This window comes from Megalopta genalis, chromosome 2 (assembly GCF_051020955.1).
Source record: "Megalopta genalis isolate 19385.01 chromosome 2, iyMegGena1_principal, whole genome shotgun sequence".
In the NCBI taxonomy this organism is placed as follows: domain Eukaryota; kingdom Metazoa; phylum Arthropoda; class Insecta; order Hymenoptera; family Halictidae; genus Megalopta; species Megalopta genalis.
Window position 1 is genome coordinate 23,584,106 of NC_135014.1, and position 1,153,433 is coordinate 24,737,538.

Sequence of the window (1,153,433 nt, forward strand, 5' to 3'; positions counted from 1 at the left end):
CAGTTTCAGACAATTTTGTACAGTACCAAAAAATTTAGTAAATCTCCAAAAACTTTAGTACATCTCCAACAAATTTTTGCAGTATCAGAAAATTGAATGCAGCGTTCAGAAAATTGAATGCACCTCGAGAAAATGTTGCGCGCCGTCGAAGAATTTCGCGCAGTTCCAGAAAATTGAGCAAACCTCCAAAAAATGTCTCCCGGTCTCAGAGAATTAAATGCGGCGGTCAGAAAAGTGAATGCACTTTCAGACAATTATGAAGACTATACCAGAGGAAGACTATTAAGAAGACTGTGTATTAATAAGAGGAGCTGCGATAAAGTTGGCTCGAAGAGAATAGATCAGCGTGGATTGTTTCTCAGGTCACGGTGGCTCGTGTCGAGCGCGTAGGCGGTCGATTGTCGCGCAGGGCAGCGGACACCTGATTCCGAAATAGCGCGAAACAAGTTTCGGGAGAGGAATTAATCCTTCCGGTCGTTACAGTGCAACTCGTCGAGTGTGACAGCGGCTGGCAGCTGGATTGAATTGAGGCGCGTGCTATATTACGCTTGATATCGCTGTGAAACCCAACACCGCCGGCTTAGACCTCGACCCCGTGAGCCGCTAGCACTGCTGGCGCTACGCTGCCACTGGCTGGCTCAATTGCCACCGAAGAAACAGTATATCCTGCTACCAAATGCCCGGCATTGTCCGTCACAGTGTTTTCGGTTTCACCGATTCCGGTTAGCGGCGAATTCCTGCTAGCGACTGACTCCCTTAAATTCAGACGAAATTACCGAGCTCCGTACGAAATACAGTCATTTCTCTCAGAAATGTTCGGAGGTCAGAATTGAAACCGGCAGATCTGAGAATACTAAGTCGCGATTCCTCGGGGCCTCGTAACTCGTTTTTAAAGAAACTCGAGGCAGTCGGCGAAAAAAGGCAGCGGCCAGCATGCCGGTGTGTATTAATGTGAATATGAGCCGTTTACTTTGAAAGTGGCCTAAGTCATTTCTCAAAAACACCGAGCTAGCTATTTTAATATTCACATTTCTACGTTATACATATAATTTCATGTCAGCAAAGCTGAAAGAACGCAGTGACCCTTAGGAACATAAAAGCATTATACCACCATGTTATCAATTAGCAATATTTTTAAATTTATTAAAACGTAAAAATCTTAAATATCTGGATTTTCAAATAAATGGACTTAGGCCAGTTTCAAAATAAACGGCTCATATATAGTGATGCTGGAATAAAAACGATGACTTATCTTTTTATTTCTAATTTCCTGCCACGATTTGAAGGCAATGGGGAGGCCACGTGACATAATTCGAAGGCAATTCGGAGGACACGTGACACGATTCGAAGGCAATTCGGGGACCACGTGACACGATTCGAAGACAATTCGGAGGTAACGTGACACGATTCGAAGGCAATTCGAAAGCAATTCAGAAGCTACATGATACAATTCGAAGGCAATTCGAAAGCAATTCAGAAGCTACATGATACGATTCGAAGGCAATTGGGAGGCAATTCGGAAGCCACATGAAACGATTCGTAGCCAATTCGGAGGCCATATGACACGATTCGAAGGCAATTCGGAGACCACATGACACAATTCGAAGGCAATTCGGTGGCCACATGCCACGATTCAAGAGCAATTCAGCGGCCACATGACACGATTCGAAAGCACGTAACTAGTACAGTAATTTGGGAAGAGAAGATACATTTATTTGAGCCTTGCACCTCGTTTTCATAATCGTTGACAATCGGCAACTGTAAAAATGAATCTCGAGGCTCGAATAATCGTATCTCCTCTTCCCAAATTGTCCATTTTTGTGTGCAATCTGAGCGTCAATTAGGGAGAATTTACTGTATTGTGAGTAGACTCCAGATTTTATGCAATCGGTAAAATGGCAACTTTGTGCGACATGACTTTTTAATCTTTGTTTTGTTAAATAAACGATTCGAATTTTAATGAAGCCGAGGTGTTGAGATTGGATCGGTGTGCATCACGAATAAATTGTAGACTTTATGCGCTCGTGAAAATGGCCGGTTTGTTTATTTTTAATTGCATTACACGGCGATTTTTGTGCACAATCTGTGCGCGAATTAGGAAGAATTTACTGTACGTACCACGTACCTTGCAGCTTCGTGACGTTTTTTACCTGACTCGCACTCAAACAGACCATTTCCTGTTATTTTCCTTCGACCCTTAGCATCGTCGTAGCAATAAATTGCATAGGCATAAAAAGATCACAGGGAAATTCACAGCAACGCGAAACATGGCATTTCCGGGAGAAATTACTGTAAAAATTTGCAGTGGCAATTAAAATTTACGGGATTCGCGAAAAAAAGACCTCTTGAAAACTTGTTATCAAGCGCCTACAAGGTGTGAACAATGATTTAGACCGTCAGAAGTCGGAGAGGGAAATTTATAAAGATTGTTTTTTTAAATAAACCGAACGGCATATCTTAATGAGGCCCGGCAAGCTTGTTTATGTACCCGGAGATAACGTTTATGAAGTGGAACTTCATTGTTATCACCATAACTGTAGTAATTACTCAGCGAGGAAGCAGACCGGTTGAAGAAATTCTTCTCGGATTGCTCGCGCGATAACAGCGCGGCAGAAGTCATTTCTAATGGAAACAACATTTAATTAATATATCTGTGATCGCGAGAAGCGACCCATTTCGCGGAAAGCGAGAAGTACGCGCGCGGGCTCGCTCGCTCGCTCGCTCGCGTTAACAACCTGGCAATTGACACGAGCATCAGAGGGGATTTCAATATTTGATTAGGAAACGCGAATGACTTTTCGAGCGAAGAATCTTTTCCAACAGCACGCTGGCCGCGCGGCGGCTAATTATGTACCGCAGTTACGACGATAACGACGTGTAGAAATTCATTAATGTAATCTAAACGCACAAGCTTGCACAGTTTCATTAAGATAGGCCGTTCTATCGTGAAAACAATTTGTGTACACGCATGCGCGGTCTCCAATTGTTAACGGTTCCGCTGTTAATAATTATTTTTTATTGCGCCGTCTCGGCGATACATTACTTGGCTCGAGCTACGAAAAATATTTGAAGGCTGTGTCTTTCTCGTTTTGCCGGATAACGTCCATTGATTGGCCAGCGACGACGGTCGCGTGCCAGTGTCGGTGTCTAAACAGAGTTACATAAGGCCTGCATTAGGGCCGATCGGTCTCACGCCTGCACGGACGCGAGTGCACGCGTGTATGCACCGTGCACCGCACGCCCACGCAGCCGTTCCGGCGCTACGAGCAATTACCTTAATCCGGTGAATATTCCGCGGAATAAAAGGGCCGAGGCGCGGAGAAAAAGAGCCGGCCACTTCTCGAACCCGGCTCGGATGGCATTCCAAGGCGGGAGGGAGCATTAGACAATTGGCAAATCGCGAGAGCGCCGACGTCAACGAGCCGGAGGTCACTACGAGATACTCGTGTCCCGCGGAATACCGCGAATGCTAACAGCCAGCTCCCTTTTTATTGCCTAATCTCGAGGTCGAACGGCGTCGTCGCTCGATGCACCGATGCGCCGATGCAACGATGCACCGGGCTTCGCGCGAAGTTTACGCGCTTAGCGACTTTCTAGATTATTTTAGAACGAAGCCAGTGGAAATTACAGACCGTAATATTGTTAATAATTTATTTGTGTCATTCCTGGTTATACTTGTTCGATGTTTTGCAGGCTCACTGCGGGTTTTTCTGATTAAGAAAGGAGTCGAGATTGTGCATATCATGAGAACAAAAATGCACAGAATTGTGCATATAAAAAGGGAATAGATAGTCTAACTGTTCATAGCTTGTTCATATAATTTCTCGTTGTAATTAATGTACCTTTTGTAATCTCACTTGACATTTTTCCAATTTGATTTAGGAGAATGGCCAAAATTGTGCAACAGAATTCAGTGAAATGTTCATTATAACCATAGTATGCATTCGCCATGATTAATCCAAATGATCGTTAAACTATGAACTTCTCTGCGAAATAAAAATGTTCTGCATAAATCGCGAAGAGGAGAAGCCACAGAAAATCATTAATGAAGCCGTAGCATCTCTAATCGTTTTAACAAATGGAAGACATTATAAATCGATGTTTCTAAAGCCTTCTAATATTTCATCTGTTCGAGTTGTCACACTATTAATTTCCATTGCAAATGGATAAAATCCACGATCCAGCGGTCATTATTTATTTTTTTTACGTTATCCCAATTTTACACGCATTTATGCAACAATTATTCGACTGTATTTAACGCATCTACGACAAAAATGAAGAGATCGAGCTATAAATACGTTAGAAAAATTTAACAATGTCGCCTATTGTTAACAATATCGACCTACCGAAGTTACAAGAAAGTATAAATTTCCATTGAACTTTCGAGTCGTAAAATTTGTGTTCTGCATAAAAATCCGCAGTCCAGTGATTAATTTCACCGTCGCCGTTTCGTCGATATTTCCGCAGGATTTTGAGTGGGAGTATCGAACGTTTCGGCACCGGCCGACGGCTCCCGACAAATTGGGCCCGTAATTTAAGTGCAAGGGGTTAATGAGAAGTGAAGTTTTTCTTTATGATAGCCCCCGGAGAGCGCGGCGTTCCATAGTTATCCGAGAAGTTGTTAAAGATCATTACCGGGAAACACAAAGAGATTCCTGTAGGTAATAAAATGGCGTAGCGCGATCCTGCACAATGGACCGATAAATTTTCGTCTTGTTATATACGGTTATCCGTGCAATTATTGTTACAACTAATTTTCGCAATCCTTAAGCCACTGATCGCGCGCTCTGGTCGTTAATTATAACGACTAAAGTAAGTAAGTAAGTAAAGCACCGCGCGAGGATGGAAGCCCGCAGTTTGCATGCAGCGCTGATTAACACGTTCACGACAGGATGCTCAAGTTTATTCGAGTTTTGCTGGCAATTGTAACGCCTGCGCCTTTCTTTTTCCAACGAAATCAATGTTGGTTGCACGTAATTATTCTAATCCGTGGCAGCACATGTTTCACAGTCGGCTATAAATCCTGCAACGAGGAGCGGGGAGGAGGGGAGGGGGGGGGAGAGACGGCGCAAAATGGGATCGTTAGCAGTTCGTGTTTTCTTGATTACCCGCCGGAAGAGCCGCGTATTTCGAATTTTTTTCCGGCGCTACGACCCGATAGAAAATCTTCATCTGTTTAGCGCTTCAACCTCGTAAACAGTAAGATCCGCATAATTAATTTCAGAACACGGGACTGCGCTTTTCCGTAGCACTACACGTTTCTCGCTGGATTATTTTTATTCGGAATTTGTTTTCTGCTGCGATGGATCGCTGGAAACTTCTCATGTTTTCAGTAGTTCGGCATGCACTGCAGCATGAAGTATCCACATAATTAGACGTAATCTAAGTGATAAATATTTTTGCGGAAACTCTCACTTCAATCGACTGCGCTTCCGTTCGTAGCGGACTCCTACGGAATTGTTTTTTTTTCCAGTGCAATGAATTGCTGGCAAATTTTCATTTGTTCAGTACTTTAGCACTGCATTTTCGTAATTAATTTCAGTCCAGGGAAATTCTCCTCTTTCAAAGTGATAAATATTTCTGCAAGAACCGTTTCATTTTAATCGAGGATAATTTTCTGTGCAAGGTTTCTCAAAAATTGTAACGAGGAGTATCTCAAAGGAAGAACTCTAAGTAGATTCTTCATTATTTGTTATTAGACTCATTTGATACCGAAAAAAAGTCCACGAAATTACCAGAAATCCTTCGTTTTCCCCTGTTCACGGCCTGTCCGAGCAGAAAATCGATTTTACGAGTCTCGCGAACGATCGCGCCTCTTAAAGTCGTTTCTGCCGTTTCTGCCGCGACGCTTGCGAATTCTGATGGTGTAATCGAGAGGAGAAGGTCTTAATTATGCGAACGGCTCGGCCGCATAACGTCACTCGCCCGAATTCGCCGGCGGCCGGCCTTGATCCGCTAATTACCACAAAAGGAACCGCTCGTTTTACAATCGCGCGTCGCGGCTCCCTCGACATGCGTAATGCCGGGAAAATTACCAGGCGTTTCTCGCGCTCTGTCACGCGTGCCGCAGCTCCGGGACGACGACGAGGGGAATTGCCAGTTCCGTTTCTTTTAATTCAAAACTTCCGCGAAACCGCAAACCGCCGCGCTGCGCGTCGACGCGTCTCCTCCGCTCGCGCGGAAAGTGTGCGCGCACACGGCTGCGTGCGTGCGTGCGTCCGTGCGTGCATGCGTGCGTGATTTCGTTCCCAATGCGCGTCCGCGACACACGTTCATAAAACTGGCGCTCCGGTAATTGCCGGTGTTTAATTGCTAATATCAGATGAATTCTTGGGAACCGGCTGCAGATGCTCGCTCGAACGCGCACGCCTCTCCACGCCGGCCTACGACTTCAGCCGCGTTTCTCTCCCCCGGGATATAATTGATGAAACTTGAAATTATTCAGGGAGCCTCCTCCTCGGTTTATAAGCCGCGCGTCCCCTTTCTGCGAAAATCCGCGCGGATCTGGATGCGCGCGCGAGCTCGAGGAATTAAGGAATTACTCAATTAGGCGCGGCTGAACGTTGCCTCGTAGGTTTATGGTTTACTGGCGCGGTTGTGCGAAAGTGCACACGATCGAAATGTACGCGGACGCGTCGAAAACGTCGCGGAATTCATAAATCACGGTCTAACCGAGCCACCTGGATTTATGGACTGGGATCCTCGCGTGTAATCGCGCCGCTTCCAAGCATACAATTGTAAGCCAAACAATCGAGGAATCTTTGAATTATGACCCAGAGCAGTTTGATCGTCGGGATATTGCAACTTTGTGCAGACAAATCTCTCGACGTCCTCACTCATTTTTAAAGAATAAGCGGAGTTCGGCAAATATCTTTTTACCTGATATATACACACTCGCGTTCCTCAATAACGTCCCAGAATAAATATGTACGTATTTCTGTAACTAGCTTTTATTTCCAACAGTTTTTCTTTTCTGCTTACGAACTCCGTTTACGCGATTTTCATCCGCGTCAAACGATCCGTGTGGAACGAAAATTCGCGTAAATCGATTATAAAGATATTAATATTGTATTCCTCAAGGATGGTATAAACAATCCGGAAAATATCCCCGGGATTCACTGCTCAGTTTCGTTAAAATAAAAGATCTGAAAGATCGCATTCTTCTTATTTTACAAATATCGGTCCTTCTTTTAAAATCGAATAATCGCGAGATCAATTTAGCGACTTTAATTAAAACACAGGGCACAGATCGACATTAGAGAAAAATTCCGTGGCTATCGGGACGGCCCGTGGCGATCAGCCAAGCAGAAACGGAGGCCAATAAACCAGATCAAAACGGCGCATTCCCTAATCGAGGAGACGGTCTTTGTTTGTCGTCCCTCCGCGCCGAAAGACGAGCGTCTTGTCTCCCTCGTGCCGGAGGGGTGTTTTCCTCTCGGTTCGGAAAATGGGAGTCAGAGGTGTCCGAGGAAAGCCCCGAAATTGCGAAACACGATAGGGAGGCACCGTGTCGGCTCCCTTTGATCCTGGCGCGCGCACCTTCCTCTCGCCGTGGAACGCTTTCGAAAAACCGAAACCTCATTATTATCCTGAAAATCCGCGGCGATCGGAAGACGCACGGTCGATTTCATGGTGTCGCTCTGTCGGAATTAATCGCTTTTCGAAAAACCGCCCTTGGTGCCCTCAGTGACTTCACAAAATATCGACCCGACGGTCCTTTCGACTCGTAGGCGGTCGATTTGCGTAACTAATCTGTCCTAATTGCCAGGTGAATATTCCTTTTCGGAACTCGACGACCCGGGGCTTCGTTTCCACCCCCTGTCGCTTTATGGGTCATTATTGTTAGGCAATTAGACAAATATTTGTGAACGTTTCATTCTAGATTTGTAGAATGATATGCAATTCTAGCTTAGACACTTTCCTTCGTCTAATAATTTTTAATAAGTAGTCCTTTTTTCAAATGGTACCTGATTTTTTATTACAATTATTTGGGAATATTTAAATAAGTCGTGGTTATTTTTCTCATAATTTTCACACGTACATTTTCAGATAGTACATGATCATTTTTGTGATAACTTTAATAAGTGCTTTAAATGGTATCTGATCAGTTGTGTTATAATTTTACTAATTACTGTTGCAAATGGTACCTGATTGCATTTACCATAATTCTAATAAGTACTTTTTTTTTTTAAAGATACCTGATTCTTATCACAATTTCGATAAACACTGTTTTAAATGTTGTATAGTTATTTTGCCTTAACTCTAATAAATAATGCTTCAAATAGTACCTAACTATTCTTATCACAAATTCGACAAACACTATTTTACACGTCACGTGTTTATTTTGTCACAATTGTAAACAACTACCCTTGTAAATCGTACTTGACACTTTCATTATAATTTCATTAAGTATTGCATAAAATGTTACCTGGTCACTGTTGTCACATTACTCGACAATATATCAATTACCGGGGCAGTTTTTCGTTTACACAGCAGAACGGTCAACTGATTTTCCAAAGATGCGAAGACACGGTCGCAAATCATTTTGGCTAAAAAAAGGTAAAATGGTATTTCCAGCCGTCGTAAAAAATGTCGGGAAAAAAGATCGCGCGTTTCCCAACGGATTTTCCGGTACGTGTCAGCTGTAAAGCAATTATATTGGACTAATAAGTGATGGGGAATCGACGCAACATTGCCTAAGATCGTTCTCGGGCCACCATAAATGAAAATACCGTAAATACTGGGAACAGGAACCAGGGAACAATAAAATAGTCGATGTTGTATTCTGTGCTTTGTCCATTTTTTTCCTGATCCTCTTTTGCTTCTTTTTTTCAAAATTACCGTTCCATCGAACGTTATGCCGAAGCTGCGAACCGTTCCACCTGAATTATAGAGGGAGGTCGAAAGAGAAAGAGAGAGAGAGAGATAGAGAGAGAGAGAGAGAGAGAGAGAGACCTCTCTTTCAGTGAAAATAGCAGGCCAGTAAAGTTCACCTCGGCTCTTAAGAACTTTTCCGCGCGAAAAAGTGGGGAGAACAATCGCCGGCGAAACGCGTCTCGAGTTTCCGCAAGTGGGTGAGGAATTCGAAAAGCGAGGAGGGGTGGCTAGGGGGTTGGGAGGGGATATGGTGGAACGAGAAAAAAATCCTGTTACGCAATAAAATTTTTCTGTTAAGAAATGTACAATAATATACGGCGTGTCGAGCACTTGATGCGAAGCCACGCTGATTCGGGGAGGGGGGGGGGGGACGAAGAAAGTTTTTACGATTCTTGAGGGCCTCCTCGATCGTTTCAGCTTTCGCACATGCGGGCTCCTGGCGAAACGTGCTACGTTACACGAAGTATATAATTTTAGGGCAGCGTCGTCGCTGTAACGTTCCCGAAAGCGAGACCGAGTTACACGTTCTATTACAAGAATTCTTTTTAGCAACGATTCGAAACGCGATTGTCAGAGTTCGGGAATTTATGGCAAGACGTACAAATTTGGGAATATTGTTGCACTGAAGAAAATTATCAATGGGAGGAATACAGTTTTATTTAATTTTTGTGAACCTGTCGATTGTCCTACTATCTATATTTTATAGTAATTACTGACACAGCTGATTTTTATGCAAAATAAAAACTGTCTGTATCTATTAAAAGAAACAGAGATTCTAAAAGTGTATTTTTTATTGCAATGATTTTAATAAGTTCAGAGTAATATAACAATATTATTATTATTTCAAGTGTTTCCATTGCTTTATATTTTATTTACTAACTTTTGTCATAAATGCACAAGATTTGTAGTCTAGGTTATGTTAAGACTATTTAAGACTATTATTATTACTTTATATAAGACTATATAAGACTGCTATTAAGACAACTATTTATGATTATAAATTAGAAAAGACTATAAAAATTTAACAACTTCAATCCAATTTTATATCCAATAAGCAAATCCCATTCAACTTATTGAAACAAAACTAAATTATAAGCAAAATTACTGTGCATGAAGATCTACATTTTACAGTAATTACTGAATCGCGGATTTTTATGCAAGATAAAAATTGTCTGCATCTGTTAAAAGAAGCAGAGGTTCTAAAAGTATATTTCTTATTGCAGTGATTTTAACAAGCTCAGAGTTACGTAACAATATTCGTCAATTCTTCAAGTGCTTCACTGCATTATATTTTATTTAGTAATTTTTGTCATAAATGCGAAAGCATCATCATAACGACGATGAGCATATTGCAAAATAAAACTGTATTTTCTGCAAAATAAAACTGTTGAGTTTGCAAAATAAACGATCCAAATACCTTCGTTTCATTGATAATATTAAGATATAGAAAATAATCTGACAATATCGTGAAATTCTTTAAATTTTCCCATCGTTTGAAATTTCACGTTTTTCGTCGCACAAAATGTGTAAAAAGTCTTGCGACAGAGAAAGACCGCTGTTAAAAAGTCGCGCAGCAGAGTTTCGGATCTCGTGAAACAATTCCGGTTCCTTTGTTGCTTGTAATAATGGGTTCCACGCGTTTGATTGGCACTGCACGGTGTATCGGCTAAGGTCCCGGGGGTTTAAAAAAAAAGATTTGATTTACAAGTTCCCCGGAAACCCTATCGAGGTTGGCCCAGTTTTCACGTCCCAACAAATCATCGAAGGAAAATAATGTTTCGGCGCACCTGGCCCCTAGAGACCCCGTCGACGTATCGACGAGTGCCGGTTAAAACGTTCCCGGATAGAAATAAACTTTCCTCCCGTCGCTCTATAGAATCAAAACCTCTAATTTCGAGCGTAATGGGACGTCTTTATTATTCCCGTAAGGTGTGCCGGTCCTCGAATCGCCCGAAAATACTTCACAGGGGGTTCGGAACGATTTTCGCAGGCTTTCTCTCGGCGTTTTTTCTTTCCTAGAAACAGGAGATCGTTGTAACGGTAACAGAGCCTCGGAGAAGGTCCACTCGAATCGTTCGAATAACGTGTTCTTCGAATTTCATCGTTCGAAAACGAAATTTTCGGGGTCGGAATATATTTCCCATGAATCGATTAACGAGTGTCGTCGAGAGGTATGAGAATTTTGGGGCCACAAACTTTCCACTAACAACATCAAAGAAAGCTTATCAGATTAGTTATAAGTTTGTTTAGATGCTATACTAATAGTATTAAAATTGTTCCTTTTATTATAACATTCTTTGAAGATCAATTTTTCTGGCACATGAAGCAGGTGAACATACTCGATCGCCCTGCAATGAAAAAATAAGCAAATGCAACTTTTAAAAATGCCTTTTCGTAGCCGAAGAATGTATCTATACATTGGTAAAATGTTCATTCTTCTAGCTCTACTAGTTTTCCAAAGAAAAATCTACAAATATGCAGAAAAACGCAGCAGCTCGACTTATTCCGCAAATTGAGCAGGTTGACGTTTCTATTCGCTGTCGAACGAACGAAGAAGCAATTTCATCTTGAGAAAATGTCACGTTGCAGCTGAAGAATGCGCCTGCCCATCCCAATAAAGCCCAATCCCCTAGCGTCATTAGTAATCCCAGAAGAAATTCGCGAAGATCTGGCCGTTGAAAAACGCGTCGTCCGCGCGAACGCAAGCCGCTTATTTGGCTCGATTATTTCTCTTTCGCGATGGTTGACGATGTTGTGACTTGTTTCAGGGACCGGAGGTGGGTCGAGAGGACTGGAAGAATCGTCGCCGGCAAACAGGTTCTCTCGGGTAAGCAGCCGAGGGCGAGGGATAATGCACCTTTGTCAAAGAGTGTGTTCACGCGTGCAAACCGAGGTGTTCGGTCGGTCACTACCGACGCTGCTTGAGACGTCAGGAGCCGCAGGTGGCCGAATGGTAGCCTGCAATTCACGTGTACACCGGTATAGACAGGTCGTCGGGTTTGTGAGAGGGTCATGGGGTCAGGAGGCAGCCAGCGACCGGGGCTGGCTTCTATATCGGGTGTCCTCGAACGGAGCCTCGTGGAAGCCGAACCGTAACAGAGTGCCGGTGAACAAAGCTGCGAGGAGAGCCGTGCCGGCGCGGCGAGGAGAACGAAAGGGAAACGGGGCATCGATTTAAAGAAGGTCGGAAGAAAAGGGTTCGCGCGCACAGTTGTTCCCGAACATTGTGCTCGATACGGGGAGCCCGCGGTATTATAAAGATGCAAACGCATAATTTTACGAGCGAAAATTATCGGGCACGGAGCACGTGAGGCCCGATTAAACGGCGCAGAAATGATTTCACCTGTAACCGGGTCCGTTCACACTCAGCTGCGCCTTTCCACTGAATCAACAGACAATGTTAAGGATCTACCGCAGCCCCGCGATCCGCCAAATGGCACGCCATCACGCCAGGCCGTCCACCTATTTTCCATACACAACGTTACCCCGTCGTTCCATTCAAAAAAGAAAAAGAAAGAAAGGGGGAACCGGGCCACCTGTCCAGGTTCAACCCGGGTCATGCAAATACCTGCACGCGATGAATAAAAAAACTAATAGGGTCCCGCCCGAAAGGGTTCGCGCTGTATTCAGATTAGGGGATGTTTGTACAACCCCTCCGAGGGACACTCGAGCCTCTCTCAATTTTCGGCAAGTGCCCGACACACGCATGCCGCATGAATAAGGACCGACTTTTTAACCCTTTCGACACCTGTCCGACCACGTATTTAAATGGGGTGACTGCTAATCGGCTCGTAAACGGCTCCCCTCGCTAGGTAAATGATCACCTTTAAGGGACAAGTGGAACTCGCGATCAGTATGGGACCATGTTCCGTCGTTTCGCATTTCGAGGATCTTCAGCCGATTGTCTTATCGACTCGGGTAATTGATGATTGTCTATCGAGCGACAGATTCGTTACGGGATTCAGGTGTTGAATGATTCGGTGCATTTTCGCGCATTTTTTCACGGAGAAAGCACGTCATAAGACAGCTCCACGTTTCGGACATTCTTCTCTCTGTTCTTCGTGTAAAAGGTGTTTATGTTATCTAATACTACAAACTGTGAAAGTGACTAGTAGTAACAAGATTGAATTTATTTGAACATTCCGTCACTTTTATTGCAACGGTACGAAGGAATTTGTTCGATCGTTTCTGAAAGAGTCTTCGTAATTTCAGCAATTTGATCAGAAATTGGAAATAGGTTTCCTGGTAATATAGAGTTCTTTTTCGGTCCTAATTAACCTCATATTTATCGAATAACACACATTCAATGTCTTTATTCTCTTACTTTGTTTATCTTTTAATAAATAGCGAATTATTCCCAAGAACAAGCCAAAGGCACAGCAATTGGTCACCAGAGAATAACCGGCTCCACTGTCCTACGTTATTCCGGATATCTCAATTATCAGACATTTATTTTGTTCCTTCCCATTCATCTCTTGTGTTTCTATTTGCACCCTCGACTATTCAGTGAAAGCGAAAATTCGTTCATCCCGTCGACTCTTAGTGGTCAGATACGAACAACAGCTTCCACCTAGCATCATCGGAAGTTATTTACGAACCTAACAGAAGATCTTTCGCATAAGCAGTCTTCCAGCAGAAAATCGACAACGGTAGTACCACTCACGAGAACGCGAACATCGAATTCAAGGCGTCGACTCACCGGATTTCCCCGCCGATGTTTGCATATCGGTGCGATTCGGCCGCGAAAACGCATCGTGCACCGACGAATATACATAAGTTCGGGCAGCCTCGGCTGCCCAGAATGCTCTCGGCCATCGGAAGCGTTCCACGCCGGATCGAAGGAGAATCCGCGGCACGTCGACGCGTGCCCATAAACCGAAGTCCCGGAATCAGAGCGCGTAGATATTATTCGCGCCTGTTCGTGAATTCGCGTCGGTAGGGGCGTCATTAAAATCAATACCGGCTCTCTCTCGGCCGCGTCTCCCCTCCGCTTCGTCTTCATCCCCCGTCTTCGTCCTCGTCGCACGCGTGTGTACAACCGCCGACGGAAAAGGAGGGCCGTAGAACGGGAGAGCAAGCGCGAGAGAGAGAGAGAGAGAAAGAGAGAGAGGAAGAGGAGAAGACATCGAAGAAGGCGGAGGGGGTTGCTTCGGCGGATGCTCGCGTTTCTGACGTGGGAGTCGCGGGACGCCTGGTGGGGTGTCCGGAGGAGAACGAGCAAGAAAGAAAGAGTGAAACCGGAGGGATGCGCCGTGGAAGAGGAGAAGCGTTTCGCTCGGAGAAGGGGTGGAAGACCGGCGAGAAGGAAGGGTGGCAAGGTTAGCTAGCCGGTACACGCGATAAGGAGTGGGGCTGGTGTTCCCATGGCCAATAAGAACCTCTTTAAAGCGCCCTTTTTGCGCGCGGAACTGCGCATGCCGGATTCAAATCTGCTCGAGCCTGGGTATCGAGTGGCGGCGTCGGTGAGGGAGGTGGTAGAGCTCTGGGGTGGCCGGCGGAGCGCCGCCGGCGGCGGCGGTGGTGGTGGCCGCCGCTCCTGGATGTATGGAAATATGATAGCGCGATAAAAAGAGGAAGAATGGCAGGGATGCTTGTGTACGCGAGGGCGAACGGCGTGGGTGGGGATGCGCCGCGGCTACCGCGACCAATAAAGGCCCAGTTTAAACCGGCTGACTTTTTTGCGAGCCGACTGCGCATGACGCATTCAAATGCTGGGAGTGGTGGCCGGGGCGATCCGCGGCTATGGAAATATGATAGGTGAGAGGAGGAATGGCGACCGAATCGAACCCCGGAATATTTTTATGTTTCATGAGAACGGTACTGGTAGTGGGGCTGGAGGAATGGCGTCCGAAATGGATCGCCTGTGGCCGGGCCAAAGGTCGAGCTACGCGGTCATTCGACGGCGATCGATGGATCGTGCATCGGTCTCGTTATTACCGGATCGTTAGGGGGTGCTTCAAAAAATCCTGATTATCTTCATTCAGCCGGACTGAATGAATCCGGCCGAGCATTCACCAACGGCCCCATTGTTCGACCGATCGTTCACCCGAGCGGTTTTAACCTGCGTAAGTACCCACCTGCTGTTCCTACCGGACCAGGTAGATCGATCTCGGGGGAAACTGTATCGATCCGCGAACGAGATCCACGCTCGATCCACGGGGCACCGTTGTTTCGAGAGACGCGATGCTGGAATTCCAGCACCGACGGATAACTCGTGTTCAAGGTATCGTCGTCGTTTCTGCTTTAGACAATGATTTTTCAGCTACGGACAATCATGCTAGACATAATTGATGAAACAGAAGGTAAATTCTTTGCCTATCGTGACATCTGTGGAGGTATTTAAGGGATGCAACTTGGCGAAGATACTCGAACGCGAAGGGTTCAGCAATGAAGGGTTCTTCAACTTTTGATATTGCAGACTTCGAGACAGTCAGTCTTCCGATGATACATAATCTAATCTAGCTTAGGCTGTACTCTGTTTTCTGATGATGAAACTTCCGGTATCGATAGCTTGATATTCAAGGGATGGAACGATTCTTGGCACAGTTGCCGCTTCGAAGATCCACAGTAGCGCTTCTTCAAGTTCTGCCAGCCTAATCATAATCACGCTACTCATGTTTATTCTGCGGATTCTTATTCTTATGCAGAATGCAAATTTGGCTACATCGATTGCGAGGAAGCTGGATACACGTTTATCGCGTTTCTTGATGATTTGCGCGAGCTGATACAATGTTCTTATATTCTCCAAGTGTGTTTACTTGTCTTGAGATATAGACGCGAGATATCGAGATATAGACGAAGTAACCTTGATATACCTTTTTTATAAGTGACACTGATAACATACTCGCCACCATACAAACTCCATAATCATCACCAAAATATCTACCTTCTAACGAAGGGAACCAAAGCAAACTACCAGATCCGAAACCCAAGAAGAACCCAAGATTCCACTGAAACTCATCATCTATCACTGTCTCCACAACATTTATCGCTGGAAAATAACTTTGGCAAAGATGAAAACCTGATCACTGATAACTAGATGGCGGATTTTATGCATCTATGGCGAAAATGTTCAGGCGAAAAATCGAAACGGCAGCGCGAATTTAAACCATCTTTATCTCGTAAATGTTATTAAAGAAAGAACCCCTTTCAACAACCCTTGCAATAAAATGCAGAATAAATGCACTTTGCATAAAGATCTGCAGTCTGATAACATGCTTCCCACCCTGCAAACTGCACGACTACTCCGTCAAATTCCATCACCTATTCAAGGGACGCAAAGGAGACCAACAGAGCCGAAAACCAAGAACAACCGAAGCCACCACCCAGACTAAATCGTCCCCGACTCCTCAGCATGTAGAACCCGAAATCAGCCCTATAAAAGACGCGAACCTAATCACCATGTCCCCATAAGCCAGCTGGCCGAAAAGCGAGCCGTGGCACTGCGAAAAGAGGGTACTGGTGGGGCGATGGTAGCGGCGATTGGCCGAGCGGCTCGCATATGCAAATGCCAGGTTACCTTCTCCTCGGGCATGGTCTTACGTCGAAGTAGCCGGTACACGCTTGGTAAAAAGGCGCGTTGGGGCTCGCGAGGATTGTCGAGGTATCCTTTCCTCGCCGGGCGGAGCCGCGGTTGATCCGCGTTCGGTCATGATTGGAGGTTGCTTCCCCACCTCCGTCGCGCGATTCCCCACCAGGCGTTTTAGGAGCGGCGCTTTGCGAGCGTGTGCGGGCGTCTCTGTCGCTCGCGGGCTCCCGCGGCTCCGGATACCGGTCGTCTCCTCTCGTTCCCTCCACCGACGACTCCCCCACCTCGGCCGAGCAGGGTCCGCGTACTCGTCCGCGTTCTCGGTGGCCGGTAGGAGGCCGACCGGGCGTACGTGGGCCCTCTAGTGTAGCTGCACACATGCACGCGACAGCATCTGACCGCCGTACCAGCCGTCGCAGCCGTAGCTGCCACCGTCGTAGCTCGTCGCGGACGCTCGTGTGCCTGCGATAACGAATATACCCGGTCTCTTCTCTCTCTCTCTCTCTCTCTCTCCCTCTTTCTTTCTCTCTCTTTCTCTCTCTCTCTCTCTCTCTCTCTCTCTCTTTCTCTATCTCTCGTTCTCTGACTTTCTCTCTCTCTTTCTCTCTCTCTCTCTCTCTCTCTCTCTCTCTCTCTCTCTCTCTCTCTCTCTCTGTTTCACCCCCTCCTCGGCTCGCCGAATCCGCTTGAGGGGGTAGCCGCGGCACACGCACGCATCCTGTCACCCCCTGTCGCCGTCCGAGACGGAACCGGGTGCCGCACGTGCGCTTCCGTTCGCCAAGAGGCCGAGAGTGTCAGCCGCGCACAGTGCTCCCGCGATCGTGGCCCCATGGGAGTCCGCGATATTCTGACAGTTGACGAGCGATGGTAGCGCGCGCGGGACACCTACCCGACGACACTGGCCGCGAGTTCGTCGATGGCTGACCGGGCCGGCCGATGACAGGTGAGAAAGAGACAGCACTGGCACACCGTTGTCATCGTCGTCGTCGTCGTCGTCGCCGTCGCTGTTTTCCCGTGTTCGTCGTCGCCGCCGGTGCCGAATGTTAGTTGACACGTGCGAACGAGGAGCCCGGTGACCAGGTGAACCGTAGGAAGAACAGGTCCGGTGTGCTGACACTCTGTAGGGATAGTGTTAGCTCCGATACGCATATTGGTGAACTGGGATTTACGTGTACGGACGTATATGTGCGGGTTGTTAGTGCTAGTGAGTTGATGAAGAAGCGTACTGTGCCGTCGTGGGATAACAGAGACGAGGCTCCCGGGGATAGAGATCGTCGGGTGTCGGTACGGTGAAACGGGTCGGGAAGAGAGAGGTGGGCATAATTTCGGTAGAGAGAAAGGGGCGCAGCAGGCGACCACGTTGGATCTCGCGGCGTTGGCTGCTTACGGGGGCGTCCAGGGACCCAGGGTCGCGGTGGCGGGCACCGGGGTCCTCGCGCTGCCCGGCCTGATACCCGACAAGGGTTTATCATCGCCCGGAGGTCAGTCGAAGGCAAAGTCCGCAGGGCTGGCGGGTTTAGACAGCGAGGCGGTGCGCCGGTGGGTCGCCGAGGCCACGCGGACCGTCCGGCAGATTCCGCCTCCGGTGGTGCTACCGTCCAGCTCGCATCAGCAACAGCAACAGCAACAGCATCAGCATCAGCATCAGCAGCATCAGCATCAACATCAACATCAACATCAACATCACCAACGCCAGCAGCATCATTCCAGCCATCGGCAACGTCAGGAGCCCAGCCCACCTTCGGTGGCAGCCTCGCTGTTCGCGTTGCCGTCGTCGATGACCCAGACGCCCAGCATGCATCTGCTGGAGAACAACAACCTGGTGGAGGTTGCGATGGCTCAGCAGCAACAGCAGACGCAGCAGATGCAGCAGCAACAGCAACAGAAGCAGAAGCAGACCAGCCCGACGAACAACAACACCATCGAGGCCTGGAGATCGATCCAGGGTGGACACCAGTGGTGGAGCACGCCCGGAACGGTGCATCAGGACACGCAGCAAGTGTCCCCGATCGGGCAGGCCGCTATCGGCCAGGCCGTGATCGGGCAGGCAGTGATCGGCCAGGCTGTCATCGGGCAGACCCAGCAGCAGAGCCTGGTCTCGGTCTGCGGACAGAGGCAGCAGATGCAATCCGAGATCGACCAGCCGCTGGACTTCTCCGTGGGCTCGATGCAGCAGCAGAGAGTGCACTCCAGGGCGAGGACTATTCACGAGAGGCTGCAGAGCAGGATGCACGACAACAACAACGGCACCGCCGCCGGACAGAAGATCCTCCGTGGTGCAGCCAGCAGGAGAAGCTACAGCCCCAGCGAGGCCAGCAGCAGCAGCAGCGAAGACGAGGGTGTCTCCACCGGCGGCAGTCCCACCGGGCCGCTCCGTTGCACCGAGAACGGTGAGTCCCCGGGACACCTGCTCTCGAATTTATCTATCTTAGGCATTCGTACCCGTCCGACGACGCTCCGCCGTCTGACGTCGTCCTCGTCGCGACGAGATAAACGCTGACGCAACCTATTGTACAATCGTGTACGGATCAAGAGGCAATCAGCCGGGGCTGTAATTAGTTCGGATGGAGTTCGACTCGTCTCGCGACCAGATCGAACCTGCAAGTGGATTTAGGAGCGGCCGATAACGCGATCCTCTACGGTGCAGTCGTATGTGTCGGTGGCTCTCGCTCTTTTCTTTCTCTCTCTCTCTCTCTGTCTCTCTCTTTGGCTCTCTCGCTCGCTCTCTTGAGAAAGATTCTTCCGAATTGAACCGGACGTCTGTTTGAATGGCCTTATCAAGCGATAAGCCGATCGATTAGCGAGCCGCTCCAATTTTCCATAGGAACTTCTCGAACCGCCGCGGAACAGGTTTATCGGCGATTCTTCACTCGTTACGATCGATCGTTTAATTACGATTTAATGCTTTCGAGCATACCGATATCGCCGTGCCCGGTCTTGAGTCACGCCGTTCGATATCATCATCGTTCTACTCTCGGACAGTTTTCAGCGCGGCTTTCGCAAGGTTATTTTCGTTCTGTCGTTGTTCCGTGATCGTCGGGATACCTGTGACGCAACTCTGTTCTGACTGATTGATCCCGCACGATGCTACCGGATTCGTCGGTGCACCTTTCGCTTCCTCGCATCGAACGGTGCATCGAGCGACCGCGCACAATGCAAATGCCGCGATCTGCGAACTGTATTATGTTTCGTTGCGAAAACCTGTGCAATATCGACATGTAATTGCCCGCGCGATCTTTGCCGGCTGTTAAGCCGCGGCGACACGAAACTCGCGCGTTCCGAGCAGATTCAGGATCATTCGGTAAACATTCGCGCTGATTTCCAAAGCGCGCCGACTTCGAGGCGTTTTGTCGTTCGTTGAATTTCTGAGAACAGCGTACGCAGTCGAATCGAGAGAGAACGGGGGCTTGTTGTAGTCTCGCGAAGCTCGAAATCGCCGGCTCTCTTATTCACCGATCCTTGACATTTTTTAATGATACCAGCACACTCGAGAATACTTCGAGCCTGTGCTCGAGTACGCCTGTCTTATTTGGCGAGCTCTCGCCGTGGAGCTCGCCGCGAACACGTCGAAAGAATTCAGCGATCTTTTTCTCCGTCTCGAGTCCAGAGATAGTCAGCGTCCTATTCCCTTTTTCTTGTGTCATAACTTGTGACTTGTGTGTCAAGCGCTCCGATCTTGGCGGATTTTCCGATCTTGGAAAGAAAGCCCGGAGGACAATGCTTGATATTTCATCGGTGAACAGCGCGTCTCTGTGTTGCATATTTTGTGGCGATCTTCGTGTCCAGCTTCTGTTCGCGAACAAGCCTTCGGAAGCGAACCAAGCAGCTGTCAGATTTCACTCGTCCTTGCAACGTCGGGCTCGCGAGGGATCAAATCCTATTTCGTCGGCGTTCGTCTATTAAAACGTGAATCTCCACGCGCCTGTGACATTTTCGCGTTTCAGAACGCAAAGGAACGTGCTGGGAATTTGATAGATGACAGCGTGAATTCATCTTTCGGAAAGTAGCCTGTCGAGAAGATGTTGGCGTACAGAGTTTTACAGTTTGTTGATTGTTTCACTCACGGTCGATGTTGAGGCAACGAAATCAGCACGAAGATTCGTAATTCGCTGATTGTTTTATTCACGATGAACGTCGAAGCATCGAAATTTGCCGAAGTTTGACAGTTCGAGGATTGTTTCAATCGCGGCGAACGTATGGCATTGAAATTTCCACGAAGATTCAGAATTTGTCGATCGTTTATTGCGGAATGAACATCGATGCATCGAAATTTGCATTAAGATACACGCTATGATAATCGGTTTCATTCGCAGAGAATCTCGAACGAATTTGCATAAAGATTCAATGTTTATCACTCGCGTCTAGATCGCGGATTTTACTGCAAAATAAAAGTTATGCACGATAATGATAAGAAGCGTCATTTGAATGAAGGTTTAATTCTTTTTTAATCTAATTCGTTTACATACATGGGTAAACAACCATTCCTGCAATACAGAAGAAAGACGTATCACATTGAAACTGACAGAATAACTCTTCATATATATAACATAATAATAATAATAATATATAATAATAATAATAATAATAATAATATATTATTTTTGAATTTTGTGACATTGGCTACAAATATCGCTGCTCTAATTCAATTCCGAGATATGTCTGAATAATGAAGTTTGAAGAAAAAGGCATTTAAAGTTTTATTTTCTAATAATAATTCCGTTTTAGAATATAACGATGCATTATTTTCACAGAATTTTGCACCAATGTATATTGAATTCATTATATTCACTATTGCACTCAATACTGTTGTAATTTGTAATTGTTTATTTGCTAATAATGCAATACAAATATTATACTGTTGATTAAAAAAGCACCTAGCGGATATAAAATGTACTTTATATGAAGAAGAGTAACTGCATGTGAAGTTGCGGAGATACTGTCTGATCGTCTTCTAGGCTGATGGACGCCTCTGTAGTTCTCTGGGAAGTGTCTCGCACTGGAACGTGCAGTCCTTTTATACTATTCCTTTAGGTAAATTCCAGGTAAATGAGAGTCCTAATGCATGCTTGTTTCCCCGAGAAGACCGTGCTTGTAAGTGCATTTATGAAGCTCGGGCTTGTATGTGCATTTATGAAGCTCGGCCCCTATGTATGCATGTGTGTGTGTGTGTGAGAGAGTATCGTTGTATATACCAACAAATACAATAATAATATCGCAGATAATACTATTTGATACGAAATACTAGAATATCTCCGAATCACGTTTTTCTTCAAATGTCCCAGTATTAAATTAGAACAGCGATATATGCCTGTTTTATCGCTGCCGTCATTGACAAGATGAAATATCCTGTAAGAAATGTCTTCCCCGTTTGAATAATGTCCATAAGTCGTATGCAACATGCAAATATTCTCAAATATTCTCCAAATATTCTTCTAATGTCATCGCAATCTTTTCCTCGACCGGCTCGTTTCGAAATCCATAAAATCTCGTCTCGCTCGGCGGATCCCGGGAGTCGTTTTTTCCCGACAAAGTCCAAACACGGACTCGACTTTTAACCAACGCACTGTCAAAGTCGCGACAAGGGGTTGGCAGCGGTCTCGAACTATTTACCGGAAAGTTGGCACTCGTCGACGAAACCGGAGATCGCAGAAACAAACGAACGGTGCGTCATGCCAGCCGCTATTTGTCCGCGGGGAAACACGAAACGATCAAACGCCGTGCATTTTGGGGGAAAACCATGCTCGATCCGTCAGCTGTCAATGCGCGCAGGCGATCCCTCCGTGTGCCCGGCCACCCCCGCGCTACCTTGCCGGAGCCTTTGTTGCTCGGGAATGGTTGCATTGTGCATTCGTTCCATTGTGATCGCGCGTGCAACCCGGGGCCCCCGCGATCTGACGCGGTTCTACCTGGAACGAGCTCTGCTTCTCCTCTATCCGACACGTTGCCTAGCACTGTGATCTCCCATTTTGCGGCATGATAGCGCAATCAATTTGCCCCAGGCCGCGATCCTTCATACTTTGCTCCGGGTCTTCGGGTCCTCGGTGCTGAATTCGTTTCCCGGCGAACGGAGCGCGGATCATTATGCAAATCATTTCGTCCGTTGCATTGTCGTGACGATTTATTTATTTGTTCGTGTGTACGAGCGCAGAAAACCCTTTGTTACGAAAGAGGAAATGAAGAGGAAGAGATTTTATGGAGCCGTCGCACGAGTGCAATAAAAAATCGAATACGTAGATGTAAATGAAATAGAATAGTAGGAAGAAAAGACAGAAAAAGTGTAGCGTTTATAATTAGTATACAGTGAATATTATAACAGTGGAAAATACAGAAAAATAGAGGAAAATATAATAGATGAGAGATTTTATCAGACGTACGAGCAGCGCAGTTGGAAAAGAAATATGGGGAAAAGGATACAAAAGAAAGAATTAATAGACTTAAATTAATCATAACAAAAAAAAACTGAATGTTTGTCCGTTGCCCTAAATGGATATAGAATTTGATTCTTCTGTTTCCAACATTTTGAGAAGAAAGTTCTTTTAGGAAAATTATTGAGAACGAAGAACTATTAAGCAACGTAAGTATGAAAGCAGAAGAAGATGCTTTTTATGTGATAAACATACAGTAGATGCTGGAACGAATTCATGATTTTGGGAATTGGAATTAAATACAGAGAAAGATGCAGTTGGAATTAGTTTTTTCATAAACGAACTGTGCGAATTGGTTATTTTGCGAGCAGATTTGAGAACATTGGAGTTAGATTCAGAGGATGGTGTTTTTAGATTTGCATAGTTTGCTAAGAAAACTGCTGCTGTTCTAATACAATGATTTTACAAAGAAATTTGAGAGAATTGAGATCAGACAGAGTTCTATGTCCTGGATTTCAAAAAAATGCCAATGAAATAATGAGTTCTCAGATTCTCAAAGTTTAGGAATTTTAATAAGCTATAATTGTGCGAAGAACTTCTGTCTAGTTATAATTAAACCGTGGATTTTATGAATTCATGGCAAGAATGAGTAGCTGACATACAAAATCGTGAAGACACAAGAACAATTTAATAATATCAGTACGTTACCTTAAACTTATCAGAATCATTAACAGCAATAACATATTTTTATTTAATTTCCGTTCCTTATCATTTTAGCAACGAACGCATATTAATGCAAAATAAAAATGTTGTATATTAGGTTCAAGAAATACTAACTGCGCAGACATTTACTCCCGTCTTGAATAATTCGTTTAAATAATATAATATTAATATTAATATTAATAACTAAATAATAAATATATTTATTAAATAATATAATAAAATTGTCAAATCCTTTCAACAGTATCGCGTTATTGTATTTCATCCACTCATATTTCCCCATAATCTAATAACGATTCTCGCAGTCTAATAACGATTCTCTGACAGAACGAGCGCCGAAGACAGGAAGGGGCGGCTTGAAACGTCGTCGCGCCCCCGGTATCACGACATCGGCAGAAGCATCTCAGAAACGAAGCAGTAAACCGCGCGTTTCCTCGTTCTCGAATTTTATGGTGCTCGGTTCTCAAACATTTAAATAACGCGGTCTACTCTCGGAAGCCCGTTTTCCCATAATTTTTTTGCACTCACGCCCCTACGGGGCGGCGGCCTCGATTGCGAAATAAGTTCTGCGAGCGGCTCGGCTGCGTTAACGCGGCGTGCTTCCATACGCAAATACGCGAATGCCGATTCCGGCGTGCGTTTTACGACGGGAACGTGAATTCCCTTTTCCTGCGCGCTGACTCTCGCCCCGCCTCGCCCCGCGTTTCCCCGGTTCCCTCTTTACCGTCGATTCCTCGCCACGATAACGAAATTCCGCGCGGATAAATTCGCCGGCGTTGCGTTGCCGCGCGGCGGAAAGAAAGAAAAGATTTCAGCCGCGAATTAGTCCGGTTAAGGGCAACCGGCGCGATTTCTAAGCGGCGGGGCGACCCGCGAGCCCGCGCCACAAGAATTACACCGCGTCGATCTCCTTCTGTGCTCATCGCGAAATGTTATCACAATTCGACGTGCATTCGTTCTCAATCGTATAACTTCGCGAGAAGATAAATACGTGTCGGAATATATTTGCGCAGACTTTATTTGGAGAGTTTTATGGGAAAATTCATCGCGATCAGCAACGTTTAATGTTCTCCGGTGGAGAACAAGATATCGGTCGTAGTTTGTTTTCGTTTAATAATTCGAGACACCGTTCCCGCACCGTCTGGATTGTTTTCACATTTTTGCAAATAGCGGGAGCTTGGTTTTAATTTTCTCCGAGCGATAAACTGTGAAGATATCTTCGACCACAAGTAGTTTGTTTTCATTTAATAATTCCGAGACACCCGTCTCGATACTTTTTGATTATTTTGAAATTTTTACAAACGATAAGAGTCTCTTTTTTTATATTCTCTGAACGATGAACTCCATGATATCGTTGACCGTTTATAATGCATTCGAAAATACCGCAAAGCAAAGCGGTATTTTATTAATCGTTCGCTCGGAGAGTCTTTCAATCAATTATTCCGCGGCATCGTTAATTACCGCCGAAAAATACGTTCGCCTATAATATCTTCGCGCGCACGTTGAAAAGTTATTGTCGCGCGTCGAACGATTAATTAGTTGGAGCTTGAATTACGATATTGATATGTCACGATTTTCCATAAAACGTAACACGTTCCGCAGGCCGGTTATCAGCGAAGATAAGAGCGGCTCCGTGGAAACGTATGCGATTCACCGCGTCGTTAATTGAACGCTGCTCACGGCGATCGGTTTATCGCGGCGCGAATCTGTGTCGTATCTACGTTTGAAGTCGATCAAAAGTGTGTCAATGATTTGCGCTTTATTAACGACGTGACTCACGCGCCGTCTTTGCGCACAGATTTCGATGGTTTTTCGAGCGACGTCGGCGAGGAACGATGATCAATCGCGGGCCTGATAAAACCCGAAACGTCACGCGAGATACGATCGTTTCGTGGCGAACATTAGAAATGATTTATTGATACATTGCTGCGCTCACCAATTTTGTTTTCTGCACTTTTCACAGAACTTTGCGCTGCTCTATTATTGTTCATATTTTAATGCTGAGTTTACGGGTCAAAATGACGAGTATTATTATTAGGAGATAATATGCAACTGTATTTCTCGTGAAAGTTAGTTTAACGCAGCGTTCATGTTGTCGTAATTAGTTTAGATAATCGAAGCTCTGCTGCAATTATTATTATACAATTTTATACTTCGCTTTATTCAAAATGACGGGTCACTGACTTTTTAATTTACGATTTTTCGGACTGTAAAGATACATCTACGAATTATTTATTCAACATACGCGTCACCTGCTGCAAATATTAATATAATACTAATTAAAAATCAGAATAAATGCCTCGTTGAATAGAATATTATCGAGCAGCTGCTTTCAGTACTGCGCAAATCTAGTGTTAAACGAATTAAACGCGGAGGAACTTTTGTTACATTTAAACCGGAAAATATTTCAATTGTCATTCGAGGCAGTGTCAACCGAGAAGAATCGGTGAACGCGTCGGAAACCGAAGAAGATTCGTTCGATCAGCGAGAGTCGCGCTGGTGTTTCGTTGCGGCGACACGTGGACACGCAGAATAGCAAACAATCGTGATCGAAGTTGCAAAAATGGCGCGGGTATCGGTCCGCGTGCGATTTGTCGGCGATAAATCGCAGATTATTCCGTAAACCGGGGGGAAAAAAAAGGCTAAATATTATTGTATTATATCTTCGCGATGCGCCGAGTTATCTGCGGTGTTTATTATCGCGGGACGGGCCTGCGTGTGCGCGCGTACGTGAATATGCGTCGCGATACCGCGAAAATAAGAGTGATCGTAATTAAAACGATACGACCGGCGTGGCATTATCTGATTCTAAACAGCCGGATCTTTATTAGTTTCAATAAAAGTGCAACGCGAACATGAAATTGCTCTGATAACGCGCTCGGCTCGTAACGCGGTCTCCGGGGATCCGGCGAAATTCATAATAATCGCCGGACTAATTTTTACGCGTGGTGTCAAATGCGAATAGGGGGGGGGGGGGGCAGACGATGAAACGCGAGCAAAAATAAATATTCGGCTCGTTATATATATAAAATGGTATTTGATTCGCTGTTCGCGCATGCGAAGCTGTTGGAACAATTGACAAAGCGAACGAATGCATTTGCATAAAAACTCGAAGTGCAGTGTCTGCGACGATCAAATTGAATCTCGATATCAAATTCTTTCTAATCTTAAAACAGCACAGAAATTCTCTGTCCATAAGAATACGCGTCCAACAAGAAACAGGTGGTTTCCTTTTTTTCTCTCTCCGTCGTCGTTGTCGAAGTTCGTGTCGAGGGGGGTAAAAACAACCCTAATGTTTAAAGACCGTATATCTCGTTAATTACTGTAGTTAGAACATCATCAACGACTCGGATCAATTAAATTTTTAAAGAAGTAACGTATTAAAAACGTGCCGATATTTTGCTGATCTCTCCAAGCATACCTTAGTTAAATTTCATTAGGCTGTCTAATGAAAAACGATCAGAGGATTATCGCCAGGTACGAGTAAACGAAATAATAAATAATATTCGGAAACGCAGGCGAAATTGCAAGCGTTTATTCCCGTCCGATAAAACCCGGCCGTAATCCTGCTTCGAGTATCGATAATCGCAGGTATCCAGGAAAAGCGTGTCGAAAAGAAATTATCTTTGATTTCCGTATTATCGATTTAATCGTCGCGATCCGTTTCTCGAAGCTCTCGAGAGCGTCCGTCTCCGCGCGGATAGAAACGCGCGCGCGCGCGTGCGTGTACGTGTCGCGGCCGCGTCTACATAATTGCACTAATTTCGAAAAATGCCGCAACGGCAAACAAGAAGAAGCATGGCCGGCGTTGCCGGGCGCAAGAGAAAAAGGCTGCCCGATATCGTATCTGTCGATAAGCCGTTGCCTTCTAAGGCTTGTTTGAATAAATATTCCACGTAAGCGCGGCGCGTGATCAGGTTGTTCTCGATGAGCAACCGGCGATACCACGAAAAATCCGGCCTTTTTTTTCCCTCTTCGCGCGGCTCTTTCTCTTTTTTTCCATTCTTTTTCTCTCTGTTTCAAGCGAATCCGTCGAGTGCTCCAGATAATGTGTCTTATGTAACCAACCGCTTCGTTCCCGAAGTTGTTATTCACCTGTCACGTTGTTATCGCGCGCCGCGCGCGGCGTTCCCCGTCGAAATATTCGGACGATTAATATTTCAGGTTGATCCGGCGACGATTCTCGTCGGTGACGGCGGGCTCCTTCGACAGTTTCGCTCGAGAGAATTGTCCGGTGGATTCTTGCGGGGACACGGTCGAGCTGATAGAAGACGAAGTTGCGGCCTCCTCCTCCTCCAACTCCGAGAGAGAGAGAGAGAGAGCGCTTGTAACTTCTCGCATAACTTCGTCATTGAATTGAAAATCGCTTCCACCGGCTCGAATGACTCAGAAATTCGCTGTTGCCGCGCTTCCAACGATTTCAGTCGAGAGCAACGCGATTTCAGCTTTGAACAATTTCTGGCAAGGCTTATCGATAGCCGGCGGATTCTATGCATTTGCGGAGAGCTTGAGTCACGGCTGATAACGCGGAATCTTCGGTTAATGTGCGTGAATCGGCAAGATTAATGTTTTACCTGCATCGAAGTTTGTGTTCCGAGGCCAAAGAACCAAAGCTACGCGCACACAATACGCTCCGTGACAAAATAATAGCACACAATTAACATAATTTTCATTTATTTGGAATTATAACCGACGTTTCCTTTTTATATGTTCTTGTAAACTATAACCAATTCTTGTACACTATAATCGTACACGAATGATATGGAATTGAATTTCGCCGATCGATGCAATTTTATTCGATGAGAAAAGAACAGCACATTTAATTGAAAATTATGTACAGCAATAAATCAACTAATGATAATTAATGCTTAATATTTTACGGCGCCTCCTTTCCGTCCAATAGCAATCGTTCTCTTCTACAAAGGTTTACAGAGTTTTCTAATAGTTTATTACTCATCTGGAATAAATTTGTTAAATTCCGCAATAGTTTCCAAATTATCTGTCATTTCGTTATATTCAGGTTTTGTATATTCGCTGTGCGATAAGTGAACAAACAAAAGGGACTCGACAAAATTTATCCTAAAAGAGTTCATTCCGATATCGTCGATACTGTTCTTCGAAAAAATGATTAAATTTCGCCTAACTACAGACCTGTTGCCCCCAAGATTGATTTATCTCTGCTTTAACATATCAAAATAATAATTAATATTCCAGCGTGCATAAATAATTGTACTGCTCGCGCACTATTCTCACCTGTTGGTCAACATACGAGGACTCTAAATACATATTTCGTTCTCTTGTAATTAGCCTGAGCAACAAAATAACCGTATTATTTAAGCGAGTCTTCCTTGAAGGTTTCTTTTCTTAGCAAAAATGTGGATAAATATTAGATCGAGTACAGTATCGGGACTTCTCTTGGCTGGATCTAGCAAAAAGGGTTGCAGGAACTTTTCCCTCTGGTTTCGTTATTTTTCTGGTGGTGCAGGGGGGGTGCAAGGGTTAGGAATGCGGGTTCGTTGCCACGTTACGCGGATTATTCAGCGCCGAGCGGTATAATTAGCCGTTGAACCAGCCGGCCTTCTTTTCGTCGTGCTAATATAATGTTCAATATGGTAGAATATAATTAATCCTGGCAAGGAACACGCGCAGCATGGGGGTGGGGGCGAGAGGGGGACGGCTTACGTATCGGAGATGGCCGATTGCGGTGGAACGGGACCCGGAGACCTGTTCTCTTTCTCTCTTTTTCTCACTCTCTGTCTCTCTCTCTCTCTCTCTCTCTCTCTCTCTCTCGCTATCTCTCTCCCTATTTCTCTCTCTATTTCTCATTCTTTCTCTCTCATCCTTTGGGCCTGCTCGTGTATTACGGTGTAACGTGATACGCGTTTGATTCTATGTTATTTACGGGCAGGTGTACCGTGCAACAATGTTTATCACATAATTAGATTCTATGCCCGAGCAATCTCTATCGCGCGTCCGAGGGTAAGAAGACGACGTTTCCGCGCGGAACAGCACTGCCCCCGGCGTGATAACAATAATTTTCTTCGTCAGCGTTCTCCATATTGATTCCGACCAACTATGTCCCGTACGTGACCTCCGCCCTCCCGTTCGGCCCTCAGGATTTTTCTATTCGACGGTTCCTCGCTACGTTGACGCCCTTTGTTGTTTGCGTTCGATCGTCGATCATGGTTATTGCAAGCGAGGAGCTTGCACCTTCTTCAAATAATTTGTTTCAGATGTTAACTTTTTAATCATTCTCTGCGTCGTTCAGCATATTCAGAATGCATCTAGATTGTGCATTTTCTTTGTGAACAAAGATACATGATTTTTCAAACGTTTAGAGGATTGGTTTTCCGTTGGAAAACCGTGTTGTACAGGCAGTTGGAAATATTTTCCTTGATATTTGTGATATTATATATTCGTTCTTGTATAAATATAATAGATTTTAATAAGACAGAAAATTAAATGGTGCCTGTGATGCATGATTAAAATGCACTTCGAGTGTGGATTTGATCAGTAAACGAAGGCACATGGTTTTCTAAACATTTTTCCCTTCGATAACTACGTTACGCAGGTTATCATTGATGTTATCTGCAGCAGTTGCAACATTATCTCGCTTCTTGTATAAATCTAATACAGTTCAATCGTACAAGAAATGAATTGAATAACGTCGATTTCTGTTACATAGTTTTTTAAATAATTAAATACTGAAATTCTTTTTAAAATAGCTCACTCGAGTCGGTCGATCTTTATCCTTCAACTAGTCACTTTTCAAACTGTTATAACTTAGTAGTAAAAACTCAGATGCCGATCTGCTATAGCTCATTTTACAGAGAAAAACCTCTTCTATTACTCTCCAAGGTTCTCTATTTTCGAAAAGATTTCCTACCTCGATTTCTTCAATTTTCCTTTACATATTTCGCATAACCAATCGATCTTTATCCTACAACTAGTCACTCCTCAAACTGCTATAACTTAGTAATAAAAAATCAGATACCGATTTACCATAGCTCATTTCAAAGAGAAAAATCCCTTCTTTCATTCCCCTAGGTTCTCTATTTTCGAAAAAATTTCTTACCCCTATTTCTTCAATTTTTCATTACATATTTCACATAGTCAGTCGATCTTTATCCTACCAGTCACTCTTCAAACTGCTATAACATAGTAACAAAAAATCAGATACCGATTTACCATAGCTCATTTTAAAGCGCGTAATCTCTCCTTTGAATCCGTGGATCCTTCGTTATCTAAAAAATTCATCTACCATTCGGCGAGGGAAGAAGCGAAGACGATGAAAATGTCGCATTCTCGAACATTCGACGATATTGAACGCGTTTGATTTTTCAGTCATACCGAATAATAATAATAAAGATTATTGCGCATGTGCAATGTCGAAATGGCGTTGATTGTCGCCCGTGAGATGATACGTTCGTTAGCGTGGCTCCGAGAGAAGGACTGGATCTCTCGTCGAGCGCCGTCGGATCACTCGCGTGCGGAAAATTAGACGGTCCCGACCCGATTCGTGAGAGTGCTCACGGTACGGACCGCTCTTTTTCGTCTCCTCGGCCATGATCTTCGGTGATCTTCGAGTTTCGTGTGCCGACGACAGTTCCCCGAAGTCGTTTCCCTCGGACCGGAGCCATCGCTTCCCTCCGGAACTTCTTTGCCCGTCTTCTTCTTTCGTTTACTTAACATTTTCATCGGCCGCCGTCCATTCCGCGCGGTGAAACAGCTCCGACGTTATGAGCGCTCGGCCCTGCCGTACAATTCGTTAAACCGACGTTGCACGAGACTCCAATCTTCGAGCACGAAACGATTTCAATCGGGAGAAAAAATTGCTGGAGCTCTGCAGCCGCGTTTTAACCCGTGAGACGCTCGCGAACGCGACGTCCTCTTTGTCTTCGCTGTTTCCAGCGCTGCCGGGTGCATACATTTTTAAGATAATTGAGACCACCGCAGATTCAAAGAGGGATGTCTACGCTTTAAAACAAGCTACGATAGATCGTCGTACGATTTTGTTCCGCGAAGTTACAGCAGTTTGAAGGATGACTGGTTCGAGGCCAAAGATATTATATAATTTACATTATATAAAGAAAATGAAAGAAATTAACGAAGGAAATCTAGAAACCGATAGAGAAGCCAGGGAAGGAAAGAAGAGGTTTTTCTCTTTCGAATAAGCTGCGGTAGACTTTCATACGATTTTGTCTCGCGAGGTTGTAACCGTTTGAATGTTGACCAGTTGCGAGATAAAAATTCGCCGACTCGACCGCAACGTTCGGAAAGAAAAGTGAAAGAAATTGGAGGAAGAAATTTTTGTGAAAGCGATCATTTCAGTGAACGAAAGGAGAGGGTTTTCTCTTTAAAATAAGTTATGGTAGATCATCGTCCGATGTTTTATCACGAGGTTACAACAGTGCGAATATATCGTCGTGGATATAGAGTTTTGATGATCTTTTGATGTTGATCGTGAGAAAGTTGTTAGCCGTAATCATTTAACAGCTAGGTTCCTTTGCATCGTGCTCGGGCATGATCAGGATTAGCAGATCATCCCGAGGAAATTATATGGACCGAGTATATTTAACCAGTCGCAAGATAAAGAGAACTATTTACTATAAGGTTCGCATTTATTGCATCGCTCGCCCGATCAAAGCCGCAGATAGGTACATTAGCCGCGTAGTAAACTTCAATAAAGTTTAATCAATCAAATGCGTTATCTTGTTTTACAACTAGGCTATCTCGACTTTTCAGGCCTGCCGCGTTCTTTTTTCCACCTTTTTATCTAGACCGGCTGTTTAACGATCGATGTTCAAAACCGTCTTACACGCGCGCACACAAACGCAACATTCGAACTAGTTCGATCAACATTTTCTCCGGCTGCGTAAAAATTCCGGGGCAACCCTATTACAGTCGCGACGAACGCGTTTCGCTACGCGACGTGTGCAGTCTAATCGCGCGAGATCGACGGGCCGCGGTTTCCCGTGTAAATTTTCGGGTCCGTTGACAGCGGGCGCCGATCAAATTCCGATCCGAATAATATATTTATTTTCGCGATTTGCGTCGGGGAACGGCCGTTTATCGATCGGCAATCTCTCGCCTGTCACCTGAGAAATGAAGGCTTGGCTCGCGAGAGATAAAAAGACGCGACGATCCGCCGAGAAGGACGACGGGGACCGGAAACAAGCGTCCCGGCTCGACTAACACGCGCGACTCACGTTCGTGTAAATTTCGTAGGCTAACGCAAACTCGAATGAATAATAATGTACCGTGCCTGTTCGGCTGTTTCCGGGGGACGGCCCGACGGGATTCCGCTCTCGAAAACCGGGGAAACCCGCGCTCTGCTGATCGGTATCGCTGAAAAATGTGCGAGCCTTTTTGTTCTGGCTGAGCAACTCTAATTGCATTCGATGCAAAGTATGTATCGTGCGCGCTTGTACATTGTTGCAATGTACGTTCGGCGTTCTTCAACGCGAACCTTCGAGTTAGAATGCCTCGTGTGCTCGAATTGGAATGTCTTCTTAAACGCAATATTTTAATGTAGACGTTAGGCGAATTCTTTCGAGGTCGCGGTAAGTGCATCGAGCACAATGCATCTGGCGATACGATGTCCTGAAAGTGATTTTCAAAATGGGATACGCGTTTTCGAGACATTTTAAGTTGTACTTCGTCGAGAACTTTTGTATTTTGGTACACGTTTCGCAGACGTTCTGTCAGTGACAGTGAAACAAATTGTTACGGAGCTGCGCCACATGCAAGTTGCAGCATATGCATCTGCGGTTACAATGTTGTAAAACCGGTTTTCAAAAAGAGAGATTCAGCTTTTTCGAAATTTTATTATCAATTTATCGACTGTGCTTCAGCATCTAGATCGCATTTTGCAGACGTTTTATCAGTGACGTGAAACAAATTGCTCTGAACCTGCACCGAACACAAGTTGCAGTTATGCAGCTGCTGGTACAACATTCTAGACTCGATTTTCAAATTTAACCTTCAGTTTTGAGAAATTTTAGTTCGAATTCCATCACGTACTTCTGCATTTAGGCGCACACTTTGCAAAGATCTTTTCAATGACACGAAACAAATTGTTCTAAAGCTGCGTTAGATGCAAGTTGCAACGTGCAGCTGCAGGTACAACGTTCTAAAATCGATTTGAAAAGTAATATTTAGTTTTCCAGAGATTTTAGTATATAAATTTATCGAGTATTTTGAGTATCTAGATCACATTTCGCAGACGTTTTATCAATTGCATAAAACAAATTGCTCTGAAGCTGCACTAAGTGCAAGATGCAGTATGCGTCCACAGCTACAACGTTCTAAAGTCAATTTTCCAGATAGATATTCGTTTCAGAGAAATTTTAGATCGTATTAATCGAATTGATCTTGAATTAGATCGAATCAATTATTCTGCAGCTGTTGCACTCGATGCAAGTTGCAGTATGCATCTACGGGAACAACGTTCTAAACTAGATTATCAAAATGAGCATTCGATAAATCGAATTTAGAGAAATTTTAGATCGATTTTCGTGCGTTTTCTTCTATATGTGACTTCAGAATTTGCAGATATTTTGTTGTATGCACGAAACAAATTATTCTGGCGTTGCATCTTTGCACCTTCGTGAGTCTAATTTCAATTCGCCGCGTCCTCCGTGTTTCCGAGGGCTGACGGACATATCTGAACCGGCAGCGTATCGAATGCATTTATTGGCCGTCAGTGTGCCGGGCGAAGGGTTTCGCACAAGAAGATCGTCTGGGAAGTCCGAAGTGGTTCAATCTGCCGCGTTAATTTCTCATTGTTTCGGCGCCGTCCCACGGGCGAGTTTCAATTTCCGAATGCAAATCCGCCACTGTTCGACGCCGATTTCCATAAAGCCCGCCACCTACGAGTCACGTGCCCACCAGCCTAAGCCGGCTGCCCGGAGAAAACCAACATCCTCCGAACCGCTCCGTAATGGACGGGATTCGGCGAGCGTGTAGCCCGGAGCGTTTCGCAGCCGGGTTCCGGACGCGGCGCGGCCTTAATTCGAAAGCCGGCTAGGCTATAATCGGAAACCCGGCGGACAATGCAAAACAGTGGGCACGTTACCGCAGTGACGTAATCGAAGAAATGCACGGAGGCTTCCGGGACAATGCGGAATTTTCGCAGTGGCTGCGTCGGTGTATTTCGTTTTACACTCTGATCCTCGCACTGCGACGAGCTGGATTCATTTCATATATAATCTACCAAATAATAATAATAATAATAATAATATTAATAATAATAATAATAATAATAATAATAATAATAGTAATAATAATAATATAATAATAATAGTAATAATAATAATGGTAATAATAATTATTATAGTAATAATGATAATGATAATAATAATTCTAATAATAATAATGATGATGATAATAATAATAAGAAATAATAATAATAAAAGAAAGGGTACAATAGAAGGGTACAGAAAGATAGAAAGGGTACATGTGATCAAGATATTTGATCAAGATATATAAATAATATGAAAACAGGGAATCGAAACAACAATGCTTTTAAAATCACAGAAATTAGGTTCTTCTGATAAGGTGCAAGAATTGATTACACTGCACCTTTAGTACGCAAAAATATGCCTTGGTTTTTGAGAATGTATTGACTTTGAAGTATTGACTTTGGGAAAGAGTGACTGAAATAATTAAAAGAAGAAATAATCATCTACGTGGCCACTGTATCTTGTAACTAACGATGACAATTTTTACTATGCGCGATGATCCACAGTCCAGTTATACATCATTTCATTATCATCGCATTTACGATCACCTATTAAATACGAACACAAAAACACCGAGTGTGCCTGTATTTACATCGCACAAAATTTCCAAGATTTTCTAATATTGCCACAATAACCATACTAACAAAAATTCTATTACCCAAATAACTATGTGCATCACTAAACGCATCGCAACGAATCACCTGCCGACAACAAACAACTATATTATGTATTATAAAACACGTTGTTGGTAACACAAAAATGAGATGATATCATTTCAGCCATTTTACATCCTTTTCTACTTTGTTACAAGAGCCGCAAGAGCAGTTAACAAAGAACGATCACGATCAAAATTGCTAACATTAAAGACTGCAGACAGCATGCCAAAAGTAGTTCCTAGACACTAAAAATTTCTAGAACATTGTCTGCGAGCGAAACTAGGCGTGGTGCCCCCCCCCCCTCCGATGGCCAAGAAATCTCACCTGTTACATGGCCAGGACATGTGCCCCGTCGGCAAAGGCTCCTCTACGTGACCCTCGGTTCACGAGAATGGGGAATGAGGATGGGAATGCGGGGATTCCCGGTAGGTAGGCAGAGACAGTAAGGAAAGTATAGCGGCTCGGTTGTGTAGCTGGTGGCAGGTAAAGCCGCCGGATAAATCTCACCTTGGATAGGTCAGGTTGGGCCAGGAGGATTCCAATAAGGAATGGAGAGGACCGCGCCGGGGTCACGTGGCGGCTATCTTTTCTCTTTCTCCGCCTCCTTTCCATTCTTCTCTCTCTCCCTCTCTCTCTCTCTCTCTCTCTTTCTTTCTCCCTCCCGCTCTCCCCCTCTCTTTTTTCTTTCTCTTTGGATCGCCCTGATCCTCTCGCGTGCTTCTTTCAGCGAGCAGGTATGCCACGGCAACCCTTTTGCCCTCGCGCAACCGGGCCACCTTTTCGCGTGCGACGCAACAGTGTAGGTCCTCCGCAGTGTGTATAGAGGATCCCGAGGACGCAACACAGGAACGAGCCGACAAATCACCGTCCTGACGCGACACGCGACCAACTTTCCTGCGGCTTTCTTTAAACATTCAGCTGGGAAGGGTTCCTGGCCACGTGCCATGCGGGTTTTCACGCCTGCACGTGTCTGGACACACCTGGGCCGCCGGTGTCCTTGGTCCTGATGCTGTGGGACCTCTCTCTCTCTCTCTCTCTCTCTCTCTCTCTCTCTCTCTCTCACTCTCTCTCTTAGTCTGCGTCGAAGTTTTGCATAGCTTTTGGACTCCAGGTCATTTTAAACTGGATCGAATTCAGCCTCAGACCAGCGAGTCAGAATCGTAATGAAGCAAGTCACGTTTTCCTCATTGCGAGAAACCAGGAGCGTTATTGTTTAACGCGAGTGCTGCTCTTATTGACCAAATTTATTGTTAAGACAATTTAGTGTTCCGTCAACTTAGTGTCCAGTCAATTTAGTGTTCAGTTAATTTATTGTAACTTCATCATTTGTTTCACTTGTCTTCTCAACGTTTTGGTACGTTACGTTTCAACCAGTTAACTGTGTTCGACGAGTATATTCGTCATGGAGAAGTGACAGTACAGTAAATTCTCCCTAATTGACGCTCAGATTGTGCAGAAAAATGGACAATTTGGGAGAGGAGATATTTGAGCCTTGCACCTCGTTTTTATAATCGTTGACAATCGGAAACTAGAAAAACGAGGCGCGAGGTTCGAACAATCGTATCTCCTTTTCCTAAATTGTCCATTTTTCTGCACAATCTGAGCGTCAATTAGGGAGACTTCACTGTATTTTGCGTCGCGACGAGTATATTCGTCGTGCGTGAAAAGTAGCGACCATTGGCTATTTAAATTGTAACTTTAGCGAAAACAGAAACACATTCTCTAATTTCAAGACGTTTAGAATATTTTGGGACCCAGCCAGGATAAAACAAACAAATAAAAAGTGTGAATAATTTTATGAATAATTCACGATATCTATGCTGGCATACTCATTCTTATATTTTATAGTATTATTACTAGAAGATCCCTGAACGATATATTTCCAAATATTACGTCGATCGTATGCAATTTTGTGCAGTTCTTAGCTGACGCAAGTGTCACTTAGACATCTCTTCTCTTATGTTTTTAATAATTTTCGAAACCTGCGCACAGTATATAGTAGAGTCTCCATTTTCAGTGTTGATCTATTATTTGATGTTTCTTCGAAAATCGAGAATGATTGGATTTTGGGTTTTGGATTTTTTAAGCAAACCAATCGAGTCGTTCAGCATCGTTTATTTCACAGCTCTTGCAAAGGATAGAAACTTCCTCCTGTGTTCAATAATTTTAAGTAGCTAGACATAGTACACATTAGAGTCACCGACATTGATCTATTATTCGATGTTTCATTAAAAAGCCAGGATACATACTCAAGGTTTTCCTGAACCAATCAACAAGTTATCTCGCGTCACATAATAATCCACCATAATCGGCGAAGCATCTTATTCATTTATTCGACCCTCATTAACGTGTCATTTTGACTCGGCGCATTCAAACCGTCGCATAATGCCTTAATTTTCGGCAATTAAGTGAAATAAATTACTGTCACGCTGTGACAACAGAAAGGCTAATAAAGTCTACGAAAAATGTCTTAAAAAATACTGCCAGAAACATCGTCAATTTATATAATTGTAAAAATGGTATCCGCTTCTGACAACCACTTGAAATTATCGCGTGCTTCATCGAGACCTACATAAGAAGATAATAACATTTCTAGAAGGAGTACCTTAAAAGGTACGTCAAGAAAAATTACTAAAATAAATTACGAATGATCCTAAACATACTAAATTATATTTTCGTCAGGAAGGTCCGCCGTTGCAGTGTTAACGATCCAAGGATTAACCCTTTACGCTCGAAACTACAGGGTGTCCTAGAAATGTCTCGTAATCCGGAAATGGAGGGTTCCTGAGATCATCTGAAGAAACTTTTTCCTTAGCGAAAATGCAATCCGCGGCTTCGTTTACGAGTTATTAACGAAAAACAGTGATCAATGAGAGATGAGCTTGGCCTGGCGTTAGATGGCCGAGCCAATCAGCGGAACTGGGCTGCGCGTGTTCTTTGGTTGGCACGCCTTGCACCAGCCGAGCTCGCTTCTCATTGGTCACTGTTTTTCGTTAATAACTCGTAAACGAAGCCGCGGATTGCATTTTCGCTAAGGAAAAAGTTGCTTCAAATAACCTCAGGGATTTCTCTTTTTTTGGATTGCGAGATATTTTTGGGACCACCTGTATTTTAATTCGAAAATGAAGACATTTGTTTCGACATACAATATTTCCATTTGGTATGATTGTTTTTATTTAATGCATATGAAATTGCACGCGTACGCTTGTGGAAAATTATTCGACAATTTATCGAATACAGACAAATTGAATAATGCGTGCAAAGGGTTAACATCAATTCGTTAACCTCTTGTCTGAAACAAAAAGCTAGTCTTGGGGTATCGAAACTGCTATCGGGAAAACGCGAATCCTCGTCTCCCGTAAAACTAACCACGAATTGGTCGATCGGATCGCAAAAGAACCCTGAAAGCCGCGCGTTTAGTCAGCAACCCTGACAGTGGTGGCTCAGCAAAGGCTGGCTCGAGGAGAGGATCGCGTCGGATGTCCAGCCGGACGTTGTCAAACGCGCGTCAGGCGTGTCGCAGCCAGGCGATCGCAATCTCTGTCAGCCTCGAGTGTTTTTCCAACGAAACGGCCGGCCGGTTCGCGTCCATAACTCTTCGTTAGCCGTGGCACCGGTGTCGGGACATGCAAATTATGCGCGGCGTCGTTATCCTGTCCCGCGACTCCGATCGATACGATCTACCTTCGCCATCGATGACGAATGCGCCGAAGCCGGGCTCGGGACGAGTCATTCGCGCCGCGGGAAGAGCTGCACGCACGACCTTGCCGGGCTCTCTCGGGCCGCCGCCGATCGGAAAAGGAAATGCGCTACCCGTAATGAGACCTGTAATGCCGGGGACACGCACGTGATAGCGATGGGACCAACCGACGTCCAAACCCTGACAAAACTCACCCGAGAGATGGGCTTTTAGCTTCGATTTCACGCCAGACGGACCTGGAATATCGGTGATCTTTGCGATGATGTAGGGAGTGGGAGAAATTTTTTAGACATATTTCATTTACGGGAGTCGAAAGAGGCTACTTTTCTGTGGAAAACGAGTGCTGGTTGGTTGTTGCACGATTTTTCTTGCCTGATATATTTCGTTTCAAAGACGGCGTTGTTTCAGTGTATCGGGATCGTAGCTATGCTCAAATAGGACTAGGTTCAAGTAATTGTAACTTTTATAAAAATGATCGCAGTTCTATTTTAAGGAAGCCGTTCGAAAGGGTATAATCTGTTCTGTCGGATGCGTGCTAAAGATTGAGTTAGGTTGCTTCTTGGTAAAGTTACAGCAATGTAAAGAAGAACAACATTAACAACCTCATCGCTTCATTCACTCGAGTTTTAAAATATCGTCGAACTTTGCAGTATTGCATGACACGAAAGAAATTTTTTAGACCTATTGCATTTATGGGAATCGAATGTGGCTACCTTGCTGTGTAAAATGAGTGCTGGTTGGTTGTTGCGCGATTTTTTCTTGCAGAGATATTCCACTTTAAAGATGAACTTATTCTAGCGCACTTGATTCTAGAATCGTGTCTATGCTAAAATAAGTCTAAGTTCAAATGGTCATAACTTTAATCAGTATAATCGTACCTCTGTTTTTGAGGAGTCATTTGAAAGTGTGCAATTTACGCTTTCGGACGCGTTCTTAAATATCTAGCTACGTTGGTTCATAACAAACTTATAGTATTTTTACGAGTAACATCATTACAGCTTCAGCCTCTCATTCAGCCGAGTATCAAAATCTTGCCGAACTTCGAAGCGTTACACTAAGCGAGCGAAATTTTTTAAACAAACCGCACTTAAGCCGATCCAAAGCATCTACCTTTCCGTGTAAAATCAGCACCGTTCGATCGCCGTGCGATTTTCCCTTGCCGAGATATCCGATCCCAAAGCAATCTTTGATAGTTCGCTGACCGTGCGCAAACTTCTATGAATATATATAATTCCTCGCGCGGTGCTAGAAACCTTTGAAATCGCAACGTTTCTAACCCAGTCCGACAAACTGTTTTCCATAAAAATGCGTACTCCGCTAATTAAACGCGGTTTAATCTCGGCGAATTGAAGTCTGAGCGAACGCGCCTATGGCGAGAACGGGAGATACAAGTTGGTTACTTTGATGCGGCTAGTGTTAAATTGTCCTCCGCGCGCGCGATATTGTATAATGCATAGTGCACGCCGGTAATTTGCACGGCATCGTTACAGGCGTGTAGACGAGGAGCGTTATTGCAAAAAAAACGTGAACCTCATCGCCGTTCACTCTCCCTCTCCGTGTTTCCGCGCGGGGCCTTGCCTCCCTCCTCTCCGTTCACCGGCGGGCCAGAAGGAGACGCAGAAGATGCTTTTTTCGCACGCGATTCGAGTTTACTTTTCACGGGTAGTCGGCTTATCTTCGTTGCGTTTCCACGTGAGAGCCGGGGCTTCGATAGCCGCGGAACACCGGCGTATGCATATTCATTCGCGGCCGATCTCGTTGATAATCGCGCGGATATTATTAGAAAATGTTTTCCAGTGATTTCATGCTAATTTTTCATCGCGCAACCCGTTTCCTTCTCGCATTACGTATTCGCCGGCGGACAGGCCGCGTTTTGCTCCGGAAACATTAATTGGTTCCACCTGAGCCACCCCTTATTCCTTAATCGATCTCCGATCGGGCGACAGCTTCCTTGATCTTCGCGCAACAAGATTAATGGATCCACGCTTCTTTCGCAACGCCGTTTCATTTTACTTTCAAAAACTGTTCCCCGAACCGGAGTAACTCGGATAACGCACGTTTCTCCCCCACGGTCTACAAGTTCGTTCGTTTCTATTCGAAGGTTTAATTAGATAAATGTTTAGCCTAATTGGTCGACGTTTCTTCAACATTGCAAATTCCCCTTGATTAATGCGGGCTTCGCGGAACCTGTCAAAACGTCGGGTCACTAATTCTTTAATTTAGGATCGGCCGGATCGCGAAGATACATTTACGAGTTATTTATTTAATGTATGTGTTACTCGCGGCATGTATTACAATAAGACTCGTTAAAAATCGGTACAGGCGTCTTATTTATACTTTCATAAACTAATAGGAAACAGCTGCTTTTAAGGCTCCGTGAACGCGGCGTCAGCACTCGAACGGGGAGAACCTTTTTTCGCAGAAAAATAACCTGTTCGCTTAGGCTAAGTTTCGTCGTTTTATTTGCGCATTTGCTCAACGTATTGTTTAAGACGATCCTCCTCGTATTTAATAATTAAGCTTGAGAAATCTGTAACACCGTCTCCCGGTAACCATAGCACGTTTATACGTAAATCGACGTTTCCAGTTATGAAATCTGATCATTTCTTTCGGACGCAGCACGGTCGTCGAAAAGTTTGTCGTTGAACGACGGTAGGAAAACAGCGAACAATTCAGGTCCGCGGGCATATTTAAACTCGTTTCCTTCTCTTCCAATACGGTCCGAAAGAAAATCCACTCTCTTTCTTCTTGGTCCGCTCTTTTTCTACTCGCCCCGGTGTCCTCATCTCTTCGACTCCAGCCCGGTCTTCCAATTCGTTCCGACCCAATTGCGTTTCTAGCTCTTCAAAAACTTGTTTCAATTTACGAAAAATACATTACGTTTGTTTCTTGCGCCGCAACCTAATCTAAAACGGGAGTTCGACGGTCGTCCACCCGGCGGAGCTTCATTCTTGACGTTGCTTTTAAAACTTCCCTTCGAGGACGTCATAAGCGACTGCATCGCAACATTTCCGACGAATTTTCGGACATTTTTATTCAAGCTGCGGTCGCAGGCGGACGCTGACGCTGCGTCTAATGTTGTTTACGAAGAAATTTTCGATGATAGTGACATTCTCTGCTCAATTTTTAAGAGGGAACGTCATTGTAGATCTTCTGATAGAAACACCTGTCTCGGAATCATTCTTAGTACCTGTTCTGTGCAATTTGGAAATTTGTTGTTAATGTACATCGATGGACGAATATCAACGTTGCAGAAAGTATTATTAATATTTAGAGAACCAGTGTCTAAATAACTGATTCCTGATTCTTTACTACAGCAAATGCTGATGAGAAAATGTTTCCTCGGATAAATCTCTTGTTTTCAAGCATTTATCGTCACAGAAATCGTACTTCGTTTGAATCAATTTTGTCACTGTCGTTAAACGATATATATTATTATATAATAGTATATTATGTAATATATTATTGTTATTACTATATTATATATTATTATTATATGATATATTATTGTTATTACTATATGATTTATTATTATTATTATTATTATTATTATTATATGTGACGTGTTACTATTATTACATAATATATAATTGCAATTAGATAATAGACTGCAAATGATATGCATTTGTTAAGTAAACGAGTAGATCCAACTTAAGGCGAATTAGGCCGAAGAATATCAATATACTGCCATCAATTTATTAACATAATTAACTCCTACGTCCTGCAATTAGAACAGACAATTTTAGTCGTGCACAGAGATTTATATAGTCTAATTACGAGCAGATGCAATGTAAAGGAAGGCGAAAGAGGCTTGCGGAATATCGAAATACCACCTTGAATTACATTAAAATCATTAAACCGCCGGGCGTCCCGCAATTAAAACGGGCCATTCTAGTTTTACATAAAGATTTATTGTCTAATTACGAATAGACGCGGTTCGAAACAGGGAGAAAGATACTTGCGGAATATCGAAACGCCGCCTTCAATTAATTATAATCATTAAACTGCTAGGTCTCGCAATTAGGACGTGCTACTTTGATTTCGCAAAGATCCACCGTTTAATTACGACCAATTTAACGGGGTAATAGAAAGAGACCGCTGGGGGAATATCGAAATACCGCGCTTTGAATTTATTAAAATCGTTAAACCGCCAATGACTTGCAATTAGGAAACGCAACTTCGAGTTTGCATAAAGACCGGCCGGTCTAATTATCGTCGACGAAAACGCTCGCGAAACACACCATTCGACGGCGATCATTCCCGATCGTTGACGATCGTTTCGGTCGCGCTGAAAAGCCCAGCACCTTAACAAATGATCCCGAGGACCGAATGGAATGCATAAGCGCCGCGGAGGGGATTTATTAATCCCTGCATCGAATTGAATCGTCCGTATTCGTTATCGGGGATTTTCTTTCAGTGCCGCGCCGCTGGCTCGGCCTTTTTTCCCGTCGTCCGCGTAAATGGAAATCGCTAATATTTCTCAATGATAGCTGGCGGCGTTCAGTATGCGGCGCGCGAGCTCTCGTGTCGGCGCATCCCGCTTCAAGGACCGGGGAACGTTTGCGCCCGGCCGCGGCCAGATAAATGATGGAAATCACCATATTCATCGCATTTGTCGGCGCTCGGGCGCAGGTGAGCGGCTCGCCGTATTTGGCGCTTCGCGTATGCTAATCCCGCGGCGGACGCGGATTGGCAGCCTAGGCCGCGGACATGCGACCGGCTAAAAGGACAGCCAGCATAATCCCGCGATCCTCTTCCACCGAGTGAATTATTCCTTCTTACCGAGGCGGCCGCGTAGTTGCTCCGCTGCGACGATCGCTCGCCTACCGGATCCTCGATCCGGATTTCCAGCCTGGCAAACGTGTCTACGGCGATTTTTGTTTCGACGCTGTTCGACGGAACAGCTGCTCGAAATCGACGCGACGAGCCCTTTTTAGACGGTGTTGTTGTCATAAATCGGTGTTCTGTGATCTAGTTTTTCGAGCTTTCGTCGGATTTCGAGGAAACGGTCGGCAAGATTCAGCGGAGATAGAGAAGTTGATTCTAATGGGACACCGCGTCGATTTTTGTTTAATACTTCGCGGTAGAACGATACGGGCTTGGCTCTTTAAAATGAGTACAGGTAGAAGGTGGTACAATTTTTTTACGCAAAATTGCAGCAGTTCAAAGTTTAGCGTTCAATTTTTAGAGTTACTTGTGTCGAGCCTTAATGACGTGAAAATATTGATTGTCTGGCAAGATTCAACATCGGGAGAGAAGTTGTCGATTTTTATTTAACACTTCATGGTATGATACTGCAGACTTGTCTCTTTAAAATGAGCACACGTAGAACTTCGTCAGATTTTGCTGCAGAAAGTTGCAGCAGTTCAAAGTTCAGTTTCCAATTTTTTTAAACAGTTTGTATCAAATCTGCGTGTGATATGAAAATGTTCTACAAAATTGAACGAAATAGGAGAAGTTGCAAATTTTTATTGCGCATCAGAATATGATAGTACAGACTTGTGTCTCTTAAAAATGAGCACACGTAGAACTTCGTCAGATTTTGCTGCAGAAAGTTGCAGCAGTTCAAAGTTCAGTTTCCAATTTTCTGAAACAGTTTGTATCAAATCTGTGTGTGATATGAAAATGTTCAACAAAATTGAACGAAATAGGAGAAGTTGTAAACTTTTATTGCACGTCAGAATATGATAGTACAGACTTGTCTCTTTAAATTGAGCACACGTAGAACTTCGTCAGATTTTGCTGCAGAAAGTTGCAGCAGTTCAAAGTTCAGTTTCCAATTTTTCAGAATAGCTCGTCTTAACAACATAAGTACGCCGCTACTTTTCGTCGACAATTTGATATCGGGTTTCGTGTAACACAATGTCGAATGGAACGTGCAACAAGGTTGAACGACGAAGTGGAAATTGAAGATATCGCGGAGGATTCTGCGTGATGCATCGATGAAAGTGCATCCTCCCGCGGTGTCTTTGATTCTTCTCGAGGAGAATGAACGCCGAGGTCTAATCACGAATACATTTGTCTTTGCGCAACGATTGTTCCACGCGCAGGATATTGAATGACGGTGGATCATTATTCCGATTAATGCCGTGCCTTTTTTCATTTTCTTAATTGGACGGCCGGCCGCGTGACGGGACTGTTGGACAGTGTTTATGGGAAACTGTCTTTGCTGGGAGAATCGAAGGACTTCGTCGAACTTCGTTGAAAATTAAAATCATCCTTTCCAACAGTGTTACGTTCGATTCATTCTCCTGTGTCTTTGTTGAACTGCATTCTTTTCGTCAACGTTTATTGCCAATGGTCACCGTTTATTATAAAAATACAGAAAATATTATGAATTTATGACACTAGATCATTTCAATTTTTATTCAATTCTATTAATAACTAAAATTATATATATTCCAAATAATAAATAAAATACATAAAATTACTCCTTACAGTTAAATAAAAAATTTTCTATTAAATCATAATCTTGTAACTAACATTAAAAAAAAAATGATATTTATAAATTCCTTTAATCTCCAGAATAAAAATTTGTAACCAAACTATCGTTTGATATCATTTCAGAGACAAAAAGAAACGACAATTTCCATAAATGAAATTGTAAGAAAAATAATTTCTTTACTTGTAATAAATTTATTGATCTTTATCATTTCAAAAAATAAAGAAACACCTTTCAGTTTTTTATAATAATAACAATTGTATTCGTCTCAATCTAATTTTGCGAAATCCCTCGCATTGTAAGACGACGGCAGGTGACTTTTAATTGGCTGGAATTTCAAGAGCCTCTAAAATGGCGCAATAAATGGCGCACTCGCTTGCAAGATGCATAATCGAGTTCGATCGAGCTGCTCCTGGATACCGATGTATCCTGGGAAATTTCCGGAGGCGATCGTCGTCCTTCGTTGCCCGTATAGATCACAAAAGAACGAATTCCCGCGGATGATAATCGCTAAACGTTTCGCAACGTTCGTTCGCGGAATTCGCCGGTTCCTGTTTCCTGTGCGTCTCCGCTCGTCCTTCCATTCCTCGCCGATGATCCAGAATCCTCGGCCGTCTCCCGCAGGATCGTCCGCGGACACGGTGACTCAGTTTTCCGCGTTCGTTCGAGCCTGGGATGCCAACGAGGCGATACAGCAACGTGTACAACGCGTGGGAAAGCTGCTCGTCCTTTTCCTAACCGGATCGATAATCGTTTCAATTCCGCGTCCTGCCTCGATAGGGGAGCTTATTAAGTTCCGTGCAAACAAAGAATCCAATCATTTTGGTTTTTGCTTCGGTTTAAAAGGGGCGCGGCGAACTCGGTATGGAAATAATCGAATAGTTGCAATTCGTCGCTTTCTGTAGCTTCTGGGATCGTCATTTTAGATCTCTTAGCTCTTTCGATCGACGCTGGGTTTACCTAATCCGTTAAAATGACGAATCACTAATTTTTTAAATTAATTTTTATTATTTTATTTTTATTATTATTTATTTATTACACTTATTTAGTTGGTATTTAGTTGGTTCGATACTTGCGGTGAATATTACAATAACGCTAGTAAGAAATCGGAATAAATATCTCACTGTTGCTTTTATAAACTAATATAAAACAGCTGTTTTTAATACTCCGTAAATCTACTGTTAAGACGAAGGTTTTTAATTGCTTGCAAAAATCGTCGATTATTTAACTCGCGCATTTGATAAACTAAACAGATAAACTATCCGATTTCGGTGGGTTAGAATCAAAATTTTTCCGCAGTACAATTTTAAAGTAACAAATAAAAGTAATAAAAACTGATCAACGAATAAGATCGTTCGCGAGGGATCCAAACGCGAAAGAAGAATTCCTTGAAACCGTCGAAACGAAACGCGAATTATATTCGAGTGATATTTCGGTGAAAGCAATTCTCCGCGGTTCCGGACGAATGTTAACGAAAATCAGCGTTTAAAAATTCGGATCGAGGCTATCCGGAGGCAGTGCGACCGACGCGACGACGGTCGTCATCGAAAAGTGAGCACCGATGATTTATGAAAATACCGAGAAGCCATTCGATGACGCGGTTGCCGTAGCGAGCGATTTTAATTGAATTTCACGGCGACCGCGGCGGCCCGTGGTCCTCGATATTTCATTCCCAGGGAGATAAATGCCGGCGGACAACAATTTATCGTTAAACGCCGGCGATTAGACCGGGAAACCGCGATCCTATCCGATCCGAGAATAATTTAACGCTTGTGCGAGCAGAACGCGTGCGCTTTTCCCACTTTCGATCGGTTGCCGCGACGCGAAATTATTAACTAGGAGATATATGCAATTAATCTCTTCGGATACGTATTCAGACAGATACGTATCAGAGTTGTACCACAATGTTTTTATTTATTTATTTATATATTTTATTTATTCGGACGAAGGATAAAAGATAAGGACTAAGGAATATAATTTTATTTGATTGACGAATATATAATATATCAAATCGAATAAAAATGTATCTAGACAACAATTTATCCGAATAAGATTTTATTCGAATCAAGATTCATTTGAAGAAAAATTTATTTGAATGAATTTTCATTTGGATAAAACTTCGTCTAAATAAAACTTTAATTGAATAAAATTTCATTCGAAGAAAGATACATTTGAATAAAACATCATTTAAATAGAACTTTATTTGAGTAAAACTTGATTTAAGTAAAAATTCATTTGAGTAAGCTAATTATTTGTTATTCGAATCAGAATTGATTTGTGTAATTAGAATGTAATGTTTCTCCATACTTTAGTGATTAATGGCTTCCATATTAATTTTTACAATTAACTTTCTTTCCTTTGCATTAGACAGTTTGTTATGTTTGGCCAGATATTGATCATTGATGCATAACTGAATGATCTTTCATCGGGTGTGCTTAAAAAATTACTTAAAAGAACAGTCAATAATTATTGCCATTATTTTTCTTAATAATTTTACAATCTCTATTCGAATAATTTCACGATCTGCGTTCGAATAATTTATTTGAATATAAAATGAAGAATTAATAGACAGAATAATTTGTAAGGAATAATGAACAATTATAATTCGAATGAAATATTAGATGAAAGAGTATTCATTCGAATTTTAGACAAATATTTGTCGCAATTGTCGCAATTTGAACAATGCCCGACTCCGACACATTCACACAACAACAAAAAATAGCGAATACTTCAATGCCTAATAATCCGCGTTTCGTTCATCATTTTAAGGCTACTTAGCACTTTGCTTTACGCGTCTCGCGGACCGTACAATGGTACCCCGATCCGACTGCAGAGGTGCGCTTTTCATTGGCCCTTTAACCCTTTAACCTCGACAATCATTTCCACCGAACAGCCCGCCGCTTGCGTAAAACAGTCGCTTCCTGTTTTACAATTTCCGTCGAAAAAATTGATTCCTCCGAAACAAAAAGGGGATCGCGGGCTACCGGGATTGGCCGGGCTGCTCGGCATAGCGTTTCCAGCTGTGCCGAACGCAGCAACGATCGCGTCAATTAGGGGAGGCATAAGCGGGCACCCGTTTAATCGCGGCGTCGTCGCGCCGCGAATCAACGAAATCGCAATCAAGAACTATCGCCGGGACCTCACGCGTAATTCGGCAAAAACCGCGACGCCGGTGGTCGTTTTGAATTTCGCGGTGTTCTGTGAGTCAGCAAACGTTGGTCGTCGGGCCGGATCGGGCCTGCGGTACCTCTCTCTCTCTCTCTCTCTCTCTCTCTCTCTCTCTCTCTCTCTCTTTCTCTCTCTCTCGCGCGAGCGCTTTCTTTCTTTCTTTCTCCGGCAGGCTATCGTTTTAAGTAAAGCTAATGCGAGTGTACACAGAAACACGCGTGGCTAATGCGGAGCCGGCGCGGCGCTTCCTGCCTCATGTATTCAAATTAAAGCACGTAACGCCGTCATGGAGCCGGTGTAATGGTAATGATGATGGTAAACGAGACCCATGGACGCCTTCTGCTTCGTCTTCTGCCACTGTCACTGGCCAGAACGATCCACGGGACGCGGCGATGCGCGCCGTGTCCGTCCGATGACGGTGCAACAAACGGCGCATCCGCCGCAATCAGGCCCCGAACTCGACCGGGCCCCAGCCGCACGCCAAATTCGCCCGCAATTTGCAATCGGTTACCCTACGTTACCGCTTCTTCCATCTCTTTATCATTCGCCCCTTGCAACTATCATTTATTCCGTAGCCGCGGTGACTGGCATTTCTGTCCCGGCGGAGCACGAACACTGTTGGTTCAACTATCCGGTTTTCCAACGATTCGGTCGAAATTCGATAATCCGACGCGTCTAGATCGGGTACATTAACGCTAGATTTACGGAGCAATGAAGGCAGCTGCTTTATATCGGTTTATAAAGGTAACAATAAGACGTTTATTCTGATTTTTAACGTTATCGTTATCTGTCAACGTTATCTGTTGTCGTACCTTGAACAAAGAATTCATAAACGTGCCTTTACAGTCGGAACAATCGTGAATTAAACAATTGGCGAAAATATCAAGCGAACGCGTGCTTGGGAACGTCTATGATTTATCTATTTTTTACCGATATATTTTTTAACGCGTTGAGCGCCGCGACGATCAAATATGGGTGACACTAATTTTTGTACAATGTTGAAAATCCATTTTTACTGTATTATGTTCGAACGAACTGAATTTCGGATGCGAAAGAGGTCTAATATCGTACATTATGATCAATTTCAGCTTTCTAGTTTCGATTTAATTAATGAAATTGCTTCAGCTTCGTGGGAATTTTGGTGGTTGATTATGGACGCGCTGCACGTGTTGAAGCACCCTTCTACACATGTCAGTCAATTTAATAATTTCATCGAGATTCGCATGATCAGCGTTTCCAAATGACCCAAGTGTTTTTACTGTTTCGCTCGTTGAAATTGTTAACATTGCCCATATCTTCGATTTCACATAATCACAATTGTTCTTCGAACAATCTGCAGTCCCATATTTTCCATGAAATAGAAAGATTAATTGTTTAAATCAATTAAATCAAGCTTTCGCTTGAAACCTGAATGAAGTACATATTATTCTAGCACACCAAATCCTTGGTCAAGATAATATAGTTTGTTTCTTTCTTGCGAACAATGCTCGGACCGCGGATTTTATGCATTCATGGCAAAAGCGACTCGCTTAAAACGAGTTAAGAACGTTGATCTATAAGTTAGAACTTATTGAAATGATTGAAGACAGAAATCGAGCCTGCTCTGCCCCCCCCCCGTGACATGCAATCGGCGCGGACAATTGTTATTTTGCAGGAAGATCCGCAGCCTAACGACGACGTTCCCTCGAAATCCGAGGAGTCGTTCCAGCGTCGTGGAACCTGCTCCGCGATTTTCCGCGGAAACGGCGGAATCGATATTAATAGAACGGACGTGGCCGTTAAACGTCCGGCAAAAGAGCGGCGGAATCAAGGTGCAATCGGGAAATGCATAGGACGTGTTGCAGGGCACGGCGTGCACCGAAGGAAACGTCAGGTGTGCACGCGAGGAAACGGGAGGACGGCGTAGGTTAATGCACGAACACGGCCACATAATCAACGGCCATCTAGATCATTAGAGTGATGTTTATGCACGATACGAGGCCCGGCAGCATGCGCGCTAGATATAATAACAGTGGCGTCATTTCTCCGTGTGTACACAGTTTCCATTGTGCGCCGCGTTTGCAGCTCGGTCGAAATTGGACCACCGTCGGAGCTCGGTTTATCGCTAATTAATAATCACCGGTCTCGCGTATGACGATTTGCATTCTCATTCCCGATTACCAGGCCGACGAGGGTGTCAAGATCCAGCCGGAGATCGTCTTCTCTCGATTCTCCGCTCGAGATTCTAATCGGCGAGATTTGTTGCGTAGAATTCGTTGTTGGCAAACTCTGGATTTTCAGCGTTTATGGTCGAAGTAGGAGATATTTAACCAGTATCGTGAAGAGTATTTGTTTAGAGTATACTCGTGAGAAACGGTTAACTGGTTGAGAAGGATATATAGGGTGTTTATTTCATCGTGTACTTTGGAATATCTTTGTTGCTGTTGATAATTTAAAAAACGCGTCAGGATAACTTTGCTTGGTTCCAAGCAAAGAATGCGATAAATTTTCCCTAATTGATGCTCAGTTTGTGCACAAAAATGGACAATTTGGGAAAAGGAGATACGATTATTCGAGCCTTGGCAGCTCGTTTTCATAGTTGTTGACAATAATTGAATATAATCTCCTCTTCCTAAATTGTCAATTTTTGTGTACAATCTTGGCGTCAATTAGCGAGAATTTACTGTATTGTGATTCATACTCTTTTTTCTCTCTTCTTTCTAACATTGACTTCTATTTTTTATAGATTGTATTTTTTTTAGCATCGTGGCGCACGTCAAGATGAAATTAATAACCTTTAAATAGACTTTCAAAAAATATTGGTTAATATAGGGGACAATAGGGACAATAGGGACATAATGGACAATATACTAACGTAATGTTCTTGCTTTTGAACCGAACAAAATTCTCCTGATTTTTTTCCTATCAAAGTTGTCCTGACATTTTTTCTGTATCAGCATAAATAATCGAAGATCTTTCAATGTATAGGATAAAATATACACCCTATACATACTTTGAAATTCTTTATTAAATTATACGATTTATGAAAAAGTGTTGTACTTAAACGAAATATGAATAAAATGAAACGTATACAGTATAATTATAATTATAATTATAATCATAATTTTCCTGAAACTGCTGCATACAATTCTTATTTTGCAAGAAGATCCTCGGTGTAATTATCAACATCCTTCAAACCAATTTTATTCTATCGAGTTACGCAAAGAGAACTATGCAAAGCAAAAATTGCCTTTATTAATTGTAACAAGCAGAATAATAGAATTTATTGAATTTATTTGGAAAGCAAAAATCTCTGCGTCGACTGCAAGAACCAAGAGTCAAGAAAATCTGAATTTGTTCTTTTAATAGCTTAAATCCAAGTAGACTCTGGCTCTTTCTAAAAAAAATAAAAAAAACAGAAAATTATCTGCATCAGTTGTAAGAAGTGAACGTTAAACAAATTACGTGCTCTCTTAACATTTTAACACTAGATTTACGGAGCATAAAAAACAGCTGTTTTATATTAGTTTATAAAAGTAACAATAAGACAATTATTCTGATCTTTAACAACTGTTATTTGTAACATTTGCCGTAAGCAACATATAAATTGAATAAATAACTCATAAATGTGTCTCTACGATACGAATAATCGTAAATTAAAAAATTGGTGACCCGTCAGTTTGACGGGTTCCGTAAATCTGGTGTTAAATAAATTTCCAATATTACACCGATCGATGTTTACGCACTCTTCCAAAGTATTCATAGTCTCGCAGTAAATTGACACATTTCGACGACAAAGGCCCCATCTCTGCGGTCTAATACCAACGGAAGAACGTTCCCGGCGAATCGCGGCAATCGAGAGGTGACGAGCGCCAGATCCGCGACCTCGTAATCGACGGATTCACGGAGCCCCGGACGCCGTCGTAGTTAATGGTATGCAGGGAATCCTTGCTCGAGTACGTGCTAATTGAATAAAATTATCTCGGGAGCGATGACGGGTCGCGATATAAAATTATACTGCCAGCGAATTATCGGCTCATTGGCATGGGCCCGGGCCGCGAAAGAAATGAATGCCGCCGCAAGAAATCGTCGGCGATCGTTTCGGGCCGAATGTTAATCGAAAGAAAAGAAACGTGCAATTAGCGACCGAACGACCGTGGAGGAACTGGCCGGTGAAGAGCGAGGAGAGAAAGGCGGAGAAATGAAATATAAAGCCGAGAGAAGCGAGGATCGCGCGCCTCGCGCCTTTCTACCGGGCCGCGTGTATTATATCGCTGATTATTCATGATTTGGGGAATGCTCGACGCGCTCACGGCCTCCACGGATTAGCATAGCTCGCATAAACTGCGGAATAACATGCCTGTGCACGCACGCACGCACGCACGCGCGTATGCACGCACTCCGCTCACGCAACCGCTACGTACGGCGACGGAAACGAAACGGAGAGAGGAGCAGAGAAGCGAAGAGGGAGGAAGGGTGAACAAGAGAGACGGAGAGAGAAAGATGGAGAGGAGAGGAGAGAGAAAGATGGAGAAAATGAGCGATGCGGAGAAAGAGAGAGAGAGAGAGAGAGAGAGAGAGTGAGAGGAAAAGAGGGACAAAGGAAGAAAAAGCGAGACGGAGAAAGAAAATGGAGAGGTAAAGAGGAAGAGAGGGTTGGGGAGGAAAAGAGAGTCGACGAGAAAAATACTGATGCAAAAAGAGAGTGAGTACGAGAAAGAAAAAGCGTGAAGAAATAGAGAAAGAGAAAGACTGTGAAACGGAGTGGTGGGGAGAAAAGGGGGAACAGAGAATGAAAAGGGAGAGTGAGAGAAAGAGAAAGGGAGAAAGATAGAGGAAAAGAAAGTTTTAGAGAGAAATAGAATGAAGAAAGGTAGAGAGAGAAAGAGAGACACATGCAGAGAAGAAGATAGGGACATAAAGAAAGAAAGATAAAGAAAGCGATGCAAAAGAAGATAGAGAAAGAGAGACAGAAAAAGAAAACACGTGGCAGAGCAAGAGAGACATAAAAAAGAACAATAAATAGAGTAATGCGAAAAAAGATTAAAGAGAAGAAGAAAGAGAGACAAAGAAAGAAAAAGTGCGATAGACAAGAAAAGAGAGATAGAAAGAGAAATAGAGTGATGCAAAAAGGATAGAGAAAGAGAGACAGAGAAAAAAAGCGTGACAGTGAAAAAGCTATAGACATAAAAATGAACGATAAATAGAGTGATGCAAACAAAGATAAAGAGAAGAAGAAAGAGAGACAAAGAAAATAAAGCGCGTTAGACAAAAAATAGAGAATTAGAGAGAAACAGTGTGATGCAAAAGAAGAAAGATACGACAGGAAAAAACGCGACGAAAACAAAATAGAGTGATAAAGGAAAGAAGATAGACGGAGATAAAAAAGGAGAGATAGGGACGAAAAGAACGCAGGTGAAAAAGAAAGGAGAAATATGGCGACGGGCGAAGAAACGTACAGGTGGATCGCGATCTTTTTCTCTGAGCAGGCGCATTAACATTGTGCTTTTATCGGGATCGCTCATCGTGCCGCATCCGGATTCAAATTACAATTGCCTTGCTTACGCTTATGTTTATTTAACCGGTGATTAAAGTTACATTAACGGACGCCTCCCTTATCGTGTCGCGGAGGGAACGGCCGAGGACAAAAGCAACCTTCGCCGGTCTTGTCCTCCGTGTCGAGGAATCGCGGTGAATGATCGCTTATCCGCAGGGTCGCTGAACCTCAATATCTTTTATTAAGCCTACGATTAATTAATCAGCCAGGGGGGCTACGCCATTTGGCGATTGTTTCGAATCTCGACCGTTCAGGGAGACTTTTTAAATTCTGTGTTGTCGCAGAGTTTGGTCGCGGTTTCCTCTTTCGATCGATTTAGACAATTGTTCTTTCACGAAGAAATCAACTTCTAAGGAATCGCTTCGAGGTAACAATTTATCGAATTTGTTGGACATATTTATCTCGAGACACATTAATAGATTATTTTAGAATTAATTGCGGATTTTTTATGCATTCGTACAAAGAAATCGAATATACTGTCATATTATTTCTGATATAAGTGAAGAAATTCCCTTTTGTCTAACTAGACATAGAAACTTTTTATTTTAACGTGTGCACACATTATGCGATCTCTTTGCAGCCTGTTAATCGCAATTGTATATACAAATGAAAATTGTTCGCGAGCGACGGAAAGGCTCGCGCGAGCAAGCGCGGCTTCGGATATCGCCAGGTTCGGCACCGAGGTTCTTAATTAGATTTTAATCACCGTTTAGAGGATGCGGTTTCAACGTGCGTGCGTGAACTCGTCGGTGGATAAGGAAAAAGAAGCGAGCCGATCGCGGCGGTGCGCCGCTGCGTTGCTGGCACCGAAATAGTTGTGTTTCGTAATCGTTATTGCGGGTGATGCGCTTGTAAGCACATGTATCATGCATAAACATAAGTCTAACGATGTAGATGGCAGCTGATTAGTCGGTCGTGTTCGTGCATTACCTTACAGACGGCGCATAATGCGGCAGCCCCGGATTACGCTTCCACATGTATAACCCGCTCCGTGGTATATTCCGGATTTCTCTGACGTTCCGATGGTGGCTGCAGCCCCCACCATCCTCGCGCCATTGTTTACGCCGCTTTAATTAGCCGGTTAATGCGACCGGGATATAGCCGCGGGCCCTTATCTGATACGTTTCCGGCGAATCATGGGAATTATTTCCGCGCATGCAAATGCCAACGAAAAGGCGAATCGAGTTATGCTTCCGGCACGATCCCGCCGGACGATAAAAACGAGCACGCGTGACTAAGGACGCGTTTTTCATTACGGCCGCCGATTTTCATCCGGCTCGCTGCGCCGGCTCGCGCGCTGATTTTCCTTCGCGATTATCACCGAGCCACCGTCCCTTCCGTCGCGACGATTATTATTGTATAAACAATGTTGCATTAGCGTCGTCCCACGATTTTCGCGTCAGCTGAATCATCGAACTATTTCTAAGCTGAATTTTTTATCCAGCATGTTTTATACTTAAATTAATGGGAGATGATTCGTTAAGTCTAAATTTAACTGTTTAATAAAAGAACTTGTACTATGGAATCCTGGTGTCTGGTACGCATCGATCGTGTTTTCTGAGTACATTTCAAATAATTGAGACTCTTCGAAATTTTTGTTTCATCGATCGTTCGATACTTATTGGATTCATTCATTCGTGAAATATTTAATTGGTTTTCATAATTGACTTCTCTCGGGCGTCTTCAATCCTTTTTCTATTCTAAATCGTAGCGAGAGACGTCCAGTGACTGTCGAAATCGTAGAAAAGAAGAAAAATCACTGATACTCAAGAATATTCTGCTAAATTAATACAAGCTATTTCTTGGCTGCAAAAGAAAATTAATTCGATCAAAATAATTTGATTTAATTGAGTGTCTCCGGTCCTGTGTCCATTCGAAATCATAGGAAGAGATGCCTAGCGACCATCAAAATCATGCGAAGTTCAGAAAAGTGAGACAATCGTCAAGAATATTCTGCTAAATTAATACAAGCGATTTCTCGCCTTCTTAAACAAAACAAATCGAAAGTAACCGACATTTCTTGATTGTCCTCGATCTTCTCTCTATTCCGAATCATAGCGAATGCCGTCCGGTGACTATCTATCGGTTCGTTCGTAGACGACGTCATCGCCGAGAATAACACAAATAAAACGGTTCCTCTAAATTCGTACAATGGACTGCCAAGTTCCGCGGACAAAAGAGAACGAAAATAGTGTCCCCGCGCGCGTTAGATTCGCATTGGGAGAAACAACTGGCGGGTTCGCGGTGCGGATAGGATCCCGCGGATGATTGATAGCGCGATGTTCACCTGAAAGGATTCGCGTCGAAACTGACGCAACGCAGTTAGATTCGTACGGCGAAGCTCTCTAATTTATTCCCGCACTGAAAAGCGCCGGTCGGATAAAGCGGTCGACGGATACCGCCGGTATTTAGGATAATATGGTTATAACTCGGCGTATAGGCGAGTATTAGGCGACTTAACGAGTTAAGCGTGGTTAACGGTGCGTAGAGGCAGTGCCTTGGGATTAACTGGCCGTGCCTAAACGCGCTAATACATTACTGTACCGGTCGTTTCGAGAGACAGAGGTAATTAACCCCGTGGCTGGCCGGCAACCATATTTTAAGGACCAATTGCACGTGCCCCGGCCGGACTTCTTAATCGATTCCAATGGCTTCATTTACATCTCCCGGGCTCTCGCTTTTCGTTCTAGACCACTTTCCAGCGGTTTCAATTTCGCAGGAATGCTTCCGTTCATTCTGCCCGTGATTCATCGTCTGAAACTGCCTGCAGACATTGTCAGCGAGTGATCGCTATCTGAAGTAAGTATCTTGACAGCATGCCCTCCAGCGATGCCATGAGTGTCACTGTTCTTTGCCCCTCAAAACTGTCCCCTGGATCATGATGGTTCATCTTGAAAACATAGCCCCTTCTAAACCAGGTCGTTGGACACTATTTGATTTTCTCATTCTGTCAATGATAATGTCATAAATGTTGCTATTTAGAGCTCATGATTATCAGGATGCTGTCTAATGATCCGTAGCATGGGTGTCACTGTTCTTTGCCCCTCCAACAGTCTTTGAACCATGACAGTTCACTCCTGAAAACATTGCCTTTTGAATCTAAATATTTAAACGCTGCAGTTCTATTCTAATTTCTCATTCTGTCAATAATAATGTCATAAAAGTCACTATTTGGTGCTCATACTTACCAGGATGCTATCTAATGATCCGTAGCATAAATCTTGATTGTTTACTCCTGAAAACATTGGCTTTTGAAACTAAATATTTAAACGCTGCAGTTCTATTTTGCTTTCTCATTCTATCAAAGATAATGTCATAAATATCGCTATTTGGATTTCATACTTGCTAGTATCGTGTCCGATGATAAGTGGCATGAGCATCACTGTTATTTGCCCCTCCATCTGTCTCTGAATCACGATAGTTTACTCTAGGAACCATCATCTCTGCTAATCCATGTTCTGGACACTGCATTTCTATTTTACTTTCTCATTACTTCAGGAAATGAGTCAGCAATGATCGTTATCCAGAAACCAGGTTCCTCAGGATGCTCTCCTCTAATGATCAGTATTATGAGTGCCACTGTTATTTGCCCCTCCAACTGTCTCCGAATCATGATGGTTCGCTTCTGAAAACATTGTCTCTTCTGAACCAAACTTTTAGTCATTTTATTTCTACTTCACTGTCTCGTTGTGTAACAATGTGAAAATATTATTTCAGATACGAGTAGCCGACACACAGCATACTAAACATCAGCTGCTCATAGCAATCCAAGAACACCTTTGTAATTTCGACTAATAAAGTAACAAGAAAATTTAACAGCGACTACTATCGCACGTTTCATGGCAGACCGACGTACAGTAATTTCTCCCTAATTCTCAGTTTGGGAAGAGAAGACACGATTATTCGAGCCTTGCGGCTCGTTTTTATGGTTGCCGATTGTCAACAGCTATAAAAACGAGTTGCAAGGCTCGATTAATCGCATCTCCTCTTCCCAAATTGCGCGAATTAGGGAATTCTGAGCGCGAATTAGGGAGAAATTACTGTAGTCGGCAGCGTAAACGATCGCGCTGGACACAGGCAGCCATAAGCCGGAATCAGAATTACACAGGGGTGGGGGGAGGGACCGTAGCAAAAAGCAATCAGAAGTGCGAGAACCATTAACATTCGCACTTGATCATCATGCGTAATAACCATAGGAACCGCGGAGGGACACGGGCGCAACCTGTTTCCTAATCGTCTCAGCTGGGCCAAAGGGCCCGAAAGAAGCGTCCGGGGGACCGAAAATCCGCGTGGTTCGTCTCGGGGACCGTGAAATCCCGTGGAAGGGCTCCGTGAGGTGGTCGAAAGGGCCCAGCGGCAGGGCTGAGTAGGCTATCAGGCCCGCCCCCGGCTAACAATCCGTCACCGGTACGCTGTTTTCTGTCGAGTGGATAGTCCGGACCTGTGCAGTGTGCCTCGCACCATGGACGAATGGTGGACCCCGAAAATGGGACCTGGGGGACATTCTAATCTACGGGATTGCCGCTTTTTAGGACTTCCTGGCCATTTTTTCCAGACAAATGAGGGAACTCGTTGGCACTGATTCTTTACACAAGTTATCTTCATTCGTTGGAATATGGAATGTAGTTTTCTCGAACCAGGTTATGATAATATCTCCGATATCCGAACTGTTGATGCCTGAATTCTTTTTCGCTTGTTGAGTGTGATTCTGATGTAGATTACCACTTTTGTGGGCTTCTTTGGGATTTTTTCTGAAGAAATCAGGAAATTGCATGGCATTGATTATTTGCACATTATGTTCTGTAATAGTTCCAGTGTAGAATGTATTTTTTTCAAGCCAAAATACGATGGGATCTCCGTTATCCGAACCGTCGAACGGTGAATCCTTTTCAGATGTAGATTGCCTCTTTTTAAGACATCTTTAGAATTTTTGTCTGGACAAATCGGAAAACTGTTGCCCATTAATTTTTCGTACGTATGTTCTCTTTCAGTTGTTCTGTAGAATATACTTTTTCCCGGGGAAAATACGATCGGGCTTCTATTATCCGAACAGTCGATATCTGACACCATTTTTGACATGTATGCCGTACATTTGAAAGCACAGGCTTTAAGATATTCCATATGCAATGGAATTTACTGTGCAAATCGTTAGTCCAGCAGTCTAATTAAGTGGCTGTTCTGTTATCCGAACCTTCTACTGTACTGAAAACTGCACAATTTACACAGTCGTATCAAAAAAAGTGTCTCAGCAGGCAAATTTTTATTTCAATACTTTATGCACCCTTTTCGAAGGAAACCTGTTAAAGATCTCCCATCACCTGTTCATCTAGGAGTTCATAGAACGCAGATATTTTTTAAAAAAGGTCCCGGTACAAAGTAGAATCCACGAGAAAGTGGCAAAGTAGCAAACTAGTCGGTGCGAGCCGAGAATTTCGTCGCTTCCGTTTGACCGACGTCGTGTTAATGTATTCTGCGGTGAAAAAAGGGGCTGGCGAGGGCAGAAAGGCCAAGGGGAAGGGACTGACAGTAAAGTCAACGGTTGCCGCCCCGGCAAAAAACGGAAATTGATCAAAATGAGAGGCACGCGGCGCAAAAACGTAAGCGGGAGAGCCGCGGCGCGCGGCGGTGGCCACGCATCTCGTGTCTTCGGCGAGTTTAGCCGGCGAGAACGCGATCGACAATAGACTTTCGGCGCAAGATCCTAATGATCCGGGATCGTGGGACGGCGATCCGGTCCTTTCCCGGGAATCCCGGCCGTGTTTCGCGTGCGGGACGAATCGCGCAAGAAACTGGGAAGAGCTGGCCGCGAAAGAACCGCGATCTCGCCTCTTCCTGGACTCCAGGCCAATTTAGTCACGAGGGAACACGGCCTAATAATCGCTCGTTCTCATCTAACTCCGTTGGAAAATACCTCTCGCGAAAATATCTGACGCTTATATTCGCTTTTCTTACGTTCGTTCTTCATTATTCGCGAACCCACGGCGCGTAGATTAGGGACGAAAATAACAAAATCACTTACGCAAGAGCAGCAACGAAAGCTGCAGACGTGCTCGTAAATAATATTCGGATGCATGTTTGTGTGCTATGAGAAACAAACGAGCGTCGATCGTTTGGGCAGTGCTTGTTATTTCTTTATTTTCAATGCAGCGTGCTGCTGAAAATAGGTAAACGTTCTTCGTTTTAATTTGCTTCCTTTTCATCAATTTTGCATTTCCTGTACGATTCATTGATATTTTAAAATCGCACGGTTTTTTAAACTTTAATCAGAGCTTTTTAGAATCTCTGAAAAATCGACTTGTTTAAATTATACAGTAAAAAGTTGCTCTGCAACGAGTCAGGCTTGATGATCTGGTACATAATCTGCTAAATGTGCAAGATTCATGCGTTTTTATATCAGTTGCATGAGACACGAGCTGCTTGACATTCACTTCCATCTGGAATAATTTCTTTAATTAAACAAGATATATCAAAATTGTTACATTCGTCTAATAACGTCATCAATCTGTGTCTCATCTACCAATGTTTGTCCCAAACGCACGAAATCTTCGACTTGCTCGCGTCTTCTGAATCGAAGCAGAGTTTGATTCCTTCGTTCTCGAATTCTTGGAATAAAAGGAAAAACACGAAATCTCCTGTTCTATCAGGAAAATGAGTCCCTCGCACCGTAACACCGTGCGAGACTCGCGACGCAGTTTCCACGCGCGGTCCGTTAATTATCAGTACTATCGATTTCTTCGAAATCGAAAGCTAGTTTGATTTTTCCGCGATGAAAGTCCGGGAACGAACGCGCAAGAGGACGCGGAACAAACAAAAAGTTGACTCGCTCTATCGAGGAAATGATTAAGAACGACGAAGCGCGCTAATGAACGTATGCACCTGCGAAAGAAATTGTAGTGCACGGGGTTAATAAGAAATGGCGTTCCCGGTGTGTCTATTAATTAAAAACGCGGCGAACCTTTGTTTTCCGCGTAGCGTCCATTTGCCTGCGCGAAAGTATATTTGCCTAAACATGCGGCGGCTCGTTCATGAAACACTAATAGCGCGATTATGTTCGCCGGCGATACGATCACAGTAATACGTGGGCGGGCGACCGTAATGAAGACTAATGGCCAGTTGAATAATACATTTCTTATATCGTGCGAAAAAAATGGATCGATGGAAAAGGAATCGGAATTCGGGACAGTTTTCCGCGGTACTGGTTCGCCTTTGATGGTTCTAATGCCGATGGATGTGTCCGTCTGGAGCGCGCATAAACGTTACGGGAGCGCGGCGAAACTCCGCGGGAAATAATCTTCGCGCGGCCATGAATGTTTAATTGTTCCGAGATCTGGTTAAATATTATAACGAGCCTGAATTACCATGGTGCAATTAAAAACGTGGAATTCCAGTTTTTCCTGCGGATCCGTCTTCATTACCGTTCAAATTACAGACGTTTCGCGCGCAATAGACGGAAAATTAATCCTGGGAATCGGGCTTTTTTGCCGGGGACGAGTGCCGGGCACCACGGCAGCCGCTTTGAACTCGGAACACACCGGCGTTCGAACACCGCGGCCGCAATTTGCATCACTTAGGTATGTTAATGCCGCTAGTTCGCGGGCCGGGGAGACGCCGCGGCCTATGTGCCGGCCGTTTGTGGGCACAGGGGGCCCGGAGACCGGTGATTTTGCATAAGCGCTCCTCAAATCGATGCGCTCTGTATTTAACGGGCCGGTCGGCCGCGCGAAAATGTGGCAAATTACGCTTTTCCGCTCGCGGTAGCGTTCAGCTCCTTCCTTATAAATTATAGCCGCTCTTATCCGACGGCTGATGCTCCCGAAAGCTAGCTGTAAATCTCTCCGCGGCGTTGCTTTTAATACGCAAAAACCGCGCGACTGCAACATTGTTTCCTGGTCTCGATTTAATCCCTTCTTTCGTCGGATTATGATCCGGACGCGATTAAACCGTGGCTAGAACATTGCCCATGCTCGATCCGCTGTAATTTTATGGCAAAGAATCGGACGGGAGCGCTTTTGCGCGCATTTTAAAGGGTGGAGCTTCTACTTTCATCCTGCCAAATCGTTTTTTCGAGAATGCATTTTGTTGCTTCGAGATAAACGCAAATGGGCAGATGATTAATTCGCGAGTGTCGTTTGCAGATTTGCAGATTTTAACCGATCTATGTAGCCCAACAAATTTTTTCCACAACTGAAACTACAATGTTCTTCGAGATTGAAGTCTCCCCTTTCGAATGACACCAAAACTGCCCTGATAAGATTTTTTTTACCATTCTGCTGCACTTCGATCGGGAAGTGTCCACTGGCGAAAACAACTGAAGAAACAAGCGATCTCTCATCGCAAGTACAAATTGAATCGTCTCTACGAAAACCGACAAATTTTTATCGTCATTCGAATCATAATGAGCGTCAAGATTAAAGTCTCCTCTTTAAAATGGCACCAAAAATTACCAGATTCGATCTTTTATCGGCAATTTATAGCCCTTCGAACTAAAAGTGTTCAGAAGCAATTAAAAATGATCTCTTATAAAGAGAATATATTCGAACGTCTTTACGAAGTCCACAAAATAATGTTCTTAAAGATCGAAGTCTCCTCTTCAAAATGGCATCGGAAAAGTCTACATACGATTTTCCCACTGCCTCGTGCGTCGCATTGAACGAAAAGCGGCCGCGGCGTCCCGCAATTAAGCGAAATAACATGGCTAAATCGCAGCTACTTTTGCAATTACCGGCCGAATGACTTCGTAAACAGCGTGTACACGGTTAGTATAGAAGTGAGAAACTTTCGCCGGATAATCCGGGGCCGCGATTCGTTCGCTGGCCGGTCGGATCAACGTCCGATGGTCGCGATGAGTCGACACGCTGCTTAATCAGAGCCTCGGCTCTCGATTGTGGATATTTAGTAATCAAGAGAACGTAACTTCGTTTCCAGCGCAGTGAAAGGCTTGTACACACACACACAGACACATACACACACACCGGCGACCACCGCTAATTGCTCGGACAGTCCCATAGAATTTTATACATCCGCGTCCCCCTGGCCCCGGTCGGATCTTGTTCCGTCCCTCTTTGTGCACGGCGCTCCATTGTCGCGCGGTTTTAGGCCCTCCGCGGCTCGGAACGATGGGATTATGAGAGGCAACTCGATTACGAGGCAGTATTTCATTCTCCGCTGTCGTCAATTAGGCCGTTTACGCTCTACGCGGCGACACCGTGCTGCCTCGATTAGGGCATTTACATACTGACGTTTCTCGAGAAGCCGCGAACGCGCGCGGATTCTCTCGGCCTCGTCCTCGATGTTCGTGTCGAGATGAATTGGTTCTCGAATCCGCTTGTGCGATGGATTTTTTTTAAAGAACAAATTTCGCTATACCGACGCGCGCAATAAATTGTTGTTTTCGTTGCGGCGATTACGGTGAAATTTTTCAATAAAACCGATGGCTATTACCGGTGCTGCGGATCTCTGCGCGAAATCAACACTTCCTGCATCAATTGGAAGATGTATGAATTATGTTGATGCTTGTTTCCTGTTCCATTAACTTCAGCAAGACGACGATAATGTACAGTTTAATTACCAGTGTTACGGATTTTTATATGAAAGCAGCAGTTCCTGCATCATTCGCGCGAAATAGGAATTAAGTTCACATTTGTTTCCTGTTTAATTAACTTCAGTTGGATGATAACAGTATGCCAGTGCTCTTAAATTACTAGATCGCGAATCTTTAGGAAAAATAGACGGTTTCTACATAAATTTTAAGAGACGCGCGTAACATAAATAGATTTTATTACTGTAACATAACCGGATTTTATATTATAAAAAAAAATAAATCGGCGAAGTAAAAACTTATGAAGACCTTTTAAAGGGATTTAAATATATTGTCACGTGATTGAATTAAGAAATACATTTTTATCAAATTTCTGTTTTGCATAAAGATCCGCAGTCTGAATGTAAGATCAACGTTCCAGTATAATTAAATTATGTTTTATGATAGGCTAATATTAATTCCAATAGAGGCTCTCTTATCTGAACATTTATTTTTACAATATTCTGACATTCAAACATTCTATTACATAATCATTGTATTATTTAAATATATTATTACTTAGTAGAGAACTTGATTGAAATGTTTAAATAGCAGATTATTTTGGTATTAGGATATTACAAAAATAAACCTCCAAATAAGATATAATAATAAAATTAAATAACCTTATATATATATATATATTATATAATTATTATATTATAATATAATATATATGGTAATAATATATTAATATAATATTATTATAATATTATAATATAATTATTACAAGAATTAAAATATATTAGAATACATTAGAATCTATTACAAAAATTATTATTATCTGCAATTGGTACAACGTGGTAACAAAACTAATATTCCCAATCACTTCTAACTGTTTCATTGTTTTGATTCCACCCTCTCGTCCCAACGATAAATCTGCATTAAATCCGCAGTCTAGTTATTACAAGCCTAATTTATTTGTATTCGAAACGGAGATGCGTGAAACAATTCCCGCAGCAGTTTAATAAATCCGACGATGCTTCGAGCAGGGGAGATCCTTGTTTCCTCGGAGGATCGGCAGGAACTCGTAGAACTCGCGTAGCTAATCGTAGAATCGTACGTGACCGATCGACTGTTGTCCCGTCGATCCCTGTAAGCCGGACCGTGAACGGAATAGGTGTCGAAGACCTCGACACGTTGTCGCGTGTGATTTTCGCGTCGACACGCGTGCGTACCTGCCTCCCGGGACGTGTCCATTGATCATTCAATCGGGGAGATTGCGTAATCCAGCGGATTCGATCGGAACGCCGCGTCTTTCGTTCCGCCTTCCATCGCTAGATCTTCGCTCTCGCCGCAGACTATGTAATTACACTTGGAAAGGTCGTCAAATGGAACCAAAATTCCACTCGGTTTCGAATCCTCTGTGCTCGAGAACGCGTCTTTCACCGTCGGAATGGACTCGCGTTCGTTCATTTTTCTGTCGAATCGGGGAAAAATTGTTGGCTGTTGGTGTTTGAATTAATCGGACGATATTTTTATCATAAACTGTGACAAAAAATAGCAAACATATTCTATAAAAATACTCGTACAGAGTACGTTCATCGATTAAACAACTTTTAAAACGATTTTTTTTCGGTGAAAATGAAATCGTTCTCGCAGAGTTTTGTACGATTTTTACAAATTTTTTAAAGACAGCGTTAAATTTTCCAGCTGATGCAAAATTTTCGAGGAGATATTAGATTTTAAAGAACATATTTTACAGGCAATGTAATAGTTTAGAGGCAATGTAATATTTTAGAAAACGCCATCAGATTTCACAGACAACGCACAAATTTCAAGACAATGCCAAATGTAAAAGACGTCGTTACATTTGGCAGAGAACACAAAATTTCGGAGGCACTGTCAATTTTTAAAGACGTTATCAGATTTGACGGACAACGTAAAATTGTTAAGACGATGCCAAACTTTTAAAACAACGCAGAATTTATAACGTCAAATTTCGAAGGCATTGTTGAACTTTAAAGGAAATACCAAATGCTGCGGACGAAATGAAATTGTTACGACAAATATCAAATTCGACGAACGATGTACAACATTATAGACAACGCTAAATTTCGAAAACACCGAATCGAACACGTCGAGGACTAAACTAACATTTCCCGAGCGTGTCAATCATCCTAACCGGACAATAAAAGTGTCCAGTGCCTCGAAGACAATTGATTATCTCGTCGATGTGAAGCTTGCGTAACGTGGTTTTGCCGCGCGCCGTCCGATTAGTATAATCAACATGATGACGGCGTGTAATTGGTAGGCAAGAATGATGTACGATGCTCCCGATACCGTGCGTCTCTTTTTTTCTCTCGATAGAGGAGCGAAATAGAGTACATAAAACGAGGCAGGAGAGAAAGAAGATAAGATAGTCGACGTTAGACACAAAATGCCGCGTCGAAGAGAGATCGACCGGTCGCGTCGATCGGCGGGCGGTCGAATCGCCGAATCATGAGTCCACCGTGGTCCCGAACCCCGTCTCCTAGATGTATCAGTGTAATTAACAACAAACAATGCCGGTGAGACGCGCGCGTTCGATATCGTGTATTAATCGATTAGCCAGCTCGCCGGGCCCCGGAGATATGCGCCCGGCGAACTGGTTGTTAATCATCGCCGCGGGTGCGTTTGTACTTCTGACGTTCTTTTTCATCCGTGAGAGAGAAAGATCAAAGCCGCCACTTTAGTATGATTCGCCTGAAGGCTCGCCCTAACCATCCTCGCGACGCGTATCAGGGCCACCGTGACTACGCCACTTCCAGGCTACATTGTACTTGCTGCCCTGACTGATCGTGTTTCGATTAATTTTTTGCCGGACTTCTGCACGCTCTGTTGGCCGTGGCTGCAGCTCGAACCCGGCGGAATTCTAATTCGTTGGAATTCCGATTCGAAGGTACTCTAATTCGGACTGAATCCGAATCGAAAATTCGTCGATACGTTGATTTTCACGGATTCGCGACTCGTGAACAAAAAATTCTCGAATCACCTTCGATTAGTTAGAATGATCGACTCGATTCAAATGTTATGTTCAGTTTTGTTAAACCTGTCGATCCCGATCGGAAAATCCTCGAAATCGATGATGGAGATGCTGTATTAGAGAGATATAATAAAAAGCTGTACTAAAAACAAATTATTAAAAAGCTATATAGAGAAGCTGTATTAGAAGCAAATTATTAAAAAGCTATGTTAAAAAGCTATATTAAAAAGCTATATTAAAAGCAAATTATTAAAGAGCTGTATTAAAAAGCTATATTTAAAAAGCTACATTAAAAAAAATGATTAAAAAGCTACATTAAAAGGAAAGTCTTAAAAAGCTGTATTAAAAGGCTATATTAAAAAGCTATATAGAAAAGCTATATTAAAAGAAAATTATTAAAAAGCTACATCAAAAGCAAATTCATAAAAAGCTTTATTAAAAAGCTATGTTAAAAAACTATATCAGAAAGCTATATTAGAAGCAAATGATTAAAAAGCTATATTAAGAAGCTATATTAAAAAGCTACATTAAAAAAAAATGATTAAAAAGCTACATTAAAAGGAAATTCTTAAAAAGCTGTATTAAAAGGCTATATTAAAAAGCTATATAGAGAAAAGCTATATTAAAAGAAAATTATTAAAAAGCTACATCAAAAGCAAATTCATAAAAAGCTTTATTAAAAAGCTATGTTAAAAAACTGTATCAGAAAGATATATTAGAAGCAAATGATTAAAAAGCTATATTAAGAAGCTATATTAAAAGCGCAAATGATTAAAAAGCTGTATTAAAAAGCTATATCAAAAAGCCATATTGAAAAGCTATATTAAAAGCTACGTTAAAAGAATATATTAAAAAGCTATATTAAATGCTACATTAAAAATCTATATTAAAAATCTATATGAACAAGTCACATTAAAAGGTATATTAAAAAGGTTCTACAATACCTCACGTTCGTTTCAACTATTACACTCGACAAATGGTGTTTCATTTCCTAACCTAATTTTTCAACGAAAGTATTTACCTTGCATGAAGATTTGCAGCTAAGAAGTGATCAAGATTCGGCGAGCAAGATCGAGGGAGTTTTGCACAACATCGATTCACCAAAACATTAGAGATTCTGGTAAAGAAGCCGCAGGCGATCCGTGCGAAACTTAATTCCTTTCCTTTCCAGCGGAACATCGGAATCATTAGGGATTATCGATGACCATCAATGTGGAACAGCCTACGAGCCGCCATCAATTAGAGTTAAATAATCGCCGAGCGTTGTCCATTCGTTAGATCGCTTCCGGGATCTCTTTTGCCTCCTACTATCCGTTCTTAAACTCCGTTAAACTATTCGCGAACTTTACAAATTCGTCATTAGAGAATCGCTTAATTTCCCCTCTATTAACTATCACCTTGACAATTGATGGCCCTCGTGGTTCTCTATAGAACTTTTAAATGGGCTACGAGTGATGTATTGTTTGTTATAAAACGAACTTTAACGCCGTAACGAGCTTTCTGGGATTCTATATTATATTCCAACGAGCGATGAATGACCTGTTATTTGTTATAAATTGAACCTCGATGCTGCAACGGGGTTTATGGGATTCTATATTATTTTTCAATGGCCGATGTATCATTTGTATTCGTCGTGAGCCAAATTTCAATGCTTTAATGGGTTTTCGAAGTTCTATACAATTTTTAAGGGGATGATGAATCATCTGTATTTGTTATACACTGAACTTTAACGTTGCAGCGGGGGTTCTGATGTTTTACGCAATTTTTCGATGGTCGAAGAACCATCTATATTTGTTATCAATCAAATTTTAATGCCGACACTCTTGTTCCATTGAGTTTATTCAATCAGCTTTAAATAAATTTGCTAACCAGCATCGAAATTATTTTTAATGTAGAAATATACAAACATGATGTTTCATGTTGTTGTAAACTCGAAGCAATTTTAAACTTTTACCGATACTTAAAAACCGAAAAAAACGGTATTTGTATATTTCTATTTTCTATTATTTCTAATATGGAAATACACGAACACGACATTTCGTTAAGTTTTCGTTTCAATATCTAAGAGCCTACAATCATTCACACCACTGCACATGCAACTGTTCTATCATTGCACGTTTGATCGCGACCAGATACGTTCGAGTTTCGCGGCGACCCTCGAAAATTCCGCGAAGGTCCCGAAGGTCTCGAATGTTTTCGAAAACCGTGAGTGGAAGCAGTTTCTCTAAGCGGCCGCCTGTAAAAGTAAAAGTGGCCAAATCCGGGCCCGTGGTTTACGAATGCAGCAACGAAATAGGCTTGTCAGCGAATGATGGATCGTCCCGCGTAGTACAGTTACGTCCCGCGAAAGCGAACGATCGACTTCCGGGGGCCGAAAGCGAGGAGAGGAGAGGAGCGGAGGGGCCACGGAATTCCGTTTCACTTTCCGGGGCCCGGGGTTCACAGTTAAATCGGCCGCTAATTGTGCCGGCCACGGGCCCCTCTCCGCGTTCGATGATGCCTGCCGGTGTGTGTCGCGTTAATTGCCCGAGAGTTAACCAAGGCTCCTCCTCCTCGACCCCACTCCCCCACGGGACACGGGATGGGTCTCGCGCGCGGAAAGATGGATGGATTACTTAACACTTGTCACGCCTCGCTAATTAACATTCAGTGATCTCCCTCTCGGAAGTCGTCCCGCGCCTTCACCTCCTCTTTGTCCTCACGAAACGCAGCCGGCCGCCACCGGCAGGTGGAAAGTCGTTTAATATTTATCGACTATCGCGTGCGACCCCGTTGCCACCTCCGCGGGCCCGGCCTGGGCCCCGGCCGAATTAAGATTCGTCGCGGCGCGTATCGGTTCGCGGGAAATATTAGAATACGACGGCGACAGTGTTTGCCCGGCCACCGATTGTCCTACTCTGTTTCCGCTGCTCCGCGATACTGTTTTTCGATCCTAATCGGGGACCATAAATAACAGTTACGTCGAAAAATCGATAGGAAAAGAGTCACCGATAGAAAATCGATTTTAAATCGCGCGGAGGGCAGTCGTCCTTAAATTTGAAAGAAAATTTAAAGAAATGAAACGATTGCAGATAAAAAGGTGTTGCGGTTGGTAATTAATGGTTATAAGTAAGTAGAACTTTGTTTAATTACCAACCATTATAGATGACGAAAATAGTTTCTGGTTAGAAATAACATCATCATCGATGACGAAAATGTTAATTCGTTACGAACAACTATCGTGTGTACTTGACAAAAAATTGTTGTTTATTAGCGATCATTACAAATAATCAGAATTATATATCGGTTACGACGAATCACTATCGATCTGTAACGAATCGAACCATGGCTCGATGATGAAACCGGATTGTCAGCAGAGAAATCGTGACAAGAACAAGCGTGAAAATCAGATTTTTCTGTCAAACTTTCTGCGATGCAAATGATTACAAAGGCTGCTGCTGAAGGAGAGTTTCTTGATTGCATGATCCTTTAGAAATCGGAGACAAATCGTTTAAGATTCGTCGATTCAGATTACTGCCTAGTTTTCGATGGCGGTAGTAGAAGCCGGCTGTCGACAACTTTCCTCCGGGCTGGGTCGGTGGTCTAGAAACGTCCGTGTACGTCACTGTGCCGCGATATCTAATGAGGCTATTAACACGCGCTGCACCACCGAAGAAACTCCGTCGAGCGTTTATGACATCCGATGACCTACCTAGCGGCTTCTATTAGAGCCGCACGACCGCCTTGAGTGAGACATTTTCCAGCTCCTGCTAAGTCGATCCAGCCTGGCATCTCCTGCCGTGGACATGTCGTTAAAACTTCCCGGTTTTTGCACGGTGCCGGGCGAAACTTGGCCTGCGAACGGCCGACAAACGATCGGACACTCAACGGCTCGGTATTCAAACGCTGAAACACTCAGACGCACGAGTCATCAAACGCTGAAACACTTAACTCGATATTCAAACACACAAATCATGGAACGCTCAAACATTTAACAGCTTGATATTCAAACGCTTAGATACTCAAACGCACAAATCATCAAACACTGAAACGCTCAACAGCTCAAACATTCAAACGCTTAAACATTCAGACACACAAATCATCAATTGCTCAAACACTTAACAGCTCGATATTCAAACGCTCAAACGCTTGACAGCTCGATATTCAAACGCACAAATCATCGAACGCTCAAACACTCGATAGCACAAACATTCAAACGCTTAAACACTCAGATACATAAATCATCGAACTTAATAGCTCGATATTCAAAAGCTTAAATACTCAAATGCACAAATCATTAAACGCTCAAACACTCAACAGCTCAAAGATTCAAACGCTTAAATATTAAAGCGCACAAATCATCGAACGCTCAAATATCCAAACGTCGAAAATCTCGAACGCTCAAATACTCAAGCACACAAATCATCAAACGCTCAATTAGTCAAATGCTTAAACACTGAAATACTCAAACTCTTATATATTTATCGGACAAATCATCAAACGCTCGAACACTTAGCAGCTCAAATATTCAAACGCTTAAACACTCGAACGCTCAACCAATCATATGCTCGAACACTTAAACGCAGAAATTCTCAAACGCTCAAATACTGAAACGCTTAAACACTCAAACGCGCGGATAATCAAGCGCTGAAATTCCCAAATATTCTACAACGAAAGACTTAACTCTAAAAAAGGCTTACCATAACCAGTTCCACATTTTTAATTTAGAAATGATTTCTCTAAAGTGATTTTTAAGATCGTTGAAATTCTAGAAATACTTTCGTGTACTACCACGAGATTACTGACATCAGTCGGTACATCTGCTCTGTTTGGAACGTTTCCATGATCCGTCAGGAAAGACGCTTCTCCTACAGCGTTCTGTTGTTCGATACTAGATAAAGATATTCCCCTATAATTGATCCAATCTTTCAGCAGCCAATTATCCCCATCGGAGCGCAAATTGCCAACAGTTTCGCGGCCGGTGGAATTACTTAACGGAGAAAGAAACGAAGAAAAAGAGAGAGAGAGAGAGAGAGAGAGAGAGAGAGAGAGAGAGAGAGAGATAGTAGAAGGCCTTTATTAGATTCCTCCTCCGCAGGATGAATTATCACGGCAACGTTCGCTGTATGCAAATTGAAAAAGATAATGGCCACGGGGTTCGCGAGTGTCATTTCGATCGGTGATTACACCGCGCAGTCATTACCGACGGATCACGGTCGTTCTCGAATCGTTGCGAACAAACCATTCGACTGCATAATCATACTTATTTCCTGGAGGAATGCGAAAAAACAGGGAAACGCATTAGAACCTAACAATCGGGCGAAATTAGAGAATCTCTCTTTCTCCCGATCTATGGATAGCATTCAAATGATCCTGTCTAGGCAAGCACCGACAACGATCACTATAGTTTCCATTCATAGTTCTCCGAAAGCAATTGACTTTATCCGTAAAATATTCCAAGCGTCGGATCTACGTGAAATACGGAAATGAAAACGATCAACTTGTTCCTTAATTTTAAAGTCATTTTTATCGAGCACTATTCGATCGACACAAAATGCAGTTTGTTGGGTGCATTTTTGCTGCATTTTATCACCGTTGCATTTACGTCGTGTCGTTCCACCTGAAATATTCTAGCTTTTAAAAATGCTTAACTTTGAAACCATTGTTCCTCTGTAGCGCCATAAAGATAATCCATCGAAATAAAATGCAGTTTATTTAGTGCATATTTGCTGCATTTTAATACAATTGCATTTGCATTGTCCGTAAAGTCTGTATTCTTTCGTCAAAGGTATTCTAGAGTCGACAAATTCTCGACTTTGAAATGATTTAATCGAATATTAAATGAGATAATCGATAAAAGAAAAGTGCAGTTTATTAAGTGCATATTTGATGCACACATGATCACCGTAGCATTTACATCGTCCTTTCGAATGAAATATTCTGGCCTCGAAGATTCTTCAACTATAAAATAATTTAGCTTTAGCACCACGTAAAAATATTTATTTTAGACGAAATGCAGTTTATTATGCATCAGATAGCATTGTCACTGTTCGTAAAATAATTATCCTTTCGTCCAAAACATAACCTCGGAAATTCTTCGCCTCTAAAATAATTTCTCTCGAGCGCCGAATGCGGTGCACGAAAGAAACGATATGCAGTCAGTTATTGGATGCACGTCAGCTGCAACAAGCGCGACTTTTGCGGGCCGCCGGCTGTTATTCCCGCGGAATTCCGCGGGATGAAGCACAGCCGAACGAAGAATTCGGCGCACGCTGGTAGAATGCGTCCCTTATCGACTCATCGTTCGGTTTTTCTGTTTCAGACTCGTGCGAGCCGGTTGCGGACCGACCTTACGGTGAGTGACTCACGATCTCAATCTCCTAGAAATTACAAGCCGCACTTACGCCACCGGAAAAAATACCGCGGAACCTTCTACCAGCCATAGTCAGAGAACCCGGCGTGTCTTCCGTGAAAAAAAAGTCCGGCCACTTATTACGCGAGCGATCCGAGGGCCGTTTCCATTCAGCTCTCGGCCGTTCGCGGAGGTTGCGAAACCGAACGATGTAACGGAGAAACGGTGGTCCACCCGATACTTCTTCTTCGTTCCAGGCCCCGGCTCTCGTTTTCCCTACTTTTTCATCGCGGGCCCCGCGGTTTATGCAAACGCGTAAATTAGATCGGATTCGCGGAACCGGCCGCCGTTCCAGATAGAAAGCTGACTTTGCTCTCGCTTTCGAGCCGCTCCGATCGCGATATTTCGTTCCTCCTCATCCTTTTGATTGTTCTTTACTGTTCACCATGATTCGCGAGAGGTGCGAGGGAACAAATTTTGTAACAGTGTTTTCATTTGATCGAGTTTCTTGCACATTTGGGAACAATTACTGTTCGATGGGAATTGATTAGAACGTCTCTGCAATTTTTACACTTGCGAAAATATGCTGCGATTTTTAATATCGAAGAAGAAGATATAAAGAAATCGTGCTTTTTAGGGAATGCAACAGAAATTGCATGCAATTTTATGCACTACTCGTGGAAGCAGTCTTTTAAAGTTTATAGTGTACAGCATGGTCGAGACAGTCCTCGTTCTTCGTGCCTAATCATCAGATAGCGGATTTGGCGCGTTTATGGCAAAAAGACGCTGATGTATGAAATTACAAACACTGACAATGCTGTTGCAGAATTTTTAACTCACCAGAATGATTAAAAGAAGCAATTTTATTTGATTTCTGCTCCCCCAGAAATCGTCGCGTAAAATTGTTATTCTGCTCAAAGATCCGCACTCCATTTAAAAATTCAATCTATTCAATTTTTTGCCATAAATGCATAAAATCCTCACTCTACTTCCGAGTCTAACTTATTCGTGTTTGCCACAAATGCATGAAATCCGCAGTCTACTTATCAATGTAACTTATTCATTTTTGCACATAAATGCATAAAACTCGCGGTCTACTTACAGCGGTATCTCCATTAACGAGGTAATAAACAGCATCGCCGAATAGAAAGATCGTTCGAAAAAGTTCCTGAAAGGAAACCGAATCTTTTAGAACGCAGTTTGAAACGTCGCCTCGCGACGCGCGAGCACCGTGTAAAAAACGGGGCTCCGTAACCGGGAGATCGGTGCGACAAAGACGCGAATCATCCCCGTCTCCGTGTCCAGCAGGCATCGTGATCCCGGTGGCTAATTACTGAAAAAGGTACGGGACAAATCGCATCGGCGGATCCGTAGAGATCCACGGCGATCCACCGCAGTGGGGTGTAGATGTCGGAGTGGCAGCCCGTCTTCTTGTTGACATCAAGGGACGTTAGGGGGCGGTAAAAAGTCGCGCAGCATCCGGTCGTCCGTCGTCCGCGCGAGCAGTCGTAAAATTCAGCGTTATGCGATTCGGGGCCTGTGTTTTGTCCCTCTTTCGAGATTATGATTACCCCGGCAGCGACCGTGGCTAATATCACGCAATAAGCACGCTGCCGCCTCCGAGAAGACGCCGTCGGACCTCCCCCAACCTCGCTGTCTATCTGTATCGGGGAACGGTCTGCCGGCTCCTTTTCCCAGCCACGCTGCTTCGCAAAACTACGCGATCGTTAAATTCTAAGATCGTTCGTAGCCTAGGATCGATCTAGCTTACGCAGCTTACGGTCTATTCGGGATTTTTCTGTTTTCTCTCAAAGCGTTTTCTCTTTCGCGTGATAATTTTGCGTGATTGTTTTCGAAAACGTACGAGTTCAAACGTCTCCAGGTAGCATCGCAAATTTTGTTCGTATTTGAGACTACGATGTACTTCAAGACCGAAGATTCCCCTTTAAAATGGTACCAAAAAGGTATATATACGATTTTTTCTTACAGTTCTACGGTACTTTGAATGAATGATAAGAAATAATCAAAGAAAAATGCAGTCGCTTATCGAAGATACAGATTCGCGTGTTTCTAGGGAGCTTAACAATTTTTTTCCATGATCGAAACTAGAATACGCGTCAAGATCGAAGATTCCTCTTTAGAATGGCACCAATAAGGTCTACATACGATTTTTTCTCATCGTTCTACAGTATTTTGAATGAATAGTGTGCATGATAAAAGAAATAATCAAAGAAAAATGCAGTCGCTTATCGAAGTTACAGATTCGAGTGTATGTAGGGAGCTTAAAAATTTATTTCCACGATCGAAACTACAATATACGTCGAGATTGAAGATTCTTCTTTAAAATGGCTCTAAAAAAGTCTACATACGATTTTCTCTGACCATTCTACAGCATTTGGAACGACTAGTGTACGCGATCAAAAGCAATTTACTATAAAAGCAGTCTCCTTTACCCTGTCAGGTTTCACATCAAAAAATTTATTTCTCTACAGAAGTCACCACAGTTTTAAACACCGAAATTCCCCCTTTATAATAGCGCCAAAAAATCGCGCGTACGATTTTTTTTCTCTCTTCTACAGTACTTCGACCAAAAAGTGCCACTGAGCTAGACAGTCTTTTTTACCGAAACTCGGAGCTCGCCAATCGCGATTAAATTACAACAAATCATCCGGCCGCATTAAATCGCAGAATTTCAGTAATTGATCGACGCCTCCTTTCGGTGCAATCGAGAGCCCATTAAAAGATCAATTACCCTATCGCCGACGTAGAGAAGCCAGCGATGTTTTCTCCAATGTAACAGAAAAGCCCGACTCGTTTCAAACAGCTTCGGAGATGTTCTCTCGCGCGCCACGAGGTGGCCAGTGTAAAGAGGTAAACTGTGGGCCCCTGGTGTGTCGGGGGGCAAAGGGTCCCATCAAACGAGCCGCGGGGCCCTGCGAGGTCATCCGGACTTTCCTGGAGCGACTTCATCTTCACGGTCTATTCGGCGGACGCCGCTGGAATTTCAGGAGTCGCCGCGGCGAGCTGATAATTTTTATTATGCGTTTCATTCTGCCCCGGGGTTCAACGGCGCGATGATGCACGGGGAATATTTATTGGTCGATCCCGGCCGGTTTACACCCGTCTACGGGGCCCTTATCGGCACAGCGAACGGGGTCGTTGCTAATGCAACAAATTTCGTAACGACCCGGTTCGTCGCTCGGCTATCATCGGACGATAACTAATTCCTTGGCGGAGGGATCGTTCCAGGAGCGTCGTCCACGGCCTCTCCGGTTGTTATTTAAGCAACCGGGATGGCCGATTAAGTGCGTTTATGAAATGTTTCCGCGGCTCGGTAGAAAGACATTAAGCAGCAATTCTCGCGTTACGGCCCCGGCAGCAAGTGATCTTTATGAATTTCTCCGGGACGAACCGTAACAGGTACGGTATTACTCTGTCCCGGGATTAAAAAACACATTCTTAGATTGTAGTTTAATATTCTTTCGGCTCGGCGCATTCCCATTGTATATTAGACAGCTCGCGATTTTGTTAATCTCCGAGCGGAATTTTCGTGCGATGGCCGTAAAAGCAATCTCTTTCTGCGGGAATTGGCGGAGATAGGGGATTCAAGCGAATTGGAACTAAGAAAGACACTCTGTGATTGTAGTGGAGCATCTTGTTGGTTCCGTTAGTTTCGTCGTTCATTAAATACTTAATTAACTTTGGTAATCAAGCGAGACGCGGTGGTATCGCAATGAAACTAGGCTATCTTTCACAATTTTTCCTGAGAGAATCGATGAAGATAGAAGAGTGAGACGAATTTTAGTCAAAAAGGACACTATTAGATTGTATTAAACTAATTTTTTAGCTCGATTATGTTTACCGTCCATTGAACAATTCCTAATGTTAGTTTAACGAAACAGAGGGGGTTGCATCGTAAAGCCTTCGGAATTAGGCTAACTTCGAGAATTTTTTCTGACCAAACTATACGACATAGAGGAACGCACTAAGTTGCGATCGAAAGAGGCATTCTTAAGCTATAGCAACATATTTTCTTTGTTCGATTCTTCCCACTATACGAAACACAGTTCACGATTTTATGAACCTCCTCCGCAAGGGATGATTTTCGCGACTGCTAAAAACGAGGCGCGTTCGTCAATTTTTCGAAGACGTGCTTGGCATCGAGCGAGACACCCTTAAGCAGCAATTTCAGTGAGACAACCAGCCCCTGGATGGCACGATAAACATTGCGTTTGCTTACCTACGGCACCGTTTTCGAAGCGATCGTTCTCGATAACCGGGAGAGAGATGATCCCGAGGAGACAGATCGCCGGTAATGCGACCTCGATCGGGCGGTACCCGCTGAGAAGGTCGCTGGTAGCAGGCGTTGATCGAGAGAGGCAAGAAGATGAAGAAGAAGAGAAGGAAGAAGAAGGGGACAGGCTGAATACAAGAGTAGCCTAGTTGCCTGTCGGCGAAGACACCCGGATGATCGAGCGATGTTATTTTAAGTTTTCCGTGGGGGCTCTCCCGCCTTATCCTAATCGGCTGTCAGCCACCCCCGTGTCTGGGGTCGCAGGCCACCCCCGTTTACACGACGTGCCGACACACGCGGGAAGCTGCACGGCCACGCGGACGGAAAACCCCGTGGAAGAGGAAGAGGCAGCGGGACCCCCCGCGGACCAGATTCGCCCCTTTTTGCCACGAGGAGGATTCTCGCGCGGGAGTCATGCCCCTCGAGGGGTTGCCGGATTCAAAACGCTTTACACTCTCATAACCGGGACCTGTTGATCGCCTGGCACCAACGAAATCGCTGCCACCCCTCGAAAATCGCGCTTCGTCAGCGTGCTCGCATACCGCAGGCTTTTTGATCGTTGATCAACCTTGATGTTGCCTTTCAGCTGACTCCGACTACCACTGCTTCTTAGACGGGATGAAGACTTTTCGGGACCTGTGGATCGGGGCAACATTTTATACGGATTAAAGATAAATAATATTTTGTTCGACGCTGTCGAAAATTATTCGATCGATTAAAAATGTGTCTATGTAAAAATAGGATTTTATTCGTACAGGAATTCATACGAAAAATAATTGGTTTCGATGAAAATGATAGAGTAGAAAGTGTTTTTTCATAGTTGTCACATACGTTTTTATCGTATTATCTTTTTTTTCAAGTTATTCGGATAAAGAATTCTTCGAATTATTCAAATGATTTAGATTGCATATATATATGCAATCTAAAATTCAGTGTAATACATCATAACAAATTTTTATACTCATCGTTTCTTTGCAAAATGAATGAAATAATCAAATAAATTGGATTTCATTTCTATAATATTTCCGTATTATAAATTGCCATATGAAAATTTAAAAAATGACAAAGTGAATGGATTACTATAGTATCTAAAATCGAGTATAACGCACCATAGCAATTTTTATAGTCGTTCTTTCGGTAGGATCGAACGAGTGAAACATTCCACGAATTCGGTTGAAATGAACATTCACTGGCTGGATCGTTGAAGTTCACCTTGCAAAATTATGTTTGCTGAAAGGAAGGAAGCAAGTATTGGCCTTTTCGAAAACGATTTTCAAGAATGGCTTCGCCGGGAACCGAAAAATTCCGTCTCCTACCAGCTGCCTGCGCCATTTCCTGCTCGGAGAGTGCCTACCGTAATCATTATTATTCGCAGCCAAATAGCCGGTGGCTCTCCCGGCGCTGATTGGCCTTCCTATCTCGAAAATAGCAATTCTGGCCGAGCCTTACTGGCGCATTAAGGCTCGGGGTTAATCGTCCACGGTGGTATTGTTCGGAGGCTGCGCCGTCGATCACTTTCACGGAATTACGAGCCTTTTGACGCTGCTTCGGATCTTCGCGCGAATACATTATCCTCGAACAATGCAGACGGAGGGACGGACATTCGGATTCTCTTGAGCGTCGCTTTAAAACAATTTAACCCATTCGCGTGTAGCAACGAGTGAAGAAGACATCAAACATAATTTACTGAATTGAATGATACTTGTTACTAGACTGCGGATCTTTGTGCAAAATTAAAATTCTATCTATGTTAATTGTGACAAAGATAGGCTTTAAAAATAGGATAAAAAAGGGTCTTTCTTTCTTTTTTTTTTAATGCTAGATTTACGGAACCCGTCAAAATGTCGGATCACTAATTTTTTGATTTACGATCATTCACATCAGTTCATATGTTACTTACGACAAATGATACAACAATAACACTTGTTAAAAATCAGAATAAATGTCTTACCGTTACTTTTATAAACTAATATAAAACAGCTGTTTCTTGTGCTCTGTAAATCTAGTGTTAATGTCGTTAAATATTTGTAATATATACAACTTAATTTTATTAATATCGTTAAATTCTTGTAACATCTTTACAGTTTTGTATTTGACCTGTTCATTTTTCAAATATATCTTGCGAACCTATTAATTTTTCTGTTGTTTCTAGTGTAACAGCAAGTAATGTAATTAATTCTCAAAAATTGAGTAATCAGATGACAATTTAAATAGTCTTGTATTTAAGATGACTTGGTCATCGCAGTACGAAGGATACAATAAGTCTAATAAAATACATAATGTTGTACGAAAATAGTTACACAAAAATATGTAAGGTTATGTCAAGGTTATGTCAAGTAAATATGTCTCTCATTGGCCACTGTTTTTCATTAATAACTCGTAAACAAAGCCGCGAATTGCATTCACGCTAAGGAAAAAGTTACTTCGAATGACCTCAGAAATCCCTCATTTCCCTGTTGTACAATAATTTTGGGACACCCTGTAGAACCGGATGCACAAACATATGCAAAAGTGGATGAGACAAGAAAGAAAATAATCTGACTGCGAAAATGATTGCACAAACAAAGGAGTCGACACAGACGCTAATGAAATAAAACGCGTCGGGGTTGAATCTCCGCGAAGATGCGCGAACAATTCTCAGAATCGTTCTTGCGCCGCTCGTGGCAACGAAACGAGCTGTCAAAACGCGTTCCGAAAATCGTTTCGACAAATCAAGAAAAGCCTGGGTCATCGAAGGAAACTGGATGGGCTCCTCCCCCAATTTCCTTAATTTTCCCCGGCGAACCCTTCCCGGTTCCCATAGCAGTCCGGCGCGCTGCCGAGAAGCACACATATTCTTCAGTCACCTAATTTAATTCCCACCCTGTGGTCTCCGAATTAGCCGTGGTTGGTTCGGCAACCCCCTCGGAAGAGCAGATTAAAACGTCAAACGGCATTCCGCAGCTGTTTCACGCGGTGCACGCCCGCATACGACTTCCGCCAATTACCGGCTCGCTCGGGGAGGAGAGGAGAGCGGGGGAGGGACAGAAAGAGAGAGAGAAAGAGAGAGAGAAAGGGACAGAAGAGAGTGAAAGAGAGGGTGGGCGAGGCGGCACGATGCACAGCGAATGCAAAGCACCGGCAAGGTCGCGATTCCGAATGAAACCGAGTTCTCTGCTCCGTCACCTTCCTCTCGCAGGTAGTCGAAACCGTCGGCGAAGGAGGATGAGAGGGACAAAGAGAGAGAGAGAGTGAGAGGGAGGAGAGCAGAGGGCCCCGGGCGAGGTCACCCACCCTCTTCACTCCCCCGCACACTCTGATTACCCGCAGCCGGGGGCGGGACACACTGTAATGAGCATCGAAGAGGTGCTCAACCTTCGACTCGCTGAATTTTCCCGCTCCGAATTGCAGGAAATGGAAGGAGATCGACCATAGAGCAACCACCGTTCGCCTCTTCAAGGTATTACATTCTCCTCGAGCCTCGTTATGGAGGAATTCCTTCTACTCTGCAACAATTACCGTCGGACCATCTGAATTCGCCTCTCCCTCCGTCCCGTCGACCCTTTATCTACCTCACGGAATTAAACAGCACAGTTTACAGGCTGAACGTTGCGCAACGTCTTCCAGAAGCGAATAATTAAGCCTCGAAGACCGATGAAGTTTCTTTGTCGAATTTCGCGAGAGGTCCGCAGGAGGAACGCTTGAACGGTCGAATTTTGAAAATGCAGAACTTTGGTTGGAATCGAGATACAGCAGTGGGACTTCTTTCAAATGAAAGCTGGAAGGTTGTGGTTTAATGGAAAAATGTGGGGAACGAGCGACTGATTGGTTCAGGCCTTGAATATATTTATCGAAGTTCACCTTTGTTCGGAGCGTCTGTCAGGTCGTGCAAATGAACTTTACCGAGGAGGGTGGACTTAAACGAATATTTTCAAGGTTCTGATAAGGCTATATTAATACTCTTTATTTTTCTCGTAATCTGCAATGTTTTATCTTCGATTTAAGGCAAATTTCGTTATCCTATCTCCACTTTAATAAAAGTTCTGCAATTTTCTAGAAAACCCTACCATTTTACGAATTTCAACGGGTAGATAAACGTTTCCAAGAAAGATCAATTTCAATTATTATTTTCGAGATCGTAATTGAACCTGCATTATTCCTCCGTAATTTTCCGTCAATCTGCAACGTTTCGACTTCGATTCAAGACCAGTTTCATTATCCTATCTCGTTCCCATAAAAAGTTCCGCAATTCTCTGAAAAACCCAACTTTCCGTCGGCCGCTAAACGTGTAGTTGAACTTTCTCAACAAGGGTCAATTTCATTGAATTTTTTCAAGGTCCCACTTAACTTCGCATTCCTCGCCCCTATTTTTCCCTTGATCTACCACTCTTCGACTTCAATTCGGGACGAGTTTCATCGCCGTACCTCCACTCCATCAAAAGTACTGCAATTTCCCGTAAAATCCGACCGAATGTACCGAGCGACGCGATCGCCGCGACGGTTAGGCTACCATTTCATTGTTGCGGAACTTTCATCCACCGCGTCCCGAGGCGAATCTCGCCGTCTCTCGAACGGATCGACAAGTGTTTTACCGTTTCCCGTGAACGTCGATTCCGGGAACCCCTCGGACCCGGTTGAAATTTCTCGAATTTTATATGCACGAGAAACGTTTCCGAGAAATTTTTTATACCCGTCGCGTACGATCTCCCGCGGGCCTGCGAACCAATGTACACACTTTTCTCCGTTACGTATCGGAATGTGCAGTACGTACAACATACATAGAGCGGCCCGATCGGCAGTTTGTCCCGTTACCGTGGCTCTCTTTCTTTCCCCGGGAACCAACACACCGATGTCACCGCGTTGGTCGCGTTCCGTCTCCACGCGAAAACTCGTTTGATAGAGGAGACGCTCGTGAAAAACCGTCCCGGGAGCATCTCGCGAGTCCTTTGACTATTCCGGAATGGTCAACGGGGTTCAACTGGTCTGGACTGACGCGCGTCACTCTTGAATCATCGCTGCTCATCCACTGGATGGAGACACTATGACTCTGTTAATAGCTTCCTGCTACCCCTCGAGCGAGCCTCTTCCGCATAATTTTTCGAGCGATCACGATCCTGCATTTGCAAGACCATTTGGGCATGTTACCCGAGACGATTATGAAGTTCACGGTCGGAATTCGCTGATACAGAGATACGTGATTTCAGTTTAAATCTGACAACACGAGTCATTGTTTTAATTGAAGGATGCAGCTGATCGACTTTGTTAATTAAAATCGGTCGAAAAAGACAACTGAACTGTGTTAAAATTTGTCAAAGGAGACACCTGATTAATTGTCGTAACTGAAATTAGTTAGAAAACATAACTAAGAAATGTACGTAGTTAAGCCAAATTAATTAATTTATAAAATTTCGTCGATCAGTCGAAGAACTGACTAATGAATGTGCCTAACCAAAATTCGTCAAAGAAAACAGAAGACCTACTATCTTATTTAAAAATAATTGATGAATTCAACTAAATAATGTGTTCAGCTAAAATTCATCAAAGGAGGCAGCTCTCTGACCTACTATTTTAATTCAAATTAATCAAAGAACTCAACTAAACAATGTGTGTCGAAAATATGCCATAAGCGACGCCAAGAAAATTAATACCCATCAACGCCAGGTATCCTAAAAGAATATACAGGGTGTCCCAAAAATGTCTCGCAATCCGAAAGTGGCGGGTTCCTCGGGTCATTCGAAGCAACTTTTTCCTTTACAACAATTTTCTCCGAGGTACCGTTAACGAGTTATTAACGAAAAACTGTGACCAATGGCGATCGAGCCAATGAGCGGAACTGGGCTTCGAGCGCTGGTTGGCTGTGCCGCTTCGCGTCAGCCGTACTCGATTCTTATTGGTCACTGTTTTCCGTTAATAACTCGTTAACGGAGCCTCGGAGAAAATTTTTGTAAAGGAAGAAGTTGCTTCGAATGATCCGAGGAACCCGCCATTCCCGGATTGCGAGACATTTTTGGGACACCCTGTATATACATCCTGACGACACACTGGACATTAGACAAATTGACAGAAGACACATTAGACATTCGAAAAAATCGTTCCGACGACGAATCATCATGCTAACGACAATCACGCGATTAGGATCTCGTATACCATCCACGGAAATCCGCGTAAACTTGAATGGCTGGATCGGTGAATGGCGTCCGTAAACACGGGCACGTAAAGTAGAAACGTCTGTATCGGCGTTATCGGCACGATCTCGGCGATAACAGGCCCAATATCTGTTCACCTTCGTCACCTAATGTCAAAAGCGTGTATCGCGAGGCTACCTGGTTATGGCGTCGACCCTGAGGTCCCAGCGTTTTCGGTGGAGGCCAGTGTCATTCAGAGACAGTCCTCCACCGGCTCCATTAGAGGTGGCCAGGCCCCTCTGATCGTGGAAGCGGCCGCAGAAAAAGAAAGCCACGGCAGCCGCCGCAGCAGAAGTTCGGTTCGTCAGGCAATCTCATCATAATAATTCCCCGATGTCCTACGCAAATTCGGGGGTTCCGGTGGAGCTGTGACGAGGGACAGGTAGCCAGCATCCGGCAGTTATCTCGTTCCACGAACAGGCACGTAGGAAGTCCTCCTGCGCTCGCAGGTGTCTCTATTAGAGAGCTAGGCTCTTTCTCAGGCTCCTGGGAGAAGGGAGATCAGAGTGTTCTTCTGTGGAGGATCTGGCTGGAAATAATTCTGGACGTAGTGTCATCATCCGTTTAGCGATGTACGTTGAAATAAGTCGACTGGGTTGACCTGCAGTGCTGAGAAAAAATAACTTTGGCGTAGCTGTTTGAATCGGACAGATGAAGCAGCATTTCTTGATAAGATGGGATGCTAAGATCAAATGAGTCGATAGTGTCGCCATTGCGGAGAATTTGTCTCAAAATATTTCTTTGGAGATCCACTTCGAGACGTATATTCAAATAAATCTTCTGAGTTAAACAAGGAAAGTGAAGAATGAATAATTTTCAAGTCACCGTTTGCATCAACGATCTACAGTTTTATAGAGGAAATGCTAAGAAGAGATGAGTGCACTGTGTCACCCTCGTTAAGGATATAATTGAAAATAATTGTGAGTGTACTATGAACATCTATCTACGTACCTGCATTGAAAGAAATGTCCTTAGTTGAACGGCAAACGTGAGAAAAAATCATTTTCAAGCGCCTGTTCGTATCATCGTTCTATAATTCCAGAAAAGGGATGCTGAAACGAGTACACGACTAATTCCAGCCGCATCTTCAAGATCTGTCACCAAGCGTACACCGTAACGCAGCTCCTAAATGAGCCAGAAGAGCCGCGGAAGAATAAATAATCTAAAAATTTAATTAACCCGCCGCATGGGAAGGAGCGAGAAGAGAAGAGGGCCAGTCGGAATCGATCGTGAAATTTCGAGGTAGGATTCATGCTGATTCGGAGATCTCCGGAGATCGATACCGGGCGAGAAGGTTGCAAGGCCGGTTGCAGAACACAAGCCAGAGGTTCTCGTGCTCTTTTTCAACCTTCGAATCTCCGCGGTATCTCGTCGGGGACCGTCGAGGATGCAGTTGCAGCAGTCCACCGGCTCGCCACTAAAGGCGCACACTGAATCCGGATTCATGAATGAACTATGCGAGAGCCGAGCAACGAACCGCCGCGCTGCCCGGAGGACTATTATTTAGCATAGCCACTTTTTCTGGCCGGCCCCGTCCGTCATGGCGGCGTTGTCTTTGTATCGGGACGGACGACGATGACGGTGCACGGACGGACCAGAATATCTGGAGCAGGCCTGGCTCGGATCTACCAGCCTAACTAATGGACGCTCGCTCTTTTCCGCCGGCGAGCTGTATTATCGTTGTTCGACCGCTCTCCGGGAACGTCTGGAGGTTAATTAAATTGGTCGACGCGGACTCATGCGGGCCAACCGTTCGAATTTCGGGGACCATTTCCTCGATGGGCCCCATCGAAGCTGCGGAACGACGATCGATTTTCCTTCCGCAAATTGTTGCACCCTTTGTCACTGTCTCAGAGTATCGACGCCATCTTGGTCGCCAATTAACAATTATTCCAATTTGAAATTATTTAATATTATTAAAATTGTTCCACCTCGACGCTATCTTGAAATGTTTGCATCGTTTACACCGTCTTGATGAATTTGTTACAGTTCTTAGAAACCACATATTTCGTATTTCTTATTTGTTTTATAAACCACGATTAGGATCGATATCGATCAGAGTGATTTTTGCGAGGGCGATCCAAGCGAACGAAAATGATGATCCATGTAGAAAAATCCGCGCACGACGCGCAGTCCGGGCCTGGCGATCTACGGCGAGCGGTGGGAGATTTTTGATCGAAAACCATGGCGATCCGAGGGTTCACGGTGGTTCACCATGGCGGGACTCCCTCGCGCGGACCTCGTACGGCGAGGCTAATCGGCGGCTAATAAAAGGCGAGCGGTGTGCGAGCAGCCGGGAGCTCGTCGGGAGCAATCAAACGAACAATGACACCGTCGCGAGAGCTCTTCACGCGTCGTGGACATTGTGCGTGGGATTGGCTGCTGGTTTCCTCGCGCCAGGTTCCCTCGGTGCGCCAGGTGTGTCTCGCTCGTGGACGAACAGGAGACACAGCAATCGCTGGCTGGACGCGAAGGCCGTTGGGCCTACCGGAGACAGCCTCTGGCGCCGCGAAACTGTCCCTTTGTTGACCTCCTGGCTGCCATCTCTGCGGTACACCCTCGATAGTTCCGCAGCAATTCAAGTCCTTGCAATTTTCTATCAAGAAATGCTCGCAGTCATCTAAGGAAGGCTGTAGTTGCGTTTGGAAGCAGTTGAGCTCTTGCTTCAGCGATGCCGGTGTAGCTCTTAGTACGGTAGACCCTCGATTCTTGCAAGCGAGTTCGTTTTACTGCGTTTTGATGTGAAACAACGTGAATGATCATATGCGAAGGACGATAGTAAGAAGCAGAGTTCGCTTTGATCCAGTGAAATTGTTCTATTGACGTCTTTGTTTTGTTCGATAGTACCCTAGACCCTCGATAGTTGTTCACTAATTCATATCACCGCATTTTTCCATCAGATAACATGGATGATCACTTAGAGAAACAATGGTAGTCTGTAGAGTAGCGAAATTCTTACATCGTCAGCTTGACCTTATTATTTAGTACTCTAGAACCTCAACAGTTGTCCACCAATTAATTTCTTTATATTTTTCCATCAGATGGTGCATAAAGCATCGCTCAAAAGATGTCATAGTGATCTCTGGCACAACGAATCTCTTATTCTATTACCTTTATTATACTTTCGACTACAGTAAACCCTCGATAGTTGTTCTCACTAATTAATTTCTTTGTATTTCTCCATCGAGTAGTACATAAAGCATCGTTCAAAGAATATCATAGTAATCTCTGGCACAGCGAATCCCTTACTGCATTGCCTTCGTTGTGCTTTCTATTACAGTAAACCCTCGATAGTTGTTCACTAATTAATTTCTTTGTATTTCTCCATCGAATAGTACATAAAGCATCGTTCAGAGAATATCATAGTAATCTCTGGCACAGCGAATCCCTTACTGCATTGACTTCGTTGTGCTTTCTATTACAGTAAACCCTCAATATAGTCGTCCACCAATTAATTTCTTTGTATTTTTGCATCAGATAATGCATAAAGCATCGCTCATAGACCGTCATAGACACCTCTATATATAAATAGAATATACTTCCTTCATTGTACTTTCTACTACAGTAAATCCTCGATAGTTGCCCACTAATCCATTCCAATACATTCTCCCTTTAACAATAAAAAACGTCGCTTTCAAAAATCATTGCCATCGAACAAACGATTCAAATCTCACTTCAGTCTCTTCCTCGAACAACTATCGAGGTACTACCGCACTATCCGAGCACAAGAATGCAAGCTAAGACTAAACAAAATCATCCAAAATCGTGCAGAAGGGATTCGAAGTCGAATCTCTTCGGGCCTCGCTACTTGTGTACATTCGGGCAGCAAATAAGATCAAGTATCGAGGGCAGAGTCGAGAAAGTGGCAATAAGCGGGGCACGGAGGGAACAGATCCGATCAAGGCGAACATCGACAGCGTATCAGAATGCTCGGACGCCGACAGTCATCGTTTCGACCGGAATTTATGTTTCCGCGGGCCGGTACCCCGCGCAATAGCGTTCGCACTTGTCCAACCGTGGTTCATGAACATAAATTACGTTCTGGGAGACGGAGACGGAAGGGATGGGTTGCCAAGTCGAGCCGGCGTGTTGCGGTTTTCGGGGCGATCCGATCTGAACCGCAGAAGGGACGATTACCGGGCTCGGTCATCCGGCAAACGACTATTAATGATATTTCGTGTCGGATCTGCATGCTTCGACCCCGGCAAAGGGAGCCGACCGTGCCGAACTTTCGTGTTCCAACGGGGAAACTTGGAGACGTGCTGAGGAGGGGGCTAGGCGTCCCGATATAACTCGGTAATGATGGCAACAGTCGATCCGATCGAGCCTTCACGATCTCGTCCCGAGACTCTTCTCTTCGCTTCTTCTTTCGCTGGAGTTTAGGCGACGTTGGTTCGCCGCTGAGGCAGCGTTTCCTCTTCTCTGAATACTCTTTGGCTGTGGGAAATTAGGCTCTTTCCTGTTCGTTCGATGGATTAGGCACATTCTCATTCATCAGACAAATTAAAAATCATTTTTTGTATTAATGGAAAGGTAGTTTTTTTTAAGGCTTTTTTAACTGTTTTTATCGTATATCCTTCAATGGACTCCATTATTAGAACGCGGATCTTTGCGGAAAATAAAAATGATCGTCGACTGCAACAATCCTGAGTCAAACAGAAATTTCTTTCTGGTTTTATAATAATAAATGTTCTTAATATCAGAGTTACCAAACCAATCGAAACGACTAGTTCTTCATTTTTTTAATTTACAGTTTCCGATGTTATAAAAATGTTTCAATGACAAATTTTTGAATAAACTTCTCTATTTCGGCATATATTACAATAGCAATTGTACAAAATTCAGATAAATACAATCTCATCATTATTATAAAACAATATACAATAAAGCAATATTCCAGCGTTCAATTTTTTTAATATTTCCATTGTTTGAATTTACAGAATGTTCCTGATCTTTCGAACGATGGAAAAGCTACTAAAAATTTTTTCTGATCTTTCGGTTGACGAACAGGGCGCTTCAAAATCATCCTGATCTTTTCAATGACAATCAGGCTACTGCACAATTTGTCTAATCAAAAACTTCATTCTGCCTCTTCCGTCCCCGATCTAATTCAGTAGATGAAGTCTGCCGAACAGATTCTAAAGGATAATTTCTCAATATATTTTCCACAATGCACGTTCTAATTGGACAGATCTTTCAATATTCGCCGATCGATTAATCAACGGAACGTCCAGCGGAGCCGTGTGCAATTAGGCTCGCGTAATCGCCGGTTACTCTTTTTATGCAAAACGTGGACGATTCGGACAAAGAGGGAGAGAAAGACAGAGAGGGAGGGGGGAGGAGGGTAGTAGGATCGTCGGTCACGGTGATGCACCTCGGCTGCATTCGGCATTCCATCGGCCGAAGGGACGCCGGGACTCCGTTTAGGCATCGCATGACGTTCGTCTATTTATCAAGCGGTATCATCATTCGCCTTTCTCCACCGTGATGCCGCCCCCTACGGCGATTTAATCTAATTTGTATCGCCCTTTGTTAATCGCGGCCCCGCCGTTAATTCGTACGGGCCCGCAAATCCGGGCCCAAATAAACTACCGTGCGTCCACCATGCGTCTCCCCACTCGTCATAATAAACTCGTGGGGACCCGCGTCCCGCGACTTTCAAACCTCTTCTTCGACTCGTCCCTACAGAAATCGTCCCTTGAATCGATTTTAATCAATTCCTAGGCAATTCACTGTTCTTTGAATGATTCAATTAGGGCTGGGATATAGTCCCGCTTTTCGAGGTATTTTAAAATACCAAGATATCATTTCAAATAACATCTTGTTTTATCTTATAGTTAATTTCATTCCTGTATTTCCTTCCGAGATAATGTTATTCGAAATGTTATGTCAACTAACATGTTATTTGATTTGATTTGAAACAGTTATGGTGTCGGTTTATACCATTTCCATTTAAACGAATTGTTGCGAGACTCTCAAGAAGTAAAATCTTTTTGTTCATCATCATTTTCAGCATTATCTCTGTTGGTCAGCTTGGGATAAAGAAATAACGAATTAATTCATTATTTAAAATCAAAGGTTTTTATTAAAATAAAGGTTTTACTTAAACGCGTATTATCATTTTCCTTGCATTTTTATAATATATATTAATATGTGTATATAACGTATTACTTATTGTATACATATATTATTATTATTATATATATAATATAATATAATGATATAATAATAATATATAATATAATATAATAATATAATAATAATGTATAATATAATATAATGATATAATATATATATAAAATAGTATATAATATAATATAATAATATATATTATATTATATACTCAACGTTTCAGTACTTATTTACTCGTTCGCAGAGAGATTAAAAATTTTGTCGCGTCACCAACAACCCCGCCACGTGGTCGTTCTAAGATCGAAGCCAAATAGTCGGCCGCGCGTCGAAAGAAATGATCAGAAATTGTGTTCTTTGAAGATTCGAAGACCGGCGCGCACGACACGCGCAATAAACCGGCCGGCAACGAGGTGGGTGGATTGCGTAATGCAGTTTGAATAATGTCGGGATAGGGATGCAGCAGGCCGGCGGGCATGCGCGCGGGAACAGCCGCGGATTAAAAATCGAGGCCTGGAGTTTAACGGCGGATCGCACGAACCGCAGATACACAAATCAGCCCGTAAAGCCGATCAATTAAACGGCAGGCCGCCGATCTGCCGCGCATTATAACCGGTAATTATCTGTAATTAAATATTGGCCAGCCGCCAGGCCCGGTGAAACGTTCCGAGGGGTGTGTTCGCCGGATTTCTACCCGCGCCTTTCCTCCTCGTCGAGATTCTTTTTCGGCCCCGGACGGTCCCGGTACTCTTATTTGTGTGCATTCGAGACACGCTGCCACGCAATCCACCTCGCACCAGGAAGATGCGACTCCGAAATCACGGCCGGCACTTGTTAAGGGAGATACGTCGGATTCATCGCCCGATTCGGCGAAAGGAGAACCCGGTGTACGAAACCGATGCTCGAAAATATCGTCCCGTCGAATAGCGGTTCGATTCCGCGGTGGACGATTCACCGAGGGGCTAGTTCGAGTATTTTGGAAATTGTACTGGTCGCTGATGATTTTGTACGAGCAATACAATTTTAATCGGAGAATTTATTCGAAATTTTTCGCGAGTAAAAATTTTATCAGATGAATTCATTCGAAATTTTTCTCGAATAAAATGTTATTTAAAAAATTCATTCGAAATCTTTGTCGAATAAAATGTTATTCGAAGAATTCATTCGAAATTCTTCTCGAATAAAATATTATTCGATGAATTCATTCGAAATTCTTTTCGAATAAAAATTTATTCGCAGAATTCATTCGAAATATTTCTCGAATAAATTTCTATTCGAATAATTCACAGAATTCATTCGAAATTCTTCTCAAATAAAATATTATTCAAAAAATCCATTCGAAATATTTCTCGAATAAAATTCGAATGAATCCTTCCAGCAGAATTTTATTGGAAAAGTGCCCAACTCGGTAACCAAACTACCACTTTATAACAAACGAGAGATTGTAACACATGTAAATAGCGCCGTTACTAAAAAAAACACCACGTAGAATATTAGCTCACAGAATGTAAATGTATTCCGAAGGCTAATTTAGCCAAAGAAAGAAAGAAATTACAAATTTCCGTGAAAGGTGCAGAAAACCGATAGCAAACTACGCAAGACAGTTACAAAGTGTTCGAAGTAACCCATCGTTCCGATGATTAGAGAAAGCTCCGGTCCGATCATCGTCCGCTCCTGCGGAACCAGCAACGTTTCCGCTGCCGGCAGGACAAGGCCCAATCATCTCTCGGTACCACGAATCCCGAAAGAAATCGTTTCTACATCTGCGCTTGGCTGTTGGTCGATCGGTCCGGAATCGGATCGGGATCAAAGGCAACAGCAGCAGCCCTCCTAGATCGCCATAAATCAGCCGGCGGTCTGGCCGCAAATCAGGCTCAATCACTCCGGATCGGATAGCTCGATCGGGCACTGACAAGCCGCTCCGTAGAGCGCGAGAGGAGAGTAGAACCGGCCGGAGGAGAGAAAGGAGACCGGAGCGGATCGATCGATGGATCAATAAACCACGTGGATGGAAACGCGTGTACTCTCACTCCCGATGGGTCCGGCCCTCCCCCTGTTTCGCGTGGGTGTAATGCCCGGCGAGTGGGGCGGCGGGGGGATCGAGGCACATATTAAGCAGGATTATTTATCGCGGCGCGGCGCGCGAGCCCTTGATTTGATTTAGCAAACAGCGCTCGCTAACAAATTGATAAGCGGTCGCGGTCGGCGAAGATCAGAGGGATGCGCACGGTTTCGCAAGGGCGATCGGGTCAGGGACGGACGAACTCTCGACGGAGCAACCCTGGATCTCCTCGATCCACCGGAGAATCCGTCTGGATCCGCTTGGATCTGCTCTGCGCCGCTCTCCGCCGCTCGGCACCGCTCGCTGAGGGATCTAGCGATTCGTGAGAGGGCGCCATTAGCATAGGCGGACCCCCCACGGCGTGCGCGGGGCCCGCTGCGGCACACCATTGGTACACATTATATAGGTGAGGCCTGATATATAAACCGACTCCATTGATTTATGGGCCCGACGATTCCTTTAATTATAATACGATATTTATTCAGATAGGCCGCGCCGAGCCGACGTCGCTCGGAGTCACGCTGCTATATGCTAATCCCACGACTTCTTGCCTCCCACCAGTATTATTTTTATACTAATCGAGCCAGTCCCCTCTACGGTAGAATGTATCTCCTGTTGGGTTGATCACTGGACTGCGGATCGTTATGCAAGACAACAATTTTCATATGGCATTTCACGGATATTTGAATCAAACCTTCCGCTGTCATATTGAGTCTATTCGAGAAATATTTTGGGACTAATAATGCCGTCTCTTATGTTATTAACGTTTAGGTTTGTTTTCGGTGCTTTTGACACCTGTTTTAGCATGGAAACGTGTTAAATGGTCGAACATTTTTCTCCGCTTTATTTATTGACGTTATACTTTAGTATCTTGAAGCGTGTTATTAAACTTACCGAAAACCAAGACAAGAGAGTGTAATATTTAATTTAATCATTTTAATTATGTCAATATTTATATTTACTTTAATATTTGAGGGATAAGCCCGATTTTAAAAGGGATTAAAGGGATAAAACCCGAGTTTAAAAACCCGATAGGGCCAAAATGCCCCACATTTTTGTATCGAGTGAAATTAACAATTAATTCGATGTACTTCGAAGTAAGATATCGAGCTCTAATAAATAAAACTATGTTGTAGCATGTTCAAATTATATTCTCAAATTTTTAAGTCTCAATTGTAGAAGATATAAAAATGTTATTGGACTTGCGCGGCACTCAATGTGACGATTAAGTGATCGTAGCATTTGTGACGATAACGAGTGAACGAAATACGAATGAATAAAAGCTCCAGAAGAATTTCTAAATATTCTTACATCGTTTTCGATTTACTAAAACTATTTACACAAGAAATCTATCGAAATTCTATAAACCTGTTCGAAAGTCTAATCGATGCAAACGATTTTTAGTTTGCCGAAAGATCCGCAGTCTGACAATCGGAGCTCCACTATACTTTTCAAACAATGTACGGTGGAGACTCTCTTATCCGAACGTTTGTTTTAACAATATTCTGGTATCCAATCATTTTACTATCTAAACACTGTATCATTCAAATACATTGCCACCTAGCAGAGAACTTAGATGCGATTTTTAGATAACAGAATACTTTGGCACCAGGATACAATAAATTCTCCCTAATTCAGCTTGTAAAAAGAATGGTCAATTTGGGAAGAGGAGATACGATTATTCGAGCCTCGCACCTCGTTTCTACAATTTTTGGCAATCGGCGACTATAAAACCGAGCCGCGAGGCTCAAATATTCGCATCTGCTGTTCCCAATTGTTGTTTACAAGCCGAAGGAAAATTGGGGATAGAGTCTACTGTATCACGAAAATAAACGTCCAGATAAGGGAGGCTTCTCGCCGTAGCAGTTAGTCGAAGCATCCGAACGGCGTCGGGCAATTTGTCAGGGAACAACACCGTTGCGAGGCGAGTCGGTTGATCGAATCAAGAAACTGATTAACTCCTTGGATCCGGTCGAGGGAGTGGTTTTGCATCGTGGTGTTACAGGATCGTTCGGGGCTAATGATTCCGCGAATGCTTTAAGAAATATCATCGTTCCGACGATAGCGAGAGCAGTAATGCCGCGTTAACTCGCAGGGCCAACGGAGTTGTCTTGATGAGACGCGGTTTAATGATCTTTTATGCGCGGAATTAGCTAGAATGGCGCGTAATGAGTAATCGGACGAGCATTACGGTGCGCTCGGAGATACGGACGAGGCCTCCCTTCCGGTCGTCACGATCCACGAAACGAGACTTACGAATTAACTGGAGCTACGATCGCTCCGAAAAGAAAGAAGAAGACGATGCACGATCGTATAAAGCACTAGGACTCCCGATAAATTTATGGCAAGAATCGCGTGTGTCGCTATCAGCCCGTTTCATACCGTAACGTCCCCGTCCCGTGCCGATCACTTTCAGCGCGAAATCTTAACACTTGCGTCCCATTCGACGTCGTTTACGTGTCGGCTTTCACGAATCCTTTTTGCGCCTCGGCAAACTGTCCGGCTCGCTATCAATTTTCGTCGGATCGGCGCAACGTTATGCTCTTTCTTGCCGTGCTTATCCGGGGCACCCTTTTACTCCTCCGTTGGCTTCTGCACACCTTATCGCGGCTTCTGCGTGCCGTGCAGAGGCTCTTCCTCCGATCACGAATTATCTCGCGGTTTCATGGCAGCTAGCAAATGCGAGACGGACTTGTGCGAGATCGTTCACGGTTGCAGAGATTTAAATACAATGTTGACGACCAGTCACGTTGACCATAGCCAGCTTCGGAGATTCTTCAAGCGTCAATGATCTATTTTGCACCACTTGCGATGCGATTTCTTTCGCAGCTACGTTGAACAGCGGTGCTTCGTCGTTCACGCTAAATTGCTACGAGAGAAAGAACATCGATATTTATTACCGTTATTATTAACATAATTATTATTATCGTTAGTATTAACATCGTTATTATATTTATCGCATACTTGTATCGATTTCAATGCTTAGATACAGAGAAGAGGATAATTGAGTTTGATTCTCCTCGTTCAGAGGAAGCGAATCGCACCAACGACGAAATTTTCACGATCAGTCGTTGGTATAATGCAAGGAGTTAAAAGACTGCCAGATCATCGTCGATGACATATTTGGTACCATTTCGAACGGACGAAGTTATCTTGATTTCAGAATTTGCTGAATCGTTGAAAATTAAAAAGATCATCCGCGATATGAGCGCCGTTTTCGACGGAAGAAATTGATAAGACGCGCGGTCGATAACAGAAGCAATGTTTGGCTGAGAAGGTTGCAAAGTCATCGTCGATAGACCGTTAAAAACTTAGAAGAGTGCGACGTTATCGCCATTTTCGACAGGAAAATTTCACGGCACTTGAAAAATTTGATCGAAACTGTTCGCTGAACGGACTATTCAAAATTCAGGGGAGCGCCGGCGACATTAGCGACATTTTCAGCAGAAGCAATTAACCAGTTAGCTGTGGCGCCTCCTTTTCAGAGCGCGCGCGCGCCTATATATGTCGCGAGAATCGAGCGATGACGAGTATACTCGTCGAACGCAGAGCAAGTGTCGCTGTTAAAATATTGGATCGGGAAGACGGTTTTGTTTTATAAAATTAACAATTTTATTACCAGTATTTACTCATTCGCTTGACATCAACGTACACTGCATACATAATAACCAAAAAACGCAGGAATTCGGCAAAGCAAGGAACGCCGTGAATTATTCATACAATAATTCATATTTTGTATTCGATCGTTTTGTTCTTGCCCTGCCTAAAAATATTCTGAACGTCTCGAAATTTGCGAATACGTTTTTGTTTTCGCTTAAGTTACAGTTTAAATAGTTCTTCATGACAAGTATATTCGTCGAACACAGCCAACTGGTTAATAGTTGGAGCGCAGAGCGTTCTGAAAATGGTTAGCGCGCGGAACGAAGATGCACAGGATAGGTTGTAGTATGCGTATCGGAAATGGTTGATTTTTCCATTACTGTCTCGCGTAAGAACGTCTCAATGCAGGTACCGGAGCACGAGTTGCACTCGGTCGGTGCCAAGGGGCCGTAATATATGGCCCCTAAATCATCGGGGAAGAGTGGATATGCTGGCTGCTCCTTCTAACCGGGGTAACCGCTCCGTAAACATATCAATCAGCGTGGTCACCGCGCCGTTAGCGGCGAGGGTTTGCATATGCTAATGGGGAATTCCATTAAATTGTCGGCGCAGGAATCTTAATCGTGAAAAATTGCGCCCACGGATAATTTCACGCCAAATATCCAGCGGATCTCAATTAGTCGTTCACGATGCCGCCGATAACAGGTTTAACACTCGAGCCGAGCGGCCGTTCCAATCATTCCACGGTTTCCTGATTTAACCGTGCCAGAAGTTGTTCGCTAATTTCGACTAAATTCATTTCTGCACGGTGGCTGGCTCGATTCCCTTCGCGTTAAAGCAAAAGGAAAGTTCAAGGTCCCCCCGGCTATGGTAACCGCGATTTTCTTCGCAAAACGGCAAACCTGCGCAGGACGCCGTTGCACGGCGAGAAGAAAAGCGATACTTTTTTTCGACCGTAATTAGCCGGTATTAATTCACGCTCAACCTGTGGAACCGGACAGGTGCTCCTTTATCGGGCATTTTTTTGCGTCGCAATGTTAATGTCCCGGTAGCCAGTACAGCATTGAAAACATAGATCTACATCTTCCACCCCGTAGAAAACATCTTCATTCGTTCGCCGCAACGTGGACTACGCCAGCAATCCACGAACAGTGTACATGCGCACGTTGAAGAGAGCCGTGTTTTAGCGGGCATTGCACGTTTTACAGGCACACTTGAACGTTTGTCGATTCATTTTGCGACTCGGTTCGCGATCGATGATCGACGTACTTACAGATTCTACGGTTTAATGCATTTATTATGTTTCCTAAGGAAATTAAGGTATAAGAATATTTTCGGACCAAATAAAGATGCATTCATTTAAACGAAACCATGACATAAACTACGTTAAACAATTTAGAAGCATACGTAATAATAAAAAATAGAAGTTTACGTAAATGTTAGAGAGAATCGAGTTGCACCAGATTTCAAAGACACGCGTGAACGTTTGTCTAATAATTCTGCAACAAACTAATTACGTATAAATATCTATAAAATAATTACGTATAAATAATAAATTATACCAAGATATTAATCATTATCTCCAACGCGAAAATAATATTTTCTATCGAAACGAAAACATAAGAATATTTTCCGACGAAATAAAGACGCATTCCTTAAAGAAAAGAAACCCCACGAAAAAATATACGGAAATTTAAAAATCCATTTCCGAAGCATTAGAACTGCAATGACGGTGCATGATCGCTCTGGCTGGACACGATGCGATGATCCACAGAAGCCGGGGCGTCCGCGAAAGCGTCGGCTAATTCTTGCAACACTCTTTTTGCTGATAATCCGAAACGAAGCCGTTCCAATCAAGCCGGCCGACATAAATCGAGAAAACAAAAGGCGATATCGAGAAGAAGCGTTTTAAGGAGGCGATGCCGGGCGTCGTGGGGAGGACGGAGGATCGAGATCGATCCGCGAAGACAACACGTTGGAGGAGCAAACAATGAGAAGATGGACAACGAGCGAACCGAGACGCACGCAATTCCGATGTTGTACCAGCGGCGAGAGAGCCGGATCACATTGTGATGCGCCGTGATCGCGTGCGTTCGGTTAATTCCCCGGGACCGTAAATAACCGCGGTGAAAATAATTTGTAACGTTTCCCGATTCCCCTCGCGTTAGCGCGAAATATCAATCGCCGCCGATCCGGCTACAAATCGCACGACCACGGGTCCCATTCGCTCGCGATCGACCGCACGCATTCAGCCCACGCAGCACAACCCTGATCATCTATACTCATCCGACTATTTGTTCAGCACACAGGGGCTTCCGACAATTAACATTGTCCCATATTGACCGTGGGCCAATACCATTGTTCTCAGGCCGTGGGCTAGATCGAGCCTAGAGTCCTTAATAGATACAGACATAAATTCGATTGACCTTAGAACTATCAAATCGGTCAAAATCATAGGTCTCTGATTTCTTTTTCTTTTACAGTTCCGGATAATATTAAAATGTTTTTGTCGGTAATTTTGGCACGAACTTCTTCATCCGAGCGTATATTATAATAGAAGTCGTTGGGAATTTAATTAAATTCAGGCTTGTCATTGTTATAAAACAATATACATTGATCTTGTTTGTCCATTTAAATTGTAAATCCTTCTGCATTGTTCTTGTTGCAAGATAATATCTTTTCTAATTAATTAAAATGCATTACATTTGTAAATAATTAAATAATAATAATGATAATAATAATAAATTAAAGTAGTTTTAAAACTACATATGAATAAATGAAACTAATTAGCTTTCTTTGCCCCTTATAATAGAGTAAAGAGGTTTCACTATGATGCAATGAAAACCTGAAACGAAAACAGAATATGAAATTAAAAATTGAACAAATCAATTAATTATATCGATCCTTTCAACGTATTCGTCAATTTGTAAATTAGAACAACGCTTTGAAACACTTTCCGTTAATTATATTTAATTATATATTTCGAGGTTAACAAACTTTGCTTAAAAAATGTAGAAGTTTCAGGTTAATTTTAGGTTACGTTACTGCACAATTCGTTCATTTATTTATCGTCTGCATTCCGATGCAGCTCAATTCGCCCCGAATAGCATCAATTCGATCATCTTTTATTCATTTTACATTATTATCAATGAACATATGAATATTCATACATCATTAATGTTTACATATATATATGAATTTTAAACATTTAATATATTATAAAACGTTCAAATTTCGCAACAAAGGATTTATTTATTGAAAATCGAATTACCAGAAAATTATCGCTCGGAGGTGCTGGCACTCCATTATCTTTTTTGCTTACTAAATAAAAATCAATTATTATTTCAATTATATTAATTTATCATTAAAATTTAACAAGTACGATTACTGTTAAATCAATCCAGCATGCAACTTCGTATCGCATTAATTCGAATTCGACAAATAAACGTCCAAGAAAGTTCTGCTTGCGGCAGGGGTCGCTGCCCGGTTCTCCCCCGCAGGGTTAAGAAAAGGCGCGACTCTCTAGCCAATTTGAATCTAGATCAGGATAAGAGTATCGCGGTGGGGGACAATAATTTGGTATCGGAAAGCAGGCCGATCGCCGAAGGGCAGCACGGTAATCAGACGTTACTGACAGGTCCGCGAGTGGTAGGTAGCAACGGGTACGGCCAGATGAAGTTGTACCCGGGGAACGGGTAACAATGAGCGCAGTGATAATGCGTCTCGCGCGGTGAATGGATGAAGAGGACGTGAAAAGATGCGAGGACGGCCGAGACGAAGGGAGGAGGGCGAGAGCGAGAGAGCTTGCCCAAGGAGATCATTAGTCCAGCTGGCCGTGGCCCCGGGTAACGCTTAACCGCTTGACAAGCGTTGCGGGCCGTTATCGGTTTGTCCCTAATTATGCACACGTGACCACCGAGATGCCCCGTGGGTAATACCCTCCCTCCCTTCCCGTTCTTCCCCTTCCTCCCTTGCCTTTTCGTTTCTTTTCCTGCGGGCCCGGCTGAACAGCGGTGTTTAAAATTAATCGCATTGTCTACGCCCGGGCCCCGTTCGATCAACGCGTCGGGACACCGATGAATGGCCTAACTGGCAGATGCAACGCCGACACCTGTGTGCATTTGTTTCCGTTCCGCCGCGAAAAAGCTCTTCGCTCGGCCGCGCGATCGGTTTCTTTGCCGAAGCGCGATTTTCTGGCCCGGCTGCACTCTGTTGCACTTTATAATGCATTCCGTTGCATCATGTTACATTCCGTAGCATTCCGTATCGCGCTGTTGCGTTGCATGCGCTGCACAATGTTGCAGCGGCTTCTCGTATCTTTCGTATGAATTTCGGTGATTTTCCGGCGAGATTGCACTCGGTTGCATCCCGTTGCACATACCGATGCACTTTGTCACGCGCTTTTACGGTGCACAATTTAACAGCGTCCCTTATTCTTATCGGCTTCGTATATCTCAGAATTCAACAGCTCTTGTAATTGCACCGTGCTGCACTCTGTTGCATTCCGAACCGCGTCCAGTTGTCCCATGTTGCACTCTGTTGCATGCTGCGTTGCACTTTCAAGGTGCACACGATTTAGCGAATGTATCGTATCATATCGGTTTCGTATCTTGGGATTTGACTCTCGTAATTTTCTGGCCGGATTGCCATCCGTTGCATTTTGCAGCGCATTCCGTTGCATTCGGTTGCACTCTGTCGCATTCCGAGCAGTTCGTGCCGCGTTTTCAAGGTGTAAATTTGATCGCTGCGTCGCGTTCTATAATTTTCGTACCGAACGATCGAATTTTACTAATTTTCTAAGCAGTCTGCACTCTGTTGCATTTCGTATCGCGGTTCATTTTTTCACTTTGCTTCCGCATCGCGGAACTGGCACTGCCATTTCGGTGCTAAATGTGTAAATGCATCCATTACGCCGCGACCAGATAAGATCCCGAATGGGAATGGACTCTAATTTTTCATCTAATTTGTAAACAGTGCGTAAGGGCAAGGTGCATAGAGATCCGCGGCTCAGATAGAACGACTACAATTCAATGCATCTTGATGCGGTCATAAGCCGCTAATGAAACTAACACGTTGCCGTGTTGGACCCGAGTCATTTGCATCATCCTGATTAGAACGTTAATGCGAGAACCGTCGATCTCGGCGACACTTTGTTCTGCAACGGGAGTTTAATTGCTCGAGAGATTCTACGCAGCGGCAATTAGTACCCGTGGCCGGTGGCCCGAGGGGAGGCGGGGGGCACGTTATGAGGACAGAAGAAAGAGCAGAGCTGCCCCGTTTGATTTTCGGTTCATTCTTCCCGCGGGTCACCTGCTTCTCATGCCGGGGGAAAAAAAGGAAGATAACGAGGATTCGAAACGATTCCGCGTACCGCTCGAAATGGCGGGTGGCTGCGAAAAAACGGAATAGTGCTCGAAAATGGCGGAACGGAGAGTCGGGCGGGCCTTTTCGGGCCGTGACGAGCCATGAATGTTTAGGCGGCACGATTAAAACGTCTCCCATCGTGGACCTCTGAGAATCGTATCGTGGAACGAATGCCGATCGATCCACCGCCACGGTGGGAATGCGGGGGCACAGCGTTTGATTTATGCCGCTGGCCATTCTGGCGCTCGCGCGCGCGCGCGCGCGCACGCACCCTGCAACATTCGGCGATTTTCGATGCTCGCGTTATCACACGGATCATATTTTTCCTCGAACATTGCCGGACGAATTTATTATGTCGCTTCAGACGTTGCAAGAATCCATTTCTTTATCTCGAACATCGTCCCACGAATTAATTATTTCACTCTAACGGGAACAAATAAAGTGCATACATATGTACATACGTTCATGCATACACACATTTATGCATGCATATGTGTATACATACATATATACGTAGTGCAAACGTCGCGAGAATTATTTCAGTCGTTGAGGTTCGAGAAAATGGACCGGATTCCATTGCAGGAATTTGATGCAGAAAATGCAGAAAATTTCGGCACTTCTGCGATGCATTTTAAATCAACTTGGATTTTGGAATGCACTTTACGTCTACGCGATAGCAAATCTTTTGCAGTAGGTATTAATATTGCGTAAGGCTCGTGACGGAAATTTCGAATGGAATTTACAAACCATGATCGCTGTTCTCTTGCATCGAATCGAAATAAAATTCTATTTGTTCGCCGCGAATAATTTTAATCGTTTGAAGTAATGCAGGCGCGGAAGAAATATTTCTTCCATTTTTGCGGAGAAATATCGATTATAAAGAAGTTTTACGCAACTGCGAAAGAAATTGTAGAACAAAGAGCCGGCACAAAACCTGCATTAAAAGAAAAAAGAAAGAAAAGATCTAAAGATGATTATCGCCTTCACTCGAATTTCGATGATATTTCAAACTTTTAGTTTCTGAAGTGTATCAATAAATTGTTCGCAGGCTAAAGTAGACATCAGTAAAATAAGTTCTATGGCAATCAATCGATGAAAAATAATATAATTGACGAATCGTTTCTTCGAAAATTTGCTACTAACTTTTGAACAAATGATTTGTGAATTACATTATTTCTTCAAGTCTCTGCTACTGATCTGCTTAGAAATCCGCTCCTCTTTTGGCAGCTCCAATTATTCGGTGTTTCGTTTCTCGAACATTTATCGATCGATAGGATCGATGGATCCGCCAGCATGGCACGGAGCGAGAGAATGGTAGCGGATCGAGAGAAGATTCGCGTCGAAAGAATCGCGTGGGCGATGGAGCAGGAGGAGGAGGAGGAGGAGGAGAAGGAAAGAGAGACATCGATGGTAGCCCTGGATCTTGTTCCCACACGTACCGGGCCCGCGATCGGCCATCGTTCGACTCGGTAAAACACGTGTAGATAATTACCGACATGCGGTATGAGCTCGCGATATTAATCACGATTAAGCCGATTCCGGGCCGTCCCGGTGCCTGAGCGCACGCTGCAACGCGTTCCTCTGATACGCTCGCGGGATATGCTTTCATCTTGTCCTTTCTTCGAGCTGCGATCACTATAGGCTCTAATAATACTGTCCGGCTAATTTGAAATTTTTCGCGATCCGCGAAAGACCCTTAATCTTCCGACTACAAGAGCTGAAATGAACTTTCATTTGTATCTTGAAAATGAGAGAGAGAGAGAGAGATGCTGTTGAAATCAAAGTCGAGTATTATTTACGATTCGTCGGACATTATTCTATCTATTTCAGCGAATTATAAGAATTTATTTGAATTATAAAGAATTATACGACTTCTAAAGAATTATTCGAATTATAAAGAATTATTCAAATAAATTATTCGAATTGTAAAGAATTATTCGAATAATTTATTCGAATTGATACTTTCGAAATGACGCATTCAATACAAACGGAAAATATGATACTAGAAATTTTATGTCTATCTATTTTACAACATAATTGTAAATTATGCATTCAGATATTGCAATCAGAATTTTCACACTGCGTTGTCCCAGTCTGGTTAACACCGTGACCAGATTGGTCATTGCTCTAATCGAAACCATTTTAAACTGCGAAAAGTACACTCATCTACATTTAACGTATTAATAAAGCAAAGATTAAGCTACAAGTAGAGTACTTAATCAAAACTATATCTCAATTGGTTTTCGAGATACAAATAAAAGTTCCTTACTTTCCATCGTCAATTAAAAAATATCGTAGGAAATCGACGCGGTGAAGCCTCGCTTGAAACATTATTTACACACGTTCAAATACAGATAATGCTATAAAAATATATACTACCATATTTGGAAGAGTCTAAGGAATCATCCTACTTAAATATCGTCCATGTAGCATCGACTGTTGAAGCAGCAGAAATTCTTGAACTTCAAAATGCTAGATGGAAAATTGTCTTTTTCATAGAAAATATCCAAAATCTGTAGACCATAACGCCGCAAGAATTCTTATTATTTGCGATGCAAAATCGGCAAACTGGATATTGTTGTTTCCTGGTCCAAACGTAATTAACTGGGAATTAACATCGACGTAGTTTCGAGGTCCGCGGAGGTCGCAACGGGTCAGATCGAGCGGCGTTCGTCGAGACGGACGCTAAAGCGAAGCGGATCGAGGCGGTGGCGGAAGAGAACGGATAGTGGACGAACAGTGGACGAACGGTGGACGAATAGTGGACGGATTACGGGTGGAACGAACGGTGGAAGGATCCGTGCGAGTCCTGGTTTACGGCCGACCAATCGCGACGTCATATCTCCGCCGGACCATCCATCAACCCACGGGAGAGAACAACCTCTGTTCTCGACCTCGTCTGTCCTCCTACGAGTGTCATAACCTTCGCGAGCATCGCCGACCTCTCGTCGGTGCCTCCGCGGGATCTTCTGCCCTCGCACGTCACCTCGTCTTCGAAATAGATGCGGCCCCCGATCGATGTGTCTTCGGGTACTTGTCCGTGACACGGTCGATGCTAACGAACCTGTCGAACCCTCCTCCCACATGTATCTAGGCCTTCCTCATTTCTCGTAGTATCGTAGTACAGTTCGTAGAATTTTGAAACTAGATTGCGGAGCTTCGTACAGGATTTATTTTTCTAGGCCTTTTCTGCGACAACTGACAAATGTTTATTTCGTGCATAATTCGTTTCACTCTGAACTCTGAAAATCTAGCTGGGCTCATTCCGATATGAACTGCAGACAATGCATTTTATTATTATGATTAATATTAATAAAATTAATAATAATAGTAATAATAATAATAATCATATTATTATTATTATTATTATTATTATTATCATTATTATATTCTTCTCATTCGTCTTCTACCATTGATGCTTAAAATGAACAACTCACAGTTGGATAACAGTAAAGACTTGTCAGATAATTTTAAGATGACCAAGAACTCTTGTTGTATTTTTGCAAGCTTCGTAGAACGATTTTTTCTCTAATAAAGCATGTTTCATAAAATATAAATATTGCTGTCGTTGAATGGTCTGTTCGAAGGTCGTTAATAATTTCAGCTAAAGTAGCTATAATTTCAATAGACTGTCAAGTATTATTATGACGTCGAAGAATTCTTATTGCACCCTTCAAGATTAAAATAACAATAAAGAAAAGTAAATAAATTAAATAATATCGCTCCATTAAAGGTATTTTATCGCTTCAAAGAAGATATTTCTTGCGGACTTGTCAGCAATTTATTGAATTTAATTTGTTGAGGACTCTAGTGGAAGTAATGAAGAATAGTGGACTGACTAGAGTAAAAAAACGATGATATAGTAAAACTAAATATATTTTAACAAAAGAATGATGGAATGTGCGTTGATGTGTCGCGAAGCTGACGAACGATACGATCAAGCGATCGATTTATGGCTACACAGTTGTAGCTAGGTTTGCAAGCGCAATAGAATTACAAGCGTAATTATAGAAAACTCAATCGACAGAGGACTCGACAGAAGACTCAAACGCGATCGCATTAAACGGGTCTATTTATTATCGTGGGCCATCAATTAGCAGAGGTAGAGGAGTGGGGAATTTGAAAATTGGAAGGACTAAGCAGCGCTGAACATTCGTGACAGTTATAGATTCTATGCCCTAACGAACAGCGCTGCATAGGAACTAAATAAATTAAGTAACGAATTTGGTATTGGGATTGTTTGGAAGGATGACCCAGTCGACACATACATATTGACGATTGTATACAAGCTGGGTCGTTCACCCGGGCCGGTGACGAGCTCCTCGGACAGCTGACATTGCGCAAAAAACAGACGTTGCGCTGGAGTTTTTTGTCCACCGACCCAGGTGGTATCCGTAAATGCGATGCTCGTGCTCGATTTTAATTTTAATCTTAGACATAATTCTTCGAAAATCGAGTAATTAAGTGAACGATTTAAATACTCAGCGGTCGAAACTGACACTGCCGCCGCCTTGCGAGGGTTGAATAAAGTAAGTTGCTGCTCTCGAACAATTCTACAAAGTTTCAGAAACCGTAGGTGCGCTGTCGCCACCGAACAATCTCGCGATAGATCATCAACAATGCAATCCAAAGGGGTTGAATCGCCGTAAAAATGGCACTTCGAGGTATTACACCTTCAAGGTTAGGATTCGAGAAGATCGTTCCGCGATTGTGGATCGCGCGGGTTAATGCAATCGGCCGGTTTCAAAAGAGAGCTTTTACAGTTTCTTCGAGGACCGTAAGAAACCCGGGCCATTAGCATGCCCGGCGGATCGACGGCCCATTAATCCAATTAATCGGTGATCGACGGTTCCATTACCCGGTCTATTGCTCGTCGAATTCATCACGGTGGCGGCCGCGGCCCGTTCCAAAGCGGAAAGCTCTCGTTCTAATTAGCATGCTGCTACCGAGTCGGTCTATCAACGTAACAGCGTTGCACAACCGCGTTCGCGCATCGCGACCTGCACATGTGCATGTGCATGCGCGCGCCTGCCCGCGTGCGTCGGAGGTGTTAATTATCCGCGGTTAATTACTGCTTCGTAACTCGCTGCGATTCTGAAACTGGGAAAGCTGGCCGAAGTTTCTCCGGGGCCTGTTGCGTTGCTGAAGAAATGCGAGAACCGAGATTTTCGATCGTTTAACACTCCGGCTGGTCGCGCGGGAACAATTGTTATTCGATAATCTGCGAATCTTAGTGCAAATTTCCTTTTCTATATGTTATTTTACGAAAATTGGAATTAAAAACCAAGCTTTCTTCAACGAGTAAAAAATTGCTCACTGGGAGAAGGAAATAATAATGATGTTGGGTCTTAATTGATAGATATGCCTTGTTAATTTATACGTTTTCTTGCATTTAAAGAATCTGCATGTATAATAAATGCATCAAGATCCACAGTTCAATGGGCAATTTTCTGTACGAATTGAAAACAACAGGAACAAAAGTAAAATTTCTTTCTTTAATTATTTTTCTGTACGAATTGAAAACAACAGGAACAAAAGAAAAATTTCTTTAATTATTTTTGTGTACGAATTAAAAACAACAGGAACAGAAGAAAAATATCTTTAATTATTTTTCTGAATGAATTGAAAACAACAGAAAGAAAAATTTCTTTCTTTATTCCATTCTTTTATACGTCGGTATTGTTTTTAACGAAATCTACAGTTCAATGATCGACGAGAAATCAAAGATGTACATCATTGGGTGGTAAATACTATGATAAGGAAGATCGAAGGATTTTTGCAGGGGAGGATCGAATGGTGGGATGGTTTCGTGTCTGGTCCATATCGAGACATAGCGATCTATGTCACAATCTGCCGATAAATAAAAGATCATGTACCAATATGGAGGATCGTAGCGACATCGTCGATCTAAGAGAGCGACTCTGCCCACCCACGTAATGCAATTCTACACACGCATGTTCAAGACGCCTACGAGCAGAGTTGTAGCCAAATTATAGTTATTAGATTTACTCGATATAATCCAATATAGAGTCTAGTGATCTCTGTCGCGAGAGGATTATTTCAAAGAAAATTATTAAACAACTTACCAGAAGGCGATTAATTCATTGTTGTCATAAATGCATAATATACAAGATGCATGTACATATATATATATTGAAGGGAGAGAGGAGGTCATGGTGGTACAATTTGAACACTTTGACTGCCAACCCAAAACCCCAAGAAATCAAAGTCATTTATTCGATAAAACAAGAATTAAAAAGTCACGCCGTACAATACAATTAAAAATGAAGAAACTGGCCACTTTCACGAGTGCATGAAGACTGCAATTCATTATTAAATAGATGAATCAGATAAATAGACAATCATAAAATTAGAATCATTTATTTAACAAAACAAAGATTAAAAAAGTTATGTCGCACGAAGTGGCCATTTTAATGATTGTATAAAATTTGCAGTCTGCTTACGATACTTGAAGTTTAAGTCACACTTTCAATACTATATTATCTGCAATAAATTAAAATTGAAGTCACTTATTCGATAAAACACGAATTAAGCAGCATTTATATTTAAAAAATGGAAAAATAGCCATTTTCAGAAATGCATGAAATCTGCGATGAAGGTTAAAATAAACGCGATAAAAATGAAATTTCGCATACGTTAAAATAATCCTTGAACAGTCAAGTTGTACGATGCAATTAAAAATGATAGGAATGGTCACCTAAATCGAACGCCATCCATATTGAAGGTGTCGGAAACCGGTGCAGTAGACGCTAGTAGGCTGCAGTCAGTCATCGAATTCCTGGACGTCGATCGGAATACCTTGACGACGGGACCGGAAGTTTGCGAGGTGTCCCGATTTCTCGGGCGTGTGATAAAATAACGAAAACAAACACGGCGAGGTGGACGATGCCGGAAGAAGGAGCAGAAACGAGGCCGGAAGGAACGTCACGTGCGGGACCTTTCGGCCGTCACTTTCCCCCATCGTCGAATCCTTTTCCCTCCTATTCTCTCTGTTTCCCTCAATTTCCCTCCTTTTCCCTGCTTCTCCCTTCGCGGACACGCATCCTCCCGTCACGAACTTCGCTGAAGGCAAACACCGTCGAACTCGCTGCCTGATGAAGAGGACTCTCGTTTGTTTAGTTCTCCCTCCTCGCCCCCCGGTTCCACCGGTTCATCCGCCTTTCCTCGGACATTAGGTCCGGATGTGAAAAATTCCGGCGCTGAAAAAATATTTGTTAATTCGAACGCTGTACTGAAATCGGCGCGGCTTTGTGTCGTTCTACGCGCGCCGAGGATGTTTGAGGGAGTACGTTGTTTGGAAGGGTAATTCGTGGACTGTCGATAATTTTGTAAATTAAAATTAGAACGAATGAGAATGTTTCATTTAGTCGGCAGAAAATTTAATTGTGCTGCGAGGGTAGTAATAATTGCAGGTATTTCGAGGTTAAAAGGTGAATCTATTTTACAATGTGTGAAGATGGTAATATATAAAATATAAATAAATATATAAATAATATATAATATTATATATATTAAAATATAATATATTATATTATAATGTAATGTATATTATAATGTATTATAAATTATGTATTAATTTATTAAGGAAAGAGGAAAGCCTCTATTTGAATCGTATTTGTTGCAATCGGTGAAAATAATTATTACCTTGCAAAAAGATCCGCAGTATACTGATAGTCAACATTCATGTTGATTGAATATCGGGCGAAGTAAATTCGACGAGGATTGGAAAAATAAATAGCATAACTCATTTAGTTAGTGACGTACCACGTAAGCTGTCCGCAATTATGGAAGCCGTTGTGACATGGCGACAAGTCTAATTTCGAAGGGGAGGGGGGTCCGGTTTATTACCCTAATGAGGTCGAGTAGGGATGTTTACCTGATAATACCAGTTAAGATCAGTTGTGCGTAGAACGTCCACCGATGGACGTCGGCGTTATTAAACAGTCACGGTATAATAGCGTTGCGTCATAGTGCTTGTGCAATCGCCACAATGCAACAACGACATTGTGGCAGCGATAATGTTACAACGACCATGAAATTGAGAATCCTGTATTTTTAATCTCTGTGAGTATTAATCCTTCATATATAACACTCTATCGTATTTCCGATATTTTCCTGTACAATATAAATTAGAGCATCGATTTAAATTAGAACACAGATTTCATGCATTTATAGCTATAATTCTAGACAATAGTAATACCAAAAAGATTTAATAATATCGATGCGCTATTTTTAGTCTGTTAAAATTATTAAAATTATTAAACCAAATGGGCACTTGCTATAAGATTGCATAATGATCTACAGATAACACAGAATTTCGTAACAACTTTTTTCTGTTTCAATTTTTCCTATTATACCGCAAGACAATCGCAAAAATGTCTACTTTTAGCTTATTTTATTTGTACATTTACATCTAAAAACGTTTTAGTAGAACATTCACTTTGCAAACACTTTCACTTCTCACTAATCTTTTTTAAGTTACAAAATTCAATTAGTAGAGGATTAATAAACTTACGATTTCGTTAATCGGTGTGAGAGAGAAGTCCGAAATATAAGACACGAATTAGCACATAAACGCGCAATCCCATAACCCGTCGTCGGTCGATCGTCGTCGGGATTTTCCGAGCAGCGGGACGAACGAAAGAAAATTTTCGAGCGGAAATGAGAGAAGAATAAAAGAGACGAGGGAGGAACCTCGGTCCTCGATCCTACGGGGGGTGAGAGAGCTGCCACGAGCAAAAGGTCGCGTTATTTTCCATCTGAGCTGCTGTCCGCGAGGCGAAGCTCGCATCGAATAATCTCGCCGCAGAAAAAAAAGTCGGTCCGTGGCACAAACTGAAATTTTCCCTTTAAAATGCGGAATGGCCGAATGGAGACGGCGGCGGTCGATATAGCGGTGCTCAGGGGTGGAACGAGGGGTGGTGCGGGCCACCACCCCCTTCCTCGAGGACCCTCTTCCATTCAACCTCGTAAATAGCCGCCGTTTCTGAAAGACCTCCTCTCTCCCTGTCCTTCCTTTTCTTTTTTTTTTCTCTTCCTACTTTCCGCGTACACGCCGGTGCACCTTGCGAAAATTTCTACGGTTCACCGAGCCAATTGAAACGCAATCAAATTTATCGTGGAGAATGCGGCCCGTGTAATCATCGGCCGCTCCTATTCCTCGACAGATATTCGGAATCTTCCACGAAAAATAAGGAGCCCTTTGTACGCCGTTTTCTATTCAACCTGCGCCGAGAATTTAGTGCAAGGTGAATTAGACTACAGTTACGGTGGATGGAAAATTTACGAACGTTTAGGAGCTTGTTCTTTTGGAACGGTGTCAAGGTGCGCGGTTAATTAATTGTTTGACATTTTGCTAGAAAAATAAGGGGCCTTTTGTACGCTGTTTTATGAAGAAGCTGCGCTGAAAAATTTGAAAATGATGGGTTATGGAGATGATAGACGAAGATGTGGTAGATGTCAGAAGCACAAATATGTGAGAATGTTATTTTGAAACGGTGTAAAATTATGGTTAATTAATTATTTGAAAGTTCGCTAAAAAATAGGGAAGTAAGGTTTAATTGTGCTATTGTCTATTCGGCCAGCGCTTGAAAATTATTACAGAATGATGTAGAGGGTGGTAGATAAAGTTATAGTAGATGTAAGAAGCACAAAAATGTGAGAATGTCATTTTGAAACGGCGTAAAATTATAATTAATTAACTATTCAAAATGATGCTAGACATTTTTAAAATATGGCTTTACTACGCTATTTTCTATTCAGTGTTAGACAGAATTATAGTAGATTTAAAAAGTACAAAAATATGATAATCTCATTTTGGAGCAGTGTAAAATTATAATGAATCAATTATTCACAAAATGCTGCTAGAAATTTAAAAAATAAGGCTTTAGTATGCTATTTCCTATGCAATCTGCACTTGAAAATTACTACAGGATAATGTAGAGGGTGATAAAATTATAGTAGAGAGATATAAGAAACACAAAAATGTGAGAATGTAATTTTCGAACGGTTCAAAATTCTAATTAATTAATTATTTAAAATTTTGCTAGAAAATCGGAAAGAAAGGTAGACATGTATTTAATTAGCACTGGTGGTAGAGAAGAGGGTGGTTGTTCTCCAATTTTCCGGCAACCGGTGGATGTCGCAAGCAACATGTTTTAGCGTCACTGCCAATGATCACCCGAACACGTTGCCAAAGGAGACATGAAAATGAAGCGTCGCCAGACGACAAGCGACTGCAGACGAGAACTTTTCAGCTCCAAGTTCGCTCATTGTCTCGTATCTTCGGCTTTCAAAAAGAAAATTGATTTGAAATGCATTACTTTCACAGTTTCTAATGAACTACAAACGTCCCCGCAAAAATATTCGCATTAAATAAAATTGTATTTCCACGTTCAAGTGTCTCAATAAGTCGAAAATATCTCATCAACGTATTTAAATTCTTCTAACTTCCTTACAGATTCGTATTTATGCTGTCAATTTTTCTTAGAAATGCATCGAATCCGCAGTCATTGTTTCACACGATCAATAGAAATCACCAGCAACGTGTTCAAAATTCTAAAAAAACAAAATTTCTAGACCTTACCTAAATAATTACATCAATGAAATCAAGCATAAATTGCATCTTCGTGCGCAACGAGCGAATTCATACGACAAAGGGGTTCGCGCGATCCTTTCGCAACAAAATACAGCGCTCGCAGTGCACTGTTCTGCTGGATTGCCCGGTGATAAATATCGCGGAAGGTCTCGCGTTTCGCGAAACAGCGGCCATAAGGGCGGTTCCGAGTAGGAGCAAAAATTGGCCATTTCCTAGCGGTGGAAATCTTTTCGGGTAATATTTACCTTCGAATCATCGGGGGGAGAGGGGCGCGCGGGGAAAATAAGAGGAATGCAAGGCTTGGCGGCGGTGGCGGCGACGGCGGCGGGGTGGAGCCGCGCGGACATAGTGTCGGGGTTGAGGAAAGTGGAGGGCAACCCCTTTATTAGATTACCGGACGAGTGTCGCAGCATGGCCATTCTTTGAGTTTCCGCCGAGGACCCTCCGGGCTTATTGCCTCGTTTCCCAAGCTTACCCTCGCGCTGCCGCCCACGCCCGAATCTATTTATTTACGCACTTTTAAGGCGCCACCCGAGCCGCGCGCTCAAAGACTCTGCAAATTGGCTTGGAATTGATTTCGCCGACGCTGGACGACGCGTCCCTCGTGCGAGGCGACGGGCCCTGCGACACGCACCATCCACACCTTCGTTTATCGTTGTGGTGTCGATCTTCGGGACCTCGTGTCCTCGCCTTGGAAAGGGGTATGTTCTTTGGCGGACAGATAATTGGTCGATCTGTTGGATTAGAACTAGGTTTTCGACGCATTGGCTCGGTTTACTTAGTCAAAGGCGCTGGTTTCTTTTGTTGTAGTCATTGGATTTTGTGCATTTATAATAAAATCGACGGATTGTAAGTAAATTCTTCGTAATTTTTTTTTAGCTTGTAAACAAAAATGGATAATTTCGAAAGAGGAGATGCGATTATACGAGTTTTCCACCTTGTTTTTATAATTGTTGACAATAAAAATGACTATGAAAGTGACTAAAAATGAGTCGCGAGGCTCGAATAATCGTATCTTCTCTTCCCAAATTGTCCATTTTTGTTTGCTGAAGGAAAATTGGGGAGAATTTACTGTATCAGCATTGCACAGATTTTAGAAAAGATATTATTTGTATGTTGTTGTATTATGGTTTACTTGTTGAATTTATTGAAAGAAACGATAGCACAATTATCATTTTGCATAAAGTTTGCAACTTATATCGTCATTTGCTGTTTTAATATTTTTGCATAGCCTGATTTGATAATGATTAGACTGCGGATTCTATGCATTTGTAGCAACAATGTGTAGATGAAATAAAAACCTATAACAACTTCAAAAAAGTTTCATTATACTGTCACATTATTTTTGATGCATCGACGCGATTAAATGAAGAAATACATTTTTATCTAACTTTTGTCTCCTCGAAATAATTGTCAACATCGAAATAATTTATTCTGCATAAATATCCCGCAGCCTAGTAACGGTAAACAAAAAACAAACAAGAAATTGAAATACCCACTTGCACTCATAGAATTAAATTTGCAAATGCGTTTGTACAAATTATTGACATTTAGGAGATAAATTTGGACATTTGTTGGACACTTCTGACATTTTTTAATTTAAAAAAAATTAAAAGAGATCACATCACCAACTTCTTAATTTGATTAAATTTTAGTATGATTCATCATGAAAAATCTGGCTAAAGGTGATCAGCTTTTTTATATTGTTCTTTATTTAGTATAATTTAGGGTAATTTAATTTCGGGGAATGATGGGTGTCGAGATGCGAAGCCGTGTTTACAGAGAAGCTAGTTACGCAGTAGGATTTATTGGTACACCGTGATCGTAGAATGATTCAGACGTTTGGACCCGTAACGGAAGCGCAGCCGTCTCTGTATATCCGAGCGAATGGTAAGAGTTATGGTGACGAGGCTGGTAATGATGGGACAGCTGCGCGGTGCGCGGGCATTGTTCGTTTTGAATTCACCCTAGCTGAATTTTGAAAAGTCACATTTACGTTCGACGGACGTACACGCACGTGCTGCGTCGATTCCGCTGATTTCTTTTTTTTTTCGAATGCGACGGGGGAGCTCTCGCATTATCAATCGTTCGATCAATTTTTCGAGTGCGAGCTTGCTTTCCCAGATCGTCTTAACGGAATTCATTAATTTCAATGATCGTTGAATTTTATCGAATACTTTAGGAACAGGAGTTTGCGTTTGCTCATTACGGTATTTTGTTCGTTTAAACGAAGATCGAATTTTATCAGATATTTTGGAAACGCTAAAATTTTGTATTTAATTAATACACACAGTCATTAATTTAAATGGACGTCGAATTTGATAAAATATTTTAGAAACAGGAAAATGTTGTATGAATTTTATTAAATATTTAGAAATTGGAAAATTTTGTAACAGAAAATTTTGCAATTTAATTGTTACAGTGTTTCGTTCATTTAAATGGACGTGAAATTTTATCAAATGTTTTAGAAGCAGAAAAATATTATATATAATTATTAGAGAATGTCATTGATTTAAATGGACGTCGAATTTAATCGAACGTACATAAATTACTAACAGCAAGATGTTGGCCTAATTTATTTCCAAATAAAATGCTCAAAGTATGAAAGTCTCCGATAGATAACTGAACAATAAACATACAAAAATACAAAAAAGAAAGAAGAAAGCCTAAACCATGATTACTATGCAATACTTAAATACACAGATTGCATTTATCTAAATGAATTATCCAGGGCCGAATTAAATCACAGAAAAATATCCAGAACTACACAAAAGAAGAAAAAGGGAATACGTGTTCCGAGAAATTCTTTCAGGAAATCTTCAACATATACAGTATCGGTTCTCGATTCGAGTCCGGGGATCTTAATCCCGCGGTACCGTAAACGCAACAGTTTCGCATATAACCGTGAACAGCCCCGGGTCCGAGGTAGAAAAAAAAGAGAAAATCTCTCGGATCGTTGATCCTGGCTTAGGATCGCGCGGCGTTTTCACGTAATCGCGGCGGGGAAACGTGAATTAGGGGTGGTTTATTTTTCTTGGTTCCTGGCCGAGAAAATAGGCGGGGGAGATGACGAGTGAATGACAGGACAATGAACCCGGTCTGATGCACGCGATCGCTTTATGACGACTGAATATATGGACCGGGTTGCACCCTCAATGCATCGAGGATCTCGAATCTCGAATTTCTCGCGTGGCTCCGACGTCTTCGGTACAGTCTCCGTAAAGGGGGCCGATTCATTTACATCGGAGCAGGATCGCTGACGAGTCTCTCGATCGAGGCGGCTGAGTCGATCTTTGATCCCCGGGGATGATTAGTTACCCCGGAAGCTCGGTATTAATAATCCCTCGAACCTCGATTCTACTAATTATGCCGGGGCAACCTCGGTTTTCCCTTTGGCGGTGACCGTGGCCGATCAATGGGCATGATTTTTTGGCGACTGGGTCGTTTGTTTGTTTAAGTTTGTTGATTTAATGGTTGATGTTAATTGTGGGATCATTTTTAGAGAAATTTTGTTTAGGGTTCAACAGTAATACTTTTTTTTTAAGGCAGTATAATGGTAGCGTCTTTTAAATAACAGTATAATTTGTAACATCTTTTTAAAAACGACGCAAAAATAACATCTTTTGTGTAACAGTCTAATAGTAACATTTTTTAAGTAACATTGTGATAGGAATATCTTCTAAGCAACATTTTAATGGTAAAATTATTGAAATAGTAGTTTAATGGTAAAATCTTTTAAGTAACAATTTAACGGTTATATTTTTTTAAGTAACATTCTAACAGGAACATTATTTAAGTAACATTTGAATGATGGAATAAATTTTTGCTTAGTTTATCAATTAGACTCGACTATGGTTAATAAGTTGACTAAATTTTGTCCAGAAATAAATAACATTTAATAAAGCAATAGCTGAATTCAGACTGGAATTTCTTAATGATAAGAACTTTTATTATTCTATACATCTTCCATCGATTATCGAAAATAACAATAACAATAAACTAGTAAATTATATCAACCATTTTCTAACCTATTGAAATTCTTCAGAAACCATAGAATTCCCTTTCAGTTTAAAATTGTCTGAATTTTTCCATAAAAATGTACAATCTAAGGGTTATATATTATCAAATTGCCATGAGACGATTAATATTCCTTCAACCCCCTTAAACCTGACACAACTGTTAATAAATTATAAAAATATATTTCTGTTCCATAATTCTTCGAACCTCGTCTTAAAAAAATGCGGATTCGGGGAAAGCGATCTATGATAATCAAAATATGAAATTTTAAACGTGAATTTCTGTTTGGACGTTTCTGCACCCTAATTTACTCTTTTTTCTGCATATGTAGGCCACCGGGTCAGCATCCCCAAATTTCGAACTACCGATTTCCGTTCGAGGGAGACCGGCACATTTTCCTAGAAAAGAACCCTTTTTCCAGCCCCCACGAATCGTTCGGGTTGCACAACGAAAAATTTCGAAGAAGCCTCTCGTAGATGAGAAACGGGCCTGAAAAGGGGCGTAAAAAAAATCAGTTTCCAAGATCAGGGTAACGCATTCATGCTGGTTCCAGCTTCCCATGACCCAGAAATCGGGAATTCTAAAGAGCCTGGCGGATTTGCGTTCAAAAAACAGACGTTTTCACCCGTTGCGACCCTCCTTAGCATCCCCCTCACGTTTTTTTCCCGGGCTGAATGGCTTCTTCCCGGTTTTTTCATCGCGCCGGTTCCCTCGGTTTTACAGAAATTCGGTGAATATGCAGGATATGCATCATCCCCCCTTTGATTTCATCCCCTGCGCGGTCGCGCGCGCGAGATGATCTTCCGAAATCGGGAAAAAATTTACCTGCGCACCCCGTCATTTCGTCGGGGCCGCTGTCTCTCTCCCTCCAGCATGCTTTCCACTCGGTTCTCCTTGTTAACTGGAAAAAAAACGGCTGCGCAGCGTCGAATTTCACCCCAAAATAACGCTTTTTCACACAGTTTTTAGAAGCCGCGCTGTCCGGGGGGCTCGATCTGGCAAAAGGGGGTCGTTCTCCATTTTTCAGAGCAGATACCAGCTTCTGGGAAGGTGTAACGAAGTTTCTCATGCCTCTGGAATACGTCGAAATAGATGAACCTCTTCGCGGGGCTGCTGAACTGAAAATTTAGGGGTGATAGGGTTGTCGGAAATTTTTGGGGGATTTTTAGATAGATTGAAACGATAGCTTTTGGCCCGAGAACCTTCTGCGAACATCGTAACGTCGGTTGTAATTTTTATATTCAACCCTTTGCATCCGGAGGATTTTCTTAAACTTATATTAACATAACCTAATTCATAAATTCGTATTAATAAAATTAAATATTAAGTTTAATTAAATATATTTCAAAGTGAATTAAATTTATCACTAGATTTAAGATTTATATCGATTTATAAAAATAATAATAACATATTTATCCTGATTTTGAACGACTGTTATTGTAATATAATATTATAATAATAATCTGAATAATCGTAAATTGAAAAAATAGTGGCCCGTTATTTCGAATAAAGTGAGATATAAAATTATATAACGTTGAAAATAATTGCGGTAGAGCTTCGATTATCCAAATCAATTAGGAGAACATGTACGTTCGCATAATGGTAACAATGCTGCGTTAAAATAACTTTTACGAGAAATAGAGTTGCATATTGATCAGCAATAGTTAATTTATTTTCATATACGAAAACTATACGTATAATAATAATTGCCAGCAATCGTGTGGAAGTAATAGTTTGAAATTACAGTAAATTCTGCCTAATTTTCGTTCAGCTTGTAAACGAAAATGGACAATTTGGGAAGAGGAGTTTTGGGAAGAAGACCACCTTTTTATAATTATTGACAATCGGGAACTATAAAAATGAGCCGCGAGGCTCGAATAACCGTATCTTCTCTTTCCAAATTGCTCATTTTCGTTTACAGGCTGAAGAGTTAAATTAGGGAGAATTTACTGTATTCGCAGAAGATTAACAAATTTATGCTCGATAAAAAAAATAAATGTCACCGATGAAGATCGTTGATTTAAGATCGGAAGACTTTCGGCCGTGTTTCGCAACAGCTTCGGCAGCTTTGAAGAGCGATCAGAATCGCGATCATGCTGGTGGACGTTCGGTCATGTTTCGACGTTAATTACCGTCAGTCAGGACAGCGCGTTAGCAACGCGCGAGCTCTTTGTCGACCCGGCGAGCGTCAGAAGGTAATTGGCGTGACGTCGCGTTATGTCACGGAAAATAAACGCTTCCCATACGCTGCTCGACGAGTTTCACGTTGACAGCGAGAGCAAACTCTTAGCTGTGCCATTGAGTAATCCATTGTTTCCTCGTCGCGATCAACAAACCGTATGAAAATCTGACAATAGGGTTTTTAATGGAACCGAATTCGTTCGTTTCCTTGACTCTTTTCTTCCAATGATATTCATTTAGAATTTTTAACTGCAAACATTTACGTGTCCGTAAAAGTGACAAAACGTATCGTATTCGACTGAAATTCACATTTTACAATTCGTGATATTTCTAAATTCTTCTTGTTATTCTGTGTTATTATTACTAATTCTTTAAGTATTTGGAATTTTTATTTCGATTTAATAAGTACTGTTCCACTCGTAATTTTATACGTTAAAGAAATACGATAATTTGCAATGTAAAAACGAGAAAATGAGTAATATTCGTATGACCATTATTCATTGCTTAATGACTATGTTCAATCAAAAATTAACGTAAAATGCTTCTAAATAATAATTCCCAAAGAAATTGTCTAAATAATAATTCCAAATGAAAAGAAATCTTCTAAATAATAATTCCAAATGGAAAGAAATCTTTTAAATAATAATTTCAAAAGAAATCTTCTAAACAATAATACCAAAATAAATCTTCTAAATAACAATTCCAATATAAATTCTCTAAATAATAATTCCAAAATAAATTCTGAAAATAATAACTCGAAAAGAAATTCACTAAATAATAACTGCAAAAGAAATCCTCTAAATAAAAAGAAAATGCTCGCATTGACACAAAAAATGTCCTCCGAAGCAAGATAAGTCGGGAAAACCAATTTCCAATAGCATGTCGGGAACGATGACGCGATCATAACAGAGAAGAAGCCCGTAGAACCGAGTCATTTCCAATATTCCATGGTCGCGTAACCGTTCAAACAGAGAAAATTACAACGCAGCCGTATTCGTGGTACAACGAACCAGTTCTGGGAACGATTTAAATCGTTATCAGTGGCATTTCTTCGCCGGAACACGGTGACTAAAACGTCAGTTTGCTCTGGTAATATTTTGAAAAAAAATCGTCGAGTCCCACCTTCGGATCGAAGGCCGCGGAGGCGGCTCCGCAGGCCCCCGTAAGGGCCCCGTGGATCCACATCGGCTTGGTACAATGCTCGCGACCGATAAAACCGAATGATCGAGAGCGTGCTAGAGCGCTGCGGAGACGCGGCGATAACGAGGGCGCACCTCGGTTTTACATGTTTTAACAGTCAATAAGATTATCGCTGAGTAACGCCGAATAAATCAAACAGCGGTGCGCGAGCAAACTCTCGATAACCTGGATGAACGAGAGGCGTAGACGAGGAGAACAAGAAGAGTGTCAATCGCTTGGCCCCGATGTTTGCTCCGGTTTCGAAACGCTGTTAATACGCGATCCGTTTTGGAACGAGCGCGGTGCTCGTCGGAGACGGTGCTTTCGTTTCTGGCCGTTTCTGAGCGTCGATGCGTTCGACTTTTTCGAAGATCGAACAGATCTGTGAGAGCAAATCTTCGGGATCTGCGATATTTGGACGGGGATGCGATGATCGGAAGAAACATTTTGTCAGGTTTCATTTAGTTGATCCTTGTTAGGAGGTTGTGGATCATTGATTGGCTATGGCATCTGCAGATTTTTGCGGATTAGAGAGAACTGTGGTGTAAAGTATTGTGTGAGAAGTATTTTGACATTAGATGTACGGTGCACTAAAAGCTGCTGTTTTAACTTATTTTATAAAAATAACGGTAAGATATTTCTTCTAATTTTGAACGAGTGTTATTGTAACATTCGCCGCAAGTAACGCATATGTTTAATAATTGTAGTAATTTAATAATTTAAATTGTTAATTTAAATAATTGCTTTTACTTCATGCTATATTAGCTCTCGAATATTTAAAATTTTTACAGAATATGTCGCATAATTTTGTAGCAAGAGCAGTGGCTGCAGTATTGATTTCCGTGGCAATATTAAAAAGTTAGAAAATTTATTTTCTAGAAAAGGTTTTCTAGAAAAATTATTCTCGTAGCAAGATTAAAAGTTAGAGAATGTATCTTTTGCATCAAGATTAGAAATTAGAGAATTTATTTGAATATGAAGCATAGAAATTATTTATTTTTGTCGCGGGATTAGGGACGACGAGATCAAAGAATAATTAACAATGCATTAATGTCGATCAGAAATCCGACACTTCGCCCTGCATTTCCTAACAAAAGGAGGAAAAATCGTCGGAAAGAGTGACGACAGGAGAGAGAAGGGCTCGCAGAACAGTGTGGTTACAAGTTGGAACAAGTATTAACCACTTTTCGGTCAGGTAAGGCCTCCCCAGAGATGTTTCTTCTCCGGCTCCTTTTGTCCCGCGGTGGCCACTGCATGATCGCCGAACAAACCCTTCGATTAATCGATATCCCCGCGGAGAATAGCAGGGGAGAGAGAGAGGGGGGGAGAGAGAGAGACAAGGGAGATGAAAAAAAGTCGCGATACTTATCTAGCATCGTGACAAAGAGAAAAACGATTCGAATGGGCGGGACTCGGGTTTATAAGTTGATTGATACCGAACGATTGTGGTGGGAAGCCTCGACAGTGGAATTAGCAATTCGATTGAAATTTGAGAATCAGCCCCCGATCGATCCGATAGAATCATTAAACGATCGCTGGCTGATTAAAGGATTACGGTTGCGCGAGCTTCTGTCAGCGATACCTTTATACAATAATTCGAAAAGATAATCAATCTACATAGAAAATTATAATGGACTGGGAAAATTCTTTGTTCGGTCGATTGTTTAGTCCTCGAGCTTGTTTTGTAATAAAAGTAGTTTTTAATGGATAAACACGACTGAGATGGTTTTTAGGGTTTTCTGACTTTTAGGATCATCTGATTATTATGAGTCATTGAATTTTGTCGTACAGATATTAAATTTAATGTATCACATTACTTAGTGATCGTTAAGAACAGTTTTTTATTATTTATTCTAGTGATTAGTAAGGATTGTTCTATTATTCGAACATTTTTCTTCACGCGAAAATTGCGGATATTTGTGAAAAATAAAAATTGTCCAGGCTAATTGACAGAAACGCAAGGTTATTGAAAATATTCTTCCACTTACAATGATTTTAATAAGTTGTGTATAGCAGAGTTAAAATATTTTGTAACTATAATATCTTATAACTATAAATTGTTATAAATTGCTTATAATAATTAACAAGTTATAATTTTTAATCAGATTACTTTTTGTCCAACCCTGTGTTGCACAGAATATAGTATAGTATTCTCAAATTCTTCTAACGTCTTTACAATTTTGTACTTACTTGACCTAATCAATTCCTTATATCAATTGCAAGTAGTAAAATTTATGTAGATCCTAATTCCTGACTTGATCACTTGTGTACAGTGAAAATAGTATAACAGTGTTCTTAAATTTCTATTATGTTTTCATCATTTTATCGTTCATCCGTTCAATTTTGTCAAAAATGCATAAACTGCATAAACTGCATAAAATGCATAAACTGAATAAAATGTATAAACTACGTAAAATACATAAACTGCATAAAATCTACAAACTGCATAAAATGTATAAACTATATAAAATGTATAAACTGTATAAAATGCATGAAATGTATAAACTGTATAATATGCATAAACTACATAAACTGCATAAACTGCATAAACTGTATAAAATGCATAAACTGTTTAAAATGCATAAACTGTTTAAAATGCATAAACTGTTTAAAATGCATAAACTGCATGAAATCTATGAACTGCATAAAATTCATAAACTGCATAAGATCTATAAAATCTATGAAATCCATAAAATCCATAAAATGTCTAAAGCTCAGTCTATTGATAGTACAATCTCCCAAGCCAGGAATCAGCGCAACCATCTCCGAATCGTATCAAATTTTCCCGTCGGCCACGATCAACTCCCCCGTTCCTCCCCCGTGCAGGAAAGTCCTCCCTCGACAGGCTGTCCCGAGGATGATCAGAGGCGAGCAGAGGCCGATCATCGAGTCTGGTCGGCAGAGGATCGGCCCGCAATGGCAATACAGGCGACCGGTCCGCGGGTCTACCAGTTTTTGCCGGTGTCCTACGGGGTTCCTCTTCTCCGCCGACTCGTCTCCCACACAGAGAAACCCCGCGGTCGCCTACATACCGCGGTGGAAACGCACACAGCTATACCAACTTGGATACTTACTCTTTCGAACGCAACGAACTCGTTTACAGGAGAGAGCCGGGCATCGGTTTCCCTGTGTGTCTGTCCCGTCGCACACAGCTGTCCGACGATTCTCTCCGGTGCACGTTGCACCGATGCATTACGCATGCACGGGCCACGGTGCATCGCGGGCACGCACTCGCCGCGGCGCACTCGGCGGAGCGCTTCGGCCGAAGTGCATCAGCCGATTGCATTCGCGGAGAACGCGGCTGCATTGGCGGCCAGGCCAGCCAATCGGATTATCGGCCGACGAATTCACCCCTCCAGGCCCCGCTCGAGCGGCTCCGAGGCGGGCAGTTTGCTTTAAGGATCTCTCCTCGTTCTACCGACCATTTTTTTCTTTATTTATTGCGCGGCTCTTCTGCTTCTTCTTCTTCGTCGTCGTCGTCTTCTTCTTCTTCTTCTTCTTCTTTTGCCGACGCTAGCCGTCGTTCTTGCGGCGCTTCTTCCGAGGCTTACGACCGTGCTTGCGATCGATGCTGCATTGTTGCTGATTGAAACGTTCGCCGCGATTTTTGGCGACCTCCCTTTCCCAAACTTCTCGGCTCGCGCTACTCTGTGTACCGCGAGCTGTTGGATCTATTCTCGATCGTGTCGCAGATGGCGTGAATATTTTTCGTTCGCGTTCTTTAAAGATTGTGACCGGATTTTCTGGCGAAACGAAAACTGTCTGAATTGTCTGAAAATTGTCTAATTGCAAAATACAGGACGCATTCTCTTTCTAATGTAATTTTAATGAGCTGATTGAAACGTAACAGTAATTGTTCGTTTGGTTTCTTCAATGTACATATTCTGGTATCGAAAAGTTCGGTTATTTTCTGTTATCATTGTGATATTTTTATGTAACAGAAATCAAATCACTTCGTCACTATAAATGATTATATAAATGTGACATATTTTCATGCAGTGTTTGCCAGATTTAAGTCAAATCTCAAGTTAAGTCTTACATGTCTTCGTAAACTGTAAACTGAGATTGCGGATTTTATGCATTTATTGCACGAATTGGTGGGTGAAAGAGAAAACACTGGGAATATTTCACCTTATAACATTTATTAAAGAAAGAAAATTGTACTCATTTGCCTTGTCATCGATGCAGAAAATTATTTTTCTGCAGGAAGATTTGGAGTCTAATCACAAGTTATGCTTTTGTTTCATTGTTGTCAAAATAGGTATTTATCCATCCAAATAAATGAATAAATAAATAAATGATAATAAATAATGAAATAAAATGATATATGAATGATGATATGATATATGAATGAAATAAAATGATAATAAATAATGATAAGTAAATAATAAATGAATAAATAAACGAATAAATAAATGAATAAATATATAAATGAATGAATAAACGAATAAATAAATAAAGCAGCAGACTGGCAGGTCAATTTTCTTTTCAATAATCGACAAGGTTATGTCTTACGCCCTATGAAAATCGGATTGCGAAGCTAATAATATGAGCAACCGGCAATGATTTCGTGCTCTCTGGCCAGTAACGTTCCCTCATCTCGGATTACGCGCATCTCGTTTCAGGAACAGTTCGCTGTAAAGGTTAATTAAAGCGTCCATCGACACGACCGGCGTTGTTATTACGCGTCTGGTCTGGCCCGGATTGTAGGTATACGGCGCAACGTGTTTTCCCTGTAGAAATTGAAACGCGCCAGCCCGAGCAACGATCCCGCTATTCATATTCAAATGAAAACGCGCTAATCACCAGCCTTTTTGCGGAGAGCGCGCGAGCCTTGTTAGGGAATCGTGCGCCGTGGATCGAGGCGAGCCGGCTCGCGATTCCCATATCGCGTACGTTGAAAGCAACAGGAGATTTATGAACAGCGATTTGAATATTAGGCACAGGCAGAGAGATCGTTTCGCGATTGATATTGCTGATTCGCGATCGTCTGCGGGCCGCGGGAGCCCGTTCATCTCTTAATTCATTGTTCCCGCTTTCGATTTGCCTTGGAAATTTAGTGCGAACCGTCTTCTCCGGAATGCGAATTGATTTCTAATTTCTTGCGTAGCCGCGGATTTACTTTCGACGCTGAGACCGCGGAGCACTTTTCTTCGCGCCGACGATTAGAATGAATTTGTGTTTGGACTGTTCGCAATTTTTCGTGTGGAACGGGACGGAGGATTTTATGGGTTTGTGACAGAACTGGCTGGATGAAATAGAAAATTGCGATGACATCGGAATAATTTGATGATATAGTTACGTCATTTTTGGATTATTGAAATGATTGAGAGAGACAATTTTTGTTTTGATTTTATTTCTGTTTCTTTTAGTCGTCTCGGATGATTTTTATTTTGCATCGAGATCCGCAATCTAATTAATTTATTCAATTGTTTCCTGTAAAAGAGTCCTCACGGTTTCAACAACTTTGAAATAATTAATGGTATAATTATCTTCTGTTAAAGTGAAAATTGTCTCATTCTCGAGCTACTTAAATTCTGTAAATATTCTTTTATAATTATTCTTCCTTGAATCGTTCTAATAATTTCGCGATACGTTGACGTACAGAAATTCTTATACTTTATCCTGTTTCTTATGCACTTCCCCACTGTTTGAAAAAGATTCCAAGCAACCGGCAGACCAACTAAACTGCTCAAGGTAGCCGAGAACCCGGAAAAGGCAGAAATTTTTGTCATACCAGGATTTAGCGGTCGAATCTGTTGTTTCGTTCAGTCGTAAAAGTTAATATTCCGTTCCCGGGTCGATGGTTCGGGCCAAAGCCGCTTTCACGTTCAACGATAATCCCGTTGATTCTGCGTTTCAGTTCAAGTAGAATGTTTAACACGGCGCGGAAATGCTCGGCCGATTAGCGGGCCGAGTCTCTTTTCACGGATCCGCGAGAAAGGAACCGCCGATCCGGCCGTTTACCGTTCCGTGATTAGAGACGAAGAAATTAATGTCCGGTTTTTATCAGTTGCATCGTAATACCGTGGCCTAGAGTTGTGTACAATGTTCTTAAGCCGCGCTGTGCAGCCCGACTAATTATTTCGTTTTATCGGCTCGACGAATCTTATCGCCTCTACGTGGATCTTCTGCGCGAGTTATCAGTCGTAACTGTAACGATTAGACTGCGAATGATTATGCACTTCTAGTATACTCGATCGTCGAGTCTCGGGAAATTTAACGAAATCCTGTAAACGTGTTTCTTTGTATTCTCTGTTAAAGTGAGAATTTTTACACAATTCTCGGGCAAATAATTGGACAAATTAGCGGCTCGGAGAATTGGAGGCAAAAAGTTGCATTTTGATCATGAAACAGGATCAAGGTTCCTGTATCTAATTTAGAGGTTGGAAGCACTCTGTTCCTGTGCACTAACATTTACATATTTAATAATTTGTATGTTTAATAATTTGTGCATTTAATAGTTTAGGTATTTAATGGTTTATATATCTAATAATTTATAATATTTAATAATTTGTGTACCTAATAATTTATATATTTAATAGTTTATATATCAAATAGCTTATATATCTAATAATTTGTATATCCAATAATTTATATATTTAATAATTTATGTATTTAATTGTTTCTGTATTGAATAGTTTATATATCTAATAATTTATATATCTATTAATTTAGATATTTAATAATTTACGTATTTAATAGTTTAATATATCTAATAATTTATGTATTTAATAACTTATGTTTCGAGTAACTTACATATTTAAAACTGCATACACCTTATAACTTAATTATAATATAATTTGTCTATGTATATACATTTAATGATTTATATACATCTAACAATGTATATGCACCTAATATTTAATGCATCCTTAGACACGTTACCACGTCGTTAATGTTCAAGCTGGCCGGCAGTAAATTATTGAATTCGACATGTTGAAGTACTTCTGGAAGAATTATTTTCTGAAAAATGAACGTGCACGACGGGAAAAGGAAAGCATAAAAGGCGGCTGAAAGCACGTCGGAGGTGTAATTGGCAAAACCATTCGGCACATCATTGACAGCTCGTATCCCGGGAATCATACACGCGAGCCGAATGACGGATGCACGCGATGGGGACGGACAAGATTGAGGAAGCGTCCAGGTAGAAGTAACGAGGTGCAAGACCGGAGCCGCCGGCAAATTAATTAAGTACTAAGTGAAAAGGAGAAACTGGGAGGTGGTGCTAGATGATTGCCAGCGATTGGCCAGGGAAGCCTGGAATTTAATAAGCAGCTCGCGCACCACCCGCCTTATCGGCGGTTCCCACGTCGCGATCCGCTGCGGAATGCATAAATGCATCGCGAATTCGATCTCGTCGCGAACGCCGTCGTGTTCGGTCTCGTTTCGAGCTGAATGCGAATCGACCCGCACCCTTCTCGCCCGCGGATTATCATAATTAATCGGCGGAACGTGTCCACCTTTCTCTAGCCTTCGCAGTGTCCGGCAATTTCAAGCTGCGCCGGAATAATTTGTCGACAAACGTTTGTCGAACGGCCGCAGACCTCTCCGTATTTCGCATATGTTCGTACAAATGGGTACCAGGATGTAGATACATATACAGGGTGTCCCAAAAATGTCTCGCAATCCGAAAGTGGCGGGTTCCTCAGGTCGTTTGAAGCAACTTTTTCCTTTACAAAAATTTTCTCCGAGGCACCGTTAACGAGTTATTAACGAAAAACAGTGACCAATGAGAGGCGAGCTCGGCTGGCGCGAGGCGACCGAGCCAATGAGCGGAACTGGGCTTCGTACGCTGGTTGGCTGGACCGCCTCGCGTCAGCCGTACTCGATTCTTATTGGTCACTGTTTTTCGTTAATAACTCGTTAACGGTGCCTCGGAGAAAATTTTTGTAAAGGAAGAAGCTGCTTCAAACTACTTGAGGAACCCGCCATTTCCGGATTACGAGACATTTTTGGGACACCCTGTATAGCAGCCTGGCGAGTTATTTTGCAATATCTTGAGACCTCGAAGGGAATTGTTCCTCGACGAACGTCTTCGAACGGTTGCAAACTTTATCGCATTTTATGTGTTGGTTGCTGTTCGTTTCGACGTGAACAAGGAGATAGGTGTCTCGAATTAACTCTTGCAAACTGGGAAATTATTCTACAACTTTTATACTTTAGACTTTAAACCGAATCATTTTTTGACAAATATCTTGGAACATCAGATATTTTGTACGTTTGCTTAAGTTCGTACAAGGACACAAGATTCGCGAATTCTGATTCTACTTGGATTCTAAAGATTGTTTCACCCCCCTTCGAAATACCCATAGGTACGTACCTGTGTTATTAGGTAGACTTTCAAAGATTTGTTCGACGTTGTTGTTCGATCTTCTCACTCCAAACAGCAACGGTCGCACAATCAATTTCCAAATCGATGCAACACCGAAAATAAATTCGATAATTGAGCGGTTCCATCCTTTTATTCGTATAAATCTACAACTGTATGAATTCGTATTTCCCGAAATCAGAGTGTGATCGGCAACACCGATAAAATGGTCCGTAAAATCGAAATGAAAAAAAATGGTAACGGCCCGAAGCCACCCCGTGGCGTTCCCGTTGGAAAGTTGAATCGCGGAGACAACGCGTCGTGGTAGGGGTGTGTGCTCCGGGGGAGAAAAAAAAAGTTTAAAATGTTTGAGGAAGGGGTGGCGTCGCCCCTTGCCCTCCGATTGGCACGAGAGGTGCCGGCAGGGGTTGTATTCCAGCGGAATCCTCGAAACGCGTGCTGGGTCCGTGCCGCGCACACCTTTGCTCCGTCACACGGACGCGCGCGGCGTCGTCAATGTGCGTGGAACAAGCAGGAAGAAGCGTTTAGGAGCGGAACAGACGCAGATGCTTCGACGGGGAGCGAGCAGATCGAGCCAGCCGGCTTTTTGGGGTGAGCACAGGCGAATGGTATCGACGCCGGCGACGTGTGTCTGCCATTGTGATTTTAAAATCGGCTGCTAGACCCTCCGCCCCCCCTCTCGCCGTCGTTACCGCACCCCTAACGGACGCCCCTGCACCCCTTTGGGCTCGCGAGCGTCTTTGATCTTTGCTGGAAACGTTTCGTTGGAATTCTGCTTCGTTAAACTGTGAGCAAATTTTCTGGATTTTTGATTGAAATCATTTTTGAATCGCTGTATAAATATTATAGTGTTGTAAAAGGTTATTTTTTTGTATTTTATTTTTTTTTATAATTTATTTGATAATTTATTATTATTAATAAATAATTATATTTCTATTAATAATTATTAATATTAGATGTCGAAGATAGTTTATATCGAATTTATAACTGAAGAATTAATTTCCACCACAAAAATGAGTCATAATAAGATTGTTTCATTATTATATATACGCGATATTATATAATTATATGTATATATAATTATAATATATCGAGTTTTTGTAAAATATGGAACAGCATTCTTAAATTTTCCTAATGTTTTTACGTAGAATTAGAATTTTTAGATAGAATTTTTAGATAGAATTTACTGACATAGAATTTTCACATAGAATTTTTAGATAGAATTTTGACACTGACACAAAATTCTGACGTAGAATTCTGTCATAACGGAGGAATCATACCTAATGGAACTATATTGCATATCACAATGTTGTAAGAGTCGTAAATAGCTTCACGATCATTGCAGCGACAGAAGAACGAACATTGACGTCATCGAGGTACGTCCACTAAAAACTAGAATAAAAATGTTCGGTTAGGTAGTTTGACAAGTCGGGCCAGCAGTATCGAGTTTTCCCCCGATCGAACACTATATTTAACCTCAACGGCAGACAACCTGATACACGCAAGCAAGGGATGTTTCTCGCTTTTCGAAATTCTACTTTTGTGCCCCGGTTCGGGCCGTTTCCTTCTCGCTCCGTGGGGATGCTCGACACGGTACGTCGACTGCGACCCGCAGACATAAACATTCAGCTGTACTCACAAGAGAATCGAGATCGGACCCTGTATCTTCCACGTTGAAAAAAACGCAGCATTGACAGTGGGTTCTGTACCACAATCGTTGCGTTTAGGCATGAAACAGGATGTCTTTTTTGGTTGCAACTGTTAGGGCAATCTATCTAATGACGTTGCTACGAAAAAAAATTGTGAAAAAAAGAATGAAAGGATGCTTGTCTTTATTCTAACAAAATGATAATTTTGTGAACTTTAAGGAATATTGATAAGGGTTGAAAATATTGGAAATGCGCATTATAGAATTTCTGTGTCTTTATTCTAAAAATATGATAATTCTGCGAATTTTAAGGAATATTCGTAAGGGTTGAAAACATTGCAAATGCGCATTATGAAATTTCTGTGTCTTTATTCTAAACAAATGATAATTCTGCGAATTTTAAGGAATATTCGTAAGGGTTGAAATCATTGCAAGTGCACATTATGAAATTTTGTATGGAGTATTAGACCCTTAAAAATAATTTAAAATTGAGATAACATCAATTGATCGAATGGAAATTTTTTTTATTGAACATTTAAGTATTCTGATGAAGTGAAAATTGTTAAGGAATACTAAAGTACAGTCGCTGCAGTAAGTTTCACATTTATGATATGTTCGCAATGAAATTCTGGAACAATGATGCCCTCTTCAACGTCAATTAATTCTGAGAAAGATAAAATCGCTAAAAATATTACACAATTGCTAAAACTATTATAAAATCGCTAAAACTATTATACAATTCCCAAAAATATTCTACAATCGCTAAAAATTTAAATACGGTGCAACGACATTTCCAGCAAAATTCCGTCGCGGCATCCAAGGATGGCATTGAGCAAGGGTTGTAGAGACCTCCCCCGGCTTTAAACTGTCAACAAAATGGCGTCGGGTCACATGCAGATTGGCTAGGTGTCGGTCGAAAGGAGTTATGCCGCGGGGTGGTTTCTCGCAGCCCCTCAGCGGAGGGCGGTTTCGCGCTTGCGCTCACAACCCTTCCTCTCCTCTTTCGTTCCCCGACCAACCCCTGGTCCCAGCTTCTCTTTCATTATTCACGTTTTTTATTGGACGCCAGTGTCGGCCCAGGTATCCAACATTTACATAATGGCGCCGATCGGTCTGTTAAGAATTTACGAAAAAAAGTTCGATTCGCTTCTCTTTCATCCCCTATCGAGAGTTGTACAGAGTGCAGAGAATTTGCATACGCTGCGATATCGATCCGGGACCAGTCGCCAGTTCGAACGGGGATTATCCGGTCGAGGGAAAGTGCATTTTCGAAATCGTACACAGGGGTGGACGAGCGTTAAGGTGGCTAGAGCAGACGCAGGGAGGAGGCTGGCTTTATCGATCGCGGCTCTGACAAGGGCAACCAGCAAGAAATAGGGAAACCGTTCGTCCGCGATGAATGCCGATCCTTTGTCTTTCGTTTGCTGCCTTCTTGGCAGTCTCGGATGAGGATCACGCTCGCTGCATTTCAATTTCGAGTCCTCGAAATTTATAAAGATCCGCAATCTGCTCATGGGGGTTAAATATAGTCGATTTTCGAAATTCTGTAACTCAACGTAAAAAAATCGTACGACACTCTGACTATGCTAATTTCAAAGGTCGAAGCTTCTACTTTAACGTCGTTGAAGCTTAGTTTTTTCAATAATCTCTCTAGTTACAAAATGGAGGGAGAAAGGTGGTTGCTTCTTCCGCTGACATTTCGTACATTAAATCGACTGTAACAGAGTGTACAAATTTTTTTTCGAATTTGCGTCAATGTAAACTTACAAAGAAAAGTCTGCCCTTTAGAATGACGTCTCGAAAGTTGATCTGCGATTTTTTCTCGCGTTTTTGTAATTAATTGCATCGGTGCAATTATATTGCTCGATGGGACTCATTGGGATGACGTGTTATAGTGGAAAATTTATGCTATTTACTCTGGTACTAATAAAGTGGCCCTTATCTAGAAAAAGAGGCCGATAATCACGCGTGTTACTCCTACGGCCGAGATAATAATACTAACGCGAGCCACTTTTACGGGATTAATCGGAAAAAAACTAGCGCCGCGACGCGAGGCGACGCGAGACGACGCGACGTTAACCGCGCACGGGAAACGTGTGTTACATTGTATTATCGTCGGTCACGTTGTCGGCGACGCTTAGAAAAAGAATGTTACGCGATAAAATTGATTAGAATCGAATCTCTGACATACACTCGGTCCAAAAAGTTTCTAGAATTTAATTATCACTTAATAATTCTAACATCGCGAAACACACGATCGGATTGTGTTTTAAAGAGTCGTTCAACAAACTACAAATATTAATTGTGCAAATAGCGAAAATTGCATGGACTGCATCAGAGCTTTTTTTACCATTGTTCTACATTACAAAATTGTTCGCAGACTATATGCATTTTGCAGCACGCACAATGCACTTATAAATGTCGACACATTTGGTTCAATCTTGCAAAAATTATTCATTGCACTTCGAAAATCATTTAGACTACAATTATATTCGCTGCAATAAAGCTTCTATCTTTATTATTCCACGTTAAAAAACTGAAGATTGCAGGAATTTTCCGCAGTCCACAATCTAAATGCATCTAACATCAGCTTGCACAATGCACGTATAAAATTCGACACTTTTGGTCCAATGTTTCAAAAATTATTCATCAGACTTCGAAAATCATTCCAACTTGGAAAATCATTCAGACTGCAATTATATATTCACCGCAATGACGACATTCCATATCGTGCATCTAAAAATTGCATAAGCATCCACAGTCTACCTGCACCAGGTGGCTGGCAATGCAGCTGTTAAATCATTCAACACATTTTCCCAGATCTCCAAACAAATCTTACGCTCGCCTCGAAAGCTGTACAAACGTTCGAATTTCGTGGAGATGCCGAGATAACGATAACGATAGCGATTCCGATACTCGACGATCGGAAACCGTCCGGTTTCCAGGTCGGAGAGCGATTAGAGATCTCGCTTTCGGTGGATTTACGTGATTCGATCGTGTGCATCCCATTATCGAAATTTCGAAACGGGATCGTGAAGATACCGGCGGCGTTAGGTTTCAGCGGCGATTACCGGCGCACTCGAGAGAGGAAAGCATTGTCCGATTAAAGGTCGTTCACATCGGCACGACGCTCTCTCTACGAACGAGGAAAGCGTGTTTATCTGCGGTGCGCGCACCGACTGCATTTCGTGGTGCACGTTGTTATCGGTGCTCGTGTCAGGGGTCCACGTGGCACTCCGAATTATCGAGGTTTCCCGCGAACAGGTGAAGTGGACGGCTGATTAGCATCGATACCTCTGTTCGAATTGTTTTCGTAACGCGATGACCGACCGTTCGGTTTTGGACACGTCGATTTATCGATTTGAGAACATGGTATCGATGTTTACTGCAGGTCTGATGTCACCTGTTATAAAGTGCGAACTTCCAGCTTCAATTTGAGCTATCAAGAGTTTTGACATTCTTGCGGGAAGATATTTTATAATCGACTGAAAATAACTCCTTGAAATAAAATCATCTTTCTCTGAGCTATTAATAAGCGGTTTATTGATTCCTCAATGCGACATCGATCTTTCCTCGGAAATTAAATTAATGTGTTAGAAAGTACGTACTTCTAGCTTTAATTTGAGGTCTCAAACGCTCGGGAATTTTCACGAGAAGTTGTACAATAAAATCGATTCGATATAGGCCCTTAAAATCCAGTCATTTTTCTTCGAGGTTGTTTTGTAGGGTTAATCAATTTTCCGATATGATCTCGAATTTTCCCTCAAACTTAAACAAATTCCTCATAAAGTACGATCTTTCAGCTTTAATTTGAGCCTTCGAAAGTGTGAAAATGTTCGTGGGAATATATTCTAAAATCGATTCGATGTAACCCTTTAAATTCCGGTCATTCTTCACCGATGTCATTTATCAGGATTCATCAATTTTTCGTCACGATTCCGAATACTTCTTCGAACATAAACCAATTCATCGTAAAGTACGATCTACCAGCTTTAATTTAAGCCCTCAAAAGTTTAGAAATTCCCACAGGCAGCGACACCGAAATCGTTTCAACTTATACAAACCAGGAAACTGGTTCAAAAAGTCGCAGAAGAAAAAAAGAAAGAAAATATTTCCAACACCGACGAACCAGCGCAAAAGATGACGAAACAAGATGATTAGCATTCTAATCGATGTAAAGAATGCGCGAAGGTGTAAAATCGACAGGTGCGCACGATCCGTCGGAGGACGGCGATCCAGTCGAGCTGAAATTTCGTCGCGATCGCAACCCCGAGCAATCTGCTTTCCCGCGGTACTCGAAAGAATTGAAAATTCCTGCTCGTCCAAGGGTTGAAGAGGTCGAGGGACCAGGAATGGCGAGACACGGGCCGTACGGGGGTGGAAGGGAGGCGGTCGAGAAAAACGGCGGAGAAAAGAAGCGGACGCGGATAAAGCGTTCGATATAAGATTAATAGTGGAGGCCGCTGACCGAGCCTGTACACGTCGACGAGGGCGGCCTGGGCTATATAGGATGGTGATTCCTCTTTGAAGGTGGAATCGTGGGCAGTGGCCAAATTGAATCCTGCTTAGGACAGGCGAAGCGCCGCCCTGGAGGACGGGGATAGCCCTCGAGCACTTTCTCCAATAAATAAATTGCTACGGATTCGCGCGGCCACTCGAATTAAAATAGTCTCCCGCGTTCCCTTCTGCTCCGAAACGAACGATCTTCATCGCCGAATCGCAAGCAAATCACACTTGCTATTTATTTGGCCGATGGTTGGATAGATAGACATAGTTTCGAATAGTTAAGCATAGTTTTGAACAGGTAGTTATACTTTTTAATAGCTTCAGAAACCTTTATTTTTTAATATTCCTTATATTCGATTTTTTGATCCGGTTCATTTTTCCTCAACCTGGCCACTGTTAAATAAAATATTAGCTCCTAATTGTTCCTGCTGTTGAGTGGTTTTCGAATTGTACAAGAATTAAATTATTGAGGATAATTAATTAATTACTGACGGCGGTAATTATTGGGGATAATTGCAGTTTCTTTGTCGGCGCATACTGGAACACAATAACACTGATTTCAACAAATTTCATGGTCAGGGATCGCTTTATTTTCTTGCTCGTCTTTAATTTTTAAGACTTGTTAATTTTGTTCTATTTTGCTGCTGTTCATCTTTAGCAATATTTCCTTAGGTTGAATCTTACTGTCGCGTTTCAATTGTTCGATGAAATAGCAGTCAGAGTCAAATAAAATTTCTCTTATAATTACATTGTCTTCGACTTATTGACATTATTAAGCAAAGAAATGAGTGACTGGATATTTTTTAGTTTTCACAATGATAGATACAGACAATCTTTACTCGAAATAAAAATCTGTTGTCGATTCACGCGTTTCCATTTAATCTGAAAATATTTAATCCAAGATCCTAGGACGACAATTCAGAAACACTGTTTCATTTTTAATGTAAAGCGTATTAACGAAATACATCTCATGAGAAAAATAGGAGAATATCGAACATTTTACATTAGCTAAAAAGAAAAATTCTGACGCAATGTATCCTACGATTTCTCGCACGTCAACGTTTAATCTGTTCGTCAAATATTTTTAACAAAGAAATAGAATTTAATTTCGGTCCTAAAGAAATTAATAACATTCCCGTCATATAAATTCTGTCTGAAATCTTCGCAACGAACCCGACACGATATTCTACAGCAAGAGGTTAAACAACGAGAACCTTTCGACTTCAGAAATGACACGAATCGAACAGTAAACGCGATGCGTCGTCACGCTGAATCGATCCACAAATTCGCGAAAAATCTCGGACGGTTTGTTGCAACATTGTTCCTCCCGCCGTGGTCGAAATTACGAATGGCACAGCGAGGATAAATCACGCCGGCGCGGTCCGAGAAAGAACGTATCCAGCAGGTTCATGGCTGTCCGCGATTAATCGCGCACGGAAATGGAAGGACGTGGAAACGAGCGTCGTCGTCGGACGCTCCTGGCAGGACATTGGCCAGGACGAATAAGTAATGTAGAGGTCCATTATGCTGAAACGGTGAAGGGTCTGCGACCAGGGTCAGCCAATCCCCCGGAGGGCCGTTAAAGTGAAATACTTCTGAATGCAAGGTGGCTGGTCGTCTCTCAGCCTCCTCCCGCAACCCACTTCCCTTCTCTCCCTCTCTCGCCCGATCTCGTTCTGCTCAGCCTGTCTTTTTTCACTGTCCCCGTTCGGACCCTCGGAAAAAGCAACGGCCCCACTCGTCCATAGGTAAATCGTTGTTATCTGGACAGTGATAAACCCGTGAATGGAGTTCGCGCCCGCTCGGACCGACGAGGGGAATGCAAAGGGAGGGAACGACCCTGCTGGCCCACCACCGATCATCAAATGGATGGCTCTGTTTATGCGAACCGGTTGCTAGAATTCTGCAGACTGTCCTGGTAATAGAAAACTCTGGCGGTTCGTGGCGAATAGTTTGTTCCGCTCGCGATTGTATGTGGAAGAAATATTTTGCTCGGTGAGCTAACGTTTCCGAGTAATATTTTATTTTTAGCGATGCTTCGAGAGATTAGGCGAGCGTTATCGCGGTTTACGTTATGCAAACAAGTTAAAAATTGGAAAGATGTGGGATATTTTGTTAGATTAATTTGTGTTGAAAGTCGTCAGTCTTTCAAATAGAAATTAATATGGAAAGAGAGTCTTCAATGAAATGCGTATCTTCGTGCACTTGCGCATGTTGGTGGTTGATGTTCAGTATAAATTATTCACTGGGATGTCTGAATATGAAATTGGCGCAGTTTACTGACAGAAACATCGACTAAGGAACATTTTACTAAATGGATTCGTTTGTAAAGGCCTTAGTTTTTGAAAGAAAAATTTAAGAGGAGATCACTCTTCAATAAAATGCATATGCTCGTGCACTTGCACATGTTCGCGAGTGAAGTTCAATATGAATAATTTACTAAGCTATCTGAACATGAAATTAGCACAGTTAATATTTTATTTAGCACGCTTCACAAAATTAGCCTAGAGAATATTTGGTTGAATTGATTATTCTCTAAAGCCTTCAGTCCATCAAACAAAAAATAATCTCGACAGGAAATGATTGTCAGCGAAATCTGGAGATTTCATGTTCTTGCAAATGCTAGTGACTAAAGTCGGCTGCTAAGAATTTATCGAGATATCATAACATGATTTTAACATTCTTCTTTACCTATCAGAAATTATTGATTAGGAAATCTTAATAAATTAGTCGTGTGTCAAATAAATATCTTTTATGTAAAAGAAATGCTTTGTACGTAGAAGGAATATTTGTTATGTAGAAGAAATATTTTGTATGCAAAAGAAATATTTCCTGTATAGAAGGAATACTGAGAGCTATTTAATGTCTCGGGTAGCTTAGAGAAATTAGGCGAGCGCCGCGAAGTACAGTAAATTCTCCCCAATTTTCCTTTAGCTTGCAAGCAAAAATGGACAATGTGTGAAGAAGAGACACGACTATTCGAGTCTCGCAGCTGATTTTTAGAATTGCTGATTGTCAACAATGATAAAAACGAGGCGCGCGAGTCTGAAGGAAAATCAAGGAAAATTTACTATACACACATTGATTTTCCTTCGTTAATTTTTCAAATCGCGAGCACCGCGTTAGTTATTCCGCAAACGTGTTCCTGTTTCGCAGAAACGAAGACTCGTTCTTATTCGCAGAACCGCTCGCAGTTATGCCATGAGTAGTTGGCCTTTTTAAAGTTCTATAGCCCCTTTACAGAATTACACGGCGTGTAAACCGCGTTTGTTATCTCGCCGAGCAGAGCGTGGCTATTATAAAACACCTTGAACTTTGCCACCCCGCTTCTAATTCCAGCGCTTCCTCGGAACCAGAGCCAACAAACGAATGCGAAGTATAATTATTCAGAATAACCGGAATTCCAACCAAGAGAGCCCTGACTACCTTTATTTCCCCCGTTAATTAATAGCGCCGCCGGTAATGCCGGTAATTAGAATCCTCTTCACTGTTCTATCCACCGCGAAACGAAAGCACCGTTCGAATGCGTTCGACGCGCCGCTAAATAATAATTATTCCCGCTGCCGTTGCACAATGATACGCCAGCGGCGATTATTTATCGGCTGCTCGAGTCGCTCCAGTCAGCCGTGAAGCGGGATAACCAGTCGAGCGAAGCTGTCGAATCGTTTCGATCGCCGGGGAAATCGGCGCGCGTTATTAACGTGCTCGCGATATTAGGAACTTGCTTTCGGTTCTTGCAGATCCCAGGCCCTCCGGGCCCGTCCTCGGGACACGATTTCGAGATCCAGGATCTCGACGATGTCCTTTAATCTCGTGCTGTTTGCATGCCTCCCCTCGCGACGAGACAAACGCAGCCCCTAAAGGGGCGGCGATTTCGCCGTCCTGGAAAATTCAATTACGCCCGGACGCGAAAAACGCGGCTTGTGGCCGCCATCCCTACCTGCCGATCGATAGGGCCACCTTGCCAAATTGGCTTGCCGGAGGGTCGCTCAGTTTTTTCGAGCGATTAGTCGCGGGACGCGAATGATCTTCGGCGAAACGATGATCTTCGTGCAGTTGCACGTGTTGGTGCATTGTACAGTTTACCGAGATGTCTGAACACGAAATTGGCACAGTTAGCTATCAGAAACTGGCGATAAGGGATGTTTTGTTAAATTGATTTGTGTCTTGATATTCGTGGTCTTCGGTCTTTCAAACAGGAATCAATGTAGAAAGAGAAGAATGCAGTTGCATTCGATGGTGGATGATGTGCAATGTAAATAATTTACTGGGATGTCTGAATATAAAATTGGCACGATCATCAGTTAAAGACATCGATTAAGAAGTGTCTTGTTAAATTCATCTGTGTGTAAAGTCTTCTGTCTTTCAAGCAGAAATTAATCTATGGAAAAAATGATCGTTAGTAATGTTCAGGTTTTCATGCTCCAATGAAAAAAATAACAATGCTAGTAAATAAGGTTCAACTAGAAGGATTTATTGAGACATGTTAACGTGGATTGAACACTGTTATTTGCTCATCAAAAATGTTGATTAGGATGTGTCTTCATATATTAGTTTGCGTATAAAGTTCTCTTAAACAGAAATTATTGCGGAAAGAGAACAGTCTTCAGCAAAGTGCATATCTTCATTCAGTTGCAGACGTTGTGGTGGATGCATTTCAGTGAAATCAATATATTGACGTCTTTATACATAAATTTTGTTCATCAGCCAGAAAGAGATCTTCCTCATAATTTCTATTATTATAGACTGTTCCACAAAATCCAGAATAAAGACAAAATTTCTATTATTGTCTAAGAATCTCAGTCTAATAGCAACAAAGAAACAGAAATTATTTATATGGTATTTCAAGAACTTTCGTCTTCATGCTTAATTTTAACAAATAGATAATTAATCGAGCTTACATAAAAAAATTTACCACTTCTCATTCGATAAATATAAAGTTAATTATGCTTGAAAATGATCTAAAAGCACAGTAATTATCTATCGTACAGTAACTGGCTCTAGCATCTTATAAAAACAATATCCGATGCAATCGCTGCGATATTAGTATGCCACACAATATTCTTCTAAAAATCTTCAATCGCAAGGAACGTCGAAGCAAAAAGCTTGACGAGTCTCTGCGACGATAGAAGCAAAGATGGAGTCGTCGGAGCTGCCTGGAAGTTGGCATACGGAACAATGGTGGTCCACGGAGGAGGTCAGCGGCCATTCCCTGATGATATTGATTAGCCGACGCCCTTAGTTAGCGCCGGCTACACTTTCTTCGGCCCGCTCGCTTTTCCTCTCGCTCTTGTCTGCCTCTCTGTAAACGTTTCCACCAGCGTCCCTCTTGCCTCCCCTGTTCCAGCGCCGCTTCTACCAACCCCCTCTTTGCTCTCGGTGAAACTTTCTCTGGTCCGTCTTCTCTCCCTCGTTAGCGGCCTAGAAAGAGATGGGGTGCGAGATGCTGATAAAGAGAGACGGCACTATTGCCGCCGCGACTAAATCATTCATCAAGCAAATAATACCGGGTCTGAGTCACGGCTCACGCATGCGGGGGTGGCGCGCGGTATTTGCGTGTTTCCGTGGCTTCGATGCGTCACGTACGGGGTGGCTGGGAAATCCGCAGTTGACGGCTGCACCGTGATTCTACGGCCGTGTATCGTTTTAGATCTTCTAGCCACGATATCAGATTTGTATTTCTTCATTCGGACGATTTTTACTGAAATTTCACTCGCTTATACGTGATCCAGCAATTTATAGCTTTCCTTCGATATGTAATTGTATTAACATAATTTCGTTCAAGTGTTTAATCTGTTTGTAGTACGAGTAAGTGCTACATTGTTTAATTTACGATATTATGAACAATTTCTATACCTAGTATAGTTTTTATATTATTTATTATATGAACACAATATAGGTACAAGGAGCCTATTCTGAATAGCATTCGTGTAATACGAATATAATGTGAAGCTATAAAAGTAACGTAAGAAGTAGATAGTTTTCTTTATTATAGTATCTCCGAATGGTCAATACTTGAAGAGTTAATAAATAACGAAAGTTCAGAAAAATCGCTATTATCGTCATACAGAATAAAAATATTAATTCTTGTACAGTACAATGTTCATAGACTGTAATGTTCATAGATTTATGTGCAGTAAAAGGTTCATAGAATTGTGTACAGTACAATATTCATAAAATTGCGTACAGTATAATGTTCATAAAATTGTGTACTCTGCAATGTTCACAGATTTATATACATAGAAGATTTATTTCATAGAATTGTGTACGGTACAATGTTCATAAAATTGTGTACAGTACAATGTTCATAAAATTGTGTACAGTACAATGTTCAGAAAATTGTGTACAGTACAATGTTCGTAGATTTGTGTAGAATAAAAGGTTCACAGAATTGTCCGGAGTACAATGTTCGCATAATTGTGTCTAGTACGAAATTGAAGACGAGGTTGGCATGGATGATTAACGAACGAAAATTCGATACACCCCGTAGATATAAGGGAGCCGTTCCGCGTCTCTGTAATTAGACACTGCAGCGTGGAGCAGCATCCAAAGGCAGGCATTGTTCCCCGAAATTAAGGGAAACGGGGGAAAAGCCGGGAAAACTGGCAGGAATAGGGGATTCGGAGGGTTGCTAATTACGCGGAGTCCGTCAAGGGGGAGGAAGCCATTTTCTGCGCAGACACAAAGACCCCCGACGCGAGTTATACTAATACGGAGACCCGGGGAAGGGGAATTTGTTTCGGGAAACTCCTTTTGCAATTTGATCATGCGCCCTGATAACGCTGCGCCGCCGCCGCCGCCGCCGCCGCTGCTGCCACGAATAATTTTCTCGCCGGCCGTTTTCGCTGCCGGTCGAACTTTCTCTCCTCCTCGTTAAGCCGTTTTCTTCATCGGGTAAGGTGGATTTCGAAATTCGTTAATGTAGCGGTAATTTCGAATTTCTATTTTAACCCAGTTATTTGTTTGCCGAGCGGTGCTCTTCGATTGGAGGATCAGTTTAACCCTTAATTATATCACGCAACAGAGCTGTGGGTGCAGTTCCTGCGAATTTCTTGCTGGAAAATTAACGGCGTTGCAGAAATCTAATTTTCTAGATGTACATGGATACGTCATTGATCTATGGAATGACATTTTTTAATTTGCATTTGTTTAATTAGTGGAGAGTACGCGGTCGATTCATTCGTATATTAGCGAAATAAATAATTGCTAATAATCGTTTATTAGCGAAATAAAGATATAATGAAATAGTTACGAATTTAGAATTATTCACGACGCTTTTAATGTCTCTGCAAATTTGTTAATAAATACTGAAACATTGAGGTTATGCATTATACATATAATACTTGTTATTATAGGTATTATTATAATACCTATAATATACTTTATAATATATGATAAGAATATAGATATTTTATTTTATTTATATTAAAATATATATTATAATATATTATAATATTATATATTAAAATATTATATATATTTTACAACGCAACCCCCTAATATTACATATACCGAAAAATAGAGAAGGTAGTCATTCTAGAGTGTAATTATATTATGTAATTTATTTTTACGAATACGACAATATATTTTCAGGAGCACAGATTTTTAATTGTTGTACTTTCGTTTGGTATAGAAACATAATTAATATTTAAAGTCTGTAACACAAGAACTTCAGATGGAATCTCGATTCAATACGAAAATGAATTGTCTGGATAAATTGTTTGATGCGGAAATCAATTTCTCTTCGCGGTGTTGGGGCCGGTGCCAGGTGATGTGATATTAATCGTATCGTTCTTTTGCAGGTAAAGTTTGGATAGGCGATAACGAGGTCGCGTGGCCGACCGAGCAGTCTTTCAAGAGGACCTCACCCCTAAATCCCTGCGCCACTACGACTACTACGACGACGACAGGTGGCGGAACACCGGCACTCCCCCACCTGTCGCCACCCATAGCCGCCCCCGTGACCACTCCCGATCACAGAAGCCCCAGCAGCCTCCACGTGAAACTCGGCATTTCTCCTGGTGAGTAGCCAGATTGCAATTAGAATCCACCGAATCGTCTCGAGAGCAAAGGATTAATCAGTAACCGTGTGCCCTTGACAGGGAAGACTCGCATTGAAGCAATTATACTTGAAAATTCACCCTTTAGATATTAATCTGGAGGATCGGAACAGTGCGAAAAATTATTTGCAAATCGAGAAACAAATTGAAGAGTTTTCCTTTTATAAAATATAAAACGCATAAATTATATAGCCTTGTACACTCTTAATTTATAGTATAACATATATTTAGACCTCTTTAAATATTAATTTGGAGGCCTCGGAACAGTGGTAATTATTATTTGAATATAGAAAACTAAATTAATATGGAAGAATCCTGCACCTCCAAAATAAAAAGCTCGTACTAATTGCTTAATTTGTAATATCAGATTCATTGCAACGGATAGCAAAAGTAAAATTGGAGAAAATTGGAAATTGATATTGCATAATCACCTCTCTTTAAATATTTATTGAAAACCCCCAGAATGGGTCTAAATTAAATATAAAAAATGAATCGATATTGAAGAGTTTCCATGGTAAAATTAACGCATAAATATTTAGAAAATCCTGAAAAAAGAGAATTAGCAGAATAAAAATCAGAATATCGTAATGAGAAAATATCGCCGAATTTAATCAACCTAATAATAATTGCAAGATTTATGGGTAGTTTTACGAAAAGATTGCACGATCGGCCGAATGCAGCCCCGCGGAAAGACGAACGGGAAAGTAAACCGTAGGACGGGTCGGCTTAAAGCGGCCAAAAGGCGAGTCTCTTTAAATAATGCAATAAGCTTGATGTCATTTGCCGGACAATGGGCGGAGTTCCTTTTACGGGAAAGGTCCAGCGAAATTGCCCCTCGCAGGTGCGTGCTTCCGACCCTCGACAAAACGTGACTCGACCAATCACGATCCTCTGATTCGCGCCGCCTTCGGCTTCATCTGGTGCATCGATAATGAGAAGCGATAACAATTACGCTTCTTACTCGTCCGTCCTCGGACCTCCGATTACATCTCGACAATTTTATTCGGGCCGTAACGATGCTAATAGACCGTTTCTTATTATCACTTTGGATTCGACTTCCGGGCTTCGCAACACTGTCTTTGGGGAGAGTCCCATAAATTCACAGCAACTCGTTCAAACGACGCCGGTGTATGTCGCGAGCGCACTGAATTAACGTGGAACAGCTTTAATTCGTGCAAGCTATATCGAACTCGAAACTGTGTCTCGTTTATTATAGTATTTGTTTATTTGGATAAAGTAAGTGTAGAAATTTATTTGCAGGAGCTAGAAGCTCGTTAACAGTTTTGATTGTAATTTTAAAGAGCTCAGTTGTCTGAAGAACTCGAATGATTTATGTCACCTTGATACGTTTCTATTATATCCTTGAATAAATGTCGTCTGTAAAAATCAAGGTTAAATTTGTTTAACACTTTGCATTCGAATAGCTCTTCTTGGAGGACGTAGCAAGACAGCTAGTAATTATAATGCATTCAAGATTAAATATGTCTGTTCTATGAAATCTATATTAATACAATTTTATACCGAGGCTCTATTTCATCAGAGTAATTATTCCTAACGTCATGCTGTTCTATAATTTGTTTAGTATAATAGTTTATGTTTAATTTGGAGCGTTAGTATTTTATATTTTATTGGAAGTGTTGCTATTTTGTATTTTATTGGAAATGTTGTTAATTTATATTTCATTGGAAGTGTTGCTATTTTATATCTTAATCGAAGTGTCGTTATTTTATATTTTATAGAAAGTATTTCTGTTTTATGTTTTATTGAAAATGTTGCTATTTTATATTTTATTCGAAGTGTTACTATTTTATATTTCATTGGAAGTGTTGCTATTTGATATTTTATAGAAAGTGTTGCTATTTTATATTTTAATCGAAGTGTTGCTATGTTATATTTTATAGAAAGTGTTACTATTTTATATTTATAGAAAGTGTTACTTATTTCACATTTTATAGAAAGTGTTACCATCTTACATCGTACAGGAAATTGTAAATTCCTTCGTGCAAAAGTGTAAATTCTTCGAACGCAGAGGGTGAAACCATCAAAATATCCGGCAGCCTGGAATCTCCATCAACCCCGAACAAATTGCCATAGAACTCGACACTAATTCCAATTAGCTGCCTCGCGCAGCAAGTTCCACGAAGAATCGTCCTTCAAACACATGGCTAGCCATGCAGAATCAAACCAAAAGTTAAAACGCGGCTCACTCGCGTCTCAACTTTCCACCCCTATCGATCCAGCGTTAGCGCACCTTGTCCAGTGGTCGGCTCGACGGTAAATAAAGATGGGTAGTTTTCCCATCAGCGTGCACACACGCATCCCCTTATCCCGATGTCGCTCCTCTGTATGTCTCTATCCGTGTCTGTGCGTGTATGTGTGTGTATGTGTGCGGGCCAGACGGTTTCAAATTCCGCGAGTCAAAGCGATGTTTGACATGGAAATGTTGAACGATGCATTAAACATGCCGCGCGGAGTGCTTCCTCTCTTTTTCCCCGGAAAAAGGGAAACGGAACCCACCCCTCCTCCCACCCGGCGACCCCTCTGCCCCCACTCGACGATCGTATTGCCGACCAAGAGGCCCCCGGTCGGGCCCCCTATGCTATTGTTCGAGCAATGTTTATTTAAGCAAACGAAAGCAGCCGCTCCTTCGCCGAACTCCGCTCGCTTCCGGATCGATAGCCGGCGAGTTTTGCGTCGCGATGCCCCTCGTCTTACCATTAGACACCTTCTTAGGGTTTTTAACCCTTTCGGCGCCGGCCAAAACAGTTTTTGCGTACTCGAGCGAAAAGTGACAAACCTGTTCGATGCAGTTTGATGAAGTTCCGGAAAAAAATTCGACGAATTTTGTTAGACACGATGATCCGAGAATTCAAGGAGATAAATTAAGAAATAGAAGTGCGTTTTTATTGAAAATATTAAAGAAATAACATTCTCTAAAGTGTAGTGGACAATGATCTATCGTTGTTCGATACTGAAAGCGTTAATTAATCTTTGGACGGGGGATGATTCGCAGCTTTATTCGTCAATTTTTCGAAACGTATTTTTCGCTAACTATAATTAATTGTTATAGATTAGTTAGGGTTATGATAACGAGTTATAATCGCTAATAATTAATCCTAAATATATTATTATAATCCTAAATATATTAATTATTAAACTGATTGTTATACAATAGGATGTAATCCTGAATTAAGAAACCTAAAAACATATGTGCTATCATAAATAACAAATGTAGCAAGCAGATCTATGATCATTTTCATCTTACAAAAAATAGCAAGTTTGATCAGTGAAAAATTGAAATGTGTCTTTATGAACGAACAAATTGGATCCTTCTCTGTGTAACGCCATCTACGCCGTCCACAGTATACTAAGCAATTACATCGTCTCTGAACGTGGAGCAAGGCGATCTCAGCTTTAAGGGAGACAGCAGGTCGAAGAGCAGTCCTTCGGAGTCTATTTGCCTGGCAAAGCTATCCCGCGCCTAGCTGCCAAGTGTGTTTATTCGGTATATCAATAAGGACGGAGCGGCGGAGTGCGGGGGCGAGGTCCCCCAAGGACCAAGGTCCTTGTCCGACGACGGACGGCTTGATAACATTATGTTTCTTGCGCCGACATATGCACTGCTCGGTTTTTGAAGAATGAACGGGGACACAGCACCCTAAAATGTTGCGGACCCACCGGGACATGTGTCGATGCGATGATCCTCTGGCGTCTACAGCCTCCGCCAGCCCTTTAATAGACCCACGGTGTTCCTGGAAAACGGCTGCGTATCCGACGATAAATCATTCCAATAATTAAACCGGTGCCGTGGGGCAAAGTTCGCTATTAATAATTCCCAATGCTGGATAGTTTCTCAGTCAAACGTAAGGAAACGCTTTCCCCTTTCGATCAGTTAAATCGGTAGAATGGATTTTTCTATAATATAAAAGGATACAGTGATTCCTCCATTTTAATGACTTAATAAATCAGTTGAAAATAATGCAACTTTATTTTGAAGTTGTTTAAACGCTTCTACATTTTTGTATTCGATCTTTTTTCCGGAATGATAAAGATAGTAACTGCAATTTTGTAATTTGTAACACTAGAAGGATTAAAATAATGGAAACAATTCATTAAAAATCTATAGTCACTAATAAAATCCTCTGTTTAGTGATCATTCTTCTTCATCCTTGAAATAATATGATACAAATGTCACAATTGTTGCAAGTTTGCTGAATTAATTAAAAGGGGAGATGCATTTTTGATTCGCATCAGTTTCTCACGATTGAAACGAGAACAACATTTGAAGCTTGCTAAAATTATTAAAAAAAGAAGATACACGTTTGAAGCTTCAGTTTTTCACAATAAAAATTAGCAAAATCATTTGAAGCTTGCCAAGATCATTAAAAGAGAAGATATGCGTTAAAGCATATTTCTCGGTTTCCAACGATTCTAATTAATAAAGACCCCGCGAAGCTTGACAAGATGATCAAAAAAGAAGATGCATGTAAATTCGACACCAGTTTCTCATACAGCCTTAAAAGACGTTCATACTAAGCACGGAACGATTCATATATATAATACTAAGAGCATAATCGACGATTTAACAGTGGCCATCGGCAGGAAAGAATGCCTCGGGTTGGCCGGGCAGGATTAAAAAGCGTATTAAAAATTTAATTACATATACCGCGGGGCTAATTGGCCGGAGGACATTACGGGTGCCGCGTTCCCGGACACGTTTCTTGTGACGTAAGGCGCAGGCACGCGAAATAATGCGACCGGGTCGGTCGAATAAACGGAATTTAAATACCTCGGAGGGAAGTGACCGATCCGGAGGAGAAGAATGATAGTCCCGAGGGAGAGATACATCCGAGAACGGCAAGAAAGGATCCTTCCGTAGCGGGGACGCGTAATTTACACGCGACGGGACTACGTTACACAGTTCACTGACTTCAAAGATTACTTTTTAAGAGGCACTTGACCGCGATCCTTCTTCCCCCGTTCCTCGCGGACCTGGCCGAAGCGTGTTCGCCGATTATTTGCTGTCAGCCCTCTGCGCTCCGAACAACGACAATTATATTAATTACGGTGCACCGGGAATGTCATCGACGAGCAGCCGAATGCGAACCGCGCCGACGGATTCCGCGTTGATGAAAATCGCCGCGCCTAATTACGCAAAAACCTGGCCTCGTTAAATGCAAAGCAGTTGTTTCGTTGTTAACAGTGTCAAGATATTTTCGATTCTACTACGCTTTATTGTTTATAATTAATTGTAGTTTTGCTAACAATCTACTCGGCAGATTGGATTTTATTTATTGAAACGAAGAGAAGGACAACTTGCTTCGACGCGAGGACTAAAATTGTAAAATCAAGAGAAAGATATGTAGATTATAAACAAATGTGAAATGATAACTTAAACCGCCCTTAATTCTTCGTGTTCTGCATGATACGGCTAGTTTGACAAAGATCTGTAACATAAATCACGAAATACGATCGTTTCTATATACAGTAAAAAATCCAGTTTTCTGCATTAAACCGATAACGTTCTTAAAATCGCTCTATTTTATGAACAAATTTAACGTCACTGAAACGATGACTTAGACTGCCCTTATTTTTTCGTGTTCTACAAAATACATCTAGTCTGATCAAGATCTCTGACGTAGATCGCGAGAAACGATCGATTTAAAACACATAATAAAAGCGATCAATTATTGTACATTAAATCGTCAATTTATTCGAAGGGTTAATTGTTCATTAGATGGCGCAGTGTTGTTAATAATTCGCAGGAGGTGGGACATGGTATTTCCATTTTACCGTCCGCTTTGAAATATCGAGCGACTGCCATATGCGAGCCAATAACCGGGGCTACGCGTTGCTACAGTATATATGAACGTTTCATATAAGGTGGCAGGGGACGAGAAAGGGGTGGCTTGAAATATTGGCTACATAGATTTCGACCATTATTGCCGCGTGTAAAACACGGCGACATTTGGTGCTAAATCGATCAGGACTCTCTCGCGTCGCGGCGTGTCGATCGTGCGCCGTTCGCGAGGGTGCCACTACCATGTTTGCGGGCTTAAAACACCGTTTTCCTTGAGATCCGCGGCATTTTCTGATGCAACGTCTCAATCGATCCCCCTCGACTTAAACAAAAACTTCCACGTTCTCATAAGTGAATCATAATATTGTATCTTCGATCAAATCCTCGCTATTCCAAGGAGTTAACAAATTAAGAACAAATAAAATGGAAATACTGCTAACAATAAATAGGTATTGCTTGAAACACACAACAGAGATTTTAGATAGCATCTGGTTCAACAAGTCGCCGACTTTCAGAAAAAGTTCCACCGCCGCGAAGCAAGCATTTTAATTACGCAAGGGCCCGCGCATTCCGCGATGAAAAATCGCGCACTTAATTGTTCCAGGTTTTTCTAGCCGCGCCCATTGTTTTCGGAATGTTTATCTTGATGTTTCTCACTGCAAGGCATCAAGCGGCGATAAGTCACGGGCGGATTTCGTATTTTCTAAAGCGCGGTACATTTATTTGCGTGATAAAGCAGCCCGATTAATGGGCCGGCCGGCGAGCGAACGATTCTCAGGACAATTAGATTCCGTGAATTGATGTCGAGTCTGTTTGACTTGCAAAATGGCAGCGGCGCGGTTTAGCGAGAGGGGCGATCGTCTGCTCGATTCGCTCGTTTCTGCGTCTATACACAGAAACTTTCAATTAACAAATAGAAGTGCCGGCTGATAAGGTCGCGGCGCGGCGCGGCGCTGCGTTGCGATTAAGCGGTGTAAACGCAGGCGAAACGTATTTATGGAGGACGGTGCGTGTCGGTCTAAGAATAACGACGATAAAGTATTCCCGCCATGAATATTTCGTATCTTCTATGGGGATCTCCCCGCTTCGAACGTCGTTCAAATTGAATTCTGATTTAACTGGCAGCCGCTGCTGCTGCCAGCACGGAAATCCCGACGCAATGGCGGCGCAGAAAAGCTGTTTGCTACGGTGCTCGAGTCGGTTCTTGGACGATAGCGAAAGTACAACACTTGTTGAATTTTGCGTAAACAACGCGGACCTTATCGGAGAAGCTCTATCATTTTTATTCAATTTTTTTGCGACAAGTAGATTTTATGGAACCGTAATTACGTTCGAAGAATTTCAACAACTTCTTATTCAATTGTCGTTCAATTGAAGGAGTCTCTTGATTCCAACATACTTGGACTACTCTAAAGACACTTACGTCGCATGCGTGAGTGCAACTGCTGTTTCACAGAATTCTTTTACATCGTACATGAACGTAATTGCAGTTTCACCGACTTCTCTCCCATACGCGAATGCAATTGCAATGTTAACACTTGCTACACATACACGAACGCAATTGCAAATCGAAATGCTCATTTTATATGCATTAATGTAATTGAAATTTTAATACTTGCTACACATACACGTATGTAATTGCAAATTTAAATGCTCATTTTATATGCTCTAATGTAATTGCAATTTTAACACTTGCTACACATACACACGTATGTAATAGCAAATTTAAATGCTCATTTTATATGCTCTAATGTAATTGCAATTTTAATACTTGCTACACATACACGAATGCAATTGCGAACTTAAATGCTCATTTTCTATGCACTAATGTAACTGTGCAGTTCTACAGACTTTCTTCGCACACGTAAATGCAATAGCAACATTAAAAATACTTGTTCTGCGTACGCGAATGCGACTGCATTTTTGCAGAATTGTTCGACTTTCGAATTTTGAATTCATCGACTCGATGACCGATGCAGCTGCGTCTTTGTCCATGTTGCACGATAAAATGGAAAAAAATTGCTTGCAATGCAATGCTGGACGATTCCCTCGCGAGAATTTCCAGCGATCCGAAGGTTAGAGATCTACACGACGAGTTTCATACTTGCCGATCTATCGTGCCGAACAGCCGGCCGCTCTCATATAAGTTACGTGATTTATCGTCACGCAGTTAAGAGTCCAGATTTATAGTGACTGAAGTTTTATGGCCCGGCCGAATTGTTTCGAACTGCTGAAAGCTTTCTCCGCGGCCGTGTGCTCGCGTTCTCGAGCCGGAAAATTCAATTACAGCCGATACATGATTTCCCATTCGACGCCGCCATCGTGATCTCGGCGCTACGATGTTATTGTGCGGTAGAAGTGCTTCCTCAAATTTTAGGAACAATGGCAAACCACTCGATTTTGACGCTAGGGAAACAATGCTCGCGACACTGGAAAGTTACAGAGTCTATGCGCACTATGATCGTCAATTATTGAACTGCGAAATTTCGATCAGAAGAGAAGATTTGGATAAAGCGAGGAACAGGGGATTAGTTTATGCGTGCACAAGTATTTTCAAATTGTTTCAATGTTTTTACAGTTTTTCGTTTTTACTGGTCATTGTTGTCGCGAATGCATGAAATGTGCAGTTTAATTTTGACGCACTTGACTGCTCGATTAAAAAAGTTACAATTTGCACCGAACGTTCTTCGACAACCATCCTTTTAATTATACTTTGTCTTAAAACTTCCATTAATTTGCCAACATTTTCCAAGTAAAATAACGTCCTCGTCGCTGAAACTGCAGATTGTTGCACAGGAGAAAAATCGCCTGCATTAATCGCAACTTCCAGGAGCTATACAATAATTCTCGTAATCCCTTGCACTTCGATTTCGCCCACATCTACGTAGACTAATTCTCCTTCATCCTTTCTAATTTCTCTAATAGAACGACGCAATTTTTCATAGATTTTTCATTCATAGATTTCAACAACGGAACCAAATTTTGTTTCGACTTCGATGAAACCATGTCGCCAGTTCTGACTCGTTATTACGGAGAAATTACGTAGAAAATGGCTAAAAATCTTTAAATATTTTGCTGTTGGCATTGAATCAACCAATCCTCGCCACGAAAATCGTAAAAATCGGAGTTCACGACCGAATAGCCAAAAGCTGCGGATCGATCACGGTGATCGACGATTTCTCGGCGTCGAGTCGTGTTGCGATGGTCCCGGCGGGGCTCAAAAAGGTACCAATTACCTCTAAAATTTATAATAACGAGCGATTTACCATAATTAATCGATTACGACGGCGGGACGTGCGCGGGCCGGGCCGGTGGCGCGCGCGATCGCACAGCGCCACGCCGTCCGTGGGGATTTTTTGAGATCATAATTTTAGATAGGCCGCACCGGCGTTCCCGCTGACGCAAATGGCGGTGTGTAGGCAAATTGAGGTGAGATTGGAGGTCAGCACTCCGACGATGACCGTTACCACGGCTCGGCCGGAGCGGCCTGTGTACCGGGCGATACGAAAGCAATTTGCGTCCACGCCGCTCGCGATCTGCCTCTCTTCGACATATTAAATGCTTTCCCAACGTGGAACGAATTACTGGACACTCGGGAAATGCTGGGCGATCTTGGAGGCTTTTCTGAATTTATATTCAAATTCGTTTTAACAGTAGGTTTACGGGACCCGTGAAAATAAGGGGTCACTAATTTTTTAATTTACGATTATTCAGATTGCACTGATGCGTTTATGAGCTATTTATTCAATATATCGCTGCTCTAATTTAACACCGAGATACGTCTGAATCAAGCAAGTTTAAAGAAAAAGCCATTTTATTCTCATAATAATAATTTGGTTTTAATTTAATTTAATTCAATTTGGTTTTAATCATTTGGAAGGTAATGAAATCTTGTGTTCTTTAAATTTTCTACTGATGTATATAGAAAAAAAGAAAAAGAAAAGAAAAGAAAATTCATAATCCTTCTGTGTTTTCTTGAATGTTCAAGTATTTATAACAAACAGGCGAAATTTTATTCTAATTTAAAAGAAAGGGACAAGATTCACACTTAACAAAGGTTTAAAAGAAGGAAGGGGATATTATCGAAAAAATCGTACCAAGTCGTATCAATCTAATTTCCCATGATTATCCTACATCGAGAAGCAGCTAGAAAATTTCTTCCGTAAGAAACGTTTAAGAGAACAACTGCCAATCGGCACGTAGTTTCATGGAGAAAAGAAATCTGAAAACGAATCCCAGCGCTGAAACGTCGCTGATTAATTCCTTAAAATATCTGCCACACATGACGAAACAGCAGGCCTCACTATCTCAATTTCATTAACACTGGAAACAAAGTTTACGAGCGAGTCGGCGCACTTGGCGCATTAATAATGCAACGGTGGGCAATGAAATCTGTAATAACAATCTCTTCGCGCCGTGGAACGGGCTGAAATCGACACGATTCGCGCATTTTCATATTCAAAGTCGCTGACCGAACTCTAATCTCTCGAAGGAAGTGGCTCGCGTTCGTTTCGCAATCTCGCCGAGTGTGCCGGGGCAACGGGAGCAAAAGATCTAGGAAATCGATCGTAGATCGCGACGTACCGCGGACGATTTTCCCGGTCGGTTCCGTGGATAATGAACGGGAGATTGGCTCGGTTCGGGAACCGTTCGCCGGTCTCTGCATCGGCCAGAGATGCAGATTAGCGCGAGATCGACGCAAGAAACGCGCGTTATCCAGAGCTATTAAGACGGCCGCGAACGGGGTATTAATAGCGGAGCCAATAAAAACCGGTGGCGGAGGATCAATTATTTTCTTGCCACAGTTAACGCCGCCGTTATTTCGCCCGCATCGCGGCCGTACATGCGTAATGACTCTATTTCGCTAGGATGCTGCGTTTTTACCGCGATCGCCGATGCAATTACCGAAAGAAAGCTCGGGAAAGCAAGCGGGACGCGTGCTCATTAACTGAAAAAACTGCAGCCGATGACTGGCGAAACAGTCTGTTGCTCTATTTCGGATTCCTGGGTTGCTCGTGAATACGTAAGTACCTGTGACGCGTACACCTGTGCACCGAAAACCTGCGCGCGAAGAGAAACCTCGGAAATTAAACCGAATTTATAATTCAGGATCGCGGAGAACCGACTCCAGAGAGACTCGCTACATCATCAATTTTTGGGATCGACAATGAATTTTTTCTAAAAAGGAACATTGGTTTAGTAAATCAACTTTCACTTGTTGATGCAAAAAATGCGACAAGTTGATTCGACGCATGGTTCCCGAGATAAAAATTCCCAAGTGCAATTTTCTTCGGTATAAATGAATGAAAACCGCAAAGTTCAAAGAAAGGTCTGCAGTTTGTGAACCGATTCGTGATCAGCGAAACGATGACTTAAACTGGCCCCAATTCCTCGTGTTTTACAAGACACGTCGGTTTTGACGAAGATCTGTGACGTAGATCACGTGGAGCGATCGTTTCAAGACGCAGTAAAAACGGGGACCGTTTATTCTGTATGAAATTAATATCTTTTTAAAAGCTCCGTATTTTATGAACGTATTCGACGTCATCGGAACGATGACTTAAACTGTCCTCAATTTTTCGTGTTCTACATGATGCGTTCGTTTGATAAAGATCTCTGACGTGGATCACGAGAGATGATCGATTTTTGTAACATCATAAGGGATCAATTATTCTGCACTAAATCGATAACTTATCCAAAGCGTTGTATTTCCTAAAAAAATTCGAGATCGACGAAATGATGACTTAAACTCCCCTTAATTGTTCAAGTATTACGCTAAACCGTGTTCAATTTCGAAATAATAATCAAGAATGAAACAGCAGAAATCATATTTCGCGAACTGTCATCCAGGAGCCTATGGTACAAACATTTCTGGGTATCCAGCGACGTTTCCCCGGGAACAGCAAGCATCCACAAAAATGTTGTTAACAATTCAGCGAACCTAAGCAGAATCGAGCCGCGAAGCAAAGAACCCGCAGCTCGCCAACAGCATTAGACCACCGCGTCGCGAAAGGGCAAAGAAAGGCAGGAAAGCCAATAAATAAGCCTGCATCGAATAATTAATATCGTACCAATACTGGTCGGACCCGAGGATCCTCGTGGACTAATCGCGGGCGAGCGCGATCGGTCTTCGAGGTCCACGGCGAAGAAGAAGAAGAAGTGGTAGAAGAAGAAGAAGAACTGTCGGGCCGGATCGGGCCCTCCCTAATTGAGTAACGCGATTACGCGATAACCGGGTCGGTCGGAGCCGAAGTTAATATTAATGACCGCGGCTCGATCGGCGTCCCGCGTGTTCTCGCAGATATCGAAGATTCGCGTTTCTTTTCCGCGTGCGTTGATTTATGGGGCCGCGCGTCGGTTTTGCGTCGTCGTGCCTCGACGATTTACCGACGTACCTCGCCCAGAAAAGTCCCGGCCGGCTCGAAACGGTCTGACATTCGCCCAAACGATCGAGAAAAATCGCGGAGTTCGCGTCCGCTCGATGGACGCTCGATCATCCGGCAGAAGAAAGAAGGGCGATCGGGAACGCACGGAAACACCCGGTACGTGAATCCGCGCGAACCACCGTGTAATACCGAGGGATCACGGTGGACCGGCTAACGTGATTATTATAAAGTCAATACGTTGCTAACTCATCAGCCGGCTCCGCCCTCTAACAGCCCGGTAATATGCACCGGCCAAGAAGTCAGTTACGCTCTATCAGTGTGCAGGCTTCTCTCCCCTTCCTCTTTCTCTTGTTGGAGCCCTCTTTCTTCTTCATCCTCCTCTGCTTCTTCTTCTTCTTCTTCCTTCTCCTCCTCCTCCTCCTCCTTTTCCTCCATCTTCTTCTTCCCTCTTCGGGTTCTCCCGGCTCATCTCGCTCCGTTTAAAAGCCCAAGTGTCTACCTACGTCGGATAGGCACGTAAGTGCCTACCTACGCGTGCAACCTACCGTACCTACGTACCCTACGTACATATATGTATACCCTACGTACTGCCTTTGCACGTGCAACGTCCACGTCCCCCACCTCACGTGGCACACACCAGGACGTATCTGCCGGATCTCGAACGAGCCGCACGAAATCGCTGCCTGCAATTACCCCCGAGAAATATATTACTTAAGGATTGCCCGGCAAGAACGCCGAGCGATAAGGATGCTTCCACGTCCGGCGATCACGGTCCTGAACGCGCGCGAACCTTGCTGTTCCGTTTGGTTCGATCAATGTTCGAGCTTCTCTTTCTTTGATCGGAACGTCGCGGGATCGATTCCGGTGATAAGGGACCGTCCTGGGTTAGGACTGCCACGAAGGGATTGCGGGATCGATGGTGGGCACTGTGGGCTCTGGTATTTTGGTTCGTCGGCTTCTTCGGATTTGTTGGGTTCTTTATACTTGGTCGGAGTCTTCAGTTTTGGTCGGAGTCTTCAGTTTTGGTCGAAGTCTTCAGCTTTGGTCAGAGCCTTCAGGTTTGGTCAGAGCCTTCAGGTTTGGTCAGAGCCTTAAGCTTTTTTCGGTCAATTTAACTTCAATCGAATTCTTCAGCTTCGAACGAATTCTTGAGCTTCGGTTGAATCATTCAAAATTAGTCGAATTATTCAGCATCAGTCGAATTATTCAGCATCAGTCGAATTATTCAGCATCAGTCGAATGATTCAGCATCAGTCGAATTATTCAACATCAGTCGAATCATTCAGAGTCAATCGAATAATTCAGATTCAGTCGAATCATTCAGCAGCAGTTGAATCATTCAGTTTTAGTCGAATACTTCAGCTTCAAACGAATTCTTAAGCTTCAGTCGAATCATCCAGAGTCAATCGAATCATTCAGTGTCAGTCGAATTCTTTAGATTCAGTCGAATCATTCAGCAACAGTCGAATCATTCAGTGTCAATCGAATCAATCAATCTCAATCGAATTCTTCAGTTTTATTCGAATTCTTTAGTTTCAGTCGAATTCATCAGTTTTATTCGAATTCTTCAGTTTCAGTCGAATTCTTCAGCTTTATTCGGCCAATTCAAGCTTATAGAGCGAATTCATCTTCCGTCGGTCAATTCAGCTTTATTTGGTTAATTCAGTCTTATTCAGCATCTTCAGATTTATTCAGCCCCCAAAAATGAAGGAGGATCAAATGCCAACCGAATTCGATTTTCTCCACGTGAAACACATGCACGCGCAGCCAATATAGCGAATGCATTAACATAAGTCTTCCCCCGAAGTCATCTTATCTGCAATTCATCAAGCATTCGAAGAAAGCGACTCCCATCTAACTCATCCTTTCGCATCCTGAGGGAATTGTCCATTCGCAAGGTGGCCTGGCGCGTAAGTGCTGAATGAAGGATCAAAAATCTCCACGGAATTTTCACGGCGCACGTTTGTCCCCAACAACGTTCTTTTACGAATTGTTTGTATTTGTGCGGCTATCTAAATTCAATCTCGAACAGAAAAAAAATATTTCCAGCACTTTTTCTCACGCGGATACGAAGCGACGCTCCCTCGAACAGACCTCGAACATTCTAATTCCCCGAGCGTTCCAGGGTTAAAGTGTACAGTTTCTGAGATTATGGTGGTAAACGAACGTTGCTCGATTCGCAAGCTCGTTATCGCGCAATTAACCACATTGTTCGCCGGCGCGGAGGGCCGCCGCGTTCGCGGTGATCTATGAAAATTATCGATGGTTATCGTGATCTGCCGCGCGACGTGATAAATGCACGCGGCTCACGGTCCGGGGCCGCGATAACGTAATACTGGGGAGAAAAGGGAAAATCGAGAGAGTGAGAGAGTGAGAGAGAGAGAAAGAGGGAGAGAGATAGAGAGAAAGAGAAGAAGACGATGCACCACCCAAGGTATCTGTTACACAGCGCTTACAGACAGCGCTGCGGAACGCGTTATTACAGCCGCGAGAGGCGGCTAGAGGATAGCCTTTTTTCCCGGCCGAGCAAGTTCAAGGTCCGCGGCTTGGGCTGGGTCGTTTCATTCATTCGTGTGAAAAGTGCACGCGTATGCTTGCGCCGCTCCGCACCGTTCCGCGCCACGCCGGCCGACAGCCGGCTCGCCGATACCTGTGCTCGCACCTCGTGGATATTATGTATTACAGGTGAGCCCCGCATAACGCCGCAGTTACAGCGCGCTGCGATACTGTACACGTATAAATACTACTCTCTCTTTCGTAATTTCGACATTATTACTCGTTGGGATCATCCTCTGCCGCGTCGGGCATGAGTGACGACGATTGCCCTGGCAGGTCGATAGCGTACGCTGCAATCAGTGCAGTGATCGTCAGGATGGCGATGTGGCACTGTTGGACCACGCTGGTGAATGGTACAATTGGACGTTCGCGAACACATTGTTAAAATGGTAGCTGCGATAGGACCTTGACGAATACACTGTTAAAATGGTAGCTGCGATAAAACCTTGATGAACTCGCTGTTAAAATGGTACTTATGATAGGACTTTGATGAACTCACTGTTAAAGTAGTACTTATGATAGGACCTTGGTGAACTCACTGTTAAAGTAGTACTTATGATAGGACCTTGATGAACTCCTTGTTAAAATGGTACTTATGATAGAACCTTGATGAACTCACTGTTAAAATGATACCTATAATAGGACCTTGGTGAACGTACTGTTAAAATGGTAGCTAAGATAAAACCTTGATGAACCAACTGTTAAAATGCTACCTAGGATAAGATCTCAATGAACGTACTGTTAAAATGGTAGCTACGATAAAACCTTGATGAACTTACTGTTAAAATGAGTCCTACGATAGGACCTTGATGAACACACTGTTAAAATGCTACCTAGGATAGGATCCTGATGAACACACTGTTAAACTGGTACTTATGATAGGACTTTGTTGAACTCCCTATTAAAATGGTACTTATGATAGGATCTTGATGAACGTACTGTTAAAATGGTAGCTATGATGAGACCTTGATGAACTCGCTGTTAAAATGGTGGCTAGGATAAGACCTTGCTAATTACACTATTTAAATTATACGTATGATAGTACCTTCATGGTTACACTGTTTAAATGGTACCTGGAATAACGCCTTTCTAATCACACTGTAAAAATAATATCTTGGTAAAAATGATACCTTGGCGATCAACCTGCTAAAATGATACCTGTGACAGAACCTTGGAGACCGCACTGCCAAAATTTGTCAATAGGACCTCGCTTATCCGAGCTGGTCGAAAAGACATAATCGTTCCTACAACACAACCATCTCGACTACCAACCACCAAGTCACACTGAATCCTCATCTCGACTGGTACAATTATCACAATTCCATTCAGACCTCATCATCATTGAAAGGATATCCGGCATGCAAACTCGTTCTCAAGATCGTTTCAAACGGCCTCAACATCATTACTTGAAATCTCGCGAGCAAACACGCACCGAGAACAAGTCGAACAGTTCGAGATCGACGAAGGTCAATCACTGCCAAATGATCCGAGCGATAAAAGGTCAGTCCTAGAATCCACGGAGGCGATGATCCGCGGGCGATCTCGTCGAGGTGGCAGCATAGAAAACAGGAAAGGATAGATCCCGTCGAAGGTAGCTATTCCGACTAATCGGTATCAGAGGTCATCAGGTACTTAACGCGGTTGTAGGCGGCGTATCAACTCCGCCGATCGTTTCCCGAGGAGCGGGAACCCGTGCTCGAGGTGGACGTCGCAACGTCCCGCGTTTTCCCGTGGATATCGCGCGTGAACGCACGGGGAACGATCGCGGCCAATAGGAGGCCGGAACCGTACTATAGCGAGCAACCACCGCCTCCGTGGCCGCTGCGATAGTCAGCTTCGGCTCCCTCGCATCCCCCGGGCAATCTTTTCAATTTAAAGTCAAGTATTATGGCTTAAATTGCATTATGGTTTCCTTCCCCACGTAGAAGGTAGGAGACCAGGCGGAGAGAAAGAAAGGGAGAGACGGAGGGAGGGAGAGGGAGAAACGAAGGGCGGCTCCTTGTAAGCAAGACTCAATCACGCCGCTTAACCTCCGACCCTGGATACCCAGGCACACATACGTTGCTCGGGCCATCGTCGACACACGCATCGCACCGTGAATTCGTCCCGATCGGACGGTCCGGGGATACGTGCGCACGATCGCGGGCTATCGACTTGGTGGACAGCGACCTGTCGTGAAATTTGGCGGATGATCGAACTTTCTCGAACTTCACTCCTTTGTGTATTTTTAAGGTAATCGCGATAACGTGACGGAGAATCGTGAGCGGCAAAATTTTAATGCGACAGTTGACGCTGCATTGACGGAATAAAAGCGATCGATTACTATATTACTTTACTGTAGGCTTTGGAAAAATGATTGAAAGGTACCGATTGCGTATTAGCCGCGATCGGTACTCTTCGCTTACTGTTATGGTTAAGAGTTTTGTAGTCATCATTTTAAATACAGTGAATTCTCCCTAATTGACGCTCAGCTCGGAATCAAAATTAGGCAATTTTTGGATGATTAATCGAGCCTCGCGGCTCGTTTTTATAGTTGTCGACAATCAGTAACTATAAAAATCGTATCTCCTCTTCCCAAATTCTCCATTTTTGTTTCCAGACTGAGCGTCAATTAGGGAGAATTTATTGTAGTTGGCTTCCAGTCGACTAAAACCATGTTTTTATACTACAAAAATCATTCGATTTTATAAGGAAAGTATTAACATTTCTTGTACAGTTTTCCAATAAATGGAGCAGTATAGAACTGTTTTAAACGCTTTTTTAAACTCTCGTCGTATTACTGACACTTCCTAATTAATTCAAAATTAATTCCACGTTTCGTAGCTGGCGCTGATTATCGACGCACATAGCTGTCAGAATAAAAATTGTATCGTGCATGACATACAAATTTGTGAAAGTACCAGCTGTGTTCGTATCCTATGTTTAATACAATTTAATACAATTTTTTTAAATACAATACTTTAACAGTTCAATTTAATTTAACGTTAAGTTATCAGAAATTTAATTTAGTATAAACATATTAGAAAATTAATGAAGATCAAATTCGAACTGTTTGGGCCCTAATGGAATTTTATTTGGAAAATAACTATCTGTATGTGTCTGCTCTGATCGATAGTCGTCTTTCGATTCGGTGCGTTAGGATTGTGTGACCGGTCTTCGCGAGAGGACAAGAAGAGAAGCAACGTTAGGAACGCGGGATTGTTTGGCCGTTCGCTCGTAGGAATGCGGCCCGTTGAGCAGATGGGGGTTGCGAGGGGGTTGTTCAATCGGTTATTGATTGGAAATGTAAGCTGGAGCGTGCTGACCGAGGGGTCGACTCGTCAAGAGGAGAAAAGGGTGAGGGGGTGGACCAGCCAGTCGACAGATGGCCATTGGTCAGCAGGACCGCGTGGCGAAGTTTGCCAATTGGGGAAACAACTTCGTCCCTGCTCGAAATTATTGGATTTTCAAAACTACGACACCTGTCGCTCCCTGCTCGAGCTGTCTGAACTCGGAATCTTCCGGAATCTGCATCCAATTCCGTTCTCGGTATCGTTTTATTCGTTTCGTTTATTTCCGTGAAATCGAAACAATAGCAGAACAAATGCAATTAATATATCACATCAAATTGTGTGAAACAGATGGGAACGTTTCAGTAGACGTTCTTGAAAATTGCCACTTTGTTTCAATTGTCATACTAGTATTTTTATACTATAGCAGTTATACACATTTATGGCAATAATTGATTGGTAAAATGTAACATAAAATAGCGAAGAGATTGAATTCATTATTAATTTTTATTACCTTTATTATTAATTACGAATTGAAATTTACAAAGTTATATGCAATTTATATATGCATTTGATCTCCATGCCTCGTTACTCATGCAGACATTTTTCTGCGATCGTTTTTTTTTTTTAGTATTCAGTTGGCTGTGCACTCTTGTAAATGCATCGTTGCATCGTTGCAGCTGCGTATACGTTCTTGTAACATTCCTTTTCCTGTGGCATTAAGACAACCATCTTCTACATAATTTCTTATTACCTTCTTCGCTATCGTCTACTCGTCAAAATGCATTTCCAGTGTTCATTATATATGCACTTCTGTAAAAGGATTGTTGCATCGCTGTTAAACGTTCTTCTTCCTGCTTCGTGCAGGCAAATACTTGCCACACGCGATTGCTAGTACTTTTCCGAGATCGTTCTTCCAGACAATGTTTACTAACCAATAAAATATTTTAAAAACCTTTGATGCCAACGCACGCGGAGTTAACGAAGCACGAAATTGGCCAACGGAAATGCTAATTGTTCGACGAAGATCGACGGTGCACTCTGTTCAAAATTAGCGGCGAACGCACGATGATCGATCGAGATTCTGTTTCAGCAGTAACATGGAAAGCGAACGTGACCCTCCGCGTACTTATGTCATAATAAGGGCAGAAACCGCCCCGAAAATCTGCCCTCTGACCCTGCTGACCTGCAGCAGACAGGACCCGGGCCGAAGCGACATACGAACGATACCGTTACACAATAACGCAGTCCGTTGCACCCTAAAAGCCCGCTTGACCCCTCCGGGGTCTGGGACAATGAGAGAATTGCGATGGAAAATGTTTTTCTACCTGCGGCCCGCCACTTCGGAGGCGAAACTGTGAAACTGGAAGAGAGATTCCGCTCTAGAAATTGCCTTGCTGTCGAAGTCTTTCTGGCTAATTGGTTTATGGCCTACGTTAAGCTTCCTTTGTGCCTGAATAGAATCCGCATGAATAGAAAATCTCGTTTCTAACGAGCTCCATTAGCGGTCATATTTTACGAACGCGGTTGTCATTTTTAGGTTAGCCTTTGTAACAAAGGTAGACTACACGATAATCTGCGGTTTTCGACATTTTATTATGTGCACTTCGAGCAGACAAAAGTTGTAGAATATTTTATTTTATCTAATTATTCAAAAGGTAGACTTTTAAAAATTATTTTCTGGCATTTTATAGTCAAACCATTTCTTTTTTATCACTTCGCCTCAATTGCACATTCATTAAAAATTGATGACGTAAGAACACGTAATTCCAGTCTCTTCGTTCCTTGATGTTATTTAGGCTTAAGATTGCATTAAGCTGAAAATTACTTAAAATTGAATTTATTTTTTTTAACATAAAGCAGTTTATATTTTACGAACCCTTTGATTCTAGTCTTCAATTAAAAAAGAAAACAAATGCTATTTTTGCACTGTTGGAATGCTACAGCTGTTCGAAATTCATTGAACCGACTTTATATATTTATTTACAACTTTATGTTATTATTTTGAGCAGACTATTATATTTATATACAATATTCTCAAATTGTTAACCTCCGAAATTCGTCTGAATTAAACGCAATTTCCATTAACATTTTAAGTAGCACTTCCATTGAGTTCTTTCGCATTCTACACTGCCAAGTGTTTTATAACCGCATCGAAGAATTTACTGTTCGGTAATTTACAATTCTTGTTGCATTTTTCTAGTAATCTAGTCCGAGACACTGCGACGACGGCGATCGAAAATCTGTTACGCAGCACAGATAAGAGAATTTTCGAATAGCAGGGATAATGAGCGAGAAGTATTTCCGGAAGAGGGAAACCGGGAGCAATTAACGGGCGAGGCCCAGCTCCGAGGAAACCCGATAGGCACGACCATAACCGCATTCCATATGCCCGGACCCGTCGGCTTGCCGGCCACCGTCCGCGACCCAGGAAGTAGGCAGTCATTTCGGGCACAAGGCCCACCGAAATTAGCAGGCAAAGAGCCGGGAGATGATTTTCCAAAATAACACGTCCCGATACAATGGCCGGCCAATTTCCCGGGCACCAGCTGCCGCCACCTATCTGATTTATCGTCTCGCCTACAGCCGCCCCACTTTTCTATCTTCGGCATCGGCACACCGAGTGTTTCCCTTTTTTTCTCCAAACGGCCGAACGTTTCTAATTATATGGAGGAGCTGCAAATTTACATAAGCCTCGATACGCGATCTGGGATCGAGCTTTCGAACCTCGATCTTCGAAATCTCTGGGAGATCGTCTGTAAGAGCGTCCGTTAAGTGCCGCTCGTTCTTTGCTATGGAAATGATTTATGTAAGAATTAAAGTGACGTTTGAGAATACGTACTGGAACATTCTTGAATTTTATTTATTGGAGTGATTAGTATGATGATCGAATTAAATCTTTGAGAACGTCTACGAAAATGTTGTTGGTTCACTGAGGTGAAAATGATTCAGATGATGATTGAATTAAGCGATATTGTGTTTCTTTTGCTGAAATTAATTAATCAAAGACGCAATCTTCGAGAATGTGACCGAGTTATTGTTGATCTTCTTCTATGAAAACAATTAATGTGATAATATTGAATTAAAGTGACGATTCCGCAAGATCGTGTGTTGAATTATTAAATAAAAATAAGAATTGTTCACCTCGATTGCGACAAATTAGAGTACAATAAAAGTTGATTTTCGTTCTTAAATAATAAACGTGGTCATCGAATTAAGAAGACAATTTTGCAAGAACGTGTACTGGAGTATTAAATAAAAATAAGAATTGTCCACCTCGATAGCGACAAATTAAAGTCCAATAAAAGTTGATTCTCTTTCTTAAATACTTAACGTAGTCATCGAATTAAGGAGACGATTCTACAAGAACGTGTGCTGAAGTATTAAATAAAAATAAAAATTGTCCACCTCGATCGCCAGAAACTGAAGTCCAATAAAAGTTAATCCTCTTTCTTAAATAATGATCATGGTCATCGAATTAAAGTCACAATATCTTGAAAGATCTAATAGTCTTAACAAGTCTCTGCAAGCCTGCACATTTCCCTCCTAAATGCATAACAACCGCAACCAATTGCGATCCAGTAATGGCGAACTAATAAATTCGTGGTGATCGAGAAATTTCCGGGAAAGGTGACGAAACCCGGACAGGGAACTGCTGGTAAGAATAATTAACGACCGCGCCGGTGTTCTTTCCCGATTTCCACGGACCGGCAGGAAGTATCGCAATTACGTGGGAGGCGTCCCGTCGGCGGTTCAAAGCGGCCCGCCGACGACGAATATTAAAGATTCTGAAATTTAGTCTACCTGGACCGTTCCGCAGAGCGTCCAACACCTTCGGCTGGCCGAGCGTTCGCATAGACATGTAAATGCGCTTTTTGCGGGAAGCACACAATGGAGACTGTTTCGCGTTCATGCAGTCGGTCCCGGGCACGTATCGTGAACGTGAGCCCGACAGTAATGAGAGTCTTAGGAAGTCCTGCGGACGGTCCCCTCGCATTAGCATGTCGAAAGACGCATCGATCGACCGGCTGCACCCGCTTCCGAATCGGCAGGATCGCTTCTGACCGAGCCTCAGGTAGCTTTATGGACTCATTAAGACGCTTCTGAGGCCGGTGTCTGCTTCCCGTTAAGCTCCTTGCGGAACACCATCGGCGAGGACTTCGAAGCGAGAACTTTCATGCGAGAACTTGGACGCGAGGAGCCAACACAGCGGCCCACAAGAGTGTTCGTGCCCCTTTTAAGACGCAATAACTTTTTTAAAACTGGACTAAGAGACTTGAATTTTTTGGTAGATGGTGGCGGTACTGGTCTACTAGACCGTGACCAAAGCGCATTTTTGAAATTTTGCTGTTACTTGGAACGACAAAAAAAAAATGAAAAACTCTCTTTTCGTAACTTTTTTATTTGAGTCTATAACGGAAATTTGAAAAATGCTTCTCGTAGATCTTGGTAACTTATGTGTATTTCTTTTTTGTTATAGGCTCAGATAAGAAAGTTAAAAAACGAGAGTTTCTTATTTCTTTTTTGTCATTCCAAGTAATAGGAAAATTAAAAAATGGCATTTTTGTCATCGTCTAGTAGACTAGTCGTTTTATCATCTAAAAAAATGTCGGGGCGTTTAGTTGAGTTTTCAAGAAGATTTTATTTTATAAAAATATCAATTTTATTACCAATATTTACTTATTCACGCAACATACTATATACATCATAAACAAAGAACGCAGGAAAAATCAAATATTTATAAAAGTGAAAAATTCAAATTGCTGCAGCAAAGCGAGGAACGAGGAACAATACATAATAGCACTTTGAATGTCGTACCCCCCTTTTCTAATCTCATTTTTATAACGATGTTACTTTTATAACAACTGCTGGTATATACAACGATACACACACACACGCGCGCGCGCGCATGTCTACATAGGGGCAATAAACGCAGGTAGCTTCTCGGGGAAACACGTATACATTTGGACACTTTTTTACCTGGAATTTACCTAAAGGAATAGTGGAGGGGGCAGCCTAGTTGCATCTAAGGAACTTAGTATAAAAGGACTGCACGTACCAGTTCAAGACACTTCCCAGAGAACTACAGAGGCGTTCATCAGCCTAGAAGACGATCAGTCAAACTATCTCCGCGACTTCACATACAGTTACTCTTCTTCACATAAAGTGCATTTTGTATCACACATTTTATATCCGCTAGGTGCTTTTTTAATCACTGTATTATATTTGCGTTGTATTATTAGCAAATAAACAATTACAAATTCCAACAACAACGTTATTTTTATAACATCTCGAAATTTGAGAATATGTTTCCGTTTTCACTAAAATTATAATTTAACGCACGACGAGTATGCTCGTCATGGCACAAAATACCGCCACTTCTCCATGACGAGTATACTCGTCGAGCACAGTTAACCAGTTAAGTTTACATTTCAGTAAAGGATGCCCACTCTGAGTAAAGCAATCCAGCCGGCAGCTGAGAAAGCCGCCACCCGCATGCTCGCTGTATCTCACAGCTCCGTCGAATAGAATCGGGCAAATTTTCGAAAGGAGAGCCGCCCGATAGAAAATTTCGCGTGTCCACGTGGAAGACCGTTTCGGGGTCGCACCCACGCTTTCGATTCCGAGTGGGGAAGGGTCCGCGAAGCGCCCCTATTTTGCAACCACCCCCTCGATAGTGCATTTGACCAGAGCATTGTCCAGTGGAACGGTTTCCATTGTCGGATTGAATCATCGGTCCGTGGTCCCGAATATTCAGGGACGACCGATGGTCAGTGGCCATTATTGTTGCCTCCGGTATCCGTGCGCCTTCGTCTTCGCCGGTGGGAGAAAGAATGGGCGCACTCGAAAATCTGGAGCGTGGACGGTCCCATTGAGCCGGCGGCTCGTGGCTCGTCCATCCCCGCCGGCACGCTGTGAATTATTGGCTTTAATTGTGTCCACCGTAATGGCCGGTCTGCGACAAATTTCCGGGCGGCAAACCGGCCGGAAACGCGACGGCCACGCGACCGATCGACGGACACCGTGGCCAGGAACAGCGGACGCGTGAAATTCTGACGAATGGCGACTTTGTAGTGCCAAGAGGGATTTAATTGGCAGAGGTTGCTGACGATACCCCTTGACCCGGACCCGTTGACAGTGACTGTGAATGACTTGGAGTCGAGAAACTTTGACCTCTTGTCACACCATTTTCTTCGCGGTTACTGCGATTAGAAATTTTTCGGTTGCAGTAATTTCTTAGAAGAGAAAGAAAATTGGTGCTTATCGTGTGCCTAAATTGACTCGAATGCTTAAATATTCATGACGAGAGATTAGAATTTTATTTCCATTTTGAAGGGCAGAATAACATTTATACTCAATAAGTTTTTCTTTTTTTTTAATTTATTCATTTAATGTTGCACCTGCTTAATATCAGTTAGCGACCACTTAAATCACTTGTAGGATAACATTTGTAGTTTACATGTAGCGTAATATACAATAGTTTTGCATTACATTTTAAATTATTTTCTTAATCTAGGCTACTTATGTCACCGCATGATTTCGCTAAACAATTTGTTTTCTTCTAAGCATGACATAACTTCTGCTGTTTGTTTGTGGTTGTCCAAACATTCTTTGATGCTATTGGGCATTTTTACTATTCTTCTGATATTGCTAGACATTCAATTAGGATGTGCTTAAATGTAAGCTCGGTGTTACAGTTGTTACAAATTGGTTTTTCTGTTTTAAGGAGTATGCACTGATGTGGTAATTTTAGTATGGCCAATTTTTAGTTGAGATAGTACAATTTGCTTCCTTCTTGTTAAATATACCGCGGCGTTCAATAAATTATTACTAGACATTTTTATGACGAGTCGGACTCGTCAATGTACGGCAAAGGGTTAAAACGTCTGGGAGTAATTAAAAATCTTAGTGGAGTCGCTTAAAGAAGCCTTCCTTCTGAGATTAGATGAAAGAAAGAAATATAGCAATAAATATTAATAATATATTTGTCGCAATTTCGTCACGAGAAATCTTCTAGTCAACGAAAGACACTTTTCTCTTGTTGATGTTTTCGTCAAATTAAGTAACGAATCGTTACCGACTTTACGACAGAAATACGTACACGAAGTGCAGAGCAATGGAAGCATTTAATGGATTTCATATTAATATCGTATTCGGCTCGGCTTATTAAAATTATTAAGAGGAGAAATAACTTTCTATTTAGCTCTTATTTCTTCCAATTACTGCAACTACTTGCATTGCTTTCATTTCAGTTATAAACCCAGCGCGATTAGCTATAACTTTGAAAATAATGGGATTCCTATTAATGAATCTTTGGCTATTCACGGCTCGGCCTAATCGAATAATTCGATTGAATATAACGTGTCGACGAATGAATCGATGTAATATCATTGAACGTGTAATCGTCGATTCCTCGCCAAGTTTATTATGATGCGAACGTGGCGTGGCGAGCAGCCGTGTATCGCGCTGCATTTAAAAGTTCCGAATTAATCCTCTAATTGGTGGGGCTACGTAAAACGATGTGTTCTCGTTTCGAGATAGCGAACGGAATTAGGGAGTTGCCGTCGAGACGCGTTCGGTGTCGTTGGTGCCAGTCGGCGATGCTGTTATCGGACGGCAAATAAGGGCGATTAAGGCAATGGCTCAATTAAACGAATTAGATAATTCACAGATCGATCCGTAAGAATAATTGAGCGTCGACGTTATTGGTCGGTTTTTCTGGCCAGCCCGCGTATTTATGTATCGAGAGGGGGCCGTGGGAAGCGGCAATTCCGTCGCAATTGCCCAATCAACATTTACAATAACGATCAGCAGCTGGGATGAACATAGATTAAGCGCGGACAGCGCGGATCGAGCAGCTTGTTCGCCTCGATCACTCGATAGCGTTTCCCTCGACCGATCGAATAATAGCGATTCTCGTCGGCTGCGACAGACGGGGAGCTGTCGAAAGTTAGTTGCAATTTTACTGATCAAGTCAAGTATTTGCTGATGATAAATTCAAGCATTTGTTCATGACAAAATTAGGTATTGGTTACTGAGAAAATCGAGTATTTATTACTGAGAAAATCAAGTATTTGTTATTCACAAGATCAAGTATTTATTATTCACAAAATCAAGTATTTGTCATTGAGGAAATCAAGTATTCGTTACTGAGAAAATCAAGTAATTCGTTACTGAGAAAATCAAGTAATTCGTTACTGAGAAAATCAAATATTTTGTTACTCAGAAAATCAAGTATTTGTTACTGATAAATTCAGGTATTTATTACATAAAAAATGAGTAAATATTACTAACAAATTTACGTATTTGTTACATAAAAAATTAGTAAATGTTACTAACAAATTTACGTATTTGTTACATAAAAAATTAGTAAATGTTACTAACAAATTCACGTATTTGTTACAAAAAAAATAAGTATTTGTTACTGAGAAAATCAAGTATTCCTTATTGAAAAAAATCAGGTATTCGTTACTGAAAAGATGAGGTATTCGTTACTGAAAAAATCAAGTATTTTTTACTGATAAATTCAGGTACCTGTTGCTGACTAAAAAACGTTCGTGTCGTCCGACAGCAAAAGGTTCGCACTAACTACCCTAATTAAAAAGATAAAAATCGCTTCGCTAGTAAGTCCGATAAAAAAATTCAATAAATTGAATCACCACTCCTAGTTTCATTTCAATTACACAGAGAACCGATGAAAAGTACACCACCATCGAACGACCTAACAAAAATCGTCAAATTAATCAACACGGTAGCAACAGGTTCGGACTAACCATCCTGTCCGTAAAACGAAGATCGCGTCACTGATACGTCCAAAAAAAAAAATTCTTTTCTGTAATCTTTCGAGTGCAGTTCGTGAACAAGATGGACCATTTATACGATGATCGCCGTCGTTTCGATGACGACACGAACAATAAATTCTTTGCCGAAGGATCTCCATGGAACATCTCGTCTCGGCATTAAAAAACGTACCGTGCCCCGTGGAAGATTTACAGTCAGGAAATGTAGATTTTCGCCAAAACACGGAAAGCCCATTTCGACTATTCCGACACGGCGTGTAAGGCCCGAACAAATTTTACAGCACCCCCAAGCTGGGACGCAAATATGCTTTTTTTACCATGCTGCGCCTCCCTTCCGGAGGTTACTCTCTAGTTTTACGACTTAATGACTCCTCCAGCCGACGAGGCATTCCGAAATTCCGACGAACCGTGCCGTAGTCCTTCGCCCCTTTTTTTTCTTTCTTTTTTCCCCCTCCTCCCTCCCGTCCGTCGCGAACGAAAGGGCTGAGGGAACAATCGGGAACGGAATTTACTGCGATAGAAGGCACCGTGCTACGTTGATCGCCGCTCTCGTCGCCCGATTCGACTGTTCGACAACCAGCTCTTCCCTTCGAAGGTCGTCTTTTTCCTGCCCTCCGAGCAACAATGTTCGGCTACCTCGACTCGAAATTGAATTACCTACTTTCGGAGGTAAGCCTTTACCAGGCATGGAACGCCGTGTAATCTTCAAGTGGCTCATTATCCCCATTTTTCAAGCCCTGTTTCGGTTCTCGGCTCGAACCGTGGCGGTTTTCTTTTTCGAAAGCTTGTTCACCTACACACGATGCTCCGCGATTCCGCTTGTAATTTAATAGTAGACGCGTCGGCTAATCGTATCCTATCCTATCCGTTGAGTAGATATTGAATTCTTCGAATGAACAGCTCGTGTACAAGGGGTGGTAACAACGGCAAAGGTAAGAGGATGCTGTTAGCCTTTTTTCGACTGTCTTTTGACAGATTCATGTTTTACTGAGTTTTATTGCGATGGTCGTAAAAGAGTCCGTTGTGTTGATATATATATATATATTCCCAGGAGAATTAAGTCTGTATTTTAAGTTCGTTTTTATTTGACTTTTAGCTAGTTCAATAAGTCAACCCTTAACCCTTTGCACTCGAGTGGCGACACTGAGGCGACGTTAAAAATTGCATTTTCAAAAGAATTTCTACATTATTATATTTTTCTGCATTCGATAAATTGTCAAGGTTATTTTATAAGCCTTTTATAAGCTTTTTATTAGCCTTTTATAAGCCTGTTATATAAGCCTTCTATAAGCGTACGCGTTCAATTTCATATGCGATCTAATAAAAACGATCGTAACAAATGGACATACTTTAGGTTGAAACGAATGTCTTCATTTTGGAGTTAAAATAGTCTCGAGTGCAAAGGGTTAAGCTTGTCCAATTTATTACGCATCTTATTATTTAAGCATTTCTGTTTGAAATTTCATTTACTTTCACATTGCAAGACAGTTTATATTTTACAAACCCTTTCATTCTAGTCTTCAAATCAAAGACAAATGATTATGCTACCTTTTCACAGTTCGAACACCACAGCTATTTATACTTCGTTGATTTGAAGATTTTATATTTGATTTTATATTTGAATCGAAAAGAAATGTTCTTCACAGTGTCGAAATTTTAACAAAAAACTTCCATAGTCTTTCATAATTAAATATCATTTTTTAGATGTTACAAAGTTTGCATTTCCATTACATTTTACTTCATTCTGCACTGCTCGATACGCTGCAACAGCATAAAACAGTTCACTGCTCGGTGATTCGTACCGATTTTGCATTTCCCACGCGTCGTAGCAGAATACAGCCCGCCGTCTGTGTCCAAATGATCAGTCACTGTCGACGGAAAACTAGTCAGAGTCACCGGAAGTCGCTGTGCCAGCAGCACTTCGGAGAAGATTCTTCCGGTTGATGCCGCGAAATTAAAAGGCGCGTGGATCGGGCCGCGCCGAAAGGGGATCGCAGGGCGAAACGTTTCTATAATTCAGTGCGGTGCCTACCGAAACGTCGATCGCTCGGGATCGAGGATCAGGGGCGGATAATGTATGTACCCTCTGCCAAGCGTGGCGCGAGAAGAGAGCGTCGGTGAGGCACGTAGTCGGCTCCTGTCTCCTTTTCTCACACTCTCTCTCTCTCTTTCTCTTGCTCTCTCTCTCTTTCTCTCTGGCCTTGCGGAGGGTTTGCGGGGGTGCACCCCCACAGGCCAGCTGAGAAGAGGGGCAGCGCTGACCAACGCGAACGGACAGCTCTTGGCTCACCAGTAGACAAGTTGCCCCCGGCACGCAAACTTGGGGTACCCTCGAAAAACGGCGTTTTTCGGAAACGAAGCCGTCGCGTCTCGCGACGATCTCGCAGCTGCTAACGGTGTATTAGTGAATCGAAAATTTTCCGCGTCGACGCGATCCATCGGACTGCAAATCCGTCGAAGTTGCGAGCGGTGTATCGTTCGACGAATTTTCATGTCAATTGAAATCGAAGTGAAACACAAGTTGGACTTAATGAAGCGAACCGCCGACGGACTGCCGGAGCTTTGAAGCGTCGGAGGGACGCAGGAGGCTGCCAAGTTCGCGCGAACGGACTGCGGACAGCCTTCAGATGGTTGTTGGGATCTGTCACTTCGGGATCAAGAGGAAGATGCGCGCGGATGCGAAGACGCCGTTTCGAATGCGTAAGCACACCGTTGAGTCGGCAAGAGTTAGGTCGACGTCGGGGGAATTCTGGTTGCAATGGGGGAAGAGTTACCGTCTCGTCGCGTTAATAGATTCCTTTGGGTTCGAATTGAATAATTAGTGGATACCAGCATGCGTCAGGCTCACGGACGTTCAGCAATTTGTTTAAGAAACCTGGCCCCGCATGCGGCAACGTGGCCGCTCGAATTAGCCGCCCCATGCTTTCTGAGTTTCTGGCGTTTTTATTCCGGACCCTCATGCTGGCTCTCTTGATTGCCCTATCGCCGGCGTATCATCTGGCCGTCTATCAATTAATATTAACACCTTGAACCGTCGCGGAGCGAAATTGTTTAAACAACAAATGAAATTCTTCGAAAAGCCACGACTTTTCAATTTTTGGTCGAGGGAGGACTACCTCCGTAAAATGTTTCTACAGTAATTTATAGAGAAAATTGCGTTTACACGAGCTGCAGACGTAATTTTTCTGTCGATGCGTCGAGTGCATCGGAAAGGTGCAAGGGAGTTGCATAAATCGTTGCTTCGACCAACGTTTCAATTTTTCTTACATTGAGCAAATTATTTATTTCATTTTTCGTTTGAGGAAATATTATTTTTCAGTTTTGGTTGTATTAATTTTTATGAAACGGGTGGTTAATTTCTAGGGGTTTCTAGAATAATTACGAAGTAAAGATGGCCTCGCGCGAGCAGTGAATGCTCGGTTGGTAGGGTTTCGAATGCAAAACCAACCCCCTTTTCTGTGATTAGACCGGCGCGGAACGATTGGGGTTGCTTTTAGGTCGAGTAGGGGTGTCCCGCCATTTTAAAGTCCCCACCCCTGTTCGTTTGTAGTAGCTTCAGTCTCTGCTCACCCCATACGCTCCAGATTATCCTTGAACGCACTCGAATACCACTCTCCTCAACCCTCTTCCAGTGATCTCGTTGTATCTTCTCCAAAATTTCCCACCCCCTGCTTGGCCCCCGTACACGAAACAGTCGGTCCTGTCGCGACGTAGACGACCGCAATCCCCGCATGCTAATTGGACTAATAATTCATAAATTTTCATGAAATATCGGCGAGCACTTGCGGTGTTTCCCATCCTGAGGCTTATAATGATAGTTTAATAGGATTAGAGCGCAAGAAGTCGAATGTCAGTCACGCTTTGCATTATGACCGGATTTCTCGAGCCCTCATCGATTTTTCCGTGGAGGGGTGGTCGCGAAAAAAAGCGATGCATCGGTGTCCTATAAATTCACCAAACTGCAGTGTGCTTGGAATTTGAGAGGATTCACTGATTAACAAGCAAATTCGATCTTCGAGTTCTTTCTGAGAGCACTTTTTATCATTTCAATGTTTATTCGTCCAGTTCACATAAGCTGCATAGTAATTGTGAGCCTCGTTAGCACCAATGTAAATATAACAAAACTTTGAATATAAAATTCTTCGAAAATTCTTTGAATGTAATATTCTCTAAATATAAAATTCATTGAATATAATTTTCAAATATAGAATGCATTGAACATAAAATTCATTGAATATAATATTCTTCGAATATAAAATTCTTTGAATATAAATATACTTTCTTAATATTCAATATTTTCTCTTCTGCATTAACGAGTATGTGAAACGACTCATTCGACGAACCTCGTCATAAAACAACAAACAACAATTAATCTAAAAATATTACTGACTTTTATCCTCAAAATGTACGCATGCCATAATCGCTGTTTCGCGGTAAATACCAACAGCCTCTGCAACTTGGAATAATTACACAGAAGTAACGAAAATTGGATTAGAATTTCACTGTTATCAAAATGAAAAGAACTTACCGGTTCAGGAAATTGATGCGAGAGTTCGTAACGGACAGTGTTCCGGTAATTTTCGAGAATAATAGAGTAGGGGGCGCACGTGTCGATAAATCCCACGGAAAATCTAATTAAACCGGCCGCTGAAAAACTGGCTGCCCCGGAGCGTCGCGGAACTTCGGAACGAAACTCTGCTCGTAATCTTGGGAGGGCACCTTATCAGATCGTTATCAGCCGATCTGACCGCGTTCCTGCTTCTGGGTTGGTCACGATCGGGGGCCCAATGGCCCTCATACCTTCCCTCGCCGCCTCCCCTTTCCCTCGATGCGGGCCTTACTTCGTACAGTACCTTAATTAAGCGTTATGACTTGAATTCCTCGTTAAGCGAACACGTAGCCCTCCTCGTGGCTTGCACGATCCCCGCGGAGTTTGTTACAAATTTGTAGCGAAATGAACCCGGAAAAAATGCTGTTTATCTTGGGTATCTTTGTTGTACACCCCTGCTATTCATTCGGTAAGCTTCATCACTCCCTGGACACCTTATCGGTGAAACGATCATCGAATACAAAGATTTCTCGAATCACGAGCTTTTCCAAGGCGATTAATAAATTATTGACCCTTGAAAAATTTATTTAACTGTTTGCACTTGGAGGATTTTCTCAGATCAACTATGAATATCAGGAACGTATTTATTCGTTAAGTAAATAACGCTTCAAATAAAATATAAAATTGAGTAATGTTAGGAATAATTAATCTATTGTGGAGTTTTATTCATAAACAGAGTTTGGTAGAATTATTGTAGAATTATTATCATTGAATTTAATGTAGTGGAATATTATAGAATTATTAGAGAAATATGGTGTATTTATTATAATTGAACGTAACGTAGTAGAATGTTACAGAATTATTCCATAATTATTTAATAGAAAATAATACAGTAAAATGTTGTATAATTATTACAGAATTATTATAATTGAATTTAATGTAGTAGAATATTATAGAATTATTAAAGAAATATTCTGTAATGATCATAATTGAATTTAATATAGTAGAATGTTATAGAATTGTTACATAATTATTATAATTGAATTTAATACAGTAAAATGTTACAGAATTATTACATAATTATTACATAATTATTACAATAGAATTCAATACAGCAGAATGTTACACAATCATTATACAAGTATTATAAATATAATTTGGCACAAAAGGCTGTTAATTTTGCAAATAGAAATTGCACGAGGCTTGAAAGAATAGCGAGGGAGGATCCGGAGCGATTTTAAACCGCAGCAATAATATTTCTCGTTCGGCCGTCAGTAGCAAAATGGCGCTCGAATTAATTAATTACATCTTCGCCGACGCTGGTAACCTAACTCGATTTCGCGCAATTGAGTTGTTCGTTCCGAGACACCCAATCCACCCGGCGTACCTTCGTTCCTTCGGTTTCCTCGCTTCCGAGCCGGCGCGGCGTGTTATCGATATTTGCACGCTACGATAATTGTCGAGGCTCAACTTTATTCGAGCTCGCGGGGGAATTAATGGTATCGGCTTCGATCTGGCTCAACTCTTTGTTCACCCGTGCGTTATACATTTGAACGGCAACATTTTATTGGACCGTAATACGGCGAAGTCTCCGGAAAATTGCAGGGTGGAGCGTTCGATGCAATTCTGCGTGGTCTCGCCTTATAATTTTTTCCAATCAAGCTTCGATTAAAAATTGAACGAGAAAAATGTCATACTAATCTGCGAACCTTGTCAAACGTGTATGCAAAAGTTGGGTTTCCATTGTTCTTTCCATTTCTTCGAGAAAAATTCGTGAATGTCCACTTTTTCGATTTATGAGGTAAAACATCCCTTCGACTTGCACGATAACTGTTTCTAACGAAGCTTCGGGTAAAAATCAAATAAAAAAATGGTATACTATGCTACAAACTTTGTCAAACACGCATGCAGAAGTTAGTACCCGTCGCTATGTCCATTTCCTCAGGAAAAATTCGTAATCGTTAACTCTTCTGATTTATGAAGTGCAACAACCCCTCAAATTGCACAATAATTGTTTCTCACCAAACTTCGATTAAAAAACAAATGAAGAAAATGTTACGCTATTCTACAAACCCTGTCAAACACGTATTCAACAGTTAGTATCCATCGCTCTATACATCTTCTCAGGAAATATTCGTAAACGTTAACTCTTCTGCTTCATAAAGTGCAAGAACCCCTCAACTTGCACAATAATTGTTCCTCGCCAAACTTCGATTAAAAATCAGTTTAAAAAAATGTTACTGTATTCTACAAACCTTGTCAAACGCGTATGCAAAAGTTAGTATCCATCGCACTGTTCATTTCCACTGGAAAAAATGTGAAAGCTGCACTTCGGGGCCGCACGGGGTAAAACGCAGCCGCAGTTGACGCCATAAAAAAATTTCAGCGCCATACTAAATCGTTACTATTTTCTCGTTGAATCGCCACACTCGCCAAGCAAGAGGTGCACAGTTCCCATAAGAAGGCGCGTCAAGCGAACACGCGTATCCACCGGAAACTATGTCCTTGTGTCTTGTTGCTCTTTCCGTTCCTCCTCTCTTCCTCTTCTCCTCTCTCTCATTCTCTCTTGTTCTGTGTATATATACAGCTGGCCAGGCAGTGCCAGAAGCACTCTCGTTGGATATAATATATCGTCCGGATTAGCGGAGCCCTCTTATTGTTTTCCACTCTTGCGAAGATCTTCGTTCACCCCCGCGCGGCCCCCGGCAGCCACCGACGAATCGTATCCTCGCCTTTCTTTCGCCTCTCGCCGACGTCCTTAGTTATAACTTAATTACAAGAAAAGCTGCTCGTACAGACCGGCCGGCCGGCTGGCTGCCTCCGAGCGATATATATTAGATTTTCCATCATTAGAAACTTTTTGCGCCGGGAAATTATATCCCGGAGGGCGGGTCTCGAACGGGATCGATTCGCCGGCTTCGAGTTTCGGAGAGACGATTATCTTATATGAAACAGGTTCCGAGTCTTCAGGAACTAAGCAGACTAATTAGTTATTAGTCGACTGCGGATTTTTATGCTGAACGAAAATTGTCCAAGCGAATTGTAAAAGACGTCGGGGTCCGATAGAAATGTCTTTTCTCTTGCAGACGTTTTAATAAAAACGAGCGTCTTTACAATTTTGTATTTGACAATCATTTTTGTCGGAAATGCATAAAATCTGCAGTCCAGTGATTATTTGTTATATTCCGAAATTCGCGAGATCGACTGCAGACAGATTATCCTTGACAAATATCAGATTATTGTTACTTATATAAATTCTGCTCTTGATTAATAATTTGATCAATAGATCGAAAGAAACTAAAAATATTAATTCATCAATTTCAATTTATTATTAAATTAATGCATTAATGGTAAAATAAAGTGATAAAAATATTTAAAAAAGAGAGCTGAGAATGTTGATGCGTTAATTTTATCTTATTGCATAATAAGTTCAACTTCGCTATTCCATTTTTGCCGTAAACGCCTGAAATCCGAAGCAACGCATCATCGATGCATCGTCGTCGATGCTTCGACTGCGTCCACAAACGCTCCGACGATGATGACCGAAAAACTGCGCCCGTTATAGCCTTTCCAGCGCATCGGAACGACGTCTAAATCAATCGAGGTGGCAGTCATGGTCGCATAATTCGATTGATTAAATTTCCATGCCGGTGTCCAGCCATCAAATTAGAATCCGACCATAAACCACGCAGCGGGGACACCGACGTCGATCCTCGCGTGTAGGATCCCCAATAGGATCGATGTGGGATCGCTAGCATGATCGTGAGGATATTGGCCGATAGACCGGGACGACGACGACGACGACGACGACGTCGACGCGACGCAACGCGATGCAACGCGACGTGATGCGACGCGATGCGACGCGACGCGGTGATATTCGAGATGTTGATTGCCGACAAACCTCTCTAATTACCGCGTAATTATGAGCGTCAGCCCGCGAACACCGCCTTGTAACGCACACAGGATCTCTCTCCGGCTGGGCATGGCCGGTCGTGGTTAATTGTCAGGACTACGGAGAGAGAAAGAGAGAGAGAGAGAGTGAGAGAGAGAGAGAGAGAGAGTCCGAGGGACCGGCGGCATGTCGGCGGCACGGCTATTGTGCCAATTAAGGCGAATTTCTGTCGTTATTATTTTTTAATGGATTATACACGCGACCCCTCGCCATTTGCATTCGATGAATATTTCATTTGCACCGGTACACGCCGGAAACCCGATTAATTAATCGAACCGGGCCCGATCGAATTTATCGGCCGCTCTGTGGAAATCATTTTGACTCGAACCGGCGCGGCGATCATCTTGTCCGTGGCTGGGATTGCCTGGTAGCGTTGATTCGAAGAGTTCAATTTACGTTTATCGAGTGTCCTCGTTGCAATGGATTCGTTATTAGCGGATTTTTATGTGAGATAAAAATTTTACGATTGTACGAAACAGAAGTTAGATGGAAATATATCGTTCCATTTAGTGATTTTGATCAGTCGAAGATGGTGTAACAGGAGGCATAAATTATTCCTGTGGCTTTAAAATTTCATATTTCAATTACATATTTTTGCCATAAACGCATAAAATCCGCAGTTTGGTTGTCAGTATGCAAATTTTTATAGAAATTAATAATTGTCTGTATTCGTTACAAGATATAGATGCTATTTCATTTCCTTGTTTCATAGTTTTAGCGATACGAAAATGATAGGTGTTTTTAGATTCTTTAAATGTTCGTATTATTTTGTTATTTATCCGCTCATCTCTGGTATAATTGCACAAAATTCGCAGTCTAATTATCAAGTTGCAACTGTTCGTTCTAAATCAAGTGTCATTGTTCCTTCATTTTCCTATTGTCTTTGTAACCAGAAAATTCTAATGAAAAGTATTACTATTTCAGTATAGATACGAATATACCACGTATGTATAATAAATCGCGGCAACCATAAATTGACTAGAAACGAGTCTCCTTTTATACATTTAAAGACGTCAACGAATCAACGAAAATACGAAAATATAAAATGCATAAAATTCGCAATCCAGACGATGCGTCGCACCAGTAAGTTCACGACGCGCGTATCCGGGTCCCGATAGACCCCACATTCGCGGGGCAGGGTCAGGGAACCGGCTTCGCTCGAATTGACTCTGGACCATCCAGCAAAGTGCGACCATCAAGCAACTTTTATGAAAGACAATGGGCCAAGAATTTCTCGAAGCAAGCTGCGTCACATTGTTGGCAACGCGGTCGGTTAATTTTTGCATAGAAGCGTGGGGGTCCCAATCAAAAGCTCGTTAATCAGAGGATGCCTGGGCGTGAGACCGAGCCGCAAATCGGTCGAAAGGGCGGGCGGATCGTCGAATCGGGTCGCGCGGGTCGGCGCGGGTCCCGTCGAGCTTCGCACGTACCTTATTACGGTATTTTCGTTCGAATTACCGTGAAACTGTGCAGACACGTACGCCGGGTCGTAGCGGGAGGACGTTTCGCCGCACGTAGAGGAGAACGAGGGGCCATTAACGGCCTCGTAGGGACGCGTACGCGGACGTTTCGCCCGAGGGGGTGGCTTTCCGGGCGCGCTCTGTCCGGTTAGGCGTGGACGGGGCTGCGCGGGCGGCGGTGGACGTAAGTGCTTCACGCGGCGAAGGTAATGGAGTCGACTTATTCGTCAGGAAAACGCCTCGACCGGGAGCAATTGAGACGAACCGAGCGACGGGGAGAGGAATGGCCACGGAACGTCCTCTCGCGGCGAGACCGTGACGAATCGCGCGCGATTAACCCCTCTGCCTTGCGATTTTCTTCGCGCGGACGACTGCGTTCGGCGCGGGAAAAATTGTTTTGCATTCTCTGAAGATCGGTGTACGTACCCAGAACATTTCTAGTGACAACGATTCTTGGTTTACGTGTAAAAAATTGCGAAAGTTCCAAATTTATAGACTTACTGAAAACGGTCCAATTTATGCAACGATCGTGGTCGCGATTACGCCACTGTAACTTTAGATACGATTGCTGAAATGGGATTAAAAAAATACTTCTATATTCTCTGAATATTGATAAATGTTCCTAGATAATTTCAAGTTAGTACGCTTCTTAGTTTCCGTGTAAAAAATTGTGAAAGCCCCAAATCTGTGGACTCACCGAAAACGGTCCAATTTATGCAAAGATCATACTCGCGATTACAGTGCTGCAACTTTCGATACAATTGCAAATTTGGAATAAAAAAAATATTTTTACATTGTTTAAAGATTGATGAATATATCTGCGGAGTGTCAAGTCGATACATTTCGTAATTTCGATGTGAAAAATTCCAAAAGTCGTCCTATCTTGTGCGCTCTTTAAAAAATGATCCACTTTATGCAGATATCATGATCATGATTGCGCTTCTGTATCTTTAGACAGGATTGCTAATTTCGAATGAAAAAAATACGTTTCAATTCTTCGAAGATTGACAAACATATCCGTGAAGTTACAAGTCGATACACAGTTTCAGTTTCGGTGTAAAAAATTCTAAAAATCGTTCCACCCTATCGACTTTTAAAACTGCATCTAAACTACTTCAAACATTAGCTTCACAGTTGCGCCATTGTAACTTTGGACACGATTATTATATTACTTCGAAAAAGATATTTCTGCATTCTCCAAAGACCGACGAATATATCCACGAAGTTTCAATTTCATACGCTATTAATCTCGTTAAGAAAAAATTCAGCATTTCGCAAAAAGCCTCGAGAATTGTAGCGAATCCAACGTTGCAAAAATCGCCTGAAATGTTCAGCGATTCGACACACCGAATTACCTCTCATGTCCACCATAAACGCATAACATTTCATTTCTCGACGCGAAGGCAGCTCGCGCGTCGCCTTGACTCGTAAATAACGAGGCCATTTTCGAATTGCCACGAGCCAAGGCCTGGCTCTCCAGCAGAAGAAGGGGTTGTAGATCTCTCGGCGTCGATGGCGCGCATCCCCGAACGGAAACCAATAAAGGGGTGGCTCTTTTATGCATCGAATGCGCGCCACGCGACCCCAACCCTTCCCCCTCATCAATTTCAAATAATTCCTCCGGCGACTATTTTTTCCCTTCGCTGTATCTACCGATGTTTCTGCTCGTTGTTCGTCGCACCCCCTGCATCGAGCCTTCAGAATCTCCCTAAACTCGAAAGCCCCGAATCACAGTGGTCCGCGAGCAATTATTTCGGAATCCATCAGTTTCGGGATTAAGCGTTTCGAGAGCGATTATCGGGGCCCGGGGGCCGATGATCGATCGATCCGACGCCTTTCCGAGCGCGTACTCGCCACCGAGAAGTCTAATTGGACGGAACGCAGCCGGCTACGTTTTTGCGATCGTATTATCCTCGTTACGGTCCCCGCGAAACATCGCCGATTCCTGGAAATTCCCGGCCCGACCAGAACGATCTGGTTAGCCTTTATGCCTCGAAATTATCGAGGCCACGTTGCGAGCGATCGTTTGCAACGGGGTGCAGGTGAAAAAGGTTCCCTCGGAAAGGCTGCCGATTCTCCGCCGGATCTCTCGACCCCTTTGTTACCTAAGAACCTTGTCCTCGGCAAGGAGCTCGCTCGAATTAATTCGGAAGACTCGAGTGTTCGGATAATCGAGCAGTTGTTCGGTTACGTTTGCTGCACTTGGTGAATCGAGTGACGGAGATTTGTCGTGATCGATGGTACAGGAATCTGATGCATTTATAACTAAATTGGGTAGCTGAAATATAAAAAAGAAGAAGAGGAATTTAATGATATTGTTACGTTATCTGCAACTTAAAATCGTCCTGGAACATTTTTATTTTGCACAGAGATCATTCCCAGGCTGTTTATTAAAGTTTTTAGACGAAGGAATATATTTTTAATCGTTAGACTGCTGATTTGTATGCGAAATAAAAGTTTTCTGAATTAATTGCGACAGACAAGAGCGAGGTAAAATGTTCCATTCTTACTTTAATCATTTTTAAAAGTTGATTTCTCTTTCGATTCATTGGTCAAAAGTTGAGAACGGTGTGATACTCTATTGTTCAATTATTCTATTATCTTCTCTGGTTTAATTTGAACATTCTAGAACATCGTTTTCATTATTAGAACTCGATATCGGACTTCCAAATATATTCAATTAATTTTTCAATTTCATTCTTCTCATAACAATGTCATCTTTTCGAAAAATGAAAGAATACGGAACATTTTAACCCGATACGACAGCGGAGGGATGAAATGAATTTAAATATATCAATGGATTAGATAGCTCTTGTCCTTAGTAACCGATGCAATCAATTTTTACTTGCACAAAAACCCATAGTAATTATCAATGAATGAACACAATTTTCATCTTCAATCTTCCCAAAACTCTATGGTCCAATAATGTTAAAAGTTTCTCCAATGGACATCCAGATTCCTTGGACTGTTCCGTAAAAATACGATCATCCAGGTGCGTGGTAATTAACCTAAAATTAAAATCCTCCCTCGCACCCTCGAGGGACGAAACGATCGAGGCAGTAAACTCCGAAAACATACTGACAGCTTCTTGCTCGATAGCCTCCGGAGTCATTGGACGCGTAGGAATCGAGGGTTGCAACCCTTTCGCGGGTGGAGCGAGGCTGATAATAAGAGAGAATGCTCGCAACCACCCCTTACGGTCCGCAGGGGGCAGGGGTTCGTTGGACAAGGCGGTCGCCATGGAGACGTAAGATCAAGTGGGCAGAGGGGCGGCTAGCGGCGGCGTCGCGGGGGTGGGTTGATTTCTTCATAACGGCCGCCATTATCGCGCCCTCCGACCGTGTGCCTCCTCCTCGGCTCCCTCCCTCCCTCTCCGTCCCACCCACGCTCATTATGTCCCGGGCCGGAAGGGAATATTCTTGTTTTAAAAATAATCGCCGGCAGCCGACGCCGCTGCCGGCCCGCGAATGGCGCCGTTTGTAATTGGAAAAAGTCTCGGCTCACGTGCAAGAACGCTGTTTCCAGCGGCTGCGTTTCTTCCACCCTTTCGCTGTACACCCCGCTTCCAATCCTGCACGATCTGCTCTTGGTCTGCACCTATCTCGGAGTTTCCGAGCCGTCTCTCCTCCTTTGGATTAAGATTTCGTTTTCTTGGAATCGTTTGACGGACCTTTGCGAATTCGTCGCGCGAATTCTTCTCGCGGAACTGGCTTAGGGTTGATTTGCGAGTAGAGGAAACTATTTTGGTCTTTGTTGTAATTAATGTTTGTGGAAGCTGGATGTTATTTAGCAGGATATTATGTAGCAATTCTGTCGACTATCGAAACTTAGTCTACTTTACTTATGCTTTATGGTCGCGGTTATGCCACTGTAACTCGAGAAGCGATCGCGAATTTTCGATTAAAAAAATATTTTCATATTCTTCGTAGATTGACAAATATATCTGCAGAGTGTCAAGTCGATACGCATTCTGGTTTCGATGTAAAAAATTCCAAAAGTCGTGCTACCTTGTGAGCACTCTAAAAATCGTCCAATTTATACAGATTTTATGGTCGCGGTTGCGTCGCTGTAACTTTAAGTATGATTACTAATTTTCGATTTAAAAAATACTTTCGCATTCTTTAAAGATTGACAATTACACCCGCAGAGTGTCAAGTCGATACTTCTTCTGGTTTCGATGTAAAAAATTCCAAAAGTTGTCCTATCTTGTAGCCTTTCTAACGATGGTCCTAAAGATCCACCTGTTTTACGAAATCAGTTCAAAAAATCGTCTCATTCTCCTCAAAACCGTGGCAAAGGAGAGCGAGCCAGGATCATTGTAACAGCACAGAGAGAAAAATCAGAGTTTCATTCCCCATCGCTATTCACGCCCGTTGTGTCGGCACGATTTCCACCCCATAGCAGCTGGAGGTTGGCAACGCGGTTTCCATATCGGCCGGTCAAGGGTGGTGCATACGTATTACAAGATGGTTCTTAAAAATTGATGAGAGGGCCGGCTCCACGCAAACTAGATGTATCCAGATGCCGCATCTTGTATTCATGGTGGTTCCTCGGCCGAAGGTAGGGAACGCGGAGAGAGAAAGAGAGAGAGAATGAGAAAGAGAGAAGTGGCCGGCGTGACTCGGCGAGACGAAAAAAATGGAAAAGTCGAGGAGCGCGTACTTACTGCGAATTCAGCGCGATTAGAATATATCGCGACGGAAATGGCGGTGTCGTTCCCCGGAAACCGCAGCCCCGAGAGCCGGCTCTGCGGGAGCGGTGCGGTTTAACCAACCCCCCCGCAAACCAACGAAATGTCAGCATTAATATTTCAGCCGTCTCTTGTGCTGTAGCGCTGGCCAACGGTCGCCTCTATGCTTATTACACTTATTGTATCGCGGCGAGGTTTAAATATTAAAATCTCGTTTCCCGGCGTAACCGGCCGGCCACCACGGAAGAACGTGGATCGATCCGATTTTGGTCGCGATTGCTCGCCGCCGTGGCTGACCTAAAATTTTTCCGAAACGACGTTCGCGAAATTTTCGCCGCGAGGGATTTCCCAAACGTGAAATCGCTTTCCGCAATTAATACGCGGCACTGGGCAATTAATTTGGCAGTCAGAGCTTACTAAAGCTCTCGAAAAGAAATAAATTGTTTATATGAATCGATAGATATAAATTAATATCAAACTCGCAATTTTTATATGTCAAATGAAAGTTGAAAATCACGATGCACTGATTACGATTCGACAAAATACTTTTCTCACGTCGTGATTAGAAATGGAATTAAATAAACAAGTCACGGGATAAATTAGTGCGCGATTTCAAAGTTTCACCAAGCTACAGAGAATTAAAAATGATAACCAATCAATCAATCAATTGATTAATTTTTTTCAGCACCTCTGATTGATCCTTCTTTCAGTGATAAAACAAAGGGTATTTTTTAAACACCGTGAAAAATAGACAGATTTAGGGCAGAGTCGATAAGGATGTAGTGTAAATAGACTACTAATGTAAATATTACATTAGGTATATTATTTTATTACTATTAAATATTACCTAATGTAATATTTACGTTATTAATTTACATTAGTAGTTTATTATTTTATTACTTTATTATTAATATTACCGAATAATATTAATAATAATATTATTACCTAATGATATTAATAATAACATTATTACCTAATAATATTACCAATTAATATAATATAACCTAATGACCTAATATAAATATATGCCGGTAAAATAACTACAGAAAAATGCATTTCTCTCTCTCGACTCTGCAATTTAGAAAACAGGGGGTGAGTTAGCACCGACTCTCATGCGCTTCCATCGTGCCGTGTCCGTGGCAAGCACAGTGGCCGTCCTCACCTGTCCGCAACGCCGACGAGTATCTGCACAGGTGTCCTGTGTGCATAACCGATCGGATACGTGCGCGATGGTTCCGCCACTTGCGAGGCTGACCTTTATGAATACTAAGGGAGAAGGGGTTGCACGCGATTCCGGCCTGTCAGGAGCCGGTCGTGCCGAATTAATAAGTGACTGGTTAGCTGACCGCGCGGCGGAACTCTCCGAGGAACCGATGTCTGTCTATCCTCGACACGAGAATATCAATGTCGTCGGCGAAACGTCGTCCGAGCTGTCGACGGATGATCGATTGCGAAACCATCGATTATTAACGCCGCAATCATTCCACTTATAAAATCGACTAATACGTTACTCTTGATTAGAGGAAATAATCGTGGGAACTTGAGCGTTCTGATGGAGCATCCCATAAATATTTACGATTTTATTTTGCAACTTTTCTCAACCTATTTACCGAGGGTACTCCTTCTGTACGCGTCAATTTGTTTATTAACTTTAATGAAACACGCGTACGTTTAAATTGAATTAAATTAATTAGTCGGAGTTTTAAGCGATGCAAGCAGCGTTGCATATGCATCGTTTGGAAAGTTTTGCATCTTTCGATTCTAGATAAATGAAATCTGTATTTAATTAATTAATCGTTACTAATAATAATTTAATTACGTCTCTCTTGCAGTATGAGGATTAAGTAGAAATGTATATCTTTTTCTTAATAATTCAGATAGGTTCGTTCAAAAATTCGAATAATTCGTCATTCGAATGAATTCAATGTTAAATAATATTTTTAAATTTTTCGAGTGTTTTCACAGTGTTTGATATTTCGCTTGTCCTCGGTCATAAGTGCATAAAAATCAGCAGTCCGGTAATAAAGAACACGATCTACTAAATATATTAGGTTGTCTGGAAATTAATTTCGTTTTTTTACCAACAGATGCATTAGTTGTATTTTTAATCTATCGCATAGAATCGAAGAAAATGTTTTACAAGTAATATGTAATATTACTAGTAATATTGCAAGTAATATGTAATGACAATACGGTTTAGAATGAAGTTGACTGATTAAAAATACAACCAACGCCTCTGTTCGTTTATTATTAAATTACCGAACAACCCAGTATATCGCAAAATTCGTAATTTCTATGAAAAATATTCCTTTGCGTGTAAAACAATCAATTGAAGCCAGTGCATCGTGGCGGCCGGCAAAAGTAAAAGTGAAGCCACCGAAGCTGATTCGGTTTTCAACGCGGCGGCGGCAGCCGATTTTCCGGCCGGCTGTAAATGAGATAAGGTGTTTAGGGTCTTTTTCCGCGAGGACACCGTGAATACGGTAGTAACTAGTTTACGATCCTCGGGAGGCTTTCCGCAGGAGCACGGAGGGTCGTATTTATTTAAGCTCACCTTTAAAATCGACTGTCACCGGCCCGATCGGGCGACATCGATTAATCGCGGCAGAAAAATATTTCCAGGTTAACTCGATTCTCTTCTTCTGCCCCGGCGACATTAACATTCGAACGATTCTGGATGACACTGATGGAGGATCGAGCGTCCGCAACCGGATATTTATGGACCGTATCGACGGCTGTTTAATCGATCGACGGATGCTTAATCGATCGTCGTCCCGTTCGTGCGATTTTTTCGCCGGTTTTTCCGCGCGAGCATCGGCGAGGCACACACACACGCGCCGCGCCGGGGGCGTTATTGCGGCCGTGACTAATGCGCCGCGCGGAAAAAGTCGATCCGCGAGCGGATACGAGGTCGGTGTTCATATTTAATGTAAACGTGTGCCAGTTTCCTCGAGCGGCAGTCCTTCGTTTAATAATGAAAACGAGCGCATCAAGGATCCCGCATTGTTCGCTTTCCCGGGACGCGGAACAATCGGCGGATTGTTCGCCACGGCTGCCTTTTCGGGACGAGCTTCGTGTCTCCGCGATCATGGGACACCGAGAGGCGTGCTTCTATTCGCGGATTACGCGATGCTATTTGGCAATTTTTACAGCGAATTCCAAATATAGTAAATTTTTCTTAATTTTCCATCGGCTTGTAAATAAAAATGGACCGTTCGGGAAGGGGAGATGCAATTATTCGAGCCTTGCATCTACTTTTTATAGTTGTTGACAATCGATAACTATAAGAATAAGCCGCGAGACTCGAATAATCGTTCTCCACTTCCCAAATTATCCATTTTTGTTTACAAGCCGAAGGAAAATTGGGGAGAATTTACTGTAGATTGATTTCTCTAAAAATCGTAGGTAAGACTAGACGAAATTCGTATCTCCGTTAATTACGCATTATTAATTGCAAACATGACGATTTTAGAGATCGAAGTATCTGCTTGTGATAGCACTTTGAAAATGGTACTTTGAGAATTCTAGCGACAATCCTCGATTTTTCTCTAACAAGTGAGATTGTTAGCGTGGCTGATCTCTCTTAGAATCGATCGATGCATAAAATACATCTCTGTTAATTATACATTATTAATCACAAATAAGGCGATTTTTGGTGTCGTAGAATTCGATTGTGGTACTACTTATTGACCAGAACATCAGAAACTACATTGAAAATGGTACTCTTCGAGATTTCTGTCGGCAATCCTCAACTTTTCTCTTGCAAATGAGAGTTTGAGAAGAGGAGATACGATTATTCGGGCTTTGCATTTCGTTTTTATAATTGTTGACAATCGGTAACCGTAAAATCTTCCCAAATTGAACATTTTAGTGTATAAGCTGAAGGAATATCGGGCAGAATTCACTGTACTTCGAAATTACAACCGCGGAAAAGCTGAATTATCCAAAGGGTTATCACAGCGTCGAGCGCGTTTTTCTTCGAGCCGCGGACGTCGTACAACGTTCAAAAAGCTGTCACTCAAAAACTAGCTATACTACCGCGACCAAAAAATTTGAGAATATAATTTGAACATTCTAGAACATTGTCTTCCTTATTAGAACTGAATATCTCGTTTCTAAGCATATCGAATTAACTGTTAATTCCACTACTTCGAAAAAGAAAACGTGGCTCAGCGTGACAGCAGACGGTTAACTTCCTCTGCGATTCTTTTTTTTGTAAAGAAACCACGGCACGCATCGCAGTCACATTCACCAGGTTTATTTATACGCGTTCGACGTCGTTAAAAAAAATGGTTTCGGTTAAATAAGAAGAATAAACACGATGTCAATGGTCACGCGACGGAAGTTTTATAAGCGCGACCTCACGGAGCTCGAGTCGTCTTATACGTTACTTTTTATCATAGAAAAGGCCGCCGCTCTTTCATTAGTAAGATGTAATTACTGGATCATACGTAGGCATAGAAACGAGCAAACGTTTCCTTTTTCATCGGCGGAATTATTCGAATTGGAAACGTTGTAATTATTGTAACTGTGACGATAATTAATTAATTCGCTGCGTGTCGCAGGATGTTCGCAAGACGAACGAACAAGAAAAATGAAGGCGCGCGTATGAGAAATCTCGTTTCCGGAGCGGCCACTAAAAATCAGGCTGTCCATCAGACCAAGGTCCGGCGATATGTCATCGTTAGAGCCCCCGTTATTTTCCACGGGGTCAGATATCCGCTCGTATTTGCGGCCCCGTGTTATCCAGTATTGAAATGTCGTCGTGTGTGTCCGAGGAAGCACCTCGGGTAAAGGAAAGGAAAGGTGGGATTATCTGAATACAGTCGTTCCAAGGGTGAGTTGCGACACCCCGGGGGGCAGTAGGTGGCCGCCCTCGAACAGTCTTCGCCCCCACCGCCGACCACGTGACGTATAGTGGTCATTCCAGCACCGAATTACCACCATCTTCTTTCTCGGACTGTTCGAAGGGCTTCGGATAGATTATTTGAATATCGAGCTTCACCCTGTTCCATGGGAACCGGGAGGCATGCTGCTGGGGTTGATGACCCGCCATGTGTCACCATGATTGGTCCTGGTTTAGCATAATTCGGATTGGTAACGGGGTGTCTGCGATATCTCGAAGATCGCGTTCTGTCCCCTCGGTTTAATCAGGTTAATCAGTTCCCTGCCTCTGCATACGGGTTTCTCGAAATTATGGGGGCCGCTGGGGATTTAGGCGGACCTCGAACTTTCCTGGTTTATGGTTATTAATATTCCTGATGATATTTGCTGTTTTTCTGAAGAATATATTTATTGGGGTACCTTTTGTGCACAGTATAAATTTTAAATGGGGCGTCTTGATTTAAATATTATTTATAATAATATAAATAATATAAATAATATATAATAATATATAATAATATATAATAATATATAATAATATAAATAATATATAATAATATATATAATATATAATAATTTATAATAATTATTATTTATAAATAGCACGAGTAAACATTGAAACTCTATATTGATAAATAAGTTTACAAGCATTTTTGGAAATTCATTGGTTTATGAAGGCTGTTAACCAATGCTGTGCATTCTCTAAAATGCATATTTTAAAATGCAATATCTTTCTCCTAGAATAATTATTTTTAAAGGGGAATTTGTGCTGTAATAGTTTCTCTGCTAGTAACAACGGCACATTGTTAAAAATTTATTAACATTGAGCACTCTTCCGAGAGTTTATTGATTTAGAAGCCCCACAAGAAATAATACAGTATATCCTCCAAGGTTAAATTATGACATAACAATATTAACGTGCAAAACTTGAATGTCTCTTCATCTGTTAAAATACATTTTCCTAGACAGTAAAATCATCTGCTGAAGTAGTTGCGAACCCTAGTATACCATTAACAGATGAATGTATTCGACGCAATACAATTGCAATGGTCTGTACCCTCCGCAACCTTAGGGTTCCTTTTCACCCCCAATCAATGACCAATATCAAAATTATCATGGAACATAAAACTCAAGTTCCCAATAGTAAATGTTGAATAATATTTTCCTACACAGTAAAAACAGCCTTTGAACAGGTGAATTTACCCCGAATAAAATTGAAGAGGCTGGCTGTCCCTTTGGGGGTCGATTGCATCATTAAATGGTGACTAATAACAAAATTACCATCGAATATAAAAATCAAGTTTCCAATAATAAATGTTAAATAATATTTTTCTACACAATAAAACCAGCCTTTCTTTTTTTTTTACCTCGAATGAAATTGAAATAGCCGACCGCCCCTTTGGGGGTCGATTGCACCATTAAACAGTGACCAATATCACAAAATTCTCATCGTATATAAAAATCAAGTTATCAATGGGAAACATTAATTAACATTTTCGTATGCCGAGTAAAAACATCCCTCAAACGGAAGAAGTCACCCCTAATCAAATTGGGGCGATCCACGGCAACAAACTTCGAGGTGTTTTTCACCCCCGGCCGGTGACCTCCAGCAAAATTCGCCACGAATATTTTTATCAGGTTACCGGTAATGAGTTCGCAAAAGATCGGTGTACCTGTCGGTTCTCAAGGTCGCAAAGTAGATTAAGGGGAGGGGGGAGGTTCGGTGTCAGGCCAGCCGGCAGTCCATCATTATACTGTCAGACACGGTGGAGATAAGTCGCGGCGCGTCGCTCCGGTGAAATTCTTTTTGGGCCTTGCGTCTATCATTTTTACGAGAAAAAGGCTAAGTTTCCCGGTCGGTTTTATAACGCGACGTCACTAACGAGGCACCGTTGCACTTTTTGTTCCAGCCAGCGACGCGCTCGGCCGAATCGATAAGGAGGAGCCAGCCTCGCCGGAATCCATACAAGGTGAGTTTGCACAGAGTTTCATCGTCCGTCTGTCGTTCGCTTCTCTCTCCTTCCTCTCTTCTTCTCTCTTTCTCTCTCCCTCTGTTCTTCTCTCTTCCTCTCTCTTTCTAGCTCTCTCTCTCCTTCTGTTCTTTGCTCTTTCTCTCCTTCTGTTCTTCGCTCTTTCTCTCTCTCCCTCGCTCTCGCTCTATTCTTCTCTCTTTCTCTCTCTCTCTGTTATTCCCTTTCTCTCTCTCTCTCTTTCTCTCTTTTTCTCATTTCTCTGGTCTCTCTCTCCGTCTTTTCGTCCCGCGATACGATTAACGTACCGAAGGGCTTAACCTTCGCCGATGGCAGGAACATAAATTTCACAAACGAATAATACGACACGGCGGACTTGAGCGAAAGCCGAAGTATCGGCATTATAAATCCGCGTCGTTATTTCTTCGCCTCCTTTTTGCCGGCGACCACGGGAACCGGCGTCGTTTAATTGCAACGATGAGCCTGTATCGTGCGCAGAAAATCGTCCGGAAAGGAAACGACTGATTGAGAAATTTTCAGACGGCGAAGAAGAAAGACAGAACGCACCGGGATTTTATTAATCGGGCCCTGTCGACGAGGCTGCTCCTCCGAACCGTCGAGACGCTCCTTTTCTGAGCGAAAAATCTGAAACGTCGAGCGTCGTTAGGCTCGACGGACTTTTTAATGGCCGACGATCTCGGTTGCTGCGGGCGCCGCGATTCTCGTGGTTCGCAAAATTCGGATCGCTTCCGGGAATTAATCGAGTTCAGGAAACGCGAGAAATATATGTAGAGAATCGGCAATTGGTCAGCAGTAATTGGACGATTAGATGTTTACGCGAGACAGAAATTATTTGGCTTGAAAATAAAAATCGTGCGGTTGCTTTTATTTTTAACGATTTATTAGATATATTACGAAAAATAATTGAAACCAATAATTGAAATTTTTCGAATACTAAATGGACGAAAAGTCGAGTGCATTGAATGATAAGAACAATCGTATGCAGAAAGCGATAAAAATGAAATAAAAATAAAATAAAATCTGCAGAAAATGAGAAAAATTCGAATGCAACGAAAATATCCCAAGTCAGAAAAAAGGTATTCGCTAAAAAGTCGGTAGAAATCTAATGAAGAATGCAAAGTAAAAGTTGCACCGCGGACTGGTAGGGAACAAAGCTTCGCAAAATACACAAAGGGAGCAGCCCACGGTCGCTGAGTCCTGCAGCATTGTGTCCCCTCCCCGGCCAATCCGTTTCCACGTAAAATATGTCATAAAACCAATTACACTTGGCGAGCACCGCCCACCATCTTGGCTCAGCGCGGCGGTTTGTCATTTGCCTCGGCGGATTCTTTCGCGGTGTATAACCGGCCTTTTAACTTCGGGCATTATCCGCCGGCCTTGCCCCACTCGGGCCGCCATGATTAGACCGCGGATCATTATGCAAAATAAAAGTGTTCGAGGACGATTGCCTGAGAAACTGGATCCGCGAGGCAAATTTATGTTCATTCTTTCCGTTAGTTGTTACCGTTCGGTCAATTCTTGCGACAAAATGGCGGCAGTTCGCAGAGAATTCTGGCGGAGCCATGACACAATTTTTGAATCAACGGTGAAACGTTGTGGAACGAGGGAAAAATGAGGAAAATTAGTAACAGATGTGGTTTGACGTCGGAAACATTTATTGAGGTTGTACGAAGATTTTAGAATTGTTTCGGATTCTGCATTTGTGCACGAATTTTGTTCTTGATATTACGATTCGCCATTTTTTATCAATTTTGCAATTGTGTTGTTACAATTTACGTCTAATTGCTTCATGTACTAATACAGGTTCGATTCCATTTTTATTTTATTTTCGAGTAATTTTTTGAGTAATTTTTTAATTGACGAAGGAATCCTTTCTTCGATTCTAATTTTTGTAGAATTGTTTATTATTTTATAAAACGTCTACTATTTTTTAAAATGTCTACTATTTTATAAAGTATCTACTATTTTATAAAATGTCAACTATTTTTTAAAACGTCTACTATTTTATAAAATGTCAACTATTTTATATAACATCTACTATTTTTTAAAATGTCTGATATTTTATAAAATGTCTAATATTTTATAAAATGTCTACTGTTTTATGAAATGTCTACTGTTTTATGAAATATCTACCATTTTATAAAACGTCAACTATTTTATAAAATGTCTACTATTTTATATAACATCTACTATTTTTTAAAATGTCTGATATTTTATAAAATGTCTAATATTTTATAAAATGTCTACTGTTTTATGAAATATCTACCATTTTATAAAACGTCAACTATTTCGTTAAATTGTCTACTACATCGGCGTTTGCCATGGAAATGAACGCTGCCGATTCCCATTGTACGTCCAATCCGACAATATCAAGGAGATAGCGCGTCTCGGGTTGCTCGCTGATTTCAGACAGAAATTGACCGCCGTTTACCAGCCCGATTTTTCAGAAAGTCACGATCCACGTACGTGGAAGACGGGAACGAGACGCGCCGCGCCGCTCTGATCCGCTCGTTAATGTCCGGCGTCTCCGTCATTACAGTCCACGGCGACGTAGATCCCCGACGTGTTACGCTCGGCGACACGTGACAGCCGTTCTCTAGATTCTAGACGACGCGAACCGTCAGCAGAATCGCTGGCAAGCGCGGAGAGGCAAAGAGGGTCGACGGTTCTCACGCGAGCCTAAATTATCCGACACAGGAATCCTCGTCGCGTGAGAAGTTTCCGTCGCCCCCGGAATTTTCGCGATCGCCGCAGCAGGACTTTTCCTCCAGCGGATTCGATGCTCGCATTCGGTGACGTTCGATCGTTACACCACTTAGATGCGGCGAGGAAAAGTTCTTTTTTAGATTGAAGCTGGAGTGTTGCAGATTATGAGAAAAATAGGGGGATGGAGTGAGAATATTTATAAAAGTTGACGGTTCGAAGCTGATTGTAGGTGACGTTAGATGATTCTAGCGATGAGTTGCAGTGACGAAATATTTATAGATTGAAACTGAAAGCTTGCAGATTGTGGGTAAAATTATAATATTTGAATATTATTATAAAATTATAATACTTGTGAAACTTGCTGATCTTGGTCGAAGTTAGAATTCGGTCATTGTAATGTTGGGTCTCTTTTTTTGGTAGATTCAGATTTCTGTAGATTTTAGTTAAGTACGTAATTGTTCCATTAGACGAATTTTTCTATGGAAATTGCAACTGAGCTTCTTCTATTATTATATTCAGTATGCAAAATTTGCTTAAAATCAACCAAATGCGAGTGGGGTGAAAGAGCACTCAATATCGTGCATCTCAACTCTTTTACCCTGTCAATACTGAATTTATTTAAACTTTCTAATATTATCATTATAATGCATGCTAGAATTCAGAATGTTATTCCAACAAAATTTATTCCTGCAAAAGAATCAGTGCAGTTCAGCAATCAACTGTATCAATGCAGTTCCAAAAATTTTAAAATGAAAGTATGTGTATGTGTTTCATTTAATACTATGTGTAGTATTAAATGAAACTGGTCAGAATTTATGTTAAATAAAAATATGGAGATTTATTATTGAATAGAAATTTAGTGTAAAATTTGGTGTTAAATAATGTTGTTCAAATGTAGCGTTGAATAAAACTAGTCAATTTTAGAGTTGAATGAAATTGTTCAGTGTTAAATAATATTGTTCAAATTTATTGTTGAATAAAACTAGTCAATTTTAGACTTGAATAAAATTGTTCAGTGTTAAATAATATTGTTCAAATTTAGCATTGCATAAAACTGTTCAGATTTAGCATCGGATAAAAATTGGTGTCGAATAAATTGTTCAATTTTTCCGGTACTTGTCAGACCAGCAGATTAAAATGCCAGAGTGTTCCGCCACGTTTCGTAATTTCATGGAGCGAAGACAAATTGAATTACACCCCCAGCTTTTCCACCCCTTCGCTTTCTCGCGAAGGCCTACGTTCGGCACCTGCCGCGGTGGAAATTGTACCTGCACGCACAGTTCCATCCTATTTCGCGTAAGAAGTCGGTCGAAGAGGAGGAGGACAGTAAAAGAACGTGAAAGAGAGGGTGAAAGAGGGACGAAAAATGGAGCGGGTGGCGTGGTGGCGCTAGGCGATCGGAAGTGTGTCAAATTACAGAGGTCCGTGATATTAATGACTCCTAATGACATGCCTCACCCCCTTCGTCCTGGGTCCGGTCTTCCACCGGGTTAGCTCGGCTCCCCACCAATCCGAGGTCCGATTTTCTCCTACCCGGCGACGACCGGGCCCCACTCTCCTTTCGGTCCCTCGACCGAACCGCTGCACCGGACCCGATTCACGGAATCGGCATTAAAGATACAATTACTAATTGACGGAGGCTAATAGCAATAAGACAAACAATGGGGCTAAATGCTATAAAGTAAAACACAGGTCGGCCCATGAAGCCAACCCCTTCCCTTGCTTCCCCCGCTGCGGATGATCGTTCGCTGCTTCTCGGTTTCGCCCACTTCGTCTTTTGCGGTCGTAGACAGTCATGGGTAAAAATATTTCAACTAAGAAATACAAATATTTGCGGACACACCGTTCCACTCTCGGCTGTGCTCTGCACGCGCTGCTTCGTTTGGAATTGTAATTTATTTCTTGTACCTAATGAAATACTGGTTGATTGGTCTTCGTTGATTATACAAACATATAATAAGTAGTCAATTATGAGGAACAGAGATCGAATGAAAATTAAATGTACCTTGTAATTGTTTTATTGAGCCAACAGTAGCGCAACGACGGTCTTAAATTCTTCCAATATCTCCACAGTAGTATTACATTACGCTTATATATATATTTATCGCGAATGCTTAAAATCCGCAGTCTGATAATTAGTATTAAAATACATATTTTACGATATGAAGATGAAGTAGTTAAATGAAAGAAATATTTTCTTTATTGGGCGTGAAATGAGACACTTGATTATTATTTCCTGATAATATTATTTGAGATATGTACTTTGTTGAATAGAAGCAGATATTAAATGTTCCTGTTTAATTCATTAATTAAGAGAAATATGAGAGAAAGCTTATTTATATATTATATTTATATTTATACTTATGTTATATTTATATTTATATTATATTATATTTATAGCATTTATAATACTATCTCAATTAATTATTTTCAGTACATTTTAAAGAAAATATTACTTCAATTAATAATTTTCTTTACCAGAACTTAAATAATTATTTTCAATAGATGTATCTATCTCTTTGACGTCAAATAAATCTTGAAACATTCTTTCATAGAAACCAGAGTGTTTCATTAACTATTTCCAACACTTTTTCAAATATTTTTACCCAGGTCTGGTCGTAGACGCGAAGTCTCTCTCTCTCTCTCCCTCTCTATTTTTCTCTCTCTTTCTCTTCTTTCCTCTTAGTTACGACCGGTTCAGGATTTCCGAGAGTCCGGTCCAAGCGCCGATTTTTTGCGATTGTTCCCTCGCGAGACCGAGCTTTGTTAGCATCCCGGGGCCCGATCTGTCGCGATGCTTATTTTTCGATCGGGGGACCACGCTTTTGATGCGGCCCCGATCGACGACCAAGGTCGACCACGAACAATGCGGCCAGACGCTGAACTTCGAGCGTTCCGAGGCTTCAACCCTCCAGGTTCGCCGCCGCCTGGGTCCCCGGAGACCCGTCGCGTATCCAATACAACTTCACCCGAAGATTGCTCTAATTATCCGGGTAATCGATCGATAACTTATCGAGTTTTAGTGATGAAAGTATTTCAGAAGATTATGTCAAACGACGTGGTTTTTTTTTGCGGAACAATTATCGCAACATTTTGTTTCCGTTTTTTATCGATTGCGAACCTCCAGTAAATATTTTCATGCATAATATTGCAAACGACATTCTCCTAATTTTATGAAAATTCATTTAATCCACTTTAATCCATCTTCGCCGTATTTTCTTCACAGTAATAACGCTTGAAACTGTTCCGATTGCAATAATTTTTTAGAAAAAAAGGAATATTGATTGACTAGACTAGAATTTTATGCATTCGTGGCAAAATTTAATAATTGCGATTTTAAATAGTGAAAATATTAAAAGGATTCTGAAGTGTCAATGAATTTCGATTAATCTGTCAGAATTATTAAAAAGAGAACGTTCTATTTAGCTTCTGCTTCGTGCAATTAACGCAAATAATATTTATTATGAGAAAATTATTTCCAGTAAGAAGAATCGAATAACATTCATATTTAACAGCGAATCGCTGTAACAGACTCGTCAAAGTGCGTCGTTGAAACGGTTGCTCCACTGTCGAACGAAGTCAGTCTCTCCCGATCGAACCCGTGCCATTCAGCATTCCGTTAATTAAAATTACAAATTCTGCATGTAGAGTTGCAGCAAGAGCCGCGCAGTCCTCCGTGGCTGAGAGACAAGAGCGTAGGCCGAGCGCGTTGTTCGGCTGCTGCCGCCGCTAACGAATTGCCGATAATTAACTCCCGGGGCTGACATTCGGACGGTTCTCTCGGATCGACGTGGTTGCGAAACCCGACGGGAACTCGGGCCTGGCTATCATTCGGAATGCAAGTAGCCGCGATCGATATGATCCGCGGATGCTAATCGAATCTGCTAATCGTTTATTCCTGCGTCGTACAGGCACACCTGTTCGACCGATATGGTCAGACCAGAGATTCTTTTAACGCGGGCTTCATGGAGATCACTCGAACGGAGAGAACGGCCAAGTCCCTCATCATACTTTGTAATGTAAACTCCCGACGATATTTTCTTCGTTCTTTGTCCCGTTCCTTCCTTTTTTTCTCTCCCTCTTATTATTGTCCGGCGACGCGGTTCTCGAACGTCTCTTAATAACGTCGCGATAATCGAGAAACCCCGTCTCGAATCCCCTTTTTTTCGCCACGGTCGCGGTAATCTACGGGTTAATTCGCCTCCACCTGTCGATCCTTATCCCAGCGACTCGAGACCCATTGTTTCCGCCACCCTTTCCTTCCGATCCAGGTGCGAAACGATCGGACGTCGATGCTGGAAATTCGGTTTCCGAGCAAAAATAGCTCGCTCGTGTTTTATGGCGAAAATCACTGGATCGGATTAAAAGCGCTGGAAACGCTTCAAGAATTCAACGTACCGAGCAGTAAAAGCGACTGACGCGTCACACTTTGCAAGAATAATTAGCTGAATTCGTTTAAATATTAGCATTTGTTTTTTTATTAGTATATAGATTTGATTTAGTAGAAATTTATTGAATTATTTTCTGCCAAAGCGTCTCTGTAATTCCAACAATTTTATCATAAAAAGTGTGAAACTGGTCATTTTTTTGTATCAAAATTATGCAGACAATTTTTATCGTGCACAAAAAATCCACATTTTCTAAAGTTGGTTCCAAGTGGCAAGTTTTATTTCATTGTTCGCGATTGCTATGAGACCCGAGCGTCTTTCTGGTGTTATTAGCCTAACTGGTGCACAGAAAATCTATCTGTATCGTTACTGTATCGTTACACTTGGAGGCGCAACTAGTAGGCCAATGGAAAAAGAGCTAGTTGGCGAGGAAAAAAGTTAAGTGATCAGAAAAAGAGGCAATTGATCAGAAAAAGAGGTAATTCGTCAGAAAAAGAACTAATTGATAAGACGAATCCGCTTAGCACTGCTCCAAGTGACAAACTCGTGTCGTCATTAAAATTGCTACGATTACTCGAGCGTCTTCTGGTATTTCGAGCATAATTTATGTTCAGAGAACTGACCAATGTCATACTGCTTCAAGTATAATTTAATAGTTGAGTAGAAAAAGAACTAATTGGTAAGATAAATTCGCTTATCACTGTTCCAAGTGTCAATTTCATTTTGCCATTAGAATTGCTATGAATATTTGAACGTTTTCTGCTCTTTCTAGCCTAAATGATGCTCTAAAAATCTACCAATGCTATTACTCGAAGTATGAATTAATAATTCGATAGAAAGAGAATTAATTGATAAGACAAATTCACTTATCACTGTTCCAAGTGTCAATTTCATTTCGCAATTGAAACTGCTATAAATAATCGAGCGTTTTTTGCTACTTCGAGCCTAAATGATGCTCTAAAAATCTACCAATGCTATTGCTCGAAGTATGAATTAATAATTCGATAGAAAGAGAATTAATTGATAAGACAAATTCGCTGTTTCAAGTGTCAATTTCATTTCGCAATTGAAACTGCTATGAATACTCGAGCGTTTTCTAGTGTTTCGAGCCTAAATGATGCTGTAAAAATGTACCAACTCTACTGCTCGAAGTACGAATTAATAATTCGACAGAAAAAGTATTAATTGATTAGAAGAATTCGCCGAGAACAGTCCGAAGTGACAAGCTCATTTCCTCGCTCAGAATTGCTATGCGGGTTGCGCCGCGTCTTCTGGCGTCCGAGGCCTAAATGCTTCCCGCAAATCGTCACCCCGCAATCAGCAGGCTCGTTTCCGAGAACCAAGATCCACCTGTTCGAGCGAGATCGGTTGGTAAAAAGGGGTAAGGTGAAACGGGAACGTTGTCGAGCCCGTTAACGAGCGTTTCCACCAGACGCAGCCTCACTTTGTTATGCGGACCGAGGGTGACAACGAGGACTGGCTTTGAATGCCGAGGAGCCAGAGCTGCCGAGGGATTCCAGAGCCCTCCGCGAAGCAAATTCAAATTCCGTGGCGAGGCTTTCCCGGGGATTTTCCGATTTTTATCGGCGACCCACGCACAGCCCGCCGTCCCGTAAACGGAATATGCTGATTCGCCCGACTCCGCTCTGCTGACTTCTTCGTTCGCTTCGTTTCGTTCCGCTCGAGCACGCTCCGGGACACCTCTCCCCTTCCGGCGACGATTAGGCGAGTCGAATTGTTCCTCCAGGATTCACCGGGGTCGCCGGAGAAAAATTGAAACTCGGTTATGGACGTCGTGGTTCGCTGTGGAATCGTTGATTGCTGGAAAATTATGCGACTTCTGGATTCTTTCTTCGAGGAAAGCAACAATTGTTGCGATTTCGACACTTCGACTGACGCGTCATTTGCATGTGGGCGACGAAATAATTTGCACGGATTTGAACATTAATTTGTACGTTGATCTATTATATTTTCATAATTTATATTTTTATATTTTCTCAATCTGTTATTCGTAGCAATTACTTCGAAAAAACGGAAGGACGTTGAAAACGTGAACGATGTCGTGTAATTTAACTTGTCGACTTTAATTTGATTAAATGAAGTACTTTTAAAACATTTTTGAGAGATTAACATTTTTAATTAACTTTATATTTGATACAGTTTGCTTAGCAAATATTTATTTTGCATAAAGATCTGCAGTCAAGGTTATTTTAAGTACTATTATTATTATGTGCTCTTTCATTTTAGTATATTTCTCAGATTATATATATCATTTCTATTTAACTTTATATTTGATCCAATTTACGTCGAAAATATTTATTTTGCACAAAAATCCGCAGTTTAGATTACTTCAAGTACTATTCTTATTATTAACTATTACTATTATTATTATTAAGTACTATTATTATTTTAGGACATTTCTGAGATTATAATTTCTATTGTACTTTATATTCGATACAATTTACTTCGAAACTATTTACTTGACTACAAGTCAAGTCGTCGCGCAGTAGCCGACACTGCTACTCGACTCTTCTGCTCCCGCAAAGTCGATGAAAATAAGGCCGCACTGTTCGACGACAGAGTTGCGAATCGAGCCGGGAATGATTTCTGGTAACTCCGATTGCGGTCGAAGTCCCTAGATCGCGGCGGACGGGAAACGTTCGATGGATTAGCAGTCTGGAAGCTCGCCGATTCGATGGAAACGCGACTTCGATCGACGTTTAAAGCTTAACGGGAACCGAGCGATACGCGGTAAGGCTTTTTGCTGCTAAGGCGACCGGCTTTTCCAGGGACGGCGCTACAAGAACCGGACGTTCTGGATTGCCGGGGCGTGAATGGAAGTCCTCTCGCGGGAGGGTACGCCCGGCTGGAAGCCGTTTCGGCATTCAATAGCGGTTTTCCACGGTCACCGCGGTCCTCGCTGACATTTGAATAACAAAATCACCAGGAAGACGTATTATCGTCCGTGGCCGTGCGACCGTGGCGACTTCGTGCGAGTTTATCGCGTCGGTCGTTTGCATTCCAAGCGAAACCGATACCCGTTGCGGACGCTCGGCATTCCCATCCTCGTCGATCGCTCGTCCTTCGCGGTTCCGTATCGATTTTCCCGGGCAATCGTCGCCGGACGACCAACGGCGGCACAGTAGATCCGAGGTGCTCGCTGTCGTCAACCGCTCGGAGATTAATCGCTTCGTCGTCAACGAATGACGAACAGAATAGATCAAACTGTACAAATGGTTCGTGAGAAATGAAGATATCGCATGATCACTTTATTCTGAAAGCGAGATAAGAAGAGAGATGTCGAATCGGTGGGCTGCGGATTCGAGTTCGTCGTAAGGAACGATCGAGGAAAATGTCTCTTAATAGTTTTAATTAGTCGATTTAATCTAGAGGCTCTTGTCAAAAATTTGTAAAATTCACAATCTACAAATCAAGTATAAAACGTGGCAGCCAAAATTGTTCAAAAAGTCAAAATGATTTGTCAATAGAAAAAGTCAAAAAGTGGAATTTCATTGGAGAACGAATTGGTTTGAAGAGCAATTGGAGAACAATTTCCAAATCGTGTTTAAGCAATGACAAATCAACGCGTGAAGATAATACAGAAGACACTAGCAAGAAGCAAAGAAGACATAGAAAAAATAAACATTAAGAAAAGATGAAATAATAAAGATTCAACTTTAGAAAGCATCTTTGTTTCCAAAGACTGTAAACAGCAAGGGTTGAAGTTTTTCCATTTGAGAGCCACTGACCAGTAATCAAGGTTCTAGATGACAGAGAAGACATCTAAGAACAAAAACAGCCACGAAGAATAGAATAAACAGTAAATTCAATTTTAGAGAGCATCTTCGTTTCCAAAAACTATAAACAGCAAGGGTTGAAGTTTTTCTGTCGAAGAACGGGTGACCAGGAATCTAGTTGACTGTCCATGCAAAGTCAGGATGCCCCAGTTGGAAAAAGGGGGATCATCGTGCCCAGGAGTGTGCGAGCGACACCAGCGGGGAGGACACCTATGCGTCCACCTCCTCGCGTAAGGGGAAATGAAAACGAGTATAGCGGCCGTTTCTCGGAATGATGGAGAGCCGGAGAAACGGGCGAAGAAAAGGAGAAGCGCCGCTTCGCGAACGAGGGGAACGGACCAACTAGCTCGAAGACGTTTTCTTTCTTCGACATATTTCTCACGGGGCCTCGGGGACGACTTCCGTTCCTCTTTCTTGCCGCGCCCCACCCCCGCGCGGCCCGAAGAAATGGAATACGCGAGACCACTCGATCTCGTGGTTCGATTAAAAGAGATTAAAGGGCGAGAACGGTGCGCCGAGTTCGAGAATTGAACGACGCGTTGCGACCGGGCCTTCTGACTTCGGAACGAGATCGTATGATTTAATTATGCTCGATTTAATCAACCCTTCGAGCGTATTATTTAATCTCTGATGTTTCTGAAAGATTAGAGCTACCATGATTTGTATCCAATACGAATACAACGAATATAAAGGCATAATTTTAGTCAGCATAAATTTAATCAGATTAACAAAAATTGCAGTCACTATATCTGGATAAATCGTTTCATTCGATCGACTAAAAATTTTTACGCGAGTACAAATAGGTTTCTGTAACTCGAAATCGGGAAATATCAATCTTCATAAATCAACAACGAGAATTAACAAATTTAAGGAGCGACGACGGAATCAGATGTTCTTTAAACATCTTGCTTAAAAATTGAATTGAACGAAATTATACATCGAAATGTAAGATGAATGAGTAATGGGACCTAACAGGAGTTCTTGGATTTTTAAATGAATCAAATCAGAAATAATGTGAACGGGGTAAAAGCGTAACAAAACCGCATATTTAATTTGATCGTCTGGTAAACAATGCTACAAATTCGACGTTTAAAAATCGAAAGTACAAGCCGAATCGGTGGGAGCACTTTAGGAAAATGGCACCCGACGACGCCATTGTTCCGCGCCGCGCACGGAATCGCGGGAGAACCGGAGGTAGTGGGGGGTCTAGCAATTAGCAATTAAACCAATAAGTCTGCAATTGGTGATTCCATTAATGGGACGCTCGTTCCCACAGAATGCGAACGTTTTTCGACGTTCTTCTATGCCGACACTGCCTTCAATTGCTTCGGGAACCTATAATTAGCCCGTCGACGGCCGCTCGCGCTTGTTTAGATCCTCGATCGCTGCTCTGGATCCCCTCGCGCGATAACCTCGCCGGGAAATCGATGATACAGGCACGATGGAAATTAACTCTTCCCATATCTTACGGCGGAAAAGAGCAAATAAATAATCCTGGGATCAGATTGTACGTCTAGTTTGCGATTGATAATGTGCGATTCACAGAGATACGAATTTTGTCGAGCGTTTCTTTTTTTACGATTGTGGGAGATCTTGATTTCATTCGCCGTCTCGCTTGCGAGAGAAAAGTTGAGGATCGTCGATAGAACTCTCGAAGTGTACGATTTTCAAAGTGGTTTCTGATGTTCTGGTCAATAAGTAGTACCGCTATCGAATTCTACGACACCGAAAAAAGCCTTATTTGCGATTAATAATGTATAATTAACAGAGATATGTATTTTTCCGTGCATCGAACGATTCTAAGAGAAGTCAGCCTCGCTAACGATCTCACTTGTTAGAGAAAAATCGAGAATTAACACTAGAATTCTCAAAGTACCATTTTCAAAGTGATATCAATCAGATGTTTCGATCTCTAAAATCGTCATATTCGCAATTAATAATGCGTAATTAACGGAAATACGAATTTTGTCTAGTTTTAGCTACGATTTTTAGAGAAGTTAGTCTACTTGAAAAAACCTCTTGTTAGAGAAAAATCGAGAATTATCACTAGAATTCTCAAAGTACCATTTTTAAAGTGATATCAATCAGATGCTTCGATCTCTAAAATCAATCATATTCGGAATTAATAATGTGCAATTAACGGAGATACGAATTTTGTCTAGTCCTACCTACGATTTTTAGAGAAATCAATCTACTTAACAAAATCTCATTTGTTAGAGAAAAATAGAGGATTCTTAATAGAATTCTCAATAGAATTCTGAATAGAATTCTGAATAGAATTCTCAATAAAATTCTCAAAGTACCATCTTCAAAGTATATACTTCTACAATCCAGTAAATAACAATCAGATACCACGACACCTGAAATCGCCTCATTTGCGATTAATAACACCTAGCAAACGGAAACACGAATCTCATCCAATCCTCTACGGTTCTAAGAGAAATAAATCTCTCCGAGGGAACAATCACGGTTCGTCCCTAGAGTTCTCAAAGTGCCATTTTCGCTGTCCAGCCGTTAGACCTAGAATCGATCGACGGAAGAAGATTTAGCGCGTTCGGCCGCTGCAGAGAAAGAAAACAGTCGCCCACGCAACACCGGCTGAAAGGGGGGTAGGTTCCGGCACGGTCAATTAAAAAGGTCGAAAGAGTCCGAGGACGCAAAAACGCCGAAGCTGGCCCTTCGATCGTCGCGCAGCCGCTAATAAATTCGTGGCAGCGAGAGCGTGGGCGGTCCGACGGACTGCCGATAGTGCACGGTGTCCCACGCGACGATTATCCATTAATTAAATAATCAATATTTATTAAGCTTATTATCGGACACGGCGGCGGCTGCGGCTGCGGCTGCGGCGCAAGCCCGGTATTAATTCGATTCCACGGTTTACGGTGGGGCCCGTATTTCGCTTAATAGGCGCCATATTGTTCGTAACGACGCAATAAATATGGACGTGGCCAAATGAAGACGATAAATTGTCGAACGCCCCCGCTGTCGGTACCGCGTGTCCCGTGCTCCCGCCCTCTTTCTTTCTCTAGCCTCTCTTTCTCGCTCTCTATCCTCTCTCTCTCGCGCACTCTCTCCTCCACTCTCGTTCAGCTCGTTTCCCTCTCCACGGGTTCCTTTCCGTTCGCTCCGGCGATTTTCCTGGCCTTAGAGGAAAATGAAACTTTATTCGCCCTGGTAAACGATGAATAGAAACCGAACGTAATTTCCTCGCTCCCTTACTCACCCTCTTCAGCTTCTGTAATTATTTGCTCGCCGGAATTGCAATCTTTGTTTAAAGGCAACTGGCATATTTATAGTTTCATTAGAGTGATTTTCATTTTGGCGATTCTTCTTCGGAATTTTGTCTTTGGTTTTGTAATTAAAGCGACGCGAGTCGTTTAATTGACGTTTCCTAAAACGCGGATACTTTGTTTTATTTAAATATTGATGCAGGAATTTTTACGATAAATCGTGAAGGAATTCCCTTCGATTGTTTTTCTTCTCGAATCCCGTTTCTCCGAATCAAGTTTTCGATGAAATTTTCAGGCAAGAATTTGCCACAATAATTCAGGAAGTAATCTCCTTTGACACTTTTTCTTCGGAAATGTGTCTTCGTTTCTCCAAACGATGTGAAAAACAAAGCTTTCTTCCCGTTCAATCCAACTTGACAAAAATAAAACACTTATTTTCAATGAGATTTTGTCGGAAAAATTGTTGCCGCAAATCGCGAAAAAATTTCTATCGACAATCTTTCTTTTGCACTTGATTTTTCCAAATGACTTAATTTAATGTCACTAAAATTCGAACTCGTATTATAGATCAGACTCTAACATCAGGCTCTAATATTTATTCTAATATTTATTTTAGTATTTATTCTAATATTTATTTTAGTATTTATTCTAATATTTATTCTAATATTTATTCTAGTATTTATTCTAGTATTTATTCTAATATTTATACTAATATTTATTCTAATATACCAGATCACCATTCAGCCACGGTATATAATTATTCCACGAACCGAACGTTCAAAAGTCATTTTCAACCCCAACAACGAGACAACCCTCTCACTGTTTCCGGGACCACTTCCTGATCACTTATTATAATCAATTAGCGACCGGTTATCCGACATCTACGAAAACGTCGCGATGCAGGGGTGCAACCCTCCGGATTTTTTATACACCAGCCAGCACCGGTTCTCGAATAGAGGGTGGCAGTCCTGCAACAGGCTGATGAGTAGTCGGACTTTTTTATCCTCGCCACCCCATCGCTGGCTTCCGTTATGACGATCGTTTCACGCATTCTTGGGGAACGTAACTCGTCTTCAAATTCCATTCATGATGTTCCCAAATGTTTCTTCTTGGAAGCATTACTTGATGCAATTTTATTTAGTGCAGCGATGGTAGAAATTTGTTCAAGATGACATAACATCGGAGATCTTAATAAATTATTCGTTCATTGCTGCAGACAAGAAGTAAAATAGCTTATATTTTACTGTTTTTATTGCTTCATTTGTCCATCTACCAAATTTACTAGTTTACTAGTTTACTTTCTAATTTGTCTAATAATTTCGTCAATTCGTTTTTCTTCACGTAGAATTGAACGTTAACACTAGATTTACGAAACCCGTCAAAATGACGGGTCATTAATATTTTAATTTACGATTATTCATATTGTAAAGATACATTTATGAGTTGTTTATTCAATTTACATGTTACTTACCGCAAATGTTACGATAACGATTGTTAAAAATCAAAGTAAACGTCTTATTGTTACTTTTATAAACTAATATAAAACAGCTGCTTTTTGTGCTCCGTTAATCTAGTGTTAATTGAACAATACAATTGAACAAATTGAGATCGTTCATTCCTCTCGATCGGAAATTATTAAGCTGGCTTGCTTCTGCCGTTCTTCTTATTACATTATTTTTTTTATTTACAAAATTTGTAAGGCAATTTATCTATTAGTATTTTTAATAGCTCGTTGCTCTTCATACAGAATTAACCATGAGTCGAATAAGTGACTTAGAATGAATCTTAACACATTTCTTCAGATATCTAGTAATATTTCGATGTTTTCTCTAAAATAAAACAAATACAAATACAATAATTTAAGTATAATAATCACTAAAGTTTCCTTGCAATGACACTATCATCCGACCAAAAAGATGTAAAATACGCGAACTAAGAATCGCAAAAACTCGCGCACCGCGAAACAACAACGATCCTCCACTTGCCCCACCATTCGACTCGTCCATCACCGTTCCAACAATGTTTCTGCCAGGGAAGATCCGAACCCACGTTCCCGATTTCCGTCTAACTAAATCGGCCGACAATTTCCGCGCCGCGAAACTCGTTTGCCGGCAGCGCTCGGAGTTAGCGCGAAGGAACTATGAATAACAGTTGCTCGGATCGCGACGAGGCTGATCAATGAACGAACTGGAAGCGTCGAGCCAGATGTATCGTTCAGCCTCGCGGCTTTCCCCGAAGATTCTTTACGCTTCTGCAGAAACCCGATAGCCGCGTCAGCCATTAAGCCAGAACCGTGAAAGGAAAGAGGCAGAGGGTTGAGGGACCTGGTAACAATGGGCGCGGAGCGTCTCGCTCTCGCTCTCTTATCCCGAAAGAAAAAGGGTGGCGAAGAAAGGAGGAGCGGAAAAAAATCTCCCGACTTCATTCCGAGCGGAATATGCTGTTGAAAAAGTTGAAAAGCTTCGGGGACTTTTAACGAAACTTCGAAGCTTTGCGAACGTCTCCGAGGCTTTGCGAGCGTCTCCGGAACTTTTGGGGATCGAAACGCTGACTTGTTCGATTTTCGAGATTGAGGCAGAAAGGCGGATCCCGCGGAATTGAATCCCGCCGTGGTATTTCCGCGTAATTAGCCTATTCGAAAGTTTCGCTGGCCGATGCCGGAGGAGGGAAAGCTCTTGGCAGAGGCGTTTCCCCCCGTCCCCCTTTGGGAGGAGGATGAGCGGCTCGTTCCGGCGAAAGAAACGGCCGGCGAAGGCGATCTCGGCGCTATGTAATTGTCATTTCGCGGAGAAACGGAGGCCCGCGTCTAGACGACGGTAATTGTGGCAAAAGGACAAAGGACGGCGCGGCGCGGCGCGACGCGACGCGACGCGGCCAGGTAAACGGCGTCGTTACGTGCTCGGCCCCGTGATATGGAGTTGTGCACCGGGGAATGGCCGTCCTCGTCCACCGACTGGCCCTCCAAGGGAGTAATTAAATCTATTATCGGGCTCCGCCTCGATCGTCCTGGAACCCGCTCGAATTCGTCGTTAGCTCGCCTCCCGTCGGCTAGATCGTCCCGTCCCATCTTAAATCGCCAAATACTACCATTAATATTCGGACAGTAAAACAGAATTACTGTTCTTGAAGTTAGACCGGGCCGTTCGATCGTTTTCTTCGAAATCTCGAGGGGAATTCTGCTGCAAATACTCTAGTAATATTTGGACACCGAAGCGGGGGATATTCGTGGTTTGAAAATCGGACCAAGCTAACCGACTATTTCACCATTTTCTTGGGAAATTGCTATTGATATGAACCGTGAGATAAAACATTCCGAGTGCATTATCGATATTTAGACGCTGAAAGAGAATATTCTATTGTTAAAATTGGAGCAAATTTTGGTGTAACGTTTGATCATGATTTTCAGAAGTTTGTGGGGAAATTGCTGTTCATATGAAACTCCAAGTATTTCTATCTATGTATATTCAGACTCTAAAAGAGAATATTCTATTGTCAAAATTGGAGGTTTTAGTTTACCATTTAATCGTGCTTTTCAAAAGTTCGACGGGAAATTGCTATTCATGCAAATCGTGGATTAATACGTTCCAAGCAATTCTACCATTATCCAGACACTGAAAGAAAATATTCTATTGTACAAATTTATTGAAAATGATTTTACAATTTTACCATTCTCGTTACCAAAAAATACTCCAAATATTTCTATAAATATTCACATACTGAATGGGAATATTCTATCGTCGAAATTGAAGAAACTTATTTCACCTCTTGAGCAGCTCAAAAAAATTGCTATTGGTAAACATCGTGGGGAGAAAATACATTAATTAAAATAACAAAAGTCAAAAGAGTTTGACACGATTGTTTCGGTAACTACGTTCGCAATTATAGTTATGCAATGTACTTTGATATAAAATATGACAGTAGATGTTGTCCACATTCTAGAATATTATAGTACGTGGTACGATTTGCATTAATGCGTAAGTGTATTTGCATAAACAAATAGAAATATTAAAACGTAAGCTAGATTATTTATTTCTTGTCAATTAGATTATATATTTCCAGTACTGCGGTTTGGTATTAACATCATTTTTGTATGCCATTACTGAGGATTTTTATGCAAATTAAAAATTGTCCGTGTTAATAGCAAAGCTCTTGATAATTGTAGCCCTTTGGGAACAAGTTTTTGAATTATCTACGACATCGGGACTATTGATCTTATTCTAGATGTTGCAAACATTATGTTTATAACAAAAAGTTCATAGTTTCTTGTAAAGTACACAACAGAGGAATATAATCTCATTATTTCCCAATTTATTTACGTCTTTGACATATGATCTTCGAGGAAAATATATTTGGCGCCTTAAAAATCGTCGAACAGACTACAAAAGTATTTCAAAATGCTCTAATTGTTCTGACGATTTTGCATTCGAAATCTAATTTCTATCAGAAACGCGTAAAATCCTTGGTCCAGTCTTGAAGCTTTTTAGTGGCAGTAAAAAATCATTTTCTGCGAGTTCGATAAGGGATGAAAGGAGTCAACCAGATCGGGATCGCGTTCCTCATTACATTCCAAGCTCGATTAAACGCGTCCTCCCGGAAAGTATGGCTTCCCATATCTCTTAGAATTTACTTTTCGCCGGGATCGGTGAGAGAGAGAGAGAGAGAGAGAGAGAGAGAGAGAAAGAGAGAGAGAGAGAGGAAAGAGGGCCAATGGCTGGCCGGAAGCTAATAAAAAAAAGAAGCTCTGCGGCAGCCTGATAAGCCTGAGGGTATTTCACACTCGGACAGCCCTCGTATCGACGTAGGACGCTAATGTAGCGTTATTTAGCTCGGTTAGGTGTCCTCCCTTTCGCGAACAACCCCCGCTGCAAAATCCCGGGGTGCTCGCCGTCCCGTGAAAACACTGTGGGGGCGGTGACACGCATAAAATAGGAGCCAACCCCATTTTAGGATGTCAGGTGCTCGTCATAGCTCGGGGGAGCTTTGCATGGCCTGACAACGATGATACCTAAATACTCCCATTGTCGGCTGTTTTCACTTTTCTAGCGGGGAAATGTGATTTTAGTAACAGATTTTAATATCAAAAATGTGTTGACACAATCCTTCGAACAATGAACTCTGATGACGTTGATAAATTTTGTTACTGAGGGTGAGCTTTTAAGAAATGTTATTTAAAAATTTGATTTAATAATTCTTCACTGGCTAGGACTATTATATATGCGGTTTTAAATCATTTGTTGGTAGAACTGTTTAAAGGGGATATTCTTCTATTTAGAATTATAATGATGTTAGGTCTTGAGTTGAACAAACAAGATTTAATGACTGAAAATATTAAATATTAGAAAGCAATATTTTCTAGCTTAACTAGAGTACAATAGCTTCTGGTGTAATTACAGCGAAATATTTTGTAGCTTAATTAGGGTACAATAGTTTATAGTATAACTACAGTGCAATATTTTGTAGCTTAATTATAATCCAATATTGTCTAGCATAATTAGAATACAATAGTTTATGGTGTAACTACAGTGCAATATTTTGTAGCTTAATTAGAATGGAATATTTTTAGCTCAATTGGAATGCGATATTTTGTAGAATAATTACAATACAATAATTTATGTTGTAATTACAGTGCAATATTTTGTAGCTTAATTAGGCTGCTATATTTTGTAGCTTAATTAGAATGCAATATTTTCTAGCTTAATTGGAATATTTCTTAGCTTAATGAAAGTACAACATTTTGAAGCTAAATTATAACACAATAATTTCTAGCTTAATTAGAATACAATCTTTTATAGTGCAACTAGAGTGCAATATTTTGTACATTAATTAGACTACAATATTAACTAGCTGACTCAGAATACAATATTATCTAAATTAATTAACTAAAAACATTTTGATTGCCGATGGAAATTAGTTAATCGACCGTGTACAGAGTTCACGTAGGTCGCAGATCGAGGTCTCCCCGAGATCCTGAAGGACTCGTTGTCCTCGGGAATGAATATCGAGCTGCCAGGTCGTCGGAGCACGTGCCGGCGAGCCAATATCTGGCGAATATGTTAAGAAAGTCGCATACATCGGGGTCAGTACAGCGTGAAAATAGAATGTAAAGTGTTCGCGCAGGGCCGCCGAGAGAGAGAGAGAGAGAGAGAGAGAGAGAGAGAGAGAGAGAGAGAGGTTGGCCGGCCTTAGGCGCAATAGGGGTGGTTTCCATAGGGGGTCGGTTTGACGCGTATGACGCGCCGGACACGTGACCGGCCTGCCAACCCGGCAATCACTGCCCCGAACTACGCCGGACGAATCTTAAATATGGGATATTCAAATAGTCTGGCCACTTCCATCCCTCTACCCTGGTCCTCGTCGGTCAGCCGAGTTCTTCCATCATCGCGGTCGCCTCAGGAGTTCGTGACAGGTCGGGCTGCCGGAGGTCACGTTGCCAGAAGCACGTCGTCGGCTACTAATAACTGTACAGACTGTTCCACTGATGACGGATCATTTAATTATCCTTTCCGACTTGTGCAAGTGTCTCTGAAACCTGAAGGCTCCCCGGAAATTAGTTTTCAGCTAATTTGAATATTTTATATTGTTGATAGAATTGGTATACTTCAAGGTCGTTTGAAGTGGATTGATAGTGAGGATGAATGCGATTATAGTGGATGAATAAAGTGGGTAAATAATAGTGTAGTGGATTAATAGAGCGGTTGAATAATATTTGGTCTTTTTTGGGTGCAACACTCTGAGTACATAAAAATTTGTTGGCAAATTGGATAGCAAATTTCTTGGAAAATTTCTTGGAAAATTTCTTGGAAAATTTGTCGAGTCTACGAGTCCTTCGATAGAAACAAAAATTATCTAATTTTGCTTCAAACACTCGAAATCTCGTCCAATATCAATTCTTTGTTCATTAAGAAATTTGTTTCTTGTCCATTATTTTTCTGCGCTATAGTAATAGTATTCTGCGCTATAGATAATTAAGATAATTAAGTGGCCCGTTTTATTTGCAACAGCCTGTATATCGAAATTTTTTTAAGCAATCGGTTTAGGATATATATGTTTCCCTTGGTCTTTAAATAAGGGTGGTTTCTCATTACGATATCTCTTTATCAACGTCTATATTCAGACGCGAAATCGAAGCTCGATAGTTCACGCTCGAGAGCACGATAACCAACTGAAATGGTATAAAAATGATTAGCTGGTAGACGGAGGGTTTAAAATCGACCATCGTGGAACATAGGAGATCGTCGATAGTGGTCAGCATGCAGGTCCACCACACCATACATCACTGCCAGCCAGCAGCGGGGTGGCCGGCCAGCAAATGGACCCGAAGTGCCAATGTGGAAGTCCCTCGCGGAAACCCTCTCTTTTATATGCATAGTCTCATTTCCTTATCGGAAATTTACGGTGAACGTGGCCGCAGTCCGCTCGACCATTTTTCTCGGCGGCTCCGCGATAGAGTTCTCAACCCCTTAATTGCTTTTCGCCGCTCGCGGTCATCGTTAACCTTAACAGGAATTTCTGTTTTATTATCGCGAACGGTCTATTCCATTTCTGACTTAATTCAACGACGCGTTTTCTTTCATTGTTTCATAAATTGTCATCACTGTTTTCTTTGCCACAGAATTTTAATATATCCTCGCGTTCTTCGCGGCACAACGCTGTTATTAAATTTCATTCACGTAGTCTCGTTATTAGGTTAAGTGCGAAGCACCGACGATACAAATTTCTTGGACATTTCACATTAAATCTAAACATGGTTGGTCAAATTAATTTCGTGCACGTTCGTATGTAAAATTATAGTGCGCACTGTAAGAGGTTCATAACTTTGGTTTGTTGTATTATTTTCATACAATAAAAGTAACGTAAATGCATTAAAGGAACAAACGAGATAAACAATTATCAACGACACGTTTCAACGAATCTAATCAGCGAGAAATTGTCCGAAGATTTAAACATACCGTCAATCTCTATGCAATATTTTATTACGATGCACAATTTCATGAAACTTCAATGTTATATTGCTATAATACAAATAAAGTAAATGCACTAAAGGAACAAACGCGGTAAACAATTATCAACCGAACGTTTCAACGAATCTAATCAGCGAGAAATTGTCCTAAGATTTAAACAGACCGTGATTTGTGCAATATTTTATTAGGATGCACAATTTCGTGAAACTCCAATCGAGAATTGATCGCGCTGGATCGATCTGCCAGGTGCAACAAAACTGTCCATTAAAATCGAACAAGTGTCCCATTGTGCAATGCACATCGATAGCCGTTGGTTTCCACGAATCTGCAGATCCCGTTCGTTTCACGTAGCCCAAGGTGCTCGTGCGTTCCGCAGCCATCTGCATCCCCGCGCTGCACCTTCCAGCACCGTTATGCACCATAAGCATATACGCGCCGCGACGACGGCCTGTATCCGAGTGGGAGGAGAGAGAGAGAGAGAGAGAGAGAGAGAGAGAGAGAGAGAGAGCAATCTCCAGTGGTTTGTTCGTGGAGCACGTGCCTCTCGGTTTCATTATAACGGTAGCTGTCGATGGCGACGATGACGATCCACGATCACGAGGAAGTTCTCCGGAGCTCCTGTGTTATACCCAGCCGACTATTTACCGATCCTGCATCTGTCCCGACCCACGCCGTCCCAGAATATCTCGTTTTCACCGGTGCAACCGCGGCTAATGGCTCGCGCCATGTGTCCACGGAATCTCGTTGCTCACCTTTGCTTTACCCGCCGCCTCCGTTCCGGCCGATCCTCGAGTTTCCTGGATCGACAGGCCCTGGACCCGGGCCCAATTTCATTCCCGGCCCCTTAATCGATCGGCCGTTTTCCCGACGAACTCCACGCTGCCCTGTCATTAAGTCGTGCGCAATCGAAATTTATTCGTTGTCTCGCTTCTTGTAACTTCGAACTGCTCTCAGGGCACAGTATATGGGTCTTCGTTCGGAGATTCTAGGAATTTGATTTGGAATCGTTCGTGTTTTTTACTCGGTAAATGGTGATAAGTAGAATGTGGGCATTCATGCAGAATAGAAAGTTTCGTCAGAAATTGCAACAAATAGGAACAGGACAGAAATTTCGTTTCTTTGTTTTACATTTTTAATGAGTTATTAATTCGCGGACTGCGGATATATATATATATATACCAGGTGATATTGAATCCTAAAATAATTCTTCGTTTTTCGATAATTATTCAATTAAATTAACACTGCACCTACTACAGCGGTCAGAACGATCGGTATCATATTTTTTATTTCAAAATTGTTGAAATTATGGAGACCTTTTCACTGGAATTGATTGAATAAATTTCTCAAAGTTATGAATAGTAATAAATAAGTTATAATAAAAATTGCACACAGAGCCTTGGTAAAACACGTGTAGTCATTTTTTAGTGCTCGCTAGTTTTAATGTTAAATAAATTGTTATTACACTGGGAACGACAGAAAGGCCATTAGGTTTATACCAAGTGTCATTAAAAATATATATTGAAAAATTACTGAAGAAAGCTGCAAGTTATTATAGACATCGTTAATTATATAGTTGTGAATAAATCAGGGTTGATAATATATCCACAATCCTAAGTTCTCTTAATCTCTGCGCTGATTCAAATTTCACCAGCCTATATTTATTATAAACGCGTCAAAATCCGCTGTTTATTAGTAACAGTTTAGAATCAGAAAGCAGTGAAAATAATTCAACGCGTTCCTTACCGCTGTCACGAAAAAATATACATAAGATTGCGTTGTACTGTGTTCGATTAAATTAAAAGTGTTTGATTAAATTCTATAAGGAATGTTGGAACAAATCTTGCGTCGAATAAAGTTCGATTAAATCGTACGTAGAACAGTGTTGGATCAAATCCTTGTTAAAATGCTTTAATAAGTGCATTCTTGAATAATAATGTATTGCAGCTTCACATAATCCAGGCAATTAATTAATTTAAGAAAATAAACTGGTTCTCCTGCGCTAGAAAATCAACGAATACCAGTGACGAATCCTTCTAAAACAATTATCTACGGGATTACCAGTGTGTAAAAAATCTCTGTCGTCTCAATTCTGTTCGCTACGATAAACTTCGACATGATGCAGAACGCAACAAGACATGAAAAGCGACATGAAACGCGTCAAGACACAATGCGACGAGACATTTTTTATGGTCTAGCTAGTTTAATTATTTATTTATTTTCTTGTTCCGGAGCAAAGGGGACGCGTGCAGCACGTCATTGCATCGCGATAAGTTAATATGACGGAAGAAGTTTCGCATGCAGATCCGCGCATAGCGCTTCGACAGTCGGACATTCCACGAATGGCGAACGAAGTTCCTCCGGTTCGAGTAGATTCAGCGAGAGATTGCCGGTGGTAGCAAGATCGTGGCTCTAAATGCTCGGAGCCATTACCAGTACCAGAAGGTCGGCCAGGAGAGGTGTACACACGCGTGAACGTGATCGTGCGCGTGCGTAGACGAGATGGAGAGAGCATGAGAGGAGAGAATGAGAGAAAGGGAGAGAAAATGAGACGGAGAGAGAGAGGGAGAGAGAAAGAGAGAAAAAGAGAGAGAGAGGAAGGCCACGTGCCTCTGGTAGCACGCGACCAACCTAACGGTTTTAGACTCACCCCACACGCTGCTCGAAAACCAGTCCACCCCTTCTCTCTCGTCACCCTTGCCCGGCCGCCGCCGGCACCGCTGTTTCAAAACACGCCAGAGGAAACTGTTATTCTATTGGCTCGTGGATCTATCCCCCGCCGGTGTTCCCCCTTTCGGCTATAGTCAGACACTCGGCCATAGTCACGGACAATAATTTCACCGGTTGCTTCCCGCCAATCGGATCAATTGATCTCTGCAAGCTGCCTCCCGATCCTCCAAAACGAACGGACCTGGAAATCCGAATTTCAATCCTCCAGATTTCTATTTTCCGATTATCCTGACTCCGTTCGTTAACTTCAGAAGTTGACGATGCGACTGGACTCGCATTTTTTGATTTCGCAGATATTGATCATTTGCGACGCTCGAATAAAAATTACTTTATTCTTTCAAGACGATGCATTTTAGCAGACTGCAGATTTCGGTGCGATAGGATCAGTTTCTAGGGAGCCCTGGCAATTTTCTGATTTTTTAGGGGAATCTTGAGAATTCTAGAAGCTTAGTGCAACGTTGTTCCTCTCTTAAATGATTTTAAAAAGTCGGACTCAACGTATCAACATTTTTAGTTTCGTTCATTATTTTCACTATTTAAAATTTCATTATTGACGAATGAATTTTATAATCAGTTGAAATTAATCTTCAAATTCACCAATACATTTTTCCTAGGAATGCATTAAATCCGCAGTTTAATAGTTGTAGATAGTATCTGAATATAATTGGAAGATCACTGAATTTTGTCAAATTCGATAAAATAAAAATTACTGTGAACGCATCGAATCTGCAGTCCACAATTTTCTCATGACATCAGTGTAGATTGAACAATAATTATTTTAGACTTGCTGGACGAGTTTATAAACTCTATAAAGAATTGGTCATTTATTTATTATTTTCTTTTATGCGAGATAAAAACGTGAGCGACTTTGATCAATTGAAAATTATGTATTTGGAATTCTTCAATTATTTTAATTTTATTACTGTAATTACATCTATTCATTTTTGTCACGAAAGAAAAAATTCCGCAGTCTAGTCGTCGCACAAGCAACAATAATTTCTCCCTAATTCGCGCTCAGATTGCGCACAAAAATGAACAATTCATTCGAGCTTCGCGACTCGATTTTATTGTTGCAGATTGTCAGTAACTATAAAAACGAGACGCGAGGCTCGAATAATCGCATCTCCTCTTCCCAAATTGTCCATTTTTGTGCGCAATCTGAGCGCGATTTAGGAAATAATTACTACACAATTAGGAAAAATTACTGTAAATCTTTTTCTGCGAAATAAAAATCGTCCCTGAAAATTACAAGAGACACGAATCAAAACGAAACTGTCCCCTTTTCTCCGATAATTTCGAACGATCGCTAACAACACGGGTTCACAAATTCTTTGAATCTGTTTACAACAATTCTCGCGCACGTCGGCTCGCCGGGAAAATTCCCGAATCGAAAAATGCGCGAGACCGTTTCGTCACGCTCGAAAAGAAAAGCGATCGTTCACAGGACGATAGGTCGATCCATCGCTCCGGTTCCCGATGACGTCCGCCCGGTTCCCCCGATGCATGAAAACGGCCCCGGCAAGCATAATCGAATGATGTAAGGCCCTAATAAAATCGTAAGTCGGTTGACAGGCGGTGCACGCAAGCCCGGAATAATGGGGCCCGAACTTTCCTCCCCCGTGCGACGGGGGCTGGTCGCATTGTCGTACCCTTACGTAAGAACGGCGACGAAGAAACGACGCGGAGGCAGATGCTGTTTAGACATTCTGCCGCGTTGATACACCGAGAATGTACAGGGAGACGGAGTCTTAATGCGATCTTACGGAGGAAGACGCGGCCGTGTCGAGACGTTTCACTTCGAGAAAATAAATCGGTTTCTCCGAGGCAACCCTTTGAAGTCGACAGATTTGAAGCTATTTTAGACGTTGAAGCTTGTTAAATCATCGTCCGGAGTTCTGCACAGATTGCGGACATTTTTGCGATTATAGTAGAAATGATTGTGTTGAATATGAAGCTATGGAGATGTTAGAGACATTTAAGGATTTCGTTATGTTATCGTCGTTTTATTTTCGTTGTTACGGCATTATTTTCAAGCGTTTACAATTATTGAGGGAGGGAAGACGTTATTTTCAACCGTTTGTAATTATTAAGAGAGGGGAGACGTGTACATCTTATTGCTGTTATTATTAAAAATTATTTTAAATTGCTTTAAAAATTACTTCGAAGTACTTTAAAAATTATTGTAAAAATTACTTTAAAAATTACTGTAAAAATTATATTAAGTCACTTTAAAAATTACTTTAAAGTACTTTAAGAATTACTGTAAAAGTTACTGTACAAATTATGTTCCATTAACCTAAAAATTACATTAAGCCACTTTAAAAATTACATCAAAAATCACTTCAGATATTACTTCGAATTACTGGGGTTAATTTGCCGCCTAACTCGTCAAGAAAACCTTAGCGATGAAACCACCTCTTCGAAGCAATTCTAATTACCGCAAATACTCGACCCTGTTGCACAAAGCTGTCGAAAGTCGAGCGAACCGGGCCCAAATTCTTTCCTCAGTCAGCGTCGAATAGTCCGGCACCCTTTTCCGCAGAGAAAGAGTGAATTGGTCAGAGGTAATTGCGGCAGCATTACCTTGTGCACGGGTCAAGCAGCAAGCAATCTCTGTTGCGAATTACGAGAGCGTATCGATCGCGAGAGAGAGAGAGAGAGAGAGAGAGAGAGAGAGGAGAGAGGGGGTCGAAAGACGCCGCAGGTAAATCGAGCAAAAGGTGTGAGAGGTCCGCGGTGTTCGGAGAGGGCCAGCCGAAGGGCGGAGCCGCGAAGTTAGGGCGGAGGGCGCAAGGGAGCGAGGGATGCAACCGCGAAATCGGGCAGAGCCGTGAAAATAACGATTTCTTCTTTGCGGTGCCGTTCGTTAAACCGCGGAGCCGGTTTCTCGCAGCATGGAGGGGGGAGAAGACAGTCAGACAGAATGAGAGAGTGAGAGAGAGAGAGAGAGAGAGGAAAATACAGAAACGGAGTGAAAAAAACAGAGAGGAAAATACAGAGACACATTGAAAAAACAGAGAGGGGAAAATACAAAGACACAGTAAAAAACAGAGAAACAGAGAGAGAGAGAGAGAGAGAGAGAGAGAGAGAGAGCGAGAGAGGAAAATACAGAAACAGAGTGAAAAAAACAGAGAGGAAAATACAGAGACACAGTGAAAAAACAGAGAGAGGAAAATACAAAGACACAGTAAAAAACAGAGAAACAGAGAGAGAGAGAGAGAGAGAGAGAGAGAGAGAGAGGAAAATACAGAAACAGAGTGAAAAAAACAGAGAGGAAAATACAGAGACACAGTGAAAAAACAGAGAGAGGAAAATACAAAGACACAGTAAAAAACAGAGAAACAGAGAGAGAGAGAGAGAGAGAGAGAGAGAGAGAGAGAGACGCGAAGACGTCCGTGACTCGCCGATATTTTCGTGAAAGCCGGCCGGAATCGATATTTTATGTAGATCGCGAGAAAAGGGCAACGCGCCCTTCGCCGGCGCCGTCCATTCTCGCCTCGGCGAACAAAAACACCGGCTGATCCCACGCAACAGACGAGAATCGCCGCGGCGGGGGTGGAGAAGACGCCGGAGGGCTTTGTTGCACGGCAGAGAATTCATCCTGGAAATGGAACGTCTTCGGGCCGATTGTTGCGTCGCGTCTATTCACTTCGCAACGCATTCCCCTGAATTAGATAGAAATATTCGGCCGGACTCGCCTGAATAGACGAGCCATATTCGGCGAAACGATCCCGTACCCGAACCTCGGTCCATTAGAATTTAAGTGACCGTCTCGACGAATAACACTTTAATACGTTGACGAAGCAACTACAAAGTAACGACATCCAGTTGATAAATAAACGTTATTATTAATATGTTGAATGAGTTTTTCGCGCGTGACTCGCGGAATTATTCGAGCAAACTGGAAAGTGAATTTCTTCGATGCTGATTGATATCGGAGCTATTATCAAAGTGATTATCGAAAGAACATTGTCAGAGTATTCTCAGCGCATTCTTCTCAATTTTTAGTACTTAGTTCTGAATTTTTATTTTATTATTTATTAATTGTTTTGATTTTCTGCACGTTTCGAGACTGCTGGGCTATCAGTGGAAATTGTTAATGGAAGAAGGAAGATCTTTATTCCAGTTTTAGAGATTTAGATGGTTTTTTCATAACCTAGAAAAAAAGCGACGTTTCGAACTCTAGTAGAACAAATTCGTTGGTAAAATTGATAGATCCGCAGGATGTATTTATCTTCTGCTTTTGTACAATTTTTATTTCAGTTCGAACGATCTATCATTTATCATTTGATGTTTCTAATGCTAGGAAAAAAATAGTACTTCGATGCAGCAGACAGAAAAGTCTGAGAAAAAAATGTTCCTGAGTCTGCAAACACGTTTTCTGTTCTTGTTTCGCTATCGTGAACGCAGTTTTTCGAAACTCTTTACCAATGATCTTCAAAATGGAGTGTCATATACGAAGCTTCGAGATTAAATTGACTTAACCAATTTTTCTTAGACCGCTATCTGACTTTTTAAATCACTTTTCGCAGTCTTGCCATCATCAAAAACCGTGGAACCGTTAACGTTTCTCATGACAATGTTCTGTTACGACATTTTTTCACGGCGTTCTGTTACGACATTTTTTCACAGTGTTCTGTTGGGACATTTCTTTACAGTGATCTGCCAGAACCTTCTCCACACCATCCTTTTCTAGCACATTCTACACCACATCATCCTAACACTCTTCAAGGCCCACCAGCAACTTCAAATTCCATTGGCAGTTCAGCCATCCCCGTCGCGCCGCCGAAACGTATTTCCGTTAAAAAACCGTTGATATTTATGTATCATCTCCCGCCATCATCCCTGTTGGCTCCTCCGTCAGGATCGTCGCCGAAAGTCCGTTGGTTTTTTTCCCCGAGCAGATCTCTCCCAATCCTGGAAGACGAATCGTCAACGGTGGTTCGCTTCTTCGTAGGGAAGAATCCGTCGAAAAAGAGGTGGAACGGTCGCCTTATCTAAGTTATTCGTACGCTAACGGACCTTTCGCACCTGGTGGAGCCTGGTCCGCGATAAAACGTCGGTTCCTTGGTCGTGACTGCGGCGAAAAGGGTGGAAAAATGGGAACTGGCGTGTTTCGCCCGAAAAAATCCTTTTCTCCCCTCTCTTTAGGCGTCTCCTCGTCGAGCTTCTCACGGCTAAAAAAGCGGCAATTTTCGGTGAAAAGAGGGGAACGGGCGAACGATGCAAATTCCCTTGGAAAAAGGGAAACCGATGCGTGCTACCTGCGCCCTCCGTCGCGCTGGGGTGAGATCGGATCCAGGGTGCGAGAGAGATCCGATCCGGGAGAGAGATCGCGGCCGGGCGTAATCGGCCGCGCGAGGATCCACGGGACGAGTAACCGAAATTTTATAGGGAATCCCACCAATGCCGACGAATTTCTCTCTCTACCTGACCTGTCACATCTTGCTCGCCCTCCGCCCCGGCCTCTCCCGTGCCGTTTTTTCTCCGTTTTACGGGGAATCCACGTCAGGTACGAAGGGGAGACGCACAGATGCGGAGGAGCGAAAATCGGGGCCAGCCTCGGTCCTTGCGTCGAAATTCACAGGATTCACAGGATTTTCAAATGCGTCTTTTTTTCTCACCTTGACCTCCTCCCTTCCTTGCTCTAGCACATCCTCACCTGCGTCGAGGCTGTTTTTATGAACGTTTCGCGAGCCTTTATCTCTCTGCGACCCGATTCACTCGTGGGACGCTATGGGAAAGTTCGGTCCACGGGCTCGATCCACTGGCTAAGCGACTTCTTTTCTTCGTAACCAGGGTTCAGTGACCTTTTGCCCTCTGTCCGGGATTCCTCGGGATTTTTAGGCTCGCGCGGGGGTGCGAGATTTGGGGGGAAAACATTGGAATTCCTTGTTGACGTGTCAAAAATGTGATCGAATTGGGATGTTCGGATCTATTTTGCAAGTCGGAACAGAATCAGTATCGTGCAATTTGTTATGCAGTTGGGGTTGCAATCTCTTTGGAATGTGTGCAAGTTACTGCGATTATTGGACTACGGATTTTATGCATTTATGGCGGAAACGAATAGATCCATGGTTATTTAAGAAATTTAAAAATACAACTGCATTATTTGTAACTCGACAAAATAATCAAGGAATGAGAAAAATGTCTGTGTAGCTTCTTATAAATAATGGAGACAGTTTTTATTTTGCATAAAAATTCGATTTTCTTTATATTTTATATTAAGTACGACACTTTTATAAAGTATAAAATTTATTAAAGGACACCAAATTACATATATATCGTTTTTAACCAGTTAACGAAAAACAGCTTGACAGCTTAATCATCAAAACAGCTAATTTGTTGAACAATATACAAATTCGCTTCAAATGATCAGCAAAAATATTCTCTAATCAGAAAAATATATTTCAATGATCAACAACAGACCACGAATACAGTCAATGAAAAAATTAATTGAAATTGCTTAAATGATCACAGAATCCTTACTTGAATCTACACGACCAGAACTTGTCAATCCTAAAACCTGAACTGAATTCTTTTTAGAAGCAAACGTGAGTTAAAATAAAAAAGCTACGAGATCACATGAATCTGATCACTCACTGATACATTTACTGAAAAAATTCGGATGTGAACACAGTGAACAGGCACCTAGGAACCCATTACCTGTCGAGAAAGGGATCCACATAGATCTCTATAGGATCACCATTCCCGAAAATCGCGATCGATGGTGTTGCTCTGTTCAGGTGTGTCGCGTTTTATCACCTGACGTACGTGACACGATCGTGCTCGCCCCGGATTCCGGCGTCTCCTGGAAGGTCAGGTCCATCGCCCAGTTTTTCCTCGACGTGAAAAAGGAAGAGAAAACGGGAAGAGGCGTCGAAGGCCACAGTGCGTTTGAAATGAAAGGATATGAGAGAGAGAGAGAGAGAGAGAGAGAGAGAGAGAGAGAGACGGTCGTAGTCGGTCCAGCTGCAGTTCTGTTGCATCGGGGTGGTTGCAACGTTTTTGGTGTGTGCGTGGCCGGGGTCCGATCATCGTCGAAATGTGGGTGGGTGATGGATAGACGGTTACCGTGTCACTCGTGCAAACGTTAAACGGGCTTCAATGGCTGGAAATTGCATGGGCAGAGGCATTGTGCCAGGGGCCATTTATAATGGCACCTAGCAGCGCGTCGGTGTATGCAGATGCGGAACAAAGAGAGCTCGAAGATGCGCCCCGAGATACGATCTTGTTCCGGATGAACGAGATTCGGGCACCCAGCTGGATGGAACTTCAATTCCGTGCTCGATGATAGACGATCATCCCGGTATCCCTTGATCATTTTTTCGTGGGATGCTACTGCTGTCATTTGAATGCGATTCGAAAGATATTGTAGCTATTTGTTGGATACGTGTGGATATCTTGTACTATACAAACGAGACGGACTCTCGCGACGAATTTAATATAATTTCATGTTTACTAGGAATTTTCATTTACTACGAATTTTTGTTTATTAGGGATTTTTATTTACTTCGAATTTTCATTTACTACGAATTTTTATTCATTAGGAATTTTTACTTACTACGAATTTTCATTTACCACGAATTTTTTATTCACTAAGTATTTTCATTTACTACTAATAGTAAATTTTAATAGTAAATAATAGCATAATTTACTAAATATGAAAGTCATTCGTTTCTTATAAACATGAACGTCACTGATTCCTTCTAAATGAAAGCAAAATTTGATCTTTCTCTTATCAAAGTCTAGGAATGAAATTAAATTGCAAAAATCGAAGCAGAAATTGCAAAATTCGTAGCTAAAATTGCAAAATCCGCAGCCTTAAAAAACCGAACGTAAATCGTTTGACGCGAACCGCCATCCCGCAAATCCCCCAGCGCCGTTTCAAAGGGGTGTGTCCCCGAGCGTATCGAAGTAATTATTATTAAAAACGGTCGCGCGAACGGCGTAAGCTCGTTCTCGGCAGCCTGGCGAATCGTTTCGTATTAGAAGCGTGCCCCTTTCGAAACGCGGGGGGTGAGAGGGGCACGGGCGCGCGCGAGGCTCGTTGAAAGACGAAGGCGCAAAAAGGGGTGGGCGAGGGAGGCGAGTCATAAGACACGATGATGGATGCGCGAAGGGTTGTTTCGCGCGTCGTGGCACGGAGAGGGGCATGAACAAGGGCCAAAGGGTTCCCGGGCATCGGCCAATGGTAGGACGAACCAGGCCGGGCCGTCGACCAATCCTCGATTCCCTTCCGAGCCACGTGGTAGAGGGGAAGGTCGGCGGCGCTCGTTTAGGGCACGATTTCGTTGCGTCATTCTGACATTCGTTCTGTGTCGGTCCTGCGGCGAGGACCGACGGATTCTCGCACCGGTTCCGTGCCCTTCCGAGGTTCCCTTCGTTTGAATATTCAGTGCGCGGGAGACGGACTCTAATTGCTCGCTAATACCGATGAGAGCTGTTCAGCCGAATTCGGAATGTGCTTCTTCTGTCTCTTTTTCTTCTTCGAATGCTACGGTTGATTTCGAGTAAACCGGCGGGATCAGTGCGCCATCCGGATGTAGGATCGTGTGCTGGGGTGCTTCTTGATCCTCGAGATCGGTGCCCTGCAGCAGTCCTCACCGGATGCTGAGGACCCAGGGAATCGGTCCCTAATGTGACCCCGATAGGCCGATCGGTCCTCGAGATACGACGGGGACAACGATGGTCTTCCTCGAAGATCCCAGGATGATCTTTGCGGACATGCGACTTCGTGCGACCAGCACGCCCACGTCCACCCCCACGCGCTACCATCTGCACCAGAAGTACCGGTTCCAGAACAACAACAACTGTACGGACGCGTTGTTCTTTCGATAATCGACTTCGGAACTTCAGCTTTCACGAGCACCTTCTGATGATCACTGTCGTCTTCTGGACATGATTATGTCGCTCGTTGGTTTGAAGATGGTGGTCTCGCTTGTCTTCCGGAGGCGATGGTCTCTCTTGTCTTTCGAAGACGATGGTCTCTCTTGCCTTCCGAAGAATATGATCTTTTTTATCTTCTGGAGACGATGGTCTTTATCAGTTATCTTTTGATGTTTCCTCTCGTGTTCCGAAGGCGATGATCTCTCTCAGCGCGAGATGATGATCTGAGGGGGTTGTCGGAGGGAGGGGGTTGGAAAAATGGCGGTGATAATTATACGTTGGTCTTTGGTCTCTTACAGATGCGGATCTCCACGGGGATGTTGATGGGCACGAGCTCAGTGGTTACGATAGAAGCATCGCCAGTGACATCCAGGATGCTACCGAGGCGAACCTTGACCATGACTCCATGGACTCGGACAGGGAAGCCCTCAACCTGGTGAGTCCATTTTTTTATTTTATTGTGGGACGATCGGGGAGCCTGTTTACAATTTGTCTTGGGAACTTGACGTTCTAGTTATTGGAAGCCTTTAGTAGCCTTTAATAATTTTAATAGCTTTAATAATTTTAATAAGATCAATAATTAATTTTAATCAACTTTAATAGCCTTGTAATGACCGGGTACTATATTTCAAACGTGTTCATTAATTTTCGTTCTAATAGGAATCCTATATAAGAAACGACCAGATTGTGTTACTCTATCGAGAAGACAATCGAGAGGGAACCTTTAACGTTCAGTTTCCCAAATTTATAGTATAATTTAGAAATATGGTGTCGTTCGAGTTTGGATCTGCTGTGAATCTTTTAAATTCTAATTTCTATGCATTATTGCGCGCGTATCGGTAATAGTTCTCATGCAGATCACAATTTTCATCCATCGCCTTCTACAATCGAAGAAAAATTTTCTTTCATTATTTAAAAAATTCGAGGGAGCAACATTGAAATATCAATTCGAGTTCTGTTCTTTAAAATTAATATAATAATATCAATATATATATATATATATATATATATATCATGTAATAATATATAATATATATTAATATATATAATGTGATTAAAATATATTTAAAAAATATATATAATATAATATATTATATATTATTATTATTATTATTATTATATATTATTATTACATAAGTATATCATAGTTTAAGCATTCAAGAAAACTTAGGCACACAACAAGCATCAATTTCCTCCCCATCTAAGAAATTATTGCAATCGAGAAATTTCTAATCGCAGTAACTGCGTCGAAAACGGCAGGTCAACATAATTCGAGTCAATTCGAGCATAAATTGCGATAAAAATAGCGAATGATCTAAATTCAGTCCTGTTCATTTCTTCGCAGCAGAAAACGTCGGTCGCTTTTAAAACTCGACAGTCCTAGTGTTTTACACGCCGCAAGCGCAGAAGCGTTCGCAATCACCACCGTTCCTCTCGCTTCATCAACCAAGCCCGGAACTAAAAAAAAAAGAGAAAATGATTAAGCACGGCGATCCCGGAGGACCGAGCCTGTCATTAATTCTCGGGCAACGTTTCCACTCGACGTAACAATCGCGTAGCTTCCGGTGTAACTTCGAGGGAACCGTGAAGATTTTCACGGTTTTCGAAAAGTGCTCGCGTTCAATATTTGGCAAATAAATAAAGGAAGCCGCTAGCGAGATGAACGACAGGAAAGGATGACAGCGTGTTTCTGTGCGTGTTTGTTGTGTGCGTTTGCATGCGTGTGTGGGTTTTATAAAACACAAAAGCGGTGGATGGACCGTAGTGACCAATATCCTGACCTGGCCGAGTGTAAACACGCCTTTGTTCGGCGCCGTTTACTCTGTAATATTAGGGAGGGTGGCTCTCTCGCGCGCGGTTCCTCCGGTTCTTCGTGTTCCTGGTCCCACGTTACGGCGTGACGACTAGCCGGGATTCTATGGTGATCGATTTTTTTTTCCTCCTCTGCTCACGAATCCCCGGAAAGAATGTAATCGCTGCACGTTACGGCGTTAACGGCGACGGCGTCTCTCCGATTCGGCGACCGCCGCCCGCCCCCTGTTTTCCATCCTACGCAAACATCCGAAATCAGAGCCGCCGGAGTCGCCTAATTAATTTCGTACGCGTTTCGAATTTCGCGGCTCCCGTTCCACGGTTTTCTCATCCGCGGCTTTTTATACTTCGTTATCGATAAACGCTGGGGCTTTTCCAAAATTAACGACTCGCTGGAATATCGCGTACACCTAATTTCTCGAAAATGATTGCACGAGTTTGCAGGATAATTTTAGATCAGTTGAAGCAATATTATAGCCCGCGGATTTTATAGCACGCGCAATTACTTCGGAAACAACCATAATGTGTAAACTGCGGTTCTTTATGCAAAATAAAAATGCTCAATTTTTAAGGAACGGAAATTAATGAAAAACGTGTCTCTGGCCTTTTAAATAATTTTCGTAAATTGATGAGAAGAGGGAGCAATCTTTGTAGAAGTTTCCTAATGCGTTTACATTTTCGTATTTTTTTTTCTGGTTGCTTTTTAATCAAAATTGCCTGCAATCGATAGTCTGATGAAGTTTTCCCAGTACAAAAATTTATTGAAACACTATTACTGCTATAAGCATTATGCGAGTAAAATTGCAAGCAAATTCGATAACGAACACAAGTTACAAAAATATTTTCCATTACGAAATGCATTTCATTATAAAATGCATTTCGTTATAAAATGCATTTCATTCTAAAATATATTTCATTATAAAATGCATACAATTACAAAATGCATTTCATTCTAAAATATATTTCATTATAAAATGCATACAATTACAAAATGCATTTCATTATAAAATGAACATAATTACAAAATGCATTTCGTTATAAAGTGCATTTAATCACAAAATACATTTAATTATAAGATGCATTTCATTATAAAATGCATTTCATTATAAGATGCATTTCATTATAAAATGCATTTAATTACAAACTGCATTTCATTATAAAATGCATTTAATTACAAACTGCATTTCATTATAAAATGCATGTCATTACAAAATGCATTTCATTACAAAATGCATTTCATTACAAAATGCATTTAATTATAGGATGGAAAATTCCCAATAAATCTGTAAAATTCAAGGCTTCCTAAAAACACTGATCAGTCTAACGCAACCATTCGACCGATAACGACAGGTCACAGACGTGTCGCACCGCAACAGCAGCAGCGGAACCAGCGGCAGCGCCTCGTCGCCGAGTTCCGGTGTCAGCAGCCAGATAACAGGAAGCCATCAGCAGCAGCAACAGCACACGGCCAATCAGCAGAACAACAGCAACTCGCAAGCGGCGCTCGCTGCTCAACTGGTCAGCCAGCAATTATTGATGCACGGCTCCTTGGGCGCACTCGGACCGCAAGAGATCCAGGCGCTCGCGTCGACGCTGCAACAACAGCAGCAGTCGTTGCAGCAACGGTTGCAGCAGTTCGCCATGTTCCAGCAGGCGAACCCTGCCGCGGCGGGACAGCTTCCGGCACAGGCGCAGTTCTTCCTGCAGAATCAGGTTTGTCACGCAGCTCGTACGTCCCTTTTCGTTGCGCGAAATCGGAGCAAGAAGATTCTGTCCCGTTAATTATACTCTTTTGCTACTCCGAACGTCGACGGTAGCTCGTTTGCAATACTTTTTCGACGAGTTTACATAATTCGATCGAGTATTTTGGCGCCGCGACCGTAAAAGGAAACGTCGGCCACCGATCTGACGGTTTTTGTGCAATTTTTTCTTTCATGAATTATTCAGAAATTTTTCAGCATCGCGAAGACGTTGGAAACGCGTTACTTCGGTTTTTATCCTTCGTTGCTTCTGAAATTGTTAAAAATGTAATTATCATGCGTGTCAATTTCCAAAGTCAGATTCGATTTCAAGTTCAAAACATTCTTTATGTTGTATAAAATAAAAATACTTTAAGTCCGAAGAATTGTTTCGAATTTAGATATAAAATGGCTTCGAGCGCAACGAGTTAATTGTCGTAGATTGTTTAATCAACATTTGTGTCGGATTGGTCTCAAAATATCCTAAACATCTTGAAATTTCAGAATACGTTTTCGTTTTCGCTATAATTACAATTTAAATAGCCAATAGACATTTCTCTGACCTAATTTGTGAGGAACGGAAATTAAAGAAGAATGTGTCTCCTTTTAACCCTTTATATTCGAGTGGCGACACTATGGCGCCAATAAAAATTGGTATACTATTTTTCAAAAGCATTTTGAGAGCATCAGACTCGTTTATATTTAAAAGAAAATTGTTAAAATTTCATTTTACTTGTCAATAGGCTCAAATCCATATGCATGAATCGCAATAAGTTATATAAAATAGAAATACTGTTACATCAGAAATTATGTTTTGGATTTCGGATTGAAATAGCTTCGACTGTAAAGGGTTAATAATAACAGAAGAGAGAGAGAGAGAGAGAGAGAGAGAGAGAGAGAGAGAGAGCAATCTTCGTAAAATTTTCCTAATGCGTTTACATTTTCGTATTCTTTTCTACTTGCTTTTCAGTCAAAATTGCATAAAATCCGTAATCTAATAAAGTGTGCCTAATACAAAAATATATATTATTATATTACTATAAGCATTATCCAAGCAAAGTTACAAACAAAATCGACCACGAGAGTTGCAAAAATATTTTCCATTACAAAATGCATTTCATTATTAAATGCGCTTCATACTCGTAAAACGCAGCCAACTGATTAACAGAATTGCATGAAAAATAGAAGGATAATTGGTTCGTACATTTTCCTGCAATCGCAGACAGTCTCGCAGAATCTTCTTCCTCCAATTTCTGGATTAAGACGCGTTCCATACATCGCTCGCGAACAGATCGAGGATCGAAAGCGCGAATTCGCTCGCTCGAACGTCCCGCCATTGTTCTCCGGGCACTCCGGCGAATTACCTACTCGATACGAATTCGATTCGAGTCGAGAGGGGTGGATCAGCCACGGATCCAAAGACGACGGTTCCTCCCGGTATATCTGATCGGCCGGCCGAAAGAAGTAGACATCTTATTCTTCGGCGACGGTCCGCTCGATTTGACGACGAGATAGCAGGCTGCCGATGTCACAAAGAGACGGGGTTTCTACTCGTTCGGTCTCGCGTTTCCTCCCGCGTATCGCCGAAAAATCGGGAACCTACTTGCTCGATCCATATGTCGTCGTTAGTCTGCGAATTTTACCGATTTGCCGCCGAAACTGCTGAAACTGGGAGAATTTGGAACGGCGGTTTATGACAGGGCGAAGTAAATGACAGCTATTTTTGCAACGAAATGTTTACTGGACAAGATATATCGTTGCTATTTAGACACGTAGATATATGGCAATGTCAAATCAATAATAATCCACGATTCCATCAATAATAATAATCTGCAAAAGTAATCCACATTCGCGTAGTAACTTCTTCATCCATGTTTTTTTAATCATTCGTCAGAATTTCTCGCATCTCTTGCTTCGTTTTTTCTGTTCATTTCCACGTTCACTGATTGATATTTAAATAAACTAAAGCCACTATAAAATTATTTCGTAGGAAAAACGCTAGAGAAGAATGCATGGTCGGTGTTGGTTCATTGAGGACGTTAAAAAGCGGATTACATTTTTGTGCAATTTCGCAGCTGTGGAGTTTAGTCATTAGACTAATGAAACTAGCGAGGGAACAAGTAAAATTTAAAACTGGAAAGACGTTAGAAAAATTGAAGAATGCAACATTGCTCCCAATTTATCAAAGTTGCTAGATAGCTGAGTAAATTATTGTGGATTTTTCGTTTCGTACAATTCATGTATAAAATCGCGATGACTAATAAATCAGCAGATCTCCAGCTGATTTTGGATTTTACTTATTTACCAAAAGAATAGACGTAAAGTTCGAAACAAGAAAGACGTTTGAAGAATTCAAGAATGTGACACACACACAGCTCTCGATTTATTGAAACTGTTAAAAGATGAAATAAAATTTCAGCCATTTCGCATTAGCGCAAAAGAACGAATCATTCTTCAATACTAGATTTAAGGAGCATAAAAAACAGCTGTTTTATATTACTTTATAAAAGTAACAATAAGACATTTATTCCGATTTTTAACAAGTGTGTTGTTGTAACATTTGCCGTAAGTAACATACAAATTGAATAAATAACTCACAAATGTATCCTTACGATACGAATGATCGTAAATTAAAGAACTAGTGACCCGACATATATCAACGGATTCCGTGAATCTAGTGTTAAAGAAGTATTTAAAAATGAAGACAAGCCTCGGATTAAAAGCTGAGGAATTTCGATCGAACGCGCGCAATAAAATCCGCCTTGTATACCAAAAATCTAATCTAAAAGCACAGCAGAGAAGAAGTCGAAATTCTTAGACGTTTCTCAAGAAGCTGTCGTGCCCGCTGCGAGCATAAAACGTGTACATTTATCACCTGGGTTTTTCCCTAAAGAATTTTCCCGGTTTTTGTTCGACGCGAGATCCTTCGGATCGGAACAGAGAAATCGATTCATGCACGCACATATCCGGGGACACGGTTGAAAAACGATCTTCCTGGATACGATTTCGAAACGGTCCGACCTCACTCCACCCCCCACCCCCGTAACAATGAGCGCGGACCGGAGTCCGGGGCCACGGAAATTTCAATAGGTTTTCGCGTGCAGAGCCACGTAACCTTCTGGAAAAACCAACAAAACGACTTCGAACTTGAGCAGATTCGTCGACGGGGCCCGGGGCCCGCGTATCCGCGAGCGTAAAAGCCGGGTCTTCCGTGTCTCCTTTGAAAGGTGCAACAAGAAGACCCTTCGGCACCTTGCCGCGGGCGCCCTTTGTCCCATCACACGTGGCCGGGCTGTTTCTTTTTTTATCCCGATTGCGTGTTTTCTCTCCCTCTTGCACCGCATCTCTCTGGGACCACCCTCTCCCTCCCTCCGAAAACACCGTCCTCCTCTAGAGACACCCTGCTGGATCTCTTTTGGGCACAGTCTAGGATTAAGGGTGCGCACACGTCCTCCAACCCTTTCTCGAGTGCAACCTGCGAACCCTTTTTACAGGATGCACGCGTCGCGCGAGTCTTTGAGGTTTGCGTAACCGATATTTAATTCCGGCGACGTCTACCCGGGGCTGTCGCGTTAGCGTCCAGGAGGGATCTATAAGGGGTTGACGATTTAATTCTGGGGTGGAAATCGCGGGGACGGCCGCTCGCTCGGTTTCGCTTCGATGAACGTTTTGTCGGATTCAGTCTTAAGAAGATCGCGTGGATCCTTTGGAGACTGACGTTCCAAGACGATTTTTACTGGCATTGTTCAGCCGTCTCGTGCTTGAGACAGCCGTCCATGCGTTGTTGCAAGATGCGATTTCACGGGCGAAGCAGCTTAATAAATTGACACGTTCACTGCCGTCTGGGAGGATGTCTTGTGGTATGTGTGTCGCAGGTGTTAACTGTGAGACGCGATACTACTAGAAATTGTGGCATAAGTGCGATTATTATGTTACGGATGTCGCTGCAATTAGATGTTCAATTTGCAGACGTTCGAACTGTTCGAGAAATTACAAATGTTCAATTGCTGTTCTGCTCGCAATTTTGAACAAACCAACTCAAGCCTCAATTTTTCTGGCTGTGAACGTGTTAAAAAATCCAAAAACAGCTACAGAGCTAATATTTATACAGAGAGAATATTTGAAATACTATTTTAAATAAAAATATCTTAGAACGGATAAAATATCTGATGTTTAAAAGTATATCCTTTTGAACGAATAAAATATTTGATTTTCTATTTTATTATTCTTTTTTTATTATCTGCCATTTAAAATACCATGTTATATACTATTTAAATACTCTGTCAATTGCCACCTGTGATCTACTTCAGAAAAAATTCAGAACGATTTAAATAGGTTAATAAGAATATAAATAAATTAATAAGAATTGAAATAAGATAAAAAGAATTGAAATGAGTTAATAAGAGTTGAAATAAGTCAATAAGAATTGTAATAAGTTAGTAAGAATTTAAATAAGTTAATAAGGATTGAATATAGTTAGTAAGAATTTGAATAAGTTAATAAGGATTTAAATAAGTTCATAAGAATATAAATAAGTTAATAAGAATTTAAATAAGTTAATATAAATTTAAATGAGTTAATACAAATTTTAATAAACCAACAAGAATATAAATAAGTTAATAAGAATTGAAATAAGTTCGTAAGAATATAAATAAGTTAATAAGTATTGAAATAAGTTCATAAGAATATAAATAAGTTAATAAGTATTGAAATAAGTTCATAAGAATTGAAATAAGTTAGTAAGAATTGTAATAAGTTAATAAGTATTGAAATAAGTTCATAAGAATATAAATAAGTTAGTAAGAATTGAAATAAGTTAATAAGAATTTAAATAAACTAACAAGAATGTAAATAAGTTAATAAAAATTTTTAATAAGTTAATAAGAATCACTTAGCCCAATCGGAGCACCGGTTAATTGACACCGCGTTCCAAAATCCTGCGAAATTTCGGTTTCGAACGGATCTCGAAGAACTCAATAGCGAAGTCAAGCTTTCGAGACCGCAAGAATGGGTGCACAGGTGAATATCTGGCAACCTGTGGCACGTGTCGGTATTCAAAGCAACCTTGAACGGGGTGTCTCTACCCGACAATAAGCATAAATAAGGAGCGCAAGGAGAGACACGCGACCAGGTCTCTCGAAACCCTTTCTCACCCCGGGCGCCGCGTTTCTGCACGAGCCCTTTCATTCTCGCGATCGAGCATCTGTTTAAGAAAAGGGCGAAGATAATCGATCGGCCGACAGACAACCCTCCTGCACAACTCTTTTCCCCGGTTACCTGTCCACGAGCGCGACACGTGTCGAGTGCCTTCTCTCCCGATCGCCTCGAATGGAAATCATCATCGATACGCGCCGTCAGCTTGACTGGCGTGCGAAATTATAGTGATCGGGACACGCTGCTCCGGTCGCCTATTTCCATCGTGGCGACATGTGTCCGAACCTAATCGAAAACGCCTCTTCGAACGCGTTTGCGGCGGTCCGAGAGAAAATTATGTACGTTGTTCGAGCGGTCGAACGATTTTGGAAGTTATTCTTTTTATGGAAAAAGAAAGGGAGGGATTTTGTATTGTTCTGAGGGTGAAGAAATAACGTTTTGTCAACGATAGTGTGGAGAATGCGTTAATCAGTTGTAGAAAAGGATCTTTGGACTGGTTAAAAATGATAAAAATTGTAGAAGTTGTAAACATTATAAAATTGGTGACATTGGAGAAAATTGTCAAGATAGCAAAGATGGTGCATGTGGGAAACTAGAAAAATTGGAAAACTAGTAACACTATTAAAACTAATAAAATTAGGAAAACTAGAAAAACTAGGAAAACTAGAAAAATTAGGAATACAAGGAAAATAAGGAAAACTGACAAAACTAGTAAAACTAGTAAAACTAGTAAAACTAGTAAAAATAAAACTAGTAAAACTAGGAAAACTAGGATAACTAGTAAAATTAGGAAAACTAGTAAAACTAGGAAAACTAGGAAAACTAGGAAAACTAGGAAAATTAGTAAAATTAGTAAAATTAGTAAAACTAGTAAAACTAGTAAAACTAGTAAAATTAGTAAAATTAGTAAAACTAGCAAAACTAGTGAAACTAGTAAAAATAAAACTAGTAAAACTAGGAATACTAGGAAAACTAGTAAAATTAGGAAAACTAGTAAAACTAGTAAAACTAGTAAAATTAGTAAAATTAATAAAACTAGCAAAACTAGTGAAACTCTACTAGTTTCAGTAAAACTAGTAAAACTAGAAGAAACGCTAAAAATATTAAAACTAGCAAAACTAGTGAAACTCTACTAGTTTCAGTAAAACTAGTAAAACTAGAAGAAACGCTAAAAATATTAAAAATATTTCACTTTATTTAGAGTAAAAAAAACAAGTTTGTTACTGTTACTCCTCTTCATGCATAACATATATGAATTGTACACCTAGATGACGTGATCATACCAAAAATAAATGATCGAAGTTGTTAAATTGCCAGCCAAAAAATTAATAAAACCTTCTCTAAATTTAATCTCTAAAAAATCGACTTTAATAACATAGTCTCTGAAGCCGGGAATTGTCAAAGAAAATCCGTAGTCTAATGGTCTCGTATCGCAGAGAGAAGAATTGCTCATTAAAATATCGAACTTTGAATATGCGAGACAAGCAGATGACTGATTAGTATTAAAAACCTCGGGGCCGTTGTCAACCTGTTTGATCAATGGTCGTGAACGTCTTGCAGGGGCTGTTGCAAAGCGGTGGCTACGCCTCAAGACCCAGTCATCCGCGCTCACAGTCCATGCAGGTACTGTCTACCGCTAGATCCTCTAGTTTCCGTCACAATCGACAGTCAAAAAGAATATCTCGCACCTCACACGAGCCTGTTCAACGTAGACGTACAATGACCAAGTATACCTGTGCTGTTGGGAGCTGGAAATTCGGTGATCGAGACGTTGCGGAGAGAAAAGTAACGTTGATATTGCTGTCAGTTGCACAAAAGACCCTAGAAATTCGAAATATGCGAGTAATTACATATTGATAGCGATTTCTGAGGGTTAGGAAACTTGCTTGATAAATAAATAAGAAAATGAAGTCGAGCAATTTTGCAAAAAGTAGAGTGAAAGTGGTCTCTGAAGCCTATCACAGTCGGCCGCCATCTTCCCAGCTCCCAACGGTAGAAACTAGCAAGACTGGGGGTGAGAATGTTTGTCGATGATGACACGATGGTGTCTCTGTTGTCCCAGGTACAGCAAGCAGTGGCGCAGGCGGCTCAGCAACTGCAAGCTCTGCAGAAGCAGCAGGCCCTACAGGGTGGCGGTGGCCTGGTTGGTCGAGGTCTGACGCAACAAAGGTCGCCACCACCTCCTGGCACTCCGCCAGCGGTGAAACAACAACCAACTAGATTGGAACCTTCGCCGGAAGAGACCACCGACCTCGAGGAACTCGAGCAGTTCGCGAAAACCTTCAAACAGAGGAGGATCAAGCTAGGCTTCACCCAGGGCGATGTTGGACTGGCCATGGGCAAGCTCTATGGCAACGACTTCTCGCAGACGACGATCTCGAGGTAAGTCCAGAATTTTCCGAGATAGAAAACATTATATTATCTTCTCCGCGATTTTATTCTCTGAATGGTAGTCAAAGAATTCAAGCCCTAGAAAATGTTTCGTTACTAATTCGTTAACATAATTACATTTTTACTCAGGGAAAGATTGCTTTGAATGAATTTAAAAACATTCTCTTCGAAGGGTTTACATTTTTGGAACACCCTATGTAAAGGGTGTCCCATAATTGAGACGTTGATTGGACGGTGCGATTCCTGAGGTGATTTGAAGTAACTTTTTCCTTAGCGAAAATGCAATCTGTGGCTTCGTTCACGAGTTATTAACGAAAAACAGTGACCAATTAGAGGCGAGATCCACTGAGTGGCTCCGCCCAATTCTGCTGATTGGCTCGGTCGTCTCGCGCCTGCTGAGCTCGCCTCTCATTGGTCAGCGTTTTTCATTAATAACTTGTAAACGAAGCCGCGAATTACATCACCTTTTTCCGGATGTCAACATAATTACGGGACACCCAGGATTGTTAAGAGAATTATTTTTCCGTTTAAATTCGTTTTGAATATGCGGGATAATTACTACATGAGGATTTGACTGCATAATTTCTGTGTGACAGGTTCGAGGCACTGAATCTGTCGTTTAAAAACATGTGCAAACTGAAGCCGCTACTGCAGAAATGGTTGGAGGATGCAGATAACTCCTTGAACAATCCCAACTCCCTTTCGAACCCACTCACCACACCGGAAGCCATCGGCAGGCGGCGGAAGAAGAGAACCTCGATAGAAACCAGCGTGAGGGTGGCCCTGGAAAAGGCGTTCATGCAGAACCCGAAACCCACTTCGGAGGAGATCACAGTATTGGCGGACAGTTTGGCGATGGAGAAGGAGGTTGTTCGAGTGTGGTTTTGCAACAGGTGAGTGAAGATTATTGTATGGATTATTGTAAAATATCTCGTTAAACCGTCTAGAATTTTTTGTTACTCATGTCTCACATTCTGGTTTGCTTTTCTAGAAAATATATTCTTCATTCTGAATACTATTCAGTTCAAAATAAACCGCGTTTCTTCAGCTTTAATTTGAGCCCTCGTGAGTTTGAAAATTTTCATGGCAACGTACCCTAAAAACAATTTTCATTCTTCTCTAAACATCATCTGGAATCTAGATAATTTTTCTCTGAACAGTGTCGCCGCGTAGCGGCAGACGCTTGAACTAAAGCGCTTTTATATAGGAAATAGAAGACCTCAGAAAAACATCAAATCTAGGTTATTTGAGGCGAAAACAAATATTCCGAGAAGACTGAAGTATTCAGTAGAATTCACTGCATCGACGTAGTGTCAAAAATTTAGGTGAAAATCACGTGGTGGTTAAGTAATTAATAAAATACGACCGTCACTTATGACGTAAAGTTAGTTCGAAGTTACTATATGAATGGTTTTACGAAAATATGAAATATGGCGTATTTAAGACAATAGAAACTGTTCCATGGTTACTAAAATATCAAGTAGAATCTCCTGCATCGATATACTGCAAAATATCACGGATAGAATCACGCAATAATTAGATAATTAACAAAATAACGAAAGCGCCGCGGAAACTGAATTGTGGCGCCATCATACAGTGAAACGCGCAAACATAACGTGTAACATACAGAAAAATGTGAATTCCTCTCTAATATGTGATTTACAGTTAACGTTTATCTATCCAAAATGTTTGTAATTGCTCTAAATATCAAGTCCATATCGCAGTTTACCATATTTGAGGTTTTTATTACAGTTGAAAATAATGTTCACCTATCCGTTGATTTCGGCTAAGAGTTTCAGCGTTTCGCCACCACGCGTAGTGGCGCTGTTTGAGGTAGTAAGAATTATTTGCTGATAGTTATACCCAATTCTCTTCATTGTTTATAAAAATTAACCCATTCTTTTACATTAGACGAGTGCAGAAATTTCTCCTGAACATTTCTATACCCCTTTCAACAATACTATTGTCCCATAAATTGTTGTGCTTCCTATTTTCTCTCACTCATCCATTCTCCTTATTGCTATAGTTTAATTTTTTCTTTTATTCAACAATAACAAAACTGTGTTGTATTAGAACAATATAAAAAAAAATCACCCAAATATCACTTTACCACTATGTAATATTTCAGCCCCTTAAATTACTATATTTCATTTATTTTCATATTTAGATATTCTCCTTGTTGGACTGATTGAGTCTCTTTCTTTCTCCAACATTAAACAATATTCTCTACATTGAAATATTGCAGAAAATTCTCTCGAATATTTCTTCCTCACTCCACGCTTTCCTTTAAACTCTAATTAACTTTTACCCCACCGTACACTTCAAATGCTAGGACATACTTTGCTCAATTGCAAAATCTCTCATATTTTCCAAAATCTATCTCAAATATGGTAACAAATAATCATCAGAAATTGACGCGTTATTTCTGACAGAAATTTTACACGAATAATGTCCTGAAACATAGATTTAACTTAGCCGAAAGACTACCAGAGTCCTTGCTTTCAGACGACAGAAGGAGAAGAGGATCAACCCTCCAACAGCAGCGATGGGCAGTCCAACGATGGCTTCCCCAGCACCGTCGGTGTTCGCCTCGCTAGCTGGTTCGATGTCAGGCAGTCCTCTCGCTCTTACAACCCATTCCCCCGGCATGGGCCACTCTCACCCCCATTCGACACCCTTAGGCTCGCCTCTGCCGTTGGCCCTGGTGGCGTCGGCAGGCGGCAACTACCACCCCCTCGGTGGCAAGTCCCACGAGTGACACCAGCAGTCGACCCATCAGGGCGACACAATTTATCATCAGCACCATCACCAGCAACCTCATCAACAACAGCAGCAGCAGCAGCAGCAGCAACAGCAGCAGCAGCAACGACGTTTGTGCAATCTACCCGAGTTCTATCACTAATCCGGCGAAGATGATGCCGCTGGTAGCCTGGATCACGTCGGAGGGACGATGTGCCGGCGCTTAATGGAATTTGGCGTCGAACCGGATGCACGACGGTCGGGATCGAGGGAAGGGGCGATACGATTCGATACATATCCTGGCGAACGAGGTTCCACGATCGAAGACTGGACCCCGGTCGATCTTCCGCTGGGTCGGGCCAACCTCGTGGACACCCATACTTTTCGCATACAAGGTAGCATCTGCTCGATCAGTATACGAGGCGCGCCACGCTCGGAGAGAACTCGACGAAGACTTCTTAGGTAATTAAGCAGCGCTTGAAACCGGCCGGAAGTTGCCGGGCTTGCACTGTAAACTCACCCTTTTGCGAGACACGATGTTCCAGAAATGTAGGGCTCTATTCTTTTTAAAGAATATTTTATAATATTTTTTATATAATTCTTTTCTTTTCTAAGCGAGCAGTGTCCGTGGCATCAGATACATTTAACTCTTCTATATATAAATGTATGGTTTTCGATGGATTTCGCTCATTTGCATCGCGAGGAAGAGTAAGAAATATTGACTTCGCTGATTTTTAACCGTCTGCATCGGTTGCGACATGCGGAACACATGTAAACATTTGTTTCTGGTTGCAATAATTTTAACCCCTTGCCGTGCCAAGCTTATTTGTACTCGCAATGATCAGATTGGAATAATTTTTTAGAAAGAGCGATAAATTTCTATTTGCTGCGAGTATAAGCTTATTTGAGTGCTCAGATATTGATGATAAGGGAACAGAATTTTATCCCGATTTAAACGGACGGAATAACATTCATAGTTAACAAGTTAAATCTCCATGACGAGTCGGACTCTAAGCGCTTAATGAGGCAAGCAACTATTTTTTTTATTATCTTTTATTAGGAGAGTTGAACACGATGCCACGGTGTCCTGAAATTCTTTAAATTATTTCTCCGTTTTGAATTTGATCTATTCGTTTCTCGTAGTCTAATAATCCTCTCGCTATCAGTTGTTTTGTGCAGTATTACTTGAAGTGGTCAGTGTGCAAAGCTGTTTTGCAGTTATCACACTGATAAATTTCTTCCCTTTTTTGTTTCGTTTTGTGATAAACGGACTGCGGGGATTTCATGCATTTATGGCAAAAATGAATAGACGTGACGCAAAACGGCGAAGATATCGGGAGAAATTAACAAGAATGTTACATTGTTTTCAAGTGTTTACAATCATTAAAGATACGCGTTTTCATTTAGTTCTCCTAACGACGCGAATTCGTGAACGAATGCGACGTTCAAAAGGGTGAATTTAAAGCAGGAAACCCGGCGTAAAATTCCGTTTCATTTCAATTCAAGCACTGCCGTAGGTGGACGCTTAGGAAATTCGTCGCGCACGGTGTATCGTTGGTTTAATCACGGTTCTGTTCAGTATTATGGTTTCCTCCGAGCCGTTCGCAGATCGTCCCGCGATCCGGATCCGCGACGGAGATCCCCGCGATTCAGAGATCGCTGAAAATTTCGGTCCGACTTTGAGGCTTTCGATCCCGAGGTTCGTTGCGAGCCGCGCGATTAATGAAGAATGACCGTCGGCCATAAAGACGGCATTTAATCAGCCACCGAGTTATCATATGGAATTATCATCAAATATTTATGAGTAGGGGAACCGTTCGACGATACAGGTTTAATTATCGACAGGTTTCCCTCCGAGCTGTTTGATTTTCATTTTTCTTATCTTCTTTCTTTCGTTGGACCGAGTCGAGTCCGAGGCGATCTCGAACGATCCATCGCGGGGATCTCAAAGGATTTTTCACGGTGATCTTGATGGACCCATCGCGGTGATCGCGGGGGAATCGAGGAGACGCGTTCGGAGCACAGTTATTCGCGTTTCGACGAGTAAGAACGAGACGGTTCCTTCGGAGAGGACGAGCGCGCGGAATCGGTGCTCGTCTCTTCGTGGTAAGCAGGGTTTAATAAGCGATCGACGAGGAAGTGTCCGCCATTTTGGAATCGAGAGCTCGTCCATTCGGTGACGGAGAACAGTTCGGCGGAACCGTGGAACCTCGATCGGACGAAGCATCGCACTTCACTGCCACGGGGGAGTACATTAATTTTCACTGTCTCCATTCGATCGATCACGGTTTCGCAGCGGTGTTTTTGTGCTAATTTATTCGTTTGGACGACTTGCTGCACTTAATTGTACGTCGTTGGGACATGACAAATTGTGGGGGGAAGCTTCGCGATTCGGAGGTGTTTAACTTTTATTCGGAAGAATTGTGTCGGTTTCGTTCGATTCGTTTGTACCTCAATGTTATTGTTCGTTCATTCGTTTTTGACTGGATTGCAGATCTTCGGGAATTTATGGATCACTGTAAATCGTTTGACAGATCTTTGTGCAAGATTATATTCGAACTGCAAACATTAATAAACACGACTGTAAATACATTGACAGGATTCGAGGATGTTGCTTAATTCAAGACGAAACTTTTGGAAATGTTTGTTTCGTACAAAAATCCGCGGATTTGTTTAAAACACTTTTCGGAATCCTTGAGATATTAAATTCTGTGTAAACTCGTTTGCATCAAAATGTATCATTGAAAATGAACATTCGCGTCGAAATGAAGGTTCAGCCGAATGTACAGTGACAGTGAAAAGTCGGGGGACGAGTTCCCGATGCTAAAATCGAGAGCCATGCTCTCTCGTCGACCGATAAAAATGTGGCGAGGTCCGACAATACGTTTTGTAGATATTTAACACGTACGGTCGCGTGTCTGTCGTCATACATATCCGTGTCCCGAACCTGTACATAAACTACGCGAGTGTTAATTTGTGAAAATTCACGTGGGATTCGCGAATGTTGCCTCGCTCGATGTCAAAGTCATCGTTCGCCAAATCAAATTCGATATGCCACAATTTTGCTGAAAAACATCGCCCTACCGTGTAATACTATACAGTATATATACTTGAATTTTACAGTTGAATTCAATTTAATAATTCAATGTCATAATTGACCTAATTAATTTCCCAAAGTCGAATATCAATAAAAACAGAATCTTAGAAAAACAGAAACAGCGGTCGTGTAGTTTATTTAAACAATTCGCGAACGATTCGCATAATTGTCAAGCCAGAGCTTCCAACGTGTTCTCTGTTCGTTAAAAAACGAGTCAACACCGGCGAAAGACGTTGTACATTGTCCACGGAGCTGGTTTTCGATGGGAAGCGCGAGTGATTTGAACGCGTGGACAGGCGGCGTCTTTCTGCAGAAATCGTCGAACGGGCAATGTTTCGCGTTTCTCGCGACGATCCCTGGACAGACACGAGGGTCAACCCTTGTAGATACGTGCGTACGTGTACATACGGTATATTCACACCCGCTGCACGCAGAATAACTATACACACGTAGAGCGCATGTCCGATTACACGAGTCAAAGAGGCGGCGCTTAATGTCCGAGAGTTTTACCGCCATTTTTTCGCGAGATCTCCGTCTTATCCAAAATCACGAACATTTTGGAAGCGAGTCGCGGATGTTTCCACACCGTTCCAACCATTCGGGAAGTTAACGCCGCGATCGGATCACGATATATATCCACCTAAATCGACGATCCTTCGACATTGGAATAAAATCGCGTCGAAGCTCCTCGTTTAATTACAACGATCGTTTCAGCATTGTTCATAAAAATTCGTCAAGGTACTAAATTAACTGCGCGACACGGCAGACTCTCGGCTCGAGGTGCGGAAACCGAACCGATCAAGATGGCGAGCTCCCGGCGACTAATTAAGGGCTATGATCTTAGGAAGAGGAGCGTTTCGTAAGGGCCGTACACAGTAAAAAGTAATATGGTAATCGCCGTACGCCAGGAGTCGTGGATATAAGTATAAATATATTATATTATATTCTATATATATATATGTACGCGCGCGTGTGCGTATCTGTGTGTGTGTGTGCATGTGCGTGTGTGCGCACGCGTGGCCGTCGCGCGGGATATCTATACATATGCGTGTATAAACGTATACATACTATACATAAATGTATAAAGTGGACGTGTTTCGGTTTTCCTTTTCTTTCTTTTTTTTTTGTAAATAGTAGCCGAGAGAACCGACGGATGTGAGACTGTCGCCGTGCTATAGACATCGTTTCTTATTATCTACGACTATTCGTTAAGCACACATTTAGCCGTGTTAGGCATCGTGGAGCGCCGCTGTTCGCCGAGGCCGGAACTCGAGTGGTTCGTTCGGCTATGAATTCGCGAACCATAGACTGCGACACCGAGACCATCGACTTTATCCGACGATAGATTCGCAGACGACTGAGAGAACCGATTATCGTAGACGTTCCAATTAGACGAAGCTCGTTCCGAGGCTCCAGCCTCCGAATCGCTCGATTTCTTCGTCGATCGGCGCGTCACCGACCGTGTACATTTGTTGCGTGCCCCCTCCCATTTTTGTAATAATATAAATATAAATATGAATATAAATATAAATATGAATATAGATATAAATATGAATATAAATATAAATATAAATATAGTTATAAATATATGAATACGTAGGTACACGCGGCGCGTCGCAGCTGCGTCCACCGATGCGCGCGTGTACGGTGCCGACGATCGCAGTTGTATGTGATGTTCTTCTGCCGGACGCGACACGATATATTACAATATATATTTTCGTTGTATTTTAATATAACTGGTCGCGCGATCCTGTATCATATTAATGTATACGTGTATGTAAATGTATGTAGAACGCGTGTGCGAGACGAGACGGAGCGCGTGAGATTGATTCTGTTCCGAGAAAACGTGTCGTTCCCCGATCGTCGCACCCCGACAAACGCGGGGTTGGGGTGTCGCCGCCGACCCGCCCGGCGTTCTCCTAGCCGGGCGGAGCAGTGGAGGTCGGCCCCGGTTTACCTTCGAACACATCAACTTCCAGAGTCGTGGACCAAGCTGTAGCGCAAGTGTGTGCGAGCGTGCGAGAGAATCTGACACGGGAAACGAGACGAAAGCGAGGACGAGACGATAAAAAAAAGAAAAAGAGTTCCTAGAGCACCCGACCGCGCGCGTTTCCACGCCGCCGTTTTTGTTAGAGATGGGAGAGACGACGAGACAGGAGGAGGACGACGCTTATATTTCCCTTTACTTTACTTTCCGGCTGCTCGACCGATATGTAGAACGAACGGTTCCGACGGATATCTCTTTGGAGGTCAAAGAAATTCCGAGCAGACAGTTTTTTTTTCTTCGAGCGGACATCGACGAGAAGAATCCTGCGGTACAGCGGTTCGAGGACGAAAGAGGCTTAGGTTTTCATCCCCTTTTCTCCGTGTATCCTCCTTCTCGTTTCTTCTCGTTCGTCGGAGACGCGTTATCTTGTAGATAGAGAGGAGTCAGTGACCACCCACCACCCACCACCCACACCCCGCCACCTTCCAGCGTCCTCTGATCGACGTGTCATTGGTTCAGTTGTCGTGAGCCTCCTGGAGCCAGCGCATTCCGCGATAGACGCATAGTACAGTGATTATTATTATTAATATTATTAATATTATTATTATTATTATTATTAATTATTAATTATTATTAATTATTATTATTAACTATTAATTATTATTATTATTATTTCATTATATTTTAACTTTTATTATTTGACAATAAAAGTACTAGACAAACTTTAGTTCCTTTTGGTTATTTTCATTTATTCTGATTCGTTCCAGGTCCTCTTTGCGTGCTCTCCCGCTTTTCGTGATGTTTTTCCTTTTTTTCAATTTTTAAGTAGACTGCGGATTTTATCCGATGGAAATTCACGAGGCGGATTGGGGTGAAGTATTGATAAGATATTGAGAGAGTTCGGATTTCTATTTGAGGGCTGTTTCTTGGAATCGGTGGGGAACTTTCTTATTTCGCGCGGCAAGGTTCTCGTGACAGTGGAGGGTGATTAGGGTTCAGGCGAGAATGCGCGCGAAATTACACCACGATTCGCTACAGCAATTTCTCCCTAATTCTCGTACAGATCGCGCACGAAAATGGACAATTTGGGGAGAGGAGATTCGATCGTTCGAGCCGCGCGGCTCGCTTTTACAATTGTCGACAATCTCCAACTATAAAAACGAGGCACAAGGTTCGAGCAATCGTATCTCCTCTTCCCAAATCGTCCATTTTCGTGCGCGATCCGAGCGCGAATTACGTAAAAATTACCGTATTTCGCAGCTCGACCCGGGCATTGTCGTCGCAACCACCGCCACAAATTCCGCAGTCTAGTGACACTTATCGCGGGAACAACGGTTCTCCTAACCTGCACCGATCACGATCCAATCAGAGCCGTTCTGAATCATTATTTTCGGAGGCGTTGATGCCCTGGCACCTACCGTCCCATCGATCTGTAAATAGAAATCGCCGATAGGGCAGCCTTCGAGAGGGCTGTTGCAAAGACGGACGCGCGTCGAGGCCGAATCCAACGGATGTATACCGAGATTATAGTCGTCTAATCAATCAGTAGAGGTGTATAATTGTCTTCAGCGAGAAAGAGAGAGAGAGAAAGAAAGAGTGTGTGAGGAATAGAGAGCGAGAGAGTGCGCGCGCGAGAGAGAAAAGAATCCTAGAGCGTTTACTATAGAGACATACTAAACGAATTCGATGTGTAACCGGTACGTAATGGCGCGTGGGAGTAACGATTAATTATTTAGGGGAAGGAGAAATACGATTTACGAATAAGCGCGTGTTGTTGAACGCGGAAGCCAGATTGAAACGTTTAGGCGAGAACGTAGGGCACGGTATAACAGTTCTTAAAACGCGGATAAAAAAAAAACGACGAGGATGGGAGACGGATTATTTGTATTTGTAACAACGGTGTCGCGCGACGACGGGAACAAAAGAGCGCCCCCGTCCGTTCGCGAGAAGTCGTCGAAAACTATTTTGTACCATGAATTATAAGCGGCGTTGTCGCGAGATTCTCGCGTTCGTTTTATCGTTAGGAGGATACGCGTCCGCGATCTGTTGTCGAATCGGGCACGCGAGCGCGATTTAGGGTTTAATCGATTTGTGCGGAACGGTTTCCGACGGTGTCCGCGCGATCCACGGAGGGATCTTTCGCCGGAAACCACGGGTGAGAGGGAGAGAGAGAAAGGGCGAGTGCGTGTGACGCTGTATAAATAAAGTCATATCAATCTGGAATAGTTCATGTTACCTAGGATACGCTATTACTACGGATCATTATCACAATATGATTAGTAAGAGTATTGTAATTGTATAATAAATTGCGTCATAGATAGTCGACGGGTTGCTGGTCATTCCCCTGCTTCGAACGTTCGCGATTCAGGTGAGTTTTGTTCGATTGCTGTAGTCGTCGTGGACACACGGTGTGTGTCTTTTGAAACGGAATACACTTTTTTTCTAATTATAGAACGAGTTGAATTTTTTTGAGATTTTAAATTATTACAGGAGCATTGATTAATATTCAGGGAATTTTTCGGCCGCGTTTGAAAGCGTCGAAATTTATTTATTGTTGTTGAAAAGGACGAAGTGAAACTCCTTCGTAAGAGTATTAGTTGGCTCGTTGGCTGAGCCGCCTCGCGTCGATACTTCTTTGAGAAATATAGATAATTCTATAACAAATGGTATGAACAACTTTACCTTAAAACAGAAACATAATCAGACTGGGCAAAGGAGAAAGAAATATTTTTAAAAACATCGAATTTTCACGCCACGTAAGTATTCGGACATCTTGTAAAATTGAGTTGAAAAGTTATAAAAATAAATTTGTTTAAATTTCAATTATTAGTTCGATACGTTTATTGTTTAGTAACATGTTTCAAGAAGTTTCACATTTTTTAAATTATTATTTATTATAGTCGATGTCATTTCATATCTCCATTTTGCAAGATTCAACGATTCGTTTATGGTATGTATTTTTTTGTTGCAACTTGTATCACCGAATCCACTTTATGAGGGTGGTCGGTCGTGTAAAGACACGTGTAAATGTAATTTGTTATCTTAATTTACGCGGCGGTAGGTGTTTGCGCAAAGATATATGTGTCGCGGCAGCGATGCACTTTTAAGAGCTGGCAACGCTGTAAATTTAGCCACGTAGTTCACCAGCTGACCGTTCCGCTTGGATAGAGTCTGCTGTCGTACCAAAACATTTTCTGCAGAGTCGGTAACTCGTGGTTTTGATTGTAATAAAAGCACAAACGAGGTATAGGAGCAAATGGAGCTACAGAAAGATATTTAAGTTAAAAAGCTTCTTAGCGAGAATCGACTATTCTATATACCCCATTCGTATTACGAATTCGTATTTGTATTACATTCCATGGTTTGGAAACCACAAATTCATGCGACGTGTATATCTGAACGACTCTTTTAAATCTGGAGCTACAAAAAAATTTAACGAAATCATTTTCCGAAATATTTTTAAATTTCGAAAGTTCGTCTGTACGTCGTGGTCTGTTAGTTATTTTTGTTTAAACATTAGATTTTTAAACAGACGAGAGAATATTAGAAGATATCGTTGGGAAAAGAGATTCTTATAATTGTGAAATTGTTAGAAATAGTAATTGTATAATGATCATCGACACATTGATGCTTTAAAAATCACTGTGTATGTTATTAATTATTTCCATTACGAAATGATATCACGAAACAGCCACTGAGTGCTTAATAGTATCATTGGCAAAAAGCATTAAATTATTATTGCAAATTATTATTATGTTATATTATATAATATTATATATTATATTATAAATTATCAAGGAAATTATTAAATTAAATTATTATTATATTTAATTAAAGTTGCAGTAGTAGTAGTTGTAGTAGTAGTTGTTATTGTTGTTGAATATTTGATGTAATTTTCGACTTCCAATCATTTATAAATCGAAGGAAATCTCCTTCGTTCTACAACAAATTCGAAATCGATAATTACATAGAGCTAATGACTGTGAATTTTCAACTGTTTTTGTAAAATTTTTCTTCAACTATTTTTGAGAAATTTTCAATATTATAATTCTATTATAATATCTATTATATATAATGTCCATTATAATATTATAATTCTATTATAATACTTAAATAATATCTAAATATAATTTTCTAACTTGAAGCGATATGAAACGCGACTTTTCAATAAATGAAATTGCTGTTAAAAATTTATATTTTCGCTTGCGTCGTTTGAATATATTTGTTGCTTCCAAATCATAAAGCGTGTCGCAATGCAAACAACAAACTATGACATGGATCCGATGCACGCAACAGAGAGAAATATTTTCGTTGCAACAATATTGATTACGATCCACTTATTGACGAGATATTTCCGTATTACCGTTCGCCGTTTCCGAGTTTCGCTGAACGGTGGCACCACCGTTCGCTTTGTCTCAATATCGACGCCCGAGTGCTTCGAATTCGGGAAGGGTAGCTTTTAGGGGAACGAAAATTAGGGGAGGAAGAACAAAAGGGATAGAGCATCTGCTATTCCCGCACCCTCATCGGTTTTCTACCGTGCGTCATTGAAAAGCCCGTTTGACTACCGTCTCTTGTTCCTCAGAAAAATATAATTCCAAATGTTATATTCTTATAATACCAATATAATAATAATATATTATTATATTAATAATATTCTATTATATATTAATAATATATATTTTTATATTAATAATATATAATAGAATATATAATATACAATATATATATTGTATATTATATATTCTAATATATATTATAATATAATATAATAATATATTATTATATTGGAATTATATTAATTCTATTACAATTCCAATATATATTCAAATATATATTGCTTTTCCTTTCATACATGTTCTCAAAAATTCGAAAATCCTGGAAATGCGATCTACAATCAGTTTTAACTTCTCATTTTTCTCATTAATGAGTAGTTCGTTATCGACGATAGATCAACTCTTCACAATATCCCCTTTAAAATCGTTCGATCTTCAACGGCTCAAATCATCCCTCGAAGAATTTAAATCCTCGTCAATCCAGAACATTCTAGAAATATCCCGGAGATTTCCAAAATACCAAACTGTTCCAGTTTCTCTCGTGACTCAAACGAGGCCACAGCAGAAAAAGAGACATCGCGATCATCCCTTTTGCCATCATCGCAATCGTCATCATTTCCTTTTCAATTAAAAGTACGACTGTAAAAAATAATTATCTGTAAGAATATAGCTAGCATTATTTTACATTTTATACCTGTAATATTTTAGGTTACAGTTACACTCTTTGGCTGATTGGACAAGTTAAATCTATTCTTACATTTTATATGTAATTAATAGACTGCGGATCTTTGTGCAAAATAAAAATTATTTGAGTTAATTGTAAGAAATATAAATATAATGAAAATATCTGTTCTCTTTTAATAATCATAATTAGTTGAAAGTGACGTAACAATATTCTTAAATTATTCTAATGCGTTTTTGGTTTTGAATATTATTATTAATTTTATATAATTCATTTTCATCATAAATATATAATAATAAAATCCGCAATATAGTTATTACAATTAATTCGACGGATCATGTAATTTCATTATTCCAAGATATTCTATAACGTGAGTCATACTTCCAGTAAATTCACCCTAATTTTCCTTCAGCTTGTACACAAAAATTGACAATTGGGGAAAAGTAGTATCATTCGAGCCTAGCATCTCGTTATTATAATTATTGACAATAGTTAACTATAAAAATCAGGCTTGAATAATCTCCTCTTCCCAAATCGTCCATTTTCGTTCACAAGCTGAGTGAAAATTAGACAGAATTTACTGTATTTTTATCACGGATTCTCGCACAAAGAGGTCAATGTCAAATCCTTCCATTGTAAATTTATTTTTCGTTCGTTTCCTAGGCTTTAACGATAACATATGGTCCCATAAAACGTGCTCGAATCCCACAGCTTCGTTCTATAAATCCTGGTCAACAAAGCGAAGCATTACAATGGTTACATCGATATCTAAACGATGCTGTAAATTCGGGGCAAAGAGTCCACGAAACCATAGTCTCCCTCGACCTTCAAAGCATTCCAAGAAACAACTTTTCTCTTGACATAATTCGCGATCATCGTCACCTAAGGCACCAAGTAATTAATTTCTCCCAAATATGCGCTCAGATTCCGCCCAAAAATAGACAATTCCTAAAGAATAGATCTGATTATTTGAGCCTTGCACCTCGTTTCCCCAATTGTTGACGATCGGTAACTATAAAAACAAGTCCCTGACCGCGAATCGCGGAAAAATCATAGCGTTTCCACCGGCGGCGACCGAGCATCGGTACAAAAATCCGCCGCATCCGGCTACACCCCGTCCGAGCTAGCAACAGCACCGGTCGGACACTTATCAGTCCACCCCGGGCCGCTTCTATCGTGAAAGTCGCCTTGTGCCAGAAAAGCGTTTACCGAACGCATCGGCCGGCCGTCGAGGAATTGGATCAAGGCAGTGGCACGTTCTACCCTTCCGCGGCGAGCTCGCGTCGCTGAATTCGATCGGCGGCTGGCACGGTCCCTGCCGCGGAGCCCTTGCGTTACATAATTACGCTTTCCGATGCACGCCGAGCGATGCCCGCACCGAGTTTCGGCGCATTCCGCGTACTCGCTGGAGTGCCCGCTAATGCGTTTCATCGCCGAAAAAGAGAAAGGGGGCGAGCCTCGGCGACGCGGCGGCATCGCGTCGCATCAAAGCCGGCCAGGCTGAATCCGGGGGCGCCTTTGTGGCCGCCGTCTCCGGCGCGGTTGTTTGACGATGTACAATCAAGCGGCAATATCATATCGGCGTCGGTGCACAATCCTCGTTTTCTGGCGACCGACTTAGCCGGCGCGGTTCGCGCAGGCGTCGGGACGCCGTTGCTCGAGCCGCGGCGAGGAAAGGGGTGAGGGTCCCAGCAAATCAATACGTATATGTCCGCCAGTAACCGGCCAGTAGGAGCTGATCCTTCGCGAAGAACGTATCGAACATTGTACGAGCGCCGACGCATCCCTCAGGCATCGCCAATTCCGTCGAACCGTTGCCCTGGTGACGAGCTCTCCGTCTCTCTCTTTCTCGGTCTCGGTCTCGCTCTGTCGTTGGGTCCGCGAGAAGCTTCGGGGAGGAAGCTGATATCATCGTCGAGCCGGATAATCGGTGCTGCTGCTGCTGCTGCTACTGCTGCTGCTGCTTCGAGGAGACGAAGAAGCTGTGCAAGGAGGCTGCCGGAGGTAACTGACCCTGTGCAACAGCGCGGACCGTTCGGGGCTGGATCGGTGACCTCGCGGACGACCCTCGATCGACAGAGTCTCCTCCGGAGGCAGCTCCACCTCGAACAAGAGCGGATCATCCCCTGTTTTCGATGTCCTCGCGGCGGGAGCTCGCCTGAGGCAGATCAGAAGAGCCCGATAGAACGAGAGACCGCTGGTAGGCCACCACCCAAGGGTCGACGTTGGTGCCGTGACTGGCAGAGGAACGATCCTCGGCGCACCGCTGGCGAGTAGCTGTCCGACACCGAAGAGGCTCGTTCGAACGGGGTCCGGTAACAAGCAGGTATCACGATCGAGCTACCAGGCTCGCGGAAAGCCGTCAGGCTATTGGGACGACTGGTGGGAGCCCGTGATTGCTCGTTCCGCACGGATTTCACGAAACACCCCCAAAACGGCAACCCGTCGTCGTCGTGGTGCTGCCGGGGCCCCGCCGTTAGCCGCGAGAGATCGCGAGAAGGGAGCTTGGCTGAATCGGTCGAACGATCGGCCAGGGGATCGGCATCCTCGTGCGCGACCGGCTCCACCGCCACCACCTACACCGCTTACTGGCGGCCCAGTGAAATGGAGGAGAAGTCCTCGGCTCGGTTCTCCGAGTATCTGTTCGCCAAGATGGATGGCCAGGACGTTTCGGCCTCTCAGGGTCCCCGTAAGGTGACCGCCGACACCAGGAAGTTCATGCGGGAGAACCTGCTGCTCGTGGTCACCCTCTCCGGCGTACTATTCGGCGTGATACTCGGTGAGTATGCACGGAGTACCAACGTTCTAAACGTATATGTCCCGATTATTTCGTTGGACTATTTTAGTAATGTCTGTTTGTTTTGTGGACCGGTCGGAGATTCGCTTTTTAGTATTCTCGGATCGAGCGTTGTTATTTCACGCATTGCAAAATCATTTTTGCTTCGTTCGTGTTTCACCCTTCGACCGCTGTGTCGTTTATAAGCGGATATGAAGGAGATATTTATATTATTTTTGTTATTTAGTATAAATATTTTTAGAATATATTTAATAGTAATATTTATGCTATTTAATATAAATATTTTTAGAATATATTTAATATATATTTATGTTATTTAATATAAATATTTTTGGAATATTTTTAATATTAATATTTATATTATTTAATATAAATAATATAAGTAATATATTAATATATTATTTAATTTATATATTATTAATTTTATTGAAATCAAGAAAGAGAATGTTGAAGGGGTAGTAGATGTACAATTTAATTTTTCAATTTTAATTCGATCGAACGAAATGCTGGTAATTAATTGCAATTAAATTGTAAAGCATTTTTGAGCCCGTCGAGTGAAAATAGTTCACCCCTCGCCATTCCATTACTTTCACAACAATAGTTAGAACATTGTCAATTGTAATAATCTCTCAGTAAGCTTGTGAAACATTTCGTAGAAAATTGATAATTTTATTTATTATTTAACCTGGCTACATTTATTTGGATGCTCAAACCTTCGCAGTCGAACGGAGACTCCGAGACGCCACTCGATATTGTTACATCACGTGCCAAAATGATTTGTACATTAACAAATTTATTTGCATTTTTGACTCCACCGAGACGGTTAAAATAACGACCGGTTTCGCAATTTCAAAAATAAGGTCGCCGGCATTGTGAAGACTTTTCCATAGAAAATGATTGAATTTCTCAACCAAGAACACGTCGCAACAACAATGCAGGAACGCTTGAATAAACACAACTTTTTAATATCAATGTATAAAATAGAAACGCCGCGAACCGGAATAACTGTTGTTTGAATTCAGAGTCGAAACGGCATCGAGTGCGAAGGGTTAACCCCTCGCGCTGGAATGACGTACTGCACGCGTCATCCTTGCTCGAGGACGGGAAAGGATATAAAGAATAAGAGTAAACGGACGTATGAAAAATGTCTGTGTTTCGCATTGTGTCGAAGGTCATCGTACCGGACGAGATCGTCGACGGAGATCACGAACACGCTGGTAATCTTGTGAATCATTTTAGAAGGATTCGCAGCAAACAGCTATTTCGGATTTGGTGTGAAAATGGCTTCGAGGGCGCAATAACGCGTTCACGTTTAACAGGTTATCACTCGGGTTGCTTTATGAAACAGAATAACTCGCTTTTGCAGCATTGAGCAAAATTTCGCTTCTGGCAAAATTAAAAGCGAAATGGTATCGATTGTTGTCGGTACTCCCGGATTTTGCAAATTTCTACGTGCTGGAATCTCATGAAAATTTGTAGTCTAGTATCCCTATTTGGTAACAAATGTAGCACAATTAATTGTAAGAAAATATTGCAGGTAAAACTATTTTACAAAATATTCTTACAACCGGCGTGGGCAGGGTAGAAATTGTTGGACTTCTTCGGAGAAATGAAATGACGTAAACAAAGCTTCCAGTGCCTCATAGATGGCGCAATTATAGGGTGGATGGTCTCCTCTATCTTTCTTGGTATACTTTACGCTGCATAAATCTATGTTCTTATTAACAGTAACAATGAATATTAATGTTTTAATCCTTCTTTAACTACTGGTAAATATTGCTATGTATGTTTACCAGAATTAGAACGCGCACCTTTTTTTAATAGGATTTGAAAAGCATTCTATTCAAAATGGTGTAAAAAGTATTCGAGAGCGGTGCTAGATATTTTTTGTGTTAGATAAATATCGCGAGGATTTCATGATCGAAAATGTTACAAACGCAACACGCGATTGATAAACAGTCGTCTCCATTATTTGATCCATCCCCTGCAGAGAGCGCTCCAGCGCTGCTTCATGTAGCTTACACACCTAGCGTTGCTTTCTTCCGATTGGCCCTTCATTTTCAAGGAACTCCTGCTTCGCGGAAGGAGTTCCAATCATTAATCTTTGATTCTTCGTGGAAACTCTCGACGTCCTTCGTTTCTATTCCAAGAAATGGTACTTACGCAGATTCGGTTTCGGCGGAATAATGGGAAACTCTACGCCACGATAACAATGGAATTGCCGGAGCCATCCAAATGACGGATCTAACATTTTTTATTTTACAATTGTTTGGCAACAAATTTCGTAATAAATTCGGCGATCAATTCGGTGATGAAGATCGTGTAATGTTTCGATAAATCCGATCTAATTATTCCTAATAAAAATTATAAACTAAATTTATATATACAGAAATAAATATAATAAATTTACGGAAATACCAAAATTTACAGAATTAACAGAATTTACAGAATTTACAGAATTTACAGAATTTACAGAATTTACAGAATTTACAGAATTAACAGAATATACAGAACTTATAGAATTCACAGAATTTACAAAAATTATAAAATGAACAGAATTTACAAAAATTATAGAATTAACAGAATTTACAAAAATTATAGAATTAACAGAATTTACAGAATTTATAGAATTTATAGAATTTATAGAATTTACAGAATTAACAGAATGTATGCAATTTAAATGACAGCATTTAACGTCGATTTAAAACAGAACTGAATAACACCCACACCCCGAGCTGTCTCGATGCTGCAAAGCAGATTAGCCTCAATTGGGACAAAAACGGGTGTAAAATGTACTAACAACAAGGGTTCGCATACAGATCGTTAATACCCACACATCTTGTTGTTTCGTTACTTCGACGTAGGATCGGTTCGAATTTATGTAAACACGAGGGACTAAATGTACCGTTTAAATATAAGCCCACGTTAAAAATCTACTTATAGTAAACAGTGGGCGGTCTTTTATCTAAACGGAGTAGCATTAACCGACTGACGTTCACGATGACGTATGCGCCGCGAAAATTGGCGAATGCCGGGGTGTCGCGAGAGCCCCGATAAATTTCTCCAGCCACGTGGAACCGAGTGGTATCAATTTTCTCTTGGCAATCGGACCGGGGACAGAGCTTTACAAAAAAAAATAAAAATAAAAATAAAAATAGGGAAGAGTTGATTTCAAGTTCCAAAGGGTTATACATATAGTACTTTGCAACGGGATTACACATGAGAGGCTTCGAAATATATCGATTTTAATAGAAGCATTGAAAAGGAAAATGCATGAGCGAAATAGGATTAGAATCCATTGACTTTCTAGCTTATTGGACAGGCCTGCAATTGCTTTCTGGAGTCCGCGGTGGTTTTCTCGGCACGCCACAAAGAACCTCGCGGAATCGACTTTAACGGGATTCTCGATGCATCGGAGGAGATTTTAAATATTTAATAAATACATATAGTCGATGCAGCAAATATGTACAGCGCATTTCAATCTACTCGTGTAATACAGAGAATTTGGCAAATAAATTCTTTTTTTTTTAAATAATAGTTACATATCTCGAATAGTAATTATTATTTCAAAAAAGATTTATTCGCCAAATTCTGTGTTACATGACAAGATACAAATATTTATAATCTATTTACTATTATAAATATTATATTACTATAATACAATAATACAATAATATAATAATATAATAATATAATAATATAATAATATAATAATATAATAATATAATAATATAATAATATAATAATATAATAATATAATAATATAATAATATAATAATATAATAATGTAATAATATAATAATATAATAATATAATAATATAATAATATAATAATGTAATAATATAATAATATAATAATATAATAATATAATAATATAATAATATAATAATATAATAATATAATAATATAATAATATAATAATATAATAATATAATAATATAATAATATAATAATATAATAATGTAATAATATAATAATATAATAATATAATAATATAATAATATAATAATGTAATAATATAATAATATAATAATATAATAATACAATATTATATTATAATCATATTTAATCTAATTATTTCAAAAATCTATTTTTGCACAGAGATTGCGATTTAACAATTTGCCCAAAGCAGACGCAAGTTTCTCAGAAATGAAAGTCAACTATGTCAGAATAAAGGTCAATTTAATTATTCGAAGCTCCCAGTTTCCAGCACAATAAATTCTAATTTACGAATCATGGATTCCGAAGTGGTCTAATTGCGAAAGAGACGACATCCTCGGTTTCTAATCACGCTAAGGAGAAAAATACACGGTCTGGCCTTGCAGGAGGTAAGACACCCCGCGTGTTGAGTAAACAGATCGCCGATATGTCAAGTAAATGTCAATCGCGTGCGCGGTCAGCTCGAAGCGAGGGGCAGCAGCGTCGCGCTGTGGTCAATTTGAAAAGGTAGACGGAAGTCCTCGGTTCGCGGAATCCAATTAATATTATTAGCATATGAATTATGTCAATTTGCATGAGCTGGCCGGAATGCCCGTGCGGCAACTCGATCAAAAAACATTGGTAAAAATTGAAAGCCGGAAACTAAAAAGTTTATAACACGTGTCATCGTTCTTCTCTACCATGTAAATCGTGATCTGGTATTTGATGAGCTATATTATACTCGCGATTAGAACGTTCTTTCTCTTTTCGAAACGGAGAATGGCGCGTGGAGTAGCATAATCGAACAAAAACTGAAGACAATATGCTAGCAAAAGCTGCAAACTGAAACGTTTATAAAATTGTCAGAAAATTTTGTTCTCAGTTCGAAGTGCAATGAAATTGAAGATTGAAGCTTCCTCTTTCCAACGAGCTGTCAGAAATTGACGTACGATTTTTCGAAGCCGTTTTATCGAGCAGATATTGGGAGCAAGTTCGATTGTTCAAGGTCTTCGTAGTGAATTCTGAAGTTAACAGTAATTGTTCACTCAGAGCTAAATAAAACGGTTTCGAAAAATCGTGGATCAAGTTTTTGGGATTTGTTGTAAAGAGCAAATATCAATCTTCGAATTTATGTTATTTACGATTATGAAAAAAATTTGTTCAGGTTCAAATATGACCATCATTTCGAAGATCGAAAAATTCGACATAAAATTAACTCTTCGCGAACTATGACCTTTGCAAATGGTATGAACATTTTCATCGGAGAGCTAGATCGCCAAAGAGTTGAACAATGCAAAAAATACACGATTCGTACTGATCTCTTGCAATGTGCATGATCGAACAATATTTATGCAACTTCTGAATGAAGATGGTATTTTATGCTAGAACGCGTTCTTTTTGTCTCTTTGGTATTTTCTTTGTAAACAAACTACGCGACATCTTGCATCGGAATTTTGTATATATATTTGTTGCTATTTCAACAGCGTTCAGAAATTTTGCTAGAGCGCGTACGCTTTCAGAAAATGCAATAAAAAGCGATCGATTTGTTGAAGGTTCTGGACTAAAATATCCCCTTAAGAAGTGCATCCCCGGTGTCGTCAATATGTCGCCGTCCGTCCTCGAAGCGTGAACCGACGGGAATGCGAATAAATATCGGTCCATTTTAACGGGCAAAAACTGTGGCTGCATCTCTCTCTCTCTCTCTTTTTCTCTCTTTCGCGGACTTCGCGAAACTGCCTTCGGTCTTTGTTTCCGTATTCGGCGCGCGGCCGCTAAATAGGACAGAAAGGAATTGTATAGGCGGCTTAAAGGCGCGTTATGTGCTCGAGCTAATGATCGGAGCGTGCCAAAAGCACGCCACCGTTCGCATCCATTACGGGGAAACATGCCAAGGTCGAGTTCATCCCGGCCGATTTCGCGTTCCTTTTTTGTTCGTACGTGTGCACACCGGATGCACGCGGCGGCTCTCTCTTTCTCTCTCTCTTTCGGATCGATCGATCGATCGGTTACAGATATAAAAAAAAAAAAATGAAACGAGGGAAGAGGAGACACAGAAGGGGTTGCGTCACACGCCGGCAGAACGTCGCACGTTCCTTGTTTAATAACCGGCGTTGTTACACGCCGGCTACCCAGCTTAGCCGATCGGTTTAAAGGCTTCGCGATCTCTGTCCGATCTACGTCTCAGGTTAATTAGGAGAGAGACGCGCCCGGTTTCGTAAGGAACGGGCCCCGTTGTCTCGTAGACATGCCGTTCGGGACAAGTCGCGTCCGCACGTAATAGGTCGCAGCTTCAACGGATCCGATCCGATTCGAGATTCGCGCGCGGTTACATAAAAGCTGATCACGTTATCCCGTTAAAAGGTGCCAATCACCGGCGAGGGGTTTCCCTCGAAACACTCATCTAATTAACTCGGCCTCCTCCTGCCCCCAGGATCAACCTTGAACGAGACTTCGATCCTTTCCCCGAGCCGTCCAGCCGTTTAATTACCCATAAGTACACGGAGCAGTGGACAAGTTATCGGAAATTACCGGATTAACGAGCCAATATTTATTCCGTCGTAATAGGACCGGCGTGCCCGGCCGTCTTCCGATAATTACGATTCAATCGCGAACTATTCGCTGCTCCGTTCAAGTGCATTTTATCTACTTGTTCGCGCGACGAATGAAATCTGCGATCCGTGGATTCATGTACAATGACGCTTTCCAATTAGCGCTCAGCTTGGAAACGAAAATGGACAATTTCGGAAGAGGAGATACGATTGTTCCAGCCTTCTGGCTCGTTTTTATAACTTTCAATAATCGGTAATCATGAAAACGATCCGCGAATAAAATCGTGTCTTCTCTTTCCAAATTGTCCAATCTTTTGTACAAGCTGAGCGTGGATTAGGGAGAATTTACTGCGATTAGTTGGCTGCGGATTATCACGCATTTATGGTGAAAATAAGTTTGAAATTTGAATCGAAATTTGAACTTTAATTAAACGTATCAATCGAAATTAATAATAATCGTATAATAATAATAATAATCGTATTAATTATCGAAATTAATTAAACGTATTAAACGAAGGTGGCAATTTTTAGCTTTTGTTCCTGTTTGTTGCAATTTATGACGAAAGCTTTTATTTCACGTAAATATCCGCGGTTTCGTTATGATTCATGTTGCAGGAAAGATCGATTGCGGTTGCTAATACCATTCGGAAAATTAGTATTGTAGGGACCGGGTGTACGAAGTATGAATGGAAGTGTGGCGCGAGGGTATGAATGAGTATGAGATTGCCGTGAGAAGACGGCATTTCTAGCATGCGTCTGAACGAGCGCGATCTAGTGTTTGCAAACAAGCGGAAAGTTCACGAGAATACAACACAGACCCGGTAAAAAGTGTTTATTATCGTGGACGGACAATATTTTACAGATGCGGTGAAATTTTTGTTCATTATTTATTTTGACAACACTGTAGAATCATGTTGGAATGGTTCGCTATCCTGGCGCCAATGTACGTTGCTATAACTGCGATACGACAGGATTATCATACTTGGAGTTCGACCAAGTTGCTCTTTGTTAGACCGAGTTACTCTTTGTTACATCAGGTTGCTCTTTGTTACACCAAGTTCTTCTTCGTTACGCCAGATTACCCTTCGTTACACCAAGACACTTTTTGACAAAGCTGTTATCTGTTACGCAAAGTTGCTATTCGTTACACAAAACTACTCTTTGTTAGACCAAGTTAGTCTTTGTTACACCAAGTTGCTCTTTGTTACACCAAGTTGTTCTTTGTTACGCTAAATTAATTTTTACTACACAAAGTTGCTATTTGCTCCATCAAGTTACTCTTTGTTAGACCAAGTTAATCTTTATTACACCGAGTTACTCTTCGTTACAGCAAGTTATTTTTCGTTCCACCAAATTACTCTTCGTTATACCAAGTCACTTTTTGTTACACAAAGTTGTTATTTATTACACAAAGTTACTCTTTGTTCTACCAAGTTACTCTTTGTTCTACCAAGCTATTCTTTATTACACCAAGTTACTCTTCGTTACACCAAATTATTTTTCGTTCCACCAAATTATTCTTCGTTACACCAAGTTTTTTTTAACTACACAAAGTTTCTATTTGTTACCCAAAGTTACTATTTGTTACACGAAGTTTCTATTTGTTACACAAAGTTGCAATTTATTCCACGAAGTTGCTCCTCGCTCCACCAAGTTACTATTTATTACACAAAGTTGCTATTCGCTACATCGAGTTACCTTTTACTAAATCAAGCGAAAGATCTCAGTATAATGAAGTCCATCGCGCGAAGATGAATGCGTGGGAAGCGGAACTGTCTCCTGGAAATTCGCGTCGAATCGAATCGGTCTAATCGATCGCCGATAACACATTGAAATTCACCGCGGAAACCATGTTCCTTTCGCGCGTCAATTATGCACGAGTACCGATGATAAGCTTTCGTCGCGTCCGTTCGCGAGTATCGATAAAGCAATTTGTTATATAACGTGTAGCCTCCGTGCCTACGATCTAATGCCACTGCCTACACGCTCGCCCACAACCGCAGCTTTCGAATCGGCTTTCAGCTGGTTACTTTCGCGTTCGTCTTTCTTCGTCCTTGTCCGGGCAAGATGCTTTTCGATCTACCCTAATTCGCCGTGCAATAAACACCGCCGAATTGGGTCGTTCGCTCGATATCACGGCCGTTTCGAAACCTCGCGTCGCATCGGTTGAGAGGGTATGCTCGGTCATAGAAACTTGCGTTCTTAAGAATTATTTGTAGTCGAACCGACGAACGTCGATTGATCAGAGTTAAGACAGCATTTGGAGGAGGCTTTAGAGTACCTCCATGAAAATTATCAGCTAGGAATATTCATTTTCCGGCAACATATGCTGATTTGTTGGAACCCTTCTCTGCCATTAACTGGAACCCTTAATTCCTTTGATTTGGCACGCCGAGGATTTTTTTACAGTTGAACGGGTCAACGTAACTTTGTGCGACCTTTGGCAACATTTAGATACTGCTTCGAGGTACACATCCAAAAATTGTCCGCTAGAAATATTCATTTCTTCGTAAGATACGCCATTTTCTCGAAGCCCTTCTCTCTTCTCGTTTGCGTCACTTCGATCGTTCGCTCGAACAGGTTATTGTAAATGTTGGTAACCTTCGACAGCATATACAGGAGGCTTCGAAGAACCTGTAAAAAAGTATCCAGCATAGAACACTAATTTCTTGGCAGGATACACGAATCGTTTGGGCGTCGCGTCCCGCGAACGGAGAAGCTTCACCTTGCGCGAATAACCGCGCCGATAACTTAACTGCATTTGGGTCGAAACCGACCCGCGTATCGCATTGCGAACCCCGAAAAGAATCGATAGTGACCTGGTTGTTGGTTTCAGGTTTCGGTCTGCGGCCGTTGGGCCTCGGCGATGACGCAGTCATGCTAATCAGTTATCCTGGAGAGCTGTTCATGCGGCTTTTGAAGCTGATGATCTTGCCGCTGGTGATCGCCAGCCTCATATCCGGTAATGCTCTCGAAAAGAGTCGAGCGTTCTCCTCGACAGCTTAATAGGCAACAAGTCGGCGACAATGCGAATCCTCGCTTTTTTTTGCAGGCTCGGCCAGCTTGAACGCGCGAATGAACGGGATGATCGCGGTGCGCACTCTGGTTTACTTCATCCTGACGTCTTTGATGAACGCGGTGCTCGGCGTTATCCTGGTGCTGCTGATCCATCCGGGCAATCCTGGCATCCGCAAATCGATGGCGACCTCCCACAACGGAAGGGCCGTCAACATCCTGGACAGCCTGCTGGATTTGGGAAGGTAGCCACCCCCGTTGTGTCCACAAGAGCCTCCGCGCCTCGTTAGTCTATCGATCGGAATCGTTATTTTCGTACTTTTGCGTCGTCACGCATGGCAACAGCCTTCCGGAATTTTTCCGCGATAAAAATGGAGTCGTTCGCCCCGCGTCTTCGAGGTTACACTGAACCCTGACTGACTTCTAGGAATCGTCGATGCAGCGCGATGCAACTTTGTTTCGTCCGAACGGAGTTCGTCGAAGTTTGTAGAAACTGCTTAGGAAGCAAGACTGTCCTTTTCGTTCGCAACGATATTTTTGAAATATAAGACTTCGAAGAGGAGAAAGCAGAGGCTTCGCTCTGTTAAACAAGCCTAAGTTGATTGTCCAACGATTTTTTTTTACGAAGATACAGTATGATGAATATCAACGATCATGCACTCGCTTTGCTTGGGACATTCTTTGATAGGAGCATTTCGAAGCGCGATAGATCGACGCGGAAAAATCGTGCATCAACTTTTTATAGCTCTTTGGAAAGAGAAGATCTCGATCTTCAAATTGATTGCATTTTCAGTCGCTGGGAAAAATTTTCAAACTTTGTAGAGACGTTCAAATCTGAAATACTGCGTAAATGAACAGGAAAAAGATTACCTTTAATTCGTTGCTGTTACAAATGTATAAAAATATTTTCGAGAGACGATAACCTAGGGATGTGAAAGCAGAGGCTTCACTCTGTTAAACAAGCATAAATCGATTGCCCTGCGATTTTTTTACACGAAGATACAGTATGATGAATATCAACGTTTGTACACATACCTTGCTAATGACATCCTTGGATAGGAGCATTTCGAAGCGTGATAGATCGACGCAGAAAAATCGTACATCAACTTTTTATAGCTCCTTGAAAAGAGGAGACTTTAATCTTTAAACGTATATCAGGTTCAGTCGCTAGAAAAATTTTTCACACTCTGTAGAAGCGTTCGAATTTGAAATAATGTACAAACGGAAAAAAGATACCGTTTTTACTTTTTCGCTCCCTGCCTGGTACGAAAGAAATTTTTGAGACGGACAACGTGGTGAGTAAAAAGTAGAGACTTCACCCTGTGAAACAAGCCCAGGTTTGTCACCCCACGATTTTTTTCCCCAGAGATAAAATAGTACGAACGCAGGCATTTCTTCGTCCAAAAGTATTCCGAATGAAAATCATGGTTGTCGGAGTAATGTAGGGTTGCGTTCGAGATAGAAGATAAAGCATAGCGATAAGAACAGTGTGAAAATATACTCTCGAAGGGATAATCGTGAACATTCGTGCGGGATAACCTTGCTCGCAGCTGGAATAGTATCATCGACCAGGGCTCGTCTTTATCTAAACGGAATGGCAAATCCACGCGGCTCTGAATAATCAATCGGCACTTTACCCTGCGCTCTAGAGTAGCGACCCTTAAGGTCGATTCACATTAGGGGCACGCGACATTACACGCGAACACCACTCCCCACTGTCCTTTAACTCAGTGACGATTGAATTTATAAGTATTGTTTACCCTGTCGTCCAGGGGACGTATCCATTATGCACGAGCACCTAACGCGAGACAGCAGAAATTATTGCAACGGAAATTTTCTTGTTGATACCACCATCTTTATGCGAAATAAAAATCGTCGACAAGATGCAGGAAGCTAACAGGCATTTAGTTCTCGTTTCAACAAGTTTAACGAGTCGAACATAATACAATAGTATACATATATAGGCTATCCCAAAATTATGGCACTTCCGTGAAATGAGAGATTCCTGAGGCCATTTCAAGCAACTTTTTCCTTAGCGAAAATGCAATCCGCGGCTTCGTTTGCGAGTTATTAACGAAAAACAGTGACCAATACCAGCTCAGCTGGCGCAACGCGGCGCAGCCAACGAGCGAACGCAGCCCAGTTCCGCCGATTGGCTCGGCCGCTTCGCGCCAGCAGAGCTCGCCTCTCATTGGTCACCGTTTTTCGTTAATAACTCGCAAACGACGCCTCAGAGAAAAATTTGTGTAAAGGAAAAAGTTACTTATAATAACCTCAGGAATCCCTCACTTCCCGGAAGTACCATAATTTTGGGACAGCCTGCATATATAAATTGTTTAAATCTTCGAACTGTTTTTGAATTCCATCCGCTGCTTCTTGACGTAAACGCGTGGAATTCGCGATCTAATCATCGGCATACCGTGAACAATGTTAGGAGAATTTCTCGTTCCCATGGTGCATGGTGGTTCGTCTCCGGCACCGGTCCAAATTAGGCTAACGACCTCCGTTCGCAGCAACATGGACGCCGTGACACCGTAAAGTGGGAATCATTCGTTAAACGAATTCTTAATTGACCTCTTAACGATGGAATCTTTCTTTCGGCAATAACAGTTTGATATTTTCGTCGGGCGAAACGCTTGAGCCGATTTAGTATGTCTAATGGAGCGACGATGCCACTTGGCTTTCGATTAAAAAGCACGACCGGTTGCCGGACGCAAATGGAATTGAACGGCGACGAAACGAAAGGGGCTCGATGGATATTTCATTGGGCCTTTAATCGGCTGGGACGATTGTGTCGCGAGAGAAGTATAGTCTTCTATAGCAGGCCTGTGTGTAGAGGAATTGTTCCGCGTCCTGCGTTTCTGGTATAATAAAACTCGAACGCTTTCGTCTCCGGCGCGGCGTATAGTCTCCTTCGGGAAGAAATCATGAAAATCAATAGACTATTGTTAGACAAGGGTGTGGGAGGCAAAGAAAAGAAAGAGGAAATAATGGGAACATTCCGCGTTCGAGCATAGCAAGTTCGAAGGCGAATTCTTATGCACTATTAATGGATCGACTTCTCTAAAATTACCCGGTGACCAAATGAAAATTTCATCGACAGCTCCTCGGGAATAATTGCAGATTGTTCGACGGAGAAGCGAGCGTGCCGGTGTTCTTTTCGAATACATTCCGTGCGAAAGATAAAAGCAGAGCAAAATTCTTCCGTCTCATTTCATATTTTATTGCCTCGGCGACTCGATCTATCATTTTCCTTTTCAGCAGGGTATCCTTCATAAAAATAGATTGTTATAAATAAATAGACGCACCGGTGGATGACAGGGTGCATGATCGAACAAAATGAACTTGCGTTTTAACGGTGTGCAGGTAACGCGGGATGTTAACAATGCAATTTCTAGATCGGCGTGCTAGGTTTTTTGCGAAAGCTACTTAAAGCGACGTTCGACGTTCGAACGGCTGTAATTTCGTCGACGAAAATCGTGCAACAATGGACCTGGGCTCATGTCGAAGCTTAAAGTCTCTGCTGTCGGAATCCATCGTTCAATTATTACTGCGATCATTTTCCATTGCGCCGCGAAGCAAGAAAGTCTGCGTGGAATGAACTTCGAGCGACAAACGTCGATGAACTGGCTAATAAAATTCATTTGTTTCGCAATGCATTGAACAAACTGCATGTTACCAGGATTTTTACGATACGAAAAAGTTTAACTGATATTTCGTTGTCAATTTTAGCTTTCTAGTTCCATTGACACTGGAACTATCGATCATAAACGCGACCAATGTACGCGATTTTATGACAATAATACGATCGGATTTATGCAAACTTCGTACGATTTCTGTAATTACAGTAATTTTTACCTAATTCGCGCTCAGATTGCGCAAAAAAATGGACAATTTTGGAAGTGGAGATAACTATAAAAACTGTAAAAAAATTCGCCGCAAGGCTCGAATGATCGTATCTCCTCGTCCCAAACTGTCCACTTTTGTGCGCAATCTGAGCGCGAATTAGGGAAAAATTACAGTATACTTAAAACTTGCATAGAGAAACATTTTAATGATATCAGCTATTGCAAAGAAGAAAAACAGAAACCATTTTGACATTGATAGTTGCAGCGTTGATCGAACGGCTGCGACGTTGCGTGACTTTTTTCCCTTCGAATTGAACGCGTCGACGAACGGCGAACGACGTTAATGAACTCCTCGAGAAACGATCGGCCATCAGAAGCCGGGCGATCGCGGTGGCCAGAAAATAGACGAAACTCGAGCGAAAGTGGAACAATCCTTTTCGGAGCATGCGTGACGCGCGTGCCCCCGATATGAATCGGGCTTTCGGGCCGCGGTCCTGAAACTTTCCGATCAATTATCGAAAGGAAGAGCCGTGACGGGGATTAAGGTCGCTTGTACCCGGACGATCGGTGAACTTTTCTAAGCCGCGGCCAATCGAGGATGATACCCAACGCGATGAAAATAGAAGTATGGATATCGATCGGGCTCGCGGTTCGCTCGCACGAGCGTCGCACCGCGCGCACCGTTTAAAAGCGATGCACCGCCGCGTTGTTCGCGCCCGTGTCTCCCTATATAACGCGCTCGTATCGAAAATCGGTGTACCCGATGCGCCCGATAAAACCCGTGTATCGATTAAACACTTCTAGAACCAGCCATCTGAATCAAACTCACTCACTCACTCACTCTCTCTCTTTTGAACGTTACAGAAACATGTTCCCGGACAATATATTCCAAGCGGCGTTCCAGCAAGTACGTGCAATCATTTTTTTCTCTCCTTCTCGTCACCGACGAGACTTCTTTCGTTCAAACGGGCTGCTCGATATATCTGATTGATCGATGTTCGATTGCAGGCACACACGGTGTACGTTCCAAAGACCCAGCCGTTCCGGAACCTGACGGACACCGGCATGTCCACCGAGGTACTGGGCGAGGAAGAGCTGATGAGAGTCACCCAGTACAGAAGCGGAACGAACACCCTCGGCATTGTCTTCTTCTGTCTCGTGTTCGGCACGTTCCTAGGTACGCTGGGCGAGAAGGGCCAGATTGTGATCGACTTCTTCAAGGCTGTGTTCGAGGTCATCATGCGCATGGTGTCGACCGTGATGTGGTGCGTCTCTTAAAGTACTACGTCGACTAGACGGCGTCCTCTGCGTCCACGATTCTGTCGAACTATAATCAATTTTTTTCTGATTTTCCTTCGGCTTGTAAGCGTGAAATGGAGAATTTGGGAAGAGGAGATGCGATTATTCGAGCCTTGTATAGTAATTTCTCTTTAATTCGCGCTCAGATTGCGTACAAAAGCCGACAATTTGGGGAGAGGAGATACGGTTATTCGAGCCCTGCGGCTCGTTTTTATAGTTACCGATTGTTGACAACTGTAAAAACGAGACACAAGGCCTGAATAATCGTGTCTCCTCTTCGCAAATTACTGTACCTCGTTTTTATAATTGTTGAGAATCGGCGACTATAGAAATAAGTCGCGAGGCTCGATTAATCGTGTCTTCTCTTGTCAAATTGTCTAGTTTTGTTTACAAGCTGAAGGGCAATTCGGAAGAATTTACTGTATTTCGTATGTAAGAAGTTTTGAAATATTTATTTGAAATATCATAAGTCGTAGACTGCTTGCGAGGAATTAGCAGAGAGTGCGAAACAATTAGTCGCAAGAATTGCATAAGAATTAATTGCAATAATTAACTGCAGAATCGATTTGGAAGTCAAACATATTTAATGTATAAAAATTAGTCGCAAAGATGTTAGACGCTATGTGGAATTGATTTTAAATCATCGTTGACGCAGAGGTTGCATTAAAATGATTTCTGCAGCCATTAGCTGCAGGAATCATTTGGAAATCGAATATCTTCGATAACGATTAGAATTTGTTATAAGTAGACTGCAGATCTTTATGCAAAATCAAAATTGCCTACCCCACGATTAAAAAATAGAAATTTCTTTTCTCCTTGAATCATTTTAATAAGTTGAAATGAATATATCGACATATTTTATTCTTTAAATTCTTTCCTGTTTTATATTCGACTCGCTCATCGTTGCCATAAACGCATAAAATCCGCAGTCTAGTTCCACAGGGTGTCCCAAAATTATTCTACAAGCAAGAAAAAAGTACTTCCTGAGGTCATTTGAAGTAACTATTTCCTTTGCAAAAATGTTCTCCGAGGTGTTGTTAACGAGTTATTAACGAAAAACAGTGACCAATGAGAGGTGTGGCTCGGCGTGGCCGAGCCGTCGAAGTCGCGCCCCAGTCGCGCTCATTGGCTCGGCCGCCTCGCGCCAGAAAATCTCGCTCCTCATTGGTCACTGTTTTTCGTTAATAACTCGGTAACGGCGCTTCGGAGAACATATTTGTAAAGGAAAAAGTTGCTTCGAATGATCTCAGGAATCTCCCATTTCCCAGAAGTGTCATAATTTTCGGACACCGTTTAAATTAGATCGAGTGTATAATTGGTCTAAACGACGTGATCTCTTTTACAACAGGATGACACCGGTGGGCATCACCTCCGTGATCGCCGGTAAAATACTCGGCGTGACCGACCTGGCGCTGGTGATGTCGCAGCTGGCCTGGTTCATCGTCACGATCGTGATCGGTGTGTTTTTCTATCAGCTGGTGATCATGCAGCTGATCTACCTGGCGTTCGTGAGAAAGAATCCTTTTAAATTCTACGCCGGCCTCGCCCAGGGCACCCTCACCGCCTTCGCCATGGCATCAACGTGAGTCGTCGATCTTCGAACTCAGCCCGACCTTCAGCGTGTTCATACATATATATGTATATATATGTATATATACATCATCTACCAACGTGCACACGAACCATATAAATATATATACACATATATGTATATACATATGCCATGGCCTGCCTCACATGGCCTCGGTCGTCATCGTCATCTCCGACCCTCCACTTTTCTATTTTCGTTCCTCGAAAGAAATTCGGTCTCGAATCCCACGGGATTTCCCAGTTTTCTTTTCTCGTCCTTACTTTTCGCGCGATATCACAGTGTTCCCTCTGCACGGTCGCGTTCTGTCCCGATAAGGGAACCGCTGCGACGTTCCTCTATAAAAAGCGAGAGAGAGAGAGAGAGTGAGAGCGAAGGAGACAGAGAGAAAGAGAGAGAGAGCGAGAGAGAGAGAGAAGGAGCGTTGTGTCCATGGGAGAATAATAATGCGGAACTGCTTCGTAACGGCGCGCGACGCAAAAGAGGGAACACTGTCGAAACGGTTCTCGAAGGACGATCGTCGTTTCGGGACGCGAGGAGGTACCAGGCCGTCACACACCGTGCGATTTCGGATCGATTGATCGAGACAATATGTTTCAGCTAGCCGGGAGGAGGCTTTGCGAGGCCGTGGTCCCGTAATTCCATTCCGAAACCGCTCCGATTACGAGCACAGCGTTTCACAACGTCGGCTCGGTGACGTTGTCGAACGCTGAGCGGAGCGAACGATTCACACTTCCCGTCCGAATAACAAAAAAAAATAAATAAAAAACGAAACAAAACGAAACGAACCAAAACAAAACGAGCAATCAAAGATAGCAAATTCTGATCCCTCGCCGGGCTGAATTACGTTTCCTTAATGTTCTCGCGGTTTCTCGATGGGGACGGTCTCGTCATGACCAATGAGAAAGAGAAAAAGAGAAAAGTAAAGCGAGAGAGAAAGAAAGAAAGAGAGAGAAAGAGAGAAAGAAAGGGAAAGGGAGAGAGGTATGCAGTTCCGGGTGGCACTTAGGATGCGGATACTCCCGGTTGTCGGTGATATCCGCGAACTTTCGGTCAGACACTTCTTTGGAGGTACTGCGTACACGGTGGAACAACCGCTTTGCCATGATCGCATAGTTTTCGGAAAAGTCGACAATTCGGCAGAGAGTCTTGCATCGCGAAATATTAATGGCGAAGCGCTTTGTAAAACTAGCCACAGTTTCGCCCAGAATAGCAATTTGCAGTTTGAATTTAAACTTGAAGTTTGAAAAAATTTAGAAGTTTAAAGAAATTTAGAAGCTTGAAGAAGTTTGAAGAAATTTGAATTTTGAAACAATACATTTCTTCGGATTTGTTAACCTTTGGACGGCGGACATTTTTGCGCATTTATGGCAAATATATGTTATCGAAACCTCTTCGTTTAGATCAAATATAATAATTTATTAGTTAGTAGTAGTAATAATTTATTAGTTTCGATGTTAATAATTTATTATTACACACGACTGCCACGAAATTAGAATTTAGATGGAATGTTTGCAACTCTGGGTCCAAACGGACCCGGCGCTCGCCATCCGAGGGTTGAAAGAAGAGATACATTTTTAGTCGACAGTTGATGCAGAATATTTTAATTCTGCATGGAATTATCGACTATCATCGATCGCGAACGGGTTAAAATTGAACCCATATTGATACCAGAACCACTAAACCAGTCAAAATGACTGTTTTCTGCTTTCCTCTTTTAAAATTTCTGATATTGTTAAAAAGTTTCTGTGGAGAATTTTTCAATGGACTTCTTTATTCAAGCATATGTTATAATCGGACTGCGGATTTTCTGCATTTATGGGATAATTGAGAATCCACAATTTAAAATACTAGACTGGAAGATTAAAAGATTAAAAGAATTGAAAAATGTTAATTTATTGGTTCGAGTTAAAAATTATTAGATGAAAATTCAATGTAAATTAAATGTGAAAATTAAATGAAAATTATTAGCTGAAAATGAAATGAAAATGAAATGAAGATTATTAAAATTAAACGAAAATTCAATGAAAATTATTAGATGAAAATTCAATGAAAATTAAATGAAAATTATTAAAATGATTACTGAAAGAAAATACTCACCGTTTAGTATGCGCGCGTTGCAATCGATGCAATTTTTATTCTGCACAAAATTTCGCGGTCTAGTTATACCAAAAATTGAACGAACCAATCCTGTTCCGGCGGTTCTGGTATTAAATAAACATTGGACAGAGGCGTCGGCGACGGTTGTTTCGACGTGTATACGGAATTAGATTTTGCCCCGTTCCGTTCTCGGTGACATCGAACGGCGCGGGTGCAGCGGAGCACCGAAATTTCGTGGCGCGCGGCGTAGAACGCATGGCAGAGAAACTGAAAGAGAGGACACGTGAAAAAAGAACTACACACGAAGTGGTTGATGAACGGTGTTTCGTGTCTGTTGAGCCGGAAATCAGCTGACTCCGTGTCACCTGGACTGATTCGCGGCGCAGAAGCCTTCGAGGGCCCCCGTTATCCTCGGCTCCCGGTCTTCCTTGCAGCAGCGAGCCAGCCGGCGCGGCGAACGGAAGGCGAGGATACCTCGTCAAAGGAGGCTTCTCCGCGCTAACCATGTTATTATCTAAGCAACTACTTCTATTACCATGGAAACAAAAGGGAAACTGAAAAAAATATTGATTGCTCGCGTCGAGCCCGCTCTTCCAGGTTTGACGGCGACGTCCATCACTGGCCAGAACTGCTGAACTACGATCGCTTTCTAACGTTGACTATTGTTATATATGATTATTATTATTATTATTCATTCTCTCGCGGATCACGCGAAGCAACGATCATTTTTTCAGTTTATCCGTCAACGTGCAATCAAAACGTTCATCCGATCCCGTCGATCCCTGTCTTTCATCCGCCACCGTCCGACGATCCCACTCCACGATTCTCTTCACTTCTTTCTGTGTCGATGTTCACGTTGCTGTCGAACACTGTGCAATTCCTCGAGTCGTTTCTGTTTAGGTTTATGATTGCAATTTATTCTATCCTGTTTCGTACTTCTCCGATCCCGTGCTCGTCTGTTTTGATTTCGTCGGGGCGATCGAGGGAATTCGGAAATCTTTGATACTCGGTGAATGGAGTTTGCGAAGATCTAGATCTTCCTCCATTCAGCGATCACTGTTTGCCTTGATACTGTTCTCCTCGAAACGTAACTTCAGTTAACGACAATGGAAATTTCACTGCGTCTATGAAGCTTCGTTGTTTCGGAAAATGCGACAGATATTCGAGGAGAATCGCGGACGAATTTCCGAGTACTTTCGCACGCGTAAGCTAGAATTCGTTTATTCGAACGAAAGCGAAACATTTTGGACGCCCGATTGTTTAAAAATCGTATGGATCAACTTTTGATGCTAACCAAATTCATATTGAACGTATAAACTCGTCAGAATTAGCGTAGTTCACGCGCAAACGCTGGAACCACCGATGCCGACAAAATGGCGGATTTCGTTATCCGTGGATATTCAAGGATTTCTATCGAATATTCGACCATAAATATATATTCTAAGGGTAAATTATCGAAGAAATAGCTTTCAGAGTAAACCTATGGCTTCAACGAAATGAAACGTTACTTCACTTTCGAGACATCGTCGCTCAAAGATCGCTAATGCCGATGTATCAATTAATACGATTATTAATAGCGCTTCAAATTGCGCGATTCTTTTTGCATTTGTTTTTATAATTTGTTCTCCGACGAATAGATAAATTCTACGTTCTGCAGCGAAATGAATGAGCAAATTAAAATTTTTAGTAATTTTGGCGTTTTTCCGTAGAGCCGCAGAATGATCGATCGGTGGATCCAGCGTCGATCGCCCCGCGTCTCCACGATATCCCAGTCCCTTCCTGGATCCGTTCCCGAAATGCATCGTGGGACAGAGAAGCATTCGTACCCGAAAAGCACCTGGAACTGAAAGCAAACGCGGTTCCGCTATTCGAAACCCCATTTTCGAAACCTTTTCCGTCCCATCGTCGCGGTGCCACCGTCTCTCTCTCCCGCCAACGCCCATCATTGTCTAATTCAACATGTTTTCTATGTGGATTAACTTTTTCCAGAAGAGAGCGTACACAACTGTGCGTACACTGAGTGACTGAGAGATACAGCTCTCAGTCTCCTATCTGAACAGAGACTGTATGAATATCATGATGTGATGTATTAGAGCACGCGCTGCACGCGGCCTTTTGCAGGTGGTTCAGAGAGAAAGAGGTCGAGGGTGGCCTTGGTAAGTAATCGATGGCCGCAACATGAAGGTACATACGATTGTCTGTTACAGGGTTAGGTTCTTTTAGGGTACACTGCGAGACGCAACGGACGATCCACCTTCTGATAACACCCCCTTTTTAACCAAACCTTCTCTCTAAAACACCCTCGACGCCGTCCCCGAATTAACCCTTATAGGTTGCATTTTCAGCTCGCCTCGCGGTCATTCTGGTCAATTCGCTTGTCACGTTTCTGTCGGTTACACACCCGGTACAGTCAGGTCCACGAGTCACGTTGGCCCGTTCGCCGGCCCGATCTGTTTCGGCCGATCGTTTTCGGTCCGATCTTTCGCACCGATTCGAAACGAAATTCGGAACGCGCGTCGCACCGTGCCGGCCGCGCGCCGTTTTCGATCTCTTTCGCTTCTGTGTTCGGTCGCGGTCGCGAGCTCGCGCCGATCGTTGCCGATGCTCGTTCTCTCGCTGAGTCGGCCGGAAAGCAAGAGACCAATATGTTTGCAAGCAACAAGCGACCGGTAATCACGGACACGGTACCGGTCAATGCCGCGAGAGAAAGAAACTTTGCCGATCTCGACGATCTCTCACCAGAATGACCACACTCTCATTTTTCTCCACGGACACGCAGGCCGAAGCAGCACGCGCGCAGCCCAGTGTCTCTATTAAACCGCTAAACGAAACAAATGAGATAAACTAACCGATTGAATTCTAACTGACCTGTCATCGTGACGCCCGACCTGCCGATCATTTCTAACAAAGATTTGTACAGGGCCGCCGCGCTCCCGGTCACGTTCCGCCTGATGACGGACAAGCTCAGAGTCGATCCCCGAGTCACCAGATTCGTTCTGCCGATCGGGTGCAACATTAACATGGACGGGACGGCTCTGTTCGTGGCTGTTGCCAGCATATTCATCGCCCAGATGCATGGCATCGCATTGGGATTCGGCGAGATCGTCACCGTCATGTGAGTAACGCCGATCTTTCGATTTCAGCTCCGTTCTCTCGTACACAGGGTTATTTACGATCCTAATTTAATCATTTAGGATCCTAAATTTAGATTCGAAATTAAAGGTGTTACGTATTAACGCAATTTCAATTTATTAAGCTTTAGAACATTGCAACTATCTGTGATAGATATAAGTTTTACAATACAGTATAAATATATAGGCTGTCTTATAATTATGTCGACATCAGGAAATGATTTTTGGGGTCATTTGAAGTAACTTTTTCCTTAGCGAAAATGTGATCAGAGGCTTCGTTCACGAGTTATTAGCGAAAAACGGTGACCAATCGGAGAGCGAGTGCGGCCGTCTGATTCAGCGGCAGTAGTCGCGAGGGCGGGGCGTCAGCCGCACGCGATCTCTCATTGGTCAATGTTTTTCGTTAGTAACTCGCAAACGAAGCCGCGGATTGCAATTTCGCTAAGGAAAAAGTTACTTTAAATGACCTCAGGAATCATCCTCTTCGTGACACCAATGTTTTTCTATCAAGAAAATAATATACAATTCATTTCATTTGCAGTCTAACATCGACCGCTGCGTCCGTGTCGTCGGCTTCGGTTCCAAGCGCCGCTCTCGTCCTTCTGCTGGTCGTCCTGAGCGCCATAGATGCTCCAGTTTACAATGTGTCGCTGCTATTCACTATCGACTGGTTTGTGTAAGTAGAAAAAGATAGAATTTTCTCGCTTATGGCAACGAAAATTAACGGTGTTTGCGTTTGGTTACATTCAGGGACCGAATTCGAACCACCAACAACATGCTCGGCGACTGCTACGCCGCTGCAGTGGTGGAGCAACTGTCCAAGAAGGAGCTGATGGCCTTGGATGCGGCAGCTTATCAGGTAGAATCAATCGAAATCGATTAACCCTTTGCACTCGGAGCTATTAGAACTGGAAATTTGTGGTAGTTTTTACAAGGGAACACATTCACGCGTAACACGCCGATCTTAATCAAATTTTAATATGCTACAGTTTGTCGAACGATTTTTGACACGTACTTCTTTCTATTATTTACTTGAACATGTCATTTCATTGTTGTTCCTATTTGTTTGCTCCGCGATTAATTCTTATGAATATGCAAATTAATTCAGACATCAGACGTCATAGTGGAATAAAGAAATAACTGCTCGTGCAATTTTATAATGCGACCTATGTCTTTATTTATTAATTTAAAAAATTATTAAATTAGAAAATTTCGTTCTTCTACACTGTAGAAGAATTCTGCAGATATTTTTAAAAAATGTAGTACTTACCCTTGACTTTGAGGGCTGCTTTCACCCCCTAGATTTATAAGAACATTGCAGATAAAAAAATGCTTGTTAAGTATTTTACAACGAACCGTATCATAATAGATTGAAATAGGCGTATTACACTTGGGAAAGTTTCCTCGTCGTTACAATTATCACTCATCCAACAGTTATATTTTTAATATCAGGTTATCGCATAAGTTCGTGCGTCGCATGCATACAAACGAACATCAAATAGTATCTCAATGAAAAATCGTGAGAATTTTATAGCGACGGGGAGATTATATTTTTGTGAAACATTAACCAAATAATAATAATTAACACATTAAATAATATTAACACAAAGAAACGGCACGAACCTATGGGACGATCTGACAGTTCTTCGAATATGAACAAATTCGGTGATATAAAAAAGATGATCTTAGACATAATATAACAATTTTTATTTGCGCTCCGCATCGCTCGTGCGCGGAGCAATTTTATGGAATATCGATCGGCTCGAACGATTTCAACTGTTTGCAGTCGGAGACCGTTCTGCCAACGACGATCGCGAACGGATGCATCTCCGCGAACCGAGTACCTGATCCTGACACCATCGTGGTGGAGATGCAGGACGATTCGAGGATAGCCGGCATCGCCAAGTAAACAAGCTTGTTGGTAGGGCTAGGCTATCACTATGTACGATCACGAACGATCGCGTGCATTCATCCTGGTTTTACGCTGTGTGTCTTTTGATTCCGCTTCGCTACGCTCCTAGGCGGAGGAGTAGTCAAACATAGGATATAAGGATAAAGAGGACGATGAGGAGGAGGAGGAGGTGATGGAGAAGGAGAAGGAGACCCGTTCCGATCCGTTGAAAATTCGCTAAAATGATTCAGGCTTCCTCGTTCCCTCGCATTCGTTCCGAATTTCTCGAGTCGCCCGCCAAACCGACGCCGCTTCGAGAGCCAATGATACCCGCGTCAGTCATAACCGATCGTCGATCACCTGCACATAAAACGCTCGATCCACGCGATCATATATTTCCGCGACCATTAAACGCGGCCGTCAGCAAATCGATTCTCTCCAGGCATGGGCAGCGCCGCCGATTGGCCCTGGGAGCACCGCGCGGTCGAAAGCGTGGCCCGTGGGCGGCGCCCGGAGTCGAGTGGGCGTGGCTCCGGCGCTCCTAGTGGCCCAGGGGGCAATTTCTGCTCATGCCTGTCCGCCGAGTGCCAAACCGCTGCCAGTTTCTCCCCCGAGGACTCGTAGCAGATCGATTCGAAAAGTGATACCGAGACGGTTTGCTTTCGCGCGATTCTGTCCGCGATCATCGCCGCCGCCATCATCATCGAGAACCTCATCCGCTTGTTTAATGTGCCGCTGCGAGCCGACGAGCACGCCGTAGATCCCCTCAAACCTGTTGTTTCGTTTCAGCATCAGCGTGTTGCAGATGCCCAGGAGCGTGACCGAGGAGACCGTTTGACCACTGATTCGTTCCGAGATTAGTTCTAGACGTGCCCGAGCGAATTGTTAACGAACGCACAGCCTCTTCGCGGGGAGGCCCGCCGGGGTCCATGCCTCTGGAGGAGATCGTAGAGAGCCCTCTTTCGCGCGAGTGTCCTCGAAGAGACGTTCACCCTCCGCCGTGAAGACACGCGCGTTACGTTCGTTCGTTCGTTCGTTCGTTCGTCCGTTCGTTCGCCGCGAGCCGCCCGGGCCACGAGAATATATATCAAACGAGAGAAAGAACACCAAAACGTGTATACAGAATCCGACGAATGTACATGAATGTAAACGAAGTCAATATCAAGGGAGTGCGTGACGCGGCGAGACTGCCGCGGGTAAGGACATAGCAATAACCGTGTTCCCAAAAGGCTTCTTGTAGCAGCTTCCTCGGACGGATACGTAAACCGAGAGATCACCGATTCAATCGCACTCCGGGATCCGACCTGTTAAAAGATCGTTTCACTGCGACTGGCCGCGCTCGAGAGCAGCGTGCCGAATCTGGTGCCTTATTTTCACGCGGCGCTTCGGTCGGCCGCTTCGAAAGTCTATTTAAACGAAAATTGCATAAAATATACCAGAAAAAAAAGGATAGAAAACGCCGGAAGCGATGAAAAAAAAAGATGAAAGCAGTCGAACCAAAATGAATTCCGGGACAGAGATGAACAAATATATCACGGGGCAAAGAGACAATTTGTATAGAAGTATTATGATAATATATACATACATATACATATATCAGTTCTCCTGATTTTCGGGTACTCGATGACTGATGAGACACTGTGACTGGTGATCGATCGTTTTACTGCCACGAGACACACACAAACATATATACACACACATAAACATACATACACACACACACAGACACACACTTTTTCCACTGAGATATCACGTGTACGTACACGGACACCGCGCGAGACCGTCTACCAGCGTTTCATTGTCAGACAATGGATGAAAAAAACGTCGCGGACCGGACGCATCCGTCGATAATGATCGTAGGTCTTTTGCTCTTTTCGTTGGACGATTATTACGTTTCTGCTAGAAAGAGAGAGAGAGAGAGAGAGAGAGAGAGCGAGAGGGAGAGGATGATAGGAGGAACCGTTATTACCGTAGATTTGTTAAAAACCGATTTGTTAAACGCGAGGCGGCGATTAGTGATCGGTTAGGTTCGGCGGGCCACGTCGGACGTTGCTGCACACCATAGGCGAGTGGAGGAAGAACAACATACCGTAGGTTGTCGTTAGATCTTTGACTATAACACTGAATTCAACTTTCGGACCATTGACGACTACAGAGCGCACGGTGGAGCAGCTCTTCCCGATCGCAGCGATGCGCTCCATGGATCTCTGACTCCGTCGTTGCCGTCACGATTAGTGTTCCCATATCCCGTTTATAGGGTAATTCGAGTATACATATAAATATATAAATATAAATATATAAATATATATATATATATATATATATATAAATATATATAAATATATCGAGACATGGTTCCCCGTCTCGTAGAGTAGATCCCGAGAAACGAAGGAAAGAGAGGATCACATCTAGCGCTCTTCGACGAGCAGCCTCAAGACTGGACATGCCATTTGAATATGTCGTTTTAATAAGTACCACGTATAACGTTGTAGAGGAGAATTACGAGGTGAATTTCACTAACTCTAGGGCACTAGGTACGTAGGTCGATACGTGTTCTATCGTAGAGACTGTTTAAATGTACAAATTAACTGGGTAAAACAAGAACATAGTGCTTCGTAGTTGTGCCGTTCTGCCCAACCGATTCGCGATGATTTACAAATGCTCTCGTGCTCGTTGTTTCGGTTGAGTGAGAATGTATGCGTGAGAGTGAGAGCGTGTGAGAGCGAGAGAAAGAGCGTGTGAGAAAGAGAGAGTGAGAGAGAAAAAAAGTAAGAAAGTAAGAAAGTAAGAAAGTAAGAAAGTAAGATAGTAAGATAGTAAGAAAGTAAGAAAGAAAGAAAGAAAGAAAGAAAGAAAGAAAGAAAGAAAGAAAGAAAGAAAGTGAGCGTGAGAGTGAGTGAGAGAGAGAGAGAGAGAAAGAGAGAGAGAGAGAGAGAGAGAAAGAGAGAGAGAGAGAGAGAGAGTGAGAGAGAACTTGCTTCGTTGTGTCATTGTTCAGTTGTTGCGTTTAGCAACCGAACCAAGTGTTACGCGTCGATGTTTCTCTGAGCCACACACACACACCTTCGCGCGATACGAAATTCTTTTTGTTTCACCGTTGAACTGTGAATGGAGAAAGTGCTTTGTTTATAGCCTAGAGACCAAGAACGGTTAATAGAGAAAGAATTTATCGAACTATTTCAAAGACTACATGTGAATATACTTATAAGGCTCAACGTGTTGTATAACAAGATGCAGGTTTATACGGGATCGATCGTTGTTTTATTTCAAACCCCCGCCCCGTCCATATGGTAGTCCATCTGTTAGGCTAGTCCGTTCGCCAGAATCTCCCGCATTCCGGCAATTAACGCGCATTCGTATCAATTACAAAAAACTGTACTAAAAATACCACGTTGAAAAATTTTTGATCGACTGATTTTTCATTGACTTGCTGCACTGCTTGCGAATTTTTGAAAAAAACTTTTCAGTAGTTCGACTAAATAATAAATCAGGGGTTGAAAAATTTTAATGGTATCCGTTCCGAATCGTATTCGCATATTAGATGTTTTGAATATTTTCTGGGATCATTTTTTAATCTCTTTTGTAATTAGGAGCAGCTCGTGTGATACGTTTGTTTTACAATCTAATATTTTAACAAAAATAGTTAATAGAAACTCGAGGTGCAGAAAATCTTTTGAGGCACAAATATGTTGAACGATTTCGTTGAATTATTTCTGTTCCAGATTTAAGGGAGTCTCACAATTTTATTAAAAACATTCATTATAATTTTTATATAATATACATTATAATTCTTGAAATATAAATAAGTACCAGTGTCATCGTTCGAATGTACGCTTCGCATGAACGTATGGCTTCCACATCACAAAACGTGTCGCAGTACAAATGGAGTATACAGAACAGTCGATTCTCGCTAAGAAACTTAAATGTCTGAAATATCGGTAACGCTGAACGCGACACGGCAATGGTAATTGGGTTTCTTCATTTTTGGGTTGCAAAATAATCGATTGGGTGTCAATACAGACCAGATACAGTCGTTTGTGTTATTATAATTGAAGATAATTTTCATTTGTCAGTCGGTAAACTTGACTAACAGTTTGAGCGTTTCGTCGCTGCATGGAATAGCGCTGTTGGCAGGTTTCAGCAGAGTAAATGAAATATCCATAATTATTTATTGTATTAAAGAATGAATGTATTCTTTTGCATTAGGCGGTTACAGAATTTTGTCCTGCATATTTTAGTATCCTTCTGAACATTTGTCTTGTCCCTTAAATTGTTTTATTACATATTTTATCGCGAGCATGCATTCCGCTTATAGGGGTAGTTTAATTTATTCGTTTGTCATTAACAACAGATGAACTTACGTTGCATTAGGACAACGTAGAAAAATTCTCCGAACATTCCGGTACCTGTTGAACAATCTTTTACTCGCTCAAATCGCTTCGTTTCACGTCCTTTTGCGTTCACGTTATGCTGGCAGTTTAGTTCGGGCATCCGCCGCTATGCGGTGATAGTGTGCCACGGTTCATGAAATGCTTATTTTAATTAAAAGATCCTAACTAATAATTCATTACGAAATTTTGAAATATACATTCGACGCAAGAAATCGCCGAGATCATTTTAAGACGACGAACGTAAATTTTGATCCACGGATTTACAAGTTATCGAATTCTTTCCATTCAAAAGACGCACCCTACACAATTGGAACCTTATTCCGTTAATTATTTAATCAACGCGCGATCTTTCCCAGCGATTTTTGTCAGCTCTTCGCTGCAGAATTCTCCACTAAATATTCCTGTTGCTTCTCGATATCTTCGGTTCGACGGTTCACCTAATTCGTGCCTAAAAGAAGAAAGAATGATTCCGCAAGCTAATTTAATTTTGGCATTAACCATATGGCTTACTCACTAACGAGTTCCCCCTTAAATCTGCAAAAGAATAGGATTTTCGGGTCGGCAGGGGAGGTAATTAACACTAAGTCTCACAGTTTCCTAAAAAATTCATTTAAGGATCCGTCATCGCGCGGATCCTCGGCTCACAGGAGAGTCTTTGTACAAAGAGTTTCGTGTGTAGGTGAGTGTGTGCGTGTTCTTTTTATACAAAATATGACATATCTATTCCACTAGCGTTTATGCGTATGCAGCTCTGGCTGGCGTACCGTGCCGCCGTTACATCGAGATTCCACTCGGCGGGGGTACGCGACGTAAAAGAGGGAAGTTACATGAGGGAGAACAAAAGTTGAACAGAGTAGTCGCGTCCAGAGCCACGAATCGCGAAAGAATCAGTCCACTCGTGACGAAGCCGTCGGGACGCGACGCGACGCGGCGCGGCGCGGCGCTGTGCGCGGAGATAACGGGTCTAATTAAACAATCAACCAATTCATCTCGGTTACAAAGCGGGAAAACGGTCGCGTCTACTGCGAGGAGATCGCAAGTTGGCTGAACAGAAAGCTCCCCTCCCCTCCACTGTCTACGCCACTGTAGTCGCGCCCCCTGAAAACATTCGCTATCGTCGTTACGCGACGTTGCTACAAATACTTAAAGGGCCAAAGTCAACACCTCGGGGCCGACGTTGCCAGCTTAAATATCAAATACGAGCAACCTCTCCCCGTCGAACGAGGCGACCAACTGGTTATCTCTGCAGAGCAAACGCGACCGTTCCACGACGCGGTGAGCCGCTTTTGATTATAGGCGAGAAGTGGTGAACCCTTTCGAGCAATTCGAGTATTATTTACACGCCTCCTATTTACAAGGCTTTCCGAGTATTCTAGGCCGGCGTTCGGGCCGGCGATTAACAGTCGTATCGTACACAAGAGACGGGAGATAAGGACAAAATAGAACCGTAATATCAGCGTTACGACCGCCTCCTCCTTCTCCTTCGTCTCCTCCTCGCGCAGTACACCGCTCGGAATTATCTACAAAAGTGTGAAACATGAACGCGCGCACGGAGAAGGCGGACGCTCGGAGGGTGATCGTCGCACCTTGGGCGCCTTCGAGGCACGCCGCTCGAAGGTCAGTCAACTTACCGTCACTAATTTATACACGGCCGAAACGGCACAAACAGTTCAACGTTTCATCGCTCGCGGTAAGCATCGCGCGACCTAATACTAATACCTGACGGTGGGACACGACGTTCGCGAGGGTCACCTAGATCCTGAGCTCGGCGTCGGTCACGGGGATACCCCTATTGGCACTTTGACTGGACCTTTGGGTGGCCGGCGGCACCAAAGGACTGATGCTGGGACTCCTGGTGGCTAGAGGCGAGAGGGACGGCGAGAAGCTTGGGCTGAGAGCCGCGGAGGGGAACGTGGAGGCGTCGTGACTGATCGGGGACCTCGGTAGGATGCCTCTAGCCAGCGCAGGGGCCGCCAGTGACCTCGGGGCGACGGAGGTGAGCAGCGGCGGCGGCGGAGCTTTATGTACAGACTTAGTTTTCCCGCTGCTGCCCGAGTTCCCGCTCTGCACGCTGGCCGCGTCGTCCTTCAGCCTCGCGATCTCGCTGAACACGTGGGCCAGAGGCTGGTAATGAGGTCCCCAGTCGAGAAGATAGTCCCAGTTGTAGGACCCGGTGAGCTCCTCCTCGCTGTGCACGATGGAACTCAGCGATCCGTTCATAGACGGACCCCCGGGCACTTCCAGGCCCGACATAGGCCTCCCAGGCTCTCCGATCTTCCCATAAATAAGCGTCGCGATGTCGGCTTCCGTGGCAGCTTCGTCCTCGAACAGGTGCAGGCTGTTCAGAGGCAGCGCTTCCGGCGGCCTCCTCGGCGTCCCAGCTGGCGGATCGACGATGCCTAGCCTGGCCAAGTATTCTTGAGTATTGTGAACGGATAGGTCGCTCGCGGAGTCCCCGGTCTGCTGACCCTCGTTGATCATCCTGATTTCTTCGTCCTCGCCGTCGTCCTCCGCCGATCCTCGGCCGGATGAGCCGGATTGGTCGCTTCCCGACAGCTCCGAGGTGGCCTGCTGCTGCCCGGACTGTCCCGAGGTCCCGTACGGAGGGATCTCGTCGTACTTAGGCGGTGCGAACTGGCAGGACGCGGCGCCTCCGCCTCCATTTCCATTCCCAGCGCCGCCGTTCCCAGCGGCGCCCACTCCGGTCACGCTCCTGATAGGAATGGTGTCGAACGCGCTGGGGTCGACGTAACTGTTCGACGCAGTGGCGTTGCTCTCGCCGTTCAGGCCGGGCTTCGTTCCTGGCTTCTTGTGTCTCCTGTTTCTGAGGTGAAGGTACAAGAAGACGGCTCCGAAAGCTACCACCAGGAGCAGCAACGCTATCAGCAGGCCGAGGGCCCAGTCCGCCAGGCCCCCGCTCGCTGCCACGGCCATGTTCGAGCCCACGTCCGTCGGCGTAGCTAAAGCTGTGACGCCTCCGCCTTCGTTCGCGTCGATATCGTCCGCCAACGTGATCTCCACCACGGTCATGTTCGACAGAGAGAATTGTCTGCCGGAGCTGGCGCTGACCACCAGCCTGGAGGACTCCTCCACGTCCATGTCGATGTGCATCAACTTCTGCTTGACGATTAGCGCGCCCGTGGTGCGGTTCAGCTTGAAGTACGGGTGCTGCGAGGTCAGCTGGTAGACCACCCTGCCGTCCGGCCCTTTGTCGCGGTCCGTGGCAGTCACGTGGCCGATCACCGTCCCAGGAAGCACCTGGGCCCCGCTCTTGATGCCGAATCTGTACATCCTCTCGGTGAACTGCGGATAGAACTCGTCCTTCGACTCGATCTCAACTCTGACCCGGACTGCGGCGGTTCTGCCGCCTGCGTCCGTCGCCCGCAAGGTGAACGCGTAGCGATTACGGAGTTCGTAGTCGAACACGGCTCGTGTGGTCACTGTGCCCGATTTAGCGTCCACTGCGAACAGTTTCCAGCTGTCGTCGATGTCGGAGAAGCCGGTGGCTGCCGCGGACACGATGGAGTAGTTTAGCGAGCCGAAAATACCGCGGTCGAGGTCCGAGGCGCGGGCCGAGAACACTGTGGTGCCTATTGGCTCGTTCTCGCCGACGAACTCCAGGTATTCCGAGACTGGAAACTTGGGGGAGTTGTCGTTTACGTCCTCCAGTCGGATCCTCAGCCTTGCAAGGGCGCAGAGTGGCGAGATTGGGTCACTGTCGCACGCCATCACCACTAAGTTATAGATCTCCGGCTCTAAGTCGCAGTCCAGCGTCGCGTTCACTAACACAGACCCCGTCGTCCTCTCCACCTTGAACAATCCACCGTCGTTTCCCGACGTGATCTCGTAGACTAGGCTGGCTGCGGCGCTTCCCGCAAGGTCGTCGTCCTTCGCGCGGAGCGTTGCTATCGTCGTTCCTTGGGACGCGTTCTCCTTGATCGACACTTCGTGAAGCTCCTCGAAGAACCGAGGGTAGTTGTCGTTCACGTCCTCGACCGTGATGATCACCGTCACCGGCTCGTCGCCCATCAGGGAACCCGTCGTCATGTTCTCGATCTTCGAGCCTAGCCGCAAGATGTATCTGCAAGGTTCCGAATAGATTAGAAGGGTTCTGATAGGTTTGGGTTCGGTTCTTAACTGGGTACATTTGAACGCTTTCCTATGCGAAAAGAAATGTGCTCTTTGTGAATTATTTCCGAGGTATAGAAATTTCGATGGATTGTTGCTCTTGGACTGTTCGAATATCTGTATATTGGACCACGCTCAGGAATTTTTTCGTTCGGAAATGTTTATTCTTGAGAAAGTTATGAACGATTCAGTGCTGCGTCTGCCTTAATCAAGGTATCAGACCATGAACTGAAAGAACTTATGTAACTTCATCGAATGTGTATATTTTCCAATGAGAATATTTCTGAGAATGGTACAATGTACGCGCATTTGAACCCAGTATGTGAAATGTTTCAACAAAATTTCTGAGTCATGGAAATAATTTGCAAAGCCGCGCTTCCGATCTCGATCGACCCAGCAAAGTTTCTATCTAGAAACTCGAAGAACGCCCGTAGATTTGAGACGTTCCAACGAGTCCGTGCTCACCTGTCTTTCGTTTCTCTGTCGAGCACCTTGGAGAGTATCAACTTCCCCCTGGACACCTCGAACGTCCCGCTGTCGTCGCCGGCAACGATGCTGCCGTCCAACAGATCGACGTCGGACAGTCTCATCAACGTGGTTCCTCTCGTCGAATTTTCCTTCGCCGTGATCTTGTGCTTCTTTCCTGGCAGAATGCTCTTCAAGCCGCTGAGTCGCACCACGACGGAGCAGACCGACGACGCCGGTGGTTTGCCATAGTCTTCGGCTACAACGGCTAGCTCCACTTCGTTGGGGAGGGGTCTCGGTATAGCGGTGCGATTCACAGTCAGCACGCCGGTCACTGGATGCACCGAGAAGCCTTTGCTGGCTTTCAGCAGGTAGTAGCGGATGCGGCTGTTGTCCTCCGTGAAGTCGTCGTCGGTCGCGTTCACCGTCAGGATCTCCTGCAGGTCCCCTCGTCCTTCTGGAAATGGAGAGGACGATGTTGAGTCGAGAAGAAAGCGAAAACAAGTTTAAAACGACACCTGGGATTTTCGTACAAAACTAGCAGAGTTGGGCAGAAAGTAACCTGATCAATGACTGACTGATTATAACTTGTTAGTCGTCGTAATTGATCTAGAATAATCTGTAATAACTATGTTTGCTGGAGGATCTTTTTCAGTTATTATTCCTGAGAGAAACGACGAAAGGATAGGGCTCTTTGGGAGGCAGGTGCAATTTTCAGTTAGCCTTTCAAGGTGATCGAAAACCTCGCTAGCTAATTTTAAAAATGATGAATTTTGCGTTGGAAGCATCTTCTCTCAGCGCTTTCTTAAGAAAGCTCCTAAAAGGATTTTCTGGAGGATGCAATTCTGGATCAGCCTGTTCAGACGATCCTCCCTGACCATCATTTTAAGAAGGAATTTTCCAGCCGATCGGAAATTCCTCTCGTTTCCAGGTGCGAAACGACGAAGAGAGATTTTTTATAGCGCGCAGTCCTCGATCAGGCTGGGGGCCGTCCGTTGAATAGCAGAGACTAGAAGGGCAGCACCGGCCGTGGGTTCGAAGGTGCGAAATGGTCCGGAGAAGGGTCCGGTGCAAAGATCGAGGGATCACTGGCGCGAGGTCAAGTACCCTCTGCCTCTTTTCGCATGGTCGTCGGGAGAGCAGGAGGATCGTAGCCGCCACCAGCACCTCAAGTTCTTTCTTTTCTCGATAAAGGAGGAGGATAAGCCGTCCTGACATCGGGCTGAACGGAAGTATGAAATAATAACCAGTTGTATAAATCGCTGGCCGGGCTGGGCCGTAGCGGAGCAGAGCCGAGCCGAGCGGAGCCGAGTCGAGTCGAGTCGAGCCGTGGGGCCAGCCTCGGTACAAAAATCATTTCGATGCGTTTCAAATCGTCGGATAACTCGGCATTAATGTGCCAAGCCCCGTCCGAAACCGGGGAAGAAGGACGAGGACGGAGGATTCTGTGGAACGAAGACGGTTAAAGGGCGAGACGACCAGGAGGGCGGGTGAGGGGCAGGAGGGGTGGAGACGGTGAAATAAAACCGCGCGGACCAGCGCAGCCCTTTGGGGATGTCCGAGGTGAGGAGGCAGGAAGATCTCTCGCGGAGGGCAGGGAGGATCTTAACCGAGAAGCGACAGGTACTCTATAATTATTGCGAGGTGCGTATGACCGTGGAGTATGCGTGTTCGCGTCAGGGCGCCTTAGTGGGACGAATTCTTATTACCGGCAGCGAGAGGGTTCTCCTATCTCGTTCTCTCTCTCTCTCTCTCTCTCTCTCCCTCTCTCTCTCTCTCTCTCTCTCTCTCTCTCTCTACCTTCTCTTCATTAATCCCTGCGCCCGGCCAGCCGTGGTTCCCGGGACACCTTAATACGATTTTGATAATCATCGGATTAACTCGTCTTCCTTGTTCGTTGATCAACGAACAAACGATCCGCCCTTCCACGCCGAGAGGGAATAGAGCTCTGGGACCGAGTCTAAATTAAGGGCTCCCCGAGTTGCAACGTATCGAAGACACTTGCTCGACCATCCTCCATTGAATACGACACCGGAGCCGGCGTTCTCCGCCGCCCTTTTAACCCTGGCTCGTGCATGCCAGAGTGGGATCCATGCACATCCATCTTAGCAGGTCGCGAATACAGTGGAACAAGTTTCTAACGATTAATTTAAATGCTTGCTGACCACGGTGCAAAGAGGAAAGCTGGACTGACTTCGTCTCTGCTCCTGTGACCTTAACTCTTTCGGCGCCGAACAGTCGTTGTTGGCCACACTTGAGAAGATGTTACTTTCTTAATATTTCTAACGAATGAGGATTTCATTTCTTATTTATAATTGCTTGTCGAATTTGCCAATTATCAGGTTTTGCAGAATTGTGGTAATTTCTTCGTGACACTTTATCAAACTTTATTGAACTTTATCAAACTTTATTAAACTTTGTCAAACTTGACTAAAGCTTATGTCAAGATTATGTAAAGCTTATGTCGAAGTTATGCTCTATGAAACTTTCACTCGACCACTAAATCTTTAGTCATCCAACGATTATGTTAAAGTTATTTCAAGGTTATATCAAGGTTTTTTTAGCCATCCTACGGTTATGTTAAGGTTATTTCAAGGTTATATCAAGATTTTGTCAAGGTTATTTCAAGGTTATGCCAAGGTTATGTCAAGGTTATATCAAGGTTATATCAAGGTTATGTCAAGGTTATGTCAAGGTTATGTCAAGGTTATTTCAAGGTTATGCTGTATGAAACTTTTACTCGACAATTAAACCTTTAATCATCCTACGTTTATGTTATGATTATGTCAAGGCTATGTCAAGGTTATTTCAAGGCTATGCTCTATGAAACTTGCACTCGACCACTAAACGTTTAGTCGTCCTATGATTAAATAAATGTACCAATCACGTGACATTGTAATTTTTGTCCACTATCTACCAAACTTTCAGCGTCGCTCGTCATTTTGGGGCGCACCTAACCGATCCTTTCCACGCAGAGACACGCACACCCCGGCTTATAGATCAATTACATCCCGAAGTCGTATTTTCCTCGATCCCTGGCGCAAGATCGTCTCCCTTTTTGCCGGGGACCGGCCTCCCCCGGTTTTTTCGCGGTTCTAACAGAGGGACCGGTGAACCATGGAGAGAAAGAGAGAAGAGAAGAGGGAGATGCAAATTCGCGGGGCCCGTCGCCGTGGGAGCTCCCCCCTTTCCTCGGCTCTTTCCACGTCCTCCTCCTGCCAATCCAGCCGCCCCCGTCGCCCCGCCGCCGCCCACCCAAATGCACCATTAGGCGCGGGCCTATGTATTTTTAATAAGTTTCGAGAGTCTTCGAAGCCGGTGATCTCGGCCGGCGGTTGCCAGCGAAGGCGGCTTTTCGGCTGCCTGGCAAACGGTGTCCTCGCGTTTATTTATGTGCGAGGCGTTCGCAATTCTCCTCTCTCTCTCTCTTTCTCTGTCGACCCCTCCGTTCCGTTGCAACGAAACCTCTCTTTTCTCCTCTCTCTTCTCCTCTCTCTTTCTCTCTCTTCCTCTCTCGCTTTGACGTGTTTTCTCTCCTCTGGCCGAGTCGCATCTTTTCGCATGGTCCCCGTGTGTTGCTCCCTTCAGCGGGCCCAGCTAGCTTTTCATCGGCCCCCTCCCTCCCACGAGATCCCCCTCGCTATGTCATCCACCTTTCTTCTTCATCGTTCCACGGCGTTCGGGCTTCCTTCTTCAACCCCGAACACTCTTCTCCCTTTCTCTCATACTCTCCCTCTCACTCTCTCTTTCTCTTTCTTTCTCTCTTTCGCTGCGCCTCTCGTCGCCTCTCGTTCCCGCGCTTTATCTCCGCGCGGTGTCAATTCGAGTTTGGAACACGGCCAACAGGACAACACGTGCCTACTAAAAACCTGTTCTCGGACCCGCGTTTATTAATGGTCGTTCCCGAATCGAGGACCCGGGATCGGACCTGCTTCGCTATTTCTTCAGGAAACGATACGGCGGTTTTTGGTAATTGGAGAGGCTTTTGGGGCTTTCTAGGGAGACGAGGAGACGGCTTTCGGTGGTGATGGTGAGAGAACATGGTGTACGCAGTGGCAGGAGTTCTGTGAGGTGCATCGGGCAACTAGGGCGAGGATGCTTATGCAAATTGTCGAATGTAACAGCGAGAGATTCGCTAATTTGCTATAAATGCATTGGAATCTGCACACTAGTGATAACCGAGTGGAAATGAGTCCCATTTTAGATGTAGTCTCTTTGATAGAATTATAGTGAATTATAGTGAAAGAAGAGTCACATTGTAGATGTAGTCTCATTGATAGAATCACTGAATCATAGTGAAATAAGAGAGAGAGAGAGAGAGAGAGAGAGAGAGAGAGAGAGAGTCACATTTTAGATGTAGTCTCATTGAAGAAATCATAGTGAATTATAGTGAAATAAGTCACAATTTAGATGTGGTCTCATTGATAGAATCATAATGAATCATGGTGAAATAAGTCACAATTTAGATGTAGTCTCATTGATAGAGTCATAGTGAATCATAGTGAAATAAGTCATATTTCAGATGTAGTTTCATTGATATAATTCTCATTGTAAGAAGTAAAGTTATTGTTTATTAACACCTGTATTGTACACTGACAAAATTCATCAGTCAGATGATTTAGTGTCTTTTCAACATTTTATCATGTATAGATTACATTTTCAGACGTACAGTATGAATTTTCGAAAATGTAACTTGCACTACTATGATCCTAATCCACTTAATTGTGCAATTAGTGATCACTAGATCCTGGATTCTTATGCAATTTGCCATCTTGAGAGCTGATTTCAGGTGAATTGAAAAGCCGACAATATTAATATCAATATTAATAATATTGATAACATTTTTAGTCCAGTTCAATAATCAGATGGTTTCCAGTAAACTGAATTTATTCTTCAGCCTGATTTTTAATAAAAAATGTATAAAAATCGCCATTCGCACAAAAATAAAAAGATAATATAAACATTATGCAAAATATACTTGCACAATATATTTGAACTCCTTGTCGACTTTTCTATGATATTTCTGAGACCATCTCTGCATCATTTCAACGAAAACAATTTACCAAAAACTAATCAATCCGATGATGCTTCCAAAAACACCTCCAAACTAATTCTGCCATAATTAGACATCAAGTAAAAATCCTGCAAAATTCCATGCTTCTATTTCCCCGTGAAAATGCTGAAGATTTCGCCCACTTCTTTCGGAGACCATAGTCTTTTCACTTCACCTAATCCATCCAATTCGCTTCAACTAATCCAATCGATTTGCTGGCTCCGAGTGCCCGGACGACGCGCTTAAACGTCGCCGAGGAATTATGACAAAGTAAATGCCAAGCCCGAACGATTGAAAAAAGAAAAGAAAGAAGAACGTGTAAGATTCTTGCGACTATGCGTTACTAACCTGGAAGAGTGGCGATGTACGCCGACTGCTGCAGCTTGGGCGCGTTATCGTTCAGATCCGTGACGCGGACTATCAAATCCGTGACTGCCTCGTGCATTCCATCGCTGGCAATCACCTGGAGGCTGTACTCCGACCGCGTTTCAGCGTCCAGACGTCTGCGGAGAACGACCTTGCCTCCGTAACGATCGATGCTGAAAGGGCCCGGGTTGGTCACGTTCCCGAATCGATAGGTCAGCGCCGGGGAACTGTCAACGTCGTTCGCCGTGATGGTCGTCAGCAGCGTGCCCACTTGGGTACCTGCAATCAAATTGATCCTTCGGATACCGACAACTGACAACTGACAACTGATCCCGCGAGCAATTGTCCAGTAAGAATCCAGCAACAAAATTATCGTCCTAGCAGCTAACGAATAACGCTTTGATCTACGACGGATAAAATTTAGAGTTGCGAACCATTGCGTTCGTTGAGCCAATTTCGGCCACTTCAGCGTTGCCGGGAAAATCCTAGGACCTTCTATATAATCGTGATCCTGCGATAACAACGCGCGGATATTGCGATCAAGAAAAACCAGAGAAAGCTGCTACACAGATTAACCGAAACGATTAAAACAAGAAGCAATTATTCTCGAAACGATCATGACAGGAACGCAAATAATTAAGACAAAAGCAATTATTCTCATTTTCTGGGAAACAAATCCTGGCATCCTTGGCTAGAATAGCTCCACGGATCGCAGCGTTGCAACGAAGATCATTGTCTTTATTGTCTACGCTTTATGTTCACTTTTGTCGAAAGCCACGCCAGTAAAGCTCCATTACGGTTACGTTAATTATGATTAACCGGCCTATTAAACTTAGCACAACTCGTGTTTTCCACAATATCCTCGGCCAGTGGCCGCAATGTTACGATAGAGGAGAAAGAATTCGCGTCGATTCCGACGTATCTGATGCTTCCGAGTGCTCGGACTCGGAATCTCGACGCGCAGCACGAAGATCGTCGGATCGGTAGCGGATCGCACGAACAGTTTAACTGGGACATCGAGCGCTTTATCGTCGCACAATGCCAGACACCGTTGTTACTGATGGATGGGGTCGTTACATGGGCCCGGTCCTTCTGCGGTTTCGTTTTCTGGCCCGACGGAGCAGCCACTTTGTCACCGGCGGACGATCGGCCGCGATACAGACCTTCCGCGAACTTAAAGACACTCGGTGGGAGTCGCGTTTAAAATGCATTGAATCCGCACTATCGGCCCGTTCTATCGCTCTGCTGCTACGAAGAGGGCCCCGAGGAGAGAGCCGTTTGCTCTGGATGGCGACTCGTGCCCGAGAATTGCAAGAAGTTTCGGATAAATCGGGATTTTCGGTCGCTGCGAACGTCGATCATTGAGAATTTCAGTCGTCGAGAAATTCGGTCATTGGGAAATTCGGTCGTCGGGAATTGCGGTCACCGGGAATTTTCGTGGTAGGGAAATTCGGTCATCGGGAATTTCAGTCGTCGAGAAATTCGGTCATCGGGAATTTCGGTCGTTGGGAAATTCGGTCACCGGTAATCTTCGCGGTCGGGAATTTCGGTCATCGGGAAATTCGGTTTCCGGGAATTTTGGTCACCGATAATTTTCGTGATCGCGAATTTCGGTCATTGGGAATTTAGGTCGTCGGGAAATTCGGTCATTAGGAATTTTGGTCGTCGGGAAATTCGGTCATCGGAAATTTTGGTCATCGGGAAATTCGGTCCTCGGGTAATTCGATCGTCGGAAAATTCCGTCATCGGGAATTTTGGTCTCGCGATCGAGAATTTCAGTCGTCAGGAAATTCAGTCACCGGGAAATTCGGTCGTCGGGAATTTCGGCCACCAGTAATTTTCGCGGTTCGGAATTTCGGTCGTCGGAAAATTCGGTCATCGAGAATTTCGGTCATCGGGAGATTCGGCCGTCGGGAAATTCGGTCATCGGGAAATTCGATCGTCGGAAAATTCGGTCATCCGGTAATTTTCGTGATCGGTAATTTCGGTTACCGGTAATCTCCGCGATCGGGAATTTCGCTGATCGGTAATCGGAGATCTTAGGCCAGCGATCGCTAAGGTCCTCCCGAATGAAGATCGCAGTGCTCGGTCGTTTGATACGCCGCGAACAGGCGCAACACCTGCGCCAATAAAAGAATTATTTCGAAGAGCGAGAGCCACGGAGCGGCGCGTTTGGACGGCTCCGGGGACTAGCTGGCACGCGGCTACGTCCGCTCGTAAATTTCACGGGCGATCGTTAAAGTCGTGTAAATCGGTTTCGAGACCGGTCGCGTCCCTGAGCGAATACGTGGCCGGCCCACTCTTGCGCTTCTCCGGTTCCGGTAGTGTTCCTCGGGCCTCGGAAGCAAAGGCGACCTGTACAACGATCTCTCTATTACTGCAAGGCTTCCTCCTCGGTGTCCTTCCGAGAGCTGCAGACCTTGCACCTCGAATCTCTATCGCTGCACGAATTCTTAACACGGTGCTGCAAATCTCTTCACGAATGCGTCAATACTTTCACGATGTATTTCAGTGTTTTCTAATCTTTTTGGGACCATTTTTTGCACGATGTTTGGACAAGTTTGAACCGTTTCCACGGTGAACCGGAGTCCCCCGCGTCCAGACCACGTCGCAGTAAATTGCAGATCTCGCACGTGCGAGTCGCTGGCGTCGGATACTGGCAGCTCGCGGTCGTTTGACCGTGTATGACCGCGTTTGAGGCGCCGATCGCAGCCTTCCTCGCGGCAACAGTCTGCGTTCCCCCGCGAAATAATCAATTCTCGCAGTTCCCTCGGTCTCCGCGAGTTCCGCCGAGTTAATTCTGATTACCGGGGGTCCTACGCGTTCGCGTAACCGGGCGAGCCGGCGCACGGTGCCGCGATATATCGTCGGCGCGGTGCTCCATGTACGGAAAATCCTCTCGTCGGTGGTCTACCATTGTTTCGATTTCTCGTGTCAGTGCCACTTTCGGAACCGATCGGATCGATGCTGTCGATTAAATCCTCCTCACGAGCCCCGCGCGGCCGCGTGCGTGCACGCGTGCGTGTGGACGTGCGACGCGGTTATGCGCACACGCCGCCGCGCCGCGCGGCGAGCAGCCCCTTCAGGAACAAAGGCGTGTGGGGCTATCAAACATCGGCAAAACCGCGCCTTCTCGTTTTAGGTCGAACGATAATTATATACGCCGCGTCCGTCCGGATAATTAAAAACAATTACTGTGCGCTTCGCTAAAATACGACCGGTCGCGGATCCTCCGGATCGTTTTTTTACTGGCGCGCCGCGCGGCTCCGCCGAGTAATGAAGTATTCGATCGAACCGGGGGAAGATCGACGATACTATTTGCCATTCAATCTCTCGGGGACGGTCCGTGGGACATACTCGATCATTCCGGGATACGCTTGGACGCTGACGCGGCCGTTGCGCCGACGATTTCGTGCGCATCGTGCGGCCAAAGCGGCCGAGCGAAGCGTTGAACAGCGGAATGAGGACAGTTTCTCTGCTAATCGATGCAGTTACTTTTTAGTACAAACGATCCGTGTACTATTGATCAAATTCGCGTTCGATTCGTTGCCGATACAAGCAGTGTTATCGACACTTCATTTGTCGAAATTGCGCCTTCACAGCGACTTAATGCGAGCATGTGGTCACCGTTCGCTCGTCGTCGTCACCGCGATTCGTGCGATATATCGATCAGCGACCACCGTTCTAACAATCGTGGGTCCTCCTAAAATCTGTTTCAAGCCTGTTCGCTCGATCGCGTCCCGCGGACGATTGTCAAAACGCGATACGGTGGCAAGCAGCGTGGCTGGCGGCGCGGCAAGCAGGTGCCTGAAAAGGCAGCCGCCGCGCTTCTGGAGCCACGGGGTATTAAATAAATTCTATCGAGCCGCGAATCGCGAATAGAAGTGGTAGCAGTCTCGTTTGCGCCGGGCTGAAGTTTTATGGTGATACAAATTAGATAGCGATCTCGAGTTACTCGGTTGGCGCGCGAGTACGCGGCCTTTCGTGTTGGACGTTCTTAGAACTTCGCAGCAAGAAGCTGAGAAGCCGGGGAGAGAGCGCGCGGTGAAAGAGGACGACGAACGGGGAGAGAAAGGGTGGGAAAGGGAGACGGAGAGAGCGAGAGAGGGAAAAGATGGGGGGAGGTGAGAGAGGAAAGAGACGCAGAAAAGTAGAAAGGCACAGAGAAAGAGAGAGCGAGAGAGAGAGAGAAGTGGAGATAAAGGAAGAGAGAAGAAGAGGGAAGCGAAGGGGACCACGAAAAGGAGAACGGACGAATCGAACGAAAAACGCGGCAAGACGAGAAGGACAATGAGACTCTGTCGCCGCGATGTAAATTAAATGAAGCCGCGGTTCGGCTCGCGGCGATCGGAGACAGTCGGCGCAAAACGCGTAAAAAGGCCGGGTCGACAGTGCTTCGTATCGCGGGGAATCCCGACCAATTACCTGTCCTTGCACCTTCCTATTCTCTTTTATCTTCCGCTACGAGCACGATAATCCCCGCTTCGGCCGAAGTAATTAACACCGGCCATTTCTCTCGACGATTTATAAAACTTGATTCAGCAGAGGAGAAAAAAAAAGAAGGAAAAAGAAAAGGTCCGCTACTCCTCTTTCGCAGGAAATCGAATTTCAATATTTTTGTCGTGCGTATCGGCCAAATAAAGCCTTCTCGGACATGTCCGATCACGATTATCCCTATCTACCGATCGCGAAAGTATAATTTATAGCGCGATTATTGGACCATGAAACATTTTATAAAGATTATGAGATTATGAAGCATTTTTTTAACGAGAACACGGCATTGAATATGGGTCGGCATCATCGCCGATCGTTATTGTCCATTTCCACTGGTTGCGTAGATTACGCGGGTCCCAGTTTGAATTACCGGCGACCGATCCGAGAAAATGAGGCCTCGACATTCTTGACAATTTTTGGCTTTCGATAGAGATTTTAATGCCGCGCGTCCCGACTATGATTGTATGTTTCTATTAGCGGTATACGTTAAGCGTTCTAAGTTAGAATTAGCAAAAACTGCTGGAAGGAAATGAACTTACAGCGCATGCCTGTGAATTCTTTATATCAAAAAGAGATGTTACGCCGCGCGGCCGGCCATGATTGTCCGTTTTTACTGCTGATAGAGAATACCATTTACAGTAAACTAACTGCCCGCCGTTCCAAGAAAATGGCCTCTAGACATTATTGCCAATTATTCGCATCGAATAGAAATTCGCGAGTGACACGTACATCCTAATTATTAACAATCGTATCTCGCGAACGTCGCCGTTTATTAAAACAACTGGAAAAATTATTGATCCGCGATCCTGCGCAACGGACCACGTCGACAATGTCGTCCGACCTGTGGCTGTCCATTTCCACTTCTACCAAGCCCATGTATGTATCGGAAATTCTCCCAAATCGTCTTTCAGCTTAGATTAAAAAATGGACAATTTAAGAAGAGCAGATACGATTCTTCGATCCTCGCGGATCGTTTTTATAGACGTCGATTATTAACGATTATAGAATATATCAAACGGGTATAAATAGCTAATAACTATAAAATATATAATACGAGAATAAATGTACAAAAATCTATAAAAAGGAGCCGCGAGGCTCGAAAAATCGCGATTTGGTGGATCTGTCGGTTTCAATTCCGATCACCGAACATGGAAATCGGAATTTAACATGATCTGGGAGAAATTGCTGTATCTCGAATCCGAAAGGTCCTACAAAAAATTCTTGCCGAACATTTCCGACGCGGTTTTTCCCATAGAAGCGCTCGCTGTCGAAGCGTCTCGCGATCGATTTAACCCATTGACTGCCACGCAAATTTAGCGCGTCTTGATCTGGGTGCCACGGTTGTATTTTAAAGAAAACACGAAGTTTTACAAAATATAATAATATTTACAGTATTTTTTTAATTGATAATCAATATGTTCTCTATACTATATACATCTTTCATTCATCCTTTCTAATAGTTCCTAACTCAAATAGCCATTTATAGCCAATCTAAACTTGCAGCACCCACTACGAGATATCTCGTAGCTGGCAGTTTTGGTACAGACGCTCACTACGAGATATCTCGTAGTTGGCAGTCAATGGATTAACCCGATCGCTTTCTCTAATCCTCGGCGCAGTCGCGTGGATCTATGGATTGCATCGCGTAAAGTATGAATTCACGCGGGGACGAAGTTCGGAGGGAGGAGACGGTAGCAGCTGTAGGCCGGCGCTCGCGCGTCAAACTGCCGGCCACCTTCGCTAGGTGCCGTTCCATTGAATCGTATCTGTCAATGGGGAACAATATGAGAAGCCGAGAAGGACAAAGCCACCGGCCGTTACACGGGAGTGCGAGAGACGACGACGGCCGCCGCGCGGTCGTTCGCAGCCTCGCCTAAGTTATGCAGATTGTTCGGAACAGTTGGACTTTAATGCCGACATAAATCCTTTGCCACTTAACTTTATACTTCGAGAGTAGTATGCACTCCTACCTCCGGCGGCCGCGTCCTTCTCCCTACTCCTGCCGGCCCTCCCGGCCTGACTTTCGCCCTTTTCTCGCGGCTCCCCTTTCGACCTTCCTTTTCGGCCCGCTCTTCCCTCGGCCGCTCCTTCGCTCGCTCCTAACGGATCATCGTGCTTCACTTTGCCACGCAGAAACGTCTCTTTCGCCGGCTCGCGTGGGCGACCTTCCGACAAATTTATCTACCCGCGCCAGCGTCTAGATTTTCGAGGCGAAACTCGACACCCGAGCGATCCTGCTACTCGATCTAGCGATCTCTTCGCTCGCCTAGCAAACGCGATCTTTCGGAATTTTTTCGCGGAAACGTGCCGAGCCTGATGCTGGCCAGATCTTTCGAGCTCGAGGAATGCGTTCAAACTTTTTGTGATAAGTTCGAAGATCATCGAAATGTTGCAGATGAATCTGGGTAAACATATTTCAGCTGAGAAATATAGATGTTCGCTGTTTCTCTCTCAGCTCTGTTGTGCTTCTTCCGTTCGAGATGGCAATTTGTTAGCGTATCGAACGAAATACAATTAATTTTGCAAATATAGAATTACTATTTAAAATATATATATATATATATATATATATATATATATATATATATATATATGCCGATATGAATTCGAAATATTCAATTGAAATAAATATCTCGGGGAATGTTCGGGCGGATATGCGCGCGAAGGCCTTCGAGCATAAGACAACGTAAGAGCCGATCGATTTTTCTGACCGGTCGGGCTAGAAATACGTCCGTAACCTCTGCCTTCCAATCAGACGCAGTCAATTGGATTAAAGAACGAGGTCATTCGGTGATCGAACGGCTGATTGGAATTGACACGGACCGATGAAATACAAGGAGGCGTACAACGCAATCGCATCGGCTCGTAACCTGTTCGTGCAACCATTCCGAATAGTACTCGGCTCATAATCGCCGGTTAGCCTTCATTTCCGCCGTGCCTTCGGATGAATAAACGCTATAATTGGACTATACGACCGTTGCAATTATCTCCGCCGTTTAATTTCTAAGGCACGTAGGTCGTGCCGCTTAAGTATCGCTTTCGCTCTTGCATCCCGCTGAAAATATATCTGCGGATCGTTGCCTATCGGAGTCTATCGATCCCATTCGAGCGAGCGAGCGATCGCGCGGCGAAAAATCCTCGCGGCCAGAAAATCGCAACGGAAACGGGCTGCCGCTGGCGATATTTTAAACCGTCCTGGCTCGCGTTACATCGATATTAATCGTATGCAAGTGTTAAATCCGCCATCTGGTTAAGTGCATTTTTATCGTCAATTACGAATGCCTTTATATTAGTATATTGGAGATATATCGATTTCATTGTCTAATTAAATTCAAACTAATAGATGCTACTTTGAACGAGGTCCGGGGCTTTGTTAGATTTTCAGAGAACTGATGAATCGGAATTGATCGCAACTGTTCGATTTCTTGTAGATTCTACCGATGAATTCGTTAAGCGATTTATTAATGAACGAAATTGCTGTTCGATTTCTTGTCAAATCTACCAATGAATTTTATTTAGCAATTTATTAATGAAAATTGCTGTTCGATTTCTTGTCAATTCTACCAATGAATTCAATTTATTAATGAACGAAATTACTGTTCGATTTCTTGTCAATTCTACCAATGAATTTATTCAGCAATTTATTAATAAAGGAAATTGCTGATCGATTTCTGGTCAATTCTACCAATGAATTCAATTCATTAATGAACGAAATTACTGTTCGATTTCTTGTCAATTCTACCAATGAATTTATTCAGCAATTTATTAATAAACGAAATTGCTGATCGATTTCTGGTCAATTCTACCAATGAATTTATTCAACAATTTATTAATAAAGGAAATTGCTGATCGATTTCTGGTCAATTCTACCAATGAATTTATTCAACAATTTATTAATAAACGAAATTGCTGATCGATTTCTTGTCAATTCTACCAATGAATTAATTCAGCTATATATTAATGCACGAAATTACTATTCGATTTCCTGTAAATTCCGCCAACGAATTCGTTAATCACTTTATTAACGAACGAAATTGCTCCAAGATCTCTTGCAAACTCTATCAACGAATTATAACGTGTCTAATAACTGACTCTAAAATCGCGAATTATGATTGCTACTTACCTTCAGAGACAGAAATGATGCTATGCTCCGGGAAAGTCGGCTGATTGTCGTTGATATCGATCACTCGAACGCTGAGTGCGGCGGTGCCGGTTAGCTGGGGATTTCCTTGATCCGTGGCGATGATCGTCAGACGATACTTCTCGCGGATCTCTCGATCGAGGACGATGTTCGTGCGCACTACACCGCTGTACGGCGGACTGATAGTGAACGCATTATCAGGATTGCCGTCTACGATATGGTACAGGATCCTGCTGTTCATTCCTTGATCGGCGTCGCTGGCCGAGAGCTGTTGCCACAAAAAGCGGTCGTTTTAACGACGTCGACACTTTCGTAAAGTGTCGACAAAAGTTTCATAAAATTAAAGCGCACTAGAACCCCGATTATCCGGCACTTCGATGCCAGAATCGTCCGCATTTTAAGTGCCATTTGCTTGTAATCTGTTCGATCTAAGGAGGATCATGTACAAAACGATTTATCGCAGAAATCAGCGAAGATGGCATCTCTGGCACTTCAACTAAGTGTCTGTTCTATTATCTGAACATTTACGGCGCCCTGCTTAGACCGGATGATCGAGGCTCCGCCGTGTTTTATTCGATGAAATTAAGCACGGCAAAGTTATGCGCCTTTTATGACTTTCTCAACACCCTTACCTTCTGCGAATCTTAATAGAATCAAGAAATTATAATGCATCAGCGTAACAGTGATATTTCAGAAATGCTCTGACATGTTCGTAAGCATTGTCTTACCTTGACAACGAAGTCCCCCTTGACGTTCCCCTCGAGAACAGTGGCGGAATACTGAGTCTGCGTGAAGACAGGCGGATTGTCGTTGACGTCCGACACCCTGACGACCAGCTGAACGTAAGCCTCGAGCGGATCCGAGCCGATGGTCCTGGCTACGACGGTCAGCACGTGTTTCGAGCTCTCCCTAGGCTCCTCCTTGGACAGCTGTCCTTCCAAGGACCTGCCCCAAGCGTTGGTCCTTCCCTCGTCGATCTGTCCGTCGGCGGGTCTGACCCTCATATCGGTCCACAATTCGGCGTCCAATCTCGCGGGGTCGTTCACGCGAACCAGCCCGGTGTCCTCGTCGATGGCGAAGGTCCCGAAGTCGTTGCCGGACCCCAGCGAATAGGACACGTGCTGTCGCCTGCCGTCGGACCTGACTGCGGTGACCTGCACCACTTCCGTGCCAGCCGCGGAGTTCTCCAGGATCACCACCTCGTAGGACTCGTTCTGGAACTTGAGGGCGGGCAGCAGGTCGGCTAAGTTCCCGACCTGCAGCTCTATCAGGCCCCGAGCGCTTCTGGGAGGGTTCCCTCTGTCCCTCGCCAGCACCTCGAGGTGATACGTCTTCCCGTTGTCCTGGGACAAGGACAGAGCCGCCGTGACCGCGCCGGTGGTAGGGTGGATCCTGAACTTCGGCTTCTCCTGCTCGTGGAAGAACGAGTACACGATCTCCCCGTTCAATCCCTCGTCCGCGTCGGTGGCCACCACTCTCAGGATGTTCTTCTCCGGCTGGGTTCCGATCGACACTCGGGCGCGGAACGGGTACTCCGCGAAAACCGGGGCGTTGTCGTTCACGTCGCTTACGCGAATCTCCACCGGGATCGAGGTGCTCTTCGCGTCGTACTTCCCGCTGTCCGTCGCTATCACCACGAAGCTGTAGGTGCTTTGACGCTCGCGGTCCAGGGGCCTGCGAGCAGATAACAGTTGTCACTCATTTTGGCGTTGCTTTTAGGTTTCATTTTATCGTGATTTTAATTACTATTTATTATATTTTTTTTATTATTGTAATTGGTATAATAATCGCGACATTAGTTTATAATGTGCGTCGCACAATGTACAGTAAATTTTTCCTAATTTTTTCTCAGCTTGGGAGCAGAAATGGAGAATTTGGGCCTCGTGGTTCCAACAATCGTATCTCCCCTTCCATAATTGTCCATTTTTGTGTATAATTTGAGGGACAATTAGGGAGAATTTGCTGTATTAATTTATAACGTATTTCATAACGATTATACTATTATACGATTATGCTATATTATATACATTTATAATGCATATTGTTTTATAACAATGTATGCTGTCATATCGATTTGTAACATGTATTGTTTTATAACTAAACTGCGGATACTTGTCCGGCTTTTTGCTCATTATCAGACGACAGTGTTTGACATCAGTATTTTAATATTTTCACGGTTTCTTATTCTGTCTATTCATTTTGACCGTGAATGCATAAAATCCGCTGTTTATTTATAACAATCACGAGACTGGATTCGGTCAAACTTTCGCACGACTTCCGTCGCAATCTATAAAGAAGGTTATTGAAACAGGTTATCGGTACGAGGCCTCGCATAAAAATGATTAAAGAGACGTCGAACAAAAATGATTGCAACGAAACTACTATAATAAAACTATTTAAAAATGCTCGGAACACAGCGAAACAATTTCGTCTTCGAAACAATTTATTCTCGGGATCGAATAAAATTCCAATGAATAAAATCCAAAACGAATGTAAAGACGATCGCGACTTAATTCGAGCGCGCTAAACAGGCCAAACTCTGCACACTCGAGATAATTCGAGCGGCATTGTATTTTATGCTGCTATAATTTTCCACACTCGAATATAATCGAGAATTGAAAATAACAATGTGAAAGCAAAGAAAAAAAATCGTTTTTATGATATTTATCATTTACATGGGATTGTAAGCTATAACACTTATTTATTCAAGAATGAAAAATATAGCCTTTTTCCATGGAACGAAAGCGCAGTATATCAAAATTCTCCACCAAAAAATTGATTTTTTTTGGCCGGTTCTTTTTCCAAAAAACTGTGCGTTAAGGGGTTAATAATTGTTCTTCGTCTGTTAAAATTCTCTCTGACTGTGCCGAAGTGATCGCAACAAGAGCACAGAATTTCTCGGCGCAATATCGGCGATCTTGCGTTCGAATAAAATCCCCCCAACGGTGTAAACGATTTAGTTGACAATTCACGACTCGGCACGCGGAATCTAAGAATTGTTCTCCGAACCGGTGGCTTTCAAGGGGTTCCGACATCTGTCATGCTCGACTCGAGGAGCGATTGTTGAATCCGCTCCCGGATTCGAGGGTAAGGTGGCGGCGTCGGCGGCCAGCTTGTTTGTGTGACGGAAGCTATAATCGCGCACGGCGATCTTGTGTAATCCACGTCCGCCATTACCATAACTCTGCGGATCCACGGTGGCGGCTTGCCGACCGCCGCGCGGCGGTCGTTCCGTGCCTTAAATCGCACGAAAGCCTGGCCGGATTTTCGCCTGCCGCCGACCGAGCGAATTTAACGTCCGCGTCCTCGTGAGCTATGCTCCAACGGCGATCGCTGTATCGAGAGCCGCGGCGATTCCATCGTTTCTAAACGCCGACTGTTTCGGATTTCGCGGCCGATTCGATGCGATCCGAGCTTAGAATGTACCCGCGCGTCGCGCGACCGAATTTATTTCCAATTGGAAGCACCGCCTTCAGAAATGCGAGCGAAATTTCGCAACGTTATTATAGTCCATGGAAATTTAATTAATTTAACCCTTTGCCATAGTTTGACGTGTACGACACGTGATGGAGATATCTAGTAAAATAACATGTTAAATATGAATGCTATTCCGTTCTTTTTAGTCTGAATAAAATACCCTCGTTATCAATATTTAAACATTTCAGTAAATATAGACATGAACACAAATTATCTTTTCTCTTCTTAGAAATTATTACAATCGAACAATTTTCACTCATTAAAAGTATAAAGAAAATGATACGGCAAGGGGTTAAAAAATTGCTGCTGTCTTATTTCTCCTTTATATTTTACCACTGCATAAAGTCATTCTAAAGCTCTGTATTTGACTTCCCGTTGATATTAAATAAATAAATAAATAAACAGCGAGTGAAAAGAGACCGCAGTTTTTCGCAATCGAACGTAATTAAAATATCGAGAAAAAAGGAACGAGTATATGCAATAAATATGATAACAAGTATGACAAAATTAAGCGAGTCAGATGCAATGAAAATGTGAGAACGTCGCGCTTATCTTTTCAATGCACGTTGTATCGAATTTTCGGCAACGTTTGAAGCAGTCGCGGCCGTCGAATCCAGCAAATATTAACCCTTTTGCTCCGATGGGCGTATATATACGCCCTCGAAGAATTACCATTCATGTACGAAGAGCGTGTATATACGCTCTGGAAAAGTGGGCGCGCGGGTACGAAGAGCGTATATATACGTTCATACCATATATATATACTTTTATTTCATACTTTACGTGAGATACTTTTGTTAATCGAGTATCTGGCAACGCTGCATGCCTTAAACAATTGACTATCATGAAATATAACACTATTGACAAGACGATATTGTGTTTTATTCTAACGATACACAGTTTCAGTCTTCTTTAGAACATTGCCAGCGACGGATATATATACCAGCAATTTATAATAATAGTGATTAAAGGTTTACACGAATTTATAATTCTAAAATAATTTTGTTGGCTTAATTTTAGTAATTCACGGGTAAATACTCAATTTCTGCCTTTGTGATAATACGTTGAGTTTTAAAGTATTTAATTTTTTTAGACCCATTCTGCAAATCATGGGGAAAACACAATTTAGGAGAATATATCTTTCACGAGTGATAGTGAAAATACTGAAAGTGAAAATACCGATACTGAAAGCGTTTGCCATGCAAGACAAACAATAACGTGCTCGAGATCACAAAAATCTGAATATATTTGGACTACGGAAAACTTGGAACCGGAAATACATTCCGTACTTCAGTGCCAACTACTCAATAATACGCTCCGTTCACAGCGATCACATTTTGACGCAAGCGCTCCGTAGCGAAATGGTTAAAACGAACACCGCCGAGAAAGTTCGTTTTTAGGCACGATGTTTCCAGGATTCGGGAGGCAACACCTTGTGCCCGAGGTCTCTATCGAGGCGACATCTAATCGGATTATGCTATCGGTCGCGTATTTTTCGCGGTTACCCGCGGCATGAATGCGTAATTTGTTCCCATTGAACGGCGGCCGTTTAAACCGGTATAACATTCAATTGCCGTGGAATTTTTGCGAGCGCGGACGCCGGCCAGATATACCGGCGATAACCGGGTCGGGCGGGTGTAATTTATCGAATCGGCAAACTTTGTCTTTATTAGCAGCTTCGAGGAGTCACGCGAGGCCCCGGCGAATTCGCGGCCGGCCGATAAGCACCGGCGGGGCCCCCTCGATAATGGGTTTCGCGCGTACGTACGTACGTGCACGTAATAACCTTTAACGAGCGTGGAATAATAATCGAGCGCCGGTAGCGCGCGCGCAACATCGACGCGGTTATTTACGATTTAACCGAGTCAGCCTGACCGCGCGACTCCGGCCTGCTGTCGTGCGATTAAACGAGCAGCGCCGCCGCCGCGCACCCGCTTCCTCGGCCTGCATCGCTTTCTGCATCAACCGTAGCACATTTTCATTTGGCACAGCACGAATCCGAGGATCGTATTCCGCGAGCCCCGCGAGCCGCCCATTGCAAATCATTGTTTCTGTCAGGCGAGAAGAGTCTAGGCTGCCGCGAATAGGCCGAGATCCGAGGGTCGTCGCGCGAAACCGGTGCGAAATCGTCCGAGGCATGCGCAAGTTCGTTCAGCTATAAACGCACCGAGGCAGAAGTATCATACGGGGTGTCCAAAAATTGTCTCGTAATCCGGAAATGGCGGGTTCCTCGGATCATTTGAAGCAGCTTGTTCCTTTACAAAAATTTTCTGCGAGGCACCGTTAACGAGTTATTAACGAAAAACAGTGACCAATAAGAATCGAGCGCACGAAGCCCAGTTCCGCTTATTGGCTCGGTCGTCTCGCGCCAGCTGAGCTCGCTTCTCATTGGTCACTGTTTTTCGTTAATAACTCGTTGACGGTGCCTCGGAGAAAATTTTTGTAAAGGAAGAAGTTGCTTCAAATGACCTGAGGAACCCGCCACTTTCGGATTGTGAGACATTTTTGGGACATCCTGTAGAACGCTTATCGTTGCAAGAAGTAGCCATAGTTCCTTTCAATCTGGGTCTGTTTCTTTCGTGACGTTTTTTAATGCCACATTAACGACCGCGAATGGCTCCCTCGGTGCAACTAGTTCACCATGAACGCACGAGAATTAAAGGGATCTAAAACGATGTATGTTTATAACAACTGGTGTATTTACAGACGGGTATATTTATATTCTTTTTAATCCAGAGCTCTTTCTTTACCATCGCTTTTTAATGTCACTTTAATGGCTCGGAGTGGCATCTTTGATGCAACTAGTTCACGACGAACCTGTGAACGTTAATAGGATCTAGAAGGAAGGATGTTTCTAAGAGTCGTGTGTGTGTGTGTGTGTGTTTGTGTGCGCAGAATTAGAATTGAATTAGTCGGGGAATCATAATTACAGAATAATTCAATCGCATTGCAATACGCAATGCAGATCTCCATTCGGTTAAATTACAATGTAACTTGTAATTCGGATCTCCGGTCAAATTACATGTTACCGTGTAACTTGTAGTTGCAGTTGGAGTACAATTACGAAATGCTAAATGATTAGATTAATTAATCACGATGCGATAAATCATAATTTAAATAGCTAATAACAGAGAGAAAAATGCGCGCGGACGAAACAAAGAATGAGAATGCGAAAGAGAAACATAAAAATGTATCGTATGTATATTACACTCGTGATTAAAACAATTAGCAATCGAATTAACTGGAGCATATGAATTATGTTGATGGATTAAAACGTAGTTGAATGAATTACTATGCAAATGGAGTTGAATCGCGAAATTGAATTAAATGGCATTTCATTGTAATTAAATTAGCATGACTCTGATTTATAAGAGTATCATACTATGTTGGATCCGTGGAACATTGTTGGAATCGTGGAATTGTTGAAAAAGATCTGCCATATTAGCTGGTGAGTGCAGAAAATTAGTAGGTGATTTTCCGCGATTTTCCAGCTGCGAAATTCAATCAATAAAACACGAGAATAATTGAGAAAATACGAATTCGATATTCTACTTGGAAGTCGCATCGACGACATTGCCATCGCATTTTTGGGACGAGCGGATAGAAGAAGCGTCTCCGGATTCTCTGGACGAACGAGGAGAATAATACAGCGAAAAGAAAGACGAAAGAGAGTACGGTGGAAGAGGAGACGGCGATAGAAAGGGACGGGGAAGCGACGGGGACAGAGATCGCGAAAGAGTGGCCCGACCGGGATCTGGTTTTGCATATCAGGCTTTTTGCCGGCTGAAATAATGCATTGAAATGCCACATGGTGTCCCGCTGAAATGACACACGGCTGTCGCGCGGCAAAAGTACGCCCTGCGTGCCTCCTCGCAGCTACCGACACCCTTCGTGCCCTATACTGCTCCCTATTCCTCGCTTCTTCGCCATTCTTTTTGCCATTTCTCTTTTCTTTTACTTCTGCACGGACGACCGCGTCTCTATCGGGAACGAAACCGGAACGGGCGTTGTCACCGTTTTGGGAAATCGCGGCGGACGACTAGTGTCTCGTTCATTAAACCGACTTTTGGGTCCTCGATTAAGCCGTTTCTCATTGTCGGAGGACTGATGATCCTTTCTTCTTTCATAACGAGGCGAACCGATCGAAATTACGACCTGGACCAGTTGCCTTTCTCTCGAGACGTAATGAAATTCTGTTCTTTAATTGGCGAGCGTTAAAATAATAATTATAATAAAATGATTGTAGATATAATAATAATTAATAAGCGGGCAAATAATAATTAATAACCGTGGAAATAATAATAATTATTAGTCGTGAAAATAATAGTAATTAATAATCGTAGAAATAATAAGAATTAACAACCGTGGAAGTAATAATAATTAATAAAATTAGAAATAATAATAACTAATAATCGTGGAAATAGTAATTAATAATCGTGGAGATAATAATAATTAATAACTGTGGAAATAATAATAATTAATAATCGTGGAAATAATAATAATTAACAATCGGGCAAATAAAATAATTAATAATCGTAGAAATAATAATAATTAACAATCGTGCAAATAATAATTAATAATCGTAGAAATAATAATAACTAATGATCCTTAAAATGCAGCCAAGAAATTTCAAGAAGCGAAATACATTTTTATATTTTTGCAAATTGCAATTGCGAATTGCATTGCATTTTAAATTAGAGATCTAAATTAGAGATTTCATTTAATTCAGAGATCAGAATTGCGAATCACATTGTAACTTAATACACGCGTGCATTGAAATAAACGGATCTGACACACGTGCGTTGAAATAAACGGATTTGTTACACGTGTATCAACGATTACACGGACCTGCACAGGCGTGCATTAAATGCACACGTACACACAAGATACACGTTTGAAAACCGCGATCTCTAGTTTAAAAGGGTTCGTGGCGATCGCGCGGACACAGAAAGAGCAATAAAGTTGCGCCGATAAAACAACATTTTTTCCGAACGAAGGACATCCACCGATGAATTTCGCTCAATTTAGGAAGACCGCGACAGCGGATCTTTGTGCATTGATGGCCACTAAAGCTTCCGAGAAAGGATCCATAAAACGATCCACCGGGGAATTAATGAAATTAAAATATAAGCTCTGTGTTCAGAGCGAGCCGTGGTTCGACATAAAATCGCGAATGAAGCGATCCAGAGGGTCCGGACGATCCCGGCCGTTCAAGACCGCTATTAAAGCTGTCAGGCCGATAGCGGAAGCGGTGACAGTGGCCACGCAAACTCCCTAGAGCTTAATCAACATGTTTAGCAGGGTGAGGGGGGGGGGATTTTAATCTGCGGCATTCTCGCGCAACGTGGAAAATTGTGAAAGAGCCGGGCACCGGGGAGACCGTAAATTAAAAACGCGGAGTAGTCGAATCAACGCTCCCGGTTCGAGGAATCCACTGTGAAATTGTCTATCGATTAACGAACCAGAGGGATTGGTAGCCTCCGTGAAGAGAGAGAGAGAGAGAGAGAGAGAGAGAGAGAGAGTGAAAGAGAGAGAGAGAAACCGTGTGCGGGTCTAACGACGCTGGATTATTACGCGGATAATCGCGAAGGACACGGCCGGCGGATGACGAGGATGGGGCTAGGACGCCGCGGCCGGATAGAACGGGACGAAAGAAGGAAGAACATGTTCGACCGTGGCGACGGGTTATGCATATGAAATCGACTAATCGGCCGCGGTGCATCGTTCGCGGCCCGCCATCGACTGACTTTATAATTTTACGACGTTCTTAGACCCTTCAGCTCCGGCCACCTCCCCGTCGAAACGCTCTCTGTTCTTTCTCTGTGGTCCTCGTCAGCTCCTCCCAAGCACCCACTTCTCGCTTTACGACGCTCCTGTGCCGGCGTAACATCTCACCGGCGATCCTAATCGGACGCGCGATAAAGGTCACGCGCTAATTAACGCCGGAATGAAATTAGCTTGCCGGCGGGGCGAACCGGGATACGCGTGGGAGGATGCTTTTCGGGCGAAATAAGTCGGGCCGTGATCGTCGCGCTGCTTCCTGTTCGATTTTACGATATTTTTTAATCAGTTGGCTCTTTTTCTTTTTTTTAATAATAACTTTACTTAGCAACGGAATGAACACTTTTTGGACGAGCATACTCGTCACGAAGTAGTTCGCCGTTTAAATTGCGATTTTAGCGAGAAAGAAAGAAAAAAAGAAACAGATAAAAAAATTGAGATAATTGTTACCGAGAAATTATATAGTGTGATTAATGTATATTGTATTATTATAGTATTATTGTTATTGTGTTATTATATTATCATATTATCATATTATTATATTATTATATTATTATATTATTATATTATTATATTATTATATTATTATATTATTATATTATTATATTATTATATTATTATATTATTATATTATTATATTATTATATTATTATATAGTGTGAACAAATAGTTGTCCTTCCTTCGCGACATATCTTAGGAACACACTTTTCAAAGAGGCCGCAGCAATTAACTGATCAAGTTCGTCTTTTAACCCTCAACCCTTAACCCTAAGTCGTCATAGTTAATACACCTTAATAAGACTATTAGACCGCGAATATTTGTACAGATAAAAAATTGCGTGCGATCAATTGCAAGACGCAGGAAACAAGCGCGATCTTGTTTTTCTCCGTTAAATAATTTTAACTGGTTTCTTTTTTAATTTCTTCGCTATTATACGTTCCGCCTACACGTTTTTCTCATAAACGCGTAAAACCCGCGGGGTCCGGTGGTAATTATTTAAAAATACTCGCGTATTCCTCCATCAAGTTCGCAATGTTCGAACATAAATTGGCTCGCGCTTACTAATTTGGAAATACGCAATATTCACTGAAACGATAATTAACGGTAATTGTCAATCCGGTTTAGGGTCCGGAATATCTTAATTAGCTGCGGAATTTCTGCAGCACAGTTCCCGTTCCAGACAACCGATGCATATTTTCATTTTGCACGAATATTAGCAAACTGCTTATAAAGCAATCTACGTTACCCGTTTTCAGAGCTCTATAGGTTTAGTATTATTTGGACACAAACGCAAACTACTCTATTAAATAATCAAACACAAACTAGTCCATTAAATGGTCGAACGCGAACTGTTCCATTAAATGGCCAAACGCAAACTACTCCATTAAATGGTCAATTTCAAACAATTCCATTAACCCTGTGCCTACGGATGGTGGGTTCATTTTGACCCACGTGTTTAAATCGTTCACTTAGTTACTCAATTTTCAATGAAATGTGATAAATTGCTGTTACCTTATTAACAACAGAAAGGTTAATAAGTCTGCAAAAAGTATCTTCAAAAGTACGTTATACGTATTATCAATGGTATAATTGTGAAAATGACCCGCCATTCGAGGGTTGAATGGCCAAATGCAAACTATTCCATTAAATGGACAAACATCAACTATTCCATTAAATGGCCAAACGCAAACTATTCCATTAAATGGCCAAACGCAAACAATTCCATTAAATGATCAAACGCAAACTACTCAGCTAAATAAAGATAACAATAAACTCACCCAGCAGTGGTGATGACACCGGTCTTGTTATCAACCCTAAACAGCCAGCTGGTCTCCTCTCCGATCGAATAAGTGATCTGCCCGTTGACCCCTTGGTCCGGATCGCTGGCATTTACTGACATCACGCTGGAATCGGCGGCGACGTCCTCCGATATCGTCGCCACGTATTTGCTGGCGTGATAATTGCTAGGATAATTCGCCGAGCCGTACGGAAAACCGCTTGGAAGGCCGAAGCTAGGGTATTCCGCGGACTGCACGAATCCACGTGTCCTGGACTCGGTGTATTGATTTTGGGCGAATAGGGGAGCGTTGTCGTTCACGTCCAGCACGATTACTGTCAGGTTACACCGAGCCTCCAGGCTCGGCCGACCTCTGTCCTTCGCCGAGATCGTTAAGATGTAATTGGAGACCGCTTCTCGGTCCAGGTTGGACATGGACAACGTCCCGGTGACCGGGTCTAGGAAGAACTTCGCGCCTATGTTGCCTCCTGCGGGCACGAATGATTGTTTAAGGTGATTATTATTTTTGTTTTATGTGACGAAGATTGATGGGTCGACTAAGAAGCAATTTTATTCGAATAAGAGATAAAACACGAATGAAATTTTATTCGACAAATATTCAATAAATATTCGATGCTAATTTTAGCTTGAAATTTAACTAGGTAACCATTCATACAAATACGAATTTATTCAAATAAGATTCTTTACGCGAATGAAAATTCAATTAATTAATTGAATATAATTAAAATAAGTAATTAAATATAATTTAAATAAGTAATTAAAATAAATTAAAATAAATAATTAAAATAAATCAAAATAAATGATTAGAATAAATTAAAATAAATAGTTAAAATTGAATTAATTTTTAAAGTAATCGATTTGAATGAAACTGATAGAATATCTAGCGTCTTCCATAGTTTACAATTATGCGACACTCATTCGACTAAAGGATAAATAATTAAAAATAATTTCTTACAAATATCGAATTAATAAATTCGAAAATGTACAGAATAATTGGTCACTCGAATTAAGTATTAACTAGAAAGAATTCGTTTGAATAATTGCATCAGAGGAACATCTGTTCTATGAATGTTCTCCTGAAATATTGTAAGTGAGTTCTAAGTGAAATATTATAAATGAGTGCTCACCAACGATGCTGTAGGAGATCTCCCCGTTCTTCCCCTCGTCGAGATCGGCGGCGGCGATCGTATGGATGACGGCGGTCTCCTGGTTCTCCGGTACCGCGAGCGGGTAACAGGAACCCGGCCGAAACTCGGGGCTGTTGTCGTTCTCGTCGAGTATCTGGACCTCTAGCGTGCCGATGTCCAGCAGCTTGCTGGACCTGGCGATGATCGGGACCGAGTAGCGGGCGGTCTCCTCTCGGTTCAGGGGTCCGCGCAGAGTGACCAGACCGCTCGGCGAAACGGCGAACTTGTCGGACGCCACGTAGCTCGGAATGCTGAAGCTGACGTTACCTGTATAATCGTACACGGATTTTTGTCAACGTCTCTGTCCCGGCCGTTTTTATCGGACGAAGTTCGGCCCCGGGGCCCCGAATAAAATTATCCGGTTTTTCTACGGGGCCGCGCGGCGCCCTGCCCCCCCCCTCCCCCACCCCTCCACGGAAATTAGAACCACGCGACCGTGGCCCCTCCCCCGGCCCGGTTTCCCTCGGGGACCATTACACTGTCGCGTCCTGCCGGAGAATCCGAAATTATCCGGCAGTTTGCATACATAAAGGAGTGCCCTCAAAAGCGAAAGCGATTAGGCTCCTCGCACGAAGATCGACTCGTCGGCCGGCGACGACGCTCTCCCGGCCGCATAAAATCCGAGAAATACACAGCCACGGGGCCCCGTCCGCCACGCCACGGACCCACGGGCCCAGAGAATCGACTGCAATTGTGCGGTCGCGTGGACAGCGGAGACATTGTTGCGGATAGTTACGGCTCGATCGCGGGGGATTATCGGGTGTCGTTCTACACCCACCGTAAAAATCGTTTGCCTGCGGAAAATGAACCGCCGGATCTCCGGCCGACTCTCTCTCTCTCTCTCTTTCTCTCGCTTTTTCTCTCTATACCCCTCTCGACCACTCCGAACGAATTGTATACTACCTCGTGATTTTGTCGACCGAATGGGACCCGGTCAACCGAGACCGTCCCGTGGATTCGCATCTTTTTCGGCGGACCGTTCACCGCCGATTTACGGCTACAACCGCGCCGCGCTCGTGTTTGCTCGTGTTCGATCCCGGCGACATTTGTTTCAACATACTCGGCCGATGACAATGAGCAATGCTCCCCGGGGTGTTCCCCGCCGGATTCACGATTTTTCGGCGCGACGCGCTTTCTGGGATACGTCTACACCGGCGAACCTCGACAGCGTTCGGCGTTCTCGACGCTCGCTTTCGATGAAACGTGTTCGCGATGTAATTTCATTTCTCCGGAGACGGTGGGTGCTGTTTTTTGTGACGAAGAGATTTGGTTGGTAGGGTGTGCAGAGTACAGTAAAATCTCTAATTGGTGCTCGGATACGATTATTCGAGTCTCGCGGCTCGCTCGTCTTTCAAATTTGTCCATTTTTTGGGGGCAATCTGAGCGCGAATTTGGGAGAAATTACTGTAATTAGTCGAGTTTCTCTGCGATACCGACTTTAATAAGTTAGTGGAAACATAATTTTGATATGTTCTAGGGATCATTGACAGCGAAGTGTTCCTTAATGCTCGGCATCAACCATAAAGGATTGAAGCAGCCCTTGAACAAACGCGAGAAACCGTCGCTTTTACTTGCCGCAGTTTTGTGCACAAAATACATCATTTTTCTAAGAGTTCTCTCTAATCGCAATTTTACTAAGTTAATGAATAGACCAAAATCCTAACATTTCTTTTGGGCATCATTGAAACAAAGATTTCCTTGACACGTTCGCTACCGGCGTCACCAGCGTACATAATTATATTTATCTTTTTTAATCGCTTCAAATGCATCGTATTCTCTTATAAAACATGATAAAAATGTTGCCAAAAAATATAAATATCCTCTAAGACATGATAGAAATGTCGCCAAAGAATATAAATATCCTCTAAAACATGATAAAAATGTTGCTTAAGAATATAAATATCCTCTAAATAACATGCAATGTAAAATAATTATATCCACAAAATTCATTTGCTCTTCTTCGCGCGAAGTACAAAAAAAAGAACAAAAAATACAAAAAAAGTAGCGACCACAGCACATGTGCGACGCGATTAGCGAACGTGTGAATCGTCATCGTCGAACACGAAACCTCGGAAAACGAACACGGCCCTTGGAAAAGCACAAGAAATCGCCGCTTTTGCCAAGCATTTTCCAACGGACCATGTTTCTCGGATCTCTGAGAACGATGCTAGCCTTCAAACTCTCTCATCCTGGACCACGTTCGAGCATTTCCCGCGTTCGCGCGAGCATCTCGCGAACTATGACGGCTGGTGGATCGGTGGAACCGGCGAAGGGCTCGGAAGGGCTCGGCCGTGTATTCGGTGGTGGACGAGCGATGCAACGGTAGTTACGGTGGCGACACGCATACAATGCCGGTCTTACGTAGCACGGGTGTCGGTGTTGGTTGGAACCGGTGATTTGCCCGTGCGTACCGCGGCAGGCTGGCGGCACGATGATATACGCGGCCATTGTTTCGCCTTCTCTTTCCCCTAACCGCGGCCTCCGCTACGTGGTTCCGTGGCCCTATAGCAGGACGAGTCGTCCTTCGGGGTATTGCATAGGGACGACGCGGGTCCCTTTGCCGGTTGGTTCCACGGGACGCGCTAATGCGCTCGTCTGATACACGGGCGCCGGTCTAGATAAGCGCAAAACGAGCGATATACCGTGTTCTGTCGGCCGTACAGAACGCTTTGCTACGAGGCCCGGAACATCGGGGCCCCTCGGACCCGCGCTTTTAGTAATCATCGTGTTCCGCGGCCGGTTCCGTTTGCGCCGCGTTCCGCGGCCCCGTCCACCGTCGCGGCGAAGACCGCGGGAAATCAGACCGAGGAAAGCGAGATCGAAATTCTGGATGGTGTGCTGGATCTTTTGTTGTTGATCGAATTGATCTGAAGAGCAGATCTGGGGAAATGATCTGCTAGTTGAGGAAATGATCTGAAATATGAGGGAATGGTTTGAAATTGGGAGAAATGATTTGAAATTGGGAGAAATGATTTGAAATCTGAGGAAATGATCTGAAGTCTTGTAGAAATGATCTGAAATCTGAGGAAATGATCTGAAATGTTAGGAAACGATTTGAAATCTAAGGAAATGGTCTAAAATTTAAGAAAATGTCCCGAAGTTTGAAGAAGTAATCTGAAATCTGTAAAAATGGTCTGAAATCTCAGGAAATGATTTGAAATCTGAGAAAATGGTCTAAAATCTTGTAGAAATCATCTGAAATCTGGAGAAATGATCTGAAATCTGAGAAAATGAATGGAAATGTTGTAGAAATGATCTGAAATCTGAGGAAATGATCTGAGATCTGAGGAAATGATCTAAAATCTGAAGAAATGATTTGAAATCTGTGGAAATGGTCTGAAATCTGGAGAAATGAATTGAAATCTTATAGAAATGATCTGACATCTCAAAAAATGATTTGACATCTGAAATCTAGAGAAGTAATCTAATATCTGTAGAAATGGCCTGAAATCTGAGGAAATGCTTTGAAATTTGGAGAAAAAATCTGAAATCTCTTGAAGACGTAACACAAGGGCGAAACAATATATAGCAAATTCTCCCTAATTGACGCTTAGATTGTACACGAGAACGGACAATTTGAGTAGAAGAGATACAATTATTCCAGCCTTGCATCTCCTTTTTAAAGTTGATGACGTTCGGTAACTATAAAAACGAGGCGCAAGGTTCGAAGAATCGTACCTGCTCTTCCAAAATTGTTCATCTTTCTGCACAATCCGAGCGTCAATCAGGGAGAATTTACTGTATTCTATTTCCAAAACACATTTATTCCATCTACTACGTATTTACTATATATATTGCAGTATTTCTTCCTTCCTGCATCCTATCATTACATACACATCATTATTTTAACTGTGCTAACGCAACAACTCTAACGAAATAATAATTCACCCATACGAATAAAAGAACGAATAAAACTATCATCGTTGCCATTAAAAACAGTCTTCCCAAATTTCCTCAGAATTTCCCAGAAATTTCCGCCCCAAGAATCACGCGCAACGCTTCAAATCGCGGCGAAAGAACCTCCCGGCCCTTCCTCCACGGTGGATAAGAACGCCATGATTTTCCCACGAACGCGGACCGTCGAGTCCCGATATCATAGGGCCGAATTAAAGATCGCGGTCAGCTGGTGTCCAGTTTATAGAACGGTATGCGATCGGGCGGTAGGAGGAAGCCGCGCGTCTCGGTTGGGATTATCGTTATCGGTTGGCGGGCAGAAAGTAGAGCCCCGGCAGCATCTGTAACCGTGCGGCGACGAACGCATCCAGGTAGGATGGAATTTTCTCGTCCCTTCAGGAATCCTTCGGCGAGCTTTTAGAGCGGCGGCGAGGGAGCACGGTGGGCCAAGGGGCGAGGGGGCGGCCGCGGTCTGGCCGCAGGAGCGTATTCCGCGGACGTAACACACGGATGGAACGCGGTCTCGACCCCGAGGGAGCCGGACCGCGAGTCATTTCGTTGAATTTACTATAATGCCCAGCGCCGGCCGGATTCAAGGCAATTATTCGAGGTATTTTCATAGCAGGGCTTTCCTATTAGCCGGGCACCGGGGCCCCGACGCCGATTATATTCTCTCTGGTCGCGGTCGTGCGGCGTAGGTGGCGCGTTCTCAGGCCGGCGCGATGTCCGCGCGGACAACGGTGCAACAGGTAAAGTCGAAAATCCCCGAGAGCCGGGGGGACCCTGGGGAACGGGCCGTGGTAGCCGGGACACCGCCGACAAGATAGGAGACTGTAATTTCACGTTCTCGTCCTATACAGCGCTAAATTGACAGCGCCTCCTGTTCCACGGCACTTTATGCGCGGACGCACCACCGAAACAATAACGACGCCAGGCCGGAACGCCTAAAAGGGCAGCCGAGCGGCAGACCCATTTTTGGTCCTCTACTACGTCCTTGTCGGACCCCGCCGCTCCGCTCCGATCCACTCCGCTCCGAGAGCTACGTTCGCACGTGTGCGACTGTGTTTAGGGGAGATCGATAAGTCCGCGGAGTCGGGTCCGGCTTTGTCCGCTGTATTCGTACCAGGACGGGGTTTTCTGGGCCCCGGGAACCGGCGAGTCGATCCTTCTTCAGTTTATCCGGGCCCTCGTTGCTCTCGAATATTTTTATGTGCATATTTCTTTCGAGCATGCTCGAAGTTCGATGAGCGAATCAAGTGTGACGGCTGTGAAGACGCGAAATAGACAGTCCACCCTGTTCGAGTTCCAGAACGAATTTCGAAGGGAACAAAATATATTCCGAAACTTCGATCTACGTACTTGAAGTTGATATACTTCATTTTTAGTCTACGCTGTCTATATTCTCTACAAAAAATCTTTAAAGTTCCCTAAAACGTATGTTCTAGGCCCAGAAGCTACCCTTAAGCAAGTAATCATGTTGCGCGAATCGTGACGCGAATTTGCCAAAGAAAAAAATACTTTTGGAAACTCCAATCCTCGCGCTTCAAGTTCGTGTACTTGATTTTTAGTGTGCAATGTTTGTTCTCTTTAATAAAAATGATCTTAGAAACGCTGAAACATTCGATCTTGATTCTAGTCCCGGAAACTACCCTTAAGTTAAAATATATACTACACGAACCCCGTCACGATTTCGGCGAAGAAAAAAATATTTTTCCAAGCCCCAATGCACGTACTTCAATCGCACGTACTCGTTTCTCAACGATCAATACCTGCCTTTCGAGAAAAAAATTCCAAACGGGCCAAGGAAATCGCCTTAGAAGGCCGGGAGCACGCGGACCGTTTCTATCCGCCGATCTGGGACATTTATCAATGGGCAACCGGTTGCATAGTATTTAGCAGCATCCCAGAAACGCAGGTATATCGCGGGAAGATCGCGGGACCTCGGGGATCCGTGCTAACGACCCCCGCCGATAACCCCATCCCCGGAGAGATGAAAACGCTCACCTTGATCGGCGATGATAGGGCCGGCGACGTTCAGGACCGGCGCCCCAACATGCAGGTCCTCCGAAACGTTGGCTACCGGGTTGGCGAGTAGCAATCGAGGAGGTCCGTTACTCTGGCCGGAAGCTAGCGTCAGGTGAAGCCTGATAGTTGACTTGCGCGGTGGGGAACCGTGATCGTTCGCCGTGATCTCGAGCTCCGTCGATCTAACCTCCATGAACATCGGCCTCTGCAAGCTCACTATGCCGGACTCGTAACCCACCGAGAATCTCGCCTCCTCGTTCGCCGATGTGATCACGTACGATACACGGCCATTGTCGCCTGCGTCTTTATCCACCGCCACCACTCTGACCAGCATCGCTCCTGGAAACCAAATTTACGACCCGTTAGGATTCGATCCGGAACCTGGTGGCTTCGATTGTCCTTTTTAGTAGCAAAGGGACTGCGAACTTTGTGCATCTCGTGATCTTCCGAGATCTAGTAGAGTTTTTTGGGCTTCGATGAAGACTGTGAGACCAAATTTAGGTGGCTCTGAGAGATCCATGAGATTCAAGAGTGTCGACTCAAGCGTTGGGCGAAGCTTTGAAGTTACTTTCTGGACACTTGGCAGGCAGAACGACGTGATTATTATGTAAAAAAGGCTAAGAACTGTGTGTTAGTGTCGAACATCAACCTTAGTTCAGCATAAATTAGGCAAAGTTTCCAATTTGGCTAGATCCAAACTTGACCAACTTGACCAACAAAGTTCCTGGTCACTTGGTAAAAAGAGAAGAGGATCAAAAAGGTTCCGAATTGTGTGTCTGCGGTCAGACGAACCTCTTCTTTAATTCAGCATAAATTAGAGTAGAATCAGGCACAACTTTCATACGAATTCAGTAAAAAGGACGTCCCACCTGGCAGAAGATCGCGCGTGACAGCAACGGTAGTGGATTCGGGCGCCACGAACACCGGATCGTTGTCATTCTGATCGAGCACGATGATCCTAGCAGTGACAGTGGAGGCCAGTTGTTCCCCAGGCGCGGCTCTATCCGACGCCTTCAAGATCAAGGTATACTCGGCCCTCTCCTCCCTGTCCAACTGTTTAGCCAACGTCAAAGCTCCGGTGAGGGAGTCAACGGCGAAGCTGCCTCTCGACGGGAACTCCGCGACCAAACCGTAGCGAAGGTCCCCGTTCGGGCCACTGTCCGAATCCGTGGCAGTCAGGTTGTAGATGGTAGATCCTATCGCCGCCGTCTCGGACACTCGGACTGTTATGGGGTCCAGCGGCCACCTCGGCGGATTGTCGTTCGCGTCCTCGATGACGATCTTCACCGAGACAGCGATGCTTTGAGGATTGCCGATCGACGTGGTGTCCAGCGCGCGGATCTCCAGGTGGTATTCGCTCACGTTCTCCCGGTCCAGGGAATGAGCGACCACCAGCTGGCCGGAGCTACGGTCCACGTCGAACGCTGGGAACTCGCTGATGGGTGTCAACGAGTCCAGGGTGAAGGCCACGCGACCCGCTGGTCCCGCCTCCGAAACGGAACCCACCGCTTGCCCGATGCTCGCGTCCTCTCGCACCTAAGATATCGCATTTTCTTTCAGTCGAAATGGAGGTCTGTTTTCGTGGTTTGCCTCTCTGGCTTTCATGCTTTGCTTCTTTTCGATCTGCCGGCATTTGACAGCTTTTTAACAGTCTGACGCGATGCCTCGATTTAATGGAATTGGAATAGCTTGTTCGGTTAAATTGGAATTGAGAAGTTAAGGTACGTGATAGCAATGATCTCGTGGACATTCTTACGCTTTATGGATTTTTATAGAATCAGGAACATCTTTCAGATTAGTGTAAAAGCGAATCTTGAACAAACAATTCTGTCAAAGTGTTAAAATTGACGTTTGTTGAGTTTTTAATTGACTTCTGAAATTCTAGGTAAATTGACGAGACAGTGACCGACAAGTTTTATTTTCTAAGAATGACAACGGCTTGCTTGAATGAAGAGAAACAGACAAATATTTGTAACTTCAGCGATTTCAGATCTTTATGCACTATTTTTCTCATTCATTCTATAAAACAGAAGGTTAGACGTAAAAGTATTTCTTCGTTTAATGATAATTAAGTAAATGAATTTAGAAACCTTCTGTTTTAAAGGTTCATCACTAACGAAAAAGATATTTATTTATTTTATTCTTTACTTACTTATATTTATTTATTTATTTTCTATTTATTTCTATTTATTCGCTTCTTTTATTAATTATTTACTCATTTATTTAAACAGAAGAAATGTCGGCGTCTGATTTCTTGAAAATATGCTTAACAAAGTACAGCAAAAATGCTGCAACAGTATCTCTGAATTCTTCGCGAGTCTTCGACACCCGGTGCTTCGTTTATTCATTTTTGCCGCGAACGCATAAAATCCGGGATCTACGCGCGAGCCGAAAAAATGACGGAAAATCCTGTATCGTCTGCAGGAATGGTGGCGCATCGTTTCCCCGCGTTCAGCACTCACGTTAAAGGTAAGACTCCTGCTGGTGAAGGTCGGCCGGTTATCGGCGAGCGCTAAAACCTCGACTTTTAGCGTTCGCACGCTGCTGTGCCGGGGTGGTTTGCCGGCGTCCGTGGCCTTAACGGACACCCGGTAGACGATCCGCTCCTCGTGATCGAGGACCGCCTTGGTCCGGATCATGCCGGTGATCGGGTCGATGGTGAAAACGTTGTAGCCGTCGGAGTCCCGGTCTGCGAAATCAAGGTTGCTCGCGTGAACGTAAAACGATCCCGGCACCGCCGTAGTAAAAACGAAACGAAACGAAACGAACCGACAGAAGAAATCGGTAGAGAGAACGACCGACGTTAAGACGCCATTAAGGAAACAGCAATATTACGGTTCCGGCGAGGGTCAATTCAACCACCGTATCCCGACGACGGGAACCCGAAACAGTCTTGTTCGTGATCGCGCGCCCGAGAAAATCGGTTGCCGATCGTAACGAGAAGATATCATCGTGGCAACCGTTCGCGGCGCGGCCCTCCTCCTCCATAAAACTCAAACAAAGCCGCCACAGGGAGGTTTTTAAGACCGTGCATAATTGTTTCGGTAATTGGCTAATTAATTCGGACGGGAAACATGCTGTTCCTTTTGCGAATTATCGCCGATCGAGACAAAAGCCGAACAGGTTGCTCCCCCGGTCCCCGGGTGCTGTTACCTTTCAGAATAGTGTAGGTCACTGTCGAGTTCTCGCCCAAGTCGTTGTCCAACGCCCTGACTCTCGCCACTTCTGTTCCAGGCGGCTGTTCCTCCCGCACCCCGACCACGTCCCCCTGCGGGTCCACTATCTCCGGCGAATTGTCGTTCACGTCCAAAACCGTGACCTTCAGAGGGACCCTCGCGGCCCTCGACGGGGTGCCTTGGTCACGAGCTTCCAGAACCAATTCGTGGACGCTCTTCGTTTCGCGATCCAGTGGCTCACGCGTGCTGATTTCACCTGGGGACAGAGAAACGTTATTAATAACATTCGTTATGGCGATCGGCATGACGACTGTTTTCGTCAGCGAAAGTTTTGATAGCAAGTTTTTGGGATGCGTTACGTTTTACGTCGTTTCTATGCATTGAAATCTGGCGTCATAGTATGACATGAATTCGAATTTCCATCATTTAGTTTCAAATGCTATTGTAATGATTTTTATATGTGCTTGACACTCGAGAAAATGCGTGACAAATAACAGGATACATGCGTTTAGTTTGCAAGGATTCGTTAAATCGTTTAGTTAACTCTTTTTGCACTGGAAACATTTAATTTGTTTATTGTAATTATATTTATTATTATATTATTGTATTATTATATTATTATATTATTATATTATGATATTATGATATTATTATATTATTATATTATTATATTATCATATTATTATATTATTATATTATTATATTATTATATTATTATAGTATTATATTATCATATTATTATATTATCATATTATTATATTATGATATTATTATATTATGATATTATTATATTATTATATTATTATATTATCATATTATTATATTATTATATTATTATATTATCATATTATTATATTATCATATTATTATATTATTATATTATTATATTATTATATTATTATATTATTATATTATTATATTATTATATCGTTATATCATTATATTTATTTCCTGCTCATAAAACATTTTACTAAAAAAATAATCGAAAAGTAAAAAGCAATCCTTTTCGTCACTTTAAACATGACGACAAAATTCATCACTATGACAAAAGACATCCTCGTTGTATAATAAATAATTCAGCTGTAATCTGAAAGTAGAACAGTCCGAAACGAAAAGTGAATTTTCCGGTTAATTGTACCGTCGTGGACGGTAAACGAAAAATGATCCGTGAACGTTCAGACAAATCGTTCGTAGTCGTAACCGACGTTTTGGTACGACTGCGCGCGGCGATCCCTTGTTTCGCGATCGTTTATAAATCAATAAAAATCGAGTAACAAATAAATAACATCGTCTCCGCGATCCACGGCCGGGGCCGGTGGGTTAACGATCTATTAACGATATCCCGCCGCTCCATTTAACAGCGTACATCCGTTAAGTGGCCGGGTAGGATCGTTTATGACCCGCGTTCGTTTCAGCAGGTGAACGAAGAAAAATCTGCATGGGCGCTCGTTCCGGCGGGAAACACACCTGAAATCGATCCAGCCGGGTGCGCGGGCAAAGAGGCGAGCATCCTCGAATAAAATGGAATACGTACGACCGACAAACGGGCCCCGAGCAGAGCCAGTCGCGGCCTGGCTAGACCGACCTTATCAATTTCCTTCGGACGGGAACGGTTAATTGGATAATCGGCGTTCGTGCGCTCTTAAGAAACGCCATTCGAACGCTCGAATTCCACGGTCGCGCCTCCGACGCCGGCCTATCGTATTTCGTTCCCGTCCGCTCCTCCCCGGCGGACACCACCCCTCGCATATTATAATCGTAGCAACGAGCTGCGTGTAGAGTCGCGCGTGTAACGAGCGCCGCCTGTAATTACGTACACCGTCGGCCAAAAGTATCGGCACGCTCGCGGTTACACGCTCGCGAATATACGAGAAATATTTTAGAATTGTGCCGGCTTTTATCGGGTTGTTACGCGAGGGAAGGCTGCTGTTGTTATCGGAAGATACAACCCGCGATCCCCAAAACGGGATGCTGACGAAATTGTTATCGCGTAAATGATTATGGCTGCGGGGTGTTTGAGAATTCCGGAACGAGATTCAACCCTTAGCGGGGCAGAAGCATTTCAAGGTTGCATACCGCGATGATATTTTTCGTACGAACTGGGATTCTGTATTAAAGGCTTTTATATCGAATAGAAAACAGAAATGTTCATTTTATAATAATTCGTTGGCATAATTGAAGCCGATATGATAGTTAAAATCGATTCGAAGCACTTTGTTGAAATCAGCTCGTCATCCACCGTGTCGAGTGTTGAGATTTTTCTATTTCTCGAAGTGATTGCGTGATTATTTTTTAATCTTGTCTATCCTATCTTAAAGTAGACGTTTCTAGCTTTAATTTGAACTAATTTTTATTAAAAAATATTCACGGAAATATAACTTGAAGTAGACTTGAAATTTCCTTTATAATCGAATGGAAGTTCTCCTTTGAAATCCGGCCTCTTCTGCTGGGATTTTTCGAATTCCAATATGATGTCGCATATTTTTTTTAATTTCACGTACTCTGTTTTAAAACGGACGCTTTCAGCTTCAATTTAAGCTAGGTTACATTAGATAATTCCCACTCTGATGCAACTTAAAATATTCTTGATATTATCCATTCAAAATCCAGTCATTTCTTTCCGCGTCAAGGACCCGGATTTTTCAATTCTTCGTAACGCCACCGTAATTTTGTCTGTAATTAAAGCTGCCCTATCTTAAAGCGGACACTTCGGGAGTACATTCAAGCCAAGTTTCATTAACAACTCCCATGGGAATGCAATTTAAAATCGGCTCGAAACGTCGCTTAAGAATCGCGTAACTTCAGCCCGACGCAGGACACGGAATTTTTCGATTTCTGTGAACTCCCACGAAATCTCTTTTCGATCAAAATGGCTATCTTAGAATGCGTTCATTCAGCCTCAAATTGAGCCCAATTAAGCCGAAAAATTCCCACTGGAATGCGATCCACAATTTTTCGAAGCCCCACCCGACGTGGCCGTCTTCGTTTAAAATTGGACGAATGTATCTATCTCAAGTGTTACCTTATTAATTACCCCCATTAATATGCGAAACATTTAGATACTTCTGAACGATAGTGTATCTCGGAGACGCAGAAATCGCGAACAGTACCACATCGAAAAGAAAGAAAAATAAGAGGAGAGAGAGAGAGAGAGAAATGAACAGATCGAAGAGGCGAAAAGGAGGAACAAAAAGGCAATTCGAGAGGAGAGAAAAGGCAGGTCGCCGGCGTGTCTTGCCGGCCGGGCGGCGCATTAATGGGTAATTAAGCAAGCGCCTAGCCGACGGCGGTCGGAACTATTCCAAGACCTGGAAAAGGAACGGGATAATAATTCGTACGGGGAAGGTCCGTGGCGCGGGATCGTCGGTGTTCGGCGATGCGCCGCGATGCGCCACGGTTGCACCCGCGTTCCACCACGAATTCTCGACGTAGCTAGTCCGGTCGGACGCGTCCAGCTCGGCCCCGGCGAGGAGGACGGTCGTCGACGTGGCCGTGTGCTCGTCGCCGGGAAGACAAACGATCGACGAGGGACATGCAAACGCGCCGGCATCGAGGGATACCATCGCGGAACAATAAGAAGTATATCGTAGGACGCGTGCTAATGCGTTTCTCGTGTTAACCGTGGGACCGTGCGACCACAGACTTGGTCGGCCCAACAACGGGGGCCGGCTTCTCTTGCCTTTACCGCATCTGTCTCTTCCAATATTTGGAAATCCATGCTCCGACGAGCACGAGTTAGGAAAGCCTCGGCCGTGCTGTGTCATCGCTGAGATCATCAAACAGAACCGCGAGCGTCGGTCGCGGGATCGGCCGTCGGGGATCTGCGCGGGCTAGCCGGGAACAGGAGTCGTTCGTTTCCAGTAAATCGGCAGTTTGTTAATTTAAGCCGGTTCACAACGATTTATCGGCCGAATCCAGTTGGCCTCGGAACACGCGCCGCTCGCGTCGTCTATGGCCAGGAACGAGGAAATAAATAAATAGTCGAAGTAACCGGGCACATGCGAGATAGGTGGAAGTTCAACGTATCGAAGAAGGTCGTCAACGAAGATCTTCGACGCACTGGCAATCGACGCAGGCTTGTTAAACTTGCGCAGGAATCGACGCAGTCCGGTTGCACCGAAGTAAAAGTGAACGCATTCTTGTTATACTGAAGTTGGAAACAACGCGGTCCAATTAAACCGAAGTACAAGCGAATGTAATCTAGTTTGACCGATGTAGAAATCAAAGTAGTCTGGTTATATTGAAGTAGGGATCAATGCTGGTTAGTTGAAGTGAAATTCGAATCAACATAGTCCGACTGAACTGAAGTAGGAATCGATACTTCGACTATTTATTTAGTTAGAATAGAGAACAGATCAGTTCAGTACAGTTATAATGGAGTACAGATCGGTTCAATCCAGTTAAAATCAAGTAAGAACCAATTCGAATCAGTTACAATAGAGTACAGATTAGTTCAGTCTAGTTACATTAGAGTACAGATTCATTCAATGTAGTTACAGTAGAATGCAGATCATTTCAGTCGAGTTACAGTAGAGTAAAAATCAATTCAGTCCAGTTATAATAGAGTACAGGTGAGTTCAATCCAATTAAAATAGAATAAGAACCAATTCAAACCAGTTACAGATCAATTCAATCTAGTTACATTAGAATACAGATCAATTCAATGTAACTACAGTAGAATGCAGATCAGTTCAGTCCAGTTACAGTTGAGTACAAATCAGATCAATGCACTTAAAACAGAATAAATGACAGTTTAATCTAGTTAGAGTAGAGTACAGATCAATTCAGTATAGTTACAGTAGAGTGCAAATCAGTTCCGTCCACTTAGAATAGAGTGCAGATCAGTCTAATCTAGTTATAGTAGAGTACGGATCACTTCGGTCCAGTTAGAGTATAGTACAAATCAGTCTACTTCACTAGTAAAAATCAGTTCAATTTAGTTACAATAGAGTACAGATCAATTCATTTCAGTTACAGTAGAGTACAGATCACTTCAGTCCACTTATAATAGAGTAGAGATCAGTCCAATCTAATCACAGTAAACTACAGCTGAATTCGCTCCACTTACAGTACAGTACAGATCAGTTTACCTCCATTGCCATAACAAATCAGCCCTGTCGAATCTGCCATAAATCAACCGAATTCAACTAGACTGAGAAATAGTCCTGACAAAGACTAGTCCCGAGCAGGACCGAATCAATAACCGGACTCGCAACGCGAACACCGCCGAAGAGAGTCCTCTCATGTGGACAGTTATGGTACGTCAACCTGACACGCGAAGCTGTCTCGACATCGTCGCGCAAACAATTTCCATCGAAACGCGCCAACAAAAGGGCACTATTGCCCGACGTCTCGCGGCCCACGCATCGGCATCTTCGACTCCTAATCGCAACCGGATCGGCGCAGAAGTACGAAGGGCCCTGGGCCCCGGACGAACAATGTAGGCCCGGTAAAAGATTAATATAGAAGTACCCGGTACGCGGCGCGACGTCTGATACTTCCGGCAGAGAGGAGGGCCGTCTGGTTTTATTTTTCGAAGGTTCGCGCCGGGACGACCGAGGGAGTCCCACCTCCCTCGGCAAACAGGCATCGAGTCTCTCTCGGCGGGTACGAGAGGAAGACCGGCCTGGTCTCGGACCAGCGTGTACACAAATACTCTCCGTGTCGCATGCCAATCAAACCACGTATGCGGCCGGCATACGCGAGCAGGCGAGTGAGAAAGAAAAAGAGAGAAAGAGAGAGAGAGAGAGAGAGAAGGGGAGGCGTGCGTGCTGGTTCCGCGGTGCCCGCTGAACCCGAGCCCCCTTTCTGGTGATTTGTTACACGCCGGCCAAGGTGAAAGCACCACTCTTACGGGATTATACTTTGATATCCACGAAGCAGGGGGAGATGTTACAAAAACGAAATAATCACGCCACCGTACGCGTCTCTCTGATATTGCGTTCGTTCTACGGTCCTCCAATTAAAGGCATTCGCATCAAAAATAAATTTACGCTCTCCTGTGCTCCTCCATCTCTCTCTCTCTCTCTCTCTCTCTCTCTCTCGCTCGCTCGCTTTTTCCCGCGCGAAGGCTTTCGACCGCTATAAATCTTGAAGAAGAGCTCGCGGAGACCAGAGCGAACGACGACAGAGCTCCCGGGAATCCTAGAACCCGCCGATCTCCATTAGGGCGTTTGGTAACCACCGCGGTGATCTATCGAGGCTTTTGAACCGGGTTGCGCAATCCCGGCTGGACAATGGCCAGGCTCGGGCCACGGTTCGGGGACCGCTTGACGCAACGCGTGAATTAAGAGCGTCGACGGGTGTGGGCCATTCGGGAAATTAATCGAGCCTCTCGCCTCGAGGCCGCCGAATTCTATTCGAACGGGTCGTTTACTTCTGGAGAACGCTTGGATTCCTGCGGTACAATGGACCGCCGGGCTGTAAATCTCTTTCATCGTGCTCCGTTAACGTTGGAAATGGACTCTAACTGCTCGAAAATTCCCAGCTGATTGAGGAACGAATTTACGCTCTATACAACGAATCTGTGTCATTTTAGAGAAGGATGTCCGAAGTAAGGTCGGAGGCAACAATTTGATTCTACGATTACGCAAACGCTACTATACAGAGTGTCCCAAAAATGTCTCGCAATCCGAAAGTGGCGGGTTCCTCAAGTCGTTTGAAGCAACTTTCTCCTTTACGAAAATATTCTCCGAGGCACCGTTAACAAGTTATTAACGAAAAGCAGTGACCAATGAGAGGCAAGCTCAGCTGGCGCGAGGCGACCGAGCCAATGAGCGGAACTGGGTTCGTGCGCTGATTGGCTGGGCCGCCTCGCGTCAGCCGTACTCGATTCTTATTGGTCACTGTTTTTCGTTAATAACTCGTTAACGGTGCCTCGCAGAAAATTTTTGTAAAAGAAAAAGTTGCTTCAAACGACCTGAGGAACCCGCCACTTTCGAATTTCGAGACATTTTTGGGACACCCTGTAGTTACAAGAAAATGTAAGATTGAAGTAAGCCTGTAAATATAGGAACAGTAATGTTCCATGATGTTAGAGACAGCAGTGTTTTATTTATATAAATTATTTAGTATCACCTTCGCTTTCTGTCTCTTTTGACCTCAGTTCCCCGCACTAAAATCTATCTAAAAAATTGTTTGTCAAACCAGACGCATTTAATTCTACACTCGTGGAACAAAAACGACAAAACCAGGGTATCCCGAGTTACAAGAAACGTCTGCACTCTGCAGATAAAATATTAGGTTGGCGTGTATGAAATATCGGATTTTTAATCAAAATATACTTCATTTGCTTCAATGCACTTTTCCCAACGAGATTCGAATGCACAGATGCCTGTCCAAAATGTCCAAACAGCGGAGGAAAACGCGCCGGTCTGTGCGTCGCGAGTGCATTTCAAAGATAACACCGGGCCCGTCACCGTGGCATAATCATCGTTTTAAGAAATTCCATGGGTCCCCAAGTGGGCAGCTCGCCGCTCGAGGGTCAAATTCGTCGGAGTGGCTTCGCTAATATTTTTCTCGCAGCTCGGATCGCGTGGGATACCGCCTCGCCGCGAGTCCGACAGCTTTCGTAAACACTCGAGAAAGAAAGGGGGGAGGAGGGGGGAGCGAAGGTGTGCGGGGACGGTGATCTTACCTGTATCGGGGTCCACCGCGAAGCTGCTGTTTGCTTGGACCACCGCGTACCTCAGCAGCGCGTTCTTGCCGAGATCGGGGTCCGAGGCACTGACAGACCCTACCAGGGTGCCCGAGGGTAGGTTCTCCAGTAGTTCGAACCCGTAGAAGTCTCTCTCGAACCTGGGGTCGTTGTCGTTGTCGTCCAGAACCGTCACCACGACGGACGCGCTCGCCGTTGCGGCCGGCGAGCCGTTGTCCGTCGCCAGGACTGTTAGAGCATGACGATCCAGGGTCTCGCGATCCAGAGTCTGCGCTAGATAGATCCAGCCGGTGTTCGGGCTGATCCGGAACGCTGAAGAGCCTTGCAGACGGTAGCTGAGTCTGGCGTTGTTGCCCGTGTCGAGGTCCACTGCTGTTACTTGGAGGATCTGCAAAATAGAGGTCACCTTTTAGGACGTCGTTCCTGAGGATACATAGTTATAGTGTTTGGAGAACGCATTACGAAGATGACCCATTTCTGACGAAGCTTGAACTGTGCTCTGTAGCATAGGCTATATATCTGAGTCTGATCTAGACCCTAAATCCGCTGGAAAGGAGAGGTCGTCTGTTAGGACACTGTTGCAGGGGGATGGTGTTTAGAGGAAGCGTGCTAAAAAGGATGATAGAAAGTCATTTACTGATGCCTTTCATGATTGAGAGAGCCTAAGCTGTGCTCTGTAGAACCAACGTCTGCGCCTGATTCAGGACTCGCATGCTCTAAATGTTCAGATCGAAGGCTGTACCGATCCTCTTTACTTTGAGAGCCTTCAGTGGTCGTGGCCTAATTGCTCCTAGCATCGACGGAGTGTGTTTCCGGTCTCCCGATCCGCGAAAAATCTATCATCGTATACCAGAATAGCCCAAAAATCAGAATTTCAGCGGCAGATCTGCGGAGCGCGAGAAAGGGAGATCGGGGAGAGCGAGAGATGCAAGGTAGAAAAAGAGAGAAAGAGAGAGAAATAGAGAGAGGCAAGACCAGTCGATCCGGTCGTTCCGTATTAATTAAACGCGCCCAAAGACCGCGAACCCTAAACGCGTTCGCGAACCGGTCGATGTTTTCCAGCGCGGGAGGATCGTGAATTACGGAGGTCGAAGAAGAAGAAGAAGAGGAATAAGAAGACTAAGAAGAATAAGAATAAGAAGAAGAGGAGGAGAAGGACGGGGCTGAGAAGGAAAGAGCGCAGGATCGAGGGTATATAACTTCGTATCCCGTGCACGAAGTTGGCGCGCGGGCAATGATGGATGACGATCCAAGGGAGAGAAGACGAGCAGCGTCGAGGGAAAGGAAGCAGGACGGTAGTAGAAGCGCATCGGTCGTCGTGGTCGTTCAGAAACCGGGAGAGGGATACCTTGGTCGTAGGTGGGGAGAGGATCGGGCACCATTAGAAGGAGAACCTGACGTGGGAGCAGGCTGTAATGTGTCTAACTGTACGTTATTAGTTCGCGATGGGTGAAGGGTTACGCTCACTGTACAGCTGGGTTACTCTTGCTAGCTGCCACTTCTCTCCGGGTCCTCGCGATTCTTTCGTTCTCTCTCTCTCTCTCTCTCTCTCTCTCTTTCTCTCTCCGCCGTTTCTCGGCCCCGCCGCGGTGGCTAAGATATTGTCCGGATACCACCGACAGCTCACAGATCTGTTTCGCCGATAGATACCACCGATATATACGTGTACCACCGGGAGAAAGATGGAACGAAAGATCGAATGGCGAGGGAAGAACGATGGAAAGAAACAGACGGATAGATGAACGGAGAAGGAGGTTAAGAGGAACGTGCGGTTCTCGTCCTCGTCCTCGTCGTCCTCCGACTCTATCGTACCCTCGTGTATCCGGCGTATTAAAAATGTGACGTCATTTAACGGGCCTATCTCGCGGCAACCATCTCGCGACCATTCGTCATCGGTATCCTCGTATTCGGGATTACGTCTGCCGGGTGGCTACCGCCGCGAGGAATCCTTGCTCGTCCCACGAGCAGACACTGCCTCCAATCAGGAGCGTGTTCTCGGCCGTCTAATGTTGCAACAACAACCTTCTTGCCCCCGGAGCTACCAAAGGGAGAACTGCGCCCGCAGCTTACTTTCGCTGCGTTCTGCCGATCTGGGTAAGGGGTCGGCTAAGGATGGCATGCTCTGGAAGACAAGCTCTAAAAACTTTGGCTGAGAAGATGGTTTCGAAGACCGATAGCAGGACTTTGATTTTCTGCGGAGAACTGTAGTCGTGGGCGGGGACTTGGGACTCTTAACTTCAGTGGACCTGGGACAATGCTCTCGAGAACCTGGACTGGAAACTTAGTTCTGAAGACTATACTTGTCTGCTTCGAATTTCTGCTCTAACTTTGAAGAGGCCTCTATGAGGGCGTGGCTTCGGAGCTCTCAATTTTAGTGATCCTAGAACATTGCTTGGCAGAAGGTAAGTTAAAACTTATAATTGTCTGCTCTATCTTTGGAGAGGACTCTATGAGGGCGTGGCTTCGGAGCTCTCAATTTTAGTGATCCTAGGACGTTGCTTAGCAGAAGTTAAGTTAAAACTTACAATAATCTGCTTTGAATTTCTGCTGTAATTTTGAAGAGGACTCTATGAGGGCGTGGCTTTGGAGCTCGCAACTTCAATAGGCCTCTGACACTCCTCCACAGGATATTTTCTTCCTGCCTGAACTCAACATTCTCTAACAATCTAGTCTCAGGAATCGCAATAATCTATCGTTAATTTACTCAGTTTTCAAAAAGAAGACGCTCTACCTTGCTAAATAGGCGTTGCCTCGTGGCTCTGAACTTTTATCAACCTAAAACAGTGCTCCTAAAAACAATTTTCTTCTGTCTAAAGTCTAGGTCCCCTAAAAATCTAGCTTCTCCAACAATATATTTAATATCTATCCTCTATTGTCGACTATAAAATCGTCTTCATTGCTAAACCCGCGCGGCGTCGATGCCTCTCGAGACCCAAAGGCCCACACCTCTGCGTCGAATCTTCGCTCGCGGTTTTTCCGTGTGAATCTTGACAGAACGACTCAATCTGACAAAGAGAGAGTGCCGGGGAGCCGGCACGGAGGGAACGGTGAAACCTGAATCTTCCCGAGCTCACAAAAGGAGCAGGTTTTCAGCGAAGCCCATCAACGATTACCAATCAATCCCGCGCGTACGTCCGTGCGTATGTATCGCGTTACAGCGCCGCGTTCCTCTATCAAACGATCAGTTATACTCTATCAATCCTTCCACCGAACTGGTCTGTCCGGCGCGGCCGGAATCCGCATCGACTAATCTCCCGCTCGCACACCACCGTCCCCGGCTAATTCATTTCTGTTCTACGCTGACAGGGTGAACCCGATGAGTCAACGTCTTCTTCTCTCCTATCCTCCTCGGCTGTTCTCTTGTACGGTGCCGCGTGTCTAATTCGAAGGTGAACGAAAAGCTGCGGGACGGTCTATGAATGGTAGCGAAGGCGCTAAAGTTCAGGAATAGCCTTCCTGGTTCTCCCGGACAAGGTTCACTCGCGGCGGAGGACTTCGTGGGAGAGGAAAGGACGGCAAGCTGAGAGCTCTCTCTCTCTCTCTCCCTTTATCCGATCCAGAAATTCGCTTCTCCGTTCGACCGTTTCTCGCGCGTTTCCATGCACGCTGACGCACGCAACTCCCTCGCCTCTTGTCGGTTCCCTTCCGCGAAGGGGAACCCAGCCGCACGTCACACCTCGACAAACAAATGCCCGGCTGACGGGCGTGTAATGAAGATTTTTCTCACTTGGGAATCGAGCTTGGCGCCTTCGGGAACCTCCACGTGATACTCCTTCCTCTCGAACACTGGGGGGTTGTCATTCACGTCCTGCACCTCGACGCTCAGGCTCAGGTTCGCCGAGTGTCCGGCACCGTCCAGCGCCCTTATCAGGAGCCCGTGGCGTTGTTGCGTCTCGTAATCCAATCTCCTCGCTAAATAGAGCTCGCCGGACCGGGCGCCTATGCCGAACAGGTCGTTGCTGTCCTGGCCGAGCACGTACCGGATCGGCGTTGTGTCCGGATCCGTTGCGTGGGCCACGTACAAAGCTGTGTGGAGCGGGTGCGATTCGGGGACCGAGATCCGCACCGCGGTGGTCGGGAACATCGGCGCGTTGTCGTTCACGTCCTCCACTGTCAGCTCGACCTGCAAATGTGAAAGCGATTTTTACTACAGATTTTACTACAGATGCTTATAATTCGTCCGCGGAATATTCGTCAGCAGTTGAAAATCAAGCGCTGAGATTCCGATGGACAATGTTTATCCGTGGGTAAGTGGGTGAATTTGTAAATTATGAACACATTTTCATACGTAAGACATCGCGAATATGTTGGGAGTTATTATTTAATTATTTGGGGCACGGTCGGATTAAAAAGGTCCCATCTTTTTGATGCACGGTAGTGCAAGGTGCGACGTTTTTAGACCCACCTAGGAACATTCCATTCTATAACAATAAATTGAATTGAATTATTATTATTCTTTTATGTTTTTATGTCATGTGATTCCTTTGTTAATAAAAATATATCAATTTTGTTTAATTCGAAACGCAGTTAAATTTCTGTGCAACTGGGATCTATTTTATTTTCTGAAATCCTGAGCTCCAAGGAGTTTAGCGACTGAAGTTATGAATTACTATAATACACTTTAATGCGTAACACATTTTTAAACTGTTATAGAATGTTATTTTAACATGTTCAGCGCCGAAAATCGAACATTAAAATTTCTACAGAGTCAAAACAATTTAATTAATTAAACGGGAATTAGAAAGATAATATTTATCATAGTGGACGACATTAGAACTCTTTCGCGTTCGAAATATTCTAGCCAAGTTCAGTTCGTTCGAATATATTACAATGAAAATGAATTTCAGAATTAGTGAAAAATTAGTGTCAACCACATGTGACCGACGCGGCGTTCAACGTGTTAAAAAAGGATATGAGACTGAATTTATAAATTATAAATTCACTTTAAATCTATTAATATAAATCTATTATAAATAAATACATTTTAAATCCGTGATATAACGTTGATATTACGTGAAAATATATATAAAACTGAATTTATAAATTAAGAACACGTTTTAATGCGTAACACATTTCCAATTTTCAATATGTCTTAAAACTCGCACAAACATAGTCTGAAATTGCCATTTGCCAATTGCCATTTGCTTGCTTTCTCGGCAAGCTTTCCTCGACGATTTCATCATATAATATAACCACAAGAATCTAATAAACTGTAAGTATCTTATCTAATAAAATAAAAACTACTTTGCCAACATTCACACATCTCTCAGATCCAAATAAAATTAAGAAGACACGATAGATTAACATAAAACAATTTTAAAGTCTGATTAAATAATTCCGTCACCCAGACACGAATAACGCGGCAGTTAAAGTATTAACGCGAAAAATAAAAATGACAGCAACGCAAATGGATTAACATTATATTCGTCCGACATCAAGGAGCCTTTCGGATCGCCTCCAAAACCGGCCGTAAAACGAGCATCGAAACCGCGGCCGAGTTATCAGCGGAGGCTAGCATCGCGGCTCTAATTGCGATCTTGGAAACGCGAGTCCAATTGCGGGAAAAGATTGGAAGGTGAAGAAGGGTTAATCACGTTGAGATGCTCACCTGGCAATATCCGACGGACACGTTGTTCCTGGTGACGACGCTGAGAACGTACTTGTCCCGGGCCTCCCTGTCGAGCGGCCGGCGTACACGGATCATTCCCGTATTCGGGTCCATCGTTAGATCCGGTTCTACCTTGGCCAAATAAAATCTGGTTGGCCCTTCACCTGCGAACACAGTGATTATCGTTATTAAACGGCTACAAAGTGGCTTTTTCGCGTGCTTTTCTTTTCGAATAATGATCGTCTTACGCGTCTCGGTAGCTCGAGTCCTTCCGATGAAGAGGAAGATACGGAGGCCAACTGGGAATGGCCGATGCATAACCCTCGTATTAATTTCTTTTTGCCTGTCTCTCTCTCTCTCTCTCTCTCTCTCTCTCTCTCTCTCTCTCTCCAACCCCCTTTCTCATTTTGTCTCGTTCCGTCTTCCTCTTTCTCGCGCGCGCGCACGGTGGTACCTGTTCGACCTTAGCGAACGAAGAGTTCATTCGTTTCTTAAACGGGACGCGAGAAAAAAGGTGGCGGAAGCGGGGCGGCTAGAAGGGGGCGAGGCGCGGTCCGAAAGCGGAAAAATGACGAAAAAGTGAGCGCGGACGCTATATAAGCAGACTGCTCGTTAATTATAAGCCCGGCTTGTTCTCACGTCTACATTTTGCTCTTTCCGTTCCGGGCCCGGCGTGCAAATTGCACGAAAATTTCCGTAATGGCCTCCGGGCGCGCGATTCGAGCGCCGTGTATGATCGATCGATTGAATCGAATGCGTGAGTTTCGCGAAACGGCGAGAGCTCGCACCGCGCGCAGGGAGCTGCGAGTCTCTCGTTCTTTAACGATCCGACCAATTACCAGCTTCGGAATCGAGGGAGAGACTGAGAGAGAGAAAGAGAGAAAGACGGAGCCCGTCCCGGTCTTTGACTAATTTCACGGCGAGTGCCGGCAGACAGATAGACGTAGGAAATGACTGATGACCGGCGACGACCGACCGGTTAAACGAAAACGAGACGGCGCGCTGACCTCGGCCGATTTCCATCGGCTGCGGCCCGGTCTCGGCCCGAGCGAGGCCTAGCCCTCGCTCGGAATCAATTAATAGGCAAATCGAGCGGTCATTACCGCTGGCAGACGCAATTGCATGATGAACGATTCGACGGCCGGGAGATACCGGCCCGGCACGGCCCGGCCCGGCCCGTGTTGCCGAGCGTAACGAGTGCCGTTCCCCACGTCCGCCCACGCACTCCGACACGCCGCGAACCGCGGGGATGTTCGCTGCCCTCGTCGCCACCGACATACCACGCGGAATCCCACGTGGCATTGTTCCGAAGTCTTCTGGATCGTCTCCGCTTTTGCCAGCCTATTCAACCGGCCACGGAACCGTTAACGCTTTGTAAGAGCCGCGACATTCAGGCCCGTCGATCGGCCCATTGTTGCCGACCGATAGCTGCCCATTTTTTCCGAAAGACTGGCTTCACGGTCTCAGACTTGAACCAGACCTTCACCGTTCCCTCGGTCTCGTCATTCCTCTTTCGCGTTGCGACTGTACGCCGTCTAAATCGTGCTAAGTATCGCCTCTTATGCGATCGTAGAAATTTCAACGTCGATGAAGTTCGTCTTGAAAATGGTGGACGTATTATAGAAAGAGATGAGAATGACTGCGAACGATTGTTATACTTGGAGAACTAGAAACGGTGATTCGAACTGTTTCGAGGAGATTCGTAGACTTTGAATTTTATTGTTATGTTAATTTCAACTGATTACAATTATTCGAAGAGATACAGTATTTTTTTCGAATTTATATAGTTTGTTAATTTTTAGTTAACATAGACGATGTTCATTTTGCATAAAAATCCGCTGTTCAGCAGTCGATCTAATTAAATAGATTAGATTAATTTAGCTGGTTTAGTTAGTTTATTTATTTGTGTTGAGGTGGGTAAGACTTGCAATGTTCGTCCTTTTCAGTTAACAAATACTTGCAATTTTCAGTAGTTCAGTTAGCAAATACTTTATCGAGGTTGATTTTTTCACTGGCAATTTTTTCACCTGTTCGAGTCAACTTAATTACGTTTCGTCCACCTCTGCCGAGTTTCTTCCTTTTTTGTTTCTTTCTCTTTTTGTTTTATACTCGTTCCTTCATCGTCGTAATCAACAACGTTCTTGTTCTTGTTAGAGTACTGAATAAATAAATAAATGCATTCAACCTTCTAACGGTGACCAAATTTTTTATAACTCGTTTTGCACTGCGATAAATAGACTGCGGATTTTTATGCAAAATAAAAATAATCAATTGCCACAAACACATGAGTCGAATAGAAATATTTTTCTTACTTAAATAATTTCAGGGAGTTGCAAATAACATACAGACGTCCTTAAATTCTTTTGAGATTCTCATTGTTTTCAATTTCATGGAACCATTTTTATTATAAGTGCATAAAGATGCGCAGTCTAGTGATCTAGTTTTCAAATTCGCCTAATCATTTTTATTGTAAGTGCATAAAGATGCGCGGTCTAGTGATCTAGTTTTCAAATTCGCCTAATCACTTTTATTGTAAGTGCATGAAGATGCGCAGTCTAGGGATTTAATTTTCAATAACCATTTTTATTTATAAGTGCATAAAAGTCCGCAGTCCAGTGATCTAGTTTCCAATTTCACCTAATCATTTTCGTTATAACTGCACAAAGACGCGCAATCCAGTGATCCATGGTTTCCAATTTCACCTGACCATTTTTACTATAAGCGCGCAAAGTCGTTAGTCCAGTGATCTAGATTCCAATAAGCATTTTTACCATAAGCGCATAAAGTCTGCGCTCTAGTGATAAGACATCAAATTGATGCACGCAGCCGGTTAAAGTTTCAACTTCAGAATTAATATCGGCGAAGAGCTCTTTAGAAAGAACAAAACCGCTAGCAAACGACTCTACATCGCGACCTCGAAGCAACGAGGCAACGAAGCAACGATGCATCCTCCACCGTCGAATAACGATTTAATCTAGAACCGCTTGCCAAGCAAATGTTTTCGATAGGGAGTCGGTAATAGGATCGGCGATCATAAATAATGTGATCCACGTTCACCGGCTACCATCTTTAGAATAGGATCCGAGGGGATCGGTGTCGAGCGATGTCAGATAGACGTAGCCGGTCTCGACCCGCTCCGCTCCGGTTCGATACGATTCGATTCGACGACAGGCTCCGTCACCGGATGTCGTGGAAATGGTAGCATCGGCGCGCTGCCTTCCACGTAAACTCGACGGAGGCGGTGCCCTGTCTACCAGGTTTTTCCGCAGCCGCGTCCTAGGAAAAACTCGATCCGTTTCATGGGAGAGAGAACGGCGACGCGGTAGATCCGAGGTGTTTGTCGAAACGCTGGACGATGTACCCGAGTCCCTGGTACACGCGCGATCGCCCCTTTTGGAATAGAGACCGATCGATCGATCCGATCAATTATCGACCGGCTTCCCGCAGTACGCCGGCGACTGCATACTGCATTGCATAAAACGGCCTTCTTGCTATAATCGACTTCGAGCCGTGACACGGTCTGCATAAAACCGCGGTTCTGCATTCGTCTTCTTCTCGTAGTGATTTTCGGGATCGATTAAAAGTATTCGTTGGATCGTTCGCGTTTCTGTGATCCAGTTTTTAGCAGTCTCGAAGATCCGCGATTTGTAGTTGTTAACATTACACCTTTTATAATTGTTATAGATTGTTATTTCCGTTTAAGAAAATTTGGGTGCGTTCTTCTAACGTTAGTAAACAATCCTGTAAATTATGAAGTTGATAAACCACGTATTTTTGTTTTTAATAAATTATGAAATCTCGGTCTTTGATTACGTCGATCTATGCAGCTTCGTAGGAAACTGTTTCTAGAAGCGAAAATTATACTTCGAGGATGAATATTGTTGCTGCTCAGAAAAATTAGGTTACATTCTTCGAACGTCAACGAACAATCGTACGAATGTAGAAATTGTAATACATCCAGTACTTTTCTAATAAAAATTGCCGAAAAATCGCCTTACAATGATAGCGCCTTATAGAAAGCTTTTTATGGAAGGCTGTCTCGAGAGACGAAAATACTTCGCGTCAGATCGCTATGACGGCACGGAAAAATTTAAGCACATTCTTCGAGCACCGGCGAATCGACGTACAAATATCTGCATCTGCATACTTCGTGCTTTTCCTCCAATAAATTCTGAAAGATCGTCTTGCGGTAGCGCCACCCTAGAGAGCCTCGCAAAAAACAGTTCGCATCGGCGAAAATAATACTCCGCGAGAAATAATTATCGCCCCGCGGGGAATAATTATAAGTTCGCGGTAAAATAATTATTGCCTCGTGGGGAAATAATTATCGTTTCGCGGGAGATAATTGTTACCGTTCAGAAAAATTTGTGCACGTTTTGCGAACGTTACGAAACAATCGTGCGAGCCGCGGAATTAAAACGGCCCGGTAGGTGCCGGTCGAAGGAATTCCGAAAAACCGTGGAAACTAGAGAGAGCTTCGTAGAGCGTCCCGGGTCGCGCCAAAGCAATACTTGTGAACGGTAGTGTACGTGGGCAGGCCGACGACGTGCTACCAGAGGCCCCCGATATCAATCTGGAGGGCGCATCGCGGTACATCGGGCCTCGAAACTTATGCTCGCCGGGGCCCGATAGCCGTGTTATTAAAATTGTTGCGAACTCGTCCGCGCGCATGTAAATGTGCGTGTCGGTTCGGGGAACACCGACGCGGGATCGCGGGGCCCGCGTAAATGTAAGCAGGTTTGTTCGAAATTGTGTATCGTAAAGTATAATTGTAAAATAGCGTACGGGGGGCGAAGGGGGGGCCGTATCCGCAACTATCGGTGGAGGGGGTCGCGAAGAAGAACGAAGAGAAAAAGAGAAAGAGAAAGAGGGAAAAGGGAGAGGGAGAGAGAGGGAGAGCGAGAGAGACGTGCCGAGCACATCGACACGCTGTACCTACACCATCGGCATTCGGTACCCCGTGTTATTAAACGTCCGCGTGATCTTTTTCCATCGACTCGCCGGGAGAAGGAGGGTCCACCGAACCTGTACTACTCTCCCCGTATATATAATTACGATTTACTCCGCTTCCCAATACGGCAAAATCGTCCGCGCGAGGCGATCCGCGGCCGGACGCGTTCCCGGGCTGGAAACGAGATTGCCCGGACCGTTCGAATAATCGTCGTCGTTGCGGCCGCGTTCCTTAAACGGCAATATAAACAAACGCGGGACCGTGCCCCTCTCGGAGCCCGTCCATTTATTGCTAATCGTTCAATCGTAATTACCGGAAAGCAGCTAGACGTCCGCGCCGTTCGTTTAGTTAAGGGGGCACTCTAGGCGTGCCTCTTCCAAAAAAGCGATTCTTCCTACTTTTTTTTACATTTTCTTGAAGAGTACGGGCGCTAAAATATGTCCACGAAACCTCGTGTCTGAATTCCGAACATCAAGAGAGTTATAGGGGATAGAAGATTCTATGGGGAAAAAAGCGAAGGACTCGATTTTATCGTACGGAGCTTCGTTCTCGGGGAAAGTTGCGCTCGAATGACTGGCCTGTCTGATCAGAGGAGGCTGAATCTACTTAGGAACTTCGGCAATTATTTTCTGGAAAACCGTGCGCCGTATGGGAAAATTTTATTTTGATTTTCTATGCAGTTTTTCGAGTAGAATATGGTGATTGAACCGTTGTCTGTCTTCCGAGGATGTCTGACATGGTTTTGATGAAGAGAATGGTGTATTGTGTGTGGATTTTTCGATGCGATTTTTCTTTCACGAGAAAATGATTTTTCGAACAAATTGGCAAAATAATTTGCGTACAATTCGAATCAGCGTAATACGTGCTATCGGAGCGCATACTTTCAAAATATCATCCGCAAAATTGCCAGCGGACGATTTCCGTCCTCCCTTAAGGGATCAATTACGGCACGTCCAATAAAAATCCGAATCGAGCGGCCAACTAACAAGCAGTTAACCGACAAAAATTCCAGCCGGGAGACTCGTGTTCGATCGTCTAGAAAATGGTTCGGAGTAAAACTGCGGCACGAAAGCGCATAAAGATCGCAGCTTTCCGCGCAAATCCCTCGGGCCCGGCTCGCGTCCCGGTCGCCGAGGGGCCCCGAAGGGGTGGGAATCAATAATGAGTAGGTTACGGGTTCGTAGCCGGGCATCTCGAATAAAAACTCGCTCTCGATTCGATCCACGGAGCTCGAGGATCGTCGTGCTGCTGCGCGAGCAGCGGAGGGAGCCCGCTGGAAAACGAATGAAAGAGGAGAAGGAGGTGGACGGAGACGGAGGTGGACGCGCTCGGACGTGGGCCATGAGGGTTCCGAGGCACCGGGGCCTGGATCCCCGCGAATTAATCAAATACGCGAGCGATTTGTCTTCGTTACACCCACGTGGGCACCCCGGAGGCACGCCTGTGTAACCGCGGTGACGAAGCCCCCTCGAGTGGCCGGCACCGCGGGTGAAAAACCCGTTCACCGACTGTGACCACTGGTGCCCGATCGCAATTTAGCCTCCCGATGAACCGACGATACGGCGGCGAGGGGGCCGGCGGGATCCGTCGGGCCCCTCTCCGCCGGTTTCGCCAAACGAAACGCGTAAAATCGCGATCAGAATGCGACCGCTTCATTTCTCCGCCGTGGTCCGACCTTTTTTAATTTTGCAATTTGTCCGGGCTGGCCAGCTTCGGAGAAATCACTGATCCATTATGCGAACGCCTACGAGGTGTCCCGGTGCACTTATTAACACTTTGCAGTCCGATGTCCCCGATACGGCGGCCGCTAAGTTATTAATACCGCAAGGTGATCGCGCGGAATACATAAAGAAAAACACGAGTTAGTTTTATTTATTGATTCCTGTGAAATTTCGCGGCGGCACGATTTTCGTTTCGATTCAATTTTTTTTCATTTTTTTTTTTTGGTGTATTGTAATAGAAACAAGTTATGTGTGTCTCTTGTGATCGTTGGTCAGCGGTTCTTTACGCGAAATGGAAATCTGGAAGCTGGAAATTTCGTTCTCCTTTTAACCCTTTCAGTACCAAATATATCGTCCTCGATTATGTTAGAGAAAACGTCTTCTCAATATTTTTAACAAATGACAGTTTTATTATTTCACTCTTCAATTCGGTAATTAGATTTCTGAAAACTCAATTATTTTTATTATAACATATTTAATCTTGTACAAAACAAGCTAACGAAACTGCGAAATACTCATTATATGAATTTATATATAATATATTTATATAATATATGGCGATTTTATACGTACACATGACAGACAATGTGCAGTTGACCTATGCATATACGTCGAATCGACTCGAGGAATTTTAACTTCTATTCCCTTCTGAACATCCTAATTACCAAATCCCCAAGATTTTCACAATTTCGAAACATTATCAAACTATAGCAAAACAGGTTTAATTCTTCTCTTGGTACTCTTTCGGTCGACATTGAAAGGGTTAATAATTCCAGCGAGTCCTTGATAATACGTGTCCCAAAAAAGTCTCGCAATCTAAAAATAAGTGTTCCTGAGGTCATTTGCAGCAACTTTTCCCTCAGCGAAAATGCAATCCGCGGCTTCGTTTGCGAGTTATTAACGAAAAACGCTGACCAATGAGAGATCGCGTACGGCTGACGCCCCGCCTCGCTGAGTCAGAGGGTCGACGCGACGCGGCATTGGCCGCAAGGGCGGTGCGTCGGCCGCACTGGCTCTCCGATTGGTCACCGTCTTTCGCTGATAACTCGCAAACAAAGCCTCGGATTGCATTTCCGCAAAGGAAAAAGTTGCTTCAAATAACCTCGGGAACCCCCCAATTCCGGATTACAAGACATTCTCGGGACACCCTGTACATCGCCGCCGGGCAAAGATAATCCAATTACGAACGCGTGCGATACCATTCGAGATGCAGCCTGTGGCCAAACTAAAGGCGATCGAAATAAAGCAGCAGGAGCGTAAGTATAAGCGCGTACGTTTCAATCCCGAGAATTCCTGAAGCGCGCGCGGGAGGGGGGAGGGTTAAAGCTCGGTTCCACGGGCCCAGAAAACTGTTCCTCCGGGGACCCGAGGCACGTGAGAACGACCGGGGCGGGAGCGAGAGGCTAGATACCGGCGAGTCGGGCCGAAGAAAGACAAGAAAAGGAGCACACGGGAGTCAAGGAACTAGAAATGAATTCCATTTGTGCGATTGAGAGGGAGCGAGCCGGCTAGGAGGGGGGACGGGTAGCTAGAGAAGGAGGGAGATAGCGACGACGGAGGATAAAAAGGGCTGGCACGACGTCGGTCGCGAGGAACATCGAAAGGGGTTAGCCGGGAGGAAAGACGCAGCTAAGGATACCCACGACGGGAGCGTGGCTGCGGAGAAAGAGAGAGAGAGAGGAAGGGAGGGAATGAGAGATAAAGAGAGACGTCGAAAGAGAACGAGACGCGGCTAGACTGTAAATAAGAGAGGAAACCGCGGTGAACGCGCGGGATTATTCTGAATCGGCGAGAGCTCTCGACGAGTTTCTACCGCTTCGCATTGTCGGTACGCCAGGGGCCACGTTGTGGTACGAGGTGTTGCACGGGTACGAGGTGTTACGGGGATATATCCTGTACGCACGGCGCACGTGTACCGACCCGTACGCACCGGCACACGCACACCATACAACCAGGGACACATACCGATCGGCCAGCCATTGACTGGAATCTCCGGCTGATGCACAGCTGTGAACGCCGGCCGATTTAACCCTGTAACAACGACAGGTGCGAACACGGGCCCCCTTATTCTCGCTTCGGTTTCGTTCGCCGATTTCTTGGACGGTGCTTGCGTCAGAGAATCGACGGAATTTTTGGGAGCTAAGTTTTCCAGCTCGACGAACAGACTCGTTCCACCCGGCCAGCGAAAATGTTAATTGCACTGGGACCAGCTCCCTGCTTTCGAATAATTAGATTTATAATTTTCATTGGAGTTTGTTCGAGGGATTGGATGGGAATTCGGTGGGATTGAATCGCAGTGGCGTAAACGACGTTTTCGAACGGATTGACTTGTATCTTTAAATGTGGTCAATGAGAGAATGTTTGAAGTATATGTGATATAAATTGTAAGATTGCTATGGGTTAACTTAACTCTGAATTATCTGATGTTGATTTGCTTATGTGAGTTACGTGATTATGTATATTATAAAAGATCGAGGTGTATCGTCAACTTTTTAAATTAATTAATTTGTAATTAATTTAATTAACTGACATTAGAACTACCGAGCTCTAAACGCGATTGAAGAATACTGTTTTCTAATCAATTTATTTATTTTTACTTCGTACGATTTCTATTACAATATATGCCTCAATAAAAAAGTGTATCTAAAAACATCTCGAAGAAATATTTACATAATATCAGGAACTGTGAACGAAAAAAATTCAGGAACCAGTCATTTTAACCAGCAGTTTTACAGTTAAATGTTTGGTACACAATCCAGCTGTCTAAAAAAGTCGTTTCTAGCACTTCAGAAAGTCTTCGAAGAGTTAAGACAAACACACTCGTTTTGTGACTTTAATTAAAACTTGTCTGCAACTGCTTGGATCTCGCACATTTTAGGATAACTGCAAAACGATCTACTTTGCAAACAGACTATTTGCAAACGCGAGATCCAGTTCGACAGACGAAACGCAGCAACTGATATCTGTTTATTAACTCATAATGGATAAATAATTTCCAGGATTAATGGATCGTTCTTAAACGTTTCCGGAGTGTTGCCGAGGCCCGAGGCCGTCTCCGCAACGATGAGTTCTCTCGAGGTATCTCTAGTGCTGGGCACTGGTTCGTAGGTTGGAGGATCGCGTGCGCGATACCACTTGAGCCAGAGTTAAAGGAGCACAGGGACCGGAGCAGCGACTCTGCGTGGTCTCTAGCTGTTACCTTGACAGCTCCCTGTACGCTACCCCCGTCGACTAATTTCCTTCTGGTCAATACGCAAGCATATGCGTGCCACGGACCGCTTCGACCACGGGGCTTTTTATTCAATACCAAGTTATTCGAATTGAAAAGCGATTGCAGGAATATAAACGAGAGATTTAATCAGCGTCTAAGAGTACCATGACCTCGTAAAGCTATCCTTGAACCAGCACACGAGATCGCGGATTTTTCTAACACCTACAGCCTGAACGTCGTCGATCCATTCTAAACCAGGATTTCGACGAGTTCTGCAAACGTCTTTAATACCGCCCGGCTGTTCCCAGCGCCGTAAAATCCTCGAGGTCCTTTTAATTGGAAGCAATAAACGACTTTGTAACACGAGGTGGAAAAATAATGTCGAGCTCAAGGCCGAGTTGGATACCATCCGAATTGTTTCGAATAAATATTTATCTGAGACAAGGCGAGTCGTAAGAATTGATTCGTCTTGGTCGAATATTTTCTTCGAGTAAAAATCATTCATTATTCGTCATTATTCTGTCTATTTTTTCGAATAATTTTGTATTCTATCTATTTTTTCGAATAATTTTGTATTCGAATAAATTATTCGAATAATTCTGTATTCGAATAAATTAGTCCAATGAATTATTCGAATAATTCTGCATTCCAATAAATCAGTCGAATAAATTATTCGAATAATTCTGCATTCAAATAAATTAGTCGAATGAATTATTCGAATAATCCTTTATTATGAATCGTTATTCGAATAAAATCTTATTCGAATGAATCATTATCCGAATAAAATTTTATTCGAATGAATTCTTTTTCAGATTAACTCTGATTGAAATGGTTCCTAATTCGTATGAACTCTTTTTCGAATGAGCTCAAATAAAATCACATTAGGATAAATACTTATTCAGTTAAATAACGCGATTACATACTTATTGGGCAGTAAATAAACTTTCGTGGAATAAACCTTCCTTTATCAGTCTTCTCATCCGTCATGCTCATAAAACGTTCTCCAACCCCGTTCCAACGCACAATCGACTAATCGTGAGAGCCAGAACTTAAATAGCCTAATCCAAAAATGGTTCCGAGCAGGAGGACCGGAGCGACGCGCAGCCAGCCTCCGTCTAATTAGAAGCGTTAATTACCGTAGGAATGCTCCGCGATTCGAACGGGAACGATTGCGGATATCATTTTCGACGAGGCCGGATAGAAAATGACGATCTCGCGCGAACGATATCCGTCTCCTAAGCTTCGCGTTTAATTGCTCTGCGATGGTACGAATACAAAGAGGACGACGGCGACGACGACGATGACGACGACAACGACGACGTCGTCGTCGAGGAAGAAGAAGCAGAAGAAGAAGAAGGAAACGGTGAAACGGAGGGGAACAGAAAAAAACCGGTGTACCGAGTTTCACAAGGAGAAACATTCCGGGTTAAGAAAACTCGCGATAAATTACAGACTGACGATTCGATCATGCCGTATAAGGACGCACGAGTTCTCTTGCCTACGCTGCTGCTACGACGCTGTATATACCTCACAGTGAGTTTCTCTTATTTTGCTAATTAGCTCGTAACGGGCCATCCCACTCGAGGTCGGTCGGTGGCTGTGTGTGACTGTGGCTCTGGTTCTGGGCCCTGCCGAGGACTGCTCAGGGGCGGCACCGTGCCCATCGTCGCCCCGGCCACGTGAACAAGCGTTTACGATCGGCAAGGGGAAACCTCGAGCCGCCTTCAACCGAATACTTTGTCACCTTTCTCCGCGGGACATCCGAGCAGACGGCTCTTCGAGTTTGCCGCCGAATTACGGACCCTGGCATGCTCTCTAACCTCATTATAGACACACACGTCATATAGAAAAAGCTTCCTTTAGTTCCGGTAAGAAGTAAAGTACTTGTTAAAATTCCGATCGAGACAGACAGAGCAACTTCTCGCTGTGTTCTCGGTCGAAATAAAAATTCTTCGCGGAATAAAAATATAACAGTAAGAAAGTAGAGATTTCGCTCTTTAAAACAAGCCAAAGTAGAACTCCGTACGATTTTTCTAACCGGAGTTACAAGAGTTCGAAGCCTCGATAGCGCAATCGTAGCCGAAACCCCCTTAGCGTCGCGTTCGCGCGAGTAGCAGCGATTGCAGCGCTTCCAGAGACCACGGATAGCTACGAACTATCGCTAAGGGACGTATTACATCGTTCCGAAGGGTTTCCAGTGACTTCCGAGCGGCGCGACGCTGTGGAGGAAGCGTTGACCCTTTGAATTCGATAATTTCGGATCGGAGAGGCGCCGAATTCCTCGCCAGCTCTTGTCAATCTCTCGGTGGGACAAAGGCGGAGGTAAACGCGTGGACCGTAGAGCGCAGGTGAAGCTCGCGAGGCGAAAGGAGACGCGGGTACAAGCGAAAGATGTCCTGAGGGGCGGGGGGCAGGGGGCCGAGGGACGAGCTGGACCCCCGACAACGACAGCATACCTTCGCCACGGTATCGCTTCTTCATCGCATTCGTCGCGTCGCTCGACGCTACCACGGATCCGCGGCTAATCATCATTATTTAATTACGAGGTCGTTTTTCGCTGCGCGAGAGGAGAGTGTCGCTGGCTCGCCGAGGCACGTCCTAATCATCGGTAGGCGCCGTTCCCTCGGTGATTTTCGTAAATCTGGTTTGGAGGTCGCTCTCGCACTCTCTCTCTCTCTCTCTTCTTCACTCTCTTTCTCTTCTCTCTCTCTCTCTCTTCTTCACTCTCTTTCTCTTCTCTCTCTCTCTCTCTTCTTCACTCTCTTTCTCTTCTCTCTCTCTCTCTCTTCCTATCACTTCTCTCTCTTTCTCTCTCTCTCTCTCTCTCTCTCTCGCTCTCGGGAGGCTGGAATTCGAGACACGTATCCGCGTCGCAGGGACGCGGACGATCTCTCGGTGTGTCCGTGCGGTTTTACGGCCCCCGCGCCGTCGAATCGTCGTTAAATTACCGGCGCACAGGGGACCGTGGTCCCCGGCGAGACGCGGTGGGCCCTCTCGGTGAAAGGACGCCGATTAAAATCGTCGCGGACGGTTTCCTTCCTAATTCGCTCGATCTCCGGCGATCGGCGAAACTGTATTTCCGAAAATTTGATCGCCGCGCCGGCCCGGTAATTAACGGGCCCCGATTTCCCGTCGGGGACGCGGCACCGGTGCCAGCATGCCACGGCTATCTACTATGGCCGCCATAACCCGCGGACAAGGGAGTCCTACCTCTACCCGGTCCAATTAAAAATCCACGAATTTATGCAAACGGCCGGCTTTTATCGCCCGCTGGATCCGCAGGGCAGGCTGGAATCGATCGCGACGGATACCGTGATCGAAATCGCTCCGCTGCGCCGAGAAGTCGGGCTCGGAGGATTGCATTTGATAGATGGAAGCCGGCTTTGTGTTCGTCGTTGAAGTCGCATTCTCGGATTCTTGCGGCGACTATGAAATTGATTTCGATAGCACTGACTCTGCACTTTTGAAGACCGCACGAGCTGTGTTCAAAGCGACCGGATTCAATGGAACCGTGAAGATTGTTACTGTTACAGTTACTGAAATTTTGGAGGCTCTTCGTTCATCCGAATTTCTTCATCCCAGTATAAATCGTAATGAAAATGGCGGGAAGTCTAGATGCACAGCAATAGTTGAAGCACCTTCGAACAGCGTTCGAGGCGGTGATCTTTGATCGGTGATCGTTTGGTAAAAAGGAATCGTGCGACAATGAACCTCAGCTTGTTTTGCAGCTCGAAGATTCTATTTTTGTTATATGTAGTTCATTTTCTTCCAAATTGTTTCTACACGGTGCTGACTTGAAACTTGCCGAGCCCTGAGAGCAGCTGTCGCTATGTTGCCAAGATTCTACATATTTATTTATTTATCTACCGTGCCGGTTTTATTATAACGTAAGCTTAGACTGAGATGATCACGGAGGATTCCTCGTAAATCGTAGCAACTTTGAACCAAAGAACATGCAACCGGTCGTTTCAACTTCGCAGATTCGTCGCGTTAAGTGCAGAAAGCTGAAGACGCTTTTTCTGGAAAATGTTGCGAACTGCTGCGGCGCAGAGGCCGTTTTTCCGGAAACGGTTTCTCGATCCGGAATAGATTCGAAGATTAACCGTCTCGCGGGTCCTCTTGGCATCGCGGAACAAGCTACAGGGATCGTGTAGTCGGCGCACAATAGCGCAAGAAATGCAAGCATCGAGACCGGTAAACAAACGAATAGAGCTCCGTACATGCGTAAAACGTCCCGCTCGCACAGATGCGCGGCTAAATGGTCTGGTACAGTGGACGGTTCTACAGAACGAGAAGCCAGAAGAAGAAGAAGAAGAGGAAGAAGAAGAGAAGGAGGAAGAAGAAGAAGAAGAAGAAGAGGAACGCTTAAAAGCGGAGGGCGGCAGGAACGACAAGACAATGGACGGCGACAATAAGGTTGCGCGGTGCGGCCAACAAAAATAAAATGATGCTCGACATTAGCTACCGTTTTCTAGCGCCGCGGGGATATCCTGTCCCATCTTGAAACACGCTTCGAGCCACGGACGCTGTCTGGATCAGCTAGAAAGTAGGTTGGCCACGATCCTCACGCGAAACTGTACCACGGGAACTAGGGTGAGAAGCTATGCCAAGGGACCAGATGGCTCGTAACCTTAGCCTGCGATTAATAGATCGTGCAGAGGCTCTTCTATAAATCGAAAATGGACGCCGGATGTCGGTCCCCTCGGATCTAGGCTTTAGATCTTGTGACTTCTTAAAGCGGCCAACTGTATAGATTGTCTTCTGAACTTTTTCGAGCAATTTTTGTTTCGTGAAACCTGCATCGATGCAATGTTTCAGCACGTGTGGAACATCTCATCATAAATTTTAGCCTGACATTAAACGTTATACCAAAGGGCATATATATCCGTTAATAAATAAATCAGATTTTAGTCGAATTATTTTAGTCGTTTTCTGTTTAGTCTATTTTTATTTTTATTTTCATTTCAGTGTAACTATTTCCAACGTTCTATCATTTTATATTTTCTTTAGCATTGTATATTAAAACATAGCATGGTATATTAAAATATTTGAAACGTTGACAAATTGCTCCTTGCAACGATTATTATTTTATTAATCCACCTGACACTAGAGTTTGAAGATTATACCTTCGATTATCTATGAAATGATTATCCTTACTGATAATAAATCACCTTACAGAAAAGAAACTATCAGTCTATTATAGCTGCGTATTCCACACTCTTTAGGAAGCAGAGCGACATAACCCGATCAAATTTTTCGACCTAAAATCGTCCGATTTTTGCCAGCCTTCTTAACAAAGAAACGCAGCCCGAGTCGTTCAACGAAAAGCATCCAGCGAACAGTTTCTCGCCGGCCTTTCCCCGGATGCCTCTGATCGATCTCGTCTAGGATTACCCCGCAGTAATTCTCCTCCCTCGAAATTCCACGGGCTAAGAGGCAGGGCCCCGCTGGAGGGTGAAAGGGGATCGAATCGCCGAAGGATCGGAGGAACAGCGAGAAAAAGATATATGGAGGAGCACGTGCATGTAGCCGCGCCGTGGCGCATAGAGGACCCTCCGCTCTCTAGACCGTGAGATGGTAAACGGCGATAACGAGGCGCGAGATAAGAGTCGAGAGGCCGCATCATAGGGCCCCGCTTAAGCGGGAAAGAGCGGCGGCCGGAGCGGGCCCGGTGTCGTTCTCTCTTCTCCGGCGCTCTCATCGCGCCTCGTAGCGCAAGCTCTATCTGCGCATCTATATGTTCGCACGCACGCTGCACGCTATTGGTCGGCGAGGCTACCACAGGCTGCGGGAACCGTTTACACGGGGACCTGTCCGCGCGAAATACCGTGGGGCCCCGTATTTCCCCGTCACGACCACCGTGTCGCGGCACCTTGAAATTTCTCAATCGAAGCCACCGGCGAACGAACGACAGTTTCAATGTTTTCGGGGATGCTGCTCCGACAAATCGTTCGATGCCATCTGTTTTCTATGTCTGAACAGATTTTGGCGCCGTTTGGTAGCGGTCGATGTAATTAACGGTGCAATTAGATTGGATTTATTTGGACTCCGTACGATTTGTATTTTATTCGAGAACGATTGTATTTTACATTTTCGTTTTAAATTTTCCAACGCTGAAATTTATGATGAATATTCAAATATTCATTGTGATAGATTTCTTGTGAAATTGTAAGCTTATTCTACAATTCAAGATTTAATTAAAAATTTATTGTAACTTAAATTTCTATTCAAATTTCATATTTAAATCTCTATTAAAATTATTGAGAATTCATTATAATTCAAATTTCTATGAAAATTTCAAATCTCCGTTAAGAATTTATTATAATACAAATCTATATTTAAAGTTCTTATTTAAATTTCTATTAAAAATTCATTGTACTATAAATTATTAAAAATTCATTGTAATCCAAATTTCTATTAGAAATTCATATTCAAATTTATATTAAAAATTTATTATAATTTTGAATTTATATTAAAAATTCCCATTTAAATTTATATTAAAAATATATCATAATTTAAATGTACAATATATATTCGCTGTAAATAAATTTTTATAAAATCTCGATTTTAGATTCTTTTTTATAGATTCTTCTTGACCGAAGAAGTTTATCCAAATATTTCTCACAAAAACATTTCTGTAATTTCAACTCTAAAAAATCTAGGAGTAAATAAAAATGTCTTGTCTAAATAAATGTAGACAAGAAACAAAAATTGTCTCGTTTTATTAGGAAAATTATGAAATATGAAGAAGCGTTAATCCACGTAACTTTATATAAATCAAAGTTCTATCCTTTGGACATTTTCACTGAAACCACGAATCCTAGCACATCATTTGAAAGGTCTTTAAACAAACAATCTCTTCAAAGCAAAATTAGAACGCAGAAAATTATTTCCGCCACTGCAGAATCATTTCAATCTAAGAAACGAACACCTTCGGTTTGCCTGTTCGCGACTCTGGCAAGCAACATTCTAAAAGAAGGCAATTTTCGCGTGAGATTATATGCAGATTATATGTGGAGCGAAAAATTACGCGTTGCATTATGTATACACGGCAATGTACAGAGACACGCTCTTATTTATCGACACGATGCAATGAAATACGTATTGAGGATTTTATCGAGTTTTTCGACTCGGCAACAGCTTGTCAGCCCCGCCAACGCTTCGACAACCAGGCGTCGGCGTAGTACGGTGGATTTGTTTCAATTAGAGCGTGGAATCGAAACTATTCGGGGTTTTGCAACGGCGTTTAGCCGGTCGATCGTCTCGGTCCGATGGAAGAGAAAAAAAGGTCGCGTTTCACGCGATAGAGCCGGCGCTCTCGCGTTTTCTGGAAGCCGGAGCGTGCCCGCAAAGGCCGGATCGCGAACAATGAGGCCCCGCCACACCTGCGAGTTATTAAATCAACGTAGTCCCGGCGATGTTGCTTCGCGAACTGTGAAAATCTCTGCGAGAGAGGCCGAATGGCCGCGATAATTCAACGGACTCCGATGAACTTTCGCGCGATTCGACGCAACTAATCGACTAGAGGCGTCCGATCGCGAACACGACGACGTGGCGTCTGTGCTGAGACAGTGTGGGAGGCTGTGGGTGGCATCAGCACCTCGTTCCGGACGGCTCTTAGTGTCAACAGCCTGTCGATGGGGGCGTTTTCAGAAAATGCGAGCGGAGATTGATTGCTCTCCGAGGTGTCGGTCGAGATATCGCGTCGAAACTTTCAGGGATGCGACCGTGAAATGCTTGTGAAGATTGTCAGAAATGATGCTTCTTAATATCTCGTTCTTTTCATGTTCGGTGGATTTTGTTGAATCATGTGCTATCAACGCTGCGGAAAAATTGATTTTTTAAATAGCGAATAGACTGCAGATATTTGCATTTTTCTCGTGTATTACAGAATTCAGCAAATCAACTTTCTTTTGAAATAGTTGTTACTTATGGATAATGCGTAGTTAAATATATGTAACCAGTATTTTAAAAAAATTTTATTCGCTAAACTATTCCAAGAATCTATCTTTCCCCAGTCGCGCGTACTAATCAACATTGAGCAAGATTATTGCATATAAAGGATTGATCGATCCAACTTGAAATTTTCCTGCGGACTGTTTAATACGCGTACTTTAACCTAATCGAACAATAAATTGACCGACTTGCGCGGTTCGTTGAAGAAAATATTCCGAAATTACAGCTACTGTTCATTAATGATACTGCAACAGTATACATTGTTAGAAGATCACGAAGAGAAAGGATCGATCATTTTCGATGAAAAATTTCCTACGCACTGTTCAACATGTGCACATCGATCCTAGCAATTAATAGTATAAAATACTAAAAGCGTTCGTCTGAAGAAAAATCCCGAAACTGCTCCTGGTATTAATTTTATTTCAACAGTATTAATTTCAACGTTGTCATAAAAATCTACGAGGAACGTCTGGACCAATTTCGACGTAAAAAATGTCTAAGAACCGTCCAACAGACGTCTGTCAACCTCGAAAAACAATGACCGATTTCCAAAGACCGTTCCTCCGGAATAAATTCCGAAAATTGTTCCGGCGTTCCGCGCTCGCTAGCGAACCTATTATCCGCAAGTGTTTCCAGTTAATTGAGAGAAGCATAGCAAGCGGGCTCCATGACAAGTATATACCCGAAGCTCGCTGACAAGACGAAGGGCATTCGTTATCTGTCCACGGCGAACAAGAGAGCGGGAGGAGAGCGTGGAGGGACGGGAGGGCGGAGAGCGGGTACACGAAATTCCAGGAACGGAATTACGCAAATCAGACTGCGAGGGCTCGTCCCGCCGTGGCAGAGGGACTCCTCGCTATCTTCCCGCGCGGATCTCGCAGCTCGGTTTAGGCTCTCTCAGCGTTCCCAGATGCAAAGACACAACGGGGCACACCGAAACGAGACGATGGCCGCGCGCGAAATTTGCAAGTCCGGCGAAAGCACGACGCGCGGGGCCGCATGCTGAGGGAGTCGCGAGCTGCCGGAGGGGACTCGGGGGAAAAGGAAGAAAAGGATGGGCCCCGAGCTGGGTTGGCCATTATTCGAATAATATTTTATTCGAACAACATTTCGAGTCATCTTTTCGGATAACATATCGAGTCATTTTTTCGACTAGATATTTGCTCGAATAATCTTCGAATAAAGGCTGCGGATATACGAAGTTATTCGATAATAACGAACGGTTTATTTATTATTCGAATGTAAATTTAAGAATATAATTTGGATCGTCGGTAATGGTTGTTCGTGTACAATATATAATTCTGGTTATCCGTGATAGTTATTGGTAATCAGAATTTATTCGATTATCGGTCACCAAAATCATTTCTAGCAAAATTGAACGGTTATACAAGGTTAAAAATCACATTCGAGTTTTTTACTTGGTGACAATGTATCCAAATAACACAACGACTAGACAATAGAACATTTGGATATCAGAATATTGTAAAAATAAATGTTCGGAGACTGTGTTTCAAGTAAATGTTCCACTGTATTTCAATTCTTTCTCGTTTCAATTGCAACTAGATTGCATTTTCTTTACGAAAATTCCCATTTCTATGTCATTTCAGACAAATCAGAATTGGTCAACGATTCTGTTCGTTAACCGAAAGATTCTCCACAGCAAAAATCTAATAAAACCGCCGTCGGTTCCCGTTAATTCACACACATCTTGCATCGACAAATCCGCGTGTGCCGCAAACGCGACGTCGATCTTTCGCCTAGCAAATGCAGTTATCGCGTCTGCACGCGACTCGAGGGCGTGCTTCGACTCTCGATAGGAAAAGAAGTCCGTGGATGCCACGAAAGCGGGGCCCTCGGGCCCCGGGCCCGTTTACGCGAAGATATCGTCGCGGTTTATCGGGGGGATATTTTCTTTGACCGGTCGCGCCGCGATTTCCAACACGGGGCCCGGCCGGGCCCCTTTCCCAGGAGTGCAGTCCGAATTTTATCCGCGGTCGTAACGGCCGGAACGTTCCCCGAATAATATCTCCGTGTATCTTTATAGACACTCTCGAACGACGCCACTAATCCTTGATCTTTATATAGTATCGCCGTTAAACTCGTTAAAGACTAACGACGTGTCGGCCGGATAAGATTAGCCGGGGCCTTTCACGCTCTCTCTCTCTTTCTCTGTCTGTTGCGGTTCCCTGGGGCCCGCTTTTCCCGGGGGCTGTCGCCGAGGACGGCGGTTTTTATTCGGCCTACAAATTATCCGGGAACACGGAATAACGTTAATATGGCCGCTCGCTGGGTATATCCCGGCCGCGTCCGCAGGAATCGCTATCGTGGCCCCGCGTCGACCAATTAGAGACGCTGAAATGGATCGTTAGTAGACACGTCGCTCGTTATCTCGGGAACAGCTCTCTTAAGAGCAAAGGGAGAGAGATAGAAAGAGTGAGAGGGAGAGAGATAAAGACAGGGAGAGGATCGAAGGGGTTGCCGATACAAGACGAGTCCTCGATATTTGAAGTACAAGGCTCCTCGCAGGCGATCCGCGGTCGCGGCGAATCGACGCGTCCGGCCGGCACAAAGGGAGCTGAAAACGAGACAAGAGACCTCGGTTTCGGCTTCCCTTGGACGTGCTGCGTCTCCGGCCTCGGCCAAGCAGCCAGGAGGGAAAGGGCCCGACGACGACGTGGCTGGTGTGTGCTGGGAGCCCTCAAAGCGAGCAAAGCGGTGATATTTAAAGCGTATGCAAAGAGTGCAACTCCGTAGCAGCAGCACCGGCAGCTCCAGCACCAGCAAAAGCAGTTCCCGAGACCGCGGAGCGAGAGACACGGAGGAAGAACCGCCGCGCGCGAGAGAGAGCGAGAGAGAGAAAGGCAAAAAGTCCTGGACAATGGCGGCTTGCGTTCGGCTGCCCGGAATCCGACTCGCGACGATTTATGCGACCTCGACGACGACGACGACGGCCCACCTCCTCCTCCTCCTCCTCCTCCTCCTCCTCCTTTTCCTCCTCCTCCTTCTCCTCCTCGTCGTCCTCATCCTCTTTCCTTTCTTCTTCCGTCTTCCTCTCGTCCCTACACTCTTGTCCCACGAGGTTCAACCCTCTCTCGGCCCTTCTTCGACCGCCACTCGAAGCGCATTCTCCGGACAGGAATCCCAGGGTATGCGAAAAGCTCGGAGACCCGTGGTCTCTGTATCAACGAAATCCAGGGACGCGAAGTGGAGAGGCTGGATTTGATGGTCGTTGCTGGATTCTGATGGGTGGTGTTGAGTGTCCGGTAGTTGACGCTGGGACTCTGATAGTTGATGCTAGGAGTCTGCTTGATGATGACGGTGTTAATGATAGTTAATGCTGGGATTCCGATAGTTGATGCTGAGATTCTGATGCTTGATAATGGGAGTCTGATAGCTGATGCTCGGATTCTGATGCTTGACGCTGAGACTCTGATAATTAATGCTGATACTCTGCCACTTGATGCTGAGAGTCTGATAGTTAATGCTAGGACTCTGCTAAATGATGATTGATGATGTCAGGACTCTGACAGTTGTCGCTGGGATTCTGACATTTGACGCTGTGACTCTGAGAGCTGATGCCAGGATTCTGCTAGTTTAATGTCGGTGCTCTGATTCTTAATGCTAGGATCCTGCTAGTTCATGTTGAGACTCTGATACATTATGATGGGATTTGATAGTTGACATTGGGATTCTGATACTTGATGCTGAGACTCTGATAGTTGATACTGACACTCTGACACTTGATGCTGGGAGTCTGATAGTTAATGCTAGGACTCTGTTAAATGATGCTGGCGCTCTGATAGTTAATGCTGGGATTCTGATAGTTGATGCTGGGACTCTGATAGTTGACGCTGAGATTCTGACTCTGATAGTTGATGCCAGGATTTTGCTAGTTTAATGTCGGTGCTCTGATAGTTAATGCTAGGATTCTGATACTTGATGCTAGGACTCTGATGCTTGATAGTGGGAGTTTGATAGTTGATGCTGGGATTCTGATACTTGATTCTGAGACTCTGATAATTGTTGCTGACACTCTGACACTTGATGCTGGGAGTCTGATAGTTAATGCTAGGACTCTGCTAGTTTGATGTCGTTGCTCTGATAGTAAATGCTGGAACTCTCCTATCTGATGCTAGGACTCTGATGCTTGATAATGAGAGTCTGGTAGTTGATGCTCAGATTCTAATACTTGATGCTGAGATTATGATAGTTGATGCTGAGATTCTGATAATTGAAGATGGAAGTCTGATAATTGATGCTGAGATTCTGACACTTGACTCCGATAGTTAGTGCTAGGACTCTGCTAATTTGATGTCGGTGATTTGTTAGTTAATACTCGTCTAAGTTCGAAATGCAGCTCCCACTGTGAGGAACTGCAGTCTTGGATGCACATTTTCCGAATTCTCAAGACCCGGGACTCAAATCTCAAGCCTTTAGAGTGTCGACTAATTACCTCATATGAGTCAGTACTTTTATTCTAATAAATCATATATGTGTAGCATGTGAGGTATTTCTTTCGCAAGCTTGCTATCATGACTCGAGCCAATACATTAGCTGTCCAACCCTGTAAAGATTAAGGATTCTGTCGCCTACGATCTAACCTTTTCTATTCTACCACTCTAAGTACCAAATTTTGATCATTTTTAGCAACCTTCGGGACCTAGAACTTCGTCTTTGATAACCTTGACACAACCGTGACACATGCGCAGTGATTTTTGGAGCCTGCGGTCCAACGTTTGCCGTTCGACTGTCTCAAATACTCTCTTTTTTTTAGCAACTTTCAGACCAGAGACAGTTTCAATAATAAGCCGATTGTATAAAATCCCGCGAAAATGGTCCGCCGTCGGAGGGCCGATGCTTCTCACGCAACTCATAAAATTCTGCCTTCCTTCAGCTCGCACCGCGTTCCCGGAATGTCAACAAGTTTTCCAAATTTCTGGCCCGGTCCCCGGGAACTCATTTGCATTCCCAATCGGCATCGGCTCGATCGGGCCAAACGACACACCTCGGTACAAGCTCGCGGGCCTCGAAGAAGTTGGGAGCGAGGCGAGGGCTCGTTCCCCGGATAAGATAAGGACAGGCCTCGTCTCTAGGCCGAGCGATTCGGCGCGGATCGGATCGGGACGCGGTTCGGCCGCGACGATTCAGCTCCGCGCCGGGTACCATAAACTCGGCCGTAAAATGAAGCGCGTTCCTCACTTTGTCGCCAGGGTTTTATGGTAGGTTCGTACTGTCGTTCCTCCGCTCCGCGCCTCTCCGCGCAGCTCCGCGCCGCGCCGCGCCGCTCGGCTTAGCTCCGCGCTCTCCGCCGAATAAGGAGTTCGTCTACGCTGTTTTTACCCGGCGACTTCTCTCCTCGTTTTTTCTCTCCCTCTCTCTCTCTCTCTCTCTCTCTCTCTCTCTCTCTCCTCTCCGACGACGATCATACGGTCGTATAACGACCGCGCTGTTTTTTCGCCCCGCCGGGGCGAGGATAGGGAGCGGCGGTGGGGGCAAGGTCCTTCGGCTTTATCGGAACAGGTGCTCGTAAAGCGGCAGTACCGTCTTCCGGCGCTAGTCCTGGCCGGCCATCTGATAACGCGATTCGATGTCCCGGCAGTATATACGAAACTAATGAAGCCCGAGGTGACGTCGCCGGCCGGCGCGGAGTTGTCGGGCAATAATTATGCAAATGCGCCGCTAGAGCGTCAACCCTCACCGGGGAGGACGAATCTTCTGGGACCAACGTCCTTTAGGACCCCGTACGTGTCGGAACCGTTCAGGCATCTCGTGAAACAGCGGCCAAAGAGAAAGAAAGAGAGTGCATATCGGCGCGCGAGACCTCTTTCGAGTCGCACCTGTGCCGACGATCTCTCTCGGCGCGGCGTGGCGCGGCGCGGCGCGGCGGGCTCGTCTGACTTTTTAATCTGATAATCTGATTGGCTGCCGTGTGTCAAATATTGTGGGCCCGAGTGCCAGGCCCCGATCTTCCGTGCGCGAACAGGTTCTCGCGCGGACGCGTGGCTGATTGGGAGCCGAGGCCCGAAATCACCGGATCGATCGGATCTGTACAGGAAGAGCGAGTTTAAAACGCGAAACCCGAGACCCCTTGCGACGACTTCCATTACCATTGCACCTGAGACCCGAGGGGAGCAAGGCTTTTTCTCGGCCAGACGATCGAGCATAAACTGCGGGAAACGAGAGGAGAATCGGAATAAGGAAATGAAGGGTGTTCGCCTCTTGCGTAATTTGCTCGACGCGCGACTTTGTAATTGTTTAGATCGCTTTGGAACATTGTCGATGGACCTGCTGACACTTTTACCATGTTCCGATACAGGAGAACGTTCTTTTTGCTCCTAACTTTCATAAGTAAATTTTTCAATACTAAATTATTGTAATACTTGGGCAAAATACTTATTACAATAATCTAACGGAGCTAAAGCTTCATCGTTGCATTTAAATGTACATTGCACTTGCAGTTGAACACGATACTTATGTATCATGTATAAGGAGTAAACTATTTTTACATATTTGGAAAAGTAGGACAATGTTTAACAAAACGGTTGTTTAAAATTATGAGCAGTTATCAAGTGGAAGTTTAGAGCCTCGTTTTTTAACGTCGAAACTAGATACGCGATTTTAGACCGATTTTTAAATATTACTTTCAAGAAAACGATCGAACTAAGCAAATTGAAATTTTCCAAACTTATTTGTCCATGCTTTAAGAAGCAGCTCGAATTTTGTCGAGGTGTTGCATTCAGATTGAAGGGAATTATTAATTGCAACCTTCGTACCTCGTTTCTCAATGCCTCAACTAGTTCACGCGTATCTAGATCGATCTTTGAGAATGATTAACAAGAAAACGATTGAACTAAGCAAATTGAAATTTTCCAGACTTATTTGTTCATGCTTTAAGAAGCAGCTCGAATTTTGCCGAGATGTTGCATTCAGATTGAAGGGAATTATTATTGCAACCTTCGTACCTCGTTTCTCAATGCCTCAACTAGTTCACACGTATCCAGATCGATCTCTGATAATGAATAACAAGAAAACGATTGAACTTAGTAAATTGAAATTTTCCAGACTTATTTGTTCATGCTTTAAGAAGCAGCTCGAATTTTGTCGAGGTGTTGCATTCAGATTGAAGGGAATTATTATTGCAACCATCGTACCTCGTTTCTCAATGCCTCAACTAGTTCACACGTATCCAGATCGATCTTTGATAATGAATAACAAGAAAACGATTGAACTTAGCAAATTGAAGTTTTCCAGACTTATTTGTCAATGCTTAAAGGAGCGGTTCGAATTTTGCCAAGACGTTGCATTCAGACTGAATGGAATTATTAATTGCAACCTTCGTATCTCATTTCTCAATGCTTCAACTAGTTCACACGTACGATCAATCTTTAAGAATGAATAACAACAAAACGACTGAACTTAGCAAACCAACATTTTCCAGACTCATTTATCCATGCTTGAAGAAGCAGTTCGAATTTTACCAAGGCGTTGTATTCAAATTGTAAGGAGTTATTAATCGCAACCTTCGTACCTCGTTTCTCAATACCTCAACTAGTTCACACGTATAATCAATCTTTAAGAATGAATAACAAGAAAACGATTGAACTTAGCAAACCAACATTTTCCAGACTCATTCGTCCATGCTTGAAGATGCAGTTCGAATTTTGCCAAGGCGTTGTATTCAAATTGTAAGGAGTTATTAATCGCAACCTTCGTACCTCGTCTCTCAATGCCTGAACTAGTTCACGCGTATCCAGATCGATCTTCGAGAATAACAAGAAACCGATTGAACTTGGCAAACTGAATTTTTGCGGACCAGCGAAGGTAACCCAGACTGCTCCGAGAAGAGAGGAGATCCATCGATCCAGGGACCGGGGTACGAGGTAAACGAGAGCAAGGAGGAGGAGAGACGCACGCTCCGCGAAGGAGGAACACGCTCGAGGAGAGGTTCGCGCATTGATATGCAACAGGCCGTATATGCGGGCCATGGCGGTCGAACAATACGACCACCGGTAAGGCACCACCGTGTAAACTATCCACCATTCCCGGGCCTATAACGTACCGAACCGTGCCGGTCGATACGCCACGAGACACTTTACACGGTGCATCGGGTATATGGCGCGGCGAGCGCAAGTCGTGACGCGCCGTATCTTGCATCGGATGTACCACCAGTGTGGAAACACGGATACGTACCTCCCTCGCCCTCGCCCGATCCTCTTCGAACCCTCCGCGAGTTGGTCCGCGACCAACCCACCCACCCGTCCGCGACCTTACCCTCCTTACCGTCCCCCTCCGCCGGGTTCACCGGTACGAGAATTCTGTTTCGGTCGCTCTCGCCGATCGCCGCGAAACCCGCGAAATTTCGACAGCTGTCTACCTAATTTGCGTTCTATAGGGTTGATAACGCCTCCTCGGGGGTGTGTTTATTTTTTATCCCGATCCTTAACCCCTTGTTCAACAATCGATCCCACAACTGCGTTCATTAGCGCTTCTTCCATCTGAATAATTCGCCTGATAGAACGTCAGAATTTTCGTTTCCTTTACAGAATGTTTCGTCCGAGTGCAATTGGAGGGACAATGGTTAAATTAATCCTTTTTGCGCTCGAAGCCAAATTAACGGAAAATTTAATACAGTTTTTCCGATCCGCATGTTATATTATAACATAACGCATTTTATACGTGAGATTGAATTTCGTGATTGATGCGACAGTTATCCTTTCAACGTTTCTACAAATGTAAACGAAGTTGATTAATAAAGTTATTTTGAAACGTGACGTAACAATCTTTAACGCGTTGAACGGCCAGCGTGAATCGGTACAGTTTCTCCCGGCGCCACGAATCAAGAAAAAAATTTACAGAAGACTATAACGTATTGTCCCGAGTGTCCAGTGACAGTCCAATTATGTTTACAATGTTTCAACGAATTCCATCGTGACCAATAAAAATGTTACAATACTTTAAAAAATATTTTATATTTTACTATCTTGTTTTATTATTAGTATAGGTACATTTTTAATGTTTCTTTTTGTTTACTTTATGCTTTATTGTTACCCTATATTGTCTATACTCGTCACAGTTGCGTTACAAATAAAATTACTATTAAATTACCTCCAAAATCCTTCTTTAATTTGACTAAGATTGCGGGAACGTAGCCGTCACCCAGATACGGGTGTCGTGGCGTTCAACGTGTCAATGGCGCCTTAGAGTCGAGTGGAAAGGGTTAAATGGTAAATTGAAAAATTCGTGACCCGTCATTTCGGCGGGTTAATATTTTGGGTTAGAGAGAATCTATCGAGCAGCGGTTTCGCACACGCGTTCGCTCGTGTTCGGAGGAGCAGAAGGAACTTTTGTAAGATAATGGAGCGGTCCGAGGATGTTTGAGGAGGCCGCTCGTAGGTTTCTCGAAATGTACCGAGGCTCGCGTCCTGTCGAAAACGGATACCGCGTTCCTCGGAGGCATCGCGCACAATAGACTCCCCCGTATGATTTACATGCCGTCGCGCCGGTTCCCCCTTGGACAGAAGAAAGAGGGGTACAGGATGCTCGCGGTCCCGGAGCCTGCCTCCTTCTTATACGATCGCGCTGGCCCGTGGGCCTCTTCGACGTACTCGCACGTACACCAACACGTGGGCGTTCGTTCGGGCTACGAGCGTCGCCGCCGCCCGTTTTCTCGTGACGCGACTATGCTAACGCGGTAACGCCGCGCGTGGAATACGTTGCCGATGCATTCAGCGACTACCGGGCCCAGCAGATACTACCTCGCTTTTCGGACTTCGACGATTAATCCTGATACGGGCGGGAAACTCGCCGCAAACCGGCCCGAACCTTCTCGCGAAGATATTCGGACTTGGGCGATTTTTTGGGGGGAAAACTGTGCGCGTCTGGGTTCTTGAAACTTTGGGGCCTTGTTTGCACGTGTTCGAACAGTGTTTGTGAATTTTTACGGTTTGCTGACTTCAAAATTGTTGGAGATATTGATCGAGGAAGTAGGTCATTTCTTCTTTGATATTCGGGATTTTTTTCGGGGGAACTGCTCGAGGTATCTTTTTGAAATTTAGGGGCCTTATTTGTACATGTTTGAACCATATCTGTGAATTTTTTCACTTTTCTGACTTGGAAATTGTGGGAGATATTAATCGAGGAAATAGATCATTACTCTTTTGATATTCGGGATTTTTTTCGGGGGAACTGTTCGACGCATCTTTTTGAAACTTAGGGATCTTATTTGCACATGTTCGAACAGTGTCACTGAATTTTTACACTTTTCTAACTTGAAAATTGTGACAGATATTAATGGAGAAAATAGATCGTTCCTCTTTTGACATTCGAGAATCTTTTTCGGAGAAACTATTCCACGCATCACTTCGAAACTTAGGGGCCTTATTTGCACATGTTTGAACTACGAATTTTTCTAACGACAATGTCAACAATGTAACGCATCTTCATGAAACCCAGAAGCCCCGTTGCGTTATCTTCGAGCTACCTCCGCGAGTTTTTTTCATCCGTCTATCTTTAAAATTGCGATCATCTAAAAACTTACCCGAAGATGAAGCAGCCTTCACGCCACCCACGATACTGTCCTGAGGAACGTTCTCCTTCGCCGTGATGGTGTATCGTGGCTTGTCGCAGGTGGCGATCCTGTGTTCAGGCGAGGACACCGTGATCCTCACTTCAGCGTCGACGATGCTCTTCCGTCCAGCCGCGTCCGTCGCCGCCACGTTCAACAGATACAACGAGGACCGAAACGGCAGATTCGGCCAGGCGACCTGCAGCTCGCCGTTGTTCTGGTCGATCTGGAAAACTCCGGCCTCGTTGCCGTTCGTGATCCGATAGGTCACTTGACCGAACGGTCCAACGTCCAGATCGGTAGCTGCTACTCTCAAAATCGGTCCTTGCACCCGACTGTCGCTCTTCAAGCTCACATTGTACACCTGCGGGTCGAACACAGGGAGATTGTCGTTCACGTCCGTCACTTGCACTCTGACGATGGCCACGGTGCTCAGTCCACCTGTAAAAGAATCGTCAATTAGTCCTTTGTTGCATAGTTAATTAATTAATTAGCGGAATCACCATAGCGAAATTATCATTTTTGTCATTTAACCCTCGAACGGTATTCTGTTTCTTCAGACTATAAAGTATTACATTTGAATATTCCAGCAATTTACTAAATTTATAATTTATAAAATACTATTTTTGTGAATAAAATTTATTATTTATAAGATATTTTTAAGTACGCTAATCGACGCAAGTTAAGAAACGTTGCTGAAGTCGTTAAAAAGAGGCGTCGTTAAAGTTTGAGTTAAAGTTTGGTATTTTAATAAATATTAAATCAAAGTAAAAACTCAAATTAAATATTAAATATAATATTAAATGAAAAGCACATATATTCTAGTGAAGCATACAACGCATTCTTTATGTTACAATATTGTTGCACTTATTGCATACGACAAATAAGAGACGATAAAATAAAATAAAATAAAATAAAATAAAAAGAATAAAACATAATGTAAAAGATTAAAAATTACAAGAAAATGAAGTTAATACGTTCATCAGAAGCTGCAGGCACCTGGTATGCGAAAATTAGTATGCAGAAATGTTGTCTGTGTTCCAAAGAAATCCCGAAGCCTCCTTAGAGGGTTAAATTGTAAATAGGATCGTGCGATTCTGAAAAATGATATCGAGTTTCGGCGGCATTTTAATTTGATAGGTCGAAAGTAAATTAGGGGGATGAGTGGAGTCGATGAATCCGCAATAAAGGGCCACCGTTTCGCAAGTTGGGAGGCACTGTATATGGAACTGGGTTCAATACGGAGACCAGAAGTGCGAACCCGCGCGATTATGTTTATTTCAGTCTCGAGCGAAATCCTCTTATCGAGCCAAATAATGTCGGGGTATTAGCCGGCGTAAAGAACGAATCTACGGGGACTCTGCGAGCTGGCCGACATAAATCTCCCAGCGGCCTGTACCGTGGCCTTTTTTCGGAGCCAATCAGCCTCCCACCTCTACTTTATTTTCTTCTTCTCTCTCTCTCTCTCTCTCTCTCTCTTTCTATCACCTTACAAGCTACTTCGAAAAATTCATCCCCTTCATTTTTCTTCCTTGGACACTTTCAACTTTTCTTTCAATTTGATCCAAATACGGTAACAAAGATCGAAGACGAATTTAGGCATCATTTCTACAATATTTAAAACATTCTCTAATTGCATAATACTGGATAATTTATTTTGCATGATAAAGTATATTATGTATAATAATACTACATGGTAAAGTATACTATGGATAATAATACTGCATGGTAAAGTATACTATGTGTAATAATACTACATGATAAAATATACTATGAATAATAATACTACATGATAAAGTATGCTATGTACAATAATACTAGTATACATGATAAAGTATATATATACTATGTACAATAATACTACATGATGAAAGTATACTATGTATAATAATAATACATGATAAAGTATACTATGTACAATAATACTACATGATAAAGTGTACTATGTACAATAATACTATATAATAATGGATTGTGGCGCATAGATCAAGATCGCAGTGTATAAAGAGAAAGGTCGATGACAATTTTTTTTGGAAAATCTATACGAAGCATTTTTACAAAACTCTAATAAGTTTATATTGATGTATATTCGAGCTACCTTTTCGATTGTTTATACATTGTTATTAATAAAGTTATCGCAGATATTAACCAAGAAAGAAGACCACTTCCCTTCGGCAATCGTCTGACACCAAAAAGGCATATTCCCCTGAGAAATGTAAAAGAATTTTTTGCTGACACAATCAATCGGCATATACAGTAATTTCTCCCGGAAATGCCAAATTTTCGGTTGCTGTAAATTTCCCTGTACTAGTCCTACGCCTATGTAATTTACTGCTACTTCGATGCTAAGAGTCGACGGAGTCAGTCAAGCGTGTGATGCGGCACGCGACGCGAATTCCCGGAAGACAATACAAAATAGTTTGCCTGGGTGTGAGTCAGGTAAGAAAAACCGCGGAGCTACAAGGTACGTTTGATCCAGAGAGAACGTGAGAACCTTAGAGAATATCTAATGATTTTTATTATTCATCGTACACGTATAATGTAGACAGTTATTTCCTGTTCCGATATATTTTCTGATTCTTTTGTCCTATTCCACCCACGCTTCTTTCTTTCTTCAATTACTCCATCCAGTTGAAAGTAATGCAACAGTACTGTTGTGCATTCGATTTATGCATTTATGTGAAAAATGAGTCGATCGGTTACAATTTAAACAAATCGTTGTAAAGGAAGATAAACGGCTATGCTACCTTCGTATCTCGCGAGAGACGCAATTGTTATTTCGACCAAAAAGTTGTAGTCTGGTCGACTTGAAGTTGCGAACGCGACATACAGTAATTTCTCCCGGAAATGCCAAATTTTGGGTTGCTGTGAATTTCCCTGTGTTAGTGCTGCGCCTATGTAATTTATTGCTACGTCGACGCTAAGAGTCGCGGAGCTGCAAGATGCGTGACCAATCTGCGTGTCACGTGGCCTCCGAATTGCCATCGAATCGTGTCACGTGGCCACCGAATTGCCTTCGAATCGTGGCATGTGGCCTCGGAATTGCCTTCGAATCGTGTCACGTGGCCACCGAATTACCTCCGAATTGCTTTCGAATTTCCACCGAAGTGCCTTCTAATTGCCACCAAATTGCCTTCGAATTGCCTTCGAATCGTGGCATGTGGCCTCGGAATTGCCATCGAATCGTGTCACGTGGTCACCGAATTGCTTTCGAATTTCCACCGAAGTGCCTTCTAATTGCCACCAAATTGCCTTCGAATTGTCATCGAATTGCCTTGGAATCGTGCCACGTGACCTCTGAATTGCCTCCGAATTGCCTTCGAATTGTATTCGAATTGCCTCTGCCTCTGAATTGCCTCCGAATCGTGTCGTGTGGCCTCCGAATTGCCTCCGAATCGTGGCAAAAAATTAGAAATAAAAAAGTTAAGTCATCGTTTTCATTCTAGCATTGCTACGTATTCATATTAACGTACACCTGCATGCTGGCCGCAGCCTTTTTCGCCGACTGCCCCGAGTTTCCATAAAAACGAGCCGCAAGGCCCGAAGAATCACGACACAGTATTCTCGGATCTGCCGGTTTCGATTCCGACCACCGAACATTTCTGAGAGAAATTACTGTACATTTAACTATGTTCCCAATTGTTTACAATCTCGCCGTCGTCGAAACGTTCGCAATTAAAACTAGATCTCTCCTTTAAAAAAAAACGCCGAACCTTTGTGCACAGATTAAGCCATCCCCGGCCGTGAAACAAGTGTTCCAAAAGCACTGGCAGCCGGGAGAAAAATTACGGTATAGCAAACAATCGGCCGTTGTTGGATCGAGAAAGGGTGCAGGGTAGAGTAGGCGCCGAAAAAGAATCGCTCGCGAGTGATAATTTGCTTGCGGGTCGAGAGGTATCGGGCCGCGTTCTCCGCGGAGTGATATACGGTCTGACGGAAAGTAATAACGCTCCCTCGATCGTTATCCGTAAATCACGTTATTCGTCGTGGCCTAATCGCGGCGGATCCGCTTGCTTTCGTCGAAGACCCGGACGCCTCCTCGGAGCGGAGAGCGCCGCGGCCGAGGATTAATTAATCGGCGCTCGGTGTACTCGCGCCGATAACTCGCGCGTTCGGCCACTGGTTCGGTCGGTGCGCGCTGATTTAGGCGAACCCCTGGCGCAAGTGTTAATATTAAAGACAGTATGTAAAACGGGTAATCCGATGTTTAAACGGTTTACACCCGTAACTCATAGTAATATATGGACTCGGCCGGCGCGGAGCTCGGAGCGCGCCGAGATTTATAGGTACGAGTGTCATTGGAGTCATGCGTCAAGGGCCGGCGCGGCGGCCTCCCTTTTCCCCGTGAACCTCGCCGAGCCGTTCCATTCCCTTTCTACCTTCCCTCCACCTTCGAGGGGAAAAAAGAGAAACGGGCAGAACCCACCCGACAGCGCGGCCCGCAGTGGACCCGAAACGCTCGACGACCGTCGCGAACATTAGGAACCTATTAACAATTTCAAAGTTGATCTAGCAGTCGCGATGATTTTGACGACGATACAGTCGCGATGAATTTTTTTCGATAATTACCGAAATTATGGAAACGTTTCTGTGAGAAATTTTTAGAGATCAAATTCTTCGCTCAAGCATGCAAGAGAGGATTGGAATCATAACGGCGGAAATTAAATTTTCTTCATTCTGGAAAGCGAAGAGTGTTATTGTTTACTGGCCAAATTCATTGTTAATATAATTTACGGTTAAGTTAATTTATTGGAACTTTATAATTCATTTTACTTGCCATTTTAACGTTTCTGCATGTATAGATTGTATTGTCAGATATAAGTGACAATTTTCGAAAATGTGACTTACGCCATTGCGATTCTAATCTACAGATATTATAACTAAAATTGTACTGCTATTGTTATGAAAAAAACTGTTGTTAAACTGCTACTGTTATGATGGTGTTGTTATGAAAAACATTTGCTTTACGAAACCCTTACGATTCTAACCCACAGATATAATAGAATAGAATCTGAGCGTCAATTAGGAAGAATTTACTGTATTCGGCGTTTCGATCCACTGTGGCCACCTTTCGGCCACCTCTCGGCCACCTCTTGGCCACCTCTCGGCCACCTTTTGCCCACTTTTCGGCCACCTCTCGGCCACCTTTCGGCCACCTTCCGGCCACCTCTTGGCCACTTCTCGGCCACCTCTCGGCCACCTTTCGGCCACCTCTCGGCCACCTCCTGACCACCTCTCGGCCACCTTTCGCCCACTTTTCGGCCACCTCTCGGCCACCTTTCGGCCACCTCTTGGCCACTTCTCGGCCACCTCTCGGCCACCTTTCGGCCACCTCTCGGCCACCTTTCGGCCACCTTTCGGCCACTTTTCGGCCACCTCTCGGCCATCTCTCGGCCCGAGAACCGTCGAAATGCCGAACATCGGCGGCTCCTGCGATGCTCCGAGATTCCCCGCGAGAACTGCACCCCTAATTTCTCTATCGAACGACTACCTTTCTCTTCGCGTTCGTCCTCTTCCCACCTTCGTCCTCTCTCTCCCTTTTCTTCGCTCGGGCCGGCATTCCTCGCGCATCTGGTCCCCGAGGATCGATCAAATTAACGATCGAATAAAATCAAACCGAGCGCGTATAGTCCGGCGATAGTTCGCCGTGTCGTCCAGCTTCCTGGACAATAGGTCAACGACCTAAGTAAACGCGTGCACGAGGATAGCACGGCGAGGCTCGCGCCGCAGCCAACCCTTTTAATTTCACGCGGTCGATCGGCCGGACGAGTCCTTTTCGAGGGGGTTCAAGCGGCGAAGGATCCAGGGCCGACGGAAGATTTATAAGGCCGATGGGTGGCAGAGGTGCTCAACCGAACGGTGTTATGCAACCGTGAAATCCGACCGGCGCTCTTTATTTCTCTGTCCTTCGCGGCGTCTTCTTTTCCCAGTTTTACCGAATTTTCGTCGCTCTTTCGAACAATTTTGATTTTTATGAGCAGCGTTTTGAACCGGATTGAAATTTTGAGACGCTTTATTTTGATATTTATATATTGCGCATAGGTTTTTTGACGTTTTCTGTCGTTTTATATAGCTCTCGATTTTAACTCCCGGACAGCGGACCATTTTCACAAATGTACCATTGAGGATGTTTACAACAATACCGAGCATGATTCAGCAATTTTTCGAAACATCTTTGAAAAATATAAAAAATATCTGTTGCAGACTTATCAGCCTATCCTTTCTCTCCAAATCAACGGCAATTTCTCTTTGATTTAATTGCTGAAAATTGACTAATTAATCAACGAAAGGGGAACGGTTATACTTTCGAGAAACGCGTCTCATTATCGGACGATCATTTAACACGTCGGTTCTTTTATCTCGTCTGAAATGTCAGTGAGCAGGCCCGAACGAACCAGACCCGCAGCTAATAATTAGATCGCCGTATAATTTCGACGAGGCATTTCACAATTATCCCGGACAATTATTTCGAATAATTATTTCAGGCAATTATTTCAAATCGTTATTTCGGGCAATTAAAAAATAAAATAGCATGTTGCCTGAAACGATTGCAAAATAAAATAGCATGTTGCTTAAAAGAATATTTCAAATTGAAACGTTATTTCAAAAGCGATCGCAGGCCGAGGAGATAATCACGGAATAAAATATAATACTTGAAGCGACATTATTTCAAGCATACCGAGCTCTTGCCGCAAGCTTCAGGAAGCTTCCAAGCATACCGTTGCGTATGATCTGCAAGCTGTCATCGCTCCATTCCGAAGAATACGTCGTTCCAACGTGTTATCTAGCGTTCCTCGCAGGGTCGATCTCGGCTCGATAAGCCCACGGCTTTCCGAATCTTCCTCTCTGCCGTTCTCGCTTCCTCTGTGCGTCTCTCTCCTCCTCTCTGCATCTCTCTCTCCTCTTCTCTGCATCTCTGCATCTCGATTTCTCCGCCTCTCTTTCTCTCTCTCTCTCTCTCTCTCTCTCTCTCGAGGTCACTCGAGCACGCGTAGACACGCGATGTGCCGGTGAAGAGAAAAATGGAGAAGAACGACGGGGACAATGATCGCCGGTGGGAGTTAAGCCCGGGAGATTTATGACGCCGGTGTCAATAAAGTCAGCGGCGCGAGAGCGGTGTCGTCCTCTCTCAAGAAGTTGCTGCAACAAGGGCCGCGCCTTTCTTTGCATTTCTGTACGTTGATCGTAGGACGTGCATCAAGATGCGCGCGAGAATCGTTTCGCATGTGCGCCACGTAATGCGCAATTTCCAGAAGAGAGGAGATAGCATCGATCCCGGTCCTCTCCGTTACAGGAGAGATCCACGGGGACAGCCGTAACCGAAATCTCGAGATTTTATCTGGCTCGTCGTCGTATTGTTAAACGGAGGAGAACAAGCCTCGTCACGAACGGTACGCGGCCCTTTAAACCCGACGAGCTGCCTTCGGAATCCATACGGAAACTGATAACACGGATCCGCGAATTCCTTTACGGTTTTCCGACATTTTTTCCGAATATTGCTCGCGCCACGATTCGACGCCGCACGCTTCTGTCCACTGTGTCCGCGCGATCTTAAAAAGTCCTCTGTGTTTAACAAACTATTCAACTCCGGATCGACTTCTTATTTTCTCGTTAATTTATTAAATATTAATTACATTTTTAAAAATTATGCGTTTTATTAATAATTTATTAATAATATAATATAATTTATTAACTTAATAATTCATTAATTATGTCAATTTAATAGTAAACATTCTTCTTTTTAATTTGTACCGAGGTCGTAGTAATTTTTATATCTTGAAACGATTAAATAATATTTTAATTGTCAAGTCCTGACCCGTTGCAGCATGCTGCCCTTAATAATAATTAATTTGTCCTAAACCTTACAATGTTATTTATGTCAAAAAGTAGAACAAGTGCATTCTGTGATTAAAATGGTAACGCATCGCGAAAGACTTTGCACTCGAAGCCATTTTAAATCTGAATTAAGGACAAACTTTATAAACCACATTATTCTCAGTTCATCCGACGAACAGTGAATTTTATGCATATGAAATACAACCTTAACACTGCCGAATAAAAAAATTAATTTTTTCGTCGATGCAATGTGTACCAAAAATTCGATTAGGATCCGCAAAATATAAAAATACCAAGACGGGTGTCGCGCGTTTAATTTTTCCAATTTTTGTTTCACCAAATCATATTTATAAATCATACGATATATTCGTGATTGTTACGTCGCCGTTAATCGAATTTCGCTCTGCTGTCCGAAAGTCTCGGGCGACTCGGGTTGTAAGACGCTGTAACAGTGGGAGCCAGAACGTAGAAACTCTATCGGCGGCGATCTGGTATCGCCTAGCTGTTCGCAGATCCACGGATCTCGATTCAAAGCGGGACCACTCGTAGGTAATAATTATCGGCTCGGGTCTGCCGTTATCCGACACCATTAGGCCGATAGAGCGGCGCGTTTCGACCATAGTTGCTCTCTTCCCGGCGCAGAGATGCTTATCGCCGAACGCGTTCCCCGCCTAGGCGTTTGCGGCTTCTAGCAGCGAAAATGAGAAATGGCCTCGCCGTTTCGTCCTCCGCGGGACCGAGAGCCCGACGTTCGCTCGTGCGAATCGCCTGTACCTTCGTTCCCTCTTCCTACGGCGAGCTCGCGAACTACCGATCCGCAGCCTCAATACAACCGTGCCCGGTAACCAGTCGCGTCTAGGGCTGTACATAACCTCGCAGCAATTTCGCTGGCTTATCTCTACCAAGTGCGCTGAAAGGTGTGTTCTTTCGTCGTCGATTCTCTGTAAAGTGTCTTCTTGCGCGTGCTTTCTTTGCTTTCTATCTACAAACTCTCTCTCTCTCTCTCTCTCTCTCTCTCGATGGGCGTGGCCTCGTTTTTCCTCATCTCGAGACCGCATTAAAAGGCGTGGCTCGATGGTTCCATCCGCATAGAGTGCCTCGAAGGACGTTGTTTCATTTCTGTTTCTCTGTAAAGAGACTTCTTCGACGTCCTTTCATTGTCTCCTATCTGCAAACCGTCTTAATGGGCGTGGCTTTGTTGCTCCTGCTCTCGAGTCTGCATCGGGGGCGTGGCTTAATGGTTCTTTCCGTACAAAGTGCCTCAAAGAACACGGTTCCGTTGCCAACTCTCCGCAGAGTATGTTCTTAGATGCACTTTCGTGGCTTCGTCGTTGTAGCGTCCCTCGAGAGGCGTTGCTTCGTTCTTTCGTATCCGCAGAGTACATTAAGGGGCGTGGTTTTATTGCTCTTTCTTCGTAGAACGCTTCGAAGACCGTAGTTTTAGTTTTCTGAGATTATTGAGAGAACGTTGTTTCGCTGCTATCTCTCTAGAAGATTCCTTAAAGAGCGTAGCATCGTTGCCATCGCTCCATAAGTTGCTTCAAGGGGCGTGGTTTGTCTAGAGCTCCGAAAAGAGTGCTCTAAGTGGGCGCGATCCTGTTGATCCTTTCACCTGAAGTGTCCTTAAGACAACAATCTTTCTGCTTTATTTATACCGAGTACTTTCGAGATCATTGTCTCACGTCTCGCGCACTGTAAACTGTTCGAAGGGGCGTGGTTACGTCAAGATTACGCCAAAGTTACGTCAGTTCCCCCTTCATAAACTGTCCGACGTTCAGTTTATACTTAAGTTCACACTTTCGCAGGACTCTAGAAAACTTGCTTAGCTGAAACATCGTGAACAATTGGTCCATCTGGACAATGAGGGCGTTGCCATCGCCTAAAAGGGGCGTAAGCTTATCGAGCCTCGGAAGTATTCCGCGACGAAACGGAAGAAGTCTCTCCCCTCAGATTTCTCGCAGCGTTGTCGCGAGAAAGCGGGGTCTCGGCTCGCTCGAAGGCTGCCTGGCATCGTCCTAGCTCGTCAACAGGTGGTATAAATCACTTGGCGGTGACTTCGGGCCGCGTCATATCCGAGCGGTGCTATTGTGCCGATGGTGTCGGCGTGGCTGGTAGCACGCGGAACAATCGTGTCGATAACGAGCAACAATTATGGACCGTTCTGCTGTTTGCAAAACGGCAGCCAGCCAACAATAGAGCCTGCGGTCGCTGCTGCCCAGATATTCCATCGGGGCCCGATCCCTCGGCCGCTCTAATTTCCCGCGATCGAATTCCCGTTCAACGAAACACGCCGGGCTATCGTCTAACGAACGCGCCGGCCCCGGCAGGTTGACTACCTGCCGGAGGGTAGCTCGCGTCAACCTCCGGCCGGATCAATGGACCTCAGTCATTGTCCTCTCTCGCGTAAGGGCAGCGTGGACGTAGCCAGTTGAAAATGGGCACACACCGTGCACCGGCGACATAAATCATACACCCCATTACAGAGCTACTAGATCTTGCCACGGCGATAGCTAGTGTCTTCCTTCGTTCCACCAACCGCGGCTCTCCCCCGGCTCCGCTCTTTTTCTTCGTGGTGGCACGTTTCCACCGTGTGTCGCCACGCCATTGCTGCCTCGCTGCTGCTGCTGCTGCTGCCTCGCTGTTTCTCCCGTCGTTGGTTGCTTCTTCTCGGTCTCGTTTCCTCTCACCTCTCGCCGGGACCGAGAGATAAGACCGAGGAAAAGCATTGTTCGCGCGGCCGCTACTTTACGGGCTCCTATTTTGGTCACGGAAGATTCGTTACGGTACGCCGACGCTAATCGATCGACGTATCGAGCGAAAGTTTACGAGATAGCCGCGCCTCCCACTCCCCGAGCCCGCGAATCGATGGGAAACTGTCCGGAATAATTAACCTACGCTCTTCGCAATCGCCGCGACGCGCTTCGTTTGCCATGCAAGCGGTGCCGTTCTATCGTGAACGCGCGCGTCGAAGAACGAATTCGAAGGACATCGATCGAGATTCGAGTTTAACGGAGAAAACGACTCCTTTGGATACTTTCAGTTCACTCTTTTTAATTCGAGCACAGTAACGTTAATCGAAGCGCATCACCGATACGATATGTAGAACTAATTCCTGAATTCTATGACAATAAATTGCGATATAAAGGTATAACGGTTCCCATAATTATGTCAACACGCGGAATGGGATGATTCCTGAGGTCATTTGAAGCAACTTCTTCCTTTGCGAAAATGCAATCCGTGGCTTCGTTTACGAGTTATTCGCGAAAAACGGTGACCAATGTGAGGCAAGCTCGGCTGGCGCAAGGCCAATGAGAGGACAGCTCGGCTGGCGCAAGGCCAATGAGAGGACAGCTCGGCTGGCGCAAGGCCAATGAGAGGACAGCTCGGCTAGCGGTTCGGCCGCCTCGCGCTAACTAACCTCGCCTCTCATTGGTCACTGTTTTTCCTTAATAACTCGTAAACGAAACCGCGGATCGCATTTTCGCAAAGGAAAAAGTTACTTCAAATGACCTCAGGAACCCCTCATTTTTCGCTTGTACAATAATATTGGGACATCCTGTAGATGTCAGTCTCAGATTGATGTTAGACTTCGAAGAGGCAGATGGTCGATTTTTCGTGGCAACTCTGGACATAGCATTTTAATCGAACTCCAAGGTCATATTGACAGATGTTTGAGCTATCTTTGTAATTTTTTATACGTAGTTATTTGCAAAATTATCGCAGATATTCGCCGAGGAAAATCACTCGCTTTTCGGCTGTTGCCTGACATCGAAAAGAAATATATTTTGCTTTTAAATCTGGAAATTTATTCTGAGAGAACTGATTGGCACATAACTAGGAAACTAAGAGACTTTATTGATATGAGTCTGAGCTACGTTCCTGATTTTTCCTATCCCGCTATTTTTGCAGAAAATGATCGAACAAATTTATTAACGGGCAAACATATTAATTGTAATAACGTCGAGAAATCTCAAGAAGAAGTCTCAACTACTTCTATAAGTAGTTTGGCATCCATTTACCCTCTTACACTATGACAACGTGTCAGACTATCCCATTAAATATGAATTTTACACAATTCTTCTAAATCGAAATAAAATCCGATTCTTCTGTTATGAAAATCCAAGAATAGATGCAATGCAAGGAGTTGAAAATTTTGGGACATTTTTAAGTTGTTTCTGTTACGTTAAAAACAAGGGGGTGTTTAGCCTATATTTTGTTCAATTATTTTGTTATTTCCTGCGCTCAAATAGTATCGATAGTAAATAGTATTAATAGTAAATAGCTCGATCGTTAGAGCTTCGTCGAGAATGGTTTATCATTACCAGAAAAAAAAGAAACAGCTGACAACTTACCTCTGTCGGTGGCGATCACAGGAATCTCCAGGTAGGGCGCGGTTTCCCTGTCGAGGGGTGTTCTCACGCAGATATCGCCGGTGTCGCTGCGCACCATCAGCTGCTCGGTCTCGACTCTGCCAGGGGCCAGCGTGTAATTCACCATGGCGTTCACGCCGCAATCGGGGTCGGTCGCCTGCACCTGAAATCGGCCGAGATTCGACGGAAAATTAATCGGTCGTCTTTGCGTAATTGCAGGGTGTCGCGGCGAGTTGTATAAACAGGACGGCGGACTGGAGGGTATCGATTAACAACGGGGTGGGGAGGGGGGACCACGGGGGCCGGGCCGCGGAGTCCGAGAGCGAGCGAGGCGCCCCGTTCTAGGGGTACGATTTGTTTAATTTCGTCGGTGAAACGGGATACCGTCCGGCAAGCCCGGGCCCATTCGTAATAGCGGCCCACCGGGCCGCGGTGACTAATTCCCGAGTGGCCCGTTTTGCACCACCTCGCCGAAAACCGAGAGGATACGGCGACGTTAGAACGACGAGCGCGGGGGCGGTGATGGACGCCTTCGTGCTCCCAGCACTTGTTATTTATGCGACCACGCGACGCGCCACCTCTCATCCCCGATGGATTACAAGTCGCCGCGGTTCGCTCGCCAAAATGCGACACGTTTCTCCGCTTGCGTGCGATCGACTGCTTTTCGGGATAGCACGGAACTCGAGATATTAGGCTCGGAAGTGTTTGCTTTCGTTGGAGGCAGATTGCGGATCCTTCTGACTTTCTTTAATAATAATCCTTCAATTAATAATCAGCCTTCGTGTAATAATGATCACCCTTCGTGTAATAATAATCAGCTTTCGTGTAATAATAATAAGCCTTCGTTTAATAATAATCTTTCCATTAACCCCTTCCTGTTCCATTTTTTATTACGATTGCAATGATTGGAACTTTTTCGATCGCAGTCATTTCTTCGAAGAGAAAAGAAATATTGGCGACGAGAGAATAGAATTTGATTCCGACTTGAAATGTCTGTACATTGGACCGCGTTCATATATATTTTCATTGAAAAATATCCATATTTGATAGAGCTACACAAATTTGATTAGTTCTTGGTCGTTCATTCTGCGTTTGACGTGGTACTAAATCATGCTCCATAAATTCTTCAAGAATGAATATTTTTAAATGAAAAAATATTCCTGAACGCAGTTCAATATACGTACATTCGAACAGTCTAAGAGCAACATGCCATTAAAATGTCTGTGACCCAGAAATAATTCGCAAAGATCTAAAGAACATCGTCGAACGACAGCCTGCCGAGGGTCGAAAGAACGGTGGAAAACAGGATTAAGAATAATAACAAGAAACAAAAGGAAGACGTTCACATAAATAGAATTATTTAACACGCACATAAAACCTGCAACAGGCATTTTTTAAATGTTCGTTATAGGCTCAGATAAAATAGTTAAAAAATGTGCGTCTTTAATTTATTCTTTTCATTCCAAGCAATGGTAAAATTAAAAAGAAAAAGCTTTTTAGCCACCGTCTATCATCTAAAAAAATTCAAACTATTCAGTTCAGTTTTGAAAAAGTTATTTTAAAAGATGTACGAACACCTTTGTGGACCATTGCAGCTAGTAATAAAAAGATACAGTAACTCCTCTAATTGATGCTCAGATTGTGCACAAAAATGGACAATTCGGGAAGAGAAGATACGATTATTCGAGCCTTGCACTTCGTTTTTATAATCATTGACAATGGGGAGCTATAATAATGAATCTCGAAGCTCGAACAATCGTACCTCCTCTTCCCAAAGTTGAAGAAAAATTCGGGAGAATTTATTGTACTCGTATTTCGTCGACGCTGTTTCAAAAAAGAGACGAGTACAACTATAATTAAATATCGTAGAGAAGCCGAAAACGCGGGAAACAAAGAAAATGTTTAGATCATTGGAACATCGGAGGCACGTTCCGAACGTTCGGCGAATTTCACAGCGAAGTTTCCGGCGGATTGATCGCGATTCCAGAGCGAAAACGATCCGAAGACCGTGGATGGGAGGTACCAGCGCTCCGGTTGCGGCAGGTTCACGAGAGCTGTATTAAATCGCGAGCAGTTTTACCTGTTATTCCGCTGCCCGGCGAATGTATACCACGCGAACCATTGTTCCGCTGGTTTTGTTGCGCGCCGACCTTGCGGAGAATATCGATTTCAATCGGGGTGTATACGGAATACAATCCGCCGTTGGTTTCCTTCGAAAAGGCCGTGAGTGCAGCACACTATGCCGTGTGCTATGCTTGTGCTCTGCTGCTCTGTGCTGTGCTGCGCTGTGCTGCTTGAATACCGGGCGTACTCGGACCGAATGCCTTGCGCCCTTCGCCGAGTGCCGAGTTCCCGTGGCTTCAAAAACGCCCGAGCACAAAGGCGCCTCGATAAACGGGAACGGATTCTATCGAATTTCTAATGAGCCGAACCCCTCTCGATTTACAACGGTGTGAAAACGCCTGAGCGTGTCGCACGTGACGCTTCTATCCTCCGATTCCGCCTTCTGTAACTCCAACACGGGATAATTCGGGTTTCAATCGACTCGATGATTTCAGATATTGAATCGGAGTCGCTGGGATGTTTAAAGATTATTATCGAGTAGAAATTGAAAAAAATATAAAGAGAAACGTGAAGAGTTTTATAGCACAGTTGTGAATTGAGAGCTTTGATCTTCGAATCTGATCGCAGGGAACCCCTCATTTCCTGCTTGTATAATGATAATGGGACACCGTGTATATTTCGTTCTATTATTTTGATATTTCCTGCGCTCAAATAGTAGGCGTTTGGTGCTTCTATGATTTCAGATATTGAATCGGAGTCACTGGGATGTTTAAAGAATTGTCATCGAGTAGAAATTTAAAAAGATATAGAGAGAAACGCGAAGAGTTTTATAGCACAGTTGTGAATTGGGAGCTTTAATCTTCGAATCTGATTGCAGGGAAGCCCTCATTTCCCGCTTGTACAATAATATTGAGACACCGTGTATATTTCGTTCTATTATTTTGCTATTTTCTGCGTTCAAGTAGTAGGCGTTTGGTCGACAGTGCTTCTATGATTTGCGATATTGAATCGGAATTACTGGGATGTTTCGAAAAGAATTATCATCGAGTAGAAAATTAATTTTTAATTTAAATTTTAACTTAATTTTACAGTTGTGAATTGAGAGCTTTGATCTTCGAATCTACGATTCTGCTGTACGATTCTTTGTGCCAAACCACGGCAATTGCTATACCATACAAGATCATCTCGAAAGAAAAAATGACTGACGCACAGCGAAAGCTCATACGAGTGCAGATTTATGATCGTACGCTTACTGTTTACGAAATTATAATCTGAAAAAGCTTTTGTTACAGCAACGGGATCCCGGGAAGACGGCCGCTTTCAGCGTCGACATCGACAGCAGCGGCAAATAAAAGTCCCGATTGGCCAACAAAGGGAACGAATCCGCGAGCGCTCCGCGGGGATTATCTGATAACCGTGCGGCAGATAGGAGGCGCGAGAATGCAATTTAGAAATGCAAATCTAAATTGGAAAATTATGCAGATGCGACCGAGTCCCCGGAGAAGGCGCGACGGGCACGAGAGAGGGGTGGTCTCGCGCGCGAAACCGCCCGGCCGCGGCATAAAGCGAACGAATAAGAATTAATCTGTCGATAGAAAGTGAAACTATCGTCGCGGCCGATCATGAGTTATTGGATTAGCCGGGAAAATTGTGGACAGCGTGTTTGTAACGAGATACCTGCCCACGGTTTAACCGTATCACGCGTCGGGCTTAATAATTCAGCGAAGCTGAAAGGACCGCGATACCATCGTCCGCGAATCGTAAACTGGTTGTCTTCGGAATAGTCTTACGCCGGCTGGAGATTAAGCGACCCGCACCGAGAAATAACGAAGACGCGTTCAAACAGTACTTCTGACAGTCGGTCAATGGTAATCAGAGGGTCAGCGATTAACCCTATTCCGTACCGCGAGAACGATTGCATTAGAGATAGTAGGACAATGCTTTTTGTTTTTAGTTCATGACGTTGCGATTTAAATATCACATTTCACATAATTAAATTTATATTTATATCTTATGTGATTAAATTTATATTTATATTTCGTGTAATTAAATTTATAGTCATATCTTATATAATTATATTTATATTTATATATTATGTAATTACATTTATATTTATATATCTTGTGTAATTAAATTTATATTCATATCTTATATAATTAAACTCTTATATGTATATCTTATGTAATTAAATTTGTATTTATATCTTGTACACACAATTAAATTTATATTCATATCTTATATAATTAAATTTTTATATTTATATATTATATAATTTATATCTTATGTAATTAAATATATATTTATATCTTGTATAATTAAATCTCGATATCGTATTATAAATTTCGTAACGAAAGTTCGAAGATATTTAATTAATGAAACCGAAACTGAAAAGTTAAAATTGACGTCAGAAAATAAAAACAAGACTGCGGATTTTTATAGAAAATACAAATTTGTCCGCATCAATTGCAAGAAATAGAGGTCAAATGGAACGTTCTTCCTCTTTTTCAATAGTTCTAATAGATTAACAATAATAATAACGTCCCGTTTGTTCGACGCATTACAAGAGAAATCGACGTGGCACTTGACACGATAAATCAATAAAAGGAAATACTGTGCTGTTTGCGAATTATTTCTGGGATACAGACGTTTCTATGAAATGTTGTTCTTAGACGGTTGCAATGTCCACATATTGGTCAGGAATTTTATATTTATTTAAATGTTCAGGAATTTTTTCATTAAGAAATATTCACTTCTGCGGAAGTTATAGAAGATGATTTGAAGCTGCATCCGATTTCAGTAAAAAGAGAGACTATAACCTCTGTGAACTTTTGTAACTTTACGAAACATGTATATTTTTCAATGAAAATATTTGCGAACATGGTCCAACGTGTGCACATTTGAACCCCCTATCTGCAATATTTCAATAAAATTTCCAAGTCTCAGAAATAATTCGCGAACAGCGCACATTTCTTCTGGCTTCGATGACCCAGCGCTTCTCCCCCCTCGTTCTCCATTACGTTGACTTAACTAGCGCCATAAAAGGCAGCCGTAAAATAGTCTAGAACGCACCCGATGATGGCATAAATTCATTTCACGTTGCACATCGTTCTACACATTCTATTAACGATTTTACATTCATCAGGACGATCCTTCATTTTCATACGTTTCAATAAATTACAAAGTAGAAGAGAATAAGTTGACGATAACGTCGCGTTAAGTCCACGGATTATTCAACCGTAGTGTCGCAGTTTAAGGAGCAACAGCGACGAGAAAATGGAAAGTTCGGTGAGAATGTTCCTCGGATTCGCGCGGTCATTAAACATCGGACGAAAAAAAGAAATGCGAACTATGGGTGGCAGTTTTGCGCAACAATTTCGCAGGATCCGGTGTTCTTTTTGTTCGGAGGATATTTTCAGCTTGTCGAGACTGCGGGGTTGCACGCGGCGAGGCTGGCGAGCTGCGGATACCACGCAATGCCTCTTCAAGGTGGCAACAGTGTTGGCGGGAAAGTTATTCGACCGGCCGCCAGTAAATCATTCTTCGCGGACTCCTGCTTTATTATCTGCTGTCTCTCTCGGTTCGGCCGTAGCCTCCGTTCCTTCGTTTTTGTCTTTCCTCGCCTTTCTCGATAGCAGCTTGCCCCCCTCTCTCTCGCTCTCTCTCTCTCTCTCTCTCTCTCTCTCCCTCTCTCTCTCTCTTTCCCCTCGTTCCCCATAGCAGCTCCACGCGAACCGCACGCTACGAGCACTTGTCCCTCGCCAAGGAAAACTCGACTCGCCCGCGAATTCTCCCGAAGCGTTTCAGCGGCGTAATCGCGATTACGTTTCAGAACATTTTTGGCCGGATTGGTAGCGGCGCCCGTGCACAGCCGAGTAATTGATCATCGATCGCAATCGGATCCAGCGATTCACGGTTCCCCGGGAACGAGCCGAGCTCACGGATAGATGGCCGACTGCGATACCCCGAACGCGAGAGGAAACTTTAAACTGTCATTAAGCCGGCCCTGGCTCGGTTAAAGGGTTCATTACCGCCCCAGACTCGCGTCTCGATTTCGCTGGTAAAACGTCTCAGACGTCTCGCTCGCTGCACCGTTGATAGACTCGCTAGTTCCCCGGCTTATCACGGAATCGAAGTAGTTGACAATTTCTCGCGTCGATGGTCTCAATTCGCTTAATCAGTCTTCTCGATCTTGACGATCGTTTGGACTGCGGATCTTCGCGCGAAACAAACGTTTTCTGCATCTGAAATCGCGCGAGAGACAGGAGGCATGTGAGAGTGTATTTCTTCTGTTAATAGAAGAAAATTATGTAATAGTACTGGTACGTTTTTTTGATACGTTCAGTGGTATGTATTCTAATTATTCAATTTTGCCATAAGTTCGTACAATGAGCATCTTCATGTGAAATGAGAATTGTCTATAATAATTGTCTGTGATATAAATAATTGTCTTTAATAATTCTTATGAGTTGTAAATAATATATCGACGTTCTCAATTAGTTTTAATTGTCCTATTGTTTTAAAGTTGCACCAAATCGTTTTTATCATAAATGCGTAAAGTGTAGTGATAATCGTTTTGCTCTGTGAATGGCTGAAATCGGAGTTGGTTAAACAGTAATCGAATTAGTGATTAACGATTAAAACTCGTTAGTTAGTATAGCTAATCTACAATAATTTATGATAACTTAGCTAGTCATAATCGTTAATCATTAATCAATTTATAATAACCAACGAGTCATGATCGTTAATCCGAAATCAGATCATAACTAAAGCAAAATAATTTATAATAATCAACGAGTTATAATCGTTAATCCGAAATCAGATAACTAGTCCAAAATAATTTATAATAATCAACGAGTTATAAACGTTAATCCGAAATCAGATAACTACTCCAAAATAATTTATAATAATCAACGAGTTATATCCGTAAATCCGAAATCAGATCATTACTAATCCAAGATAATCGATAATAACCAACGAGTTATAATCGTTAATCCGAAATCAGATAACTAGTCCAAAATAATTTATAATAATCAACGAGTTATATTCGTAAATCCGAAATCAGATCATTACTAATCCAAGATAATTCATAATAACCAACGAGTTATAATCGTTAATCCGAAATCAGATAACTACTCCAAAATAATTTATAATAATCAACGAGTTATATTCGTAAATCCGAAATCAGATCATTACTAATCCAAGATAATTGATAATAACCAACGAGTTATAATCGTTAATCCGAAATCAGATAACTAGCCCAAAATAATTTATAATAATCAACGAGTTACAATCGTTAACGCGAAATCGGATCATAAGCAATCCAAAATAATTAATAACAACCAACGAGTTACATTCGTTAATCGTAAATCGGATTACTCATCGCCCAACTGAGACTGAAATCGATCCGACAGCAACTAGAGCAAAGAATCGTTCCACGCGTTCGCCTCTTGTTGCGTTTTTTGGCCTCGATATAAGCACGTGGTCGTCGTGCGATCGCATCGAAAATAATCCGGACGGTTTTCGAGGGAAATAAGCGGCGGATAGAGGCAAAGCGAGGTACTTTCTCATCGGTTTCAGGTTCTCTTGAGATCCCGACCGCCACCGCTGCCGATTTCGCGCGGTCAGTCGCGCGACAGCGGCGTGCCGTCGCGTCGCGATCAAAGCCGAGAGCCAACTACTCGCCCGTTACAGGTACAAATTGTCCGGCTGCTAAAGTTATCGCCGTAAATCGCGGATGACTCGGCGAACCGCATCTGGTATGTCGAGTTTTATGTGGCTGGGCCGGCTTGGCCAGCGGCCGATGACGATACAGACTCGACGCCGCGCCGCTCCGTTCGGCTCCGCTCGGCTCCGCTCAGAGCTCCGGCCGTCTAAGCAATAGATGGCCCCGCGATTGACCATTCTTTCCGATGGGACTTGCTCGAACACGCGCGGCTGTAATTGCGAGGCGCGCGTTCTATCTCGTGCGACCTCTACGCGCGTTTTTCGCGTGTCCCGTTCCAAAGGGACCAGCGGGAACAGCTCGCCTCTCTAGAGAGACGGTAAACCGTGGCTCGAGCCGAATGTCTCTATACCGTCTCGTCGGGGGGCGTGGCTTCGACTTAGCCGATTTCGAGGCGATTGAGACTTTTGACGAAAATTATACGTCCGTATAAATCGATAGGAACGACATTGGTTTTCTCGTTGATGATTTTAATAGGTTTAACAATCATCAGTTGCACAATGTTATCATTAGACCGAAAATTTAATTAATTATTATAAAATGGGGTAAACATTAAAATCGTTCTAAAACGTCAATGTATTATTTTTAATCTGTTGAGATATGGTTGACATTAAACATTGAAAGGGTAAACATTAAATACATTCTAGAATGTCGATATATTGTTTTTAATCTGTTAAGATGGTTAACATTAAAAATTGAAAGGGTAAATATTAAATACATTCTAAAACGACAATGTATTATTTTCAATCGGTTAAGATGGTTAACATTAAACATTAAATACATTCTAGAACGTCAATTTTTAATCTGTTAAGATGGTTGACATTAAACATTAGAAGGGTAAACATTAAAAACATTCTAAAACGTCAATGTATTATTTTTAATCCATTAAAATGATTAAAAGAAAAATGTAGTTGCTACTTTGTTTCTATTGCTCATGATTGATGCATCTTAATTTTGCATAAAAATCCGCATATCGTGATCATATTTATTTCATATTCGTTGCTATTATTATTCTACTATTATCATGTCGAATTTTTGTTGAGAAATGAAAAGAGTATTTGGCCCGTTTATGGTAAATAAACTAAATTAGTTTAACTGCTTTCGAAAGAAGTCGAAAAAAGTACGTAATTTGCATATTTACGCACGAAGGGAAATCGATCAGACCGAATTCTACCGAATGAAATTGTTCGAAATGCAATTAAATTTTATCTCAGGAGGAGTGATAAAACGAGATCGAAATAAGATTACTTTATAAGCAGAAACCCTTTATATCTTCTTTGTTTCTGTCTCTTCTTTTGGAACAGTTTGCAGCACGTGAACGCGCGAGAGCGCGTGCATCGCGTACGAGTGTTTTGTTTATTCTTCTCTTCCGGTTCGAGCCTCGGCAAGCGAGGCCACGCGACCCACTCTCTCTCTGTTCCGAAAGTAAAATTTCATCGTTGTAATCCTTCAAGGCGTTTCGAAGCGGCATAAAATCTCGTTTATACATTTGAAACATACTAAATACCATTTAATTCCAAAAAAAAAACAAAAAAAAGACATCGTTCGACGATCGCCCGGAATTTTGGCCACCGAAAAACGTCCCGAAGTGCAACCAAAAATTGCAAGACGCGCTTGCAAAAAGTGCGCAGACGAACTTGCAAAACGCCTCTCTCCGAGCGCAAATAAAAGTTCGCGCGTACGCGGATCGGCTGCCGAGGTCGCCGAGCCTCGAAGCCACGGTTTCGTGTCGAAAAAAGTAGAAGACCCTAAACGATGCTGTAACGGAGGGAACAAAAGGGCAGCGAATTCGTTTCTTTGGCCTGCTCGGCTAATTTCGAAGCGTCCAGAAGGTCTGCGGGACCGCGGCAAGGTAGTCGAAGGGCGAAAGAAAGGCGAGACACGTGGAAAAAGAACGGGCTGGCGGGAGGGGAGGGTTCGGTGCCACGGAAACGTTGGCGGGGGTAACGCCGGTAGAGGCTCGCGTGTGCGATGCAATTATTTCGCGAAAGATATGAAGTTCCGTTCGTATAGATACATAGCTGTTCAACGCTTAAGAAGGGCCCATTACGAGGCTATAATCGATCTCGCGCGTAATTGCTAGACCGGTTTGCTGCGTTCCGGATCGTGTGGCGCACAGTTCGACGTTGCACAGACGCGTATCGAATTTTCCTCGGCTGTTCGACCGAGCCGCGCGTTGCCTATCTAATAACGCGCCTCGTTCCCGTTTCCATCCGAGGGAGCCGAGGGAAATAAGGGAACGCGCTGTGAGGCGTTTTACGGCTCGATCCGACTCCGCCGCTCGCGGTCCGCGGCCGAAGATCGTGCCGCGCTCGCTTGCTCGCTCGCCGCTTGATTAATACGAGCGATTTCGACGAGTTAATGGCCCCGCCTTTCAGCGTTTCCGCGCGCCGGGGAAAAATCTTCGTTAATATTGTATGAAATTCCCGCGCATTAAGCTCACCGAAAGGCATTCCCGCGCATTCCCGCGCATTCCCCGGGGTCAACGATGCCGCGCGCAACAGGCATTCGCCTAAGTGTACGCACACAAGCCGCAGCCGAGCCGCGCCGTGATGCAACGATATCTCATGCGATTATCCCTCGCATCGTCGGGTTACTAAATCATCCCCCAAAGGCGGCCGTGCCTTCTTTCCGCGGCCGATCGCGCGGCCACGGCCGCGAAACGACGCGTACTCGGGCGACACCCTTTTCGCGACATCCGCGGAAATCGCCGGAATCTCCGGCAGAATTGGTCAATTGAAAGGTGCATATTTCTTTCTCAAAAGCTGTTTAATTAATCGGAATATGCTCCATTTGCTGCAATACACTTTTCTCAACGAGATTCTAATGCGTAACGCATAACGAAAACGGGGACACAAACGTTCGCATGCAGAGAAAATCCGACATTTCATATGCGCCAACCTAATAAATTGATGTTCTGGCACATGGTTATTTAACGTGAAATCAATTCGCGTAGTCGTTGTAATTATTAGGTGTGTTCTAGGTAATTTTATAGCCGCCGTTTGAGACGCCAGTTAAGTTGGCAGTAATTTCAAGAGACCGCAAACAGCCTCGCGTTTATGTTATACAATAACGCGTCGAATGCTTGAATATGCCTCGTCGATCGTCAAGATCCACTCTGCAGGACGTATACATTCGTAAATAATAATAGTTGTAAAAACGGTGCGTATTAATAAATAAATAATGAAGAGTGACGAAGAGGCCACTGGGCCATGGAAGCTAGAAAAGTGTGCAGTTTGTGAATTATTTCCAAGTCACAGAAATTTTATCGAAATATTGCAGACTGGGGGTTCAAACGTGTATACTTTGGACCATGTTTACAAATATTTTCATTAAAAATAACACACGTTTCGCAAAGTTGCAAAAGTTCATACAATTCATAACCTCTCTTCTTACTCAAGTCAGACTTACTATGAAATGATCTTCCACGACTTCCTAAAAAGTGAACATATCTCAACGAAAAAATTCCTAAACATGGTCCAATATACAATCATTCGAACCCCCTAACAGTGCCCTATCAATAAAATTTCTGTACCCCAGAAATAATTCCCAAAGTGCGCGCTGTTATCTCTCAGTCTCCAACAGCGACTCAGCGTCGAATCGAAGAACCCCTCGAAACATGCAACCGTGAAACTCCACGAAGATCCTAACATTCCGGACCACTTCCAGTAATCCTCCGGAAGCCTGAAGAAGTGTCTAACCTCCCCAACCTCGACCCTAACCAAGATTTCAGGGTCTACGGCTCGTAAACCGCGGAGAGAAAGAGAGAGAGGCTGACGCGAGAAAAGCGTTCAGGACCTGGTCTGCCGATTCCGCATCGGCCTCCCTCGATCACGGCAATCGGTCCATGGTGCCACCACCCTTCTGGACACGGGAGAGTCGGTATCCGAGGGTTTTTCTCTCCGTAGCCCGGCTCCTAACCCCCCGTCGTCCATCGTCCCGATGGTTTCCGTTGGTCGTGCGTGCGACCACGCGAGCCGCCGGTTTTTGCTGGCTCGAGCTCGACAGATAGAGCTGTTCGTCGAGTAAGCTGGGAAGCCATCCTCGGTATTCCCGGCTCGCCGGCTCTCTGATGGACTGACAGTCGTCCTCCACCGGTGCCACGAGTATTCCTCGCGATCCTTTCACTCTTCCTTCCTATCCGCGCGCGTTCTTCACGGTCCCGAGCCGGCATCGACCGTTTCCCGTCCGCTTTCGACGGTCCGAGGCGATCCTAACAGAGGGTCCGACGGGTTTTAAGACTGGGTTGGGTTCAGTGATAGACGCGACTCATGGGGGACTCATAGATGACTCGTAGAAAACTCGTAGAAGGCTCGTAGAAGGCTCACAGAAGGCTCAAAGAAGGCTTATGGAAGACTCGTAGAAGACTCATAAAAAAATAATAGAAGACTCATAGAGGACTCATAAAAACTCATTGAAGATTCATAGAAGAATCATAGAAGAATCATAGAAGATACAAAAGACTCACAGAAGATTCAAGAAGACACGCAGAAGATTTATAGAAGACTCAAAGAAGTCTTATAGAAGACTCGTAGGGAAGTCTCACAGGAGACTTGTAGAAGACTAGTAGAAAAATTACGGAAGACTCATAAAACACTCATAAAAAACTCATACATGACTCACAGAAGACATAAAGAACTTGTAGAAGATTCACAGAAAAATTACAAAAGACTCGTAGAAGACACCTAAAAAAACTCATAGAAGATTCATAGAAAAATTGAACAGGACTCATAGAAGACTCATAAAAGAACTCATAGAAGATTCATAGAAAAATAATAAAAGACTCATAGAAGACTCACAGAAAACTTACAAGACTCGTAGAAGACTCATAGAAAGCTCCTAAAAGACTCATAGCAGACCCAAATGTAGATCACGTATTATTTTCATTTATGGAAAAATTGAATAGTTGTAATTTAAAATAGCAGACGATTAGAGTTATCGAAGAAAGTAAGAGCTTCCAATTGACGATGACAATTCTCATTTTGCACACAATCCGGAGTCTACTGATCACCCTAAACAACGAATCCTACTAAACCGTCCAGGTCAATGGTAACATCTTCGCGGACCCAAGGATAACAAGCGCCGCGAGATCGTCGGTTCTCTCATCGACGGGAAAGACGATCCGGAATCGCATAAGAACGAATTCCAGGAAACACTCGGTCGCTCGTTACGCACGTAGTACGGTTGTTTATCTGGTGTGCTCGGCCGTGTTTAAAATTCTTGTCATTTGCACATAAGAGCGCCTAATTGCGCGACCATGCAACGCGAGGTCCGCGCGCACGCGAGCCTCTCCGGCTATCTAAGAAAGGGAAAGGGTAGAAACACGGGGACACGGGTTCGAGAGCAGAGGAAGAGGACGAATGAACGGGGAACGGCGGGGGGAAATGGGAGGGGGCGACGAACCGGAAGTTTCGTGGGTGGACGCCACGCCGCGGCTCCGCGGCCACGACCCTTTGTCACGCGAATTGACATGCAGGAACGATGCCAGGGAACCGGGTAGTCGTCACGTGAGTCACCGCGGGGTGTGCGACCGCACAATTAGCTGGATGCGTATTCCGTTTGCATAAATAAATATGCGCGCGCGAGCCTCTTCTCTGCTGCTATCCTCTTTAGCTGACCGGCGGCGTCCTTGGCTCCTCGAGTTTTTCGCGAAAGCGAAGTGCCATTTAAAACGGCGAAGAACGATTTCGAGCAACAATGTGCTACTTTGAACAGCGAAGAACGACTTCGGATGGTAAACAATTGTGTCCAACGGCGAAGGACGATTTCGAACAACGAAGTGCTACTTCAAACGGCGAGGGACGATTTCAAACAGCAAGGAACAGTTTTAAATAGTAAGAAAAGATTTCAAACAGCAGAGAACAGTTTCAAATAGCAAAGAACGATTTCAAGCAGCAGATAACGATTTCAAACAGCAAAGGACGATTTTAGTGAACAAAGTGCTATTTTAAATAGTAAAGAACGATGTCAGACATTAAATAACAACTTCGAACAGTAAATAACAATTTCAAACAGTAAAGAACAATTTCAAACAGCAAAGAACGATTTTAAATGGCAAAGAACGATTTCAAACAGCAAAGAACGATATCAAAGAGCAAAGTGCTATTTTAAGTAGCAAAGAACGATATCAGGCAGTAAATAACAATTTCAAACAGTAAAGAACAATTTCAAACAGCAAAGAACGATTTCAAACAGCAAAGAATGATTTCAAAGAACAAAGTACCATTTTAAATAGTAAAGGACGATATCAGAGAGTAAGGAACAATTTCAAACAACAAAAAACAATTTTAAATGGCAAAGAACGATTTCAAACAGCGAAGTGCCATTTCAAACAACAAATTGTCCGTTTCGTTCCGAATCGTTGAACCGATTTAGAAATAAATTGTTCTGGAAAATAGTTTAAGCTTATCGTCATTTTCAGACGTTTCTATACAACTTTTTTATAGAGTAGCACGACGAACAATGAAGCTTTACAGCATTACTCGTAGCAATGTAATTCTAATCCAATTCGTCAGATGAACGTGTGAAGACGAAGAATGACCTCGAAGCATCCTCCAAGCAACAACTTTCCAGAAACGTTACGAGAGTTGAACGATGTTCGGAGGACTTTTAACGTGAATTTCTTTCACGTCAGAATTTTGTTCGCTGAGAACCCATGTGCGTGCAAGTAGGCAGCTAGTGGACGGTGAAAAATCGCGGACGGTAAGAGAGAAAAGAGAGAGAGAGAGAGAGAAAGAAGGAGAAGAGAAGAATAAGAGAAGAAGAGTGAGAGTAAAGAGGGGGGAGGAAGAGAAAAGAGAGAAGAGAGAGAAGGAAAGGAAAAAGTCTCGAGACGATAAAAGACCAGCGAAGATAGGAAGAAGAAGAAGAAGAAGAAGAAGAAGAAGAGAAGGTATAAGCGGTGTAAACTTAGTTCTGTATCTCTAAATAGAGTCTCGCGGTTCTAATTGTGCTCGGGATTCTTTTTTTCCACGAGCACAATCAACGTTCCCGGGGATTGCGTGAATACCGTGTCGGATTCCACGGTTTCACGTGTTCGCGGCCCTGCCATAATCGCGTACCGTGCACTTTGGATAATAAAGCGCTTAGCTTCTGTACTCTGCGCATTCCGATCGATCTGGAACCCGCGCATTGTGCATGCTGCTGCAATGAGACTTCTCCCGATGCTAATATAATCATCGTCTCGTGTATAATGCTTTTAATATAAAATTAATTGGCATCCTTCCGCTTAATTATAATTGTCGCAACTTATTCAAATCAGTCGAGATACTTGATATCATTCATTATGATAGTCTGACTTCGCAACGATTTACATTTACCTCGACCGTTACCATGTAACAGTACAAACAGTATTAACATTGCATATTAACATTGCCAACTCTTAATGGAAAATGGTTTAAAGATCGCTGACTGAGGTTTGCTGTATTTGAGGATCTTTACGCAAAATAGAAATAATTTCTATTAATTGTAATAAATATAAGACACATAGAAAATGCATTCTTTCTTTAATAATTTCATTGAGATGGAAATAATACATATCCTGAAGTTCTTTTAATATTTTCATCGTTTTAAATTGCATACATTCATTTTTGATATGAATGCACAAGACTCACAGTCTAATTATTAGACACTGCAGATTTGATGCATTTTCCTCAAAAAATGACTAGATCAGAAAACAAAAATTGGGAGAGCTTGAGAATATTTTTATATCGCGTATATTTTATTAAAATAAATAAAAGAGACTTACGTTCCTTAGAAACGCATAAAAATCCGCAGTCTACAAATTACAATGAACGCGTAACGAAAATTTTGTCACGTTGCGTCGACGTTCGTCGTATTCCTCGTCTTTGCGTTCGAGCAAAATTCATTTCTAGCAAACCGTCCTCTAAAGAAACGTGAACGGAGTCCGCCAGAATTAATAGAGAAAAATGCGGGATTTCGAGTGGAGCGAAACGGCGATTCGAGGACGCGGTTCCCGCGAGTGGCCGGCACGGGTCCCGCTTGTAAATTGAGTGGCAAGTGGGCGCTGGAGGCACCGGAATCGGTCTAAAACGTCCGCGACAAGAAGATAATCGAGCTCGGTGTCCGAGGTGTACCGGAGCTCGTCTCCCGGCTCGGTTACAGCCGATATACACGACGTACGGTACTAAATGTCGTGAGCGGTACCGAGGCCGATACGACGCTTTACATACGAGCTCGCGAGAGAGTACCGCGGCAAAAGTGACCGCTAAGAGATGCCCGAGGAGAAGGGAAATCCGCACAATGCTACCAACCCGACGAACTCTATAGAGCTGTCACTCACTGTTGCCTGAAGAGTCGGTTCCCGGACGACGACTCGTCCTCCTCTCTCCGCTTCTCTGTCTCTTCGTTATTTCCCCTCACGCCCCTACCCCTACCACCCTAGTATTCCTCCACCTCCCGTCCTCCTGTTCCAGGATCTCTGCCACGCGGCCAACGGGTTCATCGACGTTGATTTTCTATGGAGTTGGATAAGGAATATCCAGACGTCACGGATATCGCAGGCCTGTCGACGGGCCCGCGCAAAAATCGGGGTCCGCTCGAAACAGGGAAAACCGAATTCTTCGCGAAATCTTGTTGAAGCTCTTCTAGAATGTGCTGCGATTTTTCTGGACGATGCTTTGAACTAGAAAGTGAATCGTAGCAAGTATTGATTGATTTTTTGCGTTTTTTTTTTAAATTTTACTAGCATTCTAGATCCTAGTTAAAATGAATTTGAAGACTGGATCTTTTTAAAAATTTTCTGAAAGTTCTTACAAAATATGTTATAATTTTTCTGAAGTAGTATTGTTCAAGTGTTGTTAAAATTTTTTTATTGTTTAATTTTTTTATTGTCCGAATATTGTTAAAATTTATCGTAGTAAGCACTGATTCAACTTTTGCGTATTTTAAATATTCTACTAACATTCTAGATCCTGGATAAAATGAATTTGAAAACTAGATCTTTTTAAAAATCTCCTAAAAGTTCTTTCAAAATATGTTACAATTTTTCTGAACGATGCTTTAAATTAAAAAGAGAAAATTTATCATAGCAAGTATTAATTCAACTCCTGCATATTTTAAAAATTCTGCTAACATTCTAGATCCTAGTTAAAAAGAATTTGAAGACTGGATCCTACTAAAAATCTTAGAGTTCTTCCAAGATTTACTGCAATTTTTCTGAACTATACTTTAAACTAGAAAGTGAAAATTTATCGTAGCACAAATACTGATTTAACTCTTGCGCATTTAAAAAATTCTACTAACATCCTAGATCCTAGTTAAAAAGAATTTGAAAACCGGATCCACCTAAAAATGTTCTAAATGTTGTTCCAAAATATCTTACAATTTTTCTGAACTATTCTTGAACACCCTGAGTCCCATATCACCAAAAGTCCCAAAATATCAAAGTAATATTAATTAATATAACCGAAACTAGAAAGTTAAAATCTATCATAGCAAACTAACTAATTTAACACTTGCATATTTCCAAAATCCTGCTAACATTCTAAATCCTCGCTAAAACGAGTTAGAAAATCTCGTTAAAAATTAGTGTCACCAAGGCGACTCTGAAGCAGCGTCGAACGCGTTGATCTCTGCTTCGCAGAAACGATGAAAACGCGACAAGATTTCGCGGATTTCCTAGATCTCCGAACGGTATTGAGAACACGCAGAGAAATTTCATATCGCGGTGAAAAGTTGACGACTCGAAAAATCGAGAGATTGCCCCGTGGGGCACTGTCGAGGCTCGCGAGCAACGAGGCCACGCCCACTCGGACAGTCTGCGCTGTGAGGACGAGATAGCCAATCTCTCCTTTCGCTAGTTTTCCATCTGCTTCGCGGAAACCTTGCTCCCGGGGCAGCGTAGAGTGCTTATTAACCGTCTGTGGATCTATCAGGCAGGATTTTAAAGACTAATTGACGAAACTGTCATGAAACCGTGATGAAGTCTTTCGATCTCTGAACTACGTTTTAATGGCAACCTATTATATCCGAGGCTACTAGGCTCGACTTAGGCATCTGCTAAGTGTCATAACTACTTTCCTTTTATGATAAACGTGACCTTGGCATTTGGTTCTTCCGGGACGCGATAGTTCATCGATTAAGCTCGGCATCCTCATCTACGAAGCTTTACAGCAACTTTCGTTCCATCATAAGAATGACCTTGGCTTTTGGCTCTTCCGGGCCGCATAAATCAAGCTCGATTTATGCACCTACGACCATTTCACGGGAACTTTCGTTTTACCGTAAAAAGTCTAATCAAATCATTCTTCGTATTGTATTCTGTCAGCTAAAGGGTATTTAGCCGGTTCGGTTAATAAATTATAATCAACGACCTTGGCCTCCGTGGTGCAGCAGTTCATCCGATGATCTCAACTCGCGCAATCGCCGATCTTTCGCGGCAGCTTTCGTTTCGCCGTAAAAACGACCTTGGATTTTGGTGACAAGGAGACAAACAGCGGCGATTAGCCGAATGCCGAATTTGCGAAAAATAAACTCCGGTCCTCCTCCTCCCCCCTCCCCCTTCTATAGTAATCGTGTTCACGTGGGAAGGGTGCCGCGGCGGACAGCAGGACCACGGAGAGGCGATAACGAATGGCGGGACATACGTCGCGGTGATAGCTTGACAAATATATATTAAACTATTTTAATGAGAAGTGGCCGCCATATCTCATCGCAATTACCGGACACCAACCCGCCGGGGGACCCGAGCCCGGCTCGCCTCTCGGCTTGCGGCTTCGACGCAAAAACACGCACCCCGAAAGAGCAAAGGTTAAGAGGAGGTCCCGCGCAGCTTCTTCTTTCACCGGAGGAGCCCCGTACCCTCGTCTTGGCCCCCGTGTCACTCGATCGGCAAGATTGCCTCTCTTCCGATCCACCGAATACGTTCGCTTCGTGTGTCCAATGCCGTTTGCTCCGATCCTTTAAGGATCTTCTCGCCGATCCTCTACGGATGTTCGTTCCGATCCTCCGCAGATGTCAGCTTCGATCCGCCGAAGACGTTAGTTTTTATCCTTCAAAGATGTCAGCTTCTTTCATTCGAAGATGTTGGCTTCGATTATCTTTAAACTTTGTCTGCACGGGTTTTATGAGGACGTTTGCTGGGATCAGCCGAAGATGTCCGCTTTGATACTCTGAAGACACCTGTGGCGATTTTTCGATGATTTTCGCAGCGATCTTTTGGAGATATTCATCTTGATTCTTTGGAGGTGTTAGGTTTGATCCTCTAGAGATCTTAGTTTCTATTCTTCACGAACGTTAGTTTCTATCCTTCGAAGACGTTAGCATCGATTATCTTTAACTTTGTCTGCTTGGATCTTATAAGGACGTTTGCTGTGATCAGCTGAAGACGTCCGCTTTGATCCTCTAGAGATACTTGAGTCGATTTTTCAATGACTTTCGCAGCGATCTTTTGGAGATGTTCATCTTGATCCTCTAGATATGTCAGCTTTGGTCTATCAAAGAAGTTAGCTTCGATCTATCAAAGACGTTAGTTTCTTGACTTCAAAAACGTTAGTTTCTTTCTTATGAAGACGTTAGCTTCGATCCTTTTTAACTTCGTTTGCATGGATCTTATAAGGCTGTTTGCTGTGATCAGCTGAAGACGTCCTCTTTGATTATCTAAAGACACTTGAGTCGATTTTTTGATGATTTTCGCAGCAATCTTTCGGAGATGTTCATCTTGATCCTCCAGAGGTGTCAGCTTCGATCCATGAAAGACGTTATTTTCTATCCTTTAAAGACGTCAGTTTTGATCCTCGAGAAACGTGTATCTACTTTAACGTTTCTCTAATAACGCTAGCTCTGATGCTCTAAGACTGTCTCGACCTTCTTTAGGTTCCTTATAATCCTTTTTAAATTCATTAGCACTCATTCTCTTCAGCCAACGATGACGAATGTGGACATATCGGAGACTTCAAAACAGCGCATCTTATTCCGTTAATTACAGAAGCATGATTTGCTCACGTACGTATAAAAAAAATGACGCTTTTACCACGGCTCAAGCATCCGAAAAACAGTTCAGCTCCCTTAGGCAAGCGTTATAAAAACTTCGGAAGACGTTGGCGCGCGAAGGGCGAAGTTGGCCGTCCGCTAAACGAAGATCTGCCGCTGGCGCATCAAAGGTGGATCAGTTGTCCGTCCCGCTCTCGATCCTCGATCCGCGGTTGGATCGACAGCCCGGCGGCCATTACCTCCTCGACGATGTCCCCTCGAAACGCTACATTATTGCGCAGGCCAGTTGCCCGCTACTCACAAACAGTTCCCTCTTGTTTCTCCCTTTATCGCTGCTGCCCGCGCTCATAACCATGCACGAAGGATACTAGGGCGCAGAAGAGCTCGTTAGTAATCTGCCTTTACAATCGGCCGGCATATATACGAGCCGTGGGCGGATGTCGACAGTTAAATCTGCAGTTTAAACGCGCGGCTCTCGTTGCGGGACAACTGCGTGAGCGAGCACACACGCACCGCGCGAGCCCGCGCGCGCACTTTTTTTCAAGCGTATCCAGCCAGCTCAAAACTGGCGTACAGGGCCGCGGTAATTGGAGCCCCCGCGTCACGGAGACCGCGCGACCTTCGCCAAGGTGCAATAGGTTTTATCCGAGAGTCGCGCCGAGAGAGCGCCGGCAATTCTCTATCGCTTCCACCGGATTGCGCCGCGGCGAGAAACCCGGCGTTGTCAGCGTTCCCGTTGCTCCTCGACGGCAATTAACTCCGACGATACACAGCGTCCTCCGACGTGCCCCAGGAATTCCGCACTTTACCCCGACGATTCTATTCCAGCATGCTTTTAAACCGTCGCAGTTCCACGGCGCGGTCTCTCGCGCTCTGATTATAAGGCGATCCGCGGGAACCTTTTTTTTTCACAGCACGATCTTTAGTATTCTAATGCCTAAGTTCGCGTGCTTGTTAGGCGACGTTCGGAGGATGCGGACAAATTTTTATGACCGCGGATAGCCATTTCCCGCGGTGTTATGGCGGAGACGGAGAGAGAATTTCGAGATGAGGAAGATTCCGCGCTGCGATTATAAGGCGATTTTCGGAAATTTTCTCCGCGGACCTGTCGAGCATTATGATTCCTAAGCTTGCACGCTTGTTAGGCGTCATCTGAGGAACGTTCGCGAATTTTTAGGAGCGGGAATAGTCGTCTGCTGCGAAGTTATAGTGATCGTAGGTAGAACGTTTCGAGGGAGGCAAGTCTCACGCTCGGAGTATAACGTGGTCTTTGAGAATTTTTTCAAACAACGGTTCTTGTTATTATAATTGATAATTTTGCATACTTATTTGGCGACGTTTGTAGAGTACATTTGAATTTTTATTAGGAAAAATAATCATCTTGTGCGAAGTTACAGCAGCGACAATAAGAGCTTTTCAAGAAAAGATAATTCCACGATTATAGTGTAAAGCGATTTTCAGGAATTTTTTAAAAGCGCGACACTTGGTATTAAAATTTGACACTTTGCACGCTTATTAATCGACATTCGATGAACGCATACAAATTTTCCTGGACAGAAATAACCATTTCCCGCGAAGTTACAACGGCGACAATAGTAGTCCTCCGATAGAACAAAGTTACACGATCCCATCACAAAGCGAGGTTTAGGAATTTTTTCAAAGCGCGCCGCTAAGTATTAAAATTCCAAACTTCCCAGGCCAATTAATCGACGCTCGAAGAACCTCCTCAAATTTTCCGAGGCAAAGATTACGTGTCGCCGCGAAGTTACGGCGTCGAGCGTGTGCGACCGTTCGCAGAAAAATTGTCGCCACTGGAACAGTTGGCGAAAGGGAGCGAGAAGAAGAGGAAGTTGAAGAAGGGACGTCGAGGACGGCAAGAAAAGGGTGGCACGGGTAGCGGGTGTCGCCGGACCGGTCCGTAGATCGTATTCTATTGAGACAAACCACGCGAAGCGACGACGTCCAATCGGCAGGGGAGGAAAGGCAGCCGAGGGAGGATAGGAGAGAGGGGTAGCCGAGAAGAGGAGAGTACTATGGAAGGCACGCCACGAACACCGGACAGCTATCTTAATCGACGACCTTTCTCTTAACCCGCCGATGGTTGCGCGGCACGCTCGGGCCGACAGTTGCTTTTCCACGAGTCGCTTCGAGAAGGAAGGTCCGTCGCTTCGGCCGAGGGAGAATAACCGAAGGCGAGGGGAGACGCGGGGGGCCGAGGAGGAGGAAGAGTAAGAGACAGAACGAAGGAACGCGGAATCCGAGGCCGGGAATCGGGCATCGGGGCAACCGGTCGAGACCGGGTACGCGTGGGCGGTTGCCGAATAATAATAAACTGGTCTCTCGGAGCCGCGAGCATCCCGCTCCTCTTTGTCTCCCGAGTATTTATATTCGCCGGGTTTTCCTTCCAGCGACCGCTCGAACCGTCGCGTCCGCTCCGCGAATCCTGATTTCGCATCTTTCCACGCGGCCCGCAGCCTTCTGCAGCTTCGACCCTCTCGAATCGCCTCAACTGTTCTCGTTCTATTCGCATCCTTGCCGCTCGAAAGATTCTTCTAATGCACCTGCCGTCGGCCACTCGGATCGAATGCAAAAATTCCGATTTCGCTGATCGAAGTTCAATCGAAATGGAAATCGTTGCATTACTGTGAAATTTTATAGGAATCGTTAAATAGAAGATTTTGCGTTTTTATTTGTGGATTTTCGGTGATCAGATTGCAGGATGAAAGGATATGATAATTGAAAAGAAATGCTGATAAGGGTGATAAGGATTAATTCTGTCACGAAAACATCATGAACGTGATGATGTTGTAAAAAGGTTTCTAGGAGACATTTTTAGACATACTTCTTCGTTCTAGCATACGTGTATTGTGATGGAAATCGTGCGAAGTTTGAATAAATCCAATCTTGTCACTGTTGTAAAACAATATACATTACGTTGAGGGCTCGGCAATTCCAATGACAATAAAAAATATCAAAGTATACAGATTGTCCCAAAATTATGGTACCTCCGAGAAATAAGGGGTTCCTCAGGTGATTTGAAGCAACTTTTTCCTTTACAGAAATTTTCTCCGAGGCATCGTTGACGAATTATTAACGAAAAACACTGACCAATAAGAGACGAGCTCGCTTGACGCGAGGTTGTCGAGCCAATCAGCGGAACTGGGCGTCGCACGCTCGTTAGCTGGGCCGTCTCGCGCCAGCCAAGCTCGCCTCTCATTGATCAGTGTTTTTCGTGAATAATTCGTTAACGATGCTTCGGAGAAAATTTTTGCCAAGGAGAAAATTGCTTCGAATGACCTCAGGAAACCTCCATTTCCGTATTACGAGACATTTTTAGGACACCCTGTATAGAGTAGTCGCGGTTAGGGCTCGATAGTTCCAGCGTTAACCATTTGCACTGTAACGACGTGTCAGACTCGTGATGAGGATATCGAACGGAATGAACTATACGTAGACGATATTCATCAATTTCAAATCGAAGAGGGTCGAATTGAATCGGAGATTGAATTTCTCTATTATCAATCATTTTCTCAACTCTCTAACTATTTATTAACGATCGAGAAGTTATAATTAGCAGACTGCGGATTTTTTAGATTTCTATTAAAAATAGATAAATGCAGACCAGCGAAGATATCAGAAGAGTGTAAGAATGTTTCATCGTTATTTTCAATTTGTTAAAATTACAACAGAAGAAATACATTCTTATCTTAAATATCTTATATTAAAATAACCTCGGTTGCTGCGATCGACGAAGAAACCTTTCACTTTCCATAAAGATCCGCAGTCATGTACAGTAATTTATAGATAATTATAAATACATAAATGTTCCTAAATATTTTTTAAATATAGTTATAAATATTTAAATAAAATGGACAATTTGGGAAGAGGAGATACATTGGCCTTATCGAGCAAGGCTCGAATAATCGTATCTCCTCTTCCCAAATTGTCCACTTTATTTAAATATGTAAAACTATATTATAAAAATATTTAAAAATGTTTAAATATTCATAACTATCTATAAATTACCGTATTTTACTGGACGCGCAATTTGAGCGCGAATTAGGGAGAAATTACAGTAACCGGTGCAGAACCGAAAGAAATCGTAGGTCGTCGGGTTAAGTACGCTAATTGCTCAGAACCATCACGATCCTAATTGAATTAACACTCGTCGATGACGCCGACTGTCATAAGACTGGTTAAGACTGTCATTGATCAGGTCCGCCGATACGCGAAGGTAATCAGATTTCCATGGGACAACGTCGGGGCTTCGAAAAAGGTCGCTTGTCCGTCAGATTTCGCAAGAATTAATCTCCGCAACAATTTTCCCCCTTTCCTTCGGAATAACGCGGGCACCGAGCGGCGCGAACGGATTTCACGCGGTTTTACAACTAATGGAGCGCGACTATCCGTTAGCGGGGCCCGATCCGGCGTCGAACAACCGGAGACAGCGGTGCCGATTTATGTTCGATCGGCGTCCGGCGATCGGGAAATTGACGCGTTCTAATCTGCGCGATCGGATCGCGGATTTCTAATAGGCCGAACCTAGTGGCGAACGGTGCCTGCCCGATCAAACCGCGCGGTCGAATCTGTCGCTAATCTATTTGCAATTTCATTCGGTTAACCGGCCGGTCTGCGCCGCAATTACCGGACCGAAACGATCTATTGTCCCGAGCCCGACCTGCGATCCTGCTGCGACACGTCGGGCTTTCCGACTCGGACCGTTGACAGACGCTTTCCTCGCTTCGCGTCTCACCTGCTCTTTCCTGTCACTCGACCGAGCACCTTTTATTTTCTCGTTCTTTTGGATCCTGGGCATCCAATTTTTTACGCATTCATTTGTTTGGGTTTTATTTATTTGGATTTTACACATTTTATTTGTCTTCGAGGCCGATGATGATCGAATGCGGATCTTATGCATTTTTGGCGAAAAAGGTATGGAATTCAGAGCGATGACACCAGAAGGGTTGACGAATGTTGCTGCAACATCAGCCTCTTAGTTGACAAGTGGCCTGTATTTTAGTTCTTAATTCTTTCTGAAAATTCGACACTTGTGAAATATTTGATAAAAAATTAATTTAATAAAAAGAACTTGATAAAAAATGATTAGAAGTAAAATTAAGAACAGACTGCAGTTCTTATTAAGTCAATTTTTTTATTAAGTAATTTACAAATATCGAATTTATAAAGTTGCAAATTTATTGTGAGAAATCAAAGTGTAAGAATGATAGTTATGATAACATCGTTTAACACTTTGTCTGTTGCACCGACAGTCTCAAAAATGTCATATAATTAAAGTAATACATCTAATCAAATTGAAATCGAAATGTTAAATTGTACGATGTTAACGTAAAATGTTAGCACAAATATACGCAAATTTTAAATGATAAATAAATACATTAAACTTGATACTAACTGCTTCTACAATTAACTAATTTTTTGTAATTTTGCACAGAGACTACTTGTCAATTAAGAGGCTAATATGTTCAATTTATTAAAACAATTCAAAGAGGAAATACATATTTATGTAACCCCTGCATTTTGCAACTAAGACATGAAACTTCTATTTTGCATAAAGATCCGCATTCTGATGCAATTGCAATTTCTTGTTGCAATTCATGTTGCAATTTCTTGTTCCCTGGTATCAATGATGATGCACTTACGTATTTTCTTCTCTTTTCGAGAACAATGGTGATGGCTGTTAAGTAATTCCTTGTTCTTTGAGGTCTACGAGATGATGCTTTCACCTGTTTACTTTAACACTGTTTACTTTATATCTTTTATATCTTTTTTTAACCTATTTATTTCTATCCTTTCGCTCTCAAGATCAATGACGATGCTTTTACGTATCTTCTTGTTGCATGAGATCGATGGTGACGCTTCTGTTCCAATTTCTTGTTCCCCGGGATCAATGATGATGCATTTACCTACTTTCTTGTTCCCTGGGATCAACGATGACGCTTTTACGAATGTTCTTCTTCCACGAGATCAACGACGACACTCCTACATATTCCCTCGTTCTATCAAATCGACGACTCTGCTTCCAGGTACAGTAATGTCTCTCTAATTGACGCTCAGATTGTTCACAAAAGTAGACAATTTTGGAAGAGGAGATCCGGTTGTTCGAGCCTTGTGGCTCGTTTCTTATGATTATCGATTGTCAAAAACTATAAAAACGAGCTACGAAGCTCGAATAATCGTATCTCCTTTTCCCAAATTGTCCATTTTTGTGCACAATCTGAGCGTCAATTAGGGAGACATTACTGTATTCCCTCGTTCTATCAAATCAACGACACCGCTTCCAGGTACAGTAATGTCTCCCTAATTGACGCTCAGATCGTCCACAAAAGTAGACAATTTTGAAAGAGGAGATACGATTGTTCGAGCCTTGCGGCTCGTTTTTTATGATTATCGATTGTCAACAACTATAAAAACGAGCTACAAAGCTCGAATAATCGTATCTCCTTTTCCCAAATTGTCCATCTTTGTGCACAATCTGAGCGTCAATTAGGGAGACATTACTGTATTCCCTCGTTCTATCAAATCGACGACACTGCTTCCAGGTATTCTCTCATTCTATCGTATCAACTGATGAAGCTCCCGCGTCTCGACAAAACGCCGCGCGAGCTATCAATTTCCCAGAGGCCAATTTCGCCGCGCTCGCGAGCGACGTTAAACCAGCGCGTGTCATCGGTCCCAGACGAATCGCTCGCGATTCGAGCGGACAACCCCGGGTTCGCCGGCGGACCGGTCAGGGTGTCAATGGGCCCGAGAAGCGTAGTCCGCTCGCGGAGGATCGCCGGCTAGCTACACCATACGTAGGCGCTGCTGCGTTTCTACGTGGAAGAAGGCTCGCAGAACCGGACTATAGCAACGAAGGAAGTATGTGCTCGTTTCGCTCGGCCGGTAGAAGGGAGAACGCGTCGTGGAAGTACAGTAGCGGCAGCCCGGGGCATCACCACGAAGGGCACCTCATTATTTATCGCGATATCAACCTATATTTCACACACATCTGCACGGTCAGGGAGAAGAAGGGAGGCGATCAGGGAAAGGGTTAGAGCGGGAGGGAAGAGACCAGATCTCGAGAGAGAGAAAGAGAGAGAGGGGGGAGATAGGGGGAGGCGGAACGTGTACACCGCTTCTCCCGTTTCTCTGTACACATCCCGTGGTCTCACTCGCACCACCTATCACGCCCCTTTTCTTTTGCCACCTATTCCCCCCTGCACTTACGTAAGCGGCAGCCTCGCACCTGTACGCGTGCGGTCTCGAGCAGCTTATCATTCCGGGCGACAGCCAGCGAGCTTTTATTTTCGTAGGGCATCGACGAGTCGTTCTCAAGCTCCCTCTTCTCTCTCTCTCAATTCTTTCTCTCGCACTCGTGCTATCTATCGTGCTCTCGTCGTTTCGCTTCTCAAGCCAGAGCCAGCAATAAATCACTAATCAAACATGCGGCGTGGAGTAACGATTCTTGTTCGACTTTGCGCATCCCTCGCGCCGGGATCCGCGACGCACTTTTCACGGAGATGAGTAGGTGGATTGAATGCAGAATCGCCGGGCACCGCCGTGGCCGTCGATGAAACAAGGAACAGCGCTACCGCACACCTTTCTCGTCTCTCTCTCTCTCTCTCTCTCTCTCTCTCTCTCTCTCTCGGTCTCTCTGCTCGTGGTATCGCGATGGTTATCTGTGGCGGCCGTGCGAGACGCTCGAACGCGATTTGCTGAAATAACCGTGGTAGACGGTGAACGCGATCGCAGACGAAAAGATCGAAGACGCTTTAGCATACACGACGCTGCGGGACCGATAGAGACGGAGAACTGGAGACGAAGGCAGAGGGAAGAGGGAAAGAGAGAGAGAGAGAGAGAGAGAGAGAGAGAGGGATCCGAATGCGATCCAAATGCAGCACGACTGGTTCTCCTCGCGCGATCGCAGAGAATCTTAAGCACCTGCCACTTAAGGACCGGATTGCTCCGCGGGAATGAAACAGCAGAGCCAAGGAAAGACGGAGAGAGAAAAGGGAAAGGGAGCCTCCGAAGATGTCCTTAAGGATCGAACGATCCCCCGGTCTTTATCGAGCGCAGATACATGGGAATATTTGACGAGGCGTGCGATCGTCGACACCGAAAACCATCTTACACGTGTCCGGCTACAATGTTCACTTCGTTCTGCCGGACGCTTACAATCCGCGCGATATTTAGCGGCGAGGTCCCGAAAATAATCGCTTCGAACCGTCACGTGTCGGTTACGATCGATACAGTTCCGATGAATCGGAGCGATCACTTGAAAAAGTGCAAGGTGCATCGGTTCCAGCTCGTCGGATCTAAGCGCAGTTCGAGTGAAATGTGCTCGAAACGCGCTTGAAATATCGTTTCGGGTAACTTCGTTTCACAGGTATCTTCGTGCATAGTGATTGCTTTTGAAATAACGTTGTCTGAAATATTGTTTCAGAGGAGATGTTATTTTATTAAAAGTAATTATTCGAAGCGATCGTTTCGAGTATCGCGTTATTTTATTGTACAATTAGTTGAGATGTCGTATCAAGTAACACGTTACTTCGTTTTATAATTATTCGAAACATCATTTCAAACTGTAATTATTCGAAATTTTATAATTATATTTTATTTTGTATTTTGTAATTTTATAATTATTCGAAGTATCATATCGAATGACACGATATTTCGTTCTATAATTATTTGAAATAGTATTTCGAATTACATGCTACGATTTATTCCGCGATTGTTTGAAATACTATTTCGAATAACGTGTTATTTTGTTCTTTAATTATTTGAAATAATTTTGAAGTTCAATTTAATGTCCGAGGTGCACTCGTATGCACCTTTTCTGCCGCGAAGAAATACTAGTTACGGAACCAATGTGATATCGTTTCCAAAGAATCGAAACCGAAATCGATACTAAATCGGAGCTCGGTTAATTTGGAGTTCAATTCGGCGAATTTTTAGTAACTTCAAAATTGATTTCTCTTGATTTTCTGTCATTTTCGCACGTCTAGATTCAATTCGATCAATTTATAGCAACTTAATAATTAATTTCTCTGGCTTTTCTACCATTTTCGTGCGAAACTAGATTAATTCTAGATTAACATTTTCAGGCATGAGTCACAAATTTCGAGAATATCACTTACGGCACTACGATTCTAACTCATTCGTTTATTTGTACAGTAATGTCTCCCTAACTGACGCTCAGATTGCGCACAAAAATGGACAATTTGGGAAGAATTGATATGATTATTCGAGTCTTGCAGCTCGTTTTTTACAGCTGTTGGCAATCGGCGACTATAAAAAACGAGCCACAAGGCTCGAACAGTCGTGTCTCCTCTTCTCGAATTGTCCATATTTGTGCACAATCCGAGCGTCAGTTAGAGAGACATTACTGTAGTTGTCCAATTCTCGCGCGTAACTCCTCGAAAACACCGGCGATCGCGTTAAAAAAAAAGAAGAAAGGCGACTTCTCGCGGCGAGTCTCGGATCGATCGATAGAATCGAACTTATCCTGACTCGAATGTCGCGGCGAGAGCACGTTGGTGGATGGGAGTCGACCCACGTATCCCCGAAGGTGGACGCCGGGTCCGCGGCTATAGTTCGCGAGAAAAAGGAGCAACAATGGCCGGGCTCGTGCTCGAAGTTGGTCCCTGCACTGGTTTAACGGCGCCGTGGCACACGGCAGAGCACGGCACGGCACGACCGGCGATGAAATCATAAATTGGTGAACGCCGGCCCGCCGGCACTGATAGCGAACAACCAATAATTATGCTAATACATACATCGTAATGCATCCAAAGAGGCGGTCATTCGTACGTACACTGTAGGCTGTCAGGACTGTACGAGCTCTCTCTCTCTTTCTCTCTTTCGCGTCGAGAAGGATCGAGAAGTCTCGGGCCTGGATCGGGAAGACAAGTCGCAACATTGATGCTCGTCCGAACGTCGAAACGATCGCGTCTGAGCGGCGCGATCGAACGCGAACGCTCGATCCGTGCGCCCAATCCGTGGAAAAGGGCAACCGAGGATCGGCCAGTCTCGTTAGGGCATTTGTTGTCCGGCGACCCTCCGGATCTCGTTGACGCGCGACCAATAATATCCGCGGGTCGAGGGATCACGCATCGGGGATCACGGATCGGGCGATCACCGATCGAGAGACCGGTGGATCGGGAGATCGCGGTCCGTCGGCTTTTATCCGACCGTCGAATCTCGTCGAGGACAGTTAATCAGCGTTCCGCCGGGCCCGACAAGATTAACGCCATTAACGCCTATGGGTCTGAATTAAGAGAATATTATCGCGGCGAGCGACGCCGGTAATAGGACTCGGCAAATTACGTCGAATGGCTGGGTAATCTATTAAGATAAGCTGTTGCTTTACATCGCCTCTACCTGTTGCTTCCTGGATCCTTCTCGCTCTTCCCGCGCCTCTCTCTCTCTCTCTCGCTCGCTCTCTCGCTCGCTTTCTGCGTGTCCCCCTTTTTCTGTTTCGTGCGCGATCTAATCCTTCGATTCCATCGGTATCCCTATCTTTATCACTGACACTATACCAGAATCGCTATTTTATTCGCGACGTTCAAGCTCGTTCGTTATGTCATGATTTTTTTTTGTACCACGTGCGGAGTTCTAGCGGAACTTTACCGTGCAGCGGGACTTATTTCATTCGCCGACATTCCGTCTTAATCGGCGTTCACGGGTGATCGATACACCGTGAATTTTTATGCAGAATGAAAATTGTGGAGCTACGGTGAATTTTTCATCATTTGCGCTCAGATTGCGCGCAAAAATGGAGCGACTTTTCTTTGAAGTCTCGACGTTGTTGCGGGAAAATCTGATTATCTTTGCGTAAAGGTGGACCTGATCGATGACACTTGATTCATTGATACCTGATAGACGTGATTGACGCCTGGTAATTCGATTGGAAGCGTGATGGTTCTCAGCAATTAGTGTATTTAACCCGTCGAGCTGTGATTTATGACTTTCGTTTTTACAGTGGTTACAGTAATTTTTCTCTAATTCGCGCTCAGATTGCGTACAAAAATGGGGGATACGATTATTCGTCTCGTTTTTATAGTTGTCGACAATCGGTAATTATAAAAACGAGCCACAAGGCTCGAATAATCGTGTCTTTTTTTCCGAAACTGTCCATTTTTGTGCGCAATCTGAGCGCGAATTAGGGAGAATTTACTGCAGTTGGTGAGAAGCGTAAGTCAAATGAAAATGTCTCGTTTATTTTAATCATTTCTAATCAGTTAAATTATTATAGAAAAATATTAATAATAAGTTAATTTATTATAGAAAAATATTCCGAAATTCTTCACGGGTCTTTACAATATTGTTTCCGAGCCAATCGTCTTTTTGGCAAAAATGCATAAAATCCGCAGTCCAGTGATTTCAATAATTGAAAATCCGTAAAAAAACTGCGATCTTTACGATCTTTAATTGCTCGTGATTCGTAACAACGAATTTCAGGACGCGCGTAAATTACCTACTAATTGGTAAGATTATCAATTTTCGTTCGAGATTCAGACGGAAGTTTAAAGAGACAAGAGTTCCTTTTATATATTTAATTATATAAATAAATATTATTACATAATCGTATTAAATATAAGAATTAAAACAAGTCTTTCAATCAATCTACGGTAACCGGTCACCGTAAATTCTCCAAAAAATGCGGTTCGCTTCGAACACAGTTATCTCGTTTCGAAAGATGTTCGAATACTTTTTCACCAGCGAGATCGTATAAGTAGATCGTGCCTCAAATCCCGGATACTTTAGCACGATAACGAACGATCAGGTTCGACGAAGTTGCGTGTGCCAGGGATGCGTGAAGTTGCCCGAGGAGGAAGCCGCGTGCCGTTTCCTTGGACGTATTAATTGTCCCCGTTATCGGCGGACTCTTTCCGGCCGTTTAGCCGTAAAAGGGACAGAAGGGGATAGAGTACGCGTGATCGATGCACAGTTCGATTTCCTCGGAGCCGGGAGTAATTGCGCTGCGACCGTACCGAGCAATCCGCGATCGTGGAAGGCCGTTCGCCGATCGATTACCAGAGAGAGAGAAAGAGAGATAGAGAGAGAGAGAGAGAGAGAGAGAGAGAAGAGAGAAGAAGAGAGAAAGAGAGAGACCATGTGCACGAGGCAAAAGAACAGCCGGATAAACGAGATCGCAATAATCGATACACCTATCCTCGCATTAAAGGATCCCCTTGCGCCTTGTAAGTCCGTCCCGCGATATTATTGATCCTGCGCACGCAATCGGCCGTATCCCATTGCGATTTAATCGATCGTACCGATTAATAATCGCGTCTCTGAATAACCCTGCCTTTTCTCTCCGAAGATCGCGTTGCTCTAACCCGTTCCACGCGGCTCGCATCCCCTGGCCCACTGAAAAATCTTTCTCCGACGTCGCCGCGCCACGCCGCTCTTTGGCCACTTGCCACCCAATATTGCTAATATTCATATATATACACACATATATGTACATATATATACATATATACACACTCAATTAGCTGTTCGATCAATAGAGAACAGCGTTTACGGCGAACTATAGAAGAATCAGCTAAGAATTAGATAAGAAATTAGAAGAAAATTAGATAAGCCGAGCAAACTCGTAATTATCAAACCGGTGTTTTATTTCTCTACAGAACAATTTCTTTAACGCAGACTTATCGTTCCCTTGCCAATTAATAGATCGTTATGCAAATGGAGAATTGTCTATATAAATCGCAAGAAACTGCTATCGTAGTAACATTTATTTCTTTTTCCATCAACTTTGATCATTCGAATTTTAATTGTCAATTTAATTTTAGTTCAACTTAATTAACAGAAAAATGGCACCTTAAAAGCCAAATCTACCGAGCACTAGAGGTGTGCTAAATACGTGTAACTTTACAAGAATTACAAGGCATCGATTAAGAAATCTGTGAAATAATTTCCTACGGAAAAATCTCCGTAAATTCAACAATTTTTAAATAAAAAAGAGTTTTCTGAGTTAGTACGTCGATGAAAAAATTGTAGCACAGAGAAATTTTGGATAAAAATCGTCCAACTTTGTTTGACTTTGTCGAATGCCGATGGTACGTAGCGAGAATTCAAGGGCTGCTTCAAAACGCTGTAACTTTGTGAAAAAAAATCGCAGCCGCGTTCCATGTTTTTTAAATAAAAGGGGAAGAATCAAGCTCCTCTCGGCTGTAAACGACATCGCCGAAAAAAATTCTACAAAGTTCGTGCAATTTTTTAAACTTGACAATTTTTAATATGATAATCGTGGCTTCACATTTAAAAGATTACAGTAGCCAGAGTGCATCAAACTAACAATCTAAAAAGACTATCTTAAAGTAGAGGTTTCAAGCTTTAATCTAAAAAAAAGTCATCACCCTGCAATGATTTTTCACAGAATTACCGTCAGTCAAAGTTGGCCAATTTTTATCCCAAATTTTCTCTCGTATAATTTCATCGAGCAGTGCAGATCACGCGTTATCTCTTCTAATTAAATAGAAATGCGTTAGGATAGTGTGTCCCGTCGACCATCGTACCCATTTCTATCGAAGCGTCTGCTAATTACAAGCCAATTTTTGCTACCGACGAGCCGAAGGCCGCGCGATGGGCGTCCGGCAGGTAAAAGTTCGGCAACACGAGGACACGCGTCGCGAGGCGCCACGCCGGACAACGGGCACCGGCGCGTACTCTGGTCGTCCGACAGGTGAACAAAGGTGGTTTTTGGTTTATTATAATGCAACAGATCGTACGGGCGAAACGTGATTCGCCGCGCGGCCGAGTCCTGTCAAGGAGCCAGGACCGATCGAGTCCGAGGCCGGCAAAAACGCGAGCCGGATTCCCCGTGGTCCCATTAATCTTCGAAGTTCCCGCGATTCCACGAAGACGAAGCGTGCGAAGTTCGCGAGAGATCGATCCTGCGCCCCTGTCTGTTGTCGTCGATTTCCCTTGGCCACCGCGCCGCTCGAATTCCGCCCGTGTCCTGGGCCTCTCCCTAGGAATACCGATCCGAAAAACCTCCGCTGCCCTTCTTGCGACTCCGACAGAGAGCCAGACGTCGCCCTTTGCCCCGGGAACCCTTCGATTCAAACCTCTCACGTTTCGAATCTATCAAAGATCCATCGCGAGATATTTATTTACGAGGTTACCGGCGCGACCGATAGCCTCGTTGATTATCCTGTACGGTGAACTTTGACACGGTGCAAGGTTACGATGGATACGAGTGACTTTTGTTTGGTTATTGCACTCATTTTTGCATTTTTGCATCTTTGCGTGCATTTATGGCGGGAATAAGTGGTTGAAATTGTAAAGACACGAGTAGAAAAATTTAATAATACTGTTATGAACAAAATTATTGAAAGGAAGTATTTATTTTCGTTTGTTTTTTGCTTCCTGCGATCGTTTTGGAACGTTAATTAATAAATATATAATAAACATTAAATATACTTATATTATACTATATTGTATTGTATTCTATTGTATTGTATTGTATTGCATTGCATTGAATTGCATTCTATTCTATTCTATTCTATTGTATTACATTGCATTGCATTGTATTGTATTGTATTGTATTGTATTGTATTGTATTGTATTGTATCGCATTGCATTGTATTGTATTGTAGTGCATTGCATTATATTGCATTGTATTGTATTGTATTGTATTGCATTATATTGCATTGTATTGCATTGTATTGCATTATATTGTATTGTATTGTATTATATTATAATAACATTATATTTAATATATATTAATACAATAAATATAAAATAAATATCTATATTCACATTCTTTGATTTAATTACATAACAAATTTTATTAATAACATCAGGCACTTCGATATCGTGGGAAGTTCCGGGTTAATTCATGGACACGTATCACTAAGAATTAGTTTCAATTTACTAAATTTTTCTAATAGGAAGAACAGTAGAGCTTTTTTGTTTTCCGTTCACCCTCTAACCGAGACTAATTGATAAAACTGCACGTGTCCCACCAAGCTGACGAAAACGAAGGTATTACACAGAAGCCGATCTCGACGAGATGACAAAGAGGATTCCGATGGGCTCGCAACGTGGGCGCTGGCGGCATCGGTTAGGCCAGTTAAGAGAATTAATTAGCCCACGGGGGAAATTAGTTAGAGGAACGATCGGCTGATAAGGATCGTCGGAGAATTTTCGCGCGGATGCGGGCGCTGGGCTCGCGTGCTCGCCGGCTAAGAGGACAGAGAATTTCCGAGATTAATGGGGGCGCGAGAAACCTGATTCGCATTTTTGTTGGCGGCGGCAGTCGCGGTCGGTCTTTTCCCGTGTTGTCCCCTCTTCCTCCTCCTCCTCGCTTTATCCTTGGCTTTAACCGTAATAAACGGAGAAACGCGGCCGCGGCGTGGCCCCGGTGGCTAACGAGAAAAATCGGTAACGATCGATCCACGGCGCGGCCGTACACGCGGCTCCGTTAAATTTATTCCAAGGCAGCTCTCGCCCCGGGATTTTTTCCGTCTGCCCGAGGGGAACAGGTCGACCGCGCCGCGGCGTGTCGTCGTTAAAAAACGCGGACGGCCGCGCGCGTCGATACGGAATTCTTTATTGTTACCGGGAGACGAATTAATGGAAGGTGTCTCCGGTTGTCTTTGTAATTAATTGATCCCGCGCATGATCGAGCGAACGCTCCTACGGAGAGGGCCCCGGTCAATCTCGCGGGAAGAAGCTCGGCCGGCGAGACGATCGCGAGAGGCCCGCGCGCTCTCGGGCCCCGCGCGCTGCCGCTCGCCGTTTTAACTGCGTTCCAAACGGGCAACCAGTTAAATGGATCGGCCGTCATTACCCGGAGAAAATTAAGCTCGCGTTTCATCGGCGCGCAATCTAAATGATTGGTCCATCAAGGCGCTGAGTAGACGGAACGATAGATGGTGAGACTCGCTAGATAAATAACCGTTCGGCCGTGTCCGCGTATATTCGAAGAATCGCATCCGCCGCGTGAGATTTCAATTAAGAAAAAGAAAAGTTTATCGCGCGGCCGGGCCCTTCCCTTACAACGGCCGCGTGAGAACACCCTACAGGGTTCACGGCTGTCGGAGACTCGGCGCGGTTACCTACTCGACGATTTTCGAAATCGATTCGTCGGCCCTCGGGATCGGTCGAATTATACGCCGATCCGTCGCCGCCTCGATTTTACCGGCGAAATAATCGGCTTCGCGCCGATCCGCTCGCGACAAATCCGCGCGCGATCCGCGATCGGTAGATATTTGTGAAACCTTCGACTAATCGTGGGCAATGCTAACCGGTTTCTTTTTTTGGTCCTGATTCGTTCGACGGCCGCTGATTTATCGATCAGAGAAAAATTGTTTCAGTGCTTCGAGGTGGACTGCGGATTTTCTGCATTTATGGTAAACACTTCCAGGGAAAATGTCAAACTGTGAGGACAGTAGGAAAATTTAACGATGTGTCTACTTATCTTGCATTAATTGCAGTTATTATAAATATATTACATTGTATTATATCATGATATTAATTTGAGATCTAAATCGAGAGAGAGAGAGAGAGAGAGAGAGAGAGAGAGAGAAGATAATTTTCCTAATATAACGCAGTAGAACTATATTACGATATATTATAAATTGCAGTCAAGTATGATATAATACAATTATTATTAGCACAATTATTATACAATTATTTTAATTAGAATACAATTAGAATAGAGTTACAATACAATTATAATACCATTAAAATGCAATTACAATAAAGTTGTAATAATAAAGTGTTATAATAAAATTATAATCCAATTATAATAGTGTTACAATAAAATTGTAATTTTATAATAGTGTTACAATAAAATTGTAGTTCAATTATAATAGTGTTACAATAAAATCGTAGTTCAATTATAATACTGTTACAATAAAATTGTAATTCAATTAAAATGCAATTTCAATAAAATTGTAATTCAATTAAAACGCAATTACAATAAAACCATAATTCAATTAAAACGCAATTACAATAAAACTATAATACAATTACTTTGATCATAATACAATTATTTTAAACATATTAGAATTGTATCATATTATAACACAATTATCGTATCCAAGATAGCTTTCCAACATAATACAATTATAACACGTTATAACTAAACGATGCAATAAATTAGAAATTTATAATCGTTATTCAGTGCCGTACTTGGTACTAGCGTACGTGGGTGACAGAGCGACAGGGCCCGAAGAATAACGAACCATGACGGTCCCAGGCCGCATCCCGACGCGTAAAGAGCCGCTTTGGTTCCCGCGGAGAGCAACGGGGCGACGAATCCTCGATATAAGCGGTGGTCGCAGGATCCCCGGCGACCGGGCATAGATCACGATCCCCGTTTCACCGACAAAATAGATCGTCGGGATCCATTAAGGCTTGCTGCGAGTCCTCCGCCCGACCGCCCGCCGATAATTAGGCACGGTCCGCGCGAGCGGAGAGCCCCGATACACGCGTGTAACCACGCGCGATTCGACGGTGTAACTCACCGATTCGAGGATCCGCTCTCTCCTCGTCTCGCCGCGGAGAGGATAGCGCGTACGAGCGTGCTGTACGAGAGAGCACGGGCGGGGAGGAGAATCGTGACCCGCCGCGCGAGACGAATCGGGCCAGAGGCGGAGGGCTCAACCGCTCCGAAAGATTAAATTCAATTTCCGACACTCGTCCTTAGAGCGCAGGAATCGCTTCTCGTCCAGCTGGAAAGAGCGTCGCCGCCGTTTTCCTCTAAATGAGCTCGGCGAGATGGAAAAATCGAAATTGTTTCAAAGCCGTTGAGTTGTTGCAAGAAGGCGCGCAATTTTTTCAGAGTTTGCGCCATGTGCGAGCAAAATTGGGCATCGTTCAACTCTTTGGGGTCAGGCTGGTTAAAGATTGCCCCAAATTTTGGCTTTTTGTGCACGGTGCGATATGCAGGGTGTTCCGTAATTATGTTAACACCTGGGGAGAGGAGATTCCTGAGGTCATTTGAAGAAACTTTTTCCTTAGCGAAAATGCAATCCGCCGCTTTGTTTACGAGTTATTAGCGAAAAATGGGAGCCAATGAGACGCGAGTTCTGCTGACGCGAAGCGGTCGAGCCAATGAGCGGAACTGGGCGTCGCGCGCTCGTTAGCTGGGCCGTCTCGCGCCACCCGAGCTCGCTTCTAATTGGTCACTGTTTTTCGTTAATAACTCGCAAATAAAGCCGCGGATTGAATTTTCGCTAAGGAAAAAGTTGCTTCAAATGGTCTCAGTATTTTAATACACCTGGTAAAGTTGAAGTGGCTCATAGTTATAGGGTTTAATATTTTAATTAGTCGACAATGCTATGAATCATGCCACGCGTTAATGAGCGACAACAAATATTTAAACAAGTCAAAATGCATAAGCAAATTGTTGATATTGTTGTCATTAATAGACTGCGGGTTTTATGCATTTATGGGGAAAATGTGCAAGTGAGATATAGAATGGTGAAACAATTGAAAGAAGCCAAATATGTTGACATGTTAATTACAATTTTTTAAAATTATTTATGAGAGAAACAAGATTGCACTCGGCTCCTGCATCTTGCAGTTGATGCAGACAATTTTCGTTTTGCACAAAGATCCGCGAATTTGTATCTCTCACGACGGTATTTTTTGTGCAACTGAGGTTTTTTTTTCCTTTAAAATCTGTGCCTCAAAGAATTAAATAAATGTTCGTCCAAACAATCCCTTAAACAAGCATTATATGCAATTTCAATACTAATAATTTCATAGAATCAGGAATTAACATTATACAATTATTCCATCATTTATCATAAAATTAATATATAATTAACTACGAATAGAATTTCCTAAAATAACACTGCGGGTCTTCGTGCAAATTAAAAAAAAATCGCCCGCATTTGTCTCAAGCAACAGAAACGAAATCGCAAGTTAATCCTTTCTTTAATCAGTTCAACAGATCGCAACCAAGACACTGACATTTTTTCAATTCACTTAATTTCGTTTCCATCTTAAATTACGATCACCCAATATTCAAAATCCGCGGTCCAGTCACCAAGCGAAAAAAAAAGTGACGAGCGGAAAAGCGTGCTCCGAGCGTAAAATAGCGCAGGTTAGGGTAACCTCGTCGAAATTCGGCAGCGAGACGCGCAAGGGTGTGGATCGTCATTAAACCGTATCTGATACCGACTCGGCGAAACTGATGGAGTCCGGTTTTTTTTCGATAGTGGCACGCACATGCGTCCGTCGTCTGTATGGGTGCTGCGTTTCGCGTGGCTCCGCTCGTTCGCGGAGCGGATAGGGGAGACCGCCGCGCCGGTTCTATCATTCTGCGCGGACGTATAATTAAACGCTATTAAGATTACGTCGGCGATCGTTAGCCGCGGAAAGGGAGGGGAGGGGAGTACGGGGGACGGATTTCGTTTTTTATTCGCGGAAGCGAGCGGGATCCGAGGCACCGGCGATTCGTGTTGCTTTTCGAACGTGTCTGCGATCGACGCGCTAATAGCGACGATAACGCGCCGACAACTAATCGCGTGTCTTCCGCCTCGGTACGCATTTTCCTCGAACGACAGTTAAACTTTCCTCTTTCGGAGTACCCGCAACGGCCGGCACGCAATTCCCCGGACGCTGCGTGCGTGTAATATGTCTTGCAACCTTGGATAATCAATCTCGTGTTCGTCTAATGATCGGAACATTTGGATTTCCATGCGTGTCAATTAAGAAATTCAATAGATGTCGGTGATCCCTTCGCCCGCCGATCCTGTTTGTTTTGCAGGCCGTCCGAGAGAAATGATGGTCGTCCAGGCACGGTGCATAAGCACTGCAATTTAACCGGGCAGCCGCTGTCGCGATCTCTTCGAAAACTCGGCAAGTTGCCGTAATTGTACCGTGTTATGCTTCGTTTTCTACATACGTCGCGATCTATTAAATTCGGTTTTTCAAATCGTCAATTCGTTGATTATTTACGTCCACGGATCGATATCTGTTGCTTTCGCGATATGCTAATCTTTCGCATCGATTTGCGAAACTCGGAAGGATTAGTTTTCAATTTCAGTTTGTTTAATTAAACGAGACCGGAGCTGTTATCATTCGTGAATTAATCGAATCTAGAAGATTTCATAAAAATCTACGGGATTAACGGTACGTCACCTTTGAACATTGGCACTTGGATCTATACAGGGTGTCCCAGAAATGTCTCGCAATCCGGAAATGGGGAATTCCAGAGGTTATTTCAAGTAATTTTTTCCTTAGCGAAAATGCAATCCGCGGCTTTGTTTGCGAGTTATTAACGAAAAACACTAACCAATGAGAAGCGAGCTCGACTGGCGCGAAGCTGTCCAGCCAACGAGCGCGCGAAGCCCGGTTCCGCTCATTGGCTCGGTCGCCACGAGTCAGCTGACCTCGCCTCTCATTGGTCACTGTTTTTCGTTAATAACTCGTAAACGAAGCCGTGGATTGCATTTTCGCTAAGGAAAAAGTTGCTTTAAATCATATCAGGAACTCCAATCTGCGGATTGCGAGACATTTTTGAGACACCCTTGATTTATAATTTGGAGATTTGTGTACAGCAAATTCTCTCTAATTTTCCTTCAGCTTGTAAACAAATTGGACAATTTGGGAGAAGGAGATACGATTGCACATCGTTTTCATAATTGTTGACAATGGGCAACTGTAAAAATGAGCCGCGAGACTGGAATTGTCCAAATTGTCCATTTTTGTTCATAATCTCAGCATCAATTAGGGAGAATTTACTGTATTCTGTTTAAATACGACACTTTTACGAGTGATAAATTGCTGTGGTTCTGTCATGTTTTCAGGTATAGTTAATTTCATTCTTATCGAATAAGACATATTAAAATATTCTATTCTTTTATTCGGTTTACTTTTGAACGAAGAAATTTAATATGTCTTATTCGATAAACATAAAATTAAAATTAATCGGTCATCCTGCAATATCAAGCTCCGCTACTTTATGCAGTATTAAATTGATTCATTTAGTTTGCTTTTCATGAAAAAGGTATCTATGAAAAGGGCTGTACATGTTCATTCATTTAAAAGTTAAAGTTAAACCCTGCTCGACGAATATTAAACAGAATTTCGACCGAACGAAGCTGTCGCAATCGTTGGTCTCGTAATAATTAAAGGCTGGAACGACATAATTTATTTCGTGCGTTTGATCCGAAACGATTTCCCGAATTGCCCCTGGTTCTCGAGATCTCGAAATGCTCGGCTCGAAAAGCCGGCGTTTCCACAACGAGCCTTTTCCACGTTCGATTTGCCAACGCGTCCGGTCGGAATGATTAACAGACCGGGCCCGATTGGCCGCGGCGCTTGTTATGCGCGCGTACGCGCCCGGCTTTTTTCTCCGCCGATGCATTTCCACGGCGCGGAATAGCGAGCGCGTCGTCGGCGACGAAACGCGAGCGGATCGATGGAACGATCGGTCGACGTGGCACACAAAGTCTACAAAAGTGACCTTATTATCCGGACGATATTTATTCGATCGGATTTTATTAATTTCTCAATACGATTTTAATTGTTACACTTAATTAACGTCCCCCGAGTCGTCACGGCAATTAAGAACTCTGCTGTAATTATATGTAATTATGAAAAGGCCCAATAAGAACAGATCGAGCCGCAGCCTTTTGGACGAACACTTTTATGGGCCGCTGTGCGATTATTAATATTCATGACGTCGAAATAAAAATTAATTAGTCAACATACCGATGAAATGCTGACTCTGTGATACTTCGAATTTCATGCTTACGACGACTTGGTGACACGCGTCAATGAACCATTATCCCTCTCCGCTTGGATCGAGCAGCAAATTTCTAAGCTTCCTCGACGAACGTTCGATATTCGATTCGATATTCGATTCCGATACTCGCGCGCGGTGAATCCACGCGCGTTTTCTTTTTCATCGAATTCTCTTTCCGTCGAAAGTTTCGCCGGGGCCGATTAAATCCGTGCACCGATCGCCGACCGAGGAAGAGACAGGTGAAAACGAAGTTTCTGTTTGTCGGGCCCAAGCCGGCGACGCATGCCCCGCTCGATCGTTTCCGGAGCGCGTGAGCGTAATTACGCCGAACAGCCGGTTGCTTTCGCGAGCCTTTCGCCGGGATCGGTGTAATCTACGATAGAAATCTTCGATTCGATTCGATTCGATTCGATTCGATCCAATCCGAGCCCAGCTTCCTCGGGACGCGCGAACTTAGCGCTGGGGCCAATTCGATTACACACACTCGTCGACGTCGACAGTTTCCTGCCGCGGAATTAATGAGATCGGTTCGGCGCGAGCGTAACTTCGACGTTGCGTAAAAATCGGCAATTAGATCGATCGGACATTTGAGAATTTGTACGGAACGTTCCCATAATAAATTATTGCGCCGGTCGTATATGGGCGACACTGTTCTTTCATCGGAATTAGAAGCTGTTGCGAGATATTCGAACGGTTTTATCGGGGCCCGTGGCGTGCGGACGATTCGATTGGACGTTGCTCTACGGACACTTTTACCGATCTATATTGATCTTTTTTCGTTTAATTGGAAATTTATTTGCGTGCACGTGCGCACGGGACGACGTGTCGCAACGAGGGCGACATGAAAGCAATCGCACCAGTGTTTATGGAATTTGTAGAATTATTGTGTAATTACGAAGAAGTTGGAAGAATGCAGGAGAGATGGACAATGTTCGTAAGTGAGTAATGATTATAAATATATATGAAAATATATATGAAATATGAATGATAGTATGTATGAAAATAAATATGAAATATGAATGATGATATATACGAAAATATATATGAAATATGAATGATAGTATATACGAAAATATATATGAAATATGAATGATAATATATATGAAAATATAAATGAAATACGAATGATAATATACATGAAAATATAGATGAAATATGAATGATAATATTTATGAAAATATGAATATAATAAAATGAAATACGAAACAAAGATGATAGTAATAGTTGAAATAATCAGTCAAAATGGCCGATTTCTCATTTTTTCTTTCATAGTTCCTGATGTCATAGAAATATATTTCTAGGAGAAATTTTTGGGTACACTTTTTCATTGAAGTATACATTATAATATAAATCATACGAAGTTTGAATAAATAGTCTTGGCATTATTATAAAACGATATACACTAGTCGCGTTTAGGGTAGTTCTAGTGTTAATTGAACGACCGAAATTGTAGATTCTTCGAGCGTTATTAATCGTGGATTAATCGAAGCTATCAATTTCATAAAAATAAATGATAATTAAATTAAATAGGATTAATGGTACGTCACTTCCAAATATTGGCACTTGATCTATATTTCACGATGATCTATATTTCTCGGTGATCTATATAGCTCTGAGATTGATCTATAATTCTGCTCGACATTTTCTATCGAGTCAAAACAGAGGGCAACGCTTGCCAATGGCAGGTTTACTAGCACCCGAGGCCGGTGTTACCCGGTCAAGCTCGATTCCGAGAATGTCTACGACCAGTGGGGGAGCAATTATCAATGTTTCAAGAAGCGGCGAGAGAGAGAGAGAGAGAGAGAGAGAGAGAAAGAGAGAGGGAGAGAGAGAAGCCGGTGTTACTGAATTTCTTCCACGTTACCGTCGAATTCCAGGCCTGTTACGCTGCCATCGCGGACACGCCGCTAATGCATCCGATCGGAATTTATAGTTTCGCTTTGGACGACTATCGTTCCTCGTACCCTCGCCAGCGGCGATTAGATTCATGGCTTTTCGCGCGTTTCAATTAACACGTCCGCTGCTCGGCGTCTCCCAATGCTCGTTTTGCTGTCCCCCTTTGCTGTTCTCCGTAATTGAGGAATCTTCCAGCGCGCACTTTATGAATGTATAATCAACGCCGATTCCTCGCGTTGCAAAACGTCGATGGACAATTTTACTTGTACTGGTTTTCAGTAACTTACCGGCGAATCTCTTTAGTCGATTATCGAAGGACTTCTTTGTCATCTTTTCGCAGATTTTTTAGCAATTTTTTAGGGATCTTTTTAGTCATTTTTTGGGAATTTCTTTAGCCATTTTTTGAGGGATCTTTTTAGTCATTTTTTAGGGATCTATTTAATTGTTTTTGAGGAACTTCTTTAGGACAGTGGTGTGAATAATTGTAGATTTACCATAATTTGACAAAGTGCCATATTTGTATGTCTCTGTTTTTTATTATTTTTAATGCAGAAATATACAAATATGATATTTAGTTAAGTGCTTTTTTATAATGTACAGGGTTATATTAAGGTTATATTATATTATAAAGGGTTACATTATATTATAAAGGAAGCTACTTACAATGATTTGAATAATTATGAAATCGAAGTAACTTTTACATATTCTCTCACTGAGATTTAAACAAAAATCAAAAATAAAACTATTCTTATGTATTTCTGTTTTCTATTGTTTTTAATATGGATATATACAAATATGATATTTCGTTACGTTCATGTTTAAATATCAGTAAAAATATAAAAGTTGCTTCTCGTCTATAATCATGTAATAATAATAATAATCACTGTATTTTTAGGGCGATTTCTTTAGTAATTTTCAGGACTTCTTAACAACATTTAAGACTTTTCTTAGTAACTTTTAAGTCTTCTTTAGTAACTTTTAAGACTTCTTCAGTAACTCTCAAGATTCCTTTAGCAATTTTTACGACTTCCCTAGTAATTTTCACGATTTCTTTCGCAACTTTCAAAGGGCTTCTCTGCCGATTTCGACAGAAGTATTTCCACGGATCTCTTCAGCAGCTTTCTGCACATCTCCGCAGAATTTTCGAACATCAACCTGGACCGAGTTTCCCACGGAGCCCGTGAAATCGACCGGCGTAAAAGTAGTCGCAGGGCTCGGTTTTCGGGGCAGTCCGCGCGAAAATAAAGATAGCAGTGCTCGGCGATCCACGGCGTCAGCGATACGTTCCGAAACCATTCGTTTTGATTACACCTTTCGACACCGTCCTCATCCGGCCGAGGGGAGCAGATAGGCCCGATACGTTCCCCCGTGGCCGTCTGTGATTTATACGCGATCAGAACGAGCAGCCAGAAGAGAGGAAGAAACGCCAAAGACCGAAATTCCTCCGATAGCCATTTATCTCGCGGGCTATTTAATCACCGACTACCACGGCCGCTCTCCGAGCAGGAAGCTCTCTGACGGCGACGCGACTGAGAGAGGCAGCGCGGGGAAAGGTTTGAAGGGGGGGGGGAGTATATGGAATCTTAATCTTAATCTTGCACGTTATCCCAGGCCTTCTAAACGCTGAAACGATTCCAGCGGAGCGAGCAGCGCCCGGAACACCCGATCACCGGGTTCATTTCGTTCCCTCTATCGTCCCACCCTTTTTCGACCCCCTTCCCCCCTCTCCCTCTTTCACTCTCAGACTCTCTCTTTCGCTCGCTCTCTCCTTCTCTTTTCCACCAGAACGTTTATTCCCGAGGAATTACCCGCTATCTCGAGCGACGCTTGTTCGTTACCGTTGCCACCATTTGTGTATCGGAGAGGCAAAGTGAAATGACTAATGTCGCTATTAGCACCGACCGAAACCTTCACGTCTCAATGTATCTCGATGCTCCCCGGCTTTCTCTCTTGCTCGCCCCCTGCACTCTCACCCCGGCGAGATAACGCGATGGAAATTCTTTGTCGAGAGTTCAACGCGCCCGGAGTGTCGGTCTAATCTGTCGGCCCCGCTCGCCCCCTGGTACCTGATAAATTAACACGAGTCGCCGTGGTCTGACCGAGAACTTCCTATACCACTTGCGCGGTTCTATCAGGGCCCGTGTCCTATCCGCGCGCATTGTACCGCCACGTGGAGCGACGTCGAGCAACGTGGATCGATCTCTCGAAGATCGCAAGTGTATTGGAAGACGATTCCGTCGATGAAAATAGCAAACGCTGATGCGTTTTTAACGCGCGAAAGATGGCGTTCTTTTGTAAAATGTTAAAATCTGCTGATTCGACAGATTTCAGGGTATTTATGAATATTTGGAACAGTGCTTTTTAACCTTTAATGCTGAAGCTATCGAGCATTGAAAGCGACGAATGTGTGTTGCTTTGTTAGAATAATGGGACTGAATTTTTTATATAAATAATTTATATGTATAAATTATATATAATTCAATTTTAAATTTAATATAAATAATGTGTGTAAATTATATATAATTCAATTTTTAATCTTATATAAATAATATACATACATAGATTATATATAATTAAATTCTAAATGTTATATAAATAACATAAATGAATTATACATAATTCAATTTTAAATTCTATAGAAATAATGAGACTTTCCACAATTTTTGGACAGAAAATTCAATCGTTTCGTACAGTTTTTATAATTTCAGAAATTTGGAAATACGGAAAGTGAAGTCAGCCATTTCGACCGGCTCGGTATGTTAAACAAAAATAAAATATTATATAATATTCTATAATAATATTCTATAATATTAACCTCGATTTACCGAACTGGATTTTCCTCGATCTTTATTATCTTAATCTCTGATTATTCCAAGTAAAAACGATGAATACTGTTACACCATTGTATCAATAATTAATCGAATAAGGAAAGAAACGAACTAACAATTTCGAATTCCGATAATCGAGGTTCTACCGTGCTTCGAAGAGTTTCAAACGGAATCGGCGATGTCACTCAGGACACTTTGATCGTTGTAGGAGGGGGGAGGGGGGGATAGTGCATCGCCATTGATAAAACGCGATCGGATCGATGAACGGAATCGGTCGACAATGCACACAAAGTCAACAAAAGTGTCCTTATTATCCGAATGATATTTATTCGATCGGATTTTATTGATTTCTCAATAAGATTTTAATTGTTACACTTAATTAACGGAGTCCGGAGTCGTCGCGACGATTAAGAACTCTACTTTAATTGTATGTAATTATGAAAAGGCCCAATAAGAAGAGATCGAAGAGCGAGCCTTGTGGACGAACAACTTTTATGGGCCGCTGTGTGAGAGTTAATATTCATGACGTCGATATAAAAATTAATTAATCAAAATACCGACGAAACGCTGACTCTGTGATACTTCGAATTTCGGCTGAGTGACACGCGTGAATGAACCATTATACCTCTCCGGGCATTTGCATGATGCGGCCGCTGGAAAAAACTTCTACGCTACTTCGGGCGAATGGCCGAGCATTTGCACACGGCACATCCGCCAGCATTTTCTTTTCCACCGAATTCTCTCCTTCTTCTCACTCTCTCTCTTTCTTTCTTTTTTTCTTTTTTTCACTGTGTCCCTCTCAGTGTCTCTCTTTCTCTCTCTCTTTATTTATTTCTCTCCCTCTCTTATGTGCGTCTCTCTCTCTCTCTCTCTCTCTGTGTGTGTCTCTATTTCTCTCTTTCTCTCACTCTCTGTCTCTCTCTCTCTCTCTCTGTGCCTCTATTTCTCTCTTTCTCTCACTTTCTGTCTCTCTTTCTCTCTCTTTTTATTTATTTCTCTCTCTCTTTATTTATTCCTCTCTCTCTTTATTTATTCCTCTCTCTCTCTTTATTTATTTCTCTCTCTTTTTATTTATTTCTCTGTCTCTTTATTTATTCCTCTCTCTCTCTTTATTTATTTCTCTATCTTTTTATTTATTGTTCTCTCTCTTTATTTATTCCTCTCTCTCTCTCCCTTTATTTATTTCTCTCTGTCTCTCTGTCTCTCTCGGTTCCTCTCTCTCTCTTTCTCTTTCTTTCTCGACCGCGGCCTTCGACACGGTGTACGGCTAATGCCACGTGACGTTGATCTAACGCGGCTCGATGGGTCACGGTATCTAGGCCGATGATGTATCGTTAGGAGCGAAGACGAGAGTCACGTTCGCGTGGAGCCCGAACATTCCAGCTCGCCTCGGAATTACTATGCGGCTGCATAGCGATCCAAGATCCTCTTCCCGACGCCGAAATTGAAAACATCGACAGGAATTCCTTTCCTTGACGCAGTATCGCGATTCCATGTCGTCCTTTCGACGAACTCTTTTTCTTTATCCAATCAAGACATAATTTACGTTTTATGCAAGAACATTCGTTTTCTATCATTTTAAATTAATTTTAATATAAATGATACAAGGACGGTTCGTAATTGACGTTCAAACACTTGAATCTCTGCAATTAATGCTACAACTGCCGGATTAGAAATGGCTTTAAAAATGCCTGACAAAGTTTTCGTAGAACTTCTTTATTCGTATATTATATTATATTATTTATTAGACTGCGGATTTCATGCACTTATGGCGAAAATGTGTTGCTTCGATCTAAAACAGCGAAGAGATTAAAAGACTATAAAAGTAAAATAATAATAAAATTATTAAAACAAGAACGCTCTTTGGTGAAAATTTTTATTTTGCGTAAAAATCGACAGTCTAATTACGATAGAAATTGTATTATACTCGAATTATATGTGCATCTACTATAATGATACAATTTCGATTATGACACACGAATAAAGAAGAGTTCACCAAAAAATTTCCGAAGCGATAGTTCTACTATCAATTACGAAAATTATAATATTCGTACATCTATGACGATCCAATCTCGTCCAAAGTGATCGAAACTTCTTTCCAACATCTTCTCCAACAACTTTCTACAGGAAGTTCGTTCGATCTCGCGATGGAGCGCCGATCGAGCCGAGGTATTTCAGAGCGCTCGCGTGCAGAGTGATATCCCGACGGTCGAATTTCACCGATGGTAATCCGCGAGCTATTGACCTCGTAATCTCGACCGCGGTCTTATATAATCTCTAATTAAGGTTCGGGGCCCACGGAGAGCGCGAGTCCGGTGCCATTTCCAATTAAGGTTACGACTGGCCAGCCGCGCGAGAACGAAATATGTCCGTAGATAGAAGAAGACGAAGGGGAGCAAGGGACGACAAAAGGGCAGATCGTTGACGAGGGCTTTTCCGTGGCCGAGAGGGGGGGGGGGGGATGAAGAAGGGCAAGCCGGGACGGCCAGTCGAAGGCAGCGTGGTCGTGGCCCATTAGGGACTATCGGGAGTCTGGTGAACCAGGGCATAAACATGCTCGACACCTCGCCGCCTCGCGGTAATGCGTTCGTAACTCCTGGCAATATCTTTCTCCCTCTCGTTTCCTCCCTGGGCCCGCTCCTCTCTCGTTCATTCACTTTTTCTCCCGTCCTCGCGCCGCTCTGCTCGGCTCCGCTTCATTCCCGTTCGTATTCCGTGTCTTTCGATCAAGGGTTGAAACCGTTTCGAACTGTTTCACAGGAAAATAACTGTTCCGAACACTGTTTCGCTGTTATACAGCGAGACGCGAAAGCATTCGACCGCGTCTTTCAAAACGGCATAACTTTCTCTCGAGTGCTGACGCTAGTTCAGAATTTTCAAAATATGCAAATTTCGTTTCTGGCTTGAATTATGCTCCAGGGTGAGAGAAATATAATACAATAAGTTTTATAACCGGGAAAAAGGTTTAAATGCTTTCGCAGATACTGCAGGTGAGTCACTTGCAACTCGCTGCGGGCTCCATTTATTCGCATCAGTTATTTATAACAGTTTATATCAGCTGGATCTTTGTGAATTAAAATAAATAGAGATGAAATGAAGATCAATTTTTCCTTTCCATAATATTAGTAAATCAAGAAATTGGGCGAAGCGATTTCAATTATGTTGGGACGCAGAGCGCTAATTTTACTGGACAACGACTGAAAAATTGCGAGGCTATAACAAGAACTGTAAAAATTAGGTAATTCATATTGCGTACTGTATATCGATACACCGTGATCAAAATTTCACTGAAATCAGCGATCGCTCTACAGCCAGGAAAACGTGCAAAAATGACGCGATTCCGACCGAAGTTCCCAAAAGATCGTCAAAAATACGTCATCAGCTCGTGGCAACGTCGACGCCGGTTCCGTCCCCGTTCCGCCGGCGAACGATCCAAAGGCGAAGATCGGATCTGTCCAAGCGACTGTTTTACGTCCCGAAAGCTGACGTCGATCCGGCCGGCTCGCAGATCGAAAGATTCCGTCGAAATCGAGCTTAAGTCCCGAGTATCGCGGCCATCTCGCCGACAGAGAAGGGTGCCGTCGCGGCGGCGTCCCGGCCGACTTTGGCACAGTGTAACAAACTCGCGGCGGGTTTCGGCTCGGGCCCCGCGTCCAGCGCGGCCGAATAATGAGTTTGCGCGGATCCCGGGATAATTTCCGGGGCGATTGCCACCGGACAGGACTTCTCCCTTCTTATTTGCATAAACAGTACCCGGCGCATTATGAGCGGTTCACCTCCTACCGTTTTCGGGGCCCGAGACACAACATGAAACGCGCAGCCGAGGGCGGTTCCGTACCTGTCCGGAGCGGGGCCCCGGCGCGGAGGAAACATTGTACGCGGACCGCGTCCGACGATGCCGAGGAGCTGGGGGACCGACGGACAACAGTCGGACGTGGAATGGTAACGAGCCGAGGGGGTCCGGATCGCGCGAGACCCGGGGAGACGATCTCCCCGATCGGCGAGAGACCGCCGCGCCGCGTCGCTCTCCCCGGGAACGGGTGAAAGGGGAAGGGCCCGGAGGCGGCGGTGAAACGGCGAAAGGGACGGGAAAGGACAGAAACGGAGAAAAAGAGAGAACGGTTATCGGCGGGTAAGTGCCCTCCCGTGTCGAGATAACGCCGACACCAGGGGCGACAACATCATCCGCGCCGGCGAATCGTACAAACGTAATCCTCGGCGCGTCACTAGGTAACAACCGGTAGGTAGGTAGGTTGGTTGGTAGGTAGGTAGGTAGGTTGGTAGGTAGGTAGGTTGGTAGGTAGGAAGGTAGGAAGGTAGGAAGGTAGGTAGGAAGGTAGGTAGATCTTTCTTTCTCTCCAGGCGCGTCTCTCTTTTCCCATCCCTGTCGTCCCCGTCTCTCGCGTACAGCCGTGCGTGTACGTACCGCCTCGTCGAAGACGAAAGAGACTCGCTGAAAGCGAACGAGAGGCAAAGACGAGCGAAGGAAGAGGGATGGAGAACGAATTGACACGTCATTCCTCTTGGGTAGCGAGCACCTGATCGCCGACCAAAGGGAATAAGACCGGACCCGATCTCTTTCTCTCTCTCTCTCTCTCTCTCTCTCTACTTCCCTCCCTTTCTCTTTCTCTTTCCGCAAGGCGACACGCGCTCACGACCTCTGCGAACCAAAAAGAACACCCGGCCGCGAACAAGGTCGACGCAGTCCGATCGGCAACACTCCCGGCTTCCACCTGCGACGATCCATAGATTCCCCGTACCGGGATCTACTCGAAAAATTCCGCGTAACGAGGATCAACGGACACGTTGTCCCGACGACAAATTATTTCGCGACGCGTGGCTACCTGTTCCGCAACCTAGCCCCTCAGGCATCTGCTATGATTGGACCGCGGATTGAACGTTTTTTAATCCAGTTGTAACGAATGGAGACGAAATAAATATGTACTTCTTGTTCTAATAATTTTAATAACAAATTAGCCGTTCTATAACTGAAATTCGATAACTTAAATTTGTCTCGCGTGTTTACGTTTTGCTTACTACTTATGTTTCGGTCACTTTTTATGGTTATTTTATACGTAATCCGTCGATCTAGTCGATCTAGACAGCAAGAAGGATGTTCAAGGGTAGTCCAATGCAATTTTAACATATTGTTTTAGGTGTCCAGGATCAGCAGATCTATTTAAATTTCTGGGGAATAAAATCTAATTCGAATGAATATTCTTATACGAATAAATACTTATTCGAATGAATTCTTATTGGAATGAATTCCTATTCGAATGAATTCTTGTTCGAATGAATTCTTATTCGAATAAATTCTTGTACGAGAGAATAAATTGGATGAAAATGGATTCATATTTGAATGAATTCATATTCGAATGAATTCTTATTCGAATGAATTTTTATTCGAATGAATTCTTATTGGAATGAATTCCTATTCGAATGAATTCTCATTCGAATAAAATCGTATTCGCATGAATTTTTATCCAGACAAACTATTCGATTGAATTGAATCTATTCAATAAATTCGATAGACTCTACCCAAACAACCGTTCGATTATCCGAACCCCGATATCGTTCCCTTTAGCTCGATCATCCAAAAAATCGCTTCAAAGGAGCAACCGCGGCAGTATTCCGTGAAATTTCGTGTACCAAATTCTCGGCAATCCTATGCTCTCGCATCCAACTCGGAGCATGGAACGATCGCAAGCATTGGCACAGATGAAAACCCGAGGCGCAGGAACTAGCTCGCATTGGTCAGCCTCAGGATTCGTTAATAGGAAGGCCGGTAATTAGCCGCGACTGTTTCGACGGTCTCTGTGCCCGTATCTTCATCCGCGGCACGGGCGTGTCCGAGAACGTTCACGTGGGTCCGTTCGGAGCGCAGCTTTGGCGAGGAGAGGGAAGGGGTCGATTCCGCGAGGTTGTCGACGGCGGTTCGGACGTGAGGTGATTGATCGGTTCCAATATAATGAGGGCCGATAATGACCGACACGGGACAAGGCCCGGCGCGAACAGAAAGCGATGGGTCCGCTCGATAGGAGCCGTTCGAGGATGCAAGGTCCTGATCCTCTCGAGGCACACACTCGGCCACACACCTATCCCCGAAAATCTACGTGGCCGAGAGCCACACAGAGGGAGCCGGAGAGCAGAGGGACAGACCGACGCGTTACTCGGGGCCCGCGCTAGACCCGACAGCCCGATCCTAACCCGGCCCGTCCGCCTTGCTCCTTTTTCCGGGGCGCAGAGCGCGTGTCGATCCGAATCGGAATCTTCCGAGCCGTTTTCACCGCGAGCACCTACAGGTGTACCACGGAGGGGGCCAACGCTCGCGACTGAATTAATACATAGTTACTTATCGGGCTACGATCGCAGGCCCGATCGATCTTCCCGCTCGAACACGACGACGCGAGCAATGCTCCCTCGATTCAGGGACGTCGGCGATCGCATTCGAGACGTCGCGTCGCCCGTCAAGGCGATACTAAGTTGCCGGAGGTGGCTCTGCTAGGATCCAATGTTCTTTGCGGAATCGCGAGCAACCTTGCTGAATTCATAGTGCAATGCGGGAATGCGTTCCAAGAGGAAGAGAGGGAAAAAAGGGGTAGTTGAGGAGCTCGGTGAAAAAGAAGCAGAAGCCGCGTGTTCTTGAAACTTTCTGTCATTTTTGACAGACTTTCGAGATTATTGTGACGAAATGCACTTATTTTTATTTGACTAATAATGATCCAACTGAGATCGCGTTTCAATTATAAAAAGCAATTCTGTGTTAAAATGATAAAAAGAGATTTTCGTATTGCAATCTATGATGGCAAGACTGCGGATTTCATGCATTTATGACGAAATTGACTACGTGTAATACGAAACAATAGACATGTGTATAATCTGACAGGATTATAAAATTTTTATAATAGACATATATGTGTTATAAAAATTCTCTGCCTCGATTATAAGAAACAAGGGTTACGTGGACATCTGCTTTCATCTCAAACATTTTTGATAAGTGGAAAATAATCTGACAGGATTTTATAACACATATATGTCTATTATAAAAATTTTATAATCCTGTCAGATTATTTTCCATCTATTAAAAATATTAGAAATGAAAACAGATGTCCCTATTTCCACTATTATTTTGATTCCATATTTTATTTCATTCTATTAAATATCAATATATCTTTCTTGCTTATTTATTATCATTATTCTTGTTTACACTATATTCTTCTAACTTGTTTATAATTATCAATTTATGCGATTGCTTATACGCCGTCAATGTTACAAATTATTATTCCAAAAATGCATTTCCCATAATAATTCGACAGAAACAACAGCGTTCGTCGAATTATTATGGGAAATGCATTTCCGTATATCGTCCATTAATTATTGTCAGAAATGCATAAAATCTGCAGTGCACCGACTGCGTCCGATGCACCGTTCCGATCGTCGTTGCATCGCGAAACGGCGTCCGTGGAAAAGCGTCTCCGGACTGTACTCCGAAAAGAACGAGAGCCATGGCAAGAATCAGTGTTGCAGACAGTCGGGAATCGAGATCGTGGGTATCCCATAACGCGCAGGTAGCCGTCCCCGAGTCCGTGTTGGTGCTCGCCCGGTATACATACATGCACACTATAACGAGTGCGGCAGTTTCTCATTAGCGCGGCCGCTTTTTCTCCCGACGAATTATGAATCGTTTTTATTGCTTTTAAAATTGCTAATCAACCGCTCGGCCATCGGAGGCAGACCCGACTCGTTATACACCGGCGCCTCGTGCTTCTCTGACGGCTCACCCGCTGGCCGGGCCTCGTGTACGCCCCTGACGAATAGATTCCGAGCCTCGAACTACATATCTCGGTAATCTCATTTCCTCCCCTTTCGCAGATCTTATCCGTACGGCCCAACCTGGTGCACCAATCAGCTGACCGAAGCTGCTTTTTGGTCAGAGCTTTCGTTCAAATGTAATTTTTGCCGTCATTTTTTGCAATTGTCCACTTTTCGTTCACCGATTCACGCCGTTTCACGATAATCAGTACACTTACCGGTGATTCACTGCTTTTTGAAATAATTGGATTTAGTGTTCGTCGAAAGAGAATGGTTTTGTAACGCTTGGATCTATTTTTTATAAAAGAAAATTTAGTATAATTCGAGTTTATATTAAATATGTACTGTGATAGAAATTTTTATGCAAACATTAAGTTTGCGTTAAGAATTTATGCTGATTAAAATTTTATATGATCTACGATAATTTAAAATTCTATTAAAAATCTTTCGCAAATTATAGAACATTTATTTTAATTCAAATTTCTGTCAAAAATTTGTCGCTTGAAAATTAGTGATAGTTTTCTGTTTTCTAAAACAACTATGGACAGTAGTTGTCTAAAGGGAGCAGTTTTATAATGCTTCATTTAGATCAATCTCTCGTTTATAAAATCAGTCATGCTAAATTTTGCAATGATTTTAAAAATTACAATTTCTTTACTTTCTTTTGAAGTCTGTATTGTGATATACTTGTATTAATCTTGGACTCGCAGAAAATGGACACACAAGCTGTTTTAGTAATTATTACCCCATCTCACAGTTCGAACACTTTACTAATAATTTTTTTAATAAATAATTTCAATAACAATTAATTTTTTTATGAAAAATCCCGCTCCACTGTATAAATGATTTTGCTACACTTTATGAAAAATCCTGCTCCACTGTATAAATTATATTGCTGCGCGTTATGAAAAATCCTGCTTCACTTTATAAATTATATTGCTACACTCTATGAAAAAAGCTGCTCCACTGTATGAATGATTTTGCTACATTTTATGAAAAATCTTGCTTCACTTTATAAATAATATTGCTGCGCTTTTTGAAGAAAGCTGCTCCACTGTATAAATGATTTTGATACTCTTTATGAAAAATCCTGCTCCACTGTATAAATTATATTGCTACACTTTATAAAAAAATCCTGCTCCATTTTACAAATTATATTGCTGCGCTTTCTGAAAAGAGCTGCTCCACTGTATAACAACAATTTTGCTACACTTTCGAAACGTAGGTCCGCCACGGTCTCAATCGAATCGCCATCCGTCTCGTTCTCGTGCGATCATCTCCCGTTTCGCGTCCGTCCGCTGACCTTTCCATTTCGCCACGATCTCGACGTTTTCGGTGTTCCACCGAGGAATCCCGAGATCGATCATCCGCGCAGATACCGGGCAGAGGGTCCCTCGGAGATCTCCTCCCTCTCCCGACAACGGCGCTGCTGAAATGTCAGCCATAAATTTTCGCGAGCGCAGGCGGCACGACGCTTACCCGCTGTGTTTTACCCATTAACATAAAGTGACGGGCAGTCACGTTGAATCCGAGAACCACCGGGAGCACGGTCATTCCGTCATCGACGGGCCCGTGCTACGCGGGGCCAGCGACCAGGAATTGAGACGTTCCCCGAGGAATCACCGGCGATATCATTCGGACCCCGCAAGCTCCAATATCGAGAAAAAAAGTCGAGGAATGGCCTGACGCTCTCATGATGTAGCCTATCGGAATTATGGAGACTGGCTTCGTAATGTCCAACACTCGAAGCGGAGAAAAAAGCCTTAGGGTGAATTATCCAAATTTATTTTTCTTGATCGAATATTTTATCCGAATAATTCTTTAGTCGAGCAATTCTTTATTCAAAAAATTCTTTATTCGAGTAATTCTTTATTCAAAAAATCCTTTATTCGAATAATTCATTATTCGAGTAATTCTATATTCAAAAACTCTTTATTCGAATAATTCGAAAAAGTTTTCTTATTCGAGAATGAATTCGTTTTCAAATGAATTCTTATTCGAATGAATTCATATTCGAGAATGAATTCTTATTCGAATGAATTCATATTCGAGAATGAATTCTTATTCGAATGAATTCATATTCGAGAATGAATTCTTATTCGAATGAATTCACATTCGAGAATGAATTCTTTTTGGAATTAATTCTTCTTCAAGAATAGATTCTTATTTGAATGAAATTCTTATTCGAATGAATGCCTATTCGAGAATGAATACTTTTTGGAATGAATTCTTATTCAAGAATGAATTGTAATTCGAATGAATGCTTATTCGAGAATGAATTCTTTTTGGAATGAATTCTTACTCAAGAATGGATTGTAATTCGAATGAATGCTTATTCGAGAATGAATTCTTTTTGGAATGATTACTTATTCGAGAATGAATTCTTTTTGGAATGAATTCTTATTCAAGAATGAATTATTATTCGAATGAATTCTTGTTCGAATAAAACCGCGTTCCGATAAATTTCCATCTAGCTAAATTAAATCGAATAAAATTTATTCAACGGTGTCGAATAAAATTGTGCTCGTTAGTCACACGGAAGCATCAACTTCGCCGAGTAGATCCGGAAAGTGTATCGGGCCCAACGGGGAGCGTCTCCGACACGCAGAGAGAGACTGGCCGGCGGCTCGAACCGCCGCGCCGTCAGCCACCCGAAGAGTCGGCCGGCCCTTTTTGAAACTACTAAAATCCCGCAGAATGCATGCTCGTATCCCGGTAATCGTCCGCGAAATCATCCCCGCGGTCCCGATAATCCGAGATCCGTCATAGTGGCGGATTTGTTCGTTCCGGCGTAAGGGAATCAACGCGGCGGCAATAAAGATCACGGAAAGCTTGACAAACGGGTGTCGTACGGCCCCTGCGAACGCTGGCGGTGCGGCGTCGCCGATACGGGAGAGGCTGGCGTACCTAAAAGCTTCTTTATCCTCGCGAGAGACCGTGACGGCGATCGTGCGCGCGATGGTATGTCTCCTTTCGACAAAACGGCCCGGGACTTTTGATACGGTAACGGTTAACAGCGTCTTTCGCAAACTTTAAAGTACAACAGAGGGAATGAGAGAGAGAGAGAGGGGGGAGAGAGGGAGAGAGAGAGAGAGAGAGAGTAAGTGAGCTGGAGAACGACCGAGAGGACCGAAGAAGGATATCGGAAGGGAGAGAGAAGGATGGGTATGGCCTGGCGACCAGAACCCTATCTGACTGCCCACCCTCCTTCTCCGCGCTCCAACATTATCTGCATAATTAGTTGCTTCGAGTGTATATATATATATATATATATACGCAGCGAACGGGAGCGACTCAATCCGTGGCGCCCTCTTCGTCCTTCCCTCGTGTCTTTCTCTCTTCGGCGCAGGGTGCCTTGCGGAAGTTGTCCGAACATGCGAGGTTTTTATGTCTTCGATGAATTCTGATCGTTACACCCACCACTTTCGAGGTTCTTCGCCAGATTACGCGCCGTTCTACTTTGTAAATCTTATTGTAGACGTTATTATTATTATTGTTGTTGGAACCGAGAGTGGAATTTCTCTGATGCGAATTTTATCGATCGGAAACGCACGATTTAATCCTTCGTCGTATCTGCATCTCGATGGGTTCCCTCGCGAGTCTCACAGTTGGTCTGTGTACATTAGTATAACTTTTTTAACTGCCGCCTTATTCGAGCCTAATTTATTTCATATTATTCTATCCTTTCATGCGATGAGCGTGAAACATTTTATTACGGTGCAGTTTCCAAAGATATGTATGTGTCTTTTTATTACGTATAAATTGTTCTTTTTATATATATAAATTATATATAAATATAAAAAATATGATATATTGTCCTTTATATATATAAATATATATAAATATAAAAAATATGATATATTGTCCTATATATATATATATAAAAAAATATGTATATATTGTCCTTTATATATATAAATTATATATAAATATATATAAATATAAAATATATGTATAAATTGTTCTGTATATATATAAATTCTCCTTCTTCTCCTCAGAAATTATTACAGTCGAAAAACTACTACTCGTTGTAACTATGGAAAAGATAGAACGGAAAGGAATTAAGCTAGATAATTCTACCAACAAAGCATCATCCGTCGTGTTTCAATCCTAAAATTCTTCGCATCGAACTGCGTCAAGCTACAGCGTACCAAAAAAAATGAATCAATGAATCAATGACTTCAATTAAAACAGTTGCGCGACATTCGCGCGAATCCAACGATTGGCTTACAGCGCGATCTGAAAATCTGATATCCCAAAGTGTATTCGATATAATCCTGCACATATTGGAAAATGATCGAATCGTTTGATTCGACGAACGAACGAACGAACGATTCCAGCAGGCTGGTTTCGAAGAGCGGCGCGAGGTTGCGTGAAACCGCGGGAGGTTGCAGGCGTTGCAGGCTGCGTCTGGAGGCACTTTGCGACAGATTCGAAGATTCGGATTCGCTGTCAGAGGATGGTATGCTGCGGCTGGTAGTAGGAACGGAAGCGACGAGGGTCCGATCGACTTTACGGCGTGTTTTCAACGCGGCCGGTGTCCGGGCTCGTCGCGACCGTCCCATCGTTCGATGGAATACGTATCCGCCGTGCGATAAGGGCGACAACGTGCATGCATATTCGACTGCTTCGAGCGGAGTATATGTTTTACGGTGGAATAAAAATAAATCAAAGCCTCGGCGAGCATAATTCATCATCCGACGATATTAATGCGACTGTGGGCCGCGCGTACACTCGCTCGCCCGCTCGGTACACCGTGTGTACGCGCGCGCGTGAGCGCGTACCCGTGCTTGGACCCGGCTTTCGACGGGTCCGAAGCCGACCGGAAAAGAAAGACGCCGAGAACCGGCCCGGAGAGAACAAGAGAGAGAGAGAGAGCGAGAGAGAAGGGAGAGAAGAGACCGAGCCCCGGGATGTTTTCGCAGATGGGAGGCGATACCGCGAAAGCCCTACCTGCGTGGAACTTTATTGATGACGAAATACGCAATCGGCGCGATCTACCACCGCGCTACGTGCCTTCAATTATATATAAATAATTAACTTTCCGTGCCGACAGACCGATTCGGCCCAATTAAAACCGTCGCGCGATCCGAATCGTTCGTGTAACGATCGATTTCGTCGCGGACGCGAAATCCCAGCGATTCCACCCGAAAATAACGTAACGCGATTGTTTCGGGTATGGAACAGGCCGTCGAGCAACATGATCGCTTCGAGAAAGGGTTTTGGAATGATTTATACGATCTTGTAGGATCTGCGATCGATTTATGCGAAAAATTTCACTTTTTCATAGAATGGCGACGTTATCGAGCTTCAAATGCTCGTAGCGACGTTAATATCGAAGATATCGACTTGAAACGGAGTTTATTTTTTAGCGGAGACTTCGGTGAACATAGTCAAATTTTTTCAAAATTTTTATATACGGTATTTATAAACTGAAAGAGTTTTCTTTAGAAGCCTCGACAGACTTCGCGAAGCCGGGAGAAAATTGCGATATTCAAGGGTAACCGAAATGATTGCTCAAACTCACACTAATTAAGTTCATTACACGTATCAAGTTCTAATCGAGATTGCTCACGTCTTACAATAATTTAATTTAACTCAACTCATGTCAACGGAATCTAAAACTGAATCAAACTCAATTCAATTCAATTCAATTCAACTCAACTCAACTCAACTCAACTCAACTCAATTCAATTCAACTCAACTCAACACAACTCAACTCAATTCAATTCAACTCAATTCAATTCAATTCAATTCAATTTTACTCAATTTATGTTACTTTAATTTTACTCAATTCAAGTAAATTTAATTCTACTCAATTTAAGTCAATTTAATTTTACTCAATTTAAGTAAATTTAGTTTCACCCAATTTCACTTAATTTAATTTATTCATGCATACAGATCAATTTTTATTATCACATATCAATTTTACAAAAACAGAAACAAAAGCATAGCTCACGTCGAATTGCGTAGAATCAGTGAATCAGATAAACATTTCGCATAGACTCGTCTCAAATCTACTAACGTCTGCTGCAAATACGTCAATGTTATCGCTATCGCTGTTAATGAATGCACGCGTCTTGTAAAACGGGTCCCAGCTGACTTAGCAAAGCGAGTAGAGGCATTAAAGTTTACAGGCGTAGTAACGGCACGCTTCGATTATTTGTCGCCGCATGCACAACCTTGCACATCCATAAAACACGGGATCTACAACGCTTCTTCTGGACCAAAGAGAACGTGTATTCGTTGCGAGTATCGGGAAACCACAGTCGCTATCGCGAAAACGGTTGACCTACCTCGAAGGTGATGAAACAATTTCTTGTAAATCAATGTTCGCTCCGCGCTCGCGGTTTAATTAATTCCCCGTAGCCGCGGCGTAGCACCCCTGTCCCCGGCGACCCCCTAAACGGCGCCTGTTTCGCGCGGTGTCCCGACTCGGGAGCGTGAGATTTACAATATCCCCGGGACGGTTGCATTCCATTAGATTGTTTTACCGCGAGATACTCGTTAATATCGGCTCGGCTCGTGTCTGCTCGGATCCGCTCGGCCCGGCTCGGCCCGCCGATTCCAGGCTCCCGATAGAGGGGCCCGGCTCGATCGACGGGCCCCTCGCGATGCGGGGAAACACTTGTTCGGCCGCAAATTTGTATTCCTCCCGGCGCGGTGCGGCGAACGCTGCGTAAAAGATTTCTCCCGCGAAAGGTCCGCGGCCCCCGCTGACATTTACGGTGTACCCGTGTACATATTCACACACGTTTAGGACCGTTTAACATTTCAACGGCGTGTACGATTCTCCTTATTTATGTTGCACGCCGGTTCCGTGGCAGATTTGTTGGCAGGGGATATCCCCGTTGCCATATACGCGATATTAGTAGATGCTAGATAGACCGGGTGGAATTGGTCAATCACCGGCCGCGGCTGGCTTCGCTGGATTCTGCTCGAACGGTTTGCCCAAGGCGAACCACGGCGAACCATCCGCCGCGTTCCGATTGCTCGCGCGAAACGGCAGAACGCGTCTTCGAACGAGTGTCTTCGAGTCCGACCGCGAGAAACTGTTCGTTTCGATGATTTTCTACGGTATGTCTAGGTATTACTGCGATTTCTCAATTAAGCCGAATTTTGACAGAGATAATAAGACCTTTTTACGCCAACGAATTGACAAGTTTAGCTACACCTACTTTTCTTTAACCTTGAATACAGTAATGTCTCTCTAACTGACGCTCAAATTGTCCACAAAAATGGACAATAGTTATATTATAGTTAATATTAGTTATTATTAGTTAATATAATTGTTGACAATTCGTGACTATAAAAATGAACCGCAAGGATCGAATAATCGTCTCTCTTCTCCCTAAATTGTCGTTTTGTGTAGTCAATCCGAGCGTCAATTAGAGAGACATTACTGTAGTTACTTTTCTCAAAATATCGCGTCTCTGAAAGAAGAAATTTCGTTAGAAAGCGTAATGCAAAGAAATCATATGTGTGCGTATAACATCGCGGTTACATACCTATTGTTGCGAGCCAAATACATATTACAGACGTTGCGATTAATGCGTGTCAAGGTGACACAACCCATTGTATTTTAAATGCACGCATACAGCTGCAATTCCTAGGATCAAGATACTTTTACGGTAACACTTTACAAATTAGGTATAGGTACTCATCAAGCGTGTTGGCACCGGCTTATTATTAAGCCGGCATTAATTATAATTGACACATCGACATATTTGTCTTTTCGCAATTTTTTCACTATTTTATATTTCGCTTGTGTACGTTTCCCATAGATGCATGAAATACAAAGTAACTGGCCTCTTCGATTTTCTCTTTTACAGTTTCTGCTATCATAAAAATATTTCAAGAGAAGAAATTTTTACATGCACTTCTTTATTGAAGTATAATAATATAATATATACTATAATATACATAGTAATACAATATTATGATATAATATACAGAGTGTCCCAAAAATGTCTCGCAATCCGAAAGTGGCGGGTTTCTCAGGTTATTTGGAGCAACTTCTTCCTTTACAAAAATTTTCTCCGAGGCACCGTTAACGAGTTATTAACGAAAAAGCAGTGACCAATTAGAATCAAGTACGGCTGACGCGAGGCGGCCCAACTAACCAGCGCACGAAGCCCAGTTCCGTTCATTGGCTCGGTCGCCTCGCGCCAGCTGAGCTCGCCTCTCATTGGTCACTGCTTTTTCGTTAATAACTCGTTAACGGTGCCTCGGAGAAAATTTTTGTAAAGGAAGACGTTGCTTCAAATGACCTGAGGAACCCGCCACTTTCGAATTACGAGACATTTTTGGGACACCCTGTATAAATACTACAAAATAGTATAAATAAATATAATAAATAATAATAAATAATAATATAAATATAACAAGTAATACAATATATTATAATAGTATAATATAATAAGTAATATAATATAGTATATACATACTATGATGTATACTACAATATAGTATATGTATACTATGATATATACTATAATATAGTATATAATAAATAATAAAAATCGTAGAAAATTCAACTAAATCCAGTCTCGGCTCGGCAGTTTGAAGCGTTAAAACGCCGTGCCCCGTTTTTCGTCTCCGAAAGTTCACACCGTCGTCCGTGGGCCTCGCGAACTATTGGTCCCGCGGGCCCGACACCGCCGTCCCGTGGCATTCCCGCTTATAAACAATGGCCCTCCGGTAAACTGTTGCAAAACCACGGCGAGGCGTTCACCGTTCACGGGATCACGACCGATCCACGCCTAACCCGTACGAATTGGGATTCGTTACGCTATTTAGTATCTAGTTTCCAGCAGACAATTACCGATCGGACGACCAGCAACCGGTTAATTCCTGCGAACGTAAACGGGACGCTCCGAGTTGTCCCCTTTGTTCCCGACGTCCGCTCGTTAACCCTCGTTTCTTCTGTGACCGTTCTGCCGATGAGTTCAACACCTGTCCCGATCTTTGTTCGTTCTTCCATCCGTTTTTTCTCTTTTTAATATCGTCGAACCGAGCGCTTCTTGTTGCAACGTGTCCCGCGTGAAATTATACTTCACAGCGTGTTTACGCCCGGCCTTCTCTGTCTTCGGCGTTCGCTTATTAACCATCGGAGAGCCCGAAGTGCTACGGCCGCGGCGTTAACGAGCTCGTTCCGATTCATGTTCATCGGTTTTTCCCGGGTATCATAGTCGCGGCCCGCAAGAACCGCCGTCTAGCCGGGCGTTACAAAATTACGGTGCAACGGCGCGATTACACGGGATGCAAAGTGCATTCTAATGCAGCCCCGACGGGCAAAAATGTGCCGGCAATTTCCTCGAACCGAGCGAGCCGAAGTGTCGCGATCGTCCGATGCGAAGAAGAAGAGGGTGTTCCTCGAGGATCGGGATTCTTCGGGGCGCAAAAAAAGGTGTCGCGGACCCAAATCGAACGAAGGGTGGTCCCCGTTTCGGTTGACCGAACCGCTCGGAGGACTCTCTTGGCGAGCCTCGCTCGTCGAGTATTTGCATTTTCGGTGCGACACCGAGAATTTCGCGGCGGATCGCGGCGTGTTTGCGCGAGCACGAGAGGGCCACTCCCGTCGAGCACCTGTCGCGAGAGGAATCGGCCTCCGGTACCGGTCCGGGGATCTCGTTCTCGTTGGATCCTGGAAGCGAGCCGTGTAGAAGCGGTTGATGCGGGTTTATCTCGTGCGGCCGCTTCGCGACATGACGGATCGGTGCATTAGCGCGCTGATTAGGTCCTCTCGGTGGAGCATCGTTCGGAGTCACTCCCTCTTTCTCTCGTTCTCTCCTTCTCTCTTTCTCTCTTTCTCTCTATTTCGCTCTCTTTCTCCCGCTCTCTCTCCTCCTTCTGCTTTTCTCTCGATTCAACTTCGTCCCCGACTGGTGTCCGTCTCTCGCTTCTTTTTTCCCCTGTCCGACGATTCCCGCGCGTCTCCTTCGGCCGGCTCGGACTCCGTTCGATTCCACTTTCGTTTGTCGTGAGGAAGGTGTCCTCCGTAGGAGGGAACCGAGAGTGGAACCGAGTGGAACCGAGCCGAGTCGCGCCACGCCGCGCCGCGCCGCGAGACGCTGACGCCTCTACAACCGGCGACGACTTAATTAAGAACGAATCTGTCCGTGGACACCGACCGGACGATAACGCCGACCCGACAAACGAATGATCGATACGCTGCGACGAGATCCGCGATTCCGATCCCACCCGCGCCGACCGAGTTTCCCGCCTCGCAGACTCGCCTTGATCCAAAAACCCGGATACACTCGCCATATCTTTCTCCATATCTTCCTCGTTTGCTCCGCGTTTCCGACTTTGTGCTATTTAACAGCTTGCTAATCGGTTCTCTGAGCACGAGGCTGCTCGGTATCTTGATCTGTTATGGCATTCGTGTTTGCTTTCAATTTTATCTCTCGAACAGTTACATCAAATTTCGGCTCGTTCTTTCGGGGATTTGAGAATGTTGAGGTTGGAATGACAGTGTTTTTAAATGCTTTCGCTGTTTCGAAAATTTGATGTTTCGTGCGTTGATTTTTGTGTTAGATGCTCGATTAGAAGTGCGATTAACGAGGTTTATTATGTTGTCTTGGAGATCTTTTTAACATGATATTAACCCTCGCGGTATCGGCGGTCGGGTGTTCACGCGGAGCCCCATGATTGGTTCCTTATGTCAAGGTTATGTCAAGGTATAAGAATTTTGAACTGAAATATTGTTGTTATTATTATCATTATTACTGTTACTATTATTACTACTATTGTCTGATCGTGCTGTTTTCTGAAAATAAATGGCAGACGGCATGAAGCGTTGGAAGGTTAAATTAGACGTCGAGCTCTGGGTCCGAAATAACCCGGACGTGGTACAACGGGGCTAATAAGTTGAAATTGGTGCGTGACAATGTTTTTAAATTGTTCCAATCACTTCAATTTGTCCTATTTTTGTCACATTTCACGCGAACGCATGGAAATAACAGAGTATAGTAAATTCTCCCTAATTGACCCTCAGCTTGGATACAAAAATGGACAATTTGGGATGAGGTGATACGATTATTTTTTATTACGATTGTCAATAGCTATAATAAAAATATATATAATATATTAATACGTGTAAAAAATATAAGTAAATGTATGTAATAAAATATATATTAAAAATTATATAAATTATATAAAATCATATATAATTACATACAAATTATATAAAACTATATATAAATTATGTAAAAATTATACATATATATAAATATATATAATAAATCGTATCGCCTCATCCCAAATTGTCCATTTTCTGTACGAACTGAGAGTCAATTAGGGCGAATTTTCTATATCACTAGCTCAGTTAGAATTATAAGAGACGAGATTTATATTGTCATCCCATCCAGTAATACGAGTGTCCGATTAGTCAGACAGCAAACGAAGTTACAGAAAATATTAACACCGAGCCGATTCTCCCGATATCTCAAACAAGTTCCACTCGTTTAGACGAGTCTCGCAAACGTAACTCCGCTTCGGAGGATGCACGGAGACTGTACGTTATCAGTGCAAGAATGTTGATCGGCGTCCGTTACCATAAATTAATTCGCAGCCTGAATTAACCAGAAATACCACTGTTACAAGGATGCCTGAGATCGGAGGGGGGAAAGCGATTTTTCGAAGGAGCGTTTCCTGAAAACGTGAGAGTTCGTAGGAGCGAGTCCGAGTCTCTGCGCCGGGTACAACAGGTGTTGGACAGCGGCGTTTGTTTCGCACGACCTTTCTCTTTCTCTCTCTCTCTCTCTTTTTCTCCCTTTCCGTCGCTCTCTCTCTCTCTCTCTCTCATTCTCTTTCTCTTCGTCGCTCTCTTTCGAGGGAAGCGCGCATTCCTGCGGGACGCTCGAGGATCGAGCTCGTAGCTCCATAAATACAGTTAGCACCAGGCATCCGTTAAATTTTAATTAAGTCCGCGATCCCCGAGACTCGTTCTACCGTTAAGGCGCGCGGACGTTTCCCCCGATAGAGCCGAGGGAAACTTTGACCGATGATGGGAAAATGGCACCTCGTCGCGTTCTACTTGATGCGATAGATCGCTTCGAACCGGTGGTGGACGCGTCGACCTCGATCGAGAAATCCAAACTGGTTTCCAAAGTGGCGCTCCAATTCGAATTAATAGTGAACTCGGAATCCTGCGGCTATTTCACCGATATATCTATGTAATAGTAAAATACGTTGATGTTTGTAATTCTTTTTTAATGTTTGCACCATTCCAAATTGCGGATACTCGATTTCGCCGTAAATGCATGAAATTCGCAGTCGAACCGTGACTTTAAAAGTCGAGAAAAGAGTCTAACACGTTTTAGTATTATATGTAACGTATATATAACTATAATATTATATATATAATATGTAATAATATGTAATAATATAAAATAATGTATTATATATTATATAATATTATATATAACATATAATAATGTATATAATATTATATATTATATTTCGCCATAAATGCATAATAATCTGCAGTCCAACGGCGTCTCTAAAAATGCGGATTTTATGCATATACGGCGAAATTGAGTAACTGCACCTTGCAATGGCGCAAACGTAGAAAAAAAATTTGCCAAGCGTCGACGCATTTTATTTTCAATCTATTAAAATTGTTAAAGCAGGAAAGAACGTTCTCTATTTTGCTTCCATTCGCCGCATCCGACGCGGACAATTCTCATTCCGCATAAAAACCGTGTACAGTCACCGCAATATGCAGGAGCTTAACGGACGTTTATTACTCTTCCTAATAATCTCAATGAGTTCTAATCTGAATCGCGTCTTTTAAATTCTTCGAATGTTTCAACCATCTTAAATTCGATGTACTCATTTTTCTCGTGAACGCATAAAAAATCCGCAGCACCCGGATAAGCCGACGATTATTAATAGACCGAGGGTTTCATTCACTTGCGACAAAAATGGTTGGATCGAGCATGTGCAAAAAGTGGAAACATTTCAAGAATTCGAGAATACCGTTGCAAATTATTTTCGATCGAATGAAACGATTGAAAGATCGAAGGCAACGTCTACGCGCTTTCTACAGGCTATCCCAAAAACGTCTCGCAATCCGAAAGTGGCGGGTTCCTCAGGTCATTTGAAGCAACTTTTTCCTTTAAAAAAATTTTCTCCGAGACATCATTATCGAGTTATTAACGAAAAACAGTGACCAATGAGAGGCGAGCTCGGCTGGCGCGGGGCGACCCAGTCAATGAGCGGAACTGGGCTTCGTGCGCTGGTTGGCTGGGCCGCCTCGCGTCAGCCGTACTCGATTCTTATTGATCACAGTTTTTCGTTAATAACTCGTTAACGGTGCCTCGGAGAAAATTTTTGTAAAGGAAGAAGTTGCTTCAAATGATCCGAGGAACCCGCCATTTCCGGATTGCGAGACATTTTTGAGACACCCTGTATATCTCGTAATTAATGCAGGACAATTCTAATTCCGCGTAAAAGTTCGCAGGCCGATTATTAATTTAAGACAGAAAGGCCGACATTTTTCGCGTCTTCTGGTACCATAAGTTTCCCGAGCGGCGCGGTCTAGCCGCCGACGGAACGCCTTCCGCCATAGTGATCGCGGGAATCCCTCGGTGCACAGGCAACTGGGCGTGATGCCGATTTTTTTCCGCGGCGAAGTATTTCCCGGTAATAATCAGCGGCGATTGCGGCGCGTATCCGGACGCTAATTCCGTCGCATAAGTTTGAATCCGCGGCCGGGGACGCTGATATCTTCAACGCCATTAATATCTCGCATTCGTAGCCGGGGATAACTATTCCGAAGATTAATGCCGGCGGTTGGCAGCGATATTCCGGCGGACGTGAGCCACGGTCTGTCCCGCGAACGGACCCGCGGCCCCTCTCGCTATAATTACCCGTAATCCCCGACCGAACCCACAGGAATTTCCTTAATGAGGGATTCACTTTGCAGCGGTGGTCTAACCGCGACGCCGACACGTCCCTAATTAAGGACAAAGCGATTAAGCGACCGCGGGCCCGTTCCCGCCTCGCGCCGATCCTGCATCCGTCATTTTTCTCCCGCGGCGATGGAAATGCGAGCGCGCGCGCGCGCGCTCGCTCGCTCGCGCCGAACGAGAAAACCCGTACGGTTTCGCGGGGATGCCGTGACGGCTGAAAGAAAAGGGTGCATCAGCCGGGAAAAGAGCTGAAAGAACCGGGAGAGATTTTGCTGTCGGCCGCGGACTGCATCAGGCCAGACTAGGATAAGACCGGCTTAGAGATTGCCGCGTTTACGGCCAATAAAGTCGGCTTCTTGCTGCCCGTTAACATGTCAGCCCCAGTTTTTCATCGATGCAGCCTCTTTGCTGCACCCTGCCCTCCCGGCCGGCCGTCTCGTCCGGCCTCGTCTCCGCGACTTCGCCATTTCTGGCCGAGTCTCCGCTGCAGTCCGCGAAAATCGAAAATTCCGGACGCAATCGGAGCGCGTCGGTTTCGATGACGCTGCGCACTGATATTGTTGCAGTGCGAATTTTCATGCAGAATTATATTCTGCATGGTTGTGAGAAATATAAGTTGACTAAAAATAAATTTCTTCTTTAAAATATAGTTGAATTATGTTATTATATATTATTACTGTTATTATTATATATTATTATTTATTATAATACTATAATATTATTGTATATTATTATTTATTACATTATTATATACTATTATTATTATTATTATCATGCAGAATATAATCCTACACGGTTGTGAGAAATATAAGTTGACTGAAAATAAATTGTTTCCTTAAAAAATAGTTAAATTATATTATTATATACTATTATTATTATTATTATTATTATTATCATGCAGAATATAATCCTACACGGTTGTGAGAAATATAAGTTGACCAAAAATTGATTGTTTCTTTTAAGAATAATTTAATTATTACTATGTATTATTATTTATTATAATATTATACTATACTATGCTATTATAATATGATACACTATTATTATTGTATATATTATTATTATATTATTACCTATTATAATATTACAATATTATTATATATGAATGTAACAGTTGAATTAATTTCGTCGCACGTCTTCACAATTCTATGTTTCTGTCCCTGTGAGGTATTTTTGTGCTCACTGCATTTAGCTATGATTTTAGCATCACCCTTCCCAATACGAGGAAATTGTTCAAAATGCAGCGACAAGGGTACATGTTTCTCATTGATACACAATTGAATGCGTCAATTTTTTTACGACTTATTGCCCGCTGATGCATACTGATCTCGTGAGATATTTTTGTGTTAACAATATTGTTTTATTAGACAGCAATCTCTCGTGCAAACGTTAAAACAAGCAAAATTAGAGGAAACGATCGTCTTCTAGAAAATACCATATGGTACCATCAAAATAAAAATGTAATTAATTCTCGACGATTTGTGCATCGTCCTGCATTTTAAAAAATCTGCACAAGCCATAAATGCCTGAAAATCCACGATCTATTTATAATACAAGCGTCAAACGTGTCACTGAATAAAAACTGATGGCACCTTGTCACGATGGACATCTCAGTCGACGGAGCAAATGCTCGTAAAATATAGAGAAGAATCCAGTTGAATGGTAAAAAAATTAATTTGAACGTGAACGCGCGGTTTCTTCGGGGGGGGGGCAAGATTCGGAAACGTAGGAAACTCGCGTGTCGGTATAATTTATACAGGTGAAAAAGAATAACGCCGAAACAGAACGGCGGAATGGAGGAAGCGAGCGCGGAAGGATCGGGAATCGCGTAATCGAGGAGATCGGGATTCCCTAATAATTGAAACGGATCGCAAGAAACGAGAACGCAGGAAACGAGGTGTAAACGGAAAAAGAAGTTGATAGAATGTAATTTCCGCGGGTAATAGTGCGAGCAAGTAATTCGTTCTCTTCGACCGGCGCCGATCTCGCTCTCTCACGATCCAACGATCGTTTTTGCGTGCGGCAAAAATCGATCCGCAGCCGGGATCGCGGCGAGCCAGCGCGTTGCAAGCCCGACGCTGATTCGGGCGAAATTTGACGGGGCGAATAATTAACGCGTTAAGGAAGACGTCGCATCCTGCACGTCTTATTTTATTACATTTTACTATTTCTAGATCCGCGGAGTTTCGACGTTGATTGATGAGATTATGTCGGCTAATTACGGAAGTAATTACCGGGTGCCGAGCGAGAATTCGTATCGCCGGATAGTTTGTCGTGCTCGCGAGTTTTTCGCGCGTAGAAAGGGAACTGTTGTCACGGCGAAGCTCCTGGGGAGGGGGGGGGGGGTGATTATCGAACCTTCCAGTGACAGAGGGTAATTTTTTTCAAGGCGTTTAAACGTGCGAAATTTACCAGAACGACCGTGTTTTGGAAAATGTTTCGCGGCGAACGAAGTGAGAAATTTACTATACACGATGAATTATTCAACTATGATACCTTTGACCCTCTAATGGTTCCTGCGGATCTTTCCGGGTCCTGGAAATCATTTTATGCGCGCTCATTAACGTTGATGTATCGCGAGAGACGTTAGCAAGCGTGAAGCAGTTTTTCGGATGTGTTTTTGTTGCCTCGATCTGCGTACTTAAAAGTAGCATAGTAAATATTTTGCGATGTCTTCGGAAACATCAAAGTATATTTTGCAGTGTTCCATTTCAAAGCTCGACTTTCTTTAACCCTAGCATACTCGAGGGAGGCGCAACAAATGTCTAGGGAATTTTAAACATGTACCTCTGTTCTAACAATGTTCTTTTATCAATTTTATATTGTATTTATATTTAAATTATATAATATATATATATATATATATATATATATATATATATATATATATATATATATATATATATTTGATATGTTTAATATATTTAATGTATTTAATACATTTATATTTAATATATTTATATTATATTATTAATATAATATATTCATATTTATTTATATAATATATTTACATTATTTGATACAACTTGGAGAGAAAAAATAATATTTACAGCACCTTCTCCCACACGGATTGAAAATAACCCTCCCTTAAGCAGACCTTAAACCTTCTAATGCCTGAAAAGTCTTAGGGTTAATCATAATTACGGAATAATAAATAATTATTCCAATATTATTATAATTATGGAACTATTACTACGAATTACGAAGATATTATTACAAATGCGCGGAAATATTTCTAGAATTATTAATTAAAAATATTATTCTAATTATCATAACGAAAGATATGATTGCGATAGGTAACATTATAGAAGTAAATGATTCCGATCTCAGCCCGGCAGTCTCATCGCAGAAGAAATCGCGCAAAGTATGAAACGTTTGCAGCGTGTGTTGCCGATCCGCAAGATACGAGGCTGGCGATCGTCATAAATTTCACGTTAAAGAAGTCGAACTTCCTCTTAACGGACGGACCCGGATCGAATTAACGGTGATCCTTCGATCGAGGCGATCGCCGGCGAGTTTCGCGTGGTTTTTCTTTCGCCGAGATCGATGACACGCGAAGAAGAAGAAGAAACGAGAAAAGGAACCGAGGGGGAGAACAGGCTGGCACGAGTATGTGCTTCCGTGTACGTGAGCGATCGTACGTGGGTGGGCGTGCACCGGCCGACCGGTGTGCGTTTTGACGTTTCGACTTTACGATCCGGCACGGCCACGACAACCTGCGGAATTAAGGATGTAGATTGCTATCGTCGCGTCGGCTGGTCGCGACTGACCGAGCCCAGCCAGCGCGAGCACGTATATACACGTCCGACGAATCCACGCCCGGAGGTGCACCCTAAATCCCGTATTCGCGAATTCCCCGCAAGAAATCCGCTGCCCCCTGATCAACATCGAAAGTTAATCCTCCGTTCCGATACGTGAAATATTGCACGCCGGCATCTCGAGCTTGCTATCGCAATTTCGTCGTATTCGCACGACGCAATTATGCAACTTAGTTGGAACAGTTGAGAAGTGTTACAATTGTTCCTATGTAATTGTCACGTAATTGCTATATTGATTAGCAAAATAAGTAACTGCTAACCAGGAGTGCTGTTGCAATCTCTTTGAAATAGGTGCAAGTTGCTGTAATTATACTAGTATATTATAATAGTGTAATATATATTATTATAATTATACTGTATATACTGTAATTATAATTATAGTTACTGTATATGTTCGATTTTGTTCATATTTTGTTTCAATACAACACTTCCATTAAGTATATAATTTAATGCTTGACCTTCCAAATCAGTCAAAACGACTGTTTCCTGATTTTTTCTTTTACAATTCTTAATAGCAGAAAAATGTTTTTGTCAGAAATTTTTGTACGAAAACTTCTTCATTCAAGCATATATTGTAATACAAATTGTAGAAAGTTTAAATAGGTTCGACCTTGTCACTGTTATAAAACAATATACATTACAAAAATTTTCTCCGAGACACCGTTAACGAGTTAACAACGAAAAACGTTGACCAATGAGAGGCGAGCTCGTCTGGCGGTAGGCGGTTGAGCCAACGAACGGAACGGCCCACCGCCAAGCGAGCTCACCTCTCATTGGCCAGCATTTTTCCTCGATAACTCGCCAACGAAGCCGCGGATTGCATTTTCGCAAAGGAAAAAGTTACTCCAAATGACCTAAGGAATCTCTAATTTCCTGGAAGTACCATAATTTTGTGACGTCCTGAATATCCTTCTAAACGATTTAGCAGTTTTCGACGAGTATACTCGTCATAAAAAGTTATAACATTTTGTATTATGAGAAGTATACTCATCGAAGACAGCAAACTGGTTGAATCGACTAAAGTAAATAGATCTTTGCGAATTATTTCTGGCATATAGAAATTTTAACGGAATATTGCTGTTAGACTGTTCGAATGTACGTACATTGGGCCACGTTCAGGAATTTTTTCGTTGAGAAATGTTCAAGTTCGAGGAAGCTATGGTAGACGATTTAGTGCAGTATCTGACTTAAGTAAGAACAGAATCCATAAACTATACCTTCGTAACTTCGTCAAATATGAATATTTCTCAATGACGATATGCCTAATCACTGCCCAATGTAAACATGCCGAATTCAGTATCAACAATATATCGATAAAATATCCACGAAATAATTTCTAAAGAGACACAGTTCTTTCTCTGCGAGCGTTCGATAAACAGTCGACTCGCGAATAGCGCCCTTCCCTCGGCATTTTACCGCATTACGATGCACCTGTTTTTGCCTGGAGTGCATAAACGCTCTTCCACGCATAATTGTGGATTTGTTTCTTGCACAAGCAGGACGTACGTAGTAATATTAACGTTTGTTAATGGACACGGGCGTTCTTGCGGCCGCCATAAGCGCATAAACATTCGCGCGCGGCGTGTAAGTGCCAGTAAACACGTCGTTAGGGTAAAAAGAGCTCCTTTTGCCGGTTTGTGACATTCATCACGTGAAAACTTTCAAAAAGCCATACTCGCGGTCTGCGCCGGTGTGCGACCAATCCCAGCGGAGAGGAGACGTGGAAATCGAGGAATTGCGATTCCACGGGGTCACCGGTGTTCTGCGCGGCGCAGCCGCGACTTACGATCACTAAATTCCAATTAGCCGCGCGGCTTGTGTCGTAACCGCCGTTCGATTCTAACTCATCGAAACTCGGGGAACTGCTGCAACATGTCTCCGAGAACGATCGCTCGGCTCTACTCTCGGAGACCTCTAATCTACAAAGTGGAAACGCTGCTTCTCCGGCACAAAATCACCGCGCGCCGATCGAAACGTCCTCGATACGGATCAACCCGAGCCAAGATCGTCGATGCATCGACCAGGGGAATACTCCGCATTGAGAACTGATTCGAAAATGTGGGATACAATTTTTCCCTGTAGAGCTTCGTTATCGAGATGAGCAACTTCGAAGGCTACAGGTGCACGAAGACGGCCGCGATCGGACAGCTCGCAGAGGCATCTTCGGGCTCGGTTTTCACGGGGAACGGAGCCACGTGCGAGCAAGCTATCAGAGACATTTTTCGTGCGTCTTGAATCGCGGAATTAGCCAGTGCGGTCGGGAAGCGTGGAAACCGCAAAATGGCGGCCGGAGGCCGGCTTCGCCGGACAAACGAGCGATCGTGTAACCGCTTAGCCGGGAACGGTTTTCTAAATACGGTCTAGCCGCTCCGCTGCAACCGAATCAGTCGGCGACCATAACTCGGTGTCCGAGGAGCATGCCGGCGTAGGTGGATTACGCAAGTTCGGTTAGGGGCCGCGGCCTGAAAAATTCGCGGGCTTTAATTAACGATCGTTACGGCATGCTACAGGTAAATGCAATCCCGGCAAGAATTTACTGCGCGACCGTGGAATATCCGACGGTGTTTCTTGCCTCTCGCAAAAGGGACGCACGCGTGTGTATGTGTGTGTGTATCAGAGAGAGAGAGAGAGAGAGAGAGAAAGAGAAAGAGAGAGAGAGAGAGAGAGAGAAGAGTCGACCAGGGAACGCTACGTGGCCTTAGAGCTCTATCGGGGCCGGCTACGCACGAGGCGGGTCCCATCAGAGCGGCTTAGGTTAGTTTCGAAGTCTCATCTTACTCTCACGTGGGGCGGCGTAATGAAGCAACATGACTTGCGGTTTGCAGAGCCGTGTTCTTGCCTTATTGAAAGCAGTGTCGCTCATCCGCCCACTTTCGAATGCATCTATCTTCCGCGTCCTAGGACCCCGGCTAAATCCACCGTTCCATATCTGCCTCGTTGCTCCTTTCCAGCCGAGGGTGTCTGCGACCTGCCCGAACCGTTGTTCGCTGTTTCGAGCACCGACCTTTCATTTTTCTGACGGCACCTTTCGATGGAAGACTGCTAGTTTACCGGATTTGTTTTAAGGACGATCCTGTCTAATTCGGAAACTTCTTTCAAAGGATCAGGGAACATTGTAAGGGACCATGTCTGGAACCCTTTCGGTACCTCACAATTATGGAATTTGGAAGATGGAAGTAATTGCTGTATTCTGTCTCGAACGATGATAAAAGTTGCATTCTATCTTGGAAAGCGATATAAGTTGCATCGTGTCTTGAAATTCTATTTTTAAATTGCTAGATTTGCTGCTTTTGTAGCACTGATTCAGGGTATCTGCTGCTAACTATGAAGATTTTTAGCATAATTCAGTAAATATCAATGTTATTAATTTTATATTATTATTATAATATATATTACTATTTTGCTATTGTAAATATTACTATTAAAATAAAATTTTACTCTTTTGTTGTCAATAGACTGCGGATCTGATGCATTTATCGCACAAATTGGTAATGATAAATATAGAATATAATAATGAAATTATATAGAATAGAATAATGGTAATATTAGAAGAATTTAAGAGCATTGTTGCATTATTTTGAATCGATTGAAACTGTTAAAAGAAGATATACATCGTTATTCAATCCTTGTATTAAACTATAACTGAACAAAATTCTTATTTTGCACAAAGATCGAAGGTGCGACAACTAGACTAATCCTCGCATTAAATATAAATAGTCTGGAGTAAGTGTGGGTATTATCGCGGACGCCCCAAATACTGTGGTGTTTTATAAAAATAGTAATTTTACAGCGTGTAATCTTCTAATGTTGCTCATTTATGACATACAAGTAACAGCAATAGCAGTATTTGGCTCGCAATAATAAGTACATAATCGCGGTAATATACGCACACATATGATTTCATTGCATTACGCTTTTCAATGAAATTTGTGCTCTCAGAGATCCGATATTTTGAGAGAAAGTAAATATTCAAGTTAAAGAATAATATGTATAGCTCAAGTTGCCAAATCATTGAGAATTCGCAGTAATGCCTACACTTAGTTTACTTCGATGGTAACGCAACGCTGAACGATTCCAATCGAATCGCAAATTCCGGACAAGTGTACACGGGTCCCGAAGGGACACGGTTCGTCGAACGCCACCCTTAAAATAGAGTTCGCTTGTTCCCTTAATTATCGGCGAAGGAGAGAGAAATATACGAGCCGCGTTCCCGGTACGATATATTCTTTCGCCGCGCGAACCGCTGCGCGCGATAAATACGTCGGATCCGAGGATTCTCGCGTTACCCCCGTGATAAAAAGGAAATAAGAGAAAGTCGGAAGAAGAGAGAGAGAGGAAAAAAGTAGAGAGCGAAGGAAGGGTACCGATGGGCCCTTCGAAAAAATATAGTCTCCGCGAATACAGATCTAATAACTTGTCCGCTCACGTGGCGCGAAAGAAACTTTCCAAAGCGATTTACGGGGAAATTTACCGGTATGTCGGGCACCGCTGCATAATTCATGGCGCCCTGGGTGCCGACCCCATCCATTGGGCCCGCGACTCCGCGTTCACCGGGGACCAGTTCGCAGAAGGCGTCGGGCGAACGGAGAAAGTTCTCAGCGGACTCCGTCGTTGGCCCCTGAGACGAGAGCCATCTTCCTTCGCAAGGGCTCGTCCTCCGAATTCAACATGTTCTAGGATCACTTCACGCTCCGACGACTTTCCAGGATCATCTGCCAGCTGCTTAGACGCGTATATTCGCGAGATGGTAAGCGACGATTCGGATGAAACGTTAGAAATATGGCTGGGCCCTCTACGACGCGAGATATAAAGTGGTCCACAAAAAGTGTTCGTACACCTTTTAAAATGTAATAACTTTTTTAACGCTGAATTAAATGACTTGAATTTTTGTTAGATGATAGAGGGATTAGTGTAGTAGGTGATGACTGAAAATTCGATCGATATCGGTTAACTCAGAGTCGAGCTACCGAAGTTGAAAGATTTAAAAAACTGCAGATTTCTGTTAGTTTTCGGTCAAAATCGTGACTGTAGACAGGCTTTTGTAACTCGTAAATTTGTTACAATTTTATTAATATTATGAAATCAATGAAATATTGTCAACATGATAAGATCAATAGAATTTCATCTATATAATTTTATCAATACGATATTATCAATATAATATCAATATGATAAACTCGAGACAATTTTATGAATTCAATTTTATCAATACAAAAAAAATCAATACAATTTTGCTAATATAATAAAATCAATACGATGTTGTCAATTCAATAAAATCAATACAATGTTATCGATACAATTTTATCAATTCAATTTCATCAATGCAATAGAATCAATACAATGTTGTCAACTCAATAAGATCAATACAATTTTATCAATTCAATCTAATCAATTCAATTTTATCAACGCAATAAAATCAATACAATTTTATCAATTCAATCTAATCAATTCAATTTAATCAATGCAATAAAGCCAATACAATAAAATCAATTTTATATCAAAATTTAAAATTAAGAACAAATTCAAATAACCAGCGAGAAAATTCTGTACAGTAAAAATAGAGTAGAAAAACCATTAGTGTTTATTAATACAGTATATACTCCCTAATTCGCGCTCCGTTTGCGCAAAAAATGGACAATTTAGAAAGGGGAGATACGAATATTCGAGCCTTGCGTCCCGTTTTTATAATCGTTAAAAATCGGTAACAATAAAAACAAGCCGCGGGCTCGAAAAATCGCATCTCCTCTCCCCAAATCGTCCATTTTCTATGCGCATTTTGCGCGCAATCTAAGCACGAATCATAGAGAAATTACTGTACTTCGAAACGGTTAACTCGTTGCAACCGCGAAGAAGCTGATCCGTCGAGGAATTAACGGGAACGCGTGACAATACGAGGCGTCGGAACGTGCTTCGGGCATAATTGTATAACGGAAAACGAAAATCCCTCGATCGGCTGAATAAGGCGTACGAAAGTGAAAAACGCGTGCGCGGCACGTGACGCGGAATCGCGGACGGTCGCGTCGCGTCGCCGGGGAACGCGATCACGATCTTACGCAACGATTTAAATGATCGGTACGCGGGTACGTACACACGTCCCCGCCGGTTTTTGCCATGTAATCGTTTTACAGTTTCCTACGGGGCACGCTCGTGCGAGCGAAAAAGTCCGGCGACACAAGCGTGAGCCGCGGTACCGCGGGTTCTGGATTCCAGGGTGTCGAGTGTCCTTGAAATTGTACGCGGAGGAACGCCGTCCGACAAGAACGTTCGATTCCGCCGGGTCGATCATGACTCCGAGTCGTTCCGGATTATGTCTTGCTTCTCGCCGTCCCGTGTACTTGTCCCGCAGACCATTTTTTCGCCCGATCCTCTCTCTAAGCGCCTTTCCCGGATCGGGATCGTGCTAATCGCGCACCGCGCTAATCACGAGCGCGCTCGTTTCTCCTCTCCGCTACTTTCTCCACGTTTACCTGGTATTCGCGGCTAGTCCATGGACCTCCGAATACGTTCAAGTACCTTCCAGTATGCTATTACGGTAATTATTATGGCAATATTTCATAACTAAGAATTTTTGTTTCATCGAATCGCTATTTCGACGCGGTCGCCTTTTATTTAAGAAAATTATTTTCACCTTTCTATATCTCTTTGCCATCATTGTAATAATTCCTCTGGTGAGAAAGCCAATTGTTATAATCATCGTATGCATAAATTTACTTCAGCGATGAAATATTGATGACAATAGAACCGGTTACTTAACAAGTTATTACTATTGTAATATATTGTAAAATATTTTATTTTGTACGCTTTAAGTGCGGATTGAGAGTGTAAATATTATTTGACAAAGTATAAATGTTAATTGTCTAGTTTCTAAAAATTAACATAAATTTTCAAATGCTTCGTTAAGTACCTTAACCCCTTGCCTTATATTTTTAGTCTGACTCTAGGAATAACCAATTAAATAATTTGTTCTCTTGTCATCAATAATTAATATAATATATAATTATAATTATAATATAATTTTATATTATAATATAATATATAATATATAATTTGCCATCCTCGTGTAGAGAATTATTAGAATCGAAAAAAATTTTGCAATTGTGAAGATAACGAAGGGATGAAAACTAACGCTTCAAATAAAATATAAAATGATAGAACATTATAAAAAAATGAATCTATTAAAATAAAACATCGATGAAACAGAATTGAAATAGAATAAATATGGAACAGAAATTCTCAATAACGAAATAACACAGAATGAAATGGAATTGAAATAGAATAGATATAGAACAGAAATTCTCAATAACGAAATTATTAACAGCCGCGAACCGAGAGCCAAAGATTAAATATGAAACCACGGTTGCCAGAGATCTGCAGTCCCTCCGGCAGATGCATAATCCTAAATGCACTTCGCGTCCGGAGTATCACCACTGTTTTGGTCGATCGTCGCCATACTTGCAGATATCGACGGCAATCATTCACCGGCGTTCTCCCTGGCAATTCCCGGCGGAACGGTGGACGATTGAACAAAAAAGGGAGCCTTGATCCTTGATACGCCGCCGTACTAGAGCACCGCGCTCATTCGCGAACGGCAAATCGACGAAAAGGGCGTTAATATTATTTATAACGATAATTAAGAGCAGCCACGGGCGATACCGAGGGGACCGTGGTTCGGCTGGTGTGCGTGTGTCCGACGTTGCCCCGCGCCACGGGAGACCATAAAATATCTTTAATGCCTTTCCGATTCAAATTTGGCCCTTAATGGCTGTAATAGTCATCGGTGCCCGGCGACGAGCGAGTCGAATCGGCCGGTTGCACCTGTACCATCGGATAGGGACAGCTCTTTCGCGAGCGTGGGTGCATCTCCGGCCCGATCTGCCAGCAATATCGACGACCCCCGCAGATTAAGACCTCTTCTTCCTTTCACGTTCTGTCCACCTTAACACCTTTTTGCCTCTGTTCTACTCTTCCGTGAAGATCGCCGAGTAATCCGCGTCGTCGTTCCCGATCCGCGCGCGACTTTCTCGTCGGAAGACGATTCGATCGTCTGCAGATCTTCGTCGAACTATTATCGCTGGACTATATCAATTTTTATGCGAAATAAAAATTGTCTGCATTCTTTCGTATAATGCAGAAGCTATGTAGTCATTTTTTTGCGAGTGCGGGTGAATGTCGTGACGTAATTTCTGGCGTGAATATGAATATTATTGAGCGACCCATTTATATTAAATTACGTATATTGAAGCGTGTTCCTAGTCGTCAATTGTTGAGAAAAATTGATCGAGAGGGAATGCGAGGACCTTAGTGAATCGTTTTGGAAATCATCGTCTTAGTAATCATTTTTATTATTCATCGTCTTCATATTTAAATAGACAGCTATTTTCTGTTCTGATCTATTTTTTATCTATGTTTTGTCCTATTCCACTCACATTTCTATCTTTAATTATTCCATGAAGTTGAAGATAATGCAACAGTATTTTTAAGTTCCTCAAATGCTTTTACTTCTGTTCACTTGACCATTCATGTGAAAAATCAGTAGATCAGATACAATTTAAACAAATTGTCGAAAAGGAAGATAAATATCCGTGCTTCTTTTGTGTTTCGCGAGGGATGCAATTCTTATTTCGTCTAAAAAATCGGATTTTCGCCTAAAAAGTCGGTCTGCCAAATTTCGGATTGCTGTGAACTTCCCTGCGCTAGTCCCGCGCCTATGTAATTTACTGCTACGTCGAATCGTGGCACGTGGCCTCCGAATTGCCTCCGAATCGCGTCACGTGGCCTCCTAATTACCTTCAAATCGTGTCACGTGGCATCTGAATCGCCTTCGAATCGTGGCAAAAAAATCAGAGATAAAAGCAATCAAGTCATCGTTTTCCTATAAAATCGAGTTTCCATAAAAACTAGCCGCAAGACCCAAAAAATCGCGGCTTAATATCCTCGAATCTTTCAAATCCGACCTCCGAACATTTCTGTAAAAAAATAACCGTACCTCTGGTCCACTAAGATCCGTTTCACCCCCGCCGATCAAGTCACCCCCGACGATGAATCCGCCCCTGATCGGTGCAAAAATCTGGCCGAAAATTTCCGCGAAACGACCGCGAGAATTCGCAGTCATCGCCACGGTCTAATAACGAGGCCCGTTGACCCGTGCACAGCGAACGCACGCGCACGGAATACACGTTCGATAGTCGAAGAAGGCGCGCACTTAGGTGCAATTTAGCAAGGTTTATGCCGTCCGGGGATCTCGAGCGTGGCCGAATATCTCGAATGCAAATGAAATTAATTTTTTGCCTTTTTCGTTGTTCGCGGGCCAAGGAGGGGGAGGAGGGGGGGGTTTCGGCGGGCGATCGGCGCGGGGACATAGACCGGGGTGGACAGTCCACTTTGTCCCCTCCTCTTTTTTCGTGGCCGCTGTTTCTATTAGTGCGAGCCGCTCGAACGAGCCTGTATAAATTAATTAGTAGATATGTCCCGATACGTGGCCTCCCACCGTACGACGTGCCGCTATCTCGTTCTCTATCGAACGTCGACCGCCGTGGGTAACGCATTACGATCTCTCGTGGTAGTAGCGGTGTGCGTGCGCACACACGCCGTCCCTTTCTCCCTTCGTGCCCTCCCGCGTCTCGTTCTCCTCGCCGGTGACACGCTCTCGTCCTCGCTCCTTGCGAGACTCTTCTCTCCTCCTCCTCTCTTTAACTCCATTTCTCCCTCTCCCTTTCTCTCTCTTTCTCTCTCTCTCTCTTCTCTTTCTCTGTCTCCCTTTCTCTCTCTTTCTCTCGGTCTCTCAGACTCTATCTCGCTCGGCCTCCATCTCCGTTTCTCCCTCCGTCTCCCTTTTCCTCCCCGTTTCTCTCGCGCGGCCGCGTCGCCCTTTCTCCCGCAGCCGCGCGCGCGTTGCCCCCTACTGTCTGTCCATTCGCGCATGTACACCGGCATGTTGACCGCGTGTGTAGAGCCGTGTATATCGACCACGTACACGGAGGTGTCGGTAGAAAGGAGACCCCTGCAAGGGCCACCGAAGAATACTAACGGTGTCCCGGTGGCTGACACACCGAACGACTACACTGACAATGAGAGCAAGGGTGTAATTGGTTCCGGGGTAATAAAACACGGTGCTCGGGAGATAACCTCCGGTTGTACGCGTCTACGATATTCTTTCGGCTCGGCCACGCTCCTCCGCTCGGAGACTCGCGATCTCACCGGACGCTCGCCGCCTCCCTGAGAAACCGAGCTACGCTGGTTAGATTGTGGCGAATGGCGACCGGTGTTCCAGCTACGGTGCGAATTCTGCGCTTTTTGCGGGTGGTGGGGGTATGTACGGTAAATCCTCTGCGATTGCAGCTTGTGAACAGAAATGGACGATCTCAGGAGGGGAGGTACGATTATTCTCTTTTATTATTTTTATTACTTTTATAGTTCAGATTGTGAACCATTGTAAAATAATAATAATGATGATATTCGTATAATAATCGTATCTACTTTTCCGAAATAGTACATTTTTGTTTAGAAGTTGAAGGAAGATTAGGGAGAATTTGTTGTGCATATTTACTTTGTTATTTCGTTACTTCGTTACCCCCTCCATCATGAAAAGCATCGAAATTGCAATGGATTTAGGATACTGGTGGCTCTCAATGCGATTTCAGTGCTTTTTGTGATGGAGGGGATAGCGAAGTAACGAAATAACGAAATAACGAAGTAACGAAGTATGTATGTATGCACTTCGTTACCCCCTCCACCACGAAAAGCACTGAAATCGCAGTGGACTTAGCAACACTAATAACGAAAAAAATGGCTGAACGAGCAACGTGACGAAAAAGAAACGATAAATAGGGTTGTAGAGTCGGTTACTGTGGGGTGACGAATCATTGTACATTGTAGTCAAAGTGACGAGATGTTTAAATAAATTCTATCTTGTTCTTCTTGTAAAGCGTCGTATGGAACGTTTATTTTAAAAATGCTGTAAGTCTACATTTTTTTAAAATGAGACATCACGTAATTTGTGATTAATTTAGTGTAACCTTTTTATTTATAATTAAAGAAATGGATTGGCATCACTTTCAAAGTAATTTATTTATAACTAAAAAAAGAAATGGACTCGCACCACTTTCGAAATAAACGATCCATGCGTTACTCACAAATATTGATGACAAGACAATAGAAATGCACTTAAATTGCATTTAAATTGCACTTATATCGCAACTATTAAAACGCACTTAACAGGTTATTTTTTACTACGGAATAAAACTTCCTTGTCTCTACTGCAAGACGAATGAACGAAGAACAATTTTATTTATCTCCGTAGCAATGTTTTTAATTTGCAATCATTACATCAACGTTCTCAGTTTCCTCAGATCTGGTTCCCAATATCACCAACCCTTCACCGCCCAAAAATGCCCAAACTCCGTAATCAAGTTACAACCGAATCTCTCGATCGCGGGTCAGCCAGGTCAACGCACGGTCGACCCGCAAAAAGAATCGTTAATCCGTTATTCACCGGATCGGCCAGCCTCGATTATTCCTGCGATCACATCGGCCAGAAGGATCGAAGAGTTCATAAGGAAGGCAGCTAAGCAAATTAAGACCGTGTCCTAATTAGACCACCGTGGCGAATCCTCCGCCGGATATCGAGCAGGTCAGAGGCCCGGCAGAAATCGCCGCGAAGACCGAAAATCGTGGAACTGGTCCGAGGCCCCGGGATCCCGGCTGGAGGAAGTGGATTGCGATACAGTTGTCGACGCGTGAGGTCCGGGATTAGCTGGTGGAACGGTCCCCGCGGCGGGCCTGGTTCCCGAGTGGCGTCGTCGCGCGGCTTTCCCGCGGTCCCGGGAATCGATTCCTCGCGATCGTTCGGTTTTTCGATGCACGGAATTCTTTCGGGGACGGTATCGGTCGCGCGCTGTCCCCTGGAAACGGGCAGCTAGAGCCGGCGCGGAGCGGCAGCGGGAGCGAGAAGCTCGTCCGAGGCTCGTCCGATGGAAGAGGAAGGTGGTCCAGGGCGGTCGGGGCATTCTCGGCTCAGGGTGTGCATTAAATATGATATATGCTTATTGAATTTGTAAGTAAAACGGCCGACGGTAGAACTGCAGCACCTCGGTTGTAGGACGAGACGCGGAGTCGGAACGGACGGGGAGAGAAGTTCGAAAGAGAACACAGAAATACCGAAGGAGAGGCGCGTCTTCTCTCCTTCTTGGACTTCGTTACCTCTCCGCGTTCGTTGCTCTTTCTCTCGTTTCGAAGCGAGATCATCTTCCCTACCCACCGCGACCCTCTCTCTCTCTCTCTCTCTCTCTCTCTCTCTCTCTCTCTCTCTCTCGCTCGCTCGCTCGCTCGCTCACCGACCTGGTAGCCATGGTGGTAAAGCGTGCATAATTAGGAGGAATTCAACGGGGATTACCCTCGTACGGATCCCATCCAGTCATCCCGCTGCTGCCCTTCTTTGTCGAGCAACTAATTTATTTAATCATTCCAGCGTCGTCCACGAGGCGGCGCCTTTGCCCGGCCGCGGCCCCTAAGTTGTTTAATCGCCCTAAGAGGCTGTTCCTTCTCCCCCCCGCGGCGCCCCGCGACGCCCCGCGCCACCGCGGGCCCCGACGCTGGCGCTCTTCATCGCGAATCCCCGTGTCCGTCGCCTTCCCGTCCTCGTTCCCCGTGTCGTTGTTTAAATTTTCGAGCAGTCCGGCCAGTTTCCCCCGTCTCTTCCGCGGGCCGGCCGGCCGCCGCCGCCGCCGCGCCGGATTCCCTCCGTAACGTCGCTCCGCGCCGCGCCGCATTCGGAAGCGAAAACTCTCACCTCGAGCACTTCGATTCGATCTGTATCGACGCGGGCGACGCGGCGTTCGTTGCGTGCGAACGATTAAAACGCGATGATTTTAGCGATTTGATTTTTTTGGAAGATCTGGATGATCGAAATTCCGATATCGCAATTGGTCGAAGAATAAATTATATGTTTATTTAAGGTTTTAAGGTTCGTGCAAATTTTTATTGGCCGCGTCGAATATGTTTGTTTGAACGCCGGTTCGTTGAACGAAGAGTACGCGGAGTTAATTAGCGGATTTCTGTTACAGTTGTTACTTTTAGGAATGTACGGGGATCGGAATCGAAACCGGCATATCCGAGAATACTAAGTCGCGATTCCAAGGCAATTCGGAGGTAATTCGGAGGCAATTCAGAGACAAAGGCAATTCGAAGGCAATTCGGAGGTAATTCGGAGGCAATTCGGAGGTAATTCGGAGGCAATTCGGAGGGAATTCGGAGGGAATTCAGAGACAGAGGCAATTCGAAGACAATTCAAAGGCAATTCGGAGGCCACGTGACACGATTCGAAGGCAATTCGGAGATAATTCGGGGGCAATTCAGAGACAGAAGCAATTCGAAGACAATTCGATGGCAATTTGAAGGCAATTAGGTGACAATTCGGTGGTAATTCGAAGGAAATTCGAAGGCAATTCAGAGACAGTGTCAATTCAAAGAGAATTCGGAGGCAATTCGGTGGTAATTCGAAGGCAATTCGAAGGTAATTCGGAGGCAATTCAGAGATAGAGGCAATTCGAAGACAACTCGAAGGCAATTCGGAGGCAATTCGAAGGCCACGTGACAGGATTCGAAGGCAATTCGGAAGCCACGTAACACGATTCAAAGACAATTCGGAGACCACATGACACGATTCGACGAAGATTGATCACATACCTTGTAGCTCCGCGGTTTTTCTTACTAGACTCACATCCAACAAACCATTTTGTGTTGTTTTCCGGAATCTCCGTCGATCCTTAGTATCGACGTAACAGTAAATTACATAGGCGCAGGACTAGCACAAAGAAATTCACAGCAACCCGAAATTTGGCATTTCCGAGAGAAATTACTGTATTCGAAACTACTTATATAAACATAGTTTTACTGCATTTGATACTCATCGATGAATACCATGATGAAACGATTGAAGCTTTTAGGTATGCGAGATGCTAAAAGGGCTGCTGGCTTTAACCCTTTGACTGCTGTTAGCGCCAGAAGAAAATTAGGAAAGAAATCGTGGCTAAAAGGACGGTTAAAAATTAGGAGTGTTAGCGCCAATTAGGAAACTTACACTTGCTTGATACTGCAGGCGCCAATGTGGCGCCTAAATAGCCTAGTTCGGTTCGGTTTTAACGAAATTCAGTGTTTCGATTATTTCATTATTATTATATTACTATTTCGATTATTTCACAAATGCACACCTTGCGTAGCGAATGAATTTTTACCGCACGATACGACCGTCGCGACTCGAAGTCCGCCGCAGTCGAAGGGTTGACATTGTTCTAACACTTTGGCGGGGATTTTTGGCGCTCTTTTTCGGAAACATCATTTTTGCAGCGATGCAGCGAAGAGATAGAGCAAAGAGAGCACGAAGAGGAGGAACGGAAGTGGACAAGAGGGGTCGATAATCGGGCGAGCGTGCCGTGGCGGGAGCCCGGTGTTTTGCCCGGTCGCGCGTACATCGAAACGGAATCCGGTTCGTGGAACAAAACCGCGTATCCTCCTTGACAAATTGAGTCTCGGGGAGAGGAGCACCCTTTCGCGCTCGCGAACGTCAATGCTCGCGGCTTCGGCGATCTAGCCGAGTTAAGCGATTCCTCGGATTTTCGCGAACGGTCTCGCAGGAACTTCGAGAAATGATCATTTATCTTGAAGCGCTGGTTAAATCATTTTCGTCGCGAGTGCATCGAATACACAGTCTGATAATAATTTTGACACTTTGAACTTCGAATTTTTATTCTAAATGCGAAATAGCTTTTTCGAACTACAGTATTTCCGTTTTATGTGAGTTATAATTAGTGCATTTTATGCGGATGAAATTGAGCATTGTGACACGTACCAACACATTTAACACTAGATTCATGAATTATTTGTTCAATTTATATGTTACTTTAATTAATTTATATGTTACAATAACGCTTGTTAGAAATCAGTATAAATGTCTTATTGTTACTTTGATAAATTAATATAAAACAGCTGATTTTTGTGCTACGTAAGTCCAGTGTTACCAGCTTTTTATATATAATTTTGGCGATTCGAGAGTTGTTTTGGAACGCGACGAAACAATTTTTAGCGTTGCCTTGGAGTCACCTATCGAGTGCAAAGGGTTAAAACGAACAAGAACATTTTTTTATCATTTTGCGAACTTCTACGCGGCTGGATGAGCTGCAATTATTCGCGAATTTATGGCATTTTTCTTCCCTGCCATTATCTGACGGTATTTATGCAAAATGAAAATTATTAGCCTAGTAACCCCTAAACCTAATTATTATCTAATATTGGCTATATTTTATATAAAATATATTGGAATATATTGGAATACATTGGCTATATTTTATATAAAATATATTGGAATATATTGGAATACATTGGCTATATTTTAGCTAATTATTAGCTATATTATCTAATTCACAAAAAATCGATTCAATTAGTCGAAGATCACGGAAACTCGAAAGTGTCACCAGAAGTAGCACTAAAATAGTAACCGTTCATCATTTTCCGAACAATTTCTACGTTCGCGCGAAAGCGATCTCCGGCTCGACATTATCTGTTTTACAAATCTTCTCGGAGTTACGATTGTCATAAACTATGGACTGTTTCGAGCCGCGTAGAAATTTATTAATGACACGATCAAACGATTGAAATATCCCTCGCCAACAAGCATCGAAGAAGTATAATGCAAACCTGTTGTTCTTTTCTTCTTCTTCCTTCTTTTTCATCCGATGCCCTATAATGACTTATGAACGGGATTAGTTTTATCTTCATTTGCATAATTCGATCTCCGAGTCGGTGTTCCTCATTATATGGCAAAAGGAGCAATATATTTGGATTCTGAGGCCCTAACCGTCCCGGGGCGAGCAAAAAATTAGTCCGAATACGGAGATTCAAAAATTGGATTTTTGCGAAAGAGCGCGCCGGCCTGGGCCCGGCCTGGCCATTCCCTCTGGATCGCTCGAATAAATGAATCCGAAGTTAATTAGACAGAGTGGATAGCCGTGTGACGAGTAATAAGCGCAACGAGTCCGCGGCGACGATCGGGGGAACAGAGGTATCGGAGTCGGAGGGAAGAAAAAGAGGATCAGGAAGAAGCGGAGGCCGGTGGGACACTAGCGGAATAAGAAGAAGAGGAATAGAGGGAGCCGTGCTCGAATCGAACGAGTATAATTTTAAGCGGAGTTCTTTCAGCTCGAAAGTTAACCGGTCTGGTATTCTCCTGCCTGAATTATCGTTGACCTCCAACACGGTCTTACAAGGCACTCTCCTCGAATACAGGGTTTCTCCCTGTGGCCCATCCCCTCGCTCCCCGGCGTTGGGACCCGTGGCCGAGCCGGGGCCCGTTCCGACAATGTTGCACCACATAAATTGATACCCTGGACCCGGGAGTTCCTGTGTTACCGGCGAGCATCGACATGCACATGCACCGGTGCACCGATGCCGATGCCGATGTGCGCCGTGCATGCCGAGAGAGCAAGAGAGACAGAGAGAAGAGAGAGAGAGAGAGAGAGAGAGAGAGAGAGACGACTCGAATCGGGCCCGCCGCGCCGTTACCGAGCAAGCCACGGACACTGGATACTCCTTCTGTCACCGAAAACTAAAACCGAGCGCCGAAAAACGCCGCGCCCCGGCCCCGGCAATAAACACTCGGCCCACTTTCACGTTCGTTTATCTTCCACGGCTGATCTGTACTCGAAAGCGCCCCGGTGAAACGTATTAATTGCCCCTTTCCCGAATAACTCGTAGCCCCGGGCCCCCCGCCCCCGCCGCCATCTCTCGCGACGGGACCCTATGGAACGCGCGCTCGGAATTAGAAGCCTCGGAACACCGGTCTGGAACAATTATTAGCCTTGGAATCGCGGCTACCAGCTCGTCCTTTCGTGACAATCGATTTGTTCTTTTTTCTTTTTTAATGGAATGGTGGATTTTTTAATAATGGATGCAGCTGGACATTGGTCAGAAGAATGGGTTAACTTAATTGTATCGACGAGTTAGTAATTTAGTTGTCATTTCGTCAGAAATCAGATACAAGCAATAAAGAGAAAAATGTAGATAATCAAGAGTAAGATAGAAGCAATATCACAAATAAAATATAGCCAGTTGAAAATAAAATATAGGCAGTAAAAAATAAAATACAAACAATTCAAAAATAAAATAGACATTCAGAAATAAAATACAAACAATCAAAGATAAAATATAGACAGTCAGAAATAAAATACAAGCAGTCAAAAATAATATATAGACAGTAAAAAATCAGATACAATCAATCAAAGATAAAATATAGAAAGTCAAAAATAGAATATAGACAAACAGAAATAAAATACAAGCAATCAAAAATAAAATATGGACAGTCAGAAATAAAATACAAGCAATCAAAATTAAAATATAGACAGTCAAAAGTAAAATATAGACAGCCAAAAATAAAATAGAAACAATCAAAGATAAAATATAGAGAGTCAAAAATAGAATATAGACAAACAGAAATAAAATACAAGCAATCAAAAATAAAATATGGACAGTCAGAAATAAAATACAAGCAATCAAAATTAAAATATAGACAGTCAAAAGTAAAATATAGACAGCCAAAAATAAAATAGAAACAATCAAAGATAAAATATAGACAATCAAAAATAAAATATAGACAATCAAAAATAAAATATAGACAGTCAGAAATAAAATACAAGCAATCAGAAATAAAATATAGACAGTCGAAAATAAAATATAGACAGTCAAAAATAAAATATAGGCAGCCAAAAATAAAATAGAAATAATCAAAATATAGACAGTCAAAAATAAAATACAAGCAGTCAAAGATAAAATATAGACAGTCAAAAATAAAATATAGACACTCAGAAATAAAATACAAGCAATCAAAAACAAAATATAGACAGTCAAAAATAAAATATAGACAACCAACAATAAAATACGATCAATCAAAATATAAAATATAAAGGATTGAAAAAAGAACGTTGTTGGAATAAAAATACGCGTTTAAAATCCTGTGAACATTTTCTAATCCCGCTATGCTAGGATTAACCAATATATTATAACCAATATCCATCTACGATCACTGATGTATTAGAAAAATACATGCTCCCAATTAAAAAAGGAATCGAGCTGGCAACGATCTACCCTGTACACGAAGAACGGGCTTCCGGTACAGTATCGTGATTAAGTTGGTTTTCAGGGGTTAACGACGCCGGGTTGACGCGAGCGGCGCGCCAACAAAGGATTCCCACGACAAAACGGCCCCGGGAGAAAACGGCACACGAGGATGAGTCGCGAGATATCCTCCCGATCGTAGTCGTTCCATTTTTCTCGGCCGGCAGGCCCGCGAGATCCACGAGATGCACGATCGCGGCTCGGTTTCTGTGAAATATCATCGGGCCCCGGATTTGCATACAGTGACGCGGAGAAAGGTGCCATTTCCAGCGCCGCGTCTCGCCCCGTTCCAGCATCGTGGAAAAGAGGAGAAAGCGCGGGAGAGCGTCGCCGGCTCCGATCGGATCGGCCGGTTTCGATCCGCGATTTCTCGATCGACGGGTTCCACGGAAAACTGATTTTATCGTGTTGGAAAAAAACGGTTCGGTTGCTTCGATCTGGGTTGAGCAATGAATTAGTGTGATTGGAAGACGTCTGCACGGACGAATCGCCGTGCAGGATCGATGGGGAGAAAATCGGTTGTTAACTTCGATCTGGTCGAAACATGAATTATTCTGATGCAAGAAGATCCGAGGAAGAATTTTCTAGCTCGCTGTAGAATTGATTGATTGAAAATCGTTCGTCCACTTCGATCAGAAATATGTGATTCGATGATATCGACGAAATAATTTCCTGGTTCAACGTTTGTAATAAAATTGATCGATGGATTATCGTTTGTCTAATTTGATTTAGGCTAAAAACGAACTATTCTGGTTCCGAGAAGTGTACTAAAAAATATCTTAGCTCGGCATTGGCTCGATTGATAGCAGATCGGCTGGCCACTTTGATCTAAAATAATTATTCTAATTTGAGGACGTCTACGAAGCAATGTCCTAGTTCACCAAAGAATTTATTGACAGAATATTGTTCCTCCGCTTGGATCTGGCTTAAAAATGAACTACTGCGATTTGAAGACACCCCTCTTTGATCTAGCTGATCAGTCTGATTGAAAGAAGAATCCCCTAGTTCAACATAGTATCGACGTGAGCCATTTCGATCTCAAAAATGAATTACAGTGGCGTGCATACTTATAGACTCAAAGTCTAAACGTAAACTTAACAAAATATTATACTCATATATTTCTGTTTTCTATTATTTCTAATATAGTAATATGCAAATATTATATTTGTATATTTCTATTTTCTATTACTTCTAATACAGAGATATACAAATATTATATTAGTATATTTTTTCCTATTTATATATATTTCCTATTATTTTTATATTATTTCTATATTCAATATACAAATATTATATTTGTGTCTTTCTATTTTCTATTATTTCTATATTATTTCTATATTCAATATACAAGTATTATATTTGCATATTTCTATTTTCTATTATTTCTAATATAGAATTGTACAAATTTTATATTTTTATTTTCTACTATTTCTAATATAGAAATATACAAATATGATATTTTGTGGTTTTTTTTAAATGTATAGAACGACTCAGCTAAAAAAGACCACTTACAGTACTGTTAATAATTATAAATTCAAAGTAACCTTTACATTTTTACAGATACTTAGACGAAAAGCAACAATACAACTATACTTATATATGTCTATATTAAAAATAATAGAAAATAGAAATATACACAAATATGATACACATTAAGTTTTCCTTTGCTAAACACTGCTAAAAGTGTCAAAGTTACTTCGAGTCTATAATTATTCACACCACTCTATACTAATTTCAAGAACTTTATACAACAATTTCCCAGCCCAACATAGACTTGGCAGACAGAAGATCGTCCCACTTGGACCCAGCCCAGAAATGTACTACCCTGACCTCCAGAGGTCCCGGAAAAGAATTCGTTCGCTCAACATGGTCTCGATGGTCGGGTCACTTTGACGAAGCCCGGGAATCATTCCGATTGGGCCGCACTCGGGCCTCGGGCCGGCAAGTTTGACGGGGCATCTCGCGGATCTCCGTCTATCGGTGGAAGCCAGAGACAGCGGTCTGGAAAGCCGAGTGTCCCCGCCTCCGCTGACTCGGCTCTTCAAGTCCCGTGTGCGCCGGCCCGGAGGTTTTACATTCCGCGAGGATTTATCGTAGGAAAGAACGTGTTCACCGGTGTAGAAGCAGCGTCATGAAGGGGACCGTGATCTGACTACATCTCTTATGCGCGCTATATATCAGCCCGCCGGCAGGCAAGAAGGAGACGGCCAGGAAGAGAAGGTAACTCTCCGCCGCCGTGCGGCTCCGCTCCGCTCCGCTCGGCGGAGTCCCGGCCACGAACGGACAGCTACGTGTGTATACAACCACGGGTACCCGCGTACCCGAGAAACGTAAACCAGATAAAAAGGCCGTGCACACGCGTCGGCCCCGCCGAAAAACCTCGGGGACCCCGAAATTTTCTTATTATTTCGAGGAATTCCACGCGCGATCGTCCTAGCGATACCTCCCGGGCCGCCCTTTCTTCCAGCGAGGCGGATGGACACCGGAGAAAAACGAGGATGCCCGCCGAGGGAGGACGGGTTCGGTGTAATCGTGATGACTCGCGAGAGCCTCGGCCCTGGAAACACAGTTTTACGCGCGGTTTCTGAGGGGAAGACGCGAGTTCCGAGTCAACGATGCCGGTTGACAGGCTCTCCTAGCCGAAACTCGGACCTTGACCCTTTGCTTCGTGAAGTCTCTGGCGCGGATGATGGAAGAACCGAGGTCTGATCTTTCGAATCGCAGAGCTGAAGCGGTGCTTAGATCGCGAATCGAGTGGATTTCAATTGTCGCTTTTGATTCAGACGCGTGTGACAGTTCTAGCTATCCCCTAAGCTAGCGATAGGATCTTCACCATGCGAACAGTTTCTAGGATCAAAGAATCCTGTCAGATTCGAAGACGTTCTCTTTTCATTCTAGCTGCCTTCTAGGCTGCCTCTGGATCAGCTGATTTTAGCACGAGCGAGAGAAATAGCTAATTTTTAGGGTAACTGATGTCCTGTGCTGCAAACAGTGTCAGAGACCAAAGGATTCTAGCTCTATGAAGAAAGGTAGCAGACATCTAGGCTAGCAGATGATCTGTATCATCCAGGATATAATGATATCCAGGAATACAGAGTGTCCCAAAAATGTCTCGTAATCCGGAAATGGCGGGTTCCTCGGATCATTTGAAACAACTTCTTCCTTTACAAAAATTTTTTCCGAGGCACCGTTAACGAGTTATCAACGAAAAACAGTGACCAATAAGAATCGAGTACGGCTGACGCGAGGTGGCCGAAGGTGGTGTACGAAGCCCAGTTCCGCTCATTGGCTCGCCCGCGCCAGCTGAGCTCGCCTCTCATTGGTCACTGTTTTTTATTAATAACTCGTTAACGGTGCCTCGGAGAAAATTTTTGTAAAGGAAAAAGTTGCTTCAAATGATCCGAGGAACCCGCCACTTTGAGACTGCGAGACATTTTTGGGGCATCCTGTATACAGTTCCCAGGACAGACAGATTTCAGCTCAGACAAGAAATTGTACCAATTTTCTATTGAATTAGCCAATAAATAATTGCATTTTTTTCCAATAGATGGCAATACAGAAAAAAGAACGTAATGACTTATTGGCCAAGCCGACAGTTCATCGAGTCTCCTTCGCCGTACAGTTTTCAGGACAGGGAGCTTCCATCAGATTTCAGCCGGGCCAAGAAAAGAGCTGTCTCGGTGTATGAATAGACCGAGAAAAGCCTAATAAGATCCCAAAGGCGTGTCTCCGATGGTGGAAGGTGCCGGCACGGAACGATTAAAGTTGATCGATACGGGCTCCCTTTTGTCAGCTGTCCGTAAAACGAGGATTAGAGGCGTTGATAGACGAACAACTTCCGCTTTCATGTCGCGCCGGACAAGGGGAAGTGTGTTTGGGAGTCTGGTCTGTTTTGATGGGATGAATCCCGGTGAATATAAGATGAGCCAATCCGATTACGAGAGCTTGTCTACCAGGGATTAGGCTGCCCGGCCGTGTACGAGGTACTACCTTGTCCGAGTGCCGTTTCGATCTCTATTTCGTCGTTTCGGCGGACCTATCGACTCGTCCGTGTCACCGTTTACTCGAATTACAGTGATTTCTTCCTAATTCGGGCTCAGATTGCGCACAAATATGAATATAAATGAATGAATAATAATCGCATCTTCTCTTCACAAATTGTTCATTTTTGTGCGCAACTTTAGCGTCAATTAGGGAGAATGTACTGTATTTCTATTCTGTTACTGCAAGGTTATATGGAAATTGGGTTAATTAATCCTTTGCACTCGAGTGGCCACTTTGAGGCACCATCGAAAATTATTGTACAACGTTTCAAAATAATTTTAACGTGTGTTTGTATTTTTTTAAAAAAACTGTGCAAAATGTAGCTTGTTAATCATGTCACAAAATTCAATGTTGTATGTATGAAAATTGCAGTAAATTATTTGAAGTGGAAATATAGTCATTTTTCCATAATTAGCGCTCAGATTGCGCACAAAAATTGACAATTTGGGAAGAGGAAGTGGGATTATTCGAGCTTATTGCGGCTCGTTTTTATATTTGTTGATAATCTATCATTAAATAATAATATAATAAATAAATAAATATAGTATATAATATATCTACTATAAATATAGTATGTAAATAAATAAATAATAGTAATCAGTAACTAACACACACAATCCCCAAATTGTCCATTTTTATATACAATTCGAGCGTCAATTAGGGACAATTTACTGTAATTTCTACCGTAATCAAATTTTTAACGAGCGATCGCAGCAGGAAAAGAAATACAAAGAAACGAATTTTACCAAATATAATTCATTTTGTTCTTCAGTTGCTCCACTTTAAACAAATCATCGCGTAAATCCTATTAGCTTATAAATTCCAAATGTTTCACATATTACTGGACATCTCATTAACAATGATTTTCTATAGAAAAAACATCCTGATTCCACCTTTTAGTGATGACCAAATTTTGTATACCAACAGTAACTCCTCCTCCCAAATTGTTCATTTCTTTTTATACAATCTGAGCGTCAATTAGGGACAATTTACTGTAATTTCTACCGTAATCAAATTTTTAACGAGCGATCGCAGCAGGAAAAGAAATACAAAGAAACGAATTTTACCAAATATAATTCATTTTGTTCTTCAGTTGCTCCACTTTAAACAAATCATCGCGTAAATCCTATTAGCTTATAAATTCCAAATGTTTCACATATTACTGGACATCTCATTAACAATGATTTTCTATAGAAAAAACATCCTGATTCCACCTTTTAGTGATGACCAAATTTTGTATACCAATAGTAACTCCTCCTCCCAAATTGTTAATTTCTTTTTATACAATCTGAGCGTCAATTAGGGAGAATTGTAAACATACAAAATTCATTCGATATTCTTTTAAACGCGAAATCAAAAATCGTAGTCGTCGCACACGTGCTGTTAACACTAGATTCACGGAGCACAAAAAACAACTGTTTTATACTAGTTTATAAAAGTAACAATAACACGTTTATTCTGATTTTTAACAAGTATTATCGTAACATTTGCCATAAGTAACCTTTCATATAACTCATATAAAATAACTCATAAATGTATCTTAACGATATGAATAATCGTAAATTAAAAAATTAGCGACCCGCCATTTTGACGGGTTCCGTAAATCTACTGTTAAGGGTGGCTACGTGAAGTTGAAAAAAAAAACGACGATCGACCTAGCGTGCCCCCGTTTCGAATCAACCCTTCTCCAGGAACCGCAGAGATCGGGCTCTCCAATTTCAGCGCGCCGTCGGCGATTTTCTATTTCGCGGGCGCGCTCGGCCGTCTCGACGGCATTTCGCAGCTGTTTCAAATTCCGGGCGAATTCGAGCGGCCGCGGCATAGCGCCCTTAGCAGGGCGCAGCCTCTTCGTGGAGCAATGACGCGGCATGACGTAATTAAACGGCTCCGTATTATCCGGCAGTTAACTCGAACGTCGTAGGAGACACCTCTTTTTTGCGCGCGCGGACCCCGCGCGCCGTGGAATCTCTCTCCTTCTTTCATTCTCTCGCCGTTTGCCGGTTTTTCTGTCGCGGCCCGTTCTCTTCTTCCACCTTTCTGTCTCGCTTTTTCCCCTCGGCCCCCGGCGTTCTCGTTTCTCCGTGTGCGCGGGCTACGCCGCTCCGCGCCGAGTCGAGTCGAGTCGAGCAGAGCCGCGACCGGCTGGTACCGTCTGGCTGGTGGCGACGCGACGGTAGCCTGGCTTTCGAGAGCCGTAAACCTAAGCTTAATTACCAATTAGACGTAGCGCGGAGGCACGCTTTCGCCCGGTAAAATCGATTAGTGGTATGGGACACGACGAGTACCACTGCGCTTGGTGCTTCGCCGCGGGCTCTGCTCCCCCTCGCCGGCTCTACCCCCCTCGCACTAATTTACCGATACACGAGCACACGTTCTATCCGGCCGTGTGCAGCCTACATACGTGACGGAGCAACCCCGTCGCCCGTTACCGATCCGCTTATGCAAATCGACTGCATCGCGGAAACGACCGTCCGGCTGGCTACCCTCTCGACCGGGCCCGAACGAACAACCGTCGAGCCGTGCCGTGCCGTGCCGTGCCGAGCCGAGCCGAGCCGCGGCGGTCGCATTCCTGCCGACCCGATTTTTCCTGCCGGATTCCTCTCGTCATTAAACTCTCGGATGCAGGATCGCGGCTAGAAAACGCGATCCGCGGTGCAACGAATGCGCATTCCAACCCGGAAAAATACCGCATCAGGAAATAGATGCGTCTTTCATGCGTGTAATCTTTTTTCTCCTTTTTTTTCAAGAATGCTCGCTCGGGCTAACGGCCCCCACAGAATTGCACCGCGGATTTTATGCATTTATAACGGGCACCATGCACTTTTCGAGTCGAATCGCAACGATGTAGATATTATCGTCTGTGGTCGGGAGGATACGTTACCCGTTTTAATTCGTTAATGATGTGATGAATAAACACGGGGACGGCGGGTGAAAGATTTGAACGCTAAAGCTACCAAGCAGTAATACTAACTGGCGTGTACTGCTTCACAAGAGTGAGAAAACCGAATTTATTTAGATTTTGTGAAGTTTTTATTATAAAACTTGCTACAATAATGTAACTTATTCAAGCATTTTCCACGAAAGAGTCTTGGAACTTCGCAGAATTGCAAAATAAGAAAGCGGTCACTTTGACCGCGGTAGGTTTAGTGTTAAAGGCGTTCGAAGAAATTCTAAGAGACATTGTTGCAGTATTTTCGAATGATTGAAGCGATCCGGGAACCGGAATGAACGTATACGTAGCTGCTGCGTCTCTTGGAATTGAGGTAAACAATTTTTCTTTTCCATGGAAATCTGCGGATTTACTACTATACGAAATCATAGTTGATGCGGTTATGGTATGAGCATGGGAACCGATGCTTTTAAGTGTACGTTCGTTCGTGTACGTTCATTATGAAGGAAATCGTGCGACGACAATTATGAAGTTTCTGCGCATCAAAGTGCAGCGAAGTTTTATGCATCATCTAGTATATTAGCATACCTGAATATTAATACAAGTCTTGTATTCAAACCCGATTCTTTTGCAACGGATGTAAGAGTCAACGATCCGATGACAATGTGTATGCTAATGGACACACAGACGAGCCTGATATTTTCAGAGGCGCTGTGCACAATTGCAGGCAAACGTTCGATAAAATTTTCAAGGGCAATATTGACGCTGGAACTATCGTGCCCTAAACGCGTAATAATAACATAATGTATATTGTTTTGTGACGATGCCAAGACTGAATTTGTTTCAAATTATATTATATGTATATATATATATATATATATATTACATTATATATTACAATATAATATTTATATTATAATATTATTTAATATATTTATATTAATATATATTTATATTACATTTATATTATATAATATACAATTAATATTAATATTTATATTATATGATAATATTTATTATAATATTTATATTATATATAATATATATTGTATTGTATTGTATTCTATTATATTATATTATAAAATTTCTCCCAAAAATATTTTTGTAACAATAAGATTGAAAGAAAAGATCAGAAATCAGTCATTTTGACTTGTTTTGGTAGTTCTACTGTTAAATAACAACTCAAACTTCCCGTTTGAATAAACAAATAAAAAACAAGATAAAATGTATCACTATAAAACATTTTGGAATAACGCATTTCATAATAAAATTTCGAGACCTAGTTAAACACCATTTTTTGATAGAGCTAAGAATGTTTGAGGCACGTCCAGCCATAAATTTCGACACGTCGATAATAATCTATTTATTCCGAACGCATTTACCCGGAATAATCCACTTATTCCAAATAGGTTCGGCGATCGCAGTGTCTCAGTTTGATCCCCGATGAATCGATGGAAGCAACGGCCGCGTATAATTCGTTCACGCGACGGCCGTTGAGATTCGATGATCGACGCAAGACGAACGATAGTCCGTTGCGGTCCGATTGACAGTCACGGAACACGCGATGTGCCGGGCCGTGGCTGCATGACGAACCGTTCGGACGAGCCGATACCTTTCATCGTCGGCTGCGTACAAGCATTGAATGAAGATTAACGGGGGAACGGTTACAAAGCCCCTGAACTTGTCGGGAATATTAATCCGCGATCGATCCGCCCCTCCCACTTATACCTTTTCGTCGATTATTCGACGTTGGCGAATCTCCGTTTCATTTGCATTCCTCCGAACCCCGGCATTGTTCTCCCGCGGAATTTCTTTCGTGCATTGTTTTTTCTTTTGTTTTTTATGAACGTTTTTCGCGGCCACGTCGCGTCTCGATCTCGTGGCTTGATCTCGTAACGTTTAAGCCGCGTTAACGTTTAAATCTCAAGTTACATTAACCCTTTCGATACTACGGGCCACTGTAGTGGCCTTCCATATGCTGCCGTGGTACTACGGGCCACTATAGTGGCCTTTCATAAGATGCCACCGAGGTACTACGGGCCACTATAGTGACCCTCCATAAGATGCCACCGAGGTACTACGGGTCACTATAGTGGCCCTCCATAAGATGCCACTGAAGTACTACGGGTCACTATAGTGGCCCTCCATGAGATGCCACTGAAGTACTACGGGCCACTATAGTGGCCCTCCACGAGATGCCACTGAAGTACTACGGGCCACTATAGTGGCCTTCCATAAGATGCCGCCGAGATACTACGGGCCACTATAGTGGCCCTCCATAAGTTCGATCGTTTGTAGCGAATAAAGTCAGTGCTTACTGCAGAAAGATAATTCACCTTATTTGTCTCTCAACAACGGATAAATAGATATGCCTCATCTTTTTCAATCTTATTTAACTTTATTTGCATTAACCCTTTTGCTACGGGCGGGTTCTCCGCTGCGGTACCCCCGCAACGATCGGCGTCTTGTAGCGCCGCAGTGATGTCGCAGCGCACCGTTCAGCAGAAGTAGCGCGGCGGAAAATCCGCCCGTAGCGAAAGGGTTAAAGCCACATGAAACGTTAAACCTCGTTTCGTCACGTTTGCCGGTCACATCGTGACTAATTAAATAATAGTTGTCGCGTTACGGTGTCCGTTGACCATCGACGAGAATCTTTTCCGTTCCCGCGCTCCGACTTTATGGATCCGAATCGAGCGTACAGGGACGTTACTCTTAATTAGAGAGAGAAAAATCGTGCGTCGCGGCGAAAGACAAACACGATATCCAGGAAGTCCACAACTTAATCAACTATTCAATCTGTTTCATTAGCAATGAAGACCGACAGCGAAACGAATGCGGAATGCGCGGACGTCTTCCTCGGAAATTTCGTTCCGCCATAAATCCTCGCCGTTCATTTTCTCCGGATCGTCGATTTAGTAGATCGTCGTCCGGCGAGTTAAGTCCACGTTTTTTGCGGCGATTCCGCTCATTGACTGCGGATTTTCTGCGCTTACGGTCATGCGCAGCCGTAAACGCGGCCGAAGAATCGTCGATGAAACCGTGCGATCCGACAGGAAACTTTGGAGGAACGACGAAGAGGCATCGATATATTTTTATGAAAAAATAGATACTTTTCTGTACGTTTTGCATAGAAATCTCCAGTTCAGAATTCTTCTTTGTATAAAAAAACAGCTTGAACTTCGCGACGCATAAACTTGAAGTATCTTTGTTCCTTTAAGGAACTAACATTAGCGTTTCTCTTTTATTGTAAAAACGTGTTCCGGCCGGTCTATACAAAATAACTAAATAAAGATCGCGCATCGAATCGCTGCACGGACATAAGGGGACCGCTTCCAGAAGCGTCTCTCTCGCTGAACGTTTTACATAGAAATCTCTAGTTCAGAATTCTTTTTCATCTGGAAAAACAGCTTGAACTTCGCGACGCGCAAACTTGAAATACTTTTGTTCCTTTAAGGAACTAACATTAGCGTTTCTCTTTTATTGTAAAAACGTGTTCCGGCCGGTCTATACAAAATAACTAAATAAAGATCGCGCATCGAATCGCTGCACGGACATAAGGGGACCGCTTCCAGAAGCGTCTCCCTCGCGTTCCAGCGAAGCAGGAAGTTCGGGACTAGGGACCCGATCCCGAAATACTGAAAACAATCTTCGAAACGGTCGGGCCGGTCGGAACCGGTTCGGCGCGAGGAATCGCGGCGAATCGATTTCGCGTTGGGAGTTGTTTGGCGCGAGTTCGTCCGAAAACGCGCGGCGGGCCCGGCCCGGCGCGGCGAGGAGGAGCCCGATCGGCGCGTTTCGTGCAAGGTCAGAGCCGGCTGTACGGCAAATTTATTTCACCGGAAACGCCTTCCTACTCCTCTCATCGCTAACGACCGAGAGAGCAGCTCCGGCGAAATGAACTCCGGCGAAATTCGCCTCTCTCGAACGAACGGGAGAAACGTACGAAACGGAGGCCGCGGCGCGATCGAGACACGCAACGCTCGCCGCGGAGAAAGGAATGGAAACACGCGGCGAAACGGCCGCGCGGAGCGGCGCGAAGCCGAGCCGATCGAAGGGAACTCGATCTCCGTCGTTACAGCGGTATCGTTCCATAATCCGGCACCGTAGGCGGTACACGTACACGCTCGATTCGGGAGCGTAAGATCCACCGAATCGCGGAACGACCGGCGAAGCCGCACCTGTTCCCGCATGCGATCGCCTCGCCCCCGTGGCTTTCGATCTTGCACCTCGCCCCGAGCCCGCCCCCCTTCCTCGGTCCCCGCTCCCTTCATCGGCCGTCCCTTTCGCTCTCTTAATTAATTCGTAAACGATCGACGGTTTTCAATTGCTCGTTAGCCGCGAGACAGATCGGTTCGCCGGCGCTGCGCGAGTCCGGTCGGACTCCTTCGATTTTCCATTTATTCCTCTGGCATATCGAGTGTGGAAGATGCTCCCCCCGATTCTTTCCGCTGCGAATGCACGTTCTGAAATGTACTTTACTTTTTTAGGACGCCCGGGCTGTCTCGGTGCGAGCGCATGGCTCGCGCGCGAACTGCAATCGATCGATGCAATTCGGAATCGTCGCGATTCGCGATTTTTAGCGAGCGATTTTTCAAATCTCTGGTCTTCTTACTGAGAGGGGAGATTGGAAAACTGCTTGGATGTGTTCTGGTTTCGCGTGTGTTGCACTCTATGTCGGTTTGATGTTTATTATGTTCACGAAAATGTGTTATTTGCGATATTATTTGCAGAGATTATTATTATTACGTGAAGAGTGTTGTTGCAACTGTATTTGCGAAGCGCGACAAAATTAGTACTTTCCACTGTATTTTTCAGTAACTTTTCTGTAATTTTAGTGTACTTTTCAATAATAATAATAATAATGATTCATTCATACGGGTGGAAAACTAGTTTCTGAATCGGAAGTTTAATCGCAAGCTGCAGCTACGAATTGCAACCAATCGATGCAACTTGCGGACAATCGCGTGTAACGATTTTTTAATCGAATCTCGAAGCAACTTTTCGTTCTCTAACAACAATTTAGAAGCGATCTAACTAACTAGAAAAAATCGCGCTTGCCGTGTTTAACACTAGATTTACGGAGCACAAAAAACAGCTGTTTTATATTTCTGAGCTTTGTGACTGTTATCACATTTGCCGCGTAAGTATTACATAAATTGAATAAATAACTCAGAAGCGTATCTTTACGATATGAATAATCGCAAATTAAGAAATGAGTAATCCGTCATTTTGACGGGTTCCGTAAATCTAGCGTTAATCATTTGCACACCGAATACCATATCTCAATTAAATCCAGCTCCCCGATTTCGAACGACCAGCCGTCGACGCGCCTCGAAACGATCACGCGCGCCAATTTCGGCCGCGAGTGTTTCGTGAAATGACGGCAAGGTCGAAGGAGCAGTTTAAATCCGCATCGAGAAGTCGCAGGGTCCGCCGGTCACGTTCTATCGTCGCGTCTCACCGAGGGACATTATTTATAGCGCTCGCAATGCCACCGGCGGGTTAAGATATCGCTCTGAAATTGGTCGGCGTACAGGCGACGCCGATACCACGCGGAATTTTTCATCGGGCCCCGCGCCGCGCCGCGCCGCGCTGCCTTTTTCTTCGGTGTCGCAGTCGTCGGGTTCAGCTGCCGGTGCCGGCAGCCACCGAGAAAAAGGGACGAGGAGCGGCGAACCCGAGATTAATTGCCTATCGACCGTTTGTCTCGAGGAGTCGACCGCGCAAGGCCCACTTTCCACGGGGCCAGTTTGTTCTTCGCTGACAGGAGTATCGCGGCCGCGGATCGCCGCTCCCTCGAAAGACCTACGCCTAATTATGGCGACCGAACTCGGGTACGAGAAGGGTACGAGCCGCGTTACGCGACCGGGGGACGCGATAAGGCCACTTCGGCGGCAGACGCGTTTCCACGATTTTTCGCAGACGAGGCCTTGCGGATCGGCCTGTTTTGCCGCGGTCGCGGCACCGTGATTTTTGGAGAATTGATTTTTCGAGTAGAATGTGGACAATTAGGGGCAGTTTAAGTCATCGTTCCGTCGGAATTGATCCGATTCACGATCCTTCAATTTTAATACGATAACTTCGACGCGTTTTTACTATTTTTTGCAGACGAGGCCTTACGGATCGGCCTATTTTGCCGCGGTTGAAGCACCGTGATTTTTGGAGAATTGATTTTTCGAGTAGAACATGGACAATTAGGGGGAGTTTAAGTCATCGTTCCGTCGGAATTGATCCGGTTCACGATCCATAGATCCTTAAAGTCCGCAAGTTTCGTCCTTTCACTTGGAAGTCACGCGCTGAAACACGATGTACTCGCGAATTTTTATCTCTGAAACTATTCATTCGGTCAGGACGAACTTTTCTTTGTTCTAATCTACAAGATCCAATCTATAACCCTGAATTTTCTCCAGTCGAAAGACTGAGAGTTTACAACCCTGTATCACAACAATAAAAACTATCGTCTCATAAAATCCAGCTTGCACATCGAATATCCAGGGATTTGAAGAAAATACGAACGATACATTCTTCCAGATCTGAATAAATAATGAATAAAATACACTCGACGAATACGTTTCACTTTGTTCTATGAACCGTGGCATAAAGCACGTGACTGTGCGCGTGTATGCGGTGTACGCTGTACGAACGCGCGGAGGAAACCGCACCCCATCTCGATAATCACCAGCGTGTCTAATAATAAATTATAATAGAAACTCATTTATAATTGCAGCTCTCCGTTGCTATCCTCGCAATTGCCGCGCGCTCGAATCGTTCGCACCGAAGATGATGCCAGGCGAGGAACGTAAAAGGAAGATTCGCGATTTCCTGCACCGCGAGTCCAGGAACAATCCGAAGTTCCGACGGAGGTGAATCGAGAAGCTCGGGCTGTCGTCGTGTGGGCGCCCAGTTTGGACGAGCGCGAGCAAGTCAGAGGCCGAGCCGAAACGAGCGAGAAGAAATCGGCGGCGGCAGTGATTGTTCGCGGGAATTGCGTCGATTCCAGGATTTCAAGGAACCGGTCGCTCGGGGGTCGATAAGCGGCGATTAAAGAGGATGTTCGCGCGCGTAACGCGACCCGCCCGTCGTAAAGCCTTCCACGGAATGGACGGGACGGCGCAGGATCGCGCGTAATTATTCGCGAACGAGCTAATTGTTTCGGTCGGAATTACAGAGCGGCCCGAGCCGTTCGCGCACGCTCGCCGCCGCTCGGCGACGCGTTTCGAGCTGGAACCGTCCCCATCGGACCGTTCCGATAATTTCGCTGCGACTCCGAGTACCCTAAATTGTTGTTTGTTTAATGGGCGAGCACCATTATTCGGGGATCCGAGACTAACGAGCGACGACCTCGTGAGATTTTTTTCTCTGCTCGTTCCCTTGTTCTTCCTCTTCTCTCTCTCTCACTCTCTCGCTCTCTTCTTTCCTCTCCTCCCGTGCCCTCAACCCCCTCGAATCCGCTTTGTTCCACTTGGCCCCTCTCGCACCCCCCCAGCCGGGATCTTCGTTCTGGCAGTACGTCTCGAAAAGGAGTCGCTGCACGCACACGTCGTCGCGCCTCGGCTTTTCTCGAGCGGTCGATCTTAATCTCTCCCACGAGGAATTCGAGAACGCGGTGCTTCGTTTTGCTCGGCCGCCTCACCTTTCGAGACCGGTAGCCGGGTGCCAGTTTTATTCTCTCCTTTTTTCTTGCCGCGAGTCCTGGGACCGAGCAACGGGCGACACGCGCAGCTTTTCTTTAATCCCGTCGGCGGTCCTCGTTTCCTCGACTGTTCCGCGCAGAGGAACGTGCTTCGCGCACTTGTTACACGCCTCGAGATCTTAGAGGATTTATCGATCGAACCTGAAAGTAGATCGACGAATCGGGACATTTTTTACCGAGAACTTATTATTAGAACCTATTATACGCTCACGTAGTATAAAATAGTTCATTCAATTTGTAAAGCAATCGACGAATGCAATGTTTGATTTGGAGATCGTCGGACGCGTGTTCGGTAACGCGCGACTTTATTTTCACGTTTGATGCGAAGAAGGCTTCGTTTGTGTGATTTAGAAGAGAAGATCGTATGCGAGAAAATGAACCGAAAATGTGGAACAACATTGTTTCGTACGCGCGGTTTCGTGTCCGAGAAACTCGACGTCGAATAAGCACCGACTCTCTGCAAGAATTTACACGCGGTAGATACGGCCAGTCACGGTCAGACACGGCACTTAAAAGCGTGCCCAATTATGCAATTAATTCATTATTGCACAAACGCCCATATAATCGTTGCAAGACTCGCGAATAAGCAGCGCTGCTTTCGAATTGGAAATAAACAACGGACGTTTTATTCAGTTTCACTTGGACGTCGGCAACGCTGAATCATTATTTTTTAATGTGGTCGCGTAAAATTTCATGACAGTGGAATAAATTCTTGTTTTCATTCATCTTTGTATAATTGAGTGTATACTAAAATCCTTCGCGAATAGTAAAATCCCAATTTTCGCGAAATTTGCTCCGGTTTGCTGGCAGGAACGTTAAAAAAGTCTAGCAAGTGCAATGATTGATAAAACTTTGAAACCTCACAGGAAACTTTGGAGAAATAGATACGATAATTACGATGAAAATATTTATATTTAAAAATTGGATTAAGAAATTAAGAATTTCTTTATGAAATAGATATTCTTTTCTATTCTCGAGATATATAAAAATCTTCAGCGCATAATTTCTCCCCGCATGAAAAATAACTTGAACCCGGCGTTATAATAAACTCGAGATATTTTTGTTCCGTTGAGCGTTAACACAAGATTTACGGAGCCCGTCAAAAAGACGGTCATTAAAGCCGCTAATTTTTTAATTTACGATTATTCATATCGTAAAGACACATTTATGAGTTGTTTACTAAATTTAAATGTTACTTACGGCAAATGTTACAATAACGCTTGCTAAAAATCAGAATAAACGTCTAATTGTTACTTTCATAAACTGTCATAAAACAGCTGTTTTTTGCACTCCATAAATCAATATCGTTCGAGTTCAAAGATTATGCGACAACGTCGCCACGAGAAAACAGAGGAGCCCGATCGGTTCGAAACGTAACAAAAAGATTATTAACGGGAAAATTTTCGGGTAGGAAGATCGCGAGACAAGGGGTCAAGGCGAGAGCAGATGATAGAAGCGCGAGCGGCCTCGTTGTTCGCGGCAGTCATTTGCAACGCTCAAAGGGCACCGAAAGCCAGCCCGTGTGTCCCTGGTTTTTGCGGGGTCGCGTCTCTCGTCGCGTCGGATAAAAGTCCCGTCGCGGAATTCGCAAAAACCGCGAATCTTCGTTCTCGGATGACCTCGCGTTTATGGGCAATGGGCGAGGCGAAAGTCGCGCGTGTCGCGCCTCGGTCCTCCGGTGCCCAGCTCGAGGAGAGAGAAGCGAATGGGGCCTGGCGAGCCGAGCCGAGCCGAACGGGTCCGCTGGATGTCGCGGAATGAGGCGAGGAGCAGCCACGGGGTAAAAAAGGGACGGCGAAACAGCGCGGATATTATTTGCCATTAAAGCGAGGGACAATTTAAAAGCTATTACTATTACTCACGGTGTTCGTGTGTACGCGGCCTGTCGGCTGTTCTCTCGGCCCTCGCCTGTTCCCGGTCCTTCACGCCGCTGCATGGCGATCGCGAGAACACCGAGAACCGAGCAACGCCGTCGACCGCCCTCTCTCTTCCTCTCTCGCTCTCTCTCTCTCTCTTGCTCTCTCGCTCTCTCGCTCTCTCGCTCTCCGACTTTTTCGCTTTTTCTATCTTCCTCGCTCTCCCGCTCTCCCGCCCTCTCTATCTCTCTCACTCCCTCTCCCCCCGTTACCCCCGGAGACCGCGGCGATCGTTTTGCGTGACCGTGTCTATCTCGATGCCCACCCCCGCGCCTCTCCCCCATCGCAGCACCACGCGATTTTCACGGCGCGTTACGCGCCGGCCCGAGCTCTTCTTGCCCGCGAAACGGAAAACAAATTACGAAACGGGGCTACGAACAAGCAAGGCCTAGCCTGCTCGCCTCCGCTGATCTAACTTTAATAGAGCCTCCGCGACGGCCTTGATGGTAATTGTATCTGAACACGGTAACCGATGGTCCCCGCGACGGTTTTTGCCACGGCACCGCCACTTTTCCGCTGCTACATGCTCCTCCACCAACGGCGGACCCGCGATCGTTGCCCCGGATTCTACGGCTCGCTGTCCCTCAGCTTAACCCCTGCCCCCTGATCCTGGGTCAATTGCGATCCCCTATCTGCCAAATGCGCGCGCGCATCAATCCTCCCTGATCCGTTGTCAGGCTAATTCATTTATTCGTTTATTCGTTTCGCTCGAACCGGATAAACCATTAGTACAAACGGGAATGTAAACGGTCCGGCTCGAAGGGCTGTTCTAGGGGGTGCGGCGTTCTTTTTGGATCTTTTGGAGACCTTTTTGTCGAAAAGAATTGGATCCTTTGCAGTCTTTGCGGGGTTTCATTTGTCATTTTTATTTCTAGTGAGTCGAATTATGTTTGGTTATAACTCTAATAGTTTTCACTGTGTTCGAACTTTCGATTAGGACTTTTATTAGTAATTTATTTCTATTATTTATTATTAGCAATTTATTTTCACTATTTACTATTACTAATTTATTAGTAATTTATTATCAATTTAGTATTCATTTATTAGTAATTTATTAGTGATTTATTAATAATTTATTAGTAATTTAGTATGATTTTCTTATTAATTTCTTATTAATGTCATATGAATTTCTTATTAATTTATTAGTAATTTAGTATTAATTTCTTATCAATTTATTAGTAATTTATTATTTATTATTATTAATTTACTATTAATTAAGGAAGATATATAAATTATGTTCGCGAAATACATCGTCGCATGCATTCGCGATTAGATCATATCAGTTGGATAATAAAAACCTATTTGCCAGATCGATAATTGCATTCAACTCATTTGCTAAAATTCAGCACTAATTAAGTCTTCCGTCTAATTCCGAAGAAGACGCCCTAACGATCTTTCGATGGACATTCGTCGATAATGGACGGACAACCAAAAGGAAACAGAAGAACTGCTTCATCGCGACAACGGAGGATCATTGAAACATTGGAAGTCCCTTCGAACGAAGAACTTTCCATCCGAAGAGCTCGAATACTGACTAATGCAACGTTGGAAATCGCCGGATCCCGGCGAACAATGGTGGAAGGACTCATGCAAGCCGAGCATTAGGCATGTTCCCCGACGAGGACACCGCCGGTTTCTTGCCTCGAGTGGCGTTTCTTGCGTCGCGACGCGCGAACTGTGTTACACGCGAGTTTACGGATTGCTCCATTAGCCAGAAAATCCCGCGTGTCGAATCATCCGGTCGGTAGGAAAGAACTGTACAATCTAAATTGAAAGACGACGACGAAGGTCGTCGCATTGCGTTCGCTCGCCGAGCGATTTCATTTCTTTTCGAGAGACAATTACAGTCTTTTCCCCGCGCACACTTGCCACGAGGAGACACTTGCCAGAGCTGCCAGCTGCGTGGGAGGTGCTGGATGCGGACCTTAGTGAAATCCATGGGTGCCTTTGGGTGCCTTGGTCTTCCTAATCGACGTCCAAGTTCATTAACAGGTCAAAGCGTTGTTCATCTTCGTAGACTGAACATTCTCGGAAGAAAAAGCTGTGGTAACAGAATCCCACATTTCCTGATCCATTGAACGTTTCAGAGGATCATGCCACCTTTCAAAACTGAGATTTATGAGATTCGCGTTCATCAAATAGCTTGGATGATCTTCTTAATTAACATGCAACTTCGTCGAAGATGTTTGGAGCAAGTGCTGCCGCCTTTTCTTGAAGAAGTTAGCATTTAAAAAGAGCTGTTCACCTTCGAACACTTAGAACCGACCATTTAGAAGCCAAGTCCCTTCTGGTATATCGGATGTGTTAGAGGATCTTCCTAATCGACGTCCAAGTTCATTAAAGAGTTTCGCGATAAATGCTGTTGCTCTTCCCCCCAGAAGCTAAGCCGTTCGGCTCGATTTCGCCATCGATGTCCAGCTTCGAGCACCAAACACGGAGCTTCTTGCTCCTCGGACACGTTAGAGGGTCTTCGCAATCGTCGGCCAAGTTCCTTAAAGAGTTCCGGAGCAAACGCTATTCCTCGCGTAGGTCAGCATCCGCTGCCGAATCTCTGGGGCGACGATCATCTTCGACAAGTGAGCAGGGACCTCCCGGGACGCGGGTCTCTTCATGTCCCTCAGATATCTCGACCTTCCCAATCGACGTCCGCGTCCGTCAAAAGCAAGACGTCCCAGCCTCCTCGCGGAAGACCGTCCCCCCTGTCTCTCTCCCTGCTCCCGTCTCCCCGAGGTGCCCGCGAGAGGACGAATAAAACGGGAACTCCCGCGGCGAGGCCCGCTAAAAAATGAGGATCCGGAGGAGCGACGCGGTCCAACTGAATGGTCGCGGCCTGCTGCCAAGCCGAAAGTTAAGCCGCGGGCCACGAGCCACGGGCGGAACGGCGCGCGCGCGTACGTCCCGGCTCGGCTCGGCTCGTCGCGGATCCGCTCCGCTCCGCGCGCACACCTAAGCTCGCCCTCTCCCTATCCTTGTACACACGTGTACCGGAGCCGCGCGGCCAACACGGCGCACACAAAAGCGTCGTACACGCTCGCTAGCGACCGGTTCGCGGCCCCTTAATGACTCGTAATCACGGAACGCTGATGTCTCTGAGTTATGACGCGCCTTACCCGGCAGGGACGTGTACCCGACGCGAGCCGAGACCCGGCCACCGAGGCGAGCCGCGCCGACAACGAGGAAGAACGCGGCCCTCGAACGGGCCACCATCTTATGTAACACTTAGGGGACACGGCCGCGGCGAACCCTTCCTCCCCCTCGCGAAAACGCGCTCCCGTTTGCTGTTCAACGGCGAGATACGAGCTCCGCGAAATTTCCTCCTGTATTGAGAGTCCGGGATTCGCTTCGGGTTGGAGGATGTTGGAGGGTGTTGGAGGATGTTTGAGCAAGTCCTCTTCGATCTGGTGCACGGAAAACGAGGTTATTGATATGGCAAGTGTTACGATCTGCACGAAATTTATTTATTTTCGGAGGTCGCTGGAATTTGGTTTTCGCTGGAATTTGGTTTGATCAAGTGGTCTTCTATCGCTTAGCGGGAAAATGCGACCTCGTTTGCAATTCTGCTAGGTTTTGCTTGATATTTGATTCTTTTCGAAGGTCTCTGGAATTTGGTTTGGGTTTAGAGTACGTTTGAAACTGTTTGATTAAGCTGTCTTCGATCTTTTATCGAGAAAATGCGACCCCTCGTTTGCAATTCTGCTAGGTTATGCTCGAAATTTGGTTCTTTTCGAAGGTCTCTGGAATTTGGGCCGATTTTGGGCCTTTTTCTGAATGTTCGTTTCCGTTTGGAGGGCGTTCGAAGCTCTTTGATCAACCGGTCTTCGAAATAATATCAAAAATAGCGTGATCTCGTTTGATATGCTCTCGATGATATGATCTTGTTCAATCTGCTTTTAGTTTGGTCCTTTTCGAGAGCCTGGATGCGAAGTTTGTTCCGGTTTGAATCACGGTTTGAAGCTGTTTCATTAAGCGATTTTCTAATTGGTACCAAGATAACGCGGCTATTTTTCTAGCAAAACTTACACGATCAGCTCGAAATTTGCTTCTTTCGAAGATCTTTGGAATTTGGATTCTGCCTAAAGAACGTTTGAAACTGTTTGATCAAGCGGTCTTCAATCTCTTATCGAGAAATTGCGACCCCGTTTGCAATTCTGCTAGGATCTGCTCGAAATGTAGTCGCCATCTCATTCAATTTTCTTGAATTTTGGGCCTTTTTCTGGATGTTCGTTTCCGTTTGGAGGGCGTTCGAAGCTGTTTGATCAACCAGGACTCAAACAATCTGCTCGAAATTCCGTTCTTTTCGGAGATCTCTGTAATTTGATTTCTATTTCGATTACGTTCGAAGCCGTTCGATCAAGCGGTTCGCGCTCTCCCGTCGAGAAAATCCGTCCTCGTTCGCAATTCCGACAGGAATCACGATCTGCTCGAAACTGAGACCCCGTCAGAAGCCTAGGTTCAGAGTTCGCTGCGCTTTGAAGCCGTTGAAACCAGCTCGTCGATAGGGCGATATTTTCATAATGATCGCGCGACCGCCGTCGATTCGCGACATCGACGGCCGCGTAATAACTTCGCGTGTCGCAGAAATCTGCGCCCCGCGGGACGATCCACGAGCCCCCAATAAAATCCAATGCTCGGATTAACGCCGATACTCGGCGGAGCAGGTGTCGCGGCGAAGGCGTGAAAAGAATTGCCGGCCGATTCTTGAAATCTATCCGCAAGGATTAGACTGTAGCATTTCCCGTTTAGTGCCGGTCGGAACGAGCGACTCCGCTTCTCTATCTGATTCCGAATACACCGTGTATTATCCTCTCGTGTTTCCATCGAGTCGCGAACGGCGTTCAATCGACCATAAGGAGTCACCGGATCGTGTCGCGGCGACGAGGAAACAGGTTTTCCATCGGCCAGGCTGTGTACCAATCCCGGGGCTCGTTCACACGTAGCGTCTAGCCGCGATACCACGGCGGATCGCAGGCGATCGTCGCGGGCAATTAATCAACGGGACCACCGAGACGATTTATAGATCGGTCGTACGGACGTGCTCCATAATTTTGACGCGAGGGACATCACGATTTCAGCGGCGACGCGACGCGACGCGCCCGGCCTCGGTCGTTGGCGTTTCTGCGCACACGGGGGCTGCGTTCGTCGGCATCCTCGTGAACGCTCGTCAGCTCCCCGTGAATTCGTCATAGGCGAATAATTAACGAGCGGCCGGCCGGCCGCCGAAAACAGGTTTCGTTCGATTCGGAGGACGAGAGCGAGTAGTAGGTGAGAAAAACCGGATGGATCTTTTTCTTGCGGCGAGTCCTTCGGATCGATCCTCGGTCGCAGACGCATTCCGCGGGTAGGAAAGTATCCGGTATTCGAAAGAGTCACGGTACCGTGGACTCTCATGAAAGTCGATGAACCAGCCGATTCGTTCGGAGAGTGTCGACGCCGGAGACGTTACCGCCGAACGAGACTTCCGCCCCGATCGCTCCGCGAGAAGACAGCCCGGCCGAGGAGTCGCGCTCCCGATAATAGAGGCCATTTGAAATTCATACTGGACGCGGTTTCCGGATGATACGTCTTCCATGGAACCGGCGAGCACGACCCTATGGCACTCTCTCTCTTTCCGTCGGTCTGGTAATGGGGGAAAAGCAAAGATCATTAAGGTCGACCGGGAAAAAACGCGACTGCCAGTTTTTTCGCGCGTCGTAAGTATCCTCTCGCGTTCGCCAGGACCGCGCCGGAACGAACGACTTTCGACGAAGAACTTCGAGCCGGCCACACAGCCTTGAAGCGGCTTTTTACAGGCCCCGGCAAATTTTCTTTGAAAAATTGCGAGCCGCAGCAGCGACGCGGCGAGCTGAAAAAGGTGGCGCGGACGCGGACATTGTTCGACCCCTTCGGAACGTGTTCGATCGGACGCGTCTGTTCGAAGTTATTGTCAAGGTTTCGCGTGGAATATGGACGAGTGACGAGCGAAATTGGATTCGGAATATTAATAAATGGATTGCGGATTTAATTAGAGCGAGAACGGATAAACGAACGAATAGTGAACGCGCGAGAAGAATTTACGAATACTGTCGCAACGATAACACTGTGTCAAGGTAGTTAAAAGGAGAAATTTGAAAAGTTTAATTAAATTGATAAGTTTCACTTAACTTCTATTTAATCAGATATTTTTATTTGACGAGTATGCTCGTCACGGAGAAATGGCAGTATTTTGCGGCGTGACGAGTATATTTCAGTTCCATTGTATTCGGAAGCTCTTCGCCGGGTGATTTAATTTCGATTCTGCTATTATCTCGTAGGATTCGAACATTCGATTGTGTGCGATTTTTTGATAATTTTGTTGCACTGAAAATGCAGCGAGAAAGTCGATCACTTGCTACTAAATTAGATTCGAGAAACGTGGATTTCGCCTGCGAAAGATTAAATATTACTCGAACGAAATTGGACGACCGTTGACAAATTTGACCCTGACCTAACCGTGACCTGCAAGAGATTGATTATTGAAAAAATTGTTACGACTTGCTGCAGTCGAATTTGATACGAGAAACGTGGATTTGACCTGCGAAAAATTGAATATTAATCAGTTATACTCGTCATGGAGAAAGCATGTCCATTGGCTATTTAAATTGTAATTTTAGCGAGAACAGAAACATATTCTCAGATTTCAAGATGTTTAGGATTGTTATAATTGTTGTGAAATTGTTATAATTGTTATAATAAGAAATAAGAAATAAGATTAGAAAAGAATCGCGATATTGGTGTCCGACGTGCAAAGTGCAATTATGCAACTTTCACAAGTATTTGATTTTTCCTACCTTTTTCGTTTATTATATCATGCAACATACATCGATGTTAAGTGAATAAATAAACAGTGGCAATAAAATTGTTAATTCCATAAAATAAAACCGTCTTTCGATCCAATATTTTAGCAGCGACGCTTGCCCTGATAGTCGAGTATTCTCGTCGTCGGTTGATTAAAAATTAGGCGGCGCATAATATAACATAATCGACGGTTAATATAATCGACGAAGAAAACTTTTATCTCGCGCAAAGATCCAAGGTCTATTAACAAAGTATCGATTTTATCCCGAAGAACGGAGTCTCGCGAAGTTTAATTCTCGCGTAATAAAGCGCCGCGAACGCGACCTTCGGCAATCAATTAATAAATCTCGGCGAGGCTGCGCGGCGTCGTAGAACATTGTAGAAATTGAATAAAATATGTATTGTGCCCGGCGAGCGCGCGCAGCTATTCCGTGTAAGAAACATTAGCGCGAGTTTCACGGTGGAGGCGTGAAAAATCGTGGAAGACGTACAACGCACGGAAGGCTGTGAGAGCGGTGTTCGCCGTGCCGATAGTCGCAAGAAGAATATGCGCTAGAGAATAATAGAAGAACCGGGAATGGCGGCTCGGACGGAGGGCGGGAGGGTGGTCCGCGGGAGGCGGAGGCAGAAGGTGGCCCTGACAGGGCGGTTTTTGTACCGTTGCTCGTGCACGCTCGCCTTCCAGCGTACAAAAGGGCGCCCCTTCGCGCGATAATCCTTTATCGTTCCCCGGACGTCACTCGAATAATCCGTATTCATAAACGGCGGAGTCATTAGTGGCTCCTCTTTGAGGCACGCGTGGGTAGGGTGGTAATCGGCGGTTGCCAGAGGTAGCAATTGAAAAAAGAAGCAACCGCGATGAACGAGCGGCTGAGAAACGGGGCCCGCGACAAAGGGGGATACAGTCGACTCTATTAATCTCGTAGACAGCTAGGATTTAACGGGAGGACGTCGAAACTCTCGCTCCCGATTGTGCCGGCCGGCTGAAAATAATGCGAGCCGCCGCCACGAGGAGGTATCCTTGCGCCAGGAATTAGCGATATTGAATTCCTTGCATCACTGTGCACCAGTTACCTCCGCTTGTTTGACACGAGTTCGAACATCTGTACGCGATGCGCTGTATACCAGTTCTCGATTTTCAGGTCTAGATCCGTCAAGATTTATAGCAGATCTGTAAGGTTTCCTCTTGAGTGTTCTCCTTTTCTGCTGATTTATTTATCAAGGTCGCAGCAACTGCTGGGTCATCAGAGACTGTGGTGAGATCACAGAAATATTGCAGTCGTTTTGAAAGAGTAATACTAGTTTTTGGACATCTTTTAGTATTTACTCCGTAATTTTGAATTTTTCAGATCTAGATCCTAGAGCTGGCTTGTGAGATTTTCTCTTGAAACAGTAATACGTGTTTGAACATATTTTAATGTTCTCTTCACGATTCATAAATTTTGAAGTCTAGATCCATATAGTTTTGGAGCTAAGTTGTGAGATTTTCTGTTGAAAGTGTAATTCGAGTTTGAACATATTTTAACATTGCCTCCACAATTCACAAATTTTGTGATCTAGATCCATCTAACTTTAGAGCTGACTTGTGAGATTTCCTCTTAAAAGAGTAAGACAAGTTTGAATATATATTTTAACATTCTCCTCATAATTCTCAAATTTTGATCTAGTCTAGATCCATAAAGCTGAGTTGTGAGATTTCCTCTTAAAAGAGTAATAGGAGTTTGAACACATTTGAATATTCTCTACACAATTCACAGTTATGAGATGCATCCAGCTTTAGAGCTGGATTGTGAAATTTCCTCTTAAAAGAGCAGTACCAGTTTGAACACACATTTTAATATTCTCTCATCAATTCACAAATTGAATTTTGAATCAGTTTGAACATCTTTTAGCATTCTCTTCGCAATTTAAAAATTTTCAGGTCCAGGTCCATATAGTTTTAGATCTGATTTACACGATTTCCCTTTGAAAGTGTAATACGAGTTTGGCATCTTTTAACACCAAAATGATAAAACTAAATCTGTTTAGACTTTCCACAATATTTATGTCTAACCCTAAATGGAGATATCTAGTAAGAACCTGTTAACCATGAATGTAATTCCGTTTTTTTAAGTTGAAATAAAATCCTGTTTCTTTTTTCTTCACAATATTTAAGCATTTAAGGAAACCTAGGCACACAATAAATACAAATTACCTCTTCTTCTTCTAAGAAATTATTATATTCGAAAAACTCCCAGTCCTCATAACTGTGAAGAAAATGGCACGGCAAGGGGTAAAACATTAATTCAACCATTTCATATACAAAAAGTCTTTACAATTTCAACAATTTTAAAATTCAGAATGCGAGAACGGTCATTTTGGCCGGCTTGGCAAATTTAGCCTTGATATTCTCTCTACAATTTTGAAATTTTGAAATGTAGATCCTTTTGTGCCCAAAGCCGACTTGTAATATCGTCAAAAGAATCCTAGAATACGCAACGAAAAAATGTAGAAGTAAAAAAGTATAAAACTGTTGCGAGAACCGTAGAAAAATCGCCTCGAGTTCCTACGAGTCTTAATTAGGGATGATTCTCTCGGGGCACCGCGTAAGATTCGTGCGGTGATTGAGAAAAGCACCGGGGTCACTGACTGGGCCCCGCCGACCCAGATGTTAATTGGCAGGACCTCTCGCAGCCCGATTCCGAGAACGCGTCGTTTAAAAAGTTGCAGTGTTGCGATACAGCGATATCCCCTTGGAAGTCAACTTTTTCGGACCGATAAGCCGCAACGGGCCTGATAAGGATCCCTGTTAATGAGGTGCCCCCTGTTACTTTTATTAAGATCCGATAAATAAGAGAAGATACTTTCGGTTCGCTCGCTTGTAGCTTCGGTTCGAGCTTCCTGCTCGAATCCTTCATTTCGTCGAACGGTCGAATGCGTTTTATAAGGACGGCCTCATGCTCCGGGGGCTTCAAAAGTTAGGGTTCTCATCTTCTTCCGATCGCAAGGTGTTCTCCGATCGGTAGAATTCATTCTTCTCTCGGTTCGTTTCTCTCAAAAATTTCTTCGTATTTTCGACGCGGTGAAAAATTGCGGAAATTTCGAGGATCTAGCTAAATCGCGCTGCGAGAATTCTGGCATAGTTTTCGACTCGTCGAGGCGTTGCAGTTCCGTTGCAGTTCCCGCCAGGATCGCGGGGACATCCTCCAACGAAGACGAATGGCTCGTCCTGTCCCGTGTCCGCGCATCCGCAGCGTGTTTCGTAAATTCTTGCGGATCGTCCGCGCGGTATTATTTTCCTCGACCACGCACGCCGGCTGATTTTACGTGAATGGTATTCGAGACGCGGCGAACACCGCTGTCAGAAGGACGATATTCAATCGACACCGCTGAGACGGAAGAGGAAGAGAAGGTGGAAGGGTGAGAAGATGGGCGCAGCCACCTCCACGGTGGTTACCTCCGCCAAGACTCCTTTCTTCTCCCCCCTCTCTCTTTCTCTTCGTCTTTCTCTTCGTCTCTCTCTCTCTTTCTCTCCCTTGCTCTCTTTCTCTCTGTCTCCCTGTCTCTCTTTCCTCGGCAGGTTTACGACGAGCCAACGCAAACACGACACTTGGCCGCTAACTGGCCACCTAGCTACCGGTGACTAGCCTCTTCCTGCTGCGATCCCGAGACCTTGGAATTTAACCGCGTTCAACTTGTGCTCCCGATACTGTTACCGCCGACACCCACGCTCTTTCCCTCAAAATTCGAAGTTCCCCGCAACCCACTCCTGTCATCGCAAACTCGATCGGACGAGGACATTGTTCACCGTCATCTTAGATTAACTCGTCGGCAATTATCCTTCGTGAACACAAGTTCGTCACCAAATTAGGCCAGCGATTATTCCGTACCTTGTTCGAGCATCCAACGATCTCTGATCTATCTAACAGACATTCTTGACTTTTCTCTCGAGCGTCGTGGTCCTTTTTTAGCATCGTATACGTCAGGAGTGGCCAAACTTTTCATCGCTAAGGGCGATTGGTTCTTTTTTAAATTATAGACGGCGGTCTATCAATTTTGTATGTGTTAAGTGATGTCTAATGTCTCCCTAATTGACGCTCAGATTGTGCAGAAAAATGAACGATTCGGGAAGAGGAGATTATTCGAGTTTTGCAGCTCGTTTTTATAGTTGTTGACAATCGATAACCATAAAATAACGAGCCGCAAGGTCCGAACAATCGTATCTCCTCTTTCAAAATTGTCCACTTTTGTGGACAATCTGAGCATCAATTAGAGATACATTACTGTACTTTGAAGCCAAGTATAAGTTTGAATTTAAGATAAATATTGACAATGTCAGACAGGCGGGGAATACTTAGACAGACTAGGAATAGTTAAGCGGGCGAAGCTTTGGCCAACGCTGGTATATATCATTCTCCAGAAAGTAGTATGTACACTTATGGAATATCTAGGTGAAAAATATTTTCAAGATTACCATACTGACTCTGTGAATTCTCGGTACGCTCGCAAAAACTTGGGGAGAGAATTCATAGTCATGGTCGACGGAATAAGAGCAGATCGTCATAATTCAACGTTTTCCTTAGCTGGGATAGGTATAATAGAATAATTGCAAGTGCAATTATGAAGGAGAAAATTTAAATCACGATTTACGGCAATGTTTTTTTTATTAATTAAATTAATCAAATCACCGTATATAATATGGCCTATCAATTACCATTGACTGTTGACACGTTGACTGTTGTCGAATATCAAAGCTTGCCTTTGCATTTTCTCCTTCTTCAAGTATTATAATTTACAAGTACAAGTATTTCCTGCAAGCAACTCCTCCAATATGAATATGTTCTCTCAATACATTTGCAATCTGTAGCCGAATAAACTAGCAAGGGTTTGACATGCTTGACACCAGAACTACCAAACCGGTCAAAGTGACTGGTTTCTGATTTTTTCATGTTCACTTGCTGACATTTCACAGAATTATATAATGTCGCAAGCTGCGATTCGCATTAAATGCGACGCAGAAGATGTGACAAAGTGGATTAAAAGTGACGAGAATGATCACTGTTTTTCGTTAATAACTCGTTAACGGTGCCTCGGAGAAAATTTTTCTAAAGGAAAAAGTTGCTTCGAATAACCTGAGGAACCCGCCACTTTCGGATTGCGAGACACCCTGTAGATCCGCGATCACCAAACCTCCTAGAATCCGGCGTGAAACCACCGCAATTCCGTCGCGATCCTGAAAGTTCCGCTTAGCATCAAGTCGCGTATCCGCGGAAAGTCGGTCTCGCAGCCTCTGCCGGCTGATTTTCAGCAAGCCGGTTGACTTTAAGCGGCGTTACGGTACCCGGCTGGAACGTCGAACGTGCTTCTAATTACCGGATCGAGGAGCGCGGGGATCCGCGTGCACGCACAGCACGTAGTACGTGCGCGCCCGTGATATTCTATTCGCGGCGGAGAGAAGCGGTTAATTGGTCCGTCCTCGCGAGCGATACGATCGTACCGCGATCCGGAACCCTGACCCTCGCAAACGCGTCCAGTCACTCGATGATTTTCAGTTCGCCGATCGCTAAACAATATCGGCCTGTATGCCGTGCCTATAGAGCCACTTCTGTCCACGGAGCGATACGACCGATACCATCTGCAAATCTCTTCTCTCGCTCGGTTCGCTCGTCTCTCGCGAGAGACGAAGAGAAGAGAGCGGGAGAGAGAGAGAGAGAGAGAGAGGAGTGAAAGAGGTAACCGGCATGTACCAGAACGTATATACGTGGAACGTAGCCGGGAGAATGAGATATCGGACAGTGACCCGCGCAACGTTACCGGTCGGCCACGGTTCCTCCTCACGAGAATACATCATTTACTCTTTACTCCGCTATTGTACAGGGCCGCGCCGGATGGCGAGCCGAGGTATTTCGATAAATATGGTGCCCGTCGCGGATATTATTTAGAGACGGCCGCGACATAATCTAGAGGCTGCATCTGCCACTTTTTCTTTTTTCATCCGTGGCTCCGTGCCGGTCCGACAGCGGCCGACGTCAAAACGTACACGATACCGGCGCTCGTACCCGGATGTACCGACCTAGGAAACGTCCCGGACGTTTCCCGGACACTTGCCCCACGGGACGATCACGCGGCCAATTTCTACGGAAAAAGCGGGAACAACCGGAGCGCGGTCCCTTCGGAAACCAGAACGGAGCTACCTGGTTGCGTTGCGACTCGCGGCTACATTGCTTTGTTCGTCCGGCTCGGATCGCAGTTGGGTATATATATCATTTAAATGTCTTGTGTACATCGCGCGCGACGAGGCTGCGAGACACTCGCGAACGTTGCGGAAAATTCTGACTTAGGAATTTGTTTTTCTTTCGCTGCGGTATTGTTGTTTACGCTGAAGGAAAGCGAGTCACTTTGTTGTGCGGAATGCGTGAGTCAGTGGTCTTGGAAACCGGGGCGAATGATTCAAACGTGTTACTTGATCCGCGAGAAGAGTGCACAGGGTGTTCCAGAAATGTCTGGTAATCTGCGAGTGGAGGGTTCCTAAGGTTATTTGAAGCAACTTTTTCCTTAGCGAAAATGCAATCCGCGGCTTCGTTTGCGAGTTATTGACGAAAAACAGTGACCAATGAGGCATCGCGTACGGCTGGCGCCCCGCCCTCGCGGCTACTGCCGCTGCGCCAGACGGACGGCGCGACGCGGTATTGACTACGAGGGCGGAGCGTCGACCGCGCTCGCTCTTCGATTGGACAGTGTTTTTCGTTGATAACTCGTAAACCAAGCCGCGGTTTGCATTTTCGCTGAGGAAAAAGTTGCTCCAAATGATCTCAGGAGTCTTTCAGTATCTTTCAATAATATAATTTATTCAATCATTTCCCACGAAAAAGTCTCCAAAGTTTGTAGTATCGTAAAATAAAAAATCGGTCATTTTGATCGTGGTAGGTTTAGTGGTGAATGCTCGGAACGGGACACGCTTCACCGCGAAGAAACGTACGCCACATTCATCGAATTATCCGACAAACCTTGGCCGAGCGTTGATCGATTGTTCGAACAACGCGCGGCTCTCGCTCGGCGAAAGAAACGCGGCTCGGGTCGCGGGGCGACGGGTTCTCCTTCGGCTTACCTGCAACAGAAAGAAATGTTCGGGTTAGATCAGGTATCGCTGGTCGGCGCACGAACGTTTCAATTACGCGACGCGATAAATATCGCGCTGGACGAGGCACGCCCCGCGCAAACTCGGCTGAGAAACGCGCGAACGCGCCGGGAAATGTCAACGTCCTTCGCGTTTTCCACGTTCCGGCGAGCTTTCCGGACGCGGCGCGCGGCGGAAACCGCTGGAAAATAGCCCTCGTATACGCTCGCGGAAGGAGAGATGTTTTCGCGTTACGGCGGACTAATTGCTGTCATTATTTTTATTATGTCGTATTTGGTCGGAACGCGCGGAAGCATAACACGCGAGCCACTGTTCCGCCGACGATTTTATTCCGCGCTTCCAATAAGAAACTCGCGTGGAAGCATTAATTTGTCGAACTATGATTTCTTTCATGGCCGAGCTGATTGGCCTAGAGCTGCTCGTCGTCGATATAATTTACCTAATAAAACGAGAAACCACTTTTGTTTCTTGTATGTCTTCATTTACTTTCGTTTTTTCTTTTCTTTTTCTTTTCTATTTCGACAGTTCTCGTTTCGATCCGGAGATAACGAGTGACATTTAGCATGTCACGTTTTTAGACTGTGGATTTTTATGCAAAATAAAGATGTTCGTACACCTTTTGTTTTTCGACAACTGAACCAAATGATTCGAATTCTTTTTAGATGACAAAAGCATTAGTTTATTGAACGATGTCTGGAAAGCTTTTCTTTAATTTTGCTATTACTTGGAGCGAGGAGAAAAAATTAAAAACCCTTGTTTTTTAACTTTCTTGTCTGAGCCTGCAACGAAAATTTAAAAAATTCAGTAATTTGTATACGTGCTGATATTTGTATTTTAAACACTGCAGATTTCTGACGGTTTTCGATGAAAATCGTGATAAAACTGCGATTTTTTTTGTCTTTAATTTGTTGTAACTCGTAACAACCTGAACCGATTTCGATAAAATTTTCAACATGCATATAAGTTATCAAGATCTACGAGAGACATCTTTTATATTTCCTTTATAGTCTCGGATAAAAAAGTTAGAAAACGAGAATTTTTTATTTCTTTTTTGTCATTCCAAGTAGTAGCAAAATTTGAGAAAAAAACATTTTGGTCATCGTCTGGTAGACTAAATTTACACTATCATCTAAAAAAAATTCAAGTCCCTTAGTGCAGTTTAAAAAAGTTATTGCGTTTCAAAAGGACACTTTTTGTGAGCCACTGTACGTAGACAATTTATTTCTTGTTTTAACTCTTTGGGGCACAGGATTTCAGAGAACAAAATAGACCCACGTTGCACAGAAATTTTATCGCTTAATATAAAAACATAAAAAATTAATAATAACTCAATTCAATTTGTTTTGTTATAAGGTAGAACTCAAATAGATCCACCGTGCTAAATGGGTTCACGAATGCGCGTGCAGCTATTACAATATTTCGCGTCTAAAAATATCTCATTATGCATCACTGTGCATCAAAAAGATGGGACAATTTTAATGTCACCGTGTCCCAAAGAGTTAATCGCGTTAATAAGTCGACAGTCGTACAACAATAAATCGTTTAAACGTTTCCGCTATTTTTCATTTCATCGATCGATATTTGCCCCAAATGCTCAAAATCCTCAGTCTACTTATCAGTAAAATAATAAGTCCGGCTTAAGTCCGTCTTTAACATGTTAAAAACACGAAACATTAATTTCTCCAACAGAACAAGATATCTCTCATTCCCGGAACATCTCGATGCATTTTCTTCCTGGATTTCGATAACGGAACAAATACGATGCTCGCTCCGATTCGGAAACGAAAAAACGCGCCGTTCGCTGTTGCACGAGATGCACGCACGGAATCTGCATCATTAGTCAGACCAGTCGGCAATTATCGCGCGTAAACAGCCCGTGGATGATTTCGCAGCTCGTGACAGGCGTCGGTATAGGTTTCCGTATTTTTCGGATCCCGCGGGCTGTTACGGTTATCTGACTTTTCAGCTCGTTAGCGGTCGCGCCGTGGAGAACTATATAACTGTATAATAAATACGCGCGCGCGAACAGGGTCCGTGGAGCGAACCCGGACCGACGAGCCGGGCAGAAATGAAATTACGGAAATGAGAAGCGCGAGAAAAAGAGGAGCGTATCGATAGCGTGAGAAAGAAAATAAACGGCGCCGAGAGTCGAAGGGTGTTGCCCTAGCGTAACACGATTCAGGTAGCGCCGGTGATTGCGCGAAGCGCGGCGGGCAGCGCGGGGAAAAGGCGGCTGAACGAGGATCAACTTTATCCGTGGAACGAAGGGAACGCCGCGTTGCACACGAGCGTTGCACCGCGAAAAGTTTCCGTGGATCGCGAGCGGGGGGAGAGGGGGGAGGCTGCCTTCGGTACCTCTGACCCGATGGTAATTATCGATAATAACAGTACCAGATACTTTTTCTAATTAATATCGATCGAGCGGCGGTCCGCGCGCGGCAGATTGCGTGCGCACCGGTATTCGTAACGCAACGATAATCGATCGCGGTGGATCGAACGCCGGCAATAATTAATTACCGGTGCGTCATAATTATTGCTTTCGCGGGTAATATTTTTCTTGTTGCTCGTAAACGTTACCCTCGCCGCACGATACATATTTCATCGTTATTAATAGGTCAGAGGCATACGCGGGCGCGCGCGCGCGCGCGAGCGCGCTCGACCGCGCGAGCCGAAAAAAGGATCGCCGCGGCGCTATTACGCAGATTAAATTGATAAGAGCGCCGGCCACGGGATCCGCCGCTACCGTCCTGCTACACATCCACGGTAATGGCAACATCCGCCATTAACCCCGCCGTTTAACGTTTAATACCCGTGACAATTTAATTTGTCACGTCTATGCAAAACCGATCGCCGATTACCCCTTCGCAATTAACTGTTCGAGGCACGCGATTCCCGGGTGGAGTAAAAAAAGCCGTGTTGCACGCGGTGCGCGTCGCGCTGGGAAACACGAAATTTCACTCGCACAGCTCGACGAGCTTGTTCGGAACAGTCAGTGCGATGGTCGTAGTATGTGTAACGCGTTTCGATTTTAACTTTTGTTTTCGGTTATTTGTGCGGTTGGCGTGTAATATTGCCGGCTGAACGGGAAACTTTAGATAAAATATTGAAACGCGCGAGCGACATCAATCTTTCATGATTGGTTACGATCTTATACGCTGTTCGATTTCAGAAAAATCTTCAGTGATCTTTTTGGAAATTGTTTGTCGACGCGATTAAAATAATTCTACTTGCTTTAAAGACGTACATTGAACGGATGAGTTTTTAGCAACTGGATTGCAAGGTAATTTCGTGATCGACTTATCCCATTGTTTGTTTCTTATAATAATTAATTATTGGCGAAATTAATAACATATAAGTCTGATGCAAGAAGCATTAATACATGTTGCAAATGTTGTTATATATTATAATTATTATTATTATAAAAAATTATAAAAATATTATAATATATAATAACATATAAACCTGATGCAAGAAGCGTCAATAAAAATTATAAATATTATTATATATTATAATTATTATTATTATTATAAAAATATTATAATATATAATAACATATAAACCTGATGCAAGAAGCGTCAATACAAGTTGTAAATATTATTATATATTATAATATTATATATTGTAATTATTATTATTATATATTATAATTATTGTTATTATTATAAAAAATTATAAAAATATTATAATATATATAATAACATATAAACCTGAGGCAAGAAGCGTTAATACAAGTTGTAAATATTATTATACATTGTAATATTATATATTATTATTGTATATTATAATAATAATATAATATATTTTTATAATAAATTATTTTATAATATATTATTATATTTATTATAATATTATTATAATAAAATATTTAAAAAATATTATTATATATAATAACATATAAACTTGATACAAGAGATGTTAATACAATTTGTACATAGGAAGTAAAAGAAGCAACAGTTGCGCGATGGAGCGAGAACACGTCGAGAGAGAAAAAGAGATCGAGAGACGGGAACACTCTGACCCGTGACAGAAGGGCTGCAGGGAAGGAAGTCTCGACCCCGCCGCTCCCCTGGTGAGCATTATTACACATTTAACTAATTTCCTTGTCTCGTAAAGTACGGGAAGACACCTCGGTGCACCGACGGCTCTCACAAAGCCGCGCCGCCGTTATTGCGGTCGCCTCTCCGCGCTGCTGATTCGAGGACTCGCCGATAAAATTCGGGCAACGGGCACCCCGTACGAAAGAAGACGTGGAAACCTGGATCCACGAATCACCGAAAGTGGGCGTTATATTGCCGACTTTAACAGCGCGCTTTATTGATTCGCTTTTTATTGCTTATTTACGAGCGGACGCGAATTTGCACGCTTTTATCTCGGCGGATCTCGCGCGCGAAATTATCCGGTGACGAACACCGATGTTTTAGAAGGGGGGGGGGGGGGTAGAAGGTGTCCTGGGACCGTCGCACGGTCGTGGACCCCGGCACCCAAAGCGATCGTTAATCCTGCCTGGCCATTTTGGATACCGATCGACGATCCATCGAACACCGCAGAAGCTTCGTAAACTGTGCAAAGAATCGTCGCGCGGCTCTTGGACGTATGCCGGTCGGCAACGGTGCTCGAATCTCGGGCGATTCGTATGCGAGATCCGCCGCCGCGGATCTATAAAACCGACCGTCGATCCTCGGGATCTTTATCGGACGGCCACGCCATTCGGACTTTTAATTGACCGGGTCAGAATCGTTGCGGCGTACGTCACGTTTCGCTCGTTCCGAGGAGCGAGAAGTTTCATTGTTCATTAAGGACAATGCCAGTTCGTCTTCTTTTTAGCGGAAGATGAGCGGAGAAATCAGTAGTTTAATAATATAATAATATTGTTTACGGATCAAATTTATTCGTGAGATAATTTAGAATCAAGTTAATTTATCGTATGTTGATCATTCATTCAATTCAATTATTCAATTATTTATTCTAACATTTTGCTATGTATTTTAAGATGGAAGTCAAAATTTTCGAAAATTTTATGTAAAAATGATATTTTTTTTTTTTCTCTTGGACGTGCGTTCATATCTCGAACCTATTTCGAAGCTGTAATTAGTACTCGTTAATACTCACAAGTACTATTAGCTGTAGTAATTAGTAATTAGTATTATTAATTGTCCTGAATTAGGACAAGGTCGAGGAAAGATCGACAGCGTTAAGTCGTCTTTTTTTATCGCAAGAAAGAAAGGAAAATAAATACGATGGAGTCATTACGTTTGAGGCTTCGTTGCGATGCAAATAGGTCAGTGACCTTTAACCTTTTCAGGACGAAAATAGGTCGAAATATTGACCACATCAGAGTACATTTTATTTTAAAAAATTAGAAGCATGTAATTCGGTGACATACATAACACAAGATATATTATCCATTCCTTCCATTATTTTCAGACATCCATTTTTTTTTTTTAAGAAAATGTAGTTTGTTGATGTGCATAACACAAGATCAAGATATATCATCTATTTCTTCTATTATCTTCAGATATTGACACATAATCCATTTCTTTGAATAAAATTTAATTCGATGATGTGCACAACACAAGATCAAGATATATTAATAAGAAATGGATAAATTTCTTCCATTATTTTCAGTCATTGATACATAATCCATTCCTTTGAATAAAATTTAATTCGATGATCTGCACAACACAAGATCAAGATATATTAATAAGAAATGGATAAATTTCTTCCATTATCAGACATTGATCCATTTCTTTAAAGAGAACGTAATTCGATGATACGCACAACGCAAGACCAAAATTCCTTCCATCATGAAAATCCTTACACATTCGACGCAACAGAAGAAAAGAATCCTTCAAAAATCGCCAGGAAGCACGGCAACTCAATTAACACATCGATTTGTCTCCGCATTAAAGCCACGAGATCTCTAATCTCGCTCAATAATTTAACAAAAGAACTGATCCGCGATTCACCGGAGTTCCCGCTGTCCGCGTGGCCATCTGTTCGCAACGAGGCCCACGAACGACGCCGATTATCATACAAACAGCCTCGCAAGCCGGTGAAAATAAGACGCTGTTTCAAATTTATTAAATCGATAAAATAATGCCGTATACATCGGAGCCGGAATGGACGGTGGCCGCGGCGTAAAGACCCGGCGTGCGAAAGCGGGTCTACTTCGCGTCGAGTTTTACGCGACGGAACCGCGGGATCAATTGCGGCGAATCGGTGGGTTAAGCGACTTCTGGATCGAGGACGAGGAACGAACGGCCGATTAATCGCGGCGGGGAAACGTAACGGACATCTGGTGCCGGGGCTATCTCGCAATAATCTCATTGTCGTCTTCGACCGCTACAACGTCATTAAGGACGGTGGTGGAAAGCAAATATGAGACCGCGTCTCACGTTTCAGGCAGTCCTCTCTTGCCAGCCTCGACGACAGCGTCCTTTTTTCTCCTTTCCGATCGCGCGCGCGCGCGAATCCTCGTCTCTCCCCATCGTTGCCTCTCCCCCGCTCGTCGCAATTTAGGGGGGTATTTTAGGGAGAATTTTTGAAAAAATCATTTTCTTTTCTTTCGCATATTATTGATGGATGTAATTTCAAAATTATTGATCTGTGGAATATTATAATGCGGACTGCTAAAATTAACGAAGTTATGGTTGTTCGATGAAGACCGCGACGACCTTATGTCATTATCGATATAGAAAATCTTAAAGACATTTTTGTGGAAAATTTTCGAGGCATTTTTTCAGGGCGGTGTTCACGATATCTCAGAACCTACTTGACCAATTTTTATTTTTTCTATTTTTTTTAGGCCTTTGAAGTTCAAGAAAACATGCAAAAATCGATGATCGAATTTCAAAGTATCGCCACTTTTTTAATATAACCGACATTTTTAGTTTGTAATAGTACCTGCTGTAGCAAAATTCATGCTAATTAAGGAACTCTCATGTTTTTTGTTTTATTTCGAATAAGCAGAATGAACGAAAATATAATTTAACCGTGAGACGATCTTTTCTAAAAGCGACTGTGTTCGAGAATTTGCAGTGCATCTAATTTTAACTATTTTTGTTCCAAAAAATTTTCTAATGTCGTCGAAATACGTACAAATAAACCTTGTCAATTTAACTGCAAAAGGAATAATAGTTTCTCTGAAACTATTATAAAAAGTTATAAAAAAATTATTATTACTATTATAATATTATATATTATTATAAAGTATAATATTATATATTGTTATAAAGTATAATATTATATATTGTTATATAGTATAACATTATATATTATTATATAGTATAATATCATATATTATTATACAGTACAATATTACATATTATTGTGTACTATAATATTATACATTACTATATAGTATAACATTATATATTATTATAAAGTATAATATTATATGTTGTTATATAGTATAACATTATATGTTGTTATATAGTATAACATTATATATTATTATAAACTATGATATTATATATTATTATATATTATAGTATAATATCATATATTATTATACAGTACAATATTACATATTATTGTGTACTATAATATTATACATTATTATATAGTATAACATTATATATTACAATAATTACTATTATCATAAAGAACTATAAAAACATTATAAAACCTTAACAAAGTAAAAAATCCGCGCACTTCACACTAGAACGCGCCTCTAAACACGCAGCGTTCTCCGTTCGAAATTTAACGATCGCCGTCGAGCGGGATCGATCGTGTGGATCGTTCAGGATCGTACCGGCTCGTCTATCGAGGCCGAGCCGGCCCGATATTTTCTGGCCCGATCTCCATTACGATCCGCGGAACAATCCGTTCGCCGGGCCGGCGGCGGATCTTTAATTAATTTAATCTTTACGATTATATCGACGGGCTTCCAGCTCGCGCGGTTACTTTTCTCGTTTCGACGCGGTTCCAGGACGCGTCGAAGACACAAGAACGGGACGAAGAAATAAACCCGTTCGCTGCTCGTAAAAAGTAAGCGAAACCGGAGAACTGGTTTGCATACGCTCCTCGTAGCCGCGAGTAGCCGCGCGCCGATCTACAGCCGGCGTACTAACCGGCGGCGATCAAGAACCGATTTTCGTGATCTGCCCAATTAAAAACGCGTTCGGTCCCGTAACGGCGGGCGTCGTCGATCTTCCTCATAGAAAACGCTGTTTGCCGCCGAACGATCCCCCCTGGATCCCCCGCTTTTCTCATTGTTCCGCGACGTCCGCGCGCGGAATGCCTCGATGGAGGAGCGAACCGCGCGAGGCGAGGGACCGAACCTCGCGGGACAAAGTATCGGCGAGGCTTTAATTAGACAGCGGATCTTCGCGCGTTTATGGCATCGATTTCTATTAACAATCCGTTAATTATGTGTGTTATCCCGTAATTTCGAGACGGGGCAACACGGCTATCCCCATCTTATCAACGTTCGGGCAATTAAATTGCGCGCGGTCACGCAATAAACACGAATTCTCTCTCTCTTTCTCGTTCCTCGCGGAGATAATTAGAAACGAAAAACTTCGGGGCAGTTAAATAATTATAGTCACGCAATACACGTGAATTCTCCGGGTTCGCTTCCCGAGAAACAATCGCAATCGGGAAGCTTGGCAATCGTTGCAATCGAGGCGTTGCAACAATGACGAGACTGCAACAAAGAATTGAGTGAAATGTCGACGATCCTCTCAAAAATTCCTCACGCGTATTCACGCAACGTCTTCGTGGTCCTGTGGTCTCGCATACGCATTTCCGAAGTGCATAAAATCGGCGGTTCGGCGACGACGAAGATCGCGAGGGCGCGCGCGCGCGCGCAGAGCGCGATCGTAAAGAAGCGATCGGCCAACAATGCAGCAAACCGAGAAATGACAGAAGCTAAGTCTTCGCGCACGCCGACATAAATCCCGGTTGTCGCGGAACACCTAAGCGCCGGTTTCCGCAAACTAGCACCGGCTGCGATTTCAGGAATCTGCGGAAAAATGCGAAAAAGCGGCGGCGTGCATGCAAGTGGCCGGTTTCTCGATTCGAGTTTCAAGATCGCCAGGCTAACCCCCCCGCGGGAGCCTCACGATCCTCCTCGCCGATTCACGCCGCTGCCAGAGCGATCGCGGCGGGGAACAATGGCCGTTTACGGCCGGCCCGTGGAACGCGAGAGCGTCGTGTCGAACCGCGATTACGGAAACGCTTTGTATTTTATATCGTTGCATTGGAACGCAGCCAGGAATCCGGCGATCGCGAATTCTAGAGAACCAATTACTCGTAACGGTCCGAATTCTGTTGCTTCCGATTCTCCGATCCCTCGATCTGCGATCCTTCGATCCGCGATTCTTCGATCGATGCTTTATCGATTCGCGATCCTGCGATCTGCTGCGCGAGATAGAAAAAAAGAATTCGAACGAATGTTATTACTTTCGTCAAAATTTTATGAGAAAGGGTTGGAAAAAATGTCGATCATTTGTTTGTACCTTTTTCCAATCGTTCGAACAAACAATCGTGCACCACGTGATAGATTTGAAGGAAATAAGTACTGTTTGTTTGAAGACTTTTTTTCTGACTTGTATAATTTGCGAGTTGCGACAATGAAATAGAAAATAGCCGAATATTTGGGGGTTAATTTCCATATTTTGATATTGGAATTAGCGAATTATTTTGTATTGGAATACACGTCGAGCCCTAAACGCGACGTTTATAATTTATATTATATTATATACTTCAATAAAGAAGTATACCTAATAATTTTAACAAATATTTTATAATTTAATATAATAATTTAAATATTTTTATAATATCAGAAACTGTAAAAGAAAAAATCGGAACTGACTGGTTTCGTAGTTTTTTAGTGTTAAAGGGAATTTAAAGACAATTCCTTGAAGAAACAAAAATTGAATAGTACGTATATTATATAATTATGTATTATTATTTATATTTATATTATTAATTATATTATATTATTTACATTTTAGATATAATATAAATTATATTATATAATATATATACTTATATTATTAACTATACTATATTATTTATATTATATATAATATATTATATATATTTATATTATTAATTATATTATTTCATTTACATTTGATATATAATACATTATATATTATATATTATTGTATAATATATGTATCCAAATTAATATAATATCCAAAGTTCCAAAACGTTTAATCAATTTTCTTGCATCATTCCTTATTAATCAGATCTAACAAAACTCATGAAACTTCCATCGAACTAAAAATCCCACTAATTATGAATGAACCGAGTGGACAACTTGGAATCAGATCGGAATCGCGACTGGACTTGACCTCGGTGGCCGGGCAGAGCCTTGCAAAAATTGCGTCCGCGTCGAAAGAAGTCGAACACGGCGAGACCGTGATTGCATTTCTGTCCGGATTCCCTTCAGCGGCGTTTCGGTCATATAATGCGCGGCGGCCATTGGAAGTTTTCCGCGGCTGAACTTGCCCGAGCGATTCCGGCGGTGTAATTGCGGGTCCGCAAAAAAATATGAGCGTTCGCCTAAAGAGACGGAGAGGTGGATCGCGAGATGGCCGAGTGGAAAAGGGACGGTAAGGTTACGTACGGATGCCGAGTTTGCCAGCATGTCATTGTCGGCTGCCGCGGGCGATGACGGGAATCCAGCCAGGACGTCTCTCTGGCCCCTTGCCTCTGCCTGTTTGGTGTTCCCGTTGCCAAATACATTGTGCCAAAGTACCATCTCTGCACGCGATGCGCAATTACACTTTCGTCCGGCAAACTGCATCTAATTCAATAATGCGTTCGATTCGATGATCCGTCGAATTAAACGGTGCATCGCTGTCTAACAAAATGTAGAGCTCCATTCGTTGTAAAAATTCTTTGCTAAAAATGGGAGATAAATAGATAGATATTTCGTTGTCTAATTATTTTAGCTTTTTGCACCACTATTTTTTTATTACAGCTATTTAATTATCCAACAAAATATAGAGATCTATTCGTCGCAAAAATTCTTTGAATCTCTTACTAAGAAATGAGAGCTAAATAAACAGATATTTCAGTGCCTAATCATTTTAATTTTTTGCACTACGATCTTTGATTACAGCTATTTAATTATCTAACAAAATACATATAGAGCTCCATTCGTCGGAAAAACTCTTTGAATCATTTGCTAAAAATTAGAGGTAAAAAATTAGAGGTAAAAAAAATAGACAGATATTTCGTTGTCTAATCATTTTAATTTTTTTTACCACGACTTTTTATTACAGCTATTTAATTATCTAGCAAAATATAGAGTTCTGTTCGCCACAAAAATTCCTTGAATCATTTGTTAAAAATGAGAGCTAAATAGACAGATATTTCGTTGCCTAATCATTTTAACTTTTTGCACCACGATCTTTTATTACAGCTATTTAATTATCTAGCAATAAATACAACTCCATTTGTCGTCATTTACTAAAAATGAGAGATAATAAATATTATCGATCCTTTCCGAGTGATTTTAGAAAATATAGCACAGCAAAAACCGGACTGCGGATTTCATGCATTTCAAAGAAAAAATGGTAACGTAGAAGTAAGAAGACTCACTCGCCATTTTCAAATAATTAAACTCGTCGAGAGAAAAGACGCGTTTCAACTCTAAATTTCTGAAGCAACTGACGAAGGTGTTTGTTTCGCGTGAAGAATCGAGGAGCACGATTTCGAGATGGAATCGGCGGACATTTTTAATCCGTATAGAGAGATCAAAGACGCGAAAGTCGCGCGATATAGCGAGACAGTTAGGCACGTCCGGAAGCGACGGAAAAGAGGAAGCAGTTGAATCGATTCAGTCGGATCCGCGGTACGGCCCGTGAAAGCGACAAGCAACGAAAGGTCCCTTGTCCACATTAAAGCCGATAAATATCTAGAGGAATCCCGACAAGCATATGCAAGAAACCTGCTCGCGTTCGCGATGATCGAGGAGCTGTCGTCGCTCTCGCCGCTACTCTCAGCCCGTACGAACGATATCTACTTCTTTCGCCGTCCGATGTATAGACGTGTTTCCATTCAGAAACGAGCAGCCCCCTTTCGCTACTGTGTAGCGGTTTCTCCGTCTTGATCGTTTTCTTCTTTTCCTCGTTCTTTCTTAGGAACGGCGATCCGCGATCGGGCCGGACGCGGGGCCCCGCGATGTTTCATTTTATCGGCCGATTGCTTTGTTCGCTGGGAACCGAGATAGACAAGCCGACGGGGCCGCACAAGCAATCACGGCGGATCAAAAATCTCGGAGCGGCGGACAAGCGGAATTAATCGGCCGATTGCGACGGGACGCGCGCGGATCAATCTAGCGATTGTCAGCACGCTTTCAGAAAATTATGACGTTTTCTGTCTGGATGTTACAGAACAACTCTCGGGGTTCGTTAGGAGAAGAAGATCGTTAGAATAAGAGACAATTTATCATAGTCCGCGCGGGCTCGGTGTTTTACAGCGATTTAGACATCGACGGCGTTGTTTTTCAAACAGCCGGCTAACTGTATTCGGCGGACGTGCAACTATGTTCAGCAGTCGTTTAACTGTATTGAGCAGGCATTTGGCTTTATTTAGCGGCGACGGAACTTTGCTAAGCAGCCATGGCCGAAACAATTATGGGAGAATCGTAAATGCACGATGGTGCATGTGTAACGTCGGAATAACGTTTCTATTGGCTGTATTGAGCAGACACGTGAGCGTATTGAACAGCCGTTTAACCGTATTTAGCTGATGTTTAGCTTTATTAAGCAGCCACGGTTTAAACAATTATAAAAGAATCGTAAAAGCGAGATCGTATAGGATCGTCGGAATAACATTTCAGATGGTTGAAGAGGATCTGAAGTTTTCCGAGAAAGAAAAGATACAGTTCATCGCACTTCGCGAATACCGTACATCGATTTAGAGACATAAAAGACGAATGAAGATTTGTATATTTTATCGAATGATATATTAGGCGTCTATCGTAGTAATATTTTAGAAAATTGAAGGGAATCTAAAATTTTACAAAGAAGGAAAATGAAACATTAATTGTGCCAATTCATAAGACAAAAATCCTACACCAATTTGGAGACATAAAAAACAAATAAAGATTTATATATTTTATCGAATAATATATTAGACTTCTACTATACTAAAATTTTATAAAATTGAAGAGAATCTAAAACTTAACCAAGGAAGAAAGAGAGACATTAATTCATCCCAATTCACAAAACAAAAATCCTACACCAATTTAGAGACATAAAAAACGAATGATTTTATAAATGATTTTTATAAAATTAAAGAAAATTCCAAGTTTCACCAAGCAACAAAGAAACATTAATTCATCCAAGTTCGCGAAACAAAAATCCTACACCAATTTAAAGAGATCACAGAGAACTAAAAATTTGTATACTTTATCGAACGATGTGCAAGACTTCCACGTAGATATTACATAACAGAAACCCTAAAATTCTCAAAAAGAAAACTGGTTTATCGCTAGACTGCGGATTTTATGCATTTACATAAAATAACATAACATAAAATAGCGAAAAGATTAAAAGAAACGATTACCAAAGTATAACAAATTCTCCCTAATTTGCCATCAACTTGTAACCAAAAATGAACAATTTCTTATACTTTCCAATCATCAATAATTATAAAAACAAGGTACAAGCCTCAAATAATCGTACCTCCCCTTCCCAAGTCGTCCATTTTTGTCTACAAACTGAGCGTCAATTAGTTAGAATTTACAATATCAATTGCAACTTCCTAAAATGATCTAATAAAAAAAAAAGAGAATTTCCTCTTGTCTTGCGCATACGCATGCACGAATGCATTTGTCATCTTGCCCGAAGATCCGCCGTCGATTTATCGGAAATACGATGCAGACAGGTGTCACGTAATCGGGCGATCTTTGCGCGATCTAGGATTTTAAGGATCGATGGGAACCGGACCGCGACGAAATGGCTAGTGGACCGCTTTCCCTCGGTCGGATCGTAATAACTGGACACAGCATCGCGATTGGCGATCTCGGGATGGGAAAGCCGGGAAGAAAAGCTCTCGAAGGCGCAGCTCTGGTCACGAACTCGCGGCGGATGATCCAGACTGATACGTGTCGGCGCGTACCGAGCGTATCCGGTTCGCCTTTGGCTCTCGTAGCCGGCGAGGAGTTCGAGTTTCTGGCTTCGGAGCGAGGCAAAGCGAGGCAACGCGATGCGAGACGGAGCGGAGGGAAGCGGAGCGAAGCGAACCGGAGGAAGACTCCGCGATGCGCTGCTCGCCGCGCCGGCTGGCCGCGAAATGCAGCTTAAAAAGACGGTAGACAAATGAGCGGAGCGTTCTACATAGATCCCTTCGAGAAGATTGGATCGAGTTTCTCGCGTCGTGAGAGAAAAGAGTAGCCGAGAGCGAGAGAGAAAGAGAAAAGGAGAGAGAGAGAGAGAGAGAAGACGGTGCTCGCCACCCTCAGCTCGCCCGCTCGCGAGCCTCGCCGAGCCGCAAACAGAGCCGAACCGAACCGAACGAGAGGCTCGAAGAAAGAACAACGGAAAAGAAGAAGAGATGATCTCTCTTCTCGCGAGAGCTCCGGAATATCTGCGCGGGCCTATTATGCGAGAATGATAAATCGACGGGCAAGGCCGTCGGGAATCTCGATAAGGTGCTTCCCACCCTCCCCCTCGGCCCCTGGATCGCCGTTCAGCCGCTCCGGAGATGCAGCCTGCGCGCTTCGTCTTCCTCAAACTCATCCCGAAGAAGCCCGAGGTCGTTCAAACTATCGACCGTCGTCGTTCATCCAACCTGGACTCCATCTCGCCGGCAGAATGCCGACGCTCTCGACGCGTTCTCCGCGCCGCGAATCCGCGTCTCTTCGGCGGCTTCCCCCGATATCAAGGACAAACGATGATCCCGGATACCGCTACGTCGCCGGCCGAAACTGGAGCGAAGGACGTCCCGGTCATCCCCCGGCATCGGCTGTCGAACGCTCGATTAAGATTGCGGCTCCGTCTTCATCGCGGGCTTCGAGGATCAGATGGACGTCCAACTGGACGTTCGCTGGCTGCGAACTATCCATTAGCTCCGAGGTGGAGCAGACGATAGATGTTCCATCGTGGCTGCACGTTGCCTATTAGATTCGAGGAGCAGTCTCTATCCTTCGGCTTGTGGGATCGTACGGTGTTGAACTGTCTCTATCTTTCAGCTTCGAGGATCGGCGGCCTGGCGGACGTCTTCATCTCTTCGCTTCGAGAATTCTGCGAGCCGCAGATATTCCGCTGCGAATTCGCGCAGCGAAGTTTTATAATTTCTGTGGCAAAGTATGTTGTTTAGGTATTTAGCGGAGAAAGCGTTGTGAGAATGGATTCTGTAGACTGTGAAAATTAGGCAATTTATGCTGCTGATACGAAGCGTCGGCGATCGGAATTTCATGCGACGATATGTCGGAAGTGGAAACGTAAGAGTTGCGGCGTTCTTTTTTTCAAGCTACAGAATCAGCTGATGGAGTAAATCTCGCTGGAAATGTTAAACTAAATGCCGAGCATTAAAAGTGACGAATTTATTTAGATTCTATTTTTATTACACCGAGTGCAGTAAATTGTCTTTAATTGACGCTCAGATTTCGGCTGTTTGAGAAGAGAAGATTATTCGAGCCTTGCGGCACGTTTTTTACAGTCATTTATTATTTATTGTTATTACTATATATATTATTATTATTATTGTTTATAATTATAGTTATTCATTACAGTAACGTCTCTCTAATTGACGCCCAGATTTAGGACAATTTAGGAAGAGGAGATACGTTTTATACATTTTTATAGTCACGAATTGTCAGCAATTATAAAAACGAGCTGCAAGGCTCGAATAATCGTATTTCCTCTTCCCAAATTGTCCATTTTTGTGCACAATCTGAGCGTCACTTAGGGAGACGTTACTGTATTTATTATCATATAGTTATCGATTCTCGACAACTATAAAAACGAGCCGCAAAGCACGAATAATAAATATCTTTTTTTGTGTACAATCTGAGCGTCAATTGAGCAGAATTGACTGCACTTCAAGAAATTTATTCAATCATTTCGTACGAAGGAGACTTTATAAGCAATTATATCAGCAATTTTAAAGTGCAGAATACGAATCCGGTCATTTTGATCAGCTCGGTGGTTTTAACGTTAATGTATACGTCAAAATTTCACACACAAATCACAGCTCTGTTTCACACAGAATAAAGAACACGCGACAGGTGCAGCACAATATTTACAGTAAATTCTTCCTAATTAACGCTCAGATTTTGTACACAAATAGACAATTTGTGAAGATACGATTACTCAAGTCTTGCGGCTCGTTTTTATAGTTATTGACAATCGGTAAAACGAGTCGCAAGACTCGAACAATCGTATCTCCTCTTCCCAAATTGTCCATTTTCGTGTACAACATAAGCGTCAATTAGCGTCAATTTACTCTATATATGCTTGCACCTCTTTCAAGAATATCGACGCCGAACTAAACCAAAAAAATTCGCGATCATTCTGCAACATTAGCTGCTAAACAATCCCCATTTCTTCGCCAGAGACTGAACCACCCCGATTTCTCAGTCTTCGATGAACAACAGGCCGCAACAAACGCATCTCTCAGCTTCCAAGATCGGTAGCTCCGCGGTTACCGCGTTCGATCATCGAAGACCAGCCACCAGGCGCTCTAAGATCGCAAAACGAAGGGGACGCGACGAGAAGTTCGAGCCGAATTTCATCGATCGAAGAAGAGTTTTCGCCCATCTGGCCGCTGTTACCTAATCGATCCGAAGCGATAGTCGAGGACGACAGAAGCGTATGAACGATCGTCATAACGGGCTTGCGGCCCGAGTGAAGTCATGGAAACGGGAAAGGTGGCGAGAGATAAGGAGTCGCGCGAATGGCCCCGGAATCTACTTGGACGTCGTGGGTCACGGTGCGCGAGTAACTCGTGTAACTCGAAACGACGAACCCGGAGCTGGCCGTTACTACAGGAGACCTCTGTTGGAGAGGCTGGCTCCCCGTCCGTCTCCCTCTTGCGCTGGCTTTTCTACGTTTTTATGCGGGGGCCCTGTTTGCCACTAAATGTGCCGTTACGCCGCGAGAAGGGCAACACAACGGAGCGAGGAACGCGAGAAACAACGAGCAGAGCCGAGAGGAGCTGAGGCCGCGTCGCGGTTCCCAAACGTATTGCCGGGCTGGGCCGATTACTTAGGATTAGCCTCCCGCGCCTACGTTGCAAGGGATACCTTGCCAACTATCCTCCTCTCTCTCTCTCTCTCTCTCTCTCTCTCTCTCTCGCTCTTTGTGTCTATATACAAGGTGTTCCATAATTATTTTAACAGCCGAAAATGAGGGGTAGCTGAGACCATTTGAAGTAACTTTTTCCTTTGCGAAAATGCAATCTGCGGCTTTGTTTACGAGTTATTAACGAAAAACACTGACCAATGAGAGGTGACGGCGCGAAGCTCGAGAGCCCGCAGCACGAGGCTTTGGCAGAAGGTCGGGACGGACTCGAGCCGCGTTCGAAGTATTGAACAAATCACGAAGCGAGAACTTTACGGATTTTTTTTTACTACGTAACAGTGATATTTTTAAGAAAAACGCTGTTCACCTTTACTTTAGAACGTCTGAAGAATATTTAGTAACTTTTCGGACCCGAAATAGTAAGTAATTTAACCATGACGACTGCACACCTTGCTTAAAAATTTCATACGTTGACCTTGACATAACCTTGATATGTCCTTGACATAACCTTGACATAACCTTGATATGTCCTTGACATAACCTTGACCTAACCTCGATATGTCCTTGACATAACCTTGACATATCAAGGTTATGTCAAGGTTATTGATAATATTCTTCAATTTCTCTAACAAACATATCACTTACGTCCTTTAACACGATTATTTAATAAAATTTAATAAAATTAGCTTTGCAAATCATTCGTTGAATTCTGTTCGGACACGGAATTATTTCAATTAAAATATCACGGTTAAACTGCATATTATTTCGGGTCCGAAAAATTAGTAAATATTCTTCAGACGTTCTAAAGTAAAGGTGAACAGCGTTTTTCTTAAAAATATCACTGTTACGTAGTAAAAAAAAATCCGGAATGTTCTCGCTTCGTGACTTGTTCAATACTTCGAACGCGGCTCGAGTCCGTCCCAACCTTCGCGCCGTCACCTCCCATTGGTCAGTGTTTTTCGTTAATAACTCGTAAACAAAGTCGCAGATTGCATTTTCGCGAAGGAAAAAGTTACTTCAAAAGACCTCAGCTACCCGTCATTTTCGGCTGTTAAAATAATTGTGGAACACCCTGTATATCGTTCTCTCTATCTCGATATATATCTCTCTCTCATAGCCTTCCGTTTCCTAGGTGTCTCTCAGCACCCTGAGAACCAGGCTCGGGGGTGTGGGGAACGCCGCGGAGAGATATAGCCCGCAGAAGGGAACTGAAAACGAATGGAATGAGGAAGGAGAAACGAGAGCCTACACCGTTCGCGAATAAAAGAGAGTTCGTGAGGGAGAGACGGACGAGGCCCGGACAGGAGACAAAGAGAGGAAAGCGACAGACTTACAAACAAATACACGGGGAGATACACGGGAGCAAGGATCTCTCCCTCCTTTCTAGTATCTGCTGCGCAACCTTTGCGGCGCTCGAGTTCCCGGGTGAATGCAAATGAGACAACCGGGGTACCGGTTAACCACCGTTGCCACCGGGGAAGACGCTCGGCCATATCCATCGATCGGCTGGGCCCGATCGATGACGTTTCCGCCTGGAATCCGCCGCGCCGTTCCCGTCACACTTTTCACGAAAATCATGGCCGACTGTTACCTCCGATTCACCTTATTTGCGAAGCCGGAGATGTTTCTTCGAGTCGGGGATGATCCCGATGATGTTCCTAATTTGCCGATGCTGTCTGGAGACGTCAGCTTCGAATCATCGAATCATCGGGGCCAGCGATGAAATCGTATGTGACTAGATTGAATCTTTTTCGGGAATCTTTTTTTGTTGAATGAATTCGATAACTCTTCGAGCGAGGGTTAAACGTTTTAGAACGCTGTAGGGCATTTGGAAGTGGAAGTGGTGGACTTATGGTCGTCTTAATGATACTTGAAACTTGCTGAAGCTGGTTGGAGCCTGTCGGTTCCGCAAATTTTGACGAATCTTGGCTGAGATCAGCGACGAGCTGTGTCGCTCATAGACAGCGGATCTTCATGGAAAATAAACATGTTATGCAATTAGATAAAAGCAGAGTCGAAGCAGAATTTGTTTCTTCCTTTTATAGCTTCAATTGATTAAAAATGATGCAACAGAGTTCCCAAAATCATCCAATATTTTCACTGTTCCCTATTTCTCCGATCAATTTTTGCGAGAAATGCATAAAACCCGCTGTCAACTTAGACTAACTTTAGATTTTCCGCGAGTCTCATTACCAAATATTTTATATCATTGCAAAGCATTTAACCCTGAACGAAAATAAAGAATTCACGATCACCCTCGCAGTGCTCCCAAGAAATTGGGAGAAGCAACTAGCTTCAGTTTCCTGAATCTAGTCAGAAAAGAAACACTCGTTCAGTCTCGCTCCTCGCTTCTCGATGCACGAAACATTCGCGTCAAAACCAGCCTAATTTAATTTGAGAGATACGAAGACGTACAATACGCGACGATAGCTCGCTCTACGAACTGCGCCGCGAGAAAGGTACGAAATACAGTAATGTCCCCCTTACTGACGCTTAGGTTGTGCACAGGAATGAACAATTTCGGAAGAGGAGATACGGTTATTCGAGCCATGCGGCTCGTTTTTGTAATCGTTGACGGTCGGCAACTGTAAAAACGAGTCGCAAGGCTCGAATAATCGACTCCTCTTTTGATGTACACTAAATTCTCCCTAATTGTCCCTCGGCCTGGAAACAAAAATGAACAACTTGGGAAGAGTAGATACGATTATTCGAGCCCTGCACTTCGTTTTTATAATTATCAACGATCGGAAGCTATAAAAATGAGCTCCAAAGCTCGAATAATCCTTTCTCCTTTTCGCAAATTGTCTAATTTTGTCCACGATCTAATCGCGAATTAGGGAAAATGTACTGTATCACCTCCTCCGAAGTTCTCCATTTCCATTTATAGTTGTTGACAATCGATAACCATAAAAAAAACGAGCAACAAGGCTCGAACAATCGTATCTTCTCTTCGAAAATTGTCCATTTTTGTGGCTAATCTGAGCGTCAATTAGGGAGACATTACTGTAACGTCGAACGTAGGTTCAGGAACGCTCGCGAAGCGTACGAAGACTATCCGCTCGGTGTCCGGTTTGCCGCGGCGGGAATGATCGCGGCCGCTCCGAATTTAGTATAGCGGGTAGAAAGGATCAGGCACCGGTGTCCGGAACGTGAGAACGTCGGAATTTTACGAAGCACGGTGAAACGGTACAGGGATCGTTGGTCCGGCTGCGGCGCGCGTGCTCGCGCCATCGCCGAGAAAACGCGGCGGCTCCGCTCGGCTCGGTCCGCGGCACGGTCGCGGCGTGTCGAAGCGGGCCCGCGCGTATCCCTTTCGCGACGACGTTCCGTGCTGCGGAAAGCCGGCCACGGCACAACCACCGTCGCGTCCCCGGGAACTTTATGGCTCATGAATGAAACATAGGCTTAACCGTATACTCGCGGGGTAGGCGGCTGTACGTGTTGCAACGGTGGCTTAATGTATGCCGCGATCGCGAAAAATGCCGAACCGATAAATGGAATTAAGGCGGGGACCGGTGTCGTGGTCTTTCTTTGCAGGCTGCTCGATATCACGAACACGAAGACCGGGCTCTTAGGCCACGATCCCCGGCGACGACGCTCCCGAAACAAACAACCGAGAGAGATCCGGCCGACGATCCGCCGCGGAACCCCGGTGAAAGGACCTCTCCGATCGACGATCGACGGATCGCGAAAACCGCAAGCACCCGGCTCGGCTTCGTTTCCGGATACCGAGACAACAACGGCCGGCTCCGTACCCGACGAATATCTCTCCTAGCGAACATCCCGCCGCGGAACATCGCGAATCCATTAACCCTCTCGACACGATCCGAACCTATATGCGCGGCCGACTGCTGCACTTTTTTCGAGAGCGTGTGCTATAACTATCGTGGTAAACTTATCGTCTTGCTCCGACGATCATGCGATATTTCGCTAATTTCGGCGATACATCTGGCGAAACCGCGCGGCGCCGCGCGGCGCGGCGACAAACGCGCGGCGATCATAGTGCGATATGAGCTGCTCTTTCATGTAAGTGGAACTGGCCGGTTATGATCAGACACTGTGTACTTGGAGGAATTAGAGCGCGGATCGGAATCTTCTGATGCGAGTGTGGGACACGGGAGTTGACTCTTTGTACTAGCAATAAGGTTTCTTTTTGAGCTTAGTTATCAAGTTTTTGTCGTTAACACTAAACCAACCGACCTGTAATGATGATTAGCGTGCATTGACTCATAAGAGTGAAAAGATAGAATTCACTTGGATTTTGTAAAGTTTTAATTATGAGGCTTGTTTCGATAATATCATTTATTCGATCATTTTCCACGAAGAAGTCTCCAAAGTTCGTAGTATCGTAAAATAAAAAATCGGTCATTTTGACCGTGGTAGGTTTAGTGTTAATAAATTCGTAAACCAGATAGAAAGATATTCGACACACTAAGCGCTTATTATCAACGCTAAACGTTCTCGCAATATCAAAGCCAGTTAATTGATAAAACAAAAGGTACTAAAATTCAAATTTAGGAAACATTATATAGTTCGACTCTTTTCAAATCTTCTGATAAAAATGAATTTCAAAAGCTAAAAAACATTTCATTTAATGTTCAGTATTTATCTTTGTAATATTTTTATTAATTCTATTATTTAGCAGAACTTCATTTCGATGTCGACGAGAGCGCGTAACAATCATTCTAATTAGATTATGTTCTGGATCTCCGTAATGAGTTTAACCCTTTGTGAGTTTAACCCCCGAGTGGCGACTCAGAGGTGCTATTAAAAATTGTTATGTCACGTCTCAAAATAATTTTATCAATCAAATTCCTCTATATTTAAAGAGCTGTTAAAAACATAACCGTTGCATGAGTCACAATATTCAATGTCATATGCATAAAATGCACTGGGTCATATAAAATGGAAAAATCGTGGGTCGGAAAAACTGTTTTAAATTTTGCGTTAATTCGGCTTCGAGTGCGAAGGGATAATACATCGATTTCTGACTCATACATATTCAATGGATCGAATATGAAATGAGAGCCGTATGAAACAACAATACAAATTAACATTGTATGCGAAAATAATATAAATTAATAGCGCAAAGTCAGCAGTTCCATTTTCTGTACAAAAAAAAGAAGAAACAGCCTGACGAAGCAGTGTCTGACCATGGTCCGCCGTTTCTACTTTTCGCGGGGCCAGCCACGGTGGACGCGTTCTAAATCGCTCGTGGAAGCACATCGTCGCCATAGAGTATCGATATAACGATCGACGATTGAACACGTCAGCGATAGCGAGAGGTGACAATCGCGGGGCGCCAAGCGCGGGAGATTAAAACGTCGTGATCGGGCGATATTTCTGCGTGGCGGCGGGTGGTTGAAAATGCGCGTCGAACACCACGAGCGACGCTACCGGAACGCGGCGCAAAAAGTTGTCGCGTTAACTTTGATCGGCTCCGGTAAAAATACAAAAGGAAATCGGGCATAATGTTGAATAGGAGGCGGCCCGACCTCTGGTCCACCTCGGAAGCGAGCGTGTCCTCGGAGCGTCGTAAAGAGCGGGCCACGAATCCTCTCGCCTCGGCCCACTTAACCGCTTAATGGCGGGTCAAGCGGCAATAACGCCGCCAAATAATCATAAAAATGAGGTTGGTAGCTACGCGGAACCCCCCGTCGCGTTCGTAACGCCGCGTTAACGTCCTCCACGGCGACGACGTATCTTATGCCGGGCCTTCGTGGGTGACTACCACGATACAGCTGTTCGAGAGCCACCGATTCCTCTCCTTCCCCCCTCCCGAACGTCCCCGGAGATTGCTCTCCTCGCTCCTCTATCTTCTTCTTCGCTGCTACGATGCACGCCGAGGCGGTCGAGAAGACTGCGCTGGGAACGCTCGATGCAACGGCGAAAAAACTCGGCCGTCTTATTTGAAGGCCGATTATTTCGAAAGGTCGTAGCTAGATTTTTAGGGGATGCCAGGTCTAAGGTTGATCTTCTCTGAATAAATCATCCTCTTTTGCTGCCAATCGCTCGGGTTATGTCAAGGTTATTGGTAGAAGCAGTTAGAGAAGAGCGAAGGGAACTTCGCGTTCTTCGCACGAGACTACAGAGATAGATTTTGCGGGGATATCGGCGCGAAAATTCGCTTTTCTAACTTCTTCTTCCTCTTTTTTCTAATTAGTGATCTCAGAGGCAGTCGGGAAAGAGCAAAGATGACATCGTTGCTCTTCAAAGTAGACTACGAGATCCCAAGTGTTATATTTGACGAAAGGAAAGTTCGGTCGTCGCGCTACTTGGAGCTAGAATTTTAGGGGATGCGAGATCTAAGACTGCTCTTCTCTGGCTAAATTATCCTCTTTTGTTTTCAATCGCTGGAGTTATGTCAAGGTTATTGGTAGAGGCAGTTAGAGAAGAGCGAAGGGAACTTCGCGTTCTTCGCACGAGACTACAGAGCTAGATTTTTCAGGATATCGGCTCGAAAAGTCGTCTCTCTAACTCCTTCTTTCTCTTTTCTCCAATTTTTGACTTCAAAGGCGAAAGAGCAAAGATCAAAGAGTCTGGGAAAGAGCAAAGATGACACCATTGATCTTCAAACTCAACTACAGAAACCCAAGTTTTATATTTGACGAAAGAAAATCTCGGTCGTCGCGCTGCTCGAAGCTAGATTTTTAGGGGATGCGAGGCCTAGGATGATCATTGACGAGGACTACTCTTCACGAACACCTTGTCAAATCTCATTAAAAAGGAAAGGTATGCAATTTAAAAAATTCAGTATGCTACTCTACTGAAAAACGAAGATCCAGAAACTAATCTCCTACAGAACAGCATCCAGATTGCGTACAAGCAGTATTCTGGCATTGTTCTGAAAGATGTCCTAACAGATCTCTATTCAGGACCACAGCGCAACAGTGATTATAACGTTCGTTCGCCATGATATTCAGAGTTAAAAACAGAATTAGCTTTCAGAAGATGCAATTTCGAGGTCACCGACTCGTTCAAAATCGACAGCCGCGTAATTCAGCCCGGCAGATTATTCTCCAACGTCGAGAATACCCCATCGAGAGACGAAAGTTCAGAAGCTAGATTTCTAAAGGATAGCGCGCAGATTGAGTGCGTCCTCTAGGATTCAGACGCGGCTGCAGCGCCGCGAAGCTCGGGGGCTCTCCCATGGCATCCCTGGACGGTGGCGGAGGTATCAAGTATCCGTGTTTCTTGCGCCCGAAGCTCGAAATCTATTCCTCGAGCACGGCGGAGTGCCGGGTCGGAAAAAGATTTTTCTGCCGGGTTCTCCCCTACGGCTTTGTCTTTGCCACCAACGAAGCCGGGCCCGAGGGGGATGAAGGACAAAGGAGCTCGCGGCTCACCGGGTAGAAACGAAGCGTGCTCGAGGCAGCGGCGGCACGCGGTGGGCCAGGAAAATCACGCTCGACCCTCGGCCCTGACCCGTGGGCCCGGTGCTAGCTGGTAGCCGCGGCGAAGGGGGGGAGCCGGCTCCGTGGTCCCCACGGAGCACGGTGCACTGGGGCCCCTTTAAACGTCCGCGGAGAACTTTGTGCCTCTCTCGTCGACGATTTCTAATGCCGGTCTCTATACCGCCGGTTACCAGAAACGAGCGGAAGTAGGAGATGAAGAAGAAGAAGAAGAAGAAGAAGCAGAAGTAGAAGCAGAAGAAACAGAAGAAGAGGAGGAAAAGGAAAAAGAAGAAGAAGTCGGAGCACCGATGATTGGCTCGATTTAATAAGCATACCACGAAACTGTATGATTACGAGAGATCGCGAGAGGATTGGCTTTATTTCCAATTGGATCTACGCCGGATCGGCTGCCGAGCAAGCGAGCGAGGATTCCGAGCGCATGGGAATTATTTTTAATAACGGCGACCTCGCCCCGCCGGCTTCATACCGGGTGGCGGATAAGTTTCGTCGACGCGGATCGAACCGCTTGATCCCCGCGGATCGGCGTTAAAGGGTCGCTACCCTTGATCGATGTCCGGCGTTCTCCCGTTAGGACGGCGCAGAAGGGACAGCGTTACCGAAGGGGTAGCTCTATAATCATAATTTAGCCGTAATTACATTTATGACCCACTTTACCCTCGTAAATTGTCCACGAAGATCGAGGCCCTCGGTCGTCGTTATTACGCGCCTCGGATACCACGGCCGATCCTCCCGAATCACTTTTTCTTCCTCTCTCCCTCTCTCTCTCTCTTCTTCTCTCTCTCTTTCTATCTTTCTTCTCCACCCTGCTCTCCTCTCCAGCATCGTTCTCCACTTCTTCGTCTTCTTTTCGGCTCCACCTCTCCCCGTCCGACCGCACCGCGTCCTCCGTTGTCGTCGACAGCGCCGTCTTCGTCCCCTTTTCGAGCGTCCGAGGTTATTAAGATCGTGATTGGAAGAGGCGAACGGCTCTCGGTGTGCTCGCCTTCTCCTCTCTACGGAGGCTCGACGCGCGCGCGAGCGAGAGAGAGAGAGAGTTCAGCCACCCCGGGTAATCGAGAACGGTGATAATCCGAGCGCAAGGGGAAACGATAAATTCCAAGTATCGATCTCTCTTTCCAAGGAACGCCGATGTTCGGCCGAAAATTACCGATCGCGGCCGCGCTCGTTCCACCGTCCCGCTCGGCAACGGGCCCGCGTCGGGCCCACGGGAACACCGCGGCGCAGGCCCGCAGGCCCGCAAAACGTTTCTCTTAATCGACGCCTCTTCCGTTTCTCGCACCGTGACGCTATTACACGCGTCGTAATTCTTCGGGCAACCGGACGAAGAAACCCGGGAAATCGTTTCCCGGGATGTCCTCGCGGAGGACTGCTGGCCGGACAGCAAAAACCGAATTCATTGGGCCTGCGAGCAGTGCGATGCTCCGCTTCACAGAGACTTCTTCTTTCCGTTTGCGGAGACTTTTTCGCGCGCAGACGGCGGATTAGTTTCGCGATGATGCGGTTGAAACGCGATGTCTTTCGTTGTCTCGGCGCGCGTTGATGTCTTTCGGCGTATCTCTCCGAGGCTTTCGAGGTCGCGCGCCGAGCAGACTGTTTCATCAGGCGCAAAGAACAACGAGCGACTTCCTTATGGCGCTGGTTACCTTCGATGATTAATAGGAACACGCATGGACGTGGAAATCCTCTCGCCAAAGTCGATGGGGCTTGGCGCGGGTCGACGCGTTCCGAGAGATCCGCGTTACAAGATTGCGCGAAGTGGGCATTATTGCGCTAAACGCAAGAAAAAGGGCACTTCGCGGCACCGGATACATTCGGCAGAAAGACACCGGGCCCATTAAACGTTCTTCACGCCGCGAAGATCTCCATTACGGCGGGATCGAAAAAATGCCCGGCAGATGCGATCGACGTTTAAAGTCGATGCTGCGATTTCTGGTGATCGACGTTCCGCGGGAACGCGTAGCCCTCCCTAAAAAGAGTGTCCCTACGGGCACGAAGAAAGGCGAGGCTAACTTTCATGTCCATTAAAACGGAGTCTAATGTCCCGCCGATGCGGCTTTCTCTCACCCTCGGCCCTAGAGTGTATTGACCGAGACGAAGGGGCACGCCGACATCCGGCGAGAGAGCGGAAATGGTGTCCGTCGAATCGACAGGTCAAAATGCCGGGAACGTAGAGCCGGGAGAAAGGAAGAGAATGAGACAGAGAGAGAGTGAGAGAATGAGAGAAAGAGAGCGAGAGAGAGAGAGAGAGCGAGGCGAGAGGCAGTTTGGGAGCGATCCCGGCGCAAGAACAGAGAATTCGTTGATCTTGCCGGAAACGGTGGGGGCTCGTTTTCGTGGAGGGCACCGGCGAAGGTAGGAGTGGACGCATTCCTGCCGCGATGAGACGCGGTGCCATTGGCTCCTGGGACGCGGAGCGTCACACCGGTTGGCCGCCTTAATAATATGGTACGGCAGCCCAGCCAGCACCGTCGACTACCACTGCCTACCTACCTACCCTACCTCCTTCTGCGTTCCACGGCTTACCTACAGGAGGTTGTTGCCGCATGGTTGTTGCACTCATACCTATCGGCTACCCGCTCGTTACCTTGCCCCCACGACAAGCGTTTGCGCGAGCGATCTCCCGTGGCAGGGCCCGTCCGTGTTTCCCCATCGACGGCAGCCGGCAGCCGTTCACCTTCCACGAAAAGCCATCCTGGACGCTTTCGTCCTGTAGACGCGATTTCGACATACCTTTTCGTACCGCTTTCTAGGACCGTCTCCCGGCCCACCGAAGGGAGAGCTTTCCGAAAGCGCGGCGCGCACCGAACGCGCCGGGGATGAATATCGCGGACGGGACAACGCGTCCGTGGCAACGGCGGGATCAAAAGAGTCCGCGGAGGATGGCCGACCGCTGATTTCCTGGTCGAAACCCGATGGGAACGTGACTCGTTTGCAAACGGCCGCGCGGCACCGGCCGGTGCGCCGCGCCGGGGAAAAAGAAGCGCGAGGAAGACATTAGGCATTTCTCGCCTCTCGAATCTCGAGCGGTCAGGGACGAATTCGCGCAAATTTCATAGTCCGACTTATGATTAGTCGTGGTGCAGCCTATCATTACGCGTATTACCATCTCTCGCGCGTTTCGTCCGAGAGGCTTCCGATCCCCGGCCGCCCGGCCAGAAAGAAACCAGCGGGCGCGCATACACATTCGGCTGGACCGGAGGAGGGCATAGATAATACGGGAGCGCCGACGGATAATTTCACAGTACCCTCGAAACTTTTCATGCGATACGATTACAACCTTTCTCCCCGGCCCCGGCCCCGGTCCCTCTCGGCCCGCCACGAATATCTCTCTCTCCTCTGCGTGCCGTCTCTTCGTCCGCTGCCATCGCGCTGCCATCACGCTACCATGCGACTCTCTTTATCGCGCCGGGAATTTCATTTCGCGGCGCACCGACCGGGCCCCCATTTTTTCACGAAAAGATCCGATCGTTACGGCGCGGAGCGGCGCGGCGGCGCGGCGGCGCGTCTCTTCCTTCGTGGCTCTGTCGGGCCACGTGAATCTCTCCGATCGGCACGGGAAAAAAATTCGCCCGTGACCACAAGCCATGCTTCCACGGCCCTCGTTGCGGCTTGTTTCGATAACCAGTGGTGCATGATACATTGTACCGCCGGTCATTATTCGCGGACAGCTCAGATGAAAATGTTAGCCCCGTCTCGCTTCGTCAGATTGCTTCGAGATCAACCGGACCAGATTTCGTTGTCTTACGAGGATGAGGAGGAGGAGGACAGAAGTATCAACTGTGAACGCAATTTTCCTTGCGAGCCGCGATACTGGTTCGGAGCTGCGAGGCCACGCCCACTGTCTATATACGCAACAAAATGATCAGTTCTTTTGGGAGAGGATAATTTAGAACGGAATCGCATTCGGATCTTTGGAGACTATGTGGATCCGATTTTGGGTACAGATCGGCTCGTCGAATATTGTTATGGCACTGGGCAAATCGGGAGCAACGAAGCCACGCCCACTGTCTATACACAGACTAAAATGATCACTCACTTTGAAGTGGAATAATTCCGAACGAAAAGGCATTGTGATTTTCGTAGTTAGATTTTGTGGACGCAGACTTAACTAAAGATTGCCATGTTCGATACTGTCCTGGCACTATGCAAATCAGGAGCAACGAAGCCACGCCCACTGTCTATACACAGACTAAAATGATCAGTCACTTTGAAGTGGAATAATTACGAACGAAAAGGCATTGTGATCTTCGAAGTTGGATTTTGTGCAGACTTAACTAAAGATTGCCATATTGGATACTGTCCTGGCACTAGGCAAATCAGGAGCATCGAAACCACGCCCACTGTCTTTTTAAGATGGAATAATTCGAAACGAAAAGCCATTGTGATCTTCGAAGTTAGATTTTATAGACGCAGACTTAACTAAAAATTGCCTTATTGGACGCTGCCCTGGCATTATGCAAATCGGGAGCAACGAAACCACGCCCACTGTCTATATACGTCTATATCTATACACGGACCAAGGTGATGACCGATGTCTTTGATGACGAAGAAGACTGACGTCTTTTTAAGAAGGAATAATTCGAAACGAAAAGCCATTATCATCTTCGAAGTTAGATTTCGTGGATGCAGACTTAACTAAAAATCGCCTCATTGGACACTGACCTGACATTATAAAAATCAGGAGCATCGAAACCACGCCCATTGCCTACAAGCAAACGAAACTAAATCATCGCGATCCCCGAAGTTAGCTTTCGAAGATGCAGACTTGTCCGAAAGAATATCCCAAAGCTACAAAATATTGAAACGAAAAACGAAAGGCGAACGAAAGTCGCGAGTTGGGCGACGAAGAACAGCGACACGTAACTCGCGGAATCGGCTCGCTCGCAGATTTCGCAAGGGTCTCGCTAACAAATCGGCCGTCGTTGCGCCGCGGAGCGCCGTGTAACCTGCCCGGCATTGTAACAGTCACACTGTTAACCGGTAATAGCGGACAGGTTATCGGCAGCTGTTACAACAACTCGGACCTTTACGTAACGACCGGTGTCAGTCGATGCTGGCTCGCTTCGCAGGGGTCTGCCGATGCACCGGCAGTCCCCGTTCCTGGGGAGAATCGCGGTGCTCGATGGTATCGCTCTTCGCTCACCACCGGAACCACCGACACCGGCTTGTGACAAGGACGAGGCCGACGAGCATGCGTTCGGATACCACCGTCATTTACCATCGAGATGCGCGCCGCGGGCCCCGAGTAGGAACAATAGTCAGCGTTGCGTGCGCTCGCGTGCGCAGAACCAGCGGAATTTCGAGGTGTCCGAGGACCACCCAGGATTTTGGAATATTTCGTGTTTTACTGCTAATTGGCGATTGTAATTGCTTCTGTCGGTTTTTAAATGTAGTTTATGATACTCCCTAATTGGCGCTCAGATTCTGCCGAAAAATGGACAATTCGAAGCTTATTGTACATTATTCGAGCCCTGCGGATCGTTTTTATAGCTATAATAATCGGTAACTATAAAAACTATATGAAAAGTATATGAAAAGTATACGAAAACTATATCAAAACTGTATAAAAAGTATATACAAAATATATGAAAACTATACGAAAACTATATAAAAAGTATATAAAAATAATCGTATCTGTTCTTCCCGAATCGTCCATTTTTTTTGTACAATCCGAGCATCAATTAGAGAGAATTTACTGCAATTGTTATAGCTACAAGAAATTTGGTCGCCACCAGAAGATTAAGACAGGATGCATTTTGTAGAAAATCATTGTTAATTAGATGCCCGGTAATCCGTAAAACATTGAGAACCTAACAGGATTTTCGCAATAATTTTTTTTTAATTAGAGCAGCTGGAAACAGAATGAATTGCATCTGGCAAAGCACATTTTTTCGCGTTTCCTTATGCTACTATCGCTCGTTAAAAATTTCGTTACGTCAGAAATTACAGTAAATTCTCCCTAATTGACGCTCAGATTGCGCACAAAAATGAACAATTTGTGCAGTTTTTATAGTTGCCATTTGTCAACAACTATAAAAACGAGCCCCGAGCCTCGAATTAGGGAGAATTTACTGTAATTGTTATAGCTGCAAAAAATTTGGTCGTCACTACAAGGTTGAGTAAGGACGTTTTTTTTTGTAGAAAATCATTGTTAATGAGATGTCCAATAATATATGAAACATTGAGAACTTATAAGGTAACAGGATTTCTGCAACTGGGAACAGAATGAATTGCGTTTGGCGAAGCACATTTTTTCGCGTTTCCTTACGATACGATGGCTCGTTAAAAAAAACTTGATGACGGTAGAAACCGTCGAGGTTAAATTCCGGCCGGCGATGTCCAAGAAAATGGGTGTTCCGTTCGACGGCGCGCCGGCGGAGTCGCGCCGCGGTCTCTGCCATTTTGTCCGCGAACCCTCCTCGGCCGCCTTTTGTTGCCCGCGTGCCCCTCTCCATCCTTCCGGTGGTGCCAGCCCCCTTCGCTCGAAAATTACTCGTTGCCCGGGATCGCTGGCACCTCCGTTCGACAGAAACGAAGTGGATCGGGAGCGCGGATAAAACACCGGGCCAGCCCGAGGAAAGTGCAAGCGGCGACGAAGAGGACCGCGCGCGCGCGCTCGCTCGCTCGCGTCCGCCCCGAACACCGCAGAATGCAATATCAGCTTTTTGCAGCAACATTTCGAGCGAATTTAAAATAATGATCGACCGGGCCCGGCGCGTCAGTCAACCTGAAATCCGTGGGGGCGCGGCCCCCGGGGGAAAGGAACGGAAGGCATAAAAAGGGCGGGGGCGAGCGGGCTCGAGGGGGCCGAGGATGCCGGCGGAGTTAATGAGATCACGCGTAATCGAAAATCGTCTGCTCGATTTTATTGGGACGGCCGAGCGCTCCTTAAGGCCCGGATGATCGGCCTGTGGATAATACCCTAGCCCGCAGCTTGCCATCTTTGGCTTAGCTTCTTAGAGCACTCCTCGACTGATCATTCGCTATCGAAGAAACGTTTTAACGCTTCGACGATAGAGCTGATTGCAACTGTCGATGTCACAGTGAATAGAGAAACTTGGGAATGACAGCCGACGAAACAGGCACCAGCTCGCTTGGCGAGAGTATTGACTGAATTGGAGTTCTTATGGCGAGACTGCGAATCTTTGGGCAAAATAAGAATCGTCTAAATTCATTGAAAGAATCGTTTATTAGTTGAGAATATTCTGATCCTTTGAATAATTCTGATCAGCTGAAAATAAGGCACCGATTTAAATATTATAATAACATAATTCTTGTACTTTTTTTCTTGACACCTTTCACTAAAGGGGTGAAATTTAATATAACTCTTCTATTTCTTGAAACTTTTCCACCAAAGGGGTGAAATTTAACTTAATTTTTGCATTTCTTCAAATGTTCAAATTAAAGGGGCGAATTTAGGTATTTAATTTTTGTACTTGAAACCTGGCATTAAAAAGGGATGATATTTAACATAATTCTTGTACTTTTGAAACTTTTCCACTAAAGGGGCGAAATTGAATTCAATTCTTGCACTTCTTAAAACCTTTCTACTAAAGAGGTGAATTTAAATGCTTAATTTCTGTACTTCTTTAAACCTTTCCACTAAAGGGATGAAATTTAAAATAATTCTTGTATTTTTTGAAACTTTTCCATGAGGCGAAATTGAATTAATTTTGACAATTTTTACACTACAAAGGAAGGTGAATTTAGGTACTTAACTTGTATACTTCTTAAAACCTTGCCACTAAAGGGGTGAATCTACCAATTCTAGACCTTGGGCGATTTTCAGCAACCCTTAAACGAACTCCCAACCTTTTCTGTAGAAGATCATTTGTCACTAAAATACTCATACGAAATAATTACACAAAATGGAACAATCAGAGAGAAAGATGCCGGAATTTTCGTAACAGTCGCGTCCACGTGCATTCGGTGAACGTAAAGTAACCGTTTTCGTTGCACTGTGCGGCCAGATGCATCAGCAATGGACACCGACGTGGTACCGAGAGGCGGCTGAGGGGAGGAGGAGGAGGAGGACGAAGAGGAAGAGAAAGACCGGCGAAGGAAGAGGCGAGGTGACGAAGGTAGCGACGACGATGCCCGATGGTGGTGGTGGTGGTGGTGGTGGGGAGCCAGAAGCGGGAGGTGATGGCTTAAAAATGAAGTAATATGGTAAAAATATGGCGGGCAATTTTCAAGAGAGACGGAGCTAAGCCTGTTACTCGAGACACCGAGGACGCCCGTGTGCACCAACGGGGTTGTAAGCGTGTTGGTGTCGGTGTGCGCCGCAACACGTAACGTCGGTAGACCAACGGCTCGCGGTAGATACGCCTCGCTCGATCCGGCAGCGTAAAGATGGTCGTCCGAGATAGCGCAAAGTTAATAACGAACGGCCGGATAGAACGCGTACGCAAACGCGGACCAAAGACGAATCGGGGGAACCGCCTCCGCTCGGCTCCGCGCCGCTCCGCGTCGACTGCCGCGACCGAAACCGCCGCGATTTTTTGCTCGCACGCATCCCGTGGCCGACCGCGCAAATACGAAATACCCGCGAGCCTGTAAAATCACGATCCACCGGGGGATACCGCTGCGCGACGTGTACTCGACGATCCACGCCGACGTAATGGCGTCCCGATGCTGCATCACGCTCGACCCCGATCAAACGCTCCCCACGGATCCGCTTCGTTTTCCCGCGAAAAAGTCGCCGATCCTTCGTCGATACGCTTCTAAAATTCTTATGGCTGTTTTCGCTTTCTTAACCACTTCAGTGATTAAGATTCCACTTCAGCAAAAGATTTTTTTTGTGAGCTATGTACAGTAATGTCTCCCTTACCGACGCTCAGATTGTCCACTAAAATGGACAATTTGGGAAGAAGAGATACGATTATTCGAGCCTTGCGGCTCATTTGTATAATTATGGACAATTTATAACTATAAAAATAAACCGTCGAATAATCGAATAATCGTATCTCCTCTTCCCAAATTGTCCATTTTTGTGGTCAATCTGGGCGTCAATTAGAGAGACATTACTGTATTTGGAAAACCGAAATCACTTTTGCAACAACACAATAGTTTTCGTACATGAAGAGAAATTATTTAGTAAATATTTTTATATCAAATGTAGACAAAAAATATTCACTGCTTAATCAAAATTATTTGACACATTTTCGACAAAATTTTCTTGCGAGCTATTCACTTGGAAAACACTTTTGCAACAACACAATAGTTTTCGCACGCGAAGTGAAATTATTTACTAAATATTTTTACATCAAATGTAGACAAAAAATATTCACTGCTTAATCAATATTAATTGTTATATTTTCGACAAAATTTCCTTGCGATCTATCTATTTGGAAAACCGAAATCACACTTTTGCAATAACACAATATTTTTCGCACGCGAAGAGAAATTATTTACTAAATATTTTTACATTAATTATAGGAAAAAGATATTCACTGTTTAATCAAAATTAATTGATACATTTTCGACAAAATTTTCTCGCGATCTATCTATTCGTAAAACCGAGATTACAACAAATTAAATCCAAAAATTAATCCACAAATCAACAAGCCAATGGCTTGACGAACTTTCGGAGAACTATTATAAAAACATAAAACTTGACAATTACAAAAGTCTAAGAAGAAAGTAAATTAAAAAATGAACTGTGTTATTTACGAAAATGATTCAGAAAACGACACCTTCGCACTGCGCGAACGACGATATATCGTTGTTCGGCATCGAATGTGTTAAGGTACGCGCGATGTTACTGAGACAATTTGGAAGACCGTTTTCTCAGATCTAAAATCTCTCCGAGTTCCCCTTTGATCGCCGTGATTTTCTCCGCGGTTGCGGTAATTGGACGGAGATTACATCGGTGGCGAACACGAATTTGCCGGCGGATTCTCATTTCTTCGATTAGGAGGGGCGCCGACGCGGCCTCCGGGGCGACGATAAAATTCTATCTTGACATCGATCTAACTCGACGTCGATCACAATAAAACCGAACGACTACGCGAACGTAAGATCGCGGAACAACCCGCGATCGAGCGCGACGATAGAAAACAGAGTAAAACGCGATACGATAAATACGGAACGCATTCTTTTACGGTGCCGGGGGATTGTAAAACTCGCGTAAAAGTAAATCGTCGGGAACTCGTTATTTTGACTAGTTCCCTAGTTCCAGTGTTAACACGTCGCCGTTAACACGGACAACTAAAAATAGTCACCTTCTTGATTGCTCGTGAAATGTCGGACGACTGTGGACGGTCATTTCCTCGATTGCTCGTGAAATGCCGGAGTGCTAAAAGCGGTCGAAAGTCGATAAAAAAAGAAACTCAATAGCTGAAGCATCGATCTCATTTTTTAAACAAGCACATCACTTTTTCGTAGATGCGAAGAATTCTTTCGATCCAATCGATTTCTCCAGGTCGCGGCGCGATTAAAAACCGAAGCACTGCAACTGAAGATTCGGCGGCCATTTTGTCGGACGACGAATCTTCGACGAGTTCTCGTCGCCTCGTCGCACAATTTCCACACGGATTCGCGATAATAGTCCGCGCGATCCTGACGCGCGCGGCCGGCGCGTGCAGCCGCGGCAAAGACAAATCATGTCCGGGAGGTCGGAGGTCGCGGCGCGGTTCTACAAATGTGCCGGTGGCTTTCGCGAGCGAGATGCGGAGAATTATAATTGTAATCCGTCACGGTTAGGGAGAGGAGGCTGCTCGCGCGCGGCCGTTTCTGCACCCCCGTCGTGTCCGGGCGAAGATTCGCCGCGGAATCGTTGGAGCGTTGCGAGGCTGCGACTGCGTGCACCGCGCGGCGCGGCGCGAGGCCGGGCACGATAGCCACGAGCACGCGCGCCATATCGATTCGCTCTCGCTCCTCCCCGCATTATACCCGTTCGAATAGAACCGCGTATCTACTTAGTGTCGGCGATGTACGCGGGATTGCTGGGCCGCCGCTCGGCTTAAACGCACGCGCCCGCAACTACCCGTCGCGGATGGCTAACGAGCCACCGGTACATCGTGTATGCATTGTATTTGTCTTCCGAGCGGAACGAATAACAGAACCGTCCGTAGGGTTTCGCCGTGCGCCGCGGAACGATCGGGCCCCGAATGAAAATTGAATCGTCCATCGGGCATCGACCATCCGATTTCGATGGTCCCATTTTTTTAGAGATTGTTCGCGAAATTTCCCGGTCGATCGTTATTCTCGAATCACTCGGATGCGAGCAATGAAATTTTGATCAGCTGAATTGATCAGGGGATGATTTTGAAGGATGATAAAAAATAATAAAGAGTGATAAAGAGTAATAAATAATAAGAATAATAAAGGATAATCAAGAATAATCAAGAATAACCAAGAATAATCAAGAATAATCATGAATAATAAAGAATAATCAAGAATAATCATGAATAATCATGAATAATCAAGAATAATCAAGAATAATCATGAATAATCAAGAATAATCAAGAACAATCAAGAACAATCAAGAATAATCAAGAATAATAAAGAATAATCAAAAATAATTAGGAATAATCAAGAATAATCATGAATAATAAGGAATAGTCTCGAGTAATAAAGACTAATAAAGAATAAACAAGAATAAACAAGAATAATAAAGAATAACAAATAATATTAAAGAATAATAAATAGTAATATAAAATACTATAGAATAATATAGAATTATATGGAATAATAAAGAATAAAAAAGAATAATAAAGACTAATAAAGAATAACTTAGAATAACAAAGAATAGTAATGAATAATAAAGAATAATGAAGAATAACATAGAATAATAAAGAATAACAAAGAATAACAGAGAATAACAATGATTAACAGAGAGTAATAAAGAATGATAAAGCATAATAAAGAATAATAATGAATAACATAGAATATCAAAGAATAACAAAGAGTAATAAATAATAATAAAGGATAATAAAGAATAATAAAGAATAATAAAGAACAGTAAAGAATAATGAAGGTTCGAGTACCAGAGGTCTCCTTCGAATCAAAGTTCAATTGTAAATGCAAATTCCCGGTAGCAAGGGGCATAGAGTTACATTATCGCGGAACAGCAGCGTTAATCTAAGAGGAGCTCGGAGCGTTAATTAGCACGGTCTTGCCGAGCTAAGAAATAATGGATCGCGATAGAAACACGATCGAACAATGGCGAACTTTCGTTCTCAGCGGCCAGCGACAATGAAGACCGTTTGTTACGATAGAGGGTATAGATGTCTCTCAGGAAAGTCGAAACGATCCGTTCATTTATTCTACGGCGGATCGAACGTCGGACGTCCGTGAGCAACCTTTCGGTCAATTAATTACGAGCGTTGCGATCAGTTCGGCAAAAGGGTTTTTGCCGGACTCGCAATGACCGCCGGCGCGGCGTCGTAAATTATACAACGCGGTCATTTGTTTTCGGGAGCTTGGGCCCCCACGATTAGGGCTACCAAACCGCGCTCGCCTTGGCCGGCCAATCGGCAACTATTTGTTATTGCTCCTTATTGAGCATTGTCTGCGGACCGGGACCTCTCTTTTGTCTGCCAAACGGAATTCGTCCGGCCGCGCTTTCTCGTATGCGCGAAACGAAAAAGGATCGCGCGCCGCCGATGAAGACGTTCGCGGGACAAACGTCGAATATCGACGCTGTTTTACCGAATCGAAATGCTTCCATTTTGCACAATTAATTTACTCGCATTTTGTCGGGTGTAGCCGATTTTATATGCGATGAATTTGAATTTAGTTATTCTCAGTAAATGTGCGACACGATGAACACGTTCTAAATTGAATAAAGCATAATTTACGTGTCCAAGTGCCGATTACAGAACCGACACGTTCTTTAGGAATTAAAATATTTCCATTCCGTACAGATCGGCTGATTTTATGCAATGTAATTGAATCCGGTTACATACTCCCGGTACAAAATACCATTCGTTCGGTAAATTCATAAAATGAAAGCAATTCGGCATCGTCGAAATTGTTTCGCATAATGGCGTAGACATTATTTTTTTAGCGTGCAGCAATGCCGTCAGATTTTAAACATGGTCTATTAAATACGGATATTATTCATGTCCATTAGACCGAAGTAAAAGTTCTACACCTATTTATCGTCGGATACGAGTCTGCAATGTAGAATTGTAAAATAAGAAACCGGTCATTCTGACCGCGACAGAAGGTTGGAACCGGTATGAATTAAACACCGGCAATGCGCTAACAAAGCTGTAAACTTACTTCGATAGTTTTCCTGTTTTTCCTGTTCTTTTCCCCTTTTCTCTCTTTGCCTGTGCTCCGGCGATTGCTACATAAAATCTCTCTGTTATTATTTCTTCTCTAACAAAGGCTTTTACACGAATAAATTATGATCATTATTATTATTATTATCATTATTATTAGCATTATTATCATCATCATTGTTATTCTTATTATTATCACTACTATTATCATTATCATTATCAATATTATTAATATTATTTATTATCAATATTATTATCACTACTATTATCATTATCATTATCAATATTATTAATATTATTTATTATCAATATTATTATCACTACTATTATCATATCATTATCAATATTATTAATATTATCTATTATCAATAATTATTATCAATACTATTAATATTATTTATTATCAATAATTATGTTTAATATTATTAACATTATCTATTACTAATAATTATTATCACTACTATTATCATTATCATTATCAATATTATTAATATTATTTATTATCAATTTTATTATCACTACTATTATCATTATCATTATCAATATTATTAATATTATCTATTATCAATAATTATTATCAATACTGTTAATATTATTATTTATTATCAATAATTATTATCAATATTATTAATATTATCTATTATCAATAAATATTATCAATGCTGTTAATATTATTTATTATCAATTATTATTATCAATATGATTAATATTATCCATTATCAATAATTATTGTCAATACTATTAATATTATTTATTATCAATATTATTATTATTATTATTATAAACCGATACAAGCCCAAAATCGTAGCATCAACGAAATGCACGAGCATGGAGACAGTCGCAACGCGAGAATGTTCGACCACCGAAATCGTCGTTTCGTATTTCGGTAAAAGCGGCCGGTTCCGAAGAAAATTCGCCGGTCGTTCGGTGCCGCATTCCAGGGTGCATTGTCGACCGGCACCGATCCGCGTGAAATCGCGGCGTACAAGTGGCCCCCGCTGTTCGAGCTTACAATCGTCGGGCCGGAATGTAGACCGATCCTTTCACGCGCGGCGAGGGAGCGTGCGTGGCCGGTCGCACCTGCGCCGTTTCTCGATCGGGCTGATCGATCGCGGGACCCCGGTATTACAGAAAATGGAAACGCGTTCGTTTTCTCGCGACCGGCATCTCGCAGCCTGCGTGTCTCTATTAATCGGCCGGTAATTCGCAACGCGTGATCTTGATAATGCGGGGTCCGTGGCAGCGGCAGCAGCGGCGGCGGCGGCCGACGTCGACGTCCATCAAAATTACACGTTTGCGGCCTCGTTTCCGTCCTCTACCGGTTTCGTTAATCCGACACGATTGTTGCACCGCCGACCACGACCGGCCCACGGTCCCGCCGCGCCGCGCCGTTTCGAACGATCGCTCGCAACAAGCGTCGCGCCCATAATCCGCGCTACTATGTGTAACTTCCGCCGACGAATCACTCTCGCCGGCATCGACCGATCGAACCGGATCGGATCGAACCACGGCCATTGTTGCAGCGGCACGTGGGACGGGACGAATGCCAGGAAGCTGGCAGCGGGACGCGAAACCTCGAAAGTTCGCGGCCGGGTGAGCCCGGCGCGAGCAGAGCGCACGTGGAGATGCAACTATGCGCTCTGTCATCGGTCGCGCACCTGACGACACCTAGGCCGCGAGGAATGCGGAACGGGTCTGCCGAATGGCTTCAGTTTCGATCGGATCTTCGGCGAAGATTTTCGCGTTCGAGATTGGCCGAACGAGAGAAGTGTGCTTCGAGCGTCGAAGAAATGCTTCGGGTGCGAAGAAGCGCAGCGATGGGTGCTACTTCTGCACAACTCCGGTCGCAGCTTGATCCGGGGACCGATGTAAAGATTTTCTTTGCTTTCATTGGCTGACTATTCGGTGCTGAGACATATATATAATTTATTATAATATAATATAATTATATATATAATATTATATTATATATAATATATCAATTATTTTATAATAATTATATTTGTAATTAAAATATAAAAAAATGTATTAATATAATTAATAATTATAATAATAATTGATATAGTTAATATATTATAGTAATTATATAAATATAATATAATATATAATATGATATGATATATCATAATATATATAATATTTTAATATATTAATATATATGTATATCCCTGTTTTCACAATTTCACTATGTTTCACCCACACATTTTCCCCACAACTTCCCCACATTTCCCAAAATTGTCCATTTTCGTGGACAATCTGAGCGTCAATTAGAGAGACATTACTGTATCTCATAGTTATTGAAGTCGTGAAGCTGTTTTCATCATAAATTGTTGAATATTATTATTATTATTATTATTATTATTATTATTATTATTATTATTATTATTATTATTATTATTATTATTATTATTATTATTATTATTATCATTATTATTATTATTATTCCTTTACACACGCTATTACAAAAATTGTGAAAAATTAGAATAAATTCCATCGAGGCAATTTTTGTTAGTCGCTCTTAGACCTCGCTAAGTCCAGCATTGAAATACCCTAAGTCCAGGTATCTTACAGCTAGCGAATTGCCTTCGAATCTCGTTCTTTTTATGGCAAATAGAAGGTCGTGGTCTCGCGTCGATCGCGTTGCTCGACGATTATAAGCGTGCCAGAAAAAAAGCATCTTCGCGGAGCAAAATTTGTGTAACGAAGGTCGGCCGTAGACCCCCGTTTTGACCTTCGTCCGCGGGCACAGTTGAGGAATTTATTGCAGCAAATCTGCGAACAGTCTGACTCACACAGGGTGATCTCATTGGCGCCCTGGCCAGAGCTTTACAACGAGCGGACCCGCGAAAAGGTGTCGGTGTTATGTCTGATTACCGCTTTACAACCGCGAGGGGCCGTCTCTCCTCCGGCTCCCCTTTCCGTCTGTTCGATGAATTCGCTGCGGCCGGTCGAATATGCAGCGGCGCGGTGCAATACCGTACGTGGAAAAATGCGGCGACCAACGGAACGGGGCCCCGGCCAGCGAGAAAACAAAATCACGTTGCGCCGCGCCATGCCGCGCCATGCAGCGCCGAGGTCAGAGAAGGAGGAATCATCGTCGACTGCAGAATAAACCCGGCTCTCTCGGCTCGAAGGAAGGAGGTCGGTACGCGCGCTCCGAGATTCAATTTACGATCGATCGAGGCCCGTTCGACCGACCATCCGGCCAACCGACTGGCCGGCCTGACCGGCCGGCTTCACTCTGGACAAATACCGTGCGCGAGAGATAAGGCGGATCGCCTCGCTCGCTTCCTGGAGCTGAAGGCTATTAGCCTCGGATACGTTTGATTCATTGAACCGCTTTGTCACGGGCCGAAGCTGCTATCACTGAACACGCGGCGCTCTCCGCTCCGGATTCGATGAAATGCGGGATACTGTTGCGCGCCGTGCAGTTCGGACCGCGATTGGTGGATCGCGCGCCCCTACCGCCGGCCACCGTCTAGTTGCCACGCCCCCCGGGCCACGTGACCTCGCTAAACCAATGAGCTGTTGCAGCGACTCTAGATTTTCGTGCGAAATAAAAACTGCCTGCATCGATTTCGATGAATAGAAAATGTATATAAATGTAAAATTGTATTATATAATATAATTTTATTTGTAATAATAATTTATGATAATATTTATAATAATATAATTCTATTTATAATAATAATTTATGATAGTATTTATAATAATATAATTTTATTTATATAATATTATATATAAATAGAAAATTTAGTGATCTTGATAGATTAAAAATAATACATTGACGTTTTAAATCGCACAACGATTATTTGAATTTGATTATTGTTCTAAACTGCATCTGTAGTAAATTCTCCCTAATTTTTCTTCAGCACGTAAACAAAAATGCACAATTTAGAAAGAGAGGATATGTTTTTACTATAACTTATTATTATAATCTTATAGTTTAGTCTAAGTTTAATATTATAGTTTAGTTTTAGTTTAATAATTACACCGCAATTATATTTTATATACGTTTGACTCTCTTCATAATTTGTTTAAATACGAAGCTTTTATAAAATATCTGATTTAATAAAGAATATCAAAATCTATTTCCTTCTTAACCAATCAGCTGTTGAACTAGGTATCAAAGTGATCACTCTTCCGTAAAGAATGATGAAAATATTTATGCAAAATCAGGCGAGTAAACATTTGGAATCGACAACTACAATTTTAACAATTTAACTGTGAAGTGATAAAATAGAAGAACACACTATTAAGAGACTCGAAGCTAGAATGTCGACTCTGATTGGCTGCCAGCGGTACCCTACTACCGTGTACTACTTAGAAGCCACGCCTCTTAGCCACGCCCCTTAGCCACAAGACTGCATCGAACGCCAAAATCGTCGGTTCTGCCACGCACATTGCAACTTTATGCAATTATTATAAAATAAATGAACGCCAGCGTTCTCCTTTTCTAATTGAATAAAAGATCTACACATTTGTAATTTCATCATAGATTAAGAGATCCACGGTCCCATGCTTTCATTATGGAATAAATGATCTACAATCTCATTACTTTCATTAGAGAATAAATGATCTACAGTCTTATACATATTCATTATAGAATAAATGGGATCTACAGTCTCGCACTTTTATTAAAGAACACATATTCGTTAGAAAATAAATTATCTTCCTTACAATTATTATACCCGCAGAAACTGTTCCAGCAAGAAGTAATTGAACGAATTGCATCGCTGAAGAATTGACTTCGCATCCAAGAACCGGAACGTGCAAGTATTTCGGTGAAAAGTGTGGACCCGGTCTACCGATCGGCCGTAGAACGAAGTGACGTCACACGGTCAGAATTCGATCCGAGGCCCGTCGGGCCCTATTAACGCGATGTGAATAGATTGAATAAAGGGGGCGAGATAAGATCGGGCACGGCACGGTGAATAGAAAATGGTCGGGCACGGCGACGAAGTCACGATCGCGCGAGGATCAATCACCTAGTATCGATATCGGGAATGACACCCAGAAACGAGTCTATTAGGAGGTCGATAACCACCGTTCCCCGGGATGCAGCCCCTATCCACGGAGCCCATCGACATTCCTTATCGACGCGATAATAATTTATTACCTTGTCCCTCGTTCCGGTGTCCCACGGGGCGAAGAACGATCGAAATACGCGCGCCCCGAGACCGGTCACTCGCACCTCTCCGAATAACCCATGAGAACTGTTTCTTTACAGGGGATTGCTCTTCCGTTGGTTTTTGCTCGCTTTCGATTCCTTTTACTGTACATTATTCACAATTTTTCTAAAGATTGTAAACAAAAGTGTCGTAAACCCTTTCAAACTGAACCCTTTAAAGGAATCCTTTAACCCTTTGCATTAGAAGCGTTTTCAATTTTGAAACTAAAATGCTTCTTCCAACGTGTAGTATTATGATTTCTTTATTAGCTTTGCAACCCTTTAAAGGAAACCTTTAATCCTTTGCACTCTCAAAGCTGTTTCAATTTTGAAATTAAGATGCTTCTTCTAACGTGTAGTATTTCGATTTTTTTTACTAGCTTTGCATCGCATGCGTTTGAAATTGAGTTTATTTGCTCGTTAAGGCCTACATTTTCGACGATTATTTAAATATAGACCGATTTAATTATACGTGAGAACTACCGTAAATTCTCCTTAATTGACGCTCAGCTTGTACACGAAATTTTAGAATTCGGGAAGAGGAGATACGATTGTCAGTAACTATAAAAACGAGATACAAGATTATAATAATCGTGTTCTCTCTCTCTCTCTCTAAATTGTGCATTTTTTTTTAAAGGCTGAAGAAAAATTAAGGAGAATATACTGTCGATGCAATTTAAAACAATAATCAAATTCGAATAATCGAGGAGCATCGAAGTACCATTTTCAACTTGGTAAAATATTGAAAAACAGTACGAAAAATTTGAAGCACGCACAAAAAATTAAACAGCAATTTTGGCGTCTCAGAGTTGTTCGAGTGCGAAGGGTTGATAAAATAGCTTCTCCACGACCCCTCAAGTCAATTAATTATTGGCTTTGTAATTTAAGAATGTAATTAATATAATTGTAAGATAATAATAATAGTAATAATAATAATATTATAATAATAGTATAATCATAACAATAGTAATAATAGTAATATAATAATAATAGTATAATCATAACAATAGTAATAATAATAATATAATAATAATAGTATAATCATAACAATGGCAATAATAATAATATAATAATAATAGTATAATCATAATAATAGTAATAATAATATAATAATAATTATTATTATAATAATTTGCAATGTAAGAACAATTGATCTCGATTTCTCATTTAACACATTAGCATCAATAATAACTCAATAAACACTATCGATCCGCGAGACCGTTAACAACGATTAAGTAAGTTTTTAATAAATTATCGTAGTTAAGGGTGCGTTCAGCGAACCCAGGAACAAACGTCCCCAACAAGAAACATTTCCCATCGACGTCTCCAGACCTTGAAAATTCGCGAAGAATGAGAAAAAACCTAGATCATGCAGAAGTAATCGCCGCAGAGTGGAGCAACGTCGATCGCGAATTTCCCGCGCGGTTTGCATCGGCGTCGATCGGCGTTGATCGGGCCGTCGGCTCGGGTGCCGTATCGAAAATTGGATTTTATCTCGCGCCGATCAGAACGGTTTCTATAAAAATCGGGCGGACGGCGTTCCGGGTAAGAATCGAATTACCGCGGCGAATTTTATGGAGTTGCACAGTTTACCGTGGCGTTTCTCGCCGGCTCACGGAGTCGCGTAACAGGGGTCGCTTAGACGGGGACGCATTTATTTGGCGAAATACCGAGGGCCATTTTCTTAAACGAAAAACCGTCGACATCGTCCCGCCGCTATTAACGTAACCGACCGGGGCCCCGCATTAATGATACGTAATACAGAAACACAAAAAGGTACGTTTCATCCCGATAATCATCGGCGCACGTTGAAACGGCCGGAGGTCGTCACCGAAAGCTGAAGAGAGTGAGAGAGAGAAAGAGAGAGTGAGAGAGAGAAAAAGAGAGTAAGAGAGAGATGAAACGAGAAAGTGAGATAGAGAGAAAGAGTGAGAGAGAGGAAGAGAGAGAGAGAGAGAGAGAGAGAGAGATGAAAGGAGAGAGAAAGAGAGGCGGGGAATATGAGTTAAGCCGAGCAAGCCTCATCTTCGTAAATCGAGTCTTCGACGTCCCTCTTCCAGCCCCATTTCAATATCCCTGGCTTCGTAAAAGCAATCGCTGATTCACGGCGTAACGATCCAGGTGTATGAGATTTGCACCTTGCCGGGCCTCACGCATCGCGCATGCAACCCAACGACCGGCCGAACGAGAACCATTTCGTTTCGAGCCGCATAGGATGAGCCCCGTTCCTGCCGAAATTAAATTCTCACAAAACCGCGGAGGAACGAAACTCCGGAATGCCCGCCGAATAACGTACTTTTACGTCTTCCTTACCCTTCGCCGATCGTTAACAGAAAATAATTCCGCATCCACGCGGACCCTCCCTCCTCTCGCGCCTATCGATCGCAGACATAACCTGCAACACACCCCGTTCCCACCTCGGGGGTTCCACGTTTTTCTGCGTGCGACGCGCCGCACTGATTTCCTGTCCCGATTAGACGCGAGATCGTTGCGTCGACAGTTATGGAGGTTACGGTATTTCGATGCCGGAAAGCATCGCGGAAGCCCGAACAAGCCCGAGGACCCGACGCGCGTTTTTATCCTCGAAGATTCCACGATCAGGATTTTATTGAGAGTCGCTTTGTTATTGTTTGTCCGGGTATTTAGAGGGATCTTCGAGCGACATGTTATGAACTGAAGAAGCAGGCTACGTTTTGAGGCTTTTTATGCGGTGTTATTGATACGGGATCGCTGTGGTATGAATCGTTAAGCTGCGCGAAAGTTTGGAGATCGGTAGGGGAGAGGTTGTCTTGACCTTTTGACCCTTGAACGGCGGATTAGTTACACGAAAATTTAACTTGATATGCTTGGGATAAATGGAATATGATAAAATAGGATAAATAATATATATATATATATATATATATATATATAATAATAATAATATATATAATATATATATATATATATATATATATATATATATATATATATAATATGTAATAAGGGTAAATAAAATAAAAATATACCTTCATGGACAGTAATGTCTCCCTTACTGACGCTCAGATTGTCCACTAAAATGGATAATTTGGGAAGAGGAGAAACGATTATTCGAACCTTGCGGTTTATTTTTATAGTTATAAATTGTCCACAATTATAAAAATGAGCCGCAAGGCTCGAATAATCGTATCTCCTCTTCCCAAATTGTCCATTTCTGTGGTCAATCTGGGCGTCAATTAGAGAGACATTACTGTACTTAGGATAAATAAAATATAATAAAATAGAATAAATAATGTATATAATATATAAGAATATATATAATATATAAATAATATGTATAATATAGAGTAAAATATGTATAAAAAGGTAAATAAAATAAAAATATAACTTCATATACCTAGGATAAATAAAATATGATAAAATAGGATAAGTATATTATTATATTATTTATTTTATTATTATTATTATAGTTTAGTATAGTATAGTATAATATATAAGGGTAAATAAAATAAAAATATAACTTAATATGCTTAGGATAAATAAAATAGAATAAAATAGAATAAATAATATATATAATATAAGTAAAATAAAAATATAACTTAATACGCTTAGAATCAATTTTAATCTTATTTAGTAACTTTTTCATCGTGTTACCCAATTTCCTAACTTGCATAAAGCTCAATGGATCCGTCGACAATTTTAATTAATTCTCAGAAACTAAACAGTTAAATAACGATATTTATATTTTGGGTCCGACGGGGCCCGATCCTATAGCTGTACAACTGTCAATAAAGAACGTTCAGTTTCAATCTACGAATACTTAAAACTACTTCTCTCTCTCATCATCGTTACTACTTATTTAGAACGAATTTCACCGCGAAACTGGCTTCAATTTCAGGATCCTCGTGGCAGCCCGTCGCCCTTGGATCCTCACGAAACGAACCCCGGAAGCCTTACGAAATGATTTCTAACCTGAACGACGACCGTCCACCCGAACCCCCCCGCTGAAGATTCTTCGACTTGGATCTCGCACGACGAGTGTTCCGTTATCGTTTCCGTGCGCGTGGAATGATCCCGCTCAGCTCGAAGAAACGTTCTACCACACGAGGGTTAAAGAAGACGCTTCTCGGGTTCAGCGTCGGACGCCGTGGCGTCGACGGCCGCCGTCGGAGCCGTCGACGAAAGGCGTCCGCCAGGGCTGCGAAGGAACCGGAGCCGGATCGTTGCCAGCGTTACGAGTTTCGCGCAAAGACTCCAAGGCCGGCGAAGCAATTTCCATCTTCTTGCGGCCGGCGAGGCGAACGTAAACGGCGCACGGCAGATAGGAGAAGTTTCTTTCTTCTCTCGGTCCCCTCGCCGCGTCGTCGTTTAGTCGACCGCAAAATTAGCTGCGAGCTGTTCGAAGGGTCCTTGAGTGAGATAAAATAGCATCCGTTTTTTTGATGGCCGCGCGCAGAGACAAGAAAGGTTTAGAGTGCCCCTCGCGGCTGAATGCTATTTGCGCGAGCGAGCGGAGACGCGCGCGGCCAGGCGATTACGAACGCTCCGCTCGGCTCCGCTCCGCTCGGCGTTCAACGAACCGAGGGAATCTACTCGTTGGCGGTTTTCGCCTCCCCCCTCCGCCCCTCTCGACTTCGACGTTTCCCAGATACCTTCCGGACCCGGACGGCCTCGTTTCCCGATCATCCCGCGTTGCGGCTTCGCGAATTCCGCGGCCACGCCGCAACGAGTCTAGTTTGAAATCGCATCAACGAGCCTGTCGCGGGGCCCGATGGCATACCTTTCGGACAAATCCCGCGGATGCGGACGTGCCCGACGCGTCCTCCGTGATTTCCGGGCATTCGGACGGGGATTCTGATCGGGGAAATTCGTCGAGGGATGCATCGAGGGATGCATTCGAAATCTCTGGACTGTGGTTCGTTGAACTCGTCGGCTGAGCATCGAACACTGAGAAACGAATTTCGTCGGGGTTCGAGTTTTTCTAATTTCTCAAAGAGTTCACGATATCTTCACTTGATCTAATTCACGCAGTATTAAAGTAGACACTTTCGGCTTTGATTTGAGCTAAGTTGCATAAAATTAGCCCCACGTGAACATGATTTAAAATCCATCTGAACTTTCCCTTTAAAATCTTGCAAACCCAATGATATCGGGGATCGGCTTTTCCCGATTTTACGACATGATCTCACAATTATCTTCCAAATTACTCTATCTGATCGTAAACTAGATACTCGGAGCTTTCATTTAAGCACAGATTTATAGAAATAGCTCTACGAAAACATAACTTGAAATCTATCTGAACTTCTCTTTCAATACATGTAAACCCCGCAATGTCGAAGGCTGCTTATTTATAATTTCTCATAACGATCTCGCAATTACCTTTCAATCTGTTCTACTCAGTCTTAAACTAGACACTCGGAGCTTTCATTGAAGCATAGATTCTTAGAAATAGCTCCAAAGGAACATGACTTGAAATCCATCTGAACTTCTCTTTCAATACATGTAAACTTCACGACGTCGAAGGCTGCTTGTTTCCAATTGTTCATAACAATCTCGCAATTACCTTTCAATCTATTCCACTCAGTCTTAAACTAGACACTCGGAGCTTTCATTTAAGCACAGATTTATATAAATACCCCCACACGGGAACATAATACATTACATCTTTCAATGTCTTCAATCTTCCTACTTGAAATTGCAACTGCTGAATTTTGTCACAAACGCATCAAATCCGCAGTCCAGTGACAAGTTAAACCCGAGCGACACGAAGAGACAAAGCTAACGCATGATCTCTCCGAGTCGCGATCGAAAAACAACCGATCTAAGCCACCTTTTATTTTTTACCAAAGATCCCAGAGCCGACGAAGTCGAAGCCCGAGCCACCCTTATCCCGCAGCGCGATCCCAATTAATTTCGTGTACGGCCGATTAATTTATACAAGTTTTTCTGTCCCGCGGCCGGGGGAGGGGGGATCGGTTTTGGGAATTAATTAACTCCTTTTTGGGACAGCCGAGCGAGCGCGTTCTATCCGCGGCGGTACCGAATCAACCGGTATAGTTGCCGCGCGCACGGAGGCTCTCTATGTAGGTCCGAGGTCGCCGAGAAAAACAAGATATATCGTGGCCGGTGCGAGTGTGTGGACACACCGATTCGCCGTGGAGGACGCACGGACCCGAAGGTGCTCGTGATGTTCACCGAGGTCGTGTACCAAGGATCTCTGAAACGTCTCCGAGAGGCGCTAACGAAGCTGCACCCCTTCGCACCCTCGGCTCCGACTGGGTGAAGGGAGCACGAGCAGGAAAAGGACGGGACGAAGAGGAAGAAGAAGAAGAAGAAGAAGAAGAAGAAGACGACGACGACGACGACGACGACGACGACGACGACGACGACGACGAAGAAGAAGACGAAGCCAGGAGAAGAAGAAGAAGAACGCGGAGGAGGGGGTGAGGGGGAAGGTGTTCGTGTTGTTCGTCGGAGGGGACCCGGTAAATGTAAATTGATCGAAGCAACGTTCATTAATTAGTCGCGAAGCGGTGTGTCCCTGCCGCGTTCCCGCCGACACCGCGGCCCTTCGCGAAAGGGCTCCGGATATCGCTTCCCTTTCGTTGTTCGTCCCGCCGATTCGTTCCCGATCTTCCACGGCCTCGCCGCTTCCTTTGGGAACCCTCATCTGACTTTGTAAACGCGGATTCGCAAACTTCCTCCCCCCCCTCTTCTCTCTGCCCTTCGCGGCGCGAAGTGAAATTGAGCCGCTTCGTGGCGGACGTTGCAAAAATGACTTGTAAATACTTCCTCGTGGTCTCTTCGAGGTGAAATTGTTGCTACCTTTTTTCTCTCAAGATTCTGATGTCTCTTGCAATTTTATCCGCTTTTAGACAGTTTAAAATTTTGTGCAATATCCTGTTTAAATAGAGATTTCATGTTTTGGAGATTTAATGGAGATTTTATATTTTATTAATATTGTTACTATACATCGCGAATACGTTCGTATTATTAGCATGTGAATTAAGCATAGCGTGATCAACGCTAAAACGACTCTCTTTTATTTTTTAGCCTAAGTAGCGTTATAGGGTTGCGCCGACCCGAAATAAAATTTTAATAATAAAGGTATTATTTTCTCAAAATATAAAATTGACCATGAACTCGATAGAAAGTTGGTGTATTTTATTTTTGCATTAGAAAGTACCTAAATGTATTATTTAATATTATGGTATAAATAAATATATCTCGAGCAGAAAAATTAATTTATAGCACTTTTTCTTACAGGGGCAGGAAATGGGCCTTCCTTCAGCAGACCTTAAACCCTCTGATTAAACCCTCTAAGCGTCCTAGGGTTAATATTCTATATAATATAATAATAACATAATTAAATTAATAAATTTCTAATATAATATATTTATATGATTCTAATATAATATAATTAATATTCTATATAATATAATATAATATAACTAATATCAAAGGGTTAATTGGAAAGGAATTATTTGCATTACAATTTCCGAATAGAATCCTAGCGAATACTGGACCATTTAAAATATTTTCTAATTATTCTAATCATCAATCTATGCTCCCTCGAAAAGCAGACGCGACCGTCTCTCCCCTTCATCCCAGCAGCCTAACGTCGCTACGTCGAAACACCCACCCCTTGTCACGGTCGGGCAGATTTTATTACATCATATAACAGGCTTTATTGCGCCGAAAGAACGTCGATAGCGTCGTCTTCGCACAGGGAACCCAGGCGATTCCATGGCGCGTGAGTTTCGAAGAATGATGAAGCCTGTCATCGGCCGGCGAAAATGACTTTCGAAAAGGTCGTCTATCGCGAAGACCAGGAGACAACGACCCTGGTCGGGAGGCTCTCTTCGAGCGGCTGCGTAAGGAGTCGCGTGGACGCCGCCGCGCAGCAGAGACCGTCTAACGAATCGCGGAATGATTTGCTCCGGGAAGGTTAAACGGCTATTCACCTATCGGCTGAACGTCGCGAGCGCGTCCGTCGAGGATGACGAACGGCTGAGAACGAGCGCCCCGGCGCGCGAAAGAAGGCGAAACGAAGGAGGCGGAAGCTAGGCCCGAGGGGCGCGAAGCAAATTGCATCGTCCGCGTCGTCTTCGTCTTCGTCTTCGTCGTGGTCGTGTTCGGTGCGTGGCGTATTCGCCGCATGCCCGACGGGTAAATTAAATAAGCGGAAGAAACGCGACACTAAGGCGCGGCGACGCGGCTTTTCTAAATAGTTGGTGACAGCGAGTCTCTAACCGCGCGCGTCCCTTCGCCCGCCGCGTTTCGACGAGCGGCTCAATGGCCAAACGATCGGCCGAAGAATCGGCCGCGATGGGAAACGCCGCTTTCCTCGTTAACGGCGCGCCGGAACTGACAGCTGCTCGATCGAGGGTCGAAGTTACGGAGACTTTGCTACTACTGCGAATCATTTACCGCTTTTCTGATACTCGAATCTCTCATTCTGAGGGATTTTTAGGAAAAATTTGATTATGATGCAGACAGATTTTAATTGTAACGATGGAAATTTATGTAGAAACTTTGAATTACGATAGGTTAATTATAAAGAGTCAGGCTCTTTTTAATTTTTCGGGAAGATCTCGTGGTTATATTTCAATCTAATCTATCCTGTTCTAAAATAGATACTTAGAACTTTTATTCAAGCGTAAATGCATAATAATGAATCCAAGGGAGCATAACTTAAAGTCCATATGAACTTCCCTTTAAAATCACTGGATTTTTGCTGATTCCTTAATTCCGTCGAGGTTCGAGTTTTTTCAAAGTGTTCGCGATATTTTCAATTAATCTAATTTATGCAGTATTCAAGTAGACATTTTTGGCTTTGATTTGAGCAGAGTTGCATAAAATTAGTCCCACGGGAACATGGTTTAAAATTCATCTGAACTTTCACTTTTAAATCTTGCAAACCCCATGATGTCGAAGATCGGCTTTTCCGGATTTTACGACATGATCTCGCATTTATCGTTCAAATTACTCTATCCGATTTTAAACTAGACACTCGGAGCTTTCATTTAAACACAGATTTATAGAAATAGGTCTGCTGGAACATAATTTAAAATCCATCTGAACTTCCCTTTCAATACATGTAAATCCAACGATGTCGGGGATCGGCTTTTCCCGATTTTACGACATGATCTCGCAATTATATTTTAATCTACTCTACCCGACCTTAAACTAGATACTCGGAGCTTCCATTTGAGCACTGATTTATAGAAATAGCTCGACGGGTACATAACTTGAAATCCATCTGAACTTCCCTTTCAATACATGTAAACCCAACAATGTCGAAGGCTGCTTATTTTTAATTTCTCATAACGATCTCGCAATTACCTCTCACTCTACTCTACTCAGTCTTAAACTAGACACTCGGAGCTTTCATTTAAGCATAGATTCATAGAAATATCTCCACGGGTACATAACTTGAAATCCATCTGAACTTCCCTTTCAATACATGTAAACCCAACAATGTCGAAGGCTGCTTATTTTTAATTTCTCATAACGATCTCGCAATTACCTCTCACTCTACTCTACTCAGTCTTAAACTAGACACTCGGAGCTTTCATTTAAGCATAGATTCATAGAAATATCTCCACGGGTACATAACTTGAAATCCATCTGAACTTCCCTTTCAATACATGTAAATCCAACGATGTCGGGGATCGGCTTTTCCCGATTTTCCGACGTGATCTCGCAATTATATTTTAATCTACTCTACCAGATCTTAAACTAGATACTCGGAGCTTCCATTTGAGCACTGATTTATAGAAATAGCTCGACGGGAACATAACTTGAAATTCATCTGAACTTCCCTTTCAATACATGTAAACCCAACAATGTCGAAGGCTGCTTATTTTTAATTTCTCATAACGATCTCGCAATTACCTCTCACTCTACTCTACTCAGTCTTAAACTAGACACCCAGAGCTTTCATTTAAGCTTAGATCCATAGAAATATCCCCAACGTGACTTCGTTAAATTTTTACAGACAACGGGCAAACACGGCGAGCCGCAGTATTACTTTCTAACTGGAGCGCGTATTAAAAAGTTGCGAAAAAATTTCGCGAAGGATAGAGAAAATGGGGAGGGGGGAACAAATGGGGGACGGTATCGCGGACAAGCGGGACGGCCGATGTTAAGATCGGCCGTCTGAAAAAGGAAGAACCGGCGATCGGAATATTACGATTCGATTCGACATTTATCACTCGTCGCCTCCGTGAAGCGGCGTCGAAGGGGCCATCGGTGGCGGGAGGGTAGATACGGTATTAAAAGTAATTATTCATCGGGGCAAAGCACGAATTCGTAAGGGGCCGGTGCGTGTCCGTCTTGTACGGAATAATCGGCCGAACCGAGAAATACGTTCGGAACCGCGCGCACGCACGGATTATATCCTTTACACGCGCTCGCGGGCTCCTCTCTCGCGCTGCTCCCCCTTTTTTCGCCGGCGCGCGGCCCGGGCCCTCGTAATCGAGTTCTCCCCTTTAACAGGGACTCACCTAATTAAGTCACCTGCGGGGTACCTTGATTTATTCGATCTTGTAGCGGGGATCGCGAGACGGCGCCCGAGAAATCGGCCGGGCCCGATTTCGGCCACGATAGTTGGCTCCGCCGTCCCCGGTGTACGCGATGTAAACTTTTTGGCGGTGATCCCCCGAAAAGCGCCGACCGATACCTCGCGCTTTGCGGCCCGTGGCCGAGCGTCGCGGGCCCGATACGCCGGTGCACCGGCTTGCACCGGCTCGCACCGGCGCGCCGCCCTGCGCCGCCCTGCGCCGCCCTGAACCGCCATGTATCTTTCGCGCGGAACGTAATGCATGTATCGTTCTGTGCGGTGCCCTCGATAATGCTCGCCCCGTGCATCGACCCGCGTGCGTGTGGGATCCAAGCCGCGCCGCGCCGCGCCGCGTACGCTCCGAAATTCGCGCGCCCTTCGTCATTCCACGCCGATCCGCTCTATTCCGGCGCCGCGTTCGGTAGGTATGCCAGTTACCGTGCCCTCCGAGCAACCTCCCGCGAATAAACCAGTTTCCTTCGACTGCTTTTATGCCTCTCGGATTATTGAAAACGTTCGGACGACGGTGAAATTCTGCGGCCGCGAGGAGGAACGCTCTGCGTGTCACGGTTTCGAGAAAATTAACCCTTTGCGATCGTCGCCAAGTTAACGCGAAATTGAAAATAGCTCTTCTGACACACGATACAGTAATGTCTCCCTAACTGATGCTCAGATTGTGCATAAAAATGGACAATTTTGGAAGAGGAGATACGTTTATTTGAGCCCTGCAACTCGTTCTTATAGTTATTGACAACTCGTAACTATAAAAACGAATAGCAAAGCTCGAATAAACGCATCTCCTCTTCCCAAATTGTCTATTTTTGTAGACAATCTGAGCGTCAATTAGAGAGACATTACTGTATTTCCATTTTATGTGACATAGTGTATTGTGAAGATATGGAACTGAATTTTGTGGCTCGTGCGACAGTTTCGTTTTCAACATTTCTTCGAATATAAACGAATTCGATTAGTAAAATTATTTCGAATCGTGACGTGACAATTCTTAATGGCGCCTCGGAGTAGCCACTCGAGGGCGAAGGACTAAGTTGACCCTTTGAACTCGAACGATGTGCGAAGCGGCACCATACAAGATTGTTACGCGACGTTGTGAACAAATTTGTACATTGTCAAATTTGTCTATTTTTAGAGAACTGTTCAAAGTGGAACTGTTTAGTTTGTACGCATAAATTGCACTGATGAGTCATATGAAATATGAAGTCATGTAAAATCGACAAGTATCTTGGATTTGGAGCTCGAATGGCTTCGTGTGCAAAGGGTTAACGCGTTCACCGAACCATAACATTTTGAATTCGTGAAAACAAATTCTAGGAACTCGACAAACTTATGCAATTTCAAACACTAATAATACGATGATTGTTGCACGTCCAAATTGATCGCGAGAGTGTCCGAAAATCGTCTCAATAAATAATAAAATGGTAAAAGATAGTAAAATCTTTCTGCGGTCTGTTTCAAGCTACGCCAGCCGACAGAGACAAATGTCCACTTAAAACTGAACAAAGATTTCCACGAGAAATCAATCAAAAGGAATCCCGATTACCGCAGCGTTTAGCATCTCCGTTCAACCCTGAATCATTTAGGAAGTTTTCCTCGGGTCGAATCGCAACGCCCTCACGGTCGCCCGCGTTTGAAGTGCTAGCTGCGGATCGAGGGAGGAAAAGGGAGAACCTCGGAAGAAGAGGAAGAGGAAGAAGAAGAAGAAGAAGAAGAAGAAGAAGAAGAAGAAGAATGAAGAGGGAGAAAGAGATCCGTGGAATGTCGGCGCGGTGCGTCGGCGCGCGATGAAAAATGCTCGAGACCTAAAGGCGGTACGTGCCTCGAAGAGAGGCCCGCTGCGAAAGGGCTCCGGATATCGATTCAATAAATGCCTCGATATACCGGTGTACGGATGTACGAATGCCGATGCACCTTAACGGCGAGCATCCCGCGTCACGTCCGTAGAAGAGAGCAACAGAGCCGCGCTCGAGAGAACAAATCCAGCGAATTTAATTACCTTGGCTCGTCCACCACGTGGACGCTTTCACGGGGCGGAACTACTGCAGCGAATGGGACTGTTTTGTTTAGGATCTTGTTTTGGACGAGATGACAAGAAGACTAACGATCCAATTTTTATTTTGACGTTTATTGTGACGTTATTTATGATGTTATTACGATATTATATTATATTATATTGTGATATTATTTTATATTGTATTATATTATGAGATATATTATATTATATTATATTATATTATATTATACTATATTATATTATATTATATTATATTATATTATATTATATTATATTATATTATATTATATTATATTATATTATATTATATTATATTATATTATATTATATTATATTATATTATATTATATTTTATTATATTATATTATATTATATTATATTATATTATATTATATTATATTATATTATATTATATTATATTATATTATATTATATTATATTATATTATATTATATTATATTATATTATATTATATTATATTATATTATATTATATTATATTATATTATATTATATTATATTATATTATATTATATTATATTATATTATATTATATTATATTATTATATATATTGTTATTTGCTGCATTCGATCAGTTATTTTTTCAAGAATGTCGACATAGTAAAAGTCAAGATAAAATAATATCATTTTATCTCATAATATTATTTTATCTTGACTTTTACTATAACAATGCCAAGAAAACAAACAAAAGTCAAGATAAAATAATATTATAAGATAAAATGATATTATTTTATCTTGATTTTTACTATAACATTGCATAGTGTCAACGAGTTTCTATGTCGCCACTCTTGAAAAAATAGCTGATCGAATGCAACAAATAACAATTTAATAAAAAAATAAGAGTTCCTCGCGTAACGTTATGATAAAAAAAAGGAAAAAATATTGCTTTAAAAAAAGCATAAATTACTTTAAAGCATATTAAACTGGGGGCGTGCGACAGTTTGACGTCTTCTCAGTCTGCGAAACGGGGTTATTGTTACAATATTTGGTCACCACATTAACTGCGAATTTCATGGATTTATAATAAAAATTGTTACGTGAAATTTAAAACGATGACAATATTAAAAAGATTAAAAGAATTTAACGACATCCATGCATAATTTTCCACTCACCGAAATTATTCAAGAAAGAAAGAAAATGTCCGACTCGATATTGCATAAATAAATCCCTCCGAATTCGTTACATAACGTCAACGTTCCATTCAACACCCGATGCCCCTCATTCACGTTAGTTCTCCCGTAAGATTTCCCCCCGAAACGAAATACGTAAGTGTATCGATCGGAACAGGAGGAATGCGGGGCGTCGGCGTTTCCAGAAGTCGATCGGGAATCCTGTTCCACCGATTCCATCGCGGCCGGTTAATTTGGTGGATCCGGCGGCGGGAGTCAGCGAGGGAAACCTCGTGGAAAGGGGCGTCCACGTGAAGCGCTTAAATTACATCCATCGGCAAGATGAATCGCCTAACGAACTTTCTACATCGTCTCTCCTTTCGAGCGTGGCCCGGTGCTCGCCGGGAGGAGGATAGTTTCGGGTCCCGGGGTCCGTAGCTCGGACATAAATTAAGGGACCCGGTGGTTGTACGGCGCGCGGCATCGAGCACCCTACGCTCGAACGTCCCTCTTCCTTGCACCTTACGATTAGCCACGGACGCTCGCCGCCGCGGCCGTTCGCTTCACGGTGTAGGTGGCTGAGGGATTTGAAAATCGGGAAGTTATAGGCGGTGGTAGCTGCGGGGTTTTCGGCACGTCGAAAAGGGGATGGGGGAGAGAGGAGAGAAGAGAGCCGTCGTTTGGTCAGCTGCCGTTAGAAAGCGGGCCGATGGACTTGTGAAGCGATAACGGTGCCGGCGTGGAACGCGTCGAGGAGCGTCGACCGGTAATCGGTTGATTTAATAAGGAATCCCAGCGCGGATAACCTCGCGTAAATAAGGATTGTCTGGACTGGGAATGTCCGGGGGCACCGCGGGGCCAGCGAGGAGGCGACGAGAGACACCGGTGGCCCCCGAGGTAATCGTTAATTATCGCCGGGAATATCGGCGGCCCTCGGAAAACTGTGCCACGATCGCACCAAATCGCGTCTGTCAGCCGGCTTTCTATCGCGAGGCCACGGGAATCGTGAAATTTCCGCCGTGGGGCACAGCCAATCGGACCAGCTCGGTAATTAACTCCAGAACGATCGCGTTAAGGCGTGAAAATATGAAAGACTCTGCTCTCTTTCGGTGCAAACCGCTCTCACCGGTCGTAACCTCGAACGAACCGATTTTTTCTCCCCTCTTGTTCTCTCTCTTCTCTTCTCTCTCTCTCTCTCTCTCTCTCTCTCGCTCGCTCGCTCGCTCGCTCGCTCTTTCTCTTTCTCTCTTTCTCTCTCTTTCTTTCTCTTTCAGCTCGCTACCTTCCTCCTCTCTTCTTCTTCTTCCCTTTTGCTCGACGATAACGAGCGTGATTCAATCTCGGTTGTCTTTCGACGTTCACGAGCACTTCGCATTAACGGGGGCTACTCGAATGTCCGCTCGGGGGCCCGCAGCGACAGCCTCTCAAACGCTCCTCGCGGCGGAACCTCGACTTTTTATTATTATTATTAATTTTTTAGCCGCGCCTCGCTGCGAACGCTACACGGGAACCGTGGCCGGCGAATAGAACCCATTCATTGCGGAATTCCTGTCAATCCAACCCTTCAATAGCTTCGTGAAATCTTTTATGGTCGCAGCACGGATTTTCTGATCGCTAATTATTCCTACTGCATTGCTTCGACTTCTTTCGACTTCTTTCGAACGAGCATCTCGAGTTTGTTCTAATTGATTGAATTGACGAAAGCCTGTCGAATATGATCGTGGTTTGTTTATATAGGTTGCTTCGGAGACCGCTGAATTTTTCCTTTATTACCAAAGACTGTCTTGCTTTTCGAAAGTGCCACAGGTGGGCGTGGTCTCGCTGCTCCCAATTTAAACAGAGTCGGGGCAATTCGTTCAAATTGAGTAAGTGAAAGGAAGTGTCAAATATCACACTACTTATTTATGCCAGTGTCTCCAAAGACCAGGATAATGAGTCCCAAAATTTTTCCACCATAGAAGTCATGAAAATATCTTACTTTTCAAGGTATCCTGAATGGGCGTGGCTTCACTGCTCCCATTTTGAATCGTATCCAGGCCAGTTTGTTCTGAGTAAATGACAAGAAAGAATGACTTGCTTATTTTCCTACTTTACAGCCAAAAGAGCTTTCCAAAGTACCCTGAGTGGGCGTGGTCTCGCTGCTCCCAATTTATCATAGTCAGGCCAGTTGGTTCCAATCGAATAAGTAAGAAGAAGCGTCGGATAAACAAACTTAAATTCATTTCTATCAGTTTCTCCGAGAATCGCAATAACATAATCCCAAATTGTTCCTTCTTTCCAATCGAAAACCTTATCTCGCTTTCCAAAATATTCTGAATGGGCGTGGTCTCGCTGCTCCCAATTTTATCAAAGTCAGACCAATCAAACAAATAAAAGAAGCGTCGAATAAACTTAGCTTAAACTCATTTCTATCGGTTTCTCCGAGGATCGCAATAACATAATTCCAAATTATCCCTTCCTTCCAATCGAAAACCTTATCTTGCTTTCCAAAGTATTCTGAAAGGGCGTGGTCCCGCTGCTCCCAATTAATCAATCGAACAAATAAAAATTAGCGTCGAATAAACTTAGCTTAAACTCATTTCCGTCGGTTTCCCAGAAGATCTCAACAACATAATCCCAAATTCTCCCTCCCTCCCAATCGAAACCCCTATCTCGCTTTCCAAAATGCCCAGTGTGGGCGTGGCCTAGTGGCCCCAGGCATCGAGGCGCGCACAACCGAAGGCGAAACGCTCGATTCCCGAGAGCGCAGCCAAGAAACGCGTGTCCCTGCACCAGCGGACAAAGCCGATTTGTCGCTGGCATCTCGGTAGCGATCGCGTGACGCGCTCGCTCGAAACGCGAACCGCTTCAGCTTCCAGCCAGGCTTCTGCGGCCGGCTCTTAATCTCCGTGGGAAATCATTAAGAGGAGCGTTTCGATTTTCACGCAACATTTCGCCGGCCACTCGGCACGCAATAATCCGCCGTGGAAGCCATTCGAACTCGACTAAGCCGTCTCTCCGCGTGGACCGGCGGAATCGTGTCTCGAATTTAGAGAGCTCTCGGGCCCGATAGTGTGTACAGCCCGAAATAAAAAGAATCCGCTCGATTCCCGGCACGGCCGGATCCCGATGTCCCTATGAACTCTGTTACCGAACGTCCCGTGTAGCCTGCCGCGCTCGTTGCCCGCGCGGCCTATCCGAGCGTCCTGGAGCGGTATCGATAAGCCGATCGCGGTGTCGCGATTTTACGATACGGCGAGACCGACTTCGGGATCAAGTCGTCCCGCTTCCTAAATCCGCTCCGACTCGGCTCGTGTCGGCAGTTAGAAAAGTCACGGAAACAGGTACTTTCCGCGACACCGTTTCGCTTTCCGGTCGGCTGGTAGGCGCTATAAACCGCAAGATCGAAGGGTCGACGGAGAGGTGAAACGGATGATCCTCCGGCGAGACCGGGCCCGGGGAACGGACCGAAGAAAAGGGCCGTACGTACATGCAGGAGAATGTAGGAGAAATATCCGGCCGGGAACTCGAGGTAAAGGAAAAGAGAGAGAGAGAGAAGGAGAGAGAAGAGAGTGGGGGAGAGCAGAGTCCTCTTCTCAGAGGGTTTATGGTGGAGGTGAACAAAGCGGGTGGCGGTAACACGGCCCGTACGCAGAAGTTCTCGTGTTTATGTGTCTACGGCTGGCCCCGAGTGACACTAATTAATGAAATAATGGCACCGGGACCGACGCACTCGCGGACCGAGGTGTCGAACGTCTCGCGGCGGGGCGTAGGCGGTTATTTACGCTCATTTGCTTTGCACGCTTTTGTCCCCTTTTGTCGCGTCCCCCCCTCCACACACCCCCCACGCAGGCCCATCGCACGGACCCGTGGCGAACCGTGCGACCTCGCGCAGCCTACTCGTTCGCCGCTGATAATTGAGCATTTAAGCTCCTCGCGCAGCGATCAACTTTTCCCGCTGACGTCTCGCTGATCTCTTGATTCCGCGCCGACAGTTTCCCCCCCGGAGCGCCCCGCTCCCCCACATGACCCGGTGATGAACTAGCCGAAGATATTCCCATTCGAGCATCGTCGGACGGAGGATTCCCGTGTCGCGGTTCACCGTGCTTTCGAGGCGATGAAAATAGAAATGCAACGACGAGCGCATTTTTATCGATTTTTTTTTATCGACGAGCGATTCATTTTTATCGTCGCTGCGGAAACTGACATGGTCGCGGTACGTGGTTGGTCGATGGTCGTTAAGAGTGGAACAAGATGCGGGGAGATTGATTTTGTTAGTTGAAAATGCTTGCGTAACTTGATTGATCGCTTGACTGCGGATTTGATGCGGAAATGAGCGAGTCGAATTGAAAATTGTGAGCAGATTAAACGATTTTAAGGACATCGGGCACGCTGTTTTCTGTTCGTTAGGGTTCTTTCAGATAGCCTTGACATTTCTGTGCGTCTTTCGTTTCTTAACGCTGGATTTAGGGAGCACAAAAAACAGCTTTTTTATATTAGTTTATAAAAGTAACAGTAAGTCATTTTTATTCCGATTTTTAACAAATGTTATTGTATTATTTGTCGTAAGTGACATATAAATTGAATAAATTTTATAAAATTGACGCGGACCATTTTTATTTTGCATAAAGATTCGCCGTGTATTTATTTATCGCTGTGTAATATGTGTAATTGATTAGTGTCGCTCTGTTTGCTCCAATTACGAGTGAAATGGATTAAACAATTGTAAATCATTTTAAATTTGGAAGTCATTTTTCTCTTTAACGAAACGACCGTGTCCAAAATTGTTTAGAAAACTGAATTATTTAATTCGTACGTTACTGGACACATCTATGCAAAACGATTAAAAGATTATGTCTAGGCTATTCCCTTTTGTTTACCATTATTATATTATCCTATTATATTTATCATTATATTATTATATTATTATTATATTATTATTATATTATTATATTTATCATTATATTATTATATTATTATTATATCATTATATTATTATTATATTTATTGTTATTTATTTATTATACCCTTTTACAATTCGCCAATGAAGCAAGATTTCGCGCATTAAAGATCTCTCTCGAATTTGTTCGAAAAATCTGCCGCGATCCAAGAAACGAAAATGCGACGATAAGGAGGTGCAAAGGCTCTATCGCCGAAATCTACAGGCGACGCAGCGGAGGGAAAATGGGATTCCAACGAATCCAATCCTAGATTACGTTTCCTTTCAGCCGGGAACGCGATTAATCCGACGGAACGTCAAGTTGGCGACTCGATTCCGAGTGTTCTTAATCTCGGAACCCGATAGTCTCCGATTTCACCGGTTTTCCGACGGTTCCAGAAAGAGCGGGCCCCGCGACACGCCGACAAGAGTTCGTAAATCGGCGGGCCTGTCGGGCCCGGAACGGTCCGACGAATTTATCCAATTCCACCGGCGGGCCCCGGCGACCGTTTAATATGCCTGGGATGTGTCTACTTCCCCTTCGTCGCGTTTCCCTCCGATGTAGCCCAGGTAACCGGATACTTTGCGTTCGCGCGCGAGCGCGGCCGCTAGCGCGAGCTGCGGCCGGTCTGATCCCGATAATTAATTGCACGGAATCCGCGCGCGGCCTGCGAAATCCTTTCGATTTCTTCTTCGCCGGGACTCTCGATGCTTGTCGGACGTCGCGGCGCCGATGATTCAGCCTGATACGCTTCGGACAAAACCGCTCCATCTTCGCGCGCGCGATAAAGATCGCGCGAGAGAGCGGGTCTCTCCGAGAGGACGGCGTCGCTCGGTTTTTCGAGGAATACCGAGATTTCGTGGACTCTCTCTCTCTCTCTCTCTCTCTTTCTCTCTCGCGGTGTACACCGTCGGCTATCGGGCCCCGAGATCGAGTACGTTAATCGGCGCCAATCAGCGGATCCCAGGCGCTCGGCTCGCAGCGGCCAGGCGTAAATCACCCGCTCGATCGCCGGTAATTCCATCGCGAAATTGAATGCGCGAAGCGCGTGCGGCGCCTTCGGGACCGCGGCCGCGAAATGAAGTTGTCCGATAACGCAATTACTGAAAAGACGATGCCTCAGCCTCGTAAATCGGTCGCCAAACGGTTTCCAACCGTTCGCACGCCGCGGCCCATTACGCGTAAACGCTCGCGTGATTGATGTTAATTTGATGTCCGATTTCCGGGCATTTAAACCTTTAATGGTGTTCCCCTCGTTTCCGTAAAAACCGTAATGGCCAAAGGGACGGCGGTTTCAATGCAATAGTCTTCAGAATCCGTTGCACTCGGGCGGCGATCATATTTCCGAATTAATTCAGATTGCCGAAGAGTTCGAGCGTTGCATAATTGATATAAAATGTTGCATGATATAAAATTAGAATGAGAATATTTATTCGATCGACGGGAGCATGTCGCTGGGTTAAGATAGCATGAGATTAAGTCGCGTGACCAGAGCTAATTGAAAGAAATAAAAGGAAAAGGAGGGAGAATAAATATAACATTAAAAAAATGTAATGAATATAACAGGATATAAATGCGATGTAACGGGAATGCTGTAGGTCGGTTTACTTTGGATTCGCAGTTAAAATAGCTTCGAGTGCAAAGGGTTAAACGAACCGTGCAGTCAAAATGATCGATTTCGCGTGTAAAGTAAATATCGAATAAATTAATTAATTCAAGCATCGCGTTCTAATAAAAGTAACGATAAATTTAGATAAATTCAATCTCGTCGTTATAGTCATTTCCTTGATAGCCCGGGAATATTAATATAATATATAATAATGAAAATAAATAAAATAATATAAAATGATATAATAATATATAATAAAATTAAAATATAAATAATAAAAATGAATATATAATATATTATAATAATATATTATAAATATATAATATATATATAAAAATTAATAAATAAAAATTCAAATTATAAATTTCACTCGCGTAATTGACTCTAAATAAAATGAAATTCGAACGAAATATATTAAAATAATATATGATAATAAAAATAAATAAAATATCATAAAATAATATAATAATATATATTAAAATAATATATAATAATATCTCCTCGACTGCAACTTAATTGCAATTTAAACTAAAAATTCAAATCACAAAATTCTCTCGCGTAATTCACTCCAAATAAAAACAATTTCGAACGAAGCAACGCGCACGCGCGCGCGTATCTGATAATCTCATCTAACCGTCTCATAACTTACAAGTCGCATCAATTCTCCTAAAGCGATGCGACCACCCCAAAACGCGTCGAGTTCGCACAAAAGTTCTCGCATACGTTCTGCAAAGTCGCTGAATCCTCGATCGACGAACTCCGACGGCTATCAAATACGAAGTAGACCAGCGATCGCGGGCCACCTTGAAATATTTGCCAAGCCGAGGATCTCGGGATCAGTCGGGAACCGGTTTTTCCATAAATCCGCGGTATTTTTCGCGGCGGCCAGGAATCCTATCCGCGGTTTCCCAGGAAAAGGATGGCCCGGCGGTTGTAATTACTCGCGGCGGTGAATCGGCCGGGCTACCCTGGGGATGGCTAGCGCGGGGTGTTCGGGGGTCCTCGCGAGCTCAGTCGCGATTTCCCGATGTCCGTCGTATCCCTTTCAATCGGCCGTTCTGGACGCGCGGCGACGGCCCCGGCGAGCTTAGGGCCGCAGAAAAGTTAAAGACGCGATGCAGATAGTCGGTTAGAGACAGGTCGTGGCCGCGCAAAGGGGCGCGGGGTGGGCCGGGGGGGAAGAGGACACGACTAGCGGCACGTTTGAGTATTCAAGTCGTACCGTATCATAAACTGTCCGCCCGCGGTTCCCTTCTGGCCCTCTCCTGCCTCCTCCTCGCCCCCCCCTATATCTCTTTCTATACCTATGTTACCGCGTATGTAGCTACGTATGTCTGTCCGTCGGTTTGTCCCGCGGGTACACAGTCCTCCGGTACCGGCGACGCTTTCTCCGCTCCCCCGGTAGCCCCGTTGAAAAGTCATCGTACCCGGTCTGCCTTCGCCGAGGACGCTTCTGGTTTTCTGTTCGCGTTCGCGATCGGCCAGCCTCCGTCTTCCTTCTCTGCTCTTCCTCCCTTCCCCTCTTCCTCTCTTTCTCTTTCTCTATTTCTCTCTGTCCCTATTTCTCTCTGTCTCTATTTCTCTCTGTCTCTACTTCTCTCTGTATATTTGTCTCTGTCTCTACTTCTCTCTGTATATTTGTCTCTGTCTCTATTTCTCTCTTCCTCTCTCTCTCTCTCTCTCTCTCTCTCTCTCTCTCTCTCTCTAGTTCTCTCTCTCTATCTATCTATTTCTCTCAATTTCTCTCTCCGTCTCTATCCCTCTCCCCTCTTTCTCCATTTCCCTTTCTCTCTATTTCTCTTTCTTTCTTTCTGTTTCTCTCCGTCTGTCTCTATTCCCCCTCTCTATCTATCTATCTATACAGGATGTCCCAAAAATGTCTCGCAAACCGAAAGTGGCGGGTTCCTCGGGTCATTCGAAACAACTTTTTCTTTCACAAAAATTTTCTCCGAGGCACCATTAACGAGTTATTAACGAAAAACAGTGACCAATGAGAGGCGAGCTCAGCTGGCGCGAGGCGACCGAGCCAATGAACGGAACTGGTCTTCGTGCGCTGGTTGGCTGGGCCGCCTCGCGGCAGCCGTACTCGATTCTTATTGGTCACTGTTTTTTGTTAATAACTCGTTAACGGTGCCTCGGAGAAAATTTTTATAAAGGAAGAAGTTGCTTCAAATGATCTGAGGAACCCGCTATTTCGGGATTACGAGACATTTCTGGGACATCCTGTATATCTCTCCCCCCCTTTCTCTTTCTCTCTCTCTCTCTCCCAGCACGTGGAACGCGCGGGGGACAGTGTCGCGTATCTCGGCAAGAGGAACGAACCATGGCGAGCAGACCGCGGCCGCGCGACGGGATAAAGGAGTGATACGGGGCGTTTCGTATCCGCAGCGTATCCGCGGAACCGCGAGTCCCGGGTCACTAGTGAAACGTACGCGACGCACGCTCCGATGATATATACGAGGATAATGGAATTCGCGGAAGACGTCGGCAGACGCGAGATACGTAAAACGTGGAAATTGATGGCCGAGGAATCCATTCCGAGACGCGGACGCCGCTCTCTTCCGCGAAACTCGTTATACGCCTCGTTATACGTCTTTGACCGGTGCAAGAAATATCGTAAATGTACGAGAACGGGCCCGATAGGCCGCCTCTATCGATAGACAGCTCTGGGACTGGGCATCCCGCGCGCTATTTTAACGGCATTTTTACGCGCCGATTTCGATGGCGGCGTGCGTAATTCTAACTGGGACTAATTGTAATTTTTCTTTTGCGGAGGTAATTTGGGTGATGTAGAACAGTGTTAGTCGACGGTTTTTGGAGCGGATGTTAATGCGTTAATTATGCATTAATTACCTCGATGCATTTCACATGATAGTGAAGCAGGTTTTGTGAGAGTTTAATGCTAATAGGCGCGTGAAATATAGAGGACTTCCTCAATTTCATTGGAATATAAATGACAGTTTCAATTTGATTCAAGTATGAAAAACATTTTGAATTTATTTCGAGTGTAGAAAACGCTTTCAATTCGATTTGAATATAAAAGACACTTTCAATTTGATTCGAACATAAAAGACACTTTCAATTTGATTTGAACATAAATGGTAGTTTCAATTTGATTCAAATATAAGATACACTTTCAATTCGATTCAAATATAAAGGACAATTTCAATTTATTTCAAGTATAAAAGATACCTTCAATTCGATTGGAATATAAAAGGCACTTCCAAATTGGTTCAAACATTGCAGACACTTTCAATTTGATTCGAATATAAAAGTCTCTTTCAATTCGATTCAGGTATAAAAGATACTTTCAATTCGATTCAAGTATAAAAAATAATTTCTCAATTCGATTCCAGTATACAAAAAATCCTTTCCAATTCATTTCAAGTATAAAAAACCCTTTCAATTTAATTCAAACACGCTCTCAATTCGATTCGAATATAAAATACACTCCTGCTCCGATCCAAACCTAAAAGCCACTACCAATTTGACATTTATGAACGGTCTACGTCACAAAACAAGCTCTTTGCATGAAATTTTCAGATAAATTATCCGGATCCGCGACAGGCATGTCTTAAACTTTCGTCACAGCTGCGGATAAAAAAGAAAGAAAACTTAAAAAACGAAGTTTCCAAGGAACAGCAAAGCTGAGCAAAGATATTTCCGTCATCGTGCAGCAAATCAGAGCCTTCAGCATTTAAAGAAACAACGCAGTCGCGCAACACCGGTCCATAATCGTCACGTTGGACCGTGGCCATACGATTTTTGCAGCTCGCGCGAAGATCGTCGCGTGTCGTGTCTCGCGACCGATCGCGCCGCAACGTCCCTCGCCGTTGTTAAATCGTCGATCCAGTGGATCGGCGGATCGAGGAGAGCTCTTTCGCCTAAGATTAACCTTTCTCGAGGCCCGAGGACTATCCCGCGGAAGGGCGGGGGGAATCGGCGGGGGCACGGGGGAGGCTACATCTCATTAAGATGCTCCGGCAGGGGAATTACGGTACTTATCGATACTCGAAACGAAACCCGATCGTCCGTGGCAGACAATGCGACCGAGCCGGAGGAGAGAGCTCCATGCTAGGAGCCTCGATTGATCTCCGTTCGTGTTTCTTTCTCCGTTCACGGGCCTCTTTTTCCCTCCGCGCGATCCTCCGGCCCGTCCTCGTCCCTCGCTCGTCGTCCGTCGCTCTCCGCCTTTCGGCGAGTTCTCGTTATTCTTACCGTTCCTTTCCTGGCCCCTCCCCCTCCCTACGCGGCCGTCCTGGAGGCCGGTGCACGCGGCCACCGACTCTAATTAACGTTGACAGTAATTAACATAAATACCAGCGCTTCCTTGCTAGGAGCATCGTGGCTGCTCCGGGACTGCGATCCCGTCTTATCTCGCGAGTCCGTGCTAATCGTTCGGCCGCAACCCCCCGCGGCCCCCCTCGTCCTAGGTCCGGCTGGCTCCATTAGACTCACCTGAAACAGAAAGAAAACCGGAGCGGTTCAAACGAGGCGTATTATCGGAACAGGAAAAACGGAGGCCGGATCGACGGGTGCCCGCCTAATGAAGACACCTCGCAATCGGCGAGCGCGTCCGCGGCGACGCGTCGCGCGTTCCTCGCGCCGATAGTCGGCCTCTGCCGGCTCTCCGCCTCGGGAATTCGAGATCCATCTGCGTCCACGGGCACTCTCTCCGGTCTCATCGCGATCACCGGGGACCCCGATGCAACGTCGTTATGCGAGGCATGCGTCCCCGCCGAGAAACGATCCCCGCCGGAAAAGCAAGCGTTCGCAGGGCCTCTGTCGAACGGATAAATACGAGCCGACACGGCCGGTGCCGCGCCGTTATGCCGTCTAACACGCCCGTTAACCGTGCCCGAGCTTCATGCCTCCGTCCAATCATCGATATACGTGTAAACATATTCCCCGGTATGTATCTAGATACGCACGGAACACAATTCGCAGCTCTCGCGCCGCGCAAACCCGAGCGGATTTATCGCGCCGCTCGCGCGACGCCGACAAATCGCCGGTCCGCCCGCCGCGGCCGTGAGAAGTTTCGTAATCTAGAAGCTTTGAAAACTAGCATCGGGACCCGCTGTTTACTCGACTACCGTATTAACCTTAGGATTGTGTATAAGTTTTCTAATTACCGGTTTATTGAAGCCTATATCGGGGTTTGCTTGCTTTTCCCGCAGATTTTAAGGTAGCGAATGGGCTTGTTGTAAAATTCATTGCACGCCGTGTGGTAAAATTGAAATTGTAACATGACTTGACACGCAAAAGCGTCGGCGATGTTTGCCCGAATAAATAAACAAATAAATGGATATCGCGCGCGGATGTGCGAAAGACTTTGCGTGGAGTTTCCACGATTCCTAGATTATTTTGATAGAATTGACACTGGAAACTACCTGGGTCGATTGTTGGATGATTTTACGATCCTTTCTCTTACTGTTCCTCATATTTTTAGAATACTTCTAGGAGAAGTTTGTAGGTATAGTTCTTCATTGAAACATATAATTATGATATACGCGATGCGAAGTTCGAATAAATCTTGGCATTGCTATGCAAATTACAGTACCGAATTTATTCACTTTATTTACACTTTTTGCGATACACGTTGGGTCGAATAAATTCATTAAACGATTTCCGGTGGACGTGTCCTCGTAATTTCAATAATTGTCGAATAAGAACTGTCGAACCGGTCGTCAGACCGGCGATGGCGCGTTTAATGTTAACGTCGTAATTAGTCTGCGGATTTTATGCATCTGTTGCAAAAATGAGCAAGTGAAACGCAAGCTTATAAATACTTTAACTCATTATCCGTCGCAATTCAAAGATACACAAAAAAAGAATTAAATTGTGGTTATATAAGTTTCAATCTGGAGTTTACAATGATTTGAAACAAAACACCAGGAATTCTTGATACATTCATGGAGCACGTGATACGTTCTCACTATCTTAATTCCTGTATTTTACTTAGAAGTTGCAGTGTCTAAAAGAAAAAAGAATTTGCAAAAGTATCCTAAAAAATGACGGACATTGTCGGATAATGAGTTAAAATAATATCAGTAAATTAAACGAAAAAACAGGTTTTCCTGCTACTTCTGTACAGTCAACATCGAAACCTTTTATTTCCCCTAAACATCCGCGATGCAATCGCAACGTATTCGCGTGCATCGGCTTTGTTATTCGACGAGGCGATCGTTCGCGTTACGCGGAACGATACGTTTCTTTTCTTCCCGGAAAAATTGGGAAATCAAACGATAAAACGCTGATCGAAACGCGCGGTGCGTCGGGTTCGCGCGAAATCGAGTCAGTATCACGAATGTTTGTACCCTTTAAAGACGGCCGCGGGAACTATGGCGTGCCGCAATCTCCGCAAGCATTAACGGCACATCCTGAACCAAGATTTCCTGGCCGGCGATGCTCCCGTCGAATATGTCAACACATAAAAGTCGCCCGGTTTTTAGTGTGTTCGCGGACGAACCGCGATGAAACGGGGCGCACCATAGATTCCATGATTTTACGCGTCGTAAAGCGGCCGGCGGAATGGCCGTGGACCGTCTACTTATGTCCCAACTATTCAATCTAACCGTTTAGATTGCGAGCGGCCCGATATAAAATTATAGGGAAAACTCGAGCAAAAAGTATCGCCGATACGGGCGATACGTGTCCCGCGGCCGAGATAACGAGTTCCACTTTGAGCTGTCGTTAACATTGGATCGCTCGCCGTTACGCAACTTCCCGTTTACAGAAATAATTACAGAAAAATGCCGCGTAACTAAAAGCATCCGGCCGGTAAACGACAAACGAAAATATCATTAACCGTTTTTGCATTACGGTACCGGGAGAGCAGTACCCGCGCGTTCCTCGACGCGCTCCTCCGCGCGCGATAGATCCGCGCTGCTAAATTATATGATAACAGCACGAAATTCCGATCGCGTAATCGCGTTCATAGAGAGATACAGTAATATCTGCCAGAAATGTTCGAAATGGAGATCGGAATTGAAACCGGCAGATCCGAGAATAGTAAGTCGCGATTTTTTGGGCCTCGTGGCTCATTTTTGTAGAAACTCGGAGCTAATGACTTTAGTTTTTTATTTCTTATTTTTTGACACGATACGAAGGCAATTCGGAGGCCATGTGACGCGATTCGAAGGCAATTTGGAGGCAATTCGGAGGCAGTTCAGAGGCAGAGGCAATTCGAAGGCAATTCGAAAGCAATTCAGAGGCAGAGGCAAGTCGAAGATAATTCGAAGACAATTCGGTGATAATTCGAAGGCAATTCGGTGATAATTCGAAGGCAATTCGGAAGCAATTCGAAGGCAATTCAGAGGCAGAGGCAAGTCGAAGATAATTTGAAGACAATTCAAAGACAATTCGAAAGCAATTCGGTGATAATTCAAAGGCAATTCGGAAGTAATTCGGAGGAAATTCAGAGGCAGATGCAATTCGAAGGCAATTCAGTGGCAATTCGGTGATAATTCGAAGACAATTCGAAGGCAATTCGGCGATAATTCGAAGGCAATTCGGAATCGATCTAAAAAATGTCGCGTAACTAAAAGCATCCGGCCGGTAAACGACAAACGAAAATATCGTTCACCGTTTTTGCATTACGGTACCGAGAGAGCAGTACCCGCGCGCTCCTCGCCGCGCGATAGATCCGCGCTGCTAAATTACACGATAACAGCACGAAATTCCGATCGCGTAAGCCGGAATTCCCGGATCGGCGCGAGCGAGCCCGCGTCCAATTAATAAACACATTCGCGGAGGAGTTTATCAGTGCTACGCCTCCGGGATTCCAGGCCAGTTTTTTGCGGTCCCGGACGTGCCCCGCACGTCGATACCGGCTATCGGCCGTGACACAACGAGTCCTCGCGACTCGTTTCTGCGAACGAGATTCCGGTAACGAACGGGGAAAAATTCGGCGGCCGGTATATCGGTCCGCCAGTTAACGCGCACCGACGCGCGAAAAACTGGCCGTATCGTTTCGCGGAGACGCGCCCATAATCTCCGTCTAATGCCTGCCTTATTGAGTCGCGAGGGCCCGACTAGGAACTAGAATACATCAGCGGAGCGGAATTCAAGTTTTCCCTCGGAGGGGCCCCGATCCGATCGGAAGAGACGGCGGAGGACGTGATCGGCTCGGCCCGAGCAGGGACAAGGACAGAGAGAGAGGGCGAGACGGAGAGCAATAGGGAGCGATCGAGAGAGAAAGAGAGAGAGAGAGAGAGAGAGAGGGAGAGGGGAGGAGGACAAGGAGAAGCAGCGTAGTCGGCGGAGAAGAAGCCAGCATTCGAGGCCGTCCACGTAGTGGCTCTAACACGGCTCATTAGCCTACAGCGTCGCTAATGAAAGCTCGTTACCCGGGTGCATGCATGCCGAGCCAGAAAAAGAAGAGTGGGAGGCGGGGGCCGCGGGGGGACGGAGAACACGGAGAAGCGCCGCTCCGGGTGGGGAATCCCTCCGGTGTATTTTGCGCCCGGTGACTTAGTATTCGCAGGCCGCCCCCGCGAGCACCGTCGACGAGCTGCTTTAAGCGGCCGCTGACGACGCGTGTATGCGGCTACATGCCCGCGAGAGAACGATCGAGGGAGAGAGAGAGAGAGAGAGAGAGAGAGAGAGAGAGAGAGAGAGAGAGAGACGGTAGGGCCTTATCTGGAACCGCGGATCTAAGTTGATTGGGTGTGAGGTACAAGGCACTCTCTCGCGCCCTACGTCGAAGAACCGAACAAGGCCGAGGACGCGGTAACCTTCGACCAGCTCCCCGGCCTGCTTCTCGCGCGTGTACCCCGCTCGATGCCGAATTTATTATCTCCGCCGGCAGTCTGGCCGCCCCCGCTCCCCGTCCCCCCGTCGCCGGGCTCTTCTCGCGACCCGAATTCCGAAAATGCCGAGGCCGCGACGCGGCCGATTAATTTTGCGGTTCCCAGACCGGGGATAGAAACGCGTCGCGCGCCGTAAATTCCTGGCGAGGGTCCGACAGGACCGGGAATACCGCGGGGAGGACCGGGCCGAACGGATCGGGCCTTACGGATCGGTGGGCCCCGAAAAAGCGAACAGAAGACGGAAGCACAGAAGCGAAGCGTCGCCGGTGGTAGAAGGGCGTGGCGGCCGGTAAAAGCTTCGTTACCCCTAATGCCGATCCCCGCGGGATGAAAGGAGCCGACACAGCCGGCTGGAGGGGGTGGCCGCGGATCAGCTCTTTGCACCTCCGCCGCTTTATGACCGCTAAGTGTACCCAAATCCCATTCCGCGCCATAAAATCCTTAGAGGCTGCGTCGTTCGCGCGGCAGGAGGCACCCTCGGCACACGGGGTCCCCTCGGCTCCGATCGGCTCGGCTCGTCCCGGATCGCGCGGGTACCCGGCCTATACCGGCTCCGGGCCTTTCCGTATAATATACGCAAGTGTTACCCGAGGATGACAAGATGATCAGCCCAGGGAGACACGTCGTCGACCGCTAATTGCCGGCCGACGACGACTACGACCGCTCGGACTAGCCTCGCTTCTCGCTGCTTTTACTACGATTCTTTATCCGCTTAGGCAGCGGCCTTCACGGCCGCGAGCGACCTTGGATCGTTACGAATCCTTATGGATTTCTGAGCGTATCTTCTTTGTGCAGACTGCGTCCTGTGTCGGACGATGGTTGGATTTTTCTGCGGTGAAAGTACCGAGCTTTGAGCCTTGCGTTAAACGACGACGATGCGTCGTGGAGATAATGTTGTTCCGTTGATGTTTTTCATTAGTGACAGTTCTGTTTTTTTTTTTAGTGTTTTAGTTTTTTCTTGAGTTTCGTGATTACTAGACTGCGGATCTTCGGGCGAATTAAAAATTGTCTGGGTTTATTGGTGGTGACATGAGTTGGGGCAAGAGGTGGTTCCATATTTCATAATTGTAATAAGTTGGAAGTAATGTAACAGTATCCTTAAGCTCTTTTGATTATAATAATTCAATTTTTTTAATAATTTATAATAATTTTTAATAATTTAATTTTGTATTTTATATATGCATTTTTGTTGGAAATGCATAAAATCCACAGTTTAGTAATTAGCGGTTTTTATTTTGTATAATCTCTTTAAGAAATTATGTTAAACCAAGTCGATCAGGTTTAGTATTTTTCTGCAAGAATAACGAGACTGAATTTATTCTGACTGTCCACGATTTTTATTGTAAAGTGTGCTTGGATTAAAAAGTTGATTCAGTCGTCTACTAAAAAAGAGTCTTTATCAGCAAGTGTAAAACTGAAATTGAAATCGTACAGATTCTTTAGTAAATAATGATTTTATAAATGTTTGAATGATTTGTTCATCTGGATATACATTATAATAAAGATGCGTCTATATAAATAGAATCTTGTAAATCTTATAAACTTTATAATATAAAGCAACAAACGTTAGCAATATGTTATAATAATATATATTATATATCATGTTATCATTTATATTTTACGTATATATTATATAATAAATATTATATATTATATTATATTGTAATATATACTACATATTATATATTATAATAATATATTATAATATAAAGCAACAAACGTTATAAAAACAAATACAGTAAATTCTCCCCAATTGACCCTCAGCTTGTATAGAGAAATGGGCAATTTGAGAAAAGAAAATACAATTATTATTCGAACTTTGCAGCTCACTTTTATAGCTATACCAATTATCAACAACTATAAAAACGAGCCGCAAAGATCAAATAATCAAATCTCCTCTTCTCAATTTCTCCTTTTTCATTTCCAAGCTGAGAGGATCAATTAGGATGAATTTACTGTAGATGCAATTTAGGAAAACAATCAAATTCAAATAATCGAACAGCATCGAAGTACCATTTCCAACTTGGTAAAATTTTGAAAAACAATACAAAAAGTTTGAAGCACGCTGGAAAAACCATGCGAACCCAGAAATCCCGCGTTTGAGTCCGCAAAGGAATGCGCTGTTTCCCGCAAATCGCAATCGCGAATCGCACATTTACCCGATACGCGAAGCGCATCACGAATCGGCCCGCCGCGGGCCTCGGCTAATTGCCGGTCAAAGTCCGCTTATCTCGCCTAGCCGAGATCAACATTGGCCACGATAACGCATGATTTTCGCTTGCGGAGAGCCCGGTGTCCAGCCACGGAACTGGAATAACTGGCCCCTCCGCGTCGAGGATTCAGGATGCGATCGTGCGTGCGCGGCGCGTCGCTCGAAAAATCGGATAAACGGTTTCGATTCGGGCAGAGTGGGAGGCAGAAGGTGAAGTAGGCGAGCTGGCCTGATCCACGCGAACCCGGTGCTTCCCCTGTGCGCGATAATGACACGGGGCGGTGCCGGCTCGTAAACTATCGCCGTACGAAATTTATGGTGGTAAGGTGGATGCCTTTTACTTTGCAAACTGCCTTCCTACTGCGCTCGCTCGTCTACGATACGCACCTACACCTATCTTGCGTGCGAGTCGCCGGGTTATCGCCCTGCGATCCACGCAGACACGATTGAGGGATGGCCTCGGGATCTAGCACCCTGATCTACCATCTGGAGCAACCGTTCGAATTAACCGGCGATCGGTGGTTGATAGAGAGATACAGGAATTTCTGCCAGTAATGTTCGGAGGTCGGAATTGAAACCGGCAGATCCGAGAATAGTAAGTCGCGACGTTTTGGGCCTCGAGGCTCATTTGTCATTCATGACTTTACATTTTGATTTCTAATTTTTTGACACGATTCGAAGGCAATTCGGAGGCCATGTGACACGATTCGAAGGCAATTTGGAGGCAATTCGGAGGCAATTCGAAGACAATTCGAAAACAATTCTGTGACAATTCGAAAGCAATTCGGAAGTAATTCAGAGGCAGAGGCAATTCGAAGGCAATTCGAAGACAATTCGAAAACAATTCCGTGACAATTCGAAGGCAATTCGGAAGTAATTCAGAGGCAGAGACAATTCGAAGACAATTCGAAAGCAATTCGAAGACAATTCGGAAGCAATTCAGAGGAAATTCAGAGGCAGAGGCAATTCGGTGACAATTCGAATGCAATTCGGAAGCAATTCGGAGGCAATTCAGAGGCAGAGGGAATTCGAAGACAATTTTTAAAAGCAATTCGTAGACAATTCTGTGGCAATTTAAATGCATTTCGGAAGCAATTCGGGGGCAATTTAGAGACAGAGGCAATTCGAAGGCAATTTAAAGGCAATTCGGTGGCAATTCGATGACAATTCGAAGGCAATTCGGAGGCCACGTGACACGATTCGAAGACAATTCGGAGGCAAAGTGACGCGATTCGAAGGCAATTCGGAGGCCGCATGCCACGATTCGACGGAGATTGGTCGCATATCTTGTAGCTCCGCGGTCTTTTTTACCTAACTCACACCCAAACAGACCATTTCGTGTTTTCTTCCGCGACCCTCAGCATCATCAACGCAGCAATGAATTACATAAGCGTAGAACTAGCACAGAGAAATTCAGAGTAATCCAAAATTTGTACTTCGCGAGCTCGAAGGAAAGACAAAATTAAAGATCGACCTTAATTTAAAAAGTGACAAAGTCGATTTTATGATATGAAAAAATTCTCGGTGATAGAATAGACCTTGCCGATGAAAATGGGCTAAGATTCGTCTCGATCGGATGAGTAGTTTCCAAGATAAAAATTCTAGACTGCGTCGTGTTTTCGTAGATCAAATAATATCGACGAACAAAGATAGCTAAATTATTTGATACGTTACTGTCGGAACATGAGGATTAAAAATAAATACTAATCGCGACATCCAACGTTAACGTATCTTCTCGAATCATTATGTTGATATTTGTGCATTGATTATATTGTCTGCATACAAGCGTTCTCCTTTTCCTTTTTTTGTGTGTGTCGACAGTTAAAGCAAGCACGTCTCTCTGGATGATTCTAAAAATATTTTCATACACAATGGATTGTGATCAAGCATAAGAGACTGCTATTTACTTCACAATCAATCATTTGCTTCGCAATCATTTACTTACATCCAACGGTTATACTTAACAATCGACGAACGGTTCGCATTACGATAAAAGCGACGAAAATTGGAAATCCAAAACAATTCGAACAATCCCTAATTTTTGATTCGATTTACGGTGCATTAAATTTCGAAGAAAATCCTCGGGGTCAGGGTAGACTCGTTTCGACGTCGAGATCCGGCCAGCACACGAAAAGTGTTTTACCTACGAATTCCAGCGGCCGCCGGTTTACGCCGATTGCGATCGAGGCGCGTGAAGAAGCCGGCGGTGCTCGGGCAATAAATCAGAGAACGACTTAAGCGATTTCGTTCTGAGGAAATCCGCAAGAAACGGGCAGAGTGGAACTGAAAAATAGCAAAAAGCCGCAGCGTCCGCGTCGCGGGCCCGGCCGAAAGTTTCTGCGTAACAGGCTTGAATGCGGCCGGGAGCTAACCGATTCGTTTCATCGTTATTTCGCGGCGCGGCTTCCAGGTTCGAGGCATTAAACGGACGGTGCCGGTATCGGATATCCCGCGGAGCGGTCGATACCTTAATATCCCGGCCGTTTCGTTCCTTCGTTTCTTCCTCGGGCCGTGGAGAGTTTCGCCATTTTTATTCGTTCTCGTTCCCACCCCGGTTCTCTCTTCCCGGCGTCGAGCTCTCGTTTCGCGCTGCGCTGCGCGGCGCGGAGCGACGGTTCTTGCGCGCGAGCGGAATGGAAGAGAGAAATATCGGGGGGAGGAGAGCGCGCCGCGGCCGCACCGTCGGTCGGACCGCTCTCTTTTTCTCGAGCGTATTAATTTTTGCACGCCACTTTGAAAGTTCCACGAGAAAATTATTACTTGAAGATGGCGCGGGGCCGGCCGGCTCCGCGAGGGGGGTCAAGACGGAATACGCGTCCCATCCAGCGGATAATTTTCTTAAACTCATTCCGCGTCAGTCCGCGTCCGGTGTAATCAAGTCGTCATGCTGCAACATTGCCTATTACGCGTTTCTTTACTTTACGCCGGGGATGGAAATTTTGTGGTTTCGCCGGGGGACAGACGTCCCCTCCCATTTTTCGTGGGCCACCGCGAACCCCATGGGACCGTACCCCGTACGCGTGCACCGTTCCATAATCTCTCCCCGTGGTGCACTTCTGTCTACCCGGCTAATATCTTCCCGCGATACCGCCGTCGAGCTTTTGTCACGTCGCAACAACCGCCGCACGGTTCGCCGACGCTTTTTTCTACTTCTGAGTCGCTCTCCGATGCTGTTACGCTCCTCGACGACTATAATCATTTCTCTCACGTTGTCCCTCAGCTTGAAAATGGAAATTGACAGCTTCGGAACAGGCGATACAGTACATTTTCCCCAAATCGCGCTTAGATCGTGGACAGAAATGGACAATTTGGGAAGAGGAGATACGATTATTCGAGCTTTGGGGCTCATTTTTATAGCTTCCGATCGTTGATAATTATAAAAACGAGGTGCAGGGCTCGAATAATCGTATCTACTTTTCCCAAGTTGTTCATTTTTGTTTCCAAGCCGAGGGACAATTAGGGAGAATTTAGTGTATATCGTTCTGGGAAATGCTTCTAGATTTAATTTCCGACAGTTAATACTTGATTCAAGTCGTCGATTTCCCAGGAAAGCTTGCTTCATAACTAGGAAAGCAAAATATGATTAATTGACTGAATGTTGGAGCTGAAGAGACGAAAGAGGAATCGATTATTCGAGCCTTGCGACTCGTTTTTACAGTTGCCGATCGCCAATGATTAAAAAAACGAGGTACAGAGCTCGAATAATCGTATCTCCCCTTCCCGAATTGTCCATTTTTGTCTGCAATTTAGGGAGAAATCAGGGAGGAATCGTATCCCCTCCTCCCGAGTTGTCCATTCTCATTTGCTGAGGGACAATGAGAGAGAGCTTGGACATCATTTCAAGAAGAAACAGACTAATCTATGACGTATTTCGATGCTCGCTTCTTCAGGTTCAGAGGATCCTGTCGATTGGTTAGTTTTCCATCGCTTAAGAACTCGGTGGGCGGGGCTTTTCATCGGTGGGCGGAGTCAAAAGGCCACTACGGAGGAAAACCTTCTAAAACGGTCAAAAACGGCCAAAAACGTCGTTCTCGATAACATGCAACGAGGAAACTGATCTACATGCACCCGAAGGTGCATTAATTGATGATTTTTCTTCCGTTGACGTCGCCAGAACACTGTCGATCAGTGAACAGCGTTTTCCACCGACTGGCAACCCTGTGGACATAGACGAAGCGACACTGAAAAGGCAAAGCGCTTTGATCGAAAACGCTCTGAGGTTGCCTCCGCTTCCAATTACAGTAACGTCTCCCTAACTGACGCTCAGATCGTGCACAAAAATGTACAATTTGCAAAGAGAAGATAACGATGATCCAAGCCTCGCAGCTCATTTTTATAATTATCGACAATAATTCGTACCTATAAAAACGAACCGCAAGGCTCGAACATTCGTATCACCTCTTCCGAAATTCTCCGTTTTCGTGTACAATCCGAGCGTCAATTAGAGAGACATTACTAGCAGCCTCGTGTTCCGAGGCTAGAAGGCGCGGCTGCCGTCGTCGCAGGCATAAGCTACGCTCCTCTACGGATCTCTCTCGGACTATGGTAGCAAGATTAATCGCGCGATGCGTGCGAAACACGCCGGCGACGGAAAGAATTTACCCACGATCGTTGTTTACCGGCGTCGAATAAAAATGTCGAGGGGGTGTGGGTAAGTCCTTATAAAAGCCAGTGCTCCGCATAATGACGTCGACAGGGGATCCCGGAGGGGGAACGAGAGAAAAAGAGAGAGAGAGAGAGAACGAGAGAGAGAGAGAGATGTAAGACGTGTAGGACGAAGGGACGAGAAGGAACGAGAGGAAATGAGTTTACCGAGCAGCGATCGAGCGGCGGAGAGAACGACGGCTACGTATCGCGTCGCACACACGCGGAGAGAGGCCCGTTCGCATTATACGCGCGTCTATATACCGATCGGAGGCTCGGGCTAATCAGACGGACATAATTGATCTCACTCGTGATCTTGAGATTCGAAAGATCGCGGACGGAGAGAGGCTCGAACCAATAATTATTGTTAATACCGGTCGTCCCTTGCCCTTCTCCGCCGCCACCGCCGCCACTACCACTATCACCGGCCTGTCTCTTTCTCCGTCTTTCTCCCCCCCCCCCTCCCCACGACTAGGCATCCCGAACTAACGATACGTCCGGCGTCTTTGGATTCCCATCTTCTTCTTCTCCTTCCTTCTCTCTCTTCTTCGCGTTCCCTCTCTCTTTCTCTTTTTCTCAATCTCTCTCTCTCTCTTTCTCTCTCTCTCTCTCTCGTTCTCTCTACGCGCACTCACACACTCGCCCAGTCCCACCGATGAGCGTCTTCGGGCCCCTCCGTCTCTCTCGTCAGCGTATTTCGGGCCAGCTCCTCGGCCGGGCCGCGTTTCGGCATCTTCGGGCATCACCCGCTCCTCTGGTCCTTCTTATATCAAGAGCCGTTCGGTCCAGAGCTTTTATTTATATTAATTTCGCTGGCTTTTTGCTTTTCGGGGCCACGGCGAAGCGCAGGAAATATGAAATAATAATGATAATAATGAGCCATTTTGCGCGTAATAATATGGTGGGAGCTCTCGGGGATATGGCGTAGAAGCCGCGCGCGATTCGCCGAGCTAATAACGTCGGATGGCCGGCCGGGAGAGGAGAGAGAGTGAGAGAGAGAGAGAGAGCTCTCTCTTTCCAGCGGGACCGTTTTCTTCTCTCCCCGTTTCGCCGTCCCTACGGAGGGCCCCCGCCGCGTCGATTCCTCTCTTCCACGATCCGGCGGCCGCGATCCCGTGTCGTTCTCCATCGATTCTCCGACGATTTTTTCCTGTTACCGGCGATCGCGAGCCGGTGGGTCCCCGGCTCTCTCGGGGTCGGCAAAAAACTGGCAAAGGAAACGTCAGCAAAAAGTGGGTTAACGAGGCGTTGATCGCGAGCGATTTTACGTAAGTGCCGGATACTAAAGTGGTCGCGCGATCGCGGCCTAAGGGTGGCCCAGGACGCCGCGACGGGGCCCGGTCTGCACCCCTGTTCAACCGGGGTGTCGGGGAAGCGAGCAGGCGCGGCGAAAGCTTCGGCTTCGAGCTTCGAAACGAAGCGAGGTTGGTCGATGCGTCGGGATTTCTTGGGGGATTATTGGGACGGTTTAAACGTCGACGATTTTTCGGGGCTGGAAAACTATGTCAGACGTGATTCGATCAGAACAATCAGCGAGCTTCCGATGGCTCCGTAAACGATGAAAAAGGGATGCTTCCGGGCCTATCAGTTTCTCATAAAGTTGCATACATTTTGGAAAATTGGACATAATTTTTATGGAATTTTCAGAGAGGACAAATTTCCGGTATTTTGTTTACGAGTGATGTAATCGGGGGTTGTACTGCATCTTCGGTAATTACTTAATTGTTTAATTGTGTGCATCATCAAACCATTTGAGGATTCGCAGGCTGTTTCATTCTTTGAATCGTCGCACGATACATGCATCTCAAAATCGTGTTAACTCTTTGCAGTCGAAGCTGTTTGAATTCGAAATCTAAAATACGTTTTCTGATCCATTTTATATAATTTGTTGCGATTTATGCATATGAAATTGAGCCTATTGGCAAGTACAATGCAATTCTAACAGTTTTTTTTTTTAATATAAAAGAATCTGATGCTCTTACAATGATTTTGAAAAATAATATACCAATTTGTAGTGGCGCCTCAGAGTGCAAAGGGTTGATAGAATGATTTCTTATGGTATCCTGGGAAGTCTACGACATTATCGTCACAGTTTATTGTACAATGATCACTTCGCTAACTTTTATAAACGATGATATTCTCTTTTGTATTAATTTTATTTTCTAATGTTCACTTTTAATATTCTTTGTCATACTGAAAGATCTAGAAGCTGTGTATGTAAATAAATTCTAAATTCTAATTTCCAGATCTTGTCTTTCCCTTTGTTTTTCCCTTCTCTTGTATTGAAGGGTCTTTGTCGTGAATAAACGAATGAAATTTTTATGAAATTGTATACAATATTTATAAAATTCTATACAATATCTATAAAATTCTGTCCAATATTTATAAAATTCTATACAATATCTATAAAATTTTATAAAATGTTTATAAAATTCCTATAGAATTGTACACAATATCTATAAAATTGTATACAGTATTTATTGTATAAAATTCTATATACAATATCTATAAAATATTTATAAAATTCAATATAATATCTATAAAATATTTATAAAATTCAATATAATATCTATAAAATATTTATAAAATTCAATATAATATCTATAAAATTCTATAAAATATTTATAAAATTTTATACAATATTTATAAAATTCTATAAAATTTCCTACACATCCTCCCACATCACAATCCTCCCATCTTCACCACAGCCTCCGCATCGTCGCATCGTTCGCTCTTTCTCCTCGTGCGCCGGCATCTGGCAAGTTCGCGTAACGCGAGAGCGCGTTCCACCGGCTAGATGATCGGCCGCTGTCGGTTCTCGCGAGACTCCGACGTTATCTGGAGCCCCGCGGTATCGTCGTTTCATTGAGGGACGCGTGGCGCCCGGTGACCAGCATTCTTGCGAGCAACTTGTCACCGAGTCGATACGTCTCTCGCGGCCGCGCGGAAAGAAAGAGCAGCCAAGGTTCTAGAGGCGAGCCAAGCAAGTGACTCTATCTGCGCGCTAGTAGGACGTATCGGATTACGTGTTTCGCATCGGCCGGGAGAACTCTCCGCGGCAGGGTCCCCGGGTCTTCTGTGGGTCCCCGGACCAACGAGAGATCGCCGAGCCGGGATCTCGATTCGAGAGAGGACGGCTCTCCCGCGGCCTAGAGAACCCGACGAGGACGGAATAATTATAGACCGGGGCCCCGGCGGGGCCTGCTGCACCGATATCGAATTTCGGGCCCCGTAAGCGACGATAGTTTTTTCTTCCAGAGATTGAACCTTTAGTTCGGTGACAGAGGGGGGGCCCACGCCTAGCCGGCCAGGTGAGAACGATCGCGCCTCTTGTGTTGGCACCGAGTTTTTTACCGGCGCGTTTCAATCGCTCCGGGTTCTCGGAACGATCTTGAACGAGCTTGACCAGCTGGGAATGAGCGCGAGTGTCATTCGGGACACTCGATTGCAGAGTCATACCGGTTCGGGGCTAATGGGGTTTTAGAAGAAATTGCGCGGCTTGTGGACGACATTTTTCAGTTTGTTCCGACGTTTCTGCAAAATGATTGGTGCCGGGACGACCAGCTTCGGGAAGATTGTCGAGTCTCTTTGACACGGTTTTCGCACCTGACCGCCGCTGCCGGCGAGTCTGCACCGTTCCGAGTGGCATTCTTGAGGAGTAAAAGGATTGCCATGGCCGGACTGCGGATCTTTTTTTGGAATGTAAAAATTGTTTCGGTTAATCGTGAGCAACGCGAGTTAAATGGAAATGTATTTCCTCTTCTAATAATAATTGTAAGTTGAAAATATTGTAACATTATCCTCAAATTCTTCTAATTACTTTAGAACATTGCATTCGACCTATTCAGCTTTGTCATAGATGCATAAAATCTGCAGTATAGTCGTGACGTAGTGCCAGATTCCTATAATTTTAAGTGAAATTCCTGAAAAAAATAAATTTACAGGTGCTAGGATTCCATTATTCGAGATTCTTGTGCATCTTTGACAAGGTTTTCGATCCTGGAATCTTTAGAAACCAGGTTCATAGTATTCTAATTGAAATTCTTGAAGATTGGAGGCTGCACGAGTTGATATCTCAAAAATTAAACATTTTGGGACTTCTTTAATACGACTTTTAACCCTGAATTCTTCAAAAAATCAATTAAAAATCTATCACACTCGACTCTCTTTGACACGGTTTTTAATCCTAAAGTCTTCTGGTGTTAAGTTGCTATCGTTTCGCATGAGATTTCTAAAGAATAGAGACTTCGAAGAGATAGTATGCCAACAAGCAACATCTTCGCAGACCGCTTTAATAAGACTTTTAATCCTGAATTCCTTTGAAACCATATTCTTATTATTCTAATTGAGATGTTCAAAAAATGGAGGCTTAAAAGAGCTATTATCCAAAAATCCAGTACCCTCTAGATTCTTTAATACGACTTTTAATTTCAAAATCTTCTGAAACCATATTCTTATCATTCCAATTGAGATGCACAAAAAATGAAGGCTCGAAAGAACTAGTATTCCAAAATCCAGCACCCTCGAGCCTCTTTAATAGAATTTTTAATTCTGAAATCTTCTGAAACCATATTATTGTCATTCGAATTGAGATGTTCAAAAAAAGAAGACTTGAAAGAGCTAGTATCTCAAAATCCAGCACCTTTTAGCCTCTTCAATACGACTTTTAATCCTGTGAATTCCTCTGAAACCATATTCTTATCATTCCAATTGAGATGCCCAAAAAACGAAGGCTTAAAAGAGCTAGTATCAAAAAATCCTCCACCCTCGAGCCTCTTTAATACAATTTTTAATTCTGAAATCTTCTGAAACCATATTATTGTTATTCCAATTGAGGTGCTAAAAAAATAAAGGCTTGAAAGAGCTAATATCCAAAAATCCAGCACCCTCAAGCCTCGTTAATACGACTTTTAATCCTGAATTCGTCTGGCACCATATTTTTGCCATTCCAATTGAGATGCTAAAAAAAGTAAAGGCTTGAAAGAGCTAGTATCCAAAAATAAGCCTCTTTAATACGACTTTTAATCCCGAATTCCTCAGCAACCATATTCTTGTCACTCCAATTAAGATGCCCAAAAAATTATGCCGAAAATCCAGCACCCTCCCAGCCACTTTGTCTCGTTTCTCAGGCCCGAGGCCTCGAGCAATCAATGCCGCCGCAATTTCTCGTGAATTTTCTGCCGAACAAAGGCCGCGAACGGGCAGCCTTCGAAATCGAGTTTTAGAGCGCTGCTAACGAAGCCAAAGCGGAATTTAACACCTGTCCCTGGTTGCTCCGCGGTTGTTACCATTGCGCCCTCCCCGCCGGTTTGTTCTTTCGCAGGGAGGTTATCCTCGGTACCTCGCGAGGTTATCATTTACACGAGTTCCAGCTCGAGACTCGGGACTCGGCGCGGATCGAGGTTCCATCCCCGGGCCGCTCTGACGTATTTATCTGGTTCCCGCCTCTATGAGAATTTCCATCCTCCTTTTCTTCTTGTTCGCGTCGTGCCGAGGAGGCATCGTGGATCGCCGCCGCGCCGGTATCACCGTATAATACTTCCACCGCACACTCCGCGCGAGTAGTATATGCGATCCTCTCTCTTTCTCTCTCTCTCTTTCTCTCTGTCTCTCTTCTCTTCTCTCGTTCCTTCGCTCGGCTGGCACCGGAGGAGCGGTGCCTTGCGTATATAACGTAATAGCAATTTAATCAATAAAATAAGAGGACCGCTTTCGTCCGAGCGCGCGGCCCTCCGAGACTCTGCAATAATTACAACAGAGAATTATGAGCGGCTATACTTGATTGGATCTTTACGCGCTTCCCTTCCTCTCCCCATCGCCGGCCCCTTCTTCTAGTTTCCACGCTCCCTCGCCGGTTTTCTTTCCATCGTTCGCGGGGCAAGAAGATTTTATCTGCCGGCGGATCCCGTTCGCTCTGTTTCATTAACCCGCGGAATCGTTTATTCCTGCCCCGGTTCCAATAAACGTGTCAAGTAACTCTTATTAACGAAGGAAAAAGCATGCCCCGTGGAAAGGGTAACGCCGTGCACACCGGGGTTAACGTACAGTAGCGGACGAAAGATTGCGACCGAAGCGAGGACGGAACGAAAAGGAATCGGCGAAACACGCTGCGCTCGCGAATCTTCTGCAGAACGATGTTCGTACTGCGATATATCCGAAGAAATTTCATCTTCTGTTCGTCGGAGAATAGTGCTTTTTAACGACGTGATAGTTTTGTCCTATACTTGCAGGTCTTAGACAGATGCGAGTCGCTTTTCTCGACTTCTTCTTCTTCGTTCGCGTTCTTTGTTTCAAAGTGAAATTGTACGGACTGTACAGACTGTGCAGATTGTACGGACTGTACAGACTATACAGACTGAACTGACTGTACCGACTGTACAGACGATCGAATTAATTTATAAATGCAAGCACTCGTTGTAATAAAAATGGCAGAAGGTTTAAATGAATACAGTCTTCACATCGCTGTGAATGGACTGTAATATTTATGCAAAATTGTACGCAAAATAAAAATTGCGTGCACCAATTGCAAGAAATATAAAGTAAGCAGCAAGTTCTTCCTTTCGTCTCAATCGCCTTAATAGGTTAAAAACAATATATTGAGATTCCTCAATCTTTTTTAATTTTTCTACTGCTTTAAATTTGAATTATTCAATTTTTGCTTTAATCGAATCAAATCCTCGGTCTAATTACAAAGCAACACGTGTTGGTACAGACTATACAGTCTGTACAGACTGTGCAGACGATCGAATTAATTTATAAATTCAAGCACTCGTTGCAATAAAAATCGCGAAAGGCCTAAATGAATACAGTCTTCATATCGTTGTAAATGAACTGTCGTATTTATGCAAAATTGTACGCAAAATAAAAATTGCGTGCACCAATTGCAACAAATATAAATTAAACAGCAAGTTCTTTCTTTCTTCAATCACCTTAATAGGTTAAAAACAATACATCGACGAGTCAAATCCTCGGTCTAATTACAAAGCAGCACGCGTTAGTTGCTTCGAAACGAAGCGAACTAATTGAACAGGTAACAACAGTTACGCCAGATGCAATTGTGACCGCTACTGTACCCGAGTCCTCGCGGCATAATTCCTGCTCTCTGCTTTCGCTATGCGCGTACATTATATTCAGTGTCCTCGCCGCTATCTCCTCAGTACCTCGTCCTTGCACAGGCACGTCGATCCGCAGGTAGGTGATAAAGGTATCCTCGGGGAGATCCCACGACATCGTTCTCCGCCCCCTCCGCCCGTTCGTTGCCAGATCGGAGCAGAGAGTGAGTGAAAGAGAGAAAGAGAGAGAGAGAGAGAGAGAGAGAGAGCAGATCCAATGAAGTCACCGAGGATAATCCCGCGGAAGGCGGAGGATCATCCGAGATAGTCGAGAATGAGGGAAACGTGTGCAGGACGATGACTCCGGCGAGCTAATGAATCCGGCGAGGAACGAGGAAGAGCCGCGGCTCGGGTTTAATCAATATTCAAGTCGTGATTTTGATTATAATTAAACAATAACGACGGAATTATGATTTATTACGGGTAATTACTGGTTGCTGGTTAAATCGAGACCCTCTTATTCCGGCTGTAGACCCAGTCGAACGTCTCTCTGTTTCTCTGCCTATCCGTTCCTTTCCATTCCCTTCCATTCCGATCCGTTGGCCGGGCTTCCCGATCGGGCTGACGCTCGAGACGACTCGCTCTCGTGATCGAGCCGAGAGGAGACGCGAGATTTACGGCCTTGACGAGGTCAATTGCAAATTCCCCTCCGGTGGAAACCGACGGACAAAAGAGCAACCCCCCGCTCGTCGCCCGGCCTCCGATTCCACGGGCCGACCGATTCGTGAAATTCGCCACGAAATTCCGCCTCGACGGACCTCCAGCTTTCGCTGATTACAGTAAATTCTCCCGAATTTTCCTTCAACTTGTAAGCAAAAATAGATCGTTTGGGAATAGGAGATGCGATTGTTCGAGCCCCGTGGCTCGTTTTTATGGTTGCGTATTGTCAATAATTATGAAAACAAAAAGCACAAAAATCTAGAAATAACAGAATAGCTGCATTGATAAAAATAATAATCGCCGGAAAAATGAAATAAAAATGAAATGAAATGAAAAATTTTCCCTAATATTCCTTCAAAACTAGTAAGCAAAAATAGATCGTTTGGGAATAGGAGATGCAATTGTTCCTCGCGGCTCGTTTTTATGGTTGCGTATTGTCAATAATTATGAAAACGAAAAGCACAATAATCTAGAAATAACAGAATAGCTGCATTGGTAAAAATAATAATCGCCGGAAAAATGAAATAAAAATGAAATGAAATGAAAAATTTTTCCTAATTTTCCTTCAAAACTAGTAAGCAAAAATAGATCGTTTTGGAATAGGAGATGCGATTGTTCGAACCCCGTGGCTCGTTTTTATGGTTGCGTATTGTCAATAATTATGAAAACGAAAAGCACAAAAATCTAGAAATAACAGAATAGCTGCATTGATAAAAATAATAATCGCCGGAAAAATGAAATAAAAATGAAATGAAATGAAAAATTTTCCCTAATTTTCCTTCAAAACTAGTAAGCAAAAATAGATCGTTTGGGAATAGGAGATGCGATTGTTCGAGCCTCGCGGCTCGTTTTTATGGTTGCGTACTGTCAATAATTATAAAAACGAAAAGCACAATAATCTAGAAATAACAGAATAGCTTCATTGGTAAAAATAATAATCGCCGAAAAAATGAAATGAAAATGAAATAAAAATGAAATAAAAATGAAATATAAAAATGAAATGAAAATGCTATCAATAGACAGCGAATTTAACGCAACTACGACGAAAACGAGCAGATAAAGCGCCAAAACAGCGCTATTAGAAGAATTTTTTTTCGCAACAAAGTCGCGATAGACGATAGAACGATGCGTTCGCATGATTTGTTTCCTAAGGACGAGCAGAGGAACGCATATATCAAGCCGGATAGAGATCTAATCACAGATGGTGAGCCGAGGGTCGAAAAATTAGCGTTTCAGAGGCATAAACCGGCGGATCGGCGGGGAATCGTTATTCCGTAGGGTTGCCGGTAATCATAAATCCGTCGACAATTAATTTAGCGTGCGGATCGCAGCGCATTAATTACAGGCATCGCGTTCCCGGTTATCGTGGCCGCGTATCTGCCCGGTACAAAGGACCAGCTGCAACTAGAACGATCCGGAACGATAAGGCTTGGAATCAGATACGGAAAGACGTGGAACGACGCGATGGGGCCCATCGGCCCACGGGGCCTGGGGCCGATGCGCCGTGACCGGCATAGAAACGCCATTGTCCTGAAACAACGCTCGATTCGGTGTGCTTAAAGACCGACACCTCCGCGTAACCGCTAGGCGACGCGCTTTTTAACCTAATCTACGTGCATGCTGTGGCTTCAGAATCTCTTTGTACGCTTTTCCGATCGTTTGATAAGTTCTGCTGAGAATATGCTGATAAATTATGCTAGTAGGTTATGGTGAACTATGACGACTTCTTTCAGTGCGCTGAATATATTTTAATATTTATAACAATTATATGACATATTTTATATATATTATATTATTATATTATTATATTATTGTATTATTATACTATTGTATTATTATACTATTATATTATTATATTATTATATTATTATATTATTATATTATTATATTATTATATTATTATATTATTATATTATTATATTATTATATTATTATATTATTATATTATTATATTATTATATTATTATATTATTATATTATTATATTATTATATTATTATATTATTATATTATTATATTATTATATTATTATATTATTGTATTATTGTATTATTACATTATTATTTATGTTATTAACTTTTAATTCAATTATAGGAAATAATTCATAGTTCATCTATTATATTCTTCTAAGAATATTCTAAATGAGATTAATTATTTTGGACATTTTAACGAATCGAATACGAACAGAAGAGAATTCTGGACCTTTTCGAAAAATTTGGAGTCAAAGTCTATCGGCAGCAGTCGATTATTAATTATTAATCGACAGCGTGTCTACTCGTTTCGATATAATAATAAATATCATTACAAATGTAATATAAATAACTATAATCTTGCACTAAATAATTCGCATATGACGAACGAATAAGGCCCAACTGAGCGAAAGCTACGCGAACGACAGCAAAGTGAATAGTAACTGTGCAAACAATAACGCCGCGTCGATTCAATTACATTCTCCCCCGGCCGTCCACTTATTTTTGACCAGGACTGTATATCCGGAGCGGAGGGGCACTTTTATTTGATCCTTAATTGTACGTGTACCGAGCGGAATGGTACTTAGCGAAAAATATATAGGCATTATACGTCAGAAAACGAGTCATAACTGGTACTTATGTTAACCGCCGGGATAGGCCAGCGAGCTTGTATAAATACGCGCATGCTGCGTCGGGGCCCGATACCAGACAGAAGATAGGAAAACGAGCTAGCCGGGACCGTTCTTCTTCCCTATATACATTCGCCTCGATTCTATGGACATTGTGAATAATCGTATTGCCCGGCAACGTAACGACTCGCCGTGGGTACATCGCTCTCTGTTTAATTAATACCCATCGAAAGTGAACGCCGGTTTTTTGCGGGGAACGAAGACGACGGTAAACTGTACCGAGGATCTTCGTAAATCCGCGGCTTTACGACTGTTTGCGTTGCGAGACAAAAATGTTCGAGAAACGCGAATCCTTCGACTTTCTGTCGTTCCATCCGCGATTGCGATTTTCGCGAAAATTACGCATTGTCTAGCAAACCAGTTCTACCATCGCAAACCATTCTCCAAAAAATTCAGATCGTTTGCTCCGATCTTAAAAGAAGTTATTCCGTTTTAAACGGCGTGCACGTTTACTATGAATTGACTACGGATTTTATGAATTTATGGCAAAATTTGGAGTGGCTGCAATTTCAATCAGTAGACGCGCCGAGGGATCCGAGCAATCCGACGAAGGGAATAAAAATGTTGCATGCAAATCCGCAGTCCAATTACGTACGCGCGTCGTACGAACGGCATCGCGACGATCGGATCCGTAAATTAAACGCAGGCGCAGGTCCGTCCGCGAAGTCTGTCATTAATCGTTATAAACCGGCGTTCATATTATTCTGTCCTGAAGTTGCTATTAAATACTTGTTCCCCGCATCTGCTTATCCGTGTACGAAATCGCTTGCTCGTGTTCGAGCGGCGTGCGAGACGCGTGCAGCGACAAGACGGTAGCCGGATCGTCGAGCGAAAGACGCGCGACACAAAGAAGAAGGAGAAATGTGTGCTAATAAAGCCGATCCCGGTCGGAATGTTAGAAGTGCCGCGCGTTCCAGTTTATCGGCACGACGGACGAAACGCGTTTCCAGAGTTTCGCCGGCACGGCCGGGATCCGGTGGCCGGCTGTGCGACGTCGTCGTTGCCGCGACGGAGCAAACGAATGGACTCGTTTGTCGTCTGGCCGCGGGTACCTCATCCGGCGGCTGGCACGGTTTTCCATTAGCAGAAACGAGTCGCGCTTATTAAAACGTCCAGCCGGTATACCAAAGACGGGCCGAGCCGATCGGCGGCCGGAAAAAATCGAGCACGAGCGGTCTCGCGATCGTCGCCGCCACCGCCGCCGCCGGTTTGGAGCGTGCGCCCGGCCGGAGGAAATTACACGGGGCATTAGGCTCTCTTAATTACCCGGACCCGGGATCCGGTGTCCGATGGAAAAACGGCGAGTACGTACCAGTACCGTTGGGAAACAGCGTAAGGTTAATTAGCGGGGAAACGACGGGAGAAGCGGTCAGCGTCGCGGGCAGCCTTGACTATTCGCATCGCGGACGGAGCGGCCGCAAGAGCCTTTACGGTAGAACTAATTGACTCGTGGTGCACCGGCACGAGTTATGTCACTGTTTATGCCCGGAGTTCGATCCGGACAAGTGTACATACGCATCGGACCGAGCCGAACCGGAGCAGGGAGGGCGTGTTGCGATAATAAACGGGCAGCGTTTCATTAGCGGCCGCTAATACCGTACAACGCCGGTTCAGCATAGCGTAACTATCACCGGTTGTAATACACATGCGCTCGCTGATAGCGCCACGAGCAACCGACCATTAAGAATGCTCACGAGAATAGCGATGTTCGTTAGCCGGCCGAGCCGTGCTCCAATGCAGCCTGCGACTGTGACGCGAGCTGCGCCGATCGACGCTCAGATATCTACCCGATCGACGAATACCAGGCTCGACCGACACGAACGCTTCCCGGTACTCGCGGTTAACTCGGACGCCCCCCGCGGCACTGCTCTAGCTCCGCCCAGGTGCCATCGGGCCACGCCCATTCGCGAAACTCGGCGATTTTAGAGTTTCGCGAACAGGTCGCTCCGTGCGACGGACGACGCGGGGACAATGCTCGCACCGAGACACGCCCATTCTATGCTCTTTGACCACGCCCATCTGGCACAGTCTGTACTCGGAAGAGACGCGATGTTCGTAACTAGAGAAATCGTGGACGATGGTCCAGCTCCGAGAAGAGAAAAATTCATGTGAACATCGCGGTCTTCGGAGATGGACTTTCGGAGGCTGCGGGCGACGGTGCGCGCACCGAGACACGCCCATTCTATGCTCTTTGACCACGCCCATCTGGCACAGTCTGTACTCGGAAGGGACACGACGTTCGCAACCAGGGAAATCGTGGACGATTTCTTCTCTCCTCGAAGAGAAAAATTTGCGTAGACGTCGCGGTCTTCGGAGACGGACTTTCGGAGGCTGCAGAGGAACCGTGTACGCGTCCAGCCACGTCTCTCGAAGGCAGCTGGCCACGCCCACGTAGCCTACCAGAGACAGCGAGATGTTTATAAGCGGGGAAAGGAAGATGATCTTCCAAGTTTGAGAAGAGCGGTCGTGTAATCTTCGGGGCTCGACTTTGGGAGGATGCGGAGGGATGATGTACGCGGCGGGGCACGCCCCCCTCGGAGCAGTTGGCCACGCCTGCGCGGTCCGGTCTGCCGGAGACGGTCTCGGGAAGAGACAAGTTCAGGGTTCTAGTTCTTTCAGAGCCGTGGAAGGGCTCGCGGCCGCGGCGGTCTCCGCGGGAAAAAAGGGAGAGAGGACGATGTCCCGCCGCTAAAAATGGAAGACCCTCGCCGGCCGCGATCGTAAAAGAAATCGTCTACTTTACAGGAGGCGGGTAATGAGCAAATAGATGATGTTTTCCGGGGATCCTGGTCGCATGACCGTTCCAGGGGACCATTTTCTAGCGTGACGCTCCACGGAACGACCGCATAATTCTTAATTGCATCGTCCAGCGTTCCTCCAGGGACGGCCGTAAGAATCTCAACACCCTCCGTGGCCGCGAAAAGATCGGCCGCGCGAAAAACGCTTTATTAACCCGCAACAAGTTTATACCCGGCCATTATCCGCGTTGCCGCAGCCTCACGGGCTCTATAGGGACACAGAGAGAGAGCGAGAGAGAGAGAGCGTTAAGCTCTCGGCGTCGAACCGGCGGGCATAAATCGACGGTGCAACGGATCGTGACTCGTAACCGAAGCGCCCCCCCCCCCCTAGCCCGGCTAGCCCGGTACGGCACCGCGAAGCTAATTGACTCGTGCTACGTTGCCCGGGAGTTATGTCACTATTCGCACCGTGACGCGGGTCCCTTGCCCGGGCGTCCCGCGCGCCTCCGTTCGTCCGTTCCGCCGCTGATTCCTTCCCCTTCGTGTCCGAAGGCAGCCGCTCGCGTGCTGCCGGCGGTTCCCTACGCCCGCTAAACAAGTTCTTCCCGACGAAATCCGAGTCCCCGAAGGGCCTCGATCGCCGGCCACGCGAGGAAAAACTTATTGCGGACGCTATCCGTTCCATTTCATGGGTTTACGCGAACGCACGGACGAGAATTTTGCCGGCGTAATGCGTTTCGCTCCGTGGGAGCACACGATGCGATCAACTTGGAACGCGACGCTCCGCGGAACGGGGGCGGAGCTGCCGCGCAGCGAGCGCCAATCGGAGCGGCGATCGCCCGCGGCGGCGACTAGTCGCGGCCGCACAGTACAACGGCGACCGGATTTCGGCCGGAGTGGGGGTAGAGCGAGGCTCGACGACGAGCTCCTAGCGAACATCTCGACGGCGAACAGTACGCGGAGAATCGGAAGCGAGCCGGGAGAACTCCCTAGAAAACTTGAGCGGGACGAGATAACCGGCGCGAGGAGGGATAGCCTGGGAAAGAGGACGGCGGGGAAGGATCGAGGGGGAACGAAACGAGGAAGAGGTCGCCGTGGAGGAAGACGAAGGGGGCGAGAAGGGATCAAAATTACTCGACGCGAAATTCCTCGCTACCAATCAGCGCGGAGATAATTAAACGAGGGGAGGGTACACGGCGTTCCCGGGGAGGACGGCGGGCAAGGAGGAAGATAGGATCGGGGGAGGGGCAGGCGTGGCTCTTCCCGAGGATGATGGAAGCACCGGTAACCGGCGGAGAACGACGATGAGCCCGTATAAAACGTGGAACGGGGAGAGAGCGACGGTGGTACGCGGGGAGGAGCGGGCGGAAAAGAAGAGTACGATGAAGAAAGGGAGGAGGACGATGACGATAATGTATATAATAACACGCAACGTTGCTGCGGACCGGGTAGGCGTTGCTCTCTTTCTAGAGCAGGGATAAGGGGGCGACGTGGAAGTTGCGTAAGAAGCGCAGGAACGACGGCGACGTCCTCTCCGTGTGGAGGCTGCGGGTCGCGCGGCTCTGCTCTGCGGTCGAACCTGTTCCGTTTGTCTCGGAGCGCTCGATTTATTCCTAGCGGAGCATGTTCGCGATACGTGCTCGCTTAGAGGCCTCTATCTCGTCGGGGCCCCGGCTCGCCGCGGTACACACGCGATCCAAATAGGAAAACACGACCGACCAGGAAAATCCGCGCAACCGAAATGACGGCAGATAGCACCGGGAATTAATTGAACATGCGATGCCGTCTCTCTTATCGGCGCGACCATTTGTCTGGAAATTAATTAATAAGCCCCGTCCAGTTCCGCCGCTAATTAGCCCCCGGTGTACTAGAATCTTTACTGCCGGCCAGCTCGAAATCTCGTCTTCCGCGAGAGCGCGGCAGCCCAAGATCCGCCGTGGATCGAGCGGAGATCGTCGGTGGATCGCGCCGCGCGGCCGGCCACAAACGGCCCTCTCGCAAATGGGCTCCGTTCTCTCTCTCTCTCTCTCTCTCTCTCTCTCTCTCTCTCTCTCTCTCTCTCTTAGTCAGAAACGTTTCATGTTTCCGTCTCTACCGAGAGACGATCCGGCGACCGCCGCCGCCGCGGCAGTCGGCCTCTGTCTTTTCTCTCCAAACACGCCTAAAAGCCCAAATATTTGAGCCGGTGCCGCACCGTCCGCCGCTGTAAACATGGAACGGGTTCGATCCGAGTTTCCCGCGGGGTCCCTTTTTGCGGCCCGGGACCCCGCAAACACCCGGCCCGGGACCGGGCGCTCGCAAACCGTCCTCTCTACGCCGGGGATCTCCGTTGACACGCGAGGAGACCAGCTCTATAAACAGACCGTCCACGACCTGTTGGCTTAGGCACGGCCCAGCTCGCCAACGCGGGTTGGGACCGCCGGCGATTTTATCCGGAAGAGGCGATCGAAGAACACGATCCGGCTACGAGTTCGCCGGTATCGCGGTGACACAAATACCGGCGGCCTCAAAAACGCCGGCCGTCCGTCGGGCTTTTGTCTTTTGACAGCGTGGTTCTGATGCGATGTTCAAGGGCGTGTCCCCGGCCCCCGGGGATCGTGTTCATGATCGCGGCCACTATGCTGCCGACGGAGGAACGACGAGAAAATCCAGGCACGTTCGGCGATCGTGGCACGAACCGGGTACACGTTCCACGGCGGTTTTTACCGAGCCAAGTTTATGATACCGGGGATGTTGGATATTCTAGGGAATCGCGAGGAGAAAGCGGCTCCACGCGAAGGTCACGATATCACGGGTCACTGAATCGGTTATGATCTTGACTACTGTGACAAAAATGCCGTCGCGGTGGCGCAGGCATTTGTCTCCCGAGGAGGCATTCGATTTGAGTCTCCGCCGGATGGAATGCAGCTTCGTGGCTGCCGCAGGAATCCCGATGACTGATGCGCGCCTTTGTCGACTATGGTTCACAAGTCCTTGCGTAGACCAGTCGGTTCGCGAAAGGGTCGATTTCTCCCTTGAAGTGGAGAACCAGCAAGGGCGAAAATGCGTCGAAAGTTCTTCGACTCGTGCGAAGCGTTCGGACGAGTGATGTTTGGCAATTATTTTCTAACATAAGACCTTGACGAAATTTATCGCCACTTGGCAGATATATTCCTTAACATTTCAAGATACAAGGTGATTTTTCTCGTTACGTTCTATCGAGTTTTAACGAAACGGTACACGTTATTCCTGATGGACCTTCGCGTCGACTCATTCTACTCTTCGCAGTTTAGCATTCTTGCCCTTTGATTTGGAACGAAAAATCAGATACGTTCTTCGCAACAGTGTGAACTAAGCTCTTCCTTAAAAGACGCAGAATTGTCGCGGCTTTGAATATGAACAAATGATTCTTGCCATCAATTTCTACGTTAATGAAGCAATTAAGTCTACCGCGATCGAAGTTTCACCAAAAACGGCGCGTATCAGCGATTCCCTCGCGAATGATACCTAATTTCCGCGCGAAGAAGTGCGAGCTCGGGAATCCGGGGTCCTACGAACCGAATCCGAGGCTCTCGTAGAAGAAAGAAAAGACGCGAGCGCCGAGGGGCCGGAGGTGTAAGCGGAAAGATCGGGTCGTGGGCCCTCGGAGACGGCTCTCTTACGGTGAAACGTGGAATTCCAGAGATAAGGGGGCACGCCGAAGTGCCGAGATATTTCAATTCGGTGCCGTTTATCTCGTGGCCGTTGACTCGGGCCGGGTGAAAAAGCGTTAAAAAGGCTTTAACGTAATTACCGACAAATTCGTGCGGCGCGGCGCGGCGCGGCGGCGACGCGTCGGACGAGTACCTGGCAGGCGTCAAGAGATTACCCGAAGTGGCGAGCGTGTGAAGCAATAGGGAAGAGTCGCGCGTGCTGTCGTAAGCTGTCGGCGTATCGTCTACACTCGCATAAATCACCGAACGGTAAATGCTTTCGCCAGAAATGTGAACGGCCCGTGAACCAACCGAACCGTACCGGCGACGACGCCGTTCGACCTTCCATCCGCTCTCTCTCCGTCATCATCGTCGTCCCTGTCTCTCTTCGCTCGGCTCGATTAACGTTTCGTACGCTTAGTCGCCGGCTTTTTTCCCGTGCACGATAGGAAGGCCGGCGTTCCGCGCCGGGAAATCACCGCTTTGCTCGCCTCTTCCTTATCGCGGCGGATATTTTAGTAGGCGCGTAACCGCCGCGGCTCGGCGCCGCGCGACGCGGCTCACTCTGGAATCTTTTTATTCGTCGCGCGAACACCGTGGAATCCTTCTACGTCGAGGACCGTCGCGCATTCCGTCTCCCCCCCCCCCTCACCCCCTCGGCTTTATGGAGGGCCGATGTAAACGTAAATTGAAGAAACGCACGGTAGAAAGCGAGAACGGGGTCCGCGAACCGGAGGGCCGGGGGGAACGCGCGCCGCGTGTAGGCGCGAGAGGACTGTGAAAAACACTCGAGGCAGTTAGCGGCAAGGTGCTAGCTGAACCTTGTCGGACACCGAATCCTCTTCCAGGCTGCACCGGACCGGCATCGCTCGCGCAACACCGAATATACACGCTAAACGCTCTAAAACCCGCTAAAAATCCGGTAGCTGTAAAAGCCACGCGCTCGTCCCTTAATCCGGCGGGGCCTTTGTTCGGCCGGCCGCTGTAAACGCGGGAATCCCGGCCCAGGGACACCGACGCCACCTTCTGTACATCGCTGCGAACACGTCGCACCCATCGCTCGCCCGTAGGTTCTCTCTTCAACCAGCAGAAACACCGTCGAACTGGCCGCTATGCGTCTTTCAGGCTTCGCTCGTGGACAACGCGCGAATTCTGCGATAAAACTGGACCGAACGAGTTTATCCCCTTCGAGAAGCTCGAAGGACGACGCGAGGATGCTGCGAATACTGTTCTGGGGTCCCGGAACAGTGATTTGTCGACAGATTCTAGCTTCACCGAGCAGAGACGCGTTCGAAAGGACGCATTCTCCACGATTGTTGCACAGCTTGTGAACGAAAATGAACGACTTGGGAAGAGAGGATACGAATGTTCACGACTTTCGGCTCGTTTTTATGGTCGTCGATTGTCAATTACTGTTGCAACGAGGCGCAAGTCTGGAATAATCGGGTCTTCTCTTCCCAAATTGTCCATTTTTATTTACAAGCCGAGCGACGATTGAGGAGAATTTACTGAAGTCCTAATGTCACGTGATGGTGTATGTTAAACTTTGCTTTTAAAGAACTTGTGACTCCTACGTTAACACTAAACCTACCTAAAGACGTCCAGCATGCGTTCTTTTATAAGACTTATAAGAATAATCTCCGCTTGTGTGAAAAAAAACAGCCACGTGCAGTGATAAAACTGTGCCAAAGACGACGGCATGCGTCGTTTCATAAGAATTATAAGAATAATCTTCGCCCGTGAAAAACTGTACCGATCACCGCGAGCTTCTTTTCGAGGTTCAAAGAACGTCCAGGCAGCGACCAGGAACATTGCGAATCCCGTGCAGGACGTCCGCGCGTCGGAAAGCCGCGAAACGACGTCGTCCGCGGTCGTCGAATAGAACATGAACGGCCAAAGTACCGGCCAATTACCGTAATTTTCATTGCGTCATCTCGTGCCTCGAATTATCCTTTCCCCGGGCGTTATTACGGCCGAAAGAACGCGACGAAAAAAAGAGGGGGTCGCGAGGGGGCGTCGGAGGAACGGATAAAAAGGAGAAAAGGAGAGCCGGCATTCGTACGGCCCGAAATGGAAGGTCGATAAAATGTAACTAGTTCGTCTGGTCGTAACTGACGGCCATTAAAGCCCGTATCTCGCGGCTCTTTACGGCCAGTTTGACGGACCGGGATTCGCCTTCCCCGCGACGCGACCAGCGTACGCCCTCTTCCCCTTCCCGGCGTTCCACCCCGGCCTTCCGCCGGGACCTCACCCGGGAACGTGTCAGCGAGATCCGAAAGGAGCCGTAAAAACTCGCGTAAAGATTCGCCGGGCATAATGTGTGTCGCTGTGCGCGAACGACCGTGACCTTCTGTCCTGGCAACCCCCGCGAACGTTCACGCAGAGGCCGGGTCCGCTGCGACCCGAACGCCGTACGACGCGCAACATGAATGCCGAAGCACAGGCGTTCGACGCGGTCGGCGAAATTCACCCTTTGCCAATTTAATTGTGTCGCCATTTTAATTGTTTTTCTTTCATATTTCTTCTTTTATTGTTTTATTATATTTCTATTTTATTTGTACGATTTATTGCATTTCATGCGCACGAAATTGAGACTCGTGATTCATACAACAATTATACTTTCAACAGTTCTTTTTAAGTATAAACGGATTTGCCGATGCGAACTTTATTTTGATATGCGATACATATATTATATACATACGATACATTATTATATATTTTTATAAATCATATTTTCACATATTATATTTTTTATATATTATACTTTTATATATTATATTTTTATAAATCATATTTTCATATTGTATTATATTTTTTATATATCATATTTTTATATATTATATTTTTATAAGTCATACTTTTATATATTATATTTCTTATATATCATACTTTTATATATTATATTTTTATAAATCATATTTTTATATATTATATTTTTATATATCATATTTTTATATATTACATTTTCATATGTTATATTTTTATATTATTTTTATGTATAGATTGTTATTAATGTATATATATTTCCACTCTTATACGTCTCGGCGTCACCGCTCGATGGGAAAGGGTTAATGTTCGACCAATCGGCGAAGAGAGAAAGAACGTCGACGAGGCCGAGAGTATCCTAGACGAGCCAGCGACTTCGTTCGATTAAGATGCATGGAGTTGGTAAGATTGAGTCCATGTTAATTGATTTTTCGATCGCGTGCCAGCGGGAACCCCCGCGGACCGACTTTGTTTAATAAAGAACAGCCTCCGCCTGAGTCGTTTGTAACGAGATTCAAAACCCCGTCGCGATTCGTTTCCCTGGCACGCAAGCGCCAATAAATCATCGATAAAATGCAGCAGAGCACCGTCGGTCGGTAGGTCCGCGGATAGGGAATTGTAATTGGCTTCTTTCAGAGTTATCGCCGCGCTTTATTCCAATCATCCTTACGAGAACATCATCTCTTACTTCGCAATCGCCGATGAGGTGGCCGCGCAAGAAATTTCAGCGCCGTCGCTGCCGCGACGATTTTCCAAAGAAACTATTCAGCTCGAGTCGCAAATAAATTCCGACGCAACTAAGTATAATCTATCGTCTTGCTAATCAGATAAGGGTTCAAAATAAATAAAATACAGAAAAGATAGAAACAATAAAGGAAGTTGCGAGCATAAATATAATAAATAAAATAAAATAAAATAATAAAAGACAAGAAACGACTTCCCATAATAATTTGTAGTTGCGGCAAGTTCTAAAGTAGGGTTGTAAGACGGCAGGGAGGGTTGTCGGGTTGTTTAAATAATTATTACGTTAATAATGAATAAAAAAAGAAATAAGCTAAATCTCTGACAAAGAAACGAAAGTTATTTATAACTCGACCTAATAATTTGTAGCTGCGCCAAGTTCTAAGATAGGATTGTAAGAAAGCAGAGAGGGTTGTCGGGTTATTTAAATAATTATTGTGTTACTAATAATTAAAAAAAAGAAATAAGCTAAATCTCTGACAAAGAAACGAAAGTTACTTATAACACGACCTCTAATAATTTGTAGCCGCGGCAAGTTTTAGAATAGGGTTGTAAGACGTCGGGGAGGGTTGCTGGGGCCCGTAAGTGGCCCAAGAGGAGGCCGAGAACAGTGCTGGGAGGGTTCGTGGGACTCTGGAGCGCATTATGCGACCGAATGCAAATTCCCGTTCGGCCGGCCGCAGCAGCGAGCATTTATTTGTCACGCACTCGCGGACGTACACGGCACGGGGTCCCATGGACAGTATGGGACGCGTTCCCGCACACGCACCCGGCGTCCACGATGTTGCAGGCTTTCACGATGTAGCAGGCTTCCAATTCCTCGCGACGTATCCTCGCAGGCTCTGTTTCTCCTCCACCTCCGCTCGGCTCGGCGCCGCTCGCTTCCACTCGCTTCCACTCGCCTCCGCTCGTTTCCACTCGCTCGCGCCCGCTTCCACTCGCTTTCCTCTCGCTCGAATTTCCAGCGACCTAGGCGACCGTGTACCCTGCCACGATTATCTGCCACCGTCATCTCTCAGGCCCGCGTACTTTTGTCCGCGTATCGCCGCGGCCAGTCTGCGCCGCTGCACATGCTGCTGTCGCTTGTACTTTTCTATTAATTATACAACTGTACTCGACGTTCTTTAACGAGCTGACAACGCCAACGGAGAGGGTGAGAGCCGCGGGAACAGGAGAGAGAAAGAGAGAGAGAGAGACGTAGAACCGGCAGAGTTATTCGCACTCTCGGGCCGCGGATTTCATGAAAATGCAAATCAGGGAGGATATACGGTTCTGGGAAGGCCGGCTACACTTTTCGCTGTTATCGCCCCGCCAGCAATCGATTTGCTCTATGATTAACTTGTTCCACGCGATCGCGAAAGGGAACCACGCGGCTAACCTTGGTCCCCAGCCACCCAGCACTATGCATCACCGAAGAGATACCGTGCGTGATACCATCTGGACACATGCGTGCGAAGTATGGCCTGCAAGCAAATGAACCCAGGGACGAGATAAGGGTGCTACACCCTCCGCTCTTTGCTAGAAAATTGCCCAGGTCCTGGTTGTATGTTCTCCTTGATTTACACGGGTCGGTTAGAACCATTGCGCGTTCTATGACATTTTCTTTATGTTAGTGAGATTTCATAATTTTTAGTCCGCTCTGTGTCAGCAATTTTTTTATCTCGCTAAGAATTTTTTTTTTTTGGCGAAATGTTGCAAATAGCGCGACGATACCAAAGTATCCTAAATGTTTCCTAGGTGTCTGTCGTGTAATTTTCTAGGAACGTGATCAATGGACTGCGAATTTTATGCGTTTGTGATTAAAATGATTGGATCAAATATCGGAGTGCAAGCATGTTACAATAATTTAAAAGAACATCGCTGTATTCTCGATTTATTGATATTGTTAGAAGAGAGAATATATTTAATTTCTGTTTCTTGCAATCAAGCTAAAACATTCTCATTTTGCATGAAAAAAAAGATCTACGGTCTAGTGATCACTATACACCGAGGATCTTTGTGCACAATGAAAATGTTCCGATTTATAGAAACTTTGATTAAAATTAAATGAATAAAAACTGTTGCTTTCAATCATCCTAATGAACTGAAAATAGCGTAACAATGTTATTAAACTCTTCTTACGTCTTCACAATTTAACATTTCAACTGAACACTTTTATCGTAAATGCATAAAAAACCGCATAAAATCTGCAGTCTAGCGATCGCTATGCCGCGGATCTCGAAATAAAAATTCAGTTCAAAGATCAATTGTGAAAAACCGGAATTAACTAACAATTAATTGTTCCGGTAAATGGTTTTATCATGCCAACATGCCGTCAAGCCGTACATTGACGCTGCTTAAGCGCATACCGAGTGAATCGAGGCTTAGTCACGCTCGCGTTACGCCGCGTATATAAACGATCCGCATGCGAATATTCGTGATTGTCCGCGAAGAGGCGTTCGCGCGCGCGAGAGAGAGGGAGGGACTCTCCTCTCTCGTCTCTCTTGCATTTACTTGCACGCAGCGAGCAGTGGCGAGTAAGGCGCGCGCGAGTCGAGACGGTCGCACGGCGATTCTTCTCCTCGGCTCGATCAGTCGGCTGGCTCCGTCGTGTTTTGCATAATTCGGGCAGAAAAGTGGCGGCACAGCGGATGCTACATTGTTTCGAAGTCAACGACCCGGCGGGAAGCTGCGCTACTGGCGCTAGGTAATCCGCGATTCTCCCCACTCCTCATTTTTACGTCTTCATTATCCGCGATGTAGTTAAGAAAAGCTAAGAAAATCGCAAATTCCGTGAGAGAAACGTTGCTTCGCTTTTGTATCCTCTAGTTCGCGTCATTCGATTATGTCTGGGGCTTTAATTGGGCTCTCATATCGATATCGATCGCGCCATATTGGGACTGAGTCTTTTTATACTAATTTTATACTAATCTTTTTATACTAATAATCCTTTTATACGAAGCAAAGATGTGAGCTTAGATGTGAGATTAGAATAAACGTAGGAGAGACGCCGCATTTTATACAGGATGTCCCAGAATTATGGTTTTTCCGGGAACGAGGACTTCTTGAGCTCATTTGAAGTAACTTTTTCCTTAGCAAAAATGTTCTACGAGGCTTCGTTTACGAGATATTAACGAAAAACGCTGTCCAATCGGAGAGCGAGTATGGACGACGCTCCGCCCTTGCGGCCAATGCCGCGTCGCGTCGGCCGCCTGACGCAGCGGCAGTAGTCGCGAGGGCGGGGCGTCAGCCGTACGCGATCTCTCGTTGGTCAGTGTTTTTCGTTAATAACTCGTAAACGAGGCCTCGTAGAACATTTTCGCTGAGGAAAAAGTTACTTCAAATGACCTGAGGAATTCCCCATTTCCCGGAAAAACTATAATTTTAGGACACTCTGTATATGTTCCAGATGGGGAGGAGCAATCACAACGATCGCATTTTATTTCCGAGTTTTTCGTGGCTTATGGTTGGACTGCTGATTTTATGCATTTTTGACAAAAACGACTGGGTCAGAAACGATGAAATAAAATCATGAGAAGAATTTGAGGACATTTTTATATCATTTATAATTTATTAAAATTATTAAAAGAGGAATGACTTACGTTCCTTGCCATCGAGTTGTACAATTTTAATTTTGCACAAAGACCCGCGTTTGTAATATTATTTACAAGCGTAAAAGAAACGAGACAAAGCATGTGCCTATTTATCATGTAATAATAATAATAACAATAATAATAAATATAATAATAATAATAAATCCAATAATAATACCAAGCTGCCAATGGTACTCTTCTTTTCATCCAATTTTACGTAGTAAGATTTGAAACTGTTTTTACCTTCTAAAATGTACTTGATACACTATTATAAAAACAAAATATACACTGTTTCATTCACTACGAAAACACAGTCGTCATTAGCAACAAACAAAAAATCGTGTCGCCTCTCCTACGTTTCTCCTGACTAAGCGATCCGCAAGATGAGATATTCGATCCCACAGATGACGGTGTCGCACGAAGCAAAAATGCCAGCTCAACATGATCAATTAAACGGTCCGTACGATACAATGTCCGATCTCGCGGACCAAATGTATCATGTACAAACGTCTCGAACTGGACGACTCACTCGACGCTGATGAAGACAATTTATGCGTGGCAGAATCTGCATTACGAAGTATGTCAGAGAACTCGCGTATCGCGTATCAACGTTGATCGACGACGAAATCTAACGATCGTCGCAACGACGTGGAAATCTTCTCGAGACGTCGCAGAGCGACGCAAGTATCGTTGCAGAGCCGAAATCCCGAGCCAGTAATTATCATGACCACCGATTACGGTGCAGCAGAGAGCATAGGATACGTTTTGGTTACACCGGGCCGAGTCGCGTGCAAGCTGCAAGTAGCATCGCGGGGCGCTTGGTATTTTCGCCTTTGGCTGGATCGGTCGATGCACCTTGCGAACGTCGGATTCATCGTTCGTTTTTCACGGCCGGGCGTCGGAGCAGCTCGTTTCGAGGAAACGTCAGAAAAATTCGCTTTCCGAGCGATTTCCCCCCCGTTCGATCGCGCGGATAATCCCCTGGCTCACGGAAGCGGGCAGTTATTCCGCGCGAGCAGCTCGCTTGTTAGCCGCGTCAATAAGTTCCCTTGGCTTCTTTTTTCTTCTTTTTTTTCTTTTCTTTCTGCTCGGCCGGCGCGAGAGCACGATGAATTCGATGGCTCCGATAAACCCGTTTTATAAATCACCTAAGCAGCGGCCGAATGAGAGCCTTCGGGAATCGTTATTATCCCGTGTTCCTTGTTTGAGCTTCGTTCCCGTAATCCGGCGAAGGCCTGCCGAGTGTCGGCTCGCTCGGCTTTCGACGATCTCGCCGGCACGACGCCGCAGGATGGGAATTAGGGGCAAATAAGTAGCGGCTACCTAGGCAGGATGCGTCCTTGCGCGGCGCGGCGCGGAGCGTAGCGGCGCGGAGCATGCAATTCATGAACGCCGAGGGTAGCCGAGGATGAGGAAGTCGCGGCGGACGAGCAGGCACGCGGGCAGCCTGCTAACGGAACGAGCGGGAGCCGCGGACGCCGGGCCCGGCGGGCCCGATGCGAGATTAGGCGGGTCCTCTCGCCGAGCTATCGCCAGATGCGTCCCACCCGATTTCGCCCGCGTGTTACACGCGACAGTAATGCCATGTAATCCCGGAACAATATTCCCCCTAACTCTGCCCTTTAAACCGGAAAATATTCGACCGGTGTCGATTATCGGCCACCCATCGCTTCCCTCGATCTTCGACGGCCGAGGCGCGCCAATTTGCCAGCCGCGCGCCGGCTGTACCACCCTCTGTCTAGGAGCGACGCGGCCACGCCTACTCGAGCCACGCCACGCCCACTCCGTGAAAATAGATCAAACGCGTCTCCCGGGAGAGTGTAGCGCTGTCGCGCGATCCTCGCTGCTAGGATTCTGACGGATGCAGAAGCTGGCTGACCTATCTGCCTCAACGAAGAGCAACGAGAAGCCACGCCTGTTCTGATGGACGAGCCAGGGCCTAGTACGTGCACACGCACACATCGGACGGTCATCTGTCTTCTAAAAGAGCAGAGCTATCCCCTGTTATCAGAACCAGCTTTCCAGAAGAAGCAGAAGCAAGACGACCGATCCGTCTAAATGAAAATCAACGAGGCCGCGCGCACTCGGACGAGACCACGCCTACTCAGCGCAAGTAGATCGAACGGGTCTCGGAAGGGAAGACCCCTTCCTGGTTCCCGGATCTAGGGTCCCAGAGGACGTAGAACCTAAGTCGCCGCGAACTATCGAACCGAAGAGGAGCGAAGCGTCTCGGAAGCGGTCTACGCGAAACGAGATCGCCGAAACCGCGAGTTCGCCGTTCGGCCGGCGAGGTTGAAAGATCGCGGACGGGTCGGAGTCACGTCGGAGATGAGACGTTGCATGGGTCCGGGGGAAGGGCCCGGCGATAGGGAGAGCGCGCGAGCTCGCCCGCCGGCCGACAAAATGATCAAAAGGCAAATTTCATACATTATTTTCACTTTAATGCTACCGTATCGCAATTTATGGGAGGGCCGGGATTTATGCGGCCGCGTATACGCACCACAGGGCCTAATCTGAGAGGGCCCACCAGTCAGAAACGTTCCCGGGCCCCGTTCTCTCTCGGCCGCGCGGCGGTGCGGCGCGGCGATGCGGCGAGCAGTCGCGAGTGCCCGCCGAGCGGTAGCACGCGCGGCTGCCGGCCCGGCCCGGGCCCGGGCCCGAACGGCCGGCCGGGGCCCCCGATCGTAAAGAACTTTGTATTAAAACGTTGTACGTCCCGGACCGTTTATGTCAACAACCTCTGAGTTGTGTGTGGAACGCCTCACGCTGCGATCTTAGGGTCTACGCTCGGTGCAACGTTCGCGTTCCGGCCCCCGGGGCAACTCGACGGGGAGGGTGCCGCCGCATCCTTTTCCTTTACGCCCCACTTACGGGCCGAGCCGACTGCGGCGCGGACCGATCCTGATGCCTAGTCGATCAGTAGCCTCGACGATCTACGGGTACGCACGGATAGGATCGATTCGAAACCCGTTACCGGCCCCCCGTCCTCCCTCGCCGACCGATCCATCTTCGATCAACCTTGCTCGCTCTCTCTCTCTCTCTCTTCTTTGCCTTTGGTCGATGCCACGATCTCCAGGCGGGTCGCACTTGTCAACTTCGCTCTGTCTTCGAGGTCCGAATCGAAGAAAAATCGAGGATTCGGCTGTCTATAAATGCCGCGAAAATTTCTGGAAGCGTAAATAACGAATTGCCGGGAGAATGGAATCGCGCGGAGAATCGAATTAACGAAAAATCGAATTAACGAAGGATTGAATTAACGGAGAATCGAAGGATCAAATGGCTGAAGAATTTGCCCGCCGCTCGCAGAGTCTCCGAGCCTTCGCCGGCCAGTTTCCAAGAGAGCTCGAGACCGGATCCTTGCGCCGATTGATAATTAATGGCGAGCGCGGCAAGACGGTCGATTCGAAAGGAGCTCGAATAATATGCAAGCTCATAATTAATTTGCGAGAGAGAGAGAGAGAGAGAGAGAGAGAGAGAGAGAAAGGGAGCGTAATTAAGAAGCGGGGTCGCCGGGGCCCGCTACCGGATTCGTAAGTCGGTTGTCGCGGCGCGAAATCCGAGCGGATCGAGCTCTCTCGGCCTGCTGGGAACGAGCTCCGGTTGACCGGCGGATCTACCTGGTCGTAACGAGGCGGCATACCCGCGGACGCGGCGAGAAAATCGAGCCGATGAAAAGTTAAAAACCGACGGAGAGAGTTTCGGTGTTCGCCGTTATATTGGCAATCGGCGGAGAGACTGACGGACAGGTATCGAGATCCTGCTGTGCCCCCTCTCCCTCCGTCTCACTCTTTCTCTCTCTCTCTCTCCTGGACTCCTTTTTTCTTTCGACTCCGGATGACGTGGAAGAAGCTGAAGAAGATGAAGAAGCAGAAGAAGAAGAAGAAGTGGGAGGAGGAGAAGCCGAGGCCGAGAAGAGAGTCTTAACCGCTCTCCGTCGGAATATGGTCGCAATTACCGCGGGAGATTAATGAGCCGATGCTCGCGCGATGCGAGAGACTGCTCTACGAATGGTCCACCCTCCCCGGCCTCCTCCGCCAGCATCTCATCGTCCCTGTCGAGAAAACGACTAATTCATTCTGCGAGAGACAGGTCACGTATCTATTCTTCTTGTTCGCGTGCGAGCGAGAAGGCTTATAATTAAACCGGGAGATTTAGTATCGACCGCTTTAATGTCGCTGCGCACTCTTTAACCGCGACGTTCCCCTACGTTCGACCGTTTTATGTGCTGCCGCGGTTCTTCGACGACCGTCCTCGCGCTTAGACGACGTGTTCTACGGTCGAACGGATTGTAGTCATTTCTACCGGAAATGTTGCGAGGTCGGAATCGAAACCGGCAGATCCGGGAATAGGGAGTCGCGGCTCGTTTTTGTAGAAACTCGGAGCTGATGGCTTTAGTTTCTTATTTCTTATTTTTTGATACGATTCGAAGGCAATTCGGAGGCAATTCAGAGGCAGAGGCAATTCCAGGGCAATTCGATGGCAATTCGAAGGCAATTCGATGGCAATTCGAAGGCAATTCGAAGGCAATTCGATGGTAATTCGAAGGCAATTCAGTGGTAATTCGAAGGCAATTTAGTGGCGATTAGAAGGCAATTCGGTGGAAATTCTAAGACAATTCAGAGGAAATTCGGAGGCCATGTGCCACGATTTGAAAACTACTTGAAGGCAATTTGAAGACAATTCGGTGGCATTTCGAAGACAATTTGGAGGTAATTTGAATGCAATTCGGAGGCAATTCTGATACGATTCGAGGGCAATTCCGAGGCCACATGGCACGATTCAAAGGCATAATTCGTATTCCATTTTGTATAGTCTTCCGGGAATTCGCATCGCGTACCGCATCACATGCTTGACCGACTCCGTCGACCCTTAGCATAGGCGTAGCAATAAATTCCATAGGCGTAGCACTAACACAGAAAAATTCACAGCAACCTGGAATTTGGCATTTCCGAGAGAAATTACTGAACTCAGGATTTTTATATATTATATTGTATATATTTATGTATTATATATATATTTATACATTATATTATATTACTATTTCGGTGAATACACAAATAAACACCGTGCTACGATTGTTCAGTTACCGTTGGGTAACTTCAATTGCTGTGCCCACGTTTTAATTTCGATCCTAAACAACCTTTCATTTATCGAATAAAACGTGCCAAATATTCCCACTCGAAGCTGAACGAGACGAAAAAAAAATTAATACAACCCGTCCGATAAACGCAAAATTAATTATGCGAGAAAACGGACCAAAGCAATTGGTCATCCCACAGTAACCGGCTCCACTAACCTACATCGCCCGCGACTAATTAAGATCGTTGAAGATAGATGAAAGTTTCTAGCAACTGATGGGCCAATTTTTCTCCCGCTGATTCACAAGAGTTTTCAATTATTTGGTTCAATGAGAACGGTGGGAGTAAGATTGAGGTACAGCTTGATAGCGAGGGACGGGGCCCTTCCTTTGACAGGGGAGCCGTTCACCAGACGGTCTCCTTCCCTCTGACCCCTCTAATTAACCGTCACGCAGCAGGCGGATATCGCCGCGGAGTTATTATCGTGCTAGGTGCACGATCGAGATCACTCGGCAATATTAATAATCGGTCGTTAGTCACTCCCTTTCATTAGCAATGGTACCGGACGTAGCCCGTTTTGGAAGCCGGCCTGCCAACCCGTCTAATTACCGGGACTATACGAGCCACCTCGTCGACCCTCCCTTAGAACTAACCACGAGCGTGACAAACGTGCCGAGAAATCGTTCTTCCGTTCCGAGCTATCCGAACGAGAACTTGACTTTCACTCGGGGATCCACCGGACACACGAATCCGCCGTGGAAATCACCGGGAATCCGCTCGAACCGTCCCGAAAAGGAAAGCGATCGCACCGCGCGGAAAATCGCGTCTTCGACGACCGTGGAAAATTTTCGTTTGTCTCGCTGCCTCGTTGACAACCCTTGCACTGTGATTTCTTTCGCGGGTAACGGAAACGGAACGTCGAATTTATTTAGTCGACGAAATTGACATTGGGAAGATACAATTTTAGAGGATATTTGATATCTTCGAAAGTAACAATTGGTTTTTGGTGACGAGTATGCAGCTAGAATTGTTTATGGTTTCGTCGGGGTTACTTTCAAACATATAACAAAATTTATAGAAGTTTCATTTATTATTAAATTTATTTGTTATTAAATTAAGTAATAAATGTAATTATTAATTAATTTAATAATACTATAACTATCTACCTATCTAATACTAAAATACTATAATTATCTAACTAATATTATAACTATATTTATAATTAATATATATTTATATTTAATAAATATATATTTATAATTAATTAAATATATATTTAAAATTAATAATTATTATTGAATTCATTATTAAATTTATACAATTTTTAGAAAGGTGTTAATACCTTTCCCGACGATGGTGTGTTAATATTCTGTTTGCTCGAACATACTACGATGATAATGAATTTTAGAACTTAATCCAAAATTAGATGAATGAGATAAATTTTGTTTCTCGCATATCTTCGTTCACTTGCAATTCTAAATTTCGATAACAGGAGAATAAAATCCTGTATCGATTTCGATGGAACGAATAACTCTCACATACATATAGTAGATTATGTATGAAATCTTTATCGTCGATTAGAATCAATGTTATACGAAACCATACAATTATTGACACATTTAATACTTTTATAGTTAGGCAAGTGTCGAGTGCAACAAAAACTGCAGTCGATTTGAATAAGTATAGACAGAGATCCTGAAAGGACGAAGAGAATTCGATCACAATTTTCAAGATAAGCCAACATCGCTAAAATAAAGTATGAACTCGGAACACAATTAACATCCCTGCAATTAGAGTAGTCGATTGGGCCCAGCAAACGTTGCAACCGATTCAAAGAACCACGAAAGACAAAGCTCCTGAGTAGACACGGAGACCGAGAGACACAGAATGGACCAAGTGAACCATGCCTGTGCAAGGTAACATCGCCAACGAAATAAAAAAAAGAAATCAGACCATAGTTAATATGTTTGCAGTTGTACGAGTGGGTTGGGTCCAACAAAGGCCGAAGTCAAATTGGAGATCGCAGCTACGGAACGGTCGGAGAGTCGCTGCTCTATGCAGGTAGCGGCTATCAAAAATCTCGCGGCTGCAAGGGCGCATCCCGGCGCGATTATTCGCTAGAATTTGGCCCAGTGGGCCCGGTGGGAAGGGGGCGACGAAAAAGGACCCCGACGACGAACAGTCGAACCAGTCGCAGTCTCCTCTCGTCTCTCCTTTTTCCGTTTCTTCTGTTGGTCGGCGTGCGCGTCCTGCCTCCCCCCATCGTGTCCCCCGGTTCCCCGCGATGAAACCTCGGCCGAAAAAAGCTATTAACCGATATTCATCTGAGGTCATTCTTTCGCCGGCTCGCTCGCGCTCTCGCCTCGCGAGGGTTCGAGCCGTTTTCAGCGCGGTATCGCGCTTAGCGGAATGGGTAATGCATCCTGCCAAAGCCCGGGGGCGCCAAATGAATTATAATATTTCATTCTCACGCCCGGGCACGCTCGACGACGGCGACGGGCCCGTACCGGGGCCCGGCCAGCCTAATTGCATTTAACTCATTATTGGTTCATTCGCGTAACGACTGTCGCTCTCCGCCGAGACACGCGGCCCCCGGCCCCCCGTTCTTCTTTTTGCCTGTTCACTCCGTTTCAATATCCGGTGGCATCTCGACCCTCCCCCTTTCTCCCCCCTCCCCCCTCCCAAACCGTCACGATCTTCCTCTCCGACTTCGCCCTTTCGATACGTCCGTACCTCTTTTCACTGTCGAGATTATTACCGTTCGCCCTCTTTTCTTTTTCTCTTCTTTTTCTCGATTTTGTTTTTACAGACAGCGACGCCGACGATCGACGTTAATGCAACCGATCGATTCCGAGACCGCTCCCGGAAAAAATTCTGATCGAGAAACACAGGTGCGAGCGTGTTGTCCGCGACAGCGATCTGCGAGAAATCGGCGTCGATCGTTCGTAATCAGTGGTCCTAGTCTCGAACGAGCCTAATTTCGTCTATAAAAACTTTACAAAATCCGAACGAATTCGATGCGTTCGCTTTTAACGTTTTTTTTTTGTTGCTTTCGGGCGAGTGGCGTTGCTTATTCGAGTCAACAAGCTCGTTCGAGCCTAGGTTTAGCTTGATTGCCAGACAGGTCGATTCGAGCTGAATTAGGACAAAAATTAGAACTAATTGTGACAAGGTAGAACGAAATCGAATGTACGAAAATCTAATACAAAAAAATGTCAAGCATTATTTAAAATTATTATTTAAATCTGTTATTTATTTTTTATCGAATTATTACAATTATTATTGAATTATTACAGTTACTATTTCATTATTACAGTTACTATTTCATTATTGCAGTTATTACTTCATTATTACAATTATTATTTAATTATTACAGTTATTATTTCATTATTACAATTATTATTTCATTATTACAATTATTATAGAATTATTACAGTTATTATTTTATTATTACAATTATTATTTCATTATTACAGTTATCATTTCATTATTACAATTATCATTTCATTATTACAATTATTATTTCATTAATCGAATTATTTATTATTATTGAACTCCTATTGTTCAATCCAACCGTCTCGCCTTGTTTCAACGATCCGTCTTCCATGCTCGAGCGCAACGATTCCGCTCGAATATAAGCAGACTCCATTCAACATCATCGAAAGCTTGAATAAACAACGCTGCAAATGAGTCTAGTCTGAAACGAGTCTAGTTTCAAATAGGTGCTAGCACCGAATGGGTCTAGCCTGAAACGAGTCTGGCCACAAATGAGTCAAGTTTCAAATAGGACTAGTTTTAAATGAGCCTAATCTGAAATGAGTTTCAAACAGGTCTACTTTCAAATGAGACTAATCTCGATCGACTCCGGTTTCGAACGCGACTCATTTCAAACACGCAAATCTAGTCCGATGCAATTCGAAAACACCTGTTGCCAGTAACTCATCCTCGGCTACCGTCTCTATAATTAATCGTCTTCATCGAACCGATGCTGACGACGAAGGCTGACGCGCATTCGGATCAGTCATCCCCGGGTTCTCTCGCGACCAGAAGCTCGAAACCAGCGACACCGATACTTCCAATTAACTCTCGGGTGCGCGTACGCCTCAGCCTCGAGTGCATTGGCGCCGGTAACGCACCCGCGCTGCTTACGATCAGGCGTAGAAGCTCGGCGGCCTTCGACGCGAGCGTGTCCGAGGAGCCACGCTGCTCTTTTCACTCGCATTCCCTTTTCCGTTTTCACGCGGCCATTCTCTCCGCGGCCGCATCACTCTCTAATTGATATAATCCACCGCGGCGATGCTTTGTTACGCGGAATCTACAAATTACATGGGCCCGCGCAATTAGTCGGCCCTCTCCGCTCGCTCGCGGGCCGTTAACGCGCACCGTCGTCGGCCTTGTACTCCCAAGCTTTCTCCGTTTTCTTTCACGGTTCCCCGCCGCCTCTCCCCACCCCAGTCGCCGCCGCGCGGGGCCCGTTCCTCCCCTTCTCGGCCGGTCCCCGGCGCGGCTCGCGGAACGCCGCGTGTAATCCCCGCGATATCTTCATCGAAACGCGCGACGCCCGGCGCGGATCCGCCGCGTTTAACACCGCGGAGTGCCGGCTCGTTAAGCCGAGGGCCGCGTACACGGCACTCGTGCTGCGAACGGCCAAATTAATTTCTCGCTTTCCCCCGTGTCCGACTCGTTACCGGCGACGAGCCCGGCCCGACTCGACTCGATTTAAAACCGCGCGATGATTTAAAAGCGGCCGCGGCCCCGAAGTCCGAGCCGAGCTGCTCGAACCGATCGATAATCCTGCCCCCGTGAAGAATCGAGGAGTGCCCGTACTCTGCACGCGATTCATGCGCGCGGCCCGGACGCATGTCTTTTTCGAAAACCGTGTAATCTCGGGCCCGGCTTCTCGATACGTCGCGACACGATTTAAACGTGTCGCCTTTGGGTTTTGGCCATTTCTTTCTACTCCGTCTTAAAGTAGACGCTTTCAGCTTTCATTTAAGCTGAATTTCATGGAATTAGCACTACGAAAACGTATTTTGAAAACCATCTGAACTTTTCTTTTTAAATCGTGTCAACCCTCTATGATGTCAGAGATCGACTTCTCTTAAATTTTCACTATGTAGATCATCATTCTATTGCAATCTAATTTATGCTACCTCAAAGTAGACACTTCCAGCTTTAATTTAAACTAAACTTCATGGAATTAGCACTACGAAAGTGTATTTCAAAAACCATCAGAACTTTTGCTTTTAAATCCTGTCAACCTTCTATGATGTCAGGAGCTGGATTTCTTTTAATTTTTCAAAACGATCTCGTCATTCTATTGCAATCTAATTTAATCTATCTTAAAGTAGATACTTCCAGCTTTCACTTAAGATAAATTGCATACAAATAGCTCTACGCAAACGTATTCTAAAATCCATCAGAACTTTTCCTTTTAAATCCTGCCAATTCTCCATGATGTCAGAGATCGAATTCTCTTAAATTTTCAAAATGGAGATCATCATTCTATTGTAATTTAATCTACCCTATCTCAAAGTAAATACTTCCAGCTTTAATTCTAGCTAAATTGCATGGAATTAGCTCCCCGAAAACGTATCTTAAAATCCATCAGAACTTTTCCTTTGAAATCATGTCAATCCTGTGTGATGTCAGAGATCGACTCCTTTTAAATTTTCAAAATGGAGATCATCGTTCTCTATTGCAATCTAATTTACCCCGTCTTAAAGTAGACTCTTCTAGCTTTCATTTAAGCCAAGTTGCACAAAAATATCCCAACGAGAATACATCTCAAAATTCATCCGATCTTTTCCTTTCCAAATCTTGTCAACCCCACGATGTCAGATGTCGATTCCTCTTAACTTCCGAAAATGATCTCGTCATTCTACATGAACCTAATCTACCCTATCCCAAAGTATACACCTCCAGCTTTCATTTAAGCTAAGTTGCATCGAAATAGCCTCACGGGATTTGAGCCATCGCTTTACCGATTTTCCTCCATATCGGTGACAGAAGATCCACGTCTCGTCGATCGCATCAACAAATATCCAACGATATCCAAGCGCAACCGAGTTGTCGTTCGCAATGCACCGAATATTTCGACCACAAGGTAACGCCGAGCGTAAATCGGTGAGCTGATACGTCGCTCGATAGGAATATCGTCGGCGTTTTTCCGGTTCCGGCGCGGCGGCCGGTGGCGCCGTAAAGCTGTCGGCCCGGCGTTCCGTTGTGAAGAGAAAGGCGAAAACACGCGTCGCGATACCCGATCCTCTCCGGGGATCTCTTCCTGAAGCCGTAGAGAGTCCTGTCCGCGATCGACACACTGACGTCCTTCTGCCACGCGTGGTGATTCTCGTTCGGCCGGCGTGTCCCGTTAGCCGACGTTCACGCGAATCCACGTTGCCGGTACGAGCATGTCGGGGCTACCAGGCGATCGGAGATACCGATCGGATGGGCCGCGCTGGTCCCACACCGGGGCCCGACAGAACAGCTTGAGAAACCACCGAGTAGAATATATCGTGGAATTGCCCCTCTCTCTCTCTCCCTGGTTGCCGATGGAAAGTAAAGGTACTAGCGCGTTAATAACAGACCGGAGGTATTCGCGGTATCCGGCTCCGACTTTCGGATCAAACGTCTTCGGCTTGCCAGCGCCGGCAACCACTGCGGGCCCAATACGCCGGCCGCGGGATAGACGCCATAAACGTAAACACCGGTCTCTCACGGGGCCGGCAACGACCGCCGCGCCGTGCCGGTTCGTTAAATGATTGCCCGCAGGTAATCGGTCCCCGCCAGAAGGACAATGAGATCCGCCGATTCGTTTACGGGGACTCGGCGATGCTCCGCCGACCGCCGCATGAAATTCCACCGGAATCTACCAACGAGCTCTTCGCCGAGCATTACGAACCACTGTGCTACCGAGAAGCTGCCCGCGATTCAGAACTTCGAACGATCTTGACGAGAATCCTATGTTTCGCGAGGCCGCTCAGTTTTTGACACCCTGTCGAAGATCCGAAGTTGTTTCTCATTTGTTTCTTGCAATTATCGATTATATTTTGGTGTTCGGCTGTGATTATTAGGCCGCGGATTTTTATGCATAGTAATGCATAATCTGCATCGATTGCATCATTTAGCATCATTTCTTTCTTGAATAATTTTAGCGAGTCGAGATTGATGCATCGACGTTCTTAGTTTCGTGCAATCTTTTCTCTGTTTTAACCCGTTCTTTTTAGTCTGAATGGAATTCTGATTTCTTGTTATGAATATTTAAACATTTCAGTGAATGTAGACACGTGATAAATTGTTTTTTTTCATCTTAGGGGTTATTACAATAGAGAAACTTCTAATTATTATTGAAACCATGAAGAAAATGATGCGGAAAGGGGTTAAGTTTCACTATCGCGTTTTTGCCATGCACGTGTAAAATCCGCAGTCTAGCAATTGTATCAGAATATAGAATTTTCTTAATTTATTTATTTATTATTTATTTATTTATACTCTTAATTTTCTTAATTCTGATATCTTTAACGTTGCCCCTGCCACTTTGAACTTGAATATCTTGAAAATGGGCAAAACCGGGCAAAAATAGACAAAAATATTTTACATTGTCTTTCTGGAAAATTCACCTTTTTAGCTTATACTTTAATGGTATAATGTTCCACGAATGTGGCTTCTTTATTATTAAACTTGAACTTTTGCCTAACTAAAGGTCTCATTACTAAACTGCGTATTTGATGCATTTATTAGAAAATTGAGTGGTCGCAATTTAAGATACAAGAAAGATTAGAAGAATTTAAAAATATCAATGCCTTATCCTTAATCTGTTAATCTGGACAAAAAAAAGATTAAAAGATTATTATACTACAGTAAATTCTCCCTAATTGACGCTCAGATGTTACAAAAAAATAGACAATTAGGGATAAGACGAGCCTTGCAATTCAAGCCTTGCAGCTCGTTTTTACAGTTACCGATTGTCAACAACAATAAAAACAAGCAACAAGGCTGTGAATAATCGCATCTCCTCTTCCCAAATTCTCCACTTTTGTGCACAATCTAATCGTCAATTGATGAAAATTTACTGTATTTAGTTCCTATTTTCAGAAACTAGTGCAGGCAACTTTATTTCGCAGAAAAATCCGCGGTCTACCATCCTCGAACTATTGTAATGCCCTGCCACGAATTTTATCGAAATTGCATTTCGGCCATCTTTGCAGCGAAAAGACGTCACTGTGCGACGCCACTTTTCCTCGAAACTGTTGATCGAATACGAGTTCGCGGCGCCGATCGGTTCGCGGGAACACGGAAAGCGTGTTCGTACGAAGCGCGGACAATGCCGCGCTTTCTCGAAACACGTGCCCTAAATCATAATCCTCGGTACGATATGGGGATCGTTTATGAGTAGATAATGCGAGGTTCGTGGGCCGACATCGATAAGCAATATTCGTTTTCCGGTTCAGAATAATTACAGCAGGGTCGGCCGCGATAGCGTGCGTTTCGCGTTTTATTGCCGGCTCGGCCGGCTCTATCGCTCCCATTTTTCAAGCTCCCTATCTAAGACCCAGCTTTCCGTATCCGCCTCATCCTTTTCACGTCGGTAATTATCTCCGTTTCTTCTCGTCCGCCGCGTTCCTTCCGCGCACCCTGCCCGCCGCGTCCACCTCGCCCCGGTGCCAGGATCTCGCGTACCAATCGCGTCCCAACCGTATACCGTTAATTCCACGTCGTTCGTGAACGTCCCAAGCACGAATGCACCATCTTGCGTGAGTGCGTGCTACGTGCACCGTGCAGCAGTGCAACAGGCAACGGCTACGATCACCCACCCGCGAGACTCGCAGCCGCGCCGCGGCCAGTCGATTCCGTTGCAACGCGATCCGTTTATCCTTCCCGAAGACCGGCCAGCCTGTTCTTGTGCTCCAGTTCGACTCACTTCGCATTCCTTTGTCCATTAGAACCTGGATAGAGACTTCTGGAAACCTTTCGAACCCTTTCAGAACGAATTTTCGCACACGATGTCGGGGCTGTGATCTTTATTTTATTAAGTTGTGTAATGAGGACGTTCGCATTTTCGAACTTGTGTATATTATTTCAGCTTAATCTATACTGGCTTAAAGAAGACACTTTCAGGTTTCGTTTAAGCTGAATTTCGTAGAAATTGGTCCATGGGAACGTACCTTAAAATCCATCTGAACTTTTCCTTTTGAAACTTCTGGACTCCGTGATGTTAGAGGTCGATTCCTTTTAATTTTTGGACATGATCTCGTCATTCTATCTATTCAATATAATCAATACGGTTTTAAAGTAGATACTTCTAGCTTTCATTTAAGCTAAGTTGCATAAAAATGGCCCTACGAGAACACATTTCAAAACTCACAAGAACTTTTGCTAATAAAACTTGTCAAGTCCATGACGGCAGAGGTGAATTCGTTTTAATTTTTGACAATGATCTCGTCATTCTCTTGCAACCTAATCTACCCTATCTCAAAATAGAAACTTCCAGCTTTTATTTAAGTCAAGTTGTATAAAAATAGCCCTACGAGAACATATTTCAAAATCCATCTGAACTTTTGCTTTTAAATCTTGTCAACCCCATAATGTCAGAGGTCGATTCCTTTTAATTTTTGACAATGATCTCTTCATTCTATTGCAACCTAATCTACCCTATCTCAAAATAGAAACTTCCAGCTTTTATTTAAGTCAAGTTGCATAAAAATAGCCCTACGAGAACATATTTCAAAATTCATCTGAACTTTTGCTCTTAAAACTTGTCAACCCCATAATGTCAGAGGTCGATTCCTTTTAATTTTTGAAAATGATCTCGTCGTTCTATTGCAACCTAATCTACCCTATCTCAAAATAGACACTTTTGTATCTTTGGCGAGTGATCTAGATCTGCTGATTCATGAACTAGGGACTCGTGAATTTAAGACGAAATAGTCGCATGACGTAGTACTTGAAGCTGTTGCGATGTGCGCTGCAGAACGAAATCTTCTTTTAATTAGATCCTAAACTGTGAACTTTATATACATACGACGCAAAATGAATTCGCGAATTTACGACGAAGATGAATAGATGCGAGTGAAACTACCTGAAGCTGTTACGGTGTGTGCAACATCTGAACGATAAGGGAACGCGCTTCCGAGTCGCTGCGAGACGAAATAATTTCTCTTAATTAAATCCTGAACTGTGTACATATATTCATAAGTTGACGCATTCGTGACATAAATGGAGAGATCAAGTGCAAAATAGCAGAGACATTTATGCGATCTTAAAATTTTATTGCGTTACTGTCGACTGAATGATCGATAGAATGATCAAGAAAGGAAATAAATATCTATGTAGTTTTAACACTTTGTAATTAATAAAGACAATTTTTATTTTGCGTAAAAATTCGCGCTCTACTTATATATTAATTAATAATATTATATTATATTATTTATATTATTAATATAATATTATGTTATATATATTATTAATATAATATTATATTATATATATTTCTAATATAATATTATGCTATATATATATATATATATATATATTATTAATATAATATTATATTATATATATATTTCTAATATAATATTATGTTATATATATTATTAATATAATATTATATTATATATATTACTAATATAATATTGTATTATAAAAAATATGAGTGGGCAAAATATGAAGGTTCAATAAATTCACAATAAAGAAAATGTGTTCACTGAGTCTGTTAAATAGTCTGCAAATATTTATGCAAAATAAAAATTGTCTGCTTAAATTGCAAGACATAGGAGTCGACAACAAGTTTTTTTCTATCCTTAACCATTTCAATAAGTTCAAACTGACTCATCAATATTCTTAATTTCTTCTAATATTTTCACTGTTTTAAATGAACTCTACTCATCGTTGCAACAAATGCACCAAATCCGCAGCAATAAACTGTGCCTTGGCACAGCAAAGCACTGCTAATAAAGGCATCCAACGAAGGAACAAGTCCGAAATCCCGGTGTTTCGGGGAAAGCCAGTTTTCGAGGAGGCCGCAGCAAAAAGAAAATTGAATTTTTCGGGCTTGTTACGGTCCGCGGAGTCCCGTCGTAGTTAATGGTATCGGGGGACCTATCGTGCGGCATTAGGTCGGGCCCCGATTAGTCATTAGCCGTTGGTTTACCCGTCGAAAGCGGCCGTTCTTTGCCGCGGCATTGCTAAACCACTATGTAATTACGCTCGAAGGGTCCTTCAGGGTGAGGAGGAAGACCGGAGGATGAGAAACGAATCGGCGAGTCATGCACCGTCATCGTCTTCTAGGACGAATCCAGCCCGGGACAAGGACGAGCTGCCGGCGACGCGCGTTTCTACGATCGTTCATGAACGACCGAATACGTATATCTATGGAACTGTAAGAATGTTTTCGAGATACGTTCGGAGAGGATCGTCGAAGACGCACGTAGGTGGATTGTTCTACAAGCGAGGATAAGACGAAGAAACTTTGCGACACGTTTGAGAGACATATCGCTGTTTGGTTAATGAAGTTTCGAGAAAAAGGCATTTCAAGTATTATATGCCTTATTATAATGAAATATCGTTTTCAGTCAATTTTGTGCTAATGAATATTGGAAAAAGCAAAATAAAGTAAATATAGACAAATGTAATAATGAAAAAAAATAAATCTAATTTAATATAATAATAAAAGAAAATAAATCTAAATAAATATAGTAATGAAAGAAAATAAATCTAAATAAATATAATAATGAAATAAAATAAATCTAAATAAATATAATAATGAAATAAAATAAATCTAAAGAAAAATAATAATGAAATAAAATAAATCTAAATACGTATAATAAAATAAAATAAATACAATTAAATATAATGAAATCAAATGAATATAAATAAATATAAATAAAAACTATAAAATAAAATAAATGTAAATAAATATAATAAAATAAAATAAATACAAATAAGTATAATAAAATAAAATGATTATAACAAAAAAAGATTCTATATAAATATAGATATTTTAATATCACATTACTTCTCCAGACGCACACAAAAAACATAGAAATGGAACAATGGGATATGGTAATTAATGCTTCCGCCTCGTGTATTTAAAATATTGTATTATCCAAACAATGCTATTTGCTACAAAATAGTATAATATCTCTAATAGTATTATGTATGAATTTGAACAGTTTCGCTGGCGCGTCTGATCATGATCCGCCGATTCTACTTGTTGCGAATAAACGTGAACTGAAAGAATCACGAAGCTCTATTACCGATCGAATTAATTTACGATGCGACCCATTAAGTCGTTCAAGTTACGGATGCCGGTGGGAACAGCTCGGCGATCACAGAAAATGAATCGCGAGCGTCCTATTCTTGGTAACCCTTGAGCGAGGATCGTCCGGATTATTTCCAACGATTACAACAGCAATCGCAATCGCGCCAATTATGAGCCCTCGGATTCCGGCAAGGCGAGGAGGAGACCGGTGAAAATAGATGCTTCACAGAGAAAACTATCCGACGCTCGTTAAATCTCGAGGAGCGCCTATCGACCTGCGAGCGTTCGCGTCGATTCCCACAAGACGACGACGCGTCTCATTAGGAGGAAAATAATCGTGTCAGCCTTCCGTTGGTCCGTCCGCGTCGGAGCGACGTTTTCCCCGAACCTCGTAAACCGACTGTTTTTATGCGCCGCGAAGGCGGTTTTATTCGTCCTCCGTGGGTATGATGCGACGATTTCGATGGAACTCACCGACATGGAAGAAAAATGCCTCCTGCGACGGACAAGGGGACCGTGTCGTGGAAAGAAAGGAAGACGCCGAAGTGCAGGAAGGTCTAATTGTGAGACGGTCCCCATTACGGACCTGAAATTACAGGGCCGAGTTCTCCGGGCCCCTCTCGGACCATAGAATCCGCCGTCGACGGTGTGCTTAGCCTTTCCTTTTTTTCGAGTAGCCGCCCGAATTCCGAGAACAGTACTCGTTATTATAGATCCGCGTCGATATTAGTATCTTGTCGTTTCCACCGCGACCGACGAGCCAACGGCCTCTCTCTCTCTTTTTTTCTGTTTCTTTCTTTCTTTCTCTATTTCTCTCTCTATCCTCCCCCTCTCTTTCTTTGTTTCTGTCTCTTTATTTGTGTCTTTCTCTCTCTTTCCTTCTCTCTCTCCTCTCTCCGTTTCTTCCTCTCCTCGCTCTCCTAACCCTCTCCTCTCTTTCTCGCTTTCTCTCTCTCTCTCTCTCTCTCTCTCTCTCTCTTGCTTTCTCTACTCTCTTTGTCTCCCTCGCTTTCTCTCTCTCTCTCACTTTGTCTCTCTCGCTTTGTCTCTCTCCCTTTCTCTCTCTCTCTCGCTTTGTCCCTCTCTCTCGCTTTGTCCCTCTCTCGCTTTCTCTTTCTCGCTTTCTCTCTCTTTCTCTTTTGCTTTGTCTCTCTCGCTTTGTCTCTCTCGCTTTGTCTTTCTCGCTTTGTCTCTCTCTCGCTTTCTCTCTCTCGCTTTCTCTCTCCCTCTCTCTCTCGCTTTGTCTCTCTCGCTTTGTCTTTCTCGCTTTCTCTCTCTCTCTCTTTTGCTTTGTCTCTCTCGCTTTGTTTCTGTCTCGCTTTCTCTCTCTCACCTTGTCTCTCTCGCTTTGTCTCTCTCGCTTTGTCTCTCTTGCTTTCTCTCTCCCTCACTCTCCTCTCCTTCTCCTCTCACCCCTCTCTCGTTCTCCTCTCTCTCTCCTCTATCGCTCTCCTCTCTCTCCACACTCGCTCTCCTCTCTCTCTCCTCTCTCGCTCTCCTCTTTCTCTTTCTCTCTCTGCTCTCACTTTCTCTCTCTCTCTCTCTCTCTCTCTCTCACTCTTTCTAATAGATCTCAATCGCCAGCCAGGAAATCCCTCTTCCCACCTTCCCCTGCCCTTCGCTTTCGTTCTCGCGCGCGCGATTCCGTTTTCACGAGATTCGCCACGAAAAGCTCGAAAGGGCCTAAGCGCGGTCACGAGATGGACCGACAGCCGATGGTAATTGAGAATAATGGCCACGGCAACGATTGCCCCGCGGGTACACGCGGCTCGGTGCAGTCACCCCGGGGCGGGCTACAGCTGTGTGTCTCGGCTCGCAACTCGCCCCGGCCCCCCCTCCGAACCTCGCCGCCAAGCCGCTGTGTGTAAATCTATTCGCTGTAAAATTACTCTTTGCGGTGGCATCTCTCCCGCCGCTATTACACACGAATCCGCGGATTACACTCGCGCCCCGAACTCCGCGAATGAAGCCTGGGATAGCCTCCTAATCCGCGAGCCCGACGTACGCGAGCCCGGACCGTGCCGTCAGCTTTTGAATCGCGCAGTCTGATCCGTAATACCGGCGCCTGTTAAGCTGGACCATGCTGCACGGTTTCGTGGACGATCGACGAAGAGCTTGTCTAATCCGCGAGCTCGAGGTCTGGGAGACTGAAGTTGGACCGTCGTATCAGCATTGCTGAGATATCGATGCTAGGGTTGCTTCATCCGCAATATGGAGCTTCGCAGGAATGGTTTTGAATTATGCTATAGGAGACGCAAAAGAAGCGGCAGAATGTTTGATGGATCATGGCAGGGAAACGAAGTTGTATTGTACGTACTAATTGATGAATGATTAGAACTAGACCGCGCACAAAAAAGAATAAAAATGGAAAACAAAAATTTTCTTAACGATTTGTGAGAAATGTGAGTTCGATAAACATGTATTTCTGCTTTTAGTAATTTTAATAAATTAAGGAGAGAGAATGTGTGTGAGGAGACGTTATTATATTATTCCCATGACTTTATTTCAATCAGACAATTTTTGCATAAATGCGTGAAAAGCACGGTCTATTTGGAACGAGAGGATTGTGCGAGGGAATTATAAGAACGAAAAAGGAGCAATAAGCAAAGTGTAGAATAATTAATAATATAGAAATAATGTAGAAAAATAATATAGAACAATAATAAAGGATAATAAAAAGTAAACAAAGTACACCTCGAAAATTCATCGATTGCTAGTGCTAATTAAACACAATAATAAACAATATTAACATTAGCGTTATCATAGAACGAAGTTTCTAGATTTCCAGCCCTAAATGACTGCCGTGAAAAATCCCGTTGGAAATGGAAAACCAAGTTTTAACAATTCAGCAGACGCAAACATCTCCGCGGCTGGCGACTGTAAAAAAAAACATTATCGTCGATTGAAATTCCGATTAACCGGACGCGCAAAGTCTATCGGTCGCGGCGCGAGAATAAAAATTCGCATCCGGCTCTTGTCCACGGTTTTGTCGCCGTTCGAAGGTGTAAGCCTGAAAAGTCCTCCCGTACGAAGACAAATCTATTCATCCGAGCAGTTCTCCGCGCGAAGACGAGTGAATTCGCTAAAAAGTTCCTGTCGCCTCTACAAAGGACAGGCGATACGGCGGAGCCGTGTAGTTAGCGGGTTGAAAGGTTAAACGGCGAGTTCGATAGCCGCGAGCTAGAAGAATGCGGCCGTCAATGACGATCATAATCCGGAAGCTTACCGAACAGTGTGAACGGACATTTTTGCCGGCTGTCCACGCACCATTCACGATTCGTCATCGAGACCGGCTCCGCCGGCTGGGAGAGGACTATTAATCAGCCGGGCCCGTCGGTGGTCCCTTTAAACCGATTTAAAGGACAACACCGACAAAGGATCGCTTTTTCGGAGTCGCACTCCTCGTTCCGCCGCTCGTCAACCTCGCCGTCCGCCGGCCCGTATTCTTCTTTATCGATTTAAAATTCGACGGCCCGGAAAAAAAAGGTGCACGACGGTTGTCCGCACGCGCGTCCGCGCATTTTAGTCATTTGTTGCCGGCGCACAATCGATATTTAACCCTCGGACCTGTCGCTGACAGCGGCCGTTTCGCTGCGACTCCGACGAGATCGCCGGCCTCTCGGCTTTCGATATTAATTGCGACCGCTGGAGCCGGGGGAGCCAATTACTGTGTGCTCTGTCGGCAAAGTTTTCGCTACAAGATACAACTTTGGCAAGCTTAATGACATTTCTTAAGAACTTCGAAGCTAATTTCAATGTTTCTTTTGTCGACAAATTCTCCCTTGGATATTAGGAGAAAGACAAATATGTTCCAGAGCCAGTTACTGTGTGACTGTGATGTAGAAAAGTCAGTTACCGTGCCTCAGTTACTGTGCTTTCTTCCTGAATACTCAGTCTTGATATAACTGTGCATAATAAAAATTTTATACTTAACATACATTCATAAACTTTATATTTTATAAAAAAATGTAATATAACAATAAGTCATTAAAAAGTTGCCATTAGAGATGATTGCTTGAACAAAATTTCATATTTACATTTGTTCACTTTAAAAATATGGCAGAGACGATTTGAGATTTGAGGTTATGTTGGCCTATTCCGTGGTGAGCAGCACAGTAACTAACGCATGGAGTGAAAAATAGGTTCACTTACTGTGCACAGTAAATAAAACAAAGAAATTGAAACTGGAGACGGAAATTTAAATAAATATTGTTCATTGTGTTAATAAATAATCTAAATACGTTTTATTACCACAATTAACATTGCGAGATCTTATCTGGAACGATTTATATATATTATATAATATATATTTATATATATATTGATCTCCGTTCATTCAGTATTTTCTTAAGCTTTCGCCTAAGCTTCAAAGAAAATTTCGCGAATTCGTTACGAAAAAATTGAAACAATTATTCCGGTATTTTAAGAACATCCCCCTTCGTTAAATTTGAACAAATAAACGATTAACTGAATATAAAAATGAAAAAGAAAATCGAAGCGTCTTGCACGACAAGCATAAAAGTTAATTACGCTCGAAAATAAAGGAAGGACGCGGTAATTGGCTACCGCACGGTAACTGGCTCCACTACTCTAGTTAACCTATCTTTCAGGAGAGACGCGCGAATTGTTGCTTCTGTCCACGGAGGGCCCAATATGCGATCCCAGAGTTAATTACGCGGGATATCGGTCCCCGTTCTCCAGCTGCGGAGACCATCCGCACGGACTCGTCTGGTTCGGCCCGGTCTCGGCCTTCGTGGAAGCATCCCGTGTTACTAGAGCCGCAATCATAGAAATTACGATCCACCTTCCGCCTCCCAACCGGACGGCCGACCTTCCTAGGTCTTCCTTTCGGTTGTCGCGGCACCGTGACGTAACCACACAGGAATATTATCACTAATTCGTGCCTCGGTTGAGGCGATCGTTAACCACGGGGACGACGGGCTCGCTGAAATTATCCCGTAACACCTTCTTTCCAGATTCAAATCGACCGACGATCGGCTCGCGATCTGGTTTCCCGATTCTCCAACGCTTCGTCGACCTCCGCGGAATCTTTAGGGTCGATCATTCGTTCGTTTTTATATATTCTTTCATATTTTATCCCTCATTCGCGCTCAGATTGCGCACAAAAATTGACAATTTTAACAATAATTGTCAAAATCTTGTATATATATAATTATTGTAATAATATTATTATTATATATAATTATATTGATTAATATATGATTGTCAATTTTGACAATTATTGTCAAAATTGTCCATTATATATATAAATATATATATAACCTAAATTATAATGCTTCCGGGAAATCAGAGATTCCTGAGGCCATTCGAAGCAACTTTTTCCTTTACAAAAACTTTCTCCGGGGCTTCGTTCACGAGTTATTAACGAAAAACACTGACCAATGATATGCGAGCTCGGCTAGCGCGAGACGGCCCAGTCAACGAGCGCGCGAAGGCCAGCTCCGCTGATTGGCTAGCGCCTAGCGCCTAAGCCAGCCGAGCAGGCCTCTCATTGGTCACTGTTTTCCGTTAATAACTCGTAAACGAAGCAGCGGATCGCATTTTCGCTCAGGAAAAAGTTGCTTCAAATCACCTCAGGAACTCCTCAATTCCCGGAAACACCATAATTTTCAGATACCCTAATAATCAACATAATAATAATCAATATAATCATTATAATTATTAATAATATTATAATTGCGAATAATCGTATCTCCTCTTCCCAAATTGTCCATTTTCGTTTACAAGCCCGATGGACAATTGAAGAGAAATTACTGTCCTTTCCGGTTCCTCCTTCGAGTCAAAAAAAATGTGATTAGAACTCCTGTGATTTTCTCGAAAAAGGACCGACAGTTTCGCGGGAGTACAGACGAGATCTCTGTCCCCGGGCGTCTCTCAAGGATCGGTAGAAGGTAGCCGTTGGACGTTGTGTCAGCGAGCAGAATGATTTTTGGCGCGGACAGCGGCCCATCGATTCCGGCGTGTGGAAGTTCTGGTTCAAGGTTCGCGAGGTATTCGACGGAAGAAAGAGAAACGGGGCGAAAGAGGTCTCGAGGTCGTTTCTGGGCGTGGTAGCATCCACCTTTACATCTCCGGTGTTCGTATACCTCTTCTCTTAGAGGCCTGTTCTCTCTATAACCGTCTTTTCCTTCGTATCCTGCTCGTCCCGTCCAGGCGGACAGCGGCGTGTGTGCGCGAGCGAGCGAGCGAACGAGCCGGCGAGCGAGCAGGCGAACGTTCGCGTTGGTTCGCAGAGGGTTTCGGTTCTTCGGGCCATTTATTTTTTCCAGCGGCCCAGCCTCCAGGGCTGTCCAAACGACGGCCTGACGGCTGTGGAAGGAAGAGGCCTGGCCTATTGTTTTAGCCGGGTACGCTTAAATTGAAGCCCCGAGCGATTCACGGACCCCGCCGCGAAGAAAAAACCGACGTGTCCACGTGCTTTAACTTGTAGGCGGTTGTTACGTGCCCCGCTCTTCGTGGCCCGAGACTTTTTACGAGAAACAAACCTTACGAGGATGGTTTGCGCGAGATACGAGAGAGAGAGAGAGAGAGAGAGAGAGAGAGAGAGAGGAGTCCCCGTTCTTTCCTAAGAGAGGTAACGCGCATCCTTCGGATACAACGGAGATCCCGTGGTTCGTGGAATTCCTTCTTCGCCGTGTCGCGAAAATCCTTGATTCATTCTTCTTCGGCTTCATCGAGCTCGCGGACCGTTCTTCATCGCAAACTGAGTGGCCAGCGTCCTCTGGATCCTTCCTGATTAGGTTGCGTCCTAAGTTCGTTCGCGTTTACTTGTAAGATGCAGCGCCGTGCAGTCGCCGACGCGAACAGACTTGTTATGCAATTGCATCTCAATCTATCCTGTCTTAAAGTAGACACTTCAAGCTTTCGTTTAAGCTAAGTTGGGCAGAATTAGCTCTCCGGGAACGTATCTTAAAATCTATTTAAACTTTTCCTTTTAAATCCTGTCAACTCTCTATGATATCAGAGATCGACAAATTTTAAATTTTCAAAACGGAGATCATTATTTTATTGCAATCTAATTTACGTTGCCTCGAAGTAGACACTTCCAGCTTTTATTTAAGCTAAGTTGCATAGAATTTGCTCTACGAAAACGTATCCTAAAATCCATCCGAATCTGAACTTTTCCTTTCAAATCTTGTCAATCCCGTATGGTGTCAGTGGTCGATACGTTTGAAATTTTCAAAATGGAGATCATCGTTCTCTATTGCAATCTAATTTACCGCGTCTTAAAGTAAACTCTTCCAGCTTCCATTTAAGCTAATTTTCACAGAAATAGCCTTACGAGAACATATTTTAAAATCCATAAGAACTTTTCCTTTCTAAATCTTGTCAACCCTCCATGACGTCAGAGCTCGACTCCTTTTAATTTTTCAAAATGGAAATCATCATTCTGTTGCAATCTAATTTATCCCGTCTTAAAGTAGACTCTTCCAGCTATCTTTCATGACAAGTTACGCAGAAATATTCCCAGGAGAACATATCTCAAAATTCATCAGAACTTTTCCTTTTAAGTTTTGTCAACCCTCTATGACGTCAGAGCACGATTGCTTTTAAGTTTTCCAAATGATCCCGCCATTCTATCGCAACCCAAACTACCCTGTCTCAAAGTAGACATTTTCAGCTTTCGTTTAAGCTGAGTTTCACAAGAATATCCCTACTAGAACACATTATATTCGTGTAACATCCCTTGCTTTTTCCTAAGAGGTCCGCGAACGACAGCTAATCTGTAGCAGCTGCAGTATATTTTAATCCTGAGGGACACTAGTTTCTTCGTCCTTCTTCGGCCCTATCGAAGAAGCTTCACCAGAGTGAACTGACCAGTCAGCACAGCCATCAGTTTCTTCCTAGATCCGACAATGTCTGCGAGGAGCCAATCTTCCGCAGCTCCGCAAAGTTTTGGAATTTCCGTTTCTTACGAAGCTCGGCAGAATGTTCGAATAGATGAGCTTCGTTCGCCGATGCCTCGAGAACATCAATTTCTTGCCTCGTTCAAGTTTTTGCAAATGAAAGATCCCGTGCTCTTCGAGGAGAAAGTGTACACGGAACGTGGATCGCTGTACATCGGATCTTCGCGCAAAATGAAGATCGCACGCGTCGCGGATTTAAAAAATCGAAACAAAAATTTCAACAGAAATTCAAATAGAAATTTCTCTTCCTCCAATCGTTTTAACAAGCCGAAAGGAACACATCGACGATTTCTAAAATTCCTTCAAATTCCTCTCCTGTTTCACATCCGACTCGCTCGCCGCTGGCACGAACGCATAAAATCCGCATTCGAACGATCGCCGAGGAAAAGATCCGCGTCCGATCGCACAGCGCCAATCGGTAATCGTCGAGGATCCAAGCGTGTTCATGGATCCGTATTCTCGAAGTCTCGCAATCGAAGCCCTGAGAAGGACGTCGGAATGAAACCTGGCCAAGGTCAGAGGTCCCGCGCGGAGCTATCAGCGTTTCCGCGTCTGCTATCGTCCTCTCGCTTCTCGCCGTCTTCTGCCGACGTTCCGTGCGGCACGGCGATCGAAGAATGGAACGAACAAAAAATTGCGAGTACCACCGGCCCATCGAGGCTCTCCCGGAGGACGGTTGAAACGAGAGAGCACGCACCTGGACGGACCATTGCCGTGCGAGCCGACGGAGGAAGAGAAGTGTAACGACGAGGATGGCGCGCCGACGAACCGATGGAAAGCAAAGGAGAAAAAGAGCGAGAGAGACCAAGAGCGAGCGATCGAGAGAGAGAGAGAGAGAGAGAGAGAGAGAGAGGGGAACGAACAAGGTGAAAGAACGTCGACGAGACGAAGAGAGAAGGGAGGAGAAAGAGGGACGAGGAACGCGCTGCTGCCTCTGAGCAGCAAACAAAAACTCTAATCGAACTTTCCGAAGCTCTCCGGTGCTCTTGTTGGACCTTTTATCACTCCGGCCTTAGGGTACCGTCCGAACGCTTATTTATACATACACGCCGTTGCGCGAGTATGCGTTTCGCCTCTCGGTTATTAAAGAATGGGCGTCCCCGGCAACAATATTTATTTATTATTTTCCACGACCCCTCCGCCCATAAGGGATCGCGTCTGCTCTCCTCTTCTTCCCCGTTGATCCGCCGATGAATCCGCCACGGTGCAACGCGTGGTAGGTAAATCCGCGTCGAAACACGGTCTCGAACGACATTTACTATCCCGAGCACGTAAAAGCTCGGCGATCACTGCTCGTTCACCGGAACAAAGAGATTTAGCAGCCGTTTGCTTTGACAATGTCTACCAGCGTCTCTTTGACGAATTTATCGCTTCGGAGGGCACGGAAGCGCTGTGTCGACATCGGTCGAAATTTTACAGAATCGGAAGTTGCACGTTGCGCAATATTTTATTGCAATTTCGGCTGCGATACTGCTGTGCACGATATTCTAATCGCGGAATTGTGATCGCGTTGAACTGCCAAACCAGTCGAAATGATTGGTGTTTCTGATTTTTTTTCTTTATAATATATAAATATATTAATATTTATTATTATATTGTTATATAATGTTATATGTATTATTATAATATCATTATATAATATTATATGTATTATTATATTATTATTGTATAATATTATTATACAATATTATATGTATCATTATACATCATTATTATTATATTATTATACATGTAATGTATATAATATTTTATATACATTATATGTATTATTATATCGTTATTATATAATATATGTACCATTATATTATTATTATTATGTAATATTATATTATTATTATATCGTTATTATATAATATATGTATTATTATATCGTTGTTATATAATATGTGTACCATTATATTACTATTATATAATATTATACGTATTATTATATTAGAATATATATATTCTAATAATATATAAAAATTATAAAAATTTTTCTGTGAGAAATGTTTTTATAAACTTCTTCACTGAAGCATATATTATAATAAAAATCCTACAGAGCTGAAGAAAATTTAAATTTGTTGTTATAGTTTTTGTTAACTGCAACGCCAATCTATGAAGAAGCCGTTAAATCATGCGACGAATGGAAATAACTTACGACAAAAGCTAGATTTCTTTCAAGATTTTCAAACCGCCTCTGCTCGAAGATTAAATAAACAAATCCTAAAATGCCATAAAACTGCGAAAATTCAAATTCAAATTCGACTCTAACCCCGAACATTCGTCTCAACCGATCAAGAAGAAGAGACTCTCCCAAAAAATCCCGCTCCGTCTCGTAAAAATCCAACGTCTCCTCTCGAACGACAGCTCGCTTCCACCAAATTACTCCAAAGTGGCAAAGTTCGAAGATCGCCTGGAATCGATTGGAAGGTCAATCTCGGCGGCGATCCGCGGCTTAGCACGGTGCTCGAATCGTTAGGACCACCTCGTCGATAAGTGGCGCCGATTTAACGCGTCCCGGCGGTCATTAGCTTCCGCGATACCCGATCATTTCGCCGGCGGTCTTATTACTTGATAATGACGCGTGCATTTGCACCCCGGAGCGGGCAGGTGTTCTCGTTAAACGGGCGAAACGGGAGACGGCCGGCGCGTATATCGCGCCGTTGCCCGCGGAACCCTCGCGGATCCTCGCGGCTCGTGACGATGACGGAGGCCGAACGAATGGCGGCGTTTATCCGCGGCCGGACCACCCTCGGCGGCGGTTTGCGCCCCAATTGTTCCGCCGCGGCGTCCGCTCGGCCCGACAGAGACTAACCGGGATAGAGGCCGGCCAGGAAATACGCTCGGCGGCGCGCCAACTTGGTAGAAACGTAAATCGAGCAGGACGTAAATAGGGTCCGGGCCCGCGCGGCGAGCGGCAGTAAGCACGCGGCAAGATATGTAAATGGACAGCGCAATTTGTCCTCGACGCGCACAGTTGGCCTCCTCGGTCCACAGTACGTCTCGGGCACGCACCGGCGCGGTTGGATGTTTCCGTGACGGTATTTAGTGCTTATACTCGGCTCGCCGGGCTCCGCGGCCTCCGCAATGACAGAAATTGTATGCTAATTAGGGGTAAGAGTGGCGTGCTGTGCCAAAGTGGCTAGGCTCTCCCGGTGCCCTTAGACCGCTCTCCAGCTCCTTGTCCGCCTCTTCTTCATCCCAGCGTCCTCAGAGTCCTCCGAGAGCCGTTCCCGTCGCCGTCGTTCTCATCCTCGTCGTCGACGACCGCTTTCCTTACACGAACGAGCTTTATATTTATCGCGGCGAACGGGCCCCGCGTTCCTACGTACTGTAACCACCTCGACGCCGCGGTCGCTCTAGGAGAGATACGACAAGAACTAGCATCAACCAGCGACTGGAAAAACGCGGAACCGTTCGGGAACCCGCGGCGAGGATGCCCGCGGAATTGCAGCAGGAAATTTCGTCGATCCTCGATGGACAATTCGAAGCGGAGGCTAAAAAATGATGCGCGCCGTTGGCGGGGAGGTCCCTGGGGAATAACATGTGCCGTTTCATTGGAGGTCGATGAAGCGTAATGAAAAAAATCAGTTCGTGTCTTGAAGTGCTAAAGAATGCGTGTGGAAAGGGGCGATAGATTTCGTCGAGGTTTTGTGTTATTAAAAAATTGGCAAATGTTGTGTTCTGTTTGAACGCTTCGCGCGAGTCTGCTCCTTTAAATTGTTACGTTCAGACTGTTCTACAAGATTCGAATAGATGGCAACGCGATCGAAGATGATTTTGTCTTTGAGGAATATGGTAGACGTTGATCGTCGGTTCTTAATTCTCGGCCTGCGATTACCGGGTCTTTTGTGACCCGATTTATTTAAGCGGCCGTAGCTTGTTAGTCGATTTTCGGCGATCGAGTGAAATAAATGGCTGTTGCACTGCGGACGATTGAAATAACAATGAGTCTACGTGAAATATCTCGAAAAATATGTTTAAAAAGATTGTTGGATATAGCATAGAATTGTCAATTGTACAATTGTGAAAAATGGTCCACCGTTCGGGCGTTAATTTCAGGAAACTCTGAATCGAAAGACAGCGTGAAATGTATAATTGTGTATAAATGTATAATATAATGAAATAACCATCGGCCTGCGGTTACCGGGTCTTCTGAGACCCGATTTATTTAAATGATCAGCTTGTTAGTCAATATTTGACAACTAAATGAAATAAATTGCTGTTGCACTGAAGACAACTGAAAGGCTAAGAAATCTAGGGTAAAAAATGTTTAAAAAATTGTAAAAGAAAGCACAGAATCGTCACAAACGTCGTCAACTGTACAGTCATGCAAAAAGTTCCACCATCCGAGCGTTAATTCCAGGAAACGAGATCGCGTCCACGGTGTTCCATATTTCCGACAGTTGCGGAATCGAAAGACAGCATAAAATGTATAATTATGTCTAAATGTATAATATAATAAAACAACCCTCGGCCTGCTGTTACCGGGTCTTTTGAGACCCGATTTATTTAAAAGATCGCCTTCTTAGTCAATATTCGGCAATTAAATGAAATAAATAGCTGTTACACTGAAGACAACTGAAAGATCAATAAATCCACGCGATATACCTCCAAAAATATGTTTAAAAAATTGTAGAATAAAGCACAGAATCGTCGAAAAGATCGTCAACTGTAGAATCGTGCAAAAAGCTCCAGCATCCGTGCGTTAATTCCAGGAAACGAGATCGCGTCCACGGTGTTCCATATTTCCGACAGCCGCTGGAATCGGAATACAGCGTGTCGGACAGTTGTTCCGATGCCGTGGCGAAGATTGCCGGTGAAATCGGGTTCCCGGTGGCCGTATAGTACCTGGAGCCCGGGCCACCTCGTGCAGCGAGTCTACGTAGTAGAGAGTCCCGCGGTATTCGCGTAATGACTCGTCGAAGCTCTCGTGTGCAGGATCCGCGAACGAGAAGAGAAACTTCGGACGGCCAAGTGGCGGATGATGAACGACGCGACCGAGACGGGGAACGGCGTCGAAGAGAGACCGAGCACGTTGATTGGTTACAAGCAGAGGCTCTCACCAACAGCTGCCACCTAGACTAATATCGTCTGCCTAACGGCAAGGTGTACCGAGAGAGGCGGTTTAGAGGCTCTATCTGGTCGTGCATCGGGTATACCCCGACGATGGTGCCTGCCACATCTCATCGGCGTGGCTCCGCTCAAAGCGCGGATTCTTCGGGAATAAGAACGGCGGCGGCCGGCCCGATGCCGGGGCACGATTCCCGCGGGTGCGTGCCTCGGGAACGAGAATCGAACGGCGAGGATTCGATCGGCGGCCGAACGAATCCGCCGATTACTTTCTCCGATGGAAGCGGGCAAAACCATTCCATTCCGCGATTCGATCTCTCGGCGAGACCGGCCAACAAATAATCCTGACGGCGCGCTAATCGGCAACATTCGACCCCGTGCATTTCTCGAGGTCGAGTTCTCTAGACGATGGAGACCGATCGTTAGGCCGGGCCGGGCCGGGCCGGGCCGGGCGGAACGGGACGGGACGGGGTGCGCGGCCCGCCGTCGAATAAATTAGCATGACTAGCTAAGGCCGGAACGGTAATCTACGACACGAGGGGCGCTAGGCCTCGTCACGAAAAGAGGAGCACCGGGCCGACGGTGATGAAGCAGAAGACGAGGAGACCGGAGAAGATGGACCGCCAGCGTGCTGACCTCCTGCTTGACCCGAGACGCCTCCGCAACGACGACCCTAACCATCGTCGTGGTGGTTACGGTCGCGATCGCAGCCCGAGGAGCCGCTCCCGGATTTATTTAATTAGTCCTCGAGGTACTACCGTGCCTCGTCAACGTGTCCGTCCGACTCTGATTCTCTCCTCTCTCTCTCTCTCCTCGCCCCTCCTCCCGCGGCCAGCGTACCAGTCTTTTTCCTCTTCCTCCGCCGATCCGCTCCGCTCCGTTCCGTTCCGTTTCGTTCCGTTTCGTTCGGTTCGCTCTCCTACAAGATCCGCGCGTCCTTACGCCCGCGACACGACTCTCCGGCCTCTCCTCTCTCTCTCCCTCGCGCTCTCTTTCTCTCTCTCTCTTTCTCTCTCTCTCCCCCACCCACACTCTCGCGGGACCAACACGGTCTCACCCTGCCTCGGTCCGCGGCCACGTAAGTGGCCCGGACCCCGCGCACGTTTGCACCACGTACACGTATTCGTACGCGAGTGCGAGCGTGCTGGTATACCGATGCTAATTAAACGAAACACAGACCCTAGATATTTATCCCACGCTTGGCGACGTCCTCCGCCGCCCTCCCTCGCGCCCTGCCTCCTACCGGCGTATTCTTTCTGCGACTGCGAGTCACGAGTCCGATGAATACGTCTATAAATGGTGACCCTGTGCACGTGTGTGTATACGCCCGCCTGACTGTCGTCTGACTTGCCTGAATGCCTGCCTGCCTGCCTGCCTAGCTGCGTCGAGATGGACGCTCGAGTTTTTCAGCTCGAGTTGAACCAGACACTGTGCGACACTTAGCCTTGAGAATTTCGTACTGGGATGTTCAGATTTGTAAACATTTTCACTCTGTGCTATCCTGGACGTTGCCCAGTAGCTGCTCGGTGCCACTTTCTCGCAAAAATGTGCACTTATATAGTATTATAGTGTGTTATATAGTTTCCGAGAATGTCTTGCAATACGGAAATGGGCGATTCCTGAGCTCATTTGAAGTAACTTTTTCCTTAGCGAAAATGTTCTACGAGGCCTCGTTTATGAGTTATTAGCGAAAAACGCTATCCAATCGGAGAGCGAGTGCGGCCGACGCTCCGCCCTTTCGCGCCAATGCCGTTTCATGCCGGCTGTCTGACGCAGCGGCAGTAGTCGCGAGGGCGGGGCGTCAGCCATGTGCGATATCTCATTGGTCAGTGTTTTTCGTTAATAACTCGTAAACGAAGCCGCGGATTGCATTTTCGCTGAGGAAAAAGTTACTTGAAATGAGCTCAGGAACCTCCATTTCCGGATTGCGAGACTTTGGAGTTGCATTTTTGGAAGATGCAACTCCTAAACTAGCAATTAGAAAAGTTATGTCAAGGTACTTTATCATCATTGTCTATCGCGATCAAAAAACTGGTACAAAATTGTGTTGCATGATACTGACATTAGAGTCAGCATTAATTAAGTCACCATTAATTAACTAATGGAATTGCCTGTTCTATGATCCTCGTCTATAACGTGCAAAGCCACTACTGATTTTAAAACGAAATTTTTAGAAAATACTAAAATACTAAAACACTAAAAAGCTTCTTATAAACCAACGAAATAGTGAATTTTATCAACGTTATCATATCCAAAGCATAAAATAGCAACTTAATACAACATGGTCCGGGCTGTGCGTGCAAAAACTTTCGCATGTAGGGATCCTTAAAAAGAGGAGTTCCTATTACTAAAAGAAAAACTACAGTTTTAACTATTAACAATTTTGACTGTTTTTAATCCTCCGGCATTTCGCGAGCAATCAAGAAAATGGCTATTTCTAGCAATAACACCTTAACCCAACCATAGTCACAATATGAATTTTCAAAAAAATTGGAACGTTCATTTGCCATAATTTTATCATACAGTGATATAACGCTTTCCTGTTATTTTTTAATTTTTCACCCCTCAAAATTAGGGTCGCTGGTTGAAATATTTGAGCCTTGCGTCCATATGCGCGCCAAAACTGGCTGTGAAGCTTAATTCCCAGTGCCTACAAAAGGTTTAACATTCGCTAATACCTAGGCTAGCACTAGCACCTTAACCCTTTGTAATTAAATCAACATTTCTCGTTATTAGCGTCTACATGTACCTAAAACTTGGCTTCAGATAAAACGCAAACTAAATAAAAATAAATCAGACTCCAAAGGGTTAAGATCAACTAACACCCAAACCACCAACACTAACTCTCTAAATTTCCACCGAACAACAAAATCGTGTGTTCCGTCGCCCGTCGACATCATTCTCCCAGAACCACGCACACCTTAGCCGGCCACTCATTATTCGCGCGCGTTTCATAAGATCGACTTCCACAGATATGAGCGTTGATTCCCAAGACCAAAGTGGTACAAAGGGAATCGCGTTCGACAAGACCGATCGCCGATAAAATGCTGGCCCGGGAGGGCAGGGGAGGGCTCGCGTTGTCCTCGGCGGCCGGCAAAGCGCGAAAACACTTGTAAACGGGCGCGGGATCGGGTTCGGCAGCCGGGTGAATTATACGTCGGCGGAACAAGGGTGCTCCGCCGGGCGACACCGTGGGATATTAGCGTCGAAAGTCGGCCGTCCGCGGTAAATAAACGCGGCGGCAGAGCGCGCGCATTATGCGGCAGAAAACTTTGTTCCCGCGCCGAAATATGTGGAGTAAGGGAGCCGGGGGGAAGGCGGTGCGCGCACCCGAGCACCCGGTAATCGAGATTTATATCCCGATTACGGCGACGGGGGAGGGGCGGCCGAGTAACGAGGAACATTCTCGTCCGGCCCTTAACATAGTTAGCATTAGTCGTACGCCCCGGATTGCAAAGAGAGAAAACCGAGGAAGAGGGGATGCTACTTGTCTGCGAACGTATGTATGTATTCCCAACGTGGTAATACGATACGCTCGGTATCCTCGAAAATCAGGAGAACTTTTCCGCGCAGCTCGCATTGTTTAGGGCATTCGGGCGACTGCGAAACAGCGAGCGATTCCCACAATTATTAGGTCGAACGCGGTATGAAACGTCGGATTTTTAAGCGAGTATATGAAACTGTGTATCTCGTTTCGAAAGCTGTTTATTTATGAGAAATATGCTCAATTTGCTTCGATGCACTTTCACTTGCAACGAGATTTTAGCGCATCGATGGCTGTCTTAAAGAAATTCTGATCTTTCGAATCGATAAAATCTGACACGGAATTTCTCGGACTGTCTTCACTTTTATACTGTTCAGCCTGTAAAGATTGTTCTAAATGTTTAACAAAAAATGAAAGTCGTTCTCTCGATGCCTCTTTTCCATTATCCGAGGAGATTACGCATCGCGACTTTCAACTTTCACTTGCATGAAATTCGACTCTCTACTTTTAGAATCTCTGCGTTAACTTTGTTACCCTGTGCTTTGTTATATAACAAATTAAATAATTTGAATTATCGAGCGTATCGAGTGTTGCCAACGTCTTATCAACATTTTGACGTATCGATATTTTCTAACGAATTCGCTACGTTCGAAAGAAGGATCGACAGTTATCTTTTAACTTTTAAGCGAAATGATTGGTGTTGTGAAATCGATTAAGAGGTTCTCGGTTGTTAATCTCTAGACGCGATGGATCTTCGTGCGAAATAAGAATTATTCGAGTCGATTGTTAAAGTCGCGGGTTAAATGCAACTGTGATTCTTCTTTTAATAATTTTAATGAATTGAAAATAATGTAATGTTGTCCTTGATATATAATAATAATATCTAATAATAATATCTATTAATTCTACGGTGTTGAAAAAAGGAAACAGAAAATTGCAAAGACTTGAAGAGATCTCTTTTCCTAATCATTCTAATGAATTGAAAATAACGTAAAAATGTCCTTGAAGTAGTCTAACACTTATTAATTCTGCGATGTTGAAAAAAGGAAACAGAAAATTGCAGAGACAAGAAGAGTTCTCTTTTCCCAATCATTTTAATAAATTGAAAGTAACGTAAGGATGTCCTCGAACTAGTCCAATTTATATTAATTCCGCGACGTTTGAAACGACGAAACGGAAAATCGCGGCGACGAGAAGAGATCTTTGGTAGCAAGTGCGGGACGCGTTTTTGGGGCGGAACGAATCGACGTATTGTATTACCATTACCATTTAAACCGATGCTAATGCAACGATCCGCGTTGGTAGCCGACGCTAATGTTTTCTGGCTTGCTCCGTTCACCGAGCGGGCCCGAGTTCGTGGCCCGGGGAACGATGTTGCATTCATCAAGCCAGATGATTTGAAAAATCTCAAGGACCCTCCTTTCTTTGGGTCTTTAGCACTGTGACGTCCATGATTTATTGAGTAATATTCACCGGCGTATTGGCCAGCGAAAAAAGGCGCGTAACGTTAATCTGAATAATGAGCCTCCGGCATCAAGCGCCGACCGCCACCTTTTCATTGCTATCGATAAATAATGTCCCACCCCCTCTACCTTCCTCGCTCTCTCCCTTTCCCTCTCGTTCTTCTCCGCGACGCTCCTCTTCTCCCCCCCCCCCCCACTCTCTCTCTCTCTCTCTCTCTCTCTCACCGGTCCTCTCTTTCCACGAGCGTTCCGTCTTCGAGACCATTTTTCGCTCGCTATTTATACCCATTCACATGCGGCGTTCTCGTGCGCTTCTCTTCAAAGATGAAAAAGAAAATCGTTCGAAAATTCTCGAAACGATCGCGCAGAGAAAAACGCTTGCAAACTCGGTCGGCGCGGATCGGCTGACTCGTGGGAAATCTGTAGAAAATTTCGAGCGGATTCGAAGGGCAGCGAAATGCGGCAGAAATGACGGAAGAATCGCGTCGCCGGCGGATCTCCAGTTGAGCCGAGATTCGCGAGGACGGTTCGCAGATAGCATCGGTGTCGTTTGCCGGCTGCTTTTCGCCGAGTTTACGACCCGGGCGACACAGGAATCCAATTTAAACGACACAATGATCCGCGCGGCCGACCCGTTTATCGTTTGCATAATGCGTCGTCGGATCGGCCCGACCGGATCGCAGTCACAATCGAAATTGTCGATGACAACGGACGCCAGACGGAGGACTCTTCAAGGATCTCGTTCCCACCGCCGCGCTATCCGCCGCGATCTGGCTAATAGCTACAACAAGCCGATCGAAGCGCCAAGGTTATCCTAAATAAATGGAAATTCCTTCACCGGTAGCCCGTCCACGTAGAAATAAGCGCGACCGACGGATCGCCGCGGCTCTGTTTTCTAGGCCATTTCTAGGCTTCGAGCCGCGAGCTGTCGAATTGTCGCAATTTTATCTCCATAGACAAGAAGAAGAAGGAAAAGGAGAAGAAGAAGAGGAAGCTACGAGCAGAAGTTCGCCAGGACATTGGACGTCTCTCGTGCCAGGTGGCGGCTGAGCGGTGTCTCAAAGATGCCTATCCTTATCCGGCGGAGGCAAATAGGCAGGGTATAGGTTTGGTCGAATCGGCGGAGATCCGGGGGAGTGGGGGGGACTGGCTAATAAATGGAAATTCGATTCGCGGTTGCCCGATAGAGCGATAAACCCGTGCCGGGTCCGGGCGACGTAACGTCGAATGGAGTTATACGGTGCAACGGTGCAATTCCACCCTCGTCGGGGTCTCGACGGACTCGGAGGGCAACGCGGCAAGGCTGTGGGAGAGCCCTCGGAGGCCGGCTTTCGGCGGGACCAAGGGGAGAAGGCTCGGGGAACAGAGGAAGAAGTAACAGACGAAGCAGAGGCGGAATACGAAGCGGAGAGAACGAGGAAGAACAAGACCGGGGTGGCTGGAGCGAGGGACGAGGCGGTGAAGCGGGACGCGGGGGGGATGGTGAGGACGCGGGAGGAGGACGCAGGAAAGGGCAAGGATGTGTGGCTCCGCGGATTGTGCTCCTGATGCCGCCACCTCGCCTCCTTTTCTTCTCGGTGCTGGGCCGACTGCAACAGAAGTAGCATCGGCCTGGGCCGGCGGGGGGGAGGGGCGCATTGTGTGTTTCCGAGAACGGTGCGCTTATCGGTGGATCTGTCGCGGTAATGAGGTATCAGCCGGCAGCAAATAAACGAACGAACGTAAAGAGGATGAGGTGGCGGCGGCGGCGGCAACGGCAGCCCAGCGGGTGCGGCTGTGGCTGTGCCGAGGGCGATGGTGGTGGTGGCGAAGACGAAGGTGGCAGTTGAAGCGGCGGCGGCTGCGGCGGTGCCGAAGAACCGGGACCGGGGCACAAAGAGCGACAGAGAGACGGAAAGAGGACGGGGCAGAGACGAAAGGAGGAAGAGGAAGGGCGGCGCGGTGGAGAGTGTCTCTTTGGCTAAACACAAGGGAGAGGAGCCAGCCTGGCAGGCAGCCGAGCAGCCAGCAGCACTGGGTCCTACCGATACAATGCTTCGATTAAACATTCGCTGCCTAAATAATCAGGCGCGCTTCGACCCGGTGAAAGAGATGGAGAAAGAAAGAAGAACGAGAGGAGACGGGGCCCTCGTTCCCTCCTCGGACGGCTCCCTCCGAGAACGATGGAGAAAGAGGAGGCGATATTCCGGTTCCGACCGAGTGGGAATGGAACACGTTCCTCGTTTTCGATCCACCGTCCTCTTCCTCCAACCTTCGACTTACTCAGCGATCCTCTCCTTCGTCCTCACTGTACGATTCGCCCGGCTCCCGCGCCTTCCTCGCCGCCCCCACAAGACCTTCTCTTTCTATATCTGTTCATCTCCTTCCCATTTTCCCTCTCTCCCTCTCTTTCTCTCGCTTTTTCTCTCTCTCTCTCTCTCTTTCTCTGTGTTCTCTTTCTCTTTCGCGTCCTCCCTCGCCACCCTTACCGTAAGTGTATATACGTATTATGCAAAGCGGGTAACCGTAGGTGGCCTAGGGAGCCGGACGCGCGCCATGTAATTAATACCGATGCTCTCATTCACCTCCCCCGACCCTCCGATTCTCCGGTTCTCTATACCGTCGCCCCCTCGGCCCGCTGCCCCTCTTCTTACTCGTAATCCTCTAGAACGATCGCTCGTTTCGTCGCACTCCTTAGTAGAACGACCTTAGAGAAACTACCCTGCGAAGAGCGATTTTCAACTGCGACAATGGACACTCTGGAAACTCTGTGATAGACTGCTGATTCGGGTCCGAGCGTTTGTGGTTAATTAGCGAGGAATCATCCTTGGAATCGCGATCAATTAACTGCAACTTTGAAACGGTAGGACGCGAGTTCTTCTGTAACTAGACTTGTTTTACCTTGTTTCACCTAATCGGCCAGAATATTTGGAGAGCTTTTCTTCGGCATCGTGCATGGTGAATCGAATCGAATCAACGCGAAGGTCCGATTGGTCTGAAAAACGCGTAGAGAAGGAGGCTAAGGAAGCAGAGCAAGTTATTTTTGAAAAGACTTAGGCAATCACGAAGATCCAACGATTTTGACAGAATCGTAGAATCAAGCGCCGAAAAGAGCGAAACTGTCTCTAAATGGTTGATGGATATCAGATATACTAATTATCGCGCAAAAATGCAAGAGTCGACGACCAAGAAAGCAAGAAAATCTTATTCTCCCGCGTTATAAATAACTTTGATATAACTTTCACACACCTTTGACATAACTCTGACATAGTGGGTCAACTTAGACGACCGCAAACATCCAATTATCGAACGAAAATGCTAGAGCCAAGTACCAAAGCAAGCAGAACGAAGTTCTATAGCGAATAAGCGAATGAACTTAGCAGAACTTAGCAGACCACAAGGGTCCAATTAATCAGAAAAAGCCTAAGCCCGAAGAACGAAGAAAGCAATCACCTTCTCCTTCCTGAATCAACTGAATCCTCTCAGCCTAATTCAACAAAAAGACCGAATTATTCTAGCAGAATCGTAGAGCTAATTACCAAAGGCAGCAAGGCCCACCGTGCACAATAAATGAATGCCAGAACGGTTCAATTACGGCCGAAGAAGGTCCCCGGACCAAAGGGGCAGAGTTCAACGATCCCGAATGTCAGTGGCAGATGAAAACTCCGCGATAGGGTCAGACTAGGACCTAGGACATTCTCCGAACCGGTCCCCTTTCTCGCTAGGCTGGTGCATAGAGGCGAAAAGCGTCCGGGTCGAGGCAGATCCGGCCTCTGCCGGAATAGATAATTGTCTAGAGAGAAAAGGAACGCCGGTCTGCGGGGCACGAGAGGGGGGAAGGGAGGAGGGGAGATTTGAGTCCCCACGGGAATTGAGTTATCTGTAGGTGAAAATCAAGCGGTAGCGCGTGCCACCACTAAATAATTCGTCGCCGCGGACCGACGGTAGCCCTCTGCGGCCGAGGTCTCTAACGGGACCCCGGGGACAGGCTGGAATTTTCAATGAACTGCGAGCATCGACACCCACGCCCCGGTGTTCGCCGGCCCGAGAGCACCGGGCATTAGCGATACGCGCGCGAGCCGGCCGAGGGATCCACGAGGAGAGAATCGACGGGGAGGCCCGATATTCGGCGCCTACCGGGCTCCTACGGGAGAAGAAGAAGGAACAAGAGAGGAGAGGAGAGGAGAGGAGAGGATCGTAGATGCGAATCAGGCCGTGGAGCTAACGGGCGGGGCGCACGGAACGGGAATAGGCCTGGGAAAGAAAAAGCTCTCGGCCCTGCCACGAAACGTAATTTATTTGTCAGGGCCGGGGGTTCCAGGGGCGACACCGGCCGCTATCGTCGATTCCAATCGTCTCGCGTACCTAGGCGTCGCGTTCAACATTCCTGCGCCGCCACGGGGACAGAGAGAAGTCCGCGCGAGTGGTAAGAGAGGATAGAGGAGTTCGTGAAAGAGGAGCACGAGGATGAAGTCTGTGGAGAAGGAACACGGAAATGAAGAAGAATAAGGAAAACCGGGAAGAAAGAATAGAAAAGTCATCAGAAAGAGGGATACGATGATGAAGTTCACAGAAAGGGAAGACAAACGTGAAGAAGGATAAAGAAAAGCAGGAGAAAGGTGTAAAGAAGACCGCAGAAAGAGAAATACGATGATGAAGTTTACAGAAAAGGAAGACAAATACGTAGAGGTTCGTGAAGAAGGATAAAGAAAAGCAGGAAAAAGGTATAAAGAAGACCGCATAAAGAGAAATACGATGATAAAGGACAGAGAAAAGGAAGACAAACGTACAGAAGTTCGTGAAGAAGAATAAAAAGTCCACGGGAAGAGGAATACGATGATGAAGTCCACAGAAAAGGAACACAAGCATGAAAAGGTTTATGAAGAAAGATAAAGAAAAGCAGGAAAAAAGAATAAAGAAGATCACAGAAAGAGGAATACGATGACGAAGCCCATAGAAAAGGGACACAAGCATATATAAAGGTTTATGAAGAAGGGTAAAGAAAAGCAGAAAAGAAGAATAAAGAAGACCACGGAAAGAGGAATAGGATGACGAAGCCCACAAAAAAGGGACACAAACGTACAGAAGTTCATGAAGAAGAATGGAGAAAACCAAGAAACAGAATAAAGAAGTCCATAGAAAAAAGAATACGAAGATGAAACCTTCAGAAAAGGAATAGAGACATGCAGAAGTTCATGAAGAGGCGTAAGAAGCCCGCAGAAAGAGGAATTGGATGATGGTGTCCACAGAAAAGGAACACAGAAATACAGAAGTTCATGAAGAAGGATGGAGAAAACCAAGAAACAGAATAAAGAAGACCACGGAAAGAGGAATACGAAGATGAAGGGATCCAATGAAGGGATTCCAAAAACATACAGAAGTTCATGAAGAAGGATAAGAAATCCACAGAAAGAGGAATACGATGATGAAGCCCACAAAAAGGGACACAAACGTACAGAAGTTCATGAAGAAGGATGGAGAAAACGCGGAAATAGGATAGACAAGTCCGCGGAAAGAGGAATACGATGATGAAATTCACAGAAAAGGAACACAGATATGAAGAAGTTCGTGAAGAAGGATGGAGAAAACCAGGAAACAAGATCAAGAAATCCTCTGAAAGAGGAACAAAAGAAAAATACGAAAATAGACAAGGCCACAGAAAGTGGAACACAAAGAGAAAGAGAGAGAGAGGAAGAGAGAGGGAAGTCCATGAAAGAATAACAGGAAGATAGAGAAGTCCGCGATAGAGGAGCGCGAAGATGAAAAAGTCCGGCGAAAAAAGAACACAAGAATAAAGAAAACCGCAAGAAGAAGAAGAAGAAGACGAAGTTAAAGAGATCCCGGAAAAGAGGATAGAGAAGTCGGAGAAAAGAGGATAGAGAGGACCTCGTGAAAGATCAACAAGAGTAAAGATGGAATAGCTCGTAGCTACCCGAGCAGAACCGCCGATATTTCTTGATAGAGTCGCCGCCGGATAAAAAAATCGCTGATTCGGTATCGCGGGGTCGTAATCGTTTCTTTGATTAACGCAGTGGCTGTTCTATCGGGCGCTGTTGTTTGGTGCGGCGAGCACCGCGACTTACCGATCGACTTCATTAATTAACGTAATTTGTTCTACCTTCGGAGAGCAGCGACGAATAAAACGATACGATGGGAGGTTTCTCTCCATTGAAGATGTAAAGGACTAGGTGCAAGAGCGTCCATGTTCGGCGTAGATGCAATGATTCTTTTGCGCCGTATATTTTGTAGCCGTCTCTCTGCTCTCTGTATATGTGTGTGTGTGTGTGTGTATGCGTGCGTTAGTGTGTATTTTTTTTTCAAGATGACTTAGGAAATTAATTAAGTACAGCCCCTACAGAGGGAAGCTAATAAATTGCCTACTCAAATTAGGATTCAATGATTAAGATGCGATGATTCTTTCCTGCTGTATGTTCTGTGGGCGTCTATGGTTTATTATTGAACGATATCCATGGTAATTAATTAAGTAGAGCCTATATCGAACACGGAGCCAATAAGTTTTCTGCACAAATTAGGATTCTAATTGCCTGTGAACACCGATGTGTTTATGGCTACGGTAAATTTAGTGGGATCATTTTTCTCGTTTTCAGGGACTGTGTTCTATTTGTTGGCAGTGCATTATATTTTCTGATATCTTTTTTTATATTATATTTATATTTTTTATATTGTATTTATATTATATTTATATTATATTTATATTACATTTATATTATATTTATATTATATTTATACTATATTTATATTATATTTATACTATATTTATGTTATATTTCCATAGTTTATTATATTTTCTATAGTTGGTATAGTTGACAGTCTATCGTTATTGTTATAATTGAATGGCTAAAGATTTATTTAAACTGGAAAGAAACGCAGGGTAAACGATATTAAGTAGCAAAAATAATTTACGACTTTTATCAAGGCAATTCGTATCATCGATCTCATCTGAATCGCCGTGGAAATGTTCAAATATTATCGCCGCCGTGTACGAAAACCATCGAAACGATCGAAACATGGAAATCGATGGTTGCGCGAACGCAGGGACCATGCAAAAAGCTCCGATAAATCACCCCGCGAATTAACAAATTATGCAAACAACGCACGGTGCATTCGGAGACATCGATTACGCGCCTATAATTAATCGCGGTAAAAATGACGATATATTCAAATGTATGCAAATTGAAAATTAAGAAGGGTAAATTAAATTGTCGCTCGATTCTCGTTTTATCGGGAACGAATCTATTAGCAATCGGTCCCCGCAATACGAAAACCTCGAATATCGCGTTGTTCCCGGAACAATGTCGCGACCTTGCTCGACTAAAAACACTCCGTAAACGTTGAACGCTCGTTTCCACGCTGCCAGGGCCGAACGAATGCCATTATGAGGCGTACACGCAGACGTGCAGCGGTCGTTACAGGGTAACCGATACTCTGCTTCTCGACGTACTCGGACGTACCCGGGTTTATCGAGCAACAGTATCGCCTAGGCGGTAATCTTACCGGTCGCCGCGGCGACTACTATACTTTCCATTTAATCAGATTCGCGCGCGACCGGTCAATCCTGCTCTTCTTAGAAATTTAGACGAGATTCCGTTATCGGCCGATCTTATTGCAACCTTCGACGATAGCGTTTCTTTTAATAGGCGGCCGCTGTTAAGCCTCGTCCGTTGCGTTTCCCAGGCCTCGGCCACGTTACTGTACCCTCGGAACTGTTTTCATTCGATCCGCGATTCGAGATCTAATTTGCAGAATCTGTATTTCGAGATCTGCTTTTCGGAATCTGCACTTTCATCTTGGTACGATCGTATGGCGACGGAGATCTTACAAGATTTTCAGTTTCTTTGGAGAAACTGGGTGCTAATGGGTGCTAATATGTTGAGATTTTTGGTGACTTCATTCGCGCTGAACGGGGATCGAATTGGGTAATTATCTTTTCTTGAGGTGAACAAAGAAGAACGCGACAATAATTTAATATATAATATATTAAATAACGTTTTAGTTGTGTCGAGAAATAGAATCGTTCTAGGATATAGATCTGTTTTTTCAGAATTTGCATTACGAGATTTGTTTTTTAAAATCTGTATTTCAAGGTTTATTTTTCAGAATCTGTATTTGAAAATCTGTTTTACAGAATCTGTGTTTCAAGGTCTATCTTTTAGAATCAGTATTTCAAGATCTATTTTTCAGAATCTGTATTTGAAAATCTGTTTTACAGAATCTGCTTCAAGATATATTTTTCAGAATCTGTATTTCAAGATTTGTTTTTCAGTATCTATATTTCAAGATCTGTTTTTCAGAATCTGTATTTCAAAGTCTATTTTTCAGAATCTGTATTTCAAGATCTGTTTTTCAGAATCTGTATTTCAAGATCTGTTTTTCAGAATCTGTATTTCAAGATCTATTTTTCAGAATCTGTGTTTCAAGATCTATTTTTCAGTGTCTGTATTTCGAGATCCGTTTTTCAGAATCTATATTTCAAGATCTGTTTTTCAGAATCTGTATTTCAAGATCTATTTTTCAGAATCTGTGTTTCAAGATCTATTTTTCAGGGTCTGTATTTCGAGATCCGTTTTACAGAATCTGTTTCAAGATCTGTTTTTCAGAATCTGTACTTCAAGATTTATTTTTCAGCATCTGTTTGATAGAATCTGTCTTACAGAATCAACATTTCAAGATCTGTTTTCCCGAATCTATATTTCAAAATCTGCCTGTCAAGATCTATATTTAACACTAGAACTACCAAATCAGTCAAAATGTCCAATTTCCGATTTTTTCTTCTACAATTCCTGATACTATAAAAATATTTCTATCAGAAGTTTTTACACGAAAACTCCTTCATCGAAGCACATATTACAACAAAAATTACACGAAGTTCAAATAAATCTTGTCATTGTTATTGTTATTATCAGTATATTATATTCCCATTGTCATTGTCACTGTTAGAGCTCGATAGTTCTAGCATTAAAGCTCTGTTTACCGAGATCTGAATTAAAACAACCCGCACTTCAAAATCCCTAATTCCTTGGAATGCAGCGTTCAGTACCCTCGCTGTTCAAACGCAGGCTCGATTATAATGGTGCCCGGGACGGTTCGCGGTCGGATCGGCCCGAAAGGGCGCAGGACTCGCCTGTTTGCCGAAATTTACGAAGTCAGCTTGCCGGAATACAGAGATCGGCCGGTTCTACCTGCGAACGGACAAGAGAGGCTCCGAAAGCGGCATTAGGATGCGCGGGCGTCCACGTATCCCGTTTCAAGATGGAGATAGCCGGGCTTCTCGTCCCGTGGAGATGGCTAGACCTTCCCCGGGCACCGGCTCGTGGAAAGAAGGAGCCCTCTCCGCGGCCCTTGACGCGCACATTTATCACCCTCTATTGTTGCACGGCCAAACATCCGGCCTCTCGCAGGCCACGTAACCCGCCGAAGAAACGAGATTCGCGGGAGCAGGCTGCAATCGTAATTTCCCCTCCGTCGAGGCTCCATCGGGATCATCAACCAGCTCTCGGGCTGTTTCGAGCTTCGTTCGACCAGCTTTTTCCAAGCCTGATCGCCTTTTTGGCTTCGCTCTGCCTTTTTTATTGGCGAGCTTTCTTCGTCGGCCACGGCGCCAGACTCTGCGATTCTTCACCCTTTGCTCTCGAAGCCATATTAACTGTAAATTTAAATTAACCTTCCCGACTTGTGGTATTTCCATTTTAATGACAAAGTGCATTTTATGCATGCGAAATTCAGTCTTGTGACTCATACAACGGTTAGACTTTCAACAATTCTTTATACGTAAGCTTTGTTATTATAAAAATTATCTTGGAATGTGGTGTAACAATTTTCGTGGTGCCTCGGAGTCACCACTCGAGTGCAAAGGGTTAACAGCTCGCGCCACGATATCTTTCAAGGTTCGTTAGCACTTGCACGTCCCGCGTAATTTCACTAATTGAGCGGGACTATTTTTGTTGTTCGCCGTTTTTGTTCTTCTGTCTATATTTCACTTCGAGCATTTCGCTTGCTGGTTTTCCTCACTTTCGTCTTCGTCGCGAGTCGTTCAAACTGGACAGAGGACTTCGACGAACAGACCAACTATACTCGCAGGATACTCGACCGACCAGTTGATGGACGCAACCTCTTCGTTCGCTGCTCTTTTTTAAACAATGTCGCAAGCAATGCCGCTTAGCACCGCCGTGAGCAGCGAGATTCGATCAGTAGATTTCGTGCATTCATGGCAAAAGTGATTAGATGGAACTTAGAATAGTGAAAAGATTAAAGGAGAATGAGAACGTCGATTTATTAATTTTAATCGATTTAAATGATTTATACGGAAGAGACAAAGTTGGCATCTGTGCGCAGCAGTTGACGCGAACAATTTTCATTTAGCATAAAGATCCGTAATTCATCGATCAGTATCGCTTGCCACCTCTTTCAGGTTGTTTCGACTGCGATTAGACTGCGAAATTGATGCATTTCTGACAGAAATGCGTAGATCGAATAAAATACTGAAACGGCGACGGAAGAATCCATTTTACCTTACATTCTCACTTATTACGATTATTAAAAGAAAAAGAGTATTATAATATTAACTTGACCGATTTTTATTTCGCACAAAAATCCGCAGTCTATCGATCAGCATCGTTGCCACCTCTTTCAGGTCGCGATTAGGCTGCGGAATTGATGCATTTCGGAAATGCGATCGGTCGAACGAAGAACTGAAACGACGACAGAAAAATCCATTTCACCTTATGATTATTAAACGAAAAAGAACACACATTACCACGTGATTTATACCCCTTACAGTTAACTCGGACGATTTTTATTTGTTCACAAAGATCCGCAATCCACTGATAACTCAAATATCTATTTGCAGACGCATGATCGATTGCTCGTCCCCTCGGGCAGGTGCATTAGCAGCCCGGGATCTTGTGAAGTTGAGAAGCGGACACGTCGAAACAGATCAACGATGTTCCAATTTTTTCCGTAGCCAGCGATCTTGCTACTCGGCCGACTAGTTCGTAAATACGAACTTCTTCTTTGACCGCACGTCTCGACGCAACATTTACAAGCGAATCCGGCAAGCGTCGCAACGAGCAGCGAGATTCAATTACGGCGAGTAAACGATCGCTATCGTTCGTCACCTATCCCTGGTCGTTTCGATTGTGATAGGTCGGACTTCTATTGGGTTGGCAACTAAGTAATTGCCGATTTCAGTTATAGATGTCTCTCACTCCCATCTTTATGATATCCGTAAATGTTATATTATAAAATTATTATTATTATTATTATGTTATTTTTTATTATCCGTGAATGTTAGCAACTGGACAAATTGAATGCAGCGGTCAAGGAAAAGCGATCAGAATTGGTCAATCGTAAAGGTGTCATTTTCCATCAGGACAATGCTAGGCCGCACACGTCTTTGTCCACTCGGCAAAAATTGATGGATATTGGTTGGGAATTGATGTTACACCCACCATATAGCCCTGATCTCGCGCCATCGGATTACCACTTATTTCGATCCCTGGACAACTCCCTTCGTGGTAAAACTTTTAACGATGATGACGCTGTAAAATCTCACTTAACTCAGTTTTTGGCCCGAAAAGGATCAGACTTTCTACGAGCGTGGAATTTTCAAGCTGTCAGAGAGATGGCAAAAGGTCATCGAACAAAATGGAAAATACATTACAGATTGAACTTGATTCCAAGTAAAACAATTTTTTATTTCATTGAACAAATCGGCAATTACTTAGTTTCCAACCCAATATTTGGCGAATCTATCGCGACGGGCCTCTATCTATCGCGCATCCTCTCCACGGCTGGCGCGTTATCGCCCAAGGATCTCGGAAACTGAAAAGCGGACGAACAGATCGACTGTGTTCGATTCTTTTTCGTTGCTCGGCGAGCAGGATACCGAGCAGTCGGCAGACACCGTCGCTCGTTGGCCGACGGTTCGTTCTTCCAGTAATGTAATAACCGAGTGGCCTAAGTGTCACCATGGGCAACGAGGCGCAATTACGGTGATTACCGCCGATCGTGGCCGGTGTGATCGGGGAAAATTGATTTCCTGGGAACGGCGCCCCGGGACGGGCGAAGGGGTAAAGCCAGCTTTTAATGTAATAGCGATACCGGCTATATAGCCCGGCTAAGTATCGCGTGTAATGTATTCGCCGAATGGTACTCGGCGGGAGAGTTATTGCGGGACCGTGTGCGCGATCGTCCGCGCCGCCGTTCGTGTATCCCCGATATCATTAAATCGCGAGATTCCGGCCCATCCTCGCCCGCGGTCCCCGCTTATCTCCTTTCTGTTATCTCCGACGCAATGTGCCTTGTTTGCACATTGTTTTTCCCATTAACCCAGTCATTACGCGTCGGTGCATTGTCTCCGGTACCCTGTGGTTTGCGCGTACTCTATGATCGAAACTTTCTACGCGAAGGAAAAGACGGCCGGGGGTTGCGGCGGCGGCGGCGGGGAGGAGGAGAGAGGGGGGGAGGAAGCGAGGCCCGGCGCTGCATCTAATTTTCTATTATGCTGCTTATCGGCGGGCCCGACGGCTCCGTTTCGAGCGTGGTCAAAGCGAAAAGATGCAATCCGAGCCACGATAATCACCGCCCACGCGACGGGGAACGGGGAGAAGAACCATATTCGGAGCGTGTTAACCTTTCGGACGGATCGCCGATCGGCCGGGAGAGGGTGTCGGCCGGCGTTCCGCGGTCCAGGAAGTCGCCCGGGCGTACCACGGCGACGTTATTCCAGGTCCGCGCAAAGATGGCCGGGGATGTTAACGCGCCGATTTTTTTCGGCTGGAACGCGAGGAATCGCCTTATAAGTCCTCCGGCGGAGTTACGAAAATGAGAGAAAAAAGCGAGGAGAGGCGAAAGAGACGAACGGAGACAGCAGCAACAGAAGCAACGGCCGCCGAGGCGGCGGCGGCGGGCGGCGGGCGGCGGGAACGGCGGTAGCTCTGCAGCAGCGGGAGCAGCAGCAGCAGCAGCAGAAGCAGAAGCAGCAGCAAAAGCTGCAGGAGAAGAAGAGGAGAAGAAAAAAAGGCGCGCGACAGTCGGCGCGGCGCGTCCGCCTGGCTTCGTCCGCTCGGCTCGTCCTCTCCGCGGTTCTCCCCGGTTTGTCCTTGTCGCTCTCATCCGCCGCCGCCGCCGCCGCCGATCGACTGGTCCCGAAACGGTCGAATAAAAGGGAAGGGTTCGAAAAGGCAGCCCGGTTCCTCGGGCCGAGTTGCGAGCTCTCGGTGGTCGTAGGAAGAACGTGGCCGGAAGACGAAGAAAAAGGGGAGAAACGGAGAAAAAGGAGAGAAAGAGGCGAGGCGAGGCGGCGCGGCGCGGCGCGGCCGGAGGAGTTAGGTGGAGTCGAAGACAGTCCGTGGATTCGCCGAAAGAGAATCGACGGTTACGGGGTTCCCGGAGAGAAGAGGACGAGTGCTCCGGTCGCGCCGGTGAACCGATTTCGTCGGCTCGGACGCGCGGGGCCATCCGCTTTCGTCCCCGAAAACCGAAGATCCGAGATATCGGTTATCAATTAACGAACCGCATACGGAAGAAGAGCCTCGAACGAAACGCGCGTCGTCCTTTGACGATCGGCTGGCCGGCCCCTGGCAGCCGATAGTCACGGCTCCGAGGGGCCCCGGGGCCCCGGGCCCCGTCCCCGGGCCACGGTAATTTAGAGACTGACGTGGCTGTCGGGGCCCCGCGGAGGGAACGAGCAACGCGTAGATAGAGGGAAGAAGAATGGGGAAGGTGGAACAGTGCGCGCGGCAGAGGAAAAAGGGGAGCACCAGGAGGAATGGCGAGGACCTACGCAGGAAGACAGCTGAAAGGAGAAACGGGGCCCGGCGGAGAGAGAGCCGGGCCCGGACCGATCGCCGAAACAAATGCAAAGCGAAGAGAGACCAGCGGGCCGACGATCCGCGATCGAGAGGACCCTCTTTCTCGCTGCTCGCTGCTCTCGCTCCTCGCGGCACCGCCTTAAAGTATCTACTCCCTGCCGGGGGCAGGAGGGGGAGGGCCGAACAGCCGGGCCCGGACGCTTTTGCCAACCTAAACGAACCAACTCCTGGCTACGGCCGATGCCTCTCTCTGTTCCTGCCGGCCTCCTGTCCCCCGATCTCACGGGGTGAGACAAAGATTGCTCCCAGGACCCCGCGGCACCCATAATTCTTTCAAAAGACCCGGCTCCGTAACTCCCCGGACCGATCATTGCGTTTCTTGTAAAGTGTCATCCGGAGCATGGCTTGTTACCGGCTAAAAGGCCCGCGGACCCTCCGACATTCCCGGCCTCATTTGCAAACCACGTCGATCGCCGGGGCTAATCCAATCAGCTAGGATGCCGCAAGATACCCTAAATCTTTTTGGATACGTTGCGATCTTGCTGGGGCTCCTAGGTGTCTAGAACACTTCCCACGGTTCCAGCGACCTTGCGGATATGTTGCCCAATTACAGTTGTCTCGAATTGATCGGGAGCTTGTGAACTAAATGGACGATTGGGGAAGAGACGATTCGATTGTTCGAGCTTCGCGGCTTTTATAAGCTCGGAGACTATTTGAGAGGATTAGTAGATCCTCTCAAATTAGTAGCACGAATGGATACTTAAGATGCTCTTCAAGTACCTTGCGCTGAATTTTTAGTGGAGCATTCAGGTGCCTAAACAATTAATCATGACATGATGACAGGTTTGGCGAAACAATGTACGAGACTGTTCATCAATTATAATGGACATGTGTCTAGGATCATCTTCAAGTACCCTGCGCTTTTTTGGCGGTGCTTTAAGGTAGGTAAACGATTTTCCACTATTCAATTGCAGATTTGTCTAAATTATTGCGAGAATGATGACTACTTATGACTAGACTGCGGATATTTATGCAAAATAAAAACTATCTAAATTAACTTTGTGGGACATCAATTAGATAAAGATGTAGTTCTTGTTTCGTATAATCGTAATAAATTGACAACAACGTAAGGATATTCTAAAATTCTTCTAACGTCGTTATAGCTTGGTAAATTTGATCTACTCATTTTTGCCATAAATGCATAAAATACGCGGTCTGCTTATGACAAATCAGTGTCTAGGATGCTCTCCAAATTAGTGGAAGAATTTCTGAAGGACCATCTATAATTTTCCACGATATAACACGACACTTGTCGAGCCCTAAAACCGGATAACTAATGACCCATCGCAAGAATAACAGAACTGAATTAGACTTCTCGTCACTTTCCTCATAATCTTGAATTAATAAAAAAAATAAACCCTTGCTGTACTTCGACGAGTCGAACTCGCCATGAAAATTTCAAGTAATAACTGAAAATTGGAATAATATAATAAAATTGGAATAATAATACTAATGTCTTGTCACCGATGTTCAACCCTTTGCACTCGAGCGGCGACTCCGAGGTGACATAAAAAATTGTTACATCTCGTTCCAAAATAATTTAAACATCACCGAATTTGTTTACATTTAAAAAGCATTGCGAAGCGTAACTGTCGCTTGAGTCACAAAATTCAATCTCTTACGTATAAAAAATGCAATAAATTACATGAAATAAAAATATCGTAAAACAGAGAAACTATTTCAGATTTCGACTTCAAGTTGCTTCGAATACAAAGGATCAAGCATTCGCATAAATTTAGGCACGCGATAAGCATCGATTTCCTTTCCCTTCCAACAAATTATTGCAATCAAACAATTTCTAGTCGCAGTAACCGCAAAGAAAATGCTATGCAAAGGGATTAAGCGACTTCAATTTTTTCTCGTAACAATGCCCGTGGAATTCGAGCAATTTTAACAGAAAAACTGGTTCATATGGATCATTTTGGTACGATTAGGCTTCGTTATTAGGGCACGATTAGAGTTCCTTATAGAACGCTTTGTCGTCGAAGCCTTAATTACGATGAAATGGAGCACGTCGCTGGCACGCGTTCGGAGACGCGACGAGAAAAAAGCAGCGTCGCGTTCATCAAGTTATCGAGAAATATTCGCGCGCTCGGTACTCACGCATCACGATGAAAGCCGATGGTCGATCCGTGCGAGAAAGAGTGCGGCATAAACCGAGTCCTTACCTGAAAGCAAAACAAACGGCGGGTTAGTATCTCGTAACAAATTTTGTGGTGGCGATAAATTGCCTGTATCCAGGCTCGCGCGCAGCGATTTACGATCGGTAATAGAAAATCCCGATTTACAGGTCACTGAGACTTCCGGTGCGCGCGGACGCGTTACACACCTCGGCTGAAATTGATCGCGTTATATTATAATTATGATGGTCATTAATCCACGGTGGTATCCGGACCCGCGAACTCGTTATGTAAATCGTGAAGGAAAGGTGTCCGGTAAACAGAAGAAAGAAAGAGCGAGAGAGAGAGAGAGAGATCACAGAATCTCGGTGCACGTCGGAAACGGAGAGCTTTCCGTCGCGTCGACGTATTTAAACGATCCGGCCCGGGGCCCTGGTACAAACGAGGCCCGAGAATTATCGGGGATCTTGTCGAATTCTCACGGCGGGCCTTAAAAATACATGCGTCGCGATGAATTCCGCGTATTTCTTCTGTAACTCGCGGCGCGGATCGGCGTGGATCGGCCTTTCCCTCTCTCTCTTTCTCTCTTCATCTCTCTCTCTCTCTCTCTCTCTCTCTCTCTCTTTCTCTCTCCCTCCTTCTCGACGGAAGATCGAAGCCGGCGATTTCGGGTCCTTCCCTATATTCTTTGACTGTCAAACGGGGCCTGCGAGAGAGAGAGAGAGTCCGGCACGGAAACCGGGGGAGGGGGGAGGGGAACCGGGCGAAGAAGAAAAGGATTTTTTCGCCGGTCGTTTCTAGTACTCTTCTGGCAGCCGATGCTCTCGTATATTCGCGTCCGAGCACGGAGCCTGGCTGTGTATAAGGCGCCCTCTGGGCCGGTGTGCGTGCCAGCTCGATCCGAGAAGGAGGCTGGTCCGTTAGCTGCCTCTGTGATGGTGATATTTACGGTCCGATAGAATCAGCCCCCGTACGACGTAGACGAGAGAACGAGAAGAAGCCTGACCGAACGAAGAAGAGTGGCCGCGTCCCTTTCCTCTCCTTTCCTTTCGTTTCGTTTCGTTCTGTATCGAACCGAGAGGGACCGGCTTTCGCGTTCGGTGCCCGAACCGTGTGTGTGCCCTGCGCTTTTTTTGCGGCTTCAATTTGAATTGAAAAAGGCTGTGGACACGAGGACAATAGGTTGCGCCGTCGCCGTCGCCGCTGCCGTTGCCGCCGCCGCCGCCGCCAGATCCTCCCGGCTACTCTCCTCCTCTCTTTTCTCTGTGCCTCTCCGGGCGAGCGGACCCATCTCCCGCTTTATACCCTCTCCTTCCTCTTCGTCCGCCTCCATTCCGCCGCTATCTTTTTTCCGTCGCTCTGTTAACGACCACGTTAATAACAACGACAACGAGGAAGCCACCGCTCCTGTCTCTCTAGCATTCTCCTCTCCGCCTCGCGGCGGCACGGCTCTCTCCCCGGTCTCACCTGCCTCCATCGTCTAACAGGTGTTTTAGCTGCAGCTTAAATAGACGATTCTGGTTCGGGCGGTTTCGTGAAACCGCGTGAAACTCTCCGGGATTTGATGTTGCAACGATTTCTTCCTGATTCGCGCTCAGATCGCGGATAGAAATGGATTATTTGGGAAGAGGAGACGCGATTATTCCAGCTTTTCGGAGCCAAGTTTTTATGGTTGTTGATGATTGGTAGGTAGAAAAACGTGTAATCGTATCTCGTCTTCTCAAATTGTTCATTTTTATTTTGCGCAATTTGAGCGCGAATTACCTGGTCGGCCGACGTTTTCGCGGTTCGAGTCGAGCTATAGGGCGGCTTGGATTGTTTTATTGATATTCGATCTGTTAACCCTTTGCACTCGAGATTGTTTCAACTTCGAAATGGAGACATTTGTTTCAGCCTACAGTATTTCCATTTGGTATGATTGCTTTTATCAGTTGCATCAGATACGGAAGACTTCCATTTTATTTGACAATTCATCGAATTTAATAGAATTTTGAATTTAATAGAATATCTTTTTTAAGAGAATATCAAATTTAATAACGTGAAAATTCTTTCGAAAATATTCGAGTGCAACGGGTTGACCCTTCGAATATGATACCGTCGCCGGGTCCATTTGAACCCAGAGTTTACGAACGTTGCATCAAAATTCTGATTTTGTGACAATCTTATCTAATAATTAACCGTTAATATTGAGAAAGAAACTAATAAAAGGATCAACTTTGGTCTCAACAAACAGTTTTTAATAGTACAAAAATAAAAATCAATCATAATGATTTGAACGAATCCAACCGCGGCTGTCACAAATGCTAAAAAATGACCGCCAGTGCAATTAAGTTCTGCAGCGATGCTTTCCAGGTTTGTTCAAATCATCTCACAAATAATCAGAGTAAACGACGTTCAACTCAAATTGAAAGTCTCTTCCGGCTAGCCAAGGTTAAGAAACAAGATTCTTTAAATATCTAAATAACCCAGCCTCCTGTCAGCTAATATTTAAGTTTGCGACGATGTCCTGGAAAGTTCAGGCATCCTCCATTCAGGACCCAGCAGCGGCACAAATCTCGACAGCATCCGTTTCAATCGCGAACGAACGGCAGCGTCTCATCCAGAATGCTGATCATCCTCCGGCGAGTTTCCTCCGGCTTTGTTTCCCGATTTCCCTCCCCCGCGATCTTTTCCTCCACTTGTTCCGTTCTCCACGATTCGACTCGTTCCACGCGTTTTTCTTAGCCTCCCTCTATCTGGGGTCCTTTATCCGCGGGCTTCTGCCGGGTCCCCCCGTTCGGGCCCCCATCCTTCGTCCCCCCCGGTCCGCTCGGTGGCCGAGAACGCGCGCACGACGACCAGGACAATCGCGCCGGGCCCTATTCCCTCGGACGTAGAATCAGATATTACGTATGCACGGCTTAAACCGCAGAAACCAGCAACCTCACCCCGGCCATCTCTTTTTCTCTTCCAGTTTCTTCTCGGTCCTCGCTCTTCCGTCCCGCCGCCGCGCGGCGCGGCGCGGCTCGGCGCGGCGTCCCGAGCTCGCGCGCTCCGAGATCGTCCTACACCGCGCCATCCCCCGGCCGCCCGCTCTCTGCCGGCGTCCCCATCCCTCTTAACCTCTGCATTCGAAGAGAACGACCCGGCTTCTGAATACCATCGAGATGGTTCCCGAGAGCCGACCGGTGCCGGCCGGGGCGACCGTCGCGGTCCCGGCTCGCTCTCCTCTCGATCTGAACCGCGGAACGGGCCGAGCCGGGCTGGGCCCGGGCCCTCTTTCCGACTTCCTCGAGAGGCTACGCTATTAGCCTCGAAATTGCCGCCAGGCCGATCTTAATCGCGCCGGCCGCCGACCACGACAAAGTCGAGCACCGTTCGCGTGCCACCGATTCGACTAGAACCCCGCGCCCTTCCTGCGACTTATTCGATCATGCGCCTCGAGACTGTTAGGTGCGCTCGATCGCGATTCGAGTATTTTGGGAAATTTGTTCGTTTGATTAGAGGATCGCGTCTTTTGAATCGACGCGACGGTGATCGATCTGTGGGAAGCATCGATTCTTACCGGTCGAGTCAGCTTCGAAGTCGGTGCGACGAGTTTTGTTAAGAATTTTTGTTTTAACGAAGGTTGTTTTATAATGACCTTCTATAAAAATGACTGACGCGGCGCGCTTCGTAAGAATGAGAAGTTTGATCTTATCGAGACCTTTCGCCACTTTTAGTACAGTGTGTAATTACACTGGGGAGTTTGATTAATCGTTCTCTACGCGAGAGAGTCTTCGTAATCTCGATAATTTAGAAATGAAAAATGCGATACTGGTCATTTTAGTTTAGTATACGCATCTATTCTTCTGGTAAACAATGTGTTAAGAATACAGGACGAATAACGACGAAAATCTCGTCTAGAATTTGTATCGTTCCACTTGAGATCTCTATTCTTAAAGTACAGAGTTTAATGTGATAGAATTAGTAGAGTAATTAATACAGTAGAATGAATAGAGTAGAGTTAATAGAGTAGGATGAATGGTAGGAGGATGAATAGAGTAGAACGAATAGAATAGAATTAATAGTGTAGAACGAATAGAATAGAATTAATAGAGTAGAATTAATATAGTAAAATTGATAGAGTAGAATTAATAGAATAGAACTAATAGAGCAGAATTAATACAGCAAAATTAATAGAGTGGAATTCATAGAGTGGAATTAATAGAGCAGAATTAATAGAACAGTATTAATAGAGAAGAATTAATATATTGGAATTCATAGAGTGGAATTGATAGAGTAAAGTGAATAGAGTAAAATTAATAGACTGGAATTCATAGAGTGGAATTGATAGAGTAGAATTAATAGAGTAGAATTAATAGAGTAGAATACATAGAGCAGAATTAATAGAGCAGTATTAATAAAGTAGAATTAATAGAGTGGAATTCTTAGAGTGGAATTGATAGAGTAAAATGAACAGAGTAGAATTAATAGAGCAGTATTAATAGAGTAGAATTAGTAGAGTGGAATTGATAGAATATAATGAATAGAGTAGAATTAATAGAGTGGAGTTGATAGAATATAATGAATAGAGTAGAATTAATAGAATAGAATGAATAGAGTAGAATTAATAGAATAGAATGAATAGAGTAGAATTAATATAGCAGTATTATATAATAGAGCAGTATGAATAGAGTAGAATGAATAGAGTGGAATTCGCAGAGTGGAATTAAAAGAGCATAATTAATACAGTAGAATGAATAGAGTAGAATGAATAGAGCAGAATTAATAGAGCAGAACTAATAGAGAAGTAGAATTAGTAGAGCATCAATCATTCAGCACCGTTTCAGCCGTACATCAAGATCATTAAGCAGCAGAAGCGAAAGACGCTCCCGAACAAAACGTTGCAAATAATTTGCAAGGCAGCGTGTGTAACTGTTTCGAGTGTTCGCGCACGGATTCGTCCGGATTCACGGGAAAGGATGCTCGTGATCCGGACGGTAGGACAAAGCCGGCCGCCACGGAAATTCCGGCCGGCGATTTGCAAATTATCGAGCGATGCATCGGCGATTAAGAGCGAGAAGATCGAGAGGGATCGTCCGGCGCGGCGCCGATCTCGCTCGGCAAAGGAGGGACATTTAAGCGAGAAATCGAAGCAGTCGGTTACCGGCGACGAGAGAACCGCTCGGGCGCGTTGTTGCTCGATTTTATTGCTAATAGGAATCCAATGGTCTCCGGAGCACCGGCGTAATTTCCTTCCCTTAACGATCTTCTCTCGTCCTGCTCTATCCCGCCGGGGCCGCGAATCTCGCACGGTTTCCTTTCCCTCCGTTCCCTCTCGTTATCCGCACCCCAATCCGTATCTCGCGCCGCTGCCCCCTTCCTGCGTGTCGTAGCTTATATTTCACGAGTATTTTTCTTGGTACGCGCTGCTCCCTCTCTCTTTTACCCCGTTTATTTCTCTCGCTCTCTCTCTCTCTCTCTCTCTCTCGCTCTCCGCCTTCCTCTCTCTCTATCTTTCTCTCTTTCTCCTCGTATAACCCTACTCGCCGGCTGGCCTCTCCTCTCTATCTATCCCAGCCGAGGCCCGGCATCCTCTGCCTTCCTCCTTTTTCCCTTCCACGAAGCGGGTTCGCGTGCAAAGTCGATGTACGTTTAAGCGTAGCACGAGAGAGGCCGGGCCCGGGGGACGGGGCGGGAGGGAAACGGGGCGCACAGAGCGAATTACCGATCGCGCCGCGGCGCGAAACCAAGAAATCGGGAGGGGGAGATGAGCAAAAACGAATTTACGACTATCCGCTCGTTTTATCGACGCGCTAGGCCCTCAGCGCCGAGATGGCTCGCCTAAGAGGATGCTGCCTCTCCGACTACACGGGGCTTCTTGCGGCCATTCCTCTGCCTCGCGTGATCGGGGATACGCCTATTCCTACGATCCAATCCAGTTTCGAGGACGATGAATTTTCACGCGGGTCCGCGCCACCGATCCTCGTCCAGAAACATCCGACTGACACAGAATTTACGGGGAACTTTCAGACTCTCGGACTCGCGGCGTTTTGCACCCGGTTCGATCCTGGTGCTACCGAGTCTCGGTGCCTTGAACCAGTCCTAACGATGTTGCATTTATTTGATTTGCAATTTCATTGATTTTAATTGATTTATGTTTAATCGCGGACACCCCCATTTTTATCGGCAGTTTACGTTGAATAGCAGAAAATCATTGATTTTCAGGTTCACGCGGATTTGGTTTGAGCGTGGTAACGTTGGCTGCGAGTGCGTCGAGCTGTAATATTTAAGTTTAGATTTGTTTATAATGGGTTCGCTCGTGATATTTTTAATATTTGAAGTGAAATGCGTTGTCTTGAATTTAAATACATTTTGGAAGATCGTACCGAGACTTCGATTTCTTCTAATTTCTTTCGAAAGTTTTTATGGGAGTAGAAGTGCTCGGATGCTTTATTGTACTTCGTTCGATTCGGGTGGCACAGGATCTGGAGCCTCAGTGACTGGAGCAAGTCTTGATGTTCTTAAATTTAAATTCTTTTGCGAAGATACTAGTGAGACTTCGATGTTTTGGGCACACATCTGTCTGAACCATCTATTATTCCTTTATTAGGTGCTCCTTAATTGAATTCAGGTGGTTTAAAATTGATAGAATTGATACAATTGCTAGAATTGATAGAATCAATAGACTCGATAGGATGGATAGAATGGATAGGATTTATAAAATTGATAGAATTGATAAAATTGATAAAATTGATAGAATTGATAGAATTGATAGAGTTGATAGAATTCCTAGACTTGCTAGACTTGCTAGAATTGCCAGAATTGCTAGAATTGCTAGAATTGCTAGAATTGCTAGAATTGCCAGAATTGCCAGAATTGCCAGAATTGCTAGAATTGTTAGAATTTGTTAGAATTGCTAGAATTTCTAGAATTGCTAGAATTTGCTAGAATTTGCCAGAATTCCTAGAATTCCTAGAATTGATATAATTACTAGAATTAATAGAATTGCTACAATTTTCTAGAATTGCTAGAATTGCTAGAATTGCTAGAATTGCTAGAATTTTCTAGAATTGCTAGAATTGCTAGAATTGCTAGAATTTGATAAAATTGATATAAAATTCAAAGTCTGCCTTGGACGATCCCAACGAAACGATGATCTCTAACGAGAGGAATCTTCTAAAACAGTTGAACACCGATCTCGCCGATTTCGCGAAGGTGTTCGCGCCGCCCAAAGAATCTCGTCCCATACAGATCCTAGACGAGCGTTCCGCGAAGAATGCAGAGCGGGGTGATACAGAATTTGGAGAGAAAGTGCTGGCGGAGAGAGAGAGAGAGGAATCCGAGAGAAGTCCGAGAGGCGTCGTCCCGTTTCCCCGGAGTCCGCGTGATACAGAATTCGGCGGTGCTCTCTTTGAGAGTCGGCGCCGCTCGCAGCCCGCTTTGAATTCCAGAATCGCGCGGCTCGATTACACGGACAGCTCGTGTAAGTCGTCCATGCCGGCGACCGAGGCGGTATTAAAATTCCGTGGGGCTCCGCCGGCCCGTTTCGGAGATGGCGCGGCGTGTTTCCATACGACACGTATCAGCGGCGGGTAGCAGAAAACGGCGGCGCAGAGATAGAGGGGACGGATACGAAGGAGAAAAGAGCCACGTCCGGTAATAACGACTCGCTTAGAGGAACTTCCGCCCGCGCGACCGCTTTTCGAGGCCCTGCCCGAAACAGGGGAAGGACCGAGATTCCTGTTGAGGGCTCTCGCCGAGCGCTCTTTCCCTTTCTCTTGTCGTTTGCGGGTCGTAAAAGGGGTACCGCGGTGTGCCCTGTACATCCTCGTGTGCACGACGTTCCCGAGTCGCATACGAATCGCTTCATTTCTCCCAACGCCGAAGGCTGACTAAATTTCTAATTCCGGGTTTGCCTCCACGGACCGTGAAACAATCTTACGAAACTTTGCGCTCGATGCGAAAACACGCGCCGAGTGGAACACGGCCGCGCGATCAAACACGGCATCATGGGAAGCTGGATTCTGTTCCACGAATTATCTCTCCACGGTTTTCATCGGTCACGCGTGAGCAAACTGTATATAGCATGATTTAATTATTTAGAATTATCTATTCACTTTTTTTTAGTTGTCATACGTAGTCAAACTGTGTTCAACCTCTTATTCTCGAAATTATTTATATGCACTTTTCATCCAGCGAATACGATCATATTTTGTAGAACAAGATTTAATTATTTCGATTATCTATTTACTCTCTTTATTTGTCATACGTAGTCAAACTGTATTCAACCAGATTTAATTAACGACATTATTTATATACACTTTTCATCCAACGTTCACGATCATACTTTACGCAGCAAGATTTAATTATTTAGATTATCTATTTACTCTTTTTATTGGTCATACGTAATCAAACTGTATACAACCAGATTTGTTTCTCAAAATTATTTACCTATACTTTCCATCCAACATACACAGTCAAACTGTGTACAGTCAGATTAAATAGTCTAAGTCTATTCTCTTTATTTTTCATATATGATCAAACTGTATTCAACCAGATTTAATTAACGAAATTATTTACCTACACTTTTCATCCAATATACACAGTCAAACTGTATATAGTCACATTAAATTATTTAGGTCCTCCATTTATTGTTTGCATCAGTCATACACAATCAAACTGCATACAACCTGATTCAATTCACGAAATTATTTTTGCCTACACTTTTCATCCAACATGCACAGTCAAACTGTATATAGTGAGATTAAATTATTTAGGTTCTCTATTTTTTGTTTGGTTCAGTCATACACAATCAAACTGCATACAACCAGATTTAATTAACGAAATTATTTTTGCCTACACTTTTCATCCAACATACACAGGCAAACTTTGTACAGTCAAATTAAATTATCTGAATTCTCTCTCTATCTTTATTGTTTGTATCAGTCATACACAATCAAACTGTATACAACCAGATTAAATTCTGTAAATTATCCATCCACATTTTTCACCAACAATACCCATCAGAACTCTACACGTACGATCCATGATACCTCGAAGACTATTCCTAGAACCCATCGCTTCGAAATTCCGCCATTAAATTCGGCCAAAAATAATTGTAGCAGCGAATGCCCTGCGAACGAGCGCATCACTCAAGGCGATCCCGCGTCACGGATTCGGACCAATTATTGTTCGAACTGATTGAATTTTCGTCTCGGGACCGAGCCACCGCCGCGGAATTAAGACGCGCCCGGCAATATGTAAATCGTCACGGCGACTAGAAGCAATGCTCGCCGGGATCGTTAATCACGAGCAGGCACTACGGGTTGCTATTAACGTCCGGAGCAACGAGAGACCCGATCGGTAACGCAATGCCGGTCCTAGGCCGCCGGTGATTTATCGTCCCGCCGAAATCGTTCGACGGGTCGCGGCCCGCCGAAATTCTAATTTCCCGCGACGTCCCATCAGACCCTGTCATCCATTAGACACGTTAGCGACGGCGCTTACACCGTGCGAACACGGATCCTTCAGTGTCCATTTCATGCACGATGAATTTATCCGATGTCTTTACCGGATTGACAAATGGAAAGCAATTTACTTCGCGGCGTTTGTAACCGCGCGGTGCTTTCAGGACTTTTTAAGCCGGTGCTTTGGGTCCCGGAGAAGCACGGGGACCTATCAGGGGCTCTGAAGTTATACTACGGAGGTATGGCATCGGTGCTGGATTAGTGGATTAGTGGATCTTTTTTGTGGATTTAACGAGTTTTGCGACTGGTTCGAAAAATTCGATTTTATTGCAAGATATTCGAATAGAGTGAATTTTTTTAGCATGTATAGAACGCAATAAAACAGTAATTATTGTGACAAATTTTAACTTTCCACTTTCGTTAATATAATAAAATATATAATATAATAGATATATAATATGATATAATAAAGTATATAATATAATAGATATATAATATGATATAATAAATTATATTATAATATAATAGATATATAATATAATGTAATAAATATATTGTATAATATAATATAATAATTAAAGTATTTTCTTTATAAGTAAATTAAAATCGAACAATTAAGTTGTACGACATTGTATCACATTTTCAACATTCTTACGATTTACGTATTTTACCGAAATTAGGAAGGCATCTTTTTATTTATGTAATTGACGAAAACTAGGCGAAAGAAACCCCAAGAAATAAAGATTTTAAATTAACTCGTAGAGATGGAATCAAACTTTTTAATTTGAGATTTAGCTCACTTAATAAACTATGATAACGTAATATAATGAAGACACGATGACAGTCGAAGCGCGAATGGGAATTACATTCGATTCTAAAAAACGACTTCGAACGTCAGGAATTGATTCGCAACGCTTGACGCGTTTATCGGAGCATTTAACTAAAATGCCGGAGGCGAGAGGCGCTGGCCGTGGCACCCAAGAGTCGCGAATCCCCGAGGAGCATAGATAATAGAGGTCTTAAACAGATCGTGCCGCGATGATTTCGTGGTGGAAACGTGACTGCATCATGCGAAGGGATTGAAATTCCGGGAAGCCGGGCGTATCGACGAATTTTGCGCAGTGAAACGAAGAACTGATGACGGTACTCGCAGGCTGCGGGCAGTTTCCTAATGATTCCGCCATCAGCCACACCCCGCTCGGGATGCCGAACGGGCGGCATCAAGTTCGGTGAATACACAGCTGCGGAAATAATTCGGCTGGTCGATGCAGACCGGTGAAATTGGGCCCGGTCGGGCGATGGTGGCGAGCTGCCGAGGATGCTGGTCGCGCCCGTTCGATGACTGTATTGGTGCCGGTATAGTGCGTACAACAGCCTAATGGCTGTGTGTCGGACGAACACGCTTTTGTCGTGGAACGAACGGAGGAACGGAGGAACGTACGGAGAGGAACGGAGGAACCGAAGGAAGGAAGGAACGAACGAACGACCACGACGACACAACGCGAGGCGAAGACGGTGGTCGTGCCGGTTACACATGTGAACGAGGATCGCGTGCTTCGAGTCTGAAAACAGAAGCGACTCGCCGAGACTGACGGCGAGGAGCCACGGTAAAAGAGCCCCGACCTGAGAGCGAATATAGGCTAGGCAGAGGGAACACGGGACAAGAGGGAATCCAGTCCAGCTGGTAGGAGAGCGCCGAGCTGCAAAGCCGAACCAAAGAAACCATGCCTCCGAGCTCCACCTAATCAACGTCTAGCTAGTTCTTCGACCTTCTCGATCTACCCTGCGCGGCGCAAAGCGTGCCCCGAGACGTATAATTCCTTCTACGTCCTCCTGGCTCCCTGCGAATTCTCCTGGACACAGCGGTCACCTCCGATAAAGAATCCGATCAGACCTGTCGAAGTTTACAGCAGGACGCTTCGGGCGCGCGTCTTCGGAAAGACTGCTAAATTTTCTGAAGAATTCAGGGGACAGCCTGTTTTTATGGGACAAAATAAGGTCGCTTGGAGGACGGGATCGATCGAGTACGACTGTTTGGAGGACAAGACTCGATGCCATGAAATCTGCTGAGTTCATTGAACAGTTAGGGTATGCTCTATTTTTGTAACATCGTTTAATCGACGTGGGGATCATTGAACTAGAGATGCAAAATACGAGATAAGTTCGATGGAGTGTGATTGTTTAGAGGACAATTCATGGCGCTATGAAATCTACCTCGTTTTCTTAACAATTAGGGCACAATGTGTTTTTTTAGGAGCGCCGAGTTGAGGCAGCAAGCTTAGAATTGGAAGGCAATTGTGGAAGACAAGCTCGATGAAGCATGACTTCGTCTTTTTGGGATCGCAAAGCTGAGATAGTGATGCTAAAATTAGGTGGCCTTTCTAGAAAATAGAGCTCGATTATGCGAGCAGGAGTGATACAGAAAATAATGGATGAAGCACGAGTAAAGACAGTCCTAAAAACTGAAGGAGTACTTCTTCCATCGCAGTGGAACCATGAAGATGTACAGCCTGAACCAAAGAGTTACAGTCAATTCTCTCAAATTGTCCCAAAGCTTGCAAACAAAAATCAAAATTTTGAATAGAGCACTTATTTATGTACTGTTTCGCAGCGTAAAGTTTCATTGCTTCGTTGTGGAAAAATGTCAAAGAATGGGAACGATGAACGATTCCCAAATTGTCAATTTTTGTGCACAATCTGAGTGTCAATTAGGGAGAATATCCCTGATTGATTCGGAGGGAATTCAGAGGCAGAGGCAATTCGAAGGCAATTCGGTGGCCACGTGACACGATTCGAAGGTAATTCGGAGGCAATTCAGAGACAGAGGCAATCCGAAGGCAATTTTGAGGAAATTCAGAGGCAGAGGTAATTCGAAGGCAATTCCAAGGCAATTCAGAGGTCATGTGACACGATTCGAAGTCAATTTGAAGGCAATTCGGTGGCAATTCGGTGGCAATTCGGTGGCAATTCGGAGGCAATTCAGAGACAGAGGCAATCCGAAGGCAATTTTGAGGCAATTCGGAGGCAATTCAGAGGCAGAGCCAATTCGAAGGCAATTCAGAGGTCACGTGACACAATTCGAAGTCAATTCGTACGCAATTCGGTGGCAATTCGAAATCACTTCGATGGCAAATCGGAGAGCTTGCAAACAAAAGTGGACAATTTGAGAAGAAAAGACACGATTCTTCGAACCCCACAGCACATTTTTACAGCTGCCGATCGTCAACAACCGTAAAAAATCGTCCACTATCGTTCAGCAGCCGGGGAACAATTTGCGAGAATTTGCCGCAGCTATCGCGAATAGCCAGTGAAGTAACCAGAAGAGGCATCGCTGAAGAATCGCCGGTCGGTGTCGGAGGTGTGATTTGTTGGGAAACTGGCCGACAGGACGATCCGATTCGCCAGGAGCCGCGCTGCCGTTGGAAATAAGTAAGCGGAGCGTGGACTGGTTTGGTACGAGTCCAAGTTCGAACGCTTTCGTGACGGACGTTCAGCGAAATCGAAATTCCCCGTCGCTGAGGCACGAAAGGCCCGGCTTTGCCGCGGCACCGGTACAGGTCGGTCGAAGCGTAGCAAATCGGATGGAAGTTTCGGGGGATCCTGCGGGCGCGTTGGTCCGGCAAAACGGCGCGGATGCGTGCTTAAGGACAGAGCATGAACGGTTGCAACCCGACACCTGATAAATTCGATATCAACGGGCCGCCCGCGCCCGGGCCCAGGACCGGGCCCGGGAGAGCCCGCATTTAGATCGGCGGCCCCTTCCCCTCGGCCCGTCTCTTTCCGTTTCGCCTGCTCCTCGCGATCTCTCTCGCCTTTGTCCACCTTCGTTTTCCGTCGAATCTCGGGCTCTCTCGTCCGCTCCGTGCCCGGCCCCCCGCGCCTCTCCGTTCCTCTTTCGCGCGTCGCCGGGGAACAGGCCCGAAACAGAAAAAGGAAGGAAGCAATCGATCGAGCCGAGGGAGAGGAGCCGGGCCTACGAAAGTCCAGGACGATCGGTCTTGCCGTCTTTATCCGACGCTGCGAGCGGTTCCCCTTTTTTTTACAGGCGAGTCGGCCGCGAGCTGCGTTTGGCTGAAATTTCACCGCTGCCGCGGCCCTCCACCCTCCCTCTTTTCACCAGCCCCCACGATGAAACAACTGGACCGATACGCCGACAACCAATAACGGCGCGAGAGCGAGAACGCACGAGGAAACCGCGACCGGGGTTAGACATCGAAACGAGTCATACGTTCCTCGCCGAGCACGATATTTAGGCGCGTTTGCTTCGGCGAGGTCTTCGCCTGACGAAGAAGGCAATTAAAAGGCAATTCGAAGGCAATTCGACGGCAATTCGGAGGTAATTCGGAGGCAATTCGGAGGCAGAGGCAATTCGAAGGCAATTCGAAGATAATTCAAAGGCAATTTGAAGGCAATTCGGAGACAACCCAGAAGCAGAGGCAATTCGAAGACAATTCAAAGGCAATTCGAAAGCGATTCGAAGACAATTCAAAGGCAATTCGAAGGCAATTCGAAGACAATTTGAAAGCAATTTTGAGGTAATTCAAAGGCAGAGACAATTCGAAGGCAATTCGAAGACAATTCAAAGGCAATCCGATAGCAATTCTGAGGCAATTCAGAGGCAGAGGCAATTCGAAGACAATTCGGAGGCCATGTGACACGATTCGAAGGCAATTCGGAGACCATGTGACACGATTCACAGGCAATTCGTAGGCCAGGTGACACTATTCGACGGTCACGGTTACCTAGTGCAGTAAATTCCCCCTAATTTGCGCTCAGATTGCGCAGAAAAATAGACAATTTTTACCGATTGCCAACAACTATAAAACCGAGGCTCCGCAAGGCTCAACCAATCCTACCTCGTCTCCCCAAATTGTCCACTTCTGTGCCCAATCTCAGCGCCAATTAGGAAAAATTTACTATAATCCGATTTCAAGCACAACAGTTTCTCATATATTTGAAAAATCGACCTCCATGACGGCCTTTTCCGAACGCGGAAGGACGCGGCTTTCGCCTAAAAGAAAAAAGAAAGAAAAAGGAAAAAAAACGGAAGAAAGGAGGACACAGACAGAATTTAAAGGTTGTTGCGCAGGAACAAAAGGAGTCGGTCGCGTGGGAGGAAGAGAGGCGAGCGAAACTAACGATCGGCCGGGGCGACGTTTAGTATCGGGGTGCAGCGATCGCGCTCGCAACCCTGTCGGCGAACAATGTTTCATTCTTCCGCGGCATTTAGCCCGGCACTAATCAAGATCGTCCATCCGGGTGAATGATCAGATAGCGTGCTTTCGGAAATCCGTGGCCGGCCTCGGATAGGCCGCGCATCCCGTCGAAGGTTCCCGTTGGACCCTCGAAGACGAACGACAGCCGGGTGCCTTTCGGCCAGAAATCCGCAGTCGAATTCCACGGGGGAGGAGGGCGAGGAGCGAAAGGAGCCGGTGAAACGCGAGTCCGCGGAACAGGGACCGGGCAAAATAAACGCGTACGAGGCCGCGCGGAATGCAATCCGCTTTATGTACACGCGATTGATCGCGGAATCGTTCGTTCCGGCCCCCGGGGAAGGGGTGGGAGCCGAGGGCCCGGGGGGAGCCGGTCGTGAATATCGGTGGAGGAGAAAGACGGAGGGTAGGAAGACCGGACAAGGGAATCGAATACCTCGAATTCGCGTTAATTTACTTTCGCCAATTGGAAAGGAGCGAGGCGGCGGGGCCCCGTGAACGGACCGAGGGGACCCGAGGGGAGGAACGGAGGCACGAGGAAGAGGAGAGGCATCCTTTCGGAGTCGCGGGCATGCTTTATCGAGTCTATACGATCTCCGCGGGCCGGTAAAGTAAATAAGAGGGCTCGCGTCCCTCACGAACTTAACCTAAACCGCTAACCCCGCGACCAAAGGTAGGGGGAGGGGGCAGGGAGGGCCGGGCTGGATCGTAGGTGGCGGTGGGACGGCGCGCCGAAAAAAGGGGAGATTCTGGTAATAAACGCGCGTGGGCGAGGATCGACGAATTTTACAGTAATTCCCGACTCTTTGTCCGCCAGATACCAATTTAAATTCTTTTAAGGAACAGCTCGTACCTTTTCCTTCTCCGCGTCGCGCGTCGCGGACGACGCAGAACCGGTACTCTTCGCGAGAGGATCAACGAATTCGCTCTCTCCCTCCCTCTCATTACCTCTCTCTCTCTCTCTCTCTCTCTCTCTCTCTCTCTCTCTTTTCCTCTTTCCATCGCGGGCGATCGAAAGACGAGTCGGCCGACGTATCTTTAAGGAAACGAGAGGCATCGATCCTCCGCGAATTTCGAAGATCCTACGATCTCTCATGCTCCCTCTACCATAAGTGAACTTTCTACCCTTGAGGATACCTATCCAGCGACACTGATCGGCGACCTTATTCGAGCATATCTGCCAGGCATTTCCGGTTGGGTTCACAAGATTGTTTAAAATGACGTGATGTTTATCGCTGTAAGTATGATAAAAAAATCGGGAGCTTGTACCACGATTATGTTGAAATAAGGTCGACAATCGCGTTAACTAATTGATAAGGGTTGGAGATACGTGTACACTGTCATAGGTGAGCGATGTCTTCGATGCAGCAGTTTAGGCAAAAATACGTCGATTAATTCGATTGCACATTGTTTTTTTAATAGCTTGAACTGTAACAATGAACAAACAAAATTTGATTCTTCTGAAACAGAAGAAAATTGTAGGAATTAAAGTAAACTGAGACACGCGAGGAAACAAAAATTGTCTCATTCGATTAGCAAATTTATCGAAGACGAAGCTTTGATTACCCTTTTAATTACTACGTCAAGCGTAGTCGCGAAATCGTAGTGCAAGGGACTAATGTCATAATTAAACAGCTGCTCTTTGTGCAAAACACAAATTTTTCGCGTTCGTTGCGGGAAACAGGAACTGCGTGAACATTTATTTTCGTTTTGAATAACTTTAATGCCTTATTAATAATATAATCAAGTCATTAAATTTCGTTAACAGCGCCAGTGTTTCGTGCATCATCTGCTCGTTTCTGTCATAAATGCACAAAATCCGCAGTCTAATCATAGCGCATATAAGTAGTATCCACGGAGCCTTCAACTTAATTCTGGCAAATCGTTTTAGTATTTCCTAATAGATACACGTTGTCCTTAATGACGAGTTGGGGTCGTCATTATTCATTTCATGTGCCACTGCAGACTTCGACGAGTTTAACTCGTCAAGATCTGTTTTCGACGGACGCCGTTCTTCACTGGTACGTCGATTCCGATTCGTTTACAATACCGATTTATTTAAATTGATTTAATTTAACTTTCTTTATTTAAATTTCAAGATAAAATATCCTCTTTCTCAGCTTGCACACAACTGTTCAGTCGAGCCAACTTAAATAGTATTTCTCGAACGCATCAAATTCCGCTTCACATCAAGGAGTTAATCAATTATTCTATCAACGAAGACGATAAACGAAACAAGCAATATTCTCGAACGTATTAACCTAAGTTCAACATCAGACCCATCAGACTTCAAAGACTCGCGGCTTATTCTCACCGATCTCACCTTCTCTCAACGATCGAACGGAAGAATAACATAAAAGCTATCCAGAAAATAGCTCTCGCACCCCTCGACCCCCCCCCCTCCCCAGACCATTCAACAAGAAGCACAACAACGTCGGCAATGGCATCGACCGACGGTCTTGTCAACGAGCACGAAGATCAAGGGGCCGCTGCCACCTTTCTAGCATAATCTAGGCGCTGGGTCCGCGGTGTTCGCAACGGGACCGCTCGTCATCGATCTCCCGGCGCTGGCCGGGCTATCGGCGAGTGGCCGGGTCGAGAGGATGAGCCCGTTGTGACTCGCGACAATATTAAATAAATAGCCTGACGGCTCGAGACACGGCAGGCCTCACGGCGGCAGAGTTATACCGGCGGCGACGGCGCGGCGAACACCGGGCTGGACGAGAGAGAACGCGCACGAGAGAGAAAGAGAGCAGGAGAGAGAGAGAGAAAGAGAGAGAGAGAGAGAGGAAGCGGGAGAGGCCAGCGAAACGCGAGGGGGTGAGGCCAGTTGAGAAATGACAACACGATCGCCGACACCTCCCCTGCATCTCGCCGGCGGTCTCTCGTTCTCTGTTCCCCGTCGACGCTCTCTCTTGCTCTCCCCGAATGTCTCTCTATCGCCGTTCCTCTCCCGAGTTCGGCTCGCTTCCTGTCCGATCCCTCGGCGCCGATTCACGGCACCTCCGCCCCCTCGAACGCGCACCGCATCCTCCAGCATCCTCCTGGCGTCCGCAGCGTTACGTGCGCGAGCCTCGTACAGCTTATTACGAGCTATAGGAGAGGTGTTCTCGCGGCGAGCCACGCCACTTACCGGGATTGTTTAGCGGCGTTTACGCGTCGATTGCTGACAGGGGGGTCGTTCTCCAGGTACCGTATTATGCATTCGTACGCGGCCGAGACTCCTCTAGCCTTCTCCCATTCCGGAATCGCGACTTCTCGCCGAGGCGGTTCCCTCTTCTCCCTCGTCCACGTCCTCCTCCTCCTCGTTCTCGTCCTCCTCCTCGGCCTCGTCTTTCCCTTTTCCGCCTTCGTACGAGCCACCGCCTGGCGAAGAAGCGCCGCTGCGTGCCGCGAGCAACCAGACACAGAGGGAGAAGAGCAGTGCAAGACCGAGCCAACCTCGTCCCGTCTCCCTTCTCCGTGTGTATATACACCTCGATGTACATTCGTTCGTCCTTTCGTTCGTTCGTTCCTTCGTTCGTTCGTTCGTTCGTTCTATGGGAACACGGAACGCGAGATAGCTGCTATTCCGCGACACCCGGATGCGGACAGCCGCACGAGTTGCTGCCCGCCTCTCGATCTCTCATCCGATAGAGATCTCCGATACCGGCCGGCCGCTTACATCGGGACAAGATACGCCGGCCCTTAAACGGGCTGCGAGGGCCGCGATTCCTCTTCTTTGCGCCAAAATAAGCGAAACCACGGCCGCCGACACCTTCCCAGACCGGCAGACCCGGCTCCGCCGCGAGATACTCCTTAAGGGATGCTGATGAGAGAAAACAGGGATTCCAGGGCCTTTGCGTCCTTGTCCGATCATTAGCAAGAACTAGCTGGGTCTAGAGGAATGCCCCAGAGACCGGGTCTCTGTAGACAGCGGCCACGGCGCGGCTAGCGAGGCTCATCGTTTATGACCGATTGATCTTGATGGAGCTAGCTTGGAGAACTGGGAGAGGGTTACAGGGAATATGGTATACGGAAACGGAAGAAACGACGCCGGAGTCAAGTTTGGCAGACTTTGGTAGACTTTGGTAGACCTTGGTTGACTTTAGCCGACTTTGGGAGACTTTAGGCAATTTTGGGAGAATTTTGTCAACTTTGGTAGACTTTGGTTGACCACAGTTTACTTTAGTCGACTTTGGTAGACTTTAGGCAACTTTGGGAGACTTTAGTCAACTTTGGTAGACTTTGATTGACCTTAGTTGACCTTAACCAACTTTGTGGTAGTCTTTAGTCAACGTTGATAGACTTTGATTGACCTTAGTTGACTTTAGCCAACTTTGGTAGACTTTAGTCAAACTTAATTGACCTTAGTCAACCTTAGTTGACCTTAGTCAACTTTGTAGTACACTTTAGTGAAACTTAGTTGATCTTAGCCAACTTTGTGGTAGACTTTAGACAACTTTGGTAGACTTTAGTTGACCTTAGTTGACTTTAGCCGACTTTGATAGACTTTAAACAAATTTGAGAGACTTTAGTCAAACTTAATTGACCTTAGTCAACTTTGTAGTAGACTTTAGTCAACTTTGGTAGCAATTGATGATTTATCGAAACGCCGAAGCGTCGCAAAAGCTACCTGAAGGCCTAGAAAAATATTCCAAAGACCAGCTGTTCAAAACCCAATGGGAGAACGCACCAATTAACGGAACGTTGAAGGGTCGCAGCAGCTACCTGAAGATCTATAAGAGCATCCCAAAGACCTCGTCTTCAGAATCCTCGAAAACTTGACAGAACCAGAAGCATGATTCAAACACTGAAACTCCAAAATCAGCAGGAACCAGGTAGCAATCAGCCGAGGTAAAAGTTAATTAACCATCGAATCGTCGAAGAGTGCTCGTAGATCCAGAAGAATCCCCAAAAATCAATTCTTCGGTAGCAATCAGCTGAAATGAAAGCTAACGAATCATCAACGCGTCGAAGAGCCGCAAGAGCACCGAAGATCCAGATCTGAAGATCTAGAACCTCCTGAAGATCCGAAGAAGAAGAAGAAGAAGAAGAAGACTATCTCAACATCCAGGTCTCCGGGATTTGAAGGAACGAAACGGCAGTCAGCTGATCTCCGGATGATTCGTGAGAGTCCTCGACGAGCGAATTCCAGCAGAGTTCGCGGTCGAGGGAAGAGGCTCGGTTGAGATCCCCTGTCGCTCCGAGGGGAGCATCCACAAAGACTCCAGGAAGAGGGAGAGAGAGAGAGGGAGAGAGAGAGAGAGAAGGAGAGAGAAGCAAGGAAAGACCGAAGAAAAGAGGATTGGATGAAGAGGAGGTGGGCCTACGCAGCCTCCTGCGAAGTAATATGCTCTCGCCGCATGAGGTCCTCCCTTCCTCCTGGGCCCGCTCACCCTCCAGGCTGCGCCGAACCCTTTTCAGAGCCTGGCCAGCGCGTACCTCCTCCGCGCCAGCCTCTACTCCACAGTTGATCAATGTTTTAATTGCTGTTAATGATTCGGAGATATCTCTCACGCGTCTCGGAGCGAAGGGAGACCGGCGAACGGACTTTAGGGAGTCCTCTTTCACGCGGCTCGCATTCGTGTTCGCAGCCTTGTTGGCACTTTTTCCGGGACGGTGCAACGGTACAGGCCGATTCCACCGTAACGTCGCGCGACTTTAGAGAACGGAGGAGGCGGGATCAGTTTTGGAATACTATTGAAGCGAGAGGATGCGTTTGCTGCTCTTTTGGGGGGAAAGGGGCGCTATGGGGCGAATTTCTCGATTTACCGGAATTGTGCGCGTAGAGAGGTGTAGAGTAAATTTTCTGTAACGTCGCGAGATCTTAGAGAACGGAGAAAGTGGGGACAGTTTTGGAATCCTATTGAAGCGAGAGGGTGCGTTTGCTGCTCTTTTGAGGGAAAGGGGCGCTAGGGGGCAAATCTCTCGATTTACCGGGACTGAGTGCGTAGAAAAGTGCAAGGTAATTCGTCCGTAACGTCGCGAGACTTTATAGAACAGAGCAGGCGAGATCAGCTTTAAAATACTCTCGAAGCGAAAGGGTGCGTTTGCAGCTCTTTTGGAAGAAAAGGGACGTTACGGAGAAAACCTCTCGATTTACCGGAACTGAGCGCGTAGAAAGGTGTAAGGTAACTCCTCCGTAACGTCGCGAGACCTTAGAGAACGTAGAAGGCGAAATCAGCTTTGGAAAACTCTCGAAGCGAGAGGGTGCATCTGCAACTCCTTTGAAGGAACGCGACGTTACGGTCCCGAATCTTCCAATTTACACGGACTAAGCACTTAGAGAGGTGTAAGATAACTCCTCCGTAAGGTCGCGAGACTTTAGAGGCCGGTAGGGACGGCTTCGTAATATTCACGAAGCAAGAGGGTGTGGTCGGCGGTGTTTTGGAGGAATGTCCGTAGATTGGAGGCTGTGTCGGAGAAATGGGACGTTACAGGGGCGACGTTGTAGAGAGGGAGAGGTCGTGCATCGAATCGAGTACCTGCTTCTCTCGATTTACCGGGACCCGCGCACGTGGTGTAGCGGCGGAACGCGGCGGGTGGCTGGCCGAAAGAGGGGGGGAGGAGAGGGACGGGCGGGCCGAGGGGGCCGGACGAAACGAGAAGGTATATGAAATAGTAACTGTCAGCGTGTAGGCCAAAGTTGATGGCACATTGTCGTATTAAGCCGGGGGTAATTTGTCTGGCCTTCTTTCAACCACCCACACCCGGGAACGAGAGGCGGCCGTTCGACGACCTCTCCTGGCCTTCGATTCGACAACGTGCCACGCCGCTCCGTGGCCACGGCGTGGCACGCGGGGCCCATCAGAAGGCCCATCGGTCCCGGCGCGGCCCGTCCACTCGACGGAAAACTAAAAAACAACCGGGCAAACGAGGAGATTCCACGGGGCCGGCGACGCACGCAACGGGTCAGACCTTTATTGCTGGACCGGGGCCATATAATCGAGCCGCCTCGGTGACGCGCACTCGATAACGCGTTGTGTAAATTCACGAGGAAGCGCGTCCACGTCGCCTCCCTATCTCTCGATGGTGAGTGCGCCCGCGAAAATGAGAGTCTGCTTCGCGCTGATGCCCGGCCGGAGCTGATGTCCTCTCCGCGCCGCCGATTTCCTCGCGAGCGAACGGAACTGCCGCGACGGCTTCGAATTTTCTCGAAGAAGAGCAATTAAAAAGAAACGGCAGCCTCGAGTTTTCTAGCGGAAGAACAATCGACGCTCCACGGCGGGGAGATCGTCGACGCCGCGGCAGCCTCCGGTTTCCACATCAGCGAACAATCAGCGTCCACGCGGCTGTCTCGATTTTCCTCGCTAAAGAATAGCCGGCGCGACGGCGGCCTCGACTATTCTCACGGACGAACAGATGACACAACAGCCTCGAATTTTCTTGCGGGAGCCAGGCAAAGCGCATCGCATGAAGAACCGTTGATGCAACGCGACGCGACGCGGCTCGAGAGTTGCATTCCGTCCCGTGGGAAGACGAGCGTGACTCTTGTTCCCCGCTTCCTTCGCCTAGGCCTTTGTGGTACTACTGTTCCCTGTTCATTAAGTCGGCACGCATTTCCTGGATCTCGTAACGGAGACAGCGCGCGACCAGTCGCGTGCGTGCCCGGTTGCTCGGGGCCCGAGCGTGACGGAGATTCGCGCGCTGTGACGCGCTCGGACGCTTCTCCAAAAGGCGGGGACAGTTGCGACTTTCTTATCTTTCCTCGGGGCCGCGACTTTCGGCGAGAACATTGCGTCGCGATGTTCCTGTTCCTTGAAATTCTAGATTCGTGTTCTTAGCCCTCGGAGGACGATCTCTGTTCGTCCCAGAACAGGCCGAACCCAGCTGGCCGAAGCTGGGTCATTTTGGGACCCATGCAAAAATCGACCAAATCAAAAGACAGTATTCCAAAGCGTAATTTTGCTTTCCGGATGATCCACGTTCGTCCTGCGAGTGTTAAACTTCAGTATTTCGAACGTAACTCGAAGCTATCAGCTTCTTCATCTTCTGAAGCAACAAGTTGGAGGACCAAACTTCGATTCGCTGAGGCGAGCTCTTCGAGATCAGCCCGCGAACATAATTTATTTAGTTTCCCCAGTTCTTCTTCTTCAGTTTCCACTTAGTTTCTTCGAAGATAGAGGTCATACTGCCTTTGAAATTATAGATCGTTGTAACTTTGAACCTTATTATTACGGAGACCGGAAGGTAACGTCGATATTCGTTTGTCATTTATCAGCTGATCGTGTACTTCTAAGTCGTGCCAAAGACATTTTAAAGTTAGAGTGACTTGTTTTCTCGTGAATAATTAAATGTTGAATCTTGTTTTGCTATTTATAGTGAAAAATGGCCAGCCAAATACCAGAAGAGGCACACATCCGGCGTTGTATGCTTTTTAAGTTTCACAAGGGTAGCAACGCAGATGTTGCTACCAAAAGTGCATCGGACCTTCGAAAATGCAAAAGATGATTTTCTAAATTCAGATCCGGTAACCTTGATCTTTCCGACTCGTGTCGGTCAAGAAGACTAACTTTAGACAATGACCTATTAAGGGCGAACGTGGAAGCAAATCCCCAAGTGATTTGGATCGATTCGGCATTGAACATTTGCTCACTAGATGCCAAAAGGTTGTTAATAACAAGAATGATTGCATCATCGATTGAAAATAAAAGCTAGTTAAAAATTGACCTGTTTGAATCTAATGTAAAAAATCGACACTACTCTAATTGACAAATCATCTAGTTCCTGACAATTCGCAACAATAAAAACGAACCACAAGGCTCTAACAATCGTATCTCCTCTTCCCAACCTGTCCATTTTTATGAACACACCGAGCGTCAATTAGATAAACATTATATAGGACATTGCCAGAGGCAACGCAGACATCGCCAGCTTTCAGTGCCAAGAGCACGAGGACCACAACTTCGATTTAAGTCACCTTTCGGAATGTCCGCGTCCTCGAACTACGACGGCAGCTTCGACTTGCCACCGGGCCAGCCGGCATTTCCCGGCTCGCCTCGCGAACCTTCGGGCCTCGGGGGAGGATGAAAATTTTCGTGTAGGTCGAAGGCAGGGGCCTAGAGCGAGGCATACGGAGGTCCGCCGCGGGGCAAGCTATCAGTTCCGGGGGATTGCGGGTATCAGGCGAGCGTCGCGATAGATTGGCAATAACAGGGATCGCGTGCAAGCATCCTCGCCGAGGAGCGCTGAGGAAGGGGACACGGCGGAGAGGAGGCTTTCCGGCCAGGAATATACCCGGCGAGGAAGGACGAAAGAGGGTCCGCGGCGGTCGCCGGGCGGAGGGACGGAGAAAATACGAGCGAGAGAGGATGGGTGACGCGGGGCTCTACGCCGGGATAAGCCGGAGAGTCGCGCATCGCTTACGCACGCGCGTGTATATGCAAACGCGCCACATGGGGCGACGAGACAGCCGACAGAGTACACGGCCACGAGGAAGAAAAAGAAACGAGGGGGCGAGCGGGGGCGACGCGGCGCGGCCCGGGGAAGGACGAACGAGCCGGGAAGAAGCTGGAAGAAGCCGAAGCGAGGGAACAAGGGTGTAGGTACTTCTGATTCTAATTACCTCGAGTTACGAGCGGACAATCGGCTGATCCGCCGAGGTCCGCGGGGGTTTCCTTGCCTGGACGCCGCGCACCGTAACTCCGCTCGCTCCCCGTCGCTTCTAGACCACGTACGCTCCGTAATGGCGCCGCCGCGCGCCGCTTGCAACAGGCTAGATCCGCACCGGTCGACAGGATCGACACAATCCCTCCGATACCCTTTCTAGGCGACTTCTGTCCTCCGAATATCCTCCTTCGATTCATCATCGACGCGTCATCGACGCATGTGCACACTATCGGATATCATATTCGGTCGTAAAACGAGATTATTTTGACACGGGTTGCTTCTTCAAGAATAGCGCGGGGATCTCGAGAATGGTAACTCGATCTTGCGTGATAAACAGACCGCGGATTTTACGCATTTATTGCGAAAATTGATTAGAGAAATGCGGGGTTCCTGAGGTCATTCGAAGCAACTTTTTCCTTTGCGAGAATGCAATCCGCGGCTTCGTTTACGAGTTATTAACGAAAAACACTGTCCAATCGGAGAGCGAGAGCGGCCTACGCACCGCCCTTGCGGCCAATGCCGCGTCGCGCCGGCCGTCTGACGCAGCGGCAGTAGTCGCGAGGGCGGGGCGTCAGCCTAGCTCGCCTCTCATTGGACATTGTTTTTCGTTAATAACTCGTGAACGAAGCTGCGGATTGCATTTTCGCTGCGGAAAAAGTTGCTTCAAATCACCTCAGGAACCTCACATTTCCAGATTGCGAGGCATTTTTATATAAATGTAACCCTGTAAAAAGATAACCCTGTAAACTAAATTAATACTAGACTAATCTATCAAAATCGCTAGCGACTAGACTATAAATTTTATGCGTTTGTGACGAACATTTGTCGGAATGAAACAGAATGTAAAGGATTTTTCAAAAGATACCGATATCCACCGTTCAACATCCAGAAACGATTACCATAAGTGTCTTAGAACCGATAATGGATAATTCTCGTGTTTAAGCGAGTTAAGTAAGACGCCGAGTGTCCGGTATAACCGATGATTTCAATCGGGGCTGCATAATTTCCAGAAACGTAGCCAGACATTTCCTACCTTCGGCACGATCGCGCCGATTTCAATTACCGTGATCGGAGGTTACTCGCGTTCACGGACCCAAAAGCCCGCGAAAAAAACTGGCAACTGGTCGCGAGTGGTGTTCTTGTTTCGAGCATTTATCGCTGCACCGGGCAGAATCTGGAATCGCGACACCGTTACGCATCGGCGTCGGGTTAATGAAAAGCCGTGGAAAATCGGCTCGCGGAAACGGCCTAGGAACGAGGCTAATTTATCTGATGTATCGCGATTCCCGTCGAACGAGAAACCGCGCCGAGCACGAATAGAGAAAGAGAGAAAGAGAGAAAGAAAGAAAGTGAGAAAGAGAGAGAGAGAGAGAGCACCGTAATCGCGGCCACGATAATCGCCGATCGGTTTGTTGGTCCCGGGACGATCGTCTCGTTTCCGACTGTCGTTCCGATAAATCGCGGCCAGTTACCAGTTCTATCCGGGGCCCCGATCATCAGCGCCGAAGGAACGCCGATTGGCCGCGGCGAGCGGTTTATTTTCCGCTCGTTTCTATCGTTCGGAATCATCGTCGATTATGTGTGCACGGCGCAACGCGAACACACGCGAGCAACAACGCGCCGAGTCAAAGAAGATGGCAAATTACTTGACCGCGAGCGCTCGAGGTGACTCGAAGGAATTTCAAGCCCGCAACGGTGGATAGGTCGCTGGACGGGGAACGGCCTTGAAACGATCCGCAGATTATTCCCGGTATCTCCGGGACGTTCCGCCGTTTCGAAGTTACGCGAGCGTCGTCTCCAGCTCGACGCCGACGCCGTCGTCGCAACCCTGGGACGACGTCCCGCGTCCCCGAGGATCCTCTTGGTTCCCGTTATCTCGGCCATTAAACGCGGATATCACCGTTATCGACACCGCGGGATCATCGACTGTCGTTGATCGATTAAACGCGTCATTTCACGGCGCGCACGTCGCACGCTGGTCCAGAAAACTGCTTCATTAGCATCATCGGTTAATAAATCTTCGCGGTTTAGATCGGCGCAAATGACTCCAAAGACGACGTTCTTGGCATCGACGGATAGCAAATTTCGTGGTCAACGATTCGGAATACTGCTTTTCGGTGTTTACACTCGCGGAACCTGCTGGCAACGCTGCATAATGCGACGGTGCACGTTTTCGACGCGCTTAATTGCAAAACCTGGACGCATCGCTGCACGCTAGAACGATTCAAAAGGCTACATTCTCGGTGTCCGCGGGTATTACAAAGCCCGCTAATACCGCCGACTGCCGCAACGGTGCGAAAGATTATGTCCTTGATGTCCGTAGTTAGGCGACCCGGCGACAACACGCCGGATGTCACAAAGGCCCGTTACATTCTTTTTTCGCCGCGGCGACAAAGCCGGGCATTACGGCGGTAGAAAAGCTCCGGGGAATTGAAGTCTAATGTGTGTGGGAACGAGTCCCGATCGGCCGATGGCGTAACGGAGGTCGTGGCATAACCGCGTTAAAACGCGTTTTACCCCCCGCGGAAACCGAAACGCCTCTCCCGTGTCCCCGTAGACGCACCGTCATTGTCGTCGCTCGGATCGTTCTCGACGCTCGCCGGCGTGCAACGGCGTTGCTACCCCGAATCTCGAGTAGTTTGGTGACCCGTTTCGGCACTCCTATTTCCAGAGGTCCGCATTCTCCCCCCGATCGATGCTTCGGACACCGTCGAGCGGCGGGAGGGGGGAGGAGGGGAAGAGAACCGAGAAGCGGCCGGCACAATGGCCGTGACATTGGGATCGGCATTGCCGAAAAGTGGACTGGTTTCGATGGCAGGTCGTCGTCACCCGGCCGATAGCCGGTGGTAGCGGGGCCCGTGGTCCCCGAGACGGTGCCCTCGCGTTCTCCCCGGCCGGCGTGGAAGTTTCGGGGCCCCGTGGACCCCGGCCGGACGAAACTTTGCCGGGCCGTGGCACCGCGAGTCGACCGGCCCGGACCGCCCCGGGACCCGTTTCCACTGCGAAACTATTGGCTATCTCTTGTTGTGTATCTGGCATATTGTTAAGTTAATTGAAAGGGGTGATAAAATCGCAATGTTTTTGACATTAAGTGAGCTGCGAGTCTTTGGGCGGGAGACAGAAGGAGACGGGACGAGATAGGAGGACGGAGGGAGCGTGTCCGCCGCGCGAGGGAGGAACCAGGAGAGCAAGAGGAAGACGACGAGGAGGCAGCAGCAGCAGCACCGGCTCGGGAAGGAAGAGGAGGATGAGGACGAGGATCGAGCGGAGGAGGAGATGAAGGAGGAGGAGTAGGAGGAGGAGAAGGAGGAGAATCAGGAGGGGAATGAAAAGAGCGTGGATCGAGAGAGCGAGATACGCGTACGTGTGTATAGAACCGCGTACAGGTAGATAGAACGGCATCGGGGGCAGCCTGTGTCTGTGTCGCTGTCGGTGAACAGCCCGGAGGATCGGCGCGGGACCACCCGAACGGCCCGGCTGCCTTCTCCTCTCCGATTCTCGGCAATCCGTGCGAGTATCGGGTCCGTCGACACGTCGGAAGTTCGTCGAGGGACCCGGCCTCCGAGCCGAGCCGAGCCGAGCCGCGAGACGTCCTCTCCGTCGAATTTATTGTACCTGCCGGCAATGGAATAGATTCGGAGCGAGCGCGGTGACGACGCGCATTCCAACGACGCCGACCTAAGGAGAACGCTCCGGAGACCGTTCCGGAGGACGGGGTGTCCGCGCACCTTCGAGCCGCGTCAATTTTCCCCGGACTGTTTCGAAACCGATCGAAACACCGGCAGAGCGTCTTCGCGCGGCGCCGAGCTTCCTACGCGCTTCCCAGAAATCCTTGACCTTTGTAAATCTTCTGGGTCGGCCGAAAGAGCCTGCTCGGGTCTTTCCGCTTCAAGTACCCCGGCTTCTACTGTGTCAGCGTCTGAAAGGATCCAAAAGTTCCTGGCAGACCCCTAAAACCATCGTAGATGAGAAGAACCGAGCATTTTGCTAGTCTAGGATAAGACATCAGGGAAAAGATTGACCTACGAAGGTCATCGAGTCCCTAAGTACCTAATATACCTCTTCAGCTGCTGCAATTAGGTCTGTGAAGTACTTTGTATCGCTGGATTGCATGCCAACTATGATCTTTAGAAAAAGAAACGAACAGCAGATCTCGACTGATCAGAAAGTTTGCAAAGTCCTCTTTTAGGTATCACTGAAACAGACCTACAGAGTATCCCAAAAATGTCTCGCAATCCGAAAGTGACGAGTTCCTCAGGTCATTTGAAGCAACTTCTTCCTTTACAAAAATTTTCTCCGAGGCACCGTTAACGAGTTATTAACGAAAAACTGTGACCAATGAGAGGCGAGCTCGGCTGGCGCGGGGCGACCCAGTCAATGAGCGGAACTGGGCTTCGTGCGCTGGTTGGCTGGGCCGCCTCGCGTCAGCCGTACTCGATTCTTATTGATCACAGTTTTTCGTTAATAACTCGTTAACGGTGCCTCGGAGAAAATTTTTGTAAAGGAAGAAGCTGCTTCAAATGATCCGAGGAACCCGCCATTTCCGGATTACGAGACATTTTTTGGGACATCCTGTATATCATTTCCCAGATCATCCAGATTAGGATCTCAAGAAAGAGAACAACCTATCAGGATCCTTGATTTCCCAAGTTGCCGATGTTCCCCTTCAATTGCTGTGTAATTCAGAACCGCGCCCTTCGCGCCGCTAAATTGCATCTCGACCCGCGCCTCGAACGAAAAGTGGCAAACCAGAAGAAGGTCCTCCGCTTTTTCCAATCGATCTACGTTTCCCAAAGGTGCGCCGGGTCGCGCAGTAGTTGCTGGAAGAACCAGGGAGGAGATTTCCAACCGGCGAATCTCGGCACGATCGGGTCCCAGCCTCGTCAGCGAGGACAACGAAGACGAGGACCCGGGTTACGGCGATGCCTAACGCGTCCCGAGCGTATCTCGGACGTCGGCTGCGACAACGAGACACCACCGCGGAACGAGGATGCCTAAAGAGGAGCACAGAAACTCCTGGTAACGAGAAGCCGGGGAGGACAAGGCGGAGATATACCCGGTTACGCTTCCTCTCTTCCGCTCCGGCGAAGCGGGCCTCGTTAACATGAATTACTACCGTTCGCAGAGGACTGCCATGTACACCCCCGCGCATGACTATTGGGACACCGAGGGGAGATCTGGCGGACCTGTGCTACGGACTTGCTCCTGACGAAGACGATTCGACGATCTGCGACGATCATTCCGGGATTTGACGTTTGCGACGACGAGCGACGAAGTGTTGGCTTGGCTAATTAGCCATTGCGTTTCTTTTCGAATACAGCTTTTGGAACAAATTCAGTTGGAATGCATGATCAAAGATCGAATTAGCCTGCGTATCTAAATAAAGGAGACTTTAGAGGAGGAAAAGGCATAGTTTGCTGCTGCAACGATTGATCTAATCATTCCGTTTGTGTCTTTCAGTTTCGACGATTACTGATATAGAGTCTATATTATAGACTATATAATGAAAACTTGTAGCAACAAATTGAAATCCACTTAACAATGCATGTATTAATGCATAATAAAGAAGTGGACCAAGCTAGACCTCCAAAGTAGACAACAGATTCGCTTGACGCAGTTTGCAGCTAGAACGTTTGTGTCTTTCAGTCTCGACGATGTACAGGGTGTCTCAAAAATGCCTCGTAATCCGGAAATGGAAGGTTGCTGAGATCATTTGAAGCAACTTTCTCCTTAGCGAAAATGCAAACCGCGGCTTCGTTTACGAGTTATCGACGAAAATCAGTGACCAATGAGAGGCGAAATCTGCTGACGCGAGACGGTCGAGCCAATGAGCGGAGCTGGCTCGGCCGCCTCGCGTCAGCAGAGCTCGCTTCTTATTGGTTGGCGTTTTTCATTAATAACTCGTAAACGAAGCCGCAGTTTGCATTTTCGCTAAGGAAAAAGTTACTTCAAATAACCTAAGGAATCCACGATTTCCAGATTGCGAGACATTTTTGGGACACCCTGTAGAGTCTATGTGATAGACAGTATTACAAATTGAGATCCAGCTATCAATGCATGTAGCAATGCATAATAAAGAAATGAACGGAGTCAAACTTCTAAAATAGACTACAGATTTGCTTGACGCAGCGTGCAGCTGCAACGATTAAAACACCTGTGTCTTTCAGTTTCGGCGTTCCATGATATAGCTGGACTTGTAACAACAAATTAAGATCCACCTATCAGTGCATCTATCAATGCACAATAAAGAAATGGTCCAAGTCAGACCTCCAAAGTAGACAACAGACTCGCTCGACGCAGCGTGCAGCCGTAACGATCGGAACGCGTACATCTTCGACCGTCGAATGTTCGCAAAGATCGATTAAAAGATCGGCGTACGACACAGAGAATTCTTGGCTGGTTCGGCATCGATCGCGAACAAGGCAAGAACCTGTGAAAACGGCGGGGAGCGGAGTTAATGGCAGGAGTCGTAACGCGTGACTCGGGGGTGTAATGGGTCGCGCGACTTGTCGGCCCGATAAAAGGCCGGCGTCCGTGGACCCCGGATGATAAAATTCGACGCGTAGGTAGGGCGTCGATGTAGCCGGCAGGATCTTGAATGGTTTACCCTGTCGCGATTGCATATGAAAGCTGTATGCGCATTCAGAGATCCTCGAAACGTTTCGTCGCTCAGCAGGCTGCCTGGCGCGGGGCCGAGAGGTTCTCGCGGGGAAAAGAATCGAAGGACGATTAACTGGCCACGAAGGAGGACGAGAATCGCGAAGACAGATCAACCGGTGTCACGCGCTTAGCCGGGCTTATTTATGCATTTACGAGCTCCAGGATTTACCAGCGTTCCGCGTGTGTCCGTGGGCCCGAGGCCCGAGGTTCCGGGGGAGTCCCGGTACCGGTCCCGGCCGCCATCTCACTCTCTTGCTCGCTCGTTTTCGCTCGCTTTCGCTCTCTCTCTCTCCCTCTCTCTCTCTCTCTCTCCTTCTACTGGACACAGATAATTATCTGCTGGACCTATAGCGTGCTTTATGCTGGAATGCGTTTCTTGTACGGCCCGACACAACTGATGCTCGCGCACGAGCCCCTTTCTGCTACCATCTACGCTGACGCTATTATTTCCCTGCCGCGCTGTTTGCACGACTATTTACTGCGTTTGCATGTGAATGCCGCGCGAGCTGCTTCGTAGCCGAGGTAATGCGCCAGCTCGGCCCTTGCCTACGTATATCTAGCAGAGTCGACCGTATGCCCTACCGAGCCGAGCCGAGCCGAGCCGGCCGCGGCCGCGCCGCGAGAGTCCCCGGGAATATCTGAATGCTCGCGGTCGCGTAATAACGCAAAGTCCCACGGTCGCGTTCCGTTCGCAACTACCTGCGTGCACGATCATACGAGGAAACACCAGCAGGTCCGATATCTTCGCGCGTTATCCCGTAATCACGGCTTCATCTGCGGCTGGACTTCGAGGACGCCTTTCGAGGCCAAGTTCAACCCGGAGACCCTACAAGTGGAGCGAGAGATGTAGGAGAACTGAGAGAGCCAGGCATGGCTAGAGAAAGTCGGTGCATTTAATAGTTCTCAAGTTTGGGTCCCATTTGCTTCGCACCTTGGAGAGTAGATCGTCTAAGGTCTAGTACCGATGCTTTCAGGACTGCGTTAGGAATTGTCCTGCGAAGCAGTCAAAATCTAGAGGAGCCAAGTCGGACTATTTGGGACCTATCTGCTTTCGGTGTTAGAGTCTACGATGAGTCCGAAGGTGCATCGAAAACTGCCTTGCAAGACACGGTCCAAGCCTGGCAGGGCCAAGTCAGGTCTAGCCAGAGAAAGATGATCCATTTGTTCATTCAAGTTGACATAACCTTCCAAGTGTGTTCGAATTGTCTTCGAATTATATTCGAATTGCCTTCGAATCGTATTCGAATTGCCTTCGGATTGTATTCGAATTGCTTTTGAATTGTATTCAGATTGTCTTCGAATTGTATTCGAATTGTCCACGAATTGTATTCGAATCGTCTTCGCATTGCCTTCCAATTGCTTTCGAATCGTCTTCGAATAGTTTTCGAATTGACTCTGAATTGTCTTCGAATCGTCTTCGAATTGCCTCCGAATTATCTTCGAATTGTATTCGAATTGCCTTCGAATTGTATTCGAATCGTCTTCGAATTGTATTCGAATTGCCTTCTAATCGTATTCGAATTGCTTTCGAATTTTATTTGAATTGCCTTCGAATTGTATTTGAATTGCCTTTGAATTGTATTTGAATTGCCTTTGAATTGTCTTCGAATTGCCTCTGCCTCTGAATTGCCTTCGAATTGCCTTTGAATCGTCTTCGAATTGCCTTCGAATCGTGTCACATAGTCTCCGAATTGCCTTCTATCATGGCGTGTGGCCTTCGAATCATGTCACCTGGCCTCAAAATTGCCTTCAAATCGTATCACGTGAAGTGATAGAAATAAAAATTCTACAAAAAAACGAGCCGCGAGGCCCGAAGAATCGCGACACAGTATTCTCAGATCTGCCGGTTTCAATTCCGATCTCCGTACATTTCTGGAAGAAATTACTGTACTTCTGTCTTACAGTTTTCCGCGTCCTGGTAGCACATTCTCGAGCGAATGCACATTGTTTCAGGTATCTTTCGCATCATCCCTCGCAGCCTTCGTAGGGACGAACTGCGCCAGAGAGGCCGGGGGACGGACGCAGTTAATAATTCGTCCCGAGCTCGTGTAACAGACTGGCCGTTCGTGCCCGGAAATCCAAGAAGCGAGGCTCGCGATGGTGAAAAGAAAGAAAGGGCAGCGATAGCATCTCGCGGAGGAGCGTTAACGGGATTTCCGTGGCGTATCCTCTCAGCATCCGCAAGATCTACATCGCGGATAGACCGTGGTCCACTATCGAAATTCGACGTATTCTCTGAGATAGAAGATGCCACTGTTTGTAACATAGTTCCGTTGCATTTTCGCTCGAAAATGTAATTTCATGGTGATACAGTATGGCGATATCAGCAAAAATTGCTAGATCATTTTTTTAAAATAATGTTCACATCATCGAATTTGTTTACAGATATTTTAAAAACTATTAAAATGTTGTACGAAGGCTTGTACAGAAGACTTCGATTCCATACGAGTAAAAAATGCACCAAGTCATATAAAATAGTAATAACGTGAGTCAGAAAAGTTATTTTGAAGTTAAAATGGCTCCGAGGGCAAAGGGTTGATAAAGTCGGCAGTCCCTCACCCCATTTTTGTTATCCTTCTGTTGTTCGTGTTTGCGTGGCTCCACTGCCACCCTGTTTTCTCATCTACGGCCACCGACCACAACATCCTCTACTCCTCCTCGTTTCACGTCCCCCCCTCTCTCTCTCTCTCTCTCTCTCTCTCTTTCTCTCTCTCATGTTCTCTCTAACTTTGCAAGCATCTCTCTGCCGAACGAAGACCGCAGACACAACTGACCGGGCACCCGCAAATTATTTTCTCTCCCGAGAGAGAAAAAGAGAGAGAGAGAGGGACAGAGAACTCGTCTAGAAGAACCTACCCCGTTTCTCCTCGCGATTCCACAGCTCGCCCACCTTCCATTTTAAACCGCGAAACTATTATCCGCGTTGCTAAATCCACAGCAGATGACTTTACACCCCCTCCGAAAGTATTAGGACAATTACAGAAAATTAGATAAATATGAATATCCAAGATATGAAGTTGTTATAGTTATTTAAATTTACTTCACATTTGAATCTATTAAATTGCAACGGGTACGTAAATATATTTTACTTTGTTATAGAATTGACATCATTTTTATAGTCAAATATAAAAATCAATTTTTTTATAATATATAATTTTATATAATTAACATTTTTATATAATTCTTTATAATATATAATTTTATATAATTAACATTTTGATATAATTCTTTTTATAATATAATTAAATTTTCTTTTCGTCGATATATCCACCCCGTTTTTAATTGCCTCTTGGTCTAATTTCGACATCTGTTTTAATGGCTTTTTCTAATATTTCTGATACTCTTTGATTCCGTGAATTTTGTAGTATGTTTTTCATAGTCGAAATCAATGAACAAAATGCAATAAATGGATAAACTAACTGCATAAACGACAAACGCTTATAACTTAACACGTACTGTCGACTATACGAGACATGCAGACCTGCCAGACATAACCTAAACTTTCTAGAATATTACAATTTCGACTAAATAATCAAGTATCCTAATACTTTTGGCGGGGGGTGTACGTCGCAGATTTTCTGGTCCCGGATATACCGTAAGGCGTTTGATCTCTTTCTCCGAGTACCGTAAGGGTGGCTATCAAAGTATCGCGGAGCCCGGCGAATTGATACGATCGGTATCATCGAGTATGCAATTGAATCGGTCTCACCATTACCGAAACCGCAATATCAATTACCCCTTCCTTAACTGATCCCGATAATCTCGGACGCGAAGTTATTCGGAGCCGGAGATTTCGCGGCGAAATTCCGGCGGAAATTCCGCGCGCACTATTTCAGCGTCTCTCACGCAGAAACAACTAAACAAATGGCCGTCGTTGGACCACAAGAATGGTACGACATTTCGACCGAAACGCCAAAATAGTTTGTCAAAGAACATACAAAGATGCATCGAACTGCATACAAAAAAAATGATGCGATTTCGTAAAAAATGTTCTTGTTTACTTTTTATCGAATAATCAAATATTATGTTTCTATAAGTGTAAGTATATTTAATTACTTAATTTACAATCTGATGAATATATCGAAATAAAAATCCCAGAATATTTTGAGCCATTTTTTTAAAATCTTATTTAAAGCGTACAAAATTTTAAATCGAACTTAATCATTTCATTTCGTATTAATTATTACATTGCACATAAGCATCACAAAATTGCTACAGCTTAAATAAAAACATATAATCCCGTCCATCATTTTCTATAAAAATTACATCGTAAAATTGCCTTCTGTTCGTAAAGCAATGTAAACACGCCGCGATGTAAATCAACGTGCTTGAAATTAATCTCCGGCTCAATTTTTCGAACATTCTACTGCTAAATCCAATTATTTAGTCACTTCAACATAATAAGCATTACTTAATAATAATAAGCATTACAAAACTGCTATAGCTTAAATAAAAACATATAATCCCGTCCATCATTTTCTATAAAAATTACATCGTAAAATGGCCTTCTGTTCATAAAGCAGTGCAAACATGCTGCAATGTAATCCAACGTGCTTGAAATTAATCTCCGGTTCAATTTTTTGGACATTCTACCGCTAAATCCGATTATTTAGTCACTTCAGCACATACTATACATAGTTTCGCATAGAAACGAAGCAGAGACTTTTCCGAATTTTCTCCATCGACGGCCGCACTCTCTGCGCCGATCGTAAAAAAAAACGTTCGGCGCACATGGTCGCAGCGAGCTGCATTCAAGCGTTGCAATCGCCGGCGACGAAAATCGGGCCGATGCTCGGGGTCTTGGGCACGGGATGAATGCAACAATATAGGTACAAGGGAAGAACGCGTGAAGGAGACAATTTGTCGTGTTTGCGGCCTATTTGTCGGCACGCAGGTGTCCCGTCGCTCGCTGCCGATCCTCTCAAAGGACCAGGGTTATGTTCGTGGTTCGGCCGTTTCTCCGGGCAACAAGATCGCACGGGAGATGAATGGCGTCGGGAATCCGTCATACAGAAAACGCTCCCGGGCGTCTTCCAAACGTCCGCTGCACGCAGCCCGGCTCGCGCGCCGACGAGCAAATACGGCATCGAGCCGCGCGATTGAAAATTTGAATAATTCGTACTAACATTTTGCCCGAGCCACGCTCCCTGATGAACACATTCCGCGGCTCTATTCAACCGCGACACCGCTGATCGATGCACTCGCTGTCGACGCACGAAACGTTCACCATTTTTTCACCGTTCCGTCGTCCCCGGCGCGGCGAGACGCTCGTCGAGTCGCATCCGAGCTCAGCTAATTAAGACGATTGTTGCCGATTTTTCGGCGACTTTGCGTGTCTCTGCGTGTAATCGGATTTCATCTACGGGTTATAATCACTGGACTGTGTGTGGAGATGTTTATGCGAAATAAAAATTGCTTGCTTTAATCGTAGAAAATATAAGGTAGATTATAACACATTTTTCTCTCGCAATGATTGCAATAAATTGTAACCAGTTCAGGATTCGACCTGTGCATTTTTGTCGTAAATGCACAAAATCTGCAGTCGAGGGCAGTAAATTCTCCCTGATTTTCCTTCAGCTTATACACGAGAATGGACAATTTTGGAAGAGGAGATACGATTATTCGAGCCTCGCACCTCGTTTTCATAATTATTGACAATAGGCAATTATAATATTATTCATCACGCGATGCAATTCTCCTTTGAACACTTTCCATACGTTAAAAATAGCATAACGAGATCATCAAATTCGTTTGTTCTCTCCACTACTTCGTATTTCAGCCATTTTCGTCAATAAATGCATAAAGATTGTGTTCATTTATTCGACACTTTCTTCGATTCTTAGATTATTATCTAAGAGATAACGACTAAATTAGTCAAATATTTTCCGGTACATAATTTCCATCGAATTTCCTACGTCAATTAGAAAGCGATCGATGCAATTAATTGGTGAATTAATAACAGGTGAACGTCGAAAAACGAGAAGCATAAACGTGCGCGCGTACGTAAAGTGTTCTAATTTGGCAAGCTCGATGGCGACGCTCGGAACATTTTAATCGATTTTATTGTTCGCCGATGATGTAGGGGTGCGACGGAAGGGGCGGTTACGAGCCGCGCGAGTCGTTAAATATTTCATTTGTCGCGCGGCGGCGCGAGCACGCCGGTTTTTACTATAATTATCGCGTTACAGTTTCGTGGCGCGGATCGATTTATTCCGAGCAAAGTTACCCCTGAATGACGGACGATGACGAGAATCTGGAATCTTCGTGTAGCCGTAGGCGCTCGAAACCAGCTCTGGGCGCGCGCGCGCGCGCGCCCGCGTCGAGTCGCGTATGCGGTAGGAGGTTTTTACCGTCTCATATAAACGGGGCTGTCTGGCTGAATAGTCGAACGGCATTGGCGTCGCGCGACCAAAAATACGCTTTATTAATACGGCCGAGAAAGCCGGTCGCGCCGATGCCTCGATTAATCGCGCCGTCGTCGATTTATCGACCTCGGCCGGCGACGCGGAACGGGCCTCGAATCGAGGTGAAAAGACTTCGGACTCTCCTAGGAACTGCTCTCAATTCTGATTGGTAACCTCCGATAAGTTCTCCGAGCGATTCAGAAGATTTCCGTTAACTCCATAATTATCCTGCGTGCTTCAGAATTTTTTTGGACGTCCTCGAAGTTCAATCTACGGTTCAGACATTTTGCTAAGAGCCTCGGAATTTTTTTGTTGCTTCCTTGATGTTTTTACTTCCTTCGAAAAATTTCTGATTGATCTCACAATGTTCACCCTAATTTTCTGACATCGTTCTGAGCTTCTCATAATTTTTCTACTGCCTCTAGAATTTTTTTATGTTCCGTAGAATTTTTCTGACTACCCTCAAGGTTCATTTTAAGGTTTAGAAATTTTTTTAAGAGTCTCAGAATTTTTCTGTTGCGTCCATGATTTTTTACGTCCTTCGAAAAATCTCACCCCAAATTTCTGACATCGTTCTAGAGTTCTTATAATTTTTCTACTGCCCCTAGAATTTTTTTATGTCTTGTAGAATTTTTTTGACTACCCTCAAGGTTCATCCAAGAGTTCAGAAATTTTTCTAAGAGCCTCGAAATTTTTCTATTGCTTCCATGATTTTTTACGTCCTTTGAAAAAACTCACCCCAAATTACTGACGTCGTTCTGAGCTTCTCATAAATTTTCTACTATCCCTAGAATTTGTCTATGTCCCGTAGAATTTTTCTGACTACCCTCAAGCTTCATGCTCGAGTTCAACCATTTTTCTAAGAGTCTCGAAATTTTTCTATCGTCTCCAGAATTTTTCCAACGATTCGCAAACTTCACCCTACAATTCGGATCATATCTAGCAGCTCCAGGATTGTTCCGTCGACTCCAGGATTTTTTCCCGCGTCTATAAACTCGGTGTGAACACACGAAAATCCGCCAAAGTACCCTATGCTCTCTCCGATGATCCCGGATCGTCTCCAAGGCTCTGAAATTGTTCCGCCGACCAAAATATCCTTCAAGCTCGTCGCGGCGACGGGAAACAATTCCACCGGTGGCTTTTTACCATGACGGTATGCAAGGCCGACGAAGGCGTAGCGGAGCGTCGATCAATCGCAAGATCGAGCGAGAGCGGCCTCATTAAAATCATCTGCTCGTTAAGAAGTTAAATGCCCCCGCGACGCGACGGCAAAAGGAACGAAGCGGAGGCGTGCACGGCTCGGCCGAAAAGCTCCGGCGCGGCCTCGACTCGGCCCGGGTGGATACCGGTAGCTAAATGCGAAAGGATTATTAATAACTTGATCGTCGATCGACGGTCCCCGGTATAAAACGCCGTCGATATATTTCATGCGTTTTTATCGGTGCCTCTCATCTGCCTCACTGGTAGAAAGTTGCGTGGAAGATAAGTGGTGTCGAGAATCTGGAATCTCCGTATGGCCTCGGGCCGCGAAACACTTTGCACGCGTGCAGCGAACGGTTTTTGCCGAGCATCCTACTTGCGTGCATGCAACGGCCGCGCCACGCCGCTTTCTACCATATCCGATCGGTAGCGGCTAATGAAGGACTCGACTTGCATCGCGGAAATCGCTGCTTTCGGGCCCCCGGTCCCACCGCTCTGCTACTCGAAACTCGATTCTCCATGCTGTATCAATCTTTACCTTTCTCTCTCTCTCTCTCTCTCTCTCTCTCTCTCTCTCTCTCTCTCTCTCTCTCTCTCTCTCTCCCTCTCTGTTAAGCTTGCACAACGCGATTGGAAGAATTTCCCAAAATTTAATGGTTCCTGCACTGATAAGTTTAAGAGATTGCTTAATTTCTGGCGATTAATTAAATTTTTCACACGTTCCATTCGACAGAATAAAAATATTAACGTGTTTGGAAGGAGCAATTTGAAAAATATGTCCTTCAAAAATTATAAATCGTCTCGAGTATAAAGCATTTTATTTTATAGTAAAGCTTTATAACAATAAAGCTTAAAATAAATCATAAGGGTTGTAATAATAAAGCTTGAAATAAATCATAAGCATTATAATAATAAAGCTTGAAATTAATCATAAGCGTTATAATAATAAAGCTCGAAATTAATCATAAGCATTATAATAATAAAGCCTGCAATAAATCATAAGCGATATAACAATAAAGATTAAAATAAATCATAAGCGTTATAATAAAAAAGCTTGAAATAAATCGTAAGCTTTATAATAATAAAGCTTCAAATAAATATTATACTCTATAATAATAAAGCTTCAAATAAATAATACGCTCTATAATAATAAAGCATCAAATAAATAATATGCTCTATAATAATAAAACGTTATATTTTTTTATCCAATAGCATTCTCATTTTATTCCAAATTTATGTTAATAACGAAACGCAGTCGAACTATGATTTACTTTAACTTGACACACGCATTTAGAATATGATATATAGGTACACAGATGACGAAGCCGAATATAAAAGTAAAATTGAAAACGTCGACAATGATAAATGATGACAACAGCAATAATAATAATTAGACCGCTGATTTGATGCATTCATGACAAAAATGCATAGGTGAAGTACAAAACTCGACGAACCTTAGAAGAATGTCAAGATCCTGCTACATTAATTTCAACTCATCGCAATTGTTACAAGAAAAAATGCACTTTCTTCTAATTTATATCTTTTTACAATTAACGTGGACAATTTTTACTTTGCATAAAGATCCGCTGTCCAATAATAATCAAGTAAACGAAAATGGTGAAGCAGCGGGGTCGGATGCAACACCCTCGCTCTCTTTTTCAATCACTCCGTGCCTCTCTCTCCCCCCTCCCTCGTCTCGTCCCGTTCGTTATCGATCGGGCCGAACACGTATCGATCCGTGGAAAAAACGCGGAAAAAATGGAAGCCGCGGCGGAATGAAAAAGTCGGAGGCCCGCGAACCGGGCGCGCACGCATGGAATCGGTAACGAGGCTCGGTTCTCCCCGGGCCCGAGATCGGCTCGAAAGTAAGGCGGGTTTCCAGGTTGTTCTGCGCGGATAATTACCGAGATAGAATTACCGGTTATCAGCGACGGTGGTAAATACGCTGGCAAATGCCGTGGACAAGCCGGCTGTACATAATGCAGTGCGCGCGGTGCATGGCTACCGGCGCGAAACAAACGCGGCGGCGGCTCGCGTTTACGCAAGGTTTTTCCTCTAATCGGTAGAATCGGATCGCTAAGCAGCCGCTAAACGCCCGGTTACACGGTACGGTGCAACCGAATGCATCGTGCCACGGTTCCCTTGTTGCTTTACGAGCTACCAGCCGGCCGGGCGGGCCGGTGCACGCTCTGCTGCAGCGTGCCCCGTGAACGCTCCGATGCCCGGTTTCGCTCAATTACGAAACTTCTTTGCGGTGACTCGCGATCGACGGGCATCCGACGGTTCCGATTAACCCGACGATTGTCAAGCTAACCTCCGGACACCGTCGGATCCCGCGGAAATCTATTAGGCGAACGCGACGAGCGTCGCAACGCGCTCGCGAGTGCAATTTTTCTCGCAGATCGTACGCGGTCTTCTATCGCGTTCGGCTTTCCAGCGTGATGTTAAACACGTTTTTATTCGTACAAAGACTAAACTTTAATCGATCGTGTATTTTTTTATTTTGTCCAACGACCTTTCGCCGCCTTTCTTGCAGCTTCGCGATATCGTGCGCGTAGAAACTTTGGTCCAGCAAAGAACTGAACAGAATGCGATTTAAGGTCATTTGTGTTGCATCTTGATGCAGGCAAAGACTCAAACATCTTTAGTAACTCGTGGGAAATTATTGGAGCTTGATTTGGAAGTTATGTTGCGTCTCCCATTGCCATTTATTTCGAAGTTTGCAAAACTGTTTGAACGATACTAATTTTACAAATGATAACAGCGTTCAATCGCACTTGGCTCTGTTTTTTGCAGATGGCAAAAGGTCACTGAACGAAATGGAAAACATATAATTGATATAAAAATATATATAAAAAATGAGTTTTATGTCACACTATAAAATCAATATTACTTTTTTACCAACTCAATATTTATCTTCCCTTTTTCGTGTTTCATATAATTATGTAATTCAGTGTGCCAGCTTTGCTCAGTGAAGAGTATAATGCATAAGAGACCATAATGCATAATTATGGTTAGAATGCACTCCTGCAACTTGGACCAGTGCACAGTGAAGTATTTATCTCAATAGTCGATTTAGGAAATCGATGCTTTCCAAGACCTTTCGAATGTATTGGAAATAATATTCGACTCCCTTTTCTGCAGCAGTTCCTGAATTACTCGTTAATATTAAATTAAATTGCTTGCTAATGATTAGATCGCGGATATTTATGCATTTATGGTGTATGCAGATCTTTAAAATGCAAGAAAACGTTCACATTAGCAAGGTCCAATGACAATTTTATCTACTTCTTCGCATTTAATAAGCTTCCAGTTGACGAAGCGAACTTTTCTTCGATCCCAATTCTTGTAAAATGACGTATAAATATAACAATTTGCATAATGATTTATACTATGCACTATCCGACCGAATATTTACATCGAATATCATCGTTTTCGTTTCCTTCGTATGCAATTAAGTGCATTTATTCGCACCGTATCCAAGCTCCTAGCGATTCATTAAATATAAACAGACTTATTAACATAAACATTGTTACAAATTTAAATGAAGAATCGTTAATAGCGTGTCCGAGTAAGTCGCAACACGAGTGCGACGCGTTAATAATTACGAAGTCCGGTTCGCGACGTAAAATTCTATCGTTTCGCCGGCGTTGCCCGGCGGAATTTCGCCGATTTTTCCAGATCGCCGGATCGTCGTTAGTCGATCGCATTGTTCGGTCGGGGACAAAGGGAGGCGAGGGAGGAAAGGACCCGCCAAAGCGAGAAAGAATCCGCCCGTTCCGGCCGACAGTTTATCGTGTAAAGTGTACACGTTATCGGTGGATCGGATGTGCTCGAAAGACGCGTTCACCAGGAGCAGTCGGGGCGGCGTTAATAGCCGATCGTGAACACCGATAATAACAATAGCCATGAGTTACGGTATAAGCGCGGCTGCATACCTAATGCGCCTACATTGAATCCCCCGCGTTCGACTCGCGGGAAATTTATGGCGGGATCGTCCAGCCACGTTCACGAAATTTATAATCGACCGCGGCGAATCGCGCGACGCACCGCAAACGCTGTCCCGCGAAAAAACGCCTATCGTTTACGGCCAATTTAGTCCGCAGCCAGCGGTCTCGCCTGCCTCGATCGCCTATCGGAGATTTATGAAAACTGGCCCTCGTCTCGCCGCGGCTGCGATACCTCCTTGACGGTCGCGACGACACCGTGGCCGCGGGTTCGCCGCGTCGGAGACCGTTCGGCCAATTTTTATCGCGGACACCGGACGTTTATTACGGCGTTTAGATCGTTTAGCGAGAGATGCGCAATATTTCCCATGTGTTCATAATTTTTTCCGTGACACCAGGATTTTTCCGGTAGCTTCGCAATTTTGTCTACCGGCTCTGACATGTTTTTTGTAGTCGTATAATCGATTGGGATGCACCGATGCAATTGCCGTGTGTCCACAATTTTTCCACGTGCTCGAAAATGTTCTCTCAAGTTGTATAATTAATTACGATGTTCTAATGCGATTCTTGTGAATCCCACAATTTTTTCACTGACTCCGACTTGTTCTTTTTATTTATTTTTGTGAGCTTCTAATGTAGTTTCTATGTGACCGATAATATTTTTATCAGCTCAAAAATGTCCTCTCAAATAGTACAATTAATCTCGATGCTCTAATGTTATTCCTGCATGTCCCATAATTTTTGTGCTACATCGTGCATCTTATTTTGAGTCGTACGATTAATTGCCATGCTCTAATATAGTGCTCACGTGTGCAACAATGTTTTCCTACTGCTCTAATCATTTTTCCTAAGTCACACAATTTACATTTTCTGTGCTGTCAGACAATTTTCCAATGACTCTAGAAAATTTTCTAGAGGTCCACAATTTTTTTGGACGACTCTATCATCTCCTCTAGTACCTAACAATTTTTCCAATGTCTTCAGAAGGTTTTCTAGAGATCCACAATTTTTTGGATGGCTCTATCATCTCCTCCAGAGCCACATAATTTTTCTACTGTCTTCAGATGATTTTCTACAGGTGTACAATCCTTTTTTATGATTTTGTCATCCTCTCTAACGCCTGACAATATTTCCAATGTTTCCAAAAGATTTTCTAGAGCAGCACAATTTTTTAGATGGCTCTATCATCTCCTCCAGAGTCATATAATTTTTTTACTGTCTTCAGAAGATTTTCTAGAAATCCACAATTTTTTTTCATGATTCTGTCATCCCCTCTAACGTCTGACAATTTTTCCAATGTCTCCAGAAGATTTTCTAGAGGCCCGCAATTTTTTATTCTTGGCTGTATCATCTCCTCTAACGCCTGACAATTTCTCCAATGACTCCTGAAGATTTTCTAGAAGTCCACCATTTTTTTCACGGCTCTATCGTCACCTTTAGCGCCTGACAATTTTTTCTACCTCTCCGAAGGATTTTCTAGAGGTCTACAATTTTTTTGGATGGCTCTATCATCTCCTCCAGCGCCTCACAATTTGTCCATCCTCCCCAGAAGCATTTCTAAGAACCCTCAATTTTTTGTTGACGACTCTATCATCTCCTCTAGCGCCTGGCAATTTTTCCAACGTCCCCGAAAGATTTTCTAGATGCCCAGAATCCATTCCAGGAATGCAGGAGAGCCTCTCGGCGTCTCGCGCAACTACATTCGACAAGGTGCGGCCCGCGAAAACGTGCCCCGCGGCATCTGGCGTCCCGCGACAGGTAAAAGTGCCTGCGAATATAGTGGACGCGAAACCGCGAATGCATCGTAACTGTAACCTTTAGACGCCGGCGATAAAAATCGCGACCAACGGATAAATCATGTTCCATCGCGCTGGTTTCTCGGTGCGGTTGCGCGCGTCCCCGCACACACTGTTGCCCTCGCGAGACTATCGTTTATTCTTCTCCGGGCCTGTACCGGCTCGCCGTTCGACGATTTATAAGCGTGGTTTTCAACCGGAACACGTAGGTGACGAACACACGAACAGCGACGTTGTTCCCGGTGTTCCACGGACGGAACAATGAAAGAAACGCGGTACACAACCGGCGGCGGCCTGTAGCCTCCCCTAGCGTCGCGTTTCCGCGGTTCGCCGCGTGACGCCCGTTCCCTTTGTCTTTAATCGCGGGATTATAGTAGGACGGCGAATGGAAACGCGATTTCCACGGGGTCCCATCGATGACGCCCTCGAGGAAGACCTCGCGGCGTTAAATATAACAGAAATGGGCACACCGGTAATTGAAGGTACATGCTCGATCAACGGTTACCGCCGCGCTGAACCGTAATTAGCGCGGTTCGACCGTGCGAAATTTTCGCAAGCGAGGAAACCACGAGTGGTTATTAGGAAGCGTTCGGACGGGTGGTAATTTCTTGAATTTTAATGCTCGCGTTTATTACGCTGTAACGTTTATAATTGCTGCATACTGAGCAGCCTCCGCCGTTCTCTCCGTACAGTAGCGCGCCAAAGATTAAGAGAATGTTTCGAGCTCCTCCGATTTTTATGAGGAACGCTCGGAATAAAATTATACGGGTGAAAAATAATTATATGGGTCAGTATTATTTTTAAGCGAGGAACACCGCCGTGGAAATGGATCACCCATTTGTTCCAACGTTTCGTCCACCAACTTGGAAAAAGCGTTCATTGCAAAGGAGTCGAGTTTGACTTCGATTTAAAGAACGCACAATAACATTTAATAAATTAAGCTCCAAATATTAGCAACGAGTTTTAAGGGGAAACAGACTAAAAAATAAACAGTTGTACAACATGCGTATAACTGTAATGAAAATATTCTTATGTTTACAACTAGACCGCGGAGCTTTGTGCAAAATAAAAATTGTCTGCATCAGTTGCAAAAGATAGAAGACAAGCATACATTGTTTCTCTATCTTGAAGCATTTTAATCAGTTCAAATTAATACATCAACGTTCTTGGTTTTTGTTTCAATCTTTCCGCCGTTTTAAATTATACCCACTTATTTTTGCCATAAATGCATAAAATGCATAAAATGCATATAATGCATAAAATGCATTAAAATCCATTTACGACCCCCGGTGTATCAATCTGTGTCTCCGCGCGCGGATCCGCCGATTCCTGGCGAAAACCGCAGCTCGAACTTTCGCCCGTCGAGTGCGAAGACGTCGCGCAACGTCTGCTCGCTGCCGGCCCTACCGACGATAGAATAATTATCGACGTCGAAGCGTTTCTAGCGAGATAACAATTACGAGGCGAGCGTCTCGGACGCTAAGCGCTCTCCGAGATTACGGTATGCAGCGTTTTAATGGTCCCCGAGCATTAGCGGAGACCACTTATCTGCCTATAAAGACACCAGACGTTGCGCCTTCGAGACGATTTTATCGTCCCGTGAAACCGAGGGCCATCGTTCGACGGCGTTTCGCGGATCTAAGCGAATTGAGCCTTGTGCCTGATTCCAGTTTGCTATTTTCGCAAAGGTCGTTGAGCCTGGGGTGCTCCCGTGACACGACCACCCTTCCTACGATTGCGAAGATTTGCCAAGCAGCGTCTTTGAGATGCTCCGATGCCATGCGTTTTAATATAATTGTACAGGATGTCCCAAAAATGTCTCGCAACATGGAAATAAGAGATTCCTCAGGTCATTTGAAGCAACTTTTTCCTTAGCGAAAATGCAATCCGCGGCTTCGTTTACGACTTATTAACGAAAAACGGTGACCAATGAGAGCCCAGATCAGCTGGCGCGCGACGGCCGAGCCAATCAGCGGAACTGGGCTCCGCGCGCTCGTTGACTGGATCCGTCTCGCGCGAGCCGAGCTCGCCTCTTATTGGTCAGCGTTTTTCGCTAATAACTCGTAAACGAAGCCGCGGATTGCATTTTCGCTGAGGAAAAAGTTACTCCAAATAATCTCAGGAATCTCCCATTTCCAGATTACGGGGCGTCGCTTTCCATTATTAATAGACTGTGGACCTTTGTGCAACATAATTATTACAAGATACAGCAAATAAAATTCAAATTCTTCTAACGACCTTCTAATATTTATTATTTTCTTTTACATTTTTGATTTTATATTTGATCTATTCAGTTTCACCGTGAATACATTAAACAAATAAATAAATAAATAGTCTAATTATTAAATATTACTGCTATTTATTCCAGTTCTATCTTTACGCAAAGATAAAGTCTTCAAGTCGCCCAACCAAAATAATAACAAATTGTTTCCTCCAATAATTCCGTTATCTCTTAGATAGCGTAACGATATCATTATATTCTCGTTACGCGTCCACGCAATTTTATATCCCGTCCACTCATTTTCATCATAATCGCATAAATACCGTGCAACGTTCCCTATTCCAGTTTTCGATAATCGCTTAGCTTATCTGTGCTGTCGCGCGTTATTCCAGTTCTCAACGGTAACGAAGACCGCTGTGAATCCGTCGACCGTGTTTGATCTCGAAGTCTGTTAGAACTGCTGCAAGTCACAAGCAGTTCTATTCCAGTTCGCGATAATTACACAGGCTATTGAAATAACTCATTGAGCTTATAATTTTCCGCGAGTCGCCTGTTCTACCCCAATTTCGAGCGATCACATAGATTATCGGGCTCGTCAACCGTGTACGATCCAAGAAGATGCTTGCGTCCACGTTGCGTGTCTTGCTATTACTAGACAGATTCTGCCGGGACACCGCTGGCGGGACCTTCTATTCCAGTTTCCAGTAATTACACAGACGTTATTGCCGATAACTTATTCAGCTTATAATCTTCTGGACTCTCCTATTTACCGGGCTTACCAATGATCACAATGATTATTGAGCTGGCCAGCTGTGTGTTTGATCTCGACAGTGGGGTACACGGGTTTTATCGGGCTGCCAGCTCGATAATCTTTTATCCTATAAAATGTATCGTATCGCGGTGAGTAATGGGACCAGTTTCTTCGTTCTTTTTTTCTTCGGGAAAGAACGCCGCCGCGATCGGAATTTCCATAAGCCGCAGTTTTTCGCATGATCGGCCAATATCATCCGGCGATTTCTCGGTTTCCCACCCGGGAGGCGCCTCGGCCGAGATCGTTTAACGATTTTTCTCGGCTCGGTAACTGCTGCCGGTGCCTCGGGATCCCTCGTTCCTTCCATCGCCCCGGCAAAGTTAATTATCATCGATCATCGACGCGCCGATCTTTCGCGGAAAGGGAGGAATTACCATCGGAATGAAAGACGGTGCTCGAACGAGAAGCCCGGCCCGGACCGTCCCTTCCGAGAAAAGAGAGAGAACCGAAGAGAGAGAGAAAGAGAGAGAGAGAGAGAGAGAGAGAGAAGCTGTTTACAGGCGAAATCGTGCGTCGAGCAATCGATCAATCGATTCTCTAGGCGTTGCAGGTTATTACGTGAAAAATTCTTGTTGCGTCGATAGCTTCTCGCCGCGGGAGGGTTCGGACCCCCAGCGTACTCCTCGCACGCCCCTCCCCTGCCTTTTCCCCTTTCTTTCATCTTTCTGCCATCAGCAATCCTCATCTATCTCTTGCATCCTCGTCTGCGTCATCCTCCCCAGGGTCTGCCTTGCGCTCTTGCTCTTTCACTCTCTTGCTCTCTATCTTTCTCTATCTTTCTCTATCTTTCTTTCTCTGTCTTCCTTTTTCTATCTTTATCTTTCACTGTCATTTTTTCTCTATCTTTCTCTACCTTCCTCTATCTTTCTCTATTTTGCTCTATTTTTTTTTCTCTATCTTCCTCTATCTTTCTCTATTTTGCTCTATTTTTCTTTCTCTATCTTCCTCTATCTTTCTTCCTCTATTTTTCTCTATTTTTCCCTATCTTTCTTTCTCTATTTTTCTCTATCTTTCTTTCTCTATTTTTCTCTATCTTTCTCTATCTTTTTTTGTCTCTCCCTCTCTATTTTCCTCTCTTTTTCTCTCCATCTTTCTCTCTTTCTCTATCTTCCTTTCTTTATCTTTCTCTATCTTTCTCCATTTTTCTGTATCTTTCTCTATCTTTCTTTCTCTATTGTTCTCTATCTTTCTCTATCTTTCACTATCTTTCTTTCTATATATCTTCCTCTCTTTCCTTCTCTATCTATCTTTTTCTCTTTCTCTCCACCTCTCTCCCTCTTTCTACCCCCTCCACTCCACTCTCCTCTCTCTCTTCCCCGACCGTTTCCTTCTTCAACGCGTCATCGCTACCTTCCCGGTCCGACTCGTATGCTTTTTACCTTTCGGCGATCTCCACTTTCGAGCCGCAACGACCTCCCTTACGTCGCGAGACGCTACGGTGCCGCGGCCAGGTTTTGCAGCGCTGCCGCGGGAAACAGCACAGTTCTACAAACCCCGTCCCCTTGCTGCGGTCCGGCTGGAATCAATCACTCTTAAGGAGACTTCGAAGATTCAATTACTCTGTGACAGTCGTTTTCATCGAATTCGTTTCGCGGGCAGACGCTCCGCGATAATGTATGGCTAGGCCGTTGTAACGCGAGATGCTAAGTGGACTTCGACGTCGAACAGGCTCGGCCGAGTCAATTACCGTGGCTGACAGTCGTTCATAGAATGTTTAACATATGAATCCGGCGTGTTGACAGAAAAAAGGAAAAGACCGGCGCGCGCGCGATCCGAGACGGGAGCAGCGGAATAATCGAGATACCGCGGGCTTTACGAGCTGGCTGGATGATACTTTGTGTCGGAATAGCTGGGAGGTAAGGAAGAGTGCGAAATGATCGGACAAGAGTAATGAGCAGTAAAGTAGAATCACGCGTGTAGAAGATTCCGTCAGAATGTTTATGAGGTATAGGAGAGAATAGAAGTCGAACCTAATCGGACAACAGTTGGACAATGATGAAGAACACTAGAGAAAAGGGGCAGGAATTGTGGTCGAGCTATCAGGTTGTGTAACGAGTCAATTCACGTTTCCTTGTGAGAGGGGGAAGTACTTGGCTACTACTAATTACCCTAGAGTAAAGTAGACACTTTCAGTTTTCATTTAAGCTAAGTTGCATAAAAATAGCTCTTCGGCAACATATCTTAAAATCCATCAGAAATTCTTCTTTTAAGCCTGTGATATATAATAACCCTGTGACGACAGAGGTCGATTCCTTTTAAATTTTCACAATGGAGATCATCATTCTATTGCAATAGAATCTATCCTATCTTAAAATAGACACTTCCAGCTTTCGTTTAAGCTAAATTGCATGGAATTAACTCTACGAAACCGTATTTTAAAAACCATCAGAACTTTTCCTTTTAAATCGTGTCAACTCTCTATGATGTCAGAGCTGGATTTCTTTTAATTTTTCAAACCGATTTCGCCATTTTATCGCAATCTTTATCGCAGTCTTAAAGTAGACACTTTCAGCTTTCGTTTAAGCTAAGTTGCGTAAAAATACCCTCACATAAATAAGAATCCCAACCATCAACGTATCTTCCGTCTTCCATCCAAACATCGAGCATCTTCCGCGAACGTAAACGACGAAAGGAAAAGAAACGAGAGATCAATTTCACGAAAACGTAGAACGAAATAAAGAAATACATAGCTGGAACACGCTGGGAAGAAAAAAGTCGAAGTAGCCTAGCCGATAGTGGAATAATTAGGCGGTAGCCGGTGATCGGTCTCGGCCGAAGCGTGGCCGGTGTGTGGCAGATTGAATGCGGTCGCGCCTTCGGATTTTTCCCGACCGGCAGCCGGTGTACCTTTGTGTAAACACGAACTTGCTCTAATTAAAGCGAATCGAAGCGAAGCGAAGGCACGCATACAGGCTCGCGGCGCGGCCCCCGTTGCGTCCAGCCGAGCAACGGCAGCAGTCGCAATTGCCGACAGCAACAACAGCACCGGGAGCAGCAGCCAGCCTCTTTCGATCGGCATCGTTGCTCTCACCTACCAACCTACCTACCTACCTACATGACAGACACGCTCCGTTGGCACACATTAATAAACAGCGCAATCCACCTCGGACACTCTCTCTTTATCTCTCTCGCTATCTCTCTCGCTATCTCGTTCTCCCAGTCGCCTGCCTCTCTTCCCATTCTTTCCCCGTTCCCCGCCCCCTCGCCGCGACTATCCTATTCCTGCGATCGACACAAGCTTTATCGTTACACGCGACGAAGTACCGTGGGTTTCGCTTTTACGTATCGATAGGCGCGGGATAGACGCATGTAAGTTCCGCTAATTGCATCAGCATACCAGTCCACCGTGTCAATCCGCACCTGCGACTATTGCGTCGGACCCGGGCTCCGCAATTGCAATTTGTCCTCTTTATGTCCTCCCGAGGCCCGGCTGGGAAAGTCTGATCATTCCCGCTCACACCTTGCGAAAATCCTACGCGCAGAATTTCGAGGAATCTGTCTTACTTGCTCCGGCTTCCGTACTTTAACCAGTTATAGTTATTCAATTTTATCTTAATTTCATTTTATTTTACCTTATTTAATCTAAATTTCATTTTATTTTATTCGATTTTATTTTATTTTATTTTATTTTATTCGATTTTATTCGATTTTATTCCATTATTTTATTGTATTTTATTCAATTTTATTCAATTTTATTCAATTTTATTCAATTTTATTCGATTTTATTCAATTTTATTTACTTTCATTCAATTTTATTCAATTTTATTCAATTTTATTCAATTTTATTTAATTTTATTCACTTTTATTCAATTTTATTCAATTTTATTCAATTTTACTCCATTTTACTCACTTTTACTCAATTTTACTCAATTTTACTCAATTTTATTAAATTTTATTAAATTTTATTCCATTTTTTTCAATGCTATTCAATTTGATTCAATTTTGTTCAATTTTGTTCAATTTTCTTTTAACCAGCTATTAGTTAGTTGTGTTTGACGAGTATACTCGTCATGGAGAAGTGACAGTATTTTGTGTCATGACGAATATACTCGGTTAAGTAAATCAGAGTTTACTTAATTCGCTTTAATATTTTATTAGATTGCATTCTATCTACTTTCAATTTCGTATCATCATTTTTCTCATAAATGCATAGAATCTAATGGTCAAGAACGAGAATAAATGTCTCTGCAGCTCCAACGTAGTGCAATTAATACAACTATATTTTGCTTCTCTAATCACGAAGCAAGCTTTCCTAGGAAATCGGCGACTTGAATCGAGTATTATCTGTCGAGAAATTAAATCTAAAAGCAAATCAACCATTTCCCAGAACGATATATACTAAATTCTCTCTAATTGTCCCTTGTCGGCTTGTAAACAAAAATGGACAACTTCGATTATCCGAGCCCTGCACTTCGTTTTTATAATTATCAACGATCGGAAACTATAAAAATGAGCCCCAAGGCTCGAATAATCCTATCTCCTCTTCCCAAATCGTCCATTTTTGTTCAGAAGCTGGAGGAAAATCAGGGAAAATTTGCTGTAATCGAAGCTTGCGGGGCGAGAGAGCAGCGACTCGCCGAAATTCTCGGCTTTGGAAGAACAATCGAAGCATAATCGAATTGCGAGCGGCAGGATCGCGTTCGCAGGACGGTCTCTCCCTCGTTTCTGCCTTCTGTCCTTTCGCTCTTGTACTCCCCCTGGTACAGCCGGTTGCAATTACCGATAGGATCGCGTCGCGTCGCGTCGCGCTGTGCGGTGCACGTTCGTCCCATCCACGACGACAACCGGCCGAGTGTATCGTCCCAGAAATCACGGCAAAAGAGAGGTCTTCAACCTTCCCCTTTCACGGGAGTAAGAGAATTCCTTTACCACTGACTTCTCCGCGGTGCCGGAGAAAGCCTGGCGAATTCGACGGGACGAACGCGAAGGGAGACACGCGCTCCTTCTTCTTTGCACTCTGACCATTATTCCACTCGGTGTTTCATCGCCACTGCCAGGCCACTCGATCTCCGAGAGACTTCGATTCCTCTACTTCGACTTCCTTCTGTCGATCGAAAACGTCGCGGAAGACCGAACAAGGGAAACGGTGCGCGAGGAGCGACTTTGCGCAAAATAAAAGTTCTCCGAGACGGTCGCGAGAAACAGAAATGAAATACAAATAAATTCTTGCTATTAATAACAATATTATTAAATTGTTCGTACGTCTTCGCAATCATGCATTTCAGCTACTCGTTTCCGCCATAAATGCATAAAATCCGCAGGCTATTAATGATTTACATTGCGAATTTTATGCAATTATGAGAGAAATTCTTGTCTGCAATGTTAAGCAATAAACAGATTTAAAACATTCAATAACGTCAATATATCACTTTCGAGCTACTGAAATGATCGAAGAATTTATTAGGAGTTCATTCGTTCATATTTTTGTGGAAATTATTAAGGAAAGTACGCGAGTTTCAAGCTGCTCCGATTTTCTGCAACGGATGCAGTTTGCATTTTGCGCAAAGATCCGCAGGCTGTTAAAGTTAATGCCGTATCTGACGTGAACCAGACTTTCTAATCTCAAGTAGCAGGAGGATTGAACGAATCTCATTGATCACTGTCCCGTTCCAAACTTCCTGTATCGAAGTAATTGTTTAATTGCCGAATTGCTACACGAGAAAGTAAATTCAATCGATGCAAACAGATTCTGAACATCTGACAAGATCGAAACTGTCTGACTTCGAACAGCGGAAGGATTGAGCAAATTGTAATATTCGATGGCCTATTTCAAAGATCCTACATCGAATGAATTGTTTAAGTGCCAAAGAAGCGCATCCCAATAAAAATAATACATTTTTGGCGATTAATAGAGCAGGTATGGAATGTCATTTTTTAAAATAGGACAATCATTTCGGTACAAATAATTTATGCAAATGGGACGATCGTTTCGATATAAATAATTTACGCAATTAGAACAATCGTTTCGACAGGGAGGGAGTATTTAATTCGACGAACTAGTGCGAGGCGGCAATGATACGCAGTGATTTCTACCTAATTCGCACAAAAATGGACAATTTGGGAAGATTATTCAAGCCTCGCGGCTCGACTAATAATCACTAATTATCAACAACTATAAAAACGAGTCGCGAGGCTCGAACAGTCGTATCTCCTCTACCCAAATTGTCCACTTTTATGCGCAATCTGAGCGCGAATTGGGGCAAAATTCCTGCACTTATGACAACTCGATGCATCGCAAAGTCGTCGACGGAACAAAGAATTTCCGTATCCGAGTCGAAAATTCCGTCTAAAAAGCGACAAAATCGCAGGAATCGTTTCAAGCAATACCCATTTAAGTTCGCTGGTCTCAAATCGAAATCTGCGATCGGCAAACGAGCGCGGCAGGAGCGGACTTATGACAGATGGACGTATCCCGGTAGTTTCGGCAGACGTGGCCAGTCGGTGGAACGCGCGAAAAAGCGCGGTCCTTGGATAGGAATCGCGAGATACGTGGTTATGAGTGAGTCACGAGGATCGCCTAAGCTTTCGAGAGATAGGGGGCCGCAATTAGCGATAGGATCGCGGCGGATCGTGGCCCGAACGCTCTCGCGATGCACGCTCCGCGCTGCGCGCGCGGCGTGGAGCCCTTTCGTTCTATCGGCCGTGGAATCGCGACCGGAGATAGGGCCGGAGCTATTCGCCGTTTCCGTGAAAGAAAAGATCGCGCTCTGGAATTCGAGCGAAGCCGAGCGATCCGCTTTCTCCCTCCCTCCCTCTCTCTCTCTCTCTCTCTCTCTCTCTCTCTCTCTCTCTCTCTCGAATCCTTTTGGAAATCGTCCGCGCTCCTCGGAAACGATTTCCGAACTGGCTCCCTCGAAACCGAGCGGAGCCGAGCCGGTAATTTTCTCGTTCGTTCGAGCCAATCGAGAACGAGGCCAATCTGCGCCACGGAATTTCGCCCTTGTCCAAGAACGCGGAGCAGAACGGACGCGTGATTTAGCGCGGAATTTTTCGCCGGAGCCGTGCCGTGCCGTGCCGAGCCGAGGCGACGCGACGCGACGCGACGATAAATACCGGATCGAGAGCCGATTGCGGGGACCCGCGCGGAATTTCGCGCGACACTCGCCTATAAACGACCTCCCCACCCCTCTGGCACATCGTAGAAACGGTCAAGTTCCCATTCCGTGTCCCCTCTCTCGCTTTTTCTCTCTCTATCGTCCGACTGTTCCCTCTCGAGCGGCGCTCGCGCGAGCCACGTACGCCGCGGAGTTATGCATCTCAGGTGCATAGGTTCCCGGTAAACCGGAATGCAGATAACTACAAGCCCCGTCTCCCCCGGCCTCTCGCCGTTCCCCGTTTCCTCTCCTGTTTTTCGTCCGACTCGATTACTTTTTCGACGGGCCCTCGCACCACGGACCCTCTTCCAGGGACCACAGCGACTCTCGGACACCTATGCGTGACTACGCCGCGATCTCGCCAACCTCCTGCTCCGAGAACTACTCCGATCTCCGCAGATTTTTACCCCCCCCCCCCCTCCCCCCGTCCATGGGCGATGATCTCTTTCGCAGCCCCGTCGATCGACGTCGTTTCGAATAACCGCGGGGATAGGATGAAGAGCGATTAATCCTTTCACTTAATCGCTACAGTGTTTTAAATTGAATAGGACTCGTAATATGCATATCGAATCGAAATCTTCTTCGTGTAGATTTTATACGGTGCTTTAAGCTTTTTAAGCATTGATAATGTGGTCATTATTTCGAGGCGAGATGTAGCAATTTTTAGTTAGTGACTTAACGCTTCCTTGTCATTAATAAATAGAACGAGATTGTCTATTTTTTATCATATTAAATCGAGTCTTCCTCGTTTAGGTTTTATGCGGCGTTTTAAGCTTTTTAAGCTTTGATAATGTGATCATTATTTCGAGACGAGATGTGGCAATTTTTAGTTAGTGACTTAACGCTTCCTTGACATTAATAAATAGAGCGAGACTGTTTATTTTTTATCATATTAAATCGAGTCTTCTTCGTTTAGGTTTTATGCGGCGTTTTAAGCTTTTTAAGCTTTGATAATGTGATCATTATTTCGAGACGAGATGTGGCAATTTTTAGTTAGTGACTTAACGCTTCCTTGTCATTAATAAATAGAGCGAGATTGTTTATTTTTTATCATATTAAATCGAGTCTTCTTCGTTTAGGTTTTATGCGGTGTTTTAAGCTTTTCAAGCTTTGATAATGTGAACATTATCTCAGAATGAGATGTAACAATTTTTAGCTAGTGCCTTGACGCTTGCTTGTAATTAATGAATATAGCGAGATTGTTTATTTTTGCGAAATAAAAATGGCCTGCACTAATTAGAAGCAGCTATGTTGGTATCGTTCTTTAACAATAGATTTACGGAACTCGTCAAAATGACGGGTCACTATTTTTTTTAATTTACTATTATATTCATATCGTAAAGACACATTTGCGAGTTATTTATTCAATTTATATATATATTACTTACGACAAATGTTACAATAATATTTGTTAAAAATCAGAATAAATGCCTCATTGTTACTTCTATAAACTAATATGAACCAGCTGTTTTTTGCGCTCTGTAAATCTAGTGTTAATCATTTCAACGATCTCGCAACAATGCAACCGCAGTTTGAAACTATTTGAACGTCTTCACCATTTGTACTCGATGCATCAATTTTACAATATTTATTCTACGCCAATCTTTCCCCCAGTATTTCACACTAAAACCACCAAACCAGTCGAACTATCTAGTTTCTGACTTCTCTCTTTTACAAACACTGAAACTGCAAAAATATTTATGTCAAAAGTTTTCACACGAACTTCCTCGTTCAACCATACATCGTAATAAAAAAGAAAGAAAGAAAAAGCCATAGGAAGTCTAAATAAATCGAATCTCGTCATTATCACGAAACAACACACAATAGACAGATTTAGGGCCCGTTAAAATATTGTCAAACAGAAGGATAAAATTTCATTTTGAATCATATTTGAACGTATCCATGCAGATATCGTCGTCGAGCGTGCTCGTGCACTGAAAAAAAAGCCAACATGGTATATGGATCAACGAAGTAAACCAGCGCAAGTCTCTCGGGAATGAGAGCAACTGCCGGGCAGAATTTTCTATTATCCCTGTCGCGGCCGAGACGAGATTCTGTTACAGCCGTTAAGAGCGTCGTCGGATCATGGTGGTGGTGCACGCCGGTGGTTCAGGACGAGTGCTCTGAAATAGCTGGAAATGGATTCGGACAGCTCGCCGCGACAGCGTAGTCGCGGTTGCATAAAGAATAAGCCGCGGAATTAATTGCCAGCCGGTTGTCTCACTCGTGACCGTATTAAAAGCATGTGGATATTAGTGGGATCGTTAAAAATCTTTATGGGAATGCGTTCGGGTATAATCGCATCTGGCCTGTAATCCTGTAACGCGCGTTATTGGCTCACCGTGGGCTGCGGTGCGCGTGTATATGGGCCAGTCGGTGCCTAGCGAGCGGCCGATCCCGACCACTCTTAATTATTCATGCAACGAACGAACGAACGAACGAACGAACGAATATCCCACAGCTCGCAAGACAGGACACGAATATCCTCCTCTCTCTCTCTTTCTCTCTTCTCTCTTTTTCTTTCTCTTTCTCCCTTTGGTAGTCTCCTCCGTCCCCCCGTCCCCGGGCCCCGGTCTCCTCGGGACCGACGCGACCGCTCGATCTCCTTTTTCATTTTGATTCGCCCTTGTATCTGTCCGTGGCTCTTTCTCTCTCTCTCTCTCTCTCTCTCTCTCTCTCTCTCGTCGTTTCATTTACTCTCGATCAAGGAGAACGAAGGCGGAACGAACGACAGGGAAAACGAGCGGGGCCGGGTAACCGGCGCGTCCACGTCCGGCGCCCGCGCTCGCGGAGAGACGCGAGGAAAAAGCGACGCCGCGCCGTTGCACGCCTGCGAAAGGCGGACCGTGCATGCACGCGCGCATAGACGAACGCATAGGCGAAACACGATACCACCGCTGTGCGGAAATCGGCGGGATACATGTCGCGAATCCGAACTCGGCTGCGAAAAGCGCGGAGAAAAACGAGCGATCGCACCCGCGCGACGCTAGACTGCACACGCTGCGGCACGCGCGCTTCTCCCGAAATGCACTTTTAACCTCGCTGCGACCGCCTGAAGAGCCGCGTGTAGTTCACCGAAAGGTGCCGGAAGTTTGTTTGATACGGTTTCGAGAAGTTTCCGAGAGGAAATTGTGAAAATTTTGTGAAACCTTTTGTCTCCCTAATTGACGCTGAGTTTGTGCACGAAAATGGACAATTTGGGAGAAGCAGACGCGATTGTTCGAGCCTCGCGACTCGGTTTTATGATCATCGATTGTCAACAACTGTGAAAACGAGCCGCAATGATTGCATCTTCTGTTCCCAAATTGCAATGCAAAATTGCAATTGTGTGCAATCTGAGCATTGATTGGGGCGAATTTACTGTAATTAGAAAATTCGAAAGGGAAGAAGAAATGAAACTGTCCTAACATTTCTTAAAAATATTAAGAAAACGACGTTCTCTCGATGCACCGTCGTCCGGCACTAAACGCATTAGACCACTGCAAACTGCACAAGCTGCACAAACTGCATGAAGTGCGTAAAGGTGCATGGCGCGGGGCGCTTAAGCAGCCCGACTGCATTAAAGAAAGCACGTCCGCCGGGTGAAGATGCGACTGTCTTCGACGCGTCTGTCGCGTCCTCTCGGATGCTGCAATCGCGTCAGAATCTGTGGGAGATTTGAAATTCAGCGGCGCGAGCGTCGAAATCGCACCGATTCTTTCCACGAACGCGTCGACCGATACCGTACGGATTCCATGAAAACGGTGGCGAAGGGAAAGGCCGGCCGGGGGGTGATCGAGCGGCGACGAGGACGAAATAGAGAAGTGGTCGCGAAAGGGAGAGGCCGGGGAAGAGCCGCGGTGCATCGCGATCGGCGTTGTGCGCGCGCGCGTGCAATAGGGACTTGTTTGTGTGCGAACCAGCGAGCGAGTGCGTGCGTGCGTGCGTGCGTGAAACGGCTGCAGTGCAGCCGCACGCTCGAGTATAACGTAGCGTGATTTATATTCGCGCCTCGGTTCGCTCTGTGAGGGCCGCATACGTTTGGATACGTCACTGGCGTGTACCGGCTCGGCTCCGCTCGGCTCGGCTCGGTGCGGCGCAGAGCGCGGAGAACGCGTTGCAGCGAGATACAGCGCGCGGTTCGGTTCGGTTCGGTCCCCGGTGTTCGACTGCGCGCCGCAGTGCCAAGAGGGCCCGGCGTTCGGATCGTCCCTTCGCCCGGTGGTTGCACCGTGACGGCTTGCACCGGGCCTTATCGGCACTTCCGTCATCCCCGCGCCTCCACGAGCCTCCAATTAGACGGCTCTAATTGGACGGCGAACGGCCCGTCGTAATAAGAACTCGCCATCTCTCAGCTACCCTGTCCGCCTCACCCCGCCCCGTCCCAGGAACCTACTGCCGAATCTTCGGACGCCGGATACCGGCGTGTCGCGTGACACATCGGCTCCGCGCGTGCATTCGATCACCGACGCTCCCCGGTTTTGTATTTTCAATTCGTTCCCCCGTGAACGGTTCCCAGATGGCCGCCGGCCGCCGTCGCGGCGTGCCGTAGACCAGGCCTCGGAATTAACTCGAACGCGCGACAGAGACGGAGCATTTTTAGAGGCTGCTGCTGCTCTGAAATCTGCTGCCGAACGGCGTCGTTCAGTCCCATTCGTGAGATTTCTCTTGAAGCGTGTTTCGGGGTACAGTGATTTCTCCCGGAGATGCCACATTTCGGGTTGCCGTGAATTTCCTCTTGTGCTGGTCCTACGCCTTTGTAATTTATTACTGCGGTAATAAACGACGACTCCAGTCGTCGAAGACAGGTAAGAAAAACCGCGGAGCTAGAAGATAGGCACGTGACTGTCGAATCGTGTCATGTGGCCTGCGAATTGACTTCGAGTTGTATTCGAATTGTCTTCGAATTGCCTTCGAATCGTCTTCGAATTGCCTTCGAATTGTATTCGAATTGCCTTCAAATCGTCTTCGAATCGTCTTCGAATTGTCTTCGAAGCGCCTTCGAATTGCCTGCGAATTGTATTCGAATTGTGTTCGAATTGTATTCGAATTGACTCCGAATCGTCTTCGAATTGCCGTCGAATTGTATTCGAATTGCCTTCAAATCGTCTTCGAATTGCCTTCGAATCGTCTTCGAATTGCCTTCGAATTGCCTGCGAATTGTATTCGAATTGACTTCGAATCGTCTTCGAATTGTATTCGAATTGACTTCGAATCGTCTTCGAATTGCCTTCGAATTGCTTTCAAATTGTCTTCGAATCATCTTCGAATTGCCTTCGAATAGTATCATATGACCTCCGAATTGCCTTCAAATCGTATCATATTATCTCCAAATTGCCTTCGAACTGTGTCACGTGTTCTCCAAATTGCCTTCGAACCGTGTCACGTGTTCTTCTAATTGCCTGCGAAAAATGCTCCGGCTCTGTCATGTGCACTTAATTATGAGCCCCAGCGTAGACCTAGACCCCTCCAGAGTGGGCTCCACTCTCCCACCGCGTCTGCATCGGGTGCATCAACTGCATATTCCCAGAACAACCGAGTCTGAGATTGCACCCTCGAGCACTGTCCTCGCAGTTCGAGGAATCGGGGCCACAGGGACACGCCTACTGCGAAGGCTGATGGCCGACCTGTCTGGTAGCTACCCTCCCTCGATGTTAGGGGTTCTGGAGGCCTGGCTCTGCCAGAGACTCTCTAATAAGGGACACGCGATAAGGATGAAGCTAGAACGCCGTTCGCCACTTTTCAGCACGTCTATGCGACGTCCGCGCGCGCGCATGCAACAATCGCCGGCAAATAAAACAGCGATAAATGGCATGCCTTTGTATACAGGGGTTTATATTATTATATTTTATACAGGGTGGATCACAGGGAGCGTGACTTTTATTTAGAAGTTCCAGTTTTTAAAAAAGAAAAATTTGTAGAAGTGTTCCAAAAATGAGACATCGGCGGATAACGGGTTAATCAGGTACACGCGACGTTCGTTTCAGTGCTAAAAGGGTGAATCAAGTCGTCGTCAATCGCGTCAGCATAATTATTCAGAGAAACTCGCGTGATCCTCTATCGAGCTTCCGATGTTTCAACGCGAATCGACTCGCACATTATCAACGTTTAAGTATGAAATATTCGCTGGAACGATAACTGGCAGCAACTGGCATCAATTGGCAGCCCGGTTAAGGGTTAAACGCGTTCCGGGTTCCCGCGGAGAAATAAGGTTCCTAATCGAGCAGTCTCGACGGCCGACGACGAAAACGTGCTCGATGCGTCGCGCTCGCGTACGCGCAAACGTCTTCATTTTCTCGAGCCGTTGTTGCGCAGAGCCGTGCGTGTAGACGATTGTCGAGCGAGTTTACGAGATGTTTCTGCGCGTCCGGCTCGTCTGAATTCCTGGTCGCTCCCTGGCCCTGTTCCGTCTCCGTTCGGCCGGCCGATGGAAAGCCCGTTCCATCGGCGCGGCGCGCGGCGAGAACAAGAAGAGGAAGAAGCCGAGGCCGGGGAGCTCGGAGACGGATCGCGTGTCCGAGAATGTCGTTGCATGTTTAGCGACTCGTCCGCAATTACCGAACGACGGTGGCGGTGGCATGGCGGTCGCGCGGTGCCGGCGGCGGCGGTAACGACGATACCGGTCGCTTCCACACCGGTAGCGTACGCCTACGTAGCCTAGGCCTCCAGCGTTATCGGGACTAGGATCAAAGGCTGCGCGCGTTATCACCTGCGTGCGGCTATTCCCGGCCTGCCGGGCTCGGGAACAAGGTTGATCCTTTTCTCGGCGACTTCGCGCAGGGTTTAGTGCGATTCCTGTTTGGGGACCACCCAATTTTGCGTGCTGTTGCGTCGTGAAGTAGTCTTTTTTTTATCGGGCATTCATTTTGCTTCTCTGTGTTTTGTTCATTTTGCTTGATTTTTCTTATTTTGGTTATTTTTTACCCTTGTCTATTTGGTGTAACAGACATTGCGAATTGGTAGTTGTTTATGACTCGACTTGATGCGTTAATATATGTTTAATATAATCTAATACAATCTAATATGATATAATGTGATGTAATATGTAATGTAATGTAATGTGATGTAATATGTAATGTAATGTAATGTGATGTAATATGTAATGTAATGTAATGTAATGTGATGTAATATGTAATGTAATGTGATGTAATATGTAATGTAATGTAATGTAATGTAATGTAATATAATGTAATGTAATGTAATGTAATGTGATGTAATGTAATATAATGTAATGTAATGTAATGTAATGTGATGTAATGTAATATGTAATATAATGTAATGTAACGTAATGTAAAGTAATATGTAATGTAATGTAATGTAATATGTGATGTAATGTAATATGTAATATAATGTAATGTAACGTAATGTAAAGTAATATGTAATGTAATGTAATGTAATATGTAATGTAATGTAATCTAATATAATGCATAATGCATTCTTCTCGAATGCTCTGTATTTCATTCACTAATTATTGCCATAAGCGAATGACTATCGTCTACCCTTAACCCTAACTCCACCACCGCCGGTCAAATGACCGGCTTCACGCTTTTTATTTCATAATTATCGAAGTCATAAACCTACCTCCATCAAAAAAATTTTAATATATTTCCCTACCCCAAAACACAAGCTATTATAAAAATCGTGAAAAATATTCATGAATTCTACCTTGTAATTCTTACGAGGCAATTTTTCTTAGTCGCTTTTAAACCTCGCCGAGTTCAATGTTAAAAGGTTAAACCCTGCCACATAGGGTGGAAGATTCCGTCCGATTCGTCGACCGAATCAGAGTTTTGTTCTTCGATGAAGCGAAAGCTCGAAGCTGTTTTGGGGGGGACAGCCAGCATATCCCACGGTCGCGAGGAAGTCCTCCAGATTAGCCGCAAGGACACACTGGAGCAGGCTGGAACGGTAGCGTTCAGGAATTCCCGGGGAACAAAGGGAAACGGCATGACTGACTTTCGTCGGAGCGTTCCTCAGCGAAGCCCGGAGGGCCCCACCGGCCGATTTCTACCTTTCGGAAGGACCGGGTAACGCAATGCTCCGAATATTTGGCAAATGACCAGTTGTTGCTCCCGCGGAGGGGAGGATGGACCGTAGGAGAGACACGCGGGGCGCGATCGTGGTCCGAGGCCCGACTATAATAGGGGGGGAGGGGCGGGCGAGGGCGCGGGCGCGGGCGAGATCGAAATGCTGGAGAACGCGGTTCCAGGTAGAGGAGCGAAGGCGATCGAAAGTGGCGCGGCGCTTGGTGAGCCTCGAAATGACACGACCCACCAAATTATACCGTCTGTCTATCTAGACAGGATGGTATGCCACGGATAGGAATTGTGTAAGTCCGCCGCCGCTCGCAGAGACAAAGGGAGAGGAGAGCCCGGACACGATCATTTGCCGGGATGATGGCCGTGCTCGGCGATCGTTACGAACCCTCGTTTCCAGAGAAGTATCATTCGCAGGGCGAATTCGTCGCCGGGCCGGGCCCGGCCGGGTCCGAGCCGGGACGCCTCCGAGCCGCGATGATCGACAGCCCTCAGGGACGGCAGGGATTTTGCAAGACCAACGGAGACCCACGGCGGGCCCGCGGTCGACTGGTCCCGCACGGTGGTGGGGGTCGAACGACGAAGTTCCGTTGACATCGAACTTTCGATAATAGAACAATAATAAGAAGAAAATACAATTTTCGAGATAAAGCGATGCTATATTATTACGTTGAAGCTGACGTATATAAAATAATTGAAAAATGTATATAGTATAGAATATATGTAAATGGTATGAATATTTTCTAATCTTGAAAATTGAAATAATTATAATATTATTATATATAATATTATATGTATTATATAAATATATATTATTATATTATAAATATTATTATTATTATTATATAAATATATATTATTATATTATAAATATTATTATTATTATTATATATAATAATATTATAATTATATATTTCAATATATGTAGAATATTATATATGATAATATTATAATTATTTCAATTTTCAAGGTTAATAATTATTCATACTATTTACAATTTTTCTGTTTTTCAATTATTTTGCACACGTCAGCTTCAACGAAAAAATATAGCATCCCTTTATCTCGTTTATATATTTTCTATTTATTATATTATATCATATATATCATATTATATTAATTAATTTATTATGTATATAATATTAATAATTAATAAATATATATAATATTATAATTAACTTGAAATACTCCAACAAAATTGTGATTTATCCAATACCGTACCGTTAGAATCGTCTCAACGAAAAAACCACAATTTCGTTAATTTTTCCATTTAAATCGAATTTTATACTGTAAATAACTTCCCTTGCTGTGCATTGGTTGCTAATTCATTGTATCACGATGTTAATTGGTTTAACACCTGGATATTAAACGTATAAATTTTACAATTATATCTTTGTTTATATCATACAACAATGTTCACAAGTATCCATATTCCAATGTCCTGTCATAAACTATTACAAAATTGTGCATACAATAAATTCTCCCTAATCTTTCTTCAGCTTATAAACCACAAAAATGGACAATTTGGGAAGAGGAGATTAATCGACAACTATAAAAACGAGCCGCGAGACTCGACCAATCGTATCTCCTCTTCCAAAATTGTTCATTCTTATTCGCAAGCTATATAGAATATTCGGGAGTAATTATTGTAAATATATGATTTCGGTGGGAAAAATGTTTTTCAACCGTGTTTTCAGAGTAAATTGCCGAGTGTGCGCCGGAATGAGCGTGAATAAGCGACAATGGCGAGAATAAGGTTGAATCGCTTCGATACAGGCCCACAGCCGGGCGGTTCCTCCGGTCGCTCGCGAGTCACGCTGCCGATTACGAGGAACGGGTCGGACTTCGCGAGAGATCGAAATATTCATCCCCACGGTAGAAACGGTTGGCGTACGCAATTACCGGGCTTCTTTCTTACCGGTGGCCCATGCTACCGTCCTTCTCTGTCTGCCCCCTCGTGCTCTCGATCTTCTTCGATCGTTCGTCTCGCTCGTTGCCTGGCTACCGAGAGAGACCAACCGATCCCGCCTCTCTCTCTCTCTCTCTTCCTTCTCTCCTCTTTCCTCTCTCTCTCTCACTCTTTCTCTCTCTTTCGAGCCGGGTTTCGTCTTCGTCTCTTTTATCTCATTGGCGCAGCCGCGATACGTACGCCTTTCCTTTTTTCGTCGGGCCTTTCTCTCTTTCCTCTTCGGCACACCTTCCTCCTCTTCCTCGTCTTCTTCTCCTACGGTGCACCGGTGTACCCGGTGTGCGCGCCCCTTCTGCTTTGCCACCTTCGCCCTCTTTCTCCTTCTGCTCCGCGGTCCTCTTTCCCTCGCATCTGCGGGCAATTCGGAGCGATGAAGCCCCAGACGAATCGCGAGAGAACACGGCATACCGCTCCTACAGTGCCCAGTCATTTTGAAAAATACCCCGGCAAAATGATTCGGCCGCTATTACGGTGGCGCGGCCTCTACTTCGTCCTCTCCTCGCCCCTCGCCTCTCGCCACGCCGCGCGGAGCCTCGCCACGACGCCTCTCGCCGCCCCTCTGTCCCGTTCGCATTACCTTTCCCTCCTCGTTTCCCTCCCAAAGACCCGGCCCGACGCCGCCATTTTTCTTATTTTTCATCTTGCTCGCTCGGAAGCCCGCCGCCGTCCGTCCCGCGCCCCGCCGCACCCCGCCTGCCCGCTCCAATTTCCGTTTCCTCGTCGATACTCCCGTGAAACGGCGGAGAACCGCCGACGAAATTTCGCGAAATCTCGGCTAACGAGGCCGATATGCCTCTCGCGCGTCCAGAAAACCCGAGATTTTACCGCCTTTGGGCGAGCGCCGCGTTCCTACGACTTAGAACCACGGAATTAACCCTTCGTGGGCACGGGCGTCACACTTTTTGTTCAGCTGATTCGTGGATCGTTGAAAATTCTGTTGGAGTATCGTTTGATAAATGAACTTGTAACTTTATTTATTTATCGACGGGATGTGAGTTTTGTTGAATAATGGAGGATCGGTCGATGAAAATACTGTTAAAGTGGTGATCCGCGTGGTATAGTGACCGAAACTATAGCAAAGTTGAAGCAAATATAACTTTTTCATTACAGATATAATATAACTATATGTAGATGTGATAATATGTACATACAGGATGTTATCCCTAACTGAGAACAGTGAAATATCTTGAAATAGATCGAAGCTACGATCCATACATTTTTTTAATCATATTACAGTAGCTGGTTTCGATACGAATACAATGTTGTATTATTCCTTTCAGATAATCATAAATTAGAAGCAATGAAATTTGCAACAGCGGGAGGCGCACAGAATTACAAGTCGCGTCGCGTGGATTGCCTACATCTCGATTGACGTTCCAGGAAAGTTCCAGGAAAGTACCAGAAAAGTTCGCGAAAGGTTCCACAAAAGTTTCAGAAAGGTACCAGAAAAGTTTCAGAAAAGTTCCAGAAAGGTTCCAGAAAGGTTCCAGAAAAGTTCCAGAAAGGTTCCAGAAAAGTTCCAGCAAAGTTCCAGAAAAGTTCCAGAAAGGTTCCAGAAAAGTTCCAGAAAAGTTCCAGAAAGGTTCCAGAATGGTTCTAGAAAAGTTCCAGAAAGGTTGCAGGAAAGTTCCAGAAAAGTTCCAGAAGTTCCAATTTCATGAAATTAAAGTATTTCAAGTAATTCAATGAAATAAAAATTTCAAAGCGAACTTATACGCTACATACGGCATCAACTACTTCTTGAACATTCGTACCGCTTGCAAATCTTAATAAAATTACGCAATCATTGCTCATTTTGAAAAATTAGAAGCGAACGATTCCCCGTCCGGTCATCAATCGATTGAATTTAAAACGTGGTGATCTCCCCATCCGGTTAACAAAGCGTTAATAATTATCAAACAAATTACCAAAACAAATCAGATCAACAACACCCTAACAATTCATCGAACTACTTCTATATCAAATTAATTCCAATGCTGCACCGCGGCGCAAACCAGCGAGCCATCAAAACCGAGGCCTCCAGTTCGCCGACTTCTTTTACGTTCCGGTTCAAGTGTATCCTTGCGCGCGCGCGTGCGGCGTCTAACAAAACTGCCGTAGCCAAAGGGTTAAATAGCTTCCTCGTCTCAGAGTGAGCCCGTCGAACGGGGCGAACGTGCCCGAACGAGCCACCAGGAGCCACCCATCTACGCTAGTTGTTCCAATTAGAAAGAAAACAGGCCGAGAGATGCATTTCGGTCGGATTTAATGGTCTCGCGCACCTGGCGCGGCGCAGCGCTCCACCACCCCCTTGGATATCGGATCGAGCATTCCGTCGGCCCGATTCCCGCTGGATCGACGATCGAGGTAGAGAGGAGGGATTCACCCCGACGCGGCTCCGTTTCGCGGATCTGCTCGCACGCCCCGGACAGGGAGCTCGGGCTACCGCTGTGATTCCAGCAGGGTGCTGGGTTAGGCTCGCCGGAGCGAGAGCGGCGGGGCCGGGTTTTATCGTGCGAGGTGGTGGAGAGAGCGCGGCTGCCGTTGGGGCGGCCGCGGGGAGACCCTCTGGGAGGGATCCCCTCGGGGGGGAGAGAGGCCCGGGGGCGAAGGCGTCCGAGATGCCCGCGAAAGAGACGGCGCGGCGGCCAGCCCCTTGCGGTGTGTCCGTCAGCCCGGCTATATATCACGTGTAAACGACTCGGGTATTAGCATATCTGTATCTGTCCGGTGGTTGTCCCTGCCAACTCTACCGGGGTGAACGTCTCCTCTGCCCGCCTCCACCTCCGGACCCACCAGGCCCCCTACCCGGAATCCTCCTCGGTACCCCTGGTCACCGTCCGCGTCCGCGTCCGCGTTCGCGTTCGCGTTCTCGTCCCTGCGAGCTCTTCAGATGGACCAAGCAGATTCCGGAGACTCGACTCGACTCGACTCGACTCGACTCGGGACTCGGGACTCGGGACTCGGGACTCGGGGCTCGGGGCCCGAGAGGAGAGAAGAGAGCGCGCAACTCGATGACGAGGACACGCGAAAACGCACCGCTCGCTCCCTCTCTTTCTCTCTCTCTCTCTCTCTCTCTCTCTCTTTCTCTCTTTCCCCCCCGCGCGGTCTCTGTCCCTTTGGTCGTGCGGGCGCGAGCGAGCTCGGAGTAGGAGGTCCGTGGACGGCCCTGGACGAGGAGGGAAAGACAGATAGCAGCCAGAGGATAGGTATCAGCCTGTTCTTTTCGAAACTTTAATTGGGAGCTTACACGACGCCGCGCGGTACGTATTTACGCGAAGAAAGCTGCCTTTCCAGCCAGGAACACCGTCGACGAACTGCGCTCTGCAGCCGGCGAGGATGTTCCCGATGATGTTATACAGGATATCGGGGAGACGGGCGCTCAGACGGGGCCAGAGATATTGGTTATTGGGACCGGCGGGAACGGAGCCCGGTGCGAGGGCAACGCTTCATGTTTGGGATTCTTGGCGAGCCGAAGAGTTCCGGAGAGTTCGAGGATTCGTTTGCGAACGCGGCGAATCCGTTGAGACAATTGAAACGGGGCTGAAGAGGACGTTGTACTTGAAGGGCATCGCTTGGGACACTTCTGCGATCGACTTCGTAATCGATAATTAATAGGATCGTGGCATCGATCTGTATATTCATTGTATATCTATACAGGGTGTCCCAAAAATGTCTCGCAACCCGGAAATGGCGGGTTCCTCGGATCATTTGAAACAACTTCTTCCTTTATAAAAATGTTCTCCGAGGCATCGTTAACGAGTTATTAACGAAAAACAGTGACCAATAAGAATCGAGTACGGCTGACGCGAAGCGGCCCAGCCAACCAGCGCACGAAGCCTAGTTCCGCTCATTGGCTCGGTCGCCTCGCGCCAGCCGGGCTCGCCTCTCATTGGTCACTGTTTTTCGTTAATAACTCGTTAACGGTGCCTCGGAGAAAATTTTTGTAAAGGAGGAAGTTGCTTCAAATGACCCGAGGAACCCGCCACTTTCGGATTGCGAGACATTTTTGGGACACCCTGTATTTATTGCTAATAAATGCGAGTAATTCGTTACATTGGAATGTCTCAATTATTTTGCACAGTCACGTCTCAACAATGTAGAACAGGGTCCAGGGAAGATGAAGAGTGTCCTGAGAGAGGGATCATAGAAATTGATCGCAGAGATCGGCAGAAACTACCAAGCAGAAGACATCGAAGACTGAGATCAGGCTTAAAAAAGGAGAATCGTTTAAATTCGAGATTAGAAAGAAAGTTAGCGTGTCTCAGCAAAGTGCATCAAGATTCATGTGAGATGAAGGATCCACTGAAAAGAGAACTGCAATAGTTAGTCGTCAAGATTGAAAGGAACGAACAAGAAAGAGGACTATGATGAACGAAGCCGAAGTTGATGAAGAACAATCGTTCAAATTTGAGGTTGAGTGTCTCACAAATACGTAATCGAGTCAAAATCAACGAAGTGTCTCCTAAACAGGATCTCAAAACAATTGATCGTAGAAATCGCCAAAGACAACGAAGAAAAGGACTCCGAAAACTGAAGACTTGAAGAAACTTGAAGAAAAAGCGTCGCTCTGATGCGTAAACACTAAACAAATAACAACAAAATTGTCCACAAAGATCGCCAAAGAGAACGAAAAAAAAGGACTCCGAAAACCGAACTCAAACTTGAGGAAAAAGCGTGGTTCATCAATGCTTGATCGAATCGAATTAAGTCGAAGCGTCTCGCAATAAGAAAGAACCAAAATAATGACAAGCTGGCTGCCCCGGTAAAATCCGAATAAATAATAGCAACAAGAATACGAATAATTGGTCGCAAAGATCGACACACAAACGAAGCACGCAGTAAGAATACCCTTCGATCGCGATACAAACGAGAAATCCGACGGCGTCGCATCGTCGAGGCGAGTCGAAGAGTGTCCGGCGAGCCTGGACCAAAGCAATTGGTCATAGAGGTCTGCCAGGAACGAGCAAGAAAAAGCTCTTGGTAGGATAAAGCAAACCCTGTGGAAAGATCAAGGTGTCACGGGACACGTTGCAATCACAGATACCAGAACGGCCGGCTAATGGCTTAGCCGCTGGAAGACGGATAGCTGGACGTAGGCTGGTGGGACTTTGGATGAACGCGGTGCCGAGAGGATTCGTGGTGTATCGACGGGATGACGAGGGCCGACAGCCACCGGCCGTGCTGGATGAGCGTGTTTCCACGGCACGACGCGCCGTCGTTGGATCGCGAAACGCGAAACGCGAAAGTGTGCGATCCGCGGGGAGCCGGCGCAAAAGCGGCGATACCGCGATCGCGCAAAAAGAGGGGCTCTCTCTCGCGGTGGATGGAACGAACGAAGGGTTTACAAGCCGCTAGAGCGATTTTTTTGGATTCGACGGGGAGACACGCCATGGCGCAAGAACGTCGATGGCTTTTGGAACGGGGCGGCGCGGGGAGACGAAGAGGAGGCGAGAGGGATAGAACGATCGACCTGGGGATAGCTGGATTGTCGGTTTCCGAGAAGAACGAGGGAAAAAGGGAGAAACGGCCGATCGGAGTAATGAGAAAAGGAGGGGGCAGGGGGAGATACAAAAGGGTTTTTAACCCTTACAGCGCCGAACAAATACGTATATCAATATGTAACAAATATGTATATAACATGAAACATTTTCTTAGTATTAATAATATGTTAATATATTATATTATATCATATTTTAATAATATATATTACATTATACATTTATGTTAATGTATTAATACTGAGAAATTATTATTAATATTATTAATATATTATCAATATGATACACATATATTATATTAATAATATATTAATGATATTAATGATAATTTCTCAGTATTAATATAAATATATAAATACAAATATACATAAATATATAATATAATATATTAATATATTATTAATACTAAGAAAATGTTTAATATTATATACGTATACATAATAACATATTGTATATGTTATATACAATATGTATAATATAACGTATATCAATAATAATTTCTCAGTATTAATAATATTATAATACTCCATCAGTATCAATAATATGTTCTGGTTTTCGATTTGTGTTCCTTTTCGAACTACTCCCGTCCCCTCGCGTCGAAAACGATCGAATCCCGACCGATCGAGAAAAAACCGAGCGAAACCAGAATTAAAAAACTTCCAGCCGACTGTAAAACATGGCGGTGGCTCGCAGCGATGGTTTGGGGGCTGCATGACAGCATCCGGAGTGGGTAATCTTGTCTTTATCGATCGACTCGATTAAACCAAGTAATGAACGATCGAGGTGGTTCGGCGAAATACTAAAAAGATAATATAAGATAATAAAGTTATAGTAATACGCGCGATTGTTCGATGAAAATACAAGCCGTGGACGTTCGTTATTATTATCGCCGAACATTCAAATATCGTCGTATTGCGTTGAAATACGGCAGATGGTGAACTTTATTCACCGATTCGCGGTGAACAATTTATTGGGAAATCTTGAACGCGTCTCGCTTCGTTTCGAGACATTTTTATCGTAGACCGCGAGGATGCGAATGCTTACGGGAGTGATAGCGCGTTACGTAAGATAAGACGTGATTTAGAGTTACTTCTAACAAGAAAGAGGAAGAGAGAGTGGGGAGGGAGATAGAGAGAAAGGAAGACGGAGGGAGCGAACGTGGAAAAGACAGAAAAGGGAGACAGAGAGAAAGGGGGCGAGGGAAGGGCGAGAGAAGGAGCGAAGTATAATCACTACAATTACCTTACCGCCGCGGCTTCGCTTCCGAGAAGAAGAAAAAGAGAACGGGAGGAGGATGGAAGAGAAAAAGACGGACACGCGGAGAAATGGTTTGGTGGCCGCGAACAGAAGAGGAGCATTACCGAGGAAGGGAGAGAAGAACCGAGATGAGTCCACGGCGAGCGGAGAGAGAGAGAGAGAGAGAGAGAGAGAGAGAGAGAAAGAGAAAGAGAAAGAGAGCGAGAGAGAGAGAGAGAGAAGTCGTTGTATTACGGGCAGGCGAATCGGCGCAATGATATCTCCTGCCTTTTGTTTCGTTCGGTACAAAACAGCTTTACGCGCTTCGAACGATATCGACCGCCTTTGCACCCTCTCTCTCTCTCTCCCTGTCTCTCCTTTCTCTCTCCTCTCTCGCTCTCTCTCCTCCTCGGTCTTTCTTGCCCCGCATCGCGCGTCCTGTTCCATCACGGGGCTCGTCCGCGCGACGTACCCGGTTTCTCGTTCCTTCTCCCGTTCCTCTTTTGCTCGTCATTTTCTGCCACATTTTCATCATCATCTTCCCTCTCCTCCCACCCCACCCCGTCCGCTCCTTCTCGCGTTACTTCTGGCTGACTCGGCGATACGCCGGATCGCGCGGACTAATGACGAGCCCCGGGGCGATCTTTTTCGAGCGTTCCACGCGCTCGTGCTCTCGACGCTCTACGAACAATCCGAGGCCCCGTAATCCTCCGCCACGGAACATACACGGTTTTCCAGGCCTACGAAAAAAAGAACCGTGTCTGCCCTCCCCCCCTCCCTGTTCGCCCAGGCTGCATAAATTACGGGACAGCTACTTTTAAAAGCCTCGCGAAGCGACGAGCAACGGGATACAGTAATGTCTCTCTAATTAACGCTCAGATTGTCCACAGAAATGGACAATTTGGGAACAGGAGATACGATTATTCGAGCCTTGCGGTTTGTTTTTATAGTTACGAATTGTCAACAATTATAAAAACGGGCCGCAATTATAAAAATGTTCGAATTGAATATTCGCTTGGAAATTCGCCGTTTCGCGCGCGTCTGACCGAATTAAACTGCTATGAACGCGTTTGAAATTGTATTGTTTTAAATATTGTTAACGCCGGAACCAGCAAACCGGTTAAAATGACTGGTTTCTGACCTTTTCTTTCACGATTCCTGACAGAAAAATATTTTCAGGCGAAATTTTTAGGTACGCTTCCTTATCGAGGTGCGAAGTTTAAAGAAATTCAGTCCTCGCATTGTCATAAAACAATTAATCGCGTTCAGGGCTCGCGGTAATTCTAGCGTCAAACGTCGCGTCACTCCATTCGATTATTATTTCCATACCCGCGATTACTTCGAACAACGTATTATTTCATTTTACAATTATTTCCATGAACCTGTGATTACTCCGAACATCATGTTATTCCATTTTACAATTATTTCCACGAACCTGTGATTACATCGAGTAACACGTTATTACATTTTACGATGATTTGAAGCGATCGCTTGACATTTCTGAAATTCTCAGGGCTGCGATCTAATTATCAGAGCTGGGTCTAATTAACACTGACATCCCGCTGACATTCCTGCGAGACAGAAAATCGATCTTTTGCATAAAACAGCGTGATTAACCGTGTCGATCCGGAAACTAGCGCAATACGCGGGTTACGTTCCGTACCTCCGACTGGCCCAGCGCGAAAAAAAGCGACCGAAAGCGACCGCCTCTACGAGAGATCTATGGATCTCTCTGCGTAGTTCGCGAGTAGAAGCACGATGGAACAGAGCCAGATACCGTTTCCGCGAGAAATGGCACGTCGGAATGGTACTTTCTCGCGGCGGAATAACGCGCGCATGCAAGCGGCTCCCGTTGGTTTCCGGGCAGAAAACGTGCGGGAGTAGGAGGAAGGTTGGGGCCCGGCGCGGTCGAAGATGATCGAGCGAGGGGCAGCAGGATCGGTAGGAAGCGTTGAAAACACGCTTGAAATCGGGTCGAGAAAGCGTCGCTGGATGGAAGCGTGACCGTGCCCTCGACCGAGCTTCGTTTCACACTCGCTGCAAGGAAGCGGGGTGTCCGCTCTGTTGCTGTTGCTCTTGCTGACGCCGGGCCCGCTCGGGCCCGCGCTGCTACGACACGGTCACGCTCGAGAGAAGGAAGGCATTCCGCGGACGTTCGAGGAAGGATTCGCGCAACTCACCGTCGTCCAGAGACAGAAAGCGCGAAAGAGAGAGAGAGGAAGGCGGCGAGAGACGCGGCCGGAGAAATAACCAACTGGAGAGAGAAGCCCGGCCCCGTGTGGCCTGGGAACGAGCGAGACGGAGAGGAAGCGAGATGCCTGGCCGAACAGAACAAACTCGTAAAGCCGCTTAACGATCCATAATTTTACAACGTTCTGTAATAACCGTGCTCTCTCCGCTGCTCGGGCTCCTCCCCGGCCCTTGTCCCACCTTTCCAATTCCCCCGCGTACGCCCTCTCTAGGCCTCCGAGGACCCCGCAGCTCGGATTCTAGGACGGTGGGTGTATTTATCTACGTCCGAGGCTCTCTTCAAGGGCGCGACTAGTCCACTCCCCCCCATTTTCGGACCTTGGGAACCTTCACGGAACGCGGCCGAAGAAAAGCCCGATGCTGCGCGGTTGCCGAAAAAACCAGCAATAGAAGAAAGCGATATCGAGACCGTCGTTAAAATGTTGCGTAAAATGTTGCTGTTTTTTTTTCTTTCTGAGAAAATGTTTGTTCGAACTGAATGATCGTGTGCTCGCGTATTTAATGAGATAATAATATAATGTAAGCTAATTAACCTGAGGAAACAAGTCGCATCGTCGAAGGTCGAAGGGGCTCGAATCAAACGCTTCTCGCGAATCATACACGCACGATCATGCATCGATGACCTTCAATAATATCTATAGTTAATTTTATGTATAGTCAAAATTATGATACGCGCAGGAAATGTGGGATTTCTGAGGTAATTTGAAGCAACTTTTTCCTCAGCGAAAATGCAATCCGCGACTTTGTTTACGAGTTATCGACGAAAAACAGCGACCAATGAGAAGCGAGCTCGTCAGGCAGCCGAGCCAATCAGCGGAATTGGGCGTCGTCCGCTCGGTGGCTCAGCCGCCTCGTGCCAGCTAATCTCGTCTCACATTGGTCAATGTTTTTCGTTAATAACTCGTAAACGAAGCCTCGCAGAACATTTTCGCTGAGGAAAAAGTTGCTTCAAACGACCCTAGGAACCTCATATTTCTCGGAAGTACCATAATTTTTGGATACCTTGTATAGTTCATGTAGTCGACAGTGACGAATGGAACGGTGTACGAAGTACATCAAGAAGAACAGGAAGCTAGGACATTAGGCGGCGTAGCTTCTTCCAAGAAATGTCAAGGTGTGATGTGGCTATAAAGGAGAGAATAAAAGAGACAATACTCAGATAGGGAACCACCCTTGTGCGACCTGTGCGACCATGCGCTGACAATGAACCACCTACTGCCGGTATGCAGGAAATACCAGAACGAAAGAAGAGGACATAAAGTGAACTGTTTATTGAGCTTAACGTCGCACAAAATATCCTAAAATTCTTAAGGGATACCGAATTGTACACAGAAATATAATCGCCGGACTAAAGAGTCGCTAATGAGCGGCCAGTCGATGCGACATTAACACTCGGAACGGCGGACCTTTCTGACAAAAATACAACCGAGCATGCTCCGGGTCGTTTGTAATTTTATTTAGCAATTTCTCGGCTGATCTTTCAACGCAATTGTTCCGGACGCGTTAAGTCTTTCTACAGACATCGATGAGACACGTTAAAATTAATGACGAGAAACTAGATTTAGTCGTGCAACAATGTTTGTGCCGTGGGTCCAAATGGACCCGAAGCTTGCTGTCGACCATTTTGAAAGGATGCAATTTGTTTAATTCGCGATGATCGAAATAAAAAAATCTGTTGCTGAACGCAGAATGAAAAATGTCGCGCTTATAATTTCTGTGCTGTGGGTCCAAATGGACCCGAACCTAGCTAGCGACCATTTTGAAATGTTGCAATTTATTTAATAATAAATAAAACATATAAAATAAACCTATTGCTGCACGCAGAAAGAAAAATATCGCGCTTTTAATATCTGTGCCCTGGGTCCAAATGGACCCGAACCTAGCTATAGACCATTTTTAAATGTGAATATGACTATGAATAAACAAACCCTACGTCCAACGCTGAAAAAAAATATCGCGCCTTTAATTTCCGTGCGGTCGAAAGGTTTTCCGACCGAAATCTAGCAGAACCGAGAAGACGCGCAACGGTTCGTGTCTTTTTTCGGCTCGGCGAAACGACGCCTAATGTCGAACGCGAGCAGGAAGCTGCGCTCCGCATACCTTTCCGGCGTAAGCCGCGGCAAGAACGGCTCCGCTGAAATTCATACATAATCCAGATCGCAAGAAGCGACGCGGCGCGAACAGGAAACCGCGATCCGCAGCACCTTTCCGCCGCGTCGCAGAAAAACAGCCGTTTGTTGGATTCAACTTGCAACATTAACCAGCGGCAGCTACGGCTGCTAACGTTTTAACGCGGTGTTTCGATGGCTTCCCCGGCCGCGCGGAAATGCCTCCACCGGGGCACAAAGCTGTAACGTAGACGCAAGAAGCATCGCTAACGTCTTCTTTGATTAAACCCCGGAGCAGCTTGTGCCGGTGTCACGGTCGCGAAATGCCATATGGCTTCGGCGCGGTTTCGTGACTCGGTTCAAAGAAAGGTTATTGCCTTTTATTCAGCGGCGGAAACATTTCTCGGCTCGTCCACGACGGAGATTTTCATCCCGCCGCGATGTTCGACCGTCGCGAGTTCCGGCGCTTTTGGAATGACTGTGTCGCTTTTGTTCGGAGGGATGACTGCGTGCGGAGGAAATCGTAATCGATGCGATTCCGTCGGGGTTCATCGACTCTCTCTCTCTCTCTCTCTCTCTCTCTCTCTCTCTCTTTCTCTCTTCCTTTATCCGTCTTTCTCTTGCTCTCTTTACCTCTCCCTCCCGCCGCGAGGAATTCAGGAAACGCGTCGGTGCGCCGGCAACGACAACGACTCGTCAAGCTGTCGAACGAGAATGCCTTTGGGGAATCGCGTCTGAAAAGTGTCGACCTCGCGCGCGATATGCCGATCGCGCCTTGATACGTGATACAGAGATGCCAGGCGAGAGGAGGGGGAGGGGGGGGGCGCCGTGGAACGGACGGGGCAACGGCATGGAACGTCGACGTCCCACGGAACACGCAGGAAAAGGAGTGGAACCGAAAAAGAACAACCGCGATTTACGTCAAGCCGGGGAACGAAACTGATAGGAGGCGCGACGTCGAGCCCCGCCGCGCGATAAAAGAAGATACGGCGTCAAAGTAGAAAGAACATCGTCATTGTCGACGTCAAAGGAGTCACGGGGTACCCGCGGCAATGATTATTCGTGATTCCCTCTCGTGACACGTTGCGATACGCTGCTAACGAAATACGAGGCTCCGGGGCCGGAGACCGAGAACCGATCGGCCTAACGCGTCCCGGTCACGTGAAATCGTTTGTTTCGCTAGCACGGGACACCTGCGTGAACGTCCGTGTCGCGGAGAAATTTACCTGCTTTGTTGCAGACACGTTCGTAGTACGTGTTCCTTGTCCGTGATGATTCTTATCCGACAATCAAATTAAGCCGGATTGTTTGCTCACGGTGTTCGACAAGCGTTGCTCTCTCCTCTCTCTCTCTCTCTCTCTCTCTCTCTCTCTCTCTCTTTCTCTCTCTCTCATTCGCAAGTTCGGATTCGTGGGTGTTCGGCGTACCTTTCGGCATATTTCTCTCTCGCGACTCGATAATTCACTTTTGTGGAAACATTTGGGAACTGTCGCGCGATGTCCGCGAGATGTGAAAAGCGCAGTGATTGGTGCAGTTCGAGCATGTCCGTGAAATTTGATATTTTGGTGAGGATGGATGACGAGGCGAGATAATGCAGTAAATTGTTTCGTATTTGAGAATGCATCATCCGCTTTGTATCGCGATAATTTAATTTGGGGAAAGTGGTCAGGATTGTAGCATCGTGTGTCAGGAATGCGAGAAAAGTGCAGTTGATTGTTGCAGTTCGAATGCGATCGTGGAATCGAACACTTTAGTGCGATTGATATTGAAACTCCGACTTCTTTATATCTTAATAATTTAATTTAATAAAAATAGTCGGAGTAGCAGCGCGATGCATCTTTGATGAAGAAAAGTGCATTGATCGTTGCAATTGCAGTCTCCGTAAAAATCGACAATTCGATCACGGTAGATATTGAAACTCCGTCTTCCTTATATAATATCTTAATGACTTAATTTAATAAAAATAGTCAGGATAGTAACACGGTGTATCTTGGATGAAGAAAAGTGCATTTAATCGCTGCAGTTGCAGTCTCCATACAAGGAGAATTGCTGCAGTTGCAGTCTCCATATACGTGACATTTCGGTCACGGTAAACATTGAAGCTCCGTCTTCCTTATATCTTAATAATTTAATTTAATAAAAATAGTCGGGTTAGCAACACGATGCATCTTGGATGAAGACAAGTGCATTGGTCATTCTAGTTACGGTCTCCATAAAAATCGACATTTTGATCGCGGTAGATATTAAAACTCTCCGTCTTCCTTATATAATATCTTAATAACTTAATTTATTAAAAATAGTTCGGTTAGCAGCGCGATGCATCTTAGATGAAGAAAAGTGCATCGATCGTTGCAGTTGCAGTGTCAATAAAATTCGACAATTCGATCACGGTAGACACTGAAGCTCCGTCTTCCTCATATCTTAATAATTTAATTTAATAAAAATAGTCAAAAGTTAATAGCACAATGCATGTTGAATGAAAAAAAAAGTGCATCGATCGTTGCAGTCTGTGTCCACAAATTTCGACATTTCGGTCGCGTACATTTTAATAATTCAATTTAATAAAAATAGTCAGAGAGAGAGAGAGAGAGAGAGAGAGAGAATAGTAGCACGATTCACCTTGAATGAAGAAAAGTGCATTGATCGTTGCAGTTCCCTAAAATTCGACATTTTAATTATAATCCAGTCGCGAGAAATATCAAAACCCAGTCTCCCCTGCATCCCAACAATCCAATGCAGCAAAAGCATACAGAACACTAGTACACGTCGTACCCAGAACTAACAAAAGCTCGTGCCGTGATTCAACAGTGTCAAAGAATAGAGGTCGTCGTTAGAAACGGGGTCGCCGAAGAGATACGAGGGATCGTCGCTCGCCGAGCGACGCAACAAGAACCGTCGAGAGAAGAAAATATTTGGACGACGTCGGATCGATCGATGTATCGAAGGAGACAGCCGGGTGGAGGTTCGGTCTTGAACGCGACGAAGGAATCCCGGAACGGGGCGGGTAAAAAACGTTGGCACGAGGATCGCGCGGACGAGGCAAAGAGACAACTAGACAGACCGCTTGAGGAGGCCGGGCGAGGGGAAAGGGAGAGCCGGACTAGAATACTCGCGGGCGAACGTTCGCGTGGATTGAACCGTAAAATGAGAAACAATTAAGCTTTTATAGAGTTACGATCGGGACGGTTGCCGCGGGTCGGCGACGTCTCTAGCGGCGACGACGACGACGACGACTCGGCGGCGGCGGCATCGGCGTTCCCCTCGTCATCCGTCCCTCCGTGTTACAACTTGTTACATACTCCAAGGTCTGGCCCGAGCAGTCCAAACGAGAGAGAAAGAGAAAGAGAGAGAGAGAGAGAGAGACTGAGAGAGAGAGGAGAAGACGGAGAGCCCCGATAGCGTCCGTTGATTTTTCAGCCGTGGAAAGAGGTGGTCACGCGTGTACCGGCGTCTTGCGTGTCATGCGTGTTTGCGCGTTTCCCCACGTTTGATGGTATTAGTGCGGTCTCATACGGACGCTAGATGGACCCGCGAGATACCCGCGCACAGGCCCCCGCCGTGACACAGCCCCCTCTCTTTCTCCTTCGCCGCGCGATTTCTCCGCCTGGAATCGGCCGCGTCGCCGCGCCCTCGCGTTTTCCTCCTCGCGTTTCCCAACGAATTTCCGATCGGCCGTGATCGGACGCGGGGGGACAACGTCCTTGCGAAACTGCGAAACCGACAAAAATCCTGCGGCCGAGGATTTCTTCTTTTTCTGCACGGTCTCCCGCGAGCTGGCCCCGACCCGGCCTGCTTTAAAAACGCTGCACGCATCTGCCAGTTTTTGCCGGAGCCCGAGCTTCCTTGCTCGTCGCTCGTCGATTCCGGAGCACCGAGGCGGGGCCCTGTCTACGGCCGCGTGCAACGCTGCCCGCAATGCACTCCGATGCACTCCCTTTATCGCGCCCCCTCGCGAGACCGACCTACCGTTCCACCGCGCACGACTCTCTCTCTCTCTCTCTCTCTCTCTCCCTCTCTTTCTCTCTTTCTCTCTATCTATATGTCTTTCTATCTCTCTCTCGCGCGCGCTCTCTCTCTTTCACTCTCTCCACCCTGTTCCAGTCAGCGAATTGCGATTGCCGTTGCAATTCAGACTTCGCTTTCCAGGTCCGCCGGATCAATTGCATCGACGAGGACTTGTTCTTGCGTCCGCGACTTTGTTGATCCACTCGGCGAACAACTAAATGCACCTGACGGGAACAGCTCATTGGCTTAGACGGCTTGCGCCAGCTGATCTCGCCTCTCATTGGCCAGCGTTCCTCGTTAAAATTTACGGAATCCGTCATAAAGACAGGTCACTAATTTTTCGACACTGAATCTACCGAGGTTTAAAAATTGCCTCGTAAGAATTACAAGACAGAATTTGTTTAAATTCCTCACAATTTTTATAATAATGCGTGCCCGATTAGAGAAATATATTCAACGATTTTCAACGGAAGCAACTTTATCGTTTCAATAATTATGAAACAAAGAACGTGGAAGCGGTCATCTGACCGCCGCTGGTAGGTTTTGTGTTAATTTACGATTATTTAATTTAATTTACGGTTATTTATTCAATTTATATGCTACTAACAGCAAACGTTATAACAACACTCGTTGTGTGAAAATAAACAGAATAAATGTCTTATTGTTACTTTTATAAACAACTGTAAAACAGCTGTTTCTTGTGCTCCGTAAATCTAGTGTTAAAAACTCGCGATCAAACCCGCGAATTGCGCTTTCACCGAGGAAAAAGTTACTCCAAATGAACTCTGTGGAACCCTGTGTTTCCCAAGAATAACATAATTTTCCGATAATTACCCGAGGAACGTCGAAACTCTATCGTCCAGATTCTATCGAATCAGAAGGACGCGATTTGGACGAGCCAAGTGACTCGAGCAGAATTACATTAATTCGAGCAAAATCCTGACGCCGCGTCCGTTTGTACATTCGAGGGAGCCCTGATCATCAGCCGGTTCACCCCGGCGACGATTTCTGCCGTCGCCGGGCCTCGCGATCCCCTTGTTTCCCTATGATTATGCAAATTCCCGGCGTAGGTAAGAGCGACGATCCGGCCGGCGGATCGTCCGCGATCGGCTCGGTGAACAAAACGATCGTCCGATTGGTTCGAATGGGCGTTCGTCGCCGGGGGTAAAAATGCGAACGACAACCACGGTAATGACCACGATAAGGGGCTGTCGTCCGCCGCGGCCCGGCCCATCCCCCTCCGTCCCCCGGCCGGCGAACCGGGACTATTGATTTATCCGCGTCGGCCCGCCAACAAATAATCTCTTGTAGCAATAATTGCTGACAATATATAGCGTCGATGGCTGCCACCCCGGCTCCCCCCTTGGCCCGCGCTCGTTCTCCCGCGGCCGAGCGAACCTGCGCGGCGATATTTACAGTCCGCCGGCCGGCGCACGGCGTCGTTGAAAGCCGTGGCGCGCGAGACGCGACGCGGTGTCAGGGTGCACCTACGTACTCTCGACGGCTACGTGCTCGATGCATATGCGCGCATACGTGTAACCGGATAATATGTTCCGCGAACGTGTTTGTCCGCGGCGTACACGTTACGTTTCTGGCCGATCGTGAGCGCACGCGAGCGAGCGAGCGAGCGAGCTCGGCGACTTCTCGCGGACACGCCGCGGCGTCGCACGCACCGGTCACCGACCAAATCGACTTTCCAACCGAGCCACGCCGATTACGATCTCCGGACGCAGCTCGTTCGGCAATTACTAGTTTCGCGCTGATGTCCACGTCGTTAACGATCGACGATCTGGATGAAATTTCAACCTGCAGCGACGACGACGACGACGACGGCGACGACGACGACGACGACGACGACGACTACGACGACGACGACAACGACGACGTCGCGAGGCGCCGCGTTCCGCGCCACGCCGCTCTCCGAGCCGATTAAATCGAAGCAACTCGGTCGACCGGCTTGCTAAAACCTTAACGGGCCGGCCTGGCTTTAGCGCGATCGCGTTACTCGCGTGACATCGTTGCGAGAATCGTCGGCAGTAACTAGAACTATAACTGCGGGCCTGATTCTCGGCATTGTTATTGCCGATGCGCGAAGAATTGAGATCGAGGGTTCGATCGATTAGGTTCGTTAATCCTTGCGTTAAGACGAGTCGGACTAGTGATGGAGATTTTATATGAATTGGCAATTTAGAATGATTATTGTAACGATCTGTTTCGGTGGATGTGTGAATGGAATGGTTTCTTATGTGTAATCTATCAGTGAACTATAGTTCATATATAGTTCATATATATAGTTCATATATAGTTCATATATAGTTCATACATATATTTATATAGAGTTCATAAGCTATATACACATATAATTCAAATATATATTCATATTCATATAGAGTTCATATATTATATTCACATATAATTCAAATGTATATTCATATTCATATATAGTCCAAATATATGTATATTCACATATACGATATATCATATATATCAATATATATACTATATATAGTATATCCGAATGTTTCTTCGAAATTAAAAATTTGATTCCTCTCCTTAAATTTATTTATCGAATCTCAGCACTAAAACGATCCTTATTGTTCTTCCTTGAAAAAGTAAGACAATGCAGCTCTGAAAAGTTCCAGAAAGGTTCCAGAAAAGTTCCAGAAAGGTTCCAAAAAGATCCCAGAAAGATTCCAGAAAAGTACCAGAAAAGTTCTGGAAAAGTTCCAGGAAGGTTCCAGAAAGGTTCCAGAAAAGTTTCAGAAAGGTTCCAGAACAGTTCCAGAAAGGTTCCAGAAAAGTTCCAGGAAGGGTCCAGAAAAATTCCAGGAAGGTTCCAGAAAAGTTCCAGAGAACGGTCCTCATTGTCCTTCCTTGAACAAGTAAGACAATGCAGCTCTGCAACTGTCGATCTGGTGTTCGTCCTAAAGGCACGACTTATACATTTTTTTCTTTCATTATAATAAGAGGATAGAACGTATTTGGTATACATTATAATTTGAATTTAAACGAACCGAAGGTGGCAAATTTAATGAAGCAGTTTCTTATCGGACCAACTTCCAAAGGACGGTCACGGTGCATCAAGAACCGATTACTCCCGATTGTCCGAGGCTGAACAGATTTAATGGCGTTCGTGATTCCGTGTGACCCTTAAAAGGCCGTTGTTTCCGGTCCCCGAGCACTCGGCCGGTCCTAAAGGAATTCATGGCAATCGATATCCGGCCCGAGCGCATTAAGCCGTTGATGTTTCGCCGATTTTTCATCGGACCGCGAGAACCGACCGATCGACTCGATTATTCGCGTCGATTAGCTTTTATAGGGCCGCTCTATTTACCGGTGATGCCTCGCTCGTGCGCCGCCCTTGAACGAGATCCAAGCTGTTCGTCTTCGGTCCTGGCTCTTTCTCTCCGTTCCCCTGTTCCGTTCGCGGACTTATCGTTCGCGTGGACATTTAATGTTCTTCTACTTCTGCCTGGTGCTCGCTTCGGTTAATTAAATAACGCAATAACGGTAACGATGACAACGATTCCCAACGGCTTATAGATATCAACCGACTGCGACTGATAGAAAACAACCGTAAGCAGAATCGCTAGTAAAAAGGTCGACTGACAATGGCTTGTAAAACATCCATATAGTATGTATAATATACATATAATATACGATATTATATTACATATGTTATATATTATATATTACATACTATATATTTATTATATGTTATATATTATAATATTTATTATACTATTACTATATATTATAATATATATATATACACTATATTATATATACTATACTACTATATATTATAATATATAGTAATAGTAATAGTAAATATTATAATATATAATATATAACATATGTAATATAATATCGTACTATAGTATAATAATATAATATTTACTATTACTATTACTATATATTATAACATATATACAAAATATTGTATTATTATACTATAGTAATAATATAATAAATATTATAATATATAATACATAATAAATACATAGTATATAATATATAATATATAATAAATGTATAATATATAGCGCGAATTTGGGAGAAATTACTGCATCTACGAGAGAAACGAATCGAAGCGATTTGAAAAAGTGAACGAATTATGATAATCGAAGTGCAACCTGTTGCGAATGATTCGAGAAAGAGCTGAATGTGTATCCAAATGTTATATATGTATGTATATTAAGGATCAGCACTTTCAAGCCATTTTTTTTAAAGAACATTTACGAACGAATAATGCAATTCACTGCCGCGACGTTAAGCCATCCAGATTGAAAACTAATTCACTCGTATAGAATTTACGCACAATGAACCACTGATTTAACTGTACTCGCATCCGCTCCTGGACGAGCTCCGCCATGATGAGCACTTTATATTTCAAGTTTGTATTACAAATCGCTGGCACGAGCTTCCACGGATTGCATCGGTAAACGAGCCGATTATTTTGAACGCGGCCTAAGTCCATTTTCCGAGAACATCGAGCCAGCTGTTTTAATAGTTACGTTACTGCGTTACGAATAATTCCATTTCAGCGAGGCCTCCAGAACGCCACAACCCTTGGAATATATATTAATAAACTATATATTATATATATTAATAAACTATATATTATATGCAGGGTGTTACGCCTAACTAAGAACAGTAAAATATCTCGGAATAGATCGAAGCTACGAAAATAATGTTTATACAAAAAGTGTTCAGTATAAAGAGATGTTTTAGATAGTATCAATAATTTTTTTGCTGGCATAATGGTGAATGATATTTCAAGATCAAGTTGATCTTTTTAAACGGGACCATACATTTTTTTAGTCACATTACGATAGCTGGTTTCAATACGAATCCAATATTCTATTATTTCTATTGTTTCTTTTCCTTCTTCCAATATTGTATTTATTTCGTAATACACTGACGATGAGCATAGAAAAGACGCATTTTTCTGCGTTTTCTTATGTCTTTTGTATTTACAATAATCAGTCTAATTTGTATCTTTAGCAAGTCAAGACGAAAGTGAAAAATTCTAAAGCATTGAGTGTGTGAAAATGTTTACTCTACAGGAAAAAATCGAAATAAGTTTGACTAAGAGGTGACGATTTTAATTCATACCGACAAGTGAGGGACGAATTTCATAGGCGACATCCGAACAAACTAAAACCTGCAATTTCAGTAATACGTAAAATAGTATATTCAGAAGTTGCAGAAATTCCAGAAAAGATTCAGAAAGGTTCCAGAAAAATTCCAGAAAGGTTCCAGAAAGATTCCAGAAAAGTTCCAGAATTAATATATATTTATATATAATATAATATAATGTAATATAATATAATATAATATAATATAATATAATATAATATAATATAATATAATATAATATAATATAATATAATATAATATAATATAATATAATATAATATAATATAATATAATATAATATAATATAATATAATATAATATAATATAATATAATATAATATAATATATATTTATATATAGAATTAATATATTATTGAATATATAATTAATATATTACCATGTTATTAGTCACCAATATTTCTAAGTTTACTAAACCGCAAAATCGTCGAATATCTGTACTCCAAAATAAACGGACTTAGGCCGCTTTCAAAGCGAACGGCCCGAACAAACTTTCAACGAACGGTTTCGCCCAAGGCCAGAGCCACGCAAGCGTCAAATCGACGGACGCCGTTCGTTCCTCCTTCTTCCACCAACGGAATACAAGCAGAATCCGTCCTTGTTTCGAACTAGAAGAACAAGGAGAGCTGATACGACGCGCGTCGACTTCGACGGTCGCGCGGTCTCCGGCCTAAACGGTCCAAGAAGGAAACGGTCGCTCGATTTCTCGCGTCGTGTGCAAGCGGCGAGGTGTCTGGGACAGGTAAGCCGGGCAGACAGGTGCATAGAAAACAGTGTTACGGTGCAGAGGCCCCGGAGACCCAGTGCAGAATCGTGGGTCCGGCCGGAGCCGGCGTCGGAGTTTCTCGTCGAGGCTGGGCCGGGGCTGTATTTTACGGCTGGATACCGGTCGTAAAATTAACAAAGCCCGACGAATATTCGTCGGAGGCCGCTTGGTGGCCGATCGACGACACGCCAGGCTACCTGTGAAATTGATTCACTGCGATCCACCGGTCCCCGCGACGCGGCGCGGCGCGGCGCGGCACGGCGCGGCGGAACTCGCTCGCCGTTTTATCGGGGGGGATAGTTTGCCGCGATATTAATGCAAGCGGCCGGTAACATTGGCGCGGGACTAATAGGGCTATCCGCTAAATGAAATTCTTCGCCGGTTATCGGCGCTGCCCGGCCACGTAATACCCTCGGCGATCCGCTATTTTCTGAGCCGCCGCCGCCGCCGTTGCCAGTTGCCAGTTGCCAGCTCGCCTGTTGCCGTTGCCGCCGCGGGTACTGTTATGGTTCGCAATCAACCGGCTCTCGATATTACCCGGAAAGCGTCGACGCCGAGCGCCGTGCGTTACCGTGCGGCCCCAGGCTCTGCAGCCACACGCCCACGATTACTTCCCGATGTTCCCCATTCACTGCGCGCATTCTCTCCTCTCTTTAATAACTTCCGTGGCCCTCCCCTCGCGGCCCCGGACCGGTGCCCCTCCTCCGATAACCGGGAAAGGTCAATACCAACCGCGCGCGCGAGAATACGGCGCGGAATAATTAACGACGTCCGCGGAATTGCGCGGGACACGCCGCCAAAATTCGGACGAACTTCAATTTCAATTACCTGTTCCATTTCGCTTTGTCGGCAGATCGCCGCCGGTGTTCCGTTTATTCAGTTGTTTGCAGTAAGCGCCTATGCGATCAAAATGTCCGAGCAGATCGGAATACGGTAATTTTATCCTAAATCGCGATCAGACTGTGCACGATGCACAGAGAGAATTTTGGGAGAGCTGATACGATTGTTCGAGACTACATTCAATTGCATGCGCAAATATCGACCACGAGAGAGCAGTATTTTATATACAGGGAGTGCCAAAATTATGGTATTAAAAATTATGGTATATAATTATGGTATTTCCGGGAAATTAGACATTGCTGAGGTCATTCGGAGCAACTTTTTCCTTTACACAAATTTTCCCCGAGGCATCGTTTACGAGTTATTAACGAAAAACACTGACCAATGAGAGGCGAGCTCGGATGACGCGAGGCGACCCACCTAGTGCCAGACGAGCTCGTGCCTCATTGGTCACAGTTTTTCGTTAATAATTCGTAAACGATGCCTCGGAGAAAGTTTCTGTAAAGGAAAATGTTACTTCAAATCACCTCAGCAACTCCTCATTTCCCGGAAATACAGTTTTGGGACACCCTGCACATCTGTTCTACCAAACGTTCATTGTATTATTTTGTAAATAAATCTTTGGATAAGAGAGTCTAGTCTCTATTGTAGTTAACAAATTACAGTAAATTCTCCCTAATTCGTGGAATCAGATTGCGCAGAAAAATGGGCAATTTGGGAAGAAGCGATCGGCTGCTCGTTTTCATAGACGTTAGAAGAGACTAACAACATATTAAATTTGAACACTCATGCGACAGTATCGGCGCGCGAACGTCGCTCTCCGATCGAGAGAATTAACCGACAAAATCAGGAAACGTTCGAGAAGATGCATACGCAAACTCAAGAGTTGCACCGGCAAGAAAAAGAAGGAAACTCTAATTGCACCTTAAAAAGGAACTCCGCTGACGTTCATTACCAAGAGCAACGGGACATGCAGACCTTTAATTAGTATTTATCATTAGCCTCGCCAGTCGCATTCCATGGAAACATCATCGCCGAGAAGATGGAGACAAGGGAACATAGTTTTTCTAGTAATCACTTGCGCCTCCGATTTTATTTCAGCCATCATTAACTTCATATATATATATATCTTTTTATTATAAATATGTATATATGTATATTTATATATATATTATAAAAACAAGACATGATATATAATATATGTATACATACATACATACATTATTTATTAATATTAGATTATGTATTATATATATTATAACATATATATATATATATATATATATATATATATATATATATATATATATATATATCTTTACATATAATAAAGCGTATCCATTTTGATTATTCATACATTTTGCTCACGTATGAATAAAAAAGTTAAATAAGTCTAATTCAACGAACTTCAAATTAATTGTGCCCGTAAACGAACAAACTGTCATAAACAATTAGTCATCCGACAGTAATCGACTCCACCACCGTCGTCTTCGCGTCACAGGGTGTCCCATTAACTCTCGCACAACGATGGTCGGGTCTGCGGTGACCTGTGCGTATTCCGCGTGATTAAACACAATAAATAACTCATCCTAAATAGAAAAAATACACAGATCTATATTTCCTACCACCGTTCGTTGCAACAATATCAACAATAACCAAAAAATAAATAAATCAGCGCAAGCGAAACGAAGCTCTCTGCACGCGGTCCAGCAAAACGCTGAACGCGTGTACAAATATAGACGCCGTTACGAGTCATTCGAGACCCGGCCACCGACCAAAACGGCCTCGTCTTGCGAGGGCTAAACGACTGATTTCTCCTAGAGACCCTTAGAGCCAGGAATAAGACCGAAGGGGCGAGGGTGACGCGGCCCGTCGCCTCGTCGCCTCGTTTCGTGTCCTCCGTCCCTCCCCCGCTTTATCCTCGGCCCTGATCCGCTGGTCCTTTTTTTCGGCCACGACCTAAGAAAGTCAAAGGTGGTTCTCCGCGTGGCGACGGGGCGAGGGATACCCGCGCCGCCGGTATTCGTGATTCCGAGGTAAAGGAACGCGCGACAAGGTTTCCAACTTAAAATTCTTCCTGTCCCGTCCCGCGCCGCCCCTCCGGGCTCTCTTTCTCTCGCTGGCCCCCTCCCGGCTTTCTGTCAACATCGTCGCACACCTCCGGAGGTGAAACCCTCTCCCAGCCTCCACGTTACACCGGCAAGTTTCGACGCGAGCAACGCCACCGGGCCGTTTTCACCCTTCGGGAATCCTGAATCCGATTGCTCGGTAGGACTTGAAAGAACCCGAGGAATTCTCTCTCTCTCTCTCTCTCTCTCTCACTCACTAACTCACTCACTCTCTCTCTCACTCACTCACCCTCTCTCTCTCACTCACTCACTCACTCACTCTCTCTCTCTCACTCACTCACCCTCTCTCTCTCACTCACTCACTCACTCTCTCTCTCTCTCTCTCTCACTCATTCACTCACCACTCACTCACTCACTCTCTCTCTCTTTCTCACTCACTCACTCACTCACTGACTAACTCTCTCTCCCTCTCTCTCTCTCTCTCTCTCTCTCTCTCTCTCTCTCTCACTCACTGACCCACTCACTCACTCACTCACTCACTCTCTCTCTCTCTCTCTCTCTCTCTCTCTCTCTCTCTCTCTCTCTCGAGGGCCGCGTCCCGAAACCAGTCAAATTCGGAACTGGAACCGGTGACGACCAGTGACACCAGTTCACGCTTCGTGAACCGAGATTTCTTCGTTACCGAGACGTTCACCCCCGCTGCCCCGGCGAGAATCTTCTCCGAGAGCCCTGGGAAATATTTTCAGGGAAACTGATAGCGTACGGTTAAATTCAGCTTGCAAACGAAACAATTTCGGATGAAGCGATACCATTGTTCGTGATTTGTAAGCGATATTGTCGCTGGATTTACGGAACCCGTCGAAATGACGGGTCAGTAATTTTGTAATTTACGATCATTCGTATCGTGAAGATACGTTTATATTTATTCGGTTTATATGTTACGGCAAATGTTATAATAACGCTTGTTAAAAAACAGGATAAATGTATTATTGTTGCTTTTATAGAATAATATGAAATAGTTGTTTATTGTGCTCCGTGAATCTAGTGTTATCAGTGATATCATTATTCAAGCTTCGTGGCTCGATTTTATAGTCGTTGATTATGGGTATCAATAAAAAACGAAGTGCAAGGCTCGAGTAATCGTAATCTCCTTTTACAAAATTGTCCATTTTTGTCTACAAGCTGAAGGAAAATTAGGGAGAATTTACTGCACTTCGTTCTACGAAATGAAACGGTAAATGTGAACATATCTGCTAAAGAAAGAAACATGGCTGCGTAATATTAGCGTGATCGATGATGGCGAATATTGGCTATTAACCACTCGTCGTACTATTTTCTTCACGGCTGCAATGATTAGGACCGTTTCGATTGCAAGAGTTTCTTCGAAATTGCATCGTGCGCCTACATCCGCTGGAATGCATGATTTTATCCACGTATAACTGTTCTAGAAAAATTTTATATTAGGGAGGCTCTTTTATCCGGACATTTATTTTTATAATATCTTTGTAATTCAATCATCTAGCAGATGATTTTGACATCAAGATTAATATAAGAAATAAACCTTTGGATAAGAGAGTCTCTATTGTCGTTAACAAATTACAGTGAATTCTCCCTAATTGTCCCTCAGATTGCGCACGAAAATGGACAATTAATGGACAATTATCATAGTCGTTGACAATCGGTAACTATGAAAACGAGCCGATCGCTTCTTCCCAAATTGTCCATTTTTCTGCGCAATCTGACTCCGCGAATTAGGGAGAATTTACTGTAATTTGTTCCTGTAATCATAAGTACAGCAATTCACTGTAATTAAAAGACTCTCTTATCCAAAGATTTATTTTTGTACTATCTTAATGCCAAAATTTCATTCGAGTTCTCTGCTAGATGGCAATCTAGCAAAATAATACAACGATTGGCTAACAGAACGTTTGGGGTATTATCGCATTGAATTATAAAAATATTATAAAACTAAATATATATAAATAAATACTATAAAAATAAAGAAGTCTCTTCCGTATATACAATTTTTCTAGAACAGATATAAACAAAATTCCGCTCTCTCCTGGTCGATATTTACGGATTCCAGTGAATGTGGGCTCGAATAATAGCATCTCCTCTCCCAAGAACCGTTCATTTTCGATCCGGACGCGACTTGGGGACCGTGTTCAGACACTCGCCGAAGAAAATAACCAGGAAAATAACCAGGAAAGAAGCCTAGCCCGTCGTCCGAGTGCGTGGCTAGCGATGCCACGTGTTCCGAAGCCCGGGATGAACGAACCTCCGGGGGCCTCCTTCGAAAAACAGACCACGCAGCGATTGAATATTTATGAAAGCACGGGGTTAATGTCTTTTTTCCGAGTGTGCCGGTGAACGGGGTGCGCAATGACGGGCATTAAGCCCCGGCTAAGTATAATTAGCCAGGAAGTAATTTTGAAGCGAGTAAAACGCCCCGGTGCCCAGCTCTTATTATTTTCCTATAAGTTCCGACGCGGAGCGTCGGCCAGACCGTGTGCTGCGGCGTTAGGTGCTAATAGAATGTGATCCGGCGGGCGCGGGCCGCGGAGTTAGATCGTATCTCGGAACAGATTCACGCCGTGCCGCTAGATTTTGTTTCCTTTTTTTCTCTCTTTTTTTCGTTTCGTATCCGCGGGTACAACGAGTCCGGCGATAAATCGCCGATAACGATCGGCTCTATTCTAGAACGAACGGCGAAGAAGAGCGAGAGAGAAAGAGAAAGAGAGGAAGAGGCGTCGTGACGCGCGCGACGCCACGATCGCCGAATAATTCCGCGTTACCGCCGCTTAATGTCCCCCATCAATTCCGAATTCTAATGAGCACGATACATTTCGGCATTAATAATCGCGATACCTCGTGGAAGCGTGTTATACCGGTTCCATTAGCACCGAAATATCTCGTTGACTATTTATCGAGGCTTTCCCCCGGCCGGCGAAAACACACACAGAAAGAGAGAGAGAGAGAGAGAGAGAGAGAGAGAGAGGGAAAAAAGAAGGAAAAGGTTTATCCGATCGGCGTACATCCTCGTAATTATAAAAAACTGTATTATCCCCGAGGACCGTGGTAATTCAGAACTAATGATTTCAATTTAAAGCCGGGAGGGAAGAGGGTTCCCGCGAGGAACGGCCGATTCCTCGAAAGCGAGCCGCGCGCGAAATAACGAAATGATTCTCGCAGCGAGAGATCGACGATTACGTTTCCGTCCTTCCCCGGGATCACTCTCTCTCTCTCTCTCTCTCTCTCTCTCTCTCTCTTGCTCTCTCTCTCTCTCTCTCCCTCTCACTTCGTCCTCTCTCTCTCTCTCTCGCTCGCTCTCCGCGTTGCCCTCCACGGGCCGTTCCCTCGGTCACTCGGTCTCTCTCTCCCCCCGGCGTTCCCCCCGCCGATACCAGTCCGTTTTTCTCGAGCTCCCACTCGTTTCGTCCCCTATAATTCTCGTGCCCTCTCCGTCTCTCTATCTCGGTTCGCGCCGGTACGCGTCCGCGGCTACGTACACAAGTACGTCGTTAGCGCGATCCTCTAAGGGGCTGGTCCATAAATTTGCGATTCGCGAAAATATCTCGGCAGACGGGCAATTAAGATATCGGGAGCGAGGGAGCCGGAGAGAGACGCAGACGGTGGAATGACAGAGGGTGGGCAGAGGAGAGAGAACGCCGCGGCAAGCCGCGCCGCTCCACACCGCGCCGAGAACATGGCGGAGGATCCGAGAGGGAAGCTCGCGGAGGACGAGAGGGCGTCGGCCCTGAACACCGGCCGCGGGATCGCCTAGCTTTAATTAGGCTCGCCACGCCGGGAAAGAGGAACCAATGTAAAGCCGCATGCGAACCGACCGGCGCCGTTCGAACGAAATTTTCGCGCGATTCCGAAGCGTTGTCCAGCGGCCGGGTGGCACACACACACCCCGTAACGTCACACAGATTCTCTTTAGCGGAGTAGAGTATTGAAAACGAGTATTATATTCAAAAGTATGGCTTTAGTGTAGTTTCATTTTAATTGCATTATCTTTCCATTGGGGTACAAAGGTAAACTTTACGGAACGCTTTCCGCCAAGGTAAGCTCAATCTAACACGATTCAAGAATTTTGAGCTAGTTTTGGTGATTTGGGGATCATTTCTGCGATATTGAGCTAATTTTTGCGATTTGGGGTTAATTCTAGCTATTTTGAGCTAATTTTTACGATTTGAGGTTAATTCTTGCTATTTTGAGCTAATTTTTGCGATTTTGGGTTAATTTCGTTGATTTCGAGCTAATTTTGGCAATTTTGAGCTCATTTTGCCGATTTTTGAGCTAGTTTTGGCAATTATTAATTAATTTCTGCAATTTTGAGTTAATTCTGGCGATTTTGAGCTAATTTTGACGATTTTGCGATATTTCTGGCAGGTAATTTTGCGCAATAAACTCAGATCAATACGATCAATTTATAGAATAATTTATACTATTTTAAAATTTACATTTTGGATTTTCTTAATTATGAAAAAAGAAAAATTCAATTTGCTTTCTACGATTTTGTACAGATGAAGATACTTTCTACAAATTAGAATGTGATTTTTGTCTCTAATGAAATTGCAAACAAACAAAATTCACATGTTACATGTCAACCTTTGTTCACCTTTTCTTTCTTTTCTGCAACGATAGTCTTCCCTTTTGATTCTAAATTTGTAACGCAAAGAGTTCGCCCAGCCAAAATATTGAAATAAAATAAATAAATAAAAAGACGAAACGACATAAATACTTTCAAGTGCACAAGAAATGTTAGAAATACGTCATTCGAGCCTGTATGTCGCACGCGCGTATCAGATTTACCTTTAAAATTTTGAAAAATTTATTGAACAATGAACAGCATTTTCCACGTGAGAAGCACTAAGTACATTTAATAAATTTACATTTTCGTTCGATACGTATTAACAAGCAATGCTATTGACGAAGCGAAACTATTGCCTTAATCTCAATAATTATAAAAATACACACAAAATATATCTCCGTAATTCTGGGCAGCCGACACCCATCTCTGCGCCGATCTTTCGTTTCGCGAAACAGTAGAATTTTTTCGGAACGCGAGCAATCGCGTTATACCAACGTTACCCGCACCTCTATCTCTTGGCCGAGCACGCTGTCACCCACTGACCCTCTCCGCCTCGGTGCAATCTCCACCTTCCTTTCTCTCCTCCCTTATCGTGTCCCTCGTTTCGCAACAAGCGAAACAAATCACGGTCGCGCGGCCGGGTGTATTCGCGACCTGCGACAAGCCGCAAGAAAGTAGGACGCCTGTCGTCGGTGTCGTTGCGCCTCTCCAACCAGATCTCGGTTACTCGGCTGGATCTGTCGGCGGCGGGCCCCGATTCGGCGGGCCCCATTCGAACGGAACCGTTCGCGCGAGCGACCGCGAGTGTCCGCGAGTGTCCGCGCCGATACGCGAAGACGTCGTGCGCGCGTAACAGAATAATTACGGCGCGTGGGCGATAAAGGTTGCCACGGCGAGAGTCCCCGATGAGCGGGCCTCGAGCGGGCCGCTAGCCGAACGAGTTCGCAATCTAGCGCGATAATATCCGGATAAAGCGACACACCTGGTCCCTTGTTCCAGGATGTTTGCCGCGCGGCACGTAGGTGCGAGTGCCGCGCGCGATAAAGGCTATCGTTCTGTAACGACGCCGATTAAGCCGACTTTGAGGTATCGCCGGCGGGAGGGGAGGGGAGGGGCCGCGAAAAGAACGAGCGATCGTAAAAATCCGCGGAAGGGAACCGCGGCGCGACGCGGCTGGATCGCGCGGCTCGGCGCGGCGCGGTATCGTGTAATTAACCGCCAACGCGTTCCGCTCGGCCGAGGTGACACAGGCACCGCGGCACCGGGGATCGAGAAATTGAATACAAGATAGGAGGCGGTGTCGGTCATCGCGGGTCATCCCGACGAAAGAGGAATCGTGACGGGTCGTCGCGCGAAACTCGACGCGGTGGAGCGCGATGCGGCGAGGAGTTAAACGGCAACGAGACCATGAGGTCGGCCGACCCCGCGCGGATCCCAGAGACCAACTTTATTTTCTCATGACAGTGCCGGTGGGTCCGGCCGGTTCGCGTCGGTGACAGACGTTAAAGTATTAGCCGATTGCGAGTATCCGATGTCCCTTCGAAGTCCCGAGCGGAGAAGGCGAACGTGGAACAGAGCCGAACAGGGGAGCGAACCTGGGGACGCGCCGGGGGAGCAGGAGGAGGAACCAAGGAAGAGCGTTCCTCCGAGCCACCCACCAAAAATAAAATCCTCTTTCCCACCCGTACTTTTTCTCCGGCCACGTCTCCCTCTCTCTTTCTCTCTCTCTCTCTCTTTCTCTTTCTCTTCCTCCTTTCTCCATCAGTCTGCCGCGTCCCCTCCGGCGAGAAGACCTTCTTCCTCGATATCCACCCACAAAAATCCAACGACCGTCACTCCTCGACCACGTACCCCGCCGCCGCGCACTGATCCGGCCAACGCGCGCGTTCCATGCCCGAAATTCAATTTCTTGAGGGGAGGTCCCTGTCTAGAATTCGTTTTCGAATCGATTCTTCTAAGAATTCTTCTTCATCTTCTCTACGATGCTCTGTGAATAGCTGCACCTAGCGGGGACTAGGAAAATTACGCGAATTCGGAGCAACACTTGCAGATGTTTCTATGCAATTTAGGTTGAATGGGAGCTGGAAGTGTCTACTTTAAGATAGGGTAGATTGGATTGCAACTGGATGACGAGGTCATTTTGAAAAATTATAAGGTGTCGACCTCTGATAGACTGGGTTTACGAGATTTCGAAGGTGAAGTTCGGATGGAATTTAAAGTACGTTTTTGTGGAGTTATTTTTATGCAACTTAGCTTGGATGAAAGCTGGAAGTGTCTACTTTAAGACAGGGTAGATTGGATTAAGATAGAATGACGAGATCATTTTGAAAAATTATATGAAATCGACCATTGATATTGAGGGGTTTACAAGATTTCGAAGGTAAAGTTCGGGTGGAATTTAAGGTTATGCCAAGGTTATTGTAGAGCTATTTCTATGCAATGTAGCTTAAATGAAAGCTGGAAGTGTCTACTTTAAGACAGAATAGACCAGGCTGAAATTTATAACTTTATTTAGCATTTTTTTCAAGATATTTCTTAATATACTTCCCCTAGACTCGTAAGATTTGATGTAGACCTTCACGAAACCTTCGACAATTTTAGATAATTGTTATGAACTATATATCAAAGCAACAATACATTTATATTCTAGGTCCAAATTGATCCGAGCCTCGTCGTCCGAGTGTTAGAGAATATCCTTTCCCGCAGACAGTGAACCTATAATATCCTCGTGCAATATTCTCGTCCAACATCCTATAATATCCAGTAAACCCGTGACACCCTTCGCAGGTCTCTAGACCGAAGCGAAACGCAATCGTCATGTGCGAAGCCCCGACACCTCGCGATGTACCCTCTCGAAAATCGAAAGGACAGGGAGAGGACGGAGCACCGTGAAACAGAGAGTCGGAGAAAAAGGGAGTCGGAACGAGTCGAGGTGCGAAGGAGGAAAAGACGGACTTCGTCCGATTCCGTCAGAAAATGCTGGCACGGGGACAAGGGGGAGTTCTCTCGGACGTACCGTGAACCTGTCCATGGTTATAAATAAGGCCCAGGGGTCACGGCGAGGGCCAGGTTTACGAAATAAATACCGTAAGTTATGCCGGCCCCGCGAAGAACGAAACCTGGCCCCGAACAGAGGGGCTAATTCTACGATTTAACGCGATCTGCTATGCTGTCTCGGGACACACGTCGTCGCACCCGCGCACCTCCGGCTCCTTCGGAAATCCTCCGAAACGCTCGTAATTCCTGCTCGAGTCGCGAGGTCGGCTCCGGCGCGTTCGGGTTTCGAATGCCCCGCCGATCGACTCCGGCTCTCTCCTTCCGACCGGCATTCTTGACCTCCGGGGTCAACCGGTGACCATCCTGTCTTCTTCCTTGTCCAAATCGCTTGGAACATCGAAAATTGGAGGCGTTCGCCAGTCGAACACGGTCAACCCAGTTCTCTTCCTGGTCGTTGGCTCGATTGATCGTCTAAAACCTGCTCTGTGTGCTAGAGATGACAATGAAATAAGTGGAACGCTTGCTTTGATTTTGGCAGAGAGAGAATAGTGTCATCTAGCGTAATCGTTCATCGTTCATCGCCAAAGCAGACACGGCATCATCCAACAATTTAGCACAGAAGGCGACGATAATCCTTTGATACGGAAAGGAACCGTTTTGCTTCGAATTTTTCAAGAATTGCCCGAGTAGGCGTGGCTTCACACTGTGAAACGTTGCCTTTCAGAGCTCTGAAACAGTGTCTTCCAACGCAATTTTTGTCTATATGAAACCGGATTCATCATTCTTTACGAATTTAACGTCAGAAAACCCGATTGACGTAACCATTTTGCTTGCTGACTGTGCAAAGTTGCCCGAGTGGGCGTGGCTTCGTTGCTCTCTTATATCTTAGCTAGAACAGTGATCATTTTCCATCTGAAACTAGACCTTAGCACGGATGAGAATTACGTTTCATTGCTCCTCGAAGCATCCACCTTGCTGCCACGTGGTTCGGCAGGTGGGCGTGGTTTGGCAGCTCGCGAGCTACGAAGCTCCGAAATTCAAATGCACTTAGCGTGCTCGTCGGAGCAAATGGAATCGCGAGTCCAGCTGCCAGGAGATCCGGCGCAACGACAGGATATTCGGAGGCGTGGACGATTTTTTTGTGCGAAGACTTGGCCCCTGCTCTCTCTCTCTCTCTCTCTCTCTCTCTCTCTCTCTCTCTCTCTCTGCAGCTTTTACTCCTCCCGCCGCGCCCCGGTTCTTTTTTCTCCCACCACGATCTACCTGGCAATGCCTCGAGGCAGCCGACCATTGTGCGCAACAAAGCTACACTTTTCTACCCGATCCCAAGCCTAATGGATAATTAATTTTTGATAAATCGTCCCTCGGTGACTGGCGTCGACGCGCGGTCTAATTTATTTTTCGATTTTTCACGAAACCGTTCAACCTTTTCCTCGGCGCAACCTTTCCCCTCTCTCGCCTTCCGACCGCTCACCCCTCGCTCACTCACTCTCTCTCTCTTTCTCTCTTGGTCACTCGTCTCTCTCTTTCTTTCTCTGTTCGGCTCTCTCGTTCGACGGGCTCCGAGATTCCGAGGCCTCTTTTCAGCGTGTCAGGATACATTAGGATAATGCGACGAACGACCGCCGTAAACTCGAGAACTCCGACCGAACGGTAACTATTGTAAGCGGTGATTTACAGAGAGTCCCTCGCTCTCCCTCTCTCTCTCTCTCTCTTTTTCTCTCTTTCTCTCTTTCCCTTCGTCCTGTCCGTCTCCCTCTCTTCGACGGGGAGCTGTTAACTCCTCGAATGTCGTGCAATATATTCAGAACTCCGATGACCCCGAGTGCACTTTCGTCTGTCGCGCAGATCTACGGTGTATACATGCCACAGGATAATCCGTGTCCATATTTAGCTTTGACGCGATCCTCTGAAGTCCTCAATGATCTCTGGTAGGTAACAGAGGACTGTCTTGCTCCGTAGAGCGCTTCAAGTAGGCGTGGCATAATTGCTCTCGCTCCTGATAGAGCAAAGACAGAAAGAACTTCGAACAACAATTCAAGCAGCTATCTCAAATTTTTTCTTCAAGCGCTACAGAGTCCACTTTTTACCAAGGAAAAGCTACGTAGCTGGGTCTCCAGTGCCCTAAACGGGCGTGTCAACTGTGACCCTACTTCCAATTGCACAAAGACAGAACTTCGAAGCTCAATTAGCGCCTTCGCCATACTTTGACCCTAAATTTTCCAAAAATCTAGCTTGGAAGACGCTTTAATCCAAATTGTCCCGTTTCCGAAGCGGCTCGTCGAGCCTCCAGCGCGCCAAGTGGGCGTGGCTTCGCGTCTCCTCGCAGAGCAGCGTCCAAAAGACGATTAGCAGTGACATCTAGAAATCGCAGACACTTCGAGCGACAGCGTCGGCCGGTCATGTTCGCCTGTGCAAGTGATTTCGGATCGCGGTGGGCGATAGGGCTTCGACGAGCTCGCCAGGTCGGAGTCGCGTGCTGAACGCCAGGAGGAGGCGAAAAATGGTGGACCCTTGACGGGCTGCGTGTACGAAGAGCCGGCGGAGGCGAAGGTCGTTGCCGGCGAGGGAGGAACGCGGTCCACGTTTGCGGGGACTTGCAAGTAAAAGAGACAAGAGGCCAGGATTTGCCCGGAGCGATCGCGTGGCTACCATTCCACTGGACCGTGGATCACGTGCGCGCGCGCGGCCGCGTCTCCTGGCCGTGGCACGCAACGCTACCGCGCGCGGAATATCGTCGGGGTACGAGCGATCGTCCCGCGAACGAGACGCGACGGAGGGAAGAGACGCGCGGATGGGTTCTCGCGACAGTTTTTGAAACAGTTTCCGCCGCGCGGATGGGTTCTTGAAACAGTTTCCACCGCGCGGATGGGTTCTTGCGATAATATCCGCCGCGCGGATGGATTCTCGCGACAGTTTTCGCCGCGCGGATGGGTTCTCGCGATAATCTCTGCCGTGCGGATGGGTTCTCGCGACAGTTTTCGCCGTGCGGATGGGTTCTCGCGACAGTTTTCGCCGTGCGGATGGGTTCTACCGCCCTACGCGGCGCCCTCCGCGGGGTGCTTTTACTTTCGGCGAGGAACAGACGGCATTGATCGCCTCGGAGCGCGCGAGTCGCGCAACGAGGGCGCGATAACGAGCCGGAATGGTGCGCGGTTTTCCGGACCGCGACTGTCGCCGCTTCGCCATCCGCAAGCGGTCGCAAAAGCGACGCTCGCCAGCGTGAACCGGCGGATTTTACGCTAGCGGATAAGGAATTTCTGAGCGGCGGCCTAACGCAGAGGAGAGGTGGGTCCTACGATCCAGGTTCCAGAGGTGCAATTTCACTAGCCTACTGTCGGTCAGAAGTCTCCGGTCCGGCAGCTCGCCTCTCCGTTCCTCCACCAAGCCTGACTATCTCTCCTCCTCGGATCCTCTCGGCACCGCAGTCCCGTGCCGTCTCATCCTCCGACCTCGCCCTCCGCCCTCCGGTCCCCCAGAGCCCCGCCGACCAGTATACCAGCCCTCCTCCTAGAGGTAATTTACTTTCCATCCTCTTTCGTTTGCCACGAGAGTGCCAGGTACGTTCCCTCGAAACCCCTCCCGCTCCCCTCGTTCCGTCTACATCGTTCCCCCGGATGCGTCGACTATACCCGATACGCGTTAACTATATTCAGGGTTGCCGTGTTTTAGGAAAGACGATCCGGGACACCTCGTGGACAACCAATCCCGGTGTCGAGACGGCTTATTTGACTTTTTACCAACGCTTTCATAAATCAATCGGACCCTCGCGCTCCAAACTCTTGCAGTTGTGCTACGGTGGAATCATTTCTCTGGCGAGCTCGATAGCTAGCATGGCTTACCAGAGACACCGTCAGCTTTGGTAGGGGCATTTCAATGTGTACCAATTTTTTGTGATGCTAAAGAAGCTATTATTGACTTTGATGGAATCATTTCAGTGCGTATTAATTTTCTTTGTTGGCAGGGTTTAGCAAAGAAGCTATTATTGGCTTTGGCATTTCAATGCATATTAATTTCCTTCATTACCAGGATTTAACAAAGACACTATTGGCTTTGGTAGAGTCATCTCAAAGTATATCAATTTCTCTCGTTACCAGGATTTAGCAAAGAAGCTATTATCAACTTTGATAGAATCACTTCAATACGAATTAATTTCCCTTGTTACCACGGTTTAACAAAGAAGCTATTATCAGCTTTGGCAGAATTAGTTCAATGCATATTAATTTCCCTCATTGCCAGGGTTTAGTAAAGAAGCTATTATCAGCTTTGGCAGAATTATTTCAATGCATATTAATTTCCCTTATTGTCAGGGTTTAGCAAAGAAGCTATTATCAACTTCGATAAAATCATTTCAAAGCGTATTAATTTCCCTCATTACCACGGTTTAGCAAAGAAGCTATAATAGAATCACTTCAACGCGTGTTAATTTCCCTCGTTACCCCGGCTCAGCAAAGACACTATTAGCATCGGTAGAATCATTCCAACGTGTACTAATTTCCCTCGTTACCGCGGCTTAGCAAGGTGCTCCGCTAGATGGTCGAGTATCAACTCGGTCCAGGCTGCAGGTTCGTTCGCAGCGATGACAAACGGTTCCCTGGGAAGGGTGCGAAGGGTTCGCGATGAGCGGGAAAGCCGTCTGCTCGTCTGCGTTCCCGAAAGGGTACCCTGGGCGGCGCGGGCTCACGATGATCGCCGCTACAAAGTTGTTCCGCAGCGCCTACCAGCTACATCCCTCTCGAGTTTATTCCTCGGAGCGTTCCGGCTTATTGTTAGAGAGGCAGTAGATCCGCATTAGCGTACTCCTACCGCGGTCGAAAGAGGCCTGGCTCTCCCCTCCCGTCCCTGGGCCCCACGTCCTCGTTCCGTTCCTTTTCTATCCGCGCCGTCCGGTCGAGCCGACGCGCTGATCTTTCTCGCTCTCCGAGGGCAGCGAGAGAAGGACAACAAAGACGGGAGGAACCTCTTCCGTCGGAGAGAAAAAGAGAGAGAGAGAGAGAGAGAGAGAGAGAGCGAGAAAGGAGTCCAGATTTCTCGCTCGCACTCGCACAGCATCACCGAGGCCTGGTATAATTAATACGGGCCCCGTGGAATGCCGGTCGCCTCACTCTCTTGGGCCCTTACCCCTCTCCGCCCCTCCCTCCCGCCGGGCCCGTCCCAGGGACTCATTCCGCCTTCTCCTCTTACTCACCCTCGTCTCCCCTCGCCGCGCGCGCGGCCCCTTTCCGCACCCGGTTCCTCCGCGTCCCGTACACATCCGACCAGTTTCCATGCCCTCGTCTAGGCCCGGCCGGGACTAGGGCCCCGGCAACCCCTGCCCGGCGCGACGCTAACTCCGGGCCCTCGCTCCTCGAGGCCGGGGGCCCTTTTGCTCGCCGAAATGCTTGAAAAGTGGAGCACGCGCAACGAGGACCCCGACGACAACGACGACAACGACAATAACCAGGCCCGGGGCCTCTCTTTTGACAGCCGGACTCAAAATATTGGGCCCCCTTCAGCCGGGGACCGCACAGAAGCGGGGAACTCGGTAGCGCCGACGTAGCGCGGCCGGCCCTCGGACATCGGGCCCCGGAGATTCGCTTCGGGTCCAGCTCGGTCCGGTTACGCGAATCCTCCCACAGACTTTGCTATCCCGATTTCGGGCCTTCCGGCCCGCGGGAAGAGAAAACACCGGGTGGAACGGGCCCCGACGGGCCCGCCGGTTTTCGCCTTAAAAGGCGCAGCTCCCTCTTCCCTTGATTTCGGCTTTCGCAATCCTCTTCGCGGCCCGTTCGCAGAACCTCGACTTCTCGGGAAAATGATCCGCGTGCTCGTAGAGGATTCGTTGATACTCGGTCGTTGATGCACTCCGCAGATTTAGCGAACTCTTTAGCCGAATTCCTAACGCTTGAACTATAGTGATTTCTCTCACGTTGTCCCCCAAACTTGAGAACGAAGCTGTGCAACAACGCGAGAGAAATCGCTGCGTTGCGAACGCAAACAGAAACGCTAACGCGGCACGTTTTCTTCCGTTGATCCGGTTGAATCTATCTATCCGAACGCGACAAGGTACAAAGTATGTAGTAAGGATGATCAGTGGATTCCTATTATGCGAACCCGACCCGATTATGCGAGCTGGTTATCCCCCGCCGAGTTCGAGTAACTCGAATAATAAGTTCTCTACTCGCGTCGTTCGCGTAATTCTCTTTCTTCCTCGATCGGGCAGCTCATCGTCGCCGTTGGAACGCAAACGAAAGTTCGACAAAGGTTCTCGCCGACCTCCTAAATAAAATGTCGCGGCGATTTGCGAACGGCAACGTCCACGAGGATGCACTTATCCGCGGAGCGCGGACGATAAAGACGGCCGGCGTGGATTGAGGCGAAGCGAGTGCAAAGTGCGTCCGTCGAGCTGGTATCGCCGTAATTTGTCACGGTTTTGTCTGCCCGTATTATTCCCGTACCGTGAGACTAATGTTATCTTGGCCGGTGCATCGGTGACGAGCGAACGAACAAGGCAGTCGTTAATTAAAATGTATTAGACCGGGTCCGGGCTACATAGGAAGAACGCGACTTCCTTTCACTCTCGGGAATTTCTTTGAGAGGCTAATAAAACCGAGCGGGTTCCTTTAAAGGAGGCAAAATCGAGAACGCCAGTCTCTTTTTCGCGTAATACCGTGCTATCGGGGCTGGTGCGCGCTCTCCTATGGCCCTCCCCTCGCCCCGTTCCTTTCGTCGCAACGGTCCCAGGCAGCGATTGCACAGGCCGTTGCAACTCCGACTTAGGATAAACTAGCCTCTCCCGTCCCGGTTTCTATTCTCGTTGTTTGCCCGTGCCTTGTTCTCCGATCGTCGGAGACGTCGTCCCGGATGGAATCCGACTTATCGCCGGCTCAATTCGAGAAACAGGCCAAGAAGCGTATATCGAGAGGAGGAAGAAGCTGATCGAGTCGAGACTGATCGAGAAGAAGTCGATCGAGAAGAAGCAGATCGAGAATGCTCTTTTTTCTCTCAACAACCACACGCTGCTTGTACGTCCGACGATCTCTCATTTATTATAGCTTCCTGTTAGTTCATTATATGTACTTCCTACATCTGATACGTATTTATTATCTGACTGCGGATCTTTGTGCAAAATAAACATTGTCCAAGCTGATCGGAAGAAACAGAAACGAGATAAAAAGAAACTGTTTCTTCGGATAATTTAGACGAGTTGAAAGCAGTGTAGCAACGTTATTAAATTCTTCTTATGTGTTCGCAATTTTATATTCCAGTTAGTGATTTTTGCGATATATAGGGTGTCCCATAATTAGGTTAACATTTCCTCGTTATGGAACGAGGTGATTCCTTGGGTCATTTGAAGCAACTTTTTCCTTAGCGAAAACGCAATACGAGGCTCCGTTTATGAGTTATTCGCGAAAAACGGTGACCGATGAATCGCGAGATCAGCTGGCGCGAGGCTGCCGAGCCAATCAGCGGAACTGGGTGGAGCCACTCAGCGGATCTCGCCTATCATTGGCCACTGTTGTTCGTTGATAACTCGTAAACGGAGCCGCGGATTGAATTTTCGCTAAGGAGAAAGTTTCTGCAAATTATCTCAGGAACCTTTGATTTCTCGCTTGTACAATAATTTTGGGACATCCTGTATACACTGTCCTTTACCTTTTCTTCTCGCTCTTTTATTCTTTTATTCTGTTCTGATTTATGTTCATATTTTTATTTCTATTGCACTCGTGCGATGGCTTTACAAAATCATCTTTTTGACTCGTTCTCTAACAAAAAGTTTCTTTCTCACGACTAAATTATTATTATTATTACAGGAACAGAAAAAAAAGAGGGAGAATTAGAAAAAGAAAATTAAGACGAAGTAGACTGCTCGGTGAAGGAGAAAGGTCGATCAAACTAATCGGCAACTCGATCCAAGAAGAAGTCGACGAAGAAGAAGTAGATCAAAAAGAATAACAAGAAATCGGTAACGACGAAGAAGAAGAAGAAGGCCAATGGACAAAGAAGAAACGGCAAGAATCGAGGATTGTTTTCGGGAACGCCGGACAGCTTTCAAGCTTCTGGAGAGCATCGAGGCCGAAAGAAAAAGGAACGCGCCAGGTGTGCCGTACGAGGCGGGCCCCGGTTGGAAATTTGATTTCCCGAGCCTGGATTCGGGGGAACGGGGGAGAGCGGCCAATTATCTTAATTTCTGTTCACCGGGGACGGAGGAAAGCAAACAACGAAGGGCAGATTAGGCGGGGCCCCTCGACGGGAATAATAGAGTTCGAGGCGACTTCTCGTCTTCCGAATTTCTCCTGACTCACTATCGGGATCGTTATTACGCGTCGCTTCGTCAAATGAGCGCCGGGCCCGGGGGCCCGGGAGCGCGTAGGCGCAAAAAGCCGGCCGGGCTCCGCGGCGTCCGTGAAATTAACTTCATTTCCGCGGATGACGCGCCGCCACGCGGCGCCTCTTTTTCCCAGTTTTCGCGGCGCGGCGCGGCGCGCCGTTCACCTTGAAGAGCGTTCGCTTGGACGCAAGGATGCCTTGGGGCCCGTGGGCCGCGGCTCTCGCCCGTTTTAATTACTTTAATCTCGGCGGCGGCGACGACGACGACGACGACTGCATGGCGCTTCGGTCGTCCGTTTAAACTCCGTTTAAAGCGGATTTCAATGACTCTAAATAACCGGGATTTCCCGACACCTCCGTTCCGCCGTCTGATCCGCGGGTACGCGCCGCGGCGATCGTAAAATTCCAAGATAATTTCCAAGGGTATCTGTCGGTGTCCAGGGCCCGGCAAAAAGTCGCCCGGCAAAACTCCGTAACGCGGGGACCGTGCGCGCGGACTCGTTCCATCTCGCCGTTAAACGAACCGCCCCGCCGCGATTCGAAAATCGCCGCGTTCGTACCGCGCTCCGAATTTAAAAACCGATTTCTCGCCGAACGTGCCGAGAGAGACCGTGCCGCAAAACATTTGCGGCGTTGCAGATGTCATGGAGCCGCCGAGACAGCTGCCAACTGCCGAACGTTGCGTGCGAACATTGTGGAGAAGATCGGAGATACCTTGCGGATGTCAAGGATTTTTGAAAACCGTGCTAAGTCGAACACCGCGAGCGAAGATTGCGGATCCGACAGCTTGTCAAGAAACTGTATGCAGAGCAGCAAGACAGATTTGACCATCTTATCCGACCTTTCCAATCTCTTGAACCCTTTATCTGTGCTGGCACGCTGAACCCGCCGAGCGAAACGACCTGCTTCGCGTTCTTTTTATCCCGACGTCTTTTATATAATTATAAAGTCCTTGTAATTATGAAGATCCTTCTGTAAGAATTGAATAATTTTCTTGAACCGAAAACGTGTTCTGATGAAAGTGCAAACGATCGAAACAAATGCTGTCTTGACGACGTTGCGAAGCAAGGTCTGCTACAAATCGCTTTTAATAATACGATGATGGTCAACTATCAGCAATTAGTGAATTATTTTTAGCATTAGATACTGGTTCGGTCAACTATCAGCTAATTCAGATTTTTGAATTTTTTATAATCTTATATCGTTCAATTATGTGATTAGTACAACTCTTTTTAGAAGTTTAAAAAAAGGTATGGTAAGATGATAGTAATAATAATAGTAATAATAATAACGTTGATAATAGTATAACTCTCCCTAGTAATTTAAAAAAAAGGTACGGTAAGATAATAGTAATAGTAATAATAATAACGTTGATAACAGTCACTTATCTAATAGTACGACCCTGCTTAAAAATTGAAAAGAAATAGTTACGATAAGATAATAGTAATAATAATAATAATAATAATAATAACAATAACGATGATAATAACAGCAAAATTTTAGCTCAAAATATCTACACAATATTTGCATAACGGGTCCGTGTAGACCCGAACGCGGGGCTGCGGTCCGCCGGCGCGCCGCTCGGGGGTTAAAGGGCAGCGACTTTCGGAACGGCAAAGTTGCAGATTCCCGGTGAATCTTGTGTCACCGCCGAAAGCGGACGGCGGCCGACATAAACAATAAATAGAAAATTCGATTTCGCGTCTCGTGCTCGACGACACGGAATAATTCGCGCGGCGAGACGCGCAATCGATCCGACGCCGCGCCATGTCGGATAAATACTGCGGCCCGTTGACAAATGAGTTTGGGCAAGTGCAAGCGAAACGTGGCCGCAAAAAGCAGGTTCGGCCGTCCGATTCGCCGGGATGGAATATGGATAGCCAGTCGGCTCCCTTGCCCTCCGCGTCGCCCGCTCCCGTCGCTCTCGCCGGCTATCTTTTTCCCCCCGTGTCGTCCTCCCGTCCCCGCCGAGGAGGATCTCTTCCCGGCCGTCTATCCGTTAGTCGGCTACCTCCGATTCCTCATTAACCGACGGTTCCTCCTTCGCGATTCTCTGTTGGCCAGAGAGCCAGCCGGTGGAATGGTACGATCCTGGACTTCGGCTCCGCCGGCCGGCCGGCCGGCCGGGGCCAAGGTTCGAGAGGAGGATGAACGCGGTTAGGGGATTCACGGAATACTCGCCGACGAAAAACTCGACTGCGAGCCCCGGCGGGGATGCGGGAAAGAAATCCTTTAACATTTTCATTGCTGAACACGGCGACCCCAAGGAATCCCACGGAATGAACCGCTCGCCCGATGCGTGTCGATTTATAAGAGTGACGAGAGGATCGCGATGATCGCGATTGAGGAATTTATTCGATCGTTCCTGAAGAGTTTTCGTTGTTTTAACAGTTTAGAGATTATATCGATTTTTGGCACCGTATCGGTATAAATCGTCAACGCGAGGTTTCTTTTATAGGCGTGGATTCTGTAGCACAGTACATTCTCCCCAACCCTTTGCCCTCGAGTGGCGACTCTGAGGCGCTGCTAAAAATTGCTATACTATCTTTCAAAATCATTCTAAGTGCATCAGAGATCGTTTATAGTAAAAAGAAGAAAACTATTAAAATTGCATTGCACTTGCCGATAGATTCAATTTCATATGCATAAATCGCAATAAATTATATCAAATAGAAACATCGTAGAAATCATGTTTTGGATTTCGAGTTGAAATAGCTTCGACTGCAAAAGATTTTTCTTCAGCTTCTAAAGTAAAATGGACAAATTTGGGAAGAGGAGACAATTATTAAAACAAGACGCGAGGCTCGAATAATCGTATCGATTTTTCCCAAATTGTCCAGTTTTGTTTACAAGCTGAAGGAAAATTAGGGAGACTTTACTGTAACTTGAATTATTGTAGGAAATATTTGATGATATTATTAGAAAGATCCGTGTGAGACACTTTACGGTCTGAGAAAACAGTTTCTTTTTTGGGGTTAAAATGAAATGATTTAACAATTTATATTATGTATTATATTATATATTGTATTATATATTTTATTATATTATATATTATATTATATATTGTACTATATATTTTATTATATTATATATTGTATTATATATTTTATTATATTATATATTATATTATATATTGTACTATATATTTTATTATATCATATATTATATTATATATTGTATTATATATATATATATATATATATATATATATATATATATTTTATTATATCATATATTTAAAACTCATTAGAATTATTCAAGACAAGAATCCATGCCCACGCAATTCTCGTTTCTCGCAGTCGATGTACATTTTCATTTTGCACTAATAAAAACTACCACCCTTACGACTGTTCTCTGACCTTTGTTCAATCACGTCAGAATATTGCTCGCTACGATATCGTTGTTCCAGCAGCGATTCGTCCGAGTTGAAATCTCGTGAGATAGTTCCACCATAATAATTATTTCGCGATAAAAGAATTATCCAGCAGGATCTCCGCGAGTGGAATGGCAGCGATTCCGCAACAAGCAGCCGTGATTGTTTCATTGAATTCGATTAGATAACCCGTAGGTATTATACTTTACGAGTGAGCCGGGTGAACCGCTCGCGGAGTCTCGCATGATCCTCGTTGTGTAGCGATCCGCGGGAATATCGGTGCAGGTCTTTCGGTGCGAGCGAGCGAGAGCGAGAGAGAAAGAAAGAGAAAGAGAGAAAGAGAGAGAAAGAGAGAGAGAGAGAAGACGAAAATCGGGCTGAGAAAATAAAACGATCTCCGGGTATAGGTCGAGGCTCTCGCGCGCTCTTTAATTTATGTCGTCGTGGTAAAATTAACATGATTAGGCAGCGTGGTAAGCCTGGATGGCCTGTTGAATGCAGCGTACATCCCATTCGCGATCGGCGGCTAAGGCTGTATGATAAATAACACGGGGCCCATACGTTACATGCCGTGTACAAACGAAACACATGTGCGGATCGTAAAGGAGAGGAGTCCGATGTCCGCCGGGATAGAGAGAGAGAGAGAGAGAGAGAGAGAGAGAGAGAAAGCCGGCCGACGAGCCCGAAGGGTGGGAGCACGGCGCAAGGGGGGAACAGGAGGGCGACAAGGGGGGTCGATGTGAGTAACGAATATCTGATAGCGAATCCTCGGCATTTCCAACGTATTCCTCGGCTCTGGAGAACGAATGCGGGCCCCTCTCGACATCGCGGGGCCCCCCGCGCGCTCGCGAACCGATGCCACGGTACTTTTACCCACGCACTCGCACGCCGATCAACGATGATCGCCTCAACACGCTCGCCGTGCCGCTCCGGGCCCTCCGCCGAACTTTCCACGGCCGGAGTTTCTCCCGGCGATCCGGCACCGAATATACCATTCGCAATTAAAAACCACCGTGCAACGCAACGTCGCGATGCCAGCACGCGAAACAATAAAACCGAGCTTTACACGGTTCGGAGAAGAGAACCGATTCGAATGTGAGATTGAACCGTGTCGCTCGGGCGAATCGAGCGGTTCCAGTGAAACCGAACGCTTCGGAGAGCTCCTCTGATGATACAAATCTAAGTATATTGTAGTAGATTGTTGACATCGTTGACGATTATAATTGATTGAGCCATGTCGATTTTATTCTATCGGCTCATTCTATTTTATTTTATTTTATTCTGTTTTATTCTGTTTTATTCTGTTTTATTTTATTTTATTCTATTATATTCTGTTTTATTCTATTTTATTCTGTTTTATTCTATTTTATTCTATTTTATTCTGTTTTATTCTATTTTATTCTATTTTGTTCTATTTTATTCTATTTCATTCTATTTTATTATTTATTGAATTTACGTGATATTTATACCGCCTTCTGATTTTAACTTTAGTCTCAAGCCTATTCTCAACGATGGAAAATACGTTTGGGATCTGAATATGTATTTATGTACTTCAACTTATTAGTTTTCGTCTTCTCTTATTTCAATTTCGTTTTATTTTATCATATATTGTCATTAGCCTTTGCAATTACTTTTATCATTCTTCACCGATCTGGCCGAGTACATTTTATTTTCATTTATTTTAGTCCATTTCATGATATTTATTTTAGCCCATATATGTATATTATCTATTTAGTCCATTATATATATATTCGATTTTATATTTTATTTAATGTTAGCCTCCGCGAATATCGACGTCGTTGTCACCACCCCATCGTACCCACCCCCCGCACCCGGAGGAACATGACTCGAAAAATAAATATTATTAACACCGTCGTCCTTGTCACACGTACGCAATACATTATTATCATAACTGCAGGAAAGTTAATCGCATTATTTTCTGATCGACCCGATTTTTGCTCCGAGTGTTCTGTACATTCGGATCGGATCGCGAACCGAGTCGCCGATTCGCCACGAACTCGCGGCTACTTGAAAATTCGTGGCTCGTGTAACACCCCCGCGCGAGGCCTCTCTCTCTCTCCGTGCATCTGGAAAAAAACGGGCCGAAGGATCGGAGGCCGCGTTGACACGTTGTCGCGTGGGAAGCGCAGCGTGCGAGGAGCGACGAGAGGATCGAAGACAGCCGCTAACATCGCCGGACCGAGCCACCGCTGAGTATTAATAATTCATACTCGAATGTCAGCGCCGTTTTTAATTCCCGAGTCTTCCCCCCATAATTTCGGGCTAACGTTTCACTCGTACCGGGCAGCGGCTTCTGCATCAGGCGATTTTTTTGCCGGCCGGCGTATTATAACGTCGGAAGGCGTGTAATCAAACGTTTAAGCCCCGCGACATGGAAAAATGAAAGGGGGGACTGCTCTGCGAGCGAGTTCGCGCGTCGAAAACAGCGTTCTCCGGAGGATTTTCGAGCGTGTATCCGGGGCGGCCCGGGGGATATTTAAATCCGCGGGAGGAAGCACGTGCCGGCAGGTCGCATTCCCTTCGACCAGGACTCCGGCTGTTACAGCTGGCGAGCGTCGGCGTCCGCTGATCGACCGCTCGAATCTGCTCCGGACGCGCGATGTAACGCGAGAGAGAGAAAGGTGGACGGGGCCAGGCACGACCGGGCCCCGGGACCGAGTAACTTTCAGTTCGGGTTACACGAGCTGGAAACGGCGCGGCGTGCGCGTAGCCGCCGCTTCATTCACGCGTCTTGCACTCTCTCGGCTCGCGCGTCTCGCTTCTCGCTTCTCGCGTCGAAACGCGCCGGACCGTCATGACTCTGCTGAGCTGGCAGGCCTCGCATTCGACTCGAGAGTTTTGCCCACTCGACCCTGATTCGGCCCGAGCACCAAACCGCTCTGCCCTTTTCTTTGTTCCGGGACCTACAAGTCCTCGCGCGGCTCCCTGGATGGGCCTCGCTCGAGCCCCTAACTTAGACTCCCGCCTGCCTTAGCTACCACGGTCATGGTTTTTGGAGTCGACGTGTTTGGCTGGGTCCTAAGTGGTCGTTCCAACACCCCCTGAGTTAGGCCCTATCGAGTACTATTGGACTGTCTTAGCTGCTTCATCTATGATCTTTGGAATCAATGTGTTTAGGTCGATCATAGTTAGTTTGTTATTCGATTCAAGATCGCCTGAGTTAGGCCCTATCGAGTACTATTGGACTGCCTTAGCTGCTTCACTTATGATCTTCGGAATCAACGTGTTTAGGTCGATCATAGTTAGTTTGTTATTCGATTCAACATCCCCTGAGTTAGGCCCTATCGAGTACTAATGGACTGTCTTAGTTGCTTCATCTATGATCTTTGGAATCAATGTGTTTAGGTCGATCATAGTTAGTTTGTTATTCGATTCAACATGCCCTGAGTTAGGCCCTATCGAGTACTAATGGCCCTATCGAGTACTACTGGACTGCCTTAGCTGCTTCGCCTATGATCTTCGGAATCAACGTGTTTAGATCGATCATAATTGGTGTATTATTCACAGCACCATCCCCTGAGTTAAGCCTCATTAGGTCCACTTCCTGAACTGTCTCAGTTAGCTGCCACATTCTCTATACTCTTAGAAGTCAACATGTTTAAATAGATTCTAGCTACTCGTTCATTGGTTCCACTATAATTCAAGTTATACGTCACGAAATAGTATGAAGTATCACTGAAATTGGATGAACTTAGTCATTGAACTGTCTTAGCTACCTTTTTTACGGTCTTAGGGTTCAACGTATTTAGGTGGATCCTAGTTAATCGTTCGTTCTGACCAATCTCTTCAAAGTTATTCCTCTTCAAATTCTTTCACTGAACTATCTTAGGTACCTTTTCTATGTTCTTATGATTCAACATATTTAGATGGGTCTTGTCTTAGCTACTTTCTCTATGATCTTAGAATTCAGCAGATTCTGATAAATCCTAGTTAGTCGTTCGTTCCTACCATCCCTTTCAAAGTTATTCCATTTTAAATCCTTTTACTGAATTATCTTTCGTACCTTTGCTATGTTCTTATGATTGAACATGTTTAGATGGGTCCTAGTTAGTCGTTCGTTCGTTCCACCACCCCCTGCGTTACATTTGATCAAATCCTCTTACTGAACCAACTCAATTGCAGTTAAGAAGGTTAAGTCTTGGTTTTGAAGGCCTAAGTAATAATTCCAGGCAGTCGTTTATTCAATCTATCATCCCCTAATCTCTCAAATCCAACTCTAGCCATCAAATCCGACTACCAAACTATCTCAGCCACAGATACTAGACTTGGGATTGCTTTAGTTGCCTTTCCAAACCTTTGATGCTTTCTTGACACTTTCCCAAAATGAAAACTTGTACGTCAGATTCTAGAGACTTGGGTGCCTTTTGGCCACTATTAGCTTATGTCAAGAGGACCAAATATACTCGCCAACTTCGACAGCCGATCCACCGCAGACTATTAACAATGTCGCCATTTTCACAGAATCTAAACTTGTGTGTCAGATCCTGGAGACTTGGGTGCCTTTTGGCCAGTATTAGCTTATGTCAAGAGGATCAAAGATAGCCGCCAACTTCGCCAACCGAAGTATTGAACTATTGAATTAGAAGAACTATTAACGATGTTGCCATTTTCACAGACTCCAAACTAGTGAGTCAGATCCTGGAGACTTGGGTGCCTTTTGGCCATTATTAGTTTATGTCAAAAGGATCGAAAATAGCCGCCAACTTCGCCAACCGAAGTATTGAACTATTGAATTAGAAGAACTATTAACGATGTTGCCATTTTCACAGACTCCAAACTAGTGAGTCAGATCCTGGAGACTTGGGTGCCTTTTGGCCATTATTAGTTTATGTCAAAAGGATCGAAAATAGCCGCCAACTTCGCCAACCGAAGTATTGAACTATTGAATTAGAAGAACTATTAACGATGTTGCCATTTTCACAGGCTCCAAAGTTGCGTGTCAGATCCTGGAGACCCAAGTGACTTGTAACTCGCAGACCGACGTCGGAACACCGTGGAAAGTGTCCGGGACAAGAGAGAGGTCCGACTCGGTCGCACTCGATCGAGCGATCCCGGCCTTAATTCAGGCGACGGTTCCGATCGGACTCGTGTTACGGCTAGTCCTGCGCAACGCCGTGGCCGCAAAGTTTTCTGGAACGCACGGCCGAGCGACGTAACGCGCCGCTGCTACCTGTAATTATTGTCTTCTCGGCGGGCCGCCGGCCAGCCGGCCGGTCGGCCGGGGCCTTAACGGTAACAGATCTATCTATCCGGAGAAACGTGGATCCGGTCCGACGGACGATTCAGAAGGAGCGCGCGGGTCGCCCCTTCCGCGCGAGTAATCCCGAGTTTTTCGTGGAATCTCACGAAAGGAGACGCAACAGCCCGTGGCGCGGCAATCCACTTCTAACGACTCTCGTTCCTCCGGGAACGTTCGAGTAACGAGGGTCAAGTTACACCTCAAGACCACACGATCGTTGTAGCCTCGTGTTCCCGTGCGAGCCTGGATCGCGCGACACAAGCCAGTCCATCTCAGATATAATCGTGAAGGATCAACGATTCCGGTGAAAGTTAGTCGCGCGTGTGCCGGCCGGCCGGCCAAGGAAATATTTTAATAACGGAAAATAACCCTCGGCTCGCCGGACTCTCGCGGCCATCTCTTTCGCCGCACGAAAAGGCTCTCTACGCCGTCCGATCACTACCGTTCCGGGGCCCGCATACCAAGAATACCGAATCGCGTGCCCCGTTAAGCGATATACGCCGCTGTGCCCGCCGCGCGTATTATCGTCGGCAGAACTATTTCGAGAAAAATAACCCCTCGGAACGGGGCACGGACTCCTTACCCGTCCTACCGGTTTACAAATACTGACGCGGCGTCAAGTTTGATCGGGCCGCGAATATTATGCGTGACGTATATGGCGTCCGGGATATATATATATGTCTGTACACATATGTACGTATTGTGTGGATTTATACACGGTGCACGCCACGGACGGCATGACGTACGCGCGCGAACCTCGTGAACGGGGCCCGGCCGCGCACCGTGCATCGAGAGCGACAGGTGGTCCTTCGCTCCCCTTGCTCCCGTCGGCGCCAAAACATTTTGCCGAACTCGTCCGTTCCACGATAATAAAATTCCGGCTGCGCGACCACGAAACCCGAGACACACACGATCGACGCGATACCGAACGGCGAACCCCCATTTTCGGATAGACTCGTGAAACTCAACCTCCGACGAGCTGGGACCTACTTCTAGCCGGCGAACATCGACCAGCACCTGCGCTTTTCTTGCGCGTGATAGACTGCTGGAGATAGATTGCTGCTCATTTCACGATTTCGTTCACGATGCGATGATGAACAGAGAACAATATGGTGCCGGGAGAACAGTAATTGGTCGAACGAGGTTCGTTTTGGACGTTTGCATGTTTAAACTGTTTTATTTCTCGTGTTCTCTGTATTATTTTTACGTGTTACGTGTGTAGGAATTCTTTCCGATTTGTTCGGTAAATTGAAGGTTTTATTTCATAGCTCAATTATGGAAGTATTCGCTATCGTTATCAGCGATTTTTCGCCACTTTTCTCTAGGGAAAAGAAACTTTGCGCCTCTGAAATCCTTATTTAGGACCATGTGACTGCTATCTCTGTGAAAGAACTCATTTTTACATCTAATATATAAATATTGTATTGTATACGCAGTTACAATATACAGGTTGTCCCAAAAATATCTCGCAATTCAGAAATGGCAGGATTCTGAGGTCATTTGAAGTAACATTTTCCTCAGTGAAAATGCAATCCACGGCTTCGTTTTCGAGTTAGTAACGAAAAATACTGACGCTCCGCCCTCGCGACTACTGCCGCTGCGTCAGACGGCCGGCGCGACGCGGCATTGGCCGCAAGGACGGAGCGTCGGCCGCACTCGCTCTCCCATTGGCCACTGTTTTTCGCTAATAACTCGTAAACGAAGCCGCTGACTGCATTTTCGCTGAGGAAAAAGTTACTTGAAATCACCTCAGCAATCACCCCTTTCCGAGTTGTTAACATAATTACGGGACACTCCGCATATCAATTTCTATCAACATATATTTTAAGATTAAATTAAGAGGCCTTCTAGTTAATTTCTTCACAGACCTCACTAGAAAACGTGAACATTTAAATGAATTGTCAGAAACTAGAGAATGGAATAAATCCTTATAATAAATGCTTTGGGTCCGAAAGGACCCAAGTCGCGCCGTCCAATCCCACCCTGTATATGAAATAACCCCTGAATCGAGCAAAGAACGTACGTCGAATATTTCTGTGATTAGCTTCGCATAATAGACCGAGAACTTTGACCAGCGCCTCTGCGAATCTCGCCCAAGAGACACAGAGCACTATATAACAACATTTCTAAAAACGTGCGCGAAACGATCTTCCAGCCAGGGCAAAAATCGCGCGGCGGGTATCGAACGCCGGCAGAGCCGCGTCAACGTCTCAGGTGTTTGTTTGCCGGGCTGTCTCAGGTGTATCCTCGGCACGGTTGTCACCCGTGGCGGGCCCGATCGGCGGACAAGTGGTAAGGCCCGCCGCGGTGGGAAAAATCGCGCCTCCGCGTTTCACGCGGCGATACCGATACGATCCTCCTCCGTGGCGTCTCCGTCGTCCCGTCGTAAACTCGCGGCCGGCTTCGAATCCGCGGGCCCGGATGACACGCTGTCGCGCCGGGAAACGGGCCCTCGGCCACAATGCGGGATCGTTACCACGCACGCGTGCCACGCGTGCGTTATAAATCACGCGGATATATCGTATTAAGTGTAACGTTCGTTTGAATTGCGCTCGCGTTCGCTCGCGCGCACCGGACTCGCGCGACTTAGAGGCACCAGGCTGCTGCCAGAAGCTGGCAGGTACACGGTGATGCGCGTGTGTATATTAAAACCGATTCCCGGGAAGGCGTATAAGCTAACCAACCACCTGCTGTTAGGCCCGATCCTCTCGCCACGCATCTCTGTCTCCGTTCGACCCGATCCCCTTTTGCCTCCCGGCTTCTTTTGTGCTCTTCGCTGCTCGTTTTTTCGATGCCCGATCCGCTTCGCTCTCCGGATCCCCCTCGACTTGTGCTTCTATTCACAGTCGCGTATTACGGCATCGCACGATATCTCGGACGAACCAGGTCTAGTTATGCAAGCGAACGCGCCCGGGGACGCCGGAAGGCCGTCCGCGGACCGATATCCCCCATTGGCAATCCTATTTTTGGGCGGGCGGCACACGTGGAGCCAGCTACGGTGTCCCGATCAACGGATAAAGAGAGCCGCGGAACGCGTCGACGTTGTCCAACAAAATTATCGAACACCTACCGAGCGCGACAAATTTCTGTCATGTACCATTTCATGGAAATACTTCCACTAATTTCATCGAAACTGTTGCTTTATTGCGAAGAGGTTTCGAACGAGTTCGAACGATTTTCGAATGAAATTACGCGGAACCGGTCGCTTTGACCGTCACGATAACTTCAATGTTAAACGTATCGACATGTCGATTTGACTAATTGCGAGCGGCCGTGGGCTGCTGGCTGTGCGATGCCGTGTACTCGTTTTGGTAGGAAACGCTGATGGAAGGCCTCGGCGTTCCGAGATTGCGTAACATGGTCGCGACGATGGCAGCGACCGGGGGCAGGATCGGGATCGATTGAAAAATGGTAATAAACGGGGAAAACGGCGGAGGATGTTCTCGGCCCGGTTCTCCGAGGCGAGGAAAAACGATTTACAACGGTCGAAGCGATAGGTCGATCCGGCCACGGAGGATGACGGATCGAAAAAGTCGGGCCGCACCCTACGGATAATGATAACACGCGCGTTACTCGCGGCGCGATAAACGCCGCGTTCCAGCGTTTCCTCGCGTGGAACGGCCGCGGCGGGCGCCGCGGAAAGGGACGAAACGAAACGAGAGAAAAGCGTCGCGCCGATCCGGAGGAACTGGACAGGGAGAAAGAGATAGAGAGAGAGAGAGAGAGAGAGAGAAAGAAATCGATGGAGCAAAACTGCGAAAGAGAAAGAGACACGAAGAGAGAAATCGAAGGAACAAAAGAGGGAAAGAGACAGGCAGACGGGGAAATCGAAAGAGCAAAAGAGAGGATGAGAGACAGAGGGAGAAATCGAAAGAGTAGAAGAAAGACTGAGAGAGAAACCGGAAGGAGAGAAAGAGACAGACAGACAGACAGAAAATGAGAGAGAGAAGAATCGAAGGAACTTAAAAGAGAAAGAGAGACTGAGGGAGAAATCGAAAGAGTAGAAGAAAGACTGAGAGAGAAATCGAAAGACCAAAGAAGAAAAAGAGACGGACAGACAGAAAGCGCGTGCGCGAGAGAAAGAGAGAAAGAGAGAGAGAGAGAGAGAGAGGAAAATCGAAGAAGCAAAAGAGAGAAAAAGGAAGAGAAACAGAGGAAGAAATTGAAGGAGTAAAAGAGAAAGAGAGAGATAGACACACAGAGAGCGAGAAAGGGAGAAAGAAATCGAAGGAGCAAAAGAGAGAAAAAGAGACAGAAGGATAAATCGAAAGAGTAAAAGAGAAACAGAGAAATGAAAAGAGCAAAAGCGAGAAAGAGACAGACAGCGAAGCATCGAGAGAGAGAAAGAGAGACATCGAATGAGCAAAAGAGAGAAATAGAGGCAGAAGAAAAAATCGAAAGAGTAAAAGAGAGCCAGAGAATGAAATTAAAAAAGCAAAAGAGAAAGAGACAGTCAGACAGCGATCGATCGAGAGAGAGAGAGAGAGAGAGAGAGAGAGAAATCAAAAATCCAAAGAAAAAACGAAAAGAAACCAGAAAGAGAAGTCGAAACAACAAAAGAAAGAAAAAGACAGACAGAGAGCAAAGAAGCTAAATCGAAGAAGCAAAAGGGAGAAAGAAAGAGAGAGCTCGAGAGAGCAATAGAAAGAGAAAGAAGCGAATTAGCTACCGCTAGGCTAGCTGGCCCCGGATTTTTACCGGGGCCCGCTCGCGCGATCGATCGCGAGTACGGGGTCGATGCGGTGTAATAACGATGCGGAGCGCCGCGGCGCGATTACAGCGAATCAATTAGAGACGTGCGAGGCTGATAGCTCGTTACCTATTCGCCTTGATTTTTTGTTCCGATCCCGGTGGCTCGGTGCGCGACGAGAGGAGAATGGAAAACGAGCAAGCGGAACGAAAGCCGGCGAAGGGAGGAACTGGCTCGATCGAGTCACCGAGAGATGTCCGACCGACACGAGTGGATTGACCTCGAGGGTAAGTTTCCGACGATATCTTCTCTTTCTGCGGAGCGGAAATGACCGGCGGCCGGTCGCCGCGCTGCGCCGCGCCGGCCCGGAGAACGCGGAAATGCAACGAGCCGAGCCGACGCGAGTAAGCGGTCAACGGTATATGTATAGGCGGCCGTTGATCGAACGTCCGCTTAATTAAAAGTCGACCTCGCCCCTGGCGCGGCGCTCATTTCGATCATCCGACGCCGATTCGATACCGTTTTCCCTCCTTTGCGGCGCACCGGGACTCTCTGCTCGCCGGTTCGCTCGCCGATCAGCGTCACGCTTTGGCGAGGACAGAGAGCGCGGCTGAGATCGCCGAAGAGAACGAAAGGGTTTTTTACGGTTTCGCAATGATAGAAATGGCTGAGAGAGCAAGATGGCGAGCACGAAATGTACAGAGATGGCGAAGAGAATAAAAGGCAGTTTTACGCGTCGCGCTTTTACGAAGATAGAAATGGCTGGGAAATCAAGATAAAGGGTGAACGAATTGCAAGCACGAAAAGTGCAGAAATAGCGAAGAGAATAAAGGGGAGTTTTAGGCGTTGCGCTTCGACTAAGATAGAAATGGCTGAGAAAGCAAAATGAAAGAGGAACAAATCGCAAGGACGAAAAGTGCAGATTCCGATTCCATGCCGTTTCCCTCTTTAGCGGCGCACCGGGTGTCTTCTCTCTACCCGCTGCGAGTCAGCGTTACGCTTCCACGAGAAGAGATACGGCTAGGAAGTCAGAGAATGCACAACGAAGATAAGCTGATTGCAGATGTTTCTAGAATTTTACGCATTGCAATATACGGGACAGGCGTAAATACCTTTCTAAAAAGATACCTTTACCCATACTAACCCCTTTGAAATCCTAAAAATCCTAGAAAAATCGAAATATATCCACGTTATCAAAATCTTATTGGAAATGTTTGGAAATATTTAATTATAATTAATATTACATTATATTATAATATTAATGCCATATTAATCATAATTAATATTACATTATTTTATAATATTAGTACCATATTAACTATAATTAATATTATATTATATTATATACTATATAATATTATAATAACAATAATAATAATAATATTGTATAATAATATAATAATAATAATAATATTAGTATAAATATAAGTATTAGTATTAGTATTAGCATTAGTATAAGTATATTATATTATATATTAATAACATATATTGTTAATATTATATTACATTATAATATTAATACCATATTAATTACAATAATTAATTTTTTCAAACTTCGTCGGTTTCCCCTCGCTAGACACATAAATCCAGCTTAATCCTTGACCCACACAAAATGTATTAACACTCGGTCAACGAGGTTCGGGTCTATTTGGACCCAGAATATAAACATCGCAGTCCGCCTATCAAATTTCTTACAATCAATGAAAATCATCAACAGTTCACCAGTATCCACAAGAAAGTGCATTAAAAATACGTTAGAAAAATTCTCGACTAAAATTATAAACGATCTTTCAAGTACACTGAGTCATATTTCTGTCCGCTTTCGACGGGGTTCAAATAATCCGCAGAATGTGCGAACTGCGAGAAAAGTGCATCTCGTACCGAGAAACGATAGAACGCTATCGAATCGTTTCGCAGACAGTCCATAAAAGCGTACCTTGATCCCGGCGAAAGGGTACGAATAAAAGACGATGCGATCCGAAACGGAGGCAACGCGCCGGTTCGCGGGAGACGACGTTACGGAGGCCGCTCGGATTTCCGCGAAGCGGCGCGGCGGCGCGGTTCGGCACGGTCGAGCGAGTTCTAGGATTAGAACCGAACCGATCGGCTGGCAATCCCATTAGCCCGGAGTCGAACGGCAGAATATCGCGACGAAGATATAGACGCGCGTCTCGGTGATGGATTCGCGAGTGACGGAGGCGCGTCTACCGGCCCCGATAGCATTAAGGCTCTAGGACCGCGAGCGGCTTCGCGGCCCGCTGGAAATCTATCCCCGACGGTGAAATTTATTACCCCGGACCAATTACAACGTATACACACACCGGGAGCGCGTTACGTGATCGATAACTAGGGCCGGTCTCGTTCGCGTATCGTCGCGAATAAATTCGCCCGTGGAAACGAAACAACCACCGCGGGCTTCGATGTTTTCTGGGCCGGCTCGATGAGCAACGATCCGCGGCGGTGCGCTCGCGCCGATATCTCGTTGATTGGTGGCCGGGCTAATTAAAAGTCTATCTCTCCGGATTGCTCGCTCTCGCCGGTCACCGCGTTTCGAGTGCCTCTCTCGACTATCCACGGCCCCAGCTAATGGCATAATTGGAGCGCAGCCGTCTCGGACGGCCATAAATTATGCCCCGGCAACTCGTCGCGACCGTCGAAATCCCGGCCGTGGGTGTTCATCGAGCGTGTTCCGCCGTTTCTGCTTCCCGATCGGCGCTGTCGGCCGGCCGGCTATCTATCCAGGGTACTTTGTACCGTGTAGACGGTGTAACATCGCACTGTGAGAACCAGCCACGGACCACGGAGCTAAGTATCCGCGTGCACAGAGGCGAGCCGGCCTCGGTGCCAAGTCGATTTGCTCGCGTGGATACCGGGGATCCCAACCCTAACTCAAACCCGGTTGGCCGAGGGTTAACTGTGTTGGTTACCGTAACCAGCAACGACCGCGGGGAACGGTTCTTAGATCCTGGAAACGCCGGGTTTTATTCTTTGTTCTTTCTAGGATAGACCGCGTCATTTATTCATTCATTCATTTATTTATTTATGTTATTACTGTAATATTTATATTAATATATATATATATATATATATATATATATATATATATATATATATATATATATATAACGCCGGGTTTTATTCTTTGTTCTTTCTCAAATAGACCGCGTCATTTATTTATTCATTCAGTTATTTATTTATATTATTATTATCATTATATTTATATATTATATTGATGTATTTATATAATATATTTATGTTATTATTATTATATATATTTATACTAATATATTATGCATACTTATATAATATATTTACATTATTATTATATATTTATATTATTACTATAATATTTATATTAATATATATATATAGTATAGTAGTGCATAGTAGTAGTGTAGTATAGTAGTAGTATAGTATAGTAGTACTATATATATATATTTCTATATTTATATATATATATGTTTTTTTATTATTTATTCATTTATTTGTATCATATATAAAAGGAACTCATTTTTTACAATACAGAAGAAAATCAAAAAGCTAATACTAATATTAATACAGAATTAACGAATCAGCGGTTTAGGTGAACAGTATTTGAATAATATTTAGGTGAACAGATTTTGAATATTATAATATTTGCTTCAAATATATCTACCATGTCGCTATTATCGTTGCCGATTTCATCTTGAATTTTTCTATTTCTTTTCTTTTTTTAATCAATCGCACTAAATCTCGATAAGTAAAATGAAGTTCTAAATGACAGTGCTGAGCTAACAAATCGAGAAGAATCATCGAAGTTGACACATCCTCCTACCGAACTATCTTAGCTACATCGTCCACGATCCCTGATTTCAATATAATCGAACGACTAATATTTTCCGTATCTTCAGTTGCAGGGATTGTCGGGAACCGAACGCGATACTGGTCGCGCAGTTTCGTACTCCGACGGAAACTTATCAATTGCGAGGGAAATCTCAGAAGTCGAGGGCGACGCATCGGCGTAATACCAGCGAGGGCTCGGCGCGGCCGTCTCGGCCCCGACGTGAACGCCAAGCGGAAATTTACTCGCGCGTAGACCGAAGGTTCCCGGATCGATCGTATATCAAACAGTAATAGAGAATCGAGCCGCGGCGATCTGTGTATGTGTGTATATATACAAACGATTCCAGGAAGTCCTGGTCGATCTGTTACGGTATAATTACCCGGACACCGGAGTAAATTCGTAGGCCGTTCGGTTGCCGGCTCGTAACCGCTTTGGCATCTAAGGAGATCAAAAGTTTATGCGCGTCCCGACGTGCCGTGGCAGTCGGCGAAATCACGGCCGGCGCGAATGCGAATTAATAAACAATTAAATTGTCAGCCGCGCCTCGAACGTTAGAGCTAATCGAATGAAACGCCGGTTGGGCTCTGCTCCTGCGTTCGTTAACACTAAGACGACGTTAACGCTTGGGCCCTTCCGGACGCAAAGCATAAATACTGGTGCATTCTATTCTCTAGTTTCCGACAATTCATTTGAAATGTTCTAGTAAGAACATTTCTTCTGTGAAGAAATTAACTAGAAGATAGAAATGCTGATAGAAATTTATCAATTTAATAATTATGACAACGAGGTGATTCCTCGGGTCATTTGAAGCAACTTTTTCCTTAGCGAAAATGTCCTACGATGCTTCGTTTACGAGATATTAACGAAAAACAGTGACCAATGAGTGGCGAGATTAGCTGGCGCGTGGCGGCCGAGCCAATCAGCGGAACTGGGCGAAGCCAGTCAGCCGGGCTCGCCACTCATTGGTCACTGTTTTTCGTTGATAACTCGTAAACGAAGCCGCGGATTCCATTTTCGCTAAGGAAAAAGTTGCTTCAAATGACCCAAGGAATCATTTCATTCCGGGTGATAACGTAATTATGGAACACTCTGCATAACATTATAAATGATTTCTAAGTTATATTTATGTCGAAAGGTTCGCCGTTCGAGTGTTAAGCAAAATTCGACACTTAATCGTGGCAATCTTTGCGGGAAACGAAAGCGAGACCCAGCAGGATTCGACCTCGTTCAAGAACGAAGCTAGGACTATTAATTAAATAATTAAATCAATGGTTTGGTCCATCATTGATCCAGGAATCACTATCCTCTAAGTCACAATTTAGCATTTTCTTTTATTGAACTATTTTTCTTATATCCTCTTCGTTCTTAGACTTCAAAATCTCTGGATATATTCTAGGCAGATGTTCATTCATTTCGCCATCATTTAAAGTGGACCTCAGCAATTTCTCCTACTCAATGATGTTGACTGCTATTCTCTGAGTCACATATCTTATTAAAACCTTCCACCAAAGTAGATTAACTAATTATAAAGACTCAGTTATCTCTGTAGAACCCTGAGTTTGTTCACAGAACCCAAAATTTTGAAACGACTCCTAGCTAGTCATTCATCCACCCGAGTCGCACCTTTCCAAATCCTCCCATTAAACTGATTTAGCTACATTTGAGAATATCGGATTCGGATCCAACAGAGCCTCGAATTCATTCTTAAAACTCAAAACGTTGAGTTTCGAAACGAGTGCTTCAGTTCGAGCGACTCGCTGCTCAAATCTTCTTCTCTTCCATCTTCTGGATCAAGACCGAAGCATCCCCGGAGCAACGCGTCTTCGGGGAGGATATCGCGGCGTATTTCGAGACGATTTACAGCGGCCGGCAAAAAAAGGGGAAGAGCCGTGGCAGGGGATTTTTTGAAAAAGCATCGGCGAGCCGACCATTCGGGTCTCGTTATCGAGCTGACGATCAAGAGGAACGACGACGAATTTCGGTGGAATGGAGGAGCCGATGAAGAAAGCCGAGGAACGAGGGAGCCGGCGTGGAACAGCGGAGATGATTGGAGCGGATAGTGAGAAGAGAGACGCGGATCTTATCGGAAAGTAATTACCGGGCCGGTCGTACGGTCGTAATTAATCAAATTCCGCGTAGGGATGACGCGACGAAAACGAATCGGCCTGCGGCCAGGAGAATCCATTAGCGGAACACGCGTGTCCCGGGAGGTATTATTTCGCGGAGCTTGCGCGCCCCACGCTCCCGGAGATATCCGCAGAGGGCGACGCGCGGGCCCTCGCCGGCGACTTATCCCGAACCCGAACAAGGGCTCGCCGGCGAGCGACGCCGACGATCCCGACGGCGACGCCGACGCCGCCGCATTAGCCCGACATTAGCTTCCACGTGACGCACGATCCCTCGATCTTGCACCTTACCCGGCTAATTGTGCGAGCCACTCTCCCGTTCAGGAGGAGAGCCGTGACGGATCGACGGGTCAATCGAGGTCGTCACTCGGCCCGTCTCCGCGGCTCCCTCCCTCGCCGTTAATCTACGCTCGCGCGTCTTCCAAGCAGATTTTCTCAAGCGGTTCCGAACGCGGAAGAAGCCCACCAATCCGACATTCCCTCTCCTATGTCGCGCAACTGTACAGAGAACTACTCCTTTTCGTCGCCGCGCCGCACCGCGCCGCACGGTGCTCGCCGAGGCTCTGCAACCGGTTGCGCCTCGAGCGTCGCTTTTTAATCGGACAAAGCGCAACCTCGATTATCCGATCCTCTCCGCTCTAAGACGATCACTGTGCGACGCTGTCGCGCAGGCTTCGACGCGAAAGGCTCGCTGGAGATGAAGAACGCGGATCGATCGCTGATGTTATTTTCTGGTTTTCAGCAGGAATTAGATCAAGTTCGCTGTGCGATCAGTCTGGTTAATGTTCGGACACTTTTTAAAACGCAATGGCGTTTTTAGAACTGGACTCTGAACCACTTGAATTCTTTTTTTAGGTGACAAAGAGACTATAGCATAGCTAGAGGGCTTTTCTTTTTAATTTTGTTGTTCCTTGGAATGACAAAAGAAGATAGAAAACTGTCATTTTTTAACTTTTTTGTCCGAACCTGTAACGGAAACTTAGAAAATGCGTTCTTCAAATCTCGGAACATTGTATGGATGATGAAAGTTTCATCGAGATCGGTTGACCTTGGTATAAGCTGTGGAGAATTTAAAAATGCGAGAATCGTGGTGCAGCATTTTTGTAAGAAATTTTCATAAGAAATCTGCAGTTTCGAAAATTTTTCAACGCAAGCAACTTGACTTTTCGATGAAGTTTGATGCGCTAACTATCGCGACGTTTTTTTCACCGTCGCAGTAGATCGCATTCGCATTTCGATACAATGCATTTTTAGATATCCCGATCTGCCTCAGGAACTTGAGAATGGTAGAACGAGCATCGGGTTTTAATCGAGTAGGCACAGCGAATTATATGTCGATTCATACGTAACGGGATCGCAGTATTAAAGCGAACGTAGACACAAGAAATTAATAAGGCATAAAATACACTTTCAAATGTCCGGTTTGAAATGAGCGTCACACAAGAAATTAACTCTTTGCAGTCGAGCGACGACTCTGAGACAACACTAAAATTGCTATACGTACCAAGATCATTCTTATATTATCAAAGACGGATCCTTTTGGACCCAGAACATAAGTATTGTCATTTGACTGTCGAATTTCCGACAGTTAATTAAAACTGTCGACAGATTCGTTAAGGTTTCTATAAAAACCAGACGATGTACATTAAAGAATATGTTGCAAAAATTGCGAAATAAGATTACAAATGATCCTAAGCATATTAAGTGACATTTACGTCAAGAAGATCCACTGTTCTACGGTTAAAAAATTGCGAAATAAAATTACAAATGATCCTGAGCGTATTAAATTGCATTTGCCTGAAGAAAATCCGCTGTTCTACGGTTAAAAAATTGCGAAATAAAATTACAAATGATCCTGAGCGTATTAAATTGCATTTGCCTGAAGAAAATCCGCTGTTCTACGGTTAAAAAATTGCGAAATAAAATTACAAATGATCCTAAGTATATTAAATTGCATTTGCGTGAAGAAGGACCGCTGTTCTACGGTTAAAAAATTGCGAAATAAAATTACAAATGATCCTAAGTATATTAAATTGCATTTGCGTGAAGAAGGTCCGCTGTTCTACGGTTAAAAAATTGCGAAATAAAATTACAAATGATCCTAAGCATATTAAGTTGCATTTACGTGAAGATCCACTGTTCTACGGTTAAAAACTTGCGAAATGAAATTACAAATGATCCTAAACATATTAAGTTTCATTTGCGTGAAGAATATCCGCTGTCCAACGGTTTAAAAAATTGTCAAACGTGAAAAAATTGTACGAGTCGCAAGACTCAATTTCACACCCACAAAATGCGCTTAAAAATGCGCGTATAAAATGCGAAAACCATAAATCAGAAAAACGATTTCCGATTAACAATTAAAATGGCATCGAGTGCAAACGATTAGCAACTCGCCAATCGTCGCGAACGCTCGTCGATGAAACGAATATACGTGCAAAACAAAAATCATTGTCGCGACAGCTTTCCGAGCGTACAGCAACGCAGCGCTCCTGACGCGGTTCACTTTCCAGCATCTGGAATTACCAGCCGAACGTGAGAAGCCGAGAAGACGGGCATCAGGTTTGAATCGTGCATCGTAAGACGATCCACACGCGACACTTCCTCAGCATCCGCAGAAATGCGCGCGCGCGAGAAAATACGCGCGAGCGAACAGACGGCCGCTTCTGTCGTCGTCGAAGGCCGCGAATCGCGGGCCCGAGCCCCGCGGCTAGTCGCATTTGTATGCAATCGATTTTCCAGCGTCTGGTTTTTCGTGGCGAACGTGAGAGGGCGAAGAACGACGGCAACCGTTGCGGCAAATCGCATACTCGACGCCTCTAATTTCCCAACGCGCTGGCGGTTCGCGTACGGTAGACGGAGAAAGGTGCATCGAAGAGAACCAGTCGCGCGCGCTGGAAACGGAGTCAACGCCGTCGAAAACGCCTAAATTAGCCATCGATGGTCCCCGGCGGAATTACGTGTGAAATTGAAATAGCGTGTGACGGGGTACAACGGCGGCGGATCGTCGCGCCGGGTGTGTACACCTTGGACAGGTGTAAAAGGTGGCGAGAGCGCGGGGGCCCGCTCGGGCCCCGCGTTTTTCCGTGCGAGAGACGCGCATTCCGCGCGTAATTTGCTGCCATAGCGGGCTGCCGGAGCCGGCCAATTTCCACGGACCGGAGGAAATCGTTTTAGCTTTCAGATTTCTGCGGGCCGGGACGCGACCGAGAGTTTAGCCGGACGTGTGAACGGGGCCTCGGATCGGCCGGGCTCGGCCCGCAACCCGTCCCGTGCACTTTCCCGGTGCAACGGTCGCACCAAGTGCATTGGAAAGTACGGCTCGCACGCAGTTATTTCTTCCCCCCGCGCCCCTTATCGCGATTGGTTACCTGCCTTATGGCTTGGCACCGATCTGCCTACCGAGCGGCCGCGCTCGTTCGCCCGCTTTCTCTCCTCGACAAGCGACGCGCGTCGCGCCGCGGATCCAAGCGCCTAGGAGCGTTACTCGCACGCACTTGCTCGGCGCGATCCGGCTTCTCTTTCGTTACGCCGCGCCGCCGATCGTTTCGCCAAAAACCGGGCGACACGCGAGACACAGAGAGAACGCGGACACGGGTTACGATCGAATATCGATGACTTTCGTGAAGTTTCACTCGCGACGCGAGCTACTACGCTGCCATTCCGCCTTCGATCCACGCGCCGTCGAGGCTTCTGTTCGCCGATATTGGATCACACGATTCGCTGCTCGAAGTTAATTCACGTTCACGTTCGCGTTTTGTTGTAATTTATGCTCTGTTCTTGTAATTTTGTTTTACTTTTTCTTTTTTCTTTTTTTCTTTTTTTTTGTGTGCGTGCACGTTAAAACGTTACACGTGTATGTTATTATTATTATACTAGTATGTGCTATTTTATTACTCTACACTATTTTTCTTCTTTCGCGAGCTTCCTTCATCTCGTCTCGTATTATAACCGCTCATTACTCGAATTAATATATTATATCACATATTTATCAAGAAAGAGAATGGAGGTCGCGACGGGGATGAATGGAGGCTAGAACGCACTTTGCGCATTTATGACGGAAATACGACCTACGGGGTGGCCCTCAATAAACGTCCAAGGGAACATCTCGTAAACAGTCGGACACGGAAAAATGTTTAATAGGAGAGGTTCGCGCAGTTTCGAGTCACCTACAAGGCGCCCGTAATTTATCATTTCGTTCTTTCCGTTGCGAGCATTCCGAGTTATGAAGGTCAACTCGGTCTTTCTTCTTTTTTTCTCTCTCTTTTTTAAATGGCTGCGTGTAATTGTTTTGCATATTTTTAGCTGTTATTAAAAACTGCTATTACGCATCGTTCGGAAGATAATCGTCGTCCTAAATAGTAGAGGTATATCTAATAATCGGCATCTGAATATTGTTCTTCTTTCTTTCGTTTTTCTTTTTTTGCATTCTTCGGACCTTTCACATGGATGCCCGAAGACGCAACGCTTTGCCGCCTTAATACTTAGGATGCGCGATTATCTCCCGAACGACGCATAATAGCGGTTTTTAACGGGATACAATTTCGATTGCGAATGACCTCTGCCTAATTAAATATGCGAAGTAATTATATGCGGCCGTTTAAAAAAGGGAAACTAAGCCGACCTTCATAGCTCGGGAAGGTCGGGACCGAAATAAATAATTTACGCGCATATTACAGCCGCCTTGAAACCGCGTAAATTTCTTCTGTTAAGCTGTTTTGCTCGGACATTTATAGAAAATTATGTTACCTTCGAGAAACGATGGGTTCACGAGGTCATTCGATGAAACTTTTTCCTTTGCGAAAATGCAATCCGCCGCTTCGTTTGCGAGTTATTAGCGAAAAACCCTGGCCAATGAGGGGCGAGCACGGCTGGCGCGAGGCGGCCGAGCCAATCAGCGGAACTGGGCGGAGCCACTCAGCTGATCTCGTCACTCATTGGTCACTGTTTTCCGTTGATAACTCGTAAACGAAGCCGCGGATTGCATTTCCGCAAAGGAAAAAATTACTTCAAATGACACGAGGAATCGTCCCGTTCCGAAAAAAGACATAATTTTCGAACAAGCTGTATACGATCTAATACGAACTCGTTCGGGGCGATCGACTGACTCGAACACCTGTCGGCCGGTTTTCCATAGCCAGCGAAATCACGCCGACGATTCATGGTTTTCGATCCGGCGTTCGACAGCTGCAGGAAACGGTTCCAGCGACACGAAATTCCGAGGCGTCCGCCGCGTCGGGATACGTCGGGTGAAATTTCAGGAAGAACAACGAGGAATTTCGATAACGCGGGGCCGTTTGCATGCAGCGCGACAAACCCAGCCACGGAATCGTCGATACCGCTCTCTGAATCGACAATCGAAAGCTGCGTGTGCAGTTATGCGAACGCCGCGCCGGGACGATGCTACGCGACGAGCCTTTTGCTCACTTCCGAGAGGGGAAAACCAGCTTCTACCTTTCAAACATCTGCGGGACTAAGTTTTCCGAAAATGGAAAACAATCTGCCACGAATTCCTAAGCCTTCATCCATGTGATCGTGTCATTTGCTTAATTGATTCTAGAATTACCGAGCCCCAAACGTGATTTTTTAACGATAATAAAATTGGAACTTCGAACGATTTTTCTTGTAATATATGCTCGAGTAGATCAGCTAATCGCATAATTTCTCAGAGAAACAGATTTACTGTTACAGTAACTGTGAGAGAAAAATCAGAAACCATTTTGGTATATTCTGACATTTTTATATGATTTCAAAATAATTGATGTAAATTGGAAGCATTGAATTTTTGCATATAATTCAACAGCGAATTTAGAATCTTTCGACCCTTTGTATTCGGAGACGCGTCAACCCTAAATTCAAAATAGTTTTTCTGAATTACAGTATTTCCATTTTCTGTGATAATTAGTGCATTTTATGGAGTTTTAATTGAGTCGTTTGATACGTAGATTGCTCTTTACAGCTTTTTAATTATAAACAATTTTGGTGATTCGAAAGTGATATTGGAACGTAATGAGACAATTTTAAGCGGTGCATTAGAGTCACCCCTCTCGAGTGCGAGGGGTTAAAGGGTGAATCTGCTATGTGAATTAAGACATTAAAAAACGTCGAAGAAGACTCAAAAATTAGTACAATAATTACTATAAAAATTAGAATAACATTCATATTTAATACTGCAATGTATACTGTTATACTGCAATGTATTGTGCACACATGTATGCAAGAGTTATTTATTTTATATTTTTTAGTTTAGAGTTTATATATTTTATTTTATTTATATATTATACACAAGAGTACAGTGCAGTTCTCGAAAGTCTAAAATAAATCAGATTCAATCTGAACCGACCCAAAAAGACTTTCCTCATTTTTTTCGAACCAATCCAATTCACTCCGTCGTATCAAACTTCGCAGACTCGATCGCACACGTTCCGATCAACCCCCCACAACTGTTCCCTGTCATCGCTGTCATCGAAATCGCGATAATTACTCGCGTTAGATCGCGCGGCGAAGAAATGCCCGAGATAATCGGGGCCAGGTTTCCCGGCGCTATTATCGCGAATCGCGGATAGAGCCGGTTGAATTACGATGTCGATTATGCGGTGTCTGGCGCGTCGACTTTCCATCGGGGCGAGCAACGATTTTCGCCGATCGTAGCCGCGCCATTATCGTTCGGCGGACGGAGGAGCATCGCGTCGCGTCGGCCGGCCGAGGCGCCTCGATAATCTCTGGCGATACCCGCGGAACCGTCTAAACGCATCGGATGCATCGGCAGAATGCGTCGGCAGAATGCATCGGCGCGCAGTCTGCCGGGGCAGTTTGCTTTCTCCGGCGTCGCGCGGTGCGACGCGACTCGCCGATGTAAATTACTCGCCGATAAATATAGCGAGTTGCTCTACCGCCGCGCCTGCACGCGTCTCGCAACCCAACTCGGAATCTGTGCTTCATTTCACTGCGCACACCGCTGCACATTCAACCGCAACTTCTTGCTCGCGCGAATTGGCGAACGCCGAACGGCGACCAGTGTCGCGAAATGCTTCACCACCGATCACCGTGTAATCGAAGGGGCTGCGAACGTTTCCGAAGATCTCCGTTTCTGGCGAGGATCCTCGTGGAAACGAAATTACGTTCTGTCCAATCAACGGCTATCTCAATCGATGGTTACTCGAATCGTTGGTTAGCTGCGTCGAATCAACGGCAATCGCAGGCTGCGGATGTTCGAACAATTTTCCAGTTTGATGGAAAATTTGAGGGAAAGGAACGACGCTTCGTTTAATCAATGTCTTGCGAAATCAGTGGCTACCTATGGTTGTATGAATAGTCTTGAATAGTCTTGTACGAATAGTAATCGGCAGATTGCAGATTTTCACATAATTTTCTGGTTTGATGGAAGATTTGGAGGAGATGGAATGATGCTTGGTTTAATCAATGTCCATCGGAATCAATGGCTGTTTAAATTTATGGTTGCGCGTAGTAAATAAATAGTAATTGTCAAACTGCAAGTGTTCACACAATTCTCCGATTTGAGGGAGAATTTGATGGGAAATTTGAAGGAAATGAAATGATGTTTAATCAATGTATATCGAAATCGGTGGCTACCTATATTTATGGTTGCGTGTCCTAAATTAAATAGTAATCGTCAGACTGCAGATGTTCGCACAATTCTCCAGTTTGATGGAAAATTTGATGAAAATGGAATGATGCTTCGTTTAATCACTGTCTATCAAAATCAATGCCCATCTAAATCTATAGTAAGTGTTGTATAGTGTCCAATTTATAGTGTCCTAAATAAATAGTAATCGTCAAACTGCAAATGTTCTCCAGTTTGATGGAAAATTTGAAGAAAATGGAATGATGCTTCGTTTAATCATTAACTATCAAAATCAATGACTACCTAAATCTATGGTTGCGTGTCCTAAATTAAATAGTAATCGTCAGACTGCAGTTGTTCGCACAATTCTCTAATTTGAGGGAGAATTTGAAAGAAATGGAACGATGCTTCTTTTAATCATTATCTATTCAAATCAATGCCTACCTAAATCTGTGATTACGTGTCCTAAATAAATAGTAATCGTCACACTTCAGATATCCGCACAATTCTGGTTCGATGGAAAAATTAATTAAAATGGTACGATGCTTCGTTTAATCAACGTCTATGGATGCCCACTTAAATCTATGATTACGTATCCTAAATGAATAGCAATCAGACCGCAAATGCTCTCACGGCTTCCCATTTTGAATGAAAACGAGGACCTAGAATAACGCGTTCTACCTAACCCCGATGCAACCCTAAATGATCAGGTGCCTTAAACGAATGTTAATCGACAGAGCGCAGACACAGTTCTCTATTTCATCCGACTTTGAGACAATGGATCGATGTTTCGTCTAATCGTTGCCCACGCATCTTCGATTGTCGACAAGCCGAGGCGATCAATGAAACAACCGCGAGCAATCTCGCAGTCGCGGCTCGCCGTTACGATTACAGAAGCCGCGTCTCCGGTGTCCTAATTACGCGAGCAACCTGTTCACGTTGAAACAAAGCGTTCGGCTGTTACACCGAGATCACTCGGTATAATCTATCAGCTTGATCGCGGCGACGTTCGAACGGCTCGTTCGGATCGACGCGAAAATGGCAACGAAACGAAGTGAGAAAAGGGCCGGTCGTGGTGGGATTGGTCTATCCCGAAAGCTCGTCCACGGTATCGATGAACGAAACCGAGCGTGTATCGCTTACCAACGCGTGTACACGCGCGCGCGAGCACACGTCGCGGGGCGCGGGTCAGTCATCGTATCCATTGGTATGCGACCTCCTCCTCCTCCTCCTCCTGCTCCTCCTCCGCCATCCTGCTCGTTCTTGTTAAGCTACGAAACACCGTACGAGAGCCGCCGCGGAGCCCGTGGCAGCGATCTCCCGCTTGACGGAAACGCGAGGACAAACGGCGGACCGATCGTCGCGTAGTTCACCACCCACTGGCAGAGGAAAAGGACGTTGAGTAATCCAGGGACACACGAGAAACTTGATAACCGAGGCGAGCCTCGATCGCTCCTTTCCCGGGACTCGCGAGGGGACACCGACGATCCACCGGCCTACGGTACTCTACCGATCTTGTTTCCCGTTATTGCGTAATTATCCTTCCGGTTCCAGTCGAACCTCCTCGGACACTGTCAAGAATTTCTGGTGACCTCGCTGAGTTTTTTGGTGGAACGACGAATTGAACTATCGCTGATCTATCGCTGAATTATTGCTGAACTATCGTTGAACTATCGCTGAACTATCGCTGAATTATCGCTGAACTATTGCTGAATTATCGAGGAACTATCGCTGAATTATTGCTGAATTATCGCGGAACTATCGTTGAACTATCGTTGAATTATCGCTGAATTATCGCTGAACTATCGCTGAACTATCGCTGAACTACCGCTGAACTATCGCTGAATTATCGCTGAATTATCGCTGAACTATCGCTGAACTACCGCTGAACTATCGCTGAACTATCACTGAATTATCGCTGAACTATCGCGGAACTATCGCTGAATTATCGCTGAACTATCGCTGAATTATCGCTGAATTATCGCTGAACTACCGCTGAACTATCGCTGAATTATCGCTGAATTATCGCGGAATTATCGCTGAATTATCGCTGAACTATCGCTGAACTACCGCTGAACTACCGCTGAACTATCGCGGAACTATCGCTGAACTATCGCGGAACTATCGCTGAATTATCGCTGAACTATCGCTGAACTATCGCTCCGTTTCGTCGCTAATTAGCGCAACGCGGAGTCCTCGTTTTAACAATCCCGGGCGTAACAACCGCTTGGGTTGGTCGTAACAACGATCCGTTGGTCCCTCAACGCGAAATAATTTCCATGCACACGCGACGTTTCAGAACTGTGAAGCAATTTTCAAACTGGTTTCCACGTGATCGTCGAAACGAAGATAAACGCCGCTCGGTTCTCCTCGCGGTGGAAGAGCACTTTCGCATGCGCGTTTCGATTTTAACCAGTTGCTGTCGGACCCGTTTCAACTCGAAATCCAAAATAGCTTTTCTGAGCTATTATATATGTTCGTTTCATTGTAATCTAGGGTATTTTGCACATAGAAAATTGAATTTCGTAACTCGTGCAACAGTTACGCTTTCGACAGATTTATCGATGTAAAGAAATCTGATTACTTTGAAACGCGGCGCAGCGATTTTTAGCGGCGCCTTTGAGTCGCCGCTCGTGTAAACAGGATTAGCAAAGCTTCTACGATTTGAAACTGTTCTTCGTTGATTCAGCAAGACATGAATGCTGACATAATGTGACACGTGACCGATGTCGCCCGCAGAATTGCCGAATAAGATTGATTAAAAATCGAATCGCGTTCGAATGGAATAGTTTGCGCGCGCCGTTTCTCCCATTCCATTAAATAAAAGTGATCGATATTCGGTAACCGCGTTACTCGTGCCAAAATCTGAACGTGGAACGACTTGGCAAACGATTCGAACGACGGAGAGAACGGCAGACAATTTTTCGAGCGAATGTCGCAACTAATTAAAGAGAATATCCTTGAATTTCCAGCAACGCTTCGAGGCGATCGGAGACCGTTTTTCAGCCAGCCTCGAAGAAGCCTTTCTTCGACTCGAGGAGCATCCAGGAGCATCTGGCGTGCTGTTAGCATCGACTGTCCACGATCTACAGCATTTCAGCGAATCGGCGAGGAGATAATAGCACACGGCGATGCAAAACCGCGTCCTCGTTCAATTCCGAGCTCGCGCGGTTTGAAAAGCGTCGATGCGCTCGCCGCGGCAGAAATTGCCGGAAAGCACAGCAGCGGATTAATCGAACGCACGGTGGAAGCAGGACGTTGGCAGTTTGCTTTCTTCGATCGGGAAAAGTCCCGGGATCGGTCTGTTTTTCATCGGGAGTCTGGAAGGTAACGGGCGACTTAATGACGGCGACTTTCGAAGGTAATTGCGGCAGGATACGCGTGTGCCTCGCTACAGGACGCCAGGCCGCGTTCCCATTCGGTGAGAGGCAAACGATTTTCTCGTCGGCCCTGTCTCTATTATTCCAGAAACGGAGATAAACAACCGCGCGGGTTTCGCAATTTCGCTGGGCACCGAACGGCGATGCAACGACGCGATTCGCGTCGAGGAAAACCGAAGGGGGATCGAAACGAGGGAGAGCGAGCGACGAAGAGAGAGAGAGAGAGTGACGAAGTGAAAGAAAAAGAGCGAGAAGGAAACAGACGGAAAGAGAGAGTGAGAGAGAGAGAAAGAGAGGGAGAGTGTCACGGTGCTACGAGCGGAAAGAACGCCGCTGGTCGAGCGTATCGGCTCGGAGGATTTCCAGAGCAGCGGAAAGACCGAAATACGAGGAGCGGACGGCGTTCTTAACGTGTAACGACGGAGACCCGGTTTAAGAAAGGGAGGGAGAGAGATGGAGAGAAAAAGGGAGCGAAAGAAAAAGTGAGAGAGAGCGAGAGAGAGAGAGAGATACGAGGAGAGAGATGAAGAGAGTGTAGAGCTGGTCCGCGATCGCAATGTAGCGCGAGTAGAGGCGCGCGGTGGCTGCAGCGACCGGTGCACGCGAATGCATATAGGTACCTACATATATCTCTGCCTCGTCGTTGCACTCGGGAATGCGGTCTATAGCGCGTAGGATCGAGAGCGGACGAGCGAGCAGGAGGCCGGAGAAACAAGAAGAAAGACGAGGCCAGGCATAGGCGCGGTGAAGAGAACGCGAGAGGAAGAAGGACCGGCGTAAGAGCGAGAGAACGGAGAGAGAAAGAGAAAGAGAGACGAAGTCAGTCGAGAGAGAATCGAGAGAGGGAACGGAGCGGCGCGGTCGGGACACGGGACGGGTCGGGACGGAGCGACAGGGAAAGAAGGAGAGCGTGCACGGCAGTCGTAAACGGCAACAATTGCTGCGGGCGTTGCCACTCGAAAGCTCGAGTGCCTAATGCCAGATGTCAGACGGTGGTTAGAGTCATTACGGTCATCACTTTGTACCGCGATACACGATGCAAGCGTCGGCCGACTCGGATGCGCCGACGCATTCGGTCGCGCATCCTTCCGCGGACCACTTCGCGCTACGATGCGACGGGATCCGGCGATTAGAAATCTAACTCGTGGCAAATTCGGCTTCTAATCATGCTTGGATCGTGTTCGGTGGTCCAGGTATCGTGGAAACGGAATCAAGGTCGAGTCGCGTTCTATTTCCACGCGAAATGCGGGAAGATCTGCGCGCTCGGCGACGGTTTCTTTTTGCCGCTTTTGACGCTCGATGCAGCAAAAATTCGATATATATGTATATTAATACCACATTCGATTTTTCGAAGCTCCGTTAATTACAGAGAGGTTATATTATACATAATTATACATAATTATGGACTCGAAGTTGCATTGACTTGCAGCCTCGCCGATATCTAGACGAAAACTCAACGGAACACCATATTTGCATATTTCTATTTTCTCCATTTGTCCTAAATTTTTAGTATCAAAATGATTAGTATCAAATTTTCCTAATTCAGAATTATTGAAATTACCAAAATGTGAAAATGATTCAAGCGTATGTTACAATAAAAATTGCAGAAATTCTAAATGAATGCAGTCTTGCAATTCTATGAAATGAGAGAAACCAGTCCTTTCGGTGCTCGGCACGTTTATTGTTAAATAAAATTATCAAATATATCTCGCAGGAATAATAACACTAGTCTGAACGACAATGGGAACATATTTAATATCGATAATATTGAAATCTTCCAAAACTAAAGATCAAAGATCGATTGTTCCTAGTATCATAATATCATCTATCAACATCATTATTTAACCGCGATGATCATTGATCATTCAACGTTAAACCATGCCCATCGAAATGACCGATTTCACATTTTCCATTTTAAAAGCGTCGAAACTATAAAGATTCTTCCACAGAAAACAGTTCAATCAATTCCACAATATTCAATGATTATTTTGAATTTAAATCCTTAAATAAATAGAGGAAAGGTCTAGATAAATTCAGTCTTGTTATTCCTACAAATTAACATAAGCTCTGCACTTCTTGTGGTTGATAAGGTAGATTCGTATAATCGAGGTTCCAATATGGCACATTTTAGCGAGAAATTTTCGAACGAATTAGCGAGGCATTAGCTCCAGCTAATGACCGCGATGCTGGAAGATCGGCAGATCTTCTCAGGCTAATCTGACGAACCCTTTGGAATTCTCTGGCTATTCCTAATCCATCAGAGCCGGCCGAGATGTGGGAGGTCCTGGCGAACTCTCGGAGCTTGGAAAGCGAGGCTATTTTAAAAGCGAAGTGGAGCAAAGTCACGAACCATCTTTGCCTGCTTGCTCTTCCTCTGCTCCTCCCCCTCCCTTTCCCTCTCTCTTTCTTTCTTTCGCCCTCGCGTCTCTCTGAAAGACCAGAGACTCTCCGAGAGAAAAAGAGAGAGAAAGTGTGAGAGAGAGAGAGAGTCTCGCTCTTTTTCTTTCCCTCTTTGTCAGTGGTAAAAGACGAACGCGCGTAGCCGGACAAAAGGCTCCGCGGCTTAATGATCCTCGGTTGCCAGTTAGGACGGATAATGGGAGGCTTGCGCGAGGATGAATCGGAACCCGTGTCCTGCCACGCAGAACAGAGAGACGGATACCCGTCTGATGGATACGAATAGTTTAACGCGTGAAAGCGCGCGAGCGCGAGCGCGAGTGCGAGCCCGAGTTCGAGCCGCGAGCGCGACCTCGAAGAAGCAGCTTTTGCCGGGGAGGTCGGCTAGCTGCGGCGTCTGCATGCGCCCGACGCATTTTTCCGGCGTTCCGGTTTGCGTCGTTAGCGAAAATTAACGCGACCGCTGATCCCGCGAGCCATCCCGCCGAGAAACGAATCGGCCGATGGGAAACCGGCGCGGAAATCCGACGGTCCGTGACTTTCCAAACCCGTTCCCGAGGAGAGCGTGCACCGCCAGAGAAAGAGAGAAAGATAGATAGATAGATAGAGAAACAGAGAGAGAGGGAGAAAGAGAGAGAGAGAGGCTCTCAGGGAGGTGATCACGAAAAACGAGCGAAACAGCCGAGAGAACCAGCAACAGGAGGAGGAGAAGGCTGAAGGGGTGGAGCCGTCTCGCGGAGGGATGGAACAAGGAGAGGCCGAACCGGCCGATGGGTGGGAGAGCCGAAAAATCTGTAATTATAATAATTATAGGCGAGCGGGCAACAATTATAAATCATCATTGAACTAGGCAACGAAACGCCGGCGATGTAACGCGCGTAGGAAAGCGTTCGATCGCAAGCGGACCAGACGAACATTCGTCATCGCTGGCTGCGATGAAATGGCACACTCTTCAAGGTCAACGAAATCGTCAGCAGCGCGCTCTTTGGAGTTCGAAGTTCTCGATAGGAAAACGTTTCCTCGAAGTTTCCCTGCAGTTTAACCCTTTCGGGTCGAATACAGAGACAGCGACGACTAGACGGCGGATTTTTATGCAAAATAATTGGTTATTTTTTGATTAGGTGGTTCTCTGAGCACAATATTCCTGGTTTTTCGCCGTTTATGCAAAATACAAATTTTGTTCAGCAACTGTATGAGACGAGAGTTAATTTTTTTTTATTGATTGTTTTAATGAATTGAAGATGGTACGACGGTGTTATCAAATTCTTTTAATATTTTTACTATTCTGCATTTCTCTTGTCGATAAATGGAGATTAATAATTTGATGCATTTGCGAGAGAGATCAGTACGATGTCGAGGAACAAAATTGACAAGAAGATGATGCAACGGTGTCCTTAAATTCTTCTAATATTTTCGCTATTCTTCATTTCTCTTGTCGATAAAAATGGATATTAATAATTTGATGCATTTACGAGAAAGTATGTACATACATAATACATAACCGAGAAAGTATGTCGAGTACAAAATTGACAAGACATTGAAAGAATTTAACGATTTTGGTACATTATTCTCAACTGATTATGGTTGCTAAAAGAGGAAAAGATGTTTCCATTTGCTTCATATCTCTTACAATTAACTTAGATAAACTTTATTTTGCAAAAAAGTCCGCAGTCTAGTGCCGCGAAAGAAAATCCACACTATCAGGACTGCCTATCTCATTACAGACATCGCAAGCGTATAATTCGATCATGTACAGAACAGAAAATCAAGATATACTGTTCGCTTTCCCAATTCTTCAAGTCTAAATGCATAATCTAATTTCTTCAGGAAAATATTCTTCGTGCCCTCAAAAATCCTCGTCCACGAAGAGTTGATGCCAATTTTAGGCACAGCTAGCGACCGATTCGAGAGGCGATCGTCGTCCGAATTCATTCACCGATTTATCACGTCAAAACGACGATAGATCTCGATGCGAAACGCGTTAGAACTCGGCGGACACTGCGGACGCGATCTACGCGAACGTCGAGAGCGAACGTCGGCCACGATAGGGCCATGATAGGGTCACGATAGGACCACGATACGGCTTCGGTACAGTCACAGTACGGTCACGGTACGGTCACGGTATAGTCACGTAAATGGTCCTCCGCAGCAGACTGAAAAATGTACTCGTTTCCACGAGACGTTCCGCACTCGGTATTCGGTGTTCGGCGTGCACCGGCGCGAGCATTCACCGCTTCTCCCTTGAATGCGGATGACAATCCAACGGGAGAAAAAAGGAGGCACGCGTTTCGCTCGGCCAGATGGACGGTCGAACACTCGTGGGAGGGAGGCAGGGAGGATTTTTCTCCTCTTTTTCTGCCGCGCGCCCTTTTACTCCCATCTTTCCTTCTTCTACACCCGCCCCTCTACCCACTTCTCTCTCCCTCGCTCTCGCTCTCTCTCTCTCTCTTTCTCTCTCTTTCGGCGATTCTCTTCTTCTCCGCCGTTCGGATCGTGCCTATCGAATCCACGGTCCACGGATCACAGGCCTTATGAATGACAGACGCTTCGTCACAGCAGCCACTACCTCGTGGCTGTCCTGCAACGCGACGCGACGCGAAGCGATCTCGGTTTCGTTCGCCGTCCTTTTATTCGCCCCCCCCCCCTCGCGCGGACTAGCGTTACTAGACCGCAGATTTGATGCACCAGGTGAGCACCCGTGATTCGAAACAGCGGAACGATTAACCAGTCAGCTGCTTTCGACGAGGTATCCTCGTTTTGTCGCGGCACGTTGCCGTTTCTTCGCGACGAGCGCACTCGTCGAAAAAACAGCTGACTGGTTGAAAAGGATACACGGAGGCGGTTTCTTTATCCGAGCATTATTTTGCAATTTTATTATTAACCCTTTACACTCGAAACCATTTTAACTATAAATCTAAATTCATTCTCCTGACTACTTCCATTTTATATGACAAAGTGCATTTTATGTATATAAAATTTAGTCTTCTGACTCGTACAACAATTAGACTTTTAAAAATTTTTTATATCTGAGCTTTTATAATATAAAAATTACCTTGGAACGTGATGTAACAATTTTAGTGGTGCCTCAGAGTCACCACTCGAGTGCAAAGGGTTAACAGTATTCTGATTATCAATCAGAATACTACGTTCTATTATCTATAATCACTGTATTATTTAATTTTTACATAATATAATGTCTTGTTAATAGAACATTGCAAAAATAAACCTTCAGATAAGAGAGCTATTAAAACACTTCGATATTATTCATTAAACTAGATATTTCATAAAAGTGTTGTGTTCGAACGAAATCGAAAAGAAAATCGTACACGATATAATCACCGTAACTTAATTTATTTCGATTAAATTCACCGAGTTTATTTGGACGTTTCGCCACTTCGATTGCGATCTAAGCTCGAACGAAGCAATTTACCCAATCGTTTCCGAAGATGGAGTCTTCGTAACGTCAACAATTTGAATACAAAAGGCATGCCTAATTTTTGCGACAGGTGCAGACGATTTTTATTTCGTACAAAAATCTACGGTCTAATCATTGCGAAATTACTGTCGGCCCCGTCTATGGTACAGAATGCTTTCGATCGTACGATACGAAGGATTCTGCAATCGCGAGGAAGATGTAAACGTTTCGAGTACCAATTTATTATACTCGGAATTAAGGATAACTGGAGGATGCGATGATTGCGAACGCAATGTTACGATTGCGCCACGCAACGCGAGCTTGAACTTTGATTTCGCAGCATAACGCAGGAAATGCCCGGAGCGAAGTAGAAACGGTAGGCCACGGTCAGACGTGCAAGCAGATCTAGGAGGTCGATTATCTCTGAAGCGAGACGCGTCGAATGACGCTCGATGACCATCAAAAATGCGACGAAGTCGCGATCGATGTGAAAAATCACTTTGCAGACAAAGACGTGCTGTTGGTAAGCGTTGTTCCGTTAGTTTCGATTACAAGCGGAATACGTCGCAAGTATGTTTTGTGTTAACGGGATATTAGAAAAATGAACCTTCAAATAAGAGAGTTATTAAGGGGCTTTGATATAATTCATTAAGCTAGGTATTTTGTAAAAGTGTTGCGTTAGAAAGGTTCTGTTAATACATTCACTAGCAGCGTCACTAGCGTACATAGCTATATTCATTGTATTTATTTATTATTTATTTATTTATTTATTTATTTATTTACTTATTTATTTATTTATTAATGCTAGAACTACCGAGCCTTAAAGACGATTAATATATATTGCTGTCTAACAATGGCAAGATTAGGTTTACTGGAACTCCGTATCATTTCTATTATAATGTATGCTTGAATGTAGAAGATTAAACAATTTGTCACAGAAACATTTTCAAAATATCAAGAAATGTAATAGAAAAAATCGGAAACCAATCATTTTAACTGATCAGATAGTTTCACAATGTTAAATACATTATATCCTCTTATAAAATGTGATAAAAATGTCGTCGAAGGGAAGCTATAAATTCTCTAAATATCATGTTATGTATTGCAATCTTAGAGACTCCGAACATTTATTTGTATAATATTCCGGCATCTAAACATTCTATTATCTAATCATTGTATTACTTTGACACATTAGCACATAATAGTGCAGTAACGTCTCCCTAATTTTCCTTCAGCTTGTAAACAAAAATGGACAATTTTGGAGGAGGAGATACGATTATTATATATTTAATATATTTAATATATTTAATATATTACTATATAATATATAATGAGCCTCGCGGCTCCTTTTCATAACCGCCGATTGTCAACAATTATAAAAACGGTAATAATCGTATCTCCTCTTCCCAAATTGTCCATTTTTGCTTAGAAGTCGAAGAAAAATTAGGAAGAATTTACTATAATCGAAATTATTGTAAATCGGTTAAAACAAAGCAATTCTTCTCGTCGACGAAACGACCCCCCCCCCGCGCACCACCCCCTGGATCTAAACTGTAGATCTAATATTCGATAATAAGATCGAACAAATGACTCGAAAATAAGCTATACAGTAAAGTCTCCCTAATTGACGCTCAGATTGTGCAAAAAAATGAAAAACAATAAACAATTTGGAAGGAGTTGATACGATTATTCGAGCCTCGCGGCTCCGTTTTATAATTGCTGGCAATCGATATCTGTAAAAGACGAGCAGCAATAGACTCGCTACATTTTCATATACAAGTCAAACATCAATTCGAGAAAAATAATTAAACCTCATTATAAAAACAAAAAAGAATTGTCCAGAAAACCGTTTTATTATCCTCTCGAAGAAAACATCTCAAAAAAAGATACAAACGATGCGAAAAAAGATGCTTCGAGACGAGCGAACACGGTAGACTCGATGACAGTTCATTAGATCGCACGCTTTTCTCCGAAGAAAGTTATCAAGCTCGGTGATAACGATGTCAAATCGCTGCTCGACAGATAACGCTGACACAGACCTGCTGTCAAATCGCTGCTCGCACAGGTTCGAAAAATCGACCGGCGAAGAAGGGCAAAAGAAGTTCGTCGTGGGGGAAACGAAGTTCGACAGGAGGTAGCCGATCGACTTACGCGCGCGGAATCACCCCCGGCAGGTAGTAGTACAACCTGGACACCGTGTACGTAGGAAGGAATCGATGCCCGATGTAACATGGCCGCGTTGCGTCAGAGCGTTTCGCTTTCATATCCGCGCGACGGAGTGTGTTCGACGTGAAATTTCGCCGGGCGAAGAAGTGGGTTACCGCTCGTTACTTCAACAGCCCACAAGAGAGCCCGGTAACGACTTCGTTATCGTACGCAAACGAGCGTATAAGTATAGTATTACCTTCGACGATTACGCGGAGCGTAAGACGATCGTCCTTAAAAGGCGACAGCAGGTAACGCCCGCGTAATCCCCTTCGCAGAACGCTTCGACATCTCAAATTTCAGAAACGCATTCGCGCCTCGGGTATGTCCAGTTTTTCGAATTAGCCTGCCGAACGCCGAGACGAACGAGGGCTGCTCCTCCCTTTCTCTCTCTCTCTCTCTCTCTCTCTCTCTCTCTCTCTCTCTCGGTCTCTCTCTCTCTCTCTCTCTCTCTCGCTCTTTCCTGCAGTCTTCCTCCTTTAGTTCGCGCGACTCGCCTCGAACCGTAAAGGTATACCGATCGCGCGCGCGGCTCGTAAAGCAGCGTCGGTGTCGAGGGCAACTTGTTCTCGGTCTAACAACGCTTCAGGGAAGAGCGTCTCGCCGTGGCTACAAAGAAACTGTAGCCAACAGGTTTCCCCGCGCGAGTGCAACGCTTGTCCCCGGCCGGCCACGTGTTCCCCGCACACCGGGCATCATCGACTTTTCGCTCCCATAGCGGCTCGCGGGATCCCCAGCGAAAGTCTCCGTTACGTCCCGCCCGCAGCATTTTCCGCGATTTTCACTTCCTGGCCACGTAACCGCTGTTTCGAACTTTGGAATCGTCTACGAGGTGTCTTCGTCGATTAATTGTCGAAGAGAGCACGCGGTGACGTCTCTCTCTCTTCATCTTCGCAAAGGTCTTTGCACGGGGAAATTGACCTTTCACTCGGTCATTTGACTAGATGATTTCGATGCCGAGGAACTGCTGATGACTTTTGTATATCTGCGGCGAGGTTCATCTCTGACGCTTGTTAACCAGGGATTTTTGCAAGGGTTGGGGATGATATCGAGTTTGCGTTCACTTGTCACGGGAAACAGTTTCACAATTTCACGTAACATCACTTAATATTAGCAAGAAATTGGAAAGATTTTTAATGGGAGATTGAGACTTTTTAATGCGAGAGTATGAATAATATAATAATATATTAATAAGTAATAATATTATAATACAAGATAATGTACTCGATATCTTGTGAGAATCCTTGGTCTTGTTTTCTTTAGAATTTTCAATGTCATTAAAACGCTCTTAAGTAGTATATTCTATTTATCTTAATGAGTTGAAATAATTTCAATTTTTTTTAAATTATTATTTACTTGGAGAAAATAGTTTTATTTTCTAAAAGAAAAGGAATGTGAAAATTTACATCGACACAATCGTGCGGTGGAAGTTACCAATTGTCATTTTTTATCATTAATTCTTTTTGTCATGAATTTGTCTCTGTATGAGATTCATCCCTTAACACTTCAGATCTATCTTCAACTGTGCCAACAGGATTTGTGAAGTCTTTAGACAGTCATTTTGGAACTTGTTCTTCCCCTGGATTAGAAACTAAATTGCAGATAATTTGTCTCTGCACGAGATTCATCCCCTAACACTTCAGACCTATTTTCAACTGTGTTAACAAGATTTGCGGAGTCTTTAGACAGTGATCTTGGAACTGGTTCTTCCCTTGTATCATTCAATGATCCAAGGAGCCATTTGATTAGAAACTAAATTGCAGATAATTCGTTTCTGTACAAGATTCACCTCCTAACACTCCAGACCAATTTTCAACTGTGCTAACAGGATTTGTAGAGTTTTTAAACAATCATTTCGAAGATGATTCTCCCCTTGGATTACTCAATGATCCAAAAGACTTTTCGGTTAGCATAACTAAACTGAGGATAATTTATCTCTGTACAAGATTCATCCCCTAACACTTCAGACCAATTTTCAACTGTGCTGTCAAGATTTGTGGAGTCTTTAGACAGTCTTTTTGGAGTTTGTTCTCCCCTTGGATCATTAAACGATCCAATGGACTATTTGATCCGCAACTAAACCGAGGATAATTCGTCTCTGACCAAGATTCATCCCCTAACACTTCAGACCTATTTTCAACTATGCTAACAAGATTTATGGAGTCTTTAGACAGTGATCTTGGAACTGGTTCTTCCCTTGTATCACTCAACGATCCAAGTAACTAAATTAGTAACTGAATTGCAAATAATTTGTCTCCAATGTTAATAATGTGTCTCTGTACAAGGTTCATCCCCTAACACTTCGAACCTATTTTCATCGGTGCCAACAAGAATCGTACACTCCTTAGATAAACATTTTCCTCCGTTAATCTCTGAACGATTTCCAAGAGACAACTTATCCTAAGAACAAAGCTGCCAGTAAGCGAAGACGACATCGCTGTCTGTCTCCGTGCAAATCTGATTTCTAATAACCGAAAGCCGCGCGGTGCTCGTTAGCCCTATCCGAAGATCGGCCGTATCCGCGACGAGGAGGGCAGCTCGCTCGCGAGGCAGCTCGTCGCCTCGGCTTTTCCCATTCAGGTTCCTACGCTCGGCTCCTACTCGCAATTCCCTGGATCAAGCTGGTCCTCCGCTCGTGATGCAGAGAGCGAGCGCGGCCGAGCGACGCATGCAAATGAACGAGCGCGGATTTATTCCGCCTCCAGGTCTCTCCGGCGCGACCACCGACTCTCTCGGGCCTCTCCGCGGAGAAAGAACGGGCTGATCGATAACGCTCCACGAATATTCGCGATAAACAACGCTAATTGCGACACGCCGGCCAGGAACCTTTCGAGGAACGTGGCCCGGCCGCGCCGCGGTACCAATTACGTGTTTCCCAGCGTAACGCGGATATTATGCCCGGCGGCGCGACCGACTTAGCGCCGCCGATGCCTGCCCTTTTCGTTCGCCTGCGTTTCAGGGAACCTTTACGCCTGGCGGTGCGCGCGCGCGGAAACGATGCACCGGCCGACTTATGCAACCGATCCACGCCGAGAGAGAGAGAGAGAGAGAGAGAGAGAGAGAGAGAGAGAGAGAAAGCCTAACTCTCGACGTTGTCGAACGCCGCGTCGCGAGTCCCCGCGCGCTATTAATCCGCGACGAATCTTTTGCCGGGCTGTCGACCGTTCGCCTCGATGACAGATCAATTAGGGAGTCCCCGCCGTCGAAGATCGATGAACGTCAATCGGCGAGCGTGTCCGCGGAGGGACGACGTCCCGCTTGCTTGCGCAACCATACGGCGCCAACTCTTTTCAGCGGTCGCGATCGCTCGAATCGCGGATTTTGGACGTTCGCCGCGAAAATGGCCGGTGAAATGCTCGATTAGTAAGGTTAAATGCGAGGTATTTAAGTAATGTTAACGCACCCCGGGCTCGATTTGCTTGAATCGTTAACTGCGATGGACGCTGAAAGAACTCGCGGTCCTTTGTGAAAATGACAGAAATCCACATTTTTCTTGCGAGTTTGAATGCAGAAATTTAGTCGATTATTTCCTGCGAGAGGACCTTTGCAATTTTGACTATTTCTTTCAGATTTCTGTGTCTTCAAATTGACTTCTATGAGACGAAGAGCCGCGGTCTAGAGATTAATAATACGATGCGATTCAGAAGCACTTCTTTCTAGCTATTTCGCTACTGCTTCTATTCCGCTAATTGATCCACTCACGCCCCGAACACTGTGAACCTTCGTGTCTCGATTCGAAAACCAACGACTAAAACAGCTTTCTTTCTACATCATTTTAACCATCATCATGTTTCCAAACTAACACAGCTCCGCTCGAAACACTGAGCACTTCAGACGCCTTCTGAACTGGTCCAGAAACCATCGACCGAAACAGCTTTCCATATCGTCGCGTCTGTCTGACGCAATTCCCTCCCGAACACTTTCGTCGAAACGACGGATCGAACTTCGAAGTCGATGCTTTTTCTTCCGCGAGCATTCGGAACGATACACTTTCGTCGCGAAACGAAGAATTCGCGAACAAGCTCGATCGTAAATCGCCGCGAGACGACGCGGCCTAAAAGAGAAAAAGAAGAACGTGTTGGCATTGTTTCTGACCTTGAGGAAGCAGCATCCGACCGGCATGTCCTCCGGCACCGTGGCGTTGTACAGGGGCTTCTCGAAGATCGGCTCGTTGTCGTTGAGGTCGTGAACTGTCACTCGTACCGTAGCACTGCTGCTGAGAGCCGGCCGACCGGAGTCGGTGGCCACAACCACTAAAGTAGGCGCGGGATCTGCCTCGCAGTCGACGTGAGTGATCGTGGTGATCAATCCGGAGTTCTCGTCGATGGCGAACCACGTGGAGTTCATCAGGGAGTACTTGACGGCGGAATTGGCGCCATCGTCCAGGTCGGTGGCGGTCACGTTGAGCACCGGGGTGCCCGGCTCGGAGGCGCCTAACAGGTGCGCCTCGTACCTTTCCTGGCCGAACTTCGGCGCGTTGTCGTTCACGTCGGTGACGAGCAACCTGAACGTCCTGACGGCTCTGAGCGGCGGCGTGCCGGCGTCGGTCGCTTCGACCGACAGCTCGTAGACCGGCTTCTCCTCGCGGTCCAGCGGCCGCTCCACCACGACCAGATAGATGATGTTGTCCCTGGTGGCCAGGCCGAAGTGGCCCTCGCCGCCGGTCAGCGTGACGGTCGCGTTCGAGTACTCGGTCCTGGAGTCCGGATCGCTGACCGATATCCTGGCCACGAATTCGCCGGGCTGCGCGCTCTCGCTGATCTTCGGTGTCGCGTCGTCCGACAGGAATATCACCGTGATCGCCGGCTGGTTGTCGTTGACGTCGGTGACGCGCACCGAGAGGAACGCGCTCGCCTCGAGCGGCTGCGCCCCGCAGTCCCTGGCCACGATCACCAGCTCGTGCCGTTCCTTCGACTCGAAGTCGAGCGCCTTGTTCACGTAGACCATCCCGGTCTCCGGATCGATGCGGAACATCTCCTCGCGGTCCGATTGCCGCCGGTTTATCGAGTACTCGATGCGCCCGTTGTCCCCGGCGTCGCTGTCCGTCGCGTTCACAGCGAGCACCGGCGTGCCGACGGTCGCGTTCTCCGGCACGCTGGCGACGTATCTGGTCTGGTTGAAGATCGGCGGATTGTCGTTCACGTCCTGTACCGTCACGTTCACGTGCAGGCTGGAGCGCAACGGCGGCGCGCCGCCGTCCAACGCCACGATCACCAGATGATACTGCGAGCGAGCCTCTCTGTCCAGCGAGCCCGAGTTCTGCAGGTCCAGGTAGAGGACGCCGTCGCGGCCGCGGTGCTGCGACAGCCGGAACGCGTCCCCGTGATTGCCCGACACGATCTCGTAACGCTGGGTCGAGTACAGGCCCAGGTCCGGGTCCTTGGCGGGCGGCAGGGCCCGCTTGGCGTCGCGCGGCGAGTTCTCCGGGAACTCGACGTCCACCCGGTCCACCGGGAACGTCGGCGCGTTGTCGTTCTCGTCGAGCACCTTCACGACCACCTGAATGTTCTGCGGCAACGCGACCAGGCTGTAGGAAGGCCTGGTCTCGCGGTCCAATGGCACTTTCGTACGGATCTCGCCCGACGCGTGGTCCACGTTCAAGTCCGAGTCGACCGCCGGCCCAGAGACCGAGACTATCAGGTACGGCGGGCTGTCGAAGTCGATGACACCAACCTTGGTGCCGGGCCTCGCGTTCTCCGCGACCTCCAAGTACTTGACCAGCTCGGAACACGTGCCCGGGGCGAGAGTCGCTCCCAGGACGAGGAACAGTAGCAGGTGCCGCATCCTGGAGCCTCCTCCGTCGCCGCCACAACTGCCACCTCCGCCGCCTCCTCCTCCGCCACCTCCTCCTCCTCCTCTTCCTCCGTCTTGCGCTCTATTATCTCCTCGATTCTTCCATCGCTGAACGACCGAAGGTTCGTGTACGCTCTCTCGGTATTATTCTCCCTTCTATATATCGGTCTCTCTTCTGTACACCGGACCGCTTTATCCGAAGTTATTGGAAACCCGACGACGACCGAAGCACGAATATCCGATCCACCAGCACATTGATCACCCACCAGCAGACACCAGACACCAACCACAATCACGCTTTATCCTGGTTTTTCCTTCCGCGATCACTTCCACCACGTCTTCCACCCGCGTTCCCAGTATCAGAACCGGCTGTTCGATCCCGATTCACCGTCGATCCCGGCGCTGGATCTATCCTCCGCCGCGTTGCTCGCTCGATCGCTCGCTCGCTCGCTCGCTCTTTACTAGCGCGATGGTGCGCCGCGCTATCCACTGTTCTCGCCGCTGATAGAGTATCTCCGCGGCCGAGACGTATCGTGCATTCCTCAGATCCACGTCCGACGATTAGAGGATCAGCAGGACCAGTCGCGAACCCGGCGCGATCTCACCGCGTCCAGATCGGGCCTCATCTCTTTTTCCCTCTTTCTCTCTCTTTCTCTCTCGTTTTCTCTCTATCCCTTTGTCTCTCTTCGTTCCTCACGCTCCGATCCAGGCGACACACGAGAGTTCGACGTCGCGCCAGCTCGATCGCCTATGCGGTGCCTTTTGTCATCGTTGCTGGAGCGCGGGTACCGCGCGGGCTCCTGTCTTCCGGATCGTCGATCAATCCTCTCGGAAGTTAACGACCAGGCAGGACCAGTTGGACCAGCATGCGAGCAACAGACTCGGCGAGAGCGAGCCGAGCCGAGAACCCCGGCTTCTACTCTCCGGAGACTCGGTTCTTCGCCGAGCCGCGAACGAAACCACCACCGTCGCTGGTGCTCGCGCAGCTTCAGCCCCCTTTTTTCGGCCGCGGGGCGCCCCGCGTGCCGCGAAACTGTCAACCACCGACGCGCACACTGTTTTCTACGCGAATTACCCGCCGACAGGAGACGCGACTTTGCCCGACCTCGTCGACGATAAACCGCGGCCTACGATGCCCGACGAGCGAGTGACCTTCGCATCCTTGTGTCGGCGAACGTGTTCCCTCTGCCCGGGTCGCGGGCAGGACTTCTCGCCGTTCGGGGACACCGTCGGTCCCACCGGCGGTGACGATCCCGTGCACCGAATGCCTCCGAATTCGACACGCGAAGGGCCCCACCGTTCGGTGCTCGATTAACGGTCAGCGAAACCGATCGACCTCTTCGAATCCCGATCACACTTGTACGGTCGTACGCGGTCACACTGTTGCGGCACGGGACGAGCAAGTAATATGGCAGGAACACCGTCGAGCAGCACGAGGTGTCGCGTTCTTGGGCCCAGCGTCCGTTCCGCGCGGCTTCGAGGTTAGGCATGCACTGACATGGCGGCACCTGCAAGGCCTACCCTTCCCCTAACTCGGTGGACTCGGCTGGATCGGTCAGGGGGCCCCGGCTGGACCCGAGCTGGCGGCCATCTTGGAGAGGGGAGCGGTAATACTGGGCCCGATATGCTGGGGCCCCGGCATTCAGCGCGCTCCGCGGCACCGAGCAGCTAGACTATACCAAACTCTTCGCTTCCCTGCTTACTTGCCTGCTCGCTCGCTTCCTTGCTCTCCTGACTGCTTGCCTGCCTGCTTGCTTGCTAGCTTGCTAGCTTGCTTGCTTGCTTGCTTGCTTGCTTGCTTGCTTGCTTGCTCGCTCGCTTGCTTGCTTGCCTGCCTGCCTGCTTGCTTGCCTGCTTGCCTGCCTGCCTGGTTGGGCCTGCTCGGGCCTCTCTCTTCCCCTTCCCGGTCCCGTCGGGCCTCTCTCTTTCTCCGTGGATTCCTCGTTTCCTTCCTTCTTCGGCCACGATCGCTGCCTTCCTACCTACCTGAGCGCCCGGTATGCGAGGAACTGACTTACCAACGGCGCTCATTCCGCGCTCGGCTCTACAAGCCTCTTCTACGCCCGTGCCAAAGGTCCTGGAATTTCATGAGGCGCGCGACGAGAAAAAGATATTCCGAATATTTTCCCCGAATAATTCGCCGCGAATTTTCCAGCCGAGATTAGCCGACGGAGGATCGCGGGAACGTTTCGTCCGGCCGCCGCGGGACGACAGAGGGTTCCGGCTGTCGATGGAGAAAGGAGCGGATCGTGATCGACGCGTTTCTGTCGCGAACAAAGAATCCGTATCTCGAGCAACGATCGAAACGTTCTCGCGGGGCAGCAGGCCGGGCCCCGGCCGGGCCTCCTCCTCGCGGAGACCCCGGCGAAAGGTCGCGAAATTTGCATGTTAACAGGAAGCGGCACATTAATTTTGACGATCTGTTAACACGTTCCCCGGGAGGGCACCGGGCCGATGTTGGTTAAACATGATGCATGCGATCCAGCGCGACGATACACCGGGCTTCGAACCCGACTTTCCGGAATAATCGCGTGCCTCGATAATATATTTCGCAACGGCGCGCGCATAGATCAACGGGGTGATTTACTCGCGGCGAGCAGGTAGACGGTAAGTGATAAATCCGCGGGCTTTATAATTCCCGGGCGCATCGGCGTGTCGCTCGTCACGCCGCGATCTGGAACGGGCTACCGCGATTCGACGGTTTCCTTCGGCGAGCACGGCGCTTTTGTTTTCGGTCTCGAGCGACACGGAACGAGGTGATTCGTTCGCTTTGGCCCGCGATTCTGGCGGGCGGAAGACGGAAATTGGAGGCGACGCGGTGAATGCGGGATCGGGAATACAAGGTGGAGGATAGGAGATAGAGGATTAGAGATAGAGAATAATGGATAGAGGGTGGGGAATACGAAGTACGGGATGTACTGTATGGAGGACAGAGAAAGGAGGATGGAGGGTAGAGAATAAACGATAGAGGATAGAGAATGCAAAATAAACGATAGAGAATAGAGAATAGTTGATAGAGGATAGAGAATAAAGAATAGTCGATAGAGGATAGAGAATAGAGAATAGTTGATAGAGGATAGAGAATACAGAATAGTTGATAGAGGATAGAGCATAAAAAATAGTCGATAGAGGATAGAGAATAGAGAATAATCGATAGAGGATAGAGAATAGAGAATAGTTGATAGAGGATAGAGCATAAAAAATAGTCGATAGAGGAGAGAGAATAGAGAATAGTTGATAGAGGATAGAGAATAGAAAATAGTTAATAGAGGATAGAGAATAGAGAATAGAGAATAGAGAATAGTTAATAGAGGATAGAAAATAATGAATAGTCGATAGAGGATAGTGAATAATAAAGAATAGTCGATAGAGGATAGAAAATAGAGAATAGTTGATAGAGGATAGAGAACAGAGAGGATAGAGAATAGTCCATAGAGGATAAAGAATAGAGAACACTCGATAGAGGATAGAGAATAAAGAATAGTCGATAGAAGATAGAGAATAGAGAATAGTCAATAGAGAATACTCGACAGAAGATAGAGAATAGAGAATAGAGAATAGTCAATAGAGAATAGAGAATAGAGACTACTCGATAGAGGATAAAGAATAAAGAACACAGTCGATGAAAGGTAGAGAATAGAGAATAGTCAATAGAGGATAAAGAATAGAGAATAGTCGATAGAGGATAGAGAATAGAGAATGATTGATAGAGGACAGAGAGTAAAGAATAAACGATAGAGGATAGAAAATACAGAATAGAGAATAAACGATAGAGGATAAAGAACAAAAAATAAACAATAAACGATATCCCATATAGGATACAAGATAAAAGGTAGAGGATAGAGGATATAAAATATACAGAATAAAATAGAATAAAATATAGAGTAAATATAGAATACAAGATAGAGAATAAAAGATGCACGTTAAAAAATAAAAAGTAAAAGAGCAAGGCCAGAAGATACAGGATAAAAAGCAGAGGCTAGAGGGGCAAGAAACAGCGAAATAGAGAACTACGTTCTCTCACGAAGAATATCCCCGACGAACAAAGTTTCTGTTCACGATAAAGATGATCCCATAGAGCGAGAAAAGCTGGACGCGCGAGCAATGTTAGCCCGGACGTCTGACTGGCTGCGGTCAGCGCGAGACGGCCGCAGAAATGCATCGATCAGGGCCTGAAACGCAATCGACGAGCGCAGAAACGGATCGAGGAATAGTGTCGGGTCCCACTCGGGTCCCGAGGCTGCTTGAAATCGAGCCGGAACGAGAGGCAGATCCATCGGTTCCGTCGGGGCCCGCGCGACGCGACGCTTCTCGGGGGTCGAGGACCCTTCGACTCCTCTACCTGACTCTACGCGAGTAGGCAGATAAATCCGCCGCCTACTACTACCCGCTACAGACAATGCGGCCGAGATGGTGCATCATCGTCCGTATTGTTTGCTCAGCCATCGGCCACACGAGCCGATCTTTCGCAGGTGCTGGAAGCAACAAAGCGTCTCGACCTCGAGCGCGTAACCCGCGCGACCAACCGCTTCGTGGCCTCCCGCTCCGCTCCGCTCTGCTTTGGTCAGCTCCGTCGGAGCTGTCCGGCTGGAAATTGGAATTCGTGTGCGCGACATTAGAGCGGAATAAATTTGCGTCGCTCAGCCGGGGCCCCAATTGTTCGGCTTTTGTTTCGCGAGGCGAATACGTTGTCCCCGGGCCCGCCTTAACTTTGCGTCTTCGGATACATGCGTGACGTCGATCGGGCCCGGGCCCCGAAAGCAAGATATCGACGGCAGACTCTTCTTCCTCCTCCTTCTTTTCTTCTTCTTCTTCTTCTTTATAGTCAACGGTCTTTTTTCTCCATCTTCTTATTCTCCCCATTATTGTCCTCCTCCTAATTCTCCTCGAGTCTCGCGATTCCTTCCTTCTTCTTTCTCCTCCTACTCTCCACCTCCGCCGGCTTCTGCTCCTCTTCTCTCGTCGCGTCGATACTTCTTTTTCGTCGTTCCGCGGCGGAGATAAAGCCAGAGAGAGAGAGAGAAAGAAAGAGAGAGAGAGTGAGAGGAAGAGAGCGTTGCTCTGGCCGAACAGAACTGCCATTGTCACCGTTCAAACGGGCGAGCGCCCATTAAAAAGGAACGTCCGGGGATTTCTGCGAAATCTTTCCGCTGGGTACGCCAATTTCGGCGCGACGCGGTGGCACGGTCGCTAGGGGAAAATTACAGAGTTCGGGAGTAAAGGGTGAAAAAAGAGAGGACGGCGAGGCGGGAGGGAGGGAGGACGCGGAATCGGGCAAAGTGGGCCGTGTTGTACAAGGAAGGAACACGGCCGCGATAATCCGAGACCCGGCGTGGAACGGCGGGCCAGGGGGGAAGGGAGGGAGGAGGGTCGACGGGGTGGGAGACGAGACCGACAAAGCTCTCGTCATTAAGCGAAATGATTACTGGTCGCGGGGGCCACCTACACCCGAACTTGCTTCTCCAACGGCGAGCCGTTCGTTCCCAGATGAAAGACCGCGAAACTTTCTGAAAGAACACGGGGCTTTCGGGGACGGTTGGCTTCCGGCGTGCCCTATCATCCCGCCCTCCATCCCCTGTCCTATCCTTTCACGATCCGCTGGGCCCTCCGCCCGGCGCGGGGCGACACACAGTGGGAAAAAGGATTGCCTCTGTTCCACCGACAAAAATTCAACTGGTCGGCAGAAAAAGAAAGGCGAGGACGCGGAGGGCGGGCGGCGGGACAGGGAGCGGAGGGGGGGGGAAGAAGAAGGGCGAAGGCAGAAGAAGTAGACAAAGAAGAAGTAACTACATTTCTTGCGAGGCGGAGGCGCAACGATGATGCCAGCCGGACCGGGCACGATCGAGTTACGAGTTTCGAATGTCCGCAGTAGTCGTGAGCGGCTCTAGAGTTTCGCGCTCGAATTTCGTAAAAAACGCGATTTCGAGACGCGGATTCGAGAGCTCGATAGATAACTCGGCGTGCTGCGCCGCCGACTTTTGCCCTTTCTCCGATCGGCGCCTCGCCGGCCCTCCTCCTCCTCCTCCCCGCGCCGCGAAATCCGATAGAGAAGAGAAGCCCTCGTGAAAAAAAAATCCGTGGAAAAAAGACGGAAGCATCGTAAAAGTTTCACTTTCTCCTTAACAATTTTAACAGCTCGAAAGCAACGCGTCGACACGTTGTTAATTGTTTTTAATCTTTCGATCGCTTGTCGTTCCGAATACTCTCGTTTTTCCGATGAACGGAAATCAAATTCGCGGTCCAATAATTAGCGTGGCATAAATGTAATACAATATATGTAATATTAATGTAATTCGTATGGAACAAATGTAAATCCCACAGTAATCTCGCAGAAAGATGCAGGAGACTTGTGCAACCTGCGACAAGTCGCTCAAAAAGTTAACCAAAGGGAATCGACATCATCGATCCGAATTCTGGCAACTTTTCTCGCGAACTGATAAGAACGCTTTTCGTTCGTCGAACGCACAGCAGGAATTTGTCACTTGCTGGCCGAGAACGAGCGTTTTCCAGCGCGCTGCTTTGCAAGCCGTTCGATAGTGGTTTCCCTGTCGCGGCGGCGGACTCTCGTACCGAATGTGGAGTAACAGAGCCGAGGGTAAAAAAAAAGGAGAATAGAAGAGAGGTGAGGAGAGGGCTGCGGGAAGACGAGGGGGCAAAGCGAAGAAACCGAGGTAAGAGGTTTCGTTGAAGCACGCGGTAGAGGGGCACTCTGAAAATTGGGAACTGGTGGGGGTGATGGAGACCAGCCGCATAATGACAGGGTGCCTCGCGCCAAGGTCCCGCTAACGAACCGGCCCACGGGACCAAAAGGGTCCAGGCTAGGAGACGACACTGTATTATTTTACCATTTCGGGGGTCGGGGGCATCATCAGAAATCATCGCCGAATCCATATAATCAGTAGACGGTTACGTGCAGCCATGATTTTAAGAGCTGAAGGAAAGGGACCGGGAGGGGTAAAAAGGACGGAGGGAGAGAGGACGAGGGCCTAATAAGGCGAACGGTGGTAGGTACATCGGTATTTTCGTCCTCAGCCTCGTCCTCGTCTCTCGGCTCGGCTTGGCTCGTCTCGAAAATCCTCCCGGACTTTTCAGTCCTTGATACGAGCTTATAGTACTTGCCCGCTAATGACACGGGCCCGATAAAAACTGAACTCCTTCCACCTTCTGGCCTCCCTCGGCGGCCCGGGCAGCTTCTATCTTGACGCGTTGCACGAAAGGCAGACCTTAAAACGCTCCGATGAGGTCGCAAATGCTCCCGAAAACGATTCAGGGAAGACGCGAAATTCCAGGTGGAAGGAGGAACGACACGCACCGCACTTTAGCGCTTCGTGCTAGCGACCTTCGATTCCGTGGACAATTGTCCGATTTATCTAATTAATGCATAGAAATTGTCTTCTATGTTTCTTCGTGGAATTCTGGAGACGACGCGGATTTGTAACTTCCGATCGACTGTTTCTTTTCGGATCGACAGGGCCAGTTGATGCGCGAATCATTTCATAGATTGCCACGTACTGATCGATATTCATACGTGATTAGGTTATCGAAGTGAACGTGTTTGTTACTTCCTTCGTGTGCAAGGAGATTCAGGAAGAAGATCGTAGAGGAAAGATGTGTCTTGTTCGTTCTTTAGAGCAAAGTCGTAAGAATGTTCGCAAGAGTGAGCAAATTCTCCCCAATTGACGCTCAGGTTGTGCACGAAAGTGGACAATTTGGGGAGAGGAGATGCGATTATTTGAGCCTTGCATTTCGACCTTCCATATCTGCTCATCTCGAAGTATTTTTTCGTATCGTTTGCATCTTTTAAAATACTTTCTTCGAGAGAATAATATAGCTTTCTAGACAATTCTTTTTTTTTCATAACGATATTTAATTACAATAAAGTCCCAAAGGAATTCACGCTCAGATTGTGCACGAAAATGAACAGTTTGGGAGTAGGAGATACGATTATTCTAGTCTCGCGGCTTATTTTTATAGTTACCGATTGCCAACAACTATGAGAGCGAGTCGCAAGGTTTTGTTTTACTATACTTGGATTTTACGCCAGTTTTGTTACAATGTATCGATTCGATCATTTTCTATAAATAAATCTCTATAATTTCAACAGCTTTGAAATAAACAATGCGAAACTCGTCATTTCCATCATAACAAAGCGTCAGGATTTATTGTTCATCATTCCCATTGTTTGATCCTTTGATGCACAATCTAATTTCCTGACATAAAAATGTTCTTATCATTTCAGAAAACCCTGATTTACAAGGAGTTGACCCTTTGCACTCGAGTGGCGACTCCATTAAAAAAAAAACGCCATTAAAAATCATCGCATCACGTTTCAAAATAATTTTATCAACCAAATTTGTTTATATTTAAAGAATCGTTAAACGCGCGACTGTCGCATGAATCGCAAAATTCAATTTCACGCGTATCAAATGCACAATAAAATGCACATTGTGAAAAATGTGAATACCGTGGTTCGAAAAATACTGAATTAAATTTCCCGTTAATTCGGCATCGAGTTTAAAGAGTTAATTACTCGATTTTCACCAATTTCACCGCATTTTACAGCCATTCTCGCGGAATCCGTTTTCACATTCTTCGAGGTCCATGTTTTTTAAGAATCGCTCGTTTCACGACGATCCGCGCAAAATTTCTCTTCGCGCCGATCGTTCTGCGGCCGATCCTTGCGAAATCGGTTTTCACGTCGCCACCTCGGTCCCGCTTTATTCCGAAGAACGGCTTTTTACAATTCGAACGGCTGCGGGAATCGATTCTTTAATGCGTACCGATATACATACACCCCTGCTTTCGCACGGGGAACGGGAGCGGGAAACTCGAAGAGAGACACTTCTCACTTCGTTAAACTTCGCGGCAACTTCGTTCCCAACGACAGACGCTCGTTAGTTTCAATTTGCATCGGAAGACTCGCGGAAACGTTCTCCCCAGAATTTATCGCGAAAGCGTTAAAACGATTATTCCCGTGAACGCGAGACCGTGTGTGTGCGTGTATGTATGTATATATGTATGTATGCAAGAGCGAGGACACTCGTGTGCGTGTACGTCTAGACAGAGAAAAACTGCCGCAAAAGTTAATGCCTGACTCCACTGTTGGCGCACATACACACGCACAAACACACACACACACACGCGCGCGCGCGTAAACGGGAAAGCGCCGAGAAACGTCGAGGCTGAGGCAATAAAGAGCAATATGCGAGTATACCGTGAAAGTTAATCGATAAAGATCTAAATGAAAGTTGTTGGTGGATATAAAACGCCTCTCGTACGTAGTGAGCCCACTTTGCGTAGGTACGACCGGTTTGTTACAAATCGAGAAAAAGAGCCGGCGCGCGTCGATCGATAACTCGAATCTTCGTAAAAGCCGGCCGGAGAAAAATCCTGCCGCGGCCAATAAAAACCTCGGGATAACGCGTTTCCCCGAGTGCGGCGCGCGGTCTCTCCTCGGGAACGGGAAACGGGCACCGTTTCTCCCGAAACGGGAGAGAGAAAGAGAGAAAGAGAGAGAGGGAGGGGGGGGGGGATGAGAAGAAGCGACAAATCATCCGAAAATCCGGCGGGATTACAGGGAAAGGCGAAGATCCGATACGTAAGCGGTATCGACACCGCGACACGCGTTATCCCGATAATTAGGGGCTTTCTCTGGCCCGTGGTATCGATGTTGGAGCCCCCCGAACTGGTTCCAAAATTCCATAGACCGTGTCAGCGGATCGACCGTCAGATAACCGACTGTCCGGGGCTGGCTCCTCTCGCTTGTCCTTTTCTAATCTATCCACGACGGAGGACACCGGCGCTATTTATTTCCCGTCAAACTCGATACATTTTCCCGAAATCACCCACGGAACTGGCTGCTTCCTTATCGGAACAGAAACACGAGCTGGCGAGGCCTTTCGTGCCGGAAGAGTTATGGGAATATCGAGGAAAGTACAAAGGAAAGCGGCGAGGAGAGCCCCACGGTCTCCAGGAATTCGGAATAAGGCCTACTAATCTACGTTCGAAGTGCGAAGAAAGTTTGCCGTTCACGGACGGCCGCGCAACACACACGCTCGCTTCGCATAATCCGCGCGAACATCTATCTTTGCGCATCTTTCTCGCGTGCAGCCTTTCCCCGCGAACCGATATGCATGCGAACGCTTCCTAGTCCGCGGGAAGAATTGTCGTTCTTGTGCGTTACGTAAAAAATAGTTTCTCATTCGGAAGCCACGAGACGAAAAATGTCACGATTTCGCACGGATAATTCGAGTTGAAATCGACTTGAATTATCCGGGTGAAATCGCGGCATTTTTCATGTCGCGACTTTCAATTTTGCGAAATGATCTCGCGATTCTGTTTTTAACATAAACTACCCTGTCTTGAAGCAGACGCTTTCACCTTCGATTCAAGGTAATTATCATTTTAAGAAAATCCCGCGGATATATAGCTTGAAATTTTTTAATGATAATTAGCTTGAATCGAAGATGGAAGTGTCTCCTTTAAGATAGGGTAGTTTAGGTTAAGAAAAGAATCGCGAGATCATTTTGCAAAATTGAAAGTCGCGAGATGAAAAATATCTCGATTTCACACGGATAATTCAAGTCAATTTTAAGTTGAATTATCTCGGTATGAAATCGGGACATTTTTCATCTCACGACTTTCTTTTTTTAACCTGAACTACCCTATCTTGAAGCAGACACTTTCACCTTCGATTCAAGGTAATTATCAGTTTTAAAAAATCCCGCGGATATAAAGCTTGAAATTTTTTAATGATAATTAGCTCGAATCGAAGATGGAAGTGTCTCCTTTAAGATAGGGTAGTTTAGGTCTAAAAAAGAAATCGCGACATCATTTTGCGACATTGAAAAAACTCACCCCCTAAGATCTGTACAAAGATGATTCATTTTGCATCGTGCAAATGAAAAATTGTTTCACCAAAACTGTAAAAAACCTAAGTCGCGAACCTTTCAGTCGTTTTAACAAATTGTAAATAGTAGAAAAATATTCTCAGATACTTCCTTCTTTCTTTCGCAGTTTTATATGTACATTCGGCCCAGGTATTTTCGCGCGTCGTTTTTACAAATACCAGGCGCGTCTTTTACATAATGTAGCAATAATTGCGGTTGCCGTGTGTTATATTTGCCGGCCGATAAAGAGCAACGCGCGCCATTGCCGATTGATTATTTTTCACTCGGGCGATAATAGCAATCGTTATGGGGATAATAATAACATGTGGACATAATTGCACGGTCGTTTGGATTAGCTATTAATTACTTCCACCGGTATATTTCATGGGAGAGGTGTCATTTATGACTGCCTCGGTGGTGCGTGGACCCTGTGAGAAGAACAACTTGATATCGCCCCTGGCACGATCGGTCGAGACTTCAATCTCGGCTCTTTTAAAATTCCACGTACGCGCATACGCGGTGCACACACACACGTGTACACCACTTTATAAATCACGGGACAATTCGATTTCATAGATGGCAGATCATTTCGTGGATTATTTATGGGTATGACCCGTAACTGTCGCTGCATCTCCATTTTTTTAATGGCCGGGACTGTACACGATTTTATTGCGTTCCTGAATACCAACTACTGTCTCGCGGATAAGGCGGATCCTCCGGCTCGTTCGACGCGAGATAACGCGGTGAATCCTCCGATGAGCACGGAGCATAATTGCAAAACTTTATTGGATTTCACTGTTCGCACTTCGGTAAATTCCCAAACGGAGCAACAGCTTCATCTTTTCGGCGATCGTTCCGTGTCGACCTAATGTTCCTAATTGCACAATGCACCATGCGTTGCGCAAATATTATCACGTGGTTTGCGTAGATTCTCAAACAAAAAATTCGATCTGCAGCTCGAAGATCGCAGATTTTTCCAAGTACTTCTAGTTCAAACTCAGCAATTAACATACCGATTAAAAAGTACTCGAATACCGAATTTGTTTTCATTGCAGAGATTAATCACGGATTTCAATTATCGCGGAGGAAAGGAGTATGTAGTAACATCTGCTGGTTGCAGAAACGAAACAATGTGTCTGCGAGTTCGATGCTCCGTTGGTAAGGCAGAGGTCGACTCTGTAGAAAATGCTGTGATACGATTATCTTTTGGTAACACTGTTTTAGCTTTCTCAGGCACTTATTTGTCTATGTTGCAGTCAGATGGAATTCGCTGACCGACCGTTCCATTTTCGTAGAGTTCGCTATTTTGTACAGAATCGGTAATTCAAATCCTGAGACGGTAAAATGCATTGCATGCAATGTCTCTAGAGATCTAGAGAATTACCATGTAGTGTTGCCAAAATCAATTTATTTATTTTATTTAATTCATCCCTAGATTTTAGTTCCTAATTTATTCCTTTCCTGCCCCAATCCCTGTTCTTTTCTCTTTCTAGGAAAATTGTTCAGCCAATTATATCCAATCTAACTAAATAATGCGCATACATATCAGAATTCATCTCCCATTTATCCTATTTTATCTCTACAGCTATCTACACGTCTTTATACCTAAATAAACAACCTGATAAATACAATTACACAACAAATATCTTTAGATCCAATATGAAATCTATGAAGCATAAGTGAAAAGATTTCTTTATTATTAATCATAAAATACATTAAAGTTTGCTTAAATAGAAAATTGTATCCGATCCTAAATACTACGGTTTTAAAGCAATAATAGGCCACAACTGTGGCTTCGCTTTGTCCTTATGTCTGTCTACGGTAGTCTGTAGGGCAGTTTCCATGGCTAAAATTGTAGGGCTGGCATCGCCATACAATAATTTTGCATTGGTGTTTCTTGCTTGCACCCAGGCAGCACCTCCCTGAATGCAATCATCCTTGTTTCTCTCTTCTTTCTCAGCAGATTCAGCTTCACGTTTCTTCTTCAATTCGATCTTATGCCTTATACTCTGCTCCAAAAAATTCATCATGTCCTCGTTCACTTGGAACTCTAAGTTCTCATTATCTTCTGTGAACTTTGTCTCTTCGTCGTCCTCTTCCACGTCATGATTCTTATAATTTTGCACCTTTTGCGAATAGTTCGACTGTTGTGAAACATTCTGGGCTGCCAACGATCTCAACTTATCTCTCAGTGCCTGATTCTCATATTCTAGAGCGAAACAACGAGTCCTCCACCAAATTACGTTGTGTCTAAAAACAATCGTACGTTCTCCTACATGGAAAATTGTTCCCCCAGGCAGAATGTGACAAATTTAGGAAAGATACGTGACTCACCTATTCTGCCATTCTTGGGCCGTTGTATAGTTTTCCCAAAAAGAATTGGCGTGCATCGTGTCGGACGTTAATCTTTCTTTCATAACAAATGTATCCGTGTACTCCGACGCAATCCTTCGATGTTTCGCAGACCTAACCTCAAATTTGACCTGTTCAGAGCGTCGCTTTTTCAAAGTCCGTTTCTTTCTTCGACCTCTATTACGTTTTACAGCGGAGAATTCCATACCTTGCTGCTTCACCGTCCACAGGAAATCATTTATATCAACATAAGCATATTTGTTTACACTTTCGTTTTCAATTTAACTGAACCAAAAGCGCGAAACCAACAGCAATTAACGAAATTTAAATGTGACACCGCACAAACGTAGCTGCGCATGATCTATCGCGCATGCGCAATGGAAATTTTGCTTGCGCATAGTTTTCGTAAGTTTGCATTTCGAATCCGTTTCACCGAGACACGCCGGTCAAAAGAATAATGCGTGGGCATCGCAGATTAAACAGATGATTTTTATTAGAAATATACAGCGGTGCCTTGTCGTTATTATACACATGTGGGGGAAAAAAAACACATCGAACGTAAGTGAAAAAAACGATACGATCTGGTAAACCGAAAATACGGTGATAACTGTCCCCGTATATTCTCTCTCAAGTCCAACGTGCATCGAAAAATGAATTTGTACGAAACTACCTTCTTATCCGCTAAATATGCGCGTCTATAATCTCTTTGTAATTACAATGAATTTCATAAATATCTCAAAATTCAACGCTACTAACAGTAATCCTCGCTGCAACTTTGTGAAATCATCGCTAAACCGGTCACGTCCCGCGATCGTGACGTTATCGCTTCGATTGAAAACAAATCGAACAATACGCAATACATGTGATATCATTATAAAATATGCATATTTCGTATAAAGCGTCGATCGTAAGTGACAATGTTTATAGAGAGCCGGAATACGATTCATTGCACTGTTCCAGCGAACTAAAACGGCCGAGTCAGTTCGTCGCGAAAGCAGAACTACAAATGTCCCTTAAAAGTGTAGCTCTTTTAAAATTGACTGTGGTGCACAACACGGTTCGCGAATCATAATGAACGATCTGTCCAGGTCTCACATATACGACATATGTAACCCCCGTTCGAAGGACACCTCGTTCTCGCCCAACCTGACGTTCTCACACTCCATGCTGTCGCTCCTCGAATTAGTATCATCAACCCAGTCTACCTTCTCGCTATTAGCAGAAGAAGCTGCAACTTCCTCTGCGTCATCAGCCGTCACTTTGTTCAAACGTTCGATCCCAATTATTGAACGAATACTGTCGGGTAGCTTGTCCGCCACCGACATTAGCTGACAATAAATACCCTCTGCCTCCAATAACGTTGACGACAAATCGATGTGAAGGGAGAGGTTATTTATGTGCTATAAATCACATCGCAATTAATTATTTCTTCACGCTTTCTCTCGTTCTCTTACTTACCTTCAATATGTCCGTGAACCCGTAATTATTCTCCATAAGCACGTGCTTCTCCCTGTCCAGTATGGCCGTACATACGAGCAAATGGAAACTCTTGCAGGGTATATCGGTCCACAACACTTCCCACAATTTCATGATGTCGACGGTGTCGAATTCCCGCTTGAAAAGGACTAGGAGCCATCGGAAACAGAAGAACATATTCCCCGAGTCGTGCTTGCACAAATAACTTGCGAACTCCAGATCTATGGTGCTCAATAAATTGTACAATTGGCACAGTTGCGATTTCATGCCGGCTTGGTCCATTTCGAAGTTCGTGCTCTGTTTCACGCATAATGGTTTCCTATGTAAATGTCCGTTGCGAATGTTACCCTTAAAGATAGACGTACCACTTTCTCCATGAACCCGACGAAACACCAAAACGCGTCTACCTCGCTGTCCATTAAGAACAAAATCGGACTGAGAAGATCACTCATGCCTTGAACATACCCTAAATCGAAATTGTACATCGCGTACGTCATTAGAATGTCGTACAACTGTGCTAAATGAGGATTGTTGTCGCCCGCGTAATAAGGATGCGTTCTGTCTGTCCTATTAACGTCCTTTCCTAAAATTCGTTAATTACGATTACGGCGATTCAGTTAATACGTTGACCATCGACTAGGCAACCAGAAGAATTCGATTGCCATTACCTATCAAGCTCTTTCGATCTCGATAACCGGAGAAGTTCTTCTCCTGAACGGCGGTCATGGATTTCCATTGCAATTTCATCATAAAGTATTCGTCATCTTTTTTCTTTTTCAGTTCGCGTCTCTGACTATGCGTGTACTCCCACGGATAATAGTTCAACAAAAACTTCCATACTTCGAGTCGCAAAGACGGTACGATACCCTGCAAATTTCTTTCTACATTCCCGGACTAGATCCGCAATTCCTTACCGGAATTTTGTGTCAGCGGAAATGAAACTCGTATTTAAATCATGTCTACAAACCCCGCGGAAAACCACTTCTTTTACTTGTTGAGGATTTAAGATTCTTCCATGTGAGTCCTGATACCTGTTCCACTGATCCTGCGTCAGTGGCGTACCTATTGCAATCATATTAGTTTTAATATGTTCCATTGAACATGATTTGCGGATAGGTCTATTCCTGTTATACCTCGTAGACATGTTGGTCTCTGTGGTAAAATGATTCCCAATCTTTGTACCCCGATTACTTCGTACTCCTCTCCAGAGTCTATAGACACCGGTGGATGGGTTACTTCAATGGATAAAGAATTATTTAGTATATCGGCAACGGCCTCTTCGACCGGGCGTTTAGCTGCTTCTTTGTGCACTATTAATTAGAGTCGAGCTTACAGTATCATAAGCGAAAAATAATGTACAAGTCACTATACTCTGTTTTGGTACACTTACACCAGATATCAGCTATTTTACTAAACATTTCCATCGTTGCCTCGTACGGATGGTCTTGCCAATTTTTTACAAATTTCCAAACGTAATCTGCGGTGTTCTCTTGAATTATATCTAACTCGGCGAATGATCTAGTCAGTACATTTTGTACTTCGTCTACTACAAGGTACATGTTTCTATTCACACGAGACCTTACAAACTTAATGAACCCCCTCAAAGAATTTACAAAACTGTCTGCATTGGATAGTTGGAAAAAGGCGACGTATACAGTGTCATCCTTTTGCTTGAATATGAGCTGCTGGCCCCTGGAGTGTATACAAAAGGAGCATAAATTTGAGAATAAAATTCTGACTGTCCTATTGTTTCCCTGGGAATCTGGTCCCTCCGACGAAGTTCGAGTACGTCTAGTATGAGTGTTTACCAGAGACCATTCCGAATCTTGATCTTGCTTCTCGGAAACCACAGAATCCACTATAGATTTCCATTCTATGCACCTTCCGAAACTCTGTAAATTCAAAAGGAGATTCCACGAACCGCCAACAGAAATATATGATACCGTAACTCACAGACTGCGCTTACATATTCAACGATATTCAACGTGCCCAAGCTGTGAACTTCATCCTCCTTTGTGTTCGCTTTCCTCAAAACTACTCCAGCATGAATACATAAATCCTACGATAATTAATAATCGAATTAATCGACTGATACAGCGACGACTCCTACATCATATCAGCTGAATGGACGCCAGAGTCCAGTACACAGGTATGAAAATAACAGAAACATAACCTCGACGGAGTCATCAAGCGAATGGTACAAAATCAATTTATCCAATCGTACGATGACAGTGCCATGCGACTAATTAGAAGACAAAAGCGGATAACACTTAATCGTTTGCAGAACGGTATAAGAATCGACGAGCGTTTCTGTTGACAAACCATACGAATCGCATGTGGATAGGTGTGCATCATTCGAAAAATCAAACAAAGCAAGGTCCACCGAGTCGGATAATTTATATATTGTAAAATAGGCGTGATTACCTTGCCCTGCTCCGTGGACTCAAACATTTCAGACATATTGGTTCTGCGTAAATTAGCAGGCTGATCGAATTACGGCTGACTTCGACGCATCCCTTCTACTGTACTGCAAGTACTACTTCGTACTCTCTTGCTCCGCTCTATTGTCCGTTGACTCACTCGTGGCTATCATGCAACTGCGTTCTCCCGCTTACCAGTCACGTTGTCACTTTTTCCCGTTTATTTTAGTCGTGCTAATTAACCGAGGTGTTACTCAGCTAATTTAGGTGAATATTCAATGAGCCTTTCAAGCATTAACCATCCCACGACACTGTCAGTTCTCTAGAGGCAACCGACCATCGACACTCGATACTCAACGGACGTGAAGCACGTATCTACAGTGGGCATCGAATTCGTGGCAATCACTACATATTTACAGAAAGATAATATCAGCCTGAGGGGGGGAGGGGATCCGGTGTAATACATTAATAATTAAATTATCATGAAATTTTGTCTATTTTCATGCAAACAATCGAGTTCATTGACAGCTTTTAGGGTAGTTTCATGATGTTAGGGTGTATCCACCCCTATGAGAGATACAAAAAGTGAGAGGTATATGACAATTCTTGTTAACGTTTTCGGTGGGTGCTTGTTACATAATTTATATTTTACGTTATAATCTTAATCTAATCTCTAATAATTCTTTTTATCGCTTGTTTTAAAGAATTGTCGGTGCAAATATGAATATCGTGCTGATCCGAATGGGCCATTTAAGCACAAGCGGTCCAGTTGCACGATGCAATGCGTCCATTTCCTAATTTTATGAATTTCTGCGCGTGTTGGCGGTGTTTTCTGAAACTATGACAACCTAGAATTCCGCGATTAGTTCAACGAGCAAGTCCGAAGTATGTGAATAGGCGCTGGATTACCTTGAGAACACCTGCAAAATAGGTATCTTTAATGCATGACTGTGTCGTAGAAATCTTTTCAATCACTGATAAATAACACCGATTCGATACACGTCTGGATTAAGACAACCGGTGTCAATGTACACGTATATTGTACATATTATCTTTAATTCGACCGAATGCTTGATCGTTACAGCGGTTAGCATGGAGGGGTGGATCTGCTCTTGGAATTGAACGATTGCCCAAGCAGGTCGTGCGTGTCGTCGCATGTGGAAACGAATGCAGTTTGATATTACCGTCTTCGAAATTCCGACACCGTATTACACGCTGTTAACGCGTTCGCCGCTGCATCGATCGTTAATAAGCGACACAATTCTCTGTGCAAGTTCAAAAATCAATTTCTATCGATCTGATCAATTACAACCCGTTGAATAAATTATTGATCGTTCAACTCGCGATCCTCTTGAATTTGTAGCATTTTCGTTTCAAGATTTAAGCTTAGAATAAAGTAGGTCGTTGAGTTCGTCTATCATAAAGTCCAAAATATATATCAACATCTCAAAAATCGAGATGACCCAACGTGCTTATAAAAAAGATCTTTCTGAAATTTGCTAAATTAAAGATGGAAAACTGTATACTTATATCAACTATATATTTATAGTTTGAGTCAACTTTTAGCCAACTATATTTTAGTCGATATATTATTATATCAACTTAACTAATACTTATATCATAGTTACATCAACTTATGTCAGATAAATCTAATTAACTAAATTAATTAATCCGGGCATCTGTTTTAATTATCTGTATTATAATATATATTCAACATTAATTGAAAGCTGTTAACGTATTAGTTGATTGAAAAGTTCTCAGAGCAAACTGATTCCACTTGGAACAATTGAATCGATTCTCTAAAACGCCAAATATTTTGAATTTTGACATTCAGCCCACTGTGCGGCATGTCGAGCTTTCATGCCAACGTACCACAGGGTTATCAAGGTCATCGAAGTTGCCGGAACACAGATCCAAAGGAGCTGTACATCATCTAGGCATTTTGCCTATTATACTTTCATATCAGATGAATTATTTCACAGCGCGGACTTTGTTACACACGATCCGAGATTCGATGATGCAGAAACATTATTATTCCATCGAGTTCGCGTGCACCGAAACAATAGTGCGTTAGTCACTTTATCGTATCGCTGTTGCTGATGCACACTTCGATGATCTTATGCACCGCGATTATGGCACGCTCCTCCCGGCCATTATTATAATTGTAATTTGAAGCACGACGATTACCGGCTGGCATCCTCGTACTAATCTGAATAGAGATACACGTTTTCGTCTCGGCCAGTTCCGACGCCCGGTCCCTCCCGTTTCATTGTATCTGCCAAAGGAAGGGGGGAGGGATGACTTTCGCGATGCAGAAAGCCGAGTGCAGCTGCACCGAGATCCATCCGCAAGCTGCACGGACAACGCACCGCGTAATCAGGCCGTCACGATAGACGCGAAATCATGACACACGATCGTGCCGGGATCGTCATCGGAATCGCCGGAAAAATCCAGTGACAACGATTGTTCCGGGATCCTCTTTTGCGACGTCGATACCACGATCGTATGCAAATAATCGCGCGGAAGCGTCGAATTCAAAAGAAACACAATAAAAAACGCAAAGGTTAATCGATGGACGGAAAACGGAGCGATAAGTAAAGGATATTCGTAAATCTCTGCGCGAACGATAAAAACTTGTTTTCACGTCGCTCGGGGAAACATAAACGTCATTGTACGACTTTGAATATAAACAGGCCATAAACAATAATAGCAAGGAGCGCGTTGTCAGCGCGCGCGATTAGATGACCGCGCATGAAATTATTGAAATTTTTGTAATAAGTGATTGCGAAGCGACGCAAGAAGAATTTCATAATATTGTTACTACTAACACTTTATTTACCACAGATGCCTATTAACGACAAATCTGCCGAGTCTTAAATGCAACTAACACGTGTTGCTTCACAACAATAATTTAATCTTTAACCCCTTGACGTACCATTTCTTTCGCAGTTGCTGCGATTAGAAATTTCTCGATTGCGATAATTTCTTAGAAGTAAAAGAAAATTTATGCTTATTGTGTGTTTTTTACATGAATGGTTAAATATTTGTGACAAGAGATTAGAATTTGATCCTAATTTTAAAGAACAGAATAACATCTATACTTAAGAAAATATACAAAGGAAATTGATGATTATTGTGTGCCGAAATTTACTTGAATACTTTAAATATTAATGACAAGAGATTAGAATTTGATTTCAATTTTAAAGGACAGAATAACATCTATACTCAATAAATTATTACTACAAATTTTCATGACGACTCGGACTCGTCGAAGTACGGCAAGGGGTTAATTATAATTTACGGTTAAATTAAGAACTTCATTGAATCACATTTTCCATGAAAAAGTCTTTATAATTCCAGCAATTTTAAAACAAAGAATGTGAACCCGTTTCTGAGATAAAAAATCGATAATTTCCATTTAAATAACAATATCTCAGAAGAACATATTACATTATATTAATTAAATAAATTCGACTGATTATGAATGAAATTATTGTAGTTTCTGAACAGTTTCCCTTCGATTTTCAAAGAACTATCGTAAAACAGCTGGTAGATAAAGTGTTAAAACCAACCCCATTCCTTCTTATTTAATTTCCGTCCGTTACAATCGTCTTATGCCATGTTTATGTTGCATAAAGAGCGTCGGTCCGGCGACAGGTAACAGTATAAAAGGCTTAATGAAAACCTGGTGTGACTCACGCAGCGAAACCTAAACATCGGCCGAGTGAAATCGGGTGATCGCGGCCGCTAAAAAATCGGAAGCGCGCGCGAGAACAATCGCGAACCGTTTCGCGAACCGAAACGCGTTCGCTCCGAATTACATATTTTATTCGAGCAAACACGCCGTCTATTCGATCGCATCTCGTTAGAACGCGATTCATTCGGCGCGATTTGAAGGACTCGCGGGAACCAGTTCGCGACTCTGTTTCAGAGCAAACGAAGAGACGATGCTCGGCTGAATAGGAATCTCGTACATTGGTCGCGCATGCAAACAGATATCAGGGACACGTGTGCGCCTGACTCAGAGGAGGATGGAACAAGTTCTTTGAAAATTACCGTCGAGATTATAGCGCGCGTGCATTCCATTGATTTTTCAGCGAGCCAAGTGGGAAAGCGGCTGCGAGAGAAAACCGGGCTCGGATAATCCCCGGCTCGAGGCACGATACTATTCCGTCGATTGTTTCCTCCCTGATTTTCCACGCGATTGTCGCGCGCGCGAAAGCCTCCCAGAAATCCGCTTCAAGTTCGCGGCAGAAGATCGCGCCGCTATTCTTACCCTAAGCGAGAACACGCGTGCACGGCATTTCAGCGATCGTTTTAGACAGTCGACGCTCTCGAAATAGATCGCCGTGGCAGACGGGCTGATTACGCAAAAATTGGCCCGCGACTCGGCCCTCTGTCTTTCCCCCCTCTCCTTCTCTCTCTCTCTCTCTTTCTCTTTCTGTCTCGAGACAGCTACATCCCCGGTTTCGTCGGTTTTACCGAACCGTTTCCGTACACAAACGGAGTCGACGTAAATACGGGTCGATAGTCGCCGACCGTCACGTGCCAGTTCTGCGCGCGAACCCGAACGTTTTTTAATCAAATTTGCAACTTGCAGGTCGGATCAGCGTAAGTACGATGTTAATGGCGCATGTCGACGGCGTATAACGTCTGCCACGGTGACAGTCGGCATAAGAGAACGCGGCGGACGACGCCGGAAGAAAATGCGTTCATTCGAGCCGAACTCTTCGATCGTTTTGGTAACGATGGAACCAGGGACCTGGTTCCAGTCCAGCTCGATTAGGCGAATTCTGTATTATAGTTTCGACGGTGTCAGCCGCTTTCTCGCATCCTTTTTGACGAAATACTTGCGATAAATTTTACGCTTTGCACTCGAGGCGTCGACAATATTTACCGTACTGTAATTTCGAGCAATTGTTACGTTGCTAAGTCCGGTTTTTATTTAATAAACTGCTGACAAATTCTAGCGTGGGATGAGTAAGCGTTCAATTCATTATGTAAAAGCGAATAAAAATTGTGAAAGAAAAGAAATCTTCTTAGGTTTTGGAAAAAATGTCTAGAGAGTTTTGATGTTAAATATGTTTTCAAGGGTTGACCCTTGCGTGTGTGCAATCATGTTCGCGATATTTAAACCTTGGTTATTTCGAATATTTTATTCTTTTATTATTGTTTTTTTCGATTTGTTGCGCGAGGGGTTAATCGATCTAAAAGTGTATTTTTTGGGGGATCAGAAGCGGTTTCGCGATATTTTGTCAAGAATTATTCGAAAATTAATAGCGATGTGTAGAAATGGGTGTAGACAAGGGTTAAATAAACAAGATTTTAGCAAACATTAGGTTATTACGTTATTTTGTGTAGAGAAAATGTTGAAACGATTTTATTGAATCAGTTGTGCTTGACGCAAATGTTCAATGCATATTTTGCAGATAATAGGAGTTAATTATATGTTATTTAATTCTGAATTTGAATATTAAGAATTGGCCATTTTTTTGACATGATCTTTTTGACAACAGTATGCTAAAAGTATGCTTCGAATCATTTGTTATCTTATTTAACTAGTTTGGTGGACATACTTTTTGAAAAACTTCTCTTACACACGTATTAATATTATATAATAATAAATACACGTAGTAACATGTATTTGTTATTATATTTACTATTGCTTCTCTTATACACGTTACTTTCCTTTAGACCTTGATGACACGTACAAAGATCTCAATTAATCGATTTTAATTAATCAACCCATACAAAATCCCACACTAACAGTATTCCAAGGGAAAGAAGAAATATCGTTACTCGATTATTTTTCCCGATTCGCGGTGTAAAAATGCCTGAACACTGCACAACGCGTGCATCCTCAAAGAAGTGCATTCGTTAAAGAAAATTGACAACTGCTTGCATCGGGAAAGAAAAGGAAACCCGCATCTGCAGAGCTCAAAACGAGAGAAACTGGATAAATAATAGAATAACTGAATAAATAATAATATAGAATACGCGTGAAACGTATAAATTTTTACGATAAAAACGTATAACGTTTACGAAGAAAACGGCAGCAGTAAATCCGAAGCTCTGAAGAGTCGACAAAGGGATTTAAGAAAGGTCATAGGAAGATAATGGCCGCGCGCGTTGTGGCAATCTTGCAGATGAGTCTACAGATGTTGGACTGTACGGTTTCAGTCGACGATTGTGAGTCATTTAGACGGATTCTGCGGCAAGGCAGGCCGCCGTTGGAATTCTTCCGATACGCAACGCTGAACAAGCCGGCTGTCATTCGTTCGTTCGGAGACCTGGGTGCCCTCGTCGTCGCACGGGGGGACACGCGTTTCGTCGGACGGTGCAGCCCACGGCTGCTATCACAACAAAAATTCTAAATTCGGTCACGATGCAGGGCGAAGGGGGACGACCGTTGCTCCGAACTACGCAGAGAGCGACGGAAGCAAAGCGTGAAACTGCGCGCGTTCGGTTCCCGCGAACCTCTTGCAGCAAAAACTGCAGGCAATAAAATTGCATCCGAGGCGGTCTCGGCACGCCGAGCGCAACTACGCGGTTCCTGCCGTCGTAATTTCGTGTTGTTCCATGGAAAAACGCTGCAGCATACTTTCTTCGCCGGAGGATTACGATCGTGATTACTGATCTCGGATCGCGAGATCTACGGCGATAGATCCTCGGCGTTGCTCGCGATAAAGTTTGTTAACCCTTTGCACTGAGGTTTATTTCACAGTTACAGCGATTAGTTTATTTGTTATTAATAAAGTTCTACGCCGGGCAGAAAATTTAGGTTTATTATATTATATTATACTATAACATAAATTATTATATATAGTATAATATAATATAATAAAAATTATTATATATAATATTATATAATACAATATAAATTATTATATATAGTATAATATAATATAATATATAAATTATTATATATAGTATAATATAATATAATATAAATTATTATATATAATATTATATAATATAATATATAAATTATTATATATAGTATAATATAATATAATATAAATTATTATATATAGTATAATATAATATAATAAAAATTATTGTATATAATATAATATAATATAAATTATTACATATCATATGAACCTTAACTTCGACGTTCGAATATGAATGATAAATGAAATATTTAAACATCGATGATTTAATTTCGCAAATGATTTACACGTCGAAAACAAGGAATAAGGTTTTCTCGTTCGAGGCTTCGCCGTCGAGGTAATCGTCTTTGAATATTCAACGAGTTTGCGTACACGTAACTATGGTTTAGAAGAGTTCCGATAGATGGATAGAAGTCGTATGTCACTTATAAATAATGCTAATAATACCATTAGTATGGGCACGATGTGCTGTATGTACTCGTTTCTCATTTCTTTCACGGATTCAATTATTAATAGCAACATGATTGATCAAAGTCGATTTTCGCGACAACGAAAAGCCTGAGCCGGACAAACTTCATTCTTTATTTTGGCAGCTCGGCTCTTATTTACGTACCAAAAAAAGAAAGAAAGAAAAAAAAAACAAGAAAAACCGCCTTTTTATCATGTTTTCATGAATGATTCTCTTGATTACCGTATCAGATTCTATCTTGCTGCTACGTCGAATCTTGAAATTATTGATCATCATGGTCGCCGGTCGTGTCAGTCTCGTTTCCGAATTTCAGGAAAAGCTTATCAGTCGCGAAAGTAATTTACATAGTGATAATTTAAAAGAGGATCACTCGGAACGGCTTGGCGATATTGTTTTCACGGGCGATCCTTTCTCCTCGTTACAATTATCGTAACAATGGCATTGAAAAGCGGAGGGCTTAGCAGCAGAGATTAGCAAGCAGGGATTGGTGTCGCGGCTAACTAAATCCGAGGAGGTCCAGTGCGCGTGCACTCGAGTGCCGTTCAACTCGCGCGCCTCTCCCGACACCGTCGACTAATTCTACTTACGCCGGGCGAAATTATTTAATTCCCAACCGGACCAGGTTGACGTGCGGAACGTACGGAAATCGATGCGAAACAACGGACAGCGTGCTGCTGCTGCTGGCTGACGACCATGTCGGCCGCAAGTAGAAACAGCGAGTCATGGACGGACACGATAATCGGCCGTACTTGAAGCCACCAGGGCAGATCGATCCGAGACGTCGATTTTCGTCGGCTCCTGCGACGCGCATTCCGCGCGTCGGCTCGAAGAAAGCGCACCCTCCGAGGAGCCACCCTCGACACTCCACGCTGGTTTCTCGCGCACACGAAACTCGGTTGCCCTGATCGCAGCGCAATAAAAGTGACTTTCGCGGTAATGTGACACGCGACAACCGGTGCGGTCAAAAGAAAACTCGATCGTAGACGCAGCGCATAGTCGACGAGGCATGTCTGTCATATTTCAGCGTGTTCCTGGTTCTGGGACCGTTACAGCGAACGGACCCATAGCGAAACGGACAAGATCAGAGAAATAAGTCAGAAATAATAATACTCGTGACTTATTTCTCTGATTTAGAGAAATAAGTCAGAAATAAGTCAGAAATAATTAGTCGACAAGATCAGAGAAATAAGTCAGGAGTTATTACTCGTGACTTATTTCTCTAATTTAGAGAAATAAATCAGAAATAAGTCAGGAGTTATTATTATTACTCGTGACTTATTTCTCTGATTTAGAGAGAAATAAGTCAGAAATAAGTCAGGAGTTATTACTGGTAACTTATTTCTTTGATTTATTTCTCAGACTTATTTTTTAAATCACGTTCGAATACCTCGATTATCAAGTTCGAAATACGAACTTTGAAATTCGCGACTCGAAACTTGACCGAACTGCATCAAACAGGTTTGCTATTTCTCGCCCAAGTGCGCACGACTCTTTCGGTCGACAGAAGAACACGCGCGTCTCGCTGGAGTCGAAAGGATTAAAGCAAAGTTCAACACGTCGGGCGCCGCGTTAGTTATACATGGGTGACGCTAATTTTTGAGCAATTTGGAAAATTCGTTCTCGTCGCAAACATCGAGTAGGATGCGAATGAGTTTGATTGTCATACGCTGTGATCAATTTTAACTTCCTGGTTTCGGTCGAATTAATTAAATTTCGTTGACCTTGTGGGAATTTTTGTGGTTCATTGTCGGTGCTGAATGTGTTAACGTGTCGCGAAGTAGCGTACAAAAAATCAAAAGAGTACTTTTTTGATACTTTTTGGTACTTTTTGATACTCTTTAATACTTTTTGGTAGTTTTTGAAACATTTTGAGGAAGTTTTATTAAATCTATTCCAAATTATTATAATTATATAATTATATAACATATTATATAATTCTATAATGCAATTATAATATAATTATATAATTATATAACATATTATATAATTCTATAATGCAATTATAATATAATTATATAATTATATAACATATTATATAATTCTATAATGCAATTATAATATAATTATATAATATATTATATAATTGTATAATACATAATATATTACATAATATATTTCTGTATAACATTAATATAATACTGTATAATGTATTACTTATATTGTATAATACTGTATAATATATTACTTATATTATATAATACTGTATAATATGTTACTTACATTGTATAATACAATTACAATGTAATTGTATAATACAAATATAATATAATTATACAATATATTATATAAATGTATAATACAAGTACAATATAATTATATATTATATAATTATACAAATTAGATACATATCAAGTTCTACAGTACTCGATCCAATGCATCAAAAGCCAGATGAAAGTGACTAATATTCAGCCAACGGCGCGCATTCCACCGAGGCTCCAAGTAAAAATTGCAACAACAAATTCTTACGCTCCGAAAAAAAGGAAAACAGCAAACGGTATCTGTACTCCGTTCGCCCGCGATTCCGCGATGCAAGACATTTTTTCCACCTCGGGCATCGTATTTTCGTCGTTCGGCCTATCGAGCACCGCGCGACAACGAGGGTGCACCCTCTCGAAAACAATAGCTGGTATTCCAAGCTGGCGCGGAGAGTTTTGATCGAGGCGGCACCCCATGGGCAACCGGGATCCCTCGTATGTTGTATCTCGCGCAGCAACGTCAGCCGTGCAACGTGCACGTCCGTACAGAAGTTAGACTTCGATCTTCGCGTTCGGAAGTGCTCGGGGCTTTGTCTACGCACGCGGCACGTTCCGTTCTCCGTCTTTCTCTTTGTACTCGCGGTGAGTCAAGCGCTGTGCTCGCCGGTGCTCGTGCACCCGTCCGGTACACGTGCACCGAACAACCGCGAGAGAACCTGGTGCTAGAGTATCGACCCGCGGCATGTGGTAACTCATTCTCCTTTCTCCATCGGCGTGTCTCACTTTAGCTTCCTAGGTCGAGCATGCGATCCTCTCCTCGTCCCCTTTCCGCCAAAGTGGCGCTCCTCTCCTCTCCTCTCTCTCTCTCTCTCTCTCTCTCTCTCTCTCTGTCTACCTCTCTCTTTTTCTCTCCCTCTCTCTCTGTCTCCCTCTCTCTTTTTCTCTCTTCCTCTCTCTCTCTCTCTCTCTCTCTCTCTCTCTCTCTCTCTTTCTCTCTCTTCACGATCGTCCCTTCTCCTTCGTTCGCCAACGGGACCGGAATACACGGAGGTCGAAACTCGCAGCGACGTCCACGGGAATCTCGACCTAACGCCCGAGCCACACCGTTGAACATGCGCGAGGATCCACAGTGACGTGCCAAACGAGTCGACACCCCCGCGACGAACAATTCCGACGGTCCCGAGCGGGCTCCGGACGCGGATTCGGAGGTTAGCCGACCGGCGACCTTTGCGATGCGAGTCGCGTCGTGTGCGCTGACTATTTATTTATTTATTTATCCATTCATTCATTTATTTATTTATTCATTCATTTATCCATTTATTTATTTATTCATTTATTCATTCATCCATTTATTTATTTATTTATTTATTCATTCATTCATTCGTCTATTTATTCATTCATCCATTTATTTATTTATTTAATATATACAGAAAAAATTACCCATTAGTTACAAAATTACAAATAAAGTAACCGCAATTCCTTAACGCAAAATCGGCCATCGCGGTAAAAATGACCCGTACTTTTTACTTTTAAATTGTCAACATCGCGAAGACCCTTTCTTTTAAGAAGACGGTCGAATAAACTCCCACGCACCAGCTTACATCAAAACAAAAATGACGAAAAACCGAAATAAATTCAGTCTCTCATTATTCTTAAAGTTGAACTAATTACGATAGATCTGCTACAATGTCGCGACACCGTCGCAAACCGGCTTAAAATTCCGTTCAAACAAGAAATGACGATCGAAGAGAGGAATTCCCGAAAAAGAACCGACAGAACAGCGCGCACTATCCAAAACCAAATAAAACACGCTCGTGCGGAGTTGTCCAAGAATTTAACCGAACAGGACGAAGTTCTCTGCATCTGGAAACCGCGAAGGAAACGATCTGTCCTGGCGAAGACGAACGGTATCATTACCACGGTGTAATAACAGCGGCGAAATGTCGGAGTCATCGGCATCCTGTCCCCGCGAATTTCGATTTTACGTAAGCGCTTCCGGTCTGCCGCTTACCGATCCCAGTTGCCGATCCAGCGAATTCCGCGACCAGCAAATAAATCGTCCGGGGATCTATCTCGCCGCGGACATCGCGGCGCGAAATCGGAGCAACTCGAAAAGAGAAAAGAAAAGAGAAAAGAGAAAGAGAAAAGAGAAGTTCGAAGAACCGAAGAGACGAGTTCTGCGAAGAGTCGAGGACGATCGGTAGGCGAGCAGCTGTTGCCTGAGTCACCGTGAACGAAGAAAGGCTCGCGAGGAGAAGCCGCGCGCGGAGTGGGGCCCTCGTGATCGCGTCCGTCCCTGGGTTTCGAGTCGGAGCAGCTCCGTTCATTTGGTTGGTAGAGGCGGACGGTGGTGCATAGCGCGACAGCTGATTTCGAGGAGTGTTGCGTCGACCGATCGTTTCTCTGGTCTGTCAGTCGCAGTTCGCACGGCGGATCGGTTGGCCGCGTCGCGGTTCGATCTTCTCTCCCATCGAGCGCGAGAGAGCACCCATACGCGTTACGTGGGCAGAGATCGCGGGACTAGTTCGCGGCTAGACAAAGAGAACAAGCTAGAGAGAAAGCGAGAGAGAGAGAAAGAGAGAGGTCCGCGGATCCCGTCGACGACCCTCGGGAACGAATGCTGCCCCTTGATTCCGCGAACGGCTCATCGATCGTCGTGAAAACGAAGGCGAGGATTAAGCAGCGGTCGTAACGATTTCTGCACGGGGAACCGTACGGACCGCGAGACGTTGCGTTTCTACTTTTGTTGTGCGGGCACCGTGCGAGACCGATTCCAATCGAGGACACGGGGGACATTGTGCGTGCCGTCGTGCCAGCGAGTCCGGGGCGTACAACCGGAGGATGTACAGCGTCATCCTTGGGGCATGAGTCCGGACGCTGATAGATTACCGAAGTCTACGATCGACCTATGGTGAGTGAGCCGCGACGGGCAAGCCCCGTGAACAGCGAACAGCGACCTAGAGAGCTCCCATCTGGAGGGTTGATCGCGTTTTCCTTTGTCTCCCAGGCCGCTCTGGCCGCGACCTATCCTTCGCTCTCCCGCAGGCCCGAGGTGCCTCGAGGACGCAGTCCGCACACGCGACCGAGAACCAGAACCGTCTTCGGAACTATTTATAATGTTGCGCGTCGAGGAACGTGCTCGAGGAATCGTTTTGTTTACATATTACACGATGACCTAGTTACTTTGTCCGCCGCCGTGCTTTTCGTCGCTTTTCCGCCGCGGAGCGCGACTAACACCTCTTCGCTGTACCCGTCGTCTTCGTCCTCGTCGGGGATTTCCATCGCGACGACATCGGCGAGCCAATAATCCAACGTACACGCACCCTGACGCGAATCATTGATTCACCGTACACCCCCGGCAACGTCGTCGCCGATCGGCGGACCGTTTCGGGGCGAGAGGAATAATTTTATTTTATTTTATTTTATTTTATTTTATTTGATTTTATCTTATTTTATTTTATTCATTTATATACGCGGCGTGTGGCTGGAAACCCTAATTTTTACGACACAGAACTGGAAGCTATTGTCAACGTGACACAGAATCCGCGAGTCGCGAATTTTGCGATATCGGCTGCGAACGGCGTCAGTTTCGTCGAGCTGTTCTCGTCGACAGTTCGGAGCGTGAAAAAGGGACTTGGCACCCGGCGGGTCGCAACGGCAAAAAAGGCTGGCGAGTTCGCCGTAAACGCGGCCGACATACGGACGCGCGGGGAGATTGGGTCGCCGAAACTCGGATGCCATAGAACGAAGTAAACGAGATAAAAGCCCGCGGTTATTTCGGCGGATCGATGCCCTTACGAGACACGTCTCTGTCCCGTGGCGTGGCCGTTCCCCGCACGTGCCCGGCCGAGTCCCGATTATGTACTCTCGATTCGGAATCGCCGGCCGCGGATTCGACGATCGCGCCGATCCTCGCCGCGTGGAACCGCGGGGACGGACGGGGCCGTTCACCCGCCCGCCCCGGGCCCCGATGCGTAAGCATTTACTGGCATAATGCGTCTACGAGTTTGTTGGCCGGCCGACAAAAATATCGAGCCCGATCCTTGACCGTCCAAACGCGGCGTTCGCGGCCAATCGCGGCGCAGATCGATATAGCCGCGAACGATAGCGCGGCGAGATTTACACGCGGCCCGCTTGCTCGCTCAGCTGTGGATCCATCGATCCGTCGGATCGCTCTTCTTTGTTCCGATGCTATGACTCGATCTGGCCGGACGTCGATCGAGACGTTATCGCGCTCGATTACGGCTGCTCTCATTGCTCGTCGTTGGACCGGACGTCTCTGATTTTCAGCCGCGAATTACATTCTCGTTCGTTAATTATATTCTGCCGAAAATGGTCCGGAGTTGTCTTTCGGAGTACGACAAGTTTCTCCGAATTTCTCTTCGGCTTTTGAACAAATGTGGACAGTTTGGCAAGAGGATTATTCGAGTCTCGCGGCTTGACTTTGTAGCTGTCGGTTGTCGACGATTGTAAAAAACGAAGCGAGAGGCTCCTCTTCTCTAACTGCTCAGTTTCGTTTGTATGCCGGGGGAAAATTAGGGAGAATTCTCGCTGCAATTCGTCGCGAGAACGGAATCTTTAGCAGTCTGCTTGTCAGAGTACGGTAATGTCTCTCTAATTGACCCTAGATTGTTCACAAAAATGGGCAATTTAGGAAGAGGAGATACGATTATTCGACCCTCGCGGTTCATTTTTATAGTTACGAATTGTCAACAACTATAAAAACGAGCTGCAAGGCTCGAATAATCGTCATGTTTCCTTCTCAAATTGTCCATTTTTCGGCACAATCTGAAGCGTCGATTAGGGAGACTTTATTGTACAGTAATGTCTCTCTAATTGACACTAGATTGTTCACAAAAATGGGCAATTTAGGAAGAGGAGATACGATTATTCGATCCTCGCGGTTCATTTTTACAGTTACGAATTGTCAACAACTATAAAAACGAGCTGCAAGGCTCGAATAATCGTATCTCCTCTTCTCAAATTGTCCATTTTTTTGCGCAATCTGAGCGTCAGTTAGGGAGATATTACTGTATTACGAACAGTTGTGGAACGGAAGCTTCGAAATTAGCAATCCTTCGTTAGAGTTTAGTCAATCAGTTGTTGCAATCTATTCGAAAAGTGTTCAAATTGTTGTAATTATTCGACTGCGGATTTTATGCATTTACAGCAAAAATAAATAGATAAAGCATGAGTTGGTGAGAGGATTAAAAGCAGCTAGAAATGTTGATCAATCAATTCCAACTTACTGAAATTGTTTAAGAAAATCTTAGCCCCTATTCTTGTAATTGATGCAGGCGATTTTTAATTTGTATAAAGTGGTCTGGTCATTATACCGTATACGTTTGATTTTCGCTATATTCTGTTTAAACTCAATCCTTTGTAAGAGGAACAACTTAATCAAGAATATCAAAATATATCAAAAAATATATCAAAGTACAATAATGTCTCCCTAACTGACGCTCAGATTGTGCACAAAAATGGACACTTTGGGAAGAGTAGATACGATTATTCGAGCCCTGTAGCTCGTTTTCTATAGTTGTTGACAATTCGTAATTATAAAAACGAACCGCAAGGCTCGAATAATCGTACCTCCTTTTCCCAAATTGTCCAGTTTTGTGGTCAATCTGAGCGTCAATTAGAGAGACATTACTGTGCATATATCCTTTCGAAGCAGTCAGCTGTTTTCGACGAGCACAGTCGTCGCGAAGGATAGAATAAAGAAGAAGAATTGCAATATTATGCGCCGTCACGAGCTTATTCGTCGAAGGCAACTGGGAACAACTAACGAACGGAAAGTAAACGCTGTAAATTGTACGGCACAACCGAGTTCCAAGCTGAAATAGCCTGGAGTGCATAGGGTTACCAATCATCCGATTCATCATCGACTGACTCAACGTTCCGAGTAAACCGCGGAAAAATTGAGAGAAGCCTCGCGATCGTCGCGTTTCTCGCGCTCTGCGCAACAGACCGCTGCTTTGCGCGAAATATTCGCGCAAAGAGAAGGTAACAAATGCAGCAACAATGATTCGCCGATTATGCCCGAAAGTATCAATGAGAGAGGCGCGCTCGGAGTACATATGGATTCGCGATCGCGAGCTACGTGCGCGGAGGCTGGCTTCGGCACGTGTTCGGGCACGGCTCGATCTTTCGCGGAGGATCTTTCGCCTCCGATCCGTTCCTCGAAATCCCCGCGTTCGCGAACGGTTCGAAACGGCCGCGCCACCCTCTTTCGCGAAGGGTGCAAGCTGAAACGTTCCCGCCTCGGTGAATCCGCGGCGACGGAGAGCCGCATCGATCGCGAATCCGCGGAGAGATCGCCGACGATCGCGTGCATCGCGGATACTACGTTTATCTATTTCGGAATGACGGACGTCATTCCCCGAGACGAGATTTCCATAATAGGGATTACATCGTGTTGTTGGCCGTCGAATCTTTCGCAGTCTGTTTTGCAACAATGTTGCCGTCGGATTTGTGCATCGATCATACCTTATCATATCTCGAATATACTTTGTACTGCTGTAACCCGGAGACGCCCGATAACGGCTCTGTCGATCGAAATTCTTCGTAGATTTTCAGTTACGTTAATTTAATTTAATTTAGTTTATTTATATATATATGCACGGGCGAAATGCAATTTTTTTTACGATACAGAAGTGGAAGCTGACGTGACGCTCCCACACTTAAGCGATCGATCAACTATATATATATATATATATATATATATATATATATATATATATATATATTTATATTAATCAATCTTTATTTAATAGTGAATTTTTAATAATCAATATTTAATACGCATATTTTATATACATACATATCGTCTATATATAAAAATATTGCAACAGCCAAGAATTTCTTGGCAAATTGTTACGCTGATACCTGAAGAACAATTAAATAAATTATAACTAAGAATAATAATAATAATAATAGTAAATTTTTATAATATTAATATCAATATTAATATTAATATTAAAATGTGTTTCTTGGTGTTTATCAATATTAATATTAATATTAGGTAAATACCGATTAATATCAATATTAATATTAATATTAGATAAACACCAATTAATATCAATATTAATATTAATATTAGATAAACACCGATTAATATCAATATTAATATTAATATTAGATAAACACCGATTAATATCAATATTAATATTAATATTAGATAAATACCGATTAATATCAATATTAATATTAATATTAGATAAACACCGATTAATATTAATATTAATATTAGATAAATACCTATTAATAACAATATTAATATTAATATTAGATAAACACCAAAAAATTTGGCTCGATACGGTTTCTAAGATACAGAATCCCTTTTCTGGCTGCCGGCCAATTTTTCTCCCCTATCATGCTCTGTTATCACCGAGTCAGATTAGGCGGACGTTGCCGCGTCCATCGAGGATCGCCGCGATAAAGCAGAGAAAGTTTTCGCGACGACGGACCTCCGTGGAAGTTGCTGGTGGACGAGCGGTTTTTCGCGAGCTAATCGTTTCGATATCTCGGATCGGTTGCTACGTCGTGGCACATCGCCGGTGCTCGACGAGAGATAATCGGTAATACATTTAGTAAAAACAGAGATCGACAGATAAACGTGTAATCGAACTATTTCCCGCTTGTTTCGCCGATAACGCTCCTTCGACGAGACCATTATTAATGTCCAACGTGTCTAATCGGTCGCGATCTCGAATAACTCGTGTGTCGCAGATAATGCCGAAATGATTTCCAAAAATATTCTCCCGATCGGTGTGGCAGTGTCTACGACATCGCTCGACGATCCACTCGGCCCGACAGAGATCATGCTAGCACTTTTATCCCAAGTGAACACACTGAGCTGCGTCAGTTAAATTCAATTTTTTATTTTAACACTTTTGTTATCAAAATCTTATTGTTTTTGTTTTGGAGCTATTAAATATTTTTTGGGAAGTGGATTTGTTCGAATTGCTTGTTCAAAAGCTTGATCTGCGACCCGCGAATAGTGTGTTAGTGTGTGTTTGCATTATAATGACTCTTTTTAGACGAGTCGATGTAATTAATTTAATTTATTTTATTCAGTTTAATGTATTTAATTTATTTTATTCAATTTAATTTATTCAATTTATTTAATTCAATTTAATTTTATTCAGTTTATTCAATTTGATTTTATTTATTAAACTTCATTTAATTTTATTTATTTAACTTAATTTGACTTAATTTAATTTAATTTATTCAACTTAATTTGACTTAATTTAATTTAATTTATTCAACTTAATTCAACTTAATTCAACTTAATTTAATTTAAATTAATTAACCTAATTAATTCATATATACGGGCAAAAATCTATTTTTTTACAATACAGAACTAGAAGCTGATATTAACATAATGAACGGTTTCTGTAAACTCGTCCGGAAACATTCGAATCGATTAATTATTCCAAGCGGGTCAGAACAAAAACGGCCGAAAAATGTCTGAATAAATTGAATTCCCTCGTTGTCCTAGTATAACAAAGCTCGGTCGCGTTTAGCGGTCGGTAGGCACAGCGTTAATGCGGCGCAATAACGCCGGGAACGCCGCAACGGAGCCAGAAAAAAAGGAGAAAGTTCTTTGTCGACGAACTCGTTTTGACAGCTCCGGAGACCTTGCTTTTAAACGCACGTGATTCATCGACGCTGTCCCCCCCGCGAGATACTAAAAGGCATCCCCCTCCGCCTCTCCCCCAGATGAAATCCCGATCACCCTTCACGGGAACGGCCGACGACGTTCGTTTCGTGGATTGGAATTCAAAGCTTGGAAATCCGTTCGGACGAGGAACTTTTTCTCGCCGAGAAAATCCGTGAACGTGAATCGATCGGAAAGCGAAATCCGGTCTCGGGCGCGGATAAACCAATCGGAGCGCGCTAGCTCGGCCGCGAATTCTAATTAGCCGTGTGTGTTATCGGTTCCAGCATCAGCAGATGATGGCGGATCTGAAGAATCTCACTCTGTGCGATGGAGGAGGGTCCAGGTACAGCGGCGACGAGCAGGTACAGTTTATACCTGGCGGCAGCCACCAGGTGACAATTAAGTCGCCGCCGGCTTCGCTCCACCTGGAGAACCTCAACAATGCGGTCCTCAGGTAAGCACGAGTCACGGCCCCACCGAAAGCGGTTCTGTATGAGCGAAATCATTTTTGTCGTTAGCAGACTGCGGATTTTTATGCGTTCGCGACGAGAACTCGTTGATGCAAATGCAATACTGTGATCGAATGCAAAACTCCCTTTATATAGGGATATTTATACAGAGAGTCCCAAAATTATGGTATTTTCGAGAAACGAGGGATTCCTGAGATGATTTGAAGCAACTTTTTCCTTTACAAAAATTTTCTCCGAGGCTTCGTTAACGAATTATTCATAAAAAATACTGACCAATGAGGAGCGAGTTCGCTCGCCGCTAGGCGACCGGGCCAATCAGCGGAACCGAGCTCCGTGCGCTCGTTGGCTCGGCCGCCGCGCGCCGGTCAAGCTCGCCTCTCATTGGTCACGGTTTTTCGTTAATAACTCGTAAACGAAGCCGCGGATTGCAATTTCGCTAAGGAAAAAGTTACTTCCAATGGTCTCAGGAACCTTTCATTTCCTGGAAGTACCATAATTTTGGGATAGCCCTTATATTTGTGTAAGAATATTATTACATTGCTTTCGACTTATTATAGTTATTAAACGAGGAACGACATCTTCATCTTGCTTACGTTTCTCGCAATTAACCTAGACAATTTTTATTTTGTATAAAGATCCGCGGTTTAGTCGTTACATTTCACTTCACGCGAATATGTATATAGTAATCGTTTTAATTATTTAACTATTCAATTGTTTAAATTATTATTTACTATTTAATTGATTTAAATATTTCATTATTTCACTGTTTTAAGTAAATATTTGGCAGAGACGTGACTGTCACGTGGTGGCTGTCAGGAAGCGACTGATTTATATTGTACTTGCATCAATGTGCGAAAATCTACATGAATAAAAGATGTGCAGATTTGTACGTATTACGATTATTTATTTACATATCTGCAGATATTTCATAGCATAGCAAGTTTCGATACGTAGAGATGTAAGTGCAACGTAGATCAGTCATTTCTTGAGAAGTCATTTTTGATTAGCCATTGCAATGTTTATTATACGTGTCTTTTGAATGTATTATAATTATACATATTTATGTGAAGCATATATAATAAACAATGTAACTATAACTATATGAATACGAACATATACGAAGCGATTTTAATTTTATCGAGTTTCCGATTCTTCAAAACTTTCAGTTTGTCATGTTTAAAACTGTATTCTAACAATATTATAATCAGCCCGCGGATCTTTATGCGTGTATGACAAATGTGTACAAATGCAATTTGGAAGAATAAATTCTAAATAAGAACGGCGATCATTTTCAGCCGATTAAAATGAAGGAAAAAACAGATCTCTATTTGATTCCCGTTTCTTGCAATTGGGGCAAACAAGTTTTATCTTGCATAAAGATCCGCAGTCCGATTATAATTATACCGTAATTATGTTCTTTGCTATTATACGCTTACATAAATTCAATATACGCGGTCACATAAATATATAATTACGATACACGTACGCACATTGCAAAACACATACGAGCATTCGCGTCGAGAAAAATACGCGACAAAAGTAATTCCGCTCGTCTGGAATCTCACGTTTTGCAATTAATTTTACCACCGTGTCACGTCCAATGGCGTCTATTAGTAGCGTGGTCGGAACGGCCTGAGAAAGAAAATTTGAAAGTTAATGCCTAAACGGATGCGCAGCCCGATAACGCGCGCGTTCCTTGTTCTATTAATCTATTTATACTTTGCATATCACTGCGCAGTGTCCAAACGATTGTCGCTCGGCGGTGCGACGATAAAGAATCGCGACCGTCAACAGTTTTTCGGAATTGCCGGAGATAGGTACGGGCTGTGAGTCACAAACATTTGCATTGCAAGCGATTCCAGCGCGAGACCTCGATCCGGAAAAACATACTGTTCTCGCATCTGTCGCGTTTCTCCTCGGCGCAACAGCCGGCTCGAATTTCTCATTATTCGAACGTCGAATTCACGAAGTCTCGTTTAATCCTCGAACGGCGATTTTCGCAGCTGCAGCATCGACGGTGTCCCTAAAAAATTCTGAACTTCGTCCGGCAGATTTTCCGGAACAGATTTTCAAAGATATTTCTCGCAGTCTTATCAGCCGCTTTCCTTTGTTCACAACGCGACGGCAATTCGTTTGACGCATTTACGACAAGAAGTAGATCAAACATAGAGCGGTGGTAACGCTCGGAGAATTTACAGATGCTATCGTATTATTTCCAACCGGATAAAGTCGTTAAAAAATAGCAGAACCGACTATGCGGCTTCTGCGTTTTGCGATCAACGCGGAGGATTTTTATTTCGCATAAAAATCGGAGGTCTATTAATTCCGCGAAAATTGGGCAATCGAGCGAACGATTTAACGCATCAAGTGTCGAACGTCAACTCGAGAAATTCATAAATTCAATATCAAAGTCATTTAATTAATGGCACTGAAACTGGAAAGTGAAAATTTAGCATGGAAAATATTGATTCAGCTATCTTGCATTCTGCAAATCCTAGTTACATTCTATTATCAATATATTAATATATTAAATATAATAATAATAATATATATTAAATTCTATTTAATAATATATTAAATTCTATTCAATAATATATTAAATTTTATTCAATAATATATTAAATTCTATTCAATAATATATTAAATTCTATTCAATAATATATTAAATTCTATTTAATAACATATTATATAAATCAATATATTAAATCGATATATTAAATTAGCGCCACCCATAGGTGACTCGCGCGGCACCGAACGATTTAAATGGCCCGGATCGAAATTGACCCAGTCACCGCGGGGGTGGACCAGACGGCTCGGCAATGGCGCGACTATCGCATTGGATTCGAGTTGAATCGAATCCTGGCGCATCGTTCCTGTCCTAATCTCTCGCAGCTGTTCCTCGGAACACCTGGTTCTAGCTATGTCCCGCATTGTGTTAGCCAGTTTATCGACGTTTAACTCCCCGGAGCACCTCGACGGAGAGTACGAACACCCGAATCGGCTCGCAAATATCCCCGTATATCAAACAGGTTCGCGATAAGGCGGTCGAATAAAATGCTATCTCTCGGCGGCGAAGCTGCGGCGCCGTGCAACTTCTGTTAAACGTTCGCCGCGACGCACGGTATCTCGACGGCATCCGTCTCCATGAAACTGTCCGAAAGGCGCATTCATAGTTCCGTCGGGCAGATGCTCTCCGGCCGATTGAATCTCGGCGCGATAGACGCGGCATTTTTGCATCGCGAGCAGAATCGCAACCGTCCCATCCACGAGGTTCCTCGTGAACCTCGGATTGGATAGCCCGTTGCTTCGCGGCGTTCCGATTGAAAAGACACTCCCGAAGAGTGCCTGGATAACGGCAGCCGGCTCCGAAAATTCGCCGTTAACCTGGCAATGCCGAGGGAATTGCGCTCGCGGACAAAGCGCGCGGCGATCCCGAGCGTAGGATTTTTCCGCGCGGCTCGTCCCTTCTTCGCGAGGTCCGCGGCGCAATCAAGTCGTCGATTGACTATGGATCTCTCTCGGCTGCATTCGTGACCTTTCCTTTCTCGCGCCGCAGCAGCCGTACCAGAAATTCTGTTCGGCGTTTGATCGCGCGAACAATGAATGGAGGCGGCCGGCGGCCGGTCATCGAGTCGGCACGCGAACTATAACCGCCCGCCGAATGTACGTACGTCTCTCAAAACGGCGCCCAAGGTCGTTTGATCGCGCCATTGATCGCGTTAAAGCGTACGCTTTTTTTCGCCTATTTTTCTTTTCGCGGTTTCCTTGTCGCGTTAAGGAACGCGGAACGCGCGCGTTTATTGTCCGTCGCGAGACAAAGGCGCCGATAGCTCTCGGCCGAGCGCATTGTATACACACGCCTTATCGAGAACTCCAGATTTCGTTTTTCGCAGGTGGCCGCTGCACCTGTTCGCAATTCGAACGATTCCGCGAAACAAACTGCGACGCGTGCATCGATTCGCCGTATTTTTTTCTTCTTTTTTTCAATCGATATCTGTCCGTTTTTGTCTGCGAAATTTCCTTTCAAAACGTTCCAATATCCTTGGACTTTTCGTTCAATGAAACGTTTCTTATCGATTTTATTATCGCAATTTATTGTCGTAGAAACTTTTGTTCGAGCAGATTTCTCTATAAAATGTTTACTCAACGAATTTCTCGAGATGATACTTATTAGTTATGTGAGTACATTTCGCAACGAAAAATTCTGCTTGATCTACCATTAAAATTCAGTCTTTCGAACGCACGTTTACGCGATCGGGGGTAGTTTACCCCCGCGATAAGGGTGGCCCAGAAGAATCGACAATGCCGGAAACCCAGATTTGTCACAAATCAAATTTATATCAGCTTTAATAATCATTTTCGAGCCAATTTTTAGCCATCTTCCGCGTTTCGTCCAATAAACTTCGAGGGTTGCTTTCACCCCCTAACTATAAAAACGGGTCAATATGAAAAGTCACGCGTCTTGTATTTTTTAAGACACCTAAAAGAAGGATATTTTCTGCTCAGAAATCATTTCCACGCCCGGGGGAGAATTTTCCACCCTCCCGCCCCTAAATCGCGAAATTCGACCATAGTGAATGGAGGCGGATCGAGCTCGTAACAAAAGTCACTCGTTCCGGCTTAGCAATTTAATCCCATCGTTCACGAACGTATCGATCATTCCTCGTCTTAGCTGAAACCTTTAAAAAGCAAGTTTCAATGAGGGGATTATATTACGCGTGTCAAGCCGCGTACGATTGGCCAACCAGGAAGCGAGGCTTCCGCGGTTCGCTTTTAACGCCGACGCGCAAGAACGGTCGACGAAAAACGAGCAATCCCGGGCTCCCTTGATTTTCGATGACATGGATTATCGCGCGTCCTATGCGGCTACACCTGTGTGACACGAGCAAATTTCACCGTTCGCCAAGGTCCACGTGAACGCTTTTACCGCTCGAACTTTTGCCACCGCTATCGATCCCACGCAGTGGGGCACGTCATGCCGTCCATAAGTGTCCTAGCAATTTCAAATGAATAGCTGAATGAATGTAGGATCGATCCCTCGGTTATACTTATATTTTTATAGGAGCATCGGTTCGTTACCGCGAAACCGGCTACTAGTCTTACTTGACCACTTTTCTGTCTTGTTCGACCATGTTGGCCTAACTTTTCTCTACAGTGCACACGTTGCGGTTTCCAATCGCGCCATTTTCATTCTATGCCCCCCCCCCCCAAGGCGAATTCAATGTCAACGAATACTGCACTATAAATTAGTTCTCTTATAGATCCGATTCGTTTTTGCACTCCTGAATCCTTTCGTAGATCGTATTCACCTTGTTGCACAGCAAATTACAGCAATTTCTCTCTAATTCGCGCTCGGATTGCGCAGAAAAATGGACAATTTGGGGAGAGGAGATGCGATTATCCGAGCCTTGCGTCTCGTTTTTATAGTTGTTGACAATCGGTAACTATGAAATAATGTTTCAATTAAAATAATCGTATCCCCGTTCTTAAATTAAGCTAAATGAATAAAATAGTAATTAAATTTAATTACTGTAATCCTTTCGTGCGTCGCATTCATCATGTTGCACTCCAAAGTACAGTAAATTCTCCCCAAAATTGTCTCTCAGCTTGTAGTTGAAAATGGATAACTTGAAATGAGAGGTTATGTTACTGACAATTATAAAAACGAGCCGCAAGGCTCGAAAAATCCCCACTTCTTAAATTGTCCATTTTCATCTACAAGCTGGAGGACAATCGGGGAGAATTTACTGCAATTCTTTGCAGAGCATATTCACCTGGTTGCACTCGAAATTAATTCTTTCGTAGATCGTATCTACCTCGTTGCACTCCAAATTAATTCTTTCGTAGATCGTGATCGTCTTGTTGCAAATCAAATTAGCGCTTTCGCAGGTTTCATTCACCTTTCAGCAAACGAGATTCACATATTTGTGTGCATCTCTGATAAAATTCATATTCAATTTACAAATTGAATTTTGTTTAACAAATAGATTAATAAATGTATTATGTATATATAATATATAATATAAATATTTATGTATAAATATAGTATTATAATAGTATTATTATAGTAGTATTAAATGTATATACATATATAGTACTATTATAGTAGCATTTCTTATAAAATTCATATTCAATTCAGAAATCGAATGTTATTTTACAAATAGATTAATAAATGTATTATGCATATATAACATATAATATAGATATTTATATATGAATATAGTATGCACAAGTTATTAGTATAATTTATTGTAATTTATAGTATACTATAAATGTAATATATGCATAAGTGCATACCGTTTATGCATTTATTCCAAAAATCAGTAAACAATATTTAAAACGTAAGAAAAATTCGAGAAATTAAACATTGTTTACGTATTATTTTCGACTTACTAAATTGATTAAAGATTGAAAGGAATTCCTATCGGGCTCTTGTTTACAGCATTCGATAAAGAAAATTCTTATTTCGCATAAAGATCCGCTGTCGAATAACAACATATGATTTTATACGAATAGCTACATAAATTCATATCTTGAAAAATTATTCTCAAAATAAAACACAGCCAATTTTAATCTTTGTTAGAGTTAATTTTTTCGCAAACAGATGAATATAATTTGCAAACCAATGAAGATATCCGAAAGGATTAATTTAGAATGCAAAGAAATGAACATGATCCACGAAAGAATTAATTTCGAGTGCGAAACAAACATGTATCGCAAAACTATAAACCTTGATAAAAAAAATATGAACGCCTGCGAAAACATTTGCATAGAATTACGTGCAACCGTGCTGCAGATCTTTGCGCAAAGTGCAAGCTACCCTCGTTCGTTGCCAAGAATGTACGTCGAAACGGCGCCGCTTTACAGCGATCTAAAAAATTGAAAATATCGCGAAAACATCGCGATTCTGTTACAACGTCCCGTAGCGGGATCTTCGCCGCGCATTTCCCCGCGTCGGTCCCCGGAGAAACGGCACCGCGTAAATAGCGGGCATACGCGAGCATACGCGAGCATGCTCGCGCGGCTCGCAAAGCGAGCTGCAGCTTTATTAGCTCCATTTAAACGCGGAGCCGCTGCGAAACGGGAGCCGGCGATCCTTCAATTTGTGGAACCAGTCGCAGCCGGTCGTCGTTCCGCGAGATTCCGCTCGCGAATCCCTCTCGGCTAGCATCCTCGGCGCCCGTCCCTTTGTCTCCGCCGCGCGCGGCGGATTCGTCGCCGACGCACCGATTCGCCGCATGCATTGATGCACGCACGATTTCTGTTCGCAGCGCGCCGCAGAACAATCTCCACTGTAACTGCAACGGGAACGCGTCGAACGGCGCCGCGGTCGCGATGTGCAGCAACAGCATGCTGGTGAGAAAGGTGCCGAACCATAGTCCGGGCCAGGACGGCAAGAGGCCGGCTGTCACGCTGTCCCACCTACCGAAGAGGCCACCGGTTGACATTGAGTTCAAGGATCTGGAGTACAGCGTGTCCGAAGGCAGGAAGAGAGGTTGGTCGCGACAGATCACGTTCACACCTTGAGAGATCGAGGCGTGATCGACCTCGGTGAACGAGCTTGCTAGGCGTCGCGTACCCGCCGGCAAGGACGCCGGGATCGAAACGATACAGGTGCACCAGGTTCTCGCGATTTTTCGCTGATCGCACAGTGGAGAACGATTTTCGGCGACATTGTCCGAGGCTACGTTGAGTGGACACCATTTAAAACGGTACAACTTTCTTCGAACTGGTCCGAATGGCTTGAGATTGTTTTTTAGATGATAGACTAATGATGATGGAATAACCTACTGGACTAATCTACTTTCTTTTTCATTTTGATAGTACTTCACTCACATTCTTTTAACTTTCTTATACGAACTGATAATAAAAATTTATTTAATTCTGTAAGCTGATATTAATTATTTACTGTTAATATTAATTATAAATTGTATAAATTACACAGATTGTATAAATTACATAGATTGTATAAATTATACAAATTATACAAATTACACAAATTACACAAATTATACAACTTATACAACTTATACAAATTATACAACTTATACAACTTATACAACTTGCACAAATTATTCAAATTATACAAATTATACAAATTGTACAAATTGTACAAATTGCACAAATTATTCAAATTATACAAATTATACAAATTGTACAAATTGTACAAATTGCACAAATTATTCAAATTATACAAGTTATACAAATTACACAAATAATATAAATTAATCATCACTATTAATTAATTAATATTCTATAAATTAATAAGTTTTATAGATCCACCGACTTCGATGAAATATTCATCACGCATCGCAGCTTATCAAGCTCTACAAAACTGTCTCTTTAAATTTTCGTTACAGGTTCAGATCCAATTCAAGTCATTTAGTCCGGTATGAAGAAAGTTGCACCGTTTCAAAGGGTGTTCCGTTTCAAAGGCTCGCCAAAACATTGATTAAAAATCAGCAGACACAGCCGCTAGACATAAAGTGTCGAGTCACGGGAATGAAATTGCTACGCACGCTGAAACATTGATTAACAATCGATAGGAAGCACGAAGCAACTGATTCAGCTGCACCGTCTCGGACAGCTCATTGGTTTACAAACGAAGTAGCTACGACGATCGAAGCCAAAAACATCGATTAAACGTATTACATGAACAATAAACACGAACAGTGAACAGCGCGAAACCCAATCTCGAATTTCTCAGAGCGTTGAAAGCTGCGCATAAACGACAAATGTTGGCGACTGCTGACCAGAAAAATTGCATCGCGTTCGCGATTCCTATGCCGACGATACCCAAGAACCGTTGTGACCGTGAGCCACGCAGTTTTCAATGAAAAAATTGCCGAAGACCGGGCTCCTCTTTTGGCCGACTTCCGCGTAGAGCGTCGGACTCGAGAGAACGGATGGAAGACGCGCGCGATAGGCATTTTGTTGAAGAACGAGCGTGTGTGAACGACCTAGCTAAAAAGAATCAATAGGGGCGTGCAGGCTGGTTCCTGTATTCGGTCCAGATGCACTTCAGAGGTGCAACTGCACCCGCTGTAAAGAGGTCACTCGGAGGATCCGCTCGTCCGCGGCACGCTACGGCGCGACGAAATTTCTATGCCCTTTCTCCGCGAACGTCGTGAACTTGGCAAGACCGTGGACTCTATTTTGGCAATGCGAAACGGTTACGTAAACCCGTAGAATCGAACTGCGGAACGATAACGCCGGCGAATCGAACGAAAAAATGTAAATTACCGTGTAACCGGTACCTCGGCACGCGAACGGTCCGCCTAATCTCGCGCATTTTGCTGCGCAGGTTACAAGACGATCATGAAATGCATCAACGGGAAATTTCGGTCCGGCGAGCTGACCGCCATCATGGGCCCCTCCGGAGCCGGGAAGAGCACCCTGATGAACGTTCTAGCTGGTTACAAGTGAGTTACACCGACCGGTTCCAAACGGTTACCGGAGACGCTCTCCCCGGAGGCTGCAATTCGCGAATTTTTCCCCGAGCAGCCGAACGAGCTAGCTCGATGAAACCTTCGCAGGCTCGTTTCTACATGCTTCAACTATGCTCGTGAATTTTTCCGCGGGTCTGCCGCGAGAACCGTATCAATTATTCCGGCCAGGTAACTCGGATGGCGCACAATGAACAATGAATTTTTCAGAGCTTCGAAATATTGATCTACGCGGTTCTCCAGGCTTCGAGAGATCGCCACGTACGCTTCGAGTATATTTGTAAACTGTCGAGCGGTTCTGTCGAGCTGTTTGCGCGGCATCCTGCGTGTCATCCGAGACGTACGTGACATCTCTCGAATAATTGCTCGGATCTCCGCGGACAACGATGCGGAAAAAGTTCGGAGCATGGTTGTTGACACGTATGCAAATTACTATACGTCGGAAAGACGCGTCGGTCGGTTCGAATAAAAACAGTTTAAGAAAGGAGTCAAAGTCTCCGCGAAGTCGAGCCCCGAAGCCTTGAAGAAGACGACCGAAAATCTTCTTCGTGTCTTTACAGGACCTCTCATCTGTGCGGCTCCGTTCTGATCAACGGAAAGGACAGGAACCTGCGACGATTTCGCAAGATGTCCTGCTACATCATGCAGGACGATCGTCTGCTGCCTCATCTGACGGTTCTCGAGGCGATGACCGTCTCCGCGAACCTGAAGCTGGGCAAAGACATCGGCGCCAGGGAGAAGAAAGTGGTGGTACGTCGACGTACAGTAATGTCTCCCTTACTGACGCTCGGATCGTCCACAAAAATGGACAATTTGGGAAGAGGAGATACGATTATTCGAGCCTTGCAACTCGTTTTTATAGTTGTTGACAATCGATAACCATAAAAAACGAGCCACAAGGCTCGAAAAATCGTATCTCCTTCTCCAAAATTCTGCATTTTTATGGACAATCTGAGCGTCGATTAGGGAGACATTACTCTATTCTCCTAAAACCCAGCGATCGAACGATCCCGCGTTCCAGAGTGCTTGAACGCGGTCTTCCGATTGTTGTAGATCGAGGAGATCATCGAAACTCTCGGCCTAAACGACGCGAGCAACACGCAAACCCACTGCCTCAGCGGGGGACAGAGGAAGAGGCTGTCGATCGCGTTGGAACTAGTCAACAATCCTCCGGTGATGTTCTTCGACGAGCCGACTTCCGGTCTGGACAGCTCGACTTGTTACCAGTGTCTAAGTTTGCTCAAATCGTTAAGTAGAGGAGGTACGTCAACCGACCGCGTTCACGTAATCGCCGGACCGCGGATCTTCGCGCAAAATAAGGATCGCGTAGCTAAATTCCATGAGATGGAAGTCAAGCACGAGCTTCGTTTTGTCTTCGATCGTTTCGATGAGTTCGAAATGATGTACGAACGTTCCTAATTTATTTTAAATATTTTCGCCGTTTAAATTGTGTCTGCTCATTTTTGCCATGAATGCATAGAATCCGCGGTGTAACAATCGCAGGTCAGCATTCCATTTAGATACCTTAGAACGACTCTGAATTTTCTATTGAATTTTTGCTACCAAACAACGTATAAATTTGGAATTTTTTCATAACTTTGGCATTTTTTTACCACGAAAGTGCGATAGCTTTCGCTGCCAAACAGTGGGAAATCGTTCGTTCGAGGATTTTATGCATTTATGACAAAAATAAGTGAGTGAAATTTCAAGTAATAGACGTCTTTATATTATTATATAAAGAGTGTCTTAATAATGTCTTTATATTATTTTCAACGTGCGAAAATTGTTAAAGAAAGAAAGAAGTTTCCACCTGACATTCACAAATACAATTTATACTTTGCGAAAAGATCCGCCGTCGAATAATTATAGGTACTACAGGTGCTTCGGACTGACTTTGAAATTTGTCCACCTTGAAGTTATGAAACCTGTCGCTATCGAACGCTATGCAATCACGAAGAGGAGTACTCTGCAATTAGATGTTTTAGACCAACTTCGAAATTTGTCCGCAATAAAACAGCGAAATCTTTTGCTAGCAAACAGCGCATAATCGCGAAGAAGTGCTCTATCACAGATAGTTTAGATCGACTTTGAAATTTGTTCTACAACGGAGAGCAACGAAACTTTTCGCTGCGGAACAGTACACGATCGTAAAGAAGCGCTCTATCGCGGATGCTTTAGACCGACTTTGAAATTTATTTTGCAAGGAAGAAACGAAGGTTCTCGCTGCCAAGCAATACGCAATCGTGAAGAAGATACAGCAAACGCGGATACAGTAAATTCTCCCTAATTGATGCTCAGATTGCGCACGAAAATGGGCAATTTGGGGAGAGCAGATACGATTATTCGACTATTCGATTGCACTGCTTCTATTAGTATTATTATATCTATATCTATTTATTATATATCTATTCTATTATTATTTCGATTATTCGGCTCATTTTTATAGTCGCCGGCTGTCGAGAATTATAAAAACGAGGCTCGACTAATCGCGTCTCCTTTTCCCAAACTGTCCATTTTTGTGCACAATCTGTGTGTCAATTAGGGAGAATTTATTGCACTCGTAATTTCCTTTGGGAATTCATTGCAATTAAATATCGTTATCAAAAAAAGAATTGTCTAAGAAATAATAGTAATAATAATAATAATAATTATTGTTACTATTATTTCTTAGACAATTCTTTTTTTGATAACGATATTTAATTGCAATGAATTCCCAAAGGAAATTACGAGTGCAATAAATTCTCCCTAATAATAATAATAATAATTATTATTATTATTATTATTATTATTATTATTAGGGAGAATTTATAATTATTATTAAATAATAATAATAATTATTATTATTATTATTATTATTAATATCGTCTCGAAATATTTATATAAAATATAAATAATAATAATTATTATTATTATTATTATAATTAGAATATTTCGAGACGAGCAGATATGAAAAGCTCAAATGCAAGGCTCAAATAATCGTATCTCCTCTTCCCAAACTGTCTATTTTTTTTTACTGTACTTCGAACGAACTTTGAAATTTGTCTGCAACGAAGCAACGAAACTTAGGCTAACTAACTGTTTCAGGGAGAACGATCATCTGTACAATCCACCAGCCGAGCGCGCGGCTGTTCGAGATGTTCGACAACCTGTACCTATTGGCCGAAGGGCAGTGTATATATCAAGGGAACGTGGGCGGTCTGGTGCCGTTTTTGTCGTCGATGGGTCTGGAATGTCCGAGCTATCACAACCCGGCGGATTACGGTACGTGAAACCGAGAACAAGAGACCCCGAAGTCGGGGAATCGATCGTCTTACGGAGGTGAAATTGTTTGCAGTGATGGAGGTGGCATGCGGCGAGCACGGCGAGTGCGTTCATAAGCTGGTGATAGCCGTGAACAATGGGAAGTGCGCGAACTATCAGCACAATCAGGCGGCGATGAACGCGGTGCAGACGTTGCCGAACGACATCGCGAAGGAATCGCCCCAGCAAGAAACGAAATCCGAGACGGCGCTGATACCGAACGGCGTGCTCAAGCAGCCGAACGGAGGAACCGTGATCAACATGCCGATCTCGTGCACCACCTCTTTGCTGGACAGCGCGGAGAGCATAGAGCAGACGGTCGGCTTCCCAACGAACAGCTTCACCCAATTCTGGATTCTGCTTAAGAGGATATTCTTGTCGCAGATAAGAGACATGGTGGGTTCCTTCGACGAACCTTGTCCAGCCGTTTCGTAGCCGAAACCTTTCTGCGCCCTGAACTTTTGCTTTTCTCGCACGCTATGCTTACTTTTACGATACGTCGCGAGTATTCGTTGAACTGATTCGTTGTTACGTTGCAGACATTAACGAGAGTAAGGCTGATTTCGCACATAATCGTTGGGTTCCTCATCGGCGGGATTTATTACGACATCGGCAACGAGGCCTCGCAAGTGATGAGCAACGCCGGTTGCGTGTTTTTTACGGTGATGTTTCTCATGTTCACGGCCATGATGCCTACCATTCTCACATGTAAGTCGAATCGAACGATACCGATCGCCTTGCGTCGGCGTAATTGTGCCTGTTAACGGTTTAACTATTGTTTCCCCGCAGTCCCCTCGGAAATGGTTGTGTTCGTGAGGGAACATTTAAATTACTGGTACTCCGTGAAGTCGTACTACCTCGCGAGGACTTTGGCTGATGTGCCCTTTCAGGTGAGCGCGATATGCACTTATGGGACCGTTCTAGTCTAGAAATGGTTCAACGTTGGGTACTATTAGGTTTTGTGATGCGGTGACCTTGGTGTCAGAGGTCTGGACCTCTCTGACACCTTGGAAGAGACAAGGAGAATTATAGGAATTCAAAGCGATTGTTCAGATGAAGTTTGAGGTGCGTTCTCGAGGGACTATTTCTGTGCAACATAGCTTAAATGAAAGCTGGAAATGTCTAGTTTAAGACAGGGTAGATTAGATCATGATACAACAACGAGATCATTTTGAACAATTATAAGGAATCGACCTCTGACATCATGGGGTTTACAAGATTTGAGAGGAAAAGTTCAGGTGAATATTAAGATACGTTTCTGTAGAGCTATTTTTATGCAACTTAGCTTAAATGGAAGCTAGAAGTATCTACTTTAAGACAGGGTAAACTAGATTACGATAGAACGACGAGATCATTTTGAACAATTATAAGGAATCGACCTCTGACATCATGTGGTTTACAAGATTTGAGAGGAAAAGTTCAGATGAATATTAAGATACGTTTCTGTAGAGCTATTTTTATGCAACTTAGCTTAAATGGAAGCTAGAAGTATCTACTTTAAGACAGGGTAAACTAGATTACGATAGAACGACGAGATCATTTTGAACAATTATAAGGAATCGACCTCTGACATCATGTGGTTTACAAGATTTGAGAGGAAAAGTTCAGATGAATATTAAGATACGTTTCTGTAGATATATTTTTATGCAACTTAGCTTAAATGAAAGCTGAAAGTATCTACTTTAAGACAGGGTAGATTGAACTGAGATATTTTCGTACAAGGAAACGCTATCGTAGTTATTACACAACCTAATAGTACCTCAAAATATCTGAACTAAATCTCGAGCTGAACGCTCTGATTAATCCGTCGATTCTTCTTCTTGCAGATAGTGTACTCTATAGCATACGTCGTTATTGTATATTTCATGACGTCACAGCCATTGGAGACGAATAGGTTCATGATGTATTTAACTATATGTGTATTGACAGCGTTAGTGTCTCAATCCATCGGTTTAGTCATAGGTGCAGCGATGAGCGTCGAGGTAATAATCCTTCCTGACAAGCTGTATATGTATACTGCTATGTGGGAAATAGCAATAGTGTTATATATGCATTAAGTTGTCCTGGAATTTCTGCGTTGTTGCATTTTCCTGTTCAGATGCTACGTCGTCGTAGGAAATCCAAATCCGACGCGACAGGCAAGAATATTCTGAGAGGAATCGTAAAAATCTCATTCTGCGACAATATAATCCCGAACGAAATCATCAAAACATGTTACCGAAATTAACGTGTCATTGATACACGATTCAACTAACTGCTACATTCGTTGAAAAATTGTTTACAGTTAGACCACGGATTTATTATCCATTTCCCTGTGCAACAGCACAGGGAAATTCACAGCGACCCGAAATTCGGCATTTCCGAGAGAAATAGCTGCATTCCAAGACAACTTAACGGCGTTTCCCGCACAGTAAAGTAGAGATAAACCGAACGAGGAGACAAATGCAATGAAATTCGATTTCAGAGCGGAGTGTTCATCGGTCCGGTGTCGTCGGTGCCGATCGTCCTGTTCTCCGGTTTCTTCGTCAACTTCGACGCGATCCCAAAGTACCTGAAGTTCCTCTCGTACGTGAGCTACGTCCGGTACAGCTTCGAAGGGGCGATGATCTCGGTGTACGGCTACAATCGGGCCAAGCTCAAGTGTTCCGACCCCTACTGCCACTTCAAGAGCCCGACGAAGTTCCTCGAGGCGATGTCGATGCAGGACGCGGTCTTCTGGGTGGACGCGGTCGCGCTCGCTGGCATCCTCCTATTCCTCCGAGTGGCCGCCTACTTCGTGCTCAGGCTGAAGCTGCGATCTCTCCGCTAAGACGGCCGACGGCTGGTCCCGGATCGTGCCTCGATCCGGATTCCCGGACCCGTGATCGTCGAGTTCATTTCGCGCGCGTGCAACGAAAAAAACCGAGCCGGTCCGGCGGCCGCGAAACGGACATGTTCGCCCCGGCGAGGATTTTACGCTCGCGTGGACGCGCGATGGAACTGCATCGATGGAGCAAAAACTACTGAACCAGAGACACGCCCCGCGACGTGCACATATCGGCGGCATTTCGTCGGTGTCGCGGTCGCGCGTGTTCCCGCGGCCTGTGTCCGATCCGATCCACGTGGATCGACGGTCGCGTTCCGACGGCAAAGAGAGAGAGACTGAACCCGTGGAGCTGACCTAAAACAGAGATTTCTCTGGCCAGGATTGTGCTTGTGGAACGTTGACCTTCGGTGCCGGCCGGCGACAGGCGCGTAGATCACTTAGGCATTTCTAATAACGTAGAGTACGCAGGAATTAGACTCGTCACATCATCGATTACATTGCGTCGACAGGACACGCGCATCGAACCGGAAGAACGTGAGAAAATAAACGAAGAGAAAAAAAACACGAAAAAAAAGAAACGAAAGAAAGAAAGAAAGAAAGAAAGAACAAGGGAAAACATTTCTAGCCAATTACTACAAACTCGCCAGGAGCCTTAGGCCCATTCAAGACTCATGGTCCCTCCAATGAGCGCGTGTGCAATCACGCGACGATATAGACTTTTTCGATTAGATAAGCAATAGAGTTTACGGATCCATGGTTAGGATGGATTCTTTATTGTTCTCGTGTTTACATCGACCGCCACCATTCATTTTAGGCTATACGGAACGACCCGCGGGCCGTCGCTGCGACGAACAGCGAGAGAAAAAAAACAAAATCATTGTAAGAATCGTCGAGCGGTGTTTACGGTGTTCGCCGCGCGTCCCAGCGGCACGGCCCGCGCGTATTTGTACTTCGGGGATGATTTCTTACGCGACCACTGTCGAAACTTTGCCCATATCGTCATTCCATTAAGTGATAATCCGATCGGGAGTAACGTCGAACCTGCAACACGGGGAATGGTAAGAGCGTGACAGCGTCGAAGAACAGAGACGGAGGAAAGATCGAGAACGGAGCTGGGTAATATTTTGCAGAGAAAATATTTGAAATACTAATTTTCAAACGATTCGAAATACGTGAAACGGTGCGTCGAATTTCAGTAGATAAGATATTTCGTTTCGACGATGCGAGAAACGCGAGATAAAATGGTTTTTTATTTTGGTGATCCAAAGTCGAAAACGCGAAAATGAAGAAATTTATATCGACATCGTCTGAAAAGAAAAAAAATATACAATAAAATAGTTTTCATTTTAATAAACACGAAACAAGAGAAATATGCGAAGTTCATTGCCTTTTGAAATTCGCGCAACGACGTGCATAACGTGCATATATATATATACTTCGTTTTGGATTACCAAAATAAATGTTGCACCATGATCTGACAGAATAAAATGATTTTATTCGTCGATAATACGAAATCGAACGAACAATATATATAAATACCGAACCATGACGACGGAAATATCATCGACGTTCTACGAATAAAATACTATTTGAAAATATCATCTCGATATGATTTGTCACAACGAACAAAATATTTTCTCCTGAAAAATAATACACGCACAGCAAAATATGTATACCTATTCGCTATATTCGCCGTTCAAGATACGTACTATCATACCCAGCTCTGATCGAGACGAGAACAAAAGAGCTCACATCTGACCAATCACTAGCTGCCTGTGCGTTTGCTTCTAACACGTGGGACTGCTGAAACAAAACAAAAAAAAAACTACATTGTTACATTTATTACGGTATAGTTGTTTAAATTAGACCGGTGAAGGGAGCATAATAATTATTAAATCGAAAAGATACCAAAAAAAGAAGAACAAGAAGAAGAGGAGTAGGAGGAGGGAGGAGGAGGAGGAGCAATTACGCGCTCGCGCGAGATGCGGGACGTCGCGGGCACGAATGGAGCGGCGTATTAACGAATTTAACGGGATTACGATGGTTTTTCGCGAGGAACGTTTTACAGGTGTTCTCTCTGTTACCACGGCCTAGACACGGGTCGCACCGTCGCGGGGTTCGCTAGCTCGACGACAGAAACCGGCCGATCCATCGTCGATATCTGTTCGATTCGTTCCCGATCTCCTCGCAGCCGGCGTTCGCCATTTGAAAAAATAAAAAGCCGTGAACCGGTGTGGCAGAAGTCGATCGACGTGTCGTTGTGTCCTTTTAGTTTAAACTTGGTACGCCTCGGGTAGGAGCGACGTTTGTTGAATAGTAGTCGTATAAATATTTTTCTATTCCGGATATATTGTATAGAGAATTCTACTTATCGTTTCTCGTCTTAGGGGTGGGACGGAACGGTCGTCGTCGTCGTCGATATCGCGACGGGCTCGTTCCTCGCCGCACTTTAATTACGCCCGTGATTTCGTTTGCAGGCAAGGATTAGACGCGAGCGCCGCGCGGCGCCGATTAGCGGCGCCAACAAAAAGAAATATTCATCGGTGAGACAGTATGTACTTACCTACGAGATCGTTTAGGGATGCGCGTGCGCGCGCGCGCGTGTTTCGCTCTGGAACCCCCTTCGGGACCGTGCTTCTTGACTTAAATTTATCGAGTCGTACACGCTCGATGCGACAGGACTTTAGCCTGCTTCTATACTTCTACTGATACCTTCGGCGAACGAATTTTCGGAACGTTTTGCGGACGGTCCCGCGATCGTTAGCCGCGGACCAGAACGATTCGCGGGACTCTCTATCTCTCTTTCTCTTTCTCTCTCTCTCTAGCGGGGTTTTTTCGGGGAGACTCTTCGAGCGTCGTTTCTCGAGAAAATCGAATCGTAGACGAAACTTCGGGGAGAGAGAACGAGTGCGAGCGCGGGGGCGGGCAGGGTAGGGATCAAAAAAAAGTTTCCATATTTTTAGACTTGCTATATAATTATTATCGTTTGTACTTTCACTTATTGTCGGGGATTGAAAGGGTTCCGAAGATGCCCGTTTCAAATCGTATGTATATTGGTCCGATTGAGACGGTCGCGGAGAACCGAGTATGTAAATCTGTTGCGAAGGGGTGACGAAATATTTCTGTGAAAATTCGATGCTGGAGTTTTCAGATGAAGGCGATTCGTTCTACTGTACTCTCGCCTTCGGATCTCGAGTCGGTGTTCAAGCGAGAAATGCGTGCTTTGTTTAGCAAAACGAGAAATAACTGGACAGCGAATTTGATGCATTCATAAGAAAAATAATCGGACTCAAAAACGGCAGAAACATTTGAAAGCGTTCGAACGAGCTGTTGCATTATTTTCAACTGGTTTAAATGATTGAACAACGAAGTCACTGTCTACGTAGTTCCTGTATCTTGTAATCGACGCAGACAATCTTCATTTCGCGTGAAAATCCGCTTGTAGCAATTATAAGCAGATTGCGGATTTTATGCGTTTATGGGAAAAATAGATATGCGAAACATAAAGCAGTGAAAAGATTGAACGCAACTAAGAACGTTGATGCGTTAATTCTAACTTATTAGAATTAATTGAATTATTCAAGCAAGGAAGAACGTTGCACTTGGCACCCGTGTCTCGTAATTGTTGCACAGAATTCTCATAATTCGCGTAAAGATCCGCTGTCCAGTTACGGAACTGCTTCGGTTCTCCGCGACCGTTTGATAACTCGAAACCGACGTCGCGAATGTTTTCAATCCCTACTTATTATCGTTAAACGTAAGCGAGCAAATTGACAAAACGCGCGGACGGGGCGGCAAACAACGAGGCATTTTTGCGTTGTCCTCGTTTCGTTTTCTTTTTTCCATTTTATCTTCTCCTTTCCTTTTCTATTGTATTCTCGTTGTAGCGTGGTATATATCCGACGTAGTCGGGGCTTGGGGTCGATGTCCGCGATGGCCCGATCGATCGATCGATCGCGACCAAATGTAGTCGATCCTCGATCGAGGACCGTGCCGAGGTCGACGTCCGGACTCGCGGAATCGTCCGATTGCTCGTTTCATTCCGAACAAGCTCCGATCGCGGTAACTTGGAACGACTGTGATGCCAGTGTCGGCGAACTTATGTTCGCCGGTAGACGAATGCGAATCGGAGATGGAAAGATGCGGTCTAAAATGGCGGCGATGCTCGAGCAACCGCGGAATCTACAGTTCTCGGGCGCCACGAGGAGGCTGCTCTGTGTCTACTTTCCCCCTCCTGCAGGCTGCCCACTGGCGCGGCTAGTTGGAGGGGGAATGTGAACGCAAAGGTGCCAGTTTGTCGCGCGAGAACTATACTTTCACTCGAAACGATACGCTTTTTATTTTCGTTCTATGTTCGCGGAATCCGCGAAATGAACGAAGCTCGCGCTGAATATTCAACCCTTGCTCACCGTTCGAGAAACTGGGACACCTATACCTTTGATCTAGTTCACACGTGCAATATACATATACAGACTGTCAATATTAATTTAGTTTACTTCTCTGCTTCTAGGTCAAATCTAGTTCGCAAGGGTTGATCGCAGCTGTTCTGGTTCCGTTTCGAACATTTCTTTCGGTCGAATGAAGTATGTCGAAGTAATTTACGCGTTTAAAAACGGAGCAAACTGTCCGCCGTCTAACCCTCGCAAGCCGGTGTCCGGGTCAATTTTGATCCGGAGCGTTCACATTGTTCACTTAATTACTTAATTTCTGACAGATTAAATTAAATAAATTGTTGTTGCGTTAGGAACGACGGAAAGGCGCCAATGAGTATGCCAGAAGTATCTTGAAAAATGTTCTGAAAAATTGCTAAACAAAGCTGTGGAATTGTTACAAATATCGTTAATAGTGCGATTGTGAAAATGGTCCGCCGTTCGAGGGTTAAAACGGCATTTCTCAAGATGTAGATCGAAGAAGGCGTCTCGTTTCGTGCAGTAATTTCTGTCTAATTCGCGCTCAGATTGCGCGCAAAAATGGACGATTTGGGAAGAAGAGATACGATTATCCGAGCCTTGCGTCTCGTATTTATGATTGTTGACAATCTGCAACTATAATAATCGTATCTCCTCTTCCGAAATCGTCCATTTTTCTGCGCATTCCGTGCGCGAATTAGGGAAGAATTACGGTAATACGCGCGCGAATTAGGGAAGAATTACAGTAATCCGCGCGATCGAAAGCTCGAAACAAGCTGCCCGCCGTTTAAGACGGTATTTCCGGCCATCTCCGACAGCAATACTGTAAAGTGTACATAGAGCGACTGTAAGTAATAGAGGAGTATCGCGGAGGCGTGATGGGAAGTCGAACGAAGAAGACAATGAAAGTGCGACAGGCTGGACTTTCCTTGCGAATAGCGGAACAAGCGTTCGTCGTTGCGTTCACCCGAACGTTCGCCCGATTAGGTTCCGGCTCTTCTGTACCACAAATGGTAAAAAACTGTACCAAAATGAAATTCGTTCGAGCAGCGCGTCATTCCCACCGTTTTATAGTTCGCCGACGAGCGACGCGACCCGATTGGCCGCGGGGCCGATCGCCGCGGATCTCTATGCCTCGGCGACGAAAGCAAAGAGAAATTGTACGCTTACTCTTTTTAATAAACGATTTTCTTCGGTGAAGGAGAACAAATCTGTGTTGTTGGAACAAATCCATTTTGGGGGATACTATGATTTCGCAGACATTGGTGCGCCGTCGATCGCGAAGACGCCGAAAGCCTGGAACGGCGCGCGGCCGTTTGTCGCGCTCTAAATTTCAATTAACCCGTTCGTTTCCGGCGATCGGTTGCAGCATCGATCGGCCGGCCGTTCGTCCGGACTCTCGTGGATCCTCGATTCATGCTGGCAACCAATCCGATTCGATCCGACAAACACTGCTAACGAACCACCTTCAATTAAAACGCAGGGCTCTGTCCGACCGGGGATGGGGGCAGGACCGTTCGATCATGCTGCGAGAGAATATCATCGTGTAACACGTAGGAGAATTGATTCATGAAATTTCCGCTTTTAGGACACGTGACACGAACATACACACACACGGACACGGACACACACATGTACAATCGATCGCCGGGCGCCGATGCGGCCGCTGATCGCACCAACCGGGGATCGTTCGAGCTCGCATCGAGCCACGGTGCGCCCACACTTTTTTCAAGTATTGTAATTTTATATGAACAATGGAGTATACGTATGAGAGGCTGTGTGCATGCGTGCGCGGACATCGGGGTCCGCGTCTACGGGAGGAGAACGTGGAAACGAGAGGAACCTCAAAGCGGGAAGAAAAGGGAGTACGTACTGCGATATCCTTGCGGCGACAACAAATTTTCAACTATAATGTTCCATGTTCTGAGCAAGGAATGTCACGTTTATACTAAAGCACAAATGAATAAACATCTGTATAATGCGTGTCGGAGTTATTTCATTTACCACCGCGATAATACGCGAATGCGATTAACGCGTTTGGGTGCAGATTTATTTGAAAATATTCTTGCCGTTCGAACGGATTTATTAATTAATTGATTAATTAATTAATTTAGTTTTTTGATGCACGGAATAGCGCATAAAGGCAGTAGATTTTGTGTGAGCAAAATGCAAGCAGCATGCAAACTTTTTCAAATAAGATTTTGTTGTTGTTATCATCATCATTATTATTACTATTGTATTGTTACTATTATATTATTACTATTATTATTACTATTATATTATAACTATTTTATTACTATTATATCATTATTATTACTATTTTATTACTATTATATCATTATTATTACTATCTCATTACTATTATATTATTATTATTAGTATCATATTATTACTATTATTATTACTATAATCCCACCGCACTCTCCTTTTAAACGAACGGCAAACAATCGTCAAACAACGAGGGTTGCAACCATCGATCCCTAAAAAACAACTCGCTCGAAACCGGTCGCCATTTTCATCATAATGTCTGCAAGTCTATCGTTTAATCGTTCCCAATTAGAATCTCCGTAATCCCAATAATTCTTAAATGAAAAAATGCGCAACCAACAGACTCGATGGTAAACTTATCTACGCAGGGATCGTACGCAAAAGCGTCCAAGCCGACGACGATCGGCACGGAGGATGCGGGACGGGGAGATTCAAACCGTCGGCCGCAAGTTCGTCACAAGCACGTGGGACCTAGGCAACCAATGCAACGTCGAACGAGTTATTTTAAGCTCGCTTTCGCCACTGCTGCCACGGCGAAGCTCGTTTAATTTTTTCCTATTCTCCGAGACGGGACGCCGAGAGGTCCGACCAATTTCCTCCGGCGCATCGATAATTACCGCGTTACGGTTAACTCGCCCCGAAGGTCCTAGTTCAGCGGTGTTCGGTTCAGCCGGCCGGATCCGTTGCAGAATCTTGCGACACGTTTTACAACCGAAGCCGGCAAGCGTGGCCGGGTGTGCGCACCGTCGGAAATTCGTCGGATGCGACGTGTGGTTAAATTGCGGTACGGTGTAACGCGTGGAAAACGGCCGGTGAATCGTCGTACGTTATGGAGAAACCCATAGTGCGCGCAAGGGTGGTCAAAGTCCTCGGCAGGACCGGTTCCCAGGGGCAGTGCACGCAGGTCAAGGTGGAGTTCCTGAACGAGCAGAACAGACAGCTGATCCGGAACGTTAAAGGGCCCGTTCGCGAGGGGGACATACTCACCCTCTTGGAATCCGAGAGGGAAGCGAGACGACTGCGCTAGCGTTACACGGGGGGGCATCTTTTATCGGGGGCCCCCCATAAACGGAATCGGAATCCTGCGACCCCGAAGGTAGGCGACCGCGACCGTTGGCCTACTCATCTATTCCTAGAATTACAATGGTCGCGAAATATCTGCGTTTGTGACGAATATACGAGAATAGCACAGGCTGCATAAAGCAGCCATCGAAATTAAATTCACCTTTAATTTTACCGAAATATTTTATTCAGCGCGTTCGCGATCGTAATTTATTTCGTTGCCGGAGATATAGAACACGATTACTCGTGGCAAATATAAAACGGTATAATTCGTGACAAGTATAGAATAGTATAGAGTTGTAGAACGCCATTAAAATTCATTGTATTTCGTTCGCCGAAATATTATGTTCATGATTAACCCCTTGAGGTACGATTTTCTTCGCTGCGATTAGAAATTTTTCGAGTGCAATTATTTCTTCGAAGGGAAAGATAATTGATGATTATCGTGTGCCTAAATTTAGTTGAATGTTTTTAAATATTTATGACAAGAGATTAGAATTTGATTCCGATGTTAAAAGACAGAAAACAAATTTTCACGACGAGTCGGAGTCGTCGAAGTACGGCAACGGGTTAAATGTTTCATTTATAAAGTAGATATTTGTGATAATAGATTTTCATAAACTTTTAGAAACAATTCGTATTTCTATAATATCCTTTTAGCATCCTTACAGTAATTCATATACACATAGTTTCATCCTTATAATAGATTTTTTTATTTCACCAATCGTATGTAAAACGCTTCTGGCGCCGGTAGCTTTAATATTAAGAAGACTTGCGCGGACGAAACGCAACAGAATAATTATTTGTTCCGCAGGTAGTTCGAGTAACAACGATGTCTACCCTCGGGAACAGCGAGAAGATTTCCACAATTTTTGTATGAATTATTTTATAACGCGTGTACTACCCCGTCGCCGAACAGTTGTCACGATGGATGTTATAGAGCGAGTATAATAAACGAGCATCCAGCAAATAAATATGTAATACCAGCAGAATGTTATGCAAACGTTTTTTTATTGCGCTCCTTTCTACGATTTCTACGCGCGAAATTGCAACATCGTTGGAAGGATGACTGTCTCCGCAAGGGGCGCGTTTCCGGTTAAATATCAATCGAACGAAGAGACGAACGCGGTTCTTCTTGTAATTCTACGTGCACGCAATAAAAAGTTATCCAGTTCGGATTAATTTCCACGGTGTTGCAACGTCCGTGTGCAACGAGGCACTTTCGCAAACGAGAAAGTGCGCGCAATAAAAGTGCGCGAACGGTTCTCAAATGTTATTAGAGCTGTCGAGCCCCTCGAAACGATGAATTCCAGATTTCTTATTTCGCAATTATTTAAATTACGAAGCTATTTTTGTGCATAATGCTGCATACATTCGATTGGGTATTTTGTAATAAAAATCGCGAAATGCTTGGATACATTAAATTTTGTTACTTTTAGTAGTCAATTTTAGCACTTGATAGTTCTAATGAATAAAACGTCTAATGAATAAAATTTAACCTAAATGGAGTCGCTGCACACTTATGCGGCAATGTGACAAACGCCTAATAAAATAAACTGCTTGATAACAAATTAATTACTGTCCATTCCTAACGAGACAGTACTAATGCTATTATAATTAGTTATATTCTTCAATTTCTATATATACTCGTACAAAAAAATCACAGTCCCTTTAGAGCGTCGAAAACAGCTCGACATGGTGACAAATAAATTGTAATACAAAAACGCAGTAAATCGAAAGGAAATTACCGTTGCCGCGGCAGTTGGAAAAATTTCCCACCGTGGCAGCACCGTCGCTTCGTTTCCGGCGACGGAAAGAGTTCAGATGGCGCTGTCGGTTTCGCTCTCCCAATCGAACAAGCGAGTCTCGGCAGAGATGCAAATGGCGGAACGTCGTAATTAATGATAATCAATAACCCGGCGATCAGTAACACAGTTTCAGCACGGAAAATAAAGCCTCGATTTTTCCTACGAATTTCCCGTAATTTACATAATCAAAATATGCAAAAACAACGAAATTACGGTAAAGAATAAAAGAGAAGTCATCGACTTCCGGTGGCGGTGCGCATGCGCGTGCACGGACTTGGCGATCCTCGGCAGCGTCGCACATTCAGTCTAGTTTGAATCTCCGAGGTATTAAGTCCTCGTGTTTGCGGTCCGCGGTGACTTTTGGAATTTTGTCGTTTTTTTTTTTAATTTTTTTCTTCTGATTTCTAGTGTATCGTTACTGTAGTGGTGTTCAGACTAGGCTCCCTTTTTGTGGTACGGGTTTGTCAAGCGTGTTAGTGTTTTATTTTTAGGCTTCCGCGTTTTCCGCGCCGCGTCATCCGCGTATGTTCAACGGAACGATCTCTCGGTTTGGACGACGGTCTGTCCCCTGTCACGCTTCTGTATCCTCTCTGTGTGCCTGTAAGGCGAGACTTCGGCGTTGCCGGTTCAACCGAAAACGCCTTGTGGCCGCCATTACACGGCCCGTTTTGCGCGGCCATTACGGCACCCTTCGTGTTCGGGTGTGGTCCTCAACAGCCTCGCAGTAATACGATTCCTCGGAATCGGGCTGGAGGAGATGGGACGTGCAATAACGGTATCCCATTAGGGACGCTTTCGCGAAATAATTGACGCACGAAAGCATCGGAATAATTTCTTCCCTTCTGTGGAGGATAGGTTTCCCTTGCCTTGATGCCTCTTTTAACCGACTCGCGGCGAATAACTAAGAAATCAAGGTTTCTTTCGTATTCGCGACCCCCTTCTCCCGAATTCCCCGCTGACGATTGCTTGTCCATTCTCGGGCGATCGAGTCGTTGGCATAACTTCCGCCTTGGGGAGTCCGATTCCGCTTCGATTCCGTCCATGGCTGCTATTCCCTCTTGAAAGAGGGGCGGTCATCCTGTTTTAGCACGCTAATGATTCTCCTGTCCACACTCGGACCCATTGTACTATTAGGTTAAGGCTCAACCTCTTACCTGGTATTCAATAAGTCTCGTTTTATTCCTTAGATCAACGCAGCGGAAGAAGACTGCACTTTTTTTCCTTTCATTTTCAGTAATTCTAATTTATTGAGACGATGCTAGGTAAGGGGTCAACTTAAGGGGGGGTGGGGTTTTTTCTAGTTGATAAGTTAGTTTTAAGTAAAAAGGTTGGCGGATGGCTAGCGCCGCCAGCCTTCAACGGGAAGGTCACGATAGTTTTATAGTCGTTTACTCTCGAGGGAATCGACGACTATGGTATTGCCGTTACACGGCAATTTTGCATTTTGCTATGGAGGGCGGTTGGGCACCGCGGAGCGTAGGGCGAGTCACTGTTTGCAGCAACCTCCTCGTGGTGTGACTTGGGAAATTTGTGTTGCTCTAACAAAGCGAATACAAATTTGCGAATAGCTGCAAGTTCTTTTGAGTTCCGAAATAAAAGCCATTATTGAACGCACACGTTCGTGTTTACGGTTTACTATTACCCTTCGCAGAACAACAATCCTCTCCTGTCCTTGTGATTCCAGGTACTCGGGACACGGGCACTTCGACTGGATTGTGGCACGACCTACCGGCGGCTGTTTTTCATTGTTTACGCTTGATGCGTTCTTCTACGTGTTTCGCCGAGCCGTTTCGTATTCATTGTGTCTTTATTTGATGGGTCCGTCCTTGGGCCCATTTGTTTCTTGATTGGAAATAGCTACGTTTCAAAACGAAATCATCGAGACATTTTTTATAGTCTGTCGAATAGCGCAAAACTTGGAGAAATTTCGATTAAAGTATTTGTTGATAATAGAAGAGTGGTATATTTATTGACGTTATAATATTTAGCGATTTTTTAAATAAAATTATCTAAGCCTCGCACGATCCTGTGAAATAATCGAAGACTGCATTCTGGAAGTAATACTTCGATTATTTTTATTAAAGTTGGATTTTCCATCTGGTATACGAAATTGTGAAGAAATCTTCGATGTAGAAATTATTAAAATAAAAATTAACGTCTCCCTTTATTAATATTCCCACGTTCGAAAGAAATATCAAACATTTCAGAATACCTAATGGATATTTAAAGCGTTATAGCGTAAATATAAGTTATATAATATATATAAACATTTCATTTCAAAATTATTTAAACGATCCTCCGCAGGAAGTGATTGCAACAATAAACCTAGTCTTAAAATCGTTCTGCATCGTTAAACATTTAATTTCAAAATTATTTAAACAGTCCTCCGCAGAAAGTGATCGCACGAATTTCCTAATCGAGGCACGCAATAAAAATAGCAAGACATCTAAATAAATTCGGTCCTGCAATTCTTATAACATTTTTAGCACACTCGATAACTTGCAGTGTAATTCAGTAAAAATCGTACATTTAGTATAAATTTCCAGAGTTCTCTGTGCATATATTTTCACTCGAAGAACCCGCACCCCTTCTCCTCGACCACCCCAAAAGCACACCAATCGAAAGGTCCCCTTTGCTTCCTAAAGCACCGTTCCCAGACCGTTCGAAACGCGGAAGAACATGGTCGACCATTTTGGAGCGGCTCGATAAGAGCCTCGTGTACCATGGGATTCGAACGACGATAAAATGGCTGCGTAAATTGCGAACGTGACCGTCGGTCTCGCCGATGACCGTAGGGAGGGGGAGGGTATCGAGAAGCAGCCGAAGAAAGGGTAATTAAGCTCTCGATCGTGGATCGCGTTATCGGGGGCCAATCGCGTGATTGTATTCCTCGGATGGCTACGTAGAGCACTCGGACCGACCGTGGACGGGACCGCGACCGCGATTAGGAGCGTGGAACATAGTCGTGTCGAACATCGATCAGCGCCGTTCAGTGGAACGTCGTGCCGCGTGTTGGCTGGCATTATTCTTGACGGTGGTATGCCGAGTTTTCCGTTTCCATCCGACCGAAAACCAGATCGTTGTTCCTGCCACCAAAGAGAACCCGGGACGTTCGCACGCCTCTAGCTCAGGCGGTACGTATTCGAAGCGAATTCGAGCGAGTGAACGGGCTTTCGGGCCGCGAAACCGGAGCATTCGGTTCTCATAACCTCCGGGCTCTCGCGCGTTCCATTAGCTGGGGTAATTAACGGCGACAGCCTCCTCGTTTCGGCGAGGGGAAAATCGCGTCGACGAGGATCGCAATTGCAACGCGATTCCTCGATGCAACAGTATATGCAACCGCGTGCATCGTGCGCTATTCTTCTCGGGCGAACAATTGTAGTGCGTCGGCGGAGCTGCGCTCCATCGATAAGAATAGAACCACCTTATTGATCATTATAATTTCCCGCCACGTTCAACCGCTCCGCCGGAGCTTCTTCGCGATCGTCCGAGCTTTTTAGTCGACCAGGTTTGCAGATCTCCGAGGAATTTCGACTGTTTACCGCGTCGTTAACCCCTGATCGTCGCTGCACGTCGCTTCTTTCAACCCTTATATAGGGGTTCTAACCCCCAAACGATGATACTTCGTTGCCGGGCTACGTTTGTAACTTGGAACTTACGTTTGAAGCTTAATTTCTTAGTAATTCGAATAAGTAAAACCGCTGTTTCTTAGCGCGCTTCTTTACGGATCTCGTAATTATTATTAACGAAATTTGTGCGTCCGAAAATCTTGCGAAATTGCGTCGACTTGGCGCCGAGTTTTTTCGCTTAGGTTGACAGTTCGCGTCGACCGGCGACGCGATATCGCTCGAGAGTTTTGATACACTTATTATCTACGTCTTTTACCTCGCGGATCATAGTCTACTAATCTACAGCTGTTATCTGCGAGATTGTTAGGCTTCCGCGCTCGCCGGGCGACCGGCTGTTTAGACGACAGAATAAATTCCGAGGTGCTAAGATCGTCCGGGGAAAAAAGATAATAGTTTATGATTCAGCTAAGTCATCTCGGAAGTTCGCGATTGGTTTCTAGTCGATTCGGTATGGAAGTTATGTTGAACGAGCGAAAGGGAAAAAATTCATTACTAATTTATAAGAGCGAGAGGTGTGAACGACGACATTTGAGCCGTTTATTTTGAAAGTGGCATAAGTCACTTTGTTTTGAAGTCGATATATTTAAGGGTTTGCGTTTGAACACGTTTAAAAATATGGATGCTAACTTTCGAGAAGATTTACTTGTATTTGTTATCTCAGGATACTGATATTTTTCTCGGTATAAATAATTTCGTATAAACATTAAAAAATCACCACTTTTCACATTACGGTAAAGTGACTTATGCCACTTTCAAAATAAACGGCTCGTTTGTAACAGTTCTGCAGGGACGAGAATCGAAATTCGTTCCAGCAGAGGAAAGGATGCTAGGAGACAGAGTTTCCGACACGTTTTTGCGCGCGGTTATGTTTATTTCAGCAATTCGACTTTGAATTATCACCTTGTCAAGGCCGACGGGTTGGTTCGTCGCAGAACGAAACGACGGACGACGATAATTCAGAAAAATCGTGAATCATTCGTCGAGACCCGCTCGATTGTCCAACGTTAAGACCGTTTTCTTTTTTGTCGCGTTTAATTGGCATCGTTAACGAACCCAGGAAAACCGGCTCGCTTCTTTGAAATTTCACGAGGACGTTCCGAAATTTTGTGCATAAGGGAAAGCAAATGTGACGGAAAATATTCCGGACGAATCAGCGATCCTATTTAAGCCTTTCGGATCGTCTTCGGGCCAATCCCGGGCGTCTGGTAACCCTTGCACCGACCGCGCATGAGAACGACGAAGCGTCGCGGAGCACGTAATTCAGACGCACAATCACGGAGTTATTATGTGAAGCCACGTTTCCACGTGGCCAACGCTTAATGCGGACCACGCTCGGGAAGAGAGCTCGCTCGCTTCCCGACACGCTCGTTCCGCACCCTAACTTCCTCGTCGCACCCCCCGCCGACTGCAAATGCGCACGTTGGAACGATTCGCGTCGCAGGATCGCGCGGAAATCGTTCGATTTCAGCGTCGAAACCGTTTCTACGATCAGCGAAAATCACGTTGTTAAAACGTTGCGTCTATTTCTGTCGTTCCAGGTGGTCGAGCCGTTCCCTCGATAACGAGATAAGTCCGTCCCGAGAGATAAACGATTTGAATCATGGTGGAGCACGGCAAGCGGGACCATCACGTCGGCGCGACGAACAATGGCACCGAGGGGTGAGCCACTTTGATCGAACACGATTTTCCTCTCGTTTTCGTTCCTAATGCTAGATCAAATCTGACTACACGCTGTCCCGAATTTTGGGACCCATGGACGGCAGTAAAATCACTGGCGAACAACCTTGAAGCCTCGTTGCTAATCGTTCCTCGAAGTTCTTCGAGCAAAGTGCAAATTGCCTGCATCGATTGCGAGATGCAGAACTCGATAATTGAAGAATATTTTTGAGTAATTTTTGAAAACGGAGTAATTTTTTCTAAATTTTTGCGCAAACATTGCGATTGGCTGAAAAAAAGACGTGAAAATTGTGCATTCTAATCTTTTTTATCCGATTCTAGAACGAAAAATGTATACAGTAGGTCTTTTTTTAGTAATCTTGTAATTAGATTACTAAATGCGGATTTTTATGCAAAATAAAAATTGTTCGCGTCAATTGTAAGAAACAGAAGCCAAATAGTTATCATCTTAACCCTTTGCCGTACCATTTTGTTCATAGTTACAATGATTGGAAGCTTTTCGATTGCAATAATTCCTAAAAAGAGAGAAGATCATTTATATTTATTATGTGTTTTAAACATTTACTTAAATGTTTAGATACCGACGACAAGGTATCAGAATTTTATTCAGACTGAAGAAAACGGAATAGCATTATAAATATGTTAATAATATTAATATTTAACAGGTTATTTGTGTCGGACTCGTCAAAGTATGGCAAAAGGGTTGATAGATTAAAACTAATAAATCGACGTTTTAAACTGCTTTCGACTGTTGCGCCATTTTAAATTCCAACTACTCAATTTTTCCACAAATGTTTGCAATCAATCTGTAACAAGATCTATAAACTGCATCCCTTAAATTTTCGTTCGCAGCTAAAAAGGTTACAAGGCGTAACTATTCACTTCATTTCGTTCGTCAAGTTTTCGCCCAGCGAATGTCGCGCAGCGCAGCTTTGTAAAAACCGCGGTGCAAAACGAACACAACATTTTCGAAGGATGAGCAACCGAGATTGCTTGGACATGTAAGGCGATGTTTTATGCGAACCCGCGACGACCGACACGGCGGAACAAGTTCCTCGAAGGCATCCCGTTTTCGTCGCATCGACGCGCGAGCGCAGGAAAACCGGCGGGCACATGCGACGCGGATGATCTATGGACGGCGATGGCCTCGTGGCTCTATGCACCGAGTGAGAGCCATATTCGTGATAAAACTTTTAATAAGTCTCAATGACTTCCTCCACTTCTCCGAGGCCCTGGCGCGGCCGGTCGCAGGTGTGGCATTGACAGTGAATCGATATCTGCGTCCACGCCCGTAACAAATCGGTCCCGTTGTCGAAAAATATAAGCTCTCCGGAGTGTTTTCGTTCGAAATCTAGCAGCCTTGACCAAAGTGTCCGAAGATAAAGCCCGATCGAGCGCCGGATAAACGAGACGATAAGAGCGGGGCCGCGCGCGTTTCCGCGGCTCGTCGATGCTGCCCGACGGACTTTGATCTATGCAGAATATTATTCATCGTGGATCATCGTTTACTCGGCTATGTACACCTGATTCGCGCGACTACGGACGGACAGCTGCGGCTCGTTCCGTGACGATCCTGCATCGTCCGACGATGATCTTTTATTTATCGACGCGCCGGATAAATATTCACTGCAGAGATGATTCTCGGTCTAAAGCGATTCTACGGAAACGTCGCGATTCGATCGATGGAAATATGTTGGCAAACGTTTCAGAGATTTCGATTTTAACCGGAATACAAGGAAGCGCGATGATTCGTTTTCACTGCGAACTGGATTTCAAAGTGGCAGGGAATGCAGTAATTCTCTGTAATTGACGCTCAGATTGTGCCGAAAAATGGACAATTTGAGAAGAGATCGTGCGATTATTCGAGCCATGCGGCTCGTTTTTATAGTTTTCGACAATTCGTAATTATAAAAATGAACCGCAAGGATCGAATAATCATAGCTTTTCTTCCCAAATTGTCCATTTTTGTGGACAATTTGAGTGACAATTAGAGAGACATTACTGTACAATAAAGTCTCCCTAATCGACGCTTCAGATTGTGCCGAAAAATGGACACTTCGAGAAGAGAACATGGCGATTATTCGAGCCTTGCAGCTCGTTTTTATAGTTGTTGACAATTCGTAACTATAAAAATGAACCGCGAGGATCGAATAATCGTATCTCCTCTTCCTAAATTGCCCATTTTTGTGGACAATTTGAGTGACAATTAGAGAGACATTACTGTACAATAAAGTCTCCCTAATTGACGCTTCAGATTGTGCCGAAAAATGGACACTTCGAGAAGAGAACATGGCGATTATTCGGGCCATGCGGCTCGTTTTTATGGTCGTTGACAATCGTTAACTATAAAAACCAGCCGCGAACAATCGTGTCTCCTCTTCTCGTATCGTCCATTTTCGTTTTCAAGCTGAGCGTCAATTAGGGAGAATTTGCCGCACATTCGGTTTCGAAACGACTTCGAAATGGACTCCAGGAGGAAGCTGATCTTCGTTTCCGCTCTAAAAATTTATTGATCTAAGAACCATCTCGCTCAGAGTAAGTTACAGAGCGTTATCGGAATTGCCGAGCAACAGTCACCGCGCTCGGACTTTGCGCTTCTGGTTGTATAAGCGACCTTTATTCCGGCCAGCTCCGCGCGGCATCTCTCGATATCTCGCTCGCAGCTGTATCGCCGGTATTTTATAAACGACGTGCATAATATTCGAAAGATCAGGCAAAGATTTTTGCGCGATCCGCGCGCGGTATCTGTCCTTGTGTAAACACCGGTCGCACGCCACACGCACACTTCGCCGCCGGATCGGCTATCTCGCGGCTATTATCGATGCGTTATGTCATGTTCGAGCATCGGGTTTCGCGATTTCTTTGCCTCGACTCGCGGCACGCGCTGCTCGGTTCGTTCTATTCGATTCTCCTCCTGCTGAAAATGTCATTGCCGCACGTTTAAATGATCTACCGAATTCACGGCAATGCGAATGAAACGCGTTGTGTTCGACCACGGTGCGATTTACGGCGTCGACATTGACCACGTGGACACGGGCACGTGCGGGGAACCAGTTCGATGCATACTGACGACCAGGCGAAGTGTCTTTGCAGCTGCGTTCGGCAACGCGATGCAATTTTCAACTCGAACGAAACAACGTCTTTTTACGGGCTGCTCGAAAAGTTGTAGAAACGTCGCTGGCACGGTTCGATTTTCACGTGAAAAGTAGACACCGGTGCGCGTCGAATCTAAAGCGAAATTTTCGAGCTTGTTCAAAATTAATGGAAATTGAATCGTCGGTACTTCGGTCTGCAAATTATGCGTCGGTGTAAAAATAAATTGCAGCGTCTCTGGTGCTATCATCAACTATCACAACTACTGGAATCGTCCTAATTATATTTTCTTATATTTCCTTATATTGTCTTATATTTTCTTTCGTTATGTTTTCTTCATAAATTGCAGTATTTTAATCTATACTTTATTTGCACCGTGTTAATGATTCTTTTGATAACCGATATTTCGAACGCATTAATTAACCTAATATTTTTTTTTAGAAGGAACACAAAGATGGATTGTCGAAAAAGGGAATCGCAATTTCATTGAAAAGATTAACGTAATTTTTAACGCTAAACTCACCGTGACGGTCATTTTGACGGGTTTCGCATTTTTTATTTCAAGATCGTCGACGTTGCAAAGACTCTCTTTTATTGGAAACGATTAAACAGGTCTCCAATCATTGAGTAGATCTATTCGAACATTTACGTACATCGCAAAAAAAAAATAATTGATGAAACATGAATTCAGTCTTGTCGTTTTTTATAGAACAGTCGATCGCTTCTCGTGTATGTGTGCTGTTAATTTTTAATCGTAATTTTTAACACGAGTACGGATGCCTATCGGCGCTCACCCCGGACAATTACGAGATACCGTGGAATATACATTTATGTAATGAGCCGATGCTTTTTTTCCCCGTGCGTGCGCGAGAGGAGACGTTACGCGTGGACAATGGCAATGAATTATAACGATGCGATGCAGCGTGCATACGTAACCGGTGGCAGAACCTCGACGTTTCGCCGCCGAACGGAAGTTCGAGCGACCGTCTCGAACAGTTTCGTGCGTTCTCTTGCGTACAGTAATGTCTCTCTAATTGACGCCCAGATTGACCACAAAAACGGACAATTTGGGAATAGGAGGTAACGATTATTCGAGCCTTGCGGATTATTATTATAGTTATAAATTGTCCACAACTATAAAAACGAGCTGCAAGGCTCGAATAATCGCCACGTTCTTTTCTCAAATTGTCCATTTTTCGGCACAATCTCAAGCGTCAGTTAGGGAGACTTTATTGTACAGTAATGTCTCTAATTGACGCCCAGATTGACCAGAAAAACGGACAATTTGGGAAGAGGAGTTACGATTATTCGAGCCTTGCGTTTTAATTTTATAGTTATAAATTGTCCACAACTATAAAAACGAGCTGCGAGGCTCGAATAATCGCCACGTTCTTTTCTCAAATTGTCCATTTTTCGGCACAATCTCAAGCGTCGATTAGGGAGACTTTATTGTAGAGTAATGACACTCTAATTGACGCTCAGATTGTCCACAAAAGTGGACAATTTGGGACGAGGAGATACGATTATTCGAGCCTTGCGTTTTAATTTTATAGTTATAAATTGTCCGCAACTATAAAAACGAGCTGCGAGGCTCGAATAATCGCCATGTTCTTTTCTCAAATTGTCCATTTTTCGGCACAATCTCAAGCGTCAGTTAGGGAGACTTTATTGTACAGTAATGTCTCTTTAATTGACGCCCAGATTGACCACAAAAACGGACAATTTGGGAAGAGGAGATACGATTATTCGAGCCTTGCGGTTTATTTCTACAGTTATAAACTGTCCACAATTATAAAAATGAGCCTCGAGGCCAAGGCTCGAATAATCGTGTCTCCTCTTCCCAAATTATCCATTTTAGCGGACAATCTGAGCGTCAGTAAGGGAGACATTACTGTATCTAGGATTCGAACGACTCGGCAGAGGAGAAAAGTCGACGGTCCAGCTCTCGAAACGCGCAACGCGTTCGTCGCCGGTCGACGAAACCACGTCGGCTCGTTTTTTCGGCGTGGCCCAGACGGGAGCGGGTTATTGTTAATGAATAGGTCGCGTCGCTTTTATGCGCTGCCAACTAGCTCGCTCTTTCTTAAGTCCGACACGTACGACGTGACGCCGATGAAACGTGACGCGACGAATCACGGACGTCAAAGCGACCACTCAGACCGGCGACATTCGCAACGACCCATTGTTTTCCGGAACACCGACGGAAATGTAAATGGCCCTCGATAAATTCGCCGGTACGCTAACGGGGGATTCGCGGCGAGAAATGGGCCCGGCCGCGGGCCTCGCGGGTCCCTTTGCAACGTCCCCGGGACAAGGGCGGTCTCCTATCCGATCCAGGATCTGCGTCTCGAAACAATTCGAAGAGGAATTCCCGCGGAATTTTTCTCTTTGTCTCGATCGGTTTTATTTGCTTTCTTCTTTCGCGATGCTCTGGATGGCCCTGGTTTCTTCGCTCTCGATTTAAACGAAGCCGTCGCAGTACGAAAGGCTATCTTTAATCGAATTCAGCCTTAGATGTAGCTTTATAGGAACGTGGCCTCGAAGAGACAATGACTTCATTCATAATAAAAATGATAAATAAAGGTCTAATATTTCGCGAGGATCTCGTACGAGTGCTTTGAACGAGCTTGCGTTTCCTGCTCCGAATTTAAACGAAGCCATTGTAGTGCTTGAATGGGCAATCTTTGCGTAAATTCACGCTATAAATTGTGCATCTTTTATGGATCTAACTTCTGCCCTAAGTGCCGTGCTCTAAACGTGACTAATTCATTCTGTTTTATAAAAGCGGCAAAATCGAATTCGTTTGAACTTCGCACGATTTCTTATATTATAATAAATGCTCGAACAAAGAAACCGGTCATTTCGACGTGTTTAGCAGTTACAGCGTGAAAGACGCTATTTTGCTTTGCTAAAAAAATTACTAAACACAATTACAGTTATAATGTTCGAAGATGATCCGCAAACGGGCGTGGCTCCGTTGCTCCCAATTAGAGCAGAGCCACGCGGCAAAAAGCAACCAGTGTTTACGCCGAGTTTAGAATCATCGTTATTCGCTAGTCATTTTTTCCTCGAACAGTCCGTCCACGTAATATTTCCTGTAATTAGATCGTCGTAGAATTTTTAATGAGCGCAATGACAATGCTATTTTTTCCCGGACTATGGAGGTGTCGCTGGGTGTCGCGCGTTGTATCATATCTTCGCGTACGATCTTGGATTCGTTTGCGATCAAGGTCGACTGGATCCACGACTCTTTCCTCCCCCCTCTCTCTTTCTCTTTGCCCTTTGAATGGTGAAATCGTGAGGCACGTTTGAAGGGCACGAATTATCGCAGCTATGGTGGTGTGAATAATTATGGGCTCAAGTAATTGTTACATTTTTAGCGATATTTAACACTAGATTTACGGAGTAGAAAAAACAGCTGTTTTATGTTAGTTTATAAAGGTAACAATAAGACGTTTATATAGACGATTTTTAACAAGCGTTATTGTAAATGACATATAAGTTGAATAAATAACTCATGAATGTATCTTGATGTATATGAATAATCGTAAATTGAAAAATTAATGAATGATCCGTCATTTTGACGAGTTCCGTAAATCTAGCGTTAAACAACACACAACTTAGCAAAAATATCGTATTTGTATATTTCTACTCTTTCATTGGAAATAATAGAAAATAGAAATACGCGAATATAGATTTGTCCTGTTTTTTGAAGTCTCGGTGAAAATGTTAAAGTTACTTTGAGTTCCTAATTATTCACAGCACTTATTAAAACACTTATTTACTTATTAAAGCACTTATTTAAAGAGAAAAATCGAGAAAGCAACCAGTGTGTATGTTTCTATATTAGAGATAATATCAAATAGAGATGTACATATATGGTGTTCTGTTAAGTATTCCTTTAGATATCAGTAACACTGTAAAATTTACGTTTTATTATCATTAATAAACAAAAATGAACAATTTAGGAAGAGAAGATACGATCATTCGAGCCTTGCGCCTCGTTTTTATAATTCTTGACAATCAGCAACTATAAAACCGAGCCGCGAGTCTCGAATAATCGTATCTCCTCTTCCCAAATTGTCCATTTTTATTAATTTAAAGTAAAATTCGTGAGAATTTACTGCGCATCGAAAAAATTTCTCGAAGTAACTATTCACCCCGTGTTTCTCGGAGATCCCCGAAATGCCCGAGCACTGCGGGACAGAACGATTGTCCGATCCAGCGTTAATTCGTCAGCGACGAGTTTTTATCACGATCGGTGTTCATCGGCCGCTTTATCGCGATCGCGATAGAATCGATGCTGATCATCATTAAACGAGCGTCGCGACCCTACACGCGCGCTCCTCTAGAAAGGGACGTGGCATTAGAGAAATTGCTCACTTTGCCGCGCCTTTAATGATCATTGGTTAACAACGGGGGCCAGCAAACGACGTCCTCGTTGGACGATATTAGGCTGAATCGAAACGAAACTAAATAACAAATTGCGAGCGAAATAAAAAAAAGAACGATCGTCGACGGGTGTAACCGCTACCGCCGCGCCGTTTCGACGATATTTTTTTTCCGTTTTATCTCCGCCGCCGCAATTACACCGGTCGCAATCGAGACTGTACTCCGGTCACCGATTTTTCAATCGCTCTCTGTTGTCGCGACAAGACAACTGTTTAACAGCACAAGCAACAGCGCGAGTTAAAAATATACTTGACACGCGTCACAGCAATGACGCTACCGTTTTTTTAACATAATACAAGCTTCGAGTAAAATCACGTAATTTCCGCGATTCGTAAACAAGATTCGCAAGAGACCGATCGCGAAGGCGATTGCAACCGGCGCGACAACTTTATTGTTAATAATTTTACGAAGTCGCGCGATAGCGTTTATCCCGGCGGTGTTTATTCTCTTGAATCCGAAGGATCGATCGGAGCGAATTAAACAGCTGCCGTTCATTCTCATTCTCTGCCGATCGCTTCTCTTTGTCGCGATGACGATTCACGAGGGAGACGGGGGGGAGGCCGCGATAGAAGGAAGGCGAAGAGATGCCAGATAGAGAAGAAAAAGAGAGAAAAAGAGAGAGAGAGAGCGCGCTCTGGAAAGCAGCGACGGTCAATGGTGATGGCCGCGGTGCAGCTAAATGGTAGTCGGTAGTCAGTCAGTTAGTCAGTCTCGAGACACCGAGGAACGAGCATCGAGGCTCGCCGATCGGTCGACCGTCCACGAGGAATCCCGTCGCCCCGCGTTCTCGTTATCGGGCGCGATACATTGCGAAACGATCGATACGGCCGCGCATCGATCACCGTCGATCGGAGAGCCGCGAGTTTCGGCCACGAGGATTTCGCTCGACGTCTGCGCAGTTCCAGTTTCTCGCTCGACGTTACCAAAGCATCGCCGCTTCGCAACGATGTAAGAGAGAGAGAGAGACCCCGGCGTTCTTTATTCGCATTACGGACACTTGTCCCTCTTTTCACGGCAGTGCCCCGTTAGCCGCAGCGCGCCTTTCGCCGCCGCGGATTCATTAAAGTTCTCCGAACATCTTTCTAGATAGTCGAAGGCTCGAACGACGGGAAAGATCGACGACGACGCGTCCTCGATCGTTTGTTGTGCGCGCGATCGAATCAGGCCTCCAATATGTCGTCCCCGTAGGATCGATCGGAGCGAAAACCGTCCAGCAGTGTGCACAAGTGTACTCGGTTATCTCGGAAACCGTGCGATTCGCGAATCCGCTCTCGCGAAGGCCGTTCTCGAGTTTGAAACTGTTCGCGCGAACCGCGGCGGCTCGGTCGCGGTTTATCGCTGGCTTCCGAGGCAACCAAGACTTACGCTTCGGTTGACCTCACATTCGTCCGCTGTCAACAGCACTTCTCCGCGTCGGAGACGAGGAAAAACGGCGTTCTAGTTGCCCGGGGCACTGCCGTAGATAGCGAGCGAGTGAAATGGGAGGAAAGGAGGTGGGGCCGCGGAGATTACGCGGATGGCGAACTGTGCTCGAAACGCGCGTCCGCGGCGACGTTCCGACGACACAGCTGATCGAGACGGTTTCCGAATCTCGGCGGAGATCGTCCGCGGTTTTTCTCCCGTTCGCTTTTTTCCCCGGAGAAACCTCGACAACCGGAGAACCGATGCCGAGTCGCTGCGTCGACGCGTAATCGCGGTCGATAACGAGTCGCGGCGGCCGATAGCGGAGGAGGTCTGACGAATGCGCTACGATTTTTCCAGGCGATGATTGAAACGGGAATACCGGAGTTTGCACAAGCCAGAACGAACTAGCGTGGTACGGAGCGTGTAGAGCACGGGGCTCGCTGTTGAACCGCCGTCAGGATCAAGTTCGCGCGGAAACTGTTACGGAGCGATCGAAGATGAAGCTCGAAGGCGGTTGCTCGCACGAGGATAACACCAACGAGATCCTGCTGCAGCCCAGAAAGGGCTCGGGGACCCGGCTGCAAATCGTCCCGACGCAGCCGAAGACGATCACCCATTTGCCGAAGAGGCCGCCGGTCGACCTGGCGTTCACGGACCTGGTCTACTCGGTGCGAGAGGGACACAAAAGCAGTGAGTATATAGCGTACGAATTCGACTTTATTCCCTGGCTATAGAGAATTATCGTTTGCTCGGGCCACGATGTTCGTTTTACGAGTCTTCGTCGGGTAAACAAAACTTGAAACGCGTTGCGCAGGACGATCGAGATCCGGCGGGCTTGTTTTCATCGCAACGCGTGATCGGGCCAACGTAGTCCTAGATTCGTGGGCAAACCGTTCCACAGAACCAGGTCGTGGAAGTTAGAAAAGAATTATTAATCAGTCCGAGCAACACTTTCGCGTCCTCGAAACGGATCCTTCGCCGCGGTAACCCTGATCAACGCCGTCATTCCAATGGCAGATGCTCTGGAAATTGATCGAGCTATTAGCCGCGCGATTTTCGGACAAATCGTCTTCCTTAAGACCGCTTTTTTTTCCATTTTGTTCCTAAGATATTCGATCAAGAGTCGCGCAGTTGGAGAACATTTTGTGGGTCAATTGTTTCGGAGCACGTCTTCCGTGTTAAGAAAGCAACGGCTTTTTCGTGGACCGTTTCTGAGATGTTGGAATTGTTCGCTTGACGAATTTTTTTCTGGTTCAGGTACATTACAACGCTTTCATTTTCTTTTCTTTTTGGTATAACGTTGCAGCAACCGATGGTTTATTAGCGACAGTTTCCGCGTTATTAGGTTTCACTGTTAAATTTGCTGTATAATCTGGTTCCTCTCGGATAATTCAAGGTGTTTAACGTGCTCTTCAGAGTTCGGAGCACCTCTAGAACCCTAACTTCATTTTGCAATATTTTTTCTCGGTCGAAGAACCAACGATTTTCTGGAAGGCCGCTTTTTACCATCAGTTTCGTAGACGTTTGTCTAAAATCGTCCGCTCAAAGAATTTTCTGCAGTACAATTGTATCGCGATTCTTCAACTGTGCTAAAATAGCAATCGTCATCTCGAAGATCGTCCGCTTAATGAATTTTTCTGCATCGCGACGTTTCTTCGAAAAATTGCTCGAGCTAACAGCCGCGCGATTTTCGAGCATTGTTTCGGTGGGATCGCGTCGGATCTTACGGTCCCCGTATCTCGTCGCTCGACGGAGGCTGGTTTCCGATGACATTGACCACAAAGTGAAAGTAAATGGCATCCGCAGGAAAGAGGGACGCGCGTTGTTGCAGCGGGTGCGTCGGCGATACTCGGCGGACTCTTATCGGGGCAGCAGCTGTCGCGTATAAAGAGACAAAGGGGGCCCGTCGAAGCGCAAAAATCCGGCCGCTAGGAGAAACTAATTTGCCCGCGATTAACGCCGGCTCGTTAGCAGGGCCTGTCTCGTCGAAGGGAGCTGAACTTTCTACGCGCGGTTTCTGGAGCGTAGACGAGCCCGCTTCAGCGAGTGGAAATTACTGACCGAGATTTTGTAAGACCGGTTGCGGCGCAGGCCGCGGCGATTTCCAAAGAACCCGAATGGAAACGCCGCGATCTCGAAGCCGAATCAACGCAGCCGGCACCGCGTTTAAGAAAAGAACAGATTATTCGAAAAGGCCGAGCTTTGTTCTCGCTTATCGCGCGGGCTGACACGGACGACGCGCTCCGACGATAAAAGATTCTACGTCTCGTTCGAGCGTGTTCGACGCGAGAAACTCCAGAAATCGCCGCAGGCGGCTCGAAGATCCGCTCGATAACGCAACTGGCAATGAGATTTCGGTGCTCGAAGGTTTTCTTCTGCCGAAGGTTCACTGATCCCGCGGAATACGGACGCGTGCGAGCCGATCAACGCGCTTTCCAGTTCTTCGGCCTGCAGTCGTAGGACGTCGCTGATAAATCATCGCGATAGAAGCTTCACTGCCGCGACTCTTTACGACCAGCTAACTTTTCCTCCCCACACTTTGCTGCCGTATCACTCGTCGACGCTTGCATCGCGTCTAAATAACCGGCAGCTTTCGCGGAGGGCCGTTGTTCTTCCTCGGACCCAGATCCCGAGAGATCAGACTTTTCCCGAGATCATCCGGCTAAGAGCTTTCTTTCGGGAACAAAGTTTTTCCTTCCTGTCCGATTCCGAGTCGTTCGACGTTTCTTCTGTGCTCGAGGAATAATGGATTTCTTGAGGAACGTTTTGTTCAAACTTTTTCGCAGTCCTTTTGTTGACATCGCCGGCTGATAGGATTTTCTGCCGTTCGACTATGCTGCAAGACCTCTTATGGGGGTCAAGACTTGATGGATTTATTTGAGGATCGTTCTTTTCCAGCAGTTTTTCTTTTTCTTGAAATTGTCAGTTTGAACAGTTTTTTGCGGTTCAATCGCGTTCAACACTTCTTCTGTGTTAAGGAAACGATGGTTTTCTTGATTGTCGTTTTTGTCCATTAGTTTTTGAGGTATCTCGTTGAAATTGCCAGTTTGAAGGATATTTTGTGATTCTCGATTGTTTTTTATCACTTCTTCTCTGCGTTGAAGATTTAATTAACTTAATTGTCTTCCATCATTTTTCGAGACATTTAATTGAAATCGTTTGCTTAAAGAATTTTCTATAATTCAACAGTATCGCAACATTTTTTTCTACGTTAAAAAGCCGATACTTCTCTTGAAGATCGCTGTCTTCCACCATTTTCCGAGACATTTCAAGACCGCCAGTCCGCAGAATTTCCCGCAATGCAACTTTTAACATCGTCGCGATCGAACTCGTGTTTACGACAACGTTAGCCTATTAATTTCACCGCAATCAGCCATATGCGTAAAATGCCGCGAAAAGATAAAATTATCACCGCGTTGTCCGACTGTGTTCGGCCGGAAACGACGCGCGACGCTGACTTATTTCGTGTCCTAGTTAACGGAGACGGAGAGTTCACGCACCTCATTTCCTTTCACATTCGCGACAGAGTTCGCGCCGGCTGTTTCGAGAGATCGGCGTGAATTGAATTTCGAAGGCCCGGCCGGGGCGTTTCACGCGCGGAATCGCGGCAATTATGACGATTGGGGCCCGCTGGAATGTCCTGGTCGACTTGCTTGACTTGGGCTCCGTGTCATAGCAATCGGGCCACGAACTGTCGCTCGATTCGAATCGAGAACGCCGCGACCATTTAGGACACTTTATGCAGAAGGACCGGGACAGTCTTCGCGTCCGAGAGGCCACCGATGCAGGTCACGGTGCACAGGCTCTGATCGCGCCGATTTAGCGACAAACTGCAGTCACCAGACCACAGAAAAAAAACGAATAGGTTGAGTGAAAGACACAAGAAACATTGGAAGAATTTGAGGATATTGCTAGAATATTTTTAACTCATCAGAATTATTACAAGAGGAAGGACATTATCATCCAATTCGTGTCCTTTACAATTAATTCAGACAATTTTTTTTGTCTTTTACAATTAATTTAGCTTCTTCTGTCAATGAAATCCTAATTCTCAGACCGAAATTTCGCGCGAAGCAACGCTTTCTTGGCTTTAGGGTCTAGCTTTTTTAGGATCCAGCATCGTCGGAGTTCAGCACCATTAAGATTTAGCATCTAATAATGCATCTACGAATGCAACTTTGCACCTTTACTTGCTTGGAAAATTTCCCGCGAGGCAAGCCGAACTGGCTATATTTTTCTTGCTTATGTCCTTCGGTAATAAAAACGGGTAATCAGCAACCGGACAGATGTTTCCGTTGGACCCGGCATTTACATCGTCGCGGCACTTTTCGCCGAACTGCGGCGTTTCCGGCGTCCAAATCGGCCTCGTTCGCGACCACAAAAAAAAAATCAGTTCGACGATCACGCAACGTTCGACGCGTAGCACGCGTGACGCAACAGCAACGTCGAATTATCAATTATATTGCTGGAACAGCGCGACGCTACGCAACGAACGGTCGCACGATAATCTAATAAATGTCATAGGCTACGTTAATCGAAAGCTTAGCAGAATTTCGTTGCGCGTTCCGGCGAGATCCGTTCGCGGCGAGAAGAGAAGAAGCATCGAGGTTCCGCGATATCCGCTCCTGGGGGCAAAGTGTGGCCCCGCGGATCGGACGAGGATGCGACACGCCGCTTGTTTCGCCATTGTTCCTGTTGTTTCCGCGCGAAAACCCGAGCCCCGCGATAACCCTGCGAATCTCGCCGCGATTTTTCATTCCGTTCGCCCGGCGCGCATTTTCGTCGCGTTGTTTGTCGCGCGACGGAATATGCAATCGCCGGTTCGTCGCGCATAATTACATACAGCCGCCGGAGAAGGTCAGAATCCATTCGACGTCGTGTCGTCCCCCTGCGCCGAACTCCGTCGACTTCGCGATCCGATCGCGAATGCCAGCCGACGACAAGTTGTTTCGTCGATTAATCCTCGGAGCTCTGTTAATAGGCAATTAATTGATCCAGCTCGGTGCTAATTATGCAAGGAGGAACTAGTCGGGCTCGATCAAATTCCAGCGTAATTATAGAATAATCGTTAATCGCTGTCAACGCGGTCCAGGGTCGCGATTCTAGAATCGTAAATCATATTTATCCGCGAAAGGTCAATCGCAATCGGACCCTCCATTGTCTCATTTCCTCGGGCGACAATCTATGTCGTTGCTCCGGCCAATAATCGTCGAGTTCATGGGGTTCGGAGCGACGATAAACGGTCGTTCGCCTGCCGAAGCGGTTTCTCCTAATCGACGAACGTGTAAAGTGTAATCGATGTTTCAGATGTGAAGACAATCCTGAAGTCCGTCAGCGGCCGGCTGCGATCCGGCGAGCTGACGGCCATCATGGGCCCTTCCGGCGCGGGGAAGTCCACGCTTTTAAACATCCTGACCGGATACAAGTGAGTTGTGTCCCGCTTATGCGACAGTCGGACTCTCGTCGATGCCGCGTCGGCGAATTTCTTAACTTCGCGCTCGTCGTTTATGTCCGCGCGTAAGAAAACTATTCCCCGTTCTCGACGTTCACGCTGCTCGGATCCTCGAAACGACCGCGGTTCTCCACAATGATCGCGATTTCACTTTCTTCCCGGTGATTTCGCTTTCTTCGTGGATCGCCGTTGCGCAATCCTTTCGCAAGAGTTTTCGGCTACACGTGTTTACCTAGCCGGACTTTCTAAATGAGCCCGGCGACGAACAGCGACGGCAATCAGTCATTTATCTTGCGAAATGATTATGAATGATTTATGTATCGACGACTGCGGAACGGAGTTTTATTCCGATCTTTGAATAATGGAATAACGTTTTTGTAATTAACGCCGATTTAAAGTCGTGGATCGACAGTTCTTCTTAAAACGTTGGACAAGAATTGATCGCATCTATAATTCGTCAAAGAATTTCGATTAATTCTATGTAATATAAAATTCTCTTTCGAAATTATTATTTTAAAGAATTCTGTCTACAGTGCCCCACAAAAGTATTCGTACACCTTTTAAGACGCGACAACTTTTTTGAAACTGGACTCGAAGTGACTTGAATTTCTTTTTTAGATGATAACGAGACTAGTTTACTAGATGATGACCGAACTGCTTTTTTTAAATTTCGCTATTGGAATGACAAGAAAAAAGGAAATAAAAACTCTCGTTCTTTTAACTCTCGTAGATCTCAGTATGAACCATAAGAAATGTTGTTACGAATTATAAAAAATCAAAGATGGCAAAAATCTCATTTTTGACCAAAAAAAGAACTATAAGCTAGCGAGGTCAACGAGAGGCATTTTTTAAATTGTTTAGGCTCACATAAGAATGTTTAAAAAACGAAAGTTTCTTGTTTCCTTTTGTCATCCCAAGTAACAGCAAAATTAACGAAAGGCATTTCAATCATCGTCTAGTAGACTAGATCATCATCTAAAAAAGATTCAAGTCATTCAGCTGGGTTTGAAAAAAGTTACTACGTTTCAGAAGATGTACGGACACTTTTGTGGGTCACTGTATATTGCAACACGACTCCTGAGTTCAAAGAACCAACGGCTTCTCTAGAAGACCGCTTTCTTTCACTAGATTCTTTCCAAACACCAACAGTTGCGAACTTAAAAAATTGTTCAAAAACTACCACAATCCACGATCTATCGAATGATTTATATTAATGCACAACAAGTTCCGCCGTGATTACAGTTCAAAAGAAAGTAATCGAGTAAAAATCTCCGTCGCGGGTCAGACTCGTCGGGGTGCAACGAAATAAAACGCGGGGTTAATTTTTAGCGAAACTAAGGAACAACGATTGATCTAGATGGAGCGGAGTGGAGGGCAGCATCACGATGAACGGCCACGAGAGGAACCTTAGTGCCTTCAGAAAGCTCTCGTGCTACATCATGCAGGACAATCAGCTACACGCTAACCTAACGGTGGCCGAGGCCATGAAGGTCGCCTCGAACCTTAAACTCGGCGCGAATGTGAGCAAAGCGGAGAAAGAGGAAGTGGTAAGTTCGCATTAAGTTTCTTGTCTGGTCCGGCGGACAACAAGCCTCACGGCCGAGGTTCGAACTAAATGGAGAAACCGTGACTAACAGAATGTTTTCGACACTTTGTTCTTAGATCCAGGAGATCCTTGAGACTCTAGGTCTCTCGGAGCATGCTCTCACGATGACCTCGAACCTCAGCGGTGGCCAGAAGAAGAGGCTCTCCATCGCTCTTGAATTAGTCAACAACCCGCCCATAATGTTCTTCGACGAACCGACCAGGTGAGCAGATGGTCGTTGACACCCTAACGTCGGAAAATATTCTCCGAAGTCGAAGCGATTTAATGAAATAGAAGCTGAGAAGTTATATGGTAATGTGATATAAAAAAATTGCCATTTTCTTCTGTGTCCGAACAGAAAGCTCGTTGCAACAATTTTAATCAATGGAGAATATCTTGGTATTCATAATTTCATTTAATCCTCTTGCTAATTTAAATTACGAAATAGAAGTTGAGAAATTATATGATAACGCGATATAAAAAATTGTCATTTTTCTGTGTCAATTGCGACAAGTGAAAACCGAACAGAAAGTACGCTGAAATAATTTTAATCAACGGAGAATAATATCTTGGCATTCACAATTTCATTTAATCCTCTTGCCAATTTAAATTATGAAATAGAAGTTGAGTAATTATATGATAACGCGATATAAAAAATTGCCATACTTCTATGTAAATTGCAACAAATGAAAACCGAACAGAAAGTTCGCTGCAATAATTTTAATCAACGGAGAATAATATCTTGGCATTCATAATTTCATTTAATCCCCTCGCCAATTTAAATTATAAAATAGAAGTTGAGTAATTATATGATAACGCGATATAAAAAATTGCCATACTTCTATGTAAATTGCAACAAATGAAAACCGAACAGAAAGTTCGCTGCAATAATTTTAATCAACGGAGAATAATATCTTGGCATTCATAATTTCATTTAATCCCCTCGCCAATTTAAATTATAAAATAGAAGTTGAGTAATTATATGATAACGCGATATAAAAAATTGCCATACTTCTATGTAAATTGCAACAAATGAAAACCGAACAGAAAGTTCGCTGCAATAATTTTAATCAACGGAGAATAATATATTGGCATTCATAATTTCATTTAATCCCCTCGCCAATTTAAATTATAAAATAGAAGTTGAGTAATTATATGATAACGCGATATAAAAAATTGCCATACTTCTATGTAAATTGCAACAAATGAAAACCGAACAGAAAGTTCGCTGCAATAATTTTAATCAACGGAGAATAATATCTTGGCATTCATAATTTCATTTAATCCCCTCGCCAATTTAAATTATAAAATAGAAGTTGAGTAATTATATGATAACGCGATATAAAAAATTGCCATACTTCTATGTAAATTGCAACAAATGAAAACCGAACAGAAAGTTCGCTGCAATAATTTTAATCAACGGAGAATAATATCTTGGCATTCATAATTTCATTTAATCCCCCCGCCAATTGAAATTGCATATTTTCAATTTTGCCGTGCCCAACGTAGAGCTGGATATAGAAATTGCTTCACGAAACACTTTCGTAACTTTCTCAAAGCCGCGAGCGAGAAAATCGCGGCTTCCCGCGGTTCTCCATTCAGAGTTCGATTCCGTTGTGCAACCACGTATCGCACGTAAAAAAAAGAAAGAAAAGAAAAATACAGACTAAGCCGATGGACGTGCGCGAGTCGTAATTTCAGCTCGATGCACCCGAAGAAAGCGATCCAACAGGTGGTTCCGCCACGCTCGCAAATGCCGCCGCTCGTGTACCGTGTCGCGAGAGAAAGAAACCGGCCAAGAACGAGCTCCGCGAACGATTTCCCGAAACTCTGCCCTCGACGCCGCTCGAACGTTTCCGATCGGAAAGGCTCCGAGCTATTTGCCATTTCTCCCGTTGCATCGGCGATATTTGCATCCACTTTCACTGGCGCCGGAGAAACCGGCCAGGCTTTTATATAACGTCTCGACGGTCAGTGTCAGTAAATAATCGTTGTTCGAGTTCCTCCGCTCTCTCGGAAAGTTCATCGTGACTTGTCGGATCCGCGATTTTCAATCAGCTTCTCGCGCGACTGTTGACCGACACCAGGCAAAACGAACCGGAGAAAGCGTAGGCCAAAGTGCGAGCTTCCCAAAGCAATCAGTATGTTTTTCGAGGACCGTGAACCCAAGGTCGCAGCATGTCTCCGTGAAATCGGATCTTCGACGCTTTCGACGCTGTTCTATCCGGGAAAATGCGACTGAAATTTTTCCGGACGCTTAACCGGTTCTGCAAGATATTGTTTGCTGCACCTGCGTTAGCGTGTCGCGATAAGATAGCGGGAAACAGCCGCGATCTACCGCCAAGCGACTCAAGGCCTGCGGTTGCCGTATACTTTTTTAAATCTTGGTCGCCGGAGCGCGATCTGCGATGCTTCTAGAGCGAGAAGCATTCGACGAGAAAATTCTGGACTATGATAACGTCTCTGTATGCTCAATTTCAGCGGTCTGGACTCTTCGTCCTGTTTCCAATGCATCTCGCTGCTGAAGACTCTGGCTCGAGGTGGCCGGACGATCATCTGCACGATCCATCAGCCCAGCGCCAGGCTGTTCGAGATGTTCGACGCTTTGTACACCTTGGCGGAGGGCCAGTGCGTCTACCAAGGGTCCACGTCGCAGCTGGTGCCGTTCCTTCGAAACATAAACCTGAACTGCCCTAGCTACCACAATCCGGCCTCTTTCAGTGAGTCACGTTCCTAGGATTTTTGATCGTTGCTCGAAACAACGGATGAAATTCTATTCGAGATTCTCCGTGAAATCTTTTCATCCGCGAGCAAGACGATACTGATCCCGGTAACTCGATCCATAGTAATCGAGGTGTCCTGCGGAGAGTACGGCGACAACATCAAGAGCCTGGTGAACGCTATCAACAATGGAAAGTACGATATTCGGGAGGGCCATCCGTTCCCCGAGAACAAACCCGAGGCTCTGAACAACGAACCCGCGGAGGCGTTCCAGAAGGACGAAGCCGCGGAGAACGCGGAGCCGAAGGACAAGAACGACATGAAGAACTTGGAGGAGAAGTTTCAGGACAAGAACACGAAGGTGGCGAACAATAGAAGCCTGATCCCGACGTTCGCGAATAACGATATCGCGAAGCAAGGTACCCGGATACGAGAAGATCGGTTAGAATACGGTTGAATCGTTAGGTCGATGATTTACTCTCGATTCTCTGCAGCGGACGTCGTGATATCCATGGACATCGACAAGAAGGACAATGCTGATGCGGCCTTGTTGGACGACTCTCTCAATGGTAGAACTCCGGAGAGATACCCTACGTCGGAGCATCAACAATTCTGGATCGTTTTGAAGAGGACCTTGCTCTTCAGTCGCAGGGATTGGGTGAGTTCCAGAGATCTGATTCTGTTAATTAGAGACTCGATACTGGATCCTCTAGGTGCTATTGATCGGAGATCGATAGTCGGAGATTGTCTTGATCAAAGATTGATATCCTCTAAAATACTTTAGATTCTCTTCATCAGTGATCAATGATGTGTCCTCTAGATAGTCTTGATCAGAGATTGGTGCAGCATCCTTTAAAATACTCTAGATTCTCTTCATTAGTCAATTCTTTTCATCAGTGATCAATACTATATCAGTTAATTCTCTTCATCAGTGATCAATGCTGTGTCCTCTAGATAGTCTTGATCAAAGATTGGTGCTTTGTCCTCTAAAATACTCTAGATTCTCTTCATCAGTCAATAATTTTTATCAATGATCAATACTATATTAGTTAATTCTCTTCATCAGTGATCAATGCTATGTCTTCTGTGCAGTATCCTCTAAAATACTCTAGATTCTCTTCATCAGTGATCAATGCTGTGTGCTGTAGATACTCTTGATCAAAGATTGGTGCTGTATCCTCTAAAATACTCTAGATTCTCTTCACAGATCAACGTTTTGTCGTCTAGATACACTTGATCAAAGATTGGTGCTTTACCCTCTAAAATACTCTAAATTCTCTTCATCAGTCGATTCTCTTCACAGATCAATACTGTCTTCTCTAGATACCCTTGATCAAAAATTGGTACTGCACGGATTCTGTTGGCCAGGATTCAATGCTGTATCTTTTATACTCTTTTGACCATGAATCAATCAGTCAATTCCCTGTTTCAGACTCTCATGTATCTTCGACTGTTCGCTCACATCCTGGTAGGACTTCTGATCGGTGCGCTGTACTACGACATCGGCAACGACGGCGCCAAAGTACTTAGCAACCTCGGGTTCCTCTTCTTCAACATGCTGTTCCTCATGTACACGTCCATGACCATTACAATTCTATCTTGTACGTGACTTTTCATAGTAATCGCTTCTCTCTTCATTCTCTTGGAACAACGTTTCAACGATTTCGTCTGCTTACAGTTCCACTGGAGCTGCCGGTGCTTCTGAAGGAGAACTTTAACAGATGGTACTCGCTGAAGTCCTACTACTTGGCCATCACGGTGTCTGATATACCGTTCCAGGTGAGAACGCTCTCCGACAATCTGGAGATCTTGAGAATCCTCGAGCTGCAAATCTTTTTTTTTTGAGGAGTCTCTAAAAAAGCTGGAGATTTCGATGTCTCCAGAGAAGGGAAGATTAACGAGATTTGAACGGCGTGTTGCAGGCAATATTTTGCGTGATATACGTCACAATCGTGTACTTCATGACGAGTCAGCCGGCGGACTTGATGCGGTTTAGCATGTTCCTGGGGACGTGTTTGCTGATCGCGTTCGTCGCACAATCGGTCGGTCTGGTCGTCGGAGCCGCGATGAACGTGCAAAACGGAGTGTTCCTGGCGCCGGTGATGTCTGTGCCGTTCCTCCTGTTCTCCGGCTTCTTCGTCAGCTTCGACGCTATCCCTGTGTACCTCAGGTGGATCACCTATCTGAGCTACATCAGGTACGGGTTCGAGGGCACCGCGCTGGCCACGTACTCCTTCGGTCGGGAGAAGCTGAAATGTTTCCAGGTAAGTGGTTACTTGATCTTTCAATGAGGCATCCGATGGCTTGCAAGCGTCGTAATTTATCGTCGATCCTCCAGGTATACTGCCACTTTAAAAATCCGGAGACCACCCTGGAGGAACTGGACATGCTGGACGCGGACTTCACGCTGGACATTCTTGCCCTGCTACTGATATTCTTGGTTCTCCGAATCAGTGCCTATCTATTCCTCCGTTGGAAACTGAAGACTGCGCGATAGGCCTTCCCCGATGATCTGTTAAACATTTACGAGCCGATGTAGAACGCATGGAAAATTTTGCTAAACGAACCGTGTGACAGAACCGAAACGGTCCTCGGTGCCATCCCGAACGTCTCGACGGCCGTTCCGCCGAGAGACGGGCTGTCCGTTGTCCGTCAAACCAATTGTTGCACGCCGACTAATCCATGAGATCTAACCCATCGTAATTTATTCGATTTTCTTAGTTTTATAAACGACAAACGACGACTAATGCAGCAACCGACGCGACAGCGTTCGTTCAGGGTACCATTTCGTCCTTTATAATGCGTTTAATTAGACAAGGTAGCATGGTCTCCGGGGGGAAGGTGCACCCGAGCACACGAGGATTGCGGGGCGGGAAGGTGGCGCGCACGTTTCGAGATGACCCCGATCGGGAACGGGACCGCCGTTCCCCCGCAGGAATAAGAGGCGTTAATTGATAAACGTTTCGCGAGCGATCACAATTTCTGTTCTAACCACCACCTATGGCTGTGAGTTTGACGACGCAGAAGAGTTAACGGGGGCGACAAACGGATCATCTTGCCAACACTTCGATAAAACGTATGTTCGTCGGCGGCGAACGGGGTGCCCCACGTTCGTCCTAACTCTTCTCAATTAACGTGTCTCTTATACAATATACGGTAGCATTGTATATTCTGAAACTAATCGCGACACACCTCTATTTTGCAAACGAGCCTACTTTTTTGTAAGAAACTGAAACACAACCAGATCGGAAACGGATAGAAAAAAGGAAAAAGTGAACGCGAAAAATAGTACCGAACTAGCTTTTCCAAGGCCCACAACGGTGTCGTCGGATCAACGCTTAGCGATCCCGGACAACCGACGTTCTTCTTGTTCTTTGTCCTTTTCTTTTATACGTAATTGTACTATACACGACGCCGACTCAAACAGATGTACTTTAAACAGAAAATACGTTTCTATATATTTACATGAATGGGATATAAATTATATACGCGTTCATATATACATATATATATATAATGTAATAATGTGTATATAATATGTATATAATATGTGTATGTATATACGACTGTATTTAAATATTAATATATATTGTTCATTATATATATACATATATATATATATTAATATTATGTATACATATATGTATAACAAAATAATATATATTATATTATATATACGCGCATCTAGAATATATATTGTTTATGGTATATATAATGTAATGTATATTGTTATAATAAATATGTATTATTATATTATATACACTTATGTATATGTGTATATAAAGTATATATATATATATATGTATAGAATTAGCGTGGTCGATCCCGACACGAGGAACCATAACTTTTACAGAAGCGTTCTGCGCCCGACTGGCGTGCTCTTCGTTGTATTTTATAGGATACATTTATTACGAAATAAAAACATACTTTTCATAAACGACTCTGATAACGACCGACCGCACGATGGCGATGAAGTTCGAGCATTCTCCCAACTGATCGATCAGATCGATCAGTTTGCTGTCCCTTATTAAATCCATGCCCGCGGAACAGCAGATTTTTTGTCGAATGAAAACTGCTCTGCTGCTCGCGCGAGCTATAATCAACTCCGCCGGATGCGCATGAATAATGGCACGCGTTTAGTATACTTGTATAGCAGTTTTCAGAGAGGTACGCAAACCGCTGGCAACCCAATGTTCGCGACCCGGAGCAGCCGTGGGACAGAGCGCGTGCTTTTCCATTATCCGGCGGGTTCAACGAACTCCGAGTGACGCCGGTAGCATAACTACTGTTTTTTCCGTGTAGCCTTTCTTTCAGGCTAAACAATTGCCTCGGAGTCGAACGATTATGCCGTGGTTTACGGCTGTTTACTCCTGGACAAATCGGAGATTCTGTTCTGGAAGCCATTTTCCTGGAGCCATTTTCACCCCGTTTTTTCTGATCTGGCGATTAACTTGACGAATTTATTACGAATCTTTGCTAATACGGTATACAGTAAATTGTCAGTAATTGACGCTTAACTTGTACACGGACAATGGAAGAGGAGACACGATTATTCGAGCCTTGATTATTCGATAACCTCGCGGCTCGTTTTTATTGTCGCCGATTGTCAACAGCTATAAAAATGTCAAGTTCTGTGCACAAATCGTCAATTTTTTTTTGCACAATCGGAGCGTCGATTAGGGAGAATTTACTGTGGTATCATTTTTGCGAGTAACACAAGAGAACAGTTAATAAAAATATATAAAAAGTTAATGAGAAAATAAATAATAAATTGCTCCTAATATAGCAATCTTCTTCCAGATTACAATAAATAGAAGGAAATGATCGAGCTGTTTTTCGATACAGCAACGTCGCTAAGAAGACTATTACTAGGCTTCCCTAGGTGACGTAGGCAAAAGTCAATTACGGCTAATGTAGGTGAAACGCTAAGTAATGAAGTTATAAAAAGAGGAAAAAAAGCAGAATATTTTTCCAATATTTTCAATTTATCCAAGTGTGCCAGATACTACCTGTTACATTTACATTGTGATTATCCTATGTAAAGTACGATGCCAAAAAACGAGCGTACGCCGAGGATAAGTTGGAGCTAACGGTCGATGCTATTGCTAAATGATTCTAGCCATAAATTGTTACAGAAGTAAAAAGTTCATAGTTATCGCGTGTTTGCGTTAATCCTGAAACCTATCGATAACGAAAAAAAAAGACGGAAAAACTGATATTGCTTTATAAGAATGTCATGATCAAGTACGCTTAAGACCAGTTCTCATTTTTGGTATAACGTATGCTTGTGCTTAGATTCGATTATGTTCGCGTGATTTTGACAGTTTCAACAATTTTAAAAGATATCATTTAAAATCGTGTATCTTGACCGGCGTTGATACGTGAACAATTGATAAGTAGATTGAGCCGATTTTGTGCATTCATGGCAGAAATGAATAGAGCGAATACGAAACTATAATGAAAATTGATATAATGACCATTGAAAGAACAAATACATCTTTATCTGATTTATGCTCCACGAAATTAACTCGGACAGTCTTTATTTCGCGCAAAAATCCGCGATTTATCTGCAAGCGCCGCTTCCTTTGTTCCAATTCTAAGCGAAGCACGATTCAAACGATTCGAAATCATTTAAGGAAAATTAATTCTCCTTCGACGAAACGACCTCGTTCGAAATTGTTTGGACAACTGGAAATGTGACTCGGGTATTTCGATCATGAATGAATCATTAAGGCGATAGGTCAAACCGTTGCATCACAATAATGCACAACCGTCCGCGACAATTATCGAGCAAATTTAATTATATTATTTGCTGATGAAGTAAGGTCACGAGCATTTTTATCCCATTTTTTTGTTTTGTTTTCAGCGAGATTGGCCGGATGCTGTTATCAGGTCCCAGTGGGAGGATTGATAGGCGAACGGTTCGGAACAGTTCTCGGCCTCTCATTGGCCCGTTTTCAGGAGGTTATTACGCGGCATCCAGCTATTTATACCGGCGTTCTACGGCGACCGTGACTTTTCGCTGTCCATCGAGAAACAATGCGACCCAGCTCGTTAGACATTACGGCCGCTATCGAAAACAGCCGGTCGATTACATCGTTCGAGACAATGGACGGGCCTATCCAGTGGAAAATCTCCGCGGCGCGGCCGACCGAAATAACAGCCCGCGCCGCGGACAATGGTCGGCTTGAACTTCCGCGATCCTGATCGCGGGAATAAGTAATCCCTGCGTAACCGAGGAGGTCAGAGAGAAGCGTTGCATATGCATGCTGCGAAAAAGGGCGGAGAGTCGACCCGCGGCGGTCAGTATGCGACGGTTGCTCGCCGGGCGCGAACGCAGCTGGCGCGTGGCGGCGCGATTCACCAGTGCACGGTTAAATTTACATGGACCCGGTAGCCGGCATGTAAATTTGAACGTACCGAACGCCTTCGCCGTCCGAGAACTGAGTCGAGTGCCGCTCGACGAAGTGAAAGAACACGCGACGAGCGTAAACCGCGACAAAGGGACGTCGCGCGAACAGCGAACAACAAATTCGTAATGAAGACATTTCATCTTCGATCATTGTTGTCTTAGCTTTATGACCGTAGCATCGCTGGACAGCCGAGACTCCGCCGATTAAAATGAGCACGGATGCGACGTAAATCAGATTAATTGATAAGCTATGAGGTGAGTCACGTAACTTGCATATCTCGAATAACTCTTAACTTATGCTTCTTGTGAAAGATTGTTAAATACACGGTCTCGAAGCTGTGTAGAGATTCTTGTATATACAGGGGTTTTCAGTTTCTCAAGATCCAACTAACTTAAAGTTATTCGAGACATGCGAGTTTCGTGACTCATCCTGCACAACCGAATGCTCTTCGATAAACGTAGTCCTTGTTTGGACTCATTCTAATTAGAAGATTCTCAGATGTCCATTGATGTTACGAACATCAAAGTAAGACAAATATTGCTGCAAATCGAATATGTTTGCCCTACTGGTCTACATTCTTTTGATGACGGGTTGTCCTATAATTATGTTAACACCCGGGAAAGGGTGATTCCTGAGGTGATTTGAAGTAACTTTTTCCTTAGCGAAAATGCAATCCGTGGCTTCGTTTACGAGTTATTAACGAAAAACACTAACCAATGAGAGGCGAGGTCAGCTGGCGCGAGACGGTCGAGCCAATCAGCGGAACTGGGCGGAGCCACTCAGTCGAGCTCGCCTCTCGTTGGTCACTGTTTTTCGTTGATAACTCGTAAACGAAGCCGCGGATTGCATTTTCGTTAAGGAAAAAGTTGCTTGAAATGACCCGAGGAATTACCACGTTTTAGATGTTAACGTAATTATGGGACACCCTGTACACGATGTTTCCTTTCTTTTCACCCTTGTCTACTGAGAGAAAGCCTCGCCGAGCTCGAGACACTGCATCGTCTCAATTTAACGAAATTCCTGCAGGTATAACCGCACAGCACAGCACCTTTTTTTTACGCATTTCCCAAAATTATTACGCCGTGCACCGACCGCGAATAAACCAGGCTCTGGCCAACGGCGCGGCGTTCGCATCACGCGAGTGCTCCGAAATAGAACGGATCGCGCAAGACCGTTGTCGCAAGTGGAAGAAAATGAACGATAATGGTACGCTTTTGCCTGGGATCCTTTCGACCAATGCCTCGAGAGACTCGGCTAATTGCCGATGCTAACACGGCGACAACGAGCTGCTTTCGTTCTCGCTTGATTAGCAACCGGGTTACACGATGCCCGGTCGTACGCGTCGACTCCCGCGCCAATGTCTCAAAAAATCTCATAATATTAATGTAGTATTAATATTAAAAATCTCATAATATTAATGTAGCATTAATATTAAAAATAATATCAATATTAAATAATATTAATATTTAGGCTCTTTGCCTAATCAAATTAAAATTAGAAAGTCAAATTGTATAACATCTAATTTTAATTATTTATCGCACCGTCCATACACCTTGTATATTCTCGGATTTGTCGCAAGTTTTACAGAACGCGGCAGGACGACTTGTACCAACTTTTTTCATTCATGAACAGAATTCATAAAACACCGGTGCCATTAACTTCTTCTAAACGGAGACACGTAAAAGAGAACGTTTTTATATGATAAATATCAATTTTCCATTAGCGTAAACAGATTCAATTAAATCTAGCTTCTAAATAAATTATAGGGTCGACGGTTTTGCGTTTGAAGAACGAAGATTTATGCTAATTTAAAAGAAAGCCGCGGGGCATATAATCAATTACGATGCATAAAAAAGTCGCGAGCACACAAGAAGATGTAAAACATTCGTGTTATGCAAATCTAAATTACGTCAACAACGATTCTTGTATAAAATCACACGTATAAAAAAACGCATCGAGCTGCACTTAAGTGACCTGCGCTGTTTAAATTGTTCACGCCGTTGTCACCGGTGCGCGAAAGATCGTGCTGACTCAAAATCTAAAACAGTTTTCTGAGTTATCCACTTCCTATATGTCTGTTAAAAAGAGCTTACCGAGTGAGATCGTCTAATCTCGAGGAGTGTGGTAGGTAATCCGTGGTATTAGATTGTAATATTTGAATAATGCAAAGTCAAACGCTAATTACAATTGCATACGATAATATCGTTTGCTTTCTAAACGTGACAACACTGAATTCACAAATTGTTAAACAACAGCGTGCTTGAACGAAGAAACGTTATCAATCATTTCCCATGGAATCCCGACTATCCGGGCCAATTATAGTTCTCGCGCGACGACAAGGCAGCTTTGTGCTCAAATTCTAGCGGCCCCACTGCCGCAGCTAGTAAGAGAGGGAATGTAAAGACAAAGGTGCCTTCTTGTCGCGTGAGGACTGTAGTCACGCTAGTTACCTAATTACAATGTCACATTTCACCTACATTAATTTGATTAATTTAATTTAATAAAACAAAAAACAATAAATTGTTCTCTTAACGAGTTGCCTTAGATTGAGCTGATTGAAAAGTATTTAAACAGTAGAGAATTCTATGACCGAAGAGTCGGTCACAAATGAGCGATGCTTATTAATTTTTGAAATTCATTTTTATCATAATATGTCCAAAAAACTGAATGTCACTAGAATTTATAGTCTATAAAATAATTAAACTAAATATTAGTAGCAAGTATGCTACGATCAATTTTCCAGTCTCGATTTCATTAATTAAATGGTTTTGATATTATGAGAATTTTTAGAGTCGACATTGTTAATAATAATGGAACAAGAAATCCGAGATCGTTTATTACACTGGGATGAATTAGGCGTGGGAGAACTCGGGGACGCGCGGAAACAGTTCTAAAGTACGGCATTGGGAATTTTCGCCGCGGATTCGTCACTCGAATGCAAAGGGTAAAATTTCGTGTCGGCACGTGACGCGGTAGTTTCACGTTGCGATTCGCGCGACGATAACCGCTATCATTGTTATGTCGCGTGGGTATCCGTGATAGCGGTGTGAAACATGGTCGGCCGTTGTCTGGGTGTATGCGTGCACCGCGCCGAGAACAAGGAGCTCGACAAAGCTGCTTTGGCGTCAGTCTTCTCCCGCGATCTGTCGCGCGCTGAGCTTTCGCTCGTTCCCATGCAACGCGTGCTTCGGTCGTCACTCGGTGTCATCCCCTCGGAAAAGAACCGATCCTCGGTCTCTCGGATCCCTGGAGAAATTCGTGAACTAAATCCGTCTGTCTCGAACGAAAACGAAAGCGTGCTCGCGTCCGATGCACTTTCCTAGCGGCGCGAGTTTTCGAAGCTGCAACCGGTCGGTGTCCCAGTAATCTCTTCGGGGTTTCAGTGCAGTAAATCGACAGGGAGGAGAAGAAGCCGGCTCGGGTGATGGGTGCAACGACGTAAATCAACTCGTGGAAACAGAGATCGAACCATGACGCTGAAATCAAAAGAGGAGGCGATGCACAACGAACTGCAGTTGCATCGGTGCCAGCGCGCGCCTACGCGAGATGCGTCGGTGCCGCTGTCGCACTTGAAAAAAATGGCACCAGTCGACATTGAGTTCAACGACTTGACCTACACGATACCTTTCAGCAGAAAAGGTACGACGGTAATTGTTACTCTGCTCGAAACGAGATCTCTTCTCACAAGAAGGTCGCACCGCGACATTGCAATATAAAACAGCTGTTTCTAAAAATTTCTTTGACACCAGCTCTCGAAATGTATTTTTATTCGAATATATTTCTAACAAACTGAACCTTGCTAGAACATCTAGAATACGAACGAGTTGAAATAGCTCATACACGATACATTTTAACCTCCTGGTTTCATTAATCAACACTGAACACATCGAGCCGGTTGAAATTACTTTTTCCACATTTTTCATATTTTTTGAAACGACTTAATTTATGCCGTGTTTCAATTGCATTCGTCGTGGTGAAAATGACGGAAAGTCTAGTAAATTCGGTCTTGCCATTCTTGTAAGAAGACTGTGTATAGATCAGACATTTTTATGTAAAAATGTTATGTGTCAAAATGTTAAAAGGACGAGCGAAAGCGATTATCAAGCTACTATAAATTAACTTAGCTCTAAATTATCTTAACAATCGATTTGATCAGTAAACAATGCTCCTTGTTTCTTACAATGAGAAAAATATGACTTTCGTCACTATGATTCCTAAATTACTTTGATTCTCGTTGGAATTGCTTTTTGGCATTCCGCGTGTTAATGTTTTAACAGCGGCAGAGCATTTTAATCCAGGAAAAAACGTCCATGGAAATGTAACTTCTTTCATGATTTCTATGTTGCTCGAGAGATGATTTGTGAGTTCTGTCTGCATATTGTGTTTCCATTACAAATCTTGAATGACATATTCACTGTCGGCGTCGTCGTGTACATTTGAAAGCGAAATTAGCTCTATGCACGATTCTATTTAACCCCTTGCATCGTGTATAACAACGGGTCAGGCTAGTTAAACGAAGATTCCGAACCGAGAAGGAGAAGATTTTTTTTCGTCGGGGTAAAAGGTATTCGAACACCTTTTAAAATACAATAAATTTTTTTAAATTGAGCTAAACGATTTGAACTTTTCTGTAACGTTAAAGAGACTAGCTCAGTGTACAATGATTACGATACTTTTTCTTTAATTTTGCTATTACTTTGAATGAGCAAAGAAATAAGAAGCTCTCACATTTTAATAGCAAATTTCTTCAATTTTGTCATCGTCCCAAGCAATTGCAATTCTCGAAAACAATTTTCTAACCATTGTCTGCTAAACCAATCGCGCCAACATCTCAAAAATATTTAGATCACCAGTTTCAAAAAAGTGTCGAAATCGAAATGAAATTTTCCTTCTGTCGATGTACAGCGATTACAATTCATATACAATACAATGCATGCTTAGAATACAATGCAGTCAATGTTAGAAATAGATAGAAATTCATTAGTGACAAAGCGAATGGATTAAAGAATGCATTTAACATGTAGAATCGTACGAAAAACAAAAAGAAAAACAAAACTGTTTACACAACGTGCGATTGCTGCAGCACGCGAACAAATAGATGATTCTGCGGAAAATCATCCCGGCAATTCCCCTAATTATACAGAACGATTAATTCTGTATACTTTGATCGTGGTGTTGGCGGCAATGAAATATGCGAACGTGCTAATAACTGCGCGCGATAGCGAAAACTGAATGAATATACTTAGAGACTTTAACAACACCGTCGGCAAATGTACAGGAGCCGCCGTTGAAACGTTTCTTTCGTTAGATTACGCGCTCTGCGTAATTCTTGTATAAGGAAACAGCCGGCAGCGTTGCACTGGCGTTAAGCTTGTCGAATCTATATAAGATGGTTATTTTTCTTCTTCTTCTTCCAATGTAGCGACAGAACGAAGCGATAAAGCGACGATAAAAAGTCACGCGGATCGCACGACCTGGCCGACCCGGTTTCCGAGCCGAAACAATTTCTCTGTCTTCATAGAACTCAGATGGTTGAACAGTCTCTCCGCGACTTCTTTGTTTCTCGCGGCTGTCGAACGAAATGACTTCACGTTGATAGATCGACCGACGATGCCGATGGATAATAAACGAGCGACAATGAATTTCACTGGAACTCGTCGCGATAATAAGCGATCTCGTAACGCGAAATTCGTGTCTATCGATATAATAATCATCATCGGTTTGCATACTTGTCACAACGAGGGCAAACGCGAATGTTAATTAAACCGTGATCGGGCCGTTAATCAATTTGATGATCGATTAATCTGGCACGAGTCCGATAAAAACGTCGTGAATTTTTCATAATAATCGGCTGTCCCTTGATCTGTAAGAATAGAGCGTAAAATGCGCTCTTTTCTGCATCGTGTTCGATTCTACGCCGATTTGAATGAAAATGAATGAAAATGCACGTTTTGATTCACCGACCATGTGTTTTTTTTCGCTGGCTAATTAACCGGCGCGGTCTTAAATAAGCAGGTTGAGTCAGAAAACACGGCAATTGATCTTGAGAACGCCGGAGGAACACGTAAACCGCCGCGTAATCGCGCCTTGACGTTCTATTGTCTTCTCAGTGTGCATGATGCACCCGCTTATTCAGTCTGACAACGCTAGAATCTGCAAGCCAAATGAGACGCTGCAAAAAAAGTGGCTACAGTATCTTGAGCGACCAGGAATCGTTTTTCATGAATGGTTATCTTGTTCCGTTTCAACGAACCGACGCGAGCCATCGACGAGAGACGAGAGGCAGGAACCGAAAGATGCGTTCCTTTGCGGCGTAGGAGGATCTACGATCGACGGGAAATCGGTCTAGGATCGAGGCGCAGCGCGACGATCGCATCGTAACACGAGAACTATGCAAAAGTAAAAGGCAGAATCGAGAATTGCGTCAGAGTAAAAGCATGTATCCTTCGTGTCGCTCTCATTAATTTGCAGCGCGTAGGATTCCTGACACGCTCTCAATCGCTACGATCCGAAGTTGGAACGATCTTGGATCATTCCAAGCAGCCGACGACGGCTACCAGAAGAACCGCGACAAAAAGACTTCCTTCCTTCCTTCCTTCCTTCCGTGAGACTATTTACTCCGCGAAATGCTTCGCGTAGAAGTGTTTATCTAACGCTGCCGGTTTATCGCAGCCTCGGATTCGAGCGTTGAAAAAAGGCAACAGTTTTTCAACACACGATAAGTGAAGCAAAAAACAAACGTTCGTGGTGTTACAAGTATTCGAGTGAAACAGCGTGAAAAGCAAAAACGTGTTACATCTATAAATATCCATCGATTTTTTTGTGAATTTATGTTGTGACTTATTATAATTCCTTATTATTATTATTATTTATTTATTATTCGTTCCTAAATGCTTTCGTTCTCAAGAAGATCATTTCGGCCAACTTTTTAAGGAAAATACTTCACGTCGTCCATGGAAACCGAAATGAGCCGCGTCGCGTTCCATGCGCGCCAATTTTATGTTCCAAAAAAGCGAAAATTCAACGAGCCTCGGTAACGACCGTATATTTTCTTTCGTTTATTACGGGCGAGCGGCGTTTACGGCGCAAAATTGCGGTACCCTTTCGAGCAGCTCGCGGGCTTCCGCGAAAGGCCGAAGTCTCGCAAAAGTAACGCAGTCCTATTACGACCTTAATCGGCCCGGGACCATTGCGAACCTCGGTGTTTCGCTTTCTATGCTACCACGATGGCTCCGCGGAGAGCCTTTCTCCTCGCGGATCGCCGAAAGATTCATGGACGGGACGTCGTTTCCGACTTCTTGCCCCGTCATAAGCGCTATTAAACGGCCTCCGGGTCTCGGGAACGCGAGAGGGAAGACAAATTTTCCGACAAGCCGGTGAATTTTACTTCGCGATAGCGAAGTGAAACACGGCGAGTATGCGTATCGTTCCACGCGAATCCATTATCTGAACCGAGTGATTTCACCGCGCCGCTGCGTCGTCATCGCGCGCGCGGCTTCTGCGTCTTCCCTCGTAATTGAAACAGTAAATTCATCGGCACTAACGGCGGAGATTCGGATTTACGCGCGGAGCCCGCAGCGGCCCGATTAATCAAACGTGCGCGCGGCCGTTGACAAGGACTCGATCGGCCGGCGCGTATTGTTTCAGACGTTGAAAATGAATCAATACTTTGTATGTACTTATGCACCGCTGCACCACCGCTGTCACCGTGTTGTATCGCGTTAAACAGCCGAACCCCTTCGTTCCGCCAACTATGATAGACGCGTTGCCGCCGCGGCGGCATCGACGTCGACGGGAAGCGAGAAAAAGGGACGTCCGACGTGTCCGACTGCAACAAGCAAGGAAGCCGTGTTCAATATTTAACTATGCAAACGAGACACGATTAACATGCGAAAAGTTAGCGACGGCTCGATTCGGGAGCCTGCGTGTTTACGCTCGCCGGCGAAAGAGCAACGCACCCTGCCTAGTTTATTTCGTTGGAAATGTGATCGACTTTGGGGTCGCCATTTGTCTTAGCAGAGGACAAATTCGATCGCTTCTTTCGTGCGAAAATTCAATTTTTTAACACAGTAAATTCTTCCGAATTTTCCTTCTGCTTTCCTTCTTGCTAAAGATGCACAATTTGGGAAGGGGATTAGAAGGGGATTGTTTGAGCCTCGTGGCTCATTTTTATAGTCGCCGATTGTTGACAATTATGAAAACGAGGCGCAAGGCTCGAATAATCGTATCTCCTCTTCTCAAATTGTCTATCTTCGTTTACAAGCTGGGGGAAAATTGGGGAGAGTTTACTGTATATTGGAGAAGTTTGTTTTTCTTTTAAACTGAGAACGTTTTGAAGATCTCAAGTCCAGAATATTGTCCGTTTTAGACGACCAAGAGTACAAAATGCAGAATACTAAATACAAAATCATAAAATTAACGCTAAAATTAAACGGTGTTGTACAAATTAGCTGATGCACTTGATGCATCGAGCCTAGTTTTAATCATATTTTTAACCCTTCTACAAGTGGCGTCAAATTTGTTACAATTCGAACGTTGAGAAGAGTTTCAAAAGAACGAGTTGCGAGCGTCGCACTTCAACTATTCGCTTCCCTACAAATTAGGATATAAAAACCATGCTGCTCGTCTCGACATTTTTAAATATTTATACAGATATTTGACTCCTTAATGTTCCTAGCTGCTTGAAAACAACGCTGAAACAATTGAAGCCGCGAAATGCGAGTTCCCAAACCGCTGTGCGACTCCAAAGGCTCCAAACCTCAGAGAGGCGCGATAAAAGGAAAAAGTTGCGACCGATTTCTCGCGAATCCTCTGTTTCGCAACGCGTTCGCAAGATCCGCCGATAGATCCGCGTTTCTCGCGGTTATTTTCCGCGGAAACTCTCCTCCGCTCGACAATCATAAACATCCGCGTCGTTATCAATCGCGTTACTTAACTTCGACCGAAAAAAAAGCGTCGATCGCCGATCAAACGGTCTAAAAAGAAACCGCAATAACGCGCATTTTTGTGTCTGTTCCGCAGGTTCCAAAGTGATCTTAAGAGGTATCTGCGGACAATTCAGATCGGGAGAACTGACAGCGATCCTGGGCCCCTCCGGCGCTGGCAAATCCACGCTCTTGAATATCCTAGCAGGATACAAGTGAGTAAATTGACCATGCCGAACAGTTTCCTACCGCGTGACTCGATTCGACACGGAACGAAACGGATCTGGTCAAAGTCGCGTCACATTTTTCCCCCCAAAGCATGAGTCCGTGCTGTCAAAGATCGTTGACCTCGCGACCCACGCCGAGCGAGCGGAAGCATCACCTACGCCAGAACTATGTAGCTGAGCGAATTGTAACTCCTAGGCTGGATCGATCTCTCGTCGACACGAGAAACGAGAACTGTTGCCGATCTACGGTAAATTCTCCCGAATTTTCCTGCAGCTCGTGAACGAAAATGGACAATTTGGGAAGAGGAGATGCGATTATTCAAGGCTCGCGGCTCGTTTTTATAGTTGTCGATTGTCGACGATTATAAAAACGAGGTGGAAGGCTCGAATAATCCTGCCTCCTCTTCCCAAATTGTGCAGTTTTGTTTCCAAGCCGAAGGAAAATTAGGGAGAATTTGCTGTGTTCGGCTTGGATAATTAAGTCGACCGTCGAGTGGCCATTTTGTCGTCGAGTATAATTGAAAATGGAAAAGATATTGCTTGCGCGAGTTTTCGCAGAGGAAGAAACGTTGCTAGCGACAGTTCGAAGACTGATTAACCCTTTCAGTGCTAATTAAAATGAAAAAGTGTAGTAGAAGACATAGCTACTTTTGTTACTTTATGTTATAATCATATGATATAATAATATGTTATCATTATAATATTATAAAGATATAATATATATATATATATATATATATATATATATATATATATATATATATATATATGCCGTTTAGATTATGTTACTTTTATTGCTATTATATTACTTTCACTATATTATGAATTATATAAAGATCATGGCAGATAACGTGGTAAACAGTTAACAGTAAACCTACCGAGCTCTAAAAGTGGCTAACGTGTGTTGATTTATACGAATAACAAGACTGAGTTTATTTAGGCTACCCTCCTTTTTTTACTAGAACGTGAGCTTCCTTAAAGAAATTTAAATCGCTTCATAAGAAAGAATCCTATGAAAATAAAAACAGTGAGACCGATTTTCTCGACCGGCACGGTAGGTTTAGTGTTGAACCTACTAAATAAATAAAGGAGATCAGGCCTTCATTTATAAAGATGAAGCTACATCAGATGTTTAGGATTAAACATTGAAAGGGTTAAATTCATTTGATACCTCTGCAGCAGCTTGAAATTGGCAATGAAAATCCGATTCTACAGATTTGGATTGATGAAGGATGGAATATTTTCAGTGTGACAGTAGGCGTGACGGGATGCGTGAGCGTGAACGGGCAAGTTGAGACAGTGGATCGTTTGAAGACGCTGTCCTGCTACATCATGCAGAAGGACATGATCCAACCGAGGCTAACAGTGTTCGAGGCGATGCACTTCGCAGTGGATCTGAAGCTTGGCAGAGTTTCGAAGGAGGCGAAGTTCGCAATCGTAAGCACGCTAATAACAGAATGATATGAAGGAGAATAAAATAAAGTAGAGAACGCGAGCTTCAATGCCGTGTGTTGAACTCGTCGACGGATTCTCGGAATCACGTGAATGCACGAATTGCATCGCGCGGTCTCATTTTTATTCCCGACACGCGTCACGGGACTGGCAATCCTATGGAGAAGGAAGCTCGTTTCGTGCATCCAGCGTTTTACTAAATTCGAGGAAACTGATCTTCCTTGATTCGATGCTTAAAGAATTTTGATGATTATAGATCTCGGAGATCCTCGAGATTCTACGACTGAAGAGTGCGTGGTCCACTGTCAGCGAGAGACTGTCGGGCGGCGAAAGGAAGAGGCTGTCGATCGCTTTGGAGCTTGTTAACAATCCTGCGGTGATATTCCTTGACGAGCCTACTACGTGAGTAGTTTACGAGACACCAAACGCCGACTTTTATTTATCTAAATGACCGTGCTCGCAAGTGGCAGCGTATACTCTGCAATGCATATATAGTAAATGTAGAAGGGTGATTAATTGAGACAAATCGGGTAATAGCTGTTCCAATGAATCTTACAATTGTATATTTCAACCACCGCTGAAGTTAGCTATAAATTCAGAACGCTCGCGATTAGGCGGCGGACTTTTACGCAAAATAAAAATTGTCTAAATTAATTTCAATATAGTCAATATAGTATAAGTCAGATGAAAATGTCTATTTTTGTATTAAATGCAACTTCTCGAAATAGATGTATAAACGAGAAACGACATTTTTATCTAACGTATGTTCCTTAAAATTAACTTAGTTTTTATTTCGCTTAAAAAAATCCGCGGTTTAGTCACGAGCGCTTCACAGTTTTGTTTTTCGTCCAATCATTTTCCTCGCGTGCACAACATCCGCAATCTACTTCTGATAAAAAACGTAACAGCACGAGTACTCGAAGAGCATGCGTCGCTACACCTAGATATGGTAGCGAACAAGTGGTCGAGTACAGGGTTAAATGGGGTACCTTCTGTCGCTGATGCAGTGAACACTTTCAGAGGGTTGGACGAGATATCGGCTACACAGTGCATCGAACTTCTAAGGTGCCTAGCGCAACTAGGGAGAACTGTGATTTGTTCGCTGCACACGCCGAGTGCATCCGTCTTCAGCAAGTTCGACCACGTCTACGTGGTGACAGAGGGCCAATGCGTCTACAGGAGCACCGTCGGCAACCTCGTGCCGTTCCTCCGACGAGCTGGCATCGAGTGCCCGAAGCATTACAATCCTGCCGATTTTAGTAAGTCATTTAGATTACACTGTTGATCCTAGGCTGCAGATTTCATGCAGAATGCATTCCTCTTGGGAATGAGAATATTTACATTGCACAAAGATCCGCAGTCTACCGATAGGTTGTTCCAGTGATCGAACTGTCCTCGGGCGAATACGGATTGGAATGGATCGGTCGGATGACGAATCTGGTGGACTCGGAAATGCCCATTGTTCCTATCTCCCGATACCCTGGACAAAATGACCCGCACCCGAAGACGATGGCCAAAGTGTCCTGGAGCGATCAGTTCGTCGCTCTGTCGAGGAGGATGATAATGCAGCTGAAGAGAAACAGGGTATGATGTTAGTTTTGGTTCGAACGGAGCTACGGCGACCTGACGAACAATCCCCAGCGTGTGGACATTTGCAAAATTTGACGAAGAAGTAACGTTGATCATTTCATTTGTTACGTTAGCGAATTGTCTCAATGACGTCCAATACGTTCTAGGTAATTATTATACGTTCTAGCTGACGCTCATTTTTAACTAGCTTTTGAAATTTATTTTTATTCCAATACATTGATCATAGCGAATGTGACTTTTTGAATGTGGATTTTTGGAACATAAAAAGGTTAGACTAATATTTCCTGTGGAAAATTTGGATTCTTCAGTTTCTTGCGGGCGAGAATTTTCTAAAATTCTGAGAATATTTTCGGAAATAATAAGAAAATAATAATCTCTGCATTACAGCTTGAAAAAAGCTACGACTATCGAAAAGCGTTAGAACCGTGCACAAGAATGTATGAACATTTTTATCATTTTAAAAAACGAGCGGCTCGAGTGTTCATTCTCTGTACAAGTCGCCTTATACGGTAATTTCTCCCAGAAATGTTTGAAGTCGGAATTAAAACACGCAGATCTCTCTGAGCAGACTAAGTCGCGCTAAGACAAGATCCTTCGAGCCTCGCGACTTGTTTTCATAAGAACTCGGGGCAGTCGGCAAAAAAGAGGCAGCAGCCAGCATGCCGGTATACATTGATATAAATACACAGTAATACTAAAATAAAAACGATGACTTAACCTTTTTTTGCCACGATTTGAAGGCAATTCAGAGGCCACATGCTACACGATTCGACGGAGATTAGTCGCGTACCTTGCAGCTCCGCAGTTTTTCTCACTCGTCTTCACGCGCGAGCAGGCCGTTTCGTGTGCATCGACGTAACAACAAATTACATAGACGTAAGACCAGCACGTTGAAATTCGCAGGAACCCGATATTTGGCATTTCCGGGAGAAATTTACTGAAACCGAAGAACGCGTCAGAGAAAAATGTCGATCGGCCTGTTGCAGAACTACATATACCTGAAGATAAGTCTGCACATCTTCCTCGGCTTCATAATCGGCGGCCTGTTCCTGAACGTGGGCGACGACGGCTCGAAGACCCTGTTCAACTTCGGCTTTTGCTTCGCCTGCCTGATAGTGTTCCTCTACGTGCCTATGTTACCGGTATTGCTAAACTGTAAGAACATAATGTTTGCCCGGGGTAAAAGGAGCCGTGAAATCCGACCGGTCTCGGGCATCGCGTGTCGCGGCGCCGTCTCGATAATCTCACAAATCGGCAACTTAATGACGCGGTTCCTTATTAAATTCGATACACCTTGGATCCGGCGTCGCCGTAACCCGAGGCACGTGTTGTTCATCGGATTTCCTTCGCGAGAAATGTTTCTTAGACCGCGATTGTCCGGCGCGTTTCTCCCAGGGCATCGCTCCCTCGCGCGTGCCTTCTCCGTTTCCTGATCGCGGCGTTGAAATTACAGTTCCCTCGGAAGTGCAACTGGTCAAGCGGGAGTACTTCAACATGTGGTACAACCTCAGCCCGTACTATTGCGCTTTCACCTTGGTCAACATGCCAGCGCAGGTCAGATTACAGCGAACCCCGTGCTTCAATTAATCCGGCAGCCGCTTAGTTCGCGTTCTTCCGTGTTCGCAGCTGCTGGTGTCGACGATATACCTGTCGATGGTGTACCTGATCACGGGACAGCCACTGGAGCTGTTCAGGTGCGCCCTGTTCTTCGGCATCTGCTTCATATGCATGTTCATCGCCGAAAGCATGGCGATGGCCATTGCTACCACGCTGAACATCGTGGTACGTGACGCGTTTCTCGGTATCTTCTCTCTCCGTATCGTCCTATTATCGCAATCCGTCGCATGATAAGTCCTCGTTCCTAGAACGGCACGTTCGTCGGGCCTGCGATCTCTGTTCCGCTGATGCTGGTGGCGGTGCAGGGCATCGGCGAATCCGAAGGGCTGCCTATCTATCGCAAGATGATTATGTATCTCAGCTACATACGATACGGCTTGGAAGGTCTAATCACCGCTCTATACGGATACAACAGAGAGAAGCTGTATTGTCCGACCACGGAGATATTCTGCGAGTTCAAAATGCCGAGGCAGATCCTGGTGACCATGCGTAAGCCTAGATCTCGCGACGCGGCCGCCATTGTTACGCAGAGCGGCGGATCGAACGGTTCGGCGCAGGGATCGAAAACGCTCCGAAAATAACAGTTTTATTTTTTGTCATCGGCTCTGGCTGAAACGGTCACTAAGAATGTTTTAGACAGATTTGATGCACTTGGGATAACTAGACTGCGGATTCTATGCAAATTTTGTTTAGGCATATTCGATGTACTTATGATAACTAGACTGCGGATTCTATGTGAAAGAGTGACGAACAAATTGAGAGAAATTGAAAATGTTGATACGTTAATTATAAGTTATTGAAATTGTTTACAAGGGAAACAAGATTGCACTTGGCTCTTGCGTCTTTGAATCGATTCAGATCATTTTTATTTTGCATAAAGATCCGCTGTCTAGTTAGAAGTGATATCGATATGATATCAGTCCTGAAAAACCGAAAATTATTTCGGTTCTCCGTAATGTTTGAAGCATCGAAACCGATATCACGAACGTTTTCAACCGTTGGTTCGCAGATCGCGCGATAATTATGCGATCCTACCGTTTTCTTCGGTGCTTTTCGCACGTTTTCCATCCAGTCTCTCTGTTTTCTAAAATTCGTCGAACCCCGCGTTCGATCGTCCCGTGACACAGAACAGAAACTACGAATGATCTCTTATTTCAGAGATGGAGCATGCTGTGATGTGGGTGGACATTGTCGCGTTGGTGTTCATTCTCGTTACCCTGAAGGTCCTGACGTACTATTTATTGAGACAGAGGCTCCGACCGAACAGGACATTCGAAGCGTTGAATCTCATCGGCAGACTAGTGAAAACTCATCTGAATATCGATACTTGAACGGCTGGTTTTGTAACCTCGTCGACAAACTCTGTACAGAAAAACCAGTTTAAATAAAACTGGAGACTTTCCTACGATCCCCTGTTTCAAGGGTGGCGCCTCCGAATCGATAATTATTCATTTTTCTTTTACAAGCAGTGGGACGTTGGAAGGTGGAACTGTTGAAATCCGATTATAGTAAATACTCCCGAATTGTCCCTCGGCTTCGAAACTAAAACGGACAATTCTGGGAAGAGGAGACACGATTATCCGAGCCTCGCATTGAGTTTGTTCGTTTTAAAATTGCAAACGGCAACGGTGGCGGCTCACTGTGTTGAACGATGGAACTCGAATGGAATTGCATGCGAGGCAGCACGATGTTGCATACAGGAAGAATCATTGTGTTACACAAAGAAGAATGCGACTAATCTGATGACGGAAGCGTTTATGTCAAATCTGCGATAAAACTTCTCTGGAATCGTGCCGCGCGCGTGTGAGTCAGTAACGTTCGTTCGCCACGCTGCGTTTTAACGGAGAACAAAAGGCAATCGTTTAAATAATTGCTTGTTGCGTAATACGATTTGTATCGACATTTGGGTTTGCTGAACTGCTAATTTACGAGCAGATAAGTTTTACGCGTTGTCGGTGGTATCCCGAAATAATCGCACGCATGCAGAGCTCGTGTCGACAGATCGACGAAGATCGAAGCAAATGATCTGCAGTTCCCGATTTATTGCGGAATCAATAATCTTAATTAGATAATCGTTTCGAAATGCGCGACGGGGTGGGTATTTCCGGCTATAAAATAGCAGCCAACTTTTCGCTCGATTGCTCTATGAATTATACATATGTACATTCGTGGAGATACTGCGACACGAAATGTGTCTCAATGAAAAAAGGGAATCGATAGAGATAATCGTAAGATTAATATCGTTATCTAAGTTTGTCCTGCGCTGGAAAAAGCGTGCGCGGAACGAACGTCTTATAGATAAGGAACAAGTTCTTTTTGTTAAACTTTAGTGGCTTTTTTGTTTTTATCTGTAATCATAATTTGTAACGTTATCACCGATGACATTGTCACAGTTGAAGGGACACAGGTAGTCGACCATCTGGTGCATATAACAAGAGCCAGAGGAAATGGTGGGACGGTTCTTATAAAGGCGATGGGGGCTGGGCACATAGTACTCGAGCGAAGCGACTAAACACTCGCTAGTAGACGGTCACAGCTTGGACGAGCTTTGTCCACGAGAACCTGTTTTCCAGCCATGTTTAGTCGACACTTAAACATACTTTTATTTTTCCTCGGTGCGCTCTACGGGTGAGTAAACGAACTCTTTAACAATGGATGCACGAGATCAGTGGATCTATGTTTAACGAAATATGTAGATATATAGAATAATAATAATACACGCTGGAGTTTAAATTTAGAATAGGGATGCACAAACTAGGGGAAGATAACGATCTCGATAATCCGCCGAATTAGTACCATAAATCTGTTTTTGTTCGCTCAGAATAATGCAAAATATCCGAGAGAAGAGTCGTACAGTAAATAGTTTATATCTAGTTCTAATTTTATACGGATCCTAGATAAGAACTCGGAAGACAAATATTATTTCTCTGCTCGAAGCTAACACGTGGCCGACGCTACACGAATCTTCCCTAATCGCGCCTCTACATTACAACCGAAATAAATACAGTAAAACCTCGATTATAGATCGATGTTGGTGATCCATTATTTATTGTACGAACTAATAAGTATGTAACCAAGTAACTAGCATACATATAAGTTTTAATATATGAGCACTCGTGTTTCCTTGCCGAATTCGCATGACCGAGGTTTTACTACTCAGAAACGTGCAAATAAAGCAATAGCCGACATGTAAAATGATAAAATCGCAGAGCGTCAGCGCGATCGAAGGACTTCGATCTGTTGATTTTCACTCAACGATGGCCTAATACGATTTGCACGATGTGGAAAGAGGAGTCGCCCTCGCACAGCTGCGCGTTGCCGAGCGATAAATCCGAATGGACGATCCACGGCCTTTGGCCTACCCAGTTTCATAGGATGGGCCCAATGTTCTGCGATCCTTCGAGGCCGTTCGATCCCAGCGCTTTGATACCTTTGGAGGATCAGTTGAAGGAGAAGTGGATAGACATAGAATACGGACGGGAATCATACGGGCTTTGGCAGCACGAATGGAACAAACATGGCACTTGCGCGGCTCAACTTCCGGAATTGAACACCGAGGAGAAATATTTCGGCGAAGGTCTCGCTTTGCTGTCGCAGTACGACATGAAGAACGTTCTGGCATCTTCGAACATTCTACCCGGATCGAACTACGCAGCCTCCGATCTATTCAACGCGGTTCTACAGGTTTTGGGAGCACATCCTGTGATAGTTTGCAGGAAAGATAGGGTAAGAGTAAGAATTCGTTGAATCTCGAGCTCTAGCTATCGATTGGAGTTGTTGTTAATTTGGAAATGATTTTAGGAAACTGGAGACTCGTACTTGTTCGAAATAAGGATATGCTTCGACAAGTCGTTGGAATTGATCGATTGCGATCAGGTCACCGAATATCCAACTAACTGTGGTGATTCCGAAGATGTGATATATCCTGCCGATGTATCGTCAGATTACAATGCCATTAGCGTGTAATAAAATACCCTAAGACGTCGAATCTGTCCTTAATGTTGGACACGTCTCTCGACGATAATTAACAACTACTTTAAATTTAAAATAAACTCCCCAATATTATAAATGCGTAGTCTCTTTTATTCCTTCGACGCTCGTAAACCATGCCATTCTCAATAATAAATGCCACAGCAACACTTCCACTGCGTATAAATTACAAACGGAGAATATTTAAGAATAAAAACGCTGATTTTTTGTTGGACGCACAACGTTCTGAACACTGTACGTTGATATTATTTACTTAGAAGCCGTGTTATTGGTTGTATGACAAGTAGCTCAGGTATTTACGAGGTCTGCTGCATTTTCTTCTTAACAATTATTACTGATGATGGTACTAAGCCTGGAATCAATTAGTCATGATAATCGAACGAACGGAGTTCGCTTTGTTATACGTTCCCCGATTTTTCGGATCATAACAGTCGCTTAGATCCCGGGTTGTTACGAATAATTACACACCTAGAACGTCTAGTGGAGTGTCATAATCGTCTTCTCCAAATATTTTCTTTGGGAAATTTGTCATTAGGCTAAACGGTCCAAGATCATCTGTTCTGTTCATTTCAATGAACAATCTCACAGCAGATAGCTGTTCTTTGCTCCCAAATGTTTGTGTCAACGTTTGTCCATTGGTGAGTCTGATCTAAATCGTTGAACCTTAGCGTTTCAATCGGATATCTAATCTACAAAGAATCTGTACAAGCTATAATATACGACTCATTTACCTGCAGCTTCGTTTCGCTGTAGTCCTTTCTTGGGGCCGGTGTAGAGGATGAAGGTACAGGCGGAGCCGGCTGAGGCACCTCTTGAGCACTAGCTCTCGCTCGTCTAGCGGCTTTGTCTGCCTCAATTTCTGCCCTTATCTTTTGTCTAGCTAGCCTATCCTCCTCTTTCTCCTGCTTTCTCTGCTCCAACATCTTTTTTGTTTCTAATTCGTCCCACCTACATTTACAATACAGAAACATTTTTAACGATCATTGTTTGCAAAGGGCAACCGTCAAACTTACTTTCTCTTAGCCTCTGCCATTTCTTTGCCAGCACGTATCCTGTCCCTCTCTCTCGCAAATGTATCTATTCTCTCCTGTTCTTCTCGTTCCTTATTTTTCTGTTTCAACTTCTCTGTTAATATTCTCAGCTGCTCTTTCCTCTCCTCATCTGTGAGAGGTTTCTTCTCTTCTGTGCTTTCTGAGAATCTATCGTGGCCAGACTTTGTAGCATGGAACTCAATTTCCACATTAGTTTTAAACAGTTTTCCACATCTAGAAGTAGTCGACATTAAAGAAGTCTACGCATGGATTGTTAAACTATGCGATACAAGCTAATTGATAGTAGTATCTCGAGAGGATTGAAGTAATACACATACACATCGCATTTCATGGACTTTGCAACTTCGGTAGTAGATACTTGACTGCTAGCAGTAGCTGTGCTATCTTGTGCTGGTGTTTCAGCGACTGACGTTGGAACGCTATCGCCGAGTGACTGTTCCGGCGTCGGTTCGGCATCGTCTGAATGGGCCAACAGCCTAAAATAATGATTGAAATCATTGCCGAACGATGCGAATAAAGCCCTACACTATTTCTTACCATTCCATAGCTGGAACAACACCTTTGTTTCCAGTGATTTCTAAAGCCTTCTCCCTGAAATGAAATGCATGACAAACAGTAACAGGTTAGACGTACACAACAACGATTAAGTAAACCTTACGCTTTAGGTAAAGTAAAACCCATATCCAGAAGCATATTTATATCGCTCGACGACATTGTTCGTGGTTTCCTTTTTTAAAATTAATATATATTTATCATTAATAACTGTGTTCAGTGACCCTGCGATCAAAAACCAAACGTCACGTTGAACCGACGCGCTACCTACACCAATTTACACGTTTTACAACTACTGTAACTACGCATACCGGTGCACGTACCGGAAGTTGTCTATGTTGTAATTCGAAAAAGGTAGCTCTTTAAATTATTACATAAACGTTTGAATTCACGCGCACACGTGCATACGTATTATCGAGATTTAGTCTAGAATATTTTAAGATTCCATTTATTCGTACACACATCCATACATCTAAGAGAAAGGTCATGTATTACTTAAAGTGAAGAGCAATCAGTTTATTTTCACTCTAAATGTTGTTTACAGTCAACAGAAATATGTAACCCGTTATAATTACCGTTTGTTAAAATTTGCAAACTATTGTATAATTTTCACATACATAGAATCAGTCAAAAGGAGATAATAGATGGATAGAGTGTAATGGAAGTGAATACTTAAATTATGCAACTTATATGTAGGTACATGAAACATTAATCTTAAGCGAAATGCAATGTAGAATTATATATATTCTAATCAAACGAGAGACATTCGATGATAGACCTATAGATCACGTTGTTAACTCAGGTAATTCTACGATGTGTGTGTAATGTGTGTGTGTGTGTGTGATTGGAATAATGATTGTGAATTCTCATATGTTCTAGGTATTGATTTTCTTTTTCAAAGATTGAACAGTGAAGAATATAGCCCTAAAGTACTGTTAAGTTAGAAAGGTTGTTATTCTAATATTCCTGGGATGCTTTGTCTCCTTTTCCAGAGCCACCAGTACTGGTCTTCTTGGGCAAGAGAACTGCTTGTATGTTAGGCAGCACACCACCTTGAGCAATGGTTACACCAGAAAGCAGCTTGTTTAACTCTTCGTCATTACGAATGGCTAACTGCAAATGACGTGGAATTATCCTAAAAACCAAAGGAACATATGTAATCTTTTAATATCTGAAATCTTACGAACTAGGTAAAGGATAGCAGAGTAACCTTGAATCAGCAGCAGGACTTTTCTGATCTTTAGACAATGATATACATAAACGGATAAAAACAATTTATGGAAGCCTTTTAGTCTCAATACACAAATGTTCTTCTTTTATCGAAACTGTGGCAACATAAAAAAATTGGAACCAAATCTTCACGTAAGATATCTAATTGTTTATGGCGCAATCGAAAAGAGGGCGATACTATGAAAAAAAAACTGTGCCAGAAAAATTAAATATAATTTTTTCGTACAGGGACTCGAGAAAATCGAATACACGCCATTCGGTATAATAAATCATGCGTCTTTTTGAAACTGTTTCGCTGGAAAACGAAGCGTCAATCGCGTCCTATGTGTTCGACTTATTTTTTCCGAAGAACTGCCATCTTATTGATTGTATTGTGAATACTGAGACACCCGGTATTTGTATAAACGCAAAATAACGAAATAATGTGCAAATACAGGAAGAGAAATGTTAGAGGAAGAGAAGGGGGATGGGAGAGAAAAAGAGAGAGAGGAAGAGAGAGAGAATGGAAAGGCTTGCTCAACCAACCTTGTCTTCTTGTTGTCCCTTGCGGCGTTCCCGGCTAACTCAAGTACTTCAGCAGCCAAATATTCCATAACAGCAGCTAAATAAACCGGCGCGCCAGCTCCCACACGTTCTGCGTAGTTTCCTTTTCTCAGAAGACGATGGATTCTTCCGACCGGGAACTGTAGCCCTGCCCTGCTGCTGCGGGTCTTCGCCTTTCCCTTAGTCTTTCCTAGAAGAACACAAACGATCCTCCCATTTCCAGCGCCCAGACCCGCAATTCATAATGGAAGTGTTTTACTTACCACCTTTGCCACGTCCTGACATCTTTTCAAGATATTTCGCTTAAAGTGGACTCACAAATGAATAATTGGAAGAACTGCTTCCTCACAATGCCTAACAGCGAATGAACTTCTACCCTGGCCAACGACGGTTATGCGTATGGACGTCAGATATTTTGGCGGCGACAGTTAGGTCGTCGCCTAGTTTGCGCGGGAACGCTGACTCGGTTCCGGAACACCGTGGCGCCACTATCACGAGGGTAAAATCCCTAAATATTCATAGAAACCGTCAAAAACATCGGTTTTCTTGGGTTCATAATATAAATTAATAATCGTGGAATTAATATCCTTAGTGAAATGAAGCAATATAAAATTCAAGTAACCGTTGCACTTGGTTTTTCATGGTAAACACTGTATGCATTTATAATTTAGACGTGCTGAGAATCTTTCATCATTCTATCTCCCTATAACTAAAGATTAAATATGCAAATGTTAAAACACATTTGTTCTCGACATATTTCCCGTTCCGAATCACAATTTTCAGAGCTTTTAAAATATAAGCAAAATATGTACGTAGCATGATTTAAAAGTGAGGATACTTTTGGTGTTAATTATTGGCGGCTCTAATTAGTTATACGGAACTAGAATTAAAGGAGAAAATTTCCTCTTCACAAAAACTAAACCAATTTGATCATCAATCATAGACATAATTCTTAGGTGATGTTACCAATCATCGATCTTAGTCGATGTCAGGAATTTCAGGATCACTAACATCAAAGATTTCGACAGAGTTTTGCCTTCATAATAATTATCTTGATCTATGGTATAGTATGATCATAATGTTTCGCGCATGCGCATAGTGTATAGTTAATTTTGAAAAATATACGCTCGTTTGAATTAGTGCTTTCTAACCTAATAAAAGATCTCGGTTGATAATAATATCATATTAATATAAATGTAATACACATGAATATAAAGAAATCAATACTTTTATGTGGTTGCGCAAAAAACTTGCAACTTGCCCTGTATACATTCTTGCAGTTATCGTCTGCGTCCTTGATTATATTTGATGCAGTCGAACAACAAAAAATGTAACTTCAAATCAGTGTGAATGGCATACTACATACATCTATAAACATAAGTTTGATGCTACACACATATGCATGGAAGTTTACAATTTGTTTAAAACTTTTGTAGTTTATAGTACTCGCACAAAGAATGATTGTACATAATGGATAAAAAGTTAAACTTACCAAATCTGGATGAATCTTATTATGATGGCATTGAAAAGTAAATCTACTACTACCATAGGATATTATAATTATTTCTGACTGTTTCTGATCATATTAATTGATTCTGTAAATGTTGTATATTTTTTAGGATTGTTGGTTCCAAGAATGATACAACATTTCTATTACCTGCAGACGTTTTACAGAAAAGGAAAGAATTTTGGCACGACTTCTTTCAAAAGTATGCAGAGGAGGTACGACAAATTTCATAATTTAAACAAGTAAGGGGACTTTCTGATTAAGAAGTAAGTCTTTCTTTCTTACATATTATTGTAGTATAAAAAATTCTGAAAAAATATAATTTCTTTCAGAAATTTATAAGAAAGCACGTACCTTTCTACTGCTTGATCAGCGGGTTCCCTTAGGTACAACTATATTTATTTAAAAGATATTAATAATAATAATATTAATTGCTTGTCATTTTAGTCGGTAATAGGAAATGATTTAGACTTACTTGACATTCAAGACAGCGGACCTCATAAAAAGTCATTAAAATTTATACAACATTGGGTAGACAATGGTACTTTGCCATATAACAATATAATGGATATAAATAAGGAATCAGAACAATGTGATGCAGCAAAAGTGTTGACAAATACTTCCAGCAGTTCTGTTGATACAGTTGCATATATATTATCAAATAATAATACAACTAATAAATTTACTACAATGGCTATTGTGGAGGGAGCAAAACAAGGCTCATTGGTAGACCTTGAGAATGAAGATATAGGAAGCGTAGATACAATAAAACTTGTCAGAAATACAGATGGTAGAGATAATAATGACAATGTGTTACAACAGAATGGTGAAAATAGTATTGAGAATGCTTCCATGATGCCCTCTGCTGAAATTGAGAAAGATATAACATTTAAGAGAAATGATGAACCAGAAGTAAACAGAACACCTAAAATTAACTACAATAAGCTATTTACTGAGAAATTGATGCATTTAATTACTAAAAAAGAAAATCGGAATTCTTATATAAAAGAAAGCTTAATCAATAGAGAATTAAATCAATCTTCGCGATTCTACTTAACAGAAGAAAATTCTGAATGTCAAAATGATTCACAAAGATTAAGTCAACGTAAAAAGTTATATAGTGCCAGAGATTCACCTGTTGATATTGTTTCTACAATTCGTAGAAACACAAGTATTATACCTAGGAGAAAACAATTTTTGCATCCTGCGTTAGATTCTCAGATTACAGCAAGAAGAAGGTCTAAATTCTTCCAAAAAAGAAGAACACAGCAGATTAGTATGTATCATAAAAGTGTGATGAATAGTAGCACATTCTCTCTTCCAAATACTATGAGTAAAAAATGGAGTAATACTAAAAAATCTTCCATGGCTAATTCGCAAAGTGTACGTAAATTAAAAACTCGAGAAACAAGTCTTAGTTCCACTGACGGTAACAGTACTGTTATAGAATGCAATAATCAGAATATGAATATGTCTGCAATAGTTAATACTGAAAGCGAAATTGTTAGTTCAAATGCGAGTGAATTTAAGAAACCTAACAATACTGTAAGAGAATTCAGAAAGTCTAAATTAAGAGTTACTAGGTCTAGATTAAAAAATCAAATGAGATTATCCTTATCAAAACCTAATGAACTAAACAAACTTCCAATACCACAGAACATAAAACCGATAGTTTGTTTAAAACGATTATCCGAATCCGACATAAGAAAATACAAAAAGCCGAAAAATTTAACGATCAATTTTGATAATTTATTAAAACCAGTAGTTCGTGTAAAACGATTACTAGAGTCCGATATAGAAAAATATAAAAAGTCGGATGAAGAAGTCAAGAACGTTGAGAATTCACATTCAGCGATTTATTTAAAACAGTCATCACAATTTGTTTCTGGCGGAAGTAGAAAAGTAGAGAAAATGGTGAGAATTCCTTGTAACTTAAATGCAACAGTTCGTTTAACACGACTATCAAAGCGCGATATTGAAAATATTACCAATTCGAATACATCGATGAAAGATAATATTAATTCGAATACAATAAAGAAAAATAATATTATACCGAGTACATTAAAGAACAATAATTTACAGTCTCAAACTATCCAGATACAAAATGATAGAACAAGTAATACTAAAAGACCCCTGCGCTCACAAAATGCCTCAACTAATTCGGTCCGCAATAGCAAGACCATTAACTTATTTGAGGATTCAGATAGTGATCATAGCACTTTATTGATCCATAAATGTGAAAATTCTAAATCTGCAAAAGATACAAATAATCCGCATGGCTCTAGCAATGTCTCCTTATATGATAAAATTGGAACAGAAATTAATAAAATTCGTGAAAATAACGTAAATTTCATGCTAGATGATGAAATAGAAATATTGCCCAAAAGTAGCTCTAAGCGTGGTAGCGAATTCGCTCCTAAAACAAAGAACAGTTTCATTTTCTTGTTTGACGATAGCAATGACTTTGTAAAACTTATACCACGGAAAACAAATAAAACATTCAAAAATAATATAGATACAAGTCTAAATGATGCTGATGATACTTGTAGTACAGGTAAACCGTCAGTAACGTCTGAAAGCACTTCATCACTATCAAGACGTCGTACAGAAAAAAGGTTTAAAAGATGGAACTTTAGGCATGCAAAGATGATTAGAAATGTACATGAAATGATTCTTAGAAATAAAAACGGTAGATCTCCCCGAAGGGTAAAGATAAATTGTAACAATGATAAAGACAATGCTCAAACCGCAATTCAAAAACCAAAAGTGGTGAATGTTAAAAAGGTTAAAAACAAGCTAGATGCGAATAATCTATATTTTCGAACGGAACTGTTCGATACTGATTCAGAAGCATCATCGTGTTACTAATAATTCTTATTAATATGATAATTAATTAATATTGTAGTATATAATTTGTATAAAGTTTGGACTACTTTTGACTTAAGGAAAAGTTAAGTACAACTAAGTATCCTGGTCTAAAGTATCATATAAATCATTCGAATGTAAGTGAAATTGTTCACGGTCTATGTTCATACGAAATTAAGAAATTCATTACGAGTGTTGTAAATACCATTGTAAAATTATTAAATATAACATAAGAAAAGTAAAAAAAGCGATATATATATAAAAGAAAAATTGAAATACTTGTACAAGAAAATACGAAAGCTTTGACGTGAACAGATTAATGGATCTGATGAAAACAAAATAAAATTATTTACATTTTTGTATTCAATGTTAATCTTAATTCAATTGCTCATAGCTTTCCAATTGATTGTATTTATTTTAAGATCGAAGAGAGAGAGAGAGAGAGAAGACGGCTCTTTAAAAAAAAAAAGTAAAACTATTGCAATTATATAATATTTTAATATTAAAACAAAATAATTCATACTTCCTCAAATAGTTTTTAATATCTTTTTAGCGAATAAAAAAAAAAAAAAAAAATATTTTCAATATACAATACAATTAGCACAAAATTTTAGTGTCTCAACCATGCCAAATAAATATACTTTTAAATTTTCTATTATAAATAGAGGAAATCGCAAATTAATTATCACCTATATTTAGCATAAATAATGACTATTGGCATAGATTAATAACTAAGCATTAAATACTAAATAAGTACTGAATATTAAATCAAGTCTAATAAGGGAGCATATTTTAGTTACTCATGCCAATTATAATAAAGCTTATATGACATGATTCTTCCAAAAATATTTGACACATATTTCTATAAAACATTTATACAAACTATAAAAATAACAAATATAATTTTTCACTAACAAATTGTTTTTATTAACCGTATTATAACCTTATCTATTTTCTTTAGCAATTTTATTAAGTTTAATAGTCATTGTTATTTTAGCAGAGGAAGTATTTCGAAAATCATTATTTTTTACTGAAGTTACTAATTTCATACAATTTTTTTAGGAATTTATAGAGACTGCGGATATTTATACAAATTTTCATATTTGAAAACAAACATTAAAAATAGTTTTTTCTACTGCAGTTTCTATTTCATGGTATTTCAAACAGTTATGCAGGCCATAAATTAATACAAATTTGCAGTTTAATTAAAACGCAATGTTGTTGTACGAAAGTAACTTGGATTTTATTAAAAATTTGTTCCTGCTTTATGTTTTATGATTTTTTAAATACAACTATCGTATTGCAATTCCTAATACATGTTTCCTCGAAAGAACCAGATGAAAATGTTGTGTCACATATCCGTCGAGAATGAATGTGTCACACGTAATACTAGCGAAACCAATTTTTCGAATATGTTTCATAGGATTAGCGTTTAAACGGCAACCACCAAACAACGCTGACCATATTTTTGTTTGTGACAATAATTTTTGCAGCCTTCGCACAAAAGTTCCTTCAGTTTCGGGCACATGTTCTATGAACAAATAGTGACCACCCTAAAATAGAAATTATTTAATATTTTCTTAAAGTATTCTGAAAAGATTTTATTATTTGTATTGTATCTATCCCTTTGTGTGTGTGTGTGTGTGTGTGTCGTACATTTGAAGTCACGCAACAATCATAAAATTGATTTGAGCTATGAATTCGATTTAAAATCAGGGAAATACAGTTAAACTTTATATATTTTCAAATGTCACACGTTATGGTACTATAATTTCTAAATAAATTGTGAAAAATCTATATATATATATATATATAAAATATTTTTACAAGAAAAGATATTGTTTGTTATTGTTTAACAAAGAATTTTCAATTCTATAATATTTTGTTTATAAATTCAAGACGTAGAAATACGTTTCAATATAATTTATTTTTACTTGTTTAAGAATTATTTTAATCTCTTTACCGGTGCCAGAACTCTGTGAATCTCACGTAGTGTTGATTGCACCGACTTCACTGAACATAATGATCTCATTGTCACAACTACATCTATATATCCTGTAGGTACATCTTTTAAAGAACTGCCGTCACCAACTATCGCACGTTCAATAGTTACGTGCGAAAATTGCCACGAATGTCTCCCCTTAATTAAATACTCGGCTAGCCTCAGGTTGCGATCGACGGTAATCAAACGAGTATTGCTTGGATAAAATTGTATATTTTCACCTGTAAAGTTTATAATTAATGTGACAATCCACTGGAAATACTCTATCCAACAATTTCTTTTCCTAGTTAGCGATATTGTTTGAAGTATCTCAGTTTTTGCATTTATAGCATAGAAAAATCTTTAAAAAGCTATAAAATGAAAGGTTGCGCGTGAAAGATACGATATTAAATAATTAAATAATTTATTAAATAAAAACCATTGTAAAATTATTGAATGTCTACAAACTTCTTGATTATAATGATGAGCTACTTTATTTTATTTTATTTGGTGTCGCTAATGATTTCATAATTAATACGACCACATTAAAATAAATCGCAAATACAAAAACAGATTAATTATTATTAAGATCTATACAAATCTAAATTGCATGAATTATTTGATCAAAAATTGAGGTAGTCGACGTAAACGTGCATAAATCATTAAAATATTGTGGTTTCTTTTAAAAACTCGCAAAAATTACCTATTTTTGTGAGAAATCGGAGGACTGATATCTTAGATCCGGATTAAAATCACAAGATTATCGATCATTGGTTAATGTGTGTTTTGTTAAGTGTTTGTTACTGTGTGAAATTTGCGACTGGTTGTGCATGTAGGATGCCCACCCGTTTTAACACCGATCTCGAGCACACGGATGCAACCCATGGACCGCAGTCTCTCGTCATTAGAAATTGCATTTTGCAACACTGCGAACAAACGTTTTCTATAGGGAAGCGCGAGTTCTGCCCATTCCTTTTCAAATCCTGTTAGGTACGCTTTATAAATATGTTTCTGCAAGTTCGACCATTGCTGCGCCATCCAGATCACCATAATCGTAAAAAGAAGCGCCAAAATTCCGTAATTGGTGAACATGTCACGAATCCACAAGTCACTATTGCTCATTTTGTTAAAATAATACTGTATACGTCGCTTGAGTGACACCGTACTTACCCCTAAATTGATACTTTGTCATGAGACTACGAATATTGTTTATAGAATTATCGAAACAGAAAATATGTTTCTGCCTAGCTTAAGTGTTTATAAATCCGATTTTGCATAAAGATTTATTTTAAAGTTATATTCTTTCTTAACACTTTTTCTTAGTATATAATTTGGTTTCTTTTCAATTGTCACTTAGCGCGCTTTTGATTTATTATTTTGTAACTGTTAACGTTCACATTGTTTATGATAGACCACCGATCTACGATTTTGTTACATCTGAAGTTTGGACTCATACTATTATTTATTCGCGCGGCGTAAACACTTTTCTCTTCGATAAGCTAATCAATTTTGCGAGACGATAACACTCGTGACTATACTTTGTGCATGCGTAATGTTTTTTTCAGAAAAATACTGCTAAGTTGAGTACAAGTTAGGCTAAGGCCACCGAGGCTTATTTTACTAGAATAAAATCGAGTATTTTAAAAAGAACATAATTTTTTTTTTTATTCAAAATTAATTTTTGATTCTAAATTCGCTTTTGAATTCATTCGAATGTTATACGCTGTTTTAAAAAAGAAAGCGTATTAGGGATATACATAGTGACATAACGAACACAGTGTCAACATATATTTTTAAAATATCTTTAATTCAAATTTTTAGATTTACTCGATTTTTTATATGTATATAAATAAATACGGTTATAATGCATGAAAAAAGAAGTATCTCCAAATATTAAGAAATTATATTTTCTATATTGTTTTCAAACAATCAATCTGTACACATTGCTCCTTTATATCAAATTAATATTTGTTTAAAATTAAACAAGGCTAACTAATTTTAATTTCAATAATAAATCGATATATCTATATACAGCACATGTAAAGAATCTAAAAGCTCAATCGATTTTACACAGCTTTTAATAAATTAGATAAATAAGAAATTTAATAATATACAATTCGCCGATTACTACTATTATTATTTTGAATGTATCTGATCTTCTAAAATGATCACGTATAAGTTCATTTGTCTGTTTACATTTTCTAGGTCTTTCTTTATAATATTTTGTTGACCTCTAAAGTGTAAGAATACTGTTTTTATTATATTTTATGCATCCTTTTATCTTTTTGGTATACGTATGGTATATACTATATAATATTATGTACATTTAAAACTACGTATAAATAACACTACCTGCAGTGAATATCTACAACAGTTTAGTAGTAGCTAAGGCAGTGAATTGATTATTGTTTTGTTTGCAATATTAATTTTTAACTGCCATCCAGCAAGAAATTCTGTAAAACTTTAGGCATCTGTGATACAATATATACATACATAATTATGTACATACACGCAAACAGATATTTACATGAAATAATACTATTGTATCTGAATTAAAAAATGGAAATTTTTTAAACTCTGCTTAAATAATAAGTTAATTATTATACACATATCGATTCTATTTGTGATGTTTCATTTATATTGTAACTACAATAATTATTTCGTTAACTAAGTACACTATACCAAAATTACATCATTCTAATTAACGATATGTAAAACTCTAGATTATTTCTTTCCTTGCTTTTGAATTTCAAGGTTTCCAACCAAGGAAGCTATCCTGTATAACTATCTGTTTGAATATGCTATGTGTAATAGATTGTGGTACTTTGCGATTTCGTTGTGCTTCAAAGATATACGAGACTTTCTCTCTTGCCTCGCTACGAGAAATATCACCTCTAAGACCCAGTAATCTAACTAAATGATCTTCCGTCATATCCGGGTACTTTTCAACCAAAGAATGTAAATCAAGAGAAAGTATCTCAGAATCTTCGCAACGCAGTACTTCAGCAAGACGTTTGATTATTTCGAACGGCGAATTGAAGTTTCCTACTTTAGGTGCTATTCTATCAAAGAAGTTCTTTAGCTTTTCAGCTTCTGTCATTATCTTTGAAGTGCAAGTCAGACATTCATCATACGTTTTCAATGATATCTTTCTCTGCAGCATAGCGGAAATATAACGTTTTGCAATGAGGTTTTGTGCCTCTGTAATAACATATTCAAAGTTCCTGGGGGATAAATGATTGTAATCCTGGAAGTAATCCTCCAAAGTTACACAGATAGTCTCTACAGGAATAGGGGATGATAACCATTTAGGAGTTATCAGATCCTGAAAATGCGATTCTAAATCTAGGAAAGATTCTTCCAGTAATATCGCGGCTGCTTCATTTCGTAATTGTTGGTAATTAGACAGTAGATTTTCAAATTTAACAGTGACATCCCCGCTAGTATTAGGAACCCAATAGAGTTGTTTCATTTGTTGTGCTAGCTCTGTAAACTGTAGACAATTATTGACAGCTGTAATCATGTGATGGGTGAAGTATGGTACTTGGCTTCTGTCCTCAAAATGTTTGCTTTTGAATTCCAATATAGCTTGCCTGTACATGAATCCATACTTAATAACTTGTTCAATGCATAGAACCAGTGCTTGAGCTGTTAGGTCTGCACTAATTGTTTTGGTTACTTGCAGATTCTGATCAATCATTTGGAAAATTATTACAGGTGCTGCAGTATGATAGTATGCCTCTTGAGTGCTACCTTCTGGCAATATTCCACTCCACCAGTCTACTTTTTCAGTTTCTAAAGTCTTCCTCATCCAGTCCTCATAATTTTGGCACATATTTTTCAAATACTTTTCCTGGAGATCATTTATAATCTCAGGACTCAATAATGGACCAATATCACTTGTATCAATATTCAGTTCTCTGTGTTGCATCAATTCTGGTCCTGTATAGGTGTTCATGATCCAAGATAATAAAGATACATATTCATTTCCTTCCAAGCCATTTGTAATTATATCTTTCAAATGTTGGGATAAACTTGTGTGATACATTTTAACGCAAGTTCTTACAATATTCCACCAAGGTGGGAAACATGGTTCACATAGCGTTTTAGCAACTCTCAAGTCTTCTAGAATTAAAAGCCTTGTAAGTTCTAAGTACCTAACCAGCCACATTTTGTTATCTACCCTTTCTTCAACATGAGTGCCCTCAATTCGGTTGGCTATAGATTTTTCAAGCACCTTCATAGCCATGTCTTTCCATCTTTTAGGCCTACCTGGTGGCATGAATCCGCTCTGTTTATGCCTTTGAATAGCAAAATGATCTGCTTTCTCTTCCCTCTCTATAATCCTTAATGCTGTTACAATAACAGTAGGTTCCTTTCTGACAGTATTCAATGTACGACTTAGTACTAATCTGATTTGTTTCTCCATCAACTGTGAGAGCATTTCAACATCCTCTAAATAAGCTTTCAACATAATTGTGTCAGCCGGCGATTGATTCGGAAGTTTATGAAGTTCATAAAGCAAATCGTCCCGTGAATTCTCAAGGTCCATAATGCTCTGATGAGCATGTAACAGTTTACCTTCGTTTATCCATTGCTTAGTCTTTTCGACACTGTCGGGTACGGTAAACGTATGCTTCAAGTTTTCTTTGGCAGTAACGTATTGTGAATGACGCATGTTTTCTTCTTGAACAGCCTGTAATCGTGCATTTAATTCTGGAACCTGACTGAACAACTCACCAATGTCATCTAGCTCCTGCTTCACAGAAGAGATACTCTCCAAAGAGCTCTCAAGTTGTTCGAAGCCCACACGAACTCCATCTAATTGACTTTGCATTGCAGTTTTGAGCATAGTGTCTACAGAAGCTTTTTTCCGGGTTATTCTACGTTTGTACATATCAATTTTTTCCAATTGACCTGGCCGTTGTAGCAAATTCGACACATACTTTGTTGCTCTCGCTTTTGCTTCTTCTTCAGATTTTTGTAGGAACTCCATGTTCAAAGCCGTTTTTGATAGTTCACGTTTATATTACAAAATTGTTGATTACAAAACTGAGAAGTAATGTTTCTCGATAAATTGATTAATAGTTTAACACACAATGTGTGCACGATTATTTTGACATTTACGAAACTTTGGTTAGATGTTTTAAGATGAATTTACATCAAATAGTTTTTCGCAATCTGCAGTACTCATTGACATAAGGTCGAGAAACTGCTTCTCCTCTGATTGGTTGACGCTTCACAACTAAACAGTGCTGTTCACATAGTTTTATACAAAAAGAGGAAGTGACGAGTGTCTTGGAATAAATATGCCTCTAGTATGCAGTTTTTCAATTTATATGATATTAAATAACGGTTTCTCAGGGAAGGAAAGTATCTAGACCAACAATAAAAGGTTTTACGATACCTGGAGAAACTTTTTTTTTGTCCCGAGTCCTGACATGTGTTTAGACCTTTTCAAGCTCGGACCCCTGGCGGAATTATATAAAATGTAGCTTACGGGTTTTCGGAAATTTTAATATTTGTAGAAATTTAAAACGTTCGTAAATACGCTGAATTGTGTGATCGAGAATCCTACTGGGCGAAAAGTACAAGTCGAATATCGCGCCATGTATTTCAGATGGAGCGCCAGTCGCACGGATGCGCTAGGTGAGGCTGCTAGGTTTCTCGTCTGTGTAGACACTACACATAGAGCTAGCTTGTTTCGTGCTGTCTCTCTTGATCATCTCCTGTTCTCCTTTTAAAGCAACTGCACGGACCTGGATGATAAAAATGCTTACATACTATGCTGAAGCAGAATTGCTAACTATGGTGAGGCATGACTGTGTGTACATATTCAACCACGACTTGGGATATGCACAGACCACACGGATAAGGTGTCAGAGTAGATTGGACACCATACAGTGTCCCATGTTATACGTTCTGAAATATTGACATCGGTAAAAAAATAGAGGCACAGATTTAAGATTCTAAATCTGTGTTAGTCTCTGTCATGGACCAGAATGAAATCCAGGAACTATCGGTAACAAAAGGTCTTAGGGCCACCTAAACCCTAGATAGAAACGATCATAAGATGCAATGTCTATATCAGCAGGTACTATTGGCTTATCAGTTAGATACTTCATTATACATAGATGAGATATCTATGTATCAGATTTCATATTCGAGCTCGTCTGCGGTGGGGTTTTTGGTCCGAAGGAAACAATAGCGCCAGTAGTGAAAAATATCCGATCCACAAGGTAGTGTTTCCTACTAGTTTTACGTGTTTAAATAAGTAAGTAATCAACTAAAAATACTCACCGCCGCTTTTGTATTTGACCTAGACATATCAGTCCAGTCTTATTTTTGTAATACGAACGCTAAATCTCTCGATATTTACACAGAAAATCTATCGGCGGTGGCCATCTTTGCTTTGAAAGTCTCGCTGCCGAATATTACAAATGACTCCACAATAACATAATATTTGGCATTTTGGAGAACGAGAGTAAATTGTACTTTTAGGAATCACAATTGACCACTCCAGACCTGCTTACTTCGATAGTAAAGCGTCACTTTTGGTAGGGAATAAACTGGAATGTGGTTTACGAGTCATTCCACGCCAAATCGATCATTTTTTCCCCCTCGATATCTGGGATTTTCATCAGACTGAAATATGATGTAGTCCATGTGATGTTTGAGGGGGGTTTAAGTCATCATTTTGCTAATTTTGAATTTGTTTAAAAAATACAGGTCCCTGAAATTTACGATTTTTGTCCACTTCTGCGAAAATGGATTATTGTACTTAAAAATGTTTATCTCGGAAAGTATTGATCGTATTGAGATGTAGCTTTTTTAGTTTTACTTGGGAAGGATTCACCTTTCTCAATAAATTTTGATCTGATTGAGAAATTGTTTCATTAGGCTTACACCACCTATGATTTCAATGGATCTGGAATATGTTATGAAGGATGATATTCTGAACAATTTTTTCCTTTTCCATTTAGGGCCACTCAGCCCTAGTTTTTGAGATATTAAGGAAAAACTGTTGCTACTACTACATTGAATTCTGTCTATGCGTGCATAACGAGACACGGCGTGCATGAGCCGTCAGCTGTCGCTTCTCCACTGTTTTCTTTCAAACACGATGACGCAGCAGCAAGAAGTAAACACAACGGGTGAACTTTTTAGTTCAGATCAAATGTAGAGAGCCTAATCGTATGCGAATATAAATGACTCTATTCTGATAGCTATGAAACTTTTCGATTGTATTTTTAAATTTCATTACAATAATATGGGTAGATGGTGGTTTGGTTCACTGACTATCATAGCGGAGCGCGCGATCCTTTTATCTTCGGCGCTTCACTGTGTGTTTAATATGTGTCGCGCCATCCTACGGAAAACATATATTTATAGAGAAAAGACCAAGGTATACGATAGTATTTTTTTTGAATTTTTAGAAACGCGACCTCGAGTCCGTATTTAAAAAATAAAAATTTGTTTATAATTTTCAACGTTGTAAAAACAATTTCTCAATCAGATCAAAATTTATTTAAAAAGATAGATCCTTCCCAAGTAAAATTAAAGAAGATACATCTCGATACGATCAATAGTTTCCGAGATAAAAAATCCTAAGTATTACATGTACTAAGTACATCATATTTCAGTTTGAATTAAATTCCAGACATCGAGGGAAGAAAGTGATCGATTTGGCATGGGACAGAGTTTGGAACAAGGCGAGGGCTACGCTACCTGATTCGCTCCCCACGTTATCCCCTTTGATTCGCAGGAGCTCAGGCGTTATCGTAGTAATCATACCTAATGCTAATACCGGGCACATTAGGGCGACGCTCGCATCAGCTTGTACGTGCTGAAGATCGCACACTTCCCTTTGATACTCGAGGGGTTGTTCTTCAATTTTTGCAGCGAGGGCATTCTCAAAGAGAATTAGATCATTTCTGATCGAATCGAAAATATGAACACGGTTATCAAAATCGCAGTTAGTGCCGAATTCTTCGAAAATTTATTTACATTACGGGATAAAGAACCAATTTGTTGGTTCTACATTTAGATGATTTTTAAACAGTAAAAGTTTCCTAAGGAAAGAATCGACATAGCTACATATCTTGTTGTGAACTGGTTGGGTGCGTCTCTGTAACTTTAAATTCAGGCTATATAGGTCAGGGGTGATGAACTGACAGCCTGAAGGTTACTCGTGATCTGTACGTCACCACGTGACCACACGCACACTCGTGCTTCGCACACCGCACACACGCCAATTTCTCTTGTCGTTCACATTTTTGGTGGAGGTGGAACGAACTAGCTGAAAGGACAATGAGTACAGTCCGCGATGATGAAGTTTGTCCTCCCTGGAATAGGTCTACAAGGGATCACTGACCTACCACTGACAAAGAAAATGCATCAACAATAGTACCCCATGGGTACTCTATTGATCGAGTGGTGCTCCGAGTCGAACGGGACAACGCGGGGAGCGAGACGCTGCGATGGGAATCAGGAGCAAGGAGGCGTAACTCTCGCGGTCTTTATGTTGTGTGGAGTCTTATTCCGACCTTTGGGTGGAATGACCGTTACACGTACATATGTTCGTGTGTAGTAAACAGTGTATTGGATGCCCCCACCCTAAAAGGCACCCCACCCACGCAGAGCAGAGGAAAGAAACGTAACCTTGGTTTTGTATGGGCCAACACCCGACACTCACTTTCGCGGAGCCTATCGAAGCGAACGGTACCAAATTTTCGAGGAGCTCGTCGTGAGCTGGTTTAATAAAGGTAAGTATTCATAGTAAACATTACCAAAATTATTGTTACTATCTTTATAGTGTAATATAGTCTTGTACAACAAATTTTGATTCACTCTATATGGACTGCGATTTGTAAAAATCTTTCAATTGCATTTCCTTATATGTCAATTAAATTTTTTACATTTTATCTCACTTGTGTATTCCTAGCATAGCACAGTAATATTCATTTTCAAGTTAAATTTCCAATCAGATATAAGACATCGATATTTTATGGGAGCAGTCTTCCATTAAGTCTGATCAAATTTTAAGAGATTGAAAGATTTCTAAAATTTTAACGAAACGTGTTACAGAGAATTTACGATCAACGAAATGAAGAGATTATGTTAACGTCTAGTATAATAAATGCTTCAACCAAATAAATGCTTAAGAGTCAACGCACACGGGCCGCTTCCCTGCCACTTGAAGCAATCTATTGATCATTGTGGCCCGCGGTTGACCGGGCTCAAGGACGGCAAAATCACGAATGTGGCAGAAACGTTGTCTTTTGTGGCTCGAATGTCACGCAAATAATTTTTATTTTCCTTGAAATTCTGTACTCTTGCCATATCCAAGAAAAATATTCTAGATCAGACGAAATACCCGGGTTTATTAATCCAGATAGCTCTGAATACAAGAAGTTAACCACTTCAGGGTTCAAAGTGATTTTTGAGAATTCTAACTGAATTGAACAAATACACTTTGCATTTCAGATATTTCGAAATGGAGGAAGAGTCCACGACACCAACTGTGAAAAAACGGGAAGATCCGGCCGCTAGTCGTCATGGAAACTTTTCAAATTATTACGATGTCCGTCCTGTGGAAGATCGCCTGCTACAACTTCCATTCGATGTGTGGCGACCAACCCAACCGGGCCCTAAATACGTAGCTCTAGACGTGGGCTGTAACGCGGGGGTGAGTTTGAAACAGATATTGGACAAAATGGGACGAAATTACAAATGATGCACGCCTTTTCCGTTTCCGGAAATCCCCTTTTTTTTTATTAATACCGCAGTGCCTTTGCGCCGGAACTCGTTTCCGTGAACAAAACATACTTCCCGCAATTTGTCAGTAAATAACTGAGACACCGGCAAATAGTTTCTTTTTATCCTTATTATTAATAAGATGCTCCATATATTTATCCATTTTTTTATCTCTCTATGGAAAGTGTATCCAAAGAAATATGTGTCAAATATTTGTTGACAAAATCTGACATAAAATAATTAAATTTCTCTCTCTCTCTCTCTCTCTCTCTCTCTCTCTCTTTCTCTCTCTCTCTCTCAATGGAAAATATCCTCCTCTTAAAAACCTAATCACTAGTAAATGAATATTTTCATTTTCAGGACCTGACATTCCTGTTGCGCAGATTCCTAGAAAGATTCGTGGAAGAAAGAGAGGTGTTTCTTCTTGGCGTGGACCTCGATATGATTTTAATCGAGCGAGCGCAGGAACGTAATCCGCGGCCGGATCGGATGACCTTCAACTGCCTCGATTTTGTCGAAGATAATAGCAACAGAGTACTGGGAGAATATCTTCATCAGATCGGGAAACCGCGTTTCGACGTGGTATTTTGTTTTTCAGTTACAATGTGGATCCACTTAAATCACGGCGACAAAGGATTAATCAAATTCCTGCGGAAGGCTTGCTCGTTAACGGATATGATCGTAATCGAGCCACAACTATGGCCCGGTTATGAGAAAGCCTGCAAGAGATTAAAACGATCCAAAGGCGAGGATTTTCCGTTGTTCGAAACACTGAGATTGAGGGGGGATCCCGCTGCACATATCCATAGCATATTAAGCCAATTATGCAATTTCCGAAGGATCAAGGTCACTGCGGAAAATACTTGGAACCGGAAAATATTAATCTACGAGAGAAGGTGAACGATTACTCTCCGGATTTGTACGCGTCCAATCCATCTCACATGACTGAAGCAATAGTTATTCTGGTCGAACAACTATTTTTGTTATTCAAGTAACTCAATTCGAACAAAACTTTCAATCTGAATAGATCATTATCCACATTTAGTTGGATCCACATTGCTATGTTATTATACATATATGCAGTGGTGTACTGGGTGTACTGGTGCCCGAGGCGCAAAACAAAATTGATGCCTCTAATATGCTATAGGCCCCTAAAATGAAAACATGATTAATAGGGAAAAATTAAATTTATAAAATTTTATTTGCAGTATCGAGAAATTAATTTCTCTGAATTTAAAAAATTTTTTTTTTACTTTCTAGGCTTTTGCTTTGAAAAATTATTGATAATTTCTTCGTAGTCTAAGGTATTAACTATATAATTTTCGATGAACATCAGAGCCAAATCATTTAAAACGTAGAATGATCTTTTTCCGCTTGCATTATAAATTGGTATGGTAATAAATATTTTTCTGTAAGTTAAAAATTATTCCTCGCATCATTAATGAATTTTGACAAGGAATTAAGTAATTTGGTTCCACTTGACGAATTAGATTTAATATCTTATAAAGATTTATACTTTGTAAGAATTTATCATAGATACTAATACCGTGCGAGATATTCATTTTGTTGTATAATAATGTGTAATAAGCGTATTAGTATGTTGAAAACGACATATTTAATTAATCAATATGAAAATGCTGGTGTTCTCTTTTGTGGAATATATTTTTTACTTCTTGTTTTAAACGTGTGGTTTCTCCTGAAATTTTTGGTGCCATCTGTCCCACAATTTTTCAATAAGATTCAGATAGTGAAATTACACGGGTGATTTACAGAGTGATATAACTTTAAATCTTTTCTTATTTCAAAGCAATTTTTGCTAAAGTATTGTTGGATACATCTAAATATTTATATTGCACGTAGCAAGCGAGAGTAATAGCAGCGATAGATTCATGAAGGTCGCAATGAAACAAAATAACGATTTTTGGTGGTCTCGTAATAGACAGCTCGTTACATCTTACGTACCTCTTTCGTCTTTTTAAAGTAAATCTAAAATAAACATAAAATTCACATTTTGCCAATTTTGACTCTTTCTTCGGGGATCCCAGGCGTATGCCTCAAGCGCCTTGGGGTTAATCTGCCACTGCATATATGCTCATTATTGCAAAAGCACAGACTTTTGACAGATATGACGAGGTTTGTTCCAACGGATACCCGGGGAAGTATTATTAAATACAACGCCCACGGGATCTGTAGTCATCACGCAAGACGGCTTGAAGAGCTGAAGCTCTGAGGAAGGGTTTAGTGTGCAGGCCGGTTTACTGGAGAGTCCCATACTGGCTGGGAGCGCATGTCTCGCCCAGCCTCCTGAAAAAATAAAAAAAAAAGATCCATGAAGATATTGCATCTTATGGGTTTTTCTGTCTCAGCTTCAGGGCCTCTAGAGCCTCCTTGAAATAGTATGTATGAAACACGTACCACAAAAATACGATATAAAATGTAATTATTTTTATAGGCAGTTAAACAATTATTTCTACTAATTATGTAGCAATAGTTATATACATTTTTTTCTTTGCAGATGGGTATTTACAACGTTAATAAATTTATAAGCTTTGCAGTGTTATCATTCTACATTGGGCCACGCGCCACGACCGTAATCGAATGTGGGCCTCTTGAAGACAATTATATTGTAAGCGTTTTACCATTGTTTATTAATAGCAATAAGATTATCGTTATACATAACAATCTTGTTTTAGAAACAGTACCAAAGAACTGGTAATATTTTTTCTGATTGAGAGAAGTCCAAACACGTCATAAATCGGATAAAATGGAGTACGTGAGAATTCTTACGTTTCATACGAAGTTCACCAACCAGCTTTACTTACGGTTTTCGACGATATATTTTAATTTGCGTAATTTTTGGTATAAGTATGTACGAATATCAGCATATACATATACGAGAACACATTAACAATTACGACGTCGCTATTTTGTATGCCTTTCTTAATATCTTCGTATTAAGAAATAGTAACTTCCATATTAAGACGAGTATTATTGCATAAGCCTTATTATAAGAAGTTATGTAGATGTGTGGAAATTTTGTTAATATTACTTATAAACTATAAATATTAAAAACCGTACTTATATTCTACAGAATTAATTCTATTCTATTCTTACAGGACTATTCTACTTATATTCCTTGGACTAATATATTTAAATAGTTAGGCGGCATATACATATGGATGACAATTGTAATTAAAAAATATGTGAATTCAAAATTTCAAAGTTTTTTAACAATTTAATATGTATAATAAATTAAAAATGGATTTTTTGTTCAAGTCAACGAATAACTACATAATTGTTTAATGAAAGTATTTCAAATAAAACATGTTGTAGCTTAAGGGACTATTTCTGTATTATGGTTTTTTAAAAGCTAGCAATGCTGTAAATTTAGCCACCTCAGACATATGTATACATATTTTTCTCTGTTACAATCAGATGTAGTTCACTAAGCTGTCCGTTCCATTTAGATAGAGCCACTATCGTACCACAGCATTTTCTACAGACCCTGAGACGAAAAAAGCATTACATGGAATCCTAAGTCTGTGCTTCATAGTTGTATTTGGACGTATGCACACACGTTTCTGCTCATACACGTACATGTCGCTATAGGTGAATTTTTAAGGATGATTTTTAACTGTTACTGACTAAAGAACTAGCACGAAATCATCCCTTTTTGTTTTGTATAATTTTCGTCTTTTTTTGCCATGAATAATTATGTGGAATTTGAATTTTCTCTCACCTGTTGCCAAACACCCTCTATTATATATGTATATACGTACATTATACATGCGTATGCAATACACATACTATAATAGTATGTATCTATCTATGTATGTGAAAGTGGACTTGTGTCTATTGTCAACCTATCATCCGACACCATAAGATATTCACTAGGAATCTTTGTTTTTTTTGTTTATACTAGCATTAAACATTACAGTATAAATACAATCGAACTATTAATACACGATACATTGGGATAACTTACTGTTAATATCTCTATCGTTGATATTCTTCGAATTCAATAAGGCGAGTTGTTGGTGTTTACTGAACACGTGTTCATTGTTAAATGTTTTGTTGTGAACGCATTTATTCTACATAAAAATGGGGAAAGGACGAAAACATGCGCCGAAAAAGAATTTCGCTGAGAAGCGTCGTGAGAAACAAAAGGTACGAAATAGTTACTCACAAAAAAGAGCACCGGCTTCCAATTTGCGGTTATGTTTAAGAATTTATATGTTAACAATTTCGAATAATTTATTATACAATAATAATACACGAAATGTAGAAAATTGAGAAATAAGAAGGTGTATATACTTTTTGGACCTGTTTGAAATAATTCCAATTTTATTAGTTTCAAATGTATTTATCTATACGGTATAAACAAGTTTAAATAGTAATACATAAAATTATTATAATTTATACAGAAAAAGGATGAATGGGATCACACACCTCATCGTAACTATGCCGACATTATCAGAGAAAATGCAGAATTTGAAAATTATTATAAAACTCAGGGAATTGTACCAGATGATCAGTGGGACTCATTTATGACTATGATGAAAAAAAATCTGCCAGTAGCATTTAGAATTACTGGATCAAAAATGGAAGCTAAGAGATTACTTGAGACTATTAAAGGGGATTTTTTCAAAGAAATCCTAAACACCAGTTTAGAAAATTACTCCGAAAATAGTGAAGAAACCAAGGAGATATTACATTGTCTGCCATTTTATCCTGACTGCTTAGCTTGGCAGCTACAGTTGACGAGGAAAGATATCAGGAGATCTGAAGCTTATTTTAAACTGCATAATTTTTTAGTTGTTGAAACTAATTGTGGCAGTATCAGCCGACAAGAGGTGGTTAGCATGGTACCACCTTTAGTATTAGACGTGAAACCTTCACACAAGGTATAATTATACCCTGTAGTTACAATGTAGTTTTTATACAGATGTAAATTATAATTAATTGAAATAGGTTCTAGATATGTGTGCTGCACCGGGATCAAAAACAGCTCAGCTTATAGAAATGCTACATCCTGATGAGGGAAATGGATTGCCAGGTAGGTGAAAGTTTTGTAGTTAGGTCTAACTTAATTCTTGCATTTCCTTCATATAAATTACTTCTTTTTCCAACATCTTACAGAGGGTTTTGTAATAGCCAATGATTTGGACAATAATCGTTGTTATATGCTTGTGCATCAAGCAAAGAGGCTTAATAGTCCAGTTATTTTAATTACAAATCACGATGCTTCTGTGTTGCCTAATTTAACATTTACAACACCAGATGGTACAAAAGAAGACTTAAAGTTAGTAGAGTTCATGGTATAAACTATGAAGAATTTATAGAATTAAATAATTTATGCATTTTATTACAGATTTGATAGAATACTTGCTGATGTACCATGCAGTGGAGATGGTACAATGAGAAAAAATCCAGATATCTGGTGTAAGTGGAGTCCAGCTAATGGTAATAATCTTCATGGGTAAGTATCACATACTACTAAACAATATATAATTTGATAAGTAAAATAACTAGGATCCATACTGGATTCTCTGTGGATCCACAGAGTTCAATATAGGATAGCAAAGAGGGGTTTGGAGTTATTAGCAGTTGGTGGTAGAATGGTATATTCTACTTGCTCATTAAATCCAATTGAAAATGAAGCAGTTCTACATAGACTTCTTCTCGAAACTGGAGATTCTGTACATATAGTTGAAGGCAGGGATTTGGTTCCCGGATTAGTATGCGATCCAGGTATATTATATGGTACATCTTGAACATTGAATAAATCATACAATTTCTAACTTTATATATTTCTAACTTCATTAATAGGTGTGTCACATTGGTTACCGGCATCGAAAGATTTACAGTATTATAAATCATGGGAAGATGTGCCGGAACAATGGCAAACACAAGTGCGACCGAAAATGTTCCCTCCAAAACCAGAGGATGCTGCTAAATTCCATTTTGAACGATGGTAAATAAAAATATTCGATACTTTCACAATTAATGCTACTTTCATTTTCAAAATTACATAGTATGAGGATATTACCACATCATCAAGACACCGGTGGTTTCTTCGTGGCCGTTTTAGAAAAGGTAAAACCATTACCTTGGGAATCGAGTCAGAATGAGTCTGATGCTAAGGAAGGCACTGAAGAATTAAGCTTGGAGGAAGAGGCAGAGAAAGATAAAGATCACCAATTATCCTCGGGAAAAAAACCATTAAGTGATGATCAGAAACCTCGAGGTCTGAGGAGGAATCGTAGAAAAGCCAAGGGTTTTAGGGAGGATCCGTTTATTTTCTTCAAAAATGATCAGGACGAGGTCTGGTTATCAGTTAAGTAAGTAGTAAATATCATATCACGTTCAATATGTATTTCGACTTCCAATTTTCAATATACAGTTTGTGCAGAGTTTTGTGCATTGAATATGAATTGCTCATATTTTACATTGCTCTAAATTGATCAGAAATGCTTCGTGTATAAAGCTACTTTTTTTGTTAATTTCTATTTAGCGGACAAAAATCTATTTAAAATAGAATACAGTTTATTAATCAATGTAGTGAATTATTTATTCATTTCGTTGATTAATTGAGTACAATTTTTTTAGAAAATTCTATGGTATATCCGACGAACTGGATGCTAAAAGTTTATTAGTACGAAATTTAGGACGTAGGAAAAAAAACATTTACTATACATCACCCGAAATTCGTAACGTTGTTCTGTCGAACGAGGACCAAATAAAATTGATAAATACTGGAGTGAAATCATTTACACGTTGCGAAAGCAGGAACGCGAACAAAAACAACCATTTCCCATATAGGCTTGCGTGGGAGGGCCTGCAAATTCTTATTAATTATATTGGTGATAGCAGAAGGGTTCCAATAAATAGAGAAGATTTAGTAACATTATTGCAAAATAATGATCCTAAGGCAGCACCCGAAATAGTGAAACTTCATCCAGATACACAAGAATCTTTAAAAAATCTTGGTAATAATTTTTGCATTCTTGAAATATATACTCAATGTGGATCTTTTAATGTGAAAATTCATTCATTTTTATTTAGAAACTGGAAGTTGTGTTTTAATTTATGAAGAAAAAGGGACCGACAATCCGAATCCATTGAAATTAAATATAGTAGGATGGAGGGGTACTATGTCTCTCAGGGCTTATGTCCCTTTAATTGACGCGATACATTATTTACGTTTGTTGGGAGCTGATTGTTCAATGTTCGGTAAGTATTTATGAAGTATGTGTTACTCTAAATATAGTGTTTCCTTTATTCGAAAATTTGCATCTCAGAGAGAAACAAATTCAAGGAACGCGCCGAAGAAACAGAAGTTAAAACTGAAGCAGAAGTTAAAACTGAACCAGAAATTACTGTTAAAAAGGAAGTTATTGATGAAGTAAATGCTGATGAAAATATGTCCGAAATAGAGAATAATTTAGAATCCGGTATGTATTCACGAAACATTTTTATTCTATTCTACATACGATACTTTCTTTACTTGAAAATTTCTATTTTAGAAGAAAACAATACCAACAAAACAGCTATTGTCAAATTGGAAAAAATGGATGTTTTAGAAACATCTGTGGAATTAGGGAATACCCAATCGGAAGTTACTGACGATGCAAAAGTTAGTGAAAATAATGTTATCGAAATGAAGGATATTTCAGAGACGACCAATTGAAAACTACCAAACGAATCGAAAGAATAACACGCAATTCTGTAATATAAATTGCTGTTTCTTTAATGTCATTATAAATATCAGTAGCATGTCTTAAGAGTAAAAAATTTTATTTTATTTAAGTCGTGTATGATGGTGCTCCACTCGTTGAAGTCCAAGAAGAGTGTCAAGACAGGTCATGTTTAATATGGCACGATTAAACTTACTACAATGAGAACGAAAATAAATTACTTCTACGGGACAAGAAAGTTACAATGATCTTATGGGAAATGCCGTGTTTACTATCCATTTTCAATGAAATAATTTATGAAATTACATATATTACTCCGAGTTATTTTGAGCGACGAGTACCCTTTCCTTTCGTTCATCATGTTCGGCCACTAGGATATTATTTGACTCATTGATTATAGTACAAATATTATTATAAACATGGCCGGATGCTGAGGAATCATTCATTCAAAAACGGCGGTCGCCATAACGTTCAATAACATGTTTGTAAATTGTATGGAACTCCTTTTTACTACCGTATGTTAAATTCGAAAAAGATGAGTACTTGCTACAACTCGTTGATATCCGTCTCGGACTATGGTCACACGAGCGTTACGTTCGATTTATGTAATTAATAAATGTCTACATATATTATTTTGACCAGAACAATTCTAATTAATTTGTACAGAACAATTATTTTAAACCACTTTTCCGGAATATTTAAGAAATTATCTATACCAAAAAAATGTCGCAAATAAAATGTCAATTATAGTAATTTAATATAAGAGGCTTTCTTGTACGCGGGCATGTGGAGTACGTTTGAAGGTCAACCGGATTTTTCGGCATACTTATACTTCTTCTGAAAGTATTTAAAAAATAGAATTTATTTGAGAAGTCTTTACAATCCCAATTTGAAGTAGATCTCTGAAAAATGTCTACAGTAATTGCTAAAAAGGGTCATTCTAAGGTCACTTTAAGAAACTAAGTATTTATCCTATTGCTACATGGTACTCGAATTGACATATCTCTTGAATTAATGGTATTTATTTTAATAACAATTTGTCGGTGCTAGATGAAGAGTTGAGCTGAAAAGTTCTATTGACTAATTCACTGAGAAATAAATAATTAAGTCTCTTGTAAGGCACAGTTGACCTTCATACCGATTTAAAATTGAATGCTATGGTTTGTGCATGTAAAAACCCTCGTGTGACCGCAGTTCAGGACTGCAGAGTGCGTTAGATTTCCTGGTCTGGTTGTCAATTTAGTTGATAACAAGACTCCTAATATACTAGAGACTAGAAGATTTCAACTTACGATTAGAAATTTCGTTATAACACAGAGATATATCTAGTAATGAAGGACGGGCTTTTCTATTAAAAAGAAAATAAATCGGTACAAATATGGAAAACGCTGGACAGCTCGTAACACACAAATAAACTATAAAAGAAACATAAAGTAAAAAGTTCTCTAAAAAATTTGTATACTCCGAGGTCTTCGAAAAACTAACGATTAATGTTAGTAATCTCTACTGGTTGGTGATGTCATCTTCCCGCCAAGGTTTTGAGAATTGGATGGAGACTTTGAACCTGCGAATTAAATAATGCATTCATTTGCCACGTAGATGACACACAGTGCTCCGAATTCTCAAAAATAGGAACTCAATGTTAGCAGAAATGTTTTGTAATTATACAGAGTGTTTTGTAATTATCTGTAATTATTTGAAGTATGTTTGTATAATTTTAATTGATTAGCAGCGTGAACATCCCTCAAAGGGGTTGTTTTTCATTCTGATAATCAATAGTATATAAATAACAGTGGTATAAACTTTGCGTTTTTTGCAGATTCAGAGCACTGTGCGGCGAACATAGGCTTTTAACACTTACAGCTTTTTACTAATCTGTTTCTTGGGTTATTTGTACAAGGATGATCACCCATGAGATGCTCCCTCCATTTATTTTGATTCACGAGACTCGAGCAGAGTGGACAACGGTCGTAGCCCTCGATGGGTTCTGTAATGAGACGAAATATAAATAATTGTTTGCGTAATATTGCGTAACTATTGCTTTGCCTTGTATTGTAATCAAAATGACGATTCTAGTTAAGCAAAATTATTTTGTTATTTATCTATTCAAATATTTATTTATTATTCCCAACGTTATTTCTGTTCCTATTTTTACACAAAACAGAAGTTAAATCAAGGCTTGTTTTTGTTGTTAACAACGCCAATAACAATATTCTCACATTTGTCTAACGTGTTAACAGTTCACAGTCGAATAATCATATTCAGAGAAGTTGCTTATTTTCTAAATTTTGCTCAACTAGAATCCTCTTTTTCATCATCATAGCTTGCGATACATACTTGTACACTTATTACTTTTCCTATGCTCATTAAAGGAGTTCTCGTGAATAGCTAGCTTGCAGGTTTCACATTTCACATAATTGCTTCTCATATCACATTCGTCTGAAGCGGACAATGTAAACATAAGCTGTAGAGTAAGCGATCGCCTAAACAATGTAGAACGGTGATGTACTTACTCAACAAGTGAAGGTTCAGATACGAAATTTCTACCACTTGCTTACACGATTCGCATTTCGTCAGCATGGGACAGCTTCTCCAGTAATGAATATTCAGCCCTTCCTCTGAATATCCTTGCCCTTTTGAAAGGCAGAATATGCACATTCTACAAAAGTAGACAATGCAACGATACAAAATTGTTTAGAATGAGGTGACTTCTTTCTCTCGTAAAATCTAATTAGAAATCACTCACTTGTCTCCCTTGTGATCTGTACTATTTTCGGACGGAGATGTTATACTCGTTGAGCTTCCGGTGCTAACGACAGGACTAGTTCTCGAAGGAGATTTCGTCAAGTTTGCTACATTGTTCTCCGTCGTCTTCGTCCGCGTCGGTGTCGTTGTTTTGTGACACGCTTCCGCTTCCTTTTTTCTCTGTAAACGTGCAAATAGAGACATATCATAAATGTCTACACTCATGTAACACCAAATATAGTACCTCATAACAAGATTAAAATACAGATTTAATAAAGTATCAAATGAGAACAATGTAGCGTCCTAAACAATAAAGCTCTGACTCGCTCGTATTTTGATATCTTTAATACCTGAAGGTCGATGAGGTCAAACTCATGAAACAGTTGACGGTATAACAAGTTCCTTCTTGTGATGTCATCATCTGGAGGCAACTGTTTACGGACCAATCTTGGATTGACCTTGTATACCAGCACCAGAATCCTCTCCGACACCTTCCTGACCGCTTCCGCTGGGTGATGCAACCCCGAAGAACCTAATTCCGAGAGCGTCCGACACGTGAGCCCGCTGCAACAATTACAATATCTTATCAGAGTAATTGCGTTTGACGGCTGGGGGCTTAATGAGGTGAATGAACCTCCGCTAATGACTGCCACAAGGACGGCCCTGGTGAAAGTCATTGACAGAGGCTGAACAATGTTCATGAGATAGGGGATGATCTAAACAACTACGGCGTGACTATTTTAACCCACTGGAATATGTTGAAAAGTGTTTTTAATACTAGAGCTGTCAAACTTATTTAGGGTTTGGTAGTTCCAGTATTAAAGAGCTGTTGACTGGTGCTTTTAATTGTAATTTTGTTTACTGTAATACTTGAACTAATGGAACATTAATAATTTGTAGATATTCTATGAGAGTTAAGTACTAGATTTCTTTCAGAATTTTATGTCAACTGTGATACTATTTAATTTTCAACACAGTTTCAATTGTTCTCTCTTTACAATTTAAATGTCACACTCTTCTTAACAGAGCGCAAATGCTAAATTGACTGTTATACTTTTATAACATTACAGCTCATTTTTAAACTGATTCAAAAAATATTTCTACCACGTTTGTTCCTCTTTGTACAAATACTTTTCAGTAGTATCTGACATTTTCCAACTCATTAAAATAGACACACGGTGCATTCTATTTTCCAAAAGAAGAAGCCTTAAAGTGCATATCAGTCATAATAATTGTCCATCCCACTTCAGTTTGACAAAATACAAGTGGCAAGAGTGGCGTGACAGCTATTAAGACTGTCAATGAGAAACCCAGGTCTCTTTTTTTTCCAAAAAATAGATCATAGCAGTTAACATAAAGTCCGATAAGCGAAGATTCTGTTCTTCAGGGTCACCTTTGTTTGTCAGTAGAAATCCCATGGTTGAGAATCAATTGCTCCACCATCTCCAGCCTGCTAAGGGCCAGTCGTTGGTGCGTACTACTGCTGACTGGCCTCGTTAAATGTACCGGTATTAAATGCAATTCCCTGACACACTTGCAGTCTGCCATACTTAGTATTGTGTGCACTGCCATGTTGTGGATCCTAGGTGTGGTGTCCCCTGATTTGGTCAACAGTTCCGGAAGAAGTCGTTCCACGCTTCTTGCGATTTCGTTGGACGACACTCTGGAAAGGGGTTCGTACTTACATCAACTGCAGATTTATGATTCTACTGCATGCACAGTAAATAATAATTATATATTATAATATTTCAAACCGTTTGTACAAGATACTCTAATTTTGTATTATATTATATATATTACAAATTATTATATTATATTACATATATTAGTATATTATATTATATAATATATATTACTATATTAAACTATATAATGTATATTAAATTATATTACTATATTATATTATATCACATATATTATTATATTATATTATATACAATAATTTGTAATAATTTATAAATTTATATCTGATTTCAAAATTAGTATCTTGTACAAACAGTTTAAAATATTACACTGAACAAATTCATGCTTATTTCAATTGCTATATTGTGAAGAGAATGATCATACCTATCTGTCGCAAATTCGGAGAAGAAAATCCTAATTAATTGCGCCGCTAGACTATACACGCTGTAGACCTTGTCCCTGAGAGCTCTATGCAGAAGCAGAATCGCAGCCCTGGCGGTTTTATTCGCAGAGTGTTTCAATACTTCCGGATCGAACGTCTTCAATTCCTCCTTCAGCTGCATCAAGCCTTCCTCTTTATCCGTGAATTGTTTCGAGTAGAATTTCTCCACCTAATACAACGCGGACTTCGTTAGTCCGTGTGTAGGAGTCAATGGAAAAATTATTTCGAAACTTGCATCACCATTTCCATTCCGAAGACCGCTATTGGTAACGCAGCTTGCTTCTTCTCCCTGTCGTTCAGCTTCGAGATCACTTTCGTCTCCGTGTTCTCCATGTGACATTCTCTCGTGAACTCGTTCGTGTGCGAGCTGCAGTGCAAAATAGAGCATATCGAATTTAAGAGATCGTTAAATCCTAGCGAAGAACTATTGGCATTTGCATAAATTAAAAATGGACTATTTTAAGAGACTTATTTAGAGGACTTATTTCACGAAATCGTATAAAAGCTATGGCGTTTTTAGGAATTTATTGTAGGAAGACTTAATGCTCTGCAGGGCTAAAAAAATATGTTCGATAGATTCAGTGTATGATTGAATATTATAGGCAAATTTTTGATCAGTGCAAAATCTTGTAGAAAAAATAATAATTCTAATTCAATTACTAGATTTTGTTACCGGGGGTAACATCTTCGTACAATCAATCAAATTATTATTATTTTTGCAGTTACGCTGTGCTCTTTTGTGATTAACAATTTGAAAAAATAATTACTGTCTCAGAGCAGGAATCGTCCTCTCCTCGTAAGCTTCGTAACTAGATCGAAGTGCCGGTCCCGCCGACTTTGTTTTCCGTCTGAGGGATCCTTTATTGCAGTTGTTCTGTCTCTCGACGACTCCGTTCGTAGGGCTGTCGGTAACTTCTGCGAAATTAGAAAGAACAAATGTTTCATTAATCCTTGGTTGATAGCACGAACATAGAAGAAATTAACCCCTTGCATTGTAACAATAATAATCTACTAAATACAGACGTTGCGCGGTTCCTTTAAGTCGAGGTAAAATTCAACCCTTCGGCAGTCGAGGGATAAACGCAAAGGGTTCACATGCAATAAACACTTTCCTCTCTCGTTTAGGAATGTATTAGCGACGAAGAAGCGCTGATTAACCTAACTGTGAAATTATACTGTGAAGGAGATCACAGTGCAAAGGGTTAATAATCCGTAGAAATATGGTACCGGGGCTGTTTGGTTTCTGATGCAAAGGCGAAACAGGTGGTTGATGAGCGGGACCAGTTGGTGATATAGCTCCATCGCGATTGGGTGGTATTACTAATCTCGGAGGAGACGTAATGTCCTCGGGGGCTGTAGTAGTGTTTGTAGTATCCACCGAAACCGGTTCTTTACCCTCTATCGAAGATTGGTTGTTTTTCTCCAGGGGCTGTTTACGTATGATAGGACACAGCCGAGTGAAATTGGGATGAATCACAGCACAAAGTAGAAACAATAGGCACTTTTGACAGAGTTGACTCTTACCAAATAGTTTAATTTTGATCGCTATAATTTTATTCTTATTTCTGATAACTGCACAATATTCAGGACAATTAGATTCACTCTAATCCTTATTTATTCAATTTTCTGAAATTTCTTCTTGAATTTCTGAACTACTGTTTAAGTTTAAAGATTTATATTTAACCCTTGTAGGACCATTTTATTGTCACAAGTGAGAAGAATAATTTTCAATAATCCAAATTAAAAATTTAAATCAACAAATTAAACTGTAATTAAATTTTAAAGGGTTCCCCCTTTCTATATTCTTCATTTTATTTTACACGATAAATTTTATTACTATTATTATCGTTAACTAAACAATTACTAATGAATAAATTAGGTTTGTGCTAAATAATTTCTATTTATTCAAGGGAAATGATCAAAAGTTGTCACAAAGCTTGTGAAGTCATTAGCGACAGTCATAAGAGGGTTAAATGTATTGTAAATCTAATTGAGAACAATTGTTAATTACAATCACTATTGATTTCGCTGAATAGTCAAATTGTTTCTTTCGTCGTTCAAGAGTGAACTCCTTTGTCCGACAAATAAATGTACCTACCCCATGAACTTCCAGCAGATCCTGCACCTCTAAGCTCTGGTAGACTTGCTGCCTATATTGCTGCGCTTGTGCTTTCTTCGCTTTGGCCTTATCATAATCCTCCAACGCGATCGCATACTTCTTCTCCAATTCGTACTTTCCAAGGCGCTCTCCGGCTTTCCTCAGATTTTCCATGGCCACTTTCAGCTTTGAAGCGTACTCGAACCTTTCCTCTGGAAATTAAAAGGATTTTACTTTTGCTTCTTCAAAAAGAAACTCGTGAAATTAATCATTATTCATTCTTCTACTAAGGAATTCAATATATTGAGCATTTTGGTTCTGTCGACCACGAACATTCTACAAAATCAAAGTGTGTCTATTTAATATTTTTTAAATTTAACAATAATAATATTTATTAATCTATTATTGTGTGTGTATATTAAACAATGCATTATCATACATGTATATGAAAGAATGTATTATTGTATATGTATATGAAACAATGTATTATTATACATGTATATGAAACAATGTGTTATTATACGTGTATATGAAACAATGTATTATTATACAAGTATATGAAACAATGCATTATTATACATGTATATAAAACAATGTATTATTATACATGTATATGAAACAATGTACTATTATAAACACATATGAAATGATATATTATTGTACATGTATATGGAACAGTATATTATTATACATGTATATCACGATGCTACAGAATATTTTATAACGTCTATATGATTTTATAGTTCAAAGAGAATTTAAAAAAGGAATGATCGTAAAAAAATGTAATCGAACTAATTACTCTCAAGTGTCGTCCTTTTAAAATGATTTCGATACGCACCTTCGACCGCTTGCAACTTCTTCGCCTCCATCTGCCGGACGATTTTAGCTACGTCGCGATCGACATACATTTCGAAGGCTAGATCGTCGTAGGGAGATGTGTAATGAGGATTGTACGGCGCGTCCCCTTGACCCGATAGCTCCTGCCCGTAAGGTTCGCCGAGGATATTGATAGCGATAAGACCGACCTGGAAAATCAGCGAATAGAAAAGCTTGCTCCCTCTCGATTTTACCGGTGCCAGAAACGCGTCGTGCTGGAGAAAATAACCTGCTGATAAACATTGTGCGCGTTGCTGTGCGGTTTGTGCAGTCTCAGCTTCAAGGAGACAGCTTCCGTCTCCGGAAGCGCGACGCTTTTAAGCTCCCTGCTTTTGTACATGGTCGAAGCGTTGTCGGACAACGTAATGTAACCCAAATAACTGAACTCCGTTGTCACCGAGGCGTTCTCCTCGACCGATGTCCAGATCTCCAGTTTTTCCGCTGCAACGAAAAAGCTTGCGCCAGTGATTAAACGCTTCCTCCGACGAACCCTTTCGACGATAATTCTACTGTGATTGAGAACAATTCTCGCGTCGCATTTTCTATTTTAGAAAATTATATTTGCACATATTTTTTATATAATTAAACTATTATTATTTAGATTAATTTTATTTTAAACAGATACGATCGCGAGGAAAGTCGACAACCGTTTCTTCTCTTGCCGATGACAATAAGATAACTTATTAGGATATCCGTGTTTTTTAATTTTTCTGGTATTTTGACTATTCTGTGTCTCACCCTCTTATTCTTGTCGTATTCCTGTCGTAAGTTAATTGTAATAGAAATAGCGAAAAGTCTGAATAAATTCAATCTTGTCATTCTTGTACAGCAACGACAGACACTTTTAATTCTGCGAAGGTTTCGCGTTAACATTTTGAGCTCGTATAAAATAACAAAGCGTCCGCACACTGTCTGCAGGCTGTCTGCGGGTAATATCTCGGAATCGGAGCAATTTAGTTAATGAAACAGAACCGCTGGGTTCAAATTCCACACGGGAGGAACTCTCTTAAACCTTCTGCAATCTAGAGATTTTAATGGAATTGAATTCCCTCGGATGCATTTTAATGTTTGTTGATAACCGCGGCGGTCATATGTTCGCGATACGAAAGACGTAAACTTGCATCGTGACGTGTTCAAGCTGACTAAAGTTGTCTGGGTGTTAATGAAGCTATAAAAGTGTTAATGAAAGCATGAAAGCAGCATCAATGAAATTATGAAAAATAGTGTTAGTGATTATACTCAGAAGATAATTTAAAATTTGTTCAAAGACATCTCCCGGTCGCTTCGGTAAGAATAGTGTTAAATTAATTGCTTCGAAGCTGCGAAACTTTACGGAGTCGCGACGTTGCATTCAACGTGTTGTAGAATATAGTGATTTACGTGTAATTGATGGTTTGTGAGAGGAACAATGACGATTAAAAAGTGTCGAGCGCTATTCATCGCCGAGCGGAATAAGAGGAGAGGACGAATCAGGGAGAGCAAATGAAAATTGCTTTAGGAAATCAGGGTGAGGGAGTTAATGCGATTTTCATTCGTAACTAGGTTGCATTTTACGGGACACCAAGGGTTCTGAATTCTGCAGATTCTATGAAGCATTTCTTTTTTCTGTGCAATGTGCATCGAACATCGTTGCGCGAACTTAAAGAGCATGATCGTTTAAAAACACGTGGCTACCACAAGTTAATTATCTAAGTACAGGGAAATTAATAATTATTACATATTAAATTAATAAAAGGCCATCATCAAAGTTGCTTCTGTTGAAAAAATCAAATTCGTACGTGTTCGGTATGTTACAAAATTTTTTAATCGGATTTTCTCGAACAGTAAATTTTACTCTACGCTTTGCGTTAAATAATAGTATTTATATTATATAATAATATTTCAGTGTTGTATATATTGGCAAAATTTTCAATTACATTCCATCGAAAACAAATTTTTAAATTGAGTTCGCACCGCAACGACATTTTATGCCGTGTTCTTTATTTATTATCCGATCCGCAGTATAGCATTTCGACATTTATGCTATTCTCCTCACAAAGAACCTATTCGAGCGCACGTGTGCATGCCAAATTTTTAACTTCCAAAGGCTGGCATGTTAAAAAAAATGTTTCCACGGTATTATAAACCATAAAAAAATAACGTTACAGTAACGTTCATGAAATGGCCAGTTCTGCCACGTCGTTTATTATGCTCGTAACAATATTAAGCAACAATTATATCCAATTTAATTTCGTTAAAATTTGCGACAAGTAGAAAAATATTCTGTTTCTCATGCTTTAAAATCGAATCGTTACGTTCTAAGATATTTCACGATGTTCTTCCAATGTCAACGTTCGCGTTCTAACATCGTTAAAAACCACCAAAAATTGGCGATCCATTCTTTCGTATTGAAATAATTACACCGTTCAGACTGATCGCGAAATAAATCATGCCGCTGCAATCGCGTCAGATTCAATGCCAAAGGCAGCTTTTAATGATAGGAAGCTTTCTCAGAAACGGTGCCAAGTAATCAAATTTCATTCTACGTCCCTTGCTCTCCGTCGAATCACCGCGTTTCCTCAGCCGTACTGCAATTTCCAATGCACCTCGCACCTTCGCCGAAACAATGAAAGCATTATTTATCGACTCACGGATAAGATATTGGTGAGCCAACACTTGTATCCTAGTGAGCTTCGTCGGGCCGTGCAGCCGTAGAATGAGTTCCTGGGGATACGCACATCTTCTTGAACTCTGCCAGCCCCTTACCGTCGGCCCGTGAACGTTCAGCTCCAACGAGGAGTGCCTGTCCTCTTCGCCTATGGTTATTTAAAGATTACAGATACGTACAAACCCGGAACAATCGCAATCACTGTGAAAATCGCGTGCCGCATCGCGATGCTCGCGTTCCATCGAATCGAATCCGCGGACGCCTAATCGAAGCTCCGAGTTCGCGCGATCCGGCAGGATTACATCGTTCTCCTTCACGGGCAAAAAAAAAATGGAGATGCCGATGTAATCGATAATGTTTTAAATTATACTTTCTGCGGCCGGAACGGTCGACACGGACCGTGTCGTTGGCTCGCGTTATCCGCACGGCAGATCCGCGCGTACCGCGAGCGTAACAATTGCCGGCACGGGTCGCATAACTTTCCCAATTATCGGTGATTACAAACGATGAAACCGGGACGATTCGATTCGCCGAACGGCCTGTGCGACTTCATTCGTAAGGCGTAAGGCGATCGCGATCTCCGCGGAAACGTGGCTGAAGCACGTGTCGATTGCTCGCTTGTTAATTTCATTTTACGGGCGCACGCTTTTCCGAAGACGAGGAGAAATCGAAACGGTCCCAAAAAATCGACCGTTTTTTCCTACGGAAAATCAATGCCCGCGTGCGGGAACGTTCGCTACGCGGCTTCAGACGACCGGACGTGTCGTCGCTTCGAACGATCGCTTATCACCGCTTTTGTTCCGCGGAACGAGCCGAACACACTCGGGAAAATCGTGGCGCACGTCGCGAGGTTATCGTAAATTGAGGTTCGAATCACTGTCACAATCTGTTTGTCCCCTTACTGGTGGCGTACACGACGTGGAATCCGATTTTTCTCGGCATGCTGCTGGCTTTTTTTTCTAGCGTCGAGAACACGTCGAGGGCCCGGCGACCGGTCCGCTCCGTCAACAGAAAACTAAGAATTACGATAGGAGAAAGGGGGGGAAAGCGAGGAGGAGAAACGTCAAAATCTAAAAGGCACAGCCATCTGAAAGCTCGATAAGGGAGAGCTTGCAAGATTCACCCCGGCGCGCAGGCAACGCCACTTGCACGTCTGGCCGCGGCGAAGCTTGCGACAGAACTGGCCCGACTGCTCCCCGTTTTCGCCACCGGAAACTCCGATCTCCCGAAACCCCAAGCATTTTCGACTCTCGCCGGTACCAACCCCTCGCGTTTCGTCTGGTTTTACATGATGATGGCACAGATCGAACCCCGTTTTGTCGCGAATCTGAGCGAACGCGTACGCCACCCCCCTTTCTCTCCTACGGGGGATGAGCCACGTAGCTTTTTGCAACGGGGTTGAAGTTGAAAGAAAACACGATGAAATATATACCGCGGTGTTTTTATTATTCTTTTTTGTTTTAATTACTCGTGCACGCTGCGGACCGTTCGAATAAAAATGTCGAAGGATTTATTCGGCGAGAGAGGATTTCGGGAACTTTTGAATTTGGGGGAAATCGAGTCGGCCTGCGAGGACTTCCGGTACGCCTTGACTTTTTGTACGTGGCACATTGTGGCACCGTCTTGCATTCTGCTCAAGTCGAAATATAGACTGTAATTTCGTAATGGATCAATACGCGGAGGCTGCGTGACGTCAGAGGGTGCGGCGAGGGTGGAATTGCTCGCGAGAATCGTTATATGTATTCCGCGTCGCTCATTCACGACCACGTGCGCATCGGCACGTGTTCCCTCAGGTTTTTGGTCGACCGAGTCGATTTATACTGGTTTAGTGGTCAAAGTCGACGAAAGAACGTATATAATAGGGTAATTTTATTATATAAAAGCGTTCGCTGGTACACAATCGTTCAGTCTACACGTGTTCTATGGATTATTATGTTTGGGGAATGTTGTCCGGGAGCCACGCATTCCAGTTTACGTGGTGGCAAACAAATATAGAAGACCTTTTACGAACTGGAAGATCTCCGATCCGCCCAGCTTCGATTCACCGTAAACCCGATCCACGAACGAGATCGGTACCTCACCTATGGTGTAATTGAATTGCCTAGCTCTGACTATCATTTCCATTTGGAACACGTATCCCTTGGACACACAGGACTGAATCAGTTTCTCTAATACCTCTTTCTTGTATAATCTGCGGTTACGAGGACAGGAATTAATATATGAAGATTATTTGTAATAACAGCGTGTGCGTGTTTACCTAAAGCTTCCCGTGAGGTCACTGACACCCGGTCTCAATAGGATTTGTGTCAGGAAGTTAGCTCCTCTGCTTATTAACTTTCTTTTGAAGTCCCAGCCGTAAACTCCTCCCCCGTGAGCGTATCTTGTACCGGTAACAACGTCTAAATCGAGATACCTCTGCTGCTCTATCATTTTGGGAATGAATTTTGGCTGGGGAAAATGAAATATAGATGTGAATTTCAGTTATGTATATAAGCTAGACATGGACAGCGAGCATTCGTAGGGCAACCGCTGGAGAAGACTGATTAGAATATTATGAGTAAACTGTTTCTATTATTTTTCCTTCACAAGTTAAATGGAAAAGGAAACAAATCAAAACAGAGATTGAAGGAGCATCAGTCTTGTTTTCTATGTATAGAATATTCTCCTAAATAAGTTATATACTGTATTCTAACTAAGCTAATGTATACTGTTCTAAATAAGTAATGTGCTGTGTTCTAACTATGCATCTACTTTTACTATTCTTCAATTGTAACAGATCGAAGGGGTATTTCATTGAATCATCCGTGTCCATGTCTGACAGTGACTATCTGTTTGTGAAGAGAATTATGTACATGATGAGACAGATCAGCATCCATGATGACAATGAAATTTCCTGTGGCATGTTTAATTCCATGCATATAAGCTGTCCCCAGTCCAAGCTTCTTCTCCCTCGGTCTCAGTACTATTTTATCTTCGCCGTATACATTTTGGAGCTGTTTTCCCATGTCCAATGTCCCATCCGGAGAACCATCGTCGATTACGATTACTTCGTAATCTAATTCGCTGGAATGTTGCATATGTTCGCTAGACTGTTTAATATTTCATACTTCAGATACTACATCTGTCAGACATTACTTTATTTGTAATTGAGGTTATGTTGGTATGGTAGTTACCTCTCGTCCATGTATTTGACGATAAGCCAGACGATTATAGGTAAATTTTCAACCTCGTTGTAGGTCGGTAGCAGAATCGAGTATTTGTCATTTTTCGCTAACTCCTTTATCTCTTTTTTCGTCTGCTCTTTCTCTACCATCTTGACAGTTTGGGCCGCACGGATGGCTTCTTCCTTATCAAGTGTTGCACCGTCAAAACCACGCGAGTTTGCGGCATGTGTCAGTAAAACAGGGCACTTCCGGTGACGTGTCCAGTCGGCGAACCGACACGCCATCACAAAATGGAGATTCGAATTTCGTGATCCGCATCGTTCATTAAAACAATCTACCGTATTTTATGGAAATTTCGAAGCGAGACTATTTTACGGTTATCGTCTACACGAAGGAATGACAATTTAGAGGTATATAATCAAAGTTAATTAAATCATACTTATTACAGGAAGAAATATTAAAATCGTTTGGAATAGGGGATGAAATGTACTTTTCTTTGGTGACTTTTAATGATTCTTTTTCTAAGTGAATATATATGGCAATAATTCGTACAGTTTTAGTATTTGGAATGGAAAATAATAATTTCATTTATTTAAACAAATGACACAATTCAGAGTTACTAATTTAAAAGATTTATTCTAGTTTTAGTGTTCCTGTTTCGAATGTCTTCATTTTAGTATGTTAGAAAGTAGGTTAGCGTGTCGAAATCACAAAATGTGCATGAAAATTTATGGTTTATAAAGAAATGTGCATTTTTATTGCAAATAATCTTTCCTTTCTTCTTGTACTTGTTTCTACGTATTTTATTAATTACAAATAGGTATAAATCGAATGTTATTCTTCGATGATATTGGAATCTTCCTAAAAGTTTTGTAAAAATTACCAAAAATACTTTTATAGATATGGTGTAAAATTATTAAATTCTACTTTCTCACATTTGCGATTCAGTAACGAAAATCTAAGAGTCTAAGAATAAGTAGTTTTAATACATTAAAATATTAATGATTTAATATTTTTAGGACAAATGTCACCATACGAGCAACACCCAAGCTCATCATCCATCTAATTGAATTATTTAAAGAACCACAGACCAGTGGAATATAGTACCTATATTTATTTAATATAGATCTTAACATACGATTAAGTTCCTTAAAATAAATACTTTTAACATTTTAGAATATTTGGTACTATAAAATGATGTAATAGTACATTTTGTACAGCCGCTATTTTAGTTCAAGCTATCGACACGTAAACCGAGGTTGGCTCGGTATTTTACATACCACAAAGGCTCAACAAGTGTTGAATATGAACCTGAAGAAATCCTACAACATCGAAGTAATTAATTAATGAAACCGAAACTAGGAAGATAAAATTTATCTATAGATCGTGAATTTTTAAAAATTACAATTACTTCATTTTGTCATAAATGCATAAAATCCATAGTCTATTTATGTATTGCAGAGGATGCTACCTTAACCCTTTGCACTCGAAGCAACTTTAACCTTTTCAATCCGTAGTCACTGTTTAATTTGCGATATTTCTGAAAAATATAATCTATCATCATCTTTACATAATTTGTAATATAAATACAGTATCAAATAATTAATTTAGCCTGCGAACGGCTTATACGTACAATTTTAATTAATGACACCTAGATAATCATCGATTAACAATGCTGGTACAGTAACAATCGTGTTAACGCGATTGTCATAATTCTTAGTATTGCAAAAATATTTCTACGAGAGAATTTTCGATAATTTTCTATCGTCGAGCATATATCACAATCAAACTGATTTTATGCAAAAACTACAATGTTAAATGCAAAACTTTGAAGACACTGGACAACATTATAAGCATTATTACACTATTTCCGACTTATCAAAATCATCAAAAGAGAAAATACATCTTCACTTCGTTTCTGTTTCTTAGAATTAACTTCGAGCATTTTGATTTCGCGCAAATATCCGCAGACCAATAATAACAGACATAATCGAAATATGATACGATAAGTACCAAGCACACATTAAGAAACAAACAGTCAACAATATGAACCAGTACCCACTAAAGAAACGAAACAAAAGAATCAGCAGAAATTCCAATCGATCAAATCTCACCAATTTTACAAACACATTTCCATCTTCCATGCGTTCGCGAATGCATTTGCGAGTCAAATCGAAAACAATGAAACCATTAAATCGCGACGAATGTCCTGCGTGAAGCTCGCGGATTTCGACTCCGCATAACGTTAGCCCCGAAACACACGGGCATCGGTCAGATTTCGCGTGGCAGCACGTCGAGCAAGGGGGGTCGACCCAAAAATCGTGGTTGCCTCCAATTTGACAATCGAAAGCCGGCTGCTCGTACGGGTCCGATTGCAATTAAACGAGTAGACGTTACGGTCTCGCGGCGTAGACGACGAGGAGGAACGGTAGCGGGCGTCGGGTGCGAGAAAGGTCGACCAACCGGCGGCGTCCCCACCACCGTTCGGCGTCGCGACGCAAGAGCGTACCACGACGACGACCTCCCACCGCCGACCTCGAGAGATCCCGTGTCCCGAAGCAGAGCGACGCTCCTCGCTGCACTGTTCGGTCGTGCTCGGACCTAGAGTGTTCGTTCTGTTCGCTGTGGTCAGCGTGTGTTCAACCTGCGATCTGATCGACGTGTTCATTGTACGTAACGTAAGCCGGTGCGAACGTCACCCGCGTTCGCACACGTGTGAGTCAGCACGCGTTCGTTAGGATAACAACCCCGTCGCGGTCTCGGTTGCTAAAACTTGAAATAAAAAGAAAAAAAAAAGTAAACGGCCCGGGACCGGTCAAAGTTCGCGAAACCCCGTGGGTGTGTACGTGTGGCACATGTGCTCCTGTGAACGCCGAGAGTGTGACCGTCGCGGGTGATCTCTAGGAGCCGAGAGAGATCCTCTCTCTCCCTCTCTCTCTCTCTCTCTCTCTCTCTCTCTCTCTCTCGGCTTCCATCGAATCGGATCGCAACAGCCCGTTCAGCCGGAGCTCCGATCTTTGAACCGGCTAGCCTCCGCGAGTCCGAGAGAGATATAGCTCCGTCGGAGGAGGATAGGAGAAGCTGCTTTATAAGACAGAGTTAGCCCGTTCGAGACGGAGCCTACGGATTCCTAGAAGTCCGGTGCCCGTTGAATCGTTTCATGGCAGACCGCGCGAGACGATTTATCGTGTCGCAGCTGGGGAGATTCTTTCGCGTAGACCGTAATAGGCCGATGATATAGCAGAGAGTCGAACGCAAGGGTGGTGACCTTCCGCGGGTGACGAGATGATGCGGGATGTCCTAGATTCGTGTGCTCCGGTTCGTAGCCACGGCGCGTCCGTCTCTGTGCCCCGATCGCAGGAGTATCGGTGAATTAATTTAACGGGGGGAGGGGGGGGGGGCGAGTCTTTCTTTCTGTGGCTGCCGAAGGCCCGACCGGGCCCGCCGGTATTTCTGGTCCAGGTAGCCGGCCGGCTACGAGGCATTTTGTAGGCGGCTTTTTCCGGATTTAGCGAACGCTCCACGCAACGAGCAGCTGAAATCGGCCAGGCAGCCGGACTGGCTCGGGCAAATACCTAGCAGCAAGCATGGCGTACGCTGCACGAGGGGTAGATTGGTCCGCTCCGCACCCTGCGATCAATAAACCCACCGAGAGGGAGCAGCTCCGTGACGAGCAGCACTACTCCGTGCTTTCTCTTCTCTGCTCTTCTATGCTCTTCTCTTCTCTTCTTCTTCTTCCACTTCCTCTTCGTCTTCTTTCTCTCTCTCTCTCTTCTCTTCTCTTGCTCTTTCACTTCGCCCCCTCTCCCTTGGCTTTTTTCTTTCTCCGCTCTTTTTGAGCCGATCTTCTCTTTCTCTTCTCTGCTCTTCTCTTCGCTTCTTTTTTCACTTCCTATTCGTTTTTCCTTTCTCTCTGCTTTTTTCTTGCTCTTCAACTTCGTCCCTTCTTGCTCGGCCTTTTTCTTCCTCCGCTCTCTTTGATCTGATCTTCTCTTTCTCTAGCCTTTCTCTCTTCTCTGATCTTCGCACTAGTTTCGCTCATCTTATTCTCTTCGACTTCTGCCTCTGCTCCTTTCTTTCTACTACTCTTTGCCTCTCTTCTCTCTCATTCTCTGTTCTTTCTTTTTCTTTCTTCTTTTTCCTACTTTTCTCCGATCATCTCTTCCTCTACTCTTTCTCTTCTCAGACCTTCTATTCCTCTACTTTCTCTCATCTTCGTCCTTTTCCTCTGCTCTTCTCTCCCTATTTCTCCTTGTCTTCTCTTTCTTTCTCCGTTCTTCTCGACCTATTCTTCTTCCTCTTCGCTCTCTCGCTCTGTCCTACCTGTCCAAGTCTTCTCCGTCGTCTAGCTACCCTTCGTTAAAATACCTTATCTACTAATTCGCCCCTATTCAGGACGTCTGAAAATATTTAGAACGTCGCGTTCCCCCTTAACCCTTTAAGCAAAGCTAGAATATTCGATCGAAATGTAACTCAATTTAACCGTGATCGCTTATTTAAGAACGATTTTATTAACTTAAAGCCTCACATCGAGGACGGTCGGAAATGTTAGCTAGGACAATTCCATTAAACAGGGCATGTATTCCTCTCCTCGTCGTTTCTCTTTACTCTTCTCTGCTGTTCGGTTACATCGTTACATACACAAATGCTTGGTTAAATCGTTTACTTTATTTGTAAATGTTTGCGAAGTCACCGCTATACACGCTCACATGGTTACGTTGCTCTTTTCGTTAGATAATATGAAAGGAAAGATCGATAAATGAAATGAAAATAAATTGAATTTATCATCGGGAAAGTGGTGTGTAATCGAATAAAAGGAATATTAATGCCTTGTCGGCAGATATCGTCGAAAAGAAACCAAGAAAATCGCGATGAAAGCTCAATATTTCCTATTCCAGGAATTAAACAAGATAAGATAATATTATCGATCATTTTTCGAGAACGAGACGATATTTCAGCGAATACTGCCTTCTATTGCGGAAGCCTTTCTCTCTCTCTCTCTCTCTCTCTCTCTCTCTCTCTCTCTCTCTCTCTCTCTCGCGACCCGTCTCTCTCGCCATCTCTCGCGCAGCCCTGCATCCTCCATCCGGTTGGCTGTCTCCTTCCAACTTGACAGCCGGGCGCCCATCAGTGATTCAGCACGTGCACGCTGCTCGCCGGTGGTTTTGAAAAACTGCCGGCAACGTGTCCCAGGGATTATCGCGAGCCAACGGACGCCAAAGGCTTCGCTCGGCCCCGCGCGCGCGTCCGTCCGCCGTCTGCCTCTCTGTCTTTCGTTTCTCACGCGATCCCCGGCGCATCTTATTGTTAGTTCGCTTTTTTCCACTTTCGTCTGCCCCACACGCTTTTAGGCCGTTCGATCATATGCACTCTCTCGCCACGGCTCCGCGTGCACGTATGGCCCCTCCCGCATATCCTCCCAGTCACTTCGCGCAGATTGCTGGTGCGGTTTTTGTTCGGGATACGCCGCGGACAGGGATGGCTGAAACGATGTTTCGAGTTCGGTGCAGACTGTTCCGGATCGTTTACCGTTGCTCTCCGTTCACGTCGACCACGTTCACACAGTGGTCTCCGCGATCGCTGGTTCGATGTAACTTTTACATTTTCACGGATGCGGGAAAGAAAACCCGAGAAAACAGATATATGTATTCACAGGTTTCGATGTTTTCCAATGTAGGATTATGGCGTTTCGTGTTAATGTCTCGGTCGGATAAAAATGCGCAAGTTACTTCGAGGGTATAATTATTCACACCCCCTCCCCGTACACTGTATATACGTATACTCTGTTTATACGAAGTGAATTTTAGACGCTTCTATTTAATAAACGAAAAATCATTGTCACTGCTGGAAGATAGGCATTCCAATTAATATACTTGCCAATTTTGGCAAGCCAGTTTGTAATAAAAATTGTCTGCATCGTTTGCAATAGATAGAGAAACCAACTATTAAATTAAATCTTTTAATAATCATTTAATAAATTAAAAATAATACGTCGAGCTAAATTTTAGCCTATTCAGTGTACAATAAAAATTGTCTGCATCGATTATAACAAATAGAAAGCAACCATCCAGTTCAGTCTTTTTATGATCATTTACTAGATTACAAATAATACCTCCAGTGTACAATAAAAATTGTCTGCGTCGACTACAAAAAATAGAAACCAACCATCTAGTTAATTCTTTTTATAATCCTTTACTAGATTAAAAATAATACGTCAAGCTTAATTTTAACCTATTCAGTGTACAATAAAAATTGTCTGCATCGACTACAACAAATAGAAATCAATCATCTGGTTAATTCTATTAATAACCATTTACTAGATTAAAAGTAATACACCGAGCTAAATGTCAGCCTATTCAGTGTACAATAAAAATCGTCTGCATCGACTACAAAAAATAGAAACCAACCACCTACTTAATTCTTTTAATAACCATTTACTAGATTAAAAATAACATATCGACATCCCCAAATCCTTTCAATCATTCCACCACTTTAAATTACAACTACCCAATTTTTCTGTAAATTCCTGAAATCTGCAGCTTGCTTGCATTCGCACCCCCTTCAAGTTTCGCCCATCCCTGATCAGCTGATCACGCTTAACCCCGATCCCCGTCGCTTTTGCCCGGCGATTTTCGTTCGTTTGCTCGCGCTATGCTAATTCTCGATGGCCGCAGAGTAGCGTGTCGGTCGTATGAAAATGTAGAAACACAGGTAACTGTCAAGTACGACCGATGATCAATGAGCTTCTGTTTGCAAAGCATGCGCAGCTCTCGCGCCGCGTCCAACGCATGCCGATTTTTTGTTCACGGGATCACGGAAACCGTTTCCCGTGTTTCATTCAAGGGTTGACGATCGCCGTGACGAGGAGCCGGCCGCACCGAATCAACCCGGTCGGCCTTGAACCCCCTGAAAGGTCGTCGCGATTCGAGCATAGTGACCGCATGCATAGTAGGCGGGAGCCACGGGTCCTCGTGGCCGACGGGAAGCGCGACTTAAACGCGATTTAGGACGTGGCTCGTTCGTTTCTTTCGCGTTGCATCCGGCCCGGAAGAATCAGCGCGGCTGTTGCGATCAATTTCGAGACGCGGGTTCTCGAGCGATCCTCGTTCGAGTTGTGTGTTCATCTTTTTTTGTTTCTGTGCGACGTCAGGCGAAAATCAGTGCGTCTGAGAAGACCGGGATCAAGATGTGGCGTAATCCTCAGGGAGGAGGGTTTACTATACCCAACTTTATTACGACTATGATACTACTGGCACTAACGGCGATGACAAATGGTGAGTTCGAGAATAACGCGAAAGCTGCAGCGTTGCACGTCGTGCAACGTTCTGAATAGTAGATCCGACGAATTTCATTCGAACTGAAAATGAGAAAATCGTTCGTTCGATAGTGAACGCAATGGAAATGGAAATATAAATACCAAAGGAATAGGATTAAATCTTAGCGGACCAAATTTTTTAATATACCGCCAATTTCAAGCTGTTTTTCATACGAAGAGAAATTTTGTAGTAGAGATCTTTGCGTCAAATATAGAAAAGAAATGTGCATTTTTTAATAATGCTTCATTGATACATTTTCGTCGAAACAGTCGTGTCTGTTCGTACGAAGTTTCCTGCCAGATTTTATTACGGTTTTATTGATCTCTGTCGCGTGCACGGCGGCATTGGACCGTCAGGGGTTAAAAGTAAAAGTAAAATTAATGAACTGTTTCGTTACTTTTTTATTGTAAACGCGACGAGAGGCGAATGATGGAAGAAATAATTCTAAAAATAATGTGCGACGAAAGGATTTTGTTCTAAAAAGTATCTGCGTCGATTTGCTTTGAGCGCGAAAGTCTGTCTTCGTAAAGATAATATAATCCTTGAAATAACATTCAGCGAATAGACTTCCTTCAAAAAGTATATACATCCTTGAGAGATTTTTATGCGAGTGCGACCAGTGTATCGTCGCGAAGAAAAATAATCGTTCAGCAGAATGTTCCTCTTATCTCGCAGAAATGTCAATCAGTATGTCAGTATAAATCACGCTCGGAGCTGATAATTAAATCACCCTACTATTTCCAAGAAGAATTTCGTAATTGCCTCGAATGATTATTTTAGTGATGATTATTTAGTATAAAATAAAGTAACGTGTTATTTGAAACGTGTTATTTCAAACAATGTTATTCCGAAAGTGATTGCAGCCACGGAAATAATTATAAAATAAGATAGCACGTTACTTGTGATAATATTTCGAATGATTAATATTTTATTAATTATTATATCAATTGTTATTATATTATCGTATCAAATAATAATATTTGAAATAATATTGCAAATAATGTATTCATAGATTCGATGATCACCAACTATAAAATAAGTCTTAATTGGTCGGGCGGGTCTAATGAAAGATTTCAGATAGCAAAGCGAATGTTCAGGGCGTAAAGATCGGCGCGAGTTATCGTATCACTTTAGTATAGTAATCCGATAATGACTAACAGAGAATGAATCATGATAAACGTCCGACGTATTTAGATAGTACACTCCTGTTTGTTTAATTACAACATTAGTTTGAGAAATGGCGACGAAGAAGACAGCGTTGCGCGATAAAAAGAAACACTTTATAATTAGACTGTGAATTTTGTGCAATTTCATATGCATCATAAATATTAATTTACTAAAATGATTGACCATCGACTTGTTACGTGCCATTTTAAGATTATGTCATTCGTTGTACGATAAATTTGACAACTTTACATCGATGCGACGATAAATTTCAAAAAATGAGAAAACAATTACAATAAATCTGAAAGCAACAATTAATAGACTGAGGATCTTGGTGCAAAATAAAAATTGTCTGCGTCAATTGCAAGACGTAGGAGCCAAGTGCAGTCTTGCCTTCCTCTCGAATAATTTTAATAAGTTGTAATTAACGCATCAAGATTTTTAGTTTCTTTTAATTTTTTCTGTATTCTTTATTTCACCTATACTCTATTCTTCCCACGAATGCATGAAATGTGCAGTCTAGCAATTAATATCAATAGCAGTTTAATACGATATCAATATAATAATTGTAATATATAATTAATTGTACATATAATCAATTATACATAATAGCAGTTAATATCAAGAACTGTTTACAGTAAATTCTCCCTAATTGACGCCCAGATTGCGCACAAGAATGGACAATCTGGAAAGAGGAGACATGATTATCCAATAAATAATATTATTTTATTTCTTATTCTATATGAAACTATAAAAAAACGAGCCGCAAGGCTCGACTAATCGTCGTCTATTTTTTTCCATATAATAATTGTGTAACAAAATTGCCTATTCTTGTGCACAATCTGGGCGTCAATTAGGAAGAATTTACAGTATAGTCGGCTTAAAGATCGCAACGTGTTAATTACTCCAAAAAGAAAGGAAGCTTTCTGTTAATGGAGCACTTATCCGGAAACGAATCTCTGTTTCTGTCTGGCCGAAAGAGGAAGTGGCCGATGCTCGAAGCACGCTAACCATTCGCGAGCGTGCGTCGCTGCGTTGTATCTTGCCTATCTAATCGTTTATGCATTGAGAACGTGTGACGCGGTGCAAGCTGCTGCCGAGCCAGCAGCTGACGCAGTAATTCATCTTTCGCTTAATAATCTTCCGGATGACACGTTCCTTGGGCATTGTGTCCACGATTCATCGTAAATCGACTGACGCCATCCCTCGCGGCGATTATTCGATCGGAAGAGTTAACGCGACTGCCAATTGAATTATTTACACGAGCGTTAAAAATAGGGGGCAGCTTGTTTATTTATTCAATGTCAGCTCGAGCAGTCGGGGATGAGGTTGGTTTAGATCTTTTGCGTATTCTATTTAACGATATTTAGCAAATACGCGTGTGACGTATTTAGGAAATTAATGCTTAACAATAATTACATATTTGGGAAACGCGTATTTATTCATCAATGATGTTTATTTGTCGATAGATACATATTTAGAAAATGCATATTTAACAATGGATACATATTTAGGAAATATTGATTTAACAGTAGGCACATATTTAGGAAATATTGATTTAGCAATAGGTACATTGTTAAGAAATATTGATTTAGCAATAGGTAGATTGTTAGGAAATATATATTCAACAATAGATACATTGTTAGGAAATACATATTCAACAATAGGTACGTTGTTAGACAATACATATTGAATAAGCCATATTTAACAATAGGAACATTATTTGGAAATACGTATCGATTAAGAGATATTTAATAAATGCATATTTAACAATAGGTGAAACACACATTTAACAACATGCGCATATTTACTTATGTAAGATTGTACATTTAACAATACGTACGTATTCTTAATTATGCAAGAATCTGCATGTGACAGCCAGTCGTGTCTTTAATTCTTGTTCAAACCGAGTCGAATAGTTTTTGTTCGATTGCACGGCGATGTATCTAAGAAAACGAACGTGTCTCGCGCGAATAAGTATCGGCGAAGATTTGGGTCAAGTGCTTAAGTGTCGCTCGTAAAAAATTGCTACTGGAAGTAGCTAAAGAGGCACGACGAGACCTGACGAGCCTACGGATCATCATTACTTCATTTAGCGCACGAAAACCGGGCGAAATTGAACACATTTAGGGCACTGGATTTGCAAATTTAACACAATTTCAAATTAACTTAACAATTCGATATTTTATAATCAATTTCTCGCGTAATTTTGTGAAGATTCTCTGCGAGACAATTGCTATATTTGCATAATGGGGTGCGAATAATTAAAGGCTGGAAGTAACTTTTTACACCTTTGGTGTATTAATCTATTTTCTATTAATTCTAATGTAGAAATATACAAATATTTTTCGTGGTTTTCGTTTAAATATCCGTAAAAATGTTAAAGTTACTTTGAATTTATAATTATTCACACCGCTGTACAGATATAGAAATTGTCTCGCAGAGAATCTTCATTGAACTACCAGAAGTTAATTATATTTTAACTTATTATTATTATATATATTTTATTATACATACTATTATTATATATATTTTATTATAGATATTATTATTATAGATATTATTATTATATATATTTTATTATATATATTATTATTATATATTATTATATTATGTATAATTGTATATTTAAAAATGAACAGAATACCACGTTCGTATATTACTATATTCGAAACGATAGAAAACAAAAATAAACAAGTTTTCGTTTGGCTATCGGTAACAATACAAAAGTTACTTTCAGTCTATAATTACGCGCGCCACCCTTACGCGAAGGCGATTCGCAATTTGCAAGCGTAGGCACGCTGCACGCTGCACGCTCGATCAATAGGAAGACCAACGACTGGGCGATTCGTTGAATCTGCCAACCGTTCCGATGTCTGTCAACGTTGCGCGATCGTTAGATAGTTTTTAGCAAGGAGGGGCCCGGTTTTTATTGGGAACGAACGGTTTGACGTCACACGCGACCGGCGAGATTCCCTCAAGCCCAAAAGCTCGGATTTTTCAGCGTTTCTTGCGCCCTCGGCCGCGAGCGAGAAGCATCTGTGCAAAGTATGTAGATCGACCCTCGTTAATTCCGAACGTTAATGATCTTGCCCCTTTTCTCGCTGGATATTTGCGTCACGCCCTCCGGCACCAATCCCGATTCGGATTTTTAACAATCGGGATATTGCGCGCGGTAAATGATAGGCGCCGTTGTTCCTAAGCCAACGCCTATTCGATTTTCATGAAATTTGTATGCATTTATCGACGAGAAGTTAAGAGACATATTTTGCACAGATACGTGCTCGTGGACACTGCCATAACCTTTCGTAACAAGACTTTCTTAATCGTACGAAATGAAAGGATTGTTTGTTAACACGCTGAACGAACTGAACGTTATTAGGATTTTCTGGTGTTGACATTAGATTGGTAATTTACGATTGTTCAGATTGTAAAGATACATCTGTGATTATTTATGATTATTTGTGATTATGATGATACGTTTATAAGAAAGATACATTACGGTTGAATTGTTTTTCTGGTATTTAGGGTTAAATCGTATTTCTGGTATTTACGGTTAAATTGTATTTCTACTGCTTACGGTTAAATTGTATTTCTGGTATTTGTGGTTAAATTGTATTCCTGCTATTTATGGTTAAATTGTATTTCTGGAATTTGTGGTTAAATTGTATTTCTGCTATTTATGGTTAAATAGTATTTCTGCTGTTTACGGTTAAATTGTATTTCTGGTATTTGTGGTTGAATTGTAATTTTGGCATTTGTGGTTAAATTGTATTTCTGCTATTTGTGGTTAAATTGTATTTCTACCGTTTACGGTTAAATTGTATTTCTACTGTTTACGGTTAAATTGTATTTCTGGTATTTGTGGTTAAATTGTATTTCTTCTATTTGCGGTTAAATTGTATTTCTGGTATTTTCGGTTAAATTGTATTTCTGCTGTTTACGGTTAAATTGTATTTCTGCTGTTTACGGTTAAATTGTATTTCTGCTATTTGTGGTTAAATTGTATTTCTTCTATTTACAGTTAAATTGTATTTCTGGTATTTTCGGTTAAATTGTATTTCTGCTGTTTACGGTTAAATTGTGTTTCTGCTGTTTACGGTTAAATTGTATTTCTGCTATTTGTGGTTAAATTGTATTTCTTCTATTTGCAGTTAAATCGTATTTCTGGTATTTTCGGTTAAATTGTATTTCTGATATTTATGATTAAATTGTATTTCTACTGTTTACGGTTAAATTGTATTTCTGCTATTTATGGTTAAATTGTATTTCTTCTATTTGCAGTTAAATTATATTTCTAGTATTTGCTGTTAAATTGCATTTACGATATTTACGGTTAAATTGTATTTATGATATTTATGGTTGAACTGAAAAATTCGGGAATACAGTAAATTCTCCCTAATTGACGTACAGATTCTACACAAACATGTTCAATTTCTTATTTTTCAAATAAAATTTATGGTCGTAAAATCGCCTTTAACCAAAATTAAATAACAGAAAATAGCTATTTAATTCACTACAATCAAAAATTAGCATCGCATAAAGACAATCACATTTTGTGGTCTTCCTAATCCCGAGCTCGATTTTCTATCGTTCCAGGCTTCAAAAAAATCTGAAAAAATTCTCGGATACTCATCGAAGCGTCTACTTTTAACTTACAATCAATAATTAATTTCTGTTACGTGAAAGAACCAATTTATCTCTTTCCTTCGAAGCTATCGAGATATGACAATTTCGCCCGATTGCTCAAACATTATTTAAACTATTGAAATGTTACGGATCCTGGATCGCGAAATAATTAGGTCAGGAGTTCTTAATTCGTCTCGTGAAGCAGAGCACGGCTCCGAAATGTTCTCCGAAACGGAAAGGAAGGTAGGAAGAGGACAGGAAATCGGGCGCCGCAGCTGTCGATGCAATCTCCATCCCCGGCCGCTCTTGCCCGGCGTCTCGAATCCGTGCCGTCGTGAAAGGTCCACGATGGCGTAGGTAGAAACGGAGCCCGGAGTGCAGCTGCCGAAGAAAAGACCAAGAAAACGTGTGGTCCAAGAAGGGAACCGCGGAGGGAGCCGAGGGAAAGGAACAGCTGCTGTTCCCCGAACGGACGCCCGTCTCTGAAAGAGAATCGCATTTTGCCGGGGCGGCCAGGTGAATCTTCCATCGCGGCCGTCATGCTACGAGATGATTCAGCGGCCGCCGAGACCTCTTTCAGTTGCTGCCTATGGAATGTAGAAATCTTGGATCCGATGATGTCAGGGATCCTTCGTCTCTACATGGAATGAAAGGGAATCTACTGCGACGTTTCGAGAACGGAAGAGAACGCTGCGACGAGGCACAATGAGTCCATGTTGACCGAGTGTCGCGAGGCACTGGCTATGGGTTAGGGTAATTCTCGCTTATGCCAGGGTTTTGTGTTTGGGCTTGGTGGATCTGGGTTGGTCCACAGTGTATTTTCTTTAACGCGCCGTCAATCCGACGTGTTTTGTTTGAATATGCACGGTCGACGACGAATACTATAATATTTGAAATAATGTTGTAAATATTATATATATTATATATATTAATATATTAATATTTGAAATAATATTGTAAATATTATATATATATTAATATATTAATATTTGAAATAATATTGTAAATAATATTATAATAAAGTAGTATTATATATTATAAATAATATAGTTGTTGACAATTGGGGACTATTGAAACGAGCCGCAGGGCTCGAATAATCGTATCTTCTCTTCCCAAATTGCCCATTTTTTCGTGCACAATCGGAGAATTAGGTTTTCGTCAATTAGGGAGAATTTATTATATATGCGGGCATCCTTTCAAACGGAATAGTCTTTTTAAAGGTGGACTGAATGTCTTGATTTTTTTTTTAGATGACAGAACCAGCCTGTTACACAGTGTCTATAAAATCTTTTTTTTTTTATTTTGCTATTACTTGCAATGGCAAATAAATAAGAAACTCATATCTTGGAAATTCTTTATCTGAGTTTATAAGGCAAATTTAATATGCACGAAATTTCGACAAAATTTACTTACAGGAATAGTACATGTACAGTATAGTCAATTGTAGTTCCACTGCTGTTTCAATTCGCATAAAAAACGGTGAAGTCATCGGTATCTTTTCTATTGCATCAGCTTCTTACCAGGAAAATCATATCATTCTGTTTGTCTTTCTTCGTCGTTAATTTAGATAGTTATTATCTACTTTCTCTTCTTTAATTTCGTTTAAATATAATTCTGAAAGGAACATTGAAAAATGATATTGAAAGAATTAATAATTGTAAATTGCTTGGGGAATTGAAGAACAAAATTATATTATAATTTACCTGAAAAGTGTGCCGAATAAAAAATATAAATAAATAATACATTTCTCATATCGAAGTTTATGACATACTTTGTAGTAAAACTAAGTGAAAAAATGCTATTAATATTTGGCAACACGAATGCAGTTTTATATTTTACTGCACCTGTCATGAAGGTGCACAGTCCAGTTGCACTGTGCAAATATTTTCGAGACATCCTGTACATTCATAATTAATGCAAATATCGATTTCCTTTCTCAACGAAAAATCTCTGGTAATTTTTAGATAAAATCAAATCTACGCGAAAAGACTGATTTCTCACACAAAAACCTGCCCCACTTTCTCAAGGAATAAGACGCTATCCTCTTATCGAGTGATTTTATTCACTTCTCCAGACTTTTAGAGTAACGAACATCCGATAGCACTTTCGCGTTCTTCCACATTTTTCAGCCGGGTCAACTTGACCCACATAACATGATACGACGACTTTCTTTCTGCCACTTGCATCTTGTTGCTGTGTAAAACTAGAAGTCAGTGTCGGGAACTGTGTCACCCGATGACTCAGTTTGCGGTTGCACTGGTAAATCTGTATTCTTAATAGGCGACACATGCATTTATGGATTTATTGCAAACATTAACGAGAGAAATACAAAATACCAATAACAAAGAATTTAATTCTAATAGAGAGAGAATCTAAGAATTCTAATTCTTCTAATTTAAGAATGTCGCTACGTTATTTTCAATTCATTGAAACTATTAAACGAACAAATACGAGTTTATTTAACTCTCGTTTTATACGATTGCCGAACAAAATTTTTATTCCGCATAAAGATCCGCGGTCCGCCAACAACACAGTTGATTAAGTGTCTTTTTTTAAGCGTGACAACTTCGATCAAGAATTATATGTACATGTGTCAATTATTATTTTTCTTCAGTTTAATTTTTCTCTTTTTTTTTATCGAATCAGCTTTTCTTTTTCGAAGCACCCATGGGTTATATTTATTATCACCAGACCGCGGATTTCTGTGCGAAACAGAAATTGTAATGCACTTGTTATACAAGTAATTAAAGTAAATTAATAAATTATTAAATTCTCAGATTTGTGCACAAAATGGACAATTTTGGAAGAGGCGATACGATAAATTGAGCCGATTAGTTATCGATAGTTATCGAGTGTCATTATAAAAACGGGCCGCAATGCTCGAACAACTTAACTACCCATTTTTGTGCACAATCCGAGCGTCAATTCGGGAGAACTTACTGCAACAAAAGCCGCTTTAGAATTTAATCGATCGAGAAGATTATAAGATTATTGTAATGCACCTGTTATACAAGTAATTAAAGTAAATTAATAAATTACAGTAAATTCTCAGGACAATTTTGGAAGAGGAGATACGATAAATCGAGCCGATTAGCTATCGATAGTTATCGAGTATCACCATAAAAACGGGCCGCAATGTTCGAACAACTTAACTACCCATTTTTGTGCACAATCCGAGCGTCAATTCGGGAGAACTTACTGCAACAAAAGCCGCTTTAGAATTTAATCGATCGAGAAGATTATAAGATTATTGTAATGCACCTGTTATACAAGTAATTAAAGTAAATGAATAAATTACAGTAAATTCTCAGGACAATTTTGGAAGAGGAGATACGATAAATCGAGCCGATTAGCTATCGATAGTTATCGAGTGTCACCATAAAAACGGGCCGCAATGCTCGAACAACTTAACTACCCATTTTTGTGCACAATCTGAGCGTCAATTCGGGAGAACTTACTGCAACAAAAGCCGCTTTGGAATTTAATCGATCGAAAAGATCGCTCGGGCCACAAGCCTCAGGGTTTCCCGGTTCCTCAAAACCCGTGGACCTCTTTTCCCGAGGGTTAAACCAAACAAATCCACGTTCGACTCCGGCTCAGGAATTTCCTGCGACTTCCTGTCAGCAGTGTTTCCATCGACGTCACGTTTCCCGCTTTAGACGGCCCGTTTATCGCCGTTGACACGGTTTCACCCACTCGGCGCATATTAGATTCATTAAATTCAAAAACGGGCACGTTACACGCCGCTCCGAGCATGCTCGTTTCGTGGCTACAATGCTCGCCGTGTCCGAGCTTTCCAGGATCCCCGATTACTATGATCGTCACGAGCATTCTAGCTCCGACACGCGTAAACACAATTTCATGAGTCACACGCGTAACGTTCCTAATCTCTCTGTTCCATTCGAAGCGTTTAGTTTCATTGTGTCATTCGGCAGGTTCGTTGACAATTGTGATTAGACTGCGCGTCTTCATGCAAAATGTAAATTGCCTGCACCGGTTGCAAAAAATAGGTGCCGGATATACGTTAAATTCTTTATTTTATCACTTCAGCAGGTTAAAAATAGCGCATCGATCATTTGTTCGCCGTTTTAAGTTGCTCCTATCGCGACAACAATCGCGGTAAATCTGTTAAACGGTTCGAAAGTTTATTAATCTAAATGTTTCCTCCTTCAAAAATTGTAATTAATTGGAATGATATAAAAAATTAAATTCCACGAGGTTTGTCAAAAATTGTAATTAATTTGAGTGACAAAAGTTACGGTCTTCTGTTCGTCGTTCTAACTGATTGCAATTGAAAAAACAATCTTTTTAGACGTTGTCTAGCAAGCTAGTCCTTCGAACATTTAAAAAACAATTCATGTCATTCAGTTTATTTTTGATACAAGTTATTTCCTTTTAAAAGCTACTCGAATGTTTTAGCGATTAACGCTAAACGCACCGTCGCCGATCAAATTGTTAAAACAATTAGCAAGAACACAATGAAAAATGATTGACTAAATATCTTCGTTCGAGCGTATATTACAATAAAAATTGCAGAAAGTCTAAATAAATACAGTCTCAATACTTTTTATAAAACGAGACAAACCAGTTAGCTTGGCTGCCATAAAACGAGTCAAATTCGAAAACGAGTATGCTACACGCGTCCCTTCCAGCGTGCTCGTTTCATGGACACCGTGGTCGCGGTGTCCGAGCTTTTGAGGATCCCCGATCACTATGATCGTCACGATCTTTCCAGCACCGACACGCGTAAACGCGGTCGCGAGTCGTCGCCGGCCGGCGATGCGAGATACGAGCATATCATCGCAGTCTCGCGCATACGTTCGCGTACGTTTGCTAGAAATGCATTCGATGCAGCGTGTCCGGTCGTTCGGAAGCCTGCCTATATATAGATTACGGGCTGGTTATCGACCGCGCGCAGAATCTCGTCTTTGATCGCGAGCGCGTAACGCCGGCAACTTTGCGAAAAATGGCTCGCCGGGATCGGGTCACTGATCAATGTGCCTTCGACCTTTTCCAGCCATTGCCGCCTCTCCGCGAGTGCCAATGTTAATGAACACACACGGGTGTTCATTCAACCCGCGCCGAGTGGATCCTCGAGCGCTTTTTTTTTTACCGGGAATGTTATCGAATTCCTGCGTCCGAATTGACTGCCGCGCCGCGCCGAATGCTGAGAAAGTACGCTTCTCTGATCTCTGCTTTTTTTTTCTTTTTAGCACAGTAATACTTTCACTGCGGCAGTATCGGATGTATGCGGCTGCTGGCACGATTTTTTCGTCGAACTTGAAAGTCCGTTTTTTTTAGCCGCAATTGTCACTGATAATGTACAGTCGCTTTAGAAAGTACGCCGACGCGTTTTCGAACGGAATAACTTTTTTGAAATCGGTTCCGAAGGATTTGGATATTTTTTGGATGTTGGACCGAGTAGTTTTGTTTGAAGTTAGCATACAGAAAGTATACTTAAGTATATCACTTAATTACTGTTGCAAATTTTAGCTTTGTTAATTTGTACAGCGATTTGTACATTTAGTGGCATTTATTTCTTCAATTCTTGCACATAGAGGTTTTCGGATTTACAGAACTGTCTTGAACATTTGTAGATTTTATATTTTCCGCACATTTTTCTGTTGACTCGGCGTCACAAATAAATCATTTTTTGAAGAGTATTCAGGTAACAAATGGTATACGTTACTTACAGTATGCACTGTGTATTTTATGCAATCTCAGAGTCGCTTGTTGTCTGAATACCTTTGACCTGAAAAATTATTGCAATTAGTACAGTGTACGTTACTGTACTAAAATACTAAATACTAAAAACTGTATCGTAAAAATATTACTAACAGTTATAAAAGTAGAATGCAGATTAGACGGATTTATGCCAAAAAGAGTAGGTCAAATGCAACAGAATAAAACAATTTAAAGAATTAACACTAGAACTAACAAACCAATCAAAACGACTAGTTCCTGGTTTCTTTTTTTTACAATTCTTGATACTATGAAAATGTTTTCGTCAACAATTTTCACATGAACTTCTTCATGCGAGCATATATCGCAATAAAAATCGTAGAAAGTTCAAACAAATCCAATCTTGTCATTGTTATAAAACAATTAGCATTAGTCACGTTTAGGGCGCGGTAGTTCTAGTATTAAAATTACCGTTGCATCATTTCCAACTCGATAACATAATTCGCGAAATAAATAAATTAATAAATAAATGTCTATATAGCTTCTAGTATTAAAATTACTGTTGTATTATTTCTAACTCGATAAGATAATTCGCGAAATAAATAAATTAATAAATAAATGTTTATATAGCTTCTAGTATTAAAATTACTGTTGTTTCATTTCCAACTCGATAAGATAATTCGCGAAATAAATAAATTAATAAATAAATGTTTATATAGCTTCTAGTATTAAAATTACTGTTGTTTCATTTCCAACTCGATAAGACAATTCGCGAAATAAATAAATTCATAAATAAATGTCTATGTAGCTTCTATTATTAAAATTACTGTTGTATCATTTCCAACTCGATAACATAACTCGCGATATAAATAAATTCATAAATAAACGTCTATGTGGCTTCTAGTATTAAAATTACCGTTGCATCATTTCCAACTCGATAACATAATGTGCGAAATAAATAAATAAATAAATAAATGTCTATATAGCTTCTAGTATTAAAATTACTGTTGTATCATTTCCAACTCGATAACATAATTCGCGAAATAAATAAATTCATAAATAAACGTCTATGTGGCTTCTAGTATTAAAATTACTGTTGTTTCATTTCCAACTCGATAAGATAATTCGCGAAATAAATAAATTCATAAATAAATGTCTATGTAGCTTCTATTATTAGAATTACTGTTGTATCATTTCCAACTCGATAACATAACTCGCGAAATAAATAAATTCATAAATAAACGTCTATGTGGCTTCTAGTATTAAAATTACTGTTGTTTCATTTCCAACTCGATAACATAATTCGCGAAATAAATAAATTCATAAATAAACGTCTATGTAGCTTCTGTATTCTGAAATTAATTAATACAATTTTCATTTTGCGTACGAATCCGTTGTCTATCCGTGGATCATAACACGTCGTCGCGGTCGAATTCGCGCGATTGCAAGGACGAAAACGACGCGTTTGCAAGGACAATCAGTGCGCAGACTCGAATCCCGGTGCGACAAATGTTTCGGAACACCTGTTCGCCGGTACCTGAGCGCACCTTCCGTCGCTCACGTTGCCGGTCCGCGAGCGTGTACTGTTGGGTTCGCGAACCGGTTCTCTTCGTAACTCGATTTTACGACGGCCCGTGGCCGAGCTTATCCGTTCCCGGCGCGGTTAAGCCGGCATGCGGTTACGCGGGAAGAAAGTGGCACAATGAGCTCTTGTATAATCGTAAACACGCGTAAACCGAGTGCATACTGGCCTAAGAATAAATCACGCTCTGAACGGCACCGATCGGGCCCGCGGGAACCCATCGCCGATGCCGATTTTCTCGAGACCCGTGTTATTAACCCTTTGCACTCGAGTGGCGACTCTGAGGCGCCACTGAAAATTGCTACTGATAATGATACAGTGAAACTCCGTTTATGCGAATTCGTCGAGAGACAAGCAATTTGTACGATTTGATAGTTCGAATAGGTAATTCTATTGATTGATGTAAAAATACAACTTTATTGTATTTTATATATAATATATACAATTATTAGAATATTATAATTATTGAAATAATATACACAATTTTATTGTAAAGAGTTTAAACAATCTTATTTTTTTTATTGTCGTATAGAAGAACGAAATAAAATAAGAACTTCTCTCTAAAGAAACGTTTTTCTAAAAATTGTTTACACGGAAAATGGTTCAAACAGAGGTAACAATATTCCTGAACGAAGTTTTAATTCTGCAGTTTTTACACTATTGAAGGAATTTTTGGTGAATTGTATTGTTTAAAAAGTCTAAAACTGGATCTACTCGAAGTTATTATTATATACTTGAATAGAATATTAAAATGCTTTAATGCATATAAAATAATAATATTTAAGTAATATCACGGAACTGAGCACAACATTTTCTCCTTTCTGCAATTTTTATATTTAATTGTTCAGTATATAATTTGGTTTCGTGCAGGAAATAGTTCGTTTCTAGAGCAAACAGTGAATTTCCAGAGAGAATAGGAGCAATTTAGTTAATCAGAAAGAGTAAACTAGAAATACCTTTTTCGTCCGCAAATAGGTTAATTACCATCGCGAGCGAAGATAAATTTAAAAAATAATATGGCAATGATCCTTGAGGTCGTTTCGCTATCCATAAAGTTTTACCTTAATCCATTTACCTTAATTAATCCGTTCGAGTTTTATTAAACATGTGCGGAAACGTGTCAGTGCCAACTCTGCACATACAGTAAATAATGTATATAATATAAATAAATATAAAATATAAAAACCAGTCGCGAGGCTCAAATAATCGTTATCCATTTTTTCCATATAATAATTGTATAATAATTGTCATATAATAATTATATAATAATTGTATAATAATTGTCATATAATAATTATATAATAATTGTATAATAATTATTATATAATAATTTGTACAATAATTGTCACATAATAATTGTATAATAATTGTTATATAATAATTGTATAGTAATTGTTATATAATAATTTTATAATAATTGTATAATAATTGTATAATAATTGTTATATAATAATTTGTACAACAATTGTCACATAATAATTGTATAATAATTGTCAGATAATAATTGTATAATAATTGTCCATTCTTGTTTCAATTAGGGAGAATTTATCGTACATACTTGAACCGATTTTAAGTCTATTTGAGAAACAAGGAACATACATTGTATCAATATAATATGCATTAATTTCATTGACAATTATTACCATAATACCAGGTTTAATCGAATAAGATATATGAGTGATTTCATAATAAGTGCTAACATCGTTTACATTCATCTGGCACGAAAATGAGTTACCCCGTTAGATGTTACAGGAACTTCGTTCATTTTCCTGTCAACGATGAATTTAAACGGAATCATCCGCAGTATACTTTGCAAATCTAATGCGAAAAGTTGGTATCAGTGGAAACGGTTTTATGTATTCAGTTGGTGTACGGCTCCTCGTATCTCGTATTTGCTCTCATATTTTGTCGACCAAGTACTTAAGGTTAAAGATGGCGAGCGAAGAGTTGGAAACTCGCGGCACCCGTCCTTTATATGCGTTTAAACACGGAAAGTACTGGCGACGGCGAGCGCAGCGGAACGCATTTGTAGTGTTTGTTGGAGAACGTTCTATTAGCGGAATGGAAATGCTTCAAACAATTTGTGCGAGCCAGCGTATTGCTGGAGGACTTATGCCGCACCTACAAGGTGTTCATTTGTAACACGACATGAAGAACAAGACGAACAGATTATTATTATTATTATTATTATTGCTCAGATGTTTGTCGACGAAGCACGAAGCAATGAGAAGATCAACCCTTTGCGCTCGAAGCTATTTTAATTTGAAGTATAACGTGAAATTTGAAAATTCAAGTTATTAGCGCCTGCGAAACTTGCACTTTTAACAGTTTGATAGATTATAAAAAGTTCGATAGTGTCAAAATTATTTTAAAACGTAACAATTTTTAGTAGCACCTCAGAGACGCCATTCGAGTACAAAGGATTGAAAAACTTTAGGAACGTTGTTACGTTATTTTCAAAATATTAGTGCTAATAATACTTATTGTCGATCATTATTTATTAATCTTTTGCAATATCTTTTAGAAGATACTCCTTCTAGACAGATCAGTTTTTCTGTAGATGTTAATGAAGCATGTGAAAATTTCAATTAATTGTCAAAAATTAAATGATCAGAAGCTAGATAGTGTTAAGATAGAAATGATTAATATTAAATTATTAATATAATTATAGATTAATAATTGTAATTGTTAATAATTAACATAATATATATTATACATATATAAAATATATATAATTAATTATATTATGTATATAATATAAATATAATTACTATTAATAATTATTAATATAAAATTAAATTATATAATATAAAATTAGTAATGTATTTTTAAAGGCCATCCAAGGAAGTGTACTTACACCAAATTTAATTTACATTTTCCGCTAAAGTAAAATTTAAATATCGGTCGGAGTCAACGAGCTTTTTTACCGCGAGGGTCTGTTCGATCGCGATAACGATTTCTCGGATCGACAGACGAACGGAAGGTTGCGCCGGTGTGATCCAGCGAGAGAAGAGATCGCGGATGCCGGTGACGGAAAACAAATCACGCGTGTCACCGTCTCCCTTATGGTCACGTGACGTTGATAGCATATTATTCAATAGCGGACCGGCAACCTGTTGTTTGCTGCAATTGGCGACGCGCCAATTGAGCGTGGGCGTCGCGTATCCTGGGGAAGACGCCCGACCAACGAAAACGAAAGACACGCAACTGAAGTTACGTCGCCGTTACACCGGTTTCGGACTAATTAATCTCTTAGCGTGTGCTGCTTTCGTTCGGTTCCTTTAACGAGGTTACCGAGGCGATAAACACGATAAACACATGCTCGATCAGCCGACTAATTTTTCTCTCCCCCCCCCTTCTTTGTTCATAGTGGCTATGGCTGACGACGATTCTATGGGACCCGTGTTTGTTAAGGAACCTCCAAATCGTGTTGACTTCTCCAACGGAACCGGTGCTGTCGTCGAATGCCAGGCTAGAGGAAACCCCCAACCGGATATTATTTGGGTTCGCGCCGACGGAAGTGCTGTGGGCGACGTTCCGGGACTCCGACAGGTATGTATTCGTTTTTCTAGTTTGACGAGCTTGCCGGCGGAGGGATTGTTGAGACGGGGTGAAGGATTTTTATACTATTTTCACCGACGGGGTGGGGATGGACGACTTTTAATGATTTTTATTTAATAGTATTTTTATCATGGGGTGGATGGACGATTTTTAATGATTTTTGTTTGATTGTATTTTTATCATGGAATCGAAAGACACTTTTTAATGATTTTTACTTAATGTTATTTTTAACATAGGGTGGAAGGACGATTTTTAATTATTTTTATTTGTTAGTATTTTTATCATGGGGTGTTAAGTCGATTTTTAATTATTTTTACTTAATACTATTTTTATCATGGGGTAGAAAGACGATTTTTAATTATTTTTGTTTAATACTACTTTTATCATGGGGTTAAATTGGAAAGACGACTTTTAATTGTTTTTGTTTAATACTATTTTTATCATGGGGTGGTAAGACGATTTTTAATTATTTTTATTTAATGCTATTTTAATAGTGGGGTGGAAAGACAACTTTTAACGATTTTTACTCAATACTATTTTTATCACGGGGTGGAAAGACGACTTTTAATTACTTTTATTTAATGCTATATTTATCATGGGGTGGAAAGACGACTTTTAATGATTTTTATTTAATACTATTTTTGTAATGAGGTCGAAAGACACCTTTTAACGATTTTTATTTTATACTATGTTTACCTAAATCGTCGAAGGAGACCTTTTAAAATATTAATTTAATAACAATCTTACCAAGAGGGTCCAGGGACCTTCTAATATATTAATATTATCACTATTTTTACCAAAGTGGTCGAAAGAGACCTTTTGAAATATTAATTCATCGCTATTTTTGTCAAAGAGGTCGTCAGATTGATTTCTATTTAATAGTGTTTCTCCTAAAGAGGAACGACTTTTACCTGTTAAAATGTTTAACTTGACTAATTGATTAATTGAACAATATTTCTACCAAAAGGGTCGGAAGATACCTTCTAAAATTTTAATTGGACATTTTCACCGAAGAAACTTTTCAAGATTTGAATTCTACAATATTTTTACCAAAAAAGCGTCAAAACAAACTTTTTAAAATGTTAACTTAACGCTACCATGACCAGAAGAGTTCAAAAACACCTAAAATTCTAATTCAATCCCATTATCACCGAAAAGGCTAAAAGGCACTTTAAAATTATAATTTACAATTAATTTCTATGCTTAGTCACCTTTCTGCAATAACGATAAAATTTTGGTAAAAATACTTGACCACGAAGTATCAGTAAAAATGACATTAAATAATAATCGAATATTAACGTACACACCGTTGTGCACGCAATTGGCTGCCTCGCTACACAAAAACAGCGTTAATTACTCCAATGAAGGCACATTTTCAACGCTGGCAGATTCATCTGCGTGAAGTCGGACAAAGCATAAAATCTCTCCGTCGGAACAATTGCGAGAATTAGTCGTCGTGACATGAGTAAATTTGCGCCTCAATAAATCGAACCTTCGTACGATCATCGACGGTGGTAACAATGCGGCTCATTGAGAAGCGCTGCACGCGGCACCCACTCGCGTTCGCGCGCATGCAAAGGGGGAAGATCGGAGTATCCGATCGTAACTCGTCATGAAGCACCTACGCCGCGAAAGAAATGAAATACCGATCGTCGCGGATTCCAGATTGGACTTCCTTTTTCTCGCAACCGGACGACTGGTTGTCGTTAATTCACTTCCCACTATCGAGAACTGTTCGACACCCACGGGTCGTTTACTTAGCGGTGCATTAACGATCTTACGTCAGTGATTCGGTTAACGAGGAAGGCCGGATTAATTGTCGCTTAACACTCGAACGACGTACCTCGTTCGCAAAAATATGACCGAGTTACATTATAGGATTATTCAGCAATTTTATTTCTAAATTTTTGTCGTCAGATTTCTTTCAACCACTTCCTCCAGATCTCTTGGCTTTTTTTTCTGTAGACCGAGGCATGTGAAATTTAACATTGATTGTCAAGTAATCGATCAAAATTAATGGTCGAATAACAATATTTATAGTTTGCGTCCAAGCAGATCATTATCGTTAATAAAATGATTATAACAATACAGTTAATTGTATGTACATTGGATATACAATATTTGTGTCTGAATAGGATTTTAATTAATTTTTAACTAACTTAACTAATGTCATTTTTTCCAGGTCGAAATACAAATTGATTCTTCTGTTAACAAAGTCTGAAAATAAATTAAGACATACAAGAGAAACAAAAATGATCTGATTCTGTTGAGGATATTAAATTATTATTATTGATATTGATATTGATATTAAATTAATTTACTTGGACTTCGTTTATTTGGTCATAAATTAATTCACTGTATCGAATCGACATTTCAACTGTTCATTAAAAGCTTTATTCGCAGATTCGTAGAAAATTCGATCAATCAGTTTTGCAATTTCTAAATCGTACCGTACATTTCGTAATTGTGTTCGTTGTTCAACCCTTGCACATGAAATTCGATCGAACTGATCCAAAGTGTTGTTAGCATGTCTCAGTATGTTTCTGTATGTTTTAATGAACGGCGAATTCGAATGCTTCTTTTCAATAAAAATTTGTCTGCGCAGGTTTTACCGAATGGAAACTTGGTCTTCCCACCTTTCCGCGCCGAAGATTACCGTCAGGAGGTTCATGCTCAGGTTTACAGCTGTTTGGCGCGATCACCAGCGGGTTCAGTTCACAGCCGAGACGTTAACGTGAGAGCCGGTAGGTGTTATCCTCTTACTTGCATTCCAAAATCACACGGGAGCCGCTCGCTGTCGCCTGGCCAGCTGTCACTTATTTTTCGAACGAGATAACGAGCCGAAGCACACGCGATTGTGTTTCGACAGCGATTTGCAATAGCGATTGAACGTCTTGCCGTTGTCAGACAATGAGGTTAAATGTTTATAATATTTTTAAAAGCAAACGTTTTCGAAGTTTTCCTAAAGTTGTGTGTTTTCAAGCATTTTGGAGATTTTTTTATAACAAATAGATTTTCATATCGACGATTTATAACAAATTATAAACGATTGCATATATCTAGGAACAATGAAAGTAGAACTGTATTTTAAGATCAATTTTACGGATGAAATAATTTTTCGTTGTCCAATTGGTCTTCGAATGAAAGTATATGCTACTGAGAATAATAAATTAAATATTTCTAACAAAACAGAAAGATTCTCTTTCGATAACGAAATGTTCTTTCGAAGTGGACGAATTAAACTGGACCTCTTGCCAAAATCGAAATTTAAACTATTCAATATTTAATACTTAATAATTAAAATATTTCAGATCTTAGAAAATTTTCAGTCTTTTGAGAAATCAAAAATATTCAATTAGGATTAAGATTAGGCCTAAAAGTCGCATGTTTTCATTCTTGAAATGTTACAGGAATAGAAAGCACTTCAAATTTTCAGTTTAATCTTATTGTTACCAATATAGTCTCTGCGTGACTATTTTTGCTATATTTGCAAAATATTTCGGTTAAAGATGTTTTTAAGATGTATTTACGTAGAGAAATTGTTCAAGCATGACAACATTTCGTGACTTGGGTTAAACAATAACGGTGGCAAGGCGTTCGAATATCGGCCAGGCGCGGCGAACTAACGCATCTTCTTTTCAGCAACTTCGATCGTTCAACAGCTGATTTAAGCCGTCGACTTTGGGCCAGTATTTCGAATTTCGCGATACGTCCAGCTATCGCACAATCGTCGGTGGCAATTATCACGGTTCCACGAACTGTAGGTGTCGGACTAGAATTACGTGTAATCGCTGCCGCCGCCGCCGTTGTTTACAATATTTATCGCTCTCCAGCCTCTGTCGTTTGTAATGCTACACGTGCTCCGCGATCCGATACCTGCACACAATTGGAACATACTTGTCGGTTAATAATCTCGCGAGGATATCGACGGCGGTCCCGAAATGTCGATTATAATCCGTACACGAACCATTCCGCACCATTTGTCGCACAGAATCGTTGACTGATGTCGAAATGCTAGCAAAATCGATACAATTTATTTGGTGTTTCTCGGAATTAATTTGCGAAAGATTATGGTCGGGATTAGGTCAAGTGGTTGACATGATTTCAAGTGAGGAAACTTTTAGATAATTGTACAATGGGGTTGTGGATATTACTGTTGGAAGATGTTCAATTTTTAATTCACATTCATATATTAAATTCAATTTAACAAATTTTAATTTCAGTATTTGAATTTAATGGTCGGATTAAAAAATTCGAAAAAATTCCCTTGTCGGATTGAACAGTCCGAAAAAATTTTCTGGTCGGATTAAAAAATTCGAAAAAATGTCCTCGTGGGATTAAAATTTTTTTTAGAATTTCCTTGTCGAATTAAAAAATTCGAAAAAATTGTCTTGTCGGATTAGAAAATTCGACAAAATCTACTCGTCGGATTAAAAAATTTGGAGAAATTCTCTCGACGAATTAAAAAATTCAAAAAAATGTTCTCGTGGGATTAAAAATTTGTTTAGAAATTTCTCGTCGAATTAAAAACTTCGAAAAAATTCTTTCGTCGGATTAAAAAATTCGAAAAGATTTTCTGGTCGAATTAAAAAATTCGAAAAAATCTTCTCGTCGGATTAAAAAATTCGAAAAAATGTTCTCGCGGGATTAACAATTTTTTTAGAAATTTCTCGTCGAATTAAAAAATTCGAAAAGATTCTCTCGTCGGTAGTATAACCGAATACACGTGATTAGAAAGAACGCGCGCGTACTTTAGGTGAAAACGTCGGATGACTCAGCCAGTGTAACGAAAATTCTGTGTGATTTCGCGCGGAACGGTTCGCAGGCGTATCAACGTTGACCCGAACGTCGGCCGCGATCGAAACGAAAAGCCGTCGCGAAAAACCGGCGTTCGACGTGTTTGCAAAATCGTTCGCGGCACAGACGAGAGGCTGGGGAGCATCGTTCGCTGCGTTCGCGAATCACGATTTAACGCGGGTTTCTCGTCGACGATATATCGCAGTGGTGGCGCAGTACTACGACACAGACGTGAACAAGGAGTACGCGATCCGTGGGAACAGTGCCATTTTGAAGTGCGTCGTGCCGTCCTTCGTCGCCGATTTCGTGAAGGTTCTGTCCTGGCACACCGATCAGGGAGACGAGTTTCTACCCGGCGACGATTACGGTACCAGAATCGATTCGATCGAACGAATCATTTCGCTTGTTCAAGTCGTTAGAAACGGAAGTCGTCGTCGTTCTTATGGAGCAGATCGCCGCGTCCCGGCAAACTCGGTGAACTACGACCGGTATCGCGATCGGAAAGTTTAGCGAACCGTCGATGGAACTTCGGAACCAATAACGATATCGGAGAAACATTTTTGTGGGTGGTACAGCAATGTCTCTCTAATTGACGCTCAGATTGTCCACAAAAATGGTCAATTTTGGAAGAAGAGATACGATTGTTCGAGCCTTGTAGCTCGTTTTTATAATTACGAATTGTCAATAACTATAAAAACAAGCTACAAGACTCGAATAAACGTATCTCCTTTTCCCAGATTGTCCATTTTTGTGCACAATCTGAGCGTCAATTAGGGAGACATTACTGTATTGAGAATTGGATTTCTTTTTCGCAGGGAGACTACTTCGTTTTGTTGGCTAATTGGTTTTTGCAAAGACGTTGATAATTTTATTTGAAGCTGATGGACGCTTTGAAAATAATTGCACAATAAATATTACCATTTCTCACTTGTTACGTAATTTAATAATTATTTATTGTTTAGAATGTCATTGTTCGAGATATAAACACTTGGAGCGACGAAGATGTCGCGAAGTTTTCAATGAAAAATATTGAAATGTACGCTTCTTTAAAAATAACGTAGATCCTCGTATTTTTTATTTATACTTTAATTTAATAATTTTGTATCATTCGTAACGCAATTATTAGTATATATTTTTTCAATCGCCTAAAGATCGTGGAAAGTTTCAATGAGGAATATTAATATTAATATTCCTTATATCAATTTATGCTATTTCTGTCAATTAATCTCTCTGACGATTAATATGTTAAAAAATATATTTGCGAAAGTTGATAAAATAAAATTATAAAAATGATCACAGTTAAACACAGTAGATTACTTCTTGGTGAGAACTGTTCTTTGTTATTTAGTTAAAAATGAATTTGTATTTTCTTATATTCGAACAAACTCGTCTCCCAGAATTCTTAAATCGCAAATATATAAGTAAACAGTTACAATTACCGGACAGCGGACCTTTATGCAAAATAAAAATTGTCTGCATCAATTGCAACGAGTAGAAATCAAGTAGCAAGTTCATCCTTCACTTAACCATCTTAATCAATTAAAAACAATACATTGACATTTTAAATTGCTGTCAATCTTTTCACTGTTTTAAATCGTAACTACCCAATTTTCCCATAAATGCATAAAATGCATAATCTAATAATTACACGTTAAAGATAAACTTTCCACGTTCAGGTGCAATGACTAAATTACTCTGATCTTAAGAAATTCTTTAGAAGTTGGTAATCAATATAGTGCTTCTATTCGATTAATTTCTTCAAGTCTAAGGCAGACATTTAATCAACGAGCAACACAAACTCCTTAGATGCTAAAACAAGGAAACCTCCATCGAAACGTCGCTAAACTCTCCGATGCGGACCGCAGTCGGGAACTTTGTCAAGTGCAGACAAAGACCGGTCCAGGAGCTGCAGATGCCCCGAAAGCTCGGCTCGGTCACTCCCCGCCGTCGGGAAATCGTTTTACGCGAGCAATGCGAAAGCGTCGACTCATTAACATTGTTCCCAGCTCGTTACGTTCACCGTGGAGCGTGGTGGCTGAAATAATTGGAGCATATCGTCGACATCGACGTCGGAACGAAAGGCGTTTCTCTCTCTCTCTCTCTCTCTCTCTCTCTCTCGCTTTGTGTGTGTATCTCTCTCTCTCTCTCACTCACTCACTCACTCACTTATACTCTCTCATTTTCTCTCTCTCTCACACACACACCCTCACTTATACTCCATCATTCTCTCTCTCTCTCTCTCTCTCTCTCTCTCTCTCACGCACACACACACACACACACACACACACACACACACACACACACGCGCGCGCGCGCGCTTATACTTTCTCACTTTCTCTCACTCTCACTTATTCACTCACTCACTTATACTGTCTCGCTCTCTCACTCTCCCCTTCTCTCTCACTTTCTTACTCTTTCACTCATTCACTCACTTATACTCCCTCACTTTCTCTCTCACTTTCTCTCTCTCTCTCTCTCTCTCTCTCTCTCTCTATTTCTCTGGCATGCTACAGCACATGCGTGGGAGACGTGTCGCGCACACAAGACCAAAGAGAGCGAGAGAGAGAGAGAGAGTGAGAGAGAGAGAGTCAAAGTGCACCGATCGTTTGCCAGCACGTCGACGTCGACGCTCTCCTCTCGCAAGCTCGGGCGCGGCGCGAGATGCGAGATGCGAATCGATCTGCTCGAAACGACGACGAGACCTCCGTCCTCAGCGGAGAAGCTGTCGTCAACGTCGTGCGACCGGGTTTGCACGGTACCATGTCCAGGTATTCTCGATCGGAGATCTCGCGAAAACCGCGTCGCGATGCGCCGCCGGAAGATCGATGAAACCGCAGCTATTTAGATCACTGCCGCCGCCGCGGCGGTCGCTAAAACCGACACGATCGCACCGGCACATCGTGGCTGATCAAATTATTATGAACACTTCGTAATTAACACCTGTTCGGAGTTTCGTCGAGAACGAAATTGAAAGTAGACTGAAAATAGCTTGATTATCGTTTCAACTGACCCTATCGTTTTGGTTTCAACGAGATACTGCAATGAGTCTAAAGCTTGTATAATTAAACAAGATGTACAAAGTTTAGTCAAGTTGTTTGTTCGCAAATTTTTGTAATTGTTTATTTTGACGCCTCTCCGATATTTTTCGTTGTTCGTAATTTTTTCGTAATATTTTCACAATTTTCTAGTATTTCTGGGTTCGCATAATTTTCTTGAAGCAGAAACAAAATTGCTTTTCTCCACGAAGTCGAAATCGCTTCTGTTAAACAAAGATAAAAATTCGTTGGAGTATTTTCAAGGAATATTTCTCATTTTCTCGGACAAAGAGAAACTCGTAATGATTTTCGAAGACGATCAAAAACGATCTCTATATAATTTCCTCGAACACAAATAAACTCTTGAAAATATATATATTATTATATAAATTATATATATTATTATTATTATATTATATTATTATATTATTATTATTATTATATTATATTATTATATTATATTATTATATTATTATTATTATTAATTATGTATATATTATTATATAAATAATAATAATCGCGAGCATAAAAAGCGATAATCAATTCGCGTATCAGCACGAGAAGAGCAACAAGTAAATACATGTGTCATTGTTATCGAAGTCGTAATACCACCAGGAGGATAAAATAAGCCATTGATCCATCGGTTCATAATGATTTGATCACCCGCTATAGATACGACCGTGTACCTAGAAATGATCGGTCACGCGATGACGATCATGTACACAGAGATGATCGCATACGCGGATATAATCGTGCGCACACAGAGCACGATCATAGACGCGCGGAGATGATTGGTACAGAGGCGGTACGACCGTACGTAGGAATCGCGTTTGCTGACTCGGCTGTTATCAGCATGACCTCCATTTTAGTGGTGCACCAGTTTTATCAGTCCGAAGTCAACAACGAGTACGTAATACGCGGGAACGCAGCGATCCTCAAGTGCAGCATACCGAGCTTCGTCGCAGAGTTCGTTCAAGTGGTCGGCTGGCAGGACGACCAAGGAAACTTTTTTAACCCCGAGGAGAAGAACGGTAGAGGCTTGATGTTCCGAGGCCGAGGGTGTTGGAAGCTTCGAAAGGGTTCGAAAGGGTCGAGATTAGGCAGCGGGTCGCGCCGCGTTTAGTCAACGTCGTATGATGATCGGAGATATTGCCCGCGACCGATGTCTCACTCTCCGAGGGGTGCCCGATCAAAAAGGAGACACAAAAAACGGAACAAAGACGAACTGTGTCATTGTTAGAGACGGGTTGAATGATCATTGTGCAAACGTTATCGGTGATAACGATGTCTGAGGCTTCCGGTTGCTTATTTCGACGCGGAGGTTTTTGTGGACGAATTGTTTGAACATGGTATTTTCGTCTTCCATTTCAATAGTTTACTGCGTGATGATGAGGTGGACTTGCGATGTCTGATCTGTAGTAGATTCGAGGAGATTGTGGTCTTTAGTAGATTTAAGGGGACCGTGACCGCTGGCAGATTCAGGCAGAATTTTGCTTTTAGAAGATTTAAGTAGAATATGTCCTCTAATAGATTCAAACTGAATCTTTTGACTACTAGATTGAAACAGAATGTGGCATCTAGTTCATTCAAATAGAATATGACCTGTAGTAGTCTCAAACAGGATGTGGCTTCTAGTAGATTCAAACAGGATGTGGCTTCTAGTAGTCTCAAACAGGATGTAGCTTCTAGTAATCTCAAACAGGATGTGGCTTTTAGTAGACTCAAACAGAACGTGGCTTCTAGTAGTCACAAACAGGATGTGGCTTCTAGTAGACTCAAAGAGAATGTAGCTTCTAGTAGTCTGAAATTGGATCTGGCTTCTAGTAGACTCAGAGAGAACGTAGCTTCTAGTAGTCTGAAACTGGATGTGTCTTCTAGTAGAATTAAAGAAAACGTGGCTTCTAGTAGTCAGAAGCTGGATGTGGCTTCTAATAGACTCAAAGAGAATGTGGCTTCTAGTTGACTAAAAAAAATATGTGTCTTCTAGTAGACCTCAAATAGAACATGGCTTCTAGTAGACCTCAAATAAAATATGGCTTCTAGTAGACCTCAAATAAAATATGGCTTCTAGTAGACCTCAAATAGATCGTGGCTTCTAATAGACCTCAAAAGGAATGTGGCTTCTAGTAGACCTCAAAAGAAATGTGGCTTCTAGTAGATCTCAAATAGAACGTGGATTCTAGTAGACCTTAAATAAAATGTGGCTTCTAGTAGACCTCAAATAGAACGTGGCTTTTAGTAGACCTCATATAGAACGTGGCTTCTAGTAGACCTCAAATAGAACGTGGCTTCTAGTAGACCTCAAATAGAACGTGGCTTCTAGTAGACCTCAAATAGAACGTGGCTTCTAGTAGACCTCAAAAGAAATGTGGCTTCTAATAGATCTGAAGTAGAACGTGGCTTCTAGTAGCCCTCAAATAAAATGCGGCTTCTAGTAGACCTCAAACACAATCTTGCTTCCAGTAGACTCTAATAGCATCAATGTTCTAGTACGTTCGTACAGCGTCGGCCACTTTAAAATTCAATTAAAATCTCCTCGAATAAACCAGCCCCCCCCAAGAGACGGCCGGTCAAGTTTCTCCTGTAACGCAGAAGTATCGGTCAGCCTCTACCTCGGCGGTTATAGGTTAATCGGCAGATTCTTTCGTGCCGGTTCATTGATCAATTCAAACAATTCAAGATTCCCCGATGAATGGGGGAGAAGCAGCGCGGAGAGGCCGCTTGAACTCGTGTCGCATCAAAGGCGGCCTCCGCCACTCAGAATTCGCAGCCGGAAACCTCAGACAATTGAAGTGCTCAGGAAATCCGGAAAAGTCCCTTGCGCAACCCTCACGGCACTTTTGTTTCCCCCCAGTCGTAACTCAATACTACGAAGCCGAGGTTGTGTCCGAATACGTGATTCGCGGGAACGCAGCCATCTTGAAGTGCACCATACCCAGTTTCGTCGCGGAATTTGTGTCGGTTGACTCCTGGGTGGGAGGCGACGGTTCGACCTTCAAACCGTCCAACGACTATGGTACTATGCTCCCGAGGACCCTAATTCTTTTAACCCCGCTTTCGTCATCCTCCTCGCCCACTCCGCTCCCGCGACTTTTGGTTCTTTTGCTGCGCTTTGGGACAAGAGGTCTCCCAAAAGTGGTACAAATATTTTTCTCTTGAAATCATGCGGTTTTTTGGGGGTATGTGGCGAAATTCGTTTTTTAACGTTGTCTTTTTTAAATTGAAATATAATTGTGGAATACAAAGATGTTAAATGTGGAAAGGCAAATGTTGTCTTATTAACGCGGAATAAATGAGAAACTTCATTTTCTAACAATATTTATAAATGAAGATATAATTATACGATAGAAATATTAAATATACAAAGTACTAGAGAAATATGAAATATAATAAGAAATATACAAAAATTAATTCCAGTGGGCATTTTTATGTGAAGCTCCTGAACGCTTGAATGGCGTCAATAATTATAAAAATCACTTCAATTATTTTAACAAGCCACAATAAATTTTAAAAGATGTTTCAAAATCAACAACGAAAATGAATTGAAAACGAAATGAAAACGATATGAAAATGAAATGAAAATGAAATGAAAATGAAATGATAATGAAATGAAAATGAAATGATAACGAAATGATAACGAAATGATAACGAAATGATAATGAAATAAAATGGCAATGGAAATATTAAATTTATAAGTGAACAAAACCGAATATAATTAATAAAATTAAATCAAAAATTAATTGAGCGAAGAGAACAACGACGCTGCGAGTAATAATTTCATGTTCAAATAATTTTGAGTTAATAAACATAGTTAATTAATCAATAGTTAATCAAAACCAGACAGGATTATTGTACCACATTGTAACGAAAATCTTCAACTAATTACGCGTATTACCTTTTCGTTTCGAGAGCATTTTACCGCTTTTGGCTGCCTCTTGCTGCACAGCGCACCGCGAAGTACGAAAGCACGGATCCCTCGAGGCTTATGTCTAACGGGCACCCCCGTTCCCCTGCCAAACTTGGTAGAAGTTCAAAGTGGCACGTGGTAACGATTCGTTTCCGGCGCGGTCCAGTCTGGCGGCAGTTGTACGGCGGCGGCAACGCGACGGGTTAATGAACCATTCGCTCAGACTCTCACGCAGGGATTCCACGGCTCTGTTAATTAGGAGAGTACGGATGAATTGGACTGCGAGGCGGAGTGCGTTGTTCGGGAATCGTGGGCTTGGACAAGTTGCAGGGGAAAGTGTAGGTCTCGTGGATTTGGGGATTGAGATCGAATGGATTGGCGTAGGAGATGCCGGAGTTCATTTTAGGGATGGGAGGGGATGGGGGTGTTCTCGAGAGGGTGGAACTTTTTGACGGTTTAGAAATAATACTTACAGTTTCTGGTAAAAAATGTTGCAGCAAATATTGTTTACGAGAGACGATATTTTATTGTGAAATGATTTCGAATATTTTCTATATATTTTCTTTAATTAAAAGATATTTAAATGTATTTTAATGTGTAAAAGTATTTAAAAAAAAAAAAATAGGGATGATCATAGAAATAATTCTTCACGTAGGGTATTTTTATTCGCAGTAATTTTTGTACTTGAATTTAAAGTGAAATCAGTTTGTTGACTTAAAACTTCAATTAATATTTCTACTCGAACTGCTGCTTCGATCAGCTTTTTTACTTGAATTTCTGTGCTTCAGTTAGCATTTTTACTTGAATTTCTATTTCAATCAGCTTTCTAAACTTCAATTTCTGCTTCAATTAATTTCTCTGTTTCAAGCAAATTATGTTAAACATTTCATCGCAGCGCATTGATCGAATCGAAACTATTTATCGAAATTTTATTGTACAAACGTTGAAGAGTACGAAAATGTATTTGATGAAACAAAAGCAGTTAGGTTTACGTAGATTCAATTCATTACTTAGGTTTTTTATTCGATCTATTTATAAACGTACTTTTTCTAAAAAAACGCTATATTGTCGTTAAATTTGACAAAACTAAATTACGACGCAGGGTAATTAACAGAGGCTAAGAAGTTAGATGAAGTCTTTCAAGAACTGGGTCACAATGAAATCAGGCACCCCCATCAGAGGGCTAATCAAGCCTCAATGAATATTTGTTCGAGAAAATGAAAGACTGGATTAAAAACTTTTTAATAGGGCTTGAAACTGCAAGATTTTAAACAATACGGTGATACCTTCTTGTTCTGCAAAATATTTTCGTACCCTTTATGATTCGTACAACAAAGTTCCAAAGAATAGTTTCAATTGTCCATGTAATTTTCTTGCGAGCATATTCCTAATTTTGTATTGCTTTTAAACCGACAAGAAGATACATTTAATCTTCATCTTATTTTGTGAAAATATTTCGAGACTCTTTGGTGAATAAATCAACTAATAGATTGTCATAAAACATTGCAGATCAGTCTGTATGCATTGGAGTTACGTTCATTCATTGTTACACACCGTAGATTTTTATGCGAAACAAAACTGCATTAATTGCAAAATAGTCGAGTTTCTTCGACATTTTTCTCTGTTTCCATATTTATTTTTGTCAGAAATGCACAAAATTAGTATAGTAATTATTCAGTTAGGAATAAATTCTGTTGGAAAATAAAACGAAAAATTAATATAATAATGATCTACTTGTAATGATAATATAATAAAAAATATTCATCAGGAGAATCTCTCCAAAGATAGTCATGAAACGAGTGAAGGGAATGGAAACACCCTCTTAGGAAGAGTACTGCGAGATTGTAGAGCAGAATATGGAACTAGGAGATCAGGGAGAGTAATGGATCTTCTTAATTTGCATCCGCAAGAAATCTCCTTCAAGCGTATGCTTGGCTGAACTAGCAACCACCTTGGTGTCCCCAGGATTCTATCTGAATATAGGGTGTTCACTGTTCAGCATATATAGGGTGTTTAGTGACCAATGCTGCAAACAAGAAGGTGGTGAATCTACATATTACCAACTTATAAATTCTACAATTTCAATTACATAATTATATGGTTACATTTATATAATTATATGGTTACAATTATACAATTATATTTATATAATTATATGGTTACAATTATACAATTATATTTATATAATTATATGATTACAATTATACAATTATATTTATATAATTATATGGTTACAATTATATAATTGTATTTATATAATTATATGATTACAATTATACAATTGCATTTATATAATTATATGATTACAATTATACAATTATATTTATGTAATTATATGGTTACAATTATACAATTATATTTATATAATTATATGGTTACAATTATACAATTATATTTATATAATTATATGGTTACAATTATACAATTATATTTATATAATTATATGGCTACAATTATATAATTGTATTTATATAATTATATGATCACAATTATACAATGACATTTATATAATTATATGATTACAATTATACAATTATATAATTATAATTATAAATTATGTAATTATAATTTAACATTTGATATATAAGTATCATAACTCGAACTAAAAATCCTACAAAGTAGAACAACAATGTTCTCTACTATTTCGAACAGTTCTAAATTAATTCGAGACTATCGATCACTCTAAAGAGTTCTATACTGAAACACAGAACCACATAATCGACTCTCTCTACTCACCACCTTCGATCACCGAACACCATGTACATTACATTAGTCGATTCGTCTCGGTGTATTCGCCGGCCGAATCCAGCTCGTCCAAGTAGCCAATTCTGTGTCACAGTCGTGACGCAGCAGTATCAACCGGAGATTCTGACGGAATACGTGATCAGGGGGAACAGCGCGATCTTGAAGTGCAGCATCCCGAGTTACATCGCGGAGTTCGTTACCGTGGAGGCGTGGATCCGAGAGGACGGCGAAGTCTATCTACCCGAGGATCCTGCTATCGGGCAGGGTACTGTGGGCTCAAGTTAATCGGGGTTAGACACGCCTCATGGTAAATTCGCTTGTCCTCCGCAGCGACGAGACTGCGGGTACTTTGCTCCGCATTACGATTAATCCTCCTGCGCTGCCGGCTCGTCGAGAGGGAACGCGAAACGGACAGACGTGAGAAAGCGTCGGGAACGTCCGACGATCGCTTTGAAACGTCCCGCTTCGTGGAGACAAGAATTGCCAGGGAATATGGCGGCTTCCACCCTGAGGCGTGTCGCCGGGTTCTGTGAATCTATCGAACTACGCTGGTCGACGAAATTATGAGCCAGTCGGATAATTAGCGGGAGAGCTTAACGCGATGTTTATAGGGTAGACAAATCGGAGGGTGTTTCGAAAGTCGCCTCCTATTACCCTTATAAATCTTCAAAATGTATTTATAAAATGTCATTCAATTTTTGTAGTTAATTTCTGTCAATCTTTGACAGTGATTTATAATGTGTCATTCAATTTTTGTATTTAATTTTTATCAATCTTTGATAGTGATTTAAAAAATGTCATTCACAATTTTTGTAGTTAATTTCTGTCAATCTTTGACAGTAATTTATAAAATGTCATTCAATTTTTGTAGTTAATTTTTATCGATCTTTGACAGTAATTTGTAAAATGTCATTCAATTTTTGTATTTAATTTTTATGAATCTTTGACAATATTTTATAAAATGTTATTCAATTTTAAAATGTCATTTTCGTTGACCTTTGACAACAATTTATAAAATGTCATTCAATTTTTAAGTTCGACCTTCGTGAATCTTCAGAATTTATTTATAAAACGTCATCCAGATTTTTTAATTTAATATGAATTTAGTACAAATAATTGCAAATAAGTTACTTTTATGATGTAATTATTCGCAGCACAATGAGCGGCTTGTTTTAGCTGGGACTCCCTGTATATTCAAAAAAGTAACTTAACAAAACATCGTATTTGTATATTTCTATACAATTGGAAATAATAAAAAATAGAAATATACAACTATGACATTTTATTAAGTCAAATTAGAAATGATAGAAAATAGAAATACACAAATTTTGTTCAGTTACATAAGAAATAATAGAAAATCTAGAATAACAAAAAATAGAAATACAAAAATGACATTTTGTTAAGTCAAATCAGAAATAGTAGAAAATAGAAACATACAAATACAAAATCTGATCAAGTCAAATCAGAAATAATAGAAAATAGAAATATACACAAATACGACATTTTATTAAATCAAATTAGAAATGATAGAAAATAGAAATACACAAATTTTGTTCAGTTACATAAGAAATAATAGAAAATCTAGAATAATAAAAAATAGAAATACAAAAATGACATTTTGTTAAGTCAAATCAGAAATAGTAGAAAATAGAAACATACAAATACAAAATCTGATCAAGTCAAATCAGAAATAATAGAAAATAGAAATATACACAAATACGACATTTTATTAAATCAAATTAGAAATGATAGAAAATAGAAATACACAAATTTTGTTCAATTATATAAGAAATAATAAAATCAAGAATAATAAAAAATAGAAATACAAAAATGACATTTTATTAAGTCAAATTAGAAATAGTAGAAAATAGAAATACACAAATACAAAATCTGATCAAATCAAATCAGAAATAGTAGAAAATAGAAATATACACAAATACGACATTTTATTAAATTTTCGTTCAGACATCGGTAACAACATAAAAATCACTTTGTCTCTATAATTATTCACCGAGCCAAATGCGAATACAGTCGAAAGCTCTCGCGTCCCGGCAATTTTCTCACTGCCCCATAATTTCGTCACCGTGACAATCCCCCAAGCCTTGCGCTATTGCGTGTGCCGCAATTCTCGCGTGATCTTTGCTTAACCTGATCGCGAGGCATCTAACACGTGTATCCTGGCATGCCCGCGCGGGCAGTCGTTTCGCAGTTCTACGTCACCGAGGCCGAGAACGAGTATGTGATCCGGGCGAACAGCGCGATCATGAAATGCAAAATACCGAGTTTCGTGTCCGAGTTCGTTCAGGTGGATCAATGGGTAGCCGACGATGGAACGATATACATTGGCGGCGAGGAATACGGTAGGAGGACGCGTCGCGTCGCGTCGCAACTTCTGCGTTCTGCAACAGATCGTCGTTGCACCACTATTGTAGTCTCTTTTACTTTTTCTCCCTTCATTTGGTTCTCATCTCCTCTCCTTCGAACGAACACGAACGATCGTTTTAGGTGACCGGGATACGTTTATGGCTCGAGCTGCGGTGCACATGATCGTCCGCGTTTAGTATAATACAAGTGCTGCGGAGGCAGTTGTTTTACATTTTTTTTTAGTGACTTTAATGAATTGAAAATGGCGCAATACTGTTCTCAATTTATTCGGATTTTTATTGTTTTGTGTTTAACGAAGACACTTTTGTTAGAAATCATAGCTAATGATTATGAAATAATTGATTTCAGCTGTCTCGTTTCGATAAATTGTCGATTTTTGATAAATTGCTCATTTTTGGTAAATTGACAATTTTTGGTGAACTGACAAATTTTTATGAATTGACAAATTTTTATGAATTGACAATTTTTTATGAATTGACAATTTTTTATGAATTGACAATTTCTGATAAATTAGTAATTCTTGGTAAATTGATAATTTTTGAGTAATTGACAATTTTTCATGAATTGACAATTTCTGATAAATTAGCAATTCTTGATAAATTGATAATTTTTGATTAATTGACAATTTTTTATGAATTGACAATTTCTGATAAATTAGCAATTCTCGATAAATTAGCAATTCTTGATAAATTAGCAATTCTTGATAAATTAGCAATTCTTGATAAATTAGCAATTCTTGATAAATTAGTAATTCTTGATAAATTAGCAATTTTTGATAAATTGATAATTTTTGATAAATTGACAATTTTTGATAAATTGACAATTTTTGATAAATTGACAGTTTTCATAAATTGACAATTTCTGATAAACTGATAACGTTTGCAGACAACCGAAAGAATTATTTCGCAATCTCCATCTGCCCTCCGTTCTCGCAACTTTCATGGCAGCTCGAACGCGAACGTAGTCTTACGCGCGTGGGAGTAGAGCGAGCACCGCGTCGCGTGACACGAGGGTGTCGCCGATGTTTTTATTTCGTTTACCCGGGTTGGTATAATTTTCTGGGAAAACGCGCGTTGCAGTGGTCCAGCAGTTCTACGAGACGAGGGTCATCGACGAGTTCGTCTTGCGCGGCAACACGGCTACCTTGAAGTGCCTCGTGCCGAGCTTTGTGGCGGATTTCGTAGACGTGATCGAGTGGCTGGCTGTCGAGGACGGGTTCACCTACTCCGCGAACAGCCAAGAAGAAAAGGGTACTTCTCGCGTCTCGATTAGAAAGAGTGCGGGGGGAAGGGGGGGACGGGGGTCGAGGGCATGAGAGAATATTTAGCGGGTCTGCGATGAGCACGACTCTGCCAGTACCTTCTCTTTAGCTGTTGTCGGTGTGTCCGTTAGGGGTGTGTCGAAAATTGCGGCACAATGGAGAGAGGACACCTTAGACGAGGAAGTGAGTCGTTCAGCTGGTGGAACAACGTTTGTTCGGTTCGCTGGGGAACGTGTTTGAGGTGTACACGCCGATGAAATTTCGTGCGAGAGATTGTTCGCCTTTTTTGGAGGGGTGGAACTAGACCGCGGATCTTTATGCGAAATAAAAATTATCGAATTAAATGAAATCTTTCTTTTCACTTTTGACAATCGTGATAAGTTGAAAATATTGTAACAGTATCCGGAAATTCTTGTGTTCTCTTTTTTGGTTTCGTATTTGATTGTATTCGTTTCTATCTGAAATCCATTAAATCCGCGATCGAGGTGGAACAGTGTATAAAGTTGAGGATTAAGAATGATTAATTACGTTTATTTTGTTTATTTATTAACGTTTTAAACCAGATGATTAATTCAGCAAATATAAGATTGTTACACGTATATACAGCCGGGTGAAAAAGTTTCCAACCACCCTTCAAAACGGAATAACTTTTTTTGTGATTAGGTTAATCGATCACAATTTTTTCAAAGTGATTAGCTTTCTAGACAGTTTCTAAAAAGATTGTTTCCAAAAATTTCAATTGATTGGGATGATAGAAAAATTAGAAAATGTTCTTCCAACTTTTTTCCAAACCTTTTGAAAAATCTTTCTGTACATGTAATTCAGAGAAAAAACGTAGTACGATTTAAAAAGACGAAGTTGGCAACAAAATGTATCAATTTTTATTGTACCTAGAAAATATTCCAAACGATTGAAGTCACCAAATTCAACACCCTGCTGTGATCTCAGCGTGGAAGCAAACGGGCGACTTAATTAATGAGTACTCGTTTCTTGGAAAAGTTCGCTTCTGACATTGACCGTTACTGTATTTAACGAGGTTCCAGTGTTTAATATGTCGTGGGAAAGACGTAAGGCTTGCTTTACAAGTGTCCAACTGAATTACAACTGATAATATACAGAGTGAGTCATTTCGAACAGTTCAAACTTGAATGTGCATTGAACTCATCTTAAAAACTTATCAAAATCGTCGATATTCGAAGAGGCATTTATCCAAAATGGCATTATTTGAAATATTATACTTGAAATAATTTGTTATTTTATTTCCCAATTATTTCCATGCCTGTGAATACTTTTGAAATAACAATATTTGAAATATTATTTTAAGTACCATTACTAACGTAGTTATTCTTTATTTCGTTAATTCGTTATTTTATTTTATTTTAGAATTATTTGAAATAACCATTTGAAATGATCATTTGAAATAACAGCATGGAAAATAATGGTTCGAAATGAGTTATTTCAAATAGTTATTTCTTATCTTCATTTTAAATAAAATTTACTCAGGTTTAATCACAAGATCCAGGAGCTACATAGATATTCATCTCATTTTTTAATCATTTTCCTAAGTCGAAAACAATTCAAAAGCATCCTGAAATATTTTTACCGTTGCAAAATCATAATAACCGCAGCCATAAAGAGTCAAACACGTTCAAACAGCTCCAAAAAGAGGAAGCAATCTCAAAAACTCGGCAAACCATAAAATCATTCCTCCAATAACTCCAAAAAAATGCATAGTCTCTTATGCACTAAAAAAACCGCAGCCCTACAAACACGTTCAAACAGCTCCAAAAAGAGTAAGCAATATCGATCAATCTGAAAAACTAAAGCCTTAAAAAACCAGCAAGGCCAATTAAAAACCTCCGAACCACTTCCTCGCGAATCCGATCTCCGAAGGATCGGCCGCTCGCAAAATCTCCGACAACAGCATCATCGGCACCAGTTTCCGGACCACGAACCGTTGTCGCCGCCCACGTTTAATTTCACTAAACGAGTCCTGCCGGCGCGGCGCGGCTGTTTTAATGGAATTAATAAATCGAATCAGCAGCGACGTGCTCATCCCTCGCGCGAGCGTAGACCGCTCCGCGCGCTTTGGCTCTCTCGCCGGCGCGGCTGGTATTATTGCCGGGTCTCAGGGTGCACAGGATGCACAAAGCACTGGGAAGGAGAAGAGAGAGAGAGAGCGAGCGAGAGAGAGAGTGATAGATAGAGAGAGGAAGAGAGCGAGCGAGAGAGAGAGAGAGAGAGAGAGTGACAGATAGATAGACAAAGTGAGAGTGAGAGAAAGGGAGAGTTAAAGAGTGACAGATAGAATAACAGAGAGAGAGAGAGAGAGAGAGAGAGAGAGAAAGAGAGAGAGTTGGAGGCCTGACAGAGTGGATCGCGCAATTTGCCGGTCTACGAGAAGCTCGTTCATTCCGTTGGCCGATGCAAACGAGAACGGTGGCAGAGCGTGCGGCTGGCAGTGGCCTTGATCCTCGTCGCGGTCCTCGTAGGATCGAGAGACGGGATTAATGGAGCACATAGATCCCATTAGCGTTCTACGCGAACAGGGCCATCCAGCTTCGTTCGGTCGACTAGCGCCCGATGTGTTGACCCCTGCGCAAAGGTTACGGATAAGTGCACATTTGCGGATGCGATAGTCGTTCGCCATATTTTCTGCGATAGCTACTTGTGCAAGCTACTCGCTTGCTAGTATTGTTGAAACTCTCTGCGATCGTTCGTAACAGCGATCTGGGAAATCGTGAGCGTGGCCTCTGAACTGTACAGGGTGAGTCGTCTAACAGCTGCATCTAAAGTGTCCTCGTTGTCTTTATGACTGGATCCACAGAGCTTGAAACGCGATTAGTATATACTAATCATAGTATATACACTCATATGTATATTGTTTCGTTAGAATAACAAGATTAGATTTATTTAAAGTTCGCACGATTTCTGTTGCAATATACATGTTGTTGAAGGAAGACGTTCATCCACTAGTTTTCTGGGTAAACGTTTTTTTTTCAAATATTAACAAACATTTTTCGTGGATATATTTCTCTGATATCAAGACAAATTTGTCGTAGAAACGTTTTTCTAATATCAAGAAAAATTTGTTATAGAAACAGTTTTCTAATGTCAAGATAAATTTGGCATAGAAACATTTTTCTAATATCAAGATAAATTTTTCATCGGAACAGTTTTCTAATGTCAACAACATTTTTTTATAGAAACATACTAAAAAACTCGCTATCGCAGAAATTGTGGCGTATAGAGTGGTTCTTATTTATCGACTTTCTATTTCTTCTAGTCTTCTACTCCCCTAAGTTGTGACACTTGATGAGAAAATTACACGTGCGAAATTTGGAAACAGTCGGATAATGGGATTTGCGTTTAAAAATGTTAAAGATTTCATTTCATTTTCAAGTAGAAATTTATTTCGTCATTTTCAAGATATTGCCAAATGTTTTGGACTAAAAGACAATGCTCTCGGTGTGTTGATATATAAATATAATAAATATATAAATATATAATATATCATATATAAATTTGATATATTCCCTCTTGTTAAATTGATGGTAAATAGTCTATATTTTTAAAATCATCATTATTTACGTAAGACGTCCTCTTCCAGCCAAAAACGTTGCCTATATTCCTGAACAATGAAATACAATTACCTTAAAAAATGAAATAAAATCATCAGTTGCAGCACGGGTTCTCATTGTCTTATTAATTCCAAATTGTTCACACATCATTTTCTCACCAAGCATCGCAACTAAAATTTCACGAAATAAATTCGATAAATTCGGTCTCGCAGGAAGGGTGTCCTTAGGCATCCCTAGGCATCCCTAGGTGTCCCTAGGTATCCGTTAGGCGCCCCAACAGCTAAGGACCACTCCGTCGATTAACTTAGCGTCGCGTTCGCGGCCAAACGGAATCCGATCGACAGTCAATTAGGCGATGTTACCGCGAAGAAGCAAGCATCCGATCAATCGGATCGAACGTCGTCGCGCGTGCCCGCCGTATTTCCAGCGATCTCTGTTTGACGAAGTATGTTATTCGACGGTCCACAGCAGCGGGACCAGAGGGCAAACACCATAAAACGTCGCCCGTTAATATTTCCCGGTGAAATGTTTGACCGTTAGATCGAGCGCGGCTGCGAATCGGGGCCGGCCGTGATTTCGGATTAGATTAAACCGGAGACTAATCAAACCGACGAGGAAATTGATGTCCGTTGGCCAGCTTAATTTCCATCGGGGCAAAGAGAGCGACCGGCCGGCCGGCTCTCTCGGCGTGTGCGTGGAACTCGGCCGTTTGCGAGCCAACGACGTGGTTCATTGAAATTTTAATCGACCGGATCAAAGCATCGGCTAGCACACCACTCGTCGCCGGCTACACGATGTGTGCTTGTTCCCTTTTTCTCGCTGGTTTTTTGGTCATCGTGGTGAAAAAAAAGAGAGAGAGACAGCACAGTTTCATATACAGGGTGTCCCGAAAATGTCTCGCAATCCGGAAATGGGAGGTTCTTCGGGTCATTTGAAGCAACTTTTTCCTTTGCGAAAATTTTCTCCGAGGTTTCGTTTACGAGTTATCAACGAAAAACACTGACCAATAAGAGGCGAGCTCGGCTGGCGCGCGGCGGTCCAGCCAACGAGTGCACGGAGCCCAGTTCCGCTCATTGGCTCGGCCGTCTCGCGCCAAATGATCTCGCCTCTGATTGGTCACTGTTTCTCGTTAATAACTCGTAAACGAAGCCGCGGATTGCATTTTCGCTAAGGAAAAAGTTGCTTCAAATCACCTCAGGAATCCCCTACTTTCGGATTGCGAGACATTTTTGGGACACCCTGTAGACGCCTCTCTGTTCGCTTGATTGCAGTGGTCGGCCAATACTTTGAGGTTCAGGTTTACGATCAGTTCGCGATCCGCGGGAACGCCGCGATTTTCAAGTGTCAGGTCCCGTCGTTCGTCGCCGACCACGTGGACGTGGTGGGATGGATCGATTCGAACGGCGGCAGTTACGTGGCCGATGGACAATCATACGGTACCGATACCATTGTATCGTCGATCAGCATGCGGCTATTGAGAGAATGATGGTGTCCCTGGGTTCACGTCGGGAGAGATTGCTGTCCGCGTTCCGTTCGTTCCGACTTCCTTGATTCTTCCAAGGATTAGTAACAACAATGCTATTCGGTTGACGATAACGCCGAGAATAATTGTAATAATCGAACATATGTTACAAGTAGACTGCTTGTGCAAAATGAAAATTTTTCAATTCATTCGTGAAAGACGGAAATGAAAGAAAAATATGTATATCTCTTCTGTTAATTATTTTCTTTTAATCATCGAGAGGAGGTCTGTTTACACTTAATTTGTTTACATTCCTGCTATTTTTCTGGTCATTTTTATTAATAAAATACAGGGTTCAGTTATAGACGTGGAGGAAATGTAAATTTAATTGCACAATTGAAATGGCATAATTGCAGCTTTTTTAGTGTAATTGTTGATTTCGATGTTTCCCTAAATATTATCGAACGTTAAATCAATACCTTTTCCAACGGGAAAATGATCATAAATGTAACGGATAATTAGTTGCGATTTTATTAATATTATCGTTCATTATTATCCTAATATTTCTCCAAATCATTATTAGTAATTGATGTCACTAATCTTTTTGATGAGGAGAACTGTCACAAATTCAGTGGATAATTGATAATTACTATTTTATCGGTGACATCATTTATTATCACTACAATATTTTTCTGTTATGAATTTCTCTATTAAATATAAATATTTCTCTGTTATGAATTATACTATTAAAATACCTTATATTTAATTCGTTTTCACAGTATAAGCATGATTCATTTTAAACAGTCTGTTCTGTCATCATTTATTACCACTAATATTTTTCACAATATTTTTCTATTATGAATTTCTCTATTAAATATAAATATTTCTCTGTTATGAATTATATATATACTATTAAAATACCTTGTATTTAATTCGTTTTCACAGTATAAGCATGGTTCATCTTAAACAGTCTGTTCTGTCATTCACATTCTAGCGAAGCCAGCCTTCGACAATATCTTTAATTGACATTTTATTCTAAAGATTGTAACATATGCATTCGATCTATTACACATAAAAATTTCTCGGCGATTTTATCATCAATTGTACAGCGTTCGTTTGTTAAACGCGCGAACGTACCTTCTTGAATTCGTGCTTGTTGAGGGTGACGGCGTGGGTGATCGTTGATGCGAGAGATTTCTTCGCGATGTTACTGCCGCGTTTAAGAGTTTCCTGATTAGCTTTATGGGCCTAACGAAGCACTATTATCACTTGGCTGCTGAGATATGGATTCCTTTGAGATCGCACGGAAGTCTTAAATTAGGATTTGTTTAAAGTGTCTGATCGTTGGCAGAAGAGTTGTTTTAACGTTTTAGTTGGAGCGTATGGACTTCGATTTTTCGATGGTGTTCGGTGCTAATTTTAGAGTATCGTGTGTTGCAAATATTCGTAGCATTCTTTAGAATGGATTTTTTGGTTTTGAGGAAACGAGAGGTTGCGAATATTCAAAATAAAGTCGACGAGAATTAGAGATGATTAAGGTTGGAACGAGGAACATGAAAGTATCAGTTCATTTATCAATTGAAATTTATAATAATATATTGATCAAATTATATGACAGTTGAGAAACTTCTCTAATGAAATCGTTATATAAAATTTGGTATTAGTTGTTGATAAAGACTGCGAATTCATTCTGTTTAAACCTTTCAGAAAGGACGCGGAGAAACGAATTGTCAGTATTTTATATATTTATTTTGTTGTTTAATGTACATATCTTGTAGAAAATTAGACATTTTAATGTTTAAAATGGTTTAATGGCAAATGTGCAGGAGAATAACTTCGAATTTTCTGCCTGCAAAATAGCTTCTATTGTTCTCCTTTGTTTTAGTGGTATTCTAGCCATCCTACGCGATATATTAAAGAATCTTTAGCTATTTTATTTCACTGTACCTTTCTTGAGAATGTTACGAAGGGTTTGCAATACTAAACTTATATTGTAACTCGTACCGAATGCCATCTTGAAAATGATTTCTACATTCGGCTTAATTAATAAGAATATATTCTGTACCTCTCTTCAATGAAAAATATTACATTTAAATATTATATCTTCATAACAGCGTGCTATAATTATAAATTCTTATTTTGACAACTGTTTTTTATTTGAGTTTCCATAATTTGTCAGGCATACTGTAACAACTTTTTCCAAAAAATTAATTTTGCTCTACTGGAAATTACACCTAAATTCTCATACTAAAAATTATTTTCCGGAGAATCAAAGGATTTTCAAATCTCAATCTTTTCTATTAAAATCTCAAAAAATTGAATTCGATTAAACATGTACTTGGATTAAAAATTATCAATGCAACTAGTATTAAAAAAAATGGCTAAAATCTTGTGCTCGGAATAATGGCTACAATCTGGGGTTCAGAAAAATGGCTAAAATCTCGTGCCAGAAAAATCGCTAAAATCTTGCTTGTGCTTATAAAAATGGCTAAAATCTTGTGCTCAGAAAACTGGCTAATATCTGGTGCCAAAAAACTTCGCAAATGGCAAATCTCGAGCACAAAAAATTGCCACAATCCGGAGCTGAAAAAATTGCGAAAAAAAATCTTTCGCCAAAAAAGATCTATCCAAAGAGCCATCGAGGCTGCGCCATGAATCCTCTATATCTCGACGCTGGACGTCGCGCATTATCTCGAGGAAAACTGGATCGGCGACAAGCGATCTCGGCTGGAATCATTGACCCGCGGCCATAGCGATTTTCGAACGGTCTGCGACTAGGTGCCGTTAGAATGAAAACACGCACGAATTTTCGAACGTTCTCCCGAGAGCGCGATCGATCGCGGATACGAGGCTGTATGTAGATTGTGCGGCTTATGGTAAAACCGGAAACCGGTGTCTGGTTGCAGTTGTCGGGCAGCGGTATGCAGTGAACGTGATGGACGAACACGTCCTTCGGGGGAACGCCGCAATTATCAAGTGTCACATACCGAGCTTCGTCGCCGAATTCGTCGAGGTCGACTCTTGGATCGAAGACGAGACCACTGAAATATACCCTAACTCCGATTACGGTACACAGAAAGAGAGAGAGAGAGAGAGAGAGAGAGACAGAGTCGGAAAGTCGGTGGCGCCCACGTGCTTGTTCCAGCTGCGGGACAAGCGGTGGGGCAAGCGGAGAACGAGTTTTCCATTCATTCTTCTGAGAACTTTTTCGTCCCCTTCACGCTTCCGACGTCACGCCGCGCCCGCGAAAACGCTTTTCCTTTTTGTTCGACGCGTGCCGAAACGGCGGACGGCGGAGTATTTTTTCCTCTGAAAAGCCGTCGCGAATGATTTCATTCGGTTTCTTCGGGGACAGAAACGCTCCAGAATGTAATTGAAATTATAATTTCACATTGAATTTGAGATCCTTATCGAATCGCGCGACCCTTTCGAACTTCAAATTGCCCCTTTTGCGCGATTCATATTCCATGAATATTATTCACATTGTCGCACTCATAATTAATGCTTTTGCGGATCGTATTCGGCGAATATTGTTCACCTTGTTGCACCGGAAATTAATCCTTTTGTGGATTGTATTCAGTGAATATTGTTCTTTCGGTTGCACTCGAAATTGATACGGAAATAAAATCAACCATTTTGCTGGTAATGTTCATCTCGTTGCAAATGAAATTTACTTGTAATTAAATTCGGATTATTATTCGGAAGAATTATTAATATTATTATTAATATTAAGAATTATTCGTGAGAATTATTAGTATTATTATTAAATATTAAGAATTATTCGTGAGAATTATTAGTGTTATTATTAAATATTAAGAATTATTCGTGAGATTTATTAGTATTATTATTAATATTAAGAATTTATTCGTGAGAATGATTAATATTATTATTAATATTTTAAGAATTATTAATATCATTAATATTACTATTAGCAAGAGACAATTTTATTTGCAAAACAATTAATTTCGAATGCGGTCAGGTGGCTATGATCTACGAAAGAATTAATGAACACTTTCTTTTGTAATTATTGTAACTATTTCGACTTGCTGCAAACGAGATTCACTTATTTCTAATTAAATTCACATCGAACTGCAAAATTCGATGGCATTTTATAAATAATCGTAGAAGACCAGTGAAGATTAATTGTTCGCAAAATGTATTAATTTATGAACAACTATGTAAATACATATTCTTAAAATGCAACAGAAGACGTGAAATTTTTATCCGTGGAAGGGACAATTTTTTCTACAAAAAGTGAACAAGATCCGCGAAACAATTGATTTGGAGTGCGACTAGGATTAATGAAAATCTTCTTATTAATTAATCGATCATTGAAACTCTTATTAATTAAATTTAGCCAGCGTCATTCTTCATCGAACTATTCAATTTCTGAGCAACAATTTACCATTTTGGAGATCCTTTCGATCGACTTTTCACCAGCATTCGTGCCCAAGTACTCCACCGTGACGTCGTCAAACGCGGCTTGGTTTACGCGTGAGCACACGCTCCGATCCGCCTCGGGACCTGAGCGGAAAAACGAGATCGTTTTCATTCATAACCTCGCGCTGCCGTAGCGAGTGCGTTGTCGGCCTGGGACTTCGAAAGCCTGTTTCAAGGATTCGAACGTTAAACCGATCGTTAAATCGTAACGAGCGATATCCTCTGCAATCCCGGGCAGGAGTCTATAGTAAACACGAAAGGAAGCACGCAACAGGTACGATCGTTGGTATACAGGGTGCGAAATAATTGTTTGACTATCGATATCAGGACTGATGATGCTCGGGCAACACGTTCCGGACGGACCCGCTCGATCTACCGTTACTTCTAAGAAAACCAATTAAGTCCGATAAGCATGCAATCGTTTGGGAGATGCGCGGAGAGTTCATCTGAATTGCGAAGCTGTACAGGGCGGTCGAATACAAACGGATCTACCAAAAATTCTGTTCTTCGGAGAATGGTTGCGACAATTTTTTGGGAGGATAATTTGTTAATTAGCGTCGATGCTTCTTCGTCTGCATTCTTGCCCCGGGAAAAATTCAATTTATTTTACAATAATTTTTAATTGCTATACTAGGGATCTTTAGCCAATTTTCTATATTTTCAGCTTAGTTTTTTGAACATTTTATCGAGGGAAAATGTCCATTCGCTGATCGGAATATTTATTACAGCGATACGAAATGAAAAATTCATTTTCAATTAGCATGTAGATGGTTTTTTATGGTCCACTTTGTACATGGCGTAACTGCATAAATGCCAAAGAATACTTATGCAAAGTAAGAGACGGGGTTTATAAAAATATATGTCTTTTTCTTAATAATTCTAAGAAAGTTGAAGATAATAAATAGTTGTCTTTCAAAAAAACGATATTTTGAACAAAGGAGCATTATTCTATGAACATAGATAGTGGAAATACTGCTGGAATAAATTCTCCCTTTACACAGCGCGCTGAATCTGTTTTTACAAACGCGGAAACTGAATTCCTCGATTAACGAGTTATGTCAATGCACGTTGCGGAATGTGCATATGAAACGGAACTACGAAACAGAACTCCAGTGCAATGTCAACTGCTTCCTAAAGCCTCGAGTTGCGACCCTGGCTGAGATCTGTTTGATCTCCAATTATCATCGAAATCATCGTCCGTCCGGAATGTGATAATTAGACCGCGGATTACATGCATTTATTGCAGAAGTGAGCTTATCGAAAGTATCGAGGAATGCAAAAAGATTGTGCTTGGTTTCCACAGAGTAGTGGTAATTTTTACGATTCTCAAATTTTAACAATTCTAAAATTTGCACAATTTAAAATCCTTCACAATTTTAAGATTTCAACAATTTGAAAGAATTGTTGCTAACTGCGCAAGGATTTTGCAGTCTAATTACGTTCACTAGACTGCAGGTTCAATGCGTTTACAGCAAAAAGTTGATTAGAGTACGATTTAAGGCAATGGGATTAAAGAAAAAATTAATTAAACAAAAACGTTTTTAAAGGGTTTATTAAAATTGATTAAGGAATGAAAGGACTTTCTATCTTCAGTTTCCAACAGGTGTTTGTTCTGTATTATGCAATAAAATTTTATTCTTATAGCTGTGACACACGATTCTTCGCACCCTATATATCAAAATCGCATCATTAAATCGTATCAACGATTTGGAATCGAGCAGGGTGTTAAAATAGGTTGATTAAATACTTCCAGGGCAAATAGTCGTAATCAAATTTTGTTTGAGTTACAAATAACCGGATTTCTCGCTTTATCTTTTACTTCTTCTACAGAATATACCATATTCTTATCGATACAAATTAATGTCAACTAATAATAATAATTAACACGACTCGATATGGATTTATATTAATTAATTATATATTTAAATTAAATATATTATTAATTATATATTATTAATATTTGTTAATTAAATAACCTTGACATTTACGAAGATTAATGAATTTTGATGAATTTCCATGAGCTTTACCGGATGTTTGTGAATTATTATGAATTTATATGGATTTCTACGAATTCGTGTAAATTAATATGAATTAATATTCATTACTTTAAATTAATATTCGTAAATATGAAGAAATATTCGTTAATATAAATTAATATTCGTAAATATTAAGTAATATTCGTTAATACAAATTAATATTCGTAGATATGAATTAATATTCGTTAATATTAATTAATATTTGTTAATATTAATTAATATTCGTCGATATGAATTAATATTCGTTAATACAAATTAATATTCGTAGATATGAATTAATATTCGTTAATATTAATTAATATTCGTCGATATGAATTAATATTCGTTAATACAAATTAATATTCGTAGATATGAATTAATATTCGTTAATATTAATTAATATTCGTCGATATGAATTAATATTCGTTAATATAAATTAATACCCGTTAACATAAATTAATATTCGTAAACATGAATTAATATTCGTCAACGTAAGTTAATGTTCATTAATATGGAATGACATTAATCAACACGAACGAATAAATACCACAGACACCGGTAAAAAAAGAAGTAAGACCGACGACCACGATTACATAGTTTGATCGTGGAAATATCGTCGTTTCGATGGTCGTGATTTGCTTCGATCACCGCGACATTCGCAGAATCGTACGAGCGCCTGAACTCCGACAGAAACAAAGTTGCCTCGCAACGTTGAACGAATACTCTATTTGCCCGGTATCGGATCTACCTTTTAACACCCTGTAGAACGAAAGCAAAGCGCTGGGGTAGAAGCCGCGCTGAGTGAAATATGAAGCAGGATATCGATCATCGAGAGACGGTCGAATCTATTTTCGTGGCGGACGTGTTTTCTCAGAGCGTGTTCGTTCGTTCGTTCGTTCGTTCGTTCCATCGGCTTCCGCTCGAATTTCGATCGCGCTTCTCAGAGATCGACCGGCCAACGGAAACAGGAGAAACGGTGGCGCGCGACGAGATCGTTCGAAAAAAGCCCGGATGCCCCTCGTTTCGGAAAACGAAACGCCCGAACTATTCTTGAACTGTTCGTACGACGTTGACTGCCGCTGCTCGCGCTGTCCCAGACTTCCTTCCCTTCCGTTTCAACTTCGTCAGCACCGCAAACTCTCTCGAACCTTTCCTTCCCTGTGTGCTCTCGCTATATGTATATGTATACATAATGTGACAACGGTTGTGGATGCTTTTCGTAGAGGCGTGTGCGCGGCTCGATTTTTTCCGGCCGAGCCGAGCGTCCGAATTTTTTCGAGGTGCTCGATGTCGACGAATGTCTGCGTTTCTCGATTCGAATCTTATATTTTGATGGTGGCGATAATTTCTACGGCTTTAAATAAAACATATTCGTTATCGGCGACGGTAGAAACGACGTTTATTTGAGGAAAATGTGAACGGAAAATAAACTGGGAGATTTCCAAAAAAAACCGCTGTGTTCTTCGATCAAATCTTATGATAGTTCACTGATTACGATCATTTGGCAAATAACATTGTTTTGAATTTTTTATTTTAAATAAAACATATTCTGATGTGAACGAAAATCTTTATTTAATATTTTCGTGATTTTTTAATTTTTAATTTTTCATTATTTCAATATTTCTTATATTTTATTTGTCTTATGTATTAAATAAAAAAAAATACAAATAATGTATTATATGTTTCACTATAATACGTACCATTAATTTAATAGGACGTATATTTATTAAAATATCAAATTTTACTCAAATATTAACAATACGTAAATAATATGTATTCTTAACATTTGTCAGTAAATGTATACATTGCCACCTCAATTTAGTTAACAACATTTGTTAAAAATATCTTGAATACTCGAGTCGTTTGAATCGCTCAAGTGACTCGCATCTTTTTTGTTAACAGTTCGTCGATTTCGAGCAACCCGAAAAATTCGAGCACCCCACTCGGCACGAAAAATCGATCGATACTCGACACGAGGATCGAGTATTCGAATAAATCGAGTACTCGGATGCCTCTGTCTTTACGCCGATGTTGCTTGCATGCGTCCGGCTCGTTCGCCCGTTGTTTGATAACCGGAAGCCGGGATGAATGGAATGTCCTCGCATAATAAGCGAAATTCAACAATGGGCCCGGACCTCGTCACGGGGTATTTTAGTCAAACGACTTTTTTTACTGCGATCGACTTTCGTTGCAATTTCAATTGGGGGGTAAGGGACTTTCGAGGCTGTGTCCCCCGAAATTCGACGAATTGAAGGAGCTGATTTCAATGCTATACGCTTTTGCAGGGGATTGGAAATTTCGATCATGTTTTTTTTTTGCAGAGTTATTTCGAGATTTATTCGATCGATTGACTGAAAACTTGCAGCTGCAGCATCGATGGTTTGTTGGCAGTAGAATTGCTCGTGTGTTTGACCTAAATACGAGTGAATACAAAAGTTTGTTGAAAAAGTGTAAAAAAGGTTTACTAAAATACCCCCTTAAGGGATGGGTGTCCTGTGAAATTGTAAGTCAAAATACGTTGAACAGATACGTCTCTTGCATCGAAAGTTGTCAAAAACTTATATATATATATATATATATATATATATATATATATATATATATATATATATATATATATATTTTTGCTGTAGTTTCTGTCTTTTTATATAGGACGATAAATAATTTTTTGGCAATTTTGATATTGAGATGATTTGCTGTGAAATGTACAAATTTTGTGGATATATAGGTCCGATGAAATTTAGCTGAGAATTTTAAAGTTAGTGGATCTTCCTACTTTGATGGCCAGAAAATAATATGATTTTATTCAATAAATGATTTTATTAAATGATATGTATTTTAAGGAAATTCAATAATATGAAAACAATGTGGTCATGTTGAAAGTCGTGATGATTCAACAAAAGCGATATTGATAAAAAATCATGTTCGCTTCGTTCCCGTCCATAGATAGGAATTTATTAATTGATAAATTAATAAATAATAATGATAATTTCATTCTTATTAGAAATAAGAATAAAATAGAACTAAAGTAACTAATTAAAATAATTGATAGAACCAAAACAAATCAAAGATAATGAAATACAAGAACAAGGCAATACTTGAAAGATAAAATTTAAATTTTTGCAGACAAAGATACTGGTTCAGTCACTTGCAAAAATTGAATTTTATCTATTAAAGATACCTGCAAGGTTTGAAGAAAATTGGATGATCAAATTTGAAAATATCATAGAACTCAATCTGAAAATCATATTTAATGTTTCAGGTGTTTTTTACAGTATACGCGAGGAGCAGCGTTCCAGAGATTTCAGATGAAAACAAATAAAATGTTTAAAGTCATCAAAGTAGGGCGATTCCTTAAAAAACGAGACTTAGTATGCTCTCATAATGCATCAAATATTATTTTGACTTTCTAACCCCTTCATGGTATCGCGATTTAAACGAAATAATTTATCTGGTATCAATGTTTAACATTTCAATATTGCAATTAACTTGGAAATCTTTTTGATTAGTAGTCTATTTTACATTTTCAACGTGTCGTCGACGTTAGCGATTGGATCGAGTCGCATTGATAACACTGTTCAACATTTGACCTTTTAAAAATTGACGGACACTTGTTACAGATTTTTCTGAAAACAGATCAATTCTATATGAAAAGCAACTGCATAAATATTATTACCAAAAGGATATACTATTATTCATACAGATGTAACGAGCTACATCTTTATTCAATCAAGATAAAAGAAGATGAATGCTTCGAATTAGGGAACATATTTGATTCAATTCTCTCGCAACTGCAATAATGCAACAGTTGCAATATTTTTTAGATAGTAACATTCCTTTTACCCTATTTATGGAATCGTCATAGCTTCGCGTAAGCAAATGTTAATAGCGTTAAAAAAAACGATAACTAATAAAATCAAAGAACCTGAGTAAAAGTTCCCAATTTACAAAAATATCGAAATCTATTTCCATCGATCCGACAATCATTTAGATAACATGGTGCGTATTATTGTTCAAAAACCATTACATACAATTCTTTGTAGCATTCCTTTATAACATAATAATAAATAATAATAATGAGTAATAATAAATAATAATGAATAATAATAATGAGTAATAATAAATAATAATAAATAATAATAAATAATAATAAATAATAATAAATAATAATAAATAATAATAAATAATAATAAATAATAATAAATAATAATAAATAATAATAAATAATAATAAATAATAATAAATAATAATAAATAATAATAAATAATAATAAATAATAATAAATAATAATAAATAATAATAAATAATAATAAATAATAATAAATAATCCTTTATAACAGTTCCACGGCAAATCGAAAGTCCGTAAACCGCGCAGCCCCGTTGAACAGTGCAGAAAATCGCGATCAGGCGCAACTCGATCCCATCGCTACCCAATTACCATCTCGCAGGGGGTTAGAAGGATTACACAGCGCATCGGAAGCGATCGGCTTCTTACATTTCACGGACGATCGCGAGAACAGTGTCGTTGTTTGACGAACGAGCCGGGATGTGACGGCCAAGCGATTCGTCGAACGTTGAAGGCGCACCGCACACGAGACGCCCGTGTGGAGAGAAAGAGTCGGTCGCTATTCAACGTTCAACGAACTTGGCCGAAGGTAGTGGAAGGTAATAGAGGTGCACGCGGGCCAATGTATTAATCAAGACAGCATTGTGCTCGTCTCGGCGCGCGGTGTGCATGCCCGTGCGCCGGTGTTTGTGCAGAGTGGACGAGCACCATGCGGTCGTCGGGATAATTGAATATTTCTGATCGCGGCGCCGGTTCATCGCGCGGTCGAACTATTCCCGAGAAGCGTAAAATATCGTTCTTCTCGATTAAAACCGTTGCCCGATATCGGCGCGGCGCACACCGTTCTCTCCGCGATCAATCAATTATCCTGAGGTAGAAAGTTAACACGCGCCGAATCAGAGCAAACGCCCCGTCAATTAATCTGTCCTTTTCTATCCGCGGCCGCGATCGCAGACGGAAAATACCTGGTACTGCCATCCGGAGAGCTTCACATCCGCGACGTTGGACCCGAAGACGGATACAAGACCTACCAGTGCCGCACCAAGCATAGGCTCACCGGAGAAACCAGATTGTCAGCCACCAAGGGACGACTCGTCATTACCGGTAAGTCGGCTACACCAGCAAACCGTTCTCACACATTCATTTAACAACCACGATTCTGATTCGATCGATTCATTGCTAAGTGTTATTCTTCTTTTTTTTCTTCTTCTTCTTCTTCTTCTTCGTGATTAACCCGGGATTAATCCGCGATCGCTGTCAGATGCTCACACGTGCCCAGATCCGGAATCAGAATCGTGTTTCACAGCTTCGGACCTGGACGGAACATTGTAGCCGTTCATTTCGTCGACGAGGATCTACGGGGTGTTCCGCGCGAAACAGGCCACCCAAATGTCTCCTCAAATAGCGACGTTACGAAAAATATTGTACTCGATTGGCGTCAACAGACGAATACCTTGCGAAAAGTTGATCTCTCGAGATCATTTTCCTCGGAGTTGTCGAGGTCGTCGATGGGGATTTGCATACAAGTGCAGGTCTCCTTTGTTGCAGCTGACCTTATGAGTGAAATGGCAGCTGCACAATGGAACATAGCAAAATGCACTCGTATGCGGATCAACGACGACGACCTCGAAAATTCTGCGTCGCTTTCGTCTCTTGATAATGGTTCAATTCTTTGTATAATACTTTTTAAAACATCGCTATTAAAGGGGATACTTAGGTCGCCCGTTTTAAGCGGAACGCCCGGTACATCGACTTCTCATTAAAAGAAACATTCTTTGAATTCAGCAATCTTCGGATCCGCGCCGTCTCTGTCCGGGCCCGAAGCTGCCGGGGCAATTGATTCCCTGCGAGCCAGAGTGAACCGATTCGAGTTTAATTACCTTGACGATCAAGTTAAGTCCTGACTGAGTAGCTCGGAAAATCAATTGCCCACGGCCAAGTAACCACGTCGACGTACGTGTGTAATCACATTGTCCAACGAGCTCGATCTTCACTCGCCAGTGGTCGAAGTCTGCTACGGTTTTCGAAAAGAGAAGAGAAAGAGAAAGGAAATAGAAAATTGGAAAAATCAGTGAAACGATTCGTCGTCGTTGCGACAGCAAAAATTCGGATCGAGCTCGTTTGGCGAACCTGAATGCTGGGACAGGGTACCCCTGCGGGCACGCGCCACCGCCCGCCCATAATTGTTCACTCTTGGCATGATCGGTATATATCGGACAATGAGCGTCTCGGTAGACGAGAGCCGTGTGAACACGGAAATCGAACGTACGAAGATAAGATTGCGCCGACGCGACGCGATCTCCGGGCTCTGTCCTTCGCTCTCGCGTGGTAAGTTGAACGTCGTCGACGTCGTCGTCGTCGTCGAGACGGCCGAGGATGTTCGGATGCGTCCGCAGACGCTCTTCGAGCAGGTGTGCGACAGCTCCACGCACCTGCCGAGTTTTAATGACGCGTCGTCTCGCGAGTTCTCTCGAGATCTCGGCTAGATCTAATTGCGAGAGTCGGCCGGAATTCCACGTCGGAACCGTTCGCGATTCCGCAATTCCGTTCGCGACTAGGCTGCCGTTTTCTATGGACGAGCGGGGAGAGTGAAAGGGTTACGGTAGCTAAACGATCCGAACCGTTGGATATCGGTTTTGGGCGAACGCTGTTGGTAGATTGCGGATTTTTATGCATTTTTGTGCACTTTTATGCACAATAATTGACACAATTTGGAAATGATACACTGGTCTCTATTTTTACTATTGGAATAGTTTTCAGTTAGTTTTTGGTTTTTACAAATTGTATGTTATTTGGAAATTTTAGATTTTTTTGCATTTATGAGAAGTTTAGGTTGAAGACCAAGCTGTGAAGACGTCAGATCAAATTAAACGTATTGTTATAGTACTTTCGGCTTATCAGAGCAGTTCAAAGTGGAAATTCATTTTTATTTAATCCCTGTTTCTTATAATTAGTTTAGACAATTTTTATATTGCACAATGATTCGCAGTCTAGTGATCATTAATTAAAACATATCATCGCGAATCATCATTAATTTTTGTAATTACTGTTGTAAATAGACTGTGGGCTTTATGCATTTATGATTCAAATTAATAAATCAAATACGAAACTGCAAAGATCTTAGATGATCTTGAACATATTGTTGCACCGTTTTCGACTTATTAGAGTGGTTAAAAGTGGAAAAACATTTTTAATTAATTTCTGTCCCTTACAATTAGGTTAAACGATTTTTATTTTGCACAATGATCCATAATCTAGTGATTGAGGACGAAGAAAATTATATAAATGTTATACGTATGCATTTATCATAAAAATTGATAGACTGAATAGAAAAAAGTTAGTACGTTACTTAAAATTATTTAGATCGAATACAAAACAGTTAGAAAGTTACATACAATTAATTAGAACGAATACGAAACAATTAGGACGTTACGTAAAATTAATCAGATCGAATACAAAAGAATTAGAAAGTTACATAAAATTAATTGGATCGAATACAAAAGAATTAGAAAGTTACATAAAATAATTGGATCGAATACAAAACAATTAGGACATTACATAAAATTAATTAGATCGAATACAAAACAATAAGAACGTTACATAATAAACATATTATTACACTGTTTTCGATTCAGTAAAGGAGTCAAAGAGCTAGTATATTTAATAATAAAATAAAAGAAATATATTTTTACCGAATTTCTGTTTCTTGCGATTGGGTCAGGCGATTTTTATTTAGCGTAAAGATTCGCAGTCTACCTGTCAGATATTTCTGGTTCTCCGAAATTGTTCCAAGAACCGAAACCGATATCGTAACTCTGTTCAACCCTTTAATGAGGACGGCAGTGGGTCCGAACAGGGGGCCCACGTGCTTACGGAAACACGGACCCCGCAGTCACCGAGCATTCGTTGTGAAACAGAACCCGTGGGAAGCGTACGGCCAAAGTTTCCTTCGATGGACAACATAAACGGACTTTCGGCGGAGTCGAAAGCCAATTTGCCACTTCTCTGCCCCGCCCAAGGATACCCGGTACCGGTCCATAGGTACGATATCTCTAATCGCTGGACTGCGGATCTGTATGCAAAATAGGAAAGCTTTTTAAATGAAATTTTAAGAAGCTTGCGACAAATGGAAATTGTCTGTTTGCCTCCAACAATTTTCGCAAGTTGAAAGGAATGACACTAGGTTTAGCACTAGAAGGGTTTTAATTTACTTGATCAAAATAACATAAATATGTTTATGCAGATTTTTAGCAATGAAAATAACGAAAATATATTTATACGGATTTTTAGCAATAAAGATAAAAATATGTGGTATTTATTCAGATTTTCAGTAAAAAAATAAAAATATATAATATTTACTCAGATTTTTAGCAACAAAAATAATAATATATAGTATTTACTCAGATTTTTAGTAATAAAAACAAAATTATGTAGTATTCACTCAGATTTTTAGCAATAGAAATAAAAATATATACTATTTACTCAGATTTTTAGCAATAGAAATAAAAATATATAGTATTCACACAGATCTTCAGCAATAAAAATAGCAAAAATATAATTATACAGACTTATGGCAACAGAAATAACAAAAACATGTCCATACAGATTTTTAGAAATGAAAATTACAAAAATATAGCATTTATTCAGATTTCCAGCAATAAGAATAACAAACACATATTTGTGCAGATTTTTAGCAATTTACTAAAAAAACGTGTTTGCAATCTGAATGATCGTAAATTAAAAAATATCGAACACCGTGAGTCTAGTGTTAAATTCTCTGGTTCTTTCACTGTTTTATATTTCACCCCGCCATTTTTCTCGTGAATGCATGAAATCCGCAGTCTGCTAATCACTGGCAAGTGGAATGAACGAATCGGAACGCACGATCGGTGAGAAGAGTGGCCTAGAGCTGCGTGGGTGGCTGCGAGATGAGATCTGTTGGCTGATGGGGAGGAGAGAGGGTTTTCAATGAGTCTGCGAGACGGAGAACTCGGTAAAGTTTCCGATCCCACCGGCGCGGTCAGAAAATGATTCAGTGGGCTGAGACATCTGGGAGTTGTGGGCTGCGGAATCGATAAATTTAGATCTGGACGACGTAGCAGATTATTTATGCTTATGGACAATGCAATGAAGTATCCATTGTCGGGGGTTTCGAGGAGCGGTTTGTGGTTATTCCTTGTGTGGGCAACTGGATATCTAGTTTGCACGTGGCTTTGGTGATCGTTTTACGTGGATCTCCGTGGAAACGTTGAAAAATTCATCCGGACTGTATTTTTAACACAACGATAATAATCGTAGTCGACGTTTGAAATTTCAATTATATAAATCTAAATTGCAATAAATATTTAAATTATTATATTATTATATTGCATTAAATATAATTATTAATTAATTATTATTATATTATTATATTGCATTAAATATAATATATATATATATATATATATATATATATATATATATATATTATAATAATATAATAATAATTAATAATAATATAATAATATATATTTAAATATATATATATTTAATATAAGAATAAAGAATAGAATAAAAGAAAATAAGAAAAATAAAGAATAAATAATACATAAGAGAGACAAAGGTTTTTATTCTGATAATTATTTATTTATACGTCACATAGACCTCTTTACGAATTTTTTCAGATTAAAAGCTAATTATCTCCATTAAAAAGATTATAAATTATCATATTCACGCTTCCTACGCCAATGATCGATTTAAACGAAACAGAAGTCTTCGTTGATTCTCAAAGTAGAAACAATCGTTTTCGATTGTAAAATCATCGAAGAGTTAAATTTATAAAAAGTTCTCGCAATTTCTCTCGTATCAACAATTCATTGAAAAATTGTTCTTTTATATTTCACGTACGGAGATTCTGCATACGATGCTTAGAGTACCAAAAAATACCAAAGAAAGATACTGCAGCATTGTTTTGTTTTCAGATTTAACGACACTATAAATCGCAAGAACATACCGCTTTTTAATCGACTGACAAACGCGTCGATCATGTAGCGATGAAACGATCCCATCAAACTCGCGTTTAACCATGATCAATATTTCGATTAATCACGCGAACACGCTGGACACTGTTCGATCGAGTGACACTCGCGACAAACTATACCCATCGATAAAGCAATCTAATCCACGTTGAACAAAGATATCAATATTTAAGTTGCCTACGCAAGGGTAAACAAATTGCAATCGAAAGAGGTGGCAGTCGGGATGTTCCCCTCAGGGGTTACCTGTTCTTCAACTATCTAGAACCTATCCTCTATTCGGCTTGGTGTCCTTTAGAGCCGGTGGGCAGCGTTCGTCCGAAGATTCCTTCGACGGACGACATCCGTGGATTCAGGACGTCGGTGAACGGGTCTCAGGCTTTGATATGCCCTGCACAGGGGTTCCCCGTTCCCTCAAACAGGTACAGAAAACGACCTAATCGTACCTAATCGTACCTGATCGTTAAAGGTCGGCTCAGTAATTTAATAAACTGCAGAATAATTTAGTAACTTATTTGTGTACGGGCACTCTAGGATTTCCTCGAGTAGGTTGCTAAATCAATTTGGTCAAGCTGATCCATTTCGATGGATTTTTCTGGTCGATTAGGCTCCCCTCACCATTCTGTAATAGCAAACTAAACGCATTAGGCTGGTCCAGACACGATCACTAATTTAATAGAGTGGCGATTGCTGATTTAATTTAGTAACTTGTTTTGTATAGATTCTAGGATTTAATTGAGTAGGTCACACAATTTAGTCAAGCAGATCCATTTTGATTGATCTACCGTATCAATTAGGATATATATTTTCTATGCTCTAAAATATTTGCTAGGACAGTGGTGCACTGTCAAATTCACATGGAATCTGTGCAGTTGTATTTACACATCCAAGCCACAGTTTTCTGTCATCGCAGTGCGGTTGGGCAAAGTGAACATGCAAGAAAGACAATTTTATTTGCAGTAATTTTCGACTTACTTGTATAATTTTAACACCAATGGATGGCTGAGGTTTTTCCGATTAAAACGAGTCCAAACACGATGGAAATCGGACTACTTTTGTTGAAGAGCTTAATACAGGGTGTGTCTCGAAACTTGCACTTTTAAAGTAACTTCAAATCAGTTGATCTTAAGAACTTGAAAACCTTTCACAAGAATCTCTACGCAGTTTTCAGACCGTTTTTCAGAATTTTTCACGACAAGCATAGCTTAAAAATCATTCGATGACGCATGTCGCGCGACACACCCTGTAGATCGATTCTTAATTTAGTCGATCGCACTCGATTTGCCTCGTGTTTGGGCTCATTTTAATCGGGAGAATCTCAGCTATCTATATATTGTAGCTGCCGATGCTACAATTGCAAAGCTAAAGCGATAATTACTGAAAATCAATTTTTACATTGAAAAAATAATGTTTTCTCAAGCTGTATAATATTTAAAAAATATCAGTGGTCTCTCTACTAAACCACTGGTCGCGTCTGAACCGACTTATATAGAAGAAAACGCGAGAGTTCATTGTTAGGTAGACAGTATCGATGGTTGGAAACAGAAGTTTCTCTTTGATTGCATAATCAGAGCCAGTCGGCAGCGTGAGGCCGAAATTCCCGACCATCGATGACTCCAGAAGTTTCCGAACGGTCAAGGACGGCTCGGTTACCCTTCTCTGTCCCGCTCAGGGGTTCCCTACCCTCGTGTTCAAGTAAGTTCTATCTCGCTACCAAAACCCGGTCTAAGTTACGCTCTTTTTCCATCGTTCTATCGGACATCGTAACGCGCAGAACCCGTGGGAAGCGTCCGACCGAAATTCCCTTCGGTCAGCAACATTAATGGTCTGACGGTCGTTTCCAATGGAACACTGCCGCTGCTCTGTCCCGCCCAGGGCTTTCCGGTGCCAAGTCATAGGTACGGTACTGATTTTATGGAGCTGGATGCGAGTGATTTTTCAGGGTTTCTTCTGGTGAGAAGTCGTGGGTCAAAGGGCAGGTATTCTTTTGTCGAGCGAAGTTCTATGCGCTACGAGGTCATTTAACCCTTTGCACTCGAGTGGTGACCCTGAGACACCACTGAAATTGTTATACCACGTTCAAAGATATTCTTTATATTATCAAAGTATAGATTTAAAAAGTTGTTAAAAGCTGTATGAATCGCAAGACGCAATTTTGTATTCATAAAATGCGCTTTGTCATATAAAATGGAAATAATACTACAAGTCAGAAAAATTATTTTAGACTTACAGTTAGAATAGCTTCGAGTGAAGAGGGTTAATTTATCATAAAATGTAGAATATAGAATTTTCGTAAATTCTATAGAATTGTATTCAATTTGTTCTTCAGAAGTTTTGCACATCAACGACAATGGTAAAATCTACTTTCAGAATAGAAATGAGTTATTCAAGAATCGCCAGGAATTTAATAAAAAGATGCTCTTCCACTATTTCTTAACGCAGCGATAAATTTGAAAAATTAAAATCGTCGATGGTTTCATCGACGCCAAAATGTCTATCTCTTAAATTTGAGAGCACTTGTATCAACAAAATCATGCAAAAAAGACCATCGCAGACCTACGGAGACAAATGTTGGACCAAAATTCTAGTACCTTCCTCTCAAATATGATCTAAAAAGTACTTGTATCAACAAAATCATGCAAGAAAGACTATCGCAGACCTACGGAGACAAATGTTGGACCAAAATTCTAGTACCTTCCTCTCAAATATGATCTAAAAAGTACTTGTATCAACAAAATCATGCAAGAAGGACTATCGCAGACCTACGGAGACAAATGTTGGACCAAAATTCTAGTACTTTCCTCTCAAATATGATCTAAAAAGCACTTGTATCAACAAAATCATGCAAAAAAGACCATCGCAGACCTACAGAAACAAATATTCGACCGAAATTCCAGTACTTTCCTCTAGCACGTCTCAAACATGATCTAAAAATCACTTAAGAGTCGTCGTTCCCAATTTTCACCTAAATTGCCAGAAGCCATTAGACGACCAGACCGAAGCTAAATGCACATCGCGCATCAAACAGCACAATTCGCAGAACAAGTAGATCAATCTCTACTTGAAATTACATTTAATCCACGCAGCCTATTTTCTGAACGCAATCTTGCCATCGCACACTCTCAGAAATTGAGGACTCCAAAGCGTGCCCCATTAACCCCACGCAGACGCGTCATAAAGATTTCGAACATGATCACCTAAAAATAGACGTTACGCGCTTTCCTTAAATCCGAGTAAAATTCTACTCCTCTATCATCAACGTTGAAGCAAAGTTTGGCGTGCAACAAACGAGACGTTGATCGCGTTAATGCGTTTAAATACAGTATAGTCATCTATCAAGTTCTTCTGCTTTAATTTTACTTCATTTATCGATAAGAATATCCGATAGTTTTAAAAACAAATCTGTCTCTGCAGTTTCTTACATTTAATTACTGTGACCACTTCAAATGTGACCACTTCATCGCATTCTAATTGCAATTCGTTGCGATAAAAGTATTTAATTATTTCGATTATATTTTCGTCCGTTTTAATTACGCCATATAAAATTAATAAGCGAGCATTCGCCCTTTCCGCTTTCAAATCGAAGCTGTTCCAAGACGTTTCGCACCGAACGGCTCAAACACAAATTCCCTTTCTTATCAAGGAGCTAATCAGTTCCCGGGACAAGGCAGTGCTAACGAACCTCTCTGCGAAAGAAGTCAAACTGCGAAGCATTAACGGGGCTGATTGAATCCGCGACGTTCCACGGTTAACTCGACTCCGACGGTTTCGATGCCTCAATCAAAGCGGATTCATCGGCTGTCCGGCCGTCGAAGGGGTTGCGGCGCTGCGGCCAAAGGGTCCCCTGTCCCCGGTAGCAAAGCATCGGCAAGCCTCGCGAGGCTCACGAGGATCCGCGGGATCCCGGGGACGCTTTAATCCGAGCGGCTGTGCCGGGTCGCTTTCATCCGGCGAATGATTCGCAGAACCCGTGTCGAGCACGCGGCCGAAACTCTCCAGCACGATCAACTTGATTGGACTCTCGACGAAGATGAACGGGAGTTTGCCGCTTTTCTGCCCCGCCCAAGGATTTCCTGTTCCGTCCTATAGGTACGCTGGAAACTCGATGATCATCCAGGTTCACGCGATTATTAGGCCGGGAATCTGGGCCTGTTGAGTTCCCGAAAGTTTGTTAGCCTCTTTGCATCCGAGATCAAACGTCCCCGAACCGAACGGAACTCGGTTAGCCGAACTTTTCTCGCCTTTCGCGCCTCCGCAGCAACGGTTCACGCGATCTCCGCGCGACCCCAGCGGGTTCTCTGTCCCCCAACCCCATGAACTTAGGGGTGGTAACGCGATTCCGCCGATCCTGACACGCTTCTTCCATCGGGATTCTTCTCGCAGAACCTGTCGGCAGCGCCAGACCCAAGTTCCCGACCATGGATAACTCACGAGGATTCGTTTCCGGTCTCGGCCAGACCATCACGCTGCTCTGCCCTGCTCAAGGACACCCGGTACCTTCGCATAGGTGGGCCGAGTGCTTAGAATACGGTGCTGCCTCGATCGTTGTCACGTTATAGGCTCGGAAGCGTTTATGGATTAGAAACATTTTGCGCGACGATTGCAAGAATGGAGAATCGGATAAATGTTTATTTGTATTTTTAGTGATTTTATCTAGTCTGATATTCAAGTATCTAGGTCGTTTTCTTTTAAATAATAATTTCTAAGCGATCGGTTACGTTATTTAAAAAAAGGATTTATCTCGTTGATAGGGAAAGTTATGACAAAGGGTTTGTCCCGTTAATAACAAAAATTATTATTATTGTTATTATAGTAGTTCAAGCAGTTCGCACGGTTGCGGAGAAAATAGCTGTCACTTTTAAACAATTTTTTCTAAGATCCCATTGACAGATAAAGTTACAACAAAGGGTTTGTCCCGTTGGTAAATAAATTTATTATTATTATTACCATTATATTAGTTCAAAAAATTCGTACGATTGCGGAGAAAATCTCGCTTCTGAACAATTTTTTCTAAGATCCCATCTGTCGATCGAAAATGTCGATTAAAAATGATTATTAAAAGATTCGCGGTAGACGAAGCGTTAAAACAATCTTAGCGAGACTAACGCTGTTACGTTGTCCAATTATCGCGGTCTGTTAAAAGACAATAAATTGTTCGATCTGTGACGCGTCTATCTGACAAACGTGCGACAGTTATCGAGGCAGGACTGCATAACCGTAGGGTGCAAGTCGTCGAAGGTGTGATCATCGACCAGCTCCTGGTAGAGCAGAGAGGCTACCCTGTCCCGCCGTTCGATATTCACGAATCCGAACCCAATGATCACGTTTGCGTCGGGTTTCTCCTCTTCAGAGCCAGTCTCGAGCACGAAACCGAAATTCCAGATGACGGAAAACTCGCGCACGTACACGGTCCACTGCGACCGGCCGCTCACTTTGATGTGTCCGGCTCAGGCATTCCCCGTTCCAGCTTTCAGGTACTCGGAGAGACCGGCGAATTTTTAAGAATAGACTCGCTCGAGGAGGATAGCACGCGAATCGATTCTATATATGTATATGTATATATATATATATATATATATATATATATATATATATATACGATATATTCGGCTTATCAAAGAAACCAAGGACGCGGAAGGGAACGCCATCGGCGATAGCCGACGAGACTCCATTCGCAGACGCGTTTTTCCGCGTCTACTTCTTGCATCGGTAGAACGTCTCCGTCCCGGAAGACTCGGTCTCGCGAGCCAACAGATTTTTTGGCACTTTCGAACCTTTCACGGTAATTGCGGGACGCGTATTCAGGGATTTCCCGTCGATCTTGAGAATTACGGGAGTTTTGGGGGTTCGGAACTGTTCGAGGAAGTTCGAAGTCGAAGCGGGTTTTATTTGGAAGGCGATCGGAGCTTTAGGATTTGTTCCTTAATCGATCGAAGAATTATTAGTTAGCTCAGTTTTGAATTTAATTAGTTCGCAAGAATTTGCAGAAGACGATGTTCGACACGTTTTCAGCTTCTGCTGTTTAAATAGCAATTTAGATAACGATCTGTGCCTATAATGAGGATTTTAATGTATTTCTACGTGCAAGGACAATTAGGATATCAAACTCTTGTTTGTATAAAAAATGCGTCTACTAAATAGTTCATTAGAAAATTGTGTGTAGTGCAACTAAAATTTAGAGCTTCGATACTACATTTTTTAATAATCTTAATCTGAAATTTAATAATCTTATTTTTGTGAATGAAAGTTGATAAAGTCGTCGTCTTTCGCTTTGCAACCATAATCTCTTTTTACGGGGGTCAATTTTTGCTATGCAGCTGCCGCTGTTCCACATACTGGCTCTTGATCTTCTCTTAAAAAAATATAGTTCTTCGTCTAATACATCGGATTGTATGCACTTACGGCAATATTGAATAGTTCAAAGTGCACAGAGAAGGCAACGAGGCAAATAATTTAATAGCTGTGCTCTTTCTGACTCATTAAGACCTTTGTGCCCCGAAACGCCTTTAATTTCTACAACATTATTACAACTCGCAATTAATACAATTTCTATTCTTCCCAAAAATCCGCAGTCTGCTTATAAACAAACAACCAATCGCGAGGATATCCTCTGAAAATCCAAGCACCGTTCACTCGTCGAAATCCATTAAAATTCAAAGCTCCTGGAATTAATTATTCCTCGCTCTTCGCGTCGCTGCGAATTTTTCTATTAGCTTCGCCGTTCCTCGAAGCTCGTTGCAAGCACACGACAGAAATTCTCGTCGGTGACGTAACCTCGTCGTCGGCTGTCATTCGTAACGGCACTTGGTGGTGCGACGACGGTGCAACGTGCACCGTTCAACGTGCAACGTGCAACGTCCTGCCCAAGGGTTTCCCGTCCGTGGTACAGGTAACGCACAGGTGGAGCTTCATCTCGCGAATCCCCTGATCTGATCATTAGAGCCAGCATCCAGTGCTCGACCACAAATATCCGGACCGACCGACCTTCTGCGATTCAGCGCGTCTTCCACGAAGAGTGTCACCCTACTATGCCCTGCGCAAGGATTTCCGGTTCCTGTATATAGGTAGGCAGCCCGGCGAAAGCTAGCTTTTGTCTGACCGTTTGGACTCGAGACGACTGAGAGACGCTTGGAACTCGAGGGGTGTTACCATTTGACTATCTGCTTTTTGGGAATTCATGAGCATTTATGCTTCGTCTATATTTATGTATTCTTGTTGTCCTTTGAGAAAGTTACGCGATAAGAGCAATGGACGTGTTAATGCATATGTGCATATTGTAAGGAAAATATTAATTGCTGGGATCTAAATTATGCTTGGGATTGTTTCTAATTTTATTTAGCAATTTTTGTTAATATATTCTTTGAGGTATTTTTTGTAAACATGTTTCTTTTTAAATGTCTATGAAACGTGTGAGACATTCTAATTAATTATTAGAAACTAGGTATTTAAATAATGGTATTAGCATTAATATAATGCTAAATGTTATGGAATAATATTGGTATGATAATATGATAATGTCAAATTACTAGTAATATAATAATAGTATAATACTAGTAATTTAATATTATTATAGTATTAAATTACAATATTAAATATTAATATATATTATATACTATACAGTAGTTTAATATTATTACAATACTAGTGCGATGCTAGTAATTTAATATTTATTATAATACCAGTGTAATACTAGTATAATACTAGTATTAATATTATTATTGTTATAGTACTAGTAGTATAATATTATTATGATACTAGTATAATAATAGTAGCTTAATATTATTATAATACTAGTGTAATACTAATAATTGAATATTATTGCAGTACTAGTATAACACTAGTAATTTAATATTATTATAATAACAGTATAACACTAGTAGTTTAATATTATTATAATACTAATATTATAATAGCAGTTTAATATTATTATAATACTAATATTATAATAGCAGTTTAATATTATTATAATACTAATATTATAATAGCAGTTTAATATTATTATAATACTAACTAAATATACACTAAAAATACACAAAAAATAGTGTAATTTAATATTATGATAATACTAATAATGTAATATCATTGTAGCACTAGTATGATAATATAATACTAGTAATTTAATGTTATTATAATACGAGTATAATACTACTAATTTAATACTATTACATCACTAACAATACAATATATATCAACAATAAATATCACTAATAATACAATATAATACTACTATAATACCAATAATATTAGTAATTTAATATTATTATATTATTACACACCATAATAGTATTCAATTACTATATTATTATACCAGTACTATATTACTAGCAATACAATAATATTAAATTACTAGTATTAGAAGAAATATATATTATTCGTATTTAGCAGCACAAAAAATCCTTATCACAATTCAAACTAGCAGTCAAAGTACAAAGGGTTAAATTCAACGAACCATTCAAAGATAAAATCGTTCATCCAGTGAAACGGTAGCACCCCCTGAAGATGGTATTTCGGGGTCGCCGTGAAAATAGTTTGGCCAACGAAAGTTCCAAGGTTCCATCCGCGGGACCAGACTAGCAGGGGCTAGAGAAACGGCTGGCGAGTTGAGCGGGGTACCGAAGGGTGATTGTTCAGCTATGCATAGATGCTATATTGACACAGCTAGAGTACATCTACGAGCCCTGTATGGCAAAGGGGAGTCCCTATTCCAGCATATTCAAAGACTCTTGCCGCGTCGCGGCGTCCTCTTTACGCACGACCTTCGAGCCGTTCGTCTCGCGTTCTGTTTTTAGAACCCGCCTCGAGCACCAAGCCACAGTTTCCATCTGTGAACGACGTCGGATTACGCGTAACCAAAGGCACCGGGTTTTCGTTGCTTTGTCCTGCACAGGCGTTCCCAGTCGCCACGTTTAGGTAGGTCGATACGCGGCGGCTCGTGTGAAACTCTTTCGAACACAACTGTTTCAAACGTGATCGCGTTCTCCGAATCGCGGCAAATGACTCGCAGCTTTTTTTAGACGGCTGTGTGACTTGTTCGCTGGAGAAAGGTCTCCAAATTTGTTCTTTTTATGTCGCGATTGTTGAATTGAGAAATGAAAATGAAACATTAGTGTTCCTGTAGTTTTTATCCGAGCTCGGAACGAAAATTTGAACGATCTGTTTTGGAGGGAAAAATGTGTACATTTTTATGAAAAATTGTGATTAGTTCGGATGACAGATGAAACGAGAAACTCGCATTTTTCTTACTATTTTTTTGACTAAAAGATAATAGATGAGCTGTAAAAATTCGGTTCCGAATCTAAGCAAAACATTCTGTCACATATGGGTGTCAAGGCAAATAAAAAAAGGCTCGGATAAAAAAGCTGTCGCGTCCGGTGCCGCGTTAGCTACACGTGGCTGACACTAATTTTTAACTAGACTTCAAAACCCGTTTTCATTGTACGAGTTGAACTAACATTACCCACGATAAATATTAACTTTGTAGTTTCGGTTTCATCAATTAAATGATTTTGACATCGCGAAAATATTTTCGAAGGTGGTATTCGACAGTTGTTGAAAAAGTATTTTAATTTGGTCATTCTAATAAATAAATAAATAAATAAATAAATAAATAAATAATGTATATATATAATAATAAATAAATAATGTAAAAATATCGAAGTAAAAATATCGAAATTATATCAACAAGATATACCTTCGACAACACTTTCTACATTCGACGTAATGGAAAACAATCCGAGGAAAGATTAAAATTGCTCTAAATAAAAGAAAAATGCAACTTAAAATAGAAATTTTTAGGAATCGTCATCATTTCCAAAAAATCTCGAGTCATTTCGCCCGATTTGAAAACAGTTGTCTCGTTTTAAAGGGCGGCAGAACATATTCGTGAGCCACTGTATCCATCGCTTCGCAACACGGTGAAAAATAGACAAGCATCTCTCTCTCTCTCTTTCTCTCTCTCTCTCTCTCTCTCTCTCTCTCTCTCTCTCTCTCTAAACTCCATGTTTCACCCTGTCCCAGTATATTAGGCAGGCCGGCCAACTAGAATTCCTGGATGCTCTCCTCGAAACTGAAAGCGAGCACCGACGCGCGGCTCACTTTTCTCCAGCTTGTTACGTCGTTCATAGTTAGTTACACGAGAGCGTGATCATTCTCCTTGTAGAACCGGTCGGCTCCGCCAAGCCTAAGTTCTCGACCATGGACAAGAGCCGAACCTTCGAGGTCCCGGAAGCGCTGGGCGTCCCGATTCTGTGTCCAGCACAGGCGTATCCTGTCCCAGTCTTCAAGTAAGTCTGGAAGACGCGCAGGACCTCCGAACACACGATCCTCATCGTCCCCAAGATTATTATCCTTTTGTTTCTCATCGTTGTTTCACGCTGCTGGGTGAGCCATGTCGAAACGATCGCTGTACAAATGTCTCGTTGACATTGTAGCCGACTTACATAGCTGATCTATAGCTGACTATAGCTGGCTATCGCTGGCTTCGTTGGGAGCCCGAAGACGCGTGACGTGCGTCAATAAATGCGATCCTTGTATAGCCTGTGGTTGCTGTACTTGAACGTTGATCAGTCGATCGATGATCCAGCTGGGATTTAGGCGATGGGTCGCAAGATAGGCAATCGTGTTGACGATGTTAGGCTTTCTGTTGCTTCTGTGCATTTTCAAGAAGGGATTTTTTGATCTCAGAAAAGATGGATACTGATAATTACAATATTATATCCTATGCAATTACAATATTGAGCAATTAATACTAGTATTATTATTTTATTTATATTATTATTATTATCATTATTACTATTATATATATATTACACTATACTAATATATAATAATATTAATACTAATATTAGTGTAATATATATATATATATATATATATATATATATATATATATATATATTACACTAATATTAGTATTAATTGCTTAATATTGTCACGCTCTTTAAATGTTTTTTTACTGTTCTTACAACTATATTGTTTGCTGTTGAAATATATTTACTCTTAACTATATATTAAGCAATTAATATTATACGATTAAGGGTAAATATATTTAAACGGTAAACCGGTATAATTATAAAAACTAGCAGAAACTTTACTAACAAAGTGGTCGAATTGTTTGTTCGAATTTTTTAGAGGTTAGATGAGTCCGATAGTAATTACTATCATCAGATTCATTCTGTGAAGGTTAATGCAATTTTTATCGCAATCCTTAAACGTACAAAATTCCATGAATCTCGTTCCGTTTACGATAAAGATAAGCGCAGCTAACGAGGTTTCTAGTTGCCATAAAACATGCCACGATTCGGATCAGCAAAATTTAGTTATCGCGTGACGGTTCAACGGAAATTTTCTGGAACGTGAAAAAGTTATTGTCGCCTATTTAGCGCGTGGTGTGACTGTATCGCATTATAGTGTTCGATTTAGGAACTGATACACGAGGTGCCGCGCAAATGATGGCTTTTATTCCTGGCTTAGCGATTTACTAAAATATTTCTATCGTTTTTGCCAGTTTCCGATTAAAAAAGGATTATAAACCATTAATTTAAACGATTGAAAATCACTAACTTAAATGATTAAAAGTCATATTTTTGACCATTCATAATATTACAGAAACAATTAAGTGTAACAAGGTAGACACGTTTGCTAGAATTATGGCCTCATTAAATTATTTTATTTAATTATTGACTTCGTTAGAACTTTGTTACATAATGTCTGCATTCTCTCACAACGCACGAATTATATTGTCTATTTTTTTTGTGAAATCTGGGTTGAGGTGTATTTTCCACTAAAAAGACCATTAACCAACCAATTAAACCGATTAGCTGATCAATGCTCCGGTGCAGTGAACATTGGGTAGATTACAGGGTGACTCACCCTTGTGAGATGAAAAGTGAAAATGTCTTCGTTATTTATGTACAAAAGAAACTCTTCTCGATAAATATATATATAATTTGAAAAATGATTCTGGTTTTCGTATAATTTTGCATTATTCCACAATTTCTGCGCATTTAATTCAAATTTTCTATACAATACAATCTCAAGAACTGTGTCAAAAAAATGAGGGACATATTGACTCACTGTGACAGCCAAGGGTTAATAAAAAAAAATTAATACGTCTTATTAAATTTTTCTTTATTTTGTTAGTTTTTTAATAAAAATTTTTAGTATGCTCTACTCGATAAATACGAAATTAATTACGCCCGAAAACAAACCTAAGGCAAGCACCAAAGACAACCCTAAGAGCACCTCCAACGAGCCTCCACACAAATGTTTATGCATATCATTTTCCACCGCACATTCTCGAACGAAAAAATGACTACACGGTCGTTGAAAACAACACAAAATATTCCAAAAATTGAAAAAGGAACCACCTCGCGTGTCCCTCAAAAGAAAAACCGCAAAAGACACCCTATTTTTAGCGCCCCAAACTGGCTGCTAAAACCAATGCAGGCTCGTCGCGAAGACTTTCCTACAATCATAAATAAGACAGATATTTTCACTTTCCATCTTAGGTGACTCAGCCGGTGCAAGGAGTAAGATATATTTCCAGCGAGTCGCAATGCAGTCGGAGGGGGGGGGGGGGGGGCGACTGGATGAGAATCCTTTGTACACGGCTTACACCCGGGAGCCACGTAACAATAACTCCATGCGAGTTTCGCGAAAGCCCTGAAATCTCTTTTCGTTTCTCCTGTGACGCAGAACCGTTGTCGAGCTCGAAACCGAAATTAACCGCGCTGGACGTGAAATCGACGAATCCCAGAGCGATGCTCGGTACGATCACGACCCTGCTGTGCCCCGTCCAAGGATTTCCTGTGCCAGCATTCAGGTAAATTCGCAGGTGTCCATCTTGGGCTGCGAGACGACGCACAGTGGGGTTTCTTTTGTCCGATTTCGCTGGCCAAAATTATTCTCAATCAATCAAAAATGTACCTACCGATTTATTTATAGTGTTTCAACTTGGAAGAAGTAGCTATAAACGAATTAAAAAAATTGTGAGCAAATAAAAACAATTATAGACGGATGAATATAATTATGGACAAATAAAGATAACTGTAGACAAATAAAAATAATTATGAACAAAATTAAAATAACTATAGACAAATAAAAATAATTATGAACAAAATAAAAATAACTATAGACAAGTAAAAATAATTATGAACAAAATAAAAATAACTATAGACAAATAAAAATAATTATAGACAAACGAAAATAATATTACTTATAATATTTATTATAATATTTTACTTATAATATACTTATAATATTACTGGCGAATAAAAATAATTATGAACAAAATAAAAATAACTATAGTCAAATAAAAATAATTATGAAGAAATAAAATTAATTGTGATCAAAATAAAAATAACTATAGACAAATAAAAATAATTATAAGCGACTAGAATATTATGCTTATTTTTTAATGGATTCAAAACGTGCCTATTCATCATCATCATCAACATCAAAGTCTGTAATAAAAAGAAATAATACCGGTACCCTGTTTTTCACATACATGAATAAAAAAAATGATACTTTGGCCAGCTTTTCGGACCCAACGCTCCACTGTGCGCCGCGAAAACAGACTTTGCCTAGGTAATTTCGCGAGACTCCCGATCCTCTTCGGGGCGAACGAGCAGCCGCCAATGAGCAGCCTTTGTCCCGCGGCGGAGCAGTTCTTCCGTGAATAGTTTAATCGATATCGCACTCCAGCCCGGTCTTTCTTTCCCGCGAATCCGATGGTATCGTGATCCAATTGACCCGGAGTGCCGGCGAATCGATGCCGGCAATTAGCGGATAGTTATCGGAGGCCCTGTCCCAGTGACTCGGAGTCAGACGTTAAAGAGAGGTCCTCCTCGTTTTCTTCGTCTTCCTCTCCTTCTTCTTCTTCTTCTTCTTGTTATCGTAGAACCGGTGGCCAGCACTAAACCGAAATTCCCTTCGATGGAAAACTCACGCACCTATACCGCGTACACCGTGAGACAGTCTCTGCCTTTGACACTGTCTTGCCCGGCGCAGGCGTTTCCGGTTCCAGCGTTCAGGTACTATAGACACTCTTCGAAACTCCTGTTTCATCGGAATTGGAAGTTTGAGTTGCAAAAACGTACTGAATATCACTGAGTTTGAGAAGCACAGAAACTCTAAAATTATTGTTTCTATTGAAGTATCTCTGTTTTCGTATGAACAAGATGCGAACATTTTTAGAAACGTAGTCTGAACGTAAATATCATGGCTACATGTAACAATCAATAAATGTCTTCAGATAACAGTACAAAAATTACTGCATGTAACAATAGAAAAATGACTACAGATGATAATACAAAAAATAACTTCAGATAACAATACAAAACTTACTGCATGTAACAGTACAAAAATGACTATATACAGCAATACAAAAATGACTACATATAACAACAGAAAAATTACGACATGCAACAGTACAAAAATGACTGCATATAACAATACAGAAATTAACTACATATAACGACACAAAAGTGACCACATATGACAATATAAAAATGACTATACATAACAATACAAACATGACTGCACACAACAACACAGAAATGATTACACAGAACACTGCAAAAATTAGTCACGCATAACCAACATTCCGACGTATTTGATTTGCTCCGTCAGAGCCGGTGTCCAGCACAAAACCGAAATTCCCCCTGACGGAAAATTCACGCATCCTCACGACATACAGCGTCCGACCATCTCAGCCGTTGACGCTGTCCTGCCCCGCGCAGGCGTTTCCGGTTCCAGCGTTCAGGTACTTCAATCTCCGGAATAGGTTCCTAGGGCATAGACAATCTCCGCTCGATCAGCTGCGGCAATCGCGTCCTGCAATGTAATTTTGTCCGTTAGAACCGGTGTCCAGCGCGAAACCAAAGTTCACGAACGCGGACATTAAAGTGGTGAGGCCGACGCCGTCGTCCAGCCAGGTGTCGATGACTTGCCCCGCTCAAGGGTTCCCTGTTCCTGTTACACGGTCAGTGACGGACTCAAGTCCACTTATGCACCTGGACAGAATTTCGTTACCTAGGTTCTGCATCTAGCGTTTGTATACAGGTTGTCCCATAATTATGTTAACAGCCGGAAGCAGATGATTGCTGAGGTGTTTTGAAATAACTTTTTCCTCAGCGAAAATGTTCTACGAGGCTTCGTTCACGAGTTATTAACGAAAAACGGTGACCAATGAGAGGCGAGCACTCGGCTGGCGCGCGACGCCCAGTTACGCCCATTGGCTCGGCCGCCTAGCACTAGGCGAGTGGTCGCCTCTCATTGGTTAGTGTTTTTCGTTAATAACTCGTAAACGAAGTCTCAGACAAAATTTTTGCAAAGGAGAAAGTTGCTTCAAATGACCTCAGGAATCTGTATAAATCGGATCTCATTCTGTATAGATCCGTCCGTGCGATGCGACATTTTTCAAGATATAGAACTAGACATTTATTTATAGACATTTATTCATTTTCTTAATAATATTAGCAATGCAATGATATTTTCGAATTGTTCAAATGGTTTCGCTATTTTGCATTTAATCTACTCATAAAATTTGTATACAATCTGTATTCTAATTATTGTTACACGAGTCTCATTCATCTTCGTTCGGTCGTATAAACAGAGTACAAATTATGTTTCTTCGCATTTACACACGACGAAATGATCCATACGAATATCAACGTCAAGTATATTGACCAATATCCCGTTTCATTATCAATGGAAAAATGAATTATACTCGAAACTGCTACGAATAATTCACCGACATCTCGCACATTTATCGCTTCGCTGAACAAAATGCCGCGTTCTGAATGAAAAAGAAAGCCGTTTAATTCCATCGTCGCTTCTCAATCACAGTAATCGATTCTCCTGTGATCCCCAGAGCCGACGAATAGCGCGAAGCCGAAGCTACCGACGAATCGCAAAGTCGAGTTCGTGGACGCGAAGTCGTCGGCGATGGTCGGTTTGATGTGTCCGGTGCAAGGTTACCCTGTTCCACTTTCGAGGTGAGATGAAATTCGATCGTTCTCGCATGTGTCCACATGCCGCAGTATCCAGCCGTGATCGATACAATTTCCCAATCCCCTCGCCGCCCCCCGCGACCGAATCGCGTCGCGTCGCGCCGGTTTCGAATGACCGGCTCTCGGCTTTCGCGCCGAGCCCGACCCGACCATTAATTCTAATTTTCGCTCTCTCGCCGCTTCCCATCGGCCGTGGGCACCGAATCAAACGTAATTCCACCGCCTGGTGATATTTTTCCTAGAACCTGTTGGATTCAAGTCGCCCATTTTCTCCACCGACAATAGCCTCAGCAAATACGCGAGGCGCAGAGCCACGAGCGTGGTGCTCGCGTGCAGCGCTCAGGGATTCCCCGTGCCAACCACCAGGTAATCTCGCGTGACCCTCCCGAAAATATCGCGCGAACAGCCCGGTCCCGGGCTGTTTTACGATTTTCGTCCGGCAAAGCGATCGTTATCCGATCCATAATTCTAGAGCGTGGCTGGTTTCGGGCCGATTCCCGCGTAACTGATTCGTGTAAGCTCGTGATTTTCACGGGGTTCGATTGGCCGAGGGAAGTGATTAGGTCTGTGGTCTGAGGGATATTGCTTTATTTACTGGAAGCGCGTTCGCATTTGCTATCGATCAAATATGGAAGCGATAATATTAAAGATTCTGCGGTGTTTCCAGTGTTTATTAGCCGGATTGCCTATTAGGCTTGTGGAAGTTTCTTTGAAATCACTATTTTGTTGCGGTTACATTCGTCGGATTTTGCAAACGTATCTTTATTTGTCTCTGTATTTTCATATTAATTATTATGCACGTAGTCACGTTTGCTATGTGAACACCTTTAGTGGTTTTTTAACGAACACCGTAGGTAGGTGAAGTAATTTAAAATTTTAGTATTTTATTTTCTCAATGGCAATCTAGAATATTCTAAAAGGGCCTGTGTCATTAATTTCATTTTTATTTATTCATTTATTTATTGAATATAATAATGGAAGTTACACATTAGTTATAAAATTACGAAATAGGAAGAAAAATACCAAACCGAGATTAGGTGTAACAAGATAACCGCAATTCCTTAAATTAACGCGATAAATCTCCACGATAACGATAAATTTTTACTTTAAGTCTTGAGAGGAATGATTCTTGAGGGCATTTGAAGCAACTTTTTCCTTTGCGAAAATGCAATTCGAAGCTTCGTTTACGAGTTATTAACGAAAAACAGTGACCAACGAGAGGCGAGCTGAGTGGCTCCGCCCAGTTCCGCTGATTGGGTCGGCCGCCTCGCGCCAACTGTTCTCGCTTCTCATTGGTCACCGTTTTCCATTAATAACTCATAAACGAAGCTTCGAACTGCATTTTCGCAAAGGAAAAAGTTACTTCAAATAATCTCAGTAATCACCCAGTCCAAGTGTTAACATAATTATGCAACTATGATGACTCGTTACTATTACCATCAACACAAATTGAATTACACGAGAATTCCGTGAAAGCTCGCGAGACTCTTCCCCCTTCGCGCGGGCAGTGTGACTCGTCCCCATCACGTGTCAGATCTATTTCCCGAGTTTCCATATTGTTTTCCGTAGAACCGGTCGGACTCAAGTCGCCGAAATTCTCCAACGACCTTAGCCTAAGCGCATACTCGAGGCGAAACGGCGCGAGCGTGGTGCTTACGTGCAACGCTCAGGGATTCCCCGTGCCAACCACCAGGTAACACCGTCGCTTTAACGATATTCCGAGGAGTTCGCGAATCCGATTATGCGCCCGGCGAGCGCGACTGTCCTAACGCGATGAACTATTCGAGAATCGTTTCTCGAGTGTTGTTACGTATTCCGTAGAACCGGTCGGGCTGAAGTCGCCGATTTTCTCCAACGACGATAGCCTGAGCAAATACGCGAGGCGAAAGGGCACGAGCGTGGTGTTAGCGTGCAGCGCTCAGGGATTCCCCGTGCCAACCACCAGGTAAATCTATCCGCGGGTCGCTTTCAGCGGGCGCAACGCTATTGGAGCCGTGACAAGTCGATTTATCGCAATATCGAACGCGGTCCCGGTCTTTCGAAAATTTTAGAAAAATTCGTTTGGAATTTCGGCATATTTGTGGTTAGATGATCATGGCAGTTGTAGCAATTGTGATGGCAGGGGATGGTGTCGAAGCGACGCAGTAAATTCTCCCTAATTTTCCTTCGTGAACAGAAATGGACAATTTGGGAAGAGAAGATACGATTATTCGATTATACGATTATTATAAAAATTACTATAACTAATACTATAATTATTATTACTATATTATTTACTATTGTAGTATAGTAAGTGATGTACTATGTTTACTTGCTATATTTAATTAATGACTAATGTACAATTATAAAAACGAGGTGCAAGGCTCGAATAATCGTATCTCCTCTTCCCAAATTGTCCACTTTTGTTTCCAAGCCGAAGAAAAATTGCAGAGAATTTACTGTAATGGGGATTTTATGTATTCGTAGCAGAAATTGTTAAATGAAAAACAAGGTAATGAGGCAGAAGAAAATTTGTAGACGGTTCTCTAAAAATTAAAGACCAGCAAGTATTAATATATTTTAAGAAATTGTTCAGAATTTACAATATTCTCATCCGCAAAATCCATAAAATTATTTAGATTACCATAATGCAACAGGTTATCTTGAAATTATTATTTAAAAGACAATTATCGAGTTTCTCTTGGGCACAGTTCAGACATTGAAGAATCTATTAAATGTATATTAAATATATGTTAAATATATATTAAATAATAATAAATATATATATATATATATTTCCAGTAAATATAGTGTTAACAGCAAATGCATATTTTTATCTAAGTCCTCTTTCGTACAATCAACAAGGAAAATTTTTATTTCGCATAAAGATCCACAGTGCAGTGACATTGGCGTAATTAAATCAATTTTTGGGGAGAAGTAGATCTTGCAACATTAGTAGTACCATTTTTTTCACGGTTACAATTATTAGAACGTTTCTGATCGCGATAATTCCTTAGAAGGAAAAGAAAACTCATTATTACTGCCGACTCTTGCAAATAAATAAATAAACAAATACAGTAAGTACATAAGTAAATAAATAAAGCCACACGATAAATATAAATTTTCTCTTTACATTTTCTATTTCATAATTATCGAAGTCACAAAGCTGCTTCCATTAGAAATTGTCGAGCCTATTTCTTTATCGTAAAAAATTTAAGTAAATAATTTCCTGTGATTCTCATAAGACTTCGGCAGATTTATCGTTGAGATAGCCACCAAATTTTCGTAGCAACGCGTGTGAACAAGATCGTCGAGGTGTTGTCCACGAGAACAATTCGCAGCTCGACCGGCGGCGAGCCAATTAAAAATCCCCGATCGACTTGAACCGTCCAATAGCCTCGTGGCCGCTTAAAGGATCGAACACGAACCGATCGATTTCAGAGCCGGTGGCAGCGCGATCGCCCCGCTTAACGTCGGACGATCTGAGCCGCACGATCCGTCGATCCGAGGGCCAGCCGATTTCCATTTTTTGCGCCGCGCAGGGAAGCCCTGTGCCCACCACTAGGTAATTCATTCACTGTTACCGGTTTTATCGATGAAATTTCCGCCTCGGTTTAAAAAAAAAAAGGGGAAAAAGCCGATCGCCGCGCCGCGCGAAACGGCGACACAGCACCGCGCGGCCAACGGTGGCCCGATCGGTTGTCGTTTGTGTCGAGGACTTCCTGTACCGGTATTCGGCAAACAAAACTCGCGGAATAATCGAACGTGAATTGTTGTTTAGAGCCTGTCGGGGGCAAGGCGCCAGGCTTTGCCGTGGACGCGAAACTATCTCTGTTGGTACGAAGAGTAAACATGGACGTTAGTCTGCCGTGCAACGCCCAGGGCCATCCGACGCCTGTCTATAGGTACGAAAAAACTAGGATCCGGCCCGCAAAACAGTTTACACCGGTTCCCGAAAGGCAAACGATTTAGGAGGAGCGGATATCGGTTAGGTGTCCTCCGGCGTCCACGATTAAAAGTTCGCGGGGGTGACCCTGTCCGAAGGACTCGGCAACAGGACGAGATTCGTTCGATCAACGATTAACGAAGAGGGAATTACGTTTATTCGAAACATATTTATTCGTATTCGAATGTAATCTTTTATTCGTTAATCGCGAACGACGAATAACTGCAATTATTCGAAAAATATTTATTCGAATTAGAATATAATTTTTGTTCGTCATTCGCGAACGACGAATAATTGTAATTATTCGAAAAATATTTATTCGAATTGGAGTACGATTTTTATTCGTTATTCGCGAGCAACGAATAATTGTAATTATTCGAAAAATATTTATTCGAATTAAAATATAATTTTTATTCGTTATTCGCGAACGACAAAGAATTACAATTATTCGAAAAATATTTATTCGAATTAGAGTACGATTTTTATTCGTTATTCGCGAAAATGATGAATAATTTTAATTATTCGAAAAATATTTATTCGAATTGGAGTACGATTTTTATTCGTTATTCGCGAACGATGAATAATTTTAATTATTCGAAAAATATTTATTCGAATTAGAGTACGATTTTTATTTGTTATTCGCGAACGACGAACAACTGAAATTATTCGAAAAATATTTATTCGAATTAGAACACGATTTTTATTCATTATTCGCGAAAACGACGAATAATTACAATTATTCGAAAAATATTTATTCGAATTTATTTATATTATTTATATTATTTTGATTTATTTTCGAAGAAAGTATTTATTTATAAGATTTTTCTAAGGTTCATAAAGAACAAGATTTATTAGTTCGGTAAACGTAAATAACGGCAAAAAAACGTGTGCATCTTGATACACGTCAAAGAATAGTGACGAAACCATTTCATCGATCTACCACGTTGCATAAAATATTGCCGAATATCATTATTATTTGAATGGCTTACGCGGGGCTTTCTTAATAGCGCCAACCGTCACTTCGTTATTTCCCTTGCCGCAGAGCCTATGGGGATGAAAGCGCCCGCTTTTCTCGGCGACGTCAAGTCGTTCTTCTTCGTACGCGGCGAGGGCTCGCAGGTTAGCATGCCGTGCAATGCCCAGGGGCATCCTGTTCCCGTAACCAGGTACTAAATTACCCATTGAAAGCCATTCGACTACCGGCCTCGGAATCATTCTTCGGGTGCGACGAGACAGACTCGGGTTTTTACGGTAGGGGGACTGATGACTCCGGAAGTCCATTAGGGGCTGTGAACCCCGATAGTCTCGGGTTCCGTAACACGATACAGTTAGGGTGTCATGGTAGTGCGAGTATTGCGCCTTGGTCAGAAAAATTGGAAATTGAAAACCGATTTACGCGGTGCGATTGAGGAAACATTAAAGAACGTTGCACCTGGCGAGGATGATCTGCGCGTCGGCAAGATTCAAATAACATCAGCAAGATTCAAACAACATTGTGCAAGACTCAGACAACATTGGCAAGATTCAGATAAATATTAGCAAGGTTCAAATAACATCATCAAGATAAAGATAACATTGGCAAAATTTAAATAACGTCAGCATGATTCGGACGACAATAGCAAGATTCAGACATCATAAAAATTCAGATAACATCATCGTGATGCAAACAACATTAGCAAGATTCGGACAGCATTAGTAAGATTCACATAACATCATCAAAGTGTAGACAACATTATCAAAATTCGGACGAAATTAGTATGATTCAAAAAACATCATCAAAATTCAGACAACATTAGCAAGATTCAAGTAACATCATCGAAATTAAGACAACATTAGTAAGATTCAAATAACGTCATCAAAATTGAGGCAACATCATCATGATTCAAACAACATTAGTATGAATCAAATGACATCATATTGATTCAGACGATATTAGTATGACTCAAATAACATAATCAAAATTCAGACGACATTAGCAAGATTCAAATAACATCGTCAAAATTCAGACAACATTAGTATGAATCAAGTAACATCATTTTGTTTCAGACGACATTAGTATGACTCAAGTAACATCATCAAAATTCAGACAACATTAGCAAGATTCAAATAACATCAACAAAATTCAGACACCATTAGCAAGATTTGAATAACATCATCAAAGTTTAGATAACATCATCATGATTCAGACCATATTAGTCTAATTCAAATAACATCGTCATGATTCAGATAATGTTAGTATGACTCAAATAACATCAAAATTCAGACAACATTAGCAAGATTCAAATAACATCAACAAAATTCAGATAACATTAGCAAGATTTGAATAACATCATCATGATTCAGACAACATTAGACTAATTCAAATAACATTGATGATCATCATGATTCAGACAATGTTAGCATGACTCAAATAACACCGTCAAAATTTAGACTACGCCAACGAAATTCAAATAACATCATCAAAATTCAGATAACTTCATAATGATTCAGATAACATTAGTATGAATCAAATAACATCATCTAAATTCAGACAGCATCATCATGATTCAGGCAATACTAGTATGAATCAAATATCATCATCAAAATTGAAACAACATTAGCAAGATTCGAACAACATCGTCAAAATTCAGATAACATCGTCAAAATTCAGATAACATCATCAAAATTCAGATAACATCATCAAAATTCAGCCAAGATCATCAAAATGCAGACAATAGTAGCAAGATTCAGACAACATCGCCCTAAACAAGCATCTTATCTCACGACCAAGCTTCGTACTCCCATTACCGATGACGCGATAAAGCAGCCCACTGACGTGACAAATCATTAAGCCGTCGCAATAAAGCATGCCACTGATTCGGGGACATCTTCAGTTCAGTATGGCTAATCCTGTAACAGAGCCAGTAGCCACGAAGAAGCCAAAGTTCTCGAATGACCAGAAGCTGTCCGGGTACGATCGCGCCACAGGTCAGGACCTCACCCTGCTCTGTCCCGCTCAGGGGTTCCCGGTTCCATCATATAGGTACATATCGCAACCTAATCGCTAGCCGTTTGCTCTATTCGTCAACAGCTTGTCCACACCGTCTCCCTTTCTCTATCTCTGTGTATGATTTGCTAGAGCCGGTTGCAACGAAGAAGCCGAAATTCGCGAGCGACGCGAAGTTGTCTTCGTACGACCGCATCTTCGGTCAAGACCTGACCCTGTTCTGTCCCGCACAGGGGTTCCCGGTTCCAACACATAGGTACTTTGCATCGCTAATTATATTCGTTGATCAGTAGTCCAAGAGCTTTAACCGTTGTGTAGCAGCTTCCTCCTATTGTCTCTCTGTGTGATCCGCCAGAGCCGGTCGCCACGAGGAAACCTATGTTCTCGACCGCTTCGAGGTTGTCTTCGTACGATTGCGTCGCTGGCCAAGATCTGACCCTCTACTGTCCCGCTCAGGGGTTCCCAGTTCCAACTCACAAGTACTCATTCATTTTTTCTTTTTTTTTATTGTAATGTTAGGCTGACCGGAAAGTTTGTAGCGATTTTTATTTTCTCGTACCAAAAGACAGCGGTAGGAAAATGAGAAACATTTAGTAATGTTGATGCACTGATTTCGATCTACTAAAATACTAAATGAAGATTGTAATTTTTAAGTTACTTCTATTTGCTGGAGCATAAGTAGGATATTTTTATTTTGCATAAAGATCTGCAGTTTAGTTGCAATCCTTGAAATAATATGCAATAAAAAGACGTAACCTTTACTTCTTTTTTTCTTTTCGTTTCTATTTCTTGCTCGCTATCGTACCTTAAATTTTAATGTACTTTTCGAAGTACCTTTAGAAAATATTTGCAATATTTTGAAAATATTTAAGAGACGTTTACAATATTTTGAAAATATTTAAGAGACGTTTACAATATTTAGAAAAGATTTCCAATATTACAATATTTAGAAAATATTTAAGAGACTTTTACAATATTTCGAAAATATTTAAGAGACTTTTACAATATTTAGAAAATATTTAAGAGACGTTTACAATATTTAGAAAATATTTAAAAAATATTTCTAATATATAGAAATTATTTCTAATATATAGAAATTATTTTCAATATTTAGAAAATATTTCCAATATTTAGACAATATTTAGAAAATATTTACAATGTTTAGAAAATATTTGGAAAATATTTACAATGTTTAGAAAATATTTACACTATTTAGAATATTCAGAGTATTCATTAAATCGCTGCAAGCTCACCGGAAGCCAATTGAATACAAACGATAGTCAGCGAAAGATCTGTTAGCCCTGGTGACAGCATGTGCCCGTTGTCTCTCTGTGTGATCCGTTAGAGCCGGTCGCGACGAAGAAGCCGAAATTCGCGAGCGACGCGAAGAAGTCCTGGTACGATCGCGTGGACGGTCAAGACCTGACCCTGTTCTGTCCCGCGCAGGGGTTCCCAGTTCCAAGCTTTAGGTACAAGCGCCGCTTTTAATAGTCCCGGCGTTGATCGGGGAGCAGCACCGTGCTCGCAGCATGCCACACTCTGTTTTGTTGTCTCTCTGTGTGATTCGTTAGAGCCGGTCGGCAGCAAAGCGCCAACGTTGACGGGCAATTTAAAGGGTGGCTGGATGGAGAACAAAGCGGACTCCAGCGCCGTGCTGTCCTGCCCCGCGCAAGGGTACCCCGTGCCTTCGTTTAGGTAACTCTCTGTTCACCCCTCGAGGTGTCACAGGCTCTCTCCCCTCGTTGCTCGCGGTGTTAATCCTTCGCGGTGGTCTGTCTGCTGGCGGTCGTAGGGCTTTCGACGTTTTCGGTGCCACCTTCGTTTCCCTACCTTCGAAATCCACTGTTTCCTTCGCGCGAATTTACTGTTTCGTGCACACTTAGATACATTGTTACATATTAAACATTTGATACTATGATACATGCAAACAAAGATAAGCATTGTGAATGTTAAGATGAGCATTGTGTTTTATATGATGTAGTTTTATATATAATATATTGTAATATAATTTTATAATATATCATAATATAATTGTATAATATATTATAATATAATTGTATAATATATATTATAATATAATTGTATAATATATCATTATATATAATTATATAAATATATTATTATATATAATTATACAATATATTATATAATATATTACAACATAATAATACAATATATTATTTAATATATTACAACATAATTATACAATATATTATGTAATATATTACAACACAATTATACAATATATATGTAATATATTACAACATAATTATAAAATATATTATATAATATATTACAACATAATTACACAATATATTATTAAATACATAATATTAATCCTCCTTCATCTTCGATAAGAGATGGATGCTACGAGGTAGATTATTATATCAGGACCTAGATCAATTTAAGCATTATATTTCCATAATTATATCAATACGTAAAAGTTCAGATTACATTTGTCATAGTATATTTCATACAGCTTTTGATATTTTATTAAAATTTAAAAGAGTAAACATCCAACTCAAAAAATCGGTAATCTCTAACCATCGTATCTCGATTGAAATATAACACTAAAAGACACAACTGCTTTTAAAATTGATCCGAACGTATCCAAAAAACCACTCATCTCTATCACAATGCTATCCTCTGTCAGTAGTCAACCGTTTTCTCTTACACGGCTCCTCCAGTGAACGGGCTCGTACATCGATGCATACAACTTACTCGCACAAACATCCCCAGTCAATTTAAAACTCCCGAAGGGACTTCAAAGCCTCTAGCAGTGACCCCGGGTAATTGCTCGGTACCTTCGGACCCCTTCGAGTGTTCAAACACTCGAATTAGCCGAGAAGGATGGAATCCGAACGACGACACCGTTTCGCTTCTCTCGTAACACCGGCCGCCGACAAGAGAACCGCGAGAGATTACCACCGCGGCGGTACTTCCCTCGAATCCCGAAGACCTTCGCTGAAGCAGCATCGGGGCGCACCATTGTTCTCCAATCGGTGAAAACTGAAGAGCACTTCATCGGTCCAATTTGTGTCCATTATATTGCCTTGGCCTTCTTTCCTGTCCGGTGCCGGCGTGTCTCCCCCCCCTCGTCCCGCCCACCTCCCGCCCTCTTGCTTCGCTAAAAGTAGAACAATTAATCGCGGCACGTTCGCGTGTGTGCATTGTTAGAGCCAGTCGGGAGCAAAGCACCGGCGTTTACCGGGGACGTGAAGGGCGTGTGGCTGGAAAAGGGATCAGGAGCCGACTGCGTGCTGCCGTGTCCGGCGCAAGGATATCCCGTTCCCTCCTTTAGGTAAAGCCTCTAGCAGTACAGCGTGTTCTCTCTTTAACTGTCAGAATCTCGAGTCTGGCGAGCGACAGTTACGGTAGAGCTATGGTATTCTTCCTGTGACGGTCGAAATTTCGTGTCTGCGAAGTGACTTTTATGAAAGAGATACAGCATTCTCGGCGAACTTCTTTTTTTAATAATGTTTTGTTTATATTAATCGCTTCCTTGTGAAATTGTGAGTAAAAAGGCGTTAGGTCACTGTACAAGTATCTCAAAATTATGGTACTTCCGGGAAGTAAGAGATTCCTTAGGTCATTCGAAGTAACTGTTTCCTTAGCACAAATGCAATCCGCGGCTTCGTTTGCGAGTTATTAATGGAAAACGGTGACCAATGAGAGGCGAGAGGCGTGACCAACGGGTGCACGAAGCTCAGATGATCTTGCCTCTCATTGGTCGCTGTTTTTCGTTAATAACTCGTAAACGAAGCCGCGGATTGCATTTTCGCTCAGGAGAAAGTTACTTCGAATGACGTCAGGAACCCTTCATTTCCTGCAAGTGCCATAATTTTGGGACACCCTGTAGACATAACATTAATATTTTGTGAGATCTTCCAAATTTTATTCGCGATCCCCAACATCGAAATTAGTACAGTATTCTCGAAATAATTGTCATATTCTCCAATCTACGAAGAGACAGTAATGGTAGAGGTACAGATTTCTCTCCATAACTGCGATGATCTCGGATGCACAATGAATTCTCCCTAATTGACCCTCAGCTTGGAAACAAAAATAGGCAATTTAGGAGAAGGAGGTACGATTATTCAAGCCTTGCGGCTTGTTTTTATATTTACCGATTGTCATAGTTATAAAATAAAATAAATAATCGTATCTTCTCTTCCCAAATTGTTCAGTTTTGTTTGCAAGCTGAAGAAAAATTAGGGAAAATTTATTGCACGTAGTGACAGTTTAGATAGAAGAGGCACGGTATTCTCGTCATAACTGTCATAATCTCGAATGTACGGAATTGCAGTTACGGTGGAGATACAGTGTTTAACGCAGGGAAGGTATAGAGAATGTTAGAGAGTGGCTCCAGTGGAGAGAAAGGAGACAGGCTTACACCGATAGAACACCGTGACACGGCACAATGAATATGCAAGAGAAACAATTTTTTATGCTCCTAAATGTCAAATCCTTGACATTTGATCATTATCAAACCAATTACGATTGCAATTACTTAAGTAATTAGGTGAAGTCCGAAATTTCAATCGCTTGTTACTTAAGTAATTATGATCGTAATTACATTGTTTTTGGCTCTAATTTAATTGCAAAATCGAGAGAAATATAAAAGTTTGAAAGCCATGAAAGCTCGAACATGAGAAAGTTCAATTTCTTATCCAATAATTAATCAATTAATTTCTTATCTATCTGTGTTCTCTCTCTCTCTCTCTCTCTCTCTCTCTCTCTCTCTCTCTGTCTCCCTTTCTTTTCCACTCGTCACACTTTTCCACGTCCGAAACTTTAATCGCTTCTGAACACGAGTTAACATAATCGTAATACCATCGATCGCGAACAGAAAACCGAGATCCCGTTTCTTCACGGTTTCTTTCTCCCGCGAATCGCGTTTCTTCGCGCGTGCTCCCTTTTTGCTAAACGGGGTCCCCTGTTCCACCGGAAAGATTGCGTAATCGCGCGATTAGGAGCGTCCAAGAGGCATTACGATAGATGACAGCTTCCTTGTTCTGCCTGTGATCAGAGCCAGTCGGGAGCAAAGCGCCGGCGTTGATGGGCATCGTTAAAGGAATTATGTTGGAGGTCCAGTCGTTGGTCAGCGTCGTGATATTTTGTCCGGCGCAGGGCTACCCCGTGCCTTCGTTTAGGTAACGATCTAACGATGCTTGATGATCCGTAACCGAATGTTGTAACAACACACCCGCAAGCATTCTAATCTGTTTCGCACTGAATGTCGTGACTAAACCACGCCCGGTCTTTAGGTTCTCTGTGTATCCTCGGCGAGGTTACTAAATACTAACATTTTTAAGCGGTCGTTCCGGCGTGGTGACTGGAAAATTGAGCAATATTTAGTAATCCTTTTGTCATTGTTATATGCGCAATGTTAATCATTTTGTACGATCATCAATTCCATGATCAAATTGTAGAGCATTTTTTAAAGGTTGATCAGAAATTGAATTTTTCTGAAAGTGTTAAGCTCCGTTTTTCAAAGCAGAATGAAAAATGAACGAATGAAAAATGATTAAATAATTAAGTTATTAAATATGTTAAATTAAAATAAATATGTTAAATTTTACTATCAAAATTGAATAGCAATTTTTAAATACATTGCGTCGACTCGTAACACCAGACAAACATTTGCTAATTGCATTTTTTGGTTATCAATAAATGAGAATATTTAGCCAGAAAAAAAGAAATATTCGACAATCACAGTTAATCTATACGTAATTCAATTTTCTAAAGAAACAATAATCAAGGTAGCTGCAAAAAAGCGCAACGAGAAATACAGTCGAATATGCTCAGAGTCGTCAATAATTTTCTTCATCAATTTTCGTTCATCACAGTTTTTGAAATTAATAATAGTTATAATAATAAAAGATAGTTATTATTGCTTTATGAACCAGATACAAATCTTAATATTAAATGCACATTCAAGTATAAATTGTTCTGCTGCGGATAAAAATCGATCAGACCCCGTACTCCTATTTCGTAAACTTCAAAGAGCCGAACGAGACATTCAATTTCTCGACAACGCCACGCCGGAGCGACGCCCTAACGCCGCCAGAACAGCTAAGCTTTGTACGCATGACCACGTTGAACATTCTTAGAGCCGATTGGAACGAAAGCTCCGGCGCTAACGGGCGAGTTGCGAGGCGGTTGGCTGAAGAAGAGAGCGACGTCCAGCGCCGTTCTATCATGCCCGGCCCAGGGATATCCTGTGCCCGCCTTTAGGTAAACGATTCGTCAGCAAGTTCTCTAAAAAAAAAACGAAAAAAATGAAAGCGAAACAAGAAAATACCCTGCTGAAAAATTCCGTTAGAACCGGTCGGAAGCAAAAAGCCAACGGTGACAGGTGACTTGAAGGGCGGCTGGAAAGAGAAGCAGCACTACTCGACGGTCGTGCTGTTCTGTCCGGCTCAGGGTTATCCCGTGCCCAGTTTTAGGTAAACATAGCTTGAGAACTCATTTGCGAATGTTCACTGTTTGTATCGTCAGAGCCGATCGGCAGCAAAGCCCCAGCTCTGACGGGCGAGATGAAACGCGGTTGGAAGGAAATGAGCACGCGGAGCAGCGTGGTGTTGATGTGTCCCGCTCAGGGATATCCTGTGCCAAGTTCTAGGTACAGTATTCTCTCCATACAGCGGCGCACGGTTAAATTTACACGGAACGCGTGCGGTCGAATTTACGCGAAACATGTACGGTTGAATTTACACGATATACCTATTGTTGAATTTGCTAGACACACGTACGCTTAAATTTACAAAGCATACGTACGCTTAAATTTACAAGCAATACGTACGCTTAAATTCACACGAAATATGTACTGTTGAATTTACACGAAATACCTATTGTTGAATTTGCAAGACATACGTACGCTTAAATTCACACGAGATATGTACTGTCGAATTTACAAGGCGTACGTACGCTTAAATTTACAAAGCAATACGTACGCTTAAATTCGCACGAAATATGTAGAAGTTGAATTTACACGAAATACATACGGTTTCATTTACACGAAATACGTACGGTTAAATTTACACGAGATCGAAACAGAGAATGAGTACAGTGAAAGAAAGGAGACATACTTATATCAGTAAGGATGCAGTGACTGGGCAAAGTGAACACGCAAGAAAGAAACTTTGACTTGCAGTAATTTGTTGTGTTACATTAATAATTATGACACCAATGGATAGCTGAGATTCTTGCGATTCAAATGAGTCCAAACGCGATGGAAATCGGGCTACTTTCATGGAAAAAACTTAACACAGAATCATGCAACTTACATTTCTCAAATAACTTCAAATTAGTCGAACCTTGAAAACTTGAAAACTTCTCACAAGAATCTGTACTCATCTTTGAGCCGATTTATTTAACAATTTTTAGAGCTGACCCTGACCTATTGACACGCACGATACTTGTATTTTTAACACTTCTTAAAATATCAACGATGCTGTCACCGTTAAGTGCCAAATGGTTCACCGAAGGGGCAGAAATTTCACAGAATTGTGTCGCAGGCAAAGAACATAATTTAGCACGCAAGAGAAAGAAGAAAAACGGCTCCGGAGCGGATTTCTCTTGCTTATGTTGCTGGATCGTTTTACCATTCGCGATAGAGATGTTTCCGGCAGTTTTTCGGCGGTTGTGGAGAGAATACTGTAACACTTGAAAGCGAGCCGGCCGTTTGTTTGCCCAATAGAACCGGTCGGTAGCAAAGCACCCTCGATCGTCGGCGAGGAAGGCAGTCTGATGAAAAGGCGGACTGCCACGCATATCGTGATCAATTGCCAAGGCCAGGCCTACCCTGTTCCAACGTTCAGGTAAACCGTGAACCGTCTCTCCTCCCGATAATCGTCTTCACTTTCTCCGATCATGTTCTTGTCGCGGTTAGCATTGCAGATCTTCTCGACAGTTTATCGGCAGTCGCGGTGGGAATATAGTAATTTCTCCCGGAAATTTTTTATTTCTAATTTTTTGCCACGATTCGGAGGCAATTCGGAGGCCATGTGCCGCGATTCGAAGGCAATTCGAGGCAATTCGGAGGACACGTGACGCGATTCAAAGGCAATTCGGAGGCCACGTGACACGTTTCGAAGGCACTTCGGAGGCCCAAACTGACTATTTCATGACTTTCGGGAACTCGCGTCGCGTGCCGCATCGCCAATAAATCACATAGGCGTAGGGCTAGCTCAAAGAAATTCCCGGCGAGCCGAAATTTGGCATTTCCGGGAGAAATTACTGTGACACTTGAAAGCGAGCCGGTCGTTTGTTTGCCCATTAGAGCCGGTCGGTAGCAAAGCGCCGTCGATCCTCGGCGAGAAAGGCAGTTTGATGGAAAGACGGACTGCCACGCATATCGTGATCACTTGCCAAGGCCAGGCCTACCCTGTTCCAACGTTCAGGTAAACCGTGAACCGTCTCTCCTCGCGGGAATCAGTCTTCTCCGGTGAAATTCTCGTCGCGGTTAGCACTAGAGCGCTCGGCACTTCTCACGCGTCTGATTATTTTCTGTTGGCGGCGAAGAACCGGTAGGAAGCAAGGCACCTTCCATTTCCGGCGACGCAAAACGATGGCAAACGACCAAAAACTCGATGGGATTCGCGATCCAGTGCCAAGCGCAGGGTCACCCGGTACCAGCGTTCAGGTACTCGAGACCAACCACCGTCTTATCGATCCTATTTAATGCCATTTACTCTCTGCGAGGAACAAACGAACCCCTGTAGCGAGCTGATCCGATTCAGCGAGCATTCTGCTCCGACATCGTGGAAATACGAAGTTCGTAAAATTTTTTAAAATCGATGTTCCAATGGCGGTGTTTGTTATTTTTAATTTGATCTCAGCAGTCGGGTCATTATTTTATTGCAGATTGTTGGTAGAAGCTTATATATTCTTATTGACTAATTTAGATAATATATTTATATAATTTATATAAATTATTATATTGTATTTACTATTTTATTATATCATATATTATATTTATTAATATAAATAATTTACACAATTTATTTATAGATTATTTGTATAATATATTTTAATTAATATAATTATAATGTAATAATTAACAATAATTATAATTAATATAATTAATATAATATATTTATTATTATATATTTGAACATTATAATTGATTTATATTATTTATGTATAGATTATTATTGATTATTATAGAGTAATTATGGTAAAGAACTTATATTGGCACAACGAGTCAGGATTGTGATAAAAAAAAGAAAACTTAATCTGCTAAATATGAATGATATTTATTTTTTTCTGAAAGAAAATTTGATTTTTATGTTATCGAAATCTGAGAATAAAAGTAGATGAAGACATGCGGGAAACAAAAAGTGTCTCGTTCTATTAACTCATCAAGCGAATCGTTTGAAAACATGTAATATTAATTGGCAGTAATTGGCAGTGCACTCCAGGGTTAAATTGCTGCGAGCATTATCGTATTTGGCAACGAACAACGCAGACGTTACGCTGTTTTGCCATATTGCCAGTAAACGACATAGAGATTAGACTTTCCCACACTCGTAATAATTAACGTTTCAATTAAATTGTCATCAGTTTCGTCATATTCGCAATAACCAGACTGCAACTAGACTACAATTTATGCAAAATAAATAACGTTTAGCGTCGATTGCGAGAAACACAAACTAAATAGAAAATTCTCCCTTTCTCAGATTAGTTTAATAAGCTATAACTAATTAACATTCTTAGAGCCTTTAAACAACAGCCTTTAAACAACACAATTTTCCTTAGAAACACCCAAAATCCGCAGATCATTTAACGCGCGAATCAAACTGCCATAAAATCGCTTCGTATTTCCACAATTTCGGAAAACTGTTCCACTGTTCCGCCAATAGGACAGCTTCGCCTAAGCGATCCGCATAATTATTACGTTACCAGAGCCTATGGGAGCGAAAGGACCGAAATTCTCGAGCGACAATCGCATGAACTCGTTCATACGTCCAGCGATGGGCTCGTCCACGTTGCTTTGTCCCGCGCAAGGGTTCCCAGTTCCGTTGTTCAGGTAAACGAAATCACAGAGAAACGGCTGTAGAACTTTTCTGTTCGGTTTTTTGTTCGATGTAGAACCGGTAGGATCCAAGGCGCCCAGTTTTCAAAGCGACGCGAAAAGCGTAACTTACGTTCGCGCCGCGAAATCGTCCGTCTCACTCACCTGCGCCGCGCAGGCCTCACCACCTCCGGCTCACAGGTAAATCCTTTTTGGGGTCAACTGCGAATTTCAGATCCGAGGCTTTCAGGAATCGAGTTGGCATTGTTCTTCGAGGAATCGAAGAGCTTACTGGCTGCGCGACGAATTTTATTTCAACGTTTATTCGGCCTCGCGGCTTCTTTCATTTTTAGCAGTTAAACTAGGGATTCTGAATCGATTCTTAAAAATCGATTATTATTATTGAATCGGAAAGACAAAAATGGCTATTAGATAGTTCTTGGGATTTGGATAGCTTCGTTATCGTGTCTAGAGACATTTTTGTACAAAGTTAAATTTGCGATTGTGAGAAAATATTACGATAAAATTCTCTTTGTATTTTTTATTTACGTTAACTTCATTATAGTGTCTTCAGAGATTCCGAAGAAGCTGGAAATGCAAGAAAATGTTGCAAAATTTCTTTTTGATACTTCTTGCACCAGGCAGCTTCGTTATTAGACTGCGGATCTTTATGCGAAAGAAAAATGTTCCAATGTTTCTGCAAGAAACAGAAATAAAATCAAAAGAAATTATTTCTTTTAATAATTATAGTAAGCTGAAAATAGCGTAACTGTATTATTAAATTCTTCTTAACACTAGATTTACGGAACCCGTCTAAATGGCGGGTCACAAATTATTTAATTTACGATTATTCACCTCGTAAAGATACATTTATGAGTTATTTATTCAATTGATATGTTACTTACGGCAACTGTTACAACAACAGTTGCTAAAAATCGGAATAAATGTCTTATTGTTGCTTTTATAAACTAACATAAAACAGCTGTTCTTTGTGCCTCGTAAATCTAGCGTTAATTCAGTTTCGCAACTTTATATTTCAGCTGCACACTTTTGGTATCAATGCATAAAATCCGCAGTCTGTTCGGTGCATCGATGCATCTGCACGTATTTAACTGCAGTTCTAAAAAATAATTCTGTTAAAATCCTCGTTCTTCTCGTGAAAAACTTCATTACCGTGTCTCCAACATTCCGACAAAGTTACCAAAAAATACAAAGCAACATTCCAAAAATGCATCTAGTCTTTTACACTGATCTAAATGCATTAAATGCATTAAGTGCATAAAGCACGCGAAACTGTGCAATAATATTCATTTCGGTCAAAATACACGCAAGCTTAATCATCGCCGACGCAACAAGACCTCCGTAAAATAAACGAAAGCTTCAAATAAAATTCTCCTCGAACATTGCCAACATCCGGAATCCTCTATCGACGACGAACTCGGCGGAATCGCGCGTCGACCAGCGCGAAGGAAACAAAAAGTGGCGGCGGTGGCGGGTTTCCCGGATTCTCAAGCACGCTCCGTAAAAACTAACGTGCCAATTGTTGTGACTGTCAGAGCCGGCGGGTCGGGTGTCCCCGAAATTCCCGAAGTCTGCGAAATCCGACTCGTTCGAGATAGGAAGCGACGTCGAGATCAGTCTGCTCTGCGACGCCCAGGCGTTCCCTGCTCCCACGTTTAGGTCAGTGTAGTCATCGGCCGGCGTCGAACCGCGGTTTCCACTAATTCGGGGATTCCGTAGAGCCTGTGAACGGTGCCAAGCCTAGGGTCGCGTCCACTGCCAAGTACGACGTGCTAGTCAGCAACGTCGACGGCCCGGTAACGATGCTTTGCCCGGCGCAGGGTCACCCTCTTCCAGCTTATAGGTATTTATGGCTCGATCCGCCGATAAGGCAGCCGGTGGACTCCGAAACGGGCGTTAGCGATCGGCAGACGATAGACCAAAATACAGGGTGTCCCAAAAATGTCTCGCAATCCGGAAATGGCTGGTTCCTCGGATCATTTGAAGCAACTTCTTCCTTTAGAAATATTTTCTCCGATGCACCGTTAACGAGTTATTAACGAAAAACAGTGACCAATAAGAATCGAGTACGGCTGACGCGAAGCGGCCCAGCCAACCAACGCACGAAGCCCAGTTCCGCTCATTGGCTCGGTCGCCTCGCGCCAGCTGAGCTCGCCTCTCATTGGTCACCGTTTTTCGTTGATAACTCATTAATGGTGCCTCAGAGAAAATTTTTGTAAAGGAAAAAGTTGCTTCAAATGACCTGAAGAACCCGCCACTTTTGGATTGCGAGACATTTTTTGGACACTCTGTAGAGAGATTTGCCGTTTGTCTATTCAGAGCCGGTGAGCGGCGCGGCACCCAAAGTACCACCCACGGCGAAAATAACAGTCCTCTCGATCCCGAGCGAAACATCCATGGCCTTGCTGTGCCAAGCTCAGGCGCATCCGGTGCCGATCTTCAGGTACGCTTCGACGAGCCACGGGACAGCCTCTTCCGATTCGTCCGGCAATTAGTCTCGCAACGTCGTGCCCTTCTTCGCGACGGCCGCGGTGGCCCGCGCGTCTGGAACGGAGAGTGCAAGGCCCCGGTGTCACCGATCCTATCGAAGCCTTGTACGCCACGTAGATCTCGTTCTCCTGTGTATGAACATGCTGAAGTGCACGCATCGCAAAAGTGCACGTTTTAGCGTCTTCGGTCCGACGAGTCGCGCGCGCGCGCGTCGCTAATAGAAGTTGATCGCGGTCTGCCGGTTCTTGGTTAACCCTTTCGTGGGCACGATTTGAATTTTCAAACGAATTGGAATATTACCATAATTTTATCGTATAGTAATATTATATGTAGTAAGTAATATTATATATAGTAATATAGTATTATATTTAATAATAGTAATTTTATGATATAATATTCGCTTTTCTGTTATTTTTCATTTTTCGCCCCTCAAAATTAGGGATGGCGCGATCTATATATACATGGCATTGCATTTCAACGGTGGAAATAATTGTCCATGGTGTCCATGTGAGCACTAAAAGTGGGAAGCTTAGTTCACAGTGCCTATGAAAGGGTTAACTCGATGCGAAGTCATAGGTCTTCTTCACTTTTTCAAAGAATTAATAGAGTAATGGAGTCGGTGTTACCGCGGGGCGACCAATTACTGTGCCTCTGGTTTGTTTTTTGAAACAAGTTCGTTTGCTTTGTCGAATTAGGCGTATTAATCCTTGCCGTGCCACGTTCGGGTTAATAATAATAGTAATAATAGTAATGTTGGTATTGCAAGGGTTAAGTTTTTTTAGGAGCGAAAGGATATAAAAATTGAATGTGTGTCTCGCTAGATAAATATATTTGACGGTTTTGTGAATTTCTGAATTTTCTAGATAACTCGTTGAAAGAGAATCGCGACTAGAATCGCGAATCGAATCTTCACGTTTCTTGGTTTCTTTGAGAAGCAAACGACGCGTTCGGCTACGACGACAAGTCCCACCCCCGCGCAGTGGTCTAAAACGCGATATTTTAAGAGTAGCTATTTATTTATTGTATACTGTGTTATTCATACCTATTTATAATTGCTAGGCAGGGGATCTTTATGCAAAATAAAAATTGTCTTTATCAATTGTAATAAACAAGAGCCAAGCAGCATGGTCTTTCTTTCTTTAAACAATTTAGTAAGTTGAAAATCACACATAAAGATGGTTGAATTTGTTTAATTTGTCTGATGTTTTAAATTTTAGCTACTAATTTTTATAATAAAAAATGGTATTAAGATAGTTTGATTTTCTGGGATTTTGATAAATTAATAAAATTGCCGCAAAATTTCTGATTGCATTTTCTATTTTTTCGATGCGTAAATATATTGTAAAATATGCGTTCTCTGGCACGGTACAACAATTCTGCCAAATTGACAGTGTCAATTATAAAAAATCGAAATATTACAATACTTTTTTCTGTTTCAAACTATTTTTATACTTATTCTCCGATCTTCCCGAGTCTTCGCACTTCTATCGACTCAAAGAAACAAGCGAAAATTAATCTTAAATAGCTATCAATAACGCAAGATACAATAAATATATAGATACAACTTTTGTATTCAACATTTTTCGTTAAAATGTATTGTTTCCGAGACATTTAGATTAAAAATTTCCAAATGAACACCCTGTATGTCTTATCTACATTAAATTCTCCCTAATTGACCCTCAGCTTGTACCCAAAAATGAATAATTTGAGAATAAGAAATACGACTATTTATACTAGTTTTTATAGTCACCGCTGCTCAACAACTATAAAATAAACTAAATAATCGTGCCTCCACTTCACAAATTGTCCATTTCTGCGTACAAGCCAAGTATCAATTACGGAGAGTCTACTGCAGATGTTTGCACAGAAACTTGCCACCAAAATATCTCCAAAAACAAATTTCCATTTCGAAGAACCCAATCAAGCATTCCATCATTTTCTGCTACTAAGTACAGTAATGTCTCTCTAATTGACGCTCAGATTGTGCACGAAATTGGACAATTTGGTAAGAGAAGATACGATCATTCGAGCCTTAAATCTCGTTTCTATAGTTGTTCATAATTCGTAACTGTAAAACAAGACGCAAGACTCAATTTAATCGTATCTCCTCTCCCCAAATTGTCCATTTTTGTGCGCAATCTAAGCGTCAATAAGGGAGACATTACTGTACTTAGTAGCAGAAAATGATGGAATGCTTGATTGGGTTCTTCGAAATGGATCTTTGTTTTTGGAGATATTTTGGTGGCAAGTTTCTGTGCAAACATCTGCAGTAGACTCTCCGTAATTGATACTTGGCTTGTACGCAGAAATGGACAATTTGTGAAGTGGAGGCACGATTATTTAGTTTATTTTATAGTTGTTGAGCAGCGGTGATTATAAAAACTAGTATAAATAGTCGTATTTCTTATTCTCAAAATGTGAACGGTATAACTTAAACCCCTTCTCGTCTCAAATGCGATTTCCACGCTCGCAAGTACCCCTGGTCAGGGTGAAATGCAACGACAAAAAATGATTGCGGCGCGCTCGAATCTCGTTTCTTAGACCACTGTGCCCGGTTTTTACGGCTTTTGCAGAGCCAAGGGGTAGCGTTCGTCCCAACGTACGGGACAAGGACTTCATCGGATTGAGGAGGAATATTCTAATCGATCGAACAGCAGGACTAGCGTGTCCTGTCCAAGGTTTCCCGGCGCCTACGTTCAGGTACGGGGTCTCGCAGGGTAATCAGAGCAAGGGGATTCGCGTCAGGCGGTGGCGAACCTGCTCGGGTGTTCGGCCATTTTCTAGACGATTGCCTTCTCGAGTGGCTACGACGCGTCGGCTCTTGTCCCCTGTTTTTCAGAACCGACGGGTAACGTCCCGCCGCGTATCGCGGGCGAACGGTTCGAGGGTTTCAAGCTCGTCGACGTTCCAAGGACGATGGTGGTAGCCCTGGACTGTTCCATTCAGGGATTTCCTGTCCCAGTGACAAGGTACGCGTCGCCTAACGACCCGTCCCCTCACCGAGAATCGCGTTTCAGAGGGCACAAGCAAGATAGCTCCGCGGTCTTCGGGCAAGAAATTCGAGAGAGAAGTGGTGTTGGCTGCCGGGGGTCAGAATATCGCGTTGAGTCACTCGTTTCAGGGATTCCCCATGCCCGTCACAAGGTAGACGCCATACCTTTCATCCCCATTTTCGATCCTTTGCTCCCCCTTTTTGTCGTCGTTGTCGTCGTCGTCGTCGTCGTCGTCGATGAGTCGAATCAATTGGTAGCTATAGATTTTGATCCGCGGAACAACGATGACTCAGGTAAGTTGCATGTCTTTTTGTTCATCGTAGACTGATTACCTGTTCAGGATTCCGGCTATTCAGGAGGAAGAGAGGTATGTTTTGCGTGCAATGCTCGCGAGAACGCGTTCCCTTTGTCACGCGTGCGGCGTTCTTGATGACAGTGGAATTACTGGGCGCTGGCCGACGTGTCGTGGAAGTTGCGAAATTTTGGTTCGGTGGATTTTGCGCGATTTTTGTCGTTGGATTTAGTGCAATCGATGTATTGATTCATTATTGATATATTGATTGATTCATTTATGTTTTTACTGTGGAAGAAATAAATTGATAAGTTGTCGAAGATAAAATTAACTGGTTAACAAAACTGGTTAATAAAATTAATCGGTTCACCGTTTTGTTTGATCGAATTTACTGTTTCGTGGAATGATATCAAATTCATGCTTTTGTAACACGAATTTATTTTTCTGAAACGTATTTGTGTATTTTATTTATTGGATTTTATATTTACGTACAAATTAATTAAGTTAATGAAATTGTTGACATTTAAAAATTGACATTTTTAGCTTTAACTTAATTTCTAAATATTTCATCGAATTTTATTTGATTATATATTCACATAAAAATTAAGTTAATTAATGAAATTGTACGTTGACATTAAAAAATCGACATTTTCACTTTTAATTTAATTTCTGAACATTTGATCGAATTATATTGGATTATATATTTACTTAAAAATTAAGTAAATTAATGAAATTGTACGTTGACATTAAAAAAATGACATTTTCAATTTTAATTCAATTTCTAAATATTTGAATCGAATTCACCCGTTTGTAAAACAAGTTCATTCGTTTCCAAATCGAATTCATTCTTTTATTACCTAATAGTTTCACAATTCTGTCTTTTCCGCCAACGTACTTCTACAAAGAAATGCACAACACGTGCATGCATAATGCACAATCCTACACAAATAAATCGAGTCGATCCACTGACCCAGTACACTAATGTCTCCCAAACTGACGCTCAGATTGCGCACAGAAATGGACAATTAGGAAAGAGTAGATACGATTATTCGAGCCCCGCAGCTCGTTCTTATAATTCTTGACAACTCGAAACTATAAAACGAACCGCGAGGCTCGAATAATCGCATCTTCTCTTCCCAAATTGTCAATTTTTATGGACAATCTAAGCGTCAATTAGAGAGTCATTACTGTAGCTTCCATGATCCGACGAGACGAGCCAGCAAACATAAACGAATCAGTTGCACGATATCGCCATAAACGACGCGTCTGCAGCCATTGACAATCAATGGCAATCAATCTCCGGTTCATTTTAACGCGGTCGCAAAAATGTCGATCGTTGGCCAAATACGCGCACCGCGGTGCATCTGTTTGCGCTTTCTGACTGGTCTCGTTGCGCGAACTGCAGCATCGAACCGTATCGAACAAACATGTTGCATTGGGGACGCGTTCGCCGCGAAACGGAGTCGCCGGGACGACGCGAGACCGACCGATCGGATCAGCGACGCGCCGCTCGATCGAAGGCGAAGCGAACGATAAAAGAACGATCCAGTCATTCCGGGCAATATAAATGATATCGTTCCAGAACCGTCCGGTCGTACTGCCCCAAAAGGGACTGGAGACGGCCTTAATAAGTACCGCGGGGTAGAGGGCGAGTCTCTGGCGCTGGCGTGTGCGGCACAAGGCTTTCCTGCCCCGATCTCTAGGTACACTCAAAGTTTCCGTATAGCTTCTCTATTTTTTTTCTTTTGTTTCATCCTATTTTCGAGGCGTTCCATCCTTACCCTCTACCCCGGGTCGGGTGGCGGTACCGCAAAATCCGAGAAGTTCGACGTTCGACACAGAGGCGGATTGAGCACATCAGAGGCGAGAGAGAGAACGAACGAAACGGATCAGAGCGAAGACTGACTAAAAACAAATCTGAAAATTAAGAAAGAAAAGAGTCGATCGTCGAGCGTAGAAAGACGAGGGGGAGGGCACAAAGGTGCCCGAAGCATGGACAGCTGGTTCAAAATCCACCTTGGAGCTCCAAGCTTGCCAGATCAAAGCAAATCTCTCTCTCTCTCTCTCTCTCTCTCTCTCTCTCTCTCTGTTTCGTTCTGTGTATTCAGGAGAAGTCGCTACGCGAGGAGTGGGGAGGCGACGCATGCGCAGAGAGCCCCGCGCAGCGACGCGGTGCGTCTACCGGGCGAGCCTTATAATTCCGACCTGCGTCGCGATCGCAGTTCGGGACTATAGCGTTCGCGCGGCAGCCGCGTCGCGCCGTTGCGCGGGACTTCCGCGCATGCGTCGGCTGCCCCCACTGCTAGCGTAGCGAGTTTTCCCGCACACACACTGGTCTCGCCTCGATCTAAGTCGAAGAAGTTCCGAGAGATTAGCCGGCCGCGAGAGGAGACAGCGTTGAGTAAGAAGGCGGAGCCTATCGGGGCCAATCGGACGTGTTGGTTTTCAGTGCCAACAGGAGCCTCGCGACGCAACCCCGAGATAGGCGACGGAAGCGCGACTCCGAAAAGGATGCGGGCCCTCTTCTCCTTCGGTAGCCCCGGTGCTGATCTGGGTGGTCCGAGAGAGCGTCACCCGATCAATGGGCCGAACAATGTAGCCCTGCACCTGCACACCTCCAATAAGTCCCACGATATCTGGCTGGTAAGTCCTCGCCACCTTCGTGCCTCATCCGTTTCATGTTTTCACCCGCCACTTCCCGGCCTTCCTCTCTCTCGCTCTCTCTCTCTCTCTCTCTCTCTCTCTCTCTGTCTCTCTTCAGAAAATTGTTGACTGTGTTTCAAGTGACCCGTCGCATTGTCCAGTTGCTGCACCATCGCCACCACCCATGCTCATTGTCACCTCGACTCCCGTATTCTGATCGGAAACAGCGACCGGCTCGTTCGTCCCGCGACAAACACGGCGGCCATCGCGCGATCTTATTTTCTGTTCGACTGTTCGGGGTGGGTCCGATTCGACCCGTACGAGACGACCGCGAAAAGATGGCGAACTGAATCGATAGTCCATATTTTCGGGTCCTGGCTCGTTATTGGCGAAGTGAACGACGCGAGAAGATCGATCGTCTTCGATCTAATTAATCGCGGCTTCCGTCCGTCGCGCAACTGGGCCAATAATGACCCAGCGTCTGAAAAGCTGTTTAGTTTGTGAACAGATTACCGTCTTGTCAGCTGCCAATAGTAGCCGTCTCGTAGGGCAGAGGAGCCGGTTACTGTGGCGTGACCAATTGCTTTCGTTTGTTCTCGAGCATAATTAACTTTATCTTTATCGAACAAGACATGTTATATCTTTTTTTATTAAGAGATAAACGATATCAAAGTGTACAGAAATTTAATGTGTCTTGTTCGATAAATATTCATTTGATTAGGCCCGAAAATAAGCCAAAGGCACAGCAATTGGTCACCCCACAGTATCCCGCTCCACTATCTTATGGGTCCAAACGAACCAAACTCCGCTATTCACTTGTCCTACGAACTATTAGCTATCTGATTGTTAAACGATGTTTATAACAATCGTTTTATCAACTTTCTGCTATCGTCTACGTTTCGTTGTCATCCTCTTTGACTGATGTTGCAGAAATCGGTCGAGAATCGATGGCAACTGTTGATATTACTTTCGATACTTGGTCGATCGTTTTCGAATCGGTTGTCGGAGCAACCTGCTCTCTCTCTTTTTCTTTATCTATCTCTCTCTCTCTCTCTCTTTATCTCTCTCTCTCTCTCTCTCTCTCTCTCTCTCTCTTTATCTCTCTCTATCTCTTTCTATCTCTTTATTTGTCTCTCGTGGAGCACTTTTTGTTTCCGATCGTGACGAACTTGCCGCTGCCAGCCTCCTCCTCCCCCACACCGTTTTCCCGACCTGCTCTGCTTTTATGACCGCTGTATGCTCCAGATGCGTTGAAGCTCTCCTTCTTTCTGATTAAGTTTGCGCAAGAGACACGTGCTAATGAGCCGGCAGTAGAGACAGAAGCCCGTGCCCAGAGACGCCCAAAGCCCTGCATACACATATATACACACATAATCATTGAGGTCTACGAGACACCAGACACTTGCTCAGCCGAATGCGAATTCAACGTTCTTTCAATGCGATCTCTCGTCGTTGTGTGTTTCGCGTTTAGTCCCGGACGAGAGACTGTCTGGGCGTGTACGAGAAATTATGTGAACGCGCGTGTACACAGTCGTCGGAGAATCGTGTTTGGACGAATTACTCGGATGATCGGAATTGCGGGGTTATTGGATCAGTTTGCAAATTCATTGTTTCCTGGATCACTGTTTACTTTTTCCTTTTTTTTTCTGTACGTCGAATTCACTGGTTCGGAGATCGAATTTGCTGTTTTGCGAACTGAATTCTGTTTCTCGTTGATCGAATTCTCTTTCTCGTGAAACGAGATTTATCCTTTCTCGTGAAATGGCTTTATTCTTTTTTCGTAAAACGAATTCATTTTCACGTGAATCGAATTCACTGTTCTCGAAAACGAATTTATCCTTTTGCAAAACGAACTCATTCGTTTGCGAATCGAACTCGATTCTTTTTCCGAGAACGAATTAATTTTCTGTAAAACGAATTCATTGTTTTATGAATCGAATTCACTAATTGTTAGAAATTCCAAGCGGCTGAAATTCCAAGCTTCTCTCAGCGGCTCCATGAAACTTGATGTACGATATTTTACATTACAGTTTTTATTACATTCTTTATTATTACATTACGGTTTACATTACATTTTCAGTATTATTAATATTTTTCAAAAGGAGACAACCGAAGTCGCGAGAGCAGTTCACTTTCACATTGCAAAACTGATGTAACAGGAACAGATATTACGATCTTAAAGTATCTTATTCCAAAAAACATAGTATGTTTTATAAAATTCACGAGTTCGAATCGTTTCAGATTTTGCGAATAAAGAAAAGTATTCATGAATTTAAAAGCACTTTTAATGAAAAGCACCTCACCGGCATTAGAATAACCAGAGATCGTCGTACGATCGAATTTCCACTTGCGATGTATGTATTCGCTGTTACATGTAGATGACATAGTTACATCGCGACGATATGCTCGAAAATACGATGGATTTCATCAGAAATCCAATGATGCAAATTCGAATGCATTGCCCGGCGTGCAACTCCGATCGTACGACCTCGTCGCGAAGCACATCGCTGGTTATTCTAACGCTGCCGACACACTTTTTATCCACAGCGCTTTAGAACGTCGATAAAATGATCGTACATCAAGCTTATGCTCGTTCAATCTTCGAGCTTATGGTTATTTTAGTCGAGGAAGAAAATGATACAAATTCGAATCATAGGTGTATAATTTTCGGGAACAAAATTATCTGTATTTTCATAATTGCATTATTAGTTGTTTCTTTTAAATGAAAGAATACGTTGCATAATTTACAATCATTACATAATAATTTACAAATTGTAATATTCAGACTTTTGTAAATATCGAGAACGATGTAAGAAGTTTGATCACTTCGATTGGAATAATTGAAATATTTCCTGAAACAATTTCCAACTGCTTTGGAAATAAACTTTTGCAATCAGTATTTTGCAAAACGCGATCGTCGATTCCATGGGAATGTCTTCAGCATCTGCAAAGTGTCCGGTGACTTGTGGACCTGTGTGTACATGCGAATCTAGAAATCGAGACAAGAAACGAAGCGACTAGGAACGTAATCGCTGGATTTTATGCATTTGTAACAAAATTGAGCGGTTGCAATTTGATACAGTAAAAAGATTATTTCAATCTACTAAAGTAATTTCAATCTGCTATAGTAATTTCAATCTATGAAAGTAACGTCAATCTGTCCAAATTATTAGAGAACGAAAGAACTCGCTATTTAATTACAATTTCTTGCAATCGATGCAATTTTGCGTAAAAATCCACGGTCTAGTTATCACTCCGTGTCATCTCTAGACTGCAAAATCTTTGTGAAAATTCTTAAAATTTGCAATTCTTAAATTATTAAACAATTTCTAGGTATCTAAACAAGAATATTATATTATTAATATAATATTATATATATAATATTATTATATATTATATATTATATATATTATATATATATAATATTATTATTTGTCACATTCGCTAGAAAGTTCCTCTATTGTGAACACAGAATAATAACACGATCCATTTTCATCAATTTTCATGCATTTTACAAACTTGATTGTAATAAAAATGCATAAAGATCATCACGAAATGTATTGTCTTAACACCTCGATTACCGGAAGACTTTGGGGTCGTCGAGCTGCTTAATTAATTAAGCAATTAATATTCTTTCAATTTCTCGAAGAATTTATGAAACAATTTGAAAAAAGAATTTTGATACATTATGATTGATAATTCGATAATTTAATTGATCTGATAATTTATGATATTCCTGTCACGTTCCAACAATTTTTAACCCCTTTCACTGCCGCGTCACCCACGCGCGGATGGCATGCTAATTTTCTCAGACCTGAAAATTCAATTTTTCTCCAATAATAAATTGTATCTTCGAAATCTGAACTTCTCGATCTTAATACGATTCAATCAAACACTTTAATTTTGTAAAGCGTTCGAGGTCGTCGAATCGTTGAGAAATTCTCAACTTCTTTCTTTCTCAACTTTCGACTTAAAAATTAAAAAAAACTGCCGGTACTCGAGGTGTTCGGAAAAAAAAACGATATCCTATTGGCTTCGTTTCGCGTGACCATAAGAAGCTTCTTTCAGCGACCAGCCCACGAACAAATCCCTTTGCCCTCTCGTTGCAGATGGTACAAGTTCATCGAAGGTTCAACTCGTCGTCAACCGGTCCAGCTTAACGAACGCGTCCGTCAAGTCAGCGGAACCCTGATCATCCGTGAGGCCCGCGTCGAGGATTCCGGCAAGTATCTGTGCATCGTGAACAACTCTGTCGGCGGAGAAAGCGTGGAGACAGTTTTGACGGTGACCGCACCCTTGGCCGCGGAGATCGAGCCCAGCACCCAGACCATCGACTTCGGCAGACCGGCTACCTTCACCTGCAACGTTCGCGGAAACCCCATCAAGACGATCTCGTGGCTGAAGGACGGCAAACCCCTTGGACTGGAGGACCATGTGCTCAGAATCGAAAGCGTCAAGAAAGAGGACAAGGGAATGTATCAGTGTTTCGTCAGGAACGACCAGGAAAGCGCGCAGGCGACGGCTGAATTGAAACTTGGTGGACGATGTGAGTAGATAATTACTTTTTAGTTTTTCTTTTTACGTTATTTTTTTATCTATCGATCGATTTAAATGGGGGTTGTTTTGGGTACTTCAATTTTATGATCTCGATTGGGATTTTCTGGAATAATTATTTTTATATGTTCGATTACAATTTATATTTTTAATTATAATTTTCTGTAAGCAGTATTTTTAGAAATTCGATATCTATTGAACTATGTAGAAATTGAGTTAAGAAGTCCCTATTTATACTTTCGATTGAAATCCTTAAATGTTTTATAGAATTTATTTTTAGCTATTCAGTCTTCACCGAACCTGATCAAAATTGATTTCAATAGATGCAGCTATCGTATTTATATGTCTACGAAAAATTATTTTTGTCAATTCCTATCGAAACTGGTCAAAATTGAATCGAATGAATCGAAATCTAGTTTAGAAATTATTCTTAGCAATTCAATTTTCATCGAAATTTCTATTCGAAGGTGAATACGTTCGATGTATATTTTAAATTGATATTTTCTACTGAAGTTATTTTTACCAATTCAATTCATAGTCTCAATTGAAATTTACTTTAGAAATTATTTTTATCAATTCAATTTCTATTGAATTTCCTGTTCGAAATTCAAGGGAGAATATATCCAATGTATATTTTAAATTGATTGAAATTCTACTGAAATTATTTTTACCATTCAATTTATAATTTCAATCAATATGTCAAATAATATAAATAATGTAATAATTATTTTTACCGGTGGAATCTTAATCGAACCTGATGAAAAGTAACAAGAATGATTAACAATGCATTTCGTGCATTGTCACGACTGAAGAAAATATTTAGGTGGCTAATAAAAAATTGTCGAATGTCCACGCACTGTTTACGATCGACGACCATGAAAGACGTTAATCCAGACGAAACTATTTCGCATCCGCAGTCGAACCCCCGCAGATCCGTCACGCTTTCGTTGAAGAGACCCTGCAGCCCGGCCCGAGCATGTTCTTGAAATGTGTGGCCAGCGGAAACCCGACACCTGAGATCACCTGGGAACTTGACGGCAAACGATTATCCAACACAGAAAGACTGCAAGTCGGCCAGTACGTTACGGTTAACGGCGACGTGGTTTCACATTTGAACATCTCGAGCATTCACACCAACGATGGCGGACTCTACAAATGCATCGCAGCGTCGAAGGTGGAGAGCTTGATTTTTTTTCGCCTTTTTCTTTCCGCGTTTCCTTTCTGTCTCGATTTTGCATACGGTATAAAAAGGGGAGGTGGTTCGTTCTCAGCCTTACTGCTGCGATCTTAAAGGTTTTGGGGCAAACGTGCTTAATGCGAGACCCATTTTTTTAGAAGGTTTTCTTTAAAAGACTTTTCCAAAAGATTTTTTATTAAAAACTTCATTCTTATTAGAAGTGGGTAAATGTCTAAAAACTAAAGTTGGGCCAGAAATAATGTGTTCAAATAAATAATGATTATAACTCGTTGGTTGTTATGAATTATTATGAATTAGTTATAAAAATCAGCAAAGAAACAATCCATAAAATAATAATCAAAGAAACGATTTTACTTCACGAAATTTTCGCAATAATTTGTTCAAAGTAATGCTTTTTTCACAACAAAATGATTCGTATAATAATATATATATTATTATTATTATTATTGTAGTTTATATATATTTAATAAACAACATCGCGTAAACCAGCCTAAAAACATTTTAGGCAATTTTCAAAATTATTTCAAATAATTATGAAATAAAATAACATGTTATTTGAGATAATATTTCAAACAATTATTCCAAATAATTATGAAATAAAATAACACGTTGTTCGAAATAATATTTCAAATAATGATGAAATAAAATACCACGTTATTCGAAATAATATCTCAAACAACGTTACGTTAAAATGGATCACGGGCACGAAAATAATTACGAAATAAAATACCAAGTTATTTGAAATAATATTTCACCTAATTTCGAACGTGCTCGGGGTCTGTTTCTTCCAATGTGATTTTACACGACAGAACCAAGAACCGTGGATCTCGTGATTACAGGTTGGATCCGCGGAACACTCGGCCCGATTGAACGTTTACGGACTTCCCTTTATTCGCCACATGGACAAAAAGGCTATCGTTGCTGGTGAAACTCTTCGCGTGACCTGCCCGGTTGCCGGATATCCGATCGAAAGCATCGTATGGGAACGGGACACGAGAGTTCTGCCGATCAACAGGAAACAGAAGGTCTTCCCGAATGGCACGCTGATCATCGAGAACGTCGAGAGAATGAGCGATCAGGCTATTTACACGTGTGTCGCACGCAACGCCCAAGGTTACAGCGCCAGAGGAACACTCGAAGTACAAGTCATGGGTAAGTTCGATGCTCCTTTTCTTCTTAGACTATGTTGATATTAATCTGGATCGCGCGGATCGTCGATCGTCGATCGGAAAAATTGTCCTATTCCGGAGTATTTTTTTTCTTTTTTTATTAAAATCCTCGGACTATTTTTTCATCGAAACGTTTTCCGATTTGTGGTCATTCTACGTTAAATCTCGATTATTCGAAATTATATCGTCACTGAGAATTAAAATTTGATATATTTTTTATGATAGCTAATGTTTTATGTATGAAACAGAATTGTGTGATTTCAACAAGGATTTACATAATTTATAGTTAGATATGTTTTTGAAATATTAATACGAGCAAATGTATGTTTACAATCATATTTAAAATTTGATTTCTCTTTTATATCTATTTATTTTTTCATAATATATTATTTTATTTATTTTTATGTTGACATAGTTAATTCTGGTTTACAGAACAGTTAGAAATTGGAAAATCTTTTTGCTATTAATAATCTTAATAAAATTGCTATTATAATTATTTTCCTAGCAAATTCTACAAAATGCATTTATCACAATAACATGTAACCATTAATTGCAACAGTAGCATATTTTCTATTTTCAAACACTGAAAAGTGGCGGATTTCGCGCATTGCATTGTTTTTAACGTATTCCATTAAAATATGAAATTATGAGTGAAACATATTTGGTTAAATTAGGATACAAAATATGTAATAAGATATAAATAAAATAAGAGTAATCGTATATAATAAGAGTACTAATAAGAGTAATAATAAGAGTAAAAGAGTATAATAAGAGTAAATTTTTCGAGGATAGTATTTATGCAACCATAAGTTCTTTTCGGACAATTCTACACGGTTTCCACGAAAGAAAGCAACATTCGCGAATAGAGGTCGATGAAACTCATCGCTAGAAGAGACGAGACTCATTCAGACGGGCACGAAACCTGTCGATATTGTTTTTAGGCCACATTGAAGGGTAATATGGAGCATGAGTGGTCCGCAGCAGACGAGTACCGCGGCTCGGTTAACTGAAATGTGGCACACCGGATCTTTAGCGGTTCATTACAGCGCGACGTTCGTTTTAAAGGCACCGTCACGAGATAAGGCTCGTTTTGCGAGCAGAATTTCAAATGTCAAGTACGAGACTTTTACCCGGGACACACACACACACATTCTCCCTTTCAGTACTAATTCAGTTATTGTATCGATAACTTAGAATTTCAAATGTCAAGTATGAAACTCCAGCCGGCGAGCTCCCTTATTAATAATTCATTATATTAATACTTCAGAAGTGGCATCAAAACCAAATATGTTTTGCTCGGAATTTTATATTTGAAGTAAATGCATCTTCAATGATTATATATTTAAAAGAGCTTGAACGTAGAAAGTGGATAAACTTTAGAAAATAAAACATTGTTTATAGTCTCAGGTGTGTATATTTTAGAGCGATTTGATCTTTAAGGTTAGAGGACAATGGAATGCATAAAAATATATCAGAATACATAAAAATGCATCAGAATATATGACAATATATGAAAATAATGTAAAATACATTAGAATGCATCAGCAATACAATACGATGCATCAAAATACATCAAAATACATTAAAATACTTCAAAATACATAAAAGTGCATAAAAATATACCATAATACTATAAAATATTACAAAATACTATAAAATACTACAAAATATTACATAATACATGAAAATGCATCAAAATGTAGTTAATAAGTTAGTTTTTATACCAAAAATTTATAAACGCAACCAGCTCTTTTTAATTGATAAAAATTACTCATAAGTGTTCATATTTTACAAACAAATTTGAGAAAGCTCATAAAAAATTTCCGTTTTCATGAAAATGAGTGAAACTTGCATTTGAACGTTCACACATTCTGTAAAAATTCGATAAAACTGGGGAATAAAGTCTGTGTTCCCGAAAACTGAGAAAAATTGTCGAACATGAATTTCCACATTTTTTTTTTTTTTATAAACGAAAATGTTGCAGACTTTTGTTCGTCGCGAACTCATTCTCGTTACTTTATCATAACCAATTATCAAAATTCTGATTTAACGTAGATTGACCATACATTTTTGAAAAATATTCGGAACAGTGTGCGATCGAACAACGATCGATCGTGTTCACAGCATCGCGCGATCGAGCACCGATCGATCGTGTTCCACCGGTAAAATCGCCGGTCCCAAACTGATTATAATTACCAATTCGACCAAACGAATCGCGAGTCGCGAACGGGATCCTTCGTAAACTGTTCTTTCCAGGTATTCGTCAGATTAGACCGGACGAATGTTACACGATCTGTCGCACCGAACGTTCTATTGCAGCCTAAAAAAACGATTCTTCCAGCGAGTCCTGGCCCATTTCGACGGTGTCGATCGGGCCAGTCACGTCACGTCCTGTCGAATATCGCGGTCGAACCGAGAGCCGCGTGAGAAACCGCACGACCGTGATAGAAAAAAAAAGAAAGAAAAGAAAAGAAAAAAGAAACGAAGCGAAACCGCGTGTGTTCGTGATATCCGCGTTTGCCGGCAAATCCGCGAATGCAAAACGGACACGGACACGGACGCGGACACGCACACGGACGACGACCCCGTTGCTGATTTAACGAACGCTAGAGAACGTGGCGCGAGAGAAACGCCTCGGAAAAGCGGCTCGAGAGCGCTTTCGTTGGAATGTTGGAAGTTGGTATGGCGGTGGCCGACGATCGACCGTAAGAAATCTGGTGCATTCTTGTCAGAATTGTTCTCTCTTCGCGCGTCCACCATTCGTAGTTACCGTTGATCCGCAGAGTTACCGTGTCTCTGTATATAATACATATTCGTCAACGAAATGGGTCGGCTGCGTGTCTTCCGAGCTTCGCCATCTTCGAACAGCTACCCTCCTGAATACAGTTCGACCTCCGTATCGTCGCCGGAGCTCGACAAACATTTCATTCGGACGACGGATCGGAGACAATGGCCGACGAATTCAATTTTATTCGACGAATTCTGTTTTATTCGACGCTGTCGGGCAAACGTCCAATCGAACGAGAATTTATCCGAATGAGATTTTTGACGAATGAGGACTCGATCGAATAGGAATCCAGTCGAATAAGAATCCAGTCGAATAAGAATTCAGTCAAATAAGAATTCATTTGAATAAGAATATTAGTTGAGGAAGAATTCATTCGAATAAGAATTCAGAGTTGAATAAGAATTCAGTTGAATAAGAATTCAGTCGAATAAGAATTCAGTCGAATAAGAATTCATTTGAATAAGAATTCATTCGAATAAGAATTTTATAGTCGAAGAAGAATTCATTCGAATAAGAATATCACAGTCGAAGAAGAATTCATTCGAATAAGAATATCAGTCGAAGAAGAATTCATTCGAATAAGAATTCATTCGAAAAAGAATTCATTCGAATAAGAATTCAGTCGAATAAGAATTCATTCGAATAAGAATATCAACAAGAATTCATACAATCCACAATCGATTTGAACAAAACTGATATCATACAAAGTATCTTTTTTCCCAAAGTTTATCGATTTGTCTCTTCCATATTCAAATATTCAAAACGTCTCAAAATTTATGAATATATTTGCAATTTAACGTTGCAATTTTAAACGCAAAATAATGCCATTTCGTCGAGCATACTCGTCGGAGCCAGCTAACAGGTTAATATTACGCAAATAATATCCACAAATAAACGAATAAACTACAATAAAAAAGAATACAGTCTATAGAGTATGAATTAAAAAATATAATCGACGACTTGGCAATTCGATCCATGCTCAGAAAAATCGATAATTGCTCCTTACCGTCTTACGAATCTCTCTAATCACTGTGGATTTTATGTATTTCTGAAAAAAATGTATTTTATATTAGAAAATAATAATTTATATATTAGGAAAATTTAAGATATAATAAAAATGTAATCTAATTTTTTCCCATTACATCGCGCTCAACTTATTGCAATTATCGAAAGAGACGATACATTTTCATCCGATTTACGTTCCCTGCAATTAAATTCAATTTTTAATTTTGCATAAAAATCCGCGGTCTGCCAATCGCGCTCCATCGCGTAGGATAACTGTATTCAGGCAGCAAAGCCATGAAAACTGCCGATCAGCTGGACCCGGTCGCAGCGACGCGATTCGAGGCCGGTCGGCCTGTAATCTGGCGATAGACGCAGCCGGCTCATCGACGTCTACTCGATCACACGACGACGTTACGACACGAACACGTCTCACGCACACGTACACGTACATGCGCACATGTACGCCCGCGACCTGTCATCATACGTCCATACATCGATCCTCCACCCTCAGTGCCGCCCACGATACAGCAGTTCTCGTTCACGAAGCTACCGATGAACGCCGGGGAGTTCGAAAACCTGCAGTGTATCGTACCGACCGGTGACCTGCCTTTGAACATACGCTGGAGCTATCCCGGAGAAGAGATGGGCGGTTCCTCCGGCGTACTTGCGAAGAAGGTCGCGGATCGCGTTAGCATGCTCATGATTTCCGTCATCACCGCGAGACACGCGGGGGAGTACGTTTGCACCGCCGAAAACGCGGCTGGAACGGCGTCTCACTCGACCACGCTCACCGTAAATGGTTCGGGCCCAATGAATCCGTTCCTAGAGAACAGTTTTATCTCGTTTTTCTTTTTTTTTTCATTTCGTTTCTTACATTACCGTTCATTTCGACTTACCTTCGTTTCTGTTCCGTTCATGCACAATCCCGGCAAAGAGCACCGTAGCGAACCCAATACTCTCACACTCTCTCTCATTCACTCACTCACTCACTCACTCTCTCTCTCTCTCTCTCGCTCTATCTCTCTCTCTTTCTCTCTCTGTCATCCTGGTCCCGTAAATCGTGAATCCACGTCCGTCACACGTCCACGTCGCACACTAGTCAGGGGTTCTAACACGATTTTAATACAGTGGGTACCAAAATTATTGCACGAGCGGGGAATAAGGGATTCCTGAGGTAATTTGAAGCAACTTTTCCTTAGCGAAAATGTTCTACGAGGCTTCGTTCACGAGTTATTAACGAAAAACTGGGACCAATGAGGGACGAGCACTCGGCTGGCGCGAGGCGGGCCAGCTAACGAGCGCGCGACGCCCAGTTCCGCTCATTGGCTCGGCCGCCTAGCGTCAGTCGAGTGCTCGCCTCTCATTGGTCACTGTTTTTCGTCGATAACTCGGGAACGAAGCCTCGTAGAACATTTTCGCTAAGGAAAAAATTGCTTCAAATGGTCTCAGGAACCCTTCGTTTCTCGGTCTTGCAATAATTTTGGGACACTCTGTATAACCTATGCCGAACCCGGTTAACCGAGAAAGGCAACAAAAATCGTTCGCGCGATACAGTTTCTTTGCACCGATTCGGTTATTTCACCGAATTCGCGATAACGAGAGGCGTTTGCACAATTCCGTAGCTTCGGCGAAAATTTCATTGTCTCGCGTGTTTAGAGCGACTCGTGTTTATATTCGGACAGCTTCCAAAATGAGACAGCTTTTTAAACGGAACAACTTTTTTAGAAGTGGACGAAGTGCTTTATATTGATTTGAGATGCTAGGGAAACTAGTTTACTAGCCATTGTTTATTGAAATCATTTCCAAAAATCCCAATTGGTTAAAATAAAGAAAAAGGCAAGAGGATCTTGCGTCTTTTAACTCATTTATCCGAGCTTATAACGAAAATTTAAACGATGCGTTTCGTAGATCTTGATAATTTAACGCCGAAAATTTCATCGAAATCTGCTGACGTTTTTATCGGTTGCAAACAATTATAAATAGCGAAAATCGCAGTTTGCCACGACTTTCGACCGAAAATTGTGAGAAATCTAGAGATTTTGACATCCAGAACGCATTTTTTAAACTTTCGCTCTAGGCTCAGATAAAGAAAGTTACGGAACGCGAGCTGTTTTACTGTAAAATATTTAAATATTGTTTTATTCACGCTAACATCACCGAGTCGGTCGCAAAAACCGTATCCTGTGAACGAGTTGTAACCTGTATTAGAAAAACGGTTCCTTAGATTCCAGATAGAACGGGTTAACCCGATCGGTGCGGGTTACGAGCAGGGATTTAAAACGGTTGTAACATTGGTTTCGGTTTTGGACACAATCACGGGAAACGCAATTAGCGTTACATTCGTTACGCGCTTATCGATTTCTGGCTGACAACGAGATGCAATAAATTCTCCCTAATTGACGCTCAGCTTGTACACAAAAATGGATAAATCGCATCTACTCTTCCCGAATTGTCCATTTTTGTGTGCGATCTGAGCGTCAGTTAAGGGAAGTTTACTGTATAATTGCCTTTCAAAATGCAATAACTTTTACAAAATCGTACCCAGTGATACGAAAAAATATTTTTAGGACGTTAGAACTTCACCTAGTTTACTAACTAATGTTTAAACATTTTATTCAAATATTTCATATTTATTCGAACGACAGAAAAAATGAGTCGCTCGTACGTTTTCGAACGTATTTTTCCTCGCATAAGTTCCGAAGAACCGAAACCGATGACCTCCGTTTCACAGTGAATTCTCGCCAATCGACGCTCAGATTGCGCGCCAAAAAATGGACAATTCGGGAAGAGTAGACAATCGGTAACTACGAAAACGAGCCGGAAGGTTCCATTTTTCTGCACAATCTGAGCTGTCGCGATGACAACTCGCTGTCACCGGGTGAAACCGAGTCGCTTTTGGCCGTCCAGTAACCGGTCACCGAGACGACAGATCGGTCGACAGAAATGAGTCAGAAAACCGCGTCGGATACGCGTGACGATCTCGCGTTTCGATCTCTGCACGCGAGACCCGGCAATCGAAACCCGTTCACCCGACCTCTCGCGACCCTGCGATCTCTGTTGTTCAGTCGGGCCGCAGCTTCTGCCGATCGCGTTCAATGCCGAGGTCGCCAACTCGGGAGACTCCGTATCCGTGCCGTGCTCGATCTTGAAGGGCGACATGCCCATGGACATCGAGTGGGCGTTCAACGGCGTGCCGATCGACAAGTCGAAAGACTCTAGCATCACGATGATCAGAATAAACAAACACCTGAGCACCCTTAGCATCGACGGCGTCTCGGCAAGACACGCCGGAGAGTACGCCTGCTCCGCATCGAATCTTGCCGGTTCCGTCAGTCGGTCAGCAACCTTAACGGTGAACGGTACGACTCATCCCTATTCTGATGCCTGCTGCTCGTCCTTTTCTACCCCCCCCCCTGCGACTCCTGCTGCTCCTGCTTTTACTGTCACAGAGGTTTCTCCCGATGTGTGATCCATTCTCGGCTTCTTTGCCCCGGCTTCTTCGCGAAAGGTGTCTCCCAATTCCCTTGCTGGAAGGTGTTCTTTCCTGTCTGATGGTGTCCTTTTCTGTCTAAAGATGTCCTTTCCGATTTAAAGGTGTCTCTTCCGGTTCAATGGTGTCTCTTTTTATTTAAAGATGCCTCCTCCTATCGAAAGATGCCTTCTCCTATCTGAAGGTGTCTTTTCCTTGCCAAAGGTGTCTTTTCCTTGCTAAAGGTGTCTTCTGCTTGCCGAAGGTGTCTTCTCCTAGCTGCGTGATAGCGATATCTTCACCGCCATACCAACCTCGTCGTTCTCCACTCGCGGAAATGTTTAGAATGGTCACGTGGTTGGAGTTTCTCTTGGAAATGATAGATCTTGGATTTTTGCTGTAGACGATACTTTTGGAAAGAGAAGTAGAAAAAACTGAGCACAGCAAAATTACTCTTTTGTATCGATTTATTAATTTCCTATGAGTTATGCTATAATATATTGCAAGGTTCGAAATAAACAATGATCTTTTAGTTCATTTTAGAATGATTTTGTTAGAAAAAAGCCATGATTTTTTTTCGATCTGTTCGATAATATCATAAGCATAAAAAAACGATCTACAATATTGTGTCTTGATTATCAAAAGTACTAAAACTTCGTCGTCTTTTATTCAATCCAAAGATTTACCATTTACAATAAAAATTCTGATTGTTAACTGCGTGATCGTTCTGCAGAGCACACAGGATGCATCGTACTACTGGGATTTTATCGTCGGAATGGTTATTGATCGAGGGGATAACAGAAAATTGAGTTTAAGCTGCTGCATCGTCTGAAAATAATTCGATACACTTTCGTGCACTGGTACGCTGCAAAAATATTATGCAATTGATGCATTTGTTTTAAGGAATTCTATTTTATATAGGAATAGAATTGCTGCTACGGATTAATAGTAATAAACAAAAATTCATTTAAAAAACGTGTACCTCGGAATATACTATAATCATCAATATTTTTATTTCTTCAACTGGTACAAGACGCAAAGATAAATTCAGTGGACAACGGATTTTTGTGCAAAATAAAAACTGTCTGCGTCGATTGCAAAACGCAACAGCTACACACACGTTCATTTTAATGAGTAATAATTTTAATGAGTCGATGGACGTATAACAGTGTTCGCAAAATTCTTTAAATGTCTTCACCACTTTGATTACTAATTTGATTATTAATCGATTACTAAATACCGTTTTAGACCACTAATTTTTCTCAGAAATATAAAAAAAACGGCGTTCAGTTGTCATTCCTACAAAGCAGTGCATGTCTGAGACGTTTAGTTCTCGGTGCAACAGCCCCTTGCACTCGATTGGCGACTCTTTCAGGCGACCCTGAAAATTGTTGTACAATTTTTCAAAAGAATTTTCACATTATTAACGCTAAACCTACCATGACGCTCATTTTAACCGGTTACACATTGTTTATTATAAGATTGCTATCGTTATATAGATTCTCGCACACGAAATAATAATTAACAATTCGTGCTCATATTGTTATAAAATCGATCATATAAATTCAATCTTATCGCTCCTAAAAGAACAACATTCGCGAATCGCCTTCAGTACTAACGACTCATCGTTTACAATAAATACTTAAATTAATATCAGTAATTAAATTAAAATAGTTCACAAACGTTTTCTACAATCGAACAGGTTAAATCTTTTCCCAATAAAAACAATCGCGCCATACGGAAACACTTTGAATTGAAAAAAAACACCCCTTTCATTTTGAGGGTGAAACAGCCTCGGGTGCAAGGGGACGAAAGTGTCCCGAATTATTTCCGGAAGAGACTCCGGCATAAACCACCCCCTTAACGTAGAAACTATTTCTCTATCGTTAACCGCTGCGAATGGTACCAGTCGTACGATGCACCCTCGCAATACACACCCCGGCATCTCGAAACGTCGTACGTCGTCGTACTATCTTGAATCGACGCTCGCTCGCTCTCTCCCCTCCGTCTCGACTCTTCTAGTCGTTGCTTCCAGTCGCCCCGCAAATACTACCCTTCACGTTCGGCGACGAGCCGGCCAGCTGGGGCGAGCTGGTCTCCGTTACCTGTTCGGTGGCGAAGGGCGACCAGCCCCTCGAGATATCGTGGGCTTTTAACGGGACTCCGATCGACAGCCACCATGGATCCGACGTTGTCGTCGCGAGCACGAACAAGAAAAACAGCGTCCTGACTATCGAGTCGGTCGCGGCGAGACACGCCGGCGACTATACGTGCTCGGCGTCGAATCGTGCCGGCGCCACATCGCACTCGGCTCAGCTGACCGTGAACGGTACATGCGTCGATCAATTGTGTCTCCTTTCTGACTGTCACTCTCGTTTCTTCCTACCTTACGACAACAAGCATTTACACAGAGCTCTCTCTCTTTCACTCTCTTTTACTTTCTCTCTCTCACTCTCTCTCTCGCTCTCTCTCTCTCACTCTCTCTCTCTCTCTCTCTCTCTCTCTCTCATTATCCCGAACACTATCAAACGCATTCCGATCCCAAGCAATCGTCGTCCTCTTACACCGTCGGTTCTCCATCATTTTTTCGCGCGCACAGGATCCAGCAGTTTTTCTCGTACGATCGACGCTCGGATCTGTGAGTTCGCGGCTGCGATCCTGAGGGTCTCGTCGACGCTGTAACGACCGATCACGATAACGATGTTTTAGTGGTATTAATGCGAGCATTGGGTAACGTTGATTTTGCGGTTTGGTAACTGGTGCGTGATCGTTTTCTTTCTGCGGATCTTTGTGCATTTTTGTGCAGATTTTTGGGGCTGGGGAATGGTTGAATGTGATGGTAAATAATAGGAGAAATAGTTAAATACAATGGTAAAATAATGGGAGAAATATTTAAATATAATGGTAAATAGTAAGAGAAATATTTAAATATAATGGTAAATAATAGGAGAAATAGTTAAATATAATGGTAAATAGTAGGAGAAATATTTAAATATATTGGTAAATAATAGGAGAAATAGTTAAATATAATGGTAAATAATAGAAGAAATATTTAAATATAGATAATAGGAAAAATAGTGAAATATAATAGTAAAATAATAGAAGAAATATTTAAGTATAATGGTAAATAATAGAAGAAATATTTAAATATAATGGTAAATGATAGAAGAAATATTTAAACATAATAGTAAATAATAGGAGAAATATGTATAATGTGTGTTGACACTTTGACTGACACTACAGTACCCTCCATAAATTCAATTAATTGACCTATTTAGTCGAATTGAAATTGAGAAGTTGAGTCGTGTAGCAGCAATTATTTTCTATCAACGTTTTTACGTTTTGCGGATGATGAAATTAGGAATATATAATAGAACGTAACAGTATTTTTATTTTATTTTAGTTTTATTAGAAGAAATTGTTCAATCAATTATAGAATCTTCTGACTTTGTCTGTCTTAGTCTGAACATTATTTATTAATTATTATACCGGAAAAATTTCCCATGATAATCTACCAATTAATTGTTCTTTTTTTCTAAGTCTGAACATGGAAATTTGCACAATGATCTGCAATCTAACGACTGTCACTCGTTTTCATGTAATAAGCACAAATGCGTTACTCTCAATTTTTTAATTGCAGAATAAATCAAATTTTCAACTGACAACACTTTTGACGGCTTAATCGTATAACTTTTACGATTAAAGCAGGGATAAATGGTTAAAGTTGACAATTTTATAGAGCAATGAAAAAATGAGTTTGATGACGAAAAACGACATTCGATTTCGTGTTTAGTACATCGAAACTTGCGATGAATCACCCAATGGTTATCAAAACGCTCATTTACATTCTACAGGTTTTGCACTCAAAATTAATCGTTTTATCAAGTTCCTGTCAAATGTGAAAATTGAATGATATTTTATAAACATGATTATTGCAAGTTTATGAAGGCTTATTCTCTAATGCAATTTGTATTATTTCATAAATGCGTATAGAAATCCATATTCAATTTTATAGATCATATTTTCCTTTGTGTAAATAAATTCATCATTTTCGAAGGTTTCGTTCACCGCTTCGCAAAATAAATTCACTTTTTCGTATATAAAATTAACCCTTTCACGAATCAAAATTGCCAAGCTGTTGTTCAATTTTTAAAGTACATAAATTCTTACTAAAATTAAAAATTGAATGAAAGACATCCAATCTTCATCTGCGAAAGGGTTAATTTTATTTTCAGTAAAATGAACCTAATTTGTAAAACGATGAAGAAAACCTGTAAAAGGGTTAAAAAAAATAATAACGGGTTAAGGGATACAACAAATACAAACGGATTAATTAGCAGTTGCAGGAAGATAAATACGATGTACGAAATCATTATCATCATTGAAATTTAATATGTTCACCATGATCTATAAAATGATCAAATATTTGCTGTAAAAAATGAATTAGATCTTCAAAAGGATGAATTTCTCGTGCAAAAAGTTAACTATAATTTTCAAAACTATCAATTTCGAGTGCAAAGCCTGTACAATCTCGAATCTCGATAAATGTATCATCACCCTACTGCGGATCTTTATGCAAAATAAAAAACGTCATCCCCGTCGATCGTCAGAAATATAAACCACATAAAAATCAATTTCCCGCTTTCAACAATTTCAACAATTTTACAACGTTACAAAATTCTGTTAACCTCTCTTCGCAATTTCGTTCTCCATTTTCCCATTTCCGCCAGAAACGCATAAAGATCCGCACGTCCGATTCGTTAAATCCTCGAAACGATTCCGCGGCGAAGCGCGGTCGTTACAACGTGAAGCTCGCGTAGCACACGCCTCTCGGATGAATTGTTTCTCACCTGTGCCCACCGTTTCGTCCATGCTGCCCCACCGTGCCGGTGTCACGCAGTCGCGCCACAGATCCTCCAGTTCTCTTTCGGCGACGATCCCCTGAACTCCGGCGAGATGCTGTCGGTCTCTTGCACGATCGTCAAGGGCGACTTCCCGGTGAACTTGACATGGACGTTCGACGACACCCCGGTAGACTCGAGCCGACCGGACGTTCATATCGTAACCGATAAGAGGGTCAGCTTCTTGAGCATCGACAGCGTGGCGGCGAGGCACGCCGGAAGATACAAGTGCACCGCGTCGAATGTCGCTGGATCGGACAGTCACACCGTCGTGCTATCGGTCAACGGTACCAGCCCCGCTCGTACACGAGTTCATTGTCTTTGCGGTTGTGCCAGGCCATTCGAAAACGCGTCGACGATCGCGAGGGATCGCCGACATACCGGTCGCAGGAAAAACGGCTTCCAACGAATGCGAACGCTGTTCGCCGTAGCGCGCGGATAAACGCGGTAGAACGATCTGATTGCGGACTTTACGCGCTTCTGATCGATTTGAAAAGCTGTTATTTAAAGCAGTGAAGAATTTAAAACGGTTTAATTACGGCGATGTAACTTTCATAATTGAACAAAGATGGAAATTTGTTTGATTCTTGTGTACCGCCCCTGGCAAAATGTATTCGAACACTTCTTTAGTACGCTATAACTTTTTTAAAAATTGAACGAAGTGACTTGAATTTTGTTTGAATGTTAAAGAGGCCAGTTTATTGTAAAATGGTACTAAAATATATTTTTTTAACTCCTTTATTTGAACCTGGGAGAAAAATTGAAAAATTTATGAAACGCGTTTCTAAAATCTTTTTTCTAGGCTCAGATAAAAAAATCGAAAAATTGAGTTTCTTTTTATTCGTTTTTTTGTCATTTCAAGTAATAGCAAAATTAAAAGAAAAATATTTTAGTCATTGTACACTAAAGTAGCCTTATCGTCCAGAATTAATAAAGTCTTTTAGTCCAGTCTTAACCCTGGAACTACCCCCTGCTATTTACGACGTAAATAACATTGTGGAGTTGCGTTGTAATTTATATATAAACAATATATAATTGTATATATTACAGTATATTAATTATATACTATTATTATATACTTTTATTATTATTGTATATTTTTTATACATTAATTATATATTACAATATATTATAGATTATACATAATCCTAGTTTCAATATTTATTTGTATTTGGTTTGCAGCAAACTAAAAATTTTGTAGTCTCGCCGGCAGCCCCAAGGGGGTTAACAACCCCAAAAGGGTTAACAACCCCAAAAGGGTTAACAACCCTAAAAGTTATTTTTTTCAAAAAGCCTGTTCGAATACTTATTGCCAGGGGTTGTAAAATTTGTTCGATCCTTGTTCTCGCAAGCTTTCCGCCTTCCGATTTTGATCTCGCATAAAGATCTGCATTCTAATAGCAACAAACGCGTCCAGAAGCCGGCCGTCTCCCGCCAAAATGTTCGCGACACGGCCGCGCCTCCCCTGTATGCCAGCGACGCGGATCGATCGGCGCGTTTTTCAATCGCTTTCTCTACTATCAGTATTATATTCCCTCTCGTAAACTTTTCTTGTTTTCCGCAGTAATATCTTCATAGTGTATAATCTGTATGGAAAGGCTACTGCCGTCGTCGTGCCGATGATCGAACACGCCAAACGTATGTCGATCCTCGTGTACCGGTTCGGGAAGGTAAGATTATCGTCAGAGACGACGGCAGGTAAGGACACACGGTCCATCCCGCAGATGCAGCGAGACGATGGTCCATGTTGACTTTCATTCACGTGTTTTCGTATCGCTTGTTCTTTTTTACAGTCTTTCCGTTTCGTACATATCTATATATCCTCTCGTATCCCGATCCCGCTCAGCGTTCTTCTCTGAGATCTTCTATCCACGGTCAGGCTCGACCCTTAACCCGTCATCCGACAGCTCCAGCGCGTCGTTCTCGTGGTTCGTGGGTCGTCGAGCGCTGCACGGTGCTGCGAAGTCGCGTTTCATCGCTCGAGAAACGATCTTCTTGCGTCCATTCGTGAACATAATTAGACCGCGGATGCAATTCTACATTTTTCTAGGTTAGGTTCGAGGAAGTAGATTCGAGAAGAATCTTGCTTTTAAGGTCTTTGTTATTTGTACATCGAAACTATATTCTATTTTTAATGTGACAATTATGGTTCTGGAATTTTATATTTTTCTAGGTTAGGTTCGAGGAAGTAGATTCGAGAAGAATCTTGTTTTTAAGTCTTTAGTTATTTGTATATCGAAACTAAGTTCTATTTTATATGTGATAATTATCGTTCTGGAATTTTATATTTTTCTAGGTTAGGTTCGAGGAAGTAGATTTGAGAAGAATCTTGTTTTTAAGTCTTTAGTTACTTGTACATTGAAACTAAATTCGATTTTATATGTGACAATTATCTTCGTTCTGGAACTTTACATTTTTGTAGGTTAGGTTCAAGGAAGTAAATTAAAAAATATCTTGTTTTAAGTTTTTAGCTATTTGCACATCGAAACTAAATTCTATTTTAAATGTGACAATTTTTCTAGGCCAATTTGAAGAACGTAGAAAAAGGTAGAATCTCGTCTTCATTATCTATCCCCTTGCAGATCATAAATAAATTCGATTTTGAAGATGATAAATTCATTGCGGATGGTTCTGCAATTTTGCATTTCTCTAGACAAGATTCAAGGAAGTAGGCTCAAAAAGATCTTGCCCTCAATATTTAAAAAAAATGACGAATAGATTGTGAATTATCCTGCAATTTTACAATTTTCCCGGCGAGGTTCAAAAAAGTAGGAAAGCTGAACAATACATCCTGACCTTTCGTTACACACATGTTCAAACAATACAGAATGTTTCATAATCATGTTAACACCTGGAAAGGGATGATTCCTGAGATCATTTGAAGTAACTTTTTCCTTAGCGAAAATGCAATCCGCGGCTTCGTTTGCGAGTTATTAACGAAAAACGCCGACGAATCGAAGAGCGAGCGCTGCCAACGCTCCGCCCTTTCGCGTCGCGCCGGCCGTCTGACGCAGCGGCAATGGTCGCGAGGGCGGGGCGGCAGCCGTACGCGATCTCTCATTGGTCACCGTTTTCCCTTAATAACTCGCGAACGAAGCCGCGGATCGCATTTTCGCTGAGGAAAAAGTTGCTTCAAATGACCTCAGGAAAATATCACTCCTTAACATAATTACGAAGCACCCTATATATCTGCAACCCCTGTAGTAAGATACGCAATCCGGATAACATCGCCACTCATTCTCAAAACGGTGCTCCAAACAGACCTAAAAATAAATGTCGGACGAGATGAAACATTTCGCAATTCGAGCGATGAAACGGCAGTTGGTCGAACCGAGCGTCGTTGACGCGCAACGGCGTCGCCGCGCCGCGTCCCCCTCCGTGCAAGCCGTTTCCCGCGAAGCGGCGGAAAAAGCGAAGCGTCGTATAAAAAAAAAGGAAGTGCTTGATGGAAAAGCTGTTTTGGAAATTCCAGTCGGCCCGCAATTGGCGCCGTTCTCGTTCGGCGAGGAGGCGGCGAACGCCGGAGAAATGGCTACCGTTCAGTGCGCCGTGATCAAGGGCGATCTACCCTTGAAGATCGTGTGGTCGCTGAACGGTCGGCCGATCGAGGTCGGACACGCGTCCGGCGACCACGGTTTCAACACCCCGGATATCGTGGTGATCCGAGGTAGCAAACGGATCAGCACCCTGACGATAGACTCGGTAGCTGCGAGACACGCGGGCGAGTATAAGTGCACCGCGACCAACGCAGCCGGATCCACCTCGCACACCTCGGTACTATCAGTGAACGGTACGGTTTGATTAGCCCTGCTACGATTCGGTGAGCCGAGATTGGATGGTTGGTGGCTACAGATCGGATGGCTACAAGTATGTCCCTATCGCTTCGAGTACTCTGTTAGGCTAATAATCGCTTTTTTTCTCAACGAACGAGACTCCTCGTCACCCGTCGTCAGCACACGCCGCGATCGTTCCCAGAGAGGGTGGAGGGTGGAGGTAACGTTGATCGACATTCTTCCATCGTCCGGGTCGATTTTTCTAGATCCTTATAGATCCCAGACACAATTAGGTCTATCACTGCGTCGCTGGTCCCTGTCCAATCATGCTGTCACGTGCCTGGACACAGATCCAGTGTCCTTACAGACCAATCACGAGCATCAGCTAGCTTGCTGTTCCGTGTCCAATCGTACTGTTACGTGTCTGGACAAAGGTCCAAGGTCCGTTCTGTTCAATTAAGTAGGTTCCAACTAGGTTCATTATGTCCCTGGTCACAGCTTCGAGGTCCTTTTACATCCCAGACCCAACTATTGCGCATCACTAGGTCGCTAGTCCCCGGTACTGTTACGTCCCTGGACGCAGACTCAGCCAGATCCCAGCTTGCCGGATGGAGTCTCTCGCGAGTTCTAGTTTCTAGCCACTTTTCGCGCGGATGTAGGTTTCGCGCTTCTTGGGCGTACCTTTGGAGAAGTAGTCCAGGTAGGAGACCTACGGGGATCAATACTTAGGCAAGTTGGGGAACGCAGGTGGTGCGGCCAGGTGTCATGGCCAACCACCGGAACTGGAGCAGTAGCTAAATGTTACTCGGATTGACCGAACACTGATCCCTTACTAGTGACGCGAGCCTAACATGAAAATAGACGACGAGAGATGTGAATAATTTGAACCGAAACTTCGTGACGTGCATTGGTACGATAAGTCGGTTTTAAGGAAGCTAAATTTCTGATTATAATCGTCGAAATTTATATCTTCTGGCAATTGAGAAATAAACTGATTATAATTTGCTTGAACGAGTAGCCTAAACGCTGACCTGCAAGAAGTAGGCTCGTGCGGAACATCGTGCAATTCAATCATCTTTTGATGCACTAGCTTATAAAACAGTCGAAAAGAATCAATTATGTAGTACAAATGCATGTATTAACGATCTCATACAGAAGTCAGTGTCCAATGCGAGGATTCGAAAGGATCATTGCCGCGAAACCGTCGAAAGCGCCTAGCTAGCAAAGTTCGATGAAATCGTAGGATTAGCTAGGACATAAAAGTCGTTCAAATTGAAGACTGAGAACATCGCAAAAGATTCGACGAAACAGAAAGATTCCTCGTTCCGAATCCCAAGCGTTTGGGGCACGATCGAACAGCATCGAGGCCCCGTCCTGTTCCCGCTTAGCTACCACTCAGGCCCTACAGATTTTTAGACAGCAGCTCCGCGAAGGATTTCCGCAAATAGACGTTCCATACGTAACAGTACGTTTCCATAGTGTTTGGCCCGGTCTACGTAGACACATGGTGTTCGCACAATCCCATAGCATTGTTGTGACGTCGACAGTGCCGCCGCGCATAGCCCCGTTCGAAATGGCCGACGAGGCTGTGAACTGGGGCGACTCCGTCTCGGCAGTGTGCACCATAGTCAGCGGGGATTCCCCGCTCGAGATCAGCTGGGCGTTGAACGAAAACCCCATCGAGCAGAGTCATCGGATATCCGTGACTACCACCAAAAGGAACAGCCTGCTGTCCATAGACTCTGCGAGTCCGAATCACGCGGGCACGTATACTTGCGTTGCTTCGAACGCAGCCGGCGCAACCAGCTATTCGGCGGAGTTGACAGTGAACGGTACCTAGAGTAGATCCTTCGAGCGTGTAACAGACAACTGCGTACAGTGGTGCACGGTGAAATTTACGCGAACGGTTCGACTTGTTGTACGGGCCAGCGTCTTTCATCGCGTCGAGCTCGATAGTCGACGATAAAGAGAAGAAGAGTAGAAAAAATGAAGAAGCAGTTTCGCAGCGAGTCGTCTGAATTTGCTAATTGTAGCACCAATGGATAGCTGAGATTCTCCCGGTTAAAATGAGCCCAAACACGACGGGAATCGAACATTGTTTACCGAAGAGTTCATTACACAGTGTGAGTCGCGAAATTTGCACTACTCGAATAACTTTAAATTAGATGATCTTGAAAACTTGGATACCTCTCTACATACAAGAGCCTTTACTCATCTAAGAGACCACGTGCTTAATCATTTTTCGTAAAATGTACAACTTGAGAATTATTTGAGGTAACTAGTTTCTACGGCTCACCCTGTAGGTTGCTTATTAGTTAATCAATCCTGCAACGGCTGAAACTTGTCCGATCTACGTCGTGTTTGGACTCGTTTTAATCAGAAAACTCTCAGCTATCCAGTGATGCTACAGTCGCGAAGGTACGACGACAATTATATTTTGCTGTGACTCACTAAAACGTTGTCGATGTAAATTAAACCGCGCACCACCACCGCGTATCGTCCTCCATCGCTCCTCTCCTCTGTCTCGATCCCTCTCTCCCCACGAATGGCGTCGGGCGAACTCGTCGGATTCTTCGTCGCTTCGATCGGAACCGATCTGAATGCAATCGATTCTTCGCAGTCGCGCCGCAGATAGCTCCGTTCGTGATCACCGAGGAGCCGGCGAACGCGGGCGACTCGATCTCCGTGGTGTGCGCCATTTTGAAGGGCGATCTGCCGATCGAGATCACGTGGGCGTTGAACGGCGAGCCGATCGAGCGAAAACGCTGGGACATTAACATCCTGGCGACCACGCGAAAGAACAGCATCCTCAGCATCGAGTCCGTTGCCGCGAGACACGCGGGGGAGTACACCTGCTCGGCGTCCAACAAGGCTGGGGCGACCAGCCACTCGTCTACCCTGGTCGTGAACGGTACTTCTCTCGACTGAGGCGTCCTTCTGACATTTCCCTGTTCGCACATCCTTTGTCTATCGTCCCCAATTACGTCGGTGGTTCGTGCTTGGAGTCGCAGCCTTCTTCTATCGCGCGCACTCGTGCTTACCTTGTTAGATCCGCTTGGTCTAGGTGGCCCTTGGATTACAGGTCGAACGTTCTTTCTGGTCTTTTTCCTATAAATTGTAAACCAGACTGCGGACTTTTAAATTGTCTGCATCGACTGTAGATACATGACAATGTATTTCCTGTTTCAATAATTTTAAAGAGGTGAAAATAATGCAGGCAATATTTTATCGTTTCGCGTTCGATGCGATCATTTTTGCTGTGAATAAATGAAATTCGCAGGCTGGTTATGATCGCTTCGAAAACGATGTGTGCAAAGTTTCACGAGGGTTGAACTAGTTTAGAATTAATTGTGAATCGAATCTTGCGTTGTTGTTCGAGAAGTGTCTTCAAGCTTTGGCTAATCAAGAAATTCGATTCTTTACGATTTCGTTCATTGTGCGTTGTCCAAGTCGGACTGAGATTAATATAAATAAATCAGATTAATGTAAAAAGACATTTTAGCCATTTGCTAAAATTAATTGTCTTTACTGATTGTTTTATCTTAGTCAGTGCAGCAACAAGAAAGATCAGACAGACGTTCGCAGTCAGCAATTCATTCACCCTGTACATTTTTCTAATTAATTAATAATTATTATTTCTGCTATATATTTCAAACATTCTACGTTCGCTAATGTTCCTCAAATAACGCAGTGCATAATATACGATATATTCTAAGAATATTATAATAAATATAAATATCCGATCACTCTGAAATTTCGCACACGTCGGGCATTTTTCGAATCAAATTTGATTCGAAGAATCTGTTCGAAATATTTCTCGAATAAAATTTGATTCGAAGAATCTGTTCGAAATATTTCTCGAATCAAATCTAATTCGAAGAATCTGTTCGAAATATTTCTCGAATAAAATTTGATTCGAAGGATCTGTTCGAAATATTTCTCGAATAAAATTTCATTCGAAGAATCTGTTCGAAATATTTCTCGAATAAAATCTAATTCGAAGAATCTGTTCGAAATATTTCTCGAATAAAATCTGATTCGAAGAATCTGTTCGAAATATTTCTCGAATAAAATCTGATTCGAAGGATCTGTTCGAAATATTTCTCGAATAAAATTTCATTCGAAATGTTTCCCGATTCAAATATTGTCCCAAAGCTGTCGCGATTTAGAAGAACGAGACCAAGAAAGCCGGAGTGCTCCAGTAGACGGTAGTCGTCGTCGAATAGTGGTCGGTCAGTGGTCGCAAGGACAACCCTTTAACGAAAAGATTCTCTGTTGACCCTAGTTGCCCCGGAGATAGCTCCGTTCGCAATCAGCGAGAAACCGGCGAACTGGGGGGACACGGTCACCGCAACCTGCACCATGTTGAAGGGCGACTCCCCGATTCAGATCGAATGGTCGCTGAACGGCGAGCCGATCTCCCACGATTATCCCGGTATATCGATCGTGACTAGCAAACGCGTCAGCCTGCTGACTATCGACGCGGTGACAGCGAGTCACGCCGGCGAGTACACCTGTGCGGCGAGCAACGCGGCCGGTGGAACGAGTTTCACAGCGACGTTGGCCGTGAATGGTACTGAAAACACGTGTTCCCTGGCTGCAGGGGAGATTGCTTTATGCTCTGGATGCATGCGCGACACTCGTCCGGACAGCTTTCCATCACATCATCCCGTTCTTCGGCGACACATCCTCCCCGTTCTCCCTCCGTATCGTCGCGGTGCAGACATTCGATCGTATCTCCATCACGAAATTGCCCTCCGAGCTAATTCTCGCGTAAATTAGCGCTAATTTTTGCGACTGCGAATTAATCCTACTGTGGATCGTTTTCATATTTTAGCGACTGCGAATTAATTTTTTTCTTTTATATGGTGTTCAACGTTTCGCGACTGGAAATTAATTCTTGCGGAGATCGTATTCACCTTCTTGCGACTGTGAATTGATCCTGTTGTTGGTCATATTCACCTTTTTGCTAATTAAATCGACCCTTTTGCGGGTTTTATTTGTTCTTTAAAATATAAATTTAAATTTAAAAACAAAAATTCAAATTAAATTTAATTTAAATTTGTAAATCAAATTCATTTTCTGGCAGACAAAGAGAATTGTATCAGAATCCGGATGGTTTTTTCATTCAGTTTATACATTTTTTGTGAATTTGAGTATTTATTTATTACGAAATTTCATTAGGAATAATGAGCAATAAGCGTGGCTCTCTTGCTTTCACCATGAAGAGATTGCACTTTAAAGGGTTTCTCGATAATTATTTATAGAATGTCATTCAATTTTTCAATTCAATATGAATTTTATCAATTACAAGTCTTATTAATTTTAGATACAAATCATTTCAATAATTACAAATCAGTGAATCCAATTTGCAATCTACGAACGAATTGATCTTGCTTGTAAGAAACGAATACGATCTATAAAAGGTTTGATCTTGCAATGGATGAGAATGATCTAGAAGAGGATTAATTTTGAGTCGAAAGCTACGAATGTATTAATATTGAATTGAAAACTACGAAAGCATTAATATTGAATTGAAAGCTAGAAAAGTATTAATATTCAATTGAAAATTGCGAAAGTATTAATATCGAATTGAAAGCTAGAAAAGTATTAATATTGAATCGAAAACTACGAAAGCATTAATATTGAATTGAAAGCTAGGAAAGTATTAATATCGAATTGAAAACAAAGAAAGTATTAATATTGAATTGAAAACTACGAAGGCATTAATATTGAACTGAAAGCTAGGAAAGCATTAATATCGAATTGAAAGCTAGGAGAGTATTAATATTGAATTGAAAACTACGAAAGCATTAATATTGAATTGAAAACAAAGAAAGTATTAATATTGACTTGAAAACTACGAAAGCATTAATATTGAATTGAAAGCTAGGAAAGTATTAATATTGAATTGAAAATTACGAAACCATTAATATTGAATTGAAACCTACGAAACTATTAATATCAAATTGAAATCTACGAAACTATTAATATCAAATTGAAACCTACGAACCTATTAATATCGAATTGAAAGCTACGAAAGAATCAACATCGACCTGATAAAATATCGAGAAAAGGCCCGCCTAAAGAGAGTTCAATGATCCCTGGAGCGTTCTAGCCGCGTCGAGAATGCGTGAAGACGTGTTCGCTCTATTCTACTGATCCCCAGTTGCACCGGAGATCTCGCCGTTCGTGATCGGAGAGGGGCCAGCGAATTGGGGGGACACAGTGACCGCAACGTGCACGGTATTGAAAGGGGACCACCCGATCCAGATCGAGTGGGCCCTGAACGGCGAACCGATTACTCGCGATCAGTACGACATATCGATCGTTAAGACCAGCAAGCGCGTCAGCGTGCTGACGATCGACGGCGTGACGGCGACGCACGCGGGCGAGTACACCTGCTCCGTGAGCAACGCAGCAGGCGGGACCAGTTATTCCGCATCTCTTGCAATCAACGGTACAGACACCACCATCCCTTACATCCCCTAGCGGGCATGTCCGGCGAGCAGCCTGCCTGGTTTCGTTTGCTAGACCATGCGATAGCGCGCAGATAACGCTGACCAACACGTGTTTTGTCTCCCAATGACCGACACTGGACGATCCTCGAAGAGCGTCAGGGTTAGGTTCGAATCCGAAATCGAATTGCTGTAGGGTAGTGGAGACGGTTAGCGTTGCTGCGATCAATTACTGTACCTTTGCTTTGCTTTCTTCGGGCATAATTAGGTTTGTATTTATCGAACGAAGCGTATTCGATTGTTTTATTCTTTTAATCTGTTTATTTTCGAATAAAATGAGTTTTACGTGTCTTGTTGGATAGGGATAAAGCTAATTATGCTTGATAATAATTAGCTATAGATATATCTGACGAAACATATGCAATTGTTTTATTCTTTTAATCTGTTTATTCTTTAATGAAAAAATTTATTATGTCTTGTTGGATAGGAATTAAGTCAATTATGCTTGAAAATACAAAGCTATAAAATATATAGCTTTATATTTATCGAATTAGATATAAATATTAAATTGTTTTATTCTTCTAATTTCTATGCCTGACATATTGAATCATTTTATTCTTCTAATTTGTATATTTTCGAATAAAAAGATTGATATGTCTTATTGGATAGGAATAAAGTTAATTATGCTTGAGAATAATAAGCTTTATAGTTATTGTATAAGACATATTAAATTGTTTTATTCTTCTAATTTCTATGCCTGACATATTGAATCATTTTATTCTTCTAATTTGTATATTTTCGAATAAAAAGATTGATATGTCTTATTGGATAGAAACAAAGTTAATTAAGCTTGAAAATAATTATCTTTATATTTATCGTATTAGACATATTAAATTGTTTTATTCTCTAATTCGTTCTATTTGAAATAAAAAGATTTGACGTATCTTCTTCGATAAATATCAAGTTAATTATGTTCGAAAATAAACGAAAGGCACAGTAATTGGCCACCGTACAGTACCTTACTTCGTCGTCGCTAAAAACCGCGAATTTTTATAAAAATTCGTGTTTTTCGTGAAATCGGGGGTGCAATTCGGCTTCGAATTCGCGCCCGGAAAGCGACGCTCCACAAGAATCACCCAGCGGTCATCGGAAGACAGAAAGAATGTTTTGGTTCGCCGAACTGTGTAATCCCAATCAACCAATCTTTAGCTACCTCTATCTAGTCCTAGCTTTCGCACAAAGTTCACGACCATCGGCAACCCTGTCCCTAATATCCCAACTTGTAGCAGCACAACCAACCGGGCTGTTTCCATGGACGTGCCTGATTTAGAGCCTCGATAGTTTCTCTCACTCTCTCTCTCTCTCTTTCTCTCTCTCTCTCTATTTATCTCTCTGTCGTGCATGCGCGCAACAAGTCACTCCCATCCCCCCGACATCCCCAGCAATCGAAGAGGACAGGGCGAGGACGCGCGAACGTCCGAAGAAGGATCAATGGTATTGGATCGCGTCGATCTGTCGTGGCGTTGCTGGATCTCTAAAAAGACGGTTTTCGATGTCCGTTGTAGTTGCGCCGCATATAGGACCGTTCGCGATCAGTGACGGACCGGCAAACTCGGGCGACATGGTCTCGGCGACCTGTTCCATAATGAAAGGCGACTTTCCGGTCGAGATCGTGTGGAAGTTTAACGATAGAACGATAGGCTTCAACGATCCGGACGTGACGATCACGAGGATCAATAAGCATATGAGCGCACTGAGCATCGAGTCCGTGGCGGCGAGACACGCGGGCGAGTATACGTGCGTCGCGACGAACCGAGCTGGAAACGTCAGCCACACGACGACGTTGGCCGTCAACGGTACCTATACACCTCAAGAAAGCACGCTTGCACGTCAAAACGAGTTCTTCTCTGCACAAAAGCATCGCCTTTAAAAAAAAACAAAAAAAACACCGAGAACTGAGAGTATATACATACTATGTATATGTATCTTCCCTGGCATTGCCGTTCCCCGCGTCGACCCCGACGACGCTCTGTCGTCTGCCGTCTACCCTTTTCATCCATTTCTCGGGATCCTTCCCCCACGACCACCCCTCTGTCCGTCTATGATGTTTGTCCAGTCCGCGAGAGACCTCGCGTGTCCGTTCGATTATGCTTGCAAGCGTTTCAGGGGAACTTCTTTCTTTGGCGAAGCGCGCGCGCGCGCGTTTTGCTGCGAGTCGCGTCGCTCGGGTGTAACACGGCGGTCTTCGGGGGTAAGGGGATAAGGGAGGATTGTTCTCGGGGACGACGCGTATTTTCATCTGCAATTGTTTGCGTCGGGAGATGGAAGAGGGGTTGCGAATTAGGTTGAGGAACAACAGGCTATTCTATTATTCTATTATTGTTCTATTATTAGTCTATTATTATTCTATTATTATTCTACTATTATTCTATTATTACTCTATTATTACTCTATTATAATTCTATTATTATTCTATCATTATTCTATTATATTATTCTATTATTCCTTTATTATTATTCTGTTTTTATTCTATTATTATTTTATTATTACTCTATTATTACTCTATTATAATTCTATTATTACTCTATTATTACTCTATCATTATTCTATTAAATTATTCTATTATTACTTTATTATTATTCTGTTTTTATTCTATTATTATTCTATTATTACTCTATTATTATTCTATTCCCTATTTTTCCCTATTTTTTCTATTATTACTCTATTATTACTCTATTATTATTCTATTATTATTCTGTTTTTATTCTATTATTATTCCATTATTATTCTACTATTTTTCTAATATTATTATATAATACTCTATTATTATTAACACTCGATATTCCATGCTTTCGAAATCTACTTCCGAAAACTGAGTTTATCTAACAAGGGATGATTCAACCCTGAAATTCAAAAAATTCTAAAACTTTGGGAATACGGTAGAGCATATGTAAAGCATATACATAGCATACGTATATATATTGCGAAATATTCGTATCTTGTTTTAAATTCACTTTAAGGGATGCAAATGAACCCTAAATATTCGGCTATATTTTATTCGATCGCTATAATTCGCGAACTATACAAGCTAGAAAAAAGTCTTCAAACGAAAGTTGCTTCCTTTCTCCGAATCTAATCATGTACATGTACGGTTTATTAAATGTTTAAGCACGTGGAAATATTTATGAACAAATAGTCGATATTTTTCGTTCACTTTTTTTATTGGATTTCGCGAAGACAAAAAAAACGGTTTGTGAAACTCTTCCGCTGGCAAAAACGAAGCCATTGAGACCCGTGTACGATACCTGTCGATATTCCCTTCCAGCCGCATTTGGTTCGAAGAGATGTCCGCGTTGCAAGGGTTACAAGCGATGCGACAGTTGACCGTAATAATGGAGTTCGTTTACCTGAATTAGGACGCACCGGACGTTTACGCTCATTGCGTCGTTAATTTGAAAGTCGCCGCAGTACATATGTACCTTGTCGCGTAGGCAGAGTTCCAGGAGACAGGCTCGCTCTTTTCCTATTTCTAGATCGTCTATTCAAAATAGAAGTCCGTCGTTTTCGAAATTACATCTGTAAAAAGAATCTGTTCTCGAATGAAAGAAAACTCGTGACAATAGGCTACACCCGGACGAAAAATAAAAACGAAAAATAAAAGTAGAAAAATCATTTAAAACATTGAGATCGTCAATCCCAAATGCGAGAACAATTTTCATCCTTCAAACACGGATGATTGCAGTTAGAAAACGTACGCGTGAGGATCTATTTCTCTAAAAACAATATCTCGTACAGTCGGTCAGAAAAGTCTCTGCTCGCCTATTAAAATGGTGTAACCTTTTCTTCAAAACTGGACCGAACGATCTGATATTTTTCAAGAACTCGAAAGCATTAGTTCACTGTGTTTTAAAAAACTGAATAAGTTCTTTTGCAATTTACAATCACCAAAAAATTCTGTTAAACAATTGAATTGAGAAGGATTACCAAAGAACTGTGTTAAAACAGTTGAACATTTCATCAAGTTACACAAAGAAGTACCAAACTCATTCTTCAAATTATCTCAACGAGTTCAGACAAAAAGGTAGAAACAAAGAATTTATCTTTTTTTAATTTCAAATAACAAAACAGCAAAATTTAAAAAGAAAGCACTTTAGCCATCGTAGAATAAACTGGTCCCAGCAACATTAAAAAAAGGATTCGACTCATTCGATTCAGTTTGAAAAAATTTACACCATTTCGGAAGGCGTCGCATTTCGCTTTGTCTGCATACCGTACACCCCCCCCCCCTCTAAAAAAACGAAAAAAATCGCCAAAATCCCGCCGTTTTACACCGGAGCGATGGCTCCTGCCAGTTGCACCGCAGATCTTCCCGTTCACGTTCGGCGACGAGCCAGTGAACTCGGGCGAAGCGATCTCGGCTACCTGCTCGATCCTGAAGGGAGACTTCCCGATGGACATATCGTGGGCGTTCAACGGCGTGCCGATCGATTCGGAGAGCACCGATCAGTACACGATCACGAAAAGCAAACGGCTGAGCGTGTTGGCGATCGACGCCGTGGCCGCAAGACACGCGGGAGAGTACACGTGCACCGCGTCGAACAAAGCTGGAGCCTCGAGCCACGCGGCGGCGTTAGCCGTCAACGGTAATAACGTACGCATGTGTGTTAGACGCAGGGTCTGTTGCGTTTCCGTTTCCGTGTAGCCATCCGGGAAAGCTGGGAAAGCCTCCTCCGTGTCATCCCCCTCCCCCCGCTCTTTCTCATTCTCGCATCACGCATCCATCAAACTTTCATCAAGCGAACTCACTTTCTCTCTCTCTCTCTCTCTCTCTCTCTCTCTTTCTCTCTCTCTCCCTCTCTTTCACGACCCGTCCCACCCCGTCGTGCGGACACTCGAACGGTCTCGGAGCCTCCTGGAGACCGGAACGTTCCCACGGGAATCCCGTGGTCGCTCGGAGATAGGTCGACGAGAATGGTTGTGGATCCGTAGGCTGGTCGCGAGCTCATCGATTCTATGCGCCCACCGCACAGTGGTCTGGCCGAGCAGCGTTCCATGGCCAAAATTCAGTTTCTTCGGTTCAACCCTTTGCAGTCGAGAGGGCGGCTCCGAGGCGCCGCCATTTTTTATATCACGTGCGAAAATGATTTTCGGATTTCTCTTTGTATTTGACCAGTTAGCAGTGGCGCATCCTTTTCAGAGCGGCGAGTATACTCGTCGAACACAGAGCAAGTGTCGTTGTTAAAATATTGGATCGGAAAGAGGGTTTGATTTTATAAAATTAAGAATTTTGTTGGCAATATTTACTTATTCGCTTAATATTGACGTATACATAATAAACGAAAAGATCAAATACTTGTAAAAGTTAAATGGCAGTTTGCACGACGAACACCAATATCGTGAATTATTTATATAATTATTGGTATTTTTATTTGTTTATTTTATTCTGGCCTGGCCTCGAAATATTCTGAACATCTTGAAATTTGAGAATACGTTTTAGTTTTTACTGAAATTATGATTTATATAGCCAATGGTCGCTAATTTTTACGCGCGACGAGTATACTCGTCGTGGCACAAGATACTGTCGCTTCTCTATGACGAGTATACTCGTCGTGACGCAAAATGCTGCCACTTCTTTATGACGAGTATGCTCGTCGTGACGCAAAATGCTGCCACTTCTTTATGACGAGTATGCTCGTCGTGACGCAAAATGCTGCCACTTCTTTATGACGAGAATACTCGTCGTGACGCAAAATACTTCCATTTCTTTATGACGAGTATACTCGTCGTGACGCAAAATACTGCCACTTTTCCATGACGAATATACTCGTCACAACACGAAATACTGCCACATCTCTATGACGAGTATACTCGTCAAACACAGCTAACTGGTTAAAGAACTGTTGAAAGTGAATCATAACTGTTCCGTGAGTCATAAAACTGAATTTCATCTGCATAAAGTGCAACAAGTCGTATAAAATGGAAATACTATAGATCAGAAAAGCGCGATTTTGGATATTTAAGTTAAAATATCTTCGAGTGCAAAGGGTTAATCTGTCGAAAAGCTTTGTTTTCCTGTAAACCGAGAACCCTTTGAAACTCCCAAATCCAAGAATAGAATATTAATTCCAAATTAGGAAAGAAATGATGTATTAGGAAACAGGTTTTAACGACTGCTCTGTATCAGCTGGTGCACTTAAAGTAGTGGATATAGTATCAATCATTTTTTTAAATCATATGCAAATAGCGTCAAGATAACAAGTCAAACTTTGAAAGAAGAGTTTTGAAAGAATCGTTAAGAGTTCTCAGCAAGAAACATTTTTTTATACGAAAGCATAAACGATCGCTAAGAAGAGGATGCAAGTTCAGGTGCAATCTGTTGCAACCCCCCGCGTGTTGCAACCCTCGACGATAAATGTTAATATATATTCTTTGACTTAATAACATTCTAGCATGGCGTCGAGACGAATTCAACGAGCTACTATACTATAACCAGAGCTGGGTAATATTTATCGAAAAAATAGTAGACAAAAAAATAGAGAAAGCAGGACCTAAAAAGTTTCGGTAGATAAAATATTGTATTTTGATCATCTACGGCTGAAGCATGAAAGAAATATTCTATCTTGAATTCATCTAAAACATAAAATAAAACAGTATCTATTTTAATAACGCAGTAAAGACATATAAAAACAAATTTAATCTATTGTCTTTTCAAATACAGCATATAATTAATTCGCATATAAGAAAATGCATATTTTATGTACGTTTACAATGCAGAGGAAAGATATTTGTTGATAATAAATTAAATAAATAAAATATTCCTGCACAAAAATATTTCCAGTGCTTGTCAAATAAAATACTATCTGAAACGTCATCTTAAAAATTTGTTAGTACGAATAAAAAAATTTGTTACCACGAATAAAAAAATTTGTTACCACGAATAAAATATTTTGATTACTACAAATAAAATATTTTATCTGTAAAAAGTACACTCTTTCGAACGAACCAAATATTTTTTCATTATTTATTCGCCGTTTGAAATACAATTTCGCCCAGCTCTGACGGTAACCCCTAAACCTCGAGACAGGGCTGAAATAATTTTGGTCACACACAGAAATCGAATTCTCCCAGACCACTGTGCACCACCGTTTCAGTCGCGCCGCAGATCGCGCCGTTTTCGATCGGCGACGAGCCTGCCAATTGGGGAGAAGCGGTCTCGGCGGTCTGCACGGTCGTTAAGGGCGACCTGCCCATCGAAGTGGCCTGGGCTCTCAACGGGGAGCCCATCACCGTCAAGAATCACGGCGATATCTCGATATCGAGCACCGGCAATCGAGTCAGTCTAATGACCATAGAGGCGGTCAGCGGCAGGCACGCCGGCGAGTACACGTGCACTGCCTCGAACGCGGCCGGGGCCACCAGCTATTCGGCCACCTTGGCCGTCAACGGTACAGGATTCCACGAATCGGAAGTGCCATGCGATAGACACTTAGATTTACACTCGAGACTCATCCGCCTTCCTCGCTGCCACCTTCGCTACTTCCTCGCACTCAAAACTTCGTACATCGTCCCTGACTGCGGATCTTTGTGCAAGGTTATTTTTAGTGGAAAATTTATTTATTCTTCTCCTGAGGAATTTCAAGTTTTTTTTTTTTTAATTAAAAGACAATTTTATATTGGGTAGCAATTTTTGTTAGCGACGACACAATTATTGCATTTGTAATTCGTATTCTTTTTTTCGGATAATTTTCGTTCTTTTAAGTTGCGGTTTTGTTTAACGTTTTGTGCGTTAAATAATATATTGTATATACAATTCATGATCTTTTTTAATGTATTGTATTTATACATATATATGATTTTAATTTTCTTAACTTGAAATCTAGTTTAATGTACATTATTAAATATAGTATATAGATATATTTAATATGTAATGTGTTAAACTAGATTTTATGTTACAAAGTTTAATATTATATAAATTATATACAGACAATATAATATATTATATTTAATATATTATATATTATGTATATAATATATCTATAATTTTAACTTTCTTAACCTAGAATCTAGTTTAATATACATTATTAAATATAGTTTATACATATATTTAATATACAATATATTAAACTAGATTTTATGTTACAAAAATTAATATTATATATATTATATACAGACAGTATGTTGTAGACAATTTAATATATTATATATTATGTCTATAACATGACATTATAGACAATATATTAAATAAGATCTTGAGATAAGAAAACGAAAGTTACTCAAATGAGGAATATGAGAGAAATTCTATATACACAATATTATGCCTGATAAAAAGGAGCAAATTCTACATTTATATAAGAATGTACTTCCGAACATTTAATTCGTACAATTCAAATACAATATTAAGCTGCAAATTTAAAGAAACAATTTTACTACAACTCGTACAATATATTAACACGATTTAATTAAGAATAAATACCATCAAAATTATTTAGTCAGCTATATAAATTGAATTATTAAATATTTCTATCAGTGTCCGCGATTAAAATGCGCAAAATCCGCAGTCTAATCATCACTTAATCTTAATCCGTGACACTAAAAAAAAACTGTGGAGGCTGGTAGCGAACGTGCGAAGCTGTGTCCACATTTGCCACCGCGCACGGTTTTCCATCGAGAACGCGACAGCTTTATTTAATCGGCGCAGCTTCTCGCCGCATCGACGATGTGACAGAGAACGAGATGCGGTAACAGACCTGGGCACAACTTCAAGTCCACTGCCTGTTCCCCGTCCCACACGGCATCTCCATTGAAATCATTCACCCCGTCTTCCTCCCCTCGTCACTGTTCTCACCGACGCTCCGACGCAACGATCGACGATGACCGAAGACCGCGATGACCGAGACTCTGGGACCGCAACGACCGAGACTCGTTCACCTGCGAAAAGATCGTTGAGCACTGAAGAACCTCTCGGGCCTTGTTTGCAGTCGCTCCGCAGATCGCGCCGTTTACAATCAGCGAGGAGCCGGCGAATTGGGGCGAACAGATCTCCGCAATGTGTAGCATCTTGAAAGGCGACTCGCCCATCGAGATACGATGGAGCTTTAACGGGGAGCCGATCAGCCGCGACACCCATCCGGACGTAACGATCACGAAAACCGGGAAAAAGAACTCCGTACTGATCATCGACTCGGTGAACGCGCGGCATGCCGGCGAGTACACGTGCGTCGCGAGCAACTTGGTCGGATCAGTCAGCCGATCCGCGGAGTTGTCGGTGAACGGTATACTGCCAGCTTACCACCACATTTTGCCATATCGCACGATCTACCCCGTACGTAACTCCCATCGATCGATCCCTTGCACTCCACGATTCTCACAGAGCGACGACGACGCGGTCCGCGCGCGCCCGAAACCCAGGCCGGTCACGATCTCGTCACGATCTCGCCACGATTCCGTTCCCGCGACGCGACACGTTTCTTTCTTCCAGCCGATACCCCCTTTCTCTATCCGGTTGCTCGTCTTTGATAGTCTCTCCGCAGATAGCGCCGATCTCGTTCGGCGACGAAACAGTGAACGCCGGCGACTTGGTCTCGGTACAGTGCGTCGTTACCAAAGGCGACTCCCCTCTGGAGATCACCTGGACCTTCGATAGCCAGCCGATCAGGCCCGATCGAATGGACGTGGTCGTGTCGAGCTCCGGGAAACGCGTCAAGCAACTGACCATTGAGTCCGTGGCTGCGAGACACGCCGGGGAGTACACCTGCGTGGCCTCGAACGCGGCTGGATCGACCTCGCACTCGGCCAAATTGGACGTAAACGGTACACCGTTTCTCTGGACGACACTTCGATCGATCCGACTCCTTCACGTTTTAGACAACCCGCTCCAACGAATCCCGACACGATCCTCACCACCCCCGCGTCACCACCTGCTCTCTAGCCGATCCTCGGCCGATCCTCTCCCGCATCCTCGACGATTTTTCTCTCTCTTTGGTTCGTTTTTCAGCTGTTGAGTTTTCGTTGCTCGCGAGGCCTTTCTTTTTGTTCGTTTCGTTCGGCTTTTCGAGTCGGTTCTGGAGGTTTTTAGGTTGCTGTTGGTTCTTCGGAGAGATCGGGAGACGCGTTTTCAAATGTTCGGGGACGTTGATTGGAGATCGATGCGGTTTTTATGAGGAAGTTCTATGGCTTCGGAATTTAGGAGACTTTTTGGGATCTTTTTTTCTTTTTAATTGTTAGCTTGATCGCGCGGATATTGCTGCTGCGAGAATTTATCGCTGCTGGATCGAGGAGATTTATGGTATCTAGGAAACGGGATGTTCTTTTTTTATTTTTTATTTTTATTTTTACTGTGGAGAGTCTTTTAATCCGTGGCAAGAATATGCTTTTTGTATGATTCTTTGTGAAAATGAGAATTTAGGTGAATATTTGCAAAGCTATTTTGACTGATAGCTATTTAGATGTTTTTAGAGTCATTTTTTGTTATAAAAACTGTCGAATTTGTTACACCCCGACGATTTTGTAGTAATTCAAGGTGTTCGTTTAAATTATCTTTAATTTATGGTTATGGGTAAGACATAATTGGCGAAATTAACGTGCAGATTATAAACTATTCACATTTAACAAACTGTAAAGATGTTTGTATTTTATTTTTGCTGCCAGAAATTGTTTCATCGATGAAATGAATTTCCCTTTCATTTTGGTATTTTGATCCAAAATTGAAATCCATTGTTGCTCCATTTGAATCATGAAAAGACTAACGCGTTTAAAAGAAGTTTAAAGAATTCTTTTCAAAACTGCATACTTGCAGCTGTAGAAGGTCTTAAAGGCAATATTAACTTTATAATTGTCATTTCATTAATTTCAACTGCCTAAAAATGTTTCACCTACGAATTAGCTTGATCTAAAGCGATCCGTATGCAACACAATTTATGAAGCCAATCATTAAGTCTAACAATAAAATAAAAATACTTAAAAATAATTTACCATTGCATCGAAATCGTTGAAATTGTTTCGTTACCTAAACCTCCATAGAAAATAAAGTTCTACTGGTCAAAAACAAAATCAAAAGACAAAATAATTCTTCCAAAATCAATGGAATCTCGAACCAACGTCCACGAAAGATCGAAAACCACAGCGTCGCAGGAACATTGAAAAATCTGGATCCACTTTACGGAAACTTCGGCGACCGGCGATAGCAATCTCCCCCACGTTTGTTCCTTGTCGCAGTCGCGAAATGTCGCGGTGGCCGTACCGAAGCGTAATTAAATAGTGGTCCGTGAAATCGGCTCTAGCCTCGGCCGATCAGGCTCCTGCGAGACGAATCGCGGCGGTCGATCGCTTAGCTCGTTTCAGTTTCCCTTGTGTTTTCTCTTTTCAGTAATTCCGAAATTATTGCCGTTTGCGTTCGGCGACAAACCGCTAAACTCCGGTCAGGTAGTAACGGTCCCGTGCGCAGTGGTCGAGGGCGATCAACCCTTGAAGCTCCGCTGGACGTTAAACAGTTATCCGATTTCGCCGCACTCTGGAATCTCGATCGTGGATCTCGGCGGACGGGGCGCCATACTCAGCATAGGATCCGTCCAGGCGACGCACGCTGGAACGTACACGTGTATCGCGGAAAACCTTGCCGGAAGGCACGAGCTTTCGGCCGATCTCATTGTCAACGGTGCTTAACGATAAACAATGATCAAGAATCTCGAACGTCACGATATATTGTCTTGTCCTAAACAAGTTTGCCAGCATCCCGACTCTCTCTCTCTCTCTCTCTCTCTCTCTCTCTCTCTCTCTCTCTCTCTTTACCTCTATACCTCTGTAGCATCCTCTGCTTGAGTAAAACGTCGGCAACCCTTACGTTCTCCTTGTTTCGATGATTTCGGACCGCGTCCCGATTTATATGATTTCTGCGACCCCGAAGGACCTTGAAACCACCCGACCGCCCGGTATCGACCGAAACTGGCTGGCCGATGGACGAAAGATCGAGTGTGTCCCAGCCGCGAGTCTGCCACCCCCGAAAGCGACGCGAGAGTCGCGAGGCTCGAACAGTCGGTTTAAACGTACGAAACGTCTCTATTTTGCAAAAATCGCCTCTCTCTCTCTCTCTCACTCTTATTCTCTTTCTCTGTATGTGACTCTGAGCCTCTCTGTCTCTGTCTCTCGGCAGTCGCTCCGCATCTGCAGCCGTTCTCGTTCAACGAGGCCAACTCCGGCGATCTGATAATCGTCCATTGCGCGGTCGTAAAGGGGGACACGCCGATTTCGCTCAAGTGGTTGTTCGAGGGACGCCATTTAGAAGTAGGCGACGGAGTCGGTATCACCGCGTTGGGGGATAGAGTGTCCGCACTGACGATCCCCGCCGTCAGGGGAGAGCACGCCGGGGAGTATGCCTGCGTGGCCGATAATCCAGCCGGTCGTGCTAGGCACAGCGCCCATCTCAAAGTGAACGGTACAGACAACGTGAGATTTCATAAGCAATGCGCTACATGAACGCCGAAGACCAGCGTTTATACTACCTTTCGCAACGAAAAAAAAGCTAGAAAAAGGAGCGAACGATGTAACCGGCATGACGATGTAATCGAGAACAAAAAAAAACAAGGCGTGTCGCGCGTAGCCAGAGCCAGAGTCTGAAGCAGTTGTGTATATGCGTGTTACGTTGAGATCGGCCAAATGATGATGTTGTCTATATAGATATATATACATATATAAATTGCATAACAAATGCATACATTAATATACATATATATATCGGTCTTGTTGCGGTCGTAGTTCGAGTAGTAGTCGTAATTATATTGAAAGAGCGAACCCAACGTCTCTACTGTCTGCTGTTGGTTGTTGTAATAGCGTACATATTATATATATATATATACATATACATATTATTGTATAAACATGTTTTTTGGAGGTCTGCATCCGCTCGACTGTCCATCTTTCTTTCTTACATACACGATTATCCCCCCGCATCAATCGTTTCTTTCGAAGCATCATCGTTTAGGTAGGTCGCTCGGCCAGAGTGTAGCTTTTGGACCACAGTCCCGTCTATCGTTATCCTTGGGCTACCATGATCAAAAGGTAACTTCTCCGTGGTTCGGGACGAGCTCGACTTCCCACGATCTGAACCTCAACCGACTTCTCTTCTCTTCTCCCCCCTCTCTCTCCCTCTCGATCTACACACTGAAGACACGAAAAACACTGTTACACTGTCTCTCTCTATCTTTCTTTCTCTCTCTCTCTCTCTCTCTCTCTCTCTCTCTCTCTTCCTCTCTATCTCTTCGAACCCCTTCCGCTTCGACACGCGACGGCAACGTTCAAGTAGGTTCCCCGGGAGCACCGGGGCTAGATCATCGAAAGACGAGAGTCGTGAGAAGCCCGGAAGAAGGGAACCGGACCGTCGGCCTCCTGGATCATCAGTCTCCCGGTCCTTCGAGGTCTTTATTCGGGATCTTCAGCATTCCTGGATCTAGCTAGACTATCATTCCAGTCCTGCCGCGGATCAGTCCGTTCGATTTCGGGGACCAGCCGATCTATGCCGGGCAAGCGGCCCAATTGGCGTGCATGGTGCTGCTCGGCGACACCCCCATCAATATCACGTGGACCCACGAGGACCGGCCCCTCTCGCAATTCAAGGGGTACAGCATCGGGAAACTGGGCCCGCGGACCAGCCTAATGCTGATCGAGGTGGTCACGCCGGAACACGCCGGACGTTACACTTGTGTCGCTAGCAATCCGTCGGGGAAGGCGGTGCACGAGGCGATCTTAAGAGTTCACGGTTAGGGGGCCAGCCTTAATGAGAGCTACGAATGATTGACCGGTTCCACACGAACGACGATTTTTATCGGCGAACGATGGAATGACCCGAGAAACCGCCGCGCCGCGACCGCGACCGGCCGGAGAGTATTTGATTGCAGGCTTTGAGTTGATGCATCTCTTCGTCGTTGCCGAAGCTGTCGTGTTTTACCTTGCGCGGAAGCTTTCTGGATTTCAGTTCTCACCGGATGACAGAGTGCGTTGCTTTCGTCGCCGGGGACGACTCTCTTGCGCGCCGATCCTTGTCTCTCTATATATCTCTCTCTCTTTCTCTCTCTATTTTTCTACGTATTGGGTGTCTCGGAAATGTCGCAAGTCTCCGGATTCTTTGGATCGCTTGAAGACGCTTTTCTTCCTAGCGAGGATCTTCGTCGCGGCTTCGTCGACGAGTCATTCACAGGAAACGGAATATGTCTCTCTAATCAGATTGTCCACAAAAATTGACGCTTTGGGAAGAGGAGATTATTCGAGCCTTGCAACTCGTTTTTATAGTTGTTGACAATCGGTAACTATAAAAATGAACCGCAAGAATCGAATAATCTTCTCTTTCTAAATTGTCCATTTTTGCGGACAATCAGAGAGACATTACTGAGCGTCAATTAGAGAGACATTACTGCACAGTAAATTCTCCCCAATCGACGTTCAGATTGTACAAAGAAAATGGATAATTTGGGAGAAGGAAATATGATTGTTCAAGCCTCGTAGTTCGTTGTTATAGTTACCGATTGTTACAACTATGAAAACGAGCAGCAAGGCTGCATAATAATCGCATCTCCTCTTCCCAGATTGTTCATTTTTCTGCAGAATCCGAGCGTCAATTGGGGAGAATTTACTATACCAGTTCTCCGATTGGTCCGCGTCTCTTTTCAATAACTCGTCGACGAAGTCTCGGATGCGTTAACGGAGATCTCCGCCGAGGGAACAGTGACTTCGGACGACCTCCGACCCTTCCGAGGGCTTGCATATTCGGGAGAGACCCTGTACACTCTTTCTCTCTTTATTTCTGTTTCTCTACTGTCTCTGTATATATACTTTCTTTCGTGTCTTTCTCCAAGCCCTGTCTGGTTCCGCCTGTGTTTATCAGCCGAATAGCGAACGCAAAATTCACACGCCCAGAGTCCCACGTGTCCCGCCCCCCACCACCACCGCCCGAGCAAAAGTTGGTTGAGCTTGAACCGCATCGTACATATTTTGTGGCTATGACAATAAGTATCTCGCCTCGTTTGATTCCCCCCCTGTCTCGTTGTCATGCTCTCGTCGTTGCTGACGTTCGCCTCGACGGACACACACTTTTCGCTGGCTTCCGAGCATCGTTTGGCAAACAGTAGACCCAGGTACCCCGGGTAGGCTACACGACACTCGTTCTCTACTGGCGCACCAATCGTGTCGCAGTACTCTCTCTCTCTCTCTCTCTCTCTCTCTCTCTCTCTCTTTTTCTCTCTTTCACTCTTTCTTTCTCTCTATCTATCTCATCTATCTATCTCACATACACTCTCATTCTTTCTCTTTCTACCTATATCTCTCTCTTCTTCTCTTTCTCTCTCTCTCTCTCTCTCTCTCTCTCTCTCTCTCTCTCTCTCTCTCTGTCAATCTCTCCTTGCGATCATTCTACTCTTCACCGTGCGAACAGTCGTTGGATCGTTGCGATCGCTCGGCGAGACTCTGTAGGTCCTACGATCGAGCTGTGTCTCTCGTGAGATTACATTCGAGTGTCGACTTCTAAGTACCTCACCGTACCCCCGTCGCGCAACAACGTGTCCTTGATCCAAGATGACCGACCGACCATCCAATCACCCTCTGAGAATCAGCCCCGAAGCCCTCGTCACCACCAATAAACCCGTCTCACCATGGACACCTAGAACCCGACACCCCCCCACCCCCAGCCCACGCCTCTCACCACACGTCTCGCCTCGTTCATTTTGTATACATGCATTCGTAGTGGTAGTCGATATTTTCTAACACGCATGATGACACTGTCTGTCTAACTTTCTGTCTTTCTTTCTCTCACTCTTTGCCTCTCTCTTTCTCTTTCTCTCACTCATACTCTTTAAATCTTTCTCTCTTGCTATCTCTCTCTCTCTTTCACTTTCTTTCTCTTTCTCCTGTTAGAATAACCGTAGATCACTTTCGAAGCGGTGCAGCATGATGGACCGTGCTCGAGTATCATGGTAGCGACTCTCTTCGCATGATCGGCCGCGCGCCCCTTCAGGGCCCGCGGCCGCAGTCTCTCTATCTTGCCTGACCACCTTCTCTCTTTCTGTTCGTGCAGTAGTCACCCGCATAATCATCTCGAATTCCCGCATGTCGAATCTACGCAGTGTTCGGCGCAGTTGCGGGGGGGAGTCGCGTCTCGCACAGCATGCCGCGAGACCGATCCTCGTGGCTCCGGTCTCCAACGTGTTCCGATAACGGAGTCCGTCACGCCGATAAGAACGTTTGCTCGGAGACGATAGAATTTGAGACTGGACGCCACGATGCGACTCGCTCCCGGGAACTGCCGATATTGGTGGATGCGCCCGCAGGACACGTTAATAACCCGATCGTTCTGTAACAGTACCACCACGCTGGATCCTGGAACCCACCGACAAGCCTTTCGCTCAGGGCTCGGACGCGCGCGTCGAATGCAAAGCTGACGGATTCCCTAAGCCCCAGGTCACCTGGAAGAGAGCCACCGGTGAGTAGACGCGGCTTTATCTCGCGAACTATTCGCGGTCGATCGGATTTTTACGGACCAGTCCGAAATTTTGGAGTCTGAATTCGAGTCTGATATTCGAGTCATTTCTGATTCAATTATACAATTTTATTTTTTCTATCAGGTCGAGTCATAAAATACTTTCGTTCTTTTTATATCAGACACTTATTTTGTTTTTTTTTTTAAATTTATTCTTTCGTCTTTTTTTTATCCTTTTGTTTTATTTTTAATCTAATTTATTTTGAACCCTTGATCTCGTTTGTCCCGGTGAATCATAGTGAGTGGACACGAACGATAGATTCTACCCAGCTGCATCGACTATTTATGACTCGACTTAATATTTTGGAGGATACTCGTACACTTTCGTCTGTCGCAATGTTTTGTTATAGTGGAATAAATACAAGTATATGTTGAAATAAGTTCTCGGTGCAAGTTAGCGATTTCGTGACGTTTCTTGTCGCTTCGCAGGAGATACACCTGGCGATTACACCGACTTGAAATTGAGCAACCCCGATATCAGCGTAGAAGATGGAACCCTCGCAATTAACAATATCCAGAAGACAAACGAAGGCTATTACCTTTGCGAAGCTGTCAACGGAATTGGCTCTGGACTCTCGGCTGTCATTCTCATCTCCGTTCAAGGTAAATCGTCGAATATTCCCGCAGTGCCAATCGAAGCCGAATCTGTTACATTCTATCATGGAAACCTTGTTTCAAGTGGAAGACAGTGTAGAACTCGTCCGATTAGATGGCTTGTCACTTTTTTATTCCATAATTTATGATATACTTTGAAATTTTGAATTTCGAATCCTTTGATCTTATTATAAAATATTGTTATCAATGCATCGTTTAAAACAATTGTATGATATAATAATTGTATAGTTATATTACAATAGTAAAATTATATAATATAACAATATTAATAATAATATTATTATCATTGTTATCATTATATAATATTAAAATATCATTGTAATTGTAATAATATCAATTATCACTATGATGTCATTGTAATAATATTAATTATCACTATGATATCATTGTAATTATAATAATATCAATTATCACTATAATATCATTATAATTATAAAATTACGATGATATTATAATCATTGATATTATTATAATTACAATAATGTTATAATAATTGATATTATTACAATCATAATGATATTATACTATTAATAATAATAATATTATAGAATTATTTTAAACGATGTGTTAACTTTCCATTGTAGAATCTCTTTGTTTAGTACAGTCTAGTCTAATCATGTTTTTTGCTAGAAGATAAATTTCAAACAATTGTAGATGGTAATCCTTTTATTTCGAACAAAATTTTCTGGCATCGGTGACAGAATGTGATCTGCCGTAGCGCGAAACCATTGACAATAAGGATTTTAATTGCAGCACCACCCCACTTCGAGATCAAACTGAAGAACCAGACTGCTCGACGAGGAGAACCGGCTGTACTGCAATGCGAGGCACAAGGCGAGAAACCGATCGGCATTTTGTGGAACATGAACAACAAGAGACTGGACCCGAAACTCGATTCTCGTTACACCATCCGAGAGGAGATTCTGGCTAACGGAGTACTGTCTGATCTGAGCATCAAAAGAACCGAGCGAAGCGACTCTGCCCTGTTTACCTGCGTTGCCACCAATGCCTTTGGAAGCGATGACACCAGCATCGACATGATCGTTCAAGGTTCGCCTTTAACTTTTAGAAAAAACGAAATTGAAAAGACTGCGGTAAAACTGGAGCATTGGCGAAAGAATACTGCGACTCCGACAATACGGTTGAACAAAAATTGAAAGTAGAATTTGCAAAAGCAATTCTTTAAAATATAGAATAGTAGATTAATATAGTTGTACAAAAATTAAAAGCTAGGTCCGAAGGTTATAGCTGAAATCATAATAGCTGTCCACCCCGGTGCTATTACTTGTGCTACTAGCAACACAGGGGTGCAGTGGGCACCTATTATGACTATGACTGCAATTATTTGATTTCAAAAAGCGAACTACAATCCAAATAATGACTAGCTTTGATAACAACTACATTTGAAAATAAATTTAAAGCATTATTTCTAATATTTTTAAAAATAATTCAAGTATCATTTCTAATATTTTTAAAAATAGTTCACAAGTATTATTTCCAATATTCTTAACAATAATTCAAGTATTATTTCTAATATATTATATTAATCTAATGTATTATATTAACATAGTATCCAGTCTTTCTCGTACTTTACCCCGTTTTATATAGCGATATTAATTGAGTAAATATTGTCGCAGAGGTTCCCGAAGTACCATACGGCTTGAAAGTACTGGACAAATCCGGACGTTCCGTTCAATTATCCTGGGCAGCACCCTACGACGGAAACAGCCCCATCACACGCTACGTAATTGAGTACAAGATCAGCAAAGGCTCATGGGAAACCGACATCGACAGAGTACTCGTACCTGGATCCCAACAAAATGTCGCTAGAGTATTTAATCTGAGACCCGCCACCACGTATCATCTGAGAATCGTCGCCGAGAATGAAATTGGAGCTTCCCGTCCCTCTGACACGGTCACCATTATCACTGCCGAAGAAGCACCATCAGGACCACCAAACAATGTTCGAGTTGATGCCGTTGACCAGCACACCCTGAAAGTAAGGATCCCGGTTGATCTGAAAGAACGGAAATGGAATTGGTAGACTGCGTAAATAATGGATGCGTTCATGCTATATGAGAATTTATGCAAATTTTATTGAGATGGTTCATTCTCATTGTAAACTCCATAAGTATATACGATTTTCATAATTTATATGAAACTTGTACGTTTATATAAAACTTGTACATTTGTATAAAGCATGTATGTTTGTATAAAACTTGTACATTTATATACAACTTGTAAGTTTATGTAAAAGTTGTACATTTATATACAACTTGTAAGTTTATGTAAAACTTGTACATTTATATATAACTTGTACATTTATATACAACTTGTACAATTTATAGAAAATCTATACAAGTAACATACAATTTTATAGATGCATATATTTTATTATATATATATTTTATTCCATAAATTGTCCATTTTTGTGTACAATCTGAGCATCAATTAGGGTGAATTTACAGTGTTTATAAATGACATAGATTCCATGAAATTTACACAAATTGAATAAAATTTTCTGGAGATATTTACAAAGAGCTAATAATGATACTCAGACGTCTAATCTGTACAATCAATTAACGACAACAATAACGTTGCCAAGGTAACATGGAAACCACCATCCCGCGAGGACTGGAACGGCGAGATTCTTGGATACTACGTTGGCTACAAACTCTCTTCGTCCGACAAGCTCTACACCTACGAGACCGTTGACTTCTCCATGGAAGATGGCAAGGAACACCACCTCCAGATCACGAACCTGAAAACCTACACCCAGTACAGCGTCGTCGTTCAAGCATTCAATAAAGTTGGATCGGGACCAATGAGCGAAGTACGAAGAGAACACACTGCCGAAGGAGTACCTGAAGAACCACCCCACGACACCACCTGCACCACTCTCACCTCCCAGACAATCAGAGTATCATGGATGTCGCCCCCTCTCAGTTCTGCCAATGGAGTAATCTCTGGATACAAAGTTAGTAAGCGTTGGTGAAATCGATTCGAGATTCTGGCGGAGTCTACAGTTGTTCTTCGCAGGTCATCTATGGACCGTCTGACATCTGGTACGACGAGAACACCAAGGACACCAAAATTGCCCCGAACAGCGAGACCATTTTGCACGGATTGAAGAAGTTCACGAATTATAGCATGCAGGTTCTGGCTTACACCTCTGGCGGCGATGGCGTTAAATCTGCTCCCATTCACTGCCAAACCGAACAGGATGGTATGTTTTCACAGCTGATCTTGATTATTTGGTTACCAGATACTTTACAGTCTACCTTTATCATATTTTAGCTACCAAATATTCAGCTGTGAGACACTTAGTTGTTTATCTTTTTTAGACTACTACCATATTTTGGCTTGATATCATTTTTAGTCTTAATGATTTGGCACTCGGGTATTTATTGTTAGACGATATACTTTTGCTACCAGATAATTAAATAATATACCTTAGCTACCAGATAGTCAACTATGAGACACTTAGCTGTCTACCTTTTTTTAGATTACTACCATATTTTAGCTTGATATCATTTTTAGTCTTAATGATTTGGCACTCAGGTATTTATTGTTAGATGATATACTTTAGCTATCAGATAATTAAATAATATATCTTAGCTACCAGATAGTCAACTATAAGACACTTAGCTGTCTACCATTTTTAGTCTACTACCATATTTTAGCATGATATCATTTTTAGTCTTAATGATTTGGCACTCCGGTATTTATTGTTAGACGATATACTTTAGCTACCAGATAATTAAATAATATATCTTAGCTACCAGATAGTCAACTATGAGACACTCAGCTGTCTACCATTTTTAGTCTACTACCATATTTTAGCATGATATCATTTTTAGTCTTAATGATTTGGCACTCGGGTATTTATTGTTAGACGATATACTTTTGCTACCAGATAATTAAATAATATACCTTAGCTACCAGATAGTCAACTATGAGACTTATTTTAGCTACCACATATTTTAGCTACCACACAATTACCTTCATAATTTAACTATGCCATACTTGGCTACCACACTCCAGCTAACAACAGTCTGAATATGATTAATGAATAGTAACTTGCATAAACTATTTCACAGCCCCCGAAGCACCGATCGCGATCAAAGCTCTCATCATGTCCCCCGAATCGATCCTCGTCTCATGGCGCCCACCAAGCCAGCCCAATGGAGTCATTGCCCAGTACACCGTTTACACCAAGGCTGACAACGCTGACGAACCCACGAGCGAAAAGGTACCGGCAAACCAGTTGACTTACGAGGCCTCGAAATTGGACAAACAACGCAAATACGACTTCTGGGTAACCGCTAGCACCAACATCGGCGAGGGCCAGGCTTCCAAGATCGTTTCATTGGCACCGAGTGTTCGAGGTACTTCATAACTTTCTCATTCGTACTCGTTTCTCTACCTACGTTCTTCACTGAAAGGTGATCTTGATTTCTAGTACCGGCAAAGGTCGCATCCTTCGATGACAAGTTCACGGCTACCTACAAAGAAGACGTCAAATTACCCTGCCTCGCTGTTGGAGTACCCGCGCCCGATGTGATCTGGAAAGTACGTGGTGTTGTATTGCAATCGAGCGACAGACTGCGACAGCTGCCCGAAGGATCCCTCTTTATCAAGGAAGTAGACCGTACTGATGCTGGAGAATACTCTTGCTACGTCGAGAACTCGTATGGCCATGACACAGTCACTCATCAACTGGTTGTTCACGGTGAGATTTGGTACAATTGTATAGTTGCATTTTGGGTAGAGTGTATTCGGTCCAGAATTTTTTTTTAAGAAATAACGTTTTACTTGTTTCCCATGTCAGGATTTTTAATTGTTCCTGGTGGTACATATGATTTTGTCCTAAGGCTGTTAATTTAAAAATTAGAAATTTTAGAGGAGCATCTTTTTAAGATTCTTAATAAGTTTTAAAATACTATAAGATTTGGTGCAATTGTATAGTTGCATCCTGGGTAGAGTGTATTTGGTCCAGAATTTTTTTTAAAGAAATAACGTTTTACTTGTTTCCCATGTCAGGATTTTTAATTGTTCCTGGTGGTACATATGATTTTGTCCTAAGGCTGTTAATTTAAAAATTAGAAATTTTAGAGGAGAATCGTTTAAAGATTCTTAATAAGATTTAAAAGACTATGGGATTTGGTATAATTGTATAGTTGTATCTTGAGCAAAGTGTATTCGGTCCAGAATTTTTAAAAGAAATAACGTTTTACTTATTTTCTATATCAAGGATTTCAATTGTCCCTCATAGTATAAAAATGATTTCATTCTAAGTTAATTTACAATTATAAATTATGGATTAAAATCTTTGAGATTTTTTGTTTCCCATATCAGAGTTTTTAACTGTTCCTGGTGGTACAACTGATTGTATTCCAAAGTCGTTAATTTAAATTTTGGATTGGAATCTTTAAAATTCTATGAGTTAATAAGTTTTAAAAAACTATGAAATTCTGTATAATTATATACATAGTTGCATTCTGAGCAGAGTGTATTTTTAAAGTTTTATTTATTTTCCATATCAAGGCTTTCAATTGTCCCTCATGGTACAAATGATTTTGTCCTAAGTCAGTTAATTTACAATTATAAATTTTGGATTAGAATCTTTGAGATTCCATGGGTTAACGAGTTCTAAAAAAACAATGATCCGGAGATTCATCAAAAAATTTGCAGCATTATAGCAACAGTGGACTGGAGAATGATTTGAAATTTCTTGTTCAACAGCACCTCCTCATTCCCCGCAAGTCACCTTAACTGCTACCACCACAAACTCGTTGACAATGAAACTCCGCCCTCACCCGACCGACAACGCTCCGATCCACGGCTACACGATCAATTACAAACCCGAATTCGGCAACTGGGAAACCGCACTGATCAGCTCCACCGACCAGATTCACACATTGGAGAACTTGTGGTGTGGCTCGAGATACCAGATCTATGTCACGGCTTACAACGGGTACTTATACGATAAATAATAACAATAGTTAAGAACAATAATAAGGAATAATAGGAATCATCGATGGCACCAGGAATCCAAAACTGACAAAACTGAACATTTTTATAGAATTGGCACCGGCGATCCCTCAGATATGCTGAACACCCGCACCAAAGGCTCGAAACCAATCATCCCCGAAGCAGCACGATTCATCGAAGTATCCACCAAGAGTATCACCCTTCATCTCAGCGCCTGGTCCGATGGTGGTTGCCCGATGCTCTACTTCGTCGTTGAACAAAAGAAAAAGTAAGAAACGAGCTTGCGACACCTCTAGGTGTGCGAGAAGAGATTCGACAAAGCTGTAATTTTCTGCGATTCGACGATACTTTAAATTTGATGTCCAGATGCAAAAATCTGAGCGACATCCATTATTTTGTTGGTATATCAGTTCTTTGCGACCTTGTCTTATTTCTAAAAATAGAATCGAGGCACAAGGAGCCGTATTTTGTCATCTTCGAAGAAATTCAATTTGAATACGATAGAATCTCCATTATCCTCCAATACCAGAACTCTTTATTTTCGTTTAAAAAGAGCTTTCGAAGCATCATACAGAGTGTCCCAAAATTATGGCAGTTTTGGGAAATGAGGGATTCCTGAGGTCATTTGAAGTAACTTTTTCCTTAGCGAAAATGTTCTACGAGGCTTCGTTTACGAGTTATTAACGAGAAACACTGACCAATGAGAGGCAAGCTCGCCTAGCACTAGGCGGTCGAGCCAATCAGCGGGACTGCGCTCCGCCCACTCGTTGGCTCGACCGCCCCGCGCCAGCCAAGGACGACTTTCATTGGTCAGTGTTTTTCGTTAATAACTCGTAAACGGAGCCTCGTAGAAAATTTTTGTAAAGGAAAAAGTTACGTCAAATGACCTCAGGAATCCCCCATTTCCCGCAAGTGCCATAATTTTGGGACGCCCTGTAAAACTACTGCGGCTGCTATAGGAGCGCAGTAGATACCAGTAGCTCGAGTCAAAGGCCAATTTGTAAGACTCCCGTAGACCCAGTTTCCTTTCGGTATCGTCTCGATTACAACATGGACCTTGACAAGAGATTAATGGCAACCGGTTGAAACGATTTAGGCACCAACAGGAATGGAACCAGGTATCGAACAATGTAAAACCGAACGGCAATTTCGTGGTGTTGGACTTGGACCCTGCCAGCTGGTATCATCTTCGCGTGACCGCCCACAATAACGCCGGATTCGCCGTGGCCGAGTACGAGTTCGCCACACTGACCGTAACCGGAGGTAAGTATGGCAGATCAGCAAACTAAAAGGGCAGCGGCACTCGGTAGCCGGTGCTAATGGTGGCTGGATTGAATGGTCGCCGTGTTTTTTGTTCCAGGCACCATTGCACCGGCCCGCGAGCTACCCGACGTGAACGATGGTGGCAACGAGGAAGATCCGATGAAAATTTTCAAAGCAAACATATATCTGGTAGTGCCGGTGGTAACCGCAATTGTCGTGATAATCGTTGCCGTCATCGTGATCTGTGTTCTGAGAGGGAAGGGCCATGGTAGCGATAAAGGTAACTCAGTGCTATTCTTCTCTTTTCTTTTTCCGGTGCGTTATACGAAAACACAGGTACCATCGCACCGCCCGTACGCAACGACAGCAACGACGTCAGGCGTTATTTCCCGTGGCTGCCGAGCTGGATCGACGTAAACGTGGTGGTGCCGGTCGGAGCTACGGTAGTAGTGATTATTGTAGGCATAGTGGTGATTTGCGTCGCACTGTCGAGGAGAACTCGAGGCCCGGAGCAAACGCGGCTGCGAGGTATCTCATCAGCCGACGAGAAATATTACGAGGGACAATGTATACCAACCTTTTTTTGTATTTTTTTAAAAACTCTCTAACAAGGGAACGCGCCGAAGCGACGCGCGACGATTTCGGCGAGACCTTGCGCGAAGGTGGCTCCCGGAAAGCTTCGGATGAAGTAGTCGAAACACGTCGTTTTCGATCTTTTCGTTCGTTCCGACCGATTGCAATTTTTTCAAAAACTCTTTTACTCTTTTACTTTTACTACTCTATTAATAGACTTGTATTGAAGAAAATGCATTCACATTTTTGAATGTAAAAATGACAGAGCGTCATTTTTAATCCAATTAAGATAATCAAAATCGAGTTGCTGAACTGGATTCTGTATTTAAAAAGATACACAACGTTACACTTTCGATCATTTTTCTAGCTGTAATAGTTTCCGAAAACTGAAAATGTTAAAACAGCAATCGCCGTCACACAATTAAGCTTAACAATTTGAACAATTAAAATATTTTAATCGTCTGAAATTTTCGAGGTTGCTGGCAGTGAAAGCGTTGATTGGAACGAGGCCTCGCAATCCGGAATTATGGGGTTTCTGAGATCATTTGAAGCAACTTTTTCCTCAGCGAAAGTGCAATCCGCGGCTTTGTTTACGAGTTATTAACAAAAAACGCTGACCAATCGCAGCGCGAGGCGCGGCAGGCGCTCCGCCCATGCGGCCAATACCGCGTCGCGCTGGCCGTCTGACGCAGCGGCAAAGGTCTCGAGGGCGGAGCGTCAGCCGTACGCGATCTCTCATTGATCAGTGTTTTCCCTTAATAACTCGTAAACGAAGCCTCGTAGAAAACTTTTGTAAAGGAAAAAGTTACTCCAAATGATCTCGAGAACCTCCATTTCCGGATTACGAGACATCTTTAGGACACCGTGCATTTTTAAGAAGCACCTTCTCCCAAAACGTCGTGAAAATCGGCGCGCATCGCTTCGGCATGTTCCGTAAGTCACTGAACCGTTGGATCGGTCTCAGCAAGATCGTTTCCTCGACGGAGTTAGAAGCAGTTACCTTGGTGAGGACCGATCCAGACGTTCGCCGCCCTACTTTCGGAAAATAATCTCTCCGCTGATTTTCCTGTTGTAGGTGTCGGTGGACCGACAGTGCAATCAAGTATCACGTAGCTCTCTGTGAAAGCGTAGCACCCGAGATTCATCCGGTTCGGTTACTTTCAGATGACGTGGTGTACCAGCAGACCGGAGTCGGCGGAGCGACCTTGGACAAACGCAGACCGGACCTTCGTGACGAGCTCGGCTACATCGCGCCACCGAATCGCAAACTGCCCCCGGTACCCGGATCCAACTATAACACATGCGATCGCATCAAGCGAGGTACAGTGATAAGTAAGCCACAACTGCCAACAATATGATTTTTTTTAGCTAAATTCCAACTAATTGTTTAGATGTTGTCGCATCGGCACGATAGTCTTTACCGTTTTTTCATTTTCACGTGACACGATCGGACCGCACATGATACATTGTTAGACCTCACCATTGCCGGACAGACTCGATACCGATTGTCGAGATACACGCAGACCGGGGGGTGGAAAGGGTATCGAATTTCGCGCGAAAGATGTTTCGCAGCGATCACGTTTACAGTGATCCTGGAATATTACTGGAATATTACATTTGAATTCAACGAGTTGGACGAGACTGATGTAGTTCTTTTATAACCAGACTGCGGATTTTTATGCAAAATGAAAAGTTTACACGTTGACTGTAGGAAGCAGAAATTAGACAAAAATGTACTTCTTCATTTAATTAAATCAATATGTAAAGAATAACGTGACGGTATATTTCAATTATTTTAAAGTCTTTACAATTTTCTGTTTCATCTGCTCATTTTAGCTATAAATGCATAAAATTCTCAGTCTATTTATAACAATGATTTTGAATTAGATCTATTCGAACTCTGTACAAAGCTTGAAGAAAGAAGTTTATCCAAAAGCATCTCATAGAAACGTTCTCATAATATCAGAAATGCAACAAAAATCAGAAACCTGTCAAAATGACTGGTTCGATAGTTCTATCATTAAAAAACAGAAACAAATGACCACGTAGCAGCTACATCTTGCTACGAATGATTTCATTTATCCTCGACGTCATCAGTCTACCGAAGAAACGTTCTGTTTGCCAAGATTTAACGAGACATGAAAATATCGTTGCAACACAAAGTCAGTCAGCTTACTATTTTACAATTCTTCTCCAACAACCAGCTTCAAAGAAACTAAACGAAGCTGAATTCGCAACCGAACGCGCCATGGTCTTCGAGCCACGAAGGATCACAGTTCCGCACCCCTTCTACCCCTTGGATACCCAAACACCATACCCACACGCGATCATCATAGACTCTGCCAGTTCTGTTTAATTGTTTGCCTCGCTTAAAGATATGTTTTTTCTCTACAAGCGTCAAGATGTGAGCCCCACCGTCCCGCCCCGTGGACAATTATTACACTTCTTTTCTCCCTGATTTGCGCTTATCACACACAAGTGTCAAGTACGTTGCGTGTTAGGGTGCCCCGGTGAGCCCGAGTGTCCCAAGCGAACGATACAACTATATATATATATACATCTCTCTCTCTCTCTCACCCGAAATGGCAGCGAGCCACAAACCCTGATCATCGGTAAGCGTTTTAGCCAGTCGTACCACCTTTGTAGTATATGTTCGATAGGTGGAACAGGTTCGATAAGGAGTCACTCGACGTGGGATCCGAGACGGCATATGTACGAGGAGTTGAATCATTGCCCGCCGAACCGAAGATGTCCACCGCCGCCGCGTATGGGCAGTGCCGAGGCTCTATCCCACAGAGGTTGGTAAAAGTAGTTAAAGACCCGAACGAAGCGATCTTACCACACTTCGTCCCCGAAGACGAAGGCGCCCCGACAATCGCGAGACTGCGAACGCTGAACCGGCGGCTGCGACCGGGCTTCGTAAGTCCTCTTCGTTCCACGGTTCTCACGTCTCGACACCCACCCCCCACCCCCCTGTTCATCTTGCACGGCCTCGCATGCCTGCGCTGGTACCCGTTTATTTCGCAAACAGATCACACGTCGCACTCATAGGAAACACCTGTTTTTCTCATTCGATTTCTTCTCTCTCTCTCACTCTAAGCTCCGGCTGTGCCGCTCGTGTCTGCGACTGATCACGGATGATACCGTTCGAACGTGTCTCCAGCTTGTTTTGGGATGCTCGTGGAACTGTGACCATGATTCGAAAGCGTCTCTAGTTTACCACAGTTGTACACATGGACACCTTTTAATATGGGATAACGTTTTTGAGATTGGACGATGAGATTTCTCGAGACGATAGAAATACTAGTTTCGCGTGCTAAAAAATTAGCCCTTCCGTCGTCCTAAAAAGATTCAATGCGTTTGGTCGAATTTTGGAAAAGTTATCCCGTTCAACACTAAACCTACCAGCACTAAAAGCGACTGACGCGTAATACTTTGAAGGGGAAATAAGACTGAATTTATTTAAGATGTCCGCCATTTTTATTATAACATGCGCTTGACTTACGATATTTATTCAATTATTTCCTACGGAAGAGTCTCTATAATTCCAGCGATTTGAAAGTAAAAATCTCGGAACCAGTCATTCTGATCACCGTGGTGGGGATTCAGTGTTAAAAGAGGGTGTTCGCGTATATTTTCCACGATCGTGTAACCGGAAGTCGAAGGTCTGTCCAGTGGAATCGCAGCCACGACTGGCCGTCGGATATAAAACTGACGTGCATGACACTTTCCCATCTGAATGTTTCTCCTCAAACAGTGGGCGAGAAGAGGAAACACATGGGAACGCGATACGTAGGTATTATGGTTGTGATAGTTGTGTGGTAGCACATACGTCTCGAGGCCCACCCGCTCAGATTGTCTGGTGTCACAGAGGCATTTCGACGAAATGGAACGTCCGTAATGCCCTCAGATGCACCGCGAGATGATCTTGTACAATCAATAGAGTAGTTTTACTGCGACCAAAACGACAGTATCTACCCTGAGTGATCGTTTCTTGCAGGCATGGAAGACGAGATCTGCCCGTACGCGACCTTCCACCTGCTTGGATTCCGCGAGGAAATGGACCCCAGCAAGGCTATGCAATTCCAGACGTTCCCCCACCCTGGCAATGGACACTCCGGCACGATGGGACCACCCGTTGGACACCCTACTAACGTTTCTGCTCATAGCCGTTCTGGATCTCAATCTATGGTAACAAGATCATATCAGTATATATCAATTTTAAGAAAAAAAAACAGTAAGAGATGAAACTATATTTCTTGTTTTAATAGTTCTAAAAGGTTCGAGATGGTGCAACAATGTGTAATGTAACAATGTATATTATAGTATATCAATTTTAGGAAGAAAGAGTTAGATAAAACTGTATTTCTTGTTTTAATAGTTCTAGAAAGTTGGAGATGATTCAACAATATATGTCATAGTATCAATTTTAAGAAAAACGAGTTAGATAAAACTATATTTCTTGTTTTAATAGTTCTGAAAGGTTGGAGATGATGCAATAATGTGTAATGTAACAATATTTATCATAGTAAATCAATTTTAAGAAAAAAGAGTAAGATATAAAACTATATTTCTTGTTTTAATAGTTCTAAAAAGTTGGAGATGGTGCAACAATGTGCACCATCAATTCTAAGAAAAAAGCTTAAGTAAAACTATATTTCTTGTTTTAATAGCTCCAAAAAGTTGGAGATGATGCAACAATGTGTAACGTAACAATACATACCATAGTATATCAATTCTAAGAAAAATTAGTTCAGTAAAACTACGTATCTTCTTTTAACAGTTCTAAAAAGTTTGAAACAATGTAACAATGAAGTTAAAAAATTGTCTGCATCGATTGGAACAAATAGAAGCTAAACAGAACGTCCTGTCTTCCTTAAACAATTCTAACAGATCAACAATAATCTGTTGACAAGAATTCTTCTAATATTTTTGCTATTTCAAATTGCAACTACTCAACCTTGGCATAAATGCATAAAATCCACAGTCTAATAATAAGTGATTATTTTAATGAATTCAAACGAAAACTAAAAGAATAAAATATTCGAAGCTTTTATTCGACTCAAGAATTCTTCCCTTGATCAGAGATAACTTTTGCAGTGGTTATATTTTTTATATTATATCTTTGCAACAGTTGTCAACTAAGACTTGAAAATATCCATCATTCTTCGATACGCTATGATGTATGCCGCAGATTCCGCTATTTCCACGCGTGTTCCAGCCCCGTCAAAACGGACGCTACTCCCGTGTACCATCCCAAGGAGGCGGCAGCGGCACCCACAACGTTTTCTCCCCCGAATACGACGACCCGGCCAACTGTGCACCCGAGGAAGACCAATACGGACAATACGGCGCCCCTTACGATCATTATGGATCCCGTGGCTCGGTAGGACGTCGCAGCGTAGGATCGGCCCGCAACATCCCCGTCTCTGGATCACCGGAACCGCCACCACCCCCGCCAAGGAACCACGACCAGAACAACTCGAGCTTCAACGACAGCAAGGAGAGCAACGAGATCAGCGAGGCAGAATGTGACCGAGATCAATTGGTGAACCGCAACTACGGCGGTCAGTACAAAGAACCGTGATCGAGCGGAGAACGAGAGGGTTGGATCACGAGCGCGATAAACGTCGATCGCACGGGAACCGGAATGATCGAGAGGGGATTCCCGGTTCGCGTGGATCTTCAGGGTGGTCCTTGTTCAGCGAGTTCTCCCGGTCTTGACGCCCTAAATTCTGCCGACGAAAATGATCCGTGCAACATTTTGAAAGCAACTGAACAATGGGAGAAAAATTGAAGTTAGAAAATATTGAACAAAGTTGAAGAAATAAATAAGGAAGGCATCGAAGTTTAAACATTTGTTAACGATTTCATTTCGTTTCAAGCTTATTAGGCAATTATGTGTGAGGTGCATAGGTTTTATAGTAAAATTATAAAGTATTCTAACGAAGGAATTTCGTTATTTTAGGAATAATGTTAAATGTTTTGACTAAAAACAGTGATCAGCGTTGCTTCTAAAAAGATACACATTTATGATTTATCATTAAATACAGTATAACATAATGTAGAAATTTACTGTATTTAATGATAAATTATAAATGTGCATCTTTTTACAAGCAACGCATGAAGCTCTGATCATTGTTTTTAATAATATACATATAAACTACCCCTCACAGAAATTCCATGAAAAAGTGCAGAAGTGTTTGTTCAGTATAATATAGAACTTAACAAGCACTTCTGCATTTTTTAATGGAATTTCTGTGAAACATATGACACATACTTTTTCGTCGATCATCAACTGGTACTAAATAAAACTTAAAAATTGTGTACATGGTTTTAGAAGCAAATCATTATTGGTCCAAGACGTTGTTTTTTGGTCGAGAACGTTTAACAATCTTTCTAAAATAAAAAGAAAACTGTTTGACGATGAAACGAAGTCGTCAACATTAAACTTCGACGGATCATTTTCTCTCGGCAAGCGTCGCGATTCAGGGTGACAATAAATCCGGGAACAACTTGCATCCATAGCAAAGTGTACCACCCTAATCAACAGTGATCACGACTCGTTGTTTTCACTCTCGACCTCCCCTCCCCGTTGCTCGTTCCTATGCAGTAGGCGAAAATAGGCATGCCGAGCGAGTCCGAATTGTACAAGAATGAACGGGACTCGCTCCGGAGTCTGTGTACCTAATCGTTTAGCTTCCACGAACTGCATGCTACGTGTCGTCATAGTAGTTTACCGTTGTGTCAATCGTGCCGTGTGTTTTTCTATTTCAGTGAATGCTCGCGGCAAGGACGGCATGACCACCGAGGAGATGCGTAAACTCATAGAGAGGTCAGTAGAGATCGAGTGAGTTTGGTTAACGGCGGGCGATCGGTTCGATAGAACCGTGCCGCCGCCGTTCCTGCCGCTGTGTCTCGAGCGATTTCTTTGCCTCGAGAGCCTAAGTCATTGACTCTTCTCGAATTACTAAATTGGCCGACTCTCCGTTTCAGTCGCTTCGACTATCGCTATTCACACGATGCTCCCCGATATCGTTGAGCGATTCTTTGCTGGATTCTACTTCTTTGCGTAAATTGCACTATCCAACGATCCCCATTTTTAGTGGTCCGAACGCATCCTCAGTTTTTCAGACGGTCCCCGTTTTACAGGGTGCTCGCGTACATTCGTCCGCGACTGTAAGTTGTGCGATAGAACAATTGGAACATAAATATTGGGTTGGTAACTAAGTAGTTGCCGATTTGTTCAATGAAATGAAAAATTCTTTTTTACTTGGAATGAAGTTTAATCTGTAATGTATTTTCCATTTTGTCCGATGACCTTTTGCCATCTCTCTGACAACTTGAAAATTCCACGCTCGTAGAAAGTCTGATCCTTTTCGGCCAAAAACTGAGTTAAGTGAGATTTTACAGCGTCATCGTCGTTAAAAGTTTTACCACGAAGGGAGTTGTCCAGGGATCGAAATAAGTGGTAATCCGATGGCGCGAGATCAGGGCTATATGGTGGGTGTAACATCAATTCCCAACCAATATCCATCAATTTTTGCCGAGTGGACAAAGACGTGTGCGGCCCAGCATTGTCCTGCTGGAAAATGACACCTTTACGATTGACCAATTTTGGTCGCTTTTCCTTGACCGCTGTATTCAATTTGTCCAGTTGCTAACATTCACGGATAATAAAAGATAACGTAATAATAATAATAATAATAATAATAATAATTTTATAATATAACATTTACGGATATCATAAAAATGGGAGTGAGAGACATCTATAACTGAAATCGGCGATTACATAGTTGCCAACCCAATAGTTCTACATGGAAAATAGTTCTAACACACAGTTCTCACATAAATAGTTCTACATAGAAATAGTTCTACATGGAAGAAGTATTGACAAAATTTACCAGATTTGGGTATTGACTGTAAAAGAAAATAATTTAGCAAGTCATAAAGTATCGGAGACATCAAGCGATTAAACTTCACTGAATTAGTTTTATTTCTCTGTCAAAAATGAAACCTGCATTACATCTTTGTTTAACACTGAGTCTACCATGCCAATCAAAATGACCGGTTTCATGTATTTTATTTCAAAAAATGTTCCAAAATTGCAAAGATTTTCTCATAGGAAACAATTGAATGAATTTCTTAGTTCAGTCAACTATAACAAAAGTGGTGAAAAATCTAAATAAATTCAGCATGGTCGTTATTATAAAACAATAACGCATCGGTCACTTTTTAGCAATCCATCATCATCATCATCACTTGTCCATTAGAAGGCAGAGAAACTGAGGATGCGGTGAAAAAGAAAGAAATGGCTTGCAGCGTTGTTAGAAAGTTGGACAGTGTTGTTTTAGCTTGTTGGTGTCGAGCCTGTTGAATTGGATTCACGTGCGTACAAGTCGTGGGAGACATTTAGTCACGGTTTTGAAAATGATAGTGGTGATCGAGTGCACGGTGGTTCCGCTAAGAACATCTGTACAACCTGTCGTACAATCTGCCTAACGTTACCTCTGACCTTTTTTTCTTGTTTCATGACTCTTTACGCAGGAAGCCGTAAGTTCGTTTAGACAATAATCAATAAAAGTACGAAAACGCAGGGCGCACACCCGCAAATATAAACGACGGCCGCGTTAGAGACTGATCTTGAGAGGCTTTAGAAGCTGCGTTGACTCTGTTTTTGTTAGTTAGTTTTTATTGTGGCCACGAGAAATAGGTCAGTCAATGCTTCGACAGCGAAAACCATGCTTCCGTACCAACGAGATCTCTACCTGGGTCGAACATACCGCTTGTTTTTAATCATTCATGTGTTTGCATGCGATTATACGACGAATAACTTATGCTGATTTACATGTGTGACATATTTCCGTAGTTGATACTAATAATTTCCCAGATGACGCCGATGGTATACTTGAACGGCATATATCCGATCAGAACGAACAGTATCGTTTCCGCCGCAATTCCCATAAGTTATCGCTACAGATCCTGCCGCCATTGCCGCTGGTGCTACTAACCACTTATCCAACGCTGCGAGAGCAAAATACGAATAAACCTTTTTATCGTTGTATTTATTAACGCTACACCTCTGGTCTTATTAATATACGTATAATAATATGTGTTTCGCGAGTGCCGCTAGTTGCATGCCTTGGCGTCGCTCTGCCACGTGCAGAGCCTTTTAGTTGCTGTTGTTTAGATGCGATTTGCAGTTTGTCCGTCGATTATGCCAGACCGTCTGCACGTGGATAGTGCTTCAGCTTGATTCGCGTCGAAGGGGATGCTTTGCATCGCGCTCCTGTGCCTCTCGCGCGCAACGATCGATTAGAACAGGGGTGTCAAACTCAAAAGCTAACTTGGGCCAAATAAACAATGCTTAACTTTAGGTGGGCCGCAAAAAAAATCAATGTTCATAGAAACAAATATTTTTATTTTTATTAGTACATTGTAATAAACATATATAAAGTTAAATTATTGTTTACGTCCTGATACTTGACATCAAAAATGTTCATCTCGGGCCGCGAGTTTGACATCCCTGGCTTAGAACGTTCATTTAGACGATAATAATTATGGTAAAAACGATGCTCGACGCGCAACAGTCGGGGCGCGTAATCTTCTTTCGAAATCGGTGTACCATTGACTCGGTTGAGGGAACAGACTCGTCCAAATCTTTAATCGAAACATGAGCTGACTTTAATTAATTGATTGCCGATTTGTATGCATTTGTGATTGAAACGATTTGAAAGAATTTCAAACGATAGCTATATGAAAATAATCGACAAGAAAACATTAAAGAAAGCATTCAACGTGTATCTGGCAACTGTCCCTTGCAATCGATGCAACAAATCTTTATTTTGCGTTGCGGATTTGACGCATTTTTGAGAAAAATTAGTAGATTTAAATAGTTCAAAACAGTGGAAATATCCAAACAAATTAAGAACGTTAACGTACAGTGATCTACCTAAAAGTGTTCGTGTACCTTTTAAAACGCAATAACTTTTTCAAAACTGGACTAAGTGACTTGAACTTTTTTTAGGTGATAGAGGGACTAGTCTATCAGACGATGACCAAAATGCTTTTCTTAAATCTTGCTATTACTTGGAACGACAAAAAACAATAAAAAACTCTCGTCTTTAGATCTCGGTGACTTATATGCATGCTGAAAATTTTATTATAAATCTAATAATTATAAAATCTGATAATTATAAATCTAATAATTATAAAATCTAATAATCATAAATTTAATAATTATAAAATCTAATAATCATAGATCTAATAATTATAAATCTAATAATTATAAAATCTAATAATCATAAATCTAATAATTATAAAATCTTATAATCATAAAAAAATCTAATCATTATAAAATCTAATAATCATAAAAAAATCTAATCATTATAAAATCTAATAATCATAAATCTAATAATCATAAAATCTAATATTTATAAATCTAATAATTATAAAATCTAATAATCATAAAATCTAATATTTATAAATCTAATAATTATAAATCTCATCTTTCTTTGTCACCCCAAGTAATAGCAAAATTAAAAAAAGGCATTTCAGTCATCATCTAGTAATCTAACCGCTCTATCACCTAAACAAAATTCAAGTCACTTAGTCCAATTATAAAAAAGTTATTACTCTCTATTAATTTGATCTCCGCAGTGGTCACCGATGTGCAACGCGAACCGCGCCAAAAATTCGCCTTAACAGTCCGCCAATCGCCTCGACGAAACCCGAATGAACAAAACTGACCCTGAATCGCAAAATCGAGAGCACGAGCGTATCGCAAGCACCCTTTCAGCGCGAATCGAGCAGTCCAGCTATAGACCGCTACCGTTCATCCAAGGAGAAGGAAAGCCGAGAGCACCGATTAGCTAGGAGGATATTAAAAATGTGAACTGCATGTTGCAGACACGAAGCCCCCGGCCGGCAAACCGGCGCCAGCCACGGCGGTCACGGGGGACACTTCACACCCTACGATACTGTGGCAGTGTAATCTGTAAATCACCAACTTCCGAGGTCTTCCGTCTCTCTCGTCGCCAGCGGCCGAAGACTCGAGAGAAGCGGAACGAGTTTGCAACGATTTATCATTTAAATGAATTAGCCGCGTCGCCGCGCGTGTTAGGGTAGATTCGGCGTCCGGATCGCACGGGACGCGACAGATCCCGACGATCGGGGATCGGCCGTGATCGACGGCCGCGTCACCGGGGCCCCAGCGACCAATGGGACCGTACCTCCGTCCCTCGTCCACGACCATATCGTTTTTTTTACACCGGGCTATCTCTTGGCCTTCGCCTCGGTTCGAGATCTCGCGTTTCTTCTTAGTCGTTCGATCGCTCATTTGATCGTTGCTCAATCGTCGACAAAGGCCGGACGACGAAACTGCCAAATTCTCTTGACTGCCGTAATTTTCACGGGCGAAACGGACGGAGGGGAACATCTACGTAAAATACACACGCGCAAACGGGGCGGGCGCGGTGAACAACGCGCTCGATCGCGGCGATCGTCGATCGTCGATCGTCGTCGACGACGGCGAACAGACGCCCGGCATTGTTCGTCACCGTCGATCGTCGGCGCCGCGACGGAGGATCCGGAACGCGACGCGTGCTTCTCGGCGACAATGAATTTTCCGCGTTTTCACACGATTCTACGAACAGACGTACACGCGTACACGTACACACACAGACGAACACGTGGGACAGAGAGGGAGGGAGACGGACAGACACACACGAAACGTGGGTTTCCGCGAGATGTCCTAGGTTACGATTGTCGCTAATAAGCGTCACGAGTCACGGGAAACCAACACACACACACATACATACACATACACACGAGAATAATATATTAGTTACTCGCTTTTTTAAGTCATGGTTGTGCCACACTGCCGCTCCCCGCAGGCATATGATATTATACGTACATACAAAAAAGAAAACATACATACATACATACATGCATACGTATATTATTATGATATTATACATATACATACGGTATATACGGTTTATAATTTCGTAACGAAGGTTGTGTCCCCCCATAATCGGTGATCGACGACCTCGAGTCTCGGCGTCGCGGAGAGCAGAGCGAGCATGACAGCAGAGCATGTTTCCCGACAGTTTCGCGACGGTTCGCGATCGCGTGGATCGTCGTCGTCGTCGTCGTCGTCGTCGTCTTCGTCGTCGTCGTACCAATTAAAACAGCGAGCAAGATCGCTTTTTCCCTCTTCGAGAGAGAGAGAACGAACAACCAATTAACAACAACGAGAGCAGACTCGCTGATCAAATATCTCATGCAAGCAAGGGCACACGAACACACGGATAACATTACATAGTAAACAGAGACAGAGACAAACAGAGACAGACAGACAGACACGTTACACTCGGGAGAACAGTCGCAAACACGACGCATACACAGACACCGAAAGCACACCACGCTCGCTGTCGATTTTTAATCGTCCTATATGATATTTAGTCCGCTGTACACACAACATATATTCCCGCAAAGCTAATCTCGATCGACTAACGATTAAGCGACGATGATATAACGTTTAAGCAATCCGAGCAACAGGTACCGTTTTTTCTAGATCGTAAGTAAGTAGCACCTAAGCCGGACGGATATGGTCGCGAGGTGCGCCGCGTCGAGCTTTCGTTGTACGGCGACCGCGCGTCGAGCTCTCCGAATTAAGCGATAATTAGCAGTCACACATACATACATACACACACGTAGGCCATTGAAAGAGCAGAGAAATTGTCGGACTTAGATAAACGGTAGACGAGAACGATTTCGTGATTTCACAGGGCACCAGATTCCTCCGTTCGCTCGACGCGCGCGCTCGAATGCAGGCTGCGGCGCGTGTCTCATAGCTCGTTTTTATGATAACACTACTTAGGTATATACGAAAAATGATCTATATATATATATATACACAAATATATATATATTGACGTTCATACACATACGTTGTAAGTAGGTATGTCTAGGTGTCGCATTTATTTGCCGAGGCGATGCTCGAGTGGCACGCCAGTCGCGCGAGCGTGTTTCGCGGGCGAGGAAGTGCCCTCTTCGTTGACGAGGACGGCAGTGCCGGGATGCTTCGTCCGCGATCGGCTGTCTTCTTCCATTGTCTTCTCGTAAAAATCTCACGGAGTTTCTAAAACGACGAAAGAGCGACCCGCTATCGCAATTCGGGCGCGGGCCACGTTAATTTAACGGATCGGATAACCATCGCTGGCTTGCGACTCGTCTCGCCGACGCGCATTTTTACTCATCGATGTGATTTTTAATGGCTGCGCAAAAGTCTCGTGTCTCGTGTATGTGTTACGATCGCGCTCTACCATCCTTTAAATGTAGCCGTATCCAAGTCACCCCTCTTACCCATGTAATTGTATATCACGTTTTAACTCACGCGTGACTTAACGCGGTGATTTCTCGCTTTTGAAGCTTCCCGGGGGATTTATTCGACCCGCATGAAAGAATTAATCGGCGACGCGTACGACGAACGTATATGATTATAAGAGTGAAAACCGGCGGATATTTAACTTATTCGATATTATTAACCGATTGCGATTTATTCATTGAAACGCTAAGAAACGATTAACGGACGAATTGAAACGTGATCGGCCGCGCGGCCACGGTTCGCCAATTTAGCTTCTCCTACCTATACATACATACATATACATATATATATATATTTATCCATTCTTACGGGGACTAAACACGTAAGCACGTTTTAATTAATGTTTTATGGTTTTTGTGTGATCGATCTGGAATCGTTTTTACTTGTGGAAGAGGTTCGATGTTGCTCTTTTATCAGAGATTTCGTTTCCGTGATGCTGTGAACTTTGAACGGTCGGTGCCGCCCGTCCGCGTTATATATTATACATACACATTTCTATACATATACTATATATATATTGATTATGCTTGATCATCATTGGGAATATCATCGATGTTCGGTTTCGTGCAGATAGCGGGGCGGTTCTTCGAGCTTCACCCTTCGGCGGGGCGCGTGTTCGTTTCTTCGTTTCTCTCGGTTAATTCGCAAGCAGACCATCGAGACGTTCGCGTGATTTTTCGCTCTATGGTTCAGTTCTATGCCACCCCATATCCCATCTCACCTCCCCCGTGTGCTCGCCTTTCGATTGGCCGTAAGTTCGCATATTCGCATACAACGATACACGTATTTCTCCGCGCTCGTAGGGACTCGAGGATCCGCTCGCAAGTACACCGTTTCCTCAGTACCACTGTTTTATGTTTTTGTACCAAAGTCGTAGCGTCTAACTTTACGTTAAATAAACAAAACCAAAAAAAAGAACATCTGCTGGCACGAGGATTCTTTGCTCCACCTCCGACCTGTTCAGTTGAGAGCTGTTCAGTGGACCGAGTTCGGCGCTTATTTTTATACCGAACGCAGCCATAAGCATGTATTATATTTCTCAACCATTGTTTCAACTATACGCTTTTGAATCATGTAATTAGTCCCTAAAAAAAACTCTGGATCTTTTCTATACGAAATTAGAGAAATAGCAGTAAAATAACTGTTACTGCGCTCATTTGATCCGACGTTCGATTTTTTATGCAACCAGGCCCCGCGTTTGCTTCATGTCTGATTAAATAATTAATCGTTCAAGCTGCAAATTTATATCCAAAATATACTTCGAAGCATTATCGGGACACGGTGAAAATATCGCGAAGTTCGCAACGAGTTCTTCGGCTCACAAAATTCCAAAATAACGTATGACCTTCAACCGTTGTCGCGATACGAACTCTTAAACAACGTGACCGGGCTGCAAATTAAAATCCCGGAAATATTGAACACGGTGTTCAAAGGCTTTCCGAACGGTAATACGAAAGCAACGGCATATCGGTTCGCGCGTTTACGGGCGGCGCAGTATTTTTGCAAAGATAAGGAGCGGGCACGAAGCGCGTTTGGCAACATTTGAATAGCGCTCGTGCCGTGATAACTCGCTGCAGTTGGTGGCGGCACTTGTTTGCGCGATGGCGTCCGGCGGTGGTAGGTATCCGTTTATTTTGCTTTTTATAGTTTAATATAAGAGCTGCTGGACGATCCGTTTCGTCCGTGAAACTCGTCCTACCAGCGATGCAAATTAATTTGTTAATCTCCTAACGGCAGAGAACACGACCGAGGAGAGAACCGAGCCTGCGATGCCCGCACAACCCCTCCACAATGTCCTGAGCGAAGCAGCGCAAGTGAGTCCGTTAACCTATAAATCTATACGGTGTACTCGCACACCGATTTCATCCTGATTTGCACGCGCCCAAATCGCGTCGATATAGATCCGCGCGAACACGTCGTTCTCTTAGTGTGAAAGCGATCTCGCGATAAGATCCTTGAAAATTCGTTGAAAGTAATCTCTCGCCTGTGAGAACCGGCTTTAAAACTACGTTTCCCGCCAGTCAACCGGACAGCTGTTATGATAAAATATAAGTTTGTTGTTCTCGTTGATCTGTGTACGTATCGTTTGTGAAATTCGCGTGATTACTTCGATTGATTCTTCGCTTATTGCAACGGTTCTCGTGTTTTTATGCAATTTGTTGAGAAAGTATTTGTACAGTGACAAAGCGTTGTATATCCGTATTACGTATCAATTTTCACGGAGAAAAGCGATTAATTAATATTCTTGGATGTTTGTAGAACAGTTTCGATGTAAACAAAATCGTATTTCTGTCTATATTTATAAAAGTATCCGTAGGAGTAGACTGACGTGCAGAAGCAGACACGTAGACGGTGTTCATACGGTTCTAACTTTAAAAAGCATCTCCATTTCAGTGGAAATGAAATGGGACTTAACAATGATTTTATTTTTGTTCCTTTTTATCCCTTCACATTTATTATTGAAACAAATTTTGATTTTAAATGAGTCATTCTATAAATGTTTTTCATACCGACCCTGATGTATAAAGAAACAGAGAGAAAGAGAGGTGCTGATACCATTTAACAATTGTATTTTCTTTCATTGTTCCAGAGGCTACTAGCAATGAATAAAGATTCCGATTTGTCTGGTGTAACGCCAAAGAAGTCACGTGTTGAAGTGCAATCTTTGCCAACGAGGCAATACTTAGATCAAACGGTAGTGCCGATCCTGCTGCAGGCGCTGTCGAGTTTAGCCAAGGAAAGACCAGCCGATCCCATAAACTTTCTAGCCGGTTATCTGCTAAAGAATAAGAGCCAATACGACAATGGTGAATCCCCACCAACTAGTCAATGAACTGCCTAAACATTCATAAGTATACAGTGAAGATCACTTTTAAACATTTACAGACCTTTCTTAGGAAAATATTCGAGTTCGGCAAGGTGTAATCGTAATTTCGGATTAAGCAAACAAAATGTATTAGCCTATTAACACATGAAACTTATAGAGCGTATGTACCGAATGTCCATGAATGTTCGCATCTGTGTTGATTTGACCATTACCCATTGGTAACTGTAGGAAATTAATGTTCTTGTTAATATGTTCGATATTTATCAAAATCCCAGCGACGATACAATACATCAAATTATTCCTGTGAAATAATATCGTCGACTATTTGTACATCGACCAGGAAAAATCAAAATGATCGTTAGCGCCGGTTCAATAAATCGTAATGAGTTCTTCATGCCTCGATTTTAATTGGACCGTTGATTTAATTGGACACAATTAAATGTAATTTGTGCAATGAATCGGCCTGAAATTTATTATACGGTCCGATAGTGTTAATAATCCTCACGAGACACGTAACATTTAGTACCCGTTCACTCCAAATTTCGTTTTGGAGCGGTACGTTTATTTTTTTGGTTAGATCCATCGGAAAGTATTACCCATTTTTATAAGATATCCGTGCTTACACGGATCATTCTTTTCTTCCATCATTCTTTCTACCAAGTATACGTATCATTTCAGTATTAAAAAGCAAGTAATTAATTGATTACCGATGACGATATAGAAAGCACGCAAAATAACAACATTTATGCCAGAAATTATCCCTAATTTAAGTATCTTAAATATCTCGCTTATAATTGACAACAGAAAAAGTTCTCGGAAGAAAACTTGATAGGACAAATATTATGAAGGACAAACAATTTTTGTAATGATTATATTTTTCGAAATCTCACGGTCATCGATATTTTCTTAAACGAGATTACATATTTCCATTACCATTATTTTGTAGCTAGATATATGCTTGAGAAATAAGTACTATTTAAAGATTGATAAAATATATTTCAGCAGATTCTCAAAATATAATGTTCATCTGATTTAAAAATCTGAAATAAATTTTGTCATCACTGTTCTCTCTACTTAGTTTAATAATATCGATGACTATGAAATCTCTGAAATATAACTTAAATTGTTGCTCACCACAATATTTGCTGCTACAAAGTCAGTTATATTTCCCTCCAGCATAAAGAATTTATATTATAAGGGAAAATACGTTATTAGATCTTGAAATTCATTTTTATCGTAATATATTGAACAGACCGGATGCCACCAGGATTTTTCGAACACGAATCAATTGAACTAATAATATTTACTCTGGCAAAATTTTTATCCTTTTAGTTTCAATTTCATGAATTAAACGAGTCCGATATAGTTGACATTTTTCGAGCTGATGCTCGACGTTTAACGCGTCGAATGAGATCTTTAACCCTTTGCACTCGAAGTCATTTTAACTGTAAATCTAAATTAATTTTTCCGACTTATGGTATCTCCATCTTATATGACAAAGTGCATTTTATGCGTACGAAATTTATAGTCTTGCGACTCGTACAATTAGACTCTTAACAATTTCTTACGTCTAGACTTTTATAATATAAAAATTATCTTGGAACGTGATATAACAATTTTAATGGTGCCTCAGAGTCACCGCTCGAGTGCAAAGGGTTAAAATAGAACGGGTAGACCTAATGCATGGCGGCGAAATTTTCGCGCGCTTCCGCGATAGTTATGACCGGTGTGTGTCCGGTCGCTGGTTCGTTTCGCCCAGTGTTTCGTGTTAACGGTCTAACTGTCGCTGCAAGATCGTAACGAACCCGATGAAAGAAAATTCGCGCGGACACAGATAACGTTTCAGCACCGTACAAAACAACGGCAACGACGAGATATCGGGGTAATTTCGTGGCGAACAATTCGCGCGGCAGCATCATCGTACCAAGTCCAATTAACGAGGTGGGATCCTATCCGACTCCCCGTATATTACCTCGATTCCTTGATACCATTGCACTGTGCATTCACCAGACCTCTCGCTTCGTTTTATTTCGTGCCTGGTCTATCAAGTTTTAAGGGAGCCAGGATCAAATAAATAACGAAGCGCTGTCTTTTAATTTCGTTTAATTTCGGGAGGACCGAATAATTATAATTAAAAAAGATTCCTAATTGGAACCTTTGCTTTTTATGCTCCTCAGAAATAGTTTTAAGACTCTGGGTTTAGTTTTACGTCGATTATTGACTTAGGCCTCCATATTTATCATTTTTTTGATATTATAATAGATGTGTAGTCCACATTTTTAGCTAGTCCTTATTTTTCTGTGGTTTTATACCTGACAAACGGGTACGAAAATTATTGTTAATAATGTTCATGATTTTCGGTTTTAAATGTTATTTAATTATTCGGTTTTAATATTATTTAGGATCGATATCAGTTTTACATTTTCACGAATCGTGGTACAGGAAAATGATTTTATCGACGAAATAACATTAAAATAATTATTTCAATAAATAAGTTGACAAAGCATTTCGTAATTCATTTGATAAATTAAGAACGCAAAGATAATTAGATAGAGTGGAGCTTATACTCGCAGAGGAGTCGCCGGAAGTTGCAAATCATGCTCGTGTTTTCGATACGGTAAACGAAATGGCTTGGCAAAACGTTCGATGTCGGCAATAATAGTGAACGCTCGTTTTATCGCAAGTTTCGTCGATTTATTTCGTTTCTCTATTGAAAACCGACCATGATTTGTAGCTTCTGTTGATTCCCCTGCAGTATAAAGCTTCGCTCTATCGAACATGTGATGCAATTTAGTTTTATTTCACGTGCTCTTTTCTCTTTTCTCTTTTCTCTTACAGTAAATTCTCTCTAATTGTTCTTCGGCTCTTGAACAAAAAAGTGGACAATTTGAGAAGAGGAGATACGATTATTTGAGGTTATGTCAAATAACCTAAAATAACCGCTCGCGTCTCGTTGTTATAATTGTTGACAAACGGCAACTATAAAAATGAGCCACGAGGCTCATATAATGCGCGCAATAATCGTATCCCCTATTTCCAAGTCGTCCACTTTTGTTTACGAGCCGAGGAACAATCGGGAAGAATTTACTGTATTTTACTGTAATTTACTGTACCGATCGAAAATCCACGAATCATCGTCTCGATTTCTCAGTGGATTCACAGTTCCATAGTCGGAATCTTGTTTCAGAAATTAGAGTAAATTCTCCTAGAGAATGTTCGAAATGATCGGAATTAAAACCGGCAGAGAATAATAAGATTCGATTCTTTGGGCCTAGCAGCTCGTTTTTATAGAAACTCGGGCCAGTCGGCAAAAAAGACTGCGACCAGCATGCCGGCGCACATTAATACGAATACATAATAATGCTATTGTGTCTTAATTTTTTTATTTCTAATTTGTTGCCACGATTCGAAGGCAATTCGGAGGCCACGTGAAACGATTCGAAGGCAATTCGGAGGCCACGTGACACGATTCGAATGCAATTCGGAGGCCACGTGATACGATTCGAGGCAATTCGGAGGCCACGTGACACGATTCGAAGGCAATTCGGAGGCCATGTGACACGACTCGAGGCAATTCAGAGGCCACATGCCACGATTCATGTACCCAGTTGTAAACGCAATGCCGCATCACACGCGTGACCGACTCTGTCGAGCCTTAGCATCGGCGTAGCAGTGAATTACATAGGCGCAGGACTAGCACAGAGCAATTCACGGCAGCCCGAAATTTGGCGCTACCGGTAGAAATGACCGGTATCTCGCGTCGATAATTAATCTCCCGGTATTTAAATATAACAGCGAAATCCGCGTCCCAGAAAGCGTGCTCCAGATGATAGAACGCATAAAGAAGCGGATCGAAGTAAAGCGGCGGAGCGGCATAGTTAATGGCTAAATCGTGTCACGGGTTTCGTCGTGCGCGCACAATCTGTAGATTCACGCCCGCACGGCCACATGGCGCCTCGGTTCAATTGGCACGCATATTGGAATTCTATTAGCGAGATTACCGACAGTAATTGCTCGGTTTGGCGCAATATCGCACGCTCGTCTGTGCCTAGCCAACAGGCTAGGCGAGCGTCAAACGCGGATTAAGCGCGCGTCTTGCGTCGCGCGGATCAAGTAAGCCGGCTGTATTATACTACGATCGCGGTAGTTACAGCTGGGACCTTCGATATCCCTGCGTCCTGGTAACACCGGGGATAACCTGTAAACGTTCGATCGAAGCTGCTCCTCGATCACTCGATGCAACGGAAAACGCGCGCGCTTGTCCGCTCTGCCCGCCGCGCTGCAATAGCGGTTGTCACTTATTTCACCGAAATTCCGATGAATTCCATTTGCACCGTTATTGCTTGATTTCCGGGGTATATTTAGAAAACCCATTCACCGCTGCCTACGGGAACACGAAGTGCCGATAAAATCGAATGAAAATTGCGCGCCGGTGTTTACATCGACGGGAATTTAACATTTCCTCGTGAATACGCGCTTCCGCGAAGCTTTTTCATTTGGAAGTCGAGCTTTTCGACGCGATTGTCCAGTGATCGATAGGAGAAAGAGCTTTTTGGGGAGTTTTTTTTTTAGCGGGAGGTGTAATTTTTAGACTGGGTTTAGGCGAGTTATAATTTTTGGAGCTTGTTTTGAGAATGTCGAGAGGACGATTTATTTTATTTGTTCTCTGCGACGTCGCGTAATTGTGTGCACTGATGTATTTTATTATATGTATACTATTTACCATATTATATTTATATACTATTTATTATATTTTATTTTATAGTCACATTCACTGTTTTCGAAAAGAAATTTTATTCCGCCGCGTTTCATACGTAAACGTTTATCCAGAAATTGCTCAAATATTTACACGACTATGAGAGTTGCGAATTAAAATGACGTGCTCGCAGTTCAAAGCGTCGAAAGCAAAATTGACGTTGTTACGTTCTGAACAGAATTCGAGGTGAGAAATTATTCAGAGGGTGTGACATAAATTACCCAGAGTTTCGAGTATGTTAGTAGCACCCAGATGAAACGTGACCAAAGTGTTCGGAAAGCATCATTTAATTATTAAATATATTTAATTATTCCGCACATAATCAACCCCTTGACATACTTCGACGAGTCTGACTCGCGATGGTGATTTCTAATAATGACCTGTTCAGTATGAACGTTTCTCCGTTTTCTGAAAACGAAATAAAATTCAGTTCTCCCGTCATTAATGTTTAAACGCTGAAATAAACGTAGGCATACTGTATAAATATCAATTTTTTCCTACCCTATGAAATTATTAGACTATGTTACAGTCGAAAAAATTTAATCGTCGTAACTGTGAAGATGATAATGGTACCGCAAGGGGTTAATAAAGTTAAGAAATTTTTATGGACTAACATAGAAATTAAATTTTAAGTAATTTCATTATCGGCAGTCAAAGTGTCAATATTACAATAAATATAAATTTTCTTTCTCGCGTGGAAATTCGTTGACGATCACGACGTACGGGAGAAACGAGGGGGCGATTGCACCGGATTCCAGTATTTATTGTTTCGCGCGTGAAAAACAAGGAGGAAAAATCTGGGTGAAAGACGTAGAAGGGCAAAAAAGGTTTTCCGTTATCAGATAGAATTCTAGCCGGGTAAAAAATCCGAGAGGGAAGAGGGCTTTAGCTCGCGCGAATCTGTCCGGTAAGCGTTTTTTTCCGTGACTCTGACACGGGGGTTGGGGGGCGGGGCGGGGGTGAGCGTCGACAGAGTTTCCAGTTATGGCGGAAATTTTTATATAATCCGGGAGCCAGACTCGAGGACAGGAATTTCGAGAAAAAAAAAGAACGAACGGGAGGGAAAAAATCGCGGGCCGCCCTCAACTTCGAAGTCCCGCGCTCTTACGACCAGTAAATCGTTTTCTAGCCTTCGATATCCGCGAACTTACAAGTTTCGCTTCTTTCCTCGGCGGAACGCGTTATTCGTCGTGTTTCAACGTCGCCTTACCCCCCACGGCCCTTCTGCCACGTTCTCTTTCCTTTCCTTTCTTTTTTTTTTCTTCTTCTCTCGTCCGTATCTCTGCCTTCGACTTTCATTTCCTAGCCGTAGGAACTTTCGATTAAATTTTCACAGAGGAACTCTCGCGCGCGAGAGAGTAACGCTCGCCCAAGTGGCCCGAGTAATTTCAACCCGAATGCCTCGATCCTTTGACGCTACTCGCTGCGACTAATGTAACTTGTGCATATTCAGATTCGCGATTCATGGTGTACTGGGTGGTTCGGAAAAATCGGCGGTGCCCGCCGGATCCCGTCATATGGGACGTTTCACGATCTCGTGGTTTGTCTGAAGAGGGTGAGACTGATTTGAGCCGCCTTGAAGCTAACACGGTGCAGGTCGATTTTTGTTTGCTGGTTTTTATTATTAATAAACAGTTTTATTATTCATAAATTTGTTATTGATAAATTATTATTAATATTAAATATTAAAGTATATATGATTCAATGTTCCACTTGATTTTTTAAAATCATTTTAAGTTAAAGTTTCAAAGTGACTTTCATAAAAGAGTCGAAACGATTCTTCGATGTTATTGCATTTTACAGAACATTTGATTCATCCCTCGTTATTCACAAATTAACTTTCACTTATACCATTTCTGCTTTCAAGGGCTCGTTTGATGATCGTTGATATGCAAAGTTATAATTAGACTGCTGATTTCGCAGAATAAAAATTCTCTATCTTGATTGCTATAAACAGTAGTGAAATAAAAAATTGATTCTCATTCTTAACATCTTGGAAAGTTTGAAAGTGATCCACTAGTAGAATAAGTTCTTAAAAATCCCAGTCTAGTCTCAGCACACAGCATAATAATTTAAAAATCTACAACTTTCGTTTGCCATATCATTTCAATATTTTACAAAGCAGACATGTTGCGCTCAATTATATCTTTCTCTTCAATCACTCTTTCTTTTTCTTTATTTTTTATCTCTCTCTTCACTCACTCTTTCTTTTTCTCTATTTTTTATCTCTCTGTTCACTCACTCTACGTTTTCCTCTATTTTTGATCTCTATTTATTTATCTCTTTCCTTTTCTTCACTCACTCTTTTTTTCTCTCTATCTTTGATCTTTCTCTATTTATCTTTCTCTTTCTCTTCACTTACTTTTTTTCTCTATTTTTGATCTCTATTTATTTCTCTCTCTTTTTCTCTCCTTCTCACTCACTCTTTCTATTTTTGATCTCCCTCTATTTATTTTTCTCTCTCTCTCTCCTTTTCTCCATTCACTCTTTCTCTTTCTCTTTATTATCGATCTCTGTTTATTTATCTCTCTTACTCTCCTTTATCTTTTTCTCCATCTCCGTTTCTCTTTCTCCGCCCCTATTTATTTCTCTCTTGTTCCATTTCCGCCCGTTTCTCTTCCTGCGTCTATTTCTCTCTTCGCCCGTCTCCGTCGCCTCCTATTCCCCTCATTATCCGTCTTTGTCTCCGTCCGTTTCTCTATCTCTATTTCTCTTCCTCCGTCTATTCCTCCCCGTATTTCTGTCTCCATCTTTCTCTCTCCCTCTCACTTCGCCCCCTAACTTTCTCAACCTATCCGCCTCTCCCTCTTTCTCTCCGTCTCAGTCTGTTCCCCCCACTCCCCCCGGAGCCGCTGAATTATCTCGCGGTTCCTCGCTCGCGGGGCCACAGATTTTCATTTCAGATCTGGCTGCGGCACAGCAGCGCGGAGGAGAAAATAGAAGTCGGTTCCCGTTGATTTCAATCTGTTTGACAGCGCTCCGCTCGCTCCTTCTCGCATCCAGGAGCGTCCCGGCGCGCGTCCCGCCGCAAGCCTTGTCGCAAGCCGAAGACAACGAGAGACAAGATCCGCGACGCGGCCGTCCGTTATCGCGCCGCGGCATCTCCACGGCTATTTGCTCGTCCCTCTTTCCCGATCCCTGCACTCCGAACTTATTGGTCCAGCTCCGAGGATCGTTCCTCGAAGGACGTTCGACGCGCAATTACGAGCGAAAGTTCGGCGAGCAGGTCCTCCGGGAACTACGGGACGTCGGACGTCCGACGTCCGATTTGTCGACCGCGGCGATGTCTTGTTTTCCTCCTGCCGTGCCGGCGGCTGCCCTCCCTCCCCGCTGCGGAATCCTTTTATCGCGACGCTTCGCGAAACATAAACCGGGATTCTTCTTCTGCAGTTGCCGCGTCCTAATCCTCCGCTGAATTCGCGGCGAGCTCGGAATGATCCGCGAAACGGGAAAACTTCGCGGCGACGTCAGGGAAGTTCGTTGGCTGGGGTTCTCGCGAACCGGTTGATCCGGAAAAAATGGTTTGCGTTGCGCGACGGACTCGACGATCCGGGCGATGTTGTTTCGCATCCTTTTTTGGCAACGTGGTGTGTTCTATGTATTGGCGCCAGTTGCCTTTCGTAAATCAGTAAATTCTCCCGAGTTTTGTTTCAGCTTGCGAACATTATAATATACGTACGATATAATTGCGTAAAATTGTATTAAATATTGTATAATATATATGTAATGTTGTATAAAATGTTACAATATTATTGTGAACATTATTCGAGCCTCGTGCCTCGTTTTTATAATTGTCGACGACCGGCAACTTTAAAAATGAGCCGCGAGGCTTGAACAATCGTATCTCCTTCTTCGAGATTGTCCGTTTTTGTTTACAAGCCGAAGGAAAATTAGGGAGAATTTACTGTATTTTGCATCGCTTTGCGATATTCCTGTTTCTTGCAATCGATGCGGAAGACGCACCCCCTAAGGGGGTGTTCTAATTTAAATTGCGGTGGGATTTTGCTGCGATGAAACTATAACACCCTTTTCAGTCTCATTTACAAGGTTTATTTGTGCATGTTTCGATAAGGTTTAACAATTTAAAAAAAGGTTAAAATCGGTGGCCATAATTCCGATCATTTTATTATTTATCTAGAATGAACAAACGCCTGAGATCCTTGATTTAATTACAGATCTTTCTCAATGATTTTTCAATGTAATAGAAGAAGAAAGAAAAGATATTTTTCACCAATTAAAAAGTTCCTTATAGTGAACACAGAATATTAATATAAAAGTTGCCGCATCATTTTTCAAAGCAATTCTCGCATTATTAATTTGCTGTATATTTACAGAGCTGCTAAAAATGGAAGTACAAAAAAAATCACGCGAAACGAAATTACTATGGGTCGGAATAAATGCCTTAATTTTTTGAAGTTAAACTAGCTGCGAGTGTTTAACACAAAGGGTTAATACAAATGTAAACACCACGGTTAATACAAATAAGTTCTACCAATATGCACCACATTAATTGCATTTAAAAAACTTGCATACATACCGTGCACAAATGCACAAAGATCGGCGGTTTATTTATTACTTTTCCGAACAATAAAACGCACGCAAACGATTGAAACAAATATCTCTATCATACTGACCTTTTATTCCTCTGTCCAGATCCAAAACCCGAGAATCCATAAAAAAGCCGTGCGAGATGGCGTCGAGACAGATACGGAACGCGGTGCCCGTCGAGCGAACCTCCGTTTACCATTTTCACGTCGCATCGTCCGAACGGTAGGAATATCGAGAGCAAGTACCGTTCAGCATTTTCTTTTTGGTTTTAATGTTTTGTCAAGATTAAACCCGCCGTCTCCCGTTTTTCTACGTACGATTAGCTCCGGCGAGCCGGAAGGCGATACCGGTATCGATATTACTCGGCTTCGATATTATCAACGAACCATTTTCTACAAAAGCAGTACATTCCCGTGGAAGGGGTTTTAATGCGGGGATCCACTCCCACGGGTTTCAGTTTTCGATCGGAGCCGGACGCGTGGAACCGGGCTCCATCTCGCGCCCCTCGTCGTTCCACCATCTTCTATCCGCCATAGTAATCGTTTCTCGAAAACCATTTAACCGAGTATCCTCCCTACGGCCGCGCCGTTTTCAAGTGAATTTTCTGCGAGAGAAAATTATCAGATTTCTATAGGTCTTTATGGAAATTACAATTTGCGTAGCTTAGCTCGGGAATATCGCGGGAATGATTCATTTTTATTGGCTCTCTGCAATGTCGCGCGATTTTCATCGTTGATTTATTTTAATCTATTTCAGTCTGTTTTTATTTTTTATCATTTTCATCGTTTTCGAAAAGATGTAATTCTGCCGCATTTATTGTGCAAATTTTTATCTGGAAATTGTGGTCTGTTGTTTCACAGTTACGTAAATGTTTGCGTGATTTATTAAAACCGTGGATTGAAATGTTGGGCATTCGAAGCATAGAAATATATAAAAATCGTTTAATTTGAGCAGGTTTTTTCTGTCGGCTCGCATCGCTTTCAAGTGATTTTTACGAGAGAAAATGATCAGATTTTTATAGATCCAGAAACTCGTTCAGGGATATTTCAAGAAAATCTAATGAAACTTCTCGACGTTTATTTGTTCGTTATTCAATATATTATATATTAATACAATATTTAATACATTTGTTTCTTATTTAATTTAATATATCATTTAGTATAGTTTTCTTCGGTGTATCCTGACATCCTTAGCATATTATGTATAAAAAAGCGTTATAGTGGGGTGAAGCTAAACTGTGCAAATTCGACATACTTGAAATTCGAATAAATTCGAAATATTCGAAATATTCAAAATTCGAAATATTCGAAATATTCAAAATTCGAAATATTCGAAATATTCAAAATTCGAATAAATTCGATTAAATTCGAAATATTCAAAATATTCAGTATATTAAAAATTCGAATAAATTCGAGCAAATTCGAATAAATTCGAGTAAATTCGAATAAATTCGAATAAATTCGAATAAATTCGAGATATTCAAAATTCGAATAAATTCGAAATATCCCGTCGTTCCCAATTAACATGTTGTGATGTCCAACAAACGCCAATAAAAAAAATCGGCTTTTCGATTACTCTAAATCCTTCGATCCGTCGACGAGACGATAGCGCCACGTTCGGTATCGCGGAACGTTGATTTGTGAGCCCGGCCGGCGACATTATTTATAATTTGCGGGTATTAATAACCGACACACGCGTGCCTACCCGTGGATATGCGCAGATCATGCTGCGGCCTTTTTGCTCGCATCTATCTCTGGCCTATCGGCGATAAATTCTCCTTTTGTATCGACGCCGCGCCGGAGTAACGTAGCTCTGCCGGGTCTAGCCCGCCGCGTTCCATTTACGCAAAAATACGGTTCTGATTCGCGTGGGAACGGCCAGGCCCCGATGAAGAGAACCCGATTCCCCGGGAAATTGATAACGTAAACAATAGCCCTCGCCGCTCGTAAAACTATGCGATTGTTTCGTAATACCCGTTGCCAGCGAAATCTGGGAACATTTTCATCGGATGTTAATTATTGTTATCGTTGATTCGCGAATTTTCTTACAGGTCTGTTCCTTGTCCCACGGACTGCGGTGGCCGGGTCCATTTGGGCCCAGAGCTGGAGAAATTGCTGTTCGAATATCAGCTTTTCTGTTGAATAAATTTTTCGTTAATTTTATTATTTTGGTTTCTTTTGAGATGCTTCTTCTTGTTCTTCGGCTTCTTCTGTTTGCGTTAAACTGATTGTTTCGTCTCTTTTTAGCGACTTCTTCCTTTTACGTTCATATAACTCTTTTCATTCGTTTTAGCAATGAAATTAATCTGAATAATATGTATGTCTATAGAGTATTAATTAGTATGCGAGTTCCAATTTCCGTTGACGATTTAATTAGGAAATGATAAACAAATGGAATAGTTTGTAAGAAACATGGTGTTATCTTTGTGTAAAATAACAATTCTGCGCATGAATAAATTGCTGAAAAATTCGTACACGAGTCAGGTCATTTATACCCCATGTTTAAATTAGGAGAAAATTAGAAAAAAATGTCGAGAAAGTTAGAAAAATTGTAGATAATAAATTGTAGAAATTATGCTTCGAATTAATGGATCGCGTTCGAGATCTTCGTAAAGAGTCCGACAAGATATTACGTGGGGGGGAGTCGAGGGGTTAAATCGAACAAGCTAAATGAAACAGCCAGTCCAGGATCCGTTCAAATTCATTCCCATAGCCGAGATTCCAAGCATCATATCCGCCTTGGTTTCCCGTAATACTCGTCGGGTTCTCGATCTCGATCGTCCCGAAAGAACATCCGTCTATCCTGAGAATCCTTTTGCTCGATTGATCGGACGCCCGGCCGGCGATGATTCGCCGCCGACAGAGTCGGCCGATTAATTAAGAAGAAAGGAAGGATCTTTAATCTCGGTATGCGGGCGATCACGGCAATATCGAATCGGCGATCGAGCGCACAAAGGCGGTCAATTCGTCGAAAGCTCGCCTCCTCGCAGACACGGAGAGGAGGCTTGTCAGCCACTTCCTGACTAATTGCCGGCGGGTTCGCCGTTTCTCGGAAGTCCCGTGGAAATATTGCTTCCGCAGGTCGAAGTACCGAAGTCTGACCTCAGGAAGACACGGGCCTATTTCAGTGCAGAGAATTGAGGTCGTAGATCCTCCTTGAGTTCTCGGTGTTCTATCGCCTCGCCGTTTCTCTCATCTCCCTCTCCCTCTTTCTCTCGTCCTCACTTTCTCTCTCTCTCTCTCTCTCTCTCTCTATCTATCTATCACTTGCTTTCTCTTTCCACTGTCTTCTCCATCACATCACTCTCTCTCTCTCTCTCTCTTGCTCTCTCTCTCTCTCTCTCTCTCCATCTCTTGCTTTCTCTTTCCACTGTCTTCTCCATCACATCTCTCTCTCTCTATCTATCTCTTGCTTTCTCTTTCCACTGTCTTCTCCATCACATCACTCTCACTCTCTCTCTCTTTCTCTCTCTTGCTCTCTCTCTTCTGTCTTCTTCATCTCATCACTCTCTCTCTCTTCTGTCTTCTCCATCTCATCACTCTCTCTCCTCTCCTTTCTCTCATCTTTCTCTCTCTTCTCGTCCCAGGACTACGACCCGTCTATCCTAGTCTGCCTTGGAGTTCGAGTGACCTGGAACTATGGCTCTGATATACTAAATTCCCTTGTTTAATTAGAAATTAACGGAACGCTGCGAACCCTTGACGAGCAGAGCAATAGAGAGTGTGTGTATGAGAGAGAGAGAGAGAGAGAGAGAGAGTAATCGGAAGAGAGAACAATGAAGAGAAAGGGAGCGATAGAAACAGAGCAATGAAGGGAGCTATTAGAATTACAGTAAATTCTCTACAATTTGTCTTCAGCTTGTGAGCAAAAATGGATAATTTGGAAAAAGGAGATGCGATTATTCGAGCCTCACGGCTCATTTTTATAGTTGCCGATTGTCAACGATTATAAAAACGAGGCGGGAGACTCGAAGAAGACTCTACTCTTCTTAAATTGTGCAATTTTGTTTACAAGCTCTAGGCATATTAAGAATTTACTATATTGGATTATGGAAAAAATTTATAATCTTTAATAATCGTTTATTATTAACGTGGAAGATGTATCAACGGTTTCACTTTTCAAGATCTCTGGCGTCACTTCAATTCTCACCTGTTTCTAGAAGCTACGGTTACAAAAATTAAAATAGAAATTATACTTTATATTGCAAAATAATGCGCAGACTGATTTTTGCATACAGTCCATATCTGAAGGAATTCAAGAAGAACAAAGAACAAATAGATTGCAATTGAGAGAGAGAAAAAGAGAGCAATTCAGAGGAAGAGAGAGAAAGAGAGAGCAATTCAGAGAGAGAGAGAGAGAGAGAGAGAGAGAGAGAGCAACTCAAAGACAGAAAAAAAGGGAGAACAATTCAGAGAGAGCGAGAAAGAGAGAGAGAGAGCAACTCAAAGACAGAAAAAAAGAGATAGCAATTCAGAGATAGAGAGAAAGAGAGAGAGAGCAATTCAAAGAGAGAAAAAGAGAGCAACTCAAAGAAACAAAAAGAAAGCAATTCAAAGAGAGAGCAATTCAGAGAGAGAGAGAGAGAGAGAAAGATAGCAATTCAGAGAAAGAAAGAAAGAGACAGCAATTCAGAGATAGAGAGAAAGAGAGAGGAATTCAAAGAGAGAGAGAAAGAGAGAGCAATTCAGAGGGAGAGAAAAATTCAGGAAGAGAAAGAGAGAGCAAATCAGAGAGAGAAAGAGAAAGCAATTCATAGAGAGAGGAAGAGAGAGCAATTCAGAGAGGAAAAGAGAGGGAAATTCAGAGAGAAAAAGAGAACGCAATTCAGACAGGGAGAGAGAGAAGGAGAGAGAATTATCCCGGAGGGTAAAGCGCGTGCACGCGAAGGAACGTTTCTTTCCCGCTATGCGCTCGGTAACTTATTGAGGACCACTTCAATAAATCCACCGGCTCGCGGATGGAATATTAATGCACCGATAACGAGGCTGCTGTAACGCTGGCATTTTCAACTCGGGTCCGCCGCTCTCTATAGGTCGACGACGTGCTGCCCTGCTAAGCCTAATGGGTCTGGCTGCTTTGGCGGCTTCGAAAATATTTTTCTTTTGCAAATTCTTGCGGTTCTGTGCGCGCGCGCGACAGATTCGTAAGCGGACCTCAGCAATAGCTCGACCCTCTCCGATTAATTGCTGCGGTTTATTTCGGTTTCATTCCGATCACGGTATCGAACACTGCAATTCAATCGAATGGACCCCACTCGTTGCTGAGTTTTTCGAAGAGACCGAGTGCAGTCGGGAAGATGCTTTTCATTTGCTGAGTTGGAGAGATTGTTATGTGGCGATTAGGATACTTTACTTGGATACGTTAATGATTTGTTTGGAAAATTGCTGGCTGTTTGAGAGGTTCTTGGTATAGGATAGTGGAGCCGGTTACTGTGGGGTGACTGATCACCGTGCCTGTGCTTTGTTGGAGAGCGTAATTAATTTTACATTTGTCGGGCACGATTTATTACATTTTTCTATTCTCTTAGTTCGTTTACTTTTGAACGAACGAATTAAATTATAATTAATATGAATATAGTTATGCACGAAAATAAATTAAGGGCGCAGCAAGCATTATTCTGATGGTATTTTCCACTGTTTTAATGGTTGCTTATATTATTGATCTTTCGAGAGAAATCAGCCTTTTTTAGAAGACGTTTTTGCCTCGTTGCGTCAATGACGATTGTTATTTATATAATAAATATTGTTTACCCCTAGATTTACCCCCACGAAATAAACTGGATCAACTAATCGGGAAGAGATAGACCATCTTTAGAAACTATTTTATTATTATTTTATTATTTTATTATTCATCTTTAACCCTCAATCAAATTAAATCTTCGCAGGGTAAATTTCTACCCCAATAATATTTGCATTCGTAACTCCGACTTCGTCGTTCGGGTAAACGAATCAATTTATATTATATTTGAAATAAATATCGTATTTAATTCTGCTCGAAGACGCATCAAAAACAATTACTTTCAAACGTAAACACTGCACAGACATTTGCGGCTTTCGAACGGAGTATAAATCCAGCCCGCGAAGCCATTCGCGCGAGTTTAAACAGCGACGATCCTCGATGCTTAAAACTTTCTAGGATCTTCGGCTACGGTAATCCCATTGTCCAGTACGTTCCACAAGATTTGCAGTATCGAATGTCGAAGGAAGTACGCAGCGATTCTTCGGCGATCGTAAAGATCCGCGCGCGATCTTTCAGAGACCTCTCGATATTCGTGATGGAGTGTCCGGGCTCCGAGCGGCGCGCAGATATTTGTGTTTTCCGAGCGTGACAATCCTTTGGCCGAGATTTTATATTTCGTCCTTTCCCTTCGCGGCGGCCTCTCGCCCGGAACCGGTGCCGGAGAGTCGAAATCCGTTTCACAGGGCCCCCCCGTTGATTTATAGGAGAAGAGGCGTTCTCGCGCGGCGTTCGACTAAATCATCGCGGGGCTCCGGGGCCGCGGTGTTTCGCATGATAAGACAATTCGCGCGATTTTCAGGCCGATATAATTCTTCTTTAATGGCTCGTAAACAAAGTCCCATAAATTCCCGCGTTTCGTCGCGGCCGCCGGCCCTGCCGAGGCGGCTCGAATTTATAATGTCGGCGATCAAACGCGTCGCGCGTAACTGCGAATGCAAACCCGCGCTCGTCCGCCCGTCGTCGACGCAACGCCGCCGGTTATCCTTGTTTCCGATCGACGAAAAATCACGTTTCGGTTTTATCTTCGCGAACGGACGACGGAGAAGCGGATTCCGGGTAACTGCTCTTCGGGGACCCGTTCGCCGATACAGCTTCCTCTATCGCGGTCGTCCACCGTCGTTCCTTACGAACTGAAGGATGCAGGCTCGCGAAATACCGCGAATCTCGGTTTCGCGGTTTGTCGCTGAAATGCACGCGCACCGTTGTTATTTTATCGAAAGGTTGTTTTTCGATACGAACTGATACCGTTGGGCGATATTCTTTTTGTTTGCATTGTTAAATTATATATTGTGTTTATCTAACGTTGCGGAATTTCTCTTGATTCGGAGCAATGTGTAGAGAAAAGCTCAGAATTATGTGGAAAGCTTTCGTTAATTTGTGATTAGTATTCAACGATGTTCACTATAAGGTTGTTCTACCTTAAAATTGCTAAATTATTCTCCATTAAAACAATATCATCGAAAAGAGCAGAGGAGTATGTGGGCAAATGTAATTATTTTTGAATGTATGGAAATAAATAGATACCATTGAACGATGTTCTATCCATTCGCATCGTTAAGTTCTACAGAGTGTCCCAAAAATGTCTCGAAATCTAGAAACGAGCGTTCCTGAGGTCATTTGAAGAAACTTTTTCCTTAGCGAAAATTCAATCCGCGGCGTCGTTTATGAGTTATTTACAAAAAACGCTGACCAATCGCAGAGCGAGTGCGGTCGACGCTCCGCCCTTGTGACCAATGCCGCGTCGCGCCGGTTGTCTGATGCAGCGGCAGTGGTCGCGTGGGCGGGGCGTCAGCCGTACGCGATCATTGGTCAGTGTTTTTCGTTGATAACTCGTAAACGAAGTCGCGGATTGCATTTTCGATAAGGAAAAAGTTACTTGAAATAACCTCAGGAAATTTTTTGACATAAAATTGCTAAATTTTTCAGGATTGAAACAAATTTATACAAAGAAACTCAAAGATATATGGATACTTGTCATTTGTTAGGAAACTGTGATATGCTATTGATGATATGCTATTAAAGAATATTCTATCAATTTGCATCATTAAGTTTTGAACAACAGAATTGTCCTAAGAAAGTAATTTTCATTTTACATAAATTGTTTATCGTATATTATATGTGCGTATTGTATTTGTCTCGCACATTGTATATTGTCGCGCATATTGTACGTCGTTCTGCAGATGCCATCAACGCTCTAAATTGATCTAATCTCAACGATTGGTAAACGCAGGATAAACCTAGCTGCACCTTCAGCGGCCGGATGACGTTTAACGTCGAACATTTTCCAAGCGGAAACGTTTCAAACCGACTTAATATTAAACGGAACAGTTTAGCACGGAATGATATCAATTTCACGATGAAATACGAGCATATGTCTAACTGCCGTACAAAATTCATCCGCGGCTCCGCGGACCTTTTGATATAACGAAGAATTATATCGCACGAGTTCCCTAAAACGCGCGTCGCTTTGCGATCAAATGCTACGCTTCGCGTCATAAAAGTCGTTTCAATTTTTGAAATGAAAGTCCATCTAATTTATGGTAACTCGCGTTAAATATCTCGGATGCGTTCGCTGCTTTCTAAAAATACTTAACACTGAACTCCGAATTTATTTTATATATATATATATATATATATATATATATATATATATATATATATATATATATACGTAAATTAATCTAATTAGAACTGAGCTCATTAAATATTAATAATTTACTGCTATTTACTAATTTATTCTATATTTTTTATAATTATATATATATAGTAAATAGCAGTAAATTATTAATATTTAATGAATGAAATCTAAAGTAGTAACATCTAAATTAATTGTATATATATATAAATTAATTTAATTAGAAGAAATATAGAATAAATTAGAAAAAAAATATAGTATACAGAAAAAATATATAATATAAATAATAGCAGTCAATTCTTAATATTTAATCAATGAAATCCGAAGTAGTAACATCTAAATTAATAGCATAAATATATAAATTAATCTAATTAGAAAAAATGTCTGATTAGACCTGCCACGAATAATGTCTCGATTGCAATGGAACAATGCGGCGGGCAGACAGCTATCGTTCGCAACATTGTATTCCGATAACAATGCGGAGGAGGTACCTACGCGAAACACAGCCTAATCTTTTTCATTCTCCCGGGTATTTTCCGAGTCCGCGAGTGCTCAACGGACGAGTTGTAGTTGCTGCTTTATATTGTCACAATAGTTATAATAGTCCACCGCACTCCAGCTATCTACATATCACGAGCATGGAGTAATTGGAGCGGGTGGACAGCTATTACGGCCGTGAGCGTACGCCGGCCTTCTGCTTTCGAAAAACAGACTATAATACTGACAGTAATAATACGTTTTTATTTCACAGTCGCCATTAACAGAAATAACGGGAGCGCTTTTAATGCTTGTTCCTGTTATTTTCTCCCGGACTATATTCTACCATCGATTTTTACGCTTCGATCGTTACGCGAAGTAATAATTTTCTGTTCCGTGTTTCATTTTTTTTTTCGGTTTCTTCGAATCTTTGCCTCGACCGCCAAGATATCGTTCCTTGCTTTCTTATTGATATTTATTTAATTGATTCATATTTAATTAATATTTATATATTAATATGTATGTAACATAAAATAATATATAATATATGTTAATTAATATTTATCTTAATATTTGCTATATTTTATTAATACTTATATATTAATATATAAATGATATATAATAGTATATAATAGTATACAATATTATTTAATTAATATTTATCTTAATGTTTACTATATTTTATTAATACTTATGATATTAATATATAAATAATACATAATAATATATAATATACGTTAATTAATATTTATCTTAGTATTTGCTATATTAATACTTACTATAATAATTAATAATTAATATAACTTAATATTTACTACACAGGTTGGCAAAAATAAGTAGAAAAAAGGGATAAAATCTTTCGTACAAGGCTCCGTTTTCGAGAAAAAAATAAATTGAGAAAACAATACCATCGGACAGGAATCAGGTGGCGCGGTCTGACCATCGCATACCAATTCCACTTCTCGCGGTACCACAAGAGCCCTACAAACCTGACTTCAAACTTATCTTTCTCGTGAACGCACTATTAAATGAAAACAAAATGTTACCCTTCCTCTTCGACTTATTTCTCCGTGTACGAATGGATTGTTCGTCTGCGAACCGGAAGCTGTCGAGCAATTCGATCAGGTCGCGACCGGAAGAATCGGCCTTTTCCGACGAGCCACGTTCGCGCGAGCCCGGGAAAACCGTTGTTTCGTTCCGCGTCGCTTTAACGCCCGCGGATTTGTCTTCGGCGATGAAAACGAGCCACGCTGACAAGCCCCGACAACTATTCTTTCCACGTGGAAATAAAGCCGAGGCACGTTCCCCGGCCCCGGCTGCTTCTTTATGCATACGTTTCCGTTCTTTGCATACGCGTGGCCGTCGCCCCGGGAACGCGGCCACCACGGCGACGGATAATTGCACTTCGGAAGGCATTGTTCCGCGGCGAGTATTAACTTACGGGTCGATCGAGGGTCGTCGTAAATTCGACGACGGGCTCCTACGGAATTGCCGATTATTATGCAGTTCTTGTTATTACCGTCGCATCGTTATGGCAATCGGGCCGAGATAAAAGGCTACTCTATATCGCGCGCGCTGTCGTATAATGAGTACCATTACGGGCGTCTCGAGTTGGATCGCAGGCTCTCTCCGTCCCCGTTCCCGTTCCGTTCCCGTTCCCGTTCCGGAGAAGAGAAAAAAAATGCATTGTCCTTCTCATTAAATTACGCCACCGTTAATGATCGTCCCGGTTCCGCGCGCTGTAATTTATGTAACTGCCAGCAGTTACGTCACGGTGATTTGCCACGGCCGATGACAGAGCCACCGTTCCACGGCGACGACGAAAGTAGTATTACCCGGTGCCCGTGCAGACGCGATTGAAATTCTCGATGATGTCTCTCCTGCACGCGGATACCGTCCCCCCCTCCGCCCCCCTACCCCCATCGTCGGAATATCGCGATCGGCCAGCCGCGTATTACGAATTATTATGTATGTACGCTGGTTCCTCTCGTTTCGGTCTACCGGGTGTTCCCAGAAACTTCAATAAGTGTTTGCTGATGTAGATTTCATGGAGATCGCCGGCAGCCGTATTCTACTTTCCTGGCATGAGCGATAGGCGGACTTTACGATTTCGCTACCCGTCCGCGGCAAACGTATGACGTAGCTATTTTTCGAGCGCTCTCGTTGCCCGCGACGATGTTCATGCAAATTTCAAATTGTTTCGTTCGATTGCGTCGAGCCGTGACTTTCGTCGACGCCGAGACTCCCGTCGTTGGATCTTTTCAGATTCTTTTATTGTTTCGCGTACATTTTGCGTTCGTTGCATCCGTTGCGATGCTACGGGTCTGTGTGATACACGGATCAAGTATTTGTATATTTTTTTTCAATTATGGTAACTTTTTTTCTTCGGATATGCTCGGAGGTCGGAATTGAAAAACCGGCAGATCCGAGAATATTAAGTCGCGATTCTTCGGGCCTCGCGGTTCGTTTTTTTAGAAATTCGGGGCAGTCGGTGAAAAAGACAGCGGCCAGTATGTTGATGACTTAACTTTTTTATTTCTAATTTTTTGCCGCGATTCGAAGGCAATTTGGAGGCCACGTGCCACGATTCGAAGGAAATTCAGATGTCACATGCCACGATTCGAAGGCAATTCGGAGGCCACGTGAAACGATTCGAAGGCAATTCGGAGACCACGTGACACGATTCGAAGGCAATTCGGAGGACACGTGCCACGATTCGAAGGAAATTCAGATGTCACATACCACGATTCGAAGGCAATTTGGAGGCCACGTGACACGATTCGAAGGCAATTCGGAGGCCACGTGAAACGATTCGAAGGCAATTCGGAGGACACGTGCCACGATTCGAAGGAAATTCAGAGGTCACGTGCACACGATTCGAAGGCAATTCGGAGGCGACGAGCGATTGACGCAGCAACAAACTACATAGGCGTAGGACTAGCACAGGGAAATTCACAGCGACCCAAAATTTGGTATTTCCGGGAGAAATTACAGTACCGCCTTTTTTGGGTCTTCATCGAAATCTGCGAACAAATTTTTACCGTCTTTTGTATTTATACAGTAATTATTCGTTTCTAGATTATTCTTGATTATTCATTTCGAGGATTATGTTCGGTTAATTAACCATACTGCGGATTCTATGCATTTATGGTAGAGGCGTAAAATTTGGAATGATAAAAATATTGAAAGAAATCAAGAACGTTGATGCAATTATTCCAAGTTCCTAAAATTATTGCAGAAATAAAATTATACTTGGCTCCATTTGCCTTGCGATCAATACAGAACATTTTTATTTTGCATAAAAGTTCTTCTAGACAGTATTTACAATTGTCTTCGAACACTGTTCAGCGATGAATTTTTCTTTAATACGTTAGGTCGAGTTGTACAATTTTCGTTTTATTTTATCGATTTCATTTGTTGGTAACAACAATCTCAACGACACCAAATTTAGAATATATAATATGAATAGTTCGAGGGGATCGATACGTTAAGTACCGAAAATATCTGCTGCAAAAATGGCCGCGATATCAAAGTCGTTTGATTAATGAGACCGAAACTGGAATGTTAAAATTTGCCATCGGTAATACTTCACTCTTTTGTATTCTAAAAATCCCGATAAAACATTCGGTTCGTTCAATATATTATAGTAAAACTGAATTTCAAAACCTAGTTGAAGATCTGTGTCATTCATCTACCAAGCGGGACTGATTAAGATTATCAAAAGTCTTTTGACCCCTTTAGTAAAAATAATGCTTGATTAAAATTTAAATGGAACTTTCCGTTCCCTTCGGTGAAAATCGCTTTCAATAAAAATTTTAAAGCGATTCTTTTATTACCTCGGTAAAAATCGCGTTGGATTAAAATTTTAAAGCAACTTTTTCATGTTCTTCTTTGGTAAAAATCGTGTTCAATGAAAATTTGAAACTTGTTCTTCCTTTCTTTGGCATGAATATCGTTGCGTCAAAGTTTTCAAACTGTTTTTTGACCTCTTTGGCACGAACAGTGCAATATCAAGGTTCGGAAAGTGGTTTTGACCTTTTTCCTAAAAGCAGGGTAGAATCAAAATTTTCATTGTCTTCTACCCCTTCTGGGAAAAATACCGTAAAATTAGCCTCCATTGTCTTCTCCCAATCCCTTTGCTAAAAACGCCGTAGAATTAGTCTTCATTGTCTTCTACCCCCCTTGGTAAAAATACCGTAAAATTAGTCCTTATTGTCTTCTACCCTCATTAGTAAAAATATTGTAAAAATTAAAGACTTCATTATCTCCTACTACCCTCATTGGTAAAAATACCGTAAAAGTAGTCCTCATTGTCTCCTACCCCTATTAGTAAAAATACTGTAAAATTAAAGACTTCTACTATCTCTTCTGGTAAAAATACTGTGAAATTAAAGTCTTCGTTGTCTTCAACTTCCCTTGGTAAAAGTACTGCAAAATTAATGTCTTTATTGTCCTCTACTACCCCCATTGGTAAAAATATCGTAGAATTGAAGTCTTCGTTGTTTCCAACCCCCCTCGGGAAAAATACTGTAAAATTAAAGACTTCATTGTCTTCTACTACCCCCTCTGGTAAAAATACCGTAAAATTAGTCTTCATTGTTTCCTACCTCCCTTGGTAAAAAATACTGTAAAATTGAAGTCTCCATCGTCTTCTACCCCCTTGGAAAAAATACTGTAAAATTAGTCCTCATTGTCTTCTACCCTCCTTGATAAAAAAATATTGTGAAATTAAAGTCTTCATTGTCTTCTACTACCCTCATTAATAAAAATATCGCGAAGTTGTAGTCTTCGTTGTCTCCAACCCCCCTCGGGAAAAATACTGTAAAATTAAGGACTTCATTGTCTTCTACTACCCCCTCTGGTAAAAATACCGTAAAATTAGTCTTCATTGTTTCCTACCTACCTTGGTAAAAAATACTGTAAAATTAAAGTCTCCATCGTCTTCTACCCCCTTGGTAAAAATACTGTAAAATTAGTCCTCATTGTCTTCTACCCTCCTTGATAAAAAAATATTGTGAAATTAAAGTCTTCATTGTCTTCTACTACCCTCATTAATAAAAATATCACAAAATTGTAGCCTTCGTTGTCTCCAACCCCCCTCGGGAAAAATACTGTAAAATTAAAGACTTCATTGTCTTCTACTACCCCCTCTGGTACAAATACCGTAAAATTAGTCTTCATTGTTTCCTACCTACCTTGGTAAAAAATACTGTAAAATTAAAGTCTCCATCGTCTTCTACCCCCTTGGTAAAAATACTGTAAAATTAGTCCTCATTGTCTTCTACCCTCCTTGATAAAAAAATACTGTGAAATTAAAGTCCTCATTGTCTTCTGCTACCGCTTTTGGTAAAAATACCCTAGAATTAATGTCTTCGTTGTCTCCAACCCCCCTGGGGAAAAATACTGTGGAATAAAACGCGTCGTCGTCTCGTACCACCGTCGGTAAAAATACTGTTGCAGAGAACAATTTTTCGAAATATTCAACCCCTGTGCCAATCTTTCTGGCTGAGATGGTTACCGGTCTTGATGCCACCGCAAACACCCAGCAAATACTTTTCTAACATTCTGTATGAGGTCTGCGCACATAATGCCGGGTCTGTACACTCCCTCGAGGGAAATCGTGCCACCGACCGTACCGAAATTGTTCACCGGGAACATATTCGCCGTGACATCATCCTCTATAAATAATATTCGCAGCTCACGGTCCGCGCGCTATTATTCACGGGAATGTATCCCTCGCCGAGACCGTGATTTTCTATTCAACGGCGCTGCGAGTTTCATTAATTAACGCCGGGCACCGGCGCCTGATTAGCCCAAGACGTTGCAACAACACCTGTTTGCCGCTTCGTATCCTTGAAAAAGTTCCGGTTATCGGGCGCGAACGGCGAACAGTCAGTCCTGCGATTAATCTCAGTCGTTTCCGCGCGGCGGCGGGCAAATACTGGCCGCGACTATACCGCGATTATGCTAACAATTAACTCGCCGGAGGTCTTCGAAAAATCCGGCAGCGATTGCGGACCAGAATTGAAATTTTACTGAACGTCTCTTATCTCGTATGTCTTTTAGCGTGTAGCGGGGTATTGTATTTCGGGATGCATTCGACCAAACAGCTTTTAATGATAGAACAAAGGCTCTTCCTTTTTAGCCTGTCGTTATTTCTCTTCACCGGCGTGTACGCGATGTTTTAAGAACAGGGAGGAAGCTTTCTCTTTACCACTTCACAATTGCTTCTGCTTCTGATTGAGTTGTTCAAGTATGATGGTTTAGAGATTCTATAGGTATGGACCATTATTTAGGTTAGTATAAAATATTATTTAGTATAAAACGCGTGAAATCTTTTTTGGTTTACGGAGAAAGTTGGAAACAACGTGAAATAATAATCGAGGTATTAATATATCATTTAATGTTTTGTATAATTTCATTTAATATTTTAATATTTTATATAGACGGCATATATCCTTTAATATTTTAATATTTTACATACCGTGTATATAAAAATATTAAATGAAATTATATAAAATATTAAAATGAAATTATATAAAATATTAAAGTGATATTAATTAATGTTGCACTTATAATTGTTACCGATGAATTATCGATGGAAATACGTTCTCCTAATTTACCCAAAATTCTTGAAAAATTATAAAGAGACTGGCGACTCTAAGGTGCCATAAAAATTGTTGCATCACGTCTCAAAATAATTTAAACATTGTCAAATTTCTTTCTGTTTAAAACAACTGTTAAGGGTGTAACGGTAGCATCAATCACAAAATTCAATTTAATTTGTATAAAATGCATCAGTTTGTATAAAAAGGAAACTCTATTATGTTACATAAAACGATTTTATATTTCGAGTTAAAATGGCTCCGACTGCAAAGGGTTGAATCGAATATCGGTATTTTGCCATGTACCGTTTTTTCTTCAATGATTTCAGTGAGTTGGAAATGATACACAGATGCCATACATTTTTTAAAATATTTTCATTGTTTGAAATTTCATCGAATCTCGCAATTATTCGAATAAATTCTTATTAATTCGAATAAATTCGAATAAATCTACTATTTATATTTATTGCTCTACTATAAATTTTTTATACGAAGATGTTGAGATCATCGATCTATCCGCACCAGCTAAACGAGCTCGGAAGATCCAGTCTCCGGTTCTCGCAGGCTCGTTCGCCGATCGCCGCGCGCCGGGTCGCAGGGGCGGCTCGGCCTTCGCGGGGGTGGGTAGACTCGAGTTAAATTTTAATTTGCAACTAGTTAAAAAGTTAGCGGCGCTCGCGAGCGCGGTAGGCGAGGCGGAGAGGTCGAGGGTGGCGGCGCGACGATAATGTAAGGGGGTGAACTTTCGTCGGTTAGCTTAAGACACGAGGGGGGCGAGGGCGCGCGCCCCCCTCGCCTATCCCCTTGCTACCGGTATGCCAGGGACGGAGAGTCATGCGAACATCCGGGAAATTCGAGAAGCGCGAACTCGTTAGCCCGTAAATCGTCGTTACGATCTTCGCCCGGGACACTTGCTAGGATTGCGTTAGTCGCGATTAAAACGTGCATCCAGCTGTCGTCGAGCGCCCCGGCGACGTAGAAAGGGTTCAATTACAGGGGAGAGACGAGCCTGTGCTGCCCTGCTCCGCTGCCTAGTTCGCTGCCTGGTTGCCCGCCGGTTTGACTTTATCGTTACTTTTTCCGAGAGGCAATTACGCGGCGGTGTTGCCGCTTATCGTTGTCGGTTTAAAGGGAATCGTAAATAATTAATTACACGCTCAGCGAGACGCTGCGACGCGACGCCACGGCTGCTACTTTCAGCATCGCGGATTTTCTCCTACTGTGTTTCGTTGGGAGACCGAGGTTCAGCATTCTACGGATGGAAGAGGGTTCACATTTAATTTGGGTGGATCGATTATTGGTGGACGATTAGGCAATCTTTCCTCGAATGCAAAGATTGTTGTCGTACTTTGCGTGATTCGTATTTAGAACACGTGTTCTGTGTGTGATTAAATAGACGGGTGGAAAGAAGAAACGGTCGACAATTATTCATGTTATTATTTGAATGATTTTACGATCTTTATTCGAACAATTTATTCGAATAATTGTGCAATTTTTGTTCGAATAAAAGATGAAGAATGATTCGAATAAAATATGACGAATGATTCGAATAAAAGATGAATAACGATTCGAATAAAAGATGAAAAAATATTCGAATAAAAGATGAATAACGATTCGAATAAAATATGCAGAACGATTCGAATAAAAGATGAAGAATGATTCGAATAAAATATTATATGAAGAATAATTCGAATAAAAGATGAAGAATGATGCAAATAAAATATAAAGAATAATTCGAATAAAAGATGAAGAATGATGCAAATAAAATATAAAGAATAATTCGAATAAAAGATGAAGAATGATGCAAATAAAATATAAAGATTAATTCGAATAAAAGATGAAGAATAATTCGAATAAAAGATGAATAACGATTCGAATAAAAGATGAACGATTGGAATAAAATATAAAGAATGATTTGAATAAAAGATGACGAATGACTCGATGATGAATGAACAACAATTCGAATAAAAGATTAACAACGATTCGACTAAACAGTTTCATCTCGTTAACACTCACCGGGGCAGCCGCGGCGCAGCGAAAACGAGACAGCTCGTCGTCGATTACCGCAGCCGCATTCGTCGCAGGCTTGCGACCCCGAAACAGCGCGCGGCAGCTTTCCGTTGTTCCCGGTAGAAGTCAACTGGGCACGTCCCGTTTTGTAAAGACGGCCACGGATTTATCAATCGACCGTCTGCGGAACGGCTCAAAGGCGTTTATACGACAAATCGTTCAATTCCGTACGCCGTGGCTGAATATCGTCCGAATCTCGCGGCGGAGACCGTTTCTGTCTTCGTGCCAACCGAGGGAATAGGCTGTCCCGGATGATAGCGGGGAAATATATAATGGCTGCGTCGACGGGAGCGAGAGGAGAGACCGTCGCGGGCCTGGGATACGGATAAAGGGGGACGGAAGGGAAACGTGGCGAGCATACAAGGGGACGGAGATCCTGTACGAATCCCCCGGAATAGAATAAAGAACCGGCGTATCGGCGAAACTACATAACCGTAACGATATTACGTCGCAAAAGGAGTTATTTGCCGCGGTAAATAAGAAGGCGAGGAGCTCGCCGTGAAGAGGGCGGAGGCGGCGGCGAAGACGGGGGGAGGGAGGGCAGAAGGGAGCAGCCCGTGGAAAAGAGTGGTCGGATAGCGAAAAACGAAGGAAAAGGCGAGCAAAAAGGGTGCACCCCCGCGAGAAGATGAAATTTCCTTTTCCGGGTCGATCGTTAAGCCGCGTGCAACGGCTCCGACGACGGAAATATCGGTTTTTGTGGACGAGAGATCCCATTGTCTTTGCGAGTCCCGCTGAAAAAAAGGAAGCGGAATGACGAGCGAGGGGGAAACGCGGACGGGAACGGCACCGGCAGGTTTCTCGTCGTTACCGAGTCTCTTCCGGATCCGTCGCGTATTAGTTCTACCACCTGGCTCCTCCGCGACAAGACGCGCGACGAGATGACGACGCGACGCGGCGCACAGTGCGGCCGTCGACGGGCAGGATTAAAAAAGATACTGCTTCGAATCTATTCGACATTATGTGTATCATGCGCTAAAATGTCTGAATAATCGTATTTAGCAACAGAACGTTCGAAAAATTCAGCGGAAGGTTAACTTCGAGCGAGTTCTCGGAGCAGATATTAGGAAGATTAAATAAAGTAATTTTTTCTAGAAATGTTCGAAGGTCGGAATTGATTTCTTCGGGCCTCGTGGCTCGTTTTTATAGAAACGGCGTGCATTAATATCAATAAAAACGATTATTTCTAATATTTTGCCACGATTCGAGGGCAATTCGGAGGCCACGTGCCACGATTCGAAGGCATTTCGGAGGCCACATGACACGATTCGAAGGCAATTCGTGTAACCCCCTATGTTAGGGGGTTAATTAGGATCCACAGACTCTTGTTATACAGATTGTCAATCGAATTCATTAAACGCAGACATTATTCATCTATTTTAAATCGAGTTGATTCAAATTACCGCAGACGCGCGATAAATATAAATTTATTTCCTCGTTATTGCACAAACAAATGAAATGGTAGACGATTAGATCAATTAGCGTATTCTGACAATCGCGTACATTGTTCGACGTGTCACAAGCTCCGTCGCGGTCAAATTCGGACCCTGAAATCAGCGACGGGCCTCTCGAATCAGCGCGACCGCGAGTAGTCGACGTTAAAAATCGCAATCCGCTCGACTCGCGTCTTCATCGCGCTGATACAGGATTGCAGTCGAAACGGGGCCGTCTCGAGTTACCCTGCCAGCGCGAGTTTGTTACCGGCTCGGTAATTGCATCTTCGTTGTCGAACTGTTCCCGCGCGGACGCCAGCCGACGGTGGATAAGCCGCGTACAAAGGGAAAGACAGTGCGCGGGGGCGGCAGGAGGGTGAAACGCGGCGGAGGAGCAGGCCGATGGGGCCGCGGAGGCGGAGAGAGAGAGAGAGAGAGTCTGGTTTCTCAGAAACGATCGGGAATCTTGTGATTCCAATTAACCGATAACGAGCAAAAGTAATATTCCTCATCCTTCTCCTTTGCTTTCTACGCGGACCGCCTTATTCGCCCTGCCTAGCTACCGTCCCATCCTTCTTTCTCGTTTCCGCGAACTGATCGATCCAAAGCTTGCCGCCTGCCGTTCTTCCCGCGGGAATAACCGCCCGAAAAAAGCCGGTTTGATCTATTGACGTGTGCGCGCGCGCAGATGAGAGAGTGTGAGTCGCGTCGCGGTAACTGTTCGTCGCTTTTTGTTTAGTACTTGGATGTTTTTTTTGCAGTTTTAGCGGATTTTACACAGTTTTATGGATGTATGTATCTTTTATTTATTTTATATATATTTTTATTTTCTTTGATTGTGTTTAATGTATACTGTTTTTTATTTATGTATAATATATGCAGTTCGAAAAATAATGACATGGAATTGCATAATATGTAAGTATTAATAGTACAATTGTTGAACTAAGTAATACCATAATTGAGCAAAAGAACTAAAGTCACATGAGGAGATAAATAAATATAATTATTAGACCGCGGAGCTTAATGCAAAGTACAAATTTTCTTTATGAATTGCAGTAAACAAGAGCTCAACAGGAACTCCTTCCTTTCGTCAATTTTTTAGAATTTTTCTTGTGATCTAAATTTCATTCTACTAATTATTACAATAAATGCATAAAAATGCATAAAATTCGCAGTCTAATAATCATAGAAACAAATCGTGCTTTTTAAGATTTCTATCGATGATCGTCGCAACGATATTTATCGATAATTTCCTCGACGATCGCATTTTCACTCCTTCATCCATCTTAATGATATCTCAGCGATATCATCGATGTATCAACACATCGATAACATTTCGATGTCATCGATAGATCGCGTCGCCACGCAAGACGCGACGCGCAAGCGATTAAAATTCCGCGGGAACGCGAGATATCGGGAAGATCGTCGGAAGAAAAGGAAAGCAGGCGTTCCACGGGCCGGGCCGGGCCGAGGGCAGGCCGAACAAATTGCACTTCCCAGTCTCGTTAAAACAATGTCGCCGAGGGAACAGAGAAGAAGGGCGAGAGAAGGCCACGGATCGGGACGGGAAACTCCGAGGGGAAGAAGCCGGGAGAGAGAGCCTAGGTGGCTGCTGCAGCTTCCAACGAAGCAGTATTCAGGTGGAAAGAGCTCTTCGCTCGTTAGCATTTAATTGAGAACCTCGCGAGGAGAGGAGTCCGGGACTACGGACTCCGGTAACGACCGGTCGACAGGCTCGTTTAAATATTTTAATAATCTCTTGTATCGCGAACGGCGATTCGAATATTTAGCGGTGCTGCGGTATCCGGGCTCGGGCCTCTCTTTGCCGCGACTTATTGGAAATAAGTCTCTTCGACCACCCCATCTCTGTCTTTCTATCTTTCTTTCTCTTTCTCTCACTCTCCCTCTTCCTCTCTTCCTATTTCTCTCTAGGTTTCTTTCTTCTTTCCCGTCTTTTTCTTTCACTCTCTCCTTCCGCCTCTCTCGATTTCTTCTCTTCTTGCTGCGTTTCTATATACTAGCTCTATGTATTAATAGAGTTCTACAGAGTGTTCCATAATTATGTTAATACCTGGAAAGAGGTAATTCCTGAGGTCATTTGAAGTAACTTTCTCTTTTGCAAAAATTTTCTCCGAGGCTTCGTTTACGAGTTATTAACGAAAAACACTGACCAATAAGTGGCGAGCTCAGCCGAGTGACTCCGCCCAGTTCCGCTGATTGGCTCGAACGCCTCGCGCCAGCCGAGCTCGCCTCTCGTTGGTCAGTGTTTTCCGTTAATAACTCGTAAACGAAGCCACGGATTGCATTTTCGCTAAGGAAAAAGTTATTTGAAATGACCTCAGGAATCGCTACTTTCTGATTTTTATGATTACTACCAATTTATAATAATTTGTAATAACTTACGAGTCATAACCGTTCATATTATTTCTTGTCTAATTAGTATAAATTAATTGAAATATCTATAACGGATTGTAAACGTTAATCATTAATTAATTTACGTTTTGGTCGTTTAATTATAATTTAACTCTGTAGTACTCTGTAGTACTCTCTTCTACAGAAAATCGAAGAATCCAGCGAAAGGGTTGAAATGCTGGATTAAAAACTGTCCCACCTTTTGCTTAGCTTTTTATGCATGGCGGGATAGATTTTAACTCGCCTGTGAGGAAGTTGGGGTTATACTTATAGTTACACGGTTCAATATTTTAATTAGTTATCAATACATTGTTGTCCATTCTGTGCAACCTCGGTCTTTATTTTCTTTAAAATCGTGCGCTTCAAAGAGTTCATTTGAATTTTTTGCAATTATTTACTTGCAGCGTTTTCTCTTGCAGCCACAGATTCATTCAAGATAAAACAATTAGTCGATCACTTTTTACAGAATATTAGCAACATCTCAATATCGAATTCAAATAAATTTTACGAAATTATAATCTCCGAAACATGTTAGAACGAGCGCCACTTAAAATTATTGTAAAAGGTAAAAAAGTTCCTCGCCAGCTCTTTCTTCTTTTATGTCTTTCTTGCTCTATCCTTCCGGCTCTCTCTCTCTCTCTCTTTTTCCTCTTTTTTCCGTCCCCGTCTCTTCTCCGCTTGTCTACCCGCTCGCGGATCCGCACCCCCGCAAGAATTCTCTCGCTTGCGGCCGATCAAACTCGGCTGCTGCTCCGCCGGAGCAATTAGAGCGAAATTTATCGACCCTCCGTGAGAGTCTGCAACGACGCAACCACACTCGTTACTCTCCCCCCTCCTCGAACGACGACGCATTATAATTTTAAACGGCTGAATTTGCATGGGATCAAACCAGTTACACCCGGGGCCAGACCTTCTCCTCCCTCGCGGAATTGTAATCGGCGTTGTAAGCCCGTCACGGCCCCTGCCCGACCCGACCTCCGACCCGTTCATTCAATTCTCGCGATCGCGGGTCCCGTCGTTTCGAGAACGGCAACGTTACCTACGCAAATTTTTCGGATTTCTTCTAATTCGCAGCCTCTAACCTCTTCGAGAGCCATGCGCGAGCACGAAGGGTGTTTTATTCAGGTGTTTAGGTCACTTCGACGCGCTCGAAAATTAGTCGAAATTAGTTTAAAACGACAGTAAAAAAGAAGTAAATATTTGATGTATATATCTTTTTGTGGCTCACTTTACGACGGCATAACCTTTTCAAAAAACAGCGTTGAATTTATTTTTAATGTTATTTATTTCGATTTCGAACGGCATCGCTCTAAACGACTTTTTTTTAAAGACGACTCGTCGGTGCGCAAGATTTCCGCCGAACGCGATTACCTAGAGTAAAAATTCAAAAAGTGCTCGAAACTGGAGCATATTCTCTAGGCATTGGCGATCGAGCACTTTCATTTTTATGAAAATTGTCAAGATACCGGCCGTTCGCACTTAACCTGCCGGATTTATACGAAAGACCTCTACATTCTCCGAAATGATCGAAAATTAAAAAAAAATCGTTCGCCAATCCCTAGCGTACATTAAAGGCAACCGCATTAACTGCAGCGATTTACAGTAACTCACAGCAACTTGCAGTAAAGGTAACCGCAAAATTTCAAAGCGATCGGTCGATCAGACCTCGAGATACCTCGCGCACCGTTTTTTGGCGGCGCGAGGGAGAAGAACCTATGCGAAGACTCGCTCGCTCCCATTGCTAATGTTCCCTCTCAACTGTTCCCCCACGACTTATGAACACTTCTCTGGCATGCCCGAACGCGTCGCGGCGCAGCGACTTGCCTTTTCCGGCTTTGTCACCGACAACTTCACCGTTAAACACCACAAAAACTGCGAAAGCGTTTCGCAGCCAAAACCGGGCGTCGTTGGACTCGTTTTCGCGAGACCAACCACAGTGCAAGATCTCATCGAGAAGCGAGTGGTCACGGTTCGGGAGCTCTCGTTGTGAGAACACGGCGATTAATAGCGGCGTTGATTCGATCGACGTCGGGGCGACCCCCCATTCACCGGCAAAGTGGACGGTCGTAGTAACGAGCGACTTATATCGACCGCGGGTCGGCCTTCGAATTTTCCGGTCTAATGGAACGCGCCATTTAGGCGAGCACTTTGAGGCGACTCTCGTTTTTCTCGGTTTTCTCCGCGGGCATTTTTTCGTTTTTCCCCGGCTCGATCGAACGCGAGGCGAGCCGAGGCGAGGCAAGGCGAGGACGGCTGGTGCCTACAAGCGGCCGTGCAACCGTGTCCTACACCGATACACGGTTTCTTATCGCTGGCGGCAGCCGGGTCTCGTTTATCATCCGTAAAACGATAATCAATTAATCGCGCGTACCCGGCCGCCGCGAAAAACTAGCATTTAATATTTAAACGTTTCGCGCGCGAGAGATTAATTCCTCGCGCACCGGCAAAGGCCTCTCTCTATCGTCGACCTATTTATCAGCCGGCTTCTCCGCTCGCTCGCTCGCTTGTCCGCTCGCTTGCTCGGCCCGCGAACTTATCAAGCGTTGTAAAATATATTACTGCTGGTTCGTTAATTTTTCAGAAATATTTATGCAACCACGCCCGGCTCGTTCCCGGCTACTTAGCCGCCCCGTATCTCCTCAATCTCGTTTTTCCACGATGGTCCTTTACGACGTCGTTTCGCCGTATAATAGCCGACGGTTCTTTTCAACGCGTCATTTCTTTATTAA

At 43.3% G+C, this 1,153,433-nt stretch overlaps 21 protein-coding genes and 5 long non-coding RNA genes across 87 annotated transcripts; 14 read left to right on the forward strand and 12 right to left on the reverse strand.

Moving 5' to 3' along the window:
* Positions 1-2,999: 2,999 nt before the first annotated feature.
* Positions 3,000-3,440, reverse strand: LOC117220655 (uncharacterized). Its single transcript, XR_004490322.1, has 2 exons — positions 3,275-3,440; positions 3,000-3,147 (listed from the first exon to the last, which is right to left on the reverse strand). It is a non-coding gene; the product is annotated as an uncharacterized LOC117220655 (long non-coding RNA).
* Positions 3,441-16,757: 13,317 nt separating this feature from the next.
* Positions 16,758-239,731, forward strand: LOC117220622 (uncharacterized). Of its 2 annotated transcripts, XM_076518792.1 has the most exons (10): positions 16,758-18,795; positions 73,076-73,108; positions 141,002-141,220; positions 189,517-189,576; positions 223,595-223,731; positions 226,458-226,820; positions 233,561-233,623; positions 234,063-234,382; positions 234,988-235,284; positions 236,897-239,731. In XM_076518792.1, the coding sequence occupies exons 1-10, from the start codon at positions 18,183-18,185 to the stop codon at positions 237,147-237,149; spliced, it is 2,358 nt and encodes a 785-aa protein (XP_076374907.1). In that variant the 5' UTR covers positions 16,758-18,182; the 3' UTR covers positions 237,150-239,731. The 2 variants fall into 2 exon arrangements, with proteins under 2 accessions (XP_076374907.1, XP_076374908.1); XM_076518793.1 differs by lacking the exon at positions 233,561-233,623 and having other exon boundaries at positions 16,760-18,795.
* On the reverse strand, positions 106,919-108,508 carry LOC117220586 (uncharacterized). Its single transcript, XR_004490306.2, has 2 exons — positions 108,384-108,508; positions 106,919-107,938 (listed from the first exon to the last, which is right to left on the reverse strand). It is a non-coding gene; the product is annotated as an uncharacterized LOC117220586 (long non-coding RNA).
* A 10,040-nt stretch (positions 239,732-249,771) lies between the features above and the next one.
* Positions 249,772-276,838, forward strand: Eaat2 (Excitatory amino acid transporter 2). Of its 2 annotated transcripts, none has more exons than XM_033470620.2 (11): positions 249,772-250,231; positions 259,554-259,679; positions 259,770-259,977; positions 264,445-264,487; positions 264,589-264,845; positions 266,228-266,461; positions 271,488-271,682; positions 272,240-272,374; positions 272,449-272,557; positions 273,485-273,603; positions 274,379-276,838. In XM_033470620.2, exons 1-11 carry the CDS (start codon positions 250,057-250,059, stop codon positions 274,425-274,427), a joined length of 1,650 nt encoding a protein of 549 aa, XP_033326511.1. In that variant the 5' UTR covers positions 249,772-250,056; the 3' UTR covers positions 274,428-276,838. The 2 variants fall into 2 exon arrangements, with proteins under 2 accessions (XP_033326511.1, XP_033326512.1); XM_033470621.2 differs by having other exon boundaries at positions 249,913-250,231; positions 273,485-273,619.
* Positions 276,839-278,567: 1,729 nt separating this feature from the next.
* Positions 278,568-794,567, reverse strand: ds (dachsous cadherin-related 1). Its single transcript, XM_033470688.2, has 17 exons — positions 792,821-794,567; positions 371,822-372,002; positions 359,607-360,074; positions 331,231-331,394; positions 329,350-329,745; positions 325,602-326,010; positions 317,943-318,221; positions 317,252-317,478; positions 315,659-316,325; positions 314,769-315,128; positions 308,811-309,137; positions 307,664-308,150; positions 297,356-298,301; positions 296,610-296,895; positions 287,975-288,271; positions 282,574-283,030; positions 278,568-282,061 (listed from the first exon to the last, which is right to left on the reverse strand). Exons 1-17 carry the CDS (start codon positions 794,507-794,509, stop codon positions 279,733-279,735), a joined length of 9,969 nt encoding a protein of 3,322 aa, XP_033326579.2. The 5' UTR covers positions 794,510-794,567; the 3' UTR covers positions 278,568-279,732.
* A 12,516-nt stretch (positions 794,568-807,083) lies between these two features.
* LOC117220651 (uncharacterized) lies at positions 807,084-808,105 on the reverse strand. Of its 2 annotated transcripts, XM_033470835.2 has the most exons (3): positions 807,968-808,105; positions 807,742-807,890; positions 807,084-807,657 (listed from the first exon to the last, which is right to left on the reverse strand). In XM_033470835.2, exons 2-3 carry the CDS (start codon positions 807,822-807,824, stop codon positions 807,165-807,167), a joined length of 576 nt encoding a protein of 191 aa, XP_033326726.2. In that variant the 5' UTR covers positions 807,825-807,890; positions 807,968-808,105; the 3' UTR covers positions 807,084-807,164. The 2 variants fall into 2 exon arrangements, with proteins under 2 accessions (XP_033326726.2, XP_033326725.2); XM_033470834.2 differs by having other exon boundaries at positions 807,742-808,105.
* A 122-nt stretch (positions 808,106-808,227) lies between these two features.
* Positions 808,228-812,001, reverse strand: Tbc1d15-17 (TBC1 domain family member 15/17). Of its 2 annotated transcripts, none has more exons than XM_033470833.2 (9): positions 811,660-812,001; positions 811,202-811,294; positions 810,626-811,127; positions 810,369-810,470; positions 810,203-810,297; positions 809,904-810,102; positions 809,601-809,818; positions 809,218-809,532; positions 808,228-809,159 (listed from the first exon to the last, which is right to left on the reverse strand). In XM_033470833.2, exons 1-9 carry the CDS (start codon positions 811,693-811,695, stop codon positions 808,851-808,853), a joined length of 1,869 nt encoding a protein of 622 aa, XP_033326724.1. In that variant the 5' UTR covers positions 811,696-812,001; the 3' UTR covers positions 808,228-808,850. The 2 variants fall into 2 exon arrangements, with proteins under 2 accessions (XP_033326724.1, XP_033326723.1); XM_033470832.2 differs by having other exon boundaries at positions 810,369-810,545; positions 811,660-812,000.
* A 224-nt stretch (positions 812,002-812,225) lies between these two features.
* LOC117220652 (uncharacterized) lies at positions 812,226-816,988 on the forward strand. Its single transcript, XR_004490320.2, has 2 exons — positions 812,226-812,586; positions 812,740-816,988. It is a non-coding gene; the product is annotated as an uncharacterized LOC117220652 (long non-coding RNA).
* Positions 816,989-823,247: 6,259 nt separating this feature from the next.
* On the forward strand, positions 823,248-845,931 carry Atet (ABC transporter expressed in trachea). Its single transcript, XM_033470830.2, has 12 exons — positions 823,248-824,123; positions 830,162-830,331; positions 837,619-837,842; positions 839,652-839,769; positions 840,354-840,543; positions 840,847-841,054; positions 842,878-843,054; positions 843,128-843,489; positions 843,633-843,801; positions 843,883-843,983; positions 844,920-845,075; positions 845,558-845,931. Exons 1-12 carry the CDS (start codon positions 824,121-824,123, stop codon positions 845,900-845,902), a joined length of 2,223 nt encoding a protein of 740 aa, XP_033326721.2. The 5' UTR covers positions 823,248-824,120; the 3' UTR covers positions 845,903-845,931.
* Positions 845,932-853,058: 7,127 nt separating this feature from the next.
* LOC117220531 (small ribosomal subunit protein eS28) lies at positions 853,059-854,630 on the forward strand. The gene is made up of 2 exons (XM_033470556.2): positions 853,059-853,672; positions 854,453-854,630. The coding sequence occupies exon 1, from the start codon at positions 853,406-853,408 to the stop codon at positions 853,601-853,603; it is 198 nt and encodes a 65-aa protein (XP_033326447.1). The 5' UTR covers positions 853,059-853,405; the 3' UTR covers positions 853,604-853,672; positions 854,453-854,630.
* A 3,692-nt stretch (positions 854,631-858,322) lies between these two features.
* On the forward strand, positions 858,323-883,396 carry LOC117220555 (ATP-binding cassette sub-family G member 4). Its single transcript, XM_033470631.2, has 13 exons — positions 858,323-858,580; positions 860,614-860,734; positions 870,059-870,391; positions 875,009-875,126; positions 876,511-876,700; positions 876,816-876,961; positions 879,220-879,458; positions 879,585-879,878; positions 879,954-880,117; positions 880,892-881,060; positions 881,138-881,238; positions 881,382-881,723; positions 881,798-883,396. Exons 3-13 carry the CDS (start codon positions 870,199-870,201, stop codon positions 881,954-881,956), a joined length of 2,115 nt encoding a protein of 704 aa, XP_033326522.1. The 5' UTR covers positions 858,323-858,580; positions 860,614-860,734; positions 870,059-870,198; the 3' UTR covers positions 881,957-883,396.
* A 2,378-nt stretch (positions 883,397-885,774) lies between these two features.
* Positions 885,775-901,090, forward strand: LOC117220595 (ATP-binding cassette sub-family G member 1). The gene is made up of 13 exons (XM_033470714.2): positions 885,775-885,994; positions 886,899-887,078; positions 889,256-889,511; positions 894,894-895,011; positions 896,271-896,460; positions 896,732-896,877; positions 897,496-897,734; positions 897,857-898,059; positions 899,052-899,220; positions 899,519-899,619; positions 899,692-899,847; positions 899,931-900,171; positions 900,841-901,090. Exons 3-13 carry the CDS (start codon positions 889,343-889,345, stop codon positions 901,011-901,013), a joined length of 1,905 nt encoding a protein of 634 aa, XP_033326605.2. The 5' UTR covers positions 885,775-885,994; positions 886,899-887,078; positions 889,256-889,342; the 3' UTR covers positions 901,014-901,090.
* Positions 901,091-901,245: 155 nt separating this feature from the next.
* Positions 901,246-903,751, forward strand: LOC117220597 (ribonuclease Oy). Its single transcript, XM_033470717.2, has 3 exons — positions 901,246-902,310; positions 902,892-903,408; positions 903,484-903,751. Exons 1-3 carry the CDS (start codon positions 902,258-902,260, stop codon positions 903,646-903,648), a joined length of 735 nt encoding a protein of 244 aa, XP_033326608.2. The 5' UTR covers positions 901,246-902,257; the 3' UTR covers positions 903,649-903,751.
* On the reverse strand, positions 903,745-905,561 carry LOC117220596 (UBX domain-containing protein 1). Its single transcript, XM_033470716.2, has 7 exons — positions 905,383-905,561; positions 905,262-905,315; positions 905,042-905,200; positions 904,686-904,937; positions 904,404-904,620; positions 904,141-904,321; positions 903,745-904,024 (listed from the first exon to the last, which is right to left on the reverse strand). Exons 1-7 carry the CDS (start codon positions 905,436-905,438, stop codon positions 903,969-903,971), a joined length of 975 nt encoding a protein of 324 aa, XP_033326607.2. The 5' UTR covers positions 905,439-905,561; the 3' UTR covers positions 903,745-903,968.
* Positions 905,562-905,777: 216 nt separating this feature from the next.
* On the reverse strand, positions 905,778-907,473 carry LOC117220598 (histone H2A). Its single transcript, XM_033470718.2, has 3 exons — positions 907,313-907,473; positions 907,032-907,239; positions 905,778-906,411 (listed from the first exon to the last, which is right to left on the reverse strand). The coding sequence occupies exons 1-3, from the start codon at positions 907,332-907,334 to the stop codon at positions 906,234-906,236; spliced, it is 408 nt and encodes a 135-aa protein (XP_033326609.1). The 5' UTR covers positions 907,335-907,473; the 3' UTR covers positions 905,778-906,233.
* Positions 907,474-908,148: 675 nt separating this feature from the next.
* Positions 908,149-912,689, forward strand: LOC117220594 (uncharacterized). Of its 2 annotated transcripts, XM_033470708.2 has the most exons (3): positions 908,149-908,578; positions 908,669-908,771; positions 909,004-912,689. In XM_033470708.2, exons 1-3 carry the CDS (start codon positions 908,520-908,522, stop codon positions 911,422-911,424), a joined length of 2,583 nt encoding a protein of 860 aa, XP_033326599.2. In that variant the 5' UTR covers positions 908,149-908,519; the 3' UTR covers positions 911,425-912,689. The 2 variants fall into 2 exon arrangements, with proteins under 2 accessions (XP_033326599.2, XP_033326600.2); XM_033470709.2 differs by lacking the exons at positions 908,149-908,578; positions 908,669-908,771 and adding an exon at positions 908,889-908,942.
* On the reverse strand, positions 912,640-915,137 carry LOC117220593 (thiol S-methyltransferase TMT1A). Of its 2 annotated transcripts, XM_076518845.1 has the most exons (4): positions 914,573-915,137; positions 914,248-914,328; positions 913,385-913,644; positions 912,640-912,974 (listed from the first exon to the last, which is right to left on the reverse strand). In XM_076518845.1, exons 1-4 carry the CDS (start codon positions 914,592-914,594, stop codon positions 912,714-912,716), a joined length of 624 nt encoding a protein of 207 aa, XP_076374960.1. In that variant the 5' UTR covers positions 914,595-915,137; the 3' UTR covers positions 912,640-912,713. The 2 variants fall into 2 exon arrangements, with proteins under 2 accessions (XP_076374960.1, XP_033326598.2); XM_033470707.2 differs by having other exon boundaries at positions 914,248-915,137.
* A 150-nt stretch (positions 915,138-915,287) lies between these two features.
* On the reverse strand, positions 915,288-918,827 carry Sec6 (Exocyst complex component Sec6). Its single transcript, XM_033470694.2, has one exon. The coding sequence runs from the start codon at positions 918,396-918,398 to the stop codon at positions 916,152-916,154; it is 2,247 nt and encodes a 748-aa protein (XP_033326585.1). The 5' UTR covers positions 918,399-918,827; the 3' UTR covers positions 915,288-916,151.
* A 659-nt stretch (positions 918,828-919,486) lies between these two features.
* On the forward strand, positions 919,487-924,841 carry LOC117220592 (putative RNA methyltransferase CG11342). Of its 6 annotated transcripts, XM_076518847.1 has the most exons (5): positions 919,510-919,676; positions 919,786-919,959; positions 921,993-922,167; positions 922,889-923,090; positions 923,519-924,841. In XM_076518847.1, the coding sequence occupies exons 4-5, from the start codon at positions 922,899-922,901 to the stop codon at positions 924,056-924,058; spliced, it is 732 nt and encodes a 243-aa protein (XP_076374962.1). In that variant the 5' UTR covers positions 919,510-919,676; positions 919,786-919,959; positions 921,993-922,167; positions 922,889-922,898; the 3' UTR covers positions 924,059-924,841. The 6 variants fall into 6 exon arrangements, with proteins under 6 accessions (XP_033326596.2, XP_033326591.2, XP_076374962.1 ...); XM_033470705.2 differs by lacking the exon at positions 919,786-919,959 and having other exon boundaries at positions 919,487-919,641; XM_033470700.2 differs by lacking the exon at positions 919,786-919,959 and having other exon boundaries at positions 919,499-919,641; positions 921,757-922,167.
* A 1,793-nt stretch (positions 924,842-926,634) lies between these two features.
* On the forward strand, positions 926,635-931,166 carry Nsun2 (tRNA (cytosine(34)-C(5))-methyltransferase Nsun2). Its single transcript, XM_076518844.1, has 14 exons — positions 926,635-926,767; positions 927,081-927,325; positions 927,583-928,062; positions 928,130-928,214; positions 928,298-928,460; positions 928,530-928,637; positions 928,722-928,909; positions 928,988-929,132; positions 929,194-929,499; positions 929,768-930,147; positions 930,224-930,391; positions 930,460-930,612; positions 930,685-930,886; positions 930,969-931,166. Exons 2-13 carry the CDS (start codon positions 927,260-927,262, stop codon positions 930,846-930,848), a joined length of 2,406 nt encoding a protein of 801 aa, XP_076374959.1. The 5' UTR covers positions 926,635-926,767; positions 927,081-927,259; the 3' UTR covers positions 930,849-930,886; positions 930,969-931,166.
* On the reverse strand, positions 930,883-943,056 carry LOC117220588 (centrosomal protein of 104 kDa). Of its 2 annotated transcripts, none has more exons than XM_033470691.2 (16): positions 942,249-943,056; positions 941,330-941,494; positions 938,929-939,140; positions 938,662-938,848; positions 937,824-938,035; positions 936,953-937,154; positions 936,493-936,640; positions 935,966-936,092; positions 935,668-935,894; positions 934,994-935,263; positions 933,951-934,164; positions 933,602-933,780; positions 933,369-933,514; positions 933,193-933,294; positions 932,717-932,842; positions 930,883-932,419 (listed from the first exon to the last, which is right to left on the reverse strand). In XM_033470691.2, the coding sequence occupies exons 1-16, from the start codon at positions 942,286-942,288 to the stop codon at positions 932,349-932,351; spliced, it is 2,628 nt and encodes an 875-aa protein (XP_033326582.1). In that variant the 5' UTR covers positions 942,289-943,056; the 3' UTR covers positions 930,883-932,348. The 2 variants fall into 2 exon arrangements, with proteins under 2 accessions (XP_033326582.1, XP_076374958.1); XM_076518843.1 differs by having other exon boundaries at positions 933,951-934,182.
* Positions 943,057-943,198: 142 nt separating this feature from the next.
* Dpm1 (Dolichyl-phosphate mannosyltransferase subunit 1) lies at positions 943,199-944,731 on the reverse strand. Of its 2 annotated transcripts, none has more exons than XM_033470696.2 (4): positions 944,520-944,731; positions 944,199-944,435; positions 943,604-943,794; positions 943,199-943,537 (listed from the first exon to the last, which is right to left on the reverse strand). In XM_033470696.2, exons 2-4 carry the CDS (start codon positions 944,421-944,423, stop codon positions 943,318-943,320), a joined length of 636 nt encoding a protein of 211 aa, XP_033326587.2. In that variant the 5' UTR covers positions 944,424-944,435; positions 944,520-944,731; the 3' UTR covers positions 943,199-943,317. The 2 variants fall into 2 exon arrangements, with proteins under 2 accessions (XP_033326587.2, XP_033326586.2); XM_033470695.2 differs by having other exon boundaries at positions 944,199-944,409; positions 944,520-944,730.
* Positions 944,732-947,067: 2,336 nt separating this feature from the next.
* Positions 947,068-1,118,120, forward strand: Dscam1 (Down syndrome cell adhesion molecule 1). Of its 48 annotated transcripts, none has more exons than XM_033470791.2 (29): positions 947,068-947,179; positions 951,661-951,784; positions 968,254-968,435; positions 971,050-971,188; positions 973,447-973,608; positions 1,003,093-1,003,242; positions 1,006,056-1,006,179; positions 1,053,643-1,054,079; positions 1,055,005-1,055,261; positions 1,056,125-1,056,437; positions 1,060,759-1,061,046; positions 1,095,191-1,095,310; positions 1,095,797-1,095,970; positions 1,096,736-1,097,032; positions 1,097,620-1,097,981; positions 1,098,588-1,098,959; positions 1,099,022-1,099,208; positions 1,100,083-1,100,370; positions 1,100,445-1,100,714; positions 1,101,728-1,101,959; positions 1,102,068-1,102,244; positions 1,103,073-1,103,239; positions 1,103,337-1,103,519; positions 1,104,977-1,105,144; positions 1,106,473-1,106,610; positions 1,107,813-1,108,003; positions 1,109,034-1,109,379; positions 1,110,590-1,110,647; positions 1,114,721-1,118,120. In XM_033470791.2, the coding sequence occupies exons 2-29, from the start codon at positions 951,697-951,699 to the stop codon at positions 1,114,803-1,114,805; spliced, it is 5,955 nt and encodes a 1,984-aa protein (XP_033326682.1). In that variant the 5' UTR covers positions 947,068-947,179; positions 951,661-951,696; the 3' UTR covers positions 1,114,806-1,118,120. The 48 variants fall into 48 exon arrangements, with proteins under 48 accessions (XP_033326682.1, XP_076374948.1, XP_076374930.1 ...); XM_076518833.1 differs by lacking the exon at positions 1,060,759-1,061,046 and adding an exon at positions 1,065,752-1,066,045; XM_076518815.1 differs by lacking the exons at positions 1,060,759-1,061,046; positions 1,103,337-1,103,519 and adding exons at positions 1,090,214-1,090,501; positions 1,103,576-1,103,806.
* LOC143258822 (uncharacterized) lies at positions 1,087,257-1,088,448 on the reverse strand. Its single transcript, XR_013032711.1, has 2 exons — positions 1,088,138-1,088,448; positions 1,087,257-1,087,776 (listed from the first exon to the last, which is right to left on the reverse strand). It is a non-coding gene; the product is annotated as an uncharacterized LOC143258822 (long non-coding RNA).
* A 473-nt stretch (positions 1,118,121-1,118,593) lies between the features above and the next one.
* On the forward strand, positions 1,118,594-1,120,487 carry LOC117220620 (protein dpy-30 homolog). The gene is made up of 3 exons (XM_033470793.2): positions 1,118,594-1,118,819; positions 1,118,940-1,119,016; positions 1,119,793-1,120,487. Exons 1-3 carry the CDS (start codon positions 1,118,804-1,118,806, stop codon positions 1,120,033-1,120,035), a joined length of 336 nt encoding a protein of 111 aa, XP_033326684.1. The 5' UTR covers positions 1,118,594-1,118,803; the 3' UTR covers positions 1,120,036-1,120,487.
* Positions 1,120,488-1,123,051: 2,564 nt separating this feature from the next.
* LOC117220579 (uncharacterized) lies at positions 1,123,052-1,131,806 on the forward strand. Of its 2 annotated transcripts, none has more exons than XR_013032712.1 (2): positions 1,123,052-1,129,570; positions 1,131,384-1,131,806. It is a non-coding gene; the product is annotated as an uncharacterized LOC117220579 (long non-coding RNA). The 2 variants fall into 2 exon arrangements; XR_004490304.2 differs by having other exon boundaries at positions 1,123,052-1,129,555.
* Positions 1,131,807-1,153,433: the final 21,627 nt, after the last annotated feature.

Excerpts from the sequence above, each read along its gene's own strand:
- LOC117220622 (XM_076518792.1), top strand. The coding sequence starts at position 18,183 with ATGACCCAGACGCCCAGCATGCATCTGCTGGAGAACAACAACCTGGTG. Across the intron at positions 18,796-73,075 it reads GCTCCGTTGCACCGAGAACG|ACTCGTGCGAGCCGGTTGCG; the intron begins GTGAGTCCCCGG and ends TTTCTGTTTCAG. Across the intron at positions 226,821-233,560 it reads AGTTCTTCCTGCAGAATCAG|GGGCTGTTGCAAAGCGGTGG; the intron begins GTTTGTCACGCA and ends AACGTCTTGCAG.
- Eaat2 (XM_033470620.2), top strand. The coding sequence starts at position 250,057 with ATGGAGGAGAAGTCCTCGGCTCGGTTCTCCGAGTATCTGTTCGCCAAG. Across the intron at positions 271,683-272,239 it reads GGCGAGATCGTCACCGTCAT|TCTAACATCGACCGCTGCGT; the intron begins GTGAGTAACGCC and ends TTTCATTTGCAG. Across the intron at positions 272,558-273,484 it reads TGGATGCGGCAGCTTATCAG|TCGGAGACCGTTCTGCCAAC; the intron begins GTAGAATCAATC and ends AACTGTTTGCAG.
- ds (XM_033470688.2), bottom strand. The coding sequence starts at position 794,509 with ATGCGGCACCTGCTACTGTTCCTCGTCCTGGGAGCGACTCTCGCCCCG. Across the intron at positions 360,075-371,821 it reads TGTGATCGCCACCGACAGAG|GTGGACTGAGCACCGTGGCC; the intron begins GTAAGTTGTCAG and ends ATTCTTTTACAG. Across the intron at positions 308,151-308,810 it reads GATCTCCTACAGCATCGTTG|GAGGCAACATAGGCGCGAAG; the intron begins GTGAGCACTCAT and ends TCGTGCCCGCAG.
- LOC117220651 (XM_033470834.2), bottom strand. The coding sequence starts at position 807,965 with ATGGAATTCTCCGCTGTAAAACGTAATAGAGGTCGAAGAAAGAAACGG. Across the intron at positions 807,658-807,741 it reads GCCCAAGAATGGCAGAATAG|ACACAACGTAATTTGGTGGA; the intron begins GTGAGTCACGTA and ends GATTGTTTTTAG.
- Tbc1d15-17 (XM_033470832.2), bottom strand. The coding sequence starts at position 811,695 with ATGTCTGAAATGTTTGAGTCCACGGAGCAGGGCAAG. Across the intron at positions 810,298-810,368 it reads GAGACCAACATGTCTACGAG|GTACGCCACTGACGCAGGAT; the intron begins GTATAACAGGAA and ends TGATTGCAATAG. Across the intron at positions 809,533-809,600 it reads TCGGGTTCATGGAGAAAGTG|AGCACGAACTTCGAAATGGA; the intron begins GTACGTCTATCT and ends TGCGTGAAACAG.
- Atet (XM_033470830.2), top strand. Across the intron at positions 837,843-839,651 it reads GTCCGAAGGCAGGAAGAGAG|GTTACAAGACGATCATGAAA; the intron begins GTTGGTCGCGAC and ends TTTGCTGCGCAG. Across the intron at positions 843,802-843,882 it reads GATGCCTACCATTCTCACAT|TCCCCTCGGAAATGGTTGTG; the intron begins GTAAGTCGAATC and ends GTTTCCCCGCAG.
- LOC117220531 (XM_033470556.2), top strand. The coding sequence starts at position 853,406 with ATGGAGAAACCCATAGTGCGCGCAAGGGTGGTCAAAGTCCTCGGCAGG.
- LOC117220555 (XM_033470631.2), top strand. The coding sequence starts at position 870,199 with ATGAAGCTCGAAGGCGGTTGCTCGCACGAGGATAACACCAACGAGATC. Across the intron at positions 879,879-879,953 it reads TAACGATATCGCGAAGCAAG|CGGACGTCGTGATATCCATG; the intron begins GTACCCGGATAC and ends GATTCTCTGCAG. Across the intron at positions 881,724-881,797 it reads AGAAGCTGAAATGTTTCCAG|GTATACTGCCACTTTAAAAA; the intron begins GTAAGTGGTTAC and ends TCGATCCTCCAG.
- LOC117220595 (XM_033470714.2), top strand. The coding sequence starts at position 889,343 with ATGACGCTGAAATCAAAAGAGGAGGCGATGCACAACGAACTGCAGTTG. Across the intron at positions 889,512-894,893 it reads GATACCTTTCAGCAGAAAAG|GTTCCAAAGTGATCTTAAGA; the intron begins GTACGACGGTAA and ends TCTGTTCCGCAG. Across the intron at positions 899,848-899,930 it reads CTACCACGCTGAACATCGTG|AACGGCACGTTCGTCGGGCC; the intron begins GTACGTGACGCG and ends CCTCGTTCCTAG.
- LOC117220597 (XM_033470717.2), top strand. The coding sequence starts at position 902,258 with ATGTTTAGTCGACACTTAAACATACTTTTATTTTTCCTCGGTGCGCTC. Across the intron at positions 902,311-902,891 it reads TTCCTCGGTGCGCTCTACGG|AGCGTCAGCGCGATCGAAGG; the intron begins GTGAGTAAACGA and ends ATAAAATCGCAG. Across the intron at positions 903,409-903,483 it reads TAGTTTGCAGGAAAGATAGG|GAAACTGGAGACTCGTACTT; the intron begins GTAAGAGTAAGA and ends AAATGATTTTAG.
- LOC117220596 (XM_033470716.2), bottom strand. The coding sequence starts at position 905,438 with ATGTCGTCGAGCGATATAAATATGCTTCTGGATATGGGTTTTACTTTA. Across the intron at positions 905,201-905,261 it reads GTTGTTCCAGCTATGGAATG|GCTGTTGGCCCATTCAGACG; the intron begins GTAAGAAATAGT and ends TCATTATTTTAG. Across the intron at positions 904,938-905,041 it reads AAGTCCATGAAATGCGATGT|ATGTGGAAAACTGTTTAAAA; the intron begins GTATGTGTATTA and ends GACTACTTCTAG.
- LOC117220598 (XM_033470718.2), bottom strand. The coding sequence starts at position 907,334 with ATGTCAGGACGTGGCAAAGGTG. Across the intron at positions 907,240-907,312 it reads GTCAGGACGTGGCAAAGGTG|GAAAGACTAAGGGAAAGGCG; the intron begins GTAAGTAAAACA and ends GTGTTCTTCTAG. Across the intron at positions 906,412-907,031 it reads AGGGACAACAAGAAGACAAG|GATAATTCCACGTCATTTGC; the intron begins GTTGGTTGAGCA and ends TTTGGTTTTTAG.
- LOC117220594 (XM_033470708.2), top strand. The coding sequence starts at position 908,520 with ATGGATAAAAAGTTAAACTTACCAAATCTGGATGAATCTTATTATGAT. Across the intron at positions 908,579-908,668 it reads TATTATGATGGCATTGAAAA|GATTGTTGGTTCCAAGAATG; the intron begins GTAAATCTACTA and ends TATATTTTTTAG. Across the intron at positions 908,772-909,003 it reads TTCAAAAGTATGCAGAGGAG|TCGGTAATAGGAAATGATTT; the intron begins GTACGACAAATT and ends TTGTCATTTTAG.
- LOC117220593 (XM_033470707.2), bottom strand. The coding sequence starts at position 914,524 with ATGAGCAATAGTGACTTGTGGATTCGTGACATGTTCACCAATTACGGA. Across the intron at positions 913,645-914,247 it reads CGAGATCGGTGTTAAAACGG|GTGAAAATATACAATTTTAT; the intron begins GTGGGCATCCTA and ends TAAACTTTACAG. Across the intron at positions 912,975-913,384 it reads TTCACAGAGTTCTGGCACCG|GGTGGTCACTATTTGTTCAT; the intron begins GTAAAGAGATTA and ends TTTCTATTTTAG.
- Sec6 (XM_033470694.2), bottom strand. The coding sequence starts at position 918,398 with ATGGAGTTCCTACAAAAATCTGAAGAAGAAGCAAAAGCGAGAGCAACA.
- LOC117220592 (XM_033470705.2), top strand. The coding sequence starts at position 922,899 with ATGGAGGAAGAGTCCACGACACCAACTGTGAAAAAACGGGAAGATCCG. Across the intron at positions 923,091-923,518 it reads ACGTGGGCTGTAACGCGGGG|GACCTGACATTCCTGTTGCG; the intron begins GTGAGTTTGAAA and ends TTTCATTTTCAG.
- Nsun2 (XM_076518844.1), top strand. The coding sequence starts at position 927,260 with ATGGGGAAAGGACGAAAACATGCGCCGAAAAAGAATTTCGCTGAGAAG. Across the intron at positions 928,910-928,987 it reads CGGATTAGTATGCGATCCAG|GTGTGTCACATTGGTTACCG; the intron begins GTATATTATATG and ends CTTCATTAATAG. Across the intron at positions 929,133-929,193 it reads AAATTCCATTTTGAACGATG|TATGAGGATATTACCACATC; the intron begins GTAAATAAAAAT and ends AAAATTACATAG.
- LOC117220588 (XM_076518843.1), bottom strand. The coding sequence starts at position 942,288 with ATGCCGAGAAAAATCGGATTCCACGTCGTGTACGCCACCA. Across the intron at positions 941,495-942,248 it reads CCACGTCGTGTACGCCACCA|GCGAAGAGGACAGGCACTCC; the intron begins GTAAGGGGACAA and ends AAATAACCATAG. Across the intron at positions 938,036-938,661 it reads GAAGTTGCAAGCGGTCGAAG|AGGAAAGGTTCGAGTACGCT; the intron begins GTGCGTATCGAA and ends TTTAATTTCCAG.
- Dpm1 (XM_033470695.2), bottom strand. The coding sequence starts at position 944,659 with ATGGTAGAGAAAGAGCAGACGAAAAAAGAGATAAAGGAGTTAGCGAAA. Across the intron at positions 944,410-944,519 it reads GTCAAATACATGGACGAGAG|CGAATTAGATTACGAAGTAA; the intron begins GTAACTACCATA and ends GCAACATTCCAG. Across the intron at positions 943,795-944,198 it reads ATGCTGATCTGTCTCATCAT|CCAAAATTCATTCCCAAAAT; the intron begins GTACATAATTCT and ends CATTTTCCCCAG.
- Dscam1 (XM_076518794.1), top strand. The coding sequence starts at position 951,697 with ATGTGGCGTAATCCTCAGGGAGGAGGGTTTACTATACCCAACTTTATT. Across the intron at positions 1,095,311-1,095,796 it reads CACCTGGAAGAGAGCCACCG|GAGATACACCTGGCGATTAC; the intron begins GTGAGTAGACGC and ends GTCGCTTCGCAG. Across the intron at positions 1,101,960-1,102,067 it reads TATGTCACGGCTTACAACGG|AATTGGCACCGGCGATCCCT; the intron begins GTACTTATACGA and ends ACATTTTTATAG.
- LOC117220620 (XM_033470793.2), top strand. Across the intron at positions 1,119,017-1,119,792 it reads TCCTGAGCGAAGCAGCGCAA|AGGCTACTAGCAATGAATAA; the intron begins GTGAGTCCGTTA and ends TCATTGTTCCAG.